The 1,153,433-nt window shown below is 46.7% G+C and overlaps 1 protein-coding gene across 1 annotated transcript; it reads left to right on the forward strand.

Annotated features, from left to right (window-relative positions):
* The first annotated feature begins 29,629 nt into the window (after nucleotides 1-29,629).
* Nucleotides 29,630-892,282, forward strand: RIOK1 (RIO kinase 1). Its single transcript, XM_069613474.1, has 17 exons — nucleotides 29,630-29,879; nucleotides 98,318-98,501; nucleotides 171,652-171,742; nucleotides 216,791-216,860; nucleotides 259,191-259,233; nucleotides 271,984-272,076; nucleotides 370,418-370,530; nucleotides 425,270-425,350; nucleotides 466,558-466,644; nucleotides 553,805-553,942; nucleotides 608,530-608,633; nucleotides 650,591-650,697; nucleotides 715,933-715,998; nucleotides 766,477-766,596; nucleotides 793,812-793,865; nucleotides 874,940-875,098; nucleotides 891,602-892,282. Exons 1-17 carry the CDS (start codon nucleotides 29,758-29,760, stop codon nucleotides 891,710-891,712), a joined length of 1,743 nt encoding a protein of 580 aa, XP_069469575.1. The 5' UTR covers nucleotides 29,630-29,757; the 3' UTR covers nucleotides 891,713-892,282.
* The last annotated feature ends 261,151 nt before the right edge of the window (nucleotides 892,283-1,153,433 follow it).

A 1,153,433-nucleotide genomic window follows, 5' to 3' on the forward strand; every position in this document is an offset into this window, starting at 1 on the left:
TCTCCCGTAAACCGCTCAGGCGGCGCCAAGGGAACGGCTCCTGGAATTACAACTTGCACTGGTGGTGCCGGTGGTACTTGTGCCGAGAGTTACTTCTGGGTAGTGGAGCTTGATCCACCTGCGTCTGAAGTAACTGTCTTGCTAATTCATCTGTGAGATCCCTGTTTACCACCAGCACCCTCCTCAGAGCATTGGTCTCTTGTCGTGCAGCATGTACCTCGGCTCGTAGTTCCCCCACCACCTGGGCTAATTGATCTACATCTGAGGTCTCCATGACGCCCAGGCAGAGGCTCTGATGTGGCTTTGCGTCCTGTTATGCTCACCTTGTCTCTGCAGGGGCATCCGGAGCCTCGATACAGGGGCGCTTGGATGTGCGCTACACTGGTCTCTTCTCCTCCCAGGTTCACTTCCCATGCAACAATCCCTACAGCAAGGGAACAGGAATTAGAGCTTAGCAGATCCTCTCCCAGTCTCTTCTCTCCAGCGGCTCTCCCGTTCCTCTTTCCCCCCTTGGTCCTGCTCCTCAGCCAGGGGCACAATGTCCATGCTTGTCCGTTTATTTGAACCCAGTAACTTCACTGGTTCAATGATGATGGCCAGACCCAGTCCTGCTGTGGTGCTGGTGGAATGCTGACTTGGTAATGGTTTCATTGCAGTTCTTGCCGCGGTTGTTGTCACGACTTCCCCACCACCTTGGCTGCGTGGTATTCTTTCTTGCCTTGGTTCACTTTCTGTTTCTTGTCTTGCAGGTTCGGCTGTGTTTATGATGCAATGCCGTCCTGATGCTTAATTGGGATCGTGCTGCTGCGGCGATGCAACGGTAAGTATCTAACTTGTGCCGTGATTAATGTTGTGCACGGAAGATTTTGCGCTGCTTTGAATGCTTAATTCTATGTCTCTTGCTTCTTCCCTCTGCAGGCTTTCGTTCGCACTGATGTGGTGTTGAAACAGCCCAGGTATGTATGCTTGCGCTGCTCTTAATGCGCGGTAGGGCTGCGTTAATGTTTACTTCTATTGCTTGATGTCTCTTTCTTCTTCCTTCTGCAGGTTCCTGTTGGCACTGATGCAGCGTTGAAACTGCCCAGGTATGTGTGCTCACGCTGCTCTTGATGCGCGTGTCCAATTCTGGGTACTCATAGTGGTTTTCCTTCTTGTAGCTGTTCAAGGATGCTGAAGACTTGGTTCAGGTAAGTCACATACTCAGGATTCCAGGTTTAGCAATCTTACCTTCTTCCACAGGTCACGGTGAGCGTCACACTGCAACTGCAGAATGACGCGAAGCAAGGCTCCAGGTGTAGGGTGTGACTTGTATAGGCAGCCACACCCAAACACCCCAAAACACTAGAGCGCGTGGCCAGAAACTCTGGAACTGATTAGCCAATCATGTTGGGGGAAACAGGAAGTGGGTCATTCACCAGTCCTATCATGAGCTTGGCGCCAAGACAGTGTCCATGCCCCCTTCCTTTGCTTCCGATTGGTTTCTCTTGGCCCCGTACTGCTTTCAGCCTTCCTATGTGATGGCTCTTTAGTAGGATGAGAGCAGCAGGCCAGTGAATGTTCCGGTTGTGGTGAAGCTAGCCTAGTAGCTGTAACACATACTGGGGTTGCCCGTCTGACAAGTCCCCCTTGGCTATATCCTCCCTGGGTACTCTGATTCTCATTCTGTGTATTCTGAAACCCACCTTGATTATTTTTGAATCCACCTCCTCTTCCTCTATAGCCCCTACCTCTGCCTCCTTTCACGAACCCATATCCACCTTGATCCATCGGGCACCGATTACTCACCTGCAATGTACCCATTGCTTCCTGCATTACCAATCCTTCTCCACTTCTCAATTACGCCCCTTCTATGGCAAATTTAGCCAATTGTTTCTGAACTAAATTGTCTTCCTCAATTTTCCTACTTATCATCTTTCTTCCTATTTTTCTCTTGTAATAACCGATAATGGTGTACTATCATCAGCTGTATCTCAGCCTTTGGTTTCGCTTCCATCCCTACTTGTTTTTTCATCTGTCTGTAACGCTCACCTGGCTCCCACGGAGGTGCTGGTCTAGTCTGGGTTGATGTGGCCTCTTCAAGCGTGATGCGCAGAACTCGGACCACCGATTGAACAGGGCCCCCAAATCTTGCTTGTCTGGCCCATAGGAATATCCTTCTGCAGATGAGAAAGGGGATTAACTGTTTGCAGAATAGTGTGCTTGCTCCCCCCTTTCCCCCTTCGTTCTTCTCTGACTTCCTCCAAAACCCCCGGTTTAAGCTCACCTTATGGTTTGGAAGGATGAACTCTCCATCCTGCTTCTGGTGCAGGGGCGCACGTTTGTCCAGTTACTTCACTGGTTTTCAGAATGGCGCTGGCAAAATCCACTTGACTTTTCTGAGCGATACGCCGTAAGTATGAAGATTCAAAAGTTCAAGTGTGAGCCTCTTTTTATGTTGTCTTCCTAACCTGTGATCTGTCCTTTATTTCAGGTGCAGAACGAAGGCGATGCGTTGAGGGGTTAAATTGCCGATGATAAAATCAGGTGAGTTAGTGATGAGGGCGACCCCTCTAAATGTCTTTATAATTCCCCAGTAATGTCTTTTGTCCTTTCCCCATAGGGGCCGGGGTGCGGTACCTGCCAACGAAGCGGCGCCACCCGAAATGTGGAATGGTTCACCAAGAAAAGCCAGTAAGTATTATGGCTGAAAATTCGGCTTTCCTCCTGTGTTCCCTCTGCTCACCTTTTGTCTCTTCTTCTCTCCCCTAGGTGCAGAGATGTGGTGACCGGTGCTGACAGCCGCGATGGAGCCGGGAGATGTCTCGAGGACAGGTGAGTGAAGCGCGGCGCTGCAGCGAGCAACGCGATGCTTTTAAATGGAAGTCTTTCTTCAAGAATGCTGGCGTGAAGATTCCGGATGCAGGTAAGAAGTTTGAATAAGTTCTTGGTTTTCACCTTTCTCTTCTCTTCTTTCCTTACAGGTGTTCCATGTTCGAGGCGGGCGTGGCTGGAGTCCAGGTGCAGGAGCAGACACAGTGAGCGTTCAGCTGCTAGGATGCAGAACAACGGGAAGCACGTGTGGCTGTCCGGGCGTGGCTTAAATAGCCTTGGAAGAATTCCTAGGTAAGTATTCTTCCACAGCCCCACCCAAGTAACAAAATAGTCCCTTCAGTAAAATAGTCCCTCCTAAGCCTCATTTGGCTTGGGTCTTCATGCAGCATGGTCTGCATCAGGTGAGTATGCAGCATGGTCTGCATCAGTTAAGTGCACCAAACACTTTCCTTTATGAGCCTGGCGCCTATGGCGCCAGGACTGATGTCCAACATGAGCCTGGCGCCAAAGGCGCCAGGAGAGAGTCCAAAGAGCCCCTATAAGGGGCTGCTGGGCTTTTACCCAGGGGCATGATGCCTGCTCCCGGGGGTGCTGGGCCTGGCCTGGTGCTCCGGGAGTAGGCATCATGACAGCACTCCTCCCCCCAAGGCCCCTCCCAATGTCGTTCCCTCTGGAGGTTTCGGTTTGTTTGGGAAATTCCGATGGAACCTTTTTACTAGCCGAGGTGCATGTACGTGGTCGCTGGGTTCCCAAGACCTTTCCTGAGGCCCGTACCCCTTCCAATCAATTAGATAGAAAATTTTTGATTTTGAGATCTTAGAATCCAAAATGTTCTTCACCTCGAATTCAGGCTCCCCATCTATCTGGATTGGTTCTGGTGGCTTTATTAATCTGGTTCCTGGTTGCACTGGTTTCAAAAGTGACACATGAAAAACAGGGTGAATCCGCATGTTAGCTGGTAGATCTAACTTGACTGCCACTGGGTTCATTATAGCTTTGATCAAGTAAGGGCCTAAATACCTTGGATTAAAAGTCCGAGGTCCCTTGAGCGATAAGTGTTTGGTAGCCAACCATACTTGATCCCCTATTTGGTATGGAGGCGCCTCTCTTCGATGCATATCCGCATTCTTTTTGTATTTCCCTTTCGCATGTTGTAAGTGTGCAGTTGCATCCTTGGAGGCTTGAGCAATCGTAGAATGCAAATGGTCCACTGCGGGCATTTCAAGGCTCAAAGGTGAGTCCAAGTTTGAAGTACGAGGGTGATGTCCATATAGGGTGTAAAAGGGGCTCTGACCAGTTCCAGAGTGTATCGAGTTATTGTATGCATATTCAGCCACCCATAAAATATCCTTCCAATTACCCTCCGATTGGTGCAACATACATCGTAGATATTGTTCAAGGGTCTGGTTTGTTCTCTCCGTCTGACCATCGGTCTGTGGGTGGTGGCTGGTTGAGAGTCTTACGTCGATTTGTGCCAGTTGACAACACTTTTTCCAAAAATGAGAAATAAACTGGCTTCCCCGATCGGAGACTAGTATGGACGGGAATCCATGCAAACGGATGATATTTTCGAGGAATTCCTTGGCAAGAACAAAAGCTGAAGGTAATCCTTTCAACGGAATAAAATGGGCCATCTTGGAAAATAAATCCACCACAACCAGAATAGTATTGTATCCATTACAAGAGGGCAGGTCCATGATAAAATCTAGTGACAAGGTGTGCCAAGGTTCTGGTGGAATGTCTAAGGGTTGAAGAAGACCGGCGGGTTTTGTTTTTTGACATTTGTTTTGGGCGCAAACTCCACAGGACATCACAAAAGATTTAATATCCTTTCGCCAGGAAGGCCACCAGAATTGTTGTTTAATTTTTTCCTCTGTTTTGGCAATGCCAGGATGTCCTTCCATCGGAGTATCATGATGACGGGAAATAACCAGTTCTTGCAATTCCTTTTCTGGCAAAAATAAGCGTCCTTGGAAGTAAGGTAAGCCATCGTTGACTGAAAGGTAAGACCCCCTTTTGATCCAATCCTGCAAGGCTGAAGAGTCCAGGAATTGTTTTACCCATGCTTGAATGTCTTCAAGGGTTTGTAAAGTGGTTATCCCCAAAATTCTTTGTTCAGGAATTATCGGCACAGGTTCTGAGTTTGTGTCCATTTCTCCCATTCCAATTCGAGATAGCGCGTCCGCTTTGCCATTCTTACAGCCGGGACGGTAAGTGATTACAAAATCGAACTCAGCAAAGAACAAAGCCCATTGGAGCTGTTGTGAAGACTGAGCCTTGGCAGTTTTTAAATATTGTAAATTTCGGTGATCAGTGATCACAGTGATGGTATGCCTGGCGCCAAGAAGATAATGCCGCCAAGCCTTAAGGGTGGACTTAATGGCTAATAATTCCTTATCGGTGATTGCATAATTTATCTCCGGCGGCGAGAACTTTCTGGACCAAAATGCTACGGGGTGCAGTTGGTTGGTTTTGGGGCCTCTCTGAGACAGGACAGCTCCCATGGCTAAGCTGGACGTGTCGGTTTCGACTATATATGGGAGATCGGGACGCGGGTGTTTCCAAATAGGTGCGGACGTAAATTTAGCTTTCAATTCCTGAAAGGCCTGTTCAGATTCCTCGGTCCATTCAAAACGTTTATTTTTCGCAAGAGTGCAGTGATGGGTTGCACCACACGTGAAAATTCCGGGATAAACCTGCGATAAAAATTGGCAAAACCAAGCATGCTTTGGACACCTTTCACCGAACTAGGTGATGGCCATTTGACGATGGCATCCACTTTCCGTGAGTCCATTCGGACCCCTTTAGGTGTCAGGATGAATCCAAGAAACTCAACCTCGGTGGTATGGAAAACGCATTTTTCCAGCTTTGCAAACAGTTTGTGCTGACGCAATTTCTCTAGGACGGCCCTGACATGTTTTCTGTGATCTGATTCCGAAGAGGAGTACACCAGAATGTCATTGATATACACGACAACACAGACATTGATGAATTCCAGAAGGACATCGTTCATGAAGAATTGGAAGGCAGCAGGCGCGTTGCACAACCCGAAAGGCATCACCTGGCATTCGAATAGTCCATATTTTGTACGGAAGACCGTTTTCCATTCGTCGCCTTCTTTTACTTGTACCAGATGAGAAGCCCCCCGGAGATCTAACTTGGTGTATACGCAAGCGTCCTTCACCTGGTCAAGGAGTTCAGGGATCAAAGGCAGAGGGTAACGATTTTTAGCAGTTATCTGGTTCAATGCGCGGTAATCGATACAAGTTCTAAGGTCGCCTTCTTTTTTTGGCACGAAGAACAAAGCCGAGGATGCCGGAGTCTTTGACGGGTGAATGAAACCATTGGCTAGGTATTGATCTAAATATTGTCTCAAATGCAGATTCTCCGGTTCAGTAAGGGCATAAATCCTGCTACAAGGGGGTTGTGCACCGGGCACCAGATCGATTTGGCAATCGTACGATCTGTGAGGAGGTAACGTGTTGGCCTGTTCCTTTTGGAAGACGTCCTGAAAGTCTTGGTATTCCGGAGGTAGTTGCATGGAGACAGAGGTTACTGATGCTAGACTGATCTTCAGATTTTCTGGGTAGCAGGTTTGTGCACAATCCGGGAAGGTTATTCTCTTCGCTCGCCAATCAATTCGAGGATTATATGTCTCTAACCAAGGGATTCCGAGAATAACCTGAAACTGTGGAGCCTTGATTACATCAAACAGAACTGCCTCCCGATGGCCGTCCGGACGTACAAGTGTCACCTCAGCTGTGGAATGTGTTACCCGTCCAGAGGCAATTTTGGTTCCATCAACTGTGGTGATGACATCTTTGCTGGTTTTAGGACGCAGAGGGAGGTTAATCCTGGAGACCAATTCACGATCCACATAGTTTCCTATAGCCCTACTATCGATGTATGCCTTTATTGCATGCAACCGCTTAGGCTGTTCCGGATTTACGAGGACCATTGACACAATGAAATGCAAGGTCTGAGAGTTAGTTTTCAAGCTCGGCAAGCGGACCCCTACGCTTGTCGGGCGTGGTTGTTTCCTGATACAGAGTTTTCTTGGATTTTATCAGCGGCTCCTACCACCTTCTTGGGCTGCTTTGCCAGGCAATCTCGTAGTAGGTGTCCAAAGAACCAACAATAAAGACATAATTGCATCTGCCGTCTTCTTTCACGTTCCTTTTGAGTTAGAGGTCCTTTAACCCCTCTGATTTGCATTGGCGCAGAGGCTTCAGCCCCCTTGAGGTTAGCGTGGGTCTTGACCAACACCCGGGTCTCAAACTTGGACCGATCTGCTTTTCTGTTTTGCAGTCTGTGATCCAATTGGACCACTAAGTCTATATATTCTGAGCATTCTTGGGGCGGATTTACAACTTGGGCCAGGACATCTTTAAGTTCTCCGCGTAGACCTCAATAAAATAACGTGATTCTTTTATCCTCTGGCCACCCAGTTTCCACAATTAGTCTATTAAAGGTTGCAATGTAGGATAGTAGGTATTGATTGCCCTGTCGCAGGGATAGAAGTTCGTCATCCAGAGCCTGCCCCTGGGAGTGACGAGCAAATAACCTTTCCATGCTTGCTTGAAATCCTTGAAAATCACGAAGAATCGGGTCATCTTGAGTTACCAGTGGAACTGACCAATCGGCAGCACTGCCGCTGAGATATGACAATACAAAGGCTACCTTGGTCTGGTCATTAGGGAAGGCCCCAGGTATGCATAGGAAATGCAAACGACACTTATTCATGAATACGGCGAATCGTTTGGGGTCCCTAGCAAAGCGTTCGGGGGGGCCAGCGGCATGTTTCCAGGTAGATTAATCTGCACCGGGTTACTGGAAAGCACAGGAGCGGGGTTCCCCCCGGAACCGGGTAAAGGAGTTTGTCCAGCTTGACCTTGCAAAAGCTGTCTAGCCAGGTCATCAGCTCTTTCCTTTGTTACAATCACTTCCCTCCTAAGAGCATTAGTCTCTTGACGAGCAGCGTGTACTTCGGCCCGTAATTCCCCCAGTAGTTGGGCCAACTGGTCAGTCTCAGAAGTTTCCATAACGCCTGGGTGGGAATTTGTAGGAAGGCTTTGCGTTCTGTAACGCTCACCTGGCTCCCACGGAGGCGCTGGTCTAGTCTGGGTTGCTGTGACCTCTTCAAGCGTGATGCGCATAACTCGGACCACCGATTGAACAGGACCCCCAAATCTTGCTTGTCTGGCCCATAGGAATATCCTTCTGCAGATGAGAAAGGGGATCAACTGTCTGCAGAATAGTGTGCTTGCTCCCCCCTTTCGCCCTTCGTTCTTCTCTGACTTCCTCCAAAACCCCCGGTTTAAGCTCACCTTATGGTTTGGAAGGATGAACTCTCCATCCTGCTTCTGGTGCAGGGGCGCGCGTTCGTCCAGTTACTTCACTGGTTTTCAGAATGGCGCTGGCAAATCCACTTGACTTTACTGAGCGATACGCCGTAAGTATGAAGATTCAAAAGTTCAAGTGTGAGCCTCTTTTTATGTTGTCTTCCTAACCTGTGATCTGTCCTTTATTTCAGGTGCAGAACGAAGGCGATGCGTTGAGGGGTTAAATTGCCGATGGTAAAATCAGGTGAGTTAGTGATGAGGGCGACCCCTCTAAATGTCTTTATAATTCCCCAGTAATGTCTTTTGTCCTTTCCCCATACGGGCCGGGGTGCGGTACCTGCCAACGAAGCGGTGCCTACCGAAATGTGGAATGGTACACCAAGAAAAGCCGGTAAGTATTATGGCTGAAAATTCGGCTTTCCTCCTGTGTTCCCTCTGCTCACCTTTTGTCTCTTCTTCTCTCCCCTAGGTGCAGAGGTGTGGCGACCGGTGCTGACAGCCGCGAAGGAGCCGGGAGATGTCTCGAGGACAGGTGAGTGAAGCGCGGCGCTGCAGCGAGCAACGCAATGCTTTTAAATGGAAGTCTTTCTTCAAGAATGCTGGCGTGAAGATTCCGGATGCAGGCAAGAAGTTTGAATAAGTTCTTGGTTTTCACCTTTCTCTTCTCTTCTTTCCTTACAGGTGTCCCAGGTTCGAGGCGGGCGTGGCTGGAGTCCAGGTGCAGGAGCAGACACAGTGAGCGTTCAGCTGCTGGGATGCAGAACAACGCGAAGCATGTGTGGCTGTCCGGGCGTGGCTTAAATAGCCTTGGAAGAAGTCCTAGGTAAGTATTCTTCCACAGCCCCACCCAAGTAACAAAATAGTCCCTTCAGTAAAATAGTCCCTCCTAAGCCTCATTTGGCTTGGGTCTTCATGCAGCATGGTCTGCATCAGGTGAGTATGCAGCATGGTCTGCATCAGGTAAGTGCACCAAACACTTTCCTTTATGAGCCTGGCACCTATGGCGCCAGGACTGATGTCCAACATGAGCCTGGCGCCAAAGGCGCCAGGACAGAGTCCAAAGAGCCCCTATAAGGGGCCGCTGGGCTTTTACCCGGGGGCATGATGCCTGCTCCCGGGGGTGCTGGGCCTGGCCTGGTGCTCCAGGGCTAGGCATCATGACACTGTCTCTGCACTGGCTCAGGCAACCGGTGGCATAAAATGTGGTAAAATAATGCCACTGTCTTTTCCCACGGCTCGCAAGTTTCAAGTTGCCATTTCTCCTGAATATCTTGAATGTAAGCAAAAGGGTCTTCACCTTCCTTCATTTTACGTGTCATAATTGCACCCAGATCTGATTTTTCAGGGTACTGTACCCTGAGAGCCATCCACACCTCTGCTCTACAATTAATAAACAGCGCTCTGTCATGCGCTGTGTTTTGTGCTGTCACACTTGTATATCCTGCTCTCCTCCATATGTCATCAGCCCTTGCCTCGGGAATAGCTGCCAGGAGACCTTGTATGTCCCCTATGGCCATCATGTTTCCTCCTGTTATTTTTTCCAATTCATATATCCATTTCCCAGCGCCCGAAGTCAAACACGGGAGCGTACACCTTAAATTATCCTTGTCCATATGCAGCCATCGGATATACTGTGGTCTTGCTCCACCTTTTTCTAATAAGGGAACTTGTATGAACCTCAACCCAGAGTTGGCTCCCATCATTAGTCTATCCATGGCAGGGATGACCGTCCCTGTCTGTCTCCTTTCCGGTAACGACCTTAACCTGCTCACATATGGCGGAGATTCTCGCTTCTCACTATACGATCATCCTTGGGGATGCTCTGGATATGCTATGGGATCTGGCGTCCTATCCTTAGGTTGTTCCAGATCTGACCTTCTTACTTCCTTATCCATTTGCAGGCTGCCTTCAAGCGCACACACGCTCCCTCCTACCGCAAGACTGGATTCAATTTCCTCATCTGACACGTCTTGTCCCCAACTAATGTGACTATTATCTTCCTCACCTTTGTCTAAGTTCAGTCTGCTTAAGGACAATGCTCTTCGTTCGTGACTGAACAGAATTTCTTCTTCGTTTCGTGATTAAAATACTAGGAATTGATCCCTCTTCCCTCAAATTCCATACTTGATACCTTCCTTTAATTCTTGATAGCCCTTATCGATCTTTTCTCTGATGCTCACTGCATCAAAGCTTTCTTCTTCCAATACTACTCTAGATGCCGTTGGCATTGCTTCCTTCATCAGAGGAATCTTTCTGTCCCATCGTATTTCTTAGCTTGGCCCTACTGGTTCCTTACGAATGAGACTGGTATCAAGACCCAGCTGTCTTCTTCTTCGTTCTATTTCTTCATCTAGTTCTCTTTGCCTTCTCGCATCCCTTCTAATTCTTTCTTCCTCTTGCCTTCGTTCTTCTCTTCTTACTCCTTCCCTTCTTTCCTCTTCTTCCCTTTGTCTCTGTAATCTTTTGTCCCTTGGTCTCTGCGCTTCCTCCTCTTCTCTCTTGGTTTCTCTTCTATCCCTATCTTCCATTGCTCTGTCTATTGTCATACTTTCTTTGTTCTTCTGTCTGTTCTTTTTTTCTCTTGCTCCTCCTGATATATCTGTTCTCGTCGCTCCCTGATCTCCCTTTTCTGTTCGTCTTCTTTCAATCTCTTCTCTCGTCCTTTGCCTTTTCTTTCTTGTTCGTCCTTATCTTCTCTTTGCCTAACTTCCTTGATACTTTTCCCATCTATTTTAAGTAATATCTGTCCTCCCATCCATTTGTTCTGCGCGAGCGCTATCTCGTCAGCTTTATTCTTCTCTCCTTGGCATCTCTTAATCTCCCTATTTCTGTAGACAGATTCAACCACTCACTCCTTTCTTCTTTGTCTTGTATGATTTTATAGATCTCTTCTTTTCTCTAACTCTCCTCTGGACTATCATCGCTACTATAAGCAGCGGGTTCATATATTAGATCACTATATACTGTCACCGCTTTCAACTCCTTTAAAGGATATAACCCTATTTCTTCCGTGAGGTAAGGGGAGAGGAGGGCTCAACACCTTCCTCCATATGCTGCGTAAGCATCCACTCCTCAGATGGCGGATCTTCCCTTTCTTCTTGGTACATTTTCCAGAGCCCTAGAATCGCTAATCCTTTCTCCAATTTCTTCCCCGTGTACGCAGAGTGCCAGTATGTAGTCATGTGTTGCAATACAGCTTTTGACAACAATCCCCTTGTGGCCATGGCATGAACATTTTATCTGCTGTGCCTTTCACCCATTCTGCACTATACTGTTTGAGCTGGGCATATGCTTTGGTAATGTTTTACATAAGTCATCAGAGGAGTATCTCCCATAATGACAAGTCTCAATTGACTGTCAATACTTACCAGACTAATGAAATAACCTTTATACTTTTGCTTAAATCAGCACTTTTTCAACAACTTTAAAACAACAAATAGGAAAATGAACCATCAATCGCCACTCAAGCCTCTAAGTTCTTAATTAGCTATCTCTACCTTTTGATTGGTACCAATCACTTTGCTATGCTTAATCACTATTGCTCCTCAACTTTTTCAATTACTTCACAACCTCTATCCCTCTTCGATATTTTTATTCAACAAACAACATACAGACTAGTCAACATTTACACCTTAATAAACACTGTGATCACCTTTTTCTCTCTCGCCTTTACTTTATACCCTATACAGGGTTTGAGACGTCACCTTATGTAGACCTGCTTAAGCGTTATATGTTTCTGTTCTACCCCATTGGGATTTGAAACGTCTCCTTCTGAAACTCCCTTGAGCCAGGACTTCTAGGCACTAACTTTTCTTCACACAATATTTCCCGCCCCTTAAAAATGATCACAATCCCATCCCCTTCATTTTCCATTAGCCTTAGTCTATTCACCATTCGTTCGTTAATCGACTCGAGGCCTTTGGTATGAACTCCTCCTCCAATCTGACCAATTCGCCTTTCGTCCGCAGAGCGCCTGTGGATACCGGGCAGGGATTTCGTCAAAGGGACACCTGCCCATCGTCTCGGTTTTCCTTGCAAGTTTATTTCTACCGGCCCTCTCCACAGGAAACCCCGCGATATCCGGCTAATGGCAGAGGAAGCCCGATCATCTGAAAATCTGGAGAAAAACTAGTTCAGATCTTTTCCAACCATCCGCACTGCTACCACGTGAGCATATGGCACTTTGGGTATCGTGCGGTCATGCCTTCCTGGAAGATTTGGAATCGGTGGAAGTCACCATTAGGATGTTCCACCACGTGCTAGACCGTTGTTGTATGCATGGTATAGTTGTTCTTTTCAACATGGCCGCCACTAGGCATATACTGCAATGCAGTCGGCTCGCTGGTGCGTTGCACCTTGGATCCTTCTGTGCTTGACGCTCTCTCTAGTCCTCCTGTTTGCTATAGTTAGCTGTTCTCGTATCTCTCTTTCTGTGCTTGTTGTCGCCCTGTGTTGCTTGTCTTAAGGGTTCCGTTCTGTTTTGGAATCCTTGGACTCTGGCTCATCCTGTGGTATACTTTCTCTCTAACTTTGCGGTCCACCCGCTCCTCTTTCTTTACTTACCTGTCCTGTCTGCTTGTGTGTTTTCCGGCACTTTCTCCTGCCGTTCTCCTCTCCGACTCTCTCGCTGGGCTTTTCTGACGTCCTCCCGTCAGTTGCCATTGCTTCTCCCAGTCTCCACTCAGCTACGAAGCCAGCCTCTTGTCAACGGGATCTTCGTATTGTTTATTTACTTCTTGACAAGCTGCCATTCTGTCTCGCGTATCGGAAATCCATCGGAGGCTATGCTTAACAGAATCCAACCTTCTGATTAACACAGAAGCTTTCATTCAGCTATCCTCACCATTCAACATCACCTGCGGATTGCAGGGTTGTTCAGCCCAGAGGCTTTTCCCTGAATTCGGGGCTTGCTCCGGGGGAGGCCACGCTGTTGGGGGTTTCCCGTACCGACAGTGTGGCATCCCGAGGAGACAGACCTTATTTGCTGCAAAAGAAAGAAAGGAAGAAAGACATCACATCAAGGAAGCCCAGAAGGAAGAGTGGGATACAGAAGTAGACACAAGCTTCAGTGAAGAACCAGGTGAGGAGGAAGGGAGGGAGGTTAATAAGGAGTTTGACACATGCATACAATGTATGGGGATGCAGAATAACTCTGACGCCAAATAATCAAACCAACTCAGGAAGATGGCAAAGGTGCTTTTATCTAAAACAGGGAGTTACAACGGACATCAACAGATGTTCGCTCGAGCTCTCAGTGCATTTTTCATAAAAACATTCCTATATGCAAATAATACGTCAGACGTATGTCATCAGAGTATGACGTGACGTCCTACTATGTGGCAAATAAGAAAAGCCTATGAGGGAATGTGATAGGTTCAAGGGGAACAAGTATACTTTCTATAAGGACTGGGATTGTGATTGTGTATAGGCGCGTTATAAATGCCATATCATATCATATCATTGGCTGTCTACTGTCAGGTGGACAACTTATGCCTACCTCTAAAAACATGTATTCTTTAATACTATTAAGTACACAGTTTATCAGTGGTCTTCAAACTATAAGGCCCTTCATTATACGGCCCTCTATAATTGGTTGGCACGCTCGTGCCATGTCTGGGACATTCGGTTCATTTAGCAGCACGTAAGCTCTGACCCAGGTGACATGAGGTGGACTTAACTTTACCTCCCCACCCAATTAGCCCAACGCCTCCCATCACCCATGCCCTCTGCCATGAAAATTGTCTTTGCACTTGGCCTTGCAAAGTATTCTTGTCTCGGAGAATATATGGGAATTTCGAGCACTCGCTATCGTTGTTCTAGGACTCCACGCTCAACTCTATTTCCATCCTTGGCTCACGTGACAGGAGAATACGATTTGGTCCATTTTGCAGCATTTAAATGTCTTAAATTAATAAAACTTGGCACGTTTGGTGTTCTTTCTTTGCACCTTAACAAGGGATGATTCAGCTTCACACGTTCACTGCCTTCAAGAATAGAACGTCCTTGGCTGCTTCAGCTTTGATATAAGGCCAGATAGCCTCGCCATTTGTTTCCACAATCTCAGCTTATTATTGCTGTGATACAGTTCTTGCCTTTTCTCTCCATGGGTCCTGGCTTACGAAATTCATGACACTGATGTCCAGTTTCTATACAATGGCGGCTTTGCCTGCAGTCCATTCACAACATCTAGCCAGCTTCTAAGATTACTTAATCTACTTGTGTTACAGCATCTGTACAGTTATTGAACATCTTGCATTTTCTGCAGTGCTTCGCACATGTGCAATCTTCTTTTCGCATATAAACGTTTACTCAATTCTTAACTTCATCATCAGTTTCTGTAAGATCCATGCATTCTCTTCAGCCAGTATCCTCAGGGCATCATGCTCGTCTTTTGTGATGTCACCAGCTCCTCTTTTTGCTCCTTTTCATATTCCTTCAGGGAGTTTCTCCCTCAGATTATCGTCTCTTCAGGGATACATTTGATAGAGCTGTCTCAGTGGGTACCTTTTTTTTAATACTCTTCGTGGTATGGTCACAACTGCTGGTGTTAAGCATTGCACAATCGCAGGCTTCCAACATATAGGAGGTAGGGGGCAGGATTTCCTGCAGAGGCATGTAACTGCTCCTCTACACATTCCTTGTCATTTACCAGGTGTTGAGTGATGGTACACCTATGGCATTTTAGGGGTTCTTTCTTCCACCCTCTCTCTTCCCTGGCATCACTCCTGGGTCTCTCTATGTTCCCTCGATTCTGACCGGTATGCACCTCTGCTTACAGCGCACTTTCCGCCATTTCTTTCCTTCTGAGCATGGTCTCCTCCACCGCTCTGGCTATCTGGATGGCCTTGTCCAACTTGAGGCGTCCACATATGTAGTGAAAAAGGGGTTCCCTTAGGAGCCAGGGAATCAGTGGCCTACCTGCAGTCTAAAGAAAAGCTGGGGGCAGTGTTGCACCTTGCATCGTCGCAGCGTATGGTTAACTCCCCGGTCCGTGTTGCCAATTATGTTGTGATCCAACAAAGGACTCCACAGTGGAATTAACTGAAATCTTGCTTTACTGGGTTAACAGCATTATGGTTTACACAGGACAGTAATTTCACTGTCTCAGTATCAACACTATTAAAATCGACAGTTGCTTCACGGTCATTAGAGTCTTTTATTTAGTCTAAGACCGCCAGTCCTCTAGGTAAGGAGGAGTGCCGGGGTGCTGCTGCTTCTGCACCACTCTACGCTCGGATCTCTGTGTCCTCTATACTCTCGCTCATGGTTCCTCCAAGTCTTGCGAGATGCCAGCCTGCGCCACTCTCCCAAGACTACATCCTCACAACTTGTGTCTACTTCAAGGCACTGCAAAAGTTGTATCCCTGGAGCAGGTATGTGTAGGCGCTTATAGACGCTATGTAAGGCTTCTTAGCACCACCTGCTAGGATGAGAGGTCTTGTCTGAATTCGCTGTCTCCAAAGGTTTATTATCCAGGAAGCAGTAAATCAGTGCCAGGCAGGAATGAAGCTGGAGCCAGGATTGTTCAAAAGGTGAGCCTTGCTGGCCTTACTCACTCTGCAGAGCACACTCTTGATGTTCTGATCTCTACAGACCTTCCCCTTTCTATCCCACTCACCACTCCTCTCTCCTGGAGTGATCACTTTCTCCTTTCCTCCCAGCTCACTCTCTCCACCCCTCAGGCCAAGTCAACTCCAGCACTACCACCTACCTTCTGTGTCATCCGACCAATGAAGCGTGTGTCAGTTGAGGCTTTCGCTGCCACTTTCTCACTCTCTTCCCCCTTTGGCTGACTCACACCCTGACACAGCCCCCTCCATGCTCCACTCTATATCTGATACTCTTGATGTTCTTGCCCCTGTCATGAGGATCTGCGCGAAGCCCAAAGCCAAGTGCAACTGCTGGTACAATGATCGTAAATGTGGGATCAATCCCTGTTGGTGCGCCAGTGACCACTCTCTATTGGTTCCAAGACCAGCCTATAAAATTAATTCTGATTATCCTGGCAGCAAAACAAATATTACCCCCTCAAACTTCCCACAAAGTTTGTATATAACATTGAAAATAAAGAATTAAGCTTCGGGGGAGTGTCTTGAGCTCTAGGTCAGTCCTTTCAATGCAAAAAATATTTCAAACAAACGTAGCATATGTCCAAATCATGTGAGATTTTGAATGATGTTTATTTTCCAAAAGAACAACAGCCGACACGTGTTTCGACCCCTGGTCGTTGTCAAGGCCTGAAGTTAGATCCAATGTCATTAACGACTAGTAGTTATAATTCTTTCATGAGACCACTTGGACATCAAATGTATTTCCAGAAGAAATGATTATTGGTACTTCTTATTATGGAATGGTGGATTTACAAGCAAACTGAGTTTTAATGGGCCATTTCTGGCATGAGTCTCTTTATGTGGCCTTCTATTTGTGGGGATAAATCCCTGGTTCCAGTCTGTGGAGCAGTCCCTTTCCGCTCCTTCAACAATGCTTTTTGGCCGAAATGTAAATGTAAATCTGCCATTCCATAATAAGAAGTACCAATAATCATTTCTTCTGGAAATACGTTTGATGTCCAAGTGGTCTCATGAGAGAATTATAACTACTAGTCGTTAATGACATTGGATCTAACTTCAGGCCTGGACAACGACCAGGGGTCGAAACACGTGTCGGCTGTTGTTCTTTTGGAAAATAAACATCATTCAAAATCTCACATGATTTGGACATATGCTACGTTTGTTTGAAATATTTTTTGCATTGAAAGGACTGACCTAGAGCGCAAGACACTCCCCCGAAGCTTAATTCTTTATTTTCAACTACTGGTACGACTCAGTCCTTGCCACCCTTAAACGCAAGTGCAGGGTGGCTGAGAGGAAATGGCGTGCTTCCGGTACATTCTCTGACAAACTGGCCTGCCCCAAAGTCAATACCGGCTCTCTGTCTGCACCAAGAAGAGAGCCCACATCCAAGTCTGCGTCTCTGCGGCATCTAACAACTCGGCCAAACTCTTTAAAATCTGCAAGGAGCTGGCCAATCCTGCTGCAGTCTCTGCCTCTCCTGTCCCCTCCCAGGCTCTCTGCCCTCTGCACGGCCCTGGCTTCTTATTTCATCTCTAAAACTCAGGACATCCTGTCCTCTCTCCCTTCCTCTCCTCCTGCCCCCTCTACTCTCTGCTCTTCCTCTGGCCCTTCTTCGGCCACCTCTCCTCCCTCCTTCTCTGCCTTTCCCCTGTTCTCCCCAGATGAGGTTTCTAGACAAGTCTGATCTATGAAGGTCTCATCAAAACAGGTTCCCCCCTGTTCCTCCAAATCCATCAAGGACAACATTGATACCTTGGCCCCTGCCGTGGCTGACTTCTCCAACTACTCCTTCGCCATTGGAGTCTTCCCTTCCCCCCTGAAGCACTCCCTTGTGAACCCTCTTCTTAAGAAACTGTCACGACCCTCGACCAAAACCCCCTCTGGCAAACCCATTGGCCAGGTGGAGTCAGGACTCGGGCCTCTAGAGCCTGGCATACTCTTCAAAAGCCCTCATGGGGCCAGTCCTGGTGCCTGTGGCGCCAGGCTCATACACCATGAAAAACAATGCGCTTGGGAACTACTTTATTGTATTGTCAGCCAACATGGAGGCATCCACATAGCTTGGTTCCTAAGAACCAAGCTATGCGGTCTAGTGTTTTGGGTGTGGCAGCCTAGGGACTACTTTACCTGGACTATTTTGTTGGGGCTGTTTAAACCACACCCGAGCAAGGCAACACGCTTCGTGTTACTTTGCAGCTTGCAACGTGACACTCACCGTGTCCAGCTATTCCCTCCAACGTCGGAGAAGCAGAACTTGCAAGGAGACAAAAGGAACATCATTAGCAGCACCATTTTACCTGCAGTCTTCATCTTTAAACACTTGCAGCTACTGAGAACAGCTTCCTCGAATCTGCACGCCTCCCGGACAGAACGACCTGAAAGAGGAAGATAGAGGCAACATTAAAGAAAGCAGTAGAGACATTTACAAATTACGAACTGCTCAAAAGGCTTACCTGGCTGGTCGCCTCTCGGCTGGCACCACTCCAGACATTCCACTTGCGCTGAAGAACACTGCAACCTACAAGGGAGGAAAACACAGGTTAGCAAAGGCAAGACTTTGCAGCGCTGCGTATAGCGCTTACTTACCGCATCATAGCGCTCTTAATGCGCCATCATTTACCAGCGGGGCTCAACCAAGCCAGTTTGCCGCGCTGAAGCTCTGCATACCTAAGGGAGAAAAAAAGAGACATTTTAAACAAAGAAAGGCATGCAGGATAGCAACAAAACTAAAGAAAAGCAATAAGACCTACCTGAACAATATCAAACGAGCCGGCATCAGTGAAGTAACTGGACCGCACTCGCCCATGAAAGACAACGCGCCCCTGCAAAGAAGGCAGGACGGAGAGCACGCCTAATTCTACCACAAGGTGAGGAGAGGGCGCCAGAGGGCTTGAACACAGTCCTCCTATATTTTCAGGCTGAACCTTCCCCGCAGACCACATCAGGGCAAAGCTGAGAAGCATACCAACGAGTAACCCGGCTGGATGGCGTCCCTGTGGATACCAGGTGAGCGTAACAGAAAACCTCTGTCGACCCATCCTGCCCGGCAAACTATCGCCCAATCTCCATCACTCCCTTCCTGGGCAAACTCTGGGAAAAGCTGGCCATCTCCCAGCTTAATCTTCATACTGATTCTGTGGGTTGTCTCCATGACCATCAGTCTGGCTTCAGAGCTGCCACAAGCACGGAAACTGCTCTCCTTAACATCTGTGAAGACCTGCTCTCCAACCTAGATTCTAACACTCCCTGTAACTGCATTTTACTTGATGTCTCTTCTGGCTTTGACACGGTTGTTAGGAAGGATTCCCATTTATGTGAAGTTTTCCCTCCAGTTGTGTAATCCCCCATCTTTTTGCTGCTGTTTAACACCATAATCGGACATGGCCAGAGGAGCACAGCCTTCAGCTGCACTCCCCTGGGCTTTCTGCTCACTTTGTTATGGGGAAACTGACATGCCCTTAAAGACTGTCAGTACTGGGAGACTTTGTTTCCCTTAGTTCTTTCCAATGTTGCAACTTTTCTGCAACATGTTCCAAGTGCACAATGTACCTTACAGTATAGTGCACGTTGGTCTTCTAGTCATTTCCAAAGGCCCTAGATACTCGCGAAGGATATTTTAGGAGAATTGCAGATGTGCCTTGGACAGGGCTGGTGGCAGCTTATCTTTTCATGTAATTTTAACCCTTTCCTGCCAGGTAAACCACATTTACTGTGTTGGCCACAAATAGGTGGCCTGGCTCCAAAATAGCAATGCCACAAGGTTCTTTGTCCTGTCCTTTGGCCATCTTGCCCCTTCCCCAGGTCAAGCCGACCCGGGCCCGTCCTTATTTGGGCATGCATTCTCCCGCGAAACGCCAAGCTTTCGCAGGCTTCTGCATGCCTTGTGTGTGTGCTTCCAGGATGTTGGCTGGACTGTCTGGTTCCAATACACATCCTGGATGCCAGAGAGTCTGGTGTGCTGTGAATGCCTGGGACCACTGTGGTCCATGATTGGTCCACGTATGGTGTGCCTGTATGTGAGCAGATCTCCCATTGGGTCCTCTTCGTTTTGGTACGAAGGAGATTCTGGATAAAAGAAGACTCCAAACACCCGTAACATGTCGATCTCTTGGGTTCTCACTGAATGAAGGATAGGATAGAAGCATCCTGAAACTAAGAAGCTGAGTCGAGGAACCGCTGTTGACCCGCTGGAAGAGTTGGCACCCTGAGCCTGCTGTCGTCCCGCTGGACCCCTCTGCATCTGATCGAACTAGAAGGCGCTTCGATCCATTGGAATAGTGGGATCAACTACTCTTGGCACCTTCATCAAATCCTGCAAGTAAGCTTTCTCGGAATTGCCCCTGGGCCAACCAGTGGGCTGACCAGCTTGCGCAGGACCTTTTCTCTGACATCGCCGCAGTTTCGAGGAGACCCTTGAAATTTGGTACATCGCAAGCTCTGTGTTCACAGCACTCTCATACCGTATTTCGTATACCTGGCATTCCCAGGTCAGAAGTAAAGAGAGAGAGCCTGACCCAGAGTGCATGCAGTTACTGTGTCGCCCAGCCCTGGTGACTTACTTTGCAGGTGCCTTGCTGTTGTGCCCCTCTGTGCCCTGAAGCCTGCTACAGTGGAACTGGCCTGATCCATCCACTATCAAATCGCCACTGATGTTTGGGAATCAACACTGTAACTTTGTCGCTGAAAGCCGCAAAGCTGAAGAAATTGCTGCATTTGAACCTGCAACTGAATTGGACTTGACTGCCGAAGTTTGGTCCGGAGTGCGCCAGGGGTCGGTGAGTACTTGCAACCCTTACCTTTGGCCCCCAGCGCATCCACCTGTTTGTACGCACGAGTGGCCCCTGAGGGCCCCTCTCATTTCCACAGATAGCCTGTGCTCTCAAATTATTCCCAACTTCTGGAACTTGTTCTGCCCTCTTGGGGAGACCCTCCACAAATAGTGGGAACTTATTCTGCATCACCTCACCCACTTTCCTGAACTGCTACAGACCCTACAAAAGATCCTGTTTCGCCTATCTGCACTACCGCGTGCGCCAGCATTACTGTCATGACTCACAGAATGCGCCCCTTCTGGATTTCCTGGTCCTTATCGCAGCGGGGCTTGCATTTATTTATTTATTTATTTATTACATTTATATAGCGCGCAGGCAGCCCAAGGGCATTGTGGCGCTGTTACTTGTAAGGGAACTTAGTTACAGGTACAGGTATAGGTTGTGCCTTGGGTTACAGTGAGGCAGGATCCTGTGTCAAGCGATAGGAGAATCATACAAACAGGGTACATCATACAGCATAGTATGTCATACATGTTAGTCATTGAGGTTTAGACATGAGAGGTTGGTTAGGTGAACAGGGTAGTTTTCATGGCTTTGCGGAAATTAGTCAGTGAGGGTTCCCCTCGCAAAGAGGTGGGGAGGGTGTTCCAATGTAGTGCGGCAAGGTAGGGGAAGCTAGCGCCACCAGCTCTAGCTCTTTTTACCCTGGGGACGGACAGCATATTGGCATAGGGTGTCCTGGTGGGTCTTGTGGACGCAACTGGGTGGATTCTCTGGGATAGGTACGCTGGGGCTGAGAGATGGACACATTTGTGGGTGATGCTTAGTGCCTTGAATATAATCCTTTCCTTAATGGGGAGCCAATGGGATGCTTTTCTAGCAGCGGTGATGTGCTCCCTCTTGGCAATGCCTTGTGCAGCGCGCAGGGCGCTATTCTGAATTACTTGCAGCTTCTCGAGGTTTTTGTTGGAGGTCCCTAGGAAGAGAACATTACAGTAGTCTAGCCGGGAACCAGTTATGGCTCTAGCTATGTTGGTGCAGGTGTCTTTTGATAGAAAAGGCCTGATTGCGTTGAGGAGTTTTGCATGGTAAACCGCAGAGGAGGCGATTGCTTTTACTTGTCTGGTCATAGATAGGTTGGAATCTAGATAGACACCTAGCGTTTTTACTGTGTCGAGTACACGGATTCTGATTGAGTCAATGGTAAAGTGGCTAAACTGGGCGTCAAGTTTCTTGAGGGTGTCAGGGGATCCTACGAGAAGGAACTCGGTTTTGTCAGAGTTAAGGCATAGGCCGTTGATAGCCATCCACATTTGGATAGTGTTGTATATGTTGTTAAGAGTTGCACAGTCAGTGTCATAGTTACCTGTTAGTGTGAGGAGGATCTGAGTGTCATCCGCGTAGTTGGTGTAGGAGATGCCCATGGCGTCAAGGATAAGGAAGAGGGGGCGGGTAAAGATGTTATATAAGGTTGGGGAGAGGCAGGAGCCTTGGGGTACACCACATAGCATGATGGTGGGTGACGCAGTGGCTAGGTCAGAGAAGACCTGCATGGTTCTGCCTTGGAGGAAGGAGGTGATCCAAGTGGTAGCTTCTTGGGAGAAGTTAGCTGTGGAGGTGAGGTTTTGGCAGAGGATGTCGTGATCTACAAGATCGAAAGCTGCAGAGAGATCGAGGAGAAGGAGCAAGACAGGTTTGCCTTGGTCTCCAGCGTCATCCATTTGGTTTTTGAGGTCGAGTAGGGCGGTCTCTGTCCCGTGCCTAGGACGAAAGCCGGATTGTCTCAGTCCTAGAAGGTTATGCTATTCGAGGAAATGTTGGACCTGCAGGTAGGCTGCCTTGTCTAGAATCTTTAGGAGGAATGGGACTGTGGTAATAGGGTGGTAGTTGTTAGGGGAGGTGGGGTCAAGTGTGTTTTTTTTTTTTTATGAGAGGTCGGACCCATGCTTCCTTGAGGCATGAGGGGACTCTCCCTGTGGTGAAGGAGGCATTGACGAAGGCTGTTAGGAAAGGAGCAATGGTGTCTGTGCAGTCTTTGATGATGGAAGCGGGACAGGGGTTCCCTTTGCAATTGGAAGGTTTGATGTTTTTCATGATGTTGATCATGTCTTTCTCCTGAATGGTTTTGAATGAGAAGGTAGGGGGTACCTCCGTGGGTGAGGAGAGGGGGGGGTTGGGGAGGGGGTAGGGAGTGCTAGTTTGGTGTTCAGGATTTTGGCTTGGAGTGAGCTGATCTTGTTGCGCATGGCTGTTTGGATGTCATCACACCATGCTTTATCTTTGGTGAAGTTTTGGGGGGTGGGTGTAGGGGTCTCCAGTTCCCTGAATATGGCGAACATTTCCTTGGTGTTTGATTTGGCCTCGAAGATTCTATCTTCAAATGATTTGGCTTTGGCTTTGATGATGGCTTCCTTATATTCATTTGCGAGGGATTTGAAATTAAGTTTGTCTTTGTCATCACGGGATGTTTGCCATTGAGCTAGTGCTGCTCATTTGTCTCTGCGCAGTTTGAGTAGGTCTTGGGTGAACCACGCATTGGTGTGGCTGGTAGGTTTGGTTTTGCGTGACTTAAGTGGGGCGATAGCATTGATAGCTGCCGTGATAGCTGCTGTGATAGCAGAGCCGTAGTTCTTGGCAACGGTTTCTGGGTCGTTGGAGAATGGGGGTCTAAAGGTAGGTCCTTGTAGGAAGGGTAAGAGTCTTTCTTTGGTCAGTTGGCGGGCACTTCTTGTGAGAGCTGGTGGTAAGGGTTTTGGGGGGGGAGATGGGGAGGAGGTCGGGATGTTGAAGGTGATGGTGTGGTGGTCGGACCATGGGGTAGGGGTATTGCCAGTGACTGTGAGGGGGCAGTTGTGATGGGCTATCCAATCTAATGATCTGCCTAGTGCGTGAGTAGGGTATGTGATGGTGTTGGCGAATCCTAGGGTGGCTAGAGCTGTGTCAAGTGATTTGACACCAGGGTCTTTGGTGTCATTCAGGCCTAGGTTGATGTCCCCAAGAAGAATGACTTTGGATGATTTTTTTTAGGTTATCGGCCAGGAGGTGGGTGAGTGAGGCCTGGAAGTCTCCCAGGGGGCCGGGTGGTCGATAGATGAGGTGTAGGGTAATGGTGCAGTGATGCGAGATAGTGAGTTTCAATTGAAGGTAGTCGCTGTTGTTGTTTATAGTTTTGTCAACCTTTCTGATGGTGATCGAATCTTTGGCTATGAGGGCGACACCGCCTCCTGTGGTCAGGAGATCTTGTCTTGTGATGACATAGCCTGGTGGGAGAGCAAGGGATAGAGCGGGGCCTGAGGCTTCGTGTAGCCAGGTCTCAGTGACCATTAGAAGATCTAGATCCAGGGTGGTGATGAGGTCGTGGATGTCTAGGGCGTGAGCATTGATGGATCGGGCATTGATAAGGGCACATTTGAGGTGGGGTTCGAGTGAGATATTTACATCAGTGGGTGGCATGTCTGTGGTAGAAGAATTGCACATTGCGGTAATCACATTAGCGGTAGTGGGGGGCATATTTTCTAGGGTCCTAGACATGGATAAAGTAGCATTTACATCAGTGGGTGGCATGGCTGTGGCAGAAGAATTGCACATTGCGGTAATCACATTAGCGGTAGTAGGGGGCACATTTTCTAGGGTCCTAGACATGGATAAAGTAGCATATACATCAGTGGGTGGCATGGCTGTGGTAGAAGAATTGCACATTGCGGTAATCACATTAGCGGTAGTGGGGGGCACATTTTCTAGGGTCCTAGACATGGATAAAGTAGCATTTACATCAATGGGTGGCATGGCTGTGGTAGAAGAATTGCACATTGCAGTAATCACATTAGCGGCAGTGGGGGGCACATTTTCTAGGGTCCTAGACATGGATAAAGTAGCATATACATCAGTGGGTGGCATGGCTGTGGTAGAAGAATTGCACATTGCGGTAATCACATTAGCGGCAGTGGGGGGCACATTTTCTAGGGTCCTAGACATGGATAAAGTAGCATTTACATGAGTGGGTGGCATGGCTGTGGTAGAAGAATTGCACATTGCGGTAATCACATTAGCGGTAGTGGGGGGCACATTTTCTAGGGTCCTAGACATGGATAAAGTAGCATTTACATCAGTGGGTGGCATGGCTGTGGTAGAAGAATTGCACATTGCAGTAATCACATTAGCGGTAGTGGGGGGCACATTTTCTAGGGTGCTAGACATGGATAAAGTAGCATTTACATCAGTGGGTGGCATGGCTGTGGTAGAAGAATTGCACATTGGGGTGATCAAATTCAAGCCTGTGAGAGGCACATTATAAGGAGTCATGGCCATTGTTACAGTTGCATTGTGGTCATGGTAGTGCTTACTGCGTGGGCTCTGATCCATAGCGTGGTACAGCCTAAGGGGATTGAAGCTTGTTAAGGCTGGAGTCTTTGGGCTAGTCTTTGGGCAAATGGAAACTTTCAGGGTTCTATTTTGCAGGCGCGCGTTCCGTACGTCTGTTGGTGTTGGTCTTGAGGGTAGCGCACATGTGAGGGTACGGGCACGAAGACGCTGGAGTCTAGAGGTGAGTGCGGTATGCTGATCAGGAGTGTTGGACTCCTTACCTTGTACTGCAGGCAGAGTTCCTCGTCGGACGGCAGACTTTGAGCAGCGAAGAGCTGCAAAGAGGAGTGCAGGCCTTGTCCTCTGGCCTTCTCCTTGCGGCTTCGCCTGGCGGTGGGCCCCGTCTCCCTTTATGGTGGGGGGGTGGGGCCGGCAGGGCGGGGAGCCAAATCAGGCTGCGGGCTGTGGGCGGGAACCGGCATCACAACGGCGGGAAATTCAAAAGATGCTTTTGTGAAATCATTGTAGACGGTAGCTGGGCCTTCCATGGGGGAGCCTTCTGCTGTGTGCGCGAGGCATGCTGGGGCTCCAAAGGAGATGCAGGATAGGATCAGCTGTTCAGGCTCAGCTGATGGAGGCACTCGCAGCGGAGCTGCAAAGAGGAGTGCAGGCCTTGTCCTCTGGCCTTCTCCTCGCGGCTTCGCCTGGCGGTGGGCCCCGTCTCCCTTTATGGTGGGGGGGGGGTGGAGCCGGTAGGGCGGGGAGCCAAATCAGGCTGCGGGCTGCGGGCGGGAACCGGCATGAGAACGGCGGGAAATTCAAAAGATGCTTTTGTGAAATCATTGTAGACGGTTGCCGGGCCTTCCATGGGGGAGCCTTCTGCTGTGTGCGCGAGGCACGCTGGGGCTCCAAAGGAGATGCAGGATAGGATCAGCTGTTCAGGCTCAGCTGATGGAGGCACTCGCAGCAGAGCTGCAAAGAGGAGTGCAGGCCTTGTCCTCTGGCCTTCTCCTCGCGGCTTTGTTGATACTTCCAACATGGCCGTCTAACGTGACTCACCTCACACCAGCTTTCACGGTGGACGTAGAACATTCTACAAATAGACCACGCCCCTGCGGCCCCGCGCGTCTCAACGCTATCACTGGTAGTGACTAGACGTGTGCTTCGTAGCTTGTTGAACTGTTCCTCTGTCCTAGGTTCCCGGATCCTTATCCCCATTCCTTCCTCCTTCTACTCTCCACCCTGTTCCTGGATTCCGCGTATCCCCTTTGTGTACGCTTCCCCTTTCCTGGACGTCCTGAACATCCGAGTATCCTGGAACGCTGAACGCATGCTGGAGTCAGAAGAGACTCGTGCGGGCTTGTACGAAACCCGATCCGTGCGCAAGAAGACTTCCCCCACGGAGTCCTGCAAGAAACGGTCCCAGGTGAGACGGGGTAATTCTATGACAATTGCAAGTACATTTGAGCAATAGGCTCCACTCTTCTTAGGGATTGGACTGCCTTTCAATTAGGTTTGTGATTAGCGCAGAATTGCCTAAAGACTCTTTGCACTACCTGCTTTCCTCCCTTTCTAGGTTGTGGACCCATTTTGTGCATTAACCCTTCAGGCCACTTGGTCTTGTGTATATGTATTTTAGTAGGATTGTGTTTGTTTAAATGTATTGCTGTTGATAACTACTGTGTGTTGAACTTCAAAGGCCTTGAATAAATGTATTTGTATTTTTGATATATACACCTGACTGGGAGTGATTTGTAAGTGTCCTTTACTCTGTGTGCTCATTGAGGTCTTTCAGTTATCCTCAACCCACCTGAGACCTAGTATTGACCGCCGCCAATGCTACCTTGACTGGTCTGGCTTGTCCAGAAGGTTTCCCTGTTCCAAGAAACTAGGCTGGCCTTCTGAACCTCTGCCCATCAGGTCAGAGTTCAGAAATCCATCTTAACAATGATCAACCATGCCATCCTGCTCAACCGTCTCCATGATAACCTGGGTATCACCGATGAGGCCCTGGCTTGGCTGACCTCTTTCCTCTCCGATCAACCCTCCCAGGTCCAACTTGGGTCCTTCCTCTCCTCTATCTCTACCTGTGGTGTTCCCCAGGGGTCTAACCTCTCTCCCTGGCTGTTCAACCAATAGCTGGCACTTCTTGCCCACCGCATTGCAGCTCTTTGCCCCAGCTTTCAGTGCTATGCGGACGACACTCAAATAATTTTCAGGCTCCCTTCTGCCACTTCTTCTCCTTCTCTCATCTCTGTCTATCTGTCTGCTATACAGGAGTGGTGTTTCGCCAATGATCTCTGCCTTAATGCCAGTAAGACTGAGATTCTCTTCACCGGCACACCTGCCCCCTCCTTTCCTGTCACTCTCTGGCCGGCCTCTCTTGGCCCTCTTCCTGCTCCCACCTGTGAGGCTAAAAACCGTGGGCTCATCTTCGACTCCACACTCTCCTTCTCTCCTCACATCTCTAAAAAGTCATACTAACAGCTGCACCTCAGAAGTATTCTTCCTTTCCTCTCCTTCCCCCAGAAGCTCAATGTCTCCAGAGCTCTGGTTCTCACTAGGCTGGACTACTGCAACAGCCTTTTTCTAAATCTGCCTGCTTCTACACTCCACCCTCTGCAACTCATCCAGAACAGGACTGAGAGACTTGTCCTTGGCCTCAAGCCCAGGGATCATATCTCTCCAGGACTGAACTCTCTCCACTGGCTTTCAGTGGCTGCGAGGATTAAGTTCAAAACCCTCTGAATTGTCCACAAGGCCTTCTGGGGCCTGGGGCCTCAATACATTCAACTCTCTTTTCCTAAATATCTTCCTTCTTGAGCTCTTCGCGCAGCCACCTCCAACTCCCTCAGGGTCAGTCGCTTCTCCAAGCAACGAGTTGGTGGTAGATCTCTTTCTTCGGCTGGGGCCTTCCTCTTGAACAGCCTCCCTGAAACTTGAGGAGAACCATCCCCGGTTCCGGAAGCACCTCAAAACCTTCTTTGTTGCTTCTGCTTTCTCTCCTCCTCTCCCCTGTTGAACTCCTGGCTGAAACTGTAACTGCATTCGTCACCTGGCTACCCTCTGAGCTCGGTCCCAGGTCCCCTCCCTCGCCAGTTGCGCACCTGCACTGCCTCCATGGCAACCGACGCACTTGGGGACGGTTTTCTGTATCCCTACAGTCCCCTACCAGCACTGACACCTGATGTCTGCACTTACCCTTGCACTTGCCACCAGCTGGCTGCACTTTTTTATTTCTTTATTGCTTTTATTTATTCTATTTACTTTACTGTTTATCCCATGTACTGCACTGGCACCTCCTCCTCTCCCCTTCCCCTGCACTTATGCAATCTCAATGTCACCTGGCCTAGTAAAATCGTTGTCTCTGTTTTCCCTCTGTTCCCCCTCCCTTGCCGTGTTGCGCCTTGAAACACTTGTTTATAGGCGCGTTATAAATGCCACATCATAACATAGAGGTAACAAACGGGTAGACCATGGTAAACACAACCACCATGTAATTAATCCCATCCTATCTTATCCCCAAGAGTCACGCCAACATTCTCCAGGGTCACACATTCCAACATGCATTTCACAAGCACCTAACACCTCCACAAACGCAAGACAAATGCAGTACAGGCACATGGGATGTCTTCTGATTTCACCCCAACAAATGAAAATCTCAGTGAGGTGGGTAGGTGGAGGCAAAAAAGAAAGCAGGTATAACATATTTTGCTTTCACTAAAAGAAATGAAACAAACATTTTACATTTTTAAACCATTGACATTGTATATGATCGAATGTAAAACTATTGATTTAATAGCATTCTTGTTTAAACAGCGAACTATCATAAAGATTTTGTAAAGACATGGCAAGTCTGCCGCAATTCGCGGATGTTTCCAGCAGAGCGTGACAAAATCCAGGAGACACAATCCTTTCACAAAATGAACAGCTGCTGGCCATGCTGTGATTGGCTGTCTGTCTTCTTGCTGAAATATTTTGTCTCTGAGTTGGGTTTCTAAGATTCTGTTTGACAGAATGACATGAGCAACACGCCTCGTGATTGGATAACACTATGATTGGATAACACTTCATCAGTGTTATCCAATCAAGTGGCCCTAACAATATTCATGACTGCTCTTGCGAAAAGTTAAGTCCCAGAGCGGATAACGTTTCCCCCAGTGTTCAAGTATCTGAAAGCCTGTGAATAAAGGTGTATTGCGTTTTTTCCCTTCTCTTTTTATGCAAGTTGTGAGAAAATTCCCAAAAATGAAACCTCAAAAATCATGTTTTTGCATGGGGGAAGGTGGCGGCGATAAGGGATTTGCAGTTGAAGGGAGGCAAAACCTCCAGCAAAGTTAAGTCTTGACCTAAATGTGTCCTGGCAAATGTTATTATATAATGATCTGTGTTCAATAAAACCCACCCCTTTTGTATCTTCGATAAGGCAGCGTTTCATTTCCGGACTAACTTGTGTAGCTGGATCACAGATTGAGCTGGACCAGCAACTCCAAAACCTGCTTCCATTTTATCTGTTGAACGAGGCGGCCATCTTAGACTGTATTCCAGCCTACCGCACATGTACAAATAAATCGCAACCAAATCAATTTTTTCTTCAGTTTTAAAAAGCAAAGCTTCAAACATTCCACACATAAATGTGTTAATCTAATCCTAATTAGTTTGAAATATAAATACTACAGATTACGTTTCACATTTCGACATACTTATTATCGTATACATCAAACCCATTTCTTTTAACATGTCTATTGGAATCTACCGTAGTTTATCGAAGAAGTGTATACATTTTCAATCAATATCAGTTCACACAGTACAGTCTTGGATGGCCGCCAGCTTTACCATGTGCGTCTCCAGTGCTCGTTGCAGTGTGTACAGATGGTTGGCTGGTTGTAAGAGCATGTTTTCGTTGCTGGTGTGCATGCATAGAGGAGACCATACTTTGACGCCGCATGTTGCGGAATGCAAGGAGCTGGTGTGCATCTTTTAGCAGATAGGAGCGTTCAAAACATGTCCTGGCGGCAGCAGATCATGTGTCGGGTGGTGCCCGGGCAATTTGATGACGCAGAGTCCCCAGAGCTCAGGTACACACGAACGAGTTATAGAAACTAGGCATTTACCAGAAGCAAAGGACAAGCGCTATGCTGGAGTTTAGAGCCCGAGGGTGATTGGCTTACTGAAGGTTGGAACGTGTGGGCGGGGTGGGAAACAGTCGGGCATTGAAAGAAGCGGGCAGCAATCAAATTGGGATGTGCATGCTTTACAGTGCTCTGCGAGTGGAATACAATAATGTAGTGGTGTTACGTTTAGTGTAGAATGACTACATGTGATGTCAACGGCACGCTACTTTTCCAGTTATTAGCTTTTCTTTCACAAGTTTTATGTATATGGCACTTACACCTTATTAACTAGAAGTTAACCGAACTACAACTTTCAGGATGCTTTAGTTTTTATGCTTGTATAGCGCACCTAACCCATGGGTGTCTGGGCGCTTTTGCATATATATACAATAATTGTTACATGGCACTATTAATATTACCAAAACACAAGGTAATCCAATACATATAATAAGAATACAGTAACATACAAGTTAGGCAGCTGACTTGTGTTACAGATCAAAGTTACGTGCCTTGCCTTACAGGAGAGTTATATACAGATGTTGTTATGTTCCAACAGGAGTAGCATGCAGTAATAAATCAATACAGCAGATTAAATGACGCAGATACAACAATACACGAGAGTCGGCCAAGTAGCTTCTTATCTCTTTAATCATCGGCGCGAAACTGGCGCCTGAGGCGGTGGCCCCACCTCTTCCTGCCTACCGTGGGGCGCGGCCCGCAACAAAAGAACAACAATAGAAATGGGATTTAGCTTCCATTCAAAATGGCCATTAACATGGATGAGGACACAACATCCCCCCCCCACTTAAGAGAGAACTTAGTTCATTTCTTCTATCCAGCTAGTTGGTCTGCGTACTGTCCGTTTTGAGGGGCTTCGCTTCAGTGTCACTGATCTGTCCATCTGGGTGTCGCTGTCATCCTGATGTTCCACTCTATATTCAGATTCTGGATCTGAGGATTCGTCTGTGACTGTGGTGGTTGAGGTTTCACGAGGTGAATTCCCTTGGTTCTGTTCGGGCTTGCTGCCGTTATCATGGACCCGCTGGTGTGGGTGACCGTCAGGGGTTCGGGTCTGAATGCAGGAGTGCTCTTGGTGTTTTGGTCCTGTCGTACCAGTACCACGTCTCCTACTTGATTCTGGCATGGTTTGGCTTGTCTCTTGTGGTCGAAGTAGGTTTTCATTTTGTCCTTGCTCACCTTGTCACTGGCTCGTGCATCTTCAACGATGGTGGTGGGTGGACGAGCATGGGGGTTGTGCGGAAGTCTCGTCCGTATGATTCGACCAAACATTAAGGTGGACGGGCATTCGCCGGTGGCGCTGTGTGGCGTGTTTCGACATTCTCTTAACAATGTGCAGATGGCTTTCATAAACGATCCGTTGGTGATGGAACAGACTTGTAAAGTCCTTTTGAGATTGCTCATGAATTTCCCGGCCATTCCATTGGCTTGGGGATGTAGAGGTGTTATCTTTCTGTGCACGAGTCCTAGATGTTCTGCGAACATTGCAAAGTCATGACTGCTAAAGGGCGGCCCTTTGTCTGATTTTACGTTCATGGGAATTCCATAGTCTGCAAATGTCTTGTCCAGGGCAGGGATGATGGCCTGGGCGCTGGTTGAGTGTACCAAGTGTACCTCTGGGAAACGCGACATTTCATCCACAATGACTAGCACATATTTTCCATTTACTAGGGGTCCAAACATGTCGACGGCCACCTCCTCCCATACCTGTAGGGGCATGTCAGACGGCCTTAATGGTGCAGGGAATGTTCTCGGAGCCACCGCTTGGCAGGCGAGGCACTTGCTGAGGAGACTCTCCACCCTCTCATCCATTTTCGGGAACCAAACTTTCGTCCTGGGCTGTCTTTTCGTGGATACTACTCAACGGTGCCCCGCATGTGCTATATCTAGAACCTGATTTTGCAAGCTGGATGGAATCACAAGTCTGTTTTCCTTGAGAATCAAACCCTCCGGGGATTGGGACAGAGTGTGGTGTATAAGTTTGAATGTGCGCAGTTGAGATTCCTCTTGGGAAGATAGGCCCGCCTTGTCTCGGTCTTTTATGTGCCATCGGCCTGATTGTATGCACTGCTTCACAATTTGTAGTAGTTTGTCTTCGCTGGTGGCTTCCAGTAGCTGGGTTGTAGAAATGTGTTTCGGAAGAGCGTTGTCAACGAGATAGTTGACATATTGATTTGCTTTGGCGGATTGAAGTTCTTCTTGAGCAGGCTGGGGGTATCTGGACAGGAAATTGCTGGATTATTGTCTTTGCCTGGTCTGTGAACAATTGTGAATGAGTATTCCTGTAATCGTAGTCCCCATCGGGCTATGCTAGGTGGCATTTTAGCCGTGGGTTTGCCATAAATCGTGGTGAGTGCCTGATGGTCCGTGACGACAGTGAAAGGGCGTCCGTATAGAAAGAGATGGTAATGTTCGCATGCCCACACGACTGCCAGGCTTTCCTTTTCAGGTTGCGAATATGCGCACTCGATGGGTGACAGGCTTCGGCTAGCATATGCCACTATACGTTTTGGTGACGGTGGTGAGGCTCCGGGTCTGGACTGGGCTAGGATGGCTCCTAGACCGACCGGGCTGGCATCCACGATCAGTTCAGTGTCATATGCGGGATCGTAGTAGGCCATGCACGAGGCTGATGCGATGCGATGCGTGATCTCTTGAGCTCGATCTTTTCCTGTGAGGAGCCTTAGTGGCGTGCTCACTGATGCAAAATCTTGAATGTATCGGGTGCAGTAACTGGCCATCCCTAGGAATGAGCATATGGCTGATGGAGATGGGGGAGTAGGGGCGTCTACCAGTGCTTGCACCTTTTTAGGATCAGGGCGCATGCCTTTGTTCGAAAATATATGTCCAAAGAATTTCAATGTTGTTTTGCTGATTTCACATTTTTCAGGGTTGAGAGTGAGGTGGGCGTTTTCAAGTGCCATGCAGACTCTTCTCAGAGTGTCATCGTGATTTTCTTGTGATGTGCCGAAAATGAAGAATGTCGTTGCTATAATTTAGGCAGTGGGGAATATGCTTGATTATTTGATGAATCTCGTTCTGGAAAATTTCAGCGGCAGAAGATACTCCAAAACTTAATCTTTTATACCTGAACAGCCATAGGTGTGTTTAGAAAGTTGTGATGTATCTTGATGAGGGGTGAAGTTCAAGTTGATGGTAACCTTTGTTTAGATCAAGCTTTGAGAACACGGTCGCCCCATGTAACAGATGCGTCATGTTAGTCATGCGCGGGGCTATGTGTCGTTCCCTTTCAATGGCCACGTTCGGGGCACGCATGTCCACACAGATGAGTATGCTTGATTTACTGTCTCTTTTGGGTACCGGTACTATCAGAGAGACCCACGGTGTTGGACCGGATGCTGGCTCTATAATGTCCTGCTGTAGTAATGACTGTATCTCATCTTCAACCTGTCGCTGTATGTTAAGCGGGATGCCTCTATAGTGTTGAGCAATTGGTGGTACCTGCGGGTTGATGTGTAGCTTGATCTGTCGGTCTTTTAAACGTCCCAAACCTTTGAAAAGAGAGGGAAACATCTTTTGAATCATGTCTTTTGCGCTAGACGTGTACGCGGACATGATTTGGTACACAATGCTGATTAGCCCCATTTGTATGGCTGTGCGGAAACTCAGTATGCTTCCATCTGGGACTTCCCCTTTGATCACGTAGATTTGTACCTTTTGGCTTTGATTTTTGTATTGGCATTTTGCGGTGAACATGCCTTTGCAATCTAGCGGTTTGTTGGAGCCATACGGATATATTAATGTGTCAGCTTTCCGTAGCTCTTTCTTCACCTCAAGTGTTTTGTATACTATGTTGCTTATGACATTCACAGTGGCCCCCGTATCGATTAAGAATTCTAAATTTTGTCCATTGAGTTGCAGCAGCAGTGTTGACTATATTCAGCAGCCGTGTTGTTTCCTATGGCATGGACATATGCACGTCTCCTCTCTCCACTGGAAGATGATGACCTGGCCGTTCTCCTTTCTTGTGGCGATTCATCCAGGTACCTGATCCTTTGTCTTGGCTGTCGGTGCTGAGAGTGAAGTCTACTTTTGCGATGGCTGGATGTGTCCCTTCTTTCTTCGCGCCACCGGGTGGATGGCACGTGCTCCCTTGACGAGCTGGGTGAGCGCCTCCTGCTGGTCGCAGACGGCTGGCTTGCGTGTTTGGGCGGGCTTTTTCTCGCCTTGGCCTTCTGCCGTCTTGTCTCCAGGACTCTCTATGAGGCTCAGCACTCTGATAGAATTTAATGTTTTTGCACACCGACTGAAAATGGTTCTCACCCCCACATTTGTCGCATTGGTGACCTATTGCAGGACATGGTCTGTGTGGGGAAATCGAAAACCGCATCTGTATCATTTCTTTTGTTCTGATGAGTCGGCTTGAGTGCGAATGGGACATATTTGGGCTGCATTGGCTGTTTGCGTGATGGTGATGTTTCCTAACGATTCAGTTTGTAGTGTTAATGCAGCGTCAGCCCTTGCTATTTGCAGGATTTCTTCCAGTGTCCTACTTTTCTGCAATAGTTTCTTGCGGAATTCGGGGGATCCGCACCTAGCAATGGCTTGCGATTTGAGGGCCTCCTCTGTAGATTATCTGTCAAAGTCGCAGTATTTGGCTCTTTTCCTCAATCTCATGACGAAATTATCCATGCTTTCACTTTTATCTTGTATGGTCGTATGAAATATGTGTCTCTCATAGTCGACATTTCTTAATGGTGCAAAATATGAATTCAATGAGTTGATGATACCTTGGAACGAGTCAGTGCTAGAGTCAGGCCTTTCAAATACTATGTCACGTACCATAGGGCACAATGAATGTAGCAGGATGGCTCTTAGACAACGTTCCTCCCTCACTCCAGAGGCGTCGATGTAGATCTGTAATTCTTTTAGCCATCTGGCCCATCTGGGAGCCAGGCTGTTTGTGTCAGACATGTCAAAGTGTGGCATGGCCTGCAATTGAAGTGATTCGGAGGTACCTTCCTCTTTGTTGCTGGTAGGCCTTGGGGTGGAGCTGGTCTTGAGGCTTTGAGTACCGCTGTCTGTGGTATCTACCGACATGGTTGTAACCACGTGTGGGTGGCTGTGTCGCGATGTTGACTGGTTAGGCCTCTCCCCTTGGAGAGCAGAGCAGCCTGTGTCGTCTATGGGGAGCGGTTTCTCTGGCAGCGTTTGCGTAGCAATGAGCGTTTTCTCCGTGGCTGAAGTCCTCGAAGTTCACCGTGCAGTGGTTGCGCATGCGGCCCTCGCACCTCGCTGTGGCACGGTCTAGTGGGTTCGGCTGAGCATGATAACTCTGTTGAAGATCCTTGTCGCCATTGTTATGTTCCAACAGGAGTAGCATGCAGTAATAAATCAATACAGCAGATTAAATGACGCAGATACAATAATACACAGGAGCCGGCCAAGTAGCTTCTTATCTCTTTAATGATCGGGCCAAACTGGCGCCTGAGGCGGTGGCCCCGCCTCTTCCTTCCTACCGTGGGGCGTGGCCCGCAACAAAAGAACAACAATAGAAATGGGACTTAGCTCCCATTCAAAAGGGTCATTAACATGGATGAGGACACAACAGATGTGAATATAGTTCTGGCACAAGACCAACAATGGCAGGCGCCTAGTGTTCCATATCTAGGCGTAAGCCCTTACGTGAGCACATAATGTAAGCAGAAGTAGATTAGTGATGTGAAATAGCTGAATGAAAGCCTTGGGGCTGGGGAATGGGGTTTTCTGGGCAACACATTTGTTTGCCCATAAGGATTAACCTGGGCACTTGACAGCTTACTAGACCAATTCCATATTTGCATGTCTCCATTTCTGTACCCCTGTACTCCCTCAGGTACCACATAAATGCTGGAGATGGTTGTTTCTTTGTGGCATAAAAAGGCTGCAGGTTTATTATAACAATCCACATCACTTATCTATTTCAAAACACTACATGATTATCATCACAGTAACACTCTCTTTGGTGAATTGTTCTCCTGTTGTGGCGACCAGCCAACTAACTCATCTCTTTCTTGCTCCCCCCAAATCTTTCCAACCAGCTCCACATTAGGGCAAAGCTTCCCCCAACCGCCATTGTCCGTGATCCACCCGCCCATGCAGTCGATCCTTGTCTGGAGGTGTGCAGTTTATGACAGAAGAAGCTGAGCTCTCTTACATTCCTCAAGCACCCTCGCCGCTGGGACTCAGAGAGGTGCTGATCCGCGGAGGAGCGAAATCGGCTTCTGATTTTCCAAACTCATTTGTAGTTCTTACAGTGCTACTGGTCGCATACACACCGCCATGCCACCGATGGGTCCACGCCCATCTGTGGCTCACCCTGTTGTGGCCTCGTCCTCATATTTTGTGCATACGTTACAGAAGAAAATATCCATCTCTGTTTTTGATAAGTGCACCCCATCCCCTTCATAGTACTCGGGGTGACTTCTGGTGGATCAGGCCATGTCTGATCTGGGTGAAACCCCTGCAAAACTTGCCCATTGATCCATTCAACTTTCTCCTGGACTTTTCTATAACTAAATGTGATTCTGCACTACTCCATGTTTGTCTTGGTGTGATCTCTGACCACATGATTTCTGTCTCCTAAGCGAGCTTCCAGTTTTTGCAGGGTGCCCATCCTCTCTCTCATCAATACTCCTCTGCTCATGCTTGTGAGATCGTTTCCCCCAGTTGTACCAGTAGAATGTCAGGTTTAGGGTATCTTGCTAGTAGCCCTTGCACATGATCTTCCAGCTGACCCCATCTCATCCCCGCCCTTCCCCACCATTCAATTTTGAAATGTCTTGCTGTCATCTGTTCCCTCCGGTGTCCATCTCGCTTTAGCACTTGTCACAAACGAGTGACCCACTACCCATACTGTTCTTCTGCTCCTTCTAGTTGCTGTTTAGTAGGGAGAGATGTGGAGTGGGGAATGATTATTGCTACATGTTATCTGTCCTTTATGTATCTTTTAAAACAGTCCGACTTCCAACCCCCTATCTTTTTAATAGCTTCAGGAGTCATACCTATCCCTGCCGCTGAGGTGGCTGCTCCAATCCTGATGGAGTGAGTTCTGAAAAAACCCCTCTGATTCCCCTATGTGTTTTAATGCCCTGTTCATAACGCTTTTAAACTGGAACCTGCTTAACGCTGACCTATCAGTGTGAGGGAAGAGCGGGGGTCCGCCCTTCCCGGTGGCCTTAAGGCTAGACATGTCAATAGGCCATTAGATGAGCAGCATGGCCTTCCCCCTGATGCTGTGTAGGGCAATGAATCTTCCTTTTCCACTCTGGTCGGTCTTAGACCTTCTTAGGTGCTGCAACCACCTCTCATGACACTGTGACATCTTCTAGCCTTAAAAATCCCTATGCCCTCCTTCTTTGTTGTTCGGTACCAGCTCACTGATCCTGAAGGCCCAGAAGAAGGCCAGGGAAAAGGCTGCCCGGAACGTGAAAGCTTCAAAAGTGTCTCTGCAAATTATTTATAGCCCTCTGAATATATTGTGTATAGGGGTTGTAGGGTCCTTTCTGTTGGCTTGGCCCAACCTTTCATTGCTATCCTGAGATAATGTTCCTTGGTTGGGTCCACCATCCCACCTAATTGTGATAGTTGGCTATTGCTGCCAGGTGGTATGCTGTCCATGTTCTGGTCTTTTGGGATTGCAGCCCACCCAATGAAAGTGCACACCTTAGCCCCTCTTCGGCACTTTCTGAGAAACCCTTCCTTGAACCTATGAAATGTTTCCCAGCAGGCTTTGTATCTCCTTTCTGTGGTTGGGGCGAGTGCTGTACTGATTAGTGTGTTTAGATCTTCCTAATTATTTCCCACAAATGGAGCTTTAAGGTGGTCATCGTCTTGCTTGCATCTGGCTTTTCCTCACAAAATTTCCCAACTGCAAACGAGAGAGCGAGAGAGAGTTAGCTGCAAAATTTCACACCCCAGGGATGGGTCTTTGCCCGTACTTCTGTGTTCAATCTTAGTAGGCTAGCTGACAATTCCCTGGGGAGGCGTAGTACCCTCCTAGTGTTTGTGGTTTCCTGGTTTATAATCTCTATTACTGCCAAATTGTCTGACCAAAGAATCACCCTTTTGTTTGCCAGTGAGGACTCCATAGGTGAAAAGCCAATATGATTGGGAAAAGCTCTAGGAGCGTGATGTTTAGTGTTATGCCTTCCTTATACCATTTGGAGAGGCCATGCCTGTGCACACCAATCCTTCCTGTGCATTGCTCCAAAACCGTGACTACCTGATGCATCCAAGAAGTGTCTTAACCTATTGCTGCTTGCCCATTGCTCCCTCCAGAGAAGTACCCTATTAAATGTATCCAGGAACATGTTCCACATTCGTTGGTCCTCTTTTACATCTGAGCCCAGGCGTACATGTTGTGCTGCATGTTGAAGTCTCGTCGTTTTAATGGAAATGCTTCTTGCGAATACCCTACCCGCTGGTATGACCCTCCCAGCAAAGTTCAGTTTTCCTGCCAGTTACTGCAGCTCTCTCAATGTCTCTTTGTTCCTCCCCATCAGAGCGTTAATTGTTTCTTTTAGGTCAGCCACCTTGTTCTTTGGTAGCCTCGTCTTACCCTGCTCAGTATCGATTTCTATCCCCAGGAATGTTAACCTGTTGAGCGGGCCAGCCTTTTTTCCTTCAGCCAAAGGTACCCCCAGCTCCTTTGCTAATTCCACAAATTGTTCCATTAATATGTGACATTCCTCTGTACCTTTGCTACCGATGAACACAAAGTTATCCAGGTAGTGCATCACTTTCCCCGTCCTGGCCCTTTGTTTTAGTACCCACTCCAGGAAGGTGCTGAATTTTTCGAAGAGTGCACAAGAGATTGAGCATCCCATGGGTAGACATTTATCATGGTAGTACAGCCCCTCACGTTTGAAACCCAACAAGTTGTAACTCCCTTTACTAATTGGCAAGAGCCTGAAAGCTGGCTCCATGTCAGCTTTCCACAGCAGTGCTCCTTTGCCGGCTGCCCTAACTAGCACCGGAAAGGACAGGTGAGGGATGAGGCAAAATTGTCCCTTCTCCTTTATTGGTACTAGGCCCAGAGGGAAAACCTTGAAATTATCCACGGGAGGTCTGAGAAATGGGCACACTACCCTTCCTAATATGAGTTCTTTGTCAGTTTTTTGTTTCACCACCTCTGGAAGTTTTAACGCAAACTTAAGGTTTTCCATCTCCCTGTGGCCGTTGCCCCGGTTTAGGGAATAACAACCCCCCACCCCCAAAAAACCCTTCCCAAATTATTTTCGTGTCAGAAGTGTTCTGGTAACAATTTAATAGTGGCAATATTCTGATCAGTCTTATTGGGAAGGCAGTGAGCTGTAAAGCAGTGGCGAGATCAGCTTAATTCTGCTTTGGTGTCTTGTTTTTGTTTTGTGCTAGAGTTCTAAACAATCTTGCTCTGTAGGCATGCAGCAACTAATGCTGCCTACTGCTGGCCGGCTCCCTTTTATTCCCAGACTTGGCAAAGATCTTGCTGCTGTTGGCCTTTGCCCCCTCTCCATTGTTGCACATCCCTCACGTGCAGCTTGTTTTCCCAGGCTTTGCTGCCCCCTCTGCCTTTTCGTGGGCTCAGAGCCCGATTTCGCGGGCTTCCGTCCTCGTCCCCCTACCAGGAGGGGAGAGGGAGGGACACGGCACAGTTATCATTGTGCCGCCTTGAGGGGGGATGGTCCCCTCGTCACTTGACATGGATGCCTATTGGCCATAGGTGATGGCTTCTAAGAAGTGTTAAAGAACAATTACCCCTGACACGAGCCACTACCATGCTTTATGTTGTGAAGCCATGGGTTGGATGCAGTATTGTCCATAGGTGACTTCTTCTAGTGATGGCTTCTAAAAGGTGTTACAGAACAAATCCCCCTGACACTCAGCCACTTCCTTGCGTTACATTGTGAAGCATTCGTTATGATTAAGGTTCCCAGTTTTCCGTTTTTACTGATTTTTACAGATAAATACTTTTTTCCCTTTTAGAAATGGGAATGGGAGAGAGTGATCAGAAGTGAGAAGAGTGCATAATGTTGCATGCTTTATGAAATAATTACTATGGCTTTAAAACCCAAGGGGGATTGGTTAGGCTCACATTAATCTGCGTGATGCTATTGTGAATTTGCATGCGGGATGGGAAGAATAAAACTGAAGCCAACTCTTATTGCTCAACATATTTCTATGACAACGTACGTATATAGTGTATACTTTTACTATGAAAGGCTACTTTATTATGTAATATAGTTTGCTTCCAAGGCATTGCTATAAATAAAGTATTATTTAAGCACATGAAATGCAAAGCAACACCTTAATTAATATCTATATAAAATAAACCTGGGAAGATGTGCTTAATTGCTTAAATTGTGCACATCCCGGTTTCACCATTTAACCAAAGTGTGTGATCCTGGGCAAATCATTTAATCACACTGTGTCTTATCTGCAGCTCTGTAAGTGATTCTGATTCACTTCATAGTTTATGTTAATATATCATGCTATTATAAAACAAAAGCCAAATGATTATAGAGTTGGTCCATATATAATAATAGTGCAATTTATGTATTTTGCACCACAAAGTTATTTGCCACTTGGCCTACTTATGGCAACATATTCTAAAGTCACTTCCATGGTGCCTCCAAGTATCAAAGATTGATAATGCTCCTTGCAATATCCTTTTCTGTGAAGTCACTTCTGTTGGTGCAATCCATATGCAAATTAGGAGGTTTGCATGTATTTTGCTCCAAAGCGCCTGGACAGAGCTCTAATAAATGAGTCTCCTGCAACCAGCCCTCCAGATAAGGTGCGTTTCTGGCCTTTTTACGCTATTAATTCTTGTAAATACAGTACCTTTTCTTCTTCCTATTCGTATCCATTACGAGGCTATTCTTGGCTGCACCATCATAAATCATGGAGTTCACTGCTGACATACAACTGGGTTGAGTCATGATCTGTTTGTTTAACACTTTCCCGTGTTGGTTCTTTCATCTATCGAATAACTTTAGAGTCTGTAAAGTCTAACACTTGGAAATCAATTGATGTGTGTTTTTCACTTTGTTCAAATGCTTTGATTTTCTGTGTTACAAAGTTATTTAAGAATTTTGTATCCCTAATGTGCATTGCAAATTGCTTTGACACTTTAAGAAGTTTCGTTAGAACTGGCATTCTTATTGAGCATGATTTTGAAGATTGGTGTAGTACAGTGGAAAAGTGTGTTCTAGCAAGGGGTGCATTTTTGGGTTTTAATGCAGCTGTTTTCATTGGTTTTAATAGAGGCCGCTCTGCTGAAGTATACTTTTTTCAAGTTTACTAGTGATTTGCATAGGCATTTCATACCATGTTTTCTCTTTATCTCACAAGCACACCAATGGCATTTAATGGCTTGAAGTTTTTAATGAGTTTTAGTTTTATGAGAGCCTCTGAGCAAGCAGCTGTTTGGCATTTCTCATTACAAAAGGCTTTTGATGTTAAATTAGTAGATATGTTATAGTTTTAAAATATTGCAAGTGCTTGCATGTGTGCGTCTGTGTGTGAGTGCATTCATGAAAGGGCACATTCACTTTTTGTCACAGCAGAGCGAGCAAGGAACGTCTTGACGTGTGGTCTGAATGTTACTTTTACTACCCCAACTTCCACCTGAGTTGGTATAATTCCTACAGATGGGGATGGTAAAAATCTACCAGCAATTATTTAATGGTCTTCCCTCCTCCCCCACCCACAGCCAGGACTAGCAGACTAGCTATTATTTTTTAATGAGACCAGGTCAACACTTCCCAACATTGCTTTATCTATTTTTTGTAGGGTTGACTGTCCTACTACCTCTCAACAGCTCTGCTATATATTTAAGCACAGTGCCCTAGCTGCTCAGCAAAGCTGCAATATGGAACAATTAACTATTCACAGTAGTGCTAAAGCACATTTAGTAGCATCATAACAAGATTTCTTAGCAGAACTGCTATGTTTTGGAACAGTGCCTGAATTTTTCAACAGTGACGCAGTACCAACACCTGTTTGCAGTTTCAGTATGTAGCTAAAGCACTGAAGAGAAACTGTCTCTAAGCTCTCTCTCCGTCATGCTCTTGAGGTGGTATGCACGCTGGTGGACAGTGTGAGAACAATTGCATTGCTTTGGTAGGCTTCAAGCCATCCTGCTGTCAGTATTGCGCTTTTCCTAACTTCTAATTCTTCCATGTCTGACTATTGTGTGACACTGCCAAATCTCTAGTACCTCTATAAATCTCCTGCTTTATATGTAGCATAGTTCATTGAAAGAGGCATGGAGCTTGGAACGAGCCAGTTAGGTCGGCCAAGCCATGTATAGGACTGCTGATGCCTCAACCCTACAAGCATTTCAGACAGGTTAGTTTCCTGACTAAGCCTAATTTCCTGACTAATTTGCTGATACTGTTAAAATTAAAGTTATGAAGCTTGTTGGGTGAAGAGGTATTGGGGGGATCAGGGGAGACGTGGGGGGGTGGAGTTGCGGGTTCTTGGGGTGTTATTATAAAATGCCAATAAAGAGTGTTTAAAAAAAAAAGAAGGGGCGGGTGGCAGAGGGGTAAAGCCTAGCTTCAAACAAAAGGGGATGCCAGAATGCTAATTGTAAGGGTCTGCTGATAACTTGATGAAGATCTATTTTGGCATAAAGAAACTGTGTGTACATATGTTTGCAATGCATTTTTGACCAATCATTTTCCAATAATCAAACATGTAGCATCAGTAATTTCAAAGAGGATGAACATGGAAAAGTAATCATCATAATTAAGTCTCCCTGTTTTATGGTATTTATTTATTTACCACAACGAAACAAACCACACATAGCCTTGCACAACAGCACATGGCGGCTACTATCCGAAAATCCCTCCTACGCTCAGCAAACAGTGTAAACCGAACTGAAGCTGCCAGCAGCACATCACAGCTCTCTTGATCTTTTCTCCCGCTCGGTCCTACTAACTCACACCCCCCTTACCCTCCGGCTTCACAGATCTGGCAGAGCACCACCGAACAACACAGGTGGTGACAGTGCACGGTGTAAGAACCTTTAACATAACACCATTTTCGTCTGTATTTATACATATTTATTTTTTGTTATGTAAAAAGTACCTTGTAACTTATTTTTCCACATTTATTTGCTTAAAGAAAGCACATTAGTACTTGGATTCCTGTAATGTGGTAAATCCTAGAACTGCGTTCTTGCACAAGTCAAGCGCTGCTTATGTGCAGTCAGGAGAGTATCCAGCATTGCAAGAGTGGGGGTGTGAGGGCAAGCCACGAAAATTGTCCTGCTACTTTTCCTCTCAAATGCAGTGCGCGCATTTCCATACGTTCTCCCTTGCGCCCCCAAACTGTCCACCCATGCCCCAATGTACTTTTTTAGTAACATTAGTGGCAGATGGCATTTTAACACATAACAAAAAAAGAAAACTTCAAATCATGACAGATGCAAGCAGTGCTCCAAATGGGATTTTGAGGTGGGAGTATTTTACTCCCTATTTTGAGATTTGAAGAGTAAATCCAAATTCAAGAGAGTAAAAATGAGTATTCACCTTCGCAAGAGAGTAAAAGGTGTTGGACATCCTTCCAATGTGTGCATAAAATTAAACGTTTAGAAAATACTAGAAACAATATAGCCATATTTCATGTTTCTGGCTTCAAATAATGTATTACACTTGTGGAAAAAGCTCTCTTGGGCAATACTTTTTAGGTGTGTGCTATTCAGCTGATGACATTAGGACACAGGACCGCTTGAAGAATTTACTTTAGCTACAGAACCATATTCCAACTAGTTGCGTATTCATAAATAAAGTCGATTTCTCTACCGGCATCACTACTATGCCTTTCCCCTCAGACTGTTGCTGCTTCTTTTAACTAGGTTTCATGGCCTCTTCCTCATGTTTTGGCTCTACCCTTCCTGTTGCTACATTGTTTGCCTGTCTCCCACTTTGTTGCTCTACCTCTCGCTATTGAGTGTGTCCACGCTTGTTGTGGTCTTGGGAAAAGTATTATTGCGGTTTCTCTCCTCTGTCTTGCGGTCATTGTTGCTGTAACTCCAGTGCCTCTGGTTCGTGTTGATTCCTCCATTTTCTCTCACATTGCATTACTCTGTCTCTCCTTCCTTTCCATTACGTTCTCTGTTCTGTGTTCCCCAGCTTCAGCCCTTTGTTGTCCTGTCTCTCCTAGGTTCGTAATTGCTCTTCCTCTCCTTTTCGTTGAAATTTGGCATAGCAATTAATAAGTGATACAAGCTGAAAATGCATTTTCCATCATAAATATAGTTCTGTTTTAAAACGAGGGGGTGGTTCCTTTTAAATGTATGCAAACTTCCTTTTGCAAGTTAAGCTGGAAATTGCAGATTTAGAGTTTCCCATCAGCAGATGCTGAATTTTTTTCCATGCAAATGCTTTACCTGCAATGAATGCCAAGTATGACAGCACTGATGAGATGTGAGAGTTCTGAACCATCATACATTGTGTGGTTTGTTTCGTTGTGGTGAATAAATAAATACCATAAAATAGGGAGACTTAATTATGATGATTACTTTTCCATGTTCATCCTCTTTGAAATTACTGATGCTACATGTTTGATTATTGGAAAATGATTGGTCAAAAATGCATTGCAAACATATGTACACACAGTTTCTTTATGCCAAAATAGATCTTCATCAAGTTATCAGCAGACCCTTACAATTAGCATTCTGGCATCCCCTTTTGTTTGAAGCTAGGCTTAACCCCTCTGCCACCCGACCCTTCTTTTTTTTTTAAACACTCTTTATTGGCATTTTATAATAACACCCCAAGAACCCGCAACTCCACCCCCCACGTCTCCCCTGATCCCCCCAATACCTCTTCACCCAACAAGCTTCATAACTTTAATTTTAACAGTATCAGCAAATTCCCAACTCCACCCACTCCCCATTCCCCCTCCCTTCCAGTGTCCGGATTAGCCCACCAGGCTTCCATTCCCTCCATCGGTCACAGCAAGCAATCCTACATCGTCTATGGTTTCCTTGAGGATTGGGGGGGGGTCCACTGCCAGTTCCCAAATTCATATCTTCCCCATTCATCCTTACCTCCCCACCCCCCCATCCCTAGCCGTACTTCTTCACGGCGGTCATAGATCGTTATCCATTGACAGGTCATTTAACAATTGGGTCCAATGGATCGTTGCATCCTCCCTTTCCGTCTCAGGGTCCACATTCTGCAAAACCATTAGTTCCGCCAAACCCCACCTTCGCACATCCTTCCGCCATAGGTTAATCGCTGGGCCTTGTGGGCATGTCCATGCTATCGCCATTCGGCGTTTAGCCAGTACAAGCAGAAACCGGCCCATTCTGTTTCGTATTTTGTGCCTTTTCCCCCTGGGAGCTTACCCCATAGACAAATATCCGGACACCGTTCCAATCTGGTCCCCAACAACCCATTCACTCCTTTAAGAACCTCGTCCCAATACTCCGCTATAATCCCGCACTCCCATGTCATATGCCAAAACCCTGCCTGCGCCGTACCACATCTAGGACATTCATCCGATAGCTCCCTGTTCATTGCCCAGAGTACCGCCGGAGTCCTATGTAAGATATTAAATTGGACCAGCTGGAAACGGGCATTCCTTGATGTCTTCCGGACCAAATCCCAGACCTGTACCCATTCTTTCCCTGGTATTTGACGTCCCATGTCCGCCTCCCACTTCTCCTTAACCTTCAGCTCCCCCTCTGACTTCCCCTCCCGCAGGGCCTTTTAGATCTGTGAAATAAGCGCCTTACCCCCTGTCTGGTGTAGCAATACTCGGAGCACCGGACACGACTCTGGCTCCTCTGGAATTCCTGCCCATATCTCAGCTAACCTACGAACCACTGCCCCATACGCTAAGAAAAGCCCCTGCGGTAGGCCAAACTTCCGGCACCATTCCTTGCAGGTAAGTAGTTTCCCACCTTCAAAGAGATCTCCCACCGTTTCACATCCCTTCTCCTGGAGACTCTGAATTCCTACCCTCCCAATCGCCTGACAGAGCTTCTGATCAGCACCCCATAGGAGACTACCCTCATACCGTCATCCAACCCCCCCTGCCACCGACATACTTCCTCCACGTTTCTCTCACCGCCTCAAACACTACAGTTCTACCCTTATCACCCAAAGCACATTCGGCTGCAGATTCCCCATCAATCCCTTAAGGACTCCGCCCCACCCCCTCCCCTGGTTGGTCCCATACCAGCACCGACTGCAGTTGTGCCGCCACAAAGTATTATTCATAATTCGGGAGGCTCAGCCCCCCCCCCCTTCCTCCCTAGTTCTCTGCAGTATTTCTAAGGACACCCTCCTCCTCTCGTATCCCACAGTAGCTCTCTAATCTTAACATCCAGCATTTTAAAGAAAACTCTTTTTGCAACATATGGTATATAATCAAAAAAATACAGCAACCGTGGCAAGATCACCATTTTGCATAACGCCACCCTGCCCATCAGAGAGAGGGGTAAAACCTTCCAGAATTGGACGGAGTCTCCTATTTTAGATAAGGCCCTCCCTGTGTTGTGTACAGACGTATCCTCCATCTCATGGAATACCCGTATCCCCAAATATTGAAACGACTCCGTCTCCCACTTTATCCCCAACTCCGGCAGCTCCTCCAGTGGACAATACCGTAACCCCCCTAACAGGAACAGCACCGTTTTCCCCGGAATAATGCGGAAACCTAACATGTAGCAACAATTTTGCAGTATCTATAACAGCTCTGGAAGATACACCTTGGGATCTACCACATACAGCAACAAGTCGTCCGCATAGAGGGACACTATGTGCTTTTGACCTCCTGCTTCAATTCCGGCCTCCTTCATTTCCTGACGCAGAAACGCTGCCAACGGTTCCAGGGCCAGGGCAAACAAAATTGGGGAAGCTGCACACTCCTGCCGTGTCCCCCTTCCCAATTCCCATGTCCCAGACACCCAGTTATTAGTCCTCACCATTGCCAGCGGTTTCTTACATAAAGGGGCCAGCCATCTACAGATATTCTCCCCAAACCCGAATTCCTGCAACACTCGGAACAACCATCTCCACTCCAAGGAATCGAACGCCTTAATGGCGTCGAACGATGCTACTGTCATGTCGCGCCTCTGTGATTTCACTAGGTCCATAATGTGGTGCAGACGAGACATATTACTGGGTGTATTCCTTCCCCCGATAAACCCCCATTGGTCCGGATGGACCAAGCTCGGTGCCACCCCCGCCAGCCTAGCAGCTAGGATCTTCCCTAAAATGTTCCCATCAACATTCAGCAGGGAGATTGGTTGATACGCCGCGCAATCCCTCGGGTCCTTCCCCTCTTTTAAGATCACCGTGATCACTGCTTCCCTCATCGATTCCGGGAGACAACCATTCTGAAAAGCCTCCTCATACACCTTCTGGAGTTTTGGCACCAGGAGGTCAGCAAACACTGAGTAAAACTTCACCGGGAGCCCGTCACTACCCGGCGCTGTGCCTCTCCCCATTGTGCGGATCGCCCAGTGAATGTCCCCCTCCTCAATCGGAGCCTCCAATTCCTCCTGCAGGTCCTCCCCAGTTTCGGTAGCCGCAACGATTCCATGAGGTCCTCTACATCAATCTCTACATACCCACCCTCGCTCGTATACAGCTCCTTGTAGAATGCCACAAAAGTTTCATTAATCTCTTTCTGGGTCCCAACTATCTCACTCGTGCTTGACCTAAACTGGGTTATGACCCGATTCGGGTTTTCCCTGCCAATCAACCAAGCCAACAGCTTGCCCGCCTTATCGCCTTCTCCGTGCAGTCTAACATCCAGCCTGCTGCTATGAAAGTGCGACAGCTCTGCCAGGGTTCCCTGATAGGACTCCAACTTCCGGGGCAAGGCCGGCCCCACCTCCGCTCCCCCGCCGCCTCCCTATCTAGTTCAGCCACCTGGGCCTCTGTTCGTTGTAGCGTGTCTAGGAGCCTCTTGTGCATCTCTGCTGTCATGGATAGGCATTTCCCTCTCATGGTCGCCTTTAAAGCAGTGGTCTCCAACCAGTAGCTTGTGAGCTACTGGTAGCTCGCCTGGGGCTTCCCAGTAGCTCTTTGATCAGAACCCAAAATGAGCACTGTGTGTTTATTTTGGTGTCTGAAGTCCCTGGGACTTTTCTCAAGCCCCATCTGACACCTCTTCCTGTAAAGTAAACAGTCAAAAGCTGTGTGCACAGTGAGAGGAGGGGCTGCATCTGGACTTGAAGGGCTTGGACAGCGTCCCAACATGGGGTTAACTATCAATAACAAAAGTAAATGGGACATGTGTGTTGTGGCCATTGTCACCAAGAGGTGCAAATGATGGCGGATTAGAAAGGGCCTGCATGCATACATCTGCATGCTGTGTAAAACAAAGCTGGGGCTGTGATTGTTTCAGTCACACTGTGTTTCTTTAGATTATTTCATCCAGCGTTACTTTGCATCCTGGTAATTGTGGCTTTCAATCAGAATGGGGGAATAAAGATAACAGCTGTAATCATTTTATCAGCGCGCTTGTGTGTGCATAGAAAAATAGCAATCCATGTGAGTCCCAGCTTGCAAGATGTACATCTCACTTTGCGTGTTTATGGTAAAACTGTGAATTATTTTTAATATTTTCCGATTATTGAGTTCATGGTTTTAAAGCTCTAGTACCCAAGCTGTATTAAAGTTGAGGATGGAATATGGTGTGATATGGAGGAGGCTCTATGGATGTCCCAAAATAGGAATTCAAGTGATAACTGCAATTTTACATTTAAGTAAACATGAAAAACTACTAGCTGCACTGCATTCTGGTGCTTGTTCACTTACATTTATAAAACTAAACAGTAATGTAAAGTGACATGTCCATCAATACCAAGACTTAAAAAAACAATGTGAGATGTTTTATGAAACGATAGTTGGAATTAGGTGGGAAATGTGAGCAGTGGTTTGCATATATATATTTTGATATGCATAGGATTAATATAGCTTAAACCTAGTTACTAAGTAACAGAGTACTGTACAAAATAGGGTGGCGAATACAGGAAGAGAACATGGAGGCGGGACATGGGATGGTAGAACAATTAACAGGGTTGATCCCCTTTGGCTATGTGCGCAAATCGGGAGACCTATGGGGAACCTGTACACGCATTCCTATTCTGGCAAGGGATTTCCAGCCTTTCAATACTGGGCTGAAATGGTGCAATTTATGAGCACGGATTTTGCTAAAAATTCTGCAAAACATAATTTACAAGTTATTGTCTAATACATGAACAATTCCAATTTTCTTGGAGAGTTGCACGTGCAAGGCAAGCATGGCCCATTGGTCATGCACCAGAATAACATGATTCCTGCAGGGAGAGGCAGCGATCCTGTGAGATGTTCACTTTGATACGGGCTCCTTCATAAAAGGGAGCAGGGAGACATGTCGCCATCCATTCTGAATAAGTCGCCCCTCGTTACAACCATACTCTTTGCTGAAAATGTTCATTTAAAAACTCATATGTTGTCTCATGTGGGCTCGCTACAAGTCATCACTATAAAACTGAATGTTATTTTAGCCCTGCCATTTACACTATTTTTTGCATATAACTGGATCACATGGTTTCCCAAATGTTCATTTTTTTCAATCTTGCCAATTATTGACATAAAAACGTTTAAGGGTAATCAACAAGTCAGCTTTGGCTTACTTTTCCTTGGCTGACTTCTGTGACCTAGTGAGCAATGTTTATGAATTCGGGATATGCTAAACTGGCAGTGGATTACATTTTTTGACAACGCAGAATGTGGTATGTGCTGGTTTTTTATTTTAAAGCTGTATACCACATTTATTGAAAAACTAATGAGATTGCAAACTGATAATCCAAAAAAGCAAAAGATTTGCCATTTCCATCCAGAGTGGGAAAACATAATTTTTGCTCCAGTGTAAAAATAAAATGTGCATCTTTAATATACGGTGCCCGAGTTAAAGCGGCAATAAAATAGTAACATTGATAGGAATTTTGCAGTAATACACACAAATTATGAAAATAACTTTCCAAAAGGAATTTGTCTGCAATTCTAAAAAGTAGGTAAACTAAGTGCTGCACTCCAAATGCTATTACAGAGGCGTCCTTCAAAGAGTGCTAATTATTTGATGAAAAACAGATGGTGCAGGTGTGAAGGGCACAGTGGCTGCCATGGATGAGTCTGTTGTAAGCAAGTTTAAAAACTGTCCTGAATGTATGTCTGCCATGTCGTGTGTATAATCTCTAACGCTAAAAAGGTAACTACACTATCAGCCAATGTGATTGCCTGTCTCTGTGAATCTGCCTTTTTCAGACAAACTTCCTGAAATCAAAACCTTGATGCCGTCTGATAGTATCGGAGTGCTGTTGCTGTTTCAAGCTTTACATCAGATTACTGAGCACTGTTGGATAGCATGCAGGTTATGTCCCTATTAGATTCCCACTCCTGATATGCTTAACAATTTTTACGAAACAGCGTCTAATAAAAAAAATAAAAAACATGTTTTGAAGTTATTGATATACTAATATCACAGTAAATACATACAGTATTGCTTTTTGAAATGACAAGCAAATAAACTGCCGGAAAACATATTGGTCGAAATTCTGATACTCATGGATAGCACCACCCTAGTAGCTCCTGCCTACTGGCCATTAACTACATGTAGCTCTTGCAAACAAAGAGGTTGGAGACCCCTGCCTTAAAGGCTTCCCACAGCACTCCCCTGGATTCCACCGAGCCCTCATTCAACTCGAAATATGCTCTGATCCCTTCTCTAAGTTCGCCCACAAAAGCCCCATCCTGAAGCGCCTCCCTTTGCAGATGCCACAGTCGCTGCAGGGGGCTCCCATTGGTCCCAAATAACGTGACCACTAAGGGGGAATGATCCGACAGAGTGCGCCCCAAATACATCCTCTCCCCAAAATGCTGGCAATGTTCCCTTCATGTTACAATGTAGTCCAGGCGCGAAAATGAGCCGTGCACACCCGAGTAATATGAATAGCCCCTCTCCGCCCCATTCCTCTCTCTCCACATCGCCGCCAGATCAAGTTTCTGCATTATTCTATGGAGAGACCTCTTAGGCACCCCTCTACTCCCCGACCCATCCAACCGCTCATCCAAATGACAAATAAAATCTCCTCCCCATATTATAATTTCCCCCCTATATGCCCCCATCATGATAAGCACCGAGGGGAAAGTATTCCTTGTCATCCACATTTGGCGCATACGAATAAACCAAGCAAATTGTCCTACTCTCCCATGAGCACTGCACAAGTACCGTTCTGCCAATCTCATCCTTCAACACCGCCTCCACCTTCAGTGGTGTCCCCCTCTCCACCGCCCTTCGCCTGGGTTAAATATGTCGTGCCGATTACTTGCCCTCCCCACATTTTGCCCAGTTTCCCTAGCACCTCTGTACCTGCATGCGTCCCCTGTATCAAAGGCACTTGTATCCCCTGCCTCTTCAGAAACTCCCACACTCTTCGCCTCTTCTGGTACTTCCCCAATCCCTGGACATTCCATGTCCTGATTTTCAGACTTCCTAGCCTACCCATCTAAGGTGTTGGAGCCCTCACTCAAGTTATCCCCTCATCTCTCCCAGCACCTCTGATACCTGTGCCTGATTCCAACCCCACCCTCCCCTCATACCTTATTACTGCTGTCCCAAACCTTCCCTCCCCCCTTTTACTCAACCCCCCCTTGCACCTGCCCCCAACTTAGCGCTCTAACCCCCAGCCCTTCCTCCACCACCCCCCCAAACCCACAACTGCTGTGAGTGGTCAAATCCCACCCAAGCTCCAACTCTCCTCACCTTCCCTCTCCTTAGCTGTAGACCCTTTGACTTACCTGACCCACCTTCCCCCTCTCCCTTGTGGGTAGTAGCCAATAGCGTTATGAAATCGTGGGGTCCTCCATCCTCCCGGTACCACCCCTCCAATGTCACAACCCCCTCCCTCCTTGCCCACCTAGACTCCCTAATTGACAGTTCCTGGAGGTCCATCACCCCCTCCCCACCATCCTCATCCCTCCGTGTCATGGTGCAGCACTTCCTTAGTCCCTTCCCGCCACCCCCGGCTGGGGGTCCGCCTTATGCGACCTCATGTCCAACCAGTCCCATACCTCCCCCGGGGACGTAAATAACCATGACTTCCGTCCCGACAACACCTTCAGCTTCACTGGGAAGAACATCATATACTTCAAGTTAAGTTCCCGGAGTCGACTTCTCACAGCATTATACGACCTCCTTTGGCGCTGCACCGCCAATGTGAAGTCTGGGAATATCCGCAGCTTTGCATGGCCGAATTCGTAGCTGCCCACTCTGCGCGCATCCTGTAAGATGGCATCCTGGTCTCGAAAGTTCATCATTTTGGCCACTATCACCCTTGGCGGGGCGCCTCGCGGTGGGAGCCTCCCAGCCCTCTCTCCACCGTGAAGAGCTTGGACAAACCCTTAATCCCCAGCACCTGTAGGATCAAATTCTCCACAAATAGTTCTGTACTGGGGCCCTCTTCTTTCTCCGGAACTCCGACCAGGCGGCCCTCCGCATCTTCTGCCCCCGCTTCCAGGATCCGGGTCGCCCCCACTAGGCCCGCCACCTGGTTCTTGAGCTTCTGGACGTCGTTCTCCACTGTGCAAACCCTCTGCTCCACCTCGGTGACCCTCTCGCATACTTTGCAGAGGTCAGCCCTCACCAAGGGGACATCCACCCCCACCTCCTTGATACTTTCCTGGAGAGTGGCCCTTGAGGCCTGTATTGCCGCCATTAGTGAGTCTAGAGTCACTGCGCCTTCCTCCCTGCCAATGGGCCCCTCCCCTGCCTGTCGCTCTGGTCCATCCTGTCTAGGCGCCCTGTCCTTCGCCTCTGTATACTTGTCCATCCGCTGCTGGCTTTTGCCCATGTTGGATGGGGGCCAAGAGATCCATGCCCCGGGTTTCAGACTCTCTGCCTCCTGAAGTCCCAAGTGTTCATATAACTAGTTTCCCCAAGTCCGATCTCGCGTGTTACCCCACCTGGCGTCCAGTCTTGAAGGGGTGCCTCGAGACGGGCTAGTTACTGCCTGTGTCCTCACCCGGTATTGTATGCCCCCTGAGCCCTTCAGTTCATGCCAGGCAGATCATGCTCACTGTGCTCCTCTGCTATGGGCCACCAAATCCTTTCTCCAGCGTCAGCCCTCTCCACCGCGAGACTTATCTCTCGCCAATACCGCGCTTCCCAGGCCGCCTCCATATTTCCACTCAGACCTTTGTAAATCCTCGCCCACAACCAGTCATGCGGTGGGGTACAGGGGAGATCTCCGCACCGCCCAGCGCTTCCCCCCTACTGTAGTGTCCCTCCACCTCACCAAAGTTCCACCACAATTCTGCCTACCGGGGGGAGTCCAGAGGTATGCTCTGTGTAGTGCTCCAACACCTCCTTTCTCCCTTTCCCAGTGTCCTCTCACCTCTGGGTCCTCCTGCTGTCCCGGACCTCAATCCGCTCCTCGGGTGCCCCTCCTGGAGCCATCCTCCACCTCACCCGTTGTTGCACTAGTAAGTGCGCATACCGCCGCCTGCTTCAGGATGGGGGTGCACAGGACTCTCCTCTGTCTGCCGCCATCAGTCCCATGCGCCACCTCACCAAGAACTCCTTCTCTACCTGGCCGTTCCGGGTGCAGGCCAGGGGAGGCACACAAAATCAGGCTTCCTCCTCCTCTGTGCCCGCGTTCAATTGTCCTCACTCACGTCCTGGGCATCCGCGGCGGCTCCTGCCCGGCTCCACCGTCCTTGCGACCAGGACGCCTCCCTGTGCTCCTCCCGCCGCAAATACCGCTCCACCTGCTGGGCTCGGGTCAGCCTTCCTTCCGACTCCGCCTGCGCTCCTCTCCGCGGCTCCCCTCCGGCGTTTCCTCCGCTGCCTCCCGGTGGGTGAGTCACGTCCGCTGCCTCAGTTGCGGCCGCAGTCTCCGACCAGACCGCCACCTCTCACGCACCAGTCGGGGGTGTCCACCGCTCGTCTTCGACTCACACTGCTGTACTAAGCCTCTACACCTCCTTAACGACACTCTGATGCTCCTCAAAATGCTCCGGCGGCCATCTTGAACGCATCGAGGACCGCCAAAACTTCCAGAGCGAAGTTAAACTGTTTCCCCCGCCGCAATCACTTCCCCAGGGGAATTGCTCGGATCTCCAACACTTCGTCTTCAAGTTGCTGTCACGATGCCCGCTCCCGGGGAGCCGGCTCAGGCCCTGCGTCCTCGAAAGCGGACATCAAGTCCCCGGGGAAAATCCCAGCAACCCCTTATAGGGGCCCTTTGGACAGCGTCCTGGCGCCAGGCTCATTATGAAAGTGTTTGGGTGCACTTACCTGATGCAGACCATGCTGCAGAACCCCGGCCTCCTTGAGGCCTGAAAGGAACTACTTTACCTGTGGGACTCATTTACCACCCGGGCGTGGTCGGGGAAGGATACATACCTGATTGGAGGAAGGACACATTCTAGGAACGTCTTCCAAGGCTATGTAAACCACACCCGATCAGCCACAAGTGCTTCGCGTTGTTCTGCATATAGCAGCTGGACGCTCACCGTGTCTGCTCCTGCATCTTGACTTCTGCCACACCTGCCAGCATCCTGAATCACCTGCAAAGGAAGGGAACAAGAGAACAGAAGAAGGAAAAGGCCTCACCTGCTAAATCTGCATCCCAGAGACATTTCGCCGACAATCCTGAAAAGGAAGACATTTATTTTTAAAAGCACATCACATTGATCGCTGCAGCGCCGCATTCTACTCACCTTTACAGGGCACCTCCATGTTCAGCAGCGACCATCCGGATTCGCAGCCGCGCCCCCGCGCCTAGGGAGTACAAGACAAGAACAAAGGTAAGAGAAAGAAGGGAAAAGGGAAGCTAAAACTCCATGTCAAGACTTACCTGTTGGGTCATTCCCTTTTCATTTCGGGTCCGCGCCGCATCCAGGCATTTTCGGACCCCGGCCCCTAAGGGGAAAAAGACATCAGCGTTAATTAGTGAATGAAAAGACATTACCAAAACACTCATTAAAGACTTACCTGATTTCCACAAGGATTTCACCGCTCACCTCGGCATTCCGTACCCCGGCCCCTATGGGGAAAAAGACACTAGCATTAGAACATTAATGCATGGACACAAGGGGAACCACTTATAGAAAAAACTTACCTGGAAGCCAAGCAACTTTGGTTCTCACCCATCCGAAAATCCAGTGACGTAACTGGATACCAACGCGCCCCTGCATCAGAAGCAGGATGGAGAGCTTGTCCTTCCAGACCCTAAGGTGAGACGCTACGGGGAAGCACAGAAGGGTTTTGAGGAGGGTGATAGAGGTAAGTGGGAGGCCGATTGCATTACCCCGCAGACAGTTAACCCCCTATTCTCACCTAAAGAAGGATACTTCTGCGAGTCAGACAAGCCAGATCTGGGGCTTCCGAACCCAGTCCGTCTTCCGAACCCTGTGCATCACCTTAGTCGAGGTCACAGCAGCGCGAACCAGGCCAGCGCCCCCGCGGGAGTCAGGTGAGCGTTACAGAACACAAAGCCTTCCTACAAATTCCCACCCAGGCGCTATGGAAACTTCTGAGACTGATCAGTTGGCCCAATTACTGGGGGAATTACGGGCCGAAGTACATGCCGCTCGTCAAGAGACTAATGCCCTCAGAGGGAATTAATAATATCAAAGGAAAGAACTGATGACCTGGCCAGACAGCTTTTGCAAGGTCAAGCTGGACAAACTCCTCTACTCTGTTCCGGAGGGAACCCCGCTCCTGTGGTTCCCAGTAACCCTGTGCAGATTAATCTACCTGGAAACATGCCGCTGGCCCCACCTGAACGCTTTGCTGGGGACCCCAAACGATTCACCGTATTCATGAATCAGTGTCGTTTGCACTTCCTATGCAGACCTGGGGCCTTCCCTAATGATCAGACCAAAGTAGCCTTTGTATTGTCATATCTCAGCGGCTGCGCTGCCGATTGGTCAGTTCCACTGGTTACTCAAGATGACCCGATTCTCCGTGATTTTCAAGGATTTCAAGCAAGCATGGAAAGGTTATTTGCTCGACACTCTCAGGGGCAGGCTCTGGATGACGAACTTCTATCCCTGCGACAGGGCAATCAGGACCTCCTATCCTATATTGCAACCTTTAATAGACTAATTGTGGAAACGGGATGGCCAGAGGATAAAAGAGTCACGTTATTTTATCGAGGTCTACGCGGAGAACTTAAAGATGTCTTGGCCCAAGTTTTAAATCCGCCCCAAGAATGCACAGAATATATAGACTTAGTGGTCCAATTGAATCACAGACTTCAAAACAGAAAAACAGATCGGTCCAGGTTTGAGACCCGGGTGTTGGTCAAGACCCACGCTAACCCCAAGGGAGTTGATGTCTCTGAGCCTATGCAAATTGGAGGGGTTAAAGAACCCTTAACTCAAAAGGAACGTGAAAGGAGGCGGCAGTTAAAATTATGTCTTTATTGTGGGAACTCTGGACACTTTCTACGAGATTGCCCGGCAAAACCGCCCCGAAAAGCGGTAGGAGCCGCTGATAAAAACCATGAAGACTCTGTTTCGGGAAACGACTCAGCCCGACAAGCGTAGGGGTCCGCTTGCCGAGCTTGAAAACAAACTCTCAGACCTCGCATTTCATTGTGCCAATGGTTCTCGTAGATCCAGAAAAGCCTAAGCGGTTGTATGCAATAAAGGCATACATCGATAGTGGGGCTATTGGAAACTATGTGGATCGTGAATTGGCCTCTAGGATTAACCTCCCTCTCCGTCCTAAAACCAGCAAAGATGTCATCACCACAGTCGATGGAACTGAAATTGCCTCTGGACGGGTAACACATTCCACAGCTGAGGTGACACTTGTACGTCCGGACGGCCATCGGGAGGCAGTTGTGTTTGATGTAATCAAGGCTCCACAGTTTCAGGTTATTCTTGGAATTCCTTGGTTAGAGACACATAATCCTCGAATTGATTGGCGAGCTAAGAGAATAACCTTCCCGGATTGTGCACAAACATGCTACCCAGAAAACCTGAAGATTAATCTAGCATCTGTAACCTCTGCCTCCATGCAATTACCTCCGGAATACCAGGACTTTCAGGACGTCTTCCAAAAGGAACAGGCCAACACGTTACCTCCTCACCGATCGTACGATTGCCAAATCGATCTGGTGCCCGGTGCACAACCCCCTTGTAGCAGGATTTATGCCCTTACCGAACCTGAGAACCTGCATTTGAGACAATATTTGGATCAATACCTCGCCAATGGTTTTATTCGCCTGTCAAAGTCCCCGACATCCTCGGCTTTGTTCTTCGTGCCTTAAAAAGAAGGCGACCTTAGAACTTGTATCGATTACCGCGCATTGAACCAGATAACGGTTAAAAACCGTTATCCTCTGCCTCTGATTCCTGAACTCCTTGACCAGGTGAAGGACGCTTGCATATACACCAAGTTAGATCTCCGGGGGGCATATCATCTGGTGCGAGTAAAAGAAGGCGACGAATGGAAAAAAGCCTTCCGTACAAAATATGGATTATTCGAATACCAGGTAATGCCTTTCGGGTTGTGCAATGCGCCTGCTGCCTTCCAATTCTTCATGAATGATGTCCTTCGGGAACTCATCGATGTTTGTGTTGTCGTCTATATCGATGACATTCTAGTGTACTCCTCTTCGGAATCTGATCACAGAAAACATGTTAGGGCAGTTCTGGAAAAACTGCACCAACACAAACTATTTGCTAAACTGGAGAAATGTGTTTTCCATACCACAGAAGTTGAGTTTCTCGGTTTCATCCTGACACCCAAAGGAGTCCGAATGGACTCGAGAAAAGTGGATCCCATCCTCAAATGGCCATCACCTAGATCTGTAAAAGGGGTTCAAAGTATGCTCGGCTTTGCCAATTTCTATCGCAGGTTTATCCCGGAATTTTCAAGCATAGTACAACCCATTACTGCACTCTTGAGGAAAAATAAACGTTTTGAATGGTCTGAAGAAGCCGAGCAGGCCTTCCAGGATTTAAAAGCTAAGTTTACCTCCGCACCTATATTGAAACACCCACGTCCAGATCTCCTGTATGTCGTCGAAACTGACGCATCCAGCCTAGCCATGGGAGCAGTTCTGTCTCAAAGAGATCCTGAAACCAACCAACTGCATCCCATAGCATTTTGGTCCAGAAAATTCTCGGCACCAGAGATTAATTACGCAATCACTGACAAAGAACTGTTAGCCATAAAGTCCGCTTTTAAAGCCTGGTGGCATTACCTGCTTGGCGCTCGACATACCATCACGGTGATCACTGATCACCGGAATTTACAGTATTTGAAAACCGCCAAGGCTCAGTCATCACGGCAGCTCCGATGGGCTTTGTTTTTCGCTGAATTTGATTTTGTGATTACCTATCGACCTGGCTGCAAGAACGGCAAAGCAGGCGCCTTATCCCAAATTGGAATGGGAGAATCTGATACAAACTCAGAACCAGTACCAATAATTCCCGAACAGAGAATTCTAGGCATGACTTCGTTACAGACGCTTGAAGACATTCAAGTCAGAGTGAAACAACTCCTGGACCCTACAGTCGTACAGGATTGGATACAAAAGGGATCAGACTTTACCATAGATAATGGTTTACCTTATTACCAAGGACGCTTATTCCTGCCGCACAAGGATTTACAAGAACTAGTTATTTCAGGTTATCATGATACATTAATAGAGGGACACCCCGGTATTGCCAAGACAATGGAAAAGGTGAAACGACAATTCTGGTGGCCCTCTTGGCGAAAAGATGTTAAATCTTTTGTGATGTCCTGTGGTGTTTGCGCCCAAAATAAAGGTCAAAAGAAAAGACCAGCCGGTCTCCTTCAACCTCTAGACATACCGCCAGCACCCTGGCACACCCTATCAATGGATTTTATTACGGACTTGCCTCCTTGTTCGGGATACAATACCATTCTGGTAATTGTGGATTTGTTTTCCAAAATGGCCCACTTCATTCCTTTGAAAGGTTTACCTTCAGCTTCTGTCCTAGCCAAATAATTTCTCGAAAATATTGTTCGGCTACATGGATTCCCATCTATACTAATCTCTGACCGGGGAAGCCAATTCATTTCCCACTTCTGGCGCAAATGTTGTCAAATGGCACAAATCGACGTAAGATTATCGACCAGTCACCACCCTCAGACCGATGGTCAGACCGAGAGGCCAAATCAGACCCTTGAGCAGTACTTATGGTGTATGTTACAGCAATCTGAAAGCAACTGGAAAGACATTCTTTGGATAGCCGAATACGCATATAATAATTCGGTACACTCTGGAACTGGCCATAGTCCTTTTTATACCTTGTTTGGACATCACCCTCGGACCTCAAACCTCGACTCACCTCAGAACCTCGGAGTGCCCGCAGTAGAACATCTGCATACCATTACCCGAGCCTTCAAAGAGGCAACCACGCATTTACAACAAGCCAAGAGAAAATACAAGGAGAATGCCGACCTACATCGGAGTGAAGCACCTCCGTATCAGATTGGGGATCAAGTGTGGTTAGCTACCAGACATTTACCGCTCAAAGGGCCTCGAACTTTTAACCCAAAATATCTTGGACCTTATTCTATTACGGCAATAATTAACCCAGTAGCGGTTAAACTTGATTTACCAGCTAATATGCGAATTCACCCTGTTTTTCAGGTGTCACTTCTGAAACCAGTGGTCCCCGGAACCCGACTACTCAAACCTCCAGAACCTATTCAAATAGATGGGGAACCCGAATTCGAAGTGAAGAACATTTTAGATTCAAAAATGTTTAGGTCAAAGCTTTTCTACCTAATTGATTGGAAGGGGTACGGACCTCAGGAGAGGTCATGGGAACCCAGTGACCATGTGCATGCACCTCGATTAGTCAGGAAATTCCAACGACTCTTCCCAAACAAACCAAAACCCCCGGAGGGAACAACCTTGGGAGGGGCCTTGGGGGGAGTGCTGTCACGATGCCCGCTCCCGGGGAGCCGGCTCAGGCCCTGCGTCCCCGAAAGCGGACATCAAGTCCCCGGGGAAGGTCCCAGCAACCCCTTATAGGGGCCCTTTGGACAGCGTCCTGGCGCCTATGGCTCCAGGCTCATAGAAAATGTCAGTCCTGGCACCATAGGCGCCAGGCTCATTATGAAAGTGTTTGGGTGCACCTACCTGATGCAGACCATGCTGCAGAACCCCGGCCTCCTTGAGGTCTGAAAGGAACTACTTTACATGTGGGACTCATTTACTAACCGGGCGTGGTCGGGGAAGGATACATACCTGATTGGAGGAAGGACACATTCTAGGAACTTCTTCCAAGGCTATTTAAACCACACCCGATCAGCCACACGTGCTTCCCGTTGTTCTGCATCTAGCAGCTGGACGCTCACCGTGTCTGCTCCTGCATCTTGACTTCTGCCACACCTGCCAGCATCCTGAATCACCTGCAAAGGAAGGGAACAAGAGAACAGAAGAAGGAAAAGGCCTCACCTGCTAAATCTGCATCCCAGAGACATTTTGCCGACAATCCTGAAAAGGAAGACATTTATTTTTAAAAGCACATCGCATCGATCGCTGCAGCGCCGCATTCTACTCACCTTTACAGGGCGCCTCCATGTTCAGCAGCGACCATCCGGATTCGCAGTCGCGCCCCCGCGCCTAGGGAGAAAAAGACAAGAACAAAGGTAAGAGAAAGAAGGGAAAAGGGAAGCTAAAACTCCATGTCAAGACTTACCTGTTGAGTCATTCCCTTTTCATTTCGGGTCCGCGCCGCATCCAGGCATTTTCGGACCCCGGCCCCTAAGGGGAAAAAGACATCAGCGTTAATGAATGAATGAAAAGACATTACCAAAACACTCATTAAAGACTTACCTGATTTCCACAAGGATTTCACCGCTCACCTCGGGTCGGTGCCTGTTCCCCGGCATTCCGTACCCCGGCCCCTATGGGGAAAAAGACACTAGCATTAGAACATTAATGCATGGACACAAGGGGAACCACTTATAGAAAAAACTTACCTGGAAGCCAAGCAAGTTTGGTTCTCACCCATCCGAAAATCCAGTGACGTAACTGGATACCAACGCGCCCCTGCATCAGAAGCAGGATGGAGCGCTCGTCCTTCCAGACCCTAAGGTGAGACGCTACGGGGAAGCACAGAAGGGTTTTGAGGAGGGTGAGAGGGGTAAGTGGGAGGCCGATTGCATTACCCCGCAGACAGTTAACCCCCTATTCTCACCTACAGAAGGATACTTCTGCGAGTCAGACAAGCCAGATCTGGGGCCCGGTCCAGTTCGTCTTCCGAACCCTGCGCATCACCTTAGACAAGGTCACAGCAGCGCGAACCAGGCCAGCGCCCCCGTGGGAGTCAGGTGAGCGTTACAGTCCTGCCGTTTCTGTGCTAAACCATGGGGATTTTCATGCCGGATTTCCTCAGGATATATACCGTGGTCCGGGAGCACCAAGGACCTACGTCTTCATTGCCCCGCTGTTGGCCACGCCCCCATCTCCCACCCCTTCTTGATGTGATGCTAGGGTATAAGCTGTGGGAAGGGTTGTCTAATTGCTGAAACACATGATAGTGGGGTTGCTTCTGTACACCACTGGATTGCGCCCTGCTATCTGTTAACCCCATGGTGAGGAGGTAAACACAATGCCCCCCCCCCTTTCCGGTTTTGGTGAATTTTTGTGCCGCTCAAAAATGCAGAAATCATTTGTAGAGGAGTAGGTACCTGTCTTCTCCCTAGTCCCCGCCCCCTTGCCACCATCATATTGATGAGGAGCCATGTTTGTTTGGTATAGCGCAGAACCAAACCCGAAGGGGTAGCTGGGCGCAAACAGTACAAGATTACTTAAGAACTTAGTTACAGGAGAAATACAATTTATGCAGTTCGCAGTTAAATCAAGAAAAGTGCAGTTTATACAGTTCACATTAGATCAAAGGTAAGTATAGAAGGAAAGCAGAAGGAAAAGAAGAAAAAATGCGGAACTACGGTTCAGTCTAGTTGATCGGATGTCATTCAGCTGGTTGCAGACGTCTAGTGTTTATGTGGGAGGGGAAGGTCAAGCTAAGTGTCATTGGCATGGATCCAAGTGAGGACTTTTCGCCTGAAACTAGAGTAAGGTTGGTCCATTCTGAGATCCAAAGGGAGTTTGTTCCGGCGGATGTACAATTCAGATATTGCCGCGGTTAGCGAGGCTCAGCCTCGTTATGGCGCCGTAATGCGCCCGGCATGCCCAGGTCAGGCACAATGGAAGGACAAGGTCAGGCGAGCCCTGCACCTTGTGCATTCGTAGCTCGTAGGCAGCGGTGGTGTCTGAGATGTGGCTTCTGCGGGGGGGAGGGCTCCTGCCCTCTGCCCTTGCCGTGGGGGTGGGGGAACCCATGCCTGAATCCTTGCAATATTCCTGAACCTCGTCGAGTATATGAGAGACAATATGGACTCAGACAACCCTTCAGAGTATAGCCGCAAGCTGACATAGTGGAGGAAGGTTACCAAGAAGGATGTACTTTGCCAAGCTGTCGAAATGCAGCCATGAACAGAATGGATGAGCGTTAAACCAAAGTCTGACGACGGCAAAGGAATATCATAAAGAAGATATAAGAACATTTGCTGAAATGTTATGAAAATACTTAAGAATGAAGATGTGACTGAAGCACTAAGAGAAACATATGCCCTGCGATACAGTAATTATGAACACAAAGAAGACTAAAGTTAACGATTGATCAATCACTGTAAATACGCCAAAGCACAAGGTAGATAGAATATATAGAATCTTGCTTATGAGGGGTATATATTCAACGTTTAGGATGACCATTAGAAGAAGATGGACGACGGCTAATGTCAGTCAACCCAGCTAGCTCAAAATACCAGCCCAGGATCTTAAAGTGAAAAGATGATGAAGAAGTTGTTTTCCCTTGCAAAGTAGAGGTGTACACTGGCTTGGAACCAAGAATGCTACTTCGAGAGATGGAGGAAAAGCACAAAGGGAGTCTAATGAGCAGACCATGTGCAAGGACATATTTCCCAAAGATTAGGAGGAACAAGAACATTTACGGATGCCAAGTATTGGATAATTAAAAGTGCACAAAGTTTTTATAGGATAGAGTGAGCAAGTCTATAAAGGCCAAGAGGAGGAACTGCACCCAGCATAATTGAATCAAATGGTGTTAAATGCACTGCCGATATGGACAAATTCACGGTCTAGTAAAATGCGAGAGAGAGCTCGCAAACAAGGGCTTTTCGTTAAGTGTGAATCTAAGATATGGTGTGCCTACACTCCTTTGAATGTCTCTACTGGCAAGGTCAGCCTTCAAACAGAAGACACTGGCATAAGTCCTACCGATGAGAGAGGGTAGACTAATTTGGGAAAACAAGGGGAAAGCTGACATATCTCCAAGCACATTGGTTTCATTTCTATGTACGTTCTGCTAGCGAGCCGAATGTCCAAGGTTGGATTTGAGAAGCCTGCCATGCACTTTTACATACAATAAACTATGTATTGGTTTATCCACTGCACATAGACCATCAATTTAGCTGCAGGAGCTAGTAATCAGCCTTCAAATTCCTTATTAGGTGGTTCATACAATATATAACATGAATCTTTTTCTTTTTCCAATGGTGCACACTGGTCTCTCTGTGCTCACCCTGGGACTGGTCTCCTCACCATGGGTTGTGCTGCATGTCCCCTGTAGCCGTTCTAAATTCAGGCGGTGACGGCACGTCAATGTTGCTGTGCGGCGGCCCGGTGCCGTTACTCTCAGCCTCACAGACGCCATCTTGGTTGAGGCCGGAGTTGTCCGTGACATAGCTTGAGGCTCCAACTCTGGGTGTTTGGGCTCGTCAAAGGCACAAGCTTGCCAACCGCATCCTAGGGATTTATGCCAGGTGGTGAGTCCTTTTCCCCTTTTTAAGTGTGCCTCGGGTCCGGGCATTTACTTACTGATGGTCGGGAGCCTCGCAGCGGCTGTCAGGGGAGCGTCCGCATCAGCAGCGCTCCAAGCCACGTTCCCCAATGCCTTTTTACATTCAGTAATTTTGATAAAGTGACTGGGGTGAGGGAGATTACTCCTGATGCCTTCTTTAGCTTCAGCACCCTTCCCCAACCTCCTACCCCCACATTTAAATTCCTTGCATGTAATTTCCCCAAATCCATTTGAAGTACCCTGTTAAAAAAACTCTGAGATTCACAGTACCCCTTGGGCAACCTCATGTGCTTGAATATCTGACCGCGATACTTAGATGCCTTGAGGTACTGGGAATTGGGATGTAAGGGGACTGAGAAAAATTATTTTTTATAATCGATCACCGTGGAGTGGGTTGACGCAGTAGGGATATTACAGAGTATGGTGGCAGGATTCAACACACCAGAAATTCTGCCTCAACAATATGAGGGGGTGCAATTCATGGACCATCGTCCAACTGGGCCCCTTTGCTTTCTTCACAGGTTAGATGGCTGTGTTATATGGAGACACAGAAGGTTGTATTCTGCCTTGCTTTAACAATGCCATAATGGTTTCGTAAATCCCTTTAGTCCGCCTCTCTAGACATGAGGTACTGCTTAACCTGTGGTAATATCACTCTGGATTTAAATTTTATTCGCATTGCTGCACCACTCTTTAGCAGCCCCACATCATGAGGACTGCTGGTCCATAAATGGTCTGGCATCTTTGTCAAATCGTCCTTCCATTTTGGCAATGTATTTCTAACGATGAGCATGGTCTATGGTACTTCCCTTTGCTCTATCGCTATCTGGCCAGACACCCCAATCTCAAAAACCATTTCTCCCGTGTCTTCGGTGTCTTTTGAACAATTGCTCATCGGACACGTCCCTTAGCGATCAGGTCGGATCAAGGCACAGAACTGTGCGCCACTCTGTGCCTTCCTCATCAGTGCCTGAGAGAACCATCTTGCTCTTCTTGATCACTACTGCTTCTAGGAGAATTGTAACAATGGTACCTGGTGTTGCCTCCTGCGGTACAACAGGCCGAAACAAAAACTCCTTCGGTACCCACCATATCTGATTTCGGATCCCAAGGTCCCTACTCAACAAAACCATTACCCCATAAAGAAACAAAGTTGAATGTACAGGCACCCTCTTTTCGTGCTGTCACTTCAGTAAGCATGCAAATGCGCTTCTTCTCTTAACGGATACAAACCTGGAGTAGAGCATACTATACCTTCCTCTGTGAAAGCGATCAACATTTGAAGTTTGCTCAAGAGTTCTCTGCCCAAAAGATTTGCCAGGATATCTGTGAAATACAACAAAGGAGTCTATACATTTTGTGTACCTACCTTGATACGGAGATCTTCAGTATAAGGAACCAACAGGACCGCCCCAGAGAATCCCTGTGTCTCCATCGTTTTGCCTGATGAGGGAAAATCACCTTCCTTGATGCAAGATTTTGTAGCCCCTGTATCGACCATGAATGAAAAAGTTCAGTCATCTACCTGCACATCTATCCGTTGTTGCTCTTCTGGCTCTGTGGTGACGGGACATGACTAGACACATCAGAGACGCCTCTGGGCTGTCCTACTCCTGGTACACATTGGCACCAGGGAGCAAAAAAGGACTCCCTCCAAAAACACTTGTTCCTGTTGTGAGAAACCTGTAGGTGTCTCACCCGCTAGTCACCAGAGATCTGTCATCCAGATGGCCAGGACACAGCCATCACAATTGGATCCAGTTCCTGGGGGTGGACCCATGGGGGAGGATCACCTGGATGGGGTTGGGGGGTCTTCGAGGAGTGGAAGTGGGACCCTGACGGGCGAGACACCGTACCTCCTTCCTTCTAGCCCCTTTTCCCCATCCTACCCCGTGGGATACTTAGAAGCTCTAGCCCCCCTTTTTTCCGAAACAAACACTTTCCTACACTGTGAAAGACCACGGACTAACACCAAAGCCGTTTATCTGACATGTCACAACACAAGAGTCAGGCAGAGTCAGGCAATTGACCATAATTACGCACACCTGACAGCCCTTTCACTTCCCCACAGGGATAAAAGGCAGAGCACGACGGCACACTTTGAGCAAGGCCGAACTCACAAGGAAACAGCTACACCGGGCCAGCAGTTCGAACGGAGGAGAAAGGCAGCGAGACCTGGGGGGAAGACGAAGTGGAACTGCCCTTGCCCTTTTCAATTCAGACCTGCAAAGCCTCCGAAAGGGAAATCATAAGACCGGGAAGTCCAGCTAGCATGCGGTGTGACCGGTGTTAACGGCACACAGGGCACCCCCACGCTGATAGCCAAAGTGGGAGGAAGCGATTGCCGCCATGGTGCCGTCCTTGACTCCGGAAACTGACAGTTCAGCACAGCCGGTGAGTCAAAGAAGAAAGATAGTAAAACTGAACTGTGCTGGGCCCAAGGTTGCAGGCGGCAACCTTGCTGAACAAAGAACTTGTGTAACTGAAGTTTAAATAAACCTGAGTAGAAGGTTCAGAAGTAGAGTGGTCAGGCGTTGCAGGGCGCTCATTCGAAGGACTCTGACTGACTGAAGCCTTTGAGGGTTGTATTGTTGAAACTACGAGAACCAAGAGGCCTTAGGAGAGGCCAGTGTAGAGTGTCAAAGTGGTCCTACGGGGGTCAAGCAAAACCCTTGTACACTTGAAAGTCTTTGACATATTGGAGAAAACCTTTTGAACTGTTAACTGGTAAATGTGAACCCAACAGAGGGATGCCTGTGAATTGAGGGTAAATGGGGATATACCCTTGAACATTGTGACAAATGTGAACCCGGCTGAGGGATGTCCACAATGGATAGTTCAAAAGGACATTGAGATTGTTTGAATGCTCTGAGTTTGAGTGGAAGGCCATAGTGAACCCGATTGAGGGAGGCTTAGTTTACAAGAAGGATAAGAGTCCGGCTGAGGGGGATCCAAAGGGTGAAGAGCAATCGCCCAACGTGAATGATTTTCAAAGGAACTTTTGTTTTGTTTATTGTTTATCTTTCAGTCGGCCTCCTAAGGCAAGAGATTTTGCAAGAGAGAGACTTGGCCCCAGAAGGTCCTGGCATCGTTGAAAGGGAACTATAACCTTATGCTGGTGAGGCCCAGGAGTGTGCTGTGCTCAAAGGTCCTGCCTGTCAGGATTTCAGAGCCAACAACTTGATAAGCAAGACACCTGGACGTCTGACCCGGCAAGTGACCTGGCAGGAGTTGCTGAAGAATTCTTCCCACTATTGTAACTCTCTGCTAAATATGTGACAGACAGAGAGATCAGTAGAAGCACAAGAAATGTAATCGGTATCAAAGGTTTGTAGGCAGAGAACAAAAACTGCCACTAGACAAATCACACCCACCTGCAGTAGGAAGTAACCCCAGGGAATTGTAGGCTTGAGGGATTTCAGGACGGAATACCTAATCAGAAGAGAGATAAGGTAGAAACCCTACTAAGATGACGGCTCAATCATTGAATGAACACTATATCAACAGCTAGAAAATAGTCTTACCGGCTGTGGACAGTGTTCTACTCCTGGAATGTGCTGGTATGTTGTCAGTATGACTCCGATGGTCTCAGAGAGGAAGGGTCCGTGTCGCAAATCCAAGGTCCCAAGATAACCCACCCCGACGGCATGCGTACGCTTATCCAGACAAACAGCAAGCGTCTCTAGTCTCTGCAGTAATCCAAGAGTAAGACACACAGATGTTCTTGGTTTGGGGTTTTTCCTGATGACAGCAGATGATGTGAAGGGCACAACCAGGGTATGCAGAATCCGTTGTTTGAGGACTTGGAATAGTCAAGATGTGAGGTAATGAAGTACCAAATGGTCAGGTAGGAGACAATCCATATAACTGAAGAGTGGTCTGGCAACTTGAGGTGGGGAAATTGGTTTGAACACATAAGGCGCACGATGTTCGGATGTTGGAAACCCGTGTGCGTTCCAGGCATGTAGCGGGGACTGCTACAAGATCCTCGTGCACCCACAACACAATGCGACGGGATGGAACGCCGCAAGCACTCAGCGTGCACAGCTGGGAGCCAAGCACCCCGGGGCGAGATGGAGGAGCCGCGGGTGCTCGGAGTGAGACGCTGTGAACCGGGCGCAACAGAGCAGGGGAGACGAGCACCGCAGGGCGAGATGGAGGAGCTGCGGGTGCTCGGCGAAAGACGCTGTGAATCAGGGGCAACCCAGCAGGGTTACAACAGCCACATGAACCTTTGCCAATAATGTCTTCAGAAGAGCCGAAGTCCAGACACGTAGTGCTGCACGAGGCAAGACAGGAGCTAGGACTAGGAATTCAAGGTAACGGAGGACAGAATCGGGAAACGAACTTCAATCAGAAGTAACTAGCCCTGGGTTGGGGGTGGGCTTTAACGTGCTGACGTTGCGCGCTCGGGTGTCACATGATCTACTGCAGGGGACCGCACGGTGAGGAGTTTGTTTACCTCGTTGCCCTAGCAATCTATATCGTGCTAGAAACGGGGCTGTTCGTTGTAAGGCATGAGAGCGTACATGCTTAGATGCTATATTACGCATACAGTGTCTTTTGTAAAAGCAATTCCATGTGTATTATGCAACTTCTGGCCGCGATTCCTGACACTGCCTTGTCCCGTGCTAAAAACGTGGGTAACGGAGACCCCAGCCCTACCATCCTGACATCATTTGGTGAACACTTCTTTCTTTTCTTGTGAACATTATCCCACACTACTTTGTAATTTAGGATTTTGGGATTGCCAATAGTTTATTTTAGTATAGGCCCTTTTTATTTGACAAGATGCCATGAGGACTGCCTTATTATTATTTGATGGTCGTAGTAGGTTTAGATTAGGCATTTTGCTCACCCAATATACAGTTTAATAAACACCCTTGAACTGTGATCACTTGTATCTGTCTTTACTGTTGCCACCATGAGTTCCTTACACTGTGTAATGAGTGATCATTCCCTGGTGTAAAGGATTTTTCTCTCGTGTCTGTACCAGGCATCTTCGGTGGGATCCCATATGTCTGTGCAGCCCCAGGGTTCTTTGCAACTCACACCTGCTGCGATTGCACAGAACCTGGGGCATATGGCAGGGTCAGGGATGCATTTGCTGTGCCCCCACATTAAAATACTGGTCTCGACACTCTTGTGACACGTGTCCCATCCTTCCACAAGGCCAACACTGAATCCCATACAACCCTCCATAGTTATTTACCATTGGTCCGTTAGATTGTGGTTCCATTACTCTGAACCCGCTAAATGACCCACTTCCTGTGAAAATCCTCACTTACCCCTAGGAAATCCTCTCATTTGCCTTGGACCGGGGGCATACCCATGCATCCAACCCTGTGTCATACCCGATTCACCATGTCCTTGTTGTCCCGATTATCCCTGCTTTCCCTCCACGGAGCTGGTGATCGCTGCAGCTTCCAAACAGATTTTCGTTAGCTTTTTCTGAATCGGCTTGGCCTCTGCCTTTTGTGCTGGCTCCATACTTTACTTTTCCTTTTCTTGCCTCCTTTTACAGAAATGCACAATATGGGCCTGAATTTCCGGCCAACTCTTGGCTTCCATCCCTACTACTTTATCTAAATCATGCTGGACTTACTTGGGAAGTCCCTTCTTTAGCATGTCGTAAATAATCCCCACATTCTTTTCCCATGCTTCTCCCGTCTCTGCCCTCCACATCTCCTGAATTAACTGGATGTGTGCAGCAGGATCATCATCCAACTTTGTTCTGGCTAAAATAGAGTTTATATACAGTGTTTCGGGATACATAATCTGCATAGCCCGCCATACCTGCGCCCTGCAATTATTAAAAGCTGCTCCATCGTGGGCATTTGTATCCAACTGAACTCCCGGATAACCCTCTCCTCTCCAAAGCTTGTCTGACTGCCCCCCCAATTGGAGCCATGAATAAGCTTGTCATGTCCCATATGGCAGACATGACACCGGCAGTGTGTTTCTCTAATGCATAAATCCACTTCCCCGCCCCTGCAGTGAGCAAAGGGAGTGTCTTCATCAAATTATTCTGGTCCATGTGTGACCACTGGATATAATATGCCTTTCCCAGATCCTTCTCGAGCAATGAAAACTGAGTAGCATCCACTTTTTTACTGGGGCTTCCCCCATCTCTCCCCTGCTACTTACTACAGCCATGCGAGTACCGCGGCGTGTCCTAAGACCTCATGGTGTACTCTGTCGCTGCTACTGGATCGAAAGGTAGTGCTGCTACATCCTGCTCTCCCTGCTCGACATCCAATTCATATTCTCCTCGGCTCCTACTCCTTTGAGCACATCCCCTGACACTTCTACAGGCATGGGAGCATACTCGGCACTACTGTAGGGTGCCAGGTGCCGTTCTCCCTGCTCAAATCCTGTACCCATGGTAATATTCCTGTTCCCCAGGTCCACATTGACCTCTTAGATAATCGATGTATCCACCCTAACAAGAACTTGTCTATGTCTCCACATTCCTTCCTTTACATCCTTTGCCTGTTTATTCACTTTGTCCCGCTCTTCATTTATTTGACGTCGTAACAGCATTACCTCTTCCTCAGCTAGCCTAAGCGCTTTTTCCATTTTGTTCCTGCTCCTGTGTCTCTGCTACCCTTTGCAGCCTATCCTCGATCCTATCGGAAAAAGCCATAGTCTCCCCTTCCTCTTTCTCAACCCTTCATCTACTCTTCTAGCTGACAGCATCGCTCTCTTGTTCCTCCACCCTTAATCTCTGTTAACCTAGCAGTCGAGGACGTTATTACCTTTCCGCTCTCAAACCTTCTACAGCCCTAACCGTTAAAGAAGTTATGCTTCCACTTTTCTCGCTATCCCAGTTCCTAGGATTGGTAGCCAATGGAGGCATTCCCTGCGTCTGTCTTGCAACCTCTCTTCCATCTATAAATATAGTTCAGTTTGAAAATTAGGGGGTGGTTCCTTTTAAATATATGCAAACTTGCTTTTGGAAGTTGGGAAACTCTACATCTGCAATTTCCAGCCTATCAGAAGATGCTGAACTTGTTTCCATTCAAATGCTTTACCTGCACTGAATGCCAAGTATGGCAGCACTGATGAGATGTGTGAGTTCTGAACCATCAAACGTTTACCGTCTGGAAAGCTAAGTCAGTTGTGCTACAGTTCAAACCTTTTATCTTCACCTTAAACACACACCACTGCATGCAGATGCATGAGCTCACCAAGCTATTGAGAGGTTTGGAACTCGCAGGTGAAATACTGATATGTGTGGTAGGTTTAATTTTCCTGACATGCTTAGTCAGGAAACTAACTTGTCTGAAAGGCTTGTAGGGTTGAGGCATCGGCAGTCCCATGCATGACTTACTTGACATAACTGGCTCGTCCCAAGCTCCATGCCTCTTTCAATGAACTATCCTACACATCAATGTTCCCTCCTAATCATTTTTCTCCAAGTGCGGAATTGGTTGGCTTTTGTGTGCACATGATTTTCCATGTGCGCAACTGAATAACGAGGTAAGCCACTTTGCAAGCATGTGAATTTAGTGAGCTACCATCTCCGAAGAGTTTGGAAGGGAATGTCCCCTTCTTAACCACTGCAATTCATTACAAATCAGTGTAAAAGGTGCATCATACAACTCTTTTCCCAAATATATGCTAAAAAAAACAAATATTTTATATGTGATTTATAAGCGGCGCTTATCAACCAGTCCAAGACTTTAGGATATACCATAATACCTACTAAAAGTACTCCTGAGTAGAGAAAAAAAACATGTATACACAAAGAAAGATTTGTATGCTAAGGAAAAACAATAGGTTTATTTGTGGCCAATTATTTGTTGACACTGCTCAGAGACCATGCAGAAAGTGTTTAATGCCATTGGAACAAAACACACCTGTTTATTACAAAAAACAAATATTGCTCATCACTGAAGCGTCTGTCAGAAAACTTGATATGCAACATGCCAATATGAGTTCATGTGCCACTTTAATGAAGTAATTCAACAGCCAGGAGAACATGCCTCTCAATTTGTGCAAGGACGATAATTGCATCAGAATAAATGCTCCACAGAATTTGATGATGAAAATGAGAATTCCTGGGCCTCTGCTTACTATTCACATTACATTGTCCAACAGTTACTAAAACAAGTCTTAAGTTTAGAGGCACATACGCTATCCGTGTTTACTCCCTCACTAATAATAGGAACATGTGCCCAACAAAAATGGGAAACCATGAACATAGAGGAGCCTACCCCCTGCTTCTATCTACAAAGTTCCACTGATATGTTTTTGAATCCGTGACCAGCAGAGCAGTGGCATGGGTAGGAAATCTAATAGTATTACTGCCTGAAGTGGGGAAAGAACAGGTTTCTTCTGGAGCCCAATTGAAGAGGATCACATATATTTGCTTTTTAAGTCAATGGCATCAATGCTCACAGATACAACAGTTTAAGTGTCATCTTCTTTAACTAGGCACCCCTCTTCTGAAATTCACTGTTATCAGTTCAACAAGATGCATGGGGATGCTAGAGCAATAAACGCAAACACATGATTATATTGAAGATCCCTAAGCAGCTGAGCATAGAAAAAGACAGAAGGAGCAGTTTCCTAAAATGTTACTAGAGTTTCCTATCCTTTAGCAAGCATAAAAACCTTTCCTTCACTGTACTGTACTGCCAAAACGTTTGATTTGGTTTTCGAAAGTTGCTGATTTGTTCTTCAACCCATAGGAGTCTTCTCCTGTGCCCTTTCATCTGTACCCCTCCTCGACTCCCGTGTTAGCCTCCAAAACTTGTTGACAGGGCTCTATAAAAACGGAGGTATTGTAGCAGTAAAACACTCACTGGGATCTTTGCATACCCACAATACTTTGCAAGCAAAACATATTTAAAGCCTCACCATATTATGTGCAGTTTAAGAAAATGTCATGAATCTGCATGTGCACAATTATTATGAAGTGCATAGAAGATTGTTTGCAACATACCCCACACCTTTTAAATTGCTGGGTAGGATTATGTCGGAGCTCAGTCAACCCGTTTTTGTATAGCATTATTACCATATAATTTGTTAAGGTCTATGCTCCATGGAACTCTGAAAACTTGGAACAGTTGCAAATTGTGTGTAAAGCATTCTGGTTACCTGAATATCCTAATACTATATACGAATAATGCCAGGCATAGCCCATACGCATTTTCACTTGCAGGCCAAGTAAATGATATTGCAATGCTGCTCTCCAGATGTAGGGTAATGTGAGCAATGCTAATGTAGGAGATGCTAAGCCTGACATTTGCCTACTCAAAAGCATTAGAGGGCAAATTAATATTTGAGCTTTATAATGCGATAACTTGCAAGGTGGTTGCTACAAAGTTCATGTGTGACATATCTACAAAGAATAGGATGCATGGGACGAGGTTCCACATCCAAGTAACCTTGCTTACAGTCAGTATCCTATATTTGAGCTGCCAGTTGGGCTACATAGTCTGGGTGACACTTTTGCTAAGGCACCATGAGTAACAGAAATTCTTGTGCTTGAACGTCATTCATATTATAACAAACATAAAATAAGTGGATGTAGGTACAAGTCTGGTAACCTTTCATAGAGCCAAACAAGACAAAGTCAATGTTGTCTGACAATATCTGAATGTGGCCAAAGGCGGAGGGTCGAGTCATAAGGAATACGTGTGGAAGAGTCCAGTATAGGAGTCAAGGGTGGGGAGGGTAGATAATTTGGTTAATGTGTGCAGGCATATCTTAGTTATATTTTCTGTTCATGGAGCCACTTTTTCATAGTAGTTTTTCACCTAGTGGGTGTATTCTATTTTTAGGGTTTTAAGGTCAAACTTGCATAGCTGGGCAATGTAAATAGGCTAGACCAAAATATCAAGACTAGGTAGGATAATTTAGATTTAGTTTCAGAGAAAGCAAATATTGGGAACCTGCTATGGCTTGTGCCTTCGTACATCTTTTGGAATTGGTGGGAAATGGCTGTGTGCGCTGCTAAAACTCTTCTGAGCTGCACCCAGAAGGAAGCTGGGCAAGCACACATGCGCACAGCTTAGAGGGAACATTGCTACACATGACGACCTCAGTGACCGTGTCCCAGCAGTTGGAACTTGAGCAGGAGCTTGTTCCGTGCCGTGCGCTGCAGCAGTAGTGCTGGCAACCTCCCCTAATTCTTGCCGGGATGCAAGGTAAGCCTGTGGGCTTTTGGACGTGAATAGCTGTTCAGCTGTGTTTGTCGTGCCTTCTCGGTCCAAAGCCTGCAGCTACTGCAGCATTTGTTATGTATTCGCCGCGTTGCATCGTGTAGATGCCTGATTGTCATGATCTCTGCTTCCAAAAGGTCAGGGTTTTCCCAACTCCCTTGGAAGCAGATCCATAACCCAGGTTCCGAGTGCCAACCAGTCCCAATTGGGACCTTTTGGACCCAGTCCTGGCGCCAGTGGCACCAGGCTCATAAATATGCCCAGTCCCAGCGCTGGAAGCGCCGGGCTCATAATGCTTGGGTGGACTTACCTGCAGCAGACCATGCTGCTTACTTGCCTGCCAGTTGAGCCTCTGATCCTCTTCTGTTTGGAACTACTTTTCCTGTTGGGTGGGGCTGGAGCCACTCCCTAGATTCAGAACACTGGAACTCTTCTGGAAGGCAGGAACTCTTTTCTTACCAGGAACTCTTTTCTTACTTAGGCGTGGCTGTGGAAGGAGACACCTAAGCACTACAGGAGGCTATTTAAACCACACCCGGTGGATGAATCTTGCTTTGCGTTATTCTGCATCCTCTGCAGCAGAACGCTCATCGTGTCTTCTGCATCGGATCCTGGGCCTAAGGAAAAAGGCTTACCATCCTGAATCCAGTCTTCAGCAACACCTATAAAGACAAGAAAGAACAGGTTAGCATTCCGGCATCTGAAAGACAAAGGCTTACCTACTCTTCTTGCGCTCCGGAGGTCTTCACACTGCATTCCGGCATCTGAAAGACAAAAGCTTACCGACTCTTCGCACTCTCCGGAGGCCTTCGGCGCTGCATCCTGCATCTGAAAGACAAAACAAGGTGCGTTTAAAGACATTGGGGAACTTTAATACTCACGTGCCATTACTCCTTTCCACATCAACCCCAGTGGGTATTCCGGCACCCTGCAGCCGCTCCGAACTCGTACCTGCAAAATAAAAGACAGAGCGCATCGTGAAGCAGGCAACAAGCGCTTACTTACGTGCTTCCAGGCGCTTCTATTCATCATACGGACTCCATCTTCAACTCACTTCAGCCCGTCATCCGCCATCGCCGGAACCTGCAAAATAAGAGACATCATTGCTAAAGACTTTAAAGACAATAGAATTACTTGAAACTTACCGTTCGTGCAGTAAACGACGGACAGCAGTCCTCTGAAGTCAAGAGGCCTGCGCTACCGATCCAGTGAAGAAACTGATTACAGCACCCTGCCCCGAGGCAGATGGAGAGCTCGGCATTCACTTACCTAAGGTGAGAGCGTTAACCTTTGGGGGTCTACAGGAGAGCAAAAAGGGAAGAGATAGGGACACCCCCAATAACCCCAGTTCATTAATCCCATATTTTCTGTCTGCAGACATCTTACTCTTGAAGTCAGGCATACAGTGCACAGAGGTCCAGCCCAAAGAGCCAACCGGGTGCTACACATCACCTTTGAAGATACGGTAGTCGCCCAGTCAAGACCGGCGCCTCTGCGAGAATCAGGTGAGCGTTACACTGATCCCTATTTGCGACAAAACTGAAATACTTCCTAAAAACGAACCGCAAGGGTTCCACAGTCTAAGATGGCTGCCAAGTGAATATTCACACCTTTGCCATTGATGCAACACCAACCGACAGTTGACTGGCCAGTGCATTCCATCTGAACCAATCTGCAAACGCCGGTAGGCGAAAGCCAGCCCCCAACAAAGGCTATCCAGCTAAGGCTCCTGTCCGAGCCTGTCCGAGCCATAAGGACTGAAGCCCTGATACTAGCACCGTACTTATTCAAACTTGATCTGTGCTACCGTGCCCTTGCATACCTGACCTTTTTCACCTGCATGCTCCCCTATGTAAGTACCCATCACGCTGACTATGAACACACGTTACCGTAGCCAAGTTCACCCGACTTCGTATCTTGAAGTACAGAGACACTAGTGGTGCCCGACCTACCTGTTGTTGACGCCATCGTAAACACGTGCTTGCTAAATATTATATCCACCAATAGGAATGTAAGCATCCATTTGCGCAGACTGATTATCATAAACCTACGCACCATCGATGATTCAAACTGTTATGCGCCTATTGCTATTTTCTATACCATACCCATTGTTTGCACATGACGGAAACAGTTTGTTGCTTTGACTACTGTACTTCCAATGTTTCAACTACTGTATTCACAAATGTTTACTTACCTGCACCTTAGAAACCCCCAGGTGTCTTCTTGGTAACCTATATCACGCTCCATAATGTATCTCGGATAACTGTGCCTTATCACAAATGCATATTCGCAAACTGCCAACGTTATTGCCGTGACTAGCGCTGCTGCACTCTCCCAAAAGCAAACTTGAGCTCTGTTTATTGCGATAACCCTTGCCATAGCCACAACTATGTACGCCCTGACCCTGATAGCCCACTAACCGGCCTCCACTGGCCACTGAGCTCTTAGTTTTGACCACCCGCGCACCTACCATAAATGAATGTGTCGACACCTTGCAGGGAAGAACCCATCCGCACAGTGTAGCGTAATATTACTGCTAATGCTATTGGTGTCCTACAAAATGCTTGCCCAATCTGCAATAACGCTGCGCCAAAGTGCCCTACTAACCACGTACCACCGAACTGCTAGGCTAGTTCACCTTTCCTCACCTATGTACTCTCCCTATACATCCCGGTGAGCAAAATTGAAACTATGTACGGCAGAACCCCTACACATGAGATCCCTCATGGACAATATCATACCAAAGTACCCACCTTGCACAAATGGATCGTACATCCTGATAGGGAAGGGCCTAGCCAGTCTGCGATGTGATAGACACCATTCCCTCCCATGCCCTACCCCCTTCATTAACAAAACCCCTTCATTAACAAAAGCCCTCCCTCCCCGCGCTGACACTCCTACCTAATAACATCTCACCTACTCAGGACAAGGAATCACCATGTGCCCGCACCATAGTTCGCCCTTCAGTCACTCGTCCTCCAGACAGACCCACGAGGAAATACCGACTATACTCAAGGTCCAACCAGAAACACATCCTCACCACCATGGCCTCCCTGCCGCCTGCCCACACCATTATGAAGAAACCCCTGACTCATGACATACCAGCCATTGTCCTACAACCCAGCACACAGCCTATCGATGGTCCCATTAGAAGACCTTCCTCTCGATCCAACCATTACCCTACCCAACGGTACATTAAGGCACACCCGCTTGTCAACCACAACACCCAAATACCTGAGACCTGCAACAATCCAGACCCAGAGCCAGCACCATATCAGAAAAACTATACATCACGCACCTCAAGTAGGACCACCCAGCCCACCACAACACACATAAAGCCACATATACCAGATGTTAGCTCCAATTGCCCAGAAACTACCAATCCTCTTACTAAGGACTCCACTAAGGTCCATGAGGCCCTACACCTGAAAGGTGCACTTATTAACGCTTGATCAATCACTGCCCATGCCTTGGACATTGCAGACTTTATCAAAACCAACAACATAGACTTCATAGCAGTCACAGAATCCTGGCTCCTCACTGCCTCGGGCCCCTACCTATCCCTAGCCATGTCTGAGGGTTACTCTATTTACAAGAAGGATAGAACCTCAGCCAAAGGAGGCGGAGTATCTTTGCTAGCCAAAAAATCCTTGGAGATAAGAACCTCAGCTGAACATCCTTTCACCTCAGGTGAAGATTATCACATTAAAAATCTCACTCACACACATACCTGCACCCTCACACTCCATATTATCTATAGGTCCCCAGGTCCCACCTCTACTTTTGAAGACGATATTACCTCGCTTCTGGCCTACAGTTTGAAACCCCACTCTAAAGTCATCATCTTAGGTGACTTTAATCTCGGCCTGACCCCATGGACACTCAGACAAGCCTCCTAGCCAATTCCATGAAAGCCCATGGGTGTACACATAGAATGTGCTCCCCCACCCATGAAAAAGGACGAACCTTAGACTGGATTGCTGACACTAACTATGTCACCAACATCCTCTCTGACACCCCTGCGCCCTGGTCAGATCACAACACCATAATTTTCTCCACCACTCTAACCACCCAAATCTTAAAACATCCCCCAGCTGTATCCTCCGCACCTTCCAGAAGTAGGAAAAACATGCTACCACTTCTAACACCTATACTAGACTCGCCACACCTTGACGACGACCCGTCAGTACTGGTCAGTCAACACAACAAAGTCATGTTTGCCGCCATTGAAAAAGTAACCCCTCTGAAAACTAAAAAAGCCAAACCTGCAGCACACATCAACTCATGGTTCACTTCCGACCTCCATACGTGCTTCCAAAAGGCTTGCTGAAAGTAACTGGTCTAAGTCACCCACACCCGAGAACAAAGCCCTCTTCCAGACAGTAGCCAATAACTATAAAAAAGGAACAACCAAAGAATCTAGAATGCCTAATCATACTCCAGAGAATTATTTGCCATTCTCTGTGAATTGGAATCTCCAGCACCCAAGACAGACCACACTATCAAAGATGTACATTTTTTCCCCAAAGCCATCAAATGGATTGAATCCATCCTCTCTAACTGGACCATGAGGTCTTCTCTGACACATCCACAGCCCCTCCTGTCTTGGTAACATGCACTGTACCACAAGGTTCCTGTGCGTCACCTACCCTGTACAATGCCTTTACTAAGCTCCTATTCGACAAACTTGATAAAATGGGCATCACATATACAAACTATGTGGATGATACTCAAATACTCATACCAGTCACTTGCTGCTACGATACAGACACAAAAAACCAATCTTGGATGGCTCAAAATGAATTATGTCTCAACGACAAGACCAAGCTAATTTTTATCGGAAATAAATCCAAGCTAAACAATCTCCCACAACAATACAAATCATTCAACATCGATGGTAACACTATCACGGTCGTCGTTGAAATTAAAACCCTTGGGGTCTACATCGACTCCTCCCTTACCTTAAATAGACAGGGCAATGCCATTATATCATTCACAACCTATACTTCTAAATTAATAAGAGCTAGCAGGCCTTTCCTTTCAACGGACAACTCCATCACTCTTGCCAGAGCCCTGATCCTCTCTAGGATAGATTATTGTAACTCGCTTTTTGCTGGATCAAGCATCCGAAATATCAAAAAATGTCAAATAGTACAGAACAATGCCATCAGAGCTGCATTGAATATTCCAAAGAACAAACACATCTCGTCAGTTAGACGAAACATCCATTGGCTTCCAGTCCAAGACAGGATTAAATTCAAAATTCTTACCCTTGCACAAAAATGTCTCACTAATAATGCACCATTCTACCTCAGCAACCAGATCAGCAAAACCCAATCCAATAGACCAACACAATCTTCATACGCCAACTGCATTGCTACCCCAAGATACAGAAGACAGAAAGCAGGCGGCTTGAGCTTCCCTGTCATAGCAGCTAATCTATGGAACACCCTCCCCACACAACTAAGAAATTACACATCTCTTTGGTCCTTCAGAAAAAATCTAAAAACCCTACTCTTTAGCCTAGACACCCTACAATAGACAACAGGCCCATCAGCACCATAGGCCATGCCTGCCAGCACCCTGCGAAAACACCCTAAGCACTAAAATACTAACGTTAGGTATACCCAGCTCTGTTAATATATCTGTTGTTTATCGCTACCACTAGTAAGTAATGAATAAGGAACTTATGTATATATAGAACTGGATATGAATATATGTAGTAAGTTACTGCCTCTGGCACTTCTGTAGTACCAATAAAATTGTATTCATGAAGTACCAGAAACTGTAACCAATCTCTTAAGCTACAACGCATAGATGCCTATGGGTCACGTGCGCTTTATAAATGTACAAATAAATAAATAAAATGAAGCAGGAGATTTATAGAGGTACTAGAGATTTGGCAGTGTCACACAATAGTCAGACATAGGAGAATCAGACGTTGGGAAAAGCTCAATACTGAGAGCAGGGTGGCGTGGAGCCTACCACAGTAATGCAATTTTTCTCAACTGTCCACCAGTGTGCATACTACCGCCTCAGGAGAATGGAGGGCCGAGCTTAGAGACTGTTTCCCCCCAGTGCTTTAGCTACATACTGAAACTGCAAACACATGTTGATACTGCGTCATTACAATGCCACTGTGGAAAGATGCAGGTACTGTTCCTGCTAGGAAATCTAGTTATGATACCACTAGATGTGCTTTAGCCCTGTTGTGAATAGTTAATTGTCCCATATGGCAGCTCCGCTCAGCAGTTAGGGTACTGTGCTTAAATATATAGCAGAGCTGTTGAGAAGTACTAGTACAGTCGACACTACTAAAAATATATACAGCAATGTTGGGAAGTGTTGACCTTGTCTCATTTAAAGAATAATCCTGAAGGGGGAAGGACTGCTAATGTCCTATTAAAATGATATAAACGTCCATCAAAGAATTGCTGGTAAATTTCCACCCTCCCTACATGTACGAATTATACCTGCTCACTGCAGGGGTGGTGGGGTAGTAAAGGTAACACTCAGACCACACGTTGAGCCGTTACTTGCTTGCTCTGCTGTGACTAGCAAGTGAATGTGCCCTTTCATGCATGCATGCACGCACACACAAATGCACACATGCAAATACTTGCAATATTTTAAAACTATACCAAACATATCTACTAATTTAACATTTGAAACCTTTCCTAATGAGAAATGCAAAACGGCTGCTTGCTCAGAGGCTCTCATAAAACTAAAACGCATCAAAAACCTCACACCATTAAATGCCATTTGACGTGCTTCTGAGATGAAGAGAAAACATAGTTTGAAATGCCTATGCAAATCACTAGTAAACGTGAAAAAACTATTTATCAGCAGAGCCGCCTCTATTAAAACCAATGAAAACCGGTGTGATAAACCACACAAAAATGCAGCCTTTGCTAGAACGCACTTTTACACTGTACTACATCAATCTTTAAAATCATGCTCAATAAGAATGCCAATTCTAATGAAACTTCCTAAGGTGTCAAAGCAATGTGCAATGCACGTTAGTGATGCCACATTCTCAAATGACATTGCAACACAGAAAAATCAAAGCATTTGAACAAACTAAAAAACACACACTAATTTATTTCCAAGTGTTACACTTTAAGTATTTGACAGATGAAATAACCAACACAGGAAAGCGTTAAATAAACAGATCATGACTCAACACAGTTGGATGTCAGCAGTGATTTATGGGGGTGCTGCCAAGAATAGCCCCGTAATGGATACAAATAGGAAAAAGAAAGGTGCCATATTCACAAGAATTAAGTGCGTTAAAAAAAAAAAGAAAAATGGCCAGATACGCACCTTTATCTGGAGGGCTGGTAGCAGGACAAACCTCACAATGGATGTGCTGGGTGGGATACCACCTTGCACCTCTAAAATAACAAACTAGATAAAAATATATACAGAGGACTTAAAACATAAAATAATGCACTCGCAACTTTGAAGCATTTGCCCTTTCAGTCCTCGTAACCTCAAATAACACCACACAATCACTCTGATTCTGACTTTGCCAAACCGCTTAAGTCAAAGAAACAACCCTCTTTTTCCCTCTATTTCGCTTCTTGCAATTCATTACAAGTCCCAGCTGTTCTGAGACCGCTTAATCTTAAATGTAATTTGCACGGATACTTGCAACGACATGAGGGAGAGCAGTATAAACAGGTTCCCTTTGAACTGTCGATAGGCATCTCATCCACCCAGGTTTTACTGGTTTCCTGGAACATTGTAATCTAAATGACTACCATTTCAGCATGCACGGCACATCCTGAAAAAACAATCCAAACCCATGAGTATCGGTCACTCTGGCCTCACCTCACCCCATATTTGTTGGTAAAAAAAAGGCCGACTCCCCACCCCCCTCTCTGAAAGCTCTCCTGCACTTGAAAGAGATTACATCTGCTTTCTGCAAAACTACCAGGCCATAAACCCTTGGTCATTTACTAGCTGCTCATCTGCTTGGTTAATCATTCCTCCTCCAGCCTCCAACTTTGTAGAGCTAGATTTTCCCAGTCACTTAAAATTCACAGTGTAAACTGCTGCCTTAATGAATTTGTAAAAGCCTACTACATATAGATTTATAAACTCCCTGTACGTTTGTCAGAGTGCATGCATGTTTAATAGATATTGTCTCTTCTTTACAGTGGGTTCTCTATGACCAGTGCCCTTCCACGCATGCACATTATGAAAACGTTTTGCCGCCCAGCCTCTAGGCACTTCATCGCACATTATTTCTGGATCGTGTTTTATATTTCATTTGGTGGTTGGGCATTTGACTTTCTATGCGTGTGCAAATCTAATATGTATCCACTTGAACACAAAGTAACGCTTAAAGGGACATATCCCATTCTTTTTTTAACTACACTGGATACATATAAAATTGCAACATCGCACCCATTTCTATTGCAACCCCAGTTACGAATATGGCGCACCCTCCATGACCCCATCTTTATCATTGGGACCTTTTTCTGACCACCCCAGCATTGAGAAGTTGACAAACTTTGTGAAAATAAGCATGCATACTTCTAAATATCATTAAGGGTTTGATTAGTGTGGCGTTTACAGATGAATGTAACATCTTGTACCTTAACATTCAAGAAAATTATAGTAGCAACATAACTCAGTGGGTTGAGGGCCTGCTTCAGAGGGATTGGTGTGTGTGTGTGATGACTATTAATATTAACTTCTGCCACTATACTCCTATAAATGTCTCATGTACCACAGATCCAAACTCCCATGTTTATGGGGAAACAAAGAAGGGCAGATCAGTCCACTGAGTCATAAACTACTGATGGGAGAATTTGTAAGACAGGAACTTTAGGGGTGTATTTATAAGATTCCCCAACTCGCAAAGTGGAGAAGTGGTGTATATTGACTTGTTTAATTGCATAGTTGTCTATGTGAAAGTTTAACTTGGCCGTAATTTTGACAAACAACTGAGTACTCTAGATATCTGACTTCACTACTCATTTTCACTAACATCTTAAAAATATGCAGAACCAGAGCTATCCTATTGTCCTATGTCAGATATCAGATTTTGAGCTGGTGCTGTTTTTGTACCTCATGAAATGTTGCTCACTTACACAATAGTGAAGGCTAATTTTCCCGATATAAATGCAGGACTACTTACAGATTTACAGGAAGAAGTGTGCCTGCAGGTCCTGAGTGGTACTGTATTTAACACTTGACATCGGACAGCTTGATCGATTTAGAGGGAGAGGATAATATTCCAGAAAACGTTTTCCGTCCAGTCCTGGCTTTTCAATCAACAGTGCATTATAGGTCTTGTAGTTCAGCATTTCCTGTCGCTGCGGACCAAAAAATCATCAGATGTAAAGTGTTATTGCTGGTACCTATGTCAAGGTGTTCAATGATTCCCACAACAACCACCAATCCGTTTTAGCTTTTATTATTAAAATAGGTGCACAAAGCTATTGGGGCTCACAGTCAACCTTGAAGGAGGCTCCCTCCTCCCTAGCTCAGGCTCATTAGTCCACAACAACTCTTCCCAAGGTTGTTCTGCTACATCCAGGGTAGCCCTACAGTCTTATTCTATTCCTTGCACTAGATATGGGTGTGTCTCTTTGTCTCTCTCACTCCCATCTTCAACACTTCTCTGCCTTTATGCTATTTCCCCCTCTCTCTCCTACTCTCAAACTGCCTCCTACTCTCCCTCTAAAATGACATCCAACTACTATCCCACTTACACTCAATGGGTACACCTTTAATACCTTGAACACCTTACCTCCTCTCTGTGTAACCACTGTAAAGTCTCTGCAAAGTCCTCTTCAGCGTCTACACCGTTCTATCCGATGCACCTCTTTCTCAACTCAGTCTGTTGGCTTTTTGTAGCCCTCCCCGTTCATGATTAGGAAAACCCCTCCACTTTCATTGGTTCCCTGCATCAGCTGTTCCCCTGGGCCAATCCCGATCTGATCTTTACACTTGCGGAACAGGAATTGTCCTGGAATTTTTCAGAAAGCCCTCATGCGCCACCCCCTTCTCACCACCCCATTTCCTGCAGCCAAACATGTGTAAGAAGAGCCATTTGGTCCTGTCCTGAGTTAGACACTCTTTAAACAGGGTTTGGTGAGTGTTCCTGGGTAGCCTATGTTGCCTTTGCAGTTTTCCTGCTGTTGCCCAACAGCGCTCCTGTAGTCCGTCTGAGGTTGGTGGGGTCGGTGTTTGGTGTTCAGGTCAGTTTAGGGAGGGGAATGGACAGTCTATTGTCATTTGAGAAATAAGCCCTTTCCATCCCTGGCCTTGACCATTCTGCCCAGGTGCCTTGTGGGCCATGTAGTTCCAGTTATTCTTTGTTTGTTGCTTCCCAGGATCCACGATCCATCCCAGGCTTCTGAGGTAGGTTGGTAGCTGTCATTTTGTGGGAACCATCTGAAAAATGGAAAGAGGACAGTTTGATGGGCATTGGGGCAGAACCAGAGGCACCATTATATATGTGCAGCTGCATTCATACTGCAAGCCATGGACAGGGATGTCCCTCAACTCCCCCCCTACACTGCCTTTGGGATAGGTCTGGCTTTGCCCTGGTAGGCCGCCTACCCCAGGTTGAGAGGGGTCACCCCCTGTGACAGGGTCTTACCCATGACCCAGTCACATACCACAAATCAAAGAAAAGCAAAATCTAGAACTCTCACGTGTGACATTGAACAACTTGAATTTTTTGTAGTATTTGCGCGTCAGAGTCCAGAGAAAATTCTAAACAGTGGTGTAGTGTCTCTCTTCCGTTATATGTGGAACTGAGCACAATACAATTCATACAAGTGAATGGGGCTGGGAGGATAACTCTGGGGCTGGAGGGGACGTGCTTGTTGGGTTGATTTTTCTTCTTGAGTTTAATTCTCCCCACCTTGTGAGCCCCCCCAGCCTTTTTTGCTGGACTATAGGATTTTTGGACTGATGCTTCTGAGTGCGTGGGATCCTTTTGCTGTTACTTGCATCCCCTCCCAGGCCTACATTGAGCTCCATTGGGGTGGACAACCCGTTGTCCTATTTACTAAAGAAATCTTCTGCTACTTACCTGTAAACATGAAGAAATCTTCATAGACTCAGCCTTGTTTGCTGCTTACCTACTTGCCTTATTTTTCCCTTGGTCAATGGACCCCACCACTGCCCCCTTTGACTATCTGAGACTCACTTAAAATAGGGCTGGACTTTCTAAGATTTGGTTAAGCAGGGGTTAACTAAAGTAAACAAGTTGGTCTAAAGTTTACATACCTGTTTGGAAAGTGTGTTACTTTAAAAGTGTTCTAAAGTATCTTTTCTCTTTTTTATTACTGCATATATATTCTGCGTTTAATGCTACTGTGTGCTATTACTCACCTTACTTAAAAGTTACAAACTTTAGTGTATATAAAATAAATGCCTATTATTATATAGCTGCAAGTGTGTGTGTTTCCTTGAACTAAGCCCATTCTCTGAGTCCTGTGTGCTTTACTACAGCCTTCATCCCTCCTAGACTAAGCCTGACTGCTCAGCCATTGCTACCAAACCTTTGGGTAATTCAGGCTAAACCTAAGGGGTGTCGCCAGTTCATCCAAGGTAGGCTTTCTTAAGTCTTGTCTCAGACAGGACTGTACTAAAACCTCCTAACAGTGCTTGTCTTGGAAGCAAGACAACGCAGCGCAACACAGGTTCGTATCCCGGTCCCACGCTTGGAGACTGGTCCACCGGTACTAATAGCATTTTAAAAGATTAATTAATTTGGCCTGGATGTCCTGTTCACATATGACACTGGAACAACTTGAGATGTCTGCATTCCTGTTTTGGGTTGGTTTTATTTTATTTATCTTGCTTTTTCATTTTTTGAACAGTCATGCAGCACGTTTACCCTTATGTGAATTAAATTAGTATATTTGCTAAAGTAAACATTTGTTTACATGTCAAACAAGCAGGCAAGTGTGTACATTTCTTTTTCTGCAAATCTTTATTTAAATGTTATTAAGAAGCATAATCAAAGAAAATAGAAGAAACAAAATCATAATCAAATTTAGTGCCCCTCCTACGCAGAACACATTTGTAAAAAAAATAAACTTCTTCAAGACCCCAAGTAAGTCATTTACTCGATAAAGCCCAGCCATAAGGATTATACAGGGTGGGGTGGGCTAGGTGAGACAGCAGGGATCGGAATTGGTAAGCAGGAGCTAAAAACAGCTCCTGGGTCTCCAGCATTAACCAGTGACCAGGGGCGAACACTGGGGAATGATAAACTAGTACATAGCCTTCCACAAATCAAATTTCAACATAAGATTCAAACTTATCATTTTGTGCATTATTTATGATCCCTTATGCTTTAAATGTAGTATTGATGTGTCCTAATGTTTATTTAGTTGTTGTCCCAAATGCACAGAGTTAAATATACATAGGTGTATTTGTTCGACAAGTAGCTCCTGGTAACTGTTGGTGTCAAGCTGACCAGGCTTTCCTTGGCCTCAAGCAGGAGCAAAATGGCTCCCAGCTCCCTCAATTCCGAACCCTGGATAGCACACAGGGCTTCCATGAGGCCAAGATATGCCCGTTGCAACACTAACCAAATGTTGTTGGTATTATGGCCAAATAGCAGTGGTTATTTTCAGTCACAGATGGGAAAGCGCTCTTAGGGCTCCCTTCCCCCCGCACCACTCCTCTCCACACGTGTTTGGTGGAAGCAAGGGGGGCATTTCAGTGGAAAATATGTTGAAAAGTCAAATTCTGGCCCTGGGTGCCTGGTTTTGTTTGTGATGATGAATCTGACAATTTATGACCTTTTAGAAAATATTTGTTAAGATTAGTGAACTCCACCTGCTATACCGCGATAACCATGATATACCGTCATTTGGCAAGAAGGTTATCGTACCGTCATAAAACTAATACCGTGACACCCCTAGTTTGCGGGCAGTTCCAGTGTGTGTCCCTAGGAAAAGGAATCAATTGGTCATTAGGTTGTTTACTCAAATCTTTGTTTGCAGGAATTGAAAGTTATCAAGGACTGACTTAGTACTTTTGGACCCAAAGTCATTATGGTGAAGTAGGGTGTAGGACCAATTTACTCTATCAAAGGCCTGATGGACATCTAAAGCCAGAAGCACACATTTCTGTCTAGTTAATTAACCCACTATACTAGGTCAATTGCACTCCGAAAGTTGTTGTGGGTGTCCCGATTAGCAGTGAATCATGTATGGTTTGAAGTGATTAAAGCAGGGAGTATATTGGACAAATGCGTGACCAACACTTCAGCAAATATATTGGCAGTGCAGTTTGAGAGAAATGGGCCGGCATGACCCGCATTCCAAAAGAAACCTTACCAGTTGGCACCAAATTAGTCGGTTATTCCGTCATTGTTGGGGACACTGTGCCTGATTCTAAATTCAAATTAAATAGCGTAATCAGCTGAGGGGCCATCACATTCTGGTGATTTTTATAAAAGAAATTGTTGAAACCGTCAGGGTCGGGAGCTTTGTTTCCAAGGAGGGACTGTATTGTTAATTGTGACAAATCTGAGGATGTTGTTCCTTTTCCTCTAGGGGGAGACCTTTCCCATCGGGCAAGGCGGTGCGTCCACAGTACAATAGTCCCACTGGGGGGAGGTGCACCGAGGGAGGACCACATGGGGGAGGTTCCCCTTATGCAATTAGGGATGACTATCTTCAGTGAATGCAGTATGCCCCCGCAGTAGTATGCCTTAATCCGGCTCCAGTGTACAGTCATTCCCTCCCTCCTTTTGACAAAGCCATATTTATTATAGTCAGGTTAGTCAATCTAATATATACTTGATAAGTTCAACTCCTGGAAAATGCAGAGTCCTTTAGATCTGACTCCCTGACATGTACTGAGAAGAAGATGGTCAGGTGTCCAAGGATTACTGTTGGGAAACAGAATGAGCATTCTAGCTTTGCAAGAACTGAGATGAAGATGATGATCAGGAGTCCAAAGATCATTGTCAAAAAGCAGAATGATCGTTCTAGTTTTCCAATGAACGTTATTGGCCCAAATCAACTCCCTTGCACAACGCAGGAGTTTAAATCTTAGACAGCTGAGATGCAAGAGAGAGATGATCCTCCAAGGAGGAAACCGGCAAGCCAAGCCGTGGGCAGCAGGATGAGAGCTAGATAGAGGGAAGCTGAGAGCAGAGGAAGAGAACGTGAGCAAGGTCCCAGAAGCCAGGACTGCTCTTGTCATTGCTGCCTGGATCCTCCAGGCCTCCGGAGCTCTGGTGAAGCGTCCAGCAGAGTGGATGCACCACCGGGAAGAAGCAGAAATCCGGGAAGCCGCTGCTGGCTGCAATAAATCCCCGATTGTGATCAGAGCCTTCAGACAAGCTGGCGCTGCTTGGGAAATGCTAGTACCTTCCATAGGGAAGCAAACGTGTATGTCGGTTACCTGAGTGGTGCAGGAGGTCCGGCGGAGCGAAGAGGCGAAGGCAGAGGCCACAGAAAAGGGGTCTGGGAACCAAGCACAAGTCTGGGACACGCATTCTTTGGAAATACAAAACCAAAAGTCAATGTGAACTTTGCGAGTCTGTGACTCGCACCCACGTGATAATCTGATACTACACCAAATTGAACATTGCCACCCGGGACCCGCTCCCAAGAGAGATAGCATATATTGTAAGTGTTGTTTGGCAGGAGAGTAAACCAAGTAACTGTGAACATTACGAATCTGGCACTCGCACCCATAGCAATACAGTCCATGAGAGGACAAAGTCTCGGCAGGATAATTGAATGTTGCGAGTCTCGGATTTGCACCCAAAACAAGAGAAGAAAGCGCAACCTAATAATCCTATACATGGAACATGCCAAGTTGATAGGATTAATAGGAAAAGCATAAGGAGAGGATAGTCGTGTGAACTGCCCATTGACATTTTTGAAAGCAAGTACAGGCCTGAGAGGCCTTATAAAGAGAGAAACACATAAGAAGGATCCTAGGGGAGAGGGACACGACCCTAAACATTGGAATCCCGCATTTTGTAAACATTTCTTTATTTTTGTCAGTTTTTGCCCAAGAGATTGGTAACTTTTCTGTTTGGAATCAGAAGGAACATTGTTACTTTAGGAAAAGATAAGAAGGATCCTCTGGGAAAAGGACACAACCTTAATCATTGGAATCCTACAGTTTTGAACATTCCTTTCTTTGTTGGTTTTGCCACTTGTGATTATCCAAGAGACTGGGAAAGTTTAATGTTGCTTGTATCTACACAGAAAACTACAAAAAAGTAATCTAGGGGAAAGGATACCAGTTCCTGACCATGAAGTCCTACATTTGGGAATATTTCTTTATTGGCACCCTTTTTGATTGCCCCAAAGAGGGGGAGCTTTTCTGTTGCTTGATAACCAGAAGGAACATTTTTACTTTAGGAAGAAATTATCCCTGCACAGTTAGTTTATGTTATTAGTAGTAGGGACAGAAGTAGGCTTTTGAGACACAACAGGGACAGACTTTACAATTGGGATATTCTCATTCGTTTTCTTAGAGGCAGGGAAACCCCTCTTAGTTTTAGGGACAGAGAGGCAATCTTCCAACCCTTTTTACATATAATTAAAGTTTCTGACCACAAACGTATACCTAATGTGTCCGAGCCTTACTTCTGACTACTCGCATAATGCAATTTCTCCAATCGTTATAGCAACCCGGGGACCCGCACCCAATGAGAGATAGCATATATAGGCCCGGAGGATCCAGTCTTCCAATTTCTCTGTCTGACTGCAGCACCTGGGGAAGTAAAAGAGAGGCTAGATAATTCTGCTGTGGGTAAACATCTAGTTGCTCCCTGAACAGAAAGGTTCTGTAGTATGCCTCAACCGATTCGAACAAAAGAAAGAGATAAAGGGATATATAGCACTAGCATACCCTAAAGTTCAAGGGGTTAACCCTTCATTATTGTATAACAACACAGCTAGTGCTACTCATAGCTACTCACTCTAGGTGGTCCCTATTTTATACTAATTCCTACTTTGCTCTATATTGACAAAGAATTAATTTGGTACGGATTTGATTATAAATGTAAACAAATTTTATTATTCCAATGTGCAAAAGGATACATTCATTATTAAAAACACCACAAATGTGCATTGACTGCCTAATTTCTAAACAGTAACAATTGATCTCTAAAAAGTCGATCACTATGTCGTAGGTAACACCTTCAATCCTTATTTATAAAACACTTCGTGGTTTTGGTTAAGAGAGGCTTGTGAAAAGCAAATTGTGTTGTGTAATGTTTCACACACGGTCATACCTAGTTTCACACAACTCACTTGTTCTCATACTCACTCACTCGAAAAAGTCTTATAAAAATTACATTCAAAACATACACATCTATTGCCCAACATGTTTCTTTCCATATAATGTGCAATTATCAATGATTGTTAAGGAAATTCATCAGGGGCTTGCTAAAAGGATGGGTGTAGCCTACGCAGTTCTATCTAATTTGGTAGTGATTGTTTGTAATAAAATCAATCTATAGAAACAGTTTTATATTATCGACTTTCAAATTTCAATTTCATATTTTCTTAGTCGAATTTTTAGGGCCCTTCGTCGTTAATTTCGGAAGGGAAGATCACGATCCACCACCCTTAGGACCTGGTCAGAAATTGTCCACTATTCAGTGTTCAATTACAGCTTCGCCTGTAGTCATCTGTTTAATCAGATTTGGTATCGAGTGCACGAAGCCTAAACCGGAACTAGATCTGTCTTTACGATATTATGATTTAGTTGATTTATTCAGTCTTATTCCTGCGATTCTCTCCTGTGCTCGCAGTTCAAGTTTTTTTCGTGTGGAGTGCGCACTCATCGGGCTATCCTCGCGTCTATGGCTCGTCTGGTTCTTTCCAAACTGGCGTGTCACGTGAGTGTGTCGCTGGGCCGATTACGTCGTACGTCCTTCCGTCTTTGCGGGGTTTGGAATCAGAAGGAACATTGTTACTTTAGGAAAAGATAAGAAGGATCCTCTGGGAAAAGGACACAACCTTAATCATTGGAATCCTACAGTTTTGAACATTCCTTTCTTTGTTGGTTTTGCCACTTGTGATTATCCAAGAGACTGGGAAAGTTTAATGTTGCTTGTATCTACACAGAAAACTACAAAAAAGTAATCTAGGGGAAAGGATACCAGTTCCTGACCATGAAGTCCTACATTTGGGAATATTTCTTTATTGGCACCCTTTTTGATTGCCCCAAAGAGGGGGAGCTTTTCTGTTGCTTGATAACCAGAAGGAACATTTTTACTTTAGGAAGAAATTATCCCTGCACAGTTAGTTTATGTTATTAGTAGTAGGGACAGAAGTAGGCTTTTGAGACACAACAGGGACAGACTTTACAATTGGGATATTCTCATTCGTTTTCTTAGAGGCAGGGAAACCCCTCTTAGTTTTAGGGACAGAGAGGCAATCTTCCAACCCTTTTTACATATAATTAAAGTTTCTGACCACAAACGTATACCTAATGTGTCCGAGCCTTACTTCTGACTACTCGCATAATGCAATTTCTCCAATCGTTATAGCAACCCGGGGACCCGCACCCAATGAGAGATAGCATATATAGGCCCGGAGGATCCAGTCTTCCAATTTCTCTGTCTGACTGCAGCACCTGGGGAAGTAAAAGAGAGGCTAGATAATTCTGCTGTGGGTAAACATCTAGTTGCTCCCTGAACAGAAAGGTTCTGTAGTATGCCTCAACCGATTCAACTTTTGCCTTTTTTTCTCATGTCTGTACAGAGAATCCCAGTCAAATAACTTTGGGATCCAATTGCGAGTCATTTGTTTTCTAAGTTTATCCTCCAAGAAATGGTTCACTTTGTTTCTTCCTGGGTAGTGGGATTGCGTAGTTAAAAGGATTGAGCGTGCAGTGTTACCTGCCAGTTCGTTCCTGGAAAGTCTCAGGCCACAAAGGGCCTCATTACAAGTTTAGCGCCAAATCTGCTGAAATACCCCCAAATGGATGTACCTTTGCCGCCACTCTGTTCTGCGGAAGTGGTTGTAGGTGAAGTAGTCTCAATGTTTTGGAGTCCGTAAGACTCCATGGGGATTTCGGCAGATTTCTGCTGATTTTTGCCAGGAAGGTGGCGGATTTCCCGCCAGCTTTTATGCTGGAGGAAAATCCTCCACCTCTCATCAAACCTGTAGTACAGTGGTAATGTAATTACTGCCACATTTCACACTTTATTACTGGCCCACTGTACTTGCAATGAGGATCAGTGTTTTCTGGGGCCCAGTTTATTCATGCTGTAATTCGCAATTCTTGGCAATGTGAAAAACCAGAGGGTGTTTCACTGCCTAGCCCCCGGGGATCCCATAATCGGGGAAAGGCCATCGATTTTGGATCCCGACCCTGGGGGTGGTCAAGTGAGGGAGAATCACCTGGGTAGGGGCTCCTCAGGGAGTGGTGGAGAAGCACCTGATGGTGAGACATGGTTTCTCCCTTTTTCCACAGCCCATCTAACCTCTGTCCTTACCTTTTTTATGGGAAGCTACAGGTCGCATAATTCCTCCCCACTTCACACTGACAACACTACTGAGCCGAGGAAGAGGAGGAATGAGGCCAGCAAGATTACCTCTAGGGACTTGCAATGGCTCTGACCCTTTAATGAGACCAGGCAGAGTCAGGCAGGTAATCCTAACTATAACACACATGCCATTTGTTAACAGTCCCTGTCAGGGTGAAAGGTGGCCCGCACAGGCACACAGTGAGCGAGGCTAGGTATGAGAAGGAGCAGCTCTTCCGGGGCTGATGCGAACCAGGCTATCGAAGTTGGAAGGCCAAGGGGCTGATCAGCAGTTGCGGAGAACGACATAGAGCCAGGTGAGAATTCCATACTTTCGGAAAGCCGCAAGCGTTCCAAGACTAAAACCGTGTGAGAAGAAAGGATATATCTTCAAAGTGCTTCAAGGCGACCTGCTCCTCTCCCGAGTGAACGACGGAGTCGGGAGGAGTAGAGGAGGTATTGGTAACCGATTTGACTGCTACATGGAAGGCGTTGAAGAACAAAACTCAATTAACACGACCAGTGAGTTATCGAAGGCAACAAAGACCCGGTTTGTGTTAAAAACAAATGAAACTGTAACAAGAGTTGAAGGTTGCGCTTGTACCGATAAAATGCATAACGGAAAAGTCAATTGCTGAATTGTGATGAAAGTATACAAAGTAACAGAGTGGTCTTGCGAGGCGGAATCGCACATTCAAAAGTTCCTGTGAAATGTTTGAAGTTTTGATAAAACGGGAAACTAAGGCAAGAAAGTAACCGCAATCCCGAATTAAAGTTGATTGAATGAAAACTGAAGTATATGAACTTGTAATACGCCAAGAGGGCAAAGTATGAACTTTAAATACGCCAAGAGGGCAAATCAAAGAAATAGTAATTCCAAGAAACTACAAGTACCAAGAAGCATTAGTGTGGCGAGATGATGAAGATTGTTAAATTGTTTAAAGAGAAGTCGAAGTGGTCCTACAGAGGTCTACGTAAAATCCTTGCAGTTTCAAAAGTTCAAAAGTTAAAAGGTGTATGAAACTCAACGTGGGGAAGCGATCCCCACAAAGAGAAAAGGGGTTGAGCCCGGCGGAGGGAGACCCATGTGAGAAGTGAAATTACGAAAGTTAAATGTGAAAAGAAAGACCGGCTCGTGCCCGGTGAAGTTGGAAGGCATGGTATCAACAGTAAGACAGACCCAAGTGACCACAGTTCAAAAGTGTTTATTGAACTTCAAAAAGTGTTTGAAAACCACCAATCTAATCCTAAATCTAAAGATGCGAGGAAGCTACGACCATCAAATAATAACGCAGTCCTAATGGTGTCTTTTCAAAATAAAAGGGCCTATACTAATAAACATATTGCCAATCCTTACCTCTAAATACAAATAGTGTGGGAAACAGTGTTACGAAAAAGAAAAGTGTTCCCAAAATGATATGTCAGGATGTTCAGGCCGTTGACCTCCCTTCCCCACGTTTTCAGCATGGGACAAGATGGTACACTCAAGCTTAGCACAGTCTCTGGTTTCTCTAGCACGAGGATACTGTTCAATCATTAGCATCAGGGCCTTCCGGGCCCAAGTCCCTTTGCCTTTCAAAGTCTCTTCTTTCAGATGGCCTGATGCAGCAAACAAACTGTTATTTTCCTCATAGGGTTTCACAAGTACTCAATTTCTCTGGTTAATTTCACTATTAACCTCGGGTCCCCATCAGCCGTGCTCAGATCCTCTTAACACAATGCTCATATGATGTTCATACATCAAATGCTCGTAGGATACGCATGCATCCAATTTATTGGGTGATTCACAGCTCACCCCGGATCCCCCTCACGCGGTCTCAGATCCTCTTTAACACAATGTTCAATTAGTCTCCCTCTGCTGGGCTCAGAGCAACTTCAATTTATCTTTTTAACACAGACTTGCTTTACGCTATTAACATCGAAGACTTTCGATTGTGCATGGGATTTTGCTTGACCCGTTGCAGGACCACTTTGATTCGCAATTCTTTGTCACTCTTTCGCTTTCAGTTGGATACCTTACAGAGACTTTCGAATGAGCATGCCCGCGGTGCCGGACTACTCTGTCTAAAGTATTGTGTCTTGTTTTCAAAGTTCAATCACTCATCTGTTGTTCAATTTTACTTGTGTTGATAATCACATACGCGTCATGCACTGTTTGCTTCAACGTTCACTATACTATGTTGCTACTTGCAATCTTGGCTTCAACACAGACCAGTCTAGTATCAGTCTCCCCAACTCACTGGCTGAGCCAAGGACAGTACCACGGTGGCAAGCGATCCTCACCTCCTTGACTATCGACGCAGGAGAGGCCAGGGTACATCTGACACACAATGCAGGATTTCTGGCCTTATGTTTTCTATTCTCAAAGGCTCATGCAAGTAACGGTTCCTCGTTGAAAAGGTCAAGGACTCTTCCCTCCTTGCGATCCCCTTCTGCTTTGCCGTCTTTCGCCTTGTATTAAACTGCCATCTTGAAACTGCTGCTTCCTCGTGTGTTTTGCCTCACTCACAGTGTGCTCTCGTGCTCTGCCATTTATCCGCGTGGTGGAAGTGTAATGGAAGTCAGGTGCGTGTAATGGTCCGTAATTGCCTGACCCTGCATGACCATTGTATTGGGACATGTCAGGTATACGGCTCGGGCATTAGTCCGCTTTCTCTCATAGCGAGCTGTCCGTGAGAAAGTGTTCATGTTGGGAAGGGGGGGGGGTAAGTTCCTAAGTATCCTACCTGGTAGGATGGGGTGAAGGTGTTGCAGGGGGAAGGATACAGCATCTCACCATCTGGTTTCCCACTCCCCGAAGACCCCTCACCCAGGTCATCCTCCCGCACTAGTCCACCCCTAGGAACTGGATCCAAAAGCGATGCCTGTGTACTGGCCACCTGGATGACAGATCCCTGGGGACTAGCGGGTGAAACACCTTGAGGTGTTCACAGAATGCTGTGCTGAACTGTGATAAAGTAAAATTCAAGTGTGAAAAGAAAGACCGGCTCGAGCTCGACAGAGGGAAGCTTGTGTTGAATTGTGGTAAAGTTAAGAGTTGAACTGTGCATTTGTGGCAAGGTGGATGAAGCTTAAAGAATTTGTTGAACTGTCAAAAGCTTGAAGCCCAAGCCTGAACTGTTGAATTGTACTAGTAAGCCAAAGTGTGCCAGATTGATAGAACTGAGACATCCACCTATCCTTTTAAGAAACTCTCTAGACCCCGTGCTTCTGAACGTGGCGAAGGGGGTTGTTACCGAAGCCATTCTGATACTAAGACATTATTTTTCCTTTTTATATCCCCTTTTACACATTTGTCATTTGAGAAGGAGGGCAAGGTTAGTTTTTTTTAGTATAGGCCTTTTTATTTTGACTAGACTGACTTCAACTTGTTTGTTATATGTTTAATGGTCGAGACTAATCCCATTCTAGAGTTGGGGTCAGTTAGGAATTCTCCCAATCTTATGAAATACAAAATAAAGGTTTTTGAAACTTGCATCTATTGTGTCTGTGTCTGCTGTTGATACCATGCCTTTCTCACAGCAAGTTCTTCTATCGATTTATGAGTTGACTTGCTCTTAAAAAAGTTGCAGATTTGCTTATTATTTCACTTTTCATGGCACCACCAACATTGGGAGCAGGTCTATGAAGAATTGGTCTTGCTTCTCAATGGGCAGATATTGTTATCAAGGAGAGCATGTGTTCGTTTAAGAGACCCTTGCCCATCAGGAGCTGACCTAATTGGTCTTCATGGACGGAATGGTTGGTAAATGTAGTTTCCCAATTAATTGGTGTTGCAACCCAGTGTTTTATTTTTTGGCCACTAAAGGTCAGGAATCCCGATGGTTAGTATTTGTGAAATAGGTGCTTCTCGTACTGCTACAGCAAAGGCATCCCCTGTAAAAACCCATGGCCTCCTTCACATCTACAAGTCTTTGGAGTATTGCCTTGATTTACATTTTGACAGGGAATTAACACTCTTGACATTCAGAGTAATCATGTGGAGGTCAGTCATTAGCGTAGGGCCTTTTTACGCATTCTGTGAGATTCTGTTGTGTAGGTATCATCATAGCCCCACGGAAATAACCAACCCACCAACAAGGGTAATGATAGAATTTGTGGGCTGCGAAGCAAAAACAGTAATTAAAACATAGATATTCTGAACACCATAGAAGGACGGGTTACCGCAACCCTAACAATAAAACATTCCAACAAAAGCAATGTCCTCCGTATAGTTAGGAGCATTAATCCCAGGAGCTCTGCCTTACAGAATACCTGCATCACCAACCTGCCCAAGTGATGTACATCTTTTAACAGGTGCCCTATTTAAATCACAGCCTTTCACATTTCACAGCTTACCAGCTTCAGGACTAGGAAAAACTTGATGTTAAGTGTTGAGGAAGGCCTCCTTAGTAAGTGATATTTGAAACTGTTGATGGGCTGCACCTGTGCTCATGGGGCCATCAGGTTCTGGGTTAATCAGTGAAGAATCTTCCATTCTTTAGTGATGATAATATTGACTCCCGTCAAATGATAACTTCGGCCTGCATGTTTGACCCCTCCTATAGAGGATATGATTAGCCAATTTGTAGCCATTTAATTGCCTCTTCGTATGGGCCCGATCTTGATAGAAGATGATCCTGGGGTCTCTGAACCATCAGACAATATTCTATCATTGAGCTGAAAGAAATTAACAAATGTAACCACATCTGGCACACGTTTCTTGGACTGTTGATACGTAGAATAAACCCTTAGTGTACAGTGTAGCACTATTTTTATATCCTCATCTGGGTGTTGTAAGGAAGCTGTTTCTGAAAAGTCCTTGGGCTCCTTAGCCTGAACGTGTTTGCATATGCCTCAGAATGTGATATTATTTTGATGAAACGTATTTTCAATGTCCTTTTCCTTGTTGTGGATTGCTTCTTTCTTGGGTTCCAGTGTGCCCAGCCATTGTGTGAGACCTTCCTTTATATATGCCCGCTCGCCAAGTTTATCTTCAGCCTCACCAAGCTGTGACTCCGTAGTCGAGAGATGTTTATTCATTTACGATGCATATTTGGAAAGATCAGCTGCACCTACTTTAATCTCTTTAATCCAGTTCAGGAGTAAGCAACAGAGGTCACTCTTAGCAGGCGCTTTATTTTCATCCTCTCCTGAAACGGTCACATGAACCTGTGCCATAATTAGCTGCGTTTTTTGTTTTGTCGATACTCCAACATAGGGGATCTCTTCTTGCCGCCTACATAACTCATTTTAAGAGGGGTCATGGAAAGTAAACTGTCCTGATGAGCTGTTTGTGGGGCTGTTCCCAGGTGTGGAGGAAGGAGACCAGTTGGGCTCTGGGGAGTCCCTTGTATAACGCCTCCAGAGGTTACATCATTTAATGTGTGGCATCTCCTAGTCCCCACACTTCCACCTCCTCTCCTGTCTTGGTCCATGAAACCCTCAGAAATTACTCCCATCACAGGTTGCACAAAGCAAGCCTGCAGTGGCAGGGGATCCTCCTTTTTGTGCTCTAGGCAGCTGTGTTGCTGCTGTCCTAGGTTGGTCATTGAGGAAGCACTGGCTTTTGGAGTCTATAAGAGGGAAGGCAACGAGCCATCATGCAATGGACCAAAAAGAGACATTTTCTGCATCAGAGTGTAGCTGAAAGGTACCTTTCGATACTCCTCCTTAAGCTCTGCCAGAGAGCTTGTCTTGCTCTAAAATGAACAGGCAGGAGTGGCATACAAGAGTTTTAGAGAGATGATTGTCCTTATTCTACACCCGCTATGGGTAAGCATCTATAACAGACTCCTCTAAGGGGAGGCTACCGTAAGAATTTCTAGGTTTTAATGCATTGTTTTACTTTCTTTCTTTAAGTGAGCACACACAAGAAGTTAAGACAGTTGTAAAGCCTCAGCTCAATTGTTCTGAAGCTGGGCAGAAGGAAGACGACAGTGATGAAGATGATGGTGATTATGAGGATGATGATGATTGGGATTGGCATGATGCAGGCGGAGATCTTACAAAGCGGTTTACAACCTCACGAAGAAGTAATCCACAGGTACCCAAGAAGGCATTTGATTTTGATAGTGCATATATAGAAATGGACAGAAAACGTGGAAGAGTTTGGATTTGAACAGCAGTCAAGAGAAGTTACTGAAAATGAACTGCTATCCAACATTATGCAGTAGACACATGCTTAATACTGAAAACCTTTACTCAAAAGGTTCATTGCATGCAAACATTTGCTTGCGTGTTTTCTTGGGCGCTGCAATCAGTGGGCAGTGTATATCAAAGTTTTCTTGGATTTGATGAATTTGCCATAAATGTCTTGGACGTAGGGAGGTTGGTCCCTTCAAACCGTATGTGTTAAGAATTGGTAATCCTATAGCCTCCTGACAGGCTGACTGCAGTCCACCATGGCTTATTATCTCCCACCCCCTTATCATTTGTAATTTCAATTGCTGCTTAATCTCTTCCTCAGTCCCACATGGAATGATCACCAGTGTTATCCATACTGTACATTCTTATTTACAACAAATGCAGGATAATACGTTACACTATGACTACCTTATCTCATGCAATCGGGTGTTAGCTAAATACTTGCTCTTAGCTAAGACCGACATGATTGCAGCGAATCAACAAATAAAGTCAAATATGTACACTCCTGTGCTGACGCCAGAAACTGAAAGTTATATCCTAGATTACCACAACCCATAGGTACATGGTATTTACATGAAGATAGCACATCTTTAAACTTCCACTACTTTTTAAAATCTCCCCCGTTAACTCAACCCAGGGACAATGATGTTTCCCACCCTCCAAACGTTTATTACTGGGTCCTAATAATTGCACACTCAATCCCTTGCCATGCTGTGGAAAGCTGCTATTTCATCATCCAATATAAACTAGATTTATTTAGCAATATCCAACAATTTGTTCAAAGAATCTGGGCCTGCTATTGTTAATCGTCCACCGGATGACTATAACATTTACTATGCCAAAAGAACTCCAGGCTGCAGTGGCGATTGTGTTGATGGGCCTTTAATCACCTTAACCCAAAGCAGGCCCACCACTTAAAATGCAAGTGCACATTTGTACATAAAGCAAGTTTATTGTGCAATCTGCCGGGAGGGGCTAGATGACGCTGTATAGTCAAACTAACCCGAGTCTCCCCGGACCTCATAAGTTGACACATTGGGGCTCATTACAACTTTGCCAGTCCGGAAACACTGTTGTTTCCGGACGGCAAAGTACAAGTCTGGTCGGCGGGTGGCGTCCCACCTGGCAGGTTTGCCTTTCCAGGCGGAACGGCACCCGACCCGCTGACTTTCACGGAAGCACCAGCACTGTTATTAACGGTGCCAGTGCTTTCTGGGTAAATCAAGTTTGTATGTACGATAAGGACTTTAATGTTCATACTAATATATGTTATATCTCTGTGAAATAATGGATGCACCGTTGTTTATACACCTAAATTGAACACATTCATTAGATATGATTTCTTGTGTGGAACCATAACTGCAGTCATTTAGTTAGACCCACTTCTGTCAATTTGCGTATTATTATTTAATATATCATCAGCCTTGTGGGGGATTGTGTAGGGATTGTGTTCATAAATATGCACGAGCATTCATGAATTTTCGTTCTGCACTACACTATCCAGAACCCCTGCGGCCATGATATGGTCTCGTAAATCAGGTAATACACGGATCAGATTATACTTTGTTGACTGTTTACTGTAATCATCAATAAACAGTAATTTTTATGTAGCATCTGCATTAGTTTGCATTAGTATTCATGAAATTCCGTTCCGCACTACATTATCCAGAACGCCTAGCGGCTATGCGTGAATTAGGCAATACGCGGATCTCATCAGACTTAGCTGTAAATGCATTATCAATCAATATTAATTGTTGTAATTTAGATGGTCTTTTTACCATCATAGTTTTCCCTACGGTTGAGCATCACTTATAAAGATACTTGTCTGGCACTACGATGCCCAGAATTCTGATGAATCAGCATGTGACCACTTCTAACGTGCAGTACGTCGACTAGAAAAGACTAGGTTGCTTAGTAACTAATGAATACACCTCGTGACGGTCGGAAGCTCTGTTTGGGTTGTAACCTGATCATTCTCTGAAGCTGTAACGCAAATTCATTGGACTTTGTAAGTTGAAAGCTTTTTACTACAGGAAATACTGAGAATAGTCATATTGGGCATCATAACTAATATAGACCTATACATAGATACGGACACGGCCATGAAAGATGGATCGCTACAGAAGTTAGAACTCACTAGGCGGGGTGTATAAGGAGATTATCGAACACCAGCTGATTTACCTGAAACGGCTTTCTTATCTACACTGCCACGCTGCTAGCGGGTGAGTTGGATGTCCAAAAGGCTATATTTATTGAGCCCATGATCTTGATTTTAACTAGAGGTTTGGAAATACAATCACATTGTCATTGTAGGGGACTACATCTTATTCCATTGATGAATCAATGAAATGTTGTCATTGCTGACAACACATTACAGTTGAGTCCTACACACAACTAAGAAATCTAAAAATCTTCAAGAGGTAAATGGATTTTTGATTTACAGATTACTTAATATTTAATGTTACACTGCAGATTTATAACATAGATCTGTCATATACCCTATAGGTAAACAGCAATTTTGAGCCAACTCGGCTACCACACTGTTAAGGACAAGTATCCATTATCCCACACTGGTATCAGTATCTTACAGTGAATTCTGAAAAATGGATGATGAATTACTATGAACAAATAAGAATTGTGTACCCTATTGGAACACATCTTTACTTTTCTTCACCTGAAGAAGAGAGATTTCTCTTGAAACGCGTAGAGCCTCATTATTGATATGATTTGATTTTCTTAATGTTCAATTTAATTGATTTACCTTGGTTCTTTCTGTGATGTGACATGAAATTATATTGTGTAAAGAATGTTGCAAAAAACCAAATGAAAGATATATGAGAATTGTACAACATACATGTATTGGACAAACTCTATGAGGTATATGATTTAAATCCAAGATACAACTTTAATTGACTATTGAATTAAAAATTGTTTTGATATAATTGGTCCATCTCTCAAAGTTTATATGAAGTATTTCTGTTAATTGATTGTAATCATTTATTGAAATGTGACAAAGTATTCTTTCAGCTTATTTAGGTGTGCAGCGGAAGCGAGTGTCCATTAATCATGGCCGTTCTAATTGGTTCACATATATATTACTAATTTCCCATACCAGAGTTAGTTTATTCTCCCCAGCACCCTTGACATTCTAAAATTTTGATAGACCTCATGTTGAGCTCTGAAGTAATTAATATTCTATCATAATTGACTTGCAATGGTGTGCTCGATCTCTCTGTTATAATTTTTTGATTTGTGGTCCCCATTCCCTAATGTGAATGGGGGTTTACAATTACCGGCGCCTGACTTACCAGACTGCTGGGGTTGTAATGCCCAGGTGTTTCCGGGAAGTCAGATGCCGGTAAATCATTACTGGTTCGGCGGCTACCTGCCGGTTTTACCTGCACAGTTACCGCCAGACCCGTAATGAGGGCAATTGTCTACATTTCTGCAACAGTTAAAACACTTCCATATATTTTATTACAATCCACCCACCCACACATGATTGGCCAAACCATCTTCAGCTCATGTGTACAACACACCCTTTTTTAGGATTTGTCCATGGCAGGTCATGACATCATCATACAGTTACACATTCAGATACAAACATAATTCATTACAAGTCCCAGCTGATCTCAGACCTCCTAACCCTAAATGTAATTGCACAGGGCTTTCACAAGTACTTCAAACAACATGAGGAGGGGCAGAATAAACGAGTTCCCTTTGAACTATCGATAACCATCTCACACACCCCGTCTTAATAGCATATCTGGAACATTCTAATCTAAACGACTTTCAATTCTGCCCGCATGGCACATCCTGAGAAAACATTTAGACTAATAAGTCTCGGTTACTCTGGCCTCAAGCGTCACTTCACCCCACATTCATTGTTGGTCAAACGCAAATGGCAAGATCCCTCTGCAAGCTCCCATGCACTTACATTGATTACATCAGCCTTTTGCGATACTGCCAAGCGATAACAACCATGGGTTGGCCTGTTTGCTTACCATCTGCTAAGGTCGTAGTTACTCATTACCTCTCCTTTGGCCTCTGGAACCTTGCAAAACCAGTTTTTCCCAGTAACTTAAAATTCACCTCGCAAACCCCTGACTGCAGAGTTTAACAATTTTATAAAAAAGAGCACAGTGCATATAGATTTGCAAATTCCCCATGTACATGTATCAGTCTGCATGCATGTTTAAAAAACTATAGTGTCTTCTCCACTAGTTTTTCCATGACAAGTCCCCTTCCTCGCATGCACATTATGAAACTCCTCGTTGCCCAATTTATAGGCCCTTCGTAGCAGACCACATCTAGATTGTGGTTGTATTTAATTGGTGATTTTTACATTTATCTTGCTGTTGATCTTTTTTTTTTTGTATTTGTAGAGCGCACATAACAAACTAAATTGTATATTGGCGCAGATGGTATCAGCAGGGGTAGATGAAATGACTAAATATAGGGTCCGCAGATGAGGGAGCCATCTACCTGAAGAGAAATGTTTTCAGTGCTCGACGAAATTGCAGAAGAGAACTCATGGTTCTAAGCTGTAGCGGTAAAAAGTTCCACAGCTTGGGACCAAAGACAGCAAATCTTCTATCACCTCGGGATGTATAGGTTGAGTGAGGGATGATCAAAAGATGACTGTTGCTGGTGCGTAGTTGTCTCATAGGATGATATGGCTGAATTAGCTCTCTTAAATATAGATGTGGATATTCCAGGTTTAGTCCCAGAGGTTATGCCCTGCGGACATTCGGCTCGTCGGGGAATAACGGCCATCTATCGCTGAACGCTGCCTTCATACGGTGGTCTAACCTGTCCTTCCCCGACTATAGTAATAGTCATCTAGGGTCACATTTCCCATTTGGAAACATATCCCGCATTTTTATCTCTCTGTTGGGGTCCCATGTTCTCTGCAGAGCTCCATCGAAGGAGGATGAAATGTCAGGGAAATTCCAAAGTGAGGGCTCTGGGTCATAAGGTGTTTCTATCTGTATCTTTTGTATATCACAGACCAGGCATGGACAGTGACACTGACTGGATCGAATTTGCATGGGTCACTATGTTGTGTGCTGAATAAGATGGAGCAGAGTTTGGTTGGGGATGCAGCATATCTTTCTATTGGAATGTGTGGTGCGGTGTCAAACGGGTCATACCAGTGCTTAGTAAATTGAGCTTGTGCCACCAGATAATATAGCTCAAAATCCAGTGCTGCGATACCCCAGCCCGTGTTATATGGTTCAACCAGTTTGTCCTATTTCATCCTGGCCGCTCCTCCGTTCCATATGAAAAAGGTTGGCATAGACTGGAGTCTCTAAACGAATGCCCTGCCTGGCCAAATCGGGATGTGTCCGAAGAGATACATGAATTTGGGAGGACCACCATCTTCAGGATTGCGATCCGGCCATATAAGCAGATGGGAAGCCTATCCCATATCTGTAGTTTAATAGCAAGTGATTGCAGGAGTTAGTTTTGATTTTCCATATATAATATCATTCTCTCCTTGGATACAAGTATGCCCAGGTACTGAACATGTACAGGCGACCACTTGAGTCCATAGGCGTTAGATGGACATACAGTGATAGGTGTAAGTGGGAATATTTCAGACTTAGTTATTAATTCTGTAGCCCGAGTATTCAGCAAATTCGTGTATGTCAGTCGTAATGGGGCCCAGGTTTTCTTCAAGGTTCCAAATATAAAGCAGCGTGTCATCCGCATATAATGATATTGACTGGGTTGGACCTGTCATTTTGATACCCCTGTGTCTGTGGTTCTGTCGCCAGGATGCTGCCATCGGTTCTATTGTTAAGGCAAACAGTATGGGGGAGAACGGAAAGCCCTGTCTGGTGCCCCTGCCTAATAAGAATAGTTTGTAGAGAGTGTGGTTAGTGAGGACCCTAGCGCCCGCTTCAGTATATAGCAGCCGAACACATTTAATAAAGTATGGGCCCATCCTGAAGCATTTAGGCACTGCGAAAAACTATTCCCAGGATACGGAATCAAAGGCCTTTTCAGCATCTAGGAAAACCATGGCTGCCTGCGCTTTGGGATCGATCTGTGCCATAACCCTGAATAATCTGCAGAGATTCAGTGCAGTGGATCTGGTTGGACTAAAGCCACACTGATCTGGGTGGACCAGACGAGGCATACTGTGAAGGAGCCTAGTGGTTAGTGTCAGGGACTCGGGTAAACTCTGTATACTATTGCTGTTAGATTTATCTGTAGCATTCGACTTAGTGAACCACGATAAACTATGCGCTACTCTAGCCAACGATTTCTGCTTCTCTAAAGATGCCACCCTCTGGGTTAAATCCTTTCTAGCTGAACACACGTCTAGAGTAAGCATTGGTAAAGAGGCTGCAGATCCCATACCAGTCCCCATTGGGGTACCCCAAGGGTCCTGTCTCTCGCCCACATTATACAACGCGTACACAACGCGTTCTCTTCTCGGCTTTGGATGCTATGGGTGTCATCTACACCAAGTTAGCAGATGACACCCAGATCCTCATCCCGCTCTCAGGACAGGACACGATGATCATCAACAAGATTTATGGAATAATCCAAAATTGGACGCCTCTGAATAGCCTCTGCCTTAACAACGAGAAAACTGAGATTCTCATCATGGGCTCCCAAACTAAAATCAGCGCCCTCCATTCAGACTATGCATCTATCAACATTGATGGTTCTCTGATACCAGTATCAAAACGGGTCAAAACTATAGGAGTTTATTTAGATGCTAATCTAACAATGACCAGACATGTAAGCGCTCTATCGTCCTCCATATCCTACACTTCCAAATTGATTGGTCTGAGTTGCCAGTACCTCACAGCCACAAACTGCATCACCCTAGCCAGAGCCTTAATACTATCTAAGTTGAACTACTGTAATGTACTCCTACTAGGGACCTCCAACTCCAACCTATGGAAATTACAATTAATGCAAAGCAAAGCGTTACGAGCAGCCTTAGGAATCAAGAAGTCTGATCATATCCCTAACATCAGGAGGGAGACTCATTGCTTACCCATCAAGGCTAGAATAATTTTCAATCACTTTGTGATAGCCACAAATGCCTTACCAATAAAGCTCCCATCTACTTAAATAACGCAATAAGCAAAAAAGACTCCAAAGACTCAAAAAGTCGCTCCTTGCGTTCCCCAGCTTCAAAAGCGCCAGAGCAGGATGCAGCAGCTTCCTAGTCATGGACCCGAACCTCTGGAACAAGCTTCCACTAAACATTAAAAATGAAGACTCCTTCCTTTGCTTCAAAAAAGTACTAAAAACCTGGCTAGTCAACCAATACTAGTTAAACCACACATATGCTAAAATAGCTACCCGCCGTAGGCCCAATCAGATGCCTACCTAGGGCTGACTGTTACCAGAGTCTGTAAATAATGAAAGTGACCATGCAATGTTTTAACCTATGTACATATTTTTTGTACCAGTGCCTCACTGGATGTAATTGGACTACTGTTGAATCTTATTGCAAGATGACTGCAACAACGTTGTGATACCTGAGGTTTTGGGCGTTTAACAAATGTAATAAATAGTACCTTAGCAAAGATTTTTGCGTCAGAATTGATTAATGAAAAGGGTCTATATGATGACATGTCATGGAATGGACGCCTAGGCTTCAGTAGTACTATAATTATGGCTTCCTGCAGGGATTCTGGCAGGATGCCCCAGTCCATCGCCCCTTCCCATACCTTTAACAGTACAGGGGCTAGTTCAGCATGGTATTCCTTATGCGGCTCCACGCCTAAACCGTCTGATCCCGGGGCTTTCCCGATGTTATGGATTTTATTGCTGCTATTATTTCTTCACAAATGATTGGTTGTTATACAGCTAGGTTGTCTTCTGGGGGGAGTTTAGGAAGGTTTAATGCATTTTTGTCATTAGTTTCCACCGTAGATCTTACATCTCGATTGGAATAAAGTTCTGTGTAGAAACTTGTGAATTTCGGATTAATTTGTGCCTCCTCTGTGATTATTATGCCTTCTATTGCGTTAATACTAGCAATGGGATTTTGATGTCGCTCTGCCTTCAGCAGGTTGGCTAGAGAGCATCCCGCCTTTTTCCCCTTCCCCGTATCTACGTGCTCTTATGGGGGCGATCATGTATTGCATTTCCCTGGTCGGCAGTTTGTAGAAATCCTGCAATAATCTATTGATGTCGGCGAGTTTTTCCCCATCATGCGTGTCGCTGTATTCCAGTTCCATTTCCCGTAAATGTGTCTCCACATCTTTAGTTCCAATCTAACAGATTTTAATAGCCCAGTGGTTTAAGGACCCTCTGTGCCCACACCTTGAAAGTCTCCCATAATGTTGCATGGCGATCAACAGATCCCTTGTTTATTGTAAAAAATGCCCCCATTTCCGTGTGGAGAGATTCAGCTACGTTGGGGTCATTCACAGCGGAAGCGTAATGTCCCCAACGTAGCGGAAGGCATCCTCCATTGCCTGGCTGGAGGCGGAGCATCATGCAGCACTACCTCTAGGGATATCAGGGAATGGTCCGATAGTGTACAGGGGTGTATATCGCAGTTTAACAATGCGTTTGAGAAAGCTGAGGAGAGGAGCCAGTAATCAATACATGATTCGTAATCATGTACTCAGGAATAGTACGAGTACTGCTTGTCGAGTGGATGAAGTGCCCTCCATGCATCAATCAGGGACATTTGTTGTAGTATCTGATGTAGGGTGATAGCTGCCCTGGTGGGTGTCCGGTGAGCGTCAGATGATCAGTCAAGGGTGATGTTGAGGATTGTATTGAAGTCGCCCCCCATAATATCCAAGCGTCGTCTGTTAGGCTGAGCATATCTAAAATGTTTATATAGAAATCCGGGTCGTCTACATTGGGTCCTTAAGTGTTAACCAAAACCACTGATTGTCCAGCCATTTTGCCCCAGACCAACACATATCGTCCCTGAGAGTCTATTTTGCTATCTGTGCCCGGGAATCCCATGGATGGATGTATTAGTGCGAGTACCCCCCTTAGCCTGGATGGAGTATTCTGTGTAATACCTGTACGGATCCCATTGTGCGAGGAGCTCAGTGTTCACTTTTTTGAGTGCATGAGTTTCCTGCAGCATCAGTATGTGTGGATGGTGCCTAGCGAGGTATGTACCCACCTTTCTGAATTTTATTGCGTCATTGAGCCCACATAAGTTCCAGGACAGAAGCTTAATTTTTAGCCCTTTGCCCATAGGATTCTTGTGTGCCATTTGTGTTTATTGTGATTATCTCTAACAGTGTACGCCACTACGTGGGAAGTGCCGCCTGTTGCGGCATGACCATACATTTTAATATACGTTAAACTCCCTCAACAGGGCCTAGGCACCACACCTTCGTCCACTCCTCCACCGGTGGAGAATGACCAACTCCCCCCCCACTCCCTCTCCCGCATCATCACCTCCAACTCGATAATGCATCGATAATGCTGCCACCAAGCAGGTTTAACTAGTAGTGAGTAGAGCCACCCACTATCGTAACCATACAACCATTGCAAAGGATATCAACTTGTTTTACATGTTTTACATTCAGTCTGTGGGATCTTGACTGTCCTCGCCGGGTTGGGGGGGTCTCATGTTCTCATTTTCCACGCGGTCTCTGGGGGGCAGGGGGATGGAGGCCTCAATGTATGCCATAGCTGCAGAAGGAGTTATGAAGAAATGTGCCCTTCCCCCGTGTTGGATCCTCATTTTGGCCGGGAAAATCAGGGCATAAGGGACTCGACATAGGCGGAGTTGTCGCTTGACCGGTTCGTATGATCTTCTTTGTGCTTGTATACTTGTGGCAAAGTTCGGATAGATGTGTATGTTGTTCTCTTCATAGTTTAGTGTGACTTTTTCCCTGGCCAGTCTAAGGATCGTGTCTCTGTCCCTGTAGTTGAGGAGACGGGCAATTGTGCAGGGCGGTATTCCAGGCTTGGGTAGAGGGGCTAGGGTGTGGTGGACTCTCTCGACCAGGAAGTGTTCCGTAAAATATTCAGTGCCAAATAGGGTTCCAGAAGCGTTTCCACATGTCCCTCCATCGGTCTTTTACAGAGGCACTCTGAGACTCCGACAATCCAGATGCTGTTTCTCCTGGATCTGGATCTTGGATAGGTCCCCTTTTAGTTGGGATGTCACGGCCATGCTGGGTAATATACCTTCATTCTGATTTCTGTTTCGGTGATACAGGCACTTTCCTTGTCCACCCTTGCCTTGAGTGAGCCAATGGAGGCCACTATATCGTCTAATTTGACATTCATAGCAAGGAATCCACTCTGCACGGTGGCCATCAGGCAGTCCTCTCTGGTTTCGTCAGATATTTCTGTCTGGGTATTGGTAGCGGTCGACGTTGTCGCCGTGGACCCCTGTGACTGGGAATTTGTGAAGGAGTCCATCCATTGCGTGTGAGTGCATTTGGAAGAGAACATTTTTTAAAACAGCGCACCCTAAGTCAGACAACCAGACATCTAATAGGGTATATCTGACTTTAATAACCTAGAGACTGTCTGGCTGACCCTGGTGTGCTTGGGTTAAAAAGACACAAAAACCACTAACAACAAGAAGACAACACAATCCCCTCTCTCCGTCTTCAAATGTATTAGTTAGGCAGAGTGTGGGAAAAGTAAAAGGTTTGCTCAGACTATATAGTAGGCCAAATTATGCCTCTCGAGTGTAGCAACCACCGGCGACCGGTTTCAGTGGCATGGGTGTGAATCAAGCCACTTTCATAAGAACAGTCTTCGTTTTTAAACAACTGGTATCATCATATGTATCAGAACCAGGTTGAAAAAGCAGAGTGGACAAGTGGTTTTATACTTTACTAACTTATCACGAGTGCCATTAACTGGATCAATTTGTGAGGGAACCTAAGGTTATAAAGAGATACACCATGGTCTCCTCAAAGCCATAACTTCCAATGAATTGGCTACAAATAGACAAACTGATTCTATGTAATTCGTTGAAAATACTCAATTGATGATAGCAACACAACACATTCCTTTAACATTGCATGGGGGTATTCGGTTGAATCAATCCAATACAATAATTAACAACAAGCTAATCTAATAGAGACAGTATAAGAGATAAACTATCAACTGGGTTAGCCACAAGCATTGCGATACCATTTATGCCAAACTCTGCTGTTGCTAGTGTACTTTATACAGGCCTAAACAAAGGCAAGGTATTTGTATTTGTTTTATTTATATAGCGCAGACCAGGCCCACGGGCAACCAGGCGCATATCTTAGTAGGACATTACAGGTATGACATATCATCGCAGTGGTCAAACAGATTGTAAACAAAAATATACAATTGAAGTTATAAATCAAGGGCAGAAAGCAGAACGGTGGTGCCAGAGCAAAGCAGAGCTGGGTCACAGGTGGCCCGTCCAGAAGAGAGGTTGTTAGTGAGATGTAGCTAACCAAAGCTTGGCTTTGTGTTTGAATAAGTTAAATGTTCTGATAGTGAGTCGTACTGTGTTCCAAAGCTTGGCAGCCAGGACTGGGAAGCTGGCGCCCCCAGCAGTTTGCAGCTTGAATCTAGGGATCGCCAGACCTAGGGATTTTGCAGATTTAAGTGCTCGCGACGGTATGTGTTGAGTGAATCGCGAGGCTAGATATGAGGGGGCCTGGTGGTTAACACATTTGTATGTGAGGGCCAGTGCTTTCAGAGAGATCCTTTGGGAGACTGAGAGCCAGTTGGGGTTCTTTCTAGTTTCTGAGATGTGGGCAGATCGGGGGATATTGAGGGCCACTCTGATGGCATTATTTTGGGAAGTCTGAAGTTTGTTGAGATTGCCCTGGTTAGTGCCTTGGTACAGAGCATTGCAGTAGTCCAATTTTGACATAACCAAGGTCCTGGCCAGGGTGATGCAGTTCTGGGCGGTAAGGAATGGGCGGCAGGCTGAAATCAATTTGCAGGTGTAAGCAGACGCAGCGGCTACTGCATTAGTTTGTCTAGTGAGAGTCAAGGAGGCGTCCAGGTAGATACCCAAGGTTTTGGTATCTTTGGATACTTTAATTAGATTACCATCAATATTAATGGAGCCGAACAGGGGACTCAGTTTGTTAAGTCTCTGTTGCGTGCCTAAAATGAGAAGCTCAGTTTTGTCATCGTTGAGGCACAACTCGTGCTGGGCCATCCAAGCTTGTATGACCAAGTAGATGTCATTAAGGGCTTTGGAGTCAACAATGTAGTCACCAGTGATGGGTATGAGTATCTGGGTGTCATCCGCATAGTTCGTGTAGGTGACGTCCAGATAGTCAAGCACATCAAATAGTGGTTTAGCGAAGACATTGTAGAGAGTTGGGGAGACACAGGACCCTTGCGGGACTCCACAAGGGACAGGTGTAGGATCGGCCGATGCGGCAGGTGAGAAAACTCTCATGTGCCTATTGTCGAGGAATGACCTAATCCAGTTGGATGCATTGTCAGAGAAGTGGGCAGCGGACTTCAGGTGCCGACATAGTATTTGGTGAAGTCGAAGGCAGCGGATAAGTCCAGTAGTAGTAAGAGGGCCAGTTTACCGTTGTCTTTAAGGTCCTCAATTTGAGTTTTGAGGTCAAGAAGAGCTGTTTCAGTCCCGTGCTTAGGTCTGAAGCCAGATTGTCTTGAGCCGAGGAGGTTATTGGTTTCTAAGTAGTTCTGAATCTGCAGGTATGCTGCTCTGCCAATTATTTGGAGCAGGAACGGTACGGTGATAATAGGTCTTTAGTTGGTTGGTGTTTCAGGGTCAATAGTAGGTTTTTTTAGGAGAGGGATAACCCAAGCGTCCTTTAAGCTCCAGTTACGAATGAAGAGTTAATGAAGGTGGTTATAAAAGAAGCAAGATCATGTGCCCTTCCTTAATGATAGGTGCTGGGCAGGAGTCACCTTGGCAGTTAGAAGGTTTTACATTGCGAATGATGTTTTCGACCTCGAGGATGGTGAGTGGGGTAAAGCTGAAAGGGGTGCGAGTAAAGGAGGCCGTCGGAGTAGTGGAGGGTTTAGTGGGTGGGTTGGTAAAAAGGGTAGTTTGTTTGGCGTTGATTTTTGATTGCAGGGCGGTGATTTTGTTGAGGAGAGCGTTTTGGATGTTGTTGCACCATTTACTGTCTTTAATGCAGGTATCGGGAGCAGGGGAGGGGGATTCCAATTCTTTAAGGATTTTAAATAATTCCTTAGTGTTGGATTCTGCTTGGGTGATACGTTGGTTGTAGGTCTCCTTTTTGGCTTGTAGAATTTCTTCCTTGTAATTGTAGGAAGTGATAAAGAGGCGATCTTTGTTAGAGTCACATGGGTGGCTCTTCCAGAGTGATTCAGCCTTACGTTTTTCTTTGCGTAGAGCTCTTAAATGCGGGGTGAACCAAGAGTTCAGATGGGCTCGTTGTTTGGCTTTCCGTAGTTTAAGCGGTGCTATATTGTTGATGGCTTTAAGCAATGTTTGATTGAAGATATCTACTAAGACTGTGGGGTCGTTATGTTGGGACACGCATTTATTCAGGATAGGAAGGATGAGTGGGAGTAGTTTATCCCTGGTGATGTCTTTTTTATTCCTAGTGGGAATGGCTGGAGCTATTGTGGGAGTGGTGTGAGGGTTGGTTGGTGGTAAGTGGAAGATGATGATGATGTGGTGGTCGGACCAGGCACAAGCGTAGTTGGAGCTTATGGTGGTGTTGCAATTAAGGTCAGTGATCCAGTCGAGCGTTCTGCCCTTAATATGGGTAGGTTCGTAAATGCCTTGTTGGAAGCCTAAATTAGCTAATGTGGTAGCGAGCTCCGAGGCCAAGTGATCCATAGTGTCGAGTAGGCCAAGGTTAAGGTCTCCTAAAAGCAATACCTGAGAGTTGGGTTTAGTATTGACAGTCAAAATGGCCGTGATCTCATCTATGAAGGAGCCAAGTGTTCCTGGAGGTCTGTAGATAAGGTGGAGAGTGGCAGTGTTGGTTGGTGATAGGGTGAGTTTCACAGAGAGGGATTCTGCCGAGCTAAGCTCAGTGTTGGGGATGATTCTGAGTGTGATGTTATTTCTGTGTATGAATGCGACTCCACCTCCTTTGGATGTTGATTGTCGGTCAGCTCTAATGATGGAGTAATCGTTAGGGATGGCGAGGGCAAGAAGTGGGCACAGTCAAAAGAGAGGATTAACCTGACATTGGCTCTGCCTTGTTTAATCTGGACAGATTCAGAAACCTTCTCCCCTCTCGAGCGGTGCCGAAAGCATCCAAAATGGCCACTATCTATATGCAAATAATATAAAGATTGCTGTGTTTAAGTATTATTGCATATACATTTGCACCTCTCACACGAATACTACAATTCTGCTATGAAGTAGTTAATTCATTTTGACTCTCTCTACAGCTTGTATACAGACAATGAAAGGAGCGTTGTTAGAGCTTGCGTTTTTGTGTAGAAGCAGGTTAGACACCACGATCTACAAAGATAGACTGTATAGTTATATGAGGGGACGCTTACTTGTTAGGTGCAAAAAGGCTCCACTCAAGGGTGTCACCGTGTCCGCATCCAGTCGGGCTTGTTTTTAGCGCAACAAATTATTTGAAGTCACAAGAGCGAAAACTCGATTTCCATCACGTGACCCGTGTCAACATTTGGGCTTGCTGGATCCAAATCCCAATGAAGATAGGGAAACAGACGTTACCGGATTGGCCCTCATGGCTATCGTACAGGCCATGGGGGGCATGTAGCCATTGAAAAACCAGGAGGATAGGTTAGATCCCTGGGGGACACCGCACGTAGAGAAAGTGATGGGGGAGAGAAAGGACCCCAATTCTACCTGGGATGAGCAGTCAGAGAGAAAGGAGGTTAGCCATGCCAGGGCCTGATCAGTGAGGCCCAGGGTATCACGGAGACGTGCGATCAGGGTGTTGTGGTTTACCGTATCGAAGGCTGAGGCGGAGACGCTGAAACGCTGAAACAACCACAGAAGAAGCAAAAAACACCACAAGGAGACTAATGCTCAGGATAAACAAGCCTCTTGGGCCTCTGGACACTGAGGATGAATCCTCACCTCTGTCTTCTGCCCTCAACAAAAAGCAACCTTGGAAGAGCCACGAAAACACCCGTTGAGCGGATTGCCCAGTAGTAACACCTCCCGTGGCCCCAAATGTGACTCCGGAGCCCCCAAGTTCCATCCTGTCTGCTGCACCCTGGACCAATCACAGTTTGGTAAATTGTCATTCTTTGTGGACTTCATGAGTAAGCTGCCCACTCCCTCAAAGCTTGCTGAGCAGCTCCCTATACCTCCCCCAGTGTTGGCAACACCCTCTTTCCCTGCCCCAGCCCTGCAACCCAGGGAGCCTTCACAAGGATCTCTTTATGGGGACATGCAGTCCACACAAGCTGACCAGGACATGTGGGTGGATATTCACGGTGGTACCCTAACCCGGCCAAAAGGGTTAGAGCACCTACTTTCACGACCAGGATGACCCAGACCTCATCTATGTTGATCCTGTTGACCCCTCCATAGTTTAGGGCGGTCGCTCATCTCCTAATGCAGACCAACCTCTCTACAATGAGCTGCTAAAAAAGGCTGCTCACCTTTTTGGCATTTACACAAAGGAATCCAGTCCTGCAGAGACCGACTTCGTTGAAGATATTCTTAACGAGAAAAAGCCTGTTAGCCAGGCTATTTCACTACTAGAGCCCATCAAGAAAAGGACCTCTCTACCCCCCAAACCCCTGACTACCCCCTCTCTCACCAGGGTGGTTAACCTACGGGTGGAAAAATCTTTCAGGCCCTCTCCTTCAGATTCCCTCTACATTGGGGGTCATGTCAAGCCAGATTCTCTGGTGGTGACCACTACCAGGAGTGCAAGAGACTTTATACACTAGGTAAGTGTATCGCTACCTCTGCTGCGTACCTCACTAGAATAGCAAACAACACCACCTTGCTTTCCAGTTACAGCAGCACTCAGTGGGATGAGGTCTCACGGCATCTGGACTCAATACCGGAAACAGCGCGCTCCCATCTTCTTAAAATCACCACCACGGGTAAACTTGTGTCCCAAAACATCCTGAAGAATGTATTCTCCTGAAAAGACATTCCTGGCTTGGAGAGGATTTAAGGCACAGATACAGGCAGCCTTGATTAACATGCCCATCGAGGAGGGTCTTCTCTTTGGCAAAGCTGTCGACGACCTGCTGGAGACAGTGGAAAAAAAAGAGCACAAAACAATCAAGACCCATGGTCAGGTTTCCAACAAGCCCTTCGCTCTGAGGGGAACGTTAAAGAAAAGCCAAAACGTTCATACGCAAGTCTCAGGAAAACGAGGCCAAGCCGGAGCAAGCATGTCTGGTGCCTCCTTTTACAGCCCGCATGTTCAGACATCCTGCCAGTACTAGCAGCGTGGGTTTCACCGCGGAAAAGGACAAGGCAGAGCTGCAGCCTCTAGGGGCGCAGCAGCCTCTGCCTCCAAATGACGGACTGATCCACTTTCCCTTCATGCGTCTCCAGTCGGGAGTCGCATAGCTCTCCTCACCCAGCAATGGGAGGGAATGACGTCAGACCGCTCAGTCCTTGATACAGTGGCCAAAGGATACTCCGTGGAGTTCCTCGAAACACCTCGCCACCATCCACCATGTGTAGGACGAATGTCCTCTGAACACCTCCACATCCTCAAGGAGGAGATCCAATTCCTACTACAGAAAAGAGCCATTGAGCTGGTACCCTTCATGGAACAAAATCAAGGTATTTATTCAATGTACTTCCTTGTTCCAAAGAAAGATCTAACAATGCGCCCAATGCTGGACCTGTGCCCTGCAAACGCGTATGTCAAACCCCAGAAATTCAGGATGATAACGCTGCAGCAACTCATCCCACTAATGAAGATGGAGGATTAAATGGCAACATTGCACATGAAAGATGCATCCTTTAATATTTCAATGTTGCCAGCGTACAAAAAAATAACTCTGATTCAAAGGCAAGCACTACCAAGTCAAGGTGCTACCATTCGGCATTGCATCAGCCCCTAGGTTATTCACGAAGGTCCTAGCAGTGGTGGCTGCCCACTTGCGAAGGCAGCCCATTCCAGTGTACTCTTATTTAGATGACTGGCTAATTACCGGGGACTCTCCCCAGAGGTGCCTTCAAAACACGTAGCAAACAATCAATCTGTTTCAATTGGGCTTCTCCTTAAACAAAAAGAAGTCAAGTCTGGTGCCCAGCCAAGTAAAGCAATTTCTAGTCTACCTCTTCGAAGAGAGGGTCCAAAACATGTTATTTCAAACACCTCAGTATGTAGCCGGTCGTCGGGTGATGGTACCAAAGGTTATGCACTTGTTGGGAATGATGGCTTCCTGCATCTACCTAGTTCCTCACCCCAGGCTGTGCATGCTTTGAATGCAAGAGGGGGTAGCAAAACAGTGGTTGCCAGCAAGCTGGCTGTTGGGCGATCTAGTGGTGGTTTCGCAACCTCTGGTTCAATCGCTACAGTAGTGGAACAGAGACAATCTGCTAAAGAGACATCCTTTCCACACACCAGCAGTCGAGGCCACTCTGACAGACGCATCTATGGCTGGGTGGGGCACTCACTTCTGCATCACACTGCTCACGGCCTGTGGACACAGACGCTAACCAGAAAGCATATCAACCTTCTGGAACTACTAGTGATTCTCAAAGCACTTCAAGCATTCAAAACTCAGCAAGCGCACAAAACAGTCCTAGTCTTTACAGACAGTACCATTGCCATATTTTATGTAAACAAACTGGGTACACATTCTCCAGGGCTGCCCAAGCTAGCCCAGAACATCTAGCGGTGGGCACTGCATCACATGTTCCTAGTGGAACAAAATGTTCCAGGGTAACTCAATTCTCTGGTAGATGTACTACGCAGGAGTACAATGCTTCCCTCCGAACACGAATGGCAACTAAACCCAGACGTGCTAAACAACGTCTTCTCAAACTGGGGGTTCCCACAGAAAGACCTTTTCGCAACCCTGGAAAACACGCAATGTCAAGATTACACGTCCAGTTTTCCCCAGAAAGGATCCAAGGGGAATGCAAACTGGTCAGGGAGATTTGCATACCACCCCACCCCCTCCCAACTCCTCTTCTCAACAAAACAGTCCACAAGCTACACCGGGAATAAGTAACATTGACCCTAATAGCTCCAATGTGGGCCAGCCAGACCTGGTTCTCACACCTACAGATGATGTCCCTGTGTCCTCCAATGAAACTACCTTTCACGGACAACCTGTTGACCCAGAATCGGGGAACAACTCTGCACCCATGCCCTCAGAAGCTGAACTTAGCTGCTTGGCTCCTGAGGTCATAGAGTTTGGTCACCTTAACCTAGACCAAAAGTGGATAGAAATACTCAAGGAGGTATGGAAGCCTTAAATAAGGCACTGCTATTTTAACAAATGGAAACACTTTGTGTTATGGACACAGTCTCTCAATCCAACCGAGTGTTCACCGACCAATGTAGTGAACTACCTGCTCTACCTACTTGACTCAGGATTAGTCTTTAACTCACTCAAACGTACACCTAGTGGCTCTCTCTGCTTACACCATGTCTCCGAATACATTTTTCGTGGTGGAAGGTGCCCGTAGTTAAGGCTTTCATGGAGGGTGTCAAAAAGCTGTACCCTGCCATCTCTAATCCTACTACCAACTGGGACCTCAATATCATACTCACAAGGCTCATGGAGGCCCCCTTCAAGCCTATGCACAAAGCTAGCTTTAAACATCTGACATACAAGACGGCCTTCCTCATAGCTGTCACCTCTATCAGAAGGGTAAGCAAACTATAAGCTCCGTCAGTACAAGACCCTTTCGTAGTTATACACAAAGGCAAGGCGGTGCTACGCACACATCCCCGCTTCTTTCCCACATTCATATCAAAATTCCATGTCAAACTATGGAGCTTCCTGAGTTTTTCCAGAGCCCAACAAACTCAGCAGAAAGAAGTCTACATACATTGTATGTATGTAGAGCTGTCATGTTCTACCTTCAAAAGCATAGTCGATCAGGAAGACGCATTGTTTCTTTGTATCTGTAGCTGCTGGAAGAGAAGGGCACCCTATCTCAACAATTATAATAATAATAATATAAGCAACAATTTCTAAATGGATTGTCAACTGCATCCAACTCTGTTACTCTCTTGCCAAGAGAACATTGCCCTTTAAGCCCAGAGCACACTCAACTCGAGGCACTGGCGCAACTTTAGCCTTCATAGCAAACGTGCCTCTAGATGTCATTTGCAAGGCTGCCACTTGAGTTCAGTAAATACCTTCACCCAACATTACTGTCTGGACACACATTCTAGGGGTTCTACACAGGTGGGACAAGCGGTGCTGAAACATCTCTTTGCAGCGCTACCTTCTAATAACCCACCTCCTTCTAGTACTGCTCACTAATCTATGCAGAGCATGTGATTCTAATCAGATCTATAAGTGTCAGAAGGGATACATTACCCGCCGTAATCGAATTTCTGATGCTTGTATCTGCTTAGATTCATATGCGCCCTTCCTTCCTCCCCTCTTGGAGCAGAAGGTGCTATGAAAAGAAGCATAGACATTTCACCGCTCATGGTCTCTACCTACTTCACGCTTACAACTTACACTCCTTCTCGTCAGAAACAAATAATCTGAGAGACCTCGACATGTGAGGGATCATGGGTACAAGGTACGCCACACTAGGGATAGTATTACAGTCACGCCCCGTCGACGTCTCTTTTCGAACTTCGAAAACTTCATGTGTAATACTCAACTTCCACTAGATTCATTTGAATCTAAGCAGATACAAGCATCAGAAAAACAATTACGGTGATTAATGTATCTCATATACATTCACCACAGGTTCTTAAAATTCATTCAGTGGCTTAAATTGGCATAGGTGGTAAGTAAAGTGATGCAGTGAAAGGGGAACCAAGTCACAAGTGATTTTCTCTAACTTCAGCAGTGCAGTCCCAAAGAAGAATGGGGCCTTGTGCCCAGAAGTCACCGGAGCCGCAGTGGTGATAGTTCAAAAGAAAAGATGCAACAAAGTTACTAGGTAAGTAAAATGTGTTATTTTCTTTCAGATGGTACTACCAAGGTTATACGACCAAAAGGCAGTGGAATGGAATATGAGAATAATCCTATGGCAGACAGGCGGAGATAAATGCTTTGCGTTTATTTACCCCGACTCCGATTTTCCCAGATGACTTGATGGGTTGACTGGGGGTAGCTGAAGGTTGGATTTCCTGCTGTTGATTCTGAATTTCGATGAGAGGTGCCCAGGAGCTCGGGTGCAGGGACTCTTCCGGTCAGGTGTAGGAGTAGAGTGCAACCACTGGCTATAGAGAAATGCAAGATTCACTGATGCAGGCCTCTTCAGGACAGTTCACAGGACGACGGAAGGTGAGTTCCAGTGACGGCCACCGCACACAAACGATGGCAGGTGTCCTTCCAGTCGTGTTACAGATGTTCTTGCAGGACAGGATCCCTTAAGGCTGGGATGCTGAAATTCGTCAGGAAGGCGACTTATACCACAAGCTTGCAACCACCAAAGTTCCAGGTGCAAACAAAGAGCAGCGACGATTCTGGCGAGGTAGCCCACTGGAGAGCTGGACAGTCCACTGGGTCGTCCAGGGGCACTTCTGAAGGCTCAGGACGGCTGGATCCAGGAGAACTCGTTGAGATTGTTTGGTCCCACCGAAGGGTTGAAGCACTGCACAGGGCCTTTGATGATCAGGTAGTCCAACAGAGCTACTTTGGGCCAGACGCAGGAAGGGATGCCAGGCCTCTTCAAGGGTTGTCTTTGGATCTTCAGTTGGCTGTTCGTATACTGCAGGGCTGCACACCTGATTTTGACAGAGGGCCGAAAGTACTTTACATGATGGTTAAAGTGGGCCAAAAAGTAAATGTGGGTGGGGTGGTAGGCGCCGAGGGGCTGTAGGCGTGGCGTGACAGGAAGCTTTTTCAACCACCAATTTTTATAAAACACATGGAAAAAGAATACGTTTTTGAGGTGTAATGATTTTTATTTGTATTTCAAACTTACATTTTTTACTACACATTTTCCATTGTTATCATTTATTTCTATTTAGTTATTGCATATCGTCTGTTTAATTAAATTATATATAATTTATTGACCCTTGATTGGACATTCCATTATTTTGCACTGCTATATTTGCGGTTTGGGTTGCCCAAGAGGAGTATGGCCTTCGTTGAGTCAGGTTTCCACAAAAAGCAAAGGATGTACATCTCCTAACTGTGCCTGTTTTAGCTTTATTATTGGGTTCACTCTTGTGACACTATGCCCCATGGTCCCGACCCCTCAACCAAACACTATGCCCCATGGCCCGACCCCTCAACCAAACACTATGCCCCATGGCTCCCACCCCTCAACCAAACACTATGCCCCATGGCCCCCACTCCCCAACCAAACACTATGCCCCATGGCCCCCCATCTCCAACCAAACACTATACACCCTGGGGTCCCCACCCCAGCCAAACACTATGCCCCATGGCTCCCACCCTAAAACAAACCCTATGCCCCATGGTTCCTACCCCTCAACCAAACCCTATGCCCCATGGTTCCTACCCCTCAACCAAACCCTATGCCCCACGGCTCCCACCCCCCAACCAAACACTATTCCCCATGGTCCCAACCCCCAGTCAAACACTATGCCCCATGCCACCACGCATGCACCAGGCATACATACCCATACAGACCCCAACCCTCCACCCCGCATACAGACTAACAAGCATACACCATGCACCCATACAGACCCGAACCCCCCCACCCCCAACTCAGCATAGAAACTCACAAACATACACCAATACACTATGCATCCATACAGATCCGATCCCCTCCACCCCCCAACCCAGCACACAAACTCACTAGCATACACCATGCACCCATACATACCCAAACCCCCCACCCCAGCACACAAACTCACAAGCATGCACCAATACACTATGCACCTATACAGACCCGAACCCCCACCCCAACTCAGCATAGAAACTCACAAACATACACAAATACACTATGCATCCATACAGATCCGATCCCCTCCACCCCCAACCCAGCACACAAACTCACTAGCATACACCATACACCCATGCATACCCGAACCCCCCGACCCCAGCAAACAAACTCACAAGCATGCACCAGTACACTATGCACCCATACAGAACCAAACCCCCCACCCCCAACTCAGCATACAAACTCAAGCATACACCATGCACCCATACACACCCCAGCCCCCCCAACTCAGCATATAAACTCACAAGCATACACCAATACACTATGCATCCATACAGATCCGAACTCCCCCAACCCAGCACACAAACTCACTAGCATACACCATGCACCCATACATACCCGAACCCCCCACCCCAGCACACACACTCATAAGCATGCACCAATACACTATGCACCCATAAAGAACCAAACCCCCTACCCCCAACTCAGCAAACAAACTCACAAGCATACACCGTACACCCATACAAACCCGAGCCCCCCAACTCAGCATACAAACTCACAAGCATACACCAATACACCATGCACCCATACAGACCCGAACCCCCACCCCGTATCTCAACATACACTGCACTTTCACACAAAAACAAACACTCATGCAGACCCGACACCCCCTCCACCCCCGACACCCCCCACATCTTAACATACACTGCACTTTCACACTAAAACAAACACTCAGGCAGGACAAAACGTGGGCCGTAAGTTGTGCACCTGTGGTCTATAGGCTATTCTTGGCTCCAATGATGATCTGAAGAAACGGCCCAGGAGCACTCTTCTTAAAGTTACAAACATTTACAAAATACAGTTACCCAGTACTGATAGTCTAAAGGACTGATCAGTTTCACCATAACAAATGAGCAAACGGCTGAAGGTTTTACTAACCCCTCAAAAGTCAGATCAGGTTAAAAAAGAAAGCAGAACGAATGGGGATACATAGAAACTATGGGGGGAAGTTGCCAAAGCAGAAATCTTTCCCAACACCCTCCTCCCTCATCCCACAGTTGGAAACTCCTTGCCACCCCTCTGACTTTACTCCTAGTTACTGGGGCGACTTTGCCCCAGGCGAACCAAGCAATGGGCGAACAGCCAAGTGTAATCTCACAGCCTTTACCCCTCTTTACCCCTTCGCCTGTGAGCCTTTATACCACATCCTCTCCTGCTCCACCTGGTAATACATAAGTCCACCTAGTACATTGACAACTACCCCTGACTACTACTGAACTAAAATGCATTCTCTCTTCATCCCGCTATTCTCACCTTATGCTCTCTCCAATCACGGTACATCTCCCACATTTCCTATCTCTATAATAAAACTCAGATCTCGCCACTCTCACTACATCATCTCCATACCACCCCCTTCTGACAAACAACATCAGCCAACAGACCGCTCTGCTCCTATCACCTACCCATCCTGCCTCTCCTACTCTGAAACTAAACTCTATTCTTCCCTGCTGCATCAACCTAGAATTGCACTCCGGAACTCTTAATCTGTTTGCAAAAAGACTTCCTTCATTACTGACCACTTTCCGTCTAGCTCTCCTCCCCTTACTTTCCTTGCCATCACTGAAACCTGGATCTCTCCCTCTGAACCTTCTACTCAGGTAGCCCTTCATGACTCCAAACTTTCCTTCTCTCACTCTCCTTGTTTAACGGCAAAGACGATGGTGTCGGTTACCTTTTTTCTTCCCGTCTTTACATCACACTCCCCCTAACCAATACCCCATCCCCTCCTACCTTCTTTGCCTTTGATGCCGTTGATCACTCTGATCTCCTCTATACTCTCACTCTGCTTCGGATTCGTGATCAAGCACTTGCCTGCATTGAGTTCTGCCTGCTACCTTGGGAATTCTCGGTTTCCTGGTACAACACCTCTCCAGACACTCTTACTGGTGGCGTTCTGCAAGGATCTGTCTTGGGGTCCCCCCTGTTCACACGGTACACTGCTGCTCTTGGGGCACAAATCTCCTTCTTTGGGTTCTTGTACCAACTCTCTACAGATGACACCCAAATCTTGTTCTCCTTTCCAGAACTCTCCACTGACCTATCTATCAAAAGCTCAGACTGTCTCTCTGCTATTAATTACTGGATGGCCTCAGACTCTTATTGAATTTGGCAGGAAAGAAAAGCACCTCTAGGATTTGAAGTAGAATTTATAAAGTGCTACAACACAAGGACATGTAAGTGCTAGACAGCAGGGCCACAGATAATCAGATATGCAATGTTAAAAAACATAGTTTTTTTTATTTTTTATTTTCCAGTGAAACTTCAAATAATCATTGATTGTACAAATACATTCTGGGACTAGTCCCACAGTTTACATGCCAGAAGCATCTGTCAATAGCTCTGCCCTGCTTAAACACAGGGGGCATAATCAAACATGTATTGGCTGAGTGCAAAGATCATCCGGGACAGTACCACTTGAATCTTTGATAGAAAGGGACTAGTCCATGTAAGTGTCATCCGCAACCGCTACCGCGGGTGGCGGCTCCTTCCACGTTGGAGGCGCTCCGGCAGGTAGAGCTATTTAGTCCCCTCTTTGTGTCTAGTACCAAGCCACGACCAATCACAGCACTTCCGGTAGTTTATCTGCCATTCAAGCCCGGCAGTCGCTGCGTTTCAACCGTTGCTGGTTCTCGCTCCAGCGGCTCTGGTTTTTGCGCTCTCCAGCGCTTGCCCTCTGCTAGCCTCGCCTTGCAGCGGGTCTGCCTTGCTTGCTCGTCCCTCCTCTTTGGGATAGGAGTTCTTTTCTTCTTACCTGTCTGCCGTAGGATTACAGCGGCGGCCTTTTCTTTCTGCAGCATTTTCCTTGCCGATCACTCGGCACTTCTTCGCTTTCTCTTTCTAGTCTCGCCGCTCCGGCGGCGGGCGTTTTTTGTCCTCCCGCTTTGCCGCTCTTTTCTCTCGCGGCTCTCCAGTTTTTCCCTTTTTCTTCTCTGTCCATTGTTTTCTCTTCTGTATTTCTCTTTTTCTCACCGCGCCTATCATATCCTTGGGCCTGGTTTCCTCCACCTCTCTTTGGAGTATTGGACTTCCCTCCTGAGTTTCTACCCGGTGGACCACTCATCAGCTTCCAGTTTCTACTGTATTCCAGTTCGATTGTCACCTACCTCATTGCCAGAACATCCTAAGGGTTTTTCCCACTTGTGGGTTTTTTCCCCTTTGTCCGGCCTGTTCCCGGTCAAGGGGTCCCAGGACGGCTGTCAAGTCAGCGGTCACTGTGGCTTCTCACCGAGACAGGCAAGTGCTACCTAAAAAAGAACGGGACTACCTGAGCTGGCGGAATCTACAGAACGCAGGCGACTCTGAGGACTCAGGTGAGGAGAGTGTGGAGGGAAGGGAAGAGAAAGGAGTCATACAGCTTTCACAGTCACAGATTGAAACGCCAATAAGGACCAAGATGTCAGCCGAAGAACAAGTCCAAGAATTATGGAAGGCTTTTCAGGCCATGTCACTGGAATTACAGGGGGTAAAATCGGAGAATGCCCTTCTAAAACAGATGGTAGCGGTCCGGGAACCCTCACATCCCCCGGAATTGCCTCCTATGACTCTTTCGTCAGGAAGATTTGATGGCTCACCAAAGAGGGTGAAGGAATTCCTGGAAGCCTGCAATGTATACTTCACTTTCAGACCACACACCTTCTCCACGGACCAAGCCAGAGTAGGGTTTATGATCTCGAATATGACAGGGAATGCTTTAGCCTGGGCTACTCCGCTAGTTATGAGCAGTAATGCCATTCTACAGGATTTCTCAGGGTTCCAGAACCTACTGAAACAGACTTTCGAGCGACCCGAACTATCTTTTACTGCAGGTGAGGACCTGCTGGATGCACGACAGGGTGCTCTGGACGTGCTGTCATACATCTCATCTTTTAAGACACTGGCGGCAGGAGCAGGATGGTCCGAACAAGCATAATACGCTGTATTCCGGAGAGGGTTGAGAGAGGAGATCAAAGATGAGCTAGCCAGATCTCCACGCTCTCCCACATTTCCAGACGTACTTGCTGCCGCTCTCCACATTGAGTACCGTCTCCAAGAGAGAAGGAAAGAACGCAGGAAGCAAAGAGGACCAGGAAATCCCATGAACCCTCCTTCACACTCTCCTTCTGGACGATTCACCTCTACTCAGAGCGAAGAACCGATGCAAATCGGAGCTACCAGAGCACCTCTGTCGTCAGCGGAGAGAAGGCGAAGAAGAGAAAAAGGGTTGTGCGCCTATTGTGGTTCCGATCAACATGTACTGAAGGATTGCTCTGAGGTACCGGAGAAGAAGGCGGGAAACGATTACCCTCGGCGCCAATAGGGACGGGCAGCCGGGGGTATTCAGATCTTTTTCAGCGTCCCTATGTCACACTTTCAGTATCGGCGTCAGAATCCCAAGAGGATTCCAGACTGATGGTACTATCTGTTACCTTGAATCTGAATGGAAGACTGGTGGAAACATTAGCCTTATTGGATTGTGGAGCGGCCGGGAACTTTGTGGACACTCGGTGGGCAGACAAGATGGGGCTCACACGGATAGTTCGGAAGGTGGGTCAGAAGGTGGAAGGAGTGGACGGTACACCTTTGTCGTCCGGATTAATCACTCCTACCACTGAACAACTCTCCATGGTCATCAACCAACACACAGAAACCCTGCAGTTCGACATCACTAGAGCCGCACATTTCCCCATAATCTTAGGCATTCCCTGGCTGCGCAGGCATAACCCGTATATCGACTGGACGGAAAATCGACTAAGCTTTTGCTCTACGTACTGTTCGGTCAACTGTCTTCCTCCCGATACCAGGGAAGATCAACAGTCAGAGTTCTCTCCAAGGATCATATAGGTGTTCACGCGCTTCCTAATTTCTGTGCTAGATACTTCGGGGTATTCCAAGAGAACCTTCACGCGCAGCTACCTCCTCATCGGCCAGAAGACTGTTCAATCGATCTCGAACCTAATGCACTGGTGCCATTTGGGCGCATGTTCTCTCTCTCTCAGGCCGAGAAGAAGGCATTAAGAGTCTATCTAGATACCAACTTGGAGAATGGTCTTATTCGACCTTCGAAGTCACCAGCTGGCGCCTCCCTGTTCTTCATCAAGAAAAAAGACACGACTGATCTTCGACCCTGTATCGATTACCGGGGCCTCAATAAGGTTACAATCCGTGATCGGTATCCCATGCCACTCATAACCGACATTATTGAGGCGGTACAAGGGGCTCGAATTTTTACCAAATTCAATCTCCGAAACGCATATCATTTGCTTCGCATCACTGAGGGGGACGAATGGAAGACGGCTTTTCGAACTCCATACGGTCTGTTTGAGTACAGAGTGATGCCGTTCGGCTTAGTGAATGCACCGGCTGCATTCCAGCGATTCATGGATAGGCTATTCTCTGATCTGCTGTCGGTCTCGGTCATAATATACCTCGATGACATTCTGGTTTTCTCCCCTAACATGGAGGAACATGTTCAGCATGTCACACAGGTACTGTCTCGCCTTCAGGAAAATCAGTTGCTGGTCAAGGGCGGGAAGTGTAAATTTGCAGTATCCTCAGTTCACTATCTCGGATTCATTCTTTCAGAGGAAGGGGTGGCCATGGACCAAACCAAGGTGGATGCGATTCTGGATTGGCCAGCTCCTACTTCAGTCCGAGAAGTCCAGAGATTCATAGGATTAGCTAACTACTACCGCCGATTTATCTCAAACTTTTCGGAGGTAGTATACCCGATTACGCGCCTACTCAAGAAGGAGGCTATTCCTTTTTTCTGGTCTGATGAAGCAGAGAAAAGTTTCAATTTTCTCAAAAGATTGTTCTGCACTGCTCCCATTCTCCAGCATCCTGATCAATCACAACCATTTGTTCTGGAAACTGACGCTTCTGCGGTAGCTGTAGGAGCGGTATTGCTCCAGCTTATCCAAGGAGCGGAACACCCCGTAGCCTACATGTCAAAGACTCTTTCTCCTAGCCAACTCAACTATTCGGTACTGGAGAAAGAACTTCTAGCCATGAAACTAGCCTGTGAAGAGTGGCGCCATCTCCTACTAGGAGCCAGACATCCTTTTCTGATTAGGACCGATCATAAGAACCTCAGGGTACTACAAGAATTGGAGTGTTCAAATTCCAGACAGGCCAGGTGGGCACATCACTTTGCACAGTTTGAATTCCAAGTCTCGTATATCCCGGGATCCCAGAATAGTCTGGCGGATGCCTTATCCCCCAAAGACTTCACCAAGGAACACCTGGAAATAAAGAGGGAGTCCATGTTCAAACGCAACCAAATCCTGGCCTTTGTTGGTTCTTTCCTCAAAGAGGTGAAAACTGCCCTCACTCAGGAAAAACTTCAACTACCCCTACGTAATACCTCTCCTTTTCAACAAAGAGGTGACTGGTTTTTCTACAAACAGAAATTGTACATTCCCAAAGGTCCTCTTCGTTCTAGAATTCTGAAGTGGAGTCACGACTCTCGCTCGGCCGGCCATAGAGGACCCGAGAATACCCTGGAGCTTCTCTCTAGAACATTTCTTTGGCCAAATGCTAGAAAGGAGACATACGAGTATGTCAACACTTGTCCAATTTGTGCCAGAGCCAAGTACCGCCTGGGAAAACCGTTGGGTCTGCTCACTCAGGTCGAACTTCCAACGCGCCCCTGGGGTCTCATATCTACCGATTTTATTGTTGATCTGCCGGTATCGGAATCCTGTACCTGCATTATGGTCACGGTAGACGCTTTTTCCAAGTTGGCACATTTTTCTCCCCTTCCGGGTCTGCCCACTGCTGCGAAGATGGCGGAGGTTTTCTCTCGAGCTATATTCAAGCTACATGGTCTTCCCGATAAGATAATCTCGGATCGGGGAAGTCAGTATATCTCGAAGTTTTGGACCGCCTTCTGCTACCGTTTGGGCATTGAAAGAGCTCTGTCTTCAGGGTTTCACCCAGAGACCAATGGTCAGACGGAACGCCTTAATGCAACACTGGAACAATACCTAAGGTGTTATATATCTCAGCATCAAGACAACTGGGTCTCGCTGCTTCCCACGGCGGAATTCTCATACAACAATACTAGACATTCCGTCACAGGACACTCTCCTTTCTACTGCACTTACGGGGTTCACCCTCGTGCCGTATTTCCGGAGGTTCCCAGTTATACCAACTCCCCGACGGTGGAAGAGGTATTAGGGAATATTAAGGAGGCTCAGACTTCTGCTATGCGGAGTTTAGAGATTAGCAGAAGACGGACGAAATCCAGTGCCGATCAACATCGGAAAGAATGTCCAGTTTGGAAGCCAGGGGATCGGGTGTGGTTGTCCACCAAGTTTCTACCTAGATGGACAAGGCCTTCTAAACTGTCTCCTCGTTTTCTGGGACCTTTCACTATTCTCTCTAAAGTAAATCCTGTAGCTTTTCGCCTTCGGCTTCCCTCCTCTCTTCACCGCATTCACCCGGTCTTTCATTCCTCTCTTCTCAAACCTTACCACCCCGACCTTCACCAGAGAACCATTCCCAGATCTATCCTAGCACGGTCCTCGGAGCCTGATGAATATGAGGTATCTAAGATCCGTGATTCCAGGTATTATCGCGGACGTCTTGAGTACCTTCTGTCCTGGAAGGGATACCCGGAGTCGGAGGACTCATGGGAACCGGCTTCTCAGGTTCATGCACCAAGGTTGTTGGCTGCCTTTCACCGCCGCTATCCGGGGAAGCCTGGGGCGGTTAGGTGGGGAGGGGGTCATACTGTCATCCGCAACCGCTACCGCGGGTGGCGGCTCCTTCCACGTTGGAGGCGCTCCGGCAGGTAGAGCTATTTAGTCCCCTCTTTGTGTCTAGTACCAAGCCACGACCAATCACAGCACTGCCGGTAGTTTATCTGCCATTCAAGCCCGGCAGTCGCTGCGTTTCAACCGTTGCTGGTTCTCGCTCCAGCGGCTCTGGTTTTTGCGCTCTCCAGCGCTTGCCCTCTGCTAGCCTCGCCTTGCAGCGGGTCTGCCTTGCTTGCTCGTCCCTCCTCTTTGGGATAGGAGTTCTTTTCTTCTTACCTGTCTGCCGTAGGATTACAGCGGCGGCCTTTTCTTTCTGCAGCATTTTCCTTGCCGATCACTCGGCACTTCTTCGCTTTCTCTTTCTAGTCTCGCCGCTCCGGCGGCGGGCGTTTTTTGTCCTCCCGCTTTGCCGCTCTTTTCTTTCGCGGCTCTCCAGTTTTTCCCTTTTTCTTCTCTGTCCATTGTTTTCTCTTCTGTATTTCTCTTTTTCTCACCGCGCCTATCATATCCTTGGGCCTGGTTTCCTCCACCTCTCTTTGGAGTATTGGACTTCCCTCCTGAGTTTCTACCCGGTGGACCACTCATCAGCTTCCAGTTTCTACTGTATTCCAGTTCGATTGTCACCTACCTCATTGCCAGAACATCCTAAGGGTTTTTCCCACTTGTGGGTTTTTTCCCCTTTGTCCGGCCTGTTCCCGGTCAAGGGGTCCCAGGACGGCTGTCAAGTCAGCGGTCACTGTGGCTTCTCACCGAGACAGGCAAGTGCTACCTAAAAAAGAACGGGACTACCTGAGCCGGCGGAATCTACAGAACGCAGGCGACTCTGAGGACTCAGGTGAGGAGAGTGTGGAGGGAAGGGAAGAGAAAGGAGTCATACAGCTTTCACAGTCACAGTAAGGTCTTAAAAGTCCAGGTCGGTGGTTGAAACGTGACACTAGCAGGGACAGGGAGCCAATGTAGTTTCCTTTCGGTGGAGTTATGTGGGAATGGCTAGTATTATTCTCGAAAATACGCCCAGCAGTATTCCGAATTACCTCATGTAAGGGTTCAGAAGGAGGAGACTGATACACAGGTGGCATACTTGTTGGCATAAACCTTTATTTCTTATAAAAATTAAGAGAAAACCTATCTTTCCATTTATCTATGAGGGGTTTCCCTGCCTCAACTAAAGTTCGAATGAGTTCAGAATGTCCAAGGAAGAAAATTAAGTGTCCACCGTCCTGTGTCAAAATCTCAAATTCTGTCCTCTATACTATTAACTAAACTTAAAAGTTGGTTCAATGTTCTTGGTCCAGAAGAATGACTCACTTCTTCTGGACTGAGAATAAAGGTTCACATCCAGGCTTGGACATCTTCTGAGGGAAAAAGGACCCCTTTCCTTGAACAAAACTGTTCTTCAATACTCCACCAAGAAGGATAGCCAATCCTTTGCCAGTCAGTACCAGAAGGTTCTTCCTCTCTTCACTCCAGGGGCACTGACTCCCTCTCCCTGGATCAAAGGTTCTGCACACTGCTTGGTTTCGACTGGGGATTCAGGGAGGGGCAGGGACTGACTCCCTTCCCCTGACATTTGGTTACCAGGAGAATGTCTCCCTTCTCCCGGTGTCTTGGCTTCAGTGTATAACACGGTCAGGGGGAGTTGCTCCCTTCCCTTGGCCTTTCTTTGATGTTCCGCAATACAACACAACCAGGGGGAATGATTCCCTTCCCCATGTCTCTTTTCTACTTGGTTTTCCAACTTCACAATATCAGGGGGGTAAGGACTCCCTTCTCCTGATCTTCCTCCTTCTTGGATTCATAGTTCGTAGCACCAGGGTGGCCCCTCCCTTCCCCTGGCCTTTATCTGGCTTTATCCAGGCAGAACTGGTCCACTCTCCTGCCAGGCACTGCTCCGAAGATGATGACCAAAAAGGGATCTTCTTTTGCTCTTGTTTCTTAGACCTTTTCTTTTGGGTTGGTGGGTATAGGTCTTCCACCGACACGAGGAAGATTACCTCGGATGTCCCAACTGTCCTAGTTGCTGTTGGGGTCCTTGACCCCATTTACAACATTCACGTCCCTAGGATTTAGCTAGGGACAAGCCGAGACCCTCTCTCAATCTCGTGATCCTGCCGGGACATTTGTGCCTCCTTTACCTTCTCGGCACTCATGCCACTTCTCCGGCCCTCACGGGGAACAGGGGCAGGCATCTCGTCTGCTTAGGCGTTCCCTTCTCTCTCCAGTCCCTCCTATACTTCAGCAGACTTCCGTGGTCTACAGCGCTGATACCCTTCAGGGACTCGCCAGTCCCCCTGTTCAAGGTAGTGTTGCCGTTCCTCTCGGCGGCTGCATCTGCTGGCGATTCTTCTCCTGCGGTACCGGACGGGATTACCTGCTGTGTCCCTCTGCTTTCTTCTGCTCACAGGAATATCGCTCCCGCTCATCTTCCAGCTTATCCACTCACCAGCTGGAGTCTCTCTCTCTGCTTTAGTCCCTCGTTATTTTTTATGAATGAGCCCCATTGACTAGAAGGCTCATTCCACTCGTGGTTGCCGCTCTCCTTTTCTCCATCACTCTTCCTCGTTCCAGTATCTGGACAGTCGTCTTCCGTTGGGTAATCCAACTCCTCCTCGTCCCAGTGGTGGTTAAGGGAATCCTACTTGGGTAGTCTGGCCTCTTCATCGTCTCAGTAGGGTTCAAACCTATGGCCCTGCATATGTGTATGGGTTGGTTACTGATGAGGTTGGGGCATGGAGGTGTGTAGGATGTTGGGTGTCATACCGATTCTCCCTAGATGTCTTCCCTTGCCCCCAGAGGAGGAGTCTGTCCCGATGAGATCCTCCTGCCATGTACCACCCCCACTGGGACTATCTGGTAGCAGCCTTACCTCCCTGGCCTCCTAGGAAGGGGCACCCCCTCTGGGAGAAGTGACAACGTCTATGAATTTGTCACACTAAAGATACTTACAAAAATGAGCAGACCTGAGAAACAGGGCCCTCCAGTAGTACAGCATGCATCCAATGATGGCCCTAGCCATAATGGTGTAGTCACTTTAAGATGAAAAAGGTCAAACTTGTGTAAGTAGCATGTAGATACAATGGCATTAGCATGAACCATCATGGTAAGCAAGGGATCAAAGTATAAACCCCACAATGTCACAAATCTTTGTAATCCGATCTTATTACTGACTGAAGTATTTTGATAAATCCTTGAAAACTGGCTGAAGACCATTGTGCAAGGAATCAGTAAAAGTTCTGTTTTCCTGATTAAGAGAAAGCCAGTTGTTTTGAATCCATGTTTTAATAGTCTCAAACAATTGATTTCCACAATTAAGATCATGTGGGACATCCCAGACAGTTCCAGAATAATCTGGATGTCCTCAGCATGATTTTAAGAAATGTGTGGCTGGCTAAAAGATTGCGCAAAAGTTGCATAAGTAAATTGAATAACAATAGGGACAGCCAAGATCCCTTGGCTATGCCACAATTGATGGGAGTTTCAGTGAAAAGATTACATTTTGACCCTGGATGATCTGTCTGCCAAAATTGAAGCAAGCAAACTAGAAGCCTGTGCAGGCAGATGCGGTATTCTCCACCCAAATACAATTTTTGTAGCCTCTGATAGCTTTCTTGTATTTGGTCCTAAGGAGCGTCATTAGTGTCTGAGTAAGGCTAGGGTCTTTACTTAGGATGCATAGCTCTAAGGTTAGTTTTTAATTTATGTAAGGCCTCAGAGTGCAGAGGTTGGTTAGCCTTATGAGAGGGGCTACCAAAATAGTCACTTTTTTAGGGTGGAATTATACAATTCAATCAATAGGTTAAAATCTACATTAAGAGGCGGAGTTGCAAACTTGCCCTTCAGAAAATGAGTCAGGGCTGTGTGGGAAAAATTTAAATTCTCCCTAAATGAAACCGCTCTTCTTAGTGCTGTTACGGGAACCGATTTTTCCCAGAAGGCAAAAAAGAATGGCCAGGCAGATGGACCAGTCCATACAAACACATTTAACCCATTCTATACTGATATTGTGAGAAAGTAGCCAATCAAGGCAACACCTTTTGGAGTTGGTTGCTACATCTATGTGATGAGAAAAAACCCATGCATTCTAATGAGGACCACAACTCATGTGCTTGTTTATCAGCAGGGTCCTTAAATCCTAGCTTCTAATCACCCATTAGAAGAATGGAATTTATAGAATCTTTTGTGTTTAAAGCACGAACAGCAAAGCTTGAGCGGAAGATGGCTTTTATAATGCAGTTTGCCTATAGAAGCAGTCTTCTGGGCCTTTGGTGCAGGCTCCTTTTCTTTGGGCTCCTGGCTCCAGGGGCCGAGTTGAGAAAAGGCTGCAGCACTCCCTTACTTATCCGAAAATCGGGCTGAGGGGTGACCAAGTCCAAAAGCAAGGGATATCATTCAAACAGGTAGCAGCTGTCCAATCATGGACAGTCTCAAACCCCACTTCTGCCCAGCAGAAGACACGCTCAGGAATGGATGTTGTTTCAGGCCAGGCAGTACAACAACCATTTCTGCAAGCTCAGATACACAAAGCACTTTGCCCAGGAAACCAAGCCAGATCCCAGGAAACCAAGCCAGATCCCACGAAAGAGCATACCTTTATATGACTTCTGCAGACTTGAGAGGGCAGGAAGAAGACCAAAGAACAAGATGGCCAAAAACGGGGCTTAAGCCACATGGCAGGAACATTTTGAGTATATGGTTAAAAATGCCATTGTGCGGTTAAAAAAGGATGGTGTACGGGAGTGCACCAGAAGAGTATGTAGAACATGGTTTACTGCCACCTGCCTGTCCCAGATACTTCAGAACAGCAGCAACAGCAAATTTCACGACGTAAAGAGCCCTCCAAGACGCAGCAGAAGCAGAACAGCAGTGAAGAAACCCTGGTCAGGGGTCAGATGTCAGGAAATGGGGTGGCGGTAAAGATTCAGCTCCCGGTAGGCCGCTCTTCATTTAGGAGAGCAGCAGCAGGAGGCGATCTTAGGCCACAAGTCGACAACCTGCAGAGACCCCAGCTCTATCCTGGAATGGTGACTGGTGCCCCAGGCAGGCCTTCACCAAGGATGATCAGCCCAAAGGATGGTCCTGGGACACTTCCAACGTCCTCTGATGGTGGGCTTCTGGTACAGGGCTCAGGAATGAGTGGTCCCATTAGTCCAAGGGTCCAAGCACTGGTAAGGGTCTTCTGGGCTTGCAGCAATAGTAGAAGGGCTTCGCCTGAAAATGGATTTGGCAATGCTGACTGTCAGGAGCAGCAGTCTTCTAGGTCTTCAGAACATTTGATTTATTTTTCTTTATTTGCATACATACATACCAGAAAACCAGCTCATTTGGTCACAAAGGAGCGTACAAAATGTAATATGGCAGATACACGAGGGGCAGTGAGCCTCTTCTAATGGGGAGAGTTCGATTGGCATGATGACCGGGTTTGAGAAGGGGTATATTGGAAAGATCAATACGGTGGACAAACCTAGGACAAGTAAGTGTCTGCGGGTAGGCAGTCTAGCTAGCTAAGCATGAACTGTGACCTCAAACTATTAAGTGCTAGTGTGGTGGAGAAAAGAGTTTGGTTAGCAGTGAGGGAAGGTGTAAGTAGTAAGGCTGAAGAGTTGAGTCAAGTGGATAGCTCAGAAGTGTTTTAACATTGCAAACCTGATTATCTGTGGTCCTGCTGGTTAGCAGTTGGAAATCCTTGGGTGGTAGCACTTTAGAAATTCTACTTCATATCGAATCATCTGAGTCCAACAAGTCCTGACATCTGTACAAGAAGCCTTCCATCAGAGGACACTGGAAGTGTCCCGGGACCATCCTGTATGCTGTCCATTCTCTGTGAAGGCCTCTTTGGTACACCGTTCACTGTGCTGAGCTGGAGCTTGAGACTGCAGGTCCTCAACTTGTGTGTTAACATCTTCTCTCCTACTGCTTTCTTGGATAAAGAGGAGCCTTCCTGAAGCTGAAATATTACTGCTGCCCCGATTCCTGCCTTATGACTCAGTACTGGGGTTTCTTAGCTGCTGCTCTACTTCTGCTATGTCCTGGAGGGCTCTTTGTGTTATGGGACCTGCTGTGGCTTCTACCCTGAGGTGTCTGGTTTGTCCACCTGCAAGTCTGTTGGAGGTGTCACAGAACCAAAGATTGAAATCCCTGCATAGTATGGTAAGTCGGAAACAGGAGGTGGACAAGATGACTTTCTGGATAATGTGGTTCTTTACTTTAACACCAAAACAACCGAAGTGTCCCTATGTTCTTTGGCCTTATCGCTAAGGAAAGAAAGGAGTTTAAAACAAGCTCAGCCCGCTTCCGGAAACACCTAATCTACCCTGATTCTTCTCCCTGTCACTATAAACAGAAAAAAAACTAACTTAAACAAAGATAAAACAAGGATATTTGCCCAAAAAAGGGAATGGTGGATGGCTGGTTTCTGACCCCACTTTTAGTTTTTCTGCATTCAAAAAGGGGCTTCCTGACCCGATTTGCAAAGCTCAAGGAAACAGCCACCGAAAATGTCTGTCACGTTCTCCTTCTTGGGCAGTGTATGAGTCTTTGAGTCAGTTCTCCCTCTCCCTCTCCACTGAGTCACATGCTACTTTCTCCACCCCTCCCCTTTGGTCTTGGGTCTCACACCTTACCTTCAGGTTTCGTTCTTTTCATCCTAGCTTGGGGTTAGCTGATTCTCACCCCGCGCTGGAATCTTTCTGCTCGCAACTCACCTTGGACGGTTTGTTCTATCCCCGCCTTGGGGTATCTCTGCTCTCACCCGCCTTGGGGTCTTGCTGCTTTGGCTCTGCCTTTGGGTCGGTTTGTTCTCACCCTGCCTTGGGGGGGGTCTCTGCTTTGGCCAATCCGCCCTCCTCCCAGCTTCCCTGAGTGTTAGGAAAGATTTTCTTTTTGGTCACTTGCCCTCCATAATTTCCCCTTTCTTTTGATCTGTTTTTTTCCTGTTCGGATTTTTTAAAGTGAAGTGAATCATTCAGCTGCAATTCTCTTGCCTTTTGCTCATTGTTATGAGGAAACTGATCAGTCCTTCAGACTATCTGTACTGGGAAGCTACGTTTCCCTTTTGAATTCTTGTACTTTTTTACATTGCACATACCACCTTACAGTGCAGTACAGTGGGGATACTTTTGTATCACTAGCTTTTTACACATGGGAGTTTTGGTTATTGTTTTTGTGTGCCTCAAGACAAGCTGGTGGCAGTAGGTATATTCTTGCCGTTTTTGCATTCTTTTTGGTGTGCACATTCGTGTTTACCATGTATGGCTACCAAAAGTGGCCAGTGCCCTAAAATGGGGGTATCACGATATTTTCACGTGTTCTTTGGCCTTTTTGTAGTTTGGGCTTGTTCCTGCCTTCTCAGGTCAGGAAAGTCCTTATGAGGTCATGCACTTACCCAGGAAACTGCGACTTTCGTGCGCTAGGTAGGTGTGTTTGTTTGTTTGTGTGTGTGTGTCCGTTCGTTTATTCCCAGTCTACATCCTTGGTGCCAGAGAGTCTAGGTGTGGTGCAAATGTGAAACCAGTAGTTGTCCCTGATTGGAAAACTACTGGCTGTTTGAATGGTGCAGATCCTTATCTTTGGTTCGCTTGGACTTGATTCCAACTCTTGTTTTGGATAAGAGGAAGAACTCTGTAGCCAGTTCTTCAGATCATCGTTGGAGTCAAGAATCCCTCGAAGAAGAGCAGCCTGCTGAAGATTCGAAGACTACGCCTTAAGTAACCCAGCATCCCTTCCAGGAGGTAGCACGGTGAAGCCCTGCTACTCTGACAGTTTTCCGCAGTCCCTGAGCGGTGCTTCAGCCCTTGCACTAGTGGGATCAACTAGTCGAGGTTCCTGCCCTTGTGAGCCTTCAGAATTGTCCCTGGACTTCCCAGTGGACTGCACAGCTATCTCGTGGGTAACCTGGCCGGAAGTGTCACAGTTCCGCATTAGTCCGGAACTTTGGTTGTGGGCAGCTTGTGCCACTAGTAGCCTCCTGTTATATCCTGTCTTCTTTCCTGTATGGATGGTTTGATTCCATGAGAGAATGTTTTGGATTGCATGGTATGCTTGCGAGTGAGTGTTACACTCCAGGCAGTTGGAGTTAAAAGCCTAGGTGGTGGGTGCCAGTAGCCTTCCCTGAAGATATGTTCTACTGCTCCTAATGACTTTGTCCTGATGTTACCTGATTCTCCTGTAACTTAATAAAGAAGCTTAGAATCTTACTTGCTGCCTCCAGGAAACCTGCATTGTTTCACTGGCGACGAGCTGGCTTTGATCTGGACCCTGCTGGCACCTGCAGAGGAGAGATAGTCATATTAGTTGCTGCAGGGAGTGCAATCAGAAGGAGCGAGGAAAAGGCGCAAAGAACAAGGGGTCCCACTGAACTGCATGAAGTTGTACCACCACCCGGGGCAAGGAACGTGTTGTAGAGGTGAACCCTACTGCATCCAGGACAGAGAAGAGGAGAAAGGAGTGATTCAGAGTGCTCCCAGAGCAGAAGCAAGAAGAGAAAAAGAGGCGAGCCGAAGTACACTATGGGCGGGTTGAAAGGCACCAGACACAGTCAGTGGACTGCAGGCTGTGATGACCAGAGTGCCTGGACAGACGACGTGGGAAAGCATCCAGGCCAGTAAAGAAGAATAGTGAAGTGCGCCTATAGTGTGACTTTTAGCGGCAGAAGGGGTTCATTTAAAAGCCCTGTTTGGAAGCTGACTGTGTGGCATAAGGAGGCTGAATCGATGTAAACTGCCATGTGGAAAATATTGTAAGGAGGAAAGCACCAGCACGCCTTGTTGTGTTGAAAGAGCGGAGAAAAACACCTGGGTCCTGTCCTAGTACTCACCAATGGGTACGGCCGTTGCAGCCGTTACGTTCAGGAGCTCCTGCAACCCAGACTGTCGTGTGGACAATGGTGACGTCAGCGAGGATGGTGGGGGTGTTGGAGAGGCCTGGAATCTGGAATGTTGTCAGCGGTCCCTGTGAGCCCAACTCTGATCCCTGGTGATGTTCTTGGAGGAGTTTACATTATGAAGGATGTTGCCAACAGGATCAGAATAAAGAACCCTCTGTCGTTTCTTCAACGTGATATCACATTTTTGGGTGCTACTGTTGAAGGCTGTCATCCGAGATGAAGTCCCTGATAAGTAAACTGAAGGGAGCGATCATGGTTTCTTGGTGAGTACTTATGGTGAGGAGTTCGGTGAATGCGGCGCTGACAGAGTGATGTTTCAGGACAGCCGCTGCCCCGGAATGCAACTTTGCTGCTCGCTCTCTGTTATGCAGAGCGAAAATTGTGATCTGTCTCCTTGCTGGGCTGCCATCCAGCGCGGGAACAACGCATTATGTGCTATGCTGGCTGGAGGGATTAATTTATTGCCAAGTACTTACTCACTTGCTCCACACTGTAGGTAGTTATGTTAATGTTAAAGGTGTTTGTACCACGCACCATCACCCCATGCGCTCTGGCGGTTCTGAAAAGGAGTGTGGAGAAAGGTGGTGTGGGGTTAGTAGGGTGAAGTAGGAATAGGAAAGTGAGAGTTGTGATGTCCTGTTGGCAGCTTCAGTTCGGTTTACACCGTTCGCTGAGCTGAAGTGCGGTTTTCGGGTCAGTGTGAATTCCCATGTGCCGTTGTGCCGGGATATGTGTTGTTAGTCTGTTGTTGCAATGTGGTGAAGTGCGTGCGCATTGCTGTGCCGAGAGGTGGTTGTGTGAGTTTCTGTATGAGAAATGTATGCGGAAAGTTGAGGTTTTAGAATTGAGTTAGTGGGATTTTATCCTTCTTACCTCTTTGTCTTGTGTTTCTATGCTCAACATCTATGATTATCCTGTGCGTTTGGTGTTGTAAATTGCCCGCTTAGTTGGCGGGCCTGTTGAGGAGTGACAGTTTCCTCTGTGTTACTGTAGTGGTATGTGTACCTGGCTTTTGCCGGCATGTTCCCCCCCCCACCTTGGGGTTGGGGTGTTTAGGTTATGGGATTCTGGTACTCCCTCCCCATCCCGTTTGGGCCCTTACCTACCTAAGTTTCCTTTGTGGATTAGGCTGTGGGCACATAGAATGACGGGCCTTCCTCCCACCCCCGTTCACCTTATGGTTAGGGAAGATTAAGTTGGGTCATGGTTTTCCATAGGTCTATGCTTCCTAATCGTTTACTCCTGTTTCTGGTGCAAAGAGCCAAGTTTTGTGTAGTTATCTGACTTCCAGGTGATCCCTTGTGTTGCGTATGTTTTTCTGGTAGGTGATTCCAGGTTATTGCTGACAGGTGAGAGAAGGATGTTCCTCCAAATGTAATTTTATTGTATTTTTTTTTCTAAGCGAATGTCATTGCTTGATCTGAGTGGTGTTGTTGATGGGAAACGTTTTTTTTCTCATTCAGGAACTCTGCTCATTGGCCGTGGATTGCTCTGTGTGTTATGCACATTGATTTGAACTTTATTCGCCATTTTATTGCTAGCCAGTGTAGCAGTTTCAGTGCTGGGGTAATGTGTTCTCTTCGTTGTAGTTTGAGCAGGAGTCTGGCCGCAGCTTTTTTGATGAGCTGAAGTTTTTTTAGTAGTCATTCTGACATTCCTAGGTATAGGCTGTTGGCATAGTCTACCCTGGATATGATGGTGGTACTGCGATGATGGGGAGTGTTTTGTGGGTGAAAGAGAGGAATGGTGGGATCCTTTTTACTGCATGTAGGAGGAAGAAGCATTTCTTGATTATTGCTTTTATTTGTGGCTCTAGTGTTAGTTTGTTGTCCATCAGGACTTCCAGGTTCTTTACTATCGTTGATGGAGTCGGTGCTGTTCCCATTTCCGTCGGCCATGGGATGTAGGGATTGTTTTCCCCGCTTTTGGATATGATCATAATTTCTTTTTCGTCTGGGTTGAGTCTGAGGCTGTAGTGTTCATGTAAGGTGTCCAGTCAATTGGTCGAAAGCAAACTGGTCGACTGCAATTTGGTCGACACCATTTGGTCGAATGCCAAATGGTCGAATTTTTTTTTTTTTATATATGTGTTTTGTGGGTTTTCGTGTGGGGGAAAAAAAAAAAAGGGGGGTTGGGGGTGGGACCCCCCCAAAAAAAACAAAAAAAGGGTAAAAAAAAAAAAAAAAAAAAAAATTCGACCATTTGGCATTCGACCAAATGGTGTCGACCAGTTGTCCTGTCGACCAAATGTTTTCGACCAATTGACTGGTAACCACTTCATCCAGCTGTAGAGTTCTTATAGGCAGACTTCCAGGTTTGTGTTTCCTTCTTGTGTATTTTGTAGACGATCTGTGTGTCATCAGCGTAGTTGTAGCATGTGAGGCTGTGTTTTTTCGTGAGCTTGATTAGTGGCATCAGGTATATGTTGAAGAGCAATGGGGAAAAGGAGGATCCTTGTGGTAATCCACAGGTGGATTCCGTTGTGGTCGATTTGAAAGGTTTTATCCATATGGTTTCTGTTCTATTTGCCAGGAAGGACTTAATCCATCAAAGGGCTAGGTTGGTGATTCCCATTTCTTCCAATCTCTCAATGAGAATTTCATGGTTTACTGTGTCAAATGCTGCAGAGATATCCAGAAGTATTAGAACGGTGCTTTTGTCTGTTTCTGCATTAGCCTTTAGATCGTCCCAGATCGAAAACAGCGCAGTTTCCGTTCCTCTCATTGGTCTGAAGCCCACTTGTGCTTGGTTCAGCAGTTGGTGCTCTTCTATGAATTCTTGTGTTATTCTATATATACGTATGTTTCACTTATTTTTGCTGGGTGGGGAAGGTTGGAGATGGATCTGTAGTTGGAGAGGTCCTCCACGTTTCCTGCTGTGTCCTTGAGCGGCTTGATGTATGCCGATTTGAATGATTGCGGTACTTTCCCTGTTGAAAGTGGTTGGTTGAAGAGGTTTCTGTAGTATTCCATTAGTGTTCCTTGTGTGAGGATTGACTTGTGTATGTCTGGGGGGCATGGATCCATGGAGCAGCCTACTTAGTTGCTATTACTTAACAGCTTGACAAATGTGTCTGCTGATATTTGTGGGAAGCTTCTGAGTTTGTTCTGGCGGTCCTCAGGTGGCTGGGCCGGTTGCATGTTGTAATTGCTTAATCTGCTTTGTAAGATCTGTGGATGGTGCTGATTTTGTATTTGAAGTGGTCTGCAAGGTCATTGCATAATTTCAGTGAATGTATCGCTGTGTTTTTGCAGCCAGGAAGGTTTCTAATTTCGTTTATGATTTTAAACAGTTGTTTTTGGGTGTTGGCGGCTTTGGTGATTCTGTTGTAGTATTATTTTGGCCTTATGGATTTCCTTTTTGTATGAGTGGATTTGTCCTTGTAGTTGTAATTTCTTCGCCTGATCGTTTTTCTTCCTCCATTCTAGTTCAAGCTTCCTTTTTTTTTTTCTTTTCATGGTGCTGTGTAGCAGGGTAAAGCATTTTGCTGTCGCTCTTTTGCACGATGGGGTGAAAGGTTTTTCTTTGGCTATCTCGTCGATTGTCCCGGTGATCCACTTATGAAGTAGTTTGGTTTTTCTGTCGAGGTCAGCTTTGTCCAGGGTCGTTGTAGGTGGTTTATTGATTTCTAGTTGTTTTGCTAAGTTGCTAGTTTTGATGGCTCTCCAGTTTCTTTTCATGGTAGTCAGTAGTTCGTCGGGTTGTTTGTCTGTCGTCTTTGGGAGCGTGATCACGAAGGGGATGATGAAGTGGCTGCTCCAGAGGATTTGTAGCGGTGGCGTCGTGGTTATGGTATGTTAATGTTAAAAGACATTTGTACCGTGCACTATCGCCACCGCAGCAGTCCCCTGGCGCTCTGGCGGCTCTGGAAAAGGAAGGGAGGGCAAGTTAGTGGGAGGAAGCTGGAAAAGTGCAAGAAAGCAGTGATGTGCTGTTGGTGGCCTCAGCCCGGTGGGTCCGTTGGCTGGGCCTGGGGTGTTTGCGGCAGGTAGTCGTTGTGTACTGTTGTGTGAGTCTGTGTGTTTTTGTTTTGTTGCTGCAGTGTGGTGAAGTTTGTGCGGTTTATTGTGCTGTAGGTTTGTGGTTTGTTGGTTTGGAGTTTGAGAGGTGTATGCAGAGTGGGAAATTGTTAGTGCAATTGGTTAGTTGGCATCTGTATCCTGAATTGAGGCGCTGTGCTTGCGTAATCTCCCCAGATGGGGTTTAGGAGCACCCTTGCGCCTCCGTCCTGATCTGGGTCCGTCCTGCATTCAGGGTCCCTTTCGCATCTGGCCTCCTCCTCCTCCAGCCTCCCTCACGGCCCCACCGGTCTTCCCTTCCCACTCATATGGTAAGTGCACCTGTCCATGTCCACAACTCAGCTAGTGTGGTGATTGCCAATCTCCTGACAATTCCACAACACTGTGGTGCCTGGTGGCAACTAAGGGGCGAGTACGGGTGTTGGGTGGGATTTGGGTGCGGTTATTGACTCTGTCTCCATGGGTGTCGCATGTGTTCCACTCTTCCCGGCGTCTCCCATGCAGGTGCCGTGGGAATTTCCCAGTTGGTTCAGGAAGCTGTCCGTGTCCACTCCAGTTTAGTCATCCCTTTTCCTTTCTGTTACAGTTTTCAGTTTGAGTCTGTGGTGTTGAAGAGCCAAGTTTTAAGTAATTTCCTACATTTGGGTGACCTTTGGTGTTTCGGATTTCTTTTGGGATGTTGTTCCAGGTTTTTGCGGTTAAGTGGTAGAAGGAGGTGCCTGCAAGTTTTTTCTTGAGGTATGGTTTTAGTTACAGGCGGATTTCGTTGCTTGACCTGAGGAGACTTGTTGGCTTGTAGATTATTTTCTTTTGTAGGAATTCTGCTCCTTGTCCACTGATTGCCCTGTGCGTTATGCCCATTGTTTTGAAGGTGATGCAATGTTTTACTGGTAGCCAGTGTAGTGGTTTTAGGGCAAGACTAATGTGTTCTCTTCTTGATTGTTTGAGGAGTAGTCTGGCTGCTGTGTTTTGGATCCGTTATAGTTTCTTCAGGAGGTATTCTGGTATTCCGAGGTAGAGGCTGTTTGCATAGTCGATTCTTGCCATGATGAGGGCGACGATGGGGAGTGTTTTGTGCGTTAAGGAGAGGAAAGGTAGGATTCTTCTTGCCATGTGGAGGAGGAAAAAGCATTTCTTGACTGTTGCGTTTATTTGTGGTTGTAAAGTTAGGATGTTGTCCATCAGGACTCCCAGATTTTTTACTACCTTAGATGGTGATGGTGCGGTTCCCATTTCTATTGGCCACAGGATGGCTTTTCGTTCTCTTGGTCTTTGGCTATGACCATGATTTCGGTCTTTCCTGGGTTCATTTTCAGGTTGTTGGCAGTCATCCAGTTGAAGACTTCTTTTAGACACTCGATTAGGGTTGAGTGATTGGCTTGGGTGTCTTTGATTTTGTAGCTGATTTGAGGATTATCTGCGTAGTTGTAGCATGTAATGTTGTATTTTTTGAAGATTCTGTTAACTGGAGTCTGGTAGATGTTGAAGTACAGTGGTGACAGTGAGGATCCTTGTGGCACTCTACAGTCGTTAACTCGTGGAGTGGATTTGAAGGGTTTAATCCATACGGTTTCGGTTCTGTCTGCTAGGAATGATTTAGTCCAGAATAGTGTTGTGTCTGTTATGCCTATGTCTTCTAGTCTTTTGGTTAGGGTGTCATGACTAACTGTGTCGAAGGCTGCAGAGAGGTCGAGCAGAGTAAGGGCTGAGGTTGAGTCTGAGTCTGTGTTCGTTTTAGGTCGTCCCAGATGGATGGATAGTGCTGTTCCGTTCCTCTTGAGGGTCTGAAACCGACTTGCGCTTGGTCTAGCAGGTGGTGTTTTTCTATGAGTTCTTGGGTTAGTTTATATACGCAGGTTTCCAGGAGTTTTGCCGGGTAGGGAATGTTTGAAATTGGCCTGTGGTTGGAGAGGTCTTCTACGTCGTGATGAGGTTTTTGTTGGTGAAGTTTGTGCCTAGCGTATGTCCCGCCGTGGGGTTTGCTCCTTTGACTAGCTGATGCAGTTTCATTGTCTTCAGTTGTTTGGCTAGTGATTATTGTGAGCGGTTTCTTCATCAAACCAGATGTTCAAGTCTCCCAGGATTATCACATGTTCCTGCTCGATGGCTAGGTTGGTGATGGCTTCAGTGAAAGCGATGGTGAAGGTTACATCATCCTATGTTGGTGGTCTGTATAGCAGAACAAATTTGAGGTTTGTTTTAGGATTTCCTGTTGGGTGAAGGATAAGGGATTTGCAGTTTTTGATGTTTAGTGGCTCATCCGTTTTGATTTTCAGTTGTTGCTTTTATGCTACCGCCAGTCCACCTCCTCTTTTGTTTTTTCTGTTTGCTTATAGCCACATGAAGTTTTCAGGGATGCAGTTTTGCAGTGTGATTCGTCTAGCCAAGTTTCGGTTTGAATAAGATGTCGATTACTCTGTCACATAGAAGGTCGAAAACCTTTGTGACACGTTTGGACATCGATTTGGCATTAGGTTCCAATGGATCTTTTTGACATAGTTGGGTTTGTTTTTTAAACCTTGTTTGGTCTTGTGGTTGTTCTGTTGGAGTTCTTCTGTGTTGTAGATGGAATTTGGTTGGTGGTCCGTATGGTCTACATCTTCGCTGTTGAATTGATGAGTTCTTCTGCTTCTTCATCTTCTATGTTTTGATGTGGTCGCTGCTGCTGCCCTTGTGTTTTGTGATATAAGGAGTGAGGGCGTTGGTTTTGTTCCTTTCTCTTCTCTGGTCTTCTCTTCTTTTTCGGCGGGGTTCTATTGAGTTCTTGGCTTGCCTGGACATGTCAGTGGTGTTGGGGTGGTTGCAAGGTACAGTGTTAGATATAGGGATTTTTCTCTTCTCGTGATGTTTGTTCTTTTGGCTGGAGTGTTTTTTGGGGTGTGTTCTGTATCTGTGGTGGTTTCTGCCAGAAGAGGGCTTGTATCCGTCGGAATGTTCTTTGTTCCGTTTCTCTTTGGCTGCGTCCATCTCTTTGTCGAGGCATCTCTGCGTCCTTGGTGGTGGGAAGGTTCAGATGTTTGGTTTCAGGAGCTGTAGCCCACCTGTAAGACCTTGTGTGGTATGGATGTGGTATGGATGGTGTTTATCCTCTTGCGTTGTGATAGTGGAGTGCACTCTGTGGGCTTGTGTCTTTGTACATTGGTTATGATTCGGAAGTCGTGGTGATGTTGAGGGCTGCTGTTGTAGGTTGGCTGGGGTGTCTGCGTAAGAGTGAGTTTCAGATGTTGGTAGGGGGCGTTCTGGATTTGGTTGTTCTAGGGTGTGGGTAGTTACCTTAGGGTTTCAGGTATTTGGCCAAGTAGTGTGTCTTCTTCCTTCCGCGGGTGGAGGGAGTAAGGAGGGCGGTTACGGGATACTGGTAGTTGAAGTGAGGGTAGAGCAATTGATATCAATGTGGGTTTCCTGAATTATGGCAGCTTCGTATTTAATTGGGGCAGTGACCTAGCTGTAGGTGATTGCTTCCAGCGTTTGGCTAGGTGTACCTGGATAATGGGAAGCCCTTGGTTTCAAACTGGCACACCCGAGGAAGCAACCTAGCTTAGGTATTCCTGTACAGTGGGGGAGAGTGCCTGGGTTTAACGAAATGGCACACACGAGGGACCACACCTCAATTTGAGATTCCTGTACAGTGGGAGAAAGGCCTAGGTTTCACAGAACACACCTATATTTGGGATTGCTGTGTAGTGGGAGAAGGGCCTAGGTTTCACAATACAATAGGCCAGTCTGGGAGAACAGACCTAGATTTGAGATTGCTGTATAGTGGGAGAAAGGCCTATGTTTCACAATACAATTGGAATTTAAACAGTTAGTATTCACAATGGATTTCTGAGAGAATTTGACAGATGTGTGCAGTTGGTGGTGGGTTTAATTATTGCAGGTGCTGGTGGTTTAGGGTGAGGTGAGTATTGATATAGTTATTAGTGCCAGTAATTGTGCCTACCTTGTTCGTTGACGCTGGTTGATGGCTGTCTGTTCCTCGTTTGGCACATCTAGACCCTGTCACAATCTGCCTGAGCTGGTCGCGGGTGGAATTATGCTTTCACAACCCTCTAGATGGGCAGGGGTGGGGTAAGGAACACGTTTGCTGCTGCTTGGGGAATAGGCAGCGTTTACCACTGCAACCGGGGTACTAGGTGGAGGTACACTGCTGTCCTGTTCCTTGGGCTTGGCGTTGGGTGGAAGCCAGACTGTGAGGGACAGTGGGTTGATTTGGGTTAATATGTAAGTAAAGACTGAGGGGGAGGGTGGCAGTTTAGGCTGGGATTATTTTTGGTGGGTGCCTGCCTCCCCTGCTGACACCAGCAGACACCTCCTGGGCTGCCTCTTTGGGGGCTGCCCTTTGCCTTGGGCCCCTCGCCCAGCGTGTGTGACCTAAGAGGGAAGTCTGGGCCAATCACAGGTCGGGCGGAGCGGGAGGTGGGAGTGGGTCGGGGAAGCAATCGAAGGGAAAGCTGGACGCACCGGTCGGCAAAAGATGGATTAGACACCCAAATTAAACAATATTTGGCACTATAAGTGCTTACCTCGAGGCCAGGGAGCTAAGTGGCTGAGGAGTGCTCAGCAACACCGGGTTGGACCTGCGTTGTTGCTTGTGATTTCAGGTGGGCCAATCACGGGTCGGGGGCGGGAGGCGCGAGCGGGTCGGGGAAGCAATCGATGGGAAAGCTGGTGCACAGGAAGCACCGGACGGCAAAAGGTGGATTAGACACCCAAATTAAAAAAATGTTGGCACTATAAGCACTAACCTCGAAGCCGGGGAGCTAAGGGGCTGAGGAACTCTCAGCAACACTGGGTTAGACCCAAGTTGTTGCTGGTGATTTCTGGTGGGCCAATTACAGATCGGGGCGGATCATTGCTGTTAAAATGTCAATGTGGTTAAGTTTGTTGGTGAAGTGTGTTGCTGTTGCTATGTTGAGTGCAGTGGGTTTACTTTCAGTTCTTTTTTTTAAAAAACTCTTTTTATTAGTGGTCCGGAAAACACAAACACAGTAACAGCAGCATCGTACAAATTGAAATCAACATGATACGGAAATAGAGGGATACAACAGTACATATAACCTGAATCCACCAGTGGTATCAAGTCTAACCATCACTGTCATCATCTGGGATCATATCACAAAGAAACATTCTGAGGGGTCCCCAAATGTCCTTAGGCCTGCACACCGAAGGGCGTGTGAGGACAAACTGTTCTTCAGCCTCGTTTACATAGACCAGCTCCCGGAGGAACTGCTTCACAGTGGGTGGCGCCGGATTCTTCCATTGTTGCAGGATACATTTTTTGGCCACTGCACATGTGACATTGAACAGCCTTCTGATCTTTTCGGAGCACTTTCCTATGTCCCCAAATAAGTATTTCTGTGGAGTCAACACCGGGGGAATTTGTGTGATTTCATCAAGTACATCTGCTACCTCCCTCCAGAACCCAGCCACCACCTGGCAGCTCCAATACATGTGGAACGAGCCAGCATAATCTGTTTTGCATTTGGGGCACTGACTCGGAGCATCAGAAGCGAACTTGGCTATCTTGGCCGGGGTGTAGTGCAACCTGTTAAGAATTTTAAATTGGATCACTCGTAGTCCAGCATTTAAGGAAACCTTCTTGGTGAGAGAGCAGTACCTGTCCCAAGTTTTATCATCTAGAGGGATCTGGAGATCTCTCTCCCATTTATCTCTGTTCAAATTGGCCGTTGGTGAGTGTGTCTGTACTATGGCATATAGGCTGGATACCTTCAAGCGGTCCCCGGCCGTGATCATCTGAACGCAGGGGTGTGTAGGGGGTTCATCAGGGAAGGACGCCCAGTGTTTTTGGAAAGCTGATCTCATACGCTAGTACTGCAGAACTCTAAGTGGGCCCCTGCCGAACGCACCAGTTATCGGCTGAAGGGTTGCGAACTTCCCCTCAATAAACATATCTCCCAGGCGCATCTCGTCTCCGGGATCCCAGGCGGACCGTAGACAGACATTGTGTGTCGGAGGGATGCCAGGGTAGTTCCAGAGGGAGACCTCCGGGTTATACAGGGTCGACAATCCCAGTTTCTTGAATATTGCTCTCCAGGCACCGACAGTACAACTAACTGGGTTGAAATCACATGTATCCCTATAGCGGGCATCAAAGATTACAGACTGTATGTTCGTGGGAGAGGTGGTGAGTTCCTCTACATCAACGTGTGGTGGGCCGCCATCCCTAGAATACCAATATTTAGAGAATTGGGCCTGGGACACATAATAATATAGTTCAAAGTCAGGGGCCGCCAGGCCGCCCGACGAGTATGGTTCAGTTATTTTTCCCCATTCAATTCTGGTAGTCTGCCCATGCCAAAGGAAGGTTGTAGCCATTGACCTAAGTTTCGTGAAGAAGAGTCTCCCCGGCCAAAACGGTATGTTCACAAACAGATAGAGCAATTTAGGCAAAACTACCATTTTAAGAACCGCTACCCTGCCATGTAATGATATCGGAAGGCGGTCCCACAATAGAAGCTTGGTCTTTAGGGCCTGTAGTGTGGTGTCGTGATTGTCGGCGTATAACCTATTTTTACCGTGCGACACAAGTATTCCCAAGTATCTGATGGACTCACTGGACCACTTCAGCCCGCCCAGTGAGCTAGGGCAGTCAGTTGCCGGCGTGAGAGGGAAAACCTCTGACTTATCCTTGTTTATGGAGTAGCCAGAGTATGAAGTGAATTCTTGAATCTCCGCCATTACAGGCGCTAGGTTGTTTTCCGGTTCACGGATATATAGGAGCGTGTCGTCCGCGTACAGAGATATTAGCTGGGTTGCCCCCTTTAGGTTAATGCCCCTGTTGGAATGTCGAAGCCTGACCGCTATTGCCATTGGTTAGGGCAAATAGTATAGGTGAAAACGGGCAGCCCTGTCTAGTGCCCCGTCCCAGCAGAAACATATCTGAGATTGCCTTATTGGTCAGGACCCGGGGCCCGGGTTTCGTGTAAAGTAATTTCACGTACCTGACGAAGTTCAGGCCTATCCCAAATGCCTCAGGTACTGCTAGTAAGTAGGCCCAGGACACAGAATCAAAGGCCTTTTCAGCATCCAATGAAACCGCCACAGCGTTCCTTCCCGGGTCAATTTGGGCCATTATGCCAAAGAGAGTACGCAGGTTAAGCACAATAGATCTAGCGGGGACAAACCCATTCTGATCCGGGTGAATGAGCGCCGGGACCGCCGGTAAAAGCTTGTTGGCCAGTACCTTGGCGAATATTTTGGCATCTGTATTAATAAGAGATAGCGGTCTATAGGACGACATATCCTGTGGAGGGCAGCGAGGTTTAGGGAGAACAGTTATCAACGCCTCTCTCATGGATGTAGGCAATATGTTACATTCAAGGGATTCTTCCCAGACCCGCAACAACAACAGAACAAGCTCTGCACTGTATTCCTTGTAGAACTCTGCACCCAGCCCGTCTAACCCCAGAGCTTTATTGGACGTTAAATCTTTAATCGCCTCAGCAATCTCATCTACAGTGAGAGGTTGGTCCAGTGCCAGGCGGGTCTCCTCCTGGAGTTTCGGCAGCGACAATGCCGCAACGTATGCCCCTGTCTCAGTAGCCGATTTAGTGTCTCTATTTTTATACAATCGTTCGTAGAACCCAGCGAACTCAGCATTAATCTCGTTCTCATTAACCAAAACCGCACCGTTGGGTGTTTGTATGCTGGTAATTTGATTAGTGTGTCTGTCCTGTTTGAGTAAATTAGATAGTGTCCTACCCGCCTTGTTGCCCTCGCCATATCTTCGGGCTTGGATCGGTGCAGCAATGAACTGCACTTCCCTGGAGGCTAGTTTGTTAAATTCCTGGAGATGTTGCTGTATGTCAGCTAATAAGGCTTTGTCATGGGTACGAGCATAAGTGTCCTCCAGAACTTTCAGTTTACCTTCAGTCAGGGCCAGTTCAGCCCGAACTCCTTTAAGAAGACCCACAGATTTAGAAAGTAGCGTGCCTCTCACCCAGACCTTGAAGGATTCCCACACTGTGGAGCATTTATCGACTGAGTCGATGTTAATTTCAAGGAACTCAGAAATCTCAGTGTGCAGCCCCTCCACCACCCCGTGGTCCCTCAGCAAACCCTCGGGCATCCTCCATCTCTTGGGGGATCTAGGGCAATTATGAAACGTGACCTCCAGTGTTATAGGGGCATGGTCAGACATCGTGCGAGCCAGTATTTCACATGCCTTTGTTCCATCAATAAATGAGGGGGAGACAAACCAGTAATCGATTCTGGACTCGGAGTCATGTACCGATGAATAGTACGTGTATCCCCTCGCAGTCGGGTGGAGGACACGCCAGGCATCCTCTAGGGAGAGCTGCGAAAGGATACTTTGCATAGTGAGAACAGCCCGGCTTGGTGCTCTAACAATCGTGCTGGATCTATCGGGTACCGGGTCCATAGCAATATTGAAATCCCCTCCCCAGACTATATTAGGAATATCGATCGCAGAGATCAATTGGTATACATCTGTATAAAAGGCAGGGTCATCAATGTTCGGCCCATAAGTGTTGACCAACAATATCTGCTGACCAGCGATCGAGCCCCAGACAAGAACATATCTACCCTGAGGGTCTATTTTATGGCCCTCGAGCCGGAGCCCAAGATTCGGGTGTATGAGCATAGCAACCCCCCTGGACTGGGATGAGTAGTTGGTACAGAACCTGGACTTGCCCCAACCAGGCAACAGTAAATCGTTATCGGAACCAACAGTATGAGTTTCCTGTAGCATAACAATTTGGGCACCGTGCCTGACAATGTAGTTTCCCACCTTCTTGGCCTTCAAACGATTATTTAGACCCCTTACATTCCATGAAACAAGTTTAACCCTCAAAGCGTGAGCAGAGCCTTGCAAAACAATTGTAAGGATAGTACCCCAAACCCCTCAGATGTCGCATCAGGTATCATGGACCATGTCAGTGCACTCCAGACCATTTGTTTCAACAGTAACTTATAACCATTTCCCGAAAGAACTTTCCCAGAACAGAGACCCATGCAGTTGGGTAGCCATCCAGCTACACACCATGGGGTTCGAAAAAAAACAGTCCCCAACTTTCCCCATCCTGACCCGCCCACCACCCTCACCGTCTGCCCCAACTCGTCAGTGTCCGATCCCAAACTTATGGAACTCTCCCGGGGTAGCCTTGTTGCCTCACATGACCGCCATCCCCGGCCTCCAACGCCACCACTCTCAGGAGATGGCTGACTGTAATCTCACATCAAAAGGGCCCTATGCAATAGGGCCAAAAAACCACTGAATGCCAAATCATGAAAATATGTAATTCCTAGTCCGCCAGTCGGGGTCTATTGTTCGGGGCAGGTCGCTCGCCTCTTAGAGGAAGGGGTATAGAAGACTCAATATAGGATAGGGCTTCGGATGGGTTCTCAAAAAAGTGCGACCTTTCAGCATGTTGGATTCTCATTTTGGCCGGAAACATCAAGGCGTATGTGATCTGCCGTTCTCTGAGGAGCCTCTTGACAGGTTCATATGATCGTCTGCTCGCATGGACAGAGGCGGAAAAGTCAGGATAGATATGTATGCGGTTTCCCTCATAATGCAATGTGCCAGTCTCTCTAGCCAAACAGAGGACTGTGTCCCTGTCCCTATAGTTCATCAGGTGAGCAATTCTAGTTCGTGGTGGTGCCCCCGGCTTGGGCGCCGGGGCAAGAGTGCGGTGCGCCCTCTCAACTAGGAAGTGTTCAGACAATGCCTTAGGCCCAAATAAGGATTTAAAAAGTTCTTCCATGTGTTTCTCCATCTGACCCTTGCCGAAGGATTCGGCCACCCCAACAACGCGGACATTGTTTCTTCTGGACCAGGATTCGAGGCCCTCACACTTGCTCTGCAGCTTGCTCATCGTGTCTTTAATATAGGATATATCACGACTGTGGTGCCCAATAGTATCCTCATTAGCACTTATCCTGCCTTCTGCCTCAGTGACACGAGCACTCTCCTTATCGATCCTGGCCTTCAAGGAGCCTATGGTAGCCACTATCTCATCCAGTTTGGTATTTACAGCCAGGAATCCGTTCTGAACTAGCGTGGCCAGTTTATCCTCTCTGTCCAACACATCCCGTTCAACCTGTTCTCCCTCATCTGGCTGCGTGCAAGTTGCCACAGGATGGCTAGCCGTATTGGTAGATGTGTCCATGGGGCCCTTCTTCTTGCCCCCAGGGGTCTTAGAGGCTCTGCTTGACTTGCTAGGCTCCCCCATGATTGTATCTTATCTGTGCGTGTATTGGATCTGACAAGGGATATCCGTAGGGTCGAGGCCCACCCCACAGGGAGCAAACTCAAGGGGTACAGAAAAAAGTGCAAAATCAGGGTGGAAGTATCCTCCCACGTATATGGAGACCAGCGCACCAGCGAGAAATCCAGTATATTGGCCCCCAGGGGTCCTCCCCAGACAGTAGTGTGAAACCAGAAAGACTGCGTATCTGTTGCGCCGAGGGGGCGATTAGTCGTCCCAGCCAGCAAGAATCAGCCACCAGCAATACGCAGGGTACACTGCAGTCCAGACTACAAGGAGATTATGGCTCTAGTGTGGCACGTAGAACGCGGGAGGTTCACCGCCCCAAATCAGGAGTTCTCGAGAGACACTCCGGCACCCAGCACCGGATGCCGCCTTTACCGCCAAGCGAGGCATTCCAGGAGCCACATCTGTACAACTCAGCTGGCAACGGTACTACGTAGGAATTTCAGCCCTCGGCAGCACGGCAACCAAGAGGCACTCAAGGTGTCCCAATTTAAGAGACAGGAGCGTGGGCCCAACGGTCCGTATATGCAGCGTAGCTGGCCCCCAGCCGTACAGACAAGCGGAGGGGCTCAGAGGGGGGAAAGCGGCGCCGCAGAGGGACCACGTCTGCCGGGGGACTGAGGGCCAGGAGGTCGCGGCCCCCGCAACGCCGGCAGGGCTCCGCGTTCCCTCCCCCCACACCCGGCAGCAGCTTACTTGGTTCGCCGGATTGGCGGCGTCAGGATCGAGCACCAGCAAAAGTCGAATAATACCAGGGCAATGCGAGGAGGTCCGGCAGGCAGCGACGGGTCAAAGCAAGGACCGGGGCACGGTAGGCCATCCAGCGCAGCAACGAGTCTCCCAGAGCGTCCTCACAAAAGGATGCAGGATCCGGCGCCAAGGAGAAAGCTCTGCCCAGCAGCGGCCCGCAGTGCCTAGCCGCCCCGATTGTCGGGTAAGTTCGCCTGGAGCCAGGAGTTGGCCCAGGAGCGCCGCTCGCGTCGGAGGAACTCCGCGAGGGCAGGGCTCGAGAATGCAGCACCGCCGAGGGCTCAGATTTTCACAGGCAGTGCCCGATCCCGGCCGCAACTGGCACACTAATCTACAACAACGCAGCCAGCCAAAGAACGGATTTATCAGCTCAGGATGTGAAGGCGGCGCGGGAGCTTCGGATCTAAGCGGCCATCTTCTCAGTGCGCAACAGGGCCCCCCCCCCCCGGGTTTACTTTCAGTTCAGAGTTTTAATGTGTAGTGTTGTGGTTTATCATGACCACAAAGTAGTTAACAGGTTGTATGGATGAATGTGTTGTCATTGAGGTTTTAGTTTATTCAGCACAGTGTGTGTGTGAGAATGACATGTTGTAGGCGTGGGGTTCTGGGGGATTGGGGGCGCTCCACACACATCAGAGTTATTGTCCTTGCTAGGTGGCTGGGGATGCCTACCCTCGGCAGCGGTATAGTGAAGTTCTGAAGTTGTGTAGAGGTGTGAAGATGTTTCAGTTGGTTGACAATGTTTTGATTGGCAGTGTCATCCGTTATCACAGTTTGACTGTTTTATCCACTGTCATGGGTATTGTTTTCTTATCCCATGGTTTGGTATGGTCGTGTGATGATGGTGCTAGGTGGTCTGTATTATGTCCCTGGAAGAGGTACAACCTAGCTTGTGGTCATGGCTGCCGTGATAGTAGTGTGGCCAGGTGTATTGTTGATGGAGGCTCATTTGTTTGTGTGTGTGTTGCATGGGTGGGCTTAGGCCTGATGTTATGAGTTTTAGCCCCGTCGCAAGTTGTTTTGAGTATGTTGATCAATCCCTCCACCATCCAGTGATGTTCCTTTCAGTTTGGATCAATCGGATTCCACCTATGGTTGGTCAATTTTGCAACTTTCTACATCCTTGTTGGCCGCAATGCAGATTCAGCAGTTTATGGTGTAAGTCTACTCCTTCTGAGTTGTTGGTGCCTAATCTGCATGGCCAGCATGTTTGGTGTTGCTAGTATCAGTAGGAGTCTGTTGCTTGCTGTGTTGCTGTTTGTGTCGGTCTGGTGTCAAGTGAGTATATTATACTGTGCATGAAGGAATGGTTTTGTAAATTTACATCCCTCTGCGTGGGGATTATTTCCAGGTTGAGATGGGATACTTGGACTTTAGCGAGTATGTGTCTGTTGCAGCAGGTCTACGTGCCAGCCCAGGTTGGGGCAGTCTGTGCTTGGGCGTGGCAGGCTTGAGGTTCACCAGTGGCAGTGGGGAATAGGAGGTATTCAGTAGTCGTGTGGTGGTTTGTGGTAGTAAGTTGTAAGCCCAAAAGGGGCATGTTTGCGCTTAAGCTTGACAGGCTTGAGACCCACCAGTGGCAGTGAGTGGTGGAAGATGGTATGTGCATTTGTTGGTGGTGGTGGTGGTGAATATAGATTTGTGACGCAGCCTTTCTGCTGAATGTTATGTACACATCCTTTGATCCTACAGAGGGGTGGGGTGGGTGGGGGCGGTAGGGTGGGGGGGTGGGGTGTGTGTGTGTGTGTGTGTGTGTGTGTGACAAATATATCTTAGGTTGTTTGTTGAAGGAAGGGAGGTGTGTTATATCCTGCCTTCCATCTTGCATGGATGGTGTGATGTCATGAGAGAATGTTCTGGAGTGCATGGAAAGTTTGTGGTTGAGTGAACGTTCCACTACAGGCATTTGGAGTTATGTAACCTGGGTGGTGGGAGCCAGTGGGCTTCCCTGAAGCTCTGTTATCCTGCTCCTAATGTCCTGATGTTACCTTTTTGTAGTGTAAAGCTTACAATCCTACCTGCTGCCCCCAGGAACCTGTGTTGTTTCTCTGTATCCCCAAATTTCAGCTTTCCACCTTCACAGGAACCCGTCCTGGAGCAGCTGCTGTGACCGCAACTAGAAGGATGCCTATCGTCGCCTGTGTGTGGAGACAGTTTCTGGAACTCACCTTCCTCCAACCTGCTAAGTGTCCTGAAGAGGACTGCATTGGTGGTGATTGCATTTCTTCATCAACAGAGGTTGCATCTTGCATCTGACTGGAATAATCCTTCATCCTGCAACTCCTGGGCACCTCTCACCGGAACCAGTGGTGGAAGATCGTTTCCCCAGACGATCCACATCCGCATCTAGGAAAATCTGATTCAGGGGGTAAATATCAGTGCCCCACTGTGCCCTACTCAGGATAACATTTGGAACAAGTCCCTTTACCTCCTTATTCCATTCAACTCAGCTTTTGGTCATCGAAATTGAGTAGAGTGTCCTGCCCCTTGGTTAGCGTTAGGTGTGGAAGAAAGGAAAATACATACTTACCCCTGGTAAAATTGTTGTAAAACCTTTAAACTATCGCCAACACAAGCCTAGTGAAACCTACCTACAGAGACTTCATTCTAGGGAGAAACATTGTGGCTCCTGTGACGTTTGGGTACAAGGATCCATTCATTTTAGGGTTTGGACTTCTTAAATTAGGTTATTGACTTGTGATCTGGTTCCATCGTTGACTGCATCTAAAATGCTTAGCTGCTTTGCTATATTATTTAATGTTTATTTGGACCTATGGCGACTGTATATATTTGCATCAAAGAGTGTTGTGCGATACTACCTGCTAGATTAATTTACAGTGTGTTTAGAAGGCCTATAATAACTGGATTGTTATACTTGTCTGCCTAAATTGAATTAGTATGTGCCATACTGTGTGGACTCATTGAGGGCCCCTAACCCCACTCACACTCTCCCAAGAATAAGCCTTGACTGCTCATCCATGTACATTGATTCTGTTTTGGCAATTCTCTGAGTTTCCTGTTCACTATACTAACTAAGGTGGCCTCCTAAAATCTGTCCAGGAGACCAGATTCTAGAACTCTGTCTTAGCATCCACCTGGATCAAGTCTCTCCTCATCTCTCTGCACATTGCAAAGACAAAAGGCACCAAGTAAGTACCCTGTGTGGTCCGAGGTCTCTGGAGCCCCTTCACTGCATACTACCTACCCACTGTATCGACCACCCAACCTGCTTTAAAAGAAGCCTAAAAACGTTCTTCTTTAATTGTCTTCTAGAACGAATCTGAATAAACTCTGCACCTCTTCAGCCCCTGATCTACACCCTGGCTTGCCTTCCCAAACGGTTCCTGCACAATTTCTTTTGTATCCTTCTGCGCGATTATCCTCGATTTATCCTGTTTCATCGAATCAGAATTGTATGCCAATGTGGCTAGTCTTCACTATTTAAAGGCCACAAATACATACTTGAGTCTTATTTAGTCCTTTTTATAGTCTATGCAAACTATCTTTTAGGACAAATTATTCAACCGGTATAACTATAGGAATGAATACATGTTGTCTGAACTGCTGTGATGTGTTGTCTGTGCATTGCAAGCTTGAAGTCCCAGAGTCTTTTCACAGTGTTTGTTCGCCTGGAGATGGAGACTACAAGCCCTTTAAAAATCACACACAGCGCAGAGTGTGCAGTGTGTTGGCAGTTCGGCACGGCGGGGGGGGGGGGCACAGCTCGGTTAACCACGCAAAATTGAGACTGGAGGATTGATTTAACGAAGACGCAGTGAGTGGCCCTCCTTTTATAATATCAACATTGTCGGTATCGTGACTACCTCCTTAATACTGGCCTGAGAGAGTGTGTGAGCAATCACACTCCCCCGCCATCCCCTTCCCTCCCTCTTTAGCTCTTAGTTCGCCTTACGTCCATGTTCGATCTTAGGAGTGGTTTTAAGATACCCCACACGTCCTGTCATTTGGTTATGACACAGGACCGGGCTGAATGCATCATAACGGACACAGAACTGATGCAGCTAATAATAGATCTGCCGATCCGTTTATCTCCGGGGAAGGGACTTCAAGTATAGGGGCTAGATTACTGCCTTGTGCCTTATTGTGTGAGGAGACTGAAACTTTGGAACTGGTGGCTGCTAATGTATTAGCAGCGCCGTGAGATGGCAAGATTACAGCCTATTTTCAATGTTGTGCGTGTGACGCCTAAAGAAATTCAAGCAAAGCAAGTATTGCATGTTAGACATGAAGTTCCAGGTATAATACACAGCGCTACCCCTAGTGAAAGTGGTGGGTCTGATACAAGGAGTTTTGTTTGGGATATGGAGGCCGCTGACTGTTGGCAAAATGAGGCATATGCTTCTCTGGATTTAACTGAAATGTATGTTTATGATTCACACTCCCTCGTTAAAAATGACTTGACTCCAACATTGTGTCCCCCTCGATGCAAATTGACTCAGTTATGTAATCTGGAGCCATGTATAAATGAAGAGGAGGACAAGACCTTTCAACCAGTGTTGGAGGAAATTAACCAGGGGCTTAGCATCCTGGTTGCATTATATGAAGCACATTATATGACGGTCTAAAGGTTGAGGTAAAAACGCAATCTACGTTATTGGAGTCTTTGTTATTTAAATTTAATAACGTGGGTAATTAAGACTGTTTGGATCAAAATAAAAATACCCACAGGTCACCGGAAGAAGTCAGAGATGCGGAGTGCATGGGAAATTTGATGGTCATCCCAGAGAGCCTCCTGGGGCCACAGCCTAGTGGGTGTCCAAATATTGATTCACGCCTGGGCCAGAGTGGCATACAAGAATTAGTACGCAATGATGCTCAATGTATAGGAGAGGTGGTTCAATTGAAACAGAGGGAGGCTGTTCTATATAAGGAGGCCACGATGTCCATAGATGCCTCCATAAATGTTGATAATTCAATTGTATTGTGTGGGGAAGATCATACTCAAAATTCTCATCCTAGGAAGGTAAAAAAGAAACTGACCCAAAGTAAGTTATTGGACAAGGCAAAGGAAGGTGAAATCACATGTGACCACATGGAAGCAAGGAAGCTTTTATGAACACTAACAAATCAGCCCTCAGTTATAGCAGTCCTTAGAAATCAGCGAACAAGACCATCTAATAGATCTGGAAAAGGCACCATTCGAGCTCCTGGTTCAACAAACGGGATACCTTACATTAAAGATAAGGTTGATAGGAGCACACAAGTAGTTGGTGCTTCTGAGTATGTTATGGCAGCAGAAACAGAGACTCGGATCAATAGAGGGACACAAAGTACGCCCCCTGTACATGGGTCTGCATTTACTGATGGGCGCAGTGGGGATCATTCGGAATGTACAAGCACAACTATGCTACCATTTATGCGGCATATGGCAGGGGGCTAGTAGTGGGCTGCAAGAAGGGGGAACCCCCTCCAGGCAGTTCACTACATATTGCAGCCCTCTGACTATTCTTAGACCTGCATCGGATCCCTTTGTAACGTGTGTAGCTCTTGCACAGGACGAAAATGAGACTTCTGGAAATGGTTCATACAAGGATGTTCTCTTGAGAGGTTTGGGACATCAACCAGCTGCCTTTTTAGCACCCCCAGTATTTAACATAGGTGCTTTAAAGGAACCCCCTAGATTAGTGCCAAATTGTGCTAACAGAGTTAATTCAGTGGGTCAAAAAGAAGCCCATTTCATTTTGAAGGGCGCAAGAGGCTCAGACCATCCCCTTCTTGAAACGAGGTCTGTACCCATTCTATCGGAGGAAGGGTCTAGGACTCTACCTAATTCACAAATATCCCAGTAAGCCTCGTTAGTGGGAGCCTATCAACTCTGCGTAGAATATTTTGTTAACTGAATATAGGTAGGTGATTCTAAATAGATCAAATATTCTGAAATTCCTTGTGTGGTGCCGTCCCTGAATGCAATTGCATCCACGGATATTACACAGGTTGATTTTATGGATCTTTACCGTACGGATCGTGCCGTGTTGTTTATTAGTGGTCTGTGATCTAATAGTATGAGAAACCCTTTCATTACGGCAGGTAGGCTTTGACATCTCACTGGCCCAATTGCAGATACGAAGGGAATGGAAAGCTGAGAGGTAATGCTGAGCTTTTCGACCAGATGAGATACTGGTCTCTATAATAAAGGAGATTGATTAATTAACACCTTTAGTCACTTGAGTAATGGTAGACAAACCAAGTGTGATTGGTCATGGGCGGGAGGTACCCTAAATGGCCCTAGAAGGGAATTACTTGACCAGCGTCCTCTTTACTAACAGTCCTTTTCTTTCCTTTCCTTGAACACCGTGGCCATAGTAAACTACTAGGCGATCCTGTCCTGGGGAATTACCTAAGACAACATACTGTTATCTGCCTGCAGGAGACTTGGTTAACTAAGGAGGTACACACATATGGTTTTGGATCGGTTTCACAATTAGCAAAGCCAACTTTTAACAGGTCGTCCTGTAAGCGGACTTAGTTCTATGTGATTTTAACAAACAAAGAAGGAATTAATTTTTACCGAAACATAAACAACAAAAAAATAAACTTTGTTTTTGTTTTATTTTGGTGGATGGTGGGGTTCCCCCAAACCCTTGTTTACCCATGTTTAAAACCCCACCTCAACCCCTCCCCACCAGATTTAACCCCAGCCCCACATATATATATTTTTAAAAAATCAGTATTTTTTCATTGTTTTTGTTTCGTTTAGAATTCATTTGTTATATTTTGTTCGTTAAAATCACTGGATACCAGATTACTTATACTTTTAAAAATCAATACGGGCATGAAGATAATGGCCTCAGATACAATGACTAAAGGTTTAAGTGTTCATTTTAAGTCGAAAGTGGGGTGTTTAGTTGCAAATTATTTTTGTTAAATGTTTATTGGCACATGGGGATTTGCACCTTGGTAATGATGTGGGATGCTATTTCCGCCTGTGTTCATGGCTGGCGGGACTTCAATCTGGGGGGCTATGGTTGTTCTTGAGATTTGAATTCACCCTGCTTAGAATACTGCTCCTTTAACTCTGTTAAAAGGTGTCCACCTACTAAAAAAGAACACAGTCTTCTGGATGGAGATGTTGTCTCAGTCTGGTGGGTCTTTGTTTGAGTATGTTAAATTGGGTCTCTTCTATAGACCCCGGTATTCCCTACCATACTTGGCATAATGGTACTTCGGTCTCCACATTGGATTTCATTTTTACGGAGGAGGGCTTGTTTGATCACTGCTCTCCTCTGTTAAGCACCCGAACACCACTGAGTGACCACTCAATATTGAGTACTGAAATTAACCTACGGTGGGGTGAAAAACATTTGGAGGTTGGTCTGCAAGATATTGCAAGTGAAGGGGTCCTGTAATTGGACTTTTTGAAATCCGACCAAAGTTACTTGGGTGAATCAAGCCCTAGAGGAATAGTGTTGCTTGACCACAGAGGAATGGGTGCTTAACAGTTTAACTGTAGAATTGTTTAACCCATTTGTTCAGAATATACTATCTAATGTTTTAGGGCTAGGGGTCCCACTGATACGACATCTCAAGGCTCACATCAACACAAGTTTGATCATGAAGTGGCAGCAGGTAAAAAGAGACTTGGGGCAGAAATTAAGTCAATAAAAGTTCGACATGGGAAAGACCCATTGGAGTCTGTCAAATTAATTAAGAAAGTTTGTCTGAGAAATAGAAATTGGGCAAGGCGGAGAAGAGCCCATTTAACCCAGTAGGACAGTGAATATATGTTAGAGGTTTTGGGTAGCAAGAATACATCAATTTTCTGGCGTGTTATGAACGGTGTTACAAAATCCCAAACCTGTAAACGGTTAAATGCAGTGGCTGAACCGGTCCGAGCAGCCCATTTTGAAAAGGTATAGGGTCTCATTTCGAGTCTGGCAGTAACCCTGCCGGTGCTACTGGCGGTTTGCCGGCCGACTCGTAATATTTTACCGGTGCCTGACTTCCTGGTGCCACTGGGTCATTACAACTCCGACGGCCTGCAAAGTCAGGCGCCAGTAAAATGTTAGCCATAGAGTCCCAAGGGGACTCAAACGCTTGCACCGTTGCTAGCGGTGCGGGTGCTTCTGTGAAGATTCTGCCTACCTTGTCCGCTGCGCCCGGCAGGGTCAGACTTGTCGGGCGCAGCGGCCACGGCAGGCAAACTCATAGTTTGCCAGTCTGGAAACAAGGGTGCCGGTGAGTTACCGGCACCCTTGTTTCTGGACCAGCAAACTTGTAATGAGACCCATATTCTTTGGATAATCTAAATATTAATTTTAAATTTGAATTGAATTTAGCGGATTGGCAGTTACAGGTTGATGAAGAATTATCTTTGGACATTTTGGGAAAATGGGTACATTTCAGTCCCCGGGACCGAACAAGTTATCTAATTTGGTCTCCCGTGGCAACCCCTCTTCATGGGAGGGAATTTTGGTTCAACATTTTAAAGATGTGATGGCCACAAATTGCTTTCCTGTCACCTGGTATACTGCCCATGAGGTCCCAATTTATCAAAAAAAGGCACAAAAGATGATCCAAGGAACTATCGACCAATCTCCATTCTTGACGCAGACAGGAACGGGTTTGCCGCCTTGCTGCTGTGTCATGTGGAGAATTGGGCACAGCAAACGGGCAGAATTCTAAAGTGGCAAACCGTTTTTTAGGAAGATGGTGGGGACATCACTAAATGTTTTTTTTAATGAAAATGTATTCAGTCAACGGCCTGGTGCAAAAAATATTCTTCTGTATTTATTGCACCAGTTGACTTAACTGCAGCTTTCGACAGAGTTAATAGGGACCTTCTCTGGAAGAAGCTTCCGGGTGGGGAATTCCTTCAGGACTTTGAAGACTTTTAATTGGTATGCATGAGACTTCTGTAATACAAGTGAGACTAAATCAAGATGGTGCTCTTTCAGCATGTAACGCTCACCTGGTTCCCCCGGAGGCGCGGGTCTTGATCTGGCGAGGATACTGTCTTCAGTGTTAGGCGCAGGGTTCGTTTTGCTCCCGGACTGGGCCCCCTTCCCACCGACAGTTTAAGCTGAAGAGAGAGATGTCTGCAAGGGTAAACCAAGGTATTAGTGTTAGGAAGGTTCGGAAAGTTCCTAGCCCCTCTCGCCCTTTCTTTCCCCGTGGAACTGGGTTGATATTGCGCTTACCTTATATAGGTAAATGCCGGGCTCTCCATCCTGCGTCTTATGCAGGGGCGCTGGATCCAGTTGCTTCACTGGATGCGAGCTCTGCCTCTTCATAGCAGAGGATTTGCTGAGAGCGAAGACGCCGTTAATGCACGAGCGTGCCTTGTAAGTATTAAAGTTCCTTTTGCCTTGTTTTCTTCTCTTTCAAAAGTCTTAAGTCTGTAAAGTCTATGTCTTTCCCTTTTCAGATGCTGTGACGATGAAGATTATCCTTCTAATGGCACGTAAGTAGAAAGACTGCACTAGCGCTGGAGAATGCTCCGTAATGTCTCTTTTGTCTTTGCAGGTGCTGAGGTGCTGCGCGAACAGATTGAAAGCGAGCATAACACAGGTAAGCAGTCTTGTAACTAAGCGTTACTAACCGATGTATCTTGCCTTGCAGGTGCCGGAATGCAGCGCGAGCTGAGTTGGAACGGGCGTAACACAGGTAAGCAGAACTTGTAGTTGAATATTACTAACCGATGTTCTCTCTCTTTGCAGATGTCGGATGCCGGAAGAGAAAGGCAGAAAAAGGCGCCTTGGATGCTGCCGTTGGATTAGGTAAGTAGATTCACTGCCTTTACTTTAACCTAACCTGTGCCTTTGTTTTGCAGGAGCTGCAGAAGACTGAAGAAGACTGCAGATTGGATTCCAGCAGGTTATTTCGTGTTCACAGGATCTGGAGCTGGAGGTTTCCTGGAGCTGACACGGTGAGCGTCCTTCTGCAGATGCAGAATAACGCGAAGCACGTGAAACCAATCGGGTGTGGTTTAAATAGCCTTCTGTAGTGCTTAGGCGTCTCCTTCCACGGCCCCACCCAGGTAAGAAAAGAGTTCCTGTGTTCTGCTTCCAGGGAGTGGCTCCTGCTCCACCCAGACAGGAAAAGTAGTTCCAGGCAGAGAAGGATCAGGAGACCAGTTAGCTGGTAAGTAAGCAGCATGGTCTGCTACAGGTAGGTCCACCAAGCACTCTTATCCAATATGAGCCCGGCGCTTCCTGTGCCGGGACCAGTCACCATCATGAGCCTGGCGCCACTGGCGCCAGGACAAGGTCCAGAGGGTCCCTATAGGGACTGGCTGGTTCCTGGGATCAGAGTCATGGGCCTGCTTCCAAGGTCGTGGGGCAAGTCCTGACCCCTTGGAAGCAGGGATCATGACGGCACCCCCCCTCAAGGCCCCTCCCAAGGTTGACTTCTCCGGAGGTCTTGGTTTGTTAGGAAATGTCCGATGAAATTTCTTGATTAGTCGGGGAGCGTGTACATGTTCTGCAGGTTCCCAAGATCTTTCTTGGGGGCCGTAGCCTTTCCAGTCAATCAGGTAGTGTAGTTTTGATTTGGAGATCTTGGAATCCAGGATATTTTTGATTTCAAACTCAAGTTCTCCGTCAACTAGGATAGGTTCAGGAGATTTAGTCAATCGGGTTTCTGGTTGAACAGGTTTTAGTAGTGAAACATGGAAGACTGGGTGCATTTTCATGCGAGGGGGTAAATCCAACTTGACCGCTACTGGATTTATTATGGCAGTAACAGAGTAGGGTCCCAGGTATCTTGGGTTAAAGGTGTGTGGTCCCTTTAGGGGTAAATATTTGGTGGATAACCAGACTTGATCTCCTATTTGGTATTGAGGGGCTTCCTTTCGATGTTGATCTGCTCCTTTCTTGTATTGTTCCTTGGCCCTTTGAAGGTGGATAGTAGCTTCCTTGAAGGCTTGGGTGATGGTTGAATGTAGGTGGTCAACTGCTGGTGTTCCAAGATCCTGAGGTGGATCCAGGTTAGAGGTTCGAGGATGATTACCATACAAAAGAAAAAATGGGGTCTTTCCGGTTCCAGAGTGGACTGAGTTATTGTAAGCGTACTCGGCTATCCAAAGGATGTCCTTCCAAGTTCCTCCTGTCTGTTGCAGCATGCAGCGTAGGTACTGTTCCAAAGTCTGATTGGTCCTTTCGGTCTGACCATCGGTTTGTGGGTGGTGACTGGTGGAAAGCCTCACATCAATTTGAGCTAACCGACAGCAACTCCGCCAGAAGTGGGAGATGAATTGACTTCCTCTGTCTGAGATTAAAACTGAAGGAAAGCCGTGCAACCGAACGATGTTTTCAAGAAATTCTCGAGCCAGGATTGCTGCTGACGGTAACCCCTTTAGTGGGATGAAATGTGCCATTTTTGAAAATAAGTCTACGATTACCAGGATTGTATTGTATCCGGAACAGGGAGGTAAGTCGGTGATAAAGTCCATGGAAAGGGTATGCCAGGGATGAGGTGGAATTTCAAGTGGTTGTAAGAGGCCTGCTGGTTTTTCCTTAGGACTCTTGTTCTGGGCGCACACTCCACAGGACATGACAAAGTTTCTGATGTCTTTTCTCCAAGATGGCCACCAAAAGTGACGCTTGACCTTTTCCGAGGTCTTGGCCATACCCGGGTGTCCTTCCATTAAGGAGTCGTGATAACAAGAGATGACTTGAGTTTGTAAGCTGGTACAGGGTAGATAAAGTCGTTCCTTGAAGTATAATAAGTCGTTCTTTACTGTGAAGTCTTCCCCCTGAAGTTGCCATTTTTGTATGTCCGTTGGAGTTACAAGTTGTTTAACCTGGGTTTCAATTTCTTCAATGGATTGCATGCTGATCAAACCCAGGATTCTTTGTTCAGGAATAATAGGTACGAGCTCGGGGTTAACCATGTGTTCCTCTACTCCGATTCGAGAGAGGGCATCCGCTTTACCATTCTTATTGCCTGGTCGGTAGGTGATTATAAAATCAAATTCAGCAAAAAATAATGCCCAGCGAAGTTGTCTGGAGGATTGAGCTTTGGCTGATTTAAGATACTGTAGATTACGATGGTCAGTAATGACTGTGACTGTGTGTCGGGCTCCTAAGAGATAATGCCGCCAGGCCTTAAAGGCGGACTTAATAGCCAACAGTTCCTTATCGGTAATGGTGTAATTGATTTCTGGGGCTGATAATTTGCGAGACCAAAACGCCACGGGGTGCAACTGGTTGGTTTCTGGATCTCTTTGTGAAAGCACTGCTCCCATAGCAAGGCTGGAGGCATCGGTCTCGACGATGTAAGGTAGTTTCGGGCGGGGATGTTTTAAAATCGGGGCGGAGGTAAATTTAGTCTTTAGCTCCTGAAAGGCTTGTTCTGCCTCGGTAGACCATTCAAAACGTTTGTTTTTTCTGAGGAGAGCTGTAATGGGTTGGACTACCCGAGAAAAGTCTGGAATAAACCTGCGATAGAAGTTGGCGAAGCCCAACATACTTTGAACCCCTTTTACAGATGATGGTGAGGGCCACTTGATTATTGCATCTACTTTCCTCGAGTCCATGTGAATTCCGTTAGGTGACAAAATAAATCCCAGAAATTCGACCTCAGTAACATGAAAGACGCACTTCTCTAATTTTGCAAAAAGTTTGTGTTTGCGGAGCCTCTCCAGTAATGCGGTTACATGTTTTCGGTGTTCTGCCTCAGAGGACGAATAAACCAGAATGTCGTCAATGTATACAACTACACACACATCACTGAGTTCACGGAGCACGTCATTCATAAAGAACTGGAATGCGGCCGGTGCGTTACACAACCCGAAGGGCATCACTTGATACTCGAACAGTCCATACTTGGTACGAAAGGCCGTCTTCCATTCATCGCCCTCCTTTATTCGTACCAAATGGTAGGCTCCTCTGAGGTCTAACTTAGTATATATGCAGGCGTTTTTGACTTGGTCAAGTAGTTCTGGGATCAATGGCAATGGATACCTGTTCTTAATTGTAATCTGGTTCAGGGCACGGTAGTCTATACACGTTCTTAAGTCTCCCTCCTTTTTTGGCACGAAGAACAGAGCTGAGGAGGCCGGGGACTTCGAAGGACGGATGAATCCGTTAGCCAGGTACTGGTCCAAATATTGCCTTAGGTGGAGATTTTCAGGTTCAGTAAGGGCATAAATCCGACTGCACGGAGGAGTGGATCCGGGAATCAGGTCTATCTGACAGTCGTATGATCTGTGGGGAGGCAAAGAATTAGCTTGGTCTTTCCGAAAGACATCTTGGAATTCCTGGTATTCAGGAGGCAGTTGCGGACTCTCAGAAACAGTTGCAGCTAGTTTGGTGGAGAGCTGAGGGTAGCAGGTAGAAGCGCATTCTGGAAACCGGATTGTCTTTGCTCGCCAATCAATTTGAGGATTGTGTTTCTCCAACCAAGGAACTCCCAAGATGACTTGAAACTGAGGGGCCTTGATCACATCAAACACGATCTTCTCTTGATGCCCATCTTGGCTTACTAACGTTACTTCCATGGTGGTGTGAGTTACGGGTCCGGAAGCTATTTCCGTCCCATCCACGGTGGTAATGACGTCTTTCACCGTCTTTGGACAAAGAGATAGTCATCCTGGCGGCCAGCTCACAGTCCAAGTAATTCCCGATTGCGCCACTATCAATGTATGCTTTAATGGCATGCATACGATTAGGTTGTTCAGGACTCACGAGGACCATGGGCATGATGAAATGCGAGGTCAAAGAACTGGTTTTAACGCTCGGCAAGCGGACCTCTACACTTGCCGGGCGAGGTCGTTTCCCGGCTCAGAATTCTCGGTACCTTTATCAGACGCCCCTACTATCTTCTTCTTGGGCTTCACTGGACAATCTCGAAGAAAGTGCCCTGAGTTTCCGCAATAGAGGCATAATTGCAGTTGTCTCCTCCTTTCCCTCTCCTTTTGGGTTAACAGACCTTTTACACCCCCTATTTGCATGGGTTCCACGGAATCAGTTCCTTTCGTAGAACTTTGCGGCCTTGAAAAAAGTCGGGTTTCAAATCTGGATCGATCGGCTTTCCGATTCTGTAGTCGATGATCCAATTGCACTACCAGATCGATATATTCGGAACAGTCTTGTGGAGGATTTACCACTTGAGCCAGAACGTCTTTTAATTCCCCACGCAGATCTCTGTAAAACAGTGTGATCCTCTTATCCTCCGGCCATCCGGTTTCCACCACTAGTCTGTTAAATGATGCAATATAAGTCAGAAGATCTTGATTGCCCTGTCGTAGTGAAAGAAGTTCATTGTCCAAGGCCTGTCCCTGATAGTGCCTTGCGAACAGTTTCTCCATACTGGCTTGGAAGTTCTGGAAGTTATGGAGAATGGGGTCATCTTGAGACACTAAAGGAACAGACCAATCTGCGGCACTGCCACTGAGATAAGAGAGCACGAAGGCCACTTTAGCCTGGTCCGTTGGAAAAGCGGCGGGTCTGCACAAAAAGTGCAAGCGACATTGATTGAAGAACACAGCAAACTTTTTTGAATCACCTGAAAAGCGTTCGGGCGGAGCCAAAGGTATATTTCCTGGTAGATTGATTTGTACCGGATTCGAGGAAGCTGGAGGAGCGTGGCCCCCACTTGGGGTTGGTAGAGGAGTTTGTCCAGCTTGGGCTTGCAGCAATAGTCTAGCCAAATCGTCTGTTCGCTCTTTGGAGACCACTAACTCCCTCCTTAGGGCATTTGTTTCCTGACGTGCAGCGTGTACTTCCGCCCTCAACTCCCCAAGTAATTGGGCCAACTGGTCTGTGTCTGAAGTTTCCATTGCGCCTGGGCGGGAATTTTGTGGTAAGGCTTCGCGTTCTGTAACGCTCACCTGGTTCCCCCGGAGGCGCGGGTCTTGATCTGGCGAGGATACTGTCTTCAGTGTTAGGCGCAGGGTTCGTTTTGCTCCCGGACTGGGCCCCCTTCCCACCGACAGTTTAAGCTGAAGAGAGAGATGTCTGCAAGGGTAAACCAAGGTATTAGTGTTAGGAAGGTTCGGAAAGTTCCTAGCCCCTCTCGCCCTTTCTTTCCCCGTGGAACTGGGTTGATATTGCGCTTACCTTATATAGGTAAATGCCGGGCTCTCCATCCTGCGTCTTATGCAGGGGCGCTGGATCCAGTTGCTTCACTGGATGCGAGCTCTGCCTCTTGATAGCAGAGGATTTGCTGAGAGCGAAGACGCCGTTAATGCACGAGTGTGCCTTGTAAGTATTAAAGTTCCTTTTGCCTTGTTTTCTTCTCTTTCAAAAGTCTTAGTCTGTAAAGTCTATGTCTTTCCCTTTTCAGATGCTGTGACGATGAAGGTTATCCTTCTAATGGCACGTAAGTAGAAAGACTGCACTAGCGCTGGAGAATGCTCCGTAATGTCTCTTTTGTCTTTGCAGGTGCTGAGGTGCTGAGCGAACAGATTGAAAGCGAGCATAACACAGGTAAGCAGTCTTGTAACTAAGCGTTACTAACCGATGTATCTTGCCTTGCAGGTGCCGGAATGCAGCGCGAGCTGAGTTGGAACGGGCGTAACACAGGTAAGCAGAACTTGTAGTTGAATATTACTAACCGATGTTCTCTCTCTTTACAGATGTCGGATGCCGGAAGAGAAAGGCAGAAAAAGGCGCCTTGGATGCTGCCGTTGGATTAGGTAAGTAGATTCACTGCCTTTACTTTAACCTAACCTGTGCCTTTGTTTTGCAGGAGCTGCAGAAGACTGAAGAAGACTGCAGATTGGATTCCAGCAGGTTATTTCGTGTTCACAGGATCTGGAGCTGGAGGTTTCCTGGAGCTGACACGGTGAGCGTCCTGCTGCAGATGCAGAATAACGCGAAGCACGTGAAACCAATCGGGTGTGGTTTAAATATCCTTCTGTAGTGCTTAGGCGTCTCCTTCCACGGCCCCACCCAGGTAAGAAAAGAGTTCCTGTGTTCTGCTTCCAGGGAGTGGCTCCTGCTCCACCCAGACAGGAAAAGTAGTTCCAGGCAGAGAAGGATCAGGAGACCAGTTAGCTGGTAAGTAAGCAGCATGGTCTGCTACAGGTAGGTCCACCAAGCACTCTTATCCAATATGAGCCCGGCGCTTCCTGTGCCGGGACCAGTCACCATCATGAGCCTGGCGCCACTGGCGCCAGGACAAGGTCCAGAGGGTCCCTATAGGGACTGGCTGGTTCCTGGGATCAGAGTCATGGGCCTGCTTCCAAGGTCGTGGGGCAAGTCCTGACCCCTTGGAAGCAGGGATCATGACAGCAAGATACCTGTTCAACAAGGTGTAAGACAAGTCTGTGTCCCTTGCTCCATGTCTTTAATTTATATACCTCAGACATAGGGGAACATTTGACGAATGTATCTTTTGCTTCACCAAATCTAGCCCATTTGAAAGTAAGGTAGCTTAACTATGCAGATGATTTTCTCCTATTTGACAGTACAGAACGGGGTCTACAATACTTGTTGGATACATTTAATAGCTATGCCAGCTCAAATTCTTTGGCCGTTTATCTAAAGAAAACGAAAATCATGCAGTGTTCGGCCAAGATGAAAGAATCTCAATATAATTGGCTTCTGGAGCTGAGGTCCTAGAAAAGGAGGACAATTTCATATATTTAGGTTTTCCAGTGTGTTCAAAACCAAATATTTTTTTAATCCAGGAATGGATTACAGCACACGCGGTTGCAATGGTAAATGAAATGAAGCGTGTTGACTAAATTTGGTACGTTTTCGGTGAGACCACTAGTTCTACAAAATTCTGTTCCCATTGCCGTTGTACGTTATGAACTTGGACCATGTTCACTTGAAGTTAAAGCACACTGGAGACTTTGATAATTTTACAGAAAATTACTTGTCCCCTTGAAATATTCCTTACTCTCGGATTTGCATATGGCAAATACAGATCAGAGCATCTTGGCTTGTCAGAAATAGAGCTTCTGAACAACCCAGAGAAGGTTAAAAAGATGCTGTATGCGGATGACTGGACCCAAACTATTGAGGAGTTTTACTCCTACCAATCCCTTCAACATATGAATAGGGATCGCAAAACAAATAGGTGTGATTGCTCCTTATCTGTTTAGGTATCCGAATAGATACTTCAGTTGATCTTTTTTTTAAATTTTGATTTCATTTGTATTTGACGAGAGAGATCTGTGGAAAATAGCATTGGCTCTCAAAAGATAAATTGCTCTGTCGATTTTGCACTCAAGTGGGTTTGAAAGAAACGTACCATCTGGTGGTAGTTTATCCATCCCTTGAGAGCAAAAGGTCCTTATACCTTAATACATTTGTTAAGAGTAGAAAGTTGTTTGATTGTAATGGTGGAGACTTTTCAAAAGACGGTCTGGCTGGCCGTATGACCTCTATGGTTGACTCGATTGTTGGTTTTTTTTGGGCAGCTTGCAGTTGGACAAACCTTCATAATACATTATTGCCACATCCTGGGCACTTTATTAAAATGTACTTTTTTTTTTTTTAATTTCTTTTATTGATTTTATGCAAACAAAACAATGAAAACCAAACAAGCAGCATAATCATAATGGTTCAATTACACATCAAGTTATTGTAGTCACTGCTCCCATTATCCCTCCCTCCCCCCGTGAGCCTATTTGTCCATCTCTTTCAGTGTTTGGCACATGCGGCCGAGTTTCGTCCTCTTCAGAGTCTTTTGGGTTTGATATTACTCCAAACAATTCTGTTATTAGCGTTTTCCAGGCCAAAAGGTGCCCACCTCCCCCTCATCAGCCCGGCTACTCGCATCTTGCCATGCCACAGTTTCAGCCTCTGCCCATTTCTGTAAGTCCTTCCACCATACATCCACCTTAGGTTTGTGGCATTTCTTCCACCCCATGGCGATCCTACGTTTCGCAAGCACATACGCCAGATTTCTTAGTTTCTCAATATGTTTGAGTTTCCGTGGCCTAGGGAACCCGCCCAGTAAGCAGGCCCAAGCCGTGTCTACGACAAGAGTAACCCCTTCATCGGCCAATTTCTGCGCCACATCACTCCAGTAGCACCTAATAATCGGGCATGACCAAAACATATGTGTCATGTCAGCGTTTTCCAGGTTACATTTAGGACACACTTGTACTCCAGCGTTTCGGAACTTAGATATCCTCAAGGGGGTCATGTATGCCCTATGCGTGACATACAGCTGAATTTGTTTTAATCTGGCATTTCTAGATACTTTTTTGTGGTAACCCAGGGCACGCTCCCACATCCCGTCCTCCATCGGGGCCCACACTTCCATCTCCCAGTCCAGTCTCAGATGCGTCAAATCTTTACCCACCTTAGCCATCAACATCTCCTACAGACTCGAGATCTCATGACCCCCTTCAGACATATCATACATTGCTTCCAAAACCGCATCTTGTTCTTCTATCAAAACTGTTTCTGGCCAGGTGCCCTTAATCATCCGCACCAATCTAATGTATGTGACATATTGCCCCACGTGTAGCCCCGCCTCTTCGTTGAGTTCTGTAAACTCCTGCCAAATATCGCCTAGCGTTGCCAGCCCCACCGATTCCCAGTAGGTCCTAACAATCGCCTTTAGCTGATCATCCCCTCCTGTCAAAGCAACCAACGGTATCTGCGGGAGGCACGGGTATGGGACCTCCATTAGGCGACAAGCCCTCTGCCAAATTTTTCACCCAAGCTTCAACATCGCAGGGCGCCCCCTCATTTCAGTTTAGGACAGCCAGATCATTTCTTTCAAATAAAACGGGGCACTGTCCTGGGCAAGCACCCTTTGCTCAGGGATCACTTCATCGGAAAGCCACTTAGCCACATATTGCAACTGTCCCGCCAAATAATAAACCTCAAAATGGGGCAGTCTAATACCTCCTTTTTCATAAAAGTTCTGCAGTTTCCAGAACGCCACCCTATTTCGGGTACCGTGCCCCGGGAAATCCCTACACATGCTGTTCAATTTACTAAAAAACTTATTGGGTATTATGTATGGGATATTACTAAAGTAATGCAAAAGCCTGGGCAGAACTACCATCTTGAGCATAGCCCCCCCCCCCATTATCGTCAAGGGCAATCTTGCCCAGAACTGCATACTGTTTTTGATTTTCTCGACGGCTACTTCCGTATTGTGTCTGTGTTCATCTTGCGCCGTGTGATATATATCTACGCCTAAATAGCGAAAAGAGCTTGTTGCCCACGGTACCTGTAGCACCGGTAGTCCTTCTGCAGGGATCCCCTTATAGCTACCTAATGGGAATATGACAGACTTTAAAATGTACTTTAACCTAATGCTGACTAACTTAACGCACTTTTATGTAAATGCACTTTACTGTAAGGTATTTTAATTAATTGCATTCTGTTTTAGTGTGAGGTTGATTGATTTTGATCAATGGATTTTAGAGCTTTTTTTCTTATAATTGTAAATGTTAAATGGATTGTGCATTGAATTTATTTTTCTTGTGGGAAAAGGTTATTTTATAAGCTAAATGAATGACCAATAAATGTTAAAAAGATATTGAATGTCCTCTAAGCTTCGTAATTTCTATTTCAGGCTAACAAGCAAGCTCTTTCTGGCAACTCATCTAAAGTGTACACACCGACAGACAAGGTGCTGAGAAAGTTTGAACACAAGATAAACCTTGGTGAGTGCTGTGTTTTCAATGGACCTTTTCCAAAGTATTCCCGAACAACTAACAAAATAATGTGACCCGTTTAGACATTGCAAATGTTTTTTAAAGAAAATTGTTGATTGAATGTAAAATCATATATTTCTCACCATAGGTTTGTTTTTGAGAAGTTGTTCCTCACATCGATTTTTGTTTTAACTCTTTTATTTAATAAACTGATCAACATTCGGATATGCACACACTGTGCGCTCCTATCAGCAAGTTTCTATTTGAAAAATTAACACTTCACTGTGTGTTTGCTAGTTCATTGGCTTACAAGAAGTAAATGGTATTTTTGTAGTACCTCATTCTATTATTTTTTTTAAAATTATTTTTCTTAAACAGTATACAGCACAATTAATCATCAAAGAATCAAATGGCGAGGGACAGTATTCCATACAATGAGCGACCGCCTCCCCGACCCATTCAATGCATTGTCGGATCCTTCCTCGCCAGGTTTCCACCAGTTGTACAGTCTGTGTCCCAGTCTCTGACAGTCCATTGATGGGTTACTTCCAGCTGGGGTGTGGGCTGTTTATCCCCAATGCAGGATATGTGGTATATCGGGGTCGGCCCGCTTCAAGATACACTGTTCGCCCCTCATTTGTCCCATTCCAACTCCTTGCGATGGCCTGCTCAGCCGAAGCCCTCGGCCTACATCTATGACCTCATGCCCCTCACCAAGTACAAAACCCGTTATTACCTTGAACCCACCTCCCTCCCAACTCCCTCTGTTAACGCACGCCATACCCGCTACCTCCAACTCCCTCCTGATCAGACCAAAGTGCTATTTCTTCCCTTTGTTCTCCCGTGGCGCCCGTCTTCCACCTTCCATTCGCATAGGTGCGTGCCCCTCTGTTACTGCTCCCAGCATCTACTCCATGAGTTTTTCTGCGTTTACTGCACTGCGTGCCCAAGGGTGGCCTCAGGTCGTGTGTGGATGCTAGCACAATTCATTTCCAGTGCATCTTCCCCTTCTGGGCCTCTAAATAGGTGCAAATATTCTACTTCTGCCAGCCCCTTCCAACGTATCTCATGCAGCCATAGCCGTATTGATGAACCTGTCCCCTTCTTCCACTCCATCGCTATCCTTCTCTTACCTAGTATGAAGAGGAATCTAGAAATTTTGTGTCAGTTTTTGTATTTTTTCGCCCCTGGTAGGAGTCCCCATAAGCACACCTCATGAGTGTTCGTACCTTCCCCCCAGCAGGTCATTCACTTTGCGGCCCATCTCCTCCCAGTATTTCGCCACCACTGGGCAGCTCTAGACCATGTGCCAGAAGCAGGCATGTTCCCCATTACAGCGCACGTAATTGTGTGGTGCTGTGTGGTTCATTGCGTGTATCCTTTCCGGTGTTAAGTATACCCTGTGTAAGTAGCAGAATTGCGTGAGCTGGAACCTTGCTTTCCTGCATACCTTCTTAACCTGCTCCCACATCTGAACACACTTCTCCTCCAGGATAGGCGCCCCCACATCTCTTTCCCACTTCTTCTTAACTGTTAGTTCCCCATCTCCCCTGGCTGCTTGCAGTGCTCTTTCTATTCTTGACACTCTGCCCCTACCCTCACTCAGTCTGAGTAATGTCTGTATCACCGGATGCTCCTCCGGGATGCAGACCCCAAATGCTGCCATTCGTCTGACCAACTTGGCGTATGTGAGAAAGTGGCCTTTCGATATTTGGTATTTTTTACTCAATTCCTCAAACATTTGCCGTTTCCCACCCTCAAATAGATCACCCATTGTGGTGCATTTTTTGACAATCGGTGTCCTGATGCCCACACTGAGCAGCGCCGTTCTAACCATAGTCTCAAACCCAATTGGGAGATTTGTACATTATAGCTGTGTAGTCTGTATCTTTTTCAAAGATTTCACCCACACCGCCCTCACCGTTTTAAAAACCACTATGTGTCCCTTCCCTCCTATAGGACACAGAGTAGTTCCACTCCCTGTCTGCCTGGCTGTAACTCCCCCACTAAACCTGCTCGTTCCCCTTCTGACCCGTTTGCCACCACGCTGTTGCTTGCAGTTGCGCTGCAGTGAAGTATAATTCGAAATCTGGCATACTGAGGCCCCCTTCCTCTCCATTGCGGCGTAGCGTCCGCATGGCCACTCTGGTTCGCCCCGTATTCCACAGAAGTTCCCCCAGCAATCTGGCCAACATCTTAAAGAATACCTTTTTCACTGTGTATGGTATATTCGCGAAATAATATAGGAGTCGTGGGAGGACCACCATTTTGCAGAGTGCGATCCTTCCTATCAGGGATAGTGGCAGTTTCTTCCAGAATTTCTCTACGTCTCCTATCCGTGTGAGAGCCCTCCCTGTGTTGTGGACAAATGTCTCCTCTATCTCTTGGTAAATCTGAATGCCCAGGTACTTCATTCCTAATGGAGGTCTCAACACGTTCCCCTCTCTCCCCTTCTGTCCCTCAAACCCGCCAGTGGAAAGACTAGAGACTTTTCTTTTTTTACCTGAAACCCAGAGAGCTTCCGGAAGTTACCTAGTATTTCTAGTATCACTGGGATATTGTCTAGCGGGTTATCTATGAAGAGCAGCAAGTCATCCGCGTAAAGCGAGATATTGTGCAACACTCCGCCTGCCTGTATGCCCATTACTGCTATGTAAGACCGAAAATATCTTGCCAGTGGTTCCAGCGCCAAGGCAAATATAATGGGAGAGACCGGGCATCCCTGGCGCATACCTCTTTCCAGACACCATCTTCCCGAGATCCAACCTCCTGTCTTGACCCTGGCAGTGGGGGTGTTGTATAGTAGCCGCAGCCAGCTTAGTATCCCCTTGACTAGACCACATGCCTCCAGCACCTTGAACAACCATGGACATTCCAGGGAGTCGAGGGCCTTGACCGCATCGATCAATATTAATGCCAGTTCCCTCTGTTAATGTTTAACCTGGTCCATAACATGGTGCACTCTTCATAAATTGATCCCGGTATCCCGGCTCCCCACAAATCCACATTGGTCCGGGTGTATTAATCCCTGCGTCACTCTCGCCAGCCTGTTTGCAATCACTTTTCCCAAGATTTTCGGATCTATGTTTAGTAAAGAAATAGGTCTATATGATGCGCACTGTTGAGGATCCCTCCCTTTTCTTTTTAACAGAACCGTGATTATCACTTCCCTCATTGACTTGCTGGTAGTGCCCCTGACTGGCTGTTGGGTGGAAGCTCCATATATGTTATTGTGGGGAAGTCCAGGCCAGACTGGCTGGAGCCTTCCCAGTGACTGTATGTTGTGGGTACACCCTTGGGGTGGGACCTGGGTGAATGGAGTGTGTGACCAATCTGCACTTCTTGTTGTGGATGTCTGGTTTGTGGTATGAAACACAATGACTGAGACAGCCCTGCCTGAAACTAGTATGATTGCAGTGTGTAGTGCTGAATGGCTGGGTACTTGTCCCAATACACATACCTTGTTGTGAGTGTCTGAGAGGGAGGCGAATGGCCTGAATGCACTGTATGCCTGGTTGGCTGCCTGAATGCCCTTCTGAGTGATTGGTTGCCTGCTTGTGACCCAGCAGAATGAATGAGAGACAGAATAGTATATCTGGCGGCCTCTCATTGCTAGAATTCGTTCAGAAGCAGAAGTTGATACTTGAAGCTTATCCTTGAAGCCCAGCTGGAAGAAGATCTGATTCTGCATTTGCTTCAAACTGATCTTCAAGCTGTCGAGTTCGAGGACTGATCCGTGAGAGGACCTGATTAGGCACCCTCTTCGCGAGCTCCGAGGGACCATTGACCACTGCTAACCTTCGCCGTAGCTCCCTGGAAGTCAGACCCTCGACAGGCTGCCGACCGGCGACGGGGACTGCCGAGGAGAGCGAAGAGAAGCACTGAACATTCCATCCACCATAGTCGACCAGGGTTCGCAGGTTTGCATAACCGCTGGAGGCCCGTCGAAGCAGTGTTGCCCTGAACCGGGGATGACTTGCCGCCATGCCGTTGACGACCGGAGCCGCAACGCTCCATTGATTAAGACATTCAAATCGAAGGAATCTCTCGCCAGCACCGGTGACTGTTTTGTCCCGCCGGAGAAAGTCAAGGCCGCTGACACGCTGAGAAGAATCCGCCGGTGGGTTTCCCACCACCCGAAGACCGCAGAGATGCCAGATGACTCGATGCCCTTGCTGGCCCAAAGTTCTTCATAGACTCTTTTGCGGTCCCAAACTATCGACACTGAGGTGCCCTGCACGCCTCATCCTTGCTGAACGTCTTCGATGAGCACCGCCATGACCGAAGCTGCTGCCTCGACACCATCAAACTTTTCATCGGGGATCATCAATGCCATGTTCACCTTCTTCAAGGCCCATCGACGATGCGTGGCTCCTGCCTTGAAGGGAGTCATTCAAGAAGGATCCATCGATGCCTCCTCAAGGAACTCTGCTATTCCAGGTACATTGGGGTGGTCGAAACATTTTAGAAGGAAATAAGACTAATTGAACAATATATGGACTGGGCTTGTAGTATATCTTTATTTACAGGTTGCCCAGGTGGGGGGGGGGGATCTCCACACAATGCTGCGTCTAGGTAATTGGGCAAGTATTCTGCCTATTGTTCTAACCAACTGCTTTTCCTATGTCAATTGTTGGTTACCTTTATTAATTGATTTGTGTGACATTTGACCAGAGTACAGTTGATGCTCTTTAATGAAATCTGATAATTGTGGTACCACTTAGAACTGTATATATTTGCCATTGTAGATTAACTGAGCACAAAGTGAGTTATTGTAATTGTGTATATAACCTTGAACCTTAATTATATAAAGACTGTGTTTTCACTAATACAGTGTGTGGACATTCCTTTGTGGGTGCTTGAGACTACACTGTACTTAAGAACCAGCCCGCTTCACCTCCTGAGAAGCAAGGCCTTGATTGCTCGACCATAGCTACCGAATAGAGAATCTTGGCTTGGGTCCTCTGTGCCTCTCCTCTGCCATATAGAGAGCAGGAGTACAGAACCCCCCTCCAGTCTTTACAACCAGTCCTCGCTTGGAGTCCCTTATTTGCGTGATCGCTCCCCAGGGTGTCTCCCGTTTTATTAGCCAGGCTAATAGCCGCCCTGCCTTATACCCTTCCCCATGGATCTTGGTAGTGTATGTACCCTTGTTGAACTGTTCCAACGAGTTCAGAGCACCTTTGTGTGATGGGAGTTTTTCTGCTAGTGCTTCCCCCACCTGACCGCCCCCTTCTTGGTCCACTTCCAGTTGTCTTATCTCGCCTCCAAGCGCTTAAAGGTACATTCTAGGGTTCCTCTACCGCCTACTCTCTGGTACATGCAAATCCCCCTCATTGTCACCTTCAATGCCTCTCATTGTTTTCCTACGTCTCCCACCAATCCTTCATTGATCTCGAAGAAAGATGTGATTGCCTCTCTTAGGGTCTGTTTATTGTTCCTTAAAAGCCCCTGTCTCATGCGCCACAACCTCGTATCTGGTTATTTGTAAGCACCCTCTATCTTGGCGATTAATGGCGAATTATCTGATATTGCCCTGTCTAGGTATTTCGAGTTATGGCAGCGGTGAAAGCTCTCTCTCCCCACGAATAGGTAGTCGATTCGAGAGAACGACCCATGGACTCCCGACTGAAAAGAATACTGTCTCTCTGTCCGTGGGCTTCCCTCCAGAGGTCCACCAAATCCATCTCCTCTATCACCTGCTTCAATGCTTCCCTAGTGTGTGTTTTCGTGATTCCCCCTTCCCCAGTGCGGTCTAATTCCGGGTAGATTGCGCAATTAAAATTCCCCCCCGCCGAGAGATATAGTCCCGCCCGTTGACCGCCTGTGAGTTCCATCACTGCGGGGAAGTAGGGCTTGTCATCCGTGTTTGGGCCACATGAATTCACTACACAGATCTCATGCCCTTCCCATTGGCCCACTAAGGCTATCGTCCTGCACTCTGTGTCTCCCATCGTGTGCTTTACCTGTATGGGGATCCCCTGGGCCACCCAGATCAGTACGCCCCGTGAGTAGGTGTAATATATGAGGAGCCAAATACCTTTCCCCCCCATTTGGTTTCTAGTTCCTTCAGCTCCCCCCACCCCTGTAGATGCGTCTCCTGTAGTAGCGCCAGTTGGACCCCAAATACTGGCCCACCCTGACCCTTTTTCCTCTACTCCCCAGCCCCCGCACATTCCACGTGCCTATTTTAAGGCAGGTCCCACCTTTGTCAATATTGATACCGTGCCCTGTCTGGCATGCCACGGACTTGCACCCAATTCCCCTTATAGCCATTATCTCGGTTCCAGGCAGCACTGAGGCCCATATATCCCTCAACTAACTATCTCCCAACTCCCCGGCCTCCCCTCGCCCCCTCCCCCCTATGTGCGTCCCCCTCAGCTCCCCACCCCCTCGCCCCCCTCCATTCCCTCCAAACTGTTTTAATCGGGCTAAGCCTCCAACACACATCTCTAGTCCGGTGTGTTGGGTGAATCCCGATTCCGGGGGTTGCCTGGAATCCTTCCCGCTCCAGCCACCATTGCAGATTCTGTCACCTTATTCTCGTGACAAGCATAGTTACCCTCCTTCACCTGTCAGGATGGCAAGTTCCATGTCCTTTGACCTCTCTCTCCCGCTTCCTTCAGCTGGAGTGTTGTGGTTCCTCTTGTTCCTTGCCCTGCTTGGTCGTCCAGCCCCAACACTGTTATTTTAGGGTCCCTTTCGTTCAGCCATTCCGAAGCTTCCCTCGGCGAGGTGAACATGAAGGACCGTCCTCCGTCCATTACCTTCAGTTTTGCCGGGAATATTGTCATGTAGCAGAGGTTCAACTCCTGCAGTCTATGCCGGCTGAGTCAAAGGACCTTCTCTGTTTCTGCACCTCCTGCGTGAAGTCTGGGAAGATCAAGATTCTGGCATCGTCTGCTTCGATGTGTTCGGCTTTGCGTTCCACCTGAAGTATTGTGTCTCTATCCCTAAAATTCAATAATTTGGCGATTATCGCCCCGGATTGCCCCCCCCCCCCCTGGGGCGGCGGTCTATCCGCCACTCGATGTGCCCTCCCTTGTAAAGAGTTTCGATAGGCCTTTTGGGCGTAGGGTGTCCAGGATCCATTTTTCCATGTATAGTTCCGTACAGGGTCCCTCCCGGCCCTACGGCACCCCCACCAGACTTATGTTACTGCGTCGGGATCGATCTTCTGAGTCCTCCGCCCTCATTTAAAGCCCCGCGTTGCTATGTTGAGGCTTCGCACTTCATTCTTAAGCGTGGTTAGGTCGTCTTCCACCATGCTTAGCCGTTGTTCCATCTCCTTCACTTTTTCACTGGTTTTGCGTCGGCTCACAATAAGGATACTTCGAGGGGATTGGGTCCTCCGACGTATTCCATATCTATGACGGGTAATCACCACAGCTGTGCTGCTTCGGAAACTTTTTTCTGCTTCCTGCGTCAATGACGTCGATGCGCCGTCGTCGAGGACCTCCTCCGACATCCGACGTCATCCGATGTGATAAGTAGGACGCCCGTAGCCTCAGTTTTTTTCCACGAACTTGTTGCTCCGTGAATCTCGGTTACGCCTCGACTCTTTGGAGTTCTGTTCTTCTCGGTTCTTCGAACCTGTTCGTTTCTGTGAAAATCCTTCGTAAGAAGATGTCTACTACTTCGTCTTCGAACCCGTGTCCGGGCTTCCAAGAAGTGCAGGGAGTGTGGGTCCAAGATGTCGGTGACAGGCTCGCACGACGCCTGCCTCTGGTGCCTCGGGGAGGCCCACGACACGGATGACTGTATCGACTGCCAGTTGCTCACATCCAAAGCCTTACGGGAACTTAAGAAGAAGTTGTCGGTAGGTCGGGTGTCCAAGCCCCGGAAGTCGAGGTCGGCGGGGCTTACGACGGATGATTCGAGAGGTGACTCTCCACGTCGTCGTCGGAAGTCTCGTGGGTCTCCTTCTAGGAGTCGGTCTCGCCACTCCTCGGCCTCTTCGAGGCATTCTCGGAAGCGCCAACACCGGTCGTCTTCCAGGTCCTCTTCTGAGGACTCTGCCCGGCACGTCGCTTACCCCAACGGGCGTGCGACGCCAGAGGGATGGGCTTCCTTCGGGAAGAAAATGCTGGCGATTCTCGAATCGCAGGGTACCAAGCCGTCCGCGCCCCCGAGTGCGGTCGGTCGTGAAAGGTCGAGAGACACCGCTCGCAAGAGTGGTCGGCACGAGTAACGGGAGAGGTCCCGTTTGGACAAGGGGGCTCGTTCTCGACATACCCGTTCCAGGTCCCGGTCCTCGACGCGCTCGAGACCGTGTGCACCTTTCATGTCTTCGAGGAAGACATCGACGCCTGAGGCGTCGAGGGCGTCGACAGGCTTTCTCGAGGCTCCGGCTCCAAGGAAGTCATTGAAGCCGTCGACGCTCAGGTCGTCGAAGGACATGCTCGGAGCTCCGGCTTCGAGGACTGGGGCGACGCCGTTGATGCTGGCGGCGCTGCATCTGACGTTGACGCTGATTTACTTGACGCCGATCCTCTCGGCGCCGATGCCTGTTCTCTTGATGCCGGCGCCGATTCACTCGACGCCCTGAACGCCTTTCGAGGCCGTGGTGTCGGAGGTACCCCGTGGCACGGGGGATCCCCCTAGAAAGGCTCTGGCTAAGAGCAAGCACTCTCGAGTGCCTTCTTTTCACCACCTGGAATATATTTCGGAGGTGGATGAGGACTCTGATGGCCTGGTTCCTAGTCAGGTTCCAGATGAGATGGTCTCAGGCCATAGCCAATTTGACGATTTGAGGCAGTCACTGCATGATGCCAGTGGACTGGACACTTCTCCGGAGGTGGAGTTTTGTAGGCCTGAGCCTGGCTCTCATGCCGATTCCTCGTACCAGCGCCTTATGGCTAGGGTCGCCGAGTACTTGGGATGGTCTGCTCCCCCAGGGGAGTTTGTGCAGGATGATCTCACGGACATCCTTGATGTTGGTCCCCCAACTGACCCGGTACTGCCGTTTCATATGGCTCTACAGGCGCCGATGCCTGTTCTCTTGATGCCGGCGCCGATTCACTCGACGCCCTGAACGCCTTTCGAGGCCGTGGTGTCGGAGGTACCCCGTGGCACGGGGGATCCCCCTAGAAAGGCTCTGGCTAAGAGCAAGCACTCTCGAGTGCCTTCTTTTCACCACCTGGAATATATTTCGGAGGTGGATGAGGACTCTGATGGCCTGGTTCCTAGTCAGGTTCCAGATGAGATGGTCTCAGGCCATAGCCAATTTGACGATTTGAGGCAGTCACTGCATGATGCCAGTGGACTGGACACTTCTCCGGAGGTGGAGTTTTGTAGGCCTGAGCCTGGCTCTCATGCCGATTCCTCGTACCAGCGCCTTATGGCTAGGGTCGCCGAGTACTTGGGATGGTCTGCTCCCCCAGGGGAGTTTGTGCAGGATGATCTCACGGACATCCTTGATGTTGGTCCCCCAACTGACCCGGTACTGCCGTTTCATATGGCTCTACAGAGAAGGGTGACGACGACTTGGACTGCTCCGGAGAGTCTCCCGGCGGTGGGCAAGTCCTTGTCGCGAAAATAACGTCCAGCCAGTAGCGACCCCTGCTACTTGACCAGGCACCCCACTCCGGAGAGTTTGGTGGTGCAGGCGGCCATGCCCCCGGCAAAGCAGGCGTCGTACCCTACCATCCCTCCTGATAGAGACGACAAACGTTTTGATAGCTGGGCGAAGAAAGTGTTTTCTTCGGGAAGGTATGGTGCTTCAGGCGGCCAACTCCATATGTGCCTTGTCTCGTTTCACACACACTCTGTGGAACTAGAACTAGTGGAACTGTGTTGCATTAGCAGCTGAACATATTCCCGAAGGGGACGAACGGGATGGTTTCCTTGCTATGGTCCAGGATGGTAAGGATGCCATGTGTGAGTCCGTTCAGTCGGGTTTGGCATGGCTGAATGCGTCAGCAGGTCCATGGCGGCGAGCACCGTGATACGCAGGTTTGCGTGGTTGCGGAAGTCGGGGTTTGCTCCTGATGTGCAATCCCGGCTCCTCAATATGCCCTTTGATGGTGAACACCTTTTTGGCAGCAAGGCTGACGAGAGCCTTGAGAGGTTGCAGACCTCAAAAGCTGCAGCCAAATCGTTAGGTGCTGCAGTCAGGCAACCTCAGCTTTTTCGTCTCAGGAGACAGCAATGGAGGGGTGGTTCCTTTTGTTATTACTCCTCCTTTGGTAAAGCGAGAGGAGCTGGCAGTCAAAGAGGCCAACGCAGGGGTACCAGAGGTGGACGACAGTGTACCCGTGGTGCCAGGGCCGCTAGGGCAGTTGCCTCTTTGCCCTCAGGTAACGCCGCAGCCGCTACCACTCAATCATGAGGCCATGTCCCATGGTTCGCCGGTTGGGGGAAGGCTGGCGCAGCATCTTGTAGAGTGGCGTTCCATTACTTCAGATGTGTGGGTTCTTGTAACGCTCACCTGATTCCCGCAGAGGCGCCGGTCTTGACTGGGTGAATGCCGTATCTTCAAAGGTGATGTGTAACACACGGTTGGCTCTTTGGGCTGGACCTCTGTGCACTGTATGTCTGACTCTAAGAGTAAGATGTCTGCAGATAGAAAATATGGGATTAATGAACTGGGGTTATTGGGTGCCTCTCTCCTCTTCCCTTTCTCTTCTCCTGTAGAACCCCAAAGGTTAACGCCCTCACCTTAGGTAAGTGAACGCCGAGCTCTCCATCTGCCTCGGGGCAGGGTGCCGTAACCAGTTCCTTCACTGGATAAGGGTGCAGGCCTCTTGACCTCAGAGGACTGCTGTCCGTCGTTAACTGCACGAACGGTAAGTTCTGGGCGCTTCAAATGTCTTAAAAGTCTTTTGTAATGATATCTCTTGTTTTGCAGAGTTCCGGCGATGGCGGATGACGGGCTGATGAGAGTTGAGGATCGAACCCGCGTGAGGAATAGAAGCGCCTGGAAGCACGTAGGTAAGCGCTTGTAGCCTGCTTCACGATGAGCACTAACTGTCCCTTTTATCTTGCAGGTACAAGTTTGGAGCTTTAGAGAAGCTGAAGGGTGCTGGAATACCCACTGGATTCGGCGTGGGAAGGAGTGATGGCACGTGAGTAATAAAGTTGCCCAATGTCTTTAAACGCACCTTCTTTTGTCTTTCAGATGCGGGATGCAGCGCCGAAGGCCTCCGGAGCGTGCGAAGAGCTGGTAAGCTTTTGTCTTTCAGATGCCGGAATGCAGTGTGAAGACTTCCGGAACATGCGATGAGTAGGTAAGCATTTGTCTTTCAGATGCCGGAATGCAGCGCGAGGCGTTGGTGACAGCCGATGGACCAGGTAAGAGATGCGCTGCCACTGAAGACCGTAGTGCTAACCTGTTCTTTCTTTGTCTTTACAGGTGCTGCTGAAGACTGGATTCCAGGATGGTAAGCCTTTGTTTCCTTAGGCCCAGGATCAGAAGCAGAAGACACAATGAGCGTTCTGCTGCAGAGAATGCAGAATAACGCAAAGCAAGATTCATCCATCGGGTGTGGTTTAAATAGCCTCCTGTAGTGCTTAGGTGTCTCCTTCCACAGCCACGCCTAGGTAAGAAAAGAGTTCCTGCTTTCCAGAAGAGTTCCAGTGTTCTGAACCTAGGGAGTGGCTCCTGCCCCACCCAACAGGAAAAGTAGTCCCAAACAGAAGAGGATCAGGGGCTCAACTGGCAGGTAAGTAAGCAGCATGGTCTGCTGCAGGTAAGTCCACCCAAGCATTATGAGCCCGGCGCTTCCAGCGCTGGGACTGGGCATCTTTATGAGCCTGGTGCCACTGGCGCCAGGACAGGGTCCAAAAGGTCCCAATTGGGACTGGCTGGCACTCGGAACCGGGGTTATGGGTCTGCTTCCAAGGGAGTCGGGCAAGTCCTGATCTTTTGGAAGCAGAGATCATGACAGCACCCCCCCCCCTCAAGGCCCCTCCCAAACCGGGCTTCTCCGGGGGTTTGGGCTTGTTAGGAAATGTTCGATGAAATCTTTTGATTAGACGAGGCGCGTGGACATATTCTGCAGGTTCCCAGCATCTTTCTTGGGGACCGTAGCCTTTCCAGTCAATCAGGTAAAATAGTTTAGATTTGGAGATCTTGGAATCCAGGATGCTTTTGACTTCAAACTCCAGTTCTCCATCAACTAGAATAGGTTTTGGAGATGTAGTTAGTCGGGTTTGAGGTTGCACGGGTTTTAATAGAGAGACGTGGAAGACCGGATGTATCTTGATGTGAGGGGGTAAGTCCAACTTGACCGCTACTGGATTTACTATGGTAGTGATGGAATAGGGACCAAGGTATCTTGGGTTGAATGTGCGTGGTCCTTTTAGAGGTAGATATTTGGTGGATAACCAGACTTGATCTCCTACTTGATATTGGGGGGCTTCCTTCCGATGTTGGTCTGCTCCTTTCTTGTATTGTTCTTTAGCCCTTTGAAGGTGAGAAACGGCTTCCTTAAAGGCTTGGGTGATTGTAGAATGCAGGTGGTCTACTGCTGGTGTTCCAAGATCTTGGAGTGGATCCAACTCCGAGGTTCGAGGGTGACTACCGTATAAAAGAAAAAACGGGGTCTTCCCAGTTCCCGAGTGGACAGAGTTATTGTAGGCATATTCGGCTATCCAAAGGATATCTTTCCAAGTTTTTTCAGTTTGTTGTAGCATGCAGCGCAAATACTGTTCCAGAGTTTGATTGGTCCTCTCGGTTTGTCCGTCGGTTTGAGGGTGGTGGCTGGTCGAAAGTCTCACATCAATTTGAGCCGACCGACAGCAACTTCGCCAAAAATGAGAAATAAATTGACTACCTCGATCTGAAATTAGAACTGAAGGAAAACCGTGCAGTCGGACGATGTTTTCGAGAAATTCTCGGGCCAGAGTTGCTGCTGTTGGTAAGCCTTTGAGTGGAATGAAATGCGCCATCTTGGAGAATAGGTCCACGATTACTAGGATCGTATTGTATCCGGAGCTTGGAGGTAGATCGGTGATGAAGTCCATAGAAAGCGTATGCCAAGGGCGAGGCGGGATGTCAATAGGGCGTAAGTGGCCCGCTGGTTTTTCCTTTTGACTCTTGTTGTGGGCGCATACTCCACAGGACATTATAAAGTGTCTATCTTTTTTCCAAGACGGCCACCAGAAGTAGCGATTGATCTTTTCCGAGGTCTTGGTCATACCGGGATGTCCTTCCATTAAAGAATCGTGATAACAAGAGATTACCTTTTTCTGTAAATCTGTGCTGGGCAGGTATAACCGTTCTTGGAAATATAATAGGTTGTCCTTCACCGTAAAGTCCTTTCCCTGCAGATGCCAATTCTGTATGTCTGCTGGAATTACCAGTAGCCTTGCTTTATCCTTAACTTCCTGTATGGATTGTGTGGCGATTACACCTAGAATTCTTTGTTCTGGAATGATAGGTACAGGTTTAGGATTGATCAAATATTCTTCCACTCCCATCCGAGAAAGGGCATCAGCTTTACCGTTTTTTGTACCAGGTCGATAGGTAATTATGAAGTCAAACTCGGCAAAGAATAGTGCCCAACGGAGTTGCCTAGAGGATTGAGCTTTTGCGGTTTTCAAATATTGCAGGTTTCGGTGATCTGTAATCACAGTAACGGTGTGTCGGGCCCCCAGAAGATAATGCTGCCAAGCCTTAAAGGCGGACTTGATAGCTAGAAGTTCCTTATCAGTAATAGTGTAATTGATTTCAGGAGGCGAGAATTTGCGGGACCAAAATGCCCCGGGATGCAACTGATTGGTTACTGGGTCCTTTTGTGATAGAACTGCCCCCATGGCAAGGCTCGAAGCATCAGTTTCAACGATGTAGGGGAGTTCTGGGCGAGGATGTTTTAAGATCGGTGCAGAGATAAATCTAGTCTTCAAATTCTGGAAAACTTGTTCCGCCTCGGTAGACCATTCAAAACGTTTGTTTTTCTTTAACAAGGCGGTGATGGGCTGGACTATTCGAGAGAATTCGGGGATAAACCTGCGGTAAAAGTTAGCGAAGCCTAACATGCTTTGAACACCTTTTACGGAGGAAGGCGATGGCCATTTGAGAATTGCATCGACCTTCTTTGAATCCATACGCACTCCGCTAGGTGATAATATGAATCCCAAGAATTCAACTTCAGTCACGTTGAAAACACATTTTTCCAATTTAGCGAAAAGTTTGTGTTGACGCAATCTCTCGAGGACCATTTTCACGTGTTTCCGATGTTCAGTTTCCGATGAAGAATAAACGAGGATGTCGTCAATGTAAACAACAACACACACATCTATGAGCTCTCTGAGGACATCGTTCATAAAATATTGAAAGGCGGCCGGGGCATTGCAAAGTCCGAAGGGCATGACCTGATATTCAAATAGCCCATACTTGGTGCGGAAGGCAGTCTTCCATTCATCGCCCTCTTTTACTCGTACCAAGTTGTAGGCTCCTCTAAGATCCAGCTTTGTATATATGCATGCTTTTCTGACTTGGTCCAGGAGTTCAGGGATCAAAGGTAACGGATATCTATTCTTAACGGTGATCTGGTTCAGGGCGCGATAATCTATACAAGTTCTAAGGTCCCCTTCGTTTTTTGGAACGAAGAACAAAGCTGAGGAAGCAGGGGACTTGGAAGGACGAATAAACCAATTCGCTAGGTATTGATCCAGGTATTGTCGGAGGTGAAGATTCTCAGGCTCGGTGAGGGCATAAATTCTACTACAAGGAGGAGTAGATCCAGGTATCAGGTCTATCTGGCAGTCATAAGACCTATGAGGAGGTAGAGAGTTAGCCTGATCCTTCCGGAAAACATCTTGGAATTCTAGGTATTCAGGAGGTAACTGGGGAGCCTCCGAGGAAATTGCTGCCAGTGCAACACCAGGTCGAGGGTGACAAATAGAGACACATTCTGGAAACTGAACCGTTCTTGCTCGCCAATCGATCTGAGGATTGTGCTTCTCTAACCAAGGAATTCCTAGAATAATCTGGAACTGAGAGGCCTTGATCACATCGAACACGATCTTCTCATGGTGTCCATCTTGACCTACTAGCGTCACTTCTTGGGTGGTATGCGTTACTGGTCCGGAGGCTATCTCCGTACCATCCACCGTAGTAATGACGTCCTTTACAGCCTTTGGACAAAGAGTCAGATTCATCCTCAAAACCATTTCATGATCCACATAATTGCCAATGGCACCGCTGTCGACGTAAGCTTCAATCGCATGTAATCGATCCGGATGTTCAGGGCTAATGAGGACCATAGGTATCACGAAATGCGAGGTCACGGAACTGGTTTTAACGCTCGGCAAGAGGACCTCTATTCTTGTCGGGCGAGGTCGTTTCCCTGCTCAGAGTTTGTGACCCTGGTAACTGCAGCTCCTACTGCCTTCTTGGCTGGTTTCACCGGACAGTCTCGAAGAAAGTGCCCCGAGTTTCCGCAATAGAGGCATAATTGCAGCTGTTTTCTCCTTTCCCGCTCCTTTTGTGTTAGTGGTCCTTTCAGGCCCCCTATTTGCATGGGTTCCCCGGAGTCTACTCCTTTGGCAGGAGTTGGTGGTTTGGAAAATATTCGAGCATCAAACTTGGAACGATCGGCCTTCCTGTTCTGCAGTCTGTGGTCAATTTGAACGACTAAGTCAATATAGTCCGAACAGTCTTGCGGGGGATTCACTACTTGGGCTAACACATCTTTGAGCTCTCCACGTAGACCTCTATAAAACAGCGTAATCCTTTTGTCCTCAGGCCATCGAGTTTCCACTATCAGTCTGTTGAAAGACGCAATATAAGCCAAAAGGTCTTGATTACCCTGTCGCAATGAAAGGAGCTCATTGTCCAAGGCCTGCCCCTGTGAATGTCTTGCAAACAGTTTTTCCATACTGAGCTGAAAAGCTTGAAAATCATGGAGAACCGCATCATCTTGATTAACTAGAGGGATCGACGAAAGCACAAAAGCTACCTTAGCTTGATCAGTTGGAAAGGCTGCTGGCCGGCATAAGAAGTGCAACCGGCACTGATTAATAATACTGCAAACCTCTTTGGGTCACCAGAAAATCGTTCGGGCGGAGCCAGAGGTACATTCCCAGGTAGGTTGATCTGCACTGGGTTCGTAGAGGATGTTGAAGGAAGATTTACCCCTGATGCGGGTAACGGAGTTTGTCCGGCTTGTGACTGTAGCAATTGTCTAGCGAGATCGTCTGTTCGCTCCTTGGAAATAATCAGTTCCCTTCTTAGAGCATTCGTTTCCTGACGGGCTGCATGCACTTCTGCTCTTAGTTCCCCAAGTAACTGGGCTAGTTGGTCGATATCCGAGGTTTCCATAGCGCCTGGGTGGGAGTTTTGCGGTAGTCTTTGCGTTCTGTAACGCTCACCTGATTCCTGCAGAGGCGCCTGTCTTGACTGGGTGAATGCCGTATCTTCAAAGGTGATGTGTAACACACGGTTGGCTCTTTGGGCTGGACCTCTGTGCACTGTATGTCTGACTCGAAGAGTAGGATGTCTGCAGATAGAAAATATGGGATTAATGAACTGGGGTTATTGGGTGCCTCTCTCCTCTTCCCTTTCTCTTCTCCTGTAGAACCCCAAAGGTTAACGCCCTCACCTTAGGTAAGTGAACGCCGAGCTCTCCATCTGCCTCGGGGCAGGGTGCCGTAACCAGTTCCTTCACTGGATAAGGGTGCAGGCCTCTTGACCTCAGAGGACTGCTGCCTGTCGTTAACTGCACGAACGGTAAGTTCTTAGCGCTTCAAATGTCTTAAAAGTCTTTTGTAATGATATCTCTTGTTTTGCAGAGTTCCGGCGATGGCGGATGGCGGGCTGATGAGAGTTGAGGATCGAACCCTCGTGAGGAATAGAAGCGCCTGGAAGCACGTAGGTAAGCGCTTGTAGCCTGCTTCACGATGCGCACTAACTGTCCCTTTTATCTTGCAGGTACAAGTTCGGAGCTTTAGAGAAGCTGAAGGGTGCTGGAATACCCACTGGATTCGGCGTGGGAAGGAGTGATGGCACGTGAGTAATAAAGTTGCCCAATGTCTTTAAACGCACCTTCTTTTGTCTTTCAGATGCGCGATGCAGCGCCGAAGGCCTGCGGAGCGTGCGAAGAGCTCGTAAGCTTTTGTCTTTCAGATGCCCAAATGCAGTGCGAAGACCTCCGAAACATGCGAAGAGTAGGTAAGCCTTTGTCTTTCAGATGCCGGAATGCAGCGCGAGGTCTTGGTGACAGCCGATGGACCAGGTAAGAGATGCGCTGCCACTGAAGACCGTAGTGCTAACCTGTTCTTTCTTTGTCTTTACAGGTGCTGCTGAAGACTGGATTCCAGGATGGTAAGCCTTTGTTCCCTTAGGCCCAGGATCAGAAGCAGAAGACACGATGAGCGTTCTGCTGCAGAGAATGCAGAATAACGCAAAGCAAGATTCATCCATCGGGTGTGGTTTAAATAGCCTCCTGTAGTGCTTAGGTGTCTCCTTCCACAGCCATGCCTAGGTAAGAAAAGAGTTCCTGCTTTCCAGAAGAGTTCCAGTGTTCTGAACCTAGGGAGTGGCTCCTGCCCCACCCAACAGGAAAAGTAGTCCCAAACAGAAGAGGATCAGGGGCTCAACTGGCAGGTAAGTAAGCAGCATGGTCTGCTGCAGATAAGTCCACCCAAGCATTATGAGCCCGGCGCTTCCAGCGCTGGGACTGGGCATCTTTATGAGCCTGGTGCCACTGGCGCCAGGACAGGGTCCAAAAGGTCCCAATTGGGACTGGCTGGCACTCGGAACCGGGGTTATGGGTCTGCTTCCAAGGGAGTCGGGCAAGTCATGATCTTTTGGAAGCAGAGATCATGACAGTCCTGGAGATCATAACCCACGGCTACTGTCTTCCCTTTCGGCAGAGGCCTCATGACAATCCACCAGGGAACCTCTCTTTGAAGAGTCTGGATCCGCTCCTTGCGCAGGAAATTCAAGCACTGCTGGAGAAAGGCGCCATAGAACTGGTGCCTGTAGCGGAGAGGAACAAGGGATGGTATTCCCCTTATTTTTTGATTTAGAAGAAAGACGGGGGATTGAGACCCATCATGGACTTGCGCGGTTTGAACAAACTCCTCGGAAGGACAAGTTCAAGATGGTTACTCTCTCTCAAGTCCTCCAGGCCCTTCAGCTTCAGGACTGGTTGGTGTCTCTCGACCTCAAGGATGCTTACTTCCATGTGCCGATCCATCCCAAGCACAAGAAGTACCTGAGGTTCGCGGTTGGCGACTCGAACCTTCAGTTTTGGGTCCTGCCGTTCGGATTGACCTCCGCTCCAAGGGTTTTCACCAAGCTCATGGTGGTGGTGGCAGCGCATCTCAGGGAAGGGGGGATTCACGTCTACCCCTACCTGGACGATTGGTTGATATGGGCGCGCTCTCCCGAGCAGGTCCTGGATCATCTGTCCGTCACCTGCCACTCCCTTCACAGGCTGGGCTTCTCCCTCAATTTAAAGAAGTCCCATTTGACACCAACACAGCAGCTCCCCCAGTACATCGGAGCAGTGCTCGACACATCCCTGGGGCAGTGTTTTCCTCCCCAGGTGAGGGCTCTTCACATTCAGCAGATGGTGCACAAGTTTCAGCATGCCCAGACGCTCCCAGCATTCGAGTTCTTGAGGTTGCTCGGCCTCATGGCATCCTGCATTCTTCTGGTGCCAGAGGCTCGCCTGCGGATGAGATCTTTGCAGTGGGCACTCAAGATGCAATGGTCGCAGTCCTCCGGCAGGATGTCGGAGCCAGTTCAGGTGCCGCCCTCGGTTGCCCAGGACCTTCTGTGGTGGGCCGTCGAAGGCAACTTGATGAAGGGGGCTCTGTTTTGGCTTTCCTGGCCGGAGGTGACGATCGTGACGAATGCATCCCTCACGGGATGGGGAGCTCATGCCCACGAGCTGACAGTCAGCGGTCGTTGGTCTCCGTCGGAGTCCAGACTCCATATCAATCTGTTGGAGCTGAGGGCCATCAGGCTAGCCCTGAAGGCTTTTCTGCCGACTGTGCGAGGAAAGAATGTCCTGATCCTGACGGACAACAGTGGCCATGCACTACCTCAACAAAAAGGGGGGGGGCAGGGTCACTTCCTCTGTGCAGGGAGGCGATGCAGCTCGAGTTCTGGGCCATCCAGCAGGAAGTTTCGATCTCGGCAGTTCATCTGGCCGGAGACAAAAACGTGACGGCGGACGCTCTGAGCAGGCAGAGCACGATCTCTCACGAGTGGGAGTTGGCTCAGGAGATTCTCCTGGAGGTCTTCACCCTTTGGGGGACCCCTCAAGTGGATCTCTTCGCCTCCAGTGTCAACCGGAAGTGCGAGAGGTTCTGCTCGTGGGAATTTCCTCCAAAAGGAGCCTTAGGAGACACGTTTGTGGTGGAGTGGTCATTCCCACTGCTGTATGCGTTTCCTCCAGTCCCCGTCATCCCGCAAGTGCTGCGGAGGTTACGGAAGTTCGGTTCCCGGATGATCCTCATTGCTCCGGGGTGGGCTTGGAGGACGTGGTACCCGGACCTTCTCGACTTGTCCATCTGCCCTCCACGTCGTCTTCCCTACCGAGACGATCTGCTCTCACGGGAGGGGGGTCAGGTTCTCCATCCAGAGGTCAGATCCCTCAACCTTCACGCTTGGCTTCTGAAAGGTTGAGGTATAAGGATTGCGACCTCCCTGAAGACGTGATGGAGCTGTTGCTCTCAGCCCGACGGCCAGCAACAAAGTCTCTGTACCGTTGGCGTAAGTTCTGTGACTGGTGCAGAGTTCAGAATGTGGATCCTTTTGCATGTGACATCCCCATGGTTCTGTCTTTTTTACTTTCTTTGGCCCACAGGGGCTTGCAAGTGGGTACCATTAAAGGTTACCTGGCGGCGCTGTCCATCTTTAAGCGCTCGTCTGAAGAGTGTTCCTACTTTAAAATCCCTTTAATTTCACAGTTTTTGAAAGGGCTCACTAATGTGTTCCCTCCGTCACCTTTCCTGGTGCCCGTTTGGGATTTGAACCTTGTTCTCAGGTTTCTAACGGGTGCTCCCTTTGAGCCTTTGCACTCTTGTCCTTTGAGACTGTTAACTCTTAAAGCTGTATTTTTGGTTGCGGTCACTTCCGTTCGCAGAGTGAGTGAGTTACAGGCACTTTCAGTTAAGCCTCCCTTCACTGTTTTCCATAAGGACAGGGTTGTCCTTAGAGTTTGTCCTTCCTTTCTTCCGAAGGTAATGACGGAATTTCATTTGGCCCATGAAGTTGTTCTTCCGGCATTCTATCCTCCTCCGCACCCTGGTAAGGAAGAGGAGAGGCTCCATAGGCTTGATCCTAGGAGAGCTTTAAGCTTTTATGTTTCACGCATGTCCCTGGTCAGAGTGGACGATCAACTCTTTATTGGTTACGCTGGAAAGTGTTTGGGGCAAGCTGTGACAAAACAGACTTTGTCTCGCTGGATTATTTTGCCCACCTTGGAGTGTTACCGCTTGGCGGGTAAGGACCCACCGGCTGGCTTGCGGGCCCATTCTACCAGGGGTCAGTACATACATTTGTACGTCACTATTCCCTTGATTCCATCCGAGGACAGGATCTGACCTTTGGCAAGGCGTCCTTTACTCTGCTATTTGATTGGCAATTCTAAATTTTAATTCTAAATTCTTTCCCTCCTCCTTGCTCTGGTACTGCTTTGGGAGTCTGTCATAGATCTGGAATACGTCGGAGGACCCAATCCCCTCGAAGAACAAGTTACTCTCTTACCTGGTAACGTTGTTTCGATGGGATGGTCCGACGACGTATTCCATATCGCTCCCTCCCTACCTTCCCCGTTGCAGAATTTCTTATGCGATTGCAGCTTACGTTCCGAAAGGCTTTGTGTCTGACTGGCAGAAGACTAATGTCACACATTCTGGGGGAAAAAACTACAACTGAGGCTACGTGCGTCCTACTTATCACATCGGATGACGTCGGAGTAGGTCCTCGACGACGGCGCATCGACGTCATCGACGCAGGACGCAGACGCCGAAAAAAGTTTCCGAAGCAGCACAGCTGCGGTGATTACCTGTCATAGATATGGAATACGTCGTCGGACCATCCCATCGAAAGAACGTTACCGGGTAAGAGAGTAACTTGTTCATCTGTTCCAACCTCCTGTATCTTCCCCTCCAGTGATGTGTGAGAGTTCTTAATTGCTGCCATCAGCCCTTCCAGCGTGACATTGTCTCTTCTCTCCATGCCTGATCCTGAGGTGTCATCCTCTGCGCCCTTGTTTGTGGTTGGTTTCTGTTTAGGGGTCACTTTAGCAAAGTGGTCAATCTTTTGCTGCCCTTTCACCATTGTGCTGGTGTCGGGGGGTACCATTCCAGCAGTGGAGGCAAGTTGGCTCAGGTGATTAGTGCACTTACACGAAGATATGACACATTGCTGCCAGTGTATCTTCCTCGCTGTTGAATGTGGGTGTTTTGCGGTGCCCTCTGCCTGTCCTCGTATTGTAGAGGGTGTCCCTGTGGCCCATATTGTGCCCTAGGTGCTGCAGCCTCATCCTTCCCTTCCGTTCAGTCTCTCTCTTCCCTAGACCTCACTTCTTTAATTTCTGGGAAGGCCTTTTGTGCTCAGGCTTGCGGCAGCAACTTTGCGCGCCCTGTGCAGTGCCAATTGTAATTAAGGCCGACCAACTTTGCCCGCTAATATCAGCGAGTCTTTACTGGAGGCAGCTGTCTTTCCAACTACCTCCCTGTGTGCCCTGACAGGGGTTGGGGGGCTGTGCCTTCTCACCGGGCCTTTTCCCAGTGCCCCATCACCTTCCGCTTCTTTTTAGTTTTGTGTTTGTTTTTGGCTCCGTGTCCCCTTTGTTGTGCTGGCGGATTCACTGTCCCTCGTTTAGTATGATTTCTGTCTCCCAATACATGTGTGTTTAATCAATGTCCTTTTCGTGGCTAATCACTGGGGTAGGGGGCTGTGGGATCTTCCTCCGCCCACCGTGTGCCGTTCTGGGCTTTGCCTCCCCTTGTCCCCTCTCCGGTAGGACCCGTGTATTTCTTTGCGCGATGCTCAGCCCCTTTCCTGTAGCCTAACGTGGCTGTCTATTGCGGCATCTTTCAGTTGGAACTCCCGGAGCCCCTTACCATGCTGCTCGGGTTTCTCCTCACCTTCCAGGCCGCCGCCTTCATTTGACAGCCGTGCAGTGGGTTCAGTGCTGGACGGCTCCTCTCCTCTGCTATGTTCCGCTCCTACCTCTGGTGCAGTCTAAAGGAGGGGGCTGTGCCCCCTGGATCGGCTCTTCCCTCTCCACGTCTTCGGTGTTCCTCGGCTCCTGCTGCTCATAGCCCGTACCTCCTTCAAATGGTGATGGGCCAGATTTCGTTTCCGGATTCGGGGTATTCCCTCACTGGCGGGCAGATCTCCCCCACTCTCTTAAAGCTCTGCTGCAGCGTCTCCGTATGACTGCCCAGGGCTTTCTCACTGTCACCTTCCTGGCTAGCTAGGTCCGTTGATTCTTGGGTGCAGCGTCCTTCGCCAGCTGCTGCTCTGGTCCCGCTGTAGGTCTCCCACCTCACAGATGCTTGGTGAGATAGGTGGCGTCCGGGGTGCATCACTGCTCCCCCGCCACTTTCCGATGCAACTTTGGATTTATGTTGGGTTAGTTGCACGGACCTGGTCGTCGCCTTTCCCACTCCGCTCACCAGTGTCGTCCTCCATTGCCGGCCGCCATCTTGCAGGCTAACTGCCGCTGCCCGTCTTCGTCGTGGTCTTTCCTTTTTTTGGTGGTCAATACACCTTCTCCCGGCTTGTAAAGCACCCTGCAAGTTCCCCCACTGCTCCGGTGCACGTTTCCTTGAAGTTCCCCTCTCAGGGTGCCCTTTTACAGTATATGTTGACGTATAGTTGCGCGGCTGGAGCGGGAGCTCGAGAGCTTCACCTCATCATCCGTCGCTCGCCGGCTATGCCCCTGTAGTACCTCATTCTTGATGTTGTTCCAGCATTTCAAATACTTCAAGGAAAAGTTATTAATAAAATGCGATTAATTGGAATAGTGTATATCAAAAAACACCCAAGTTGACTTGTTCACCATCAAAGGCTGCGTAGAGAGGACTCTTCAAACAGGGACTTGCTTGAATAATGATACTTGCATTATTGGCACATTTGAACTAAATTTAAAGCCTATAAATTGCCTTTGTGCGTCTCAAGATTGGGTACTTCTAAGTAAGGGGAATGAACACACAAGTATATTACACACTGTGCGATCATGGCTCTGTAGTTAAGTTGATGTTTCCAAAGAAAGAGGCAATTTTAAGATGCTTATAACTTTAGCACCATTTGACAGATGACAGACAAAATGTATATGCACCTCTGAATTTCTTTGGACAGTTTTGTGAAGATCTGTCCCGGGAGGGAGTCTCAAAGGTTGTATTTACTATTAATTTTTCCAGAAGAAATATTTGCACTCATCTGCAGAAATACGCTGGATGGATTTTGTGAAGGCATCACGAAGCAGACTGAGACACAAGATTAAAGTTTTGTATATAAACTTCTATTTAACTGAAAATCAGGATGCAAAAAGGCCTAACTTGCTCTATGTTAAGGTGGGATTTCCCTACCTAAAGAAAACTAAGGATAGTCGTTGTGGGGAGTGGGCATGGCTACAGAGCCACGCGATAGGGCGTGATTTTACAATGCTCCTGCCGATCCTGAGTGATCCTAACGAGAAGATATGATTGATGTTAGCTATTTCTCGTGAAGTTGAAGCTGCTAATGCATGAATGCATGGGGAACAGAAAGCTTAGACTTTTGCAGTGAAATGTTGAGCTGACCGTGAGTTACGAGCAAACGAAGATTGGAAGCGTCCTGTCGGCGAAGCAACAAGATGGCGACCGGCCCGGGATAAAGGATTCGGTCGTCGTGCCATTGCAAGAAGTGAACGTGGCCGTAGTACAACGGAAGCAACACAAGACCTCAGCCGGTAGAAAACACAGCATTTGAACAAAGTGACGCAGACGGACTGATTTATACCATGCAGAGGGACACAAGAGCCGCTACAGTGAAAGTTGACGAAATGGTGGTCTGCACCTAAGCGACAAAACGTATGTACACGGCCCGGGGGGCGTAGCCTGGCACCGAAGCTACTGTTACAAAGTGGCTGCCGGCGTACGATAAGCGTAATAAAGAGGAAGAGCCCAGTAACTGTCTCGAGCCATAGGGATTGAAGAAATAAGAGGTGGAGTGCATATTTGGCTGCCGGTATATTAATGCTGTTTGCAGAAGTGACAATGAAACGGGACAGAAAAGTCGGAAAGGATTCATCCTGAAAGACGAATAGTCAGAGTTCGTAGAGGGCTACGACACGGAGCCTTATAAGTAAAGGCTGCATGGATACAATAGACACACAGATCAGTGTAACAGTTGCAAGCATATGACTGCACAGCCGGACCTCCTGGAACACAAAATTGACTAATAATTAGAGCGCAGCGGAGCCCTGTGCGCATCGGAAGCAGAGTAAACACACAACACGAGCGAGGCTGCGGAACAAAAGTGGTGGCTGCACGAAGCAAAGACACAAAGCATGAACATTTCGACAATTAAATATGTGATTGTTCCGGCCCGCATGCACGCGATGAAAGCAGGTACCATAATGACAGGAGCTGCGGCGGGTCTCAGGTCTCAGGAGAGGTACGGCTGCCCGATCCCATTAGGTACGTGAAGAGAGTACGAGTAAGGCTATGCACAAACTCAAGTTAGGGGCCAGTGCACCGCAAAATAGTGGTTATGTAACCCTGAGACACGTTCCAGTAAAGCGTGCACTGACGGGTCAGAATAACAGGCTTGTACAAACGGAAAACAGCGGGTCCCGGGCCCGCTGGCGATGTAGAAGGTGCATAACACTATAACACTGCGGGGGATTGAAGCACTATACAAAAAGCAGGGCAAGTTCAACAGCAGCTTGGGGCAGTAATCCGTTTGTGAATGAAGAAGGCACCTTCCTGGGAAGACGGGTATCACCATGTACTGACCCGAATAAAGGATGGAAATGTGGTACACTGGGCTGCAACCCTAGGGAGACACTTGGCAGCCCCATCCAAGCGAAGACATAGAGCCTAATAGGTTCAAGCTCACAGAGAGCCACAACCCCCCCCCCCCCATCAGGCTGGAGCGCCACAGCTTGTATTGAAGGAGTCGAGTGCCTGCGCAGAGCGGAGGAGAGCCAATAGAGTAGAAAAGTAGGCAAGTGCAGAAGTGCAGGCTGGCATCATATGGAGACAAATACCTCAGCAACTGCGAGCAGTGGCAGGACAAGGTGTATCCACAAATAGAGGGATTGTGGACTTCTTGAGGTGCTTCAGGACACAAGACCCTAAGACGAGCAGCAAGCTCATGAAAGGAGGTGGAGGAGCTTGGGGTAACTGTGAATCATAAAACCCCCCCACCCCCTGTAGTTAGCCAACCCAAATCGCATAAACCGGGCGGAGCCACGGCAAGGAAGGCCTACTGCACACAGTGACAAACACGTAGGGGAGGTATCCGCTGGAACATTGTGAAACTTACTGTCAGCCCGGTATAGACAAGGGAACGCACCTCACGCACCGCAACAGAAAGGGAAGCTACAGTGCAAGGAGGCGCAACAATGGCATCCAAGTCACAAAAAAGCAAATGAAACAGTTAATTGAAGCTTTTGCCAAACCTGCACAAATGACAGATAGCGGGAAGACGACAGCGCAAGAAGCACGAGAAGGGGCAGTTCCTGAGCGGACTGACCAGCAGATACTACAAGCTATAGCGGAGCTGAAGGCAACGCTGGAATTCAAAATGAAAGCCATCAGTATCAATGTGAATCTTCTGAGGCAGGATGTTAGAGCATTAACAGATCGCACAGGGGTGCTAGAAAAGGACAAGCAGTTGCAACGACAACTCCCGGGAAGTCTCTATACTGAAGCAGAAGGTGCGGAATCTGGAAAACAGAGCGGAAGAGGCAGAAGGTTGTGCACGGAAGGAATAACATACCGATTGTTGGGCTCCCGGAAGGTGAAGAAGGTCTGAATCCGACAAACTACATTGAAAACATGTTCTTGCAAGAAGTAGGAGCCGGGGCACTTACCCAAGGGTTTACAGTGGAAAGGGCGCGTCGGGCCCTGACAAGGAAACCGCAGCCTTGAGCTCCACCCAGGCTGATAACCAAGATACTAAATTATAAAGACTGGGAGAGAATCCTGGAACATTTTTGAATAGGAGGAATGATCAGCTGAGCTTCATCGACCATCACTGCATGCCCGGATTATACTTTCCTAGTGCAAAAACAAAGGGAGAACTATGGAACAGTTAAGAGAAGATTGCATGCTGCTAACCTTAAATACATGTTGCTGTATCCGGCAAAGATGAAAGTCCTATACAAAAACCAAGCTGTTTTTTTTCGAGACCCCTGAAGATGTGAGCAAGTGGATGTACACATTGAATATGCCAATGGAGAAGCAAGACCAAACAGGAAGCGGAAGCGATAAGTGAAACTGCACTGTTCGAATAATGTACAATGGAGCCGAGTAGCGGCCAACATGTAATGATCCGACGATGACATTTAAGCTGAGAAGTAAATGCGTCTTACTCTGTTAGCTACATGCAGGAAGCACAAGTGCTGCTTAAGTTTGAGTGGCGTAGGAATCACACTATCACCACATTAGTTTAGTTTAGTCAGGATACTAGTAGTTCAGAATCCTCCTACGGCACTCTGATACCGGCTCTGCGCCGGGATAGGAGGGAGATGCAGGGATGCCTGAGATCCAGGTTTGGAGCTGGGCAAATGTTTGGAACGGTTGGGGTGGAGGGCGGGAAGGGAGTTGTGGTAGCTAGGGGGAAGTTGGCCTACGGATACGCACGAGAAGGAGGCCAAAATGCCAAAGGTGGGTGGAGGGTGGAAGCAATCGGAGAATATGAGTGTACTTAAAATAGCAACCTGGAATGTGAGGGGCCTGCACAGTTATATTAAAAGGAACCGGGTTAGGTCATATTTGAAGTGCCAGAAGATGGATATCGTTCTCCTCCAGGAAACGCCTCTGACTAAAGATAGACAAGACACATTAATACGGAAATGGAGGGGGGTGACCCTGGGTTCAACATATTCAGCGTATGCTAGGGGGGGTCCTGATATGGGTGGCACCTACAGTCCCATTCAAGGTTCTTCAAACAGTTCTAGATAAAGATGGAAGGATGGTAGTACCCTGGGGATTGGTTGAAAATAAGTAAATATGCATTATTAATACATATGCCCCGAACCAAGATACAGCGGCACATTTCAGATCTCTATATCCCAAGATTAATCCATATAGGGATTGTGCGTTGATATGGGGAGGAGATTTTAATTGTACGTTGGACCCAAAGAAAGATGGATCACATGTTAAATTTACTCATCCAACCCCTGCAGCCAAAGCTTTGAATATGTTGTTGCGTACATTTAGTTAGCTGATGTATGGAGAACGCTGCACCCGCAAGGCCAAGTATATTCTCACTACACTGCCCCGCGAGTTCACACAAACTGAGTACAATACAAAGATCGGGACCTATAGGACCATGCCCCTCTAGTTGTTACTTGGCAGGTTCTCCCCCCTCAGCTCCCCCTTCGCTCCCCCCGGGCCAGGATCCCAAAGTGGAGACTAAGGGTTGAAGCACTGAAGGACACAGGGTTCCGAGAACATTTGCGGGACGAGGTGAAAGAATATTTTAAGTAAAATACTGGCAGCATAAACTCAGCTGGCACACTGTGGGAGGCCTTTAAAGTGGTGGTGAGGGGTGCGGCTATAGCGAAGTCGAAAGGGATACAAGATGTGATTTTGCGGGATTTACAATAAACATAAAGTAGACTAAAAGCTATAATGCGGGCCGGGAAAGTGTCCCTAGTGGAAGCCCAGGAGGTGTCCTGCTTACAACAAGAATGTAGAGAACACTGGGAAAGGTTAGGTAAACTAAGTTACAGGAAATAGATCGAGAAACAACATGCAGTGGGAGACAAGCCGGGACGATTGTTAGCTTGGTTATATAAAAGTGAGACCACGCAGCAAGCAATTAAAGCAGTGAAGGGGATGGACGGAAAGTTACGAGAGACCCAAGAGGAGGTGAACAAGTGTTTTTATGACTATTATACACACTTGTATAAAGAAACCAAGGAAGGGGAGGAGTTGGATATACAGGATGCATTGGCGGAGATCTGTCTCCCTAAAGGAACTAGTAAAATCCCAGGAGCGGATGGGCTGCCCGTGGAATGTTATAAAGAATATCGGGCAGAAATCCTTCACCCCACTACTAGCAATGCTAAACTAGGCGCCAGACACAGGCAGTCTACCTGGGCCCCTGAGCGAATCGATAATTATGCTGCTCCTCAAACCAAATAAGCCAGATACCGAATGTGGCTCGTATAGGCCACTTTCGTTGCTGAACCAGGATGGTAAGATCCTCGCAGCAGTGATGGCAAGGAGGCCTAGAGCGGTCATAGATAAGCTCATACACCCAGATCAGACAGGGTATGTTCCTACAGAAATATTACCAACAACCTGAGGAGACTGCATCACATAATAGACTATACTCTGGGAGGAACACACAAAGTAGCACAGTGTCACTAGATGCAGTAAAAGTGTTTGATGGCCTTGGCTGTTAGCGGTCCTATAAGATTTTGGTATCGGGCCCACATACATTAAGTGGGCGCGGTTGCTGTACAATGAACCAATAGCGAGGGTTAAAATGAGCACTAGTATTTCAGAACAGTGGCAGTTGAGTAAAGGCACAAGGCAGGGATGTCCATGGTCCCCGATGCTCTTCATCTTAGCGTTGGAGCCAATGGCTGTGTATTTAAGGGAGGAATATGGAGAGGCGGGTAATAGCAACCCTGGGGGAAGACACCTGATATCGTTGTATGCCGATGACATGCTCCTGTACATGCAGCACCCAGAGGAAAATTTACAATATGTCCTGGACGTAATGGAACGTTATGCTACACTGTAAGGTATAACAGTTAACCCACAAAAATCGAGTCTGTACCCTTTGGACCGGTACGTAGGGCAGCCCATACACAAACTGCTGGTACTACCAATTAAGTGGGAAATAGATACGTTTCGGTACTTAGGAGTTGACAAATACTGCGACCCTAAGATAGAACATATACAAAACATGGAGCAGGCAGTAAGTAAAATTGTAAATTGCATATCATTCTGGACTCTATTGAAAATGGCGGTGCTACTGAGACCCCTTCATTACTTTGCAAATATCCTGTTTGCGATACTGAAAACGTTCTTTAAGAAACTACATATGTAGGAGCTTCATATGGCACAATTCAAGATGCAGAGTAGCATTGTGGAAGCTCCAGAACCCATACAGAACAGGTGGAATGAAGCAACCCAGTTTCGAGGTATATTTTATGGCTAGCCAGCTGCAATTTGTAGCCAAATGGCTCAGTCGAGCAAACACCTGAATCAAGGTTGCTATGTGCGGAAAGTACCCCGTACTTTTCAACAAAGTCATATGGCTAGTCGGTTCTACCCGCATGTGCCTACTCTTGCGCCTAGGGCGCATAATGTGGCGCAGGGCCGATCTTTGGATGAAGAACACAATACCGTATTCTCCGGGTAGACGAACAGATGAGGCTCTATGTGAGGAGGAGTTGGGAACCCATGGGGTTAGCTACAGTGGGAGATGTGCTAAAGGAGGGGTTGCCAAGGATTTCATGGAACTGGTGGGAGACACGGGGATACGCAGGGGCCAACACATCACGTATTCCCAACTCTTGAGGTGCTTGAGACGCAATTGGCCAGAGGTTGAGACGTCCTTACATACAGACAAGATCATAGAGACATTTTATGATGTGTCAGAAGGGGGACATGAAGTCTCACGGATATATGTGCTATTGATGTCCAAGGTGGGGCAGGATTTAGGGGACACGAGGGAGGAATGGGAAGCAGACTTACAGCAGTCAATGTCTCATGGGATGTCGGATGGGATTTGGAATATAGCTATGGGGTAGTAATAAAAAGATGTCAAGGAACGCAAGACTTCAACAGATCCAATTATACAGGACCCATAGAGCCTATCTCACCCCGTACAAAATAGTCAAATTCAGCCCAGCAGAAATACAGTCATGCCTGAAATGCGCAGAGACAGATGCTGGCCTGGATATGTTCTGGGCAGATTTTGAGGGGAGGTAGCCCAGACGTTAGCAAAAGCACAGATAACCCTTGATGTTGGATCCCCAATGGCCTGTCTGTTGGGGTGCTTTCCGAGGCCCAAACAGGTTAGACATGTGAGTAAGCTTAAGGACTTGGCATATATACTAGCGAAATGCAGAATAGCGATGGGATGGAAAGCACAAACAAGGCCAGCGGTGCAGACGTGGTGGAGGGACTTATTAAAATGGGCTAACACAGAGACAGTAGTATGGCAGGAAGCGGTAGGTGAGAACACAGAACGGGGAGTCGGTGGAGTGGAAGCTTGGAGACAATTGATAGCAGAGCTAGCCACCTTTAAGCAGGGGGCCTGAGATTCAGAGGAAACCCTAGAACAGGAGGATACCTCAGCCAGAAGGGTTGTTGAGGAATGAAAAGAAGAGAAGGAATAATGGGTGCGACGTAGGCCGGGGATGGGCGGGGGAGTTATGGAGGGCAGGGAAGCAGTCAGACAATTTGATGTGAAATGTTTGTATTGATTAATATGTCTGCAATTTGGTTGGTATTGTTAAAATCAATAAAAATTGTTTTAAAAAAAAAAGGATGGTCTGTGTCAGGAAGTCCAAAGCAAATGACTGTCTGTGTCCAAAACCAATACTGGCCCTGAAATCTAAATGTATACAATGTGTAGGGATGTCTGCATCAAAATAAGTATTGTTCAAATACAAGTTCAGAGCTTCTTCCAGCTCCTGGGTTGTAACCAGGTTTCCCTTCTCCCAATTTCAGGACAGTTCAAAAGACACAGTGGTTCCCTTCCCCAAAGAGTTAGTCTTTCAGTTTGCCAAAACAACACAATTTCGTCATACTCTAATATGGTTCATATATTCAGTTCATTTCCTTGACTTCCGATTGCATAAAGGTCCCTTGTTATTGAAACACAAGCTTTTGTGGGTGCTTTCAGTGGCTTTTTCATATAGTGGTGTACTCAGTGTAGGTGCCGTTGTCGGACCACAGGGTCTACCCATTACACGTCACGCAATGGGAGAGGGCTGTCATGGCCACTAGACAAGGGGCCAGTCCTTCCTCATCCCTCGGGTCCAATTGGACCGAGTCCTGGCGCCTCTGGTGCCAGGCTCATATAAGTGTGTCTTGCACACTCTGTGCCAAGGGCGTGTGCAGCTGGTCCAGGCGTGGCCATAGAACAGAACTGGAAGGCAGGTGCCAAAGTCCCAGGGAAGAGCAAGGTGGAGTCAGTAGGTGGGGCCAAAAGGAGGGGCTTGAGCTAGCCTATTTAAGGCCAGCACATCCCCACATGCCTTCGCTTCGCGTTATTCTGCTTCCAGCAGCTGAACACTCTCCACTGTGCTTACCTACGCATCATCGGACTTCTGCAGCTCCATCCTGAGAACATCTTTGAGAGCGCTCCTTACCTGCTGCTTGCCGCTACATCTCTGCACGAGCCAGTTACTCTTCGCCGTGAGCGCAACTCACCTGCTGCCAGCCGCTACATCGCTGTGCACGCATCTTACCGGTATTCCATTGCGGTCGGAGTCAGAGACTTCATTTTACCTGCATCACATCGCGATTGGAGTCTGAGACTTCATCTTACCTGCATCCCGTCACGGCCGGAGTCTGAGACTTCATTTTACCTGCATTCCATCATAGTCAGAGTTTTCATCTTACCTACTCTGGGCACCCAGTTACGCGGAACTCTGCCTCACTCCATTTTCTCTGCCGTAGCTTCACCCTGCAGCCGTGAATCTTCACCGAGCATCCGGAGGCCATTCTTCATTGTCAGTCTGCACCTACTAGGAAACAAAGAACACAACAGGTTAGAACTCATATGTATACCGAACACTTGGCCATACCATACAAAAGACTAGAGTCTCCTTATAAAGGCCAACTTACCTGTCACTGTCGAAACTCCATCAGCCTCCAGAGACCTCTGAACTCTTCTCGCCCCGATTCACTTCTCCTCACCTATGGGGATAGAAAGAGACATTGCAAGAGTTATTGACTAAATACAGACAGCCTGATTGGACAATTGTTATAATAAACACTTACCTTCTAAGTGGATTGGTCGCAGCTAATCTGGATCAACACTTCCACGGACCAGTTAAGTAACTCATTCCACTCTACGCGCCCATCTTGGATAAGCAGAACGGATAGCTCAACGTTTCAAAACAGGTGAGCTTGTATGGGAAAGCGTTTGCACACTGTATTTTGGCACGAAAGGGTTGGGGGAAGTCACAATATCCCACTCCATTTTCATTGCCTCTCATCTTTACTCAGGGGCAACACCCGTCTGTCGAACAACAGGCCCAGCAACCCTCCGGAGGGGAAAGCAATTCTGAGAAGCCGAGTCAAGGGAGGGTTCCAACCGTGCCCCAACATCCCAGCGGAGACCAGGTGAGCGTAACAAGGACGGGCAACCAGAAGCACTGGGTGATCATGGAACAGGCAGTGGCGGCAAAACATCTCTGGAAAATACCTTGGATGAGAAAGGAGGATGTTCTGAGGTGCTTATGGAGAATCTAATCACAAGGAACACCATGGGTATCTGGTACAGGCTGCCATCGCCACTGACCCCACTCTTCCGGAGTCCTGTATTCCCGTCGGGAATGGCTTACAGCAGGTTTAAACGATGGATAGCGGGAGGGATAAGGGAAATAGGGGACCTCTACGAGGGAACTAAACTCAACTCAAAACATTTGCCAATTGCTGCAAGGAATAGGAAATGGCAAATGCAGATCTCTTTGCTTACCTGCAGCTAAAACAGTGGGTGAGTGGTCCAGAGGTAATGGAAGGGGCCACGAGGGAATTGACAGAATGGGAAAAGTTGGTATCAGTTAATGAGAATAACAAAGGGCTCATTTCGGCCATCTACAACATCCTGTCAGAAAAGGAGGGCCAGGAGAACCGGGCAATGAGGAATAAGTGGGCGGCAGGGCTGGGAAGGACATTTACAGATAAGGAATGGGGATATGCCTTGAAGGGATGGTACAGCCCATACACCTCAGTGCAGCACCGGGAGCTGCAGTACACGTTGCTACACAGGTGGCACTATACTCCAGAGAAACTTCACAAGATGTATAACTTGCACACACCGCTGTGCTGGAGGGAATATGGGGGGAAAACGATGGAACATATTTGATGGGGGTGCCCAAACACTTCTGGCAGGAGGTGAAGTTGAAGGTGGGAGGGATACTGGGATTTGATATAGAGATGGATGGACCCATTGCACTTCTGAACATAACACCGAGCAGGGATCCTTGGACGGGAGAACGGGTGGGAATATTCTGGGCCGATCTATTAATGAGCGTTAGGCAAGAATTGATGTAGTAACCCTGTGGGAGACCGCACAACACTTGACCTCTTGGTATTAGGTAACCCACCTATTGGTATAGGCCTGTACTACACAAGCTGGTAGTGTGACTGAGAAGCCAGACTTATCTCAAGAGGGGTAAATGTGAGCTGCAGAGCTGTAGCAATGAAATCCACCAATACAAGTATCCAAATAACACTTACTCAAGGTTTCTAGTTAAAATAATTATTTATTTAACGGTCAGTTTTAAATAAGCATTCTTTAAAAAGGGCAATGTATCCAACAATCAAATATACTTTAAATATGTTCTCCGAATTAATACAATACTAGTAGATACTCTTTAGAGATGCTTCTTACACACTTCCTACACCCTGAGGTGACTTCGCTAACAAGGACAGTAATGGCATTTATAGATCACTAGTACACTTTGTAAATTTTGAGGTTGGTAGAAAGGAAAGGTTAAAGGAAGGCAAAGAAGGTTAAACATGTTCTCCGAGCATGTGAGCACTTTAAATCTTCCAATGAAGTCTAAATAAAAATCTTTCCCAGCAATATTAGTTGAACACCAATGTATCATCTATGAGGGACAGTGAGAATCGGTCAAATGGAATAAAAGAGTCTGCAGGGAGCCAGGACAGCCACAGTCAATTGGAGCAAAGTCTATGGAGCTGAGGCACTTCTTAGATAGTAAAAGTCTTGCACAAAGTTAATTTGTTGAAGAAAAATCACTTTAGGGTCACAAGCCATTACACCTTTGAAAGTTAGAGCTGGAATCATCTCTAGAAAAGCAGCTACTGCAAGTCTCAACTGAGAAGAGCAAGCTACAGACACTGAGGTAAGTACCACAAGTCAGAACAGTACCTTTGGTTAGAAGAGGGTCCAGCTGGCTTTTGTCTGGTTGCAGCAATGCAGATCCTGTGCTCCTGGGTCTCAGTCATTTGGACAAGAGGGACGATGTCTGGGGACTCCTTCGGCAGCAATTCGAAGGTCGGCGGCAGCTACAGGCTCTTTTCAGATCAGCGGCACTTCGCTGTATCAGCGCTCGATAAATAGCACCACCGCAGATCTTGGACACCGGTTGGGCTTCCTTCACTCCTTTGACTAGAGCTCTAGTTGTCCTGCTTCTGGAGTGTCCTCGGGAGACTCCTGGAGCTTTTCCCCGGCTTACAGACATTGCACTAGACCATGGATTTCTTGACACCTGGCACTCCATTCCCACAGCAGCAAAGAAGTACAGCCAGTCAGGGATGGTCTTCCAGTTGAGTTCGTCTCGGAGTTAGTTGGTCCCACTAACCCAAGGGAAGAAGTCGTCCCTTCCGGAGCTTCTCTTGTCAATCAGAAAACGGAGTTTAAGCACAGCAGCAGGGCTTCACCGGGCAGTTCAACGGTCCAGGAGGATGCAGCAAGCTTCGTTCACGGTTTCATCGGGTGGTTCTTCCCAGTGATCGACTCTGCCTCTCGTCCCAAAACCCTTGCCTTTTAAGCAGGTTTCTCCCATTCATGCACAGCCTAGCTGTCACTCAAACACCTCCCTCCTTTCCTGCCCTTCCAGACACACTGGAGCCAGAGGCGGGTTTCAGTACTGAAGCCTGCCAAAGGCAAAACGAACATAGGGCTCAAACCTAGCTTGCCGTGCAGAGTAACACCCAAGAAAGACCTCACAAACAGAAAATGGTGAAAAAAGAATACCGGGGCCATTTTGACAAAATGGTCTCCCATGGGTGCTTTACTGCAGCTGAGGATTCTGGCTACATTAGAAAAGCACAATGGTAGGAAAATTAAACCACTGCTACCAGCCATTTAATGTAGTGATGGTAACATAAAACATGTTACATGAATAGGTAGGAAAAGGGGCTACCAAGTAACCCCCCAGCACTCAACATAAGATGGTGTGTGCTGGACCTACAAAGAGAAAAGGTAAGTAAAGTCAGTTTCACTTTACTATTCTTGGGAACAGTAGTTCACACAAGAAAAGGTATTTAAACCTTATAAGACATCTAAAGGATTTCTCTGTGACACAGCACTGAAGGTGCTGTCTGTCACCATCCGAAAAGTAGATGCCTATGGAGTTTGTCAGACTCCAAAACCAAAGGAAACACATAATCTAAATCAGGTCAAAACACATGAGTGAGTGAGAAAAATGGCTTACTCGCTCCAGGGTTAAAATTTGAAAAGTCCTAAAGTCCAGCAAAAGAGCTGGGGGTCTCGAAGGTAGGATGAATTAAGCGCTAAAATATAAATTCTCTCTAACATTGAGTGTTAGACGCTACATAGTGAAACAGTGGAAGCAGAGGGACCCGCCGTCCATTATACAGTGATAGTACGCATTGTGGGAGGTTGTCGATGTGGAAAGCTGATGGCAGTAGGCAATGGGGAGGTTTAGCAAAGTTTGGTCGCCCTTTCTTACTTAAGGATTATACTCACTTATGTATCCCGAAGAGATTGAGGACACTTGGCATGTTACCGGAGGTAGATGAATGAGCCAGAGAGGGAAGGCTATAGAGAGTTTGACGTCTCTAGATTAGTAGGGGGACGGTTGGGGAGGGTGGGGGATTTGTAACAGTGGGTGGGTTCTTTTTGAAGCAGTAATTGTTGAGTAACCTGGTTGTTGATGAGATCATTTGGAGAAAATTGTGTATATGATGTGAGATTGCATTTGCGATTATTTGGATCCTAATAAAGTTTTGGTTTGAAAATAAAAGTCCGGACAGGAGTAAAAGCAAAGCAAAAAGAAAGGGTGTCCCATTGAAGTCTAAGGGAGGAAAGCAGCAAAGGCAAAGATTTTCGTAGCATATAACGATTACATTGGTTTTCTGTGATTTTATTCTTACAGACGTGTTGTCTTCTGGGAGTTTTAAAGGCTCCAAATAGATTATTTATAACATATTGAACTTTGAGAAGTTGGCTACCCCTGGCTTGGTGAACGATCTTTGTTATTAATTCAAAATCTGTGATTAATGCTTTTTAATCATCAGGCTAAACATCATTCGGAAGATCCTGAATACTTCAAAGCTACTGTTAGAGCATCTTTGCCCTATATTCACTGCACACGTACTGTTCAAATTAATTTGATATGCTATGTGTTCATTATTCCCAGATGAAGGAATGAATAACCAGATATGATTGCACTAACTGCCATTGGCAACTAATCAAATGGCACCTAATGAAGTGAGGTGTGCTGCCAATGTGAGCATCTGTTGGTGGAAACTAATATGAATTGGTTGCTTTTTCTGTAAGTGGTATAATAAGCCAAGAAAGAGATATATTTATTACTACTACAAGTACTCCGTTTTAGACAGTGTAGACCTGCTTATATTTGTTTGATGTTAGCCAATGATTTTAGAATATGTTACCGTTTGGAACTTTTGTTTTTTACTGATGATATGAACATTGGAATTCAATGGACAAACAGTTACATTGTATGTAAAAAAAAAATGTTAAGTGTTGTCTTGATATGGTATTTATTGTATGTTTCATGAATTTTATGCTCGAAATTAGACATTATGACTATGACCAATTTATTTTGTTGACCTTTTGGTCTTACCTCAGCGCTGAGGGTGTTCACAAAGGTGTTGGTTTTGATGGCATACGTTTGGTGGTCAGAAATGCACCTTTTTCCCTTATCTTGACGGCTGGCCCCTGAAAGTGATATTTTACATTAGTTTGCTTTATTAAAAAAAATACGAACATTTCCTTAAAAGCAATAACAGCATATTAAAGTTTAAGTCTCATATAAACTATACCACAGCAACTAGTGGAACCGATACTCGACAATAAAAACATTCAACTATCAGAAGAGATGATGTGACAGTCTATGCAAAACCTGCTTTCTCCTGCATTGGCCATGTTTTTTTCCTGAATCATCCAAAGAAATCCGAAACAACTTCGAGAAGGGTTTATTGTAGCATGGCTGTCCTAGCTGCCGGACTTGGAAAGGCATTCCTTCCAGTGGTGAAAGCGACATGCATTTGTCAAACAGTGTCTTGCTTCATCTCTCTTTCATGGATTCTACTGGATAATTGCGATAGCGTTGGGGCCTGGTGGCTCTGTGCATGTTTCTCGTGGAGGGTGTGTCGGTGTAGAAGGTTATTTCAATGTTTTCAGTTTTGGGCAAGCCTACATGACCTACAGTAGGTTTTCTCTCTGGTGCATTAGCCTCTGCTGTGGTGGACTGTGTATATTCCAATCTACTGAGTGTGGAACTCATTTGGCAGCTCAGGCTCCCTGAGTAGAAGACCTGTCTCTGATTCGCTAGGGGGCCCACCTGCGTGTCTTTTCGCTGTGCAACTTTTGGGAGAAGTGGTGTTAGTCCAGAAAATTCGTTTTGAGGTGCTTTGGTAGCCCCTTGACTTTTTTTTGGATCACTTTCTATGCGTCCGGACCTGTTTTTGTTAACAGGAAGGCTTCAGCCAAAGCCTTAGTGAAGACTGCAAATCTGTGCTTCCTTGGTTGCTCTTATGGCTAGCAGAGCTGAGGCCCTCAAAGCCCATTGTGCCCCTGAGTGAGAATTCTCACCCAGGCATTGTGCTTTCAGTTACAGGCTGGCAGCATTGCTTTACTTTCTTGGGGACTACATCTCGGTGTAGCCATTTTGCAGAATCTCTGAAAATTGACTGTAGGCTATGTTTGCCGAAGTGCGGTATCCTGCGTTCGGTTATTGAGCTGCAGGCAATTTTCATTCACCCCTGGTTTCCCCACTGACTCTTATCTTGTGTGCGGGACACCCGGTAACCTCCTTCCATCTGCCTCCCCTGCCCCCACCGTCTCCCCTCTATTGTGTGGAGGACAGCCCTGCAATCCTGATCGCCCGCTAGGCCCTCCCCACCATACCCCCCTTAAAATGTCCACCCCCCTGTCCCTATTCCCTCCCCATAAAAAAAACATACCTCCCTCCACCCCATCCTACTCCTTACCTGCTTCTTCGGCTTGCTTCCTGTCTTTCAGCTGGCAGGCGCGAAAGGGGCATAGGGCTTTAGGCCAACCGGCCCTTGTGTGAACAAAGTGGCCTGTTGAGAAATTGCCTATGGCGAAAGTGGGCAGTCCCATTTTACAGCAATGGTAGTCATTTGCTCCATGAAAAAGGAGCAAAATGGCTGTCTGCAGTTTTCAACTTCTGCAACTTGGCAATTGACTTTATTGCCCTTAAATGTTTTTCAAGATAGCAATGGCCAGGTTTGGCCGTTTCATTACTCAAAGTCTGTCTCGGAGATCAACGCTGAATGGGAACTGTTTTGGAGTGGCTGAGGGTCTGCCAGACACCTCAATCCACATCCCTTTGTGTGTGTGCCCTTGAAACAGGAGTGACTGACCTCCACGGATTGGGAGGCCCCGAATGTTTGAAAGATGCATTTGTTGCGATTGGTGGGCTAAGTTCACCACCATCCCATTGCTTGTGCACATGTGTATAGACACAACCATTAGTCAGTCACCTGGATCTGCTTCTATGTACTGAGAAAATGACGAACAGGATCCTGCTGGAAACTCTGCTGGACATCTGATCCTTGTGGCAAACTAGAAGGACTCGGACTGCTATGTGCCATGTTCAAGGGAGTTTATTAAAATAAAAGGAAAAATGTCTTTCTTGCCCTTCCGCTATGAGGGACGATCCCTGCCTAGATAACTAAAATTAATGGTGCTCAAAAGAAAAGTCCTTAGTCCAAATCCTAATGTCTAACTGGCCCTATCACTTAGAAAAACTTAACCGAAAGGAGGGTGTAGCAATAGCCCCTGTGGTTGGCTTCTGCCTGGCCAAACACTTGGATCTGTTCTCCAAGAAGCAGATTTTAAAAGTTCATTGAATTGTGGATTTCTTCTCCTACAAAAGATTTTTTTTTTTTTTAAAGATTGTCCAATCCTGGTTCTCTTTCCAAACAAAGGTTTTAAAGAAAGGTTTGTCAAAGTTCATCAATTACTGGCAATACAATCGTCAGCCTCTCTACAGGTTCTTTATGCCACGGTTCTCAGTCTTTTATTTCAAACTGTTTCTTTTCCCTCAATAAAGACATGTTTTTTGTTTACACAACTCCACTATTTTCCACTTGGTGTTTGAACATGTCCTTGTCTTGTTTTGAAACAATTGAACCCTCCAGGTTCTCGCTTCCCAATTTGGATATATTTATTTCTGGTCCTCTGGCAGGCTTGCTTTAGCAGGGCCTTAGTATGGCGTCTGTCTGTTCAGGTTTTCCAAGCTCCCTTAACCCTTTTGGCTTCTCCAGTCTTGGAAGTTAGTTTCTCAGGGCTCTCCAAAACTCTTTGGCTCTTTGATAGGCTTGTTTTACCTCTGTTCAGGTTTTTGGGCTCCGGTAACCCCAGTGGCTTCTGCCTCTCTCAACGGCGTTACTTCTTCGGGAGTGTTTGCTGCCCTTCTGTTAAAGTCTCTCAGTTTCTCAGGGCTCTCTGAAGCCCTATGGCCTTCTGATAGGCTTGCTTTCTCTCTCTCAGGTTTATCAGGCTCCCATCACCATGTTGGCTTTTCCAGCCTTGACAGTCTCTTAATTTATTGGGGCTCTCCGAAGCCCTATGGCCCTCTGATAGGCTTGCTCTGTCAGTACTTTGGTTTATCAGGCTCACGTAACCTCTTCAGCTTCTCCACTGTTGATTATCAATGTTCGTACCTTTTCAATTGCATTCTCTTCAGGAGCCTTTGCTTCCCTTATGTGCCTCGTTTCTACAGCATATGTACTTCTTATGCAATGTGACGCATCCCCAGATGTTTTCCATTCTCCCCTAGGGAGAGCCCCTTTCCATGAGGCCAGGGAGGTGAGGCTGCTACCCGGTAGTTAGTCACCCTGGGGTTGGTACTCAGTGGGTGGATCACATGGGGAAGGAAGGTATTAGTGAAAAACTGGAAAGAACATGGTATCCCAATAGCACACCCTACCCTAACCAGCCTTCCTCTCTAACCCTCTTCAACACAATCCCTAGTGTTCCTATCTGTTTCCTAAAAAACAGTAATGTAGGGAGTACTGGAACGAGGAAGAATCCAGCGGACTCACTATGAGTCCTCAAGATCAGTACTGAGATGAAGAAGAGTCCAACTGACTCACTAGTATTCCTATAGATCAGTACTAAGACGTGGAGGAGGTGCGGAAGCATAGCGAGCACCTCTGTGAATCCTGCTGAGCAGTCTAGTCTTTTTGGACTTCCTATTGGCCAAGACACGAGTGAAATGGAAGAGGGAAATTCAAACTCAGTGAGAGATCCTCCCTCGAGGAACCGGGAGCTGCAGAGACAGCGGTCTGGAGCTGAGCGAAGCACCCAAGGGCTGGACCACCATGGTTGGGCTGTGTCTGTAAGTAGGAGTGCAAAACACCAGCTGATCGAGATGGCTGTCGAGCGGGGTCCGCCTGGGATGTGACCCCTGAAAGTAGGAAGCTGCAGCAGAGCTGCTGCAGAACGCGAACGCAGGAGGAGGTCTCTGAGCGGGACTGAGAGACCCAGAAGCTATAGACAGATGAGCAACCATAGAAGAGTTGGGAAACCAGGAGGCTTGTTGGGAACCCAGAGAGATTACACTGCAGTGGGACACGGGTCGGGGACCTGCATCCAATAAGGAATGTCCTCAAGTGCCATCTTCTTCGTGGCAGTTCCTGGAAGCGTGGAAGATCAGGGCTGCGCTGATCAAGAGAGCAAGAAGCCAAAAGGGTCTGGAACCCAAAGGCAAAACCAAAGGAGCCTGGGACCCGAGAGCAGGAAACCAAAAGGGTCTGGGGCCCAAGAGAAAGAAGCCAAAGGGGTCTGGGACCCAAAAGAAAAGGAAGCCAATACCACCAGGGTCTGGGGCCCGATGACAAGAATACCGGGAAGGATAGTAACCGGGTACAAACTTAAGAATCAGGAAAAACCAAGAAGGAATTGGGATCCACTCCCAATAACGAACTACACACAAAACCTTTTTTATAGTCCCAGTGCCTGGCAGTATAGTGAACCAGGTAGGCCGTGAACACAGTGAGCCTTGTGGAAAAGACCTGGGGAAGGGAGACATATCCCCTTGTGTTTGTGGACATTGTAAAATGAATCAAGAGGAGAAGGGCCTTCTCTTGACATTGTGAAGATACAAGACTTTGTTCTATGTGCCTTATTGGAACCTCAATCCAAGGAACCTTTTTTGAAACTTTTGATTTGTATCCGTTAAGAACAACTTTTCGTTTTGAATCACCCAGATGTGAACTTTCACCTATCATCCTGAAGAAAGATGCCATTCTTCTGAATCAAGAAGACCTACCCTTTTCTTTAGTTGTGTATATAGTGTAAGGGTCGGACACAGGTTTTGGACATAGGACAGTGGACTCTGCGTTAGACTGATATCCTGACGCACTCCTTAGTATTATTTGAGGCAGGGAAATCCCTCTTAGAACCAGGGTCAGACAGTTTTCTCTTTTATTTTACTACCAATAAGTCTGTAGCCAGAAACATGCCTTCTCCACAGCGAGCTCAGGGTTTCAGACTCCCCTCTGCAGTCTGGTATCGGCAACGGTTGTTGGGCCCTGAAGCCTACTGCGGCTTCCTCGTGGTCACACCATCAGAAGAGACGGTAGCTTCGCCGTCTCCACCTCCCTTCCGACCTTGGCTTCTTGGTCGGTTAGTACACCAGCCTTCCGGCATCCTACGAGAACTTTGCTTGCATTCTACACTACCTCTGGCTCCACAGTCTAGCTTGGCACTGCCCCTGCAGTAAGTCTTTCCGTAACAGGATTGCCTCTGCATAGGATTCTCTCCTCCCACTGCGTAGGAGTGTCTCGGATTCTGTGATTCGAAGTTCCTCATGTTGTTATACACATCATCCCAAACAAAAGTGTGTCCTCCTTCTGTGACTTTGGCGTTCAGTCGAGATCCAGCATTACCTGAAGCCAGCGAGTTTGAAGAAACGTCACTATTCGCTGGATCCAAAATAGCATCACAAATAAAAGGGTTTTGTAGATGTTGTTTGACTGTGCGTTCAGATGAGATTCAAAATTACATGAAACCAAAGAGATTGAAGAAATGTTGTTGGTGGTTTCAAAAAAGAAGTAAGTCCTTCCAGTTCTCACATAGGCAGATATTGTACACCGGACTGGGAGTTCCTTATTGGAATGGGAGTCCTTGTCCCCAAGAAGGTTTTCACAACCAGTGAGGTCCCACTTGCCCAGACCCCTAGAGAGGATCTTGCTTTGCGGGCTCACGGCCATAACCTCAAAGGGGGATTGCTACTCTATGGGAAGAAGGAATGAATACTCCAAATTCATCTCACCCTCCTGAAGGAGAAACTTTGCTTTTCAACAAAGCTGTGTTGTTGCGGTTTCTTCATCCACAGACTTGCGGGTAACCTCTTGGGGTCCTCCAACTTCTTCATGCTGCTCCCATCATTCTGTTGTCAGGTGCTATGTCTGCAGACCCCCAATTGCATCCATTGTGTAAACTCGACATTGGAGCCTTTCACACATATCTGTTGGAAACTCTGCTCCACCTCTGCAGTCTTTCTTCAATGGCCTCCCAATCAAATCTTAGTCTTGATTTCCTCTGGTGGGGTCTCCCATTGACTTCAGCCCAAGGATGGCCTTCTCTGCAGCTGCCTTTCAAAGTTGGGAACTTATGGCACTTCTTTGCAATAACCTTGAGTTCCCTATTAGCTTATTCCCGTTGACTCCTATTGACATATTTTAAAACTAAATTAAAATATTAAAGCTTCTTACTTACTTGCTAAGAACTAACTACCACACCCATTTTGTTAATTCCCATTATGCTTAAGATCAGGATGATTGTGGTTCTGCATTGGGCAAGGAGTATGTGCTATCCAGGCTTTAGTGACTTCATATCTTCCTTTGGTTGGGACTTTCAAGCATTTACCGTCACAGGCTTGTTGTTGGATTCTGCCCCTGAACATGGAACAGCAACACATTGATGTCTGGGACTTGAAAGGCTATTATATTAAGAATGGGACCTCTGGGAAGGATATGCTGCACATGTTTTCTAAGCATTATGGACTCCCTACAGGGAGAGGATGTTAACTTTCGGTGTCCTGATCTCCAACAGTTTCTCCTGTAGAGTTTTGTTCCTTGCATTCTTTCCTTCTTTTCCTTCTAGCGTGTTACAGGTTTGGTCTCTCCAGAGAGGAGGAATCTGTTGGGGGAAGGGAGAAAAAAACAAAGTTAGTTATCTTGTATAATATTCTTACTGATGGTGTTCCTCCCACAGATTGTACATTGACCCCCCCTGCCATTTGTTCTATCAGATTGTTTCTATACTGATGTGGGAATCCTACCCTTTTTCCTCTGTATTGGGGAGAATTTGTTGAAACGGAGGTCATGGGCTCAGGAGGCTGAGTCTATGCATAGATGAAGCACCTTTTGGTGCCAGTGGTGCCAATGATTCTGTGGTGGAGTGGGTGGGGAATACGATGCATCACATTTCACTTCAGGTCTTTCGTCATTCACTTTGCTCGTGCTATCATCATCATCATCCGCCTGACTGGCGAGAATTTTCATGTATTCTATCTAGTTGTCCCTTTGCTGATGTGTAAGGTATTCCTCTGTTATTAGCAGTCATCATATTTGCTTTTATGGGGGCATGCAGGATGCAGCAAATTGCTCACAGGTCTATGTGCTGCCTTACCGGAAATGCGCACGTCATTTGTTGCAGAAGCAGCTCAAATATGAGCTGCTGAACATATAACAGTATGGTATGTGCGCTCCGAATTAGCCCATATTACAAAAACAGGATGCGATGGTGAGGGCATGACCACATGTAGTTGAACTAATTATACTGGTTGTTGTTTTTCACATACTAAAATGAGTTATTTACAATTTAGGCACTGGGAGATGGGTGATTTACCAAAAAGCGCACATTTTTGATGCTGAAACTGTGATTAACACTTAGGTCTCCAAGTTCCATAGCCAATGCATTACATTTTATACCCCAGTGACTGCCATGAACATAAATTGGGCTACTTATGCCGTACAAATCGGCTGCTCCCCTGCTGAAGCAAAACTAAATTGCAGCTGCTGCTAGGCTAGTTCACAAAACCAATATAGAGTGAGATGAATCATCCAAGGGCCAAAACTGATCCTTGAAAAGCACCCCTCCCGTAGGCGCCATTTAAGCTATAATAGGATAACCTAGCAAAAGGGGCTGCAGCAAAGGGGAACTTCCATAGAAGTCCACCTGACCACAAAAATAAGTAGAAGATCCTAGAAAATCAATGAGGGGGCGGTAGAGGGGGGAAGCGAAACGTGAAATGTTTACGTTCCCTTAAAATGAGACAGCAGAACCCCAAAAATGTAATGCTGCCTAAACAAAGGTTAGTGAGTCAAAAGGCCCTCACTCACCCAAAAACCTCAGTCAGAATCCAGACAGTAAGCAGATATGTATGATAACGTCGATGGGGATGGTTGCAAAAATAACAAATTTACAAATATACTAGCTAGCTACTACGCTAAACACTTGAATCTATAATCTTTGTCGTTTGCGTGCACCTAAGAGCACTTGGATTAGCAACTCATTTGCAAAGGTTATTAGTGGATGCCATCAATTAAAAGGGTGGCTGTTTCTCCGTGCTCATTTAGAGCTGGCACGGTGGGTGTGGGTCACTTTCCCATTGCCATTTAGAAGGAAAGTATATAGCTGTATTTTGTACAGTCCTGAAATTTGAAGAATAAAGTAAGTGTGCCATGGTGTTCCAATAATTGGTCTTAATAACATGTCCTTCATATTTTCAGATCAGCTAAACCTTGCGGATTCTGTGATGAACAAAGTGACTGAAAAATCCAGACAAAAAGAGTCTGAGCTGTAAGTGCCCCGTGTTAGCTGTATTATTAGATGTTTTGTGGAAACCTGTGAAGCCATTAACCTATTGAAGAAGTAAAAGCCTGTTATTGTGTTAAGAAATGTCCGTTTCTCTTTTGTTAGAAAATTCCTTCGCCCTTGTGGTCAAGGTATGAGAGGTGTTGGCCTCGGGCCATATCTAGGTAAGCGGGAAATCTCATGCACATTGACTGTCCTACTGCAAAATGAGGTAAACCAGCCAAGGCTAACCTCACGAGAGGAGGAACAGGATGGTTTGCTGTCCAAGATAAAGGGAAATTCAATTTCGCAGGTGTGTAACTTCAAATGAGTTCAAAGTGTTCACGGTATCAAGTTAGTGCCACTGAGAGAGTTGAGGAGCAACCAGAGCCTCCAGTTTCAAAGTTGGCTAAGTTAGGAGTCAAATAATTCCCCACGTGGGGTTTATTGTAAAGGAATTCATTTCCCCCATAGAAATAAATGCAGCTGTGTAAAGAAGTTTGCGTTTATAGGAACGCAACCAGAGCCATCAAAAAAAGTTAAGTCACAGGTCTCACGTTTGTCAAAAATAGTCTCTGGCTAAGCAGAGAAACGCCTGTGAAGAAATGGAAGTTACCAACACAGAAAGGGGTTGCTTTTACAGAGGTGTCACTGGGTTGGAGACAAAGATGATCTTTTTCTGGGGTACTTGCAGCTGTCTGGTATCCAGTGATGCGGGTCCAGTTGCCAAGCAGTGCTACCAGTGGTCCAGTGTGCATTTCAGAGAAGCCCGCGGGTGCTCCAAGTCACAGGGCTTGTAGATGGGGGTTTATTTTTTGAAGAACATCTTTTGTTAGTATAGGCCACAGACTTTACCAGTTAGTTTCCGTCAGTCGTCTGGTGCTTCTGCCTTTTCTGGTCAGTTTGCACATAGGCAAGCAGCAAGTCTTCTGTGAGCAAAGAGGTGAGAGGGGGTGCTCATGTTTTCTTTTGGTCGATAGGCAAGTCTGGAGCCCGGATATCCCACAGCAATTCGCCTTCAGTGTGAACAGGGCTTATGTAGGTCGTCCTCTGCTTCAAGTTGCTTCTCTGTTCTGTAGGTAAAAACTCGGGTGCAATTTCCTTAGCTCATATGGATACCTAAAGCTGAATTTGCAATGTAGACTCCAAACGCAAACTTGCATCTTTTTAAACATTTGACAGCAACCCAATCCTGGGAGGTTGCACATTCACGCTTTTCAGAGCTTGTTCCCAGGTAGACACACAGGATGTGGATTCAGCCTTGATTTACAGACATCGTTTATAAATAATGGCCTGATTCTAACTGCTTGCCCATCTGCCTCCTGGACAAAAGGTAGCCAACATCATGTCTGTTTCCTTTCTCACATGTTAAAGCAATTATAGCTGTGTAGCTCCTTCAGAGCAAGTGTCCCACCTAGGGGCTCTGTACCAGTGAGTCTGTTATCTCCTTAATTGTGTATGGTGAAACCATGTTCTGATGTTATGCACATAGATAATCTTAGGGAGATGGGGGCTATGTTGGGCAGGAAATCGGACAGAGTGGAAAGGGCATGCAGGGGGTTGGACGAATGACTACGAATGCGACGATTGATAATCGAATCTTAGGGAGCAAGGATGTATGAATGAATGGGGATTGATGAATGTGCATGGTATGGTGTTGGAGGGATTAATCTAGGTTTTTGAAGATGGATGAAGGAATTAAAGTTCAAGGGCTTACGATATGGTGAGGAAGTATGGATGACAGATACATGCTTACTTGTGGTGTGATATGCATGAATGGATTATTTAATAAGCATGTGGGGGATTAATACATGTGTGAGGATGGGTGAGTCAATGAGAATGAAAGGATAAGTGAATGAGCGAGTATGAGGGCAGCAGTGTGAAGCCCATAGCAAGGCTGCATCATGTGACCGCAAAGATTATTGTGCAACATTGAGGAAGTTTGAGCATGTGTGACACAGAATGCATTGATACGACGTTGACTCCAAATGCGCTGACCTATTGAAAGACTGGAACATGGTGTTTCAGCAGCAGCAAGCATGACCCTGTTGCCACAACCTGTTCCTGTTTCCACCATTCAAATTTTTGGGGATAGTGACTGGTGTGCTTCAGCTGCTCTTTTTACCAGCAACTCTGTTCTAGGATGTCTGTAGTTAACACTATTGGTTCTTACCACACACTGGCATAGGCAGCTTTTAGTACCATGTGGTGTGGAGAGGGGAGGCCCCTGAGGGCACATTGGCATTATGGTAGGTGGACATTTTTAGTGGCGGGGCATTCATATTTCCGTTAAGTTTATGTGAACGACCACCGAGAGTATTGAAGGAAGTAATGTAAGAGGTTTCAGGGCGGTCATCCACCAAAAATATTTTTATGCTAATAAATAGGTTGAAATAGTGCATTTTATAGAACAACCGTTTGGGAAATATGAGTTAAAAAGTCATAGTATTTGCAATTAGTTCAGTAGGGTAACTCATGAAATCAATCTGAGATGCCAGGTCTCCAACAATACTCAGGAGAATTTGGAAACATTCTTTTATGATGCCTGTGCCCACAATATATGACCGCATTCTGAACTCTCTCTCCACACACACTCATTCCGACTCTTGCACACTCATTCTGACTCTTGCACACTCATTCTGACTCTTGCACACAGAGACATATTGCACAAACATCGACGCATGCATACGTTTTACGAAAATAAAACACCCTTCCGTGCAGTGATCATTCCACCCTCCTGTTCAGGGCGCCAGGATTCGAGAAGCCCAACACAGGCAGCCTGATGGCAGAAGTACTAACACACGAGTCCTCGGCTGACATTTGCACTTAGTTGCCTATCAACCAGCGATATGTAGCGAGCAACTCTGAGCTCGCAAAGAAGACTCCAGCACCAATTTAATTGTATATGATTATTTATTTAAACCCGACTCAGAAGCGATGGTTGATGCGCATAGAGAACTTGAAAAAGGGTCTTGTGGGTGGTATCCACTTCCCTCATACGCCTTCCTGCCTCTTCCACTGTACTGCATGATTATTTGGTCAAGGACAGAGTTGGGGAAGTGGAATGAAGAAAACCGGAACTGCGAGGGTAGGGACAAGAAAATGTTGAAACACCCCGCAACTTTCTTCCCCACACACTGCTACCTTACCCCTATGTGTCCAAGCCAAACATGAAAGTGGATATTATATTGAAATGTTATCATGGCAGATGGCTGGAGGGATTGAACTATCGAAAACAGAAGTGCGTTCTTCACAGTCAGTCAAGTCTGTTGGGAGTTAACCGCACAAAATGGAATCATTAATTAACTCACACGGAGCCCACACCTCACATCATAATTCCAGTTAATTCACACTGTTTGGCTAATTGTAATATAGACTTTTGAATGACCAACAAAGAGGTATGTTGGGGACATTTTTGTTTTGCATATCGTGTCCTCTCTGTCCTGAGCCTCACAGCCCTACTGCTGGACTCGCTGGGATTCTTTTTCATTGACTTTGAAGGTGAGTGGGACTCACCTCCACTCCTGCATTAACATTTGTCCTGGAAACACTGTACATTTCATCTAAGATTCCAGTGTGGGTAGACCTGTCCCCTTTGTTTTGGCTTCCATGCTTTCCTATGTCAGCACCACCCACTTTATGTGGTGTGCTGCCAGGTGTTGAGATAGATTTCTAGAATCTGCCCTGGTGGACAGATTTTTGGAGGCCTCCCTATTTTTGGTCAACCGAGAACTCTTGATAGATTAGCTAAGGTAAACATGGAGAGGGTGTCCAGGCTATTCTCAGGAGAGTGTGAGTGGGGTCAGGGGCCCACATTGAGTTCACACAGTGAAGCACATAATAATTTAATTTAGACAGGTAGTACAAAAATACTATATTTTTTCTAGGCCAAAAATGAAAGGCAGGTGATAATATAACACAACACTCCTTTATAAAACATAAAAACAGTCAGTTTTAGGTTCTTAGAAGTGCAATGAATAACTTGTAAAACAAAAAGAAGGTAAGTAGTGAGGCAGTAGAAGGAAACCAATTCCCAAGAATTATACCCTAACTTTATATGTCCAATCCCTATGATGTATGGGGCCTTGTGCCGAAAAGTCACACAGGTTCTTCATAGGAGAAAGGAGCGGTGTAGGATGAGTTCTTGTGGTGATGAAATGCTCCAGAAGATATTCAACAATATTGCAGGTAGGTAAAATTATATACCATTCTTTCACATGCAGGCTTTTAAATAAGACGACCAAAAAGCGATGGAATGGTTTGATGTGAGTGCATTGCTGTACACCCCTGATTCTGATTTTACCTGATCATTAGGTAGGTCGACTTGGTTTGCTGGAGGATTCCTGCCATTGGTTCCAGTGAGAGGTGCCCAGGGGATGTCGGTGCAAGGATTCTTCCTGTCGGTTCCAGGAGCAGAGTGCAAACCTTTGCAAAGAAGAAATGCTGAAGGCACAGATGCGGACCTCTTTAGGACACTTCATCAGATGGAGGAAGGTGCGTTCCAGCAGCGGCTACCGTGCACAGGCGACAGCAGGCATATTTGCAGTCGCAGTAGTAGAAGACCTTCGAGAGCAGGATCCCTTGAAACTGGGACACTGAAATTTGGAAAGGAGGTGACTTTTACCACAAGCTAGTCACCACCGATTTTCCGGTGATGAACCGGAAAGGCGATGATTCTACCGAGGTAGCCCACTGGAGAGCTGGTCAGTCCACCAGGTGGTCCAGGGACACTTCCAAAGGCTCAGGATGACTGGATCCTCCAGAATGCATCAAGACTGGTTGGCCCCACCGGTCCAAGGGTTGAAGCACCGCTCAGATCCTTTGCATATCGTCTAGTCCAGCACAGATATACCAGCCCAAATGCAGGAAGGGGAATGCCGGGCCTCTTCGCGAGTCGCCCACGGATATTTAGTTGGCTGCTCTTCTACACCGGATACCCGGCTTCAATGTGAATCTGAAGAAATTGCTTGCAGGAGTCCTCCTTTTATCCTAAATACTGGCTGGATGCAAGTTCAAGCCCGCCAATGGTAAGGATCTGCACCATTCAAACAGCCAGAAGTGTTCCAATCAGGGACCACTGTGTTTTTCACTCATACCACACACCTAGACTTTCAGGCACCACAGTTATGGAATGGGATCAGACCGTCCCACCCCATCTGGATCCAAGCACACACAAAGGTATCACTAGCAAAGAAAGCAGCAGCTTTCCCAGGCAAGTCCATTACCGTATATTGGATTTCCTGACCTGAAAAGGCATGAAGAAGGGCAAACAACAATATGGCCAAAGAACAAGCAAAATCTTGTGGCATGGCCATTTTACGGCACTAGCCACGTTTAGTAGCCATATGCGGTAAATGCAAATGTGCACACTTAAAATAAAGCAAAAATTGTACAAATGTATCTGCTGCCACCAGCTTGTCTTTAGGCACATATAAAAGTGACCACAAATCCCATGTTGAAAAGAACCGGGTGATGCAAAAGTATCCCCACTGTACTGCATTGTTAGATTGTGTGCACTGTCAAAAAGTGACCAACAAATGTAAAAGGTAAAAAGACAAAAGGGAAACATAGTTTCCTAGTACTGATGGTCTGAAGGACTGATCAGTTTCTCCATAACAAAATGTGCAAAAGGCCAGGGGAGTGAAACTAAAAGATTGACTACCCCGGATAAGTCTGGACGGGTTCAAAAACAAAAGGAAAAGGCCTGGGCGTCCATAGAGTATGGAGGGAGTGTTGCCAAGAGAGAAATCTTACCGAACACCAGGGACCCCTAAGGTCCCTTTGGCATTGTCGTTTTGGATTCGCTCATTAGTCCTGGTACCTACCACAACAGGAGTAGTCATCTCCCTTTTATGACTTCTGTGTTTACATTTCTGTAGCACACGCCATCATTTGTGCAGTGTGGCAGGGACACCTTTATCCCCTTCTCTTTTATTCCAAGTAGAATTTTTGCTTCAGCTTGGTCTTGGGCTATCCTGAGTTGCCTTAATCTGGTGTTGCTGTTGTGGGACCTTTCTTTGTTGACTGGCCACCCCGTCTTGCCAATCAAGCTGGCCGGATCCACATGTCTGGTTTCTCCATCGCTCTTTCTGTCAGGTTTGTCGCCATTCTGGGAATGTGCACTGTTCTTCTTTTTATCTCTCTGGCTTGTCATTGGTACTGTGATGAATTGCGGGAATTCATCCCGTCTCCCTAAGGGGGAGCCCCCCTGTGAGGCTAGTGAGGTGAGTCCATGCCCCAATACCCTCTGTAGGGGTAGAGGCAAGTGGGACCTCCCCGGGAAAGACTCCCCAGTAGGGGACAAGGACTCGCATTCCTAGAGAAGCTGCAAAAGTAGCACTGTCAGACTTCCTGATGATAAAATCTGTGAAGGAAAGGCCAATATGTGTTATTGCAAACCTACAATGGAAAACCTCCTTGATGACTGGGACAAAGTGTTAGGTAAGATATTCATTTTAGTGCTGAATCTCCCTCACTTGTGAGACCCCCACAACGTTTTGCTGGACTTATGGATTATTTTCCTTATACTTCAGTGAGTGGAAACTTTTTTCCACACTCACCCTTTCTTTTACTCTTTTTATGGGTGTCATTTATAAGACTCTACATAGTATCTTTTTGATGGGAACTTTTTTGACAACGTTTTGGCTTATACATTTTATTATTGCTGGTTGCCCTTTGGGATCCCCTTTTAATTTTCTCCTGCTAACCTTGTGAGAACTGCTGTTACGAAGGGTAGAAAATATATTTATATCCTCGCTGCACTTAATTTGGTGAGACCAGCACACGCCACCTTATGTGGAGTGCTGCGAAGATACAGTGAATCGCCTTTCTCAGTACCACTGTAACATTTTTGTTACAAAAACAAACTTAACCTAAATGACTGGTGGCAATGAACTTTTTTATTAATTCAGTGCAACTTACTCGCAGGCTGTTTTACACCACTGCAGGAAGGCACCCATGGGTGCTCATTTTACCAAAATGGCACCCGTCTTCATTTTCGCCATTTTTGGGTTTCTTATCCTTTCTTGGTCCTTCCTCTACCCTCCAGGGCGGGAAAGTCTTTTTGTCTTTGGCGGGAAGCCTCAGGCAAGCCCGCCCAGGCCCCAGAGTGTCTGTGAAGGCAAGAAGCGAGGGAGGAGTCCAAAACTCTGCAGCCCTTTGTCTTAGAGCCTGCCTGCTGGGATCCAGTTCCAACTGGGAGGTTAACTGTCCTGAAAGGACTTCCGCCTGCCCCCTCCGGTTTGAATGTTTCACGCCGGTTGATTGGATGGGTTCCTTTATAAAGTTCCGATCCTCGAAGCTGAAGAAAGAGGTAGTCGACCACTGTAGCCAAATCCGAAGAGGAAGATGAAGAAAAGCTGGCTGAGACGATTTCCAGCAACCGGATAGCCTGCTTTGTAACCAGAGCCTGCTGTTACCCTTCGTTCCAAGCGACCTGGGGATCCTGAAAAGGATGCCCCTGACCCAGAGCCTGGTGAGATCCACTAGACTAAAGAGGACCTCCATCTTGAGCCATCCCACGACGTGCTGCGACCTTGCCGGGCTGCAATACACCAATACCCTGGAACTGCGAGCCATCACGCGATGCACTGTCGTCCGAATTCTGAATCGCGCTGAAACTTTGGTGGCATCCTACCGGACCTCTAGAGACTTGATTTGAACCCTTGACGTACCCTCACCAGAGTGCGTTTGAACATTTACCAAACACTCACGGCCAAAGACATGATCCTTTTCACCTACCTTAGAAATCATTTGTTTAGAATGTGAGGGTTAGAATAGTGCTTTGGATACAGGACGGTTTTGTTTTAGACATTCTGACACGACAGATCCTTAGTTTTGAGTTTAGGCAGGAAAATCCCGGTAGTGCAGGGACAGCAAGGCCTTTTTCCAACCTCTTTTACGTTCTAACAAAAGTTTTTAGCCAAAATCATGTCTAACTTTTGTCCTACTACCATTCCTGACTCCTCACAGAATCTTCAGTGACTGGCACCATAAGTACTTATGCCTGGGTCCTGATATATATTCTTCAGAATCATTTCTGGTGTTCACTAGGTGCAGGGCAGCAGGGGTTTTCTGGCCCACTCAATGGTGAATCATTATTGACTTCAAAGGCTCCAAACCTGATTGCTATCCATCATTCTCTGGCTGGCTAGGTCTAACCTGGAACTGGAGCTCTTGAAGAGGCCCCCTGTGTAGTTTGTTTCTTTGGCAACACCTTTTGGGTTGAACTGTTACTTACCTGGCTTTAACCAATAATTGCAGTTCCCCTTGGGTCACAGAACTTTTTTCACAGAAGACTACATTTTTAGTTCTTATCTGTTAATTATTAGTTAATTTGCTATGATAAATCCTTATACTGCACTCCTGTCCATAGACATGTGTGTTAGTATACTGAGTCTAATATTTTTTATTTGATTTCTAGCTATTTCTAGGAATACATCGACAATATTTAGGCCTGATATAAAACGTCTTTGTATATCCTGACTTTTGGTGGGCTTTTGGACATTGTTCAAATTGTTCAACCCCTCACTCACTCCAAGTGCTACGCTTCAGTAAATGGTCTACCCGTTTATCTGTTTTAGTATGCGCTAGAGGTTGTAGGGAATACAGTGACGGTTCCTATTAGAATTTCAGCTTCTGATCAGAACTAAGTAATCTATGCTGATTTTGCCTAGGGATACTTTCCCCCCACCCATTCTACTGTATTGCGTTTACCACCAGGTGCAGGGCATACATTGGGCTATAGGAGTGGGAAGGGCCTGCCTAGGTTATTTACTGTTTTTCATATATACTGTTCTACTGTATCCAACTGCAGTACTTATGTGAACTTTGTGTGACTTATGTATGACCATATAATAAAGAGTATATATTTTTCAGTACATCAGTGTAGTGTCCTCTTTTGAGTTATCTACTAAGATCAACACAACCAGCCTGCTCCTCTCCCCTTAGTGAAGCCTGACTACTCTGCCACTACCCAAAAAGAGTTTGGTTGATATTTTGGTTGGGACCCTATGCAGCCCTTATGGCAAACGGTTGAATGCCCCTCACTAGACTCTAAATGAATTGCCCTGACAAGTAAATGTCCCCATTGTACTGGACAGACTGTCAGCAATCTTCTGGAATATCGTGCTCAAACCAACCTGTTGGTTGGTATGAATTATCATAAACCCAAACACCTTGCTTGGCCATTCTGTTGGTATGCAGTGATTATATTGAATAAAAAACAACTAATGAAAGATAACGAATGAAAAAACAACTAATACCAAAATAACTAATTTAGAAAAAATAGGGTTGTGAGAGGGAATAGTGGTTTTGGGGGTGGGGGAAAAGTATTATTTAAAAAAAGGGAGGGTTTGGGGGACGGAACCCCCAAAAACAACAAAACATTATTTAGTTATTATGAAATTAGTTATTTTGTATTTGTTATTTTTTCATTAGTTATTATTTCTTAAGTTATAATTGCATGTAACCATTCTGATGAATCCGGTGGAGTCATCACTGATTTCCCGGCAGTGACCTCACATGTAGCCAGGGGACGGCAGTCGCTATCTAATCCTGACCCTGGTAGTGGATATTTGAGGTAGGATCACATCAGAGGAGACCGCTGTCGGGGGAAGGTGGTGACTCCATCAGACGAGACCCGGTATTCGCCCATTCATCCTGAAGAAGACCTTGTAATACCAGAGTTCTTGATGGCTTGTTGTCATCCCACAAATCCCACTTATTGTAAAAATCAGAAAACCCTTCCTTTGTATCACTCGAGACAAAATTCCATCTCTGAATCGAACATTCACTACACACATAAACATCTCCTGTTCCTTATGTTTCTCTATAAAAAGCTTTTTTTATTTTTGGAACCAATTTATTAAGAAGAATTTCATATAACAAGAATAAACAAAAAAGAATAATAAACCAATACAAATGCAAGAACCAAAACCCATGAATATAAACCACCAAATTCACATAAATCTCTCAATCAATAAGAATAACACATTAAATATACTAGTAAACAATGGAAGGAAGGGGAAAGAGAAAAGGAGAAGAAGGAAAAAAAAGAGGTGGCGGTGGGAGGATAACATAACCAGAGCTCAAGGCACTCCAAAGACAACAGTCACATTCAACATGAAATAATGAAACAATATCATATTTTCGGAATAATACAAGAAATCACTTATCTTATCTAAGTCAGGTCCATGTTCAGGAATGGTCCCCACATTTTTTGAAACTGTGAGTACTTCTTTTGCTTAGAGAATACCACCCTTTCAATATTGCAAACCGTATACATTTCCTCGAACCAGCTGTTCCATTTCAAAGAGTATGCTGCTTTCGAATGGATTGTGTACTCCAACGTATTCCACATCTTTGACATGTATTGTCCACAGCTGTGCTACTTCGGAAATTGTTTCGGCAGAGGCCGCTATGCGTCAATGGCGTTGGGTCAATGTCCCTCGAAGGCCTCTGTCGAGGGTGACATCACTTGATGTTATAAATAGGATGCACAGCACCCGTAGCCTCAGTTCTGTTTTTTCCGCAAACGTGTTTGCTTCGAGAACTCGGCGCGCCTCGTGTGGTCTTCTTCGAAGAAAGTGTCTTCATCGTCTACATCGTCTCTGCGGTCTGGGTTTAAGACATGCCGGGACTGTAAGTCCAAAATGTCAATTACGGACCCGCACCGCATCTGCTTGTGGTGTCTGGCCGAAAGTCATGATACTGACGACTGCTCGAAGTGCTAGTCGTTGACTGCCAAGACCTTGCAGGAGCGTAGGGGAAAGTTAAAGGTAGGTGGGGTTTCTAAACCCTGCAAATCCCCAAAAACTGTGGGTGTTTCCACCAACGATTCGAGGGGTGACTCTCCTCGTCGGTAGGAGTCCCGGGGATCTTGGTCCTGGGGTAGGTCCTGCCACTTGTCCTCGTCTCGGCACTCCCGGAAGCGGCGTCACTGGTTGCCTTCCCCGTCCTCGTAGGATGATGGTGCCACGAGGAAAGTGGCTTGTCCCACTAAATCCTCGACTCCTGAGGAATGGGCGGCATTCAGGGAGCAAATGCTGGCGATTTTTCAATGCCAGGGCACAGTTCCATCCGTGCCTTTGGAAGAAGCCGACATGGAACGGTCTCGGTCCAATGCTCGCGCATCTTCGTCCCCAGCGAAACCGCAGAAATCTGGAAAGCGCACGAGGTCAGCATTGACCCCATCGGCACGTGTGCGTCGAGTGCAGCTGTCGGAGTTGTGCCTTCGATCCAGCCCTCGGAGCCTTCGCCACCGTTGTCGATGCCATCTGCGCCCTCTACGCCTTCGGGCAATTTGGCCGGAATTTGCCAGTGGAGGCCCCTGGTACTGTGGATCCTCTGAGAAAGACTTTATCCAAGACTGTGAGGCCTGTTGTGGACTCCAGGCCGCTCCTGTCCCTAGGAAGGACTTTTTTAATTCTCTGCATGATATTTATGAGGACGAGGAGGGGTTAGATATGGAGTTTGAGCATGTTGAAACTCATGAGGCTCCTGACATGGTCTTTTCGGAAGACAGTCGGTTGGAGGAGTTGCATCAGTTGTTGCATGATGCCAGTGGCCTTGACACATCTCCTGAGGTGGAGTTTGGTAGGCCAGAGCCTGGGACTCATGCTGAATCCTCCTATAGGAGGTTAATGTCTATTTTTACAGAGCATGTAGGGTGGTCCGGTCCTCCGGTTGCATTTGATCAGGGTGACCTGACTGCTATTTTGGATCAGCGTCCGTCCACTGACCCATTGTTGCTGTTTCATTTGGCATTGCAAAAAAGGGTGGAGGCTACTTGGCAGACCCCGGAGGCTCTTCCGGTGGTCAACAAGTTGTTAACTAAGAAATACCGCCCTTCCAGTAGCGACCCCAGCTACCTATCCACTCACCCCACTCCCGAGAGTTTGGTGGTTCATGCGGCTACGGCCACCTTGAGACAGGCGACGTACTCTACCATCCCTCCTGATAGGGACGACAAGCGCTTCGATGGTTGGGCACGCTAGTTATTTTCTGCTGTGAGTATGGCACTGAAGTCTGTCAACTCCACTTGTGCCTTGGCAAGGTTTTCACACACTGTGGAATTGTCTCTCTCTAGCGGATGAGCATATCCCTGAGGTGGAAGAAAGGGATCGTTTCCCTGCTCTTGTGCAGGATGGCAAGGATGCCATGTGTGAATCCCTTCAGTCTGGGTTGTACACGGCTGACAGTGTTAGCTGGTCCTTGGCTGCGAGCACTGTGATACGCAGGTTTGCGTGGTTGCGGAAATCGGATTTTCCTCCGGATGTGCAAGCCCGTCTTCAGCCCTTTGATGGCTCTCATTTGTTGGGCAGCAAGGCTGACGAAAGCCTTGAGAGGTTGCAGACCTCCAAAGCTGCTGCTAAATCTTTGAGCGCAGCTGTGCGTCAACCTCTGCCTTTTCTTCCTAGGGGACAACTCCTCCTCTTTTGGTTGAACGAGAGGAGCCGCTAATCAAAGCGCCACAAAAAGGTACCCGTGGTGGACGGGGAAATAGAGGTGCCAAAGCCGCTCAGGCAGCTGCCTCTTTGCCTTCAGGCTCTGCCACAGCTGCTTCAAAACAGCTATGAGGCCATGTTCCATTGTTCGCCGGTTGGGGGCAGACTGTCTCAGCATCTCGAAGAATGGCGAGCTATTACTTTGCATGCGTGGGTTCTGGATAAAATAGCCCACGGCTACTGCCTTCCCTTCCTAAAGCGGGCTCACGACAATCCACTGTGGAATCTCTCTTTGAAGCGTCTAGATCTGCTCCTTGAGTAGGAAATCTTGACCCTGCTAGAGAAAGGCGCTATAGAACTAGTGCCTGTAGCGGAGAGGAGCAAGGGATGGTTTTCCCCCTATTTTTTTATTACAAAGAAAGACAGGTGACTGAGACCCATCTTGGATTTACGTTGGTTGAACAAGTTCCTCAGGAAGGACAAGTTCAAGATGGTCACTCTTTCTCAGGTCCTTCAGGCCCTTCAACTGATTGGTTGTCATCTCTGGACCTACAGGATGCTTATTTTCATGTGCCGATTCATCCAAAGCACAGAAAATACCTGAGGTTTGCGGCTGGCAACTCGCACTTTCAGTTTCGGGTCCTGCCATTCGGATTGACCTCCGCCCGAGGGTCTTCATCAAGCTAATGGTAGTGGTGGCAGCGTGTCTCGGGCGAGGGGGGGGGGTTTCACGTCTAGCCCCACCTGAACGACTGGTTGATCCGAGCGCGTTCTCCTGAACAAGCTTTGGATCGTCTCAGCTTCACCTTCCGCTCCCTTCACAAGCTGGGCTTCTCCCTCAATTTCAAGAAGTCGCATATGACACCTTCCCAACAGCTCCAGTACATCGGGGCTGTGTTGGACACATCCTTGGGGAAGTGCTCGCCTCCCAAGGTGAGGGCTCTTCACATTGTACAGATGGTCAACAAATTTCAATGTGCCCAGAGTCTACCGCCTTTCGAATTCTTAAGGCTGCTCGCCCTCATGGCATCCAGCCCTTTTCTGGTGCCAGAGGCCAGACTGTGGATGAGATCCCTTCAATGGGTTCTCAAGATGCAGTGGTAGCAATCTGCAGGCAAGATGTTGGATCCCGTTTATATTCCACTCTCGGTCTCGCAGGATCTTCTGTGGTGGACCAGCGAAGGGAATCTGGTAAAGGGGGGAGCAGTTTTGACAACCGTGACCGGAGGTGACGGTGGTGACGGACGTTTCCCACACAGGATGGGGAGCTCATGCCAGCGATCTGACCACCAGTGGTCGTTGGTCTCCGTCGGGGTCCAAACTCCACATCAACCTGCTAGAGCAGAGGGCCATTAGGCTGGCCCTGAAGGCTTTTCTGCCGTTGTGCCGGGGGAAGAGTGTCCTCATCATGACGGACAACACAGTGGCCATGCATTTCCTCAAAAAATAAGGGGCAGTAGGTTCACTCCCGCTCTGCAGAGAGGCGATGCAGGTCTGGTTCTGGGCAATATCACTCTCGGCAGTTCATATAGCTGGAGAGGAGAATCCCACAGAGAGGATCTTCTTGTGCGCGAGTGGTAAGGGGTAAGGGGCAAGGGGTAAGGGGTTCTCTATCCAGAGGTCAAGACTCTCAACCTTCACACTTGGTTTCTGAAAGGTTAAGATATAAGGATTGGCACCTCCCGGATGACGTGATGGAGGTGTTGCTGTCGGCCAGGCAGCCAGCAACCAAATCCCTGTACTGTCGCCGGTGGCGTAGGTTTTGCGAATTGTGCAGAGGAAACAATGTCGATCCTTTTCAATGGTTCTTTCTTTCTTGCTTTCTTTGGCCCACAGGGGTCTTCAAGTGGGTACCATTAAGGGTTACCTGGCGGCGCTGTCTATTTTCAAGCGCTCGTCTGAAGAATGTTCTTATTTTAAGATTCTTTTGATTTATAATTTCTGAAAGGGCTCACGGATGTGTTCCTGCCGTCCTCTTTTCAGGTGCTGGTTTGGGATCTGAATTTAGTCTTGAAATTCCTGATGGGTGCTCCTTTTGAACCACTGCACTCTTGTCCTTTGAAACTGTTGTCTTTCAAGACGGTTTTCTTGGTTGCAGTTACATTTGCAGAGTGAGTGAATTGCAGGCACTTTCATCTAAGCCACCCTTTAGTGTGTTCAACAAGGATAGGGTTATACTGAGGGTATGTCCGTCCTTCCTACCTAAGGTAGTGTTTCATCTGAGCCAGAAAGTGCTACTTGCTGCTTTCTATCCTCCCCCTTATCCTGGTAAGGAAGAGGAGAGACTTCATAGGTTGGATCCTAGGAGAGCTTTGAGCTTTTATTATCTCTAGGATGTCCAGAGTCCGAGTGGATGACCAGCTTTTTGTGGGATACACTGGACACTGATTGGGCCAGGCTGTTACTAAACAGACCTTGTCCAAGTGGATTATCCTCACCATTACTGAATGTTACAGATTGGTGGGCAAGGACCCTCCTGAGGGATTGAGAGCGTACTCCCCTAGCGGCGTGCCTACATCCACAGCCCTGCAGCGGGAAGTTTCTATTAAGAATATTTGTGATGCAGCAACGTGGTCTTCCATCCACACCTTTGTCAAGCATTACTCCCTGGATACGCTCCATGGGCAGGATATGGCCTTTCGTAAAGCGGTGCTTTATCCTGCCATCTGATTGGGTATTCTAAATTCTTCTCCCTCCTTCGTTCACTGATACTGCTTTGGGAGTCTGTGAAAGATGTGGAATATGTTGGAGGACACAATCCATTCGAAGAACAAGTTACTTACCAACTGGTAACATTCTTTCGACTGGATGTTCCTCCAACGTATTCCACATCGCCCTCCAAGCCTGCCCCTCTGAAGAATTTCCTATGCTATTGCAGCTTGCGTTCCGGCAAGGCTATGTGCAGTCAAGCAGACGTTGTGTACGAGCATGCTACACGTTATGGAGGAAAAAACATAAACTGAGGCTATGGTTGCTGTGCGTGCTATTTATAACATCCGGTGACGTCACCCTCGACGGAGGCCTTCGAGGGACATCGACCAGACGCCATCGACGCAGGATGCCCTCTGCCAAAAAAAAATCCAAAGCAGCACAGCTGTTGACATTTCATGTTAAAGATGTCGAATACATTGGAGGAACATCCAGTCGAAAGAAGGTTACCAGTTGGTAAGTAACTTGCTCTTCTAGTCACGGAGAATCAATTTCTTTGCCACTGCTGATCCTCTCAAGACCCAGGTAATCTGATGCGTATCCAAGTCTCCATATATGTAGGATGAGAGTCTCAAAGTCATATTCCAGGTCTTCACCTAAAACTTCATTTATCACCCTAGCAATTCCCCTGCAGAAGTCTTTCAACTTCCTGCATTCCCATAACATGTGTTCCAGCGAACCTTGATCCATACCACATCTCCAGCAAGTATATGACTCTGCTAGGGCATGCCTGAATAGGATCTTCACTTGGCGATCTCATTCGCCTATATTCAGGGACATCTTTTTGATGTTGCTACAGATACCCGACCACCTGTCTGTAGTCATTTCCTCCTTCAGACTCGCCGAACAGGTCAACATGTTTTTCGAATCCGGTTCTGAATGTCCACTTAACATCTTGGAGGCCAAATGAACACTACTGCTAATCATCTTAAGGCTAGTCATTAAATCTAATCTGTCTAATAATAGCAAGTTCACAGCTCTCCTCAATCTCCTATATTCGCTATATGAGCAGCCTGACAAGTTGAATTAATTTTTAAGTTCTCAGAAAGTCTTCCATCTCGATCCCATAAATAAATCTCCAATTTTCTTGACCCCATCAAGGAACCAAGTATTCCAAAGTAAAACTATATCTTTTTTAATCATTGGGTTGAACCAAATTGAAGAAGCAGCTGTCTTTCCAGGAGTCAATTTTGTAGCAACCTCATAAGCCTTCCAGTTAGATCATAGGAAGTCTGTTACTACTGAGCTGCTATGACGATTGACACTGGTAGTGGAGAGAATAGCCCAAGCATCCAAGAGACCTGTCCCTTTTACCTACCCTTCTGATTAGAATGGTAAGATATGTCAAAGAGTGAATGCCTGATGGTATCTTGCGAAATTTGGTATGTTCAAGCCTCCTTTGTCAAATTGGAGTTGTAATTTCCAAAGTTTCATTCTGGGAATCTTTTTATTCCATATGAAACTCTGGAGCATGATATTCAAGCTCTTCCAATCAGATTTCCTCACCGGGAGTGGAATCATGCCTAAAACATAAGTAAGTTTCAGTGTCCGCATCATCTTTTTGGCGTTAACCTTGCCACCTAATGACAGGTTAAGAAAGTTCCATCGGTCTATTTCATGTTTTATTTTCTGAACACACATGACCATATTTACCTTCGACATATCACTCAAATCCTTAGGGACCCAGATGCCTAAGTACTTTATTTTTGATGTGCACCTTCTGAATCCATAACTCTCGACTATTGCATTGTTTGTAGCATTTGAACACGGCAGCGCCTCCGATTATGACCAATTGATCTCATAGTTTGATCATTGACCAAAATCCTCTATAAGCCTCATTAGCACACAAATTGATGTTGAAAGATCCTGCACCACCACCACCAAGTCATCCGCATATAGCCAAAGTTTTTGACTGGTCCCATTATAATCCATCCCCACAATCCTGACCTCTGACCTAATTGCTTCTGCCAGGGGTTCCAGAGGGATCACACATAGTAATGGGAACAAAGGACACCCTTGACGTGTTCCCCCCTGCAACTCAAATTTCCCTGATATTTGAACATTTGTGTTGATCTCAGCAGTTGGACAATTATATAAGACTTTCACCCAACTCAAGAATTCCAATCCAAAATACATTTGCCCCATTGTATAGAATATGAATTCCCACCTCACCCTATAAAAAGCCTTTTCGGCATCAAGGGATGAGGCAACTGGCTCTATTTTGGATTTCTGACATTCCTCTAAGATCAAAAACTATTTACTCATGTTAGTTGCAGAAACAAGTAAAAGAGAAATGTTGCATGACATAGGGATGGCAGTAAAAGTCATCCTATCTACTATTCTTAAACATATCTCACATCATCATCAAATTTGATTGATGACTGAAACAAGGATCATATTCAAAACCCTTAGCATCGTCTACAAATGTACCACCAACAAAGCGCCCAGCTATTTGAACAACTCCATCAACAAAAAAAAATGGCATGCAGGTCGCTGAGATCTAATAATCTGGCCCTCTTAGAAGTTCCTCCATACAAATATAGCAGAGCAGGAGGAAGTAGTTTCAAAGTTCTAGCCCCTTCGCACTGGAACGCCCTACCTCGGAGCATCAAAAATGAGGAATCATTACGAAAATTCAAAAAAGCTCTGAAAACCTGGTTATTCAATAAATATTAACCGTCCAAGCCCTACCCTCCCATGGCCAACTACACTGCTCAGGGCAACCGCAGTGCTGCAAACAGGTCCGGAACATAAGGGTAAGGACTATCTCGCCAACTGGAATCTGATGTATGACCACATATTCTCTTGTAACGTTTGTATATAAAATGTATTATTGCTTTGTAACTGTAACATCGTTTAATAATTGACTACCTTCTGTATCTTTCGCCGTGATACCTCAGGGTCTGGGCGAGTAACAAATGTAATGGGTTTTTCCCAGTACAGAGTGATGTTGGACTCGTGAGGCACTTGCTCATGACACCCCACCCCCTCTCCAACCGAGCAACTTCTTGACGAAAGCAGAGATAAGCAACCATGATCTGGCTATAAACACAAATGCATTTAGTTTGCCGGGATTACTTCGCTCAATCTCAAATCTCAGCGCTGTGGACTGAGGTGAACAATTCTAAACAGAACAAACGTTTTACTGCATAATTACCAGCATTGCGAGCTGACAAGAGGCTCTTGCTGGATTCAGCTTGCTTCCTGGAGGAGGCGGAGCTGGCCTTGGGCACGTGATCTATCACGTGTTTTACCCTCATCTTCAAAGCGCTGAGGCAACCACCCTTGCAGCGTTAAGCCCGTCGGGGTAAAGGGCGCTGGCTGTTGTGCGGCTGTTCGGCGCTGGAGGAGCAGCACAGGAGTTCGGCGGCGAATGTCGCAGTCTTCCCCAGTCCACACTATGACGGACCCTACGAGCAAGAAAACTGGCCCACAGACACGCCATAAAACACTTCAGCAGCGTCGCATGCTGAATCCTTGGACCGCCTTACAAAAGGACGCAATACTTAACGGCAAGGTAAGCAAAAAAACTGTTACCCTGGCTACTCCAAGTGAGCCCCCAATGAAATCACCTGTGAGAACTAACTGCGGCTTACCCAACGTACTAGATACGCTCACAGTGCCTGTGCTGACTGCAGGGGGGGGATCCAATGTCTGCGGGGGCAGAGGTTGCCCTATTAAGTTCAATTATGCACCCGGGCACGGTATCCGTTGACCAAACCGTTTCAGCGGATGCAACCTCTGTGAACATAGAACCACTCAATAATGTTTTGTTATCTCCCGCACATGAAGGCAATGGATATGGTCTCCCCGCACTTGACCTGCAACAGGAGCCTGCCCAGGAAATCGCGCCTTTGCCACCACCACTGAGATTGTTATCTCTGTCCAATTTAACGCCATTATTACAGCCACAATCGATCTGTGCACCTCATGAAGTTACATGGAGCCCCATTTCTCCGGAAACGTTCTTTTCTCCATTTGAAATTACGGATGCTGACTTGATGGCAGCGTCTCATGCTGTATCTGCATCAAATGAGTATGCTGAAACTCCCTTGTCAAGTCTAGAAATCAACACCTTCCAAAAATGTTCAGATAGTTCTGAGCCGACTGGCCACGTCCACAGTGAGCCGGGCAGGTACCGGCTAAGGACAGCGATATCTGTCTTCCTGTGATCAAATCTAATGGATCCGTACGTGCCACCGCTCAGCATGATGACAAAAGACATGAAGCTGCTATACTCAAGGCGATGGTCTGTTTGTCAGGAAAGGCTCAAGCTTCTATTCATGAGCTGCCAGACGCCTCATCATCAACTAACCTTCATCAGATCCAAGTTCATGTAACTCATTCAGGAATGGCACCTTTTGATGACAAGATGTTACGCTTTCATGCATCAGCAAATCGAAAGCACACTGAGTTCAATGCAAATAAAATTGTTAATCATCTTCATTCCTGTCTTCTGACCTTCCAGAGCAAATTACTGGTCATAAATCTGTGGTCACTCCGTGTGAATCATCGTTGCTGATTCCAAGCCCACGATTGCAACATGCGAAGCACCCTATATTGAGTGCGGCTAACAACCGGCCTGATCTTGATTGCCGACATGGTCTGGCCATAATATCCACCTTGGACAAACAGCGCGATGACACCACACAACAGCTTGGTCAATCATCATTGGGACTAACAATGCCCTCTGGCTCTAAGACTAGTCACGGAAAGTCTATGAATACGAACACACAAAAACCTGAAACGCGGATTTCATCTTTAATATCTGAGCATACAAAGCTCATCACAAGCACTCCGACAATGCAAAACAAAAAGAATAAAACAAGCACTGGCCTTGAGAGAACTAGGAAAGGCCACTTGATGAATGAAACATATGCTCAATCGAATGACTTATCAAGTCTTTCGCCAAATGGGGGAGACAAAAGCGGGCAAACCCTGGCGAAAGCCAGTATTTCGGCGGCTGCCACAATGCAAATTCATAATAATGTCTTAGCCGCTTCCTCTTTGGCGATGATTCCCTTTGTCAAATTTTATGAAGCCCTATGTGAAAAGATACAAGACCAAGGTGCGCTGTTAGCGAATCTAACTCAGAAAATGGGTCAGGTGGAAACATCAAACATGTCTCTCAAAAACATGATCCAGGGAGAAGCGGAACGAACAATTGAATGGCAACAACGGCATCACGACCTTGCCCGTCGAAACAGCCAAAAACAAGAGAAACTTGTTAATGACGTACTTGACTTGATGAAACAATCACGACACTGTCAATGCCACATGTTATGTGAGAAGTTCACTCCTTGTCATAACAGCACTAATACATGTCCAGTTGGGGGCTCTACATTTCATAATCTTAATCTATCAATTGTGAGAAATTCCCCAAATTCTAATGATAAAGTGGGACAAAAAAATTCAAAGAAAAAAAGTACCAACAACGAAATCGTGATTGAAGGAGCGAAGTCTTTGCCTAGTGTTCCTACGGCAGTTTCTCCTATCATTGATGAGTCTTGTGCAGGACCTCTTGTAGTTCAATCGAAAGCAATAACTATAAAAGGCGTCAGCACTGAGAATTTCTTGGACAAACGCCAAACAAAACCTGTAGCCCCAGATGGCCAGTTTTCGTCTTTTGGCATTTTTACTTGCCCTGCCAAAGCTATGTCAACTGAGCCATCATTGGTTGCTACCATATCAATTGGGAAACAAGGCTGTGGATTATCAAATCTTTCAAAAAGCTCTAAACCAGCTGGCACTTCAAAGACAAAAGCGTTTATAAGGAATCTTTCAACGCCACCAAGACATGAAAGAAAACAACAAAAAGCTAAAGACAGATGCTGAATTGCAAAGCGTGGCTTGCCCTCCTCCAATGAAGGCCAAACTCAAACCTGCCTTGAAATGCAGAAGAATAATCTCTGAGTCGGAGTCTAGTAACATCACAATCACCTCTACATCAATAAATCTTTGTGACTTGTCTACCTATCCATTGCAAGATGAGCACGATGTAGCAGACCTCCTGTCCTGTTCTCGTGCTGCCCCTTCTCAGTCATCTGATGCGAGTCCAAATAAGGATGCTGCAAAATCAACGATGGCACACAGGCAAAGAGGTTCGAAAGGCTCAGAAAAATCTCCCCAGGCACAAGCTGTGGTGTCACAGCTGAATCCTAAATTCACCTCAAATCAAAGCAACCTACGTAATCACTTTAAAAGTCGAGTGCATGAGTTGACCCACCGCAGAGAGCAAAGCGGCTGCCGCAAGTTGCGGCTACAAAACATCCAAAGCGAAGAAGCTGAAGTAAATCTAAATGGAACTAACATTTTGAAATTGTTCAAATGCGTACCTTCGCTGCGAACCATCGTCTCTGACGATATACGAATCGTGGAGTATGCTACTGAAAAATGTTCAGACCAGGTCTTGCTACATATCAACTCAACTACTTTACGCAGCACCCTTTTAAATGCTAGTGATGAACTGTTGTTTTTCGGTTTCGAAATACTGGTTGAACCAGATTGTGAAGTTTCAAATCGATCTAAATGCTTCAAAGATGGATATAAGAAACCAATGAAACCAGTTGATGCGGCTGCTCTAAGACAATCGATGTGTGACTCATTGACCTCAAGATCACATCAAATCCCGCAAAGGAAAGCTACTGAAAAAAATACCAAGGATAAAGGGCTTAGAAACCAACATTAGCCACGATTGAACAACTCTGGCAACTCAACCCTTTTCATTTCCTGGAACACATGTGGATTTAAGCACTTATTTAATGATTTCGAAACACTGCTAGCAAATGTCTTCATTATATGTCTGCAAGAAACTTGGCTCTGCTCACCTCCCATCTGTGATGGATTTACTGTAATCTTAAATCCAGCAGTAAAAAAATGTGAAAGGCTGTCCAAGCTCTGGCCTTATAACCATGGTGAGGATATCAAGATCATGGGCTGTGCTGGAGTCTAAAAATCCCAATCCATATGTACAAGGTACAATCATACACACAACTGGCAAAAAAGCTAACGCGAGAAAATGCCTTCTGATTATAAACGTTTACTGGAACCCGACAAAGATCAGGTCAGACATCTTTATATCCGCAATTGCTGAATTAATCGACGTCGCAATGTTGACCTATAACAACATATTGTTATTGTTATTGTTATTTTGCATTTATATAGCGCCTTATATACCATTGGTATGGTCTGAAGGCGCTGGTAGGTTGAACGCCCTTGGGAACCGAAGTTCATATCAGTAGAGAGAGAGAAGAGCGAGTCAAAAAGGTGCGTGTGAGCACCAGGTATGTGTACAGCTCGTGCAGTATCAGTGTAATAGCTGCTTTCTAGCGGTAGGTGTGGTGGTTGAGAGGTCAGGAGTATGTGTTCGTTCTGGCAGGATTAATCCAGATCGGATGTGGCTGCGTTAGGCCTGAGGAGAACGCCTTGCTGGGGGGTGTGTAACCAGCAGTGATTATTTAGAATGATGTGGTGCGGGGACCTGAATTGCAATTGGTTCAGGTTTGAACATTCGTCGGGGAAATTTCAGTTGGTCCCTCCCGTCTTGATTGACGAAAGAGAGAGATGTTGGCAGACTGCTATGTTGATTCGTGATATACATATGCTAAATGGAACAACCAAAGGAGACATCCCTGCTAAGCCAACGTGGCATCGTGAATCCACTAACAGCATTCTCGATTACATATGGATATCAAGTAACCTTGCAACCATAATTATTGATTTAGAAATAAAACAAATGAAATACAGTGACCACTGCCTGTTAAAACTCTGCATGGTGATGGAAACGCCATTGCCAGATTGCTCAAGTAACATCATTTTAGAAGTAAATTCAGGTGGAAATCGTCTACGATTAAGTGGCGAACAAATCCAAGGGCTCAGCACGAAACTTATGAACATTCCAGCTAATCATGGCTCGGATTATACTGCCTTGCTGATTGCCTTTAAAATGCCTGGAGTTGGGTCTCATAATCAAGGTCGGTCTCACCAACATATTTCTTGTAAGGTGCTGCATGATGAGAAGAAGGCAATGCGGAAAGATTTAAGGCAACTAAAGAAAAGCTTACCAAAATCCGAGGCTCAACAAGCAACAAAAGCTAGACGCACACTCTATAGAAATTGGGCAAGGTCGCAGGCACAAATAATAGAGCAAGATCCTGCGGAACACATGTTACGTCTAATTATGACAAAGAACACCCGTGATATCTGGAAGATATTGAATATGGACTTCTCCAAAAGTATCCCATATGTAGTAAACACCATCTCAGGCGACATATGGGAATCGCATTTTTCTTTGGTATTCCAAAACTCAAATGGTAACGATGTGATAACACCTAGCTCTGTGAACACTCAATGGGACGTGCTAATGGAATACGACGACGACCTTATTATCGCTATCAAGGCGCTAAAGAACTCATGCGCTGCTGGGCCAGATTTGATTTCAAATATCGACTTAAAACGATATCCAAATGAGTGGGCAGCTTTCATTGGAAATCTTTTCACTAAAATCAGCTTGGCGAAAAAATTGCCTGATTCCTGGAAGACTGCGATTATCGTTCCAATTCATAAGCGGGGCAGTTGGGACGACCCAAACAACTATCGCCCAATTGCCCTGCTAGATACGATCGGCAAAATATTTTGCTCAAATCTGCGCATCAAACTTGCCAAATGGGCGGAAACCTTGCAAATAAATGATATATGGCAAACTGGGTTCACAAAAGGTGTTGGGGTTGATGTTAATTTACTCATCCTAACAATCTTAAAATTGGAAACCATGAAATCAAATGGCAAATTACATCTTGCCTTCATCGACTTGAAACAAGCTTTCAATGGTGTAAATCGCAACCTGTTGTGGGCAAAACTACGGAAATGGTGCTGTCCTGCATCTAGCTTGGAACCAATAATGGCGTTACATGCCCATACCTCAATCAAAGTGAGGCTGAATAACAACGGGCTGCTCACCAATTCCATCATGACCCAAAAAGGTGTCAAGCAAGGATGCCCCTTAGCCGCAGAGCTATTTAAGTTGTTCCTGGCAGACCTACCAACCATTCTCATGCAAATTCCATGCTTCTCACCCAAAATAAATCAAACCGCAATCAAATGTATTGTATATGCGGACGATTTGGTACTGATGGACCGAACGCAAATTGGGCTGCAGAGGCTACTAACAGGTTTGCAAAAATATATGGATCTAAATGAACTAACCATAAACACCACAAAAACAAAGATTATTTCAATTGGAAATGTCAAAGGAAAAAAGGATAAATCCTTTAGGTGGAAAATTACAGAAGCAATTATTTCATCTGTTGACTCAATAAGATACTTGGGTATACAATTTAACAACTCCATCAGAGAACAGCAATGGGTGATAGAACTAACTTCTAAAATGAAGAAAGTAAAACTACAAGCTGTAAAAATCATCAGGAACTACGGCAAATTTTCTCTGGAACCTGTTAATAAATTCTACCAGAAAAAGGTAGTGCCAGTAATGATCTTCGGGGCTATTGCATGTGGGAACATAAGTGAGCAAACCTGGCATGTTTTAGAAGGTCACTTTTGGCGGAAGGTTTTGAAGCTCCCACAGTCCACTCCTATTGCGATTGTGAGATATGAACTAGCCACCAACTCTCTACACATGAGAAAAGGTATGGAACTCAATAGCAACGCTGCGTAAAATGTGCTTGGAGACGCCGGCACCCGCATTCAAGTTGTTTGCCTTCAACCAGATGCCAAAAAGGTTTGCTCTTCTTAATATTTGGTTTTGCAAACTAGTGGCATATCTATCTGCAGCAAATATCAGCAATGAAGAACTCCCACTTAGTCCACAACACGCAAAAAAGAAATTTGATCATTGGGCATGGAGTATCAATAATGATGAAAGAAAAAAGCTGAAGTCAACAAAAGTGATGGATCATGACTGTCGGAAACTTAACGAACCAGCTGGCTACCTTTTGCATTGCCCATCCCGTTACCATAGAGCCAAATTCTTATGGTTGCGAGCTAACATCTTAAAAACCAAGGAAGTTCTATGGCAAAGAAGGGATCCATCCTTAAAAGATAATCTGTGTCGTTTTTGTGAATCTTCGATAGAAACCACCAAACATCTATTAGTTGAATGTCAGCAAACAACTACCCAACGATCATTGCATCTTGGTCAATTTGCACCTCTGGATGATGACATGGAGACGTGGTGGGCCAGGATCATCTCTGGTCACAGTACACAACTTGTTTGTGCAACTGTGAACTATTTTGATATGATTTTGGAAACAGATATTTGATGTCAAACTTTTGATTCTGATCTGATCTGTTGGTTCTGGCCTGAAAGTTGATTCGGCTGATGTGAAACAAAAGTTTGTAAATTCAAACTGTAGTTTTTTCAATAAAAATAAATAAATAAATAAATAAATAAAACATTATCAGACATTTCACAATAGAATTCTGAGGGAAAACCATCTGGCACTGGACATTTCCCCACATTTAGACTCCACACAGCTTTCTTGACTTTTTCAAATGATATTTGTCCAGATAAGATTTTTCTTCTTCTTTCAATTTCCTAATTTCCACTTTTTCAAAAAACCTGGTCATTGAGACTTTATCAATAGAATCCTTCTCACTGTACAAGCCCATGTAAAACTGTTGGAATACTTGGTTTATTTCATTTGGGTCCCAGGTCACCCCACAGTATTTCTTAATTGCACTTATTGCTCTTGTCGATTCTCTTTTCCTTAACCTGTGGGCTAACAGTCTTCCCCCTTTTCTCCCCGCCTTCATAGTATCTACATCTTGATCTAATTGAGGAACTCAGCTGTTTCATCTCCTCATCCCTTTTTTCAGTCTAATCCCTGACACCTTCATCGCCACCCCACGCATCACACTCTTAAATGCTTCCCACACAATTCCAATTCCAACCTCCCCATTCAAATTGTTACTAATGTACTCCTGCCTCATCAACAAGGATTTTCTTAAATTCCTCCTCATTCAAAATCGCAGTATTCATCCTCCACACTCTCACCGTACTAGATGAATAGGTCAAAGAGAGAACCAACCTAATTGGAGCATGATCGGATATAAGTATGCTCTTTATTTCATAACTTTTGACATTCTCTGTCACAAGGCCTGAAGTGAGCACATTATCTATACGAGAGTATAAATTATGGGCACTCGAATGAAATGTATACTCCCTCCCCAAGGGATTCTCCAATCTCTAGACATTCGATAGTGCAAATTCTTTCATCAATAATTGCAAAGCCTCTCTCTTTCTTCCTGCCATCTCCAACCATTTGACTGTTTCTATCCAGAAAGGGGTCAACCACTGAGTTAAAGTCACCACCCACCACCAAGTTCACGCCCGTGTCTAACAAGCATCGACCTAGCTCATTGATGAAGGCATCACTAATGATATTAGGCGCATAGATATTGCATACAGTTGCATTTTGACCACCAGCCATCTTCCCAACTAATCCGCTTTAAAATCAACCACACTTCCCTGGAAGTTCTTCCTAAACAAAATCGAGACCCCTCTCAAACTCAGTGTATGTTGCGTGAAAAACCTGACCCAACCACCCTGACTCAAGTTTAACAGCCTCACTCTCTGTAAAATGAGGCTCCTGTAAAAGTATTGTATCTGCTTTCATTTGTCTTAAATGTGACATTACCTTTTTCCTTTTTATATTATCTTTCAAACCATTCACGTTCCAAGAAATCAAATGCACCGAATCCTTGCTCACATTACTAGAAACTGCCATCTCTAGAATAAGAACCCTGGTACAACCAATGCCAGAGCCTAAGTTTGAAAAATTAACAAACAAAAATAAAAAAACAAAACCTATAAACCAGACTAATAGAAGAATAAAGTCATTTAAGCGTAAGCTAAAACCAAACATACTACACCACAGAGCTGCACTGAGAATAAAAACAAGGAAATAACTATGTTCACCCTCCCCCGAGCGAGCTCACCTCCCTCCTATCTAGAAAACCATGAATTCAAGTTCTTAAATTGAACCCCCTCATCTCATTTATCTGGACTTTAATCAGTATGCAACACCCCTCATGCTATGAATGTATCAATTGTAATCCCGTCCCAACTAATAAGTCATACCAATTGGAGATCTAACCCTTTGTATTGCGGGGAGCTGAAATGCATAACCCCAAGTGGATGCATAACAACATGTAACCCAATCCAACACCCTGAAAAGCCCCATAAATATGAATTCCATCACATTCTGACAATCCCTTCACAATCTATTGACCCGGGAGCAAAACTTAACATGCAACTTTGTCCTAATTCCCAACTGCAAGAGGCGTGCCTATGCTCAAATGACACTCCCTGTGGAATGCCATGGTACTCCATGTACCCAAATTGGAGCATTCATATTGAGTAAGTAAGTGCATGAGAGAAAGTGCTTGGTAAACTACCAGAAAATCCCTCTGAGCACTTTACTGGTGGACACAAATAAATACCACAGAGAGACTATTAATGATTGCAAATAAACAAATGACTAACTTTCTCACGCATACAGTACTCGAGACATAAGCCTACAAAGGCATTAACCAGTGTTTTTGACATGTGACAGAAAGACTGAGCTACAGTAGCAAAACTATTCTATTAGTCATGGAGCAGGACAACTCCTAATTATAACTATAAACTTCAACACCCTGCAGGGCCGGGGAATGGTATGATGGTTGAAAACCCTGATTATTACCCCAGTCTTATTGAATTTCCAGGTGTAACCCACAACCTTACAAATCAAGTCTTTATCTGGCCCATTTAGTTCGATGTGAACACAAAATGACGTCTGAGGGAATAGAACGTCCACCACCTCCCTTACAGGAGGACTGCAACAAATCAAATCCGAATCACGTTGATGCCTCAATAGGGAGCCCTTAAGTGGTGTTTATAACTGTCTAATTTGCCCCAATAAATAAACACCCTGTTAAACCGACACGTATCTTCCAGAGAATGGTTAGTCCCGATATAAACACAAACAAATGTCGCCTCCTACCAATGAAGTCCTGAGTAAGGAAATTAATCGGACACCCCTCAACCTTCCCCTTGCACAGGACCCGATTCACCTCAGCAAATAATGTCAGGTAATTCACCCCATGACCACATTTGATGTGTTGTTTGCACAGTAATTGGTGGACTAAAAGAGGCATTATGTACGAAGAAACCAGGCAGACAGACTGTTTCCACACAGGTAATAGTAACGTGCGATAAGACTCCAGTTTCCCTCGCGCACAAGCCCACAACTTAAACACCTATTACCAAGACGTGAATCGGAGGTCATAAGACGCATACAGTATTGGATAAATATTCACCAGCCTTCAGGACAAGCTCAGCAGGAACACGGACAACAGGACTATGCCAAACGTGCTTGCTGCATGTTTTCTCAACTAACGTAATACCAAAAGTCATACAGTAACTACTGCAAAGTGAAGACATTAAAATTGACTGTAGCAAAATATAGCGTAAACTTTCTTACCTCATGCCGTGTTTGCGATGCGTACAACAAATCCTTCTATTAGATTAAAAAGAAAGAAAAGAAAATCCCCCTTCCTCTTGCAACCGACTCCCTACCCAAGAACTGGAATTGTTGCGACCCCACAATCCCTCTACGTGCTAAACGCGACGCGAACAGAAGAATCCACGTACCTTCCTCGATTTCCCATCCATTTTAGAAAAAGGGACCTATGATGTTGCGAGACAATTCAAAAACAAACCTACTTTAAACGATTAAAACAATCACAGGGAAATCGTTAGCATCCACTATTTTGCTTACATAGGAACCCAGTAAATCTAATAAAATTAGAGCTGGAGAACCCAAATGGGGGCGGTGTTAATACCAAAACAGACAGTAAACATATCTCTACTGGTTATTAAAGTAACGTTTCAGCCAATCATACAAACATCCACCCAGCCCTAAATTTAACCCTTCTTAAGCTAATTTTAGCAAATTACAGCCCGAAAGCCCTCTTCTAGCCTCCTCTGGGGCCTCTGTAGCTTTGGGACCGGTTGGGAAATATAATTTTAAAATCGCAGGGGTGACCAGTACTGATTTTATATCATTCTCCTTTGCCAACCTCTTGACAATCCAATAAAAGCTTTCTCTTTTCCACCAGATCTTTAGGGTAATCCGGAAATATAGCTATTTTGGATTTGCTGGAAAACACCTGACCTTTCTCCCTAGCTGCTTTAAGAACTTTCTCCTTTGCAGAGACACTAGTAAATACCATCAGGATCTGCCTTGGCTTGGCTCCATCCAGTTTTCCCACCCTATAAGTGTAGTCCAAGTTCCCAGCTAAAAGAGTCTCTTGCCCATACATTTCGGACAGAATCCTGATTATGTTGCTCCCTAGCAGACCCTCAGCAGTTACATTTTCGGGAAGGCCCACAAGTCTGAGATTTTGATTTCTGGATTTCACTTCCAACCCCATGTTTTCGACCTTCAAGTCTTCCATCACTTTTCTTAAATCATTATATGCTCTTTAGATTCTAGAGATCTCTGATGAAAAACCTGCTGAATCCTTTTCCAATGGACCCACTCTGCTATCCAGGTTAGTCACCTTACCAGTAAGGTCAGCAAAAGAAGCCTTCTTCTCCCCAACATCCTGGGAGACCTTCAGTAGCAGCCTATACATGTCCTGGGCGCTAGGGGTTTCTTCCATATCAGCCTTGGTCTTCTTAGAAACCGGGGTTTCAAGGGAGTCAATCCTTCTTTTTTGAATTTGAATTCATTATATCAGTAATTATCCATATCAGGGAGGCAGGAGCTCCTGTTTCAGCCTGCTGCTTGCTCAGCCAGCATTCCGGAATTCTATAAAAAGCTTTTGAACTACATGATTTTAGAAAACCCATGACATCTATGGACTACAGCTCCCATAAAGCCTCAAGTACTTAGACGAAGAAGAGAAGGGAGGAGTTGATGCAGATTTAGCGAAGCCCGAAACCTAATGTGCAGACTTGTTGTTTGACTACACCTCAAATGCGCCAGACATTTAAAAGTGGTGTCCACACTCAATGCAGCAGAACGGGGGAGAACCATGTCGGAGAAAGCAGAAAGAGTTAACGGGCACATCCATGACATTGTTCGCAAACGTGTCTCACACATACTGGCGTGGCATGAAGCAAGCAGCGAGGCAGCAGGCACACCTGAAGGACCATGTAAACGCTGGGGCTCGCAGCAGAGCCCCTGGTTTTACAGTCGTGCCGAGAAGCAGCATTCTCTGGTCTAAGCCACAGAAGGAAGCCGGCGATTGAACGCACAGCTGCACGAAACGCCTGAGAGAGACGTCTGCATTGTAGAAAGCCACCGCAGGGAGGAAGCTTCACAGAAGACAATCCCAAATGCTAGTATGATCCAAGTTGTTAATTTCTTTCTTAACATATGCCCTAAACCTTTAACAACTTAACTCCCTCAAACTTTCACTATAGATCAGTAGGTGCACTGTGGTTTCCAAAACCTACACGCCACAGCGTGTGCAACAACGTTCATGCCACGCAATTCTCAGCTATGCACCAACTTTCTCATAGGTACTAACCATATTGAATCTAATCTTTAAATATGTTGACAAAACATCAATTAAAATATTTTGATAACTTCTAATTCATTGGTTGTAAGTACAAAGGCTAATTCTTACCTGAAGGTGACCAATGATGATCCACGCCGAAAGAGACAGCTGTATCCATTGCATGGCAGTCTACTATTCACATTCAAAGGGCTCTATGCTATCAGAAACCTCCATTTCACATATGTATGACTGAGACATATCACATCTTCTGTCTGCTGTTGTCTCAACAATAGACTGACAACTGTGTGAGTATACATCACAACAATGATTTTCCAGACCTAGTATAATTGAACCCATTTGTTAGGGTGCTGAGTGATAGGGTGTGTGGTAGGTCAGACACAGTAGACGGACAACTGCACATTTTTTAAAAGGATCTTAACTTTATTAAGCTAAAGGAAAATGCTTCACCTAGCCCTACTTCTAAGTTGGAGGTTCCCTAATCTAGAAAATAACGAAAAGGTGCTTGTCATCTTACATATATCAACCTTGCCTTCCATTCAAAACTGTGCTACCCTGCTGGCTTTCCCTACTACTAACAAAGGAAACAAAAAGTATTATAGAGAAGTGTACTTACTCCCCTTTCTTGGCTTGTTCTGGTTGGCGTGTGACCCTCTCCCAAAAATGTCTTTCTCGAATTCTGTTCTCTTGGGTTTTCAGGCCTTAGCCTGCTTGTACAGATCCAAAACTAAGTTCAAATGTCTCTCTGTTTCTTTCTGGGTTTTCAGGCCTGTGCCTGGTTGCCTTTGCAGCAGTGTCATCAAGGACGCGTGTTCCTTTTTAAACCGCATCAACAGTGTCTTGTGTAGTGGCAAATTTGCTGCTTATTTTGCTCCAGAGTCAGCCCTATTGTTTCCTTGTGAAATTACATTGTTGCCTTGTGAAATTACATCTGTACTGCTGGTATTGGCGGTGCATTTTATTGACGCCAGTTCTGCATGGACGGGCAGTACGTCTATTTGCCGGGACAATAACTCTGCATGTTGTACAGGGGAGCGATTTCTTCTACAGAACCACCTCCTTTCCCATTGGGTCAATCCTGAATGCACTGTGGTTGTAACATACGCTGAATCTCAAAAAATGTTGACGGCATGTCCCTCTGACATACCCACAGCAATTATCAGGGCTGTCAGCTCAGCTGCCTCTGCCGAATAATGTGGCAACCTCATCTGAGCCCACAACTGAAATTCTTCATGATGTAATGTTGGTTTATACTGAACACTGCTACCACCCAGGGGCAGTCTCCAGGCACTCGCGTGACTCTGCAAGAGAGGGGAATGGGGAGGTTAGTGGGAATAGGGTGAGAGGATTGGTTCAGAACCAGGAGGAACTGGCATCTGTGGGTGTTGTTTTGCATGTGGTCATTTGTGCGAGAGGCCTTGTGCGTTGTAACCGTATGGGTGAGAGTCATTGCCTCGGGTGTGTGGTGGTGTTTTGTGCTGGTGTTAGCGTGTTCTGTGGGTTAAGGTGGGTTTAGTCATGCGCACTGATTAGGTAGTGTCCATAGGGCATCCGGAGTCATGGGTGGCCGTAGCTGTAAGCTAATCTGGTATCTTGATGTGTAGTTGCATGTTGATGGTTTTATGGACTTTGTGGATGGTTCACTCTGTGTACTACAGCATCTAGTGATGCTGGGTGTGAACATGCTATTGATTCTATGTTTATGTGTAGTGTCGCTAGTCCAAGGTCTGGTGTAGTGCTGACAGTTATGTTGGAGGAGCAGAAGGGGAACATGGGTTAGTAGGTTGTTCAGTTTGTTGGAGCATCTGGCGCGGCTCTTTGGTTGCCGCTTCACTGTATCTAGCCAGGTTCTTGTTTATGGTTCTTTGGCCCATCTCGTCTCCTATCTAGTTGTTTGTCTGTGGTGTTGTTGTTGCTGGTGTCCCTTGTAGGTTGTCATTGTCTACTGAATAGCCAGGTTTTGAGCAGTTTCCTGAAGGTGATGTGATCTTCTGTGGTTCTAATTGCTTTGGGCATGTTGTTCCAGATGTTAGCAATTAGACGTGAGGACGCTGTTCTGTCGAATGTCCTTTTTTCAGAGTGTTTTGCCTCTATTTGTAGGTTGTTGATGGATGATACTGGCTAATCTTATCATGGGGGAATTCCACTCCTTGTCTGTGCAAGGCTTTGTGGGCAATACAGAGTGCTTTGAATTTGATATAGGTTTTTGACACGACGGTGGACTTATATTCATTTCACATCCTGACAGACCCATTAGTTTATTTATTTAATATGTGCACAGCCACACATGGCTTTACATATAAAAACATCAATGTACAAATTCCAATTCATCATAAAAGAGATAACACAAATAAAATTGACTACATATAGAACTAGTTGAAACAGGGTGCCAACAGACAACTCCGCTAAAATAGATAAAACAAGTTAATAAAATGTCATCATATGGAACATAAGATTCCGATCATTTCCATGCAATAATGTTTGCCATGTATCGTACATATTCACATCCTCATGGGTATTATCAAATATTTGCATCTTAGAAAGTTGAGGCTCTGACAGTGACATATAATATGCTCAGCTGACTCTGTGCTTGTCATGCCACATAGTCTGCGATGTCTCAGCTTCCTATCCATTCCTTATCAAGACCTCTACTGTGTCTTTCATATTAAATTTGAATAAGAGATAATGTCTTACAGTATTACAATTGGGGAAGGCTGCTTGATACTTAGACTTTATCGAATTAATCGACCAGAACTCCAAAAACAACCCACTATTTGTTTTGGTCGCAAGATTAATCATGTTCTGTTCTTTGGCATGATTTAATATATCAGTTTTCAGTAAACATTTGGTCTTGGCGTGGCTGTTTTGCAACCATGAGGCTGCATTATCTTTAGCCCATTTAAGATATACCCTGTGCATCACTGCTATAAAACCAGAATCCAGCGGAATCATTTTTGTAACAATACCACGCATTAGTTCCACAACAAAAGTATTGTTCATTAAAGTGCATAATTTCACATATAACATTGCTGTTTTGTTCTCTAAAATGTCAGTAGCGCCCATAAAATCACATTCTAATAATAGATATTCTCTGGATAAGGATTTAGGCATTCTGAATAAAATCTTTAACAGTTTTGTGCACCTTAGATGAATACAGTAACAATGGTATTGACTGAAAGACCACCTTGTTGGCCAATAAAGTTATTGACATAGCAATCTTCATACGTTTCGCTTTTATGTCCTTCCAATGTTGTTTCCAGCTAAAACACATTAGTTTATTATTTTGAGGTAGGGAAACCCATCTTAGCCTTAGGGAAAGATAGGTGTTTCCCCAACCTCATTGTCTTTAAATAAAAATCTTTGTCAATAAGCAAATGACCTTTGTCGATCTCCTTACTTCTGCACCCTTACAACTCTGAATGAATGGCGAGAAGCGACCAATAGTGAGAAGTCATCCTAGGGTCAGCCTCCTCGTCCCAGTGAAGAGCCAAATACTAAGAAGAGGGAGAATCCTTCAAGGGCTCAACCTACTCGTCCCAGTGGGTGAACAAATAGTACGAAGAATGAGACTAAGCACTAAGCAGAAGACGTCCCTCTGCCCACTAAAATGAGGTCAGTGATTCAACAATAAAGAGGGAAAAATCAAATGGGGGTTCTAAAATGGCCTAGGAAGGGGAGCAGGGACCTCAGCCCACTTTGGTATTGCAAAACAGGAAATGTGGTTAATAAGGGATTCAGGAGACAGAATAGCAAGAAGGGGAATGGGTTTTGGAGGAGGTGGGGGGCACAGAGGGCAGTAACAGGAAGACAGAAAAAACAACTAAAAAGATTGGGAAAAATGTCTAATGCAGGTAATGGGAATGCATACCAGAAGATTTGCAAGGTAACTCCTTGCCAACTTAGCACAGTTTCCTAATAATTATTTCTACTTGTAGCATGTCACCAGAACTGCAAGTCTGCCATCTTTGTTGTGGTGCTGAGTTGATTGTGTTTTGGGTGTGCAACCATCTTGGAATTAAGACACTGGACAGAGCATCCCAGGATGAAACTTTCTGCCTGGGGGCCACTTTCAGTGGTGACAAAAGGAAACGGGAAGGTAACCTCTGTGATTCTTGAAGGCCCCTTCACAACCAGATCCCTCTGGGATTCCCAGTGTGAAAGCGATAGAAATGCTTGATTAGTATTGGGGCGGGAGGGGGGTGTATGTAGGATAATCCATATGTCTGATGACAGCGCGCATGCCCCTTCCAATCAAGTACTGTTCAGAACCATGCTGATACCAGGAGTCGCATATGATGGGCACATTCTACTTAGGTACTCCATCATAGATAACTGGAAGTTGGGGCACCTTCAGGCAGTTTGGAAACCCGCAGGCAAAGCGCTTTGTGAAAAATAAAACATGGAAGATGGAAAAGATACAGGACCAGAACTGGGGCAGGAGTAATTTTAAAGTTACGGGATTGATTTGGTGGATACTAAGTGGGCTGCAGAAGGAGGAGAGTGACATGCGAGTGGCATGCTTGTTGGCATAAACATATATTTAGTACAAGTAAAGAGGAAACCTATCCCTCCCTAACTCTTGGAGGGGTTTCACTGCCTTAACTAAGGAACTAAGGATGCTGTCAGAATGTCCAAGTAAAGGACCAGTAAACCAGGAAAGATTCTGTTACACTTCTGACATTGCTAGCAGAGAAGGGGTACAAGGTAGACGAGGAGAAAATGCAGTACTGGCAAAAAGAAGTAGTATACCTAGGGCAGATAATATCAGTAGACAGCAGGAGAATAACTCCAGAGAGAGCAGAAGCGATACAGAGCACACCACAGCCACACACGGTCAAGCAGTTGCAACAGTTCTTGGGCCTGTGCAATTATTGCAGGGCCTGGGTCTTCGATTATTCCACATTTACGAAGCCCCTCCTTCAGGGACTAAAAGACGCACAGAAGGTAAAAGGCCCACAAAGACACAAGCCTCTGGCCTACTACAGTGGTCTTCGAGATCCAGGAATGCAATGTAACTTCTCATGCAAACAGGCACTCGCCACAATGGCATTTGCCATCGAGAAATTGGCAACAATACTGATGGGCTATGCAGTCATGCTTTACGTGGAGCATTCGCTGTTTGCAATACTAGAAATTAACAACTCGCAGAGTGTCAGGGTATGAGGTAATTTTGGCGAATCCAGCAATTGAGGTAGTGAGGTGCCGGGTTGTCAACCCAGGGACATTCATAGCACAGATGGCAGAGGAAGGGGAGTATGTGCAGGACTGTGCCTCGTGTATGGACAGGATGGGGGGGTGACCCAAAGTACATGAAGAGCCCATAGAAGGAGGAGAAATACTCTTTGTTGACGGGTCAACCATGATGGATTCAAGCACGGGTTGTTAGCATACGATTGTGGCGGTGGTTTGACAAGCATACACTGGTTACCAGTAAAAAAGTGCTCCCAGCCCTTGCACTAAGAACTCGATCTGAATGTTTCTTCATATTTTCTCAATTCACAAAACAAGTTCCAAATGGTGCACAAAATAAACTTCAAATTGGTTTTCACTTGCCTTCTGCCATCAGTTCCGGTATATACATATAATTCACCAGTCTTGATGTTAGGGGGGGTGACTCCCTCCCCCGACCTTTCCAGGTTCAAAGTGGCAAGGGGGACAATGCCCTTCCCCTGGTCTTTTCACAAATGTTCACAATCTGTCGGGGTTCCAGACTCTTTCCTCCATTAATATGTTTGGTGTATTCTCTTGCCAAACACTGTTCTTCCAAAAACACTGGTTTCTTCCTTTCCACTCCTTAACAGGCTTGGCTCAGTAACCTGCCAAACACCATTATATATTTTCCTCTCACAGTTCTCTACCTCTTGCCATCGCCTGCTCCTTGTTCTTTGGTTTGCCCCTTAGCTTCTCTGCATTCAGGGAACATGTACATGTACTTCTCTGCCACCCTGTCCCCAGGACTTCTCAGCAGGCTCTGGGCTGCTTCTGCATCCTCTTGCCAACACCCTGCTCCTCTCAATGTAGTTGCGATAGATAATCTCCATGCTTGCAAACTTCTCCTCCATCACAGTTCTGATCTTGCAGTTCCCTTTCAATGGAGTTCTTTGTCACTGGACTGGGAAAGGGATTTTCACGTGGGTAATTCCTTTTTTTCCTTGTCCTTGTCCCAGTACTTTCTAGGGGAATTACCCTATTAGGGAAGGGGTGGTTGTTAGAGTTGTAGGAAGGGGGTCTAGGGTCAGATGATTGGAGGGAATACCACATTATCTTCAGATAGTAGATAGTCGTCCCTAGTTCCATAGGGGGGATCCCGCCCCATGAGATCCTCCCACTCAGTAACACACCCAAGGGGACTATCGGTTAGCGACCTCACCTCCCTGGCCTCATGAGGGGCTCCCGCTAGGGGATAAGCAACGACATCCGAAGATTCGTCACAGAGTACTCCAATCGTTTTATTCGGTTTCCGTGGGTAACCAAATAATCTTATGCCAACCGTTATAAATGCTGCATTCCCCCAGGTCTCCCGCTTTCCCAGTTACCTGCAATGTAATGGGATCATGTCACCGGGTCGGCGCTCTCTTCTCATGTTCTGTATCTTGTCAGGACGGCTCTGTCGCTCACGTGTTCTTCTCCACCTGCGCTCTGGTGTTTCTTTTTCAGTGCAATATCGGCAAAGACGGTTTTCCTTTCTCTCCCCTTTCTAGCCACCGCTTTCCTCTTGTGTCCACTTTCTGGGACTCTCCACAAACGGACAGGCCCCCTTGAGCCTAGTGCTGGTGTCATGCAGCTTGGGCACTTCATTGTCTTCCTTTGGCCAGTCTTCCACAGACATCCTTCCTGGGACCCTCTTTTTCCTGTCAGACTCTCAATAGTCTGCTTCTTCTGCAGTCCAACTCGGACAGCTTTTCTTCATGACTGTTCGCTGGCGCTCTAAGCAGCGTTCCCCAGAGACTTTTGGTCTCCCTGTTGCTCCTGCTTTGAAACTCCTGTCTCTTTCACAGTCTTTTGCTCCTCCTTCTTTTATGATGCTGTTCTGGGGCATCCACAGCTTCTAGTGAAAGTCCCTTTTCTGTGTTTGAGCCATATTTTTTATGTCTCCTTTGGGTTTCCTAGCCCCAGTACGTGGTAGGTACTTATTCTGCATTACTGCATGTGTTTTACTCATCTCAGTATTGGAGAGATATTTGTCTTCTGCTGACACATTACAATAGCAAACGAGAGATGTTTCTCCAAGGTTTCTGTCAACCGGTTGGTTCTGAATATATCTGTGAGTGAGATGGAAAGGGAATTTCTCACTGGAACAAGAGTCCTTATACCCAGGAGGGGAGACTCTCGCTGTGAGGTCCTGCATACCGCCACTCGTAGGGTGAATATTGTGTAGCGGGCTCACCTCCCTAGCTTCACAAAGATAGGCTCCCCTCTGGGGAGAAGAGACTGAATCCCGTGATTTGTCACATAGTTCATTGTACCTTTCTGGTAGCCATTTGGGTACCAATGTGCTTTAGGGGCTTCCTTGTTCAGGGGAATAACAAGGCAGGCCCAACCAGGCCATTTTACTCACATGGGCTCTTTGGGAGCTCAGTGGGATATCATCTGTATTGGTTTTGACTGGTTTAGACCAGTCTCTGTTCCTGGGGTGGCCATATCGCTTTCTGAATGGGTGTTCTGGGTTGAGTGGTGGATTGCAAGGGCCTGCCAGATGGGTTGGCCTCCTAACTTCCCCCTCTAGCATGCCTTCCCTAGCCCCATCTATCGTAATTAATGGCTGGCTTAGGCTAGCCTCTTTAAGTGATGATATGTAAGGGGAAACCCTGCACCTAAGCTCACAGATTCTACTGGAATTTTCGGAAGAGCAGGTTTTCTGATGGAGGATTTCTCACTGGTTTCCTGCTGTTGCTGCATTTGAAGTACCAGATCTCACCATACTGGTTGGGTTGATGTGTCCAGGGCAGATTTCTGTTTGGGGGTGGGGCGGGTTTGGCTTTTCGTCCTTTCTGGGCCTACTCTGTCCTTCTCCTGACTCGACCTGTGGGATAGGTAAGGCCTTCCATGCTGGGTGGGTCAATCTCCAGGCTGTGTAAACAGCATTTACTGCTAAGGGTGGCTGCCTTGCTAGCGGTCACTGCCGACACCTGGATGGGTGTTGAGGCTCAAAACCCCACCTCATCTGCCCTTCAGGGATTTCCTTGGTCACCCCTACTGTCGTCTTCATGGTAAAGTCTTCTATTTGTGGGCATCATCCCCTTGTCCTTCAAACTGCTCAACCCTGTGCGTTGCTGGTCTCTCCTGCCTTTCTTGAGTCTTTTATAACTATACTCCATCTGGGACTTTTTTTACTCTATCCACTAGTTGGTGGTCTACTGGGGAAATGTGAATTATGACTTACAGACACCCTGTTGGATTCAGTCTTTCTCCGATCACGTCCACTCTTGAATCTTCCCCTCCTGCTCTACCTCAGTTCTACCCACCTCTCCTCTCTCCAATCTTCTGTCCATCTGATGTTTCACACTCCTTTAGGCCATGGCTCCACCCTTTGTTGCTTCTCTCTCCTTCCTCCACCTACCACGTCCACCTCCACTCTACTCCCTTCTCCACACTGCCACTACTCCTCCTCCACACTGCTACCACTCCTCCACACTACTACTAGTACTCCCTCCTCCATACTATGTACTCCACACTACTACTCCTTCCTCCACACCACTACTCCCTCCTCCTTCCTGATTATACATGGCTGCTTTCCTTTCATCCACTACCATATGCTTTCCATTCACACCCTGCTCTGACTTTCCTAACCACACCCGCCACACTATTTGCACACTCGCACTGCAGTACCACTTCCACTCACTCGCTAACGATGCACCTTCTCCAGGAATCTCCTCCACACTTCGCCACTCCTTCCTTGCTCCTACTGGTCTCTTGGTCATCTTCCTCCTCCTCTGACCTCACTCGAATAACCCACACTACCTGTTTCCTCCTTTTATCCCCCTTCCTCTCATGGCATTGGTCCTCTGTCCCTGGCCAATGTGTCCCTGTGTTCCCCATCCGGGGCGTTCTCAAAAAGCAAAAAGTCATCAAAAGTGGGCTAAGTCATTCCCATTTTCTCAGCACGGCTCCACTGTGGAAAAACAATGGCAACCGGGAAAACAAATGTTCGTATTCTAGGGCTCGGATTCCGAGGCCCCTGAGGCAAATTACTTGGGGAAGGGATTGGGGTTTTTCCATGTTAGTTCATGGTGATCTACAGAGCTTGCTGGCCGTCGGGTGGGCTTGCCATTGTTCCTCGCCAGCCTTGCAACGCTACTTCTGCCTGCCATGCATGGATGCTGTGGCTTCTTTCTGCTGGTCTCTTTCACTCTCCCTGCTGCGAATCATTGAGTAACACAGCATGGATGTCATAATCGCAATCCCTGTGAGATGCCGGACCTCCCTTTTGAAGGAGCTGGAGCAGTGTTAGAGGTAAGATTTGGGAGTAAAATGATTTTTTAGGTATTACAAATGTAAATCCAATTCCCAATGGGAGTATTCTATAAGCGAGTAAAAGGAAACATTTTTGTAATAATTATTCCTTTGCACCTAGTTATTCATAAACACATTTATTTATTTGCATTTTTAAAGCGCTCACACAGCCCATGGCATCGAGGCGCTATTACAGGAATATGTCTTAGTTGCGTATTTATAACGCGCTTAATACTGAGAGGATTCTAAGCGCGGACCCGGGGATCGAACCTGTGTTGCTTCGTGTCATCTTGTTTCCAAGGTGAGCACGTTGCTGCTGAGCTATCCTCCCGGGACATATAAAGATACGTATTTACTTCTTCCAATCAGTCAGTAATAATAGTATTTTCTTCCTGTGGTACTATGCGCACTACTGGTCCATCCATGGAGCTGTGTGGGTGAAAGCAGAAGCATGCAGTCCTATGTGTCTGTTTTCTATTTTTTGTTGGGAGTACTTTTACTCACTATTTGTATTTTTTGGGGGGAGTATTTGCCTATTTTATAGGAATTAAAGTGACCAATGCACCCTGCAGCGCTGAGCTGGAGGCTCCCTTGGACTTACGGGATGTGTGCTCGGGGGAGAGCTACATGTCCTATCGACCCTGGCGCCGTATGATTTCACCATGCTAGACGCGGTGCCGCATCGCAACCCGATGAAATATAACAGAGCAGTGTTTTGTCGGTCGTTGCTTTCCAATGTTCTCAGTGTAGACTAGCTGCTCTGCATGCTGGACTCCAGAGACTCCTTCCTCATTTCACTGTGCTCCATTTCCCACTTGTTCATGCTCTTGGTCCTTTGGTTCTCTGGGCAGCTATTCTGAATTGGTTTGCCTGAAAGTTGGATTTGGACACTGGACTGCTTTGGATTTGTGGATGTTGGTTGTGTTCACCATCATGTGGATTGACTTGGCATTGGACTTGGATTTGTCTGTTTTTAGATTGCCCTTGGATCTTGGATTCGGTTTTGTGAACTCTTGGTACAGATTTTGACTCAGACTATTCCACTGGCTTGTTTTTCTTGGAAACTTGAATTTGGGATTGTTTGCCTGCACCAAGTCTCACCCGGATTCCTGTGTTGGATTGATTTTGGATTACTTATGGATTTGTTTCATGGAGCATCCCCCTATGTTTGTGAAGCGCTCGGTTGCTTACCAAAGCTAAGTCTGCGCTCAATAAATACCTCAACAATAATAATAATAATAATAAATAATATAGTAATAACTTTCTTATACTGTAGACTCCCTGTCTTCATCATTAGGTGAAACCATGTTACTTCTACATTCTGCAGGTAACGTGTTTAAAGGGCTCTAGCTCTACAGGTAAGAGAACACTAGTCTGCATTTTGTTAACCTTTACTGCATCTATCTTGCATCTAGGGAGAGAACCTGGTGGTGTTCCTCGCAATCTTTTGCCTAAATTCATGGTGCATTGACTCTGTGAATTCTCTTTCACTGTGCGGTTGGGAGATGGATCTTACCCGGTTGGGAGATGGATCTTACCTGCCTAAGGAGCATAGTTCTGTTATCCTGCCCGTTGTGCACCTGGCCATAACAGCGGGTGTGCATGGGTGCCGCAGTTCCCCTCTCCCTCTGCTGGTTTCTCGATGCCTGCTGCTGATCACTGAATACTGTGGTGCAGGTTGTTGGTGGTCAGTTTCAGATTTCTTGTTTCTGATGAAGGGCGCTGGATAATGATTCTCATTTTGATGCTTCTTGCTGCTTTCTCGCTCAGATGATGTGTTTTTACAAAAAACATAACCACACTGAAAAGCATCTTGCATAGAAAGCATAGCTTCAGACATAGGTAAGTGCTGAGATGCATGCTGGCACAAGGGACAGGGTAGACAGGAATTGGGCCCTCTCAGCAGCTACTATCCTCAAGGTTAGGACTGTTCAGGACCCCTCCCTAAGCTGCTCAGCCCTGGCTGAGAGGGTCTATAATCCCTCTTTGACAAGGTTGAAGTATTGATCTTGTTACAGTATTCTGTTTTGTTTTAGAAGGTCTATTTACTCAAAGTCTGAGAGGTGGTGACATATCCAGAAGCATTAGGGTGTGTTTTGTCATTTTTTAGTTGTCTACTTTACGTTGTTTTGGTTAGTACACTGAAGTTTATGGTGTTACGAAGTCCATTTGAATTAATTAATGATTTTCTCATCCTCTAAAGGTACCGTGTAAAGGATAAGTCAGACCGTGCGACAGTGGAGCAGGTAGGCATTTAAGTTGTTTGGAAAAGACTTGCGTGTATGCTCAGAAAATATCACAATGTTTTCTGTTTTCACATTCTTTTGACTGTATTATGGTAGTGCACCAAAACTAGTGATGTGTGTTTATTCTAGGCATTAGGTACTACTGAGTCCCAGAGTTTAAAAGCATGCCTTCCCGCCAGCACTTAAATCTGACTATGGCATTGCCCTGTGAGAAACCTAGGGGTATTCTCCAATTTAAACCCAGAGAATCCTCTATTCAGGTGGCCAGTGAAGGGCCATCGCTCTTGGATCCCAACGCTGGGGGCAGACGAGCGAGAGAGGATCACCTGAGAAGGGGAGTCCGGGGTTGTTCTAGGGTGAATACCATGGGGAGTGACGCAGCATTTGGACTGGGCAGTAGAGAAGGAGGAGAAAGTCCCAGACGCTTTCATGGGATATTTTCATCCAGACCCCGTCTTACCCCATGACTTTCATCCAGACCCCGTCTTACCCCATGACTTTCCCTCAAAGGGAAGGAAGAGAAAGAAACCTTGATCTAAAGATAAACTGAACCGTTTTCCAAACCATGACGTTAACCTTTCCTCTCTTTCTTCAAAACCTAGAGGATATTTTGTAACCCAACCATCTCCTTTCCGGTTACCTTCCTCTAATAAGACTCTAGGACTAGGGAGACGGGGTCAAGCACCTATTAATTGTCGTTACCCCAATACTCCCAATCAGAATAAACATCAAACAGGACAGAAACAGGCCGTTGATATTAATATCCATCCATCTCCTACCCATCTAGAATACGGGGAATATTATCAGGACCCACACTTCTACAACAGAACAGTAGGGATAGGAAATCATATACCAAAAGGGGAAGCCATCCCATTATATAAAAACAAGGTTAGAAGACCCCCCCTATCTCCCATGTCGATTCGCTGATAAAATCTCAGGAAACACATCCAACTCACAACCACCTTGTAACTCCCCGCCTCTTTCTCATCACAACCCAAGTTCCCCTGCCTCCGTCTTTATAGGGTATCTCAACACCCCTTCTATCTCCCCCTCCCCATTTTCAGATAACACTGAGGCGAGGAGGAGGCCACTAAGAGCAATACAGACTACCCATAGAAATAACACAGGGAAAGTAAGGGCAACCTACTTTAGAAAAAACTACTCTCACGAATAGTCAGGCAGAGTTAGGCATTGGTAGGTAACCATTCACACCTGACTCCACTTGACTGTGCATTCAGCTATAAAACGTGTGGTCAGTCACAGAGACTCAAACGAGCAGAGCATGTAGTCCGGACCAGTGGAGTCCAGAAGTAGGAGCTCCAGGCAGGAGGGAAGATGGCGCGCAGAGACGCTGGCCTGGTGTGTGTGAGCTGCAGCGTGGCTAAGGAGACGTGCCTCCAGGGAGCCGGAGAAGCGCTGCCTGCATTCCACAGGCTAGGTCCAGCAAAGTGCTTGTACCCTTGTGGCCAGTGATGACCCCAAAGGGGCAGGTGCTTAGACCCTGACCTCAACCCCGCATTGCCTGGAGAAACCGCCTTTCAACGCGACGGTGCCGGTGAGTTTCATGGCGAGTGTAAGAGAAACTCTGGAGCATGCGTTTAAATGAGAGCGGAGCAGGACTAAGGCACAAACGGGAAAAGCGGCACAGAATCGGAAAGAAAGAAAAGTGTGAAAGTTAAAAGAGAAAGCAAAAGAAAAGCAGTGAGAAAAGCAGATCAGACCGAAAGGCAAGTAAAAGTCAGATTGAAGCTGAAAGCGAGAGAAAGTGAAAAAATGCAGCAAATGACCCGTAGTGAGAGAGGGGCACGAGAAAGGCAATGAAAAGTGCCTAGGGCACGCTAAATAAGGCGCAAGTGTGCACAGAAAAGAAAAGCAGATCAGCAAAGTGCCAGGGGCACGTTAAAGAGGGTGCAGGTGTGCACCGAAAGGAAAGCAGACGAAAAGGGATGCAGAAAGCATCTAAAGGAAACAAAAGGGTAACTGATCAATGTGAGAGCAAAGGGAGGGGCAAGACGGTCAGAGTGGTCACGTGTTATGGAGAATTCCTCTCTACCTTAGAGACCCCCAGCAAATTTGCTGGATTTTGAGGACTTGAATTTTTAACCTGGAGAGAGTGAGGCCCTTTTTTCCCACTCTCTCATGTATTCTTAATGTGATTTGACCTCTGTGTATCTTTTGGTTGTGGAGTCTGACAAACTCCATAGGCATCATCTGTTACATTTTGTCACAGTGCACCTTCAGTGCAGTGACACAGGAACGTCTTTCAGATTTCCCCAACGTTTAAATACCTTCTCTTGAATAAACTACTGTTTCCAAGAGCAGTTAAGTGAAATCGACTTTACTTACATTGTAACTTTCTAGAACCAGCACATGCTATTTTACAATAAGGGCGCTGGAGGGGTTACTTAGTTTCTCCAGCATTGGATCTTTCATGGATTCACATGCTTAGAATATTCCTCGTCGTCAGACTGGGATCTATCTGCATTGCAGACTTTGTTGTAGAAATTGGATGAGAAGTTGCCTCAGGTGACAGCTCTGACGAGACCAGGCGTCGACAAGCTAGGTCCTTCCCATCGACCAACTCTGACGGCGGTGCCGTCCCGTCAAGGCCTTGAGCTGCTGGATTCCAAATCAGAGAGTCCATATCGGATATATCTTTATCCCCCTCTAGAGACCCGACCTGGGAGTCGGAAGCCGAAATGGAAGCTCCAAGGAGCCCAGCCCAGCCGTCACCCCCGGATGACATCGGTTCTTTCCACGCTATGATGAGTAAGGCTTGTACCGAATTTGGACTAGCCCAGGAGGAGGAGAAAAAAGACTGTTTTCTGTTCGATCATATGGGGAAAAGGAGGAAGTCGGTGTTTTCAGTCCCCATATTAGATCATGTGTGGCAAGAAGGACTTCAGACGATGCGTCATCCGTTCTCGGAGCTGGCATTAAAAGGTAGACTGGAGAAGAAATGTAAGGCTCCCGAGTCCACCCCCAAATGTTTGTCCTCTCAACCAACCCCAGAGTCGGTGGTATCAGCGGCTGCAGCAAGAAAAGCAAGGTCTCCGCACAAATGCACGACTCCTCCGGAGAACGAAGCCAGGAGGCAAGATGCCTTTGGCAAGAAGGTGTTGTCGGTGGGTGCAACAACAGTGAAGGCGGCCAATTCTCTAGCTATTATGGCCAGGTATGATAGAGAGATGTGGCATCGTTTGGCACCCATACTAGAACATCTCCCAGACGAACACAGAAAGGCAGCGATGTTATTCGTCCAAGAAGGGGAAGAGGCCTCTAATCACTCTATTAATATTGCTGTGGACCTGGCCGAATCGGGTTTTAAGCAGGTTAACTGGTGTGGTTCTGAGGAGACAAGCATGGCTAAAGTGCACCAATTTTCGACCTGAAGTGCAATATAAAGTGTTGGATATGCCTTTTGAGGGCGACCTTCTTTTTGGTGAAAAGTTGGACGAGGCCTTGAAAGGCATGAAGGAGGACTCTGACACGGCGCGCTCTCTGGGAGCCCTCCAGAGTGGTAGAAATTTCTGTTCATTTCGCCCCTTTAGAGGAGCGCCAGGAAACTCATGGTTCTCGTCATCAAGGGACCGTGCCTTCAATAGACCGTTGTACTCTTCGCAGGGCTACAGGCGGGCTTCTCAGACCGCAGAAAGACGTCGAGACTATCGAGCATCTAGTAAGAGGGGAGGTTACTCTAAATCTAATGACCAGCAATGACGGGTTTCAGAACGCCCTGGGAGGCAGGGTGTCTCACTGTGTCGACGAATGGGAGAAGATAACCTCGGACCGGTGGGTTTTGGACACTGTAAAGTTTGGTCATTCCTTACAATTCAAAAGCAAGCTGTCGCACATTCCACCAGTGTTTTCGCTTCAACCCCACCTGAAAGTTTTAAGACAAGAGGTAGTACTTATGCTACAAAAAGGGGCTATAGAATTGGTACCTGCGTCTCAGAGGGGTCAAGGAGTGTATTCCCGATAGTTTGTGGTGAAGAAGCCCAACGGAAAATGGCGTCTCATTCTCGACCTCAACAAAACGTTAAAAAATCTAACATTCAGAATGCTCACACTTCAGGAAGTGATCTGGTTGATTCAACAAGAGGATTTTCTGGCAACGTTGGATCTCCAGGACTTTCACATTCCAATGCGTCGACGACACAAAGTTCCTAAGGTTTGTAGTCGGGCGGACCCACTACCAGTTCACAGTGCTCCCTTTTGGACTAAAATCGTCTCCCAGGACGTTCACGAAATGCCTAGCCCCGGTTGCAGCATGGTTGAGAAAACAGGGACATCATGTTTACCCGTACCTGGACGACTGGTTAGTGAGGGGATCGTCCCCTATGTCAACTCTGGCAAGTCTAGAAGCTACCATGCAGCTTCTGCGATGACTAGGATTTGCGGTAAACTTCGAAAAGTCCTCATTGACTCCGTCAAGAAGCTTGGTGTTCTTGGGTGCACAGTTCGAAACTCAGTCAGGACTGGTGAGACCATCCGTGGAGAGGATCCACAGACTCAATCAGCTGGCAAGGCAATGGAGAGTCAATACCAAAGTGTCAGTAAGAAAATGTATGCCGATACTAGGCGCCATGGCCTTGTGCATCCCTTTGGTGAACAACTGCCGCCTTTACATGAGGCCAATTCAAGAATTCCTGGCAGACCAATGGACCCAGAGCCAGGGACTTTGGTTGGACAAACTGACCGTCGACGACGAGCTCCTGCGGGCACTTCGATAGTGGCAAGTCTTCGAAAACCTGTCCAGAGGGGTTGCCCTGCAAGAGCCGGAGTTTCGCATGACCATAGTGACGGACGCGTCGCTGACCGGATGGTGGGCACATCTGGGTGCTCTCCAAACGCAAGGCCGGTGGTCGTCGGAGGAGTCGCTCCTTCATATCAATGTGCTATAGTTGAGGGCAGTGCGTTGGGCCCTGAAAGCTTTTCTACCGCACATAAAAGGGTCAGTGGTGAGAATATTGACAGACAATACGACAACAAGGTTTTACTTAAGAAAACAAGGAGGTACTCGCTCCAGAACTCTTTCCACCGAGGCTCAGGAGGTATGGCAGTGGGCTCTGCAACAAAATATAACCATTGTAGCCCACCATCTTCCGGGAGTAAAGAACGTGCAAGCGGATTCCCTCAGCTGGGAAATGGACCAGATACACGAATGGGAACTGGACGATCTTCAGTTGTCGAGGATTTTCAGAAAGTGGGGGCAGCCTTCTCTGGATCTCTTTGCAACAAGGGAGAACAAGAAATGCGAACAGTACGCCAGCAGATGGCTGCAGATCAATTCACTGGGGGAAGCATTCTTCCCGTGGACGGACAAGGTATGCCTTTCCCCTGTTTCCACTCATACGGCCGACCCTGCAGTGGATTCACAGATACCGATGTTGAGTGATCTTGGTGGCTCCTTATTGGCCGAGACAGGCATGGTTCTCCGACCTGCTACAGCTTTCAATAGCGCGGCCGGTAACGTTTTAGAAAGTCCCGAACCTCCTGTCCCGGGACAAGGGAATAGTGTGGCACCACGACCCGGACAGTCTCAACCTGACAGCGTGGCTCCTGACTTCTCGGAGTTTGGTACACTGAATATTTCATCGGATTGCCGTCGAATTCTGCAAGTCACGCGAGCTCCGTCCATGAACACTTCATATGCATGCAAGTGGAGGAGATTCTGCGTGTGGTGTCAAAATCAGCCGGGGCTGCAGCCCCTTAATATAACTCTGGAACAGCTTCTACCATATTTGCTGCATTTAGCGGAGAGTTGGTTATCTTTTTCATCGATAAAAGTACACCTAGCAGCCATTTCAAGGTTCACGCGGAGAAGACCGTCGTCGCCGTTGTTTAGTGATAGGCTGATAAAGCACTTCATGAAAGGTTTATTTCGTACATTTCCACCGATTAAACGCTTTCCTCCGACCTGGAGTCTTAACTTAGTGTTGGCGGAGCTAATGAAAGCTCCCTTTGAACCTATGGCTTCCTCGTCTATGAAGTTCTTATCGTGGAAGTTGGCTTTTCTGGTAGCTATCACTTCAACACGACGACTCTCGGAGATACAAGTATTGGTCATAGATCCTCCATACTTGATGTTCTTTAAGGACAAAGTGGTGCTGGCAACCAACCCTCATTTTATTCCGAAAGTTCCTACTCTTTTTCATAAGCATTCGTCAATTGTACTACCTACCTTTTTCGCGACTCAACAATTCAGGACTGCGCAACAACTGTTTGTGGCTTATGGTCCGTCGACGAGAGGAAAGGCAATCTCAAAACAAGGACTAGCTCGATGTCGACGATTGCTTTTTGTCACTCCAAGGCGGGGAAACCGCTAGAAGGATGACCAAGAGCTCATTCCACGAGATCAACTTCGTCTTCGGTGGCGTTGTGGGCCGGAATTCCCCTGGCAGACATTTGTCAAGAGGCATCCTGGTCGGTGCAACATACATTTACCCGCCATTATTGCCTCGAACGGCAGCATGCAGACGATGTACAGATGGGACGAGCAGTCCTACGGCATCTGTTTCAATGAGGTAAGCCCTATTCAGGGGAATGGCCTTAATATATATATATATATATATATATATAATTTATTATCTCTCTCTCTCTCTCTCTCTATATATATATATATATATATATATATATATATATATATATATATTTATTATCTATATATATCTTAATGTATATTGTGGTGGTTGTTGTTTTTTAAACCAACCTATAAGCGCTGCTTTTTTGAAGAAAAAAAAAATGTGTGCTTAGGATGGTATTGGTTTGCATTCACACCGCCAAATCAAGATTACTGCTATACAATCTATTCTAAGCATGTGAATCCATGAAAGATCCAATCCTGGAGAAGGGAATAGTTTCTTACCTGTAACTCCATTTCTCCAGCATTTGTATCTTTCATGGATTCACATGCGCCCGCCGGCCTCCCCTGAATGCAATATATATATATATATATATATGTGTGTTAAAATCTGAAGGGAGCCGCAGGGGCGGGGCATTTATACCGCTACGTCCTATTGGGGCATGCTTAAGCAGCCCAAAACGACGTAGATAGGACAAAAAAGTGTCGACGTTTTTCCTGTGGAAAACAGCTTTTTAAATGTACCGAGGGTTCCGAGTCTGACGGCGGGGAATATTCTAAGCATTGAATCCATGAAAGATACCAATGCTGGAGAAATGGAGTTACAGGTAAGAAACTATTCCCATCCTCTTTGTCTAGCTTCTCATGTAACATTTTTATGTTATCCTTTCCTCGATGAAAGGCTGGTGGCAGTGGTTTACTTTTAACTACTGTGGTGTGTGCATGTACCGCGGGCTGCGTTCGCAGCTGCAGTAAAGCACCCAAGGTTGCCATTTTTGGCAAAATGGACCCAGTCTTCTTTTTTTGCCATTTCTTTGTGGAAAGTTCCTTCTTGAGATTTACTCTGCGCGCCAAACCAGGTTTGGTCCCTTTTGTTCGTTTTGCCGTTTTGAAAGGCTTCATGAGTGAAGGCCGCGTCTGGCTCCAGGGTGTCTGGCAGGGGCAGGAAGCGAGGGTGGTGCCCAAAACTCCCTGTGCTTAGTCTCCTAGGAGACAGAAATACACTCTTAGGTGATTGGCGGGCTGGATGTCTGGCAAGGAAAGCCACCCTGCAGGGTGACTGACAGCTAGGCTGGAATGAATGGGAGAAACCTGCATAAAAGGCAAGGCTTTTTGGCTTGGGAGGCAGAGTTGACCACTGGAAGAAGGAATCCGAAGAAGAACTTGAAGAAGACGCCTGCTGCAACTCCTGGACTGTTAGTTTGCCCGGTGAAGCCCTGCTGCTGTGCTGAAACTCCAAATTAGTTTCAACTAGAGAAGCCATATAAGGACGACTACTCCCTTTTGAGTTGGTGGGACCAATCAACTCCAAAGTAAGCCACCTGGACATCCTCTCAGAGCTGGTTGAAATTCCACTGCAGTTGCTGCTGGTACCGAATAGACTGGGAGAGGAACACCAGATTGTGTGCGTTGCTTTTAAGTTGGCCAAGAGGTCCAGGCAGATCCTTCGGACTCCCAGGAAGCAGGACTGACAGAGCCAGAGCCACCTCAGCATAGTGCTGTATCCCAGATCCAAGGAAAGCCCATCTCAACAGCCAAGAGTCTGCAGTGGGTCTATTTGCTTAGATGCGAGGAGCTGAAACCGCGAAGTGCCACTGAATAGAAGTTGGTCCTTTTCTGTCGCCGACCGTCCGTTGCAGTGCATGAGTCCTCCAGACGTCCTCTCTCTTGTCCTCACGACTGAGGCCCAGGAACATGGGATCTGCAGAGCTGCACTGGAACAGAAGCCAGCCACAGCACTTTTCTTTTAACCAAAGGTACTGTACAGTCTAAGAGAACTCTTATCGCGTAACCTCACTTGTTCTCTGCTGAGATCTGTCTTGGTTGCTCTGTAGAGTTGCTAACAGTTTCTTTACTTCACAAGCCTGAACAGCTTGTGCCCATACTTTGATTTCTTTTCTTCTACAAGACTTCTAAAACATTGTGCAAGACTTTTACCTACCTCTGAGAAGTGCTTCAGCTCACCTAGACGTTGGCCCAATTGACTTTGGGCTAGCCTGGCTCCCTGAATGGCTCTTCTTCCTGCTGACATTGTGTTTGGTCTTCCTTCCAGGAAGGGGTTAACTAACTTTGCATTGGGGGTTTTTCAAAAGTACTTGCCTGCTTTCAGAATATTTGTGAGATCTCTTGTTTTGTCCTAATAACCTTTTTCTTTGACAAACTCTTAAGTCGGATTCTAAATGCTAACAGTGATATATTAATATCCACAGTGTCATAGTTACTAAAGTCACCTGAGGGTGTAGGAAGTGTCTGTGTGCCATCCCAAAAGGGTACTTACTGACTTATATATATTAAGAGTGTGTATTTTGGAGTTTATTTGTGTTTGGCAATTATATTGCCCCTTCTGAAGAAGGCTTATTCAATACAATCTTGCCGAACAGGAGGCCATTAGAAACATCAGTTGAGGCACTGATCCCTTTAGAGTTAGGGCCAGTCACGCATTACACCAACCCAGGAACCTTAGTAAATAAAGGTTTTCAAACAAACCCATTTGAGTCTGTCTCTCTCTTGATGATATGCTGTCTCTCAGCCCACATGTCTCTTCAGGGTCGTATGGGAGTTTTCCTAAAATCCTACTGGCAGTAAAACTTTAGTAAGCTATCCCAGTGGTTTGTAGATCCCCAACTCTTAGTATCAGTCTGTACTAGCTCAGGACCTTTGTAGTGTGGCAGAGCAGTCAAGGCTTATCTTAAGAGGAAGATGTGAGATGTAGGTAAGTACAATGAATGTTAGCTAGACAGGCACAGCAAAGAAGCACTCACACTTATAATTATATAAAAAGTATATCTTTATTATATTTACACCAGAATCATCTAAAATACTTCAGACGTTAAACTCGAACACTTAGGATTACTTGATGAAACACTTCAAAGGGCGCTAGCCTTTGTGTTTGTTCGCAGTTACTTTTGTAGCAACATTAGAAAGGGAAAAGACAATGTTATTGCGCACATGCGGTTTCCAACGGTTTATACAGTAATACATTTACTCTGCAGAAACATATAGAAAGGTCACTTAAAGGGGGGAAATGGTTAGTTAGTGCAACATGAGCTTAGTTCATGGTTCTAGAGACGGTTTCTTCGCCTAGTAAGTCTTTTAAGTCCAAAAACACAACCCTAGCTAAAGGCAGTTCAGAGAGGACTTGAAGTCATGACAAGTAGTAAATTATTAAGAGTTCCTGTGGATTTCTTCCAGTGTCTAGAGTTATTAAAGCAGCAAGTTAACAACTAACAGGGGCGACCTTAAAACAGACTCGAGAAGGGGGACACGAGCAGCGGCTTGGGTCTGAGGTAGGAGGGGTTTCCCTGGACACTTCAACATGCACTACAACGCTTTGGAGTGACTTTTTGGAATCGGGTAAGCAATACCTTTTTCCCCACAGGGAAACAGTTAGGTTAGAAGAAAATGTTCGTGTTGGATGCTCTGCGATGTTGCAGCTCTAGACCCGACATCCAGATTCCTTGGTCTGATGACTGAAGACAGGACAATGGGCGGGGTCTCGTAGTAGCAGTCTCGAGGGAGGACCTGGGCCTTGACTTTCAGCAACTTCTTTGTTCACCCTGCGGTTTTAGCGCCGTTTCTGCTGCACCAACAAAAGACACGTATGGCCTGGTCAATCTTCTTCGCTTCCTGCAGTACCACACTCGGGTGAGGAAGTCTGGGCGAGTTGGATCAGATCTCTGGAGTTTCCTTACGGGTTCAGAAAAGATTTAGACGTATTCGGCCTGTCCACGACGATGCACTCAAAATGGGCAGCAGGTCTCCTGTTATTGAGGTTCCGCAGCTCTGGAAGCTCCTGGGACCTTAGGAGATGGTTCGTCTCAAAGTTTGTCTTGGGACTGGTTGTTCCCACCAGCCAAAGGGAAGAAGTTGTCCTCTTTGGAGCTCCTCAGTTGCATAGAATACGACATCAGGACAGCAATGGTCGCTGCACAGTGTTGCAAAGGGTCTGCAGGCGTCTCTGATAGCCGCCTTCTTCGGTTACTTCTGTTTCCAGTGGTCGACTTGCTTTTCACTCCAGAAGCCTCACCTTTTATACAGTTCCAGCACACACTCCTCTGCAATTTCTCTCAGCATTTTACCGAAGAGGGTGTTTGGCTGTCCAATCAGGACAGCCAGACCCCCTGTGGGAGCTGGACCTATTCAGGCACTCTGACAGACAAAGGACAGGAAATCTGCTCCCCTACTTCCTGCCCCTTCACTCTTGAGCCTAGACAGGGATACCTACTGGCTTCTGCCAAAGGCAAAACATGCACACACTGCCCTCCCCCTTCCAGAATGGTAGAAGAAGGGCTAACAGAGAACAGTGCTATGTGGGTGATACTCAGCTAATTTTCAGGCTACCCTCGGCCTCCTCTCCTTCCCTCATCTCTGATTGTCTGTCTGCTATCTAGGAGTGGTGTGCCGCCAATGACCTCTGCCTTAATGCCAGTAAGTCTGAGATTTTACTCATTGGCATACCCACTCCCTCCTTCCCTGCAGCTCTCTGGCCGGCCTCTCTTGGCCCCCTTCCTGCTCCCACCTGCAAGGGTAAAAACCTTGTGGTCATCTTCGCCTCCACCCTCTCCTTCTCTCCTCACATCTCTGATGTCTCTAAGAAGTCACACTACCAGCTGCACCTCATCAGAGGTATTCTTCCTTTCCTCTCCTTACTCCAGAAGCTCACCGTCTCCAGAGCCCTGGTTCTCTCTAGGCTGGACTATTGCAATAGCCTCTATCTAAATCTGCCTGCCTCTACTCTCCGCCCTCTGCATCTTATCCAGAACAGGACTGCGAGACTTGTGCTTGGCCTCAAGCCCAGGCATCGTATCTCTCCAGGACTGAAATCTCTGCACTGGCTCCCAGTAGCTGCAAGGATTAAGTTCAAACCCCTCTGCATTGTCCACAAGGCCTTCTGGGGCTGGGGCCACAATACCTTCAACTCTTTCTTCCCAAATATCTTCCTTCTCGAGCTCTCCGTTCATCCGCCTCCAACTCCCTCAGGGTCCGTCGCTTCTCCAAGCAAAAAGTTGGTGGTAGATCTCTCTCCTTGGCAGGGGCCTCCCTCTCGAACAGCCTTCCTGCCTCCCTGAAACTTGAGGAGAACCATCTCCGGTTCCGGAAGCACCTAAAAACCTTCCTCTTTTCTTCTGCTTTCTCTCCCCCTCTCCCCTGCTGAATTCCTGGCTGAAACTGCACTGGCTACCTGGCCACCCTTTGCGACCTTGGGCCCAGGTTCCACCATTTGCACTCCTGCACTGCCTCCCTGGCAACCCCCTCACATGCAGTCCCCACCAGCACTTATGTCTGCTCTTACCTTGCACTTGCCACCATCTGGCCGTTTATTTATCTTATTTATTCTACTATCCCATGTACTGCACTTTCCCCTTTCCCATGTACTGCACTTTCCCCTCTACCTTCCCCCTCACACTTTTCCCTTTCCCCCTTCCCATGCACTTGCGCGATCTGAATGACACCGGGCCTAGTAAGATCGTTGTCTGTCTTCCCTCTGGTCCCCCTCCCTTGCCTCGTTGTGCCTCAAAACACTTGCGTATAGGCGCGTTATAAATGCCATATCATATATCAACCACGCTAGTAATGGCGAAAAAAGAAGGGAGGCCCCAAGTTGTTACTTGGGTGCCCCTATTGTGCACTACCGAAGCTATGGACATAGCCTGAGGTATCCAAAATACACATTAGTTGGAAGAACACGTCCACTGCCACCAGTCATAACTAGGTGATTGCCTATGTGACTAAAAAGTCACAGGAGCAGAGACAAGGGGCTTCTAGGTATCCCATTTTTCCCCCTTAAAAGAAGTCTGGGAAATGTACTTTGTCAGAAAGGCTTGTGGAAGTTCCTACCCTACAACCATCCAGAGGTGAATTACTTTTCAAAACGGCTGTATAAACCTATTAATTTCATATTGTGTGATTTTATCTTAACATCAGTAAATGAAAAAATGTACAGTAGTTGCTTTGCAATCCACTTCATTAACGTTTGATTTAATGTTACAAGCGAAGTAGTGCTCTCAATAGTGATCAGGTGTAGCAAAGTAGTGATCTCAATAGTGATCAGGAGTGAGAATGTGGCTTGGCGTTATGGTATAGTTCTTGGTATCTAATCTGATGGACAATTTTGACCTACGCACATCATTGCATATTTTTTATATTTATTTTACGTTTGCCTCTAGGTATTGGACCCTAGAACTCGAATGATCTTATTCAAGATGTTAACAAGAGGAGTAATAGCGCAGATAAATGGCTGCATCAGTACAGGAAAAGAGGTGAGTTTTATTTCTAACTCAACCTGTTGCATATCTCTTCCTTGTGGCCACACTGCATTTGACTGTGTATTTTCGAGAATGTCTTGTCCTCAAATATTGACCTTATAACATGTATTCCTTTCGTACAGAAAGTGTTTTTAAGAATATTTTTTGCCCCTTTTTTTCGTGACCGAACGTCTGCATACCTCAATTGAAGATGTGAAGGCAAAAAAGTTTCTATAGTCCTGATGCAGCTCGTTGCCCTCAACAAAGCTGCAGGCTACACAACTTTTGAAACTACTACTAGATTAGTATTGGACCAGCCCTTTTATTGATTGAATTCTCACTGATGCTGCATGTGTGCACTACGATTCCTCTAAATGAGGATGGAGATACAAATTTAAATGGCCAGCATTTTACCCATTTTATATGTAGGAAAGAAACCTTATCTACCATTATTTGCAAATTATTTCTTTATCAAAAGGCACATGAATCAGCGATTCATCTCCCTGCCACTTTTATAAAAGTGTATGGCCAGGCATCTAATTACTTATCCACAGTTCACCCTGACAGAGGTAGGCACTCTGCCTCACTTCTCACCATCCGATTGATTTTACTGCCGAATTCCGGAGTGCGCCTGATTGTACTACATAATTATTGCTCAACAAGGATAAAATCCTTCCAGGCTCCAACTTGAGCCCCAAAGCCTCTTTCCAGCCATTATCTCGGCCTCCATTGGAACCCACGAGGGGCTCCCAAACCAAAATGGCCGCCGGCACCTTCTCGACGTCCACCTGACACCAGCGAGCGATCCCTTTGGCCAGTCCCTGCCTATCTAGGCCAATCACGCACCGGCAGGCGAGCGCCGGCTCCTCCACCTAAGGATCCTCTACACAAGGATCCATACCTGTCTGGAGCCTGCCCTGCAGTAAGCACAGGACCCTGGAGGTGCAGGAGCACCCATCACTGCTGGAGCAGTGGGTCAGCAGTCCTGATGATTTCACCCCGACATAGGTAGGCACCCTGCCTCACTTCTCACCATCCGATTGATTTTACTGCCGAATTCCGGAGTGCGCTTGATTGTACTCCATAATTATTGCTCAGCAAGGATAAAATCCTTCCAGGCTCCAACTTGAGCCCCAAAGCCTCTTTCCAGCCATTATCTCGGCCTCCATTGGAAACCATGTGGGGCTCCCAATCCAAAATGGCCACCGGCACCTTCTCGGCGTCCACCTGACACCAGCGAGCGATCCCATTGGCCAGTCCCTGCCTATCTAGGCCAATCATGCACCGGCAGGCGAGCGCCGGCTCCTCCACCTAAGGTTCCTCTAAACAAGGATCCATACCTGTCTGGAGCCTGTCCGGAGCATTCCGTAGCCCGAGCCATAGACCCTGCGCCTTTGTTGGTAAGACGCTTCTGACATTGCGAATTGCCCGCATCTTGTAAGAACTTCATCCTCCTCAAGACTATTATTTGCATTATGGCTACTACGTTGTAAAACGATTTTACTAGTAAGGTCGCCTTGCCTTGAAATGCCCCTTCTGCGCTCACACATATGGCACGCTGACATTTGCCTATGAGGCCCCTACTGTTTGCAAGGCTCAAGACAGACTAGTCACGGCTCACCTAGCACATTTGTACTGCCATTGCTGCCATTATTGTCTGTGATTGACATGTATTTCTATCTCTCACTGGAGCTTGTCCTACCGACTTGGTGCCTAGTATAGACTTGCAATTAGCCCAAGCCATACATTCGCCAAGCCTCCATGGCTGTTTGTCATAGTGTATTCCCAGTTATATCAATTAGTGTCTCATGCCTGCCTCACTTTTTATTCTAATGCCGCCACTGTTTTGCTAGCTGTTATAACGTCCTAATGCCAATTTCCATACCTGTTTTGCTAATTGCTGATAATTTTGATATTGCTAATCTCCATATCGCCTGTAATTACCCTGACATCAGCCTGCTTCATGCTATGCCTAATTAATGCTGTTGACCGATCCATGCCAGTCATTCTCTAGTCGCACTTACCAATCTGTGTCAGTTAGCCGTAATTGAGGCACATATGTGCTATACCCTCTTTGATTTTGGAATTGGAAGAATGTTAAACCAAGTAATACTGCTCTGCATTATGGCTGTTTTCATGCATGCGAACCCTAGATGCCAGGAACACACTGCCCAGTCACTAGTACCTTTCCTAGACCTTAGCTTGCCAACTCCTACAAATACTGGGCCCACAAACCTATCCATACATGACACAGCCCTAGAGACAGTATCCTACGCCTCTCTACCATGTGCCACGTCCAATAGAAATGACAGACTTCGTGCCAGATTAACCAAAGTATACAAACCTTTGAGAAGATCATAACCAGCCACCAATCTTAAAACTAACTGTAAACCTAGCCTGAGACCTAGCCACCTAAAGCTGTCTCCTCCTACGGCTATTATGAATTTGAATACCCATCAGTTTAATAACTATAAACCTAAGTCCGGTAATAATAATTCTGACAAACCCATCCCAGTCAAAAAAGCATCTGAGACCCCCCCCCCCGACCCCACCTCAAAGGAGCACTTCTCAGTGCAAGATCGCTTGTTGCCCATGCTACTGACATTGCTGACCTGATCTCTGAAGGCAATTTGGACGTCCTCGCAATTACGGAAACATGGCTCCATGATGCAGGAGGAACCTCACTTATGATGGCTATACTATAGTTAGACAAGACTGAGACAACGCCCGAGGTGGCGGTATTGCCATTATTTCTAAAACTACTCTGGGACTTAGACTAGCACCAACCCATCTGTCTCAATCATGTGAAGTTCTTACTGCCAAATTTCAGATAAATAACTCACAATCATTTACGATTCACCTAATATATAGACCGCCTGGCCAACTTGGTTCCTTCGAAGATCATCTGCAAAACATAATCTCGAACAACCTTAAACCTACCTCGCAACTAATCCTATTAGGAGACTTTAATTTAGGCTTTAACGACCTAGCAGATAAAAATGCAACAGACATAGTTAACACTATTAATGCACTAGGCCTCTCCCAAAAAGTCAACAAACCTACCCACCTAAAAGGATGAATACTGGAATGGATAGTAGACTTTAACTGCTCTGCTACTATCTCCTCCATCCTGCTGTTATCGTGGACAGACCACTTTCTAGTATCATTCCACCTCTCCACTGTAAGACCCACTCCAATGGATCAGCCTTTAGTGCCACCATGCTCTACTAGAAGCAAAAAAAGTATCACTGCAGAGAAAGTTATCCCTGCCATCTTGCCCACCTTCAATGCACTGCCAGAAAATCTTGATCCAAGTATCCTAGTTCAGGAATTTAATAATATTATGCTCACCACATCGGACAAAATAGCTCACATCAAACTCAGACCTAGTAAATCATTAGCCCATTTAAACAAATGGTTCACACCTCAACTCAAAGACCTCCGATTCTTAAAGAATAAAAGTGAAACCAATTGGAGACTATGCCCCTCTAGCGAGAGCAAAGCTAAATTAACTTCACTTTCCTCACATTAGAAGAAGGAAATTTGCCAGGCAAAACGTAATTCCTACGATGAGCGTATTGCCAACTCTAATTCTAGCATGAAAGAACTCCTTCCATTCTCAAGGAACTAGATTCCCCAATTGCTGTACCTGATGTCTGCACCAAGGACAAATCCTGGTGTACAGACATCCAACATGCCTTAGCCAACAAAATTAACACACTCCAAAATATAATTCAACAAAAAAAAGAAGTACTGAACTTACAGCACTCACCTAATACCCATCTGCCTAATGTCTCACCTCCGGCGCACAATACGACTTTCCATTTTTCTAAAATGTCCACTTTGGAGGTAGAAAAAATGATCCTGTCATTGAAGCCCTCAAACTGCAAAGGCGATATCTGCCCAGCACAATTAATAAAAGATGCTGCCAGAGAACTATCACCATTGATTACAAAACTGATAAATGCCTCATTTGCTACAGGTACCATCCCTGCCAACCTTAAACAATCATGGGTGCTCCCCCTCCTCAAGAAACAGTAATTAGATCCTCTTATCCCTACTAATTACCGGCCCATCACCACCGTCCCATTTCTACTCAAAATGCTGGATAAAGCTGCTTATATCCAAATTCAAAAACACCTTGAACTGCATAAACTCCTAGGTAATAGACAATCTGGTTTCCGGAGACAGCCTTAATTGACCTAAAGTCCCAAATAGACGAGCAGAGAGACAAAGGAAGGACAGTGCTCTTGCTCCTACTTGATCTCTCTGCTGCATTTTTTTTTTTAATAAAACATTTTTTATTGTTTTACATTCAAAACAACACAACAACAGCTTGTGTGGATTAGCATGTCCTTCCAAAATTCAAACATTAACAGATCAAGTATCAATCACCCATGACATTACCCCAGGTTTTAGTGCAATCCGACCATATCCCCCTCACTGCACACAACAGGGTCCAGCCGGTTCTAGGGTCCATTCTCTTCCCACCTTCCCCATATCTTGTCCGCCTTGGTAGGGCATCCTCTGGCAGTATATACTCGGTGCTCTATAGTGGCACAAATGTTCATATCTGTTGCCCATTGCTCCATCGTTGGGGACTCCGGGGCTCCCCATTTTTGCGCTATGTTGCGCTTCATCAGTCCCGCTGCTGTGTTCAGGAGCAGCTTGCCCCATTTAGTAAGTCCAATCTCATCTGGAACACCCAAAATGAGAATCTTCGGGTCTAGTGGTATGCGGCACGCCAAGACATTGCCGAGTACAGTACAGCATTCACTCCAGAAGGTGCGGATTTGGGGGCATGCCCACAGGATGTGGAAGAAGGTCCCCTCCTCATCCCCACAGCGGAGACAATTCGGGTTCAAGGCTCTCTCCCATCTATATAGTATCGTCCTGGGGTAATAGACCCTGTGCAGGATCTTTAATTGAACCAGCCGAATCCTGGAAGAAACGGCCACCTCCCTTGGGTGCATTAGTACTTGGATCCAGTCTTCTGGATCTATCACCCCTACATCCACCTCCCATTTAGCTTTCAGGGTCGTGAGTTCTGGCGTAGCAAAGGATGTAATAGCATTATATAGGATGGAGGTGCATTTGGTGGGGATGAGAGCTGGTAATATGTTACGCTCTATTGGTGTGTAATCCGGGATATTGGTGCCTGCAGGTATGTGGTTTCTTAGGGCGTGGGCCAGCTGTACATAGTGGTATCGCTCAGTGCCCGGGAGTTGGAATTTTTGCTGGATAGTTTCAAACGAGGCTATGTCCCCCTCCTCAAGAATGTCCCCAACCCTCAGAATCCCAGCCCTTACCCATCGGGGCCATGGTTGAAGCTTCTTTATCTCGGGCAGGTTACAATTTCTCCACAGGGGTTGTGCCACAGTTACACTATTTTCCCACCCAACGAATCTATGCGCCTGTTTCCAAATCACAATAGCTCTCTGCTGCATTTGATCTGGTCAATCATAAGGTCCTATGTCGACACCTTGATTCTGCGGCCCATTTCTCCTCTGGAGCCATCAAATGGATTGAGTCCTTCCTGAGCGAGAGAACTATGAGAGCCTTCTCTCCGTCGGCAGCCGCTGACCCAACACCTATCCTATGTGGTGTCCCTCAAGGCTCCTACGTCTCGCCAACCCTTTACAATATCTTCACTAAGCCACTGTTTGACGATCTGGACCATCTGGGTATCATCTACACTAATTACGCAGATGATACTCAGATTCTCCTCCCGCTTTCTCGGGATTACACTACAGACACTGGATTAGTGAACAAAGTTTACCTTATCATCCAAGCATGGATGGCTACTCATGGCCTGTGCTTGAACAATGATAAGACTGAGCTAATAATCCTGGGTTCACAGGCCAACATAAAAAAACTAGGCCAAGAATTTTCCTCTTTTAATATTGATGGGAACACCATTAAAGTCTTGTCGAAGGATGTAAAGACCCTTGGATTCTACTTGGATTCCACATTATCCTTTGATAAACAGATTAAATCCCTTACCTCCTCTACTGCTTTCCTCTCCGACAATAGTTGCTTGATCCTGGACAGAGCCCTAATACTCTCTAGAATTGACTACTATAATGCCCTATACAGTAATAAATCCACCACCCAAAAGCTCCAAACACTACAGAACAATGCCCTAAGAGCAGCCCTAGGCATAAATAAAAAAAAAACCACATCTCCTCTGTGAGACGCCAGTATAAATGGTTATCTACAGCTAATAAAATAACTAAAAACCCTATCCTTGACCTACAAAGCCCTCAATAACGCAGCCCCCAGCTACCTTATTGATAAACTCCAGAGAAGAACCTCTCTCAGACCCACCAGAACTCGGAATGCTAATTGTCTGACCATACCTAAATACAAGTTTACTACCATCGGTAGTAACAGCTTTACTGTAAAGGGCGCGAAATTTTGGAACTCACTGCCTCAAGATCTGAGAGCTGACCAACCTTACCTACATTTCAGAAAAAATGTTATAAAATACATCATCGCCACTGACCCCTAGCTCCCTGCACCTGTTGTGAACTGGCCTTTCTCTGAAGAGACCTCTTACCTTGCATGAACAGTGTACTACGCCGCCACCTTCAAAGACAACGTGCTTTCTAGTCTTCCTGTGCGCTATCTAGTCTACTTGTGAGCCTAAGTGATACATGAAGGCCCTTACTTTTGTAATATATATTTCTGTACAGTGCTTAGTGTTTATTTCTGTAATTATATAGGCCATTTTTATTCGCTGCCATTATTTTTGTACGTTGTGTATATCTTGTAAGCATGTAAATATTGTATCCTGTGCTTATGTCGTAACTTTGTAAGCTTTGCATTTCCATACTGCTGCGCCCTTTTACTTACGAGTCTGGTGCGCTTAACAAATGAATAAACAAACAAACCTTCTCCATACTCATATGGAGCCCATATGAGAGTCCCAGGTATTCCTCTCCTCTCCCCCTCAGAAATAGTCAGACTTTTCACCGATTTCCTGTCCAGAGCCTCCTTGGTCCAAGAGTTGAAATCTCTTCCTATAATTAAAATATCCCCTGTAAGGGCAATCACAGCGTCGAGAGCCCACTGGATGAATTCCGCCTGACCCTGTTTAGGGGAATAGAGCATCGCCAACACAACTTGCACCCTGCCCAGGGAACCCTGTATTGTAAGCAAGCGCCTTTCAAACATTTTTGTAATCACCCCTCCCAGCAGTCGCTGTTGCTTATGCAATATTATTCCCACCCCACCACGCTTCGTGGGCCCAGTTGCTCAGTGAACTTGTCCTATCCCTGTGCCTCACAATTGTCTCTTCTCCCCCTCCACCAATCTGGTCTCCAGCAGGAACAGCACATCAACAACTGCATTGCAAAGCTTGCGTGCAACTAGGGACCTCTTTGTGGGGGCGTTCAGCCCTTTCACATTGAGGGGGGCACCCCTGAGCAGACTTGTGCTCCCTCTCTTAGATCCCCTCACCCCTTTCCCTGATACGCTTGCTCCACCATAAGCATGTTACCCACAAACTCCCATTGCCTTATAACCAATAGACCATTATAATGCCCATAACTAGTCATACAATTGACACATGCTGCCCGCAAAACTTCCCACTGCAATTGAAAAATAAACATTGTAAACTGTAACCTGCAATGTGCAGCAAAGGATATAGAGACACCCTCTGTCCTGCCGAAGGTGACCCAGGGTAGGAGATCAGTGCCTCTCTTTCGGATCTCTCATAAGAACCACATTGTCCCGAGATACGTTTCTCCATTCACAAGATGAGCATGCCCTAGTCCGCCACATTGATTTTGGAGTGGTCACGGGTCTTTTCGCAGGATGGTCCATTCAGCCACATGTACTTGCGCCCAGTACCTCCTCTGCTAAGCCAGGGAAGACCCACGATTGGGAGCGATTTATCCTTCCTCTTGCAGGACTTGCCCGCTGTTCCGGTCCTGCATCGCCATACAACATCAAATGGTAGGGCCTACTCTGCTTCTTCCACAGAAGTATTCCGGTAGTCTGTTGCCTCCACTTCGAATTGGAAAGCGAATGGCTTTGCCCACCAAACCTGATCCCTTTCTCAGTAGGGATAAGTAGCAGCTGGCAATCTCTGCTCTGGGAGAGCTCCCGGTTAGATAAATCATAATGCGCAAGCCTTGACACTCCAGGTCTTGCCGCAATTATGCTCTCGTCAGAACCTCTGCTTTATCCTGGTACCTCCGGAACCTGGCCACGATGGATCATGGGCCATTACCATACGGCTAGCCTCCCCTATGCACTTTCTCCAGTTGCACATCTTTCCCCCCTTCTGCAGAGAAAGAGGTTGAGAATGGCTTGTACCTCGCGTTCCATGTTCATTTGTGTTTCTCCATCGGCTTCATTCTGCCCCAGTATATGGATGTTATTCCCCCTCTCCCGATTTTTCAAGTCGTCCATTTTCAGGGTCACCTCCTCCTCGCGCAATTTTAGCTCAGTCATTCGAGCATCAAGGCACATTTCAACCATGTCAGCGTTTAACTGCTTATTCTCCAAGCTCTCCACTTTACTTTCCACCATTCCAACCCTCCCTGCAAGCCTGTCAGTGATGATTGCAAATCCCCTTTGAGCACCTTTATTTCTGCCAGGATACCCCCAAAGTTCTCTTTGGAGGCAAAGTGCGTCAAGTCCACACCCGTCAACATCCTTCCCTCGGGTGAGCTCCCAGGTGACCCACTATTCATTCCTATCTGCGTGTCTCTGGACACAGGCACTGAGCAGGGTCTCTGCATAGGTTCTGTCGCTTCAGCAGTCGATGACCTAAAGTGCCGAAAAATGCACCAGTTTCAGATGCCTTATGTGTCTCCCCTTCTTGGGACTCTGATCACTGTGAGTGAAGCCAATGACCTGATTGCGCATGTAGCATCCAGGAGCGCAGTGCGTGAGCCCCTTGGACAGGGGAAGTAGCGTCTGAGCAGGGAATATCCCTTGTAGCTGGGGGTGCCACATCCCTTCCCAGTATCAGGTAAGAGATGGTCTCTGTGCTGTTGCAGGGTCTGCACATGGGGTGCCCCGCACCTGTCAATGGCTGGTTCCTTCTCCCCTCTCACCATGAGGCGTGCATCAGCCCCTCTCCAGTGCTCCCCACTTCTTACAGCCTGGTAGCTTCAGGGGTCTTGCAAGGGTGATATCTTCTTGTTGCCTGACATTGGATTTTGTACAAGTGCATGCCTGGTGGGGTCCTTGGGTAGCCCGGCAGCACAGTGGCTGTCTTCCCGCCTCAGAGTTGCTTTTCCTTGACCAGACTAACAGCGGCTGTCACAGGTGATGTGCGCCTGACAAGGGAAGCAAGCGTCCGTGCTGGGCACACTAATGCAGAGCCGCTGCTGCGGTGTCCTCGCAAAACACGACTAACAGTACCTGGGCAGAGGGTGCTCGGGTGCCCGTCCATCCTCGCCTCGCCTGCAGCCATGCGCCGGGTGTGGGGGAATGGGCTTCCCCGCGGCCTCCTCCCCATGCTCTCCAGTCCTGTCAAGCTACCGGGCATGTAGCCTGCCAGCGCTCCGCAGAGCTGTTCCTTCGTCTGGGGGATCCGTAGCCCCTGCGCGTCACTTCAGCCTTGTTGCTGGTGCAGAGACAGTGTGGGTCAGCTCAGATTCCTGTTCATGAGGAAGACGCTGGAGGCTGTGATCAGGCGGCCATACTTCACTGCGCCCCTTGGTGGTCTCCTGCAGTTTTTTTAAAATCTTCAAATGAATTTAATTTTTTTCTCAATAGTTATATCTGAGACTTTTATTTATTTTTTCAATCTCACTTTTTAGTGTGCAGTTTTTTTGACTGCGATAATGGCATCATAAATTAGTGGTTTACTAGTTCCATTGACTATTGTCCTTCGACTGCTACATATCTTAATCGTAGGTGTAACTAGCGTCTACATGCCTCGGGATTTTGTGTGCTGATATAAATGCAAAAATAAATAGCTCAATCCATGGATTGTTTGGGCAGTGGTTTCAATTTCAGCTCCCCGTACCCTCCTGCCACACCACGTTAGCTTTGCTTTGATTGCATACGTCTCCAAGTTCAATGGTGCTATGTTACCATTGTTCCAGGCAACGTGGTTGCCATTCGAAGATATCTGATAATGGCCCTTCAATTGGGATCCTTTCATATTGTTATGGCGAGCTATTTGTAATACCAAAGTGCTGTGGTCATTAAGAGAGTTCAATTTAATCTCGAGATCTATGACAAGTGCTTTACCCATTTCGTCAATGAATAAGTAGTCGATTGAGCTGATCCTGTTTTGCATTTCTACAAGCAGGAGTTTGCCCAGGTGACTCGTCAATAAACCCCTCACGTTGGCAAATGCATACATTATCATGAAATCAGTCCACTATTGGTCTGACTCTCCTGAGTGAGTGGAAACCGTTTTCCTCAGTCACCCATTCTTTTTCTGTAACTCTGGGAACCCTTTTGGTTATCTTTGATGAAGTCTGCATTCCTCCATCTTGTTATGGCATCTGTATTTTACTATAGCAGCACACAGCACAGCACACAGCAGTGTTGCTGGAAGCTGCCGGAGCTTCCCTCTTTGGTTTTCTTTGACCTTCCTCTGCCAACTTAATGTTATCAGGATGGGGGGATAGTTTTGATCCTACCTATGCTTTTCTTTTGTGAGATCAGCACACCCCACCTAATAGTGCTTAGGGGACACATTGTATCCCTTTTCTAACCTCTCATGTAACTTTCTGGTTACAGTGACAAGTCTTATCTAAGTGGCTGGTGGCATTGGATGATTTTCTACTGATTTTGTGAAACATCACAGGCTCCATTTGCAGCTGCGGTAAGGGACACCATTGACCTGAAATGACGTGTGATGTGTCAGAAATGTGAGCAGGACAACTATGTGAAGGTTTTTCAACAAATGCCATTTTATTAAATAAAGATTGGATAAACGCCTCACTGTCCCTACCCTGACGAGAATTTTCCTGCCTAAAATAATCTAAAGGAAACACTCCAACAAAGGATATCTGTCCCCCATACTCGTACATACAATAAATCAATAAGGCAATATATGGCAGTTCAAAAGGTAGCCAGAAGATATATGTAGATATCACAGTTTGTTAGGAAGAATTCTCAGAAATATGCTAATTCCCTTCTACCGTAGACACCCCCAGCTCTTTTGCTGGACTTTAGGAATTTTTATCTCTCATGTAATTTTAATGTGATTTATTCTCTGGGTTTCTTTTAATTTTGGAGTCTGACAGACTCCATAGGCATCATCTTTACATTGTGACACACAGCACCTTTAGTGCAGTGACACAGGGAAGTCTCTTAGATTTCCCAAAGGTTTAAATACCTTCTCTTGGATAAACTACTGTTTCCAAGAGCAGTGAAGTGAAATTGACTTTACTTACATTTTGTAACTTTCTAGACTCGGCACACACTATCTTACCATAGGGTGCTGCAGGGGTTATTTAGTATCCCCCATGTCTAGTTTCTCATGTAACATTTTTATGTTACCCTTTCTACAATTAATGGCTGGTGGCAGTGGTTTACAGCCTTGGTAAAGCACCCTTGGGTGCCCATTTTGTCAAAATGGCCCGGTCTTCTTTTTTCACCATTTCTTGTTGGAAAAGTCCTTCTTGAGATGTACTCTGCGCGCCAAACCAGGTTTGGTCCTTTTATTCATTTTGTCTTTGGCGGGATTCACAAGTGAAGCCCGCCTCTGGCTCCAGTATATCTGGCATGGGCAGGAAGTGAGGGAGGTGCCCGAAACTCCCTGTGCTTAATCCCATTGGTTACAGGAATGCACCCAAAGGTGATTGGCCGGCTGGCTATCCGGCAAGGACAGCCACCCTGCTGTGTGATTGACAGCTAGGCTGGAATGAATGGGAGAAACCTGCATAAAAGGCAAGGCTTTTTGGCTTGGAAGGCAGAGTCGACCACTGGACGAAGGAATCCGAAGAAGAACTTGGAAGGGACGCCTGCTGCAACTCCTGGACTGTTGGTTTGCCCAGTGAAGCCCTGCTGCTGTGCTGAAGCTCCGAATTCGCCCCGACTAGAGAAGCCCTGCAAGGACGACTTCTCCCTTTGAGTTGGTGGGACCAATCAACTCCAAAGTAAGTCCGTCTGGACATCCTGTCGAAGCTGGTTGTATTTCCACTGCTGCTGCTGGAACTGAAGTGCCAGGGAACGGAACACCAGATTGTGTGCTTTGCTTTTAAGTCTGACCCGAGCGCTAGGAAGATCCTCCGGACTACCCTGATGCAGGGCTGACCAGGCCTGAGCCACCTCAACAGAGTACTGGAACCCAGAAGCCAGGAAAGTCTGAAGTGGTATCCGAGAACTGCAGTGTTGCTATTTGCTGTCAGGCGCAAGGAGCTGAAATACTGAAGGACCGCTGAATTGAACTTTGCCCAATGCTTCTGCTGACCGTCTCATTGCAGAGCAGGAGTCCCCAGAGATCCACCCTCTTGTCCCCACGACTGAGGCTCGGGAACAACAGGATCTGCAGAGCTGTTCGGGAACAGAAGCCAGCTGGAACCCTTTCTTCTAACCAGAGGTACTGTAAAGTCTAAGAGAACTTACCTATTGTTGTGAAGCCTTACTTGCTCTCAGTTGAGACCTGTCTTGGTTACCTTGCAGAGTTGCTGACACTTTGCCCTCACAAGCCTCCCAGCTTGTGGCCCTTCAAGTGTTCTATATTCTACAAACATTTCTAAAAACATTGTGCAAGACTTTTTACCTACCTGCAAAGAAGATCTTCAGCTCCCCTGCATCGTGCAATTAACATTGGTTGTCCTGGCTCCCTGAGAGACTCCTCTTTACCTTTTGACTCTGTGCTGTATCCTTTCCCCAGGAAAGGATTAAACTTATTTGCCATTGGAAGGTTTCCTTAAAAGTACTTACCTGTTTGTGAATTATTTGTTAACCTTTGTTTTATTCCTCTATTCCATCTTTTTCACCAAAATCAGTATTTCTCTAACTGTACTAGTGATAAATCAATGTCCACATCGTCCTAGCTATTTAAGTCACCTGAGGGTGTAGGAAGTGTCTGTGTGGCATCCCCAATGGGTATCAACTAATCTAGAGAAACTAAGAGTGTGTTTTGAAGTATATTTGAATTGTTACATGTATTGCTCCCTTCTGAAGAAGGCTTTACAACTGACTGTGAAATACATTAATAACTGTTTTATCAAGAAACCTTGAGTATAAATGTTCATTTGGATACCACACAACCAACCTGTGTAGTTCAGACTTGCACCAAAGGTTGGGTCCCTATTGCCAGGAGGTCAAGGTTGTTGTAGTGCACCAAAAGGGTACTGCATACAATCTTGCCTAACACAGTTGATTAATATAACAATAGTCTTTACTTTTAATCTGGGTGAGTTCGCCTTCCCCAGACTCAAGCAGGAAAGAAGTCCTGGTTTGCAACAAAGTTCCAATATGGATTTTGATAACAGAAAGTTCCAATACTTCAGTGAATAGTCTATACTTATCATCTGGGTGAATTACCCTTCCCCAGATTCAAGTATGGTTCTGCTCCACAGTTCCAAAAAGACATATTCTCCAGCTCTGCAGTTGTCTGACAAAAATTGTCCACAGTATCCGTAGCAATTTTACCCTTCCAACCCCCCAAGAGTTGACTTTTCCATGGAGGAGGCGGACAGCTCAGATTAAATTGAGTTGTTTCAGAATTCTGATCTATATAGACTTGAGATGTCTGATCATTCTTAACTATAGTCTGTTAATATTGTTAAGACGTATCTTCTTTTGCACTGCTAGTTTGTCCATTACCACAATCCAAAGCCAAAATATTGAAAGTTTTTACATAAATTAAATTCTTGAATTAACTTGTGTCCTTAATGGGCAGCCATTGTGCGGAACTACTTGGATCAAACTGACAGGTTTGTTGATCTCCTCCATCAGCCAATTCAGAGGAAGGTTTCACAAGAGCTTCCATGTCACCTGTCTCTGTTTTTGCTAATATAAGTTGACCAGGGACTAGTTCACCCATGGACATGCCATCAACAGATAACAGTGACGTCATATTATCAGGCCCTTGAGAACAGCATTCAATAGCATCCTTCTTAGGAAGACATGCCCTCTCTTTGGTGTCAGTGTTCACTTTAGTGAGAATACCTGGTGAAAGAGCCCACAAACAGCCAGAAGCATCCTCATCTACAGAGAGAGATGTAATTTCATATCCGGCAGGTTTCATATCCTGCAATCTTTGCATCCTTTAGGCACTCAACGCCATAACTTCTGTTAAATGCCCATTCTTGGGATAGGGGGTCATGCATGTGTTCACAGGTAAGGTCGGAACTATACAAGCTTTATTAGCTTTAACTCACATTTTAGACATGATCAGGACAAAGGAAAAAAAATCAATTAAAGCTCTGTATGGACCTAAAACCAGGGACAAACCACTCTGGCAAGGACTTAAAGTAAGTCTTCCCCAGCAGGCCCAACCCCCATTCTGACAGTACAAATCAAAATACAATAGCCCCCACAAACTTACCAAGGTAAATGGGTACTCCACAGGCAGAACCACAACAGCCAGGCTGCCAGAGCACCACAGCAAAAAAACACAGCTGAAGACGGACTAGACCGTAATTCTAAAATAAATGCTCTATTAGGCCTTTTCCAGGTAACTAGTGGTACTCAATCAAAGCTATATACATTCACTAAAGAGGTGACCTAAATGTTACCAACACTTACTTTTAAAACCGTTCTAGGATACTCGTTGAGGACAGATAAAAACATCATCTAGTAAAGCAAGTGAAGATTCAGGAAAATTATTCTTAAAAAGTCCTTCCCTGCTAAAGTAGGCAGGCCTAGTGCCCAAGAGTGTCCCAAGTCACCAAGTAGGTACCTTTTGGTAGGGGGCCAGGTGTTCTTTAAGTGAGGAGAACAAGTATTGGAAGGACAACAGGTAAGTGAACTGCTCCATTGAGGAAACAGCAACGCTGCATTCCAGAGATTGGCAGTCCCCTTCCAATCCAACCACTCTAGGGGAAGCCAATGGGGGGATCTTTCGCCAGAAGTCCACTGATCGCGGCTGGACAAAAGGGAGGTAGGGCATGGCCGAAGGGGTGGGAGTTGAAACAAGTAGGCAAGCTCGCCCCCCTGACTCCGAATTCTCTAGCAACCACCCCTAAATGTTCAGAGATTCACTTGGCCCACTTACTTATGGTCCAGTTGCAGGGAAACCAGGGGCCGCAGGTGCAGAGGGCCATTTTGGAGAATTGGGATTGGGTCCAGATAGATGACTTTTCTGAAATGTCGGCAAGACGCTCCGTGACTTGGAAGCTGGGTGACCCAGGCGACCCGAGGTGCAGATCACTGAGTCCCAGGATAAAAGGAGAACCCCCAGGACACAATGGAAATGGCCAGCATTGAAGATCACTGCAATGAAGGTGAATCGTGTGGCGGACACAAAGAAACTGCCCCAAGTAGGGTAGCAGCAGCAGGAAGGTGGAGACCTGCACAGTTTCAAGTCCGAACGGTGACTGGTGCACAGCCAATACAGTCTGAACAGGTTGATCCCACCTGCCGAAAGGGTCAAATCAACAATGAGGATCTTCTGAGGAGATATCACCATGGTCATGCGGCGAAATGCGATCTTCAATGGATTAACAAAGGAGCAGGCCCGGCACCGCTTCTGTTGATGCAAGAAGTCTGAAAATGCACAAGCAGGTGTCTTGTTACACAAGTTAATGTTCCTCCAATTTCCAAGGATGCACTTGTAATGGCGACGGCTGCAGCGAGGTAGCCCAGTGGAGATCCGATCTTTCCCCTGGTTAGTCCAGGTAGCTCATGGGACACTGCCGAAGGCTCGGTAGACGAGGATCCTTGAGCAGGGGTCGAGATTGTTTGTTTCCATTGGTTAGGGGTCCAAGCACCAACAAAGTATTCTTGAGATGAAAGAAGACATGAATACATAAAGGAATCACTGGACACAATAATGGTAAATGAACCCAAAACATGTGCACCACAACATAAATAACTGAGAGATGTGCATTATTGATAAATAAGCTGTGTTCCCTTCTGAAAGATGTATATTGTTTATAAATAATTGTTAGTATCTGTAAATTCTATATATTGATTAGCCAGTGATTCCTTTATGTATTAATTTATTCTTGGAGTCTGGTTGGGCACCGGATTTCCCTTCATCACCGATAGCTGCAGCAGGTCTTTAAGCTCTCCACTTATGAACGTGTTACGAGTGCATGGGATCCAGTTTCTAGTCACCACATTGTTTTTTGTATTCTTGAAATCAGGCAGAGGAGCGGAGCTTCACCGGGGCTTCACTGGAGTTGTTGATGGTCAGCTGCAGGGGTCCTCTTTGGGTCATCAACTAGCTGCTTTTCTTTGTAGAGGACTTGGCTCTAATGATGATTTCCAGTATGCCTGTAGGAGTCATTTCATCCAAGATTTGATCTGGGAGCTCGCCCTGTGAAAACAAGGAAATAATATTAGGCAGGGTAACCAAAAAGGAAACACACCAAACACAGGTTACAAAGGAACATACAAAGTACTTTATTTTATACTGAATCCAGTTACAAAAGAACAGAACAAAATTCAGATAGCTATCGACCCTCAGTACAACACAGCGAACTCCGGCGTGGTTCGGTGTGCTCAGTGAGTGCAAATATTCATTGAAACAGTCAGGTTTTTATATATTTCTCCAGCCTTTTGTCCAGCCTTTCTGCAGGTTAACCATTCCATAAATAAGTTACTGCTCTAGGGTCCCTTGCCAGGGCAAATCTAGTTCATCTTAGGTTTATACATTAACAAGAAGAAATGGTAATAATGTATGCTCTAGGCCTAACATTACAATGCAGGACTTAGTTTATACAATGTAGTTAAGCAGGTGTTCTCATTCAATTATAGATCAGTTTCGGTGATACAGGTAATCCATTGCACACAGGTCAGCAGAAGGACAAGGTCTCAGCTCATGACCCTAACAAGTGGCCTGCAGGCAAGTTATACATTAGCTGTACAGAGGTCATGACAATCAAGTTCTGTTCTGAATAACATAGGCTACCATTTTAGCTCACATGGTGACTTTATAGAGCAAGAAAACCTAAAATGGCGGCTTGACCCAAAATGACAGTTTACATGGTTTCTAAGGTCAGGACCTTGCAATGCGAGTTTATTCACATGTAGTTTATAAGCAGCTTGTTAGCAGCTTGGCATAGGCCAATATACATATATTCATAGCAATAGGAGGCACAATATAATTTCTAGTTTGACAAACCCTCTGTTTGGCCTATGCCAAGTGCTAAACTACTTCTGATCTCCCTGCAAATAACTCCATGTGTCATCGTCCATACACCCTGAATAGCTGTCAGAAATATCTATCGCCATTAGATCTTTTACTAAGATCTCTTTCAGTACATACTCCTTAGAGGTTTTATCCGGGGCATACACTTTATGTCCTATTGTACCTATCGCCTGAGCGCAACATCCCCCTAGCATTGAACATATACTTGGTAGACATTGGATACAACAACAAAGAAATAGCAGAATTCCCAAAATAATCAGCAAAACTGAAAGCACTTTCCAACCCCAAGACCGCAAGAAGTCCCAGAGCCAAGCGCTAAGATCCCAATTTCCCTCGGGAACATGCTCTTCTGAACTAAGAATGTGCAGATTCTGTATTGCCTTAAAAATAGTTGGGGAGGAATCCGGTACGAAAACACAGCAAGCGGACCCCACTAGTTTATATACTCCACCACGTTCAGCCAGAATGACATCTAATGCCATCCGGTTTTGAAATGCTACCAATCTGATCGCTTTCTGCTCTAAAGTCATATTATAGAGTATATCTGTGGTCCGGTTGATGGTTCTCTCCAGTACTCTCGCTAGTTTCCTGATATCCTCGGAATTCGCTATCTGCCCAAAGAATGGAAGGAATGATTTCGCTACATCTCCTAAAACCTGTGCTGGAGTGTCGCCATTCTCGTCCCGCCGTGGGCGAGCCTTCGAAACCTCTACAGTACTTGCTATAAACACCCCAGGTAACAGGATTCCTAGATAACAAGTTCCCTGCCAATCCCTGGGCAACCATGGAAATGCTGCATTACCGCAAACAAAATAGATAGGTTCGCCTACATACAAAGGTCTGTCTTCCCCAGTCAAATTTGCAACATTGGCACAACCTTTAAAATCTCCCATTGACCGGGTGCCATTCCTCTGTATGCAGAAAGAAACTGAATCGGGGCTATGGTTAACAGTATAAGAAGGAGGCACGGCATCCTTATTGCCTATCGGAGCCATTTTAAAGGAAATCAAAGATTGGAAAGGACGAGACTGTCTATCAGAAGGCCTAATAGAAGCAATATTGAGCTTACTCCTATTTGCGAAAAGCGAGCATCCCAGGGGAGTCAGAACACGTTTCTCAAAACTATTCAAATTAGTGCCATCAAAGTTCCCCGAGATGCTATCGTTCCATCGGCCAAAGAACAGTGCTCTAAGTGAAGCATAACAAGCAGTTGTCAAAGGTAAAGGGTGACTATACCAACCTAGCCCCTTATCCCCATTTTGCGGTAAATGCGAGCAGATCCAACAATTGGTTCTGTTAAAGATTGCATGGGTAGCATTCATAATTAGAAGTAGAGTGTTATTTTGATAATTCCGTCTATGCAAAAGATCTCTAGGTGACAAGGTATGTAGTTGCACAGAAGGAGTGGGAACAACAGTTATATTTTCAACAGGTAGGAAATCATTCAAAGGGTACATTCTCTCCAAATACAAAAACCCACAACCAACAGTTACTAAAAGTCCTGTGATTATCACCAGTAGACAACAAAACATTTTCCGGGCCCCCTTACATATCTGCTCATTGCCTCTCCTAGTCACATTTTTGTCCAAAAGTTCAGTACGAACGGTAGCGGATGCGGGCATTGTCGTCTTCAATCGAGAAACACCAATTGTTTGTTTGCTGGCGACTCTGGTCGTGCGTCTTCTTAATGTCTTTTCCCACAACCCTTAGCCAGCAGAACCCTTTATGCAATTGGGCCAAAAAAAGGCAAGCCCTCAAATTCTTTCAATTGTACAGCAAGAGCCGTATTGCAAACCTATCTCCTTGGGCGGAGATTATACTTTACAGTTTCCGGTGCAAAAGAATCAGCAGACAGGATGTCGTCACTTCCCACAGGAGGTGGCGAGTGAACGGAAGTTGGATCAGAAGATGGATGATCCACAAACGATGCAGTGGGAGAGCAAGGAGGCAAGATGGCCGTTTTGTCGGGCCTTACAACTTCCGGAACGGCCTCCGATACTCTCTCTCCACCGTCTGCCGTTTCGGGTACGTTGGTTTCAATGTCAGAAAGGGGTTCTGCGTCTTCTGTATCGTATGGCACTGGGTGTGGGATCCGTTTGGTGCGACTGCCGTGGATCCAGTGGCGACGTCCTCCTACCCGCACCGCAGTCTCAGTGACCAGGAGCACCTGGTAGGGGCCCCTCCAACGTGGTGCGAGGCAAGACGCTCTATCGAAGGATTTAACGAGGATCCAATCCCCTGGTCGTAAACTGTGACCGGGGCCCTCGTACCTCACCGGCAATGCCTCTCGCACCTAGTGATAAATTGAAAACAGGTTTTTAGTCAATTGGTTGCAATAGTCGGAGAGAAGTACATTTTCTACATCGCGCAATGCGCAGCTTTTAGGCAAACCCCAAATAGTAGCAGGTCTCCCCATTACCACTTCAAAGTGAGAGAGCCCAGTCTTAGTTTGAGCGGTTGTCCGCATTGAAAGTAACATGATCGGTAAGGCGTCCGGCCATTTTTGTTTGGTGCCGGCACACGTTTTAGCGAGCTTGTTTTTTATGATACCATTGTGTCTTTCCACTAATCCGGCGCTCTGAGCATGTCTGGCCGAATGGAATCGTTTGTCAATTTGCAATGCCGTACATATCTGTAGAATTACAGCAGCAATAAAATGCGGACCATTATCCGACCAGATAACTCTCGGCAAACTGAACCGTGGGAAGAATTCCTTTAACATGGTCTTTGCAGTGGTCATGGCTGTAGAGTCTTTAACAGGGAAAGCCTTGACCCACTTACTAAAGGCGCAAATGACCACAAGGACATATTTTAGATTGTTACATCGCTCCATTTCAATAAAGTCAAAGTGAATCACTTGAAACGGGACAGAAGGAGGCCCAAAGCTACCTCTTGGAGTTGCTGTCCCCTTTCCCACATTGTGTTGTAGGCAAATCATGCAATTTTGGACATAATGCTGGGCAATTTTTGAAATCTTATCATTTACCCAGGCTTTCTCTAACATTCTCGTGATCTGTTGAGCGCACACATGTGTGGGACCGTGTGCCATGGTAACCATCATTACTATATAGGCATTAGGAAGCAACCATTTCCCTTCAACCCTGTCCACCCAACACCCATCATCATCGAGTTTCACCAAGCCCTCAGCCCACCTCTTGGATTCTTCTAATGTGGCATCGGCTTGGATATCCCGTACAGACCCAACACCCTCATACATTGCATAGGCATCTACAGTCTCCCTTGAAACATACATCTCCGTGAAGAGATCAGAGGCAGTTTGTCTAGCTATTTGATCAGCGAAAGCATTCCCTTTCCCCACATCATCTATAATCTTGCGATGTGCTGCGCACTTAATGGTTGCTAACTGACTCGGTAGCGCAAGCGCTGAAAGCAATTGTACTATCAGGGAGCCATGTTGGATCTTGGTGCCATGTGAAGTTAAAAACCCTCTCTCTGACCAAAGTCTCCCAAAGTTGTGAGCCACCCCAAAGGCATACTGGCTATCAGTATATATGTTTACTGTTAGCCCTTCGGAAAGCTCACAAGCTCGAGTCAATGCTATAATCTGTGCGGCCTGCGCAGAGTTATGCGTAATTCTCTTGGTCTCCACAACCGTACTCAATGTAGTGACTGCATAAGCAGCTGTGGATGTACCATCCAGTAGTTTGAAGCAGGAGCCAACACAAAACAGCTCCCCTTGTGGGTTATCCAAAGGAGTGTCCCTCAAATCAACTCTGCCTTTTGTATCTTGTTCAGTAGTATACAGGCAGTCATGTGACTCTTCGTCACCGCAAACAGTATTTTGCGGGAAAGGTAGGAGTTCAGCCGGATTAAGAACGCAGCACCTCCTAATTTGAATGTGGGGAGCAAACAAGATTAATTCATATCTTGTCAGTCGTGCGGAAGTGAGGTGTTGCGTTTGGGTTTTGTTCAATAGAATATCTACAGAGTGAGGCACCATCCGGGTTAAATCATGGCCTAGGACCATTCCCTCACTCTGTTTTAGAGACGCAGCAGCAGCAGCGACAGCGCGCAAACATCTTGGCAAAGCGCATGCAACAGGATCAAGGGCGGAAGAGTAGTAACCGCATGGCCTATTCTTCCCTCCATGTTCCTGCGTTAATACAGCCAAAGCACATCCATCACATTCATGCACAAACAACACAAAGGCCTTCTCATAGTTTTGTGTGCCCAAAACTGGCGCCGAACATAATGCAGTCTTGAGCAACTCGAATGAATGTTGATGCTCCGTATTCCATGGCAATGACGAAGAAATACCCTTCTTCGTCAAGGCCAATATCGGTTTTATCACTAGTGAGAAGTTTGGCATCCATAACCTACAGTAAGAAGTCATACCTATCAAGGCTCTAACTTCCTTTTGTGTATTTGGGACAGACATGCCAGAAATGTATTTTATTCTTTCAGGTGTCAATCTTCTTCCCTCCTTTGACAGGAGATAGCCTAAATAGGCGACCTCCTGGCAACAATATTGAAACTTTTTAAGCGAAGCTTTGTGACCATGCTTAGGTAGATGGATGAGCAACAACACAGTGCCCTCTTTACAAGAGCTCTCAGAGTCAGCGGCTAAAAGCAAATCATCAACATATTGAAGCAACGTACAAGTAGGGGGCAATCCAAGGGTATCAAGCTGCTCTTTCAAAGCCCTACTATAAATACTAGGACTCTCAGTATAACCTTGAGGTGCACGAGTAAATGTGAATGAGCGTCCCCCTAAGGTGAACGCGAACAAGTATCTACTATCCTCATGTATAGGAATACTGAAGAAAGCATTCTTTAGGTCCACAACACTGAAGTGAGTAGCCGTGGTGTCCAGTCATTTGGTCGACTGAAAACTGGTCGAATGACATTTGGTCGACGCAATTTGGTCGAAAACCAAATGGTCGAATTTTTTTATTTATTTATATATTTATTTTTCGGGTTTTCGTTTTTTAAAAAAAGGGGTTTTTAGAGAAAAAAAAGGGGTTGGGGGGGACCCCCCCAAAAAAATTTAAAAAAGGGGTGAAAATAAAAAAAAAAAAAATTCGACCATTTGGTTTTCGACCAAATTGGTTCGACCATTTGTCTGGTCGACCAATTTTTTTCGACCAAATGTCTGGTAACCAGTAGCCGTAGCTGGAATCATGGTTAATATTGTCGTCACATGGAAATTGCGGAGCGACGACTTTATTAATGGCACGTAAATCAATTATAAAACGAAATGGAATTGCATTATCACCTTTTTTGTACACGGGTAAAATCGGACTATTGCACAAACTTCCTGCAATCTCCTCAATCACCCCACGATGCACAAAATCGGAAACAATGCTCTTCAAAGCTCGCTCGCCTTCAACTGAGATCTTATCCTGTGGAACACAGGGCAGCTTAATTCCATGTTTCAAAACTATTTTAACAGGCTCAATCTGCAAAACACCGACATCATTGTCATCAACTGCCCACAAACACTCTGGTACATTACTGAATTCTGGCGGCAAAGGTCTAGTCAAGAATTGCGAAACAGAACATTGCTGTGGTGAAATCGTCAAACGCACTCCATCAGAAGAACAATGAATTACTGCATTTAATTCCTTCAACAGATTCAACCCGAGCAAATTCTCTCCACAATTCGAAGTCAAGAGAAATGGACAGTGGTCCGTAAAGGGACCCAAAGAAATAGGTACCGGTGAAGAAACCGGACAAACAACTGGTGTGCCAGAAAACCCTACAGAAACATTGGTTTGCCCTGACAGTGGAATGTTTGGAACCCGAGAATGATCAATGGAGCACTGTGCTCCAGTGTCTATTAAAAATTGATGTTTCCTATTTCCCACTACCATTTCAACGTAGGGACCTTTCTGATTAACGGGAGTAGGTGTAGGGTCCAAACCCTGCTTCGGGCAATCCTAACGAAACAAAATATCATCAAAAGGAAGCTCTTCAGATAGATATGAAACAGAAGGATGATCAAATATGTTTCTAGTATCCACACTCGAAGTCTGATTATCCTGTGAAAAAGGTTGTTGGGGATCCTGCGAAAACTGGCCTCTAACAGGGCCCCCTACACCTGGGCGACCTCTGGATCGTCTACCCATATTTCCAAATGTGTTATTCGACCTCTGTCGAAGGACGGGGCATTGTGCACGCCAATGACCCTCCTGGCGACAATAGGCACACTGGTTAATATTCACAGGACCCAAGGGCACATTCCCTTGTGGAACATACTGACCTCTAATCTGCGAACTACCCCCTCTGGGGCCTCTAACAATTTGCAGTAACAATACTTTAGTCTTCAAATCACCTTTTCTCTTCTCGACTCTATATTTTTCATTATTGACACGGTTCTCGTAGTACTGAGCCATGTGCAGTACTTCTGATTGGGATTTCACCTGCCAAGCGCTCTCAGAAGACATAATTTGTGAATGGATGTCAGGCAGCAATCCACGTACAAATTTGTCCACAAATAATCTTTTCCCAGACTCTGTGCCTAAGTCTTGTCCACTGAAATCCGAGAATACCTGTTCGAACCGATTAAAGAACTCGGTAGCACCCTCAGATTTTCCATGGACACAGGCCGTAAGCTTGTCCCAAATAATTCTCTTTTCGGGGATTATAGTTTTCAGTTTTGCAATGATTCTGTCATGCAAAGTTAGTATCACCTGAGGTGGTCTCTCACCAGCTGGCCTTTCCCCATCAAGCCTAACTATGTTAGCCCATGTATCTCCCAACCCTGGTACATCGTCTATAGTTCTAACTTGTTTCCACAAATCTACAGGCAGGAGTACAGGGAATAGCAAATCAATGTCGCCTAGGGTAAACACTGAGGACTGCAAAACGGACTCTATCTCTTTATAGAACCCTGTCGGATTTTTCCTAATGTCAGGAATAGTTTGTCTAATAGTATTCACTTCCTGTCGTGAAAACGGGACGTGAACAAACTGCGATACATAATGTGCAGGAATGTCCACAGCAGGTGTGCCTGCTGCAGCATTAGCAGGAATCTCAACCTTTGGGACAAATGTCGAGGAACCTCTCTCATAGGCAACTGAGATGTAGGCAACTCCGAACGCTTACTAAGCAACAGAGCTAAGTCGAGCGCTAAAGCAGTTGAAGAAGTGTCAAGTGAAAAAGCTCTCTAATAAATGCTCAATAACTCTGTGGGACAACTAACCTTTCTCTTTAAACATTCATCCTGCAGGTACTCTACCATTACCTGTATCACTTTCCTCTGCATTTCTAGCGTATATTGACTGTATGTGTCATATACCTCAACTGGAGTTATCGATATGTCTGAAATCCATCTAATCGCATCTTTTGTACAAATTCGCGCCTCCTCAGATGTCGATTTACGACACGGAAGAAATCGTTTCTGTACATACATACTTTCTTCTTCGTCATTCTCATTCCGTAACCTTTCCAACTCCTTTCTATACTCAAATATCCTCTCAACATGCTCATGTACCTTCTCCACAGTGGCTCTTGAAAACGCTAAAGTATTCAGGTCCCTCAACCCTTGTGGGAGGTCTGCATTATTTAATTTACCCCACATTACACATAAATGAATCCCTAAACCTTCAATGGAAACATTTTTCTCAGGAAAATTATCCATATTAGAAAGTGTGGCAAGAACATTAGCTCGATCATCTCTCTCCATACAATGCTTAGCCCATGCAAACAAATCCTGTGTCTTTTCTGTAAGAACAGTATTACGAGTAACAATCCTCGACCCCACACTCTGATCAACTACAAGCGGTACAGAACTACTTGGGAGTGAGGGTGCAGGCAAATTCAATGGAGGTACTATTACTTGTGCAATGGGAAGAGGCAGAGGAGCAGGTGGAGGAACAACAACCGGAGGAATAGGAGCAACAGGTTGAGCAGGAAGAGCAGGAATAACAGCAGGAAGAGGTACAGCAGGAGGAAGAGGAACATACTGAGGTGGTGCAGAGGCACCAGGCCTTCGTTCATTTAACAATTTGTCGATAAACTCATCAGAAACATGAAGATCTTTAGAAGGATAGATTTTCTGAATACCGAGTGAGAAAGCCCTGTCCATATTCCTAACCGACTCAGACTGTTTGTCCTGATCATATGACAACGCCTTTTCAGCATTTGTTTTATGACGGCGCACATGTTTTTCCCTACTTTTAAGCTGATGCAACGCTTCTCTTTTCCAATTTTGCAAAACATCAAATGCTGCAGGTCTGGCCTTCTTTTTTAACAAGACTGACTCTAAATATTAAATACGAGGGATCTCAAAACTACCATTGACTGGCCACTGAAGTTCGGAGGCATGTCTGGTTTGTCTGTGCCAAATTTTATTAAATACTACACTTCCAATGCCATGCTTACAGTACATAGTACATTCCGGTGACCCCTCCTGTGGTGCCGGATGGCTAAATTCCAAAGATTGTCTATCGCTGCGGAATAATGCCCTAAAGCAGATAGTCAATTTCCCAGGCATTTCTCAAATACTCGGTGTTACCTGGTCAATAATTGTGTCTGCAGATACAATGCACCAAATTCAAATTGTCAGGGTTGAATTAAGAGTCGGGTAACGACTCACCTGACCAAACCTAAGGAGGACCGATCGGTTTACAAAGGACTTACCTAACGAATTTTACCTTGTGTATGGTGATTTCGGCAAATCTGCCCGCCTCAAAAAATTGACCCTTGTCAAGATGCCGTCGCAGACCACACGGCTATCGTCCAGGGAACGGATCGTGCAGCGCTGTTGAGGTGTTGTGTCTCGTTCAGTCGGGCCCGTTATGTCACACCGTCCGATCCCGGTCCGATAGCATGCGTCAACCTTCAATAATCCGGCATCAATCTTGAGGGTCCCTGTTCCGGGCGCCAACTGTGAAAACAAGGAAATAATATGAGGCAGGGTAATCAAAAAGGAAACACACCAAACACTGGTTACAAAGGAACATACAAGGTACTTTATTTTATACTGAATCCAGTTACAAAAGAACAGAACAAAATTCAGATAGCTATCGACCCTCAGTACAACACAGCGAACTCTGGCGTGGTTCGGTGTGCTCAGTGAGTGCAAATATTCATTGAAACAGTCAGGTTGTTATACATTTCTCCAGCCTGTTGTCCAGCCTTTCTGCAGGTTAACCATTCCATAAATAAGTTACTGCTCTAGGGTCCCTTGCCAGGTCAAATCTAGTTCATCTTAGGTTTATACATTAACAAGAAGAAATGGTAATAATGTATGCTCTAGGCCTAACATTACAATGCAGGACTTAGTTTATACAATGTAGTTAAGCAGGTGTTCTCATTCAATTATAGATCAGTTTCGGTGATACAGGTAATCCATTGCACACAGGTCAGCAGAAGGACAAGGTCTCAGCTCATGACCCTAACAAGTGGCCTGCAGGCAAGTTATACATTAGCTGTACAGAGGTCATGACAATCAAGTTCTGTTCTGAATAACATAGGCTACCATTTTAGCTCACATGGTGACTTTATAGAGCAAGAAAACCTAAAATGGCGGCTTGACCCAAAATGACAGTTTACATGGTTTCTAAGGTCAGGACCTTGCAATGCGAGTTTATTCACATGTAGTTTATAAGCAGCTTGTTAGCAGCTTGGCGTAGGCCAATATACATATATTCATAGCAATAGGAGGCACGATATAATTTCTAGTTTGACAGCCCAAGACCACCAATGGCAAGGATGTGCGCCATTCAAACTGGCAGTTGCTATCCAAACGTGGATAGCCATTGGCCACAGCATGCGCCCAGCAACAGACATTAAGGCACCTGAATGTGTACAGGTACTAGACAGTCCCAGCCACCGCAATCAGGCTTACACACAAACCGCCCCTTTGCAGCAGCTTTCCCTGGGAAAGGGCTTCCCATATTTGGCATTTCCTGACCCAAGAAGGCAGGAAGACGCCCAAACAACAATATGGCCAAAGGACAAATTAAAAGACTTGTGGAAAAGCAATCTTAGGCTGCTAGCCACCTTTAGTAGACCTTTGCGGTACATGCAAAAGTGCATAAGTAAACAGTTCTGAAAACAGTAGAAACATTTTTTGCTGGGAGCAGTTTGTCCTAGGCACATTGTAAAAGTAACCATTACAGAAAAAGATATAAGGAACCTTATTTCACTTTAAAAGAACGCAAAAAGCATGCGGACCGTGCAGGTGATTCCATGCAGGATACGGCATGGCTATTGAGCCGGAGACGATTTGAATTCAGAAAAATTGCAAAACCTTTTTTTGGGGCAACTGACCAGAAGCTATATAGCTATATAAATACCTTGGGAGGAATTGACTCATTCCTCAATATACAAGCGTGTGAAACGGAGAGCCCAGCCTTGTGTTGGTTGTTAAAATGAGAATGACAGAAAACAAACCTATGGAAGAAAAATACTTTGTGTTATCAATAGATTAAGCAATACCATCAGGCACTTGAATTGAAACTGATTGATACATTGCGGGCAAAACACAAAGTGCTGGCGGTACAGAGACACTTTAAAAAGATGTGTGCAATTGTAAAAATACAAGAAAATCGCAGAGACATAATCTCTCAGTACTGATAGGGCCTCATTACGAGTACGGCGGTCTGGAAACAAGGGTGCCGGTAAACTTACCGGCACCCTTGTTTCCAGATCGCCACACTACATTTCTGCCTGCCGTGGCCACCGCGCCCAGCAGTTCTGACCCTACCAGGCACAACCGCCCCAGTAGGCAGAGTTGTCATGGAAGCACTGGCACCATTAGCAACGTTGCCAGTGCTTCCGAGTCCCCATTCCCGTGGAGTCCTATGGGACTAATTGGGAAATCCACTGCCTGACTTCCCGCCCTGCCGGGACTTGCAATGTCCCGGTGGCACCGGAATGTCAGGCGGCAGAGTCAGTGTTTTGAAGCCGTCGGGCAACCCTCAGGTAGCTCCGGCGGGTTACGGCCGACCTCATACTGAGGCCCATAGTTTTTTTAACATGATCAGGTTCCACATAAGGATGAGCAAAGCAAATCATAAGGCTTTACTTATCTTCCAGGGAAGGGTTCAAACAAAGCAAAAAGAAAAGTTGTCCCATATAAGTCTATTGGAGGAAAGCAGCAAAAAGAAATTCTTTCCTAACAGTGAGTACTTAACTTGGGATCCTAGGAAGGGTGATTATTCACAATATTGACTTTGTGTTTTCCCCTGGTCCATGGTAGGAATTCCTGAGAGGCGAGTCCTAACCGTGATTCCCCATAGACTTGCATTAGGGGTCATCCTTTTCTGCAGCTTCTTCTGCTGGGATTCTCCTTCTGATCTCTGGAATCCTTTGTTTGGGATCTCCTGTGGCCTTCCCTTGGGTTGACCTGTGTGGTAGAACTGTACTTTTCTTCAGTGTGGATGGGCCTTTTAACATTATATCCAATTGAACTTTAAACTGGCATTGGAACTCTCCTTCAAGTGACTCTGGTGTACTTAAAGTGTCCCTGGCCATTTTTACTGGGTTCCCTATGGGTTCAGTGAGCTCTGGACTAAGACTCATGATTTCCATACTTATGTGTGACTTTCCATCCCTTTTCAAAGGCATCCCTTTCATTTCTACAATGGTAAATCGTATTTTAACCACTGTAATTGTAACTGTATTGTTCTAGGAAATTATCAGGACGGTAACTTTTGTTGAAATGTTCATTGAGCCTTAGAAGTGTGTGCTAAAGTTTACTGTAGTTCCACCCCTATCAGATACCTCAATGTATTGATCTGGGCAGCTTGGCATTAATAGTGTGAGAACGCCCTACGAGGTGTAAATGTACTGGTGAATTGTGGTTTAGGCCTTAGGGATTGTACATCTATTTGCCCTTGGGGTTAAATTGTGTTTCCCTTCTTAATTCCAAACCCTGTCATATGTGTTAGGTGATGGGCTCCAGGCCTAGGGCTTTTTACATCTACTAAGGTTGGGATACATCTTTAGGATGCGATTATAGGTCAAAGTTTCGACTCAAAAGGGTCGAATGACAAAAGGTTCGGGCCAATTCGACCGAAAAAAAAGGATCAAATTATTATTTTTTTACCTATACTAAAGCAAAAAAAAATATATACTTTTTATTTTTAAGAAACAATCCTTTTGTTTTCGGTCGAATTGACTTGACCCTTTTGTTATTCGACCCTTTTGAGTCTAAACTTTGACCGGACACCTTAGGATGCTGCAGTTAGTTGTGCATGCTACTAGGTACTTACATTCTGGTTAGGCTGTGTGGTATGCTGGTTATCCCTACCCCCTGTTATTTTATGTTGGGTGCTTGCCCTTGGCAAAGGAGCCATATATAGACTATGAAGTTAAGAGAGTCCTTGTATAGGCATTACTGTTTTTATAATATACTTGTATCTTTTTAATACGGTGTATTAATTTAGAAGTACTTCATTGAACTGATAGTATATGTGTGACTTTATTAAAGAGTATATTTTTTAGTATATCCATCTAGTGTATTTTCTGGATTCCTGTATATGGACTAACCATAGCTCTTTGTCCACCTGCTACCCCTACTTGAGTCAATCCTTGTCGCTCTGACCACACTACACAAGTTTGAGAGAGGTTTGGCTTGTTGCAGCATCCTCAGAGGGTGGTACAAAAAACCCCCTTAACAAAAGCATTCAACCTATTTACAGCGCCATCACGTTTCCTAGTCCCAGAACATAGTCTGCCACATTTAAGATAGTTGAAGTGTAGGTTTCCTACCCTTTCTTCACTATGGACAAAGGGCACCTTCCTGGGTGACCACAAAGAATCTAACCCCTTCCTGAGGCACCTCTCTGTAGGCAATCAAAATGAATGGCAGTCAAAGGTCTCGCTTCCTTCTCTGGTGCTCCTCCAGTGCTCCAACCATGCTTTTGAGGCTCCTGTTGAATCTTTCAACAAGCTCATTGGTTTATGGTTGTAGGCGGATGAAAGGGTATAAGACACCCAACACGCTTTCTGCATGGCCTGCATATAGTAGACCTAACGTTAGGGCCTCTATCAAACACAGCTCTTTTTGCAACTGACTTAAAAGTTACGGTGTTAAGTGGAATGGCCTCAGGATATCTGGTGGCATAATCAACAACCACCAGGATAAACCTTCTGCCGGAGGATGTAGGCTGATGAAGGGGACCAACAATGTCAGTTCCTACGCACTCAAGTGGTACACCCACTATGGGGATTTGTATCAATGGAGGCTGAATCTTTGTTCCACTCTTGCCAGACAACTGACAAGTAGAACAACTTCTGCAGTGGTTTTCCCCTTGGACCTCCATCTTAGCCCAGTAGAAATAGATGGATACCCTCTCCTTGGCGCTCTTGGTCCCAAGAAGACCTGCAAGTGCCAACTACAGGAGGAAGGGCCTCAGTGTGAGGGGCCACCAACCTCCTGTGGTCTCCTGCTGTAGACCATGGGCTCAGTGTGCAGCAACACATCTTCCCAATAGATTATGTGTTTCCCAGAGGTGAAAGGAAGGGGAGAGTGAAAGGAAAGACAAGGTGGGGAATTGAGGAGAGTGGATTGGAGCAAGAAGGAATTAGGAAGGGGTGTGAAACCATCAAACCGAATGATAAAAAAAACAGGATTGCTATCAAAAGGTAGATCAGACCTCTCTATAGGAGTAACTGTAGAACAGCAGTCAGGCTTAACTCAAGGGAGCGAGGAATGTTGGCAGTAGTACAGTTTTTCCCCAATAGTTGCTCCCAAAGAATACACTACACTGATATACTGAAAGATGGACACTTTATTATAAAATCATGCATAGAATCTCTATCAGACCAAATAATTACTTTGGGTTAAACATAACACAAGCAAAACAAGGTGTATGAATAAAAACAGTAGTGGTAATTATAGACCATACCCCCTCCTAATAATAAAAATAAGCCTGCTGTTTGGTGGTAGGCACTATACCTCTAAGCTAAGGAGTAGGAAGAAAAGGGAACTCTACACATAAAAAGCCTTCAATTCTACAATCGTGATCAGGACCAAAAATGACACCATATGTGTTAGGAAAGATTGTATGCAGTACCCTGTTGGAGACTTCACCAGCCTTGTCCTCTTGGCAATAGTTAACTCAACCTTTGGTATAAGCATGTACTACACAACTTGGTAGAGTGACTGAGCAGCCAGGCTTATCTTAAGAGGGGTCAATGTGAGCTGTAAGGTTGTAACACAGAGTTTCACAGTGACAGTTATTCAAGTGAACACTTATATTCAATGTTTCTTGAGTAAACGATTATTAATTTATTTAAGTCCGTTATATAAGCCTTCTTTAGATGGGAGCCAAACATGTAACACAATATAATTCAAAAGCACACTCTTAGTTTCTCTAATCAGATTATACCCATTGGGGATGGCACACACTTCCTACACCCTCAGGTGACATAAATAGCTAGGACACTGTAGACATTGATTTATTACTGATACATTTAGAGCAATACTGAGTTTGTTGCAAAAGGTTAGATATATATATATATATTTTAATTTGTTTTAGTTGCATAACAACTTTTCAAATATTTTATCACCATTGATACAACAATTACACAATTCATACAAACACAAATGTTTTCCTAAAACAACAAATATACAAATAACAAAAACCCGGTAAAAACGTATTCCCCCTAACAATTTAAATTATTCACGCTCCATTAGGCCAAAGGAATATTAGGTCCAACCAATCCTCTTAACATAAAATTCACTCAGACCTCCTAAAATGGAACCAACAACCTATTTCACAGCGGACTTTATGACTTGTGAGTCTAAGGAAGCATTATGTCAATTTGACCCCCTGTGGCTTCAACTTTCGGGAGAATCACTCTAAAGAATTGTACCACTGCAATTTGGACACGTTCTCTTGAAGATGAAAATATTGTTTGCCATCTACTCTCACTTGAGGTATGAATGTGAAAAGTGAGAATATTAAGGAAGCATCTATTCCGGACCTCCCTTAAAGCCGGGCAGTCAATTAATAGATGCTGACGAGTTTCCTTTTTTGAAGTATCTAAGCAATATCTACAGTAGTTCTGTGCTGCAGTTATGACTTTACGCCAGGCCAATACCTCACACGTTCCCCACAGATTAAGTCTGAACCTTAAATTCAGCCCTGGTCTCAGGTGATGGACATTTTAACAGGTACAACGCCATTCTCCCATAAGGTTTTATACCAAAAGACCAGATATCAAAGTCTTTATAAAGGTTGCAGGTAGCAAGCGTCTCAGCCCAGTCTACGTAATATATCTTTCTTTTAGCATGGTCTGGATTCAGCTGTAACAATTCAAGTGATACCTCCGCCTTGGCCAGACAATTTAACACACAATTGAGCCATTCTCTCTCGAATTTAATTCTTAATTTCAGCAGGGCAGAGGCTAACACTTCTAAGATGGTACTCGTGTTGACCCCCAATAAGCATTTTCGCAATAACGCACATTGTCTCCAACTTGCCTGGGCGTGGAGGGACAACAGGCCCAGCTCGTACCTAATCAGTGCAATCGGAACTGCCTTTGGTACTGATAAAGTCTCTTTCCAATATTTGGATTCAAGAGCGTTCCATGGGTGAGATTTATTTAGTACCATTCCTTCCACCCCATACAACAAAATCGGGGACACTTTCATCTTATAAAAGTCAAGTGCATGTTTTAACGTGAAGTTCCCATACTTTTTAATTATTATTCTGGTCTGTGAGATCAGCTGCGATAACTTCTGCAGAGACCTTGCACAATCGTCACCCTTACGTTGACTAGGGTTCCCAGATATTTATACTTTGAGACTTTTTCCAACGTTATGTCTTGGATTGACCATTTATGATTGGCTTGGAACATCTTACTAGTTATCGAAGGTTTACATGTTAATACCTGGGATTTACTCACATTAATACTCAGGCCGTTTTTGCAGGCATAGGTCCCCAACTTCCCCAACTGCGTTGTAGCCCCTGAGGTGTTTGTGACAGTAACACCAAATCATCCGCATACAACATATACAGGATTTGGTGAAGGCCCAGCCTCGGAGGATCCCCATTACAGTTAGCAAATTCCTTCCCCATATTGAGAATGGAAAAATTAAACAAAAAAAAGCTGCTAACGCGCAGCCTTGTTTAAGGCCACTTTGTGTTGCAATTTCGGGTGACAATTTTCCATCCAGGCTAATGCGTACACGCATGGATGTCTTAGTGTGGAACAGGATGATCAGAGGCAACAGTGACACAGGACAATCATAGGCCTTCAGTTTTCGAAATAGCAACTCCCGGTCAACAGAGTCGAAAGCAGCCTTAAAGTCGATAAATCCCATATATAGGGGCTGTGCTCTCTCCTCTTACTGTGCCTTAATGACCCTGAGTAGCATAATATTGGGGATTGTTCCCAACCCCTTCACAAAAAACCCGCCTGTAAGGGGTCTGCCAGTTTCATTTGGCTCGCCCATGCTTGAAGTTCCCGCCGGATTAGACGGCCGTACAACTTTCCTGGAACATCAAGCAGTGATATGGGTCTATAGCTGCTTGGTTCCAGTCTATCCCCTTTCTTATAGATCGGGATTGTTATCGCTTGAGTCCACGTAGAGGGGAGGCGCTGCGTTTCATTTACGGTCTTAAAGATTTTATATAAAACCGCCGCCCACACCTCAGGGAATTTTTTAAGTTCAGATTTAGACAGCCCATCTGGGCCACAGGCTTTAGAATTCGAGGCAGATATAATGAGCTTGACAATGTCCTCGAGTTCAAAATTCAGATGAAACTGACCCAAAGGACCAGGCTCAACCCAGCTGCTACCCGAAGCATCTCGAGCATACAACAGAGTGAAGTGGTCAATCCATTTTTGAGTTTGGACTCCTATAACTTGGTAACTTAACTGAGAACCCAAAGTAGCATAATTCATCAATGACCACATTTTTGCTATATTTTTCCCTGATAATGCTTTCAGCATAGTTGCCCCATCTTCCTGAAACATCTTTGCCTGGTGCTGTCTTACCCAATTTCTGTAAGCGGTTTTCAGTTTAGTGGCTTTGGTCGACCTATCCCCTAAAGGACCACAGTGGACCGCTCTAAGATCCCTGCGTAATCTCGCTTTCTTCTCTTTCACTTCTTTGTCAATTACGTGTAAATGCTTAGAAGGATTCTTACCATCTGGTCCTTGTTTCCGGCATACCTGAATTTGATCAGGCCGTTAAACTTTGTCCCCTCTTAACAACAAAGAATAATCAACATGACATCTGTTTAAATCATGATTAAGGGATTACCTCCTTCTCCGACCATCATAGCTTTTTACCACCAGCATATACAACACAAGAAGCTTTTACATACTGCCTATCCTTTGACCCACTTAATGGAGCGCACTTCCAATGGGTTTCTAAAATATTGTGATCACTAGAGTCTGATTTTGTGACATAAAATTGGACTACTGCTAGCCAGAGACCCTCATTCACATAGATAAAATCTATGATTGACTCACTGGCCCCTTTTTGCCATGTCGGAACCGGCGGAATATCTGCTTTAAAAGCTCCATTGAGCATAACCAACCCTCTGGCTTTAACAAGAGAGTCCCATCTTGTCCATCTCTTTTTATTTTTACATGTACCTTTGCTCATGCACTTTAGGTTTAAATCACCCGCTAAGACCAGGCCGGTTATCCTGGGGTTCAAGACCACTAGGTCAAGGATGTTATTTAAGTCATTGAAAAAGGTGTTGTCCGACATAGCAATTGGGTTCCACTATATATTTAACAAGGCGTACACTTCCGACCCAGCCATTAGCTTGCCCAATAACATATAACTGTTAGGCATTGCCCAGAGCTCAGTTGTCATACCACTCCCCTTTTTAACCGCTATGACCAACCCTGACATTGGGCATCCCAAGGCTGGTTTCACAGCTGGGTTTAGGAGGATTTCGTGGTCATCCCAAAGAGGCGCATCCGTGAGCCAGGTCTCTTGTAAAAAGACAATGTCATATTTATTCAAATCATTCTGGTCACTATTCAAAAGGTGCGAGAATCCCCTGGTGTTCCAACTAGCCAATGACATCTGCACCTCCCTCCCCCCATTCGCATATTACTTCATCATATTTGTACCAGGCCTTCCACCATGCGAATGGACCTCACGGTGCAGTTGCTCGTTGGGATTTCTCACAATCTCACTCCTCACATCATTGGGATACCGGGGCGATTGCTGGGGAGTTAATGCTCTATCACTTAAAGGCTTGAGAACGAACCCTAAGGCGAACAACTCCTCTCTTTCTTGCCAAATTACATTCTGGGCGACCCTTGATTTTACCCACAGGATTACTGGATTCAAATTAGATGTGTTTAAGAATTCTACTTTGGACAAGTCAGCAGAAACCACATCTCGTAAATTGGGGATCTCTGAGAAGATTGCTAAGATCGCTCGCCTGTTGAGATCATATTGTGTGCAGGGTGGTCTTCTCCATGAAAAAAGGAGGGGAAACTCTACTATCTTGTTTCTCACTGGGGGCTTGTGTTGCTTACCCTTAGGGTGATTGCTATTACTCTCAGGGGGCACCTCTTCCAAATGCATATTCGGGCTCTGCATCTTCTTCAAAGCCTGCTCTATTAAAGAGATGATTGGCCCTGTTATCTGTGTTAAATCTCCAGTGTTGTCAATCAGGACCCTGGACCCTATCGGGTGGCTCTCAGAATCTACTCTATGCGGACCCTCCACTTCACCACTCCATTGGGGGGCCCTCCGAGAATTCTTCGCCTGCATTGGATTTAACCGATAGTCACTGTTTGACCAAAAAGATATGGCTTGGACCTCACTATCCAAGCCGGCTGTGGCTTTTTCTTTGTGTCAAGACGGACTGGTTGAGACCAGACGGTTTAACAGGAGGCGGAAGAGGAGTAGGACGAGTCTTTGACATATACTCATCCACCGCTTTCCTGGTCTCTGCCGATACTGGTCAACCTTAGGGATGCTCCCCCCCCTCATTTACAGTGTCTTTCGGGTGGTTTATGACTGTTTTGGATTTCTGCTGGAGTGGCGCCTGCTCAGGACCATCACGTGTCTTTGACACTTCCTCTACAAGGTTATCCAAAGGGGGGTACTCTAAGGGTTGGCGGGGGTAGAAGCTAAGTGCCCCTTTTCTTTTATCCAGGGCTCGGGATATGCATTTTTAAGGTCGTACGCTTGGGAACCGAGATAACCTTGAAGAAGTGTTTGACCGAAGATTTCCCCACCGACTTGGGTAATTGTTGATTCTTTGGGAGCTTATTTGCAGCCAATTTGATGGGTTTTAATACGGGAGTCTCTGGGTTCTTTGTTTGCTTTTCCCCCAGAGGCACTACATCTACCATATTAGGGTTTGGTTTCTCCACCACCATTTCTTCCACTATAGCGGGTGGAGGCTTTACACAATCAACCCTCTCCACCCTGTGACCACCCCCACCTTTTGAATTTTCATAGATGACTTCCACAAAACACGGGATCACCGATTCCACCACCTTTGGTATTGGGATCACATTTGTGACACCCCCCACTCGTATACTCGGCTCAACATCATACTCTGTCTGCGCAGCTACATTATTCATAGGTGGCTTCAACACTTTGGTGACCCGCATTTCTCCCATATTTTAGCTAAGAATTTGTCGTTGGTGAATTGCCCCTTCATTATTGTCTCCATACAGCCCTCCTGCCAAATTAATTTCTGTTCACATGCTTTGAGGGCTCTAGACATTGTAGATAATGCGAGATTCATTGCATGTAAGGCAATTCCCCAATCATTCTCCCTTTTGGATTACCATAACAGGTGTATTCATGCTTTGATTATGGGTTAACACTTTCCCTTACGGAGGTGGAAGTAAAGGCTCACTTGCAGAACAAGAAGAGCCCCTTGACCCACCCTGGTCACTACTAATCGAGTGAGGGTCACTTCTCGAACTCTCTGAGAACATTACTGGTGACGCTGAAAGGTTCTCCGGTAAGAGATTGTCCGAGAAAACAGAATCATTAGGCTCCAAATCAATCACCGCAATGTCCCCCAATTTAGAATCACTTTCAATAAGTTCAACAGGACCTTGGGCCACAAGATTCTAACAAAGCTGTGTCGGATATGGAGCACTGCTTCCCAGAGCCCACCAGAGGCTGTGAGTTCAAAGCGACCTCTGTTGCAGGCTCAGCCTGAATATTAGGGCCTTTTTTAATAAGCTCAGGTCGGTTTCCCCGCCCGAGGTCCCCTCCTCAGGTAGAACCTGGGGTTGGGTTCCCGACCTGAGCCCGAAAGGCCGAGAGAGACCCATTGCAAAATTTGCAGATATCCACATTACCTGGGGCGAGGAGTTTGACACGACTCCTTCTGGGAGTGGAACAAATAATGGAGGCATCTCCATGGTAACTTGAGCCCCCGACACTCGCTCGCATAATGGTACTGCGGGCTGGCATGCCCGATGTTAAAGTGAGCCGCATTCTTACTTCCAGTCCAGAAGGTGATTAAGGAGAATAGGGTCCGGAGCCTCTATTGAACCACCCACACGGTTGCACAGCCTTGTGGGGCCAGTAGTCCTCCAGAAAGTGAAATTATTCACGAACACTTCAAATGCTGGATAAGTCATCTGCGGCAAAGCGGGACTCGCCTGGTCACCTTATGTTAAGTCTTTATGAAGGGAGGAGGAGTGGCTAGCCAAAACTACCAGTGGCACTCCACATTAGGCAGTCAACAACTCCTCCTAAGGTGGTACTCACGGGGCACTTGCTCAAGCATTCACTCCCAGCTTCCTTTAGCACAGGAGGAATCCCCCAAAGCACCGTGCACAGACAGCTGCGCTGCTGTGTAGCGTTACTGCCGGGTTTCCCAAGTTCCACACTCCGCCCAGTCCACTTTTCCTTCCGCTCCTCCGGCCCTCTGGTCCTCATCCCTCTGCAAACAGCGGAGACCACGGGGGTGGGAGCGCAGGGTTGCGCCTTCCTAGATCCGCGGTCCGATCTGCTTCCGATTAGAGAATGGAACCTTGCCTCAACGTCACGTCCGGCACGTAAGCTCTCCGTAAATCAAGAGAAGGGAGGAAGAAAGTAGCGTGCACATCGTTTCGTGTCTGTTACAGACTTAAAGTGAGTACAATTGCCTTCTTCGGGGTTCCTTCTTGTCTGGCGGCGGTTGCTGACACCTTGTGCCCCGTTTGCCTCCTACTCCCAAGGCGGTGGTTTGCTCGTGACCTTGCAAACAGGACCCGAATCCTGGCGATTGAATCCTACGGCACCTGGCAAGGAGGGTGTAAAGTCGAATTTTGCTTTGCGTGGAAAAATGCTTTGCCTGCTTACTGAGCAATACTGAGTTTGTTGCAAAAGGTTAGATATGGGAATAAAAAAAGGGAAACAATTCATTCATAAACTGGTAAGTACTTTTTTGAACCCTCCAATGCAAAGTAAATTAACCTCTTCCTGGAGGAAAGGCAAAAGCACAAAGTCAGAGGTAAGAAGAGTCTCTCAGGGAGCCATGACAGTCAATGTTAGTTGAACAAAGTCTAGGGCAGCTGAAGATCTTCCTGCAGGTGAGTAAAATTCTTGCACAATGTTTGTAGAACATTTTGTAGAAATAAGATCACTAGAAGGGCCACAAACTGGGAGGCTTGTGGGGGGCCAAGCTGCAAGCAACTCTGCAATGGAAACACAGACAAGTCTCAACTGAGAGCTTGCAAGACTACACAACAAGAAGTCTTAGGTTTACAGGACCTTTGGTTAGAAGAGAACTGGATCCAGCTGCATATCTGTTCCTGTGTAGGTCTGCAGATCCTTTGTTCCTGGGCCTCAGACGTGGGGACAAGAGGGAGGATGTCTGGGGACTTGTGCACTACGAATGGAAGGTCGGCGGCAGCAATGGCCAAACTACAGATCAGTGGCACTTCGCAGTTTCAGCTCCTTGCGTCTCTCGCAATTAGCACCACTGCGGTTCACGGATGCCCTCTTGGACTTTCCTTGCATCTGGGGTCCAGCCCTCTGTTGAGGTGGTTCTGGCCTGGTCAATCATGCTTCATGGAAGTCCAGAGTATATTCCTGGAGTTGTGGTCTGACTTAAAAGCGATGCACTCAATCTGGTGTTCCTCTCACTGGGTATTCGGTACCTGCAGCAGCAATGGAAGCACAGCCAGCTCCGAGAGGATGTCCAGACGAGTTCACTTTGGGGTTGATTGGTCCCACCAACCCAAGGGGAGAAGTCATCCTTGCAGGGCTTCTCTAGTCGAGGCAAATTCGGAGCTTCAGCACAGCAGCAGGGCTTCACCGGGCAAACCAACGGTCAGGAGTTGCTGCAGGCATCTCTTCCAAGTTCTTCTTCGGATTCCTTCGTCCAGTGGTCGACTCATTTTTTATGCAGCTTTCTCCCATTTATTCGCAGCCTAGCTGTCAATCACACAGCAGGGTGGCTGTCCTCCAAGGACAGCCAACCGGCCAATCACTTTTGGGTGCATTCCTGTAACCAAGGGGATTAAGCACAGGGAGTTTCGGGCACCTCCCTCACTTACTGCCCCTGCCAGACACACTGGAGCCAGTGGTGGGCTTCACCAGTGAATCCCGCCAAAGACATTACGAGCAAAGGGACCAAACCTGGTTTGGCGTGCAGCGTAAATCTCAAGAAAGACCTTTCCAACAAGAAATGGTGAAAAAAGACTGGGCCATTTTGACAAAATGGGCACCCATGGGTGCTCTACTGCAGCTGAAATTGCAGTCTGTGGTAAAAACATACAATGGTAGGAAAAAGTAAACCACTGCCACCAGCCATTAATTGTAGAAAGGGTAACATAAAAATGTTACATGAGAAACTAGACAAAGGGGATACCAAGTAACCCCTGCAGCACCCTACTGTAAGATAGTGAGTGCTGGGTCTAGAAAGTTACAAAATGTAAGTAAAGTCAGTTTCACTTCACTGCTCTTGGAAACAGTAGTTTCACCAAGAGAAGGTATTTCAACCTTTGGGAAATCTAAGAGATTTTCCTGTGTCACTGCACTGAAGGTACTGTGTGTCACAATGTAAAAGATGGTGCCTATGGAGTTTGTTAGACTCCAGAGTCAGAGGAAACAGAGTCCAAATCACAGTAAAATACACAAGAGAGTGGGAAAAAGGTCTCACTGTCTCCAGGTTCAAAATTAAAAGTCCTAAAGTCCAGCAAAAAGTGCTGGGGGTCTCTGAGCTAGAAGGGAATTAGCACATTTCTGAGAATTCTCCCTAACAATAGGAATTTATTACAGCCATGCCTATACCCATGTACATAGCATAAATGTTATGAATGTACTCCATAAATTATACAGCACCAAGAAGGTGAAAAAGGGATTCAAGCTTTGACAACCAAGCCCAGAGTGTCACCAAACCTTAAGATTAGGTTAGTCTTACAGCACCAGATCCCTACGTTCTGATTACACTAGACAATACATACTGTAATAAGTTGATGTTATACAAAGTAGCTTAAACCATTTTCATGACCAGGAGGCTAATTCAAAGACTAAAAAATACATAAAAAATCAGGGGTACCAGCTAAAGTTTCAGTTTTGTAGAAAACTCCAGGGACCCAGGAAAACATACCATTGTTCAGGTAAGTCATTTAAATAGAATTTTCCAAGCTGATAAAAGTTGCCCTTGGGAAACAAAGGGAGAAAGTCTGTAGACATAGCCGTAATTATGAGGAAAGGTCAGGTAAGTTTAAGTTCTACCACGCAGAGACAGACACCACGGGAGACCCTTTTGAAGACCGTCAGTTACAGATTTGAGACCCAGAAGCCCCATGAAAAAGAAAGACAAAGCTGGATTCGGTCCAATGCAAGTCTATGGCAAACTGCAGTGGAGTACCACCTGCAGAAACCCTCCACCACAGGACCCCTGAATATAGGTTTGAACAATAACACACTAGCCCACAGGTAATCTCTCTGAGCAGTTCCAGAAAACATGACTCTGTAATGGCAAAACCACACAGTGAGTACAAATCTTCTGTTGAAGATAGTTATAGGATCCGGTCACTCAGTGACTTGACCTCCAATCACCGATGACCCAAAAGAAGAATCAGCTTTCCCTCAAGGGGGAGCCATGAGCCAGGACTGAAAACAATGGCCAGGAAGACGCCAGGAAGATGGCAGAACCAGACCAAGCGCATCCTGATGGGTTGATGGGTAAAAAAGAGCAGCCAGCACAAAAAGGGCCCCCTGATGGAGACAATGGTGGAGGCAACCGAGGAGGCCCCATATGAATAGCAGGGATGGGGTAGTTGTGTCCCACCACTATTTTGGACCACAGTACTTTCCTATCTCGAGGCACATGACCAGGAGAATGATTCAGGGAAACAGCAGGAAAATGGCCCAGAAACTATCCTAGCATGAGCCTTGCAGGTCAAGGGAGACCTGGATGGGCTGGATGAAGAAAACCCAGGAAGGGATGTCCTTCAGCCAAAAGAGGAAACTAGAACTTAAGGAACACGGCATTGGGCCCAGCCAGTATTGCCAAACCTAATCCTAAACATGCAGCAGCGACTTTGTGGTAACAAGCAGCAGGTAGGTTAACCTGTAAAAATCCCAGCAGAGTTTAGAGAACTCCAGCAGACTTGAGCAAGGATCAAGGGTCCCCCCCTCAATAAACCCATTCACTCATGGGCTGGACTAAGTCAGCCCTCCAGTCACACAAAAGGGCATCCGAAGTTTTGGTGGCCAGCCAATTGGGCTGGACCTAAATACGGCCACTCTGTCCCTCTGTCCCTCTGGCCACGCCCGTCTATGGCATAGGGCAAGTCCAAACCATAATTGAGTGTGCAGGAAAGGCCCCAAAACAAAGAGGCTTTGAGTAGGACTTAGAGGTTCGCGCAATGTGGGAGTGCACATGCGAGTGCTGTTTAGCTGTGCCCAGATCCTTTCTTTGCCTGCTTCCTGTTGCTGTGATTCGTAGCCCGACTTTCAGTGTTTCGAAGGCTTGGAACAAAGAATTACACATCATTGGACTCATTTGGTAGGACTTGATTGAACAGCATACTTGGAAAGCAGACCATATTTACTGAAACCTTTTGCTAATATGATTTATATCTTATCTGTTAGTGTGTGAAGCTACGCCCTCTTCTCCCGCCTCCCCCATTTAAGTGGGAGCACACGCAACGTGGGAGTGCACGTGTGAGTGCTGTTTAGCTGTTCTGCGTAGCAGCCTGCCGTGTAGGTGCTTACAATAACACATATTTACCGTGGCCATGTATAATTTGACTTCAACTATGCCGGAGACCGCTGCAAGTGTGTTTAATATTAATAGAAAGATTAAATGCCAATCCAAGAGACTCTGAAAGATGTTTTAAAAAACTAAGAACATCTAAATTGCAGCGAGCAAAATCACTGTCTGGAGACGTTAGACAATTTTACCAGATAGGTAAAGGTTGTAGTCCATTAATCGCTCTGAAAACGAGCTCTAACAACATGATTTTTCTACCACGGCTGACTTCACTATTAAATGAGCAAGTATCTGACCCTCAATTATTGGCATTCTCTACACCATTGCATGAGGCATATCATATTGAGAATAATGGTTCTATTGTGCATGATATGAACCAACTCATAGCACCGAAGCTGTGTGCGGTTGAAATTCATACATGTGATGATACAAAGATTCCACACTTATATTCGCAAATTGTAAAGGATAAAGGACAAAACTGTCATAATGTTGTGCATTTACAATCAAAAGAAGTGAGATGTATAACCGATGTATAACCGAGAATAGTGAAATTGCAATCCTGGAGCAATCAATATTAACCCTTGATTCACTTGACAATTGGCGAAATGCAATCTGATAAATTGATTTTTAAAAAAGCCCCTATAAACTTACCAAAATTGTCGACCTTGATACATTTACATCAGGGCACGAGTATAACTTAGAGTAGCAAAACGGTCCTATCGCAACCAACAACGCTACCCTTTCATCAATCCCTCGTTATCATTGGCGAAATGCCAATTGATGATTTAATCACAAACCCCTCCCTAAATTTATCAAATTCACTGATATTTGTATCCGGAATCTGCAAATTCATCTTTTAACTCTTTGGCCTCATCTGCTAACATATGTCAAACCCACTCCTAGACCTTCTTTTAGGATGATTCACGCACCTAATTTTATGTATGAAACGACTTTGGCAGCCATTAACACTGGCATATTCAGTTTGACAAAAATATTTGAATCACTTGAAACTAAAACCCAACAGCATACCACGCTATTAAATGCTTTAGTTTTAAAAGTCGATTGGTTGGCGTTTGCAACAGTATGTATTGATAAAAAGGATCAAAAATACTGAAATCCCAGAAGAATTGCTACACCTTGCGATGCAAGGTGTGAACAATTACCAGTAGTTCTGTCTAGTAGGGTGGGTTTACGGGCAGAGTCGATAACAGAGATGCTCGCCCCGATGAATACAAGTTCCCTTCCAGAAAGGCTGCCGCTAATCCATGTAACTGATTTCAGTGACATTCTAGAGGACAAAGAACCAATTGTTGAAGTGGCCCAAGAACCAGTATTTGACCTATTCCGCATGTTAAAGAGTAAATTAAAACAACGTAGAAATATGAGCCTGAAACAAACTAAAAAAAACTAAAAAGCAGCCCTCTCAACCTCGTAGAAGTAATAATACATTAAAAAAAATGAATTGAGATGCTTAAAACTCCAGCGCGCATTTTTACGGTAACCAATCCCACTGCCGAGAGTTTAACCTCAAAATCAATAAAGACGATAGACTTGAGCGTGGACTCAGACTCAAAATGCTCATATGCAATTGAGTTCCCCGATAAACCTAGAAGAGGAGACTAATGAGGACTTGATGAACTTGTCCACTTATTCGGTTGCATCTCGAGTGCAATTGGAGGCAATATGAGTCGCTGCATTAGCCGCAGATGTTACCTAAAAATAATTATGATGCTAAAGGTGTACGAGAACATCAGGATGAGTACCCGCTATTTATGACTATGCAGCAAAAAAGAGATCGCCGACCGAGCCAATTGATGAACACTGGTCATAATAGGCTGATTAGAGCAGACCTGCATTTTAAGGTGCGGGAGCATCAAAATAGTAAGACAAGAGACAATTACGGAAAATTCACTGACGTTAAAATCAAGGATATAAATAATAACTCGAAGCCCCGTAGTGCTAGTCTTAAAAATGATGAACAGGCAGAAAGTTAACCCCTATCCTAATAGAACAGCGTTATTAACGGCCTTTAAAACCGTTTGTTTTGGATCTCTTTCAGATGGATGATATTAAATATATAGGCTTCGTCAGTTTTAAGATGGATACAGTGGAGCTAACTATTCCATCACAAATTGTGAAAAAGCTCCTATGTAACTCGAGAGAAGAACTGCAACAGCATGGTTTTGAGCTACATATACAAAGATGCACAAATTCTGAGAAAGGTCATCACTCATCAAATCGTAAGCACTCTATAGTTAAACTAGATCTGGGAAGATCCCCCAGTTCATCTAACATGAAGCGCTTCCATTATATCAACACCCCTCTCCTATCACCCCTTCCAGTACTAAATTTGAATCACTACTCATTAATTGTGAAGGGGAGAGAGGACAATTAACAAGAGAAGTGTATTTTAACAAAGAGCAGGTAACCACAGAGAAACGAAACTGCTCGTGGCTAAAACAATCTATTATAAACACCAATCAAGCTAGAAACTACTAATGCCAGGATCCAGTCGCTCTGAAAAGTTTGACCATGGCGGTATGGAACACCTGATGGTTTAAACACCTATTACAAGAAAGTATGGTCTCTCTTACAAAATTTGATATCATTGCCCTACAAGAGACAAGGATAACAACTGAACCCACGTGGCCTAATTACGAAATCTTATGGATCCTTGCTAGTAAGCAGGCCAAGGGTCGTACAATGGCAGGAATGTTGGTAGCGGTTAAATTGGAGCTAGGTATGAAACTTGAAGCATGGGCTTCCCCTCATTCTGGCATACAATTAATCAACCTATATTCAGCAAATACATTTTTGCCTTTTAGATACTCACATTGATATTCTAAATTTCTATTGGAACCCAGTGGCAATCTCAGATGGAAGATTTTTGGAGCTAATAAATCAAATGCTGGATCTGATCGCTCAAGATCCCCAAATTCGAACAAACCTTGTGGTTGGTGATCTGAACATCAGATGCATCGCAAACAATAATAAACTAGCTCAATCGAGAGTAAGTAGATGGATTAACCTGATGGCTGTAAGAATTTTCACTATGCTTAATTGTACCATGATGGGTGATATCCCGCCTGCTGCAACTTGAAAAAGAGAATCATCGTCAGCCATTCTAGATTATGCTTTTATATCCACTGGTGCTATTAATACAATTAAAAGTTTTACTGTGCTACCCTCTGCAACAAGTGATCACAAAATAATTCAAATTACATGGGTACCACATCAAAGTAGACCTAGAGAATACTATGATCAACCAATCGCATTGACCGAGGGTAGAAACAGAATAAAATGGACGGCACCTAAATTGAAATCTTGATCAAATTATCTAATGCATAATCTCGAGAGGACAGTGTCACACACAGGCAGGGCGTACACAAAAATGCTCAATCTCCTTACTTTAAGACCTAATGAGGGTTTCTGCCCGATGTTCCACCATAAACATTGTGACAATGCGTATATCAGAACACTAAAAACCCAACTCTGTACGAATTTGAGAAACCTCACAAAAAGCTCTGTGAAGGAATTAGAAGTTGTGAAATTATGCACAGAGCACAAAAATGCGGTAAAACACAAGTTAGATTAGCTACAAATTGATGGCGAATGAATATTGGTAGCAACTATTAATACATCCAGTGCTCTATTATGGGGCCTACTAACGGAAGGACATTCCAACGTTGCTCCATCTTTTCTAACAAATGCTGTGAATGAGAAAACTTGGGTTAATCATTTCACATAGCTGTTTTCTAAAGTAGCTGGACAGCCGATTAATTCTCAACTTCTTATAACTGATCTCTCAAATCTAACTTTGATCGCACAGATATCGTCCTGCTAATGAACAAACTCAGCTCTTCCAGAGCGCCGGATCCTGATTGCCTCTCAAATGTCACATTAAAGGCCCACCCTGATCTGTGGGTGGCTATTTTAGAAACCATATTTAGAAATATATTGAGAATGGCTTTGATTCCAAAATCTTGGAAAGAATCAATTATTCCGGTTTTCAAAAAAGGGGAGTCGAAACGATTCATTAAATTATCGGCCAATTGCCTTATTGGACATTCTTGGCAAAATATTTGCACGTCTAATACTTCGAGATATAACTAAATGGCTTGTAACAGCCAATTTACTAGACCACTATCAATCAGGCTTCATTAAAGGTATGGGTACTTTGATCTACTTCTGTTGTCGGCTTTCAAAAAACAATCGATATTTACAAATCAGCCAATCTATGTTACTTTTCTAGATTTTAAACAAGCATTTGATTCTGTTTCGAGAAATGTATTATGGTCGAAATTAGTTGAAGCAGGATGTCCCACCTACATCTTGAAATTATTACATCAATTCTATTCTGAAAATTCCATCAAGATCAAACTAACCCGTGACGGTGCATTATCGAAACCATTTATGACTTATTCTGGGCTCAAACAAGGGTGCATTTTAGCTTTGACTCTTTTTAATTTTTATATAAGAGATATTAACACGTTTTGAGACTTTGGTGGTAGCATGGCAATCGATATCTCTGTACCGGAAATGTCTTTGAAGCAAACCGGCTAATGCAAAAAGAATTCCTTTATTTATGTCAACACTAGAGAGCGAAAAAGAGAAATCCTTGTGCATGTGGAAAGTATATTATCTGTCGGTGATGGAAAGTGCTGATATCTCAAAATTACTTCTAGAGAATCCGGTCCGAGCTATTAAAAACAAACTGAGGCCACCAGGGGGCGCTGAGATGTGCTGAAGCATCTCTGGAATGCTCTCCCTCCGGGTTAGATTGAAGGGGACTGAGCCCCCCTGTCAACCCCCAGGAGCGGAGCCTTGAACCCCTGCCCCCCCCCAGATTTGGCTGAGGACCTAGAGCGCCTGAGGGTCCAACCCGACATCTGCTAGTGCTGTAGAACCGGAGATAAACTACGAGGGAAGAATGAAGGAGTAGCCCGAGCACCTTCACTGCAGTGCATCCACCAAGTTGGGCTGATCCGCCCGTAACACCTTTCTCCTGTGAGGCCCAACGCAGGGTATGTGCCTAGGTGGTTCCGGCCTCAACTGTAACAGCGATAAGCCATCCGCCGCCTGAATCTCCCCTGCTGCGGCCTTCTGAGCCTCTGAGCTGTGCATTGCTCAGCCGTGAGCTACTGCGTTGGATGTGGGAGACGTGCCGACCCCGAGCCTTGAACCCAGTGCGTCGCCTGGGAATAACGGACCTTCGTGGGAGCCGGAGGTGAGAGCTGGGTGGGGGCTCTGGGCGAGAGTAGGGGCAGCTGGATTGGGCCCCCCACCCAAACAACTTGACGTAGCATAAGGGGGCTCTCCCCGCTTGATCCTGTTGTCACTTGGCTTACTGGAACCTGTTGGCACGAGGCTCCCTCACATGCTTCCTTGCACAATCTCTCCCGCGGACCCTAGCCCCAGCTCCCTTCACTTGTGGCTGGGCCAACCATCTGCTGGCAGTGACCCGGAGTGCGGCCCCTAAACCCATTACCCCAAGAGGGGTGTCTGATTGATCCCAAGTCCTGCGTGGGAGCCGAGGAACCTGATGCTCAACATTTTTCTTTTTTTTATTTTTATTTTTTCTTGGGCTGCCCACCTCTACAGAGGCCTATTGACCGTCCCAGGGAAAAGCAATTGGTGGACTGGCCCTGGACCTTGCGGCTGGTAATAAGACCTTTGACTCCCCAAGTCCTTGATGGTGTGTCGCTTATGACATCTCGCACCCTGACATATTGGGCCAGCACCCCAGAACTCGGCACCGGGTGTTTCTTGCCCACCCACAAGATGCCACTCCCCCCGCCAAGAGCAGCGGTGGCAGCTCCTTTTTTCCCCCCTTTCAGCTTTCCAAGTGAACATTGAGCTTCTCCACACCTTGGAGACCCTACGAGGGCGAAGCTATCTTTGGTAACACCCTGAAGTTTAGGATTCCTTAGGGGTGCCACACACAGGCACCCTGACCTCCTTTCTGGACCTCATCAGATTTGTGTTCTCCTGCTAGTCTGTCTCAGCCCCTTCTCAGCACATGCAAGATTCCTGGACAGAGTCCTTGTGTCAGCGGGGGCTTCATGAGCTGGACAGAATCCCTCCAAATGTTTTGGCGCTCGCCCACTCTGTACCATTTACCCTCCACCATGACCACCTCTGCACAACCAGATTCGATGGATGCAACAGCTGTTTCCAAAGACATGGCATCCTTACTGGAGGAAATCCGTGGTTTTAGAGCGGACATTGGCAAAAGGCTGGATTCCCTAGATAAGAAAGTGGATACCATGGATGACCGAGTGCAGGCTTTGGTGGCGAACAGCACTTCTGTCGACCTCCTTGAGACTCAATTTGATATGCGTATCGCCGAATTGGAGAGGAGAGAGGAGAAATGCACCCTAAAGCTGGATGACTTAGAAAATGGGGAGCGAAGATGCAATTTAAGATTCCTTGGCTTTCCGGAGCAGGAAGGCGAAACCCAAACGGACATCATGAAAGCGGCCAATGCTGTATTTGGGAAACTCTTTGATGGTGCCAGCACCAATGAACCGACTATTGACAGGGCGCACAGGGCAGGTGCCTCTGGCAGGGGTCCCAGATCTGTCCTGGTGAAGTTTCACTATTTCACGGAGAAGAACAAAATCCTTGAAATCGCTCGGAGAAAGGGCCCGATCAGCTGGGAAAATGCAGAAATCTCAATCTATCAGGATTTGTCAGCCCGAATTCTGGCAAGGCACCGCCTGTGTGCCCCACTGATGAAAATTCTGCAATCCAAGGGCGTACGATATTGGTGGGGATACCCCTTTTCGCTTTCATTTAATTTGAGGGCTACAAATATGCTCTGGTCACGGAGGACGATATACAGAGAGTCTCCCAGGCGCTCCTGGGTAGCCCCAGTGCCGACACACTCCATGTTGACCATGAGAAACATCTAACCGGGCCCCAAGAGCATAACGAACACCCGGAGAGGTGCAGAGTTTGGGGCAACAGAAAGTTCCGGAGGATCGCCCCGGCCTCCCCTAGAGCTTCTAATGGTTGATGGGGTACCCGTCTCTTCTTGAATTATCTGACAGAGATGGATCATGGCATGACTGTTTTGTTTGAAGGAGGTGCCTCAGCGAATTTGTCAGCTTTCGCCTCATTTGATCCTTTCTTGTAGGGGCGACGAAGTTGACCTTATTTCTTAATCTTTCTGGCCCCTCCCAGAGAAGAGGGGAAGAGGGGGGGCACATGTTCAAGTCAGTTGGTCTACGCTGTGGGGGGAGGGTGTTCTTGTTAATTCTATGTTGGGGTATACGAGCCCGGAGGTGGGAGGCGCTGGTGGCCTGGTTTAGCGACAATTTTTCGAGTCGCTCACTGTCCACGCACTCAAGGCGGGGGATTGGGTTGTTTGGTTCTGGGTTGTTCTTCTTTGGGGTATTTTTTGGTTGCCAGGCTACAGAAGAGTACAGGTTCCTCGAGAACTAGCCACGTTTCATGGGTGCAAGCTGGGGAGATGGATGTTAAACACACCCCAAGCGGGGTTCTAAGAGGTTCTCATCCGCCCAATGGATGATACAAGTCTCATACTGAAGTTGGGGTCATTAAACACTCGAGGACTAAGCTTGCCTAGCAAGAGATCAATGATGGTTAGAGAGTTTAATAGGCTGCAGCTACATTTCCTTTTTCTGCAGGAGGCGCACTAGGTAAAGGGGAAAGAGTGTCGACCCTCAGAGCTAAGTCCATACAGCACACTTTTCAGGCCTCCTACCTAGCAACGAAACGTGGGATTGCCCTACTGGTGTCCTCCAGGGCTCCCTTTTCACTGAAAGCCCAGCGCATCGATCCCGAAGGGAGCTATATTATGGTTAAGGGCGAGGTGAGAGGTAGTATGGTTACGGCAGTCTCTCTCTATGCTCCAAACAAGGCCCACGACCGATTTTGGGAAGACATGAAAATGTCAATTATGTCTTCCACTGAAGGTACGCTACTGGTTGGGGGCGACTTCAATATGGTCCTTCAACCGGAAAGGGATAGAAAGTCGGCAACTCCGCACACAGACACTCGCACACAGAGGAGGATGGCCGCCACTTTCCAAAAGGTCAATGAGGTCCTAGGCCTGACTGATTCGCACACGACTAAACAGGGTTATGACCCTCTCTTTATGTTTTTCTCCAAGCCCAATGCAGCCTTTTCCAGGATAGACTACATCCTGGTGGATACCTCGCTCCGTGGCCACATATCCGACTTCTCGGTTGAGTCCATCCGGTGGTCCGACCACGATTTGGTTAGGATTCGCATTGGACTCCCCCCTCGCCCTCTTGGTGGTTACTGTTGGTCATGTAATGATCTCCTTCTACAGGACAAGGAGCTCTCCCAAATCCTCCTAGATGCCATAAAAGAATATTTTACATTTAATGATAGTGGGGGTCTGGGATGCGTTCAAGGCTACAATAAGGGGGGGTCCTTATTGGTATGGGTTCATAAAATTACGCCCATGGAGGCAAGTGGGGGTCTGAAACTGCTCTGCCGGTGTTGTGTTTACAACGCGGCTCCCCCACGGCAGATTGCTGGGCTCCAGCAATCTGCCATGGGGGAGCTGCGTTATTAATACAGCACCGGTCCCCCTGCGCCCCTCCCCCTCTGCGACCCCCACATTAGGGGGCATGGAGGAGAGGAGGCGAGCAGTGGAGTAACTTTGCTGAAAATGTTGGGGGGAACATGACATCTGATGAAAAGGTGCCCCAGCTAAATGAATGGGGTAAAAATGGTGTGCCATTAAAGTTGGGGGGGGGACAAACACCTCTGTCCCCCTAAAATTACGCCCATGGAGGCAAGCAGTGTTCTGAACTACTCTGTCTGTTGTGTTTACAACGCGGCTCCCCCATGGGCTCCAGCAATCTGCCATGAGGGAGCTACATTATTAATACAGCAGCGGTCCCCCTGCGCCCCTCTCCCTCTGCGACCCCCATATTTGGGACTTTGGGTTCACATGCATCACAGTCGATGGGGAAGTGAAGCCGCAGTGTGTGATTTGTGGTGCTACATTAGCAAATGACAGCCTGAAGCCAACAAAATTAAGGCGGCATTTGGAAACCAAACATGCCGATTTAGCAAAAAAGACCAGGGATTTCTTTGTACGGCAGCTGCAAGGCATGAAAAAGCAAAAGGAGACTGTTAAAAGTGTGGCCTCTGTACCTGCAAATGCTTTGAAAGCATCTTACCACATTGCGTGCGTACTTGGCAAAAACAAGAAGCCTTTTACAGATGCTGAGAAAGTGATTCTCCCAACCATTCTCGCTGTCAACCGGGTAATGCTTGGTGAAAGTGCAGCAGAGAAATGCAAAAGTATCCCTATGTCACACACAACAATTTGCCGCCGTATTGCGGACCTGTCCTCTGATATCAGTACAGAATTGATATCGCGCTTGAAAGACAGCCAGTTCGCCCTACAGTTGGATGAGGCCACTGACGTATCAAAAGAAGCTCACTTGATTGCCTATGTGAGGTACTGCCATGGAAAGGAGATGTTGGAGGACTTCTTGTTTTGTAAGCAAATTAAGGGCTGAGCAACTGCACCTGAACTCTTTGAAATTTTAAACAACTTCCTAAGTTCCAACTGCCTAAAGTGGGGGGCGTGTGTTGGTATTTGCAGGGATGGTGCTCCTTCAATGTGTGGTGCTCGAGCTGGGCTAAAAGCAAAAGTATTGGCAGTAGCTCCACATATTCTGTGGAGACACTGCATGATACACCAAGAAGCTTTGGCTGTGCGCAATATGGGGCATGAACTGACACAGGTTTTGATTCTGTTGTAAAGATAGTAAATTTTATTAAGATGCACCCCCAAAAGAGCCCGTCTGTTTGCCACCTAATGTGCAGAAATGGGAGCTGACCATGATGCTTTGCTGTTTCACACAGAGGTCAGGTGGCTATCCAGGGAAAAGGTTTTGAATCACATCTATGAACTCAGAAACGAAGTGAGACACTTTCTCCTGGAGTTAGACCAGACAAAAGCAGAGCCTGTGTGTGTTCCACGCTGGCTTATACTGTTGGCTTACCTTGGCGACATCTTTGAAAAGCTAAATTTTCTAAACCTCTCCCTGCAAGGCACAGAAACCACATCATTTGCCATGAATGCAAAAATATCGGCATTCAAGAAGAAGCTGGAGCTTTGGAGGAGGAGGGTTGATATTGGCATAGCAGATGCGTTCCCATTATTAGAAGATGCTCTTGAGGAGACGGAGTATGATCTTTCATGTGTTTCTAAAGTAATTGGAAACCATTTAAATGCTCTCAGAACCAGTCTCAAAGTACTTTCCTGACGACAATAGCAACATGAATGACTGGGTGGTTCAGCCTTTCCTAGCTGACGTAGGATCCCATCTCCCAATACAACTCCAGGAGGAACTAATGGGGCTCCAAAGTGACCGCCTACTAGAGAGCCAATTCAGAAAATTGTCTTTGGGTGCATTTTGGCAACATGTGTGCAGAGTTTCCAACTTTATCAAAATGTGCAGTCAATGTACTGTACATTTCAGCACCTCATACCTGTGCGTAATTGGGTTCTCTGCACTTGCAGCCCTAAAGACAAAATATCGGTCAAAGCTGGAGATGGAAGAAAGCCTCGGGTTGGCTATTGCAAACATTTAACCCAATATTGACAGGATGGCTGGTGAAAGGCAGGCCCACCCTTCACACTAGTTCTCCTGTATGCCATTGTCCAACTTGCAAGTGACAGCATTGACAGTACGTTGTTGTACTTGAGAAACAAATTGTTACAACACTTGCATAGCAAATGTTACTACAGGACAGCAATATTGGGTGTTTTTGTTTGTGTGAAATAAATATCCAACACTATTTTTAGTCAAGTCTCTGTATTATAGCAAAATAATCGGAATGCTTTGTTCACAAATATTTGTCCTCTAATCTGATTTGAATCATTGCAAGCAATGATTTTGAAACAACGTGGTGTTTGGCATTCACTCCTTCGTTAGGGGCACCATTCTACTCCAACACGCGACAACCGTTCGCAACTGAGTACAATTTCGGAGTCCATGTGTATGGGGGGGGGCCTGGGCCGGAGACATTTTTCTTAGGGTAGGCTTGGGGTCAAAAAGTTTGAAGACCACTGGTCTACAGCCATGGGGGACCATCCACTCACAGTATTTGAATATCTGCGTCTTAAAGGGTTCCTTACCAACCCCATTTGGTTTGAGGAATTGGCCTGCCCACTCGAGCCTTTTGAAAAAACTATGGTGGAGTCTTCTACAAGAAAGGGCTCCCTCTCCAAGATCTACAAAGTTCTAGTCACGACAGATCTAGAGGGTAGACAGTCCTTCAAAAGCATTTTGGAGCAGAGGATGGGGATGGTTCTTGAGGAGGGGACCTGGGGGTCAATTTTTAGAACTCTTTTCTCTGGGTCCTTGTGTACTTCAGCAACAGAGCACAATTTTAAGATGTTGCACTCCTGGCACCTCCCTCCGATCAGGCTCTCTAAGATGTACAGGAGCACATCCCCTTTTTGCCTGAGGGAATGCAGGCAGCGGGGGACTTGGTTCCACATGTGGTGGGAGTGTCCGACGGTCCAGATTTACTGGTCCGAGTTGTTGAGCTGGATCAAAGACATTGTGGACTTCGTCCTGTCCCTGCACCCTCTGGAAATCCTTTTAGGCACACCAACACCAGAGTCTGAGGGGGGTGTCTTTTCCTAGAGTGGTCGAGGCAATGTTGAGAGCCGGAAGACTGGCCCTCGCCCAAAAGTGGAAGGACCACGTTACTCCCTCCAAAGCTGAGTGGCTCACTAAGGTGTGGGCCATTTTTACGTATGAAAACCTGATGGCAATTTCCAACAAGAAAATGGCTACCTTCCTGTTAGACTGGTCCATTGTTCTCCTGAGTGAGGATTGTAGTTCCCTGAGACTTTAATCCCCGAATGTGGACTTCACTACGTCAGTCGATCTGCTTTATCTTGATCCATGATTGCTTTGTTTTCCTTATGCTTGCCTGTACCTATCATGCGACTTGATCTGGTAACTTTATATGTTGGGGGAGGGAAAGAGGGGTGTTAGTGTTGGGGAAATAAAGTCTAGCATTGTTATTCTGTGTGCAGCATGACGGGCACCAGGTTCCTTTTTTCCTGATGCCCTTAGTATTTGTTTTAATGCTTAATAAAAAAACAGTGGTGTAATGAGATTTCGGTTTAATAGATGTCCCACGAGAACACAAATTGCAACTCGCTCTAAGGCTCAAATTTGCTGCACAATCTGCAGATTTTGCAAGTTACCTGATCGAAGTGAAACTTTAAAACATCTATTTGTGGAGTGTTTAGTTTAGTTTTTTATTTATGGAGCGCACCAAGCCCTTCGGTAACTGGGCGCTGAACTTGCATGTTACAGAAAGTACAGACATGTTATAAGAAGCAGTAATTTGCAACATTTACAAATATACATTAAATGAGCGTACAGTGGTACCGATTTAGGTATATACAGAGATGTTATAGGGAGACAGTAAAATATAACATTTACAGTTCTCCAGCATGGGGTCTGGCATGGATTCACATGCTCATGAATATTCCCCGTCGTCAGGCCGGGAATCCTCGGTATAGAAAAAAATCAGTATCAGTTTCGTTTCTGATCTGTCTTTCTTAGTAGTAACCAATCACTGGTCTCTGGGTCATACTGCCCCTAGCCAATGACTGCCCTCTCCCTAAGCCCCGCCTCTGGCAGCCATCCTCAGATTTTTACCGCACGTTCAAGTGTTGGGAGTCCTCGTGCTGTAGCTCTCGAGCTTTTGCTGCGTTTTCGTGCTTTTTCAGGAGATTTTTCTCATTTTTCGGTTAAATAGAGCCTCAAGCTCCACCGTTTCTACATCCGATCAACGGAGATCCGTTTCAGAGTTTTCTACGCCCCTCAAGGGTGAAGATTTCGTCGAGTTATGCTTTTGGAGGATTCCAGAAGGTCCGAGGCCTACCCCGGACATGGCCCAGGAGAAAGGGAGCTCGACGCCCGGGAAGCTGTTCAGGACCTGCCCTGGATGCCAGCTTCAGAATGTTTTCAAGGAGGAAGAGCATTCGTTATGCCTCTACTGTCTCCCTGAGGACAAGACGCACACGGAGAAGGACTGTGCGTTTTGTGGGAACATGTCGGAGCGGACCATGAAGGATCGCCACCTCCGTCTCGCCAACTGGCTGAAAGGGAAGAGCCTGTCAGGCGAGAAGAAGAAAAAGAAGTCCGAGCGGTCTTCTAAGTCCTGTGAGGGCGCCCCGGCGACAGGGGCCCAACAAAAGGCTAAGCACCGCGAGTCCGCGGGCACCGGGAGCGCCGAACGGTCGGGCTCCTTGGCTGCCAGGCAGGGCGCATCCTCCCCGGCGCCATCAACCACGAGCCAACGCTCTGGATCGGGTAAGAGGAAGTCCGAGAACCCCGCGAAGCTTCTGGAGAGGCCCCGGTCGATCTCGAAGATTCTGGCAGAGGGGGAGCGAGGCTCGGACCCTCCCCCCAAGGTGAAGGCCCCAGGCGTACAGAAGGTGACAATGGCCTTAATTCACCCTGCTAAGACCTCGATTGAGGATGTCGCCGCGGCCCTGGCTCAGCCTGTGGAGGCTACACCAGTGGAGGCGACCTCAGGACCCAGAGTCTCCCTGCCACCGCGGAGGGAGTCGTCTTTCAGGCACATTGAGAAGACCCCCACGAAGTCCTCGTTGGAAAAGGTGGGGGAGGGGCTGGTGGCCATCGTGGATACAGACACGACCTCTGAAGAAGAGCTCATCGAAGTCGTGGAAGAGGCCCAGCCCATCGGGAGGGATCCCGACGAGGGCGACGACGAGAGCCACGGTGTCGCAGACAAGGCTTCTCAAGAGCCCTCGCGCCCGTCGTTTCTGGTGCCGCAGGACACTTCGGTGGCCATTTTGTCAGCGATTCAGTCCTTATGCTCGGAGATAAGGACAAGGTTGCCCCTCCCCCGACGGAGGTACCTGAGCCAGACCCGACGGGGGAACCGGAGCCATTACCTTTGGAAAGTCCACCGCATAAGAGGAGGACGACGCATCCTACGCCACCTCTCCCACCTCTGCGGCCTGCTCTGCCTTCCCACCGGTCTACTACCCACGGGGATGATACAGGCACGGACACGGCTACGACAGGTACAGATGACGACGGAGGCGACGACGGGACGTGTCCCCCGTCGCCCCCTGCTCGAGCGTCCCCGCCCGACGAGATTGGATCCTTTCATGCCATGATTTCCAGGGCATCCGAGCTCTTCCAGCTCTGCCCAGAAGAGGAGAAGGAGGAAGGGTTCCTTTACCAACGGCGCGAGGCTAAAAGGAAGACGGTCCTCGCCGTACCGCTTCTTGATGACATCTGGGATGAGGGGCTCGCCCTCCTCAAGAACCCTGCCACGGCGCCGGCAAAGAGGGACTGGTACGAGAAGTAGTACCGGGTCCCCGACGCTGCCCCCTTGTGCCTTCGGGCATAACCTATCCCGGATTCGGTCGTCTCAGCGGCGGCAAAGAAGAAAGCTGGGGGGGCATCGGCCTCGACATCAACTTCCCCGCCGGACGGCGAGGGCAGGAAGCTGGACACGATGGGACGACGGATCATCTGAACCGCAGCGACGACTATCAAGGCGGCCAACGCCCTGGCTATCGTAGCCCGCTACGACAGGGAGTTGTGGTTCAAAATCGCCCCTCTGTTGGACTTCCTTCCGGACGCCAAAAGGGCTGAGGCCCTTGAAATCCTACAGGAAGGTGAGATTGCTTCAGACCACGCCATCACGGTGGCAACGGACATCGCCGACACCGGTTTCCGTCAGTTGGGCAACGTTGTTTGCTTGAGACGACGAGGATGGCTCAAGGCCATGGATTTCCGGCAGGACGTACAAACCAAGGTTTTGCACATGCCCTTCGACGGGAACAACCTGTTTGGGAAGGCGGTTGATGAGTCTCTTCAGGCCATCAAGACAGACACAGAGACTGCCCGGGCACTGGGAATGCTCCAACTACGACGGCCGTCCTTGCGGAGCTCCAGAGGCAGACAAGGTGCCTCCAAGGGATCCGGCAGTGGCTCCTCCACGTACCGCCAAGCGGCAAGATCTTCGTCCCAGGAAGCCTACAGGGACGCGGCAAGTCAGGTGGTGCCCGTCGTCGACAGGGAGGTCAAGGAGGCAAGGCGGCCTCCAAACAAGATTGAACCGACCGTGGGGTCGGGCCCCTGCCGAAGCACCCCGGTGGGAAGCCAGCTGGCGAGGTTCGTCAGTGTGTGGGAGTCCATCTCCACCGACCGTTGGGTGCTGGATGCCCTGGCCCAAGGGCACGCCCTCGAGTTTCAGAAGAAGGGCCCTCGCGTTCCACCCGTGGCCAGGAAGGAAAATCACGTCCCTCAACTAATGTTGGAAGTAAGGGCGATGCTCAAGAAGGGTGCCATCGAGCTCGTCCCAAAGAGGCTTCGGGGCTCCGGAGTTTACTCAAGGTACTTCCTCGTAAAAAAGAAGACAGGAGGATGGCGCCCCATCCTGGACCTGCGACGACTGAACAAGTACATCAAGGCACAGAAGTTCCGTATGGTCACCCTCCAGCACGTGCTGGGACAGCTGGAGGAGGGCGATTTCCTGTCGTCGTTAGACTTGGAGGATGCGTACTTCCACATCCCCATTCTAAAAAGACACCAAAAGGTCCTCAGGTTCGTGGTCCAAGGGCGGCACTACCAGTTCAAGGCCCTCCCGTTCGGATTGGAGTCGGCACCCAGGGTGTTCACCAAGTGCCTCGCACCGGTGCGGCGCGGCTGCTCCTACAGGGGATCCACGTCTACCCCTACCTGGACGACTGGCTCATCCGGGCAAGGACAAGGGAGCTCGCCGTGGAGCACACTGCGAAGACCGTCCAGCTGCTCACAGACCTGGGATTCTCCATCAACTTTCAAAAATCCCACCTGGTTCTGTCGCAAGTCGCCCTGTTTCTGGGAGCCAAGCTCAACACAGTGGCGCGGCTGGCCTCGCTGTCGGAGGAAAGGACCAGGACCATTCTGGGCAAGGTGCAGCGTCTGCTGGCCACGGACATGGCCAGGGTAAGATCTATCGAGTCCCTCCTCAGGATGATGTCCTCCTGCATTTATCTGGTGCGCCTTTGCAGGCTTCGGATGCGCCCCTTACAAGAGTTCCTCGACGCCCGCTGGGTCCAGTTGACGGGCAGCTTCGAGGACATGATCCCTCTCAAGGAGACGTTCGTCAGGCGATCCGGTGGTAGGGTACCCGCTCCCATCTGTCGGCGGGCACGGACTTTCAGACCCCAGCTCACCAGGTGACGGTGACGACGGACGCCTCCCTGCAAGGTTGGGGAGCGCACTCCGGAGATCTTCACGCGAGAGGCCTTTGGCTCCCAGAGGAGAAGTCACTCCACATCAACATCTTGGAGCTCTGTGCAGTGTTTTGGGCCCTCGGGTCCTTTTTTCCGTCCCTCAAGGACAAGGTGGTGAGGATCTTCACCGACGACACCACCACAATGTTCTACATCCGGAAGCAGGGCGGAACCAGGTCCCCGTCCCTATCCAAGGAAGCCCAGGATCTGTGGCATTGGGCCATCGCCCAACGGATGTTTCTGGTGCCTCTTCATCTGGCAGGAATAAAAAACACGATCGCTGACTCACTCAACAGGGAGCTGCGCTCGTGCCACGAGTGGGAACTACGCCAGGATCAAGTGGATCGACTCTTCCGACGATGGGGCGAACCCCAAATCGATCTCTTCGCGACGGCGACTAATTCCAAGTGCCGGAGGTTCGCCAGCAGGTTCCCCCAGCTGAGGAGCATGGGCGATGCTTTCTCGTTCCCCTGGGACGGCCTATTTCTTTATGCGTTCCCTCCGCTACCGTTGCTGCTCCGGCTCATCAACCAGATCAAGAGGTCCCAGTGCAGGATGATCCTCGTCGCACCGGCGTGGCCAAGACAGATCTGGTTCCCGGACCTTCTGGACTTGTCAACGTCCACACCAGTCAAGCTGCCGATGGACGCAGACCTTCTCTCCAGAGAAGGAGGCGCCATTCTTCACCACAATCCGGAGTGCTGAACTTGCAGGCCTGGCTCCTCCAGCACTAAAGTTTGGAGGGTACGACATCACGGCCGACTGCAGAGAGGTTCTTGCAAAGGCCAGGGCGTCCTCAACTCTCAAGTGCTATGGACATAAATGGAAGAGGTTCTCTGTCTGGTGCCGTGCAGAGAAGATTAACCCTCTGCGGATTACGGCCCCTCAAGTACTGCCGTACCTACTGTAGCTGGCCAAAGCTGGACTGGCTCACGCCTCCATCAAAATACATCTGGCTGCAATCTCCCGATATACCAGGACTACGGGACGGGCGTCCTTGTGGTCTCATCGCCTGGTGAAAGAATTCATGAAGGGACTATTCCGATCATTCCCGCCAGTGAAGGCTCCTGCCCCGGCGTGGTAGCTTAATGTGGTGCTGACCAGGCTCATGGGGGGCCGCATTCGAGCCTATGCATTCGGCGCCTTTGAAGTTCCTGTCATGGAAGACAGCTTTCCTCGTGGCCATCACCTCCGCACGACGAGTGGGAGAGATCCAGGCCCTATCTTGCAAGCCTCCATACTTGACTTTTCATGACACGAGGGTGGTGCTGAGGACGCACTCCTCCTTTATGCCCAAGGTGCCGTCGGACTTCCACCTCAACGAGCCCTTGGTGTTGCCAGTTTTCTTCCCGTCGCCTTCGTCGCCGGCCAAGAGGACTTTGCACTCGCTGGATGTAGCTAGAGCGCTGAAGTTCTACGTGGACCGCACGAAGAGTTTTCGGAAGGCGTCACAGCTGTTTGTGAACTTTGGGACTGTGAATCAAGGGAAGGCTCTCTCGAAGACTTCAATTTCCAGATGGCTCTCCGGCTGCATCATGCACTGTCACCGGTTGGCAAACCGACCGCTGCCCGGCCGTCCAAGAGCCCATTCGACCAGAGCGATCGGTGCTACCACGGCGTTCCTGTCTGGTGTGCCCTTGCTGGACATCCACAGGGCTGCAACGTGGAGGTCGACGCACACCTTTACAAGATTCTACTGCGTCGATCGGGACTCCAGGGAGGAGTCCAGGGTCGGCCAAGCAGTGCTGCTCAGCCTGTTCGCCTAAGGTGAGCCTGGTGAGGAGGTAAGAGATGCTTAATGTTGAGTTGTTGTATTGCTTAATGTTGAGCCTGTTGCCACCACCTGTGGTTGTGCATGTGTGTACTGCTATGTATTCTCTTATTCATGAGCATGTGAATCCATGCCAGACCCCATGCTGGAGAAGGAACAAGTTACTTACCTGTAACTGTTGTTCTCCAGCATGGGTCTGGCATGGATTCACATGCGAACCCTCCCGCCTACCCCTCTGCGGCTCTTCACTTGGTCATACTGCCACTTTACGTGCTACCAAATCGGAGGATGGCTGCCAGAGGCGGGGCTTTGGGAGAGGGCAGTCATTGGCTGGGGGCAGTATGACCCAGAGACCAGTGATTGGTTACTACTAAGAAAGACAGATCAGAAACGAAACTGATACTCATTTTTTTCTATACCGAGGATTCCCGGCCCGACGACGGAGAATATTCATGAGCATGTGAATCCATGCCAGACCCATGCTGGAGAGCAACAGTTACAGGTAAGTAACTTGTTCCATATACATTATATGAGCATATGAATGGTGCAGATTAGGTATAGACATAAGATTTACAGAGTACAGGATGTTTTCAGAGAGGTGTATGTCAGGTCATGTTAAGCAGTCGGGTTGGAGTCTTGCTCGAGGAGCCATGCTCTGGCTTTTTTTCGGAATAGGTTATAAGAAGGTTCCTCTCTTAGGGAAAGAGGGAGGGCGTTCCATTTTCTGGCCGCGAGGACAGGGAAGCTAACCACGCCTGCTCATTGTTGCTTAAATCGAGGTATGATGATGCAATGCCTCGAAGCAGATCCGGTGGGCCGTGTTGTTGCATGGCGTAAGATAGTGTTGGACAGGTAGATGGGCGCCTGATTAGATGGGCACTTGTGAGTGAGAGACACTGTTTTCTATGTTATTGTTCGCTTGATGTTAAGCCATTTTAGTGTGGATCTGGTTTTCTGAGATATGGAGATTCCTTGGGATATTTAAAGCTGCTCGAATGGCGTTATTTTGCATAATTTGCAATTTAAGATTTTGTTGTGACGTGCCAAGATAAAGCGCATTACAGTAGTCGAGCTTAGAGAGGACTAAGGGTCTGGCTATTGTGATGCAATTGGCTGTAGTCAGGTAGGGTCGACAGGATGTGATAAGCTTGCAGGCGTAAGCAGCGGACGAGGCCAAGGCGTTAGTTTGTCCTGTTAGTGTCAGTGCTGAGTCGATATAGATTCATAGTGTTTTCACCGCATTAGCGACTTTAATTTTTTTTATTTTAAAGTATTTTATTGGTTTTGGGGCAAAAATTAAGCAATACAAACTTTACGCTTATTAGCGACTTTAATAATGTTGCCGTCAATATTAAATGATGTAAATAACACGTCCAATTGTTCAAAATGGCTGGCGAGCCCAGGAGGAGCAGCTTTGTCTTATCGTTAAGACAGAGCCCATGCTTCGCCATCCAAGCTTGTATGATGAGATAGATGTCGTTGAGTGTCCTACTGTCCACAATGTAATCACCAGTGATGGGGATGAGTATCTGAATGTCGCCCACGTAGTTGGTGTAGGTGACACCCAGATAGTCAAGCTCGTCAAAAAGTGGCTTGGTGAATACATTGTAGAGAATGGGAGACACACAAGAACCTTTCGGAATACCATAGGTAACTGGGATGAGAGGAGCAGAGGCAGAAGGTGAAAAGACCCTCATAGATCTGTTATTTTTGGAAAGACTCAATCCAGGGATTCGCTTGGTCTGAGAAATGCGCGGCAGAGGTTCACCAAATCAAATGCTGCTGATAGGTCAAGTAAGAGGAGCAAGGCCAGTTTGCCCATGTCTTTCAGAGTCTGGATTTTCGTCTTGAGGTCGATGAGAGCCATTTCAGTTCCATGTCTGGGTCTGAATCCTGATAGTCTCAGACCTAGTAAGTTGTTGGATTCAAGGTGTTGCTGTATCTGCAAATAGGCGGCTCGTCCAGTATTTTTAGCAGAAAAGGAACTGTTGTAATAGGTCTATAGTTGTCTGGGTTGTTAGGGTCTAGAGAGGGTTTTTTTTTAAAGTGGGAGTACCCAGGCGTCTTTACGGTTGTTTGGTACTATGCTGGATTTGAAAGAAGCGTTAATAACTGACGTGATGAAGGGGGCCCGTTCCTTCGCGGCTGCCTTAATAAGAGGGGCGGGACATGCGTCTCCCTGACAGTTCGACGGTTTGAGTTTCAGGATGATGGTTTCAATCTCTTTGATGGTTAGAGAAGCTAAATTGGGGCTGTGCGTTACTGTTTGGAAGATGTGGGTTCAGGTTTGGGTCAACATTACAGATAAGAGATTTCTTTGTTTCTATTTTGTTTTGGTGCATGGTGATTTTGTCTTGGAGTGCATGCTGAATATTGGTGCACCATTGGTTGTCTTTGATGCACGTATCAGGGGGTGGGGCAGAAGATTCTAACTCTTTCAAAATGTTGAAGAGTTCCTTGGTATTGGACTCTGCTTTGGAAATGCGGTTGTTTTAGTTGTCGTTTTTTGTTTGAGTTATGGCTATTTTGTAGTTGAAGGAGGCTGCAATAAAGTTAGCCTTATTTGCCACTGAGGGGGTGTCCTTCCATAATGTCTGAGGATCTTTTGATTTTCCTAAGATCCTTAAGGTGTGGAGTGTACCAGGTATTGAGATGGGCACGCGGTTTGGATTTGCGTAGTTTCATGGGTGCTAGTGTATTGATAGCCTTGAGAATGGTGTGATTGTACAAATCAACTAACGTTGTGGGGTCAGAGGTGGTCGAGGTGGGGTTAATGATTGTTTGAAGTAATGGGATGAGTTTCTCTAAGGTTAGATTACGTTTGTTTCTGGTCATCATGGCTGGTGTTTGAGTATGTGGGTTGGATGTTGCAGATTATTTGATATTGAACAAGATGAGGTGGTGGTCGATCCAAGTGCATGGAGTATTAGAAAGGATGTCAATATTGCAATTAAAGTCAGCTATCCAATCTAGGATTCTGCCTTTATTGTGAGTGGGTTCAAATATACGGTGAGTGAGCCCTAGTTCGGTTATCGTGTCCTTGAGAGCGCACACTTTCTGGTCTTTGGAGTCATGTAGGCCTACGTTCAAATTTCCCAGGATGATAACTTGTGCAATGTTCTTCGTGTTAGTAGATAGCAGGTGTGAAATATTGTTTTCAAAAGTGGTGGTAGGACCTGGTGGGCCATAAACAAGATGGATTGTGATGGTGAAGGTGGATGATGTGGGTAATTTTACAGATTAAAGCTCTGCTGAAGGCAGGGGTTGGTTATTTACCTTTCTCAAGCCTAATCATGTTTTGTGTATAAATGCAATGTCTCCTCCTTTGGAGATATTGGCATCTCTATCTGCTCTCATGATAGAGTAGTTGTCCGGAATGGCAAGGGCAAGAGAGGGACCTGATGCTGTGTGCAGCCATATCTCTGTAATAGCAATGAGGTTGAGGTTGTGTGATGTTATAAGGTCAGCGATATCTAAGCGTGTGCTGTTAAGGATCTGGCATTGATGAAGGCAGCTTTTATAGGTGGTGCAGTATTGTTTACCAATGGGTGAGCCCTGACTGGGTTCAGGTGCATGTGAGGCGGTTAGGTTTGCTGTGATAGTTGCTGTGGTAGTGTCCTGGTTGATGGGGGAGTGGTGTTGTTGTAAGAATCTGGAGCTAAGTCTGTAGTTTCTATGTAGTGTGGAACATGGCAGGGTCGATGATGCAGTTTGTGTGGATAATTGGTGTGTCGGTCATTGGTGGTGCATGGAGGGTCGATAGCGTGAGTAGGTGTTATGCTGTTGAGAGGGGAGCCCTTAGTCAAATACAGAGCTTCAATTTTGGTGTAAGGTCCTGGTAACAGAATCCTTTGAGGATGAGCAGGTGCGTAGTCAAGACAAGGTGGTCACAATCTTGATGGCGGTATGAGGGCTGAGGGTGGAAGGCTGGAAGTCATTGACAGACTAATAATGAACGCTCTGGCATTGGTATAGGCGTCCATGGGTACCAGGTAGGGATTGTCTAAGGAGAGTGCTAATGGAAGCACCTCAGAGAGGCAAGGCAATTAAGAGGAATGGATAGTGCTTGGAGTGGTGTCTGCATGGCTACATCAACTCTAGGTTTATAAAGTGCCTAGAGCCCCCAGTGTAGATAGATGCCCAAATAGCATGTGGGTATCTGTAAACTCAAGTATGAGGCGGGTAGTAAAACAAGGTGGTAAATAAATAATATGAGCAGTTTCTAGTGAATTGTGGTGTGGCGCTGGGAGCAGCACAGTAAATCAATGGAGTGGCAAGTTAGGGCAGTATGATGCAGTTTCGTGCTAGGAGCATCAATAGATAAAAGCAAAAGCAGATGTGGCTTGGGAGCAGTCCAGTAAGTCAGAGCAGTATGCGTATGGCGCTAGGAGTAGCACAGAATAACGGTACAGTGCAGGTGAGCATCAAAGTCAGTTAATTCAGCACTGGGAGCATTAATGAGTTAATGCATATCTGGGCATCATAGAAAATCAGGCATTGCATGTAAGGCGCTGGGCGGCACAATAGTTTGGTATACTGCAGTCTCGCACAAGGAGCAGCAATGAGTCAATACAAGAGTAGGTGAAGACTTTTGGGAGCAGCCCTAGACATCAATAACAGCACGGTATAACAAAGCGGTACAATGGAGGCACTCAGAGTGTCAGAGTTAGTGAATGCAGCGCTGGGAGCGGCAATGAATCGGTGCATATCGGGGCATCACAGAAAAGCAGGCATTACATGTAAGGCACTGGGGGCGGCACAATAGATCAGTATACTGCAGTCTTGCACAATGGAGCAGCAATGAGTCAAATACAGGAGCGGGGGAGAATTTTGGGAGCAGCCCAATACATGAATAACAACACAATATAGCAATGCATATAAATGAAGTGCTCAGAGCGTCAAAGACTGTTAATGCAGTGCTTGGAGCAGCAATGAGTTAATGCATATCGGGGAAACTCAGTAAATCAATGCAGTGCATGTAGAACATTATGAGCAGCATGAAAGTAATTTATACTGCAGTTTATCAGTAGGTATGATAGTAAGCGATGGTGCTAGCCGCTGCAGCGTTACTAGAAGCAAGTAGGTGGTGCATGCAGTAAAATACTCAATGGGTAAAGGTGTGTATCACGGTGGATACGGATTTGCGTGGTTGGGTGAGTAGTAGGTCGGAGGCACAGCGAGCAGTAGGTCAGTGGTCAAGGCCAACTGATGAGGGTAAGGTCAGGTGCCAAGCGTTGGCATAAGCAGTTGAGCAGCTGAGATGCTAAGTGATAGACAGGAAACGTTTTATTTTTTTTACCCAATAGTACACGGTTTTACCGCACACATGTATGCTTTGCAGTCCTGAAGAAGGGCGACAGCGTGGATCAGTGGGTTGAAGAATAGATTGGGTGCAGGTATGTGGAGAGAACCTGAGTATCGAGAAATTGAGTATCGCTCAGGCCCTCCAGGCTCCGGACAGGCTCGGGACAGGAGCCTTTGGTGAGTGCCTTCGGTGGGGGCCGGCTTACGCCTGCCGGTCCTCCCGATTGGCTTAATGGAAGTCTGCTGGCCAATGAGGTCGCGGGGCTGGATCAGTAGGCCTTGGTAGGCGTTAAGACGAAACTGGTGGCCATTTTGGAGGCACAAACACTGCGTGTTTATAAATAGCAGAAAATACGGGGATACGGTGTAATGAGGATCCCAATAACGCTGTTTGCAAATAAAGCCAGCTGGTAGAGCAGAGCAGAATATGGATCAGGGTAATGGTTTCTGACCAATAGGAAGTCGCACTATTCTTGAGGCAACACAAATGCCCTGAGGGGGCTTACCTCGATGTATGAGACAAAGGAGAAATAGAGTGCTGCTGCAGCAGCACTCCTCGAGGAAAGGAACCTTCCGTGGCTGACATAGTGCGGCTTCTGTGAAACACTATCCACATTAAGAAACATTTTTTTTCATAAATTCTTTAGTAAATCTCAAATTTTATCACATCAACAACTTTGATCAAAATGTTTTAATGCAAATCATGTTTCCGTAAACATCGCACCCATCAACTACTTTTAAAAAAAAAAAATTGTTTTAATGTAATTTTCGTCAGTCACCATCAACAACAGGAATAAGACTTGAGAAAGTCATAATCAAACCCTTTTCACCCCCTCCCCCAACAATCACTCCCTTGATATCTTAGTTTCAGTTTAGTTTCTAAACTGTCTTTCTCCTATAAACCAATCACTGAGCTCTGGGTCATTCTATCCCCAGCTAATGACTTCCTTCTACAGAAGCCCCTCCTGGTAGCCATCTTCAGATTTCAGATTTTTACCGCACGTGCAAGTGTTGGGAGTCCTCGCGTTTTTTCACTTTTGTGATAGGAAAATTCTATTTTTTGGTCACTCGAGGTAGTGTGCTCCATCGCTTATTCTTCCGAATAACGGGGACCCGTTTTTCGGCACCTTTCATCGCCCCTCAAGGGATCGTCGAATGTTCTTCTTGGAAGCTTCCTGAAGTTCTTCAGGCTTACACCTCACCGGATCATGTTTGAGGAGAAGGACGACGGAGCTTCCCTCTTCAAGCTGTGCACCAGCTGCGGTTTGCAGAATGTTTATTCGGATGACAAGCATTCTCAGTGTCTGTATTGTCTACACCCGGTGCATAAAGAAGAAGATTGTGAGATCTGCCATGGCTTCAGCAAGCGCACGATGAGGGATCGACACGCCTTTTTGGCGGCGTGGCTCCAAACCAGGGCCTCTGCCCCGGGTGATTCTCAGGGGCATAGCTCTTCCAGATCCAGCCCAGCCAGCCTGAGCAGGCTTTTAAGTCCTTTGAGGGTGCTCCATCTGTGGGGGCCCAAAACAAGGCCAAGCTCTGAGAGTCTGCTTCCGTCGGGGTCACCGCTGCAGCGGGTCCCTTGATGGTCTGGGTGCGTTAATAGTCTCCATCTGCTTTGATCTCCAGCCACCGCTCCTGCCCTTTATCCAAGAGGAAGTGAGCTACCCCAGGGAAGCTGCGGGAAAAGGCTAAGGGGTCTGAACCTCCTGTGAAGGGGAAGGCCAAGCAGGACAATGTGTCCAAGCTATCCGTGAAGGAGAAGACCAAGATGGCCGCCCTGCCTGTGAAGGCCCAGGTGGTCCAGACCAAATCATCCTCCTCGATGGAGATGGTGGTGGCTTCCCTTTCAAAGGCAAAAGGGGCTGATCTCGTCCAGCGTGTCCCGGCGACAGCCAGAATGTCTCTCCCGGCCAGGAGAGAGTCTTCGTTCAAGCTGATAGTAATGTCCCCAGCGAAAAGGATGCTGGACCTCAGTCCGAGACTGACCCCTCAGGACCCAAAGAAGGGGGGGGGGCAGAAGAACTCCAGCGCACAGACATTTCTTCATCCAACGAGGCGGAGAGGGGTTCCGTCCACACCATCAACGGTGTTGATGACGACAACGATGGGAACGTCGAGGAAATGACCGCCGGCGACGATGTTGATACCATTGACGGGAACAATGACGTGGGCACTGGGCCCAGTGACCCTGTTCCCCAGGTGCCCCCTAGAGATTTGTCGCAGGATATCTTCTCGACTCTCAACACGCTGGTGTCGGAGATTCAAAGGAGGTTGCCGACGACCCCGCCAGCACCAGCGGCACCGCCGGTGACCCTGTTGACACTGGGGCAGCCACCGGCGAAGAAGAGGAGACAACACCCTACGCCTCCATTTCAACTGTCGCTGCCTTCCCACCTGAGGGCGACGGGAACAGACACGGCGAAGACGGATCCAGACGTGGGTGCAGAACTGGGAGACCCTGCATCACCAGCGCCCAGAGCCTCTCCACAGATGGAGGTGGGATCTTTTCATTCCATGATTGCCCGAGCATCGGAGCTCTTCCAGCTCACCCTGGTGGAAAGTAAGGAGGGCTTCCTGTACCAACGCGGGGAGGCGAAGAGGAAGACTATCCTGTTGGTACCGCTCCTGGACGACATCTGGGATATGAGGGGCTGGCGCTGCTGAAAAATCCTGCTTCAGCTCCAGCTAAGAAAGATGGGCTTGAGAAAAAGTACCGGGTGCCGGAGTCTGCGCCCCAGTGTCTTTGGTCTCAACCGTCGCTGGACTCAGTGGTCTCTGCGGCTGCCAGTAAAAAGTTGTCAAGTTCATCGTCCTCTTCATCCATACCCCCAGACAATGAGGGGAAGAAATTGGATTCTATGGGCAGAAAGGTAATCTACTCGGTGGCGACGACGGTAAAAGCGGCCAACGCCCTGGCGATCGTGGCCAGATATGTCTGGGAGTTTTGGTTCAAGATGGCTCCACTCCTGGATTTCCTTCCCGATGACAAACTGGTCGAGGCTTTGGAGATCCTCCAGGAACGCAAGGGGGAGTCGGACCACACCATCACGGTGGCACTGGACATTGCGGACAGTAGTTCCCACCAGATGGGCATCCGGGTTTCCGTTTGCCATCGTGGCTGGCTCAAGGCCACCAACTTCAGGCAGGAGGTCCAAACAAGGGTCCTGGACATGCCGTTCGACAGAGACGACCTGTACGGGAAGACAGTCGATAAATCCCTCCAGTCCATCAAGGCTGACACAAGAGATGGCCCGTGCCTTGGGCACCTGTCATGGTCATGAAGTCAGGGGCACAGACATGCAGGGGTCGCATGCACAGGAGACCTGGGTGGACACTGTCCTGGCACCTTTGGCGGCAGGCTCATGAACAAAAGTAAACAACAACATCCATGTAACACCAAAAAGCTTTTATTATGGACATAGCACTTCAGATGCATTAACCTTGAGCATTCCATCCATTAAACAGGATGCATTGATGTTGAGCATTCCATCCATTAAGCAGCCCTAAGTGTATTCTTGGGTGTAGCTGCTAATAGATTGCCTACGCATATGCTCACTCTCTAGGAGTGGCAGGGTGTGGCTGGTAAATCAGCCTTAATGGGTGTGCCCACTATATAAGCTGCCCCGATCTTTGGGACAGACGCTTCACGTTATTATTCTGCACTTGCAAGCAGCGTAACGCTCCCCGTCGCCTGAGGTCAGACTTACCTTTTGAAGATTCTGCTTCCTGGATATACTGCTTCCTGCCAGCATACCTACCGACTGGGGGAAGCTGTTTTTACCTGGTCATCTCTTCGGCGAACCAAGTATTCATCTTTACACTTTCCGGAACGGCGAAACCTTTATCTTGGCACCGCAGCACGACACGTTCCATTGTCGACCGAGTGCCTGCAAGGAAAAACAGAAGACAAGGTTAGACATCGAAAAAAGAGTCAGTTTAAGGTTGCGCTTCGCCATACTTCGCGCTTTTCCTTAATCCATCACTTACCTGCTGTCGAACTTTGCGGTAGCATCCATCTTCCATCCGGCCGCGTCTCACGTCTCACAGCTGCATTGAGGCCGCATTTCCACCTAAGGGAAGAAAACAGAAGAGAGACATTATTGCGGGCATAAATAGGAGCAACATATAAAGACATTAAGCAGAACGAACAGCATCACAAGAGCTCAAGGAAGACTTACCAATCATAAGGAGAAGCATAGTCGCAGCTGTACTGGACTAATCCTCATCAGGGATCAGTGAAGGAACTAGATCCCATTTGACGCGCCCCTGCCAGAAGTAGCAGGACAGAGAGTTTATCTTCCATAATTCACAGGAGCAGTATCACCACATACCACCGCTCACAGCTTTTCTACTGAGGGAGAGGCTTGAAGGGGGTGATTCAAGTTCAGGGAGGGCTGCAACTGTGCCCCAACACCTCTGCAGAGACCAGGTGAGCATAACAGCACCCTGCAACAACACAGACGTCCTTTCGTTCCTGTGGAGGAAAATCTAGCAGGTCTTTGAAGGGTTTCGGCGGGCGCTCATCCTCGTACCGCCAACCCTCCCGCTCCTCGACCCAGGAAGCCAACAGGGGTCGCTCCAAGGCCTTCGGAGGTGGCAGCTGTCGTCCTCAGGGCGGCTATGCGATCGCCAAGCAGGACTGAACTGGCAAGATGTCAGGCCCCCACCGCTGCACCCTGGTGGAAGGCTGGCTGGCCGAACTTCGTCGGCATGTGGGAGACCATCTCCACCGACCGATGGGTGCTGGATGCTCTCGCCGACAGACGCACCTTAGAGTTTCATCTAAAGTGTTACTGAATACCACTGTTGACCCACAGGAATAACACATCCTTCAACTGCTGCTGGAGGTTCTGACCATGTTAACGAAAGGGGCGATAGAGCTGGTTTCAAAGGGCTCCGGAGTTTACTCAAGGTACTTTCTCGTAAGAAAGAAGACCGGGGGATGGAGGCCCATTCTCGACCTACGACGACTCAACAAATACATAAAGTCCCAGAAGTTCTGGATGGTAATGCTGCAGTACGTGCTCGGCCAGCTGGAGGAGGGAAACTTTCTGTCGTTGGATTTAGAGGACGTGTACTTCCACGTCCCCATACGCAAAGGACACCACACGTTTCTGCGCTTTGTCGTTCAAGGGAAGCATTAGCAGTTAAAGGCTCTTTCTTTCAGACTGAAGTCAGCACCCAGAGTCTTCACCAAGTGCCTGGCTCCGGTGGCGGCCCATCTATGACTGCAAGAGATACACGTGTACCGTTACATGGACGACTGGCTCCTCTGGGCCAGTTCAAGGGACATCGCCGTCGACCACACGGCGAAGACCGTGCGCCTGCTGACAGAACTGAGGTTCTGACTCCATCGCAGGACGTGCTGTTCCTGGCATCCAGGCTCGACACAGTGTCCTGACTGGCGTCACCATCAGAGGAGGGATATCGGCCATCCTAGGCAAAGTTCAACGGCTGTTAGCACTGAGGGTTGCCACGGTTGCCACGGTGAGAACCATCAAGTCTCTACTCGGCATGATTTTGTCATGCATATACCTGATTCGGCTCTTCAGGTTGCAGATGCGCCTTCAACAGGAGTTCCTCGACGCCCGTTAGATCCAGGTGTCCGGAGGCTTCCAGGACAGGATCGCGCTCGACGAGGAGTTCCATTGAGGTGGTGGGGCATGTGCTCCAATATTGCCTCAAGGCACTGATTTCCAGAGCCCTCTGTACCAGGAGACGGTCATGACAGACGCTTACCTAGAAGGATGGGGAGCCCACACCAGATGTCTTCATGCCAAAGGCCTGTGGCTGCCGGAGGAGATGACGCTACACATCAATGTTCTGGAACTACAGGCAGCGTTTTGGGCCCTCAAGTTGTTTCTGCCGTCCCTCAAGGTCAAAATGGTGAGGGTCTTCACAGACAATACCACCACAATTTTTTACATCCGTAAACAGGGGGCACCAGATCCCAAGCGCTCTTCAAAGAGGCGCAGGATTTATGGCACTGGGCCGTCGCCCAGGGGATGTTCCTCATTCTGTTTCAGCTGGCGGGAGTAAAGAACACTGTCGCGGACTCTCTCAGCAGGGAGCTGAGTTCCTGCCACGAGTGGGAGCTTCAGCAGGACCAAGTGGGCTACCTTTTCCTCAAATGGGGCAGTTCCCAGATCGATCTGTTTGCAACAGCGACAAACACCAATGCCGGGAGTTCGCCAGCAGATTCCCCCAGATGGGGATGCATTCTCACTCCCCTGGGAAGGCGTATTTCTGTATGCATTCCCTCCGTTGCCATTACTTCTTTGAGTCATCAATCAACTCCGACGGTACGGGTTCCAGGATGATCCTTGCCGCACCGGCGTGGCCGAGGCAGATCTAGTACCCGGACCTTCTCAGCATGTCAGCCCCCCCCCCCCAGTCAAGCTGAAAGTGGTTGCGGATCTTCTCGCCAGGGAAGGATGCGCAATTCTGCACCATGACGCGGGGTCTCTGAACCTGAAGGCCTGGCTCCTGCAGCATTAGAGTTCGGTGGCTACGATCTTCCGGCAGATTGCAAGGAGGTACACGCCCAGGCTAGGGCGTCATCTACCTTGAAGTGCTATGGACACAAATGTAAGCGTTTTGCGACTTGGTGCCGTTCGTAGAAGATCAACCCTCTGCGGGTGATGTCCCCTCAAGTACTTCTGTATTTACTGTCATTGGCTAAATTTAGGCTCGCTCATGCCTCCACCAGAGTACATCTGGCGGCTATCTCCCGCTACACCAGGTTTCCGGGACGGTCTTCACTGTGGTTGCACCGTCTAGTTAAGGAGTTCATCAAGGGACTGTTCCGCTCGTTGCCGCCGGGGAAGGCTGCGGCCCGGGCATGGGAACTCAATATGGTGCTGACTAGGCTCATGGGGGCTTCCTTCGAACCTACGCATTCAGCTACGCTCAAGTTTCTGTCATGGAAGACAGTGTTCCTCGTGGCCATCACCCCTGCAAGACGAGTAGGTGAAATCCAGGCCCTGTCATGCAAATGGCCTTACTTGACTTTTCATGAAACGAGAGTGGTGCTGCGGACGCAACTCCCCTTCATGGCCAAGGTTCCGTCGGAATTTCATCTGAACAAGCCGTTGGTATTACCTGTGTTTTTTATGACACCTTCGTCGCTGGCTGAAAGGACTTTGCACTTGCTGGATATGGCTAGAGCGCTGAGGTTTTATGTGGCCCACACAAAGAGGTTCCGGAAAACTTCTCAGCTTTTTGTGAACTTTTGTCCTGTGAACCATGGGAAGGCCCTGTCCAAGGCTTCCATTTCCAGGAGGCTCTCCGGCTGTATCACTCACTGTCACCTGTTGACAAACCGACCGCTGCCTGGCCGTCCGAGAGCCCATTCCACCAGAGTGATCGCTGCTACAACAGTGTTCCTGTCTGGTGTGCCCCTGCTCGACATCTGCAGGGCTGCTACGTGGAGATCGACGCACACATTCACAAAATTCTACTGCATTGACAAGGATTCAGGGAGGGGTCCAAAGTTAGCCAAGCAGTGCTGCTCACCCTGTTTGCTTTAAGGTGAGCCTGGTGAGGAGGTAAGAGATTGCTTCTGTTGAGCCTTGCCACCTCCCATGGTTGTGCATGTGTGTACTGCTATGTATTCTTTATTCATGAGCATGTGATTCCATGCCAGATCCCATGCTGGAGAAGGAACGAGTTACTTACCTGCAACTGTGGTTCTCAGCATGGGTCTGGCATGGATTCACATGCAAAACCCTCCCTCCTGCCCCTCTGCTGCTCTTCTCTTGGTCCTACTGCCACATTACGTGCTACCAAATCTGAAGATGGCTGCCAGAGGATGGGCTTAGGTAGAGGGAAGTCATTGGCTGGGGGCAGTATGACCCAGAGCTCAGTGATTGGTTTATAGGAGAAAGACCGTTTAGAAATGAAACCAAAACTGTTTTTTCTTTTACTGAGGCTTACCAGCCTGACGACGGGGAATAGTCTTTATTCATGAGCATGTGAATCCATGCTGAAGAAAAACAGTTACAGGTAAGTAACTTGTTCCTTATTCCCTAGCACTTCAGGTATCTTGCCATAAATTCATCCCATATCCCCTTGTGTGGCACTGTCTTCCCATGAAGTGCTGCAGTTAATTTTCCCATTATACATATATTCATAGCAACATTGATCCTTTCTTTTTTGCCGGATCTCATAACACCTTTCCATTTCATAACTAGGCAGGCCCATGCTGCGAGCAGCCTCCTCAGCTCTCCCTCTACTTCTTCCTTTCCAAAAAATATCCGGAGCAGTGTTTTGATACATTGCATCCCATCTAGTTCTTTGACCCACCCCAGCAGAACACCTGTTTATGTGGGCATCCCCACCACATATGCCAGTAGTCGGCCCTTTCCCCACACAATCGACAACACATGGGTCTCGCCGACTGAAACATATTGCCATCTATGGAGAAGTTTAATTGCATGTAGTTTGTACTGACTAGAGATCGAGGAGGTCCTCGAGGCCACTTCACACAGTCTCGCCCATAGCCCTGGGTCTATTTCCCTCTCCATATCGCTTTCTCATCTCTGTCTCAGTTTCTCTGTGGACCCCTTTCCTGCAGTCAGTAGTACACTACACATAGCAGAGATCAGGCCCTTAGTTCTGTTTCTTTTATCTAGGAGACTTTCAAAGGGAGTGAGATCTCTCTGTATCCCCTCTTTCAATTTTTCGCTCATGGGCACCCCCTTTAACTGGAGATATGAGAAAACCGAGAGAGCACCTATACCCAATTCCTCTTCCAGGTCCATAATCGGTATGAAGGAGCCTGCTTTCCAGAGCTGGCCTACCTTCTCCAGGCCCACCTCAAACCATGCTTGGAATCTCTCAAGGTTTGGGATCGCATCCCGGACACTGGGTGCCCAAATATGACTAAGGGGAGATGGGGGGGGGGGGCGTGGCTTGGAAGCCATGTGAAAGGACGTGCCTGTACGGGAGCTCCCGCTGATCCGTACATAATCCGACTGATACCGCGCAAGGACCGCTGTGATTTGGCAGAAAGTGGGAAGACTGTGAACATGAAGACCGGCTGCACGCGAGGACACATTTTTACACGGGTTCGTGGTGCGCACGTGTACTTAAGAGCCGAATGAAGCACTGGTGGCGAGATCACGACTGACGACAAAATGGGCGCCGCCGCTTGACGAGGGGACAAAGGAGCGGCAGATTGGGACCACAGCATACGTGCGCCCTCTCAGCGGAACGAAGGGGGCAGCGCGACCCGGCCCATCTGGGGGGAGCGCCGTACAACAGCGGTGCCTGAGGCTGTGGGGCGAGCTGGGACTCTCAACTGAGTCGTGGTGTATGGGCACGGTGCCTCCCTGGCCTGGACCGGAGCGCGGCCAGAAGGACGCTCCTGACTGGAGATATGTCGAACAAACCTCTGAGGGCGAAGAATAAGCAGCCTACGCTCGACGAATATGCCAAGACGTCGCCCGGCCTGGAAGGTGCCAGGAGCAAGGATAAAGCTCAGACCAAGGAGATGGCCGCCGGGGGTGCGAACCAGGAGGTCCTCGCTGCGATCGCGGACCTGAAGGCGACGTGGGAGACCAAGCTTCAACTTGCTGTGGTCGAATTGAAAACTGCGTTGGAACTACAGGTCGGGGCGGTGCAGGAGGACGTGAACCTCCTGAGGCAGGATGTACGAGCCCTTGCTGAGCGCACGGAAACTCTGGAAAAGGAGATGGGCCCTACTGTGGTGGACTGCACTGCATATAAGAGCGATATCCATGCCCTGGTGCAGCGGGTGGGTAACTTGGAAAGTAGGGCCGAAGATGCGGAAGGACGCGCTCGGAGAAATAACGTTCGCATCGTGGGCCTGCCGGAGGGGGCTGAAGGCCAGAACCCCACGGAGTTTATTGAGAACTTGCTGCTGCAGGAGATCACTGGGGGAGCCCTGTCGCAGGGGTTTGCGGTGGAGAGGGCGCATAGGGCCTTGAACAGAAGACCACCGCCGGGGAACCCACCTAGGCCTGTGATCGCCAAGATCCTTAACTATCGGGATCGGGAAAGGATCCTTGAGCACTTTCGTAAGGGGGGCACCATACAGCGAGGAGAGGCGACCATTACTGCTTACCCCGACTACACCCTGCAAGTGCAGCGTAGTCGCATGAACTTTGGGGCGGTCAAGAGGCGATTGCGGGCAGCGGGGTACAAGTATATGTTGCTTTACCCGGCCAGATTGAAGATATTCTTTAAGACTAAGACACTGTTTTTTGACACTCCGGAGGAGGCCATGGAATGGCACGGTGCACAAAATTGTCCTCAAGAGCCAGATGAGCGGATGGCGGATGGAACGGGAAGAGATAAGTGACGCTGCGGGCCCGGTTGGGCGATGAATATTGGGACTGGAATATAGTCGGTGGGACTTTGTTATGGTAGTGTATGCGTTAGGACTTCGAAACATGGTCCATGTGTGCGGATACGGAAGTGTGGGAGGGGAGCCTCCGGGGACTGTTCTTTGTACCCCAGTTTGAGTTTAGGTTAGTCACGGTGTGTGGGGTGACACCCTGTCGGGTTCTCTACTTTGGTTCCAGAGAGAACCGAACACAGGGATGCCTGAGATCCAGGGATGGAGCTGGGCAGTTGGTTGGGTTAGGGGGGTGGGGTGGGTCAGTTTTTATATGAGCCTGGGAGAGAAACTGGGGATGGGGGCCCTTGCGGTAGGGGGGGGGCGAGTGGACCTGGGAGAGGGATGGGAGCTACTGATGCATCATGGGGGACCTTAGGATACTAACGTGGAACGTTAGAGGGCTTAACAGCTACCTTAAGCGTAACAAGGTCATGTTGTACCTAAAAAGACAAAAGATAGATATCGCCTTGTTACAGGAGACACATCTGACACGGGATAAACTGGAACTGGTGGGGAGAAAGTGGAGAGGGACTGTAGTTGGATCTACATATTCTGCCTATGCTAGAGGTGTGCTGATTTGGGTTGCACCACATGTCCCGTTTAAGCTACTTGGGGAGGTTGTGGAGTCTGATGGGAGGCTGGTCATGGTAAGGGGGCTTGTGGAAAATAAAGTAGTGTGCGTTATAAATACCTATGCTCCCAACCGTGACACGGCGACATACTTTAGGACACTGACCACTAGACTGGGTGAAGGGATGGGGGGTCCTGTGATTTGGGGAGGGGACTATAATTGTGTACTAGACCCCAAGGAGGACATGTCAGATGACAGGGTGGACAGGCCCAGCCCGGCGGCTAGGGTACTGCAGGCGCTGCTGGTAGACCTTGGCCTGGCAGACGTGTGGAGGACGAGAAACCCTGGCGTGAGGCAATATTCGCATTACTCGGCCCCGCACCAGTTACACACAAGGCTAGATTACTTTTTCGCCACGCCGGACGTCGTCGCGGAGTGTGACCAGATAGACTACAGGGCAAGAGTCCTTTCGGACCACTCGCCCCTGGTCATGCGTTGGCAGCTTTGTCCCCCACGAGCGCGAATTCCAACATGGCGCCTTAGGGCGGAAGCGCTCAGGGACCCAGTCTTCAGAGAGGAAGTGAGGGAGGAGATAGTTGCTTACTTTGAAGCGAACACAGGCAGCGTCAAGTCGGCTGGTACTTTGTGGGAGGCCTTTAAGGTTGTAATGAGGGGGGTTGCCATTGCTAAATCCAAAGGATTAATGGGAGAAGTCCTGGCAGATCTGCGTAGAGCCGAGATTGAGTTGGAGAGAGAGCTGGGGGAGGGGGGGACGGACATGGAGGAGGTCATTAATCTGCAACAGAGGTGCGCAGAACATTGGGACAGGCTTTGTAATCTGAATTACAGGAAGTACATTGAGAGGTTGCATCCCGGGGGAGACAAGACGGGCAGGCTTCTTGCTTGGCTGTATAAGAGCGAGACCCCAAGATCCCCGATCCGATCAGTTATCACTGAAAAGGGAGTGGAGCAGGACACCCAGGAAGGGGTGAATGGAGCATTCGCAGAATATTATCAAGCATTATATGAGGATCGAGAGGGGGGAAGCCGGGAGGAGATAGAGGTAGTACTTGAAGACATAGGCCTGCCCAAGATAAGTGACGAAGAGCGAGAGGAGATGGATGCTCCGATCACTCTGGAGGAGCTGCAGGAGATTGTGCGGCAGCTACCCACTTGTAAGGCCCCAGGTGCAGATGGGTTCCCCAGTGAATTTTATAAAGCGTATGGGGAGGAGGTGCTCCCGCCCATGCTGGAGATGTTTAATGAAGCGTTCGAGGTGGGGCGGCTGCCGGAATCACTCAGGGAGGCGATTATAGTACCGCTCCCCAAACCCAATAAACCGGGGCATGATTGTGGCTCCTACCGGCCCCTGTCGATGCTGAACCAGGACAGCAAGATCCTGACAGCGGTCCTGGCGGCCAGAATGCGGAGGGTAATAGGCAAGCTGATCCATCCTGACCAGACGGGCTATGTCCCGAACAGGAATATTACTCACAATCACAGGCGCCTTCACAGGGTGGTGGAATGAGGGGGCAGTGAGGACAGCGAAATGGCGATAGTGGCGCTGGACGCGGTTAAAGCGTTCGACTCCGTCCGATGGCCATGGCTGCTGGCGGCTTTGGGGCAGTTCGGACTGGGACCATGCTACATGAGGTGGGCCGAGCTATTATATAGTGCGCCTCTGGCTAGCGTCCGTACGTGTGCAGTAGTGTCAGATAGATGGCAGTTAGGCAGAGGTACCAGGCAGGGGTGTCCTTGGTCCCCAATGTTGTACATACTGGCCCTCGAACCCTTAGCAGTTTACCTCCGGCAGCAGTATGATCCGGTGGGCATAGAGGTGGGAGGAGAGTGCCATCTTATATCCCTGTATGCAGACGATATGCTGTTATACCTGAAACATCCGGAAGAGAATTTGCAGTATATCTTGGAGGTATTGGAGAGGTACGCCTGGTTGTCCGGCATAGCGGTTAACCCTCAGAAATCCTTATTATTCCCGCTGGGCAGTTATGTGGGGATACCGGCGGAGAGGTTGCCGGTGTTGCGGATTCCGTGGGCAACGAGCTCCTTCCGGTACTTGGGCATTGACGTGTATCACACGACCGAGGAAGAGCACAAGTATAATACTGAACTAGCCGTGGGAAAGATTGAGAGGTGCATGAGGTTCTGGGAAAGATTGCCTTTAGCTATGATGGGTCGCGGAGCTATGCTTAAAATGGTGGTGCTGCCCAGGCTCCTGCATTACTTTAATAACATCCCGTATATGATACCTAGGAAGTTTTTCGCTAGGTTACATAGCGTGTGTAGGAATTTCCTGTGGCACGGCACGCGCAACAGGGTCGCATTATGGAAATTGCAGAACTCTTACGAGAAAGGTGGCGTGAAGCTGCCGAACTTTGAGGCCTATTATATTGCGGCGCAACTGCAATATGTGGCCAGGTGGCTTTCAGATGAAGAGACCCCCGAACATAGGCTGCTAGGGAAAGACTGTTCCCCCTTCTATCTGCGGGAGGTGATTTGGGTGACTGGCTCATGGATGAGAGAGCGTCCTAAGATGCTAGCCCTTGGCAGGAATATATGGCGGCGTGCCTGTCGGATGATGGGTGACCCCTTGCCGTGTATGCCGCAGTTGCCTCTGATCGCCCTGGCAAAGGAGGACGGGCAGCTGAGAACTATTATCCGGACGTATTGGGAGTCAGTGGGATTGATCACTATGGGCGACATCTGGCAGGATGGGACCCTGATGGAGTTCGATGAACTGGAGGCAGGGTCGGGACTACACAGTGGTCAATATGTAACATATCATAGGGTGGTCCGGGAGGTCCGGAGCACGTGGCCCGAAACTACTTTGGCCGATGAACCGGATGCCACGCTGGAGACGATGTATGACGCATCAGAGGGTGGACACGAGGTCTCTAGGTTGTACGAGATGTTGATGACAAAGGTTGGGAAGGATTTGGGGCACCTGAGACTGGAGTGGGAAGAGGAGATGGGGGCCCCGATGTCGGATGGGATGTGGGAGCGCGCCCTGGGGTACCACAAGAAGGTATCGAGGAACGCCAGGTTCAAGCAGATACAGCTCTATATTACGCACAGGGCATATATGACCCCCCTTAGAATTTCCAAATTCCTAGGTAGTGGGCGCCAGGCGCGCCCCAAGTGTAACGAAGAGAATGCGGACATGATACATATGTTCTGGGCGTGCCCAGTGATTGCAACTTACTGGGGTGAAGTGGCGCGGAGGCTGGCAGGGAGGGGTATCACACTTAAGGTGGATTCGGCTTGGGCTTGTCTGTTGGGAGGGTATCCCAGGGCGCGTAAGCTTCGACATGTTGAGAAACTTAAAGATCTGGCCTATGTGCTTGCCAAACGTAGGATAGCCATGGAGTGGAAGAAATGTCACAAGCCGCGAGTGGATGTCTGGTGGCGGGATCTCCAAAAATGGGCGGATGCCGAAACGACAGCGTGGCAAGATGTCAGTATGGCAGGGGATGGGGAAGAAATAGGCTCTCTCACGGCATGGAAGTTGTTGTTAGCTGAGCTGTTTGGTGCGGGATCGGCCTCGGCTGGACTTGAGAGCGATGAGGCCCCACCGCACGGAACGGACACTGATGGCGGACACTCTGCAGGCTCATAGGGGGGAGGGATGGGGATTGCAGTGCCTTACTTTTTGTTCGTTTGGTTTTGTTGTTTGAAGTGTTTTATTTATGTTTTGTTGTAATGTTGTTTGGTTGAGATAAAATAAAAATATATTTAAAAAAAAAAAAAAAAAAGGGGAGATGGCCATGTCATCACTCCCTGCATAACCGCCTTTTCCTTCCAAATTTCCCAGATGGTGCCCAATATCGGATGGTCCCTGATTCTACGTGGAAGCTTACCTATTGGGACCTATAGCCACTCTGCCACCGTGGCGGGAGCTAAATTATGGTTGTCCAACTTGACCCACTGAAATTCCTTCTGCATCCTTAGGTGGGGTATGAGGACCCTTAGCTGTGCCGCTTTAAAGTACAGCTTCAAATTAGGGAGTCCCACCCCCCCCTTTTCCTTCGGCAATATAAGACATCATATCCAACTTTTGAACTTTTGCTTTCTTCCCCCTGCCACAGAAACTTAAACATCTCTGCTTTGTCTCCTGGAAAAAGGGCTCAGGGACCCGGATTGGAAGCATCTGAAATGCGTATAAGAACCTAGGTAGGCAAACCATCTTCAGGGCGTTAAGGCGCCCGAGCCAAGATATGGTTAGTTTCCCCATCTTTCAAGGTTGGCTCGAAACCTGGCGATGAGGGGCGGGAAATTAGCTTCAAACAAGGCTCCCACCTCCCTCGTAAGGTTAATCCCCAGATATCTCAATGTGCCCCATTTTACTGTTAATCCCAATGGGGCGAACCTACCCGTCTTCAGGCCCGTCCCCCATCAAAGGAAATAGGACTGACTTATAGAAAACCTGTGGTAGTCTTGTCACGCCCTTTTTATTTCTTCTGCTGTAATTGTGGCCGCCAGTGCCTCAGTCTCCTCCCAGGAAAGCCTTGGCATCTGCGTCCTGGACATAAAGGTCTTAATGTCTCCCTGATTGTCCTCGGATTTGTATAGGTTTTCATAAAATGTCGCAAACACTTCATGAATCCTTTCCGACCCCCCCTCCCCACCCCTCTATGACCGTCACTCACATCTCAGACCGCGGCACCTTAACCTAGCAGCCAGTAAAGCATCCACCTCATCTCCCTTTTCGTAGAACCGCTGTTTCAGGAACTGTCATTTCCTGACTGTCTGACCTTCTACGAGGAGCCTAAGCTCTTCCCTTTTCCTCCTCGCCTCCAAGACTCTGTCCTCCCCATCTTCAGTAGCGTCCCTCGCCCTCCTATCAAGATGAACAATCTCATCCCTCAGCCTATTTTCAATTAACACCCGCTCCCCTTTTCCCTCGCACCTTCCCTTATCAGTATCCCCCTCCATGTCGCCTTCCCAGCCTCCCACACCGTTCTCATGGAGACCTCTCCTGTGTTATTTATTTTAAAATATTCCCCAATTTCAGTGGTAATTTCCGCACTGAACATCGGGTCCTTCCACAGTGACTGATTGCATCTCCACTTAGACCCCTTTTGTACTAGGCCGAGTCTGTTCAGTTCCACCGTTCCTATGTCGTGTTCCGACCATGCAATCGGAAAGATCTTCGCATCCAACGTCTCCTCCCACATACCCCTTGAAATATACGAATAGTCTATCCTCGTGAATGTACCGTTTGGGGCTGAGTAGAAAGTGTACCCCTTTTTATTCGGGTGACTGTTCCCGCCATACAACCCAGAGCCCATCATTTTCAAGATCTCCCTGCATCCCTTCCCGGGTGGATCCTGCGTCCCTGTGTTTCCCGCTTGTCTGTCCAACTTAACATCTGCCCATATGTTAAAGTCTCTGCCCACTATTATATGGCCTGAAGCCACCAACATCAACTTAGAGAGAGTTTTCAACAGAAACCGCACCTGACCCTGGTTCGGCAGTTAACAGTAGCAAGCATAAAAAACACGCTTTCTGTACAGTACCAACAATCAAGAGAGCTCTGCCTTCTTCATCCACCAAAACCTTGGTCACTTCCATTTTGAGCCCCTTCCCAATGAGAATTCCAAACCCCGCTTTCCTCAAAGGCCTGGAGACCCAGTATTCCTGCCCCAATCCACCACACGAGATCCTACATTCCTTCCCCCTGGCATATTTTCTCTCCTGAAGAAACATGACATCAAGGCCCGCTCTTCGGAATTCCCTGGCCACAAACAACCGTTTCGTGGCTGAGTTCAGCCCCTTGACATTCAACTTTTCCACATTAGGATGACCACCTCCCTGGGTTCCTAAATTCACTGCCATAGTAACATCCCACCATCCACCCCTCTACAGACGGCTAAATCAAGAACTCCCCTGACCAGCAACTGATTGAACTCAACTTCGAGAAGACCCTTTTCCTAACCCATTCCCCACCTCCCCCCGCACCATCCTCCACCCCTCAAAGGCGCCCAACACCTCCCGGTTATCATCACTGGGCTGAGATCGGACCACCAGCAAGGACCGGCTCCCTCTCGGTCCGGCGCAAACTCATCCTTCTAACCACTGAGTCCCACCCACCTCAATGCAAATCATTTCTTTGAAGTCTCTTTGCGGCCCCTGTGGGTCCCACAAGTCCCCTTTAACCTGTCATAGAACCTCCAGCCCACAGGAGTATCGCCCTGTCTCCCTCACCGTCCCCAGACCCATTTAAGTCCACCTCCTTCACCATTAACCTCATTTCAGTGTTCCAGGTGTGCTTCAAGTGTCCACCACTGGGATGCGTTCAACTTTCTGTACTTCCTGGATCCTGGAATGCGTCTCCTTCTCGGCCGTTTGATGTGCCTGTTTGATGCGCCAATGTCTCTCTTCGTCAAATCTTTCATCCTGGTTCTTCTATCCATCATATCCACCCAGAAACTCCCTCATGGCTCTGTGTCCATCCAGTTCAAATGTGAAGGAGAATGGGAACCCCATCTATACCGCACACTCTTCTCCTCAAGCCATTTCGTCAGGGGTACACACATCCTTCTCCTTGCAAGGGTCAGTGAGGATAGATCTTGAAAACATTTGATTCTGGATGTGTCGAAGTTGATTGGGCCCCTCTAACTTTCTCTAGGGTTTTCATTTTGTCCATGTAGATATGGAACCGGACCAGGACTGACCTGGGACACCCAGCAGTCCTGCCCGCCCGATCTATCCTCTCTTTCTTAGCCTCATCAATAGTATCATCTTCGAACACCAGTTTCGTGACCTCATGAAGTGTAAGTTTCAAATCTTGCTGAGACGACTCCTCTCTATCTGGGATTCCAAAGAGCCTAAGATTGTTCCGCCGTTCACGGTTTTCCAAATCATCCATTTTTATTTGCAATTCTTCCTTGCGGCGTTCCATTCCCGACATCCGCAGGTCTGTTTGTGTCTCTAGGGTATCCAGGGATGTTTGGTTGTGTTTAACTTCCTCCAACCGCTCCTCCATCTGATCTATCCTCTGGCTGATCTTGTCAACCCTACTTCCAATGTCTGCTTGCATATTCCGTATTTCCTCCATCAGGGCTGCCACGTCCTTGTTGGTTGCTGCTGATTCCTTGGATGTAGAAGCCATTTCACGCTGCCCCAAAGTTTCCAGCCCGGAACGGTTCTGGGTATATTTGTATGTAGCTAGCTTCATCTTTGCCGCTATGCACCGCAGCCCCTATCCCAGTGTGTGATTTCACCACCCTCTCTTCTCCTATTCACCCCTCAGGATGACTGATGTCGCCTCTTATGTATCTTGGTCTTCGAGGCCACCTGATCAATCTGGGCCGTTGTTTCCCTGACGCGACCCAGTGGCGGGCACAAACCCCAGACTTGGGGGCACACACCACCAAGGGCCTATGTAGATGGGAAGCTCCCTCCTCCACTCCCCACTCTTACGCCACAGCTCTGGAAGGGGGAGTATATGTCAATGGGCAGACCTCAGTGAATTGTTTAGTGCGATCGCAGACTTGGCTGCTCTTGCTTAGATTCCCGTCCGGGCCTTGGGGCCTACCCTCTTTCAGCACAGGGGTCCAGTGACCATCTCCTCCATGTGTGCAGGACCTTGTGCCAACCTCTTATATAACTTTTCAGACATACCTCTGCCTCTGGTTTGCCAATCGCTGTTTACCTACGCGCCGGACCCGCACTGCAAAGGATCTTCCCTGAGTCCTCCTTTATCAACCGATAAGGATCCCAGCGTGCGCCAGGGAGGCAGGCACACGCTCCAAGACTGGGGGCCCACATCCCCCTGCACCGTCTGCTGGGGCCCATCTCCCATATTCTCTTGAATGCTTACTGTTGGGGGTGGGGGGAATCCCAGTGTCGCTGTGCTCTCTGGGACCCTCCTCAAAACATCACTGTGGTCCGGGTCACACCGTGGTCTGTGGCCGCCGGGTTTCTCCTAGTCCACCATATCCTACGAATCAATCTTTCATGTCTCCATGGTGGTCATCTATGTGATTCAGCGCTATTTGTAGGGTTTCCTGGGGTGCCCTGCTAATCCTGCAGCCTTACTTCGATGACATGGCGACCCCACTCGGGCAACAAAACCTGGAGGCAACGCTGTACTGATGTTACGTCACTCTGTGCATATGCAGCAGTGATGTACTTGGGGCTACACCTTCAAGCTCTTATCTGTTAAGAGCACCTCTCCAGCCGGTTCTCCATAAATATTAGTTGGCGATTTATTCACCCGCCCTTCTCCTTCAGGAGATCCACACTGTACGGTGTGGGGTACGCCCTACCCACTCCTGGGCGTGCCCCTAGTTCACTTCTGGGGTCTCATGGTGTCCCCGCTGCCACTCACTTCTGCCACTCACTCCCCCCCCCCCCGCCCTGCAAACCAGACTCACGGTCGACTGCCAGTCTGGGAGGCTGAGGGGGCAGGGCCCGCTGTACTCCACTAGGATCCAGGGGGGTGGGGGAGCACTCACTCACCTCTCCAGCAACCCCCATGGGATCCTCCTCTGGGCCCGCTAAATCCAGTCTCTCTCGTGAGGGAGGCGGCCGCAGCGCTCAGCCTTCCAGAGCCCTTGCGATGGGGAATCCGGCGTCCACACACACACACACACACACCCAATCCGCGGGCAGGTTTGCCTCGATTCCGGGGGTGTTTTTACTTCACTTTTTTGTCTCGGTGTGCCTCAGTACTTCCCCCCCTTAACACCCCTCAAGTTCCATGAAGGGGGGGACAAAAAGCGGGGGCTCAAGCCGCTTAACGGTCCCGGGAAGGGAGAAGAACGCACTCAGGCTGCTACCATGAACGCACCCCCTAGTGGCCTCTGATCAACTACCTTTTAGCACTGAATTTTCACAATTAATTGAAAGAATTGTAAGATGAGTAAGTACCATTGAATTAGCCGCTTGATACGTAAATGTTTAATCCCTCTTCTGTTGAAACTTTATGTAATTTATGACTGTGATCTAAAACGTTTGCCTGTGCGAGTTGCTAAGTGCAAAGGTATTGACAAACTGTTCATACAGTATCCAAACAATGTCATTTTTAGGGATATTAGATATGTCCCCTAGAGGCATTGAGAGAAGTAGTTTTAAGCGTTGTATTATAGTTTTTATGTATACCCTCCTTTGCGTCTAGTAAATGCATATTTTAGGTTAACACTGTGTATAAAAAACGTGTTTGCTAGTTTGTGTTTGTTTCCTGATACACTTTGTCTCAATCAGTATTGTATTATCAACTTGTCAAATCATTGAAGAGCTAGAGTCAAGAGTTTTCAACTTGTTTTTAAATTTGTCTTAGAAGTTGTATGAATATTGTTTTAATGTTCTAATTGTAGATCCATTGTTCAGAAATAGGATCCGGATTGACATTGATTGACAAGTTGTGTTAAGGACGTTGAATGCTTTCTTTTTATTGTCTATGTATTGTTAAATGTTAAAGAGTTCCATTTGAATAGAATTTGTAATTAATTAAATTGTATGAAATATTTGAAATGTTGTGTTTAACAACTAAAACAAATAAATAATGATACATTTAAAAAAGTAGGACTTGGAAAAAATGCATTAGTACCTCAATCGCTACTTATGCAGTAAATCAGGTTGCACCCCTGCTGAAACCAAAAGTAAATTACAGCTGCCACCAGCATGCTCCACAAAAATAATGTACAGTGATATAACCACGCTCGTAGCCAAATGGGGTGCTTAAAAAAACACCTGCTCCAGATGTCATATGGGATACCATACAACCATAAACTGAAAAGGGTTGCAGTGGCAGGTGGGCTTCAATAGAAGTCACTCTGGCCATAAAAACAAGTCAGAGAGCCGAATACATGAAAGTGGAAAGCATAAGGTTTAGGGGTCCTATATTAATGAACAGCAGAATTACCAAAAAGGAATTCTGCCCTAACATGCATCCTCGAAGATGAACGACTGAGGGAGAGAGACAGCCATTCAATCAAGAGTAAGACCGATACGACAATTACTGGTGGAGCAGCAGACCATCCAGACTTCTACTAAATTGGGCTTGGTCACTACACTGAGCGATCCCAAGTGGGATCTATGAAGGCATCATGGAGCAAGACACAGACAACAGATTCAAAGTTCAAAGCAAAATGGTTTATTAAATCAAATAGCAGGATGGCAGTAGGCCTAACTTGCCCTGTGCTAAGGTGGGATTCCCTACCTGAAAGAAACAGTCTGAGTCAAAGATTACAACTTAAGTCTGTGTCCAAAACCTATCATTGCCCTCCCAACTAAAGCTAAACAACATGTAGGCATGTCAATAATCAGAGAAATGATGTTCAACACAAAGTTTGAGATTCTCCCAGCTCTTAGCCTCCTTTTCAGCTACCCTTCCCCAAGTTCAAGAAAGCTCCGCAAAAGTCTCAAGATTACCTTGGTCAGGTTCAGACGGATCCACACAATCCTCTGGGATCCTTTCCCCAAATTCAAGGCAACACAATCTCACTGCACCCTTAACAGTAACAGCACCACGGCTAAAACTCCATTCAGCAACACAAAGTCCGACCTGTTCCCATTCTAGACCCTACACTCAAAACTAGCAATATCACTCTGCCTGCTACGTGTAACGCCACCATCCACCCCCATTCCGAAACAATCCCGGAGAATCCGCAGGCAGCTACCAAGGTCCCTGACATTAAGGGCTCCCTTATTAACGCTAGATCCCTAGTGGCGCATCCAACAGAAATAGCAGATCTGATTATAGGAGAGGACTATGACTTCCTTGCTATAACGGAAACCTGGATTCAAGCTGCCGCTGGCCCTGCCCTCCTCCTAGCTATACTGGACAACTATGAAATCATAAGAGATGATAGAACTAACTCCAGAGGTGGAGGCATTGCTCTCATCGCCGAATCTAACCTGCCCTTGAGAATAGCCACTTCCCCCGCCACCAGCTCCTGTGAACTACTCACAGTTAAACCCCAGATTTCCAATAATGACACCCTAACAATTTATTTTATATATGTAGACCACCAGGTCCATCTGGATCATTTGAGGAAGACCTCTCTACCATCCTCTCTGAGAACACCAAACTGACCTCCCAAATTCTCCTGCTAGGAGACTTCAATCTAGGACTCGACGATACCAATGATCACCAAGCACTGACTATTGCCAACGCACCAATAGTACAAGGGTTCACACTAAGGCCGACCCAAGCCACCCCTGACGAAGGGATAACCCTTGATTGGATAGCCGACCACAATTGCGCAATCTCCATCATGATAGAAATAAAATATCAATCAATGTCAATATTACCTCTAGTCTGGACAGACCACTGTCTGATCTTATTTACTGTGCCAGGCTATACCTCTAAACCTAAGGTTACTTCCATCGCACCCCTCCCCCCCGCCCCACGAGGAACAAAAAGAACATAACTGCACATAAGATGAGATAATTCTGCTTACTATGCCGACTCTCAACCTACTGCCTAACTCAACTAGTCCAGATAACCTAATACATGCCTATAACGTTGCCATGACAAAAGCCCTTGATGCAGTTGCCCTACTTAAGATGCGGAAAGCTAACCTAAAGCACATCTGAACTCATGGTTTACCCCCCATTTAAAAACTTTGAGAAAGGAAAAAAGAAAGCTTGAATCTCTGTGGAAAGGCAGCCTCACTGGCGAAAATAAAACAAACCTGCTGAACCTAGCATTTCTCTATGAAAAAGGAAATTCTATGTGCCAAACAAGAATCCTATAATGAGAGGATCAATAAAGCTAGCACAAGCTCGAGGGAACTGTTCACCATCCTAAGGGAATTGGAAGCCCCTACCCCGCAGATAGACAATTGTCTCAAGGATAAACACTGGGTGCACAAGTATCCAGAATGCCTTACAGAATAAAATCTCCTTACTCCAAAGTAAGATTGCCAGTAAAAAGCCGCATTACCCACCCTAGACAAACATAGCATCAACACTGCAGCCACCAAAAAACCCCCTAACCAATTCGGATTCTAGCTAGTCTCAAATCTTGAGGATGAAAAAGTCATCCTATCACTCAAGCCGTCTAACTGCAAGGAGACAGCTGTCAAGCACAGATCATCAAAGATGCCGCCAGAGACCTTCCGCCCTTCATAACTAAATTGATCAATTCCTCTTTCACATCTGGCACTGTAAACCCTATAACCTAAAAGAGTCATAGGTCCTACCTCTCCTAAAAAAACAGACCTTGGATCCCTCAATCCCTACCAACTACAGGCCTATCACAACTGTGCCTTTTCTACTCAAGATCCTCGACAAAGTGGCCTATATTCATATCAAGAAGTGCCTAGAGTCAAATCACCTCCTCTGTGTCCGACAATCGGCTTCAGACCCTGCCATGGTACTGAGACAATAGACTAAAAAAACACTCATAGATGAACTGAAGACAAGGTAAAACTAGCCTTGTTGCTACTTCTCGACCTTTCGGCTGCCTTTGACCTGGTGGACCACCAAGTTCTATGCAAGCATTTGGCCTCAGCGACGCACTTCTCACAAGGTGCCATTACCTGGATTAAATCCTTCCTCAATAATAGGACCATGAGAGTCTTCTCGCCCCCTGTAGCGGCTGACCCGATCCCTATAACCTGTGGTGTGCCACAAGGTTCCTGTGCTTCCCCCACTTTGTACAATATATTTACAAAGCCATTGTTCGATGACCTAGACCATCTGGGTGTCACCTATGCTAACTATGCAGATGACACCCAGTCCCTCATACCCCTCTCTGGCGAATATGACAAGGACCTGGCTTTGGTAAATAAAATATACCTCATCATCCAGGCCCAGATGGCCGCACACGGCCTATGCGTGAATGATGACAAAACCGAGCTGCTAATACTGGGCTCCACTTCCAACCTCAACAAACTAGCCATAAACTACATTACCTTCAATATTGATGGTAACATCATCAAAGTGGCAAAAGAAGTAAAAGCCTTAGGTTTTTACCTTGACTCTGCCTTCACACTCATCAAACAAGTGAGTGCCATGGCTTCTGCCACAGTTTACACAGGTAAGTTGATTAGAGCATGCAGACAATTCTTTTCTAAAGAAAGCTGTACTATATTAGCAAGAGCACTTATCCTATTCAAGCTGGATTATTGTAATGCTCTGTATCTGAGGGCAAACAAATACCTTATCAAGAAAATCCAAATTCTCCAAAACAACGCCCTTAGAGCAGCGCACGGCATACCCAGGAGAGAACACATTTCTCATCTCTGGAGACAGATGAAATGGCTATCTACCAAGGACAAAATCATGCTTAAAACCTTATCCCTAATGCACAAATGTCTCAACCATGCAGCCCCCTCTTACCTTTCTGACAGAATCACTAAACAATCCTCGACACGCCACACTAGGACTATTAACTCAGCACGCCTAGTTGTGCCTAGATTCAAGTTAAAAAAGGCAGGAGGAACCATTTTCCCTGTCATGGCAGCTCAAGCATGGAACCCCTTACCTCCCACACTAAGGGCCGACCAACCCTTCTACATGTTTAGGTGCGACACGATAAAATGGCTGGTCAACAATGACACCAACGGGTAGCCTTACCCCTATACCTATCAGGTTAAAGATTACCGCTATGATATCCCTACCACTTTGAGTCCACCTTGCCCTCCACGCTCACAATGCAGTATGTATGTACCCTCCTGTATGTGTGTTTTTTTTCGCATATGTTGCATATATCTACTACATATATTGTTGTTTTTTGGCACTTTTAGTGTACTCCTCTGCCTATTATTGTTATTTCATCCATTGTAACTATTGTAACTAACTTGAATGTATGCTTGCAATTCACTGCCCAAAGGTGCCCAGATAGCCCCGGGTCGGGTGCGCCATACAAAAACAATCAATCAAACGAAAATGGTCTTGAGGCTCCATCCTCAAGAAAAACATTGTAGTTTTTCAGGTCTCAAGAGTTCCGCCCCCAAGACTTCAATGCAACAATACATAATTATTTCAGTCTTTCAAAGTTCAACACAAATCCAGGCCAACTTGAGCCTTTGCATCACCAGCTTACTTGCAGTGCGCCTTCTTGATATATTTTACAATGTCTTTGGCTTTCACACTTCAGGGCTCCCTGGTCCAGGCACAGTTTCAGACCACACGGTTCATCCATCACAGGAACCCTAGGCTGTTCTGCCCACACAGGTTCTTCTGTATTTACCCCCTGTGTCCAGATGCACCTTCACTTGGCTTCTCTTTGTTGGCCTCTTGGCTTTATATACAGGTTCACACTCTCCAAGCCTCGTTGTGTCAGCCTCTTGGCTTTGCCATTCTGTGTCACACACCTCTTTGCCAGTCTCTGGCCTTGAAGCACTGTATTCATTCACTTTGTGGTGGTCTTGTTCAAGGCCACCTTTTTGTTGCACTCTTTCACATTTTCTCTTTTTCCCATAACTTGCTTTTATGTGGGCACTCTTCATTTTGACTTTAGCTATTTGCTTTGCCCATAACATTGTATTTCAACTCAGTATTCAATATGTTTAATTTCAGGTTTTCAGTCAATTTGCTTAGCTATTTGCTTTGCCAGCAACATTGTATTTCATTTCGGTCTTCAATATGCATAGTTCAGCTTTGTTTTAAACTCTCATTCTGTTTGGTCTTCAATATACATTTCGAGGGGATTGTGTCCTCCAACGTATTCCACATCTATGACAGTAATCGCCACAGCTGTGCTGCCTCAGATTTTTTTTTTCTGCGTAGGAGTCCTTCGTCAATGATGTTGATACGCTGTCCTCGAGGGCCTCCGTCGAGGGTCGATGTTACAGGATGTTATATATAGGAAGCACGGCACCTGTAGCCTCAGTTCTGTTTTATCCGCAAATGTGTTCGCCTCAGAATCTCGGCGTGCTCGATTCTTCTAATTCGTTTGTGCAAGTTTGAGAATATGTCTTCGTCTTCTACCCCGAAGTTGGGCTTCAAAACGTTTTGGGACTGCAGTGCTAAAATGTTCATTATGGACCCGCACAACGTCTTTCTCTGGTGCCTGGGTGAGAGCCACGCCACCAACGACTGCGATGACTGCCAGTCCTTGACCTTGTAGGCTAGCGGGAGCGGAAGAAGAAATTGTCGGTAGGTAAAGTTTCTAAACCCTGTAAATCGAAATCTGCTGGGCTTTTCGACCGACGATTCGAGGGGTGACTCTCCACGTCGGCGTAAATCCAGCGGGGTCTCGGTCTCAGAGTGGGTCCCGCCATTCCTCTGCCTCTTCTAGGCACTCTAGGAAGCACTGTCACCGGTCGCCTTCCCCGTCCTCGTCAGAGGACTCCGCCAGACGGCGGGTGGCTTGTCCCAACAAGCATTCATCACCGCGGAATGGGACACGTTACGCAAGGAGATGATGGTGATTTTCGAATCGCAGGGCACTGTTCTGTCCGCGCCTTCAAGAGAAGCCGGAAGGGAACAAGCTAGGGCGGGCTCGGGCGGTCGGCACGATCATCGGGAGCCGTCGAGGTCCCGATCGGACGAGGTTGATTGCCATGGACGTGCCTGGTCAGGTCCCAGTCCTTGACGCCCTTGAGACCATCTGAGCCTGTGAGGCCTTCGAAGGCGCCATGTCCGTCGAGGGACTCTCTCGAGGCTCCGGCTCTGAGGAAGTCGTCGGCGCCGAGGCGGTCGAAGGACACGACCAGGGCTCCGGCATCGAAGCCGTTGTCGAAGTCATCGGTGCCTCGGTCGACGCCAATTCCATCGGCTCCCTTGACGAATTTTGAGGAGGATTTACTGTAGGTGCCCCGGAGGACCGTGGAAACTGTGAGGAAGGCCCTCAGTAAATCAGTGAGGCCTGTGTTTGAGCCTTTTTCTGTACCCTCATCCAGAGTGGATTTATTCCAGCCTTTGGATGACATCTCAGAGGTGGAAGAAGGGTCAGATGAGGAGGGGGTTGTACCGCCTGAGGTTCCTGATGACCTGTTGTCTGATCACAGCCAGATGGATGACCTACGTCAGTCCTTACATGACGCCAGTGATCTGGACACCTCTCTGGAGGTTGAGTTTGGCAGGCCTGAGCCTGGTACACATGCTGAGTCCTCGTACAGGCGTCTCATGTCGAGGGTGACTGAGTACTTTGGGTGGTCTGCTCCACCTGTGAATTTTCTGCAGGATGACCTGACAGATTTATTGGACCAAGGTCCACCCACTGACCCGGTGCTGCCATTTCATATGGCCTTACAAAGAAGGGTGGCGGCAGCTTGGACCGCTCCGGAGAGCCTCCCGGCAGTGAATAAGTCGCTACCAAAAAAATACTGTCCAGCCAGTGGCGACCCCTGGTACTTGTCTATGCACCCTACTCCGGAGAGTTTGGTGGTGCAGGCGGCTACGGCCCCAGCAAAGCAGGCTGCGTACCCTACCATTCCACCGGTTAGGGACTACAAGCGCTTTGATGGTTGGGCAAAGAAAGTCTTTTCATCTGGGGGTATGGCTTTAAAGGCAGCCAACTCCGTTTGTGCCTTAGCAAGATTCACTCACACTCTGTGGAATTGTGTATCTTTGGCGGCTGAACATATTCCCGAAGGGGAGGAACGGGATGGTTTTCTGGCCTTCGTGCAGGATGGCAAGGATGCCATGTGTGAAACCGTTCAATCTGGTCTGGACATGGCAGACTGCGTCAGCCAGTCCATAGCGGCGAGCACCGTGATGCACAGGTTTGCGTGGTTGCGGAAGTCGGGGTTTGCTCCTGATGTGCAGTCCCGGCTTCTCAACATGCCTTTTGATGGTGCCCATCTTTTTGGCAGCAAGGCTGACGAGAGCCTTGAGAGGGTGCAGACCTCCAAAGCTGCAGTGAGGTCGTTGAGCACTGCAGTACGTCAACCTCCACCTTTTTGTCCTAGGGCACAGGAATGGAGGGAGGTTCCTTTCGGTACTACTCTTCCTTTGGTAGATCGAGGGGAGCTGCCAGTCAAAGGGGCCAACGTAGGAGTAACAGAGGTGGAAAGCAAGGTGCACGAGGTGCCAAAGCCTCTCGGGCAGTTGCCTCTCTGCCCTCCCGCAGCCGCTTCCGCTCAGTCATGAGGCCATGTCCCATGGTTCGCCGGTTGGGGGAAGGCTGGCGCAGCATCTTGTAGAATGGCGTGCCATTACTTCAGATGTATGGGTTCTGGAGATCATAGCCCACGGCTACTGTCTTCCTTTCTGGCAGAGGCCGCACGACAATCCACGGCGGAAGCTCTCTTTGAAGAGTCTGGATCCGCTGCTTGTGCAGGAAATCAAATCCCTGCTGGAGAAAGGTGCCATAGAACTTGTGCCTGTAGCGCAGAGGAACAAGGGATGATATTCCCCTTATTTTTTGATCCCGAAAAAAGACAAGTGATTGAAACCCATGATGGACTTGTGGGTTTGAACAAGCTCCTCAGGAAGGACAAGTTCAAGATGGTTGCTCTCTCTCAAGTCCTCCAGGCCCTTCAGCTTCAGGACTGGTTGGTGTCTCTCGACCTCATGGATGCTTACTTTCATGTGCCGATTCATCCCAAGCACAGGAAGTACCTGAGGCTCGCGGTTGGCGACTCGCATTGTCAATTTCGGATTGACCTTCGCCCGGGGGTCTTCACCAAGATAATGGCGGTGGATTGTAGCGTATCTCAGGAAAGGGGGGATTCACTTCTACCCCTACCTTGACGATTGGTTGATCAGGGCACGCTCTCCTGAGCAAGCCCTGCATCATCTGTCCGTCACCTGCCACTCCCTTCACAAGCTGGCCTTCTACCCTCAACTTTCTCATTTGACACCTACCCAGCGGCTCCAGTACATCGGAGCAGTGCTCGACACATCCCTGGGGAAGTGTTCCCCTCCCCAGGTGAAGGCTCATCACATTCTGCAGATGGTGGACAAGTTTCAACATGCCCAGAGTCTCCGAATTTCGATTGCGGCAGTACATCTGGTCGGTGACGAAAACACGGCGGCGGACGCTCTGAGCAGGCAGAGCCCGGTCTCTCACGAGTGGGAGCTGGCTCAGGAAGTTCTCTTGGAGATCTTCACCCTTTGGGGGACCCCACAAGTGGATCTCTTCGCCACCAGTGTCAACCGGAAGTGCAAAAGATTCTGCTTGTGGGAATTTCCTCTAAGAGGAGCCTTAGGAGACACGTTTGTAGTGGAGTGCTCCTTCCCACTGCTGTACGCGTTTCCTCCAGTCCCCGTCATTCCGCAAGTGTTGCGGAGGTTAGGTTCCCAAATGGTCCTCATTGCTCCGGCATGGGCCAGGATAGCGTGGTACCCGGAACTTCTCGACATGTCCATCTGCCCTCCACAACGTCTTCCCTATCGAGACGATCTGCTCTCACGGGGGGGGGGGGTCGGGTTCTCCATCCAGAGGTCAAGTCTCTCAGCCTTCATGCTTGGTATCTGAATCTGAAAGGTTGAGGTAGAAGGATTGGGAACTCCCTGAAGACATGATGGAGGTGTTGCTTTCGGCCAGAAGGCCAGCAACTAAATCCCTGTACCGTTGCCGTTGGAGAAAGTTATGCGACTGGTGCAGGGTTCAGAATGTGGATCCTTTTCAATGTTCAATTCCTGTGGTTCTGTCTTTTTTTGCTTTCATTAGCTCACAAAGGCCTGCAAGTGGGTACCATTAAAGTTTACCTGGCGGCGCTGTCACTATTTAAGCGCTCGTCTGAGGAGTGTTCTTATTTTAAGATTCCTTTGATTTCTCAGTTTCTGAAAGGGCTAACTAATGTGTTTCCTCCGTCACCTTTCCAGGTGCCGGGATGGGATTTGAACTCAGTTATAAAATTCATAATGGGAGCTCTGTTTGAGCCCTTACACTCTTGTCCATTGACACTGTTGACATTTAAGACTGTATTTTTAGTTGCGGTTACTTCCGCTCGCAGAGTGAGTGAGTTGCAGGCACTTTCTGCCAAGCCACCTTTCACAGTGTTCCATAAGGACAGGGTTATCCTTAGGGCTCGTCCTTCTTTTCTTCCGAAGGTTGTGTGGGAATTTCATTTGAGCCAGAAGGTAATTTTCCGGCATTCTATCCTCCTCTGCATCCTGGTAAGGAAGAGGAGAGGCTCCATAAGTTGAATCCTAGGAGAGCTTTGAACTTCTATCTCTCACAGATGTCCCGGGTCAGAGTGGACGATCAGCTATTTGTGGGATACGCTGGAAGGTGTATAGGTCAAGCTGTTTCAAAGCAGACCTTGTCCAGATGGATCATTTTGACGATCACTGAATGCTACCGTTTGGCGGAAAAGGACCCTCCAGTAGGCTTACGGGCTCATTCCACTAGGGGTGTGGCTGCCTCCACTGCTCTGCAGAGGGGTGTTCCCATTTGTAATATTTGTGAAGCAGCCACATGGGCCCCTGTCCATACTTTTGTAAAACACTATTCCCTGGACTCCATCCATGGGCAAGATTTAGCCTTTGATAAGGCGGTCCTCTATTCAGCAATTTGATTGGGCATTCTAAAATTCTAAATTCTTTTTCCCACCTCCATACATTGGTACTGCTTTGGGAGTCTGTCATAGATGTGGAATATGTCAGAGGACACAATCCCCTCGAAGAACAAGTTACTTTCTTACCTGGTAACATTCTTTCGATGGGATGTTCCTCCGACGTATTCCACATCGCACCCTCCCAGCCTGCCCCTCTACAGAATTCCTTATGCGATTGCAGCTTACGTTTCCGCAAGGCTTTCTGCAGTCATACTGGCAGGAGATTGGTGCCACACGTTCTGGGGAAAAAACTACAACTGAGGCTATGGGTCCCGTGCGTCCTATATATAACATCCGGTGACGTCGACCCTCAACGGAGGCCTTTGAGGACAGCGTATCGACATCATTGACGCAGGGTGCCTATGCCGAATTTTTTTTCCGAGGCAGCACAGCTGTGGTGATTACTGTCATAGATGTGGAATACGTCGGAGGAACATCCCATCGAAAAACCGTTCCCAGGTAAGAAAGTAACCTGTTCCTTTCAGCTTTGTTTTAAACTTTAATTCAGTTCGGTATTCAGTATGCATAGTTCAACATGGGTTGAAGCTTTCATTCATACAGCGCTTCGTTATTCATGCGCAGCCTGCCACAGGAGCGCCCCTGCTTTGGAGTGGCTTACCCCGACATTCACCGGTCTTCGGCGTCTCGCTCCGGCAGCACCTGCGACTTCCTTTCTGCTTTCCTGGCTGATGCTCTGATCTCAGCTAGCCCGGCTTGCACACTGGATGGAATCTCGCACACGCCAGCGACTATGTTGCTTCTGCGAGGACGCAGACAGCATCCTCTTTCTCTCTTGCTTGTTAGCAGGCCCAGCTGCTCGATCTCTGCCACAGAGGCTCCCACACCTGTGTTAGCCGCACGGCCCAGCTCGCCTTGTGCTGCAGAGGCCCTCGGGGATGTCGGCCGGTGTCCTGGTGCCTCCCCAGTTCCCACCGTGGCTGCCTCCTTATGGAAAGGGTCCTGTGGTCTCTCCTACACACGCCTCTCTGTTACTCTCTTTTCTATTCCACCTGTCTCCATTTCTACACTTGCAACCACTTGACAGGTTGCAGGTGTTTATTCCAAAGTGGGTTTGCCTGACTAAGTGACATGCCTGACCTTGCAAGTACTCTGTGGGCATCTTCCTCGTCTCTGTACTAGAGTGGCGAAAAGAGATCTTAGTGTTCATTACTCTTAGTCACTTCTTCCTCGTCTCAGTACTATCAAAGGTACAATGTGGGCAAATGAGAGGAGAGGTTCTACAATAGCCCATAAAGGCCGGGGTAGGGGTAGGTTGGTCATCAATAGGCAAAGGGTATATTATATCTCACCTGTGGACACCCCACTGCCAATCTCCAAGGACCCTCGTCCCAGGTGATCCTCCTTCACTTCTCCAACCCCAGGATCGGCATTCAAGAGCGATGACCTTTCCCTGGCCACCTGAGAAGAGTCTCCTTGGGGAGTAGGAGTGGAAATACTCCCAGAGTGTCTTAAGTGCCGGCCTTGGTGGGGTCAGGTAAACTAGGGTGAGGAGCAGACTAGACATCCAGACACCAAAGCCTCAAGACACAAGAAAGAAGTTTGAGGAAACTTAAAACCCCAAGACTGTGACTCTTTTGCTACAATGCCAAGAGTGGTGGATACTCTCGGAAGGTAGGGATAATTTTAAGGAACTTTTTTCACTTTTGCAATGGCCTGGATTGTCAGTTGATTCTATTATGTTTCGTGACACCGAAAGCATGTGTAATCTGAAAACCAAGCCAATTGCGTTCACATAACTTCTTCGTTGAAATGGTTTTAGTAAATGATCGACACACATTTTAAATGATTCATTTTTGTAATATTGTCTTGCTCTTTCATTAATTGAATAGCAATAGGGTTTGATATCTTTGGTTGCTTTAAATATATTTTATTGGGAACTTCTGGCACTTTTAACTGATAGTTTCCATGCATTTAGTGTTTACATGGTATTAATGAACGTGAAGTTTGATCCATAAAATATGCATTATCGATGGTTCAAGGAATTGTTCTGTGTAAATTGTTTACCAAGTCGCAAGCAAGGACATTTCTTTTCCTCCAGTAAAGGACAAACCCTTTGACCATCGCTAGACTCCCTTGCAAAGAATAGTATCTCACTGTGCTAAATGGATCATTTCGATAAATTGTGCATGATTGCATTTTGGGATTCTTATTCTGTATGAACAAATTGAAATAACATTTGCACTAGCAATAACAGAAACCATGAATTGCTAACTTATGTTGGACAAGTATGATTAAAATACTTTTTTCTTTTTTAATTGAGGCTAATGTGTATCATGCCAGTACATCAACTGGAGAAAGTAGAGCCATAAAGATTTATAAAACCTCTATCTTGATGTTCAAAGATCGTGATAAGTATGTCAGTGGGGAATTTAGGTGAGTGCAAATTTATCTGGACTACACATTTAACTCATCTCCGACCACACATGATTATTTCACTCTTTGATCCAAGATGCCTAAGCCTATGCTTGTAACCGTAGGAATTAAGTGATCTGAAACTGTATGTTTGTCTTTTTCTCTCCCTTTTTTTACTTCCGTTTAAAACCTTATTTCTGAAATACTCTTTCTTTGTGTGTTTCACTTTGTACTTTAGCTGTATTAGCCAGCACTACTATATGCCACTGTTTTAGATTTGGTTTGAGGGATTTATAAACGCGCACAAGGACGAACCGAATCGTATAGCGGGGCAGATGGTCTTGAAAGAACACAGTAGAGCACAGCACCCATCAAAAGAGCTAATTTGTCAGATAGGGCTATATATAAAAAAGCAAAAGGCCTCTAGGATCCCTTTCATTTGAAGAGGAAGGTTTTAAGAGTTCTTTGAAACTGGTAAAAAGATTCTAGGGTCCTGATTTCCCGGGGAATATTATTCCACAGCTTAGGGCCATAAATAGCAAATCTTGGGTTTCCCCTCTAGTGACACAGCAAGATGGAGGAATGTTCAGCAACAATTGAACCCGTGAGCGTAGCAACCTGGTCGGTTGATATCGACTAAGTTTATCTGCTAAATATGATCAAGATCAGGCAGGCCACCTTGAACTTAATTCTGTCATCCACTGCCCGCCAGTGGAGGGTCCGGCGGGCAGCCGAGACATGGGTGGACCAGTCTAACGGCTGCATTCTTTGCCCTTTGCAATCTCTGCCTCTGCTTAGCCGCAATTCCAGCAAGAAGGCTTTTTCACTAGTCTAAATGTGAATTTACTAAGGAGCCCACTGCAACAGCATGATCACTGCTTGGAATAAACGGCAAAGCTTGTCGTAGCAGACGCAGAGAATAAAAAACTGCCTGGACCTTGGCACTGACTTTCACTGGCAAGATTGTCCTGCCATATGCAACCAATATGTTTTATTTTAAAGGGAAATTTAAGTTCAGCCCCCAGGAAGCGTGAGTCTTGGGGGCGCTTCCCTGCAGCGAGGAGATGTTTCGGCCCGAAAAGCGCAACCTCGGTTTTAGCTGGATTAAGTTTCAGCTGATTTACCAACATCCAGCTGATAACTTCAGCAAGACATTGATTGACCCTAAGAAATGTTTCATAGACATTCTCTATTCTAATGAACACCTTGTTGTCATCGGCATAGGAGGGAAAATGAATCTGGCTCCTCCTCAGAATGTTCATTAGTGGTCGCAAATAAAGATTGAAAAGCAGGGGTGACAGAGAGGATCCCTGTGCAACATAAATATTGATGGGCTCTGAAAGCAAACCCACATCTTAACTGTTGGCACCGACATGATAGAAATGTGCCAAAACATTTCATGCCATGTTTATTCATTTATTTTTGTACTTGTATGCTCTGAGGCATCAAGGCACTGTTACATGACCATTTACTCAAATGACAATATCAATATTTTTTTTACATACAAAGTTGATCAGATAAGTTTTTGGAGATGCACGTTGCACTTGGAAGACCGTTTGAAGTGAACATCAGTGTTTTTAGCGCTCTTCGGAAAATCCAATAGGCATGCTCGGTTCTCAAGGTAGGTGGGAGATAGTTCAAATGTTTGGCATGCGATTGCCGGGAAGCTAGAGCCTCCAGCCTTGGCCTGCATACATTTGGGCTGGATGATGCTGTCGGCATAGGCTGCTCTGGTAGATCTAGAGGAGGCAGCTGTAGTTTTTTTTTTTTTTTTTTTTTTTTAAACTTCAATTTTTATTCAGGTTTACAGAAAAAACAGTTTCCCCATGTCCCCCCACCCCGCACCTCCACCACCCCAACTTGTGCCCACCCCCCCTGTCCTGTGCCCAAGCCAAGTCTGTTGTGCCGGGAGACTCGCAGTGTGTTCTCCCTCCAAGTGTGATGTTGCTGATGTCCTTAACACCGTTAGGCCTGATGCCGTCTCGCCCCGGGTGCTGAGCGTCCCTGTCCGCTGAAGTACTGCTCTCTGCTTGGATCGCCCCATTGGGACCGAGTTCTCACACCGGAAGGATCAGTGGACCTCCCAACCCCATGATTGTTGTATTCCATACCAGTTTGTGAGGAAAGCGCTGATGTCATTGTTCACCATGGCAGTCAGTTTATCCATTATAAACATGTTTTTAACCTTTTTCATCCACTCTTCCTTGGAGGGTGGCTCCGGGCTTTTCCATTTTTGTGCGAGGGCTACTCTGCCCGCCTGCAGCATTGTCTCCCACATCCTCGGGTACCTGTGGATTTCAACTTCCTCTGGGGGGAGGCCCAACAGCATCGTCAGAGGATTGAGAGGTAAGAGTTCCTCTATCACTTCCGCCATCCAGCCCCTCACCAGCCCCCAGTACACCTGTGCCTTGGGGCAGTGCCACCACATATGACTCCTGGAGCCTGTTTGCCCACATCCCCTCGGACACAGTGGGGACACCCCCGAGAACATCTTAGACAATTTCACTGGGTCCCTAGGCCACCCTTGCAGCACCTTGAAATTGTGTTCCATATCGGCCGTGAAGAGGTTCCCATGGAAGGCGATTTTGAATATTCTCGACCAGGAATCCTCTGAAATCTCCTCTCCCGCCAGTTCCTCCCAGAACTTGCGGAAGGTTCTTCTTCCCTGGAGGTCGTACGTATTGAGAATTTTATACATGCTGGAAACCGCCCCCTTCCTTGAGGTCGCTGCATCTATGAGCTTTTCAAAGGGAGTTAGCTGTCTACTGAGACTGGAGCCCCATGATTGGTCACATAAAATACCCTTCAAACGGAGGTACTCAAAGATAGACAGGGATCCCTGGCCGAGTGCGTCTCTCAATTCTTCATAGGGCAGGAATTCACCCTCCCTGAACAGCTGTCCCGCCCATTCCAGACCTTTGTCCGACCAGACTTGGGTGGACCTGAACCCTTTGCTACCCAGGTTGAGGGGGTGCCCCCAGAGGGAAGACATCGGGGATGGCCATGTAGTGAGGTGCGCCGTCTGAGGACCCTCCTTCCATATGTCCCAGAGGACTCCCAAGGTCGGGTGGGCTTTCAAGTGACTCGGGATTGTTCTCCGTGGGGCCCACAGGAGGTCGCGTACCTTCAGGGGGTGGGTGTCCATATCCTCCAGATACAACCAGTACGTTCCCTCCTTCATGTGTTCCAGGAGGACTCGTAGCTGAGCAGCCCGAAAGTACAGGCTGAAGTCCGGGAGTCCAAACCCTCCCTCCTCCCTGGGCAGCGTCAGCGTAGTCCTCCTGGTCCTCGGGGTTTTCCCCTGCCATATGAAGTCCCGAGTGGAGTTCTGTAACACCCTGAAAGTCTGCTGTGGGACGCCGGTTGGAAGTGCCGTAAAAAGGTATAGGAGCCGCGGCAGTACATTCATTTTGACCGCCATCATCCTGCCATACCAAGAGAGGACCATACCTCCCCACCTCCTCAAGTCCGATGTGATCCCTTCTATTATGGGGTCATAGTTCGCAGTGGCCAGTTTAGTTAAATCCCGTGTGAGGAGAACCCCCAGGTATCGGATTTTAGCCTTCCCCATTGCAATCCCGTGGAGTCCATCCAGGGGGTCTAGCCCCGGGTCTCGGAGTCTCATGGGGAGCAGGACCGATTTCGAGGCATTAATCTTCAGGCCCGAGAAGCGGCCAAATTCCGTTATCAGGTCCAGCAGGGGGGGGAGCGAGGAGCTAGGGTCTACCAGGTAGACCAGAATGTCGTCTGCGAACAAGGAGAGTTTAAATTCCACCTCCCCCCTACTAATCCCCTTAATCCCTGGGTGGGCCCTGATGGCTATAGCCAGGGCTTCTATCGTAAGGACGTATATCAGAGGGGAGAGAGGGCACCCCTGTCTCGTCCCTCGGGAGAGAGGCAAAGCATCGGTCAACTCTCCATTCACTTGGACCCTTGCCGTGGGAGCTCTGTAAAGGGCCGCTACCCAGCTCATAATGTGAGCCCCAAAACCCATCTTCCTCAGGAGGAGATCCATGTATCGCCACTCGACTCTGTCGAACGCCTTCTCTGAGTCCAGAGAGAGGACACTTGCGTTAAGGTCCGACTGTTGCGCAAAGTGGAATAGATCTATGGTCTTGCGTATGTTGTCCGAACCCTGTCTCCCACTGATGAACCCCACCTGGTCCCCATGGACTAGTTTCGGAAGTACTCCCTCTATCCGCCTCCCCACCACCTTTGCCAATATCTTAACGTCAGTGTTAAGCAGTGATATAGGGCGGTAAGAGGCACATTCTGTGGGGTCCCTCCCCTCCTTAGGTAGTACCGCAATGATGGCCCCCATCATGGAGTCGGGGAGAGCTCCCCCCTCTAGCACCGAGTTGAAGACCCTCACCAAATATGGGATTAGGGAAGATCGGAATTTTTTATAAAAATAGACAGAGAATCCATCGTCCCCGGGGGAGGTGACCGCTTTCATCCCACCTATGGCCTTGTCCACCTCATCTTCGGTCACTGGCCCTTCCAGCCCCTCGGACATCTCCCTGGATAGAGCTGGGAGCCGAACGGAGCTCAAAAAAGTCTCTATCGGGGCGTTTCCCTCGTCGTATTCGGATGAGTACAGGGTCTTATAATATTGGCGAAAGGCCCCTCCGATATGGGAGGACTCGCAACCCAAAGTTCCCTGGGCGTCCCTCACTTCCCTCACCATTCTGCTCCTCTGGACCTCCCTCAACTTCCATGCCAAGATCCTGTCCGCTTTGTCCCCTTTCTCGTAATACTTTTGTTTTACCATCTGAAGACTTCTCTCCGTTTTGTGGATAAGTAAGTCTTTCAGCTGGAGTCTATAATCTTCCAGAGCGGCCATTCGATCGCGGTCCGGGACCCGGTCTGGGGAACCCCTCGGTTGGAGATGGGCAATTTTTTCCCGCAGGGTCCTCTCCTGGGCCTCCCTCTCCCTTTTTACCCTTGCACTTTTTTGGATGAGGATGCCACGAAGAGTCGCCTTGAAAGCATCCCAGAGCGTGTGCGTGCCTACGTCCCCATTGTCATTTAACTCAAAAAATTCTGTTATGGCGTCCGCGATCTCCTGGGCATGAGCCTCGTTCTTCAGTAGGGCATCATTGCATCTCCAGCAGCCCCTGCGCTCTTTACACCATCCCCCTGATATTGTCACCCTTACCATGTCATGGTCGGACCAGGGTACAGGATCGACCCTATAGCCTGTAACGTGCGGGCGAAGGGTTTCATCCACCAAGATATAGTCTATCCTCGAGAACGAGGCATGGATGGCCGAGTAATACGTAAAAGAGGGGACCCCTGCTCTGGGAGACGGGATTGAGTCCACGAGACCCAACTCCTCATTCACTCTCCGGAAGGTTCGCGCCGTGGGTTCCTCCGCGGGTCTGGGGTCCTGGGGGCCCACCCTCTTCCTGTCCTTGGATGGGACCAACACCATGTTAAAATCTCCCCCCACCACTAGCGTGCCCCTTACGAATAATATTAGCTTCTCCTTGACCTCTTCCCAGAACCGGGCCTGGCCCTCGTTCGGACCATACACTACAGCCAGTGTCAGGGGGGCTCCTTGTAGAGTGCCCCTCACCAGTAAAAAGCGACCCTCGGGGTCCTGCATGGTAGCCTCATTAGTGAAGCGGAGGCCCCTGGCGACCAGGATAGCCACCCCTCTTTTCTTCCCCTTATGGGATGCATATAGGACCTCCCCTATACCTCCCCCTCTCATTTTGGGTTCCTTCCCTCTCGCCCAATGTGTCTCTTGTAAGAACAGCAGGTCCAGCTTCGCCCTCCTGAATTCACGACAAACTAGGGACCTCTTGGTGGGTGTGTTCAAGCCCCGCACGTTCAGGGAGCCCACCCCCAGAGCCGGTTGGCAGTCAGCCATAATCTAAGCCATCAAAGCTGTTGGACACCTGCTTAACAACACAGTTTGTTATTTGCTCCCGAAGTCGCACTGGTCGGACTGGTCGGGCATTATTCGGACATTCCCTCAACTTTTCCCCTAACCCCCTCCCCAACCAACAACCCCCTGGCAACTTCGAACCCCCCTCCCCCCTACCCGGCGTCCAGCCATTTAGTTCCGCCATTCCTGGCATTAGGCCGGACCACCAGTCTGCCCTATCCGTCCGGGCACGCTGAGCTAAGCTCGTTGTTATGAGCCCCCCCCCCATTTTTCCCCCAACTTCGTCCCCACCTTACTTGCTGTCCTGGGGAAATGTGTGATCAACCGGACCATCGTTGCGCTGGATCCCCCGTGGACCAGTCGTCCCTGTTCTCAGTCATCTGTGTCGTTGCGCTCCCCCTCCCTCGCAGTCGGAGGGGTGTTAAGCTTCCTATATTTTCTTGAGCCTGTTTTCCTCCTCCTGGACCCGGGACGGTCTGGGGGCCCCTCCCCCAATCTCGCCGGGCCCACCGGGCCTCTTCTGGTGGTGGGCTCAGTCACATAGTCCTGAATGGCCCCTCTTATGTCCTCTTCCGTGGTTAGCGACGTCCGTTGGCCCATATATTCAAAGGTCAGGGAAAATGGATACCCCCACCTGTAGCGTACTCCTTTGTCTTTTAGTAGTTGTGTTAGGGGGCGACACATTCTCCGCTTCGCCAGGGTGTAGGCTGAGAGGTCTTGAAATATCGAGATCTCTGCACCGTTGTAGGAAATCGCCCCTGCTTTCCTTGCCTCCTCCAGGACCTTAGCCTTGTCCGTATAGTAATGGAATCGCGCAAGGATCGATCGGGGGTTTCCCGCTCTGCCGCCCGCTCTGTGCACGCGGTCAAATGTCAATTCCGTTGTCATTTCTTTGGCAAAGAGGAGGGTGATTATGTCTCGCACCACCCGGATTAAGTCTCTCTCCGTCTCCCCTTCCACTTCCGGAACCTCAAAAAATCTAAGGTTGTTCCTCCTTTCCCTATTTTCGTAGTCGTCCATCTGTCTGGCCCTTTCCTCGTCCCTCTTCTCCAGGGCAGCCAGCCGCATTTCCATTTGCACTTCATGGATGGCTGAGGTCGACTGGTCGGTCTCCACGCGCAGGAGCCTGTCCTCCATCTTGTCCACCCTGTTGTCCATTTTTTCCAGCTTTTGCGCGATGTCTGACCGCATATCCCGGATCTCCTGGAGTATGGATGCAAATCCCTTCTCCATGGCCGTGGCGGAATGCGTTGGAGTTTCCGGGTGGGACATGGCCCCGTGGATTGTGGGGTTCTCGCTATTTCTCCCGACCCCTTTGTAGCGAAAGGATTGCAAGGCCTCCCGCCAGTTCATACAGGCATTCCACGCACCTGTTTCGTTGTCTACCCCTAACTCGGGGCCAATGGGAATGTCCTCCGGGCCCGATCAATGGGGGCTGGAATCGGGCCCTCTGGTGGGCCTGGGCGGTTGAGGGGGACCTCCAGGCGGGCACACGCCCCACGAGGGCCAGGTGGGGGCCTCGCACCTGGGTCCGTTCCCTAGCTCTGTCGGCTCCTGGGGGACCGTTGGCGGGCACACGCCCTGCGAGTTAGTGCAGGGGCCTCCACCTACCGGGGGTGAGTCTCAGGTGGTTCCGTCGGCGTAGCTGCGCTGTACCTCTGGATTCGGGGGGGAGGGGCGGGCCGTTGTCAAGAGCCCTCCGGGTCCTCAAGCCCCGTCGCCGTCGTCCGTCTCTCTCCCGGTTCCAGGCCTCGGGGGGACCAGAAGGCACTTCGCTGGGGGAGGGGATTTCCCCGGGCCTCGCTGCGACTCCGGCCCTGCTGTGCTGTGTTGGCCCTGGGCGGGCGGCTTTTGGGTTTCCGCTTGGCAGCGGGGGCCACCCGTGTCACGGCGCCTCCCGCAATCCACACCGCGGGGGCCGGCGGAGCACTCGCCCGAGTCCGCTACTGCTGGGGGCCGTCCGCGGCTACCCCGTTCGCACCAGAGCCCGCCCGGGGGCGCAGACACCAGCGTCCTTATCCCGCTCGGGGCCCGTGTCCCCGGTCCTCGCGTCCACCCGCGGGGCGGGCCGAGGGCTTTCCGGGAAGGGCCTGCCGGAGTGATTCCGCAGCCGAGGGAGTCACCAGGCCCCTCTGGCTAATCCTCGTCTCAGGCCGTGTCCGTTCTCTGGCTCCTCGTGGTCCCCGAAGTCCGCTCTTTCGCGCGGGGAGTGCGGGGGGGGGACCGCCCGCCAATCCCGCTCTGTATTGCCGCCGGGGGAGGGTCCGGGGGGGGCTCAATCCCCGACAACTGGCCTCGTACGGCGGGAGAGCAACGCTCAGGCAGCCATTACCTGCGCGCCCCCTGGTGGCCTCGTAGTTTTTTTTAAGATAAGCAAGGAGGAGCATACTTGGACAAGCACCTACGCGTGATGGACAGTATTTTGAAGAGAATCCGCTCCGAGTCATTACCGATTTCTTTCAGACGACTAAGCAGTTTCGAGTGGTCAACTGTGTCAACGGCGGCAGAGAGATCCAACATTACCAATAATGAAAGGACTCTTATCAGCGGCCTCTAACAAGTCATCCTGTACTGCCAGTAACGCTGTGTCAGTCCCAGACTTGGGTCTAAGTCCCGACCGATAGGCATCCAACACAGACTTCTTTTCTACAAATCCCTGCAATTGGCTGGTGACCACTTTCTCCAGCAATTTACATGGCCTGAAAGACCTGCAATGGGTCGATAGTGCAGCATGGATGGTCAAAATTTGTTTTTTTCAATAGGGGCATGACAGGGGCTTTCTTAAGGTCTAGGGGCGACAAAGATTTATTTATAAGCTCTGTTACAGTAGGAGCGATTTCTAAAGCCAGACGCTTCACAGTGCAGGCTGGCGATGGAAATAAAAGATCGTTGGTGGGTTTGAGCTGATCAATTAATGAATGTACTTTATCCCCTGATACTGGACTGAAGTCAAAAGGCACCATACATTGGGGGCCACCAATTTCCCAGGGAAAATATGCCTGAACTGATTCAAGACTTTATCAGGAGAGGTTTGGAGACTCAACAAAATTTTACCTTAAATCGTTTCTATTTTTTCCTTTAAAAAACGTATTCAATTAACCTGCCTTAGTGACGGTTCCATAGAAGAAGAGGTACACTTTCGGTGATCGAGATTTGAAATAACTGAAAAAATGTCTAGGATGATTTTTTTACAGCATCAATTTTATCATGAAAAATAGCAGATTAGGCACTACAAATTGCCTTCTTATACTTCTTTAATTCATCTTTAGCCCCAATATTGCTGTCTACAGTATTAGCCTCTCTCCATTTCTATTTTGCAGCACTGTTTCCGCAGGGGCATTAGATTCTGATTGAACCATGGTTTAGATTTATTTTACTTTGTGCCAGAATGGTAGCTCCACAAGAAAAAAAGTAATTGCATTGCTATGCAGGCACAATTGTTGCTAAAGCTTGCTGAACCTCCACTCAAGAAATGTTTGCTAAGTCCTTTGTTCTATGTTTTAACATGTATTTGTATTTCATTATAATGATTTTGCTTCATATATGTTTTTAATTAAATTAAAGTTGTCTTAACTAGTAGATGATATTAGTGAGGGCCAAACCTTACCTGTTGCAAGGGTGTAGAAGTAGGAGACAAAAGAGAAAACCATACGTGTCACTATTACTAAGAGGGTTTTCCCTTCCTCAGCCAAATATTAAGAACTTCGTCAGAATGTCCATCCAAAAACAAATAGACCACTGTCGTGTGTCAAAAAAGATTTCCTTCCCTTACACTCTAATCAAACTAAGTAAAGTGATGATCTTGTCCAGAACAATAGATCCTTCCTTATGGATGATAAAGTTAACTTTTCGGTTATGAAAAAGGCAAAGCTCTTCAAAAAGGTCAAAACCAAAAGTCTCAAAAGCTTTCTTGATTTGATACTTCACCAATGTACAAAGAAAGTCTTGTATCTTCACAGTGTTAAGGGGCAATGACTCCCTCTCCCCTTAACCTTCCTCAGGTTTCTCAATAATATTCACAGTGCCAGGATGAACTTTCTTCTCTTGGCCTTTACTGTGCAGTTCACAAAGTCAGGGTGAATGATTCCCTTCCCCTGGTCTTTCTTGTCTTTCCTATAGGGCCAAGGAAATAACTCCCTTTTCTTGGCTTCTCACATAATGTTCACAGACACCAGGGTGAGGTGATTCCCCTTCCCTGATCTGTCTCAGGCTTTTCCCAATGTCAAGTGAATGACTGCTTTCTCATGGCTTCTTTCACAAAGTTCATCAACATCAGGGGGAATGACTCCCTTCCCCTGGCTTTTCTTCATGCTTTAATTTTGTGTCACATATGACCCACAGCCTTATGTAGGGTAAACCTGGTGTACTCCAATGCCTGGTACTGCCACAAGGAAGATGCACCTTGGAGGAATCCTTTTTCCCGGGCTTCCCCTATACCTGGTTCACTTTCCTGCCAGGTTTGGGCCTTCTCCCAATCCTTCTTTCTTCTCTTCGGGGTCCCAGACCCCCTTTATCTTTCTCCACAAAACTCTTAAATACTTTCTCTTATGGGTGCGGGTCCAGACTCGCCTTTCTTGTTTGGTTTCGCTGATAGACTTGGTTCACTGTCCTGCCAAGTACTATTGTGTGGCTTAAAAGTGTAATAGATTTCTTTTCTCTCTGGTAGCTCCCCAGACCCTGTGTTCTTGACTTCTCTCTCCCCACTGAGCTTTCCACGACTTTCTCTGGATCCAGCACCTTCCCGACAACCTGCGTACCTTTTATCGTGGTCTGCAGTGGTTACAGTTCGAATGGATTGTGTCCTCCAACGTATTCCACATCTTTGACGTATTCAACATCTTTGACATGTAATGTCCACAGCTGTGCACTTTGGAAACTTTTTCAGCAGAGGGCGTCCTAGTCGATGACATTGGGTCGATGTCCCTCGAAGGCCTCTGTCGAGGGCTCTGTCACCAGATGTTATAAATAGGACGCGTGGCGCCCATAGCCTCAGTTCCATTTTTTCCGCGAAAGAGTTGCTTCACAAAACTCGGCACGTCTCTTGTGTTCATCGTTCTGATGTCTTTTTCTTTGACCCCTCAGACCCCGCGGTCTGGCTTCAAGACTTGCCGGGACTGCAAGTCGAAAACGTCGATCACTGACCTGCATCGCATTTGGTTGTGGTGCTTGGGAGAGTCTCACGACACCGACGATTGTTCAAAATGCCAGTCGCTGACTGCCAAGGCCTTGCGGGAGTGGAAGGGGACGCTCCAGGTAAGTAGGGGCTCTAAGCCCACCAAGTCCCGTGAATCTAAATCGTCCAAGGGGGTTTCCACCGACGACTCGAGGGGCGACTCTCCGCATTGGGAGGAGGCCCGGGGATCTTGGTCCCAGAGTGGTTCCAGCCATTCGTCTTCCTCGTTCCAGCACTCTAGGAAGCGCCGTCACCGGTCGCCTTCCCCGTCCTCCTCGGAGGATGGTGCCTCGAGGAAAGTGGCATGCCTGACAAAGTCCTCGACTCCGGAGGAATGGGCTGCTTTTTTTTTTAAAACTTTTGTTTATTGGCAGAAAGTTAAGGCAGGTATAGCACATCTTGCACAGATACACAGAAATCACAATGTCACATTTGGCCATTACATCATGCATTTTTTGACAAAGCTCAAGAATAGGAGGGGGGGTATTGACAACCCAAGGGGGGCAATGTGTCCAGTACTTATGGCAATGTGGCAGGCGGACCCGGCGGGGGAATGGGGCTCCACTCAACCTCGTCCCTATTGTTCAGATAGCTGCAGAATTCTGTCCACACATTCTTTGGACGAGATGGCGTGGGCAGGGATCCAATATATTCCTCCTCACAGGTTTGTACCCAGGTGAGGGCCTTCAAACACATCTCAAAGGTGGGGGGGAGCAGCGTTTACATCCTTGTAAAATACATCTTTTAGCGACAATAGCACATACATTTAAAAATGTAGACATTTTTTTTGCATTTTCTCCAGACCATATTCCAAACAGTAGGGCTAGCGGGTCGAGGTCTACTGGGGACCCAATTATCTCTGTGAGCGCTTTTGTTACTTCCAGCCAGAACTCACTCACTCACTCAGCGCAGTACAGGACCAAAACATATGGATATGATCTGCCTCTCCCAAGTTACATTTCGGGCATTTGTGGGTCGAGGAGCGTGTAAAGTTTGCTACTCTGTGCGGTGTGTAACAAAGTCTGTTGAGTAGTTTATATTGTATGCAGCGGAATCTGGCACTAAGGGAGACTTTGCGCGTATGTGCACACATTTTGTTCCATATACCATCAGTGATTTCTATTGCCAGCTCTCTGGCCCAAGCTTCCCGTGGTTTGAGGGATGTATTCTCTCGCTTTGTCAGCTGCACTTTATACAAGGAGGACACTGTGCCCCTGCCACCTGTGGAGTTGGCTATGTATTGGAGTTTGGGTGAGTCTGGGGGCTCGTCTGGGTAGGACGGCCATAGAGCATGGACCGCCGCTCTTAGCCTAAAGTATTGTAGTAGCTCAAGCGCTGAGTTAGAGTGCTCGGGCTGCCATGTTTGGGGGGTGATGAATTTACCATCGGGGTATAGGTCAGTTAGCGCTCGATATCCCAGGGCCTCCCAGTGTTGGATGAAATTATGATCGTGCGTGGGGGAGAGTCCTGGGAATTGTTATATGGGTAGCCATTTATAGTATGGGTGATGCCCTTGTGTCGGGTTCAAGATCTTGTTCCATGCTCTGATCGTGGTGGCCACTTGGTCTGCTGGGGTGTCCGTCTAGAACGTGTGGTGTAATAACATGGTCATGATGTTGGTCCCGTCCCCTGTCAGTTTCTCTAATTTGACGTGTGGGGGTGGGTTCAGGTGTGTATACCAGTGCGTGGCGTGTTGGGCCTGTGGCGCAACCCAGTACAGGGTTAGATCTGGGGCTGTGAAACCCTCTTTCTCGTAGGGAGGGGCCATATGTAGCCACTTTTTGCGGACTGCCCCGGAGTGCCAGAGGAATTGGGCACACGCCGCGTGGAGTCTCTTAAAATATTGCTTCCCAGGCCCGGGCCACACTGGAACATTAGCAAAGATGTAGAGGAGCTTAGGGACCGCAATCATTTTTACCAGTGACAGTCTGCCTGCCAGGGACAGAGTGAGGTTGCCCCATTTGAGCATCTTCGATTCAATGTGCTGTGCCGTTGTCTCGTAATTATCCGCCAGTAAGGAGGTTTTGGTTAGTGAAACTTGTACCCCTAGGTACTTGATGCCCCCTGGGGACCAGCGTTGGGGAAATTCACATGTTGGTTGCTGGGTTGCCGCAGTGAGGGGGAATATTTCGGATTTAGAATAGTTGATGGTAAAGCCAGAGTACGTTCCTATTTCGGTTATGTCTCGGATGATCGGGTCCAGATGTGTGGAGGGGTCCCTGACATATAGGAGTACGTCATCGGCATACAATGAGATAGTTTCCGGCGTGCCCTGTAGGCGAATACCTTTGCGAGTATGTCGGTCCCTAACGTGGTCTGCCATGGGTTCGAGCGCAAAAAGGATGGGGGAGAACGGACATCCCTGGCTGGTGCCCCTGTGTAGCACAAAGGGGGAGGAGACGATGGAGTTGACAAGCACCCTGGCCCCTGGATCGGTGTATAGCAATTTTATGTGGGAAATCATGTTCGGACCTATTACCATTTTTTCCAGCACGGCCAAGGTATTTCCATGAAACCATGTCAAATGCCTGCTGGGCGTCTAGCGTGACCGCCACTGCGTCTGCCTTTGGGTTAATTCTGGACATTATATTGAATAATCGGCGGATGTTAAGTGCAGTAGAGCGGCTTGGAACAAATCCACTTTGGTCTGCATGGATCAGATGGGACATGAATGGGAGGAATCTATTCGCAATTATTTTGGCAAAAATGTTCATGTCCGTGTTGATAAGCTATAAGGGCCTATAAGAACCACATTCATCTGGGGGTTTCCCTGGTTTGGGGAGAACAGTGATTAGGGTTTCCCCTAAGGAGGGGGGAACGGAGGCTAATGGAAGAGATTCGGTCCAGATCCCGTGCAATATGGGAGCTAGCATGGCAACGCGTTCACGGTAGAACTCAGATGTGAGCCCATCGGGATCCAGAGCCTTATTCTTTGGAAGGTCAGAGATCACCTGAACAATCTCCTCCAGGGTGAATGGGGTATCAAGTTGTTCCTTGGTGCTCTGGGAGATGAGGGTCATGGGGATGCGTTCTAGCATGTCGTCTAGATCGTGAGCATTGTGTTCTGGTTGGGGGCCATAGAGACTGGCATAGAAGCCAGCGAAGATGTCAATTATGGCCTGGTCGGACCAGTGTCGCTGGCCCTGTTAGTCTAAAATACTATCAATTCGGGATCTGCCTCCCTCCGCACGTACTAATTTGGCTAGGGTTCTACCGGGTCTGTCACCCTCACTGTGCCGTCGGGCGGCCACGGGGTGAGCAAAGTATCGCACCTCGCTCAATGCGTGGGATTCAAACATTTCTAATTCTGTTCTGATTTTTGCTAGGGTTGCCGGAGCTGGGGCGGAAGCATGCTGTTCTTCTAGAATTCTGAGCTTTGCTTCGGAGCAGTGTAGGGCCTGCTTTATGGCTTTGAGAACCCCGGCCTCCCTCGAAATGCACATTCCTCTGATGTATACTTTAAATGCCTCCCAACAGGTCCCCTCGGGTGTGTCTTGCGTGTTGTTGTTCTCGAAAAAGGTGTTTATGTCCGATAGTATCTCAGCTTTAAAGACGATATCAGACAAAGCCTCCGACTTAAAGCGGCAGGCGGGCCGGGTGGCTAGAGTGTTACCTAGTTGGATCTGTAGCAGCACGGTGGAGTGATCAGAGAGCGTGCATGCGAGTATCTTAACGTCTGATACCCTACCCACTCGGCACCCCGATAGTAAGAACATATCTATTCTCAAAGAGCTGTCATGTACTGTGGAGTAGAAGTTGTAATCTCTGTCTTGGGGATGAAGCGTTCTCCACACATTGTGTAGATTCAGGGAGTTCATATGTGTAAGGAGCCGTTTGGCTGCTCGGAAATGACCCTACGGGTCGAGGTTGTCCTGTCAAGGTCATTGTCAAGTATAAGAGTCATATCCCCACCCCATATAATGGGAACTTCCACATATCTCATGATGATGGTGCTCACGGCATCTATAAATTCGGGGGAGTCGGTGTTAGGGCCATATGAATTCACAAGTAGGCATTCCTCGTTAGCCAGGGTGAAGTGAAGGATCACATACCTGCCCTCTGTGTCGATGTGGGATGCGTGGAGTGTGAATTTTACCGATTTGTGGATGAGAGTCAGGACTCCTCTGGATTGAGTGGAGAATTGGGTATAGAATCTGTTGCAGCAGGAGTACCTTAATCCCGTGTCTTTGTGCATATGCTGTGATCCTACGGGACTTTGTGAAATTTGTCAATCCCCGGATATTCCATGTCATCATTTTAATAGCCATGCTGACATTTTATGGGACATCCCAACTGAAAGACCTAAGGGATCTGTGTCTGTTTACCAAGACATGTGCTGCTGTGGCGTAATTGCGCCTCTCTTCAAACCCAGTCTTACTTTTCTTGCCGATTTTCTTATAACTTTCCCAAACTTCCCCGCCCGGAAATAATTAGCAGTGTGATAATACCCAACCCCGAAACAACCAACTGTGTGCCATTCCCAATTTGGCAACGCTAGACTAATAGCCCAACAGGGGCTTAAACATAAACACTTTGCCTTAGAAGGCATTGCAGCTGCAGTGGGGGCTACCGCTGCCGTCTGACCCACATTCGTTAACGCATGATATGATGGTACATCATTAATATTCTGAACGGCTAATGAAACTTAGGGTTACAAAAAAAGGCAATTATGTTCTTAGCTCACGAGAGCTGAGCAATTGTTGGCATGGTCTGCTGCCTAACAGATAGGCTGAGGTATCGAGGTTCGGGGTCAGTGTGTGCCATTATAGTCAGGCACCATAGGGATGTACCCCCCGCTGCATATTATGCTCTTGAATAAAGCCGTTGGGGCTATGTTATGCCCAAAATAGTACAGAGGAGGGGGGGACCAATTCGCCCCCGAGGGGTGGCAGTCTGTGGAAGAGGCATAGCTGGTGAGGTCTACAGTAGGTTCATGCAAGCTTGGATCTCATTTGTTATTCATTGGTTCCTCTATATGATCCGCTGGCGGGATTTGCGCCTCGAGGAATTTGACTGCCTCGTCCGGGACCATAAAGAACTATAGCTTGTTACGGTGGGTGAATTTTAGTCGAGCCGGGAAGAGCATCGCATACTCGATATTCCTCTCTCTCAGCATCTTTTTAACTCCTCCAAATTGACGACGCTCCATCTGCAACCCCACAGAGATGTCAGGGCAAATCCTAATTGTTTGTGAGTCCAGCCTTAGTTCCCCCTTCTCTCTGGCCAAGCAGAGTATATGGTCTCTGTCTTTGTAGATCAGCAGTTTTGCGATTATTGGTCTGGGGAAGTCTCCAGGTTTATGTCGGGGTGCCAGCGAGCGATGCGCTCTTTCTACCATGAAGAATGGTCATAGCTCAGGGTTGCCGAGTAGGTCTTTAAGAAGTTGTTTGACCGCGAGTTCCATGAGACCCTTTAGAGCAGATTCGGGAGCCCCCACTATGCAAATGTTGTTTCTTCGCGACCTCGATTCGAGGTCATCACACTTGGCTTGACCTGTTTCATGTCACGGACGAGCTCTGCGACTGTGCCCTGTAAGGTGTGAACATTGTCTTCGTTGGCTCCTATTCTCTGCTCTGCCTCTGTGATTTTTGCCCCATGTTGGTCTAGTTTGGCTCTCAGGGAGGCTACATTAGCGTTTATATCGTCCAGTTTTTCATGGAAGGCTGCAAAGTTTTTGGCCATAGACTCCATCATTACAGTTTAGTCAGGCTGAGGTGGGTCTGGCAGTGTATCGCTGTCTTCGTGTACTATGGAGGAGGATGCTTGGTCTGTCCTGGGCATCGCCTTGGTGAACTTATCCATGGCGCCTACCTTGTTCGCACCACGTGCTCTGTTCGACATTGCTATACTGGGGAGAAGCTCTCAGTCGGGCAGATTTGGTGGTGAACGAAGTACAGGAGTCCAGTAGTGAGGGCGGCAGCCGGCCAGTTGCTTTGGCGTGTAGGCTACCAGCACCTGCTATTGCAGGTATTGCCCCAATCCGCAGATATTGGCCAGCGCAGGGGTGGCCAGTGAATATGGGCGCGCTGTGAAGAAGGGTTGGCTGGGGGGGGGCTGTATGGCAGTGGGGTCAGCAGGTGCTCCGTGACTGCCGCAGGCCCAGTGGCAGAGATAGCTGGGGGTGGGGGGAGTCTGATGGGCTCCTGTGAAGCCAGTATTGCGTTAGGTGTTATTGAGGCTCCCTGGGCCAAATGCAATGGATGGGGTGAGTGTGGGGGCCCACCAGGGCGAAAAGTCGTTGTTGCTGTAGATTGCAGGCGCTGATAGAGCAGGGTGCTGTCCCCCCTCGTGGTTTGTCGTGTAGTCCCAGCTCCCCCGTGGCAGGTTCCCCCGCAAGTGGAGTGGAGAAGCCTCCCGGTGTGCTAAGCCGCCACGCGGAGTAGCCCGCGAGCGTCCGCCACACCTCCCCTCGACTGTCCTCTCAGTGCTCCCAGCCCACGAGTGAGGGAGGGCTGGGGAGACTCCTCTTGCCTCAATGGTCCCCGCCGTCTCCAATGGCGCCGGGGCCGGGGGCCAGCAGCCGCCCCTGCGAGCAGAACCGAAGAGCGGCGAGCGCCGCTGGGCCAGGGGCTGGGCCGCGGCCAGTGCCGCCCCGCTGATCCGGGGCCCAAGCGTGAGACGCCGCAGACCACCGCCGCGCCCAGGGGGGGGAACGGCAGGTATTGCTGGGGTGGAGGGGGGATGGGAGCGAGCCGCAGCCGCCTCGGAGATGAAGCTGGGCCCGCAGGAGTTCCAGCGAGGCAGCAGTGGGCCAGCTGCTCGCCAACCCACCCCCTGGGGGCACTCACCATCGCCGCCCGCAGTCGGCAGGGCCCGCGGCGGCAGATTGGAGGGAGTTCCAGCTGGCGTCCCAGGGCGGCAGCGCGGTCGCCGGTTCCACGGCGGCAGCACGTCGGGAGGCCCGTCCGCAGGTCTCACCCTCCAGCTCGGCAGCAGCGCACCTGCCCTCCGCGGTCTCAGGAGGCAGGCCCAGCGGGCGTACAGGGCCGGCCGGCGCAGTGGGTCGTATCTCGGCAGAAGCTGAGTCTTGGGCAGCGGGTTTTTCACCGTATGTGTCCCATGGGTAGGGCAATTGTCTGGTGTGGTTCTTAGGGGTAGAGGTGAGCGGATTCCGCTGTTGTTCGCTGATGGAAATCTGTCAGTCGCGGAGCTCCGTAGCTAGGCGGCCATCTTGTCGGCTGCACAACAGCGCCCCCCAGGAATAGGCTGCTTTTAAGGAGCAGATGTTGGCGATATTTGAATCGCAGGTCACGGTTCCGGTCACGCCTTCTAACGAAGCCAGCAAGGAACGGTCTCGTACCGCGGCTGGCACGCCTTCGGGCTTGGATCCGCGGCGCGACTCGCATAGGGAACCTTTGAGGTCCTGTTCGGACAAGGCTCAGGACAGTCGCAAGAGACATGCCTCTAGGTCTCGGTCCTCGTCTCCGGAGAGACCGCTGCAACCTACTAAGGGCTCAAAGCCGGCATCGACTCGGTCGGTGCTGTGTCCGTCCGACTCGGATGTCGATGCTTTGCCGTCTTATCAGCCCACGGTGCCATTAGCACCAGTGTCAATGTCGACGCCGAAGCATTCGGCGCTCACGACGTCGCGGTTGTTGATGCTTTCGACGCCGAAGCCTTCAGGCCCTCGACGCCTTCAGGTATTTTTGCCCGCAATTTGCAGTTGGAGTACCCGGATCCCATGGATCCTCCACTGAAGGCTACTGGGAAGTCTGTGAGGCCAGTATTGGATTCAATCCTTTATTCTCACCCCAGACCAGGGTTTCAACTCCCTCTGGATGACATGTATGAAGAGGAAGAAAGGTCTGAATTTGAGGACCCTGGTGATCTTGTTGTGGCTCCAGTTTTTTCTAGTGACAGTCAGTTGGAAGAGTTGAGGCAAACCCTCCATGATGCCAGTGGGTTGGGCACTTCTCCGTAAGTGGAATTTGGTAGGCCTGAGTCTGAGGCTCATGCTGAGTCTTCATACAGGAGGCTCATGACTAGGGTCTCGAGAGTGTCTGGGCTGGTCCAGTCCTCCTGAAGACTTTGTACAGGATGATCTAACTGACATCTTAGATCAACGTCCATCCTCTGACCCGGTGTTACCATTTCATCTCACCTTACAGAAAAGGGTGGAGCTGCTTGGCAGTCCCCAGAATCTCTTACGGCTGTTAATAAATCTTTGACTAAAAAGTACTACCCTTCCATTAGCGACCCCAGCTATTTATCCACTCGCCCCACTCCCGAGAGTTTGGTGGTTCAGGCGGCTACGGCCACCTCGAGGCAGGAGGCGTACCCTACCATCACTCCGGATAGGGACGAAAAAGCTCTTCGACGGTTGGGCTCGGAAGGTATTTTCTGCTGGGAGCATGGCATTGAAATCGGCCAACTCCACTTGTGCCTTGGCAAGGTTCTCACACACTCTGTGGAACTTTGTTTCTTTAGCAGCTGAGCATATTCCCGAGCGGGAAGAAACGGATGGGTTCCTTGCTCTTCTGCAAGACGGCAAGGACGCCATGTGCGAATCCCTTCCTAGAGTTTTGAGAGGTTGCAGACCTTGAAAGCTGTGGCTAAATCTTTAAGAGCAGCTGTGCGTCAGCCTCCGTCTTTTCGTCCTAGGGGACAGCAGTGGAGGGGAGGTTATTTTCGTTACTACTCCTACTTTGGTAGAACGAGAGGGGCTGCCAGTCAAAGGGACCAGCAAAAAAGTACCCATGGTGGTCGGGGAAATCGAGGTGCCAAAGCCACTCAGGCAGCTGCCTCTTTGCCTTCAGGCACTGCCGCAACCGCTGTCAAACAGTTGTGAGGTCATGTCCCATGGTTCGCCGGTTGGGGGCAGACTGTCTCAGCATCTCGAAGAATGGCGAGCCATTACTTCAGATGCGTGGGTTCTGGATACCATAGGCCACGGCTACTGCCTTCCTTTCCTTCAGCGGCCTCACAACAATCCACCGGGAATCTCTCTTTGAAGCTTCCAGATCCGCTCCTTGCGCAGGAATTCTTGACCCTGCTGGAGAAAGGCGCTATAGAACTAGTGCCTGTGGCGGAGAGGAACATGGGATGGTATTCCCATTATTTTTTGATACCAAAGGAAGATTGGGGGATTGAGACCCATCATGGACTTGCGTTGGTTGAACAAACTTCTCAGGAAGGACAACTTCAAGATGGTTACTCTTTCTCAAGTCCTCCAGGCCCTTCAACTTCAGGATTGGTTGGTGTCTCTGGACCTACAGGATGCTTACTTTCATGTGCCGATTCATCCCACGCGCAGAAAGTATCTGAGGTTTGCGGCTGGTGACTTGCACTTTCAGTTTTGTGTCCTGCCGTTCGGATTGACATCCGCCCGAGGGTCTTCACCAAGCTAATGGTGGTGGTGGCAGCGTACCTCGGGGGAGGGGGGCGCATTCTACCCCTACCTGGACAATTGGCTGATCCGTGCGTGCTCTCCCGAGCTCGCGTTGGATCACCTCGGTCTCACCTGCCGCACCCTCCACGGGCTGGGCTGCTCCCTGAATTTCAGGAAGTCGCATCTGACACCTTCCCAACAGCTCTGGTACATCAAGGCTGTGTTAGAGTCCCACAAACCCCCCCTCCCTCCTTTTTCAGAGCCGCCAGAGGGCCAGGGGACCACTTCGGTGGTGATAGTGCCCGGTACAAATGTCCTTTAACATTAACATTAGACACGTCCTTGGGGAAGTGTTTGCCTCCCAAGGTAAGGGCTCATGACATTGTGCAGATGGTGGACAAGTTTCAACATACCCAGTGTCTCCCGGCTTTCGAATTCTTAAGGTTGCTCGGCCTCATGGCATCCTGCATTTTTCTGGTGCCAGAGGCTAGGCTGCGGATGAGATCCCTGCAGTGGGTCCTCAAGATGCAGTGGTTACAGTTCTCAGGCAAGATGTCGGATCCCGTTCAGATTCCACTCTCGGTCTCCCAGGATCATCTGTGGTGGGCCAACAAATGGAACCGGATGAGGGGGGAACTGTTTTGGCAACTGTGGCCAAAGACGACTGTAGTGACAGATGCTTCTCTCCCAGGATGGGGCGCTCATACCAACGACTTGACCACCAGCTGTTGTTGGTCTCCGTCGGAGTCCAAACTCCAAATCAGTCCGTTAGAACTGAGGGCCATCAGGCTAGCCCTCAAGGCTTTCCTGCCGTCTGTGCGTGGGAAAAGTGTCCTGATTATGTCATTGTAAAGACCAGGAGGGGGGTGTCTGTACTTCTGCTCTCTATATGGCAGAGGAGAGGCACAGAGGACCCCAGCCAAGATGCTCTATTATTGGTACGTGGTCGAGCAATCGAGGCCTAGCTTCTCAGGAGGTGATGCAGGCTGGTTCTTAAGAACAGTGTAGTCCCCAAGCACCCACAAAGGAATGTCCGCACACTGTATCGGTTAAAACACAATCTTTATATAATTAATATTCAAGTTATATACAATATCACAATAACGCACTTTGTACTCGGTTATCTATCATGGCAAATATATACAATTCTATGTGGTACCACAATTACTATTAGATCCCTTTAAAGTGCATCAACTGTACGGTTAAATGGCACACAAATCAAGTCGTAAAGGAAACCAACAGTAGAGAAAAGAGGCAAGCAGTTGATTAGAACAATTGGCAGAAATACTGGTCACTACCGTTAACACAGCTCTGTGTGGAGATCCCCCCCACCTGGGCAACTAGTAGAATAAAGATATAAGCCCAGTCCATATATTGTTCACAATAGACTTCCCAATAGTTCTGCAACCCCAAAGTACCTGGCGTTGTAGCGTTCCTCGTCGGGGAATCAACGCCCCTTCTTGAGTGCCCTCCCTTTAAGGCAGGAGTCACGGGTCGTCGAACGTCCGACGGAGAACAGGGTGAGCTACCACGGTGAAGTGGCAGCTTCGTTCCTAGCGGTGCTCATTTGACGGGGAAGCGTAAACGTCCTGCAAGGAAGAGGCGTGTGGGACACCTCGGTGTCGATAGTTCTGGACCGCAAAGAGTTTGAAGAACTGTGGCCCAGCAAGGGGTCGAGTTGTCGGCGTCTGTGGTCTTTGGGTGGCAGGAAACCCACCGGCGGATGCTCCTCGGCACGTCAACGGTCAGGCCTTCTCCAGCAGGATACAGCGGCGACGATGCGGACGAGAACGTCCTTGGATTCGAAAGTTCTTAGGCAAACAGGAGCACAGCGGCTCCGGTCGGCGACGGCGGTCATCGACAGGGGTGGACAACAGTCCGGGCGCCTCTCCTTGTGATTCCACGGCGGTCCCCGTCTCGGATCGGCAGCCTTTTGAAGGCTTAAGGACTGCATTGGGAGGCACGTGCTGGAATCCTTGGGCAAGGCAAGGTGGAGCCACAAGACGTGGCTAAAGGGAGGGGCCAGAACCAGCCTATGTAAGTCCAGCCCAATCTCAGGCCCTCGCTTCGCGTTACTCTGCTTTGCGGCGTGACCCTTACCGCTGTATTCGGCATTTCAGTTCCGAAGACCGCCATGCTTACCTGATTCCAGCCGCTCCTTCGCTGAAGGCGCTTACCCGATTCCAGCCGCTCCTTCGCTGAAGGCGCTTACCCGATTCCAGCCGCTCCTTCGCTGAAGGCGCTTACCCAATTCCAGCCGTTCCATCGCTGAAAGCGCTTACCTGATTCCAGCCGCTCCATCGCTGCAGGCGCTTCCTGACTACAGCCCCTCCACCGCTGTGCGTGCATCCTACCTGCATTTCACTGGAGTAGGGGCCTCTTCTCTTCCGATTCGGACTGCCAGCGACTCGGGAGCATCTCGCTCCTCCGCTTCACTGCGGAACCTTCCTCCAGAGCCATCGAACCACCTCCAAGTCTCCGGACTCTGCTCCACGCCCTCCTGTAAAGGGAAAAGAACACAACAGGTTAGAAATCTCACAATCACGAACTTTGGGCTACATTTTACCTGAGTCTTGACTTCCATCATTCCGATCTGTGTACCTTTTGTCCTCGAGAGCTCATCTTTTTCAAGGGAATCCCAAGAGCCGTTCCACGCTCTCGACCTTCATCTTCACACCTATTTGGGAAGAGCAGCGACATAGCAGGAAATCATTACTGCTCATCATTTTCTCAATACTCATCACTAAAGACATTATTAGAAAACCAAAGACTTACCTTCAAGTGGATTGGTCACAACTGGTCTGGATCGCCATGTCGCGGTCCAGTGAAGCAACTATGCCCTCTCTCTGCACCCCTGCTGAAGAAAGCAGGACGGAGAGCCCAACATCTCACAAGAACAGATGAGCTTGCATGGGAAGACTCTTGCGCACATTGTTCTGGCACGAAAGAGGCAAGGGGATTCAGGACACCTCCACACTCTCCTCATTTCCTCTCCTCTTCTCCCAGGTGCAACACCAGTATCCAGAACCCTATCTTTCGAGGCAGCTGGGGGAGACAACCGACACCAGGGAGCCAAGTCGAGGGAGGGCTCCAACCGTGCCCCAACGCCCCCGCAGAGACCAGGTGAGCGTAACAGATTATGACGGACAACACCGTGGCCACACATTACCTCAACCAAAAATGGGGGGGTAAAAAAAAGGGGGGAAGGGTCACTCCCGTTGTGCAGAGAGCTAATGCAGCTCTGGTTCTGGGCCATCCAGCAGGGTGTTTTGATCTCGGCAGTTCATCTGGCCGGAGCCGAAAATGCAACGGCGGATGCTCTGAGCAGGCAGAGCACGATCTCTCACGAGTGGGAGTTGGTTCAGGAAGTCCTTCAGGAGATCTTCGCCCTTTGGGGAACCCCACAAGTGGATCGCTTCTCCACCAGTGTCAACCGGAAGTGCGAGAGATTCTGCTCAAGGGAATTTCCTCCGAGAGGAGCCTTGGGAGACGCGTTCGTAGTGGATTGGTCATTCCCACTGCTGTACGCGTTTCCTCCAGTCCCTGTCATTCCTCAAATATTGCGGAGGTTACAGAGGTTTAGTTCCCACATGATCTTCATTGCTCCGGATTGGGCCTGGAGAGCGTGGTACCCGGACCTTCTAGAAATGTCCATCTGCCCTCCACGCTGTCTTCCATACCAAGAGGATCTGCTCTCTTGTGCGGGGAGGGGGTTTTGGGGGTTGTGGGGAGGTTGTGGGGGGGTGGGGGTGTCAGGTTCTCCATCCAGAGGTCAAGACTCTCAACCTTCACGCTTGGTATCTGAAAGGTTGAGGTATAAGGATTGGGATCTCCCGGATGATGTGATGGAGGTGTTGCTTTCGGCCAGGCGGCCTGCAACAAAATCCCTGTACTGTTGCCGTTGGCGTAAGTTCTGCGACTGGTCGCAATGTTGATCCTTTTCAGTGCTCCATTCCTTTGGTTTTGTCTTTCTTACTTTATTTGGCCCACAGGGACCTTCAAGTGGTTACCATTAAGGGTTCCCTGGCGGCGCTGTCTATCTTTAAGCGCTTGTCTGCAGAATGTTCTTACATTAAGATTCCTTTGATTTCTCAATTCCTTAAACGACTGACTAATGTGTTGCCGCCGTCCCCTTTCCAGGTGCCGGTTTGGGATTTAAATTTGGTTTTGAAATTTCTCATGGGTGCTCCGTTTGAACCTTTGCACTCATGTCCTTTGAGGTTATTGTCCTTCAAGACTGTGTTCTTGGTTGCGGTTACTTCCGCGCGCAGAGTGAATTGCAGGCACTTTCATCTAAGCCACCCTTTACTTTGTTTCCCAAGGACAGGGTATTACTGCAGGTACGTCCTTCCTTTCTACCTAAGGTAGTATCTGAATTTCATTTGAGTCAGAAAGTGTTTCTTCCATCTTTTTACCCTCCTTCTCATCCTGGTAAGGAAGAGGAGCGACTCCATCAGCTGGATCCTAGGAGAGCTCTGAGCTTTTACATTTCTAGGATGTCCAGGGTCAGAGTGGACGATCAACTCTTTGTGGGATATGCTGAACACCGATTGGGCCAGGCTGTTACCAAACAGACCTTGTCCAGGTGGATTATCCTCACAATTACGGAGTGTTACCGATTGGCGGCTATGGACCCTCCTGAATGGTTGCAAGCTCATTCCACTAGGGGCATGGCAACTTCCAACCCCCTCCAGCGGGGGGTTCCTATTAGGAATATTTGCGAGGCTGCTAGATGGGCTTCGCTCCACACCTTTGTTAAACATTACTCCCTGGATACGATCCATGGTCTATGGCCTTTGGGAAGGCGGTTCTTTATTTCGCAATCTGATTGGGTATTCTAAATGATTTTCCCTCCTCCATTTACTGGTACTGCTTTGGGAGTCTGTCAAAGATGTGGAATATGTTGGACACAATCCATTCGAAGAACAAGTTACTTACCAACTGGTACCATTCTTTCGACTGGATGTTCCTCCAATGTATTCCACATCGCCCTCCCAGCCTGCCCCTCTGGAGAATTTCCTATGCGATTGCAGCTTACATTTCCGCAAGGCTATATGCAGTCAAGCAGGCATGAGACTGGTGCCACACGTTCTGAGGGAAAAAACCTAAACTGAGGCTACGGGTGCCGTGCGTCCTATTTATAACATCCGGTGACGTCGTCCTTGACGGAGGCCTTCGAGGGACATCAAACCGTCGTCATTGACGCAGGACGCCCTCTGCTGAAAAAGTTTCTGAAGTGCACAGCTGAGGACATTACATGTCCAAAGATGTGGAATACGTTGGAGGAACATCCAGTCGAAAGAACATTACCAGTTGGTAAGTAACTTGTTTGTCTTACTTGGCGCGTGCAGTCAGCTGTGAGGCTTCCCTGACCTTCGTGGTCCTTCTGTGCTCTGCAGCGGCTTCACAACCATTCTTCTTCGGACAGTGCAGCTCTTCCTTCCCGTGCTTTCCGCTGTTCAGGAATGTCAGGAGTTTCACTTTCTTGGCTTGTCGAGCAGTCCTTCCACTCTGAACCGACTCTGGACCTTCTAGCTCCTGCCCGGCATTCCGATCGGCATTCTTCCTCTCTCCTGAACCATGCTTGTTCTCGTGGTTCCTCCATGGAAGACTTGACACTGTTTTGAGTCCTTCAGTTTTTATACTTGCACAATGTCCATTTGGACCAGAATGCTTACTGTGGTTTCGCGGGCCAATCTTCATGGCTCTGCAGGCTCTGCACATCTTCTTCGTCCCAGTATAAGCATGATCACTCCTTTATTGGTCCAGCTCTTAAAATCGCGGCAAAAATGGCTGTGAATAGAACATTTCGCTGTAAAAATGCTGTGGTTTTGCCGCCACAATCATGTAAAGGATGCAGGGGACACCCCCGCAAACCCTGGACCCATTATACCATTTATGGGGAGCGGGGGATACTCCCATAACGTCCGCTCCCCTTAAATGGTGTAATGGGTTGCACCTTTACCGGATCAAACCACAGCATTTTTGCCATGAATTTTTTTACCAGCCACATTTTTGCCGCAATATTATCACCTGATGCCTCATTATGTTGTCTGGACTCTTCCTCGTCCCAGTTTTCCAATATACCTCAGACAAGTGGTCCCTGCTCTTCCTCGTCTGAGTGGTTTTGATGAGGGCTGGATTATCTACTTTACACTGATACATGGATGTGTGGGGGACTAATGTTCTGTGCTCCAGAGAAGGAGGATGAGGGAGGTTGGGATGTCTTGTGACCATACTGCGTTCCCCTAGAAGAGTAATCTCTAGTGCCATAAGGGTGGGTCCCTCTCTATGAGATCCTCCCGCTGAGTACCACCCCCATGGGGACTTTCGGGTAGCGACCTCACCTCCCTGGCCTCATGGGAAGAGTCTTTCCCCTAGGGTAGGAGGGACGACATCCGAGGATTCATCACACTGTCTAAAGATTGAAGAATAAAAAATCCCTAACCATGTGGCATCTTGGGCATGCATGTTAAGCTTGTCATTCAGAATGCTGACTTTAAGACATGTGTAATAGGAATACTAAGATATTAATTAATTACAATTTGCACTTCAGATGTCTCTCAGAACCTAAATCATTATTTCGGTCTTTGGACTCTGTTTATCCATTTTTCTCCATGCAAGTGCTGACTTTGGTCAAGCATGTTGGAGATTCCTGAGGGTCTCTATTCTGCAGTGAAATGAACCATGGATCTCTGTAATCAGCATATTAGAGGCCAGTGCAAACCATGTCCCTGGGTGATGTTTGGTAGTTGTTAAGAATGCACATAGAACAAGAGAACAGCTGAACATGAGCTTCAAGGTCTTACCAATGAGGTCTGTCTCATAGGGAAAACCATTGGTATGTTTGCCTCGCCAAACGGAAAAGGAAAGTGCTATTGTAGAACGCTTTCCCCAACATGTCAAGGACTGCAATTCAAACTCTGCCTATGACCCCCACTAAGTTATCCAGCATGCAGCCGAAGGTGGATTGTGTTCCATGACTTCTCTTTCAATCATTTTCTTCAGCTCTGCGGGTACTTCTTTCTCTAAACTCTTCACATGGAAGTTGAAAGGGCAATTGTTGTGAATTACATAAACATAAAGGCCTGGCTTTTTAATGTTTAAGGAAAGGTGACAACAGGGTGTTAGATTGCTTCAGTGAAGGAATGATTTCACCCAACCATAATGCCACTGTTGCAGTGGTTTCCCTATAGAAACCTGTTGGACAGTGGCCCAAACTGCAGATTTCCCAGTTCAGACCACCAGGCAATGCACATTTGGCAGTAGAGACCGGGTGAAACCTATCAATTGCAGGAGTTGCTTTGGGGTCAAATCTACATTTGACCCTGGAGTAACTCAACTTTGACAAGTGTTGGTTGATTATTGATCAAAATGCCTCCCTAGAGCACTCTGAGATTCAGAATTGTTTTTTTTTTCTGTACCCCTGTCTTGTCCTTGTTTATACATGTGCCTGGCAGGGCTAATTGAAATACCAGGTTAGTTAGCAGATAATGTTCACATATGCATTTTTTACTTCAAGGCTATTTATATACTGCATCAGAAGTGTACAAACCGGATTATGGTGGAATGTTGATGATGGTTCCAGAGTCTGAAAGCTACACAAAACTTTGTTTTAGGAAAGCTTTTCTTTTTGCAACTTTCTCTCCATAGTTTTCTATGGAACCCCATTCTTTTTGCTTTGTGTGTGTTTTTTTTTATTTATCCTGTCCTGAATTTTCTGTAGGGAAGTAAAGCATTCAGCTTCACTTCCTTTGCCTTTTGCTCATTTGTTATGGGGAATTAACTAGTTATTGCGACTCAGTACTGTGAGTCTTTGTTGCCCTTTTGAAAATGCTGTGTGCAGGGTTAAAAATACAAGAATTCAAAAGGAAAACAAAGTTTCCCAGTACTGATGGTCTGAAGGGACTGGTCAGTTTCCCCATACCATGTGAGCAAAAGGCAAGTGAAGCTGAAGGCTTTACTTCCCTTCAAAAATTGAGGACATGATCAGAAACAGAGCAACACGTACTATGTTGCAAAGGGGACTATGGAGGGACATTTGCAATAAGAAAGTCTTTCCTAACAGTAGGTGTTAAGGAAAGAGTCCCAGTTGGAGCACAATGGGGTGGGGAGATAGTTCTGTGGAAAAGAACAACGTTATGAGAAATGCAAAATACAAAGAGACTCTGCCACCTCTTTTGGGCTTGCTCTGCTAGCACTGCTGCCTATCAGGTGAAGTGCCCCGGAGTGGAATGCAGAGAGGTATGTAGATAAAAGTATGTTTGTGAACTTAAGGAGGTTTGCTAAGGGAACATGCCAAAAAAAGGTGCAGAGAGTAGAGGGAGAATACAGTTCCCAGGAGTCGTGGGGGCTGAAATGCAGGTCTGGCAGTATACCATATTTGGTATGCCTGACCTAAAGATGATACACTGCTTTGGAACCCTCATCTGTACTGCCCTAACTAGGCAAAGCATTAAATAGTGCAGGCTAATAGGAAGAGGGGAAATGCATGTGAGGGAGCTGGACCTGTGGAGTGGCAGTCAATACCACAACCTTGAATTCAGGGTGGAAGGCTCAACCGATCACTGCCATTGTTGAGAAAATGGTACCTTATACCATGGTATAAAAAAAGCAGAAATCAGCCAGTAGGGTGGGAGTTTAGACAGTATCTCAGATAGTTGCTGTGTTAGCTGCAAGAGCAGTAGAGAACAGGTTGCTAAGATAAATAACACAGACCCTGAAAGATGTTAGAGAGGTGCAAGGGGCCTGTTTGGGGCTATAACCCATAAACTGTCTGGAGCCAGGATATATTGAGAGAGAATATATTGATTAGCATACCGGAAACTATAACCTTGAAGACAAGCAAATTAATGTGTCGTTCATTATGTCGTCCCCTACCCTGTCTCGATGCTACAGAAACGGAAGGTGCACATCACTTATGGCATCTGACTCCTCCCCACCACAATACCACAGGTGTGAGAGACGGTACTCGCTGAGACAACCCTACCGACCCTACCCCGGAAGAATCACAGAGGAGCTGAATTTACAAGCTATGGAGGATATGAACATGCTGTGACCAAGATGACATAAGCAAAAGACGTCACTGCTGAACACTGACACGCGTAGGTGCGGTGGACACAAAACACATAGCCATCCACCATGAAGCTACATGAACAGTAGGTCAAATTGCATATAGACATGAAGAATATGCTTGCATCCAATGGGTTAGAGAACATGTACTCTATATACGCTTAAACGCAAGACGCACAAGAATACACATAACGCTTGCTTAATGCAGAAGTGTAACAAGAATGAGGGGCCATGCAAAACAAGACGGATGGAGCAGCCACTTTCAAGTGGATGGGAGACAACGAGAAGCCTCGAAGCTGCAGGGGGACCTGGTTCGCTGAGTTAGTAGAAAAGCCACATCTGAAGAGCTCAGAAAATAGGTGCACATGCCGTGCCAAGTTTAACTTGGAAGGAAAGTTTTGGATCGACACCTAAGAGAACAGATGGTACCAGTTTGCATACATGGGGCACATTCCTCTTAGATTGAGCAAGGAAACAAATAATGCTGGAAGGTCATATTCCGATAGCTTAGGCTTAATATTAGGGAGAAAGTAGCTCGCACAAGTCTCTAGAGGCCAAGACCGGTAAAGACACCTGCATTAATAAGGGCTAAAATCCTAATAAATGCAGAGCAGAAAAATGCAAAATGTAGTCTCCACACATGTGACCTACAGTTTGGAGGATAATGTCTATTAATTAGATTCAAGGACAGACGGGCTAAGACCTTCGTTCCCATCCAGTTCTGGGGACAAAAGCTACAAGGTAGTGCAATGTTGAAAGTGAAGTGTCCTGGCTTGTGGCCTAGAGAATCAGAAAGTTACCTTATTGGGAAAAGTAGCACCTTGGTGCCGTTCTCACCAAACCCTATTGTTGCTCATGTGCTGGTAACCTTCCAAAGTGCCAAGACTGAGAAATACAGCACTGACCAATCCCTACCCACCTTTGACGCTCATCAATAAATGTTGCAGAGGCCAATAGTAATGTACCATCTATTTCCATGCCACCTCAAACCTCAGCAAACAAGTCAATTCACCCGCCTCTGCCACTGCCTACACAGGCAAACTGATAAGAGCATACAGACCTTTGCTTTCCTCAGAAAGTTGCCTCATTTGCCAGAGCTCTCATATGTTCCAAATTGGACTATTGCAATGGTCTGTACTTGGGCGCCAACAAAATGATAATGAACAAACTTCAGACTCTGCAGAACAATGCCCTCAGAGCTGCCCTAAACATACCCAGAAATGAACATATTTCAGCAACTAGGAAACACAAATGGCCCTCCATAAACGAAAAGATTGAACTTAAGACACTGTCTCACTTTCAAAGCACTGAACCACACAGCCCCCCCTGTCTCTGAAAAATTCACAAGGAGTTCTTCTACTCGAACCACCAGATCCACTGACTCCTGTCTAACGGTCCCAAGGTACAACCTTAAAAGGTCTGGAGGCTCTAGTTTTCCGGTTCTAGCCTCCCCACTTTGGAACTCCCTCCCTTCTGATATCAGAGCCATACAAAGATTTGACATCTTCAGGAGAAGTGTTATATCCTGGATACTCAGCAAAAACGAACCCACTGCCACCCAGCTCCACATGACCTCATCCAAGCGCACTCCGCAAACGCTTACCTGCCTGTATTGCCCTGTCTTCCTTTACAATGATCGATGTACTATGAGCTATGTACGTTTCCATTACAACGATGTATGTGCCATAAGCTATGTACTATCTGTATGCCTTGCATATGTTCACATGTATGAAAAGCGCTCAGATACCCCAGGTCAGGCGTGCTATATAAATAAAATAAACAAACAAACATGTTTTCACTTGTATGGGTTTAGTAGGTGGTCCCAGGCGGCGCTACCAGATAGAATGCAGCCAATGAACGTGCTAACCCCTATGGAATGTATATCTATTTGATTCCCCTAACCAGTCCCTTCACACCTTAGGTTTCTGTAATCATAAAGACAATGACGCATCAGTTGTGATAGAATTCTCACTTTTAAACCATTGTCAAGCTTGGAGTCACCCGAGAGCGTGGAGATTCTGTCCCTGTTTTAAACGGGTTTTGTTAAATAAAACAGGTCTTTGTCAATTATTTTTACTCTTACATTTTTGGGCATGGGGATTTCCCCTGGCCTGTCCTTTTGCTTACCCAGGGATTTTTCACCCTACTTTCACAACCTCGATCCTGGCGGGAGTCTTCAGATCACCAGAGTTAAGAGTGTGTATGAAGCAGTGTCACCCGGCTGAGTGTAGAGGTTGGCGGGTACTGGTGACTGTTAGATGCTAAAGAGCTTTTAGTAGACTGAAGTGACCCTTGGCTGGTTTGCAAACAATAACTGCAGCTTGAAAGGTACCCAGGCAGGGGGGGTAAATCCTCTCCATACTGTTCGGATGACCCCTAAGTAAGAGTGTGCAATGAAGAGTTCTTGTCCCGTTAGGTAAGTGCTACAAGGACCCCAGGGCAAGCTAGTATCACCCTGAGGTCTTGCCCTGCTTGGAGTGTTTTCCCAAGTCACTACCTGAGGTAGGATTTAAAAAAGGCCTTCCTAAAGTTAGCAAGGTTATTCACAACCCCACTCTCTTAAGTAGCATTGACCAAGCAGCAAGGCTGAACTAAGGAGGAAGGGGGCACTGTTGAGTAGTACAGCTAACTCCTAGTAGAACTGATTACGAAAAGACCCACACATGTAAGTTATACAAATAACTAAGTTATTACTGTCCTACACTAAGGCACACTTTAAATATCTCAAAGTAGGTACTTTAGCATATAAATACCACTCACAGTTGGGTAAACTACATTGGTTAGCACACTATTTTCTAATCAGTTATTCACTCAATAAATGCATTCACTAAAGTAGGGAGAACAGATATTGAGCACATATTAACACATAGGCCTTATAATTATAAGCACCATATACTACAACCTCAGAAGTCCAGCCCTAGCCTGCACCAAATCTTGTATCTGTCTTGTGTCTTCTGTGTCCCAAAATGTTCCTGAGGGAGGAGGTGAGTATCCAGGAGGTACAGTACTGACGTTCAGTGACATCCGAATTAGGAACTTAAGGGTCTGAAGTCAAAAGGAGGAGCAGCTACCAGAAGTTCACAAAGATGACACACATAAGTACGGATCCAGATGTCACCATACTGGGACAGCCCTGTAGAGCGCTAAGCTAAGCATCACTGTATGCTTGTGGGTAGGGGTGTGCGGTTCAAGAGATATAAGTATCTGATGATTCTGAATACCTAGAAAGGTAGTAACAGTCCTAGGTGACAAATAATTGCTGGAAAAAGAAAGCCTCACCAGTGTGGTCGCCATGCAGGGTCCTCAGGTCACAGGTTGCCGGGCGTTCACCGCAAGTCATCTTTAGGTTCCTCTGGAAACCTCGGACTGTAGGATGGACAGTCAGATTCTGTTCCAGGAGTGACCCTCACGGAGACCTTCACGGATGCACTTCTTGCATTGACCAGGGATGGAGTCGGGAGGGACTCGACAACTCAGCAGTTGAACTATTGTCTGCTGTAGGCTTGTCTCCTAATGGAGTGCAGCACCATGAATTTCCAGAGTCCAAGCAGAGCGCCACGAGTTCCAGCTGTTTTTCCAGCCGGAAGTCCTTGCAATGATAAACAGCTGGTTCCACGCCTGCAGAGAAAATGCAAAGATGCACGCTCCGATGACCGAAAACTGTTGATATAGCTTGAGCAGGACAGGTTACTGGTTGGTCCCACCAGTTTTAGTGAGGAAGGCACCTCCCAGAGATCTTCCCTAGCGTCGTAAATGTTGAGGTTTGCAACTCAGTTGTATTGGCTGAGCCATTGCTGGTTTCTTCAGCAGTCCTAGAGCATCCCTTGCTCATCGTTGTCTTCAGATCTCTTCAGCTTCAGTAGTCGGCTTGACTCCTGGGCCCGCTTGTCTGTTTTTATCCAGAAAATGGGCTGGGGCGACTCCAGCCCTACAATAATGACACTTTGCACATTCAAACTTGGTGGTGGCTGTCAAATAGTGGACAGCTACCTTCTCATAATCTGCTCAGCAACATCCAAGCACCTGGAGGAATGTGACCTGCGGGCAGACAGCCTACTCCTCTCTCCCTGCCAGCACATAAACAAAGGAGAGCTGTTGCAGGCTTGTTGCAAGAAGCCCACCAAGATGCATGAAGAAAGAGAGCCCTCCCACTCCTGGAAAGGAAGAAGGGCAGCTAACAAAGGACAGGCCATCTTGAACAGGACTTAAAACAAGAATGGGGGTAATTTTTAGTATATAGTCCTCCTTGGTGCATTATCACGAATCTGAAAGCAGCCTGGGACAATCCATCTAAAGGTTTGTCAAAAAGTAACAACTCCCAGCGCCCTGTTGAGGGTGATAGGAAGAATGCTCATAAATATGCTCATTCCCTTCAGCTTAGAGTCCCCCAGCAACTTTGCTGGATTTTGAGGACTTGATTTGTTTTAGCTGGAGAGAGTGTGTGCCTTTTTCCCCACACTCTCATGTATTTTGATGTGTGTTTTACTCTTGTGTTCTTTGATTGTGGAGTTTTAGACAACTCCATAGGCATCATCTTTTCATGTGCGTTATACAGCACCCTCAGTGCAGTAACACAGAGAGGCCTTTTAGGCTGTCCCAAGGTTTAAATACCTTCTATGGGATAAACTACTTTTCCACCAGAGAATTTAAAGTTAAATTGACTTTACTAGTCTTTTTAAATTCCTAGACCCAGCACACACTATCTTACAATAGAGTGCTGGAGGGATTACCTAGTATTCCCTGTGTCTAGAAACTTATATAGCAGCCAAATGCTACCCTTTCCTCTCGAAATGGCTGGTGGCAGTGGTTTTCCAACAAACTACCATGATTTTTCCCGACTACGAACACTGGTAGCGTTAAATCAAGATGGTGGCTGTGCCCCCTTGTAAAAACAGGTCCCCGTCTTCTTTTTCGCCGATTCTGTTTGGAAAGGTCCTTCTAGAGTTTGTCTCTGCGTGCCAAACTAGGTTTGGGCCCTTTGTCATACGCCTTTGCGGGCTTCAGGACTGAAGACCGCCTCTGGCGCCTGAGTGTCTTGGGTGGGCAGGAATTGAGGGAGGTGCCTGATCCCTGTGCTTAGTCTCATAGGAGACCCAAATGCACTCTGGCATGATTGGCTTGCTTACTGTCCGGCAAGGACAGCCACCCTTCTAGGTGAGTGGCAGCTAGGCTGGAATGAATGGGAGAAAACTATTTAAAAGGCGAGTCTCTTGGCTTGGAAGGCAGAGTCAACCACTGGAACGAAAGAACCGAAAGACGAGCTGGAAGAGGACAGCTGCTGCAACTCCTGGACCGTTGGTTTGCCCGGTGAAGCCCTGCTCCAGGTCCAAATCGCCAAGTTCTTCTTGACAGTGTAGCCCTTCAAGGACGACTTCTTCCTTTGAGTTGGTGGGACCAATCAACTTGTAAGCCACCTGGATACCAGTCTCGGAGCTCATTGTATTTTCCTCAGACTGCTGCAGGAAACCGAATAGCCAGGGAGAAGGACACTAGTTTGTGTGCTTGAAGACAGCTACCGAATCTAAGAATTGCCAGTTTGCCAGCTTTGTGGCCAGTCCCCGTGCACTGCAGGAGTCCCCGATGACCTCCCTTTTGTGCCCACGACTGAGGATCAGGAACAGCAAGATCTGCAGGAACTGCCAGGAACAGAAGTCTTCAGCTGCATCCTTTTCTTCAATCTAGGGTACTGTGAAAACCTGACCGAGAGAATTTACCTCTCACTGCAAAAGCGCGTGAAACTTTGCCAACTTGCAGGCCTAGTCCGCTTGTGACCCGACATATAACTCTTTCTTCTGAGAACTACTTCAGAGAACGGTGGCAAAGGTCTTCCCACACTGGTACCTTCATAAGAACAAAAGTAAAGACAGCAGTTCATTGAAGGTGAGACTTTTTTATATCTCAAAATCAATTTTATTTTAATGTAGTTTAATGTGTTCTAGTTCCAAGGAATCTTTTACATATAAATACATCATACAATACATAATTCATTCAACACATTAAACGCTTAAGTCAACAGTGAATATTTAACAATAATTAATCTCTCATGAATGTATAATCATATGACAAATCCAAAACATTACAAACATTTATAACAAAACTGAATTTAGCTATTCAGATTAATATGGTGAATGAAGCGACATGGTTTGAACACTTTACTAACCTATTCACCAAGAACACGGATAGCCGCTACGTAGATCCAAAGCAATCGGAAGCATGGGAGATTACAATTGAGAAAGAAGATATTCTCGACAACATTAAACGGCTAAGTTCATCTAGGGCACCCGGCCCTGATGGCCTCACAAACTATTCTTTGAAACTACATCCTGATGCATGGGCTGAGTTCTGTTTTGTTTTATTTAAAAACATCATCGAAGAAAAAAGAATTCCTACATCGTGGAAAAGAGCCATTATTGTTCCCATTTTCAAGAAGGGATCGCGAACAGATCTGAAAAATTACAGACCGATAGCCCTCATGGACGTTGTTGGAAAGATCTTCGCAACCCAACTACTAGCAAAATTGACTCAGTGGATAAAGGCTGTAGGTCTAGCCGACCCTCGCCAAACTGGCTTCTCTAAAGGAGTTGGCTGCGGGTTGAATATTATGATCATCAACTTGATGAAAATGGAGGCGATCAGAACAAAATCAAAAGTTTATATGGCCTTTGTGGACCTAGCACATGCCTTTGACGGAATTGATCAAGAGTTATTATGGTCCAAACTTAGCAAATGGGGTTGCCCCTGGAGTTTGCTTGCGGCAATTAAACAACTATATACTGACACTACCATTACAGTTAGGCTCGACGCACAAGGATCACTAACTGATCAAATTAAAACATCGCGAGGAGTAAAGCAGGGTTGTCCTCTTGGTGCAACCTTGTTTAATGCCTTTATCTCAGATATCGGAAATGCGTTCGAAACAACCAGATCCTTTGCACCAAAATTGAACAGAATAAAAATTGATTACATTTTATATGCTGACGACATTGTGCTCATGGACCTTACTCCGATTGGGCTACAGAGGAAACTACGAGCTCTTAAAGAGTATACCGATGCAAATGGTCTTGAGATAAATCCATCTAAATCCGAGGTACTTATATTGCAAAATCTAGTTGGAGCAACTAACAAAAGAAAATTCAACTGGAAATTGGAGAATCAACCGATAACACTTGTAAAGGAAATCCAATATCTCGGTGTAACCATAAATTCCAGTATACAAGATGCAAACATGATTAAGAAAATTCTGCGGAAATGTAATTCATTAACAGCACAAGGAGTCGTACTTAACAAAAAGTACGGGAAATTCATCTTGAAACCGGTCATCGCATTTTATAACTTAAAGGTCATTCCGGCCTTGATCTTTGGTGTAGAAGCCATGTTTGGTTGTCCAGCTGAGACTTGGTCTTGGTGTGAGAACTTCTTCTGGGGAAAGGTACTATCATTGCCGAGGGGGACCCCAACAGCTTGTATTCGCTACGAACTCGGATTAACCTCAATCAATGCAAAGGTAATGTGGAACATGCTGTCAATCTACAGGAAGGTCTTGGGAGCAGATGATCTACCACAATATAGAATCCTCCGAAGTGATGATGGTTCATCTAAAGCATCTGTTCTCCAAATGTGGAAACAATTTGGCAAGAACATCCTTACCAAGCTACAAACTGACCAAGATACACTTCTACAGGACCCAGTTGCCGTTAAAAAAAAACTGTGGGAGCAAGATTGGTGTGAAAATCAAGACAAAAGAGAAACACACAGATGCATGAAGGAAAATGCAACGGAAGAAAGGGCTTATAACACCTTGCCAAAATACCTCCAATTATTTCCTTGCTACAAAAGAAGATCATATTATCTTAAATTTCGGATGAACTTGTACAAAACTAAATCAATTCTAAAGATACAAAGCGAAAATAAAGACGCTGTTGAGGATTGCAGATTTTGTAAAAAAAAGAAAGAAACGCTCAAACATTTAGTCCTCTTTTGTGAAGATCTAAGAGGTCTAAGAACGGCCTTCCTAGGATCTGAAATCCAAAAGAGGCCGACCTTAGATGGGGAAGATTGGTGGAATGAGTTTTCAGTAGGCGTAGACTTCAAACTTGTTATTCCTTTAACATTATTTCTAGAGAAATTGGAACTGCAAATGCTACAGTCACTTGTTATGTAGCACATACAGATATTAGAACAACTAGAAAGAAAACAATCTATCTACCTCTCTAGAATCACTCGAATAATTGAGTCACTAATTTAACCTTAGTACTGGATGTCCAGGACTTAATCAGGTGTCTATGGACTTAGCCCACATGCATGCTGGTTGTTTTGTACCTTCTTTTGTCTCTTTTTCCCTTCCTCTGCTTCTACGCATTTTCTTTTTCTTCTTTCTTTCACTACTTTTAAATCTAAGCTGAAGGTCTGAGTTTGAAATATATTTTAAAAAGTACTTGGTTTTTAAAAGTTCGTAACGAACTAAAATAAAAAATTTAAAAAAAAAAAAAAAAACTGAATTTAAAAATCTAATAGCAATACTAATAGCAGTTTCCATTAAATTTAAAATCTGTTGTCAAAATCCCTTTAATGATAAAGAATCCACATTCCATACAAATTTACCAAACGGTTCACTTTGAATTCCAGACAATGATGAACATTGAATCAATAAGTGTTTAGGGTTTCAATGACGTTATTACAATGGTGGCAGGTTCTCTCTCCTCTTTCAAAAGGCCAGCTCTCCAACCTAAAACATCCGTAGTTGGATAAAGATTCAATTTAAACCTTAAAATTGAATTCCTAAAATCACGTGATGGATGTTTAATCAAGTAAGGTGCAAAAGTATTGAAAGTTTTAATATCCCATCTAAAATGCTCACACATAATATTGTTCCAATGTATGCCTATTCAATATCCAGTCTGCCTCAAAGCATTTGTTTTTAATTGCTCCTTCTCTTCTGATTAATCAAATCCCTCTTAGCAATATGTCACAACTTGTTAGCCATTGGAGTAACTCCTTAGCAAACATAAAGATAAATCCTCCTGAAGCATGACAAACAAACTTCAAGAAGGAGGAGACAAGACTTTTCCATACACTTGCAACAGCCTCCAGCTAGAACGTGCCAGATGTAAAACCAGGCTCAATTCTTTCCTTATAGCCACTATAGGAACACGTTGAGGTAAGACAAGAATTTTCCTCCAATTCAACTCTTGAAATTCCGACCCACACATCAATTTAGGAGTTTGTTTTTGATGATAGAGCCGCAAAGCCAGAGTAAATGAAAACCGGTAAAATTGTTTATCAAACTGGTAATGCTGTACTGCAGCAGCCAAATAGCCGGCCCTAGCAGCACTATTAATCGCATGCTTCATCGGCGAAGAATAGATAGTAGTGCCCAAATAACGAAAACTATTTACTACCTCCAGCTTTTTGTCATCAATAAGCCAGTTAAAGTTGTTCCTCCAAGAGGATCTTCCAGATGGTCTAAGAACCAATATTTGTGATTTATCAGAGTTTAATCTCAATCCCGAATCAGACAAATGTTCAAGGCCATCAATGACCTTTGCAAATCTATTGGTGTTTGATTGCATAAAAAAATATCGTCGACATAGATCAGATAATGCATACAAATCCTTCCCAATTTTAGGCGAGTTAGCTTGCACCTTCTTTAAAACCTGCCCCACATCACAAATGTACATGCTAAATAAACAAGCATTGGCAATGCCAAGAGTTTGGTCTTTGACAAAACGGTTGCATTTGCCAATGCTTTTTTAACAGGACTTCAGTGAAGGGCACACAGAGTGCTTATAAATCCAGAGCCTGAAAGCAGACGCGTAAAAACATTATTACACCAGTAGTGAGTTTACAACTCCAGTTAAGTAATGAACTCTCAGAATGCTTTGAAAAATCACTGGCAGGCACTTGAGAGCAAAGTTTGATTAAAGTGAGCTCAAAGAGTTGGTGTTAGTTTGATTTTATTCAACGTGCGCCATTCAGATCCACTTAGTTGAACAAGCGTATGAGGGTTTGCTGTGACTGGGTAAGCACAGAGAAAGGTAATTTGCATAACAAATAAAGAAATCGGCCTTCTTAACACAGCAAGAAAATGACCCCACAATTAGAATACAGTTCCTGTTTTTCTTAAGTCGAAAGAATTTGCCTGCGGGCATGTATTACCCAACTCGGCTTAGAAATGACAGAGAATCACACAAAGGTCGTGGTCCAGAGCGTGGGCAGAGCTATAACAAGAGCCCAAACAAAGCGTGACTACAATATCATTGGCATATTGCTTCAGTTCAGCACAAAATTTGATGATTGCAAGCTCTAAAAGCAGCACCGATCTGTGTTTGAATAACATTTTCATATGCTTGTTCAAATAAAGTATATATCATATGTTTTAAGAATGTTAAAAGCACTCCATGCAGGCTCGTTGTTCACTAGAGAAAAAGGAACACACAAAGATAAACTCGGAGGATGAAAGAAGTGCTTCAGTGGTAAGACTGAGCTGACAAGTACAGTCTCCTTATATTTTGTCAGGTGTTTACTGCATTTGGTGACAGCAAACCCAGACGAACCGATTGATTGATCGAGTACAGATCGTGATGGATTATTTACTGCTTAAAAGGCACCTCAGACCTTAACGCGATCATCCCTCAGTTCACATGTTTTTTGTTCTGCTATCCCCACTATGAGTGTGTGGAAACAGATTGACAGGGGAGTAAAGTGCAAATCTAACAACCAACATAACAGGGACCACAAACTAGTTGCCCAAGATCACACCTAGTAGGGTAACATTGATACTAGACCGCAGTTCTGTTGATTTCAATGCAGTCCCATCCTCTGAGCACAATCCAAGGCGTTTGGGGTTCCTATAAACACTTCCAGCTAACAAAGGGCTGCCACCTCTTAGAGTAACCCCCACCTCAACAGGGTGTTCTGAGATGCTGCCTAAATACTACATTTTTGGCAGGAGAATGTCTCCATCAAGTAGGCGTGGCAGAATGTCAGCATATCTGTTCTAGATACCATCTAAAAGTGAGTGATGAGATTATCCCTAATACTACCCGTAACCGTGGGACTCGCGGATGCTTACGGCAGAACAGCAGTATATGGGGTTTCGGAAAGAGAAGAAAAGAAGAATCACAGCAATAGTACTAGTAAGCAAAGCATCAGATGCGCTGGATGGCTGTGCATGCCTGGCAGGGGGGACTCATGTAAGCTTCTCGAAAGAGCATACTGGGGGTGGGGGAGGTGGCAAGCTCTCGCATGCTACCCAGCAAAGTATTATTCCAATGTGATTCACAGTTTATTGTGCTTTTTCAAAGATGTCTTGGATCTTAAGTACTGCTGCGAAATGTAGCTTCATTATTCTAGACAAAAGAAACAGGTAAAACAAGGCAAAAGGCAAAACAAGGCTCCAATCTTGCCACTGCAGGTCTGCACCTCCTGCATTCTCTTTTTTCATAACAACCACTTTTCTGAATTGCCTTACCGTGTCTTTCCCACATGTTTCCCTTTTTTCTAAAATAAGTCTTAGGTACAGCATTTGGAAAACTGTGAAATGCGACACTGCATGCAGCGCTCGTCTCTTGGATCTCTGTTCTTACTGTGATGTCGGGCAGGTGTTGGTGGTGGCACCCGACATGAATGATGGGCCTGACTAGGTCAGATGGGGCAGCGCTTCGCTGCGCACAAAGGAACACACGACCACTTGTGAAGCTGCGTAAATCCCAGACTGGCCAGTTCCGGTGATGCCTTTATTTCCACTATCCCCGCCCCTGACACGTGACCCGGACTCACTCCGGCACATGACTCCACATTCCTCCCCAACTTGGAATGTTATTTTAACAATGACATATCACAACAGGTGTAGTCTATTCTAGTCTCTCAGATTCTATCTGGGCAGGCTCACCTGCTGGTAGATTCCATCTACAACGTACCCCTGGAGGCAGCACAATGGTTTTGGCCTCTCCCGCAGGTGGTTTCGGGGGTGGCTCCTCTCAGGATCGTCTGCCAGAGGGCTCTCGGGCCGAATATCATTGGCCTTGTGGTCGACATGGTGATCTGGTTTCTTCACTTGCGGCTCTTGGGCTTTCTTCCCATAGCTCGGGCGGTACTTTCCTGAAGTGTGAAATGTTCCTCGTCACTGTCTCGCTTCCCCTGGTGGCAGTGATCATGCTGTGATTCGCAGTACTGACTGTCCAGGGTTAGAATGTGAAATTCAGGGACATCTTCTTGGGCGTGGCTCGGTTCTTGACTATGACTGTGTCTCCGGGTGCTAGTTCCCTGTGGCTGGCCCGTCGAGTGATGCTCTCCTGTTCGTTTAGTTTGGTTCTCCTGGCGTCTATGGCTGGCAGGGTCTGGCTTAGGTGCTACCCACCTTGGATGTACGGGGAGCTCCGCTTGTATGGGTACCCCAAACATGAGTGCTGCAGGGCTGATTCTTGTCGAGGAGTGTGCAGTCTGCCTGTTGGTCCTCAGGAAGCGACATATTGCCTTTAGCCAGGAGTGTCCTTGTTCCTTTGCGATGCGGATGACTTTGTTGAGTGATCCCATGAATCGTTCTGCATCGCCGTTTGCTTGTGGCCTTCCTGGGGTGATCCGCTTGTGTCGTACGTTAAGATCCTCGAAAAATTGCCATAGCTCCTGGCAGGTGAAAGGTGGTCCGTTGTCGCTTTTGATTTTTGATGGGATTCCATGTATTGCAAATATTTTCTCCATTGCTAGAGTCATGGTCTCAGCGTTGGTTGACGCCACATGTTCAACTTCAGGATACCGGCTGAACTCGTCGACCAGGACGAGTAGGTAGCCTTCTCCTGCAATTGTGCAGTAATCGATGCTGACGGCTTCCCACCGTTTGCTGCTTCTCGGGGCACTGATGATGGGCTCTGGGTTCTCGGCTCTCCTGGTGGCTTGGCAGGCTGCACAGGACCCCACGAGATCCATCACTCGCTGCATGTTGGGCATCCACATCCTGGATTTTAGGTATGCCGTTGTTTTCACAATGCCTTGGTGCCCGCTGTGGGCTAGTTTGAGAGCCCTTTCTTCTAGTGATGCGGGCAACACGATTCGGTGGCCTTTGAGTATTACCCCTTCGGGGGCTACTGTAAATTTGTGGTGGATCCCGAACAGTGTTTGAAGTTTCACTTGGGGGGATGTGGTGCGCTGAACCATGGAGGTCAGGAAGTTCTTCCAGTTCCCTGACTGGATGGCGAGGGTGGTGTGGGTCAAAATGGCGTCAGCCTCCGTCTCGTGGGCTATCTCTTGCAGGGTCAGGGCACACATGTTTGTCTGTCTCCATCGCGTGGCGTTCGTCTTGATCTGTGGCAGGTCATGGGTGGCGAGACAGGTTATCGGCTGGGTTATCCGCCCCCGCTCGGTTCTCTACCTCTGTTGTATGGCTGGAGTTGTAGCATCCACTTTTCAATGCATGCTGGGGGATGTGGCGCTGATCCTCTGAATATTGGAATGAGTGGTTTGTGGTCAGAGAACACTTTTGCTTGTTTGCCCAGCAGGTAGACTTTGAAGTGTCTGCATCCCCACAGGATTGCGAGGGCCTTCTTTTCTATGTGCACGTAATTTTGTTCAGTTCTGGTTAGCGCACGACTGGCAAAAGCGATGGGGTGTATGTTCCTGACGTTGTCAGTTTGGGTAAGCACAGCCCGTAGGCCGACTGGGCTGGCATCGACTAGGAGTTCAGTGTGTCTCTCAATGTCAAAGAATGCCATCGTTGTGGAGGCAGTTAGTGTCTTTGATTCGCTGGAAAGATTGTTGGTGAGTGGGCGACCACTCACATTTGTGGTCCTTTTTTGTTAGTTCGCGGAGGGGACTTGCAATGGTGGCAAGGTCTGGGATGCACCTTGCGCAGAACGTTGCCATTCCCTTGAAGCTCCTTACTTCTGTGGCGGATTGCAGGGCCTTGGTGCTCTTGATGTCGTTGACTGTCGCAGGATCCAGCGACACCCCTTTTGCGTTAAAGATGTATCAGAAGAAGCATAGTAGTTATTTTCCAAATTCGCACTTTTCAGCGTTTAGGGTCAGTCCGGCTTCTTCTAGTCTGTGTAGGACCGCCGCGAGGTGCTTGAGGTGTTCCTTTTCGTTGGATGCATATACAATGATGTCATGTTTTTTGTCCCAGGCCAGTGAGAACTTTCCGGATCTCGTGCTAAAATACTATAGCTACTGATGATATTCTGAAATTTAACCGCTTGTAGCGTCTCAGTCCGAGGTGGGAGGAGAACGTGGTGATGTATCTCGACTCCTTGGCTAGTTTGAGTTGGTGGTAACCAGACCTAAGGTTGAGCTTGCTGAATATTGTTGCCCCTGTTAGGTCGACAATGAGTTCATCTATTGTTGGTGTAATGTGGTGTTCCCTCGCTATGGGTGCGTTGGGGAGCCTCATGTCTATACAGATTCGTACTGCGTTGGGTTGTTTGGGCTTTTTCACGACTACCATGGGGGATACCCACGGGGCTGGTCCTGAGGTCTTCTCTATTATGCCAGCCTTTTCTAGTTTGTCCAGTTCTTTCTCCACTGCCTCTCTCATGTGGAATGGTACTCGGCAATGGCGCACAGCTTTTGGTTCGATGGTAGGGTCAATGTGGAGTTTGATAGACCTGCCACTCAGGCACCCGATGCCTTGGAATACCTTGTGAAGTTGTTCTAACAGGTCATCGATTTCCGTGTGTTGGACGCTGAAGGCAAATTGAATTAATCCCTGCTTTTCTGCGGTTCTGCAGCTTAGTAGTGTTTCGCAGCCAGCGTCGATGATGTAGACTCGTGCTCGGCACATGGTGGTGTTGTGGGAGAAGTCCGATTTGAATGACCCTTGCACCGGCAGGGGTTTCTTGCAGCCGTATGCATATAGTCCAACTTTTCTTTCTTGGAGTTTGGGCCTTCGGTGGAGTTTGTCGAATGCTGATACTGGCATCACGTTAACGGTTGCGCCAGTGTCTATGACTACTCGCAGTGGCTTTCCGTCGGACACGACAGTGCATGATGGCCTCTTCCGTTGTCTGGACCGTTGCGGTTCGACGGCAGAGATGAGGTGTACGCGATGTATTCTTTTGCTGGGTTTCCTTAGTTTTTCCTTGTCCCGTCTGTCGGGGGATGCGCTGTCCTCACTGTCATCGCTTTCGCTTGTGTCCGGTGACCTCTGTGTGTGGTCTACAGCTCTCGCCCTACTTTTCTTGCTTGGTTGGCGAGATGTTCCTCGGGGCGCAAACTTCTTTCGGCGTTCTTGTGTCTGCCACAGTATTTGCTCTCGGTCGCTTCTGGTTGGTGGATTTAGGCAGACTGCTGCATAGTGGTTGAGGCGGTTGCACTTGCGGCACATTGATCCCCATGCGGGGCAAGGTTCTCCTCTATGCCATGGGCCACCGCACCATTTGCATGCGTTGTCTCTTCCTTGCGACGTTTGGGGCTTGGAGGTGTTTCCGCTTGCTTTGTTCTCGGGTGTTCTGGTGCCTCGATATGGCTGCGATGTCCTCTGTTGGCTTGGGGTTGTCGAGCGGGAGCCGTTGGATTGCCGCCTCGATTACCGCTCCCTGGTCCTCTGTTTGTTCGCAAAGACGCGTCATTTCAAGAATTCGGGATAGGTGTACGTTTATCTCCAATAGGATAGCCCTCCTCAGTTTTTTCAGATGAAATCCCGTTTATTATTTGGAGACGGATGACAAACTCTTCGTTGGGGAACACGCAGCCGACTGCCATTTCGCGTAGACAGGCATGGAATTTGTCCACTGTTTCATTTTCTCGCTGTCTGGCCATGCAGAAATGAAAACGTTCATAGTCAGAATTGAGGTCGGGCCTGAACATGTTAGTGAGTGCGTTCTTAGCAGCATCATAGTTGTCCCCGTCTCCGCGGTCTGGGATGGCGTTGAATAGGCATAACGCTGCTGCACCGATGTTGAGCAGGAGGAACGTGCGCTTCTTCTTTGCTATTGTGATTTCCCTTGCGTCAAGGTGCATTTCAAACTGCTGCAGCCAGATTTCCCAGCAAATGGCTGCTCCCGTGGTGAAAGGGTCAAAAGGCAGCATGAGTGTGGTGAGCACTGGGTCGGGGTGATCTGGTTTGGCACTCCTCCCTGCTGACGGGCTCGCACTAGCTCTCGAGGGGCTTGTTTCGGCGCTGGCCATGGTTTTCGTGAGAGATGGGCGTCCCCTAATACAGTGGGTGCAGCCACGGGTGATAGCGGGGGCTGCACCCTTCCTTGGGTGAGAGCGGCTCTATCTAGTCCCAGGGTTGTCCCTGGTCCCTGGATTGCACTCAACAGTGTCCTGAAGTTAATGCCTTTGGGTGCTCGACTTAATATTTATTGTCTACAGTGCTGTGGATGAGAATAGGCCTTCCGGCGTGTTCATGTTCCTTATGGAATGTTGGGGATGTGAGAGTGAGCTCCGCTTCCTCTTCTGTTCTGCGGGGCCGCTTTGGAATGTTGGGGGTGTGAAACTGAGTCTCTGCTTCCGCGCGTATTGATAGGCGGCCCAGTGGGAAACTGGTAGGCCTCATAGAGTGTTGGGCCTGAAGTCACAGCTTTTTTTTTTCTGTCCCCCTGCATGCAGATCTGCGGCTTGTGCTGCGAGCGTGCAGGGCTCTGACACTGATCCTCGTCGCCAGTGTGATGTCGGGCAGGTGTTGGTGGTGGAACCCGACATGAATGATGGGCCTGACTAGGCCAGATGGTGCAGCGCTTCGCTGCGCACAAAGGAACACACGACCATTCGTGAAGCTGCGTAAACCCCGGACTGGCGCTTTCACGCCAGTTCTGGTGATGCCTTTATTTCCAATATCCCCACCCCTGACAGGTGACCCGGACTCACTCCAGCATGTGACACCACACTTACGAGCTGGGAATCACAGGAAAACGTTATTTTTGGTTTGTTAATGTTCTGCTTTGAAATTAGGGTTTATGCGTGCCAGCCACATCGTAACATATCAACATGTTGGCTTCCTGAGGATCCTGAACTAGTTTGCATTGCACCGCAGAGATAGATTTGATTTTCGATCTAGACATTTCAAATGTGTCTATGCACACGCAGAAGGACTTTCCTGTGGTGTATGTCACACTGCAGTGGAATTAGCTGCTTATGAAGTTATTTTCGGCAACTTGCGTGAAAGAGGTTGTGTTGTCTCAGTGTTTATGATGCCGGTATTTCTTGAAATATGGCATGGCCGCCCCCTCTAAATCCCCACTTGGGCTGCGCAATGAATCCTTCCATCAGGCTTTCTTTCTCCTCATTTGATCTGAGAGAGTGCCCCTTAGAGAGCAGCCTGCACATACAGTAGGCACTGTATTTTAAGACTGCCCCCACACTACCACACTGAAACCCATTCTTGGGAAACAGAGGCTAGCTCTGGCCCCACACTGCTGGGTTAAATAGACAGAAACTTGGATGTGGTAGCTGCGATTGTACGACGCGGTTGCAAATTAAAAAGAGCAGTTTGTGCCCGGAGTTGGTGTTGTTTTTGTGTCATGAGAGCACACACAGCCACCTGTTATGGCGACAGTAGTCCTAGTACGTACAGTCCTCGTAGCAGTACTCCTGCCGGCACATCAGCCACTCTCACACAAAGACCACTCCGCGCGCCATCCCAGTCAGCACTATGAGGCTGGAGGACCTGCACATTCCTGACATGCCCTGAGACATGCAACCCAATCACAACTCAAAAACCAAGTCTTAAGGGCCTACGCAAAAATAAATAAATAAGCAAAACCACTCACGCACTTGCAATAAAGCACAAATTGAACCTAAAGAATTAAGTTAAACGAAAATATAACCCCAGAAATAATAAAAACATGGTGAACATGATTATTTATACAATACAAAGAAAATCACACAATTAATTGAAGGTAAAACAAGCATATAAAAGTGAATAATATCAATTATTATACTTTAGCGATTTTAAAAATTATTATATACATGAGATGCATGGTATCTTGCCCATTCAAAGATGGCCGCTAGTTTTGGCTTGTTTCCAGAGAGCTTCCTTAGAGACAGCCATCCAAGATGGCTGCCTCCATGTAAGAGCTCACAAAAACTCAGAATTCCGAGATGGGTGGGATTAGCCATAGGAATTACATTGGTTAGGGGCAGGGAATGGGCGAGATTACAACTATGTATCCCTCCTCAAAGGTCATCTCCATTGGAAAAGCATTACAAACCTTCATTCAAAGCCCATATTTGAAGCTCTTATTTTAATGACAATAGTTTTGGCTTTAAAGGTAGCGCTTTGAGTGCCACCTAATAGCTCAAACTAAAAGGGCTAGTACACAACCCTGGCACAAGCCCAGGTGAGTATCAATCCATCTCGAATAAGACCGCTTATTATCTATCCTCCCCTTAACTTTAGTATTATCGTGCAAAGCCTCCCAAATACTCACTAAAGCAGCAGGACTCCCCAGTGCTAACCATTTCTGCCACAACCTGGATCTAATTACACAGTCAAAGGACTGTGTTAAGTCTAGAAATGCCAAATAGATAGGCTGTTTAGTAAACTTATAGACCACAAATGAAGCAACAAGTTGTTTAGAGATGTCCCAACTTCTTTTTTTTAAATCCTGCTTGGAAAACATCTATACAGCGGCACTATTCACCCAATTCTTTTAATTTTGTTATTTTGTATTGTGTTTTAGCCATACATGAAAACATACCTAGACAACAAAACTACTAAGTACTAACAAATCATAAAATAACAGAACAATATATGGTATAGTATTGTTGCCTTAAGGAAAACATGATCATACAAAATACTAAAAAAGACTTTAGCATATTCTGCATTTCAGCATCAGGGAAAAAGTTAAGAAAAGAAAGGGAAGGGAAAAGATAAACAAAACATAAACAATCATATCGGTTCACGAAAAGGGGGAAGAAAAATAACAAAAGTAGAGAAAAAACCCAATTCTGCAGCTCCCTCAAAAGTAGGGTTGCAAAGATTTTCTTGCTGAATTTAATAATGAAATTGGGTGGTAGTTTGATGGCTGAACGCGACAACCCCACTTATAAATTAAAATAACTGCTCCTTTGAAAGAGGACATGATCGCCTGTTTCGTCAAGATATTATTTTTTTATTTTAAAATGTTTTTATTCGCATTTCAAAAATACATTTAATGTCATTGCGATAGCTCTTTTGGCCAGCACACAAAACATGTCCATGAATTTGACAATGTGCTTAATTTTGCCTATTCGCGGGTAGTCCCCAAGTAAGCGTTAATTCGGCGCCCATTCATATTGGGTCAATCCCGCTCTTTTGCAAGCTTGGTCAATTTTGACCCAGAAGTGTTGTATCTTTGGGCAGCTCCAGAACATATGTGCCATTCCCGCGTCGTTCAAGCTGCACCGGGGGAATAGCGGGGTCGAGGATCTGCTGAACTTGGCCATTCTGCTCGGGGTCATGTATGTTCTGTTCTGTGTAGAACATTTAGTTGGATTAGCCTGAATCTTGCGTTTCTTGACACTTCTCTGGGATACTGTAAGATTCTTTCCCATTCCTTTTCGGTTATGCTTGTTCCCAAGTCTATTTCCCATGAGTTCTTTAGGGTATCACTTTTGGGGTTGGGTCTGTCCGTGAGTTGGGCATATAACCTGGAGGTTGGTTTCCAACCGTTTCCAGGTTGTGCATTAGGGTTAGGGTTGGGTTTGCTTCGGGTTTCCCTGGCCATTCGCTCCATTTCAGTTTTGCCACCCCTCTGATTTTTCGGTAACGTAGGTATTGGCCTTTGGGTAGTCCTTTGTTCATTTTCATGGATTCGAACTCTCTGAAGGCATTTTCTTCGTATACGTCTCCCCAGGTGTAGATGCCATATCTTTCCCATAGTCTTATGAGTGTCAGTTCCTCTCTGTTGGAGCAAACGTCGGCGGTCAATGGTGTTTCTGCAGAGTATGGATTCTCAATCTTAAGCAACCTCATTGTCCTGTCCCACACTCTACAGCCCAACTGAATAAGCAGGGGAATCTTCTCTTGAGTGTTTCCATCGGACCCAGAGGATTTACTTCAGGCGTACCACGGCTATTAACTGGCTAAGGAGATCAGTCTCCTAGGTGGACTCCTCTGCGAGCCATTTGTTCACGAAAGTAAGCTGGGCAGCCGGGAAGTATCTCTCTTGGTCCGGGAGCTGGACACAACCTGCCCCATATGGTACCATCAATGTGTCTAGAGAGAGCTTGTTCGTCACGATATTAAATAATCCCAATATCCTAGATCATAACCGTGGATTAGATTTTAATTGTGTAGAGGAGCAGCCTCTGCCCCACTATTTTTTATGACGGACAAGTAAATATGGTAGTTGGGGCAACTAAGCTGCCCTTATTTAAGGCCAATACAATGGATATAGGGGACACCGGATATATTTATTTAAGGGTAACCTAGAACATGAAGGTATGCTTACATTGTGCACAACAATAATTATCACAGAATATACATTTCGGATGTAGAATATAGGTTAGGAAAAGATAGCCATTGTATTACAGATGGCTGTAGACCTCAGAATCCCATGAAGGTTTAAAAGTGATGTGTGCAGAAAAGGAAATATGTTGGGCAGAAAGCCAAGGTACAGTGAGATGACAGAAATAAATAGCAGGATATGCGGTTTTCTGTGGTGTAACTCCTAAAATGAAGCTGGCATAAGAGACTAGAAATTGACCAATGAAAAACTAGACAGTCTATTTCTGTCTTGAAGAATAGTGTGCTAAAAAGTCTGACGACGTCATTTCTGGGAACTTATTTATGTACAGCTTTAATGTTGCAACATGTGTCGATGATTCAGAAAATGTGGGAAACTGCCTAGTCTTGCTAATTTGCATAACAAGTCAAGTGTTTCAGAAGTAGTTTACGTCCAATTGAAATCAAGTGATGTTTGACCTTTTAGTAAAATGGCCAATTAAAGCTCACAAAAAAATAAGATTTATATTAGCATAAGATTATTGTGCAATGCTATATTTTCAATAAAAGTGTATTTAAAATTGACAGACTTTGAGTCCTTGCCTTGCTAACTGACCAACTATGGCCTGTGTAATGGCTCCCCCCGGCTGAGAATAAAAACGTTTTGCACAATCTTGTCTCTTAAGGGGCTTTTATTGAATTACGACTAGGTTAGCGCCTCCTTAACAATGTGTCGTTGGACAACCCTTTGGGTCCAGGAGCATCAGAGGATTTGCACTTCATACTAGCGCTGTATATTGACATTAAGTTCAGGAGTATGCCATTGGACACAGGACATTAAGATTATTAAAAATCAACGCTCTCCACATACATGCAAATTTAGTCATAAAATAGTCCTCCCGCAGAACTGCTGTAATTGGTTATGCCTGGAGGGAATCCTGTAGTAAAGGGGGTTTAATCAGTGCCCAAAAGGCATTAGCATCCCGAACTTCCAAACATTGCAGCATTTTTTTCGGCATCCTTCAAGGCCACCAGGTATCTGTGCGACTGTAGCCAATTATTTTATTCTTTTTTTTAAGGCACACATCTGAGCCTTTGAACTGCCTGACAAGCTTAGCTTCCTTACATTTATCCTCAGCTCTTTCTTTTTCCTATGAACCGAATGAGTGTGAGCCTTTTTCCCCAGCATTCAACTTTTTTTCTGTAGTTGGTACTCTAAGTATTGCCTGTAATGTTGTTGCAGACCCATAAGGATCAAGCAAAACCAAATGTTCCTTATAGCAACATTGTACTACAGATGAGTTAAAGTGAGCAGTCATTGTCGGGCACCAAATAACAGCGCAATATCTAGGTCTAATCTCAACAAATGAGAACCTACCCTCCCCACTAACACTAAAAGCAATCCCTGCTATAGACTGGGCTAATAAACTATGGTCACTATAAGAGCATCTGACAACATTTAAATTAAGACACCAATTGTTCAAGTACGTAGAAACAAATATATAATTATATTTGATTTTGTGCCAGATCCATACCATGTAAATTAAGGGGGACAGCCGCCGGCCACACTTCCTTTCAAAAGTGAAGGGTCCCAAGCCCCCATCACAGATCTTATTTTCAAGCAATGCTCCTTGGATTTAGGGGAGGCATGCCATCCCAATTCAGAACTATAGTACATTGGATCCATACATTCGCTGTTAAAATTTCCTAAAATAATAATCAAAGCACCCTTATCTGGAATCTGCAACACAAAAAGTTTAGATACATTGTTCAAAACATTCCAATTCAACAGATCTCAGATTAAAATATACATTCATGTGTAGTCATGTTTTAGAAATATCAATCTTCCAACCACTGGAACGTAACCATTATAATGTCCTTCAGTGCAGTATTCAACTTCTGCGTCGTAAAGCCCAAGCCAATTTTAACTGTACAGAGTATCCCACCATATGGTAGACCCCATTTTCCCCGGCAAGCCTTTTCAAATCAAATTTCGTAACCATCGATTATAGGCTGATGCCAGGTTTCTTGCAAGCATATAATGAAGAACTTTTTTTTATAGAGACCAGACTGGTTACATAAATTAATGCGTCTCTTTGTATTCCAGGAGGCATCAAGTACTGACTTTCTTCATATGGTTCCATATGTTTCTTTCTTTTCCCCATGTAGTGCATTCAAAATGAAAACCCATTCATACGCCGATTTTTTTTCTTTTTTTTAGAAGATGGTTGTATCAAGGGATTTTAACCCACCCGACCACTAGAAGCCCCCGAGTTGACTTAAATTACAAAGGGTTTAGAAAGATCAAATTCTTCGGCCTCTTGGTTTTGCCCAACATTCCCTTCATACTCCAAAGCCTCCACATGGCCCAAGGATCCAAATACATCATATTTCATGAACAAAAATGCAGCAGCTTCTGACAAAATCACATTCCTCACCATCCTCAAATGAAGATGTACTGTGACAATATCAATAGTTATCCAAAATAAACTACACTTGTGCAATATCCTGGGTAGAAATTAATCTCAGGCCGGGTACTGTAAAGAGAGCAATAGGACTTGGTGTTTGCTTAAGGGACTTCCTTCAGTGTTCCTAAAGAGTCATTCCAAAAATAAGATATTCGTGGTCAATGGTAAGTCCGATGATTTACATTGAACCCCCTGATGCAATAATTTGGCACCACTTTGCATATTGGGGGCTCTTTGACTGTATCTTACCTTTTCCATCCCATTTTTTACCTCCCCTTCATTAGACATCCGAAATTCCTTTAATAGCCTTTTCCTCTTCTCTTCAACGGTCAAAGAAATCGGAAAGGACTGAGGTATATGACTTTTAACCAAGGTCACCAAGTCCTTAACTGGCTCAGTGCAATCTACCGCCACATGTACAGCCCCACTTGATTGCGTCGTCCCCACCGACTGCAAAACCTTTATTAGTGAACTCACTAAATCCACATTCAGCCCTGTTGCCTCTTTCTCCCGGGAACTCTCCAAGGAGTAGGTTGTCAGTAAGCTTAAATCTGATAGGCTTTCCTTCTCATTTACAAGCTTAAAAAAATGGCTAATATTCTTACCAGTTGTTTGAGATAAGTATTTGGTTTTACATTTGGACTTCATTGGTGAGCATAAAATTGCACTTGCATCGTTAACTCCCTTCACTAGCAATAATGCCTCTGATTTACAAGGAATAGCACCCAATGTATTTTTCTTGGAAGCACACAACACAACACTTTACATAAAGGGCCCAAGTCTGGCTGGGCTTTTAAGTTGCAGAGACACTTCTGCGACCCTTTATTGCGGTATTTGGGCAGATTTTTAAATGTTTGATTTCTTTCCCATATTAGCACCAGTTGCAGAACTACATTTCTTCGAAGATACCAGAACATTAGTTTCAGGCACTACAGACTCTACATTAGGGACAACAACCTTAACCATAGATACCAAAGTAGAATTAGGCATCAGTAATTCATCCCCTTCCAAATTCAGCAAACCCTGCTCACAGTCCCTCATCACTTTGCTAACTACTTTAGTATTTTCTTCAATTAACCCAAGAGCATTAGGTAAATGACCCATGTGCACCAGTGTAGATCGAGGGGCACAAACCAAACCTGTGCCTTTACAACAACAGCTATTATTAACTTTGCTTGAAGCTGTTATATACCCTTCCACCAAGTTGCCCGCAACTCTCTAATCTCAAAGTTCATAGTGTCATAACCCTTGTCCATTGTGTGCATGACGTGTGAAAGGTCCAGAAAAGGAAATGCTTCCACAATCTGTTCAACTGACTTATTGTCCATATGACTATTGAAATTACCCATACCATCCCCATTAGAACTATTTACAGGCTCGGGAAAACCTAATCGGGAACAAGCCGATTCCACAGTCCCCCAGTGTAACCAGGCCCCAAACAATTCTTGCACCCTAGCCAGGTCTTCAAGTAGGACTGGTGAACATTCCCTGTCATATGGCACAAAAGTCCTTTGGAGGGCAACCCCGACACCCGTATCTAGAAAGGACTCCACATGGCGTGTCCCCCTTGCCAATAGACCTCCCGAGGGATCCAATGTGCCTGGAAGGTGTGTTCCCTTCCGCATTGTTCCCAATAACGGCTGAAGAGCATGCAGACATGTTATTGCACTCCAATATTGGTTAACTACGTAAAGCATTAACCATTTCATCTGTGGCTGTCAGTTAAGTGCAGTACAATACCGATTAAAGTTAAGGTTGCAAGTAAGTGCTATCGCTCCATGCGGCAGTGGAGAATTTAAGCAAACTCCTCTGTGCTCGGCAAGCTGTGGGACCACCTCCAACAATGGACATAGAAGAAATCCACTGCAGGCTACTGCTGTACCAGTGATCTGTGCAGGCACTGCAGCCCACTTTCCACCACTTCTCCTTCAAAATCAATGAACAAATCCCATTCAGGTGTAGTGCTGGGAGGCTCAGGACGGAGAGGGTAAGATTTGCAAAAAGGAAATCTCCCTAACAAGCAGTATCATACTGATAGAAATGCAGCATCTGCTTAAGCCAACTGCTACATATAGTAATGAACCATGCTTGGCCATTTTAAGCACTGTGAAAGAATTTGTTATTTGAAGGACACATTCAAGTAAGACGAACCTGGTAGTTGTGTTGGTTAGGGTACTAGACAGGACATCAACGCTTTTGAGACTAGGTCAACATAACCAACCTTCTTTGCTCCTCCATGCTAACCTTAGTTGATACAACCTCCCCTCTTGTATTGTTCTTTCTGCATAGCCTTGTAACTCTCCCCTGTGGAATAAACAAAGGTGTTGAACCAATAATTGTTTTGAGTGTTTGACGCTTGGTACAGTCTTACTTTTTTTTTTTCTCTTGTAGTTTGATATGGTTTTGGTGAGTTCAAAACCTTTACGTATAAAGATGCACATTTAAATTAGTGCTTTCTTTTTTTCAGATTTCGCCATGGATACTGCAAAGGAAACCCAAGGAAAATGGTGAAAACCTGGGCAGAAAAAGAAATGAGAAACTTAATTCGGTGAATAATGTTATTAAAGTTTTTCACACCAAAATGCCCTTTTACATGATCAAAAAGATGAATGTTGTTATATCGTGAAATCCAAGAACTTGTAGAGTGTAGACATCTTAATGCAGTCTCGATACAAGCCAGTGTTTGACAGTTAGGGGTGTTAATGTGAAGTACATCTTTTCACAGAGTCCCAGTTACACATTACTATGTAGTTATCAACAGTAGAGAGATTTTGTATAACAAAATGCCCATTGGAAAACCTGAAACTCTGTTGGTGACTAAGGAAAATCACTTGGAAACAGAAAAATGCAAAACAAAGCTTCAGAAAGGAGTCTGCCTTTGTGGCGCTGCCTTTACCAGCAGTCACAGCCCATGTTGAAGAGGTGGTGTTAGGGAATGCCTTGTTTTGTTGTTTTACAAATAGTCACTAAATTGTATTTATATCAGAAACATTGTGAGATAATTGTAGATCTGGTCAAAAGCCTGGCATTTTAGAATTTGTCCTAACTTGTGGGTTTACTGACCTTTTTCCCAGGCAATGGCTAATCCAAGACCTCATTAGGGATCAGACTGTGTTAGGCAAGATTGTATGTAGTAACCCTCTTGGCAATGGCGAACCCAACCTTTGGTATAGGCCTGTACTACACAAGTTGGCAGAGTGAATGAGCAGCCAGGCTGATCTCAAGAGGGATCAATGTGAGCTGTATAGGTGCAACATAGAGATTCACCGTGACAGGTATTCAAATAACACTTATACTCAAGGCTTCTTATGAAAATAATTATTAATTTAACAGTCAGTTTTAAAATAAGCATTCTTTAGAAAGGGTAATATGCAACAATAAAATACTCTTGAAAAATACACTCCTTCAGTCTCAGAGTTAATAAGTAGATAACCTTTTGGGATGTCACACACGCTTCTTACTGAGGCGACTTCAATAGCTAGGACACTGTGGACATTGATATATCACTTCAACACTTAATGCAATACTGGAGTTGTGGAAAAAGGAAAAGGTTAGGGAAGGAAACAAAGGTTAACAAGTTCTCTGAACAGGTAAGTACTTTACAACTCTCCAAATGAAGTATAGGTTAACCCTTTCCCAGCTATACAAGTAACTTATGTATGACTTTTTGGAGGGACAGATGAACATAAAGTGAAAGGGTCAGTAGAGTCTGCAGGGAGCCAGGACAGCCAATGTCAATTGAGCAAAGTCTGGGGCATCTGAGGCACTTCTGAAAGATAGCACAAAGGTATTGCACAATGTTATCTATAGTGTTTGTAGAAAAAAATCACTGTTGGCCCACAAACTGGGAGGCTTGTGAAAAGCAAAGGTGCACGCAGCTCTGCAAAGGGCAACCAATGCAAGTCTCCAGTGAGAGCAAGTAAGCTACATACAACAAGATGTAAGTACCCCTAGTTAGACAGTACCTTAGTTCTGAAGAAAAAGGATCCAGCGGGTTTCTGTTCCTGTTGCAGTCCTGCAGATCCTGTGTTCCTGGGCCTCAGTAGTGGAGACAAGAGGGAGGACGTCTGAGGACTCCTCCACTGCGGTTTGAAGGTCGGCGGCAGCAATGGGCTTACTACAGATCAGCAGCACTTTGCAGTTTCAGCTACCGGAAAATAGCATCACTACGGTTCTTGGACATCTTGTGGGCTCCCCTTGCTTCTGGGCTCCAGCAATCTGTTCGGGTGGCTCAGGCTTGGGTCGTCCTGCTTCGAGGGAGTCCTTTGGATCTTCCTGGGGCTCAGGTCCGGCTTAAAGACAATGCACTTGTTCCTGGTGTTCCTGTGCCCTGGCACTCGGTTCCAGCAGCAGCGAAGAATTACAGCCAGCGGGGAGAGGGGTTCCAGTCATCTTGGGGTTAATTGGTCCCACCAACCGAAAGTAAGAAGTCGTCCGTTCCAGGCTTCTCTAGTAGATACGAAAATCGGAGCTTCAGCACTGCAGCAGGGCTTCACCGTGCAAACCAACGGTGCATGAGCGTGCAGCAAGCTTCTCTCCCAATTTCTTCTTCGATTCCTTCGTCCAGTGGTCGACTCTGCCTTCCTTACAAAAGACCTCGCCTTTTATGCAGGTTTCTCCCATTAATTCGCAGCCTAGCTGTCACTCAGACAGCAGAGTGGCTGTCCTCTGTTAGGGATAATTCTCATAAATGTGCTAATTCCTCTCTACCTTAGAGACCCCCAGCTCTTTTGCTGAACTTTGGGACTCTGTACTTTTAATTCTGTTTGTTTTCTGTGTTTTACTCTTGTGTTCTTTGATGAGTTTTAAGATAACTCCATAGGTATATTTTCATGTGTGTTACACAGCATCCTCAGTGTAGTAACACAGGGATGTCTTTTTAGACTTCCCAAAGTTTTAAATACCTTCTCTGGGATAAACTACTGTTTCCCAGAGAATGTAAGGTTAAATTGACTTTACTAGTTTTTTTTAAATTCCTAGACCCAGGACACACTATCTTCCTATAGAGTGCTGGAGGGGTTACCTAGTATCCCCTGTGTCTAGAAACTCATGTAGCAGTCAAATGCTACCCTCTCCTATCGAAATGGCTGGTGACAGTGGTTTTACAACGAACTACCATGATTTTTCCCAACCGCGAACACCGGTAGCTAAAAATCGCAGGAGCCATGTTTTGCAAGATGGCGCCTTAAGCCCCTTTGTTTAAAGGTCTTTCTAGCGTTTGTCTCTGTGCGCCAAACACATTTTGGTTTTTTCCATGCCGTTGGTGGACTTTAGGACTGAAGACCGCCTCTGGTGCCGGAGTGCCTGGGGTGGGCAGGAAGTGAAGGAGGTGACCGAAACTCCCTGTGCTTAGTCTCCTAGGAGACTCAAATGCACTCTGGCGTGATTGACTGGCTGACTGTCCGGCAAGGACAGCCTCCCTGCTGGGTGAGTGGCAGCTAGGCTGGAATGAAAGGGAGAAAACTGTTTAAAAGGCGCATCTCTTGGACTGGAAAGCAGTCGACCACTGGAACGAAAGAACCGAAGTCGAGCTGGAAGAGGACGGCTGCTGCAACTCCTGGACCGTTGGTTTTCCCAGTGAAGCCCTGCTGCAGGTCCGAATCGCCAAGTTGATCTCAACAGAGAAGCCCCTTCAAGGACGACTTCTTCCTTTGAATTGGTGGGACCAATCAACTCGTAAGCCACCTGGATACCATTCTCGGAGCTGGTTAGGATTAACCATGGGGAAGGACACCAGCTTATGTGCTTGATGACAGCTACTCGAACCGAAGATCTTCTGTTTTACCAGCTTGTTTGACCCGTCCCTGTGCAGAGCAGGAGTCCCCCGACGTCCTCCCTCTTGTCCCCATGACTGAGGCTCAGGAACAGTGAGATCTCCAGGAACTGCCAGGAACCAACGTCTTCAGCTGCATCTTTTCTTCATATTAAGGTACTGTGCCAACCCGATTGAGAGAACTTACCTCTCGCAGTGAAAGTTTGTGAAACTTTCCCAACTTGCAGGCCTAATTAGCTGTTGACCCAACATATGATTCTTTTTCGAACAAACTACTTTTGAGAACATTGGCAAAGACTTTACCGTTTACAAGAACTGATCTTTCCTATCCAAGACACTAGCCCATTGACTTTGGCCTTGGCCTATTGAACTGAATCGAGTCCTCTAGTGAACTGAAACTATTTTCACTGCCTAAGAAAGTATTTGTGATCTATTATATTAACCTATGCCTTTTTAATCCCATTCAAAGTAACTGAAATGCCATTTTGCTCCTATTTCAGGGGAGCCTAATTTACTCTAGGGGTGTACCGAAATTCGGCTTCAAGTACATATTCGGCCGAATTCCGGCCAAAAATGGCTATTCGGCATTTGGCCGAATACTTACTTGATTGTTACTCGAAGCCAAAGTTACACCCATATTCTTTACCTCATCCTTCCTGTCTCTCTCTCCTTTTTGCCTTCCTTGTTTCCTGTTGCGTCCATTTGGCGCCTTCACACCCCCCCATGTTGACCCTCCTGTAGCTATCTGCTTCACCACACAGCTCATGTTTTGATTCCTCATTCCATCTTTTTTTCTCTTGTTGGGTTTGAGGAAGGGGTAAACGCGTAGGGGAAAAGCGAAAGGGGGAGGCTGAGACATCATTAGGGAACTGGAAAGATTCCTGAGGTTGGATAAGGTGGTGGGCCTCAGGGACAGGTGTTAAGGTTCGCAGTACTCAACATTATAAGGAAGATTATACTTGGAGCCTGCCTTTGAAATGAGCGACGGGAGGCTGCACAGATGTGCCAAGTGCACTTATTTAAAGGTATGTCAATTGTAGAGATCACGTTACTGTAAGTGAGATTGCTGGGTGTCACCTGGTACACCGCAGTGCCCCTAGTCAGGTGTCTGCATGTCGGATCACACCCACAGGCAGCTGGCACAGATCTCCTTTTCAAAAGTTGCCTGAAAAATGTCATTGAAATGAAAGCTCCTAAACCGAAATGTATACATCGGTGCCTTCACCCAGACACAGGCACCTGAGAACATAGTACAAGGGGGTCACACTGTGGAGCCGAGCAGCCGAGGTGCCCTTGTAGAATACACGCCATGTCCAGGACAGACAGACGCACACCTGGACGAGTACTTCACTATCGGACTGTGAAATCTGCCCCTCGGAGTGACAGCCCTTGTTCTTCAAATGTACATTTATAAAACTGCAGGGTTGAGGGTTTTAGGACTGTAGTATTTACAGCCACTCCCTTAAAATATGACTTCAGAACAGCTCTCTTCAAAGTTAGGTTCCTGCCAGTCCAAGCACTTCCTTTCACTCGGACCGCAATACTGCAGCTTTGAAAGTAGCTGCGCTTTAAAGTTTAATATGAACTCTGGGTATCAATGAAAGGTTCAGTTCCCACTTCCCAGTAACCCATTAATTGCCCTTAGCAGCTTTTAAAGATTTGTCCCCCTGCAGCAGTAATTGGAATGAGAATTGGTCCTTAAACGCTCACACCAAAGAGCGGGTTACTTATAATTGAATGTCAAAAGAAATGAAGGGAAAATGCAGGGCTCATCCTTGCGAGATCCAGTGCTTGCACAGCAAGGCACATTAGGCTTGAAATCCTTCTATAGCCGCGGCGCCACATGTAAATACAGGGCCCATAGCAGTGGCCCAATACTAGAAAAGATATTTAATGGTGTTGATCTGGCCACCTGGCTCTTTGTTTCAGTGGTGACAGGCGGGCTGCTGCTGCAATAGGCCCCTCACTCCTCTTGGAATGCCATGGCTTTGTTGTTGCCAGCTCCTGGGGGAGGTGTGGACAGAAGAAAAGCTCATCCAAGCAGCCTTTGTTGCTTGCTACGCATCCGGATGTGCCATTGGAGAATGTTTCTGAGAGAGTGGGGGCCGGGAGGCACCTTGACATTCCAGGTTTCATGGCCAGTACCACCTCCCATTCCCCACACGCAGTCTGAATTGCTTGTATGGATACATCTGGCTGTCAGCTGCTAAGAGTGGACCTTGGTGGGTTCACTGTGTGCAGAGCTGGCTGGAGGTACCAGGACACACGAGCAGCAGCCATACGCCAACCCACCCCACAAATTATTGATGGCCATCTCTGCACTGCTGCTTGGATCTGGAGGGGGCAGCCTCCCCGTGCTTTGGGTTAAACATGCACATTTCAGGAGCCTGCAGATTTCTTTTTTTAGTCCTGTGTGGCTGGCAGTATGACAGAGACTGCCTGGGATGTTCAAGTTGAATGCAAATGAGGAGGCAGAGCCAACTTGCTCTGTGAATTCCCACTGCCCCCCACCCCGCCCCACATCCTGCTGACTCTGGCAACATATGAAGCATTCATGCCTGCCACTCACACCTGCCGGGCTGTGTGCATAGCACCCGCTATCGTGTTACTCGATGCTGCAACCCCCCACCCCCCCGTCTGTCTCGTGGCGGCATGTAACAGGGCCCCCAAAGGGACCCTTCTGAACGGCAAGCATGCAAAGCTGAGGTTCAGGGGTTAATGAACTTTTTATTTTGCAGCATGCATGTGGGCTATGGGACTGGAGTAAGGGGGGCATGGCATCTGGCGTTGACTTGGGTGATGCATAGAGTAAAATGCCAATGTCGCTGCTTTCGAAGGGGGGGGCCTGCTCCTGGATACACACAAGTGGGCTGACATGCATGATTGGTGGGCGCAGGCGCGATGCACAGTGTAGGAATGGATGGGTGTGTTTTCCTTAATACATTCACACATTCCCTGTTGTACAGAAGCTGTGGTAGAGGGGGCGTTCATACTTTTTGACAGCCACTGGACTTTGCTTACACCTGACACCAGTTCTTCTCTTCACAAAACTGCTCCGTTGCCTACCTTTTTAAAATGGCAGCGAGGGTGCAGCGCCAACCCGTAAGGATTTCCGACACACTGCGCTTGTTATTCATATCTTGACACATTTACAGTAGTAATCTACTATTCGGTTACTATTTGGTACCGGCCGAATAGTTTTGTTAACTATTCGGTATTCGGCCGAAATAGTACATTTACTATTCGGTACACCCCTAATTTACTCAGACTTATTGGTTTGGTATTGAAGTATATTTGTGTATAATATTAAGTTGCCTCCTTCTAGTGAATGTTTTCTAAATGACTGTTTAATAAATTAATAAGTGTTTTACCAAGAAACCTTGATTGTAAGTGTCTACTTGAACCACTGTGATTGTAAGACCTCTGTGTAAGATCCTTGTTCTGCTCACATTCCCTCTTGAGATAAGCCTGGCTGCTCAGCTCGCTTCCACAAAACTGTGTAGTACAGACTTATACCAAAGGTTGGTTTTTCTTACACCTGTAGTCCTAATTGTATGTTGTGCTCCCGGAGGGTACTGCATGCAATTTTGCCTAACATCCTCCAAGGACAGCCCGCCAGCCAAACACCTTTCGGTGCATTCCTGTAACCAAGGAGACTAAGCACAGGGAGTTTCGGGAACCTCCCTCGCTTCCTGCCCTGCCAGACACACTGGAGACAGAGGCGAGCTTCATGCGTTAATCCTGCCAAATACAAAACGAACAAAGAGACCAAACCTGGTTTGGCGCGCAGAGTAAAACCCAAGAAAGACCTCAAGCAAGAAATGGAGAAAAAAGAAGACTGGGGCTATTTTGACAAAATGGGCACTCATGGGTCCAATACTGCAGCTGAGGATTCAGCCCGTGGTAAAAACGCAGAATCGTAGGAACATCAAACCACTGCCACCAGCCATTAATTGTAGTGAGGGTAACATAAACATGTTACATGAGAAAGTAGACACAGGGGATACTAAGTAATCCCCCAGCACTCCACCTAAGATGGTGTGTGCTGTGTCTACAAAAGAAAAAAAGGTAAGTAAAGTCAATTTCACTTTACTACTGTTGGAAACAGTAGTTTATCCAAGAGAAGGTATTTAAACCTTAAGAGAAATCCCTGTGTGAGGAACCTTGACCCGTGAAAGCCTGTGTACACAGGCCAAAGTGCTTACAAACATACAGCTGGCCTAATATATTTCCTAAGGCAACAGCTCCCTGTAGCAGTGACAACAGGCGAAACGGACAGTCTCTACTGTGCATTATTGCATCGGCCAAACATACATCTGGCCTTTTGTTATATTGTATGATTTGTAACTAATAGAATCCAGCCTTTTGAAGCTAGGAGATGCTCTAGAGAGTGTCCCTGTGTACAAATAAATTACTGTCTCTCACAGCTACCTTTGTTCCCTGTCTGTCAGCTTATTTGATCATGCTTTCACCTGACTTGGAATGATGAGGGCTGCAGAGGGAACTCTGCAGATCGGATTGTTTACCTGAATGGTGCATTAATTCCTCTGAGGAATCCACATTTGGAGTGAAAGCCACAAAGGAGCCTGGCAAGGTTCAGATGTGATACCTCCCCTACACACTCCCCCAATCCCTCCCGCCCCCGCCCCTCCCGCTGATTGGCTGTCAAACGTTTGAAAGGATGCACACTGGTCTTTGGACGCAGTGTGTAATCAGATTCCTACTTTCCTATATCACCAAGGAGACTTTATCCCTATCTTGTCAAAGTCGAACCACAGTGTTTGTGGGGATCTTCTGCCAGACAACTCTGGAAACAACAAGCTGAACTGAAGATCATCATCAGTAGACAATGCTACTACATCTTCTTGAGATCTGTCAGATACTAACGCTCTGCCAGGCAGTCTGATTTCAAGTCTGTAGAATCTCAAGTTTCCAGACAATGCCTTGTCGCTGATCCTTGTGTGGAACAGACATGAAGAGGTAGGAACACCAGAGACACTCGCCATCAGTAAGTGACAACCCCTTTGGCTCCTGATTACAAAAGGTTAGTAACGACCAAGAACCTTGAAAAATTCAGTGGGACTCTGAGGAGCCAGTCTTATCTGAAATTGCAACCAGTGGGCATTTACTGCATTCTCCTGGTACTGAAATTGTACATGATGCAAACCGCTTAGCTGCATCATGCTACAATTCCAGCAGTTGGTCTTCTCCAGAGTAGCACCTTCTCCAGCAAGTCTTCACTTGTCCTCAGCTGCACAGCTGCTTTTTCACACCGCTCCCACACTGAATTTGGGATAAGAAATACCCTGCAGCCATTTCTTTGGGCAGCCTCTAGAGCCAGGAATCTGCAGAAGAGGAACCTGCATTGAAGACCCAGAATGCTACTGCTGCCTACTTTCCCAGTAAGTCCATGCTGCTGTTGGTGCAACCACAGTACACCCTTGTTGGTGCTTCGACCCTTGGACTGATTGGTCTGATCAATCAGTCCTGCACCCTACCCCGCCAGCCGTCGGTGGACATCCATTTACCTGACCATCCTGTGGGCTGCTCATCTGCTGACAAAGCCTTGTCATATGAAACCCTTGGATTCCATTAACGGTGGAAGTAAGTGTCCCAAATGATTCTGGATACCCCCCAGGGGGTTGTCACTGGGATGATTGGAGTAAGGGGTGGAAGTATACTTGACTGTTTTCGCACCCCCCTGCCACTATACAGAATGTGTGAGTGCAAAGTCCACTCCCTAACATTCTTTGACCTGACTGTGATGTGTGGCCTTCTTGCGCCAATGACGCCTTGCACGTGTGGGGTAGCCTCTTGTGTGGTGGGATTGGGAGTGTACCCATAAAACCTTTAATTTACCCGTTTCATCCAAGGGTGTTTTTAAACATTATCTTTTAACAACCTGTTGACTTTGCCTAAGCTTGTACAGGTAAACGTTTGCAACTTCTAACCACCCTCTGAGGTACTGACCTATAATTTTACTTTGTTGAGGTGCTAGGCGTCCTCCGTACCTGATAGGGAAGCACTGCCAAAATGAGTGTCCGATTTTGTCTTATAAGGGAGCGCATATGTTTTATATTTTAATTAATTGTTCTTTTCATCTTAATGGCTACATTTTCATTCATTTGCATTATTGAGTTGCTTTTACTGTGTTTTGAAGTAACGTGTAGGTAAAAATACAAAGTTGTTATTCTGATATGTTTGTTGTGTGATATATGCATGTATTAGGTTTTAAGTGCTTAGCTTGTTAAAGACTAATTCATTAGTATAGTTCTGCACTTATGTGTGGACCCAAAGATTTTGCTATGGCTACGTGTGATTAACTGTACTTAACCACCACACCCATAGCTCCTGAAGTCTTCCTTACTGCTCACCTCAAGTTACCTTGTTTGAGAATGGCTAGACTAAGTGTCTAATAATTTGTTGACCGACTAGGTTGGCCACTCTGCACCATCCCACAGGGCCAGTTCTGAAAACCCCATCTTAACAGTTGCTGTTTTGAGGTGAGATAAGCTGTGTTGGCCTGAGTGATGCATCACCTAGTAGTCAACTCCTTGATTGCTCACAGAACTGTGTGTATGTAGTACAAAACCTACATGGCTTGGACTTAAACTCTTGAGTACCTGGCCCAGAAAAAAGTTTTCAAGGCGTTTTTAGAAATAGATTTACTTCTGTTACACAATGTTTGTTGATTCAGAAACTTGTGGCTCACCAAGGATCTAGGAATGTTAGCCCTCTGCTGATGGTGGGATGTTTCTGGTGCACGGATTGCTGATAGTGCCCCTGTATTTTTTCTTAACTCTTCCATCTCCACCTCTGAGGCTGGTACCTTCCTAGGGATGGAGAAAGAGAAGCTTTAATTAAGGAAATTTAACTGCAGCACAAATTTATGTGGCAATAGTGACTGCAGGCCAGGTCTCCGTTGGTGCAATGGAGGGGGCTCCAATAATGGCAATAGCTCTTCTCGTTCTAGGTTCCCAAAGGATCCTTTGAGTGTGTGTGATAAAAAGAATGGCATCATAGAATGGATGACCTCATTTGAGTTTACCCGTGAGGTGCACACAGTGAGTGATTATGGTCAGGTTACATGGTTAATTAGTAGACTCTCCGACAGTGGATACAGTGCTATTTTGGAATTGGTTGCTACTGATGGAAAAGATTATAGCAAACTGTAATATCTTGGGGCTGCCTGCTGACGTGAGAATGTATGTGTTGGTGGAATGTGAAGTGTGTGGGTGTCATCAGTGTGGTGGATTGATTCCAGCAGAAGCAATTGGTGGTCGCTCGTTCTTAGCCAAGATTGTATGCAGTACCCTGTGGGAGACTGCACCTGCCTTCTCTTCTTGGCAATAGTTAACCCAACCTTTGGTATAAGCATGTACTACATACGTTGGTAGAGTGACTGAGCAGCCAGGCTTATCTCAAGATGGGTCAATGTGAGCTGTAGGGTTATTACATTGAGATTCACAGTGACAAGTATCCAAATAAACACTTACACCCAAGGTTTCTTGATTAAACAATTATTAATTTAACAGTCAGTTCAATAAGTCTTCTTTAGAAGGGAGTGATAGGCAAGATTGTATGCAGTACCCTTTGGGTGCACTACAACAACCCAGCTGGCCAGTCACCTAAGAGTGCGTTCCTGTCTCCTAGGAGATTAAGCACAGGGAGTTTCGAGCACCTCCCTCGCTTCATGCCCCCGCCAGACACCCTGGAGCCAGAGGCGAGCTTCACTCGTGAATCCCGCCAAAGGCAAAACGAACAAAGGGACCAAACCTGGTTTGGCGCACAGAGTAAATCTCAAGGAGGACCTTTCCAACAAGAAATGGTGAAAAAAGACCGGGCCATTTTGACAAAATGAGCACCCATGGGTGCTTTACTGCAGCTGCAACTGCAGTCTGTGGTAAAAACACACAATGGTAGGAAAAAGTAAACCACTACCACCAGCCATTAATTGTAGAAAGGTTAACATAAAAATGTTACATGAGAAACTAAAGAAATGGCGAAAAAAGAAGACTGGGCCATTTTGACAAAATTGGCACCCTTGGGTTCTTTACTGCAGCTCCAAACGCAGCCCGCCGTAAAGGCACACCACGGTAGTTAAATGTAAACCACTGTCACCAGCCATTCGAGGAAAGTGTAGCATAAAAATGTTACATGTTACATGAGAAACTAGACAAAGGGGATACTAAGTAACCCCTCCATCACCCTATTGTAAGGTAGTGTGTGCTTGGTCTAGAAAGTTAAAAGTGTAAGTAAAGTCAATTTCACTTTACTGCTCTTGGAAACAGTAGTTTATCTAAGAGGAGGTATTTAAACCGTGGGAAATCTGACAAGACTTCCCTGTGTCACTGCCCTGAAGCTGCTATGTGATACAATGTAAAAGATGTCCACACCCAAAAGAAATACAGAGTTCAAATCACGTTAAAAATACACGAGAGAGTGGGAAAAAAGGGTCTCACTTGCTCCAGGTAAAAAAATCAAAGTCCCAGAGACCAGCAAAAGAGCTGTGGGTCTCTAAGGTACAGAGGAATGGGAACTCTGAGCGGTTAGCCAAACCCCAATCAAGGTAGCAATAGAGAGCAGTCAAGGCTTATTTTCAGGAGAGTGTGAGTGGGGTCAGGGGCCCTCAATTAGGCCACACAGTATGGCACACAATAATTCAGTTTGGGCGGTATGCATAAACAATACCGTTATTTATTATAGGCCTTTGGAAATTAATCTAACAGGTAGTAATATCTCACAATACTCAGATACGAATATATACCTTCACCAGAGGTTCACAAATGCATTAAAAGTCACTTATACAGCAGGCAGCTAAGTAGATTAAATGCAATAAAATATGGACCCGGTTCACAAGTTATTTCCCTAACATAAGCAGTCTAAACAATAAGAAGAATGGGGCCTTGTGCCCAAAAGTCACAGGAGCCACAATGTTTCTCCCCTGAAGGGCGTCTCTGTAGTACAGTTATAGTTCACTTGTGTTGGTGATAGTTCAGAAGGTTCTTCAACAATTTTACTAAAGGTAAGTAAACGTTTTCTTAAATTTCCGGTTACTGTACCCAAGTTTGATGACCAAAAGGTGAGTGGAATTGAATGCAGCAGACAAAGGGGCTTGTTCCCAATATAATCCTACTGGAGACAAAGGGGGATGGATACACTGTGTTTACTTACCCCCTTGACTCTCATTTTCCCAGCTGCTGTTGTGGACCGTTTGGCAGCTCAATCTCTGTCGTTGGTTCCGGTGAGTGATGCACAGGAGTTGCAGGTTCGAGGATTCTTTCAGTGAAGTACCACTGCCAGATGCAACCTCTGGTGATGAAGAAATGCAAGAAATACTAATGCAGACCTCCTCAGGACACTTCAAAGGTTGGAGGAAGGCGAATCCAGCAATGGTCTCCACAAACAGGTGACAGGCATCCTTCCAGTTGCAGTCACACCAGCTGCTCCTGGAAAGGATCCCTTGATGCTGGGAAGCTGAAATTCAGGTAGAAGACGCCTTGTGGCACGAACTGGCGACCACTGATGGTCCGGGCTTGATTTTGGAACAGTGTTGTTTCTGGCATGGTAGCCCACGAGCAAGTTGCTCAGGACACTTGCGAATGCTTAGAAGGGTCGGATCCTCGAGAAGGCGTAAAGACTAGTTGGCCCGACTAGTTCCTAGTCCAAGAGCTGAAGCAAGAATTCTATGGTCGACAAAGTATTCCTGTGCGCTTAGTTAGCCACCTTTGAAGTAGTTCATGTGATAGCCCGCAGCGTTCACCTTTCCACAAAGCCCACCCAAACAGGGCCTTGATTTAGTAATATAATCCAATAATGTTGAAAAAATTGTCACTCTCCCACTGCCAATAAGTATGTTGATGAAAGGATTGAGAAATTTTGTAGAATACAGATACTAAATTACAGGTCATTTTTAATATTTGTATTTATTCCCATTGTGATAATCCGACACGTGTTTCGACCACATAGGTCGTCATCAAGGCTGTATAGTACAAATGTAATGCACAAAGTATTAACATATGGAAAGGAGAAAAAGCCCAATTGGCATAGAAAACATAAAAAAACATTACCATCATAACACATAATCATGAAATGGTTTGAAAACATACGCGAAACATAAAATTATTATAAAGATCATGAGAAATAATATTGGAAAAATTATTACCCAATTATTACAGTAGAACAAAGGATTTGGGAATGAGAAAAAAGGTGTAGTAACATGCCACACACCAGTTCCTAGATTAAGGGTATTGCGGAAAACGGACAAAGAAATGAAAACGCAAAATGAGAATATCGTCAAAATCAGGCAAAAATTGAATTAATCATATCAATTCAATATTTGAACAAGTTACTTAACATATCTGGTAACGTTCTTTCGATGGGATGTTCCTCCAACGTATTCCACATCTATGACAGGTAATGTCCACATCTGTGCTGCTTCGGGACATTTTTGTAACGCTCACCTGATTCCCGTAGAGGCGCCGGTCTTGACTGGGCGTATACCGTATCTTCAAAGGTGATGTGTAACACACGGCTGGCTCTTTGGGCTGGACCTCTGTGCACTGTATGTCTGACTTGAAGGGTAAGATGTCTTAGGTAAGTGAACGCCGTGCTCTCCATCTGCCTCGGGGCAGGGTGCTGTAACCAGTTTCTTCACTGGATAAGGGGAGCAGGCCTCTTGACTTCAGAGGACTGCTGTCCGTCGTTTACTGCACGAACGGTAAGTTTCGAGTAATTCTAATGTCTTTAAAGTCTTTAGTAATGATGTTTCTTGCTTTGCAGGGTTCCGGCGATGGCGGATGACGGGCTGAAGTGAGTTGAAGATGGAGCCCGTGTGATGAATAGAAGCGCCTGGAAGCACGTAAGTAAGCGCTTGTTGCCTGCTTCACGATGCGCTCTAACTGTCTTTTTATTTTGCAGGTACAAGTTCGGAGCGGCTGCAGGGTGCCGGAATACCCACTGGGTTAGATGTGGAAAGGAGTAATGGCACGTGAGTATTAAAGTTCCCCAATGTCTTTAAACGCACCTTGTTTTGTCTTTCAGATGCGGGATGCGGCGCCGAAGGCCTCCGGAGCGTGCGAAGAGTTGGTAAGCTTTTGTCTTTCAGATGCCGGAATGCAGTGGAAAGACCTCCGGAGCGCACGAAGAGTAGGTAAGCCTTTGTCTTTCAGATGCTGGAATGCAGCGCGAGGCGTTGGTGACAGCCGATGGACCAGGTAAGTGAAGAGCTGTCACTGAAGACCGTAATGCTAACCTGTTCTTTCTTGTCTTTATAGGTGTTGCTGAAGACTGGATTCAGGATGGTAAGCCTTTTTCCTTAGGCCCAGGATCAGATGCAGAAGACACGATGAGCGTTCTGCTGCAGAGGATGCAGAATAACGCAAAGCAAGATTCATCCATCGGGTGTGGTTTAAATAGCCTCCTGTAGTGCTTAGGTGTCTCCTTCCACAGCCACGCCTAGGTAAGAAAAGAGTTCCTGCTTTCCAGAAGAGTTTCAATGTTCTGAATCTAGGGAGTGGCTCCTGCCCCACCCAAGAGGAAAAGTAGTTCCAAACAGAAGAGGATCAGAGGCTCAACTGGCAGGCAAGTAAGCAGCATGGTCTGCTGCAGGTAAGTCCACCCAAGCATTATGAGCCCGGCGCTTCCAGCGCTGGGACTGGGCATATTTATGAGCCTGGTGCCACTGGCGCCAGGACAGGGTCCAAAAGGTCCCAATTGGGACTGGTTGGCACTCGGAACCTGGGTTATGGATCTGCTTCCAAGGGAGTTGGGAAAACCCTGACCTTTTGGAAGCAGAGATCATGACAATTTTCGGCAAAAGGGCATCCTGCATCGATCCGTTGTCCCTCGAGGGCCTCCATCGAGGGTCGACGTCACTGGATGTTATATATAGGATGCACGGCGCCTGTAGCCTCAGTTGTAGTTTTTCCCCAGAACGTGTGGCACCAATCTCCTGCCAGTATGACTGCAGAAAGCCTTGCGGAAACGTAAGCTGCAATCGCATAGGAAATTCACTGGAGGGGCAGGCTGGGAGGGCGATGTGGAATACGTCGGAGCAACATCCCATCAAAAGAACATTACCAGATATGGTAAGTAACTTGTTCTTCGAGGGGATTGTGTCCTCCGACGTATTCCACATCTATGACAGACTCCCAAAGCAGTACCAACTTATGGAGGTGGGAAAAGAATTTAGAATTTTAGAATGCCCAATCAAATGGCTGAATAGAGGATTGCCTTTCCAAAGGCCAAATCCTGCCCATGGATGGAGTCCAAGGAGTAGTGCCTCACGAAAGTATGGACAGAGGCCCATGTGGCTGCTTCACAAATATTGCGAATCGGAATGCCCCTCTGTAGAGCAATGGAGGCAGCCACACCCCTAGTAGAGTGAGCCCATAAGCCGGTAGACTCTCCAGAGCAGTCCAAGCCGCCGCCACCCTCCTTTACAAAGCCATGTGAAGCTGCAACACCAGGTCAGTGGGCGGACCATGATCCAGGATGTCCGTCGAATCATCCTGAGCAAACTCAACAGGTGGAGCAGACCACCCCAAGTATTCTGTCACCCTTGACATGAGACGCTGATAGGTGGAATCCGCATGCGCGACAGGCTCAGGTCCGCCAAGCTCCACCTCCGGAGAGGTGTCAAGGCCACTAGCGTCATGCAATGACTGACGGAGTTCCTCCATCTGACTATGCCCAGACAAAAGGTCATCAGGGACATCAGGAGGCACAGGCAAGGCCATCTCCTCATCAGGCAGTTCCTCAACCTCTGAAATATCCTGTAAAGGGTGGAAAAAGTCCAATCTAGGGGGAGGAACAGAATAGGGCTCAAAAACAGGCCTCATAGACTTACTGGCAGCCTTCTTCGGAGGTTCCACAGCCCTCAGGTGCACCTCCGTCAAATCCTCCACAAACGGCGTCGAGGGTGCCGAAGGAATCTACGTCGATCGAGGCGCCGACTGCATTGAAGACTTCTTCGAGGACGCAGCCCCGAGAGTGTCCCTCGACGGACACAGCGCCAATTGTGTCGACGACTTATTTGAGGACGGACCCTCGAGAGAGCCCCTCGACGGACACGGCGCTGATGGCGTCAATGCCTTCTTGGAAGACTTCACAGGTTCTGACGGTCTCGATGGCGTCGAGGACCGGGACCTGGATCTGGCACGGCTATGGCGATCCTTGTCCGAGCGGGACCTCGACGGCTCCCGATGATCGCGCCGACCGCCCGAGCCCAAAGTTGTGCGAGTGTTGGACCTAGTTCGTTTCCCGCCGGCTCCTTTCTAAGGCGCGGCCAGAACTGTGCCTTGTGGCTCGAAAATCGCTAACATCTGCGGAATGCATCCCATTCGGCTGGCGACGAAGACTTGGTGGGACAAGTCAATCCTCTGGTGGAGTTCGCTGACGAGGACGGGAAGGCGACTGGTGATGGCGCTTCCTAGAATGCCTCGATGAGGCAGAGGAATGGCGGGAACCACTCCTAGACCGAGAGCCCCTGGATTTTCGCTGACGCGGAGAGTCGCCCCTCGAGTCATCGGTCGAAAGCCCAGCGGACTTCGATTTACGGGGCTTAGACACCCTACCTACCTTCAATTTCCCCTTACGGTCCCACAAGGCTTTAGACATCAGGGACTGGCAATTCTCGCAGTCGTCGGTGGCGTGGCTTTCGCAGAGGCACCAGAGGCAGATGTCGTGCGGGTCCGTGATGGACATCTTCGAACCGCAGTCCCGACATTTTTTAAAGCCTGACTTTGGGGTAGTAGAAGAAAAGGACGACATTGTACACAAAGTAAGAATCAAGCGCGCCGAGATTCCGAAGAAAACACGTTTGCGGAAAAAACAGAACTGAAGCTACGGGCGCTGTGCTTCCTATATATAACATCCAGTGACGTCGACCCTCGGCAGAGGCCCTTGAGGGACAACGTATCGACGCTATCGATGCAGGACGCCATCTGCCAAACATTTTACGAAGCAGCATAGCTGTGGACATTACCTGTCATAGATGTGGAATATGTCGGAGGACACAATCCCCTCGAAATATAATTGTCACCTCACTTGTCCCAGTGCCTCTGTGGTAATGAATTCTCCTAATCAAGAGAAGGCATGCATTACGGTGCCTAAGATGGCCAGTTGGTCCTATAGAGAGTGTTCATAAAACCGGACAAACAGTTATGTGATTGTATTAGGTCCAATTATTGTGAGATAAAGGACCAGCCAGTTCTTTTATTGTGGTATTAATAACGCTTATGCGTGAAACAAACTGGGTAGCATGCCCTAAGGATCAAAAGTACAAGCTTACCCTTTATTCTTGTAAATTCGGTATAATGACCTAATAAAAAATGAGTAGTGGTGATAATTACTACATTATCACGAAAGTAACAAGTAAGCTGTTGGTTAGGAATTGTAAAAACAACGTGATTCATACCAAGGGTGACTGCCGTCACATGAGTGCTAAGCACAAGGTAATGTTGTGGACAGAATTTTGTGGTTCTTGAAGCTTCTTGTGATTAACACATCTAGGAGATAGGAAAATAAATAATAAAGGTAAACCCACTAAACATCTGGGTATTGGCTCTATTTATAAGCCAGAATCGAGGGATATAATAGTAAAAAGAAGAAAAGGCTCCTCACCTTTTATCGTAAGGTTGTAAGAAGACTCCTGAATCAATAATTAGCAGAGGTTCTGTGGATAATAAATCCCGAACATATGTCGCAAAATGTCTGCCCCTGTTGAATATAAGAGATAAATGAAGGATGTAAACCGATTGTTAATGCCACCAAATAGGTGTAGAAGGAATACTATCTTGTAATGGCTCAATCAATTGGGAAAATTAATAGCTATAAACATTAACAAAGTGGACTTGTTAAGAATAAAACAAAATTAAATCAATTTTGATTGTTTAAGGGACTTAGATTTAGTCACCCTAAGTTTCCTAGGGTCATACAGACGTGGAACCCTTGCTCACTGTACTCAGAGAGGCACAGCTCCACCTCACTGATGAGGCTCAACAAGGCTGAAACACGTGTATGGGGTTGCTGTTGGTACTCTTGTTCAGAAGGGAATTGCCACAGCATTTCGTTGCTGGACTGCCCTTGTGGGCGGGACAACGATTGATATGCAAATGTATATTTCCCGTCCGTGAAAGGCACAGTGAGCTAAAGTGTGACTGCGGACTCTTGAGTGGGTACCTTCCCAAGGAACAGGTCAATGGGCCGTGTTTGTTCTCGCAGAGGGGCGCCTATGGACTATTTTTTTATTTTTTGGACTTGTTAAGAAGCTGCTAAAAATTGCACAATCTGCGAATTGTAATTGAGAATTCTTGTAAACACAAGGTTTTATTGGTAATTGAAAGGGTTTTAATGTTAATTGAGCTCCTCGCATGAGATAGAATATCAGTCTCTTTATTCAAAGATATAGGGATAACTGAGTCAATGTATTGTGCATGTTACAGTCTATTGTCCGAAAATCCATAAAATACAGTCCCAGAGGGGACATGTCTTACCTCAGATGGTGTGCTTCCAAATTCCCGGGATAGATCCTGCCTTGTAAGACTTGCTCATAACGAACAAGCCTTCTAATGTAAGTCCTGCACTGTAGCAGAACACGAGTAACAGGTCGCAAGGGAGTGACTTGTTGCTGTGATGACGTTATGCGCAAATGAGTGTGTGACGTCATTGGTAAACAAAAACAAAACATCACACAGGGCGAACGTTAAGGACAATGAGTTAGATTCATAAAGGGAAATGTTGTATACAAGTAAATACACATGACATGGACCATGTTGTACCATATAAGGTTAGAATAGATTAATATAGAGCACTAGCTAAACAAATATGTATTCCATAGGTTATGGCGACATTGAGAGTTAAGTTCCTATTGGGAAGTATTGTATAAAGAGTGAAAAGAGATGTCCTAGACCAAGTGGTACCATGTAAGGTTAGAATAGAATCATATGATGTGCTAGCTGAAGCGATGTGTATTAGGTATTTCCACATAAGGTTGTTAACCTTGATGAAGTAGGTCCATACATTAAGATAATAACCAATAAACATAACTGAGCCTGGCTGGTTATGCAAGGCAGTCAATGATCTACAAGTAACCATATTAAGGATAGCCAAAGGGTTGAAAATAATATGCATGGTAGTTTGTGCATTGCACGCATCAGTATTAAATTTGGCAGGCAAGAGGCCCATTCTAGTCAGAAGAGGCCAAATGGCTATAATTACAAAGTACAGTGGCTTGTGATTAGACATGAATGGATATAGCATATCACGAGTACTAAGTGGTGAAAAAGGACTGGAATGTAGTCCACAACTAAAGTATAAATATAAACTAGTAAATGTATGACCCTGTTGTGACATAATGTTGTATCAATAATATGCATTATCAAACATTTCGGAAAGGCCGGGAACAATTGAGGTGTATTATGAGAATATTATCACACTTGACAGCTAATGTAGTCGATACAAAAACTTGTTAATGATTTCCTCCGAAAAGCAATTCTCCAAATTGTTCTATTGGGCATACATTGACATACAATGCTTCACAGAAAAACATTCATTTTGTGGTCTGTGTTCAGACCATTGATGGTCCATCGTAAAAAGCAGAGTAATTTACATTCCATTTGTCTGAGTTTCAATTGTAAGTTGCTGCCTCTCTTTCCCTTTTTCGCTCGCATTAGTTCTACAAATCTCAAATCTGATTCATCTGCCAATTAGTAGTTGAGTTGTCAGTGCATAGTGAGAGGTAATCTAGGATCAGTACTGTTAAGGCTGGCCAAATGTTCTCTTAATCGTACCCGTAGTTATCTGATGATACTGCCTATTTACATTCTACCGCATGCACATATCAGAGCATAGACGACAAACGTCGTTTTACAGTTGATTAAGTCTTTGATTTTGACCGATATTCCTGTTCCGTCTTTAAATTCTTGAGTCTCTAAGTGCATATTTACATATACTACAGTTATCACACTTATGAAAACCTGTTGTGGGTTTAAGCCAATTGCAGTTCAAGGATAGATTTCTATCTACTAGTGTTGCGAAAAGAAGCACTCAGTTTGTTCTTCATAGTGTTAGCTCTGTGTATATAAATGTTTTTTTCAGAGAGCAAAGGAAGTAGGTCAGTATCCAGACAAAGTAGGTGCCAATGTTTAGAGACAAGTTTATACAGGGTAGGAGAATCTTGCGAAAATTGGGTGATGATGGCTAGATTTCTCGCCACATTAGGATCTTTAACCTTTTGCTATAGCAAATCTGATTGGTTAACGTCTGTTATTTATCAAATGCTCTCCTTATCGTATTCGATTTATACCCTCTTTCTTCAAAGCGTTGTGTGCGTACCACACATTCTTGCGCAAAATCAGTAAATTTGCTGCAATTACGCCTAGCCCTGTAAAGCACGCCTCCAGGTATATTGTCAATAGTTGCTTGTTGATGGCAACTTTTAGCATGTAGAACAGTGTTCACCTCTGTAGGTTTTCTAAAAGTTTTAGTTTCTAGTTTACCATTCTCATTGAAAGTATGAAGGTCCAGGAAATTAATGTGCGTCATACTTGCATGTCCTGTTAGATTAATAGATTAATACCAAAGTTGTTGGTGTTAGTGTATTTTACAACATTTTCAAATGATTCCTGTGATCCCTGCCAGATGATTAAAACATCATCTATATAGCCTTTCCAAGCAATTGGATTACAAGTGAAATCATCATGATTTTATTAAGCACATGTGTGTCTTCATAATGGGCCATAAAGAAATTGGTCAACGCTGGTGCAAACCTGGCTCCCATTGCCACCCCCTTTGATTGCATATAGTAGGTATCATTAAAAAGGCAAGCATTATTGGTCAGCGTGATTCATAAAAAAACACTTGAGCATCTCAATCTCAATATGACTTTAATAAGCGGAGGAATTACGAAAAGTGTAATCAACCGCCTTCATTGCTAAAACGTGGTCAATGCTCATGTACAGGGCAGTGACGTCAAGATTAGCTATAAGGTAATCGGTTTGCCATTCAATAGATGTAAGAAATTGTAACACCTGTGTGCTGTCTCTTAAATATGTTCTCATTTTGAGTACATGTGGTTTGATAATCTCATCCAAATATTGAGAGAAGCCTTTTGTCACCCATCCAATGCCACTCATTATGGGTCTTACCTCTGGAAGGATTTCATACTGTTTGTGTATTTTTGGCAAAAAATATAGAGTTGGCATTGTTGGTTCTTTAATGAACAGAAATCTTACTCAGGTACCCCAATGAGTACCATTCCTGAATAAGAGTCTGTAAGTCTTGCACGACCCTCTTAGTAGGATTAGTGTTAAGTTGTCTGTAGCAGCCTGCAGTGACTAAATCATTAATGCCCATGTTGATATAATCATGAGTATTGAGTATCACAATATTTCCTCCTTTGTCAGCCTCCTCAATAGTGATTGTGCAATCTGTGGCTAGATCATCCAGAGCTTGTTGTTCTTCTTTGTCTAGATTTGATCTATTTCTTCTTTTTCGATCCTGTGGTTGTCAGAGCCTTATGAAAGCTCTCAATTACATTTTCTGTCCTCAGTTGTGGTTTGAATTTGGACCTTGGTTTAAGTTCAGCCATATCTAGATGTCTGGCTTTCATGCCAATTTACCTGCACAAGTCACCTCTGTTTTTGTCGGTGTCTTGTTCCAATGATAATAGAATTTCTAAGTTGACAATGTCTGCCATTGTATATGGGCTCAAATGGTCGAGTGTGGTTTTAGCAACATACGTTTGTACTTGTGTCACAATTTCTTTTTTTTGTTTTAGTTTACTGACAAATTTGAACACATCAACTTGAAAATTCACAAAATCAGTATTTGAACTAGGTGCAAACGATAATCCTTTATTAAGAACTCTAATTTCAGCTTCATTCAAAATTCTATCGGACAGATTGACAGCTAGATTGGGCATGTTCATGTCACAAATTGCTTTTTGGCATTTCATCTGCTGAGAATTCCGGAGCGACCGGAATCCTCGTCCGAACTTCCACCCCGCCACCCTTCCTGCCCATGGTGTGGCATTTGGCATTGTTATATTTGATGTGAGAGGATTTCGAAATCTGACTTGTTTCATACGGATGTTTCTTTGGCTGCCCTTCTTGAAGCGACAAATGTGCTCTAAAAAAACCCTGTCCGCTGTTGGCAACTGAGTCAGTTTTATCGGAGCTAGTTTCAGATGTAACAGCTGTTTCTCTGAGTCTGGATCAGAGCTAACTGGGGTGCTGAAGCAATGCTCAGGGTTTTTGAAGATCAAGTAGTCACATAGGGAGGGATGCTGAGCTACAGCAGTAGTTGTCTACGGATCTTCAGCAGGCTGTGCTTCTTCGAGGGCTTCTTGGCTCCAATGATGATCCGAGGAAATAGCTACAGTGGTCCTTCTTCTTATACAAAATCTGAGCTGAGAGCAAGCCCACCAATGTTAAGGATCTGCACCATTCAAACAGCCACTAGTTCACTATAGACTTTCTGACACCACACACACACCTGTCCTGTAGGAAAATACAAGATGACTTTGTACTATTCTTTGGATGTGATAACCTTAGAATAGCATTGATAGTAACAAATTGCTAAGTAAAACAATCAAACATATGTGCAAACTTTTATAACTTTTAATAACTTTTTTCCAGCCTATCTTAGTGAGTCCAACCCTATCTTATATGAGTCACTCAGTGTTCAGCTGGGACACTAGTGGACAGGGGTGGAGCAGGACAGCAGGGTAAAAGCTTCAGCTTGGCAGAGTCCAGCAGTAGTCTGTGATGGATCCTTTATAGATCCCCTGCCTAATGTCTCCTCCTAGGAAGCCAGGGAAGGGCAGATGCTTCCTGATCCTGACCTTGGGGGTGATGTACTGCGGGAGGATCACCTGGGAGGAGACAAGGCCCAGGATGGTGAGGAGATCAGTGGGATGAAACACAGTATTTCTCCTTTAAAAGGGAGAACCTTTTAAGGAACCTTTCCTGGAAAAAGGAAAACAGAAGCTGTGAGTTAAATCTGGCGTTCTGATTCCTTGCGCAAGCACTGCCGGCAACAGTATGCATCTTTAAAAGCACTTGCGTAAGAGTAGAAGCGAGGTGAAGTTGTTAGTTAATTCTATAACAATGGGACACTTGAAATGTAATGGGACACTTGAAATGTAACACTTGCGTGTGTTCGAGCGATTCTATTTCACTCGCATTAAGAGCAAACGCTACGGAAAAGCAATTGTTAAAATTTTAAATCTTGTAAAAACTATGAAGAATTGGTTGCATGTGCCTAATTAGGTTTCTCAAAGGAAGAATGAACTCTGAACTATTATTCACGTAGACTACAATTGCTTCTAAAGAAATGTCAAGTGTTTAAACCATTGTATTGGAAGTTGGTGTGAGTAAGAATTGCCCAAGCCAATAGTATTCCCTATTGAGACTGAAAGCAGCTTTTCCCAAAGCCTGAAAGCAGTTCAAAGAAATAGTGTGAGCCTAAGAGAACTTTAACGTTTCCCAAGATACAAGTGTGAAAACATTACCTGAAGCCAAGAGACTAGCACCAAAGTTTCCAGGTAATTATCCTGGCTAACAGTTGACAAAGGAATAAAGGCAAGGTTGGGGAAGGGAAACTTGCTATTTAAAAATATTCTTTGAAGCCGATGCAGCCTAAATTGCCACAGACTGTAGATGGAAGAAAGAAGTGTGTTCCAAAAGCAATTATATTATGTTGTGGGTTGCAGGCAAGACAAGAGAGGCAAAGAGGCTGCCCCTTTGAAAAGGGATATTTAGAGCAAGGGTGCCTTGCCTATTTGAAGGTGTTGAAGTACCGGAACCTAAATCTTGCCAGAACCAAAACATGTTTGAAGTTACAAAGTACTGAAGCTTTAGTGGTATTACAAAGTACTGAAACTGTAGTAGTGTCCATGGTTGTCAGTAGATGCAAGACTTCAGTAGCACAATTGAAGTGGAAAACTGAGGCAAAGGAACATGCCTTCGTGGTGAACTCTTGTAGAAGTTGAAGTTGTTGAATTGGAAGTAGAAGTGCTGTGAAGTCGTCCTAACGGATACCTACTGAGATTTCTAATCTTATCAAGAGAGACATACTAAGTGTTAACCAAGAACTGTGTTTCACTAACATTTACAGAAGTTGTATTTTTTTTTTACTGTGGAAGCTCTTCTTGGATAACTGGAAGTGGTGGCAAAGCATTGTGGCTGGGAATAACATTGATGCTGTTTTGAGGAAGTGGAAATTCCTTATATCACGGAACAGAAAAGCTTTGTTGTTGATGGAACTTTGGATAACAAAACTTTCCCTTGACATTGAAATATCAAGAACTGAATTGAGATTGTACTACCTATATGGAATTCTTTGTTTCTTTTTTTTGAACATTGGAGATGAATTTACCTTGAATCCTGGGAAGTGTGTTCACCCGGATTACTGAGAGGTTATCAAGAATCTGTAAATATCATTGTTGATGTTATTTGAATTGCCATATATTTTCTTTGTTTGATGTTAAGCCCACCAGTCCAAGGGAGGAAGTAGTTGTCTTCGGAGAGTCCCTGTCGCTTCGAAGTTGAGGTCGGGACAGCCGCGGTTACACAGCAGGCGCTGTCGGTCACTGGAAGTTGCTGGTGTCATCCTTCTTCTTCTTTGGATCTTCTATTCCAGTGGTCGACTCTGGGTTTCAGCTCCAGGACCTCTGGATATATGCAGAAAACTAGGCTGAGTCCGCCAATCGTATCCCATTCACCATTCAAACTTGGGGGTGGCTGTCCAATGGGGACAGCTATCCTCCCAGTCTGAACTGGTTTCTCTCAGGCACACTGCAGGACAAAAGACAGGGAATTTACTGTGGACCTCCCCCACTTCCTGTCTTGCCAGTCACTGAAAGGTTCCTCGCGGGCTATCCAAGGTAAGCCTAGTGAAGATAAAGGGACAAGAGGATCCTCCCCCACCTAGCTGGATAGATGAAGCCATAAGAAAGGACAGACAATTTTGTTTAGGGATTAAAAAAGTACAGCCACTATTTTGGGCAAACAGCTGCAAAGACAGCCTGCAATGAAAATTCACAAAGGGTTGTGTAAAAGTTACACTGCCACAAGCCTAAACAGATAGACCTGTCACAGTAGCCAAAATGTTACTGGAGAGTCGAGAAAAGGGATACATTGGATCCCTCAGCACTTCAGATAAGATGGAGTGTGCTGTTCTCGCAAAATACAATGCAGGTAGGATTAAAAAGTATCCCCCTGCCTTTGTAACTTTAAGCGTTTGCCAAGTAAAGTAAAATAATCACAGGGAAGCTCTGAGCTTCCATCAACACTGCACAGAAAGTGCTGTGTGCTGCTATAGTAAATTGTAGATGCCTCATAAACTGGAGGAAAGCATGATTCCAAAATGAATTCCCAAAAAGAGGTAAAACAGGTTCCTATGATCGTATTAAAGAATGAGTGAGTGTGAAAAAAAGTTCCCATTAACTCAGGAGAATCAGTCAAAAAATCCAAGAGTTCTGTAAAAAGTGCTGGGGGAGAATTTTGCAGAAAGATGGAAATCTGCTCCAACATCTTAGAAGGGATTTCCTGACTTTAGAGTAGATTTTCCTTCTTAAGTGAAATTCCCTCCACCTGCGAGTCCTCCAGTACTTTTTGCTGGACTCTTGGATTTCCTATGTTGTTTTTATGAAGCACACCGCACCTTACAATAGAGTGCTGCAGGGGTACTTTGTATCCTTTTTTTCCCCTTTGTTTTCTGTAACATTCTTTTTACCTTTTTTAGGTGTCTAGGACAGGCGGATCGCAGTAAATTGCATTTTACTTATTTTTCTAGTGCATTACCATGATCCATCTATTTTTACTGCAAAATGCCATTTCAAGTACCAACATAGCCATGCTAAGTGATTTAAGTCCTGCCCTTTTTTTGTTTTAGTGCATAGGTAATTTCCCTTTACTTGCTGCAGTTTCAATGATTTGCCTTATTCAACAGCTTCTACTGTATTGTACTGTAAAGTGTAGGTAAACTCATTTTGAGATTGCTAACTTTGTATGTATATGTGTTGTAAGGGTGCAGAAGTTACAAGTCTGACACAGTAGTGGCATGCTTGTTGGCAAATTGGCAAATAGCTTTATCGTAAAAGTCAAGAAAAGGAAAAACCATCTTGCTCAATTTCTATGAGGGGTTGCCCTACCTCAATTAAAAACCTAAGGACTGTGTCAGGATGTCCTTAACGTAAAATATCCATAGTCCTGCGACCAAACCATATTTTCGTTCCTTTACACTAAAATAAGGAAAACTTGGGCATCTTCTTGTTTCAGAAGGAGGCTTCTCTCGCTCCCTGGATACAGTACTGTAAAGTTCAGTTTGTAATGTAAAAACACGAGTGACACAGTTCCAAACTATCTAAGTGGGGATGGGGGAAGTCTCTTCCCATTGTTCTTATCTTCAATTCCCACACATAGTGTTGAGTCTGGTTCACTCTCCTGCCAGACTTAACTGGCAACCTTTTTGTCAGACAACACATTTTCCTTGTATCAGGAGGGTGGGGAGCGGGAGTCTCTTACCCTTGTTTCTGCCTCCAACTCAAAACTGTAGCACCAAGTATGGTACACTATCCTGCCAGACTTCACTATCAGAAATCTAGTAAATGTCTTTTTCCTTTTGAAATGGGTCCTCGACCCTTTGGTTCCACCTCTTGTGCCTCTGGGTTGTGTTGGGTTCTCCCAGACTCTTTCTACCACTCCTTTCGTTTCTGTATGGGTTCCAGCCCCCTTTATATTTTTTCTGGTTCTTCCAGACTTGCTTTGGGCCTCAGCCCCTTGAAAGTGCCTCTTCCCTTAGTGTATGGGCGTGTGACTTGTGTGAAGGCATCATGAAGTAAGACATAGGCAACAGATTCACTTTTCTAAAATAAAGTTTTTATTTCTCATATGTCAGGGTGGAGTAAGGCCTACCTTGCCCTATGCTAAGGTGGGATTTCCCTACCTAAAAAAACTAAGGATAGTTTGTGTCGTAAAGTTCAACTTAAAAGTCTGTCTGTGCCCAAAACCTATGCTTGCCTTCTCAACTAGATCTATACAATGTATAGGGATGTCAGCAACCAAAGAAACAGTGTTCAAAGTAAAGTTCTGAGCTTCTTCCAGCTCTTGGTTTCCTTTCCGCTTGTTCTTCCTCGGGTTCAAAACAGTACCACAAAAAGGTCTCGGGGCTCCATTCCCCAAGTTCCCCCAAGTTCAACAAAGTTCCAAATAACCTCAAGGTTCCCTTCCCCAAGTTCAACACAGTTCACAGTTAATTTGGCTGCCGGGCAAGGGCACAGTGTTTGGTGCTGCTCTGGACCCATTACACTCTGGTTCCCGCACTCCAGCTTGGCCACCCCCCTGGGTATATCTCTGCAGGACAAACCCTGCAGGGGTGAAGCCTGCGGCAGGGTAAGGGCGCAGTGTTTGGTGCCACAGTGATGTTCGGCGCCGCAGGAGTAAGGTTTCATTGGGCTGGCTCCCAGAGAACTATGTGCAGAAGTCTCGGAGTCGACCTGGCCTTGGGAATGCGGTGGTCTACGGTGGACTGTGGTGGGGACGGGTGGCAAGGAGCTCAGCTGAAAAGTTCACGCCCAGATCTATGTCCAAGTGAGTGCAAGGTGAGAGCAAGTCGGGTCTGGGACTGAGTAATTGACCGATTGACCGTTCTGAAATCTGGTACATTGGATTACTCCTAATGGAGGAGCCAGAGTCCTTGACTACCTCTCCCTACCCCCCACTTTTCTTCTGCGCACAGCTAGACTTTGTCTGCCACCCAAACCCACACAGAATGTAAGAATCAGCGCAAGATACTAGCAGTGCAGAGATGACTGGAGGCTCGCCTAACGAGTCAGGGTAGAGATTGTACATTGGTATTGACTTTGCCGCGGGGGGGGGGGGCAAATGGGGGGAAATTAACAAACCTAACATCTCTAACAACTCTACGGGGAAGGCCTCTTCACTGATTCAAGAGATCCATAAATGTTTGGGGAATGGCCAAGAGCCCCTCGGAGGGGCTATAATCATGCCAGATGATCACCATGGGGAAGGGATAATCAGCAACTGGGTGGTGATCGCCGGCTGAGTCCCCAAAAATAGGTTATATTGTCAGAATACAAGAAGACCCTGCCATCAACAATAGCACCAAGGGGAATCCTTTATTTTATGCATGACCACTGACAATTTTTTAATTAAAGCTTTGGCTAGCGGAATTCTTTTGAATTTTTTTTTATTTTATAAGGTGCTGTAAGCCTGAAGGCATTGCGGCGCCGGGAAACACAAACACAGGGACAATGAAGAAAACAGCACAACCTAGCAAGCGAAAGAGGCAAAGGGGCTAAGGGAATATTCTTTCTGCTGTCCGAGTTCAACCTGAAAGGTGTTCCAAAGGTTGGTTGCGACTGCAGGAAATGATCTACCAAGCCACGGGTACTTGCATGGTCAATCGGACAGACCAAGGATAAGGTGGAGGTCCGCAGGGTTCTTGAAGGCTGATAAGGGCGTATCAGGTTTTTTAACTATATGGGGCTGGAGCCATACTGGCATCTATGTACCAATGTGGCTTTCTTGAACTGAACCCTGGCCAAAACCGGTAGCCATTGTAGTGATTGCCTGCTTTCGGTTATGTGTTTTCTCCTGGTTTTCCTTTTTATAATGCGGACGGCATCATTATGGACTACCTGAAGCTTTTGTAAACTTTTCTTGTTGCACTGCCCAGTGGGGCATTACAGTAATCGATCCTGGGGAGGAGCAATGCGCTTGCGACGGATGCACCGTTGGGTTTGGATAGAACACAGGCAGATGTTTTTAAGGAGCCTGAGATAGTATGAACAATTTGCTGTTACATGGTTAATGTGTAAGTCAGCATTAAGGGAGGCATCAAGATGGAATCCAAGGGTCTTGACTTTCTTGACCACTGGGATGTCAGTCACGGATTCTAAAAGATTCTTACCTTGGGCTGAGTTTAGTCCAGGCCTGATGGGAGCCACAAATGATCAGTTCTATCTTATTGTTTAAAAACATCCAGTTTTGGTTCATCCAAGTTTCTAGTAAGAGATGGAGATAGTTTAGTGTAGCTGTATCCTGTTTGTAACTTCTGCAAAGCTCCAGGACCAGCTGTGTATCGTCAGCATAATTGGTAAAGAAGGCCCCGGAGCTTTGTAGCAAATCACATAGTGGCTTGAGATATGGTTACGCTCACCTGATATCCACAGGGATGCCACCCAGCCGGGTTACTCGCTGGTATGCTTCTCAGCTTTGCCCTGATGTGGTCTGCGGGGAAGGTTCTGCCTGAAAATACAGGAGGACTGTGTTCAAGACTGACCGACTGGGGTAAGTATCCTCCCTCCACCCCCGTATGATTTCAGTCCCTCTGGCGCCCTCTCCTCACCTTGTGGTAGAATTAGGCGTGCTCTCCATCCTGCCTTCTTTGCAGGGGCGCATTGTCTTTCATGGGCGAGTGCGGTCCAGTTACTTCACTGACACCGGCCCGTTTTATATTGTTCAGGTAGGTCCTATTGCTGTTCTTTAGTTTTGTTGCTATCCTGCACGCCTTTCTTTGTTTAAAATGTCTTTTTTTCTCCCTTAGATATGCAGAGCTTCAGCACGGCGAACTGGCTTGGTTGAGCCCCGCTGGTAAATGATGGCACATTAAGAGCGCTATGATGCGGTAAGTAAGTGCTATACGCAGCGCTGCAAAGACTTGCCTTTGCCATCCTGTGTTTTCCTCCCTTGTAGGTCGCAGTGTTCTTCAGCGCGAGTGCAATGTCCGGAGTGGTGCGAGCCGAGACTCAACCAGCCAGGTAAGCCTTTTGAGCAGTTCATAATTTGTAAATGTCTCTAGTGCTTTCTTTAATGTTGCCTCTATCTTCCTCTTTCAGGTCGTTCTGTCCAGGAGGCGTGCAGATTCAACGAAGCTGTTCTCAGTAGTTGCAAGTGTTTAAAGATGAAGACTGCAGGTAAGATGCTGCTGCTAATGATGTTCCTTTTGTCTCCTTGCAGGTTCTGCTTCTCAGAGGTTCGAGGGAATAGCTGGACACGGTGAGTGTCACATTGCAAGCTGCAAAGTAACGCGAAGCATAATGTCTTGCTCGGGTGTGTTTTAAATAGCCCCAACAAAATAGTCCAGGTAAAGTAGTCCCTAGGCTGCCACACCCAAAACACTATACCGCATAGCTTGGTTCTCACGAACCAAGCTATGTGGATGCCTCCATGTTGGCTGACAATACAATAAAGTAGTTCCCAAGTACATTGTTTTTCACGGTGTATGAGCCTGGCGCCATAGGCGTCAGGACTGGCCCCATGAGGGCTTTTGAAGAGAATGCCAGGCTCTAGAGGCCCGGGTCCTGACTCCACCTGGCCAATGGGTTTGGCAGAGGGGGTTTTGGGCGAGGGTCGTGACAGATACAGGTTGAACAGGAGAGGTGAGATGCATGTCCCCTGCGGAACACCATATACAATCGGTAAAGATGGAGATGAGGCATTACCCCAACAGACTGGACGTGCGATTTGACAGAAATTATTGTACCCATGCGATGGAGTCAGGGACAAGTAACCATCTGATCCCAACTTTGCCTCCAACTTTAATAGAAATCTCCCAGCACTTTGACCCCTATGCTACATCTTCAGCCCCAATTGTGCCCATTCAGTATCCGCTACTTGATCTACCAAGTTCCGTGACAGAGGGTTTTCCAATATTTGTTACTCCAGCCCCCCCCCCCTGTTGGTGGTTCTCCCATAGTATGTGGGGGGAGCAGTAAGACCTCTAAGCCCCCTGTTTGTTTTATTGATTTATCGAGTGCACCTTACCCTAGGGTATCTGGGCGCATTAAGCAAGCTTAGAATAATTAAGTTACATACAGAAAAACATAGCAGATAAGGAACGGTACAATGTCCTTGTGTACAGCATGAAAGATATTTACATATATTTCAAATACATTACAAAGTCCTGGCATGAAAAACATGTTCTGCCAAGTGGAGAGGCGGCAAATATAGGGCAAAGATGCCGGTGAATGAAGCACAGCGAGGTTAGATGTCATTCATAACAAGCCACTTTTTTGTGTTTATCCTAAAACTTTGGAAGGTTTGGTCAGTTCGCAAATGAATAGGGAGGGCATTCCAGAATTGGGTAGCTTGCACCAGGAAACTAATGCCCCAGCCCTTTTCAGGTTGAATCTAGGAGCTGTGATGCAGAAGGACATAGAAGTTTGGCTTTTTTGGTACAGCTGGTCCTGTAGGCGACTCCTTTTTTCCTTATTTATTTAAGTAACTTCAAAATCCAGTATTCATTAATGTGGTAACATCAATTGTCGCAATTCCTCGGAGTCAGCGGTATGAAGCCTAAACCACTTAAAGTTTAATTAGAAAAAGAGGAGGCTCCTTGACTCTGCGCCAATTTTTCAAACTGGTTATATTTTATTGCATTGGAAGCCCTTGATAACGCGTGTTTAGGCTCAGCAGAGCCTTTTTCAAATCTGGGCTAAAGAAACATGCTCTCTTTGACAATTAGAACTTAAGTATCTCAACATATCCGCAGTTTCCAAACTACCACCCATAATGATGGTCCCCAAATACATACCAGTTAGTTCACAAAAATATATTATTCATGATTCATGAAAATATTGCATAGATAATATTGACAGAGATTCAGGATGGGTAATGGGGAGGATTGCATAGGTGGTTGGAAATCAATATTTGAATTCAAATGTTCATATAAAAATGAGAAAGGGAAGAAAGGTAAGGGGGAACAAAACAAACAAAAGAGAAAATAAAAAGAGAAAATGGAGAAAAATAAATCTCGTTAGCGATGCTTTCCAAGCACTAAACCTCTTATTTGTGTTTTGTTCCATTTAGTAATGGGTCACTTACCCAGATTGTTCTAGATATTTTTGCTCATTAGCATGGTAGTGAATTTTGTTTTAGGGTTAATCCTAGGATTTCCTCCTGCCAATCATATATTGAAAATACGTTTGTGCCTGTTGTTAAATACCCAAAGTGTTATGATTGCATCTGTATCCTGCTGCAGTCCCCTTGTTCATTAGCCTTGAGCTAATATTACTAGATAAGTTACCTCCGTAATTAGTGAGAACAACTAATTCTGATTCTGCCCGATCGTTTTCAAATTGTTAGGTTAATGCGTGTACTCTTTTCCTGTTCCACCCGTCATTCCCACCATGCATTTTACTTGTTCATTATTAATCAATATGTTATGCAGTTTCACCTAAATAGATTCAAAATGCGAGGACAGACTCTTTACCACTCACCTTCAACTCCTTAGTCTCTTGCGTTGGCTGTATTCTGGTTGCCTGGAACGCTGTTGCCATCTTGGAACCCTTTGTTATAAAGGTGTCCATGACGATGCAGCGTGCTGGTTTTCCGAGTTACTCTCTCAAAGTCTGTAACGCTTTTGTAATTATTATATGGATTGTCAATCTTTCCTTACAAAGTAAGACTAAATTATACATTAAACAGTGCCGTGCACTCGTCAACATGATGCCATAGCAACCTCCACCATTTTGTCTCTCGTTGTTACTGTGTAGCCATAGCAACCTAATAAGCTCTGATTACAGATGTTTGTCTGAATCCGCTTCTGTAAGTTAAACAAGTAGCTACTTTACCGCGTTATAACCTTGAAATCCACACTGAAGGTTCTCGCTGTGGAATAATTTGAAATATAAAAATATTTAATTAATCATTAACAAACTATAATTCATTATTAGTTAGCCTTTTTGTAAACAACTGCCATCAAGATTATTACTTGCTGTTGCTAGCATGAATTATTGAATCAACTATTCAAAGAGTCAGAGCTCTTCTGAATTATGCATTGCCGTGAGCTCTTCAGGTTGTGGTCATGGCAACCCCCACCATTTTGTCTCTTGTTGTTACTGCCTAATCATGGCAACGCATCATACTCTGCTTACGACTGTCTGAGTCTTGTTACTCAAGTTAGGCAATTTTAGTTAAATTTTGATGTTGTTAACTATGAATCCACAATGAATTTGCTCACTGCGGGATATTTCAACGTATTAACTACCTAATTTAAATGGTTGTTTACTCTTGTTAACTGAAATCATAAATTCAACCATTAATATCTTTTACTCCTTTTAAACGGCACTGTCAATTCACTTACGGTTTCTTCATTGAACAACATAACTGATCTGGATATATCAACTGACTGATCTCCAAGTAACATTTTCGGTTTGTATACTGTGATCATCCTCTTCACTCCTAATGACATCAGGGTTTTGCAGACAGGCTTTGCAACCAATTATTTTGCTCCATAGAAATTGCCATGTTACGTAATCCAATCTGTCAAAAGACCACAAATATTGTTCACACTCCAAAATTGAGCATAAGCAATATTTGCAACTCTGCATCTCATTCCAAATACATTGGGTAAAGTTATAATTCACATTTACAAAGACAATTAACAAATGTTGTGCATAACATTGTATATATCTAGTTCACCCTATTAGGTAAACTACTACATCACATGAAGACACTTGACGTCCTTTCTTAGTCTGTGTCCAATGCCGTAGCCATATGTACTGTTTAGACAGAATATTGGGTGGTCACAAATATAATCACACCATTCATGTATCACACCTAGAGGAACGATGCCATCTCACTGTCTGTATTTAAACCTGTTACAGTTGCATTAAAGTGGCAAATAAGTCTTGCTTCTGCTTGTCGCAATGCTTTTACTCTATCCCCGCCCCTTTTGGACAAGGTTACATGATGGAGGCCGGAGGTGACAATTGTGACGGACGCCTCCCTCACGGGATGGGGAGCTCATGCCAACAAGTTGACAGTCAGCGGTCGTTGGTCTCTGTCACAGTCCAGACTCCATATCAATCTGTTGGAGCTGAGGGCAGTCAGGCTTGCCCTGAAGGCTTTTCTGCTGACCGTGCGAGGAAAGAATGTCCTGATCCTGACGGACAACACAGTGGCCATGCACTACCTCAACAAAAAGGGGGGGCAGGGTCACTTCCTCTGTGCAGGGAGGTGATGCAGCTCTGGTTCTGTGCAATCCAGCAGGAAGTTTCGATCTCGGCAGTTCAATCTGGCCGGAGACGAAAACGAGACGGCGGACGCTCTGAGCAGGCAGAGCGCGATCTCTGACTAGTGGGAGTTGGCTCAGGAGATTCTCCTGGAGATCTTCACCCTTTGGGGGACCCCTCAAGTGGGTCTCTTCGCCTCCAGTGTCAACCGGAAGTGCGAAAGGTTCTGCTCGCGGGAATTTCCTCCAAGAGGAGCCTTAGGAGACGCGTTCGTGGTGGAGTGGTCATTTCCACTGCTGTACGCGTTTCCTCCAGTCCGCGTCATCCCACAAGTACTGCGGAGGTTACGGAGGTTCGGTTCCCGGATGATCCTCATTGCTCCGGCATGGGCCCGAAGGACGTGGTACCCGGACCTTCTCGACTTGTCCATCTGCCCTCCACGTCGTCTTCCCTACCGAGACGATCTGCTCTCACGGGAGGGGGGTCAGGTTCTCCATCCAGAGGTCAGATCCCTCAACCTTCATGCTTGGATTCTAAAAGGTTGAGTTATAAAGATTGGGACCTCCCTGAAGACGTGATGGAGGTGATGCTTTCGGCCAGAAGGCCAGCAACGAAGTCCCTGTACCGTTGCCATTGGCGAAAGTTCTGCGACTGGTGCAGGGTTAAGAATGTGGATCCTTTTGCATGTGGCATTCCTGTGGTTCTGTCTTTTTTGCTTTCTTTAGCCCACAGGGGCTTGCAAGTGGGTACCGTTAAAGGTTACCTGGCAGCGCTGTCCATATTTAAGCGCTCGTCCGAAGAGTGTTCTTATTTTAAAATTCCTTTAATTTCTCAGTTTCTAATAGGGCTCACAAATGTGTTCCCTCCGTCACCTTTCCAGGTGCCCGGTTGGGATTTGAACCTTGTTCTCAAGTTTCTGATGGGTGCTCCATTTGAGCCTTTGCTTTCATGCCCTTTGAGACTGTTAACTGTTAAAACTGTATTTTTGGTTGCGGTCACTTCCACTCGCAGAGTGAGTGAGTTACAGGCACTTTCAGTTAAGCTACCCTTCACTGTATTTCATAAGGACAGGGTTGTCCTTAGAGTTTTTATCCTTTCTTTCTTCCGAAGGTGGTGTCGGAATTTCATTTAGGCCAGAAGGTTGTTCTTCTGGTGTTTTATCCTCCTCCACATCCTGGTAAGGAAGAGGAGCGGCTCCATAGGCTCGATCCTAGGAGAGCTTTAAGCTTTTATATTTCACGCATGTCCCGGGTCAGAGTGGACGATCAACTCTTCATTGGTTACGCTGGAAAGCGTTTGGGACAAGCTGTGACTAAGCAGACTTTGTCTTGCTGGATTATTCTGGCTATTTGAGTGTTATCGCTTGGCAGGTACGGACCCACCGGTTGGCTTGCGGGCCCATTCTACCAGGGGTATGGCTCCCTCTACTGCCCTACAGAGGGGTGTTCCTATTCGTAACATCTGTGATGCAGCCACCTGGGCTTCGGTCGATACTTTTGTACGTCACTACTCCCTCGATTCCATCCGTGGGCAGGATCTGGCCCTGGGCAAGGCGGTCCTTTACTCTGCAATTTGATTGGGCATTCTAAATTTCTGTTTTCTAAATTCTTTTCCCACCTCCTTGCATTGGTACTGCTTAGGGAGTCTGCCATAGATATGAAATACGTCAGAGGACCCAATCCCCTCGAAAAACAAGTTACTCTCTTACCTGGTAACGTTCTTTCGATGGGATGGTCCGACGACGTATTCCATGTCGCTCCCTCCCTGCCCTCCCCTCTACAGAATTTCTTATGCGATTGCAGCTTCTGCTTACGCAAGGCTTTGTGTGGTCAGACTGGCAGAAGACTGGTGCCACACGTTCTGGGGGATAAAACTACAGCTGAGGCTACGGACGTCGTGCGTCCTACTTATAACATCAAGTGACGTCGGCCGTCGGAGGAGGACCTCGAGGGCGGCGGATCGACGTCATCGAAGCAGGACGCAGACGCCGAAACATTTTCCGAAGCAGCACAGCTGTGGTGATTACTGTCATAGATATGGAATATGTCGTTGGACCATCCCATCGAAAGAACTCTAATGACAATGCCATCAATGTTAAACAATGAGTATTGGGTGTCTAATTTGTTGAGGTTGGTGGGGGCTCCTAGAATCAGGATCTCTGTCTTTTCTTCATTTAGACAGAGGCCGTAAGTTGCCATCCAAGCCTGAATAAGATACATTTTATTGACTAGGGCAACGTCAGTGTCATAGTTGCCCGAGAGAGGTATGAGTATCTGGGTGTTATCTGCGTAGTTTGTGTAGATGACACCCAGGTGATCAAGGTCATTGAACAATGGTTTTGTAAATACATTGTATATGGTCGGCGAAATGCAAGAACCTTGCGGAACTCGCATGTGATGGGGGACGAGTCGGCGGCATCCGAAGGCGAAATGACTCGATTTGATCCAGTCTGAAGCTTCTTGGGAGAAGTTTTCCGCAGAAGATAGGTGTTCACACAGGATTTTGTGGTCCACCAAATCGATGGCAGCTGAAAGGTCTAGTTGAAGTAGTAGTGCACATTGCCTGTTCTCTTTCAGTTTGTCAATTTGCATTTTCAGATCTATCAAGGAAGTTTCATTACTATGAAGTGGCCTGAAGCCTGATTGTCTTAGATTATTAGTCTCTAGATGTCGCTGGATCTGGAGGTAAGCAGCTTTATGTATTATTTTCAGTAAGAATGGGACAGTTGTGATAGGCCTGTAGTTGGGGTGGTAGGGTCCAATGTTGGTTTCTTTAGTAGCAGCAAAACTCATGCATACTTGAGGTTTGTATGAACATTGCAGGATGAGGAATGTGGCATTTATTAGATTAGTAATGAATAGGGCAAGGTCTTTGGCGGCCTCTTTGATTATTTGGGCTGGGCATAAGTCGCCTTGGCATCTTGATGGTTTAAGGGATGTTATATTTTCGACCTCAGCAGTAGTAACTTGAGCGAATGTAAAGTTTTGTGGTGGATTGAGGGAGAGATTTTTTTGTGGTCTCTGGCAGGTCTCTAATTTAGAAACGTTAGGCCTTTTGGCTGCTATTTTGTTTTGGAGTGTGACAATATTATTTGAGAAGGGCATTTTGGATGTTTGTACACCATAATTTGTCTTTACGGCACGAATCATCAGGGGGTATCAGTGATTCCATTTCCCTCAAGATTACAAATAGTTCCCTTATGTTGGAACTGGCTTTGTGTATCCTTTTGTTGTAAGTTTCACGTTTGGTTCGGAGTATCTCACTTTTATATTTGGCAGCTATTTTGTTCACATTGTCTTTATTTTCTTTGGATGGGATGTTTTTCCATATGAGTATCATTTTCCTTTTTTCTGATTTTAGAGCTTTTAACTGGGGGGTAAACCATGTTTTGAGGTGGGCTTTAGGTTTACTTTTCTGCAATTTAAGTGGGGCAATGGAGTCTAATGCTTGGGTCATGGTATTGTTGTATAATTCATCTAGTTCATGGTAGGGAGTAGGAGCGGCATAAGCTTGTCAGGTGGCCCTATCAAATTAGGCTTGTTAACTATTTGTTTGGCAGAGATGGTGAAAGAAACTAGACAGTGGGCAGTCCAAGGCTGTGGTTCAATGGCCGTAATTGAAGTTTTGCAATTGAAATCAGCAACCCAATATAATAATCTGCCTTTCTCATGAGTTGGTTTGTCAGCTCTTTGCGTGAGACCTAGCTCAGTTATAATATCAGCAAGAGACTTGGCTGATTGATCATTGGGGTCCTGGTAGCCCAGATTCAAATCACGTAACAAATGTATTTGTGAGGTAGGTTTGGTGTTGATTGAGAGTAGGGATGTGAGGTCTTCCTCAAAGGACCCTAGGGGGCCAGAAGGTATATAGACTAGATGGATGGTTAGAGTACTTGACTTGGAGGTGGATCATTTAACTGTAAGTAGTTCACATGACTTAACAATAGGGCCTGTGGTTACTCGGAGCGCTAGGCTGGGTTTAGCGATAATGGCAATACCTCCTCCTTTAGACTATACTCAATCGGCTCTTACAATAGTGTATAAGTCAGGAATGGCCAATAAGAGCGATGGCCCTGCTGCGGCATGGAGCCATGTCTCTGATATAGCTAATAAGTCTAGTACTCCCAGATTGATGATGTCTGCTATATTAGTAGCGTGGGCAACCATGGATCTGGCATTTATTAAGGAGCCTTTGATGTAAGTGCTAGTAATGCTATCCTTCTTAGGGTTGCACTTGGGATTTTTACTCTTATTAGAATTCGCCAGCTTAATGTACCCATTATGTCTTTTGGTGTGACTGGTATTAGGGGTTGAGTAGATTGGCCGTGGATGCAAGATAGGTTTCTCCCGAACTCTAGTCTGTAGTGAAAGGAGTGTAGTAAGTGTGCAACCTAATCTATCGTTTGAGTTTGACAGGGCGCAGCTAGTTTGGTTGCATATAGGTTAATCCATTAGCTAGGAGTAAGAGGGTCTGATAAATTAGTCGGTATGGACAGGTTAGTATTACGATTATCAGAACATTGATTTAAGACTACAAGGAATGGTGTTGGTCTAATGTTTGAGTCAGTTAGGCTGTACTTCCAGGGCGGAAGGAATTTAGTGGGTTTTATATTTTGAAACGTAGATGAGGTCATATTTAACGTTAGGAGGGTGGACTCTGGCTGGGGTTGGTCAGTCACTATAGCATGGAGGACACTGACTGTTGACAATAGCCTGAGACTTACTGTGGGGGGGGGGTGGGGTTAGACACATACATACTAAGTCAGATACTACGATCACGGTTAACTTTCTCAGCAGCCCACAGTGTTCAAATAGGTTGGAAATGGATAGGTGATTTGCACTGGCAATACAGAAGGCCAACTCTGGGACAAATAAAGCATTGGGATCACAGTACACTTAGTATAGGGCAAGTATCACACAGTAACCTGATAGGGCTAGTCATGAGTATGTGCGAAGCACTGGCAATACTATAGGCTAGCTGTGGCACAAATAAAGCATTCGGATCGCAATACAGTTAGTGTGGAACAGGTATCAAACAGTATCCTAATAGGCTTGATGTGGATAGGTACGGAGCATTGGCAATAGAATAGTCTGACTGCACAATTTGGAACTTCAAAGTTACTTGCACAATAGCCTCACAGTTAGACAGGAAGTAAGGCGATGCTTATCGTGGTGGATACTGAAGGTAGCCAGTTATGCAAGGCTATCATAAGCACTCTCTAGTGATTAGGCTGTAGGTGCCTGTTGAAGCATGTATAAAGGTAGATGTGCATCCCTATAGGATACCGCTTTTACAATTCGGAACAAGAGCGTTGTAACGTCAGCTTTGAGTGGATGCGTATAAGCTCCAACTAAACATATAGAAATTGACAGGCCGACTTCGCGCAATCTGTGCTATACAGCACGATAGTCAGTAAAAACCTACAGTGTAGTTCTTGTCAGTGCAGCAGGTGAACCGAGTATATGGACGGGCAGAGAAATGTCACAGGGAGACAGGCGTAGGCTTAGCTTTAGCTTACACTGGAATCGATGACTGTCATAAGGTTGTTTAGCAGGATGCACAATAGTCATTGGGGAGAGGTCGAAGGCGGCGGGCCGCCAGGGGCTGGCCCAGACAGGCTCAGACAGGCCCTTCTGCATACAGCCCGGCTTCCGCCTACCGGTGGAGGCAGGGGGGCGGAAGTAGTGGTGGCCAGCCAATCCACGGCTGGGTGATGAGGTTTGGCAAGGTTACACTTGAAACATCATGTGTGGCCATTGACCATGTTGCAGATAATGGCGGCCAATGGGAATGGTTGATACCGCAACGGCTGTGGGCAGCAAACCCTTTAGATTTATGCGCTGCTGTACTTCATTATGCAGATTTATAATTAAAGGTGAAGAAGTGAGACAAAAATAATTAAATCTTATTCGACCTTATCAACTCACTGTCGCTGTAGATGGAGCTGCGGCTGACTCCTCACTGCTATAAAGGCCGCGAGGTAGGGAGAGTATGCTCCTGCCCTCTCCTCCCGACATGACGACTGATGTGAATATGTATCTGGGCCCTGTCCTGATGCTTGATCCCGTCCCCACTACTGACCATATACCGCCTATTATTGGATCATGCACTATGGACCTAATGGACATAATGGACACAGAGACTCATGAAGCAACTGAAGATAGCCTTTTCCCAGCTACATTTGCAGCACCTGGCGTGAGACACTGTTGTTCCATGTGTTCAGGAACTAGCTCCTTTCATTGTCTAACACCACTAAGGGCCACTAAGCCTTTATGTCAACTAAGCAACCCAAGGTACCCAACCCACTCCTGAACTACTTACCAAGGTGGCTCACACGTACTTTGATTGGGTTTTTGCTTAACTGACTCCCTGGTCACCATACCAAGGGGGGCCTCCTAATACCCCTCCCCCGGGTTGATTTGAGAAATCCATCTCAACAGTGAGCCCACATGGAAAGGTTGGGGTTAGGAGAGTCCTTTTATACACATTACTGTGTTCATACTATGCTTGGTATTTTTTTTAATACTGTATATTATACCAAAGTACTTAGTTGACTTGATGGTTACATGTGTAAGTATATATTTTTCAGGTATATCAGAGTGCTGTATTTCTTTTTAATAAGTGTGTGGACTAATTTCATCTTTTGTGTCGTCCTGCTACCCCCTACCTGAGAGTTCCTCCTTGTCGCTCTGAGCACGTTACCTACACTTAAAGTGGTTTGGCTTCCCTTTCTTGTCAGGTGTTTTGGCTTCCGTTAAGGTTAGTGGTTGTAGCACCCTTAATAGTGGGTGGTACAAAAACTGCCTTAACAGTGCAGAATAAACATAGAAAGCAAGCAGCATCTGTTAAAACTTAAATTTGGAATTCTCACCATTATCACTAAAGTGTAGACCCCTCTCATTAGACTCTTCTTTTTAATAAGTCAAATGAAACCAGGAGATGACTCTAATGTATTTGACTTCATGGCTAATTGTCATTTTGTTTCTTTTAATTGCAGGTTGAACACAGCAGCAATACCATGCCCGGAACCAATCATGCTGAAAAGTCATGTTCTTCTCATGGGCTTCATTGGCAAAAATGACATGTGAGTAACCTTGTAAAATACGTTTTGTGTTTTGAATTTTTTTTGTATTTATGTTGGATTTTTTTTGGGCAAAGAAAATTAAAGAAATTAAAAAAAAATGCACAAATGGTATTCATTACAAAAAGGCTTGTATTTAGAACAGATTACAAAACTCTGCATGAAACTGCACCATTTGGTTTTAACTAAATAATAAAATAAATAATTACAGTTCTTTTCTGAAAACCTTTTGGCTTTGTAACAGTTAAATGGTACCATATTTTATTCACCCTGGCTTGTGCGTATGTAATACTATGCTTAGTTGACAGTCCTAGGTGTCTCTCTGGCATCCCCTAAACAGTATTTTTTCATGAATTGTTTTACCATCTGTGATGAATTTAGGGGCTTCATCCCTTCTCCCTAAATGGGAGCTCCCCTCCCCATGAGGTTAGGGAGGTGAGCCGGCTCTGCAAAACCCTCCCTAGGGGTGGAGGCAATTGGGACCTCACAGGGAGAGACCCTTAGCTTGGGGACAAGCACTCCCATTCCCATGAGGAACTCCCCAATGCCTTCAAAGTGATGGCTTACATGGATTTGTATAACATAACGGAACATTATCAATTAGATTAATTTAACTTATGTTATCCACAACAGGAAACTATCCACAACAGGAAACTAAGACTATCCCTTTCAATCAGTCCTTCCAATGGACTGTGCCAAGGATGCTTAAAAGGAATGATATGACAAGAGAGAGTGAGAGCGGGGGAAAAGCCGAGAGAAGCCAGAAAGCAGAGAAAACCCACTGTGCGTAACAGAGTGGAAGGAGGCAGAGCTCTCGAAGAACACATGGCCCGCGTAAACCAGTCTAGCTTCAATGCAGGGCCAAATATGCTGGAAGACCGGTGTATGAGAACTGAAGAAAGCACAAAGCAGTTGAACAGAGTTAGTTCCGTGGTGGCGTGATCACAAAGCAACGGTGGTGTGCAGTCCGTCCGCAGAACAGCGCAGATACCACAGAAGAGAGAAAACCACTCCTGACTTGAGATACAGCCTAAGTTCGATTCGGAAGACGAGAACGAAACACACGTGAAACTGACAGTGCAACAAGTGAGCCACAGAGCCAAGAAGAAGCAGAAAGAGAGTCCAAGACTGTACCGGTGACGTTTACCCCCGGAATAGAAGGTAATATGGGGAAACGGCATTACCGGACAGTTTAGAGGGACTCATCATAACTCAAGCTAAATTTTTCCCAATCCCTATGAGAAAAGTATTGGAAGTAAGCCACAAAATGAGAAAGATGTTCATGAAAGGCAGAGCTACATGAAATACACAATGTCGGAGAGGAGTAAAGGTAAAAGTCAATCAGGTCTCCATACTGGTCCTTGCTCGTGTAGGCTAGAAAAGGTCCCTAGACTAGCCCTTTTCATATGGGGGTGGCTCTGGCTGCATGGCAGGCCCAGTGACCAGCCTGCATGGTTGGTCATCTGAGCCCCTGCCCCCAGTCGCTTTTTGTGATTGGTTAGCTAGCCAATGTGTGATTGGTTAGCTGGCGTATGGCCAAGCCCCTTTAACTGGGGTATTTTTATTTGGCCCTGCACAAAATGCTTTCCTGCTGCTGTGTTCATGGAACTTAGAGGTGGCAGGTCTGCTAACCTGCCACCTCTAAGGAGTTTTGCCGTTGATTCCTGCTGTTTCAGCAATTTTTAAATCCCTCACTTGGCAATGCTTGCTAAGTGCAGCGGCTTTGTAATGGTGTCAAAGAAGGAAGCTGACACAAAGGTGGCATGATGGTGGTTATGGACTTTTATTTGTACATAAAAAGGACCTCCCTATCCCTATCTTCTAAGAGGGGTTTCCCCTGCCTCAAAATGAATACTAAAGGGTCTGTCAGAATGTCAGTCAAAACAGACTCCACCGTCCTGTTTCACGGCCTACTTCTATCGCTCACACTACAGCTTAAGGTTAATCTAACAAATGTCCTTCTCCAGGAGAATGTCTCCCTTTTCCTGATGATCCATGTCTTGTGGGTTTAACGCAGCCTTTATACAATTCCACGTCTAGGAGAATGGCTCTCTTCTCCTGGTTTAGATCTGTACAGTTTCCAATAAAACCAGGGGGAATGACTACCTTCTGTAAGGAACTCATGGTGGCAATAATAAGACAGACACAATTGACCTCAGTTCAAGGGTGTTTATTGAATTTTTGCAAGGGTGAGATAAACGCCTATCTATTTCCACTTTGTGTTTATTAAGCATTTCAGATTCCAACACTCACAAAACAGTACCAACAAATCAAGCAATGTGTTCCCTACTCACCTCCCCTCTACCCCCAAAACCCCCTCCCCCAAACAGAGAGCTACATAAGGTTCAATGAGCAATACACAAAACTTGCACAAAGGGTAGAGCAAAGGAATTGAACAACGTGAGACTTTTCCACCGCCCATCCCCATCGGTAGGGACCCTGGCATACATCCATCTGAACAAATCACTTTGAAGCACAGACCACCCCCTCTCGCCTTTGAACCCAAGTCACAGCTCGAATAGATTAGAGCCTTAGGGCTTCACATTCCGCACTTAACAGCACAGTCATCCATTCCTGTAAAAAAGAGGACATATTGTCATTGCTATCGCCGCAAGTTTCTCATACGTAAAGATTGACAAAAGTTTATTTAGCCACTCTGTTTTCGTTGGAGCATGTGGACTTTTTCATTTCTGTGCTAGGGCCATTCTACCCGCCCTCAACATAGCACACGTCACTGTAGAGAAGGGCCCCACCTCACTCTCAGGCTTGGGGACACCCAGAAGGATCTCCATGGGATGTAGGGGGGGCATGTTCCCAGAATACTCTTAATCCAGCTGAGCAGCTCCGTCCAAAATACCTCAATAATTGGACATTCCCAGCACATGTGGAACCACGTACCTCGACTAGAGCAAGCCCTGGGACACATGGGAGAAACATTGGGAAACATCTTGGACAGGGTGGTGGGTGGTCGATGCCAGGAATGGAGAATCTTAAAGTAATGCTCCATGGCTGCAGTACACAGCCGCCCCTTGTAGATAGCCCGAAAAACCAGCTCCCAAGAATAATCATCAAGGGCCCCCCCAACCTCTTTTCCCATACATGTTTAAAGGCTTCTCTGCACTCCAAATCTGCAGTAATTAGAACATTATACATTTTGGAAAGCGATCCCTTCCTGGATCTGGCCTCCACAAAGATCCTCTCAAAGGGAGTTAGAGGACGGGAAAGGAGGACCACCCAATCCTTCTGGGTAAAAATGCCCTTAATTCGCAGATAATCGAAAATAGAGATTGCCTTTTCTGGGAGCACTTCTGACATCTGGGCGAAGTCAACAAAACACCCCTGATTAAACAATTGAGCAGCCCTCTCCCGCCCCCGGTCTGACCACGATTGAGTCCCTCGAAATCCTCTAGTCCCTAGATTTAGCGGGGGGGCCCCCACGGGGACGACATTGGGGACGGCTACGAAGAGAGGAACCTGTTGACTCTATTCGGCTTCCACAGTGCCCAGAGAACCGAAAGAATAGGATGGGATTTGACCACTATCGGTAAAGCGCCTGGAGGGGTCTAAAGCAAGTCCCTAACCTTATAAGGATGAACCTGCACATCCTCTACATATGTCCAATACATTCTAAGGTCATCCCTGAGGTGTTCCAACATCACCCGCAGCTGAGCTGCCTTGTAATATTGTTTACAGTACGGAAGGCCAAAACCCCCGTACGCCTTTGGAAGAGTCAAGGTGTTGCATCTTACTCTAGCTCTCTTGCCTCCCCAGACAAAACAGAGAAGGGGAAAACAAAGAGAGTCAAAGAAAGAATTCGGAATGATACAAGGGAGAGCCGAAAAAAGATAGAGAAGCCGGGGGAGGATATTCATTTTCACAGAGGTCATACGTCCAAACCAGGAAAGGGTGAGTGGAGCCCATCTATCCAAGTCCCTGAAGATCTGGACCTGCAAGGGGAGAAAATTCAGTTCGTAGATCTTTCCCAGATCTCTAGGTATGTTGGTTCCCAGGTATCTAGTACTAACTCTCACAACTTTCATCCCATGGACTTCTGTCATTCCACCAATCTCCCCGTCTATCATACCCATTGGCATAATGTGGGATTTGGACACATTGATCTTTAGCCCTGAAAACGCCCCGAAGCACCGAATCAAGTCTAGCAACCGCGGGAGAGAGTTGTGAATCCCAGTCAGATACACCAAGATATCATCCACAAAGAGAGACCACTTGAATTCACAATCTCCACACCTTACCCCTGAGACTACCACATCGCCTCTAATCGCAGTGGCAAAAGGCTCCATTGCCAGAGCATACAGAAGGGGGAAAGAGGACATCCCTGGCGAGTTCCTCTGGAAAGCGAAAAGCTCTGGGAAGTACTACCATTAACTAACACCCGTGCCATGGGACCGTTATACAGGGCCGAAACTCATCCACAAAAACGGTCACCAAACCCCATTTTACAGAGCACTTTTCCCATATATGGCCACTCCACGCGGTCAAAGGCCTTTTCGGAGTCCTGCGAGAGGAGATAAGCCTCAGACCCCCGCAGGGACACCTCATGCATAAGACCCAATGTTTTCCGAATATTGTCAGAGCCCTGTTGCCCGGGTATGGAACCGACTTAATCCCCATGGACCAGCGAGGGAAGGAATCTGGAAAGTCTGGTCTCTAAAAGCTTGCCTAATATTTTAACCTCAATGTTAAAGGATAGTTCCGGGACTTTTTTTTTATTGTTCCTATGGTTCGGCCATGTGTTTTTAAGCATAAATCGGTAGATCGTAGAAAACTTTCCTATGGACCTTACCCGACTTTTCGTCCATTAACGCACTCGAAATCAGCCGCCATTTTCTGATAATCCTATCATTTCCCCCCAACGCCCTGGCTCACCTGCTTTTGCGGCACTAAATCAAATCCCCCGCCCCTGAGCCTGACATCAGCAGACGCGTACCGCCCATTTCCCAACGCCAAAGCACGTTTCGTGTCAACAATCGCTGCGCCTCAGCTAATGAAGTGTCGCCATGGAAATGGCAGGACGCCTCTTTCCTCAATAAGTATAAACACACCGTTTCACAACACACAGCAGCAGATTTTCGATTCCATTCCTCTCTCTGTGTTACTTTGAGTATTCTGTGACTCGTTTCTGTGCTCTGGTCAGCTACCTTCGCCGCTTCTAGGCCTTGTGAACACCTGTACCATCTCTGTAAATTATTTTACTTTCTTTACCACACAATGGCTACAATAATGCCGTATATGTACGAGCCCGAGTACACCGAGGAGGAACTACTGGAAAGGCAAGCACGCGGAAACGATGGGGATTCGGACGGCAGTTGGGAGGACCAGTCAACGGATGAAGAGCCTGGACCATGTCGCATGGACGGCGTCTCCACCTGGTGCACATGCAATCGGTGCGAGCTAATGCCAACTGAGGAGGAGAACTGCTGCTGCCGTGAAAATTCCGGGTGCTTGGCCTACATTTCAGAAGGCGAGCCAAGTCCGCAATGCATCACCGAGCTGCCAGAGTTCAGGGAAGCCTGCCTCTCACGGACCGTGTTGAGGATGATGATGGTGCTTATGCACGATCTTCGCGGCACTGTTCGTCCGCGTAATCCGAGTAACGAGTAAGTATACTCTGGTTGTGATGTCAGTGATGCCACTACTATGTCATGGTCGTCTCCCACATATAAAATTACATCTACATATCATTCGAATGCATGTAAATTGGTTCCATATTGTGCATTTTCTAGATAGAATTTTTTTCAAAGCAGAATGACATTTTTTACCTGAATCGACAGCGATAAGAAAGTTTTGTCATTTTAATACAGTTTGCATCTTTCATTTTCACAGGTGGTACAGGCTGGTGGCCTATCGTTGCTTCACTTGGTGGCTTCACGGGAGGCCCGGACACCGCGTTCGGAGAGTAATACCTGCCTGTGCGGTACTTGCCATTAGACAACATTTCCCCAGCGACAGTGGACAATACCGCGGATTTTCCCTGGATGTGCTGCAACCGGAACTTTACAATGTGTAATGTTTATTATTTATGTTCAATTGAAATTAAGATCTAAAATAAAACCCAACATATATTTTAACAATGGTTTTTTTGATTTTTTAAATGAATCTAGTGTGTCTCCATTGAATAGTCTTCCTGTGCCTTGTCTTGTCACACCACATGTCTCCGGCCAGCATCCTCCCTCATGCTGGCCGCCCACCTTCAATCCACATAACCGTTGAACCCATATGCAGCAGACATGCATATGTTATTTTGCGTGTTGGCATCAAGCCTCCCGGCCTTGCCTCCTCCCCCAAAAATACTTACCACACCACTTTGTTCAAGCGTTGGCAATAAAAGGAAGGCCGTTGGATTTTATTGATACAAAACATGGTTATAGGTAAATAATCAATATGGTTGATCATAATAAATCATCCTTTTGGGCACCGGGTACAGAGATGACCCCCTCTGGCCCGTGCCGCCTTGCCACCACAGGCCAGCCTGCTGCTGACTAACTGCCTAGGCATACAGGGTCTCCAGGGTGAACTGCACCCATATATTCTCCTGGGAGGCTGAGGTATTTATAAACTCACCCCCCTGCCTTCCATGTACTAGATCCTGCAGCCAGCCTCTTACATGCAGTTAGATGGCCTCTCCTTGGTGAGGCCCTGCGGCAAACGAGTCTTGTCTGCACGACCAGCGCCCTAATCCACACCCCCCCGCCCTATCAAAGGCAGTTCGCACCGGGGTACTTGCGCTGCCAAGTGGAGCTGTCAGGGAGAGATAAAGGCCAAGAGGTGCCAAAGACCATGTACACTTCAAAGTGGTCTATAGAGCATGGGTTGTTGTTCCCATGTCTACCTCCAGACCCCGTGTCTCCTGCCAAGCATCCCCCCTCACGCTGGACGGCCCCCTGCAATCCACATAAGTGTGTCTCCATTCACGAGTCTTCCTGTGTCTTGTCTGCACGACCACCGCCCCAATCCACCCCCCGCCCTATCAAAGGCAGTTCGCACCGGGGTACTTGTGCTGGCAAGTGGAGCTGTCAGGGAGCGATAAAGGCCAAGAGGTGCCAAAGACCATGTACACTTCAAAGCGGTCTATAGAGCATGGGTTGTTGTTCCCATGTCTACCTCCAGACCCCGTGTCTCCTGCCAAGCATCCCCCCCTCGCGCTGGACGGCCCCCTGCAATCCACATAAGTGTGTCTCCATTCACGAGTCTTCCTGTGTCTTGTCTGCACGACCACCGCCCCAATCCACCCCCCGCCCTATCAAAGGCAGCTCGCACCGGGGTACTTGTGCTGGCCCCCCCTCACGCTGGACGGCCCCCTGCAAACCGCATAATGCCACGACATATACACGTCATTCATTCACAAACACACCCCTGTTTCGAATTCTTCATAACCCACTTCATATTTCTAATGAGCACTACTTTGCGCTTTGCTAGTCAACCCGTGAAGGTGCTGGTTATCTGCTCTTCGTCTCTGTGAACTTCCGTGAACACTTCGAGGAAACTCCTCAGTTTGCAACCTGTGAACTGCTCCCTGTTCTACGACAAGAAACTACTCTGATCCCTGCATCTAACTGTTTGTTCGTCAAGGTAAGGCCATGTACCATAATCATTTTGCGTCCAATTTCTTTTCGTTCCAGACAGTACATGCAAGGAACTAGTCACATGTACTGAGTTTACATTGGTATTCATAGAGAATTGTTGATCTTTACTTTTCAGAACTTTCCACAATGCCTGCCTGTTCCATTGGCGGTTGCCCTTCGAAGACCCATAATAAATCTGAAGGTACTATAATGCATGTTTTCCCTAAGACAATAGATCAGATAAGAGAATGGGTCCGATATTGCGGATATCCACCGTCTGAGCTTGAAAGTAGAGTCCTAGAAGTCTTTGCGGACAAGAGGGGTGATCGATACCGCATCTGCGGCAGGCACTTTACCTCTGACATGTACTCCACATCATTGCTAATAAAGAAGAACACACCGCGAGCGAGGCGAAAATTGCTCTCAACTGCTATTCCCACTCTATTCGTCCACATCCCTCCACTGGTGAGTCAAGTTTACGTATTTATCTCTCGGCCTTGCGGTAGTGTGTAGCATTAGCTAACAATAATTTCCCCATTTATGTATCCACTCAATATGAAGGCGGAAGATTCTCCATCCGTGTCGTTATTGCAGTCATCAGCCACTTCAAGCGCCTATCGGGTAATCTTACTTGGCTATTCTGCCACTGACTTGTTTTAGGCATGTAAATCAATAGTTTTAATTTATCGTGTAATTATTTTACCTAATGGTACACCCTTGTACTCATCCTCTAGTCTTTGTTTTCAGTTATAATTATTGTTATCCAAAATAATGCAAGTACTGTCTTTCAGGGAGATGCTGAGGAGTCCAACGTATTGACGACTACCGTTGATGTCACTCAGATGCTCGAGGTACGTTTACGGACAGTTCCATCGATGGAGATCATCAGATCTTGCATTCTTGTAGCGTGATTGTTACACACAATGTTTCTTTCGTTTTTAGCCATTGATATGTCCTTCTGTCGTCGCCCGCCTATGTGTCTTCTTTTTTCAATATTGTGTTCATTACTAATGAAAGTCCTATGTTTCAGGGAGTCGATGGAGCATTAGTCCAAGAAGAAGGGGGAGCATGCAGTTACGGGTCGGCGCAACAGCTTGCAGAAGTGTGCACCGCAGTTACATCGTCCCTTGATGTTCTTATGCATTTCGAGGTATGGATACTGACAGTTCGATCAAGCGAAATCATATGACGTGATTACATCCGCTATACTTCCTTCTTTATTAACGCAAGTACTATGTTTCAGGGAGATGACTGACCTTCTTCTACAAGAACATCACCCCTAGTAGTTGATGCAGATCTCTGGGTGGTGACACTTCCAACGTTCGAGCAAATCGAATCATATTTACATATCCATTATTTATTTTAGACAACTGATCATTTGTGCAGGTCTATTTAGATGAGCCGTTGACGCCTGCACAAAGTTTCTGTTCTTTTTATCAAAATAGAAAACCATACTAATGCAATTACTGTGTTTCAGGGAGTCACTGAAGCATCATCTTCAATAATATCATCAATGGAAGTCTATGCGGAGCCCGAGGTATGGATCTTGACAGTTCCATCTAACTAGATCAACAATGCGTGAATAATTGTCGTTTGAATGTTATACACAAAGCGTTCATTCGTGTTTTGCTATTGAGATGTACGTGGGTATTGGTCCCCAAGTACATTTTGTGTTTTCGATATTATTATACATACTAATGAAAGTTCTATGTTTCAGGGAGTCGATGGAGCGTCAGTGCGTGATGGATGTGCTTATCATGAAAATATAGTCGTTGCAGCGCAAGAGGAAGTGGAGACATGCACACACGAGTCGGAGCAACAGCGTCCTGATGTTGAAGTTCGAGGCAAGAAAGTTTCAAAGAAAAGAAAGCAAAAGAAGGTTAGTGTCCTGGTCACTATATTATGTTGTTTTTCACTGTTAATAGTTCAATACTGTAAGTTGTGTTTAAACTGAACATCCCTTTTCCAATCTGTCCTCTAGTTGCGAGTGGGTGTACGAACTAGATCTACACAGACAGTGAAGCGAACGAGAGATGTTGCTTGTCAAACCTTTTGGCAGGGACTTGAGACTGGAGATGCATCGTGCCAATGGGAAGAATATGAAGTGATTGACAACGGAGCTATACCACCACCAGCCATTGATAGTGAATGTCCTCCTGGTAGTTCGGCTGCAGTCGGAGATCAATTCACAGAATCCACACCCGCAAAAACTAAGACCGCGAGAAAGTTGAAGAAATTGTCTTATTCACCCATCGCCGGAGAAGGAACAGATGTTGCAATGGAAGAGAATGAAGTGGACTACAATGAAACGCCATCAATATCACTGAACATAGCGGAAGACGATATCAGAGATTCTACCTTTCATGTGAGTGACATGTCCTCAACGTTACAGGCCGAACCAGCTGGGATGCAGAGTGACAGTATAAGGAAAGAGGCCAAATTCATTGTATTCGATAGTTGTTTGATTGATATTATTATTCGGTTGGAATGTGGGCATTCGGTAGGTGGGGAAGTATGTGGGGAGCATTGATTAATGTGACTCGTGCAATTCGAGGCACTAACCTTAAAATACATGCCACCTGTACAAAATATCATCCTTTCTCATGGTCTGCACAACCCATGCTGGGACAACTGCCAGCAGGCAATCTACTTTGTGCAGCGGCTGCACTTTTTAGTGGTTCAAGTTTTAAAAAATTAGAGTGTTTCTTTCAGTTTGTGGGAATCCATTTCATTGCGAAAACTCAGCTCTACAAATACCAAACCGATTATCTATTTCCAGCCATTAGCAAAGCTTGGAGAATGGAAAAAATGTCTATTGATAGTACATTCGCGGGCAAACGGTTCAGGCTAGCCGGTGATGGACAGTGCGACAGCCCAGGACTTTCAGCCAAGTACTGCACCTACCACTTTCAGGACATGGAAAGTAAGAAAATTGTTTGTTCGGTGGTCGTGCAGGTGTCACAAAGTACATCCTCAGTGGCCATGGAGAAAGTTGGCTTTGTAGCATCATTGCAAGAACTACAATCGCGGGGAATGGTGATCGACCTGATAGCCATGGACAGACACGTTTCAATTGCCAAGACAATGAGAGAAGAGTACAAAAATATAAATCACCAATTTGACGTTTGGCATCTTGCAAAAACAATCAATAAAAAAATGTCTGCTGCAGGTAAAAAAAAAGAAATGCAAGGTATTTCACAGTGGTCCAAGTCAATCAGCAACCATCTTTGGTGGAGCTCAAAAACATGTGGAGGGTCGTTGGAAATTCTACTGGAAAAATGGTGGTCAGTAATGTTACACTGTACCAACGTTCACCGTTGGAACACAAACCAACATTTCCACAATTGTGAACATGGCCATTTGTCCACAGAGGAGGCACGGAAGAAGAAGTGGTTGATTCCTTCATCACCCACTCACAAAGCCATTGAAAAGATTGTATTTGATAAAACTATAACAAGAGATTTGAGGGGACTCACGGAATTCTGCCACACAGGAGATTTGGAGGTGTTCCACAATATGTGCCTAAAGTACAGGCCAAAATGATTGCATTTTGGCATGGAGGGCATGATAAATCGGACTCTTCTAGCGTTCTTGTCACATAACCATAATGTTGGCCGTCAACAAAGTAGGACGACCGGAACTTTAGGGACGCTTCGCTACAATAAGGCCTTCACTAAAAGAAGTAAACAATGGGTGATCAAACCAGTGTTTGAGGATATGCAATATGAGTTTATTGAGAGACTTATTGTTGACGTCCTAGATAGGCACATAAATGGAGTTGTGAACGAACCTGTGCAGGGGACAACTGCATTACCACCCAACATTGCCTCTGTTCCATGTCCACCTAAAGAAGAGCTCATTGAGAAATACGCATCACGGTTTAAATGATTGTAATTTGATTGTCTGTTCTCTCGAGTCTCCTCATGTCGCAGGCCCATTGAATATGTGTATCTATGTAATGTGTAAATAAAAGTGATTGCTCAGTGTACATGCAATGTGTCTATCCAACCAAACAGTAATATAAATCATTTTTCAAAAAATATAGAATGTCTCCGTATTTATGGTTCTCTGGGGCTGCAAAGATGGAAATGCAAAGATGGAGTGTAAATTTCAAGTCCTGTGAGATGGCCTTACACTGAATAGCAAAGGAACATCGTGTGCCTCAAAAACGAACTTTTTGGAACGTGAGCAAATAAAAATGCAAATCGTTGAATATTCTCAAAACATTTGATGTCAAATAAATGTACTTTACCAAATTTACAATCTTGCGGTTTAATTTAAAAGTACAGTTTCATATTCCCAATTGTGGCGCGCTGTGTTGTGTGAGCTCATCTGTGTTGATTTCCTGGTTCTGTGTGGAGTCGCGTAGAAGACGCCTGGGCACGTTTGCCTACGCAGCTCAGTCACGTCACGGATAGAGGCGGGGAATATGAATGTTTTGATCAAGTCTGTTTCAGGGGCGGGGGATTTGATTTAGTGCTGCAAAAGCAGGTGAGCCAGGGCGATGGGGGGAAATGATAGGATTATCAGAAAATGGCGGCTGATTTCGAGTGCGTTAATGGACGAAAAAGTCGGGTAAGGTCCATAGGAAAGTTTTCTACGATCTACCGATTTATGCTTAAAAACACACGGCCGAACCATAGGAACAATAAAAAAAAAGTCCCGGAACTATCCTTTAAGGAGGGAAATGGGCCTGTATGACTGGCAAAGAGATGGGTCCTTCCCTTCCTTCGGAATGACCACAATTAGAGCAGACATCATTGAAGGGGGGAGGCAACCTGTGTCCTGGGCGTCATTAAATACCTTAGCTCGAAAGGGAGCCAACGCGGACCGGAATACCTTAAAGAACCGGACAGTGAACCCATCCTCTCCCAGAGCAGTGCCACTCCTCAAAGAGGAAATAGCGTCAATCACCTCCTGAGAAGAGATGGGAAGCTCCAGGGAGGCCGAACTCTCTTGAGCAAGATGCGGTATTGGGAGAGAGTCAAAGAACCGGTCCACCTCGGCTCCATCCTAGGTGTATTCAGAGGTATAGACTTTTCCGTAGTATTGCCTGAACTGCTCCGCTATTTGCTCATCACCCAGAAACTTCTCACCCTCTAGATTGGCAATAAAGTTGACTCGCCTGCTATTACGAAGCTCCCTAAACCTCCAAGCCAAGATCTTGTCCGCCTTCTCTCCCCTCTCTATGTAGCGCTGCTTTAGGAACGCAAGTTTTCTCTCAGTCTGGCCTACAAGGAGGGCAGACAACCTCGCCCTAAGATTTTGGAGTTTCTCCCGCTTGCCTGGACTCATCTGCGACTTCAACTATAAACGCCTATCTAAACCTAATTCTACAGATGGAAACAAGGTACGACCCTCAAATAATAATAATAATACAGTCCTAGTGGAATCTTGTCAAATTAAAAGGGCCCATACTAAAAAAAAGATTGCCAATCCCTACCACTAAGTTACAAAATAATGTGGGTAATGTTCATGAAAAAGAAAGATGTTAACAAAATAATATGTCTGGGTGCTCGGGCCGTTGGCCTCCCTTTCCCATGTTTTCACCACGGGCAATGCGGGTCACTTGAGCAAAGCACACCACACTCTGGCTTCTGCGGCACAGGGTACAGTTCCATTTTCCCAGTTCAGGACCTTCTGTGTCCAAGCCCCTTGACGTAGAGGGCCTGCTTGATCAGAAACACAAAAATGTTCTCTTGAATATTCAACTTGTGTGTTGACCCTGGATCCCCCTCTGCTGAGCTCGGATCTTTTTCATAACCAAAAAAAAGTTCAACTTTGGATCCCCCTCAGGTTCAATTAGTCTCCCTCAGCCAGGCTGTGACCGATTTGGATTTACTTTAAACTATCAAAGACTTTCGAATGTGCACAGGGTGTAGCTTGACCCGTTGTATGACCACTTTGATCTCAATATTCCTTACACACTCTGCATCAGTTGGATACCTAACACAGACCTTCGAATGAGCATCCACGTAGTGCCGGACCACTCTGCGTATGGTACCTTTTCTTGGTTTCCCAAAGTATTTCTTTTAGCTTTCAATGGTATTTGCATCCCTTATCCCAAATGTTTCACACACTGTTCTCTTTATACAATGTTGCCGCTTGCAACCCTGGTTCAAAACACAAGCTGGTTTGGTATCAGTCTCTCCGACTCACCGGCTGTGCTTTCTTTTCGGACGCCACTTTATTGTTGGAGCCAAGGACAATACCACAGCAGCAAACGCTCCTCCCCGCCTTAGTTATCGAAGCCGGAGAGGGCGTCCTACACACTGTGCAGGTTTGATGAGCCTTAGTTACTGGTCTTCGGTTTCTTACAAGGTCCATGAAAGTAACAGTCTCTATAGGTCAAGTGTGCTTGGCTCCTTGCAACCCTCTCCGGTCTTGCCGTCTTTCTCCTTGTATTAAACTGCCATATTGGAACCGCTGTTTCCTAGTGTGTTTTGCCTCACTCAGATTGTGCTTTCGTGGGGAAGTGTGATGGAAGTCAGATGTGTGTAATGAACCGTAATTTGCTGACCTTGCCTGGTCCTGGTGTTGGGACATGTCAGTTATACAGCTCTGGTGTTAGTCTGTTGTCGCTCATGGTGAACTGTCTGTGTGAAAGTGTTTGAGGTAAAGGGGGGGGAGGATTTGAGTTCCTTGGTATCCTACCTGGTAGGCTGGAGAAAAGGTGTTACAAGGAAGGGGATACCGCGTCTCACGCTTCAGTGTCCCACTTCCACTCCCCGAAGACCCCTCATCCAGGTGATCCTCCCGCACTGGTCCACCCACAGGAACTGGATCCAAAAACGATGGCCACGTCCTGGCCACCTGGATGACAGATTCCCCGGGACTAGCGGGTGAGACACCTTCAGGTTTCTCACACTTCCCTTGGCGTCTGTAGCACAAACCCCAGTTCGGGACCAGGAGGATGACTCCCTTCCTCTGGTATCTAAAAAGTTCTCTCACAATCTTCAGTTTGATGGACACTTTGTTTTGGTGTAAGCAAAGCCCCTAATTTTTCTTTATTGGTCACTGGGCTAGTGCCACCACTGCAATGAAGACATTCTCCTTGCTTGCTCAGTTCCCTTTTGTTGGGGTCCCAGACACTTCTCTGGTGATCAGTGGGATTATTACTGCCACTGTGATGAAGAAACTCTCCTTGGATGCTTGATTTCCAATAGTTGGGGTCTCTGACCCTTCTGTGGTGGTAAGTGGGCTTATTGTTGCCACTGCAAAAAGGAAGCTCTCCTCAGATGCTTGGTTTGTACTGGATAGGGTCTCCGACCTGTCTCTGGTGGTCAGTGTGCTTATTATTGCCATTGCGAAGAGAAAGCTCTCCTCGGGTGTGGCACAGTACTAGCACAGTCAATGACCTTCATGTCTCCTGTGCTTTTCTTCGACCTAGTATTTTTCCCTGCCTCAACGAACGAAGGGATGTCAATGTCAGAATGTCCAAAAGTAAAGAGTTCTCTGTCCTTTGTCCAAAATCTTAACCTGACCGTTGCATGCTAAACTCATAATAAAGTAAAGTGGCCAATTCGTAGCTTGTCCGATAGTTTCAACAAAAAGTTCCAAAGGTGCACAAAAAAGGAATAATCAGTTACACAATTCTCAGGAAGGGGCTACGGAGTCCCCTGAGTTTCTTGGGTTCTTTACAGTTCACAATCCCAGTTCTCAGGAGGTGGGGGGCTTCCTTTCCCCTGTGTTTCCCAGACACTTTACAGTGCTTAAGGGGTGTGGTTCTTCCTGTGTTCTCTTATTTCCACAATATGCAGCTTTCCAGGCCAGGGGGTATGGTTCCCTTCCCCTGGATTTTACAGCATTGGGTGCGGGTCCCAGACTCACAATAAATTCACCTGGTATACTCTCAACATATAACAGTTTGACTCATTCATTCAGGTACTAGGTCTTTGACCCTCTTTCACCCCCTTCAATCTCTGCTTCCCAGCTCTCTTGCTCACTTTCGCCCCATCAGTATTACTGTCTCTTATCGTTGTGCGGTATACTCTGTGAAGCTCCCTGGCATTCTAATTCCCCTCTCTGGGCTCACCGGTCTCCCATGGCTCTTTCGCCCTTCTCTGTTGTCTGCGGTTCCTCCAGCGGGGTGCCTCCTCATTCTGCTGGCGAAGGTCAACTCTCTGGTAGCTGCTTGGCCTCGGCCTTCTCTCCACAGCTTCTCCTGCTCCTGGCCTCCGTGCAGCATACCTCAGACGACCTGAGCCTCTCGTGACAACGCTGATTAGAGCTCTTCTGCTCCCCGCTGCACCTGGCTGCTTCTTTGCTTCCCGACCCGCTTCTGGAGCAGTTGATCTCCATCTTCCTTACTGTACAGGGTTTTTAAATGTCCCGGCACATACTGGATCCATCCAACAACTAGAGTGCATCTCTGCTTCTGTGGTTTCAGCACTCGGCATTGCTCTTGTGCTCTTCCTTGTCCCAGTCCTTTTACTAAAGGTGTAGGAAAGAGTCTTATTGTCAGTGAAAATTGGCTAGTCTGGTTCTACTTAGCAATATGCCGTACAGGTTTGGGAATTAACAGGGTTGATGTCACACCCCGAGTGGAAAGGGGGATTCCATGTTCCTACTATGAGTCTCCTTCCCTCCCATGAGGCTTGTCTCCCCCCATATAGTCCTTCCTCATGCAGCCACCCCCAGGGTCAGGATCCGTTAAAGGCTGCCTTTCCCTGGCCATATGGGTAGGGAGTTTCCCCAGCGAGGGACTGAGGACATCACTAGATTCATCACATTCCCTTCCCCCTCATGCCACTGGTTTCTTTTATACCTATTGCAAAACGAAAAGGGTAATCTACATTGCCTTGATCTTTTCCTTTCCTGTGTTCAGTTCTGAAACAATAGGGTTGTAGTTCCAAAACCCAGCACGTGTTTGTGGCAGTAGTGTCTTCCAGAGACTGATCTACGTTAAAGGGGAATGATGCGTAATCAGCCGGAACGTCCTCCCTGTAATATAATACAGTAGGTAAGACACAGCTCATTTTATATATAGGTCTCACAAAGTTCTTCCTCAACTGAGGATTTGAAGCTCGACTACGAGGATTCTTTGGACAGAGAGTTTCTGGCTATCTTCTTACGTCCTGATCGCCGAACCTCAAAGAGGTAAGGTCTGCCCTGAAGGAAGCCACTCTGTCCGCTAGATATAACAGCAGGACTTTGTGCTCCTCCCTGTACAATCCTCAATATAGAGGGGAAAAATCAAGCCAGCATAAAGTCTTAAAGCTACGATACAATGTGAACAGTAGGGCGAGGCAGCAAGTACCTCAGAGAATTGATCCCGATGATCTTTGCAGAGCAAACCACCGAACAGGAAGCGTAAGTCCAAATGCACAAAGGGGAAGGTAGAGGGGCGAAGGCAATCAAGGAAGGACGAGCAAAGGTAGCAAGGGCAAGCACACAAAGAAGGAAAGGAACACAGAGTAGAAAGGAAGAAAACTAGTGTCTTACCCAAAGGCACGAACAGAGTTGCAACGCGTCTGCTTGTTGAACTGTTCTGCAATTATTTCGAACGGGAGGACTCCATCTTGGAAAGCAGCTCGACTGCTTACCAGCAAACGGAAGGAAACGTGATGGCACACTTTAATGGCGTCTCCAGGCATGCCATACCTTCCAACCCCGATGAGTCATGACAGTATACCCCCTTCTTATCTTCGCCGTTCTGGGTTTGCCAGGATGTTGCCAATGGAAACGTCTGAGTAAAACCAGGGCCTTCACGTGTGTACCTGGTTCCCAAGAATCCTGGGAAGTTGGAAATCCCTTACAATGCATGATGTATAGCAACGTTCCTTTGCAGTATCTGGAGTCCACTATTCTGGATACCTCGTATTCTTCAGGATCTTGAGGGTGTATGGACTGATCTGGTAATTTCTTACGATTCCAGTTATCAGGATGGTAAGTTCGCAACAGTGAGGAGTGAAAGACTGGGTGGATTCTGCAAAGGTGTTTAGGCAGAAGTAATTTGGAGGCAACAGGATTTATCTTCTTGATTGTCTTGTATGGCCCGATGTATCGTGGGGACAATTTGGGAGGTTCTTAGTGGATAACCAAACTAAACTGTCCTTGTTCCAAGTGGGTACCGGATGGCGATGTTTATCGGCATAGGTCTTGTTCCTTTGCTTATTTTCTTTCAGATGATCTTAGGCCAGTCTTTGTGTCTGTGAGATGTTATCCAGTAAAATAACAGATGCCATACGAGAAGATGGGAATGGTCCACATGGAAAGGATCTAGGGTGGTAACCGTACGGGCAATAGAACAGACTCATCTTTATGGCTGTATGTATGGTATTGTATGAGAATTCTGTAGTGGTTAGCATGTCTACCCAGTTGTCGTGTTTAGCTTTGTTGAAGCAGCATAGATATTGTTCCATGGTGTGGTTTAAGCTTTCTGTTTGACTGTTGCTTTGTGGGTGGTATCCGGATGATAGAGAATGCTGTATTCCTAAAAGATTACATACACTCTTCCAAAAAGATGAAGAGTATTGAGAACTGCGGTCTGATCTGATGGTTCTTGGAAATCTGTGAATGCAGAATATGTCTTGTAGAAAAACTTTAGCCATCTCCGGTGCAGTAGGTAATCCAGGTAACAAGAGAAAAATGCGCCATTTTACTGAAAGAGTCCATGGTTGCCATGATAGCAGTACACCCCCGAGACTTTGGCAGATCCACTACAAAGTCAGTTGACAAATGACTCCAGGGAAGTTCAGGCGTATCTTCTTGAGTTAATAAACCAATGGGTTTGGAAGTGCTGTATTTAGCTTGAGCACACACAGGACATGACCTTACGTAATCTTGAACATCCTTCGTGACCGAAGGCCACCAGAATGAGCGTAGGACCAGGTCTTGTGTGGCCGCGTAACCTTTATGATCTGCGGTTATAGCATCATGACACCAAGCCAAGACTTGTCTCAGAAGAGACCGTGTGGGTACCACAAGACGCTCTCCTTAAAACAACAAACCTTCTTGTTTGGTTAAGAGGGATTGTCTTCTGTTGGGGTTCGGTGCTTGATAAGCTGAAGACGCCTCTTTAACCTCTTGAAGGAATGATGGGAATGTCAACAGGAATTCCTTCCTGGAAGTAGGCGTTCATTGTGGGGTTGTACATCAGGAATAACAGCAGGGTTCCTAGATAAACTATCAGCCAAGACATTTAATTCCCTGGTATGAATGCAATGTGAAAGTCGAATTGAGCAGAAAAATATGCCCAGCGAGCCTGTCTGGCATACTACAATCCATTTGTTGCAACACCTTTAGGTTACGATGATCGATGCATATTTCAAAAGGTTGTGCCGCTCTGATCAGCAAGGGATGCCATTCCAGACAAGCGTATTTTATAGCTAACAATTCTTTCACTAATGCAGAGTAGTTAATTTCACTGTTGCTGAAGGTCCGGGACAGGTATGCTATGGGATGTTCCTTTCCTGAGGTAACTTGTTTAAGAACAGCTCCGAATGTCCCAGAAGAAGCGTCGGCTTCTACGATGAAAGCGGGAGTCTGGTCGGGTTGTTTGAGTATGGGTGCTGAACTGAATCTGGACTTTAGTAGATCAAAGGCATGAGCTGCTACAGGGTTCCATTCAAAAGAAACGTCCTTCTTGAGTAATGCTGTTAAGGGAAGGGCGGTCTCCGAAAGCTTTCTGATGAAAGTTGGCTAGTCCTAAAAAAAAAAGTTGGATGTGTTTAATGTTAGCCATTTCAATACTAACGATGTTTTTTGAGGATCCATTTCAATGCCTTTCTCTGACAATATGAATCCCAAATAGGGAACGAAGGTGACTTCGAACAAACTCTTCTCAGTTTTGACTAGTAGATGATGATCACAAAGTCGCTTCAAAACCTCCTTGAGCTGAAGTCGATGAATGTCTTTGGAAGTTGAAAACACTACAATCTCATCAAGATTATCACTGAATGAAAGAGGAGGTTGAAAAACAATTAGTCCATGAAGCGTTGAAAAATGGATGGGGTATTCACCAGACCAAAGGGCATCAGGTGTCCTGTAGGCAGTCTTCCATTTGTCTCCTCTCTTTACTCAAAGCAGATGATAAGCTCCTCCGAGATGAAATTTGGTAAAGATGGAGGCCCCTAGTACTGCTTCAAGAACCTCCTTTATGAGGGGCATGGAATAGCTATCTCGAATGGTAACCTCGTTGAGTCCTCAATACATGGCCTCAATTCCTTGGTGTCCTTCTTAGCAATAAAGAACAAAGAAACCCCTGCCGGAGATTTGGATTCTTTGATAAGCCCATTTTGTAGGTTGCTATCGAGGTACTCTCTCAGGGCTCTTCTTTCAGGCAGAGTGAGTGACTACATCCTGCCAAAGGGTACAACCGCTTCCGGAACCAAATCAGTAGCACAGTCTTCTGCCCTATGAGGGGTTAGTTCCTTTGGATTTTGATCTTCAAATACATCAGCGAATTCGCTGTAAAGTTCCGGAATCCAAAATCTCTCGCAGACAACTGGCTGTGTGACAATATAAGTGGCAGTGACTGTACTTCCTTCATGTTCCGGTTGACAGTGAACAGTGCAATAATCTGATGAGAATTGCAAAATGTTTTTAGCACAATCTATTTCAGGATTGTGTAGGCGTAACAAGTGTATGCCTGGTATTATGGGAAAATGGGCTGCCCTGATTATGTCAAAACTGATGGTTTCCTGGTGTTCAAAGATGGAAGCCGCTACTGGTATGGAAGAGTGAGTTATGGGTCCGGAACAAAGAGGTTTACCATCAACTCCTTCCACAGGTTGATTGACAGTTTTGAGATGAGGAAAGTTCTCCTTCTCTGCCCAGGTGGTACTCCTGCTGCACCGCTATCCAGCAAAGCAGAAGTGTGGATCTTTCTACCTTCTGCGAAATAAAGGCACATGGGAACGACCATTAAGCGGGAATCCCATCTTCCTGATACGAATTGAGTTCAGACTGTGGGACACTTCATAACACCCTGGTTGGTGGTCCCTCCTAGCACCTGGGTCTGATGTTTCCCTGGTGTCGAGGAGGCACTACTGGACAATCACGAAGTAGATGCGCATTGGAACTGCAATACAGGCATAAACCCGTATCCCGTCTCCTCTTTCTTTCTGTAGCCGTAAGTGGTCCACGGGCTGATCCAATTTGCATAGGTTCCTCTTGAAGATGAAGAGAAGATTCCATGGTATCCTGTGTATGTCCTGTCTGCACCGATGTAGAAGGACCCTTGGTTCTCTTCTCCAATCTTCTTTCTAACAGTCTATAATCCATCTGAAGAGCCATGCACATCAGATCTGATAAGGTGTCAGGACGTGGAGTACAGACTAATTTGTCCTTTATGTCTTCATTCAGGCCTCTCCTGAAAACGGTGTATTGTGCTCCTTCTGGCCATCAATCCGTTTGAGTGTGGAAATATACGTTAATAGATCCATATTCCCTTGTCGGACATCGAGAGAAGGGATTCACAAGCCGAGAAGACCACCTCAGGACGTTCAAAGGCTTTTCTTAAGGAATTGATAAAGACTGCGTAACCCTGCAAAATGGGATTGGCTGCAGTCACCAACGGGGTAGCCCAAGCCAAGGCATTTCCTGTCCTGTTTATCATAAATTCCACTCGAGACCTGTCTGTGGCATAAGTGGTGGGACGAAAAGTGAAATAAACAACACATGTGTACATGAATTCTCAAAGTCTCTTGGGAGACCCTTCAAAAATTTCGCATGCTAAACCCAAAGGAGGCAGATCGGTGGCATGACCTTTCCGAGAGGTTCTATACTGCTTAAGTACGGCATTCTCAGCCTTCACTGACACTACTTCCATGGTAAGTCCTTGTACTGCAGAAACGAGTTCCTGCAACTGCTCTGCTGTTGCCATCTTCTCTTGGCATTGCAATCTCTCACAAAGTTCTTCCTCACCTGAGGATTCCAAGCTCGACTCTGAGGATTCCTTGGATGGAGAGGTTCCGGCTTTCTTCTTACGTCTTGATCGCCGACCCTTGAAGCGGTAAGGTCTGCCCCTGTAGGAAGCCACTCTGTCTGGTAGGTATATCACCAGGAATTTGTGCTCCTCCAGGTAGAATCCTCAATATAGAGGGGTAAAAGCCAGCCAGCATGAAAAAAACCTCTGGTCTTAAAGCGAGGATACGATGTAAACAGCAGGGCGAGCCAGCAAGTACCTCAGAGGATTGATCTCAATGATCCTTGCAGAGCAACACACCGAACCGGAAGTGTAAGTCCAAATGCACAGAGAGGAAGGCAGAGGGGCGAAGGCAATCAAGGAAGGAGGAGCATGGGTGGCAAGAGGAAGCACACAATGAAGGAAAGGAACACAGAATAGTGTTAGGGAGAACTCTCATAAATGTGCCAATTCCCTCTACCTTAGAGACCACCAGCAACTTTGCTGGATTTTGGGGACTTGATTATTTTAACCTGGATAGAGTGAAACGCTTTTCCCCACTCTATCATGCGTTTGAATGTGATTATGTACTCTGTTTCTTTTGGTTGTGGAGTCTGACAAACTCCATAGGCATCATCTTTATACATTGTGTCACACAGCACCTTCAGGGCAGTGCCACAGGGAAGTCTTTCAGATTTCCCAAAGGTTTAAATACATTCTCTGGGATAAACTACTGTTTCCCAGAGCAGTAAAGTGAAATTGACTTTACTTACATTTGTAACTTTCTAGATCCAGCACACACTATCTTACCATAGGGTGCCGGAGGGGTTACTTAGTATCCCCTTTGTCTAGCTTCTCATGTAAAATGTTTGTCACTCTTTCCTCACTGAATGGCTGGTGGCAGTGGGGTACGTTTTACTACCATTATGGGATTTTACCATGGGCTGCGTTCGCAGCCACCGTAAAGCACCCATGGGTGCCATTTTTGTCAAAATGGCCGATCATCTTTTTTCTCCATTTCTTTGTGGAAAGGTCCTTCTTGAGATTTACTCTTCTCGCCAAACCAGGTTTGGTCCCTTTGTTCCTTTTGTCTTTGGCAGGCTTCATGAGTAAAACCCGCCTCTGGCTACACGGTGTCTGGCGGGGGCAGGAAGTGAGGGAGGTGCCCGAAAGTCTCTGTGCTTAATCTCCCAGGAGACCCAAATGCACTCTGTGGTGATTGGCATGCTGGCTGTCCGACAAGGACAGCCACCCTCCTTGGTGACTGACAGCTAGACTGGAATGAATGGGAGCAAGCTGCATAAAAGGCAAGGCTTTTTGGCTTGGAAGGCAGTCGGCCACTGGACGAATGAATCCGAAGAAGAACTTGAAGAGAACGCCTGCTGCAACTCCTGGACCATTGGTTTGCCCGGGGCGCCCTGCTGCTGTGCTGGAACTCCAAATTCGTATCGACAGAGAAGCTCCTGCAAGGACGACTTCTCCCTTTGAGTTGGTGGGACAAATCAACTCCAAAGTAAGCCACCTGGACATCCTCTCAACGCTGGTCGAGTATCCACTGCAGTCGCTGCTGGAACTGGATAGCCAGGGAGAGGAACACCAGTTCAAGTGCGTTGCTTTTAAGCTGGCCAAGAGCTCCAGGAACATCCTCCGGACTCCCAGGAAGCAGGACTGACTGAGCCTGAGCCCCCTCAACAGAGTGCAGGACCCCAGAAGCAATGTAAGCCCATCTGGACAGCCAGTGTTGCTATTTGAGGTAGACGCGAGGAGCTGAAACACCAATCAGCCACTTGTTTGAAGTTTGCCCGTTGCGAGCGGTGACCGTCCCATTGCAATGCAGGAACCCCCAGCAACCCCCAGACGTCCTCCCTCTTGTCCCCATGACTGAGGCCCAGGAACAGCGAGATCTGCTCAGCTGCACAGGAACAGAAGTCATCTGCTGCACTTTTTCGTCAACCTAAAGGTACTATAAAGTCTAAGAGAACTTTGCTCTTGTTGTGTAGCCATGTCTCCTCGTTGGAGACTTGCTTGGTTGCATGCGTAGAGTTGCTGCCTGCTTCTTTACTTCACACGCCTAATCAGCTTGTGACCCTACTTTGATTTTCTCTATTCTACCAAGACTTTTTAGACATTGGAAAAGACTTTCTACTTACCTGCAAGAAGTGCTTCAGTTCCCCTTGACTTGTGCTAACTTAACATTGGGTGGCCTAGGCTCCCTGAAGGACTCTTCTCTCTTCTGCTTATGTGTTGTGTCTTCCTTCCAGGAAAGGGGTCACTGACCTTGCATTGGGGGGTTGTATTGAAAGTACTTAACTGCTTAAGAATAACTGTGTGGATAGTTGCTTCATTCGGAACTCTCTTCTCTTTAACACTACTCCCAAGAATATTCTAAAGGCAACAGTAATATATTAATTCAACAGTACTCTAGCTATTGAAGTCACCTGAGGGTGTAGGTAGTGCCTGTGTGTCATCCCAAATGGGTATCTGCTGATTTAGATAACTAAGAGTGTGTATTTTTGAAGTATATTTGTGTGGTGTTTTTTATTGCTCCATTCTGAAGAAGGCTTATTCTAACTGACTGATAAATACATTAATAATGGTTTTATCAAGACACCTGTGTAAGAGTTTATTTGAATACTTGTCACTGTGAATCTCTGTAACTCCGCTACAGCTCACATTGAACCCTTTTGAGATAAGCCTGGCTGCTCCACACGCTACCAACCTATGTAGTGCAGACTTATACCAAATCTTGGGTTTCTATTGCCAGGAGGTCAGGGTTGTTGTAGTGCACCCAAAGGGTAGTGCATACAGTCTTGACTAACACTGTTGGCAGGCGGTGAGGATCTATTGTAGAGTTGTTACAATAAGAATTTGCTTTGCATTTGTTGAACTACAAAACCTTCTCAAGGCTAGGCTCCACTAGAAAAGCAATTGTATAAACTTGCCAAATATGGATAACTTCAGTCAGGAAGCCCTGGTCATTCTAACAGTAGCGAAACTGAAATAAATGTGTAAGGCCAGGAGTCTCCCTGTTAAAGGAAAGAAAAATGAATTCATTGCAAGATTATTGAATCATCAAAGTCTGGGTAGTAGGCCAGTCACACCTACTAACCCAGGAAATGTGGAAAATGATATTGGGGTTGATAATTCAGAGTCTAACTCAAATGTCTTAGAGGCGTCAGAGGAGGAAGAGGAATCTCAAGGGCCCTTTTGCCTCAACATTTAGCCACCGGGACCCCACAAGGTCCATCATGGAGCCAAGAATGTGTGTCTCTTGAGAAAATGAGACTTGGGTTAGAGTTCAAAAGATTACAAATCCAAGCTGAAACCAAACATCAGGGCATCAAACTAAGGGAAATGGAAATGCAACTGCAACATACTCTTGAAATGAAGACAATGTCTCTTGAAAACGTTTCTATCCCAGAGTCTTCTAGGTCTTCCAGTCCAAACAGACCTCATTTGCCTAAAGAAGCAGTCAGTATGTATGATGCAAAGCTTGGTATTTTGGATTGGTTGGGTGCTTTTGAATATAACAATGGGATTCAGGGTTACACAAGGAATCGGTTGATTCCTTGGCTTTTGTCTAGGCTCTCTCAGGTTGCAACTGATGATGCAATGGAGGTGGGGGAACTTCAAAGATTGGAGTATGAAAATGTGAAACTAGCTTTGATAGCTAGGTTTGGGAAAACTCCTTCCCAGTACCTTAAGAGATTTAGGAGGTGTCCAGTCAAAGGATCTAAAACAAAAGGATCGAATACAATAGGGTCGAGTCAAAAGGACCGAAAAAAAAGGTTGAATGCCTTTTTTTAAATGTATATATTTTTTGGGTTTAAACAGGGTTTTGGGGGGGACCCCCCCCACTCCACCCAAAAAAAAAAAGTCGACCTTTTTGTTTTCGGTCCTTTTGACTCGACCCTATTGCATTTCGATCCTTTGTATTCGATCCTTTGACCTATAACCGATTTAGGCCCCTCAAAAAGACTGATGGTACCCCTTGGGCTACCTGGGTGTGTGAATGTTTGAAAAACTTATATGGTTGGTTTAAGGGTTATAGAGTAACTACTTTTGAAAGAATGAGAAATCTATTTTTGTTGGAGTCTATTTTTGATGCCTGCTCTCCTGAGCTCAGACAGCACTTGGCTGACTCAAGAGATTGATCCCTGACTTGTGGGTTGGCAACAGGGCCACTCACAAAAAGGATGAGGGAAAGCAGCACAAGAAAGATGACCAAGAGAATTCTAAAACCTCCCATCCAAAGGAGGGCCACAAACATAAGAAGGGTAAATACAATGCGAAACCAGGTCAGTCTAGTGAAACCTCTGGTGCCAAACCAGATGGAGGTCAGCAGAAACCCCCATTCCAGAAAGCATTTGGTAAATGTTATGCCTGTGGGTAAACTGACCATGTGAAAGGGGATCCCAGATGCAAGGGTAAACCTTCAGGGGTCCACACTGCCTCCTTAGCGTTTCTCCCTGAGGGAGAAGTACATAAGGCAAGTGGAAACTCATCTATTGGCTGAAGACCCCCTTGGAGTCTCAGCTAGTGTTTCTTTAGTGTCCCCGGGTCTGTGGGACAACAGAATTTAGATGTGTATAATTCTATACCAGATAACTTAAAAGAATAGTACAAGGACAGTGTACTTCTAAATGGTCAGGAGCCCCTGCCATTAGAGACACTGGGGCCAGCAGCACAGTGGTGGATGAAACCTTTTTCAAACCTGAGGATGTTGCTAAGGCACTCTGTGGCCCCACTAAGCTTGCTGGAGGCCCTGTCCAGATGGTTCCAATACTACCAGCTCTCATCCAATGCAACAATATGACTGTAGAAAATCCAGGATATTGAGGTATTGCATCCCCACATGGTTACAGCATGACGTGGGATGGCTCAAAATGCAGGTGGTCTTGAGTTTGGTGGGTCTCATTGGGCTCTAGGGCAGGGTCGTTGTTTTCGGAGTCCCCAGGTCAATTGGGAGGAAGGGTAAGAGGAGGCTCTCCGGTCGCTGGAAATGGCTACAGCCGTCATTTCTTTATCTTCCTCTTCGGTTTCAGCTCCAGTGGTGACTACCTCTTCAGCTTCCAGGATCAGACTTTTATGCAGGAACCCAGCTAATCAAACAGACTTTAAACATTAAAACCTGGGGGGGTTGGCAGTAATTTCAGGACAGCCAGCCTCCCTGTTTGAACTGGATGCCCACAGTCAGCCTGGAAGACCAGGGTTGCAGAGTTTTGGACCCCTCCTTCGCTTCCTGCCTTCACGGACACCCTGGAGCCTGGGCTTGACCGAGGTCTCCCGCCGAAGATACAATTAACACAAAGGAATTTCCCACCCTGGAGAAATTGCGAAAAAAAAAGACTGGGGCCATTTTGGTAAAATGAACACCCATAGGGCCTTTACCGGGGCTGTGAAAACAACGCGCAGTAAAGGTGCACCAAATTAGTTCAAAGGTTCACTGCCACGAGCCAGTAAAGGTAGGCTTGTCCCTGTAACAGAAATGTTACAGTTAAAATGAGAAAAGGGATACATTGCATCTCCCCAGCACTCCACATAAGACAGGGTGTGCTGGTCTCACCTAAATAAAGTTTAGAGAGGATAAAATATCCTTTCTGTCCTTGGGAACTGTAGTTCTCACAAGGTTAGCCAGTGAAAATTAAAAAGGGGAGCCCCAAAGGCCCCCGAGCAACAATAGGCAGTATGTGCCAAACGTTGTCAAAGAGGATAACATTAAAAAGACTCTGTGGAGTGTCTTAAAAATGACACCCATAAAAAGAGTAAAAGACGCTGTGAGTGTGGAAAAAGGTTCCCACTCACTGAGGTATAGGGAAAAATAATGTACCAGTCCAACAAAAGGATCTGGGGTTGACCCTGGTCAGGAAGATTTGTCATTGGTATGAAAATGTTACCCAACAGTCCCTGAAGCAGATTTTGCATGGCAGGTGCGTTGGGAGGACTACTGATGAGTCTGTCCACATTTCTTGCAAATCTGTAAGGCTCCATTTACCTCGGCTAATGTTGAAGACTGATTTTCTAAACGTACAGACTGCTTTAAATTGGCAGAAAACCTCACCCCCAGATATGATAACTTCTTAGCAAACTGCTTTTACGCTTTTGCTGCCAATATTGGGAGACGTTTTGCCAGTATTCCCAACACACACAGCATGCGATTTAGTAACATTTAGCTTCAAATTCTATGCAGCCATGACTTCTGCATAGTTTGCTACCAACACCTGCAGAGACAGCAGAGTGTATGGGCCAATAAAAACAAGTTGTCTCCGTAAGCCAATGTAGAGATATTTCCTCCCCTATCACCTTCAATGATGGCGAGTTAACATATAAACCAAAAACAAAGGGAGCTTTCAGCAATGCACTGCCTCATTGATGGGAAATATGCTGAAAGTTCTGTTAGTTGGCCCTATTATACCCTGGCAGAGAGATCCCAATGCATTTAGGAATGCCCAATAGTCTGCTTGGCACACTGTAAGGAAAGATTTTGTTTTTGCAACTTTTTCTCCATAGTTTTCTATGGAACCCCATTCTTTTTGCTCACATGTAATGGGGAAACTGACAAGTCCTTCAGACTATCAGTAGTGGGAAGCTTTGTTGTCCTTTGAATTCTTGTATTTTTAACATTGCACACAGCTTACATCTGAAGAATGGCTGCAGGCTCTTTTCACTTCAGTACTAAGCAAACACAGATACTCTATCTTCTTCCCTCCCACTTCCACCCCCGAGCCCGTTTCCAGCCATATTTTTCTGTAATAAATGTACCTTCAGCAACACTTAAGCCATATGGCGAACATGCCTCACTTGATCTGAGAAACTGTTGCTTGTTAAACGTAGACTTTACACATAGGCTTCAACAATATTTTCTTCTAACAGCTTATCTTCCCCCCATTGACTCGTTTGGATTAAAGCCAAACCTTTCAAATATGCACATCTGGACTAAATCTATTTTGACCCTCTGTTTTGAACACTCCACAACAAAAAACGTTGGTGTATGACTGTGATCATCCTTTGCATTAATTTGTAATGGTAACAGCCCCATTTCAAAGGTACATTTGTATTTCTCAGCTATTAATGCTGTGATGTTTAAATTATTGTGTTATTTTTATGGTTGGTGTTGCAAACTAAATTATGGAATATAAAGCATAACAAGGAGATAAATGAACGAGGCAATCCAATAAAGGAAAACACTTTAATTTAAATGGCCTATTTAGTGTATGGCAGTGGAGGGCAGAGCATGGGTAAAGAGTTAGAGAAGACATGAGGAGGCGGGGTGGAGTGCCATGGGAATTTTTCGCACAGTAATAGGTGAGGAATTAATGGCGTGTGTATGCTGGAAGAGGCCAGCACAGTATAGAATGAAGAGGGAAAGAAGGTTCATAAAAGGAGTGATTATCTTCCTGCAGGAGATTTTGGGGCAAAAATGCTTTGAATTCTGAGTGCAAGTTCAATGCTCCCCATCTCGTGGCATAGATTGGGGAGGCACAAGTGGTGATGCAGGAAGTCATCTTCTGCTCCCTGGTCTCTGTGATGGGGATAAAGTATGACAGGGGGCCTCAGGTCTTGTTTTGTTTCCTTTGTTGGTATGGGAGCCAGCATTTTACTGCAGTGGTGGTGGTGGTGGTGTTGGTGTTATTGTTGGGAGGAATCGCTAGAGAGGTGCATGTTCTCCAGCAGGGGTTCTGCATGGATTCACATGCTCATGAATGTTCCCTGTTGTCAGGCCGGGACTCCACGGTAAAAGCAAAAACAGTTTAACTTTCACTTACAAACTGTCTTTCTTCTATAAACCGATCACTGAGCTCTGGGTCACACTGCCCCCAGCCAATGACTGCCCTCTCCCTGAGCCCCTCCTCTGGCAGCCATCTTCAGATTTTTACTGCAGGTTCAAGTGTTGGGAGTCCTCATGTTTTGCTCCGTAGCTTATGTATGATTTTTCACGGTTTTTCGGTCGAAAGTTTGATTTTTGTCAAATAAGAGCCTGTGTGCTCTTTCTTTCTTCGACCGGCAAGCAGTGATCCATTTGTCGGCATTTTCATCGCCCCTCAAGGGCAAGAATCGTCGAGTTTAATCAAAGATTCAAGAAGGCCATTGGGCCCACACAGCACGCCAGACTATGTCGGAGGAGAAGGACGGAGGTTCTCTCTTCACCTCTGCTCCAGCTGCGGCCTAAGGAACGTGTTTGTGGAGAACACACACTCCCAGTGCCTCTACTGCCTCCACCCGGACCACAAGGAGGTGGATTGCGAGATTTGCATCGGATTCACCAAGCGCACCATGAAGGATGGGCACAGCATATTGCCGTCATTGCTCAGCCCGCTGCCCAGGCCTCTACCCCAGGGGGCAAACAGGGGCATGCCTCACCCAGGACTGGCTGATCCGGTCCAGGTGACCCCGGTTATGCCCAGAGTGGCTCTTCCTCCCATGCGGGAGGCTTCGGCCAAGCCGGTTGAGAAAACAAAGGAGAAGATGATGCCAGCCCTGAGCCCGGCGACGACCCCTCAAGATGCAGAGAAGGGGGTGCAATGGAAGCCTCAACGGTACTTCAAGGCACTGATATTTCTTCGTCAGATGACGAGGACATGGCATCCGTTCACACTGTCATGGAAGATGTGGAGAATGACGACGGCAGAAATGCAGAGGAGGACAGTGACGGGGAACCAGTCGAGGGGGGGGCGATGGCAGAGCTGATGACGATGAAGGCGTAGGCGCTGGGCCCAGCAAGCCTACCCCCTCCCTCCTCCTCCTCCTACTCCGAGAGATGTGTCGCTGGACATCTTGACCACTCTCCACACGCTGGTATCGGAGATACAGAAAAGGATGCAACAGCACCCCGGCTCTGGTGAACCGGGGCCCTATGCCAGAAAACAAAAGGAAGAAGCACTCTGCGCCGCCTCACCAACCGCTGCATCAACCAGCTCACATACCCCACCTCCCCCGAGGGACACAGGGACGGATACGGAGACAGACACGGACGATGACGGCGGAATGTCCCCTCCGCTGAGAGCGTAGCTACCGGACGAAGTGGGTTAATTCCACTCCATGGTCGCCCGCCTGTCGGAGCTCTTCTAGCTGATGCCAGAAGAGACCAAAAAGGAAGGGTTCCTGTATCAGCGCCGACAGGCCAAAATGGTGCTGCCCCTCCTGGATGACATCTGGGATGAGGGCCTGGCGCTGCTGAAAAACCCTGCATCAGCCCCAGAGAAAAGAGACCGGCTGGAGAAGAAATACTGGGTGCCGGAGTCTGCACCCAAGTGCCTGCAGTCACAGCCATCATCAGATTCGGTGGTCTAGCTGGGTGCGCGGAAGAAGTAATCCAACTCGTCATCCTCAGCCTCCATTCCCCGGACAGCGAGGGGAAGAAGTTGGATGCTGTGGGTAGAAAGGTCATCTACTCGGCAGCTACGATGGTCAAGGCGGCCAAAGCTTTAGCGTTCCTGGTCACGACCAGGAGTTATGGTACAAGATGGCCCCGCTACTGGAATTTCTCCCCGAGGACAAACTGGTTGAGGTGGTGGAGATCCTTCAGGAGGGCGAATTGGCGTCGGACCAAGCCATCACTGTGGCCCTGGACACCATGGACATGGGGTTCTGCTGACTGGGTAACAGGGTTGGCCTCTGTCGTCGTGGCTGGCTGAAGGCCACCAACTTTAGGCAGGAAGTTCAGACGAGGGGCTTGGACATGCCGTTCGACTGGGACAATCCCTTTGGAAAACCCATCGAATCGCTACAGGCCTTCAAGACTGAAACAGAGACGGCCCGTGCAACACTGCAACAACACCGTCCATCCTTTCATTCCTCAGGAGGGAAGTCAGGCAGATCATCAAAAGATTTCGGTGGAGGATCGACCGCGTACCGCCAACCCCTCCCGTTCCTTGACCCAGGAGGCTTACAGGGCACGCTCCAAGGACTTCGGAGGTGGCCGGCGTCATCGTCAAGGCCCCCGAGGTGGCGTGCAGGCCTCCGAGCAAGATTGAAACGCCAGGACGTCAAGCCCCCACCCCTGCACCCCTGTGGGAGGCCGGCTGGCGAACTTAGTCAGCGCTTGGGCATCACCACCAATTGATTGGTGCTGGACGCTCTTGCCCACGGACGCACTTTGGAGTTTCAACGAAAGTGTCAGTGGATACCACCTGTGGCTCGGCAGGAACAACACATACTTCAGCTGCGGCTGGAGGTTCGGGCCATGTTAAAAAAGGGGGTGATAGAGCAAGTTCCAAAAGGGTCTCTGGGGCTCCGGAGTTCACTCCAGATACTTCTTAGTAAAAGAGAAGACCGCGGGCTGGAGGTCCATTCTCAATCTACGACGACTCAACAAGTACATCAAGTCCCAAATATTCAGGATGGTCACGTTGCAGCACGTGCTCGGCCAACTGGAGGAGGGCGACTTTCTGTCGTCGCTGGATCTACAGGACACGTACTTCCACGTCCCCATTCATAAAAACCAGTGCAAGTTCCTGCACTTCGTCATACAGGGGAAGCACTACCAGTTGCAGGCCCTTCCCTTCGGACTGAAGTCGGCTCCCAGAGTCTTTACGAAGTGCCTGACGCCCGTAGCGGCCCACCTGTGCCTGCAAGGAATCCCTGTGTACTCATACCTCGATGACTGGCTCATCCGTGCCAAGTCAGGATAGATCGCCTTTGATCACACCGCGAGGACTGTCCGACTACTGACGGATCTGGGGTTTTCCACAAACTATCCAAAGTCCTGCTTGATTCCATCGCAGGACGCTCTGTTCTGGGGTCCAGGATCAACACAGTCTCCTGCCTGGCCGCTCCCTCGGAAGACAGGATAGCGTCCATTTTGGGCAGGGAGCGACGGCTCTTAGCACTGAAGATCGCCACAGTGAGAACCATCAAGTCACTTCTCGGAATGATGTTGTCGTGTATTTACCTGATCAGACTCTGCAGGTTCCAGATGCAACCTCTTCAGGAGTTCTTGGAGGCTCCTTGGATCCAGGTGTCCGGAAGCTTTGCCAACAAGTTTGTCCTGGACAAGGAGTTACATTGAGCAATAAGACGGTGGGGCGTGCGCTGCAACAACGCCGGGGGTACATATTTCCAAAGCATGCTTTTCCAGGAGATAGTCACCACGGATGCTTCCCTGGAGGGCTGGGGAGCTCACACAGGAAGTCCCCACGCCAGAGGCCTGTTGTTTGCCTGAGGAAAGGGACCTCCACATCAATGTCCTGGAGATGTGGGCTGTAAGAAGATTCAATTCAACACTACAGCTAAGTCAATGCCTAGTCTGGGATACTGAATGGAAACCCTTATTGATATATCTTTATGTCCAGTTCATGAGTTCTGGATGACTACCCCTATATAACACCCCTCTCTTGGAATCCCCCTGACCTCACTGAGCCAAGAAGTAGTTCTGCTTTGCAAGTTTAAAAGGTTTATTTGAGAATTTAAACAATATATATATATCACACTTTATAATAAATTAATATCTGATAGTACACATAGACATATGATGTTGATCAACAATGGGTAATCTGGCACTAGCACACTTCTTTACAGTCAATGAGGAGTTAGTATAGGATGGATCAAGTAGCAAAAATACTTTTATGATTTCAAATGGATGCAATGTTGAATGAAAATGCAGTACAGAACTAACTAATATGGTTTCACAAGATATCATATGTTCACTTTTCCCCTGGTGGCAATTCACCCCCCTCCCCTATGCAATGTAAGACATGGAAGTAGATGGAAAGAGGAGCACACAGTTCTCAGGAATGCAATCAAATACAATACGAAATTCAGTTCCCCCCCAGCAAGCTTATAGAAAACCGGTATGAGTTTTAAAACACAGGCCCAAGTGCTTTGAATGTGGTGGCAATGAAGTGAGAAATATGCTGAAAATGCTTTTAATTCCCTTTAGGAGGTTCAGGGTGAGTGAGAGATACTAGGGATGAGTGCAGGCTCACTTTAACAATGATTCAGAGATGGTGATTAAGAGGCAAACAAATTTTTAGCAAGGAAAGAAATGACTGCTGATGGTTACACGTGGCTGGATTTTTAACCAAATCGCTGTAAAATTCGCAAGTGCGTGAATCGTGATTGCGGAAAAAGCATAAGGAGTAGGCTTGTTGGAAAGGTAAGATTCTAAGCTTTCAGAGGAAAGTTAAACCAAGTTCCTAGCCCAAACGGTTCCAGAGATACGGATGATTAAATAAAGGTAGTTTTTCGGATTTAAAGTAAACTCAATGACAGGTAACAGCTTGCAGCTCGCAGCTTCAGAATTGACAAGTGACCGTGGTGCAGCTTTACAAAATGACAAGTGACAACTTCTAGGAGGCAGTTCTGGTTAGATTAAAATAGTTTGGATTAGATTATTTTAACTAAGAGATTGGTTCTGCACAGTTCTGCTAGGTACTCACAATATATTTTTGAAATAGGCCTCGCCACGGATCTGGTCAGGTTTTGGACTGGACTCCGGTTCTGGTCTCGGCACTTCACAGTGATCTGGGTCAGCTCTCTGGTTCTGCTAACAGCGGTCTGGGTCACTCTGGATCTCTGGCCTCTGGTTCTGGATACTGCTCTGCTTTCTCTGGGTACAGCACTGCTTCTGGATCTTTCTGGCGCAGGGTTTCAGGCCAGAATCAACAGCTCAGCCGGGCTGTGAATAGCCTGCAAATGATTTTGGGCCTGCTGACAAATACTTTTGCTTGCAGTGGGCCTTCTTGGTTCAAAGTTCTGTAGTCTCTGTTTAGCTTGGAAGTCTAAGTGTAGGATCTCTGGATGTGAAGTTGTCGGTCAGCATGCTCCGCAGCAAATAGAATTGAATGTCTCTACCTGTCCCAGCAGTCTCGTTTTATGTGTTTTGAAAATGGGTGTGTGCCTGGGCCTAGCTAAGCCTGCCCCTCTCTACTTGTCATTGGCCCAATTCTCCCCTCTCCCATGATTGGGGGAAGGAAATGTGAGTCAGAGTGACGCTGTAGGTTTTATGGGTCAGAGGATCCTCCCCTGGTCAGTTTGCCCACAAATCTATATTTGATTCAAATACATATTGCACAGATACACAGTTGTTTACAATTACATGCACCCATCACATATCACATGAGGTATACTCTGTTCAGACTCTGCTCTTCCTGGGGGCTTGCATTCAGAAATGGCAACATTTTGCACTTTTTAACTGGTTTTGCAATATCGGACATTTACCCAAATTTACACACATGTGCGCAAGGAGTATGGACATTAATTGATGAAGTGGCAGATTTTTAACATGCAGACATTTGGAGTGAAACCCTAATTTCCGCTAGCAACCCCCCAGATCATACCACCGGGTCCTAAAACCTCTTAAAATGTGGGCAGAAAAATCACAAGAATTATGGTATCATTTAGATAATTTTGACAAGTCCGCACCATGAGTTGTACATCTTTCTTAAAATCATATTCTGGCCAACAGGGGTGTGTCTTCCCAGGTCACATGGTGGAGAAACCAGTCTATCCACTTTCTTTAAGCTCAGCCTGTCCTCGGAGGGGGCTGCCCCTCCCCGTTTCTGCCAAGAGGAAGCCACTTTTACGACGCCCCCAATATAACTTCTGCCTGAGTCAAGGAAGGGCTTAGTTCAAAAGGAAGCCATTTACGATCCCCCCAATAAACCATCTGCCTGGGCCCAGGACAGGCCTTTGTTCAACTCCCTGTAGCTGCTCCACCCCTAATCTAATCAGAGAGGTGACAACTCCTTTTGGCAAGGGGAAGAGTGGCTGAGCAGGTTTTAACTCCTGTGGGGGTAGATGTCAGGCAGAATTCAGTTTCATTAAGCCAGGTTTCAGCTAAATGTCACTTTTTGTCCCCCAGTTTAAGTCTATTATGATTTTTACATACACATTAAATAATTACTTCCTTCAAGTCATTTCAGAGTATAGTTTTACATTGTATCCACCTCTTAGCAAGTCTTTCCTTGGTCTGGTTTTGTTTCATTTGTTCAGTTTTACACAAAAGTCTGGTGGTTTTAAAACGCCGGCTTTCTGATAGTGGTGAGTACTGGTAATGCAACCATTTTTGGGATTTAAGAAAACGAATTCCCCACAGTTCTAGGTTGCTTTTGGCAATCAGCATTGCCATTCCCAATGGTTTCAGGCTACTGTGTGGGTAGCCCAATGGTGGTTTTAGGCAGTGCCCTCCTGTGCTCACAACCTAGGCAAAAATGGGTGGCAGCCTATTCTTCATGCATTTCCCTGTGCATTTTCTGGGAAGTTCTGGCCATCATGATGTTTTCCATGCCAGTACTGCACAGTTTTCCTATTCTGGCGTACATGTGGGCTTTTTGGCCATCTTGGATTTTCTAAGCCCACAGCACCAAATGTTGCAGCATGATAGCTCAAACGTGGGTCAGGACACCCAACAAAGCCCCCCCACGCGACTGCACTTTGAATTTGAGTCGATGGGGAGTCGGGTGCACAGAAGGTTATGACCCACGCACTGGTATGTCCGCATAATCTTCTCCCAATTCTGCAAATGGCACAGTTCAGCATCTTTTCCTCCATCCGGAACTGATCGATCGGTTCTCCTCGCCGGTCCTGATGGGAATATTGGGCGGTACCCCGGGCCCCTTGGGTCTCTGCTCCCGGTCTCCGGATCGTCCTCCCTGGCCAGTCTCCAGGTTTTCTTTCTCCTAGGACGACAAAGGAAAAGCGGCAATACCTATTCATGGACATTTCTCCCCCACCATTGATATAGTGGGGTGGCATATCTATTTTAGAACTCAACAGATATGAACATGCACATTTTTTTAAATTAAGCGACAGGAACACATAAACTTGAGAAACACAGAATTTGATAGGTTATATGTAGGATATTTTAGGGTTGGAATTGAATTACTCTGGAGCGGTACCCTCTGGGATTACAGAGGACTCCTCCAGTTGCTGCAAAGTGTGCCTGGGATGGCAACACTTCAACTGGTTTATGTGGACCCACTTGTCTTCCCCCTCTGCCAAACCGCCTTTGGGGATGCGGATCTTGTAGGCCACAGGGGAGATCTTGTCTATAATCTCAAAGGGTCCCTTCGATGTAGGCAAGAATTTTCGCTGTTTTGCCTGGTTTCTTTGGAAGTTGTATAAATAGACCCGATCCCCCACCTGTTATTCCTTCCTGGAAGTTTTCAGGTCATAGTGGGTTTTCATACTCTCGGATGATCTTTCTAGATTCCGCTGAGCATAGGCAAAAGCATGTTGAAGGTGTTTCCTTAAATTCTCCACATACTCATGAGTTGTGGAGGCATTTATCAACGTTTGCTCTTGGGTTCTGTAGAGCAAATGCTGGGGAAGCACCATCTTGCGTCCAGGCATCAACTCAAATGGTGACATTTTGGTTGCAGATGAAGGGGTAGATCTGATGGCCATTAGGACCAGAGGTAATCGGATATCCCAACTTGGCCCAGAATCTGCCACAAACTTCTTTAATATGCTCACAATGGTTCGGTTGTATCTCTCCACTGCTCCAGAAGAAGCTGGCCTGTAAGCAATGTGTAGCTTCCTTTTAACCCCAAGTATCTCCCACATCTTTGTCATTACTTCACTGGTGAAGTGGCTACCCCTGTCTGACTCAATCCTTTGAGGTAGACCAAAACGGGAAAAGATGTGGTTAATCATCAGGGCAGCTGCTGTTTCTGCCTTGCAGTTTGGGGCTGGGAGACATTCCACCCACTTGGTAAACAAGCATGTAACGGTCAACATGTACTTGTTTCCTCTAGACGAGCGAATCAGAGGGCCTACAAAGTCGATTTGCAAATCTGACCATGGCAGTGTCATCCTTCTCTTTTGGAGAGGCGCACGGTGTGCGAGGGATGATGGCTGAAATTGTGCACACACAAGACACCCCTTCAAGTATTGGTCGAGGTCCTGCCCCATGTGTGGCCAGTATGCAACCTCTCTTAAGATTTCCAGTGTTGTGTGAAACCCCCTATGACTGGCGGTGGCCGCATCATGGGCGTGACTTAACATCAGGCTTCGGAATGAGGTAGGAACCACCCACTGATCATGGCCAGCTTGGGATTTCCTTACCAACAAACCGTCTTGGATCCGGGAACATTTTTGGACATTTCATCAACACTCTTAGGTCCTCTTTCCCAATGTAATCGGTATCCGTCAGGGGAAAGTTCTCAGGGTCCTCAAGGTGTAAAACTTACCAATAATTGGATCCCCCTTCTGAGCTGTAATTAAATCAGCATCAGGGGTCTCCTTACTCCATTGTGCAGTTGAAAGATCATTGTGAGCATTTGTCTGGGACCTAGTGATAGCAGTGACCTGGATTTCCCCCAACAGGGACTCTATTTCGATTAGATCCCCTTGGATGGCCCCGGTTTTGGCCAGCTGATCAGCTAAGTCATTTCCAGTTTTGTCTGGTCCCTCTACTTTGGAATGACCCTTGATCTTTTTCCAGTAGATGGTCATCCCATTCGAGGTGACCAGATCATCAATGTTTTGGATTAACTTCCCATGTTTCAGGGGTTTGTTATTAGCGCATAACATGCCTCTGGTTTTCCAGTTGACCAGGTGCTCCACGAACCCGTTCCGTACATAATCCGAATCTGTGATTATGACCAGTTCGTGGAGTTCATGCTGGACAGCAGTGAGGATGGCCTGATGTACAGCCATCAATTCTGCCACCTGACTACTTCAGGGACCAATTTTGTATCCAGCGGAGGGTTCTGGGAACTCCTTCATCCATGCATTCCCTATGCCAGCCACCAGTTCTTTCTCCCCGTCGTTGTCAACATGGTAAGAGCATCCATCCACATAGACAGTGGGCATTCCCTCACACTTGTCTTCTTCAAAGACTTTGTGTGGGGAATTAAGGTATGCCTCCATGTTGTCCTTGATTTTTAGACTTTTGTCCTCGACAGCTTTCTCCGGCACAATCATGCAAGTCAGCCAGACCTTGCGCGAGGGGACTCTTCTTGTTTTGGCCATATCTGACCTCCACAGGAAAGCCTAGCATTGACAGAATCCAGGAAGTAATTCGGGAATTACTCACATTTCCGGCCCGCATTCTGTCACGTTGGAGATATTGCAGAGGCTGGTGGGGAGTCTCCACTATGATGTGTTCCCACTGGATAAACGGGCGGTAATTCTTCAATGCCCACACCGTTGCCAGGAGTGCCTCCTCACAATCGTTGAATTTTTCCTCCACAGAGGATAAAGTTTTGCTCGCATAGGAGATTACTTTATTGACCTTGTCATGCTTTTGGTATAATACTGCCGTCAAGCACGTATTAGAGAACCCCGTCTCCAGGAAGAACTCCTTATTTCTGACACGGTAAGCTAGGCAAGGCGCTTGTGAGAGGCTTCTTTTGAGTTGTCTTACCGCCTCGGCTTGTTCTGGACGCCATTCCCACTTGACCCCCCCTTCAGGAGATGAATCAGGGGTCTGGTGATCTCTGCGTAGCCCTCAATGAACTTTCTGCTGTAATTAGTCAGTCCAAGGAGGCTCCTTAGTTCCCGCAGAGTTGTGGGGTCTTTCAGTTTCTGAAGTGCTTCCACTTTCTTTTCCTGGGGACAGAGACGCTGAGGAGTAATCTCATGCCCCAAGAAATTAACACGGGTTCTACACCACTGTGCTTTCTGAAAGGAAAGTTTTGCTCCGGCGGCCCTCAACTGGGTCAGAACATAACGGATCTCCGCTATGTGTTCGTCCAAAGATGAACCTTTGATGAGGACATCATCTACATAAGCCAGGTTACCCCTTGCACCCAGGTCGGGCATGGCCTTGTGTAGGAAAATGTTGAATTCATTGCCGGAGTTGAGGTATCCGAAGGGAGTCCGGGTCCATGTGTGCTGCTGGCCCCCAAAGGTAAAAGCCAGCTTGTATTGGTCCTCCCTACTGACAGGGACCTGTGACCCCTGGATCTGGGCCAGCCCTTGGTCAATGTAGGGCAGAGGCCATCGGGAAGTATGGACCCATTTGTTGAGCTCCCTGAGGTCGGCGCAGAGTCTCCACTGGCCGTTTGGCTTCAATATTCCCAGCACCGGATTATTGAAGGTGCTGTGTATTGGACAAATTATTCCCCGGGACTCAAGGTTCTTAATTATTTTAGTAAGGGACTCCATGGATGCGAGAGGCAAACGATATTGCTTCACAAACACTGGAGTGATTCCAGGGTCTGTGGGAATTGTTGTGGTGTGGATGTCGGTGCGACCACAGTCATATGAGTCTACCGCAAAGAGATCTTGGAAATCCAAGAAAACTTGTTTCAACTTTTGCTTCTGTTCCAGAGTCACACAGGCATCAGCTAGGTTGACCCTCTCTTCTACCATCTGCCTGAAGCCTGGAAAGACTTCTGGTTTGGCTATCTCAGCGGCCTCCTCCAGCTGGGTGGAGAAGTCCCTGGTCAGAGTGCTGATTTGGACCGGAGGCCTCAGGTGGGAAAGGCAACCCTCATGGACCTGGAAAATCACCTCATCCCCTCTGAAGGCACAAGTCACATCTTCCTTATCATAAGGGCAAGAAGTGTACACCAGGAACTTCCCCCCATGCCGGGTGAAAATCCTGTCTGGTGTTGTATTGTCCTCACTGTCACTGTCAAAACAGTCCTTGGGGATTGGTCCTAACAGTTCATTTCCTAAATCAATGGAGAAATGTCGGTCATCAACCGCCATTCCAATAATGGTGCCTGTGGCTAGAGTAATACTCTTTAAGTCGCTGTTATCCACCTCTATTAGAATGGTGTCATGTTCTATATTGACTAATGGAGTTGGGTCTACCCCCAATCCTTGCTGTTGGAGAGAAGCGTTTAGATGTATGTAAGCATTAGGGTTTTTCAAATGTTGTCCTCTTTTAACTTTCACTTCCAGGGAGAATTGTTGGGTCCTTTCTGGGATGGTGACTTCCTCTTTAATCTGAATTTCAACTGCATAAGGTAGCAATTGAGCTGACCTAAATGCTTTTTCTGTATCATCAAAGCCCATGGGAATATCCGCTAATCGGGACCAAGCTTTGAAGTTTATTAGGTCCAAACTAATGGCAAAGCGATTGAGAATGTCACTGCCTAAGTAAAAGGCGGCAGTGACGTCTCGCACGACCCAACAATTATGGACTATGCTCTTGTTGCCAATGGAGATTTTGAGCATACACCTGCTTGGCAGGAGCTGTTTGGAATTAGGTGCTTCCAGGTCCATTTCCCATTTGTCTATCAGTTTGAATGTGGGAATGGCTGGATCTTTTGGGAGTTGGCGGAACATGGCTTCGCTGATGAAGCTCTTACCGTTGTTCACGCACACTCGAGCGAGAACAGAGTCCTTCCCAACATTTAACTGAACAGGGATGAACAACTGCTCTCCAATTTGCTGAATATCAGCCAGGCTCTGAGCTGATTTCACATCTTTCTGGACTATAGGAGTGGGAGTTTCTGATTGTGGGTTAGTAAAGAATTTCAAGGTGTTTCCTTCCAGTGTGGAATACCACCTTAAACTGGAACAAAGGTTGATTTTCAGAAATAGAGAGGACCCCCCATCACCAGTCTGTTGTCCTACTGCTATTACTGTCACGTCTGGAGTTTGGTTGTTCCGGAAGTGAAATGCTACTTGGTCAGATTTTTGTTCAACCATGTGGCAGGTGCCGTTTAAACTAACATGGTTGACACTCTGTTTTAATTTTATTGGTCGGCTAGTCTGGGTCCAGAGGACCTTGTTTACGCAATCTATTAGGGGTGACACCCTACCTTCTCAGGAGGTCATTCCCTAGTAAACAAGGGGTGCCCTCTGGAGTCACTACTATGACCGGGTGTTTCACCTTGTGTCGCCCAATTTTAATGTCCAAGTCTGCAGTCCCCTCAACGGGAATTTCCTTCCCTTCAAATTTCTGCAGTTGTCCAGGAAGAGAGGTGAGAGGAATTCGGTAATTCTCCCCCCTTCCTGCATTTAGTTCCTCAAAGGCCCTTTTGGACAGAAGGGTAGCTTGGGATCCAGTGTCCACCAGTGCCAAAATTGTACCCTGCCCCTGTGCGTGTACCGGGGCATAGTATCTTCCCTCCTTCTCCTCAAGGGGGCACAGATAATGCACATTTTTGGACAACTGGTGGGCTAACTTTCTGGTTTTGGACATTGCTAGAGAAGAGATTTGGGCACAATTCTGTGGAGAGTCTTGGGAATCTGAAAGAAAAAGTTGGCAACTGGAGATCAGAGCCATTGTGGGTTTCCTGGTTCCGGTTCTGGGCTGCCCCCCCTTTTTGGAGGCAGTCACCAGGATGGGTTTGAACCAGGGGATTTTAGTATTGTGGGTTCTGGGATGAGATGATGGGCGGCGGTAGCTCAGTCTCCATATCTCCCCAGTCTGGATTTGAATCCTTTGGGACCCATTTTTCTTTGGGAGGAGTTCCCCCATCTCTGAAGTTTGAACCAGGGGATTTTAGTATTGTGGGTTCTGGGATGAGATGATGGGCGGCGGTAGCTCAGTCTCCATATCTCCCCAGTCTGGATTTGAATCCCTTAGGACCCATTTTTCTTTGGGAGGAGTTCCCCCATCTCTGAAGGAGAAGATCCTTTTCCCGGGATCTTAGACCTGTACTTCCTCCACAAAATGGGTCTGTTTGGGTCCTTTGTTTCTCCTACCCCCCCTCTGCTCCTTGGGAGGCAGGCATTCAGGGGCACGAGATTTTGTTTCCGGTTCCTGGTTTTCCAGGGGCTGTTTACAAGTTGGGAAGGAAGCTTCCTCCAAGGCTTTACACCCCCCTTCCCCTTGTGCCTCCTCCCTGGGAACCGGTGGGTTATCGGGGTGCTGCCCCCGTCATTGTTCTGGAGCCCCAGGTCCAGCGTTTGGGGCATTCTGCGGTGGCATGCTCATCTGAGGGTTCCGTTGAGCCCTCAGTATGTGAGCCAGATCCCGTGCCATATTTTGGACCTGGCGCTCTAGTTGTGAAACCCGCTCAGGCTGATACGGGGCTCTATTTTCTCCCCTGGGCTGATCCCGGGAAGGGTAGCTATCCCTTCTCTGGTAGTACCCCTGGTTGGGAAGATTTTGGTACCCCTCCACCCTTGGCCTACCCTCTCCCGGATTAGGTTGTCTGGGCTCAGGGAATTAGGGAAAGAAGGATGGATGATTTTGGGGCTGGAAATTGGGTGGATACCTGGGGAAAAAGTTCTGCCCAGGATTTGGAGAATTTCTGCCCTCCTGGGGGAAGTTAGGAGGGAAGTTCCCCGGGTCAGGTGCTTGGCTGGATCCCCCCCCTTGGGCTGGAGGAGTCCACACATAACCCAGGATTGGTCGGTTTCCCTTGTAGCGGGGACTTACATAGTCAGGGGAGCGGGGGACCCCATTTGTGGGACTACCTCCTCGACTCCCTGTCTGTGACTGGCCCGAGGGCCTTCTGGGCTGTGAATTATTTGGTGCAGGCAGGTTTTTAGGCCCTCCCATCTCCAAATCTAAAACGGGGGCAACCTTTACCTCTGCCACCTTGGCAGCAGCAGGGGTGCTGTTGGTTTTGTGGTTTTTCGGCGCGTTATTTTTATTTTCGATAGGCTTCTGCCCCTCATAGATCCGGTTAGCCTGTTCAATGACCCAGTCTAAAGATCTTTTCTCATGAAAATTTCTCACGAGCTGGGTCATTATGTATTTGGGTAAGGCATGGAAAAACGTATTGATAAATTCTCTGCTATCCGTGCGCACCCTTCTGGTGGTCTGCGCAAAAGCACGTTTTAATTCTTGCACAAACTCTTGTGGGGCCTGATCCTCCCCACATTGCAAATTGTAGGCTGCCTTGCGAGCCTCTTGAGGATTTCTGTGAACAGAAAAATGTTTCAAGATGGCCGCCTTATAGGTGGACCATCTTAAATGATTTTGGTCCTCCAGCCCCGCAAAGAAACTGGAGAGAATGTCCATTTGACGTACTGGATGCAGCTACTGCTGTCCTTCAAATGGAAAGTCTCCATCATTTGCTCATAGAGCTCCAAGTGCTCCCAAACGGAATACTTGGCGTTCTTATGATAAGGAGTGATGACACTCCTGATTGCCTTTATTTGCTTCAATGGGTCCTTAAGCAAGGCCCTTTTTGCCTTATTGGCCTTTTTGGTTCGGGTAACCCTGGTCCGTTCATCCTCTGACTCAGACGCACTGCTCCCAGAGGTGCCTGTCTGATCTTCCAGGTTTTCCCGGATTCTGCGAGCCTGGGAATGGCTGGCAGAATGTGGGGACCTGGTCTCCTGTTTCCTGTACCGCTCAGAGGAGTCTTCAGATCCCTCCTTGCTGCCGAGATTTGCTGGGTATCCCCCCACTGACCTAACTGGGCAGAGGTTTTCAGGATGCCCTTAGTGGGCCTACTCTCCTGGGGTTCCCCACTAAATTGCACTGTACTTGGGTGCCCATACCCGGATGCCCGCCCCTCCATTCCTGGGTGGTACTGGCCTATGAGCCCCATACTTTTAGCTGGATAGTAATCTGCCATCCCTGTGGCCCCGTGCTCATGTGCGCGAGGGGACATGGGGGTGGCAGAGTCCAGGGACTGAGAGATATGAAGGCCTCTGGTACTAGGGCTCCTGAGGTTATGCTCAGGAGTCTTCCTCTCCCAGCGAACCTGGTCTCTATCCGCCCCTGCTCCCTGTTGCAACGCAAGGGCCTGCGCTTTCAGTTCCTCAGTTAAGGCCTTACTAGACTCTATCAGTCTCTCCTGCATCGCTACCTGTTGTTGGAGCCTATCATTGTGCTGACAGAGAGCCTCATTTTCTCTCTGTGCCTCCTGATTGGTCCTGGAGTACTGGGCCAGTCTTTGTTGCAGGAGGGTTACCTCCTGAGTCCCTTCCCTACTGGCCTGCTCCTTTCTTGCCAGAGCCTCCTCCACCCTCCTGGTGTGCTTCAACAAGTTCTGGTGTTCTTTTTGGAGGTCACCCAGTCCCTGGAGGGCCAGGTGATTTTCTTCCATTTTCCTTTTTAAATGGCAGACTTCCTGGCCTAAGGTGTCCCTTTCCTGACTAAGAGTCTGCATCTGTGACGCCAGGTCGTCCCTTTGCCTTTGGAAGGCACCGGCTCTCTGGCGCTCCTGATCAAACTCTGCCTGGGTATCCAGGTCTTTCAGAATCAATTTATTGCTTTCTGCCTTTTCCCCATCTAGGTGGCTTTGCAGGGTGACTACCTGCTCAGCACATACACTATTGAAATCTAATTGTTGCTCCAGCTTTTTCTGGCTCTGTAGTAGGGAGTCCAAACCTTCTTGGTACTCCTTTTGCAAGGCCAGAAATCTGGTATCCTGGTCAGCCTTTTCCTGTTGCAGGATGTCCATATCCTCTTTTATTTTAATGATATACTGCCTACTATCATTTTCTAACTCCTGGCTCCTCTGCAGCCTCTGCTAAGAAGAGACGAGGTCAGATTGGACCTTCTCTAACGCCATCTGTCGCCTATTTGCCAGATCTTGGCTTTCAGTACATTTATCCTGCATGTCTCCCATATATAGGTACAGGTATGCCGCTATCCTGGCAATCTTATTGTGTTCATCTTTGGCTTTAGGAGCCATATATAGTTCACTCAGGGCCACATGTAATGGACCTTGATCTCTCCATATGTCTGACCCTGTTTCAGTGACCTGTTGCGCGATGGCCTGCAACCAGACCGTTTGGTCCTGGTGAGTCCACTCACCTCTCACAAATAGCTTATGTAAGAGGTGCTCCCTCGCTATTTTCATGTCTACCAAGGTCGTCATTCTAGAGTTTGATCTCTGTCCTGACTTACAGAAATTAGTATTTTATTTTTGCAAAACAGACCTTTTCCTTAGAGTGTCCCTTTGAAGAGTGCTTTACAGCGTAAAACAGCGTGGTGATCCGACCGGATGTATGTATCCCGTCAGTTAGCACACTGTATTAAGCTGCACAAGTGATAGATCTAACCCAGACGTCCGGCTCGAGCCCCCAATTTATAAGAAGATTCAATTCAACACTACAGCTAAGTCAATGCCTAGTCTGGGATACTGAATGGAAACCCTTATTGATATATCTTTATGTCCAGTTCATGAGTTCTGGATGACTACCCCTATATAAAACCCCTCTCTTGGAATCCCCCTGACCCCACTGAGCAAAGAAATAGTTCTGTTTTGCAAGTTTAAAAGGTTTATTTGCGAATTTAAACAATATATATATATCACTCTTTATAATAAATTAATATCTGATAGTACACTTAGACATATGATGTTGATCAACAATGGGTAATCTGGCACTAGCACACTTCTTTACAATCAATGAGGAGTTAGTATAGGATGGATCAAGTAGCAAAAATACTTTTATGATTTCAAATGGATGCAATGTTGAATGAAAATGCAGTACGGAACTAACTAATATGGTGTCACAAGATATCATATGTTCACTTTTCCCCTGGTGGCAATTCACCCCCCTCCCCTATGCAATGTAAGACATGGAAGTAGATGGAAAGAGGAGCACACAGTTCTCAGGAATGCAATCAAATACAATACGAAATTCAGTTCCCACCCAGCAAGCTTAGAGAAAACCGGTATGAGTTTTAAAACACAGGCCCAAGTGCTTTGAATGTGGTGGCAATGAAGTGAGAAATATGCTGAAAATGCTTTTAATTCCCTTTAGGAGGTTCAGGGTGAGTGAGAGATACTGGGGATGAGTGCAGGCTCACTTTAGCAATGATTTAGAGATGGTGATTAAGAGGCAAACAAATTTTTAGCAAGGAAAGAAATGACTGCTGATGGTTACACATGGCTGGATTTTTAACCAAATCGCGGTAAAATTCGCAAGTGCGTGAATCGTGATTAGGAGTATAAGGATCGCATAAGGAGTAGGAAGTCTGTTCTAGGCTTGTTGGAAAGGTAAGATTCTAAGCTTTCAGAGGAAAGTTAAACCAAGTTCCTAGCCCAAACGGTTCCAGAGATACGGACGATTAAATAAAGGTAGTTTTTCGGATTTAAAGTAAACTCAAAATGACAGTCGACAGCTTGCAGCTTCAGAATTGACCAGTGACAACTTCTAGGAGGCAGTTCTGGTTAGATTAAAATAGTTTGGATTAGATTATTTTAACTAAGAGATTGGTTCTGCACAGTTCTGCTAGGTACTCACAATATATTTTTGAAATAGGCCTCGCCACGGATCTGGTCAGGTTTTGGACTGGACTCCGGTTCTGGTCTCGGCACTTCAGTGATCTGGGTCAGCTCTCTGGTTCTGCTAACAGCGGTCTGGGTCACTCTGGATCTCTGTCCTCTGGTTCTGGATACTGCTCTGCTTTCTCTGGGTACAGCACTGCTTCTGGATCTTTCTGGCGCAGGGTTTCAGGCCAGAATCAACAGCTCAGCCCGGCTGTGAATAGTCTGCAAATGATTTTGGGCCTGCTGACAAATACTTTTGCTTGCAGTGGGCCTTCTTGGTTCAAAGTTCTGTAGTCTCTGTTTAGCTTGGAAGTCTAAGTGTAGGATCTCTGGGTGTGAAGTCGTCGGTCAGCATGCTCCGCAGCAAATGGAATTGAATGTCTCTACCTGTCCCAGCAGTCTCTTTTTATGTGTTTTGAAAATGGGTGTGTGCCTGGGCCTAGCTAAGCCTGCCCCTCTCTACTTGTCATTGGCCCAATTCTCCCCTCTCCCATGATTGGGGGAAGGAAATGTGAGTCAGAGTGATGCTGTAGGTTTTATGGGTCAGAGGATCCTCCCCTGGTCAGTTTGCCCACAAATCTATATTTGATTCAAATACATATTGCACAGATACACAGTTGTTTAAAATTACATGCACCCATCACATATCACATGAGGTATACTCTGTTCAAACTCTGCTCTTCCTGGGGGCTTGCATTCAGAAATGGCAACATTTTGCACTTTTTAACTGGTTTTGCAATATCGGACATTTACCCAAATTTACACACATGTGCGCAAGGAGTATGGACATTAATTGATGAAGTGTCAGATTTTTAACATGCAGACATTTGGAGTGAAACCCTATTTTCCGCTAGCAACCCCCCAGATCATACCACCGGGTCCTAAAACCTCTTAAAATGTGGGCAGAAAAATCACAAGAATTATGGTATCATTTAGATAATTTTGACAAGTCTGCACCATGAGTTATACATCTTTCTTAAAATCATATTCTGGCCAACAGGGGTGTGTCTTCCCAGGTCACATGGTAGAGAAACCAGTCTATCCACTTTCTTTAAGCTCAGCCTGTCCTCAGAGGGGGCTGCCCCTCCCCGTTTCTGCCAAGAGGAAGCCACTTTTACGACACCCCCAATATAACTTCTGCCTGAGTCAAGGAAGGGCTTTGTTCAAAAGGAAGCCATTTACGATCCCCCCAATAAACCATCTGCCTGGGCCCAGGACAGGCCTTTGTTCAACTCCCTGTTGCTGCTCCACCCCTAATCTAATCAGAGAGGTGACAACTCCTTTTGGCAAGGGGAAGAGTGGCTGAGCAGGTTTTAACTCCTGTGGGGGTAGATGTCAGGCAGAATTCAGTTTCATTAAGCCAGGTTTCAGCTAAATGTCACTGATAGTGGTAAGTACTGGTAATGCAACCATTTTTGGGATTTAAGAAAACGAATTCCCCACAGTTCTAGGTTTCTTTTGGCAATCAGCATTGCCATTCCCAATGGTTTCAGGCTACTGTGTGGGTAGCCCAATGGTGGTTTTAGGCAGTGCCCTCCTGTGCTCACAACCTAGGCAAAAATGGGTGGCAGCCTATTCTTCATGCATTTCCCTGTGCATTTTCTGGGAAGTTCTGGCCATCATGATGTTTTCCATGCCAGTACTGCACAGTTTTCCTTTTCTGGCGTACATGTGGGCTTTTTGGCCATCTTGGATTTTCTAAGCCCACAGCACCAAATGTTGCAGCATGATAGCTCAAACGTGGGTCAGGACACCCAACAGGGCAGTGTTCTGGGCCCTCAAGTCGTTCCTCCCATCCCTCAAGGACAAGGTGGTGAGAGTCTTCACGGACAATACAACCATGATGTTCAACATCCGGAAGCAGAGGGGCACCAGGTTCCCAGCGCTCTCCAGGGAGGCGCAGGATTTGTGGCACTGGGCCATCGCCTCAGGGTATATTCCTCATTCCTTTTCATCTGGCGGGAGTCAAGAACACCATCGCTGACTCCTTCAGCAGGGAACTACGCTCTTGCCACTAGTGGGAACTTCGGCAGGATCACTTCCCGGATCGACCTGTTTGCGACGGTGACGAGCTCCAAATGCCAGAGGTTCTCCAGCAGGTTCCACCAGCCAAATAGCATATCAGACAAGTTTTCCTTTACGTGGGAAGGTATGTTGCTGTACGTGTTTCCTCCGTTTCCCCTCCTGCTTGAGTCATCAGTCGACTCACACGGGGCAAGATGATCCCCGTTGCACCGGCGTGGCCGAGGCAGATTTGGTATCCGGACCTTCTCAGCCTCTCGACGTTGCCACCAGTGAAGCTGCCAGTAGTCGCAGATCTGCTCAAGGAGGCGCAATCCTACATCATGACCCAGGGTCGCTGTACCTGAAAGCTTGATTCCTGCAGCGTTAGAGTTCGGTGGGTACGAGCTTCTGGCAGACTGCAGGGAGGTCCTTGCCAGGCCCAGATCGTCGTTGACTCTGAAGTGCTACGTGCACAAGGGAAAGTGTTCTGAGACATGATAATGGACACAGAAGATCAACCCCCTGAGGGTCACTGCCCCGCAGATCCTTCCATACTTGATGTCTTTGGCCAAGGCAGGTCTGGTTCACGCCTCCATTAATCTGCATTTAGCGGCTATCTCCCGCTACACCAGGTCTCCGGGACGGTCATTGCTTTGGTCACACCGTCTGGTCAAGGAGTTCCTTAAAGGACTGTTCCGATCGTTTCCGCCAGTAAAGACGCCCAACCCGGTGTGGGAACTCATCCTGGTTCTGACGAGGCTCATGGGGGCTCCCTGTGAGCCTATGATTCAAGCTCCTCTCAAGTACTTTTCCTGCAGGACAGCTTTCCTCGTGGCCATCACCTCTGCCAGAAGAGTGGGTGAGATCCAGGCCCTGTCTTGCAAGCGGCCTTATCTGACTTTCCACAATACGAGGGTGGTGCTGCGGACGCATCTCTCCTTCATGCCAAAGGTTCAGTCGGAATTTCACCTCAACAAGCCTTTGGTGTTGCCTGTGTTTTTTCCGACGCCTTAGTCGCTGACTGGAAGGACTTTGCACTTGCTGGATGTCGCACGTGTTCGGAAGTTCTATGTGGCCCACATGAAGTTTCCGGAAGACATCCCAGCTTTTTGTGAACTTTGGTAACCTGTGAACCATGGGAAGGCCTTGTCTAAGGCTTCCATTTCCAGGTGGCTCTCTGGCTGCATCACTCATTGTGACTGGTTGGCAAACCGACTGCTGCCTGGCCATCCGAGAGCCCATTCTACCAGAGCGATCGATGCGACGCCGGGCGTTCCTGTCTGGTGTGCCCCTGCTGGACATCTGCAGGGCTTCTACGTGGAGGTCCACGCACACCTTCACGAGATTCTACTGCATCGGCAGGGATTCCAGAGAGGAGTCCAGGGTTGGCCAAGCAGTGCTACACAACCTGTTCGCTTGTAGGTGAGCCTGGTGAGGAGGTGAGAGTAATTGCTTCTGTTGAGCCTTACCACCTCCCGTGGTTGTGTATATGTGTACTGCTATGTATTCTTTATTTATGAGCATGTGAATCCATGCCAGACCCCATGCTGCAGAAGGAACAAGTTTCTTACCTGTAACTGTTGTTCTCCAGCATGTGTCTGGCATGGATTCACATGTAAACCCTCGCTCCTGCCCCTCTCCGGCTCATCTTAGTCATACTGCCACTTTACGTGATTCCAGATCTGAAGATGGCTGTCAGAGGAGGGGCTTAGGGAGAGAACAGTCATTGCTTGGGGGCAGTATGACCCAGAGCTCAGTGATTGGTTTATAGAAGAAAGACAGTTTGTAAGTGAAAGTGAGAATGTTTGCTTTTGCAGAGGATTCGCAGCTTGACAACAGGGAATATTCATGAGCATGTGAATCCATTCCAGACCTATGCTGGAGAACAACAGTTACAGGTAACTAACTTGTTCCTTATGCTTAAATACACATTCAGAGGTACCCTGTAACACTGAAGTTGTTTGATGTTGAAAATGGACCTAATGAAACATTTTATTTCGCGGTTTGAGGCAACAATAGACACATAAAATGCAGTCTTGTTGCTGGACCACCTTAAGGCGATCCACAAAGTGGAGGGCACAATAGCAGTGATTAAACCCAGAGGTTCCCTTTGAAACAGTACACAGGTGGCTCAAGCAGAGGCAAAGGGTTTGGAGAACTGGATGTAGAACAGTCCCAAGACGAGGAACAAATGGAGATCAAACTAATATGGAGGGTTGGAGCAGTAAGCTTAAGCCACTCAGACTTGAGGCAACCGGGACACCCACCTCTGCTCTGGTTATTACTACAAGCCCAGCAAGCTTTGGAGGAGCCACCAGAAGGCTGCAGGCATTTATTCAGCAAGAATTGCTGGATGGGAGCCAAGGAAGAGCTTGAGGCAAGATTCCACAGTACAGACAGGCAGACTTTCATCGGCAGGGCGATCAAGAGTACAGCAGTCCAGTTAGTCAGCCTCAAGCGGTCACCAGGGATGGCCCATCCCTCCAGCAGCTTCCACATACATTTCTAGATACAAATCCGTGGAATGGCGTGGGATATGCCTTGATAGAATATAGAATGGCCAGGACTTGTGCTTACCTTTTTTATTTTATTTATTTATTTATTTTTTGGGCCAGTGCTTTTTCCCCCAAGTTTGGACTTAACTCTCTGTGGCCATTTTGTATCCAGCCAGTACTATTGGCTGGCACTGTGGCTTAGGGAAGGGACCGTCCTTTTTTTCACCAAAGAAAGCACCAATCTAAAAATGATTAAGTAGACAGAAAGGCGTGTTCCAGCGACACTTCCCACAAGGAAGACTCAAGACAAAGGTGAGTCTTGAGATTTGGTCATCCTGAGATTTAGGTAACACACTAGGCATATAAAAATCACTGGTACGTAATGCCACACAAAACCATGTATAACCATATATTTTATATATATATATATATATATATATACACACACATTTCTGAGGCTTGTGGAAGCTGCAGAGTATTACAGTTGTTGGTTGTTTTCGAAACTCGAAAAGGGATGTCGACAGGGCGTGCCAGTAATACTATCCCTAGTGTGATTGCCAATGTACCCATGGTCCTTCACGTGCTGAGGTCCCTCAGATTGGTTTTTTCCACCATCGTGACGGACCCATATCGCACAGTTCATTTCGGCTAATGCCATTTGCTTATGAAAAATTAAGACTAGTTACTCTTCCTGTCCTTTTCCAAATCGACTTCAACTGCTTCATCGACGCGGTGGAAAGGACAACTGTCGAATGAATTTCCAGACTCAACTGACCCTTTCGGCCTTGGAAGGCCGCTTCGGGCCTAGGCCCTAACTGTAGGGAGAGAGGGGGGTGGTCATTGTAGAATGCATTTTCCCCTCCATCCCCTTTCCTGCCTCGCTGCCATTCCACATAAACATGGAGAACACGCCATTTAAGTTTTGCCCCACGTGCAATTAAAAATGTCTGTGGATAGACGAGCACCGGGTGTGCAACTTGTGTCTAGCGCGTGACCACAGTGAGGGGCATTGTTGAGCCTACAAGCTCTTCAAGCCTAAGACTCTTCGAGACCGAAGAACTAAACACTGGGCCCATCACACAATGCAGGCCGAGGCCGCCATGGACGTGGAGGAAGCCTCCAGTGATGGCAGCGTTGTGGTCTTTACAGACAGTGAAGGCGACGGGGAAAAGTGCAGGCCCCTGACCCCAAGAGACTGGCCGGCGGCTCTGTTACTGGGACACCCGGCGGCAAAAGCACTACCACGACCCCTGACATTAAACACATCCCGTGGCAAGGAATCAACATCATCGACCAAACGCCAACACACAGCGTCATGGGTGAGGTCTACAGAATCGCTGTCCTCGGGGAACTCAAGGTCCCGATCGCCCATTGACAGGCCTCATGAGTCTAAAAACAGATCAGATGCCGTGCCTAAAAAACACCAACCAAACGACGGGACACAAGGCTGCGGTCCGCACCACCGCCGAAAGTAGACATCCCACGTCGAAAACGGCTCTAAGCTCTAAAACTACTAGTTTGTCCCACATAGTGAAAAAGCATGTCCCTGAGAGTCTGTTAAAGTCCACTCTACGAAACACTCCTCCAAAAGCCCCAATCATAAGGAAAAGGTTAATAGGGACAAGTCTACCTCTACTCACAAGGAGAAACACTCTGCCCCACAGGAGGAAAATTCCTTGGCAGAAGGCTTTGAAGAACAAAGACCAGCCTCCAAACCCCGGCCCAGTCCACACCCAAGGGCCATCCTGCACCCTTAGGACAGGAATTTACTCCTCTGTTTTCTGGTGTCATTCCCAGTTCGGCCACATGGACTCTCGCAGACAAAGACAGGGTCATGACTACAATGACCTTTATGGCCAATTTCTTCGAGAAAAACCCACAGGCATACCAGAACTTCCAGACCACACCTCCAACAGCTGCAGCTTCCACCTCCCAGCCCCCAGCTAAAAAGGCTTGACTTGACACTTTTCCCTTTTCAGTTCCAGTCCAACCAGTCCAGAGTGATCTGTATGATGTTCACACAGACACTGATGACAATGAAACATACCAGGAAACAGATCATTATTATGGCGATGAAGAGGTGTATAACCTAGCCTCTCCAATTCATCAGGACTCGCCAGTGGCCGATTCGCCTGTTGACAATCAGCCTCTCCCTAATGATATGTTAATTAAGGCAGCTGAACACTTTGGGATCCAAACCCAAGAGACACAGCTCGATAAGCACTTCGTAGAGTATATACTGGGGGACAAGAAGGCCACCACCCAATTCATCCCAATTCTACAATCGGTCTAAAGAAGGATTTAACATTCCCTGAAAACACTGAACCAGACACAGGCAGTCAACCCACGGGTTGAGAAACTTTTCCGCCCCGCACCATTTGTCACACTCTACATCAGAGGCCAGCTTAAACCTGATTCGCTTGTGGTGCCCACAACCTGTAAAAGGGCAGGGACACAGTTAGCCTCATCAGAGGCTACCCCAGATAAGGAAAGCAAAACACTACACCATAGGGAGAAAGGTAGCCACTTCGGCAGCTTTCCAAACCAAGAATCGCAAATAATTTGACACTGTTGGCAAGCTATAATTGCCACAAATGGGACGGGATAACTACTCTGATAGCTTCTGCTCCCGAGCCTCTGAAGTCTCAACTAGCCCTGGTAGCAGCGGATGGCAAGGCAACATCCAGCTGCATTCTGAAAAACAACCTAGATGCCACAGACAATGCGGGCAGAATTATTGCCGAAGGGACCATAATCAAGCGCCACGCATGGCTACGCCAGTCTGGCATCAAACTGGAGACCCAAGCTACACTCCTTAATATGCCGGTGGAGCCAAACGTCTTGTTCGGGAAAGCCGTAGAAGATGCGTTAAAGTCCGCCAAGTAGAATATGACACCCTAAAGTCTCTAGGCCAGCTGACGAACAAACCACCAGGCTAGAGAGGCAGAAGTAATTTTTGTCGGTTTTGTGCCTAAAACTCTGAGAGGCTCTGGTTACGGACAGGGTCCGGGCTCTTCCTGGGGTAACAACCAGGGCCAAGCCTTGCAGGGACATCTAAGGGGCCAGCGCTGATCTCGTGGCCGGGGGAAGTCCTCCACGTCTAGAGGTGGAGGTACACCTCCTAAACAATGACAGCCCGCTACAGGTCCCCTCCCATGCCTCTCCAGTAGAAGGGTGCATTTCACACTTCCCACGCATGGGAGGGAATCACCACAGACAAGTGGGTGTTATCAACCGTGGTGGGAGGTTACTGTGTGGAGCTCATCCAAAAACCATCAAACCATCCCCTGTGTCAAAGAAGATCAACAAAGGAAGAACACATCCTTCTCGAGGAAGTCTCTGCGCTGCTACAAAAGGACGCCATAGAGATAGTACCAGCGAATGAGGAAAACAAGGGTATTTATTCAACCTACTTCCTTGTGCCAAAGAAAGATCTATCTATACGCCCAATGTTAGACTTGCACCCTGCAAACACTTATGTAAAGCCACAAAAAGTCTGCATGACCATGCTACAAGAAGTAATGCCCCTGCTAAAGCGGGGAGACTACATGGCAACACTGGATATGAAAGAGGCCTATTTTCATATTTCAATGTTCCCAGCGCACATGAAACTCTTGTGTTTCAAAATAGCAAACCAGCACTACCAATTCTAGGTGTTACCCTCTCGGAATAACGTCTGCTCCAAGGGTATTCAGAAAGGTACTGTGGTGGCAGCACATATACGCAGGGAGGCAATCCCAGTGTACCCCTACCTCTACGACTGGCTGGTCACAGGGGAATCACCCCATCTTTGTAAAATAAACACACAAAGAACTATAAACCTTCTCTTCCAATTGGGCTTCTCAATAAACGAGAAAAGGTCAAGCCTTGTGTCAAACACAACACAACAAAACAGTTCCTAGGAGCTGTCTTAAACACAGAAGCAGGATTAATCTTTCCATCAATGGAAAGAGTCCAAAACATGCTACAGCAAATACCTCTGTACCAAGCTGGTCGCCAGAGAAGCGTACTCAAAGCAATGTGGTTACTAGGCATGATGGCGGTGTGCATATACCTGGTCCCACACGCACGGCCGGCTGCGCATGTGTCCCATGCAGGAGTGGTTGACGAAACAATGTTCTCACGCAAGCGGTCAGTGGGACTATCTAGTGGTCGTTTCGCCAACACAAGTACAAAACCTACGCTGGTGGACAAAGGAAAACCTGTTAAAGGGAAAACCCTTCCACGACCCGGCAGCGCAAGTGATCGAAACAGACGCTTCACTCTCCGGGTGGAGAGCACATTACGTTCACCACACAGCACTTGGTCTGTGGACTCACATCACAGCACAGAACCACATCAACCTGCTAGAAATCCTAGCAGTATTCAAAGTGCTTCAAGCTTTCGTAGCGGAGCTGACAAACCACTCAGTTCAAATCCTAACAGACAGCACCACTGCAATGTTCTATATCAACAACCAGGGGGGCACACACACTCCAAATCTGTCAAAGCTAGCACAGAAAATATGGAGATGGGCACTCAAACGGGGGATGTTCCTATCCTCCAAACATGTTCCAGGGGTACTCCACACTCTAGCGGACTCTCTGGGCAGATATCCCCTTCCAATGGAACACGAGTGGCAACTAGACACGAGCGTCGTAGACCACATCTTCTCACAGTGAGTTTATTCTACACTAGACTTGTTTGCTACAGGAGAAAACAAACAATGCCCAGACTTCGCGTCCAGGTTTCCACAAACAGACTCGAAGGGGCATGCCCTATGGATGAGCTGGTCATAGAAATTTGATTACGCTTTTCCCCCCCAACTCCTTTAATGAGCAGGGTAGTGAACAAGATTCACAGAGAACAGATGGCACTCATCCTAGTTGCTCGTATGTGGGCGAGACAGCCATGGTATCCACATCTGCACCACCAGGTGATGTGCGATCCCATCAAACGTCCGTGACAAACCAACTTATTGACCCAACACGGGGGAATAACAGTGCATCCTCAACCACACTCAATGAACTTGACAGCATGGCTCCTGAGATCATAGAGTTCTGACATCTTAAACACAACGGTGTATGGATATCCTCAAGGAGGCACGTAAACCAAACACCAGACACTGTTATTTCGACAAGTGGAGGAGATTTGTAATCTGGTGCCAGTCTAAGCAGATAAACCCCGTAGAATGTACTCCATCTCACATTCTAAATTATATGCTACACTTGTTAGACTCAGGGTTAGTATTCAACTCCATAAAGGTAAGGTATTGTGGTGGAAAGTTCCAGTCATTAAGGCATTCACGCAGGGAGTAAAGAGACTCCACCCTCCAATTTCAAACCCACCGCCAGGCCTGGATCTCAATGTAGTGCTCACAAAGCTCATGGGACCCCCATTTGGGCCTAAGCATAAGTCAAGTCTTAAACACCTGACATACAAGACTGCCTTCTTAGTGGCTATTACTTCTATAAGAAGAGTTAGTGAATTGCAAGCATTGTCAGTGTAGGACCCTTTCTTTGTCATACACAAAGACACATTGGTTTTACGTACAAATCCTAGATTCTCTCCTAAGTTAATTTCCAAATTCCACGTGAACCAATCCACTGAGCTGCCGGCCTTCTTCCAGAATCCAACTAGCTCAGCTGAGGTAAAACTCCACACACTTCATGTAAGGAGGGCAGTCCTTTACTATGTAAAGAAGACCAGACTGCTTAGGAAAACAGACCAACTGTCTCCGTAGCACCAGGCAGAGAAGGAGACTGCATTTCCAAGAATGCCATCTCCAGGTGGATAGTCAGATGCATACAACTGTGCTATTTATTATCAAACAAGACACTGCCTTTCATACCAAGAGCTCACTTTACCAGGAGCACAGGAGCTACTCTGGCATTTATCCCAAATGTCCCCTTAGGCAGCATTTGCAAAGCAGCTACATGGAGCTCAGTACACACTTTCACTCAGCACTACTGCATTGCCACTCATTCCAAAGCAGATACAAAGATGGGACAAGCTGTTCTAAAACATCTATTTGCTGCTGGACCTTCTTACAAACCACCACCTTCTATGCATAGCATGTGATCTAAGCCGATTCCACAAGCCTCAGAAGGGACACATTACTCACCGTAATCATATTTCTGATGCTTGTAACTGCTTAGATTCACATGCGCCCACCCTTCCTCCCCTGAGAGAAGGTGCATAGATGTTATATGAGCTTCTCTGATATATATTTGCTTGGATACACCTGTACTCGCGCTACACTTCATGCTACCTCATGTCAGAAACAAAACAATCTGAGGTACCGCGACGTGTGAAGGGCCATGGGTACACTAGGATAGTATTATTGGCACACCCTGTCGACGTCCCTTTTTGGGTTTCGAAAACCACAACTGTAATACTCTGCAGCTTCAACTAGATGGCGGCCTATGCATAGCCTGTGAATCGAAGCAGATACAAGCAACAGAAATACCATTACGGTGAGTAATGTATCCCATATACAAACACACATTCTGCATTTGGAGAATAGAATTGCATATGAATTAGTTACCAGTGCGATACAGGTGAGAAGTCGGATGTAAGGAAAAATAGGCAGAACCAACACAAGGACAGCTTCACTCAACTAAGTCCAACCCTAAAATGGTATGGGGCAAAAGTCACACGTTCCAATGTATAGCTTCTTCAGGTATGGTTATTCAGAAATGATGCAGTGGGCTGTGTTGGTGCTTTTAGAAAGTTTTCAAAGTAAGATAAGTATTTAGTAAAGTTCAGGTAAGTAATCAACTCGGTCCAATTCACTAGGTTAGGCCTAGGAAAGGATCCTTAACCCAGGTTTCACTACCAGATGTTAGGCCAGAGTGAGTTAGGTAAAGGACTTTTACACCCAGGGAACCCTGTGGGATACAGGGAGAAATCAACAGGCATGAAGACTTACCCCTTTCCCTCTTGTTCGGGATGCTCCGGATTCCACTTGTGTATGTTCCAGACTTTGTTCTAGGCTCTATGTTCTGTTCTTGTTCCCACCGGGATGATACGTCTAGAAAGGAGGATGCTTTTTTTCCGGGATTTAATTGCGATCGGTAACAGTACACTGGAATCGGTTCTGGACAGCGTCCAATTGAAGACCTAACTGAAGACATGTGGCAGGGACAGCCTCAGGACACCTCAGGGGACACAAATAAGATACTTAACGCAGGTCACCACGGTCAGCGGCGACTGCCGATCGTACAGCAGCAAACACAGGAGCAGCCCCCGCACAGCTTCCCTTGGAGAGAGACGGCTGAAAATGCAGGAGCAGTCGACTTGTGGCACAAGCTGGAAGTTCCAAGGCTCTCCTCAGAACGGTGATGGCTGCTGCGAGGTAGCCTAGGAGAAAGCTGGTCAGTCCACTGGTTGATTCAGGGACACTTCAGAAAGCTCAGCAGGCACGTGTACTCTATCAGGGGTCGAGACTGGTTGTTGGTCTAGGAGTTGAAGCACTAACAAAGACCTTCTGGAGATAAGGCAGAGGAACAGGGTTTCACCAGGCCAATCGTTGGAGTTGATGTTGGTCAGTTGCAGGAGTTGTCCTCGGGTTGTCAGCAGGCTGCTCCTCTTCGTAGAAGTCTTGGCTCCAATGGCGATCTGAAGTACAGTTGCAGGAGTCTTCCCTTTTATGCAAGTTTCAGGCTTGGGGAGCAAGCCAAAGCCCATTAATGGTAAGGACCTGCACTATTCAAAGAGCCTGGGGTTGTCCAATCCTGGACAACCACTGGTCATCACATCTCTCCAGCAAACAGTCTTTCATGAGCTAGAGTTTGTGGATTTGGCTCGCATATTTATTTATTTTATTTTTTTATTTGTTTATGGTTAATTAAACCTTTACAAAGAAACTTTAAAACACAAGATCAATACACAGTTACAGATTTAACATATTGGAAAGACTGAGAGAGTATTTAGTAACGCAGAAATCGAAGGATCATCCTAAAATCATCATACAGTTACAAGAGCAAACACAGTAGCACCAAATTGCCCTAAATCTTAAACCCATATCATGAGACAACATGGTGACAAACAGGCATATCTATTCCAAGTGGAGGTTGCGAATAAAACTAGATATAGCCAGACCCTCCCTACTTGTTCTAATGCACAGGCAGCGTTGCCATACTAGGTCAGTCGAGAGACCTCGAAATTGTAATTTCAAGGCATTCAAACAAGAGTCTCTCAGGACATTGAGATGAGTACAAAACAGAATGAGATGTTTAGCCGTTTCAGGAACTAAGTGACAGAATCTACAGAGACTATTAGCCGGTGTAATCTGTTTCCACCTCAGCTTAGTATCTCGAGTAGGTAGGATATTCCACCGCAGTCTAAGTAGTGTTTGTCTATGAACCCGATTTGGGAAGATCTTAAGAATTGAAGAGAGAGTTCCTCTTTTTTTATGCTCATGCGCCAAGTGTGACATAGAAGCATATGCATGAAAAGCATCCACAGTCCGGCACCAATCAAAATCCCAGAGCTTCATTTTAGTTTTAGTCGGGTTAGTGATTAGTTGCTCTAGATCTGAACTGATATTAGCCAGAATATCTTCACAGAGCAAAGCAAATTTATATAGGGATCTAGATCGATATATGTTATTGCCAACCAGTTCGTATAACGTATTGGCGGAAGGGGCCTTTAATTTAGCATAAAGCAAAAGCTTCCTCCACTCGACTCGTGCTGACAAAGAAATATAGCCTAGCTCGAAACGAATCGCAGCCAAGGGTACTGCATTGGGGATGAGTAAGACCCGTCTCCATATCTCCCCTTCAATACCCTCCAATTTGGCGATGGTTAACCGCGTGCCGAACTCTAGGCCATAAATCAATTTCGGTGCGATTTTCCCCTCAAAGAAGAGTAAGGCAGGTCTAATGGAGAATCGGCCATATTTATGGTCAATTTTAAGGACCTGACTCGCCAGTACCTTAGCTTTATTTAGGAGAAGAAGGTTCTGCCCTTTTGAACCTCTACTTGCTCCCAAGTAATAGCCCAGGTAAGTAAGGCAAGTAGAGCAGGATACAGTCACACCACCTAACTTCCAGAGGTTTGTTTTCTTCCTAACAACCCCTTTGGCAAAGACAAGGATTTTGGTTTTCGCCGGATTAATGTTCAGACCATTAAGTTGAGCATAATTGGCGAATACATCCAGCAAACGCTGTAACCCCACCTTAGTTAGGTCAAATAAAACAAAATCATCAGCGTAAGCCAGCCAAATAAGCTTCAGAGTGCCAATACTCGGCGCTACTAGCCCCTCTTTCAAAAGGTGCTCTGCTGCATCTGAAACGTATTGATTAAACACCCAAGGGGCTAGCACACAGCCCTGTCTAACCCCACGATGAGTACGGACAGCGTCTGACATGTCCCCCTTTTTATTTAACCGGATTCGAATAGTAGAGTTGTTATATACCCCCTCCATTAGGCTAATTAAGCCCCTTGGCAGGCCCCAGGCATAGAGTTTTTGCCATAACCTATTGCGGTCAACACAGTCAAAGGCTGCCGAGAGGTCAACTGAGGCCATAAAAATAGGTCCCCTAGTTGAGCTCCAGGCAGTCTCCTGAATACACTTAACTACCAGACCATTGATATTAGTGGAGTGGTTTTTACGAAAGCCCGTTTGAAAGGGGCTCAGAGGATGGCTAGTTTTTTCCCATTCCCTTAAGTGTGAGAGAAGAAAAGCAGAAAAAAGTTTGCAGTCCGCATCGATCAAAGCGATAGGCCGATAGTTTTTAGGATCGGACCTACTACCGCATTTGAAGATCGGAATAACATGTGCAGTGGACCAGGAAGTAGGACATATCCCAGTTTGTAGGATATCTCGGAACTCAATACATAAAAGATTGGCCCAAAGATTTGGATCTGCTTTAAAGGTATTATTTGTTAACCCATTTGGGCCAGGGGCTCTTGAGCTCTTACACTTGCATATTAACTCCAGGATTATATCAATATCCAACGGGGGATCCCATTTAGAATAAGGGACTAATGGATCATAGTCAATAAAGCTGGCCGTTGCCACTAGGGGGCTAGAAGAAAATCTATTAGAATAAAACTCCAGCCAACCTTGTTCCGCAATCGGATTAAGTTCGGCAATGGCCTGGAAACCATCCTGTCCATTAACAATCTGCCAGAAGGCTCCCACATTTGCCTTCATAATAACCTGTAGCGTCACTTCCGAATCCTGCTGTAACAATTGATGTTTAATTGTTTTGCAGTAGTTCTTATAGGCTAATTTAACCTTATTAATAAGAATTAAGCGAATAGACAGGTCGCTTGTTGTAGTTTGTATTTTCCTAATATTTTTATTCTTAAGGGTTTTTGCTGCTGCCACCTCAGAGTTATATTGATGTAAATGCCTAACAGCTGGAGTTCGATTTACAGAAGAAATGCCAATATCGTCTACTGCCACTTGTATCAAGGTAGTAACCATTGCTGAATTAAATGTTGTCAATTTCCAATCAAGAGTGGTCTTGTTAAGCATGTTCTACAGTTTACCGTTTAGAGTTTCGATATTTTTAGGGGACCAGCGAATAGCTGATCCAGATAAATTTGAAGAAACCACTATCGGCTGGCACAGTCGCCCCTTTGTCAGGCAGATGTTAAAAGTTGCCGTTAATATACCAGGGTCACTCCAAGAGTGCGAGAAGATTTCAAACTTCGAGCATCTTGCAAGCAAGTAATCATCTGCAAAGATGTAATCAAGAGTGGAAGTGGAAGACCCCCGCCTCCAGGTATAACTAATAGGATTTGAAGAGGGTAGTGATAATTCACGCAGGGGTTGTAAACCTAAATTGCCCAGTTCAGTATACCAAATTTGACTAGCCAAATTTTTCTTTTTGTCCCATTGGTCATAGGGATACAGCTCACATAGTGCCCATGGTGAGTAGTCAAATAAACAATCACAATTCAAATCCCCAGCAAGTATTACATGACCTGAGTCATTAGCCAGCACCCACTCCAAGACAATCTGTGAGATAAGAGACACAAACAGCTTAATTTCACCAACCCCTGTATGCCAATAGATGTTAATAATTAGTAATTTTAGATGGCTGAAACTTGAGATCAGGACTACCCCCAGTGCCCCAAACGGGAGACCCAAAAGAACCTTGCCGGAGAACCCACAGCAGTTATCCACTGCCACCAGCAAACCACCCGAAGGTCTACCCCTCAGGTTATGTCGGGCCGGCTGATCAAAAATTTGAAAACCATCCAAACAAGGAGTTGTGGTCAACCAAGACTCTTGAATGCAAATAACATTTGCATCTCTCAACTGATGCAGGCACTCCAAGTTCGAAAATAGATGTTGATTGCCTCTGGAGTTCCAAGATTTTATACAAAAATTTGACTGAGCGTCTGAAGTCAAAGTTGGAAGAATATGGCTAGGGCACAAGTTTTTGCCACAGGGTGGAGATGATGGTAGCCCAGTCTACATCTTTGTTTTGCTGGTGCAATGGAGTGGTTGAGATGGGCCGAGAATCCTGTCCACCTGTATGAACCCCAATTGGTTTAACTGCTGATTGTAAGGGAGAGGTCCCATTAGTCAGCAGTTCCCAAGGTGCAGCCGCTTCAACTCTGAAACCCAATTCGTACAAAGCGTCTTTTTGAGTAAGGATCAGATCTTTAACAAATGGTGACGCAAGAAGGATCATGCTCATATCCACAGAATTACAATCCAAAAAGGCCACTCTATCAATATCCTTGGAGGAGATAAGAGCGAGTGCAGGGATTTCAGAAAAAATGGATAATACATTGCAACGATTCAAGCAGACAGGCTCTTCCATTTTTAACAAGCTTTGAATCTTTATCAAATGTAAAGAGTTAGCTTTCTTATTATTCATACATTCTTGACGTGTTAAATTACCCGCTAATAAGTTTTGAGAACCCTTCATGATAGTATCAGGGTGTTTAGCAGCAGCAGGAGGCAGAGGTCTAATCTGTGGTTTGTATAGACGATCCACCAGGTTGCGAATCCCAACAGAGATTGTGGGATGGGTGGGGACAGACAGATTGTTAATGTCCTGAGAGACTCCCCTCACCAATCCCAGATCCAAAGGAAAAGCAGGGATCAGGGTCTGGTTAGGTAGTGATTTCGATGGAAATTGCAGTTGCATGGGACCCCAATTAGCCGAAGTTTGATAAGGCCTTAAGGCCGACACGCTCTGTGAGCAATTTAGTTTGGGAACAAGGGTCACAGCACGAGACAGGGGAATTGCTCCAAAAGTTGTAAATTTTCCAATCCCACACCCCTGATGTGAATTAATATGATTTGCACCTTGTGGAAACGCAGGAACCATAATATGCTTTTCACTCAGCTTGGAATTGCTAGTACCACAAGCTTGTGTCCCGGCAGGAGCCACCCAAGCTGCATCATAGATTTTAGGTTTACTAGTGGCAACATCAGGTTGTGGGTTGCTGGAATTTACAGCATGTATAACCATCGGAACCATAGAGATTTGCTCATTGGACCTAAATTTGCCTATACCGCATCCATGTTGAAATGGCACCAGAGGGCATAGTTTTGAAAAAGAGGAAGCAAGTAAAGTTTCACTTATAGACTGTTTAGGAGAGGTCAAACAGAATTTTGGAAGGTTATCTAACCGCTTGTCAGAGACATGTGTAGCTAAAGGGTTACAATTGTCAATATGAGCCATGGAATCAGCCAATTCAGTCATTGGAGGCTTAAAAACATTCGTTAAATTACCCTTAGAAATAGAAGCATTATTCGAGAAAGTACAAACCTTAGCAGTAGATTTAGTGAAGAGTATATTAGTTTGCTTAGTGGCCAGTTTCCTCTTGATAAGGCGAGTTTTACGTGGGGCCCTTGTTTTCTTGGGAGCTAAGGGCTTACTAGCACTAACGTGAGGACATTTATGACCCTGAATTAGAGTCGGACTTATGCCAGGACTGGGCTCTATCGGCCGAATAGAATTAATACTCTTCAGTAAATCCTCAGCTGTATTGCAAGGAATTGCCAGTGAAATAGGCTTAGGTTGTACAGGAAGAATTGCTTTATTGATAGCCTTTACTATAATAACTGGGAACCCAGTAGAGGTAGATTGACCCCGAATAGGAATCGAGTCAGGCAAGTTTTGGATAGGGTCGGCCACTATGCCTGTGGCTGTGGCAGAAATATCGGAACAGGTAAAGATTGTTGGTAGAACAAGCTCGTGGTCAACAGCAATATTGGAAGACTCCACTGGCAAGTTGTTATCAGATATCTCTATGATTTGAGAGTTGACCATAGCTGTCTGACAAGAGGGGGTTGGAGAACTATCGCCCTGTGGTACTTGCGTCGGCCATCTCTGGGATAGCTCTGTACCGATCCAATCCACTTTATTATTAAGATCCACTAACATATCTGTACCAATACAGTCAATTTTTAAATTAAGTTCTGTCATTGCAGTTTTTACAGATTTAAGCTCAGACCAAACATTGTCATAGAGCTCAACAAAGGAGCTCAGGACAACGTTAAGGGCTGAGACTGTCGGATGCGTCAGACGAATTCGTTCATCCACCTCTTTCAATGTATGATGTAAAAGTGGAGAGTTTACTTGGTTCAGATTGGTGGACACAGGGACTAAGTCGGAATCATCGTCCACTATATTGTTTTCAATGACTTCAATACTGTTAGTTAGGGCAGTAGGTGTATTATCAGGCACTAGATCTTGGGAAGAAGATCTAGAAATTTCTGGAAATCCAGTGGTACATGGCAGAGACATCACTTTATCCGCACACTCAATAATGCTAAGATCAGTGATATTATTATTTCCCCCGAAAAAAACTTGTGTAGACATTGCCGAGTGATCTAGCATAGCATTACCTCTACAAACTTTAGGAAGTTTTATTTCTGTGCTAGTAGAGGTTGCTTTTAAGATGTATTTGTCCATGTATGTCTGCCCAAGTACTTGGTGGTATAATTTGGATTTTCTAGGAGTTTTATGTACTACATTAGCACCTGCTGCAGAAACACTCGCAGTTGCATCAGTAGTCTCGGTGTTATGAATCATAACTTTATGAGTAGATAGTGGAATAGTATGTTCCAGGGTATTTGTAATAATAGGCTTTATCGCAGAGAGGCTGCATGACATGGCATTATTTAAAAAAGGGGTAGATTTCACCGAAAGTGGGGCACTACACAGAGACTTAGAAGTAATAGAGGACACAGTATTGGACAACCTACACTTAGCCAGGATGCTGGTAGAGTCAACCTGTAAGGCTGGGTCAACTAAATTAGCCTCTAATAGGAATTGAGGGGCTTTTTGGCTGCGCAAACCAGATCTCATCATGAAATGAAATAAGATCAGTGATTAGACAATAAAATAGCGTGATGATAGCCAATATAAACCACCAACTTCCCCCAGACCAATATGATGAGTATCTCCTTAATCTGGTTTACCTGATTAAGAAATATGGCCGGATGAATACAATTACAGGCAATAAAAGAGTTAATAGTCTATAGCACCACCGTCTCTAATAACAAGGAATTTTCATGTTAAAAATGGGAATGATAGTCATTGGCAGTAACTTGTTAGATATTATGATGTCAATGCCAAGCCAACGGCCAGGCACCTTAGTCGGTCTTGGTGCAGGAAGCTTACTAGTTATAAATCGCCGTCCACGCCGAACAGCCAAACAGCACCAGCCCTTCTGCCACCAGGGCTTACGCCGCGAGGGTGGCTTCACGGCAGATTTGTAGCTCTTCAAACTGTCACGTGAGCCAGTCACGTGATCCTCGGCGGCCCCACCTCCTTATGGACAGCAAGAGCCCTGCGCTCGCAGTGCTGTTCAGAGGGGGAGCGGCTGGAAATTCCGAAAAAACAAGTAAAGGAACATGGACCAGCGTTCTTCAACTCCAACACATAGGCAGTTAAATGCCTTCAGTCAACGCCGCTCGGGCGGCTTCACGGCAGATTTGTAGCTCTTCAAACTGTCACGTGAGCCAGTCACGTGATCCTCGGCGGCCCCACCTCCTTATGGACAGCAAGAGCCCTGCGCTCGCAGTGCTGTTCAGAGGGGGAGCGGCTGGAAATTCCGAAAAAACAAGTAAAGGAACGTGGACCAGCGTTCTTCAACTCCAACACATAGGCAGTTAAATGCCTTCAGTCAACGCCGCTCGGGCGGCTTCACGGCAGATTTGTAGCTCTTCAAACTGTCACGTGAGCCAGTCATGTGATCCTCGGCGGCCCCACCTCCTTATGGACAGCAAGAGCCCTGCGCTCGCAGTGCTGTTCAGAGGGGGAGCGGCTGGAAATTCCGAAAAAACAAGTAAAGGAACGTGGACCAGCGTTCTTCAACTCCAACACATAGGCAGTTAAATGCCTTCAGTCAACGCCGCTCGGGCGGCTTCACGGCAGATTTGTAGCTCTTCAAACTGTCACATGAGCCAGTCACGTGATCCTCGGCGGCCCCACCTCCTTATGGACAGCAAGAGCCCTGCGCTCGCAGTGCTGTTCAGAGGGGGAGCGGCTGGAAATTCCGAAAAAACAAGTAAAGGAACGTGGACCAGCGTTCTTCAACTCCAACACATAGGCAGTTAAATGCCTTCAGTCAACGCCGCTCGGGCGGCTTCACGGCAGATTTGTAGCTCTTCAAACTGTCACGTGAGCCAGTCACGTGATCCTCGGCGGCCCCACCTCCTTATGGACAGCAAGAGCCCTGCGCTCGCAGTGCTGTTCAGAGGGGGAGCGGCTGGAAATTCCGAAAAAACAAGTAAAGGAACGTGGACCAACGTTCTTCAACTCCAACACATAGGCAGTTAAATGCCTTCAGTCAACGCCGCTCGGGCGGCTTCACGGCAGATTTGTAGCTCTTCAAACTGTCACGTGAGCCAGTCACGTGATCCTCGGCGGCCCCACCTCCTTATGGACAGCAAGAGCCCTGCGCTCGCAGTGCTGTTCAGAGGGGGAGCGGCTGGAAATTCCGAAAAAACAAGTAAAGGAACGTGGACCAGCGTTCTTCAACTCCAACACATAGGCAGTTAAATGCCTTCAGTCAACGCCGCTCGGGCGGCTTCACGGCAGATTTGTAGCTCTTCAAACTGTCACGTGAGCCAGTCACGTGATCCTCGGCGGCCCCACCTCCTTATGGACAGCAAGAGCCCTGCGCTCGCAGTGCTGTTCAGAGGGGGAGCGGCTGGAAATTCCGAAAAAACAAGTAAAGGAACGTGGACCAGCGTTCTTCAACTCCAACACATAGGCAGTTAAATGCCTTCAGTCAACGCCGCTCGGGCGGCTTCACGGCAGATTTGTAGCTCTTCAAACTGTCACGTGAGCCAGTCACGTGATCCTCGGCGGCCCCACCTCCTTATGGACAGCAAGAGCCCTGCGCTCGCAGTGCTGTTCAGAGGGGGAGCGGCTGGAAATTCCGAAAAAACAAGTAAAGGAACGTGGGCCAGCGTTCTTCAACTCCAACACATAGGCAGTTAAATGCCTTCAGTCAACGCCGCTCGGGCGGCTTCACGGCAGATTTGTAGCTCTTCAAACTGTCACGTGAGCCAGTCACGTGATCCTCGGCGGCCCCACCTCCTTATGGACAGCAAGAGCCCTGCGCTCGCAGTGCTGTTCAGAGGGGGAGCGGCTGGAAATTCCGAAAAAACAAGTAAAGGAACGTGGACCAGCGTTCTTCAACTCCAACACATAGGCAGTTAAATGCCTTCAGTCAACGCCGCTCGGGCGCTTCACGGCAGATTTGTAGCTCTTCAAACTGTCACGTGAGCCAGTCACGTGATCCTCGGCGGCCCCACCTCCTTATGGACAGCAAGAGCCCTGCGCTCGCAGTGCTGTTCAGAGGGGGAGCGGCTGGAAATTCCGAAAAAACAAGTAAAGGAACGTGGACCAGCGTTCTTCAACTCCAACACATAGGCAGTTAAATGCCTTCAGTCAACGCCGCTCGGGCGGCTTCACGGCAGATTTGTAGCTCTTCAAACTGTCACGTGAGCCAGTCACGTGATCCTCGGCGGCCCCACCTCCTTATGGACAGCAAGAGCCCTGCGCTCGCAGTGCTGTTCAGAGGGGGAGCGGCTGGAAATTCCGAAAAAACAAGTAAAGGAACGTGGGCCAGCGTTCTTCAACTCCAACACATAGGCAGTTAAATGCCTTCAGTCAACGCCGCTCGGGCGGCTTCACGGCAGATTTGTAGCTCTTCAAACTGTCACGTGAGCCAGTCACGTGATCCTCGGCGGCCCCACCTCCTTATGGACAGCAAGAGCCCTGCGCTCGCAGTGCTGTTCAGAGGGGGAGCGGCTGGAAATTCCGAAAAAACAAGTAAAGGAACGTGGACCAGCGTTCTTCAACTCCAACACATAGGCAGTTAAATGCCTTCAGTCAACGCCGCTCGGGCGGCTTCACGGCAGATTTGTAGCTCTTCAAACTGTCACGTGAGCCAGTCACGTGATCCTCGGCGGCCCCACCTCCTTATGGACAGCAAGAGCCCTGCGCTCGCAGTGCTGTTCAGAGGGGGAGCGGCTGGAAATTCCGAAAAAACAAGTAAAGGAACGTGGACCAGCGTTCTTCAACTCCAACACATAGGCAGTTAAATGCCTTCAGTCAACGCCGCTCGGGCGGCTTCACGGCAGATTTGTAGCTCTTCAAACTGTCACGTGAGCCAGTCACGTGATCCTCGGCGGCCCCACCTCCTTATGGACAGCAAGAGCCCTGCGCTCGCAGTGCTGTTCAGAGGGGGAGCGGCTGGAAATTCCGAAAAAACAAGTAAAGGAACGTGGACCAGCGTTCTTCAACTCCAACACATAGGCAGTTAAATGCCTTCAGTCAACGCCGCTCGGGCGGCTTCACGGCAGATTTGTAGCTCTTCAAACTGTCACGTGAGCCAGTCACGTGATCCTCGGCGGCCCCACCTCCTTATGGACAGCAAGAGCCCTGCGCTCGCAGTGCTGTTCAGAGGGGGAGCGGCTGGAAATTCCGAAAAAACAAGTAAAGGAACGTGGACCAGCGTTCTTCAACTCCAACACATAGGCAGTTAAATGCCTTCAGTCAACGCCGCTCGGGCGGCTTCACGGCAGATTTGTAGCTCTTCAAACTGTCACGTGAGCCAGTCACGTGATCCTCGGCGGCCCCACCTCCTTATGGACAGCAAGAGCCCTGCGCTCGCAGTGCTGTTCAGAGGGGGAGCGGCTGGAAATTCCGAAAAAACAAGTAAAGGAACGTGGACCAGCGTTCTTCAACTCCAACACATAGGCAGTTAAATGCCTTCAGTCAACCTCGCATACAAAAAGCCCCTTATCCCGCTAAAGCCACAGCTTTCGCAGGGAAAAGGATTTTCATGTAAGCCGTTTTCTGACCTGAGAAGGGAGGAAGAAGGCCAAAGAAAAAGCCAGAAAATCTTGTGGAACAGCAATCTTAGGGTGCTAGCCACCTTAAGTATCCATTTGCAATAAATGCAAAAGTGCTGTAGTAAAATATCGCAAAGATGGTAGAAATCGCACAACTACTACCAGATTGTCTTAGGCCCATTGTCAGATTAACGAAAAAGCCATTATATACAATTTATAAGCATACAAAGTTTCCTAATACTGTAAATTGATGTGTGCAATTGTAAAAATACAAGAATTCATAAAGAGAGACTTGGGGACCTGTCCGTTTACACAGAGGAATTATGAAAACGGGCATGGGGAAGTAAAGCAGAAGGCTTTACTGACCTCCAAAAAGTCAGAACAGAGTTCAAAAACAAGAAAAAGAACTGGGTCTGTGACAAATCCAAGGAGTTTGTGCCTACTACTCAAGGGGGAGCCACCCCCCCTTGGGACTAGGGAGGTGGGCCCACTACACAAGACGCTCCTTAGGGCACAGGGATCTGACTGGTGTGACCCCCTTCTTAGAGAATAAGGAGGTCCTAAACAAGGATGTAATGGCACATTTCTTTGACACAGAAGCCCTGTTCTTTATGGATTATATGGTAGGCAAACCATATTATGATGCTAAGGGACCTTAAATTGAGAAGGGTTTGGCTGCTGACCACGTTTTGTGGACTTCTGTACAAGAAACATGGAACCAATCCGGTTCAGTTTCTCACTATATAGAGGAAGACAGAAGGAAGCAGGGAGTAACCTGTAGGAGGGAAACGTGAAGCCTGAAGGAATCCGCGTACAGGCATGGCCTTTGCCGCAATGCGGGCGGATCAATCTTGGAGGCAGGACCACATCCGATACATGGTGGGCAGAGGAATCCTGCAGCCCACGCAACGCTGCATAGCCCAGAAGTACTAGAAGCTGTACGATCCAAGGTCTCCTAGATGGGGAGCTGAGCCCAGATGCAGAAGCAACGAACTGCTGCAAGACAACCAACAAACGCAAAGGTGCGGCTCCACAAGTACTGCAGTCAATGCCATCTTTTCCGAATGCCACCGCCAACACAGTTACGTGGCCAGCAAGGAGAAAGGGGAGGCAGGCAGTCTGACTTGAGGAACCCGTGAAGCAGTTGGAGACTGCTACACATATACGGCTGACAATGCCAAGCTGCCCAGGAGAGGCTGAAGGAGTCGGAAGCCCTCAAGGGCTTAGAGATCCTACCCCACACATAAGTCCAGCGATGCCAACCAGTCCTTGGGAATCTGAGCAAACCAGAAGCCCTGAAGGGGATGGAGACATTGCATTCTAATACAGCCAACAAGGCCAAGTAATCCAGGAAAGGCTGGGAGAACGTGGACCCTTGAAGGGGGTTAAACCAACAAGCATACGGCCAGCAAGACACAGTAGCCAACAAGAGGTTAATCAAAACCAGACCTTTGAAGAGAATAAGAATAATGATTCCATAAAGGAAACGGTTTTTGAGTTAGAGAAAGAATGTTGTGGTCTAATGAGAATCCTGCTGAAGAAGTTTGGAGTTCAGCACAAAAAGAGGGTTAAGAGAATCCAGAAGTTGATTTTTCTTTGGAACTGTGTACAAGCTCGATTGAGGGGGACAGGACTGAAACTCAAAAAAGCTACAAAAACTGGAACTCTGAATAGGGTGGGGGTCTAGCATCAGCCGGCTCAAACCAAGAGGCAAGCAGAACACTTCTACAGGAGGATTTATCATTTCTTATGGGTTTTTTAAAAACAATTTTTATTGATTTTATTTCAACAAACAACAAAACCCAAACATTCAGTGCATATAATAACATTTTGAATATACAACGCTTCATCCGTGTCCACTGCTTCTCCCGTTCCCTCCCCCCCTTCCGAGCCTACTCTCCTTCATGTTCTATTTCTTCCCCTTGCAATAGGGATTCCTCTTCCTTGGTTTCTGTTGGATCCCGATCACTTGAACAGTCTTGCGTGGGCCCAAATAACTCAGTTATTAGCTGTTTCCAGGTTATCAAGGTTTCAGCCTCTTCCTCCCTCCCCCCAGCATTACTTGCTTCCTGCCATACTGTAGTTTCAGCCTCGGCCCATTTCTGTAGGTCTTTCCACCATACTTCTATACTTGGTCTATGGCATGCCTTCTACCCCATAGCGATTCTTCTCTTTGCAAGTACGTACACTAGGTCTTTTAGCTTACTGACATGCTTGAGTTTACATGGTCTAGGAAACCCTCCCATCAGGCAGGCCCACACTGTGTCCACCACTATCGTAATCCCTTTTTCTATCAGCCTATGTGCTACTTCTCCCCAAAACTTCTCAATTACTGGACATGACCAGAACGTGTGCACCATCCCGGCATTTTCCTTGTCACATTTGGGGCATGATTGTCGTCCTGTGTTTTTGAATGAATTTGGCTATCCTCTGGGGTGTCATATACGCCCTGTGGGTTATGTATAATTGTATCTGTTGTAGGCTCGCATTTCTTGATACTTTTTTGTGATACCCTTGGGCTCGTTCCCACATCCCATCACTCATTGGGGTGCCCACTTCCTCTTCCCAGTCCTGTCTCAGTTGTACCACTTCCTTCCCCACTTTGGACATCATCAGCTCATATATTCTAGATATTCTGTGTCCCCCTTCTGCTATATCATATATTGTATCTATGGTGGCATCCGGTTCATCTTCTAGTACTACTTCGGGCCATGTCTCCTTGATTCGCCGCACCACCCTGTGGTATGTAATATACTGTCGCGGATGTAACCCTGTTTCCTCCCCCAGCACCTCAAAATCCATTATACTCCCCTCCCGCCATATGTCGCCCATTGTTGCTATCCCCACCGGTTCCCAGTGCTTCCTGATCATTATTCTTAGTTGCTTATCTTTTCCCGCAAGTGCCACTAATGGAACCTGCAGGGAGCACGGGGATGGATTCTCCATTACCTGACAGGCCCTACGCCATATCTCTCACCCAAGTATCATCATCTTTGGACATCCTTCCATATCCGATCTGGGCAACCACATCATTTCTTTTAGGAAGAATGGGGCACAGTCCCGTCGGAACAGCCTGGACTCTGAGGTTGGTTCTTCAGGGAGCCATTTAGCTACATATTGCAGCTGGCTTGCTATGTAATAGATTCCAAAGGTCGGCAGTTTTATACCCCCTTTTTCGTGTGAGTTTTGTAGCTTCCAAAGGGCCACTCTGTTCCTCGTCCCATGCCAGAGGAATTCCCTGCATATGCTGTTTATCCTAGCAAAGAATCGCCTTGATATCAGGTATGGGATGTTCCCTAAATAGTGCAAAAGTCTTGGCAGGACCACCATTTTCAGCATTGCTCCTCGCCCCATCATCTACAAGGGGAGCTTCACCCAGAACTTCATACTATTTTCAATATTCTTGATCACTTTCTCAGTATTATGTTGGTGTTCTGCTTCCACCATATGATATGTCTATCCCAAGATATCGAAACGTGCTGACCGCCCATGGTATTTGTAGAACCGGTAACTGCTCTAATGGGATCCCTTTATATCTACCCAGTGGAAATATACAGGATTTTCTTGGGTTCACAGCTATACCAGACAACCTTGCAAATCTCTCCATCACTTCCAGAACAGCCTGGAGGTTTTTTCCAGGTAACGTAGATACAACAACATATCATCAGCGTACAAGGAAATTAAATGCGGTTCCCCTTGTATGGTGATGCCAATTATGTCATACTGTTGCCTCAGGTACATCGCCAGTGGCTCTAGGGCTAGGATATACAACATGGGGGACCACGGGCATCCCTGCCTAGTGCCTCTACTTAGTTGCCACCTCTCTATTACTGCTCCTGTTTTAACTCTGGCCAGCAGCGCGCTATATAACAATTTGGCCCATTTGAGATACCCAGGTTCTATTCCATAGTTGGTCAAGGCCGCAATTAGCCATGGCCATATGACAGAGTCAAAGGCCTTTATTGCGTCCAGTGATACTATTGCCATTTCGCCCGCATCCCCGTTTGTGTGTTCGATGACTCGGTGGAGTCGTCTGAGATTGTTGGATATGTTCCTATTAGGGACATAGCCAGTCTGGTCGTGGTGTATTAATTTATCAGTGATCCTCCTCATTCTGTTTGCCAAGACCGCTGTTAATATTTTGCTGTCCTGATTCAGCATTGATAGGGGTCTATATGATCCGCAATCATGGCTAGGCTTATTGGGTTTGGGAAGTGGTCTGATAACCTCCTCTCTTAGGGACTCTGGTAGCCTTCCCACTTCGTATGCCTCATTTAGCATCTCTAAAAGCGGGGGGAGCACCTAATTTTTGTACATTTTATAAAATTAACAAGGGAGTCCATCGGCCCCTGGGGTCTTGCTGGTGGGTAGCTGCGTCACTCTCTCTTCCAGTTCCTCTAGAGTAATCGGAGCGTCCAGCTCTTCTTGCTCTTCTGTGCTAATCTGCGACAATCCTATGTCCTCTACTGTTTCTCTTATTTCCTTGCAATCACTTTCCTCTTCATCTCCATACAGGAGTCGGTAATAATCTGCAAATTCGTGATTAACTCCTTCTTGGGTGTCTACTATGCACCCATCATCCTTCGTTATCGTTCTGATTGTGGGTTTAGGGGTCTCGTTCTTATATAGCCAAGCCAGGGCTCTCTCTGGTTTGTCCCCTCCTGCATGCTGTCTCTCTATGTACTTTTTATAGTTGAGATTGCACAATCTCTCCCAGTGCCCCACTCATTTCTTTTGCCGCCTGTTTATTGCTTCATTATATTCCTTGGTATTACCTCCACTTCTTAACGCTATTTCTAGCTCCATCTCTTGTAGTTCAACGAAGATCCCTCCTTGTAGTCCATTGGACATAGCTATAGCTACCCCCCTCATTACCACTTTAAAGGCCTCCCAGAGCATACCCGCTGTCTCCACGCTGCCAGTGTTGATCTCAAAATAGCTTATTATTTTCTCATGTCCTCCCTAAAAATAGTGTCTTTCAATGCCTCTGCTCTGAGGCGCCATGTTGGTATCTTTGCTCTCGGGGGTCGGTATTGCCATACCAGTATCAGCGGCGAGTGGTCTGAAAGGACCCTCGCTTTATATTCTGTCTGCGCTATTTCTGTGATTAGCTCTTGTGTGACGAACACGTAGTCCAGCCTGGTGTGTAAAATTTGTGGAGCTGAATAGTGCAAATAATGTCTCTCCTGTGGATGGCGCGACCTCCATGCATCCTCAAACCCAATAGTGACTGAAGTGTCCTAGCAGCTGGAGTTGGCCTGTCTATTTGATCTTTTCTTATGGTTAGCTGTAGGGCAGGCCATGGGATAGAGTAGGTTTCAGATAGAGAACGATTATTTTCAGACATCCTGCATGCACCTTTTATTATTTTCTGAGCATGGGGAACACCACCATTAGCAATAGGGTTAGGATAGGCATTTCTTTCTTTTAATAAAGTAAAGTTGAAACTCTAACATATCTTTGTGCTCGTCTCCTATGTCTGACTTCCCATAGTTCCCATAGAAATCTATGGAGGGAAAGGTGCAAAAAAGAAAATATTTCCTAACAAAACCCAAACATTTAATTCTACATACCAGGGACTAAGCTATCTGGCAAGTCTTAGGTTATAGACAAATTGAGCTGTGCATTCAACGTTCAGACAAGGAAACAGTGTAAATAACCTGGATCCAGTCTGTGCGCTGAGGAAAGAGCAATGTTATGTCAGCGATCCAGTTTTACTTTTCCTTTTCCTAACCCTGAGTCCCCTTGACGTTTTGCTGGCGTTTTGGTGTTGTAACGTATTTTTGTTAAGAGTGAAACATTTTTCAAAGTCTCATTGAAGACTGTCTCTGAATTCAGGATGTACTGGTATAAGGAGCCATTATAGCGAACAGGCTAGCAGTACCATAAAGGGCCCTTTTTTACCCTCTTTTAAACGGACTCACCGGAAGACTTGGTCAGGGTTGAAGGCGAGTGGCAGCTGTGTATTTGTATTTCGAGGGGATTGGGTCCTCTGACGTATTCCATATCTATGACAGTAATCACCACAGCTGTGCTGCTTCAGAATATCTTTCTGCGTCCTGCGTCGATGATGTTGATACGCTGTTCTCGAGGGCCGACATCACCGGATGTTATAAGTAGGACACACGATGCCCGTAGCCTCAGTTCCGTTTTTTCCGCGAACGTGTTCGCTTCGGAGATCTCGGCGCACCTCGGTTCTACTGAATCCTGTACTTTTGGTTCTTCGAACCTGTTTCTTCCTTGCGATATTGTATGATGTCTTTGGCTTCTTCCACCCCGCGGTCCGGTTTTAAGAAGTGTCTGGTGTGCGGGTCCAAGATGTCGCTGACAGACATGCACAATGCTTGCCTCTGGTCGCTCGGGGAGGACCACGATACGGATGACTGTCGACTGCCAATCGCTCACATCGAAGGCCTTGCGAGAGCGTAAGAAGAAGCTGTCGGTCGGTAAGGTGGCCAAGCCTCGGAAGTCGCATTCCACTGGTCTTTCGACAGATGATTCGAGGGGCGACTCTCCGCATCCTCGTCTGGAGTCCGGGGGTTCTCGGTCTGGGAGTCGGTCCCGCCATTCCTCTGCCTCTTCGAGGCACTCCAGGAAGCGCCGTCACAGGTCGCCTTCCCCGTCCTCGTCCGAGGACTCCGCCCGTCGGTGGGTTGTTTGTCCCAACAAGCATTCTACTCCTGAGGAATGGGATTCCTTCCGAAAGGGGATGTTGGTGATTTTCCAATCCCAGGGCTCTGGTCCGTGCACGCCGTCGAAAGACGCCGTCCGTGACTGTTCTAGAGACGCTGCTTGTACGCCTTCGGGCTCGAGCGGTCGTTGCGACCACCGGGCGCCTTCGAGGTCCCGGTCAGACAAGGATGGTCGCTCTAGATATGCCCGTTCAAGGTCCCGGTCCTCGACGCCCCAGAGACCGCGAGAACCTGTGAAGTCTTCGAAGAAGACATCGACGCCTGCGGCACCGAGGTCGTCGACGGACTCTCTCGAGGCTCCGCCTTCGAGGAAGTCGTTGACGCCATCTGCGCCCAGGCTATCGAGAGACATGCTCGGGGCTCCGCCCTTAAGGCCTGTGTCGACGCCGTCGAAGCTGTCGGCGCCGCGCTCAACGTCGATTCCGTCGACGCCTTTCGAGGCGGCTTTGTCAGAGGTACCCCGTGGCACGGTGGCACCCCCCAGAAAGGCTCTGGCCAAGCCTAAACATGTCTTTGTTCCTTTTTCTGTACCCTCCTTCCAGCCTCTGGATTATATTTCTCAGGTGGATGAGGGGTCTGAGGAAGGTGCGGTTCCTGCAGAGGTTCCTGATGACCTCTTTTCTGGTCATAGCCAACTTGAGGACCTGCGTCAGTCGTTGCAAGACGCCAGTGGTCTAGACACCTCTCCGGAGGTGGAGTTTGGTAGGCCTGAGCCTGGCACGCATGCACGTCCTCATACCGGCGCCTGATGTCGAGGGTCACGGATTACCTGGAGTGGTGTGCCCCCCCTGGGGATTTTCAGCAGGATGACCTGACTGATAACCTCGACCAAGGTCCACCAACTGACCCGGTGCTGCCATTCCATATGGCCTTGCAGAGAAGGGTGGCTGCGGCTTGGACTTCTCTGGAGAGTCTCCTGGCAGTGAGCAAGTCCTTGCCGAAGAAATATCGCCCAGCCAGTGGCGACCCCTGCTACTTGACCACGCACCCACTCCGGAGAGTTTGGTGGTGGAGGTGGTCCTCGACACCCCCGAGACCGCGAGAACCTGTGAAGACTTCGAAGAAGACCTCGACGCCTGCGGCGCCGAGGTCGTCGATGCAAAGCAGGCGTCGTACCCTACCATCCCTCCTGATAGGGACGACAAACGTTTTGACGGCTGGGCGAAGAACGTGTTTTCTTCTGGGGGGATTGCGCTTCTGGCTGCCAACTCCGTTTGTGCCTTGTCTCGTTTCACGCACACTCTGTGGAACGGTATTTCCTTAGCAGCTGATCATATTACCGAATGGTAGGAACGGGATGATTTACTTGCTATCGTGCAGGATGGCAAGGATGCCATGTGTGAATCCGTTCAGTCGAGTCTGGACATGGTTGATTGCGTCAGCCGGTCCATGGCGGCGAGCACCGTAATCCGCAGGCTTGCATGGTTGAGGAAGTCGGGGTTTGGTCCTGATGTGCAAGCCCGGCTCCTCAACATGCCCTTTGATGGTGAACATCTTTTTGGCAGCAAGGCTGACGAGAGCCTTGAGAGGTTGCAGACCTCCAAAGCTGCAGCAAAGTCATTGGGCGCTGCAGTTCGCCAACCTCCGCCTTTTTGTCCTAGAGGACAGCAGTGGAGAGGAGGTTCCTTTCGGTATTACTCATCCTTTAGTAAATCGAGAGGATCTGCAAGTCAAAGGGGCCACCGTAGGAGTGCCAGAGGTGGAAAACAGGTTACTCGAGGTGCCAAGGCCGCTCGAGCAGTTGCCTCTTTGCCCTCAGGCACTGTCGCAGCCGCTTCAGCTCAGTCATGAGGCCATGTCCCATGGTTCGCCGGTTGGGGGAAGGCTGGCGCAGCATCTTGTAGAGTCGCGTGCCATTACTTCAGATGTGTGGGTTCTGGAGATCATAGCCCACGGCTACTGTCTTCCTTTCCAGCAGAGGCCTCACGACAATCCACCCGGGAATCTCTCTTTGAAGAGTCCGGATCTGCTCCTTGCGCAGGAAATACAATCCCTGCTGGAGAAAGGTACCATAGAACTGGTGCCTGTAGCGGAGAGGAACAAGGGATGGTATTCCCCTTATTTTTTGATTTCGAAGGAAGACGGGGGATTGAGACCCATCATGGACTTGCGCGGTTTGAACAAGCTCCACAGAAAGGACAAGTTCAAGATCGTTACTCTTTCTCAAGTCCTCCAGGCCCTTCAACTTCAGGACTGGTTGGTGTCTCTAGACCTCATGGATGCTTATTTTCATGTGCCGATCCATCCCAAGCACAAGAAGTACCTGAGGTTCACGGTTGGCGACTCGCACTTTCGGTTTCGGGGCTTGCCGTTCGGATTGAATACCGCCCGAGGGTCTTCACCAAGCTCATGGTGGTGGTGGCAGCGTATCTCAGCAAAGGGGGAATTCACGTCTACCCCTACATGGCCGATTGGTTGATCAGGGCGTGCTCTCCCGAGCAAGTCCTGGATCATCTGTCGGTCACCTGCCACTCCTTTCAGAAGCTGGGCTTCTCCCTCAAATTAAAGAAGTCCCACTTGACGCCAACTCAGCGGCTCCAGTACATCGGAGCAGTGCTCGACACGTCCCTGGGGCAGTGTTTTCCTCCCCAGGTGAGGGCTCATCACATTCAGCAGATGGAGCACAAGTTTCAACAAACCCAGAATCTCCCGGCGTTCGAGTTCTTGAGGTTGCTCGGCCTCATGGCATCCTGCATTCTTCTGGTGCCAGAGGCCAGGTTGCGGATGAGATCTCTGCAATGGGCTCTCAAGATGCAGTGGTCATAGTCCTCCGGCAGGTTGTCGGACACCGTTCAAGTGCCGCCCTCGGTCGCCCAGGACCTTCTGTGGTGGGCCGACGAAGGCAATCTGATGAGGGGGGCTCCGTTTTGGCTACCCTGGCCGGAGGTAACGATGGTGACGGGATGGGGAGCTCATGCCAACGAGTTGACAGTCAGCGGTCGTTGGCCTCTGTCGGAGTCCAGACTCCATATCAATCTGTTGGAGCTGAGGGCCGTCAGGCTTGCTCTGAAGGCTTTTCTGCCGACTTTGCAAGGAAAGAATGTCCTGATTCTGACGGACAACACAGTGGCCATGCACTACCTCATCAAAAAGGGGGTGGGGGCAGGCTCACTTCCTCTGTGCATGGAGGCGATGCAGCTCTGGTTCTGGGACATCCAGCAGGAAATTTAGATCTCTGCAGTTCATCTGGCTGGAGACGAAAACGAGACGGCGGATGTTCTGAGCAGGCAGAGCGCGATCTCTCATGAGTGGGAGTTGACTCAGGAGATTCTCCTGGAGATCTTCACCCTTTGGGGGAACCCTCAAGTGGATCTGTTCGCCTCCAGTGTCAACCGGAAGTGCGAAAGGTTCTGCTCGCGGGAATTTCCTCCAAGAGGAGCCTTAGGAGATGCGTTTGTGGTGGAGTGGTCATTCCCACTGCTGTACGCGTTTCCTCCAGTCCCCGTCATCCCTCAAATGCTACAGAGGTTATGGTGGTTCGGTTCCCGGATGATCTTCATTGCTCCGGCATGGGCCCGGAGGACGTGGTACCCGGACCTTCTCGACTTGTCCATCTGCCCTCCACGTCGTCTTCCCTACCGAGACGATCTTCTCTCATGGGAGGGGGGGGGTCAGGTTCTCCATCCAGAGGTCGGACCCCTCAACCTTCACACTTGAATTCTGAAAGGTTGAGGTATAAGGATTGGGACCTGCCTGAAGACGTGATGGAGGTGTTGCTTTCGGCCAGACAGCCGGCAACAAAGTCCCTGTACCGTTGCCATTGAAGAAAGTTCTGCGACTGGCGCAGGGTTAAGAATGTGGATCCTTTTTCATGTGACATTCCTGTGGTTCTGTCTTTTTTGCTTTCTTTAGCCCACAAGGGCCTGCAAGTGGGTACCATTAAAGGTTACCTGGCGGCGCTGTCTATCTTTAAGCACTCATCTGAAGAGTGTTCTTACTTTAAAATTCCTTTAATTTCTCAGTTTCTGAAAGGGCTCACTAATGTGTTTCTATCCGTCACCTTTCCAGGTGCCTGGTTGGGATTTGAACCTTGTTCTCAAGTTTCTAATGGGTGTTCCCTTTGAATCTTTGCACTCTTGTCCTTTGAGACTGTTAACTCTTAAAACTGTATTTTTAGTTGCGGTCACTTCCGCTCGCAGAGTGAGTGAGTTGCAGGCACTTTCTGTTAAGCTACCCTTCACTATATTTCATAAGGATAGGGTTGTCCTTAGAGTCTGTCCTTCTTTTCTTCCGAAAGTTGTATCAGAATTTCATTTAAGCCAGAAGGTCGTTCTTCCGGCGTTCTAGCCTCCGCATCCCGATAAGGACGAGGAGAGCCTCCATAGGTTGGATCCCAGAGGAGCTTTAAGTTTCTACATTTCACGCATGTCCCGGATCAGAGTGGACGATCAACTCTTTATTGGTTACGCTGGAAGGCGTTTGGAACAAGCTGTTACTAAGCAGACTTTGTCGAGATGGATTATCTTGGCAATTTCTGAATGTTACCGCTTGGCGGGTAAGGACCCTCCGGTAGGCTTACGGGCCCATTCTACTAGGGGTATGGCTGCCTCTACTGCCCTGTTCCTATTCGAAACATCTGTGAAGCAGCCACTTGGGCTTCGGTCCATACTTTTGTATGACACTACTCCCTAGATTGTATCCATGGGCAGGATCTGGCCTTTGGCAAGGTGGTCCTTTACTCTGCAATTTGATTGGGCATTCTAAATTTCTATATTTAAAATTCTTTTTCCCTCCTCCATACGTTGGTACTGCTTTGGGAGTCTGTCATAGATATGGAATACGTCGGAGGACCCAATCCCCTCGAAGAACAAGTTACTCTTACCTGGTAACGTTCTTTCGATAGGATGGTCCGACGACCTATTCCATATCACTCCCTCCCTACCTGCCACGCTACAGAATTTCTTATGAGATTGCAGCTTACGTTTCTGCAAGGCTTTCTGTGGTCATACTGGCAGAAGATTAGTGCCACACGTTCTGGGGAAAAAACTACAACTGAGGCTACGGGGGTTGTGCGTCCTACTTATAACATCGGCTCGACGGATGCCCTCGAGAACAACGTATCGACTACATCGACGCAAGACTCAGACGCCGAAAGATTTTCCGAAGCAGCACAGCTGTGGTGATTACTGTCATAGATATGAAATACGTAGTCGGACTATCCCATCGAAAGAACGTTACCAGGTAAGAGAGTAACTTGTTCTTTTGGTTGCAACACATTAGAGCCTTTTTAGCACGTTGTTAGTCACTTGGTCCCTGAAAAGGGGCAATATGTTAAGCTTTAGGATGGGGATGTAAATAAATGTTTGTACTTGTAGATTACCATTTCAAGTGGGTCGAGTGGAGAGAGTTTATGAAAGCGGTGACTGTAGAAATGGTCACCTTTCTAGAGTCTGTTTTTTAAAGAAGGATTTCCCATGGAGAAAGTAACTGATAATGGGGTACAGTTTATCTCGGAGATGAGGGTTTTGGCAATTTTTTTATTAATTAATCATTTCATTAAAGGAGCTTGGCTATAAGATCAAAAGTGCTATGCCGGTTACCACTCTCAAAGCCCCCTCTGTTCCCATAGGGATTCTGTGGGTTTAAAGTCTTATCCCTACAGCTACCCTAACCTGACCGCGGGGAGTGGATTCTGGTCTGGAATTATTTTCTGTGAGAACCCCTATGTTATTAGGAATTGGTAGTTGCACCATCCCTTTTTAAGAAACTCTTTACCTGAAATGTGTTTCACAGATCAGAGCATCTAAAGATCTTGCCAATTGGCTTTGGCTAAATCATCATTTGGAGGATTTTTGACAGCCATAGTAGGGTTGGCTTTACTGCTTTGTCTACAGGCTTGGGTTTATGGTAAAAGCTTGTATTTTTGAAAGTTTCTTTGATTGAAAGAGTAACACTAGCATAAGATTTTGGAACTGAAATAGTAAAGGAATCAGCAAGTTAACTTCACTTAGCGTAGGAGTCCACTTATGGTAGAATCCTTTCTTTTCCACACAACTTTATTTGGAAAAATGACTATTTTTTAAAATTGAATGAAGGGGAGAACTTAACCGCCTACTTATTTCACTTTGAGGGGTACAAAACTCTATTTTGGATTTATACTTTCTCTATTTGAGCTATGCTTATTACAGGTAAAGAAGTTAATCAACCCTTGAAAATCTTTGAGTCACGTTATATGTCATGCTTCCAAACCAGATATAAATTTCCCTGTGAATATTCAGGGAATTAATTAATACTGGACTACAATCTGAGACTAATATGCCCTTCGCACATTTTGATTCTAGGGCGTATTTGTTTAAATGTGCTACTACAAAGGTTTTCCTTGCAGGCTCAGTCCCCCTCTAGTGACACAGCTTGTCAACAGAGTTCCTACAAAACACCTTCATTTGCTTTCTTGCATTTAATTAATTCTTGGGGCATGGACCTAAAAGCACTGGGGTTATTGTGCTAATGTGTGTGTGTGTTTCTACAGGACCTTGACAGGTAGGGTCATCATCAACTCCAGGCCACTCTGTCAGGTGAGCTCCTTCCATCAGTCCGTTACCTGCTCCCAAATCTCTCTCAGGCAATCTGGTCCTGTCTTTGGGAAAGGCTTCTCCATTTAGCTCCCTCTGGGAAAGGCATGCTTAAAGAGGATTGCCATACGCTATATCCAGGTGGGACCCTGATCAGCTCTTCTGTCGGACAGGGTATCTTAGTTTGCTGCTTTCCCCATAACTCTCCCAACTTCCTTTTTTGTTCAAATTTAACTACTCCACAAACTCCACCCATGAAGCATCATTTGATGGAGCAGTTTCTGACCGGACGGGGTCTGGGATAGGTTCCCGAAACACACACTCACCAGAATCCTCCTCTTAGCTTTGATTGACCCAATGTATTTTGGCATGTCATAAGGGGATGCATTTCTCTGTGTGTTAGCCCTTGCCCTCTGAAATGATTACAAATTGGACTGAAATATGTTTTTGACCAATCATTTCTTGTATGGACCTGCGTCATCATTGAGGCCTATGCAGAATTGTAAGACCATTCTGAATTCATAGGCCTCCTTCTGACTTTTGTGACTGCAAGTTATACTCTTATAAAATATGTGAATTGATTGACAATTCATACATACTAATAAATCCTTTTAATATGTAGTTGATGGGGGCCCGTTTTCTGAATCCAAATCTAGTATTTTCTTTTTATTTGAACAAAGAAATAAGTTGGAGTCAATAAAATATTTTCCTCATTTTGTCAGTTTAAATGCACTTTTTTCCAATGACTGTTCGTTACATGCTTACGTGAATTAACAGAGAATATGCTGGGAACAATTTATCAATTTAATAAGGTGTTTAGGTCAAAGTTCACAGTTTTATGTATACATCTGCTCTTCTGAAGTGGCTGTTCACAAGCTAACAAACAATCCTGTAAAAATGCAAAACACTTTGGGTTCTAAGAATATTTAAGCTAAGACTCCACTTCTTACAGGTGAGCCGAATAGTGATCTAAATCCAAAGGCAATATCATTCTTTTTTTCACTCTGACTATGCTTTGGGAGAAGACAAAGCCCTCATAAGTTAGTGACCACTACTTTAACAAGGCCAGGGACGAAACAAGAGCATGGCGATAAATAACTGGTGTGCTCCCTGTCCCTGATTTTCTTTGATCCTAGTGACACCCCTCGTATTCCCAACCAGGAAAGCAAACCATTATTTGTATTATTATTATTTTTTTTATGTCACTAACTCATTATGTAACTTTTTCTTTCTTGGAATAGCTTCATTCTCTTTAACATGTTAATGAATTGTTGTATTTTTGTATTTCTTGTATTGACCGGAAAGTGTGTTGGGGGAAAGCAATAAATAACACTTAAATCCCAACTCAACTCGAACACGGTTAATGACTTCAATATACTTCTTTTACTCCCAAAATGTAATTTTGTTACTCAGAAATTGAGAACATTATACTGAAATATACTGCCCATGCTCTAATTATTATTGATAAAAAATAAAATGGAAAACGGTATCATTTAGCCCATATAAGCTCTGGTATAACATAAAATCAGAATATGATTTGATTATTCATAACATGCTTAATACCAAGAGGTTTCTAAGCGAGGGCCCAGGGATCGAACCTGTGTTGCTCCTTGTTGTCTTGCTGCCAAAGCGAGCACGTTGCTCCTGAGCTACCTCCCGAGACCTCCGGAGACCTCCCAATAGACGGAACCCCTCTAAATTGGCCAATTTGTAAATCCTCATGTTTCTCTCAATCTACAGATTTTATGGGCTCAGATTCACAACTTTACTTGCCCCAACTAGGATTTCAATCGCTGGTCTTCTCTCTTTAAGTCTATGCTGGCATTTGTAAACCAAATGAGGTCTACCATGTATTAGTTCTACTTGCCTCAAGATTTTGCCTTTTTGATCTGAAAGTTGGTCATAGATGACTACAATGTTCAAGTTAGATGCACACATTATTTCTCTGATTGTCTGTCTGGGCTCCTATTGTTCTACTGTGAACACTTATCTGTATAAATATGATGATACTTCAAGCTTCTAGATCTACTTGTTGCATTGGCAGTGAAAACAATAATGTGTAATTAGAAAGGCTCTGTGATTTCCTGCCATCCTTTGTGGATGCGGTTATGTTACATTTGCAGAGGTGACAAACCAGTTTTTTAAAACTCGTTTTCAGTACACAAATCCCCTCCCTTCATGGATAACACTAAATGTCTATTCACATAGTATATCCATTTGAAATACCAGCACAATAGCCAGCCCCTCAATTTTACCCCACTCATCTTTTCAAATGTTCCCAAATGTTAATGTCTTTGCCAGTGTCTTCTTGCCATAGCCCTACCATCTTTAAGCCTCAATACTTTGAGTTGACCTTTTTTCTTTCATCTCCCCTCTTGCTGGCACTCTAATTCCAACGATCATCCTACACAATTGAAACACTATCTATTGGCCTATTGGTCTCAATGAACCACTGCACGTTCCTCTAAACGCTGCTGTTCTAGCTGAATTACCCTACTCTTCCATCTTAATGTTTCCCTCTTGTAATCCATGCCAAACATCACTCATGCACTCACAGCAACTGCAACCCCTTTTTCACACTGAGGCGACATATACACACACCCCTAGGATAAGACCACTGCATGGCGATCATACAGGGTGCTAACCAGTGATACCAAAAGAAAGGGCCACATCGGACGTACCTTGAAGGCAGCAAACTCTTTTTTTTTGTTGTTGTATAAAATGCCCATAAAAACTAATGCAATTCCACCTGTCACAATACTTATGAAAATACCACCGTATCTACTCAGAAATAGCAGCCCAAAACAAATAATCTCCACAAACAAAAGTAAATGTAAAATCATTAGATGTATTTCTAATTATAAAACTGAGCTCAACAACTGTGCACAATAATTACAATTATGCTCCTTTGACAAATACATAATCAGACTTCCTTTTTCCAAATTCATTATACTCTAAGAAGGGGGATGGGAGAGGGGGTGAGACAGGGGTTGTAAAATGGAAAGCCTATTGTCCCACAACATTTTATGAGCTGTCCTTATGGGAGACACCCCCAGGCTTATCCGAGATCCCCCAGAGAGATTCTAGCCACACTCAACTGTTACCTGTCAAAATTCCAAATCTAGTTTGTTTCTGCCATTTGTCCACACAGCATTCCATTTACTTGGGTCTCAGCCATTTGTTACGTTACTGTACCAGGACAGCACAGCTACCTGCTGTGAGTAATGCATCCCGGTACTGGCCAAGCAAAGGGCAGTAATAACGCAAATAAGCACAGAAGCAGAGGAATGCAACCCTGTGCTTGCAAGAAACATCTCCCCGAGGAAAACACATCGATTTAAAAGGACAAAACCGGCTTCTCCTAGCCCACTGGTTTCCAAACTGTTTTAAGTTGAGCCTCCTGCCCACCCTGGAGTGAAAATCCTGTTGTCCACCCTTCCACCCTCCAAATGCCATACTCTAAATGCCAGACCATCTTCTATTTGCTATGAAGGGCAGTTACATGATCATCTGGGCACCCCTAACGGGCCAGACCCACAGTTTGAAGACCACTGCTAGCACTATGTTAAGAGGATGTGGAGGGGAGGGCTAGATGACTCGCTCAATGCTCAGTTAAACCACAACTGTGGATCCGTGGATCCACACAAATCTAACCTCTTAACCCACAAGCAAAAGAAGTTCCATGCATAGTACTTCTCTTTTACCTTTAGTATCAATGCTTTCTATTTGTATAGCCTACTAAAAAAATGCAATCCAATTTCCTGCATGACGATATAAGAGGTATCCTTGATCAGCATATGGGGGATAATACCATACAGCATAGAGGAGCCCGCCTACATATAGAAATGGCATCTCTAAAATGGTCTGTATCCAGCGACCTTTACTATCATGCACTCTGCACTTTGATACACCTGACGCTGCTCTTTTTCGTTGTAATTAAAATACAGTTCCCCACAGAGGTCAGACATGTCCAAGGATGTGCATTAGAAAGAAGCCCAGGGCCACTATGAAGCAGGTGTCTTTAATTATAGGTTCAGTAGATCAAGTTCAGCTTTGCAGTTACATGTAGACTTGAAGAATGTCAGGCATCTGTCACGGGCTCAGTCAGGTAGTACCGGCATCCCCATCCCAGCTGCAACTGCCAGCCTGGAAAACGCACATTCAAAGGCAGGTACACAACATTCCAGACCAGGACCCTCAAACACAGCATTCCAGAAGCACGCAGGAAGAAAGGGAAAGGCAGATTCCAACAACGCAGGGCAGGATTTGGGAATCCTCGACATTCCTTTTGACTAGACGTGGGTTTTCACGCATGTTCATGTAAGATTTTTCATGGGTGTACTTTGTTTTTAATAAACCCTGCGTGTGCATGAAAGGCAACGCTGAAAGTGTGGAAAGTAAGAATTGAATTGACAAATGTGCTGCGTAAGAACTGGGGGTCCTTTTCTACAGTACAGAGATGGAGCCAGGCAATAAATAGTCCTGTTATTGTGTATACACCGCGCACGTTCTTTCCGTTCCACCCGCTTTTTCATTCTCCCACTCCCCTTTCTCTTTTCCCCAACCACTGCCACCTCATACATGACATTTACACTTGAGGAATGTTTCCATTTTACTGGTGCATGATTCGTGGTTTGAAGTTGTAATGTGAAGATTTACGAAATGAGGCTACAGAAATATGTGCCACTTCCGCGCATGTGTTAAAAAAAAACTATTTTTATCCTAGGCCAGCTCCACTACTGAAAAATGCTCAGTTGTCGGAATCCAAAGCTCGGGAGTGCTATCTGCAAATAATACAGTATATGAGAAGGATGTACCAAGATGCCAAGCTGGTGCACGCGGACCTCAGTGAATTTAACCTGCTGTAAGTTTCAAACACGCGTACCTTTGTGGAAAGAAGAAAAGTTATGCCGATCCCTTAACACAGATGTAATGCCAGGGTTTATGTTGCCAAATTGCGTCTAAGTATTGCAAACCGTTTGCAATTTTTGTTACATATTTCGAACCTATATCAAGATCATGTGTGAACTATGTGAACTGTAGCACAAGATTTTCGAATGTGTATGTTCGCGTTGCCCCTTAAAAAGTATTTTTGATCAATAGCATATATTGAACGAAAAAAAAACATGTTTGTGATGCAGCTGTTTGCTAAGATCATATATTTCAGAGAGTACTGTCCAGCCCACTGTGTAAAATGATATTATAAATACATCTGTATCTCAGATTGCACCTAGATCTGGATTTGTTTTTAGAATAAGTATCATTTTACCAGCAGACAGATGTTGATTGGGAATTAACGCATTATTAATTTATTGGAAAATCAGATTTGTATGGGTTTCAAATGTATCCCGTTAACACACTCTCGACAACAATGTAATTATAGCTACATCTGGACAATATAAAACAGTTACAGCGAAAACATCGACCTTTGTTTTGCGCCTGGGTGCATTTTCGAGTCGGATGAAAACAATAAAACAACCAATTTTCTAGCAGTATTTAATTTCTTGTATTATCTTAACATTATTTGAGTGCAGTTCACTTCAGTAGGTGCACATCTAAGCTTACAATTGGGGACCTCCAAAAGCATCTCTACTAGGACTTCACAGGGCAATGGATTAATCCTCAATGAGATACTAATAAAGTCCACACAGCTCGAAACCACATTCAAATCTTTAAATCTACCAGTGCTTATTATCAAGTGTTTTTGAAAGGTCTATAAAATGTCAACTTTAGACCTCTCTTCTTGTCTGCGTGCTATAGTTAAGCCCAACTGCAAAAACACGTTATGGAAAGCCAATGGTTGCAGAACTACTACACTCATATAATCTTAAAATAATACTACAGGAAATGAAGTACTGCTAGACAATTGGTACTTTTATGGTTGCCCGTTAGCCTTTGAACAAGCGCCCAGGCGTGAAACACGTGTCTCTAGTTTTTGCTGTGACTGTTTCACATTGTTCTGCTTTGTCTTTTTGTTTGTTTTTGTACCTTTCCTTCCTTTTTACAGGGAAGTGAAGCCTTCAGTCTCACTCCCCTTGCCTTTTGCTAATTTTGTTAAGGGCAACGCATTAGTCCTTTCAACTATCAGTACTGGGAAAAATTTCCCGTTTGACTTCTACACTTTCAAACTTTTTAGTAATGCACACAGAATCTTATTAATGCAGTACAACAGGTATGCATTTGTGTCACCCTGGCTTTTTACACTTGATATTTTTAGTTACTTTTATATGTGCCTAAAGACAAGCTGGTGAGAGCAATTATATGTTTACCATTTTTGTGTTCTTTCTAGTGTGCACATTCACGTTTACTGCAGATGGCATTCTTGTTCAGAGGAGAATTGCTTAACATTTCGGTGCTGGACTGCCTTTGTGGGTGGGACAAAGACTGATATGCAAATGGTTATTTCTCCTCTGTGAAGGGTGCAGTGAGCTAAAACGCGGCTGTAGCCACTGCTGAATGGAAGAAATTCCATAGAACAGGGTATTTGACCCATGTTCGTTCTCAAGAGAGGTGCTCCCACACACCTTTGTAAATTCACGTTTACTGTGCATGATTTATGACCGTGGCTAGTGCCCTAAAATGGCCATGCTACAAGATTTTCGGTTGTTCTTTGGCCATATTGTTGTTTGACCTTCTTCCTGCCTTGCCAGGTCAGGAAATCTCATATAAGGTAATGCACTTGCTGCTGCTTTAGCTGGTTAGTGATGCCTTTGTATGTGCATGGCTCAGGAAGTTGGACGGTCTGTCTGGTCCCATTACATATTCCTGGAGCCAGAGAGTATAGTTGTGAGGAATGAGTGCCTGATTGGACAACTGCTGGCTGTTTGAATGGTGCAGATCCTTAACATTGGTGGGCTTTGATATGCTTCCAGGCTGTATTTTGGATAAGAAGAGGACTGCAGCCATTTCTTCAGATCAGCTTTGGAGCCAAGAATCCCTTATAGAAGAACAGCCGACTGATGAGCCGAAGAAGACTCCTGAAGAGGGCCAGCATCCCTTCCTGTATCTGGCCCGGTGAAGCCCTGTTTGACTACCTGATCTGCGAATGCCATGTGCAGTGCTTCAACGCCTGGACTGGTGGGACCAACCAGTCTCAACGTGTTCTCGAGGATTCGGCCATCTTGAGCCTTCGTAAGCGTCCCTGGACCACCCAGTAGACTGACCAGCTCTCCAGTGGGCTATCTCGCTAGATCTGTTGCCTTTCTGCGTTTGCAACCGGAACGCCAGGTGTGGCCAGCTTGTGGTATATGTCACCTTCTTGACGAATTTCAGCCTCCCAGCTTCAAGGGATCCTGCTCTGGAATATCGTCTTCAACTGCGACTGGAAGGACACCTACCATCGTCTATGTGCGATGGCTGTCGTTGGAACTCACCTTTCCAGTCCTGTGAAGTGTCCTGAAGAGGACTGCATCTGTGGTTTCTGCATATCTCCATCGCCAAGGGTTTCACTCTACTCCTGGACACAACCGGATGAATCCTTGCACCCAAAGCTCCTGGGCACCTCTCACTGGAACCAAGGTGGGAAATCCAACCTCCAGGGAACCTTCGCCCCCCTCCTCCCAAACCTACCAGTCGACCGGTCCAGTCCAGTCCTCTTGTAAAATCAGAGCCGGGGGGGGGGAGGTAAGCAACCGCAAAGGATTTGTCTCCCCCTGTCCTCCATAGGATAGCATTGAGAACAAGTCCCTTTGCATCCTTCTATTCCACTGCTTTTTGCTCGTCACACCAGAGCAGTAAAACCTGAAAGATAACACATTTTTACTTACCATTAACTTTGTTGCATCTCTTCTCCTGAACAGTCACTAACAAATGTACTTTAACTGCATCAGATACATTCTGGGGGGAAGCATTGTGACTTTCGGGCACAAGGCCCCACTCTTCTTAGGGATTGGACTTCTGAAGCTAGGGCATATTTCTTGGGACTTGGTTCCATCTTACTGCATCGTTACCTTACTGTCTTTTATTGATTTAAGTCATTGAATGCATTTTAAGAACCTATGTTTATTATTGAGTGTTGTGTGATATTATCACCTGCTGGTTTGATTTTTTAGCATGCGTTTGAGACCGAGAATGAATATAGCATTTTTGTCCATTCCTGTCTAAATGTAATTGTTTTTTTCACTGTGTGGACTCATTGTGGACCCCCGCCTCCTCTCACACTTTCCTGAGAATAGCCTTGATTGCTCTCCATTGCAATCTTGATAGGGTTTTGCTAACCTCTCAGAGTTCCCCTGTTCACTATAACTAAGCTGGCCTCCCAAAATCTGTCCGCCAGGCCAACTTCTAGAAGTTCATCTTAACCCATAAGAGCACAATTATTTGCAAATGCAAAGCGATATGTTGCAGGCAGAAAGGGAGGAATATGAGGCCATGAAAGGGATTCTGTGAGGGAGGTACATGCAATTGCCATAATGAATCCTGTTACATTGTACATCATGCACCGGAACAGAACCATTTTTTTCACTTAACCTGTGGCTGCCTTGACATATGTGGGAGATCTCCTTGGGCCAACGAGTGAAAGAACTGGATCGCCAGTAATGTGACGCTCACCACAGCAGAAAGATGACTAAAAGCAGCAGACAAATTCAGGAGACAAGCAGAATGCAAAAGGCACGTGTGAAATTTAACAGCATGACCGATTTTATAAGGGACAACTTTTTGAAGCGCTAAGAATGTAATAACTGATTATGCGTAAGGGTGTCCCTAAATACACTCCCAACAGAATGAATACACCCCTCTATGGAAATAAGGCAAAAAGGCGATCTTGTAAGGATAACCAGTTTAGTTTTACAAAATGAGGATGTAGCAAAGGACTCTGCTGCCTGAACGGTCTTCTCCTGTCCATCTCCCTGTTCCTTCCAAAGTGGTTTCAGGCCGGGGTTTATATAGGCCTGGTTTGCTGTGGTGGTGTCACTGGAGCTGGATCTTGGCTTCATCCCAATCCGTCCGTTTTCCAGAATAGGGATGCTCCAAAGCCTTCTTTCTTCATTGTCAGCGGTTTTGTCTGAGCATGCTGTTCTACATTTTGCTAGCTATGCAAAAACATACTGCAGCTCTGCAGACTTTTACAAACCTTGAAGCCTAGCCCAAGAAAAAACGAAACATTTTTATGTATGAACAATTTTCATTCATTCTATCCATATTTCACTCCTCCTGCTAATGTTATAATTTATCCCATTCTGCATCTTGCTGTACAAAAACATGAGTCCTATTTTTAACGCGCATGGACTCTTGATGGACAGTGGACACCTGGTGAGTCAGTTCCTGCTGGCCATGGTGACGGACACTGCACACGAAGTCTGCAGTCTATTTTGAATCACACATGCTACATTCCTTCTGGGAAGGAGGGGGAGTTTGACGCATCTACAGCACAAGTTAAGCTTTTAAAATGCCTGGGATCGGACAGTACAAATCTATCCAACTAATACTTAATTGCGCCTTATATGTAGACAATAATTACCTTCTTCAGTGCTTGCCTCGGTTTGTGTATGTGATTATGTTTGCATGAGAGCCTCCCCCCTAGTCCATTATAGCACCTTAAAGTGGTCTTGCCTAACTCTAAAGCGCTTGGGGGTTCGGTGAGACCCTAGTTCCTTCCCAACATTCCCCTCTTTCGTTTCTTTTGCAGTAACAAACTCATCCCCACCTGACATATCTACAACCCCAAAAGTATCAGTTTGAGTTTCACTGTTTATTGTATGGTCAGGTGCATTAGAACCCCCAATTGATACCATCATCTTTGCACTACTAGGTACCACATTGACTCAGCATCGGAGACCCAATTGGCACGTGCAGAATAGAACCAAGAAGAACACGATAACAGGCACCAGTATTTTTACTGTTGCCCCCAGCCATGACGGGACCCAATCAAAGGCAAGGGATAGCCAATCCGTGTTCTGAACTCCACCTTCTTTCTTCATTTGAACACCTAGATTGTGTACCGCCTTGATGATGTGGGATAGTGACCCATTCTCTGCATCCTCCGGGGGTACAAAAGTGCAGCAGCTGCTTCCCAACATTTTACACACTCCTTCTCCTATGGCTGTTAACATATCCAGCATATAGCGGTTCTGCATCTTCATGAGCCTCAACGCACGGAGCTCTACTTTGATGGCGTTGAACCCGTTCTCTGTATCATTGTTGAGCTGGACTAGTTCCCATTGGATGATCTGCACCGACTTGGCGTTAGCAGCTGCTTGTACACCAGGAGCCAAAAAAGATGAAAATAAAGTCTCTGCTGAGCTAAAAAGTTGATACTAGTAAGGTATTCCTCTGAGCAGTGCTGAAGAGTCTTTTGAGATATAGTTTGATCTCTTCTTTCTTTTCAGCTGTTGAAATCATTCTTTTTCTGGAAGCATACAAAATTCTTGTGTGATTGTGAGGATGTGAGGGTGGCCGCCGGAAAGCGGGATGCCCGTGCAGAGGAGCCCGCTGTACCGCGGCCGTGTGCGGCGCTGAGGGGGGGTGCCGGGGAGGTGTCCCTGTCAGCGGGAAAGCCTTGTCGGCGTTCCGCGGCGGTGCCGGCGTTGCAGCCGCAGCGCCGCGTGCGCCCACAAGGACCCGGGCCACTAGCGTTGCGGCTGAGCAACCCGGGAACACGGCGTGCATCGGTGGCCTCCGGCGGCGAGCGGCGGCGGGGCTTGGGAAGTCGAGAGCCCGGCTCGTGCCGACCGCTCGGCATCGGAGGAGCGCCATGCACATGGTCAGGAACCAGACAGGGGGGACAACCCAGAACCCCCTCCTTACCTCGAGCAGGGCAGACCCCTAGCAGCAGCGTGGAGCCTCGAGCAGGACGGGCCTCCGGGGAGCATGCCTCAAGGGAGACACCATGTTGGGGGGCGGGGCCTATGGAGAGGGCTTGTGTCCGACACGACCCAGGTGGGATAGCAACCAGGGAGTGGCTGACAACAGGGAGGGGGAGCCGGGACCAGACAGCCAAGGGAAAGGAGGAGGAGGGGAGAGGGCAGCTCTACTCATAGAGGGTGGGTGCCTAGGGTCCCCACCAATCGGAAAGGGGGGGAGGGAAGTTGTCCCTGATTGGCCCTCTTTCCCTCCAAGCACCGGGGACTGGCCTAATGGCAGTTTTGTTGCTTTTTGCAGGGAGAAGGAGAGGAGGGTGAGAGCAACTGGTGGACCTATCCGGGTCTGTGAGAACAGGAGACACTTCAAGGGGAGAGGAACTCCTGGTGCCTTTTACTCACAGTGAAGTAACTGTGGGACAACCTGGAGTCCAACCACTGTGGTTAAGACATTACATTTAACCAGTGTGTACTAAAGGTCTACAAAAACTCCCCATCGGCTACTGTCCTGATTACCACAGTGATCTACAAGTCTTTCTGCTTCTTTAGGTGCTAGAGTGGCTGTTGGCACTTTGACAGGCAGTTCTTTTCCCTTCAGTTGTTCTTGCAGGATTACTAGTAGTACTGAGTGCAGGGTGGGCCAGTGAACACTTGGCCCTCCAGGATGATGGGAGGTGCAAGTAGGATTGTCGGGCACAAACCCAGTAGTAATCCATCACCGCTGCCGTACCTTTCATCATATCAGGGATCACAAGGGTGTGGTTGCACTGTGTGTTTGCGCCAACAGGAACTGCTCCTTTACATTACCAAAAGCCATTGTGCTCCATGCGGATGTGCACACACAGAAAAAGAAAGATCGCAAGTAGAACATGTGCAAGAACCAACCACTAATCTAATCACAGCTCTCCTGGCCTTTCAGGGACTGTCCCAAACACACTGGGCAGGTTTAAACAATTTATACGAGTGTATGTCAATGTCTCATAGTTCTGCCATTCGACAAGCTCATTGTGCAACAAGGTCAGACAACGTGTTAGAAACATCAAGTACGGCTAAAAGCCAATTCCACAATATCTGAGACAAATTGGTATTGCTGTCCTTGCAATTATGTCTAGGTGTGACGCTTGCTATCATTCAATATTCCATCTGAGAGTGGCATTTGCTAATCTTCAGTATCCTATCTAGATGTGAGGCAGGCTAGTGATCACAATTCCATCTAAGTGTGGCACTTGTTAACATTCACAGTTTCGTGTAAGTGTGGCACATGCTAACATTCATAATCTAATCTAGATGTGACGCAGGCTACATTTAAGAATTCCATCTAAGTGTGGCACTTGATAACATTCATAGTTTCTTGCAAGTGTGGCACCTGCTAACATTCATAATCTTATCTCGATGAGACGCAGGTTAAAGTTAAGAATTCCATCTAAGTGCGGCGCATTCTACATTGTTACACCTGTCTAACTGTGATGCAGGCTAATCTTCACAGTTCTCTCTAGGTGTGGCATTAGTTAACATTGGCAAGTATGTTAGTATTTAATGAAGGCAACATTTACAGTCAGCCATTAATAGATTTAGGCTGGTGGTCACAAATCTCTCCAAGTATGCATGGTGTAAGTCTATGGCAGTCTACGTTATGCAAAGGTAAGGTAGAGTGGTAGGGGCTTTCTGGAGTAGAGTAATTGCTCTACACCCCACCCATGCCACACTTACAGTTTCTGTTGGTGTTTATTGACTGCTGGCTTCCCCTGCGGACACCTGCAGACACGTATTGGAGCCACCAATGTAGGAGTCGCCCTTTGCTTCGGGGCTCTTAGCCACATGGGTTGCCGGGCAAAGGGCTGCCCTGTTTGGATCGTGAGGGAGCAGAAGCCAATCTGGTTGCTCAGGCGTGGTTATGAGGCGGTTAGGGGAGGAATCAGGAAGCGGGAGGGAGAGTGAAACAACGTGCTGGACGCTCACTTTGTGGGTGATTTAAACCATGAAATTAAAATTATTCTGCTGAGGCTGAGAGGGTCGGGCCTTAATTCCTCTTACCTCGCTTTCCTGGGGTTAAGCATGGAGAATGGTGGCGTCTACAGCTTACAAGATCATTGCAATGCTGGGCCTGGCTGGGAGCACCAATCCGGTCGCTCGAGCAGGGTTAGGGGGCAGGATGGGGAGGAATCGGGAAGCGTGAGGGAGAGTGAAACAACACGCTGGGCGCGCACTTTGTGGGTGATTTAAACCATAGAATTAAAATTATTCTGCTGAGGCTGAGAGGGTCGGGGCCTTAATTCCTCTTACCTCGCTTTCCTGGGGTTGCGCGTGGAGAATGGCGGTGTCTACAGTTTACAAGATCATTGCAATGCTGGGCCTGGCTGGGAGCACCAATCCGGGAAGTAAGGAATCCAAAGTAAGGGAAGTATTTACTTGACATTAGGTAAGTACCCCACTCCACCCTGTTCCAAGGTAAGTCCTACAAAAGGAGTTTTGGGGCAAGGGCTCTCCACCCAATGTTACCTTGTTGGAGACGGGGGCAGAAATGTTTGTTCACTTATCCCCCTGACTCTGTTCCTTCCAGGTGTCACTGAAGGTCCTCCAGAATTTGCTGGGGCTGCAATCTTCTGTTCTTGGTTCGGGTGAGAGGGGTCACTGGTGCAGAGGCCTCTTTTTGAGTCGGGAGCTGGTCGGTCCCAGGCAATGTCTTGAAGACCCCCAAACGAAGAAAAAGATGCAGACCCCGTAGGTATAGACCCTTCAGAACACCTGACAGGAATGCAGAAGGATGGTTCCAGCAGAGGCCACCGCGGTCAGTGGCGACACGTTCTTCCAGCGGTGAACACAGAAGCAGCCCAGCTCAGCTTCCCGTTTTGTGAGAAGGCTGAAAGTGCAAGGACAGGCGACTTGTCACCTAAACTAAAGATCATGTGAGTCCCAAGGCTCTGCTCAGCACGGTAGCTCAAAATGGAACTAGTCAGTCCGCCGGGTGATCCAGGTACACTTCTGAAGCTTTCCAAGGTGTAGATGTGTGAGGAGGGGTTGAGACTGGTTGTTCCCACTGGTCCAAGGGTCAAAACAGAAGCAAGGGGCTTCTGATATCAGGCAGAGGAACAGGCTTCACCGGGCCAATCGCTGGCGTTGATGCTGGCCAGCTGCAGGTGTTGTTTTCAGTTCATCCACGGGCTGCTCTTTTTCCCGTAAAAGTCTTGGTTCCAGCGATTATCTGTTGAACAGCTGCAGGATCCCTCCTAAGATTTGTGTTGGGAGCGAGCACAAGCCACCAATGGTAAGGATCTGGACAATTCAAATAGCTCAGGGTTGTCCAATCCTGGACAACCACTTGTCATTGCATACGTCCAGCAACAGACTTTTGGATGCCATAGGATGTGGACTGGGACCAGACACACTCAGCCCCCTCTTCTGGCTCAGACACACAAAGCACACTTATATGCGAATGAGGCAGCTTTCACCGGCAAAGGGTTTACTATACATGGCTTTTCCTGACTTGAGAAGGCAGGAAAACAAGATTGCCAAAGAACAAGCGAAGATCTTGCGGCACACCTCTTGGAAAAGATTTGTATTTTAAGCAACTTTCCCTCCATATTCTATGGACCCCCAAACCTTTTGCTTTTCTTTGACACCTTGCTCTGACTTTCTACATAGCTTCACTTCACTGGCCTTTTGCCAATTTGTTATGGGAAAACCGACTAGTCCTTCAGACTGTCAGTACTGGGAAACTGTTTCTGATGCTTGTGAATCTGCTTAGAATCACATGCTGTGTATATAGTCCGACATCTAGTGGTAATCGCAGAGTATTGAATCTTTTTTTTCGAAGATGGAAAAGGCACATTGACATGGGCGTGACTGTAACACTATCCCTAACGTGACGTGACGTGTAGTGTACCCAAAATCCTTCACGTGTCAGGTCCCTCCCTGATTGTTTTTTCTGCCTTTCTGGTCGGTCGCTTAATGTGGAGCTCATCTACCGAGTTTATATTGCTACTTGATTCGTTTGGCGATTCCTCACCCGAACTTCAATGGCTGTTCAACTATCAACAGCCTTCACAACAGCTGATCCAGTGTGCCGATTTTACACCTACAGCAACTAGACAGCTGTTCTTTCTTGGCCTTGGCTCCCAGGCTTGGCCTTACAGTAGGGAGAGTGGGCACAAGTTCTACTGATTATTATCTTGAGAATGCCTTTTCATTGCCCGTTTCCATCTTCCTCCTTTCATCTGGCTGCTTTTTCCTTCCACTGTGGAGCAAACTCCTTTTAAGTTTTGCCTCTAGTGTAACAGCAAATTCCCTTGAAAGACACTCCTTGAGTTTGCAATAGGTGCCTCCCTCGGGACCATGACTTACGCCGTTGCCAGGCCTGTAAGCTGTTTCGGTCTAACACCCTTAAGGACAGACGCACCAAGCAGTGGGTGGCATAGGACATGCAGGCATAGAGTCACCCTCCTGCAGGCACCATCGCCACGAGCAAGGAGTCTGTAAGCAGATCTGGATCGGAGCCCATAGTTGTAACTGTGGAGTCCATAGACTCACACCGGTCTGTCCCCGGCCCCGATAAGCATGCATTGCCTTCATTCGACAAATTTGTAGAAGAAGCCATTGACGCACATAAGCCCGCCAAAAAGTTAAGCAGGCCTGCTGGACCTCCTGGTTCAGTACCTGCTGAGCCCCCACCATCTAGGCTGGCACAAGGCCCTAAGACTTCAACTTTATCGGGCGTCACCCATAAATCTTCGGCGCACAACGCGGTAGCATCGAAAGATGCGCCAAAACGTGCATCTCACGAAAAAACAGGCTGCGGCCTTAAGAAGCTCCCCCCCTTACCTCAGGGATATTCTGAAGTATCTCCCCCTTTATCACAGGCCCTACAGCAGGACCCTAATCCAGCTACAGGGCACTTCCAGTGAATTTATGTGATCACTGCGCCGCCCGTAACTGCGCCGCAGAAAATGTCGACACCAATTATGGCGCAGCGCATTGATCAGATAGATCACTTTGCCTGCATCCCCTGACCCGCATTATCCTTCCCGACCCCCGCCACCACCCCACCCACCTTACCTTTATGGTGACACACTTCTGTGTGCCGCCTACACTCCTCTATCCCTGCGGCGTTGGTTCCTACCACTAACATGGGTCAGAGCTGACGTCGCTGGGTGCTTTTCTCTTTTTTTTCAATTTCTTGTCCCCTGCTTACTGCAGTGGTAAGCGGGGGACACCCATGCAAGCCCCGACTCCAGTTACGACGCCCAAGGAGAGTGGGGGGGGGACACCCCCGTAACGCCTCCTCTGCTTGGGCGTAATAATGAGATTCAGTATTTTGTGCCCCCCCGGTGAATGCTGGGGTGCCCAAATGAGGGCGACATTTTGGTATGTTACCCTTCCAGTAATTTTCAAACCCATCAACAATGAGGTTTTCGATGAGGCAATGTAGGGGAAAAAACTCGGCAGCCAGAAGCTCCCCGGGCCCTGCTAGCAAATGACTCTGTGGTGCAGGTCCCTTCCTATGTTTCCCTGGGTGGGGGATGATGAACATCTTTTACCCACACATGGGAGGGAATCGCCTTGGATCAGTGGGCCCTCAAAACTGTCAGCAGCAGTTATTGCATAGAATTCATGTAACCACCACGATACTAACCACTATAAAGCAGAAGGCTGTTGCCGGAACTTCTACTCATCTTGCTCGAAAAAGTCCACATCGTGCTGTAGAAGGGAGCGATCGAGGTTGTTCCAGATCTTCAGGTAAACAAGGGTATTTATTCTATATACTTCCTTGTACCCAAAAAGGATCTGACCATGTACCCTGTTTAAGTTCTGCATCCTGCAAACAAATATGTCAAACCTCAAAAGTTCAGAATGACAACTCTACAGGACAACTCTACAGGAGGTAATGAGATTACTACAATAGGGGACTTGCATGGCCATTTTGTATATGCAAGATGTATACTCTCATATTTCAATGTGTCCAGCGCACAGAAAGTACCTCCGGTTCAAGTTAGAGGACACCCACTATCAGTTCAAGGTACACCGCTTCGGCATTGCTTCAGCTCCAAAGTACAATTTACAAAGGTACTAGCAGTGGTGGTGGCTCACGTGGGCAGGCAGTCCGTTCCAATGTACCCTTGTCTCAACGACTGGCTCATAACTGGAAACTCGTACCAGACGTGTCTGGAAAACACCCAAAAGACAGTGGACCTTCTTTTCAATTTGGGGTTCTCAATCAACTGGTGCCCGGTCAAGTCAAACAGTTTCTAGGAGCACTCATTTGGGCAGAAGACTTGTCTTCCCCTCCAACGAAAGTATCCAGAACATGTTGTTCCAGATCCCTCAATATGTAGCCAGTCATGTAACCGTACGGAAAGCCATGCATCTATTGGTGATGATGGCATCCTGCACCTTCCTATTTCCACACGCCCGCCTGCGCATGCACCCTATGCAGGAGTGGCTCTCGAGCCAATGGTGCCAGGCAAACGGTCAGTGGAACGATCTAGTGGCTGTCTCGACAGCCCCCATTCAGTCTTTGCAGTGGTGGTCCAAGGAGAACCTTCTGATGGGGAAAATCCTTCACCACCCCTTTTCTCCATACACATGGATTTGCTTGTTGACTTACATGAGGAACATATAACTCACCTTCAACGTTTTTAAAGTGATGTTAGAAACTAGATTTTTAACTTACACCTGCGATTTTAATAACATTTCACTTCAACATATATAAATGCCTGATTGCACTATATTTCTAACAACAATGTATCTGTTTGCCTGAAGTGTAATTTCTTGGTGCTATCACACTAAATGTGTTCTGTATTTTGTTAGCTTCAAGCTTTGTTTTTGAAATAGTTGTCTCCTTCTTGCCCCTACATTGTGTGTGAGGTTTACATTTATGTTTTCTAAATACTGTGTTCTAGAGGTCTAGAACTACTGCAACGGTGGGTGTTGGCATTTGGGATCCTGTATTAAATATAAACTATGTATTTAATATGTCTTGTTCCCTTCTCTTCCCAGCCCTTTTCTCTTCATTTAATGTGCCTATCACTTTGGAGAACATGCAGTATATTATAGGAGTGTGTTCTGTCTTTTATGACAATTTACTGGGTTTATACAATGACTAGATATTTGTATTGTGCGTTATGTATGTTTTCTGGAGAGATATATGCTTGCAATGGTTTTTATGTTTTTTGTTTAGGGGATTAAGGTTTGGAAGATTAATACCAAATCGAAATGACTATAGAACCAGACCTTGATTTGGGGTCTGCATTTGCTGGGGAAAGAGAGGAAAATGAATGAGAAGTGAAAAGGGTGTGTGTGTGTGTGTCTGTTTTGGTAAAGCAGCTGTGGTTGCCACTCTATAGTTAAGGTAAATCCAATTTGCATTGCCTTTCTCCCAAATTCTATTGGTAATTCTATTGGTAATAACGTTTGAGTCGCTGGACAGATTTGGATGAAATTTGACAACATTGCCTGCCCTTCCAAACAGGACATTTTTGGGGAAATTTGGGAAACGATTCAAAGTTAGTAAGAAAACACAAAACTGTTTTGGCTTACTACCATGCATTTCCTCGTAGAGAAACGTATGCTTCCTTTCAACACATATGGCGCAAAAAAAATAAAATAAACCCTTTTAACTGATTTGCACAAAATAAGAAACTATTGGGCAGAAAGCATTTGTAGATGTGTCTTTTGTTGGTATGGGGTAAAACCGGGCCATAGCTTTGAAATAATTCGAAAGAGAAGTGGTGTCTCCTAGTCCCACAAAACCTTTACATATCTCCCATGGTGCATTGCATCAGTGAGGCTTTTCTGAAATAGCCACAGTCCTTTTTAGCCTATTTGGCTGCTCTTTTTGACTAATTGTTTGCAATGTGGACAGTCGTCATGACCAAGACCATGGCTGGTGGCATCTGATAAGTTTTTTTTATGAAACCATTTTTTATTATTTTCAGTGTGTACTCATTAGTCAATAACATTCTCAACAATAACCAAAAAAAAACTTCAGCGCATCCACCCCGGCCCGCCCTCCATCCTCCTCCCACATCTCTATGACCCCCCTCCTCTACCTTCCAATGAATCCCTGATCTGTCGGGCCCTGCCCCATCCCCATACCCCAGGGCATCCCCTTCATTTACTTCTTAGCACTCTTCCAACCATCTAGCCCAAACCCTATCAAATTTCTGAGGACATCCTCTATCTCTATACACCCTTCTCTCCAGTTCCACACCGTGATCCATCCCCTCCGCCCACTTATGTATGCAGGGTAGGGTCGCATTTCCCCAATCTATGGCCAGAATTCTCTTCCCCACCATCATAGTTGTCTTGATCAGACATTTTTCCCTTCTATTGAACCCTGTGTCAGATATGCAGAAGCATCAAATTAGGGCAAGCCAGTACTTGCTCACTAACCACCCTAGAAATGCAGACCCTTATCTGCTCCCAGAATAATTGCACCCTAGGGCAGTCCCACAACATATGGAATAGGGAGACCACCCCAACCCCACATTTCAAGCATTGAGGATCTACTGCCCTGCCTGTTCGGTGGAGGCGGACCCTGCAAAAGTAGACCCTGTGCAGCACTTTGTACTGTATCAGTGCATGGTTATTCTGGCTTCTCTTGGTGATATCACAGATTCTACCTTTTGGGTTAGATTTTAGTGGTAAATCTACCTCACTTGTGAAAACCCCAGAACTTTTTGCTGGACTGGTAGATTATGTTTCCCTATACCTCAGTGAGTGGGAAAAAATGTTCCACACTCGCCGATCCTTTTACGCTTTTTATGGGTGTCATTTTTAAGACTCTCCATAGTGTCCTTTTATTTGTATCCTCTTTGACAACTTTTGGTATATACCTTTTTATGGTCACAGGGTTCCCCTGCGGTGCTCCTGTTTTACTTTCTCTGGTTAACCTTGTGAGAACTACAGTTCCCAAGGATAGAAAGGATATTTCTATCAGTTCTACATTTTGTTAGGTGAAAAAGCACAACCCACCTTATGTAGTGCTTGGGAGATACACTAGCATTGAAACAATTATGTTACAGGGACAGGCTTACCTTAAATGGCTGGTGGCAGTGAACCTTTTTACAAATTCACAGCTGTAAAAGGCACCCATGGTTGCCCATTTTACCAAAATTGCCCCCGTCTTCTTTTTTTTTTGCCATTTTCGCACTTGTCCTTTCTTGGACTTTCCCCTGCCCTCCAGGCTGGGAAATTCCTTTGTGTGATCTATGTTTGGCAGGAGACCTTGGTCAAGCCTGCCCAGGCTCCAGAGTGTCTGTGAAGGCAGGAAGCAAGGGAGGAGTCCAAAACTCTGCAGCCCTTTGTCTTCCAGCCTGCTTGCGAGAATCCAGTTCAAACTGGGAGACTGGCTGTCCTGAAACCCCCATGTTTGAATGATGAACGTCTGTTTATTGGCTGGGTTCTTGCATAAAGTTCTGATCCTGGAAGCTGGTAGGTAGTCGACCACTGGACCTGAATCCGAAGAGGAAGATGAAGAAAACGCGGTTAAGATGATTTCCAGCAACCGCAGAGCTTGATGTGTAACCAAAGCCAGGTGTTCCCTTGCTTCCAAGCGACCTGGGAACTCCAAAAACAGCGACCCCGACTCAGAGCCTGTTGCGATCCACTAGAATCAAGAGGACCTGCATTTTGAGCCATCCCACATTGTGCTGCAACCTTGCAGGCTGCAATACCCTAATTCCTTCGGACTTCGAGCCAGTGTGCGGTGCACGGTCTTCCGAATTCCAAATTGAGCTCAATCTTTGGTGGCATCCTGTATGACCTCCACAGACGTGAATCGAATCTGAAAAGTCCCCTCAACCGAGTGCTGGACCTTGCAAGTGACGGGAATCCGACCAGCAATAGTCAGTCTTCTTCTAGCTCCTAGCCCCATAGAAACTCTTGCCTGGAGCCTTCTCCATTGATCCCTGCTGCACAATCCCTTCCAAAGTCCTGTCTGTTAGGCAGAATTGCATGCAGTACCCTGTGGGACCACTACACACAATTAGGACTACAGGTGTTAGCCAAACCAACCTTTGGTGCAAGTCTGTACCACAGATTTTTTGGTAGCGAGCTGAGCAGCCAGGCTTATCTCAAGAGTGAATCTGAGCAGTACAAGTAGTTACACAGAGGACTTTCAATCGCGGTGGTTCAGGTAGACACTTATACTCAAGGTGTCTTGGTAAAACGATTATTTCACTAATAGAAGACAACTTAATATTATATACCAATACACTTCAATACAAAACTCTAAGATTTTGAGACAGTTTGAGCTCCCCTGAATTAGGAGCAAAATGGCAGTTCAGTTGCTTAGAAGTGAGCAAAAGGGGCAAAAGTAAGTAGAATAGTTCACATATACTTCTTAAACAGTGCAAATAGTTTCAGTTCACCAGAGGAGTTCAATTCAAGTCAATAGGCCAGGCCAAAGTCAATGGGCTAGTGCTCTGGATGGGAAAGAGCAGTCTGGTATCAATCGGTAAAGTCTTTGCAAAAGTTCTCAGAAGTAGTTTAGACGAAAAAGGATCATTTGTCTGGTCACAAGCTGATTAGGCCTGCAAGTTGGGAAAGTTTCACAAACTTTCACCGCGAGAGTGGCGTTCTCTCAATCGGGTTGGCACAGTTTTGTATGAAGAAACAAATGTTGCTGAAGTCGTGGTACTGGCAGGTCCTGCAGATGTCGCTGTTCCTGAGTCTCAGTGTTGGGGACAAGAGGGAGGATGTCGGAGGACTCCTGCACTGCACGGGATCGTTGAAGAAAGCAAACAAGATGGAGTCATTTCAGTTCCAGTAGTTGTAGATTCAAGAACATAAACTGGTGTCCCTCTCCCTGGTTAATCTTAACCAGCTTTGAGAATGGTGTCCAGGTGTCTTATGAGTTGATAGGTCCCACCAACTCAAAGGAAGAAGCCGTCCTTGAAGGAGCTTCTCTGTCGAATGGAGTTTGGCCATTCAGACCTGCAGCATGGCTTCACTGGGCAAACCAACGGTCCAGGAGTTGTAGCAGCCGTCCTCTTCCAGCTCGTCTTCGGTTCTTTCGTTCCAGTGGTCGACTCTGCTTTCCAGTCCAAGAGACTCGCCTTTTAAACCGTTTTCTCCCTTTAATTCCAGCCTAGCTGTCACTCACCCAGCAGGGTGACTGTCCTTGCCGGACAGTCAGCCAGCCAATCACGCCAGAGTGCATTTCAGTCTCCTAGCAGACTAAGCACAGGGGGTTTTGGGAACCTCCCTCACTTCCTGCCCACCCCAGACACTCAGGCGCCAGAGGCAGTCTTCAGTCCTGAAGCCCGCCAAAGGCACATGCACAAAGGGACCAAACCTGGTTTAGCACGCAGAGACAAACACTAGAAGGACCTTTCCAAAAAGAAATGGCGAAAAAAGAAGACCAGGACCTGTTTAAACAAAGGGGATAAGGTGCCATCTTGAAAAACATTGCTCCCGTGATTTTTAGCTACCTGTGTTCGCGGTCAGGAAAAATCATGGTAGTTTGTTGTAAAACCACTGCCACCAGCCTTTTCAATAGGCAAGGGTAGCATTTGACTGCTACATGAGTGTTTAGACACAGGGAATACTAAGTAACCCCTCCAGCACTCCATTGTAAGATGGTGTGTGCTGGGTCTAGGAATTTGGAAAGACTAGTAAAGTCAATTTCACTTTACATTCTCTGGGCAACAGTAGTTTATCCCAGAGAAGGTATTTAAACCTTTGGGAAGTGTAAAAGACATCCCTGTGTCACTGGACTGAGAGTGCTGTGTAACACACATGAAAAGATGATGCCTATGAAGTTTTCTAAAACCCCATAATCAAAGAACACAAGTGAAAAACACATCAAAATACACAAATGAGAGTGGAAAAAAGGCGCACACTCTTTCCAGGTAAAAAAAAAATCAAGTCCTAAAAAATCCAGCAAAGTTGCTGGGGGTCTCTAAGGTGAAGGGAATTAGCACATTTAGGAGAATTCTCCCTAACACTGTCTTCCGTCTTCATGACAAAGAAATATATCGACCAGGTTTTTGGCTGCAGATCCTGTAGTCCTCCTGCTGCAACTCTTCTTCTGTGCTGTGTTGGCTGGGGTATTTACTTACCTTAAGCCTGTGTGATTTCTGTAAGGCCTTTGGAGTGTTTTCTGTGATTGGGGGTCCTCTCATCCAGCTCACCCAGGCCCACTGCTAGAATCCTCCTAGGGTGTCTCCTCAGAAGTCCCTAGACCCTAACTAACTCTAAAGTGAACCACAGTCTTCCACAAGCACTCCGACTTGTTCTGCAACTGAACCCTATCTCACCCTGCCTACAGCTGGCACCTAGACCACTAGGGACCCTCTACTGCCTCTGAGAGAACTTGTGCAATAGAATAGGGAACGACTGGATAAGAAACAGATTATTCCTTGAAAAATATAACCAGTGTTTAAAAGTCTACTTACTTGTGAAAGAGTTAGTTTGTAGCTGTAACTCTGTGAGTGAACAGTTAGAAATGTTATTGTGTTACCTTGAATGTGCGTTGTGCCATTTTGAAAAATATATGTAAGGTTGTTTTACTCACCTGTGAATTAATTATGTATCTATGTCTCTTCCCAAAAGTAATCTACTGTTGGCTTCACTTAACTATTTCTTTTAGAATATTGGTGTGTAAATTCACCAACTGGGTCTTGCTTCCCCTTACCTGCTGTATAGCCTGTCTAAACTAAGTCTGCCTTGGGTTTTACCTTCCTGGAATAACATTGAGTCATTCATAAAGTGTAACATTGGGTTTTGCTTTCCCTAGTCTGTTTTATACAGATCCTAAAACAGTCTTATGTTTATACCTACCGTAAGTTGCCGATAGCTCCTTTAAAAAGTATATGGATGTTACTTACCATGGTCTACCTTGGGCCATCCTAAAAGGAGTTATAAAGTTATTGCATACGGGGGGGTGCTCGGGAGCTGAAGCAAGATGGCCACGGGCTGCTGAAGGTCTGGTAAAGCTGAGAAACCGCCGATGACTCTCTCCTGCTAGGGCAGTAGGACAATCGTCCCGACAGATGCAGTGTGAAGCAGAAATACTGCTGCGACAGGCGCTGCGGAAATCTTAGCTAGAAACCGCCTAAACACTGAGTTATACCCCTCTGCGTAGTACGGGATGGTGGACACAGCCCAGCTATGGCAGCTGCGCCTAAAACCTATACCCGTGGCCAAAGGTGAAACAGGGCCTGTCCGCGATTGCTCATAAAAACCTGCCGACAGCACGGACGCAATAGTGCCTGCCCACCTACGCTACGAATGCACAACCGACAGCATGGACAAAATGAGGACTGGGGGTGCTATACCCTTGCATTGGAAGACTAAGGAGTGCTCCCACCTTGCTGCAAATGCTGAATAGTCCCAGTACAGGCTAGCTATCGCTGCTGTGAGAAGGGGAAGGAAGTGATACCTGGATATTAACACGGGGGGCCTGCCGGGGCCTCTGTATAGAACACTAGGGAGCAGTGGCCTGAGCGGGCACCCAATTGTCTGGACGCCATCGACAAGTCAGTGTTTATCGAATTACAGCGGCACCTCCCCTCCTGCCCCCCGCCCGGTCCCACACACATAATAATAACATAGCGCTTCACCGGGCCTACAGAGGGAGGAGAAGCAGGCCGAACAGGCACAAGAAAGTGGAGAGTGCCGAACAACCATCACTCCTGCCTCGCATCCTTGAGAAACACGTGGACCCCAGCCATACTGGGTGTGGAGGGCCGGGCGCTATTTTGTGGCGCTTTCGAGGGAGAGTGATCTCTGTCTGCCTCTTGACGGCCATGGAGCCTGGACCCTGATGAAGTGCCGGCAAGCTACTTAGCAACAGACACACCAATAGCCGTGCCTGAAACAGATTTCTGTACACGCTCACCAACTTTGCATCACCTGGCCCCTGCAACCCCATAAAGCGCCAAGCCGACGGCGAGACAGTCTCCCCCCGACACATGCTATGATCAAGCCTGGGTTATAACAGGAAAACAGGTGGTGGGTACTGGAAAGACTGTATACATAAGTGGTCTCAGGGATATGCTACCAGCGCATCCCGACACCCCCCCCTAAGCAACGGACCCATACCAGTGTGCTCCACTGGTGGCGCCACCCTACCACGCCGCAAAACAAATATGGATATCCTGGCACAACTCTAGGCCATACTGGCAGAGATGAAGATAATTGGCCATTGAACTCAGGAGACTAATACAACAGTCCAAGACATTAAACAGGACCTGCAGAGAGCCCAGACCTCAAGTCCTTCATGTACAACTTTCTACAGGACATGCTCCACATCGACAACCATTGAGACTATGTCATCGAGAGAATTCACCGGGCTTCGATCCCCAAACCAATTCCAGGCAAACGACCCAGAGTGATAACACTACGTCTACTGAATTTCCAGCACAAAATAGCCATCTTGAAGGCTTATAGAACAACCGATCAAATAAAATTCAGGGATGGCTCGATACTCTATTGAACGACTACTCGGCAGAGGTCTCCTGCCGTCGGAAAGGCTTCAATCCTATCTTCGAATCGCTTGATCTTGGCACTACCTTAAGTTTCCAGCGGTCCGGAGTATCCAACTGGACCGCCAATGGCACTCGTTCGAGGACCCAGAGGAAGCCTGGTGCCTTTTGCAACGACAGACCTTGGTTGCCACAGATTTCCCTCAGGAGGGTGCACAGGAACTTCATACATCATGAACGCCTAGACTGGATTAAGGGGTCCCTCGAACCCCAGGCAGACACTGGCGGGCTGGGAAAGGCCTTCGCAGACCAGACCGCTCGAGAAAAGAGCCCCAAGAATGATCAATCTGCCCTCTACTGTCCAGCGATCGAATAGACTACATCACAGAACTAACTGACAAGGGTGGGTCGCAGCTGATGGGACCGGAGCGGGCACTAAGACAGCCACCAAACACACGCAGCCTCCCGGCCCCAACTGAACTGGCAACAATCTGTGGAGAGAGACTCTGACAATCAGGTACGTCCGGACCTCCAGCATCCGCGGCCACACTGGCTCCCTCTAGAAGTAGACTTGGACATGGAAAATCAGTCCTAAAGTGCCACCAGAGCTCGTCCAGCCACCATCGTCACACAAGGCGTTTCCCTTTGGATACTCCCTACTCTGAAACTTCCAGGAAACCACAGGAGGCTGTGGGGAAGCAGGGGGAAGTAGGAGGAAGTAAGAGGAATCCAGCACTAGTGCACTTCTAAATGAAGAGAGCAGGATGGAACAAGAGCACAAGCATCACCCATGGCAGGGTTTGGAGGGAAACAAAGGCATTGAATCCATGGTGGGAGGAGGAACAAGTATGTGAAGGTGGCATTGGGGAGGGTCTGGACCAGAATAGGAGTAGAGAGAAGCTATTTAGTCTAGAGATGCTAAGGATCTAGTAAACTGTTCTGTGAAAACTGGGGTCAGCAGACCTGCTTAGCTCAGTCTACCAGAAAAAAGAAAGCTTCATCTCTTACTATAACTACTAGAAGAGTCACAGTGATGTCTATGGAATCTAGAGGAGGAATCTGAGAAAGGAACAGCCGGAGGTCTTTTGAGAGAAAGAACCACAAAGACATAGTGCCTGGGAGACGCACCTAGTTCCTAAGAAACTAAGGAGACCTTTGAAGTTGTGCAACGTTTAAGGGAGGCCCGCTCTGACATTTTTCTTTGCTCGAGTTTGACCTGAGGTGGAGTTTTTTTGTGTTTAATAAAAACTGTTTTCCTAAAAATAAAAATTTCTTTAAAAATGTTTACCTTAGTCTGACCTAAAAAATCAACTGTAATAGTATATTACAGCATTCTTAAAAAGTGTTCTGTAGGTGTAGCTGACCTTGGTCTGCCTGCTGCAATCCTAAATTAGTGTAAAGAGTTCTTCCTTACCTTACTCAGTGTGACACTGAGCTGAAAAGCAACTTTAACTGTATATTACACCAATATGTCTTACTCACCTAGTATAACCGTGTGTTATCCTGAATAATAGTTATATGTTTTTACTGTTCCTTGAATGAGTGTTGCACTATTCAGAAAATTATACTTGCAGATTTATTTATTAAGTGATTACTTGTTGTCACTGCACAACTGCTAGGGTCTACTACCCTTGTATTAATGAAAGTAATCAGAAAGTAACTTAATGGTTTTACTCCCCATGAATAGGTGTGTCCTATACTAAATGTGTTTGTTAACGTCTGACTTGACTAGAAATATTGTTTGTTTTCTGAGCAAGGTTAATGCTGTGGTCTGTGTACCTTTAAGCATTTTGTTGTGTTTCTATATTGTGTTTATAATTCTATGATCAAGCACTTACCCACACAAGACTGATCTTGGCCTAATTTGTATTTATAGTAAACCTTTATTTTTTATACGACTTCTGGTTGTATGTGTTTATGTTGAACCCTTGGTATACTAAAAGTTCTTTGTACCTTGCTACAGCCCTCTCTCCCTCCTAAGACAAGCCTGTCTGCTCTGGCTATGCTACCACATACTCTGGTGGTACAGCCTTATACTAAGAGTGAAGTCTTGTACTGTCTCACTTGAATGGTTTTGCTAAGCCCTTAGTTGGACTTCAGAAAAACTATCCTAACACTACCTAGTCGTCCTCCATTACCCCCAGGTCCCTTCCCTACTTCTCCCTTAGAGTCGATAGGGGATTAGATGTGACTTTATTAAGCACCTGGGACAGTTGCGCTATTTGCATGCCCCTTAATCTCCTCTTCCAGCAGATTGGTCTCCATCGGAGACCGCTCAGGTATATCCCCAAGTTTCCCACCCCTCCTGAGCCATAGCATGCTGCAACCTAACATAGGTATACCTATCCTGGTCTTGTAGCCAAAAACCCTTCCTGCAAACTTTGAAAGGATGCCAAACTATCAGGTGTCAGGATTTTCCTCACCCTCTGAATGCCATTATCCTGCCATCTCTTCTGCCTGCCCAATTTGTAAACCTCTGGCAGAGCCGTGTTTCTCCAAATAGGAGCCTCCTTGGTCACCACTACCCCCCCCATTGCCCTAAGGGAGGCTGTATATGCTGCCAGCGCGCCGATTCCTGGTGCGTCATTCCCTGCGCCCCCCCGTACAGCACCTGCACAGGTGACCTCCCCCCTCATGCTCTGAACTTCTCGATCCAAATGCGGTTTGCCCTCCCCCCAAACTGCCATTCGTTAATTGCAAGGAGCTGTGAGGCCCAGTAATAGGGCTGCGCATTTGGGAGCCCAATTCCGCTATCCTACACTGACCTACATAATGTTTTTTATGCCACCAGGGGGTTTTCTTCCCCCATACAATTTCTCTCTGCGGCTTTTCTATAGCCTTAAACAGCCCGGCCAGGACCTTCACTGGAGCATTCTGGAGTCTGGAGAACATACAGGAGCAGCAGCAGCGCTAGCATTTAAAATAAATGGGCACTATCCACCATTGAGATCGGTAGTGTCACCCAGTGTTTGGCATCTCCCTTGAGCCTTTCGAGGACCAGGTCACTGTTATCCCGAAGAAATTTTGAATAGGGATCTGATAAGTTTTTCTTCAAGGGGATATCTGCCATCGCTGAGGAAGGGATATATGGGCCCCAGAGGGAGTACTGGCCCACTGGCTATGGGTAGGGGATATGGGTTATGGCCAAATGTCACAAGCCGAAGTACATGGCTCTTGGGATCTGGTTACTTACTAGGCAGACGGATGTGGGCAACAGTCTTTATAATAATTGGTGCTAAAAGGGAGTACTGGCCCACGGACTATAGCCCATAGCCAAAGGGCCAGTACTTGTGGGCACGGGATATGGGTTGTGGACCTAGGCCACAAGTTGCAGTCGTGTTGTCTTATTGTTGTAACCTGGACAGTATACACGGCCAAAGGACATTTATAATAGCCATGGGCCAAGTCTTTGGCCTGTGATATCTGCCTACTTACTAGGCAGGGGGATGTGGTCAACAGACTTTATAATAATTGGTGGTAAAAGGACAGTACTCCTAGCCAAAGGCCATGGCCAGTGGGCCCAGGAGAAGTTATTTTATAACAAAGCCCTTGAAATTCATTGGAAAAACGTTAGTTAATACAGAGGTAAGATGAACTGATTTATTGCAACAAAACCCATGAAATTCAGTGGGTGTGGGTAGTGATGACCATTTTACCTGGGCGTTAGTCAAGCCATGAGCGCATATATGACATTGTAGCAGGACGCTTTGTTGTGTCGAGTGTGTGAACTAACAGCGCTATTACCCTCTAATTCATAAACCATAATCTGCAAGGATAAACTGTTTCTTTGGACACATACTTCCTTTCTCACATAGTTTGTCTGAGTTTCACCTTTAGGAAGAGCTCTCCCTCCATTCCCACCTTCTTCCCTAGTCCTTCCTCAGAGGCAGAATGGACTCTCAATTGCTTGGATTTGAGATGAGCACTCCGGTTTTACATTTTCAGGACTACGGTTTTCTACTATTCATAGCACCTTTTTGTGTTGTACGGAGGCACTTTTGGCGGCCCATTGTGTCTAAATTGACTATTGCTCACCAAATAACCTCCTGCACCGAGGAGAGCTTTAAACACTGTAGTTAAGATAAAAATCATTTTGAATTGACATTTCCCATAAAAGAAAAGGCCTCAAAAGGGAAAGCAGTGGTTTCAAATTAGGGTAGGGCAGGGGAGAGAGCAAGAGGAACAAATAGCTAGGTGGCCACATTAGGGAGGGCATTAGAACCTGTTTTAAGTCAGATAGTTTTGTCTTACTCCTGGAATATTGCAGGACCATCGAAAAACACAGATAAATGTGCTAAACAGGAAAGAGCATGGAACATTAATTGTGAGGGATCAAGAGGGATACACATACGAGAAGAGGCAGTGGGATATGGAGTACTTCTATTTTGTTTTTGCACATTACTCTGGTACTCGGAAAACAATGTGTTACCATGTGAATGATTATCACAGTAAAAGAAGGTGCTGTTATGGTGATCGTAGGTATGTTACTTGGAGAAATTGCAGGGGAAAACTATTGTGTAAATGAAATAAGGTGGGTAAAGAGAGGGGAATGGTCCACTGCCCATCACTGGAATGGTCGTAGGAACAATGGCCACGGTCAAAGACCATGGCCGGTGGGATATGAATATGTACTATTGAGGGGAATAGCCGGGTCTTTTAGCCTAATTGGTGCAATATGGTATGCCATTGCTGGTGGGATCTGGTTAATTTCACAGCCATGGATGGTGAGATCAGATTACTTGTGAGGTGATGGGGGTGTCCACAGTTGAAGGCCATGGCCAGTGGGCTGCAGTATTGAATCCTACTTGATGCAAAGTGAACAGTGGCCATAACCAATGGCCCCTGGATAAGATGCACCGTAACACAACCTTTAAAATTCATTGTAAAAACCTTAGTTAATATAATGTTAACAGATCCGAGTTCATTGCAACAAAACCTATGAAATACGGTGGGTGTGGGAGGTGACAACAATCTTAACTCTGTGTCCCCCACCCCCTCCGGTAGATGTCATCCCTGATGTCCTTTTTGATGTCAGTGTTGATCCTGATGGGATCTCATATAGGTGCTATTGGGCTAAGCAATGGGGTGACTGCAGTTACGATGGTCATTACTACCTACTTACCACTGATTGTCATGGGTTAAAATGGTTTATCTTAACTCTGTTATCTTAAGTTTTTTCCCTGACTTTCAATGGTTTGGTTGTGCTATGTCTTATCCGTGGTCCACTTACCATGCTCATTGACTCCTGTCCATATTCGCCTCCGTAAATAACTAGGTTCAATTAGCCATGGCCACTGTCCACGTTGCACCAATTAGGCTGAATAACCGAGGCCCACTGGACACAATCTTTTAGACTAATTAGGCCCAATTACACCACAGCTGTGACCCATAGCCCCCCTCACTAGTAAATAACCAGGTATCACTGGCCATGTTCTCCGGCCGTTGCCCATATCCCCATCAGTAGTAAAGAACCAGGCCCCAACGGCTATGGCCTTTGGTGCAATGGTGACACTGATGCAATGGCGCATATCTTCTGTTGTAAATATCCATTTAGCAATATTTTTCCCCAATAAGTTCCCACAGAAACACACCCGCAATCACTGTGATGCCCCCTTGTATTGCCATGAGAATTCTTCCCGTGTAAATGTAGCATTCCCAATTACCATGGTAAAGCGCAAAAATGAATGTCTCCCCCCAACCCCACTGCCACTCTACATGTGCAACTGTCCTTCTTTTTAGGCCCTACACCGACCCCATCCACTGTGAATATCCCTGTAAAAGGTGGTGATTACTGGAGTATTGTGGCCAGTGCTTGTCTCTGATTTGAAAAATGGAGAATCAAGTTAAAATGCCACTGGCTTGTGCAGCCGCAACGTGGCCTACTAGCTCATTTGTAACACATGCAGACTGACCCTGTAAACCCAGGACCAAGCTCCAAATCATAAGGTGTACTGACACGCTCTGAACACCTGAAAATCAGTGAGCAATCCAACTAGAGGGTGGTGAGTCAGAAGAGCTCACCTCCCTTTATATGGGGGATACAGCGTCACAAGGGTCTGGGGTAGCCAAGCTGCTTCATGCTGTTGGCCCCAGAGGGTGGAAAGAGCGTTTCTAATGGAGTCCTTCCTCCCATGGATTATCTGTCTCCCAGCGCAGCTGCTCTTTGAAAACAGTTCTGCTGCCAGAGAGTGCAGTGCGGCTCTGAGTCAGCTCTGTCTGATACAACTATGCTACCCGCACTGGAAATTACATCAGAGCCAATATAAATAGAGGCTCTGCGCCCCTGACCCTTATTCCTTTTTTCTGCCCATTCTGCTCCCTTTAGGAACACCGCTCTTTAAAAATGTTTGATTTTCTCGAGTTAATTGCTTCTTGTTCTTTGATATTTTACATGATACCGAATTCAACCAAGTCCTTGGGTTTCAAACCCTATGTAGATTGTGGGTGTCAAAAGTCTGTTTCAGATCCACAGCGCACTTGCCTTTACTGTCTCATGGAGGGCCCGGACATGAAGGATTGTGCATCATTTCAGTCGATGCACCCAAATGCGCTTTGAGAACGAGAGGCAAAACTCTTTACCTTGCCCCCTCAAGGAGAGAGCTGATAAAGTGACCCGTTCAAGGTCGCCCTTGCCGCTGAACACAGCACTGAGAGACAGTCCCCAGTCCGAAAGGACAATACAACGAAGGAACACTACAAAAGGTCCAGATCTCCTGGCGGTTTGCGAGGCACCACTCCAGGGATGACCCAGAGCCAGGGACACCTTTTCCCACTCTGTCCTCTACTCCCGAGTAATGGGGAAGTGTTCACAATGAAGATGCTGGACATCCTCGCCAAGGCCCAGAGCCAGCGGCTTTAGCGTGGATGGTCATGGCCTTGGCGCTAACTGCTTCAGCCAAGCCAGTGTATTCCCTTGAGTTCAGATGAGCCGACAGACAGGGTCACATGAAAAGGTCACACCGTTCTGTCTTTCCATGTCGCCCCTTTGACCTCGGCCCCTCCAAAAAACCGTGCCGACGACTCCGTAGTCATGAGGGAATTTGTCCTTCTCTCCAGAACATCATACGTGCCCCAGTTGGTGGACATTTATAGCGATGAAGGATATCCGTTCCGGAAACCCTCCATCCAAGGGATATGAGTCATTTTCCGGGGAGCAAGCTGATCTAGTGGATCTTGTAGCTGGTTTACAAGAGGCGAGTGGACTAGACTTCATACCGGAGGTAGACATGCTCCCGAGTGCTTCCCATGGCAAGCCTCATGACGTTTTTCAAGGTGGTCGACATCTTGTGGTTGTCAGCCCCTTCACGTCCCAAAATCTAGTATGAACTCATTCATACTGGACAAGGGCCCTAAGAAAGAGACTATTGCCCTTCAATCAGGCAGTAGCCTTCTACTAGTTGTTTCGATCTGGGAGATGCTGGCTTCAGTCGATCGTGACCTGGCTAAGAAGCACAGGCCTGCTCCGTCGGACCCCATGTTTTTTCACACATGCCTCTTTTTAGGAAAGATTTCTCTCGCAACATTCCCTCTATAGTTTCTATGGACCACCTTTCATTTTGCTCTGTTTTTTAACCTGTTCTGAATTTTTTAAGGGAAGTAAAGGCGTCAACTTCCCTTTGGTTCATTGTTATGGAGAAACTGATCAGTCCTTGAGATTACCAGTAGTGGTGAACTTTGTTTCCCCTTTGAATTGTTGTACTTTTTAACATTGCATACAGCACCTTACATTGCAGTGCAGTTGGGATACTTTTGTATCACCCTAGATTTTTACACTTGGCATTTTGGTTTCTTTTATATGTGCCAAAAGACAATCTGGTAGATGCAGATACATTTTACAGTGTTTTAATTATTTTTAGTTTGCACATAGGTCTTGCCACTTATGGCTACTTGTTTTAACACTGCTCGAATAGCATAATCAGAGGCGTTAAATTCCACAACAAATGCTTGATCCATAATGGGCTGACATAATAGGGGGACAGTAGTTACAAGGCTTTTCCACTGCGCAAAAGCATCATTGGCTTCTTTACACCAAGGAAAAATGGTGTTCTTTTTCGAAAGGAACGGAATAGGAAGAACTATCTGAAAAATCTGTAATAAACTTCTGGTAAAAGTTAGCCAGACCTTAGAATTTCAGGATCTCTTTAACAGAACGAGTTGCTTTCCACTCCAGAACTGCCTTAACCTTTTGTGGATCCATGGAGATGCCTTTGTTAGACAACACATAACCTAAATAGGTTACTTCAGAGACTCCAAAGACACACTTTTTTGGTTTCGCCTTCAGATGGTTCCTTTGCAAACGGCAGAGGACTTCGCAGACGTGAGCATGTTGGTCTTCCTTGTTCTGTGAATAAATCGAAATATCGTCAAGGTAGACAACAGAATGGAGTAACAGGTCAGAGAACACATGATCCACAGATCTCTTTAAGACCACAAGGGACTTAGGTCATCAAAAAGGCATTACTTGATATTGATAGTGACTGTATGAGGTATGAAAGGCGGTTTTTAACTCGTCCCCCTTCTTAGTATGGATGAGATTGTAGGCGCCTCTCAGGTCGAGTTTTGTGAAAATCCTTAAGGATATCCTGGATAAGAGTCATGGATACCTGTCCTTTTTGGTGATAGTTTAGTCCTCGGTAATCAATACATGGCCATAGCTCTGTGGTGTCTTTCTTGGCCACAAAGAAGCCTCAGCAGTGGATTTGGATTGTGTGATTAAACTGTTAGTCAGGTTTTCTTCCTGATATTCTCATAATTCATTTTTCTCAGCAGGAGATAGGATGAACATGCAATTAAACAGAACTTCTGAATCATGAGTAATTCAATTTCACAATCATCGGGCCTGTTTGGTGGTAAGGTTTTTACGCTGTCCTTCAGAAAAAAATCTTGATATTCCAGGTATTTTTCAGGGATCAAGCAATGAACAGCAGAACTAGTCAAAGGTTCATTAAATGGTCTTTTAAAATGAATGGCTGCCATGCTGGCCGATAAACACTTGGAAATGCAATATTCTGAGCCCAGAAAAAGGTGCTTTCCAATTTATATAAGAGTTATGTACTTCCAACCAGGGCATGCCAAGAATCACAGGGTAGTTTGTTGTCTGAATCAAATCAAAAGAAAGGGACTCTTCATGATGGTGTATCTGTAAGCATACTGGTATGGTATTGGCTTCTATTGGACCTCTTTCAAGCAGGCGACCATGCACCCCCTGAATGGATAAGGCTACAGCTTTTTTCTATACGGCCACCAAGTTTGTTCTGTCCCAAATGCTGTCCATAAATAGACCCGCTGCACCTGAATCAACCAATGCTATGGTTTCAATTTCTTCTACTGTAGGCAGTGTTGGGAAGGAACTGGGGTCTTCCCACACCCCCAATCACTTCAGAATTAGGCAAGATCTCTTCTAGGTGCTATAATGGGGGGAAGGGAACTGGGAAAGCTTTTTCATCCAGATATAATCACGTACACAGACATGGGCAGACATTGAAGAAGGGCATGGGCAGACACTGAAGAAGGCAGTTATTGTTTAAATATAAGGCACCATTAACTATTAGCTGAATACATTTGTAATGACAGGTCCATTCTAACATCTTAGTACGGTAGATGCAAAGAACTCCCCCCTCCTTCACGGAAAGAATGCAGCTTGTGCTAAAAATGGACTGCAGGTGTTTCTGCGATGTTGTGTCACTAAGGCTAGGACTGCCAGAACACACAAAGTGACTCACCAGCTGTTGCCTGTCCGCCAAGAGTCTATGCAGGCTACGAATAGGGGATTTTACATGCTCGGTGCACAAAATGAAATGGGACATATGTGTATTAAGAGTGGGGGGGAACCTAGAGGGCTTAGATAAACATGAGTAGAATGAGTGAAATATGGAGAGAATGACTGCAAAATGTTTTGATGTATAAAATGATCATAGGTAGCACCATAAAGCATGAGCTACAGTGTATTCTTGCATAAGCTAGCAAAATGTAAAGCAGCATGTTCTGACAAAATCGCTGACAATGAAGAAAGGAAGGCTTGGGAATATCCCATTGTATGGATGAAGGACGGATTGGGATGGAGCCGTGGCCTGTATCCAGTGACGCCACTACAGCAAGACAGCGCTATATAAAGCCCTGCCTGGGACCAGTGTGGCAGGAGAAAGCAACGGATGAGGGACAGGAGAAGACCGTTCAGGCAGCAGAGTCCTTTGTTACCATCCTCATTTTTGTAAAGATTAACTTGTTATACTTACAAGATAGGCTCTTGGCCTTATTTCCCTAGAGGGGTGTATTTATTCTGGTGTGAGCATAATTAGGGACAGGAGAACCTTAAGAATCAACAGGATGGAAGCTGTCATTGGCATATCTCCTGTAGTAAAGGGTCTGTCCATATTCTCCCGGACCATTGTCCCTCCTAAGGCCAGGAGCTGGCGTTTCCCGAACGCCTGGGCCGAGCCACGGGTCAAGTATGCAGCGGATGTTCTGCAGACCTACAAGACATGTGCAGACCTTTCGTCCTACAACAATTTATTTCTTCTGTGGACAGAGGTCCTCTTGCAGCTCCAATTTGCATAGGTTCGGTTGGCTCTTCTTCTTTAGCTGCCTGTCTGAGGTATACCTCTAAAGGCACTCCTGGTTCTTCTTTTCTATGATCTCCTTTCCTGAAGACAGAAGTCAATCTGCAGAACCAGTTTCACCAGCTCTTCAAAGTTCTGAGGACGAGGTATACAAGCTAACTCATCTTACAAATCTTCGTTCAGGCCTCTAAGAAACAGGATGAAACAGGCCTCTTCGGGCCAAGCAGTGGATTGAGCCAGCTGTCGGAATTTTGCCACATAAGTTAGGGCTTCCAAGGACACTTGAGTAAAATCCAACAAACTATCTGGGGCTGTATAAGAGAGTTCAGGACGATAAAAGATTCCTTTGAGTACAATCAAAAACCCTATGTAATTATCTAAAAGGGGGTCACCCCCAGACACTAAGGTGGTAGCCCAAGCCAGGGTGTTTCCGGCCAAATGTGAGATGACAACCACTACTTTGGAGCATCTGTGGGAAAAGCGCTTTGCCGGAAAAATAACACAACCATACATGCTTCCAAGAACTCATTCTGTTTTTTGGGATCTCCATTATATTTGTCAATAGATGGTTGATTAGTCGTCATAGCCACAGGATCACAGTTCGTGAGAGCCCGTCTTAAATAGGCGTTTTCAGCCTTAAACTGCTGTATTTCAGCAGTCAGTCCCTGTACAGTGGTCATCAATTCCTGAAGCTGGTCCATCTTGTTTTTATTTTCAAGGTGTTGCAATCTTGTCAAGATCCCTCTATACCTTGATATCGGAGGCTTATCTCTTTAAATGCTGGTGGCATCCACCCCTGCAGCAGCCACCGTGAACCAGACTTTAGGAACTGGCTCTTGGCCCTGCCCAGGGTAGCAGAGCCAAGATGCAGGAAAAAACCTTTTCAGGGAAAACAACCTGCTGATCTTCTAAGCACGGACCCTTACTACCAGCAAAGACACAGCGAAGCAAGTAGGCAGCTGAAGCAGGATCCAGAGGCACAAAACATGAAGCGCAGAACAAAGAGCAGAAGCAGCCAGAGTTTTAGCAGAAAGAAGAGGAGGGTAGAAATAAGGCAAAGACAAGCAACAATGCAGATAGCAAAGGAAAAAACAGGGCGAACAAGCAAAATGCAACCAAGCAGTTGCAATGTGCCGAGCAGCAGGCCTGCAAGCTCTAAGTAGGAGAGAATCTTGTGCACACAGCCGTCCGAGCGTGTGACGTCAATGCGCTCTGATACGTGTGAGTTGCACGAACTCCACCATGTTCGAGTGGGGACAGATACCGCAAGCGTCTCCATAGCGACTGGGACAACAAACCCGGACCGCAGCAGTGAATCCCGACAACAATACTGTTTGGATTCTATGTCTGGTCATGACCCTTGTTTTGGTAGAGCTGTCCTTCAGAGCTTTCTGGTTTAGGTGGCGTTCTCTCTATCCTCCCTCCTCCAGGTCTTTTTACTGCTTTGGGAGTCTATCAGATCAGGATTCCATAGGCGGAAGGAGCCCATTAGAAGAACAAATTACTTACCCATCGGTAATGTTCCTTCTGATAACGTTCCTCCTACAGATTCTTCATAACCCTCACTACCATCCCTTCTTGGCAGATAGCTAGCACACCTTAGATTTATGGTCTCTTGGCATTCGATTGCTAGGGGGGAAAGGGTGGAACTCAGGTGACAGGGTGCTGCACATAATTGTATACTGGTTCTGATGTCCTGTCCGGTGTGAGGCAAGTAGAGGCGTTGGACGGAGCCCCCGGGAGGCGGAAACATTTCTGGAGAGCAGGTGTGCCTCAAGATATCATAGGTGAGGAATCCGTTGGAGGAACGTCCATTAGAAAGAACATCACTGAGAGGTAAGTAATTTGTTCGACATCCTGAGCTTGGAATCCTATCGGAGGCTTATTTTAGCCCAAACCTCTAGGGTGTGATCCTGGCTAGTATGATGATGTGGCGAACAGAAGGGTCTCAGACTTTGGGCCTTTTCAAATAAAACTCTTTATTAAGTAAATGTAACAAAGAAATAGGGTTTAAAGAATAAAGCGAAGATTTGAAACATAAGTTACGTAGAAGTCCATCCCTGTGTGAATAACACAGACTTAAGGTGTACTTCCCCTATCAAGTGAAAAGTAAGCTCACATGTCACAACTAATTCTTCAACTTAACAGGGTTTTCCTGAGTCATAAGTTCCTAAGAAGTGAGTTCTTAGAATAGCCAAATGAAATAGTGCAGTGAGGAAAATGAACTTAAAGTCCCTTCACTGGGGTGAGAAGTGTTGGGGTTAAGATCTCTAACTTAAAGTCCTTCCCCTAAAATATCAAAGTCTAGCAATTCAAGGAGGTCTCCTCTTAGGGTCTCCTCGAGTAGCCAATCAACAGAGCTGCTTACGCTCAAACTGGAACCTGTAGTTGCCTTCCAGATAACAGGGCCTCTTAAGCAAAGGCTCAGCTGAGTCCTGCTCTTCTTATCTCATTCCTCTGGTTGATTCATCCCTCCCTCTCTCTCGCTCTCTTGGGTGTTTTCTATGTTGCCCCAACCTCCTGTCGAACTTCTGAGTTTTTCTTGTTCTTTCTTCCACAGCCTTTAGTTTCTGCTGTCCTTCTGCTTCTCGGGGATATTTTGTGCCCATACTCCTGTAATGTAAATGAATATGTGACTGTAAATGAATTTGTAAAGCGCAGCAAAGACCTAGTGACATCAAGGCGCTAGAAATCCTAAGAGGTAAGGGAGCAGCTGGCACTAAAATAGCAGTGTTTTGAGCTGTTTACAAAAGATGGCTAGAACATGGTAAGTGATGGGGAAGGGCATTCCACAAGGAAGGAGCAGGAACAGAAAAAGACAGACAACAAAAACTGATTAGCTGAGCGAAGAGATCCCTTAGGTTGATAGAGATAAAGTTTCGATTGAAGAAATTCAGCACCAGCCGAGGGAATAGCACAGTGAACAATACACAAAATCTTAAAATTCACCCGGCTTTTAACAGGCAACCAATGAAGGTGCTGAAGAAGATCACAAGAGTGAGACATTCTGGGAGCATTAAGGACAAGCCTAGCTGCTGCGTTCTGCAGAATCTGGAGGCGCTGGAGGAACGCCACCGGCTGACCAAGATAAACTCTGTTGCAATAGTCTATTGACCCCATGATGGAGGCAGTCACAATTTTGGCTCTGGCCTCGTTACGGAGGAAAGGGAAGAACCTTCATCAGAACTTTCAGTTTGGCAAAGCCAGTTTGACATACTGAAGAGATCTGTGTCTCTCTAGAGCTGGAAACCATGACTTTTATGCCTAGGCTCTTAACTACAGCAGAGGGTTTGGGACAGGGACCAAGACATGCCAGCTAGTACTCTGAGGTCCAGCAGGCGCCGACAGAAGGCTGGCCAACTACCAGTACCTCATTCTTCTTTCCGTTTAACTTAAGCCAGTTGTTAGCCATCCGCATCCCTACAGCTGAGAGACAATCTTTCAGCAGTTGGGGAGGGTTTTCCTTAGGGGCATTTAAATGAAAGAGAATCTAGGTATAGTCTGCATATTTGAAAACGTGAACACCAAAACTTGAAATATGTTTGGCCAATGCGACCATATATAAATTAAGGAGCTATGGAGAAAGAGCCGAACCTTGAGGCACTCCACAGTCAATCGCCACGGAAGAAGTAATGGAAGTAGGGACACCACCTGTGTGTGATCAGAAAGAAGAAAAAAAGCATTTCAAAGGGACACCCCGAACTCCAGCATTAGAAAGGCATTTGATGAGTCTATGATGGTCAACAGTGTCGAAGGCTGCAGAGAGATCCAGCAAAATAAGAATGCTGCTGTAGTGGTCTGCTCTCCTTCTTTCTCTATTTCATCTTACCCCTGTCTTCCTTTCCGGGGATTTTACCCTCCCCTGCCTTAATCCAGGGGTTCTTGTCAGTCTGACTTCTGTCTGCTACCCCGACTGTGAGGTATTCTCACTTCTTACTTGGTGGCCCTTTTCTCTGTGATGTTCTCTCTCCTTTTGCTTTCCCCTCTCTTCTTCAGGGCACTTGGCATTGCTCCTTGTTCTCTGAGGAAACTTCTTTCTCTCTCTCTCTCTTTGTCACTCACGTCTTCAGGGGACCTTGATTTTTGACCCTCTCCTCTTCATTAGTCCTCCTTATGTCCTGGACGCTCTACCAGGGTCTTAGTGAGGTGTTGCATTAGCCTCTTCCCAGGCTTCTCGGCGGGTCAGCTCTTCCACCTTTTATGATTGGGTGGGACTGCAGCGGGGTACTCTTCTTTTCCCTGGGTCACTCAGTTTCCCCAAGGCTCTTCAGGCAGCTTCCAGGCAGGCAGTGCTCCAGGTTAGCCCAGTCTCCTTCACCAAGGAAGCATCCTCCTTCAGGCTAGAGCTCCTCTTCCCTTCACCAGCGTCTGGAGAGAAGTACAGGGAACCTGTCCCTGACCGAGATAGGTTCAGAGTGAGCTGGCTCTCCTTTTATAGCCGGACTCCTCCTCGTCCCGTTGGCTGCTGATTGGTGGAAAGCCCTGCTTATAGGATTGGATGGCAGGGTGTTTCCACTCAGGTCAACCTATGTTAGGATCTCTTCCTATTGGGCAGTTGAACGTCTATTTGTTCCGTTGTGGTTTCACTGTCTTCATTTTCTTCTATGTATTCTTGTTTTATGCTGAGCTCCTTTTAAATATTATTTGTCTGATAATTGGGGCTCCGGATTCTATTTTAAGTACCCCTTACATTTCCCCAGGTTCCTCTATGGGATTTGAACCCAGGTCCTCCAATACTCTTTGGTGCTCCAAACATCTGGGACTTGTCCTGGCGTTGTCGAATGAAAAGACAAAGGCATTTCCTCTGAGGTCCTGCAGTCTCTCTCTGCTGTCATCTCTCATCCACTTTCATCCTGCAGAGCGGAGCACAGCCCGGCTTCCGGTACCCCAGCACAAGCATGCTATAGGGATGAGGCCACGCGTCCCCTCTGCGTGTTATCAGCTGCGCCAATGCTGCCGCCGTTCGGCTCCATTGGGCAGTGCTGCTGCCACTGCCAGACAGTCTTCCAAAGTCTCTTGTGGGGATCTCAACACAGGGATTCACCACAGTAGTCGTCTAAAAGGGACTACATACTGTACCATTCATGTAGAAGGAACATCATAAACCACAGGGTTGACTATCAAAAGGGGGGGGACCAGTCAGAGACTGGGAGTCATTCTCTTTGAGCCATTTATGTTAATGTCCTTTGTTAGTGATAGGGCTCGAGTAGGTTAGTTTGGACAGAGGACAGACATATTGAGTTTGACAACCATTCTGACGACTAGCACCCGAGTTCTTCTTTAGTTAGGTGGGAAAATGCTTCAGAGTTGGGGGAAGTTTGGCCTTTTGTATTATTATTTAAATAAAGATTGTTGTAAACATGACACCCCTTTGTGGTGTGCTGGAGTAAGGAGACGGACAAAGTCCAAACCCGAAAATGAATGGGGCCTTTTGGCCAAAAGTCACAGGGCCCAACACAATGGGCCTCATCATGAGTTTAGTGGTATCTCGGCAGTAAATTTGCCGCGATACCCCAAACGGATTTCATGTTACTGCCACTTGGTCCAGCGGATTTACCACCGGATTGCAAGTGGCATTATGGCGGTGTTAGTCCCCATTTATGGAGTTCATAGGACTCCATGGGGATTTTGCCAGAATTGCCAAGGCAGTAATTCCGCCGAAATCGCTGTTTTTTGGCTGAAAGGTGGCAGAATTACCTCCAGCATTTTGCTGGAGGTTTTTCCTCCACCTTACCCCCAAACCCATAGTTCAGATGTGCAGTAATGCTGCGGTAACTTCAGTTTCTCAGTTTCTGGCCACACCGCTGAACTCCTAATGAGGCCCAATGTTTCTTACAGGCATGAGTTCTCTTTATAAAGGATGCAGTGGTGTAGAGGAGGAGCAAAGTACCCCATCAAAAGCTCCGCCCCCATGAGGCCTATATGTTTGGAACCAGAAATGGCAACACTTGCAGTACCAGTAAGGATGCCTGTACCACGAAGAATTCTTGAGACAAGGTACCCATTGAAAAAACCCTACATGCACGCACAAAGAAACAGTGCTCTTTTGGATGGGATTCGGGAATAAGTATGAATATGAACGAGAGAGGAGACTGGTGACGTCATACAAAACAGAACTGACGCAACTTGAAAAGATGCACGTGATAAGAAGATCTAGGCATTGTATAGAAACAGAAGATGAAGGGCTGAGGTTGAAGCAACATTTCGGGATCAAAATGAAGATGCTCGTGCAAAGAGGCAACTGAAGAAAATGCAAAGTCAATTTACACCTGTACAGATGCAGAAACGCAAGTAGGGAAAGAATTCATAAGTCTGGCTATGTAGTGAATAGATTGCAGCGATGTGCCAATGTATATACATAGGAATGTATAGAACCTGGATATTCCACAGTGCACTTTGACAAGGCTTGAAACCCCATGATTGGAAAGGATTTCAGTGTGGCACAGTTGGAAATAGACTGATGGTGGAGGAGAAATTCGAGAAAGGCTTGGCTGGTCCAGCACCAGGAATTCGAGGCCACTATGAGTTGGGCGCCTGTCAAAAAGGCTACAATGAACGTTATAAAAGAACAAACTTATGTTTGAAGCAGAATGAAAAATCACTGAAGGCATCAAGAGTTCATCATTTAATAGAATTAAATGCAGCAAAAAGCTCGAAAGAGTGGTCTTCAGTCACATGGTCATAATCAGAATAGCTTGGGTCAAGCTACACCGAAACCAGAAGACAAGATAATGCCACATTCCCTTTAATTCTCAGGCACAGACAGCTTCTGCAAAGCCAAGTATAAAGCCTTAATTGACTGGCAGACTGTAGGAGTGATGATAGATGTTGTGCTAATTGGTGGGGAGGCAAGACCACTCCAACCGTCCGTGCACCTGGGATGCTAGCCTGCGTGCTGCTAGCGTGGGTAATATTCCAGAAGGGTACAAGCGTGCCAACCAATTGTAGAGGGCCATGTATTAAGGAGCCCTATAGTTTGTGTAACCAATTTATCGTCTTGTATTTTGGGACAATGAAGATGACTGTTCACTTGGGATGGGCTTAGTTGCCCAACTCACGTTAGAAGCCAATCACAACCCCTGGCTATATACAACGTATACTTAGATGTTCCTTGAAAAGCCAAACACTGTTACTCGTAGGTTTTTGTAGTTTGCAACGTAGTGTGATGACGAATTATTGCTATCAAAGTTATGTTTTTTATGAAATGTATTGAGATCGTGCTGTGCGACTTCGGATGATGTCTGTTGTACTCCCTGTTTTAGATAATTGATATTAAAACAGAACCAAGTTTTGCCAACTTCCTGAGTCATTCTGGTTATTGAAGTTTGAGTAACTTCTGCATCCCCATCCACATCTAAGTATTGCGAACTCGTCTTAAAGGACCCTTGGTCTATGGGTTCAGTGGGCTTAAGGTGGTGATTAGTTTCAAACGATTTTAAAGTTCAACAACAATTTACTCAAGGATAGGTAAGTTCTCTCCTTTCATTCAGGCCCAAGACTAACCCAAGGGCGGGATACCCGGTTTGACGACCAAGGTGAGTGGGGGCAGGAGAAAGGAGGCAAAGTGACTTGTTCCCAATGTTGTTCTATGTTGTTTTATGGAGGACAGGCGGGGAGATCAGGTACACTGATGTTTACTTACCCCTGTGACTCCGATTTTCAGAGATGTCATTGTGGATCGTCTGCGGGGCCCGATCTTCTGCCCATTGTTTCAGTGAGAGGTGCCCAGGAGTTGCAGGTTTGCGGATTCTTCCGGTCGGGTGCAACTGCAAGATGCAATCCCTGTCGGAAAACAAATGCAGAATCCAATGATGCAGGCCTCTTAAGGACACTTAAGCGAGTTGCAGGTAACAACAGGCGTCCTTCTAGTCGCTGTCACAAGACTGCTCCAGGACAGGCTCCCTTGAAGTTGGGAAGCTGGAATTCGGGGAGAAGGCGCCTTGTGGCACACGCTGGCGACCACCATATTTCCGGACTCAAATTCAAATGCTGACACTTCTGGTGAGGTAACCAGCGAGAGAGCTGGTCAGTCCACCGGGCAGTCAGTACACCTCCAAAGGCTCGAAAGGGCTGAATCCTTGAGAAGGCATTGAGTCTAGTTGGTCTCACTACACCAAGTGTGAAGCACGTCTCAGGGTCTTTGGAGATCAGGCAGAGGAGCAGGGCTTTACTGGGCCAGACACTGGAAGGGAGTTTGGGCCACTTCAGGATTCGTGTTCGGGTCATCAACAGTTTGCTTTTCTTCAAGAGATTCTTGGCTACAACATAGATCTGAAGAATAGCTGCAGAAGTCCTCCTCTTATCCAAAATTCGAGCTGGAATCAAGTCCAAGCCCACCAATGGTAATGATCTCCATTCAAACAGCCAGTAGTTGTCCAATCAGGCACAACTACTGGTTTCACATCCGACCCAGTAGTGGCGCCAGTGATGTAGACTTGGACTAGGCAGTCCCAGCCCTCCCCCCCAACCCCCTCTGTCCCCACCCAGCTTACCTGGGCAAGGGCACAACCTTACAATGACTTTCGTGACTGAGCAGGCATTATGAAGGCCAAACTACAATATGGCCATAGAACAAGCACAAATCTTGTGGCACAGACATTTTACGGCACTAGACCTGTTTAGTCTCCGTACGCAGTAAACGCGTATGTGCACACCAAAAATAATGCAAAAACTGTGAAAATTTAACTGTTGCCACCAGCTTGTCTTAAGACACGTATAAAGGTAACCTAAATCTGTGATGGTTGAGCAAATGCAACTTTAAATCTATGGGCAGCTATTTTGTGGGGTCTGTTTCAAAACCTCTTGAGGGAAAGCTTGCTGCCGACATCTTGGAAAAAATCCTTAATTGTTATCTTTAAAAATGGTGATGGGCAACTCCCTAAAAACTATTGCCCAGTATAGTTATTGAATGCCTCAAGTAATATTTTTGGGGCATTCATTTTAAGGAATCTGCAACAGTGGGCATCCGTGGTAGGGTGCACAGATACATTTCAGTCAGGCTTCAGACCAGCAATGGTTACAGCCCACAAATGCTTTATTATTCACCTTTTCAGACCCAGGCCAGACAGCAAAAATGAGTGCTTTATGGTGTTTTTTTTAGATATTTCTCAGGCCTTCGATCATGTAAACAGGGCTATACTCGTGCAAAATTACACAAGTTAGGTTGTCCTAGCTGTATTATTAGTATGTTGATCGCATTCCATTAAAACACTGAAATTAAGGTACGCTTAGACCAGTGTGGTAATTCAACTGGCTGGATTAAAAACTATTGTGGTTTATGCCAAGGTTGTGCGTTAGCACCGTTTTTATTTAATTTATACATAAACGACCTGACAATATTTTTGAAAACTTTTTAAACAATACACCCAAATTGGGCAACCTACAAATAAAACACTTGGCTTATGCAGACAATGTTGTTACGTTTGGAGGTGGTCCAAGGTTTTATATACTTGGGATTCATTATTACTGCAAATAGAACAACGCAACATGATTCCGATATCATGAAAAAGAAAACCAGGATAAAAGCCTAAGAGATAGTGGGTTTTAATAGGAAATGTGGACGTTTCTCTGCGATCCTGTTGGTCAAATCCTACCACCAAAAGACAGTGCCTCACCTGTTTTATGGTGCCGAAACAAGCCTGCTGACAAATGCTTGGGAAACGTTTGAAGAACGTTTATGGAAAAGGGTTTTAATCCTACTGCATGGGACCCCAAAAGCAGTGCTAACACATGTTAAGGATTTCAATCAGGCAATACATCCGGGTCTCAGCCTAGCATGCAATGCACAAATTAAATACTTATTCATTGTGTCTATAGGTTCAATATTCTGAGTGATATACCACTCATATCAAACCCCTTCTCAAAATACCCCCAGGTCACAATGGACCAGGAATCAGGCTGGTTGGTAAAGGTAATATTGATTTATTATTTAAAATTCAAATCAAACATATGTTTTAATATATATCCGCAATCACCAATGTGGTGATAATACAAATCCGAAAGTAAGTAAGGCAATTGAATTCACTTATAGCAACACAGAGTATAAAACACAGGGAAAAGACAGTTTTGGCTTGTTGAAAAGATAGCGCTTAGGTTAAGATTTTCCCCTGCAAATGTCTCAACTCGCTGATCAAAGAAGCAATTCTACACAGATGTAAGTAAGCAGGAGATATTCAGGAATAAATAACAGTGTATCGGGTTTGAATACAATCTTCCCTCCCCAAACAAGAGAGAAAAACGTTTTGGGAAATTTTCCACTTTTAAAATGACATTTGAAAATGGCAGTGTGAAACAATGAAAAGTGTGCAAAAATCCTTAAATTGATATACATTCCTATGGGAGCACCACTGAAAAGATCCTAAAAAACATAAGCTATAATATGAGCAACAATACACACTTTAAATCAGAATGGGAGTTTGTAAATACTTTGAATGGGAAAACACACCTGTAAAACTGTTGCAAAATTGCGAATTCCCGCCTAAATTTCACTATGTGGTTTTTAAGACAAATGGGTCAAATACACAGTTTCTGCGGTTATTGGTTAGGAATGTAGCTAAGGGTCTTAGGTTTAACTCAGAGTTGAAATGAAGTCTCTAGCTATAAAATTGAGGAAGTTATGCAAGTTTGAATGAGAGGCGTTTTTGGAAAATAAAGGCGCAAAAATGAAAACAGAAATCAATTTTTACGATGACAATTATGCTCTAAACTAGGGTATTCAGGCAGGTTACCAGTTTGAAACACAGTAAGCTCCAGAATGGTCCGCGGAACCAACTCCAGCACCACCGTGTCCACCTTGGAGGATTCAGTATGATTACCCGAGGAAGGATTAAGCGTTTGAGATTTCACAAGACAAAAGGATTTTCAAGAAGTTATCACTAGCACAAGGAATCAAAGCAAGGTTTCAAGACTGGGGTGACAATATTACAAGTTCTTAAGTTAAAGATAGGATGAGTTATAGACTGGGATAGGACAATGTAAGGCAACTATACTATGGGTTACTGTGATTCCTATTGATACTTACAGTCCACTTTAATTTAAGATTTGGACCGTCAGGGTTCTGGTCATCCGGATCGGGTCTACAGACAGCAGGACACTTCTGGCGGGATAGGTCAGCTGGGTGGTTCTGGTCAATTGGACTGGCACCTCAGACTGGACTGGATTGGATTGGCCCTTCTGGTTGCTGGACACTGTAGATCAGCGCGATGGCGAGTTTCAGCAGGCAAGCATGAATGGTAGCAAGCTAGACTGGATCAGAATTATTTCCCTTAAGTTTTGGGATGGTTTCAGAATTTGGGCCTAGCTGAAGAAGAGTTCAGCAATGCTGAGGCTTTGGCTTGGTAAAGAAATCTGGAATCAGGAACAAGATGAAGAATTCAGGAACAGAGGGTCACGCGGTAATCAGGATGGAGTGAGGAATCCGTGTGTGTCGGTGTGTTGTGAGGTTCCCTTATTTATCCTGCCCAGTAGGGGCAGATTTGCAACCCACACCCACAAGGCTATGATTTGGTCAAAGGCACAGTTCCCTCCTTGCTGATAGGATGACAGAAAGGGTTGTCATATTTTATGATGGGACTTGGGAAACTCCCACAGTTATTTGGACCAAAATTTTACTTTCCCACAAATACATATTTATATAATTTACCCTCTAAGAAAATCTGACACATACATTACATATTTTGTGGGTTACATTTACATCTAACTCCCAAGTCGGTGAGACCTGGTGTTCTTTCTATTGAATTTTGGCAATTTTAATCATAAAGGTTTGGCCTAAAAATTCCTAACTCGGTACATATTTGTGCAATCACCCCTAGCACAAGGGTACACATTATTAGATTTGCAGCATTAATAGTCTCTGCGCAATTCATTTTTTTGCATAACTTTTGTTCCTTATCCAGTAAGAAATCCTACCAAGTTTTCAACTGGCTAGCATGAGTTCAAATTTATATGTATGTACCTTTCACTCATTTACTTATTCTTGCCGCCAAGTTAAATGTCATGAAGTTCTGTGGCAAAATAAGCAATTTAAATTCAAAATCACAGGTCTGTTTTTTTTTCTTGCTTGCCAAGTGTGAGCAAATGGCCAGTCCTTTGAAGTTCAATAAGAAGACTCCTCCAAGAGAATGTAACATCCTGCCCCTCCCCTGGAGGGTTGAGTGTTCAAGCCTGCCATTGTCTTTGCCTGGGCCACAGACGAATGTCTGAGTCCTTTGTCATGAGTATGCAAGGCCTCCTCACAGCAATTAGGCCTTCCTGCCAGCAGTAAAGTGTCAATCTTTCCCAGGCTGCGGACTGTCAAAGCAGAATTGTAATAGTTAATTAACTCAAGACTGCGTTTTAACTTTAAGTTACCTACATATTTCATTAAAACATATAAAGTGAACACAGTTTATAAGTGGATGTTGACATTAGCAATCCTTTGACATTTCTTAAAGAATTAGGCCTTTCAACAAAAACATGCTTTCAAAACCGGCGATTTTGCACTTTCTTCATGGAAAAACACATTAAACTGAGTTCTTTTAAATCCGATTTTCCTATGCAGTAAATACATATTTGATTCAGCATTATTTCTTCCCTTGAGTGCTGCGATTGTTTGCCAACGGATACATGTATCCAGCCTTTGTTTAAAGTTTCTGTCTGCACAGCTGATTTTGTTACATGTTGCAATGTTAGCCACATTTTTCCTGTGGAACTGAAAACAAATGTTCCTGGGCTGCCTTTTCCTTGGATACATTTCATAACTGCTGTCAGTCAATGAGTGTAACGCTCACCTGATTCCCGCAGAGGCGCCGGTCTTGACTGGGTGAATGCTGTATCTTCAAAGGTGATGTGTAACACACGGTTGGCTCTTTGGGCTGGACCTCTGTGCACTGTATGTCTGACTCGAAGAGTAAGATGACTTAGGTAAGTGAACGCCGAGCTCTCCATCTGCCTCGGGGCAGGGTGCCATAACCAGTTTCTTCACTGGATAAGGGTGCAGGCCTCTTGACCTCAGAGGACTGCTGTCCGTCGTTAACTGCACGAACGGTAAGTTCTGGGCACTTCAAATGTCTTAAAAGTCTTTTGTAATGATATCTCTTGTTTTGCAGGGTTCCGGCGATGGCGGATGGTGGGCTGATGAGAGTTGAGGATCGAACCCGCGTGAGGAATAGAAGCGCCTGGAAGCACGTAAGTAAGCGCTTGTAGCCTGCTTCACGATGCGCACTAACTGTCCCTTTTATCTTGCAGGTACAAGTTCGGAGCTTTAGAGAAGCTGAAGGGTGCTGGAATACCCACTGGATTCGGCGTGGGAAGGAGTAATGGCACGTGAGTAATAAAGTTGCCCAATGTCTTTAAACGCACCTTCTTTTGTCTTTCAGATGCGGGATGCAGCGCCGAAGGCCTCCGGAGCGTGCGAAGAGCTGGTAAGCTTTTGTCTTTCAGATGCCGGAATGCAGTGCGAAGACCTCCGGAGCATGCGAAGAGTAGGTAAGCCTTTGACTTTCAGATGCCGGAATGCAGCGCGAGGCGTTGGTGACAGCCGATGGACCAGGTAAGAGATGCGCTGCCACTGAAGACCGCAGTGCTAACCTGTTCTTTCTTTGTCTTTACAGGTGCTGCTGAAGACTGGATTCCAGGATGGTAAGCCTTTGTTCCCTTAGGCCCAGGATCAGAAGCAGAAGACACGATGAGCGTTCTGCTGCAGAGAATGCAGAATAACACAAAGCAAGATTCATCCATCGGGTGTGGTTTAAATAGCCTCCTGTAGTGCTTAGATGTCTCCTTCCACAGCCACACCTAAGAAAAGAGTTCCTGCTTTCCAGAAGAGTTCCAGTGTTCTGAACCTAGGGAGTGGCTCCTGCCCCACCCAACAGGAAAAGTAGTCCCAAACAGAAGAGGATCAGGGGTTCAACTGGCAGGTAAGTAAGCAGCATGGTCTGCTGCAGGTAAGTCCACCCAAGCATTATGAGCCCGGCGCTTCCAGCGCTGGGACTGGGCATCTTTATGAGCCTGGTGCCACTGGCGCCAGGACAGGGTCCAAAAGGTCCCAATTGGGACTGGCTGGCACTCGGAACCGGGGTTATGGGTCTGCTTCCAAGGGAGTCGGGCAAGTCCTGATCTTTTGGAAGCAGAGATCATGACAATGAGGCCCGGTTCCTCTGAGCCCTACTAAATGATCCTGATATTTCAATACCCTTCTTAATCTTAATGATTCAATGGACTTAAATGGATCTAGTGCCAAAAACAGCATTTTGAAGGTTGCAAAGCTACATTTTAAAGGCATTTTCGGTTTTCAGCACAATTCTGCTGCTTTGCTCCATGTTGAATGTAACAGAACCCACTGGCATGCTCCTGCAGTGAGAACTCTGTTTTTCACCCCCCCTGACTGTGTGTGGCAGGGTGTGCAGCTTTTTGTGGTTGTGACCCAAACAAAGTTTTGCAGATTTTGGCGCGCACAGGAGTCAGCGCATCCATTTTGGGCTGTTTCTTTCCCCATTTGTAAAGTGATGCAGTGGGGCACATTGGAATGGGTCAAAATATCACACAGACACAAGGTAGGTTTAATCTCACTTAATGCTTGTGTAGACTGGAAAAGATAACAGTTGATGAGATCTCTTTTATTGCCTCCAGAGAATTCTACATTCTCTGCTTTAAGACTTGAATTGGCTCAAAAATCCTCTAAGGCTTTGACTGAGTGGTATCTTGTAACTATCAAATCATTAGGTGCTTATGGTTTTACAGTGGAGGATTTTCTTTCTTCTCCAAATAGTCAAAAAAGCAATCTGTGATTGGATTAAAAGTTGGGCCTTAGCTATGGATTACCATCTCTTTTTTATCATTTTTAAATATGAAATTAAACCCTCTAATGCTCTACGTTTTTACTTAAAAAAGCACCGATCTAGAAAATGTAGACAGGACATGCTGCGATTTAAACTAAACATATTCTCTACTAAGGAGGTGATGGAATCTAGGGAAAACATTTTGAGGAATGACCGTAATTGTACGTTGTGTGATAATGAAGTAGAGACACTTTTCCATTTTATGATCGTTTGTGAAGTTCTGTCTGAATTGCACTATAAAATAGTTGGCAGGTTTGTTTATGATGAATGTTTTTTAAAGACAGAGCAGTTCTGGTTGAGAATCTTAAATAGTAACAAAATTTGGTTGAATATTGCAATTTTAAACTTTTTGGATAATGTTTTAAAATAGATTTTTGATTCTACTGTTTCTAGTAAAATTAATCATTTTAAAATGTTATTGCAAAGGTTTGTGTAGGAATGAGGCACACTAGTCGAGGTGCAAGAAGAAAGAAAATAGCCTTTATTAAGTGTTAGGTCTCTCGGTCCCAGTGGGGTGTGGTTTCAAACGGTTTCAGTCCCATACATCAGGGTCGGACGACCCAGTCTTTCCCTTCGATACGGAGCATTTCTTTTCTCCTTCCGACTTTCTCTCTGGTCCTTAGTGCGCCCAGCAGCACTCCGACAGCTGGTCCTGCCAGAAGCGGGAAACAAAGAACAAAGAACCTCAGTTTGGTAGCCTTTTAAAGTCCCTGCCCGTCCCCCACCCAATCCCCAATCAGGTTGTAGCCCAATCCTCCCTTGTATGCCCGCCCCCTTTCTGCGGCTCTGCCGGTCCGAGCTGCCATGGCCTCCAGATCCCGTTCGCAAGGGTGGGCCGTGTCTCTGATTGCCCCTCCCTGCCAACTCAGTTTGCCCACTTTGGGGAATCTCCATGGCTCCCATAGGCTGCCTGCACGGGTCCCCGATGAGACACCTGTGTCTAGGAGTGGACTCTGTCTCCGGGTAAGTACATTACAGATTGCTCCCTCCCTCTTTCCTGGTTGTGTGTGGCTGGTTCTCTCGAGTGGGGCTGCTGTCAGGAGAGGGCCCAGAGGAGATGTTGAATGACGGTATGTGGTGCAGGCTCATTCCGGGGGTTCCCAAAGGGTCTCCCTTCTCCTCTCAGGTGAGTTTTATTCCAGGGGTCCCCTCCGGGAAGACCCGACTGTCTACAGTTTGTTATAAACTATATGCAATTAAATAAATAAATAATCCCATGTGTGAAAAGCTAGGCGGGATACAAAAGTATCCCCATTGCACTGAATTGAAAGATGCATGGTGCAATGGTAAAAAGTTTCTGTGGACTGATGGTCTGACGGACGGATCAGTTTCCCCATAACATGTGAGCAATAGGCAAAGGAAGTAAAGCTGAAGGCTTTACGTCCCTTCATAAAATCAGGAAAGGATCAAAAACAGAGCATAACGAATGATGCTACATAGGAAACTATCGAGGGAAAGTTGCAAAAAAAAAATCTTTCCTAAAAGTCACCACGGTCAGGCGGCAACAAGAGATCTTCAGGGAACGAACAAAGGAGCAGGTCTACACTGCTTCCGTTGATGCATGAAGGCTGAATATGTAGGAGCTGGTTCCTTACTGTACAAGTTGAATATTCCTCAAGTTCCAGCGATGTACTTGGTCCAGGGGTTGAAGCACTGATGAGGGGCTTCTTGAGATCAGGACAAGAGGAGAAGGGATTCTTCGGAACTTCACTAAAATTGGTGCTGGTGTGCTGCAGGTGTCACTGTGTCATCAACAGGCTGCTCTTCTTCGTTGGGGACATGGCTCCAGTAATGATCCATCGAATGGCTGCAGGAGACACCTTTTTATCCAAGATTTGGGCTGGGAGCTCACCCAAGTCCACCAATGGTAAAGATCTGCACCATTCATACTGGCAGTGGCTTTCCAGTCATGGATAGTCACTTGCCACAGCATCCGCCTAGCAACAGACATTCAGACACCAGACAGTCCCAGCTCCCCATCAAGGCTCACACGCAAACTGCCACTTTGCCTGAGAGTTGCACAAGGGATCCCATGTCAACTATCTCTGTTTTTCCCAATATAAGTTGACAGGGCACAGGTTTGCCTGTAGACATAGCATCAAGAGGCAACAGTGGCATCATATTGTCAGACCCTTGAGTACAATGTTCAGTGTGATCCTTCATAGGGGGACACCCCCTCTCTTCAATATCGGTATTCAACTTAATGGTAGTACCTGGTGAGTGGACCAACCAGAATCCTCCTCATCTGCAGGAAGATGTGGTCTCATATCCTGCAATCTTCACTTTTTTTCGGGCACTCAGTGCCATAACTTCCGTTAAACACCCATTCTTGACCATGGGGGACGTACATATATTCACAGATAGGGTGTGGACTTTACAGGCTTTGCTAGCTTTATCTCTAATTTTAGACATACTCAGGGCAGTAAAAATAAAAAGCTATAAAAGCTCCATATAGATCAAAAACCCAGAGACAAGCCACACTGGTAAGGTCTTAAGGTATATCTTCCTCAATAGCCACAGAGCCCAATCCTACAGTGCTAATTAGTATGTGATAATCCCCACAAACTCACTGAAATGAGTGGACGCAGCACAGGCAGAGCCCAGGTTGCCTGTACACCAAAGCGAGGACCCAGCAGAAGCGCGCCACAGCAGCCCAGACTGACCAGACAAACTGCAGTGCCAGGACGGCCCTTAGAAAACAAATGCGCCCGGCAAGACAATCTGTGTCACGCCAGAAAGTGCTAGCCAGTACTTAGTAGGTGCCAAAGGGACCTCAGGGGGCACTTCGAGAGGCACAAAAGACACCTCAGTCCCATGCCTCCAGGCCCACAGGGAAGGGAGCCAAGTCGCCACCAGCCGGCAAACACCCAGCTGACACGCTGACATGGCGCATCGAAGTGAGCACGCAAGCGAACGTGTGTGCGCGCAAATGCAGCGGTCTGCCTCTGCCAGCTCATTCTCTGCCCGTGAAAAGTCGTGATGGGGGCGATGATCCCGTAATGCACAAGAAAGCACAATTGACCTCTTGTGATTGGGCGGAGACTGTGAAATCATTTCCAACATGAGTTCTGGCCAGTAGCTCACAAACAGGCTTATTCGGGTGTGGCTGGTGGTACCAATGTCTGGGAACCTATTGGGATCCTTTTCCTTTGTTTTTGCCCATGATGATGGCCACAAACGTTTGATTGCGATTACTGTTAGGGAGATTTATCATTTTTATGCTTCTCCCCCTCTCCCAGTGAGGCCCCCAGCACTTTTTGTTGTACTTCTTGACCTTTTTCTTTAATAGTTATTCCCCTCATTCATTCTTTTGGAACTCTATTCTTTGTATTTTACCTGTACTATGGAGTCTATTTTCTCCATAACTCTTAAAGGCATCTGTATTTTACTATTGCAGCACACAGCTGTTAAAGTTGTTAAAGATAGAGAGATACTTAGTATCTCTCCTAAAACTTTATAGTCTGAGTGATTGGCACACACCACCTTATTTGGAGTGCCAAAGGGATACCTAGTATCCCCCTTCTCTCTGCTCCAGTGACCTTTTAGTCACATAGACAATCTCTGGCAGGTGGCAGTGGACGTGTTCTACCAACTGTTGTGTGATTTCTATACCGCAGGCTATGTCCATAGACTCGGTAGTGCGCAATAGGAACACCCAAGTACCAACTTGGGGCCTCACTTCTTTTTTAGCCATTACTAACGTGGTTGTTCCTTGTTAGCCCTTCTTCTACCATTCTGGGAGGGGGAGGCCGGTGTGTTTGCTTTGCCTTTGACAGGAACCCTTGGGTGTCCCCGCCTAGGCTCCATAGTGTCTGGGCAGGCAGGAAGTGGGGGAGGAGTTTTCCACCACACTTTCCTTTGTCTGCCAGAGTGCCTGAATAGAACCAGCTCCCACTGGAGGTCTGGCTGTCCTAATTGGACAGCCAAATGCCCCTTTCTGTAAATTGCTGAGAGAAATTTCAGAGGAGTGTGTGCTGGAACTGTATAAGAGGTGAGGCTCCTTGAGTGAAAAGCAAGTCAATCACTGGAAGCTGAAGTAACCGAAGAAGAAGATGACCAGAGATGCCTGCAGACCCTTTGCAACACTGTGAAGCAACCACTGCTGTCCTGACCTCATATTCTATGCAACAGAGGAGCTCCGAAGAGTACAACTCCTTCCCTTTGGCTGGTGGGAACAACCAATCCCAAGATTAACTTTGATTTGATCCATCTCCCGAGGTCCTGTAGTTTCCAGAGCTGCAGACCCCCAATACTAGGAGACCTGCTGCCCATTTCGAATGCATCGCTCTGGAAAGGCAGAATCCGTCCAAATCTTTGCTGAGCCCTGAAGGCACTCCAGAGATCAGATCCAACTGGCCCAGACCCTCTGATCAGAGTGCAGGACTGCAGGAAGCGAAGAGGATTGACCAGGCGAATCACGGCCTTTGTTGGTGCTGCAGAAAAGGCGCCAAAACTGCAGAGTGACCAGAGAAGTTGCTGAAAGTCATACCAGAGGTCCTCCCTCGAGACAGCTGCTGTGGGATCCCGTCCATTGTCCTGTCTTCATTCAACAGACCAAGAAATCCAGAGGTCAGGTCCAGAGCAGCAACATTGTAGAGCATCCACCACAAAAATGTTCTTCAAACCTAATGTACTGTGGGGAAAAAGGTATTGCTTACCTGATTCTAGAAAGTCTCGCCAGAGCATTGGAGTGCACGTACAGGTGTCCAGGGCAACCTCCTCTTACCTCCGACTGAAGCCGTTGCTTGTGTCCCCTCAGAGTCCTTTAACAGGGTCTCCAACGTTGGTTAAGCCTTCTCGTATCTTCCTTCCTAGAGACTTGAAAGTATCTACAGGAACTTTTGATTTCTACTGCTTTGCAAGACTTTAAGCCGCTACAAACTTCCTTTAGCTAGGGTTGCATTTTTCACTTTGAAAGACTTTCTGTGCCTCAGAACTGCCTCTAGAACCTGAGGCTCTGCTAGGATAACACTAACAAACTGTTTTCCTTCCCAAAGATCACTAGCTTGTATGTGTATGCAGACTAAATACAATTACAGTATTACTTTGTGGGTGCGCAGTATTACCGATGGAACTGTCAAACTCATGTAACACTTGTATGCGCTCAGCAACTACCAACTAAGAAGTGACCCTTTGAAAGTATACCATTGTGTGTTGGTTTATCGTGCTAAGTATTTAACCGTGACTCTTGTGTAAATATAATAAATCTATATTTTAATATAAATGTATGTGTAAGTGTTTCTTTGATTTGCAATTCTAGCTGGGTTCAGTGTACTTACTTACAGCTCACATCTTCCTCTTAAGATAAGCCTGACTGCTCTGCGATTCTACCAAGGTCTCTGAGTAGCACAGACTGATACTAAATGTTGGGGATCTACAAGCTAATGGGATAGCTTACTAAAGTCTTACCTCCAAGTGGGACTTTAGGAAAACTCCTCTAACAATTACCAGCACGGATTTGCCCGGCTGTCAAATCTTTAAGTGGTGTAGGAGTGGGTGATAGGAAGTTAGGTTAAGACTGCCACTCTGCAGCAATGGTATGTCAACTGCTGATATTTCATCCAAACCCCCTGTAAGGACCACTACCTGAGGAAGGTGATGGAAGCGCTATACCACCATCCCTTGGAATATAGAAAACCCAATTATGGAGCTCTGCCTCCCCTACGACCAGTAGGAACCAGCAGGTTGTTATTTTGAAGTTATTGTTGTGCCCGTCTAGCTTCCAGGACCTCAATGTGCTACTCGAATCATACGACTGCATCCTTGTCCTGGCATGGCTGTTGCTGCCTCTGGACCTTTTACTCCGCAAATGAACTGTGCAGGGGGACTCTTGTCCTACTGCCTTGGAGACCTCTGGTGGTGTGTTTCTGTTGAAACCTTTTAACTTCAAATTGTGACCTTTTTAATAGGGTCACCACAATTGTACTAGTGCAAATTCTGATCTGAAGCTGCTGTGACTGAAATTCTTCATTTTCATTATTCTCTGGGGTTCCTGGATTTTGCCTGAAGTCTTTGTTCTGAAAGTCTGGCTGCAGGTTCCCTCATTGCTGATCTTTCCCATCCAGGAAAGAACTGTAACCTCTCTAGCTGCTCCTTTAGGCCCCCTCCTCTTCAATCTGCAGCCTGTGGTACTTCGATGTGATTTCTTCGACCTGATTTATTAGAAGTTCCCTTACTCACCTATGGGTCTTTATACTGTCCTTTGTGGACTTCAGTTGCAGACTTTGCACATCCAGGCGAGAACAACCACCTCTTCAGCTGCTTACGTCAGCGCTCCTGTCGGCAATCTCCTGATTGGTGTGCTGGCGAGTCATCCTTGGAGCCAGGATCTCTTTTTGGGGAACTCCTGATCTTCCCCCTGGGTCTTCATTTGGCTTATCTCATTGCGCTCTGTGTGCAAACCTTGTTATTGCCTCCATTGACTTGTACTGGGTCTTTGAATAACATTGCGGTTGCGGGCTAATGTGGGTGTAGGGGCCTGTGAGCCTCACTCAGTCCTTTTTGACTTTGTGGACTTGTTGAATATTTGTATGTCCCTGGGCAGACACATTTTCGTTTGACCGCTTACCTGTTATAATGTATGCTTATTTGAAAGAGTTGTATATAAAACATATGTTTGCAGATTATTTTGTTGCCTGTACCCTTATTGTGTGTTTATAAAAGATGTTGATTATAGAGTTGCCTCAACAACTCAATTATGCTATCTCTTGGAGAGTTGTTTGATTTTTCGACTCAAGTAATTTAAATCAGTATTTGTATTTCTAATTTTCGACTTAAGTAATTTTAATAAAGTCAAACTATAGTTTAATTTAATTTTTGGTGTATTCAAGGAGATCTGCAACCTTTGGCTTTCCACCTATTTTGCACTATAACACCAAACATCTCTAGCCAGCATATTCAATGGTGAAGTATCATGGGAGTCATTATCCAGAACGTGTGAAGAGCCACAGGTTGCAGACATTCATGTAATCCACATTTCCTTTGTATTATGTATTTTCTGTTAATAAAAAATAAGTATTTTTATCTTTGTTAAGCTCAGCCAGCATGATAGTTGAGCTCCTTTGGGGGCCATGCCTCTTATCTGAACACATCTTTTTAGCAGTTCTGGTGATATTAAGGAGACGAAACCTACATATTTAGTTCTTCTTTTGATTAGGTTATGGCTATAAATAGCTTTACCTCTCTCTGCCAGATGTCTTGATGTTGCTTATTAGGTCTGGTTTAGAAAATGGTGAGGATAAGAAGTTTGTCCTATGTCTGGCTGTGTGGAGTGGGGGGCGAGATTACAAGACCTACTGCCTTTGTCAGTTCATGTTTTGGTGGGTTATTGGCCTGAATCTAAGTGATTAAAAAGCTAAAATGTGCTACTTCATTGGATCCCTGAGTGGGACCTGCAAATGTACTTTGCAAAACTCAGGACATGAATAGTAGATCTAGTCAAGACCTATTTTATGGGGAAAAGTTATGTCAGCAATGTTCTTTCCTTAACACAGTAATCTATTCTGTATTTGAAAAAACATCCACTTTATCCCATGTATAAGGGCACCGACAAAACTCCTCTTCCACACCGCAGTTTCATATCCAGGGCATGGCTTCCTGTGCTTGTCCCTCCCTCAATCGGACATTCTCTGGTGGAAAAAACAAACCCAAGCCCTCACAGAATTGCCCCTAACCTATTAGGATAAACGTAATCAAATCCCCAGTTAGCATTTCTAAAATGTGGGTGTGAGTCAGTGCATATGTGGGTCGGGGTTCATGCTTCGCGCATGACAATTCAGCACCTAGGTAAATTGCATGAGCACCTAACAAACACCCATTCCATTCCCATCACAGTGTACCCCCTGATGCATGTACTCTGAAGCCAGTTTCTGTCCAAATTTTCATGAATATGCTAAGTGCTGTAATGGGAAAAGTGCCTGCTAAGACTTTCATTGTACATTTATTCTGATAAGATAACTGGGACACGTAATGTTCTGTAAAGGCTTGTAAATCGGCTCCTTAAAGGGTAACTGCATCCATGTCTATATAGCACTGTGTCTGGCTCACCTTTTGACAGTACCTCTTCTGTTTGGCCATGCATTAGGCTTTGTAGATGGCCTTCAGGATCAAAAAGCAGGGGCAATGTCTCTTAACTGTTACTGGCTCCCTCCTTTTGCCTTCTCCCATTCGATCCGGGTAGATATTACTTTTTCCTTACGGGGGCTGCATTCATAATTTTAATTCCAGTGAGGCAGCCTCCACAAATACAGGATCAGCAGTTGCTCCTGATGTGACAAAGAAGTCACTTCTCACACTATGAATTTCCTTGACTCTGGGACCTAAACACAAATGGCATAGTGTGGCCAATTTACAAATGACTAATTTACAAAATGCAATGGAAATAATTAAACTACTACTTCTAAACCAGTCCACCTGAAGTCTTCGCTGCTTCTGCACTGGATGCCTGTGCATGGCAGGTAGTGCTGCCTGAACATCTCCCCAGATCTTAGGCTGATAAATGGCTATTGCGCTTGGCTACTGGTGCTTGTGAATTTCAGAAATTCTTTCTTACGTGTAACATTTTTTGAATCAAGTTGTCTGTGTGTGTTTTTTTTTTATAGCTGTGTTGTTGAATTCCTAGCCAATGTTTTAGCCATTTATTTGTTTGAAAGATGGGATATTTCTATGTTAGCAAAATGATTTTCTTTTAATGTGAAACATACTCAAAAACCTAATTTGATCAGCCATACCTCTGCAGGCTTTTTAGCAATATTCCAGTTCTGATGGTGAACATGTTTGCAATGTTTTTTTCACAACTCAAAATGACTATAGAAATAGCTATATAAGTTGCTTGTTTTTGCCCTCTGCAAAGGTATCACAATGGAGACGTGTACATCATTGATGTGTCACAATCAGTGGAGCATGATCACCCACATGCTTTGGAGTTCCTGAGGAAGGACTGTACCAACATCAATGGTGAGAATGTACAAATGAAATTTAATATCTTCAAGTATGGGTCACAAAAGAAAGAGGTGTTTGGTCTGATTCTTCTTTCCATCTGTCCCAACTAAGTACCTTTTTATAGATTTCTCTGTCAAAAGGTGGGGTGGAGACAGGATGTTGGCTTCAAGTATGGCTGAGACCCCCAACCTCCACTTCTGAAAGTCAATGTCTGTTTCCAAACTGAGTAACCAGCTTTGTATAGACTACTGTGCCAAAAGGTGGAGTGGAGACAGGTAACTAATTCAGCAGTCTATGGTGGCTGACAGAGCCAGGAACTAACAAAGAAGGAGACGGAAAGGTAGGCAGTGCTGAAGATTTTTATTTCATCCAGCGAAAGAAAATGCAACAAATAAAATGTGTACTTTTACCTTTTTTTCTTTTTTTTTAAGACATGCTTGATAGGTCTCTCAAACATAAAAAAGTCCTCTGCTGCATTTATTCCTTTTTTGAGAGAGCTCTTTTATGTAGCTGTTTTCCTTATTCGAGGAGGTGGGCGGGTTGGCATTTTGTGCCGACAGTCTTGCACGATCCAACCATGCATCCATCCACCCAACTCATCACTCACTTCTGGTACTTTCCCAGCAGAATGTAAGACCTTGTGTATGAAGACCCTGCTAACAAAATTTCCCTTGACCCGACCAACTGCAGACCCATCTCGAACAACCGCTATATAGATAAATTAGCTGACCTATGCCTCTTCTCAGAATCAAACAAGACCCTCGACTCTGCCCAATCTGGATTGCGACCATTATGAGGAACTGAACCCTGCTTAGTCTTCTTCTGGGCTGATCTTAAAAGATGCTTTGAGAAACCTGAAGGCGTCCTCAAATTTTCTCGCTCTCGATCCTTTGCTCAGGTGGCCAGGTAAGGGCCATCATCCTTGGATCCAGACCCTGGGGGTGGACAAGCGAGGAAGGATCACCGGTGGACAAGCGAGGAAGGATCACCTGAGTAGGGGGTCCTTGGAGAGGTAAAGGGGGATGCCTGATGGTAGGACACAATATTCCCCCTTCCCAATTATCCATCACCCTACTTTCCCTCAGCCTTTATGGAATACCACCATTCTTATCCTGTTCCCCCTCCCCATTTCCAACATATACTGGGATGAGGAAGAGGCAACCAAGAGTTCTAGAGATTACCCATAGGCACAGCACTGTGAAGAGGAAGATGAAAGGAAAGACCTACTACACTCCACCATTAGGCTGTCCCTTTAATGAGGTCTGGAAGAGTCTGGGATTTCACAACAATTAAACACACCTGCACTCTGTTAAATACCACTCCAGGACTGACTAGAAAAAAGGGGTCATAAGGGTCCGGCATGTCACACTAATTGGCCCAAGGAGAGTCAGGCAAGGGAGCCCAAAGAGTCACACATGATTCCCCTTAACAGGGCTCGGGTGTATACAGGGTGGGGCATTCAGCAGTGCATGCAGAAGAAGTTGGATGAGCAGAAGGGAGGCTGCATGGCTGAGTCCAGCAGGGGATCCCTTCTTGTTCCCAGACCTGTTTGGTCAGTAAAAGCAGAGCGAGCTGGTGTTGCTGGATGGTTGTGGAAGCCAGGGAGCATGAGGCTACAACAAGAGGAGCCTGTAGGATCCGGAGGCGAACAGGATGCCAGTACGCTGACCCGGTGTGTCAGAGGGATTGCAGCGTGGCAAGGGAGCTCTGTCTCCATGGAGCCTGATTGGGGGAAGTTGTGACCTGTGGCCGTAACCAGGCCAGTGCTCGTTCCCCTGGGATGTGTGCCCATCCCAGAGGTATCTGAGGGGCAGGTGGTGAGACCCTTAGCTCGACCAACACATCCCGAGAAAACTGCTCGCCAGCACCGCCCTACTCAGCGGGTTTCATGTGAGAGAGAGAAATACATTATTGTGCGGGTGGCTGGAGCAGTAGCAGTGGAAGGTGCAAGCGGCACGGGAATTGAAAAGCAAGAGAAAGCAAATGAAAAAGTGCATCAGCGGCATGAAAGCAGGAAAAAGCAGTAACTGTGAGCTTTAAAGAACAGGAAGCAAAGAGGGTGAAAGTGAGCCAAAAGAGAAAAGAAGTGTGCAAGAGGCACGGCAAGGTACAAGGAGTGTGCAACAGGCACGGACAGATAAAAGGTGGAAAAAAAGCAAAGGCAGAGTGAAAGAGGCACAAGAAGGAAAAGATGCCCAAAGAAAAGTACAGAGTGCAAGGAGAGGGGACAGAAGTCAGCGTGGTCGCGGATGGGAGGAGCAAAAGCCCTGCATTCTCGAAGTCTCTGATACTGACCTTTAAACAAAATATGTTTTGAGAGGTACATCCTGACAAGGTGAACCTTTAAGCAAACTTAGGTTTGAGACAAGAGGGGCCTAGGCTTGGGGAAGTGAACCATGATAGGCCAAAAAGGAACTGTCTCTTTTCTTTTTTAACCAGAAGGGGGCTGAGCTTGGGGAACGAAACCCTGAGAGGCCTATACAAAAACTGTAAACTATAAGAAGCTTGGGGACGGGAACCCCAAGAGAACATTTGGTGAACTGTTTTTGTTTTGTTACCCGAGCCCTGCCTGGAAGATCCAAGGACACCCTTTTGTATTGAACTGGCAAAGCTGAACCTGGAACCTTTTGAGTGGCCTATTTTTGAACTGGCAGAACTAAATCGGACGGTAAGGCTACCTGAATCCAGCCTTGGTTGGCATTTCTTTTTGAACCACCATTTTTCTTTACGAAGGCCCAACATCACATTTGTTTTAAGAGTGAGGGCAAGCATAGGTTTTGACACAAACAGACTTTGGTTTTGGATTTACGGACATTGACGGCCCTTAGAAACAACAGTTGATGGAACAATCCCCTTAGAGTTAGGGCCTGAGGCATTACACCAACCCTACAAGGTTCCAACCCTACTATAATAAAGGTTTTCAAAATGTTACAGACTCGGATGGCTGCACTGCCCTAATCTTACTTGTCCTCTTGCCTCTTGCAGTGGTCGACACCATTGACCACTGCATGCTCACCAAGAGACTACAGACACTAGGCATAATGGATACAGCTCCGAATTGGATATCCTCTTTCCTCTCCACAGATCTCCTCTGTTCTTCTCAGCTCCCCTGTATTGTCCACAGAGTGCCTCAAGGTGTGTGTGTGTGTCTCTCTCTCTCTCTCTCTCTCTCTCTCTCTCTCTCTCTCTCTCTCTCTCTCTTTCTCTCTCTCTCTCTCTCTCTCTCTCTCTTTCCCCCTTCCCTCTTTAACCTCTACCTGAACCCTCTCCCCACACTCATTCAATCTTGTTAGGACTGATATTCTATACTCTGGCCTTGTGGATCGATGTATAGAAGGGCAACCTAGTTTAGTGACCGCGACAACTCTGGGAGCTGTAACCAAACCAGTTCAAGGTAGATGGACGTGCAGTCTAGGCTTAGTCTCAAGAGTTGGTGAGCTTGTAAGGGGTCCCCGGTGAGTACACGCAGTGAAAAGTCAGAGAACACACTTGGACAATCAGTTACAAAAATACCTGTGTATGGCCGTATACCACTATGAAAAATGACTACTAGCAGTTAATATTATCACACAACACTTATAAAATGTACATCTCTAAAACCACTGGAGTAGGACAAAATGCATAACAAACCCCTGAAAAGGAAGGCAAGTTATTAGTATGCAGCGCTACAGGTCCACAGAGATACAACATTACCGTAGATTTCTTTGAATACCTTTTTTCTAATGTGATTTCACCCAAAATATTTCACCAAAAAAGGTAGGGGAAATGGTATATGTAGAATGCATAATAGGTGGGTTGTGGGGGAAGGGTATGCGTTAGGGTAGGGAGGGGTGAGGGAGGGCTGTGGGTGGTCTCCCCCTGCATTAAAAAAAAAAAATTGCTGGTTTTTCAGTTAAATGGATTCAGTGAAATCTCCAGTAGGAGAAATCTATTCGAAGAATTCATACATCTAAGATACAATACTAACTTTAGAAGTCCATGCTTGAGGTGTATGGGGTCTTGTGCCCAAAGGTTTACCAAAGTTCCCCTCAGTTTTGTGAGATGGGACAAAATAAGTGTAGGGTTTCTGGGGTCCAATGAGGATAATGATATGATAGTTTATTTATATAGCTCCTAAACACAATATGTTTCAAAGTGCTTCAAGGCAAGGGAGGGAACAAGGGAAAATACAATGACATTCTTACAGGCCATGAACAGTAAGGATGTGAAATTAACTATCGTACTCGGCAAGAGCGAAGACATAGACAGGGAAGGGTGGGGGGGAGCGGGAAGAACATTGAAACAGACAGGCGACTACCGTACTAGGCCTGACGACATTTCAGGTAGAGCCGGAGAAAAACAAAAGGTGAGGGAGAGAGGTGCAGAAAGGGAGGGGAGGAACAAAACAAGAGACTATCATACTAGGCCTGACGACATTTCATATAGTGCTGGGGGGGGGGGCGAGGGGGAACAAGTAAAGGGAGTGGGGAGGAGACAGAAGAGGTTGCTATCATACTAGGTCCTGGGACAATTCCGATAGAGTAAGCACATAGAAGATAGTAAGGGGAGGAGATAGGAAAAGGGAGAGGAGGAGAGAACAGAGAGTAAGCAGTGAACAAGAGTGGAGAAGCAAGAGGGGAGAGGGAATATAATTGCAAAAGTTAGTAGTAACACATAATGTTGCAAGCCAGGCTACAAGATGAAGATGGGAACAGCATGATTCAGGGCCACCATCGGTACAAGATGCAAAGGAAGACCAGCATGAGAGTTGAGAAAGAGTGACGCACCATGAATCAACGATGTCCATAAAAGCCAAATCCTGCATTGGCCACAAGACGGTGATGGTGAAACCAGAATGTATCAGGACAGACTCCTGCAGGAGTTACATACCACTTGGAAGAGTTATTCTAACTTAACAAAAGTCTCCCCAACTTTGAGTGCTTGCGTGAGCAAACAATGGCAAAGCCAACCTGTTATAAATGTTTCTTAAAGTTATCAAACATTTAAAAGTGAGTTAGGTGCGCAGGTAAGAACCGCTACACCACATCCCCCGTACTCAAATTATTCTTAGGACTCAGCAGGCCTTCCAAGGTTGCTTTTCCCACCTTGAGCTCCGGTCCCTGATGCCCAGGGGGTTGCAGGTTCAAGCACTTCTCCGGTCGGCAACAAATGCATGTGCACAGTCTTCGGGTTGGATAATGCAGAGGAACTCGATGCAGGGCCCCTCTCAACACAGGATTGGGTGCAGGAAAGCTGTTTCGTATCCCGGCAACGATGCACAGCGATGCAGGGGGACACACTTGCCACAGTCAGACTTCTCCTATCTCGGGTCTCCTTGATGCGGGAACCAAAACATTTGGCAGAAGTGAGTCCTGTAGCACAAGCTGGTGATCCCCTCTATTCCCTTGTTCCAGGCCTCAACATGGAACAGCGACATCTGCAGCACGGTAGCCCAAACTCTGAACTGGTCAGCCACTTTGTTGTCCAGGGGCACTTCCGAAGGCTCTTCTTCGAAGGACTCTGTGCTAACGTCAGAAATGGATGTTCCATTTGCTCCAAGGGTTGCCGTTCCTTTGCCGGACTGCTGAAGATCTTCAACAAGATAGGGCTCTTCCAGGACACCAGCAGAAGTTGGTCACCAGGCCTTCTTCCAATGGGCCCACAGTCTCCTTGCAAGTCGTGCAGTTGGACAGGATACTTGTCTCCTTCTGTTTGTTCCAGAATCTCTGAAAAATGGGAAATGGGGTTTTCTTATTATCCAAAAAGCTAGGTAAGAGCCAAAGCTCCCACTAGCAAATCAAAGATCTGGCCCACACAAACCCCTCAGCAGTGTCCAATCATGCTGGGGGCTGAACTCATGAATACCATTCAGACACTGAAACCAGTTTGTGGACTGGGACCAGTGAGTCTCAACCCACTTCCTGTCAGCAAACATACATGGCCCTATAGTAGCCCAAGAAAAGCCTCTGCTTTCCCGGGCACTGGAAGTCCATGTAAGGGTTTCCTGGCCTTACAGGCCAGGAGGAAGGGTTAGTGACCAGGTGGCCAAGGCACAAATGAAAAACCTTGTGGCACAGCCATGTTTGGGCACTAGCCACAATTGGTAGCCAAACTCGGTAAGTTTAAAATAAAATACACCAAAAAATAGCAGAAAGTAACTTCTGCCACTAGCTGGTGCCTTAGGCACACCTAAAGTAACCAGAAATCCTCTGAGTGTTAGTCTAGGGTAAGATGCATTGTACAATGATAAATAGTTACCAAAAGTGATATTAAGTAAGAAGACTAAGGGAAACAATGTTTTCCAGTACTTACAGCCTGAAGGACATGTCAGTTAACCCATGACAAATGAGCAAAAGCCTGTGTAGTGAAGCTGAAGGTTTCACTGCACTGAAATAAAAAGTAAATTTGATTAAAAAATAAAAGCAACATGTTTTGGAAGGAAAGGTGCTGTAAAGAGAAATATTTCCTAACCAATCTCAGTTTATCATGCTGCAATTACACAGACTCCCAAATCATCTTCAAAATCCTAAATAGCCCCTTCAAATGGATTGTGTCCTCCCACGTATTTTTCATCTTTTGATATCTCCAATATCCATCTTCAGCTGCTTCAGATTTTTTTTTCGGCAGAGCGTGTTGTGTGTCGATGCAGTCGACTCAATGACCCTTAGGGGCCTCCGTCTCGAGAATGATGCCATCGAAGGTGTATATATAGAATGTGCACCGCCCTTTGGCTACAGTTCAATTTTTCTGAGTAAGTTATCACTTCGTGAACTACGGAACACGACAGATATTTCTTTGAGAATGATAAAAAAAATGTCTTGGTCTTCGGCTCCGAAAACCCTGAAGACCGGGTTCAAATAATGCCAAGACTGCAACGCCAAGATGTCGCTGACGGACCCACATTGAGTATGTTAGGACAGTCTTTCTGAAGTGCTACCAACTTCTTCAAAACCATTCATCTGAGGCAGTACAAGACTCCACTCTTAGTATAAGGCTGTACCACCTGAGTACATGGAAGCGTATATAGAGCAGACAGGCTTATCTTAGGAGGGAGAGAGGGCTGTAGAATCAGTACAAATGAAATTGTAATACAAATGGTCCAAAGAAACACTGAAACATTATGTATGTAAAAATAAATGATTTATTTAAATACAAGTAGGCCCAGATAAATCTAGGTGTAAGTAAGTACTATCACACAGTATATGTAATCACAATTATCAAAACACTACACTATGCTTGAAGGTGCACAGACCAAAGCATAAACCTTATTTGGAACACCTAACAGTAGTTCTAGGGATGTCAAACCTTTTCATACACATTCAGTATAGGCCACGCCTATTCTTGGGGAGTAAAAACAAATGGTTACTTTCACAATTACTTTTAGTAATGCAAGGGCAGTAGACGCTACCAGTTGTACAATGACTCTCAGTACAAATCACTTAATCCGTAAACTGGACAATATACTTTTTGTGAATAGTGGAACACTTATTCCAGGTGCATTAAAAACCTACAACTACTTTTGTGATAATACACAGTTATACTAGGTGAGTAAAACCTAAGGATGTAATATTCAATTGCAGGTGCTTTTGAGGTTAGTGAAACACAGATAGAGATAAGCGGTAACTCTGGTAACTTATTTTTGGATGGCACACAGCTAACTCAAGGTAAATTACACCCACTTTTTCAATCTCACCAGCAGTCCAGGTTAGATCTCACAAGGAAAGGAAAACCCAATGTTACACTTTACTGAATGACTCAAAGTTATTCTAGGTAGGCAACAACCTAATACAGATTTATTCTGGACAGGCTAGCAGCAAGTCAGGGGAAGCAAGACCCATTTGGAGGACACTCATACAATTACCCTACAGGAATAATCTGGTGAAACCCACACTTAACTTTTGGGAAGAGGCACAACCTAATCACAGGAGAGTAAAATACCTTTACATCTACTTTCTATTAGAAGGGCAAAACAGTTTCTAAGGAAGGAAAGATGTTAACCATACTTAAGAATAGTGCATCACACATTCAAGATAAGTAAGAACTTTTGTAACTGTTCACTCTTCGATTTACAGTTACCAACCAACTCTCTGCAAGTAAGTAACTTTTAAACACTTCTTTTCTTTTCTAGACAAAAGGCCCAATCCTTTCAAAAGTCTTTCCCTGGTTCTTGGAGCATGAGTGTTCTCAGTGGCAGAAGGGGGTAACTAGTGACCAACAGACCGTGTCAGAATAGGTTCTTTAGTAGCGAAAGTCAGAGTTCCTTAGGAAAACTGGGCAAACAGGTGAGTGCTTTACTTCTAAAGTTAGAAGAGGGTCCAGGGGCTTCACAGAAGACACCCTAGCAGGGTTCTAGCAGTGGGACTGGGTGCACTGGATGAGGACCTCCCAATCACAGAGAACACCTCACAGCTACACAGAAATCCTAACAGGCTTCAGGTAAGTACATACCCAAGCCAACACAGTACCTCAGCATTGAAGAAGATTTTGCAGCAGGAGGACTTCAGGATCTGCAGCCAAAAAACTTAATCGGTGGATTCCTTGTCGTGGTGATGGAAAACAGGACCTTGGAAGGGACTTTGCAGCAGGGATCGATGTAGAAGGCTCTAGGCAAGGTTTCCCTCGCGACTGAATGCGGTTCTGCGGATTTGGCGCCTTTTCAAGAAGCACAGAAGAAGACAGAAAATCGTGGTTGAATTCTCATCATTACAATGGTCCAGCACTCTGTTGAAGGGACTTTTCGGACCCGATTCGTGTCTCTGGAGATCCACCAGGATGCCCACGAAGTTTCAGCGAGATTCGGAATTCAGAAGATTGTGCACCGCACAGTGGCTGGAGATCCCAGGATAGTGGGTTATTGCAGCAACACAGACAGACTGGAGCCTGGGCGGGGAATCCATGGGACTCCTGCCGAAGATAAAAATCACACAAAGGAATTTCCCACCCTGGATGTCAGGGGAAGGAACAAGAAAGGACAGGAAACACTAAAATGGCGAAAAAAGAAGACAGGGGCCCTTTTGGTAAAATGAGCACCCATAGGTGCCTTTACTGCAGCTGCGATCACAGCCTGCGGTCAAGGAGCACCAAATTAATACAAGGTATCACTGTCACCAGCCATTGAAGGTAAGCTTGTCACTGTAACAGAATTGATACAGTTTTAGTGTGAAAGGGGATACATTGCATCTCCCAAGCACTCCACATAAGGTGGAGTGTGCTGGTTTCCCTTAACAAATTGTAAAAGGGATCCAAAGATCCTTTCTACCCTTGGGAACTGTAGTTTATTTAAGGTTAGCAAAAGAAAGGTAAAAGGGGAGCCCCTAGCAACAACAGGCACTTATTGCCAATAAGTTGTTAAAGAGGATAACTTTAAAAAGACACTATGCAAAGTCTTACAAATGACACCCATAAAAAGTTAAAGATTATGTGAGTGTGGAAAAAGATTCCCACTCACTGTGGTATCAAGGAAAAATATCCCACTAGTAAAGCAAAAAGTTCTGGGGTTGACCCAAGTCAGGAAGATTTACCAGTTCTGTGAAAATCTTAACTAACGGAGTATGCTTGTGGTGTCTCGGTGTGGCGCACAAGACCTCGGCCTGTCAGAAGTGTCAGTCGATGAGCAGGAAAGCTCTGAAGGAGCGTAAAGGGAAATTGACGGTAGGTAGACTCCCCAAAACATTCCCTTCGACTAGACCATCGAAAAAACGTTCTTCTGACAAAGCGAGAGCTGACTCTCCTCGACAGAAGACTAAAAGGCACAGGTTACGGAGCTGCTCACGCCACTTGTCGAGGAAATCTAAGAAAAGATATCGCAAATGGCCTGCTTCTTCATCCTCATCCGACTCCTCCCAGAGAGGACTATATCTTGCCCCACTAACGCCTCTACTCCAGCTGAGTTGGAATCATTCAGGCAGGAAATGCTAAAAATGTTCAAGAGTAAGAAACCCTCGAAGCAAGTAGGCCATGCTCCTACCGTGCCTTCTGAAGCTGGTAATGAAAGGGCTCGAGCCAAATCATGCGCGCCCGGGACGAAGGCCAGATTCCCATTGAGAGCCGTCGAGGCCTCGACATAATGAAAAGTCATTGAGGAATCCTTCAAGCCATTGAAGTCCATCATGGACAAAGTCCAAGGACAAGTCAAAGTCATCAACACCAGCGGCGCCATCGACGCCACCGGGTGCCATCAGTGTCTTCGCCGAAGACATCAACGTCTCCATCAGCATATGGCTCGAAACCATCAACCTACACTCCTTTGCCTAGAAAGGATTTCTTTGTCACTCACTTCCATTCATGAGGACAATGTACCATCTGATGACAATGAGACACCCTTTGCAAATGTCCCCGATAGCTTCATATCAGAAGAATCTAGGTTACAAGACCCATGTGAAAATGTACAGATGGCCAGTGAAGTGGACACTTCACCAGAGTTGGATTTTGGTAAACCAGAACCAAATGAGCACGCAGATGCCTCTCACAGACAATTAATGACCCAGGTAGTTGATTATCTGGGATGGAGCAGGCCTGCCCTCTATTTCGAACAGGATGATTTCACGGATATCCTGGACAAAGGTCCTCAAAGGGATCCTAGCCTACACTTTAATGTCACTCCACAAAAGAAAGTAAGTGCAAATTGGGAAGCACTGGAATCAAGTCCGGCCGTCAATGAAAATTAGACAAAAATGTATAGGCCATCAAGTAGTGATCCCAGCTACTTGTCAAAACATCCTACCCCAGAAATTCCGGTGGTGTAAGCAGCAGCTACCTCCAAACAGGCTGCTTATCCAACCATCCCACCAGATCGGGATGATAAATGTATAGACGCCTTGTCAAGGAAAGTCTTTTCTGCTGGGAGCATGGCTCTTAAATCAGCCAACTTTACATGTGCCCTTGAGAAATTCACCTACTCTCTATGGTCCATGGCGGCTGAACATAGTCGCGAACGGGAACAAAGCGACGGTTTCTTGGCCATTTTAAAAGATGGCAAAGAGGCCATGTGTTAGTCTTTTCAGTCAGGTTTTGGTTCTGTTGACAGTATCAGCAGAGCCATGGCGGCAAGCACCATGATGCACATTTTTGCGTGTTTAAGAAAGTCTGGATTCGTGCCGGACGTGTTGTCTAGACTCCTTAATATGCCCTTTGACAGGTCTCATATTTTCGGCAGCAAGGCTGACAAAAGCCTTGAGAAGCTGCTGTCATGATCCCAGTCAGTGGACATAATCTTCATTCAGGCTTTCAGGCTTGGCAGAGAGCATTACATAAACCAGCAGGTCAGAGGTGGGTGTCAGCCTGGCGCACATGGCATTTACATCATTCTCAGCCTACACTTCCATAGACTTTTGTGATGTTTTACAGTAAATCCCATACACGTAACATGGCCGCTGCAAGATCCATTCATAAGTTGCAGCACATTCTATTCATATTGCAGAGGGAGCTATTTAAGCCCCGACTCTGCTGGAACGCGTGCTTTGCGTCTGATCCACTGACAGTGGGTACGCTACTGGCGTTTCTCCTCACAGATCCTATAAAAGGAGATAAGAGACATTAGCTTTACAGCAATTTACAGAGTTCAATAGTTAATAGAAAAGACTTACCTGACCATGGTTTTCTCCGAAGCAACTATCTTCCGTCAGAAGTTTTACTCTCAGCAGCAGCATCTTCTGTCAGCAGTCTCTGCTCGTAGTCGCAGCATCTCTGTCAGAAGTTTCTTCTGCAGCCACTGCATATTCAGAAGGTATTTTTCCTCAGCTTTCCGAAAAACCTGCAGACAAAAAAATGTACAATAAACTAACTTAATAGTTAAAAGAAGACAAAGTTTAATAAGCATTACGTACCTGAAGGTTCTTCAAGTTTTCACCTCAGTTGTTTCCGCACTCATCCCAGAAGGCTGCGGTTACTCCGTATAGGTGAACTCCCGTTTTAAGAATGTTTTCTCATTTTGGGTAACTCTGCAGCCCTTCTCAGCCATAAGCCCTTTTCCGAAATCCGAGAACCTGCAAAAGAAAGAGAAAAAGAGCAAGTTATGAGAAAGAGAGATCTCTCCAATGTAGGAATCTAGTTAAGCCCTAAATGATTACAGTATCTTCACAAGCTACTTACCCAAAGACTCATTATTAAAAGTAAAGACATTTTTTGACAAGAAGCTATAGATTACTACAGCTACCCAAGTTACCATTGTTTCTTTACCTCAACGCGCCCCTGTAGAAAAGCAGGATAGAGAGTTCCACAAAAAATGAGTACAGGTGAGAAGGGAGGGATTAAAGGAGCACACATGACATGCAATAGTATTTTAGTTAATAGATGTTATAGTGTTCTATTGTTGTTATTGTTGTTTAAACAGAAAGAGAATCCGAAAGGTGTCAAGTCCCAGGTCCACAGGTTGAGAAGGCATTACGCTCCCGAGGAGTCCAGGTAAGCGTTACAGCTGCAGACCTTGAAGGCGGCAGCCAAGTGTCTAGGTGCTGCTATTAGGCAGCTTCAGCCCATTCACCCCAGTGGACCGTCTTGGAGGGGTAGATCCTTTCGCTACTACTCCTCAGTTGGAAGAGCAGGAGGAATGGCTGGTCATAGAGCCCAAAGAAGATTCCCTCGTGGTGGATGAGGGAGAGGTGCAAAGCCTGCCCAAACAGCAGAATCTTTACCATCAGCCACTGCTTCAGCCGCCTTAAAACTTTTCTGAGGTCTTGAATCACGACACCCCGGTAGGAGGCAGGCTGTCTCACCATCTGAAAGAACGGCAGGGTATTATAGACCACAGCCCAAGGTTACTGCCTCCCCTTCATTCAGAGACCTCAGAATCATCCACTGGGGAGCCATTCGTTAAAGGTTCCAGATCCGTTCCTTGTGTAGGAAAGTTTGACCCTACAGAAAGGTGCTATAGAGCCAGTACCTGTAACAGAGAAGAACAAGGGATGGTTTTCTCCATATTGCCTAATCCCCGAAGGATGGATGACTGAGACCCATCTTGGACTTGAGATACTTGAACAAGTTTCTCAGGAAGGATAACTTCAAGATGCACACTTTCTCAGATCATTCAGGCCTTCAAGCTCCAGGGTTGGATGGTGTCATTGGACCTTCAGGATGCTTATTTCGAGGGGATCGGGTCCTCCGACGTATTCCATATCTATGACAGTAATCACCACAGCTGTGCTGCTTCGGGAAAAATCTTTCTGCGTCCTGCGTCGATGACGTTTATACACCGCCCTCGAGGACCTCCTCTGACAGCCGACGTCACTGGATGTTATAAGTAGGACGCACGACGTCCGTAGCCTCGGTTCCGTTTTTTGCGCGAACATGCTCGCTTCGGAGATCTCGGCGCGCCTCGACTATTTGGAGTTTCTGTTCTTTCGGTTCTTCGAACCTGTTTGTTTGTGAAATTATCAGGATGTCTTCCTCTTCTTCCACCCTGCGTCCGGGCTTCGTGTGGGGACTGTGGGGACTGCGGGTCCAAGATGTCGGTGACGGACTCGCACAATGCCTGCCTCTGGTGCCTCGGGGAGCCCCACGACACGGATGATTATGTCGACTGCCATTCGCTTACGTCCAAAGCCTTAAAAGCACGGTCTAGTAAAAAATGTTATTTAACAAAAGGAAGGCAACATAAAAAAAAAAATGCTAGCATTCTTTTTTTAAGGGCTGGAGGAGCCCGGAAAACTTAGAAATAAAACCGCAGCTTTAAAAACATTACATTTATGTTTGCGCTTGCTTTTGAAGCGACCGCAAACATGAATACAACTTTATTGTGTTGGAAAACGCTGCGGTTTTTCTTTCCAAGTTTCTCATGCTCCTTCGGCCCGGAGGAGCCTGAGAAACTCATAAAGAAAAACCGCAGCGTTTTCCAACACAACCGCGTTCGGGGGAGCACCGGAGACCCAAAGTGAAAGCCACAGCAGGCAGAAACACAACGCGGTTGTGTTTACATGCCGCATAGTGTTTCTGCCTACAGCTGATTTCCCATTTGGGGCTCTCGGAGAGCCCCAAATGGGAAATGCTAAATGCTGCGTTGTTTCTGCCTAAATCTGCTTTCCCGTTTGGGGCTCTCGGGCACCCCGTGGGGAGCCCGAGAGCCCCAAATGGGAAAAGCAGATTCAGGCAGAAACAACGCGGTTGTTTTCCGCAATGCTGCGTTGTTTCTGCCTGAATCTGCTTTCCCATTTGGGGCTCTCGGGCTCCCCGTGGGGAGCCCGAGAGCCCCAAATGGGAAAGCAGATTCAGGCAGAAACACAACGCGGTTGTGTTGGAAAACGCTGCGGTTTTTCTTTCCGAGTTTCTCAGGCTCCTCCGAGGAGCCTGAGAAACTTGGAAAGAAAAACCGCAGCGTTTTCCAACACAATAACGTTGTATTCATGTTTGCGGTCGCTTCAAAAGCGACCGCAAACATAAATACAACGTTTTTAAAGCTGCAGTTTTATTTCTAAGTTTTCCGGGCTGCTCCAGCCCGGAAAACTGAGAAAAAAAACCCAGCTAGTGCTTATTTTTTTATTTTAAATAAATAGCACTTACCGAGATTCAGCTGCAGCTTTCCTGCTCTGGTCTCCGGTCGTAGCTTTTGTTTACTACAGCTGGCTGGCTTTTCCTTCATTAGTGCCGCAAAAGCAAAAGCCAGCACAGGAGGGCAACCATTTCACAAAAAGGATGCGCCCATGTGCTTGCTTTTGCGAATTTTGAGCTTGAATAGCTCAACATTTTACATAGGAAGTTTTAAAAAAGAGAATGCTAGTATTTTTTTTTATGTTGCCTATCTATTTTTTAAATAACATTTTTTACTAGACCATGCCTTTAAGCGTAAGAAGAAGCTGTCGGTCGCTAAGGTGTCCAAGCCCCGGAAGTCGAGGTCCACTGGGCTTTTGACGGACGATTCGAGGGGTGACTCTCTGCATCATCGTCGGAAGTCTAGGGGGGTCTCGGTCCTGGAGTGGGTCCCGCCACTCCTTTGCCTCTTCAAGGCACTCCCAGAAGCGCCGTCATCGGTCACCTTCCCTGTCCTCGTCCTGGCGGGTCGCTTATCCCACCAAGCATGCAACTCCAGAGGAATGGGCTTCCTCTGGTAAGAAAATGGTGGCGCAGGGCACCGGTCCGTCCGCGCCTCCGAGTGGGGTCGGGTGTGACCGTACTAGAGACATCGCTCGTACGCCTTCGGGATTGGGTGATCGGCATGATTCGCGGGAAAGGGCCCGCTCGGACAAGGGGAATCGTTCTAGTCATACCCGTTCCAGGTCCCGGTCCTCGACGCGCTCAAGATTGCGTGCACCTGTGATGTCTTCGAAGAAGACGTCGACGCCTGTGGTCGCTGAGGTCATCGAGGGACTCTCTCGAGGCTCTGCCTCCGAGGAAGTTGTCGACCCCATCGGCGCCCAGGCTGTTGAAGGACACGCTCGGGGCTCCGCCCTCGAGGCCTGTGTCGACACCGTCGATGCTGTCGGCGCCGCGTTCCCCGTCGACGCCGATTCACTCGACGCCTTTCAAGGCTGTTTTGTTGGGAGTACCCCGGGGTACGGTGGAACCCCCTAGAAGGGCTCTGGCCAAGGTCAAACATGGCTTTGTTCCCCATTCTGTGCCCACTTTCCACCATCTTGATTACATTTCGGAGGTGGATGAGGGCTCTGTTGATGGTTCCTGATACGGTGCCAGATGAGATTATCTCGGGACATAGTCAGATTGAGGACTTGCCTCAGCCACTGCACGACGCCAATGGTCTCGACACCTCTCCGGAGGTGGAGTTTTGTAGGCCTGAGCTTGGCACCCATGCCGAATCCTCGTACCGGCGCCTTATGTCAAGGGTCGCCGAGTACTTGGGGGTTGTCTGCTCCACCAGGGGATTTTCTTCAGGATGACCTCACGGATATCCTCGACCAAGGTTCACCAACTGACCCCGTACTGCCGTTCCATATGGCTCTACAGAGGAGGGTGGCGGCAGCTTGGACTGCTCCGGAGAGTCTCCCGGCAGTGGGCAAGTCTTTGCCGCAAAATACCGCCCAGCCAGTAGCGACCCCTGCTACTTGACCGAGCACCCCACTCCGGGTGCAAAGCAGGCGTCGTATCCTACCATCCCTCCTGATAGGGACGACAAGCGTTTTGATGGTTGGGCGAAGAAAGTGTTTTCTTCAGGGGGTATGGCTCTTCAGGCAGCCAACTCCGTATGTGCCTCGTCACGTTTCACGCACACTCTGTGGAACTGTGTTTCCTTAGAGTCTGTAACAATGGGGGGGTTGTCCTACCCTCTATGGACCTCAAGGGTGCGCAGGGAGAATTAAGTGCACACTGGTTTTAGACCCTTACGGTTTCCCGTGCAGTTTGGGCAACCGTTGAAAGAAACAGCATATTCGAGGGGATTGGGTCCTCCGACGTATTCCATATCTATGACATGTAATCACCACAGCTGTGCTGCTTCGGAAACTTTTTTCGGCGTCTGTGTCCTGCGTCGATGACGTCGATGCGCCGTCGTCGAGGACCTCCTCCGACATCCGACGTCATCCGATGTGATAAGTAGGACGCACGACGCCCGTAGCCTCAGTTCCGTTTTTTCCGCGAACGTGTTGCTTCGTGAATCTCGGTTAACGCCTCGACTCTTTGGAGTTCTGTTCTTCTCGGTTCTTCGAACCTGTTCGTTTTGTGAAAATCCTTCATGTGAAGATGTCTTCTACTTCGTCTTCCACCCCGCGTCCAGGCTTCAAGAAGTGCGGGGAGTGTGGGTCCAAGATGTCGGTGACGGACTCGCACAACGCCTGCCTCTGGTGCCTCGGGGAGGCCCACGACACGGATGACTGTATCGACTGCCAGTCGCTCACGTCCAAAGCCTTACGCGAACGTAAGAAGTTGTTGTTGGTAGGTCAGGTGTCCAAGCCCCGGAAGTCGAGGTCTGCGGGGCTTTCGACGGATGATTCGAGGGGTGACTCTCCACGTCATCGTCGGAAGTCTCGTGGGTCTCCTTCTAGGAGTCGGTCTCGCCACTCCTCAGCCTCTTCGAGGCATTCTCGGAAGCGCCGACACCGGTCGTCTTCCAGGTCCTCTTCGGAGGACTCTGCCCGGCACGTCGCTTACCCCACCAGCCGTGCAACGCCAGAGGAATGGGCTTCCTTCAGGAAGAAAATGCTGGCGATTCTCGAGTCGCAGGGTACTAAGCCGTCCGCGCCCCCGAGTGCTGTCGGTCGTGAGAGGTCGAGAGACACCGCTCGCAAGAGTGGTCGGCACGAGTCACGAGAGAGGTCCCGTTCGGACAAGGAGACTCGTTCTCGACGTACCCGTTCCAGGTCCCGGTCCTCGACGCGTTCGAGACCGTGTGCACCTGTGAGGTCTTCGAGGAAGACATCGACGTCTGAGGCGTCGACAGGCTTTCTCGAGGCTCCGGCTCCCAGGAAGTCGTCGAAGCCGTCGACGCTCAGGTCGTCGAAGGACACGCTCGGGGCTCCGGCTTCGAGGGCTGTGTCGACGCCGCCGATTTCCTCGACGCCGATCCTCTCGGCGCCGATGCCTGTTCTCTCGACGCCGGCGCCGATTCGCTCGACGCCATTGACGCCTTTCGTGTCGGAGGTACCCCGTGGCACGGGGGAACCCCCTAGGAAGGCTCTGGTTAAGAGCAAGCACTCTCGGGTGTCTTCTTTTCGCCACCTGGAATATATTTCAGAGGCGGATGAGGATTCTGATGGCCTGGTTCCTACTCAGGTCCAGATGAAATTGTCTCGGGCCATAGTCAGTTTGACGATTTGAGGCAGTCACTGCATGATGCCAGTGGACTGGACACCTCTCCGGAGGTGGAGTTTTGTAGGCCTGAGCCTGGCTCTCATGCCGATTCCTCGTACCGGCGCCTTATGGCTAGGGTTTCTTAGTACTTGGGATGGTCTGCTCCCCTAGGGGAGTTTGTGCAGGATGATCTAATGGACATCCTTGATGTTGGTCCCCCAACTGACCCGTTACTGGCGTTCCATATGGCTTTACAGAGAAGGGTGGCGGCGGCTTGGACTGCTCCGGAGAGTCTCCCGGCGGTGGGCAGATCCTTGTCGCGAAAATACCGTCCAGCCAGTAGCGACCCCTGCTACTTGACCAGGCACCCCACTCCGGAGAGTTTGGTGGTGCAGGCCGCCACGGTCCCGACAAAGCAGGCGTCGTACCCTACCATCCCTCCTGATAGGGACGACAAACGTTTTGATGGCTGGGCGAAAAAAAGTGTTTTCTTCTGGTGGTATGGCGCTTCAGGCGGCCAACTCCATTTGTGCCTTGTCTCGTTTCACACACACTCCGTGGAACTGTGTTGCGTTAGCGGCTGAACATTTTCCCGAAGGGGACGAACGGGATGGTTTCCTTGCTATGGTCCAGGATGGTAAGGATGCCATGTGTGAGTCCGTTCAGTCGGGTTTGGACTTAGCTGAATGCGTCAGTAGGTCCATGGCGGCGGGCACCGTGATACCCAGGTTTGCGTGGTTGCGTAAGTCGGGGTTTGCTCCTGATGTGCAGTCCCGGCTCCTCAACATGCCCTTTGACGGTGAAAACCTTTTTGGCAGCAAGGCTGACGAGAGCCTTGAGAGGTTGCAGACCTCAAAAGCTGCAGCGAAGTCGTTGGGCGCTGCAGTTCGCCAACCTCCGCCTTTTCGTCCTAGGGGACAGCAGTGGAAGGGTGGTCCCTTTCGCTATTACTCGTCCTTCAGTAAAGCGAGAGGAGCTGGCAGTCAAAGAGGCCAACACAGGGGTACCAGAGGTGGACGACAGGGTACCCGTGGTGCCAAGGCCGCTCGGGCAGTTGCCTCTTTGCCCTCAGGTAACGCCGCAGCTGCTCCCTCTCAGTCATGAGGCCATGTCCCATGGTTCGCCGGTTGGGGGAAGGCTGGCGCAGCATCTTGTAGAGTGGCAAGCCATTACTTCAGATGTGTGGGTTCTGGAGATCATAACCCACGGCTACTGTCTTCCCTTTCGGCACAGGCCTCGCGACAATCCACCGGGGAACCTCTCTTTGCAGAGTCCGGATCCGCTCGTTGCGCAGGAAATTCAAGCCCTGCTGGAGAAAGGCGCCATAGAACTGGTGCCTGTAGCGGAGAGGAACAAGGGATGGTATTCCCCTTATTTTTTGATTTCGAAGAAAGACGGGGGATTGAGACCCATCATGGACTTGCGCGGTTTGAACAGACTCCTCAGGAAGGACAAGTTCAAGATGGTTACTCTCTCTCAAGTCCTCCAGGCCCTTCAGCTTCAGGACTGGTTGGTGTCACTCGACCTCAAGGAGGCTTACTTCCATGTGCCGATCCATCCCAAGCACAAGAAGTACCTGAGGTTCGCGGTTGGCGACTCGCACTTTCAGTTTCGGGTCCTGCCGTTCGGATTGACCTCCGCCCCGAGGGTTTTCACCAAGCTCATGGTGGTGGTGGTGGTGGCAGCGCATCTCAGGCAAGGGGGGATTCACGTATACCCCTACCTGGACGATTGGTTGATCAGGGGGTGCTCTCCCGAGCAAGTCCTGGATCATCTGTCCGTCACCTGCCACTCCCTTCACAGGCTGGGCTTCCCCCTCAATTTAAAGAAGTCCCATTTGATGCCAACACAGCGGCTCCAGTACATCGGAGCAGTGCTCGACACTTCCCTGGGGCAGTGTTTTCCTCCCCAGGTGGGGGCTCTTCACATTCAGCAGATGGTGCACAAGTTTCAGCATGCCCAGGCGCTCCCAGCGTTCGAGTTCTTGAGGTTGCTCGGCCTCATGGCATCCTGCATTCTTCTGGTGCCAGAGGCTCGCCTGCGGATGAGATCTTTGCAGTGGGCACTCAAAACGCAATGGTCGCAGTCCTCCGGCAGGATGTCGGACCCGGTTTAAGTGCCGCCCTCGGTCGCCCGGGACCTTCTGTGGTGGGCCGTCGAAGGCAACTTGATGAAGGGGGCTCCATTTTGGCTTCCCTGGCCGGAGGTGAGGATTGTGACGGATGCATCCCTCACGGGATGGGGAGCTCATGCCAACGGGCTGACAGTCAGCGGTTGTTGGTCTTCGTCGGAGTCCAGACTCCATATCAATCTGTTGGAGCTGAGAACCGTCAGGCTAGCCCTGAAGGCTTTTCTGCCGACTGTGGGAGGAAAGAGTGTCCTGATCCTGACGGACAACACAGTGGCCATGCACGACCTCAACAAAAAGGGGGGGGGCAGGGTCACTTCCTCTGTGCAGGGAGGCGATACAGCTCGAGTTCTGGGCCATCCAGCAGGAAGTTTCGATCTCGGCAGTTCATCTGGCCGGAGACGAAAACGAGACGGCGGACGCTCTGAGCAGGCAGAGCGCGATCTCTCACGAGTGGGAGTTGGCTCAGGAGATTCTACTGGAGACCTTCGCCCTTTGGGGGACCCCTCAAGTGGATCTCTTCGCCTCCAGTGTCAAACGGAAGTGGGAAAGGTTTTGCTCGCGGGAATTTCCTCCAAAAGGAGCTTTAGGAGACGCGTTCGTGGTGGAGTGGTCATTCCCGCTGCTGTACGCGTTTCCTCCAGTCGCCGTTATCCCGCAAGTGCTGCGGAGGTTACGGAAGTTCGGTTCCCGGATGATCCTCATTGCCCCGGGGTGGGCTCGGAGGACGTAGTACCCGGACCTTCTCGACTTGTCCATCTGCCCTCCACGTCGTCTTCGCTACCGAGACGATCTGCTCTCACGGGAGGGGGGTCAGGTTCTCCATCGAGAGGTCAGATCCCTCAACCTTTCACGCTTGGCTTCTGAAAGGTTGAGGTATAAGGATTGGGACCTCCCTGAAGACGTGATGGAGGTGTTGTTTTCGGTCCGAAGGCCAGCAACAAAGTCTCTGTACCGTTGCCGTTGGCGTAAGTTCTGCGACTGGTGCAGAGTTCGAAATGTGGATCCTTTTGCATGTGACATCCCCATGGTTCTGTCCTTTTTACTTTATTTGGCCCACAGGGGCTTGCAAGTGGGTACCATTAAAGGTTACCTGGCGGCGCTGTCCATCTTTAAGCGCTCGTCTGAAGAGTGTTCTTACTTTAAAATCCCTTTAATTTCACAGTTTCTGAAAGGGCTCACTAATGTGTTCCCTACGTCACCTTTCCTGGTGCCCGGTTGGGATTTAAACCTTGTTCTTAAGTTTCTTATGGGTGCTTCGTTTGAGCCTTTACATTCTTGCCCTTTGAGGCTGTTAACTCTGAAAACTGTGTTTTTAGTTGCGGTTACTTCCGCTCGCAGAGTGAGTGAGTTACAGGCACTTTCAGTTAAGCCACCCTTAACTGTATTTCACAAGGACAGGGTTGTCCTTAGAGTTTGTCCTTCTTTTCTTCCGAAGGTAGTGACGGAATTTCATTTGGCCCAGAAGGTTGTTCTTCCAGCATTCTATCCTCCTCCGCATCCTGGTAAGGAAGAGGAGAGGCTCCATAGGCTTGATCCTAGGAGAGCTTTAAGCTTTTATGTTTCACGCATGTCCCGGGTCAGAGTGGACGATAAACTCTTTATTGGTTACGCTGGAAAGCGTTTGGGGCAAGCTGTGACGAAACAGACTTTGTCTCGCTGGATTATTTTGGCCATCTCGGGAGTGTTACCGCTTGGCGGGTAAGGACCCACCAGCTGGCTTGCGGGCCCATTCTACCAGGGGTATGGCTGCATCTACTGCCCTGCAGAGGGGTGTTCCTATTCGCAACATCTGTGATGCAGCCACCTGGGCTTCAGTACATACATTTGTACGTCACTATTCCCTCGATTCCATCCGAGGACAGGATCTGGCCTTTGGCAAGGCGGTCCTTTGCTCTGCTATTTGATTGGCTATTCTAAATTTTGATTCTAAATTCTTTCCCTCCTCCTTGCTCTGGTACTGCTTTGGGAGTCTGTCATAGTGTGAAAACAAGGAAATAATATGAGGCAGGGTAACCAAAAAGGAAACACACCAAACACAGGTTACAAAGGAACATACAAAGTACTTTATTTTATACTGAATCCAGTTACAAAAGAACAGAACAAAATTCAGATAGCTATCGACCCTCAGTACAACACAGCGAACTCCGGCGTGGTTTGGTGTGCTCAGTGAGTGCAAATATTCATTGAAACAGTCAGGCTTTTATACATTTCTCCAGCCTGTTGTCCAGCCTTTCTTCAGGTTAACCATTCCATAAATAAGTTACTGCTCTAGGGTACCTTGCCAGGTCAAATCTAGTTCATCTTAGGTTTATACATTAACAAGAAGAAATGGTAATAATGTATGCTCTAGGCCTAACATTACAATGCGGGACTTAATTTATACAATATAGTTAAGCAGGTGTTCTCATTCAATTATAGATCAGTTTCGGTGATACAGGTAATCCATTGCACACAGGTCAGCAGAAGGACAAGGTCTCAGCTCATGATCCTAACAAGTGGCCTGCAGGCAAGTTATACATTAGCTGTACAGAGGTCATGACAATCGAGTTCTGTTCTGAATAACATAGGCTACCATTTTAGCTCACATGGTGACTTTATAGAGCAAGGAAACCTAAAATGGCGGCTTGACCCAAAATGACAGTTTACATGGTTTCTAAGGTCAGGACCTTGAAATGCGAGTTTATTCACATGTAGTTTATAAGCAGCTTGTTAGCAGCTTGGCATAGGCCAATATACATATATTCATAGCAATAGGAGGCACGATATAATTTCTAGTTTGACAAACCCTCCTTTTGGCCTATGCCAAGTGCTAAACTACTTCTGATCTCCCTGCAAATAACTCCATGTGTCATCGTCCATACACCCTGAATAGCTGTCAGAAATATCTATAGCCATTAGATCTTTTACTAAGATCTCTTTCAGTACATACTCCTTAGAGGTTTTATCCGGGGCATACACTTTATGTCCTATTGTACCTATCGCCTGAGCGCAACATCCCCCTAGCATTGAACATATACTTGGTAGACATTGGATACAACAACAAAGAAATAGCAGAATTCCCAAAATAATCAGCAAGACTGAAAGCACTTTCCAACCCCAAGACCGCAAGAAGTCCCAGAACCAAGCGCTAAGATCCCAATTTCCCTCAGGAACATGCACTTCTGAACTAAGAATGTGCAGATTCTGTATTGCCTTAAAAATAGTTGGGGAGGAATCCGGTACGAAAACACAGCAAGCGGACCCCACTAGTTTACATACTCCACCACGTTCAGCCAGAATGACATCTAATGCCATCCGGTTCTGAAGCGCTGCCAATTTGATCGCTTTCTGCTCTAAAGTCATATTATAGAGTATATCTGTGGTCCGGTTGATGGTTCTCTCCAGTACTCTCGCTAGTTTCCTGATATCCTCGGAATTCGCTATCTGCCCAAAGAATGGAAGGAATGATTTCGCTACATCTCCTAAAACCTGTGCTGGAGTGTCGCCATTCTCGTCCCGCCGTGGACGAGCCTTCGAAACCTCTACAGTACTTGCTATAAACACCCCAGGTAACAGAATTCCTAGATAACAAGTTCCCTGCCAATCCCTGGGCAACCATGGAAATGCTACATTACCGCAAACAAAATAGATAGGTTCGCCTACATACAAAGGTCTGTCTTCCCCAGTCAAATTTGCAACGTTGGCACAACCTTTAAAATCTCCCATTGACCGAGTGCCATTCCTCTGTATGCAGAAAGAAACTGAATCAGGGCTATGGTTAACAGTGTAAGAAGGAGGCACGGCATCCTTATTGCCTATCAGAGTCTTTTTTTAAAGGAAATCAAAGATTGGAAAGGACGAGACAGTCTATCAGAAGGCCTAATAGAAGCAATATTGAGCTTACTCCTATTTGCGAAAAGCGAGCATTCCAGGGGAGTCAGAACACGTTTCTCAAAACTATTAAAATTAGTGCCATCAAAGTTCCCCGAGATGCTATCGTTCCTTCGGCCAAAGAACAGTGCTCTAAGTGAAGCATAACAAGCAGTTGTCAAAGGTAAAGGGTGAATATACCAACCTAGCCCCTTATCCCCATGTTGCGGTAAATGTGAGCAGACCCAACAATTAGTCTTATAAAAAATGGCATGTGTTGCATTCATTATAAGCAACAAGGTATTATTGTGATACTTCTGGCTATGCTGTGAGTCCCTAGGTGACAGAGTATGCAAATGTACAAAAGCTGTAGGAACAGTGGGTACAATTTCAGTCGGCAGCAAAGACTCTAAAGGATGAGTTTCTTCGAAATACCAAAGGCCAAAGACAGTGACTATTATAAAACCAAATATTATCATAAAAACACAGCAATACGTTTTCGGGGCCCAGGCACATTGTTCATTGTCCGAGTTGGTCACCCCCTTATTTATAAGTCCAATACGAGCAGCAGCGTTGGCGGTAGCAGGCATTGTAGATTTTCAATTGACGACCCCAAAGTTTGTTGATGGCGACACTACGGTCGCGCGGCTTCTTAGTCCTTCCACAACCCCTAGCCAACAGAATCCCCTTCCTCAACTTTTTGGGCAAAAGCAAGCCCTTGATGATCCTTTCCTTCCTTGAATGCACAGCCGAACCGTGCCGTATGTCTATCTTCGTGGCCGGAAGTTGTATCTTGTTGTGCCTGGTATTGTTTGATCCGAGAACAAGATGTCGTCACTTCCCGTTGGAAGCAACATATCAGAGGCAAGAAAAGTTGGAACAGCAATTTCCGGGAGCAAAATTTTCGGAGAGTGCAGAGACAAAATGGCAGCTTCCCCAAGCCTCACGGGCTCAGAAAGATTCTCCGACGCACTCTCAGTGCTACTCACTGCTTTGGGATCATTGGTTGCAGCGTTAGCGAGGGGTTCTGTTTCTTCTGTAACGTGTGGCACTGGGTGAGGAAGTTTCTTGACATGCGTCGCATGGATCCAATGCTTCCGGCCTGCGGCACGCACCGCTGTTTGGATGACCAGCAGGACCTGGAACGGGCCCCGCCACCGAGGTGCAAGGCAGGAAGATCGGTCAAAGGATTTGACCAAAACCCAACTTCCAGGTTGTATACTGTGGCCTGGGCCCTCGTATCACGCGGGTAAAGCGTCTCGTACCTGGTGATAAATGAAATACAGGTTTTTAGTCAACTGGCTACAATAGTCTGAAAGCAATACATTTTCTACATTCCTCAATGCCCTAGGCTTCGGAAGACCCCCGATATTGGCAGGTCTCCCCATTACGACCTCAAATGGAGAGAGCCCAGTCTTAGTTTGAGAGGTTGTACGCATGGCTAGTAACACGATCGGTAAGGCGTCCGGCCATTTTAGTTTGGTGCTGGCACACGTCTTAGCGAGCTTGTTTTTTATGATACCATTGTGTCTTTCCACTAATCCGGCACTCTGAGCATGTCTGGCCGAATGGAATCGTTTGTCAATTTGCATTGCCGTACATATCTGTAGAATTACAGCAGCGATAAAATGCAGACCATTATCCGACCAGATAACTCTCGGCAAACCGAACCGTGGGAAGAATTCCTTTAACATGGTCTTTGCAGTGGTCATGGCTGGAGCGTCTTTAACAGGGAAAGCCTCGACCCACTTACTAAAGGCGCAAATGACCACAAAGACATATTTTAGATTGTTACATCGCTCCATTTCAATAAAGTCAAAGTGAATCACTTGAAACGGGACAGAAGGAGGCCCAAAGCTACCTCTTGGAGTTGCTGTCCCCTTTCCCACATTGTGTTGTAGGCAAATCATGCAATTTTGGACATAATGCTGGGCAATTTTTGAAATCTTATCATTTACCCAGACTTTCTTTAACATTCTCGTGATCTGTTGAGCGCACACATGTTTGGGACCGTGTGCCATGGTAACCATCATTACTATATAGGCATTAGGAAGCAACCATTTCCTTTCAACCATGTCCACCCAACACCCATCATCATTGAGTTTCCCCAAGCCCTCAGCCCACCTCTTGGATTCTTCTAATGTGGCATCGGCTTGGATATCCCGTACAGACCCAACACCCTCATCCATTGCATAGGCATCTACAGTCTCCCTTGAAACATAAATCTCCGTGAAGAGATCAGAGGCAGTTTGTCTAGATATTTGATCAGCGAAAGCATTCCCTTTCCCTACATCATCTATAATCTTGCGATGTGCTGCGCACTTAATGATTGCTAACTGACTAGGGAGCGCAAGCGCTGAAAGCAATTGTGCTATCAGGGAGCCATGTTGGATCTTGGTGCCATGCGAAGTTAAAAACCCTCTCTCTGACCAAAGTCTCCCAAAGTTGTGAGCCACCCCAAAGGCATACTGGCTAACAGTATATATGTTTACTGTTAGCCCTTCAGAAAGCTCACAAGCTCGAGTCAATGCTATAATCTCTGCGGCCTGCGCAGAGTTATGCGTAATTCTCTTGGTCTCCACAACCGTACTCAATGTAGTGACTGCATAAGCAGCTGTGGATGTACCATCCAGTAGTTTGAAGCAGGAGCCATCACAAAACAGCTCCTCTTGTGGGTTATCCAAAGGAGTGTCCCTCAAATCATCTCTGCCTTTTGTATCTTGTTCAGTAGTATACAGGCAGTCATGTGACTCTACGTCACCGCAAACAGTATTTTGCGGGAAAGGTAGGAGTTCAGCCGGATTAAGAACGCAGCACCTCCTAATTTGAATGTGGGGAGCAAACAAGATTAATTCATATCTTGTCAATCGTGCGGAAGTGAGATGTTGCGTTTGGGTTTTGTTCAATAGAATATCTACAGAGTGAGGCACCATCAGGGTTAAATCATGGCCTAGGACCATTCCCTCACTCTGTTTTAGAGACGCAGCAGCAGCAGCGACAGCGCGCAAACATCTTAGCAAAGCGCATGCAACAGGATCAAGGGCGGAAGAGTAGTAACCGCATGGCCTATTCTTCCCTCCATGTTCCTGCGTTAATACAGCCAAAGCACATCCATCACATTCATGCACAAACAACACAAAGGCCTTCTCATAGTTTTGTGTGCCCAAAACTGGCACCGAACATAATGCAGTCTTGAGCAACTCGAATGAATGTTGATGCTCCGTATTCCATGGCAATGGCGAAGAAATACCCTTCTTCGTCAAGGCCAACATCGGTTTTATCACTATTGAGAAGTTTGGGATCCATAACCTACAGTAAGAAGCCATACCTATCAAGGCTCTAACTTCCTTTTGTGTATTTGGGACAGACATGCCAGAAATGTGTTTTATTCTTTCAGGTGTCAATCTTCTTCCCTCCTTTGACAGGAGATAGCCTAAATAGGCGACCTCCTGGCAACAATATTGAAACTTTTTAAGTGAAGCTTTGTGACCATGCTTAGCTAGATGGATGAGCAACAACACAGTGCCCTCTTTACAAGAGCTCTCAGAGTCAGCGGCTAAAAGCAAATCGTCAACATATTGAAGCAACGTACAAGTAGGGGGCAATCCAAGGGTATCAAGCTGCTCTTTCAAAGCCCTACTATAAATACTAGGACTCTCAGTATAACCTTGAGGTGCACGAGTAAATGTGAATGAGCGTCCCCCTAAGGTGAGCGCGAACAAGTATCTACTATCCTCATGTATAGGAATACTGAAGAAAGCATTCTTTAGGTCCACAACACTGAAGTGAGTAGCCGTAGCTGGAATCATGGTTAATATTGTCGTCACATCGGGCACAATTGGAAATTGCGGAGCGACGACTTTATTAATGGCACGTAAATCAATTATAAAACTAAATGGAATTGCATTATCACCTTTTTTTTAACACGGGTAAAATCGGACAAACTTCCTGCAATCTCCTCAATCACCCCACGATGGACAAAATCGGAAACAATGCTCTTCAAAGCTCGCTCGCTTTCAACTGAGATCTTATACTGTGGAGTACGGGGCAGCTTAATTCCATGTTTCAAAACTATTTTAACAGGCTCAATCTGCAAAACACTGACATCATTGTCATCAACTGCCCACACACACTCTGGTACATTACTGAATTCTGGCGGCAAAGGTCTAGTCAAGAATTGCGAAACAGAACATTGCTGTGGTGAAATCGTCAAACGCACTCCATCAGAAGAACAATGAATTACCGCATTTGATTCCTTCAACAGATTCAACCCCAGCAAATTCTCTCCACAATTCGAAGTCAAGAGAAATGGACAGTGGTCCGTAAAGGGACCCAAAGAAATAGGTACCGGTGAAGAAACCGGACAAACAACTGGTGTGCCAGAAAACCCTACAGAAACATTGGTTTGCCCTGACAGTGGAATGTTTGGAACCCGAGAATGATCAATGGAGCACTTCTGTGCTCCAGTGTCTATCAAAAATTGATGTTTCCTATTTCCCACTACCATTTCAACGTAGGGACCTTTCTGATTAACGGGAATAGGTGTAGGTTCCAAACCCTGCTTCGGGCAATCCTAACGAAACAAAATATCATCAAAAGAAAGCTCTTCAGATAGATATGCAGCAGAAGGATGATCAAATATGTTTCTAGTATCTACACTCGAAGTCTGATTATCCTGTGAAAAAGGTTGTTTGGGATCCTGCGAAAACTGGCCTCTACCAGGGCCCCCTACACCCGGGCGACCTCTGGATCGTCTACCCATATTTCCAAATGTGTTATTCGACCTCTTCGAAGGACGGGGCATTGTGCATGCCAATGACCCTCCTGGCGACAATAGGCACACTGGTTAATATTCACAGGACCCAAGGGCACATTCCCTTGTGGAACATACTGACCTCTAATCTGCAAACTACCCCCTCTGGGGCCTCTAACAATTTGCTGTAACAATACTTTAGTCTTCAAATCACCTTTTCTCTTCTCGACTCTATCTTTTTCATTATTGACACGGTTCTCGTAGTACTGAGCCATGTGCAGTACTTCTGATTGGGATTTCGCCTGCCAAGCGCTCTCTGAAGACATCATTTGTGGCTGGATGTCAGGCAGCAATCCACGTACAAATTTGTCCACAAATAATCTTTTCCCAGACTCTGTGCCTAAGTCTTGTCCACTGAAATCCGAGAATACCTGTTCGAACCGATTAAAGAACTCGGTAGCACCCTCAGATTTTCCTTGGACACAGGCCGTAAGCTTGTCCCAAATAATTCTCTTTTCGGGGATTATAGTTTTCAGTTTTGCAATGATTCTGTCAGGCAAAGTTAGTATCACCTGAGGTGGTCTCTCACCAGCTGGCCTTTCCCCATCAAGCCTAACTATGTTAGCCCATGTATCTCCCAACCCTGGTACATCGTCTATAGTTCTAACTTGTTTCCACAAATCTACAGGCAGGAGTACAGGGAATAGCAAATCAATGTCGCCTAGGTTAAACACTGAGGACTGCAAAACGGACTCTATCTCTTTATAGAACCCTGTCGGATTTTTCCTAATGTCAGGAATAGTTTGTCTAATAGTATTCACTTCCTGTCGTGAAAACGGGACGTGAACAAACTGCGATACATAATGTGCAGGAATGTCCACAGCAGGTGTACCTGCTGCAGCATTAGCGGGAATCTCAACCTTTGGGACAAATGTCGGAGGAACCTCTCTCATGGGCAACTGAGATGTAGGCAACTCCGAACGCTTACTAAGCAACAGAGCTAAGTCGAGCGCTAAAGCAGTTGAAGTGTCAAGTGAAAAAGCTCTCTTATAAATGCTCAATAACTCTGTGGGACAACTAACCTTTCTCTTTAAACATTCATCCTGCAGGTACTCTACCATTACCTGTATCACTTTCCTCTGCATTTCTAGCGTATATTGACTTTATGTGTCATATACCTCAACTGGAGTTATCGATATGTCTGAAATCCATCTAATCGCATCTTTTGTACAAATTCGCGCCTCCTCAGATGTCGATTTACGACACGAAGAAATCTTTCTGTACATACATACTTTCTTCTTCGTCATCCTCATTCCGTAACCTTTCCAACTCCTTTCTATACTCAAATATCCTCTCAACATGCTCATGTACCTTCTCCACAGTGTCTCTTGAAAACGCTAAAGTATTCAGGTCCCTCAACCCTTGTGGGAGGTCTGCATTATTTAATTTACCCCACATTACACATAAATGAATCCCAAAACCTTCAATGAAAACATTTTTATCAGGAAAATTATCCATATTAGAAAGTGTGGCAAGAACATTAGCTCGATCATCTCTCTCCATACAATGCTTAGCCCATGCAAACAAATCCTGTTTCTTTTATATAGGAAATGTATTACGAGTAACAATCCTCGACCCCGCACCCTGATCAACTACAAGCGGTACAGAACTACTTGGGAGTGAGGGTGCAGGCAAATTCAATGGAAGTACTATTACTGGTGCAATGGGAAGAGGCAGAGGAGCAGGTGGAGGAACAACAACCGGAGGAATAGGAACAACAGGTTGAGCAGGAAGAGCAGGAATAACAGCAGGAAGAGGTACAGCAGGAGGAAGAGGAACATACGGAGGTGGTGCAGACCTTCGTTCATGTAACAATTTGTCGATAAACTCATCAGAAACATGAAGATCTTTAGAAGGATAGATTTTCTGAATACCGAGTGAGAAAGCCCTGTCCATATTCCTAACCGACTCAGACTGTTTGTCCTGATCATATAACAACGCCTTTTCAGCATTTGTTTTATGACGGCGTGCATGTTTTTCCCTACTTTTAAGCTGCTGCAACGCTTCTCTTTTCCAATTTTGCAAAACATCAAATGCTGCAGGTCTGGCCTTGTTTTTTAGCAAAACTGACTCTAAATATTCAATACGAGGGATCTCAAAACTACCATTAACTGGCCACTGAAGTTCGGAGGCATGTCTGGTTTGTCTGTGCCAAATTTTATTAAATACTACACTTCCAATGCCATGCTTACAGTACATAGTACATGCCGGTGACCCCTCCTGTGGTGCCGGACGGCTAAATTCCAAAGATTGTCTATCGCTGCGGAATAATGCCCTAAAGCAGCTAGACAATTTCCCAGGCATTTCACAAATACTCGGTGTTACCTGGTCAATAATTTTGTCTGCGGATACAATGCGCCAAATTCAAATTGTCAGGGTTGAATTAAGAGTCGGGTAACGACTCACCTGACCAAACCTAAGGAGGACCGATCGGTTTACAAAGGACTTAACTAACGAATTTTACCTTGTTTATGGTGATTTCGGCAAATCTGCCCGCCTCAAAAAATTGACCCTCGTCAAGATGCCGTCTCAGACCACACGGCTATCGTCCAGGGAACGGATCGTGCAGCGCTGTTGAGGTGTCACGTCTCGTTCAGTCGGGCCCGTTATGTCACACCGTCCGATCCCGGTCCGATAGCGTGCGTCAACCTTCAATAATCCGGCATCAATCTTGAGGGTCCCTATTCCGGGCACGTAACCAAAAAGGAAACACACCAAACACAGGTTACAAAGGAACATACAAAGTACTTTATTTTATACTGAATCCAGTTACAAAAGAACAGAACAAAATTCAGATAGCTATCGACCCTCAGTACAACACAGCGAACTCCGGCGTGGTTCGGTGTTCTCAGTGAGTGCAAATATTCATTGAAACAGTCAGGCTTTTATACATTTCTCCAGCCTGTTGTACAGCCTTTCTTCAGGTTAACCATTCCATAAATAAGTTACTGCTCTAGGGTCCCTTGCCAGGTCAAATCTAGTTCATCTTAGGTTTATACATTAACAAGAAGAAATGGTAATAATGTATGCTGTAGGCCTAACATCACAATGCAGGACTTAATTTATACAATATAGTTAAGCAGGTGTTCTCATTCAATTATAGATCAGTTTCGGTGATACAGGTAATCCATTGCACACAGGTCAGCAGAAGGACAAGGTCTCAGCTCATAACCCTAACAAGTGGCCTGCAGGCAAGTTATACATTAGCTGTACAGAGGTCATGACAATCAAGTTCTGTTCTGAATAACATAGGCTACCATTTTAGCTCACATGGTGACTTTATAGAGCAAGAAAACTTAAAATGGCGGCTTGACCCAAAATGACAGTTTACATGGTTTCTAAGGTCAGGACCTTGCAATGCGAGTTTATTCACATGTAGTTTATAAGCAGCTTGTTACAGCTTGGCGTAGGCCAATATACATATATTCATAGCAATAGGAGGCACGATATAATTTCTAGTTTGACAATAGATATGGAATACGTCGGAGGACCCAATCCCCTCGAAGAACAAGTTACTTTCTTACCTGGTAACGTTCTTTCGATGGGATGGTCCGACGACGTATTCCATATCGCTCCCTCCCTGCCTTCCCCGCTGCAGAATTTCTTTTGCGATTGCAGCTTACGTTCCGCAAGGCTTTGTGTCTGACTGGCAGTTGACTAATGTCACACGTTCTGGGGGAAAAAACTACAACTGAGGCTACGGGCGTCGTGCGTCCTACTTATCACATCGGATGACGTCGGACGTCGGAGGAGGTCCTCGATGACGGTGCATCGACGTCATCGACGCAGGACGCAGATGCCGAAAAAAGTTTCCGAAGCAGCACAGCTGTGGTGATTACATGTCATAGATATGGAATATGTCGTCGGACCATCCCATCAAAAGAGCGTTACCAGGTAAGAAAGTAACTTGTTCTTTGCTGCTGTCAAACAGGTATCTCCAATACAATATTCATGTACAAAAATTACAATTCTTTTATACACAATTACAGCTTTTTATTAATTAGCTGATGCTTATTTTCTTTATGTAAAGCATTTTAGTAGATTTTTATAAATGACAATCTATAATGTCCATTGCGGAACACAAAAACATAGTTATACATTCACTATGACATAAATGCAAGCGGCATGGCACATAAATCATTCATTTGTACATTATCACTGGTAGTTTGTTGGTAAGCAAAGGATGTTCCATGCCAATAAATTTAGAAAACACAGGATGAAAGTGCAGAGGGAGGAGATGTTGGTCATCGGTCTCCTATGCCCGGCTAAAGTCTGACCTCATATTTGGTCTACGTCTGGGTGTGATGTTAGAAAATGGGAATACAGCACAGGATGAGAACCCAGTACTACTTTGGGAAGGTGTGCTGCTGACGTTTCAGCAGAATGGATGGTAGCCTTCTTCAGGGGCCAAAGAAAGTCAGGAGACTCTGTGTTTGGAAAAACAGAAAAGGTAGAGAAAATATATAAGAGAGTACAGTTAAAACAGCTGCAGGTAGCTGATGTGGGTCAATGTGGAGCATCTAATACTAAAAACAAGTCCTAAAAGGAGTTCCAGAGACAAACTCCACTCACCACTGGTCATGCGTCCAGTTGGAGCGGATGAACCCGAGGGGTTTCATCATAGGGGCAGAAAGAAAAGCGGATGTAGCCTGTGTAGGCGTGGGTGGAGTGGATGGTCGGGATGTAGGCAGGCGGCCGGTGGATAGCTGTTGCCGGACCCACGGGGTGGATGGCAGGGTCGGGTACAGGTCCGAGGGAGTCGAGCCTGTAAAACATGAGAGAAAAGGGGAGGGAAAAGGGGATGGGGGAGGGAATATTGCGTAGGTCAATGGGTATTGAGGCTGAACATATTCACGAAGGGGACGAACGGGATGGTTTTCTTGCTATGATACAGGATGGCAAGGATGCCATGTGTGAGGCCGTTCAGTTGGGTCTGGACATGGCAGATTGTGTCAGCCGGTCCATGGCGGCGAGCACCGTAATACGCAGGTTTGCGTGGTTGCGGAAGTCGGGGTTTGCTCCTGATGTGGAAGCCCGGCTCCTCAACATGCCCTTTGATGGTGTACATCTTTTTGGCAGCAAGGCTGACAAGAGCCTTGAGAGGTTGCAGACCTCAAAAGCTGCAGCAAAGTCATTGAGCGCTGCAGTTCGCCAACCTCCGCCTTTTCGTCCTAGGGGACAGCAATGGAGGGGAGGTTCCTTTCGTTATTACTCATCCTTTGGTAAAGCGAGAGGAGTTGCTAGTCAAAGGGGCCACCGTAGGAGTGCTAGAGGTGGAAAACAAGGTACTTGAGGTGCCAAGGCCACTCGGGCAATTGCCTCTTTGCCCTCGGGCAACGCCGCAGCCGCTTCAGCTCAGTCATGAGGCCATGTCCCATGGTTCGCCGGTTGGGGGGAAGGCTGGCACAGCATCTTGTCGAATGGCGTGCCATTACTTCAGATATGTGGGTTCTGGAGATCATAACCCACTTCTACTGTCTTCCCTTTCGGCAGAGGCCTCATGTCAATCCACCGGGGAATCTCTCTTTGAAGAGTCCGGATCCGCTCCTTGCGCAGGAAATTCAAGCCCTGCTGGAGAAAGGTGCCATAGAACTGGTGCCTGTAGCGGAGAGGAACAAGGGATGGTATTTCCCCTTATGTTTTGATTTCCAAGAAAGACGGAGGATTGAGACCCTTCATAGACTTGCGCGGTTTGAACAAGATCCTTCGGAAGGACAAGTTCAAGATGGTTACTCTTTCTCACGTCCTCCAAGCCCTTCAACTTCAGGACTGGTTGGTGTCTCTAGACCTCAAGGACACTTATTTTCACGTGCCGATCCTTCCGAAGCACAAGAAGTACCTGAGGTTCGCGGTTGGTGACTCGCACTTTCAGTTTCGGGTCCTGCTGTTCGGATTGACCTTCGTCCCAAGGCTCTTCACCAAGCTCATGATAGTGGTGGCAGCGCATCTCAGGAAAGAGGGGATTCACGTCTACCCCTACCTGGACGATTGGTTGATCAGGGCGCGCTCTCCCGAGCAAGTCCTGGATCATCTGTCCGTCACCTGCTACTCCCTCCACAAGCTGGGCTTCTCCCTCAACTTACAGAAGCCCCACTTGACGCCAACTCAGAGGCTCCAGTACATTGGAGCAGTGCTCGACACGTCCCTGGGGCAGTGTTTTCCTCCCCAGGTGAGGGCTCATCACATTCAGCAGATGATGCACAAGTTCCAACATGCCCAGAGTCTCCCTGAGTTCGAGTTCTTGAGATTGCTCGGCCTCATGGCATCCTGCATTCTTCTGGTGCCAGAGGCCAGGTTGCGGATGAGATCTTTGCAATGGGCACTCAAACTCCAGTAGTCTCAGTCCTCTGGCAGGATGTCGGACCACTTTCAGGTTTCGCCCTCGGTCGCTCAGGACCTTCTGTGGTTGGCCATCGGCAGCAATCTGATGAAGGGGGCTTCGTTTTGGCTGCCCTGGCCGGAGGTGACGATCGTGACAGACGCGTCTCTCACGGGATGGGGAGCTCATGTCAACGATCTGACAGTCAGTGGTCGTTGGTCTCCGTCAGAGTCCAGACTCCATATCAATCTGTTGGAGCTGCGGGCCGTCAGGCTTGCCCTGAAGGCTTTTCTGCCGACTGTGCGAGGAAAGAATGTCCTGATTCTGACGGACAACACAGTGGCCATGCACTACCTCAACAAAAAGGGGGGGGGCAGGGTCACTTCCTCTGTGCAGGGAGGTGATGCAGCTCTGGTTATGGGCAATCCAGCAGGAAATTTCAATCTCGGCAGTTCATCTGGCCGGAGACGAAAACGAGACGGCGGACGCTCTGAGCAGGCAGAGTGCGATCTCTCACGAGTGGGAGTTGGCTCAGGAGATTCTCCTGGAGATCTTCACCCTTTGGGGTACCCCTCAAGTGGATCTCTTCGCCTCCAGTGTCAACCGGAAGTGCGAAAGATTCTGCTTGCAGGAATTTCCTCCAAGAGGAGCCTTAGGAGACGTGTTCGTAGTGGAGTGGTCATTCCCACTGCTGTACGCGTTTCCTCCAGTCCCCGTCATCCCGCAAGTGCTGTGGAGGATACGGAGGTTCGGTTCCTGGATGATATTCATTGCTCCAGCGTGGGCCAGGAGGACGTAGTACCCGGACCTTCTCAACTTGCCCATCTGCCCTCCACGTCCTCTTCCCTACCGAGACGATCTGCTCTCACGGGAGAGGGGCGGGGGTCAGGTTCTCCATCCAGAGGTCGGATCCCTCAACCTTCACGCTTGGCTTCTGAAAGGTTGAGGTATAAGGATTGGGACCTCCCTGAAGACGTGATGGAGGTGTTGCTTTTAGCCAGGCGGCCGGCGACTAAGTCCTTGTACCATTGCCGTTGGGGAAAATTCTGCAACTGGTGCAGGGTTAAGAATGTGGATCCTTTTTCATGTGACATTCCTGTGGTTCTGTCTTTTTTTGCTTTCTTTAGCCCACATGGGCTTGCAAGTGGGTACCGTTAAAGGTTACCTGGCGGCGCTGTCCATATTTAAGCACTCGTCTGAAGAATGTTCTTATTTTAAAATTCCTTTAATTTCGCAGTTTCTAAAAGGGCTCACTTATGTGTTCCCTCCGTCACCGTTCCAGGTGCCCGGTTGGGATTTGAACCTTGTTCTCAAGTTTCTAATGGATGCTCCGTTTGAGCCTTTACATTCGTGTCCTTTGAGACTGTTAACTCTTAAAACTGTATTTTTGGTTGCGGTCACTTCCGCTCGCAGAGTGAGTGAGTTACAGGCACTTTCAGTTAAGCCACCCTTCACTGTGTTTCATAAGGACAGGGTTGTCCTTAGAGTTCGTCCTGCCTTTCTTCCGAAGGTGGTGTCGTAATTTCATTTAAGCCAGAAGGTTATTCTTCCAGCGTTTTATCCTCCTCCGCATCCTGGTAAGGAAGAGGAGAGGCTCCTAGGAGAGCTTTGAGCTTTTATATTTCACGCATGTCCCGGGTCAGAGTGGACGATCAACTCTTTATTGGTTACGCTGGAAGGCGTTTGGGACAGGCTGTTACTAAGCAGACTTTGTCTCGCTGGATTATCTTGGCAATTTCTGAATGTTATCGCTTGGTGGGTATGTATCCTCCGGTAGGCTTGCGGGCCCATTCTACCAGGGGTATGGCTGCCTCTACTGCCCTGCAGAGGGGTGTTCCTATTCGTAACATCTGTGATGCAGCCACTGGGCTTTGGTCCATACTTTTGTACGACACTACTCCCTCGATTCTATCCGTGGGCAGGATCTGGCCTTTTGCAAGTTGGTCCTTTACTCTGCAATTTCATTGGGCATTCTAAAGTTCTATCTTCTAAATTCTTTTTCCCACCTCCTTATGTTGGTACTGCTTTGGGAGTCTGTCATAGATAATGGAATACGTCGGAGGACCCAATCCCCTCGAAGAACAAGTTACTCTCTTACCTGGTAACGTTCTTTCGATGGGATGGTCCGACGACTTATTCCATATCGCTCCCTCCCTGCCTTTCCCGCTACAGAATTTCTGATGCAATTGCATCTTATGTTTCGGCAAGGCTTTCTGTGGTCAGACTGGCAGAAAATTGGTTCCACACATTCTGGGAAAAAACTTTAACTGAGGCTACGGGCGTTGTGCGTCCTACTTATAACATCCAGTGACGTCGGCCATCGGAGGAGGTCCTCGAGGGCGACGTATCGACGTCATCGACTCAGGACGCAGACGCCGAAAGATTTTCCGAAGTAGCACAGCTGTGGTGATTACTGTCATAGATATGGAATACGTCGTCGGACCATCCCATCGAAAGAACGTTACCAGGTGAGAGAGTAACTTGTTCTTTCATGTGCCAATCCATCTCAAGCCCAGAAAGTACCAGAGGTTCACCGTTGGCGGTTCTCATTATCAGTTTTGAGTTCTGCATTTCCGGCTGACCTCCACCCGAGGGTTTTCACCAAACACATGGCGGTGGTGGCAGCAAGTCTCAGGAGAGGGGGAATTCACATCTACCTGTAATTGGACGATTGGCTGACATGGGCGCGTTCTCCCGAACAAGTCCTGGATCATCTCAGCGTGACCTGCCCCTCTCCCCACAGACTGGGCTTCTGCCCCAATTACAAGAAGTCCCACATGATACCATCTCAAAAGCTCCAGTTCATCTGGTCGGTACTGGATACATCCTTGGGAGAGGTGAGGGCTCAAGACATTCTGCAGATGGTCACCAGATTTCTAAGTGCCTTCAACTTCTTGACGCTGCTCGGCCTCGTGGCATCCTGCATTTTCCTGGTGCCAGAGGCTCGTTTGAGAATGAGATCCCTTCAATGTGCTCTCAGGACACAATGGTCTCAATTCTCGGGCAACATGTCAGATGTACTTCAGGTTCCAAACAGGGTCGCACAGGATCTCCTGTGGTGGACCTGCGAAGACAACATTCTGAAGGGAGAGCATTTTTGGTAACCATGGCCAGAGGAAACAGTAGTTACGGACGCCTCACTCATGGGGTGGGGAGCCCACGCCAACAATATGACAATCAGCAGTCGTTGGTCTCCATCGGAGTCCAAACTACACATCAATCTTTTGGAGCTGAGAGCAATCAGACTTGCACTGAAGGCTTTTCTGCCCTCTGTAACAGTGACAGAATGTCCTGATAATGATGGGCAACACAGTGACCATGCACTAGCTCAACAAGAGAGGAGGTGTAGGGTCTCTACCACTGTGCAGAGAGGCAACGCAGCTCTCGGTCTGGGCAATTCAAGAAGGAATCTCCCTATATGCAGTTCACCTAGCCGGAGAGGGGAACACAGCGGCGGACGGACGCTCTGAGCAGGCAGAGCACAGTCTCCCATGAGTGGGAACTAGCTCCGGAAGTCCTTCAAGATATATTTTCCCTTTGGAGAACCCCTCAGGTGGATCTGTTGTGACCATTGTCAACCGGAAGTGCGAACTGTACTGCTCCAGGGAATTTGCCCCAAGAGGAGCTCTAGGTGACGCATTCGTAGTGCACTGGGAATTTCCACTTCTGTATGCGTTTTCTCCAGTTCCCGTCATGATCAGGAGGTTGAGAAAGTTTGGGAAATCCATGATCAGAATTGCTCCGGATTCGGCCAGGAGGAGGTGGTACCCGGACCTTCTGGACATGCCCATATGCCCTCCAATATGTCTTCCACAAAGAGAGGACCTTCTCTTGCGAGAGGAGGGTCGGGTTCTCCATCCAGAGGTCAAGACACTCAGCCTTCACGCATGGTTTCTGAGAGGCTGAGCTATAAGGATTGGGACCTCTCAAATGACGTAATGGAGATTTTGCTTTCGGCCAGAAGGCCAGCAACAAAGTCTTTGTACTGCTGCCGTTGGAACTAATTCTGCAGCTGGTGCAGGGATAAGAATGTGGATCCTTTGCTATGCAAAACACTGGAGGTGTTATCTTTTCTGCTGTACTTGGCCAATCTGGGGCTCAAGGTTGGCACCATTGAAGGTTATTTTGCGGTGCTTTCCATCTTCAAGTGCTCGTCTGAGTAAACATCATATTTTAAAATACCTTTGGTGATACCATTTCTAAAGGGACACACTAATGTGTTCCCTCCATATCCTTTTCAGGTTCTGGTTTGGGACCTTAATCTTGTTTTACAGATTCTCTTATGTGCACCATTTATACTGCTCCATTCATGTTCCTTTAGACTACTAACATTCAAAACCATCCTGCTGGTAGCGCTAATATCAGCCAGTAGGGTGAGTGAGTTGCAGGCACTATCTTCTAAGCCACCTTTTACGGTCTTTCATAAGGACAATGTCGGCCTTAGGGTCCATTCTTACCTAAGGTCTTATCAGATTTTCACTTGGGACAAAAGATAGTATTGCCTATTTTCTACGTTCCACCTCATCCTGGCAAGGAACAGGATAGGATACACAGACTCGACCCACAAAGGGCTCTTAGTTTCTACATTTCAAGGATGCCAAAGTTTCGTCTGGATGACCAGCTGTTTATAGGATATGACAGACTGTAACCAAACAGACCTTGTCCAGGTAGATTATTTTAGCTATTACTGAATGCTATTGGCTGACTGGGAAAGATCCCCCAGAAGGCTTGAGAGCCCATTCCACTAGGGGCTTGGCTACTTCTTCTGCTCTGCAAGGAGGTCTTCCTATAATAAACATTTGTGACACCCACTTTTGTCTACAATTCACACTGTTACAAACTATTACTGCCTTGATTCCACCTTAAGTCAGGATGGAAGCTTTGGGAAAGTAGCCCTTCATTCGGTTCATGACAACCCTTGATTTCAAAATTCTTACTCCCTCTGCCAAAACTAACAATGCTTTGGGAGCCTACCAAAAGATGAGGAATACGTGGGAGGACACAATCCATTCAAAGAACACGTTTCTTACCCCTGGTAACATTATTTCGACTGCATGTTGCTACCACGTATTGCTCATCACCCCTCATAGCCTACTCCATAGTAGAATTTCCATGTTATTCCGGCTTGCGCTCCTTCAGAGTCTAGTATGGTCTAATGCGCTTTAATGTGGGTAGTTCTACTTTAGAATGACACGGAAAAACAGACCTGAAGCTAGCGGGTGATGCACGTGCTATATATACCTTCGATGACATCATCTTTCGAGACGGAGGCCCTCGAGGGACATCGAGTCAACCGCATCGGTGCACAGCGCCCTATGCTGAACGTTGTTTCCGAAGCAGCTGATGCTGGATATTGGATTGGAGATATCAAAATATGAGGAATACGTGGGAGGAACATCCAGTCCAAAGAACGTTACCAGGGGTAAGTAACTTGTTCTTCTCTACCTTCCCCATTCTCGCAACCTGCCTCTCCGAGACCGAACGCTGGATGACGGTCACGCACCTCCTCCTAATTCCAGGCAAAACGAGATCATGCTATACAGGAAGTCCGCTCTCTTCCATCAATCCCACCCCCTGGTCGCTCTCCTTCAGCCCACCACCTCCAACACAGTAAAAAATCTCAGGTGCATTATGGATGCATACTTGACCCTGTCACATCATATTAACTCTGTGGAAAAAGGCTGTTACCTCAACATATGCATCCTCCACCGTCTTTTTCCTTTCCTGACCTTTACCACCTTTTTCCTTTCCTGACCTTATGCATCCTTCACTGCCTTTTTCCTTTCCTTACCTTTCGCATCCTTAGGCACCTTTTTCCTTTCCTGACCTTCCCACACAGTCACAGTAATCATTGCAATCATCCTTTCACGACTAGACTATGCACTATACCGAGGGGCTCCCGCATCGCAGCTGAGAAAATTGAGTACAAAATACTGTCACGAGACTCCTCTCAGCCTTATGACCCAGAAAGCACATTTCCCCACCCTCTGTGTCCTACACTGGCTTCCGATCGGGTAGCAATCTTACTTAAAGGCGATGTGGATCCCCCATCAAGCCTTTTACAACAAAGTGCCTGAATACCTGCTGCAAGAATGTACCCGCTACAGACCTAACACAAACCTCAGCTCAGCGCACCACTTGTCATTTGTGATCAAATCAACTCGCATGGGGGGGTTCCTTCTTCTCAGTACAGGCACCCACGATCTGGAACTCCCTCCCAGTAACCATCCACTGCATAGAGGACCAACTCGCCTTCAGGAAGGCACTCAAAACATGGCTCCCCCCCACCACCCCTCCCTCTCTGCACCTTCGCACACATAGACTGGACCTTATTGCCAACATTACTTCTAATTTCCTTTTCTTCCTCCCCTCCCTTGCGGACACACAGGCGACTCTGGTAAGTGATACATCGAAGAGGATAGCGTGCAGCCTTTTTCGTGAGGTCCGAGCACTTCGTCTTACAGGTTGTCTGTGTTGTTGCCATGAGACTGGCAATAACACTGACAACAAGCTCGATCCTCCATAGGTCACTATGCATTATCATCTTCACAGGTGAAGCCAACATAGTAACAATTACTCGACACAAAGATGGTAAAGACGAATAAAAATGAAGACGGTAACCTTATTGGACCCTACATTTGTGCTTGTAATCGTATGTCATCTGCATTTATGCCATAGTGTCATGCTGTCCTACACACTACCTGCAGCAAAGTCCTCTACTGTAATCGGTTGCTTTTAAGGATTGACAAGCTTCTTACTTAGCCCGCACCCTTTACTCACGATGCAACTCATAGAATAGTGCTGAGTCTCACAAAAAACATGTATTCCAGTTATCACGTAGTCGCCGACATAGCACTCCTTCCCATGCCTCTGCGATACGCGCTGCATGACTAAAACATTTGCTTTAGACATACATCACCCTCAAACCTTGTGTGCTACAACCCAACAAATACAACTGAGTCCCACAAAAAAGTAGGTCCTGCTGTCTCGTCGCCTCTGACACATCACTCATCCCTAAGCCTTTGCAATGGATGTATACGAATTGTTCGAACTACAATTGTTCGAATCACAATTGACCTTTGCACAATTGACCGAATTGTGAAGGTCAATTGTTACATATCTGCGGGGGGAAACCCCCCGCAACTCCCCTTTTTATTTATATAAAACCAGGTAATTTTTTCTGATATTTATTGATCTGATTTTTCTGGCAGATTTCTTTATGAAGCATGGCGTTGGAGTGATGACGGTGCGAGAGTTATTTGGGTTTGTGACTGACCCTTCCATCACAGAAGACAACATGGATGCCTATTTGCAGAAGGTAATGCTTGTTCACTGTTGATTTGCAATGGATCAGGGAATGCATATTTTATATCTCATCAGCATTGTTTTATTCTGAAGATTATGGTCTAGATTTAGCCTGTCGGTGTAATGCATTTTGTTAGGTTGGAAGGAATTTTGTCTTCTGGGCCTGTAGATACTAAATACATTCAAATGAATGCAAGGATCATCTCAGTTGCGCCATGGCAGGTACTCTTTGCTCCAACTACCTCAGATTTGTGTTCAGCAATAGAACCATATTGTTGATAGAACCGCATAAAGTATGAACAAAAATACAGGTAGTGCAGCCAAAGGTACCCGTGTGTCCCTGTTATGTGCCCTGGCCTGCTTCACCTTTTTAGCTGCATATCCTTGCGTTAGGTGATTTTCTTCACAAGTCCAATGGTGAAGGCTTGGAAAGACCAACCTGTTTTATTAGGCAGGTTTTCCACCAAGATAGTCTTGCAATGGTGAATGTGACTGAGCATTCTGTTTTCACCTGTAGGAGGTGGAGGAGAGCGGGGTGGTATTACAGTACAGCTAGACGCACATCAGCGCAAAATGACGGAAGGCCTACATAGTATATTTACTGAACATTGTACTCTTTGTATTGTGCAGTGTCTCTCCCTGGCAGGTATTTCCTATGCTTCCTTTGCGGCTCCTCTATTTACTTTGGTAGGGCTCTTGTCCCTCACAGTTTTCTCTGCTTATAAAGGTCCAGGGGCATTGATACCGTTTTGTGCCCTGTCCCTTTCCCTCACTCGTTCTTTGAAGGCTGTCCCCACCATTCACCCCCCGTTGCCTCTTCCATCTCTCCCCCACTCACCACAAGTATCCACCTCTGCTTGCTATCTACCCCTCTCTTCTGGCTGTCATGCACTGGAAATACTGCCTCCCTCTTTGCCTTCACCCTGGCTCCCACTTTGGTCACCACACCCTTACGCAATGCATCCTACCAGCCCCTGTGTACTGCGGTGAAGACCTGGGCTGCATTTGTGGCACAGTAAAGACCACAACTGCAAATGCAAAGACATGTCATTCTTTGTATAAAATTAAGCATCAAGACATATCTACAGTTCTGTTAGGTATTCAACAGTTATTATAAAAGCAGTAAAGTGACCCTGAAAGACAGACAATACATGTTAAACTGGTAGCCAACACAATTTTTCAGTTGTGTAAAATATTTAGCACCTTTGAACACATGGTCTAACACTTTTAAACGATCAAACTGATACATCCCTCAAATTAGATGTTTGGTATTAACCAACAAAGTATAGTTTAGTTTAGTTTATTATTTGTATAGCGCCGCCTGGCCCAGGGGCATCCAGGCGCTTGGTACCGTTACAACAGTTACAACACCAATATGTTACATCATACAGTTTAGTTAGTTCTTGTAATACAGTTACAGGCAACATACATATCATACATATTTACACGGGTTAAGCAGGCAGTGCATGCGTTAGTCGGAAGAGTTCGTGTTTTGGAGCTCTTTGGACAGAATCCAGGTTTTGGCTGTGAGTCTGAATCGGTGATAGGATGGTTCGGATCTGAGATCGACTGGTAGTGAGTTCCAAAGTTTAGCGGCAAGCACAGGGAAGCTGGTGCCTCCTGCTTTTTGTATCTTAAATCTGTGGATGTTGAGGCAGTGTTTGTCCTGATCTGCTTGGGCGAGATGAGTTATGGTGCGTGAAGTTGTCTGAGAGGTATCTAGGTGCTTGGTTAGATAGGCATTTATGTGTGAGAGAGAGTGTTTTATATTCGATCCTCTGAGGTATGGATAGCCAGTGGCAGGAACGTCTGGCGTCAGAAATGTGTTCGTGTTTGGATATGTTCATAGCTGCTCTTAGAGCGTTGTTTTGAATAACTTGCAACTTGTTAATATTCCTTTGGCTAGTACCCAGGTATAGGGCGTTGCAGTAATCTGCTTTGGAGAGTACTGGTGCTCTAGCTAATGTGGTGCATTTGGGGGTCGAGAGGTAGGGTCTGCTAGCGTCGATGAGCTTACAAGTGTAAGCGGTGGCGGATGAGATGGCGTTGATTTGTCTTGTCAGTGTAAGGGAGGAGTCAAGGTAGATCCCAAGAGTTTTGACATTGTTGGAGACTGTGATGTTGTTTCCGTCAATGGTAAATGTCTGGTAGAGTTTGTCGAGTTTGTTGAGTCTGGATTGGGTGCCTAGGAGAAGTAGCTTGGTCTTGTCGTCATTGAGGCAGAGTCCATGTTTAGCCATCCATTCTTGGATGATGGAATAGATGTTGTTGAGTACTGTGGTGTCAGTGGCATAGTCGCCTGTCAGAGGGATGAGTATTTGGGTGTCATCTGCGTAGTTCGTGTAGATGACGCCCTTACGGTCCACGATGTCGAAAAGAGGTTTAGTGAACACATTGTATAATGTGGGGGAAATGCAGGAGCCCTGGGTGACGCCACATGTGACGGGGGCTGGTTCGGCTGAGGCTGTGGGAGCAAAGACCCTCATAGATCTGTTGTTCAGGAAGGACTGAATCCAGGCATTGGCCTTGTCAGAGACAATAGCTGCTGAGGATAGGTGTTTACAGAGAATGTCGTGACTTACCAGGTCGAAGGTGGCCGACAGGTCGAGGAGGAGCAAGAGGGCTAGTTTGCCGTTGTCTTTGAGATTGTCCATTTGTGTTTTGAGATCAATCAGGGCTGTCTCAGTGCCGTGCCTGGGGCGGAAGCCTGACTGTCTTAGTCCAAGTAAGTTGTTTTTCTCTAAGTGGTTCTGGATCTGAAGGTAGGCAGCTCTGTCGAGGATTTTTAGGAGGAAGGGCACAGTGCTGATAGGTCTGTATTTTGTGTGGACACTGGGGTCGAGCGTGGGTTTCTTGAGAAGAGGTAGAACCCAGGAGTCCTTTAGGTTGTTGGGTACTGTACTGGAGATGAAGGATGAGTTTATGAGAGATGTGATGAAGGGGGCGAGATGTTTGGCCGCTTCTTTGATGACTGGCGATGGACAGATGTTTCTCCAGCATGGGGTCTGGCATGGATTCACATGCTCATGAATATTCCCCGTCGTCAGGCTGGGAATCCTCGGTAAAGAAAAAACCAGTATCAGTTTCGTTTCTGATCTGTCTTTCGTAGTAATAACCAATCACTGGTCTCTGCATCATACTGACCACAGCCAATGACTGCCCTCTACCTAAGCACCGCCTCTGGCAGCCATCTTCAGATTTTTACCGCACGTTCATGTGTTGGGATCTTCGTGCTATTGCTCTCGAGCGTTAGTGCTATTTTTTCACATTTCTTCTCAAAAAACTTCGTTTTTTCGGTCAAAAGAGCCTCAAGCTCCACCGACTCTCCATCCGATCAACGGGGACCCGTGTCGGATTCGTCTGCGCCCCTCAAGGGTGAAGATCTCGTCGAGCTACGCTTTTGGAGGACTCCAGAAGTTTCTCAGGCCCGGACATGGCCCAGGAGAAGGGAAGCTCGACGCCCGGAAAGCTGTTCAGGATCTGCCCTGGATGCCAGCTGCAGAACGTCTTTAAGGAGGACGAACACTCCTTTTGTCTCTACTGCCTACATGAGGACAAGACGCACGTGGAGAAGGACTGTGCGTTTTGCGGCAATATGTCGGAGCGGACCATGAAGGACCGCCATCAACGTCTCGCCAACTGGCTGGAAGGGAAGAGCCCGTCAGGCGAGAAGAAGAGGAAGAAATCCGAGCAGTCTTCTAAGACCTTTGAGGACGCCCCGGCGACGGGGGTCCAACACAAGGCCAAGCACCGCGAGTCCGCTGGCACCGGGAGCGCTGAACGGTCGGGCTCTACGGGCGCCAGGCAGGGCGCACCCTCCCCGGCAACTTCAGCCACGAGCCAACGCTCTGGGTCGGGTAAGAGGAAGGGTGAGCACCCGGCGAAGCTCCTGGAGAGGCCCCGGTCGAGCTCGAAGGCCCCATCGGAGGGGGAGCGAGGCAGTGTCCCCCCCTCAAGGATAAGGCGGTGAGCGCACCTAAGGTGGTGAAGGCCTTAATCCATCCGGCCAAGCCCTCTATCGATACTGTCGCTGCGGCCCTGGCTCAGCCTGTGGAGGCTACACCAGTGGTGGCGACCTCGGGGCTCAGAGTCTCCCTGCCACCTCGGAGGGAGTCCTCTTTTGTGCCCATCGATAGGACCCCCGTGAAACCCCCGGTGGGGAAGAAAAAAGGGGGGCAGGGCGTCGTCGTAGACTCAGCCTCAGCTTCAGAGGAAGAGCTGATTGAGGTCTTAAGCCACGGCCTTGGCGTGGAAGAAGACCGGCCCGTCGGGATGGATCCCGACGCAGGTGATGACGACATCGTCGAGGGTGCTGACGGGGCTCCTGATCGCCCGTCGGATTCCCCTCTGCCAGTGCCGCAAGACAACTCGACGGCCATTTTGTTGGCTATACAGTCCTTATGTTCAGAGATAAGGACGAGACTACCGTTGCCGACGGAGGAACCTCTCCCGTCGGGGGATCCGGAACCGGGACCTTCTGGTGCTCCCCTGCCCAAGAAAAGAAGGATTTACCCTCCACCTCCTTTTCAGCCGTCGCGCCGCGTTCAGCCCTCCTCCCCGTCCTCCCGAGGGGATGATACGGGGACTGACACTGCAGCGACGGGTACGGACGACGAGGTATACGACGAGGATCTACCGTCGTCGCCTCCCACCAGGGTTTCTCAGCCCGACGAGATTGGATCGTTCCACTCCATGATCGCCAGGGCATCCGAGCTTTTCCAACTCTGCCCTGAGGAGAAGAAAAAGGAAGGATTCCTTTATCAACGGCGCGAGGCCAAGAGGAAGACGGTCCTCGCGGTGCCTCTACTGGACGACATTTGGGATGAGGGCCTCGCCCTCCTCAAGAACCCTTCCACAACGCCGGCTAGAAGAGACCGGTACGAGAAGAAGTACTGGGTCCCGGACGCGGCCCCCCTGTGCCTCCGGGCGCAGCCTACCCCGGACTCCGTCGTCTCCGCGGCGGCCAGGAAGAAAGCGGGGGGGGGTGCAGCCTCCACATCGACTTCCCCACCGGACGGCGAGGGAAAGAAATTGGACGCTATGGGACTCAGGGTCATCTCGTCTGCAGCGACGACGATTAAAGCGGCCAACGCCTTGGCTATCGTGGCCTGCTACGACAGGGAGCTATGGTACAAACTGGCTCCCCTGCTGGACTTCCTACCGGACGACAAGAGGGCGGATGCCCTGGAGATCCTACAGGAAGGCGAGGTGGCGTCGGACCACGCCATCACTATTGCGACGGACATCGCCGCCACTGGGTTTCGCCAGTTGGGCAACGGCGTGGGCCTTAGGCGGCGTGGATGGCTCAAGGCTACGGACTTCCGTCAAGACGTACAGACCAGAGTCCTGGACATGCCGTTCGATGGGAACAACCTGTTTGGGAAAACAGTGGACGATTCCCTTCAGGCCATTAAAACGGACACTGAGACGGCCCGGGCCCTTGGGGTTCTGCAGCAACGACGGACGGAGCAGCAGAGGCAAGGGCGCCTCCAAAGGTTCCGGCGGCGGTTTCTCCACCTACCGTCAAGCGGCCCGCTCGTCGTCTCAGGAGGCCTACAGAGGACGAGGCAAGTCGTCGCCAAGGAGGTCAAGGCGGCAAAGCCTCGTCGAAACAGGATTGAACCGACCGTGGGGTCGGGCACCCACCGAAGCACCCCGGTGGGAGGCCGGCTGGCGAGCTTCGTCAGCGTGTGGGAGTCCATCTCCACCTCCGTTGGGTGCTGGACGCCTTAGCCCGGGGCCACGCGCTCGAGTTTCAAAGAAGGTGCCCGCGCGTCCCCCCCGTGGCCAGGAAAGAGCTTCACATCCCTCAGCTTCTCCTGGAGGTAAAGGCGATGCTCAGGAAGGGCGTCATCGAACTCGTCCCAAAGAGGCTTCGGGGCTCCGGAGTTTACTCGAGATACTTCGTCGTGAAGAAGAAGACGGGAGGATGGCGCCCCATTCTAGACCTGCGACGTCTGAACAAGTTCATCAAGGCGCAGAAGTTTCGGATGGTCACCCTCCAGCACGTCCTGGGGCAGCTGGAGGAAGGAGACTTCCTGTCGTCGTTGGATTTGGAGGATGCCTACTTCCACATTCCCATCCTAAAGGGGCACCGAAAATTCCTCAGGTTTGTGGTCCAAGGGCGTCACTACCAGTTCAAAGCCCTCCCCTTCGGACTACGGTCGGCACCCAGGGTATTCACCAAGTGCCTTGCACCGGTGGCGGCGCAGCTGCGCCGCGAGGGGATCCACGTCTACCCCTACCTGGACGACTGGCTCATCCGAGCCAAGACGAGGGAGCTCGCCGTGGAGCACACGGCAAGGACCGTCCAACTTCTCACGGACCTGGGATTCTCCGTGAACTACGCCAAGTCCCACCTGGTACCCGCGCAAAACGCACTGTTTCTGGGAGCGAAGCTCGACACAGTGTCCCTTCTGGCCTCCCCGTCGGAAGAAAAGACCAGGTCCATCCTGGGCAAGGTACAGCGGATGTTGGTTTCCGACGCGGCCAAGGTGAGGTCCATCAAGTCCCTCCTCGGAATGATGTCTTCTTGCATCTACCTCATTCCCATGTGCAGGCTCCGGATGCGCCCGTTGCAGGAGTTCCTGGACGCGCGCTGGATCCAAACGACGGGCGGCTTCGAGGAGAGGATCACACTCGACGAGAGTTTCCGCCGAGCGGTCCGGTGGTGGGGCACCCGCGCGCATCTGACGGCGGGCATGGACTTCCAGACCCCAGACCACCAGGAGACAGTGACCGCGGATGCCTCCCTGGAAGGGTGGGGAGCGCACACCGAAAACCTGCACGCGAGAGGCCTCTGGCTCCCGACGGAGAAGTCCCTCCATATCAACGTCCTGGAGCTCCGTGCAGTGTTCTGGGCCCTCAGGTCCTTCCTTCCGTCCCTCAAGGGCAAGGTGGTGAGGATCTTCACCGACAACACCACCACCATGTTTTACATCAGGAAACAGGGCGGAACCAGGTCTGTCCAAGGAGGCGCAGGACCTGTGGCATTGGGCAATCGCCCAAAGGATGTTTCTGGTGCCGTTTCATCTGGCAGGGATAAAAAACACCATCGCCGACTCACTCAGCAGGGAGCTGCGCTCGTGCCACGAGTGGGAACTACGGCAGGATCTAGTGGATCGCCTCTTCCGACGGTGGGGCACACCCCAGATCGACCTGTTCGCGACGGCGACGAACTCCAAGTGCCGGAGGTTCGCCAGCAGGTTTCCCCAGGCGAGGAGCATGGGCGATGCTTTCTTGTTCCCCTGGGAGGGCCTGTTCCTCTACGCGTTCCCTCCTTTGCCACTGCTAATCCGGCTCGTCAACCAGCTCAAGAGGTCACGGTGCAGGATGGTCCTCGTCGCACCAGCGTGGCCGAGGCAGATATGGTTCCCGGACCTTCTGGACTTGTCAGCGTCCCCGCCAATCAAGCTGCCGGTGGACGCGGATCTACTCTCCAGGGAAGGAGGCGCCATCCTCCACTACGACCCGAAATCGCTGAACTTGCAGGCCTGGCTCCTGCAGCGCTAGAGTTTGGAGGATACGACTTACCGGCCGACTGCAGAGAGGTTCTTGCAAAGGCCAGGGCGTCCTCGACTCTTAAATGCTACGGACACAAATGGAAGAGGTTCTCTGTCTGGTGCCACGCACAGAAGATTAACCCTCTACGGATTACGGCTCCCCAGGTACTGCCGTACCTGCTGACGCTGGCCAAAGCTGGACTGGCACACGCGTCCATCAAGATTCATCTTGCTGCGATCTCCCGATACACCAGAACCACGGGCCGGACGTCCCTGTGGTCTCATCGTCTGGTGAAAGAGTTCATGAAGGGACTGTTCAGATCGTTCCCGCCGGTGAAGGCGCCGGCCCCGGCGTGGGAGCTCAACGTGGTGCTGACCAAGCTCATGGGACCTCCGTTCGAGCCTCTGCCCCGTTGAAGTTTCTGTCGTGGAAAACAGCGTTTCTTGTGGCCATCACCTCCGCACGACGGGTGGGAGAGATCCAGGCCCTTTCCTGCAAGGCCCCGTACTTGACTTTTCACGACACGAGGGTAGTGCTCAGGACGCACCCCTCCTTCATGCCCAAGGTACCGTCGGACTTCCATCTCAACAAACCCTTGGTGTTGCCTGTGTTCTTCCCGTCGCCTTCGTCGCCGGCTGAGAGGACTTTGCACTCGCTGGATGTGGCTAGAGTGCTGAAGTTCTACGTGGACCGCACGAAGTGTTTTCGGAAGACGTCACAAGTCTTTGTGAACTTTGGACCTGTCAATCAGGGGAAGGCTCTCTCGAAGGCTTCCATTTCCAGATGGCTCTCCGGCTGTATCATGTACTGTCATCAGTTGGCAAACCGACCGCTGCCTGGCCGTCCGAGAGCCCATTCCACCAGAGCGATCGCAGCTACCACGCCGTTCCTTTCTGGTGTGCCCCTGCTGGACATATGCAGGGCTGCTACGTGGAGGTCGACGCACACCTTCACGAAATTCTACTGCGTCGATCGGGATTCCAGGGAGGAGTCCAGGGTCGGCCAAGCAGTGCTGCGCAACCTGTTCGCCTGAGGTGAGCCTGGTGAGGAGGTAAGATGCTTAATGTTGAGTTTGATGTAATGCTTAATGTTGAGCCTTTGCCACCTCCCGTGGTTGTGCATGTGTGTACTGCTAGGTATTCTTTATTCATGAGCATGTGAATCCATGCCAGACCCCATGCTGGAGAAGGAACAAGTTACTTACCTGTAACTGTTGTTCTCCAGCATGGGTCTGGCATGGATTCACATGCGAACCCTCCCGCCTACCCCTCTGCGGCTCTTCACTTGGTCATACTGCCACTTCACGTGCTTCCAAATCTGAAGATGGCTGCCAGAGGCGGTGCTTAGGTAGAGGGCAGTCATTGGCTGTGGTCAGTATGACGCAGAGACCAGTGATTGGTTATTACTACGAAAGACAGATCAGAAACGAAACTGATACTGGTTTTTTCTTTACCGAGGATTCCCAGCCTGACGACGGGGAATATTCATGAGCATGTGAATCCATGCCAGACCCATGCTGGAGAACAACAGTTACAGGTAAGTAACTTGTTCCCACCTTGGCATTTGGAGGGTTTTAGAGAGTTAATTATGTCTTCAACTTCTTTGGTGGTGATGGTGGAGAATTGGAATCGGTTGGTGTCGTCCAATCGTGAGGAGGGGAGGGGGGGGGAATCGGGTTCTCTATGCCACAAAATCCTCCCTCATCCTCTAAACAATAATTCAGTAAAATTTCACAGGTAGGTAAAATATGCATGTACTTGTAGGCAGTTTAGATATTCTTAAAAGTTTGTTAATACACTTTAACAGTACAAAGTCAGTAGTCTGTTCGTTATGCTGAAGATACAGGTCCAGTAAGTATTACCAGCGCTCCAAGGGGTTTGCAGTGGAGGCATTTTTCAGGTTTACCAAGAAAGATGGACCCCCCCCCCCACCAGGCAGGTTCCAGACCCAGGTTGGGTAACCAAAGGCCCACAGAAGGATACCAGAGATGGAGCCGAGCCCCGTTGGGCGTGAGTGTTGCTCTCAGGTGTGGGGGGCTTGAAGGAGGACTGCAGGTATCGCCCCAAGAACTGTAATGCATTAGAAGTCTGAAGACCTCCACATTGTGGAAGAAGCCTAGCAGGCCCAGGAGTCATCGGTGCACCAGTCTGTTGGGGCATCGGTTTTATATTTGGTTGCAGTACCATTTCCTGTTGCAGGGTTGTTGGGACTGATTTTCTATACTCTGACCTGGGGGACATATGTATAGAAGGCCAACATATATTGTGACCGGGTCAACTCTGGGAGCTGTAGCCAAACCAGTTCAAGGTAGCAGTGACGAGTTGTCTACGCTAAGTCTCAAGAGGTGGGGGAGCTTGTAAAGGGTCCACAATGAGTACACACAATGGGAGTCACAAATTACACTTAGATAGTATGTACACAAATACAGTTATTTAATTATGGCCAAATAACACTAGGAAAAAAGACTATCACACAACACCAAAAATAGAATACATATATACAGTCACTGGAGTAGGGCATAATACAGATCAAACCACTGTAAAGGAAAGGTAAAAGAAAGTATAGATTAGTTTATGCCCTGCAGGTCCAAAGAGAATTAGCCCTAGCGTTAACAGTCCTTCCCTAAATTGTCTGGGGTCTTATGCCCAAAAGTTCAGGAAAAGTTCTGACACAGTTCATAATGCTGGAAAAAATTAAGGTAGGGTCTCTGGGGTCCAGTGAACCATTCCAAGTGTTAGGACACAAGTTATCCTAAATAACAAAAGTGTCCCTAACTTTTGGAAGGCTTGTGCGAGCAAGTAATGGCAAACCCAAAGTGTTGTAAAAGTTTTAGAGGCAGGTAAAAGCCGCTGTAACTCACCCCCCGTACTCCGATTCTTCGAGGGACTTGGCAGGCCGGTGGAAGAAGGTCCGAGGAATGTTTCTCTGCCATCAGCTTTAGCTCTTGATTTGCAGGGATTGCAGGTTCGAGCTGATCTTCGGTCGGTGTCTTTGACTGGTGCAAGGACTCTTCGTGACAGAATGCAGCAAAACATGATGCAGGACCCCTCTCAGGACTGGACTCGACTCAGGTGTGCTGTTTCGGATGGCAGTCACCGCAGCACAGTGATGCGAAGGGACTCGCTTGTCACGGTCAGACTTTCTCTCCTATCTCGGGTTCCCTCGATGTTAGGACTCCGAAATTACTCTGAGGTTAGTCTTGTTGGACAAGCAGATGATCCTCCAAGTTCCAGGCCTCAAATCAGAACGGCGATGTCGGCAGCACAGTAGCCCAATCTCAGAGTTGGTCATCAACAGGGTGGTCCCGGGACACTTCCGAAGGCTCTTCTTCGCAGGGTACCGAGCAGACGTCAAGAACGCATGTTCCCTCCACTCCACGGGTCGCAGCTCCCACGCAGGACTGGTGAAGATCGATAGCAAGACAGGGCTCTTCCAGGACAGCAGCAGAAGTAATTTTATTTATTTTTATTTATTTTAATTCTTGTAATGCGCCAACATGCCCGTAGGCCTCAGGGCGCACATAAAACTGAACAAAACAAACAAACACACATGGCAAAGAAAGAAGAAGGGTCAAAGCGTTATTCCAGATTGAAAAAGTGGGTTTTTACAGCACGTTTGAATACAGTGTAGTCCTGGATCTGCCGCATCTGGGCTGGGAGTTTGTTCCATAGAAGGGGACCTTGAGCGTCAAGAGTGGTACCTCTAAATTTGGCTGTCCTGTATTTTGGATGCTTGAGAATAGTGGCAGAAGATGAACGAAGGTTCCTCACGTTGGATTTAATGCTAATGCGGGCTGACAAATAAGTAGGGCTACAGAGGCTGAGGCATTTGTGGGTCGTGGTCAATATCTTGTGCGTTATCCGATCTTTAACGGGAAGCCAGTGAAGTTTTTTCCTAAAAGTGGAGATGTGTGTACGACGGGACTGATTGAAGATATTACGAACAGCATTATTCTGAGCCACTTGTAATGATTGGATGTTGGAGGCTGTGGTGCCCGCTAGGAGGCTGTTGCAATAATCCAATCTTGAATTGATCAATGCAGTGGACAGAAGGACACAGTTTTCTTCCGAAATGAATGGTCGAATATAGCCTATTCTTTTATTTATAAGACCGCAGCTAGATTTAATGCTGGAGAAATGGGACTTCATAGAGAGTTCTTCGTCAAGAACGACGCCCAAGGTCTTGACTTTCTTCTAGACGAGAATGGTATTGTCGGCAATATGGAAACTAGCATAGTTGGAGTCGAGTTTCGCCTGGGTGTTTTTTGATGCCACGATGAGGAGTTCCGTTTTTTTGTCGTTCAGGGCAAGAGAATTGCAGGCCATCCAGTCTTGTATGGCTTTGTATATTTTATTGATGGTTACTGTATTGCTGCTATAGGAGCCACTCAGCTGTATGACCACCTGGGTGTCATCAGCGTAGTTCGTGTATTGCACTCCTAATTTGTTTAAGAGGTCAAGAAGGGGACGATATAAAGATTGAAAAGCAGAGGCGATAGGAGCCCTGAGGAACTCCGCATGTCTGAGATATTGGAGAAGATTGATTATCGCCAACACAGACCCTCACCATTCTGGCACCCAGAAAGGAAGCAATCAGTTGGCCGCCAGGCCTCCTTCAGACGGGTCTCACAGCTGGACAGGAGTCTTGGTTCCTTCAGGTTGCTCCAGGATCTCTCTAGAGTGGGCGCAGGGGTCCTCTTTTTATCCCAAAAGCCAGGTAAGAACAGAAACTCCCACTAGCCAATAGTAAACCTAGCCCCCACACACACCCCAGCAGTGGTCCAATCAGGACCACTGGCGGAACACTCATGCATAACACTAGACACACTGAAACCAGTTTGTGGATTGGGACCAGACAGTTCCACCTCACATCCTGCCCGCAAACACCCATAGCCCTCCAAAAGCTTCGGCTTTCCTGGGCTCTGGAAGGGCATATAAGGATTTTCTTGGCCTCATGGGCCTGGGGGAAGGTTAAAAGACAAGTATCAGGGTCTGAATATTCTTCCCTCCGTTCCTCCTCACCTCCTTCTTCCGTGGAACTTTCCTCAGGATCTTTCTTCCTGCGCCTTCGGGTCTTCAGAGAGTCTTCTCCTTTCTTGTCCTTTTTCTTTTGATGTAGGTAGGGTCTCTATCCTCTGGATGCCACGCTGTTGGTTGGGAAGACACCTAACAGTGTGGTCTCCCTGGAAGTGAGCCCCAGTTGCAGGGAAAAAGCCTCCTGGAAAAAAACCCTGTCAGTATGAGGATGATGCGGACAAGGTCTCCTTGATGGGGTGATCCTCAGATGTAAGGAAGGCGTAATGTCCACTCAGGGCACTCCTCCTGGAGCAAGCAAGAATGGACCTGTTCCGCACTCGGGAGAAGGATGGAAGGCTCGGACACCGGGTGGCAATGAGGAACAGAAGGCTCTGATCCCAGGCAGAAATGTCGCAGCTGCGGCAAGCACTGCAAGTAGGAAGAAAACAGGCAGAAGTGTAAAGGAAAGGAAAGGAAGGAGGAGCTATGACTCCTCACAAGACCCCGGAAAAGGTAAGTAAGAAGCAGGGAGAAACCAATCTCCCGAGAGCCGGGAAGCAACAGATGAAGCGCGCGCGGGGCATGGGGGGGCCAAAGGCCAAGCGAAAAAACTTGTGACATGGCCATGTTTGGCCACTAGACACAGTTAGTAGTCGAACGGAGTAAATGCGGTAAGGCTAAAACAAAAAGCACTAAGAAATGATCAAATGTCACTGCTGACACCTAGAGTAACCAAAAATCCCCTGAGTGTTACTCTAGGGCAAAAACAAAAGTGTACCCCATTGTACTGCATTGTAAAATGCATTGTACAATGATGAAAGTAACCACAAGTGATAACAAGTTAATAAAATTAGTAACCAAGTAACAACTTTAAGGGAAACAATGTTTCCCAGTACTCACTGCCTGAAGGACATGTCAGTTCCCCCATAACAGATGAGCAAAAGACAGTGTAGTGAAGCTTAAGGCTTCACTGCACTGTAAAAGTACAGGTCCGGACCAAGAAATAAAAGCAAAATGTTTGGGGGTCCATTAAAATGGAAGGAAAGGTGCAGTAAAGAGAAATATTTCCTTACAACGGTCTATAAAACCAAGCCTCTAAAGATGTTGAGCAACGAAAATACACTTTTATTTTGGAAGAGCCCTTCAAGGAGACCTACGAAGAGTTGTATTTTGACAGAAGTAAGCACAGTAGTGACCCTTTAAAACAGGTCACAGGGTGCTCTGCTCAGGACAAAATGCTATAGGACAAGGCTGCAGGAGGGTCCCACAAAGCTGGTAGCTGCTGAGGCCCAAGATATCCCACAAAAAAGAAGGTACTTCTGAGCAGCAAAACCACTCGGGAGTAGAGGCTTAACACTTTGCTTTCAGTGAGAAGTGTGGCCCCAGGAAGATTCTGGGAAACACACAAGCCTTAAGCCTGGCGGATTTAGCTGCTCTGCCTGATTTTTAAGATGGATTTTTAGTATCATTCATGTGGACAGATTCTGAGAGGGCACCAGTCTATTCCGGTGAACTGGGGAAGACACAAATATCTATCCAAACTCTATCTAGGTATTGTGGCTGTGCAGTAAGCCTTAGTCTAAGGAGGGTGTGAGAGTGGTGAAGTGTTCAGTTAAGCATTAAGCACACACAGCACTCTTAATAATACAGGTTAGACAGAATGTAAAAAAAAGATTATTTATTTAGGCTTTGAACAAACTCTTCGCATTTAGAAACCACAGGTTTGTTTTATGCCAAAGATGCACTGCTATCAGAGTGTGGAACCTTGAGGGAATCGGTCTTGCAGCACTCCGCCAAAAATGAGAGGCAACTCAAGGAATTGGATTGGATCCACACCATTGAAAAAGTAAGAATGAACCGCTTGTGTGTAGATCTGTTAATCGGGGTAAGGACAGTGGGTGGATATCCAGAATACTTGAGCAACTCCCCAAGTAGCTCTTGGCGTGCCTAGGTGATGAAGACGAGGCTAAGGCTAAATTTGCTGCCTACCAATGAAATAATGGGTGCTAGGATTAAAACACCTAGAACATTAAGGATACGCAGGTTTTGCTCTATGCCTGATCAAGTGGAAACTCTACGTCACATCCTACTACACTGCCAGTCTTTGGAGGCTAGGCGTATGTTTTATTTTCGTCACTTAATGCAACACTATGTTCAGGTTTTTATTGAAGGAGTGTGGCAACTTATTATGATTTCTTTTTGTCGTAACCACTGGATGGTTGCCGCAAATACATTTTTTTAGAAGCAGTTTGATTAGTGATAGGAATTTGTTGGTTTTGGTAACTACGATGTTCTTATGTTATGTCTTTGAACGTCTTTCTAAAGGTTTAAATGGTTTTCTTCTCTCATTTCTCTTTTGTTCATTTTAATTTTAATTCTGCTCTGAAACTATGTACATTTTATTGACTTTTCTTTTTATGAATTTGTCAAAGGTTATATTGCTTAACCAAATAACAAAACAAAACAAAACAAAAAGAAATCCTACACATTTGGGCTGCTCTGGCTACAGAGCACTGTTAGGACAGATTGTCTTGTTGAACTTTCCCTCCAAAGTTTCCTATAGAACCCCATTGTTTTCTCCATTTTTGTCATGTCCTGGCTTTTTGAAGGGAAGTAAAGCGTTCAGCTTCACTTTGCTTGCCATTTGCTCACATGCTATGGGGAAACTGATCAGCCCTTCAGACTATGAGTAATAGGAAACTAGGTTTCCTTTTTTAAATGTTGTATTTTTTATCATTGCACACACACAATGTTAGGAAAGATTTCTCTTTTCACAACTATCCCTCCATAGGTCTATGAACCCCCAAACATTTGCTTTCGTTTTTTAACCTGCCCTGACCTTTTACAGGGAAGTGAAGCCTTCAGCTTCACTCCCCCTGGCCTTTTGGTAATTTTGTTATGGGGAACCCGATTCCCTTTTGAGTTTTTACACTCTAACATTTTTACATTGCACACAACATCTTACAATACAGTGTAATGGGGATACTTTTGTATCACCCTAGTCTTTTATACTTGGGATTTTGGATTACTTTTATATGTGCTGTGGTTGGTTGGAAAGGTGGAGTCGGAAACTCTGAAGACTCAGAGGTTTATTGAAATTCTAAGTAGAAAGCCTAATTGTCCCCATCACTAACGGGAATACCCTAACTATCTAAACACTAATGGTGCTTGTCCGTGTCCTTCCAAACTACCTGATCTGGCCCTGACACTAATGTTAAATAACTTCAATAAACCAAGGGATTGATTCCTTTGCCTGGTCTCCCAGCCAGGTCATTCAATTGTCTTGAATTATGCCACCTCCCGGTGGAACACATCGTTTCTGTAGTCAACTCTTGCATATCCTGCAGAGCAGTTTTGTTTTCTCCAGCTTTCTGCGGTCCTCTTTTCCGGATGTCTCTTAAAAAACCTTTCTTGCTACTCAGATAGTTCTTTGCAATCTTTTTCCAGGCCTTCTCCTCGGGAGCACTTGATAGGGGTGTTTCCTCTGCCCCTTTCTATGCTTCTATTAACATCTGTTGTCAGACTGTCTCTTTACAGGTTATCCCCCAGCTGTATTGATGCAGTCGTTCTCTTCTGAACTATTCCTCTTGTTTGGGTAGCTCTCCACTTATTTCTCATACAACAACTGTTTGGCCTCAGCCCCTCTCTTCTGTGTTTTTTGCTTCTTGATTGAGATTTGAGATTGTTCTGTACTTGCTAACTCATTTTGAGTACTGGGACGTGTTTCTTCTGCTAGATAACGTTTTCCAGCATGGGGTCTGGCATGGATTCACCTGCTCATGACTATTCCCAATGGTCAGGCTGGGAATCCTCGGTAAAAGAAAAATCAGTTTCAGTTTTGTTTCTGAACTGTCTTCCTCCTATAAACCAATCACTGAGCTCTGGGTCATACTGCCCCAGCCAATGACTGCCCTCTACCTAAGCCCCTCCTCTGGCAGCCATCTTCATATTTTTACTGCACGTTCAAGTGTTGGGCGTCCTCGCCTTTCGCTCTTTGAGCTTTTCTGCGTTTTTTCACTTTTTGATAGGAAAACTCTATTTTTCGGTCAATCGAGGATACGTGCTCCATCGATTAGCCTTCCGATTAACGGTGACCCATTTTTTTTAGCTCTTTCAGCGCCCCTCAATGGCTGATTTTGTCGAGTGTTCTTCTTGGAAGCTTCCAGAAGTTCTTCAGGCCTACACTGCGTGGATCATGTCGGATGAGAAGGCGAACAGCACTTCCCTCTTCAAGCTTTGCTCCGGCTTGCAGAATGTGTACATGGATAACAAACATTCCCAGTCTCTGTATTGTCTGCACCCAACGCACAAAGAAGAAGATTGTGTGATTTGCCGTGTCTTCACTAAGCGCATGATGAAGGATCGACACCAATGGTTGAAGTCGTGGCTGCAGGCTAAGGCCTCTGCCCCGGGTGGTTCCCAGGGTCATGCCTCTCCCGGATCTGGCAAACCTGAGTGGGCTTCTAAGTCCTTTAAGTGTGCCCCACCGGGCCCAACACAAGGCCAAGCACTGCAAGTCCGCTTCTGTCGGGGTCGCCGCTGGTGTGGTCCCGGAACGGACAGGGCGCGATAGTCATCTCCATCTGCATCGGTCTCCAGCCACCACTCTGGTTCTTCGCCCAAGAGGAAGTCGGCTACCCCGGGGAAGCTAAGAACGTAGGAGAAGGCCAAGCAGGAGAAGGCCAAGCAGGGTTCAGTGTCCCGTCTACCCGTGAAGGAGAAGGCCAAACAGGACAAGGTGTCCAGCCGTGATGGAGAAGGCCAAGCAAGTCAAGGGAACCAGCCTTTGCATGAAGGCCGAGGTACACCAGGCCAAATCATCATCATCCTCCATGGTGGTGGCGTCACTCTCGAAGGCCGTAGGGGCTGACCCAGTCGAGGGTACTCAGACGACGGCCAGGGTGTCTTTCCTCTCAGGAGGGAGACTTCGAGCAAGCCAGTTGAGAAGACTCTGGAGAAGAGGATGCTGGACCTCAGCCCGAGACCGACGCCTCAGAACCTGAAGAAAGTGGAGGGAGGCGATGAAGGTCTCTGTCACGCTGCCCAACCCGGGCTTGTTCCAGCTCACTTACCTGATGCGGCGTGCCACGCCTTGGAGGGTTTACCCCCGCTTTCGCCTGGGGGGGTACAGGGCGGTCCTGGGTACCGGTTGCTCCTGGATCTTCGGGACGCTTGGTCTCGCGTGTATGCGGTCGGCCGCTCCGGTTCCCGCGCTCTTCCGGGTTCCCGGGGCGTGCCGTTCCGCGCATGCGCGGCCGACCCCTTCCCGCTTTCCGCTCATGCGCGGTACACGATGCTCTCGGCTCCCGGCCGGTTTGCGGCCCAAGCCTCGCTTTGGGCCTCCCAGCACCTGGGAAACAGCACGGCTTGCGTTCCAAGCCTCCCGGGTGTGGGAGGCCCTACTTAAGGAGCCCGGCGGTTTGATCGAACCGCGTCTCAACGTGGTCTGACCGGATCGTTGTTTTGCTCCTGCCTTGACCTGAGTTCCGCTCTGTCCTGCCTGGTCTTTCCAGTCCCTTCTGTATAGACCTGCCCTTCCTTGCCCGGGTAGGGGGTCTCCTTGGTTCCCTTCTCCTTGCTCCCTTCCTGCTGGGGTGGTTCCCCCCTTCTCAGTTGTTCGCTGTTCTTCCTCTGGGTTCTTGGTCCTCCTTGGTTCCCTTGCCTTCCCGCCTTCCCTTGCATTCTGCTGCCTCCTGGATTCCTGCTCCTGGATTCGACTCGCAACTCTTCTTGCTCCAGTTGTCTGCAGAGAACTTCTAACCAAAGACTATCAGGCTCCCCCTGTCAGTGCTTGCACTGTCCTGATGCCACATTAATCAGGGGTGAGCTAACCTGTTGCATCGGGAGCTGGTTCACCTCCAGTCCAGTATCCATTTGGACGGGAGTTGGGCTGGTTCCTTGTGTCACTCTCACATCACCATAGAACTTCTGGCATTCTGGCATCGTCTACTAAGCCGACTTCCGGACGAACAGGTACGCTGCGCCCTAGTGACGCCATCCTTAACAGTCTCCAAGGAACTGACATTTCTTTGTCCGATGAGGATGGGATCCTTTCTGTCCACATCGGCCATGGGAACGATGACGATGAGGGGGACATCGGGGAATCGCCCTTCGGAGGCGACGATGTCGCTTCTATCCCTCTCTCTGCCCGCAGATCCGGCTACGGCCACCCCGTTCACACTGGGGGAACCGCCGGCCAAGAGGAGGAGGAGGCATCCCACACCTCCATGTCAGCCATCGCTGCTCTCTCCCCCTAGGGAGACTGAGTCGGACACAACGACAACAGGCACGGATGATGACGACGGCAGGATGGGAGACCCCCCGTCACCTCCGTTAATGATCACACGAGCATCTGAGTTTTTCAAAGTCACACCGGAGGACAAGAAGGAAGGGTTCTTGTATCAGCAATGGGATGCGAAGAGGAAGACCATCCTTTCGGTCCCACTCCTGGACGATATTTGGGATGAGGGACTGGCTTTGCTGAAGAACCTCTCAACAGCCCCAGCGAAGATAGACCAGCTAGAGAAAAAGTACAGGGTGCCGGACTCTGCACCCAGCTGCCTACAGTCTCAGCCGTCGTCAGACTTGGTGGTCTCGACACGGCAGAAGCCAGGCAGAAATTGTTGAGTTTAGCGTCTTCGTCTTCCGCCCCTCCGGACAATGAGGGGAAGAAATTGGATTCCATGTGTAGAGAGGTTATCTACTCGGCAGTGGTGACGGTCAAGGCTGCCAACGCCCTCGCGATCGTGGCAAAATACGACAGAGAACTTTGGTATAAGTTGGCTCCGCTACTGGACTTCCTCCCCTATGACAAGCAGATAGTGGCGTTGCAGATCCTCCAAGAAGGGGAGGTGGTGTTGGACCATGCCATCACAGTGGCCTTGGACATTGCAGACACAGGGTTCCGCCAGATGTGAAATGGAGTTTGCCTTTGCGTCGTGTCTGGGTCAAGGCCACCAACTTTAGACGAGGAGTCCAGACAAGGGACCTAGACATGCCGTTCGACCGAGACAACCTGTTCGGGAAGGCCGTCGATTAATTCCTCCAGGCCATCAAGATGGACACGGACACAGAGACGGCACGTGCCCTGGGCACTCTACAGCAACGACGACCATCCTTTCGTTCCTCAGGTGGGAAGTCTGGCAGGTCTTCGAAGTGTTTTGGCGGTGGTTCATCCTCTTACCGCCAACCATCCCGCTCCTCGACCCAGGAAGCCAATAGAGGTCGCTCCAAGGCCTTTGGAGGCAGACGCTGTCCTCGCCAGGGACGGCAAAGCGGTCCGTCGACCTCCAAACAAGATTGAACCGGCCAGGACGTCGGGCCCCCACCTTTGCACCCCTACATGTGGAAAACCATCTCCAACGATTGTTGGGTGCTGGACGTTCTCACCCATGGACACACCCTGGAATTTCATCTGAAGTGTCCTCGTATACCACTGGTGGCCTGGCAGGAACATGTCCCTCAACTGCTGTTGGAGGTCCGGGCCATGTTGCAAAAAGGGGTAATCGAGCTGGTCCAACGGTGATTCCGGGGCTCCAGAGTCTACGCCAGATACTTTCTTGTAAGAAAGACAACGGGGGGCTGGAGGCCCATTCTCGACCTACAACGGCTCAACAAGTAAATCAAGTCCCAGAAGTTTCGGATGGTCACTCTCCAGCACATGCTCAGCCAGCTGGCGCAAGGAGACTATCTGTCGTCATTGGATCTGGATGATGCATACTTCCACGTCCCCATACACGCAAAACATTGCAAGTTCCTGCGGTTCGTCGTCCAGGGACAGCATTACCAGTTCAAGGCGCTCCCCTTCAGACTGAATTCAGCGCCCAAAGTCTTCACCAAACGCCTGGCCCCGGTGGCAGCCCATCTACGCCTTCAAGGAATCCATGTGTACCCTTATCTGGATGACTGGCTCATCCAGGCCAAGTAGAAGGACCTGGGGTTCTCAGTGAATTATGCACAGTCCTGCTCGACTCCATTGCAGGACGCCCTGTTCCTGGCATCCATGCTCGACACAGTGGTTTGCTTAGCAGCTCCGCCGGAGGAAAGGATATTGGCCATCTTGGGCAGGGTACGATGGCTGTTGGCACTGAAGATGGCCACTGTGTGGACCATCAAGTCACTGCTCGGCATGATGTCTTTGTACATATGGTCTTTGTACATATGCCTGATTCAGCTCTGCAGGCTGCGGATGCGTCCACTCCAGGAGTTCCTCGACGCTTGTTGGGTCCAGGTGTCCAGAAGCTTTCAGGACAGGATCGCGATCGACGAGGAGTTCCATTGAGCGATAAGGTGTTGCAGTGTGCGCTCCAACATTGCCGGAGGCACAGACTTTCAGAGCCCCCCATACCAGGAGACGGTCACAATGGACGCTTCTCTGGAAGGCTGGGGAGCCCACACCTGGCGTCCTCACGCCAGACACCTGTGGCAGCTGGAAGAGAAGATGCTGCATATCAATGTTCTGGAGCTACGAGCAGTGTTTTGGGCCCTCCGGTCGTTTCTACCGTCCCTCAAGGGCAAGGTGGTGAGGGTCTTCACGGACAATACCACCACAATGTTTTACATCCGGAAGTAGCGGCGCACCAGATCCCCAGCGCTCTGGAAGGATGCACAGGACTTGTGGCACTGGGCCGTCACCCAGGGGATGTTCCTCATTCCGTTACATCTGGCAGGAGTAAAGAACACTCGCTGATTCTCTCAGCAGGGAGCTACGCTCTTGCCACGAGTGGGAACTTCGGCAGGATCAAGTGGACAGCCTGTTCCTCAGGTGGGGCAATCCCCAGATCGATCTCTTCGCAACGGTGACAAACACCAAGTGCCGGAGGTTCGCCAGCAGGTTTCCCCAGCTGGGGAGCATGGGGGACGCATTCTCCTTCCCTTGGGAAGGCCTGTTCTTGTACGCGTTCCCTCTGTTGCCTCTGCTACTACAAGTCATCAGTCAACACCAGTGCAGGATGATCCTCGTTGCACCAGCGTGGCCAAGTCGATCCGGTACTCGAACCTTCTCAGCATGTCAACATCACCGATAGTCAAGCTGCCAGTGGTAGCGGATCTTCTCGCCAGGGAAGGAGGTGCAATTCTGCACCATGATCCGGGATTGTTGAACCTGAAGGTCGGGCCCCTGCAGCATTAGAGTTTGGTGGTTACGAGCTCCCAGCAGACTGCAGGGAGGTGCTCGCCAAGGCCAGGGCATCGTCGAAGTGCTACGGACACAAGTGGAAACTTAAGTTTCTGTAGTGGAAGACAGCTTTCCTCGTGGTCATCACCTCTGCACGACGAGTCGTTGAGATCCATGCCCTGTCCTGCTAGTCACCTTATTTGACTTTCCACAAGACGAGGGTGGTGCTGCATACGCACCCCTCCTTCATGGCCAAGGTTCTGTCAGACTTTCATCTCAACAAACTCATGGTATTGCCTGTGTTTTTTCCAACGCCTTTGTTGCCGGCTGAGAGGACTTTGCACTCACTCTATGTGGCCCTCTCGAAGACTTTCCGGAAAACTTCTCAGCTTTTTGTGAACTTTGGTCCTATGAACCATGTGAAGGCACTGTCCAAGGCTTCCATTTCCAAGGCTTCCATTTCCAGCTGCATCACCCATTGTCACTGGTTGGCGAACCGACCGTTGCCTGGCCGTCTGAGAGCCCATTCTACCAGAATGATGGTTGCCACAATGGCGTTCCTGTCTGGTGTGCCCCTGCTGGACATCTGCAGGGCTGCTACGTGGAGGTCGACGCACACCTTCACCAAATTCTACTGCGTTGACGGGGATTCCAGAGAGGAGTCCATAGTCAGCCAAGCAATGCTGCGCAACCTGTTCGCTTGAAGGTGAGCCTGGTGAGGAGGTAAGAGTAATTGCTTCTTTTGAGCCTTACCACCTCCTGTGGTTGTGCATATGTGTACTGCTATGTATTATTTATTCATGAGCATGTGAATCCATGCCACACCCCATGCTAGAGAAGGAACAAGTTACTTACCTGTAACTGTTGTTCTCCAGCATGGGTCTGGCATGGATTCATATGCAAATCCTCCCGCCTTCCCCTCTGCGGCTCTTCTCTTGGTCCTACTGCCACTTTACGTTGGGGCTTAGATAGAGGGCAGTCATTGGCGGGGTGCAGTATGACACAGAGCTCAGTGATTGGTTTATAGGAGAAAGACAGTTCAGAAACAAAATTGAAACTGATTTTTCTTTTACTGAGGATTCCCAGCCTGACGACTGGGAATATTCATGAGCATTTGAATCCATGCCAGACCCATGCTGGAGAACAACAGTTACAAGTAAGTAACTTGTTCCATATCCCGCATGCCTCTCCCTTCTCCCAGTCCCCCAGGTACTTCTTACTTGGTAGGGGCCGGTGGTTGTGCTCTGCTCTCACTCGGGTCTGCTCTCTCTCTCTCTGCTGCTCGCCTTCTCATACTCGGGTCTGCGTCAGACTCCTACTTCGTACTATTGCTGCTCATGTGAAGCTACCCTCTCTTCCTGTATGGGCGGTATCGGTATTGTTCGTCCAGCTTGTGGTCACGCCACCACCGGGTTGCTTTCTTTTCCGTCGATAGGTGCAAGACTCTTTTTGTTTCTGCATTCTCCGGTTCTGTGGCGTTTCTCTCTCTCTCTCTCTCTCTCTCTCTCTCTCTCTCTCTCTCTCTCTCTCTCTCTCTCTCTCTCTCTCTCTTTCTCTCTCTCTCTCTCTCTCTCTCCTGCCCTCTCCCCACATTAGCGTTTACCGCTCATGGCTACTAAACGGGCTAGTGTACTGAAATAGCTGTGCCATTGTTAGGCAGAAACCTGTGCAGTTCCCTTAGGGAACACTGCAAAAGATTTAAGACTACAGGTATAGCAGTAAACCCACTTGGTAGCAGTCCGCACCACCCAGATTTACCTGGTAGCTGTGGCTGAGCAGTCAGACTTTCCTCAAGAAGAGTTAGGCAGTATCCAAAGTATACACAATAGGTACTCAAACACAATAGTACAAGCAAACACTGACCAGAGCTTGGTTTCAAAAGTATATAGTTTTTTTATTTTAAGAACACATAAGTTGAAAACACTCTAGCAATATGTAGTAAAACACTTCAAACACAGTTATATGGAAAGCAGTCCCAACCCTTATTCCTAACTAGACAACTCTTGGTTAACACCACATAATTCAAACAGAGGTGTGTGCTTAACGTTAGATGACACTCTAGTGGTTCAAAGAAGGGAGGGAAAAAGAGCAGAACTAGGATAAACACACCACTCTAAGGTCAAGAACACTTTCAGTAGGCTCAAAGAAGCACAAAGTCACAGGTGAGCAAAAGTCACTAGGCAGGGCCCACTCTTAGAGCAGACAGAGCGAAAATGTGCCCAAGATCACACAGTTATTAGGGATTCAGAGTCTTGCAAAAGAGTTCAGAAAGAGTTTAGAGAGGCTTAGAAAGTTTAGCCAGGGTGTCCCAGGCACTCCCAGGTTCGAAAGCCGGGGGCTAAAACTACCCCGTACAGTCGGTGGCAAGGGAAGCCAGGCGGAACACGGTACCTTAAACGGGGAGGATCCTCCAGCGGTGGCAGTTGTTCCAGGCAGTGGCAGCAAGGCTCGACGTCGGTCAGGGAAGAAGAAGTTCTCGCTGAAGAGCAGAAGAAGAAGGTCGTTGCACTGCCCGGGAAGAAACCAGCCGCGGAGTCCTCCGGTTAAAGGGTTGTACCGACTTTCGCGGTTGTGGTAAAAGTGTGGTATTCCGGTTGCCGGGGTGCTTGGCACGGGCAAGGCGGCCACGAGATACCTCGAAGAAGCGGAAAGAAGGTGAAAACTGGTTGTCCCCACCAGTCAAGGGAAGGAGCCACTCCGTTAAGAGTTCTCCTCGGTCGTTGGGAAGAGTGGTGAGACGGTTCAGCAGGGCTCCACCGGGTGGTGTCGTCGTAGCAGGTCGGCTCAGCTCTTCCCTCGTCGGATTCTTGGTCCTGTGGCGACTTCTGAAGTTCCAGTCCCCAAAGCCCTGCTTTTATGCAGCAAACCCCCATGCACCCAGCCTAGCTGTCACTCAAACATGCTAAGTGGTGAGCCGGCCTGCTCACCACTTGGGCCAATCAGGACGGAGTGCGACTTGAGTTACCAAGGTAACTCAGTCCAGGGTGCCTAAATCCCCCTCCACCCCTCCTAAGTACCCCAGACAGAGTGGCACCACTTTGGAGGGCTTCTGTGGAGAAGCCCGCCAAAAGTGGAACAAAGGGCTCCACTTTGGGTCAAAGTTACAGAGGCGAACGCCAACGCCATTTTAGAATCAAGTTTTGGCAAAAAATCCCAACCGGAGTTATAATAATAAATATATAAACCGGCGGTATGTTTGAGGCTACCGTAAATAAATAATTAAATGTGTTAGCCTAAAACAATGGGAAATCCCATAGGAAAATATTCGCGGTTGAATATAAAAAGTAGTTTCCACTGCCACCAGCCAAAACTCGATCAGGGGGGACGGAGACGTGCCCCTTCGACTAACAGACCCTGGGGCAATCGAATTGCCCCAGCCAGTACGTCCACAATATGATGGTTTGTACTGGTTCTGTTCAGGATTTAAGACTAGTAAAGTCTTTGGTGACTTTACATGCCCTGGGAGACAGTAGTCAGTCCCAGGGTATGGAGTCTATGTTGGGGAGTCCCTAGGACACCCCTGGGTTACTGCACAGAGGGTGCTGTGTAACCCACATCACAAAAATACATGAGGCCCTATGGAGTAAAAGACCCCATAGCCCATTCAACACAAGGTTTAACCAAGAAAACACACTTCAAACATGCCCAAGAGTGATGGTAAAAGAGTCTCACTCTTGGCAGGAGAAAAAAAAGAAACCCCAGAAATCCAGCAAAGCTGCTGGGGGACTCACTAGGTAGGGAAATTCAGCCTAAACAGAGAATTCTCCCTAACACTCGCCCCCCCCCCCAGACTAAGGGACAGGAGGATTTAATCCACTCCTGGATGAACCTCATACCTCTAGTCGATGATATACATCCTAGAGAGTCCATCAGCATTTTGATGTTGACACCCTGACCTGTGCTCAATGGTGAAATCAAACCCTTGCAGGCAGATTGACCATCTCAATAGTTTTGGATTTTCCCCTTTCATTTGCATTAACCATCTCAAGGGTTGGTGGTCAGTCTGAATAACAAAAGTAGAACCATCCAAGTATGGCCTAAACTTCTTCAGTGCCCACACAATAGCAAAGCATTCTCTTTCGATTGTTGCCCACCTTGTCTCAGGATCCTTCAGTTTTCTACTGATGAAGCAAATGGGGTGCTCCCTACCCTTCTCATCCAGTTGGCTTAGAACTGCACCTATACCTACATTGGAAGCATCAGTTTGTACAATGAAAGTTTGGTGGTAGTCAGGAGCTCTTAATACTGGAGCTTGGCAACGAGCTCTCTTCAGTTTTTCAAAGGCCTGATTGCACTCCTCATTCCATTTTACCTTTTTAGGGAATTTAGGAGAGGAGATTACATTCAGTGGAGAAGCTATGGTCCCATAGTTCTCAATGAAATTCCTGTAATACCCAGTGAGGCCTAGGAAGGCTCTCACTTGGGTTTGAGTAGTTGGTGTTGTCCAATTTTCCACAGCTTCAATCTTGCTGAGCAAGGGCCTTATTTCTCCACCTCCTACCTCATGTCCAAGGTAGACCACTTTACTTTGACCAATCTGGCACTTACTGGCTTTGATTGTCAAATGGGCCTGTTCAAGAGCCTGCAACACATGTCCTAGGTGGTTCACATGTTCCTCCCAGGAGTGGCTGAAAACTGCAATGTCATCCAAGTATGCCATGCAGAAATCTTCCATCCCAGCCAGAACTTGGTTCACCATCCTTTGGAATGTGGCAGGTGCATTTTTTAATCCAAAGGCATGACCTTAAACTAGTACAAGCCAACTGGGGTTGAAAATGCAGTTTTCTCCTTGGCATGGTCTGTCAGGGCTATTTGCCAATAGCCTGACGTAAGGTCAAATGTGCTGAGGTACTTGGCTGCACCAAGTTTATCCACCAACTCATCTGTCCTGGGCAAAGGGTGGGCATCAGTCTTGGTGACTGCATTTAGAGCTCTATAGTCCACACAGAATCTCAAGTCTTTGGATCCTGCCTTTGGTACTAACACAACTGGGCTAGACCATGGACTAGTAGAGGGCTCTATTACCCCGAGATCAAGCATCTTCTTGACCTCTCCTTTGATGTGGTTTCTGATGTGTTCTGACATTCTGTACCCTCTGCTTTTGACTGGCAGACAGTCACCAGTGAGTATATCATGCTGGCCCCAAGGGGTCAAGCCTGGTGACAGTGAGAACAGGGAGGCAAACTGATTTAACATAGATTTGCACTCCTCCTGTTTCTCATGTGTCAGGTCTGAAGAGAGATTGACTCCTTCAACTTTTTCATCTAAAGGCACACCTCTGAGGAGATCAGGGAGAGATTCACTCTCTTCTTCTTCTGCAGCTGAAGCTAGAAGCAAGGCTCCTACGTCAGGTCTGGAGATGTATGCTTTTAGTCTGTTGGTGTGGAAGACTCTAGGAGCTTCCCTGGGTCTGCCCAGATCCACCAGATAGTTGACCTCTCCAAGTTTTCCCACAATCTTGAAGGGTCCCATCCATTTGTCTTGCAAGGCCCTCTGCCTTGTTGGGAGCATAACTAGAACTAGCTGGTCTTGAGTAAACTCAACCATGTTAGCCTTCTGGTCATGCCAATGTTTGACCAGAGCTTGACCAGCTTTCAAGTTGTCACTTGCTTCTGCCATCATGTGTGACATTCTCCTCCGGAGACCTATCACATAGTCAGTCACTCTGACTGGCTTGAGGGGAGGAGCACCTTCCAATCCCTCCTTAATCAGGGCCAATGGACCTCTGACTGGATGGCCATAGAGAAGCTCAAAGGGAGAATAACCTACTCCCTCCTGAGGGACTTCTCTATAAGCAAAGAGAAGGCATGCCAGTAGAAGGTCCCACTTCTTTTTAAGGGGTTCCTCTAAAGCACCTATCATGCTCTTCATGGTTCTGTTAAACCTTTCAACCAACCCGTTTGTTTGAGGGTGGTATGCTGTTGAGAACTTGTAAGTAACTCCACAGGTTTTCCACATGGCTTTCATGTAGTGGGACATAAAGTTTGACCCCCTGTCAGAGATTACTTCCTTAGGAAACCCAACCCTGGTAAAAATACCAAGGAGGGCCTTAGCCACAGCCGGAGCCATAACAGTCCTCATAGGAATTGCCTCAGGGTACCTAGTAGCATGGTCTACTACAACAAGTATAAACCTGTTGCCTGAGGAGGTTGGGGGAATCAAGGGGACCAACAATGTCAATCCCTACCCTCTCAAATGGGACTCCCACAACTGGGAGAGGCACTAAAGGTGCCACATACTTGGAACCAACCTTACCAGAAGTCTGGCAGGTATGGCAGCTCTTACAATATCTATCTACTTCAGCCCCCATTTTTGGCCAATAAAAGTAGAGAGAGAGCCTTTCCTTGGTCTTCTTGAAACTCAAGTGACCAGCCAAAGGTATCTCATGGGCTAGTTGTAAGAACTGTTGTCTGTTCTCTTGGGGGACTACAAGGCGCTTGTAGTCTCCAGGTTCAGACTCAGTTGGTTCACTGTAGAAGAGGCCATCTTCCCAGTGTAACCTATACTTCCCAGGCTCTTGCCCATCAGCCTGAGAAGCTGCCTGGTGGCGGAGACCTTCCAGAGTTGGACATTCTCTTTGCCCCTTACGAAAAGCTGCCCTGCTAGGTCCACCTTCTGCCAGTAAAGACTGCAGCTCAGGATGGTCCTCAGGGTCCAAATCTCCAATAAGGTTTGGGCCTCCTTCTAGCTCTTCCTCAGAGTCTAGCTCAACCACACAGGGTTGTACCTCCCTCTCAGCCTCAGCTGGAGGTGGAGTTACAGGTGTAACTTTGGACAACCTAGGGGAAGTCCTTGTTGGAAGCACTGGAGTGCTTGCTGCTGGCTTTTTCCTAGGTGTCTTGGGTTGCCCCTTTGCTCCTGATCTGGTTGTTACTGCAGTAAGTTGCTCCAGTGGGAGAGGAGTGATTTCTGTCATCATCTCCTGAGATAACCCTCTCAGGGTTTTCTCTCTTGCAGGTTTTGTGAGCTCCTGTAACCTTTTGCTAGGTGGTCTGGGGGTATGGGACACAACTCCAAGAGCTTTGAGGTCATTACCCAACAGAACCCTACCTGGCACTTCACATTGTACACTGACAGGTATTTCCACAGCCATATCATTACATTGGATGAGAACTGGTAACTGGGGACACATCTGCACAGGCCCACCAGCTAACTTGGTGAGGCATTTGGGTGCCTTAGCAACATCCTCTGCCTTGAAAAATGATTCATCCACCACAGTTATGCTGGCTCCAGTGTCCCTAATGGCAGGAGTCTCCTGACCATTCACCTGGACACTGTCCTTATAATACTCTTTAGTATTATCTGGGATAGAGTTATAGACATCTAAGTTCTGTTGTTCCCACAACCCCAGAGAGACTAAAGAAACACTAGCTGAGACTCCAGTGGGTTCATCAGCCAGTAATAGAAGTTTCCACTTGCCATATGTACTTCCTCTTCTGGAGCGAAGGCTAAGGAGGCAAGCTGGACCCCTGAAGGTTTACCCTTACATCTGGGATCTCCTTTCACATGGTCAGTAGCCTTACAAACAAAGCATGAGCCAAAGGCTCGCTGGAATGGAGGCTTGTTCTGACCTCCTTCTGGTCTGGGACCAGAAGGTACACTAGCCTGATTTGGTTTTCCTTGTGGCTTACCCTTATAGTTTTGTTTGGGGCCCTCTTTGGAATTTGTAGTATTAGAATTCTCTTTGGAGTCCTTTTTAGGCTGTTTCTCCCCATCCTTTCTCTGAGTTACCCCAGAGTCCTTGTGAGTGGCCCGGTTGGCAACCCACAAGTCAGCAGCCCTAGCTAGTTTCCGGGAATCTAATTCCTTGGAATCAGCCAAGTGTAGTCTGAGCTCAGGAGAGCAGGCATCATAAATAGTCTCCAACATAAACAAATTCTTCATACCTTCATAAGTGTTCACCTTGTAACCCTTAATCCATCCCTCTAAGTTTTTCAACCCTTCACTCACCCAGGTAGCCCAAGGGGTACCATCATGCTTTTTGAGGCTCCTAAACCTCTTAAGATACTGGGAAGGGGTCTTCCCAAACCTAGCTATCAAAGCTAGTTTCACACATTCATAGTCCTTCTTATCCTCCTCCCCCATCTCCATTACCACATCAGTTGCAACAGGGGGAAGCCTAGAGAACAACCAGGTGAGTAAGTCATTTCCTGTGATGTTCTGGAGCCCATGATTATATTCAAACAGAGACAACCAATCCAACACATCCAACTTAGGCTCATACATACCAACCAATTCTTTAGGCATCCGGGGTCTTTTAGGACTGGAACTTCTAGAGGAGCCAGAGAGAGAAGCATTCTCAATAGACAATTTCTTCATTTCTAGCTCATGCTTGAGCTCCATCTCCCTTAGCCTTAGTTCCTTTTCAGTTTGAGCATTAAGTTTTTTATACTCCAATTCTAGTTTCATTTTCTCTAGTTCATAGTACTGAGGACTAAATGTGGGACCTGGTAAAGGCCCAGTAGGCACAGCAGGTAGAGCAGGCAGAGGCCTAGGGGGGACAGTCACAACAGCCTCACCCTCGTCTTCTGACTCTTCCTCAAAATCATCAACATGTTGTTCTATGTCAATTTCAATACTGTCATCTACACTTGCTGGGGTGGTAGGTTCCTCTGAACCATCACCCAGACTTTGGTTAGCTAACAATCTTTCAATCAGCTCCATTTTCTTGCCCTTAGTCATGAGATCCTTATGTTTACAGAGCACTCTTAAACAATCAGCAGTTTTGGCTGCAAGGGACTCTTGACTATAGCTTTCTATAACTGACATGTTAGAGGATTACTTTTACAGTGCTAAGCTTTGTGGTTAGTTGCACTAAGGTATCTAAAGCACACCAAAATGTATACTCAATACAAATCCCACCGCTGTACACCAGTGTTAGGCAGAAACCTGTGCAGTTCCCTTAGGGAACACTGCAAAAGATTTAAGACTACAGGTATAGCAGTAAACCCACTTGGTAGCAGTCCGCACCACCCAGATTTACCTGGTAGCTGTGGCTGAGCAGTCAGACTTCCCTCAAGAAGAGTTAGGCAGTATGCAAAGTATACACAATAGGTACTCAAACACAATAGTACAAGCAAACACTGACCAGAGCTTGGTTTCAAAAGTATATAGTTTTTTTATTTTAAGAACACATAAGTTGAAAACACTCTAGCAATATATAGTAAAACACTTCAAACACAGTTATATGGAAAGCAGTCCCAACCCTTATTCCTAACTAGACAACTCTTGGTTAACACCACATAATTCAAACAGAGGTGAGTGCTTAACGTTAGATGACACTCTAGTGGTTCAAAGAAGGGAGGGAAAAAGAGCAGAATTAGGATAAACACACCACTCTAAGGTCAAGAACACTTTCAGTAGGCTCAAAGAAGCACAAAGTCACAGGTGAGCAAAAGTCACTAGGCAGGGCCCACTCTTAGAGCAGACAGAGCGAAAATGTGCCCAAGATCACACAGTTATTAGGGATTCAGAGTCTTGCAAAAGAGTTCAGAAAGAGTTTAGAGAGGCTTAGAAAGTTTAGCCAGGGTGTCCCAGGCACTCCCAGGTTCGAAAGCCGGGGGCTAAAACTACCCCGTACAGTCGGTGGCAAGGGAAGCCAGGCGGAACACGGTACCTTAAACGGGGAGGATCCTCCAGCGGTGGCAGTTGTTCCAGGCAGTGGCAGCAAGGCTCGACGTCGGTCAGGGAAGAAGAAGTTCTCGCTGAAGAGCAGAAGAAGAAGGTCGTTGCACTGCCCGGGAAGAAACCAGCCGCGGAGTCCTCCGGTTAAAGGGTTGTACCGACTTTCGCGGTTGTGGTAAAAGTGTGGTATTCCGGTTGCCGGGGTGCTTGGCACGGGCAAGGCGGCCACGAGATACCTCGAAGAAGCGGAAAGAAGGTGAAAACTGGTTGTCCCCACCAGTCAAGGGAAGGAGCCACTCCGTTAAGAGTTCTCCTCGGTCGTTGGGAAGAGTGGTGAGACGGTTCAGCAGGGCTCCACCGGGTGGTGTCGTCGTAGCAGGTCGGCTCAGCTCTTCCCTCGTCGGATTCTTGGTCCTGTGGCGACTTCTGAAGTTCCAGTCCCCAAAGCCCTGCTTTTATGCAGCAAACCCCCATTCACCCAGCCTAGCTGTCACTCAAACATGCTAAGTGGTGAGCCGGCCGGCTCACCACTTGGGCCAATCAGGACGGAGTGCGACTTGAGTTACCAAGGTAACTCAGTCCAGGGTGCCTAAATCCCCCTCCACCCCTCCTAAGTACCCCAGACAGAGTGGCACCACTTTGGAGGGCTTCTGTGGAGAAGCCCGCCAAAAGTGGAACAAAGGGCTCCACTTTGGGTCAGAGTTACAGAGGCGAACGCCTACGCCATTTTAGAATCAAGTTTTGGCAAAAAATCCCAACCGGAGTTATAATAATAAATATATAAACCGGCGGTATGTTTGAGGCTACCGTAAATAAATAATTAAATGTGTTAGCCTAAAACAATGGGAAATCCCATAGGAAAATATTCGCGGTTGAATATAAAAAGTAGTTTCCACTGCCACCAGCCAAAACTCGATCAGGGGGGACGGAGACGTGCCCCTTCGACTAACAGACCCTGGGGCAATCGAATTGCCCCAGCCAGTACGTCCACAATATGATGGTTTGTACTGGTTCTGTTCAGGATTTAAGACTAGTAAAGTCTTTGGTGACTTTACATGCCCTGGGAGACAGTAGTCAGTCCCAGGGTATGGAGTCTATGTTGGGGAGTCCCTAGGACACCCCTGGGTTACTGCACAGAGGGTGCTGTGTAACCCACATCACAAAAATACATGAGGCCCTATGGAGTAAAAGACCCCATAGCCCATTCAACACAAGGTTTAACCAAGAAAACACACTTCAAACATGCCCAAGAGTGAGGGTAAAAGAGTCTCACTCTTGGCAGGAGAAAAAAAAGAAACCCCAGAAATCCAGCAAAGCTGCTGGGGGACTCACTAGGTAGGGAAATTCAGCCTAAACAGAGAATTCTCCCTAACAGCCATGACATTTTCGCTTGTTATTTGGCACATATTGTTCTTGGGTGTTCCTCTTGCTTTGACAGGTTAGGAAATCCCATATAAGGTCCTGCACCTGCCCAGGAAAGCTGCTGCTTTCGTGGGCCAGTGTTGTCTTTGTGTGTGTAGCTCAGGAAGGGGTGGGACTGCCTGGTGTTACGTCACATTGGTCATACCTGAAAGGTCTGGGTGTGGGACATGAGTAAAACCCACAGTGGTCCCTGATTGGATGTTGCAGATCCTTACCATCAGTGGGCTTGGGCTTGCTTCCTGGGTGGATTCTCGATAAGAAGAGCACTCCTGTAGCCATTCAGCAGATCAGTGTTGGAGCCAAGAATCTTGTGTAAAAGAACAGCAGACTGGAGATCCCAAGAAGACTCCTGAAGAGGCCCAGCATTCCTTCCAGCATCTGGCCTGCCTTATAAGTGAAGACCCTGAGCGGTGCTTCATATCCTGGACTGTTGGGACCAACCAGTCCCATCCGTGTTATGGAGGATCCATTCATCCTGAGCCTTCAGAAGTGTCCCTGGACCACCCAATTGACTGACCAGCTCTCCAGTAGGCTACCTCACTAGAATTGTTGCTGTTCTGCATTTACAGACAGAACTTCAGTGGTTGCCAGCTTGTGGTGTAAGTCTCCTTCCTGCTGAATTTGTCTCCCAGCTTCAAGGGATCCTTCAACTGTGACTGGAAGGACGCCTGCCGTCGCCTGTTTGTGGTGGCCGTCGCTGGAATTCCCTTTCCCCCGCCTTGTGAAGTGTCTTGAAAAGTTCTGCATTAGTGCTTTCTGCATTTCTTCCTTACCAAGGGTTGTACCGTGCTCCTGGACCCGACCAAAATAATCCTTGCACCCGCAGCTCCTGGGCATCTATCACTGCACCGCACCAGTGGGAAAACCAACCTCCAGCGACTCCCAGTTGACCCCTTCCCTCCTCTGGGAAAATCAGAGTCAGGGAGTAGATGAACGCAAAGCATTTGTCTCCCCCTTCCTCCATAGGATAACATTGAGAACAAGCCTTTGTGTTCCTCCATTCCACTGCTTTTCGGCCGTCGCACCTGAGGGGCTTTACCTGAAAGATAAGAATACATCTTTATTTACCAGTACCTTTGTTGCATCTCTTCTTTTGAACATTTCACCAACACAAGTACTTTACCTGCATTAGATATATTCTGGGGAGATGCATTGTGGCTTTTGGGCACAAGGCCCCACTCTTAATTTGGATTGTACTATCCGAAATATCACCCTAGCTTTTTACACCCGACATTGTTGGTTACTTTTATATATGCCTGAAGACTGGCTGATTGCAGCAGTTACATTTTTGCAATGGTTTCATTATTTTTGGGGTGCACATTTGCGTTTACCACTTAAGGCTACTAAATGTGGCTAGTGCCCTAAAACGGCTGTGCCACAATGGTTTTCACTTGTTCTTGTGCCATTTTGTAGTTTGGTCTTCTTCCTGCCTTGGTAGGTGAGCCTCTGTATGTATGGCCCAGAAAGGGAGCTGGAACGGGCTAGTTCCAGTCCATGTCCCTGGTGCCAGAATGTTTGGGTGTAGGGCAAATGTGAAGCCAGTAGTTGTCCCTGATTGGACACCTACTGGATGTTTGAATAGTGCAGATCCTTACCATTAGTGGGCTTGGACTAGCTTCCAGTCCAGATTTTGGATAAGGGGACTTCTGCAGCCATTCCATCAGTTCTTCCTTGGAGCCAAGAATCCCTTGATGAAGAGCAGCCTGCTGGAGGTCTGAAGACAACTTCTGGAGTGGCCCAGCATCTGTTACTGTATCTGGCCTTGTGAAGCCCTGCTCCTCTGCCTGATCTCTGAAGACCCTGAGCAGTGCTTCAACCCTTGGACTAGTGGGACGAACTAGTATTGGTGCCTTCTCAAGAATCCAGCACTTGAGAGCCTTCGGAAGTGTCCATGGACTACCCAGCTCTCTTGTGAGCTACCGCGCCAGAACCATTGCCATTCCGAATTGAAGTCAGAGACTTGGGTGGTCGCCACGGAACCTGTCCTGCAGCAGCTGCTCTGACTGGTGAAGGGTGTCTGTTGCCGCCTGTGTGCGGAGACAGTCGCTGGAACTCACCTTCCTCCAACCTGTGAAGTGTCCTGCATTGGTGGATTCCACATTTCTTCTCCTTAAAGGGTTCCATCTTGCATTTTCAGTCAACTGGAAGAATCCTCAAACCTGCAACTCCTGGCACCTCCCACTGGAACCAATGGTGGAAGATCGAGCCCCAGTTGATCCACAAAGTCATCTTGGGAAATCTGAGACAGTGGGGTTAGTAAGCATCAGTGTGCCTGTTCCCTCTATGTCCCATATCCTCCATAGGATAATATTTTGAACCAGTCCCTTTGTCTCCTTCATTCCATTACACAGACCTTTTGGTCGTCGAACCTGGGTAGAGTAACCTGAAATATAAGGAAACATTTACTTACCTTAGTGTTAGGAAAGATTTCTCTTTTTGCTTTCGTTTTTTAACCTGTCCTGACTTTATACAGGAAAGTGAATCCATCAGCTTCACTCCCCTTGCCTTTTTTCTCATTTTGTCATGGGGAAGATGATTAGTCCCTCCGACTATCAGTATTTGGAAAGTTTCCATGTTGCCTTTTTGGTAACTTTTGAACTGTGCACACAGCATTTTACAATGCTGTGCAGTGGGGATATTGCCGTATCTAGTCTTTTACACTTGGGATTTTTGGTTACTTTTATATGTGCCTGAAGACAAGCTGGTGGCAGCAATTACCTTTTTACAATTTTTGGATTTTTACTGTGCACATTTGCTTTTACTGCATATGGCTACCAAACGTGGCTACTGCACTAATATTGTTCTTTGGCCTTCTTCCTGCCTTCTCAGGTCAGGATATCCCATATAAGGTCATGCACTTGCCCAGGAAAGCTGGTGCTTTTACATGCCAGTGATGCTTTTATGTGTGGGTGGCTCAGGAAGTGGGTGGTACTGTCTGGTCCCACGCCACATCTGTGGTGCCAGAGAGTCTGGGTGTGTGGCATGAGTGAAACCCGCAGTGGTCCATCATTGGACCGCTGTTGGCTTTTTGAATGGTGCGTATCCTTACCGCTGGAAGGCTTGGACTTGCTTCCAGCGAGGATTTAGGATATGACGAGGACTCCCGCAGCCATTTCTTCAGATCAGCGTTGGAGCCAAGTATCCTCTGTAGTAGAGCAGCAAACTGAATATCCGTGGATGACTCCCAAAGAGGCCCAGCATCCCCTTACTGAATTTAACCTGGTGAAGCCCTGCTGGACTACCAGATCTGCGAGGGCCCTCTGTGGTGCTTCAACTTTTGGATTGGTGGGATAAACCAGTTGCGACGTACTCTCGAGAATCCAGCCACCCTAAGCCGTCGGAAGCGTCCATGGACCACCTTGTGGACTGACGAGTTCGCCAGTGGGCTACTTAGCCACTCGATCGTCGATAGTCACCAGCTTGTGAGATAAGTCCCTTCTTGCAAAATTACAGTGTCCTAGCATCAACGGATCCTGCTCTGAAAGGTCTACAACCGCGACTGGAAAGACACTTTCTGTCGCCTGTGTGCGGTAGCCATCGCTGGAATTCGCCATTCCTTCTTTGGTGAAGAGGTCTGCATCAGTGCTTTCTACATTTCTTCTTTGCAAAGGGTTGCACTCTGCTCCTAGAACTGACAAAGAATCTTTGCACCTGCAACTCCTGTGTACCTCTCACTGGAACCAATGGTGGGAAAACCTACATCCAGCGAGTCATCCTCCCCACCCCCCAACCCACAAAGTCGACCCACCTAGTAATCTAGGAAATTCGGAGTCATGGGGGTAAGTATTTACAATGCATTCTCCTCCCTCTGTTCTCCTTAGAATAAACCTTAGAATAAGCTTTGCTTATTCCATTACATCATTTTTTGAGTGTTGGATCTAAGAGATTGTATCCCAAAAGAAAGGAATATAATTTTACTGACCTATAACAAAATCTATTCTCGAACATCTTTACCACCACAAGAACTCTTTCTACATCAGTTCCCTCTCCTGAGAAGAAGCTGTGTGACTTTTGGGCACAAGGCCCCATATATCATAGGGATTGGACCTATACAGTTAGGCATAATTCTTGTGAACTGGTTTAATTCTACTGCATCACTACTTACCTTCCTTTAGTTGTCTAGGTTATTATATGCATTCCCTCAAACCTAAAGGTGACAGTATATATGTTTGATAATTGACTACTGTGTGATATTACTACTTGCTTATTTCATTTCGTAGTGTGTGTTTTTGGGCCTATAAGAGTATTTTTGTGCTTACCTGTCTACATTGAATTATTGTATGCTTCACTCTTTGGACTGATTGTGGACCTTTGACCCCACTCACTTTCTCCTGAGACTACGCATTGATCACTCCCCATGCTTACCTTGATTGTGTTTGGCTAACTTCCGAGTTCCCCTGTTCACTAAAACTAGGGTAGTCTCCTAAAATCTGTCCACCAGGTTAGATTCTACAAATCCATCTTAACATCTAGTAACATTGTTGAAGAGCTTTTTAAACTTTCACAAACGTAAGTGAACTATAACTTACCTGCAGAGACTTCATTCAGGGGTGAAACATTGTGGCTCCTGTGACTTTTGAGCACAAGGCCACATTCTTCTTAGGGTTTGGACTGCTTAAGTTGGGGAATTAACTTGTGACCTGGTTCCATCATTAAATGCATTTAATCTACTTACCTGCTTACTGAATCAGTAGTCTTTACTGCATTTATGAACCTATGCTGAATGTATATGTTTATATCATAGAGTATTGTTTGATAATACAACCTGTTGGATACATTTTTCAGTGTGTTCAGAAGGCCAATAATAAATAACTGTATGTTTTAAATATACTGTCCAAATTGAATTATTGTGTGCCGTACTGTGTGGACTCATTGAGGGCTTCTGGCCCCACTCACACACTCCTCAGAGTAAGCCTTGACTGTTCTCCATTGCTACCTTGATTGGGGTTTGGCTAACCTCCGAGTTCCCTGTTCACCATAACTTGGGTGGCCTCCTAAAACCTGTCCACAAGGCCAGATTATAGAAATCCATTTGAACAATTTGGCCCCTTTCAATGTATAAATGGTTTTAACTTTTTCCCTCCGAGAAAAACAACTAGTGGGACAATGGGCAAGTTTGTGTCTGTGATCACTTTTATTAACATCGAAACTTCCTTCCCAAATAATTGGGCTTTTCACGTCCACCACAGATGTGTTTGTCACCTCTCTGTCTACAACTATGCCAACAAAAAGTGTAGAGTGAGGCATCTACCCTATGAAGGTGTACCGGGTACATAAATAATCTGAAGTGAACTTTATAAAAGTTTTCTTTGTTACGCAGCGAGAGGAGGTTGCCGCCCTAGACCATATTCTACTCCATGTACCTTCATTTATGTGCTGCTGTAGGCCTCTCTCCCACTGCGTTAAATAAGAGAGATTCACAATCGGGTTCGTTCTAAGAGTTGTATAATCTGGTGATTTTCTTCTTATGGCATCCTTCCTTCATAAGTAGCATTAAAGAAGTGGGAAGATGAGTCCCTGCGCACTGGACCGCAGTGTTGGAGGTCCAATGTCTGATCTGACAGTATCTAAACCGCCCAGCCTCTGAGAGCAGAAAGGTGTCTTTGCATTCTTCAAAGGAAATCTGGTTGTTCCCATGGTACAGTTGTGACAGATTAAATAAACCTCCAGTTAACAAAGTCTCTCCCCTTCATACCTGCAGTAAAGCTCTGGTTCCCAAATACTGGAGAGATGGGACCCAAACCAGGGGGCATCTTCCGCACTCTGGCATTATCACAGTAGTAAAGGGTTGCCAAAGTGGATCGAAGAAGGACACCCTGATTATTCCAATGTGACCTGTCTCCACTCCTCCAATCCAACATTTGTGAGACATTAGCCGCAGTGATATACTTTTGTAATACAGGAAGAGTCAGTACTCCATTATATTTGTTAGAGTGGAGGGTCTGTTTATGAGCTTGCAGTTTCCTACTAGACCAGACAAATGTAATCAAAATTTGTTGTAGAGAATGGCCAAAGGATTACACTATGATTACTGGGAGGGCTAACGTATGGCAAAGCAATCTAGGAACAATGTTAATTTTTATAACAGTGATGCAGCAGATCCAGGAGATCTCTCGGCTCTCCCATTGTGCCAAATCATCACAAAGGGCTTTGAAAAGGGATGGTAAATTAACCCGGTACAACCTTGTGGGTGATGTGTTAATTTGCTACCAAGGTAGTCCAGTTCATTGGGGCTCCATTCAAAAGGGAAGCCCAAGCTAATTCTAACCATTACCTCTCGAGCTCTGAGATGTTAATTCCTAAAGATTTCTGTAATTGATCATGAAGTTAGAAATTTCTTCAGGTCCAATATTAAGGCTGCAAGAGTAGTTTGGGATTGAGACATGGCACCAAGATGTCATCTGCATATACATTCTTTTTATGCTCTTTAGCATTCATAAGCAATCAGCAGATCTCAGGATTGGCTGTAGCGTGGCTGGCTACATTGCACCATTATGAGCTCGAAAATGAGAGGGGATAAATGGCAACCTTGATGGGTTCCTCTGGTGATTGGGAGGTAAGGGGGAATTGCAACCATTAATGCGATTCTTAGTTTTAGGAGACTTAAAGCAAGCTAGGACTAGATTAATGAAATGATGGCCAAATCCAAATGTACAGAGCGTTTCGACAAGAAAGTGCCTTTCAACATGATCAAAGGCCTTATTAATGTAGAACGCCAGTAAGGAAAAGGAAATCTAGTGTCTGCCCCAAATCTTGATAAAGTTAATGGCCCTTCTGATATTATCATTCATACAGCGATTCACAATGAGGCCAGTCTGGTCCGGATCGATAATGGATGGAAGAACCTCGGCTAGCCTTGGCGTCAATATTTTTGAGCAGATTTTGGCATCCACATTGAACAGGAATATCTGGCGATAGGATTTGCAAATAGTAGGGTCCTTATCAGTTTTGAAGATGAGGGACATCGTAGCTTCCCCCGTGGTGTCGGAAATCGTCTTTGATTCTCTGAAGGAATTAAATAATTATGTGAGTGGATCAATTAATTGAGCCTTTAATGTTTTGTAAAAAGCCATCACAAAGCCATCCGGGACTTGGGCCTTCTGAAGTTGAAGGGACTTTTTAGCCACGTAGAATGTCGCCAGACAATTAAGACTTTTGAACTGCAAAAGCCGCGGCAACTAAAGCTTGCTCACAAGGGAACTGTCCCTGTATCACTGGGTCTAAAAGTCCACTATAGTATGCTAAAGGTTCATGGTCCATTGATGTTTACTGGGCCACGACCACAGTCATCACCTGCCCGTTGGAGTGAGAGAACAGATAAAATGGTTTCTTGTATTTCGGGTTCTCCAAGAACAGAGTATTGCTGATCGCAGCCTTGAGTTCCCGAAAGCAAGTCACCATCTCTTCAGACCATTCTTTCAGACCCATCACCATTTACGCTTCCTTAAGTCCCTGCAGTAAGGGCCTCACGTAACAAGAGTAGTCAAGGAACCAAGATCTACAATAGTTTGAGTCCCAAAAACTGCTGCATTTGTCTCACCGTGACAGGTTGAGGTGTATTTTGGACTGCAGTGGCTCTCTGGCGTTACCTTCCCTCGTGCGGGCGATATCGCTTGCCCCAAATATACTACTTCTGTCTGGCAGTACTGCAATTTTTCTTTGTCCACTTAGTACCCCTTCTCTGTAAGCAGGGTGAGGAGTGTTATTGAATCTCCTCGACATTGCTCTTCTGAAGTGGCACAAACTAGTAAGTCAACCATGTACTGAATTACTGTACTGGACGTATGTAAATTCCCCATTCGATTTGAACCACCCCGTTGAAAACACTCAGAGATTCGAAGTACCCCGGGACAACTTTGTGTGCTGGAATCACTGACCACGATACGTAAACGCTGTGAGTTACTGAGAGTCAGAGCGTAAGGGGACTGAGAAAAATGCATTCTTCCAGTCACTGTGAAGTGGGTCAACCCAGTAGGGATATTACAGAGAATGGTAGCAGGATTCGGTACCACTGGGAACTCGGCCTCAAAAAAATTATGGAGGGTGCAAATCCTGTACCATCCTCCCAACTGGACCCCTTTGCATTCTTTACAGGGAAGATGGCTGTGTTACATGGGGACACAGAAGGTTGTACTATGCCTTGCTTCAACAACACCATAATGGTCTCAAAAGTCCCTTTGTCCACCTTTCTAAACATGAGGTACTGCTTAACCCGTGGTATTATCGCACCAGTTTTCAATTTTACCGTATTGCTCCAACTCTCTTTAACAAACCCACATCATGAAGATTACTGGCCCCTAAATGATCCAGCACTTTCTCCAAATCCTCCTTCCAATATGGCGATATATTTGTAACGATGAACATGGTCTGTGTTACTTGCTTTTGCTCTTTCGCTATCTGGCATGGCACCCCAATCTCAAAAACCAGCTCTTCTGTGTCTTGGGTGTCTTAGAACAATTGCTTGTTTGACACGTCCCTTAGCGATAAGGTCGGATCGAAGCACAAAACTGTGCGCAGCTCTCTGCCTTCCTCGTAAGTTCCTGAGAGGACCACCCTGTTCTTCTTAATGACCACTGCTTCTCGAAGAACTGTAACCATGGTGCCTGGTGTTACCTCCTGTGGCACAGCAGACCGAAACACAAACTCAATTTGGTACCCACCATATCTGATCTGATCTGATCTGGTCTCGGGACCCTGCTCAACAGAACCGTTATCCCCCTAAGGAAACAAATGTACAGTTAACCCCCTTATCGCGCTGTCTCTACAGTATGCATGCAAACGCGCTGCTTCTCTTACTGGATACAAACCTGGAGCCAGAAATACTATTCCTTCCTTCGTGAAAGCAATCAACATGTGGAGTTGAATGAGAAGATATCTGCCCCAGAGATTCACCCGGGTATCTGTGCAATACAACAAAGGAGCAGATGCATTTTGCGTACCTACCTTAATACATAGATCTTCAGTAAAAGGAATCAACAGGGTAGCCCCAGAGAATCCCTGTGTGTCCATTGTTTTGTCTGACAAGGGGATCTCGCCTTCCTTGATGCAACATTTCAAAGCCCCTGCATCGACCATGAATGAAAACGTTTGGTCACCTACCTGCACACCCATCTAGGGTTTCTCTTCTGGATCAGTGTTAACCGACAGAACTGGACACATCAGAGATCCCTGTGGGCTGTCCTAATCTTGGTACATGGTTACATGTCTTTCTATCAAATGTTTTTCATTGAAGAGATGTTTCATCGAAAACCTGTATATAACGATTGTGTTATTTTTTTTTTAATTGGGGGGTTCCCCCAAGCACTTGTTTTCCGAATGTAACCCTTTAATCCTTTAGCCCACGCAGATACACATGCATACACTTTCGATAAAAAAATCTGAATTGAAAGATTTTTTCGATGAAAAATTCTTTCAATGAACATTTTTCGTTGAAACATCTTTCAATGAAAGATTTTTCGATGAAAAGACTGTAACCCTTGGTACATATTAGCACTGGGGAGCAGTAAAGTATTCCCTCCGATAACACTTGGTCCATTGTAGTGAGTGACTGGATATGCAGTAATAAAATCATGGCAAAAATGTCGCCTTTACAAAAAATCCCGGCAAAAATGCTTTTGTTTGGTTTAATCACATAGGTCTGTGCAGCCCCAGTCGCTGGGTTCTGGTCAACCTGTGCCTGTTGCGATTGCCCAGAGCCTGGGCCATGTGGCATGGTCGAGGGTTGCATTTGCTGAGCTTCTGCATTAAAATACTGCAAACTGTTTTGGCAATCTCAAGCCACGTGTCCCATCCTCCCGCACGACCAACACTGAACCCCATACAGCCCTCCATAGTTATTTTCCATCGGCCCATTAACTGGGGCCCCATTCCTCGGAAACCGCCAAATGACCAATTTCCTTGTGAAAGTCCTCCTTACCCCTCAGAAACCCTCTCATTTGCCTTGGACCGGGAGTATAGCTGTCCATCCAATCTTGTGTCATACCCGATTCACTATGTCCCAATTGTCCCTGCTGTCTCTGCCTGGAGCAGGTAATCACTGCTCCTACTACAGAGATTTTTGCTAGCTTTTTCTGACAAAGCTTGGCCTTTGCCTTTTGTGCCTGCTCTATGCTCGCCTTTTCTTTCTCTTGCCTCCTTTTACAAAAATGCACAATATGCGCTGAATTTCCGGCCAACTCTAGGCTTCCATCCCTACTACTTTATTTAGATCATGCTGGATTTCCCAACTTTAGCATGTGGTAAATAATCGATTGCCACATTTTTATCCCACGCTTCTCCCATCCCTGTTCTCCACATATCCTGCATTACCTGGATGTGTGGGCAGAATCATCGTCAAACTTCATTGTTTTGCCATGATTGAATTGATATCTGGCGTATCGGGATACAGAACCCGCAGGACCCCCATACCTGCAATCTGTAATTATTAAATGCTGCTCCAATGTGGGTATTTGTATTCAACTGAACTCCTGGATACCCTGCTAGCCTTCAAAGCTCATCTGACGGTTCTCTCATTAGGGGCGTGAATAAGGTTTTCATGTCCCCTATGGCCAACATGACATTGGCAGTACATTTCTCTAATGCATAATTCACTTCCCTGCAGCGAACGAAGGAAGCATTTTCATCAAATTATTCCGTTCCATTTGTAACCACAGGTCATAATATGCCCCTCCTGACCCCTCTGGAGCAACCGAAATTGAGTTGCACCCACTTTACTGGAGCTTCCCCCATCTCTCTCCTACTACTTACTACAATCGTGCGAGTACTTTGGCGCATCCTACGACCCCCATGGTGTACTCTTTTGCTGCTACTGGAGTGGGAGCAGGGGCAACTACACCTTGCTCTGCCGGCTCAATATCCAATTCCCGTTCACCTTTGTCTCCTATTCCTGTTATCACCTCCCCTGATACTTCTATAAGCACAGAAGCAAACTCAGCACTACCGTAGGGTGCCGGTTCATGTTCTCCCTGCTTGAATCCTGTACGCATAGCAATACTTCTGCCCTCCAGGTCCTCATTTTGATAAATGATATATCCAACCTAAAAAGAACTTCTCCATGCCTCTGCCTTCCTTCCTCTACATCCTTTGCCTGTCTATTCACTTCTTCCCACTCTTCTCTTCTCTGCTATCATAACAGCACTACCTGTTCTTCCGCTAGCCTCAGTGCTTCTTCCAATGCTTCCAGTTCCTGCATCTATACTGCTATTCGCTGCCTATCCTCTATCTTTGTGGTAAAAAAGCATAATCTCCCCTTTTTCACTCATTCTCAACCCTTCATCTACTCTTCTGGCGCCTTCCTCACTCTCTTTCGTTCCTCCACCCTTAATCTCTCTGCTAACATAGCACTTGGGAGAGTTATCCCTTTTCCGCTCTCTGTTCTCGACCTTCCTACAGCTCTAACCATTGAAGAGTTACCCTTGCACTTTGCTCAATAGCCCATCTGTTAGAAATCCTAGCTGATGGAGGCACTCCCTGTCTTCAACATCAGGGTCGGTATACCCTTCTGCAGGCGATAATAGCACCCATATTGTGGCGGTGCAAAGGGAATTACTTCACCTTCCTTTTTCTGCCCTTTCTCTGATTAACGTTATGAGCCTTCACGCCTTTCTCATACATCCTCCATAGCTTTAAGATGTTTAACCGCTTCTCAAACTTCAAACGCTTGTACATTGCAGCTAAAAAGGTATGCAGGTTATCCGATTTCCCCTTATCATAGGTCCCCGCTTTCAGCCAAGAATTAAGCATTTTACCCTTTGTTTCCTGACACACATGATTCAATGGAGTCTCCATAGTCCAGCCTTTAACGATATCACTTCAGAAAAAATGACGTAAAACACAGAAGCCGAACATGCGCCAAACATGCGGCACAAAATGCCAACTGTTACGCTCACCTGGCTCCCACAGGCGCGTCGGTCGGACCCGGACAGCTTCGGTCTCCACCCACGTGATGCGTAGTGCAGTGATGACTGACTGGATCTGCCCTCCTAATCTTGTCTGCTTAACCCGCAGAAATATTCTCCTGCAAGTGGAGAGATGGATTTAGCCACTTGTGGATTCAAGTGATGGCACCCCCACAGTCCTCCCCAACTAATCACCTCCGAAATGCCCTCACAGCAATCTCACCTTATATTCTTGAAAGATGAGCTCTCCATCGTGCGTGGATTTGCAGGGGCGTGTCGATTCCAGTTACTTCACTGGTTTGAAGGCTTAGTAGAGTTCCGGAGAGTATTGACTATGAGGTTCCTGGTGAGGACCAGTAAGTATTAAGTTCATAGAGTTCAATATGTCCGATGTTCACTCTTGTTCCCCCCTTCCTTTCTGGTCTTGCAGCTGGCTCGTGAAAAGATGCTCTTGTGGCAGCTGGTGGCGCTCAGGTAAGAGTCTGTATTACCCGGCGCTGTCCGGTAAATGCTGCACAAGGAAAACGTGTTGTTTTGTCTCTCTTTACAGATGCGGCAAGTGAAAATATGGAGAGTCACAAAAGGATGCCTCCGGTGGTAAATCAGGTAAGTCTATGGTGGTAAGAATTATATTTGTTGGTTCCCTTGGCTCACCTTGTGGTTTTCTTTTCTCTCCTAGGTGCCGAAGTTCGGCGAAGAAATGATGAGGCAGCGCCGACCCGAAGGATGCTGTGAAGACTGGTGGGTATGGCGCGGCGCTGCAGCTGGAGATGCGGCGCGTGCAGAAATGATGTTCTTTACAGGTCCGAAGACCAGATGGATCCAGAATCAGGTGTGGAATAGAAATAAGTTTGTTTTCTAACCTTGTCCCTTTCTTTCCTCTTTGTTTTAGGAGCTCCGGATTCGAGGCGGGCGTGGCAGAAGACTGGATGCAGGCTGCAGGCATGGTGAGTGTTACGCTGCTGGATGCAGAATAACGCGAAGCGTGTGTTGCTGGTCGGGTGTGGTTTAAATAGCCTCAAAAGTAGTCCTAGGTAAGAAGTCCCTAGAACCACACCAGAGTAAAAAATAGTCCCTGTAGAAAAATAGTCCCTTTCAGGCTTCATGTTGGATTGGAGTCATTTGCAGCATGGTCTGCCTGAGGTAAGTAATGACTATGAGCCTGGCGCCTTAGGCGCCAGGACTGAGTCCTACTATGAGCCTGGCGCCTAAGGCGCCAGGACTGAACCCAGATAGCCCCTAGCCGGGGCTGCTGAGGTTTTACTAAATGTCTATATGCCTGCTCCTGGGGCTGATGGGCTTGGTCCGGATGCCTGGGGGTAGGCATCATGACACCAACCCCCTTTTTTCCCTTCCCAGTTTCTTGGTCTAACCCCAAAATCACACATCTTGCTCGCTTTCACTTCAATTACCTTGCTTAGCTATTCACGTTAGTTACACTTCTCACGCTTACACAAAAGACAGCATCTTTATCCAAAAAACACACACCAGCCAATATCTCTGAGATTTCTCCTTCACTCGAGCATAGAAGGAGCGTAATGTTTTCCACTACAACACTTCTGCTCTCACTCGCTTCATTACTAGTACAGTATTTTCTCCAGCATTGGATCTTTCATGGATTCACATGCTTAGAATATTCCCCGTCGTCAGGCCGGGAACCCTCAGTCTTTTTTAAAAAGCGTTTTCCTTTGGAAAACTTCGACACTTTACTGTCCTATCGACGTCCTTTTGGGACGCTTACGCACCACCTAATAGGACGTAGGGCATAAATAGACCCACGGCTTCTCCTCCGATTTCAACCGTCAGTGTCGGAATCACCTTGTGCTATCTACACTTTTGTAGGTTGTAATCATTTCTTTCCCAGTGTCAGGGAAGGCTTTGTTCCGCCCGATGTGCTACGTGCGGAATGAAAAAGGTTTATGAAGGTGACGGGCACATGGACTGCCTCTATTGCCTCTACCCTCATCACTCCGCGGATACATGTGACATCTGCAAAGGTTTTTCGCGTCTGATATCGTGGCTGAGCGAAGGAGCCTACCCTCCATCTGAGGTAGGATCAGTGCGCAGTCTAGCATCGGAGAGGCCTTCCCCGAAGTCCCTCGTCGGTCGGTGTCGGCTGAGCCTCCAGCAAAGAAGCCACGGCCTACAGAAAAGAGTTGTCCCTCTTCGGGGAAACATCTGATGGAAGGGGCTCCTTCATCGTCAAAACATGGTCAATCTGACCACTCCTGAAAGCCTAAAAAATCTTCTTCTTCTACTTCTTCGAAAAAGGACAAAAAGGACTCTTGGAGATGGCCCTCGTCAGGAGACCATCATAGGTCTTCCTCGAGTAGAGAATCTTCGAAGCACCTGTCCAGAGACTCGGAAAAGGTGGGATCGCCTGACAAGTCTGCGCCACAACTGCCAGCGCCGTCAACGGGAGTCCCATCGTCGACAGCCTTACTGCCGGCTGCACTATCGGTCCCTACAGGGGTGTCGTCGGCCCCAGTGGCGGCAATCGATGAGGGCCCCAGGTTTTCATCGTCGACGGTCAATGTACCAGGGTCTTGGCAGCCTTCGGCGTATGACGCCATTCTACCGGATACTCTACTGTAACAGGAGTCCGCCCTCTCGGTGTCGTCGATGGAGGAGGAACGAGAGCCCGTGGTTCATCCAACAAATCCCGGCTTGCAGTGCGTGGGCCTTTCGACCACGGCAGGAGCGTAGAATGTTCCACCTGCGTCTCCTCTGTTGAATCCGCAGTCAGTGCTGTCTCTTCAGGTGTTATCTACACTGCAGTCCCTTTTAAAGTCAGCTGGATGCAAGACTGCCTGCTATGGGTACGCCTCCGGTAACACCTATCGTCGACATGGAAGGTGCCCCTCCGCGTTCAGCGTCCACGGCTGAATTGCCAGTTTCCTGGCCGATGAGCACAGAACCTCCTCGTTCCCGCCCGGATGAGGGGAGCTCTCCAAGTCGGACCAAGGTCCTAGGGACTCCATCTCGGACATTTCATCGTCAACATCAAGAGACCCAATGTGGGAGTCTGACGTAGAAATGGAGGCTCCTAGGAGTCCGGTGCAACCGTCTCCCCCGGAATACATTGGGGCTTTTCATGCCATGATGGCAAAAGCCTGTCTTGAGTTTGGTCTGACCCCAGAGGAAGAACGGAAAGAGTGTTTCTTATTTGACCACATGGGAAAGAGAAGAAAAACGCTGTTCTCTGTTCCGATCCTGGACCCCGCTTGGCAAGAAGGCTTACGTACCATGCCCAAGTGTTTGGTTGCACAACCTTCTCCGGAATCAGTGGTGTCAGCGGCGGCTAGCAGGAAAGCCAGAACACAGCACAAGTGCACAACACCTCCTGAATATGAAGCTAGAAGGCAAGATGCCTTCGGAAAGAAGGTCTTAACAGTGGGGGCAACGACAGTCAAGGCCGCTAACTCGTTAGCGATTATGGCACGCTACGACCGCAAAATGTGGCATCGCCTGGCCCCCATATTAGAACATCTGCCCGAAGAACACCGAAAGGCAGCCATACTACTGGTGCGTGAAGGTGAGGAGGCATCAAATCACAGTATTAACATCGCTGTAGATTTAGCAGAATCGGGGTTCAAGCAGATAAATAATGGTGTGGTACTAAGGAGACAGGCCTGGCTAAAGTGCACAGACTTTAGGCTGGAGGTCCATTACAAGGTGCTGGACATGCCCTGTGAGGGTGAACAATTGTTTGGGGAAAAATTAGATGAAGCCCTCAAAGGCATGAAAGAGGACTCTGATACGGCGAGGTCACTAGGAGCTTTACAAAGCGGCTGAGCGTTTCGGCCCTTTCGTCCCTTCCATGGAGCTTCGGGGAACACTCGATTTGCCGCATCCAGAGACCGAAACTACAGTCAGTCTGGATACTCCTCACAAGGATACAGGCGAGCAGTTCAGGCTACACGAAGAAGCCGTGATTTTCCAACATCCAGAAGGGGAGGAGGACAGCCTTCTTCCACCAAGAGTAAGCAAACGAAATTGCAGCAATGACAGTCTTCAAGATGTCCTGGGAGGCAGAGTGGCCCTACACGTCGACGAATGGGAGAAAATTACATCGGACCGTTGGGTATTGGACACAGTCAGGCTGGGCCACTCTCTAGAATTCAAGGACCCACCACTTCCCATTCCTCCTGTGTATTCTGCGCAACCTCATCTTCACATCTTACAGCAGGAGGGTTGTACTTATGCTGCAGAAAGGAGCTATAGAATTGGTTCCAGTGGCCGAGAGAGGTCAGGGGGTTTACTCACGTTACTTTGTGGTAAAAAAACCCAACGGCAAGTGGTGACCCATTCTGGACCTTCGGGCCCTGAACAAGACTCTGCAATGCTTGAAGTTCAAGCTGCTTACTTTTCAGGAAGTCATCCGGTCGGTGCAGCCAGGAGAATTTCTGGCGTCGTTGGATTTGCAAGACTTGTATTTCCACATACCTATGCGTCAACGACACAGAAAATTCCTACGGTTTGTGGTGGGTCAGAATCATTACCAATTCCGAGTGCTCCCGTTCGGTCTAAAATCGTTTACGAAATGTTTAGCGCCAGTGGCGGCGTGGCTCCGACGAGAAGGTCATCACGTCTATCCTTACCTGGACGACTGGCTGATACGGGGCTCGTCTCCGGCGGTGATGTAGGCAAGTCTCAACATTACCATGCAGCTGGTGCAAAGGTTGGGCTTTGCGGTCAACTTCGAAAAATAATTTCTGTCTCCCTCCAGGTTCTTGGTGTTTTTGGGCACGGAATTCCAGACTCAGTTAGGTCTGGTGAAGCCTTCTGTCGAGAGAATTCAAAAACTCAAGCAGAAAGCGGCAGAGTGGAGAGTCGGAACGAGAGTATCGGTCAGGAACTACATGTCGCTGCTGGGAGCCATGGCGTCATGTTTCCGTTGGTGAAGGACTGTCGTCTTTTCATGAGACCAGTGCAGGAATTTCTGGCAGACCGGTGGGCTCAAAGTCATGGCTTATGGTCCGACAAGGTGGTGATCAACAGCGACTTGCTGGAAGCACTTCGGTGGTGACAACTCTCAGACAATCTGACGCGAGGAATGCCGTTACTGGAGCCGGAATTTCAAGCTACAATTCTGACGGATGCCTCTCAAACAGGGTGGGGAGCTCATCTGGGGTACTTCCAAGTTCAAGGTCGGTGGTCTCCAGTCGAATCGAGTCTTCATATCAATGTGCTGGAACTGAGAGCGGTTCATTGGGCTCTAAAATCGTTTTTGCTGCGCATACGAGGCTCGGTCGTGAGGGTGTTGACGGACAATACAACCACAATGTTTTACCTCAGGAAGCAGGGGGGCACGCATTCCAGAACGCTCTCAGGAGAGGCTCAGGAACTATAGCATTGGGCCCTCAAGCAAGACATCAATATTGTGGCGTTTCATCTATAAGGGGTGATGAATGTACAGGCAGACTCTCTCAGCAGGGAAATGAACCAGCTCCACGAGTGGCAACTGAAGGATCAGCAGGTGTCGAGCATTTTCAAGAAATGGGGTCGTCCTTCACTGGATCTCTTCGCCACCCAGGAGAACAAAAAGTGCAAGCAGTTTGCCAGCAGATGGCCTCAGCCAAATTCTCTGTGGGATGCGTTCTCGTTCCCGTGGACGGGCAGGTTTGCGTATGCATTCCCTCCGTTTCCACTAATTCGGCGGACCCTCCAGTGGATTCAGAAATACCCATGCCATGTGATTCCGGTGGTCCCTTACTGGGCCAGGCAACCGTGGTTCTCAGACCTACTCCATCTATCCATAGCAGAACCAGTGCGGTTTCAAGTGACGCCAGACCTTCTGTTTCAAAACAAGGGGGCAGTTTGGCACCACGACCCGGGCTCTCTCAGCCTGATGGCTTGGCTCCTGACTTCTCCGAGTTTGGATTACTAAACATTCCTAGGGACTGTCGCCGCATTTTAGAGGCGGCTAGAGCTCCGTCCACGAATGTCTCCTATGCATGCAAATGGAAAAGGTTTGTGTGTGGTGTAAGGATCATCCTGGGATAGGCCCTTTAAGCATTTCATCAGGGCAAATTGTGCCCTACTTACTACACTTGGCAAAGAAAGGTTTGGCATTCTCCTCCTTAAAGGTTCACCTGGCTGCCATTTCTAGATTCACTCGGAAGAGGCACGCTACCCTGCTGTTCAGTGTTCATCTCGGTAAACATTTTCTAAGAGTATTGTTTGGGACTTTTCCTCCGGCTAAGAAGTTCCCTCCTGGCTGGAGTCTCAATCTGGTGCTGTCGGCTCTGATGAAAGCCCCGTTTGAACCTATGTCGTCGACACCCCTGAACATTTTGTCATGGAAAATGGCGTTTTTAGTGGCCATTACTTCAGCAAGAAGAATATCTGTGTTGGAAGTTCTAGTGGTTGATCCTCCGTACTTGCGTTTCTTCAAAGACAATGTGGTGTTAGCCACTGACCCGCACTTTATTCCAAAGGTGCCAACTACGTTTTCATAAACTCTATACTATTGTGCTACCATGATTCTTCGCTTCGGCTTCCTCATCGGCAGAAAAGGCGCTGCATACGCTGGATGTTAAAAGAGCATTGGAATTTTATCTAAGTCGTACTCAGGAATTCAGGCGTTCAAGACCACTGTTTGTGGTTTATGGACCTTCAGTAAAGGGAAGGGCAATCTCCAAACAAGGCCTATCGCGTTGGGGCTCATCAGCCATTTCCTTCTGTCACTCTAAGACGGGAAAGCCTTTGGAGAGGCGCCCGAAGGCGCACTCAACGAGATCCACCGCGTCATCAGCAGCATTATGGTCGGGGATTCCGCTGGTGGACATCTGTCAAGCGTCGTCGTGGTCGGTGCTGCATACATTTACTCGGCATTATTGCCTGGAGCAGCAACATGGTGCAGATGTACAGATGGGACGTGCAGTCCTGCAACGTCTTTTTCAGTAAGGTAAGCCCCCACAGCGTGGGCTACCTGTTGCAATTTTACCATGGCTAAGGTTTTCTTGCTGGTAGTATGTGTTGCGTTCCTAATGTATTAGTTTGCATTACACTCCACCATCTATGATGAATACTGCTATGTAATCTATTCTAAGCATGTGAATCCATGAAAGATCCAATGCTGGTGAAGGGAGTAGTTTCTTACCTGTAACTCCATTTCTCCAGCGTTGGTATCTTTCATGGATTCACATGCGCCCACCGGCCTCCTGACTGACTGAGGGTTCCCGGCGTGACAACGGGGGAATATTCTAAGCATGTGAATCCATGAAAGATACCAATGCTGGAGAAATGGAGTTACAGGTAAGAAACTACTCCCTTCTACTACTAAGTCTTTTCCTGACTACAGACGGATCTCTTCACTACTTCGACTAACCAAGAAAAGCGAGGCACGGGCTCTGTCCGCACAGTCAATAGAAAATGAAGGGGGCCAAGGGTATACTTCAGGAAGGAATCTACGGTTGGACTTACCATAAGATGCCACCTCACCCCTAGGTGAGGGATCCAGCCAACCAGACAAGCAAACTTAAGGGTATCAGGGCAAACCTCACAATTGACCTGCTGGTGGGGATATCACTCACTCCTTCAAAGCATTCACCCTTTCAATCCGTGTAACCTTGTCTAACTCCACGCACACTCCGATTCTACCCTTACCAAGCCCCTTAAATCAAAGAAACAACTTTCTTTCCCCCCTGTTTTCCGCTTGCTTTACCCACCAAAAGTGCACTCACGTGAACCCGAAGCACTCCAAAGTGGTGCTCCTTCAATTCGCCCTGCACAGCTGGACCATGTTACCACGCCTCCGGGGAACAGGCACCCTCTAAAAAAATAGGGGTGCCTGTGGACCTCTCCTTTTATCATGCATGAAAGACTGGTCCCTGCAGAGAAGTATCGCAGGCGAGTTGTGTGGACTAGAAATCTCCACAGTCTCAGAACCGCCTGGGCTCCTACCGTTGGCTCGCCAAATGTGTGGATGGGCCTGTAATCACCTTAACCCAAAGCAGGCCCACCACTTAAGAAGTTCACGTTTGTACGTAAAGCAAGTTTATTGTACAATCGGGCAGGAGGGGCTGGATGATGCTATAGAGTCAAACTAACTTGAGTCTCCCTGAACCACATAAGTTGACACATTATATACATTTTGCCAAAAGTTAAAGCTCTCCCACATGTTTTATTACAAACCACCCCCACATGATTGGTCGAAACCTATACAAAAGAAATCCAATCTTCTCTAATACCCACGTTCTCATTGGTCACATTTTATCTTAACTACCACCATCAGCTCATGTGCACAGCACACACCCTTTCGGGATTTGTCTGTGGTATTTTGTGACATCACATAGTTAAACGTTTAAACACATCCATAATTCATTACAAGTTCCAGTTAGCCTGGGACCTTCTAACCCCAGACATGATTGCACATGGTTTGCATGGACACTTCAAAAAATATGTGGAGGAGGAGAGTAAATATGTGTTACCTTTGAACTGGTGATAACTACCTCACCCACCCGGACTTGCTGGCGTCCCTGGAACACTCTAATCTAAACAACTACCATTTCAATACACAAGACCTCTGCACCCAATCCGGGAAAATAATTGAAGCCCATAAAGTATCAGTCAACTCTGGCTTCAGGCGGCTCTTCACCCCAGGTTTAGTACTCAGCAGTGAACATATGGCTGGACCCATCTGAAAAATGTATAAAAGGCTCTCATGTACTTCAAAAGATTACATCTCCTTCCTGCAAGAATACCAAGCCTAAATACCTCCCTGCTAGAGCCCTTTGGTCTTCTAGCTCAAACTCTCTGCAGATCAGACGCTTTTCCAAGCAGAGAGTGGAGGGCATATCTCTCTCTCTCTCTCAGAGGAGAGAGAGCCTGTGAAGTTCGAATCAGCTGGAAGGAGCAAGCTGAGAGGATCTTGGGCGTTTGGCGTCCGAACTAAGAGAGAAGCCAGACTGATGCCTTTGATGAATGGTGCTGGAGGAGAGAGGCAAACTAAAGTGGCTGCCGGGCATCCTGAATTCGAGAGGCGAATAAGTAGTGGCGTGACTGCGTCCCTGAATGGGCCCATACCATTTCTCCCAAGGTAGTGCGGAAAAGTGCAGACTGAAGGGGAGACGACAAAACCAGTAACCACCCTGATAAGGAAAGAAGAGAGTTGCAGCAGAGGCATGTGACGTTATCCCTGTGTTGGCCAGGTAACTGGGAGAACGGGAGACTGGCGATTCATAGGATCTCTTCACTTCTCCCCAGAGGGGAGCCGTTCCTTGTGAGGCTAGGGAGGTGAGTCTACTTTGCAACAATCCCCCTAGGGGTGGCAGAAAGCGGGACCTCACAAGGAGAGACTCCCCTCATGGGGACAAGGACTCCTGCTCCGTGATGGAACTCCCTAAACCCCTTGCCTTTGAGACCATGAAATCCTTGAGGTCCTCCAAGAACCAACCTGAAAGCACTACTGTTTGTTACTGCAATACTCCCTCTTTTCCTCACTTAAGACTTAATACTATCAAGATGAGCAGGAACATAGAGTGATAAGTAATCTTTCAAAAGTACTGAGAAGAGGAAGATTGAAGGAGTGGTGCAAACTACTCCTTTTCCAGGTCTAGACAGTACTGAAAAGAGGTGAACCCACGGAGGCATGAAGAATACTCCATTGATACAAGCGAAGGACTTTGGCACTCCGCTGGGGAGGAACCAGCTACATGACATAAAACCCAAGAAGGGACTCAATGAAGAGGGAACCCGGTGTGAAGCCTGTCAGCCCCGGGAGAGTCAAACCTGGGAACGAGGAAGTGAGTAGGAGAAGCTGGTCCTCGCTCGTGAGGACACCTTGGAACGGTCGGCAGAGCACTCCGTAGTGAAACAGAGACCCACCTACGCATAAGCAGGAGAGAGGCCGACGGTGGCGTGCCCTTGGAGAGGTGGGCCGTGCGGTCTTTCAACTATGCCGACATGGAAAGGCCAAGAGACCCGTGGAGTCAGCCGATGCAGCGCGAAGCGGAGAGAGAGAGAGAGAGAGAGATGTGAAAAGCGGTTGAGAAGAGCGAGCAAGACCAACACCCCGGGAAGAACCAGTGATGTGCCCCCACCAGAAAGAAGATAACGGGAGCCACAGAGACACAGTACAGGGGTTGGGCAAGAGTGAAGAGTGCGTAATCTCCCTCTGCACACTAAACGCAAGAGAGATATCAAGATTACTACAGGAATATTCTCCCACATCAGAGGATTTGTGGAAAAATCCAAAGACATTACAGGAGTGATCTCTCTTGTTGCGATAGCCAAGAGGTAGATAAGGAAAGTCCAGGAATGTATACAACGCTGAGAAAGAATAACTGTTGGACATTTAACTAAGCCCAAAGAAGGCCCTGGTAAGAATTATAAGGGCTTATCAGAACTTACAATAGACTATCGGAGAGCATCCCTTAAGGCTGAACAGGTTGGACCAGGAGAAGGGAGACATTCGCCTGGCTTCATTTCTGTTTGCTGAATACATTGGATTAGTGTTAGGGTCAGAATAGGATAGTTTTGGACAGAAGACTGATTCTTTACTTTGACAACCACCCTGACGATGAGCACCCGAAGTTAGGTAGGGCAACCCTTCTAGTTATATGGAAAGATAGGTCCTTTTCTTATTTGAATAAAGCCTTGAGTTTGAAATGTCACAACTTTGTCCGACTCTTTCTGACTTACCAGAAGACCCGGGAGGGTGACCGAAGATAACAGGGTTTCTCATACTTGTCCCAGTGAAGATAGTCGTACGAATTTACAAAGAGAGTGAGAAACATTACTGGAATATACATCCTCGTCCCAGTAAAGACGAAGCATCAACAATATACAAAGAGTGTCAGAATCATTACAAGAAAGCTCAAACTCGTCCCAGTAAAGACAAACTGTCAAAAGTATATAAAGAGAAATGTAATCATTCATAGAACCCTCATACTCATACCAGTAGTGGCAACGCATCAAGGGTATATAAAGAGAGCTGGAATCATTACTGGAACACTCCCACTCAGTACAAAGTGTCAAGCGTACATGGGGAGACTAAAAATAGTTGCCGGAGGGCTTATATTAGTCCCGGTCAAGATACCTCACTGAGAGTGAATGAAAGGCAAAATAATCAGTATTTGAGTCCTCAAACTTATGCTAATTAAGGAAAGAAACGGGCATTTTAATAGAGAGAGAGGATCTTTTGTTTTAATTACATGAAAGGAAAAGAGATATCTCTTGGAAGGAACGAAACAGTTGAAAGCTTGAGAACCCAATAGCTGAACTCTGATTTAATAGCTACAGTCGCCAAGAACAACCTAATATGCTATTGAACAAAACTGGCTGAGAAAACTGTTACACAGGAGAAGGGAGTCATTCTCCTGTGCCTTAGTTGTTAAATTAGTGGTAGGGTCAGCATAGCTTAGTTTTGGACAGTGGACTTTAATTTTGGTTTCGACTATCACCGATGACTGATGAGCACCTTAGTTAGCTTTGCTATGTAGGGAATACCCACCCTACCCTAGCTTAGGGAAGTTAGGAGTTTTCACCTTTTAATTTAATAAATAACTAACGTGAGAAGGAAAACCAGAGTCGTGTACTTCTTCTGACTTGCCACACCTGCTACAAGTAGGACCTCTGTCAGGAGGTTCTGCAGGATATTTTCTCCTGTTTGAGGACTCCTCATGTGGACCTTTTCCCTTCCTATGCAAACAGGAAGTGCACATGGTTCTGCTCCAGGCAATTTCCATGACATGCAGCTCTTAGGGGATGCACTGATGGTTGATTGAACCTGCACTATGTATTCCTGCCAATCCCTGCCATTCTGCTGGTTCTCAGGAGGCTGCATTTGTTCAGGTCCATGATGATCTTGATCATTCTGGACTGGGCCTGGAGAACTTGGTACCCAGAATTGCTGGACGTGTCCATCTGCCCGCTGTGGCGTCTTCTGTGGAGAAGTGGATCTGCTATCCCGTTTGGCAGAATGAGCCCTCCAACGAACCTCAACATCTTGAACATTCATGCCTTGGTGCTGAAAGGTTGAGGTATAAGAAATGTGATTTGTCGGGAGACATCTGAAACTTGCTCCTCTCTGCCCAAAGGTCTGTATCTAAAACCATTTATGCCTTCTGTAGGTTTTCAGCCTGGTGCCGGGAAAAGGCATCTTGATCATTTTACTTGCTCCACTTCCGCAGTTTCAGATTTTCTGTTTTCTTTGGCCCGGATGTGCCTGCAGATTAGCACTGTAGAGGGGTATCTTGCTGCCATTTTGGTTTTCAAGAGAACCCCGGAGCAGGGCTGCTAAGTATGTGCCTGAAGGTCTCGGAGCTCAGTCCACTAGAAGGCTGACTGCCACCTCTGCTCTGCAACATGGTGTCACTGTTCTGGACATTTGTCAGGCAGCTTTGTGGGTTTATCTGCAAATGTTTGCAAAGCATTACTGCGTGGGTTCTCAGTCTGGACACTGATGCTCGTTTTTGGTAGAGTGGTCCTTCATAGTTTTTTGGTTTAGGTTGTGTTCTTGCTCTCCTCACTGCTTTATATCGAGATGCTGCTATGGGAGTCTATCAAAGATGAGGAATCTGAGAGAGAAATGAATCCATTAGAAGAACAACTTTCATAACTCTATGTAATGTTCTTTCTGATGGATGTTCCTCCCAAGGATTCCTCATCACCCTTTCAACCTGCCCCACTTGACAGATAACTACTACACTTTGGTTCTGCGCTCCCTCAGCGTCTGAGTGCTAGGGAAAAAGGGTGGAACTAAGGTCATGGAGCATGGTGCCTCGATATATACTAGGCTCAACGTCATGGCCGGTGCGTAGAGGCCTTAGGCGCGGCCGACGCAGCATTGTGATGCGCCCTCTGGCGACGGAAATGTTTTCTGTAGAGCAGCTGTGCTGGGAGATAGTTAACGAAGAAGAAGAATCTGTGGGAGGAACAGCCTTCAGAAAGAATATTACTGGGACATAAGTAATTTGTTCTTAACTCATACCACGTAACCTGACACCCTAAGCTATCTCTAATAATACAAAATGGACCCTAGCCCTATGCCACGGCCCCCCACTGGTGTCTCCTGTGAGTGAAACAACCTCCCACCTTAAGGACTACCACCACATGCTTGGGAAGTGTTCTGAATGCTGTGATAACGCTCCCTCTGTAAAGTCCCTGTCTCACGGTAAGGCTTACTAGGGTTTGCCCAGTGAAACTTTGCTACCAAGCAAGGCATATGCACATTGTCAGCAGCTTCCTACAACCTCTCCTCAGGGTCATAACCCTTCCAATCGAGCAGTTATTGAAACTTCCTTCTAGTTACCCTGGTGTCAAAAATAGCCTATACCCCATATTCTGCCGAGTCCCTCTCTATGTGGCCTCTGAAGATGGAGCCACCACAGATCTAGTATGTGCTCCACATGGTTTCAGGAAACTCGCAGGAAAGCCTGTATGGATATTTCAGCCCAGAGGAAACCGCAACCTCTAGGAGTGCACGTGATGGCCAACCCTAGCAATTAAGCCCTCATCCTCTTACCACATATGTAACTGTTCCCTAGGTCTTTGGGAGCAAGGCACTTATTCATCAACACAGTGTAGAACTTCAGAAGACTGGTTGTCAGCGGCTGGGATTACTACCTATAGGACACTGATGACTCTGGTAGCAAGACCTGTTAAGCTCGCTTTCCTGGGTTGCAAAGTTCCCTCGATGCTCCTCGATTAGGTACAGCCAAAATAAGGGCGTTGTTTTATGCTACCGACCTAATCTTGATGTCTAAAACACCAGCTGGATTACAGAAATTACTTAACATCTTAGAAAATTATACGCAAAGAAACGACTTGGTGATGAACACACAGAAGACCAAAATAATGTCGATACAGCTGACAAAAATGTCAAGAAAAAAGAAAACTAACAAATGTTATTTAGACAACTACTCCTTGGAAGATGTGAAGGTGTATAAGTATTTAGCAGTTAACATGAGTACTTGCAGAAAAGGCCAAGCATATAAGGAGGGCATTAAAGCGAAAGTAAATCACGCCATTTCACAAACCAAAATCTTACTATATACATATGGAACATTTTCAATTGAACCTGCTATTCTTTTTTTATTTACAAAAAATGGTTCCAACAGTTCTATACGGGTCAGAGAGTAAACTTGTTCAGGAAGCACAATGGTTAAAAATCGAAAGTCGATATTGGAAGACTACATTAAACATTCAGTATTCTGTTCCTATAGCTCAATTACGATACGAACTTGGGCTCCCATCTCTGTATGGACTATACAAATGGAGAATTTGTTCGACGCATAGGAGTTTTTTGGAACCTGAACTATGTCCAACTGTTCTTACGACACTTGCTGAGCATATGGGGAAAGCTGACCAGATATTTGCTCACAATTGGAGGAGGATTATAAAGCAAACTTTAGAAGAAGCTGACATAAATGAAGAAATTCTTCTCACAAACCCCACACGTGCAAAAAATAAGCTACTTTTGTGGGATTAGATTGTAACCATGAACCAAGCAAAAAGTTACAAATGTGGTCATACAGTTACATTTGTTGACAAAAAAAAATAAACATTACTGAGGGCTATCTGCTTAAAGCCCCCATTGCAGATTATAGACGGGTCATCTTACGATTCCGTCTAAACATTTTGCCTACTGGAGAAATTAAAGTGCGACGGAAACAAATCAACATTAAAGACAGTATCTGCAGATACAAGTGTGGCTCTAAGGAAAAAGAATCGCTCCAACATCTAATAAGCGAGTGTCCAAAGTTGAGAAATATGATTTTTTTTTTCAAACAACTGTTTGAAAATTGTGTCATAATTACACCACAGGAGCTATGGAAGGAGATTCTCATGCATGACAAAAAACAGGAGGATTCCTACTGCCATCGTAAATTTTGTACGATTTCTTAAACTAATATAATTTTGTAAAACACTTGACTTTACAAATAGTATGGATTGCAAGAATTGTATACTGTCAAGATGTCTGAAAAATGATCACATTTTGTAAAGGTTTATTTTAAACCAAATACAAATAAAAAATAAGTTCCCTCCAAGATTTGGGATGGGGTCAGGCACCGGACTTCATCTCACCTACTACACTGCATATTTCCTTTGCATAAAGTGTACATACAGAGAATATTTTCATATACATACTGTGTGGACAATCCCTTATTGTATTTATTTTTTCATATTTTACACTGTACCTTTTTAACACCCTGCTTCCTTGTTTAGAATATTGCTATGACTGCTGTCACCCTTACACAGAGCCAGGTATGTATAGAGAAACACTACAACCTAGGTGTGAATTCATCTACCTGAAGCATAAACGTAGGTTTAAGGAAGATCCTTTTTAATACATCACCCTATCCAGCACACATGCCCCACATCAGCAAACACACCACAAGTACAAGCGCACATACACCCTAAACCCCCATGACTGCCTTTTCTCCCCCGCACACAAACTTTTGTCCTCTTCTAGCAGGCCAGTTATTTCTTCACGCTTCATTTTATATTTATCAGTGCATCTGCTGGATGTCTTTTTTAATGCATTCACCACCACTTGTGACAACAATCACTCCTTGCTCGTCAGATCTCTTAGCATGATACATCACTTTCCTCATTGACTTGTTTACTTGTGCGTTTCTTTTGTGTCTGGATGTATGGAGGCTGCAGGGTAGTGGGGTAAAGCAAACAACAAGCAAACAAGAGCCAGCGCAACAGCTCTGGACAAAGGACCGGAGGACCATTGATGGGGCATTGGGTTGGGGGATGGGACCAATTAACTTCATGCAGAACAATCGGTTTCCACTGTATGGCTTCAGAATTGTGTATTACTTAGTCTGATGACCTACTGTAAACTATTGAAAAGTTGGTGATAAGCGTTTGGCCATTTTGCATGATATTGCCTCATTCTGACCCGTGTTCCCTGGAGAGCAATTGGTGTCGACATGTAGATTTGGGGATGAATAAGTGGGGATGAAAAGCATACTTCATCTTACATTAGAAATGAGAAGAGTTAGATGGTATACTATTAACAGAAAAACCTTCTAACTCCTCATTTTGGTTATTCTTTTCTTGCAGAAGCATGCTGTCTGTATTATAAAACCAAAACATACACAATTGGAGTTTCTCGCTCGTTTAACCACATCTGTGCAGGAACAATTCCCAGCTTAATTGCAGTGCTCTTAATTCTAGTAGGTTTCGTGAGGAACATTTTCCAGCTGAATTGCAGTGCTCTTAATTCTAGTAGGTTTCATGAGGTCATGGCCATCCATGTCCTCAGCAACACTGAGAGCTAACCCAAGAAGTAGACAGCTACATCCTGGTTTGGCGGCATGGAATAAGGAGTCTGACCAAACTGTGACATAGTGGTTGATAAGACTTTTATTTTCAGTGAATAAACCTATCTATCCCTAAGTAGTGGTGGTTTCCCAACCTCAAACAAACTAAAAACTCGGGCAGTCAGGAAGTCAGTATAGTCCAAATCAAAAGTTCACAGTCCTAGTCCAAACTCCTATTCTATCCCTACCACTTAAACACAAAACCTAATCTAAGAAAAATGGTTATTTTTAAAACCCAGTAGAATGATTCCCTTCTACTGGGTGTGAGTCTCTCAGGGTGCAGCCTTCTCAAGCTCAGGAAATGATCCGAGATCCACAAACAAAGGACAAGTTCCCAAGTGCAAAAAGAAACCAGATTTCCAGGTGGGGCTAGGAAAAATACTCCCTTCTCCTAGCTTGCGCCCCAGTATCTTGTAAGCCTTTTACCAGCTATTTTATCTTCAACTTCTTTAACAATTCTTGTAGCTCCTTCCAAGGGTTTCTTCCGTTCTCTAGTCTTTCTTTCAAGGTTACCTTGCCCCGAGATTCCCTGAAACTTTGATTCTCCAGTACCACACGCTTGTGGAACTGGCCAGGGAAATTGCCTTAAAACGTGCTTCACTACTTTCTCTTCTTCTACAGCTACTAGACCCACAGTATCAAACTTTCCCGGCCCTCTCCCGGATGTATCCTTATTCCTGTTACCTTCTCACAGGGATTGTTTCGCCAGGGGTTGTGGGTTTGTTCTTCTAACTTCACCTTCTAACTCTGCTTCTCTTCGTAGGCTTGCTTATCTTCACGGCCGGGTACTGCTGGCGGTCTCTGTGCAAGTTCTGGAGCGGACAGACCACCTGTTACAGACCACGCCACCACTGCAATTTCTCGTGCTCCCCATACATTCGCCTACGTGGCTCCATGGTAGTCTAGCATAGGTGGTCTCGGTGCAGTTCTCAGACTGCACGTCCTATCCACAACAGGTCGCTCCACCACCGTTCAATGGTTACATGTTGTTAGGCAAGATTGTATGCAGTACCCTGACCTCCTGGCAATAGGAACCCAAACTTTGGTATAAGTCTGTACTGCACAGGTTGGTAGCGTGATTGAGCACCCAGGCTTATCTCAAGAGGGGTCAATGTGAGCTGTAGGGGAGTTGCACAGAGATTCACAGTGACAAGTATTCAAATAAACTCTTACACACAAGGTTTCTTGATTAAACAATTGTTAATGTATGTATCAGTCAGTTAGAGTAAGCCTTCTTCATAAGGGGCAATATCATAGTAACACACAAATACACTCCAAAATACACACTCTTAATACTTCTAAATCAGTAAGCACCCTTTTGGGATGACACTCGGACACTTCCTACACAGTCAGGTGACTTTAGTAACTAGGACACTGTGGATATTGATATACTACTGTTGGCATTTTGTTAGAGAAAGGTATTCAGGACAAAACAAGAGATCTCACAAATATTCTCAAACCCCCCAATGCAAAGTTAGTTAACCCCTTCCTTGAAGGAAGACTAAACACACTGACAGAGGGAAGAAGAGTCATTCAGGGAGCCAGGCTAGGCCAAAGTCACTTTGGGCAAAAGTCTAGGTGAGCTGAAGCACTACTCAGAGGTAGGTAAAAGTCTTGCAAAATATTTTAGAAGTCTGCATTCCTGTCTCCTAGGAGACTAAGCACAGGGAGTCTCGGCTACCACCCTCGCTTTGTGCCCCCGCCAGACACCCTGGAGCCAGAGGCGGGCTTCACTCGTGAATCCTGCCCAAGGCAAAATGAACAAAGGAACCAAACCCGGTTTGGCACGCAGAGTAAATCTCAAGAAGGACCTTTCCACAGAGGAATGGTGAAAAAAGACGCCCAGGGCCATTTTGACAGAAATTGCACTCTTGAGTGCTTTAATGCATCTGCGAACGCACACCACATTAGTTAAAAGTAAGCCACTGCCACCAGCCATTCATCGAGGAAAGTGTAACATAAAAATGTTACATGAGAAGCTAGACAAAGGGGATACTAAGTATCCCCTCCAGCACCCTATTGTAAGATAGTGGATGCTGGGTCTAGAAAGTTACAGTTGTAAGTAAAGTCAATTTCACTTTACTATTCTTGGAAACAGGAGTTTATCCAAGAGGAATGTATTTAAACCATGGGAAATCTGAAAGACTTCCCTGTGTCACTGCATTAAAGGCGCTGTGTGACACAATGTAAAATATGATGCCCATGGAGTTTGCCAGACTCCATAAGTTAAAAGAAACAGAGTTTAAATCACATTTAAAATACATGAGAGTGGGGGAAAAAAGGGTCTCACTCTCTTCAGGTAAAAAATGTAAGTCCTAAAATCCAGCAAAGTTGCTGGGGTTCTCTAAGGTAGAGAGGAATTAGCAAATTTCAGAGAATTCTCCCTAACACATGTGATTTGATCGAATGAAAAAACAAATAAAATTTAAACGAATATAAAACAACTAACACCAAAATAGCACATTTCTTTTTTGTTGTTTTTGGGGTTGTTTCCACTCCCAAAGTCCCCCCTTCTTCTTTGTAACACTTTTCCCCCACTCCCAAGCCAGGGTCGGACTGGCACAAGAAATGGGCCCAGACACCCAAGAAAAAGTGGCCCAGCCCTCGCCTCATGACCCTTGACCTCTGATGACATCACTGTAAGTGATGTCATTTGACTCCACCCGAAAGTGACATCCCGGGAAGCGATAAAACACGACCCTTCACCCTTGACAAAACAGGAAGTGGCATCAAATAGCATTGTTCCCAAGTACACTACGTAAAATATGGTTATGATTTCACTAATGTGATATACATTTCATTTCATTCAAGAATGGATCACCATATGTATCATTCATATCTGTGTGTATAGATCCATATTGTCAAATTGCTGTGAATGCAAGCAGACGTCCAAGGCCAAATGATAATGTTATTGTATAGCACTTACGCTCTTTTTTATAGAACAAATATGCACACAATATCACCCAACCTGTGTTGGTACTCGTGTATCGACCTCTGAAGGATGAAAGGCTGAGATGGCCTTGCTGGGATTCGAGCCTGCAGATCACACACACAACGCAGCAGCGAGCGCTCAACCTACTGAGCTATCATGTCAGCTATAATAAAATGAGCAATTACTCTGTAGTGGATACCATTAAACTGGTAACTAAGATTTAACAGCAGACCAGTTAAGTTAATCTGCAGGTCTGGTGCAAAGTTGGCCACATGCTGCAGCAGCATGTGAATGATGCATGCATCATAATTTATGATGCACACATCATGCATGCAAATCAGTCATCAAAGCAAGGTAACATGTGTTACCTTGCACTGATATGCCGTTGCAGGTGCTTTTTGTTTGTTTCAAAAAAAGTATGATTCTTTTTTTTTTCAAACTTAAAACAAAATAATAATAATAAAACCACCCCAGGCATGGTCAGAAACCGGCCCCCAGGGACTACACATGATTTCGGCCCAGCCACGGGCCGAGTGGCAGATAGGCTAATCAGACCCTGCTCCCAGCCCCATTTTTAGTTTTTTCCAAAATTAGTTATTTTGGTATTAGTCGTTTTTTCATTTGGTGAAATTTCTTTGTTTTCTATTCAATATAATCACTGCATACCCCTCTCAATGTCTCTATTTCATGTGCGCCAGCTCAAAGCCGACTTGCAAGATGCAGTCCCTGGATCCCGCTGCTCGTCTGTGCTACACTGTAGAGCTGCCTCGCTGCAGTCTCCTGAAGCCCAGTTTCAACCTTGTGGGCTTCTCGGCGATGTCCTCGCTCAACCGGGTTCTCCTTCTGTATTCAGAACAGAGCAAAGTCCTTCTTTGCTGTTTAGTTTAAATAACAGGGACTGTCCCAGCATAAGGTCAGTTTGATTGACGATAGCTGTCACGCACCCCTTCCACTTGATTGTAACACGCTCAAGTTCTTCTTCGTCCCTGTACTCATTACATCGAGATTGTCTGACAGTTTACAACAACACATGGTTTCAGACTTTAGCCTAGGTAGAGAAGGTTTAGGTGTTATGACCCTGTGGGGTTGGGAGTTAAAGGGGCCATGTCCGAGATTCACGTTCTTATCCACACGAGGGAGTTCCTCCCCACGAGACATCCCGCATGTTGCCACCCCTAGGGGGACTATTGGTTAGCGGTTACACCTCCCTAGCCTCATGGAATGGGGCTTCCCTCTGGGGAGAAGTGATGCCATCTGGAGGTTCATCACACTGGGCAGTAAAGTTGTTTAGCATCCCTGCATTAGAGTGACCAATGAAGTACTTAAGGTCAAAGTTAAACCTTATTTGCAATTTACCTTGCTCGAAATAATGTTAAATTCCAGTTGTGAACAATCTTCTTACTACACACATTATGTTATGGTCCTAAATCATTGTTTGTTTTTCTCACAACTAACAGGCGATGGAGGTGTCTTCACAAAGAACTGAAGAGGAACGATCTAGTCAAGACAACGTGGATGAAGAGGCAAGTTGAAATTCCTAGCTTCTGTTTTATTTGCAATGTGAATGCTTTTAGATTGTTAACTTTGCTTCTGAGGACCCCATTGCTTAGAATAGATGCTTTTTTACACACACTTCACTGATTTCATAAGGGAAAAAGCACACACATTACATATGCACACCAAAAGGGTGGTGTTTAATGTGTAAGACAGGTACTTGAATGATGGACAATACACTTGCTTCGGTCCAATTCTATTCCCAAACTATAGAAACTACTCCTTTATGGGGCAGAAATGCACACTGCTTATTTTGCTTTTGAAATGCTGCTCCAGGATTCTGTGTACCTTGCTTGATAAACCGTCATCCAGTGGACCCCTGCTCTTTGTGGTCTGGAACTGCTTCATTTGTCAGATGTTTTCAGTAAGTGCAAGACAAATAAAAAAGCACATATCCTATGGATAACATTTTCATCGTCGTTGTTCACCAGAGATCAGACACAAGTAGGAGAGACATTGGTCCTTGCAGTACAAGAAGATGGCTCTTTCCTATTAGCATTCTTCTCACCATCTGGTGGACTTACTTGTTCGTTCAGGAGACCCTCAGATGAAACCGCTGAATCTATGTGATCACTGCGCATCACCAAAATGTCGACCTGTTTTTTGTTTTACCCTATTTCACTGCATGTATATGCAGGGGGAGACCCCCGCAGCTCCCCACCTCCATACCCCCACACATTTATTTTCAACTTTACCCACCCCTCCACATATATATGCAGTGAAATGGGGCTGTGAAAATGCAGCATTTTGTGATGCACAGTGATAGGGTGATACCAAACTGCCTAGTCAAATAACTTTAAAAAGTTGTGGTCTGGACTACCTGCATACTCCAGATCTTGTCTCTATCGTACCAGGAAAGACTGAGTACTTCTAGGTCCTGCTTGAAGCACCTTGGTTGATCATGCCTGTGCTACATCCTCCAAGAAGGCTAATCAAGTAATCAGACTGGAGCCACTTTACTGCCACATCATCTTGTTTCAATATTCCCAGACTTATATCAAGCTGCAGCTACATCCTTCAAAAGGAACCTTTCAGCTTTTGCTCAGGGAAAATTCAAGCAGTACAAGAAGATTTAGTTTGTTTATTTAGCACAACTCATCACGTTGCAGCTGCTTCAGTCAGCTTTCTGGGGTAGGGTAGAGGTTCATGTTCATTAGGTTCAAGTTATGAGAGTCCTGTCTTTTGTGCACTAGCCAATGGACAGAGGCGAGTGGGTTTCCAACCATATCAGAATCACTTGATGTTATCTTCAAGTATGAGATCTAGGAGGATGGAGTTCTACTGGGGTGTATCTGTTAGGACATTTTTTCTAGAATCCACCCAAAGGACTTTATAAGACTACCCTTGGGCAATACAGAAACACAAATGACTTCCACGGAAAGAGTAAAAGAAAGGTTGAATGGGGATAAAAGGTTCCCATTCACTCAGGAACATAGAAAAAGAATTCACAAACCCAGCAAACATGTTGGGGGTCTCACAGGTGACAGTGATTTAGCATAAAGAAAATCTTATCTAACAGTATCTTTATACACTCTCTAGAATTCGATCCTGAACCTGTTTAGCTCAGTGGGTGGTCTGATTGTCCCTTGTTTGGAAACTTGAAGGGTGTGATGAAGGGGGCTGTGTTCCTCCCCAAACCAGAGGATGATGGTCACCAGACAGTATGTGGAGGATTTGCTTGTCATACTCCCTTGGTTCCCTTTGGGGATAGTCCCGTTTCACCAAATAAACCCCCTTCCAAAGTGTAGGAGCTTAAGGCTTAGCCTAGCGTGTCCCTTGGGGGTAAAAATAACTACTGACTTAGTGTGCAATTTTATTACTATCCAAAACCCCATTGTTACTGAACACAGGTCTGGAGAGGGGGTTTTATGAGTTTGCCAGACCGGAGAAGTCCTGTAAACCTCAAACCCCAGTGCAGGTGTACAATCTGCCACTAAGCCTTACCTGCACCCCACTCTTGAGGGCAGGTGTGGAATCTGCCAACAGTGCCCCCTGTGCAGACTGCAAACATTGTACCACTAAATTTCAATTGCCAAACAATGTTTTATTGGCCCCAGGCTTCACCACAAGGAATGCCACAGCGCATATCTGCGGTGGGTGAATGTCCCTTGTAGAATTCAGCATGGCCTTCTGTTGGGACTGACTTTCCATACTCTGGCCTGGTGGACAGATTATTGGAAGGCCAACCTATGTTGTGACTGGGACAACTCTGGGAGCTGTAGCCAAACCAGTTCAAGGTAGCAGTGACGAGAGGTCTAGGCTAAGTCTCAAGAGGTGGTGAATGTGTAAAGGGTCCACAATGAGTACACACAATGGGAATCACAGATTACACTTAGACAGTATGTATAAAAATACAGTTATTTGTAGGGCATAATACAAATCAAACCCCTGTAAAAAAAAGTACTGATTAGTTTATGCACTACAGGTTCACAGATAATTAACCCTAACTTCAAAGGTCCTTCCCTAAATTGTCTGGAGCCTTATGCCCAAAAGGTCAGGAAAAGTTCAGACACAGTTTGTGATGCAGAATAAAATTAATGTAGGTTCTCTGGGGTTCAGTGAACGGTTCCAAGGGTTAGAGGACAGTTTATTGTAACTAACAAAAGTGTCCCCAACTTTCAGAAGGCTTGCGCGAGCAAGCAGTGGCAAAGCCAAGGTATAGTAAAGGGTTTATAAAAGTTAGCAAAACATTTAAAGGGAGTTTAGGGGCATGTAAGAACCACTGTAACTCACCCCCCGCAATCCGATTCTTCAGGGGACTTGGCAGGTCAATTGAAGATGGTCCAAGGTTGTTTTTACCGCCGCCCGCCTCAGTCCTTGATTCACAGGGGTTGCAGGTTCGAGCAGATCACCGGTCGGTATCTTTAGCTGGTGCAAGGACTCTCGGACGAAGAATGCAGAAAAACACGATGCAGGACCCCTCTCAGGACCGGACTTGACTCCGGTAAGCTGTTTCGGGCGGTGGTCAACGCAGCACGAGGACGCAAAAAGACTCATCTGTCATGGTCAGACTTTCCCTCCCATCTCGAGTCCCCTTGATGCTAGGACAATTTTGCTGAGGTAGGTCTGGCTGGACAAGCTAAAGGTCCCCCAGGTTCCAGGCCTCAATATGGAACGTCGATGTCGACAGCCCAAACTCAGAGCTGGTCAGCCACAGGATGGTCCTGGGACGCTTCAGACAGCTCTCCTTTGCAGGGTACCGAGCAGACGCAAGGAATGGATGTTCCCTCTACTCCACGGGTCACAGCTCCCTCCCATGACTGCTGACAATGTTTCCCAGTACTGACAGCCTAAAGGACATGTCCGTTTCCCCATAACAGATGAGCAGAAGACAGTGTAGTGAAGTTCAAGGCTTCACTGCACTGTAAAAAGTAAAGGTCAGGATCAAAAATAAAAGTAAAAAGTTTGGTGGTCCATAAAAATGGAAGGAAAGATGCAGTAAAGAGAAATCTTTCCCAACACCAGCCTGTTGGGGGACAGCCCAGTACCAAGGACAAATGCTGGTAAACCAACTGAGCTGTGCCATTCATACAGATCCCAGGAGACCAACCAGACCCTGAGAGTGGAATCTGTTATGGCAGCAGGCCTAAAAAAAGGCAAAGTCGTGAGCAAAGTGTCACAGTTACACAGAAAGACGGCAGAGTCTGTGTTTCCTGGATTTGCTACCAACTACTGTTTATCCATGCAAATCTGAGTCCCTTGCAATCCTGCAATCCGTGCTTGTATCTATTACAAAGCCCTGGGAGCTTTGCGAGCTCGGCTTGTCACGGCTTGGTGGACTTCAAAGGATAAAATAAGTGCGCATGCGCGAAGCGCGTGCAAAGTCGTGAGCAAAGTCTCACAGTTACACAGTTGCAAAGCTGCACAGCTTTAAAGCCCCCATTCTACTACTGTGCACAGGAAAACTATGTGGCGAGAAAGGATATTGTTCACTGTACCTTACTACTTCTCAACACAAGATACTGAAAGCTTCCTTGAAAAGGCAACGTGAAATCGTCCGCAGAGTGCATCTACCTGTGGAAACAATCCGTCCAACTTGCACCTGCAGTGCGCATTTAAAGGAAACTGACAAACAGCCTCTTGATTGCTAAGTACTTTCTTACCTCCCGGAATCATGATGGAGCAGCCTGGATCGCGCACTAGGAAGCAGCGACACTAGCTCTTCCTCAAACTTCCATCTGGCACCTCCTCCAAGATAATGACTCAATTGCTGGTAAGTGAATCAATGATGTCCCCCTTAAACAAACATCTAACAAACATTATGCCAAAAGTAACGATCCTCCAAACACCAAATGAAATTCTAAGAGGAGCGCACAAGAGAGCGATGGTAGATGTCAATTTACCAATACGCTGAAACCCAGTTGCAAAAGAGATTACTTCAAATGCTATGGAAGAAACACAGCCCACTGATACTAACACAGTTGACGTGACAGAAGCAGAACTTCTAGAATTGACGGCTACACTACCTAGCTCGATACTAAAGGAGTCCATGCCGGGTGACTGTTCGTCCCCAGAGCTTGTGCAGGCTGTTAATGCGTCAGCATCTGGTAAACAACACAGCCCCGTAGAAATCAAAGAAACATGTACCCTTGGAACCTCAATGAGTCCAGACCCTCACAATGATTGAAGGGTAACTGGGGACGCTGGAAGTATAAACACCAGTAGTGGGCTGGAACCTTCACAAAATTGCATAGGCTACAGAGTCACAAAACCCTCTTCTGCTACAAGCCCAATAATGAGGATTAAAGTAGTCGCAGACTGTAGAAATAACAGTCAAGCGTGGAACAAACGGCAAGAAAAGCATCTAAATCTTCTGAATCACCAAAGTTCATATCAATGGAACTTATGGCTACTAGCCAAAAAGAAGAAAAAAATCGGCTTTGCCTGCCAGCTGACCTAGGGGTGCAAATTCACAATAATATAACGGCAGCCCTGACAATCTCTCTGCCCCCCTTCTTAAAATGTATGAAAACATACATGCGACTCTAAAGGACCATGAAATGCTGTTGGCTTTGATGCAAATCAAATTAAATCCAATCGAAACCTTAATTGACTCAATTCAGGAAAGCTTGAATAAGGAAGATGAAACATCAACGATGTGGCAAGCAAGACTCAGCGACTTAGCACAGAGTGAACATGTAGAGAGGAAAAATATGATGGACGCACTCCTTGAAAGTCTCAAATGGATGTGGAAAAATAGCAGTCAAACCACATCACCAACACAAGAAATTACCAGTAGCAACTCTAATATAAACCGGAACCAGAAGGTGCTGATTGAGACCGACACACAAAGGAAAGGAATTAAAGATCTTGGGGTGCATGTAACTGACAAAGAAAGAGAAAAACCTAGAAAGAACATTTCAGGGAACAGTACCTCGGATCAAGAAGTCCTGAGTAAAAACCCTGTTAAACATGGAGTTAAATGGCAGGGCACAGCAAGGAACTCTCTACCACAAATAAATGTTTCAAATACATCAGACGGCCATAATGCTGAGGAACAAGAAGCAGGTCCAGCAAAACCAAGTACACCTGGGACCGACGACACAATACTTATGATTGACAAGTCATGTACATGTGGAAATCGCGATGGAACAAAATCCAAGGCACTCAACACGAAACGGACAGTTCTATGATCTATTTAAAAAGAAAAAAACAGAAAAAAGCTCTGGAGAGGAGCCAGTGGAGACTGGGTGCTCTGTTCTAAATCTGAAAGAGAATGGTCCATCTAAAAGAACATATAGCCTGAACGCTCAGCAAACCAAAACAAATTGGTCCATAGCATTTCTACGCAACTTCTCAATGCCTACAGCTGTTTGCGAACCTTTTAAACATATGACGCCAAGGAAACAAATAACTTATGAGAAAGAATGTTGGTTAAAAACAAAAGCAACCAACCAGAAAGGAGATGGTCAAAGTGACAAGAACAGGAAAAGTTCTGCTGAGCAAATAACAAAAAAGTAATCTAGGGTTGTGCTGGACACTTATGATCCATTAGAAGATTTGTCAGAATACCTAGAGGAGAGTGACCTGGCTGCAGTTAGTTTCTGTGAGTCCTCTTCAGAAGACATAAGCCCCACTGGCCCAGAACACCACCTAGAGCTAACAGCGAATTGAATGAAAAAGAGATTAATAAACCTGGAGACACAGAGGCTAGTGACAAGTCACTGACCTTTATAACGTTGTCTGAGAAAAGGAAGCGATAACAGAATCACTTCAAGCCCTCAACAGACGATCCTCCATGGCTTTTTTTTTTTTAAACTTCTTTTTATTCATTTAGCGTGGCAGCAAAAAACAGGCGGACAACGCCAGGCAAGTACAATATGAATACAAATATACACAGTATAGGAAACAAGGGTTACATTGCAAAGGAATACATCCATTGGGGACTTTTATAACATGATCAGCATGTCAGAAAACTATGATGGGGGCGAGAGCTCGGGTCGGTGGGGGGAGGTAGTTGGAGGAGATGTGGCCGGTGTCGTATTCAGGTCTGACATATAAGAACGGAATCTGAGCCAGATGTTCCTGGGCCTAGAGTGGGTGGGTTGTAGATGAGACCAGGCCTCCTCGGAGTCTGAGGCCCACGTGACCGCTCTTAGCCATTGGGCGTGCGTGGGAGGCGAGGGGCGAAGCCAGCACAATAGGATGGATCGTACAGCGAGGAGCATGCAGCGACTAGCTAGTTTTTTGGAGTCCCGGGGGAGGCCCGGGAGGTCATGGAAGAGACATACCACCGGGGAGGGGCTGATGAGATGGTCGAGCATAGCAGAGACCTTCGAGAAGACTGCCTCCCAAAACTGTGAGAGATGGGAATAGGACCAAATCATGTGGATGTAATCAGCGGCATCTATGCCGCACCTAGGGCAACTAGAGGGGTGATCACTGAACATGCGTTGTAATCTGATCGGGGAGTAGTGGAATCTATGCAATCACTTTGAGCGGGAGATGAAGGTCACCCGGTGAGTGCGTTCACACAGATGCGCCCAGCGCTCATCGGACATTTCGACACCAAGGTCCACCTCCCACGCCCGCCTCAATTTAGTGAATTCCGGAATAGATCTGGACTGCAGCATAGTGTATAGTCTAGATATTTTACCTCTAGTGGGTGAGGGGGAGGTGAGTTCCTCGATGAGGGGATCGTCCGGCGGCATGGCCGGGAAGGCCGGATAGTTACGCTTGAGGGTCCTGCGAAGGGATGAGTATTGGAGCCATATACACTGGCCTCTCCTTAAGGGCAGTGGGAGGTCGGGCCATTCTACAAATACACCCTGATCAAACACATCGCGCAGCAACTCGTATCCCACCTCGGCCCAGCGTCGGACCATGGCCGGTGGCACCCGAGGGACCCCCGGCAGGAAGTTCCAGAGAGGGAGGTTACCATGAAAGGTGTGAGCAGTACCGGACAATTTCCATGTTTTTGACAATGCCAGGGATGTGGAGGCGACCGGGTTCTGTGAGTCCAGTGCCAGAGGGGCAGGTTGTATCACCAGTGAGCGAATGTCACGGTCGCTGACCGCAAGTTTCTCGAGTCTAACATGTGGGGGGGGGGGTCCGTCGTGTTGAACCAGTGGGATGTCAATATACATTGGATTTGGGATACCAGCCAGTATTTAAGAAAATCCGGGGCACCGAAGCCCCCATAAGCCATGGGGGTAGACAAGGTATCCAGTTTGAGGCGGACTGCACCCGAATGCCAGAGGAAGGAATTGGCCATGCGGGTCAGTTCCCGGAAGAAACCCACCCCTGGCCACAGGGGGGTGTTGGTAACTGGGGCAACACAACCATTTTCAGTAGACCTATCCTGCCTGCGAGGGATATCGGGAGTTTGCCCCAGACTAGAACCCTAGAGGACAAATGTGTGAGATACTTTTGGTAGTTCTCATTGAAAGTCAGCGCTCGATGGCGCGTAATCTCAATCCCCAGGTAGGTGAAAGTAGACTGGGCCCATGTGAACCCCTGAGTGTCCGGAGGGGTGGGTGCATTCTGTAAGAGGGAAGAGTATAGATTTCGAGCAGTTCACCTTAAGGCCCGAGATTCGGCCAAAATGTATGACGTCTTCCAGCATTGGGGGTAAGTTGATGGAGGGAGAGCATATAAACAGCAGAGCATCATCGGCGTATAGGGAGACTACGTCTGCCTGGCCTGCTGTACGGAGTCCTCTATGAGCATGAAATTGGCGGAGCATATCAGCGAAGGGCTCTATTGCTATGGCAAAGATCAAGGGAGAGAAGGGGCATCCCTGTCTCGTCCCCCTGGTGATTCTAAAGAGGGGGGAGGAACGGTCGCCGGTGCAGACCCTAGCCACAGGATCAGAGTAGAGCAATTTAACCCAGGAGAGAAAAGATGGACCAAATCTACAGCTCTCGAGGACCCGCCACAAATACCTCCACGAAACTGAATCAAACGCTTTTTGCATGTCAAGTGTGGCCGCCACCGCATGTGTCTCGGGGTTTATTCTATTAATTATATTAAAGAGGCGCCTGAGGTTCAGAGAGGTAGAGCGACCAGGGATAAAGCCCCCTTGATCCGGATGGATGATGGAAGGCAAGAAGGGAGCCAACCGGGGTGCTAGTGCCTTAGCATATATTTTGACATCGCAATTTATAAGTGAGAGCGGGCGGTACGAACCGCATTGTGAGGAGGGTTTGTCAGATTTAAGTAATACCGTAATTGTGGTTTCGCGAAGTGAAGGGGGAAATACACCGACTTCAATCGATTCCTCCCAGAGACCCATCAGGTGAGGGAGCAATAGTGATTTATAGCGTTTATAAAATTCAGCTGGGATACCATCCGAGCCAGGGGCCTTCCCCGAGGATAAGGAGTCGATCGCATCAGTGAGCTCCTCAAGCGTAAGTGGGGAATCAAGGAGACCCGCAGCTTCCGGAGTGAGAGTCGACAAAGGAAGGGTATCAAGAAAGGAGTCAATCTCCACCGCCGGCACCTCGTCAGAGTTGGAATATAGGGTTTCATAGAACGTGAAGAATTCTGTATTGATGTCCTGTGAGGTGACAGCCATAGAGCCGTCCGATCTCTCAATCCCAAGTATATGCGGGGACCCCATCTCGTGACGAATAAGTCTTGCCAGGAATCGGCCCGGGCGTTCACCCTCCCCGTATTTTCTCGCCATGCCAGGATTATCCAGAAATGTTTGTTCGCGCTCGGCAAGGGATCGGAACGTATCCAACTCAACCCCGATGTCCGCCAGGGCTCCCGGAGTGGAGTGAAGTGAACATTTAGCCTCAAGGATCGATAATTTAGATTCACTCTCGGCGAGGTCCCTGCGGATCGACCTAAGGACACCTTTCTCCTTCGATAGCGCTATCCCTCTGATGTAGACCTTGAAGGACTCCGACAGAGTGGCCTGAGATGTCACCGAGCCTGTGTTTATATCGAAGAACTCCTCGATAGATAGCTCGAGTTCAGAACAAAACTCCGGGTCTAGAAGGGAGAGAGGCTTCAGCCTCCAACGTCGGGTGCGGCCGGGTATCTGGTCCCCAGTCTATGGTGATGGTCACGGGAGAGTGATCAGACAGGGTCCTGGGGGGAATCATTAACTGTATGACATTCTTAACTAGTGCGTTGGAGATCACCCATCTGTCAATACGGGAATAAGAATCGTGGACCGAGGAGTAGAAAGAGTAAACGCGGGAATCTGGGTAAAAGAACCTCCATGCATCAACCATGGCAAGCTGGGGCAGGGGTGATCGTGCTGTGTAGGCTGCTCTAGAGAGTTGAAGAGGTTTGGACCCCGATCTGTCGAGGGCCACATCAAAGATTGTATTAAAATCCCCCCCCCCCCCCAGAGGATGGGAACAAGGGGAAAGCCATCGAGAAGGGACGAGACCTGTACATAAAAATCCGGATCATCTATATTGGGACCGAAAATGTTCAGCAGGACTATCTCCTTATTTTGAAGCGTGGCATGAAGCAGTACATATCTGCCTTGAGGGTCTATGTGTGAAGAGATGTGGGTGAACTTGAGACTCTTATGAATGATAGTCATGACCCCACGGCTTTGGGAAGAGAAATCGGTGAAGAATCTGTGCGGACCCCATGATTTAGCAAATCTTATGCATTGTTCTGTGCGGGCATGTGTCTCCTGTAAAAAAAGAACCTTGGATCCATGACGCTCAGCCTGTAGCTGTAGCTGCCTCATCTTTTTATAATTGCCCAGCCCCCGAACATTCCAGCTCATAAAAGTCAGGTCACTCCCAGACATCGATACGGGGGTGAACATATCAGAAAAAATACCAGGAAGCAATGGGCCAATAAGGAAGTCCTGCAGAAACAGTCATTGAGTACCACCTCGCGGTCCGTAGTTGCTGCCAACGCCAAGCTTTTTGTAACATAACCCCCAACATGTCCCACCTTCTCCCACATCCCTCCCCCAAACAGAGGGATGACAACCCCAAAACCCCTCAACCAAAACCAAACCAAATGCATCAGCGCCTGGGGGCCTGTGGGCCGGATTGGCCGCGTCTCTCCGGGCCGCGGCAGGTCCAAATGACGTAAAAGGGTGCCAGTAGTAAGAGCTTGCACGTAACTTGGGCGGAGATGTTGCACATGTTGACCTGGCACCTATTCATAACAGTGAACAATCTAAACAGGTTGCAGAGTAGAAACCCAGTGTGACTCCAGCGCAGGAAGGTGGCCGGGCATGGGCCCTCCCCGAACGGGCTGAAGGGTAGCTGCAGAGCCTTGAACAAGGGGGGGATCAACCTGGGAAATGATCGTCCAGGAACTTGGAGGCTTCTTCTGGAAGAGTGAAAAAGAACACCCGGTTGGCGTGTTCTATGCAGAGCTTGGCGGGGTAGAGCATGGGGTATTTAATTGAGTGATCACGCAGCCTACGCTTGACCGCCAGGAAGGTCTTGCGTTCACGCTGGACGGCCACTGAGAAGTCTGGATAAAGATGGATCCTCGCGCCATCCAGTAAGAGCTCACCCTTGAATCTCGCGGCTCTGAGGAGGGCATCACGGTCCCGAAAATTCAGCACCCGGGCTATGATGGGCCGAGGAGGAGCGCCAGGCTTGGGTTTAGCCGTTAGGGCCCGGTGTGCACGCTCTATAGAGAATTGCGGGGAGAGTTTGGGTGAGTCGAGGAGCATCAGTAGTGTGTGTTCGACGAAGTCCTCCATTGATTCATGAACCTCGTTCTCGGGGACGCCGATAATACGGAGGTTATTGTGCCTTGATCGGGATTCCAGATCCTCATTTTTCTTCTCCACGTCAAGGACTCGATTGGAAAGAGCAGCGACTTCAGAGCGCAGGGCACCCAATGCATCCTCAGCTGAGCCCACCCTCGTCTCAACCTCCGCCACCCGGCTATCCGTCCTCTCAATATGGGCTTTGATAGAGGATATAGTGCCGTTCATGTCATCTAGTTTGGAGTGAAGTGCGGTGAAGCCCTCCCGAATAAAGTCCATCATGTTTTGGGACTCCGGGGCTGTGGCAGATGATGACGCCATGGGAGCCTGCTCGGTGGTTTCCTCCGGCGATCTCACCGGCGTCTTCGCAAACATATTGATGGAGCTCTGTTTCCTTGCGGCCCCCTTGGTCATCCTGATGATGTTGAAGTTCCAATGGAGTAATGGGGGAATACCAGCGGTTCAAGAGAGAGAGGTGTGGGGACCTCGGGCCGTGAGACACACAGGGCAGGGTGCAGGGATGATGTGGAACAGGTAGTTCCCCGGGGGGGGTCAGTGGCTGTGGACCCGCATATGTGTGGCCCGTTGCCGCCGATGGAGTCCGCGGGGGTGTAGCCAGCCCACGGCAGCGCGGGAGGTGCAGTCCGGAGGGTTCAGATGTAGCTCAGAGGCTAAAAGTTGTGGTGTGCGGTGGCTGCCGTGTGAACCGTGATCACAGTGTGGTAGTCCAGGCGTGCCTGCAGGAGGGACAGGGGGAAGCCCCAACCGGCCCCGCGTCCCACCGATGGATTGGACAGGCTGAGGCTCAAGAGCAGCAATGTGAGGTGACAGACCCCCTGAGAATTCACAGGCCAGGAGGCCCCTCAAGGTAGGTGAGATGCAGGTGGCTGGCGTGGCCCAGAGCACCCCAAGACAATTCCGGAGCTGGGGGATACCAGGGTGATGCAGCTCCAGGGCAGAGCTGTCTGCTTCGGGTATGAGTGCCGGCGGCCAAAGTGAGCCTCTATGTTACGGAGGCGGGCATACGGGTCGCAAAGCCAGGCGGCACCCCCCCCCTCCATGTACCACGTACCTTATTGGGCTCGGGGCCCTGCAGCGTATGTCGGGGGAGCGCGGCACCAGTTGTGATGGGGTGCACCGCAGCTCGACCCCTCCACCAAGTATCCTTGAGGGGGGGGACCCCTAGCAGCAGGCAAACAGGATCGTGAACCCGGAAGGGCCAGGCCGTAGCAGCCGAGTCGTGTCGCAGCAGTATATGCCGCCCCTCCGCGGCTGGAGAAGAACGTCGGATCAGGGGCTCCGGAGGAGGCCCCCCCGAGCCGCGCGCCTCGGCAGGGGTGGGTGGGGGCACGGGGGAACGCAGCACCAGGTGTGATGGGGTGTGCCGCAGCTCGACCCCTCCGCCAAGTGTCCGTGAGGGGGGACCCCCAGCAGCCAGCAAGCAGGTTCCCAAATCCGGAAGGGCCGCGCTGCAGCCGCGGCCGTGTATGCTGCCCCTCCGCGGCTGGTGAAAGCCGGATCAGGGCTCCGGGAGAGGTCTTCCCGAGGAACGGGCCTCGGCAGGGGTGGGTGGGGGCCCACACCGGAGCGAGTAGTGGCGTCGGCGAGCAGGGGAGTCCGGCGCGTTCCACAACTGGAGCAGGGTAGTGGCGCGAAGCCGCCTTGCTGGTGGGGGAGGGGCAGAGAGATGTCGGGATCTTAGGGCTCTGGCCCCGTTTCTTGTCAGATTCGGGCCGAGTGTAGCCCGGAACAGCAGCTGTGGAGTCGTGCCCTCCGAAGTCGGGTATCGATGCAGAAAGGTGCCGAAAATCAGATTCTGTGACCTGCCAGCCGCGGAGAGTCACAATCAAGCGGCCATCTTGTTCGGCGCTCAACAGCGCCCCCCCTCCATGGCTTTTTAATGCGAACCGCTGGAACCCTATCAAACCAAAGCAGCCACTTTGGCAAGCTACAAAAAGCACAGATATTCACAGTTCTAAACATAATCAAGAACGGAACAGACCTACAAGAGAAAAGTTGATTCTGGAAAATATTCTAACCGAAATAAACTAAGTGAACCTACATCGCAGAAATGTGATGCAGCTGATTCACTGCGTTCCAGGTCTACGCTCTATATCATCATAGGATATTGCAATAATTGAATATATAGAGGAAACCAGACTAGACTGGGTCTGTCTTCACCTAAACTCCAAAATATTGAAACTAGCCTTGTTGCTCACATCTTCAACAGCTTGGTTTTGACATAAAAGAATATCCCTGCTCCAAAGGTGTACCTCAAAAATCAAATTTAAAAGATTTAAAATGTAGCGAGGAAAACAAACTCTCCAGCAAAAATAAAGAAGATCTACGAAATTTTAAGGTGACCTTTACGGATACTAATGATAAAGCAAACAAAAGGCCTGTAGAAGTACCAATAAGGACAAGTCTTAGCTATGGTGAAAACTGGAGCTGGCTTGCTCAGGCTTTGCTCCCGGAAAAGCAGCTGTAGCAAAAAGAGCCACGGAAGGAAATAAGGAAAACCCTTTTATCATGGAACACGAGAGGTTTTAGACATTTATGTAAGCACAACTTCGCAGAGTCAAATGACAGCATAGTAATCTGCTTACAAGAGACATGGCTTCGGAAAGAGAAGGGTATATAACAGTCCTAAACACCACTATCAAAGACCAAAACAGAAGACCCATCTGAGGCCTTGTAACATGCATCAAAATAAAAGCCGGATGGAAAATCTTGGAAACCATAAATCCAAATCTGTTTATACAAGCAACAGTGCTACACCAAGACCAAGTTGATACCAGATTTCCTGAAATAACAATGTTAATAAATGTCTACTGGAATCCAAAACTGATAACCACAATGAAATTGATAAGTGCAATAAAGAATATAAAAATCCACATATCTTGATATGCAGCCACATGAATGTACACTGCTTGGACTCCAAAGGCCAACCAATTGACTTTGAAACATTTTACTCTGCAAGCCTGGAAAAGCGTAGCCGACGCTGGAGCAACATCCTCACCGAACAAAATTGCTACATGTTAAACGGTCAAACAGCAGGAGATACTCCAGGGAAAGCGACATGGTCAAATGGAATAACAACGTCACCGATTGACTATGTCTGGAGTTCCTACAATTATATGCATTTGGTAGACCGACTGATATCAAAGTAACTCAGGAGAGTGACCATGAAATGTTACTCATGACTTGGAAAGGGAGGAACCCAATGGAAAAACGTCACTATATGGGTGAAATAACTGTTAAAGGAAAAAATCAGCTGAAATTAAACAAAGCAAAAATAACCAATTTAACCAACTCCCTTTCGAACCAGATAGCAGGCAAGAAATCAATTCGAGTGAATTATATTTGCTTTCTGGCGATCTATGAAGACAAGCAAGCTAGTTTAAAAAATGCCAATAGAAAATATAAACATCATTACAGCCTGACCATAGATAGAGAGAAAAAGCCATTTCTGAATGATCTAAAAGAAAATGAACAAATGAATGCGCCTACTAAAAAATTTGCTATGAAAAAAAGGAAACCACGATACAGAAATTGGCAGAAAAACTATTGTTTTCTACATGACCAAGAGCGTGGAGAAGCGATGCTTAAGATAATCGCTTCTAAAAACACTGGAGAAATATGGGCGATGTTAAACCAAACAACATTCAACTCAGAAGCTTGCCTCAGCAAAGGGGTCGCTGAAGAAAAATTGATATATCACTATACCGAAGTATTCCGTAAAATCAAGACAGACTCAAATAAACTGCCTGCCTCCTCCTCACTGTGGATAATGGAAAGCGATGGTGTAATTTGTGCTGCCAGCAAGAAATTTAAATCTTCGAATGCTCCGGGCCCAGATAGACTGACAACCAACCATTTGAAACTAAATCCAGAGTAGTGAAGCATCTTTATTGCAACCCCCTTTCAACAAATAATAAAGGCGAAAAAAATTCCTGACTCCTGGACAACTGCAATTCTAATCCCGATTTTCAAAGACAGTTCAGAAGAAGATCTGAGAATTTATCGGCATATAACGCTACTAGACGTTATTGGAAAGGTTTATGCGTCTGTTAGAAAAACAGATTCTAATATCTTTGATCATCGACAGATGGGATTCTCTAAGGGGGTTGGGACAGAGTTAAATCTGTTCATCTTAAACATTCTCAAGATACAAAGGCTAAAAACAACAGGTACACTTTACTTGGTGTTCATTGACCTCCAACAGGCCTTTGATACCATTGATAGGGAGACCTTGTGGAATAAATGAACAAACTGGAATTGCCCAGTAGAACTAATTGAACAAAAAAAAGCCTTTCATACCAACACCTCAGTCAAAGTGATACTCGATAAGCCAGGTACGCTATCTGCAACCATTTCTACAGAACGTGGTATCAAACAGGGGTGTCCGTTGGCAGCCACACTATTTAACCTCTACTTGGCTGACCTTCCACAAGCTGTGATTATGGTGAATGACTTTCCACCAAAAATAAACAACCTTCACGTGGCATGGATCATTTATGTTGATGACATAGTACTGATTGACGGGACACAAATTGGATTGCAACAAAAGCATGAAGCTTTAAAGAGATATATGGAAACAAATTTGCTAACGATTAACTAGAAAAATCCAAAATCGTGAATCTGACTTCAAGATCTGGCGGAAACCAAAAAAGATCAGGCTTTCGGTGGTCCATAGACCTGGAGTTTATAGAACAGGTAGAAGTAATACGATATCTCGGCATCCAATTCTCGTAAACCCTAGGAGAAGCAGATTGGATTAACAATTTAAAGATAGAAAGGAAAGTGCTAGCTACTCAAGAAGCCATAATTCACACCAATTGAATTGAATTGATTATTTATATAGCGCCTATACACAATGTGTTTCGAAGCACTTCAAGGAGGGAGGGAACATGGGAAAAATGCAGTCACATTCTTACAAGTCCTTGAAACAATAAAGAATGTGAAAAATAACTATCATAATCAGCCTGGCGACATTTCAGATAGTCCAAGTGCAAGGAACAATTAAGGCGAAGCAGGGAAGGGAAAAAAAGGAGACAAAACCAGCAGTAACATTACTATGCCTGATGACAATTGATGTAGTGCATGAGTAAACAAGAGGAGGGTGGGAGGGGGAAGGTGGGGTGTGGAGTGAGGGCGAAGGAGAGGAACAAAAACAAGCAACTGTCATAATAAGTCAAGATGGATTAGACCGGTACTGGGGAGGGAGGGGAAGGAGAAGTCAAGGAGGGAAAGGGGGAGACAGATCAGCTGTTATCAAAGGTCACGGGACAAATGATAAGAGTAAGTGCTAGTGGACATAAAATATGTGGGTGGGGTGAAGTGGGGAGATATGGGAAATGTACTCTAATGGATGTACTATTGTTCTACAAACAGAAAGCCGTTGCAGCAGTGACCTACGGAAGTGAAACAGCCGTAAGCATGAACTGTAACATCTGGCCCAGCGTAGAAGGCTGTTTTTGGAAAAAAGTGTTGAGGCTTCCAAAGAGCACGCCGATAGCAGCTATAAGAAGCAAACTTGGTTTACAATCTCTCGAATCGGTACTTGCCTTATTTAGGAAATCAATAATGCAAGATGCGGCAATACCTTATAAAATTCTGTGGCAAAAAGAAGGTGGGACCCAATCTTGGCCTCTTGGAGAATGGCAACAACAATGCTTAATCAAACTAAGCCAACTGGACGCGACAACGGACCTCCTAATTAATAATCCTGATGCGGTAAAAAAAGGTGAAAGAAAACAACTAGATAACAACCCAAAACACCAGAATGAAATACAAGTCTATGGCACTGATTCCTTGGGAGCCCAGAGGAGTTAAGAAGATCCAAACATATCTCAGAAATTTCCAAGCACTTATCATCAGAATCAATTCCTTGCTTAAAACTAAATGTATACCAAACAAAGGAAATTCTATATAGAAGACGCCAGCAAGGTTACCAAGACAATAATTGTAGACATTGTGGCCTTGCAAACACTGTACAATCCACAAAACATCTTATAACAAGCTGCAAAAATCTGAGCGTAAAAAGAACTATTTAGTTGGGCGAATATATAGAAGAAGCACTCTCTTTGACATCCGACTGTTAGGGAGAATTCTCAAAATGTGCCAATTCCTCCCAGCTTCGAGCCTCCAGCTCTTTTGCCAAACTTTGGGACTTTGAACTTTGTTTGTTTCTTTTTGAATTATGGAATCTGACAAACTCCATAGGCATCATCTTTTCATTTGTGTCACACAGCACCCTCAGTGCATTGACACAGGGAAACCTTTATCCCAAGGTTTAAATACCTTATCTGGGATAAACTACTGTTTCCCAGAAGTAAGTAAAGTGAAATTGACTTTACTAGTCTTTTAAATTCCTAGACCCAGCACACCTTATCTTACAATAGAGTGCTGTAGGGGTTACTTCGTATCCCCTGTGTCTAGATACTCATGTAGCAGTCAAATGCTACCCTCTCAGAATGGCAGGTGGCAGTGGTTTTACAACAAATTACCATGATTTTTCCTGACCGCGAGCGCCGGTAGCGTTAAATCACGGGAGCCATATTTTTCAAGATGGCGTCTGAGCCCCCTATGTAAAAACAGGTCCTGGTCTTCTTTTTTCGCCATTTCTTTGTGGCAAGGTCCTTCTAGAGGTTTGCTCTGCGCGCCAAACCAGGTTTGGTCTCTTTGTTCATTCGCCTTTGGCGGGTTTCAGGAGTGAAGACCGCCTCTGGCGCCCAAGTGTCTGGGGTGGACAGGAAGTGAGGGAGGTGCCAGAAACTCCCTGTGCTTAGTCTCCTAGGAGACCCAAATGCAATCTGGCGTGATTGGCTAGCTGACTCTCCGGCAAGGACAGCCACCCTGCTGGGTGACTGGCAGCTAGGCTGGAATGAAGGTGAGTCTCTTGGCTTGGAAGGCAGAGTCGACCAGTGGAATGAAAGAACCGAAGACGAGCTTGAAGAGGACGGCTGCTGCAACTCCTGGACCGTTGGTTGGCCCGGTGAAGGCCTGCTGCAGGTCCGAATCGCCAAGTTCATCTCGACAGAGAAGCCCTGCAAGGACGACTTCTCCCTTTGAGTTGGTGGGACCAATCAACTCGACCCGTAAGTCACCTGGATACCATTCGACCCGTAAGTCACCTGGATACCATTCTCGGAGCTGGCTGTATTTTCCTCAGAGTGCTGCAGGAAACCGAATAACCAGGGAGAGGGACACCAGTTTGTGTGCTTTACTACAGCTACCGGAATCGGAGATTTGCCAGTTGACAGCTTTGCGACCAGTCCCAGTGCAGTGCAGGAGTCCCCAGACGTCCTCCCTCTTATCCCCACGACTGAGGCTTAGGAACAGCGAGATCTGGAGGAACTGCCAGGAACATAAGTCTTCAGCTGCATCTTTTTCTTCATTGTAAGGTATTGTGAAAACCAGAATGAGAGAACTTACCTCTCACTGCGAAAGTGCTTGAAACTTTGGCAACTTGCAGGTTTAGTCAGCTTGTGTCCCAACATATGAACCTTTCTTTGGCAAAGACATTTTCGGTTAACTACCAGAACTGCTTTTTCCTATACAAGATTTTAGCCCATTGACTTTGGCCTAACCTATTGCATTGAATTGGCTCCTCGGGTGAACTCAAACTATTTGCACTTTCTAAGATTAACTGTAATATTCTTTTGTAATATTCTTTTTATTAACCTATGCATTTTTGTTCCTACTTTAAATGCCTCAGACCCCTACCGTGTAAAGTACTGAAGTATATTTTTTTGTGATATAGATTGCCTCCTTCTAGTGAATGTTTTATAACTGACTGTGAAATAAATTAATAAGCGTTTATTTTTATTTTTTCATAACATTCTATTAAGGTGCACAAAGTAATCAATACATCAACAACAGAAATTGATCAATAATCACAATAATCAGAAATATAAGTTCATATGGAGGATAAGAAAATAGTCTGTGGACGGCCTAGCTCGAATGTCCGATAATTCATTTGGGCTTAGCGGAGTTGTCAAGAGTTCTGGGAAGGGTGACTGTGATTGAGGGTTCTGGGTTTGCCAACAGAGGGGGCTGCTTTGTAACCATCTGGTGAGTGGTGGCCATCTGGACAGGGCCGGGAATCTCGTTGCATAGTCCATGAAAGGATCCCAGATGTTCATGTTTTTGGTGAATGAGTTGTTCCGGATCGCGGTCGCGGTCACCTTTTCTGCTACTGCAATGTCCCAACATTTGTGCCACCATAATGCTATTGAGGGTCACTCCTCATGCTTCCACAGACGGGCCATGGCAATTTTCGCTGCAAGGAGTAAGTGCGTACACAAACGAGGTATGTGACCTGAGATTGGTAATGCCCCTTCCCCGCGTCCCAAGGAATAGTGAGTCCTGTGATGTCCTTAATGTGTTTAATCACCTCCCTCCAGTATGCCTCCGCCTTTGGGCAGGTACATATCATGTGAAATAATGAACCGGGGGTGGCGCAGCCCCGCCAGCATTGGTCCGAGAGATATGGGTTAGCTCTGTTGATTTGGACCGGGGTCACATAATATCTATAGCAAAATTTGTAGCCCCCCTCCCTGTTTGTGATGCATTGTGAGCTTTTATGCAGTTTGGTCCATATTTTTGTCCATTCTTCCACCTCTATTTCCCATCCAAGGTCCCTCTCCCACTCAGTCATGTATCTTTCTTTTTTCTTGGGGTCTGCCCTGTCCAGGAGACGGTACAGTGTAGATATTTTGCTTCTTTTTGTAGGGGTTGTGAGGGTGCTCTCCAGAGCCGTTAGCTCTCTCAAGCATTTCTCGCGAACCGCCCTATTAGATAACCAATGTCTTATTTGGGTGTAATGAAACCTTTCCCTCTCTTCAACCCCAAATTTCTCTTTGCATCTTTCAAATGTGATGGGTATGTCCTCCTCCAGAAAGTCACCCATTTTAAGTAATCCGCCCTCCCTCCAAGACTGGAAATTATTGGGGCTACAGCCTGGCGAAAACTCTGGGTTGTTCCAAATCGGGGACAGAGGGCCCAGCGTGCCCCTATCACCCCACTTCCGAGCCGCCGCTTTCCAACATCGGCTGTGGTGATTGTAGCAGCCAGAGGGCCTGTGTTAGCCTGCATTTTCCTTTCTGGTAGGTGCGGGATGTCCGCTGGGCTGCCCAGGCACCAGGACTCCTCTATCTGCGTCCATTTTGGGGGATCCTCTTCATGCACCCATGAGACGGCATGTGATAGTTGAGTTGCTAAGGTTTATCTGGCTATGTCTGGGACCCCCAGACCCCCCTGGTTTTTTTCCCGCATCATTATTCGTTTACTGATGCGTGGCTTTTTCCCACCCCAGACAAATCCCTGCAGTTTCTTTTGCATGTCCACCAGTACCGGGCCCGGGATACGGGTCGGTATTGCGGTGCAAAAGTATATCCATCTGGGGATAATGTTCATTTTTATGGCTGAGATACGGCCGAACCAGTAAATTTCCTTGGAGGACCAGGACTTTAGGTCATTTTTTAGATTTGTAATCAGTCGCGGAAAATTTGCGGTGTATAGTTGGGCCAGGTCCTTAGTAATTCTCACCCGTAAGTAATCTATCGCCTCTTTTTCCCATGGAATAGGCATTAACGGGCGGAGTGCTGTTCTTTCCAGTTTAGTGACGTTGATCGCTAGGGCTGATGATTTATCTAGGTTAATTTTGAACCCTGACAATACTCCAAATTCGTGAATTTCCTTCCATAGGGAATCAAGGGATGTTGCCAGGTTCAATGCTGTTATTAAAACATCATCCACATATAGCGCAATTTTATATTCACGGCCCCCTATTTGGACCCCCCCTTATCCTGGTATTCTGTCTAATCTTGGCGGCAAAGGGCTTCATAGATAGAGAAAAAATTAGTGGGGACAGTGGACACCCCTGTCTGGTGCCCCTTGATATCTGTATTGCCTCGGATCTTCTGCCATTAACCCTTAATTGTGTCGAGGGAATTTGGTAATTGGCCATGACCCATTTGATGAAGTTTGGGCCGAATCCGAAGTGTTCCAGGGTCGCCCGCATGTACCCCCAATCCATCATGTCGAATGCTTTATGAACATCTAATGAAATCACTGACATTCCGTCCCCAGACCTGTGGGCATGTTCAATAATGTATATTGTTCTTCGAATATTGTCATGCGTCCCTCTCCCAGGTATAAACCCTATCTGATCGCTGTCAATTAGGCCCGGTAGAGCCCTGCCCAGCCTGCCCGTCAGCACTTTATCAAAAATCTTACCGTTGTTGTTCATAAGCGTAATCGGGCAGTCGGAGGCAGCTAGTTCAGGAGCCCTTCCGGGTTTGTGCAGTAGAACTGTCAATGATTCCGCCATAGATCTGGAGACGGAGCCAGATGTCATGAAAGAGTTGAATAGCTCCACCAGCTGAAGGACCAGGAGCCTACAGAACGTCTTATAAAATGATGCGGATAAGCCATCAGGTCCGGGAGCCGTGGGTTTCAATGATTTGATGGCGTCGATTATTTTCTCCGCCGAGATAGGCCTCTCTAGGTGCTCCAGCTGATTAGCGTTCTGTTTGGGTATGAACTGTAGATACTTTGGTAAGTTATCTAACACTGTTGGTGACCCTCTCATGATTTCTGAATGGTATCTCGATAATTCCGCCATTTTGTCCGCATCGGTGTAGAGGGCTTTGCCATCCGCCCCAATTATTGTGAGGATGTTGTTTCTGGTTCAGGTCTTTTTCAATTTTTGTACTAATACTCTATTTGCTTTGTTCCCCTTCATATAATAGAACTGTTTTGTGAAGGCTAAGGATTTAGCGGTCGGCGCAGTGCATTTCTAAGGCTGTTTTGGCCTTTCTTAGCTCTCTCTCAGCCTTACTGGAGTATCGTCTTTTCAGGTCGGTCTCCAAGTGATTCACCTTCTCCTCCAGTCTGGCTGCGGCTATATTAGAGACCCTTCGTTGTTCCGCACCTGCACTGATTAGAGAGCCTCTGACAACTGCCTTCATTGCATCCCAGATGATGTTAATGGATGAGGTCTCTGTGGTGTTTTCATTGAAGTAGTTGACTATTGTGTTCTCTATTTCCATCTTAATGCATTCATCCAATAGCAAAGCGTCATTCAGTTTCCAGTGTCTCTGTGCCGGTAGCTTTTGCCCCGATATAGCTATTTTCGCAGACACTGGGGCGTGATCCGAGATCATACATGTGTGTATTGCCGTTGCTTCCAAACATGGGTAAATGACCCCCGAGATCAAGATAAGGTCGATTCTTGAATAGCCTTTATGCACCTGAGAATAATGGGAGTAGTCTCTTAGGGACCCGTTGAACAGCCTCCAGGCGTCCACTGTTTCCGTTTCCCTTAGTAGCTTGGCTAGTGAGAGTGCTTGTGTATAGTCAGTTTTGGTGGGGGGAAGGGTCTTGTCCATCTGGGGATTTGGCATTGAGTTGAAGTCTCCGCCCATGATCAGATGCCCTCTTGGAATGCTATGATGGTTAGGACTAAATTTGTGATGAAGGCAGCTTGAGCAGAGTTGGGGCCATAAATTGAAGCTATAGTGATTGGGAGCTCCTCAAACATCCCTTTGAGTAGGAGGAACCTCCCATTTGGATCTCTTTTTATGGTGACATTTGTTAGGGGTATCCTTTCGCTTAAGAGTATTGCCACTCCCCTTTTTTTTTGACCCGAGGTGGCAAAATATGCCTTTTTGTACCTGTTAAATCTTACTCTGTGTTCGTCTTCCTGCAGTAAATGAGTTTGTTGAAGCAGCACAATGTCTCCCGCTAATTGACCCAACCTGTGTTCTACAGATTTCCGCTTCCGTGGTGAGGTGAGCCCTTGAACATTCCATGATAGAATTGTTATTGCACTCGTATCAGCCATATTCTCTTATTCCTTTTTTCCCTCTGAGTGTGAGCTTATGTCTGTCTGCTGAGAATGATCCTCCATAGCTGTAGTAGCTCCGATGTTTTGTAATGTTTTGATGTTGCTGTTGTTGATCTCTCGTGATGTGCTTGAGTCCCAGGCTGAACAGCAGGGGCCTCCAGACCCAGGGTCTCCATTTGTCTTTCGAAAGTCCCTTCTCCCCCCCCCCCAACCCCTCCCTATAGAACAAACATGTAGGATGAACATTGTCCTACTGCCACCGGGAACTGGTGGCGCCGATGCGCATATCTTGGCCAACTGGGTGGGCCAAGATATGAGTCAACTGTAAACTTAGAAAAGCTCTGCCGCGTGCCCCCCGTCTTGGGGTGTCAATTCCTGTGCCTTGTTGAGCGCGAGCTCCAACATGGGATTCTCATCTTTATTTGGACCCGAGGATCCGTCCATCTTACCTATTTTCAGTTAGTTCATACTGATGTAAAAGCTCTATCATCTGGGGATTTTATGGATGTACGTAGTTAAATATCAGTCAGGAGCAGAGCTTTTTCTAGGTGGCCCTCTGGGTCTATGTCGCCATGCAGGTTTTAACCACTCTCCATTGGAAGGTTTGTTGTGTTGAGATTGGGACGGTTCCTCAGAGTCTGATCCTCCACCTGTTTCTCCGATACCCATGAATTTGTCTGCCTCTTTCTGTGAACGGATTTGTCTCCGAGTCCCCTCCCAAGTGAACCTGACCGACGTTGGGAATCCCCAGTGATAGGTAATCTTTTTCTCCCTCAGCCACTCCGTGAATGTTCTCATGGCTCGGCGTTTCTGGAGCGTGGAGTTTGCCAAATCTTGATATAGTGTGATGTTGGATCCTTGGAACGTTATTTGGCCCATTTGTCTTGCTTCGTTCATGATTTCTTCTTTGATTTGGTAGAAATGGACCCTTACCTGTACATCTGGGGGAAAGTTGGAAGTCGACCTCCGAGCCGCCCTGCGCACACGGTCCGACTCCAGGGAAGACTCGTCCGGCAGGGTTATGATGAATCGAAGTAGTTGGGAGACGTAGTTTCTTAGCTCTGTGTCCGGTATGGATGCTGGTATCCCCCAGATGCTAATGTTGTTTCTCCGTGACCGATTTTCGGCGTCTTCTTGTTTCGCTTCTAAGAGTTCGCACCTTTCTTCCAGAGCTCTGAATCTATCCCTGCCGATCTCACCTTCAAACCGCTGATCGCAGACTTCTGACTCGAGCTCCGCTGTCTTCTCTCCACCTCAATCACTCTCTTGTCCAGGGAGTTTATTTTTTGGGTTACTTCTTCTGTGCTTTTATGAATTTCCTTCGTCAGTGCCGCGAGCAGTTCCTGCAGGTCATTCTTAGTTACCATTTGTGCTGCGTTATTCGCCGATGCCTCGTTGGCGGGGTTCTTTTCGCCGGGGAGAGTCTCGGGCGTTTCCCCTTTCTTGGAGCGTTCGCTCCGGTTATTGGCCATCAATGCTGCAATGTCTGTTTGCTTTGACATCTTCCCGCTTCTAGACATCCTTGCCCCTGATTAGACTCTGAGCCCCCCCTTTGGCAGCCTTTACGCTTGTTTATTCTGCTGCCGGGTGAGGGGCGACAGTGAGCCACGGTCTCCGCAGTACTGCCGTGTTCGCTTTATTCCTCCAATCTCCAAGGCTGCGGGGGTGGGAGGGCAGGCGTGCCCGATTTTTACCTGCGCACTAACGCGCAGTGCTATGGCTTCGCAATCACGCCGTTCGCCACAGCCTCCGATCCCTGGCTCGGGCATGCAGTGCCCCCTCTATGCCATTTTTTCCTCCCTTCCAGCAATCCGGACCAGGGATGTGGGTTAATGCTCGGGCAGGATCCTGCCCAGGGATTCTCGAGTCGCTCCCCCGCCCGTTAGAGATCCTCACTGCTCCGCTGTTGAGTGTCTTCCGGGAGCCTTCTGTCGGCGAGATATTGAGTGCCCCAAGCCTCCCGGGACTGGCTGGAGGGTTGCTAGCACACGGCACTCCTCGTTACGGCACTACCATACTGCATGGGTCCACAGTTCCTCGGCAGCCCTTGTCGTGTTCATACGGCTGCCCCTCCCCCATTCCACCGCCTCTCGTGGTTCAGTGAAGCGGACGCCATCTTGCCGCCGAGGGATCCCCAGGATCTAAATGCGTCCGATCGCGGCAGGCTGGGCGCCGATCCGGGTGCCACTCTCCGTACCGCAGCTCCAGAGCTTCCCCCACGCTGCGGTTCTTTTTTTGCGAAAAAAACGGGGTCTGGAGACGGCGATATTATGTTCCGCGCATCGGGCCAGCCAGGAGCTTCTACGAAGTCATGCCGATCGCAGCAGCTCCAAGCCACGCCCGCTAATAAGCGTTTTACCAAGAAACCTTGAGTGTAAGAGTCTATTTAATACTTGTGATTGTAGACCTCTGTGTAACATCATTACAGCTCAAATTCCCCTCTTGAGATAAGCCTGGCTGCTCAGCAACGCTACCAAAACTGTGTAGTACAGAATTATACCAAAGGTTGGTTTTGCTTACACCTATGGTCCTAGTTTTGTATAGTGGTCCCAAAGGGACCACACAGAGTTAATTATAATAATACTGCATACAAGCTTAGCCTAACATCGATAGATGGTGGAGCCTATTCTTAGCAGGTGAAAAGAGTGGCGGCACATGTGGAGGAAGTGACCTTTTGGATGATGTGCTAAAAGCAGAAGAGTCTAGGACAAATTAAGACAATCAAGCTTTAGGCCTGATCCAAAGGACAAAAGTCAATAGTCTTCTTAATTTGATACCAACTAGATGTGGATCAATGTTGCAGTTGTTGGAAATGTGTAAAAAAAGTTTCTTTTAAAACAACAACACGTTAAAAAAATAAAAAAAAAAAATAAAAAGCTTGATCTGCCCCTCCTCTTAGCCATTTGAACTCTGGCCAATTAAGAGAGAATAACCAATCATAGAGAACAACCCCTCATTCAAAGTCCTGCCCAGAGGAAGTTTATTGTAAAATATTTCTCAGGCCCTTGGTCAGTTGGTGTGAGAGTCTGAAGAAGGTGGTTGGAGCTGTGGGTTAGAGAGAGCTGTTGGAGGGCACAAAACCTGATGCAGAGAGTTGTCAGAGCAGGTTGGAGACCAGAGGGGGATAAGGAGGCAGAAAGAGTGAGAAGGACATTGCAGACTAGAAGAGGAGAAGTTGGTAGAAAAGCTGGAGGATGGTGCAGAAGACTATCATGAGGTATTGGTGGACAGAGAAGGTTAGTGGAAAAGAGCATTAGATGGGGAGGTTTGGCACGACAGAGGTGGTCGGTGAAGAGAAAATCTAATGATGGAGATTGACAGAGAGAGATGGGGTTGGGGAAAGAGATAGATTCTTAGATTGGTTGGGATCACTCCAGAGGTCAGAACAGGACAGGATGGAATGAAGAACACGGTTGGCACAAGGCGAGTGCTAGAGGCTGGACGAGGAACGAATGAGGGGCAGAAAGGCCAGAGGAGGGGTAGAGAGGCTGGGAGAAGGAAAAGGGAGGAGACACTGAATATAGGCCTTCGGGGTAGGGTAGGAAAGTGAGAATCCTGGCTGCACCGTACTGTATTGCCAGTTGGTGAAGAAGACTAAAAGACCTGTACAGGAGCCCGCTGAGCAGGGTCAGCTATCTAGCGGGATTCGGTAACCCCTCAGAAATCTACAACGAATGTCGAAGAAGAATATGGGCAACCAATAAACCCAGGACTAAGACTGAGTAAAACATAGGGTGCGGAAACCACTTGGAACCCGCAATGAATTGAGACTATGAAAACAGTTTATGTGGTTATTTTATTTTGTTGCTGTTCCAAAGTTGACTTTCTTGATGCAAATAAAATCTGATGTGAAGGCATTCCTATGTCCTTTCGGTTTGTGCCTCCCACTTGCAATATGCCAATAGCTAATAGATGAATTTATTTATTGTGTCGATTTAAATAGAAAACATGACCTCATACATGATTTTCAAAATCATAATTCTTACAACACTATTACTTTTCAAACAACAATAACAACCTGTTAATGGTGCTCGTCGCTGATTCATTAGCCAAATCAAAAAAGCTGTCAAAGGAAAGCATTACAGGGTCTCTCATGAAGCATTCAATGTTGTAACTTCTCAAGGACCATGACCCACGGAATTCCATAAAAAGATGGCTTAATGTCTCTATCCTGCCACACATCTTTAACAGTCTACAGATTCTTTCCTGTCTCTTCATTTTTTACCTCTCCCCTAAAACCTTTAAAGTTTCCATGCTGTTAAACCCAACTTTTATATACATGCAGCCTCTTTGCCTTTTTGGAAATTAGTATTTTGGGGTGACACTCTTTATATAAAGAGAAAGATTGAGCTACACCACACAGAGTTATTATAATAATTTACTGTATACTCACATGTACCCGATTTTTCCTTTATACACTTCATCATTAGAGTGGCGCTAATTTCGGTAACTCATTTATTATCAATACGGGTCAAGAACTCACAACTCGAGACAAATGCATTTAATGGCACAATAATGCCTAATTCAGGGTCATCCAAATTATATGTGAAATATTATGTTCCTCTGTTCCCTTGAATTTCAAATGTATAGGGATCTTTCTTATTAAAGCAAGAGTGGACCAAAGAATTAGTTATAATTTTCACTTAATTAAGGGCATTGGCAGCCCAGAATCTGTCTCCACATATGCCCTTCAAGTAGTGATAATCAAGAAGGGACCTTGCCCATTCTGGTCTCAGCACTATGCAATATTATGGGTATCAGCTTTTGACTTTATGCTGTAATCAAGGGGCTTAAGGAGTACCCTCCAACATTTGTAAGAAAATCATTTGAACACACCTAACATTGGCAATATATTCTATTCTATTTTGTCATCAAGAGCTGCTTCGAATTTGTCAACAGTTGACCACAATTCTAAATAAAAACAATTAGAAACTTTTTTTAGATCTATTTTCCCCATATGCCACCCAAAGGACAATCTATGTTAGCAACTCCTAGCCTTGCGTTTTATGATGCTCACTTCCAATGCCTTTCGTAGCAAATATTCCCAAGTAGCATTGAGACGTTTTTGGAGGCCTATATGAGTGACCTTGAATACAACCTCGTCCTCTGCATATGCTAACCAATTCAAATGAGTATTGCCAATTTTGGGAGGATGGTTATTGGCGATGGCAATCGCTCCTTCCAAATCAGCCATATACATATTAAAAAGTAAGTGGGAAAGGATGCATCCTTGCCTTAGTCCACTATTGGTGGACATTTACCTTTGAAAATAGGCTTAATGGCTGAGTTTGTATTCAAAACGGATAATTAACTTCTAAGGGATTGCGTCCTCCAACAGATGCCTCATTTTAGGTATATCCTCTCTAGTGCCAACTGCCTGCTGAAACCTTTTCAGCTACCAGGGAGCTCACTGTAGCTCTGCGTCGGCTCTGCCCAGCAACCTTGCACGCCAGACGGGACATCAGGGCTATTTATCGATCTCTCCCTCTCCCAGCTGCTCTGTTCCCCCCTACATCCACCTTCTCACACCCTATCTGCCCCCACGGTCCCTTAACTATTCTGTTCTAACTTTTCTCTCTCTCACTCATACACACACACAGACAGCTAAATTGGTACCACTCTCTCTCAAACCCAACACTACCTTCACTCTCTCCGATCAAGCCAAAAGTCGCCTCCAAGTCCTCCTTCACCTGCTACACCTTCCTTCTTTCATCTATTCGTCCTCCTACAGCTCCTCCACTCAAACATCTCTCACTGCAGAACGACTCTGCTGGATTTGTATAGCCTTCCCCAACCTTTCTGGTAGCTCTTCTCTGCTCCCATTAGTTACTCGAGTCAGCTGCTTGCCTGGGCCTTTAGCTTCGTAATCTATCCCAAACTCCTCATAGTCTTTCTTTTTGGGCTGGGACTTTCCCTCGAAGTGGTCATGATGGCATTTAGATCTGCCACCTTTTCAGCCACCATCTTTGCTAAGCTTGCAACTCCGAGTCCTGCAGTGTGTGCCCTCTGTGTCTCTCCTCTACTTGTCAAGCTGGGGTTTTTAACAGAGTCTCAATTGTGTTCCTTGGTCTCCCCTTTCCCTGTGCTGTTCCCTGCCAGTTCCTGCTCCACAGTTCCATTGTTCTCCTGTATCCAGGCCTGGGTTTCTGGGCTAGGTGTTAGCTCTCCCAGTCGGCTCTTGAATGAGGAAGGTTAATCCATTTCCATGAGAGTAAACACACTTCTTCTACTGCTACAGACAGCGTCTTGTCTCTTGGAATGCAGTGCATTCTGGTATTTGTAGTTTTTGATGTTTGCATACAGATTCTGTTGCTTCCTGGATCCTTGATCCATCCCAATGGTCTGAGGAGTCTGGCGTTTGTTCTGTAGTGGTAGTCCTGTTCGCCAAGATATCAGGTTGTTCTGCCCACCAAGTCATGGTTCCAGGCATATTGTGGAGGAGAGGAGAAAGTTTTCCTCTCAATTCCCTGTTAGGGAGAATTCTCAGAAGTGTGCTAATTCCCTTCTACCTTCGAGACCCCCAGCTCTTTTGCTGAACTTTGGGACTTTTTATCTCTCATGTAATTTTAATGTGAATTAATTTCTGTGTTCTTTTTAACGTTGGAGTCTGACAAACTCCATAGTCATCATCTTTACATTGTGTCAGACAGCACCTTTAGTACAGTGGCACAGAGAAGTCTCTCAGCTTTCCCAAAAGTTTAATACTTTCTCTTGGTGAAACTACTATTTCCAAGAGGAGTGAAGTGAAATTGACTTTGGTTACAATTTGTAACTTTACTATAGGGTGCTGAGGGGTTACTTTGTATCCCCTTTGCCTAGTTTCTCAGGTAACATTTGTATGTTACCCTTCCTAAAGGTAATGGCTGGTGGCAGTGGTTTACTTTTTACTCCCATTGTGTGTTTTTACTGCGGGCTGCGTTCGCAGCCACGGTAAGGCACCCATGGGTGCCCATTACGTCAAAATGGCCCCGGTTTCTTTTCGGGAAGGTCCTTCTTGAGATTTACTCTGCGCGCCAAACCAGGTTTGGTCTCTTTGTTTGTTTCGTCTTTGGCTGGGTTCCCGATTGAAGCCCGCCTCTGGCTCCAGTATGTCTGGCAGGGGCAGGAAGTGAGGGAGGTGCCCGAAACTCCCTGTGCGTAATCCCCTTAGTTACAGGAATGCACCCAAAGGTGATTGGCCGGCTGGTTGTCCGGCAAGGACAGCCACCCTGCTGTGTGAGTGACAGCTAGGCTGGAAAGAATGGGAGAAACCTGCATAAAAGGCAAGGCTTTTTGGCTTTTAAGGCAGAGTCGGCCACTCAACAAAGGAATCCAAAGACTAACTTGGAAGAGACGCCTGCTGCAACTCCTGGACCGTTGGTTTGCCCGGTGAAGCCCTGTTGCTTTGCTGAAGCTCCAAATTCGCCTTGACTAGAGAAGCCTTGCAAAGACAACTTCTCCCTTTGAGTTGGTGGGACGAATCCACTCCAAAATAAGCACGTCTGGACATCCTCTGGAAGCTGGTTGCATTTCCACTGCTGCTGCTGGAACCGAAGAAGCAGGAAGTGGAACACCAGATTGTGTGCATTGCTTTTAAGTCTGACCGAGCGCTAGGAAGATCCTCCGACTTCCCCGATGCAGGACTGACCAAGCATGAGCCACCTCAACAGAGTGCTTGACCCAAAATGCGAGGAAAGTCTGAATTAGTATCCGAGAACCGCAGTGTTGCTATTTGCTGCCAGACGTGAGGAGCTGAAACACTGAAGAACCGCTGAATTGAAGTTTGCCCACTGCTGCTGCTGAACGTCCCATTGCAGAGGAGGATTCCCCAGATGTCCTCCATCTTGTCCCCACAACTGAGGCTCAGGGACAACAGGATCTGCAGAGCTGTACAGGAACAGAAGCCAGCTGGAACCATTTCTTCTAACCAGAGGTACTGTAAAGTCTAAGAGAACTCGCCTCTTGTTATGTAGCCGTACTTGCTCTCAGTTGAGACCTGTCTTGGTTACCTTGCAGAGTTGCTAAAGCTTTGCCCCTCACAAGCCTCTCAGCTTGTGACCCTTCAAGTGTTCTATTTCCTACAAACATTTTTAAAAACATTGTGCAAGACGTTTTACCTACCTGCAAAGAAGATCTTCAGCTCCCCTTGACATTGTGCAATTAACATTGGCTGTCCTGGCTCCCTGAGAGACTCTTCTTTACCCCTGACTTGGTGCTTTGGAAGGTTTTTAAAAGTACTTCCCTGTGTATGAATTATTTAACCTTTGTTTTGTTCCCCTATTCTATCTTTTACACCTAATTCAGTATTGTTCTAAATGTACCAGTGATAAATCAATGTCCACAGTGTCATAGCTATTTAAGTCACCTGAGGGTGTAGGAAGTGTCTGTGTGCCATCCCCAGTGGGTCTCGTCTGATTTAGAGAAACTGAGTGTGTTTTGAAGTATATTTAAATGTTACATGTTTTGCTCCCTTTCTGAAGAAGGCTTATATAACTGACTGTGAAATAAATTAATAATTGTTTTTATCAAGAAAATGTGTCTATTTGGATAACTGTATTGTGAAACTATGTGTCACAACATTATTGCTCACATTGACCCCTCTTGAGATGAGCATGGCTGCTTGACCACACTACCAACCTTTGTAGTTCAGACTTATACCAAAGGTTGGGTCCCTATTGCCAGGAGGGAGGTCATGGTTATTGTAGTGCACCCGAAGGGTACTGCATACAGTCTTGCCTAACAGTCCCTCACACCAAATGTGGCAGAGAGAGGTCTTTGGTCCGTCTTCACAGGGTCAGAATCATGACCCTATCATGGGAAATACAGGAAGAAGCATAGAAAGCGGTCTCTCTCTCTCCTGTACTTACTTTTCCAGACTCTACTTCTCTTTGTCCTCCATGAAGCAGTCGACTCTACTGTTTAAGATACCCCCAAGGAATCATCTCCTATGCTGAGGTATCCTTTCCCCCCCATAATCTTTGATTCCAGAGGAGTGGCATGCTTTTTCGACAGCAGATGCTTGACATCTTTGCTAAGGCCCCAGTGGCTTGAGAACTGGCACCAGTGGGAATTACAGGGCCCACCGACTTTGATAAAGCTGGTAGAGGCTGTTAGGATGCATTACTAGAATGTGGTCTGGTGGACAGTTTCTAGGCCACCCCAGTTATGGTGAGCGTGAAGCTCTGAGAGTTAAGCTAAAAACCAAATAAGGTAGCAATGGAGAGCAATCGAGGCTTAGACTCAGCAGAGTGTGAATGGGTCAAGCCCCTCAATAAGTCCACAGAGAATAGCAGACAATAATTCAATTTGGACGGTCAGTTATAAAAATACAGTTATTTATTTTAGGCCTTATGACTATGAAGACACTGAAAACATGAAACGAGCAGGTAGTACTATCACAACACTATAATACAAATATATACAATCACCATTATGTTCACTTAATAGCCATCAGACAACTTAAGAAATGCAGGTAAGTAAGTTATGTGCATTAAATGATGGTAAACAAACACAAGAACAATATCTTAACTTGTGAAGAAACACTAAGATGAATGAGGTCTTGTGCCCAAAATTAACCACACAATGTTTCTCATCAGAATGAGTTATCTTTAGAAATTATGTAATTGGCTTGTGGTGGTGATTAGTTTAACTATTTAAAAGTTGTTCAACAATTTACTAGAAAAAAAGATAAGTGTTCAACTTTTCCAGACCCAAGGCTAGCGCAGGAACAGGATACCCGACCCATGTTCAACGACCAAAGGTGAGGTGGGACAGGAGACAAAGGGACTTGTTCCCAATGTTAATCTATGGAGCACACCAGGGGACATGCACACTGATGCTTAACTCCTGACTCCAAGTTTCTCAGATGTCTTTGTGGATTGTCTGGGAGTCGCTGGGGGGCTTACTCTTCCACCATTTGTTCCAGTGTGAGGTGGCCAGGAGTTTATTTATTTATTTATTTGGATTTGTATAGCGCAGAACAGCCCAGGGGCATCGTGGTGCTGAAAGCAATCTTACTTGTTACAGGCATACATGGTATATATATATATATATATAGATACAATGCAGAACATATTTGCATATTTACATACAGTTGTGCTTATTTACATACAGTTGTGAAAATACAGTAGGATAGGTAAGGTGGGATGGAGTTAGTTAAACAGCATGGTTTTGAGTAGTCTGCGGAAGACATGGTATGAGTTTTCGTTCCTAAGCGCGGTGGGGAGTGCGTTCCAGTTTTTGGGTGCTAGGTGTTGAAAGCTAGACCCCCCGGCTTTGCTTCTTTTGAATGTAGGTACGTAGGTTTGGTTGGTCATGTGTGACCTTGCGGGTCTAGTGGATGTGTTAAGGGTGATTCTTTCAGAAATATAGGGCGGAGCCTTGGCGGAAAGGCATCTGTGGGTGATGGCCATGGATTTGAATAGTATCCGTTCTTTTATAGGTAACCAGTGGGCTTCTTTTCTGGCTTGAGAGATGTGCTATCTTTTAGGGATGCTTAGGGCTGCTCTTAGAGCATTGTTTTGTGTGACATGCATTTTTTTTAGGTTTTGTGCAGACGTGCCCAAGAAGAGAGCATTGCAATAGTCCAATTTGGTACCTACTGTGGCTCTAGCTACGGCCAAGCAGTTATTAGTGGATAGGAAGGGTTTAACGGCATTGATTATCTTAGTGGTGAGTGCGGCAGAGGAGGCTATGGCATTGACTTGCCGTGTCATGGAGAGAGTGGAGTCAAGGTATACTCCTAGCGTTTTTACTGCAATGGAGACTGTGATGGTGGAGTTATCTATGTTAAAGGATTTGTACTGCAGTGGGAGTTTGTTTAGTGTTTCTTTGGTGCCAACTAGTAGGATCTCTGTTTTGTCCCCGTTTAGGCAGAGGTCGTTGGCTGCCATCCAGGTTTGGATGGCTGTATAGATCTTGGTTAATGCTGCTGCGTTTTGTTCATAGACCCCTGTGAGAGGGAGCAGGACTTGCGTGTCGTCAGCATAATTGGTGTATGCTATGTGACGACGGTCAAAGTCATTGAACAGTGGGAGGGTGAAGAGGTTGTATAGGGTGGGTGCAGTGCAGGACCCTTGTGGGACGCCACAGTGGATAGTGGTGGGGGTAGCGCTCGCAGAGTCTGAAAAGACTTTCATAAATCGACCCTCGAGGAATGATTTGACCCGGGAGATGGCTTCTGGCGAGAAGTGGGCTTCCTTTTTGAGTTGCGTGCCTAAAATATTGTGATTGACCAGGTCAAAGGCGGCAGATAGGTCTAGCAGGAGCAAGAGTGCAGGTTTGCCCTTGTCCATGATGTCATTTAGTTGGATTTTGAGATCTAGTAGGGCTGATTCGGTCCCATGTCCCGGGCGGAAACCCGATTGCCTTTTTCCTAAAATGCGGTTGTCTTCCAGGTATTGCAGTATTTGTGTGTAGGCAACTTTGTCGAGGATCTTGAGCAGGAAGGGAACGGTTGTGATGGTTCTATAGTTGTTGGCGTTTTCGGGATCTAGAGTGGGTTTTTTGAGAAGAGAGCACACCCAAACTTCTTTTGGGCTGGTTGGGACTGAGTTTGAGTTGAAGGATGCATTGATGAAAGTTTTAAGAAATGGTGCTAGTATTTCTACGCAGTCTGTAACTAGTTTAGCGGGGCAGGCGTTGCCTTTACAATTAGAAGGTTTGATTCTGTTAACGATATAGACTACCTCTTTTTCTGAGACTTCTCTAAATTTGAATGGAGTAAAGAGTCTTTATGTTCTCAGTCACAGTTTCCGAATGGAATTCTGATAGGATGTGCTGAGTGAGATTTTTGCTTGGAGGAGTTCAATTTTGTTTATGAGGGCGATGTAACGCTCACCTGATTCCCGTAGAGGCGCCGGTCTTGACTGGGCGTATACCGTATCTTCAAAGGTGATGTGTAACACATGGCTGGCTCTTTGGGCTGGACCTCTGTGCACTGTATGTCTGACTCGAAGGGTAAGATGTCTGCAGATAGAAAATATGGGATTAAGGAACTGGGTTATTGAATGTCTCTCTCTTCTTCCCTTTCTCTTCTCCTGTAGAACCCCAAAGGTTAACGCTCTCACCTTAGGTAAGTGAACGCCGTGCTCTCCATCTGCCTCGGGGCAGGGTGCTGTAACCAGTTTCTTCACTGGATACGGGGAGCAGGCCTCTTGACTTCAGAGGACTGCTGTCCGTCGTTTACTGCACGAACGGTAAGTTTCGAGTAATTCTAATGTCTTTAAAGTCTTTAGTGATGATGTTTCTTGTTTTGCAGGGTTCCGGCGATGGCGGATGACGGGCTGAAGTGAGTTGAAGATGGAGCCCGTGTGATGAATAGAAGCGCCTGGAAGCACGTAAGTAAGCGCTTGTTGCCTGCTTCACGATGCGCTCTAACTGTCTTTTTATTTTGCAGGTACAAGTTCGGAGCGGCTGCAGGGTGCCGGAATACCCACTGGGTTAGATGTGGAAAGGAGTAATGGCACGTGAGTATTAAAGTTCCCCAATGTCTTTAAACGCACCTTGTTTTGTCTTTCAGATGCGGGATGCAGCGCCGAAGGCCTCCGGAGCGTGCGAAGAGTTGGTAAGCTTTTGTCTTTCAGATGCCGGAATGCAGTGTGAAGACCTCCGGAGCGCACGAAGAGTTGGTAAGCTTTTGTCTTTCAGATGCCGGAATGCAGCGCGAGGCGTTGGTGACAGCCGATGGACCAGGTAAGTGAAGAGCTGTCACTGAAGACCGTAATGCTAACCTGTTCTTTCTTGTCTTTATAGGTGTTGCTGAAGACTGGATTCAGGATGGTAAGCCTTTTTCCTTAGGCCCAGGATCAGATGCAGAAGACACGATGAGCGTTCTGCTGCAGAGGATGCAGAATAACGCAAAGCAAGATTCATCCATCGGGTGTGGTTTAAATAGCCTCCTGTAGTGCTTAGGTGTCTCCGTCCACAGCCACGCCTAGGTAAGAAAAGAGTTCCTGCTTTCCAGAAGAGTTCCAGTGTTCTGAATCTAGGGAGTGGCTCCTGCCCCACCCAACAGGAAAAGTAGTTCCAAACAGAAGAGGATCAGAGGCTCAACTGGCAGGCAAGTAAGCAGCATGGTCTGCTGCAGGTAAGTCCACCCAAGCATTATGAGCCCGGCGCTTCCAGCGCTGGGACTGGGCATATTTATGAGCCTGGTGCCACTGGCGCCAGGACTGGGTCCAAAAGGTCCCAATTGGGACTGGTTGGCACTCGGAACCTGGGTTATGGATCTGCTTCCAAGGGAGTTGGGAAAACCCTGACCTTTTGGAAGCAGAGATCATGACAGGCGAACTGTATGGTGTTACACCAAGCTTGGTCCTTAACAACCTCTTGAGACTTAGTAGCCGGTGTGGATAGTTCCTTGAAGATGGCGAAAAGCTCTTTGGATTCTGAGGAGGCGTTGGAGATTCTTTCATTGTAGGACGCAGATTTGGCTGCTATGATACTTTTTTTTGTATTGGGTGGCCAGTGATTTGTAGGGGGATAGCGAGGATGCGTTGGGCACATTTTGCCATAAGTTTAGGGCGTTGCGTTTTTTGGTTCGTAATTCTTTTAGTTCTGCTGAGAACCAAGTATTGGAGTGTTTGGTATTTTTTGATTTTTTCTTTTTTAGAGGGGCGATGATATCTATGGCAGTGCTAATGGTGGATTTGTAGATATCCGCCAGTGCAGCTGGGTCTGATGTGGCAGGGAGGTTAGTGGTGAGAGTGTCTAGGTAAGGTAAGATATTTTCTTTGATTATGTTCTTGGCGCTTTTGGCTAGGGCTGGAGGTGCTGGCTTGAGGTTTTTTTGCCAAGTTGTTAGGTGTAGGGATGAGGAAATGAATGAGAACGTGGTCGGACCATGGGGTAGGTGTGATGGAGCTGATGTTGATGCCACAGTTGTGGTCAGCTATCCAGTCAAGAGTACTTCCTTTGTTGTGGGTAGGATGGAGTACTTTTTGTTCAAAGCCCATTTCTTGGAGAGCTTGTGCTAGTGTAGTGGAGGGTCTATCTTTCTGGTCATGGAGTCCCAGGTTAAGGTCTCCTAAAAGAATAGTTTTGGTCGTAGTTTTAAGGGTTTCACCTAGTAGATGTGAGAGGTTGTCCTGAAAGTCCAGTATTGGGCCTGGTGGGCGGTATACTAGATTGAGGGTGATGGTGGTATTGGGAGAAAGTGTGATCTTGGCAGATAGAGAGTCTACGTCTCCCCTAATTTGGAGGAAAGTTGTCTTATTTCTAGGTGATCTTTGACTATGAGGGCTACCCCCCCACCTGTGGACAGTGTTCTGTCCTGTCTAAGGATGAAGTATCCTGATGGGATGGCTAGGGAGATGGCAGGGCCGGCGGCATTGTGTAGCCAGGTTTCGGTGATGGCGAGAATGTCAAGGCGAGGTTGGTTAGAAGGTCATGAATTTCAGTAGCGTGGGCAGGGAGGGATCTGGCATTAATTAATGCACATTGTAAGTCTGGGCGTGGCAGTGGGGGTGGGGTGGTATTCTGCCCTTTGGCTGCCTTCTTGGTAGTGGCCAGTTTGTGGTGTTCTGAGGTTGGTTTGTTTTCAGTTTTGGATAGTTGGGTTTGCGGTGAGGATCTGGAGCGGAGGCCTAGTATTTGATTTCTAGAGTTAGTAGCTCTAGTTGCGGGTCTGAACATTCTTCAGGTTGAATGGGAATGCAATATGCAACCCCTGTTAGTGAAGAAATGCAGAATCCATCGATGCAGGCCTCCTTAGGACACTTCACAGGATAAAGGGAAATGAGTTCCAGCTAGGATCAACATTCATAGGCGACGACAGGTGTCCTTCCAGTCACAGCAGCTGCTCCAGGACAGGTTCCCTTGAAGGTTGGAAAATGAAATTTGCGGAGTAGGCGACTGGTGACACAAGCTGGGACTGCCTAAGTTCCAGGCTTCAATTTGGAACAGCAACGATTCTGGCAAGGGAGCACACGAGAGAGCTGGTCAGCCCACTGGGCATTCTAGGGACATTTCCGAAGGGCTGGATCCTCAAGAAGGCGTTGAGACTAGTTAGCCCCACTAGTACAAGGTCTGAAGCACAGTTCAGTGTCTTCAGAGATCAGTCAGAGGAGCAGTGCTTCACCGGACCGGACACAGGAAGGAATGCTGGGCCACTTCAAGAGTTGTCTTCGGGTCATCAGCAGGCTGCTCTTCTTCAAAAGATTCTTGGCTCCAACGTAGATTTCAAGAATAGCTGCAGAGGTCCTCCTTTTATCGCAGGATCGAGCTGGAAGCAAGTCCAAGCCCACCAATGTTAAGGATCTGCACCATTAAAACAGCCGGTAATTGTCGAATCGGGGACAGCTACTGGTTTCAAATCCACCCCAAAAGCAGATTTTCTGGCACCAAATATGTGGACTGGGACTAGACGGTCCCAGCCTCCTTCCTGTGCCACACACAAAGTCTCAGTATCCTGTGAAAGCAGCAGCTTTCCCGGGCAAGTCTATGACCTTATAAGTACTTTCCTGACCCTTAAAGGGCAGGAAGAAGGCCAAACTACAATATGTCCAAAGAACAAGCGAAAATCACGTGGCACAGCCATTTTAGCTCACTAGCCACTTTTAGTATCCATACTCATAAGCGCGAATGAGAACACCAAAAATAATGCAGAAACTGTAAAAATGTAACTGTTGCCATATACAAGTAACCATTAATCCTCTGTGTAAAAAGCTAAGGTGATACAAATATATCCCCATTGCACTACATTGTAATTTGCTGTGTGCAGTTTTAAATATACAGGAATTCAAAAGGGAAACAAAGTTTACCAGTTCTAGCAATCTGACTGAAGGACTGATCAGTTTCCCCATAACATGCGAGAAGAAGGCATGGTAAGTGAAACTGGAGGCTTTACTTACCTTCAAAAAGTCAGGACAGCATCAACAACAGAGCAACAAGAATGGGGTTCCATAGGGAACTATGGAGGGAAAGCGGCAAAAAAATAATCTTTCCTAACAGAGTTACCTCCTCTGACCACATGCCTGATAGTTTGGTTCTGGCTTTACCGGTGGATGCCACTCCTCCCTGGTGCCATAGGTTTCCATCTTCAGGCGCCAAAACCTTTGGATCTGTTCCCATCAGCTCAGCACCAGGACCTTACTAGAATACTCTGCTCTGTGATGTGGGAGGGTTGGGGGAGGCAGATAATTCCTCTGAGAGATGACAGAGATCATTGATGAGGAGGGGGAATGCCATCCCTTTGATCTGGAACCACTGTACTCTGTTGAGGCTGAGGACTTACTGTGATGAGTTCTGTGTTAGGGAGTATCGCTTAGACTTGGTTTCAGGCCTGAAGGATGCCAGTAGCTTGGACGTCTCCAGAGCTGGAGATTCTTCTAGCTCATGTCCCTGACAAACCCTACTGCTAATTTCTGAGGACCATTGCACAGGTTGTAGAGAGTCTAGATTTGTCCCCTCAGCCCTCAAGTATGACCTAGCAGTCAGGTTAGACGAGGGTCCTCCACAGGCGATCCTTTTGCTGTTCAGACCAGCAGTGGCTGTGCCTATTTTGGCTGTGTCGGAGAAACCGGTATTGGTCCCTGCTGTACATCACGACCTTGCCAGGACACTTTTCCCTGCTCCTTAGGATCCCGGATTTCTCTCCACACACACCTCACCAGAGGGCTTATTGGTGTAAGCCTCCACGACAGATCTAAAAATTACATCATTTCACTCCTTGCCGTCTGACACGGCAAAGCTAAATGCCATGGACTGCAAGTTCTTTGCATCAGTCTTTCTTTGAGGGCTGTCAACGCCACTTGCACCCTGACTAAATACACCTTTGGGCTATGGAGTGTGTTCTCCGAAATGGCTGAGAACTTGATGACTGAGGAGATGGAGGAGAGGTGGTTGGGGATCGTAAGGAGGCCACACGCCATATCTCACAGTTCGGTTTGATACAACTGATTGTGCCACATGGGGTGGGCGCTTGATCTGTCCTGCGACAGCACTCTTGGATGAAGACCATGTGTTTGCCCGGATGTCCAACAAAACTCCTGGACATGGCTTTCGATGGAAGCAGCACCCCCAAATGTTCCAAGCTTCCAATGCCACAGCTAAGTTCTTAGGGCTGGCCATTTAGCAGCCTTCTACCTCGGCTCCAAAGCATCCACTGGCAGCGGGACGGTGCTTTCCGGCTCATAGTCACAGCGTTACCCTCTTTCCCCGCTAGCAAGAGGCAGAGGTGCACAGAGAGGGACTGCCACCACCGATTGTCCCCACAATGTCCCCCTGTGCCAACCCACTGTAAATTGGATGTCTTTCATTTGTCTCCTGTCGAACGGAGGTTCTCCCTTTTCAAGGTGTATTGCTGCACTGTCTCAAAAGCTTGGTTCTTAAATGTCATTTCTCAGGACTGCTGCCTCCCTTTTCTTCATTCCCCACCCAACAATCCTCTTTATGGGCCTTTTGTTACCTGTTGGAGGAGGTCCGTCAGCTTCTGAAGAAGGGTGCCATAGAATTGGTGCATCATTCAGAGCAAGGGAAGGGCTGCTAGTTCCTTTCATTTCTGGTTCAGAAGAAAGACTGCAGCCTGCATCCTAATATGGATCTTAAGCCCTCTGCGCAATGTCACATACAAGATGGTCACCTTGGCCCAGATCCTCCAGGCCATCGATCTGCAGGACTATTTGTTGTTAAGATGGATTTTCACAACCAACCCTATGGGAGGTTTCTGAGAGGTGTGATGAATCTTAGGATGGGAGATTCTCGTATGTGGCCAGGGAAAGGCAGAGGCCACCTGACTCTGACCCTGGGGGTGGCTATGTGCGGGAGGACCATGTAGGGGAGGACAAACTCCAGGGAAGCAGAGGGATATTGCATAGAAACAACCCTTCAGATATATCTTTTAGTAGCAGCCAGATACCTTTGCAGCACTCAATTATGGCTTACTGTAATGTGGATGGTGAATTCCCAGGTTTTTCTAATCAACAACACTGTTTGCCTCACCCCCTTTTCAAGTACTGAGAAGAGGAAGAGGGATGGAGTGATCTGCATGACCAGACACGGTAAACTAATGACGTGTTCCAGTTATTGGAGAATGCAAAACAACACCAGGACATTTAAAATGGACACAGGTCAACAGCAAGAGAGAGGGAAGCAGGCAGAGAAGCAGCAAGACTGGCAGACGCTGCAGCTGCGACTAACTTGTTCTCATGCTGTTTGGAAGGCTGGGAAGGAGCGTCCTCTGGAACGATGTACAGAGGAGTGACACGGCTTGCAGAGAAACAAAACCAGGAGAAATTTGCGGGCTCTCGGTCAATGGTAGCTGGAGCTGTCACATGCCAACAGAGGGATGGTGGAAACAGAGCGGCTTGCAGAACTCGGTTAGCGAGTGGGCCGAAAGCAAAGCTGTGCAGGAACCGGGAGGAACACCGCAGCAGCCACAGAAGACCAGTACTGGGGCGCTTCAGAGTGAATGTCGCGTATGATACACATTGCGTGAGAGCCCAAGAGAAGGAAGTGAAACAGTTGATAGCAATACAAACATTGTTGCAAGTCTAAAGACGGTATAGTTGATACCAATACAAGAAAGGACAGTGAAACTGCTATGAACATTATTAAGAGCCACAATGCTAAGAGCCAAAGCAATGGAAGTAAAACTGATGCAGACATTGTTAAGAAAGGGTCAGTGACCCAGCGTAAGAAAATGATTGTTTTCTGGATACAACAGAGAGTGAATGAAGGGTGGAAAAGCCCCGGCAGGGTAGTGAACCAGGCAACGTGGAAAAGCCCAGGCAGGGTAGTGAACAGGCATTGTGTGAGTCTGGGACCCGCACCCAAGTAAGAAGGTTGTAACGCCAGGCAGGCAAGTAAACCAGGGGCAAGAAGAAGAGATAGTGAAACAAGGGATTGAAATCCCAATCTGATATTGTCAATCATTGGAAAAGGGAGAACCCATACCCCTTTCTGAAGCGAAGTTATACCCTGGCAGGAGTGTACACCAGGGAAAGCGGGTCCCACGATTGTCATGGCACGTTCATCGTCTCAGTCTGCCTCGATCTCCAGCCACCGCTCCAGCTCTTCGTCCAAGAGAAAGTCAGCTACCCCGGGGAGGCTGCGGGAGACACCAGAGAAGGCCAAGTAGGGCAAGATGTACAAACTTCCTGTGAAAGAGAAGGCCAAGGACCTGCCTGTGAAGGCCCAGGTGATCCAGGCCAAATCGTCATCCTCAATCGAGTTGGTGGTGGCCTCCCATGCGAAGGCAAAAGGGGCAGACACAGTCCAGGGTCCCTCGGCGGTGGCCAGAGTGGCTCTTCCTCCCAAACGGGAGATTTGTCTATGCCACTAGAAAAGACTCCGGAGAAGAGGAGGCCGGACCTTAGCCCACGACCGACCCCTCGGGACCCAAAGAAAGGGGAGGCGGAGAAGAACTCCAAGAAACAGACATTTTTCTCATCCGACGAGGAGATAGTTTCCGTCCACACCATCCAGGGTGGTGACGACAATGGACACGTTGGGGAGACGCCAGCCAGAGGCGACGATATATCGTAGGATATCCTCTCGACCTTCCACACGCAGGTGTCGGAGACTCAGAGGAGGTTGCCTACTGTGCCACCTACGCCACCACCGGTGACTCTCTTGACATCGGGGTAACCACCGGCAAAGAAGAGGAGGAGACATCCTACACCTCCATTCCAACCTCCTCCCTAGGGGCACGGGGACAGACATGGCGACAACAGATAAAGATGACGACGCAGGAATGGGAGATCCTGCATCACTAACGCTGACAGTTTCTCAACCGAACAAAATGGGATCCTTTTAGTCCATGATCACCCGGGCGTCAGAGCTTTTCCAGCTCACCCTGGAGGAGAAAAGGGAGGGCTTCCTGTACCAACGCTGGGAGGCGAAGAGGAGGACTATCCTGTTGGTACCGCTCCTGGATGACGTCTGGGATGAGAGGCTGGTGCTACTGAGGAACCCCTCCTCGGCTCCAGTGAAGAGAGACCGGCTTGAAAAGAAGTACCAGTTCCGGAGTCTGCGCCCAAGTGTCTGAGGTCCCAACCGTCGCCGGACTGTGGTCGCGGTAGCCACCAGGAAGAAGTCGTCAAATTCGTCGTCTTCTTCATCTGCACCCCCAGACAACGAGCGGAAGAAATTGGATTCCATGGGTAGCAAAGTAAACTTCTCTGCGGCGACGATGGTCAAGGCGGCCTACGCCTTGGCGATCATGGCCAGATACGACCGGGAGCTTTGGTATAAAATGTCTCTGCTCTTGGATTTCCTCCCCGATGACAAACAGGTCAAGGCTTTGGAGATCCTCCAGGAAGGCAAGGTGGCATCGGACCTTGCCATCATAGTGGCCCTGAACTTTGCGGACACAGGTTTCCACCAGATGGGTAACTGGGTTTGCCTTCGCCATCGTGGCTGGCTCAAGGCCACCAACTTTAGGCAGGAGGTCCAGACGAGGGAGACAACCTGTTCGGGAAGGTCGTCGATGAATCCTTCCAGGTAATCAAGACCGAAATGGAGATGGCCCGTGCCTTGGGCACTCTGCAACAACACCGGCTGACCTTTCATTCCTCAGGAGAGAAGTCTAGCAGGTCTTCGAAGGGTTTCGGCAGGGGCTCGTCCTCTTAGAGCCAACCCTCCTTTTCTTTGACCCTGGAAGCCGGCTGGGGTCGCTCCATGGCCTTTGGAGGTGGCCGCCGTCATCATCAAGGACCCCAAAGCACCACGCCGACCTCCAAACAGGATTGATCTGGCCATGACATCTGGCCCCCACCCGTGCACCCTGGTGGAAGGCCGGCTGGCGAACATTGTCAGTGTGTGGGAGACCATCTCCACCGATCGATGGGTTTTGGACACTCTTGTCCACGGACACACTTTGGAATTTCAACTGAAGTGCCTGCGTATATATCCGATGGCCCGACAGGAACAGCACATCCCTCAGCTGCTGCTGGAGGTTCGGGCCATGTTAAGAAAGGGGGTGATAGAGCTGGTTCCACAGCTACTCCGGAGCTTACTCAAGATGTTTTCTCGTAAGAAAGAAGACCGGGGGCTGGTGGCCCATTCGTGGCATACGACGACTCAACAAATACATAAAGTCCCAGAAGTTCAGGATGGTCACGCTGCAGCACATGCTCGGCCAGCTGGTGGAGGGAGACTTTCTGTCGCCGTTGGATCTAGAGGACGTGTACTTCCACGTCCCCATACACGAAAAGCTTTGCAAATTCCTGCGCTTCATCGTCCAAGGGAAGCATTGCCAGTTCATGGCTCTTCCCTTCGGACTTAAGTAAGCGCCCAGAGTCTTCACTAAGTGCCTGTCACCGGTGGCGGCTAATGATTCATGTGTATCCTTACCTGGACGGGCTCATCCAGGGCAAGTCAAAGGACATCGCAGTCGATCACATGGCGAAGACCGTTCAGCTGCTGACAGACCCGGGGTTCTCTGTGAATTATGCAAAGTCCTGCTTGACTCCATCGCAGGACACACTGTTCATGGGATCCAGGCTCAACACGGTGTCCTGTCTGGTGTCTGCGTCAGAGGAGAGGATAGCGACCATCTTGGGCAAGGTGCAACGGCTGTTAGCACAGATGTTCACCACAGTGAGGACCATCAAGTCGCTGCTCGGCATGATGTCATCATGCATATACTGGATTCGGCTCTGCAGATTGCGGTTGCGTCCACTCCAGGTGTTCCTCGACACCCTTTGGTTTCAGGTGTCCAGAGGCTCCAGGACGGGATTGCGCTCGACGATGCCTCTATATATACTGGACCCGACATGTCCGGCTTGTAAGGGTATCGGGCGGAACCGACGCAGAGCCGCACTGTGCCCCCCTGGCAGCAGACGATGTTCCTGCAGGGCGGCTGCGGCTGGGAGATGGATATCATAGATGAGGAATCAGTGGGAGTAACATCCATCAGAAAGAACATTACCGAAAGGCAAGTAATTTGTTCTTTACTGTTACCGAGCATTCCCAGCCTGACAACTGGGAATATCCAAACGCATGTGAATCTAAGAAAGATACCAATGCTGGAGAACATAAGTTATGGGTAACTTATTTCTTACAAAATCCAGTAATTCCAAAACAAGCTGGAGAGTCGGTATCAAAGTTACACCCAAAACCAAAGGACAATCCGTTAATCCAAAGCCATTGGTTAAGTAGCCCAAAGAGAATGTCAGTATTTTAAACCAGAATCTAAATTTGTTCCATGAATACAGAATCAAAGGTCTGTTACCAAGTCAAAACATGCAAGATCTAGATCGCGCCATTCGAATGTGTCAGCTCTGAAACGCTGGCGCTTAGCTGCTAGTCTCCTTAATTGCGTCATGTTCTTGGGTTCCTGAATGCTGCGTGCCTCTTGCCACTTCACGTGACTGAGTCCTTCAGTGCGGGCGTGTTCACGTGACTGTGGTCGGGGCACAAGCGTCCCTGGGAAATGTTGTCCCCCTTCTGTGTCTGGCATCCCCACGGGCGGTGCCAGGGAATGCACTACTATCTGCTGTGTTCTCTCACACTAAGCATATATAATCAGAGTTAAGAATGACTCACCTTTTTTTACTTTTAAAACAGTAGAAATAGTTCAGCAATCAACTATGAAAATGTGGGCATTAGAGTGAATGTGGAATTTGTTGTAAGCAATGCAAAATCAATTTAACGCAGTGGAATCAAGTTACCCTATATCATAAAATAAGGCCACAAACATTTAAGAAGTCCTTCCCTGCTACAGTTAATAGTCCTTCTGCCTCTAAGAGTCACAAGTCCCAGGTAAGTACCTGTTGCAGGGATCTGGAAGTCTGCAGACATGCATAACAAATATTGGCAAAGTAACAGGTAGGTAAAATGTTCCAGTAGCCAGATAACAACTGTAAGTTAAAACGATTAGAGGGTCCTCTCTCAATCCTATCACTCTAGGGGAATTCCAGGTGGTGTCGTTGGCCAGAACTCTACAGATCACGTCCAGGCAAGGGAGATGTAAGCTGAAGACTTTGCGCCCATACACCCTGTAGTGGGGACGGGAAGGTTGGAAACGTGTATTCAAGTACTCCCCACCTTATTCTGATACACCTAGAAACTACCCCTATGGTTCCTAGGGCCCTCTTCAGTCGTTGCCTCTGGGTCACAGGGCCCAGGGGCTGGCTGCTAGTGCAGTGGCTGTTTTTGGCATTTAAATTTAGGTCTGGATAGGCAGCAGTTCCGCACTCTGACAAGACTGTCTCGAGTACCTTGTAGCTGCACAACTCAGGCACCTGAAGACGACAACCACTGCAGGTCCCACCGTGACAAGAGGCCTCTAGGAGACAATTGAGATGGGCAGCAGCAGAGAACACCCCGATTCGGGGGTGGCAGGCAACATTCATGGCCGAGACAAAGACTCTGCTCCAGAAAAATCCCTTCTACATGCGAAAAGCAGCAGATACTGGAGGACAGGTCTTGGGTCACAAGCTGGTGGCCTTCCAAGTTCCAAACCAAAACTCGGAACAGGGAGTGATGCACCGGAGAGACCTTGGATGAAACTGGTCAACACACATGGTAGTTTTGAGATGCTTCCTAAGGCTTTATGGGGCAGAATCTTTGTGCATGGGTCCTGACTGGCTGGTCCTTTCAGCCCAAGGGTCAAAGCATCGACAAAGGTCTTCGGGAGATCGATCCAGAGAGACGAGGCTTCACCAGGACTTGACTGGAGGCAATGCTGTATATCTTCAGCGGTCGTCCATGGGTCTTTATCGGATGCAACTGTTTGTAGGAGTCTTGACTGCAAAGGACCATCTCAAAGGCTCTTCCTTTTGTTTCAATTTTCGAGCCATGGTCAACCTTCAGTCCCAGCCCCTACATCCGGCAGATGCTCACACCACCTCTTTGACCAGGAAATTGGAGGTTTTGTCCGAGAAAGGGATTACCATGTATGGCATTTCATGATTTGAAATGGCAGGATGAAGGCCAAGGAATGAAATTACCAAAGGACAGGTCAAAAGACATCTGGCACAGCCATTTTGAGTTTAAGGTTCTCAAAGTGGAATTATGCAGTAAAATCCAAAAGTGCATGCAGTAAAAATTAAAAGCAAAGGAGAAAAATATCCTCTGCCACTAACCCGTCATGAACACATCAAAAAAGTAACAGAACTTTTACCGAAAGGAAAGGGTATACAAAGTACTCCTGCAGCACTCACTGTAAGGTGATGTGTGCTTCATTGAAACAACAAAGAATCTCGCAAAGGAAGACCGAGACTGCATGCAGGGACGGACCATTGTCTGCAAAAGAAATAAGCTAAGCAAGGGAAGTAAAACAAAAAGGATATGAGTCAAATCATTGCAAAAAGTATGAGGTTCCATAAATGTCAGTGAAGGGAAAGCAACTGAAACTAAATCTTTCCTGACAGTGTCTTTGGACCTCCAGCTGGAAAGTGACTGGAATCGAGATTCATCCACTGCAACTGACCAAAAGTAAATCCCGATTCTGAAAGTGACTTTGGCACCCGCGACCACTGGACCTCCCTTGATGGGACCAAGCACATAAGACTGTGTTACCAACAGAATCTGGAACCTCAACAGAGGTCTCTGTTGAAATTGGAATCAGAGGGCTAAGTTAATATACCTGTTCCTCTCCCCACCCTGTTCTCCATAGAGCTACGTGGGTGTACAGTCCTGTCCTTATCACACTCTTTCCTGACTTTGGTAGGTTGAAGTCTAGTCAAGGATCCCTTCCTATGCCTTAGTGTCTGGGATTGAGTAAGTTACTTAGCTGAACTTTACTTACCTTTTTTGAACTTTTGTATCATAACCACTGGCATCATCCAATCACACAGTAAACCTACGTGAAAGTATAAGATTGGAACTGATGACAAGACCCTGAACCATCATAGGCTGGATTTACTAAGTAGTTTCTGACTTCTCACTGACCGACCCTCCAAGGTCCAACTGGAGTATTTCCTCTCCTCTATCTCTCTCTCCACTTCTGGTGTTCCCTAGGGGTCTAACCTCTCTCCCTGGCTTTTCAACCAATACCTGGCACCTCCTGGCCACTGCATCACTTCCTTCTGCTCCAACTTTCAGTGCTATGTGGATGACACCCTGCTTTCCTTCAGGCTCCCCTCAGCTGCCTCTTCTTCTTTTCTCATTCCAGATTGTCTCACCGCAATTCAGGAATGGTGTGTCGCCAATGATCTTTGCCTTAATGCCAGTAAGACTGAGATCCTCCTCATCTGAAACACCAGCTCCCTCCTCTCCTCTCTCTCTGGCTCCCCCGCTTTGTACCCTCTTCCTGCTCCTATCTGTGAGGCTAAGAACCTTGGGGTCATCTTGGACTCCACCCTCTCCTTCTCTCCTCACATCTCTGACGTCTCTAAGAAGTCAAACTATCAGCTGCACCTCCTCAGAGGTATTCTTCCTTTCCTCACTTTCGCTCAGGAGCTCACTGTCGCCAGAGCTCTGGTCCTCTCTAGGCTGGACTACTGCAACAGCCTCTTTCTAAATCTTCCTGCCTCTACTCTCCGACCTTTACAACTTATCCAGAATAGAACTGCGAGACGTGTCCTTGGCCTTAAACCCAGGGATCGTATCTCTGCAGCTCTGAAATCTCTTTGTCTCCCAGTGTTGGCAACAATCAAGTTCAAGACCCTGTGCATCGCCCAACAGGCTGTCTAGGGCCTGGGACCGCCCTACGCCCAACTCTCTTCCTAAACAGCTCCAAGCCAAGAGTTGGGGGCAGATCTCTATCTTTGGCTGGGGCCTCCCTCTGGACTAGCCTGCCTGCCTCTCTCAAACTTGAGCCGAACCACCTCCGGTTCCAGAAGCAACTCAAGACCTTCCTCGCTTCCGCTTTCTCTCTTCCTCTCCCCTGCTGATGTCCCGACTGCGCCACGCACTGGTCACCTGGCTACCCTCTGAACTTGGGACCAGGCTCCTGCATGTCCAGTTGCACTTAGCACTGCCTTTTGGCTCTGCTAGCACTTGTGGTCTGGAGCTGCAACCCTACAGTCCCTTCTCTCTGCACTTTAATCCAAATGCTGGCTGCACTTTTGAGTTACCTGCGCTGAGCCATAGGCTGGCTGCACTTTTTGAGTCACCTGGGCCTCTCCCTCCCACCCCCCTCAGCACTTCTCCCCTTCCACTTCCCTGCACTTGCGCAGTCTGAATGACACAGGGCCTAGTAATATCGTTGTTTTGTCCTCCCTATGTTTCCCCCTCGTTGTCTTGTAACGCCTAGAAACACTTGTGTACATGCACGGTATAAATGCCATATCATATGATATCATATACTAGGCAACAGTTTTATGGTTACTCTAAAGGGTCTCTACTGAAGTTCATGCATCTGAGAACTTAGATATTTTACCCTGATTATTGAATCAAATCCTGTCTTCCCCCTAAGGGTGAATGTTTTTATCTGTTTTATAATAAGTGTTTGCTTAGTGTATATTTTAAAGGCCTAATGCATAATTATATATTTTTGTACTGACCTGTCTAACTGGAATTATTGTTGGTGTTTGGTGTGGAATCATTGTAGCCCTAGACTTACCCACAACCCTCCTGAGTCTAAGACTCTTACCTTGATTGGATTTGGCTAGACTTCAGTGTCTTCCTGATGGCCTCCCAAAATCCACCCCAGGCCTGATTTTGGAAATGCATCTCAACAGGAGTTAGGGTGCAAGGACCCAGTTAGGCAGAACCACAAGTTAACTGAAGATGGTTTTTGGACTAAAACTACCTCTGCAGCCATGATGAAAGTATCTTCCTTTTTAGAGTTGACTTACAGGTGGTGTCAGTTCATAATGGTAAACTGTTCTCACTGGGTTCATAGTGGAGCTGAGGTGGTTAGCCTGTACTTTCAAAGCATTGCCATTGCATGCTTTGTATCATTCTAAAAGACAGGCGAGTGCATTGTCTCTGTCTGACCGATTCCATGTGGACGGATTCATAAAGCACATAATGCCAAAGGAAGCAACTTAGCTAAACACCTTGCAAATTCCTGTACATTTTCTATGCGAAAGACAAAACTATTTGCTTTGCCAATGCAGGTTGAGCTATATCTTACTCGATTAATTATGCATTCTTAACAATGACTGCTGAAGTTGATTGTCCTTTGCCTCTAAGTTTTTGCAGTATGTTTTAAATGTTATATGTTGGTCGTTATCACAGGGATGTGGAATGCACAGTAAGATATGGTGCGTTCATTTTTGTTCGCACAGAACATTATCTCTGGACCTGTTCATTATTTTTTCGAGATTTATTGTGAGTGTTTTAGGTTTGTAATACTTAAAACGCTAATTATTGTATTAATGATTCAACACACAGAATTGAAATATATCTTCAGAGTTTTCAGCATAGGAAAGGAATTGTTTAGGTGGCGGTGGGTCTAATTAATGTACATTTGATTATTTTCCCTAAGACATTTGCCTTCTATTGTCAATCAGTCTGCAAAGTATAAAAAACACAATTAACATGCTACGCCTTAGGCCTTATCATTTCATCCTGATTAGTGGAAACCGTTCTGGACGCATTGGGCATTTGTTCTAATCTCTGTTTACCTCATAGGTGTTTAAGAAGGCTTACATCCCCAGAACACTGACCGATGTCCCGAACTACGAGCGTGATGTAGATGTAATGGCGAGGCTGAAGGAGGAAGACCTGGCATTAAATGTGCAACAAGATAATGTGAGTGTATCACTTATTTTCTGCTTTTGTTCCCTGCACTCAAGGTGATTTTCTATAGAAAGTGATGCTCGTTTTACAGAGTTGTGGAATTGTTGTCATTTCTACTATTTTTGATGAAGTGGAATTGGGAAATCACTGGGGTACTTTAATTCTGAAGGCTCCATTTTAATGTGTCTTCTGCTGTTAAATTTAGATCAGTGGCGCAGGACTCCTTGCAGGTTTCCAAATATGTTCATTCCACAAATCTTCTGGCAATTCCATATTTCTCTGTAGCTTATTTATATATCCCCGGTTCTAGACAGCACCTGAAGTCAAGAAGGAAACAGGAGCTTTATTTTACTTTATCCAGTAATAAGGTCTTACAGCCCAGTGGGAGGGCTGTAGCATGTGTTATCAGCTCACACACTCAATTGTGGGCCTGAGGTGAACCCGAGGCTAAAGGCTGATGACACCTGTTACAGCCCTTGCGCTGGAGCCGTCCAGCGTTAAACATTTCAAGTTGCAAACTACTAGCCAGCCATGAAAAGTCACTCACCACCTCAATTCTATGCATACACACAGCACAATATTTCTTATTCGCCAAGAGTCAACTGTCACTAATCAATGGCTAGCGGCGAGTGCAAATTTGGTAGCCTGGTAATACCATTGTAATATGGCAAAATCACAAAAACAGGTTAGAAACGAAAGAAAACATACGAGTGTCCTATTTCTGGTGGAATGCTAGAGAATTCATGCATAATGTTGAGCGGAAAACATTAAGCTTTGTAAAAGTGGTTAAGGCCCTCCGCTGACCCATTGTTCACAATGGCTACTCCAACATTCCAGTCTTATAATGATGCACATGGCCATAGCGACCTGGCAAAACCTAGATGAGAGCTATTTTTGGTTTATTATAAAATAGTCGTTGTTTGGTACCTATGAAAAGTCTCCAGAATAAGGCAATTACTGTAACATGTAAAATATAAGTGGTTTGCTGAAATCTGAAATGTGGAGACAAGCTATGTAGACATGCACATTGCATGAGTATTGTGAACACATTGGAACAGGTTGCAACCTGCAAGCTGTCCCTTGCTTTGGATCTGAATTGAAGGGTGCACAGCCCAATTCAGGGTACCTCCTCAAAGTTACAGTAGTATAAGTGGCCTTCAGTCATAGGGGAAAAAACTTGCACTCTAAATGAAAGGACTGTTAAATAGAGTGCTGCTTGGACGTTATTAAAAATCCCAGTAATGTTTGGAATCGAGATCAGTGCCGTCTGGTATGCAGTATGTCACAGTAAAAATACCTGGCGTAATGGTTTTGGGACATCACGCTCATACATAGTTAGCCTCTTAGAGTAATTCTTGGAGCTTTAGGCTATTTAAAATATGCCAAATATGAATTGCGCTGCAGGCGAGTTCATACTCCTTGAACATACAATACTTTGGAGATCATATAATTTGGGTTTGACGCGCTTGGCCTTTGAAATCCAGTGTCAAGTGTGCTTTTAATGCAGGTTCGGTTCTTAGTTTTTCTCTGTAGAGCTAATTTTGCTTTATTTTGTAATTTGGTGGTGGCGAGCCATTGCATGTAGACATAGATGTAGGTGGCTCCCCACCACCAAATTGTGGTAATTTGCCTGGTGGAGTGCAAATGTGCAGGATAAAAGGCGGTGTAAACGCATGTATGCCACCTTTTGCCCTACCCATTTGCTCTACTACGTGCAAATGCGGAAACACTGCCTTCCATGCAAGCATTATATGAAGCGTTTCATTGTGAACGCAGCCTGCCTTGCGAGTATGGTAGGAAGCATTTCATTCTAAACACTGCCTGTCATGCGAGCATCGTAGGCAGCGTTTACAATGATCCCTATGTAGTGCGCCAGCTAGGGATCCTCACCATTTGCGCCGGCATGAAAATACATGCCGCTGCAAATGCTGGGGCATTTGTATGGCGGCGAGGAAGGAAGGCAGCGGAAATGCAAGTTGGGTTCTACTCCTCCTTTCTGCCATACAAATGAATGCAATGTGGTGGGGAATCCATGAAAAGCATAAGTCTTACGAAGCTTTTTCGCCTTTCGTTCACCTTACCCCACTTAGGCAAAATGAGCACCTATGTGTTTATTATGTAGACACAGAGAAACCAATGACATATCATTAAGGCAACCACTTCTGTCCAGTAAGTATGTTTCCCTTCCTAATGTAATATTCTCAAACTGTTTGAATCACTGGCCCTATAGTACTGTTTTTGTCTGTTCTATTACTTTTGGGGTTTTGTCCTAGCTTTGCCTGCTACAGGATATTTGGCTCACTCTTAAGTTCTTAAATGCGCAGAACATAAACATTCCCACAACCTCCTTGCCTATGACATGCTGATGACGTGGACGTTCATGCTGTGGTGACCTGGAATGTGGAGTCTGACCAAGTGAAGGCATGTTTGTTGCTCTACACTTTTAGTTTTCAAAATAAATGCAATCCTATCTTATCCCTAAATCTAGAAGTGGTTTCCCTACCTCAACAAACTAAAACTCTGGCCTGTCAGGAAGTCGGTGGCATCCACAGCAAAGGTACTGTACTAGTCAAACTACTCTATCCCTGTCACTTAAACACAAATCGCTAAGCTAACGGAAGGGTTCTTATATTCTAACCCAGGAGAATTACTCCCTTCTCCAGGGTAAAAGTCCCTTACAATTGGTGTTCCTCAAATATCATTGGACTTGGAGAATGGCTCCCTTCTCCTAGTTTATATCCAGCTTTTAAGCAGGCTTTCCTTGACTTGAACACTGTCTTTCAACTTGCCCCACCGATGAAGCGAGTGCTTTTGCTGCCACTTTCATTCCCCCTCCCACTCTTGCTGTGGTCTCGCACACTGACTCCGCCCTTGCTAATCTTCTCCTCTCTATCACCAACACCTTGAACATCCTTGCCCCTGTCATGAGGATCTGCATTAAGCCTGCCTCCAAGCGCAACCCCTGATATGACTCTGGCCTGGTGTTATATATGTCTATGTTCCCTTGCAATCCGTTCCACCCAGAACAGAGAATGTTTTGTTTCCTCGTTCCACCACGGAACGCAACGTACTATGTGTTAAAGAACCCAAGAAGACTCTCAAGGGAGAATCCCGCTTCAGATCCCCACAAAGGGTAGTGAGATGCTATGGCAAATCTGTACTGTTGGAGGATGGAAAGAAATGGTCCGGCGATGACCTAGTAAAAATAAAGAGAGACCACAAAAAACCCAGTACAAGTAAGGACATACCGACAGAGATGTTATCCAGCCAGAAGACACACATCAACAAGACTGTGATGAGAACAATGACGTAATCGCTGACCCCACAGTCAGTCTTTCCAAGAGGAACCAGAGAATCATCCGAAACTACAACGATGACTACGTCTATCATGTCACGCGTGGGTACTTCCGGTATGAAAGGGAGATGTTATGTTGTGGTTGAATCTGGTATGAAAGGGAGATGTTATATATAGTCTTGTACATTGTCACTGGCCTGGAGTGATTGCCAATAGAATGTGATGTATGATGCAGCTTAAACTTAAAACTATTACTATAAGAAACAGAGGTTAAAATGCTTAACATAAACTATTGCTAAATTGCGCACTATCTACATGTTATGTACATCCGCCGGCAATTTCAAACTTTTTTTTTTTGGCAGTACGACTATGAGCAAATGTCAGACAGTATGCTATCCGTCAATCAGACACACCCACAGGTACAGATTCTCACAGTCACTTCCTTCCAAGAGGCAAATGGTCCATGGGTTAACATGTATGTCAATGACGTACCCTTGAGAGTGGTGGTAGACACCGGATCCCCATATACCATGGTGGACGTTGAAACCTTTGTAAAGGTACTTTCTGGCAAAATCCATGACTTACGGAGCTCCTCAGTAAGAGCCACTGGGTATGGGAAAACACCCATTGACGACATGGGCTACACCTGGGTCAAGCTCAAATTTCGGGACAGACAAACATACTGCAAGTTGTTTGTAGCCAAGAACGGGTCCTCCGTAGTAGGATGGGAAGAACAGGCGGCCCTCCAAGTGAGAATCCATCCTGGAGAAGATATCCCCATACTGAGTGTGCTCAAAAACGATACCGACATCAAAGCTAACTTGGCTGAAGAATTTCCCAAGGTTTTCTGCGATAAGATCGTATTGCTCAAGGGCTTCCAGCACAGAATAATATTGAAAAGAGGTGCTGTTCCTGTGGTCCATCGAGTGCGTGGTGTGCCTTTTGGGACCAAGGCTGCACTCAAGGACGAACTCACACGTCTATGCAATGAGAACATTATACAACCCATAGAGAGTTCTGAATGGCTTGCCCCCATCGTCCTTGTAAAGAAACCTGACAATTCCATACGCATGTGCGTTGACCGAAGAGACCTAAACAAAAACATATGGATCGATAGACTTCCACTTCCCAATAAAACAGAACTTCTTTCAACCATGGAACCGGCAAGTTTTTTTTAGCACTTTAGATCTCTCATTGGCATACCACCAAATTGCCTTAGATGACAATTCGAAGGCCCTCACTTCTTTTGTCACACCCTTGGGAGCTTACATGTTCAACAGAATGCTGTTCGGGCTTGCTTCGGCCGCGGCAGTGTTCCAGAGACTCATGTCACATCTCTTTGGAGGTCTTGATGGAGTACGATGCTTCCAAGGCGATATTCTTATATCAGCCAGAACCGAGGAAGATCAGGATGCCAAACTTATGGGCGTGCTACGGATAATCCAAAGAAGTGGACTCACCCTCAAATTAGAGAAATGCAACATAAAGTGCAATCAAGTCTCCTATCTTGGCCACTCCATCGATGCCAGAGGCATCCGTCCCAAGAAAAAACTACTGGACACAATATTGAGTTTGGCTGAACCCACCAACAAAGACAAGTTGAAAAGTTTTTTAGGAATGACGGAGTACTACTCCAAATTTGTGAGTAACTATGCCAATAAAACAGAAAACACGAGGAAACTCATGAAGAAAAGTAGCAGATTTCAATGGTCCATAGATTGCAAAAACGAGTTTGAGAGCCTCAAGTCTGACATCAATCAAGCTCCAGCCTTAAGTATGTTTGATTACAAGGCTAGGATAATAGTGTCAGTGGATGCCAGTAAGATCGGCCTTGGTGCAGTACTAGAACAACAACAGAAGGGCAATCTCGTGACCATCGCATTTGCATCGAGAGTGCTCAGGGATGCTGAGTTGAATTATTCCACCATTGAGAGAGAAGCCTTGGCTGTCAAGTGGGCTCTACAAATCTAATTTGGGGTCTACCCATTCTCTTAAAGACTGATCACAAACCCCTTGTCAACATCCTACAGTCCAAAACGCCACACCTAATATCCCCTAGAATAAGATGCTGGTTCCTGGATGTGATGCAATATAATCTTCAGGTTCTCTACAATCCGGGCTCACTAAACCAAGTAGCAGATTGTCTCTCCAGACTAACCACCATTCAAGACAAACCAGACATTGAAAATGAAGTTCAAGACGAAGACATCATAGCCACCATTTATTCTACTATTCCCTCCGATGAGTGGACACGCATCACCAAAGCTGACACGGAGCAGCAAGAAATCAGAAGAGCCGTAATGAACGACTGGGAAGATGTCGGACAAGAGTTGGCAAATTTCACTCCATTCAAAGATGAAATATCCATTAACGACAATCATATCTTGAGAGGTAGCAGAATAATTCCAGCTGTGGCACTCAAAAAAAAAACTACTTGAACTAGCCCATGAAGGACACCTAGGAAGGAGTCTGACAAAGAACAGGATAAGGAGCAACTACTGGTGGCCCAACATGTGGAAAGAAGCGGAAGAAACAGTAAAAAACTGCAGTGCCTGCGCTTCCAGCGACAAATCGAAAATCTTAAGAAAAACACCACTTCAGCCGGTAGAAACCTCCAAACACGTATGGTCAAAGCTAGCCATAGACATCATGGGCCCTTTTGAAAATCTGGAAGCAGAAAAAATATTCATCATCGTAATCGTGGACTACACTTCCAAATGGACCAAATGGGGTGTGGTAGAAACCAGCGCAACCACGAAAAAAGTCATTGACTTCCTAACAGAAATATTCAACAGGGAAAGTGACCCCAGAGACATAGTGTCAGACAACGGGTCCAAGTTCACCTCGTTGGAATTTCGTGAGTTCCTTGCAAAGAAATCCATCAACCACATCACCACATCACTCTACCACCCAATGTCCAACGGATTGGTGGAAAGAATGAACAGACTAATAAAAAGTGTCATCCAACTAGCCACAGCCAATGGTATGCCATGGAGAGAAACCCTCAAGGAGGCCCTGCTCGCATATAGAACAACGCCGCATTCTACCACCAACTCAGAACCCTTCACCTTGATGCGTGGAAGAATAGCAACCAACCAATTGAGACCAGCATGGATTTTCTTAGATACTGGCGAAGCAAGAATAAACACAGAACGGAAGGTGGACATGGAACAAATCCATAGAAATATAAAAGAGAAACAAAAGAAGTACAAAAATTACTATGACCAGTAGAATGGAACAAGACAATTGACACTACAGGAAGGTGACTGGGTCTGTGTCAGAGAACCCAAGAAGATACTCAAGGGTGAATCGAAATTTAGATCCCCACAAAAAGTCACACGCTACCACGGAAAGTCCGTCACTTTAGAGGATGGAAAGAGATGTTCCCACGACGATCTTGTGAAAATAACGAATGACAACTACAGACCGAGCACTTCTAAAAACAACCACATTGGTACCCGGTCAAGAGAAGATGTGAAGAGAACGACCACCGACACCTACAGACCCAGCACTTCCACAGACTCACACATTGGTACAAACTGGCACAGCGAACACCGTCCCAACGATGAGGAATCCTCCGCCAGAAGTCTGTCGAGAAGGAATCGCACCATCATCCGGAATTTCAGGAATGATTTTGTTTATTATTGATCAGCAACTGGTCACCCCGCCCCCCCTGCTCCCCCCATTCCCTCTTCCCCGTTTTTTTTTTCCATAGATAAGGAGATGTTATATATGTCTATGTTCCCTTGCAATCCGTTCCACCCAGAACGGAGAATGTTTTGTTTCCTCGTTCCACCACGGAACGCAACGGCCATTCCCTCCTTGACTGCCCCAGCCTCCGGGGGCCGTAAAATAAAGCTCCCACATACCTAATACGGTGTCGCAGTTTATTACACCTGGCCTCGCCGAAACATAAGTGCAGAGTTGTTGAGAGGAAGTGGCGGGCTTCAGGATCATTCTGTGGGATGTTTCAACCCACTGGTCCAGGCCCTGCAACATTACTGTGCATTGCTGGCAGCAGAAACCTCAGAAATGACCACTGGAAAGCATGCTGCTTGCTAGAAATCACCCAAAATTGCGCAGTAAAAATCTGAAAAATAGGCCGCCATCCACTTTTGCCTATCTCAGTGAACACAGGAGACCACTGCCAAAACCAACTATTGGGCTACCCACAAGTAGCCTGAAACCACTTGAAAAAGCAATGCTGATTGCCAAAAGAATCACAGAGTTGTTTAGAAATCTGTTTTCTTGGTTGTCAAATTTACAAAAATCATGGCTCACAAACCACCCAAAAGATCCAACCTCCTTGTTGGGTGTTCCACATCATGCTACTTCAAGAACCCATACAATTACAATGTCAGCAAGAATCATATGTTATCAGAACAAAATCCACTTTTAAAGATACTTGATGGAAAGAACTCTGTAAAAAATGGGTGCAGTACCGTTACTCGCCTCCGACAGGCGCTGGCGATCTCTAAATCTGACAGGAGAAACTTGTGTTTTCAAAGCTAAACATGTCAAAGAAGGGATTTCCATCAAATGCATATAGAGTGCCACACATTGATTTTCATGTGGAAAAAGACTGGAATTAAAGATATGTTTGCTTATTTTAAATTTATAAATGTAATGTTTTCACAAGGAACTATATCACAATTGACCAAAAGGTAACCTGATTTAGCTAAAACTCCCAAGAGGCTTTCTTTCCCTGCGAATCTCCCACCTTGTTCATTCCCACCAAAGGAGAGGATTTCGCATTGGCATGTTAATCAGAAGGGGAGGAGATTTCCTCTGCTGCCCTGAGCAAGAAACAATGGGTTCCTTGAACTGAATAGAAAATGCTAATTCGGGTGTGACTGACAACTACTACTCTGGCAGGAAGACAAGCCATGTGACCCTCTGACTCAGCCTAGCTTTGGAGGTGGGCTAGACTGAAAATGTGGATTGAAGTGGAAGTAAATGTATGTTTTAGAAAAATGCTTATAGCAAATTGTACTGAACTGACAAAAATATGAAACTTATAGGTTGTTAAAATGAAAAATTTGCTCACAGTTTAAAACTAATTTGGAATCTGTGCGATGTTCTGAGACTGAAACCCGGAAATTGTTCATATTGTAGCCATTGTGTTTGTTAGGAACATGAACATTTACAGGAATATGCCCAGATGGGATGTGTTTGCATGTATAAAAATTGGTGCAGAACTAACATGGAGAAACCCACCAAAAGAGCGAAAAAGTTGTCATTTATGAACTAAAGCTCGCAAGAAGATGAGAGTTGGACAGCAATGTACCTTAAGCAATCTGTCATGTAATTATGTATTATTAACAAGTTGTGCATCTTGGAAATATGTTTTTATGGGGAAAATAGATTTCCTAAGTAAAAGCAAAGGGGAGGGATTTCCTTTGGACCATAAACACAGTGTCACTCTGACACATATGACACACTGCTCCTGTCTCAAATCAGGAGAGGGGAAATTCTCTGACCTATCAGATCCTTAGAGGGTTGGGCATAGATAATCAGCCTCCCCACCCACATTGGAAATGGATAAATAGGGACTGTTTAGGAACCAGAAGGACACACTTTGCACTCATCAACTGATTCCGGCGAAGCACCCTGCAGGAAGATCCAGGCTCCAGATCCAGACTCTAGAACCAAACTCTAGAACTCTGAAGCAGAGGCCTAATCCAAAAAGCTGAGCCCTTTTCAGCAGGTCTTTTAAAAATCTTGCGAACCTGATTTTAACCCCTAAACTTCCAAGGGGCACCACAAAATTCAACAGCCTGGCTGAGCTATTTTGTTTCTGGCCAAGAACCCGTGCTAGAACCCAAGATCCTGACCAGTCCAGCAGAGCTGTAACCCAGAACCCGTCGGGTCCAGTACAAGAGGCCGCGCAGACCAGAGTGCCTTGCTGAGAGCAGTGTCCAGGTGCCCTGATCCTGTCCGGTGGCGAGTGAAGTCCAAACCCTTGACCAGATCGTTGACAGGCCCATTCCATTCCTAAGCCATAGGAGTGAGTATTTAGTATAGAACTGTCCATAGTCATCTCTTAGTTTAAAGTAATCCTATTCAATCCATTTCAACCTATCCAGAACTGCATTATAGAATCTTGTGTCCATCCTGAATTCTTCTCATTATATAGTCTGTGATAATTGTAGCGATAATCATCTGTGTGCTAATATTTTCTGAAGAAAGTCAAGTGTCCTGGCGCACAACAATCAGAGTGGAAGGCGCCCTGTTCTGGTGGTTGTCCCGTTGGGTATCTTGTACTTTCATAGCTCCTTAGTATAAGTCCATCGTGGTTTCTAATCTTTAAAGCGCATCTTTCACTTTTGAAATCTTGACTCGTTTCTGAAAAATCTACCTTCACAAAAACCTCTGTAACTTTTGAACCGTACGTTCTAGAAACGACATTTCAATTCCTTATAGTTTTTCCGTAATCGCGTTTCCCGCACGCGGAAAAGTTGCTGCGATTTGCAATTTGTTTCAATTTCATTCTATGTAAAACAGCTATTTTTTTGCTTTCAACTTCTGAATTTCGTTTTCCCTCTTCTAATCATTCTACAATCATTGCTAGTGTTGACCTGACCCGATCCAAAGCAACTGTCACTAGTTCTGAATCTCATTTAGCGAATTAAAATCATTTTTAGCATTTTCCCATTCATTGCAAATCACATTCATTGCCCCCTTAAAGCATTCCTGTTCTCTTAAAGCTTGCTGGGGGGAAGTGGGATTGAAACTGCAATTGTTTGTATTCCTGAAACCTGTGTGCCCTCATTCCATCTCTTCATGTTGCATAGTGGTGGGAGTGAGTAACAGGGGGAAAGAGTGATCATATTGTCTTTTGATTGAAATCATATCAAGTTTTATTTCTGTTGCATTTCTTCCTATCCTTGCAATTTCTTGAACCCATACAAAGTATTCTCTGCTACATTATTCTTCCTATTCCTACTCCTAATTGATGAAAGCGATTGTTGATATTGTAATATTACCCATTGCTGATCATTGTTCATATTCATAAGTGTGATATTCAGATATTATTCATAGTCATAAAAGTATAATCTATATATTGTTCAATTCTTCAAATAAATCTTTTAATTTGCAAAACAAACCTATTTTTTGGTTAAGTGAGACCGGAGGATTCCAAGAGAGAGGCGTTATATAAGGGTACATCATCCAGAATTAAACAAACTTTTGACATAAAAATATATAAATAAGGGTTTCTATTGGGCATCCCATACTAGGCATTGACTTAGTTGGAGTGCTGGATTGAAATCACTTACAATCCTCTGACAGGCTGGCCTGACGCCTGCTCCAAAGGCAATATAGACTCCATCTGCTCAAAGAAGAGGGCCCATATCCAAGCCTGCATCTCTGGGGCCAATAACAACACGGGAAAACCGCTTAAAATATGCAAGGAACTCACCAATCCTACTGCAGTCTCCACTTCTCCCCAGCCATCCCTGACCCTCTGTACTTGACTGGTCTCCCATTTCTTAACCGAAACTCAGAACATCCTGTCCTCACTCTCCTCTGCATCCCTGTCTCCACCCTCCCCAGCACTCAGGCCTCCCTTGCTCCCCACCCCCTATGCCTTCCCTTCTACTCTTTTCTTTCTCTCCCATAGCACAGGATGAGGTATCTAGACATGTCCTCTATATATGGGTCTCCTCCAAACTTCTCCTCCAGAACTATCAACATTGCCTCCCTCGCTCCAGCCTTGGCAGATTTCTGTAATGACTCCTTTGCCACTGGCTCCTTCCCGCCACCCCTCAAGCACTTCCTTGTGCATCCTCTCCTCAAAATGCCCTCTGCAACCCCTCCTGCCCTGTTAACTACCACCTTGTCTCCATTATCCCCTTCCTGGGTAAACTCCTGGAGAAGCTCGTCATCTCCCAACTGATTCAACACACTGAATATGTTGGCCGTCTCCTCGACCACCAGTCTGGTTTTAGAGCAGCCAGAGACACAGAAACTGCTCACCTGAACACCTCTGATGACTTGCTCTCAAATCTCGATTCCAACTCTCCATCCGTTCTTATACTTGTGGATCTTTTCTCTTCCTTCAATGGCATTGTCCTTTTCCTCACCTTCCCCCAGAAACTCAATGTCTCCAGAGCTCTGGTCCTCTCTAGGCTGGACTACTGCAACATCCTCTTCCTCAATCTTCATTTATCCTTCCTTGGCCCCCTTCAACTAATTCAGAATAGTACTGGGAGACTTATCCTTGGCCTCATGCACAGTGACTGCATCTCTCCAGCCCTAAAATCTCTCCACTGGCTCCCGGTTGCTGCTAGGGTCAAGTTCAATACACTCTGCATCATTCACAAGGCTTTATGGGGCCTGGGACACAGCTACATCCAACTCTCTCTCCCTAAATACCCCTCTGCTGTAGCCCTTCGGTCTTCTATCTCCAACTCTCTGCAGATCAGACACTTCTCTAAGCAGAGAGTGGAGGGTAGATCTCCCTCCTCCACAGGAGTCTCCTTCTGGAATGGTCTCTCTCCCCTCTCAGGCTTGAGCTGGATCTCCTTAAGTTCCGGAAGCTCCTCAAGACCCTCCTTTTCTCTTTGTCCTCCCCTCTCCTGCAAACACCCCCATCTGTTGCAGTGACTGGCTGCCTGGTCTCCCTCTGAGTGCTACAGGGCACCAGCGCCCCCCCCGCCCAGTCCACCCCCTTCCTCGTACTTAGCATGTGGACCCTCATGCTATGCACCCCATAAAATCCCTGACACTTGCCCACCTGGCATCCCCTTAGCACTCACATAGCCCTGTGGTCCTCTTCCACCCATCCCTCCTCCACCCCACCTTTTACTTGCACTCTCTCCTCTTGTCCTGCACTCCCCTTCTCATCCTAGCACTTTGCAGTTTGTGAAAACTGCACCGTCCTCCTCTCGCACTTCTTGTTAGTGTACTTGCATGATCCAAATGTCACAAGGTGTAGTAGGACCGTTTTTGTTATCTTTTTCCCATGTTCCCCGCTCCCTTTTTTGTCTAGTGGTGCCTTGAAACACCATTTGTTGTATCCGCGCCTTAAAAAGAACCAAGAAATAAAAAAAAGAAAATAAACGGTTTCTTGGTTTACTCGAATTTTCGATTTTTCATCAGTTCTTTAAGTTCTTTCCACGGATTTAGTGTTATCTTAACTTGAACACTGTCCTTCAACTTTCCCCCACGGGTTTGAGGAAGAGGCTCCCAGAGTCCTTCTTGACTCTTCAATATAACAGTCTTATGGAACTGACCAGGGAATTGCCTCACAAAATGATCTACTGCTTTCTGATGTTTTGGTTCCGCCTTCTCAAGTTTTCCTGGCCACCTCCCGGACTTACTATAATTCCTGTTACCTTCTCTCTGGGGAACTCTTTACTGGATTCCCCAGAGTTGCAGGTTCATTCTTTCTCTTGTCTTCTGCTCTTCTTCGGCTCACTGAACTTCATGAACCGCTACCTCTGGCGGTCTGGGTGCATTTTTCGGAACAAACGGTCCACCCGTTACAGGTTGCACAGCCACTGCAGTTCCTCATACTTCCCATGCAGTTGCTTACGCAGCTATGTAGTATGCTAGTGTTGGTGGTCTCGGCATAGTTCTTGGACCGCACAGTCCATCCACCACAGATCATGCCACCACCATACCATACCATACCGACTCTCAGCTTTAAGATGCTTTGCTTGCGTCCCTTGGTGCGCTCTTGACACTCCGCTCTGCTTCCTGGACACAGTCTTCACACACCCTCTTGCAACTTGCTGGCTTTTTGGCAGTCTCTTACCTCGCCGACGTCTCCTTCTGGATGATGTTCTCTCACCGGAGATTGCTCTCCTTGTCCGCCTTTACTGTTCAGCTTAAGTAGCTGGGACTTGTGAGAAATCTGAAGGTGTCTCACTCGCTAGTCTCCAGAGATCTATCATCCAGGTGGCCAGGACACGGCCATCACGTTTGGATCCAGTTCTTGGGGTGGACCAGTAGGGGAGGATCACCTGGATCAGGGGTCTTCGGGGAGTGGAAGTGGGACACCAAAGGTTGAGACGCGGTACCCCCTTCCTTTTAACACTTTTTCCCCATACTACCTTGTAGGATATTTAGAAACTCTACCCCGCCCCTTTTCTGACACAAACACTTTCTTACATCGTGAAAAACAGACTTACACCAGGGGCGTTTACCTGACATGTCCCAACACCCAGCGTCAGGCAGAGTGTGGTAATTGACGATAACTACACACACCTGACGTCCCTTTCCCTTCTCCACAGGGATTAAAGGCAGAGCACGAGAGCCCACTGCAAGCAAGGCCTAATGCACGAGAAAGCGGCTATTCCGGACCGACCGTTCAAACAGAGGAGAAAGGCGGCGAAACCTGGAGGGACGACAGGGAGGGAGCCATTGCCCTTTTCAACTCAGACCCCCAAAGCCTCCGAAAGGGAAATCATAAGACCGAGAAGACTAGCTGGCGTGTGGTGTGACAGGTGTCAACGGCACACAGGGCCCTCTCGCGTTGATATCCAAAGCGGGGAGAAGTGCTTGCAGCCGTGGTGCTGTCCTTGACTCCCGAAACAAGAAACACCAACGAGTTCAACACAGCCTGTGAGTCGGAGAGAGCTGATAGTAAGCCGGACTGTGTTGAGCTGAAGGTTGCAATCGGAAACATTATATGAACTCAACAAACTTGCGAACAAAGAACTTGTGTGTGTTGAACTTTTGGGGAAGCCAAGTGAAGGACCAGCTGCAGAGGGGCCAGGCGCCGCAGGACTGCTCATTCGAAGGACTCTGGCTGGCCCCCTTTGTTGAAACTACATATACCAAGAGGCCCTAGGAGAGGCCGGTGGAGGCGTCAAGGTGGTCATACAAGGGTCAAGCAAAACCCCTTATACGGTTAAGTCTTTGACACATTAAGGAAATAAAGTGAACTGTGTTACAGGGGCTAGTGTGAAGCCTACGAATACGGGTGACCAGTAACACACCTGAGAACATTGAATTAGTGAAATTGTGTGAAGCCAGACTGGGGTTGGCTTGAGACCCAGACTTAGATAGAAAAAAAGCCTAAGGGATCTAGGGTAATTTTCTTGTGAACACGAAAGAAAGCTAGGGGAAGGGAAACCCGCTTTCTGATATGATGATTGAATTGTGAACAGTTAGAATGGCTATGTGAAACCAACGGAGCAATGCCAAGGGGAAAGCGAAGATAAGTGAATCCCGCATTGTGATCAAGTAAAGTGAACTGTGTATTTGGCAAACATGAACCCGGCTGAGGGATGCCTGCGAATTGGGGTGAAGCATAAAACACCCGTGAATATTGTGTCGACAAGAGTGAACCCGATTGAGGGATGTTCACAGTGAATGATTGTTTAAAAAGACATTAAGACTCTTGAATCTTGGAGATGTTGATATTGTGAAAAGAAGGCCGTAGTGAACACGACTGAGGGAGGCCCACGTTGCAAGAAGGAATGGAGCTCAGAGGAGGGGGACCCTAATGCGAAGAGTAACCGCCTTGTTAAGATTTATTGAAGGAACTTTTTGTTTGTTGTTTATAGCACATCAGGTCCTCTGAGTCAAGAGACTTTGTGTAAAAGAGACTTGACCACAAAAGGCCCTGGTATTTTGGAAACTAACTGTGAGCTTGTGCTGGAGAAGCCCAGCAGTGTGCTGTGCTCAAGAGTCCCACCTTGACCTGTGCCAAAGATGCAGGGAAGGGAGACCTCAGCTATACCATCCTGACTTAACATTTGGTGAACACTTCTTTCTTTTCTTGTTAACATCATGCCACACTATTTTTTAGCATAGCAGTAAGGACCGGCAATAGTTTATTTTTAGTTTAGGCCCTTATTATTGGGCTAGACTCCAATTGTATTGCATCATTATTTTTTGATGGTCGTAGCTTGCTCCCATCTTAGATTTAGGTTTAGATTAGGTGTGTATTTCACCCTTATAAAGTTTAATAAACATCCTTGAACTGTGATCACTTTTGTCTGTCTTTACTGTTGCCACCACAAGTTCCTTACAGACTGTCCCAGCATAACATCAGTTTGATTGACAACAGCTGGTCGAACACTCTTCATGCTTGATGGTAGTTTTCTTGGGTTCTTCTTTGTCCCAGTAACTATCATAGTGAGACCTTCTGACACATTACAGTAACGTATCGTTCCACAGTTTTCCATGGGTAAGGAAGGGTTGGGTGATGTTTTTACCATGTGAGGTAGGAGGTTAAAGGGGCCATGTCCCAGATGTAAGTCCTTGTCCTCAGGAGTGAAGTCCCTCCCCATGAGATCCTCCTGCATGTTACCACCCATAGGGGGACTATCGATTAGCGGCCTAACCTCCATAGCCTCATGGAACCGCTGGGGAGAACTGTTGTCAGCTGGAGGATTGTAACATCAACCTCTTTAATTGCAGAATTGCACTTAGACAGGAATTCCTGATGGACGTGGTTATAGGGGGTTGCATTTGTTACTCAAATCTCACCTATTGTTTTAGGAGTCCATGTCGAATGAAATAATGTGTGTTAGGAAAGATTTTCTTTTTGCAACTTTACCTCCATAGTTTCCTAAGGAAACCCATTCTTTTTGCTCTGTTTTCGATCCTGACCTGTGTTTTTGAAGGCAAAAGAAACATTCGGCTTCACGTCTCCTGCCTTTTGCTCACTTGTTATGGGGAAAGTGATCAATCCTTGACACTAATCAGTACTGGGAAATATTTTTTCCCTTTTTGCATTCTTGTATTTATATATGGCACCGAGGTATCTTACAACGCAGTGCACTGGCAATACTTTTGTATCACCCTATCTTTTTACATAGAAGATTTTTGTTTACTTTGAAATGTGCCTAAATACAAGCTGGTGGCAGCAGTCGTATTTTTTCTGTGTTTGCTTTATTTCTGATGTGCACATTCAGGGTTACCACATATGGCTACTAAACGTGGCTAGTGCCCTAAAATGGCTGTACCACAAGATGTATGCTTGTTCTTTGGTGTGTGTGTGTGTGTGTCTGTCTGTCTGTCTGTCTGTCTGTCTGTCCGTGTGCGTCCCCCCCAGAAGTGGATGGGACTTTCTGGTCCCACTCCACAAATGTGGTGCCAGAGAGTCTAGGTGTGGGGCATGAGTGAAACCAATAGCTTTCCCTGATTGGACAACTACTGGCTGTTTGTATGGTGCAGATCCTTACCATTGGTCGGCTTGGGTGTACTTCCAGGCTGGAATTTAGATAAGAAGAGGACTCCTGCTGCCATTTCTTCAGATCACTGTGGAGTCAAGAATCCCTCATAGATGAACAGCCAACTGAAGATCTGAAGAAGCCTGACATCCCTTCCTGCGTCTGGCCCAGTGAAGCCCTGTTGGACTACATGATCTATGAAGACCCTCGCTGGTGCTTTAGCACATGGATTAGTGAAACTAACTAGCCACAATGCCTTCTCAAAGATCCAGCCACCCTGAGCCTAAGGAGGTGTCCCTGGACCACCCAGTGGACTGACCAGCTCTCACGTTGGCTGCCTGGTCAGAAGCGTTGCCATTCCACGGTTGCACCAGGAACTTTGGTGATTGCCATCTTGTGGTACAAATCGCTGCTCCTGTGAATGTCTGCATCCCAGCCACACAGGAGCCTGTCAGAGAGAAGCTTCTTCATCCGCAACTGGAAGCACACCTGCTGTCGTCTATGAGCTGTGGCTGGGGTTGGAACCTCTCTGCACCATCCTGTGAAGTGTCCTCAAGAGGACTGCAATGGTGATCTTGCATTTCTTCCTAGCGAAGGGTTGCATCATGACCTGACCGGAAGAATCCTTGCACCCACATTTCCTGGGCACCTCTTACTGGAACCAACAGTGGGAAATCCAAACTCCAGTGACCCACCCCCAGTCGACCCATCAAGTAATTTGGTAAAATCAGTGCCAGGGTGGGTAAGTAAATGCAAAGCATTTGTCTCCCCTGTCCTCCATAGGATAACATTGGGAACCAGTCCCTTTGTATCTTAACATTCCATTCCACTGCCTTTCAGTCATCAAACTGTGGTAATATCATTTGCAAGATAAGAATACAATTTACAATGGCCTGCTGAAGTTAGGGAAACTCACTTGTGACTTTGTTCCATCTTTACTGCGTTAATATACTTCTCTTGTGTTTGTCATTTGAATGCAATTTAAGAACCATTGGAGAATGTATATGTTTATTATTGAGTATTGTACGATAATATCACCTGCTAGTTTAATTTGTTTGTGTTTAAGGACTAGAGTAACTATTTGTATTTTTTTTTTCATCTTTTTATTGATTTTTGACAACAAAATTCTCTCCCCTTCCCTCCTTACCTCCCCCCCGGGCTTCCCATCGCTGCTCAAACGATATGGGATCACATCGTAAGGTTTCTTTTAAGACAGTTCCAAAAGTCTCAATCGTTGGGGACAACATTGGGCTCTGTAGTCCTCTTTTAAGAATGCCATGATCTCCCCTCAGTCCTAAGCTAATTCGGGCGTGTTTTTGTTCATTGCATAAGTAGCCAATTCCAATGCCACAAAGTCCCACACCTTGCGTATCCAGTCCTGCAAAGTAGGAACTACGGATCCTTTCCACCTCTAGGCAATAAGTAACAACCCCCCCAATGTAAGGATCACTTGCGCTTTTGTTTGACCACCGAATCCCCCTTCCTCCAGCCCCCATAGGACCAACACCGGAGAGCACTTCGCCCCCTCCCCGAAGACCTTGGCCTGTGCCTCCTGTAACTCTTTCCAAAATGGTTCAATTTTTGGGCATCTCCACCAGATATGGGACCCGGTGCCCGTCCCCCCACAGCCTCTCCAACAATCCTGCGTGACCACCTCAGAATAAATCTTATGCAGTCGAGCCGGTGTAAAATGCCAACCATAAAATATCTTATACCAGGCTTCTTGTAGTTGAGCAGCTTTGGCCACCTTTGGAATCATCTTCTATAGTCTCTCCCATTCATCCCTGCTAATTTCCTTCCCAATGATCCTTTCCCACCGAGCCATATAGGGCCACGTAGCTTGAGGAATGGCATTATCCAAGATTTTATATAGGTTCGACACCAGACCCCTAGAACCATCGTGGGTGGGGAATAATTTTTCAAATGGGATAAATTGGCGGGTGGCCGCCGATTTAATCTTGGTGTTCTTGAGCCAATGCCGCAATTGAAAGTATCAAAGCCTTTCTTTTTCCTCCACCTCAAAATCTTGCTTGGATTCTATAAAGGATCTGATGTCTAAGCCCTGATACATGTCCCATATGATTTGGCACCCTCCTTACTGCCACTGTCCAAATGACCCCTCCACCTTTCCTGGGGTGAATTACAAATGATTAAAAATGGGGTTAAAACGCGACGGAAAGGTCGTAATCCCAAGTATCAGCCATCTGCCTCGTTATTTCACATGTGCTGAGGTCTGTATTGGTGGGGTAACCACAGGACTTCCCTCAGATTGTCTTGGTACCGCCCAGTCCATTGCCACCCATTGCTTCCCCTTGGGGGGGTGAGAGCCACTCTGGTATACTCTGGAGCTGAGCTGCCTCATAGTTCAACTGAAATTTGGGGAGTAGTTCAACTGAAATTTGGGGAGTGCCATCCAACCCTCTATGCTCAGTGACATCAATTGGAATCAACTGACTCTTCCTTTTCCCTACCCAGGCGAAGTTCCCGGTCATCTTCCCCAATTCCCAAAAGAAACTGGATGGAAGGCCAATGGGATCGCCCGAAATAAATACAGTATCCGAGGGAGGGTTACCATTTTGACTGCTACCATTCTGCCCACCTAGGAAAGCTTGTGGTTCCTCCTCTTCTCGAAGTCCTTCTGTATTGCCTTCAACATGGGTGGTTAATTGGCTGCATATCAACTCGAAAACGAAGGTGTGATTGACACCCCATGTACTTAATACCACCCAGATGCCATATAAAAGGTGAAGACGCCTTTAGTGCGGTCACTTCACTTCCCCCCTCCATTAGGTTGCGCAATTCTGACTTGGTGAGGTTGATCTGTAGACCCGGTGCCTCTCCAAATCTCCCGAGTATCTTCCTACAAGCCCTTAGTGAGTCCTCTGGCCTAGTGAGTGACAAAAGCATGTCATCTGCAAACGCAGTGACTTTGTGCTGTTCTCCCCCAAAGGATATACCACACAGCTCCCCGTCCTCCCTTATCGACTGCAGTAAAGGCTCCAGGTTGATTGCATAGAACAGGGGGGAGAGAGAGGACACCCCTGCTTAGTCCCTCTACACAGGCTAATAAGTCAGGACAGGGACCCATTAACCATTAACCATCAGCCGCACCACCGGAGAATTATAATTGACCTGGATCATTCCCAAAACGTTCTCACCCAGACCCATCTTTCCCATCACCTTAAACAAAAATGAATACTCCACTCGGTAAAACGCCTTCTCAGGATCCAGGGAGAGGAGGACCGAGGCCATTGCTGTCTTCTGTGCCTTCTCTACCAAATACGGCAAGCGACTAATATTGTCAAATGTCTGTCTCCCAAGTACGAACCCTGACAGGTTTGGGTGGATGACAGCCCCTCTAGTCTGTTGGCTAAAATTTTAGTGTACACCTTAGCATCAACGTTTATCATGGCTATTGGCTTATAGGATGTGCATTTAGTAGGATCCTTGTTGGGCTTGCGAATAACATTTATTTTTAGCTTCTCCCATGGATGGGGAGATCAAACCTGCCCCTCCCCCCTTCCCGAAATGGTTAAATATATATATGATATGATATTTTATTCATATCGTGCTCGTACACCGGTGTTGCGACCAGGCAAAGGGAGGGGAAACAGGGAAAACTAAAACAACGATCTTACTAGGCCCAGTGACATTGAGAATGTCCAAGTGCATGGGGAAGGGAAAAAGGGGGGAAAGTGCATGGAAAGGGGGGACATTAGAAGGTGCTGAGCATAGGAGAGAGCAAAATAAATAGTAATACGTCAAATAGGAATAAATAAAGGTGATACACAGTAGTAGTGCAGCCGGAAAGTGACAAAGTGCTGGGTAAGTCAGATAGGGTGTATCTGATAAGTGCACAAACATTGTGGGTGGGGGACTGTATGTGTACAGCTACAGGCCCCAGTGCAAGGGGAGGCTCGGAGGCAGTGCAGGGGGGGTGGTAGGGTGAGAGGGGACCCGGGCCCAAATGACAGAGGGTGGCCAGGTGCACAGTGCTGAGAGAGAAAGCAAGTCAGCAGGGAAGAAGAGGAGCAAAGGCAGAAGCGAAGAGGAAGGTCTTGAGGTGCTTCCAGAACTGTAGATGGTTTTCCTCAAGTTTCAAGGTGGCAGGGAGGCTGTTCCACAAGGATGCCCCAGCTGAAGATCGAGATCTATCCCCAGCTCGTTTCTTTGAAAAACGACTGACCCTGAGGGAGTTAGAAGTAGAGGAGCAAAGGGCTTGAGAGGGGTGGTATTTACGCAGGGATAGTTGAAGATATTTTGGGCCCAAATACATTTGTTAGGTGGGGAACTAATACCCCAGCACAGGTTTTATAAAAGGATGCTGTGAATCTGTCGGGGCCCAGTCTTTTATTTGGAGGGAGTTCTATTATGATCCTCCGAACCTCTTCCATTGTAATGTCCTTGTCTAATGTCTCCTGCTCAGCACCCCCGCCCCACCTCCCCGGGCAAGTGAATTCCCTCCAGGAAGTGTATTTGTTGTTAGGTCGGGGGGTCTTGGGATGAATATAGGTCCTTATAATAGTCGGCAAAGCAATCTTGGATTTTTTCTGTTGCGGTGTGGCAGACCCCCAGGTCGTCCGTTACTACCCCAATAGTACTACTGCTTGCGGCCCCCCTTAACAATCGTGCCATAAGTACACCCAGTTGTCCAACAACTAGTCTAAACGCCCTCATTGAATTCCTCGATAGTCTCCTCCATCTGCCTCCCAGCTTCCTCGACCTTCACTCCAGTTGGGCCTCCAGGGTCCTCAGCTGCCTCTCCCTTTGTGCCTCTGCAGCTATACATTTCCCCCTTACTGTTGCCTTAAATGCATCCCAACGGATGCTCTCTCCCGTGTCCGAGCTCCTTTTGAGCTCAAAGAAGGCATTCATCTTTCCCTCCAGTTCCTCCCTGACAATTGGATCTTGCAGCAGCTCCCCCCGGAACCTTCACCTCCAGAGCCCCGTCCTGTGCCCCGCTAGATGCATCTTCGTTGACATGACACTACCTCATGGTCCGCTATTCCCAGTGGCCCTACCTCAACCCCCTCCACTGCCCCCATCAGTCGGGCAGAGACCCAGATATAGTCGATATGGGATTGTGTCCCGTGAACACTAGACAGGAATGTATATCCCTCTTTGTCCCCCATTACCCCTCTCCAGACATCACATAGTCCCAAAGTCTCGAACCTCTCTTGTAGAGTGACAGACGCACTGCCTCCATACAATCTACCGCCGGAGGACCTATTTCAAGCCCTATCCCAAGCCAGTTTGAGGTCTCCCATTAGTATTATATGTCCCTTCGCAATTCCAGTATGATTAGGAGTTCCCTCAGGAACGCCTCCTGCCCCGAGTTAGGCATGTAAACCGAGGCCATTGTATATGTCATTTCCATAAGGTCCCCCATTATTGAAATATATCTACCTCCTTTGTTCATCTTAGTTTCTTTCACATTAAAATCCACTCTATTCCGGATGGCCAGGGCGACTCCCGCTGTCTTATTAGGTCCCGAGGAATGAAACATTTGGGAGAACCTCTGCAATCTAAGTCTCGTCTGGTCCTTTTTCAGGAGGTGAGTCTCCTGAATCGCCAAGACGTCCGACCTGGAGGATTGAACAAATTGCTCCAATTCTTTCCTCTTAATAGGGGTATTCAACCCCCTCACATTATGTGTCGACCACTTGAATGGGAACTATTCTCATGCATTGCCTTATCCCATTCCCCCCTCCCTCCTCTACCTTTTTGATTCTTGATGCCTCCATCCCTTTCCCCTTCCCTGCAACCTCTCCCCTGTGTCTCAAACCCCAAACCCTGTGAACTGACCGTCCCTCCACTTCCTCTATTACAACCCCGTCCCCCATCCGCTTCCCCAACTTCAGGATGCCGTCTGCCCTCCCCTCCCTCGCCCTATCGAGGTTTCTTCCCCCCCGGACCACCCTGCCCTTACTGATGCCAAGATGGACCGTCCTCCGGTACTCCCTCCGCCCAAGCTCAATCCTCATCTTCCACCACCCCCTTGCATTTGTATATGTTCCAACTCCGATGGTCAGACTCCTTATCCATGTATCGGCCCACCGCCCTTAGTCTCTCCTCCTGGTTTCGCTTGTGGACCTCGCAGTGTGGCCCTCCTCCTGCACCTCTCCCCATGCATCGACCACTCACATGGCCTGGGCCTTGGATGGTTCTCATTTAGGGAAGGGCCCTCTCCCTGCCGGTCCGCTTCCCATTCAAACAGCAGGCCAAAAGTGAAGGTCCATCGTATAGAATTCCACACCGGGCCAGGTCGCTGACCACCGGTCCCATCTGCTGTCTCTTGAGAAGGGTACTAGTGGCCAGATCCTAGCTGCTATACATCACTGGCTCTTTTGTCCTGGCAGCACATAGTATCTCTTCCTTTTGTCCATATCTTGTGAATGCTGCCAGGACGTTGCTCGCTCTTGCATTAGGGCTTTAAGCCGGTCTGCCTGTTCTATGGATCCAATCAAGTTCTATTCCTTCCGGCTCTGCCCCTTTTAACAGACCTGCAAATATGTTCTGGGCTACTCCATTCACATCTCTGCCCCCCCCCCCACAGTTTCTGGCATGTCTTTAATTCGTATATTGACCCTCCTTAATCTATTTTCCATGTCTTCCATTTGTATTTCTAATTTCTGGGTGGCCACACTGAGACGTTCTCTGGCCTCCGAGTTTGCAGTGGTGTCTCTATCCACCTCCTGAAGGCCCCTCTCTAGGAGATCCATCCTCTCCCCCAGCTGGCCCACCTCCTGCCTCATTTCCACCAGAGCTGTGTTTAAATCAGAGGGCATCATTTGAAACTGGTCTTGAAAGGCCTTCATAAGTGTGGTTTGGAGTGTCATGAAGTCATTACAGAGGTCCTGCCTCATTATAGATGGCCCAGTCTGTGGGCTCTGTTTGATCAATTGGGATCGAGGTACACGTGCCCTCAATATGGGCTTGGACATTCGCCTTGGTGTCCCTCGGGGGTGGCCCCCCAATGATCGGCCCCAGTGGTGGGTTATTTTCTGGTGGTTGTCTCGCCCCCCTACTTCTCCAATGTTTCCCACTGTGTCCCTCCAAAGTGGAACTGGGCCCCTTGTCCCCAATGCTGCACTATGGGTCTGGGAAGTTTCTTCCTACAAGCCCTTAGTGAGTCCTCTGGCCTAGTGAGTGACAAAAGCTGCACTATTGGTCTCCCGAGTATCTTCCTACAAGCCCTTAGTGAGTCCTCTGGCCTAGTGAGTGACAAAAGCATGTCACTGTCACCAATTGTGAGTCACTCCTGGTTTGGGCTCTCACCCGGTGTCTATTTGGCTGCCACTGGCCGCTTCCCTATACTAGGTTCAGATGCAGAGTGTAGCCTGCCAGAGTCTTGTGTCGCTGTCACTTGGTGTCCGGGGGCGTGTGTGCGCTCTCCCTGGACCCCCATCTCACCCTGGGTTGTATCCTCCTCACCTTTGTTATAGGACGGGGGGGCCCTCCTCCTCACCTTTGTTATAGGACGGGAGGGCCCTCCTCCTTCCACTACTTCTTTTTCCTCCTCTGCTCGGGTGACGGGATGTGTTTTGGGCCCCATGCAGCTGCCTCCAGGATGGGCCTACGATACCATGGGGCACCACTTGGACACAAGAAAAGTGTGTCCATCAGGCACAGACTGCAACTCCACTTGCCCAGTCCGTATTCCTCCTTGCAGGATCCGCTCCGCTCTGCTTGTTCACCTGCTCGTTCTTCCAAGCCTGCAGATCAGTATTGGTGAGCGCTTTCAGGCCCCTGGGTAGTGGCACCACACAGGGCGCCAGTCCCCGCACTATCGGGTTGGCCCATTTTCTCTTCATTGGGACCACTCCTCTCTGCAGTCTCCCCTCTGTATGCCTTCTGAAGTTGTTGTCCTGTGTTGACAGGGACCTCCAGGCCTCCCCAGAATAATACTGCCTCGCTGACGCCAGGCCCTGCACAATCAGGCCGGAACGCTTATTCTTCTTGGGGACCACCGCTCGCTGCGGCTTGCCCTCTGCTTAACTTCTGCGCTTGCGGGAGACCCTGAGCCTCTGATTTTATTGATTTCATTGAAGACTCCAGGGGACACCTCTTTCTCTTGCTCCTGCCAGCTCTGCTGAACAGCTCTCCAGGAGTGGTGTATCTGCTGTTCACTCTTGAGCAGGTTCTGGAGCGACTGCCAGCATGTCTATCTAGTGTCGGTGGCCATTTTGGAATCAAATATTTGTGTTTTTCATACATTCCTGTCTAAAATGAATTATTGTGTGCTTCTGAGTGGACTCATTGTGGACCCCTGATCCCACTCACACTCTCCTGAGAATAGCCTTGACTACTCTCATTTGCTATTTTGATTGGGTTTTGGCTAACCTCTGAGTTCGGCTGTTTGCTATAACTAGGCTGACCTCCTAAAATCTGTCCAGTAGGACAGATTCTAGAAATCTATCTTCACAATCACTAGGGTTAAAATGGGAGCTCTGCTTCTGGCTTACGAAGGGAGAAAGAGAAAGTTGAATCTCTCCCTGAGCTGTGAGTCCTTACTTTCAACCGTCCGTAATCGGCTAAAAAGACTAAGATCAAAAGACTGAATGGGAGATTTGGCCGAATTTCGGCTGTACGAAAATACTGAACGGCTGAAAAGCTCGACCAAACCACCCATTCAGTGGCAGGGGCTGCGGCGGTGTCCCCTGCACCCTTGCTCACTATATTGTGAGTGGGGGTCGTGGTGTGTCCCCCGCAGCCGGTCCAAAAAAAAAAAGGAAAGGACCCTGCGGCGCCGCTTCCCGATCACGGAAGTGAAAGGGAACAGGCATTGTAGAGACACAGCGAGTAGGCAGCAAGGTAAGTAGGGGAGTGGGGGTCGGGTGGGGGCTAAGTTGGAAATGTTCAGGGGAGAAAAGACTGAAGGTTATTTCTGAAAAATAATCTTCGGTCTTTTCCCCCTCGAACATTTCCATCTCTGGCTTTCAACCGATCCAACGTCCCACTCTTCCCAGCGCAGTTGTTCCAAATTTTAGTAAAGCACTGACAAAATATTTATTTTCTGTGGATTTTTTACACCATTTTCTTACATTTAGTAGTTTACATGTAGCAAATAGACATTTTCTACACATATGTGTACTGTAAGGGCATATGGCGTTAAATATCTTCAGGGCCAAAACAACTCTTTCATGAAGGAATGGGGAGCAGTGCTGGAGTACTTGAAATCAGACTATATGGAACAATGGTGCCCACACAACGTCAAAATATCGGACATTTACAGCACATAAAGGTTCCCCAAGAGAAAACCAACGAGGACCCGAACCCTTCCGAGGGGGGGTGGCTTCAGGGAGCGGGGGAAGTTGGGGAGAGTAAGGGTGTTGATGTTAATTACGTGTAAAACAATAAAAACATGTTTAAAAAAATATAGGTGGCGTAAGGTCAAGCAGACAGTTTCAGTGGTTATTTCTCTGCCTCCCCGCAAACTGCACTACCCTCCCTCTTGCTGTCCATACACTTGCAGACATTTCCTTCTGAACTTCACTCCCCCCACCGTCCCCCCCCAGCTTTCCCCCTCTTTTTGCCCTTCTTTACTTTCAAGCTCACCAATCCCACTTAATTTTACTCTTCGTTCTCTGCATTGCAGCGACTTTCTCTTGCTTTGGGGCTGGTACAAAACACTCTGTGGCATTAACATGCAGATATTTAAATCAATTTGGCATATCAGCGGGTGATAAATTGTGCGTGATCCTCTGGCTTAACTGAGATAAACTATGTCCATGTTTAAAAAAAGATTTAAAGCAGATTTAACAAGTGAGTTTCCTTCATCAAGGATTCTACTCATTACTGTATATGTATTTTTGAATCATTTTTGACAGTGTCTAGGTACACAGTCTGGGCTGTGGCAGAGTACATACACAGGGCCTGGTTACAGGGCCTGGTTGAGGAGACAAATATTGTTTCAGAGATCCAACTGTAACGCCCACCCTGTGACCATCTCAAGGGATTGACCAACAAGCAATGGAAAATCCATGGAGGTGCCTATACCGCAACATTCTTGGTCTTACACAAAATGGTATAGCATGCTGTTTTCATTGTAATGCTTAGAACTTCGAACTTGAATTTGAATTTCGCTTCAATTAACTACTTCCCGCTTTGAAATAGAAACTGTATCTTGTATAAAGTAAGCCTTGCTTCCCTCTAGTAAGAAAGTACGCGTATTAAATCACGTAGCACATTTGCTTGAATTCCGATTAGCAAGCGCATTGTGTTCATCATATTCCTTATTTAATTTCATTTGTTTGTTCTTCAGCACTATAATGTACTTTATGCTAGCACTATTGCACGTTTTAATATAGTATATTGTCATATTCACTCAGAGAATTTTAAATGTGCTTCATAATTGTATGGATGATCTGCTCTTCGAGAGCAAACTGAAAAACTTAAAATGGCGAAATGTTTGCAAAGACTGGTAATCGTATGAATTGTAATGAGAACGTTATTGTGCGCATTTTTAACCTTTTTATCCTGTGGTTCTTTTTTTTTAATCTTCATGATAATTGTTGCTTTTTTATAATGTAACCTAATCACATAACATCTAATGAAGGTTTAAGAAGAATCAACATAATCTTTTTGTGTGTTAGGTGCTGTTGAGCCTAGACAAGACATGTGCTGGCAATATCCTAAAATACCTGTTAGCTTGCCACTTGGTGGCTGTGCCAGGCATGTGTTGACATTATTGGGGCATTTGGGGATGTACTAGACATGTGGCAGCTAAAGCAGATTGGCTTTACCAATGCTTGTTTTAATTTGAAATGCTATGCTTCTGACAATTGTATCTTTCTCTGCAGATCCTGTACCAGACTGTGACTGGATTGAAGATGGATTTATCTGGTGTTCAGACGGTAATCATATCATATAATCAGACCTGACAAAAGAATTATCATTTGCGTGCAATAAACATCCTTGACAAAAGGGGACTGTTCCCTACACTATATCAAACTGCATTGCCTCAAAGGAGCCAGTGTTTCTCAGTGTCAGCATTTAGTGGTTTAATATGCTTGTGAATTAGTGCATTGATGGTTTGATATTGCTTTTTTAAATTTGAAGTCTGTATTGCACATTTTTCTACTGTTATTTACATGTATTGCATTTTTGCTTAGCGGTTTACATGTGTAATTTGTGATTGGAAAATCGCAAAATGGCAGTCCATGCTAGTCTACCTTTTTGTAATTTTCTTTTCAAAAGGGTAAGCTGCAAATGCAATCACTTCAAGGGTCTCACAATTTTGGCAGATGAGGGAAGATGTGATCAGATTACTTACTATGATTGTACACTTAAGGGATAAAATTGAGAGTTGAGCCCATATTTACATCCATAGATCAGACCTTATTTAGGGAATGGGGACGCATATTTTTCTCACTTGCCGTGTTTGAGGTTTGATATGGAGTATTTTGCTTGTGGCAAATTAAGTCGCTGTGGTCATTTCAGGGATTTATGCATGTCGATTTGTATTCATTTGTGCATGTAACTCTGTCATGTGCACACATTATTGCGATCATGTGCTCTCACACTTGCATACATTCATGGCCACACCTCTGAGAAACTATCTCTGCTAGCTAATACCTAAGTTAATGTGCCGTTATGATAATGCCCACCACATACATTGCTGTATATTTCTCCTATGTCAGGTAGGTGGTGAAGTTTTGTAGCTCTGGGACAAGGTAACAGTCCATTCTATATCCTTTTTCATTTATAAACATCCACCTTTTCCTGTGTTGTTGGGGAGATTTGTTGCCTGCACGTTTGGGCTTTCTATGCACCTTGTTGCTTTCACTGTAGGCTGGGCAGGCCAGCTTTACTCTGTTCACTCAATTTGTTTATGCTGTATTCACAAGGCAGCCCTTAGGACAGACTATATGCGAGGGGTTGGGAAGGGGAAACACCAAGATGCAACAGTGTTACGTGTTGTTAACACAGGGGTTGTGGATAGTGCTGGAAATTGATAAAATGTACTGGGGGAACCCTCTCATCCTTGAAGGGGTGGTGCTGTGGGGATGTGGGGGCAGGTACGAGGGGCCCGGTCACGCAATGCAGTATCTCTTCATAGAACCCAATGCTTCCAATTTGCCTAAAAGCAAACAGCATTAAGGGAACGCACGTATGTCCAGACTTTTTAATTTTAAGCATGTCTTATTGTGATTCAGTGAGAAACCCTTTTGAGTGAATAATGGAAGTTGGGCTCTGCAGTTTTAATTGGTCACACTAACTCTTAGAAAACAATTGCTCTTCATTTCAGGACATATATACCAGTCTGGACAGCTACAACAAGTATGTGAGGCTTTGGCTGTTTCTGTATTGTGGTGAATCCAATGGGGTCGTCAAGAATTCCCTGGTGGTGACCTCCTTCCATGTGGCTTGGGGACGGCAGCCGCCAGCTAATCCTGACCCTGGGGTGCGTCTATATATACAAGGGAGGATCACATGAGAGGAGACAGTTACCTGGGGATGTCATGGCTTCCTTGGATAAGACATGCTATCCCCCATTTTGCTATGAGCAAGACCCCCTTTTATCGAATACCCTTAAGGCCTATTGCCATCCCCCTTTTAGGGAAAGTAGAAAAGCCTTTTCCCAACATCCTACAACTCTCATTTTTCGTTTAAAAACGAACAGCCCCAAGAATACGTTGTCTAAATGCTCCAAGAATGCCTTTACCAAAAACTATTCAGAAAACCGTCTTCAGTGTTAGGTCTCCTTCAAATAGAACTGATCTTCCATGTGACACCTTTGGAAAAGATCCTCCATCTATTATGCATCCGAAACCATTAATGGACTTTAATTCCCACAACCATCTAAATACTGAAATGAGGAGGATGAAGGAATTGACAACAAGCAACAAGTGGAAGACATCTGTGTGTGGGGCATTTAAATATGTGAACTAAAAGGTAAGAAGCAGCTCAGGAGAAGACGTGACTGCCGCAGGGAAGGCGGACGGAGGCTGGATGCACAAGTGAACGTCCAGAAGATGGGGGCACGAGCCGGCGTGGCGGAGTGAGGGAGCTCACCGGCAGAGAAGGAAAGAGACATGGTGCGAGAGAGGCATGCGTGGAGATGCCAAGAACCGACAGAAAGGTTCCTGGGTGTCCGACAGACAAGAGAAGCAGCGTGGCTCTTACCAGAGAAGCCAGCGTGCCGGAGCGGGGCTTCGAGGAAGCGGGGAGAGACGTCTGAGCTGCCCAGAGCAGGAAGCAGGCGGCAAAGGTATGCCGCATAAGCACAAGCACACCCAAAAAGGCTACAGAGAACCGGTGAGTGTACCATAGCAGAGTGGGGATCCCCGGGCATTTTGGCGGCCACGTCAAAGAGAAATAGAACATTGTGAAGTTACAGAAAGTGAAATGACAAGAAGAATGTTTATGAATCAAAAAGGTGGAAGATTTTGAATATTGTGTAACTGCTAAAAGTGAAGAAATGAGGATATTGTTTGCCAAGTAGGTCTACCAAGCCAACCAGAAAGGTATATGCTACTTGGCGATAAAGAGAGACGTTAAGACAAGTCCTCTTAAGCATACACCAGGCAGTTGTGAATATAAGAGTGAATACAAGAGAAGTTTTGGCAGGCAAGTACACCAGGCAGCTGAAAGTGCATGAAGAGTCCTCTCAAGGGAGCATACCAGGCAGATTGCAAATCTACAAAGAGTATCAAGCAGACACAGTGTTTGTTAAACAAGCAAGGGACTTGTGCTGCAAAAAGGAACTTTTTGTTAAAGAGGAACTTACATGGCTCAACTGTGTTTGTCTAACAGGATTGCTGTGGGCCAAGAAAGATACAAATGAGCTGTTAGACCCAGAGACATTTGTGATACCAGTGAAGAATCCAAGTGAAGGAAATCCCCCTCTGGAATTAAGGTCCTTTCCAATTTGGAGAACATTTCCGTTGAAGTTGTTCTGTTTTAGTTTGCGAACACTTTTGCCAATAACAGGTTAAAGATATTTACCTTGTCACTTTATTATTTGTTTTTTGTGAGGATCAGGATAGATTGTTTTGGACACAAGGATGGTTTTTTGATTCATGACATCTTAACAAAGACAGATCCTTTGTTTTTGGTTTGGGGTAGGGAAATTCCTCTTTATAATAGGATCAGCGAGGCATTTACACCAACCCATTTCAGTTGAATAAATGTCTTTAACCAAAAACATGACAACTTTGTGTCTGGCTTTCATTTCTGACCCCTCCCAGTATTCAGTTGCCCATGTCGAGTCTACTGAAAGCGTCTGTTGAAACGTTGGTTGCTTGTGCATGTGATAAAACTGCTTCAGAAAATCTCGCTGGGAGCATCCTATTCTGAAGCTGAGTTGTCACAAGCACAAGCAACCTGCGCTTCATTGAGCAGACAGCTTTCAGAAGACTTATGAGTGCTGCAGAGTCTTCTAATAGCCACCTGATCATTGAAAGGCGGGTGTGAGTGTTGTGGGCAAGCCCGTGGGTCTGGGGACAAGGCGACAAGACATGTCTTGCTGAAGCCCCGCTCTGTCATGTTCCGGCCCACTTCCTGTGCTGGTTGTGGATCCGGTTGCTGTGAAAAAGTGCAGTAATTTAAATGGATGTAGCACATATATTAAGCCAACACCTCTACCAGGATTGCCCATGCACGAACAAGCAAGAAAGTTGCAGTATGTTATTCTGACTGCATTGCTTTTGAATTGTATTTTGCTTCTATTTTTCATCTGTGCTTTTTAATTTCCTTTCCCCAAACTTCCCTTGTTCTTTTAGGTTGTGCATACTTGTGTTCACTGTTTTGCTACTTTATTTATTTTCATTTGCTGCATCAGAGACTTAAGTCTCTTTACACTGCTTGTCCCCTTCCAGTCACATGACTACCTCTGGCGCCACTTATGTGCCAGCTGGGTAGACAGTGTAGTGGGTGCGCCTAATACATGCCAAAGGTGCTCCAAATGCAAGGTCGTCTGGGCCTCCTCCGAAGAGTCCACAAGTACCTATCTTTGGTCACGACCGACAGACCCATCTGCTCTCCTTCTGTGCGTGATATATTTGTGAGTTTTACAATAGAGTAAGAGGAAGGTGGGCCAACTAGACCAGAGATGACAGCTAGCTATTGCTTAAATCATAGTAGCATCATATTTATTGTACAAATACAATCACAGTTGTGCACAAAATTACAGTTGTGCAAAAAGTTAACAAAATTCGGCTCAGTGTACCAAACAACACATCCCTCTATGTACTATTCATTTATAACTTACACACGCATTCATCATACTCACATACATTGGGACAAACTAGTGATATGTTATTGATATCACAAATATAGTTATCTGTCATTGATATCACAAATATAAATAAGACGGGTCCTTTCGTCTCTACTCAAATTGTCTGCATGATAGTTTTTCTTCTTTAGAGTAATAAGAACTTGTTTTGTCACTCAGTTCTCAAACTTAATGATTTCCGGGGGGCAGGTATGTGGACGGGGAGTAAAATTTGATTTCATTTTTAGTCCTGTGATGTTAATTTCTCCTGGGTCGGAGACCTGGTCTCCCACGTTCTTTTGGTTTTGATTAGGTGTGTATATTTCAAAGAAGTGTTTCAGCCTAATATTTCTGAAGGACCGCTGTAGTTCCAATTCTACGTTAAGCGGATCTGCCTTGGTGACAGGGATGTAGGAAAGTCCTTTAGCAAGGAGATTTTTCTCTGTAGGGTTAAGACTATGAGACCTTTGTGTTATGAATAGGCAACGCAGAATTGGCCATTGCACTCCGTCCTGAAGAAGGTTGACCAAAAATTACCGGACAAAGGGACCTCCACCCTTGCTGAGAGAACTCAAGCGAAACATATGTCGACAACAGTTTTCTAACCCCTGAACACAGACAGAGGGTCACATTGTAATATAAGAGTGTTAAGCTGACATTTGTTTGATTCACATTTGTGATATTAATGACATATCACTAGTTTGTCCCAATGTATGTGAGTATGATGAATGCGTGTGTGAGTTATGAATGAATAGTACATGGAGGGATGATGTGTTTGGTACATTGAGACGAATTTTGTTCACTTTTTGCACAACTGTGATTGTATTTGTACAATAAATATGATGCTTCTATGATTTAAGCAATCGCTAGCTGTCATCTCTGGTCTAGTTGGCCCACCTTCCTCTTACTAATTGCCTAGAGGACCATAGACGTTAATCAGGCTTCCCTTATCTTTTCCTGCACATGAATTGACGACGCAAACAGCCTCTACCTAGGAATGCTGTAAAGACTTAACATGAAACTCCAAAGGGTGCAAAATACAGCAGCCAGTATCATATTAAGACTAAACAGAAGAGGCCACATCACTTCAGCACTGAAAACCCTACAATGGTTACCAGTAAAAAAGTGCATCAAATTCAAAGCACTCTGCATCACCCACAAAGCCTTGCACAGACAAGAGCATAATTCCTCCAATGCAAGATTAGCTGGTATTGCCCACGAAGGGAACTAAGATCCAGCAAAGACTTACAAATACAGGCAAAGCACTACGTAAAAAGAAAATTTGGCGGTACTGCGATCTCATGTCTAATTGCTAACATCTGGAACAACATCCCCAAAGAAATTAGAACCACAGATGACTGCTTAACCTTCAGGAAACTGCTCAAAATCTGGCTATTCAGCAGACAATGACAACCTCGAAGAGACACCGGCAACAACACCACCACAGACAAACAACTAGAGAGGAGATGAGGAGGGCCAAAAGAACCGCAAAAAAGAATCTGGTCATGAGGCATTGTTAGGGAGAATTCTCAGAAATGTGCTAATTCCTCTCTACCTTAGAGACCCCCAGCTCTTTTGCTGGACTCTAGAACTTTTTCATTTTTACCTGGAGAGGGTTAGACCCTTTTTCCCCACTCTCTCATGTATTTAATGTGATTTTAACTCTGTTTCTTTTGGTTTTTGGAGTCTGACAAATTCCATAGGTATCTTTTTACATTGTAGCACACAGCACCTTCAGTGCAGTGCTACAGGGAAGTCTTTCAGATTTCCCCAAAGGTTTAAACACCTTTCTCTTGGATAACTACTGTTTCCAAGGGCAGTAAAGTGAAATTGACTTTACTTTATAATTGTAACTTTCTAGACCCAGCACACACTATCTTACAATAGAGTGCTGGAGGGGTTACCTAGTATCCCCTTTTTCTAACTTCTCATGTAACATTTTTATGTTACCCTTTCTACGATGAATGGCTCGTGGCAGTGGTTTACTTTTTACTACTGTGGTGTGTCTTTACCACGGGCTGCGTTCGCAGCTGCAGTAAAGCACCCTTGGGTGCCATTTTTATCAAAATGTCTCCGGTCTTCTTTTTTCGCCATTTCTCTGTGGAAAGGTCCTTCTTGAGATTTACTCTGCGCGCCAAACCAGGTTTGCTCCCTTTGTTTGTTTTGTCTTTGGCAGGATTCACGAGTGATGGAATGCACTCTTAGATGATTGGCCGGCTGGCTGTCCAGCAAGGACAGCCACCCTGCTGGGTGATTGATGACAGTCAGAGTGGGATGAATGGGAAAAACCTGCATGAAAGGCAAGGCTTTTTGTCTTGGAAGGCAAAGTCGACCACTGGACGGCGGAATCCGAAGAAGAGTTTGAAGAAGACGCCTGCTGCAACTCCTGGACCGTTGGTTTGCCTGGTGAAGCCCTGCTGTTGTGCTGAAACTCCACTTTCGTTTCGACTAGAGAAGCCCTGCAAGGACGACTTCTCCCCTTGAGTTGGTGGGACCAATCAACTCCAAAGTAAGCCACCTGGACATTCTTCTCGGCGCTGGTTGAATTTCCATTGCTGTCGCTGCTGGAACCGAATAGCCAGGTAGAGGAACACCAGTTTGTGTGCGTTGCTTTTAAGTTAGCCAAGAGCTCCAGGAAGATCTTCCGAACTCCCTGGAAGCAGGACTGGCAGAGCCTGAGCCCCTTCAACAGAGTGCGGGACCCCAGAAGCAAGGAAGGTCCATCTCGACCACCAAGAACCACGGTGTTGCTGTGTGCGGTAGACGCAAGGAGCTGAAACACTGAAGTGGCACTTGTTTGAAGAGTGCCGGTTGCTGTCGGTAACCGTCCCATTGCAGTGCAGGAGTCCCTAGATGTCCCCACAACAGAGGCCCAGGAACACAGGATCTGCAGAGCTGCACAGGAACAGAAGTCATCTGCTGCATTTTTTTATTCTAACTAAAGGTACTGTGAAAGTCTAAGAGTCTGTATCTCTTGTTATAGATTTGCTTCTACTCTTCACAAGCCTAACATCTTGTGGCCCTACATTGATTATTCTTTTTCATCAAAGACTTCTAAAACATTGTCCAAAGACTTTTCTTACTTACCTGCAAGAAGTGCTTCAGCTACATAGACTTTTGCCCATTTACTTTGGCTTAGCCTGTTTCCACTGAAAGACTCTTCTCTCTTCTGACATTGGAGAGGGCTGAAAAGTATTTGGCTGCTTAGGAATATTTGTGATCTCTTGTTTGTTCTAATAACCTTTTCTTTGACACTCATCTCAGTGCTATTCTAAATCCTAACAGTAACATATCAAGGTCCACAGTGTCTGAACTATTGAAGTCACCTGAGGGTAGATGAAGTGCCTGTGTGTCATCCCCAATGGGTGTTTACTGATTTAGAAACCAAGAGTGTGTATTTTGAAGGTATTTGTGTGTTGCTATCCTATTGCTCCCTTCTAAAGAAGGCTTAATCAAATGACCGGTAAATAAATAAATCATTGTTTTATCGAGAAACCTTGAGTATAAGTGTTTGTTTGAATACCTGTCACTGTGAGTCTTTGTGTAGACACTCTACAACTCACATTGATCCCTCTTGAGGAAGGCCTGGCTGCTCTGCCACACTACCAACCTGTGTAGTTCAGACTTATACCAAAGGCTAAGATTGTTGCAGTGCACCCTAAGGGTACTACCCTAAATCTTTACGTAACAGGCATCCAAAGGCCCGCGCCAGAGGCTCCAACAAACTGACCGACTTTACTAACCCACTTTCCCTTCCTGCTCCTCCTACTAACTGACACCACTACACCAGACACGGACTAGTCACACTCCACATAAACAAACCGAGAACCATTACTATGTCCACACCTAGAGTGAACACCCACATAGTCCATAAAACCATCAACAATGCAACTACACAGCAAGATGCCAGATTATCCTAAAGCTACAACCACCTGTGACCCTGGATCTCTTATGGACACTACTTACCCAGTGGCCACGACCAACCCATCATAACCCACACAACACAATAACACCAACACAAAACACTAACACACCCCCGAGGCACTGAATCTTACCCATACCGTTACAATGCACAAGGCCTCTCACAAAACGATCACATGCAAAATAACACTCACAGACACTAGTTCTCCCGGTTCTGAATCTTTCCTCCCACCTTATCCCCACTAACCCTCCTCTCTTGCAGAGCCACACAAGGGACTGGAGACTATCCCTGGGTGATAGCGGTGCACGGTACAAATCAACATAACAAAACATAACATGCATTGGACTGTTAGGACTTTCTCCAGGAAAATGCCCCTGATTTCACGTGCATCACTGAAACTTGTTTTAGTGATTCTACCGGCCCCTCAGTGGTCCAGCTTTTTCTGCCCGATTACAAAATTCTTCACTGTGATCGTGTGGCTAATCACCCTGGGGGTGGCGTTCTCATCATTTTTAAATCTTGATATTCTGGCAATGTGCTATCTTTGGATCATTATTTTAAAATGGAAGCGCTACTCGTACGCTTCATTTTATCTGGATCATTGACTCTGCACTTTGTGATTGTCTACTGTTCTCGTTTCTTATCCTAGCTTTTCTTCCTGTTTCAGATCCTTGCTTTTCTGATTCCTTCTGTGAGCCTGCTGCTGATCTGCAGCTCCATTTGTTACACTTCTGTATTGTTGGTGATATTAATCTTAAGCTTGCCGATCCGACCGACCCCCAAGCTCTGACATTTGTTGCTGCCAAGGACGATCTCTCCTTGTCACAGTTGATCACTTATCCTACTCGCTGTCTCTGCAATACTCTTGATGTCATATTTGCCCCTAACTCAGGCAACTTGGTCTATCTGGCTCTGCCTATCACCTGGCCGGACCATTATGTTGTTCCCTTTACCTGGGAAAGTACAGTCTCGCCTATGAGGGATACATTTCTCCCATTCTGCAGTAGCAGTTGGTAGCCTGTTAGGTACAGATTTGGAGTAGTACCCTTAGGGTGCACTACAACAATCTCAGCCTCCTGGCAATAGGACTCAACCTTTGGTATAAGTCTGAACTACACAGGTTGGTAGTGTGGCTGAGCAGCCAGGCTTATCTCAAGAGGGGTCAATGTGAGCCGGAGAGTGCTTACACAAAGATTCACAGTGACAAGTATTCAAACAAACACTTAAACTCAAGGTTTCTTGAGACAACAATTATTTATTTATTTACCGGTCATTTGATTAAGCCTTCTTTAGAAGGGAGCAGTATAATAGCAACACACAAATACCTTAAAAATAACACTCTTTGTTCCTAAATCAGCAAGCACCTATTTGGGATGCCACACAGACACTTCCTACACCCTCAGATGACATCAATAGTTAAGACGTTGTGGACCTTGGCATTTAAAATAGCACTGAGATGTGTTAAAGAAAAGGTTATTAAGAACAAGCAAGAGATCACAAATATTCTTAAGCAGGCAAATATTTTTCAACCCTCCCCAGTGTCAGAAGAGAAAAGTCTTTCAGTGAAACAGGCTAGGCCAATGTCAATAAGCAAAAGTCAACATAGCTTAAGCACTTCTTGCAGGTAAGTAAGAAAAGTCTTTGCACAATGTTTTAGAAGTCTTTAGTGAAGAAGAAGAATCAATGTAGGGCCACAAGCTGTTAGGCTTGTGAAGAGTAGAAGCACATCTACAACAAGAGGTAAGTTCTCTTAGACTTTACAGTACCTTTAGTTAGAAGAATTTGCAGCAGATGACTTCTGTTCCTCTGCAGCTCTGCAGATCCTGGTGTTCCTGGGCCTCAGTTGTGGGTACAAGAGGGAGGACTTCTGGGGACTGCTGCACTGCAATGGGACGGTTACCGACAGCAACCGGCAAACTTCAAACTCGTGGCAATTCGGTGTTTCAACTCCTAGTGTCTACCGCAAACAGCACCATCGTGGTTCCTGACTGTCGAGATGGGCTTTCCTTACATCTGGGGGTCCAGCACCTGTTGAGGTGACTCAGGCTTGGTCAGTCCTGCTTCCTGGGAGTCCGGAGGATCTTCCTGGAGCTCTCGTCCAGCTTAAAAACAAGGCACACAAACTGGTGTTCCTCTCCCTGGCATTTCGGTTTCCAGCAGCAACTCTGTGGAAATTCAACCAGCTCCGAGAAGGATGTCCAGGTGGCTTACTTTGGAGTTGATTGGTCCCACCAACTCAAAGGGAGAAGTCGTCCTTGCAGGGGCTTCTCTGTCAATACGAAATTGAAGTTTCAGCACAGCAGCAGGGCTTCACCAGGCAAACCAATGGTCCAGGAATTGCAGCAGGCGTCCTCTTCAAGTTCTTCGGATTCCTTCGTCCAGTGGTAGACTCTGCCCTCCAAGCCAAAAAGCCTCACTTTTTATGCAGGTTTCTCCTATTCATTCCAGCCTGGCTGTCCATCACCCAGCAGGGTGGCTGTCCTTTCCGAAAAGCCAGCCGGCCAATCACCTAGGAGTGCATTCCTGTCTCCTAGGAGACTAAGCACAGGGAGTTTTGGGCACCTCCCTCACTTCCTGCCCCCATCAGACACCCTGGAGCCAGAGGCGGGCTTCACTCGTGAATCCTGCCAAAGACAAAATGAACAAAGGGACCAAACCTGGTTTGGCGTGCAGAGTAAATCTTAAGAAGGACCTTTGCACAAAGAAATGGCTAAAAAAGAAGACTGGGGCCATTTTATCAGAAATGGCACCCAAGGGTGCTTTACTGCAGCTGCAAACTCAGCCCGCTGTAAAAGACATGCCACAGTAGTAAAAAGTAAACCACTGCCACCAGCCATTCATCGAGCAAAGGGTAACATAAACATTTTACATGAGAAGCTAGACAAAGGGGATACTATGTAATCCCTCCAGCACCCTATTGTAAGATAGTGTGTGCTGGGTCTAGAAATTTAAAAGTGTAGGTAAAGTCATTTTCACTTTACTGCTCTTGGAAACAGTAGTTATCCAAGAGAAAGGTAGTTCAACCTTTGGGGAAATCTGGAAGACTTCCCTGTAGCATTACACTGAAGGTGCTGTGTGCTACAATGTAAAAAGATGCCTATGGAGTTTGTCAGACTCCAAAAACCAAAAGAAACACAGAGTAAAGATCACATAAAAATACATGAGAGAGTGGGAAAAAAGGGTCTCACCCTCTCCAGGTAAAAATGAAAAAGTCCTAGAGTCCCCAAAAAAGCTGGGGGTCTCTAAGGTATAGAGGAATTAGCAAATTTCTGAGAATTCTCCCTAACAAGGCCTGTCCCTCATGGTGAAATCACTGCTTGTTTCTTTTCATCTTTGCGCTAATGCCACTCCATTTGGTCTTGAGACTATCTCTCAAGTCTTTGTTACTTTGGCTGATCATCTTGTACCGCTTAAGCTCCGCACACCAAGGGCTTGAGGTTCGGAACCCTGATTTAGTGAATCTCTTTGATCACTTCGGTTGGCACAGAGGCAGGCAGAATGAAAATGGCTTTTGCACTAGTACCCTTTCAGCGTTCGTCTCTAATCTATCACGTAGCGATGTCTGAACCTAAACGTGTTTATTTCTCTCATTTAGTGGAAGTATCCTGGAACTTTTCAGAGTGCTTGACTTCCTGTCCTCTGTCTCCACACAATCTGTTATCCCTTCTCAGTCGTTGTGTGACTCCCTTTTTACTTTTTTCACTGAATAAATCGATATGATTCATGACCACATAGCTTCAGCAAGAGGGGAGTTGATGCCTTCTCCTTGTGTATCTTTCATCCCCTGCTCCTCCCACTCGTGGTCATCCTTTCCACTGGTCTTGCAGGCTGAAGTTGCCATGGCGCTCGCTAGACTTAAATCTGCTTCCCCTTCCGATCCGCTGCCTCTGGCTCTGAACAATACATCTATCCTTCCATTATTTCTGTGGTCACTCAAGCAGTCAATGTCTTTCACTACAGGTCTTATTTCATCCTTCCTTAAGCATGTGCTGGTGAAGCTCCTTCTGAAAAAGTCCTCCCTGGATCCCTATGTCCAAGCACATTTTCTGCCTATTTCTCTTCTCCCCTTCTTAATGAAACTCTTAGAATCCTTTTCTTAGGTCTTTTCTCAAACAATCATCCTTCTTTGACTGGGGCAAAGCACTGAGAGTGTGCTGGTTTCTCTGCTCGACGGCCTTATGTCAGTACACAAGCAGGGCAGTATGGGAGGTCTTGTTTTGTTGGACCTCTCTGCCGCCTTTGAAACAGTTGACCACACAGTCCTTTTAGACTGATTTTTATTGGGAGTTGCCTCTCCTGGTTTCAGTCTTTTCTTCTAGACTGCTCTCAATCTCATTCTCTTCCTGTCACTCTCTCATGTGGTTTCCCTCAGGGCTTGGCTAACTCCCTGTTGCTATTTAATGTTTATATCCAACCCCTCACCAAGCTTATTTCTTCTTTTGGGTTAGTCTGCTATTCTTATGCAGACGATACTCAAATTAGTTTCCATCTTGACCTTTCCTCCTCTGAAACTGCACTTCGGGTCAGTTCTTGCCTTCAGTCGGTTGGGGAATGGATAGGTCTTAATTGATGTAAACCCAATGGTGGTAAAACAGAGGTACTTGTGGTGGGTTTCTCTACGGAGACCTCCCTTTGGACTACTCCGTTTTGGCCTCCTTCACTCAGTCCTTTCCCCCCTGTGCTTTGTGTGGGGTCAGAAATGCGAGGCGGACAACTGCTTGGAGTTTTCTCAGTATTTGACATTTTATTAATGAAAGAAAATGCAAAGAAAACCTAACTAAGCCTACTCTACCAGGGGACTTACCTACCTAGTCTAGGTTCGAAAGGAACATCTCCTAGCATAAACAAACTGACCCTCACACTAAACAGAACATTCAAAGTAAATCATGAACAACATATAATAAATGGTTACCAAATGACCAGTGACTTGGATAACTTCCTCTTGTCTTGGGTAGATCACTTGCCGCGAAATATTTAAAGTCTATCTCTCCAAGTGTTCACAAAGAAGAGTAAAGGCTTGAACCAGTTCATGATAGTTCCAAAAGAAACAAAGGTTCACCCAAACACAAATACACTGGTAACAGTTCTTTCTCTGTTAGTTGAAAATGTCTCTTTCCAATTTCAGCAAATAATACAACACCAATGGCAGTCCTGGATTACCTCCTTCCAGGATAGACTTGACAAAGTTCAAAGACAAAAAGTACTACTACTTCTGCTTCAACAACTGTCCATATGTTTGTAACCTCTGTAGCGCCTTAAGTACAACTTGTCAGGATGCTTCTTCTTGGGGGGTTGCTTTCTTCTTGACCACTCCCTACTGCTAATGGCACTGTGAAAGCAGGCTCCTTTGTTTCACAGTGTACTACTGATTCAACCAACTTCAATATTATATTAAATATATTTTATAGACAATCACAGTTCTGTTAGTTCTGCTGCAACATGTTATTTTTAGAATTTATTGGGCAACTTAAAGACAGGATTCTTCGAACTCCACGTGTAGGCAAGGCACTCTTCCTTCCTATGCCATAAGAAAGGGGAAGCCTCTTTGCCTCTTCTGTCTGTCTTTCTGCTACCAATATAATCTGCCTTTACTTCCAGACTGCTTCTCTTTCAATTTCGCCAGTGTCAGCATTACAGATTTGTACATTTTACATTTGATCTTTACAAGCACCCAGCTCCTTTTCCCAGCTGTATGTACACCTTCCTGCTTCCAGCAGCTATCTCCCAAAGCTGTATTGGAACTCTTCCAGCTCTGAATAACCTTGTCACCCTTGTATCAGAGGACACTGGACCTTCAACAACTTGTACAACTTCAAAATATAGGTGGTTATATCTTAATAGGTCTGGTTTCACTTTAGAAAGGAGTTGCCTACTGGCTTGGGTAATGCTTGCTCTTCTCTGTACTTGAGCAACTTCTACAATTACAAAGTATTTGTTCTGGATGTTACAAGATTCAGGTTTCACAAGGGGATCCGATATAGGTACACACAACCATTTTTTGATGGAGAATTGTAATTTCAAAGAACTATAAGGACTTTTTCATTCATACAGAGTGATACTTTAGCTTGAATAGGGAATCACAATCATCATATGCAACCTTTCTTTGACGGAATCGTTCTTGTAACAATTCGTGAAAGTCAGTTTCTACCTTTCGAGTGATTGAAAACAGCGTTCTCTCTCTTGATTGGAGACACACGACCACTTCTGTAAAGTTATTTAGTGCAACAATGGAAAATAGTAAGCTTTTCTTATACACAAGCACTTTGACTTGCATTAAACATGCACATGATACATTTCCTTTTTGTCAAGACTTCCCACTGCAACAACCAAATTTGTACTTGCTCCTACTTCTACGCGACTTCTAATTAGGCTGGTTACAGTTACCAGCAAGGAGTTTTCAGTAAATTGGAGTACGAAGTTTCACTCACTGACACCAAAAACACTGCAGTTTCAGGCGGCATCCACTTCCTGACTTTTCTTCCTGCTACAACTACTTTAGGCACTCTTGGAACCCACACCCCTCTGCAGTGGTTCCATGTGAACATTTCACCTAGATAATGTCACCATTACAAAAAATCTCTGTGATTTGGCTGTGTTAATGTTGTTTAGTAATAAAATATTATCCTTTTAAATGATAGTTTTACATCAGTCAATGTGAAAATTTACTGTATATAAGCAGTGAAAGTGAAATTAAAATGCAGTGAGAGAGCAGCTTGTCCATTAGTAGAAAATATGCAAGCGACATGCATCTCGAGCTCAAGGAAACCTGTCGGAGCGCAAGCAGCCAACCGTGAAAGAAAACAGCTGCTGTGTTAGTTGATTATGATGACAGGAGTTGAGAGGAAGAAAGTTACGAACAGCAAGCTTGGCACAGAACAAGAGGCTACGACAGCAAGACTAAAAGAAATAGTGAGTCATTTTGGCCAAATAAAAGAAATGCAGTACTTGCAAGGACTTGCATTAAATATTTCAATATAAATGTAATTGGAAATTGTACATTTAATGAATGAACAAACTTACTGAAAACAAGGCTTCCACTCTTGATGTTCGTCTCTCAGCCGCCTTCAATGTGCCTCAGAGAACCAAACAAATTAATCAAAACACTTCTTTTGATAGAATATTCACCTAAAATAGTTTGGTTTTGAAACTATCCAATAAATGATCTAGAGAGTTGATAAGTTCAATCCATTCGGCAAAACCTGGACCGTTTCTGTTGTTTTCGTCCAAAGTCCCCATGGAAAATAAAGTGTGTTTGCCATTCAGTCAGCTCCCAGACTGTTGACAAATAAGGTTGTTTGCTGTTCAGTGAGCTTGCTAGACAGTTGCTATTTTTATTCTGTTTGTCAAGGCGAGGAAAGTTTCTGTTGTTTTGGAGTAAAGTGGCAATATAAATAAAGGGGTATTTGCCGTACAGTCAGTTTCCACAAGTTACTCGCCGAGTCGCCATTAAACATGGACGTTGTTTGTCTTTCAATAAGCCCAGAAATGAGCAGACTGTTAAAACGTTTATGGAAAAAAGACTAACGTGTGTGTAATATTATGAATAAGCTTGTTTCTGTGGCAAATACAAATGTGTGTGTGACACTTTTCTTTCTGCAACATTTAGGGGACATTATTACGTGATACCTCTGCTTGGGTATCTGGCCTCAACCACAGGGAGTCTCCGTCAAGCCTCTGTCCTTCATCTTGCTTCTGCACATGGGCCTCGGGTTGCTGAACGACCTCAGCACTGCAGTCACAGCTTTTAGTTGTCCTTGGGGGAAACCTTTAACTTCGCCAATTCTCACTCAGTGCAGCCACAGCTAGACTGGTTTTGTAAAGACAGGACCAACTCGGGCACTGCAGGTGAAATCTGCTCATCTGTGGTCCCGGCGTCCTGTAAGTGATCACACTTCCTCATGAACTGCTAGCCTCATTCTCTTCTTCTGCTGCTACTGTTAGCCTGCCAGCTCCTGCTACTTCCTCCTGCTTCCTGCTGCAGCCTTTTTTGGCTCTGAGGTGGGGTAATTAAGTTCAGGTGCAGGTCCTTAGTGTTAATTTCCTGACCTGGGCAAAGGCTATTAGGCCTACTTGCCTGTCCTTTACTTCTACATGCCTCCCCAGCCTTCTTCTTTGTCTCAGTCCCTGTGGAATTCTGGGACATTTTAAGGAAATTGTTTTTCTACTCCTTTTGGTTGGCAAAAGGCCATCAGAAGGGAGGGGTAAAGGGGAAAGTTAAAAACGGGTTCCTGCCACTCTTCCTGGTCTTATCCCCTCCCCCATATGATCCTCCCACAGTACACCACACCCAGGGTTGGGATCAGAGAGTGCCTGCCTTACCCTGGCCACATGAGGTGGGTCCCAGACCAGGTTTCTCGGGTGAATCCCATCAGATTTGCCAAAGCTTCAAGTGGTAAGGGATTTGGGAGTTAATATGTCATCATCCATTTCCATGGAACCACAAATCAAAGCTGTGTCAGAAGGGTCACCTACAGCTGAAAATCTTAAGTACTTCCTTTCGTACCATCTCAGTTTCACGTCCCTGTGGTTGCTTCTCTTGCACTGTCCTCTCGCGATTATTGCATTTCTCTGTTCCTTGGCCAACCCTTTTTCTTAAAAACATTTAAAACAATGTTTTTATCATTAACCAAAAAAAAACATAAAGACAGGTTCAACTATGTCATTAAAGTCCTGTAGGCATACATCAATTCAAGACTTTTTTTGGGTATTGTAGTTCTTCATAACCCCCGATCTCTCCTCTCTCCCGGCTTGCCTCCTCCTTTTTAACCTCACAGCTCTCATCTGTACCCCCACGGCCCTGAGTTCAGGGTCTACCTCATTAATTACTCCCCCTCTTGCTTTGTTCAGTCAACTAGACTCGCCTTCATCAGGTGCAAACATGCCTTGTATCAGTGCATTCCAAGCCTCAACCCTGGCACTTCTTTCATGTATTCCTCTTTTGAGTGCTCTATGCCATACTGCGGTTTCCGCTAGTGAACATCGCTTCAGGTCTGCCCACCAGGCTCCAAGTCTTGGCCCTATGCTGTTTTCCAGGCGATTGCTATCCTGCGTTTTGCAAGTATGCAGACAAATCTTTCATTTTAGAGGAATGGGCATCTTGTCTCCTGCCTCTTGGAAACAACCCCAGCAAGCAATACTCAGGGGGCCACTAATACATCTGGATGCCTCCCTACGCTACCCTCTCCCTCACTAACCCCCAAATGTCGAAATCTGCGGGCACGTTCAGAACATATGCATCATGTCCGCCTCTTCTCGTGCGCATCTTGGGCAAACCTGACCTTTTTCCTCCGTTATGTTTGATAACCTTTGTGGTGTCATATACGCCCTGTTCGTTACATATAGTTGAGTACGTTTGAATCTAGCGTATGAGACTTGCTTGGTGTACAACAATACCATGTTCCATTCTGCATCTGAGAACACTCTCCCCGTATATTTTTCCCATTTTCCTCGCACTTGCAACTCTTTCATGCCTAAATTGCCTAGGAACAAGTCATGCAATCTAGAGACCATGTGCCCTCCTTCTGACACGTCGTACATAGTGTCTAATGTTTCATTTGTTACTATATCCGCCTGCAGGTTTACCCATTTCCTCCCGATCCTTTGGGCCATTCCCAAATACAATAGAAACTGGCCTTCATGTATGCCGTGTTTGCTCACCGGGGTGTGGAAATTAATGATTTTGTCATCCCGTATTTAATCACCCACAGTGGCTATCCCTTTGCTTTCCCATTGCTTCCTATACTGTCCTACTGCACTAAGTTGTTCTCTAATAACTCCTGCCAAACGGACCTGCACGCAGCAAGGGTCTGATACTCCCAAAGGTTTCCATGTCCTGCGCCATGTCTCCCTGCCCAATTTCAATAGTCCAGAGTGTCTGGTTAAGTGAGTGTCTTCTACTCATAGAATTTCTTTCAAGAAATATCGCTTCAGCATTGGTTGGAGCAGCGCAGTGTCCTGTGAAACCTCATCTTCCGGCAGGCCACTATAGATTGCAGTTGCCCTGCAAGTTAATAGCTCTCAAATTGAGGCACTGTTATCCCGCCTCCCTTGTAGTCCCTCTGCAAGGTGCGCAGGGCGATTTTGTTCTCCCCCTTTCCACAGGAATGCTCTAGTCATCGTGTCTACCTGTTGGAGAAAAGCCCTAGGTATATTGCAGGGAATGTTGGTGAAATAATATTAGAGGCAGGTGAGTACCACCATCTTCAAGAGTGCAGCCCTGCACGGCACCCTAAAAGGGCAGTCTTTCCCAGAACCCCATAGAGTTCCTCACCCCTTCCAGAGCCTTCATTGTGGTGTTCTTATGTGTGTCCTCTGGGTTGTGCCACACATTAATGTCTAGAGAAAGGTGTCAATCGCCCACTGTAGGTCTAAGTGTGGTAATTGTTCCTCGCAGAGACCCCTAAATCCCGTTAGCGGGAGCAGACATGATTTCCCGCGATGTACCTTGATCCCTGAAAGCGTGGAAAATTGTTCATTGATGTCCAGCAGGTGTGGCAGGTTATCCTCGGGCCGGCTCACATACAGCAACATGTCATCTGCGTATAGAGAGATCAGATGTGGTGCCCCATCTCTTACTATTTCAGCTTCGTCCTACTCTTCCCTAAGGAGCACGGCCAATGGTTCGTTCCAACGCTAAAATGAACTGCATCGCGACAATGGGCAGCCTTGCATCCTTGCTTAGTGCCCTCATATACCTCCCAACTTTCCGAAACTTGTCTGCCAGTCCTCACTCTCGTCGTGGGTGCAGTATAAATCAATTTTAACCATCGCAGGACAGTCTTAGCGATCCCGAAACGTTCTAGGGTTTCTAGTAGCCAGTCCCAACGGACCGAGTCGAAGTCCTTTACTGCATCCCACAAGGCTATCTCACAATCTTCCTTCATCTGGTTTGTACTATCTATGACATGGTGTAGCCTCCACAGGGTCCATGAGGTATTACGCCCCGGAACGTACCTGGTCTGGTCATTATGGACCAAACCACCTATTACCTTCTTGGGCCTGTTACTTTGGTTTACATTTTGCAATCCTGATTTACCATTGAGAGTGGTTTGTATGATCCACAGCTCAATGGGCATTTCCCAGGTTTTAGGATTGGCATTATGATGAATTATTTCAAACCATCGGGCAGCACCCCCAGGTCAACCCTTGTATCTGATTAACAATCTCCAGTTTCTCCAGAATGCTGCAGCTAGACTTGTTTCTACGTCCCTCTCAGGTTATGTGCCGACTGCACTGACTCCCTGTGGTCAAACGTGTTCTTTTCAAGGCTCTGTGCCTTGTTCACTGTGTTTAGCACTGTAAAGGTGCCGAATACCTGCAAACTAAATTCTGCTGCTATGTTCGCTCTTGGCCCTTTTGCTCGGTGGAGGCATGGCTTGTGTCAGTTCCATCCTTTAGATACATGCGCAGAGGTGGGTGCTCTTTTTCTGTGGTCCCGAGTGAACTCTGGAACTCACTGCCTCGCACCCTTTGTGTTATGGATAATGATCTTCAGTTCAGACGTGTACTCAAAACCCATCTGTTCTGAGGTCCTCCCTTGGCTCTGTTCCTGTTTTTTGCAAACAAGTTGCCTTCAAGTGTTTGTGCGCTCTATTAATTCCCATAACATAACATAACATGCACATTCTTCACCCCCTCACACGCCCCAACACGAATCAATATTTAATTCATAGGTCTGCAAAACTGGCTTTGAACCAAATTACTCATGCTATTTCAACACATATATCAGTACAATCCATATAAAATGGAGAGACACACATCAGTCCTTAAAGAAAGCGCTTCCCTTTGCCAAATTTCTCAAATACAATACACCACAGACATGAATCAAGTGCTCTGAGACTACTACAGTATTGATTTAGCACAGTATAAAAGCCGAGTAACGTAACATAACATGCTAGTAAGATGTGGAAGTAGTCAATGTTTTTTTTGCATTTGTCAATCCACTGTTATTTCTAGACGCTGATTGGTAGCCAGTCATGACTGGAGTTTCTAAAGAACTGCGCCTAGTTGGGGAACTGGAAGTTCTGACCGTGACTCTATCCGGCATATCTTAAGGAAGGAGTATGGCTTGTAGTGAAGTGCAGTTAACCACACAGTTAGGCAAACACACCACACATAACATTGAAAATGATACACCTTTTAATAAAACATTTCACATAGAATCCCTAGAAGGCAAAAGTGCTAGTGCTGTAAGTGAAACATAACGCAAAGTTATAAACACAGTGCATGTAATGGTTAGTAACAGTAATTAAGGTCTAACCCGTTCATACCACTGAAATGAAATCCCACTATCTGGTGACCAACCCAATACAGCTAGGGTAAGGAGGAGAAAAGAAAGTGGATCCTAGACACAGTAGAATAGCATATTCATAGTCCTATTCAGAGCCCCAAGTCCCAACACAAAACCTGTATTCTGAACCTCTGGGTATACATAATACAAACACACACTTTACACTAAATGTGTAGGACATTGAGGGGAAAAAGGGGAGAACACTTAAGAATACACAGCCCGAGGCCACCAAAAGTTACAATACATTTTAAATTGATAGTACCAAAATATTACCCTCCTAGAGAAAATAGATACAGCAATACCTTGCAGATACACATTGTAACAATGCATTTCTAATGGATTTCATCCTCCCACAGATTCCTCCTCTTTGATATTCTATCTCCAGTGGCAGTTGTCCTCACAAACCTTTTCTCCACAAGGGGGTGCAGTGTTGCTTCTCATCGGCTCCACTTGGCGCCAATGCCGGACATGATGTTTCAGCCCGTATATATGGAACAGCCGCACCCCATGAACCGCAGTTCCTTTTTTTTTTGCACACTGTGAGGGGTCAGAAATGAAGGCCGGACACAAACTTGTCATGTTTTTGGTTAAAGACTTGTATTAACATAAACGGCTTGGGAAAATACCTCTCTGACCCTGCTCTTAGAGGAATTTCCCTACCTAAAATGAAACACTAAGGATTTATTTGTCTGTGTTAGGATGTCAGAAATCAAAACTGTCCTTATGTCCAAAGGTTCTATCCTGACCCTCGCACTACAAACGAAATAACGTGAGAAGGGAAATGCCTTTCACCTGGTGTTTGCAAAAACAGTTCATAAATTAAAATTGAACAGCTCCAACATAAACGTTCTCCAAGGTAACAGAACCTTGGTTCCAGTGGGTGGTTCCCTTCCCCTGGATTCTTCAATGTTAAGGCAATGGTTCTGGGTCTAACACTTCTTTGTCTTTTCTTGGCCCACTACAATCCTGTTGGATACACAGCTGCTTAGCCCTGTGATTTCTCCTTCAAAAAAGTTCCTTCTTAACACAAAATTCAACCAGTCTTGGTTCCAGAGGTCTACTCCCTTCCCCTGGATTCTTCTCCAACATCAATAACTCAAGGTCTGACAGTTCTTTGCTCACCAAACATGGTTCTATCTCGGTACATACTATAGATTTTGCCACTGGCCGGTATACTCTCTTGCAAGGATTTATTATATTCATAAGCAACAGTTCCTCTTTTACTTTCACAATCCTTTTTCAACAAAGTCCTTTCCTATGACCTTTTGTAGGTTTGCAATTGCCTGGTACACTCCCCTGCCAGAACTTTGTATGTACTTGGAGCTGCCTGGTTTACTCACCTGCCAGGACTTATTACTTCTATACATATATTACAGTTTATCTTTACATCCATAATTGCATATATCTGCCTTGGTTCGGTATACAGAGTTGTTTCAATGTTCACCTTAGGTTTTCCCCAAATTTGCATTCCATGCACTAGCATATTGTTGGGGGTCGTGTTTGTATTCTACCCTTTTGACTTGCAAACAATCTTCTTATTGTTTCTGTCTCTGCAGCTTTACAATGTTCAAACTGTGTTTGGCATGCCGAAATGTCTCAGGGTCCACACTTTGGTCTTGCCTTTATAGCTAAAACTAAACTTTCACTGAAAATCTCTCCACCCTTTAACGTAGGATCATGTGAATCCCTAACTGTGAAATTAACCTTATCTAATACACAGTCCATCTCCATTCACCTCATTTACCGACCCTCCGCCCTCTAGGATCATTTGAAGAAGACCTTACAAACATCCTATCAAATAATCTCAAGCATTCCTCCCTAAGTATCATATTAGGAGACTTTAACCTTGGACTTAGTGACCCTTCAGATGCCAATGCCATAATAATGAACAACACCTTAGAGGAACTGGGCTTCACCCAGAAGATCACAGATCCCACTCACACTAAAGGCAGAACTCTGGACTGGCTAGCCGCTCATAATTGTCCAGTCCTGGTTTCATCCATATTACCGCAGCCCTGGACAGACCATTACTTGATCTTGTTCACCCTAGAAGTGACACCAGTGCAAATCGTTAGTATAGCCCCAACTGTCCAGACCAGAAACAAAAAGAACATCACTCCTGAAAACCTTATCCCCTTGATCTTACCGACCCGGAATGCCATTCCAGATAACACAAATCCCTTCACTATGGTAGACCTTTATAATACAGCCATGCTTTCATCTCTTGATAACATAGCTCCCCTGAAGTTGAGAAAGAGCAAACCTCGAAAACATATCAACACTTGGTTCTCTCCTCATCTTAAAACCCTCAGACAGGAAAAGCGACGTTGTGAAAACATTTGGAGATCACAGCCCTCAGAAAACAATAAGAAAAATCCTACAGCACTCGAATCTCGCAAGTTAAATCTAACACCAGAGAGCTCTTTACAATACTGAAAGAGGTAGAATCCCCAATCCAAGCACCTGACTCCTGCCGCAAGGATAAAAACTGGTGCACGGGTATACAAAACGCCCTAGCTAACAAAATCTCCTCTCTCAAGACGAAGATGAGCATTAAAAAAGATTCCCTTCTCTCATCCACTAATCCTAGTATCTTCACCCCCAAAACGACACACCCCACTCGGACACCCCCTTGCGCCCAATCCCCACTTCAACTTCCACAAAGTATCCACTAAAGAGCTTGAAAACGTCATTCTCACCCTCAAACCCACGAATTGCCATGGGGACTTATGCCCTGCACAATTGATAAAAGATGCGGCTCATGATCTCGCACCATTTATTACCAAACTAATAAATGCGTTATTCACATCAGGCACCGTACCTAATAACTTGAAACAATCCTGGGTCCTCCCCCTTCTCAAAAAAATGAATCTAGACCCCTCTACTCCTACTAATTACCGCCCCATCACCACAGTTCCGTTCCTACTTAAAATCCTCGATAAAATAGCATACCAACAAATCCAACATTACCTCGAACACTTCCACCTCCTAGGAGTCTGACAATCTGGCTTCAGGCCTCAACATGGAACTGAGACTGCACTTATAGATCTCAAGGCACAGATAGATGAGCTGAGAGATGAGGGTAAGACTGCATTACTGCTACTTCTTGATCTCTCAGCTGCCTTCGACCTGGTCGACCATGAGATCCTATGCAATCACCTACAAATGGCAGCCCATTTCTCTCAAGAGGCAACCGATTGGATCCAATCCTTTCTTAACAACCGCACAATGAGAGTCTTCTCCCCACTAGCAGCGGCCGACCCAACGCCTATTACATGTGGCGTGCCTCAGGGATAATGCGTCTCCCCGAACCTGTACAACATTTTTACGAAGCCCCTTTTCGATGATCTAGATGGTCTGGGTATCGCCTACACTAACTATGCCGATGATACGCAGATCCTCATCCTGTTGAGGGGGGATTATGACAAGAATTTGGCCTTTGTCAACAAAGTGTACCTCATCATCCAGGCATGGATGGCCTCACACGGTCTATGCCTGAATGATGACAAAACAGAACTCCTCATTCTAGGCTCCTCATCCAACCTTAACAAACTAAACCAAAACTACTCTTCTCTCGTAATTGACAATAATAAGATCATTGTAGCCAAGGAGGTCAAAACCCTCGGCTTCTACCTAGATTCCACACTCGCCCTCAAAAAACAAGTAAATGCCATGGCATCTGCTACATCATACACATGCAAACTTATCAGAGCAGCCAAACCATTCCTCTCACTTTCTAACTGTATCACTCTAGCCAGAGCTTTGATCCTGTCCAAGTTGGACTACTGCAATGCGCTACATGTAGGTTGCAACAAATATATCGCGAACAAAATTAAAATTCTGCAAAATAACGCCTTATGAGCAGCCCTCAGTATCCCGAAGATAGCCCACATTTCTGAGACGAGAAGATCAGTCAATTGGTTATCTGCAAAAGACAAAATCTTCCTCAAATCCGTCTCCTTGACTCACAAATGTTCACACCAAGCAGCCCCTCAATACCTTGTAACTAGATTCATCAGACCAGCTTCATCTCACCCTTCTAGAATGGCTAACTCCAATCTCCTCCTTGTGCCCAGATTTAAACGCACAATGTCTGGAGGGAATAGCTTTCCTGTAAAAGCAGCACAATTCTGGAACTCCCTACCACCTCGCTGTAAGGATGACCTCCCTTACGGTCAATTCAGATCCAAGACCATCCATTGGCTTAAGGATCATGATATATAACACCCCCTGCTGCGCCACACTACAATGACTGTAAATATGTATACACATGTTCTCAACTGATGGTCACAGATACAACTCAGGATACAACTTGCATTTTTGTATATAGTATTGTATATATTGCATATTTCTTGTAACCATTTGCCTCATTGGCTCTCATTGTTTTGATGTTTCCAGTACTGTAACCTTAGCTGGACCTTATCCTTTACTGTATGTAACCAAGCTTCGCAATCCTCTTGATGCCTCTGTGCCTTGCTACCCTTGGGTTAGGTGTGCACTATAAATAAATAAATACAAATACCGACTCTGTGTGGCACCACCGGTCCCATTTGCCCTTATGCAGTGTAGCTTTTACGCCTGCTTTCCACTCTAGACTGCTTTGGCGTATCCTTCACTTCTCTCACGGCTCTGCTCCTGCATGCCTGCTTTCCTTCAGGTCCCGGTGAGGGTTGCGCTGCTTCCTCCAGCTGCCGAACGGCCAGAAATCTTCCCGTGATTCCCGGCATCTCTGTGGCATGTCCTTCTCGTACAGCGCTACTTTCTCCCCCTGCTGGTGAGCCCCTTGGCTCTGCCACACTGGCTTGTGCCTCCAGCTTCCACACGCCGCTGAGGGGGATGCAACATCTTCTCCAGAACAGCTGCTGCCAATAGTTTGGCTTCCATCTTTAAAGGTCCCGCAGACTTGTGCTTTCTGAAAACAACTAGCGCTGTCATTGAGCTTGAGGCTCCTTCTCTGCATCATTTCCCTCATCCTCCTTGTCCCAGTACTTAGGTGGTTGTGGGAATTGGAGTCCATTGATGTCAACTGATGCATAGTACTTGGAGAATCTCTCTCAATGGTTCAAAAAATAGTTGTATATGTAGGGGGAATTAGAACTAAAAAAATATATTCTTGGAGCTTTTACTTTTTAAACCAGGGATGAGAGTTTGGCCGAAAGGGTGTTGGGAAAATGTTTCTCTATTTTCCCTGAAAGGGGGAACAGATGCATGGCAATAGGCCATTGGATATCAGGGGGTCTCTACCATGGGCAGATGGGGATACCATGTCTCATCCCATGAAGCCATGACATCTCCCTGGTGGTCGTCTCCTCACATGTGATTCTCATGTAACCGCCTCCAGGGGCAGTAACCATAAAGTGAGAGTTGTTCTGCTCCAGAGAATTTCCTCAGCACAGAGCTCTGGGGGACACATTGGTTGTTGAACGAAACTCCAATCTCCTCTGTGTTCCGCTAATCCCCGTCATTCCACTGGTTTGCAGGAGACTGTGCCAGCTCTCAGGTTCATGTTGATTGTGATAGTTTCAGACTGGACCTGAAAAATGGGAAGACTGGAGCTTCTGGATATGTCCCTCTGCTCACCCTGGTGCCTTCTGTCAAGGGTGAACTCTCTCCCACTTGAGGGGCGGGTCCTTTATCCAAGCCTCAGGAACCTTAAATGTCATGCTTGGCTCCTGAGAGGCTAAGGTATAAGGAGTGGGACTTCTTGGAGACTGTCCTAGATTTACTCCTTTGTGCTCTGAGGCCAGCCACCAACTCTTTTGATGCATGCAGGTGGGGTGAATTCCCTTCTTTCCTTGGCCGGATGTGCCTGCAGATTGCCGCTGTAAAGGGGTACCTAGCCATAATTTTGGTCTTTATTAGATTCGCTGAGCAAGACCCTTATTTCGCAATCCCGAATTGTTGTGCAGTTCTTCCCTGCATGGCATTTGAATTTACCTTTGACTTTCCTTATCAGAGCTCTGTTTGAGCTCCTGCCTTCTTGTTTAAGACTGCTCACCCTTAAGGTGATTTTCTTGATCGACATCACATATGTGGGGTGGGTGAGTGAGCACCAGTCGTTGGGCCTCATCACGAGTTGGGCCTTAGCCCTTAAATGCGGCGGCAACGCTATTACCGCCAAATTTAAGGGCTGGCCCAATCATGATTGGGCGGAATGTTTGGAGTTTTTCTCCCCATTAACTGCGCCATGAAACCCCCATTGGGTTCAGTGGAAAATTACGCTGGACCGAGTAGCAGTAACGCTAATGCCATTGGTGCTATCTCAGGCGCCATTACCGCTAGGATACCACCAACCTCCTGATAGAGCCCGTTGTCTGTTAAAGTCCAAATGGTGTTTTCTAAGGAGAAGGTGACTAAGAGCGAGCCCGCCCTTGAGGCCCAATGCCATGTCTGACTTTCATCTCTCCCAGAAGATCAAACTTCCTGTGTTTTTCCTCTGCTTCACCCTTCTAAAACAGAGGAACGTTTCCAAAAGCTGGACCCGGTGCAGACCATCAGCTGCCACGTTTGTCAGACAAGGGATGTCACGAAAAATGACTCTTTGTGTGTTATGCCGGGGCCTGTAGTGGCAGGGCTGTGATTTAACAGACCCTGTCAAGGTGGATCATCCTCTGCATCTCAGAGTACTGCGTTCTGGCTGGGAAGGAGGTGCCTGAAAGTCTTATTGCTCATTCCACGAGAGGCCTGGCTTCCACCTCTACCCTGCAAATGGAAGGATCCCTGTCTTGGGCTTATATGTCAAGCAGTAACGTGATCTTTGTTGCGCACATTCGCCAAAAATTACTGCCTGGATTCACAGTCAGGACAGGGCTATTGCTTTGGCCAAGCAGTCCTCGAGAGTTTTCTGCTGTAGCTAGTATTTTCTCGCATTCCTCCCTCCTCCCGATGTATATACTGATATGGGAGTCTATCAAGAAGAGGAATCTGTAGGAGGAAGGAATCCATTATAAGAGCAAATTACTTACCTCCCAGTAATGTTCTTTTTGATGGATGTTTCTTCCACAGATTCCTTATCACTCTCCCAACCTGCTCCTCTTCGCGAATGTTAGGAAAGATTTCTCTTTTAGCAGCTTTCCCTCCATAATTCTATGGACCCCCAATCTTTTTGCTTTTGTTTTTGAACCTTTCCTGGCTTTTTACAGGGGAAGTGAAGCCTTCATCTTCACTCACCTGGCCTTTTGCTCATTTTGGTATGGGGAAACTGATCAGTCCTTCAGACTGTCACTACTAGGAAACTGTTTCGCTTTTGTCTTTTTATCTTTTACTTTTTTGGTAACTTTTTAACAGTGCACACATCATCTTACAGTGCAGTGGGGATAATTGTGCATCACCATAGTCTTTTACACTTGGGATTTAATGGTGACTTTTATATGTTCCTAAAGACAAGCTGGTGACAGCAAAGCTATTTTTACAATTTTGCTTTATTTCTAGTGTGTGCATCCGCGTTTACCACGTATGGCTACTAAACGTGGCTAGTACCCTAAAATGATCAGGCCACAAGATTTGTGCTTGTTATATGGCCATATTGTTGTTTGGACTTCTTCCTGCCTTCTGAGGCCAGGAAATCCCCTATGCGGTAATGTACTTGCCTGGGAAAGCTGCTGCCTTTGAGGCCTAGTGAAGCGTTTGTGAGCTTGGCCCAGGAAGGGGTGGGACTGCCTGGTCCTGCTCCACATCCATGGTGTCTGAAAGTCTAGGTTTGTGGCATGAGAAAAACCCACAGTGGTCCCTGATTGGACACCTGCTGGCTGGTTGAACAGTACAGATCCTTACCATTGGTTGGCTTGGACTTCCAGGCAGAATCTTGGATAAGAAGAGGACCATTTCTTCAGATCATCATAGGAGACAAGTATCCTGTGTAGAAGAGTAGCTGACTGAAAATCTGTGGATGACTACCAAAGAGGCCCAGCATCCCTTCCTACGTTTGGCCCGGTGAAGCCCTGCTGGACTACCTGATCAGCTAAGGCCCTGTGCAGGGTTTCAACACTTGGACTGGTGAGACCAACCAGATCTCCAGTGGGCTACCTCGCTTAAACCATTGCCGTCCCGTGTTTGTCGTCGTAACTTTGGTAGTCTTCAGCTTCTGGTGTAAGTCATCTTCCTGCCGTATTCTAGCCTCCCAGCTTCAAGGGCTCCTGCTCTGGAAGGTCTGCCACTGGAAAGACTAATTTTGTCGCCTCTGTGTGGTGGCCGTTGCTCGCACTCTCCTTCCCCCATCTGGTGAAGCGTCTTGAAGAGGTCTGCATTGGTGCCTTCTGCATTTCTTCCTTGCTAAGTAATGCACTCTGCTCCTGTAACTGACCAGAAGAATCCTTGCACCCAGAGCTCTTGTGCACCTCTCACTGGAACCAAAGGTGGGAAACAACACAAGAACACTCCCTACTTCAGACCCTTTTCCTAAGAAGGAGCTTTGTGTCAGGTTTTCCACATTGGACACAAAACAGAAATCCCCTGCAAGCCATCTACTGCATGGAATGCGTTGAGAGCCTTACCACATAGATATGGGTCACGATAAGAATGCCAAGACCGTTCCCAGTGCTAGTCACCACTTAGAAATAGCGGCCTCAGTTACATCAGTTCTCTTTCCAAGATGGTGGTTGACACAGAACTGGAAGCAGAAGAAATTCCCATTTAGACCTTGCGCATTTGTACAAGCGCGTCTTGCAAACGAATTCTTTCAGTTCAACTCGCAGCAGAGGACCATTGCGAGCATGAAGGATCTTTTCCATGACCCCGGATTGTTCGGCGCATCCTCGTTGTCACGGACCAGTGTTGGCTGTTACCTGACCCAGGACTAACACCATCATTTGTTAGGTATTTAGCTTTTCTCTTTTGTTTACCCCAAGTCTTGCTCTAATTTAGATACAATCCTCAAGACTTTACTGGGAGTGCAATCCTCTCCCTTCGCCCTTCCTTATTTCTATCCGGAAGTCGCTGTTTATGATACTGTTCGCTGTGGTATTGTGGAGTCTCCTAATTACAGCAGATTGACTATCCATTCAGGTACCAGTAAACATTCTCAGGATTTTACAAGGGTTGGGAAATGCAAATTGGGCAAGCCTTTAATATATCCTTTTGTTTCCCCATGATGCAGTTCTTCTGTTCTGAAGACCTGCTCGCCTGAAATCTTCCCAGCACTCAGCAAAGGCTACCTTTTATACATTGGTGGGAAATTAAAGGTGGTTCTGTTATTTGTACTGTTGGAACCTCCTTTCGTTCCTTGCCTTTGTTTACTCACTCCATGGTTCCTGAAAGCCAGCTCTGTATAAAGATGTGTCACTCAATGACTTTTGGACACAAGGCCCCACTCATCATAGGGATTGTACAAGTTAGGGCATATTTCTGTTTGACTTTCCTTTTTGTTGAATAAGTTATTGAATGCATTCCTAAGAACCTAAAGGTGACTGTATGTATGTTTATAATTGAGTGTTGTATAAAATTATTCTCTGCTTGTTTAATTTCTTAGTGTGTGTTTTGGGCCTAGAATAAATATATTGTAATTTTGTACTTACCTGTCTAAATTAAATTGTGGGCTTCACTGTGTGGACTCATTGTGGACCCCTGACGCCAATCACACTCTCCTAACAATAGTCTTGACTGCTTTTCACTCTTTCATTGGATGGGTTTTGGCTAACCTCTCAGTTACTCTGTTCAGTATAACTAGGGTGGCCTCCTAAAATCTGTCCACCAGGCCAGATTGCTGAAATCCATCTTAACAGTGGATAGCTCGTATACCTCATCTTTTCTTCGGTACTGCAGCTGCTGATTGCTAGGGGAAAAGTGCAGAACTGAAGTCATAGTCGCACAGCTCCTTACATACTGACCATGATGTCACGTGTGGCATTGTACTCACTTCGGCACTGGGCAGAGTCAACACAGAGCCGTGCTGCAGAAGTTTCAGAGGACAGCTGGTGCTGGAGATAGAAGGTCAAACATGAGGAATTCTTTGTCCTAAAACTCCAGGGAGCTTATGGGGGACCCAAGCCTAGATAAAATGTCTGAGGGCAACTAAGTACCTTCAAAGTCACTCTAGAAGAGTTCCAAAGTTTCCCTATAGTAATAAGTGGGACAGAGCCAATAGGCCCATTCATGGTTATATGAAAAAGAAAGGTAAATACCAGTTCTAGCCAATAGGTATGGAGAAGACGGCCACCAACCCCAGTGGATGCCAGAGGAGACCCCCATGAAGAGCTACGGTGCCAGATTCGGGACCCAGAAACCCCAGAAAGAGATGTAGCAAGGGAGGATCCGGGCCAGTAAATAAATGTAAAACACATTTCAACGGGACCTGCAGAAACGTTAAACCCTGAACCAAAGGGACCGCTAGCAGTAAGTATCTTGAATAGCCTACCAACCAGGGACCCAGAGGTAAGCATTAGCAGTCCTAGTTTCCCTGAAACAATGGTTCAGGAAGAACAAACCAACTTGGTGAGTACAGTTCTTTTACAGGTGCAGCTTACATGATCTGGTCACTGAGGGACTTTAACCCTTTACCCCTGAGACCCAGTCAGCCAAAAGATTATTAATCTGTCTTCCTAGGTTGGGGAGCCCAACAGCCAGAAGTGGAAGCAATTGCAGAGATGGCTCCTAGAAGATAGTGGAACTTTTCAATGCAGATTCCTAACATTCGGAGGACAAAGGAGGGCAGCCAGCCAGCACAGCATGGTCCCATGAAGATTATGGTGGAGGAGGCCTAGGATGGCCTTAATGAACAGGAGAGGATTGGAGGGAATTGTTGCCCAAATACCTATCTAGAGGACAGCAGCTTACTAAACCAAGGTGGTAAAACAGCCAAGTGACTGTCCCAGAATGGAAGGCCCAGTCTGTCCAAGATGAGGATAAGGAAGAAACAAGAGGGCAGCACAGGAAGGATGTCCATCAACCGAAAACCAGAGCTAAGGTACAGAGGCACAAGCCTAACCGGCATGGCCAAACTTGTTCTCAAGTTTCACCAGCTGCTTTTCGGCGACAGTCTCCAAGCAGGTATCTTAAGCAAGAAAAATGTATCGGAACTGGGGCAGGATCATGGTCCCTCCTAGATTTATTTCTTTTTTATTTTATTGCGCGTTTGTAAGGCGCTTATACATCAAAAAATTATGTTTCAAACGCGTCCACAGGACAAAGGGGTGGGAACATGGGAACAAAGGCAAATAGAAAAAAATGATGGACAGGAAAGGGGTGGTCCTACTAGGCCTTGTGAGCATTCAGAGCGTGCAAGTGCAGGGAGAGCGAGAAGGAACAGGGAAGGGGGCAAGTGCTAGGAGTTCCACAGAGGGAAGTGCCAAGGAGTCAGTTGTGTGCAACAGTAAGGGCCTTGCAGAGATCACTTGGAACAAGGTGATCACCTGCCATTAATAGGTGCAGGTTTGTGAGAACACAAGCCAGTGGGTGCCCGAAGGCAAGTGCTGGGATGGGGCAGAAGGCTGAAGGCGATTGGGCACAAGGCTGGGACCCAAAAGGACACAAAAGGTCTCAGGCCACCAATCTCAGTGACTGTGGGGTTATTAGCACAGGAGTGAGAGGGGGAAGGAGGAGGTGAAGAGGAAAGTCTTGAGGAGCTTCTGGAATTTCAGGAGACCCGGCTCAAGACTGAGAGGAAGAGGGATGCTGTTCCAGAGGAGGGAGCCAGCCAAGGGGAGGGATCTGCCACCAGCTTGTTGCTTAGAAAAGCGCCTGAGACGCAGAGAGTTGGAGCTGGAGGAGCGTAAAGATCTGGAAGGAAAGTATTTGGTGAGAGCAAGTTGTAGATAGATTGGTCCTCTGTCCCAGACATCCTTTATGGATGATTCAGAGGGATTTGACTTTGATCCTTGCAGCAACCGGGAGCCAGTGGAGGGATTTTAGGGCTAGAGAGATACAGTCCCTGGGCTTGAGGCCAAGGATACGTCTTGCAGCCCTATTCTGGACATGCTCCAGGGGCGGAGAGGAAGAGGGTAGACGGCTGTTGGAATAGTCCAGCCTAGAGATTACCCAAGCTATCAAGAGATATTGAGCTTCTGGGGAAAAGTGAGGAAAGGACGGATACCTCTGAGGAGATGGAGTTGAAAATGGGCCTTCTTGGCAAGGTCCAAGATGTGAGGGAGGAAAGAGATGGGAGTCGAAGATGACTCCAAGGTTTCTGGCTCCAGATGCAGGAGAAGGGGAGAGCCCATAGAGGGTGGTCAGAGTGAAGGGAGGAAAGAGGGAGTGGGAGTCCCCATAGGAAGGATCTCAGTCTTGCTGGCATTGAGGCGGAGATCATTTAAGGCACACTAGGACTGGATAGCAGATAGGCAGTTGGGAATGGTAGAGGAAGTAGAGAGAGCATCAGAGAGAAGTTTGAAGAAGAGTTGGGTGTCATCTGCATAACACTGGAAGGGAGGGGTGAAAGTGGAGATAAGGTGAGCAAGCAGAGCGAGATAGAAATTATAGCCAGGGAGAGAGTTAAGAGCCCTGGGGAACACCACAGGTGGAGATAGAGGTAGGAGAGGAGAAAGAGCCCAGGATGACCTGGGAGGGGGACGGTCAGTGAGGAAGGAGGTCAGTCAGTCCTGTGCCTGCTCTGAGATACCAAGGGTAACATGGCGCTGTTTCATGAGGATGGAGTGGTTCACCGTATCAAAAGCAGTGGAAATATCAAGTACGATGAGAAAAGCGGGAGTTGGTGTCAAGAGAGGGGAGCAGTTCTTTACGGGTGTTCAGAAGAGCAGTTTCCGTGCCTCTGGATGCTCGGAATCCAGATTGACGCCCGTGTAGGCAACCAACGAGCTCAGTGATGTCTGCACCTACCCTTGCACCTGCTACCAGTTGGCTGCACTCCTTATTTATTATTCTTATTTATTTACTGTTTATCCTATGTACTGAACGCCCTCCACTTGCCCCACCTCCCCTGCACTTGCGCGATCTCAAAGTCACCTGGCCTAGTAAGATCGTTCTGTCTTCCCTCTGTTCGGCTCCCTTGCCTCATCGCGCCTTGAAACACTTGTGTTTAGGCGCGTTATAAATGCCATATCTTATCATCATAGTATGCTGGGCCAGTTGGGGAAGACCAGCTTCTCGAGCAGTTTCCCAAGGAAGGGATTGATAGAGATGGGGCGGTAGTTAGCCGTAGATGAGGGGTCAGCAGATGGCTTTTTCAGGACGGGGCGCACAAGAGAGTGCTTGAGGGAAGAGGGGAAAGACCCAGTACAAAGAGAGTGATTACAGAAATCAGCAAGTGCAGGGGCAAGGGAGCCGATGTTTTTGTAGTGAAGTGGGTGGCCAGTGTAGTGCAGACGTCCTGAGAGGGAGGAGGTGAGGTGGAGACCGCAGAAGGATTGGCTAGTTCCCTGCAGATTTTAAAGAGTTCAGCCCTGTTGAATGCTCCAGAGACACAGGCCTGGATGTGGGCCCTCTTCTTAGAACGAATGGTGAGACGATATTGCCTTTGGAGAAGGCGACAGGCCAGTTTGTCAGAAGATGAACCTTTGGTCTGCCACTTGCATTCTGCAGCTCTGCATTTCCGCTTCAGGTCTGCTAGATCAGAGTTGTACCAAGTGTTACACTTGGTGGCGTGTTTCAGGCAGATCCTCATGACTAAGGAAAGAATGTCGAGAGTATTAGAAATGGTGAAATGGAGATTGCTGAGAGCAGATTTGGAGGTAGAGTCTGCAGTGGGAGGTGTTAGGGAGATTTAATATTTGTATGCTTCATCCCTTCTCCTAGTGAGACCCTCAGCACTTTTTACTGGACTTCTGTCCTTTGTCTTACAATCCTTAATGAGTGGAGCCTTTTTCCTCTCATGCATTCTTGTGGGCTCTGTCTTTTGGAACTCTGTTGTTAGTATTCTACCTGTACTTTGGAATCCATCTGCTCCATAGCTCTTAAATGCATCTGTGTTTTTACTAATGCAGCACACCGCTCCTTATGGGCAGTGTTGCTGGGGACCCTTAGGGGCCTCCTTTAAGATTCTTTTTCTGTATCATCAAGTAACTATTGTTCTTAAGGATAGAGAGATACCTAGTATCTCTCCCAAAACTCTATAATATGAGAGATTGGCACACACCATCTTCAATGGAGTTCCAAAGGGATACCTAGCATCCCCCTTCTTTTGGCTCCTGTGACGTTTTAGTCCCCCGTCACTCTCAGCTGGTGTGGCAGTGGGGGAAGGGGGTTCCACCCGCGACATACCTTACGCGGCCCACCGCTTTACACGGCGGTCCTTAAGGGTCTTAGGCCAAAGGAGTTTGCAAGCCGCACACCGCTTCTCGTCGTGCTCTAGGGGGAAGACAGGCGTTACACGTCCCGTGTTCGTCCTTCCAAGGATATCCAACCCTACACTGAGGGCAGAATCTAGAAGGAGTCCTTTCCGTAGCTAAAGGGAAGGATGACCAGACCAAAAGGGGAAAGGAGGAAAGACATACCGACAAAATGGTCACCCCGACCCCACTCTCCCTACTGTATAGGTCGGCCAGAGGGCCCGACCACGTGGAAAATCCGGCCGCTGGATTTTAGGCACCGAAATCCACAGCCATAGACGAATCACCCGTAGTCTTTGTCGAAGATGTTCTTGGTGACCGAAGTGTATTAATGGGGAATAACCGACAAGTTGGTAAAGATAAACAATGTCTCTTGTAAGAGCTCCGCTATAGGGCGACCAGTTACTGGGTGGAAAAAAACAATCGGAGGGACCTCGGGCGGGAGAGATTTTGGGTACACTACACATCACGATGGGGATAGTGTTACGGACACGCCCAAGGCGATGTCCCCTTTCGGTCCCCGAAGGACCAGATGCAATGCTCTGCGGTTACCACTGGATGTCGGACCATATGCACAGCATGTGAGTCTAGGCAGATACAATCATCAGAAATGCTATTACGGTGATTAATGCATGTTGTCCGTGTTTGGAAAGGAGATTTCCAACGCGTTGCTTTGTTCTTCACATATGCTACTTTAATAGGAAACGCAACGCATTTCGATCTGGTGTGCCCTTTGTCAGGGTTTCAAGTATGTGAAGTTTTTTACTGTAATTTAACAAATGTAGTATCAATTCGACATTTTTAGTCATAATGCATGAATTAGATATCCATGCAACCAAGATCAAAAAGCATTTTCAGCTTGATGAATCACCTTAAAGGTGCAAAAGCTCCAGAAATGTTCTGGTCTTGTGTGAACCAAACGGGCATTGTCCAAATTTGTTCATCAATAGTGCTCCGCGCTCTCCATTTCCATCCTGGAGTGAGCGGGTGCTGCAGCATCTCCAACACGGCTAAAACCCTCCTGGGCCCCCATCCTGACCCGTAGTGTGCCTCCGGTGGCCCCCTGGGCCCGGCTCGCTGCTAACTTTTCCCCTTTGTTTTCTCCCGCCCGCCTCCCCTCCTTGTCTGCCCGCCCACACCCTCCCTGATTGGCTGCCCTCTCTTCCTGGTGCCTGGTGTGCCGGAATCCTGCACACCGCGCTCTCCATTTCCATCCTGGAGTGAGCGGGTGCTGCAGCATCTCCAACACGGCTAAGACCCTCCTGGGCCCCCATCCTGACCCGTAGTGTGCCTCCGGTGGCCCCCTGGGCCCGGCTCGCTGCTCGCCGGTAACTTTTCCCCTTTGTTTTCTCCCGCCCGCCTCCCCTCCTTGTCTGCCCGCCCACACCCTCCCTGATTGGCTGCCCCCTCTTCCTGGTGCCTGGTGTGCCGGAATCCTGCGCACCGCGCTCTCCATTTCCATCCTGGAGTGAGCAGGTGCTGCAGCATCTCCAATACGGCTAAGACCCTCCTGGGCCCCCATCCTGACCCGTAGTGTGCCTCTGGTGGCCCCCTGGGCCCGGCTCGCTGCTCGCCGGTAACTTTTCCCCTTTGTTTTCTCCCGCCCGCCTCCCCTCCTTGTCTGCCCGCCCACACCCTCCCTGATTGGCTGCCCCCTCTTCCTGGTGCCTGGTGTGCCGGAATCCTGCGCACCGCGCTCTCCATTTCCATCCTGGAGTGAGCGGGTGCTGCAGCATCTCCAACACGGCTAAGACCCTCCTGGGCCCCCATCCTGACCCGTAGTGTGCCTCCGGTGGCCCCCTGGGCCCGGCTCGCTGCTCGCCGGTAACTTTTCCCCTTTGTTTTCTCCCGCCCGCCTCCCCTCCTTGTCTGCCCGCCCACACCCTCCCTGATTGGCTGCCCCCTCTTCCTGGTGCCTGGTGTGCCTGAACCCTGCGCACCCGGCACTCTAGTCCCCTTCCTCCTTCCCCCTCCTTCCCAAGCCCAATCCCACCTCCCAACCCTCCCATCGCCCCCTGATTGGTCAACGGGCCAATATCCTGAACCCTCCCAGGGCAGCCCTCTGCCCGGCAGCCCCTGCGGCTAAGGGCACCAAGGCCAAGGGCGGCTCCCACAATGGCGGCTCCAGAGAGTGTCTGCAGGTGTCAGCAGGGGAAGCCAATGAAGCCACCAGACACCGACAAAACTGTAAGTGCTGGCATAGGTGGGGAGTAGAGCAATTACTCTACTCCAAAAAGCTCCTGCCACTCTAACTTACCTTTCAATGGCCTGCAGTATAATGTTAACCAGTACCATACCCCGAGAGAACCACAAAGATTAGTCTGCGCCAAATCTAGACAGAAATGTGATTGATAGCATATGCCACACTTAGATGGAATTTCTCAAGTTGAGTCTGCGCCAAATCTAGACAGAATGTGATTGTTAGCATACATGATTCTTAGCATACACCGCACATAGAATTCCGAACCTAGCCTGTGTCGCAACTAGATAGAAATGTGACTGTTAGCTTGTGCCACACTAGCACTTAAATCTGAACTGTAGCTCGCGTTGCATCGAAATGGAACTGTGACTGTTAGCATGCCCCTCACTCGGGACTCTGAACCCTAGCTTGCGTCGCATCTAGACAGAAAGGTGACTGTTAACAGCCTCTCTGTGAAAAGCTGCATTTGAAGTGTACCTCTCTGTGAAAGTTGATTTGGAGTGCACTTAGAAGTGAATTCAGAAGTGTACCCAATAGCCTCTCTGTGGAAAGTTGAATTCAGAAGTACAATTAGAAAGTTGCATTTAGAAGTACACCCAATAGCTTCTCTGTGAAAGTTGAATCTAAATGTATGCCCAATAGCCTCTCTGTGGAAAGTTGAATTCAGAAGTGCAGTTAGATGGTGAATTTTTGAAGAGTATGAAAGTTGAATCTAGAGGTACATTTAGAAGTTGCACTCAGAAATGTGCCCAATAGCCTCCCTGTGAAAGTTGAATTCAGAAGTACAATTAGAAGATGCATTTAGAAGTATACCCAATAGCCTCCCGATGAAACAGAATGAAATGTATGCCCAATAGCCTCCCTGTGGAAAGTTGAATTTAGAAGTGTGGCCAATGGCCTTCCTGTGAACATTGAATTCTGATGTCCACCCAATAGCCTCCCTGTGAAACTGAATTAAATGTATGCCCAATAGCATCTCTGTGGAAAGTTGAATTCAGAAGTACAATTGGAAAGCTGCATTTAGAAGTGTGCCCAATAGCTTCTCTGTGGAAAGTTGCACTTAGAAGTGCGCCCAAAAACCTCTCTGTGAAAGCCGAGATTAAAAGTGTGCCCCATAGCCTCTCTGTGAAAAGCTGAACTCAGAAATGTGCCCATTAGCCTCTCGGTGAAAGTTGAATTCAGAAATGTACTCTCTGTGAATTTTGAAGCATGCCCAATAGCCTCTCTATGAATTAGAAGTCTCCGAAAGGGCATGTAACCCATCATATCTCACAAACACGCTTACTCTCTCCTTACATCACCACTCAACTAGAACACAGTGATACTATGACACCATTCGGTATAACTGTTCTCATATCAACATTCTCCGCTTACTCCACATCATTCTAAGTAATCACTGCTGGTTACACACCCCCCAGCGAGGCGTTCTCCTCAGGCCTAACGCAGCCACATCCGATCTGGATAAATCCGGCCAGAACGAACACATACTCCTGACCTCTCAACCACCACACCCACCGCTAGAAAACAGCTATCACACCGATGCCGCACGAGCTGTACACATACCCGGTGCTCACACGCACCTTTTGACTATCTCTACTCTCTCTACTGATATGAACTTCGGTTCCCAAGGGCGTTCAACCTACCAGCGCCTTCAGACCATACCAATGGTATATAAGGCGCTATATAAATGCAAAATAACAATAACCTAGACAATCACCTAGTTATGGCTGGTGGCAGTGGACATGTTCTACCAACTATTGTGTATTTTCTATGCCTGCAGGTTATGTCCATAGCCTCGGTAGTGCACAATAGGGGCACCCAAGTACCAACTTGGGGCCTTCCTTCTTTTTTTGCTATTACTAGTGTGTTTTTTCTTTGTAAGCCCTTCTACAATTCTGGGAGGGGGAGGTCTGTGTGTGTGTTTTGCCTTTGGCGGGAACCAGTAGGGATCCCTGACTAGGCTCCAGAGTGTCTGGGCAAGCAGGAAGTAGGGGAGGAGTTTTCCACCCCCCTGTCTTTTGCCTGCCAGAGGGCCTGCATAGGTATAGCTCCTACAGGGGGTCTAGCTGTCCTGATTGGACAGCCAAACGCCCCTTTCTGTAAAATGTTGAGAAAGATTGCTGAGGAGTGTGTGCTGGAACTGTATAAAAGGTGAGGCTTCTGGAGTGAAAAGCAAGTTGACCACTGGAAACAGAAGTAACCAAGGAAGAAGACGGCCAGAGACACCTGCTGACCCTTTGCAACACCGTGAAGCGACCACTACTGTCCTGTCCCTGTTTTCTATGCGACAGAGGAGCTCCGAAGCGGACGACTCCTTCCCTTTGGCTGGTGGGAACAACCACTGCCAAACCATCTCACAAGGTCCTAAGAGCTTCCAGAGCTGCAGAACCCCAATACCAGGAGACCTGCTGCCCATTTCAGGTGCATCGTTATGGAAAGACCCAATCCGTCCAAATCTTTGCTGAACTCGTAAGTACACTCCAGAGATCCGATCCAACTCGCCCAGACCCCCTCACCAGAGTGTGGGACTGCAGGAAGCAAAGAAGATTGACCGGGCAATCCGTGTCCTTTGTTGGTGCTGCAGACAAGGCTCCAAAACCTCAGAGTGAACCAAGAAGTTGCTGAAAGTCATGCCACAGGTCCTTCCTCAAGACTGCTGCTGAGATATCCCGTCCGTTGTCCTTCCTTCAGTCACCAGTCCAAGGAATCCAGATGTCGGGTCCAGAGCTGCAACATCGCGGAGCATCCAGCACAAACATTTTCATCTAACCTAAGGTACTGTGGGAGGGAAAAAGGTATTGCTTACCTGATTCCAAGAAGTCACTCCAGAGTGTTGGAGTGCATGTAGAGGTGTCCAAGGCAACCCCCTCTTACCTCTGACCCAAGCTGCTGCTTTTGTCCCCTTCTCAAGTCCGATGTAAGGTCTCCCTTGTTAGTTGGTAATTTGCTACTTCAATAATTCTAGACACTGGAACAAAGCCACAGGAACTCTTCGTAATTCGCTGCTTGTCAAGACTTAAAATATGATTGATGTGATTGGTTATTTATAACCCACTTAATACCCAGAGGTTTCTAAGCGCGGACCCGGGGATCGAACCTGTGTTGCTCCATGTCATCTTGCTTCCAAGGCGAGCATGTGCCCTTTGAAGTGTATTATCAAGTATTCCTAAGTGTTCTACTATAAGCGTATGAAGTATTTAAGCTGATTCTGGTGTAAATGTAATAAATATATACTTTTTATAGAACTAAATGTGTAAGTGCTTCTTTGTTGTGCCTTTCTAACTATGATTCAGTGTACATACCTACAGCTCACATCTTCCTCTTAAGATAAGCCTGACTGCTCTGCCACTCTACCAAGGTACTGAGCTAGTACAGACTGATGCTCAGAGTTGGGATCTATAAACCATTGTGATAGCTTACTAAAGTCTTACTACTAGTAGGATCTGTGTGGCTAAAGGCATAAAGAGTTTGTCCAGCCGAGTGGGTAGGAAAAGGGGGGAGAATGAAGAGGGAGAGCGAGGTGCAGAGGTCACGGAAGAGAGTGGAGGCCGTGCTTGAGGAGTCCAGGTGGATGTTGAAGTCGCCCAGTAGAAGGAGTTTAGAGGAAGATGTCAAGAGAGAGGAGGAGCAATCAGCTCATTCAGTGAGGAACAGGGTAAAGCAACAGATAAACCATCCAGTCGAACATCAGGGTACCTAAAACGGATTCTGGCAGCCAGCCAAGCCGGTTGTCCCAATAAAAAAACGCCAAACATAAATCTCACCCCCACTAGATATGTAATGTCCACTTTATGGCCATGGACTGGTATCAACCAGTCTAAACCACAGTGAAGGGAGCAGGGCAGGGCTCAGAGTAAGCCCGTATGTGCACTAAGGCCTGCCTTGTAGTTTCCCTAAACAAAGAAAGGCCCCAAAACAAAATGGCTGAGAGCAAAACTTAAGAAATACCTTAATAATTTGGCTACTAATGTGGTAAATCAGCCGGCACCAATGGTGAAGCCTTATGGCTACCAGTAAGGCACACAGGTCTAATGCAGTAATTTGGTTTGCACCCCTGGGGAAACCAAAACTAAATTAAGGCGACCACTAGCTTACTCCCTAAAAACCATTGTAGGGTGATATAATCACCCTAAGGCTAAATTGGGGGCTTAAAAGTTCTAGGAGCCATATGAGCTGCTGTAGGATCCTGTTCTAAAAGACTGCAGTGACAGGGACACTTCAGTAGAATTCCCTGTGTCTATAAAAAATCGAGGTCAGAGAGCCAAGAACAACCACGAGCGGAAAAAAGCAAAATGTTTAGGGTTCCCCAAATAGGGACAGCACTCCCTCCTCAAAAATGTAATTCTGTCCAAAGAACTAGCAATATATTATGTTATGTTCTGTTATTTGATATTTGTATATAGCGCCCCTATGGCTTTGAAGTGCTGGGGTGGAGGGCCCTTAAGAGACCATAGCCTGTGCAAACATGAAAATAAAAAGAGCATTAGATTGCATGTGAATAGTAATTATAATTAGGTGAATATTCAATTACTCGCAAAGTTGACTAGTTTAAAACATTTTACAAATCATGCAGAGCATTGTATTCATGCGCAAAGATGACTGCTATGTCAGTGACTATGTGACGGATGGACCACATTTTTCGTGGGACTTAGCTGTATTCTATGTGTTGCAGTGCGGTGCAAGGGGGGGAATGGGTATTATAAATAGTTATCAACCACTAGGACAATGGTCTACAGTATGAGGTCTGCGTGGGTAATGATTCCCTTACTACAGGGAGGGGGTGAATCATGCACATGCTTAACAGACCGGGAGCCTCCTTTATCCCAGAGATTTCTTGTTTTCCGCGAATGGCAGAATCCTGGGGCCCAATTGTTGAAAGTTCAGTGCAAGTTTAAAATGTGGATATCTGCAAATGTGCACAGGTCTGTCACCTTTTTAGATTCCATATCAATTCAGTATTGCAGAAGGGTGAGTATGAACACACATGTGGGCCCCTCTCAATGGCTGATAGGATGTGATGGTTACAGTAGTACTTTTAGTGAATAGTGGTTGAGACTGCTGCTCTTGCAACATGTGACGTATGCACTTTCGGACACTTGCACTGAATCCGCAGGTGTGTGCATGTAGCCCATACCTTGCCGCATTCCCATCTAGTGTGCCTCAGGTGCAGAGGTATTTCATTTGCACCTGACACACACTTGTTGGGGTACACACATGGTCTACAGGCTCTTATTGTACTACAGATAGGGTTTTGATGGCAGGAGCTAGATATTTAGAATTAGTGGCCGGCTCATTGAGAAAGAATTAATCAAATAAATCTGTTTGGGGGAGGAAACTATTCCACCATAGAGGTCCACATGTAGGAGTGACTGTTCCTTCTACAGACCACATTTTTGCGTTGACTCCAGCCAACAAAGCTACAATACTTCTTTCCCAATCAGAAGTCAGGAGACAAAGCGATTGTTCTGCTGGAAAAATTAAACACACTTTTCTTTGAAGTTAGGACATAATTCGCATTTCTCGTCCTTTGGACCTACTTTGTTAGCCTGCAATTACTTTTGCTGATTTTTCTGCCAAGAACCCACTTTGCCTAAGTGAGCCTTTCTGCAAACCTTCATCCATGATCAGGACTCCTATTTATTATATACCCCACTGGCAGCCCATAAGGCTACCAGGCTGAGGTTGTTAGTTTTTAACCCTTTAATAGTTTCTGGTTTATTATTTTCCTCACCCACTCTGTTTGGTGCAGGTTGGCGGCAGGTGTGTACTTTTACATGGTTGCACACCTGTATAACCAGATCTACCGCAAAGCATCCCTTTGCCCATTTTTTGGGTCAGAATTGCTGTTATGTATTTTCTAGCCCTGCATCCTCAAGCACTGATTTTGTTGGCCATTGTAGGTGATTTTCCTGGCTGGAATGAACATGTATGATCATCCACCTTCCGGTCTTCTGCCTCTGAATCAGTCACTGGTGATCACCTTCTGTACTTGGGGACTTTGCTTCAATCTAGACAGTCTTCCCAGGTAGCGCGACTGCGACTGGTTTGACTTCTTCTTTCATGACATTTACTACTGCTTTCCTCCAAAAATGCCTTTGGTTGTCAAACCTGGGCCAGGACTTCCTTTCCTTTGCTATAACAGTGCTGCTTCTGAAGCTCTCCCAAGGAGACAACCGTTCATGGCACTGCAGGGACCCTCCCCAGCCCAGGAGCCAATGCCTCTTTTGAGCAGTGTCTGCTCACTGCCCGCGACTGGGTACAGGGGACATTTCACCACTTTTTCCTGGAAGGTGGCCCTAGCTTGTCTTGAGACAAATTTTACAGAGGATGTTTGAGTCTGCATATCACCCTGAGTATTCTGCAGTTACTGGTGAGGACATTGAGGGTCATATCTGTTTCTATGCTGACCTAGATACTGAAGACCTAGCATTGAGGATCAAAATGCAAGTGGTCATGGCATGTCCACTGAGTGTGCCTGTCTGGAAGCGCAGGCTTGGCCCTCAGGTGATCTGTCACTCACCATGTGGTTGCAGGAAGGCTGCAGTTTTCATTGGCCTGTCTGCCCTGTGGTTGTCATTCCTCTGCACAAGAGTACTGATATTCTGGAATCTTGACTTCATAGAGGGGATTCGCCTTCCCTTTCCTGAAACTTTCTCAGAGACATTGCTTGCGCATCGGGAGTGCCCCTCCATCTGTAGGGAGTTTGCTCAGAAGAACTAGGCCTGTTTATGGTAACCATGAAGAACCATCTAAAATTCAGAAAAATCCTAAAAACCTGGTTCTTCAACTCAGAACTGGATGAAAACAGATTAGCAACATCTCCATACCCCACGGAAGGCACACATAAATGGCAAGATGGGGGACTACGCCAGACCACGACGAAGTGCAGGGAAGTAGAGAGGCCTCCGAATGGGAGGGAGACCCAGGTGCTCCCATTCCCATAGAAGGACCTACCAGAAACATAGGAGAGAAAAAGGACCGACCTAAGTTGAAACACAGACAGAGGGCATTATAAATAAAGGGGAAAGAGTGGCCACTGAACAGAGGCCCAGGGAGCTCAAGGGCACAGGGAAGAGATCCCCCCCGCCCTCAAGGGGCCCATGGAGGCGATGGTGGCTGCACACCAGGATGTAGCTATCTATTAGTCTGAAAACGGAGTGCCACATGTGGCCAAAACTGAGGGGGTAGGATATAGTATCAATCCTAATCAACCCCACTAAAAACTCATCAGTCTGCTTACACCTCTCAAACTCTAAACTAAAGACAACCGTATGGTGTAGTGATGTGTGTGCAGGTTGATGTGCTGTAGAGGTATGTCTACAGCACAACAAACCACACACACATCACGACACCACACTGCAACAACGAAACAAACCACACATAGCCTTTCACAACAGCACATGACAACTACCAACCGAAAAATTCACACCTACACTCAGCGAACGGTGTAAACCGAACTGAAGCTGCCAACAGCACATCACAGCTTTTGCACTTTTCACCCCGCTCAGAGCCACTAACTTATCCCCACACCCTACCCTCTTGCTTTTCAGATCCGCCAGAGCGCCAGGGGACCTCTCAGGTGGTGATAGTGCACTGTATAAATATCCTTTTAACATAACGTAACAAATTCACTATGGCGACTTCATCCCAGGCAGAATGGGGAACTCTAGGCTCTGGGTGAGTCACCCATTCCATGATGGAACACCTTGGGGGTGCAAAGGGGGGATCCTCAGCCAGTGGAGAATCCGTAGCCGAGTTAGACAAACGCATACAGACACACAAAAGATTTTCTTTTTGCAACTTTCCATCATAGTTTTCAATGGCACCCCATTCATTTTCCTTTGTTTTTGGTCTTGTATGGTTACTCAATGTGGCTAGTGCCCTAAAATGGCCATGCCACAAGATTTTTGCTTGTTCTTTGGCCATGTTGTAGTTGTCCTTCTTCCTGCCCTCCCAGGTTTGTTGTGTGTGCGTGTCTGTGTGTGTGTGTGTGTGTCTGTGTGTGTGTGTCTGTGTGTTTCTGTGTCTATGGTTTTGTGTGTGTGTGTGTGTGTGTGTGTGTGTGTGTGTGTGTGTGTGTGTGTGTGTGTGTGTGTGTGTGTGTGTGTGTGTGTGTGTGTGTGTGTGTGTGTGTGTGTGTGTGTGTGTGTCTGTGTGTGTGTCTTTGTGTGTGTGTGTGTGTGTGTGTGTCTGTGTCTGTGTCTGTGTCTGTGTCTGTGTCTTTGTGTGTGTGTGTGTGTGTCTATGGTTTTGTGTGTCTGTCTGTGTCTCTGTGTGTGTCTGTGGGTGTGTGTCTCTGTCTAGTCCCAGGCGACTTCACTGGTGCCAGAAGGTCTGCTACTGGGGTAGATGTGAAACAGGTAGTTGCCCCTGATTGGTTAACTACTGGCTGTCTGGTGCAGATCCTTACCATTGGTGGGCTTGGACTAGCTTCCAGATCTGGGTAGGACGACTCCTGCTGCAGCCAATTTTCAGATCTACGTTGGAGCCAAAAATCCTTCAAAGAAGAGAAGCCTGAGGAGGTCAAAAATTCCATAGTTTTACAAAAACTGTGAAAGTGTCTGGCTCTGATTTGATCCCAGTGGACTTCTATGAAGATTAAATCTTAATTCGGGCCCCAATTCTGCATAAGCTTTTAAATGTTGTCATTTTTGCGAGAGATATCCCTGCGACTTGGAGAGGGGCAATCGTAGTCCCCATATACAAGAAACGGGGGGGGGGGGGACTTCCAGAGAATTACCGCCTGATCTCGTTATTAGACTGTGTCTGCAAAATATTTGGAAGACTAATCCTGACCAGACTCCAAACTTGGGTGGATGAAGCATGGGTCATTACAGGAGTTCAAGAATGTTTTGCGCTGGTAGAGGCACTGTGGACCACTGCTTCCTTTTATTCTTATTGATCCAAAAATATGTAATTGTGTCCAAAACTAAGCTTTATGCTATATTTCTCGATCAAAAATCAGCCTTTGATACTGTCTCAAGAACTACCCTTTGGCAGGTAATTAAGGGAACGTAATGTACCCAAGCCACTGGTGAATTCTATTAAACTATTATACCCTAAATCTGAGGCATCAGTCCGCTGCGGAGTCAGGGGTTGGGGGAGGTCAGTCAAAGCCGTTTTTAGTGAATAGAGGGGTGCACCAGGGATGTGTCCTGGTGCCCCTTCTCTTCTTACTTTGTATACAAGGCCTAATAGATGCACTAGAAGAACAGGTTACTTACCCCTGGTAACGTTCGTTCGATTGGATGTTCCTCCCACGTATTCCTTATCTTATGATCCTATGAAAACACTAATATTCTAAAACACTAAGGAGCGCAAGCACCAAGGATGTCGCAGCACTTGTAGTGTTTTAGACACCTAGGGCCTCATTACGACCCTGGCGCTAAGTGAAAAACGATGGCGGTAAATGGTTACCGCCATCGTTTTCCGCCAGGTCCGATCATGACTCGTGACCGTAAACTACGATGCCAATAGCGGCATCGTAGTTAACGCTGCCGCTAACTGCGCTAAGGGTGCGCGCACGCGACCGCCCACACCGTACTTAGCGCCATGGCGGAAAGGTACGCAAATGCCGACCCAAGCGGACATGCACCTAACGCCATCACCGAGGCCGCTAAGTACCTTACCGCCATGGTGCAAATAACGCCATCGCGAACCAACCGTAAAGGGCCATGTCAAGTGAATGCAGCTGCCACAGGTGCACAGAAACAGCACAGGTGAAGGCAATACAGACTCAGGGGAGTACAAAAAGAGCACACCCCACCCCTACCCACACCCAGTCACACTCCACAATGATGCCAATACGACTAGCAATGTTGGGGCTGGAGGACCTGATAGCAATGCATGTGCTACTACAACAGCAACAACAACAACAGGCAGCACAGAGGAGACGCAGGAGGAGAAGGAGGGCAAGGCAGGCCCAGCAAGCCCCACCAGCACAGCCAGTGCCACCACGCAGGCAGCCCCCAATCCCACGCATCAGAGCCAATCCAAACAACCTCACTGCTGAGCAGATCCACACCCTGTACCGTTTGGACCGGGACACCATCACCGCCATCGTAGACATGACACACAACGACATCGTCAGCATGATAGAAAGTCCAACCGCCATCCCCCCCCTACTGAAGGTAGTGGCTGTACTCCACTTCCTGGCCACAGGCACCTACCAGCACACAGTGGGGCACCTGCATGGCATTTCACAACCATTATTCTCACGAACACTCATCCAAGTGCTCGATGCCCTCCTCAAGCACACAGACGACCACATCTCATTACCACGGACTGCCCAGGAGATTGCAAACACCAAAGTGGGTTTCCATGCACTAGCCAGCATACCCGGTTGCATTGGTGCCATCGACTGCACCCATGTGGAATTGGTGGTTCCACGTGCCATGGAGGTACCGTACCGCAACCGGAAACAGTTCCACTCTATCAACGTGCAAATGGTCTGTGACTCCAACAAGACCATCACACATTGTTGTGCCCGATTCCCCGGATGAACCCATGATTCACTGGTCCTGAGGAACTCCACAATACCACGCTACATGGAGCGACATGCAGGCCCAAGATCCTGGCTACTCGGTGAGTGCAATGTCATGGAAGTGGGCATGGGAATGACGTACCAGTGCATACTCCACCTGGCAGAAAGGGGGGGGGGATGATGCATACTCCACCTGGCAGAAAGGGGGGGGGGGGTGATGCATACTCCACCTGGCAGAAAGGGGGGGGGGGGATGATGCATACTCCACCTGGCTGTGAGTAACACAGAGAACGGAGACAGAGGAAGGGCACTCACAATGCACACAACCCCTCTGCATACATAGGGTGATGGCATGCAAAACAGGCCATGGCAGCAATGAGCATATACTGGTTGCATTGTGTGAATCAATTAGTGCATGTAGAAGTGAGCCAAGGTAACAGTTCCATGCCAGCCATGGTGGAACATCATGTTCCTGATCAGACAACATGACTGACACATACATTCTCGCCTACATACAGGTGATGCAGCCTATCCCCTGAAGAGGTGGCTCCTCACACCAGTCCGGAACCCGCAGAACCAGCACGAGGAGGACTTCAACCGTGCACATACACGTACTCGTGTGGTCATAGAGCAGACATTCGGCCTCCTGAAGGCACGGTTCCGAAGCCTCAGCAGGTCTGGTGGGGCACTCCTGTATGGCCATGAGAAGGTGGCAAAGATCGTCATGGCATGTGTCATGCTGCACAATATGTGCGTCAGACGGAATGTGCCCCTGCCCCCTGACGCAGAACTGCAACCACCTGACGATGAGGATGAGGAGGGTGCAGATGGGGCGCCATCACATGGAGGAGGCGATGCACAGGAGGGGCGTGCCATGCGCCAAAGTATCATCGACCACTGCTTCTAGCACACACGGCTGGTGTTTATCGCATGGAGACTGCACTTGGGGCACTGTGTGTCTCTGGGACATGCACACTGTGGACTGTACACCAATAAAGCACACATACGCAATGAAAATGTCCACACATTTCTTTTTTTGAAAGAAAAAAGTGTATTGGAACTATGAACTGTCGTGTCACACCCCCTCCCACCTCCCCCCTGCACACCCCAACACACCCCCTCCCACCTCCCACCTCCCCCCTGCACACCCCAACACACCCCCTCCCACCTCCCCCCTGCACACCCCAACACACCCCCTCCCACCTCCCCCCTGCACACCCCAACACACCCCCTCCCACCTCCCCCCTGCACACCCCAACACACCCCATGTAGGTGTCAACAGATGCCTGTGACAGTGTCCACAGGCCGTCACAAGCCCCCTCTCCCGGCCCCCGGGGCACCCCTGGCTGTGGAGCGCAGGTTGCGTCCGGAACGTCGCACGGGGCTGCTCTGCGCAGAACTGGCAGTGGAGGATGTCCCTGGCTGCCCCTGTGCATGCAGCTCCTGTACTGTGTGGGTGAGGTCAGTGACCGCACGACGCAAGCCCGCAAGTTCGGCACAGATGTCCCGGGACATGGCCTGCATGGCATCCCTCAGGGTGGCAGTGCTCTGCGCCACTTCGGCCCTTAGTGTCTCCGTGGCCTGTTCAATGCTAAACCTAGCCCCCACACATTCCGCGGCATGCTCATCCAGCATTGTGGACAGTTGATGCTGCCGTTGAGTGATGTCCTCGAGGGACTGCTGGCCGTGCTGGCCCATGGCCAGTGCAGGTGGAGTGATGGAGGGGCTGCTCCCCTCCTGTGGAGTGTGGACAGGGCATGGGGTGGAAGGCCACTCCTCTGCCTCAGTGTGCCCCTGTGTGTCACCCTCATGGGGGCTGGCGTCTGAGAAACAGGGGGAATGTAGTTGGTCAGTGGGGCTTCTGACCTCCTGCTCCATGTCCGAGTCAGAACATGCAGCTGTTGCAGCTGTCTCCCCGATGTTGCTGCTGGCCGCTGACCCCCTGCCTTCTGTGGCAGGCAATGTCGGTGGAGGTGGAGCAGCTGCTGCTGGCCTGCTGCCAACAGGGGTGCTTGCCGGTGGGACCTCCGGTATGCCTGCAGTGGGACCAGCTTGTCGTGGGGTCTGCCTCACTGCAGCTGAGGTTGAGGGTGCAGGGACGTTGTTGTTGGACTTCGCTCTCTTCGGCGCAGGGGTGTCCTGGTCCTCTGGGTGTGATTCTGTGCCTGTGGTGGAGCAAAGGTGGGAGGGCGTTATTGATGGGTCTACGGACTTTGGAATGACAATGGTTGACATTATTTTGGCCAGTGGATGAGGCAGATTTCAGGCAGTGCCATGCAGGTTGTCTCCTTTTAGTGTGGTATGTGGATGCAGGTATGCGGCTGCCAGCAGTGTATGCAGGGTGGTGCTCGCATGTGGCTATGGGCAGTATTGATTTGTGTTGCATTTACACTCTAGGGCAACCTTGTGCTACACATGATTGGACTGCTGTGACTATGGCATGTCTTGTATGAGGCACCTACCTTCATCGCCTGATGTCGGGGCTCCCCTTTCCATCCCTCCAACGCCTTCGATGGATTCCATGCCGATGGTGGTTGCACAGATCTCCTCCCACGGTTGGAGTTTCAGGGGGGATTCCGACCCTCCACCGGTTCCCTGGGCAAGGTTGCGGTTTGCTGAGATGACGGCTCTGACCCGTATGCGCAGGTCATCCCAGCGCTTCCGGCACTGCTGTGGGGTGCGGGGTACGGTCCCCACCGCGCTGACGCGCTCAGCCACCAGGGCCCAGATGGCCTTCTTCTTCCCGATTGCTGTCCTGGTCATTTCAGGGGAGAAAACAACACCTGCGTTGTCCTGCAGGGTCTCCGCTAGCATGCAGAGTTCCTCCCGGCTGAATCGCTCCTGGCGCTGGCGGTCACATGCTTTTTTCACGGATTTTGGCATTTTCGGGAACTTGGATGGGTGGGTGTTTGGTTGGGACAGGTGTCAGGGTTGGGTCTGGTGTTGTTTGGTAGGATGGCGATGGATTGTGTTTTTAAAGATGGCCGACGGGCTGCTTCCCGTTCCGGCGCGATGACGCTATTTCCGGTTTGGCCTTTTACGGCCGCCGCTAATTACGGTGGCCGTAAATTACGGTGGCCGCTACTTACGCTGGCGGAAGGGCACCTTGCTCGCTTAGCGATGCCGGTAGGGGCCTTTTCCGCCATGGCGTTAATTGCATTACCGCCATGGCGTAATGCTCGTGCGCGATGGGTCGTGATGTGGCGCTCTTTACGCCATCGTCCCACGGCGTAAACGCTCATTACGCCATGGCGGTAATGACGGGCGATTACCGCCAGGGTCGTAATGAGGCCCCTAGTAACTACCTGTGCTGGGGTTCAAGGGAAAAGGTGGAATTATTTTAAGAAATATGATGATTTGATCTCAGTAGATTACAAAAAGATTGTGTGGGAACGTTTTTTACTGCGCTAGTTCTAGCCGTGGCCAGTTTTTTGGCCTCACTTCAAATGGAAGAGTTGCCACTGTCTGCATAAGCTATTTGAGTATTAAGCAATAATGGTATTATTGATGACTATGGCTGCTTTTCTACTGTAAAATGCACTTCATTGTGTATGGAATCTTGCACTTTATAGGTTGCCCTGAAATGCATATTGCACTTTACTGTATATGAAATTCCGTTTTTAGATCGCACAACGCACCTTACTGTTTATCGGAGCCAAGTAATAGTTTATTCATACAGAAGGGGACCCCATGCCTTTTCTGACTGAAGCTTGCTTATTTGCACATTGGTCATGTGCCCCCATTTTTATGTTTGTGTTTGGTCAAGTGCTTCTTGTTTTTATTTATGTATTTGATATGTCATGTTTATATGTCTGCATTTTCTTTCTTTTGAATCATGAACTGGGTGGGCAAAATGTATTAACTTGATAGAATTGCTTTTGCTGTTTTAATGATGTATATGAATTTAAAGTAATTTAATACTGTAAAATGTATTAAAGGTTATTGTATTTTTTTAATTTTTAAAAAATATATATTTATTGATTACAGCAAGAGAAACATTATAAAAAAACAACAAAACATCATTGATAACTTCAAAATTCCAACTCCCCCTCTCACCCCCCTCCCCCTCGGTGGTAGCGTCCAATACCCCTCTAGCCTGAAATAGGTCCAAAATCCTAATCCTATGCGGGCACCATTGCATCATGTAGTCCGATTGAAGGAAGTGTGACCGCCCCCATCTGTTCGTGAAGGACTCGACTGACCCCTGTAGGTTGTGCGACAGCTTCTCCATTGTGATCAGGGACCAGATCCTCTGCAACCAGCTAAAGACCCCCGGAGTTTCATTTTGCTTCCAGTGTTGGGCTATAACTGACCATGCCGAGATAAGTAAACCTGAGAACGATCTCCATTGCGACTTGGAGAGCTTCTCAGCGGCGTGGTCCCTCAATCCACAAAGCTATACCTGCACCCCCATTTGGTCTACATAAGGGAACATCTCCTTCAAGTGGGATTTCACCTCAGTCCAGAAAACCTGAATCCATTTACAATCCCACCATATATGCCTCCATGAACCTTCCACCCCACATCCCCACCAACATAGTTTGGAAACCATCGGCAACATCCCATGCAGACGCTCCGGCGTGTAATGCCACTGCAGTGCAATCTTAACCCACATTTCCCTCAGTTGGATGGAGCAGGTCAGGGGAAAAAATGTCCCCCCATAAGACTTTCCACTGCTGATTAGCAATTGACTTCTGTTAGGCAGAAACCTGTGCAGTTCCCTCTGGGACCACTGCAAAAGATTTAAGACTACAGGTGTTTGGCAGTAAACCCACTTGGTAGCAGTCTGTACCACACAGATTCACTTGGTAGCTGTGGCTGAGCAGTCAGACTTCCCTCAAGAAGAGTTAGACAGTATACAGAGTATTCACAATAGGTCAAGAGAACACAGTAGAACAAGTAAACCCTGAACAGGGCTTGGTGTAAAAGAGATATAATTATTTATTTAAAACCACATCTAGAAAAACACACAGGCACTAATAGTAAGCAATTCAAAAACACGGTCACTAAAAGATATACACTCCCTTAGAGGAATATTAGACAACTCTTAAGTAAAGCCCACTTATTTTCAGACAGCGGTGAGCGCTTAACGCAGATGGCACTCTAATAATTCGTTTTATAAGGGAGTGAAAAGCAGAGAATGAATTGAAACAGATCCCAACACTTTTTCAAGAGCACCACAAGAGAGGAAGGCAAAGTAAAACCGTGAAGTTAGAGTTCCATAGGCCGGATCCACTTTAAGAGGATCAAACGAAATGTGTCCAAGGTCACACAGTTGCAGTGCACAAGAGTCTTGCAAAGGTTCAAAAAAGAGTTGGACCAAAAGAAAGGGACCAGTTAGAGGGTCAAGGCGGCCAGCCCAGTCCAGAAGGTTAAGGGGTTATTATTACCTTGTAGCAATCTTTAGAAAGGGAGGCCTGGCGGACACGGTACCTTAAAGTGGTGAGAATACTCCAGCGGGGGCAGTTGTTCCTGGCAGCGGATGCAAGTCGGTGCTTCGTCCGGGGGAAGAGAGGATCTCGTCAGGAGGAAGACAGGAGTCCGTTGCACTGCCAGGGAAGAAACCAGCCGCGGAGTTCTCAGGTAAAAGGAGCGGTCCTTTAGTTTGCGGTCCAGTGGTAAGTGGCTATCCGGTTGCCGGGGTGCTTGGCATGGGCAATTCGACCACAAGCCGGGCTGGGGTGGGAAGAGAAGAAGGTAAACTGGTTGTGCCCCCCAGTCAGGGGAAGAAGCCTCTCCAGCCGGGAGATCTTCTCTGTCGTCGGGAAGTGGTGAGTCGGTTCCGCAGGGCTCCACCGGTGGTGTCGTCGTGGTAGGTCGGCTCAGCTTCTCCCTCGTCGGATTCTCAGGTCCTGTGGCGACTTCTGAAGTTCCAGTCCCCAAAGCCCTGCTTTTATGCAGCATACCCCCATTCACTCAGCCTAGCTGTCAATCAAACATGCCGGCTCACCACTTGGGCCAATCACACAAGAGTGCGACTTGAGTTACCAAGGTAACTCAGTCCAGGGTGCCTAAACCCCCTCCCACACCCCCTGTGGTACCCAGACAGAGTGGCACTACTTTTGGAGGCTTCTGTGGAGAAGCCTGCCAAAAAGTGGATCAAAGGGCTCGACTTGGGTTGGAGTCACAGAAGAGAACACAAGCGCCATTTTAGAATCAAGTCCTGGCAAAAAATACCAACTGACGAATTAATATTAATTAAATAAACCGGCGGTATGTTCCAGGCTATGAGAATTAAATAATTAAAGTTGGTAGCCTCGAACAATGGGAAAATCCCATAGGGATATATTCGCGGTCGAATATAAAAAGTAGTATCCACTGCCACCAGCCAAAACTCTATCAGGGGGGACGGAGACGTGCCCCCTCGACTAACAGACCCCGGGGCAATCGAATTGCCCCGACCAGTACGTCCACAATATGATGGTTTGTACTGGTTTCTGTTAATAATTTGGGACTAGTAAAGCCAATGGTGACTTTACATGCCCTCGGAGACAGTAGTCAGTCCCAGGGTATGGAGTCTATGGTGGGGTGTCACTATGACACCCCTGTGTTACTGCACGGAGGGTACTGTGTAAGACACATAGTAAAAACACATGAGACCCTATGGAGTAAAGGTCCCCATAGCCCATAAAACACATTAACAGTCAAAGGAACACCATAAATCATGTCCATGAGTGGGAGAAAAAGAGTCTCGCTCTTGGCAGGAGAAAAAAACAAACTCCAGAAATCCAGCAAAGCTGCTGGGGGACCCGCTAGGTTAGGAAATTCAGCCTAAAGTGAGAATTCTCCCTAACAACTTCCCCAATGTTCGTTCCCATTTTATCATATAGCTCCACTTGACCTCCGCCGACTGCACATTTATGAATTTGTACAACATTGACACAAGTTTCTTCGACCCTGAGCTGGTTATGGTATATTGTTCAAAGGTGGTGAGGTCCCTCTCGGCCACCCGTTTGATATCCGGCGTTACCAACCAATGGCGAAGTTGCCCATATCTGAACCTGTCCGAGTCCTTCAACCCCAGAGGTCCAGCGCAGATCTCAAATGACTTAACCTCCCCATCCTGAAACATCTCACCTATCTTAGTCCACCCAGCTTGCTCCCATTTCCCATAAGCCCCCTGCTCCATCCCCGGCGGGAAAACTGGATTCCTAAACATGGGAGTAAACGGACCCGGTACTGTCGTCATAACCCCTCTTCTCGTTTGAGCATCCCACGCTTCCAATGTGGCTCCCACGACTTTGCTTATTCGCAAATTCGAGTGTCTGGTCTGTGTACTCTTCCACAAAAGTTCCCCCAACTGAGCTCTGGCTACAGCTCTATCTTGATCAGCCCATATTGTCTGCCCTTTCCCCCCCATCCATTCCCCATCCCCCCATCCATTCCCTTAGGACCCATAATTGCCCTGCCTGGTAGTATCTGAGGAAGTGTTGGAAAGCTAGGCCTCCATCCTGTTGGGATGCCGACAATACCCCTCTTGCCACCCTGGGCGGCTTTCCTCTTCAGACAAAGGAGTGTAGTATTTTTGTAAGGGCTCGAAAAGAAGTCCTGGGGATCGATATCGGTAATGCCTGAAACAGATAGAGCAATTTAGGTAGGACCGACATCTTGACTGATACCATACGCCCCCACCAGGAAATCATCATTGGATTCCAACGATCTAGCTCTCTTTTAGGTGTTGCCAAGAAGCCCTTGTAGTTTTGCTCGTATAGGGACTCCACCTTATCCGTAAGAGTTGCCCCAAGATATTTGATCCCCACAGTCTGCACCTTAAAGTGTAGGGATGACACCACCTGAGCTATTTCCGCACCCTCCCCCACCAGAACCAATGCTTCCGACTTACTTCTATTAACCTTCAGTCCCGAGATCTCACCAAACCTTTCCAATTCCCGACAAACCACCGGGAGAGAGTGGGTCGGATCCGTTAGCATAACCAACATATCGTCCGCATATGCCATTACCCTGTGTTGGGTGCCCGCCATGTCCCCCCCACGACCGTGGGAAGTTCTCTCAACCTAATAAGAAATGGCTCCAGGAAGAGAGCGTAGAGCAATGGCGATAATGGGCATCCTTGTCGTGTGCCTCTTGAAAGTTCTACCTTTTCCGTGATCTCCCCATTCACAGCTATTCTAATTGAGGGGGTGCTATAATTGGCTCTAACCATTTTCATGTACTGGCCTCCGAATCCCATGCCCTCCATCGTCCTAAACAACATTGACCACTCCATCCTATCAAACACTTTTTCAGCGTCTAACGCTAGTAGCACTGCCTGGGTTTGTGTAATCCCTATCTTTTCAATCAGGTTTATGACCCGCCTAATATTATCATGGGTTTTCCGGCCCTGAATGAAGCCTGACTGGTCCTTATTAATCAATTTGGGGAGCACCAGGGCCAGTCTAGCCGCTAGCGGTATGATGACGGTAATAATGGATCCTTGCCTGCCTTATGAAATACCAAAACTTTGGCTTCATTCATGGCTGGAGTTACTGAACCTGATTCCCCGAAGGTATTGAAAAGTGCCGCCAAAAGTGGGGACAGCAAAGCGGCGTATTTCTTATAAAACCCCACTGTGAAACCGTCAGAGCCCGGGGCTTTATTAGGCTGGAGTGCCCTTATGGCTGACCTCACCTCATCCTTCCTAATTTCTCCTTCCAATATCTCACTCTCCGCCTCCGAAAGCCTTGGCAGTCTTATCCCTTGTAAATAGGAGATTTGAGCCTCTGCATTAGGAGCGTCGGAGGAGTACAGCTGCTGATAATATTCTCTGATGACTTCCCCCATATCCTGCGTAGTAAGAACCGTCTCCCCCCGCCCATTCGTTAGCTTTTTGATAGTCAAGTCCTGCTGCTTCGCCTTCAACTGCCTAGCTAAATATCTGTCGGCTTTATTCGCCTTCGTGAAGTAATAATGCCGAAGAAAGAGGAGGTTTGTCTCCGCTTTTTTTGTGCGGAGCGCATCTAGTTGGGCTTCTGTCTGTCTTAGCTCTCTTTTCAGACGTAGAGTGGGCACACGAACTAAGTCTGCCCTAATATCTGCCATTTTTGCCTCCAATTCTCTCTCCCAAGCGAATCTCTGTCAGTCTTTGGCAACTTTTAGAGCTATCACATGCCCCCTTATCACAGCCTTGAAGGCTTCCCATACCATGCCCGTGTTCACTTCACCCGTATCATTAAGGGCCCAATATTCCTCGATCTTTTCCCTGACCGAAGCCTCCATCACCGGATCCTGAAGGACCCCATGTGGGAACCTCCAGGTCCATAGTCTGGACCTTTTCTCTGGTGTTTTCAGCTCTATCCAAACCGGCGCATGGTACGAAAGTGAGATGGGCCCTATTTCCACCTCCTCAATGCTTCCCAGAAGCCCCACCGAGGCCCAAAAATAGTCGATCTTAGACATTGACCCGTACACATGCGAGTAACAGGTATACCCCTTCTGCTGACCCTTCTTTTCCCTCCAGACATCACATAACGCAAGTTGACTCATTTTTTGGCGCAGCCGTTTAGTAGGACCACCCGGGCCAGAATGACTCCCTGAGCTCCGATCCATCGCTGGGTCCCAAGCCACATTCAGGTCTCCTCCCAGAATTGTCTCCCCCTCCGCAAAGGCCTCCAATCGCTCCAGTACCCCTCTCAGAAAGCCATCTTGCCCCGTATTCGGGGCATATACCGAGGCTAAAGTAAACGCCCCCCCTCCATAGTAACATTCACAAATACAAATCGCCCCTTTTTATCCGTTTGGGTATTGTGTAGATTAATGTGAGCCCCATCACCAAAGGCAATCAAGACCCCAGCCTTCTTGTCAGCAGAATTAGCCTGTACTATCCGCTTGTATCCCCCTATCCGCAGCCTTGCCCTGTCCCGCACTCTTATATGTTTTTTTTGTAGAAACAATATGTCTCCCCTCTCCCTTCTCAGGAATTCTTCCACTTTCTTCCTCTTGACCGGGGCATTGAGTCCCCGTACATTAAATGTCAGTAGTTTCAGTTGTCCCATCGTAGTCTGCCCATCTTCCTAAATATGCTCCCTTCGGATCCATCCTCGCCCCTTTGGCCACCACCTACCCATCCCCCCCAACCCCATGTAACTCCCCCCTGCCCACCATCCCCCAACATCCCCAATACCCCCAAACTGTCCAGAGGAGGGCCCGGGAACCTATGATTGCTAGGACGCTCGGTCTATCGCACCCGTCCCTCGAGTAACTCGGGAGAAAACACCTCGGGGAGTCCTAAACCCTGCATCACCTTACCACCTCACTCAACAGATTCCTCAATGCGTCCCCTAACGGGCCACGCTTTAAACTGACCATTAAGACGTATCAACTGCTTTGTCCCAGAATACCTCTGTTCCCCATCTACCAGTGCCTGCCACCCCCTGACACACTTACTACCAATGCATCAAGACAATCTCCCTGCTATCTATTTATAACTTGCGCTGGAACTCCTTCCACTCCCATTGTCTTTTAGTTAGCGTGGACTTACGCTGCTGGCGTCTGCTGTCTGCATCTTCCTCCTGAATGCCCATCAGTTGAAGTCCCTCTTCACAGGACGTCACCCTCCGTGACTTCCCTTCCCAGGAGAATAAATGGAAAGGTCCACTTATATCTGATCTTCTTATTCACTAGCTCCCTGACTACAGGAGCCATCGCCCTCCTCTTCTGTAAAGTCACTTGCGCCAAGTCCTCACAGAGGTATATTTCCACCCCGTTCATTTTTATATGATCCATTCCCCTGGCCTTCCTCAAAATCTCCTCTTTCTGGGGGTACGATGACATCGCCACCAATACATCTCTGGGGCGCTCCCCCAGCTCTCCCGTCTGCTTAGGTCCCACACGGTGAACCCGATCTACCCTAATCGTCTCTGCATCCTTCTCTGCCAGTATGTCCCGAAACACCTCCTGCACCGCCTTCTTCAAGTTTTTCTCCTCCACCAATTCCACCATATTTTTGATGCAAATATTGGCCCTACGGGACCGATTTTCAAGATCTTCACATTGAAGCTCCAGATTGTGGGCTAGGCAGGCCAGTTGTTCCTGAGTTTCATTGTATTGCAGGGTTTCTTCCCCCAAATTTTGTACAATCTTTTCCAGTGTATCAGTCCTTTCTTCAAGTTTTGCGACATCCTGCCGAATGTCCTGGACTGCCTGTTTCATGTCCCCTCTCAATCTGGCAAACTGTTCTTGCACCATGGACATGAAAGTGTCCTGCAGGTCCTTGAACCAGACCTGCATGTCTTCCTTCGAGACTTGATGGCCTTGCGGTGAGTGTGGTTTTGAAGGCTCCGGTGCGTCCCTGGGTGTTTTCCCACGTTGACCACCCTCCATATCCCCCGCCCAGATCTGGATTATACTCGTGCCTCGTTTGGTGGAGGTCAATGTCGCCCCCAGAGGGCCTCCTTTTCCTTTCTGTACTTTGTTCTTGGGCATCCGGCACGCCTTTAACGGTCTCTGCCCGCTCTACCACTTCACTCTTGCCAGGGAATTCGCTGGGAGGGAGGGACACCCTCTACAACCCCCGTTGGCTTCTTTCTTACACACTCTACCAGGAGTTAGCCTTCAACCTCTGCCACACTCTTCAGGGAGAGCTCTAAATAAGTTAAGTGTCTTATCTGTACGTTTGCGGCGCACCAGCCCTATTCCGGGAGCCAACACTTCACAAATACTGTCCACAGCTTTTTCTCTTAATTAGAGAGGCCCACTTGATTCATGCCAGTGCTGCCGAGGCGGAGCTACAGCGATCCGTTGCTTCCCCGGCTCGGAATTCCTTAAATGGACTCTCGCCCGGTGCCCCAGCCCGCCCAGAACGTCCGTCACCTTGATCCAGGTTCTTTACTGTGTCCCTGCATGGGGGGTGGGGGGGCTGCCCAGCACTAGCAGCACTAGCAGCCCCTTATCCCCAAACCCAGGAGCTGGGGGGGAGCGGGTGCCAGACAACCGTTGCTTCTCTGGAGGTCCGCAAATTCCCAGCCCGCAGCCCCCCCTGGGCGCCCGAAGCGGCTCTCACCTGCAGGCCCGGAATTTGCGCTGGGATGCTGGGAGTCGGGCTGACACACCCCCTACAGCGGTCCAGGGCAGTCGATCTTCCACCGCCACTCCAGCAGGCGCCAAGCTGCCCTCCCGCTGGGGGAGGGGTCCTCCTCAGCACCCCGGACATAGCATCCCCAATGCCGCGCAGACCTTTCAGTCCGGCCCGCCCCTCTCAAACCGGCACCGCAGGGGGGGGACAAGCAGCTGCAACTCCCTCCGGGAAGAAAGCCCCGGCACTGCGCTTCCTTTCTGCTTTTCGCTGCGCCCCCCCCGGCCACTGCCGAACTCCACGCCACGACTGCTCCGATCCTGCGCCTCCGGGGGCCGGATACTCTGCGTCGTCCTGCGCTCGCACTGTCACATGTACCGCCACAGTCACTAGACTCGTCGCTTTCAGAGCCTGCGCCCCGCGGACTCTGGGGGAGGCGGGGGTCCTCAGGCGGCAGGACATCGGCCACCTACACGGTCTCCACTTTTAAGGTGCTTTATTTCCCCGGCCCGGCAGGAACGACGTTCACTCGCGTCTCCTCGCCACGGCCGCCATTTTGGAATCCCAAAGGTTATTGTTTTAACCATAGAAAAACAAAGGAAAACCAAACTCTTTACCTCCAAAAGTCAGGAGAGGGTTTCGGCTATTGAAGAATGTTGTGGGGTCCATTGACGTCGATGGAGGAAAAGTTGCAAAATGAGAAATCTTTCTTAACACTTGGTCAATATAATCGTTTAAAAGCATTATCTTCTAAAGAGATCACAAAAGAGTTCTTTTTGATATCGGGTACTCACAGTCTGGCCTTCCCTTAGGACTTCTCTCCTTTCCCTTCAGACTCATGCCGGACTGATCCTCCTCTTTCGGGCCTCTCCTAGACCTTCTGTTAGGTTTTAGGCTATCTTCTCACGCTATTTACTACATTGTATGGTCCTTCCTGGTCCTTGGATGCAGCACATGCAGCAAATCTCCCTCCAAGGCTGATTCTTCACAAGCTATCACAGGTTTTCACCCAGACCTTGAGTTCTTGTTTCTAAGATCAGTCTCTTTACAGACCTTCAGTTTCATAGGTCTCTTCCTAGACCTCTGGAACTTCACAAGTCTCTCTCAGATCAAAGGTTTCCTAGACCTATGGTGTTTCACAGGTCTCTGAGCAGACCGCAGGTTTTATAGGTCTATTTTCAGACCTTCAATTTTCCATGGAGTGGATAGGCACTTCTCCCTCCCTGCACTACAATGGTATTTGTCAGACAGTTGATAGTTTCACTCCGTCCTGCCACGAGTTGGTCGTTCCTCCCTTGCTCTTTGGGTTGCTGGCAGAGCGTGAAGCTTGCAACCCTTCAATTCCCACAAGAGGGGGCATTGTTCTCCTCTCTTCTTGGGTCTTTCCACAAGGGTTTGTCAGCCAGCAGCTTCTGACTAATTGGCCTCCCTGGTATTGTCTACCTTCATAGCCAGGTTTTTCAGGCGCGCACTCTTCCCCGGTGTCCGCTTGTCTCCTCAAGTTAACATTTCCTTCTTATTAAGGAGGCATCCTTTATCTCCTCAATGTCCCTGGGGATTCTTTTCCCTAACTGGGCTCGGAGAGGGGACGTTCTCCCTCTGTCTATCCCCAAACTATGGGATTTTTTTTTTTGATAAAACATTTTTTTGATTTATCAATTAGTCATAACATAGACAAAACAACCAAAACCAAAAGAAAAACAAAAAAAAGAGGCAGCTACATCAAATGAGGCCGACACAGCCCGTTCAGCAGTAGTAGTATGTCTTACATCATCATTCTCATGGGATACGACTACAATTCACAGTATAAATGTTCAAAGTAGCGTCCCCCTAGTCCATATCCTTCAGGGCCCCCCTCCTCCCATGCCGCCCATATTTTAGAGGCTTTGTTGAGACAGCCTCTTGCGTTATAGATCCGTCTTTCGATCATAGCACATGTGTCCATGTCCAGCGCCCATTGCTCCAATGTCGGAGACTCCGGGGCTCCCCATTTCTGTGCAATATTTCACTTCATTAGGGCGACCGCAGTATGCAGTAACAGTTCTTCCCATTTATTCAGTTCGTACTCCCCTGGTACTCCCAGGAGTAGGACCTTCGGGTCAAGTTCTATTGTTTTGGAGAGTATCCGGGCCAGTTCCCGACAGCAGGCCTCCCAGAAAATTCGGATGCGGTGGCAGGACCACAGAATGTGAAAGAAGGTCCCCTCCTCGTTCCCACACCTGAGACAGTTCGGGTTTGTTGCTTTCTTCCACCCAAACAGTGCAGTTCTAGGGTAGTACACTCTGTGCAGTATTTTAAGTTGCACCAGTCTGAGTCTCGAGGAGATGGCAGTTTCCCGTGGATGCATTAGTACCCGTATCCAGTCCTCGGGGTCGATATCCCCTACATCTGTTTCCCACTTGGCTTTTAAACTGGTCAATTCAGGAGTCGCGAAGGATGTGATGGCATTATAAAGAATGGATGTGCATTTGGAGGGGATATATTCAGGGAAAATGTTACGTTCTATAGGTGAGTACTCCGGGATGTTGCCTTCTGTTGCTATGTGGACTCTTAGGGCGTGGGACATTTGCATATGATGGTATCTCTCGGTGTCCGGGAGCCGAAACCTGTGTTGTAGGTCTGCAAACGGGGCAAGATTACCATCTTTCAGGACATCCCCCACTTTCTGAATCCCAGCTCTTACCCAGCATGGCCAAGGTTCGAACCTCGCAATTTCTCTCAGGTTGGCGTTTCGCCATAGGGGCTGCACCGCTGATATCTTGTTCCCGCATCCCACAAACTTGTGTACTTTCCTCCAAGTAGTGGTAATCTGTGCCCTTGTTGTTAGTGGGGAGGGTCTAGGGGGGGCTTGGTACAATAACTGTATTGGATCGGTGTCATGCATGGCTGCCACATCGGCTTTGATATGGGGTAGTTCCCGGTCCCCGTGTAGTAGGTCATTGATCACCACCAGTTGTGAGGCCCAATAGTAGGTCTGAAGGCGGGGCACTCCGATCCCACCCTCCAGACCGACCTCTGAAGTGTGGCCAGGGCTATGCGCGCCTGTCCTCCGCCCCACAAGAGCTCCCTAAGGAGGGTTTCCACCCGGCCAGATTCAGCCCCAGGATCTGCAAAGGGGTGTTTTGAAGGACGTAGAGGAATCGCGGGAGAGCCAACATTTTAAAAAGAGCGGCTCTACCCATGAGGGTCAGGGGGAGAAGCTACCAATGTTGTACGTCGTTAGAGAATCGGTCCAGGATTGGTTTGAGATTGTGCCTACTATAACTAGTTAGGTCCGTTATTATCCAGATCCCAAGGTATCGGAAGCCAAGTTGTTCTATTTGGTATGGGCATTCCCGTGGGTCGGGCTGTCCCCCTCCCTTCACCGGGAAGAAAACAGATTTCTTCCAGTTGATCCTTAGACCGCTAAATTCCCCGTACTGGACAAGGATCTGGGTCACTATGGGGCAGGTTCGGGTAGGCTCTCCCAGGTATATCAGGAGGTCGTCCGCGTATAGGGATATCCGGTCTTCGTGACCCTCTGGCCATTTGAATCCCATCCAGGATGTGCTCTGGTGAAGCCATATGGCCAATGGCTCTATCGCCAGAGCGAAGAGAAGGGGGGAGAGGGGGCACCCCTGCCGTGTACCCCTGCCCAATCGGAAGGAGCGAGAGGTCCACCCATTCACCTTGACTTCCGCCCAGATGTTTGTGTACAGCAGCTTCACCCATCCCAGGAACCCCTCCCGAAAGCCCATACGTGCCATGATCTCCCAGAGGCCATCCCATCGGACCGAGTCGAAAGCCTTCTCGAAGTCGATTGCTAGAAGGGCAAGCGGATTGTCAACGGTAGGAGCCCTCTCTAACGCTAAGTGAAGTCGGCGCAAATTCATCCAGGTCGATTTGTGTGGCATAAAGCCACATTGGTCCGGGTGTATTAGGGTATCAGCCACCGGTTGTAACCTGTTGGCCAGGACCTTGGCGAGGACCTTAGCCTCGCCATTGATTAACGAGATTGGCCTATAGGAGGCACACACTGCTCCTGGGGCTTGTCAGGTTTAGGGATGACTACAATGGTAGCCTTACACAGGTCTTGCGGGAGAGCGCCTTGTTCCCGGGCCGTCAATAACCTTTTATGGAGGGAAGATGCTATGTTGTCCCCCCCCCCCAGCTTCTGCCATGTTTCAACTGGGAACCCATTCGGGCCTGGTGTTTTCCCGGTCTGTAGTTGGGCTAGTGCTTCAGCCACCTCGGTCTCTGAGAGATCAGTTCAGTGAGGTGGTCAACAAGCTTGGGGAAACCCAGATAGTAAGTGTTTAGTCTCCATGTCCTAGGGGGGAAGCGCCTTGTGCGCAAATCTTCACAAGTAGAGGCGAATGGTCCGATATGCCCCGGGGAAGGAAATCCGCCGCCAGTGCCCTATAAAGATCCGTGTGTGGGACAAAAAGATTGTCGATCCTGGAAAGGGAGCCGTGGGCACCAGAGTGGAAGGAGTACCCCCTAGCGTCCAGGTGTAACTCTCGCCATACATCACCCAAACCCAAGGCGGACGCAAAGTTAGACAGTTTCGTGGGGGTGTCCGGATTGCGTTGTCTGAGATGTGTACGGTCAGTGGAGTTGCACATGACAGCATTAAAGTCTCCCCCCAGAAACAACTTATCAGGTTGGTGTTTACCTATGAGGGCAGTCAATTCGTCCAGTAGCTCCTGCCCCAGTCCGGGCGGGGAGTACACCGAGACGAAGGCGACCTTCTCATTCCAAAGCGTACCAAGGATCAGCACGTAACAGCCCCGCGGGTCTTGTTCCGAGCATTGGAGGGTGAAAGGGGCACGTTTGTGTATGAGAATGAGAGTACCCCTGGATCCCATCGTGTACCCCGCATGGAAGGCAGCTCTGTAGTTTGTGCGTTGGAAATAAGAACAATTCAAGTCCGCTAGGTGTGTTTCGGATAGCAGGACCACGTCGGGGGAGTGTCTACTGAGTATTTGCTTAATCAAGCGCCTCTTGATCGCAGAGCCCATCCCGTTTACATTCCAGGTGAGCACCTTGAGAGACTTGGGACGTTCAGTCGGGGTCGACTGGGGTTGTGAGGGTGCCATCCAGAGATTGGGGTAAATGGTTGGGCAGGTGTTTTACGAGGAGGGTGTCTCCGTCAATGGTGATGTATTGCGGTGTGTGTCTGGAATGCTGAGTATTGTGCTGCCCGGACCATCTGTAGCCTCGTCTTACTATGAACCTCAACATACCTCGGAGCCCGCGGTGACGCGTTGCTCCTAGGGTAACAAAGAACTCATTAAAACTTTCCCTTCCCTCCCCCTCCCCATACTCCACCCCAACACGAAGTACCTGTAGCCCCAACATCGTTGACCCTCAACAACTGTAAGGTGTCAGCCTTACAAACCCTTGTTCACATTAAAACAAAGAGATTAGAAATTGGAGGGGGGGGGGCCTGTTGCCTTTACCAGGTGCGATGGAGATATGCCCCTGCAAGCCACATTATTAATGACATAGACGACTTACAATAGCTTTATGGCACACCCCCGCACCTTCTGTAGCATCAGTTTGGTCGTGCCCCCGCTCGTGGGACCAGACCCATCCGCAAGAAACAGCCATGTTCAATCTCCAGCCCCCGCCGGTTGGTTCAGGGAGGGTGGCTGGTCCGGCTCCAGAGGGCGGTCTGGTGGTGGTCTAGGATTTCTGTCCCTGTTGGTTCGAGGTGCCGACCAGTCCCCCTCAATGTGTTGCTCTGCCCATCTCCAGGCCTCCTTTGCGTCGTTGAAGTGGACCGTTGTGCCCTTATGATATATTTTCAGCTGGGCCGGGAAGAGCAGGCCGTACTTGACTCCCATCGCTTGCAGCTGTCTTTTAAGCTTTTCAAAGGATTGCCTTGCCTTCTGGACCTCCCGCGTATAGTCCGGGAAGAAGGCTATCTTGGACCCATTAAAGGTGGTCGTGCCCTTGGTTCGTGCAAGGTGCAGCAGCGTGTCTCGGTCCCGATAGTTTAATAGCCTTGCTATCACCGTTCGCGGCGGAGCACCAGGCACTGGTCTGCCAGTGGGCATTCGGTGTGCCCTCTCTATAGAGAAGAATTTGGAAAAGGATCGCTGGTCAAAGAGGTCCATCAGCCACTGCTCCAAGAAAAGCTCCATACAGGGGCCTTCGGCCTTCTCAGGGACACCGAGAATTTGAATGTTATTGCGCCTGGACCTGCCCTCCCCTTCCTCGACTCTGGCTTCCAGAGTTTTAAGTTTGGCGGAGACTCCTTGAAGTTGTTGTTGCACTACGTGAAGCCCGTCCTCCGTATCGGAAATACGCTGTTCCGCCTCACCTGTTCGTGCCGACAATTTCTGCAGGTCGTGTCGGAGGAGGGACACATCCAGGCTAATTCCGTCCATCTTCTGCTCCATCGATGAGCGGGAATCCGCTATAGCTGCCATGACGTCTCTTAGGGAGAGCCCAGATGCAGAGTCCACTTCTACCGACGGCAACGGTTGAGAATCAGGAGATTGCGATGGAGGAATCGTGTACTGGTCGATTCTGTTTTGCATGGTGGGCCTTCTAGTTTTGTCCTTCCCCATGGCCGCTGCCGGGCCCCTCGGGCGCCTTCTTGTGTCTTGGGTACGGTCCTGTTACACACTGACCCAGCCTCACCAGGGTATCGTACAGGTCGGTAAACGTTGCCCACGCCCTGTGGGTTTAGGCACCCCCCCAGACGGTGGGGAAAAGGAGGGCACAGAGCCGGATGATCAACCCGTGTTAGTGGGTGTGTAGACCCAGCCACAGACGTTGGGGATTTTTTGCTGTAATGCGCCGGGGGTGCTCGCGCACCGTCGGAGACAGCGCGCCCGCGTGCCACCAAGTCCTCTTTTTGGAGCCCCAGTGCCCGCACCACCAAGGGCAGGGGAGACCCGGGTGGCCTCGCTCCCTTCAGTCGTTCCAGACAGCGGCGGGCCTCCCCAGCCGCTCTAGGTGCAGCGGCAGACTCAAGCCAGCCCTCTGCCTCCTCGACACAAGCGATAGTCAGGGTGGAGAAAAAAAAGGCGGGCGCCGGTGCTTCTCCAGGCGTTGTACAGTGACACGCACCAGGGCCGCTTCTCCCCTTAACGTTATCACCAGTATGGCGGAGTATCTGTAGTGGAGAGGGGGGGTGGGGAAGCCCCGGAGGTATAAGCTCCACCGCTAGTTGCACTTTCAGTGGTCCAGCAGCCCCCAAAGTGATCACTCGCGGGCGGGCCAAGGTGAGGCTGGGTCCCAGGGATCCCAGCTCCGGGTTTGGTGCTCAGCAGCAGGCACTCACCGCCTCCGCAGCACCCGGGTCTCCGCAGCGGCACTCTGTTGTTCACGCCTGTCCCTCCTCTTCCGGGCGGAGCGGGGCGGGCGGTTCCTCCTCTCAGATTCCCCCAGAGCCTTGCCTGCGCTCACGGCTCCCACCAGTACACCGGAGCTCCGTCCCCGTTGCGGTCACCGCTGGATGTGTGGATGCTCCGCTCCCCGCTCAGAGCGCGCCCAGTGCTCCGGCGGCCATCTTGGTTCGCCCTCGAACCGCACCGGCGTCTCTTTCCCTCGCTCCTGCTCCTGCAGCCCCTGCGCGTTTCGGGCTGGAATTCGCCCCAGATGTGCCCTCGGGTATCAGGCACCAGGGATTTTGCTTTGGGGGTCACCAGATATTTTCAAGTGGTCATCTGTAGCAGGATGTTAGGCCGTGGCAGCGGGAGCTCCAAAGGCACACGTCTACTGCATCGCGCAGTTGGCCACTCAAACTATGTGATTTGATTAGTGCCCCCCCCCATTATTCAAACCATCTACATTGAAGGGCTTCAGATTAGCTCTGTTTCATGATTGGTTACCTGTGAGTCCCTCCTGATCGTCCACTACCAGTTCTGGTGAAGAGTTAAATGCCAACTTTGAATTTGTTTGGGGCCCAAAGTGTGTGGTAGTGCGGTTCCTTATTCTGACTGACCCTTCGAGCTTGCCTCCTGGAGCCCTGCCACTCCTTGCTCTCATTCCGGTTAAATTTCCATGCTTGTTTATAGAAGATCCATGGATGTCTTGAGTCTACAGTTAGCCTCTAGTCTCTCCCCTTCCTGTATCGTGACTTCTCTATGGGTCAATTCCTCAGGGCAACTTCCTTCAGAGGAATATTATACCATTTAAAAAAAAATCTGTTAACATTTTAAAACAGGACAAAAATAACATAGCCCTCACCACCATCACATTTCCCCGCCCTGATCCCTCCCGGTCCTTGCAGAAATAGTCAAAATATTATACACATGACTGCTTGTACCATTCTCGTTCTCATTTAACCTTTCCTGGCTGGTGGTAGATGTACTCTGCGATCTGTAGTCTGCCCAGTCCGCCTTTGCCCCAATGCTGTCATGTTGGGTTACACTGCATCTTCTAAAGAGTAATGGGTTTATGGGACCCACTCTCGTCTACCCTTGGGGAGGCACATCGGTTAGTGGCCGAACCAGCGCCATCCCTAGCAGCCTGCTACCTTCACTTGTTCACATAAGGAGTTCTGGGACCTCACTACAAGGGACTAGACCCACTCATTGCAAAGCATTCACAAATGCCACAGTGCACCCCCATGCCACTTGGCTTTCACAATCAGTGTGGAAAAATCTATTCTTGCCCAACACAGAACCAGATATTCCTGGCAGACATCTTGATCTCCCAGTGGGCATTGGCATTTTCTTCACAGGAGATGTTAGCAGCCTTTGTGGCAGTAGCCCCCTTTACCAGAAAACACAGTACCTGACAGTGAGACATGTGTTTAGTTTGGCAGCATTGATTCAGATTGGGCCAGATGTAAGATTACTGATGTGGCCCATGCAAGAATGACTATGTGGACAATAGTCAAAAGCGAACTTGGACTGGAAAGATATAGTGGTTGGAAGATCAGCCATCATTCACTTGCTAAAACGGTGTAACAAAGAGACCCTCTTCAGAGGAGACCCTTTCACAGTCTACATTGCTTACGTGACCATAATGACAAGACACATTGCTCTCAGGATGGGAGAGCACATCTCCTCACTGGCAGTCCAGAGCAATTGGTCACAGCAGCAACAGACACAGCAAGTCAGTTCCTTATAGCAAATGGCACGTGCCGTGTATTAGGGAGACATTTGCACTATCCTCGGTGAGGACTGTATAATCATCTACATTAATGGTAAAATAGGGTGTCACAGAAAGGGGAGCCTTTTGCGGGATTCCTACAAGAAGCTTGCCAATGTGCATGAAGAAAGGGAGCCATGCCCAACCTGCAAAGGAAGGCGAACGGCTAACGACAGGCCATCTTGAACAGGACTTAAAGCAAAAAGGGAGCCATTTTGAGCATATGGTCACCTCTAGTGCATTATCGTCGCAGCTGTGTAAGCAGTCCAGGGCAATGCATCCAAAAAAGTAAGGATTGCCACCAGCCCGTTCAGAGGATGCCTGAAAAGTAGCAATATTCGTATTTGGGACAAACACAAGGGGACACAGTGTTCCCACAGCACTCCATTGAAGATTACTTTTGCTGCAAACAGAACAGCACAAAGGTAATAAAAGGGAGATGACTACCCCTACACTGGTGGGTCTAGCACTCGCCAGTGGACCTAAAATGACATTGCAAAAAGGAACCTAGGGGTCCTGGGCAGCATGCCAAATTAGATGGGGGGGGTGCTGGCATTGAAAAGCCTTGAGCCAAAACTAAGGGGAGGGATCTCACCCACACCGGAATCTTATAAGAAGGGTCCAGTGATCCCAGAAGAAAAGTAAATGCAGGTGGTGAGTGAGATCAAAAAGTCTCTCTTGCCTTCAGAGTCAATTAAAAAGTCTGAGTGAGTCCAGCAGTAGTGCTGGGAGGCTCAGAAAAGAAAGGGTAATATTTACAACAAGAAAATCTTGCTTAAAGCAAAGGGACAGTTAAAGCCTTACTCACTCTTTATTCTCAAATGCAAGCCACATACCTAGTGGCAGGCAGAATACATATTGACTTCCTGAGGTATGTTTAAAAAAGACTTGTAGGCAATATTATACATAGTAATGATTATCAGTCAGGATCCAAGGGTATCATACAGAACGAAGTGCAGGTTTCCTACTGCATTCTAAAAAAAAGTATTCTACATACTAATAAGACTACCTGGAGCTGATCCTCCTGAAGGTCTCTCTGACTGGGGAGCACCTGTTCCAGATGATTCCTCCCCTTGATTTGGCGTAAACAGTTGGAGAATCCCCCTCAACACTTTTTTGTGCTCTGCTTGTGCTCATGGACTGAGTGATCCCCTGGCACAGAGATGTGAGACCCTGCCATGATACTGGAGACTGGGTGGCATTGCCGCTGCTGATCTTAGCTGTGGTTCCATCCTGGACACATCAGGCAAGACTTGCAGAGCATCCTTCCACCAAGGGATCTTCCTTTGTCTTCCTGTAGTGTAACAGTCTAATTTTTTGCTTATTTTTCTGATGCTCCTAACCATTTCTCCAAGCGACTCCCGGAGCATGCTGGGAACTTGGCTCTTTTCTGTATGTGGCCTTGTCATGACCTCAGTGGGCCCAAAAGAGTGGGTGCACAAGTTGTAGCCATATTGGTTCTAAGGAAGCCTTTTTCTTCCCTGTACCTTGTGTCTTTCTGCGATTGGCTGGAGACAAAGAATGATATTGTAGGGTAATTGCTCATGCAAGTGGTGCTCAGGACCTCACAAAGGGACTTAAGTGGGTGGTGTGCTTGCGGGTGGGGGTTGCCAGAGATTCTCTTGTGTTTGCCCGGGATGAGGTCCGCAAACAATTGTGTGGTTGCGAACACTGATTGGCTGGACACCAAAACTTTGAATCGTGTATGAGTGTGTGACTGAAGGTTAGGGTCAGGACTTACCCACAATATCAGCATTTAGGATGGTACTCCGAACCAGTAGTTTGTCATTTTATCCCTGAAAATCCAACCCAGAAGGCTGACTTGCTCAAGCATGAAGGAAGCTTGCATCAGCATCTCTTGGACTATAAAAAACAAGATGGAGAAGCTCTGCCTCTCGCATGACCAGATGGAGAAGTGTACAGTGCTCCTTACACTTGACCCAGAGAGACCATCAGGATCCAATGTTCTGAAGGTGGTTCTGTACTCCTCCAACTTCCAGTACTTGCTGGGTCTATTGTCCCTGGAATCGAAACACTATATCATTTTGGTGTCCCAGGATGGCTGTCGCTGCTGTTGGGCTTTTCAGTCGCTAATTGTGCTATGTAGCAGGTCCCTGATTCCGTCCTCCCAGCATGGAGACTTCCATTGTTGTGTCCTGCTGCACTTCCTTGTAACTTGGTAGGGTCCCCATGTTGTCCTCTCCCAACTGTAAGGTCCTTGGCCCTAACTGAATTTATTTTTCTGCTCATCTGGCTCCAAAGTCCTTCAATGCTGGCCTTGCCCATACAGGAAAAAACAGAAACATCTCATGCTGATTTAACAAGCACCCCTCTCTGCAATGTTGAAGTCTGTGCTACCCAAAGGTCATTTTATCTCCAAGAGCTCTTATTAGGGTTCCCTTACTCACCTAGGAGTTTTATTTCAGTCCTTTGGGGCCCATTGTCTTCGGTTGCAGACCTACCTCATCTATGCAGAAACCACGACCTTACCAACTGCTGCTGTCAGGGCTTCTCTTCAACCTCAAGATTGGAGTGCTGCGTCTTCCGGGTCAGTGAGGTAAAATCATCATTTTTAAGGTCATCTCTAGGCTGCCCCATTTTATGGGGCCCCATGTGCAGACCTTTTTCTTACCTCTATTGCCTTAGTGTGTCTTCTCTTTCTATCGGCATTTGAATAACATTGTGTTTATGGGGAAAACTAATTCAATGGGGCTGAGAGCCCCAGCAAATGTCGAGTTGGTTTTTGTGGAATTATGTACATTCATATAACTGTGTGGTCACATTTTCTGTTGTATATCATTCTGAAAGGTTACTCCTAATTGCCTGTAATATTTTGTAGGTATTACTTTGCTCAACTTTACTATAACAAATACATTTTACAGAGATACTGGAGAGACATTTTCTTTCTATGTATTTATTACAAGTGTTTATGGTACCTGTAAACCATCTCCCACCTTTTAAATAGTTGCCTTGTTGCTCCGCCTTTCTTATCTTTTCTATCTTATAAACAGTAATCCTAACTAAGCAGAAAAGCCCAGTAAACCAGGATAGGTTGATATATTGGGGGTTCTTGAAGTAAGACCTAAGAAATAACTTCTTAATGTTCTTACCTTAGTCTAAATTGACCTGTTGCAAAGGGTCCGCGTTGTGGCCCATCGCTGTTGATCCTGTAATCAACCGATTTGAGGGTAGTATCTTGGGGATCCTCTGACCTCATTTCCAACGCTGATTCCCATCCTTCCGATGTCATAGAAGCTGCACACAGTCTACCTTTACCATGATCATCAGAAGTGTGACACTGGTTCCAACGCAAGCACCCCAGTCTCCTTGGACTCTCCCAGCACACTCTAGCAGTCTGATTAACTTATTGGTTGTCTTCTGCCTCCGAATCTGTTGCTGGTGGTCTTCTTATTGACTTGGGGGGGTTTCTCGTGCTGACTTTTCTCCCAGTTACCGCCACTGTAATTCTGCCAGTTCTGCCATCAAAATCTTGTATGTTGAAGGATGCATCAAAAAAGGCTACTTTTTATAGGCTGTTTTGGAGTGGCCTTCAACGAGCAGGAAAGACTGATTTTGGAGGTTTTACCCCCCAAACCTCTGCAGAGGAACCACTCCTCCACCTGCCCCTCATCTCCCATCCCCACTTTTCTCCTGCGTTGGTGTGGGTGGGGGGTTCCAACCCCTCTTTCCCTCCCCCTCCAAACTTTGACCCCCACCCCTCGAAACACACACTAACTCATAAACATACATACACACACACACACCTCCACAATCATAGTGCCCTATCCCTCCTCCCCTCAAATATACCCAAAATAGACTTTTTTACATCCATACACACATCCTGCCACAAACACTGCCCCGCCCCCAACAGTTACACACTTACCTGCTCTCCACGTCTTCCTTCTTCCAGGCACCTGATGAAGTGCTTGTCAGTCCCTGTATGCATTCCTATGCAGCGTGGGGCAGAGCTCGATCTCAGTTGCCCGGAAAAATGGGACCGATGGTATGTGGTATTCTTTGCCCACGATCAATAGATAGCAGGCAAAAGACTGCCCTTTGACTCTGTCTGCAACCAACTGCTACTGTCTCCTCTGGGGTCTTCCTTCTAAAGTCTTGTGGTCCTGAAATCTTGGTCTGAATCTCATCACTGGGGGAAACAGTGGTTTCTCAATAGTCGCCAGCCTGAAGATTGTCTTCCTCACAACTGTCCTGTGAACCTGTTCACCTTTAACCTACTCTTGCCTATACCTGTGAGCAGCAGATGGACATTGTCCCATGTATCTACGGACAAAACTTCCTAACTCTATACAACTGTGACAATGTTGTCATATAGGTGATAGCATTGAATGACCAGACCCGACAAGTAATTTGAGGCTCATTAAAAATGTATTAGTGGACCTGTACAATGTGGGACAAAATAATAAATGCAGATGGATGAATGTGCAACTAAATTGTCAGGATCACCCAAAGGTTTCTGAGCAATAGTTCAGGCAAACTATAAGATCAAGGAAAACGGAAAATCAAGTCTCTACCAGTCTCTCTGGTTACTGTGATGTCTGGACCTCCCCTCTATTCACAAAGCCAGGCTTAAGTTGTTCCTGTACCCTTTTTCTGTGTTGTCTTCTGAGTCTCACTTGCTCTTTTTTGTTCTCTCTCTATCTCTTGTCCTCTGTCTTGCTCCCTCTCTGTTGCTCTTTGGATTGTTTTATAATGCCCTAGTCTCCGGGTCTCTGATAATTACCTCCTTGCAGACTCTTCAGGCTCTCTGCAGTGGGTGTGAGCCAAAAGAGGATGGTAGGAATGAGAGTATGGCCAACTACACTCCTCCTGCTAATCTGATAGTTTATCCAGACCCCTACAAACAGCCCTCTATGCCTTCTGCCCTCCTGGCCCATCTTTTGCTTCTTGGTCTTTTCCCTTACTCGTCCCACTTCCCTTATCAATGTCTCACAAAGATCCTTTTCCTGTTAATCTATTATCGCCTCCTTCTCCCCCACTCATTTGAGATTACACTCTCTACTCCTCCTTCTCTTTGGGTTGCTGTCCCTACCCAACACACTAGCAAACAAAATGTCTGTGCTTCAACCTCCACCTGGTATTCTTCTCTTCCTGCCTTCTTCCCGACGTTCTACCTTTTTCCTTGTTTTTCTATCTCCCTTCAAACTCCTGTGCCCCCTCTGGATTCCTTACTTCCTCTTTCTGATTTACTTTCAATGTGGTTGGTCACCTCCTCTCTCCAGGCCTCCAGCTAACATCTTCGCTTTCCATCTCCTACAATGTTACAGCTCTTCATGCCAACTCCTGAGCTCTAACATCTCCCAATAGAGAGAGAGAGAGAGAGAGAGAGAGAAAGAGAGGGAGAGCGAGATTGTGCGTGTGTGTGTGTGTGTGTTGTGTGTGTGTTGTGTGTGTGTGTGTGCGCCTTCTGAACCTTATTACCACCCTTCTCTCCTCCTAAGAGTGATGTCAGACTGTACAGTCACTTCTACCCTTGTGAGAATCATGGAATAACTCAAGGAAAGCTCTGCAATACAGCACATTTGATCTTCCTAAACTCTCACCAGAGGACTTTTGGAAAATCCCCTGCTAACATGCTGACTCTGTCAAACTTTGACAAGCTCACTTATTGTTGACTTAATCCTATTGGATGGCATTGGGTTTTGCCTCCGTTAAAAAAAAAGTGTTTCTATAACATTGGAGATTGTGCTCATTCTGAATCCTGAAGATTTACAAACCTCTGCACAAGTCACTACCCTAAAAATTCTATTCCTAATAAGATACTGTGAGTAAGCTGACCGTATTCTCCCACCTACCTCCTCTGGATCTTCCATTCAGGTGGCCAGAGAAGGGCCATTGCTTTTGGATCTCGTCCCTCGGGGCGGACAAGCGAGTGAGGATCACCTGAGTGGAGGGTCACGAGGGATTGGGAGGAGGATACCCAAGGGCAAGACATGGAATTCCCCCAGTCCCAGTAATACCTCAACCCACTCTCCCTCAACCTTCATGGGGTACTTTCAATCTCAACCCATCTCCCCCTCCCCATTTCCAACAAATACTGAGACGAGGAGGAGGCAATTAAGAGCAGTTAAGATTAACCTTAGAAACAACATGGGGAAAGTAAGGGAAACCGACTATAGAAAGAATTTAAACTGTCCCACTGATAGTCAGGTAGAGTAAGGAATTTACTAATTATCACTCACACCTGACTCCACTTGACTGTTTTCACAACTGTAAAAGGTGTGGTCTGTTTCAAGAGTGAGCGAGCTGGGGATGCTATCTGGACCAGAGAAGCCAAGGAGCAGCGACTGACAGGTTCTGAGGGCTTGAGGAGGATGGCCTGCCGATACGCTGGCCCGGTGTCTGTGAGGGGCTGCAGCGTGGCAAAGGGTGGGTGGTGAGACCCTGACCTCATCCCTGTGTATTCTGAAGGGACCTGCACGCAACGCTGTCCTGTGTGTTTTGTGAAAGCCGTGAGAAAAAAACTCTGGAGTGTGTGTGTGTGTGTGACTGTAGCGGAGCAGGAGAAAGGCACAGAATAGAAAGCGGTATGGAGCGAAAAACAAGTGTAAGAAACCTGAGGGTATTCTCTTAGCTAAACCCCGAGAATCCCTTCTTCAGGTGGCTAGGGAAGGGCTGGCACTCTCAGATCACAACCCTGGGGGTGGATGAGCGAAGGAGGATCACCTCGGTAGGGGAACCCAGGGTTATGTCCCAGGTGAGATGCGGTATTACACCATTGAAGAGGACGAGGAGGACGAAGTCCTTGAGGCCTTTATAGGCTATTCCAAATTAACCTCCCTTCCCCACAGTCATTCTCCCTTAGCAAAATCCAACAACCCCTCCCTGTCTGTGAAACCAATTGGGAACCCAAACGGCGTTACCTTGGGTAGCTACATCTCCCAGAGTCCATTTTTTCTGGTTACCTACCCGAGTACTCCCAGTCATTTTTCTCCCCGTCCCTCTGATTATCATTTTCCAAACTCCCAGTCGACTGTGACAAACACTATAGTTCCACAATCCCTCCTACTCATGCCACAAACCTACATAACTCTACCCCCTGCCCCCCTTTTCTGACACAAACATTTTCTCACACCGTGAATGACAACAAACTAATACCATAGCCGTTTACCTGACATGTCCCAACTCAAAGGTCAGGCAGTCAAGCAATTGCCAATGATTATACACACCTGGCTGCCCTTTCCTTTGCCCACAAGGATAAAAGGTGCAGCACAAGAGCACACTGTAAGCAAGGACCATCGCATGAGGAAGCAGCTATTCCAGGACGGCAGTACAAATGGAGAAGAAAGGCGGCGAGACCTGAAAGGATGACAAGGAGGGAAGTGCCCATGGCCTTTCCAAACCAGACCCGCAAAGCCTTCATCTCCATTGTCTCAGGAGGATAGCTCAGGGGCAAAGCGATTGCCTTGGAAGCAAGACAATCCGGACAGGTGCGATCCCCGGGTCCGCGCTTAGAAACCTCCGGGTATTAAGCACGTTATAAATAACCAATCAATCCATGAAAGGAATTATAAGACCGGGAACGACAGCTGGCGTGTGGTATAAGAGATGTCAATGGTGCACAAGGCCCTCCCGCACTGATAGCCAAGGTAGGGGGACATGCCTGCTGCCGTGGTATCGTCCTTGACTCCAAAGACAAGAAACGGCAATGAGTTCAACACAGCCATTGAGCCGGGGAGAGCTGATAGTAAGCCGGACTGTGTTAAGCCGAAGGTTGCAATCGGCAACATTATATGAACTCGAGGAACTTGTGAACAAAGAACTTGTGTGTATTTGAGTTTGAAAGAAATACAAGTGAAGGACCAGCGCAGAGTGGGCAGGCGCCGCAAGAGCGCCCATTCGAAGGATTCTGGCTGTCCCCCTTTGTTAAAACTACAGATACCAAGAGGCCCTAGGAGAGGCCGGTGGAGGTGTCAAAGTGGTCATACAAAAGTCAAGCAAAACCCCTTGTACAGTCAAAAGTCTTTGACACATTAAGGAAATAAAGTGAACTTTGTTACTGGGGCAAATGAGAAGCCTACAGATAAGGGTGACCAGTAACACACCTGAGAACATTGTATTAATGAAATTGTGTGAAGCATGACAGGGGGCTGACACCCGCACTTAGGTAGAAAAAAAGCCTAAGGGGTCTAGAGTAACTTTCTTGTGAACTAAGGCAAGCGTGAATCCGATGGATGGATGCCGAAAGAAAACTAGGGGCAGGGAAACCGTGCTTTCTGATGAATTGTGTTAGAATGTCTATATGAACCCGACAGGGATGCCAAGAGGATAACTAAGGGAAGTGAGTCCTGCATTATGATAAAGCAAAGTGAACTGTGTGTCTGGCAAACGTGAACCCGACTGAGGGATGCCTGCAAAACGGCGTGAAACATAATGCAACCTGAGAACAGTGTGTTGACAAGAGTGAACCCGACAGGGATGTCCACAGTGAATGATTGTTTAAAAAGACATTAAGACTCTTGAATGTTACAAGCTACTGATATTGTGAATGAAAGGTCATAGTGAACCCAACTGAGGGAGACCAACGTTGCAAGATGGATCGCAGCCCGGCTGAGGGGATCCAAGGGGCGAAGAGCAGTCGCCCAATGTGAAAGATTACCAAAGGAACTTTTGTTGGTGTATTGTTTATGGTCCCAGCAGGCCTTCTAAGGCAAGAGACTTTGCAGAAAAGAGACTTGGCCCCAGAAGGTCCTGGTATCGTTGAAAGTAAGTGTAAACCTTGTGCTGGAGAGGCCCAGACGTGTGCTGGGCTCAGGAGTCCCGCCTTGTCCCTTGCTAAAAATGTGGGGAAGAAAGACCCCAGTAATACCATTCATGAACACTTCTTTCTTTTCTTGTGAACATTATCCCACACTATTTTTGTAGCATATCAGTAAGGATTGGCAATAGGTTTCTTAGTACAGGCCCTTTTTTATTTGACTAGACTCCACTTGGACAGTGTTATTATTATTTGATGGTCGTTGCTTGCTCCCATCTTAGATTTAGGTTTAGATTAGGCGTTTTTCTCACCCATTTATACAGTTTAATAAACACCCTTGAACTGTGATCACCTATGTCTATCTTTACTGTTGCCACCATGAGTACTTTACACAAGCGACAGAAGGTAAAAAGCTTTTGAAGCTGAAAGCGATTGGAAAAGAGTGCGAACACGAAACTGAAAAGTCGAAAGTGGATAGTGTATAAAGAAGTGCTGAGAGAGCGGAATTAAAAGGAAAGGTGCAAATGAGCACCAGGAGGACAGAAAGTTGTGGAAACAGGGTGCAAGTAACCCACAATGAAAAGGAGGGTGTAAGTGAGCACCGAAAGGACAAGAGAAGCATGCCAAGAGGCACGGGAAGGAAAAGGGAAAGTGCCAGGGGCACAGAAAAGGTGAAAGCAAGCGAGAGGCAGTACAAGTGTGTACAAGAAAGAAAGAAAAAGACACAAAGGAGAACAAGAATGGGTGCAGGAATCACCTGAAGGTGAAAGGCTTAAGAAGGAAGAGCAAGGAATAAAGAGTGGGGCTACAGATTGGAGTGGTCATGCCTAGGAGGAGTAAAGAACCAGGCAGTTTCAATAGTATCTGTGTGCCACAAATGAAGTGTGCATGAAAGAACTGTGTTTAAAAAGGAAAGGTACATCCTCACAAGTTGAACTTGTATTTGAAACCAAAAAGGTGCCTAAGCTTGGTGAAGGGAACCCAGAGAGAAGTAATGAAAAAAGCAAAGTGCATCGTGACAAAATTGAATTTGTTTTGGAAACTGAAAGGGGCCTGAGCTTGGGGAAGGGAACCCTGAGAGTCCAAACCAAGTTGGAGATTTTTTTTGTAGCGTTGTAAGGATTGGAGCTTGGGGAAGGAAACCATGAGGAGCTTCAAAGAGAACGGTTATATTTCTTTTGTGATGTTTGGAACTTGAACAAGTTGAAACTTGGAGAAGGGAACCTCAAGGAACCCAAAGACATTGAAGGTATTTGATAGTATTGCAAGGGCTTTGTGGAAAAAGGTTTTATGAACAGTCCTGTTTTGATTGAACACATTTGTGTGAAACTGACTAACCTACATCTGGTGATAAGACCACCTGAAACCAACCTTGGTTTCCTATTTTCTGTTGAACCACTATCTTTTTCTTTAAAGAGACTTCCTAACCCATTTTGTCAAAGAGTGAGGACAAGCAGAGGTTTGGACACAGATTTTTACTTTGGACAAGACTTTAGATGGCCCTTAGAAACATCAGTTAAGGGAACCATGGCCAGTGTTATGGCCAGTTAGGCATTACACCAACCCAGGAGATTTAGTAAAAGGTTTTCAAACTAACATCTTTGTTTCTGTCTCTCTCTTGATACTATTCCTGTCTGACAATACCTATCTGTAATATGCTGCAAATATCTCTTGCATACAATCTATATATAATAATATTGTATATTTTGACATCTATTCTGTGTAGACATTCCATCATGTTTGCATACTACTTATCACAGGTTGGACTCAGCAGAACACATACAGGTTGGCATGTTTTAACGCTTTTAGTGGCACTTTGTGGAAAAGGTTTAGGCAAATGCCTATTGGATGGTGAACCACCTCAAAAGGGGAAATTCCAAGACCACGGTGGCAGGGGAAAAGGAAGTGAATCAAAGCCAGTGAAGAGCTTTTGCTCATACATCTAATGGCATGCGTCCAATGTCTGGTCCCTGTTCTCATTCACAAAGTCTTGGGTATCGGCACCTAGCGGAGCGTCCTTCAAATCACTCACTCAGGGAAGTTCTAAGTGCACCAGCACCCTCCTTTCACTTAGGCTTAGCAGAAATTCCAACGTCGAGTAGACTTCTGAGTCTCTGCAGCCTTGATGAACTCATACCGGGGCAAGACCTGTAGTGGTTTCCTTTGGCCCTGTTTTCTTTTAAAGAGGTCTTTACCGAGGGGAGCCCTGTAGCATTTCCCCTCTTGCCCTAGCAGTTGCTTTACTGAGGTAAGTCGTCAAGCTTGTCAGAGGGTTTCTATTGGGTTGGATTTTCATTCCTCCCCATCCAGGTATTTGTCACGGTGCAGTAAATATGCAGTCCCCCGACCCCAATAGCCAAGGTTCTTATCCAAACTTCTTTAGTTGACTCTGGTGGCTTTGCAGCTACAATCATTATCTGCTCTAGACCCCCCAAGCATGCTACTGTCGGGTTTCTTCTGAAGGCCAGCAGGCTTTCCACTCTAGTCTTTCCTATAAGCCTTAGGGTTTCTACAGTTGGGGTTAGTTGGCTTAGCCACCACAGGTTCTGTAACTCTTGTGAAGTATGTCTTGGTCAACTCCTTTTTTATCCTTCTCTTTCCTCTTCCTCCTCTCTGCTGTTGCACCCAGACTCGGGAACGGTGTCCTAACACCCTCACAGTCAAGAGGCCTCTGCCTCTTTTCACACTTAGCTTTTGAGACTAAATGTTCTTATTGGCGAGTCTGTTTCCCATTTGTTTCAAAGGTCAAAATTAGTGTGTGCCTACAATGGCCTTTGCACCCTTGATGGGCAGTTGTTAAAAATCCCCATTGGTGGGTCGCCGGTGTTGGGGACTGACGATGTTTGTCCCCATGTTTTGCGCTCATATTAAACCATTCCTGGGGAAGATTTTCTATGGGTCCGTCCTGCTCTCGTTCTCCACTCCCTCATATGAATACTGTTACAATCCCTCTTCCTCACTCCTCATGCAGATACTTCCTGTTGGGTGGCACAAGGGATCTTTCTTTTCATGGGTACCTGCTGGATACATAACAGGCCATCCGAGGGAAGACTAAACGTTCTTTGGAATCCCATTTACCATTTCCAGTGCTTGCATCACATAGCTGGTTACTTCCCATAGTCCTCATCATTGCTCAGCAATGGGTATTCGCAAGGTGACTTTTTCACATATCCTGTGCCTTTGTTTATGCCCCCCTCTTAAGTGTAACTGCCTTGCCGCAATTACTTCTGAAGGAGTTGGGCATATACAGAGAAGCCCTGTAATCTAGGTGTGGATTGATCTTCCTAAACCCTACTCTTACAGTCTAGAAAAATCCTTCTAATGTTCATTGTGTTGCTGACCTCTTGTGAAACCTCTAGGGAAGTGAGGTCATAAAACCTCAGGGTGCCATCTTAGATTTCATTGCCATTTCTCTCTGGAGCGGTTTAACCAGATGTCATTGTTTTTTGTTCTTTGGGTTTGATGGTTAAAATAAGCTCAGATTAGTCTCATTATGCTAGAGAGGCACACATTCAGGGGGGAAGAGGTGCACCAGGAAAGCCTGGCCTTAAAGGTTCTCAGGAGGATGTTACAGTATTCTAAAGGATGCTTCCTAGTTTTAGACAATTCGCTTCACCAGATCTGGCAAGTAATGTTCCAGCAGAAATGTGGATTTTCTCTAATTACCAAAAGGATTTCATGTTTGTTTCGTAAAGATGGCCTGCCACATTAAACATAGCATTTTCTTAACGATTTAAAAGTACCCCTAAAGTTGTGCATTTTAAAATGTTGTTTTCATCAATAGATACCTTCAATTCTCGAAAGCAAAGGCATACTGGAGGAGGAGTCTGATTCGGATTCAGAAGAAGCAGCCAGCTGTGATGAATCAGGTTCTGGCTCCGATAAGGAGGGGGAACGTGTGCATCCCAAAGATCGTGCCGATGATCCTGAAGGGGACAAAAAGGTAAGTGCTAAAATAAATTGTAGTAAGAAATGTATACACCCATATCCGTGCGCATGTTTAAGTTGTAAGCAACTTGTAATGAGCAGATCTGGCCAACAAAATATTTGTTTGGAATGAACTTAGTTTCTCAGTTATGCTTCACAACATTGATTTTGTTGATTCATTATCAAACGATTTTTATTGGTCATCAGTCTCATTGCCCAAAAAGTCTGTTCATCAATATCATTGCCTAAAAAGCCAGCATATGTTTCAACCCCATCGTGGTCTTTTTCAAGGCTAATATGGCAATTAGAACAGGTCTAAGTGCTATTCCAAATATCGTTTATCACTACAATTGTAAATGTTTATATAGATACTTGAAGTAATCTTTGTGTAGTCTCTGGGTTGTCAAATTGGGTTTGGTAACTTCCTATTATACATAAATTAGAATCTGCATTATCAGTGTTGCTTGTTCATCTATAATGTCATTCTGTTCTGTTCATGTAGCCCATATACTGGGTGCCTTGTTCCGCCTCTGCCTGTTTCCACTTTCTAAATATTTGCAATAAAAAAAGCTTTTGTCAAACAAGCCAAAAGCTAGAATGTAAGCAGTGAGGAAACAAAACTGGAAAAGGTAGCACATAAGTGAAGGCAAAGCAAGCTAGAGATGAAGTAGGCTCACCAGCAAAGAAAGGTCCCTTCTAGTGATGGAGCTAAAGAAGGAAGTATCAGTACCTAGGCGGCCATTTACTATGCCCAATATTTTAAGTTTGAAACCTGGAACTGTCCATATAAAAATAATGTGGATGGGTCACTGAGATTGTACAATGGGTATAGGCTCGGCAGCATAAAGAGGGAGAAAAAAAGGAAGTGATGCATAAAAGTGTGACATGAACTAATAGCTGAAAGGCCCATACTGCAAACCAAATAGCATGCCCTGTACAGAAATCTCCATTACGAATTGTAACCTGGCATAACTAACAAACTGATGAAGAATTTTGCGGAATCACAAGATATAGGGCCTAATTCACAAAGCGTTTTCCAATGGGTTTGCCATTATAAAATGCTTCTGTGAATTAGGCCCATTGTGTCTCTACAGGAAAGTTGGAAGAGATTTCTTTTTAGAATTGCTTGCAATGCTACAAAAAGCAAGAAAGGATGGCCAAGCAGTGGGCTATCCATTAACTCCGGTTCAGGCTACACCTACGACATTAAAGAAATCCATCCACAGGGAGCGTATGGTCAGGGAGTGGAACTTCAAAAACCTGTTGTTAAAAGTGGCAAAATATATGTAGGAAATGCAGCTATTCCACTTGTAAAGGTCGCTGTAAAAGGTGCAAGAGCAGATCATAAAACAAATTTATCAGCTGTTGAGATACAGAAATAATGCCACTATACCTCTGTTAGATGTCTTTAATGCCAAAATGGCAACTAACGAGCAAGGTCTACCATCACCTTGGGAATTACTATTGCTAATTCCACTGCCACATTGAGTAGATGATAGAGGGAGTTTCTCATCAAAGCTCTGAAAGAGAGAATTATGGTAAATCTTAATGGTGGGATATCTCCTTCAAGCGCAAGCAACACATTTTAAGGGTGGGCATTGGTAGAAGGCTAGATCCCATTTGAAAACTTGAACTGATTATGAAAGGTGGGGATCCCTCCATGTCCTGGGAGTCACCACCTCCCTCTGGAATCTATGCAGAGGCTGTTTCAGAGTAGGACAAACACTGATTGGACTGTTGAGATTTGTAATGCTTATAAACCTCCAGCGGGCAGAGGCTGTGACCTTGAAGGAAAGTAGAGTGATCATGATTAGCTTTAAAGGTAAATCAAGCAAATTAAAGATGCAAAGAATCCGCCAGAAGTGCTGATAGTCTACATATGGGTATATGTAGACATATGGGTATAGTGTCCCAAGTGGCAGAGAGAAAAAGTTCCAACTAGATCAACATTAGAGTGATGAGATATAGAGTGTAGAATATCCAAGGCAAGGATAAAGAAGCTGGCAAAATCATGCAGACATAGGAAATGTTCTGAGGACGTGGCAAGAAAATGAGCCTAAGAGAAAAACTAGTTCAAATGCCTTTTGAGAATAAGAGAAAAGGTGCATGAAATCAAATTGTGGGACAGTCTCCTGGATATTATGACAAGTGGTGATAGGACCTTCTGGTGCCATAGCAAAGGGGAAATCTCTGTAAGAATGACTACATTGGCATCCCTAATTACAGAGGCCACTTGGGAAATGCCACTTTTCTCAAGTTTCAAACTTTCCACAAAAATCAAGACACAGGCAAGCCAAAAGGGAAATGCCGAAAGCCCCTTCATAGAGATCAGAAACCGATGGTGAAGGATGTTCAGTTACTGATAGAGACGCTTCAGGGGAATAAAGCGACAGGCACAAATGGTCGGCATGTAATCCCTTTAAATATGCATAGGAAAGGTGGGCTCCAATAGAAGGGTAAGTAATACTTTTGAAGGTTCCCCCATTTTAGCATCATAGAATGAGGGGGTCATTGTGCCAGTGTACAAGAAAAGAAACAAAAGTGAACCCTCTTCCTGCAGGCGCATTACCCTCCTAGATGTAGATAGCACAATGTGTGGTAGTTGGATTATAGTCCTACTGGAAAAGTGGATGGAGGAAAACAATGCTTTACCCCCGCTGCTAGCAGGTTTCCAGAGAACTAGAGCCACAGTAAACCAGGCCTCCTCGTTATCTTTTATACTAAGTACACAAAGAGAAAAGTGGAGCACATTTATGCATGATGCTTTGATCTGAAGCAAGCTTTTGATTCAGTGAACAGAGGGTGTTTATGGCTCAGAAAACTAGGACCACCCAATGATCTGGATAAAATAATCCAGAAATTATTTGAGACCACAGTAAGGTTTGCTCCAAGACATGAAATGGCTGAAGCATTCCCGTTAGAGAGTGGGTTAAAGCAGGGATGCATCCTTGCAATTTCTGCTCCTTTTATCCGATGTAGATTTGATAACTTGGGTGGGGGACATATTTCCACAGGTGGCAGATGGCTTGGAAATTAAAGCTTTGCTTCACGCCAACAACACTGTGATTTTAGACCAGACTAAGCAACTAAAGATTACCAAATGGTTTAGAACTTCTTCTTGGGAAGACCAAGGTAGTGATCTTTGGGGGAAAGATGTGGATGTGCATGGCCTTCGAAGGAGTTCCAAATATCTCAGTCAATATCCCAGACAGAAAAGAACTCCACAGGAGACTGGCAAACAATTGTGATGGACAAAGCCAAGAAGAGATGCAATGTGCCAGTGAGATGCACTAGCTCTCTGACAAGCAGCCGATTGGCACCCAAGTCATTCTCAAAGTGTACCATGGGACATCTAAAGCTCTATATAGAAGTATCTTACAATACTGTAATTCTGGAACTTGTTCTCCTTGTACCAACACTTTAAATGTGTATAATGTATTTTAAATAAGTAAAAACATAACTGTATGTTGTTATGTTTCGTATAGCATACTGTGTTCACACTACTTTTGCTGTTTTCCGTAACCCCAAGCAAAATTAATATTCAGGCTTGGACCTTTATGACCACTTTGAAATATGTACTCCAAAAGGTTGAAATAATGACACTTTAGTAGCAGTACAGCATAGGCATCCACACAGCTCAGCTACGGCCAATTAACTGATGGTGGGGAAAATGACATTCCACAAACAAAATAACATTCTCTTATGTACTATACTATTCTCTTACGTACTAAACTATAAAGAGCAGGGAAATTAAAGCAACACAGACTCATCATCTATCATATCCTATTCTATCTTCTGAAACTTTTCTGCCACCAGGGTGCACAGCATGGCTCTGTGTTGCCTCTATCCGAAGCCCCTACAAGCCCCGCACTGGACATAACAGCAGGACAGTATATATTGAAGCGCTGCACCCGTGACCTCAGTTCCTTTTTCTCAAGCACTCTGATTCGGGAACAAGTTGTTTGGTTTTTCAAAATCTTTCTTCGGTGTCATTCCCAATACAAAGAAGGCTTCGGGTTTCAAACCTTGCTGTATTTTGGCCGCCAGTTGTCGGTATCTGATCCACACAGGGATTTGTCTCTACTGCGTGGGCAAGGACCATGACACTCAGGACTGTGGGTCATGCCATTCCATGCACCCGAAGGCCCTCCCGGAAAGGGCGGCCCTTTGGGAAAGGATTGCAAATATATTCACTTACTTCCACAAGAATAAGGTTGAAATGATGCAGTGCCACGACGCGGAGCGCCGATCCGAGAGATCGCCCCCACGCAAGGAAAATGAGAAAGATGAGAGAAAAAACATTGCAAAAGGTCTCGCTCCCAGAGCGGATCCTCACACCAGCATTCCTCTTCATCTAAGAAGAACATCTCATCCAGGTAATCCCCAGAGAAGGTGGCTCGTGTACCTTTACTAATCCAATACTCCACCCCCAAGGGATGGCTCACGCATGCCTACGGGCTGAGGCCTGGACCCAGAAAGGGACAAAGTCCTCCAGCGCCATCAGGCTCCGCCTTCGGGTGCTTGGCGCCAGCTCAGACTTTGTCATTGGCGTCGTGAACGCCAGAACTCCTCTGGAATATGTTCCTCTCCCCTTGAAACCCTTCATGTCAAATATTTATGCAATCTATGACGAAGAGGAAGAACAGTTGCCCTTTGGTTTGGAACCTTTAGTCTCCAGAGAAGAGAGAGAGAGACACTTTCTGGAAGAGTTTTATGGGGAAGACGTCCAGGAGCTGGCCTCAGATCTACAAGAGGCCAGTGGTCTCAACATGTCCCCTGACCTGAGATCCTTCTAGCTCATACCCCTGGTAATACGTAGGCATCTTTCCAGAGACTAATGGCTAAGGTGGCTGATACACTGGGGCTAACTGCTCCATCCAGGCCTAGGTTTCAATTTGATTTGGATGGAATTCCTAGATGAAGGCCACAAAAGGGAAACCCTGCTACCTTTCAAGGTAGCAGTAGAGGCCCCATTCTGAACGTGTGGCAAAGGCCTACATCTACCTGCAGTTGATAGGGAGTTGGCTATGTAGCTCTGCCCTGCCCCGTCAAATCTGGCCTTCTTGTCCACTCAAGCCTCCCCAAGAGCAGCAACTGTGGTCCTGAAATCATCCACCTTTCCATCTCTTCCCCCTGACTGGGAGAGTAAGAGAACACCTCGGGGAAGTAGATGTTTGCACCGGGTAGCCTTGCCCTTCATGCAGTCAACGCCTCTTGTACCCTGGCGAAATTCTCTTTCGGGCTGTGGTCCACAGTGGCCAATGCAGCAGACCATATCCCTGATGGGGAAATGATAGAGGACTTCCTGTCTATGGTCCAGAACGGCAGAGGGGCCTCTTATCAGATTCTGCAGTCAGGACTGGACACAGCTACTTGTGTCAGCCGATACATGGCCACGAGTACTGTGGTTAGGTGTCGCCCCTGGATGAGTATGTTTGGCTTCGCACATGATGTTCAACTGAAGCTTTAAGACAAGAAATGCCATTTGATGGACAGAAACTGTTTGGGGCAAAGGCAGATAACGCCCTTCAGAAATTCCAGTCCTCAGAACTTATGTTGAAGTCTTTGGTTCTGGCCATCTAACATCCCTCAGCTCCTTTGCGATGGATCGGGTTTTCGACCCTCAACCTCCTACATCCCATGCAGTTGAGGTCAGGTAGCCCCAGGAAGACTGCAGGGGAGAACATTCCCGAGGGGTAGGGGTAGAGGTACCCCCAGACGTGGTGTGGCTGCAGCCACCGTCCTCTCAGCACCACAATGTGCAAATCCTCGGTGGGAGGGAGACTTTCCCTGTTCAGCTCTGAATGGTTCAGAACCATGTGATGCTTGGGCCTTGCAGGTCATCCAACAGGTCTACTCTCTCTTTTGTGCTGTGTCCCCGGACTATGGCCCTCACACCAGCACCTTGTATCGGGATCCCATCCTCTTCAAGGAGGTCTGTCAGCTTCTCTCAAAGATTGCGACGGAATTGGTACCCCGCTCGGAACAAGGCAAGGGGTGGTATTCCACCTATTTTCTGGTTCCTGAAGAAGGTTCGGGTTTGCATCCGATACTGGATCTGTGGCTGCTGAATTTGTTCCTACGCAAGGACAATTTCAAAATAGTTACTCTACATCTAATACTGCAAGTCCTCGAACTGTAGGGCTTGTTGGTATCACTGGACCTGCAGGATGCCTACTTCCATGTGCCCATTCATCGAATCACAGGAGGTAACTGAGGTTTGTGTTTGTACTGGGCCAGCATCACTACCAGTTCAAAGTCCTGCCATTCAGTCTTTCTTTGGCTCACAAAGCTAGCAGTGGTGGTGGCTGACCTTAGGAGCGAGAGCATTCACTTTGTTCCCTAAGTGGGCAACTGGCTCATCCTAGCTTGCTTCCCTGAACTAGTGTCTGAGCATCTGCTCCGTACATGCAGTCTGTTGCACAGCTTGGACTTTTCCCTAAACTTCAAAAAGTCTCAGGTTTCATCATCCCAGTCCCTCCGATTCATCTGGGTGGTCTTGGACACTCACCTGGGCAAGGCTTTCCCACCTGAGGATCGAGTGGCAAATATTTATTGGATGGTCAAGGTCCTCCATTCACAGGGATAAATCCCTGAATCAACCTTTCTGCACCTACTTGGCCGCATGACCTCCTGTATCCTAGTGATTCCAGAGGCTCAGCTACACAAGAGATTGCTTCAGTGGTCACAATTTCAGGGTCACATGTCCGATCTCCTGCAGGTTTCGACCCAACTGGCTCTAGACCTTGTGTGGGGGGCCGTTACTTGTTGATTGGCACGTTGTTTTGTCAATCCTGGCCCCTAGTGATGCCTGACACTGATTCATCAGAACTGACAGTGAGCGGACTGTGGTCTCCCTAAGCATCTCAAGAACATATACATTTGCTGGAGTGGAGAACGATGAGGCTGTCCCTGGTTGCCTTCCTCCCCTCTGTGAAGAGGAAGACTGTACTGATCCTGACCGACAACACAGTAGCCATGCACAATCTCAACCAACGGTTTGGAGTGGGGTCCTTGCTGCTATGCAGAGAAGTAATGCGACTGTAGTTCTGGGTCTAGAGAACGTCTGACGGCTGCTCATCTTGCAGGAAAAGAGAATGTCACGGCAGATGCCTTGAGCCGACCAACTTTGGCCTCCCACGAGTGGGAGCTCTGCTAGGAAGTTCTAGAGTAGACTCCTCAAATAGATCTCTTCACTTCCAGTTTAAACAGGAAATGCAGGTTGTTCTGCTCCAAGGAATTTCCTTATCAGGAGGATGCCCTGATGGTCAAATGGACATTTAACCTCCTTTATGGGTTCCCGCTAAGCCCCATAATTCTGCTAGTTCTCAGGAATCTATGCTTTCACTGCTAAATAATTACTGCAAATGCCCAAAATGTTAAATTCTTGTTATTTTCTTTGTACTTTATTTTCACAGTTAAATGCGGGAGGGGGACCCTTGCACCGCCTCCATGTCTAATTAATGCCCCTAGCCCACTTACCATCTATTTCTGCAGTGAAAAAAATGAAAACCCCCCACATTTTCGTCCTCCCAGTAATGGGATTTGACATTTTCGTCCTATACCGTTCTCATGAGATTGCGCCTGTTTGTGACCACAGTGATTCTGATCGCTCCGGACTGGGCCTGGAGGAAATGGTACCTGGAGTTGCTGGACATGGCCCTCTGCCCTCCCTGATGCCTCCCAAGGAGAATTGTCTTACTCTCCCAACTGGACATGCAGGTTTTCCATCCGAACCTCAGCAGCCTGAACCTTCATTCTTAGCTAATAAGAGGCTCGGATACAAGGAGTGGGACTTTGTGGCGTGTTGCAGACCCAGGAGAGGGATTTGGACCCTTTATCCTGTTCATTATCCCCTGCTATATATTGTTTGCTGTCCTTGGCCCAGTCAGGCCTGCAGACTGGCACTATAAAGGAATACCTTGCAGCTATTTCGGTTTTTAAGAGGTTCCTGAAACAGGGTTCATTCTTCACAATCCTCACTGTTCTCAAGTTCTGGCAGGGTTTGTGTAACCCGTTTCCTCTGCGCCAGTTTGTGGTTTTGGCGTGGGATTTTAATTTGGTTTTGGTATTCCTTATGAGAGCTGTGTTTGAGCCCCTCCATTCGTGTTCCATTAAGTTGCTCACCCTTGAGGTCATTTTCCTGATTCCCATCACTTCTGCCCCTATTTGGTTTTCTCCAAAGAGAAAGTTACATTGAGTGAGGACCTCCTTTCTTCCAAAAGTGGTCTTGGATGTTCATCTCCTTCAAAAGATACAATCTTCCTGAGTTTTTTCCTCCGCCTCACCTTTCCAAGGCAGAGGAATGATTCCATCAGCTGGACCAGGTGTGATCCCTCAGCTACTATATCTCTCAGACGAGAGAGACCAGGAAAGATCACCAGCTTTCCATTAGTTACACTGGTTCCCGTGCTGCGACCAAACACACCCTGTCAAGGTGGATCATTCTCTGCATTTCTGAATGCTATGATCTGGCTGGTAAGGATGTGCCTGAAGGTCCTAGAGCTCATTCTACCAGAGGGTGTAGCTGCCGCCTGTCCTCTACAGTGTCGTGGACATTGGCAAGCTGACAGTGTAGGCGTCTCTGCGCACATTTGCTAAGTATTACTTTGTGGATTCGCTTTCAGGTCAGGATGCCGTTTTGTCAGAGTGGTCAACCAAAATGTTCTGATCTAGGTGGTGTCCTTGCTTTCCTCCCTCCTCTAGATCGACCTACTGCTATGGGAGCCTATCATAGATGAGGAATCAGTGGGAGGAAGTAATCCATTGGAAGAACAAATTACTTACTTCTCCTTAATGTTCTTTCTGATGGATGTTCCTCCCACGGATTCCTCATCACCCTTCTACCTGCCCCTTTTGCTGGATAGCCAGTACACCATAGGTTCCACAGCGTCAGAGTGCTAGGGAAAAAGGGTGGAACAGAGGTCACGGGCCCCAACATCACGTCTGGCTCAGCTGTCAGGCTGAGCCAACGAGGAGCCACACTCACCCTTTAGTGGCATAAACATTTCTGAAGGACAGCTGCGCTGTAGAGAGGATATCCTAGGTGAGGAATCCGTGGGAGGGACATCCATCAGAAAGAACATTATCTAGAGGTAAGTCATTTGTTCACCTGGTTGACTTTTATAGGATCCACAGGGATTAAGATAATCTGCAATTGGTACAATTAAGCACTGGCCTCTCACATCAGCACACATGCAGAGTCCCTGCATCCTACCTGCTCCATAGTCCAGGTACAACCACAAACATTTCCAATCTTCTCTTCTTGTATAAGGCAAAACTGCTCCCACACCAAACCAGAACATATAATGTTAAAACCCTGGGTTGATTTCTAAACCCTTTCCATGCCTATTTACGTTCATCTTTTATTCTCCCCTTCTATTTATGTCGTCCTTGTGATAACAAAACTATTCCCGCAAAACAAACCCATCACTGAATCCAAAGTTTACATTTTCTTCATTGTGAACGCCCAGCACTTCAATGGCTCTGTAAGTTTCCAAACTGTGAAAAACAACTTGAACCCATCTATCCATCCATCTGGGTTGGTTGAGCACCACAAACCCACAGCCCCCAACCAAATGCTTCAGGGTATAATCATTAAAGGATCACCTACTTTCCTCCTTAACCTTAAGGTAAGCTCTTTCATGAACCTACGCCCCCTAGCTTTCCTAACATACAGCAAAACATGCAAGCACCTCTATTCCTGTGTCAGACTATTTTGGTTTTCTTCTAATACTTTTGTTTCCTGATTCAAAATACTGAACTGTAATAATATAAAAACATTCCATGCTCCAGAACACAACACAGATTCTGTAATCCACTCCAGGATTTCCTTTGCCAACCCCAATGCATTCTGGGGTATGAAGTCTCCTTCCTTCTTTACCTGACCAACAGGGATTCAAAAACCATACACCAAACACAGTTTCTCCTTCCCTTATCTCATTTAACTGAGCGGAAACAGACTGAAATATTTAGAACAAGACGCTGGGTTGCATAGTACTGAAAAGAAAGGAAAATAAAGCATGCTCAGGATGAAAACAAAACTGGGAAGTACTACGGATATCCTGACGGGGTCCTCTAGAACCTATTTGCATATCATTTGAAAATCTGCAAATAAAGGTGTTAAAAGCGCTTTGAACAGATACCCAAAGCAAGCCGCCTGTTAGGTTTGAGTTGGGAATAATCCGTTATTTATTGGCTCTATTGAACAAGCACTGCCCTGCGAGATGTGTTAAATATTGTAACTAGCCAAGATCTCTATACAGGGAAGGTACCAAAATAGATGACATCATTGATTTTTATTTAACGTGATTTTTATTTCCTTCCTGTTCCCTATTACCTAGCTTTGGGAACAAGTGGAGCGTTTTACAATCATAGGGGGAAGAACACAGCGAAGGAAGCAGAGAAAAAAGGGCAAGGAGCTAACGGTGGGAGGTTGGGCAATTGGCAGCATGATATGATATATGATATGATATGATAGGTTATTAGTGGGGAGCAGATCAGAGTCTCAGGTAGGGTGGGGAGTTCAGGGTGTCTGGACTTAGATTCCTTGAAGAGGAAGGTCTTGAGCCATTTCCTGAACTGTAGAAGTGATGGGGAAAGTCTGATATTGACAGGGAGGAGGTTGCAGAGGTGTGCAGTCAAAATATAGAAAAAAAAGGTTGAAAGACAAAAATGTCGAAAAATAAATGTCAAACAAAAAAAAGTCGAACTCCTCTTTTTTAAATTATATATTTATTTTGGGGTCCGGGAATTTTAAAAAAAATGGGTAAAACAAAAAAAATGTTTAAAAAGGGGGGCTGTCATAAAAAAAATTCGACCTTTTTTTTCGACATTTTGCCTTTCGACCTTTTTGTTTTCGATTATATCACTATAAACCGGTTGCAGAGTCTTGGGGCATAGACAGAGAAGGCCTGTCTTTTGGTTCTTTCCTTCCTGCACTGTTGTAATGCAAGTCTGCCTATTTCCTTATTTCTGGTGGATCGCAGGCCTCTGGAAATGCTGAGTTTCTCAGTGAGGTAGATTGGGAACTTCAGGATGACAGCCTTGTAGATGATGCAGCAGGATTTGAAGATGATAAAGGTTTGCAGTGGGAGCCAGTGCAGTTCGAAGAGGGTCGGGTGATGTGGTCGAATTTGCAGAGTTCTTTAATGAGTCTTGCTGCAGCAGGAAACATTTCAGGGGTGCCAGGGTAGTCACCGGAAGGCCTTCCAAAAGGGCACTGCCACCATCTAGGTGGGAGAGAGCCAAGGCTTAGACAGCTCTAAGGCTGATCTTAGCCAGGCCGATTGTGTCTTTCGTGCTATGTGTTGTTTGAGGTTTCTGTCGATGTTGAATCCAAGAGACTTGGCACAGGGGCCAACTGGGGTGTGAATCCCTCGAGGTTCATAGCAGAGAGCCAGGACTGGATGTCGGGCTGTTAGGTGTTGTTGGTCAGCAGTAGGAATTCAGTCTTGGCGGGGATGAGTTTCAGGTAAGCACTGGACATCCTGGACTGGATCATTGTGAGGCAGGCCTTGAGCCTGTGGATGTCTTTGATGGAAGATATCTTGAGGAAGATCTGGGTGTCATCTGCATATTGGTGAATGTGGATGTTGTGTGGAAAAGGAGGGTTCTGGGCAGTTCTATGTAAAGACTGAAGATCACAGGGAACAGGGCGGATCCTTGCGGGACCCCACACGTGATGGGTAGAGTTGGTGATCTGCAATAATCCATTTGTATGAACTGTTGGAGGTCTGCAAGGTAGGATTTAAACCAGCTGAGAAAGATCTCGCTGATCCCCTTGCAGGGATGGATATTTATGATACGTGTCTGTTGATTTACTGTGTCAAATGCTGCTCAGAGGTCAAGGAAAACTAGGAGGCAAGGATTGCCATCATCAAGGATTTTAAGGGCATTGTCGATCACCTTGATGGTAGGTGTTTGTGTGCTGCATCTGGGTCTGTGGCCAGATTGGTAGGACAGAAGGAGGTTATTGGCTTTGATTTGTTGGAGGAGTTGTGTGGCTACTGCTTTCTCAAAGATCATATCATGCCTGGAAAGGGTAGATGGATATTGGGGCGGTAGTTGTGAGATTGTCAGCGTCCAGTGTTGGTTTCTTAAGAAGCGGTAGGATTTTCCCGGTCTTGAGGGTCGAGGGGAAGGTTTCTTGAGTTAGGGAGCTGTTGATGATGGTCAGGGAAGGGAGGAGTGCTTCAGTCGGAATGGTCTTGAGTAAGGAAGCAGGGAGGATGTCATCAGCACACAATGTGCTCTTGAGGGATGCTAAGGTGGCAGTGAGGTCTTCTATAGTGTCTTGAAAGTTGATCAGGTAGTTGTGGTTTTGTGAGATGGGATGTGTAGTGTGCTGTCAGTTGTGGCGTTGGCGTCTGTGTGTTGGCGTATCATGTTGACCTTGTTGATGAAGAAAGAGTTGATGGCAGTAGATTGTTCGATTGACTGAGCTATGGGTGGGTCGGGCAGAGGCTTGATGCAGTGCTTGATGGCTTTCAAGAGGACCCTGCTTTCATTGTTGGCCTTGACTATGGTGTTTTGGTCGTATTTGGCCTTGGCAGTGTTGATCAGTCGCTGCGTGTAGAATGGAGTTCCTTGAGCAGGGTGCTCCAGGATTTTCGTCAATCCTTTTCTTGTTTTCTGATGGTTTGTTTGTTGAGCTTGTGTTATTGAGTGTGCCAGGGTGCTAAAGGTTTAGGCTTAAAGGTGCACTGTTTCACTGGGGTATGGTGGTTGATATTGTTTGTGAGGGTGGTGCTGAGTTCTTGGAGAAGCGTGTTGCAATCGTGGTACGTCAGAGTTAAATCAGCTCATGTATGGTGGAGTTTGGTGAGGTTTTCTATGATAGCCTCCACTGGGAAGTTCTTGAAGGATCGAAAGGCTTTATTGCTTGGTTTCCAATGGCTTTGCTTGAGAGGTGTGTGGTGTAACGAATATCAAATGGGAACGAGATTGGGCCCTAGAGTTGGAACCGTCCTGCGCTAAGCTCTGGATATTTGGTGCTGTTCTAGATGGTGATGTGAGGTCACCCGTTGAGGTGAAGCCCACACCGCCTCGTAGGATTGGATAGAGGGGATTTCCTGGCTACCTGGCAGTTTGGAATATTGAGAAAGTAGATTCCTCACACTCTTTGCGTTTTGGCAAGTGCAGGTTTATTTTTCAATTAGAAAGTGGACTACTAGTCCCAATTGTGGTCGTCCGACACGTGTTTCGACATGGTGGGTCTTTATCAAGGCTAGTATATTGGTTGGGTTTACCCCTGGTGGGGTTCTGTGTAACCTCTAAGAAGGTCCTGTGTGTTCACAGTTGGGGTCCTCAGTGGCCCTTCATTGATTTGTTTGCTGGATTGCCAGGGATGTTGAAGTTGCAGAGGAAGAGGATGATGTCATGCGTGAGAGACATGGTGGTGACCAAGTCTGTGAAGTCTTCGATGAAGGATGTGTTGGGTTTGGCTGGTCTGTAGATGAGATGAAAAGTAACTGTGTCTGTTGGGGAGAGCGGGAAGTGGCAGGATAGGTTTTGAAAGAGCCAATGGTGGCAACGTACAGTTGGGCGCATGGCCGTGATGCCTTGTGAATGATGGCGAGGCCTCCGCGGATCTTATTTAGAAGGTCTCATTGTAGAATTCTGAAGCTGTTGGTGGTGAATGCATCTAGGATCTGGTTGGAGGTGGATATCCTCCAGGTCTCAGTAATGAAGATGTCATCCAAGTCATGTGTGGTGATGAGGTTGGCGCTATCAGTTTCATTGTTGATTGCTGAGCGGACATTGGCAAGCATCAATTTTCATATAATGGTGAATGATGGAGTGGTGATAGGGTGTATGGTGACATGGGTGAGCTTGCTGCAATGCGGTGTCCTTGAGGTTGCTGGTGAGTGATGTGGATGGTGATGGGTGGTGATGGTGGGAATGGGCTGGTGGGAGAGAGGAGTGAAACGCCTATTGAAGGGAGGTTGTCTAACATTTTAAACATTTGACTTATCAGTCCACTGTGAGCAGTATGCCAGTAACCCATGAAAGGCAAAAGCTTCCCACTCTACCCCCTCCTTCACCTGTGTGTAATGTGGCTGGTATGTCCCTGGGGAAAAGAAACAGCAGGCTTTGCCCCTCAGGCCACATCCTGTTTACGCCAGTGCTTCAGGGTAGCTTTTGATCCAGGTAAAGAGAATGTGGCCTAGCAGAGTAGCTTGTGCTGCCCTATTCCTTGCGGAGTGGGTTCTGGCTGATTTGCATATGTTTTCTTTGTTAGGGAGAATACTCATTTTATGGCTAATTTCCCTTACCTATAGAGTCCCCCAGCAGCTTTGCTGGATTTTAAGGGTTTGTTTCTTTTTACCTGCTAAGAGTGAGACTCTTTTTCCCACTCTTAGGCATTTTTGCTATGTGTGTTCTAGGCTATTTTTGTGTTTAATGCCTATGGGATTTCTCTCAACCCCATAGGAACCATCTTTATCCACATGTGTTACACAGCACCCTCAGTGCAGTGACACAGGGGTGTCGTAGCAACCCCCAAACCTAGACTCCATACCGTGGGACTGACTACTGTCTCCCAGGGCATGTAAAGTCCCCATTGACTTTACTAGTCAATCTCTCTTAACAAAACCAGTACTACCCATCTTATTATGGAGGTACTGGAAGGGGTTAATAGTTTTTCCCCTATGTTCATTTTCCAATGGGATTTTGCATTGTTCAAGGCTACCACTTTTTCTGACAGCCTCTAACATACTGCCGGTTTATTTTTATATTAACTTTACTCCGGTAGGTTTTATTTGCCAGAACTTTAATATAACTTCTTTCTCATGTCTTTCTCTAAACTCCTAACCCAGGTCGGGGATCCTTTGTTCGTCCGTTTCGCGGGCTTCCACCAGGAAGCCCTCCTTTTGGCACCACTGAGTCTGGGGTGGGTCCATTGTGTGGGAGGGGGAGTAGGACCCCTGGACAGGGTTGCCTCAGCAACCCATGTCACACTCTATCCTGATAAGCTGGAGGGTCTCCCGCCAAGATGACCACTCCACTGTGTGAGGGACAGCTAGGCTGTATGAATGGGGATCTTTTTGCATAAAAGCAGGGTCCCAAGGACTGGAAGAGCAAGACGTTACCACTGGAACTAAGAAGCCGAAGAGGAGAGAAGCCAAAGACATCTGCAACGACTGAACCACCAGTGAAGCCCTGCTGCAGCGTCTCACCACTTTTCTCCACACGACGAGAGAAGATCTTCACCTGCAAGAGCCGCCTTCCCTTGAGCTGGTGGGGCCAACCAGTTTGCCAATCGCATTCCCGGACCTGCCTTGGTCGAATTTCCTGTACCTTGTACCCAGATGCCGGATAACCAGGCACCAGTCCACCCGAACCGCGATTTAAAGGAGCGTACCTTTTATTCGTCAGGCAGCACCGTGGCTGGTTTCTTCCCTGGGTAGAGCAGTAACTCAAACCTTCCTCCACGATGAGAGCCTCTCTTCCTCTGCTGGATCACCCAAACTGCAGGAACTACCAGGAACAACCGCCACCGCAGGAGCCACTTCTTCATTTAAAGGTACATTGTTTCGCCGGGCCGCCCTTTCTTCGCGGTAGCACTAAAGGTGTTTTAAATCCTTTATGTACCCGTGGGTCGGCCGCCCCCTCTCTCTTAGCATTGTCTTTTCAACTTCTGCAACCACCTTTTCAAATTCGTTAACCAAAGACTTGCCCTGTACCACTGACTCTGACACAGGCCTACTGACTCTGGTCACATTTGTTAGATCTGCTTTATTTAGATTGATTCTCACTGAGAACTGTGTTGGTGCACCTACTTCTTCTAAATACCCTTTTCTTGCCCTTTCTAAACCTTCTGAAATGCCATTCTGCTCAGTTTTCACTTAAGTATTGCTTATACTGATGCACTGCCTTGCTTAAACTGGTTCACAAACTGATGGGAAGTGTTGCTAGGGTGTGTAAGAAGTTGTTCCTATATAACTTGTGCTTTCCCTCCCTTGTGAGGAATTGTTAGAGGATCTCTTGTGTGTAGTTGTCACTGTGCCGTTTTGCTCCGTTTTCACTCTAGTTCACTTGGTCTACAATTCAAATTGGGAGTGTGTATATTTTTCCTTTGACTTAACTTAACTTGCTTGATGACTGTGGTGCATGTGTTTTATTAGAAGTGTATAAAATAAATATATAACTTCTTTTTAAATACAAAGCTTTGGCCAGTGTTTCCTTGTTCCATAGCCTAGTGGGCCTATTGTGTAAACCCTGAATACTGCTCATCTCCCTCTTGAGATAAGTCTGACTGCTCAGCCACAGCTACCAACTAAATCTTTGTGGTATGGACTGGTACCAAAGGGGATTTATTGCTCTCACCTGTAGTCCGAATCTGGTGTAGTGCTCCCTAAGGGAACTGGACTGGATTCTGCCTAACATTCTTCATTATGGTTCCCCACGTGTTTTCCTTTCTAATTTTAATTTTTCAGTTTGTTGATATTTCTTGTTAATTCCCTCATTATGTGCCGTCTTGTTTGCAGTCACGATTAATAATTTTACTATTTTACAGGAAAGAAAAAAGCTTACCAAAGAAGCCCAGAGAGAGAAGCGGAAAAGCAAAATACCAAAGCATGTGAAAAAACGAAAAGAAAAAACAGCCAAAATGAAGAAGGGCAAATAGAGGACATCTTTGACTTCACTGTGTTCACTTACCTGATGTGTGGCCAGTGTTGTATATATTTATATTTATACGCTCACCATAGAAGTGGCTTGGTCATGAGAGTGTGCCTGCTTGTGTTTGGACAGGCGGGAGGCAATGATTCATATTGTGTCAGCCCACCTCCATTGTAGTGGAGACCAGATTTGTTTGGCAAATCTGGGTCCCACTGGTGCCCCCAGGCTCCAGATGGTGCTACCTTAGATGACTGTCTAAAACTGCACTTTGTTAGACCCCACTCTGCCCTTCATATGGGGTGATGTGTTCTGTACAACCCATCATACATACATCATTATTGCAATTAAGATATTGCAGGCCGGGACACATAATACATATCACCATAACACCTAAGTTGACAAAATGTTGGGGATGCATTACCCATTACAATTGATTGTAACAAGTAAATAACTCTTGATGTACATCATACAACAACTGGTGTTCCATCGTCCATTCAGCACTGTCAATTCAATGTTATTCTTTTTTACCATGAAATGATGACTTTTATTTCAAATTAAATGTACTATTGGAAACGTATTCCAGAAGCCTATTTACAGGAGAATTCTGGCCTTGGCCTTATTTAAATTCAAATTGCCATTGTTATTACACTGTATAGTTATTGGGCTGGTGTAAGCATTTGTCCATTTTGTTGCCTCTCCTTCCAAAGGAGCCAGATTACATGTGTTTATGTCCTGTATCGCTCCCTGTTGTATCACCACTGACAGTAGTACCTTAAGCGACTACTTATAATTCTTATTGTAGAGCCAGCACTGTATAGTCAATATGGTGATAAGCACTGAATTCAGGACAGACAGGGCTGGTAATGGCCCGCCAATCCGAGTATGTAGGTTTGAGCAAAGGGAAGGCTCATTGCCGTTACCAGGCATGTCCACCCCCAAACAGTATGATTATTGCTATTCACATCCTGTGGCTTTTGTCCAGGTTGTTCATATTTTTCTTTTAAGCCAAATTCCAGATGGGACATGGGCTCATTCCTAATTTCCTTAAAAATCTATAAACAAAGATGGGAGCCACTGAAAATAGTAAAGGGAGCAATTCAATTTGTGGGACGCAGGAAAGTGCTGAGAGGTCACCAGGACTTGGGGCATTTTGAAGGAAGTTAAGGGGCGAAATTGGGCAATGAAAGAACCCAAGACCAGATCCGGGCGATAGACTGAGCGTGGGCAGTTACTGATGGATTCTGCCCACGTTCCAGGCTACTAGCTCTCCAACAGGTGCTAATTTATAAATAAAAAAACTATTTGAGTGGGGCATGCATGCTCATACGTCCATCCTGCTAAAATGAGTGTTTACATAGTTTGCAACAAGAGATGCAAGGCAAAAAGCAGTGCCCTATAATGGACTTAAAATTAATCTAGCAGAAATAACAAATAGAAAGTATTTCCCTTAACTGGAATGTAAATCCACTATACAAAACTATTTTTTTTTTATCTGTTTTTTATTTTATTTTTTAACAACTTTATTTAGACGTCAGTGCGCACCAAACATGTCCAGCAATATCGATACTCTGTACAGAACATCCTGTATTTTTTTACAATGTGTCCTTACAATTAAACAAACCACATGGGTATCATCTTGGTCGGGCATAGAATATTAATTGACATTATTGTTTACAGTTCACTCGTCAGACATTGGCCACGCCTGAGGTTTGTGTCATACATAAAATCTAGGTAGTCCCCCCAACTCCCATGTCCTTCAACGATATGTGCGAGGAACCGTAGCTATGTACGATTCCTCTTTTTCATTCAAGTAGTCTAGTTCCTTCAGCCATGTAGTGTGTGGGGGAGCAAAACGCAATAGAATACATTTGTGGGCGATTAGGCATGTAAGGTTAAAAAGCCTAGGATTCTCCACTGTTATTTTCGCTATGTCCCCTGCAAATATTTTGCAGGAGCCAGTGTGGGGGTTATACCTGTCATCTTTGCAAGGAAGTTGTCAATCTTGGAACAGAAATCATGCACACGTGGGCATGTCCAGAACATGTGTATGAAATCTGCAGGCACCACGTGGCATTTCAGGCATGCGTTATCGGCACTGTGAAAGAGTCTGGCAAATTTCTCTGATGTGTAGTGTACCCTATTGAGAATCTTGAACTAGGTCAGACGGTTCCTAGCGTTGCAGGAGACGTCTTTAGTAAGATTTCCATAACGTGTCTTTTTGTCTGTTAGCTCGCGACCTATATCAGCCTCCCAATGCTGACGGGCGTGAGTTGTGGTCACCTGGGCTTGCTGTGCCTTCCTATACAATGTTGATATTAGCCTATGGCAGGTTAATGTTAAAGGATATTTGTACCGCACACTATCACCACCGGAGTGGTCCCCTGGCGCTTTGGCGGCTCTGAAAGAGGGAGAGGGGGGTGAGTTAGTGGGAATAAGCTGGAAAAGTGCAAGAGAGCAGTGATTTGCTGTCGGCAGCCTCAGCCCAGTGGATCCGTTGGCTGGGCTTGGGGTGTTTTACGGTCGGTAGTCGTCGTGTGCTGTTGTGCAAGTCTATGTGCGGTTTGTTTTGTTGTTATAGTGAAGTTTGTGTGGATTGCTGCGTTTTAGGATTGTGGTTGTGTTTGGTTAGAGTTTGAGAGGTGTATGCAGAGGGATGAAATTGTTAGTGGATTGGTTAGTTGGCCTTTCTGTCCTTGCAATTATGTCTAGGTGCGATGCTTGCTATCATTCACTATTCCATCTGAGTGTGTGGCGCTTGCTAATTTCAAAATTCTTTCTAGATGTGAGTAAGTCTAGTGATCATGATTCCATTCGGGTGTTGCACTTGTTATCATTCACAGTTTCATCTAAGTGTGGCGCATGCTAACATTCACATTTCTATCTAGATGTGACGCAGGCTAAAGTCAAGAGTTCCATCTAAGAGTGGTACATGCTAGCATTGATAATCCTATCTAGATGTAACGCAAGTTAGAGTTACGGATTCCATCTAAGTGTGGTACATGCTAAAATTCATAATCCTGTCTAGATGTGACGCAGACTAAAGTCAAGAATTCCATCTAAGTGTGGTACATGCTAACATTCATAATCCTGTCTAGATGTGACGCAGGCTAATCTTGACCGTTCTCTATAGGTGTAGCACTAGTTAGCATTGGCTAGTATGTTAGTGCGTAGTGCAATGCAACAATTACAGTCCAGCTAAGAATGGATTTATGCTGTTGGTCACAAATCTCTCTAAGTATGCATGATGTAAATCTATGGCAGTCTACATTATGGAGAGGTAAGGTAGAGTGGTGAGGGCTTTCTGGAGTAGAGTAATTGCTCTACACCCCACCCATGCCACATTTGCAGTTTTGTTGGTGTCTGTTGGCTTCATTTGCTTCTCCTGCGGACACATGCAGACACGTCTTGGAGCTGCCAATGTGGGAGCCACCCTAGCCGCAGGGGCTGCATGGGCAGAGGGCTGCCCTGGAAAGGTCAGTTATGGCCTTCGGGTAGGCCAATCTTAGCAGGGGGGTCTGGGAGGCAGGACAAACAAGGAGGGAAGCTGTGGTGCAACCACGGAGCCCACAAGGGTCCCCACGCTGAAACCATTGTTAAGATGGAGTCTAGAGGGGCAGGGGGACCGCAGACACACGCTCACCTGTGCCCCAAGTTGGAAAATGGGCCAGGGAGCATGTCAGCAGCGCTAGGCCCACCGAGGCCATACAAACGGAATTGGCCAATGAGGGGCCACGGGAGGCGGGACAAACAAGGAGGAAGCTGCTGTGCAGCCACAGAGCCCACAAGGGTCCCCACGCTGCAGCCAGCGTTAAGATGGAGTCTAGGGGGTCAGAGGGACCGCAGACACAGGCTCACCTGTGTCCCAAGTTGGAAATTAGTTTGCAACTGTTTCGATCAGTGCATGTGTTTCAGGCTCAACTGGGAATGACTGCTATTTTCACCAGAACGCTGCAGACATACAAATGTACTGCAGCCGGAGTATCGTTTATCCCCCAATTTAGTCGTAAAGTCGGATATGGAGAAACATCCCCTATCGGAACATATTGTCCATCTTGAGCAAAAAGTGAGGATCCCATCTAACTTGTATACTCCTGTCCTGGGTAGGTCGGATATCAGGAATCCCCACAAGATAAGGAGTATCTGTTCCCAGCGTCCTGAACCGCCTGGCCCAGGCACTAACAGCAGTGCGAACCAGATCAAATGAGCAATTGTCAACATATTTGTCGCTAACAATTACCGAACGTAGGTTCAGCAGTCTCACAACATAATGCTCTATCACAACACGCCAGTGAATGGGGCGGATGCGTACCAGTGCGCCTCAAATTGAGCCAGGGCCACTAGAAGTCTGGAGCTGCGAGGCCGCCATGGTTGTAGGGTTGTACCATGACCGACCATGCCAACCTTGGTGCCAGATCCCCAAATGAACTTTGAGGCCATGGATTGGCTTGTGTTGTAAAACTCTGCCGGGCCACACTGGAACATTCATAAAATAGTAAAGTGATTTAGGCAACACCACCATTTTCAGGAGTGACTGATGGCCATATATGGAAATATGCAGCTCTGATTTAGACCAGTTTATTTGGCACCCTGAGTTCTGAGCTCCTCTAGGATAGGGGAAAGATTTAAGTCTGACTTACCAATATTAAGCAATTAGTCGTCTGCATATAGAGAAACTATGTCTGGGGGCCTGTAAAGGCAGAGGCCAAGATGTCAGTGTTTATTTCTGATTAGCTCCACCAGAGGTTCAATGCCCAATTAGAAGAGGAGGAGGGGGGACAAGATGCCTCGTACCTTTCATGAACGCTACATGGTCAGACAATACACTGTTTGCCTGCACCCATGCCAATGTTGAAGTGTAAAGTAGTCGAACACAGTTAATAAAGAAATGTCCCAATCGATAGGATTCAAGTACTGAGAATAGGAAGTCCCAAGAAACCGAGTCAATAGCCTTCTCAGCATCAAGGGTGACAGTGACCGCGCATGCTCTGGGGTCAGTTTGTTAGAGTACACTAAAGCGACGTCTCAGATTTAAGGCCGTCGATCTGGAGGGAATGAAGCACGTCTGATCCGGGTGAATTAAGCGCAGCATCAGTGGCATCAACCTACTAGACAATAATTTAGCGAAAATGTTTACATCTGTGTTGATGAGAGATAGCGGGCGATAAGAACCCATATGCTCAGGTGACTTACCATGTTTTAGTAAGACAGTTCTCCAGCATGGGGTCTGGCATGGATTCACATGCTCATGAATATTCCCCGTCGTCAGGCTGGGAATCCTCGGTAAAGAAAAAACCAGTATCAGTTTCGTTTCTGATCTGTCTTTCGTAGTAATAACCAATCACTGGTCTCTGCGTCATACTGACGACAGCCAATGACTGCCCTCTACCTAAGCCCCGCCTCTGGCAGCCATCTTCAGATTTTTACCGCACGTTCATGTGTTGGGATCCTCGTGCTATTGCTCTCGAGCGTTAGTGCTATTTTTTCACGTTTTTTCTCAAAAACTTTGTTTTTTTCGGTCAAAAGAGCCTCAAGCTCCACCGACTCTCCATCCGATCAACGGGTACCCGTGTCGGATTCGTCTGCGCCCCTCAAGGATGAAGATTTCGTTGAGCTACGCTTTTGGAGGACTCCAGAAGTTTTCTCAGGCCCGTCCCGGACATGGCCCAGGAGAAGGGAAGCTCGACGCCCGGAAAGCTGTTCAGGGTCTGCCCTGGATGCCAGCTGCAGAACGTCTTTAAGGAGGACGAACACTCCTTTTGTCTTTACTGCTTACATGAGGACAAGACGCACGTGGAGAAGGACTGTGCGTTTTGCGGCAACATGTCGGAGCGGACCATGAAGGACCGCCATCAACGTCTCGCCAACTGGCTGGAAGGGAAGAGCCCGTCCGGCGAGAAGAAGAGGAAGAAATCCGAGCGGTCTTCTAAGACCTTTGAGGACGCCCCGGCGACGGGGGTCCAACACAAGGCCAAGCACCGCGAGTCCGCTGGCACCGGGAGCGCCGAACGGTCGGGCTCTACGGGCGCCAGGCAGGGCGCACCCTCCCCGGTACCATCAACCACGAGCCAACGCTCTGGGTCGGGTAAGAGGAAGGCCGAGCACCCGGCGAAGCTCCTGGAGAGGCCCCGGTCGAGCTCGAAGGCCCCATCGGAGGGGGAGCGAGGCAGTGTCCCCCCCCTCAAGGATAAGGCGGTGAGCGCACCTAAGGTGGTGAAGGCCTTAATCCATCCGGCCAAGGCCTGTATCGAGACTGTCGCGGCGGCCCTGGCTCAGACTGTGGAGGCTACGCCAGTGGTGGCGACCTCAGGGCTCAGAGTCTCCCTGCCACCTCGGAGGGAGTCCTCTTTTATGCCCATTGATAGGACCCCCGTGAAATCTCCGGCGGAGAAGAAAAAGGGGGGCAGGGTGTCGTCGTAGACTCGGCTTCAACCTCGGAGGAAGAGCTGATCGAGGTCTTAAGCCACGGCCTCGGCGTGGAAGAAGACCGGCCCGTCGGGATGGATCCCGTCGCGGGTGACAACGACATCGCCGAGGGTGCCGACGGGGCCCCTGATCGCCCGTCGGATTCCCCTCTGCCAGCGCCGCAAGACAACTCAGCGGCCAATTTGTTGGCTATACAGTCCTTATGCACGGAGATAAGGACGAGACTACCGTTGCCAGCGGAGGAACCACTCCCGTCGGGGGACCCAGAACTGGGACCTTCTGGCGTTCCTCCTCCCAAGAAAAGAAGGATTCACCCTCCACCTCCTTTTCAGCCGTCGCGCCCCGTCCAGCCCTCCTCCCCGTCCACGACTCGAGGGGATGATACGGGGACTGACACGGCCGCGACGGGTACGGACGACGAGGTCTACGACGAGGATCTTCCGTCCTCACCTCCCACCAGGGCTTCTCCGCCCGACGAGATTGGATCGTTCCACTCCATGATCGCCAGGGCGTCCGATCTTTTCCAACTCTGCCCTGAGGAGAAGAAAAAGGAAGGATTCCTTTATCAACGGCGCGAGGCCAAGAGGAAGACGGTCCTCGCGGTGCCTCTACTGGACGACATTTGGGATGAGGGCCTCGCCCTCCTCAAGAACCCTTCCACGACGCCAGCGAGAAGAGACCGGTATGAAAAGAAGTACCGGGTCCCGGACGCGGCCCCCCTGTGCCTCCGGGCGCAGCCTACCCCGGACTCCGTCGTCTCCGCGGCGGCCAGGAAGAAAGCGGGGGGGGGGGTGCGGCCTCCACATCGACTTCCCCGCCGGACGGCGAGGGAAAGAAGTTGGACTCTATGGGACGCAGGGTCATCTCGTCTGCAGCGACGACGATTAAGGCGGCCAACGCCCTGGCTATCGTGGCCCGCTACGACAGGGAGCTATGGTACAAACTGGCTCCTCTGCTGGACTTCCTACCGGACGACAAGAGGGCGGATGCCCTGGAGATCCTACAGGAAGGTGAGGTGGCGTCGGACCACGCCATCACTATTGCGACGGACATCGCCGATACAGGATTTCGCCAGTTGGGCAACGGCGTGTGCCTTAGGCGGCGTGGATGGCTCAAGGCTACGGACTTCCGTCAAGACGTACAGACCAGAGTCCTGGACATGCCGTTCGATGGGAACAGCCTGTTTGGGAAAACAGTGGACGACTCCCTTCAGGCCATTAAAGCGGACACTGCAACAACGACGGCCGCCCTTTCGGAGCAGCGAAGGCAAGGGCGCCTCCAAAGGTTCCGGCGGCGGTTTCTCCACCTATCGTCAAGCGGCCCGCTCGTCGTCTCAGGAGGCCTATAGGGGACGAGGCAAGTTGGGCGGACACCGCCGTCGTCGCCAAGGAGGTCAAGGCGGCAAAGCCTCATCGAAACAGGAAAGAGCTTCACGTCCCGCAGCTTCTCCTGGAGGTAAAGGCGATGCTCAGGAAGGGCGCCATCGGACTCGTCCCAAAGAGGCTTCGGGGCTCCGGAGTTTACTCGAGATACTTCCTCGTGAAGAAGAAGACGGGAGGATGGCGCCCCATCCTAGACCTGCGACGTCTGAACAAGTTCATCAAGGCTCAGAAGTTCCGGATGGTCACCCTCCAGCACGTCCTGGGTCAGCTGGAGGAAGGAGACTTCCTGTCGTCGTTGGATTTGGAGGATGCCTACTTCCATATTCCCATCCTAAGGGGGCACCGAAAATTTCTCAGGTTTGTGGTCCAAGGGCGTCACTACCAGTTCAAAGCCCTCCCCTTCGGACTACGGTCGGCACCCAGGGTTTTCACCAAGTGCCTTGCACCGGTGGCGGATCCACGTCTACCCCTACCTGGACGACTGGCTCATCCGAGCCAAGACGAGGGAGCTCGCCGTGGACCACACGGCAAGGACCGTCCAGCTTCTCACGGACCTGGGATTCTCCGTGAACTACGCCAAATCCCACCTGGTACCCGCGCAAGACGCACTGTTTCTGGGAGCGAGGCTCGACACAGTGTCCCTTCTGGCCTCCCCGTCGGAGGAGAGGACCAGGGCCATCCTGGGCAAGGTACAACGAATGTTGGTGGCCGACGCGGCCAAGGTGAGGTCCATCAAGTCCCTCCTCGGAATGATGTCTTCCTGCATCTACCTCATTCCCCTGTGCCGGCTCCGGATGCGCCCGTTGCAGGAGTTCCTGGACGCGCGCTGGATCGAAACGACGGGCAGCTTCGAGGAAAGGATCACACTCGACGAGAGTTTCCGACGAGCGATCCGGTGGTGGGGCACCCGCGCGCATCTGACGGCGGGCATGGACTTCCAGACCCCAGCCCACCAGGAGACAGTGACCACGGATGCCTCCCTGGAAGGGTGGGAAGCGCACACCGAAAATCTGCACGCAAGAGGCCTTTGGCTCCCGACGGAGAAATCACTACATATCAACGTCCTGGAGCTCCGTGCAGTGTTTTGGGCCCTCAGGTCCTTCCTTCCGTCCCTCAAGGGCAAGGTGGTGAGGATCTTCACTGACAACACCACCACCATGTTTTACATCAGGAAACAGGGCGGAACCAGGTCCCCAGCACTGTCCAAGGAGGCGCAGGACCTGTGGCATTGGGCCATCGCCCAAAGGATATTTCTGGTGCCGTTTCATCTGGCAGGGATAAAAAAAAAACACCATCGCCGACTCACTCAGCAGGGAGCTGCGCTCGTGCCACGAGTGGGAACTACGGCAGAATCTAGTGGATCGCCTCTTCCGACGGTGGGGCACACCCCAGATCGACCTGTTCGCGACGGCGACGAACTCCAAGTGCCGGAGGTTCGCCAGCAGGTTTCCCCAGGCGAGGAGCATGGGCGATGCTTTCTCGTTCCCCTGGGAGGGCCTGTTCCTTTACGCGTTCCCTCCATTGCCACTGCTGATCCGGCTCATCAACCAGCTCAAGAGGTCACGGTGCAGGATGATCCTCGTCGCACCTGCGTGGCCGAGGCAGATATGGTTCCCGGACCTTCTGGACTTGTCAGCGTCCCCATCAATCAAGCTGCCGGTGGACGCGGATCTACTCTCCAGGGAAGGAGGCGCCATCCTCCACCACGACCCGAAATCGCTGAACATGCAGGCCTGGCTCCTGCAGCGCTAGAGTTTGGAGGATACGACATACCGGCCGACTGCAGAGAGGTTCTTGCAAAGGCCAGGGCGTCCTCGACTCTGAAATGCTACGGATACAAATGGAAGAGGTTCTCTGTCTGGTGCCACGCACAGAAGATTAACCCTCTACGGATTACGGCTCCCCAAGTACTGCCATACCTGCTGACGCTGGCCAAAGCTGGACTGGCACACGCGTCCATCAAGATTCATCTTGCTGCGATCTCCCGATACACCAGAACCACGGGGTGGACGTCCTTGTGGTCTCATCGTCTGGTGAAAGAGTTCATGAAGGGACTGTTCAGATCGTTCCCGCCGGTGAAGGCTCCGGCCCCGGCGTGGGAGCTCAACGTGGTGCTGACCAAGCTCATTGGACCTCCGTTCGAGCCTCTGCACTCGGCCCCGTTGAAGTTTCTGTCGTGGAAAACAGCGTTTCTTGTGGCCATCACCTCCGCACGACGAGTGGGAGAGATCCAGGCCCTTTCCTGCAAGGCCCCGTACTTGACTTTTCACGACACGAGGGTAGTGCTCAGGACGCACCCCTCCTTCATGCCCAAGGTGCCGTCGGACTTCCACTTCAACGAACCCTTGGTGTTGCCTGTGTTCTTCCCGTCGCCTTCGTCGCCGGCTGAGAGGACTTTGCACTCGCTGGATGTGGCTAGAGCGCTAAAGTTCTACGTGGACCGCACGAAGTGTTTTCGGAAGACGTCACAACTCTTTGTGAATTTTGGACCTGTCAATCAGGGGAAGGCACTCTCGAAGGCTTCCATTTCCAGATGGCTCTCCGGCTGTATCATGTACTGTCATCGGTTGGCAAACCGACCGCTGCCTGGCCGTCCGAGAGCCCATTCCACCAGAGCGATCGCAGCTACCACGGCGTTCCTTTCTGGTGTGCCCCTGCTGGACATATGCAGGGCTGCTACGTGGAGGTCGACGCACACCTTCACGAAATTCTACTGCGTCGATCGGGATTCCAGGGAGGAGTCCAGGGTCGGCCAAGCAGTGCTGCGCAACCTGTTCCCCTGAGGTGAGCCTGGTGAGGAGGTAAGATGCTTAATGTTGAGTTTGATGTAATGCTTAATGTTGAGCCTTTGCCACCTCCCGTGGTTGTGCATGTGTGTAATGCTATGTATTCTTTATTCATGAGCATGTGAATCCATGCCAGACCCCATGCTGGAGAAGGAACAAGTTACTTACCTGTAACTGTTGTTCTCCAGCATGGGTCTGGCATGGATTCACATGCGAACCCTCCCGCCTACCCCTCTGCGGCTCTTCACTTGGTCATACTGCCACTTCACGTGCTTCCAAATCTGAAGATGGCTGCCAGAGGCGGGGCTTAGGTAGAGGGCAGTCATTGGCTGTGGTCAGTATGACGCAGAGACCAGTGATTGGTTATTACTACGAAAGACAGATCAGAAACGAAACTGATACTGTTTTTTTCTTTACCGAGGATTCCCAGCCTGACGACGGGGAATATTCATGAGCATGTGAATCCATGCCAGACCCATGCTGGAGAACAACAGTTACAGGTAAGTAACTTGTTCCTTATGATCGCCCTACGCAGCGTGGGGGCAGTACATCACAGTCCATGGACTCATTCCAAATCTTCAAGAGCAGGGGTGCAAGGGACTGTTTATGTACCTTGCAAAACTCAGCAACCAGGCCATCGGTACCCAGACCTTTCCCAGACGGGCGATCTTTCGGTGTAATGGGCGCATTCAGTGTCTCTGACACCTCTACTGATCTAGTTAGTAGGGCCAGGACTACCAAATATGTTCTCATATCTTGGGGGGATTTTGTGTTGTGGTTCGTGTATAGGGTCTCATAAAATTTTACAAATGCTTCACATATAGAGCCGTTATCTGTGTGGAGCCCTCTTTCTGGTACCTTTATCCCTGCTATACTCATAGCGCCGTTGCTAGATTTGACAGCCCATGCTAAGGCTCTACCTGGTCTAGCAGCCTCTCCATATCGGCGGCCCAACAAAGGTTTAATGATGTGTTGCGTTTCCCTGTCTGACAGCCCCCAGAACTCGAGTAGCTTAACTTTGATGTTACCCAGTAAATTCCCCTCAGTAGTAATTCCATACCAGTTTTGTAGATCTCGGATCTAGAAAACTGGTATTCCCCATCTCTGGGCAAAGCCTGCATGTGTATTCGACAGGGTATGGGTTTCTTGCAACATCGCAATCTGCAGGGGAAGTGTAGTTCGATATAAGCCACCAGTTTCCCGGCATTAGCCGGATTGTTGATGCCCCGGATATTCCAACTACACCATGTAACGGGGGTCGTCAGCTGTGAGGGCAGTATGATCTAGTTATGAAGGTGTATCGATGACCAATCTTGATATTTATACCACAACGTGTACTGTGTAAGCGAGTGTGCAACCGCATTGATTAACATTTCCCTGCAACCATCCCCCCCCCCACACTGCCCACCCCAACTCAACAGTTAGACCCATTACAAACCTATACATTACAAACCAGGTTTGAAAAGTCAAAAGGGGTGCCCCGAGCAATGCAATGGTGCATCCACGAGAGACAAGACTCAACCCATCTAGCTATAAGTATTCAGGACCCAGGGAAAGCACCCATTGGACCGTCCACCCGCTTCCAACTATGGAACAAGGTTAAAGTAATTCTGGACGTGGCTGAATCCCTGCTTGCCTCCCTTTCCTCCCTCCCACTAGAAGGAGTCCAGCTCTCCATCTGCCTTTTTGACCAGTGACTTGCCAATGCTATCAGTTCTCTCAACCCTTTTAGATCTTCGTCCAACAGACAAGGCCTCTCTCCCAGATGGTTCACGCCATCCCTCAAATCCCTTAAAACACAAATCCAGATCCTGGAACGCAGAGGGCGGGCCGACCCCTAACCTTTGAATAGAACGGAATACGCCCATCGGATCAAACCTTAAAGAGCATAAATTGAATAAGCGAAAAAAAGTCTACGGAAATAGAATCTCCAACGCCCCTAAGACCAGCAGGGAACTCCACAGGAGCATCCCTAACCCACCTTCAAGCACTCTGTGACACTGTCTTTGACCACTTATATATGATAGCCGTGGAAAGAAACTGCACCATCATCTCTAAACTAGCAGCACTCCCACCCCGCTCCCTTGAACCCACGTCAGTCTTCCCACCACCTCCCACTCGTCTCTACCTTCCCCCACATCTCACATCCTGAATTCCTTAAGATACTGACCAACAGCCACCCCCCGGGATCCCCTCCTTAAAGATATCCTTTCCTCAACCTGTGCCAGCAGCATCACAAGATCTATCATTAACTCGTAACTCACTTCAGGCACATTGCCAACTGTTTTCAAGACATCCGACATCAAACCCCTGCTCAAAAATCCCGCCGTTGACCCCCTTCGACCAGCAAACTCCAGACCTATCTCTAACAACTGCTTCATGGCCAAAGTAATTGACTGAACAACCGACTCCCAGCTAGGCCTCTTGACTGAATCCAACTCCCTCCACGAAACTGGCCCAATCCGGCTTCAGACACTTATGTGGAATGGAATCCATCCCAGTCGCCGTCTGGAATTATCTCAAAATAACCTCACACTCAGAAGGTTGTGCCGCATTTATCCTCCTCGACCTATTGGCGGCCTTCGACACCCATTGACCACTGCACCCTCACTGACAGACTCCACTCCCACAGCATCAGGGATATAGCTCTGAAGTGGATATCCTCCTTCCTCACCAACAGGTCCCAAAACGTTCACATACCTCCATTCTACTTGACCCAGCGCCCTGTCACCAACACAAAACCAGAGGGCACCTCTTTATCACCCCTGCTCTTTAACGTTTACCAGAGCCTCCTCCCTCCTCTTATCCGTGCACATGGCCTGGCTTGCTACAACTATGCAGAAGACACCCAGATCATTTTCAAGATCCAAAAGGACTCCTCCTAGCCCCCGACCTCGCCGCATGCATCACAGATTTCAACCGCTGGATGACGGCCAACTACCTCCTCCTCAACCTCAGAAAAACCAAAGTTATGGTCTGTGGGAAGACGGCCCTCTTCCTCCAACCTACCCCTTGGCCTCCCTCCCTAGAAATACCTACACCTACGTCCAACTCAGTAAAGAACGTTGGATGCACCATGGATGCAGATCTGACACTTTCACAGCACATCAACTCTTTGCCAATGTCATGCTTTCTACACCTATGCATTCTCCGACACATCTTCCCGTACCTCTCTTATCCTCACAGAGTTACCGCAATCACGACCATCGTCCTCTCTTGCCTAGACTACACTAACTCCCCATACCTGGCCGGCACCCTCCATCGCAACTCAGGAAACAAGGGGTCCAAAACACTGCCGCCAGGCTCCAATTTACCCTTTGCCCTAGGGAGCACATCACACACGCCGTCCGTGTCCTTCACTGTTTCCGTATTGGGCATCGATCCACCTTCAGGGCTATGTGCATCACCCACTGGGCTCTGCACAAGACAGGCACAGAATATCTTCAACACAAGCTCTCCTCCTTCAGACCCAGCAAAAACCTGAGATCAGGCACCGCTCTCCTCCTTGTGATCCCTTCTGCCAAATTTACCAGAATAGGGGGATCCTCCTTTTCTGTCCAAGCTCCTGCGATATGGTACTTAGCGTCCACCGCATAGAGGATCACATTGCATTCAGGAAGGCATTCAAGACCTAGCTCTTCCCCCTGCGTCTTGACGCACCTAACCCGACCTCTGGGATTTTCACCCACAAACAGGTAGGCTGGGGCATCGAAGAGCCACTCCAAGAAGGCATCGACCACGCACACAAAGGACTCCCATAACCCGCAGAACAGGGCCTGCACCCAGTGCCAGAAACCAGTAACCAGCCATAACTGATGGGTACGTATCACACTCAATCTCGATGCAAGATGGCCAAATTCCTCCGAAGGCACGGCCACACACCTGCACACATCTACAGTTATCCGCTACATGAAGACACTTTGCACACCACCTCTGCCACCAGAATACAGCTAAGTCCATGTTCTGCTTTTCAGACGTGTGTAATGAACTTAGAATTACTCACCCTGTTACACGGACTAAAAGTTCTTGGACACAGGAAGGCAATGATGCACACTCAGACCATGAGTTAGAAAGTATTTGGCTCTTTACAAGCCCTTTATTCACACTAAAATAAGAATACATATAACTGTAGAATAAATGCAAATAGTTACATATGGATACATGAACAAGGACAGGTATGATAGATATACTTCACCATTAGTGCAGTTGTAAGAGAAAAGGTCATCTCGGCCACGACAACGCTACCCAGTCCCAAGGCAGGTAGGCAGAGAGACCACACCTCAACTAACCAGGCCTGGAGCGGAGCGTCCTCCCTCTCAGCGAGACTTCATCAGCCGGGGTTCCAATTGTGTCTCCTCCCGGGATACCGCTCCCTCTCTTCTTAGGAGGGACAAATCCCTGCCCCTCATAAGTTGCTGACTGCCCCCAGCCGAAGGACAGACAGCAAGCATGGGAGGCAAAAGCAGAAAAATCCAGACCATAGTGGAAAAACCCAGCTTGTCGCTTGCTCGCTCGTTCCAAGCACCCCTTATCAATGCACCTACACATCTCTGACTCCCCTCTCGTCTCGTCCTTGAGTGAACAATGCAAAAACTGTCCTCCGTAATAAGCTCATCTGCTGCAAACTAAAATATTGCAACCGTTGCAGAACTCATGTCTGCATTTTAACTTGGCTCACAGAAACCTAGACTTCACTGCAGTTTGGAAGTGAATGTCCAAAATGGCCACGCACCAGCGCCATATTTTAACTCCTTTTCGCACACGCACTACAATCCACCCTTTGGACAATCAACTGCCATATCCCAATGAAACAAAAGATGGTTTCCGAAACTGACAAAACATCCCTACCAAATTGGGAATACAAGAAATACAACAACAAACAACCAAAAACAAACACAAGTGCTAAAATACAAATGAAAGCATATTGCAACACCTCAGGAATCCAAGAAAACAATTGATCCCACCAGCTCCCGCCCTGATTCTGATTGACTTGGGAAATCAGGTCATTTAAATTACCAATATGATTCTCAATAGAACGGGAACGGTCGTCCAGATCAAAACAACACATCCCATCAACAGCATTGCAACCCAAATTGTGATTTTAAAAACAAATCATTTATTGCAGCTCTGTTTTGCAAAATAGCCTTTCTAAATTGCCTGTTGACCAAAAACAGCTCCGTCAAAGCCTGAGAGGTCTCATTAAGCCCATTAACCACAACACAGGCTAATCTGATCAAGGACTTCTAACCACCACCAGCCAACCCTATACACCCACTAAGGTGAAAGCAAACGCTAAAACCTACAGGTTCACACAACAAATGTACATTAGAATCACAGTCTGGTGACAGGCCAAAATGATGAACAGAATGCGTAGCTCGATGAATCGCAGGCTGCAAAGGAAACATCATCAAACTGAGTTGTGTTAAGGCACAAGGACCACCAGAATTATTCGCAGGAATGTGAGTGTAGGTAAAGTTACCACAGGAAAATAACCAACCCGTTGGAAGTTTCACATGTCGAAGATGGCTGGCAGTTATAATGGTACATAACATCGCATTAGAAACATCAGTACAAGCATTAGTAAAACATGCACATAAACGCTTCTCAAAATCAGTACCACTCCTCTTTTCCATCAAGTGCAGTTGTTGGCATTTGCCAGTGCGTCGAGGATCACAAGTCATTACTTAACAGACGTCAGCCGAAGCAACGTCATAGCCATGCTGCACAAAAGACATGGAAGTCGCGGAAGAGGGCAAAACATCACGCCCATGACCACAATGTTTTCTCAAAAAGCTGCTGTACACTGCAGTCGACTCGGCATCAGGCAACGTGTAACATCCAAGGCGCTAGTCGTCATCCAGATCAGAGGATTCAGTTGCAGGATGGAGAGAATTGCCACATCTTCTTGCATGTCCTCGGACCCACTTGAATGGACTCCACACAAATCCACAAGTGGAAACATCACCGACAGGGTCTGGAAAAAAGAAATTACAAAAAAACAAGATATCAGTGAAGTACATCATTCACATAAATAACATTTGTCAGCAGGAATGTGGCTCCATTTCCTATTTCCTGGTCCCATCACTAGAACAACTTGATCCTCCCCTGCTGCAATTACATCTGTCGGAACCGACGGCCACTAGGTTTCTCAACCCAACCTTTTGCTCCTGTAACCATTTTGTATGATGAGCCAAAACCTTTATCCCCCCGTGTAGTTACCACAGTGGGTGGCTCCCCCTTCTTTACCATAGACAATTTCTTAGGGACAATAATCAACTGTGCCACCCTATCACATTTATGGATAGGTAGCATTTTCGCTGCACTGTTGATTAGGATCACTTTTTTATTTCTCCTTGATAATCCGCATCAATAAACCCTCCCAGTACCTGGATTCCTCTCAATGCTAACCGAGATCTAGGGGCAATTAATCCCTTATGTTCTGATGGAATTTGTACTCCAATTCCCATGCCAATTACACGGATTCCTCTTGGTTCAAGTCTAATCTCCTCCATAACATGCAAATCCACCCCTGCAGACTCTGGTGTTGCTCGGTAAGGAGCTAGAGTCGCAGGTGACATTTCTCAATACATCAACATTTCAGATGCCCCGTTTGGGTTCATTTGCAAAGCTGGCGTTAACATACATGTCAATGGAGTCTTACCATTTGCAATCGGTCTGTTATTTAACACTTGCACTGCATCCAGATTGTGCTCACGCCCCCCTTTCAAGTCACCATCACCAGTCTTTCGCAACTGTGCTTTTAACAAACTATTCTTTCACTCAATCCCGAAGCCTCAGGGTGATAAGTGACGTGGAAAATCCATTTGCCGCCCTTCTCCTGACAATAGTCCTGAATCAATTTTCCTTTAAATTGTGACCCATTGTTACTTTGAATTTGTAAAGGTATACATAGTACATTAGGACTTCATCTAATAATTTAATGGTATTCAATTGCGTAGTAATGGTAATACCATTAAGTATCCTGAATACGTGTCCACAATCGTACATGCATACTGACATTCTCTGCTGATTGGCATCAGACCGATTTAATCGATCTGCCAAATTTGTTCAGGTAATTTACCTCGTTTCAATGTTCCTTGACTCACATGTGGAATAGATCTCTGTTTCACACTGACATTGCAAAATCACTGTTTTCACTATTTCTAGAGGAATGCTAATTCCTGGATCTTGTGCCCACCTGATAGTAGCCTTCTCTCCAATATGTCCACATTTCTGGTGTGCCCACTTACCAATCCCTTACAGATCATCTTCCTCAGACCTCGTCTCCATAGCTGAAATTTTGGCATGTTCATCTGAAACAGAATTGAACCAACGTTCCAATGAATCTGTTGCACAATGTGCCTCTACATGATACACGGTCACTGTACTATGCATCAACATTTCGGCAATATCTTGCCACTGTTCTTTTCCCCATAATTCTTTTGCATGAATCTTCCATCCATTCTTCTGCCATGCAGGCAGCCAAACAGCTACTCCATTCGCCACAGACCATGAGTCAGTATATACATAACCAATGACCAGGCGCTTATTGCTTCAATGCCTGATACTGCATACAATTCTACATACTGACTGCTGTTCCCTTTCCCTGATGTTGTCAAAATTGTCTTTTTGTTTTCGGATCATACAACACTGCCTTCCAGTGTCGCTCAGTCCCGACATATTTGGCTGTATCATCCGTGAACCAAGCATGTACAGTTTGTTCACTAGTCAAAATCCCCATAAGGGACTCGCCATTTTACTGTAGACTCACAAGATTTTGGTCCCATTTGGTGGTTCCAAGTCAACCAACGGAACGCCAGCCACTTGCTTGTGTAATTTCGCAATTCCACCTTTCCCTGTTTTGGCACGATCTTGAATGTACCATTTCCATTTAATGATGTTAGCCACTTAAGCATTTCCTATTCGATGTATTTTAGGAGAGCTCAGTACCCATTGCATGATGGAATTTCGGGTCGTATCAATACATCATTACCCACCGTCATTTGCTCTGTAGCTACAAGAGCCCAATAGCATGCCAACAACTGCTTTTCAAAGGGAGTTTATCCGTCACCAGCTTCGGTTAACTTACGACTCCAAAATCTGCTTCCGGTCCTGTTTTTGCCACAAACTCCAATTGGCATAATTGGCATGCACAGGCACATTTAATTCAACCTCACCTGCCCCCAATGGCCATAAATCAAACCCTTTTTTAATCGTATCTTTCGCTAGTTGAAATGCTTTTTCTTGCTCTCACCCCATTCAAAGTCAAATTTCTTTTGGGTCACTTTGTAAAGAGGCGCTAGAATCTGCCCCACATGTGGTTTATGCTGTCTCCAAAATCCAAACTACCCTACGAACTGTTGAGCCTGTCTCTTATTCACAGGTGTAGTGAACTCTAGAATCTTTTGTTTGGCCTTTAGCACCATTTCATGATGTCCATTATGCAACTGAATTCCCAGAAAAACCACGGTCTCTGCTGGCCCTTGAATTTTAGTTTTATTAATTTCCCACCCTTCTTTTCTCAATCCTTCAATAATCACCTCTAGGTGCGTCCGCACACCCCTCTCATCCTTTCCTTGAATCAAAATGTCATCAATATAATGCAAAATCTGTACATCAGATTTAAACGGCATCTTATCCAAATGCTCTGCCACTAGCCGGTGACAGATAGTCGGTCTGTGCAAGTATCCCATGGGCAAACATTGAAATGTATACTGCCTCCCATTCCAAGAAAATGCAAAGTGCTTTTGACACTCTTCTGCAATTGGTACCGTGAAAAATGCATTTGCCAAATCTATCACTGCATACCAAGTTCCCTCGAATTTGTGCACATTTGCAATCAAAGTAACAGTGTCTGGAACTGCGGATATACACGGAGAAGTGTACTTATTTAACTCACGATAATTTACAGTCATCCAATAGCTCCCGTCTGGCTTCTTAAACGGCCAGACCGGGTTGTTCCAAGCCATGGTTACAGGATGCAACATGCCTGCTTCAACATATCCCTTGATAGTATCTGATATTTCCTTATGCCCACCGGGAATATATTGCTTCATCGACACATGTTTTGTTGCCAAAGGAACCTGCACTGGGCGCATCTTCAATTTTACCACAATAACAGGGATACACGTCAAAGCACTCACCCCGAACTGATACGTCCAATCCCTAACATCAATCCCTCCAGAATATCAAAGCCAATAATATATTCAGGGATGGGAACAATCGACACTTGATATTTATTCCTTTTCAAATTTCCAATTATCATATCAACTTTCATCTGGACTGCGGGGGTCTCTTTTCCTCCCAGCCCAGTTATGGTAAAATGTCTACCATTAAATCTCCTGGGATTACCATGGATCAATGAGGCCTCCTCTCCGGTATCAATCTCGTACCCTGAAACACGTGTGTATGGGTGCATTATAAATATCATATCATATATCAATCAAAGCTCGAACCTCTTGTGTATTCCTGGATTGCCGGAATAGTTTCACATTCACATGAGGCCGTCTGTCTACCTTAATCCGGGCAGGAGCTCCTAGAGTTTGACCACAGTCCTATTTGTATTTCAAATGCGTGTATTTGGACTCTGTCTCCAACATCGCACTCGCCACTTTTTCGTGAATTAGCATAAGTCTGCTGATTTGGTGAAGGCGTCCTCATGGACTTTCCATCTCTTCTTCAGGCAGCGCAGAAGGGGACTTGTCCCCAGCTCGCTTGTTCATATCTTTCCTTTTCACTTGTTTGTACCGCTCTTTCCCTTCAAGTCCTCGCTTTTTATACTGATGGCACATTTTACAGGTTTCAATTCCATCAATGTCTTCTTGCGGCCCTCCATCTTTTAGTAGCGCCAAGAACATGTTTTTCTTGATACACGAGAGTGTCTACTGTCTGACCTCTTTCTAGGGGTCAGTTTGTCACTTCGTCCCTCTCTCCCTCTTTCACTGGGTCTCTTGCCCGCTTAATCCCATTCCCCTAGGTCTGCTAACTGTCTGATAGCATCCACCACCTCATCTGTTAATTTAGCGGTTATTCCCACCAGCAAGTTCATAATTACATTCTTATAGGCCGGTGGGGCGGTTTGAATGATTGTATTTCGTCTTGAGACTGACAATGCTACTACTCCCATATGTTCTGGATCATCAATATGGATGGCTTCTTTCATAGCATTTCCCTCAGCCTTTGGTTGCCTCTCGCAGTGTGTACCACCTCTTCTCCTCGCTAGGCCAGTCCAATGTAATCGGATATTTGCTATTACATCCTTCAGCGGATAACTGTAACAAAGAAACTTGCGACTCTCTCCCTTGACCATCCGGAGGCGGCCTTGCACGCAATGCTTCCTGAATATGGGTCTCATGGGACAAGACAATGGCAGAAATCTTGGAGAATCTATCAGATCTACAGGAAGGCCTTCCACACCTCCATCAAATAACCTAACCATCCATGTCAACAGAGACTCACCAGCCCTCTGTTTCAATAGATTAATTATTTCCCCAACCTCTTGTTGAGAATAATCATCCAATGTTGTCAAATACACTAGACCACCCCCAGGATTCTTTGGATACGGCCCAGCTCACCTACGTGATTTAACAGTCACCTTTTTCCTGTCGGGCTCGGGTTTAGACTGTTTTCCTGTCTGAACAACCCTCTGAACTAGTGCTGTCAAATACATCTCTGTCTAATTGGTCGTGATCCCAATCAACCCCCGCGGAGGCAATCATTACCGTTGCCACCTTACAGGTGTTCACTCTCCCTCTTCTCTTTCGATATTTATATCAAGCACTCTTTCGGCCACTGCCTGATATATATCTGCCTTGTCATGATACAATTCCATCTGCAGTTGCTGCATTAACGCAATCTGTTTCTCAGCAGTCAGCTCTTTTTCCAACCTCAAGACACTCGCCTGCAATTCTACATTCTGCTGATGCACCTTTCTGAACGCATGCAACAAAACCCAACATCATCTGCCCAAAGCTGAGCACTATTTTCTCTTCTCTACAAGTACTAGTTGCAAGGAAGCAGCCACCTCTGCCGAACTTGCTTCTCCTATACTCGTATCCCAAGTCTCACTCAAACCTGCACCACATGCCCAGGTCTGTGCAAGTTTGTCATACAGGCTCTTTGTCCACCCTGGAATCATCACTTCCGGACAATCTCCACCTATGTAACTTCCCTTTTTCGTAAAAAGGAAACTCATTGTTTCAACGAATGTTTCACCTACTTATCAAAATACCTCACACATAATCACGCAATTCACAAAACACAAAAACAAAAGAAAATTGCCCTTCTGTGTCCAAGCTTCAGATTCGATTCGTATTTGGAACCAATTTGATCACAAATACCCTGCTCCCAGCGCCATTTTGTTCTGCTTTCAGACGCGTGTAATGAACTTAGAATTACTCACCCTGTTCCATGGACTAAAAGTTCTTGGACACATGAAGGCAATAATGCACACTCAGACCATGAGTTAGAATGTACTTGGCACTTTACAGGCTCTTTAGTCACACTTAAATAAGCATACATATAACTGTAGAATAAATGCAACTAGTTATACATGGATACACGAACAAGGACAGGTATGATAGATATAAATCAGTGTTGGTGCAGTTGTAGCAGAAAACGTAATTTCGGCCACAACAACACTAACCAGTCCAAAGGCAGGTAGGCCCAGAGACCACGCCTCAACGAACGTGGCCTGGAGCGGAGCGTCCTCCCTCTCAGCGAGACTTCATCACCCGGGGTTTTAATTCTGTGTCTCCTCTCGGGATACCTCTCTTCTTAAGGTGGACAAATCCCTGCCCCTCATAATTTGCTGAATGCCCCCGGCCGAAGGACAGACAGCAAGCATGGGAGGCAAGAGTGGAAAAATCCAGATAGTAGTAGAAAAAACCCAGCTCGTCTCTCGCACGCTCGTTCCCAGCACCCCTTATCCAAGCACCTGCACATCTGACTCCCCTCTCTGCTCTTCATTGAGTGCACAATGCCAAAACTGTCCTGCATAATACGCTCATCTGCTTCACACTAAAATATCACAACCGTTGCAGAACTCCTGTCTGCATTTTAACTGAGCTCCCAGAAACATAGACTTTCACTGCGGTTTGGAAGTGAATGTCCAAAATGGCTGTGCACTGGCGCCATGTTTTAACTCATTTTCGCACATGTACAGTCACACAACAAAAATTCAGTCTAGCTCGAACAGGATCAGTCACCTTGACTCACATACTCTTCTGACAGCCTTCACAGCACCCACCCATCCCTGCTTGCGACCCATGTAGAAACATGTAGAAACATGGGTCGCAAGCAGGGACTTTTGCTACCCATGCCTACCTCGCACTGGCTGAAATGCACACGCATTCTAAATTCCCCTGTCCAATGTCTAATAACTCAGACTTCGGTCCTCCAAGGGCGTTCACCTACATCGCTTTGAGGCCATACTTTTGGGAAATGGCGCTATACAAATGCCATATTACATTACATATATTTGCCATCAGTTCGGGGATGATGAAGAGCGTCCACCACATACCAAAGTGACAGAGACACAGGGTGCCGCTCCGATGACACAGCATCTAATACATTCAGGGTAGGTGTATTCAGATTGCCACTGTCTGGTCAGCACCAGTGGCCAAGGCCGCCGTTCTGCCTCAGCCATTCCCTGTCTTGTCATGCCATACTGGCAATCTCAGAGGTATACTAGATTCGACTAAGGATTTAGAATTAGCAGGGGAGGTGAAGAAATGCGCCCGCTGCCCAACTGGACCCAGAGTTTGGACAGAAATAGCATAGTGTATAGTACCTGTCACTGGAGGATAGCTCAGGGGCAACGTGCTCACCTTGGAAGCAAGACGACATGGAGCAACACAGGTTCGAGCCCCGGGTCCGCGCTTGGAAACCTCTGGGTATTCAGCGCGTTATAAATAACCTATCATATCACCTGCCATTTTATTAGAAGTTGTTTGACTACGTCGAATGGCCTGCGGCCAGATTGGCCCATTGCTGAAAAGTCTGGATAAATGAATACTCTGCTCGATTCCAAACTTAATTCGCCACACTCTAGCCAATTTGAGAATGAGGTCCCTGTCTCTGTAACGAAGAGCCTAGCTAGTATGGTCTGCAGCGGGGTACCGGATCTTGGTGGAGTGTGAAGGGCTCTGTGGGCTCTTTTGACAAGGAACTGGGCAGACAATGTGGGTTTGCTAATGATCGTGCTTAAGAGTGTTCCACAAATTGTTCAATGGAGCCCTTAATGGGGGCTTCCGGGACCTCCACTATGTGTATGTTATTCCTCCTAGACCAACTCTCAAAGGGGAAGTTTTCTCAGGAATTCTATTGGCCCAATGAATCTAGCACGTATTTTTGAGAATATATCGATCGATCCAAAAAAGAATTCCAATGCATTTTACCTTCGATTTTCTCACATTTACACATGCGAAACTCACGGGTCGTAAACCTCCATCTTGTGCTTATCTTATCTGATGATGTATCACCCTGCATTCAAGTGGCAGTATATCAGATCACCCTCCGCTCAAGTGAACAGCGATATGCTTCACCTCTTCACATGACGTTCCTGGACAGGGAAACCAAATGTACCCTGTCATAACGCTACCTCACACAAAGCCCGGAAGATCTACACATACTCACATACCCAGCAGAAACGTGTACTTTCTTTTTGCAAAAATAAGCAAACAACTTAGACTTTTAAGAAAATACTAATAGTCTGGAATTTCCCAAGTCGTTATATGTTTTAATTCAAGTTAAAAATGGAAGATTGCATCCAAGGAATCATTGAAAACTTTTGAGAATATAATTGTAAGAAAACGTTGTTTTATTGGGAGGATAGGCCAGGGACAATGTGCTCATCTTGGAAGCAAGACGACACAGAGCAACACCGGATCGATGCCCAGGCCCGTGCTTAGAAACCTCTGGATATTAAGCGAGTTACAAATAACCAATGATATAATTATAATTGCAATGTTAGGTTGACTGTCACATTTCATCAAATCTTTCAGATTACCTTCATCGATGTGTACTTGAATTATGAAGCCAAGGTTCTCTGTGGTAAAATCTAATGCACTTGTGTTCCATCTTCGATTTAGTATCGAAGCACATGGTGTTCTGTTTGTGAGAACAAAGGTCTCCTTTCATGTCAAAATGCAACACTTTGCCATCGGCACATCTTTTTACCATAAATGCTGGCATGTTGCTCCGTATCATTGGCAGTGCAAATGGGCAAACTGGTGCCTTACGATCGTCCCTGAATAGGATTATTTCTGTTCGGTTAGTGATGGTTATCTTCCAGTTCTGGTTTAAGAATCCATTCACGGGAAGATTGTATTCATGCCACACACATATCCGAATTACGGAACTATATACATTTGGGAAGGCAAAAATGTAAATCGGTGCCCAATTTGAAAAATAAGTAACACAATAAATCATGTTAATTAAAAAAAAAAATGTGTTCAAATTGACATTTATGATGTCCACTCTTTGTATCAACTTGAATATCAATGCGGCACATCGTTGATCTTGAAGCATACAATTGCATCAATATTATGTAAACGTTTTCTTACATTATTTGCTGATTTTTCCATTCTAGCAATGTAAAGTTGAATGACATCTCACTCCAAAGCTCTTATGAATAGAAACTTAGCTTTCGTATGTTATGTTTCATTGTAGTGAATCTCATCATTTCTTTGTGATTATTTGTCACATTGTGTTCTTGAAAATTTTAGTACGGGGGATTCATGGACAAATAACAGATAACCCTGTATTGTGTGGTCACATTGCCAAGGGAAGGTTTCATTTTTGGGAACAAATACCAGAGAAATGAACAATATTATATTTCCGTTTCAATTGAAAGCTGTGCAGTGAAAATAAGAACATTATTTTACTCTTCAAAAGAAGCAAATATTTTCTTTGTTCTTTCCTTTAAATAAACCATCCTTAACTTTGTTTAATTAGTTTAATAATTGTAACGTGCAAGACTACATGAGGACATGGGAGTGTTAATCTGGCCAGCTAATTGTACAATGCAAATAGATTATAACTTGTCTTCAATCAATAACGAATAACTTCTTTCATCCCAATTCAAACAGTGTGGTACAGAAACGACAATTTTATGCACGGTCGAGCGGGCCTGCCGGTGACCCTCTGCAAAGACCATTATGTTTCCGTCCGAGCGGGAGCACACCAGCATTGCTGCCATTTTAATGGTCTCCATGTGCCCTGTCCCGCTCGGCTCTTGCGCACTGTGGCTTGGAGCAGTGCGGGACACGGACACCACACAGTGCTGTGTGCTCAGGGCCACCCCGAGGCATGGGCAGTCTGTGCAGCTGACCAGTGCCATGTGTCACGCAGCTGTGGGCGGTCGGGGGGGGCTGGACTGTCTGCCCCTAAGGTTCCGGTCTGACTTTGTGGTGATGGGCACCATGTTTGTTTTTAAACCGAGCATGGTGTGCGTGGTTGCTTGGCTTGAGTGCATTTTGTGGCAGCTAGTTCAGCACTTTCTTGCTATGCCCTGGTGGGTTTTCTTTTGGGCATCCTGTCCAGGACAGCAGTGTTGCAATGTGTTCCTGCTCAGCCTGGCTGCCTGTAGAACGGTGGCCTGGAGCAGGACAGGGACAGCCGTGTGGCTGTATGCTCCTGCTCATCAAAACATAAGATCTACCACTGGGACACATAGCATAAATATAGAATAGGAGTATAATCTGTAGTCAACATACATGGGTAACTGAAAATTAGTTATCCCATCATTGTTGTTATTGTTATTATTATTGTTATTATTATTGGTCTGCTTGAATGTACTCACAACACCCATATACAGGTTCAGTGTAATAAGTAAAAAAAACAATCAGTGAGAGCAAATAATAGGAAATATGGAGATTTTTCCCATATATTTGGTCTAAGAGTTTTTTTTGTTTTTGGTTGTCCAATGCTCAACAGGTAAACTCTTGTTCATCTACATAAAAATGTTTTTATTGGAAGACAAACAAACATGGATTCAAACAGTACAAGCACCTGTCTGAAGTAAAGCAGGGTGTATTGAAATTATAAATAAAGTGAATTTCCTATTGGGATGTATACAGGTAAATACATATGCAAATGAATAAAGGTGAATTTGGAGACAATGTTTAGTCCAGGTATCCTGACATACTTCAATCTGTAGAAAGAACAAAAATAAAAAATGGACAAAAGCAGAAACAAAATTGCCTCCAAGGGGTTCCTGACACAGTGTTGAAAAGTCTGAGGTGAAAAATGAGGCTAAAGCAAAGGAAAGCCTGGAGAAAAATAAGGAATAAAGAAATGTGACCAATAACAAGTGGTTGGAAACATAAAACTGCCCGTTCTGGGCACTCTGGTATATATTTTAACACTGGCTTGATTATTTTTTGTCTAGAGATGTCGGTTCATGGGGTCTGTTGTATGCTCCTGCTCTGCACCCCCACATGCACAAAGGGTGGCACAGCAGGAGCACGATTGTGTCACACTCCAGGACGTCGACTGCACTGCAGGCTCAATAAGGGGCAGAACCAGATGCAGAGCATGAGCCCACAGGTCCATGTCTCACCCTTGTCTGAATGTTGCAGGGAGAGGGTTCTGTGTCAAATCACATATAGGGGCAGGAATGATTAATTGTGTGTAAGTTTATCATTAATTGTCCAAGGTGCATTTGGTGGGAAAAGTATCACAACTTTTTTCATGGAATATCCCCCTCCCCAATCTTGCAACAATGTATAGCCCCCTGATAGTAATGGTTCATAATATACCACCAACACATACACCCAGGTGACAGGTGTGTTTGTGTTTTACTGTACTTGCATCTTCTTTATGGAGACAGCTAGGAGCGAACACAGGGGAAACACACTTATGTTCTTACACCTGAGCACCAATAAGTGTCCAGTACTGTGTTTATTCTCTAGCTGCTGGGTGGCGGGCAGCAGGGTCCCATCCATAGGTTTTGCAGTCTTGAAGGATGCGGGATCTAGGATTTGTGCTCTGTGTTTTGGGGGCGCTGGGTGTAGGCCGGGGTGTTTGTGCTCTGCGTCTTGGCCGTGTCGATTTAGGTATTTATTTAATTTTTGGGTTTTACACTACTCACAATAAATCATATAATGGTATTACTGTCGCAAGAGCTTTTTACAACCATGTGCCAGGCTTTCTTCAATGTAAATTCAAGCACTCCCGGGCACAGCCAATCCATCTTCACACTTCTCAATAAACACTACTCGATTACACACAGCGAAGACAAGCATTGCTACCGCAAACCCAATACAGTGCAAAATTCACCCTTGTGACTCTCCCACCTCTGTCAAAATTATTCACTGCACCTATTCCCTCACCTGATAACTATACTGTTGTTTCTTCTAGCTACCTAGCCACTCCCTACCCGCTTTATGTGCTGGAAAAAAACACACCAACTCATTTTGTAACTCCTATCTTCACGTCTCCCATGACTGACTATGGTCTTCAAAAGGCTGTTTAACTACACAGCGCTTCTTGGACACACCAATGGCATACATATTAGAGCATGCAATACATCATAAACGGTTGAAAAACAAAATACAGACATATAGACAGAGGCTGTGGGCTACTTTTTTTGGTTGCAGAATGGTCTATCGTGCTACAGAGTTAGACAAAAATGTTGATACATCAGACAAATGTGTACAGATATAGACTGATGCATAGAGAGTGATGGATAAAGATGCAGACAGAGAGACGCACTTTGTGTACATATATATAAACAACTAGGTAGAAGCATTGTCCATCCTTTATATGGACATATAGAATATATAGAAAAGAATATACAGATGTGACAGATGTCAGCCTAAACAGAGAAGCAAAAAGCAAGATGAATATAAATATGCGTATGGCCTTTGGGACAAATGTACATTGACAGATTGATATAGACCTAAGTATGCATACGATGGAGAGGCACAGATGTATATAGGTAGTTGGAGAGATTCATATGCATCTGTAAACATCACTAGAGATGTACACAGATAAAATGCTGGAGCACGATTTAACTGCTCATATAGAGACAAGCAAACACTGATCGACAAGGACAGACAGACAGACATGGATACAGCAAGATATACAGATGCATGGATAATGATGGAGAAAACGAGGTGGGTGGATATAAAAAGACGAACACAAATGGATTGAGATCACTACATATAAAAACACAGCTATTTTATTGCCATAGGCGAATTGGAGATTTGTGGAACAGTCAGTCTGTACCACTTGATTGCCTCCATGCCTTTGCAATGCGACTGAGAAGGAATCTGCATCATACTTTACAATAAAGTGCTTGATTGTTGCATTATAAAATCCATATATTGTGAGACTCTGCTCTGCATTGGGCAAGGCCAGACCATGATGCACAGTTACTATCAACCACCAAACTAATTCTTCTTTTCCCGTCAGTCCATTTACTGTCTGCAAGATAAATCCTAAGGTGATTATGACGTATCGTTTCATATTGAGATTTTACGTCTATGCCACTGCAGAACCACCATTTTCAACACTATTGTAATAGCCCCCACTTAAAACCATTATACGGTAACCCTTGGGTATGTGGTGCAAAATGTATATATTTATGGTTATTTATTTATTAATTTTGCTTGGTTTATTTAAAACCTTTCCAAATTTAGCACTGCATTTTATTTGATCATATAGAACATAGGTCTAAAAAAACAATGTTGCATTGAATATCAATGTGTCCGGTAAGCATATTCATCTTCACTGAAAATATAGTTTAAAATGTCACTATTGTGATCCCAGACTTTTTGCAAATGGCTTTAATAGAACTTATTCCAAAAATGTCATTGTCGCCAATATTATCGATGTGTTTCTCCCCATCAGAAGCATGTCCCACCATTCTTGACCAGACGATTTACGTATTTAGATATAGGGTCACTGAGTTTTTTACAAGCCACCATTATGTGGTATAGGGATTCCGTTGACTCTTTTTTCCTTGAAGAATCTGCATGAGGCGACAGCTTTCACCCACTGTCGTCTTCTTTGTAATACTCCTCCAGTCGGAAGAATATTTAGTCGAACCTCAACAATAGGTCTCGGTAATGGCTAGATGGAAATTTAGACAGATATGGGGGTAGGCAGTTTATAGCTAGTCTTTCATGTATAAGCTGTATTGACAGCATACATTTGGATCTTGTATCTTGCGTATTTATCCAATCGTATTTTTTTTAGATTTTTTTTTTTACTTCGTTTGGGTTGCATATTACTATATGAACTGAGGATTCAATGCTGACAAGCCAGATCATACAGTTATTTTGCCATCTTTGAAGCAACAGTTCAGGGTTGTCAATCGCTACATTTCTGATAATGTCCAGTGGGGGAAGATGATCCATCATCATGAATTTCCCATAGAGAGATAATGTCTTCCAAAGTAGGGCAGACTCCATGGATTGAAGCCCCAATTCGTACTAATGGAGGCGATGGGGAGCCCTTTTGGAAGTCTCAGTACATGTCTGCAAAACAGGCCCTCCAGAATAGGCCACGTTTGCCAGGGTAGATTAAAGAGAGCGTCTGCTCTGCATGTAAATATCGCAAGTACTTTCTGTTTATAGAAAGTGATAACTGGCATGATTGTGCAAGACCCACATCGTTTGAGAAGCACTTGTCCCTGAGAAGCTAGCCTTATTGTTTTTGATCTTAAAATTGCAAACCACTCTTTCATTTATATTTAAGTTGAATTGGATCCCCAACTTTGGTTATATATTTAAATGTAGGTAAAAGAATCGTATTCCGTTGTTATAACTGTAAGGGAGGCATGGTATCACAAGTATGACACTGAGACAAGAGCTACACGTTTCAAAACCTTCATTAAATTCTTGGGGTTTGGAAAAACTCCTAATTTGCCCTATAGCTAGGATGGAGTAGTCTCTACCATCAAATAATAAAGCAAACACAGTCCTAGTCAGTCTATGTCAAATCAGAATGGCCTATGCTAGAAATAAACAAATGCCTGCCCTATCTCTTATACCAAAAGTCTTTAAAGGGGAATGTGTATACAAAGGAAAGTCACTGTTATAACATACAGGATGACACACGCTGGCTCATGTTATCAAAATAAAAGGCAGTACAAAACGTGAATCGAGGCACGCTGGCCTTCCACGTTTAAGTTCTTAAGTTAATCAAATAGTTATTTCACAGTTCAACAAAAATTCACTTCGGTCTCCCTCTGTCGGGCTCGGACCTCTCGAGACATGAACAGTTCACGTAGGTCTCCCTCAGTCGGGCTTAGACCTTTCACTGATGTCGAAGACTTTCGAATGTGCAAGGCTTTTCCACAAACGTCTGCAGTACCACTTCGACTTTCACTTCAGCTCTCCCTTATGGTATTTGCCCCAGTGTCTCCATAACACAATTAGAAAAGTTGAAAGAAATCTTTCTCTTAAAGCAATCGCCTTTTAACTTCCCCTTTCGTCTGGCTTAATCGTCTCTTGGTCTTGGTAGTTCCATAACACAATTAGAAAAGTTGATAGAAATTTTTCTCTTAAAGCAATCACCTTCTAACTTCCCCTTTTGTCTGGGTTAATCTTGACCATCGTGCATTTCAGAGTTTCTTCACTTTATTGCTTAATAACAAAACATCAAACATTTCGCAGGGACTTTAGAGTGGGCTGTTTCCTTTTGCCGGACCACTCCGCTACTCTGTATCACTGGCTTCACAGTTACAGCTGACTTTAAAGTTCACTACATGTTTGCTTTCCTTCATGTCTCATCGGCACGTGCACAACCTTCAATTCGGAGATGCACTGTTGCGGCTTCAATCTTTCACAAACCAGCCTTTCATGTCTTCCGCTAACTCGCTGGTTGTGTGCATTCCTTTCTGTTCTCTGTGGCTTTGATTCACGAGTCAAGATTGATACCACATGCTTGGCCTCGCCTCCCCAACTCTGCCGTTCACCAGAGACGGTCGCTGGCAACCTTGAAACACAATGCAGACTTCTTCTCTGGGATTTGGCTTTCTCAGCATATCCTTCACTGTTTCCCAGAGGCAACAACCTCCTGCAGGGATCTTCATGGTTTCTCTGCCCCTCGCTCTGATCCCTCTATCAGTCATCCTGCTCCAGTGGATTCACCTTCGCCCCCAGAAGGAACTGCTCCTTCTCGTCTTCCACCTTGCTCAGAGTGTGTCTCCAAGTTCTTCCTTTTATCCGTGCGGGAGGAGCTAATGGGTATCTGATGTATGTGATTAAGGTCAAGTGCCTGACTTTGCCTGACCTTATTAACAGGAAATGTCCAATGGGATATGAAAAGGTTAGCCCCTTTACTCTCAGTTCGCCTCTTCTTTGGCCTAGTGTTTGTGTAGAAAGGCGGGGGAGTTGGAACATCGTATATTGCCTATAGATAATCCTATAGACTAGGATGGGCTATGGGCATGGGAAAGGGGGGATACCACGCCTCACCATCGGTTGTCTCACTCCACTCCCCGAAGATCCCTCACCCAGGTGATCCTCCTGCACTGCTCCATCCCCAGGGTCAGGATCCAAAGGCGATGGCCGTGCCCTGACCACCCGAGAGAGAGATCCCTGGGGACTAGCAAGTGGGACACCCTTTTGTTTCTCACATAACCTGCATTTACAAATTTCTCCCCAAAAATGTAGTCACATCTGTCACCTGTCTGACTAAAATGATTTAATTTTGACTCTGCGGTCTTTTCCATCTATGTGCCTTTTCTCATTTTGAACAATTTAAAATGACCGATTACAAATTAGTAAAAAACTAAATACCCATATGTATATAGAATTTTTAAATAAAAATACTTTTTAATGATTTTGCAAAAAGGTAGATACATAAAATATTGACATTCTCATTTATCGTTATAATCTCAATTGATATTATTGATTCAAATGCATAATGAACAGGTCATAAACATTCAGTAATAAATATCGACTAACATTTAATAAAAAACATTCAAAACATTAAAAAATATAGTTCTAGTTTTTTACAAATACAGTTCAGTTTCTAAACATTAAATTAATAATTGAAAATTGCTTTGGATGAAATTATTAGGACCACAACACTTCATTTGAATCTTGAAGTCAGCTTTTCAAAAAGTTCAAGTTTTGGAGGACAAACCACATTAACAATGTTCTGTGGCATAGACTGGCCCCTGGAAACATATTCTGGTGCTGGTCTGTGGAGTTGCATGGCCAGCACAGTCCACAGCAGATCTTTCACAAAGTCAAATTCCATCTGCTGTAATATTGGCCTTGCCACCTATTGTTTTGTTTTTTGTAAATGCCATGTTGTAACGAAGCATACCGAAAGCGCCTGCAGTTTTATGTTCTTGTTCCCTACCAATGTTCCCATTGAGTGCAAGTACAGCCAGCCTTGTTCTGGTCTGCATACCATCCATGCTGATATGCAACCTTTTAGGCCTGTACTTTAGGCACATATTATGGAAAACCTCCAAATCACCATTGTGACAAAATTCTGTCAGGTCCTTCATATCTCTGGTAAGCGTTTTGTCACACACAATCTTAACAAGGGCTATGTGAGGAGGGGAGCCTTCCACCAACCACTTTTGCTAATGTACGTGCTCCTCACTCAAAGGTCCATATACACACTTGTGAAAATGCTTGTTTTCCTCCCGTTAGTGCAGGTTTGAACAATGGTCGAGCCTTGAATGCCACTTTTCAACAATAATACAGAACCCTTTGAACTCCACCAAGAGGGTTGTTGACAGACTGTGACCATTTTAAAATTTCTTCTGAACCCTTTTTTTTCCAGCAGCTGTTATTTTTGTGGATATTAAGTTTGCGACGTGTGATACATCAAATGGATGTTTTATGTGCAGGAACTGCTCTTGCATTGTCTTTGCTATTACGACGTGCCTGTCAGTGTCTATCAGTTCTATTTGCATTCCCCATGATTGCAGACGTTCAATTGATTTAATGAAACCATTTTTCTCCATAGCAACAGAAAATGTACATTCAGACACTTGCACCCTGACAAAACTCACTATTTTTTGCGTGTCCATATCCTGGAAGTGGTAAGTGCAGTACTTGGCTGAACAGTCAGGACTGTCAAACTCTCCATCCCCAGCAAGTCTGACCCTTTTGTCTCCAAGACCATTGTCTATGGATATCTGTTATCTGTTTGAGATTCCAGGCCTAAAACTGCGGAGCAAGAACTTTCTCTGATATTTGTAGTAATCTGGTTTTGTCAAGGAACTGAAGCCCTACAAATTTACAGAAACTCGAAATCTTGTGAACGTTGATCCACTGAACTACTGAGCAGAAGAACAAAGTACATTTCCAGCAGGCACTTTTCCAAGAATCGGTTCCGCGGACCGTGAACATTTGTTATGTTGGTGGACACAGCTACCCTTGATCTTCTGGTTGAATCCTTTGACTTCTCGAGTAAACTTCACCAATGGCTCACCACTGTCAAGGGTTTTGACCCATGTTGAATCAATAGACTGGGTAGATGTGGGGATGAGCTGTCGCCGCCCATTATTCTATCCCAGAACAAACTAAATCAATAGACTGGGTGGATGTGGGGATGAGCTATCGCCGCCCACATTCACGCCAGAATAGGAGAACCGCGCAGTTTGTGCGCACACCAAAATGGTCACCTAACCTTCCACCCACCAGTGCGAGCGTGATGGGCCAGGGGTGCCATGAGTGGAATGTGTGCCAAAGGAAAAAACAGCAGTGCCTGTTAGCTTAAAAAGCTCTTTGAAATCACCTTGGTTTCTCTGAATGCAAGCTCAAAATGCCTATTTTCAAACATTGCAGGATATTCAAAAATCTCACTGAACACCAGCAGACATTTGGCAGAATGAAGTTTTGTGTGCATACAAAATCTGGAAGGAATAGGAGCCCAAAACCATGTTCATAACAAAACTGGCTGAGCTGTGGAGGTCAGCAGCTTAAGTTAAACTGAACTAAAAACCACTAAAATCGAAATGTTTAAATTAAATGAGGGACCTACTTTTGAGTGTCACATATTTTGTAACTGTTGAAATGTCATAGTTTTGAACTTAGAATCAGCACTCTAGCTGCATGTGTAAAAATTGTCAGTTTGATTTGAATGTAGAAAACTGGGAGCAAAAAGTGACATTTAGCTGAAACCTGGCTTAATGAAACTGGATTCTGCCTGACAACTACCCCTGACAGGAGTTGAAACTGGATCAACAGCTGTTTTCCCAGGCCTGGCTGCATTCTGCTGCCCCACAAAAAGGAGGTCACATGGCCCTGTTGATTAAAAGGGGAGTGGCAGCTGGGGACTGCAGGAAATTGAACAATGGGCCTTCTTTGGCTCAGGCAAATGTTATATTGGGGGTGGCGTAAAGTGGCTTCCTCTTGGGGGAAACTGGGAGGGGCAGTGCCTCTGCTAGCAGCTGAGCTTGGGGGAAGTGGATAATCCAGTTATTCCACCCTGTGATGTGGGAAGCCACACCCCTTTTTGACCAGAGCATAATTTTAAAAAGATAGATAACGCATAGTGCGGACTGGTCAAAATTATATAATTAATATCATTGTTCTTGTGATTTTTCTGTGCACGTTTTAAGAGGCGTTAGGACCCTGTGGTGTATTTTGGGGGGTGGAAAATAGGTTCTCACTCCAAATGTATTTAAAAATCTGACACTTTATCATCTGAAACCCATATCCCTGGTGCACATTTGTGTAAAATCTGGAAAGGTTTAGAGGTCGTTATCTGGATGAAAAGGGGAGAATTCTGTCATCAGTGGATACAACATCGTACAAAGACAGGGATCGGGTGGTTTGGTGCTACAGAAAATATGTTAACTGGACCTATAATATGAGGAAAATGGTACATAGATAAATGTATTTGGATCAGAAATAGATTTGTGTGCAATTTGAAAAGGGGAGGTTTCTCTGACCATAAAACCTACAGCATCACGCTGACACTCCATTTCTTTCCCCCAATCATGGGAGAGGGGAGAATTGGGCCAATGACAAGTAGAGAGGGGCAGGCTCAGTTATGCCACACACACACACCCACTTCCAAAACACATAAAAAGAGACTGCTGGGAGAGGTAGAGACATTCAATTCCATTTTCTCCGGGACGCTCTGCCGGGAGACTCCAGACTTCACATCCATCAATCTTCAAAGACCAGAACTTTACTTCAGAACTTAAAGCAAGGGCCTAAACCCACAAACTGAGAACTCTTCCCAGCAGGCCTCAGCATCCTTAAAATCATTTGCAAACTATTCCACAGCCGGGCGAGCTGTTTGAATTCTTTGCCAACAACAACTGTCAGAGACCAGACCAGAGATCCAGACTGCTGTGAGCAGAACCGGTGCCTGATTGACCCGCCGAGCAGAGAGACCCGAAGTCCAGTCCAGTTGACCCGATCCGTGACGAGGCCCATTCATTTCAAAATTAGGAGTGAGTATCTGCCAGAACTGTGCAGAACCCAATCTCTTAGTTAAAATAATCTAATCCAAACTATTTTAACCTAATTAGAACAGCCACCTAGAAATCGTGTCATCTGTCATTTTTAAAGCTGCACAACTGTCACCTGTCAATTCTGCAGCTGCAAGCTGTCAGCTGTCATTTTGAGTTTTACTTTAAATCCGAAAATCTACCTTTATTAAATCATCCGTATCTCCGGAACCGTTTATGGGATTTAATGTTCATCTGAAAGCTTAGAATCTAGGCTTTCCAATGAACCTAGAACCGACTTCCTACTCCCTATACTTTTTCCGTAATCGCGAGACACGCACTTGCGAAATTTACCGCGATTTGTGATTTGGCCTGATTTCATCTGTAGAAATCAGCAGCTTTTTGCTTCTCTTTGTTAAAATTCGTTTGCAATCTGCTAATCATTCATAGAGTATTGTTAAAGTGAGCCTGAATGAATATAAAGTAGCCATCACCTACCCTGAACCTCTAGAGGGAATTAAAAGCAATTTTAGCACCTTTTCACCTCCTTGCAAACCACATTAAAGTAATTCGCCTGTGTTTAAAACTCATCCTTGTTTTCCCTAAGCTTGCTGGGAGAACTGGAACTGTGTATTGCATTATAAAGTGTGATTTGTTGGGATTCTTGAAGTAGGAGTTGTTACAATGGTGGACACTTATTATTTTGGACATTCTGCCAGGTTCCTTAGTTTATTATTTAAGGCAGGGAAAGCCCTCTTAGCATTAGGGATAAGGTAGGATTTTCCCTTTTCTTTTGGATACAATACAAATTTGTAGCAAGCACCATGCCACCTTTGTGTCAATTTCTTACTTCTGCACCTTTACAGATGGTGTCAGGAGTGGGATCTGACCTAGTCTGACCTTGAGTTTACCAAGTTGAGCAAAAGAGGTAACACGAGTGGCTTCTTTAGAGTCTATAGGGTTCAGCCTCTCCAGTAACCATGCTATTCTGAAAGAACCTGGGCAAAGATAGCTAGTACCTACTGATCTAAAATGAATTGCCCCCAAAGGTATACACATCAGACTTGCCTCAAAGTCTGGACTAGCATGGAAATATGGGATAGATGTCATGGCTGGCATGATCGCCTCAGACTACTGAGGGGATCTCAAGATCCTACCACAGAACAATGGACAGTTCCCATATTCAGTAAAAGCAGGGGTAAAAATTGCCCAGGTAATTCTTGAAACTGCTTTATTTCCCAGGTTCCAAGAAATGGTGGATACAGAAACTACTGAGACAGGAAACAAAGGTTTTGGAGAAGCCAACCTAAAGCCCAAAGCCATAGCTGAGGTTCCCATGCCAGATACGGGAGGGGGGACGTCAGAACTGATCCTGAATTTAGCGTTCGCTCAACGTAAAGATCAGATTCTCGATGAAGCTTTCTTTAAGGTTATACCTGGACAGCATAGAGGGAAGGAACAACTATATGTCTTCACTAAACAGGGACTATTGTACAGAGGGGATACCAGTAGTGAAGGCAAACCCAGCCCCCAAATAGTGGTCCCAAGGAGCCATAGCCATAGATGGGTAATATTGCAAATTGCTCATGCACATCTCACCTCTGGAGACCTAGGTACGACCAAAACACATGGACAAGTAATCCGATTTTATTGGCCCGGGGTATACATTGATGTAAAGAACTTTATATCAATGTGTGCCTTATTCCAAATGACTGCTCCACAAAACCCTCCACCAGCTCCCCTACAACCCATACCTGTTATAGATGTCCTATTCTCCCGTATTGGGATGGACATTGTAGGACCCCTGCATCATTGAAAATTGGTTAATAAATACGAAAAGGTTTGGGAGGTGCCTACACTTGTTAGTTGTGCCAAGATCATTTGTTTCCTTGTTGCATGGTATCCATTAAAGATAAATGAGGCTTCCAATTCAAAAGTGTACATAGAATCTTTATTTGCATATGGGCATTGCCTTTCTCACATCCGGGCCTTTTGAGCGTTGACATTCGAATCTAATAATCTCCGTCTTGTCGAAAAAATAAATTTCCTGGGCTCAATCCCTCCTGAAAAGTCTTGAAGTACGAGTAACAGACTTTTCAGGAGGGATTGAGCCCAGGAAATTTAGTTTCAAAATAAGGCCCGGATTTCAGAAAGGCAATGCCCATATGCCGAAACACGTGTCATCCAAGAAGGGCTGAAAATCCCAGTGATGTCTTAGAGATGTTACGCGAGACCTGGGAAGAGAGGGGGAGACCACCTTGCCAATGTCCTAAGCAGCACATCGGATTAAGGATAATATGAACCTAGTAAGATGGATAGTACACGATCATCTACCAATTGTGATTGTTTTAAATAGCTACTTTTATATATGCATTTGTTTTACTTTATTTGCACTGTATCATTTTAGTTCTCATAAAATGATCCCTCCTATTCGTGACTTGCTGCTATTTGGTGCTTTCACCAATATCAATTCATGAGATTTTTAAATTGTAATTATTCCTTTTGTAACCATTTTAGCCATTTAAGACTTGCTTTCAATATTTGTGCGCCCTATCACGTTTCACGTTTTCACGTATCACGTTTAGCAAACTAGAGTTATTTGAATCAGAGTATCTTTGATACTAGCTGCACGCTCTATACACTACATTTCCCTTTAACTTTGTAGTCCTTGTCCGCATTATATTCCGCCTCCAGACGCGACTGTGCCGGTGTGACTAAACCGGTTAGTGCCCGTTTGTGCAAGTTACATGCTTTATGCGCCGAATCCATTTACCGCTACGCTCTGTCTTGGCCATTTTTAAGGTGAGCGATAACCGTGTATACTTCTTCATGGCTTTTTGCCCTCCGTTCTTAATCATTGTACGCAACATTCGCACGGATTATCAGTCTGATCTGGACCTCTCTCAATATCCACCCTACATCTTTGATCTACACTTTAAAGCTCCACTTTTGGGGATAACTATTGTAATGCCATTTATGTGCTTGCAAATGAGGTTTATACGCCCGACTTTAATCACCTCTGCATTTCTTTACTAAATACGCGATCAGTAGTCAAGCATGCGTTTGAAATTGCAGATTATATTGGAACTCAGAAACCTGATATTTTAGCACTGTCTGACACATGGCTATCAGACTCCTCCCACATAGATGTGAATAATGCAATTCCCTCTGACTATCAAATTTTCAGGGCTGATAGGAAAGATCAACGGGGAGGGGGTGATGCACTTGTAGTAAAAAAAAAATCTTAACTGTCATGATCATAAATGATACCACTCAGATGGCTGTGAATATCTCATGACAAAAATAAAAATTCACCACAATACTTCACTCACACTAATTATACTCTACAAACCCCCTCAACTTATACCATCTTTTGAAGAACAACTACTTGATATTCTGAACACTATAACCAAAATGAACTCGCCTGTTATTGTTATGGGTGATTTCAATTTATGGGCTGAAGACCCATCAGACTCATCTGCTACTTCCCTTTTACTGGCACTAGAAACAATTGGTTACACTCAGTTAGTAAACAGACCTACACATCTTGGTGGCCACACACTGGATTGGGTATTGGTGCACAACGTTCCTATTCTTACCATTGATACCCTGGCATGTCCATGGTCGGACCACTTTCGTAAACATGACGATTATACTATCTAGTCTGCCTTCGAAATTGGATACCAATATCAGATCAAATATCACCTGTAGAAATATCAGAAATGTTACCCCGACTACATTTTCTACCTTAGTAGCAATGAAAATGGGTGATATTAATTCATTTGATGGAGACACGCTTGTACTCTTTAGTCACCTTTCATCCGCCATCAATGATAGCATAGATATGTTGGCTCCAGAAAAAACTAAGACTATTGAAACTGAAACCCCTAATGAAACTTGTTTTTCTGACAAAATTGTAGACGCAAGACAATTTAAATACTCTATAATCAAGTCTAAAAAGAATTTCTACAATGCTCGTATAGACACTGACAAATCCAGTTCAAAAGAACTTTTAAATTCTTGAAGACTTTGAGAATCATACATCCCCTTTCCCCCTCTTCCTAGGGATTCTGCCTGGTGCCAACAGATTCAGGACAAATTCACACTTAAAATAGCTGGATATTATCAAGCCATCTCCAAACAGCTGGCCAACTTTGGTGCAAAAGATTGTCTTAATACAAACCACCAAAATAATACTTACTCTGCCAATCTGCCCAAATTCGAATTCCGGACTTTCACTGAACAGGAAGTCAATGATATTATCAGTAACTTGAAGTCTACATCATGCCTTGGAGACGCATGTCCACAGACATCTAAAGAAAATTCCATTAATGTCCTTCTCCAATGGATTATGAAATGGATTAAATCCTCCTTCCAATCTGGTATAGTTCCTGATGCGCTTTGACCTCTCTACTCCCAAAAACTACAGACCTATTACCAACGTCCCCTACCTATTGAACATCTTAGATAGGGTTGCATATGTACAGCTTCGGAAATTCACGGAGGAACATACTATTCTCAATCTAAATCAGTCTGGTTTTTGTGCTCATCATGGCACCAAAACCACTCTTTTGGAGCTTAAATCGAACATCACTAGGATTATTGAGAATAAACATCTTGCGCTGCTACTTTTATTAGATCTCCCGGCAGCTTTTGATATTATTGCCCATGATTTGCTCCGCTGTAGACTAGTATCCATAGCAAATTGTTCCGAAATTGCAGAAAATGTGTGATGTCTTTTCTGTCCCAAGAACTTCTAGAGTGGCATTCGAGAGACATCAAGCTAATTCGATTCCAAGTACATGTGGTGTTCCGCAGGGTTCTCGTCTTTCTTCCCTTCTTTTCAATATATACATTGGATCCTTCTGGGACCTCCTTGATGATCTGAGTTTTCAATTAGCAAATCACGCCAATGACACACAGATCCTCTTTCAGCTCTCGGTCATCTACCAGAAGGATGTAGACACTGTACATTTTATTTATTCTAAAATTCAATGGATGTCAATTAACTCCCTGGCTCTCAATGACTCCAAAACGGAGTTGCGCATTCTGGCATCTAACCCCAGATTAAAGAACCTTCCCCAACAATACCAATCTTTTGAGATGGCAGGTAACTCCATTCCAGTGAGCAAATCGGTGAAAACCCAGGAAGTAATACTTGATGCCAACCTTTCAATGAAAAAACAGGTTTCTCAAATTCGTTCATCCTGTGGTTACGTAACTAAACTTTTGCATCAGATCAGGTCTTACCTTATCACTGCTAACCTTTCTCTACTGGCGTCCTCATTGATAAATTTGCGACCGGATTATTGTAACAGTTTGTTAATGGGGAAGTCCCAGGGGAATTTGAGGCAGTTACAAACTGTGCAAAATGGGGCCGTTAAAGCAGTTTTTGGCCTGGTCAGACGTGATCACGTCACTAACTCTAGGAGGAAACTGCATTGGCACTCAGTGAAACAAAGAATTAAACAAAAAGTTTTATCCATTGCCTATAAATGCCAAAATAGTTTGTCTCTGCCTTACCTTGCCAACAGATTAACAAGGAAATCCTCAGGCAAAACCTTACGTTCATTGGATACTCTGCTGCTTGATCAAACGAAATTTCGCTTGAAAAACTTTGGTGATTGTAGCTTCAAGTTTAATGCTACACGCAAATGGAAGGTGTTACCCATGAAAATTAAAACTTCTCAATCATTAACCGTTTTTAAGAAACGGGTTAAGACATTTCTTTTTAGGCTACCGGAATAAACTCTTTTTTGGTCTATAGATTCTCTTTCCTTTTCATGCAGTACTCTGAGATCTATGGGCATGTAGTGCCCTATAAAAACTGAAATTTAAAAAAAGTAAGGCCCAAGAATACCAGAAAACCCACCATGATAAGAAAGCGCTCACCCAGACTTTTTCCATCGGACAAAAAGTACTTGTGTTAATTCCCACCTCTGAACACAAGATGCTGTCTCAGTGGTATGGGCCATATGAGGTAATAAAACAGACGAGTCCTTGCAATTATTGAATATCACAACCCGATAGATTTAAAACCCAGATATACCATGTAAATTTAATTAGAGTGGAAGGAAGATCCAGTTGAGTCCTCTGTGGTGGTAATGTCCAGTCTTCTATCGGAAGTGATAAATGGGCTAAATCTCATACCATCTGATCTCCCAACACCACAAAAACAGGACATCCAATGCCTTTTAAATCAGTTTCCATATGTCTTTAATGATGAACCTGGGAGGGTAAAAGGCCTGTATCATCATTTCTGCACCCCACCAGGAAATATAATAAATTTAAACCCATACCAAATCCCCAAAGCACGTAATTCCATGATTTTGCAGGAGGTAGAGAAAATTCTTGAAAACGATCTTATAGAACCTCCCTACAGTCCATGGTCCTATTAGTGCTAGCCTACACTCCATGGTCCTAGTAGTGCCAGCATGTTATGTTATGTTGATTTATAGCGTGCACCACTTCCACCCAGGGGCAGTCTTCAGGCACTTGCGCGGCTCTGCGAAGTGTGTGGGAGGTTAGTGAGGATCGGATGAGAGGATAGGTTCAGGCATCTGTGAGTATTGTTTTGCATGTGGGAGTTGGTGCAGGAGGCACAGTGCATTGTAACCCTATAGGCAAGACCCAGTGGCTTGATTGTGTGCTAGTGTTTGTGTTGGTGTTAGTATGTTGTATGATGTTGGGTGGTTTGTGCGCACTGGTTAGTATCCAGAAGGGATCCAGAGTTGCGGGTGACCGTAGCTGTAAGACTATCTGGTGTCTTGGTGTGTACTTGTGTTGTTGACGGTTTTATGGACTATGTGGGTGGGTCACTCTAGATGTGCTTCCATCTTCTCAGAGATGGTGAGTGCGGACATAGAATTGATTCTTGGTGTGTTTATGTGTAGTGTGGCTGGCCCAAGGTCTGGTGTAGTGGCCTCGGTTATGTTGGAGGAGCAGGAAGGGGAGGTGGGTTAGTAAGTCATTCGGTTTGTTGGTGCCTCTGGTGTGACTCTTTGGTTGCTGCTTGAAGGTATCTACCCATGTTCTTGGTTGTGGTTTGTTGACCCATCTCTCCTCCTCTCTGGTTCTTTGTCTGTGATGTTATTGCTGCCGGTGTCCCTTAGTGGTTGTCATTGTCTGTTGAATAACAAGGTTTTGAGTTGCTTTCTGAAGGTGATGTGGTCTTCTGTGGTTCTAATTTCTTTGGGCATGGTGTCCCAGAGGTTAGCAATTAGAAGTGAGAACGCTATTCTGCCAAATTTACTTTTTTCATAATGTTTTGTCTCTATTTGTATGTCGTTGCTGGATCTTGGGGTCCGTTCTTGGGTGATTCCTGCTAATCTTGCCTTGGAGGAATTCAGCTCCTTGTCTGTGCAAGGCTTTGTGGGCGAGACAGAGTGCTTTGAATGTGATGTATTTTTTTTTTTACTGGTAACCAGTGAAGGCCTTTCAGTGCTGGAATGATGTGGCCTGTTCTGTTTAGTCTTAATAGGATCCATGCTGCTGTATTTTGCACCCTTTGGAGTTTCTTGGGGAGTCTTTCTGGCATTCCTGGGTAGAGGTTGTTTGAGTTGTCTATTCTTGTGAGTATCAGGGATATGATTGTGACGGTTCTGTGAGGGAAGGAGAGGTAGGGGAGTAATCCTCTGAGAAGTCTTAGGAGGAAGAAGCATTTGTTGATGATTGCCTTGACTTGCGGTTCCAGGGATAGTCCGTTGTCCATGAGCATTCCTAGGTTATTTACTTCTTCGATAGTCTCCGGGTGCATGGCCATGGCAAGTGGTCCAGTCCAGTTGCGGTTTCCTCCGTCGAGTCCTGCGGGTAAGAGCATTATTTCTGTTTTTGCCAGGTTCAGTTTAAGGTTGTTCGTTGTCATCCAATTGTAGATGTCTGTGAGGCAGTTGTTTTGTTACTGGGTTCTGTTTGGTTTCCCAATCAGTTGTGTGTCGTCTGCGTAGTTGTAGGTGATGAGTCCCTGGTTTCGATTGATTTTCATCAGTGGGCACATGTAGATGTTGAAAAGCAGAGAAGAGAGGCTGGATCCCCGTGGGACTCTGCAGGATATATTTTTGGGTGTTTGAGGTGAATGGTAGAAGGTAGGTTCTTTCAGTTTGGTTTGTTTGGAAAGAGGTAAGCCACTTCAGTGCAGATTCCTGTATTCCACATTCCATCACTCTTTCTATTACTGTTGAGTGGCTGATTGTGTCAAATGCCGCTGATATGTCAAGTAGTATGAGGTCCGATTGGGGCATCGTCTGTGTTTATTTTCAGGTCATCCCATATCGATAGGAGTGCTGATTCAGCTGCTCTTATTGGTCTGAAGCTAACTTGTGACCGGTCCAGTATTCTGTTTGTTTCGATGTATTTAAGTAGGATCTTGTACACATTGTTCTCCGGGATCTTTGCTCGGTAGGGCAGGTTGGATATCGGTCTGTAGTTTCTCAGGTCTTCTGCACTTTCTGATTCCTTTTTTTATCAGTGGCTTGATGTATGCTGATTTGAAGGCGGACGGTACTATTCTCCCTTTGAGTGATAGATTCATTAGGTTCTGGAAGTTTGTTGCCGGGTTTCTGTGGTTGAGGATTCCTTTGAAGGTGTCAGGGGAGCAGGGGTCCCTTGAAGTTCCTGCAATGTTGCTGTCCTTGAACAGTGTGGCAAAGGTTTCTTCTGTGATTGGTTCTAGGCAGGTGATTTTTGCTGTAGTCTGTGTTTCGCCCAGTGTCTGTGGTCCAGCAGTTGTGGTTGTATTTGCCCGGGCTGCGTTGATGTACTCCTGGATGGTATCTTATTTTTGATCTGAGGTGGTTGGTGATGATGTCACAAAGTGCTTGTGTCGGGATGATGGAATTCTTGCAGGATGTTTTTTGATCTCTGATGATTTTGAAGAGTTCTTTCTGTGGATTGTTTGCTGATTCTATTCTTGTGGCGTAATAGTATTTTTTTGCTTTGAGGACTGCTGATTTGTGTCGTTTGAGCTGCCTTTTGTATTTTATTTTGTTATGATGAAACATAGCTTTATTCAGCATGTCTGCCATAAAAGCAATACAACATTCCTGAATAAAACACAATTAAAAACTGCTCACATCATTATTCCATCAATAGGATCAAATTAAAACAGTGTTGGCACATCTAGACCTTCTTAACCATGCCCGCAATAAAAATGTAGATACAAAAAATACAACGTTCAGATAATTTATATTCTTACACAGTTTAAGGACAGAGTTAATGGACCTGACCTAAGGTTAAGTATAGGCAATAGATAACATGATCTCAGCTCTTTATAACCCTTGCAGAGGAGTACAAAATAACCCACTGTCTCCTCTGCCATACCACAGACTGTGCAACTCGGCACGTTAGTTATCTTCCACTTTGCCGTAAAGGTTACCACTTTTAAAGTGTTTGTGCGTAATTGGATATAAAGTGCTTGTGCATATCCAGTAGTTATTACATCAAGGTAACTTTCAAAACCATCAGTTTGTTTAGATGAGATTTACAGACGTCCAGTACTCAGAATTAAACAATCCTGGTACATTTTATGTTGGGTTAGTCCTTGGCATGCCTCCTTTACCTGTTGTCTATGATTAGAGCTCATATTTCCTGTGTTGTGCCACTGTGGGGCCATATTCCACCTCTGCAGTCATTTGTGAACAAACTTGAACCATAGAAGTGATCTTGATCCATTCAAACAAAGAAAACTGCTGATAGCTTTTCGATAGTAATTTAATCCTGGTTTAGTCCATATTCGCACCCAATATAATAATGGTGTGGTGCACAGGATCTGTTACAGGCTGTAGATTACACTCCCAACAGAGACTAGCCATCGGTGGTCCTCGTGGTTGCATGAGTAAATCTCTCAAGAAGAGGTTCTCTAATACACTAAAGGCAGGTAACTAAGTATGAGTCCACAATTCCACCTCATAAAGGGCTATTGTCAAAGCTTGTGACCTATACAAATATAATGTCAGTGAGATTGCTCCTCTGCCATGAGTGTTATAAAAATGATGTATCCCGCCACAATATTTACCTATTGTGGCTGTTGTTTTAAACTGCTGACTAGACCATGAGAGATTCTCTGTAAATCTAATCCCAAGGCAATCATACTTTTTCACTTGCTCCAAAATATTACCTTCTGCCCTGATTTGTATTGTGTTTCTCCTGTATAGGCAATGCCTAAATATCATCAACTTTTCTCTGTGTTTATTAACCGGTGTAAATGTGTATATTTCTTAACAAATATAACTAACTTATGTCTCATGCCCATATGGGATGTAGCCAGGATCACGGCATCACCCGTGAAGAATAATGCAGGGAATCTATTTGTACCCGGTTTTGGGGGGTCCAAGCTATTTTCTACAAGTTCCTCTATTAAATCATCAATATATAGATAGAAAAGAAGGGGGGCCAACACACAACCCTGCTGTACCCCCTCTTTCAACAGACAGGGTTGTGAGTAGCTCCCCTTCCAGACCCCACCTAACTGTGGCCTTTTTTGCATATACAGAGATTGTATACACAATAGTAGGTCCCCCGGAACAGCCTTCCTCTGCAAGGCCTCCCACAGAAGTCCATGTGGGACACCATCAAAAGCTGTGTATAGGTCAACAAAAATTTCATAGACCTTAACACGGCTGAGCAGAACATGTTTGGCCAAAATCAATTCTAATCAAAAACCATGGTCTAGAGTGCCAATACCCTGCCTACACTCAGCTTTTAGATGATAAATAGATTCAACCTCATCTACCCAGATCTGTAGAAGCAGCACTTTGGCATAAATCTTCCGGCGGCATTCAACAGGGATATGGGCCCGTAATTTCCTGCACTGTTCCTATCACCTTTTTTAAAGATGGGTATTATTTCTGCATTACGCCAGGAAGTTGGTACCTTGTCATGTGATACAGCTGCATTAAAGACACCGCTTGTATATCGATGCCCAAATATTTATCTCATATTTAATAATGTCTATTGATATCTTATCAGGCCCAGGTGCCTTCCCTGCACCTAGCGACTCAATTGCCTCCTTGACCTCTTTGATTGTAATGATTATTTTATTACTTCCCTCCCCCAGCAACTGTGTCCTTTGTGGTCAAAGCACCCCACAATCATATATTTCACTCCTATACAATTTACCAAAATGTTGGCACCAGTCTGCCGGGGAGATATGGCATTTGATAGGTTTGGGGGCATTCAATTCCCTCCCGGTTATCAAATTCCAGAATCTAATGGAATCTCCTGAGCTTGAAGCAAGCTGCAAATCCTCCCACTGATCTTTGGCAAAAGGTTTTCTTTGTCTGGACGATGGATTTGTAGGTTGCCCTAAGTTGCCTCAGATGTTGTTGATCTATTAGAGCAGCATTCTTTAAGTACTGTAGTAAATTGTTCTTGGCGTTTCTCCAATCCTCACCGTACAATTTATTAGTGGAAACTGCCACCTGTCGTACCTTACATATGGGTTTAGTGAAGAAGGAAAACATTATTGATACCATCTCGACATAACTTGTTATGGTATTATATGGTGCTGTGTTTTTACTACAAATTACTACAAGTTTGGGTTCTATTAACGCACATAAATGTGGTTTGACAGAAATAAAGTCAGCAGGCACCAATTTAATACTACGCCTAGCATGGCCCATAGGTGTTATTATTACAGCATCATACACACGCAATCCTGACCCTCCTGATGCCCAGCACTAGTGATAAAACAAAACACTGGGTAATGGTCACTCTCGCTACGCTTGATTACTTCCAAACCGGCAACCTTACCCCAATCACACGCACTTATGAGGATATAATCTATCCTTGATCTACCATTAGACCCTACATATGTTTACTCAGCCGGTTGGTCTAGATTGGATCTACCATTGCATGCTCTCAAATTTGTTTAATAAAACATACGAGATGCCTCAACTGCATATTGGTGGGATCGTGCTGGTTTGTCACACATCAACATTGGTATTCCCCATAAGTCTAGATCGTCCTACTAAATCCTCAAGGGTTTCCAGTTGCAGATTAATATTCCTCATTGTTAAAATCAGAGGCTCTACCATAGCATACCGCTCAAGCCCACGAAACATCTCAAGCATCCTCTTGATGCTCTCCAATGCAGTGCTACCATAAGGCCTATTTTATATATTAAAATAGACATTGTTGGTCAATAGAACCAGTGTACCTAGAACTGAAGTTTAGGCTAGTCTTGGGACTCACTACGGTCAAGAGGTCTCCCTTAGACCTCCCTGAGGACCTCTACTAGCAGGTATCTAATTTTTTGTTTTTTAAAAAATGTATTTATAGTTACAAAATAACTTTTACAAAACAACAAGAATATTCTTTTTTTCTCTTATTTTTTTTTTCCTTTGAACATACAAAGAAACATAGGAATATAGACAAGCGCAAACAATACTAACAAAGAAGTCTCAAGATTTCCATATAATTTCATATAACAATTACGTACACAATTTCATAAAATCCCTAAAAACTCAGATCTTAAAATTCTAAAAGGCCATATGGCTAATAATAAGAAGATTCGGTTTACAGTACGATCCAATGAAATACATATAAAAACACTCATCCAAACGCAGCAATTTTCTTACCAACAGTACATACGAGTAACGGTTATCATTTCCATAACACACCCCAGTATGTTACTTTTAGGAATTAATACGATTCAAATGCGTTGCCAGACATTATATGGGACTATTTCGTATTGCTTTGTTTTATAAACTCAGCACATTAATTAATATGGTGCCAGTGCGTTGCAAGTATATTATGTGGCATTATTTCATATGGTTTTTAAACGAATTTCATAGATTGCAACACATTTTTAGAAATCTTATTATTGCAATCTGTAACTTTACTCTTTTCCCATGCAACATATCTTGCCACAGAAGCTCCAAATCCACGCACTCAGTATTAGGTACTTAGCAACTGAAATAGCTAATACGTTCCTTTCTTAATCCGTCACATTGGGTCAACAAGTGCACCAGTGTCTCGCAGTAATCCTTCTGTTTACAAAACTTACAAAGCGAATAACCCCTGCCATCACAATTTCTGATATCATGTATTTCACCCGTTCCCAAAACATTAAATCGAAATCTCAAAGTATTGTCTCCATTCTCGATCCGGAAATTTAATTAGATATGATGCAGTTTCCCCCCATCTTTTTGCTGTCATTTACAATATGATTGTATAGGCAGGTTTTTCTAACCTCATGTAATGTAAGATTCCAGTCCGCATGTGACAGTAGTTTTTTTTACTTTCATTGGGTTCCAAATTGACATATCTCTAGGAGCACCCAATAGATCCAATACAGCATTAGCTTCCTCCATCATATCTCTCAGATATTTAGAAGTAGGAGCACCACTCCGGATGCCCTTCCCCATAATATCATACAATGTAGATTAATTGCTGGTGATCATTTTCCTATAAAGGGACAATCTTCGCCATTCTAAAACGCTCCTCAATGAGTGCAGGCCAAGTTCATACCGAATTGCCGCCAAGGGCACACTAGGCAGACACCTCACCATTGATTTTACAATTTTAGCTTCGTAAAGTGCCACCTCTGACCTGCACCATAATGGAGCTAATTGTAGGCTATAAATATATTGGGCTACAATTCGACTTTTATAAAGGCGAATACATGGCATTAATGAGAATTTTCCATATTTCGAATCCATTTTTCGCACTTGTGCAGTCATTGTGCCGACCTTCGCATTCAGGAGGTTACGAAAATTCTCCTTTTTTATTTCCCCGAATGCAGGATATCCAAGGTATCTGATTGCTGTACTGGTGGGAAGTTTCTCATGGTTTAGAAACCATGAGCCATTTTGTTTTTTCTTATGAGAAAGACGGACTATGACCGCTTTTGAGTGGTTTATTTTTAGCGCGTTTACAAAGATATAATCTTTAAAAGCTGATAAGAGACGCTGGAGTTCAATGGGAGTGTATAGTCGTACAGGGTCACGTCGTCTGCATATGTAGTCCATACAATCTTGGTACCCTCAATCTTTGGTGAGTTAACTAAAAGATGTTTAAAACTCTGCCCCATATCAGAGAAATACAGATTAAAAATGGTCGGTGCGTAAATACATCCTTGCCTTAGGCCATTTTTGACCCTAATCTCTTGAGCTAGGACTCCCTCCACGTTAAGTCTCACCTTAAGTCTAGAATCTTCATGCATATTCTACAATATAGATAACAGAGATGTTGGCATACCTAAATTTTCAAGTTTGGACCACAAAATTGTTCTATCCACTAGATCAAAAGCAGCAGTGAGATCAATTGAAGCTATATAGATAGGTGGATTTCCTGGGGTCCATGCTGCGTTTTGTAAGATGTTAATTAGAAGACCACCTGCGTCTGTACCTATATTTTTTCTAAACCCAAACTGATTGGGGGACAGAATCCCAAACTTGTCCATCCAACTCCGAATATGAACCAATATGAGACTTGCAAACATTTTGGAGTCAACATCTAACAGAGCAATGGGTCTGTAGATTGATGGAAGTGACCTATCCCCTTTTTTATAGATGGGTACAATATACGACATTCTCCAACTTGAAGGGATAGCCTTTGTGAACAGAACGTCTTTAAATAAGAGGAATAACATTTTTGCCCTTGTATTTACGTTTCCCTTCATGACACTATTACAGAGCAGATTTGGGCCAGGGGAGCTTTTAACGATGATACATTCGATATCTTTCACATCAAATGGAATATCCCAAATGACATTTACCATTTGCAGTGAGGGATTCCAAGCCACCCCTGGAGCGGAATATAAAGTACCAAAATGTCCTTCTCATTTTTCGGAATTTACACAAACAGATTGGGCTTTCATTTGCGTTGTCCCTCCCTTATTTACTAATGCGCAAATCTACTTGTGTTAGCATCACAAAGAGATACCAACATGTCTTCGGCATCTCCCTGATATAATTTTGCACGTAGGCACCTGGCTTTCCACTTCCATCTGTTTTTTAACTGGGAGAATTCACCCCTATTCAACACTTTTAGTGAGTTTTTATGACAAGTTAGGAGTCTACGTTTTTCACGATTACGTTCGTTCTTTAGTGTTTTCATTTCCTCAGAGAATACGTGCTTGTGGGGTTCTTTCCTACTTGTTTATATATATTTTTTGTTTAATCCCACTTTGCCAATAACAATGGACTCTATATAGCCCCCAAAGGAATTTTGGGCATATAACAATTTTTTTTGAGTGTACGTGCTATTGTTAAAATCTTCTTGAAAAAACATATTAACTCTGTTGATGTTTGTTTTGTGCCATACAATTGATTTCTGTTGGGCATTTAGAGACAGTGGAATATCATAGCTAAATACATCCACCCTGTCCACCTCAGTTACTAATACCATTCTCAACATTTTGTGGTCACTCTCAAATACAGAATCAAAAAATAGGGCTCCTGGTGTGGAACCTATTCTACCCAGGAGGGTTAACTAGGAAAACAAAAGATACAAATGAATAGGTCCAAGGGTGCTAGGCTCAGAACAACGCCTCCACATGTATTTTCAAACTCTGCATTGCTAAGGAAGGAATCACTCTTCAATAGTATGTTATAGAGATAAATCTCATTTTTTTATATTAGAGTTATGTGCAAAAAGGCATAAATCCAACATTTAGAGAAATTAAGACATCAAAATGGTTTGCTAAAACAGAACGATCAGACAAAAAAAAAATTGAAAGATATTTACAACACACAGTGCCGAAAAAACATTTTTTGGGACAATCTCCAAATTGTGTGTGTGCAACAAACCCGACTCCTATTAGGGTTTGCCAAGAAATTCACATATTACAGTGTACATATTCAAGTCAACATTTGTGGAAAACACATAGAACAATGGTGGGTACACAAAATTATTTTTCTTGCGTAAACAGCATTAATGTGCTGTAATTTTGGGGGGAGTAGTGCGTCTACACCAGGTGTTTCAGCCGTTTCTAGGTGGGCTAGGTGTGCCTCATCTTTAACACGGCCTTCATCAGGACGGAGTTCTGTGTAGATTGACGTCTGTGCTATGGGTTAATAGATTTCACAGGCGCTAAATTTGAGATCTGCTAGCCGCATGGGCTGGTCTCTGTATGATCCTGTGTGTTGTAAATATCTTTCAATTTTTTTTTTTTGTCTGATCGTTCTGTTTTAGCAAACCATTTTGATGTCTTAATTTCTCTAAATGTTGGATTTATGCCTTTTTGCACATAACTCTAATATAAAAAAATGAGATTTATCTCTATAACATACTATTGAAGAGTGATTCCTTCCTTAGCAATGCAGAGTTTGATAATACATGTGGAGGCGTTGTTCTGAGCCTAGCACCCTTGGACCTATTCATTTGTATCTTTTGTTTTCCTAGTTAACACTCTCAAATACACCCATTAATTTAAACTCATGTATGTTTTGAAATGTCTTCGTACACACAAAAATTTAGTCAATAGTAGAGCTCCATTTGCCATTTGACTAGATAGATTTGTCAGTTGAATTTTCCAGCATATTTGCACATTGAAGCACCCAGCCACCTATAAATTGTGCCCATTGCTGCCCCTGAAGGTGCTTACGTGAGTCCCCCCGCTCAATTCTAGTACGACCAACCCTTCCTACATATTGTTCTTCTTCCACACAAATTTCAGAGTTAAAATCCCCACACATAACAATGTACAAATCCTCATCTAAGTACTGGCATTCCTGAATTAATGAATCAATAGACTCGATAAACTGCTTTAAATCACACTCTGGTTGCCAATATATATTTATGATTAGCAAATAAATTCGTGCACTCTTCCAACCCACATTTATGAGTGAGGCTATACACCCTTTATTTATACTAAAATTCTTTGTTTCAAAGTTAGTATTATTCTTGATAGCAATAATCAGTCCCCCCGCCGGTCTCCCCTTAGTTTTTTTCGTAGCGGGCTCCTGAAAAATTGTAAAGCCATCTAGAAATATAGTGGTTGTTGCCCAGGTTTCTTGAATGCACACAAAGGAATATTTCACAAGCTCTGAACAGGTGTTTACGGAGTAAGTTAAAGGACGAGACCCCCCTAGAGTTCCATGATAGGAAATTTAGCTTTGCAATACTCTAGGTGGAGTCTTTCAAACCTTTAATCTTGGCTATAGATTCTCTCAGGGATTGTGCCAATGTTCTAAGCTCATTCATGTCTTTGAGCTGTTTCTCAATGTTTACATTAAAACCTCCATTTGTTTGGTTATTCCCTTCTGACTTACTGGAATAACCTATCCAGTTCCCACCCTGTTGTGTTCCCGAACCTTGACTAAAATTTACCATATTGTAACCAAATCTTTGCAAAGCCACTCCTTCTGCGAGTACAAGTTTGTAAGTTGCTCTCGAATAGAACACAATCCTGACACAATCATATCTCGTCGGATGGATATAGTCTATGAGCTTAATATCCCCAGAGGAGATCAATGAGAGGCGAGGAATTTCATTAAACAATGAGAGGATTCTGACTCGGTTTAGTGAGGGGGGACCTCCTATTGTTCATACAAAATTCAATATGACACTAGGGTCATCCACATATTTCGGCTCCTCCCATTGTCTCCGGTTCTCTTGCCCGGCATATTGGTACCTAGGATCTTGTTCCTCAAGCTTAGGTTGCTTATCTGATTCCCACTCCCTACCACCACGGGTCTCAAACTTTACACCCCGCCCTGGATTGATGTCCCTTACTTTTTCATGAGCCTTCTCTAAATTCCATAGTTCAAATTTTTCTCTGATACGTTCGTCAAATTCCTTGTCCACCTGTTGTATTCGATTAATCGGTGGTCCTTCCCCTCTACCTTCCGTGCTCGTCTCAGTGTAGCTGACCGAGGCCTTAGTGGAGAGATATTCATGTTTTAAATTTGGCATATCGGTATTAGACCCAACTTCATGCGATCGATCATTTGGTCCCTGTAGACTATTGTCTTCTTTTCTTTGTGTGACAATTTCAGGAGAGTTCCTCCTTAATGCTTCCCCCAAGGATTTATGCTCTAAATGGACTATTGGAGCAGGGAGGGTTAGAGCAAGCGTGGATGACTGTTGAAGAATTTTGTGAAGCGCTTCCTGTACCAGTATTTTTATATCTTCACTGGGAATAACAGTTGAATCATTATCACTGGCTTCCTTAATTTCAATCCCTCCCACGGTTCCGGTCCCCTCTTGCTCGGTTGGATTAGTGAGGGGGTCCGAACCCTTAGGGGCATCCTTATGTGTTGTCTCATCCATTCCTGTCTCCTGCACTTTTTCTATAACAGTCTTTTCTTTTGTTTTTGTGCTGAAAAACTGTTGGATACTCCGTACCACTTTACACCCTTCTGCTCCAGTGTCATACGACTTTTTGAGATCTTCTTTTTTTTTTCTAATTGTTTCTATTTTTTTATTTTTTTGTTTAGTGGTAGCAATTTTCCCCTTATGGTTCATGGCTTCAGATAGGGTGTTTTGGGCTTCTCCGTATTCAGCATCATGGACCTTACATACAGTTTCTACTGTCTGTGTGGGAGCGCCCACTCTTCCCAGATCCTGTCTACCTGAGTCTTCCTTTACATCCAATGCCAACTTACTTTCTTCGTTAAGTTGGGTAAAATCTACCACCCTCACCTGATAGGCTACAAATATCTTTAATGTTCATATTCGTATTTTTTATTTTTAAGGAGGGTTGGTTTTGTGATTTCTTTGATCCTGAGTTGGCAATCCTTTCACTCTTAGCTCTTCTTTTAATAGCTCTTGCCCTCATTTTCTTTTCTCTACGTGAAATGACACGTACAAAGGGTTGATCTTCTCCCTGGTTGGGATCTAAGCCTTGTGTTTGTTTCAATGTCTGCTTCTCCGTCACCTCCTCTTCTAAGACCCTTAATAGAATAGATGGACTGTCGGATTTACTTCCAATACTTCATTCTGAGGCATTAGTTTCTTTACTGTCTCTAATTTCATACTCCATTTCTCTCTGGTTTCCCACATTTTTTATCTTCTCCGAGTTGATCATAATCAACTTCTTCAATTCTTCAGTGGAGCTCTCTTGCACATTTTTGCTATGATGCTTATTCTGTATGACTTCGTCCCTCGTTTGGCATCCTATACTATGCCTCACCTTGGTTTCCTTATCTAGTTGTGGTAGGATATCTTTTTTGTATATATTCAGAGCATGTACAAACCCTTTCACCCTACTTACTTTTTCCAAGCATTCTACCATCATGATTCGTAGTTCCTGAATCTCTCTGTGTGTTCTTTCGTGCCCCTTATCCAGGAGATTGAGGATCCTGGTTAGGACCGGAAAGGATTCTAACGGATGGACAATGTCTTCTGTATTAGACTCTTCAGATGCATGGATATGGGCTGTTTCCTCAAGGTTATGATTTAGAGGAGCAATAGGAATTGTTGGACTGGAGCATTTATGAAGGTCGGGCCTAGAATCCCCCCGGTTTCCGCTTCCAAACATACCCCTCACTTCTCTTGTGTCCTCTGCGAGGGGTTGAGATATAGACGCTAAGGGGTGCTCCTCCATTCTGCCCAAACTGGATTTGTGGAGGTGCACATTATCGAGCCCCCCGCCCCATGCCCTTACGGGTATTGACGGCCCTATAGTGAATCTAACCCTTCGATCCAACTCCGCAGATACTACCGAGGCTAATAAGGACGTATCCAGCTGCGGAGCGGAGGGCAAGGTGTCATCCAAATTTAGGGTTGAGGGCCTTATTAGTATGTCTTGTACACTTAGAAAGCTTTTTTGCTTGTGCTCCTCGGGCAAGTCAGCCTGCTTTAGTGACTCACAGGGATCCTTTACTGAGTCTTCCAATGCAATTGTGAGTGGGGGAAAATCAATACCACTCAATTCCCATTTTTCTGAGGCCCCTACCCCCTTAAGATCCTTGGGGCCTTTTACATCCATCCTCAGGGAGTACTGGTTTCCCCCTAATACACTATTAATATTAGGGAAAACAAAAGTTCCACTCGCAATTAGAATGTTTTTGTTTTTCCAATTTTTTTTTAGCAGCCTCACATGGGGTATGTAACTTGCCACTTCGGGTTCCTATCATGCTCAAACAAAAGTGGCACGACTAATGTTATATGCTATATCTTTATGGTATTATTGTGTGAGTTACCTAGTTAGTTAATGGGTATTTACACCCAATTAACGCACATTAGGAGCGCAAATAATTATGCATGCGCCCTTTCCTCATCTGGTTAGTTATTCAGTTTCCCACTGCAAGTATTTCTTGCGATGTTACCTATATCACAGAAAAACAAAATTAGGTATAACTTGCAAGCGGCCCGTGTACCTATGTTAATAGCTTTACTTTGTAGTATAAATACGTTAAATTCACGCAGCGTCCAAGAAACAAAACCCAGTTTTTCATTTTTTTCTTTCTATATATGCTTGACACAAAGCGACAGCATATGTTTGTCTGCATTCACATGCTACACATGCACACACACAAAAAAATACCCAGAGTTTAACAGTGGAGAGCACCAACCGATTCAATGCGTTTACAAAAGCCTTCCTAAAACGTTCTTCTCATTAGGAAAGGCAACGTAAACTCATATATTTGTCTGCATTCACGTGCTACACATGCACACACAAAAAATACCCAGAGTTTAACAGTGAAAAGCACCAATCGATTCAATGCGTTTACAAAAGCCTTCCTAAAACGCTCTTCTCATTAGGAAAGGCAATGTGAACTCAACCTTGAACCAAATGATATTATGAGAGCCTTTTACTCACGCAAGCACATGATTTAGATATACATTTTGATAGCAGACATTCATTACATATCGTGCGCTGCGCACGTCGTCCGCTTCCTTGAAAGAAAAAGTAGTACGGACCTCCGGAATGGCTTGCTTTCTAAACACGCTATGGCCCGATATGAAAGAGGATGCGTTTGGTGTGAGCTGCTGTGCTGCGAGCAGCGGACAGCAGACAGCCCACTTCCAGACCACTTCCTCGGAGCATGCGCAGGACAATTTAAGTGTTTTTCAGAAAGGGGGCGTGGTCTAAGTAAAAAACACATAAAAAGAATATATTTAGAGCCTATAATGCGTACTTTGGCTTGTAAATTATATTGCAAGAGTTGTAAGGTCCATTCCTAGTCCATGCAAAGGTAAGGCAGTGTGAAGGTTCCAAGTATGGTGAATAGCGTTTCACAGCACAGCAGACAGCCCACTTCCAGACCACTTCCTCGGAGCGCGCGCAGGTATCATAAATGAGCTGAAATCTTGTAAGTCCACCATCTCTGTAACCCATGTTTCCTGTAAATATACCAAGTCAAAGTCGGATGAAGTTTAGCCAATCCTGATCTATCGTATGCCTCTGTAAACCTGCAACATACCATGATAACCTACAGACCAAGCCAGTCATATTAGTTACAGTTACAGATGGAACAATAGGTGGAGGGGATTTATCATTCAAACAGATCAATAGTGGTCAGTTCACATCATCAAGGCCCTTGTTCCACACTTCGCCTCCTTCAATTTGGATAAATGTTATCCTACCCACTTCAGTTTTGCCCACATGATCATGGGTGGCAGTTTGTTGCTCACATCCCAATATTTGGGAGAGCACGGAAATTCTATTTTGTCTTGTCAGTTGTATTGTTCTCTCCATTTATTTTCCATTTTGCATTGGTTTTGTTTTAGTTCTTTAAATTCTTCTGTGAAACATTTTGCCGCCAGTTTTTTTGGTTACGCTTTGAATGTTTTTGCTGGTACCAGCTGGTCTAGGGCATTGGTGACCCAACTGTTGAGTGTGTTTTCTGCTGCATCTATGATTGTTTTTTGTGGGTTCTGTTCTGCTTGGGAGTGTCGAGTCTAGAAGGTTTGTTAGGGCCTCTAGGTCTAGGTTCTTCCAGTTTCTTTTCTTGCTGGCATGAAGTATTTCTATTCTAGCCGGTAGGCGGGTTTGGAATGTGATGTAAAATGGTGTCAAGTGGTGGTCGCTCCATACCATAGCTTTAGGTGCCCCAGATGCGCATAGTCCTTCTCTGCAGAAAATTGCATCCAGGGTGTGTTCGGCATAGTGGGTGGATCCATTTACTATTTGCTTGAAATGCAAAGTTTCCTGGATTGCACAGAGTGAGTTTGCAGTGGATTTCTCTTTTTCGAACCAGATGTTGTAGTCTCCCAGTATGACTAGGTTGTTGTGGTAGGTTGATAAAATGGCGGCCGCATCCACTGGTCTTGTTGCGAAGTTGGGGTTGTAAGACGGTGGTCTATAGATCAGGAGGAATTCTATGTTGGTTAAGTCATTGAGTTCGGTCTTGATGAGGAGAGATTCACAGTCTTCTAGGTCGGTTTTGATGAGTTGAGATACTCGGATGTGTTCATTGCGTGTGATTGCGATTCCGAATCCTCTTCTGTTCTCTCTGTTGGCGTGTATTAATTTAAAGTTGTCCAGTATGGCTTCTTTCGCAATGGCTTTGTAGTTGTCCGATAACCAGGTTTCTGTAAGAAAGAGCATGTCTGTGGCTCCTTCGCTTAGATGGTCATGGCTTTATTTTGAGCATTTTGACATGGATCTAACGTTTAGGAGGCTGCAGTGTAGTTTGATTTTCCGTTTTGGGTTCTTGTTTGTATTGTTGGTTTGCTTCGGTGTTTTGTCGTTTGGGTTTCTCTTGTTGGTGGTTCTCTCCTGGTTGTACCTGTTGGGAGGTGGAGTTCTCTGGTGGTCGGTCTCTTCGTCGAGTAAACTGATTAGGTTGGTTAGTTTTGATTTGTTGCGGCTGTTGAATTGTGTTGGTACTCGTCCTTTGTTCCAGTCTTTGGTGATTTAGGGCGTGTAGAGGGTAATGGATTCAAGTTCGTTCCTGATTCTGGTTGGGGTACTGTACACAGTGTAGTCTGGATTGGGGTGGTTTATCAATTGCCATGTTGCGTTTGGTGTCCCAGTGTAGTCTGTATTAGTAACACTTATTGCCTGTCGGTTTTGTGTTGCTTGCCGGTCTTTGCTTACCAAGCCGTCGGATGTGAAGAGGTAGCGAGCGATGTAGTCTCTTTGCTCTGTTCTTTGTATGTGTCCTTGGGCCATCTGGCCTCTTCTTCACCCAGTTTTTCAGAGGTTGGGGATTTTGCTGGTCGGTACCTGCCTGCACGGTTGGGGTTTCCTTATTATTTCTGTTGTCCATTCTAGCTTCTTTGTGATTTGTGGCGAGGCATGGTGTTTGGGTTGTGGGTTGTATTCCTTTGAGTGGCCGTCCTCTTTGGATTGGAGTGTTTTCAGGTCCTTGAGGTTCAGTCTTCGCTGTTTGCGGTTAGTTGTTGCTGGTAGTTGATGAGGTTGTGGTTGTTGAACTAGGGGTTGTAAACCCTCGCGGTCCGGTCATTTACTACTATTTTCTTTCTGACACTAAGGATTTTTTAGGTGCTTATCTTGGGGGGGTCCTTTGATTGTGGGTCTTGAGCCAGGGGTTGTAGGCCCCGTGGTTTGGTCATTTACTGGTATTTCCTTTGTGGCTTCGATGTGGATTTTGGTGTTGATCTTGGGGGTCCTTCGGTTGATGTTGTAGAAGGAGAACTGGCTGTGCGGCTAGCTAACCGTTTGAGTGGTAAAGACCTGGTGGTTCGCATGCAGCGGAGGAGGGACGAACACTAGGGGTAGGACAGGCGAGTGGCTGTGCAGACCCTGAGAGTGGACATGGATAAGTGGGTGGGAAACAACCTAGATTTAGGGAGTTGGTCTAGGTGGGAGAGCTGGGTTATGCGGGACCTGCGGTGGATGGCAGTTCTGGGTTGAAGATGCAGAGATTTTTTAAAGGGCACCTGTACCTTAGCTACCAGGGATTGTGGGGGGCCGAAGCTGGGGCACTGCAGCAGTACCTAGCTTGGGCATGCCTGGTAAGTGGGTGAAGGCCTAGATAGAGAACACAACACTAAAGTGGCGACACCTAGATTTGGGAAACCTGGCAAGTGTGAGAAAGGCCTAGACAAAAAAACACACCAATAAAGTGGTAGCAGCTAGATTTGGGATACCTAGTAAGTGGGAGAGAAGCTCAGATTGAGGACACAACAGCAAAGTAGCCAAGCCGGATCAATCGTGGAAGTTCTGTATCGACTTTTGGAAACTCAATGCAGCCTCTCAATTTGACAATTACCCAATGCCCAAAATCGATGACCTCATTGACTGATTGGATTCGGCCATATACCGCTCCACGATTGATCTGACCACGTGCTACTGGCAGGTTCCCTTATATCCTGAAGAGAGAAAACAGCCTTTTCGACTCTGAAGGGACTATTCCATTTCAAAGTCCTTCCTTTCGGACTTCATGGCACCCCTGCTACCTTCCAAAGATTAATAGATAGAATATTAAGACCTTATTCTAGCTTTTTGCTGCGCCTATCTAGATGATATCATAAACAGTAAGACCTTGGAGGAACATGTCTCACATTTATATAAGGTCACAAAAGCCTTACAGCCAGCAGGCCTAATGGCTAATCCCAAGAAATGTCATCTGGTCTAGTCCACCGTAAAATATCTAGGCTTATTTGTTGGGAACGGGTTGGTTCAACACCATCAGACAAGGTTAAGAAGTCCAGGAAACCCCAGTTCCGAAGACCAAAAGTAATTTAAAAGCTTTCCTAGGACTACTGGGTTACTACCAGAGGCTTATTCCCAACTACTCCACTATCATGACCTGCTTAACCGAAAAACTAAAGAATGCTACCCCCCAGAAAATAAAATGGAAAAAAAATCAAGCCAGTTTAACACTCAAAAGTATCCTATGTAGTGAACCTCTTCTAAAGGCAACCAATTTCAACAAGGAGTTTCTAGTCCAGACCAATGTCTCTATGGTAGGATTGGGAGCAGTCCTATCCTAGAATTATGAGGGGATTAAACATCCCATGCTCTATATTAGCCGGAAGCTCTTTCCCCAAGCAAGAAACTATGCAACAATTGAGCTGGAGGCTTTGGCTATAAAATGGGCTGTAGGTCATCATAGATATTCCATTACAGGGAGAAAGTTCAGGCTTATAATGGACCGCTCACCTGTCTTAGCCTCCTAAAGGACACAAACCCCATAATAATGCACTGGTTCTTTGATTTTCTACCTTTCTCTATCGAGCACGGAAAGGGTAAAGAGCAGGGAATTGTGCATTTCTTATCCCGTTTTCTCGTGGAAGGAAGAGGGAACCAGCGACATTAGGGTAAGGGTGTATGAGGTGTATGATGAATCCTTAGATGCCCCATTTCCCATAGGGGGGTTGCCCTTTCCATTGTGCCAGGTCGGTGCAGCCACAGTCCAATAGTCACCCCGGCGGTGATACATCGTAGGAGGATCACATGGGGAGAGGAACCCCTTATGAGGCAGGGGGATGACATCTCAGGGAGAACATGGTATCAACCCACCCATTTACCATCACACTCACTCTCTGTGAAGGGTAACACAGTCCTACATACCTCAATATATGTGTGTCAGGAAGAACACTCCACCTTTCTGCCTTATGCTGAGACAAGGAAGAGTAGGGACTACCCATTTGAGACCCATTGAACAACCATAATGATACTGGGACGATGAAATGGTGCAGAGTGCTGTAGAGCACCCCGCTGAGCCAACATGAGCTGACTAGTCATTATGCACTTGATGCAAGTATAAAGACTAAGGAAGGACTCGCAAGTTTGTCAAGCCCTCCCTGGAGGAACCGCAAAGGCCAACTGAGTAGGAGGCGGAAGAAGGTAGACTGGGATGCTGAGACGGGAGTAAGCCGGTGGGATGCAGCTTCGGTGAGGACTGACCGCTCAGGAAACTGAGCCGAAGAAGCTGCAGGCGTCCCTGAGATCCAGCGAGCGTGGGAAGCGGAAGCCACGACAGCTCAAAGGCTTTGCAGTGCAGAGCTGCAGAAGACTCAAAGAAGATGCTGAGAGGCAGGAAAGCCCCCCGGCATGTCGCAGGCATCCCGAAAAACCCAGGACCACAGCAGCCCACATGAAAACGTACGTGGGTGGAAAGTGAGGCGCCGGAGCACCAAGCAAGTGGTTGAGAGGCAGGAAGAAAGGGAGCAGTCCAAAAGAAAGGGTCGGCGACCCTGATCTCACCAAGAGAACTTTTGCAGAGTGGAGAAGCATCCTTGTTTCTCCTCAGTCGCAGTAATTGGCAGGAGAGTACACCAGGTAGTTAAAGCATAGCGGGCAGAAAGTGCGAGTCTGGGACCCAAACCCATAAGAGCAACTTGGTGCATTCTTGTGCTCTCAATGGTTATAGTGCCTGGTAGGAAAGTAGTAGGAAAGTAACCCCAGGCAGACTGTGTCAAGAAGCTGGGAAGTATGAGAAGCACCATACCTCTTTTTCACCACTGTGTCTGGCAAGGAAGAGTGACCGGTAAAACAACCGGGATCTGGGCCCACAACTAAAGAAGTAGAAGAAACCATGGGGAGGGAGTCATCCCCCCCTGGTGTTGTGGAACATTTTGAAGAAACCAGGCGGGGGGGATTTGTGATGAATCTGATGATGTCATCACTCCTTTCCCTGAGGTAACCTCTCCCTATTTGGCCAGGGGACGACAGCCGCTAGCTGATCTTAACCCTGGGGTGGCTATATGTGGGAGGTCCAGCTGGGGGGAGGTGACAGTTGGGGGAACGACATTACATCAGTGGAGGAAATCACATGCCCTCCATTACCTTTTGCAGAGGTTCCCTACATTCCTCATGCATAGGCCGACGAGTACACGGGAAGAAAACGCTGCGAGAAACGGTGTTGAAGCTGTTCCAAACAGCAGGAGTTGAAACCGGAATGCAGTCGGCTCGTCACCTGAGAGCTCAAGGAAGCGGCAGGCTTCGAAATTGAGATTCAATGAGCAGGAGCTAAAACCAGCTCTTTGGTGTTGGGCATCAGCCAATAGGCAGAAGCTACCATAGAGGTGCCAGGAGCTACCAGAGATGCTCCTTTAAATGTGTGTCCATTTTGTATGAACCATTGTGTTTAAATGTGTATTATATGTGTTCTAATTCTTCTTTATTAACATTCTCAAATAATAACTTAATGTCACATTTACATGTTTGAAAGGCACCAGTTGGCCCTAGGAGCCAAAGGTAGCTCCTGGTAGCTATTGGTTTCAAGCTAATCAAGCTCTACTATGCTAGAAGCAGAAGCTAAATAGCTCCCAACTCCCCTCAATTTGAACCCTGCACAGGAACCACATTTACCAAAGAAGGACACAGCAAAGGCAAATCGGTTAACGGGGCGCATGCCGAGCCAGAAACACAGAGGAAACCGAAGCGGAGAAACGTAAGGGACACTACAAGCACCCAATAAGCCCAGGGAAGCCGGAAGGGTTACCGGGTTGCCTAAACGTGTGCGCTGATTCATAGAAGCAACACAGGAACAACTTGAAGAAGTTTACATATCTGTAAGCTGTGCCACGAACAGGTCCCTGAGCCCATATCCAGAAAGAGACAAAATTGAGAAGGCAAGTCAAATAAATGCAAATGGACTTTGTATGAAAAAGAGAGCTATTATTGAAACGAACGTTGTTAAGCAAGAAACGATAAAGCAACGTTGGGCTAATATCATTTCATGGATAAAAGGGAAAAGTAATTGTTTGAAAGTCTTGGCAGGAGAGTATACCAGGCAGAGTCAAGTATGTCTGAAGGCTAAAGTGTGAAGTGTGTACAGAAGGAAAGAGGATCTCAAAGAATACACATGCCTTTGAGATTGTGAAGTGCTATAAGAGTGAAGAAGAGCCTGGCAGGAGAGTATACCACGCACCTTGCGAGTTTGGGACAAGCACACAAATTGTGATACAGTAAAGGAGAGAATCCCTAGAAAGTCACATGCCCTTACAATTTTGCACTAGCTGAAACCTGAAGAGAAAACCTGGGGAAGGGAGTCATTCCCCAGAACTGAGAAGGAGCTCAATTATTCTTTGTCGGAACATTTGTTGTTGTGGAATATGGGGAAGGGAGCTATTCCCTGGAATTGTGAACATTTGTCCACTTGGAACATTTTGGTTGGATTTACATCTTTGTGTTGAATTGGAGCCTGTGTGCACCTTGAGATCCAGAAACAATATCCTTTGTACCTTAGAGTTCGTTTTAGAGTGTGGGGTCCAGGATAGGATTTCTGACACAGGATGTATTTTTGCTTTGGACATCTTGACGAAGGACAGACCTAATTATTTTGGTTGAGGTAATGAAATACCTCCTAGATTAGGCATAGTGATGTATGTTATAACCCCTTTATTATTTTAAATAATCGTCTCTAGCCAAAACCTTGAGTCCTCTGAGTCTTTGTCTCTTTCCTGGCTCCTCATAGAGTGATCCTCTCTGGTGTTGTGGTACACTTGGAAGAATCCAGCAGGGAGGGAGTCATCCTCTCTGACATTGTTGGACATTGAGAAACTGAGAAACCAGGGGAAGGAAAATACTCTGCCTGGCCCATTTCGAAGAAACTTTAAAACCCTCTGTGCAGAAGAGGATGATAATTCTTCTGGACCCAGCAGAGACATTACCTTTAGTTGTTTTCAAGTGTTAGGGAAAGGAGTAGGAGTTGACATGATGGTGGTCACTTATTATTTTGTACAATCTGACAGGTTCCTTAGTTTATTATTTGAGGCAGGGATGCCCCTCTTAGCATTAGGGATAGGTAGGGTTTTAACTTCGGCTACAACGTCATTTTCTTTTAGCAATCACCCTGCCACCTTTGTGTCAATTATTTCCTTCTGCACCCTTACAGTACCCTATGGTCGCATTTAATCATTTGTATAATCTGTACCAGGCATCTGAGAAATGCACGGTATTTTGGCTCCCTTCCTTTTCCAATCGTCCTGTAGTACAGCGGTTTGTGATTTTATGCTTGTGGATAAGTCCTCCAAACTAGGAATAGTGAAGTCGGGGTCATGAACAGAGTCGTTGATCAATTCTGAAGATGCTTCAGTGATTTTAATCTGTGATATTTCGGGATGTTCAGAATGTATTGGGGAAATAGGAAACATTATGTCTTTCTTTGATTGAAATTGTTTTTGCGTGTGTGGATTGTGTTAGAGGATTTGCAAGTAATGACAAAACCTCTTCTGTGTTGTCTGTCACTTATTGTGGACGTTGTGTGATGCAACAATGATCCATCGTTTCTTTCCATGGTTCGCTGGTGATATTCATTTCCAAATTTCTGTCACTGGACATCAGCATCCTAACTCTGAACCTTGAGACAAGCATGCTCAACCTCAAACATGAGTTGCTATCAATTGACATTGGTTTGGCAAGTGACATTTGTTAGTGGTGTGGTCTGAGTCTCCCTGCTCTTCTTCTCCATAGGCCTGTAATACTTTAAAAAACAAGCATTATTTATTTGACTCTTACCCACACATATGAATATCAATCTTACAATCTGATACCATTTAAAGCATTTCTCAACAACCACTTTTTAAAAATACTGAAAAGCATGGCTGGTATTTACCCTTGTTTTCCGTGTGTGCTTTGATACACCAATTTCATCACCCAACTGCAAAAGAGCATTCACAAAGAGTTGCAAACAACCGTAATACTATTCAATTTCTGGAAACATTAATACAATTTCAACAAGAACATAATTTCAGCATGAAAAACACTTAACACACACTCAAAGTTACACTAAAGTTACAAGAGATGATAAATGATGACTATCAGTATTGTTTTCATAACTGTGGTCCATTTGTCTCTTCCATCTCGACCACTTCAGTAGTAGACTCCTTCTAGATCACACATTCAATAACAATTGGATACTAGTTAGACAATGTAATGTTAACTTCTTTGATCAAAAAGATTCCTTCTTCATAAGTAAAGTTGACTGAGTTATCAATAGAACAACAAAACGATAAGTCACTTGAGGAGATTTTTAGTAAAACATTTAAAAAATGTATTCTTTAAAATGATAAAGTTGAACATTGTAAGTAAACATACATTTTAACAATAATTGATTTTGAAATGTACCTGTTGAACGTCACTGATGTCACAGGGAATTGCCGTTGAAGTTAGAACTATGCTGTCATCCTGCAAAAGAGAATGCATTATTGACACCAAAAATATGCTGTATTATAATGTTGATTTTCATTAATGGCACTTTAGATGTCCAGCAACAGTATATTAATACACACATGTACCATTCTGAGAGTAAGAGTCCATGTAATTCTTCTACAATCATAGTTTTTGGGATGGATTACAGTCAATGTTGCATGTAGGAAGGTGGTGAATGACGCAACAATACTGTTGAGTGCATGCATTCCAATTTTTCAAAATTATTAATTCTTATGAAATTCTCCTTTGTTATAATTTAGAAGCAAAATGTGAATAATCACCAATCATTAATATCATTCAATAAAGTAACAGATGCCATACCTCATCCGCCTGACCTGTTGCAATAAAAGAGTATGTTGCCAAAGTACCTGCATCCCACTGTATATAGATTTTTTATTTTACAATTATAATGTGGGAAGAAAAGTATAGCAAAATAAAGTGCATTACAAAGAGAATAGATAACGTGATAAGATCCTACATTCTAATTAATATCAATACAAAACATAATCTATAACAATATCAATGTTTAAAGTTTCAATGTGACCTTATACTTGTACAGTATAGTTGCATATAAATGTAGAATAGAAAAAAATTACTTGAAAGGGAAGTGAGCTTGATGTTGATTGCAGAATAGTTGTCGATTTTGAAGCTTGTTCCTTTATTCAATGTATATTTTCATATCAATTGTCAATAGAAAAGATATATTAGTAATTACAAATGAACAATGTAATACACTATGTATGAATCAGTTTATGTGCATTTCAGTAGGGCTGACCATTTGGATATTTGAGGTGTCTGTCGTTTCCTCAGAGGTAACGGTCTGGACTTCCATCAGTGTGGTCTACGTAATGACAGACATTATAATCATCACATTTTGAAAATAACCAATTTTCAGTTACTGCTATTAAAGTTTTTAGAAAGGCTCACATTGCAGTGGACCTTTTGTGTATCCCAAAAGTAGGGATTTATTCAAGGACAACGTGTAAAATCTAAATACATGTCTAAATTGTAACAAAATAGAACAATTGACAAGATATCTATACCAATATTACATACAAACTCCAATCCTTTCATCCTGTCACCTATTGGCACACAAGTACAATAAATTGTGTGATAATTTTTTCACATATATTCAATGAAAAAACGTTGTTAAAGCGACGTTATGGTTACAAGTAAAACCGAAAAACCTCAGAAATTCGTCTGTTATGGTAATCTAAGCAACCATAACTCGTGCCACCACCGTGCCTGCTAAGACTAGCTATAAAGATGACATCACTGATGACATCACATATCTGGGCCACTTGTTTTTGTTTCTTGACATGATTAGGCTAGTTTTTTGTTTTTACTGACAATGAGAATTTCCCAAATTTAAAAGGTGCTATATATCTACACATTAACCTTTTATATTCTTAAAGTACTTTCCTTAGAGTTTAATCTGAGCTCATAGTGCCCATACATGGGGCAATAAGCATGCCCTAAACACACAATTTGTGTTCATGATGATTAACTCTAATGTTATTGTAATTTTTTGGTTCTGTTGTTTCTTTCTTCCTTACTTTAGTTTTCCTATATGTGCCTCTAATTTGTATGCGTTGTGCGTTTTTATATGTATTTTTTCTACTAACAAGTGTGTGGTAAGTTTTCAGTTGTTACCTATTTATTCCATATTTCACATTACTCAAAACTCTCATAAGGTAGCATTTATTATTATCAGAAATTACCAGATTAAAAATATTTTAATTCCATAGTGCATGCTGCAAACATTGCCTATATGTATGTATGATTAGGTTCCTCTGCTAACAACACCACTAGAATATAATGATTTGTTTACATGAGTACATTCTTTAATACATTAAATAGTTCATGATTTCTCTTCCAATCACCGCTAACATCTTGTTTCGAACATTATAAACTCAACCCCTTGTAGGGACTGTTTATTAAAATGTATTTAATGTGATGTCATCAGTGATGTCATCAATGACATTTGTGATGCCATCTTTCATGTCCTGGGTGTTCGTTTTAGCAGTGCACGGTGGTGGGGTGAGTTATGGTTGCTTAGCTTACCTTAACTGATGAATTTCTGAGTTTTTTTGGTTTTACTTGTAACAAAGATTAACAATTAACATAGATTTTGTCCCTTTAACAAAGATTTTCAATGAATTTCATGGGTTTTTACCAGTGCACGCTAATTTCCTACAATTTACTAATATCATACTTACCCCAATATAGCAAAATATTTGTCCAATTTACAAAGAGTTGCCTTAACTCTGCCACCCCCACCTTCTAGCATAATTTTTAACACTTCTATACATTTTTTGCAATTTTTCCCACTGTTTTTGTGTTCATCGACGTCTGCGACCGTTGACGTCATTGCAGACTTTCCGGACAGTGTCACTTGACCACACACGTGCGTCATGATGACGTGTCTGTGAATGTGTCTGCACTTTGCGAATGGGTCCATGCTTCGCGGACAGTTGGAATGCATTTTCTGCTGATGTAGGAACTTTCAAGCCCAAAATGGACACTTGCACAACTCCTACACCTATTCTTACTCATTATCCATTAATAATCTTGCACAGAACCCATACTTGGAAGAATATTAGCAAAACTGCTATTTATCTGAGAAATGGCATCCGCTATTGCATCCCTCCTCCCCAAGAGCCGCCGCCGCCACCACCACCACCAGCTGGTTGACCTACACAACAAAATAAGCGCACTGCTTCCAAAGACAATGAAAAGAGGCAGAGGAAGTGCCTACCTCTAGCAACCAGAGAGAATCATGGATGTGGCAGTTCTTTACTACTGTTGGGAATGTACCAAAGGCTAAAGCTACCAAAGTGAAATGCACTTAGTGCAACGCTGTACTCAGTCGCGGACTACCTGAGCAGTACTCCCACAGGACCACCTCCATGCACCGCCACACCAAATCCAACCACTGCAATGCTCTCAGAAAGGTTTTTCCTTTCTTAGCAAGTAGTAGGCTGTCTTCCTCCACCTCATCTTCCTCAACCAATACTGTAACCACACAGCCTACTTCTGTGGGACACAAAATCCCACCAGCTACCTTGCAATCGGCAAAAGAGGATGTTGATCCATATCTTTTGAAGAGAACAGTACTCTGTATATACTGCAACACACCACTCTGCAGACATTTTGAAGTGCTTTTGAAACTGTAGTCAAGAAGCATGAGAATCACTGCCCCCTACCTAAGATGTAACACATGCATGACATCTTCCCCTGTCCAACTGCCCCTAAAATATTAGTGATTGGTGCCTCTTCCCTCATTTCCCTCCCCACCTTACATTCTGACCTCTTCTGCAAAAGAAAAGGTTCCTTTAGGAGCCACCTTTCACAGTCAAAAAAGAGAACTAAAAGAAATAATCGTATAGACTCCATCTACTTTACATATCTAAATACAGTAGATAGACTCAATAAGATTCTCCAACATTTCCATTAGCAGTTTGTGTTATGCTAATGGAAAAATGTGGGGCTTATGCCTCATTCCAGAGGTTGGAACACGGGATAATGGCCCAGCAGCCCAAGTTATCGGCCCAAGTAAAGCAAGAGCGGATCACGAGGGCTCAGGGCCGTTATCCCCCGTTCCAGCCCCTGCAATGGGAGATGAAGGCCATTAGCACCATTAGTTGCCAAAGCGGTACACCAGGGGGCTAAAAAAGGATTTTCCTTCCTACAGCGGGATGTGCATGGCGTCCCGCTGTAGGAAGGAAAATCCTTTTCCAAGATGGCCACCATGGAAAGGGAAGGCGGGGTCCCTATTCCCTTTCCATGGCGGCCTGGGAAAGGCGAAGAGAAGGAGCAAATGCCGAAATCAGGTATGTAGGAGGGGTGGGGGGTGGAGAAAAAAATGGGATGGAAAGTACAAGGGGGGAGATGGCGGCGGGGAGAGCCGGCCTTTCGGCGGCTTGGAACGTGGGCTAGTACAGGCGGTTCAAGCCCGCGTTCCTAGCCACCTGATTGGCTGGCTGCCCCGCCCAGGGTGCTAATCGACAATTGTATACTAGAGAAAATGTTCTGTTCCAAATAATTTTCTCTAGCATACAATAAGGACCATAATCGATGTACCTTTATAACTATTCACAGTCCTCTTTCCAGGCCATGGATCATTGAAAGACCCGGATGGCACATGCACACCATTACACAAGGCAGCCCTTCTACCCTTTTTACGTTGATATTTGTAACACTCCCTCAATGCCTGCTTTCAAACAGTCACACATTCATCCACCAATCACTTCCAAAAACTGTACATATAACCCTATGCCCATATTAAGCTTCCACACACCAACTGCCACTTAACAATCTTCTACAAAACTTTTGCATCTGCACTGGCTAACTACTGGAGGACAGGAGTCCGAAGGGTGGGATGCATCTTAACTGTAACATCCCTTTAACAAAGTTTTTTTCTGTCAATTTAATAGGTTTTTATAAGTGAAAATGTTTCATGGTGTTACATCGTTATTAATAATTCCTCTTTTCATAAATATGAAAGTACTATAAACCTCCTTTAAGAAACATTTTTTGCAACACATATTTATGTCTGTCGTTATCAGCAGCGCATGCTGGGTATGGAAATCATTGTTCAATTGCCTACGGCATAAGGCTCTACCATGACCCCAGCCAAACCAAACCACCCCTATTATTCACTGAATCTACCCTGCATCCTAGCTCAGCGTCCACTATACCCTAATAATGTAACCAATGGCCAGTGCTCATGGCTTGCAGTCATGGACAGTCTCCAAATCCATGGGGCATGGGCTTCGGCCATGCCGCATTCCCCAATAAGCAAATCAGAGTAAACATTTGCGTTTGCAGAGGGCCAGGCCCACTACCCAGACACCAAATGTATAGCACTAGTGTTTCTACTAGTTTTTCTACTTACATTCTTCTAGGTCCTTGCTAATGCTTGTCACGCAAGTTTGTTGTAATCTACTCCACCACTGCAGGCTGTAACCGCAAGCAGAATATTTTTTCCCATTCAAACCTACCGCTTTGCCCACGCCGCAGGCCCCAATAAGGAAATAACAGTACACATTTATCCTTGCTGACTGCCATGCTTATTTGCCCAGACGCCAATGTTATATGACTGTATTGTGTACTTATATTTTCACACTTTCAAAAAAATAAAATATACGACATATTTACAAAACCCTGCTTTGAAGTTCTTGCTGACCTACCTCATGCATATTTGCTGCAACCCCATCTAGCATTTCAACCTGTAACCACAAGCCAAATTTATTTTTCCCATTCAAACTTAGCCCAATTTCGGAAAACATTACAACATAGCCGGTAACTGGTGGCTATGCCCACTTTAATCCCATTGCTAGTCCTTGGTGGTCATGGCCAGTAGCCAGATTGTCCGAGTTAGCTTTACGCCATGGCCAGGACAATCTGGCCACTGCCCATGGCTATAACTCATTCACCAAAGGTATATACATTTTTTTATACCTACATTATGACGCTTTTCAAAAATAAAAGACTCATTTGCAAAACCATGCATTCAGGTCCTTGCCAATGAACCTTGCACGAGTTTGCTGCAAATCCACCTATGTTTTAGTTTTTGAAAAGTGTCAAAATGTACGTACATAAAATAACTTGGCCCCCACTTGACCAAATCCATTCAGACTTTGCCCAAACATTCAAGGTCAGGTCTATAATCTTTCTGAAAACCTTTCAGCAAATTCCTCAAATGGCAACAAAGTTATAGGCCATCTAAAAATGTTGAGCCGCCTCCTCTAATTTTTCCCCTTCTTGACAAAATCCCACCAAACTTTGCTAACACATTCATATCTAGGTCCAAAATCATTTTGCAAACTTTTGTCCAGATTCGTCAAATGGCACCACATTTATAAGCCTTTAAAATATTTTGGGATCCCCCCCTCTAATTTTGTTCCCTCTTGGCAAAACAGTAGCACACTTTGCATATAAGCCATCCAAAAACTTCTTTTCACCAACCCTGTATTTGTTGTGCTCACCTGGTCTTTGCGAAGGCGTTTGGGCACGGTTGCAGCGCTCCCGGGGGTGAGGTCGCTCAGGTCCGACTTTGCCCTCTGCGCTTATGTGGTGACTGGTGGTAATAGGTGATGCTACTCAGGACTGCTCTTGCGTGGAGAGTAGGGGACGGAGTATGCCAGCTTGTGCGCCTGATCCCCTTCCAGACCCCTTCTCCCAAACCATGGTACCCGTGGGATGCGCTGTCCCTGGAAAGCTCACCTGTTTAGTTTTGGCGAGCACTCCGTCCTCCTGCTTCTGGCAGGGGCGCTTGTATGATCTGGTCCGAGTTCCTTCACTGGTCCTGTGCACGTGGTAGTCCAGTCCTGCTGCGACTAAGCCACTATACTTCAAGTAAGTGTTCCTGTTTGCATTTGTCTTTCCTTGTCTGTTTTTGTTGTATTGTAAAGTTTGTTGTCTTGTATTGCGGTCCGTTCCACTTTTGATGTTTTCTCGTTTGCTTACTTCCCTTGCAGATGATGTTGCCGGCCCGGCAGAAGATGCGGAGCTCGAGGCGGCAGCTGGAGGGAATGAGGAACAAAGCTGCAGCGGTAGAGTAGCTGGTAAGTTGTTAAATAGAGGGTGCGTGGGGTTCAAATGCTGTGCAGCCCTAGGACGGATGTTCTAACCTTGTCTTTCTTCTTCACAGGGTCCGAGTTTGTGGATGCAGAGTGTGGTGCTGCGGCATCGGGATCAAGATCACTGGATGTCAGGAGATGAGTCTGCAGATGAAGCGATGAAGCACCAGTTTCCTGGAGGTGAGTATGCAGGAGAACGCCTGGTTTCAAAGGTAAGTAAACTGGTCCAAGCGGCGTGAGCGTCACGTTGCACACGGGTGCACAGTAATGCGAAGCACCGGCCTTAAGGATGGAGCAGCTTATATAGCTGAGCTTCTGAAGCCACACCCACCAGGTTCAGCCTGCCTGCCACACCCTGCCACACCCGATGAGTCAGCACATGAAGACCAGGCCTAGGGAGCCACAACCAATGAGTCAGCACATGACGATGTTCTCTGGAATAAAGGCTTTCAGCGATGACATTTTGGTGTTCGCTCCATCAGAGGCAGAACATCTTCGCCGGCTTGCCAAGACGTTTGAACGGCTCTGGGTCTCACGTTAGACTGGGACAAGTGTGAGTTCAAGGGACTGAAATTGAATTCTTTGGCTTTGTCTTTAAAGAAGGGGTGTGTCACCTGACCCCAGGAAGGTAAAGGACATTACTGAGGCCCAACCTCCTGAGAATGTCTCTGAGGTGTGCAGTTTTCTGGGGATGGTCACATATTGTGGCTGGTTCATCAGGAACCTTGCATCCCGATCCGAGCCACTGCAAGCCCTGACAAAGAAGGATGCCACATGGCAGTGGGGGCCGCTGGAGCAAGCAGCATTTGAGGACATTAAGTGGGACCTGACGGCGGAGGACACTATGGCTTTCTTTGACCCGTCACTCCAAATTGAGATTGTGGTGGATGCCAGCCCGTTCGGACTGGGTGCTGTGCTCACTCAGGTCGATACAAACTCAGAGATCTGCCCTGTCGCTTAGGCCAGCAAAGCCCTGTCTGAGACAGAGCAGAGGCCCTGGCAGTCCTGTGGGGCTGTCGCAATTTCCGTCTCTATGTGTTGGGTAGGCCAGTAATGGTGGTCACAGATCACAAGCCGCTGTTGCCCATACTCGCTGGGTCGTCCTCCAAGCTGCCGGCAAGTATTGAGCGGTGGATGCTGGCCCTGCTGGAGTACGGGATATCCCTAGTATACCGGTCCGGTAACAGCAATGTAGCCGACTACCTCTCAAGAGATCTGAGGGGGGTGCCAGAAGGGCCACTGGACATCAGTGTGGAGGAGGCAGATGAACAAGTCCGGCTGGTGGTGGAGGCGGCTACACCAAACCTGGTGCCAATTTCCGAAATGGAACAAGCGGCGGTGGAGGATGAGTGTTTCGGCATCCTCAGAGCAGCACTCCAACATGGCTTGTGGAGGTCCATGTTAGACACCCTGGCACTAAGGACCCCGGAAGCCAAGGCCACGTTGCAACAACTATGGAGGGTCAGGGACAAGCTGGCTTTCTCTGAGGCTGGTCTACTCCTCCAGGTGACCGCATTGTGGTCCCACAAGTGAAGATTGTGCAGGTGATTAAACTGCCACCAGGGGACTGCCAAAACGAAGGCCGACTGCTCCAAAAGGTGTGGTTCCCGGATCTCGAGAGGCGAGTGGAGGGGTTCGTAGCAGCCTGTGTGCGGTGCCAGGCGGCGTCATCAGCGCAGAGGGAACCCATCATAGAAACTATAGAGAAGAGAGTTGGGTTCTAGGTACTGAACACTCCTGTGCTTGGCTCCGTGAGTAGTTTGTTTGGATTTAGTTAGGTTGTGCAAGGTCACAGGTTGGAAGAGGTAAACCCAGTACCTCTTAGGAAAGGAGTTTATTGAGATGTCCTGGTTACCTTGCAAGTAGGATATTGGAATCCTTTCAAATAAGGAGGATCTTTACGGTGTTTGAGCTTTTTTTTTTTTTTTTACAGGTGTGTTTTTTATTTGCATTGAAACATAGTCTAGACAATTTGTCTGTAGAGAGAGGGTCAGCCGACACGTGTTTCAACCCCGAAGGGTCTTTCTCAAGGCTGATTAGTTATTGGTTTACAAACAGTTTCCAATACCATATTACAATAACATATTGCATTAGTGTAGGATGGTGGTGTTCAATTTCATCGAAGTATGTGAAATATGGTGAAGTGACATTGTGATTGTGATTTATTGTAAATGAAACGCAAAAGAAGAACACATTTTTTAAACGCATAATAAAAGTTGGACAATGACCAAAGTCATAAATTTAGACAGTAAATTGCAACGTATTCATGAGGATGAGGAGGAGGAAAAAACAACAGAGGGGAAACACGAGAGAGAAAGAAAAAAAAGTTTGGTTAGACTTTATGACTAACTTTATGACTTTGGTAATTGCTCAACTTTTATTATGTGTTTTAAAAAACGTTTTCTTCTTTTGCGTTTCATTTCCAATAAATCACAATCACACTTCTTCACCATATTTCACATACTTCGATGAAATTGAACATCACCACTCTGCACTAATGCAATATGTTACTATGAATATCTGAAGCACCAGAAAAAAAAGGCAGATACTCAAATCCAGGGCGTGTGACTTAAGGAGCAAGCCCTTCATCACTGGAGCACTGGAGTCCCTGCTAATCACAGTGCTCATTGCACTGAGCAATGAGCACTGTGATTGCCATTTCACAGCTAAGGCAATCTAGTCTAATTGCTTGGCTGCTTTCACTGTTCTGTTTGTCGTGCTCCAAAACAACACAGCAAAGAGCGCTATGAATGACAGAGACTCTTGTGGTCCAGTGGTAAAGCGTTATCTCTTCTACCACTGGATCCGATGTGTGTGCCAGACTGTCTTTTTTTTTTTTACGGTGCATCAAATATAGTTTATTTTTTAACACACAATTTGATGCACCATAAAAGACGGGTTGGGATTTGAACCTCGATTGAGGGGTTGAAAGTGGCCCACAAGAGTCAGTTCTTAAGAGCAAGGCAAACACGCCCTGCTTTAAAATAGATATTAAATATAATAAATGTGCTTACAAATATTGACCAAAAATAACTATATTTAACTATATTCATATATAAAATAGAACTTCAAAGCAAAATAGGTTGCGCACCATGAGATCCCATAGATCCTCTAAAATAAATCTCTTATTATTATGTAGTAAACATTGAAATGACAATACTTTGATGTGTTGCAATAATCAAACCTGTTTGAAAACAACCTAATTCAAAATGTCTTTAACTTATATTATAATTATAAACATGACTGATGGTGCCATCTACTGGTGAAGAGCAGTATTGTCACTGATGAAAGTCAGTTCGGAGAGCCTTGCAGAGCTGGCTCAAGGGCAATATTCGGAGACTGCCGGGGCTGAGCCCTGACTAGCCCTGGCCCACTTAAAGACATGGATACATGTTAAAATAGCACTTCTCATGAATTCTTCTGTTAAAGCTATGTGCTGTGGCCTCTCCGACCTGCCTTAGTCCGTGGTTCCTGGCACTGCCTCAATTTTATTGTCATCGCTCCACCAACTATTACATTGCTTTCAATGCATTTATAGACCAACCACTTCAACTGGCCCTGACAGAACCCTGTTTTATTAATTACTTCCATCCATGCTCAGCTTAGAATGGCCCGGGATACAATGTTCACCAGGTTGTTGCTACTCTCAACATCTCCTTGCCACATTTAGTCCTCCTTCAACTTGAACACCTTTTTGTCCAGGGCACATTTCATTTTCTTGTTGACTGTGGAGTTAAAAACCCATTTTCTGACTTTGCCACCTAGTTTTGCATGTCAGTGGTTTTGGGAGGTACAGAAAGAGCACCCTACCTCTCTGATGTCTTCGCCACATCCCCAATTTTCTGTATCATTACAAGTTAACCACAAAAACTATCAGATAACAAACAATATTTCGGCATGTATTTGTTTGATCACTAAAAGGTTAGTCCTTAATGGAAGTACAGTTTGCTGCATTATTGCAGTGACAAATCGTGGGATTCAGTGCCTTTTCCTCATGGAGAAGCCTTTCCCTGTCAGGATAGTGAGGTGAGCCTGTGTTACACTGGACACACAAAATGCAACTTCAATGAAACAAGAACAAGGCTTACCGAGACGACAAGTCTCCCTGGAGGAAGTTGCAGAGCCCGGCGGTGACGTCAACCTTTGAAGTAATGAAACCTTCTCAACGATCCCCTCCTCTAGCTGAGAATTATTCTAAAAATGAGTGTAGTGACTCACCGGGAAGGGTGAGGGTGTGGTTTTCCCTATTATGGGGAAAGCCCGTTGTTATGCTGCGTGTTTTGCTGGGTGGTTTGTTCAGCAGAATGATATCTTCTTCCCTAAAGAAGATGACTGAGTTGACTATCAAAACCAATATTGCCTCTAACCAAACCCTCCCCAGCCTTTCTAGAAATCACTGAATGTGGGTTTTCCTACCTTATGTTGGCAGAGTTGAATCCTAAGAATTGGAGAACTCCAGAACAAAACGAAAGAGGAAGGGAATCTTGGTTAGGGACTAACCCGGTTGGCACGAGGGACGCACTAGTGTCGGGTTGGTGCACTAAGGCAGGAAAGAGTCTGTGAGACCAGTGCACTGTTGAGATAGGATGTCCAAACAAAATCCAATTAATTCCCCAAATCCGAGTATCCAAATTAAAGAAGGTATCAGAGTGGGAAATATTGAAGCACATGGTACAGAGGAATGATGAGAATCTTTAGGCGTCTCTCAGCAATAGTGTTCGTACTGAAGGAGTTACCTGAGGATTCTGAGAGCAAATGATGTTGTATTTCAATTAATATGATTTATAGTGGCTTGCAGTTGAATTGGATGAAATGCCGAAAGGGCTTGCCCTTAACGCTCCACCGCTAATTGGAAGCAAATAAGTAAAATGGTACAGCCGCGGGGACAGGAGACAGGATGCAGTTGAGGAAGAAGAGGTTTGCCGCCTTTGAAGGCAAGCGGTCACCCAGGAAATCTCAAAAGGAGCCGCACGTAACTTGGCTGAGCAAATCGGTGAAACTGAAACACCGGGTTGCCACCGAAGTTCCGTCGAAGGTGACAGCTCTTCACAGAAGGAGGAACGCTGCCGTAGAAGAATGCGGAATGCCGCCAGCTCTGAGTCAGGGCAGAGGTGAGAGCTGCCACAGGAATCAGACACCTCACGGCGAGTACAGAAACAACTGCGTTGGAAAAAGCAAAGACGTAACTGATCAGTAATATTTTGAGTCCAATGCCGAATGAAACGGCTACAACATCAAAGGAACCGTTGTAGATCAGCTTTGAGGTGAAGACACTAATCAGAAGCACCTGGCTCATACATAAGGGTGCTTAAGTAGAGAGAGCCACGCCCCTAAGACATGTGACAGGAACACATGTACAAAGCGTTCTCAGAACAACTAGCACAGTCGCCATGGGAATCTACCAGAGATTCAATAACGAGCATAGAAGGGTCTTGCTGTCGATCTGATTGCAAACTGCTGTTTGCACTTGAAACCCTTTTTCCTGGCAGGAAACTGAACGGAAACAGATGGGTCCAATCTGGACGTGGCTCTGGACCTGGCAGGCATGACAGCCCACTAGGCAATACCCTCCCTAGGGTTAGAGGGAAGCAGGACCTCACCAGGAGAGACTCCCCCCCCCCCTTGGTGACAAGGACTCCCACTCCAGTGAGGAGCTCCCAACCGAATCCACCAGCAAACCAGTATTTATAAACTCTGCAGGAAGAAAACATGTAGGATCAGTGGATGTCTGTTATTGCCATGTTGAGCTTCTGAGAAAACCTGAAGTGAATTACTTTTGTGGTACTGAGATGAAGAAAACCACTGGAGTGATACCGAGTGCAAGTAATACACAAAAGAAGGACTTTAATGCTAAGCTGGGGAAGTCTGAGCTCAGCGTCATAAAATCAAGTGGAGGATACCTGAGAGAGAAGGAGAAGCCCTGGAGTTCCAAGTTAGCTGTTGGAATGAACCTGAAGGAAACTGGGAAGCACGGCTTCCAATGCTGGAGGGAAGCTTGCGTTTAAAGGTGCCTGAATTGCCCTCCAGGAGAGCGCGGCTAACAGAAACCAAAGGATTGGAACAATGTCAGGACGGACCTAGTCGGAGGTGGTGGCTTGACCAGAGACACAGAGAAGTGTCTCACCGATGTCGAAGCCACTTGCAGAGAGGCACCGCAGAGCGTGCCGAAAAAAGTGTGTCATGAGCAAAAAAGGCATCCTTACAGGATCAGAAGAAGCTGTGTTGGAGCTGTGGGCCTGATGACGCGATCCCTGAATCAAGAAGATAACGGGGAGAATGGGAGACGCGCGGAGGGCACAGAGTATCACAAATGGTGTACTCGTCCCAGTGAGATACCAGTTGATAACAAGTGAGCCACACATTCATAAGAAGAGTGACGGTCATCACTGGGTGTCAGGAATGACCCTTTTGGGGGGGCGAGGGGACCATCCAAGACCCACAGAGGTTAAGGGCACACACTCATCTGCAGTAAGGGTCTAGTGTAGATTAGCCTAAACACATATGTCAGCCTTAAGCATTCACATGTGGTCTAGAGGCAAAGGGGGTAGACAACAAATAAGTCGACTGTTGCCAGTAGGTGACCCAAATGCACTCATGTGGAGGAAACTCTCCCAATAAGCTTTGTTTTCTAATAAATTCACCCATAAACTACGTATTGAAGTAAATAAATAAGAATGGAAAGAAACTGTAGACCGTTCACATTGCAGACTCAAAATCCTTTGTAACACCAAACAGTGTTTATAATTGTATGCATTTCAAACAGGTTTCACCTATCTCTGAGGTGTAATTGATATCATTTTATAAAAGACACTTTTACAAAAACATAATGTTAGGCAGAAACCTGTGCAGTTCCCTCTGGGACCACTGCAAAAGATTTAAGACTACAGGTGTTTGGCAGTAAAAACCCACTTGGTAGCAGTCTGTACCACACAGATTCACTTGGTAGCTGTGGCTGAGCAGTCAGACTTCCCTCAAGAAGAGTTAGAAGTATACAGAGTATTCACAAAAGGTCAAAAGAACACAGTAGAACAAGTAAACACTGACCAGAGCTTGGTGTAAAAGAGATATAATTATTTATTTAAAACCACATCTAGTAAAACACGCAGGCACCAATGTTAAGCAGTTCAAAAACACGGTCACTAAAAGATATACACTCCCTTAAAAGAATTTTAGACAAGTCCTAAGTAAAGCCCCATTTATTTTCAGACAGCGGTGAGCGCTTAACGCAGATGGCACTCTAATAATTCGTTTTAAAAAGGGAGAAAAAAGCAGAGTATAATTTGAAACAGATCCCAACACTTTCACAAGAACACAACAAGAGAGGAAGGCAAAGTAAAACCGTGAAGTTAGAGTTCAGAAGGCCGGAGCCACTTTAAGGGGATCAGAACGAAATGTGTCCAAGGTCACACGGTTGAAGTGCACAAAAGTCTTGAAAAGGTTCAGCAAGAGTTGGACCAAAGAAAGGGACCAGTTAGATGGTCAAGGCGGCCAGCCCAGTCCAGAAGGTTAAGGGATTATTATTACCTTGTAGCAATCTTTAGAAAGGGAGGCCTGGTGGACACGGTACCTTAAAGTGGTGAGAATACTCTAGCGGGGGCAGTTGTTCCTGGCAGCGGATGCAAGTCAGTGCTTCGCCCGGGGGAAGAGAGGATCTTGTCGGGGAAGAAGACAGGAGTCCGTTGCACTGCCAGGGAAGAAACCAGCCGCGGAGTTCTCAGGTAAAAGGAGTGGTCCTATTATTCGCGGTCCAGTGGTAAGTGGCTATCCAGTTGCCGGGGTGCTTGGCACAGGCAATTCGACCACAAGACATCCTGGCATGCAAGGAAAAGAAGGTAAACTGGTTGTGCCCACCAGTTAGGGGAAGAAGCCTCTCCAGCCGGGAGATCTTCTCTGTCGTCGGGAAGTGGTGAGTCGGTTCCGCAGGGCTCCACCGGTGGTGTCATCGTGGTAGGTCGGCTCAGCTTCTCCCTCGTCAGATTCTCAGGTCCTGTGGCGACTTCTGAAGTTCCAGTCCCCAAAGCCCTGCTTTTATGCAGCACCCCCATTCACTCAGCCTAGCTGTCAATCAAACATGCTAAGTGGTGAGCCGGCCGGCTCACCACCTGGGCCAATCATACAAGAGTGCGACTTGAGTTACCAAGATAACTCAGTCCAGGGTGCCTAAACCCCCTCCCACACCCCTGTGGTACCCAGACAGAGTGGCACCACTTCTGGAGGCTTCTGTGGAGAAGCTTGCCAAAAAGTGGAACAAAGGGCTCGACTTGGGTTGGAGTCACAGAAGAGAACACAAACGCCATTTTAGAATTGAGTCCTTGCAAAAAATACCAACCGGTGAATTAATATTAAATAAATAAACCGGCGGTATGTTCGAGGATATGAGAATTAAATAATTAAAGTTGGTAGCCTCGAAAAATGGGAAAATCCCATAGGGATATATTCACGGTCGCATATAAAAAGTAGTATCCACTGCCACCAGCCAAAACTCGATCAGGGGGACAGAGACGTGCCCCCTCGACTAACAGACCCCGGGGCAATCGAATTGGCCCGACCATACGTCCACCATATGATGGTTTTTTACCGGTTTCTGTGAATAATTTGGGACTAGTAAAGCCAATGGTGACTTTACATGCCCTGGGAGACAGTAGTCAGTCCCAGGGTATGGAGTCTATGGTGGGGTGTCACTATGACACCCCTGTGTCACTGCACGGCGGGTGCTGTGTAACACACATTGTAAAAACACATGAGGCCCTATGGAGTAAAGGACCCCATAGCCCATAAAACACATAAACAGTCAAAGGAACACCATCAATCATGTCCAAGAGTGGGAGAAAAAAAGTCTCACTCTTGGCAGGGGAAAAAACAAACTCGCAGAAATCCAGCAAAGCTGCTGGGGGACTCACTAGGTTAGGAAATTCAGCCTAAAGAGAGAATTCTCCCTAACACATAATCTTTCATTTCTTGAACTCAATATCCTTACGTGTTACCACATTACACTTAATTCTTGATCATCACAATATCAAGAAACACTGAACATATTCCTTGTCAACTAATAACAGTCTGGAGATGTTCATTCAGACACCTCCACAGTATTGTCAACGCGTTTTGGATTAGGTATTCATCTTCAGGGCCTGTACAGTGTTCTTCTCAATTGGTATTTCTTTAATTAACCTAAAAAACATGTATGTATTTACAAACTGGTAACTATGGCTAACCTGCCAGATGAATATTTATAAAACTCAAATTAAATAAAGTACACTAACCTTCCTATTGTAGGCAAATCACGCCTGTTTGAGGAACCTACAAACCAAAGTAAAACAAATATATATAGCTATTCACCCCTGTATGAATTGGGTCATTTGAAAATGTTTTTTTTGCAGCAACATAAATCTACTCCTCTCTCACCTTTTGTAGACTCACTGGACCTCAACGAGCTAACTCAGTTTATTCATGTCTTCTCCAAGCACTCAGAGACTTCTTCCTATTCAAAAGGGACACATAAATCCATCATAAGTCACTCCACATGTAGGGAGCCTAAACATTTACAAACACTCCCTCTCACTCGTCTACTTACCAATACAGAATTCATCTGAACTCAAACAGGAACTCTGTAGAATGACCAAGCCCCATGAAGATTTCCCTCCCTAAATGCATTCCTTCACATCAGGCAGTCACATGTCCTGATGCGATTAGTCCCATGGGCCGTAAAGATGGTGGCCATCTTGTAAGTGCTACCTTGCGATGTTAATAGTTAAGAATGTTCCACTTGTGAACATTATTTCTATCCTGTACCTTTGGTTTTGGTTTTACTAAAAAAAATATTTTTAAAATAATGCAATGCTCTTCCTTAACTTAATCAGGTAGGTTGTCAAGAATGACAAGGCCGCCTAAATGTCACCGGTCCAGGGATGCTGGTCCAGTGTCATTAAGCCTTCCCCTTTACCCCCAGCATGTTTACATGTTAATTCTACTGAACTCGCCCACTTATGAGGTTAGATCAACGCAGCACAATAAGGAGGATGCCAAAAATGGCACAAATCCAGCAGAGCCGGTCGGGTGCCACAAGGCCCCTCCCCATTGCACTCAGATGTATGTATACAAAGCCCAAATCAATGGGCCAACCCACACTCTTAGTCTGATCTCATCGATATGTTGAGAAAGATATGCCCTGTATCTCCGGTCCTAGGATACAAAATCTACAGTTTCCAACTGTGAGGTACCTCCTGCTCCCAAACTGATTAAATATATCATACATAATGACCGGTTATTATTATTATGTTATTATTATTTATTATTATTATTATTGTTTTTTAAAATTATTTTTATTGTTAAAAGTACAGACCCGATTTATACCAGAGTACAGTTTTTCAAAATAAGTCCTACATCACTGGACAAGCCTGCTCACAATCTCACCGAATCTAACTTTCAAACCCATCAGAGCCTGGTCATTTTTTGACAGTCATCTTAATAAAACATGTAAGATCACACTCAATGTTCATCTCCCTTCGTACCACACAGTCCAAATGATCAATCCACTCAACTTCTTTCTGCAGTAGCAGTCTAGTCAAATCACCTCCTCTCTTTGGCTTATGTACCTGTTCTAAAATTGCTCATTTCATTTGTGCTACACTATGTTGGGCTTCTAGGAATTGTGACTCAACTGGAGAAGACACATTTCACTTTCTTATATTAGATTTGTGCTAGTTCCAATGGACCCTGGCCTTCCTTGTTGTAATGCCCACGTACATTTATCTGCACGGTCACTTCAGTGCATAGATGACGTTAATGGAATTACAGGTACATGAATGTCTCAATTTTATCTACGTGCCTGTGTGTGGATGAGTTATGTCATTGCCTTTAATAATATTGCTACAGTTCTGATAGTTACAGCTGGGTCGTGTGCCCTTCCAGATACTCGTGATTTTTGTTGGTATCGTGAGGTCAGCTCTAACGGGTGTATTTTTAAGGGTTTGGTTGTTCCTATAAGCAAATACTGGTGGATTAGGGAACAATTTCTCTAATGTACAATCCATCTGTAATATAGACCAGTGTTTTTTAACCACCTGTTTGATTATTTTACTCTGTAACGAGTAAGTGGTCCCATAAACCAGCGAGGGACTCATTTTTCGGTGGCTTAGGTGCAAGAAGATCTTCTCTCTTAGTTTGATATACCTTATCTTCTTCTTTTTGGACCACCCCTTCATATTGTCACAAATTTCTCTCTCAATATTAGTGCGTGTCTGTTTGGGTGAAAACTTGTGGCTAACAGACTATTACGGTCTGTAGACTTAGTGAAGACTCTTGTATTGAGTTTATTTCCTTCCACATATATTTCTATGTCCAAGAAGTTTGTTCATCTCACTCTGATAAGTTGTAAATTTAATACGAGGATGCATTTGATTCATCATTTCAAAAAAATGGTATTGCTCCTGCTTTGAACCACTCTACACTCCAAATATGTCTTAAATAGAGAGTTAGATGATCCATCCACTTCTCTGAATTTAATACATGTTCAAATTCTAGATCAAACATAAAGGTGTTTGGATAGATTGGGGCCATAGCTGTCCCATGCTGGTCCCTGAAAGTTGTAATAAGAACCTATCATCAAACCTACAAAAATTGTTAATAAATACTAATTTCAAGAGAGTTAATACAATATCAGCACTACACATAGTCTGTGCTAGTAATAGCCATTCCATGGCTTCCAGCCCCACCTCATTTGTGATGTTAGTGTACAGCGAGGTTACATCCATAGTAAATAAAATGTCTTGTCCAGGTACAAAGTCAATGTCACCCAATTTTGACAACAAATATGTTGTGTCTTTGATGTAAGTTGTGCTGGTTTGAATCAGGGGTTGTATTACCCGGTCTATATATTGCGCCAGGGGTTCTAATAGACTCCCCATTGCTGACATTATTGGACGTCCAGGGGGATTGGTGAGCCCCTTGTGTATCTTGGGTAACAAGTACAGTACCGGCATGATAGGATTTGTGACTTCCAAAAATCTTCTTGTTTTTCTGTTATCCCCCTCATTAATGCCTCATCTAAAGTTTCCTTAATGAGAAGTTTAACTTTCTCTGTGGGGTCAAATGAAAGTTATAAGTATGTCTCTCTGGAGGCAGAGGGAGCCCAGACTTGGCAGTTCTTGGACCCTTGTGGTCTGCTAATTCAGACAAAAAACTACAACTCCCAGTCCGTCCAGCTCAATTTGTAGTTCACTGAAATCGCGCTCTCACAAGATATCCCAAGCACAGAGCACCATATTGGAGTCTGCTCTATAAACAGGCACGCCCTAATCAACCTGTGCTCGGTGTTCGTGCCAGTTTCGGTAACGTCTTAACTGTATGGGAGCCGTTGAGACTCCACTGCCTCCATGGGACCCATGCTCCTTCCTGATCCCTAATCGCGAGCCTTGCTGGGAACACAAGCGGAGCTGCAGCATCGCAAACCGCCATCTGACCTGCACAGGGAGAAAGAAATATAAAGAAATATAAGTGCACATAATGGCGCTCATAGGAATATTGCATTCACCACTAAAGCATGGCGCGTATACCACAAAGCTAAACTTGGAGAACTGCCTAATACTTACCTGACCGAACGTTGAATCTATCAGATGCTATGCTGAATTACTCATATGGAAAAAGGTTAATCCAAGTGTGCAGTCATAAACAGCTGAAGGCAACTGGATGTTGCTGTGAATTCTCATAGTTAGATTAGTAGTAATTTTGGGCTGCAATAATGGCCGGATGCATTTAGACTGCAGAATGCAGCAAATTTATAGCATGAATAAAAGTCCAGGCACTCGATATTTTCACTCCAGAAATGAGTTTTTGGCTGTAAATTTTTTAATGGACCAAGTTCACAAATCAATATTTTACGTAATTAATTTGTATTGTCATTGCTATGATTTCAATTCCCTCTTATATTGCCATTATTATGGTTTCAAATCTCTCGACACGTGTTTCCCCACAGTTATTTTTGTGGTTCCTCAGGAGGGTTTATTCCTTATATCACTCTCAATGTGTGTATGAAGGTCTATTCAATTTCAAACATCAAAAGATGGTGAGAACGAAAATTAAGGGGATAAAAGAAAAAGAAAGTAAGAGGCAGTCTCTCAAAGAATATTTGATGACAGTATCTTGGACACTATTCTTGACGGCCTGAATTGGTCCGTCAGACATAATTATAGACATAAGTATGAAGAAAAACAGTTTTGTGTCATTCATCGACATACTTTTCTGCATGAAATTCACTCATGATAGTGCAGAGTGTGCTGTCACTGAGGCGGTTCTTGTAGTTCAACCTCTGTGAAGGGGTGACCTAGTCCAAAATTCATATCTACAAGTCAAATCAGTGGCATCTTTTAATTATGTGAGAATTCTCGCCTGTATTTAATTGCTGCAAATAGTATAGCAACATTCTGGGAATAATCTTTCCATTGGACGCGGTCAAGTCTCTCAACTGAAAGTAAATTGTCAAATCCTTTTGGTGGCATCGTTATCCATAACCGGAGTGCTGCGGTTAGTTAAAATGGCCGTGTATAAATAAAATGGCGCAACGTTACTCCGCATGGATCGGCATCTTGGATTGGTATGCGTTGGTGTGCCGATATCTAACTGGCGTAACTGTGTTCAATTACCTCTTTTATCTTCTATTTTGGATTCAATTTAATATAATTGAGCTAGATTTAATGATTTTTGACAAAGATTCTTGCTATTGTATGCAAGCCTAAATGTTTTCATGCAAAAAAGTATATAGTACGGTGAAATCGCATCATTTGTATTGTTATAAAGATACATTCTATATTATACAAGATAATTTGAGAACAAGGATTATATACAAATTATTTAAGTGTTTATCTCATTCGTCCATTAATGTAAACTTTATGATAGGGTCAATTTCAATTGTCTCTGTATTATAACAACAGATTGGCATATAAGTCACTTGTCCACCTTGTTGTTACCAGCTAGTTTGTGTGTCCAGTCGATGATGAAAATGGTCTATAATCTTCTTATTAGTTATAAAAAGTTACCCAATTCTGTGTCTGAATTCAATCCAGTGTGGCAGCAGTCCAATGAGCATATCCAGTAGGCTTCTCTCTGTCTCAATATTTTTTCAGTATTTCTTCCTCTTGGTGGTGTCTCTATTTTTTTATTCCATAAAATTTGATTTTGTCCAAACATGTTTCCGTATATTCGGTTAAGAAATGATGACCCAGGTGGTATCTGTAATCTTTGTTTTTGATCATTCTGATGTGTTCTGCCATGCTTATTTTCAAAGGCCGGATTGTGCTGCCTTCATATATTTTTAAACATTGACATTTCACCACATATACAATGTTTTTTGACTTGCAGTTGATGAAATCTTTTAGTTTGTAGTCTGTGCCGTTGGGCATTTTTATTGTTGTGAGACCATTTTCAGAATATTGGCACATAGTACAAGTGCTGCATCTGAAATTTCCTGTTAGTTTAGAGAGATTCCACAGTTGTGTTTTCCCTTTGGATAGATTGTGATGTATGAAATGAGATGGACTTAGTATTTGTTTTAAATTTTTGGCTTTGCGATAAGTGATCATGGGGTGATCTTCTAGAAAGGGTTTTAGATCAGGGTCCATATTTAGCAAATGCAAGTGTTTTTGCACTATAGATCTGAGATGTTTGGCTTCCAAACTGTAAGTGGTTACACATCTTAGTTTCTGATCTTTCATTGCATTTACCTTCTTGGTTTTGTTTTTGAGTAGGTCTGTTCTTGATCTTTCTTCAGTTTTCTCTTGGGCCTTTCTCAGGAGTTTATTTGAATAACCTCTCTGTTTGAATTTCATTGTTGCTGCTGTTTTGTGTTTCTCGAATTCTGATTGTTCTGTACAGTTGTGTTTTATTCTCAAAAATTCCCCATATGGGATATTGTTGATTATGTGTGAAGGGTGGTTGCTTTTAGCATATAATATGCTGTTTCCTGACGATGGTTTTGCATACAACGTCGAGTGAATGGCGTCATCTTTGATGTACACTTCCAGATACAAAAAATGCATTTTATTTTCGCTTTCTTCCATTGTCAACTTTAGGTTAAATGTGTTTTTATTGAGATGTTTATGCAATTCTTTCAAATATTTTTTGCACTCTTTCCAGATCACCAAAATATTGTTTATGTACCTGCCCCAGTAGATAATTTGATGACTTTCAGAAAATGCACTGTGTTCCGATGCATGTTGAAGTTCGAAGGCTCCCATATACAGGTTGGCATAGTCTGGGGCGAATTTGGCGCCCATGGCTTTTCCTTGTTTTTTTCTATATAACTGTTTATGGAATACAAAGATGTTATTGGTTAGAGTGAATTCGAGCATTTTGAGTATCATTTCATTTTGGTGCAGATGCGATAAAGATCTGGTTTGCAGAAATTTCTCTGCTGTTTGTATTCCTTTCTTGTGAAGAATACTTGTGTACAATGCAGTTACATCAAAGGTGACTAGTCTGAAGTCTGATTCCCAATTGATGAGTGTTAATTGTTGAATTACATCTTTTGTATCTTTAATGAAAGATGATACGTTTTGGACCAGTGGCTGTAGATAGGAGTCGATATCTTCTGATATAGGTTCAGCCAATTAATCTATACTGTTGATAATGGGTCTACTTTTGGGCAATGTATCAAATTGTTTGTGTATTTTGGGTAGAAAGTAGATACAGGATAGAATAGGGTGTTGTTGTTTCATGTCGTCAAATTCTTCATCAGAAAGAAGGCCTTCATTGTTCCAATTTTTACTCATTATATTCCATTCCTGTATTAGTCCTGGGATGGGATTGTCTTTTAGTTTTTCATAACATTCTTCCTTATTCAGGTGAATTTCTGACATTTTTATGTAATCATCCGTGTTAAGGAGGACACTCTTGCCTCCTTTGTCTGCTTGTTTAACTGTGATTTGATCATCTTTGCTTAGATCTCGTAATGCTTGTCTTTCAGAGAATGTTAAGTCGAATTTGCTTCTCTTTGTCTTTTTGTGTTTGAGGTAATTAGTATGTAAATCTTCTAGTACTGCCTTTTGGAAAATATCAATTAGGTTGTCAGTTGGGAATTGAGGATGAAAGGTGGATTTGCGTTTCAGAGATGACATTTCTGCTAAACCTTTGTCCAGGTCAAGATCTGCAGCAAAGGTTTCAATTGTGTGTTTATCTTCCAGTTCTTGAATATTGAGTAGTTCCACTGTGTTTATTGAATGTGAAATAGTTAGATCTGAAGGTGTCTCTTCTTCTGGTCTCTTTTTTTTGGTTTTTACTAGATTTGAAAAAAAACTTTTTTAATTTGAGTGATCTCCCAAGCTTAAATAAATTTACATTTTTCTGAAAGTAGTTGGTAAAAGAGGTTGGGCTGTAGGAGAGTCCTTTGTTGGGTGCTGTCATTAGTATGTACGTACATGGTTTTCTGGAAAGTTTTAATACTAGGTTTTCCTCTTTTCGTAATTCTTGGTTTTTGTTGAGCTTCTTTGTTCTTTTCCACCATTTCCTGACACTCCCTCTGCCCTTGTGGCCTTTTTTTGTTGGTTTCCATCTTTGTCGTGATTTTGAGAGTTGGAGCTGCTTGCTTTTGTCTGTGATCTGGTTGTGATTTTCGATTGGCATTGTCTGTGTTTCTTGTATTTCTCTAAAAAAAGAGTATGGTGTTGTGGGGTCCTCAGGTTTGTCATTGTTGGAAGTTGAAGCCTCTGTTTGTACTTCACTTAGTGAATCTGTTTCTGACGATTCTGACGATATGTCACTTGGTTGGATTTTTTTGGTGTTGATTTAGTATTTCATGCTATTTTTCTGTTGGTTGTTCTTCTTTGAAATGTGTATACTCTCTTAAATTTTTAGTCAAGTTCATCCCTCAAAATGTTATTTTTTAATTTAAATTTCTTTTTCGTATTTCTCCATAATTTGGTAGTTTTTAAATGTTGCTTCTGGAGCGTTTAAATCTTCTATAGCTTTTCTGATTGAGTCAATTTCAGTAACTAGCCCCTCATGTGTTTTTTTGGTGTTGAAAATAATTCTATGTATCATTTCCTTCGAGGTAGTTACTAATAGTTCTTCCCAGTCTCTCAAGTCTTCCACATCTTCTTCATTGAATGACTGCCACACTGGATTGAATTCAGACACAGAGTTGGGTCACTTTTTATAACTAATAAGAATATTATAGACCATCATTTTCATCATCGGCTGGACACACAACCTAGCTGGTAACAACCAGGTGGACAAGCGACTTGTATGCCAATCTGTTGTTATAATACAGAGACAATTGAAATTGACCCCGTCATAAAGTTTACATTAATGGACGAATGAGATGAACACTCAAATATTTTGTATATAATCCTTGTTCTCAAATGATCTTGTATAATATAAAATGCATCTTTATAACAATATAAATGATGCGATTTCACAGCACTATATACTTTTAGCATGAAAACATTTAGGCTTGCATACCATAGCAATAATCTTTGTCAGAAATCATTAAATCTGGGTCAATTATATTAAATTAAATCCAAAATAGAAGATAAAAGAGGTAATTGAACACAGTTACGCCGGTTAGATATCGGCACACCAAGGCATACCAATCCAAGATGACGATCCACGCACAGTAACGTCATACGCACGTAATTACGTGCAACGTCACGCAGTTTTATTTATACGCTGCCATTTTGACTAACCGCAGCTCTCCGATTATGGATAACTATGCCGCCGAAAGGATTTGACAATTTACTTTCAGGTGAGAGACTTGACCGCATCCAATAGAAAGATTATTCGCAGAATTTTGCTATACTATTTGCAGCAATTAAATACAGGCGAGAATTCCCACATAATTAAAAGATGCCAATGATTTGACTTGTAGATATGAACTTTGGACTGGGTAACCCCTTCAAAGAGGTTCAACTACAAGAACTGCCTCAGTGACAGCACACTGTGCACTATCATGAGTGAATTTCATGCAGAAAAGTATGTCGATGAATGACACAAAACAGTTTTTCTTCATACTTATGTCTATAATTATGTTTGACGGACCAATTCAGGCCGTTAAGAATAGTCTCCAAGATGGTTTATGGTCATAATACCGAATTTAGAAATCTCGAAAAAAAAAATCTCGAAAAAAAAGGCAGAAAAAAAAATGTCGAATTTTTTTTATGACGTTTTTTATTCGAAATGGGGGGGTTCCCCCCCAGCCCCCCCTTTTTTTTATTTTACCCCTTTTTTTTGCTTACCTGACCCCAAAAACACATATAAATAAATAAATAAATAAATAATTCGATATTTTTTTTTGTTGAGATTTTTGTTTTGAGGTTTTTGTAATTCGATATTATTTTTTCGGCCTTTTGACTGACCACCGTCCAAGATATTGTCATCAAATATTCATTGAGAGACTGCCTCTTACCTTCTTTTTCTTTTATCCCCCTAAATTTCCATTCTCACCATCTTTTGATGTTTGAAATTAAATAGACCTTCATACAGACATGGAGAGTGATATAAGGAATTAAACCCTCCTGAGGAACCACAAAAATAACTGTGGGGAAACGTGTGTCGAGGGATTTGAAACCATAATAATGGCAATATAAGAGGGAATTGAAATCATAGCAATGACAATACAAATGCATTACGTAAAATATTGATTTGCAAACTTGGTCCATTAAAAAATGTACAGCCAAAAACCCATTTTTGGAGCGCACATATGGAGTGACTGGACTTTTTTTCATGATATGGAAAGAAAGGTTATTACTAACTGCAAGTTTTTTCATAGAGACTATTCTTCTGAAAAAGAACATTGTTACTTACCGAAAGCTGCATCTACTAACATTATGCTACTTCCTGAAAGCTGCATCTACGAAGGGACCACTACTCAGTTGCATATCAGAAATGCATATCTGGTGTGAAGGAACACCGAGTACACCTTCAAGGAGGGCAACCTAGTCCTCAGAGCTGGTTGGTTCGTGCCCATACGCACTGCGAACCCCTTTGCCAAAAGCCACCAGGTACCTACTAGTTTTGCGGTAGGGAAGGGGGAAGATTTTACCAATACACTTATCCTGTGCTTACATTCTAGGCAGGTAGCTTCGACTGCACTTCTGCAATAGAAGACAATACAAGTGGTTCCGGCGCACTTCCACTCATCCCTTCAGAGACGCTGGGAGTGAGCACTGTGCCAATCAGTGTAAATGCTCAGATCTTCTTCAAAGTTTGGGTACAGTCTTTGTTAGAGCCGCTACATCCCCTGGGAGATCCAAGGCAGAGCCTGCCAAGGCTCAGGTAAGGCATTCCACTGGGTTGCTCGTATTTGTCCCAGTTAGGCACAAATTGACAAGAAGGTTTAGAATCATCACTGGGTTGCTCGTACTCGTAACAGTGAGCCACAAGTTGACAAGAAGAGTGAGAACCATCACAGGGTAACTCATACTCGTCCCAGTGGGGCACCGGTTCGTAAGAAGTATGAGACTCATCACTGGTTTACTTATACTCGTCCCAGTGAGACACAAACTCATAAGAGTGAGAATCATCACTGGGTCACTCCTACTCATCCCAGTGAGGCACAAGTTCATAAGAAGTGTGAGAACCATCATAGGATTACTCATCCTTGTCCCAGGGAGAGGCACAAATCGACGAGACCAGTGAGATTAATAACTGGAAGAATATTGATTGTGGTAATCAAGATAAAGAGTGGACACTGAAACAAGAGAGACTTTCAAGTCTGTCCAATAAGGAAAAAATAAGAGAGATATAGTTAAGAAGAGAAAACCAAATCAATAAGACCTCAAGAGGTCAATAGAAGAGAGAGAAGTAAAAGTGGAAGATCCCACTAATTGAACTTAACAACTTGATAAAAGTGATAACCAAGAACTATCTAAATCAAAAGCAGCTCACAGAAGAAGGGAGTCATTTTCCTGTGCCTTAGTTGTTTTGTTAGGAATGGGGTCAGATCAGATTAGCTTTTGGACAGTAGACAAACTTTTCTTTTGGTGTCACCGACAAGCACCCTAGTTAGATTTGTTAGGAAGGGAAACCCATCGCTTAGGCAAAGTCAGGCGTTTAACCATTTTCTTTAAATACAAATCTGTTCAGTATGGAGGTTCCGAGTCTGTCTCCTTCTTCTAACCCACCACACAGCATTCATGTTTTCTATTTTGGAAATAGTGACAATTGTTCTAATTCACCCTGTCAAGAGCACCAAATGACATGCACAAAAACCCTGACTCGGGGAGTAGGGTTCCTGGATTTATTTATATAAAAAGGAATGAGCACACAGGGATGAAATCATAGACTATGGGTAAATCCAAAATAAAGATCCCAAGCCCCTCGCACTGGGCATGATGACATCTCGCCCCTCAGCCCCAAGTTGAGTTGAGGGTTTCCCAAAACCTCAACAATCTCTGCAGTTTTTGGGTTTACCAGCGGTTCCCAGCCCCTTTCTTCAGTACCTATTCACCAAAGCAGTTGGTCAGTTTGAACATCTCCTCGACAGGCTGATGGTATAACTGTGGCATTTCCGTCTGGGTGAGGGGGATCAAGGGATGGCTGCATCCATCCCAGAGCACCTTGCACCTCCTCATACCCAGGGGCCTTACTTCCTCAAGATTTTGGACCTCCACAATGTTGATCTGACTACTCCTCTGTCCTCCTTGCCTGAGTTACCAACTCCTCTTCTGCACCACCTTTCCTCCTGTACCATGTTACTTCCTCACTGGCGCCATATCCCCCTCTTTTGTACCTCCTTCATGTTACCACTTCCTCCTCTCCTGTACCATCTTCCTTACTCGTGTCACCACAACCTACTCTTCTGTACCACTGTCCCGTCTTCTATACCACCTTCCCTCCTGGATATTACCACTCCTCTCCTGTACCTTCTCCCTTCTTCATTGTCATCACCACCTCCTCTTCTGTACCACCTTGCCTGCTTAATGTTGCAACCTCCTCGTCTTCTAGTTGCTTCCTCTCTTGTCTTAAGCCTTTCTTTAACACTTTGTATCACCCTCAAACACTCTCCAACCACCTGCTGTAACCTTCTCCAACAACCCACACAGACTGACTGTGGTCTCTGAATTTTATACTGCTCTCCCTGTTCTCCATGTGGGACTCTCAGTGAGTATCTACACATGTGGTCTGTAATTGCGACAGAGCTTGGATTGGTTGCTGTTCCTGAGTACACCTGGGTGTGCTTTGGGCTAATGGGGGCTGGTCAAGGCTATAACCACCTGTCTGCCATCTTGCCATCCTAACCCTCGCTCTTGTTGTCTGTTCTGAGCCTAGGTACCCTGTCCCTAGACTAGAGCGTATGTGTTTAAAGTTGGGAAAGTCCTTGGTAAGCTTTTTAAAGTCTTTATTTTCTAGGTAATAATGTGTGTTTACTGTGAAATTGCATAGTTTTATCCTCAGTGAGGAAACGCTAAACTGGAAGTCACTGCTCTTGCAAATTGATTTTCTGCGCAATACAGTCTGTGGTATGAAAGCTTCAAGTTAGGTAAGATTTTCATAGAAATGGTAAATCTTCCTGACCTGGGTCAACCCCAGAACTTTTTGCTTTACTAGTGGGATATTTTTCCTTAAAACCTCTGAGAGTGGGAACCTTTTTCCACACCCACAGAATCTTTTGCTCTTTTTATGGGTGTCAGTTTTTAGACTCTCCCGTCTTTTTAAAGTTATCCTCTTTAACAACTTTTTTGGCAATAAGTGCCTGTTGTTGCTGGGTTGCCCTAGGGGCTCCCCTTTTAAACTTTCTCTGCCTAACCTTGAGAGAACTACAGTTCCCAAGGGTAGAAAGGATCTTTGGATCTCTTTTACATTTTATTTGGTGAAACCAGCACACTCCACCTTATGTGGAGTGCTAGGCAGATGCAATGTATCCCCTTTGCACTAAAACTGTAGCAATTCTGTTACAGGGACGAGCTTTCCTTCAATGGCTGGTGGCAGTCATACTTTGTATTTATTTGTTGCACCTTTACCGTGCGCTGTGTTCAGAGCAGCAGTAAAGGCACCTAAGGGTGCTCATTTGACCAAAATGGCCCTGATCTTCTTTTTTTTTTGCCATTTTAGTGTTTATTGTCCTTTCTTGTTCCTTCCCCTGATATCCAGGGCAGGAAATTCCTTTGTGTGATTTTTATCTTCAGCTGGAGTCCCCTGGACTCCCTGCTCAGGTTCCAGTCTGTCTGTGAAGGCAGGAAGCGAGGGAGGAGTCCAAAGCTCCACAGCCCTTTGTCTTCCTCCTTGCTTGAATGGGGACAAATCCCAGTGGGGGGCTGGCTGTCCTGATTGGACAACCAGACCACCCCTTGTAAAATGCAGAGAGAGAATGCAGAAGTTGTACTGTAAATCTTGTTAAATACTGCGAACCTGGAAGCTGAAGACAAGTCAACCACTGGAACTGAAACTGAAGAGGATGATGATGAAAGAGCAGCAGAGACCATTTCCAGCGACCGTAGAGCCTACTGTGTAACCAGAGCCTGCTGTAGCCCTTCCTTCCAATCAACCTGGGGACTCTGAAAATGATGGCCTTGACCCAGAGCCTGATGAGACCCACTAGACTCAGGAAGGCCTGCATTTTGAGCCATCCCACGCATTGCTGAGACCTTGCAGGCTGCAATACCCCAATACCCTGGGACCTCGAGCCATTGTGCGTTGCATGGTCTTCTGAATTCCGAATCTCACTGAAACTTCGTGGGCATCCTGTTGTATCTCTACAAACACGAACCTAATCCAAAACGTCACCGCACCAGAGTGCTGGACCTTTGTGACAACGAGAATTCAACTGCAATTTTCTGTCTTCTTCTGTGCTCCTGTAAAAGGCGCCAAATCTGCAGAACTGCATTCAGCCACAAGGAAAACCTTGCCTAGAGCCTTCTCCATTGATCCCTGCTGCAAAGTCCCTTCCAAGGTCCTGTTTCCAGTCACCATGACAAGGAATCCACTGACCGGGTATTTGGCTGCAGATCCTGAAATTCGCCTTCTGCAAAAATCTGCTTCAATGCTGAGGTACTGTGCTGACTTGGGGATGTACTTACCTTATGTCTCTTGGGATTTCTGTGTAGTTGTGGGGTGTTTTCTGTGATTGGGAGGTCTCTCATCCAGTTCACCCAGTTCCACTACTGGGATTCTGCTAGGGTGTCTTCTGTGAAAGCCCCTGGACCCTTGACCATCTTTTAACTCTAGGTGTAAAGTACTCAAGTGTTTGCCCAGTCTTCCTAAGGAACTCTGACCTTTGCCACTTAAGAACCTATTATGACACTGTCTGTTGGACACTAGATCCTAGTGAACCCCCTTCTGCCACTGAGAACACTCATGCTCCAAGAATAAGGGAAAGATTTATAAAGGATTGGGCCTTTTGCCTATAAGAGAAAATAAGTGTTTAAAAGTAAGTTACTTGGAAAAAGTGTTGGTTGGCAACTGTAACTCTAAAAGTGAACCGTTACAAAAGTTCTTACTTACCTTGGATGTGTGATGCACTATTCTCAAAAGTATGGTTCACATCTGTTCTTTCCTTATAAACCGTTATGCCATTGTAATAGAAAGTAGATGTGAAGGTATATTACTTACCTGTGATTAGGTTGTGCCTCTTCCCAAAAGTAATGTGTTGGTTTCACCAGATTATTCCTGTTAGGATAATTGTATGAGTGTCCCCCAACTGGGCCTTGCTTCCCCTGATTTGCTGTTAGCCTGTCCAGAATAAGTCTGTATTCGGTTGTTGCCTACATAGAATAACTTTGAGTCATTCAGTAAAGTGTAACATTGGGTTTTACTTTCCATGGGCTCTTTAGACAGACATAGGAAGAGCCTGTGATCCTAACTGTCCCTCATAGGTCATAAATAAGGTACTTGTATAGCTGGGAAAGATCTAACCTGGACTGCATTGTGAGATTAAAAAGGTATATGGGTTTTACTTACCTTGAGTTAGCTGTGTGCCATCCAAAAATAAGTTACAAGAGTTACTGTTTAACTCAAACTGTGTTTCACTGATCTCAAAAGCACCTGTAATTGAATATTACATCCTTAGGTTTTACTCGCCTAGTATAACTGTGTGTTATCACAAAAGTAGTAATAGGTTTTTACTGTACCGAGAATAAGTGTTCCTGTCCAAGCTTTAACACTGTGTAAAAGCTTTGTTACAGTCACTCATGTGACTCTGCCTTCAGACGTCATTTCCCTGTACATAAGCCGCGTTCACAAAATCTGTCAGAAAGTGTTTAAGAGAAGGGGGCATGTTGTACTGCAAGATAAGCTGAGATTGAATCGTAGTCATGATTTGTCGGTTTCAATTTTGGAATCAAGACTTCGATATCTTCCGAATCGACAGGTGAGAAGGAGAAAGTAGACACTGGGGGAGTGACTGTTATTGAAAAATCCTGGAATTGGCTAAGAGTTGGTGCAGTTATGTAGGTAAGGTTAGGTAACCCGGAAGGAGACTGCGCCCAATATTCAAAGCTGAAATATATTTATTTTTATACAAAGTGCCCTTTTATGATGACACGTGTTTCGGTCTACCATAAGACCTTTTTCAAATCAGGGCTATTATCCTATCATAGCACCATATATTGATAATAACGAAAAATATACATGAAAAGAACAAAGTATACAATGGTTCACATATGTACATTTCAAGTACAATCCATTTCAAAGGTCAAATAACAATGATACCAAGAAAAATAAGTAATGGTAAGAATAAGAAATAAAAATAGAAATAAAAGGCCAGACACAAAGAGGGTGGGGGAAGGGGATGGATAAGTAAGGGATACAAAAGTAGATGCAAACAGTTAATTAGGTTTGTGCTAATTATTATGCATCCATTAAAACTGTGAATTAGTGTTCACCATTTTACCTTCGAAGTCCTCTAATGCCCCTGTATAGTTTTGGCAAGTTTGTTCCATATTGAGTTGGGTTAGATCCCTATGGATAGGAAAATTTTAAATGTCATTTCTTTGACCCATTTGTATTTCAAGAAGATATATACGTGTTTCCATCACATTTTCCTATCAGACTGTGGAGTGTAAAGTAATCTTTCAGATTTTCTTCTGTAAATAGATGAGCTACTAATGTTAGTGTCACTACCAATTCGATAGATCTCCAAAAGTACGACATATCGCAGTGCGGGCTCCGCCAAATGGTAACTGCACGCGCACCCGTGTTGGGTGCCTTTTTTTTCCCTAGTTCATATATGAGCCTTGAATTGTTAGACGGTCTCTTACCTTGACTAAGTCTCTGCGTCTGATCGCGTACCGCAAAAATCTCGAGGGGGCGCCATGTAGTCGTTCTCTCTGTATATATTGGTTAACTCAGTGTTACTATGGCAGCGGACCTCTGATAAAGTCCTTTGTCTCTGTTTTAGTGAGGGACAACATGGCGGCCATGTTGTACTGTACTCGGCTTGCCTTGAAACCCAGCACAGTATACATGGTGCACGTTATCGTACTTTGATTATTATCACTGAATGTTAGTTATTCGTAGTCCATTTAATGTCAAGATAAATTGTGCATCTTTTACTGTTTTTACAGTTCGAAGTTAATGATTACTACTTAATTTCTGTAATACGTGCTGCAAAGTAAATTAGCAAGCCTCAGTGCTTATTTCCTTGGGCGCATTACGCTAAGATTGTGAAAAAGCTAGATGTTATATATACATTAGTGAAGATCTTAGGATGCGCGCGTTGCGCTTTTTAGTGCTTAATACAGCATTTTATTTTCTATTTCTAATGAATGGTCGGCCACAGTCTGGAGGCTATTATGATGAATAGTACCAAGTGTTAGAGGGCAAATCTAGGCCCTTATTCAATCCCTTATTCAAACGAATGCATTTTAATAATGCCAGTGTAATAAATACCAAATTATATACTAACACTTTTTAATCAAATTTTATTTTGAGATAACTTGTGCGCCTTGTCTTTTTAGAATATATTTTTGTAGTTGCTATTTCCCTTTCTGTAATGTGTGCTTAGAAAAGTGAGGTAACATTCCTCTGTACCTGTGTACTCGGGCGTGTTAAAATGAGATTTATTAAATAACTCGGTGTTATATGAACATTAGTGTTAGTGGAAAGCCCCAGTCTATGGGCTATTAAGGTAATAGTGAGAAATATTGTACAGGGCAAATCTCTATCCCTTCTTCAAGTTTGGTACGTATTCACGATAACAATATAATAATTTCAAAGCTCAAATCCATGTCCAAAAGGATGCATTTTTGATTACCAAGTATATATTCCTGCATTAGGACATATAATTCTAATACATTATAATTACATAGTAGTTTCTCAAGTTTCTAAAGATTCACGATAACAATATAATAATTTCAAAGCTGAAATCCATGTCCAAAATGATGCATTTTTGATTACCAAGTATATATTCCTGCATTAGGGCATATAATTCTAATACATTATAATTACATAGTAGTTTCTCAGGTTTCTATAGGAAAGACACCATTTCATTGTCTGTGTTAAGACCAAGAATCGTAGCATTCAATTTACAAATTATTTTCGCCTCTGTTTGTCTCCGTTTCTTTTCCCTGTCACCTCCTCGTCTTCCTGGTGTCACTCTTTGTAGACCAATAAACTTGATGTCTGCCTTGTTGTCCATTTGATGTTTCTCTTGCCAATGGCATGCTAATGGTAGTTTTGGATCTTGACTCCCAATTTTCGCCAAGTGTTCTCTAATTCGAGTTCTAAGTTCTCTGATAGTGCTGCCAATATAGACCAAATTACACACACAAATGATTCCATAGACCACATATTTTGACCTACAATTGATGGATTGTCTTATCTTCAAGGTCTTGTTATTGGTGCTGCAGAATTGATCCGTTTTTGGGTGTGCATATTTGCACATTGTGCATGTCCCACATTTTCTGAATCCGTTAGTTGTTACTTTTATCCAATTGGATGTTTCCTCCATATCTGGCTCCGCGGTAAGTTTGATGGGCTTAATTTATTGTTCAAAGTGTGCGCTCTTTTAAAGGTAATCCTGGGTTTATCATCAACATAGTTGGCAATATTGTCATCTAATTTTAGAAGATACCAATGTTTGGCCAGAATTCTTTTTAAGGTCCTGTGGTCACTACTGTATTTAGTTATAAATGCAATGGTTGGTTGGTCTGACACTTTGTTCCTTGATAATAGCGTTTGCTCTTGTGTTATCGACAAGCTTTTGTTCAGGGCTTTACTGACACATTGTTCCGAATATCCTCTATCCAAGAATCTTGCTTTTAGTAACTTGCATTCTTGTTCAAAATGTTCATTTGTTTGGCAATTTCTTCTTGCTCTTAAGAATTCCCCTGTTGGTATATTCCGGATGGTTGCTCTGTGGTGGCAGCTTGCTGCGTGTAACGTAGAGTTCACTTCAGTGGGCTTCCTATATATACATGTTCTGATTTGGTTCTGTTCTATATAGATTGTAAGGTCTAGAAAGTTAATACTTTTTGCATCACAGACACCTGAGAATTCAATTCCCATGTCATTGTGATTGATCCTGTTCTGGAATTCTATGAACGTCAATTCTGTTCCTTTCCATAGTATTAGAACATCATCTATATATCTAAACCAATGCACAAGTTCTTTTTGGTATGCTTTATCCTGGTAAATAATTGTGTCTTCAAATAGGCCCATAAAAATGTTAGCTAGGGCAGGGACATATTTGGTGCCCATTGCAACTCCCTTTGTTTGTTTAAAGTATGTATTATTTAAATTAAAGATGTTACATTCAAAAGAAGATTCCAACATTTCCTTTATCATTTGGATCTGGTGATACATTGATGCCGAGTCCTCCTTGAAGGTATGGTCTATTGCTTTTAGTGCCCATGTATGCTGGATCGATGTATACAGTGCTTTTACGTCCAATGTCGCTAGTAGACAATCATTTTCCCAATTCCAAGATTTAAGCTTGATAAGTACGTCAGTTGTATCCTTAAGATACGCTTTCAATTTCATGGCTCTAGGTCTTAAGATGTTATCTAGATACTGCGAACTATTTTCCGTTGCCCAGCCAATTCCATTGAGAATCGGTCGGCCTTCCGTTATTGAATCATAATCCTTATGAACCTTTGGTAAAAAGTACATAATTGGTGTAGTAGGGTCTTTGACTAGAAGATAACTCCTTTCATTATCCGTAAGAAGACCTTTTCGGTGCCAGTCATAGATTTTCAGTTCCAATTTGTGTATTATTTCTTTGGTCGGGTTTCTGGATAATGTTTCATAGCAACCCGGGGTATTTAAGTGTCTCATAGCCATATCGATGTAGTTTTCTCTATCCATAATAACAATATTGCCCCCCTTGTCTGCCTCTTTGATTACTATGGAGTGGTCAGTCTCCAGTTTGCGTAGGGGTTCCTGTTCGTTCCTGGTGAGATTATGTTTGGCTTCCGGCTGTTGGTGCAGTTATGGTTTGTGAGTCAATGTTCATACGAATAGAATTAACCTTATCGTTAAAAAAAACATTGAACTCATTTGCCAGAAGGGTGTAGCTTAAGTGAAGCACATGACAGTGATTTAAGGTTCTTGATTTTGGCGAAAATTTCCTTATACTGATTCTTTGAGGAATCAATTTGCCTTTGAAAGAACTGGGATTTCGTCCAAAACACAGTTCCATGTTTATATAATGCCAGTGCCATTTTGGCACTGCATAAATCTTGTGTATCTTTAGTTTTCAACCAAGTCTTTTTTTTATTTCGATAGTTTCGCTTTAATTCTCATAGTGAATCTGAAAACCAAGGATTATTTATTTTGTCCCTTTTTTTTTTTTTACTTTCAAAGGGGCCCTTTCATCACAACACTTCTACAGGTACGGCATGTTGATCTGATAATGTTTCTCATAATCTTGTCCCACAGTAAAAGGTATGAGATCTGCAGTCAATTGGGGTCCTGTAATATGAGCATTCTTGCTACGGCACAGAACAAGGTTTGTGGGCGTAACTTTCAATAAATCGGCACGATTAATAAAAATTGAAAAAACTGCAACCAAATGGTCTGACTATGTGACTGCCATATTTTCCTGATTTATTATATTCAGCCCCCTAAATAACACTATGTCCAGGCAATGCCCTAAATTTTGCGAGGCTGACGTAGTTAAAGGAATTGTGCGGTCGGAAATATTATTGTCCCTATGGTTCGGCCATGTGTTTTTAACCATAAGTAGATCGATCGTACAAACATTTCCTATGCACCTTACCCGAGTTTTCGTCTCTTGAACACAATTGAAATCAGGCAGCAGGGCGTGGCCATCTTGTCATAATCTTATCACTTGCCGCATCGCCTTGGGTGACCTGCCTTTGCGGCACTAAATCATATCCCCCGCCCCTGAGCCTGACATCACTGGACGCGTACCACCCATTTCACAACGCCAAAGCATGTCTCGTGTCAACATTCTCTGCGCTTCAGCCAATGATGTGTCGCCATGGAAATGGCATGATGCCTCTTTCCTCAATAAGTATAAACAGACCGTTTTACAACACACAACAGCAGATTTTCTATTCCATTCCTCTCAATGTATTTCTTTGAGTATTCTGTGGTCAGCTACCTTCGTTTCTTGTAGCCCGTGAGAACAGATACCAGTACCATCGCTATAAATTATTTTTGTTTGTTTACCACACAATGGCAACAATAATTCCCTACCTGTACGAGCCCGAGTATTCCAAGGAGGAATTACTGGAAAGAGAAAGATGCGGTAACAATGGGGCTTCGGACGACATTTGGGAGGACGTTTCAACATATGAAGAGCCTGGGCCTAGTCGCATGGACGGTGTTTCACCTGGTGTACCTGCAATCAGTGTGCGCTAATGCCAACCGAGGGGAAGAACTGCTGCTGCCGAGAAAACTCTGGATGCTTGTCCTACATATCGGAAGGCGATCCACAGCCGCAATGCGTTACCGAGCTGCCAGACTTCAGGGCAGCCTGCCTCACATGGTCCGTGTTGAGGATTTTGATGGTGCTTATGCACGAACTTCGCGCAACAGTTTGCCCTCGTAATCCAAGTAACAAGTAAGTATACTCTAGTTGTGATGTCAGTTAGGCCACTACTATTTCATGGTTGTCTCCTATATTCTCGTAACTTCAATATATCATTGTCATATCATTTTAGTCTTGCAATTCTCTAGTAATAGTCACATAAAAGTCGTTCAATATTGTGCAGTGTCTAGTTAGCATTTGTCCTGGCAAAAATGCCATTGGATACAAGCATTGTCATTACAACTAAGTTTTAATACACTTATATTGGTCATTTAAAAACAGTTTCCATCTTTCTTTTTCACAGGTGGTACAGGCTGGTGGCCTATCGTTCGTTTGGCTTCATGGGAGGCTTGCACACTGCGTTCGACGAGTAATACCCGCCTGTGTCGTTGGTGCCATTAGATAAACTTTTCCCAGTGACAGCGGTCAGTAAAGGGGATTTTCCCTTGCTGTGCTGCAACCAGACCTTTACAATGTGCAGTAGTTTTGTGCCATCAAAATAAGAAACCAAATGAAACACAACATATTTTTTATCAATGGTTGTTTCAGTTTTCAAGTGAATCAAGGGTGTTTCCATTTAGCAGTGTTCCGGTGCCTTGTCTGCACGCCCCAGGCCCATCCATCCCGCCTCCACTATCAAAGGCAGTTCGCATCAGTGGATGTGCGCTGGCAAGGGGTGCTGTCAGGGGAGTGAACGGCCAAGGTGCCAAACACCATGTACACTTCAAAGCTATCTTTCGCGCAGGGGTCATTGTTCACAAGGCCTCCTCAGACCCCGTGTCTCCAGGCAGGCTCCCCTTGAAGCAGGCCGCTCCCCCTGCAATATACATAAGTGTGTCTCCATTCAGCAGTGTTCCGGTGCCTTGTCTGCACGCCCCAGGCCAATCCATCCCCCCTCCACTATCAAAGGCAGTTCGCACCAGTGGATGTGCGCTGGCAAGGGGTGCTGTCAGGGGCGTGAATGGCCAATGTGCCAAACACCATGTACACTTCAAAGCTATCTTTCTCACAGGGGTCATTGTTCAAAAGGCCTCCTCAGACCCCGTGTCTCCGGGCAGGCTCCCCTTGAAGCAGGCCACACCCCTGCAATCCACATAATACCACGACATATACACATCATTCATTCACAAACACACCCCTTTTTGTAATTCTTTATAAACCACTTGATATTTATCATGAGAATATCTTTGAGCACTGCAAGTCAACTCGTGAACGTGCTACCTGAGAACCACAGTGACCGATGCTAATCCGCTCTTCGTCGTGTTATCTGTGAACTTCTGTGACCGCTTGGCGTGAACTCGTCAGTGTGCTACCTGTGAACATCTGCCTGTTCTCCTGCCACTAACTACTCTGCTTGCTGAATCTGTTTGTTGGTCAAGGTAAGGGCATGTATCCTAATCATATCTCCTTCATTTGTAAATTTCTATCTATTTCGAACTAACATACTCAGTAGTGCTATGTTCATTTGTCTCATTGCTATTGACTTGAGTTTCATTTGTTATGTTATCGATATATCAATTTTTATCAGTGTCAATTGGCATCGAATTGCATCCATCGCGGACCGTGTCTATAGTATAAGCATGTTTCCTTTTCATGCACGATAGAACATTCAAGAGACGTGTAACATGTTCTGATTTTCAACACATCAATGAATTGTTTGTGAAAGTTATCCTATAATACAGCCGCCCACGCTGCACTGGTTTTGCTGTGGTGCCCAAAAGAAAGCGTGCAATGAACAATGTATGGTCCAATTCCTTCTTTCTCACATTTTTATATAAAATAATTTTCGAATAATGTTGACCTTTATTTTGCAGAATTTACAACAATGCCTGCATGTTCTATTTTTGGTTGCCCTTCGAAGACCCATGACAAATCTGAAGGCATTACAATGCATGTATTCCCTAAAACTGTTGATCGAATAAGAGAATGGGTCAGATATTGCGGATATCCACCGGAAGAGCTTGAAAGTAGAGTCAAACAAGTCTTGGAGGACAAGAGGGGTCATCGATACCGCATCTGCAGCCTGCACTTTACCCCGAATATGTACGACACATCCTTGTACACAAAGAAGAATCAACTGAGAACAACTCGAAAATTGCTCCCAAACGCTATTCCGACTTTATTCGTGGAAATGTCGCCACAGTTGAGTCACCTTTCCGGATTTAGCTTTACGCCTGTATTTTCGGTGTAAATGTCACTTATAATACTTTCGATATTTATATGATTGAATAGCTGTTTAAATAATGACTATTTTGCTAAACATCGGTCCTTGTTTTTGAGAACCCTCATAGAAAATTGATTTATGGGCACAGATAACTATGCTATATTATGCATTTACATAAGCTTAATTTTCTCGTATTCAGTCTCCTTACATGCCACAGTTTATGTTGGCATTTCTAAATTGAATAATACCTTCCCGTTACAACTCCATGACTATCCACTGAATATGAAGCAACAAGATTCAACATCCATGTCTTGCCTGGAGTCATCAACCACTTCGAGCGCGTATCAGGTAATCTTACCTAGCTATTCTGTTCCAGACTGGTTTTATGCACTGAATTTTAGATAATGTGATCATATTTTCGCAACGTATCATTGCTTTACACAATGTTTATCGTGGTTTGATATTGATATGTACCTTTGTCCGCGTCCCAATGTGTGTGTTCAATTTCCAATATTTTCGTCCTTACTAATGCAAGTACTGTGTTTCAGGGAGATGCTGAAGCGTCCACTACAATTACAACATCCCTCGTAGTAGATCCGGAGCAAGAGGTATGGGTCTTGACAGTTCAATTGAACGAGATAATCTGATCATATTTACATATTGTGTAATTGTTTTACACAATGTTTCATTCATACTTTACTATTGATATGTACCTTTGTCGTATTTCCAAATTGTGTTTCCAGTTTCCAATATTTTAATCCATACTAATGCAAGTACTGTGTTTCAGGGAGATGCTGGAGCGTCCTCTACAATTACAACATCCCTCATAGTTGATCCAGATGTATGGGTCTTGACAGTTCAATTGAACGAGATAATCTGATCATATTTACATATCGTGTAATTGTTTTACACAATGTTTCATTCGTACTTTGCTATTGATATGTACCTTTGTCGTCTTTCCAAATTGTGTGTCCAGTTTCCAATATTTTAATCCATACTAATGCAAGTACTGTGTTTCAGGGAGATGCTGGAGCTTCCTCCGGATCAGACCTTGTAGTTGATCCGGAGCCAGACCTTGTAGTTGATCCGGAGCCAGAGGTATGCGTACTGACAGTACCCTCTAATGAAAGAAAGTCGGTCTAATCATATGTGTAATGCAAATGACTTATTTTAAATGGATACTCTTTTTTGTCGGGATGTATACAAGATCCGTTTATTGAACGGGAGGTACGTGGATCTGAGTCGGTGCGCCAGCTTGCTGATGGTGATGTTAGAGTAAAGAAGGTTTCAAAGAAAAGAAAGAAAAATAAGGTTAGTTCTAAACAGTTTATATTTTTGGCAATTATTTTGTGCTGAGGCCTTCATTATATGCTTTTTTTAAATGTAAATTGTACAACACTGTATGTTGGATTTACACTGAACATCCCTTTTCCTATCTGTCCTGTAATTGCCCGATGGAGTACGGACTATGCAGACACAGACAGCGATACAAATGACAGATGCTGCTTGCCAAACTGTTTTCACCATGGAGGAACTATTAATTGAGGCGCGCCATGTTCACACTCGAGATGCCTATGTCCAATGGCCAGAAAATTAATTTAATGTGACCGGCGAATCCAGCAAAGTGTTTTTGGACCATTGCTACAATGCGCCTGCTCCGCCAGATGAAGATGAAACTGAATGTATAGAAGATAGTTTTACATTAGTCGCAGAGCACTTGACACAATCGACACCCGCCAAAAAAATGCCCCCCAAAAAACAGTCGACATTGATGTTTTCGCCTATCCATGGTCAAGTAACAGATGTTGAAATGACAGAGACTGAAACATCAACACTATTGACCGACGAACTAGACAAAGATATCAACTATAGTATGTCCAGTTGGGCTGATATGTCCATCTCGGTTCAGTCCAAAACAACAGTGTTGCCGGATGACAGTCTAATAAAAGAGGCCAAATACATAGTATTCGACAGCAGCTTGATGGAGATTATAAAGATGCTGAAATGTGTGCATTCAGTGGGAGGGGAAGTATGTGGGAAGCCATTGGTGGACGTGACTCGTCTAACACAATGCAGTAACCTCAAAATACATGCCACCTGGGAAAGGTTACATAAAACATTTTCATGGTCCGCTCAACCGATGCTGGGGAAACTGCCAGCCGGAAATCTACTGTGTGCAGCAGCTTTACTTTTCAGTGGCTCTAGTTTCACGAAGTTATCCAGTTTCTTTCAGTTTGCGGGACTCCATTTCATTTCTAAAACGCAATACTACAAATACCCACGTGATTATCTATTCCCTGCCTTTAGTGAAGCTTGGAAAATTGAACAATTGGCTATTTCTAAGTACATTCTCCGAAAAACGGTTCAGGCTAGCCGGCGATGGACATTGTGACAGCCCCGGATTGTCTGCTAAGTACTGCACATACCATTTTCAGGACATGGAAAGTAAGAAAATTGTGAGTTTGGTGGTTGTGCAGGTGTCCCAATGTAAATCCTCAGTGGCCATGAAAATCACTGGAAGATCTACAATCGAGGGGCATGCAAATCGACCTCATAGTCACGGACAGACACGTTTAAATAGCCAAGACAATGAGAGAGCAGTATCCAAATATTAAACATCAATTTGATGTATGGCATGTTGCCAAATCAATCAATAAAAGAATCTCGGCTGCAGGGAAAAAAAAAGGTTTGGAAAGTATTTCACAATGGTCCCAGTCCTTCAGCAACCATCTTTGGTGGAGCTCCAAAACATATGATGGGCCTGTGGAAATTCTACTGGAAAAATGGCGGTCACTAATGCACCACTGTTCCTATGTTCACCACTGGACAGAAAACCAACATTTCCACCAATGTGAACATGGCCCTTTGTTCCCATAGCAGGCACGGAAGAAGAAGTGGTTGATCCCATCTTCACCTCCATACAAAGCCCTTGAGAAGATTGTGTTTGATAAAACTCTATCAATAGATCTGAAGGGACTCACAGAATTCTGTCACACAGGAGATTTGGAGGTGTTCCATAATATGTGCCTAAAGTACAGGCCAAAGATATTGCATTTCGGCATCCAAGGGATGAAATCTAGGACTTTACTAGAGGTATTAGCGCATAACGAGAATGTAGGCCGTGAACAATCTAGGATTGCAGGAAACTTAGGGATGCTTCGCTACACTATGGCCTTTACGAAAAGAAGCAGAAAATCGGTTGTCAAACCAGTATATGAGGAAATGGAATTTGATTTTGTGAAAGATCTTATTATTAATGTCGTAGAGATGCATACTCATGGAATTGCGCACAAATCTGTTCAGAGCACACATACATTGCCACAAAACATTGCCAACGTGCCATGTCCACTCAAAGCAGAGCTCGTTGAACAGTTCAAATCCCGGTACAAATGATTACCATCTGTTTTTATTTTTGCCAAAAATGTTTTTATAAAGTGTCCAAATAAAGTATGCAATTTGTATTTTGAAATCTATCCTCTTAGTCCGTTTTGAAAAAAAATACAATTATTACGATTGCTTTCAGATTTCACAGTTTTGTCGAGCTACTGTGGGACCTTCATTTTTCGTTTTAATGACCAATGCATAACAGTTTGTAAGAATCTTTGGGTTTTGGCAGTTGCCTTGCCATAAAGTTCCCCAAACAGCTGAATATCTGCTCGTCACACAAAAGGGATTAGACCTAGGCTACATAACATACTAGGCACGCAAGAAGTACTGACTGTGAAAACATGCCATGGGGTAGGAGGCCATGAGATAAGCAGAGGTGGGCCTATTACTAGACACACTTTGACTCATTTTTTGTGTTACATCGACTATAATTTTGGAGTAGGGGGCATTCTGTCATTGGCAAGTTTCCCCTACCCCTCAGCAGTGCCACGAGCAACGAGCAGTGACAGCCCCCAATTTTTTCCTCCAGGGCCCGTGCTTCAAAATTCATGTTCTCATGGATGCGTTGACACGCGATGTTGCAAAGTAAGAATGTATGTTCATTGTGAGTGAAGGTCACCTGCTTTGAATTTTTGCTTGGGAGCTTGGAGGCCCACGTGTCCCGCGCACAGTATACGGTTCTATTGTTTTTTGACCTTGAGAGACAGGGACCATTCCGAAAGGGATTGAATTGAAGGGGGGGGGTGTAATAACTTAGATTTGATAAGGTTGTCCATTCCGAAACTGGACCTAGTTACATGTAAGTTCAGTTTATGAAAAATCGCTGACATGAACGGAGGAGCCTGCATTACAGTCTGCATTACGCCAAGAGAATGGAAATGCTGAATATAATGTAAGTTTCTCTTTAGATGATTTTATACCAGAACTAGTTGAAATACGAATAGCTGACCGTTGTTGCTGGATTACATTTTACTTGTTCGTTCTGTGTGGCATATTGCAATGAAGTGCTAGTACAACCTTTGTGTGCTGGGCTATCTACTGGGCACATGGGCAGGCCAGCATCGAGACACATGTAGACCACCACTGGTTTCCCCCTGGTTCTACGCTAATAAATCATTACATTGTGTGTGTACCTCGAATTGTTGCCTCAGTTTACGCATTACGTTTAGAGCTCAACATACTCCAATACACTATCCTCGGAAGCAAATAGCGGAATACTTTGATATTCCACGTTGGATTCTCTCGATTCACATTGTGTCACCTCTGCGCTAATAAAGAAAATGATTAATTGTAATAAAGATCGGCTACTGAGACACATTTCTATTTTTATGTTTTGCAAACAAGTACATCGTGCCATTTTGCGATTGTCATCTATTCCAGACCCCGGCTGATGGATTCTTCAATCGCCAGCTGCAGCTACATGTCAATCACTGGATTTACTTGACCATTTTTTGGGACGATAGACAATGGCCAATATGCCGCTACGCGGTACCAGCGATTAGGAGCAACATAACAACCTTTACGGTGGTCTAGTGCCAAGCTGATGCACCAGCCTTGCAATTCACCCTACGACCGAAGTGCTTCATTTAGCCAAAACGAACACCCTGTGTACCAAAAAGGAACAGCGCGTGACTCGCGATAAACATTTGCGGATTTGCGGATCGAGAGTAAAGAAAAAAAGTCCCATTTTGATTGAATATGTCAGACGCCGAATGTTATCGAAACATTTAATGTAAAATAAATGTACTTTGTCAATTGTACAGTCTTGCTGTTTCCTTTCAAAGTACAGTTTCATATTCCTAATAGTGACGCACTCTGCTGTGAGACGATGTGTGTTGTTTTCCGGGTTCTGCGTCAAGTCGAGTAGGTGACGACTGAACGCGTTTGGCTACGCTTCCCAGTAACGTCACGGAGAGAGGCAGAGAATATCAATGATTTGGTGATGTCAGGCTCAGGGGCGGGGGATATGATTTAGTGGTGCAAAGGCAGGTCACCCAGGGCGATGCGGCAAGTGATAAGATTATGACAAGATGGGCGCGCCCTGCTGCCTGATTTCGCTTGTGTTCAAGAGATGAAAACTTGGGTAAGGTGCATAGGAAATGTTTGTACGATCTATCAACTTATGGTTAAAAACACATGGCCGAACCATAGGGACAATAATATTTCTGACCGCACCATTACTTGAACAGTGATAAATTATGAACGACTAATATTTAATTCAGCCTTAGCCAGTTTGTATTATTAGAAGCGTCACACCAGACAATAAAGTCACCAAAGATCATCAGTTTTGAAAATTGCAGAGCTTCCAAACCAAGATACAATTCTCGCTTCTGGAAAAAGGTGCCAATGGAGCTTGGTGGGCGATGGCATAAAAGTACTCGCATAGATGCATTTGCTGAGGTAGATTTAGTACAAGCAAAGACCTGGGATTGCCTGTCCCATTGTAGGCCCTGAAAGTTAGATATTACAAGTGTTGATTTAAACATAATGGCAATCCCGCCCCCTTTCTTAAGCTCCCGATTTTAAAAAAGCCAGAGGGAACAAGAAAGTGAAACTGTGAGAAAGAGTTAGCCTGAAACCACGTTTCCGTTATAAAAAAGGCAATTTAAATTCAGTGAAGTTATCAGGCCATTCAAAGCCACTCCGTTTTTTACTGCAGACCTGGCATTAATTAAAGCCCCTTGCAAACGGAAATTGCGATTCTGTCCAATATGATATGATTGGTTATTTATAACGTGCTTAATACCCAGAGGTTTCTAAGCACAGACCCGGGGATCGAGCCTGTGTTGCATTGTGTCGTCTGCTGAGCTATCCCCCCCCCCACTAGCACTCTTGGTTGGGTGTAATAAATCCCTAGGTTTGTCAATCCCTAATTGTCTAGTGTAAATAAGCTAATAGATCCTGAGGAGTCCCTCAACCCCAATAGAAGTTCACAAGTGTCACAAGTGTACATAACGGCCCAAAATAATATACACGTTCTATGGTTTGTGTTTTCCAATACTATAGCCAATACCCATATTTATGAACTACGAGACAGATCCCCACTCACCGTTTTAGTACTTAGCCATAACACTTTGCCTTTCCGGACAGACGGTCTTGCCGACTGTCGATCAGGCCAAACAGGTTTCACTTTGCGCTGAGCAGGCCAGTTATGTATGACCTGTGCCGCTCTTGAGTCCTGTCTGAACGGGCGCGCAAGCGTTAGTAACTGTCGGATGTGCAGTCCAACAGTGTTGCTCGTGTTTAGACAATACCCCACCGTCGGTAATATGTTTAAAATAGGAATTGGGCTATTTTAAAATGCATAGGAGCTATTTTGAACCATGGTAACTAACATGCGGCAAACTACAGACACAATTTCAAACATCTCAGCAATATTAAAAAGGCTCCAACAGTCACGGAAAACCGTTTTAAAATAGTTAATAAATGAGTATTGTGCATTATGGTAGCACTCTGTGAAGCGCGGGCAACTTCAACAGCAGTCCTGACCAGAAAGAGCCGACTGCATGTTGCAGCTCTGATACAGGCCAGTTATGGCCTGTGTCGCTCTAGAGTCCCATCAAAACGGGCACGTGAGCGCTAGTAATTGTTGGAAGTGCAATCCAACAGTGCTGCTCATATTTAGACAATCCCCCACTGTCGGTAATATGTTTTAAATGATTTCAGTATTTGCTAAATAAACTAAAGAAATGTTGGGAAACCTTTCAAGAGAAACATAAATCGACCTTCCCAATGAAAGGCACGTTGTGAATATTTATTGAATATATATTGCACAAGAATTTAACTCAAATCTTACAGACAAATACATTGCGTGCTGAAGAAAGCCAAACAGTTAATTACTTAATTTTGTAAACCAAACTGTGAACTTTGTAAATAAATACTGTGCGGCAAGGTCAAAGACTGGTGGGAGGTGAGAGACTTTCTCTGGTTGATCCAGGAGGCTACCAAGGAGAGGCCAGAGAAAACTGAATATTGTCCACCAAAGCCAAGAGGCCAACAAAGAGAGGGATCCTGGTTGCATGACCTGTTTTGTGATGACTACACTCTTTCACCACACTGGTACTGGGACGAGGAATATGCCTGCTAAGAGCTGTGAGGATCAGGCATGTCCATTATGTTGTGGCCAGGCAGGGCAAATGAAGCATGCACACCTGCGGCCTGTCAACGGGCTGCAGGTGTATAAAATGAGATCAGCCCAGCAAGAGAGAAAGCGACAGGGTAACGGGGAGACCTGCGTGAGGAGCAGCAGAACAAGAAGACCAGCAGGAGCTCTGGCGAACTGTGGGGAGCAGAGCGTGCAGAGACAAAGTGTCTCTAGACTGGCTTTAAAACTCTTATCCCTGTGTGCAGAGTTTGCACAGCGGGAAGTAGTGCCAAGTTGGGCCGATCCTGTAATCCTGAAGACTGGTGCTCATTGACTCCGAGCGTGAGAGCCACGCCGGAGCATATTAGGGGGAGACTGAAGACCAGTAACCATTGTGGTAGCAGTGGAAGCAGAGGAATCATTCAGCGATGCTGCGTATGCATCCAAGAGCTCAAGAGCCAGAGAGTTTCAGAGATACAGGAATCACCAAGTAGCTCTGCACGCGAGTGCGATACCTTAAAGCAGCGGTATCAGCGACCTCATTGTCCAGGCCGTTATATTGCAAATGCAAGTAGATACTAACTGACAAGCCATTTTGAAAGCGAATTGAAGGTTTAAGAAGAGAAATAATATCTGCAAACATACTTTCCCATTGTGATTCAATTAAGGCTTCAGACGGAAAGGGTTATAAAACTGAAAAGGGAAATGAAACATTGCACAAGTCACAGAAATGGGTTGAGTGTTTGCTAAATGAACTAAAGAAATGTTTGGAAACCTTTCAATAGGAATATAAATCGATTGTCCCAATGAAAGGCACGTTAAGATTTATTGAATATTGCAGAACAATTTAACTCAAATCTTACAGTCAAATACATTGCAGGCTGAAGAAAGCCAAACAGTGAACTTTGTAAACCAAACAGTGAACTTTGTAGATAAAAATACAGTGCGCAAGGCCAAAGACTGACGGGAGGTGTGTGACTTTCTTTGGTAGATCCAGGAGGCTTCCAAGGAGAGGCCAGAGAAGGGTAACTATTGTCCACCAAAGCCAAGAGGCCAAGAAAGAGAGGGATCCTGGTTGCGTTAGCTGTGATGGGCGGACCGTGTGGTCTGACAACTGCACCTAGACCAGTGATCCCTGAACTGTGATAACCCATTGTTTAAAAGACTGAAAGAGGTATACTTGGCAGAGCTGTTGTCGAGAAGAAGCCTCAAAAGTATATTTTCTTTGAACTGTGCTATTTGGTACTTAAGAAGGGAACCCTGAGGATTGTGTGGAACCGTGTTGCCTTGATTGGGAGAGAGGCATTTGACAGACTTTCTTGAACTTGGGGAAGGGGAGCTGAAGAAGAAGCTGAGGGTTGGAAGCAGCTCAGAACTGAAGGATTGTTGACATCCCTACACATTGTTTAGTTGTAGAGGTGAGGGCAAGCATAGGTTTTGGACACAGACAGACTTTTAAGTTGAACTCTTTGACTCAGACATTCCTTAGTTTCGGCCAGTTAGGGAAAATCCACTTTAGCCTAGGGCAAGTTAGGCTTTCTACCATCCTGATATTTGAGTCAATAAATTACTTTATTCTGAATCTGTTGTCTGAGTCGTACTTCATGATGCCTTCAGATCTACTATATGCTGCAAGTGGCAAGGATTCATAGAGGTGCTCCATCCAAGAACAAATCCCATCTGATACTCATGGACTATGGCGCCAATAACTTTACCGAGCCTGCCAGCAAGCAATGCAGTCAATATTTTCATATTCTGATTTAAAATGGCTTGGGGCTGGTATGAATTGCACAGCTCTGCAGGCTTCCCAGGTTTAGGTATAGGCCCTTTTGATGCTTCCGGCATACTACGGGGGAGTAGTCTCCAATCATACGCCTCTCCATATACTTTTAGCAAGACAGGGGCAAGAGTGGAACCAAATGTTTGGTGCATTCCCAGTAGGCAGGACAAAATCACTCCTTTTAGCTCTTACTCAGTTAGAGGCAGCAGAGTAGCAGCCTGGTTGGCGGTCAGATGCGGCAGCCGGATCTGGGAAAAGGCCATGCATAATTCAACTGGGTCAATTAGTGTCTCATGCCCATATAATATACTATAGAACACACTAAAGGCGTCCTTTTCTCTGCTTGAGACTGCCAAGGAACAGTGCATTCAACATGAATTTGCGTAATTGCCAGTCGGGGTCGCTCCGCCTTACACAGCCACACTAACAGCCTCCCCGATGTGTACCCTTTTTCATGTATACGTGCCGTGTACACTGTATAATCAAATTGGCTGAGCCTCTTCCGTGCTTCCACACATTGGGTGTGCAATTATGAAGTTCAGTTTCAGTGGTGGGGTCGGCATTACCTTTCGACTCAATAATTTGCATTCCTCCAAGGCCCCCATGTTTTCCCGCAGCAATTTCCTAATCCCCCCAGCTCCAGCTATAACTTCTTCTCTGGTCCTCACCTTCCGAGCCTCCCATACTATTGCCCAACTGTCTACACTGCTAATATTAGTCTCAAGGAAGGTAATGAAAACGTCATCAAATTGGCCCTTAAAGGCACCGTCCAACAATAGTTCAGATGACATAAGCCATGTCGGGACCGGCGGCCTAGGCCCTTGAATATCCCAAGTTACCAACATTGGAGAGTGATCTGAAATGGTGCGCCTCATAAAGTCTTCTCTCTATAGTATGAGTATAACCACTAGAAAGCATTTTGCTCCCTCCAAATGTCCACCAGCGACAAGTCTGCCAGAATAGCGTTAAGGGCCCCAGAAACAGGCAATGACCCGATCCGGGTTTTACAGAGTGGTTCATCCCGAAAATCAGCATGATCTATGTATGCGGGTACATTAATAATGAACCTCCTAAAAGAACATCCGCTGACCTTGAAGTGCATGGCTTAACAGCATCATATGTAACAGGGCACAATTTGGGTCATTAGCACCCACGTGATCCTTATTCCAGTTCTCAGGCAAGTGACCTCGCCATAATGTTTAACGTGATGTGTCTCATTGGATATGCCTGGACGTAGGGCAGAGAAGAACGGCACAGTGTCAAAGCATATTGGGCCTGCTGATTTATGTCAGCCATTCACCCTACTACAGTGTTCTTGCCATGCCATTCGCCTACGTATGGCTGTGATGTGCATGGCCATTTTTCATACATAAATAATTGTTGATTTCAAAAGTTTCTCCCTTGTTTGATTCCTAATACAACCTTTTTTTGTGTGAATATTTTTATTACATTTTATAAACAACAAACAACGACCATGTAACAATATTCAGCATATATATCATCATATTTACTCATGTTATGTTATGTTACTTTGCATTTATAAAGCGCCTTATGTACCATTGGTATGGTCTGAAGGCGCTGGTAGGTTGAACGCCCTTGGGAACCGAAGTTCAAGTCAGTAGAGAGAGTCGAGAGAGTCAAAGGTGCGTGTGAGCACCGGATATGTGTGCAGCTGGTGTGGCATTCATGTAATAGCTGCTTCTTAGCGGTAGGTGTGGTGGTTGAGAGATAAAGGGTATGTGTTAGTTCTGGCAGGATTTATCCAGACCGATTGTGGCTGCGTTAAGCCTGAGGAGAACGCCTGGCTGGGGTGTGTGTAACCAGCAGTGTTTACTTAGAGTGATGGGGAGTATGAGGCAGATGTTGGTATGAGAACAGCTATACCGAATGGTGTCATAGTATCTCTGTGTTCTAGTTGAATGGTGGTGTAAAGAAGAGAGTAAGCGTGGTGATGTGATATGATGGGTTACATGCTCTTTCAAACGTTCCATGCACTCCAAACCATTCCGTTTAAGTCGCGCAATTCTATGCGTTCCAATCCGTTCCATGCATTTCGGTCCGTTCCATGCATTTCGATCCGCTCCATGCACTCCAGTCCGCTCCATGCACTCCAGTCCGCTCCCCGCACTCCAGTCCGCTCCATGCCCTCCAATCCGCTCCACGCCGTCCAAACTGTTCCATGCACTCGAATGCGTTCCATGTATTCGAATCTGTTCCATGTATTCCGATCCGTTCTGTGTATTCTAAGTTGTTTTATGCACTCCATTCACGTATTTCACCCGTACCATCCATATACTTCCCCGTACCTTTCACATATTACACCAGTACCTTCCACATATGTCATCCGTTCCGTCTGCTCTATGCACTCAATGGCTCTACGCACTCATCCGCTCTACGCGCTCATTCACTCTAGGCATTCATCCGCTGTAAGCACTCGTCCGCTCTATAGTCACCCATTCCATCCACATACTTCACCCGTTCTGCCCTCTCTGCACACTCATCCGCTCTGCGCACTCATCCGCTCTAGGCACTCATTCACTCTAGGCACTCATCCGCTCTACATGCTCTACGCATTCTTCTGCTCTACGCACTCAATGGCTCTACGCACTCATCCGCTCTACGCGCTCCTTCACTCTAGGCATTCATCCGCTGTAAGCACTCGTCCGCTCTATAGTCACCCATTCCATCCACATACTTCACCCGTTCTGCCCGCTCTGCGCACTCATCCGCTCTACGCACTCATCCGCTCTAGGCACTCATCCGCTCTACATTCTCTACGCATTCATCCGCTCTACGCACTCATCCGCTCTACGCACTCATCCGCTCTACGCACTCATCCGCTCTACGCATTCATCCGCTCTACGCACTTGACCGCTCTACGCACTCGACCGCTCTACATACTCATCCGCTCTACGCACTCATCCACTCTACGCATTTATCCGCCATACGCCCTCATCCACGTTAGGCACTCGTCTGCTCAAGGCACTCATCAGCTTTATGCTCTTGCACGCTCTATGCATTCACCCGCTCTACTCACTCAGCCGCTCTACTCACTCACCCACTCTACTCACTCACCCGCTCTATGCACTCACCCGCTCTATGCACTCACCCTCTCTATGCAGTCACCCGCTCTTACGCACCCCTCTGCTCTTACGCACCCCTCAGGTCTTACACACTCGTCTGCTCCATACACTTGTCCGCTCTACCCACTAGTCTGTTCTACACATTCATCCACTCTACACACTCCATTCTACACACTCTTCCACCCTGGGCACTCTTCCGCCCTGGGCACTCTTCCGTCCTGGGCACTCTTCCGCTCTGCGCACCCATCATGCTCCACGCACTCATCCGCTCCCCGCACTCATCCGCTCTATGCATTCATCCACTCTACGCATTCATCCGCTCTACGCACTCGACCGTTCTACGCACTCGACCGCTATACATACTCATCCGCTCTACGCACTCATCCGCTCTACGCATTTATCCGCCATACGCCCTCATCCATGTTAGGCACTCGTCTGCTCAAGGCACTCATCAGCTTTATGCTCTTGCACGCTCTATGCATTCACCCGCTCTACTCACTCACCCCCTCTACTCACTCACCCACTCTACTCACTCACCCGCTCTATGCACTCACCCGCTCTATGCACTCACCCTCTCTATGCAGTCACCCGCTCTTACGCACCCCTCTGCTCTTACGCACCCCTCAGGTCTTACACACTCGTCTGCTCCATACACTTGTCCGCTCTACCCACTAGTCTGTTCTACACATTCATCCACTCTACACACTCCATTCTACACACTCTTCCGCCCTGGGCACTCTTCCGTCCTGGGCACTCTTCCGTCCTGGGCACTCTTCCGCTCTGCGCACCCATCACGCTCCACGCACTCATCCGCTCCCCGCACTCATTCGCTCTATGCACTCATTCTTTGCACGCACCCATCTGCTATATGCATTCATTTGCTCTACAAAGTCGTTCGCTCATACGCACTTATCCGCTCTATACACTCACCCACTCTATACACTCACCCGCTCTATACACTCACCCGCTCTATACACTCCGCTCTATACACTCATCTGCTCTGTACATTCATCTGCTCTTGTGTCCACTCCTGCGTTCTACACACCCTCTGAACTTGCGCACTCATCCGCTCTACGCACTCGTCCGCTCTACACACTCATCCGCTCTACACTCATCTGCTCTGCACATTCATCTGCTCTGCACATTCATCTGCTCTACACACTCATCCGCTCTACACACTCGTCCGCTCTACACACTCGTCTGCTCTACACCCCATCCGCTCTACACACTCATCCGCTCAACATACTCATCCTTTCCATACACTCATCCGATCTACACACTCATCTGCTCGACGCATTCATCCGCTCAGCGCACTCATCCGTTCCACGCGCTTCATCCATTCTAACGATTTCATCCGCTCGATTCACTTCGTTCATTCATCATGCATTATCTATTCAGGCCATGTCACTTCTCATACGCACTGGATCCTTTGCATGCTCTCTATCTGTTTCATGCACTACACCCGTCTCATGCACTTGAATCGTCTATTCTGTACTTTTCATTTATGCCATGCACTCATACAGTTGGTGTCATCTGTCTGTGTACTCATCAGTCTCTTGTATTCATCTTTCCATCCTCTTCTCTTTATTCATTTTGCCCATTTTGTTCATTTTGTCCAGTGCACTCATTACATCCATTTCATTAATTTAAGCCTCATTACTGTTTTCGTACGATTTATTCTTTTTATCCACTTCACTGCTTTGATCTACATTGCTCGTTCTATTCTGTTTGTCCTTTTAGTTTACATTAGTGGTTATTAGTTGTCGATTTCTCGCATGGATCTTGATGTTGTATTCTCATTTGTCTTATTGTTATTCGAGATCTAGTAGTTTGTTGGGTTGGTGTCATTGAGATGCTGTTATTCAGTTTGGGTTAGTTTGCGTACGGGGTTGGTTTTAGGGGAAGAGCCAGGTTTTCAGTAGTTTGCGGAAAGACATTAGATCTTCAGTTAGGCGGATGTGGGGTGGGAGTGCGTTCCACAGCGTGGGGGCCAAGGCTGAGAATGATGATCTGCCTAAAATGACTGAGTTTGTTTTAGGTATGACTAGCAGGCCGGCTGAGCTTGATCTTAGAGTACATGGAGGGTGATAGGGTTTTAGCTTGTCTTGAAGATATTGAGGTCTGGTTTTATGCAATGCTCGATGAGAAATGCATAAGGTTTTGAAATTCACCCTTCGGGCCACTGGAAGCCAGTGCAGAGTTTTAAGGGCTGGGGAGATGTGGTCTCTCGGGCCGAGCGCTAGTAGCAGTTTGGCTGCTGCGTTTTGTGCTCTTTGAAGTTTATTCAGTTGGTAAGCGTGGACTCCGAGGTAGAGGGGGTTAGCGTAGTCCAATCTTGATATAACAATTGATTACATCGACTACATCTAGTTCTACCAATATCCCCAACTTAGCCTATATAACCCCTCTGGTTTTGTATATTCTAACATGTCGCTGCGCCCTCTCCCGATGCTTTCTAATACAACCTTATTCACCTTTTTACCTTGAAATCTCGCATTGTCACAATAATGAGTTTCTATTCCTTCTAAACTGGGTCTCATATGGATCTTTAGTTTTTCATCCTGCCTCTACAGTCTAGCCTAAGCATTTTCTATCAGCTTTTGTATTATGTGTTTATATTGCATTATGTCTCTATGTGCATTAGTCATCATTTTGTTGTGTTTTCATTTATTAACCTTTCGACTAAACGTCATTAGGTACACATATAAAACAAAACAATACATATTAAAATGTAATATACACATTCCTATGGTTCAATTTTATCAGTCATGAAATAAATGTCAACGATATACAAATCCGTCATAATGCATTGACATTACGTCAAATCACCTTAAAACACATCCATAGTAATGTAAAATGTTAAAAGAATATTTACAAATCCTGGTCATGTGACGAAATCAAACAAGGATCATGCTGCCAAACTCAGTGCAGTCTGACTCTTTATCCAGGCTCTATGGAGCTATTTAGTCACTGAGTAGACTATGAGCTCATCATCAGCTCTGTGGCAACACGTCATAGCTTGAACAGTGGTTCTGACTTCAGAATTCAGAGAGCTTGGTTTCAGATAGTTTCCTTAAATTCATATAGCTTCGACAGATGAGGAAGAAATGCAGTTCATTTTCCACCAATGCTTTGCAGGAATGGTATTTGTCAGATACATACACTATTGTCCCAGTTATGCAATCAAGCAGCTAGTGGTAATATAGCAATCCTCAACCTGATGTATAGCGCTTGAAGACATTTTAGTTTCAGCACATCCAAGTACCATTCATAGCCATAGGACAATTTCCTACTTCAGTACAGGCTAAGAGTGGTGGAATCACTGAGCTTATTACGTTCGAAAGCCGCATCTTCATTAAGGTTATATTTTCTTTTAATTATCAATTTGGTCATGCTATTCATCAGTTCTGGCTAGACCAAAATACTCGACATCCTATTGTAATAAGAGATTCCTTGATATATATACACCAGGGAACCTCCGGTCCTACTTCCTGGGATTACAAATCTTTGAGTATGTCCCTATATTTTTGAACGGATGATGAGCTCCAAACTCTTGCCCAGTACACCAAAGGATTTCATTTGATTATATGTTCTATGCCTGAAGGTTAATTTCCATATGAAGTGGCACAGCTGGTGCACTTACTGGCAGACTGTGTGTATTCTTCAGGAACCCATTCTATAGGAGGGAGAGCTTTGAAATTCATATGGCTCCATATTTCAGATTCCAGCCGGCTTGAAGCCTATAAGCCTCTAGAGCACCATTCCTGTATTTCTTGGCAAATCCCAAAATTGCACTACTGAATCTAGAGAGTACAACGCCTGCTTTCATTATCTGGTTGCTCCAATTGCACTTTTCTGTCGCTCTCGTTCCAATAGTCCTCTTGCCTGTGTCCTGCACAGGAGGCAGTAGCCTCCCCCAGCTACCCAAGCACCTATCCGCTCACCACTGGAACCATGTTCGATCACCGAGGATTGCACAGCACGCGCCCTTCCACCTGCAGGTAAGCGTGATGTGCTGATCCTGCCTGCCCCGTAGATGCTGAATGCTCACTGCGGCCGTATCCTTCGCAGCACCTACACCAGCATTCTTGTAGGCTTTGTTTTTTGGTTACATGTTGCCTAGCAACATGCAACGGGCCTTATTGGCCAACCGATCGCTACTTCCGTGAGCTCCACTCACCGGAAGGCGTCAGCCGGGCCTTCCTATAAAGGGTCGCTTCTAAGGGCCTTGCCTGCCTTTGTCAGGCCATGGCACACCCTAACTTGCCCAACCATCTGGCAACTACCCACTGCCTCCACATTATACCCTTCCTGCAAGTCAAGTAGCCGCCTTCGCATATAATGCACCACGCCGGAGCGCCACTAAGCCACGCAGTACACTAGATCTCCACGATAACAGACCCACTCACTCTCCCATGCCGCTACCACTTTCGCATACCAGCCCACTTTGTGACATTATTTGTGATTCGGACCGCTTGCCTACCTTATGATACTGCGGTTTATGGTCATAAAACCGAAAAAACAAATCCCGAAAAAAAAAATCTCGAAATGAAAAGGTCGAAAAAAAAAAAGTCGAATTTTTTTTTAATGACGTTTTTTGTTTGAAATGGGGGGGTTCCCCCCAACCCTCCTTTTTTCATTTTTTTTTTATTTTACCCCTTTTTTTTACTTACCTGACCCCAAAAAAGCATATAATTAAATAAATAAAAAATTCGACTTTTTTTTTGATATTTTTTTTTCGAGATTATTGTAATTCGAGATTTTTTTTTCGGTCTTTTGACTGACCACCTGATACTGCTTGTAAATGCGCCTGCCCTCCCATTTGGCATTTTTATCTGTGATTGTGCCTGCCAGCCCACTGTGTAATACTATGTGCATCTGCCCACTCACACTACCCGCTCACCTTTACACAGATATTGGCAACTAGTGCGCTCCCAGCCGGACGCATAGTCCCACTGTGATTACTCAGCTCCCCCTGCTGCCCCTCATGCCCCTCCCACGCTGAGGCCACGGTTAGTGCTGCCCTCCTTCCTGCACTCAGAACCTGCCCAGATACTGTCCATAGTGCCCACAGAGAACATACCCTCCGCTCCCTTCCTAACCCCCTATACTCGGCCCCCTCCACCACTAACACACATACAGCCACACCCCCTATGCCGCCTGCCAGCCCACCAAACAGTTTACCAACCAAAACCCACAGTTGCTGCTCCCATCCCCCCACACCCTACTCTCACCTGAGATGGGCTCCATGAGAAACCAACGTTTAGGAGTTCACTCATACCCCAGACCAGCCACGTCCAGTGCTAAATCTCTCACCCACGCACCAGCCACACTCAATATCAAGGCACCCCCATCAGCCAAGTCTACTAAGGCACCCACACCCACCACCCAGACCATATCCACAGGGCCTAGCATAAACAGCTGTACCCCCACACCAGCATCACCACACCCACTGCTGAAATGTGCCCTAATCAATGTCAGGTCACTCCCAGCCCACGCCACAGAGATTCATGACCTGCTCACTGACCTAGACCTAGACATCCTCACCCTCACTGAAACCTGGCTACATGAAGCATCTGGCCCCTCCATTAGCCGTGCACTACCACCAGGATACACCATGTTCCATAAAGACAACCACTAACAAAGGAGGTGGAGTGGCGATCATCGCCAAAGACTCCCTCACCATCAGACAGATCAGCTCATCACTAGATGAACACACCGATGTGCTATCGATCAAACTTGCCCGCTCCCCTAAGGAGACTATCACCATACATGCCATCTACTGCCTGCCCGGCCCACTACTAGACTTCCAAGCCAACCTTCTCCATCAGATCGGGAATAACTTGAAAAACAACACCAAAGCCATCCTCCTAGGCAACTTCAATCTCGGACTCAGAGACCCCAAGGACAAACAAAGTAAAGCCATAGAGAAAGCTCTCCTTGACCTAGGCTTCATCCAAAGAGTCACCGACCTTACCCACACCAAAGGTCACATACTCGACTGGATTACAGACCACAACTGTGCCGTAAACATCAGCTCCATCATACCCTGCCCATGGACTGACCACCTCCTCATTCACTTCTTTATCCCCACTAAAACCATACCCAAGCATAATGCACCAGCCCCCCCAGCCATAACCAGATCAGCTAGACTCCTCACTAAAGAAAGACTACGCCCCATCCTAGAGGAAGCATCAGCTCTGAGGCCACCCTTCACAACAGACCTGGTTGCTCTAGTTGACACATACAACTCAACCATCAAAGCAGCCATAGAAGTCATTGCGCCTGTAACCAACAAAAGAGCAAAAACTAGGAAACACGCCAACTCCTGGTTTACCAAAGAGCTACTAGACTTAAGATCCCTAAAGCAAGCAGCTCTTACCACATGGAAAGCCTGCCCATCCCAAACCACTCTAGAGGCATACAAATCCACGGCCTCCTGCTACAAAAAAGAAATCACCCAAGCCAAAGCCGCATCATACAACACTAGAATCTCCAATGCAAATTCTGAGGTTAAGGAACTATTTGCTATCTACAAAGAGCTTGTCTGCCCCCCCACCACCACCCAGGAAATAATAAAAGATGAAACATGGTGCAACAATATACAATCAGCTATGCTGCACAAAATAAACACCCATAAAGAGAAAATAAAAAAACACCTCAGCACCCTGCCCAAAGCCAACCCTCCACATGTCCAGGCCTACAACCCAGTCTTCAAAAACACACAAATCCTTCTCCTTCAGACCAGTCTCTCAAACAGAAGTTATAGACATTATAAAACACATCAAACCCTCCGCTTGCAAGGGCGACATTGGCCCCGCAGCACTCATCAAAGACTGTGCAGAACCTTTAGTCCCATTAATCACGGCCATCATCAATGCGCCACTCTCCTCGGGGGCATCGTCCCCAATTCCCTCAAAGAGGACTGGGCTGCCCGCTTCTTAAAAAAAAACTCACTCGATCCGGACATGCCCAACAACTACAGACCAATAACCACCATCCCATTTCTGCTTAAAATATTGGACAAGGCTGCATACCTCCAAATCCAAAAATTCCCAGAAGAAAACAAAATCCTGGGTAAGAGGCAATCGAGCTTCCAGCCACAGCACAGGACAGAGACCGCCCTACTTGACCTTAAAATGCAAATTGAGCAAACCACAGACAAAGGGAAACCAGCTCTACTACTGCTCCTTGATCTGTCTGCAGCCTTCAATCTTGTAGATCGTAAGACCCTATGCAGACACCTCAAGGAGGCAGCCCATTTCTCCCAGCAAGACACTTCCTGGATCACCTCCTTTCTGGAAGGCGGACTAATAAGAGTATTCTCTGATCAAGCATGCACTACCCCTACACCCATCCACTGCGCAGTCCCACAGGGGTCCTGTAACTCTCCAACCCTCTACAACATTTTTACTCTCCCACTCTCCAATGACCTTGACGATGATGGCGTAACGTATACCAACTACACCGATGATACGCAAGTGTTACTCCCACTCACCAGCTCCTATGAACAAGATGCTGCCACGCTCAGTAAGACCTATGCCATCATCCAGGCCTGGATGGCGGCTAATGGCCTTTGCCTCAATGGAGACAAGACCGAAATACTCCTGGTAGGTCCCAAACAAATCCTCAACAAACAGGACAGCAAATACTCGTCATTCATCATTGACAACACCACCATCGCAACATCAGAGACAGCCAAAAACTTTGAGAGTTTACATAGACGCTCCATATCCATGTCAAGGCAAGTTAGCACCATCGCCTCATCGGCTGCACTAACTATAAAGATCATAAACACGGTCAAACCCTACCTCTCCCCCAAAAACTGCCTGTCGATAGCCAGAGCCACAGTAGGTTCAAGGTTAGACTACTGTAATGTCCTGTTCCTAGGCATGTCATCAAAAAACCTGAAGAAACTCCAAACCACACAAAACAACGCCATGTAGCTGCCCTCAGCATACCTAAGAGGGTGCACATACCCCAAGCAGGGAGGGACGCCCATTGGGTCCAGTTAAAGAACGCAATCGCATCCTCTTTAAAGCTCTCTCAATCATACACTCATGCCTCGCCAGCACAGCACCGCCCTACCTCTCAGAAACCATTCACTGCACCACCTCAGAAAGGTGCAAGCGAGCCCAACACTGCAACCAGCTCACGGTACCAACCTTCAGAAGAGCCAAAGCAGAGGGCACAAGATTCACAGTCTTAGCTCCGAAAAACTGGAACGCACTACCACCAGAACTCAGAAAAGAAACCTCACGCACAATGTTCCGTAAGGCTCTGAAAACTCAACTCTTCCACTACACACTTTACCACAGTCACACCCTGCCCAATACGCAAAAACCTATTGTGGCTCTTGAGTGCAACGCATTTCATCGGTCTATGAGTAGAAACACCCCCTGTAAACTGCGATGTACTGTGTTTTTTTTTTTTTATTCAATTTTTATTGAGAAAAAGCTAACTTATGCATGTAGTATACATTGGGCACATGCCCATAATGACTTCAAAACTTGATAGAAACACAAGGCTTTAACGCTTTTCACCCCCACTCCCCTGCCCCCCGCCCCTCGGGAACTCAGAGTCCGCAATATGTGATTCTTCTCTCTGGGCAGCACCAGCCGGGCCCGGGGCCAACTATGTATAATCGACTCTTCAGATTCCCATGCCTAGGGATCCATGCACAAGGTAGTTATGGGCCGGGTGGAGGTGTCCTATTACCCTGGAGACTTGTCCTCCGAGTTGACAAACACCTCCATGAAACGCAGCCAGTCGGTTTCAATCTGTACACTAGAGCCATGTATTGCGGCCGTTAGTTTGTCCATGAAGTAAATGTCCTTGGCCACTGTCACCCATTCCCTCTTCGTTGGGAGTGTTTTTCTTTTCCAGGTCCTGGCCCGAGCCGCTCTAGCAGCCAGCAGTAGGGCGTGTGTCAAGGCCGGTACCTTTTCCCAGTGCTCATCTCTATATTGCAGGCCAAAAATCACCAGTATGGGGTCCAACGGGTAGTCCCCCTCCCCCACATCCCTGATCCAGCTAAGCACCTCGGACCAATAAGTCTGGATTTTGTGGCAGGTCCACCACATATGCCAGTAATTGGCTTTTTCCCCACACCCATGCCAGCACACTGGGGCTACGTCTGGGAACATCCTGGAAAGAGTAATCGGGTCGTACTGCCACCTGTGGAGGAGCTTGACAGTGTGGGACTTATATTGGCATGAAATCGACGTCTTGAAGGCCCTAGTGCAGAGCTTCCCCGAGAGACCATCCCCTATGGTGCAGCCTAGATCCCTTTCCCATTTTCTTCTGAGGCTCCCAGTGGTTCCCTCTTGGGGAGCCAGGAGGGCCGTGTACAGGAGTGAGATGAGGCCCTTCATTTCCGCATGGGAGTCCAGTATTTTTTCCACTGGGGTGAGCCCCCTCTGTAAGCGTTCCTTCAGTTTTGGGTTCATTAGAATGCCCTTGAGTCTAAGGTATAGGAGTGGCGAAAGTCTGCCGATACCCAGCACCTCCTCTAGTTGCTGGATCGGTATGAAAGAGTTAACCCTCACCAGTTGGCCAACCCTACAAATCCCCGCTTCGAACCAGGACTGGTAATGTTCGTGTCCCGGAATCTCTTCCAGTACTGGTGTAGACCATATGTGACTGAGTGGGGAGGGCCATGTGGTGACTCCATCCTTATGTCCCTTCCCTGCTAGTGCCATCCACATAGTTCCCATAATGGGGTGGTCTTTAATTCTTCTCGGAAGTTTCTTAAGTGGGACCCACAACCATTCACCCACCGTAACTGGGCTCAGGAAGGAGTTTTCAATGTAGACCCACTGTTTGTTGGGGTCTTCTCTAAGGTGGGGGGCCAAAACCCTGAGCTGGGTGGCCCTGTGGTACGTGTCGAGATCTGGGAGGGCCACACCTCCCCTTTCTTTGGGCAGGGTGAGGGTCTCGTACCCTATTCTGGGGTTCTGGCCTTGCCAAATAAACTTCAGTATGCGCATCTTGGCCTGTCCGAGGTATGCCACCGGGGCCTCCAATGGGAGCATCTGGAAGAGGTAGAGCACTCTGGGGAACAGGTTCATTTTTATCGCATTTATTCTACCCATCCATGAGATTTGTCCCTTCCCCCAACCCTCCATCTCCCTGAACAATTTCTCAAACAGAGGGGGGTAGTTTGCCAGGCTCAGGTCCTCATTGGGTCTTACGATGTTGATCCCCAGGTATTTTATCCCATTGACGCAGAACTGAAGGCCCAAAGGGGGCAATTCAGGTAAGCACCTATCGGCATCCGGGGCAAATGGGAAGATCACGGACTTGCCGACATTAACTTTAAAGCCTGAGAACTTGCCAAACTGGTCGATGATCTGAAGGGCCACCGGGACTGAACGCGTGGGTTCCCTCAGGTGGAGCAGGAAGTCGTCTGCGTACAGGCCGAGTTTAAAGGTACGGTCTCCCACCACTATGCCCCGCACCATGGAAGAACCTCTGAGGTATTCCGCGAGAATCTCCATGGTCATGGCAAAGAGGAGTGGGGAAAGGGGACAGCCCTGCCTCGTCCCCCTCTGGAAGCCAAAAATGCGAGACAGGCGACCATTGACAGTCACTCTGGCCGAAGGTGACATGTATAGGGCTTTGACGGCCCGTCTGATCCCCACCCCAAAGCCCAGCTTTTCTAGGACACCATGTAGGAACCCCGAGTCGACCCGATTAAATGCTTTCTCGGCATCTATGGACACAAGGACTGGGTTCTCACCCATCCGAGCCGCGACCCGCATGAGATGCAGAGTTTTGCGCAGGGTGTCGGCTCCCTGTCTTCCCTGTATAAACCCCACCTGGTCTGAGTGGATTAGGTTCGTCATATGGCCGTCCAGCCTCGTGGCAACAATTCTCGTGAACAGCTTTGCGTCCACGTTAAGGAGGGAGATAGGTCTATAGGAGCGGCAGTCCGTAGGGTCCTTCCCCTCCTTCGGGATCACTGTGATTAGTGCCTTGCCAAATGACGGTGGTGCCTTCCCTGTCTGCATTATGTTTGAAAATAGACCCGCTAGGAAACCCGCCAGTAAACCCGAGAAAGCCTTGTAGAAGCCTGCGGTGATTTCATCCTCCCCCGGGGCGCTACCCAGCTTCAGCCCTGATATTGCTTTCAGCACCTCCTCCTCTGTTATTGGGGCATCTAGCGCCACGGATTCCAACATTCCAAGGGTCGGGAGTGAGACCCCATTGAGGTATGCCTCCTGTGCTTCCCTCTCCACTACCCCCTCTCTTCCGTATAGGTTCTCGTAAAAACTAGCAAATTTCTCTGCTATGTCTTCCGGATCCATACATTTCCCCTCTACATCATCCCCGATTTGTTGGACCCACCTGTCTGCTCTCTGATCTCTGATCTCTGAGTTTGGCCGCCAGCATAGCATCGGCCTTGTCCCCCTTCTCGTAGTACCTCTGACGCAGGTGTTTGAGTCCCGTTACTATTTTGCCCAATTCTAGATCCCTGAGTTCCTGTCTCTTTTCCCTCTCCAGGCCTAGGTCCCTCTCTTTTTCTCCTTCCCCCTTCCCCTCAGATCTTTCTAGGGAGAGTATATCCGACCTCAATCTGTGAGCTAGAAGGGTCCTTTCTCTTTTCTTGGAGGCTCCTTCACTTATCAGCCTACCCCTCCAAGTTGCCTTCGCCGCCTCCCATACGATATCCCGATCCACTTCGCCCGTGTCATTTAGCTCGAAATATTCTCTGATAGCCGAGGACATTTCTTCTCTAAAGACTGCGTCCCTGAGCAGGAAGTCATTGCATTTCCACAAAGATTCCCAGAGATGCTTAGGTCCGACCAGACCATATCATGGTCTGACCAATCGACAGGGCGAATATCACACGCGTCTATTCTACTCATGAACTGGTGACCTGTGAACAGATAATCTATTCTTGTCCTTGTCCCATGGGCTGCTGAGTAAAAGGTGTACCCCTTTGCTCTTGGGTGACGTTCCCTCCAAATGTCCACAAGTCCCCTTTCCCACATCAGGTCTCTGAGCCCCCATTCTGGGCCTCCCACCACACCGCCTGGTTGGGTGGCCCCCCCGCTATGGTCCAAGTCCCGGTCCGCCCACATGTTGAGGTCCCCACCCAGAACCAGGAGAACTTCCGCCCTGTGCATCACCTCTCCCATGGCCTTGTGGATGAATTCCTTCTGGCCTACATTGGGGCAGTAAATGGATACCAAGGAGACTCTTGAGTTGTGGAGATTACCGGATACCATCAGGACCCTCCCATCCTCTCTCTCCCAATGGGAAACCTCTGTTAGTTTTTGGTACCTGTGGATCAGGATCCCAACCCCGCCTTTTTAGTGGCGCTGGATGCCCAAAATACCTGGCCCACATGCGATCCGAGCATCGCCCTCTCCTCACCCTTCACCAATCTGGTCTCCTGCACAAAGAGGATGTCTGTCCCCGCGTTCTTCATTTCTCGCCCCAGAAGATAGCGCTTAGTTGGGGAGTTAAGCCCTTTGACGTTGAGTGAGCCAATTCTGATCATCTCGGCCCGGCCCTTTCTCTCATGGTCTGCCATTATTCCCAAGCATGGTGTTCATCGGCTTCCCGATTCGGCGGGAGCTGCCCTGTCCCCCGTTATGGCTGGATCCGAGGAGATCCCGAGAGTTCCTTCCTCCCCTAGCCCGTTACCCCCCCCCCCCCTGTTTGTGACGCCTGCCAACGGGCAAGCCGCCAAAGCCAAAACATGATTGTGCACCGCAGTTCTCTTGGTCAAAAGAAAATCCTGTCCCCGGCCGGGGTTGTGCCACCATGGACCTGATGTATCCCAGGAGTTTATAGTTGTTTCACTAGTCTCCTCCAGCCTCCGACGGTGGGGTGTTGGGTTTTTTAAATTTCCTCCTGCCCTTTGTTTTCTTCTTTGTCGACCAGGGACCCAACGGTCCCTTCTCCATTTCCGGTCTGGGCTGGGTTCCCGCTCCTTCTCTCTCCTCCGGAGGGTCTCCCTTGAGCGCCTGTAAAACTTGCGTTGCCTCCTTACCACTGATCACCCTGTAGACAACCCCGCCCGTTCGAAGGATAGGGCGAATGGGAAGGACCATCTGTATCTCATGTCCTGGCTTGTCAGCCATTGTGTGAGTGGACGGCACTCCCTCCTGCGGGTGAGCGTGAGGGTTGAAAGGTCCTGATAAATCTTAATGGTGTCCCCTTCAAAGATGAAGCTCCCCAGCCTCTTTGCCTTCTCCAGTACTTCCATTTTCTCCCTGTAGCGGAGAAACCTCACCACAATGGATCTTGGGCCTCCCCCGCACCGCCTCCATCTCAGTGCGCCCTTTCCAGCTGGACCTCTTTTCCCGCCTCCAGTGCGAAGAGTTGATTGATTAGGCCCTGGACTTTTCTCCCCACATCCGCGGGCGTCTCCCCTCTCTCCAGAGACACCCCCATAATGCGCAGGTTGTTTTGACGTTCCCTGTTCTCTAGATCGTCCATCTTAAGGATCATGTCCTCTTCTCTCATTTCCAAGTCTGTTAACCTGGCCTCATATTTCATGTCGAGGAGGTCCGCCTGTAGATGGTTGTTTTCCATCCCCTCCATTTTGTCTTCCAGGGTGTCCACTCTCCCCTTGAGGTCTACAATGGAGGCTTGTATGTCTGTGCGGAGCGCTCTGATCTCCTGGAGGATATCCTTGAGGTCATCCCTGGTCAGTGCTGTCGGGGGGGGGGGATAGGACGGGCACCCGGAAGGTGGCGCCGCTATGCAGGGTCCCCCTGGTATGTTCTAGAAGCTCAGGTCAGGGATCACGGCCCCTTCTTGATGTAGGGTGCCGCGGCCACAATGCCAACACCAACCTGCTTTCCCCCCCTTCGGCTCCTCACCTTGTATCGGTGGCTGATTTCGGGCTGGGCCCCTCCGTGGGGCCCGGGAGCAGCGGGAGCGCGGTCCCTCACGTGTGCGACTTTCTCCGGGTCCTCTGTGGTCCAGGTGCCCAGGCTTTCACGCGGGGCACAGCCGGGGAGCGCCTGGATCGGCGCGGGGCAGTCCCGTCCTCTCTGGCCAGGGACGGGTCCGGAGCGGCCTCGTCTTTCTCCCCCCAGCGTTCTGGTATCTGGCCCCTGGTCTCTCTCTCCTGGCTGTGGACGAGGGGGCGCCTCCCCCAGCGCCCTGGCTTCCCTGATATTGTGGTGATTGTAGGGGGGGTAGTTCCCACGCTGCTGGCGGTTCCCGTGTGCCTCCAAGGGGCCCGCTCGGCGGAAGCTCGGAGGTGTCTCCCGCGCTGTAGGCGCCGCTTGTGTTCGGCGGGCTGTGTCTTTCCCGCTCCCAGCGACTCTCTCCGTGGTTGCGCCTAGGGAGGCTGGCGTCTCGGGCTGCTGGGCGAGTGGGGCTTCCCCCTTAATCCGGGGACAGAGGTCTCCTCTGGGGCTGCTTTAAAATCCCAGCCGGGGATCCTCGAAGCACACTAGGCCCCGCGGTGCTGATGGAGCGCGAGCTCACAGGTCCGTCATGTTCCGCGCCCCCTGGCGGTCTCCGATGTACTGTATTTTAAAATGCAACATGTAACATGTAAACTGCGATGCACTGTATTTTAAGATACAACATGTAACATGTAATATGTACTTTTTTAATTGTTGTTCATCTAAGCAAGTAACCTGTAACCGCCACGATGCCCAAGGGCCGAATAATATAAATAAGGTAGTCATAAGATCTAGCTTGTTTTTTTTTTCATTACATAGACTTAAGGAGCGCTTTGGCCGTCTCTTCCTTCCCCCAATGAATACCACGGCTTTGGTTTTTAACTGTTTATTTTTAGGTCATGCCTAGGCAAAACTTTTCAAATAACTTAAATTGCTTATCCAAGCCCATGGGGGTCAGGAAACGTAATGCAGTATTGTCTGCAAACATTCAAATTGGATATATACCACCCTTCATAAATGGTGCGTCAGTGGGAGTTGGCATAATCATAATCAAGATTTACACCATCATTTATTTATTTTACATTTGTAGAAGCCCACCCAGCTCCTGGGCATCTCGGTGCCAGTTACAGTCAGAAATAGGATAAGAACAAGGGGGGAAACAACAGAGGGAAAGCAGAGTTTCAGATAAATAGGTGATTTTCCTGAAGATGTCATACAAAGGTTCATCTCGCAGGTAAATGGGGAGTTTGTTCCAGAGAGCGTAGGCACGACTTGGGAAGCTGGACTAACCCGCCCTTTTGCAGTGGAAATTGGGGATGACAAGACAGTGTTTGTCAGCTGATCTCAGGGGCCTTGCCAGTAAGTGTCTTTTGAGTTTTATTGCAAGGTACAAAGGGGCATTGTTGGAGAGACAGCAGTGCGTACTCGAGAGGACCTTGAAATTGATTCTGTCCTTTACCGATAGCCGGTGGGAGGATTTTCTCACCTCGGTGATGTGATCGTGATTCCCAATGTCAAGTGCTGCATAAAGTGCATTGTTCTGGATTGTTGAGCAAATACGGGTGTGAGTAACTTTGAGACAATTCTTTTTGGAAAGGAATGGTTGGCTGGTGTTCCGTTTCCTGTCATTTGCCGATGTGGAGGCAATATAGTTGACCTGACGCGTCATGTTGAGCGAGGCGTCCAAGTAAATGCCAAAGGGTTTTAATGTGGTAATATTGTGCCCCTCAATAGTAAATGCTTTGTACGCCTGTTGAAGCCTGACTAGGCGTGACGGATGGCCAGTGAGGTGCAGCTTGTCTTTTCATCGTTCAGACAGAGACTGTGTGAGGCCATCCAGGTTTCAATGGTATCGTGGATTAAGTATATCCTGAGCATGTCCTGTGTGTGGTTGCCTAAAAGGGGAACAAGGATCTGCATGTTGTAGGCATAGTTGGTGTATGATATGCCTGACGAGTCCAGAAGGTCAAAAAGGGGGTTTGTCTATATTTTGTATAAGGTGGGGGGTGCAGGAGCCTTGTGGTAATCCACAGGAAGTTGGGGTGGGGTGCACAGAGGCTTAGCTGGCAAAGACTCAAGAGGTTCTGTTGGCTAGGAATGAGGCAACCCAGTTGGCTGCATCAGTGGATAAGTGGGCTGCAATGTGAAGTGGTGGCAGAGCTTTTGGTGGTCCACCAAATCAAACGCTGCAAAGAGGTCTAGAAGCAGGAGAAGAGAGAGGTTGCCAGGGTCGTTGGCCATTGATGAAGATGCAAAATAGTTGTATTGCCAGCATGCACCCTTGGCGCACACCTTTTTGTATCATAAATGGCTGCAGGACCTATTGGCATTCCACCTCACTCCTGCTTTCTTATTTGTGTATAGCAGAAGCCAGGCTGAGAGTAATGTGGGAGGTATGCTCAGGGTTTTTAGGGTGTCCAGAGAATAGCTTGCGGGGCACTGTCAAAAGTTGTCTACAAATCTATGAACATAATATACAAATTCATTTTCCTCAGTAGGACATATTTATGCACCAGGAGCTGTAGACCCGGGCGTTGATCAACAGTACTTTTGTTCCACTGGAAACCATCATGCAAATGGCTCATTAACCCACTCTCCTCTGAACATTTATCTAGGTGGATCAGTACAGCTCTCGCAAAGACCTTACACCTGTGTCTAGCAGAGAAATCGGGCGGTAGATACAAGGATCTTCCCTTCCACCCTTCTTGTGTATCAGAACAGTTTCTGCTTTTGTCCATGATTCAGGGGCTACTTTGCTGGCCGTAGCTGCATTAAGCAATCTTGCTAAATATGGTGCCAAGTTGCTGGGTTCAGACTTGAATCTTATTCTGCCGGGGTCTGGGACTTTAATATTGTTTTCAGCCTCTTTTGCCACAGCAATCTCTTTGATAGTAAAGATCAGAGGTAAGAAAGGAAAATCGCTGGGCATTGGTTCTGTGGGTATCTGTTCGCACTATTTCCTTTAGTCGCCTTAAAGAGTTTTAAAATAATCAAACCATTTATTTTTACTCCAGGCTGTTACCTTGAAGGCTAATTGCCCCCTAATTATGTTCTTTGCCTATTATCCTCCTGAACTGGGCCCTGACCATCTTCTTTTTTGCCAAATAGCAGCGCTTCCCAGAGAGTATCGGCAAAATCTCCCTGCTTTTTCTTCAGCAGTTCTTTATATTATTATCTAGCCACTCGTACTGCAGCGGTATCCCCATTAACTACGTTTTTGATACAAAGTAGTAGGTGTTGCTTTACCTCTCAACACTGTCAAACCATGTAGTCTTCGTAAGAGCCATTTTCTTGACAAGTTTTCCTGGTTTTGTGAGCAGTAGTCCTATTGTCTCATTGTACGAGCACAGGATTGTCTCAGTATCAGAGTCTGGATCACTAAAGAATACTCCCTTAGATGGAATGAATTCTGCATATACGCTAGGCAAAATTGACAACTCGATTCCCACTTTATCACACGCCGTGGCCTATAATGCCGAATAAGCTGCGCCCCGCTCTTCCTCTAGATTGCTCATTATGGTTTATTAGCCTTTTTTTTAAGTGTCGATGATCACTTTGTGTCTGACCAGAACCTCAAAGACAATATTAGATGTCCATAGCTCTATACTAATAAGGATATAATGATATGGCTTTGAGCATCCCCTGGCAACAAAGGTGGCCTTAGCTGGACAGTCCCCTCCCGACCTATCATTGTAACCCCCGAGGTTGAGAGAAGCGACTATACCCGCTACTTCTAGCGCATTCTTATTCAGTCTTTTGGGGCATTCAGCCATTAGTCCCGGGATATCCCAAACCCCATCTTCTTCAAATATTTTTCCCGTCAGGTGCAAGAGTTTATACTGGAGGTTAAAGTCTCCTGATAGTACTTTTGTAGGCTCTACCAGATGCCTGTTCCTCCATTTCTCAATTCGCATTTGCAAATAATAGACAGTGTTCATTCCATTTTCCACCAACGGCCTCTAGTAAACATTTATTTATTTTTATTAAAAGGAAATAAAGTGTTTTTAGTTTATAGAATAAACTTTTACAATAATAACAAAAACATAACATTTATGAACATAGAAAACAGCAACATAGTTCAAAACTCTACCAGCAGAATACCTTAGATCAACAATTGCCAACACCAGCATATATAAATCAATATACTACTTACAATACAAAATCAGGCAAAGCATAGGCAAGGCATGCAGATTGATGTAGTCTGGGGCTCCAGCATAGCCCCATCCCCACCATGGGGCCATGCAGATATAATATAGCCAACATCCTGTGACTCTCCCCAAAACTCTCTCGGATCAGAATCCCCCTGGAGCATCCTCTTGCCCAGCTCCTCGAAAATAATCTTCAATAGGGAAGTCACTGCAACAATCAAATCCTCGTTTGCAGTCATCCTAATTCTGACCCATAGTTTTCCGGTGAGGACATGCGCGGTCGAGTGCAAAAATCTTCCCAGAAAGATAAGTCGGATGGCCGAAAAGCCTGGACATTCAAGAAGCAGGTGGAAGAGTGATTTGTTTAGCACTGAGCCACACACTCAGCAGCCCCGCATTTCCCTTGGAACCTGTAATTTTGGACCCATAACTTTCATTGTTGGCAGAGCTCAGAGACGAAACCTTAAGTAAAGGTCTCAATGCTTTGTAGAGGGAAACCTTTGCATATAGGATCTTAGAGACTTATGTGGCATATGTAGGGAGTGATCCTTTTGCTATGGTAGAAGTCTGTTTAAGTCCTCATAATTGCTATTTTTATCCTCTGTCTTTATCTTATTTTTCCTTGTGTAAGCAGTATCGGAACCCTTCAATTCGATAAGATTTCAATAAGCAATACATTTCCTGGAAGATGTATACAAGAAAGAGCTGCAATTTTAGCCATTCCAAAATTGCTCATAAATGCGGGCATTCAGTGAGTTTACCTCGCCTTCCTCCAATTTGGTCAGCAGCGATAGGGATCTCTTGATGTGCTGCGCCCAACAAGAGGTCAGACCCAGTTCTAAACAGATTACACTAACTGGAGTACACTTCTGCAACCCCAATACTGTGTTCCAGATTTTAACCTCCAACTTATCGAGGAAGGTTCTGTTACCAAACAAAATTAACTCGCAGCCATATAAGACTGTGACCTTTAATTTGTATACTTCAATTAAAAGAAGTGGAGAATAGGCACAGAGCTTTTTCTTTAGAACTTTCATTAGTAGAATGGACGTACTTATTCTATCTTCCCTTTTCTCCTTTTGGATGATTAAGTGCTGCTTAGCAGAGATGGAAAAGCCTAGATACGTGATACTAGTAACCTCCTTGATCGGGGATTGATTTACCTTGCAGCTACAACTCTTGGTCTTAGTTTTGGTTGTGACGGTCAGTGTTTAGGACTTAACATGGTTAATTTTAAGATGGTTAATTGCTAGATACGATTGTACACCCTCAAGTAACTTTTGCAGACCTGCAGGCATTATAATCCGTTAGAACTAAATCACCCGCATATGTGATGATATTAACTCTCGGGTCCTGCCATCTAGACGCGTACCATTCACCCCCACTAATTACAGCCATGCCATAGGTCTGCTAAATATAGGTTGAAAATTGTGGGGGCCACCACACACCCTTGTCTTACCCCTTTGGTGATCTGGGGTTTGAAAGTTCCCCCTGATTATTTATATTAATTGTTATTGTATTTTCCTTATACAACTGGTTAATCTTATGGAGGAGACAATCATCAATACCCCATCTTCTAAGTTTCTCCCAGAGCCTCAGTGTTAACATTATCAAAGGCAGCACTAAGGTCCAGAACTGCCACATATAGCGAATTCCCAGTATTCCCCCCCAATATCTGAGGTATAGATGGACAGGGCAGCTGCGCTCGTTAGGGTGCCTACATTCTTCCTAAAGCCTGTTTGCAGTGGGCTTAGTATTTTTTCCCTATCTATCCATCTTGTTAAATCTTTTAGAAGCAGCTTGGCCAAGATCTTGGCTGGCGAGTCAATCAGTGATATTGGGTGATAGTTTGCTGAGTTGAGTCAGTCCCCGCTCTTGTAAATGGGAACAACAGTTGCAGATCGCCAGGGAATCGGACACTCTTTGCCACTAGCAATGCATCGGAATAATCTACATAAAATATCCGACCATAAGATAGGATCCACCTTGAAGAATTGATTGGAAGCTCCATCGCGGCCACTGGCTCTTGAGTTATTCAGGGATTTGATGGCAATCAAGATAGAAAACATTTATTAGCAAAAGTTCTTGTCCACAGCTAAAGTTTTTTTGGCGCTCCAACACATCTCTGTTCTTATTGTCTATCAAGTTAACCACTATGTTAAATGAGACATCAACCCACACTAACAAATCCCCACTACGCCTTCCCCCTGCGCCTTTGTGTGCATGTACTTCAAATGTGGCATGGCCCTTTAAGTTAACTGTGCATGTAGCCCTTGTTTCTTGCAGGCATCTGATGTGGTCGGATCTTAAAAACTCACACCAGTCTGTCTACCATATTTTTAGGATATGGGTTTTGTGACCTAAAAAACATGACCTACTGCCGATTTGACCTAATTTTTTTGACCTAATTCTTTTTGACCTACTGCAGAGGGAGACCCCCCGGAATCCGCCCTAATGCGGGGGGAGACACCCCACCGACTTCTCCCATCTCAACCTATTCCCTTAACCCACCCACAACTATTTTTTATTTTTATAACAGTGTACAATTTGACCTACCAAATTAGGTCAAAAAGATGTGGTCAAATGGGAAGTAGGTCAAGTTGGCATTAGGTCAAATTGGACAATGGCAATTTTTAGTTACCCGGCTATATTCCATGACCATACTCTCACCTCTAGTACGTGGCAGCCAACATCTCTGGGAATATTGGTCACTCTACCCCTGCACTCAAGGTGTGCAACCAGTCAATCGATTGCAACTAGGCCATCATGGTGTTCTGCCGTAGCATCTCTCATCGCACCAGGCAACATCTTTCTGGGGTTGTAAGGAAGCCGGTTGAGTATGTCCTCTATTCCCTTGCACCAGATTCATCACTTTGATCATGGTTCATTGTTGAATTAGAGGGATATGGTTTGATTACAATATTAACTCCTTGACGAAGGCATGATCTAAGTTCAATCGAAAGGGGCCCTTCTACTAACTAGACCTTATTTTTTTTTAGCTCTATTCGGATGAAGTTGTTACCACTATTGTCTGCACACAGAAGTGTTGGCAGTCTACTATAACCTCCCTGGTCAGCAAGCAGCAGCCTCTTTTCGACCTGATCCAATGAATTGTTTTATTTAATAAGGTAGCCAATCTTTCCTTACTGCCCCTATTTATTCTTGGGGCATTGGTCAGGTAAACAAAGTTCCTATTTTGCCGACTTGATGCCCTAGTTATGAGACAGAATTCCCCAGGCTTGGATGCAATATAATCGCTATTTCTGCTGGCCAAATAGTTCCTCTTAGACAGTTGGTTACTCATAGCATGTGTATCACCCACACCATTCCCAGTGACACCCTGTTGGCTATCCCTTCAACCCTGTTTATTTGTTGTTGCTATGAATGTGTTTCTTGCTCTATTCACATTAGAGGCGAGGAGACAGATAGTGGTGTTGGGCTGCTCTCTACCAGCCTCCCCCTCTATCACCATTTTCCTATCCATACCTCTCACCAACAGAATTGCATTCTCGATGAGATTCCCTTAAATGTGATTCAGGTCAGTGCATATGGCATCAAAAGCTTCCCTTAGGCTCATTACAGTTGCTCACAGCATGAATAGGTTTCTCTTGACCTCTATCTTTTGACATTGGTATCCCTATGCTTATTATTCGTTCTCAAGGGCAACAGCTGCTGTTAACTGATGCAAACCCCCACCTCCCACACCAGTAATCGGTTCCTCCTCCCTTTCTATGTTAGTTTTAGGAGTGATATGCACACGCAGGTCAGCGGTGTCTGCTATTTCATTTCCAGATTGAGCTTCATATCTGTTTCGAATGTACAACACACGGGGGATGGTTTAAGTGTTCAATCTAATGTTCACTCACTAAGGTTGGTTTCACATGCAGTTCCACTGGGACACTATAGTTCTAGAACTTTGTTTTTTAATGAGCAATCAATCAACATACATTTTTGTATTTCAGCCTAAAAAATGTAATGATGATTAACTTTGCCCAAAACTTGAATTTCCACACTATTTATGTGCATAGATAATATTTATCCGACAGCAGTATCAATATGTAAAGAAGGCAATTTTAGTGATAGAATTATGGCAATAACATTTTCAACATGTACAAAGATGACCTCAGTCAGTCGGTCCTAAAAGATGGGCTAGCACTGTTCGCAAGGGACACAGGATGGCCTATGTTGCCCTCAATCTGGATAGGATCTGAAATATGGTGTCTGGGCGGGGTGAAGCCAAACAAAACTCTGGTGGAGGTCCGAAGGCATCCTGCGATGGTGCTGATTGCAGTCTGACCTTGGGGGCATGAAGGGAACGTGGCCCTGGCAACGGGTTCTGCCCTCCCGCTGGGTTTTTTTGGGTAGAGGGAGGCTGCATGAGAGGCAGGACAGTGAGGAGGAGTGAGATTGGCAGCTTGGTGAGTATGCAGAGCAAAAATGTTGAAAGGAGTGGCTTTTGGGGGGAGAGGACCTGACTGAGTACGGGTGGGATGTAAATTGCCTAGTTAGGAATGCAGTGGGTGCATGTTTTGTGGCAGTTGCCTCTTTCATTCAGAAACGGGTTCAAACAGGTCAAGCCCCTTAGTTTTTATTTTTTTATTTTTTATTGTTGCATTTATGGTTTGCAGAAAACCTTGCACAACATAACAAAAAAAGAACAACGATCACACATAATAAAAAATAAAATCAATAAAACATCCACATATTGAAAGGGAAGGACAATAAGTAGAAAGAAAATAACTAAAACATATCAAATTGCCATGATGGTAAAAGAGACTCGCACATTACTTGTTCCATTCTTTGTATCCAATTCATTTGATAGAAAATGAGTTCTAATGCAAAATAAGCCATACTTTGATGCCCCACATCAGTCGACACCAAAACATGTTCCCAGAGCCACCACCTAGCTCTTTGAAGTATAACATCCACTTATTTTCAAAATATGGACAGTCACCAGATGTTTTAGTGTTTCGCATGTTTCATTCCCACCACAAAATCTGCAATCCAGATTATACCCTTGGTGTATAGCATGCTCTTTCCAGTGCTTTATTCACTCGACAGCATGGAACTGGTTGAGTCTGAAACGCATATGAGTTATGTGTATTGCCTCTGACGGAAAACGTTGTAGATAAAGAGGTAATCATTCTTTAGAGTGTGTAAACCTTGAATATTCCACATACGTAGCATACATAGGATGATAACCCTTCCAAAGTTTCAACCCAGTCAGCTCGAAAGAGACGAGTCTTAACCCCACCAGGCCGCTGTACCAAATCAATCATAGAAAGCCCCATAGAGTCTTATACACCAGTTATCCTAGATCTAAACTGTTTAAGTGAGATAGCAGTCTCAGCCTCCATCGCTACATGCAATGCCTCATATAAAGAATCAACAGGAGGGACAAGGATTTTCCTAAAGGTGGATAATTGTCTCCACCTTAGCCGAGCCTTCAAGGAAGTGAGGCATAGTTCATGTCTAATTACACAATTAGGCACTGCCATAGACAGACCCAATACCTCCTTTCATAGCCCACTAGTTTAGATGCCCTTACCAGAGTGTGCCCTGGGGGTAATTAGGACGGTAGCAATGAACAGTAAAAGTAATTGGGTAGGTTTATAGTGACCAAAAGTACAAATGCTTAGGAAGGCTGCCTCGGGCCAACACTAAAAAGGATAACGTAAGCTGGTAGTGACCAAACTCACTCATTCACTCACTGCTTAGTCAGAAGTGACCAGCAGTACTAATCATAGGTTATCCAAGGTGCTACCTGGGTTCCTTTCATTCCCTACTCTCATCCTACCCCGTGATCTGAACATATATTGCCACATTGTGTAACTCCCCTCCTGACCTCATATGTTACCCTGAATTACCTGTACAGCACTCTGTTGCTTTCTAGCTAGGTTTGTGCTGTACAAACAATACCAATCTGACTCTGTGTGGTCATAATCCAAGTCCGGAGGTGGTTAGGTGTATTACCAGGGGAGGTGATGAGTGATGGGAGACTGATGTATGATGCTGGGGTTATGTCAGGCAAAGAAGGGACAGGTGAAGAGGACCCTTGTCCCTAACGGGTCAAAAAATACTTTGCTTTGATGCCCTTATCTGGGATGCAGACTGTATGATATATAGGGGGGTGACTAATGACGTCTGTACTCAGGGGACCATTGTCCAATTTGAATGTTTCCTAGACCTAAAATGGTGGCCCATCGTAAAGGATCAAGCAGAGTGAGGGGAGGCTGCCGCAGGGCTCTGATGTGGAGCCTTGTTCTTGTAGACTGCAGCTGTGGTCGTATTAGAGTGATGCTGCAGGCCAAGTGGCTTGTGGAGTAGTACTTCACAGACCCCACGGTCACGTGAGCACCGCTGGCCAATCTGAATGCTTTGTGGGATTAAATGGTGGGCCATTGGTGAGGGATCAGGTAGACGGGGGCCGGTCGGGTAATGGGGAGGAGTCGGAGTCGGCTGCAGAGCTCTGATGAGGAGTATAGTCCTTGCAGAATTCATCAGATAGGCTGCACGTCTTTGATGCTGTTATTTTAGTCAGTTTTTGCATTGCATTGCAGGTCGCATCCAACATGATGGAGATAGATTACATTTTTTAACATATCCTTTTTTAATCTTGGTCTTTGATATATCCCACGTGACTTCATGTATATATATGATGCTCCAGTGGCATCCAGGGACCACCTCGGCATTCGCAACATTTTGCACTACCCTCTTATTGGTGATATCTTTGAGCTCAAACATTTTTGTACATTCATATTAGAGTTCAAACATTTTTAATGAGCCTCCTTACTTTGTGCTCTTGTTCGGGTTTCCCTGCCATCCTGTTGAACCCAGTCCCTTCGTTGCCCAGAGATTAGAGGGAGGAGGGGGAAGCTTAGAGGTGGGTATGGGCCCCACCACATACCATGATGCCGACAGCATGCTCTGGTGGAAACAAGCAGAGGCAGCAGAAGGACGTAGTGCAACTGCCGTGTTCTTTTTGGTCACCCACACTGCTTTAACAGATGCAAACTGAACGTCTCCTGTTGAGAGGAGGCTACTTTCGTATGGGCATATTGACAGTGAATTAAGTTGGTAAGTGTTACATCCGGCCCCTCGGGCCTCACATGCATATGCGCACGCACACAGACCAAGGAGGACACGGGACGCGATGTTGCTTGCTACGCGTCCCGGCGGCAACTGCTGCACGGATGCAGTTTATTCCACTGCGCATGCGCGGGTCCATAACGACGCCCGCGCATGCGCGCTACGCCCAACTGGGACGTCACATCCCTTTTCAACTTTAACCAAAAACAATGTAAACGTTCGGGGTGTGCATACCCCTGCACAACTGGTGCCCGTGTGGGCGGGCGCATGAATAACTGGGAGTCTCACCTTACGTTTCTCAGTTCAGTCACCTGAGTCCAGGACGTTGTCCTTGAGATGCCCTGGTAATCTCCGCTCGCGGCGGACCGGGTACCTTGGCGAGGTGGTGGGCGGAGTAGAACACTCCCGTTCAGAGCTAGCGGAGTCCCTGCTCTGCTCGCCCTCCTGAGTTCCAGGTGGGCCCTCCCGCCCCATGGATTCCTCTGAGGCCCCGTTCTCAGCGGGTGTTTCAATTCTTTTGAAGAACGACCGGTTGCGCGTGACTGTTCCTCGGTCGCAGGCTGCCGTCACCATTGTGCCCTTTACATGCGTTACCTTCCACGGGCGCGGCTCAAATGGTAGGGACAGTTTCCCCTCGGGGTGCCGGTTTCGGACCAGCACTGTGTCCCCTACTCGCACCTCCTTTTCCTGCAGACCCCTCCGTTCACCTTCTTTGTCGTTACGCCTAGCCCGTTCTTCCTGGACACCCTCGTTGTTTATTATCCCTGGCGGACGGCCTTCCTCTTCCGGTAGCATTCCCCTCGGGCATCGTCCAAACAGTGCTTCGGCGGGAGCCACTCTCGTGGACTGGTGGGGTGTCGTGCGGTATTCTCTTAGAAACTCCACTAGCTTCCTCTCCAGGTCTTCACCGCCACTGGCGGAAATTCTTAGGACCTTATTAAGAGTCCGCATCATTCTCTCGGCCTCCCCGTTGGCTCGCGGCCAGAGTGGGGACACCCTGCGATGCCGGATCCCCCTTTCCCGGAGGTAAGTTGCAAACTGGCTGCCTGTGAACGGCGGCCCGTTGTCTGAGCACAGTAGGTCCGGGAACCCATGCGTGGCGAACATTTTGTCACACAGGTATATTTTGTCTAATGCCTTTGTCGCGAACTCTGTCGCTGTCGACTCTACCACCTCCACCTCAGGGTACCTGGACCATTGGTCAACTGCTACCAGAAAGTACATGCCACGACCAGTCGAGCCGAAGTCCACGTGGACAGTTCCCCATGGTTTGCTGCTACGCTCCATCAACCTTATCGGCGGAGCTCTTTCTCCTGGGGCTGCTGCTTGGCACGCCACACATCTCCTCACAAAGCTCTCCACTCGCCCCTCCAAGTCCGGGAACCATACTTTGTGTCTCAGCCGAGCCTTAGTTTTAACAACCCCCTGATGACCAATGTGGGCTAGTTCAAGCACCCTTGTCCTCAGTGCCCGTGGGATGACGATTTGTCTCCCTTGAAGTATTAGCCCATCGTCTGAGACGGAGAGTTCATCCCTCACTTTCCAGAGTGCTTGGAGGTCGCTCCGGGCCTCTGCTTGACGGCGGGAGTTGTTGTGCAATACCTCCCTCCAATCACCGCTCCTCACGGCAGTCTTGATGATGGTAAACACCTCGTCCTTGGGGCATTCTGTCGCAATTTCAAGTCTTGAGATTGCCATTGGAAGGGACCCTTCCACCACCTGACACAGCAGCCCGTGGCACTCGTTCGCCCCAATGTCAGTGACGGAGTTTTCCTTGCTGGGGTGGCGCGACAGGTAGTCGGCCAGGTTGTTCGTTCCTGGTCGGTAAACTAGTTTCACCCCGTACTCCATCAGGGCCAGCATCCACCTTTCGATCCTGGGGGGCGACTTGTATGACACGCCCGCCAGTATGGGGCAGTAGCGGCTTGTGGTCAATCACCACCACGACAGGTTTGCCCAGAATGTACAAACGGAAATGGCGACAGCCCCACAGGATGGCTAACGCCTCCCGTTCGATCTGCGAGTATCTCATTTCCATGTCCGAAAAAGCCTTACTCGCATAGGCGATGGGACGCATGTCCCCGCGTTCATCGGGTTGCAGCAGCACAGCCCCTACTCCCACTGGACTCGCATCGACCACCACCTCCGATTCCACCTTGGGGTTGAAGTATGCCATGGTGTCCCCATCGGATAGGGCGTTTTTCAGGGTCTGGAATGCCTCTTGTTCACCGGCGCCCCATTTCCACGCGGCGTCGTTCCTTGTTAGCACTCTGAGTGGTTCTGCCAGCGACGCCAGCCCTTTGATGAAACGCCCGCAATAAGTTACCATCCCCAGGAAGCTCCTTACCTCCGTGGGGGATTGTGGGGGGGCGGCTTCCTTAATGTCCTTCACTTTGGCTGGGTTGGGCGACACACCGGCCGCATGGAACATGAATCCGAAGAAACCAATACGGTCCTTGAAGAACTCGCATTTTTGTCGATGAAGGGTGAGCCCTAAGTTCTTCAATCTCTGGAGCGTGTTCTCCAACCTCTTCATGTGTCCCTTTCCGAGTCCGCGAAAACTAAGATGTCGTCGCTCATGTTCAATACCCCTTTTAGGCCAGCCAACGCCCCTATGATGGTGTTCTGGAATACTTCGGCAGCTGACGAGATACCGAAGCTCAGGCGTTTAAATTGGTATAGGCCGTCATGCGTCGTGAAAGTAGTTATGAACCTGGAGTCCGGGTGCAGTTCAAGCTGATGGTAGCCCACTCATAGGTCCAGCTTTGAGAAGACTCTTGCCCCCTGAAGCTCGCCGATAATGTTTTCTAGAGTTGGAGTAATGTGCCTCTACCTCTTGATCGCAGCGTTTGGGAGGCGCATGTCCACGCAAATCCTCACCGCCCCAGGCTGTTTCGGCTTGGGGGCCACCACAATTGGGGACACCCAGGGTGTCGGCCCCTCCACTCTCTCAATAATGTCCATATGTACGAGTGATCGGAGTTCCTCCTCCACCTTCTCCCTTAGGTGGAACGGAATCCTACGGTGCTTGAGGGCTGTCGGTCTGATGGACTCGTCGATATGCAGGCGCACTGGGGGTGCTTTAAGCTTCCCTATGCCCTCGAAGATGCCCGAGAACTTGTCCAACAGCGTTTCAATGTCGATCTGGTATACTCCATATGCAAAATGAACCAAATTGAGGGCCTCCGACGCAGCACAGCTGAGAAGCGAGTGAGGGCTAACGTCCATGACAAAGAATTTTGCCTTGATGGCGCTTTCCCCCCTCGACACTGGTGACACGAATACACCCTTGAGTGGCAATGGGGATGAATCTTCCAAAAGTAAATTTGTTCGCCATGGACTTGACAAGTGCCGGCGGGCCTAGAAGTTTTAGATAATTTTCCTCCGCCAGCACGCATACGGATGAGGATCTGCGTCGGCACGCCCAGTATCTCTACCACACACCTGGGTTGCCTCCTCCATTTGCTTTCTGAGGCAATGTTTGAAATGAAGAATACCTCTTCTTCGTCCTCCTCCTCTTCTTCTTCTTCCTCTGCAAGTTGCAACCTCCTCACCTCCTGTTCGAGAGCTGCGATGCTGCGTTGCCTTCTGAAACCGCTGCCCCTTGTTCTCGCTGGGCCTCTCTGAGTAGGTACAGGAGGAGGGGCGCGGCACATGCAGGCATAGTGCCCCGGTCCATTGCACCGTCCGCAGGATCTCGTTTTTGCAGGACACTCCTCTACATGTGGCAGGTCATATCCGCAATCTTGGCAGATTGATCTGGGTGCAGTGGGATGTCTGTTCTCCGTTGTCTTCGGGACCCACTTATCCTTCAGCTTCGTCCTTTTGTTTACAGCAAAAGCTTCCTCCCTTGTGCTTGGCCTGACCGCCGCGTCCATGCTCGCTCCTCTGGATTCTGCCAGCTCATACGTGCGGCCACTATCTAGTATCTGCTGCAGTGTCCACCCCGGCTCTCTCAGCACTTGTCGCTGCAATTTACCAGAGCTGCAGTCCTGGAGGACTTGGTTCCTTATCATCAGCTCGTCGTTGTCCCAGCGACATGTGTTGGCTATCATTCTCAGTCTGGCGCAGAATTGATCGAGAGACTCTTCCTCCCTTTGTTTCTCTCTGCAGAACAGAAATCTTTCATAGTCGACATTCGACTGTGGGATGAAGTGGTTTTCTAGCGCAGTCTTGACAGTGTCATACGTGACTACTGGCAGGGTGAGTGATTCATAGATGCGCATAATGTCCAGCCCGGCTGAATACAGAAGGGTCGCCCTTTTTGCATCGTCGTTGGTGGTTCCGGTCGCTGTAAAGTACATCTCCAACTGCTTGACCCATAGTAGCCACCTGGGTCCCAGTTTGGACGGGGGCCCCAACGTGTCAAACTCCTGCATGGGCAGCAGCGACCCCTGTTGTGTCCTCATCGCTCTTGTTGCCACTTCTGTCTCATCTTCGCTACTTGCCATCTTCACAGGTCGCACAGGCACCTCTGGGTGTGTTAGAGGCCGCAAAGTCTCGACGTACCTTCTGCTGTTATCTGTCGCCTGAACCTTGTGCCCGGCTTCTTTTTTTTTTTTTGGATTGTCCCCAGGTTTTTGGGGACAATCAAGTGTTCCAAAAATTATCCCTTTCTTCTCCTTGTAGCAGCGCACAAGCACCTTTTCAGGCCGCTACTGCTCTGAGGAGAAAAACGTTCGAGCTCGGTCCGCATCATGTCCTCGCGTGCCGACGATGTGGATTGTGCGCCCACGTACGTTGGGCGAACGCTGTGGCGGCAATCCCACCTGGTCGGCAGTTGTTACATCTGGCCCCTCGGCCCTCACATGCATACACGCACGCACACAGACCAAGGAGGACACGGGACGCGATGTTGCTTGCTACGCGTCCCGGCGGCAACTGCCGCACGGACGCAGTTTATTCCACTGCGCATGCACGGGTCCATAACGAGGCCCGCGCATGCGCGCTATGCCCAACTGGGACGTCACAGTAAGGATGGCTCTAGAGAGTGGCCAGTTCTGGCTAGATGGATCATCAACACATGCTCCAGGGGTCGAGTCAACACCAAAAGAGCTCTCAGCATTCGAACTTTCTGTGCTGAGGAGTTGTGATTTTGGCAAGTCTTAATTGCTATTCTAGAAAGGCTGTTGCCTGTTTCGACAGTGACCTTGCTGCTTTCGGGAGCCGTGTGATAACTGTAGACCCTCTGTGAAATATATGTGGTAAGAACAGCACGTCGGCAACACAGAGGCAGTGGTTGGTGGCCTCCCCAGACTCTAACAAGTGCTCACTGGGGTGTGACAGTACAGACATCCTGAAACTGCAGGCAGACGAGACCAGCCCAAACAGCAGGTGACAAAGGAACAGTTTATAAGGGCAGTGATAGCTGTGTTTTCATATTAGAAGAATGATGCCAAATAGTGTGCTTTAAATGTACTATGAACTATATGGACAACTACCAGCCTCATTATGAGTTGGGTGGTGCAGTAAAAACCGGTGGAAATACTGTATACCGCTGCATTACTGCACCGCTCAAGTACGATTTAGGGGTAAGGTGGAGGTAAAACCTCCAGCAAGAAGCTGGAGGCAATTCCTCCGCCTTACTGGCCAAATTCAACCAAATCGGTGGCATTACCCAGCAGTAATAATGCCAAAATCCCCAAAGGAGTCCTATGGACTCCATCAATGTAGACTAACACCACCTACCACCACGTAATACAGCCGGACCAAGTGACGTAACTGTAATTCAGTTTGATGGTATCTCAGTGGATTTAATGTATTTTAGGGGACAATGACACTAAGTCTCCTCAGCCCCCACCTTTGAGTGTGAAAGAGTGTGTTTTGTCTTTGTATACTATTTTTTACCTTTTTGTTTTGGTAGGCGTCATTACCTGCTGGGTATACTCGAGCAGATCTACCATTGCATTCTTCTGAACAGGATACCTCGCAATCATTACAGCTTAGCAGAATTCGTAGATCTAAATACTAGCAATATATAGCATGGTATCACAAGCATGACACAAGCATGACACTGACACAATGGGTAGAATTTGTAAAACCTTTATTGAAATTGTTGGGGCTGGAGAAACTCCTGCCTTGCCCTACCTTGCCCTATAACTAAGATGCGAGTAGTCTCGATCATCAAACAATAAATAACGCATTTCTAGTGGAGTCCGTCAAATCAAAATGGCCTATGCTAACAAACCCTAATGCCTGTCCTATCTCTTGTGAAAAAAGTGTAAAAAGGAGAAATGTGTTCAAAAGGAGAAATCTGTATTCAAATAAATACATGTGTTTGGACCAGCTCTCCTCTCCATGTTAGACATTACAGTGTAAGGTAGTCCCTGTAGGCAGGATGACTCTGGCTTGGTTTCCAACACAATAAACAGTTTCAAAACGTTGATCGAGGCCTTACTGGCCTTCCATGTTAAAGTCTCTTTTCCAGACTTACAAAATAATGTTTCAACAAAAGGTTCACAAAGGTCCCCCTCTGTTGGGCTCAGACCTTTCCCCACACAGTTCACGTAGGTCTCCCTCTGTCAGGCTCAGACCTCTCACTAGAAAGTTCATCAAAACTTGCAAGGGTGCTCTCTTCCCCAAGCTTATTATACTTGGGGTCTACCTCCTGTCGGGTTCGGACCACTTTCGGATATCGAAGAGTTTCGAATGTGCATGGCTTGGTTTACAGACCACCCCAGGACCACTTTGACTCAGGGTTCACAGTTTAACTTTCACTCTCCCCTTTTCTAGGAGTCAATTTTCTTTTACTTCACTTTTTGCTGTTCATTCGCTTCAAACAATGTACCTTTTACTGAGACTTTCGAGTGGGCTACTTTCTTTCGTCAGACCACTTTGTTACTTAGTATTGCTGATTTTGCAGCAGTCCTTACTTCAAAGTTCATTCACAGGTCTGCCTTTCCTCACGTCCCATCCGCACGCACACAGCCTTCACTTGCAATATAATGTTGCTACTTCAAACTTTAACACACACCAGTCTCTCAGGTTGCTTGCCAACTCACCGGCTGTGTGCGTCTTTTGCTTGGTTTTGCGATTTTTAATTCACAAGTCAAGGTTAGTACAACAGGTTTGGCCTCACCTCCCCAACTCGGCCATTCACCCGGCAGGGTCTCTAGCATCCCTGAAATACAATGCAGTTTTCACTTGTGTGATCTGGCCTTCTCCACGTGTCTTTCGCGACCTGTCTGAGACAATGACCTCCACTAGGGAACTCTTGGGGTTTTGGATCTGCTGCTCTCATACCTTGGCTTGTCGCTCTGCTCCAGTAGGTTTTCCTTCGTCCCAGAAGTTCTGCTCGTACTCTTGTTCCACCTTGCTCAGAGTCCGTCCTTAAATTCTGCCTTTTATTCATGTGAGGAGAACTAATTGGTATCAGATGTCTGCACTTAGAGTCAAGTGCCTGACTTTGCCTGACCCGATTAGCGAGACATGTCCATTATGATGTTTGAAAGTTAATGCTGTTAATTTCAGTCCCCCTCTTCCTTGGCCCAGTAACTGGGGAGAATGGGCAACCTTGCCTGGTGCCCCTGCCCAATGGCAAGGGTTCAGAGAGCAGGGAGTTGACCAGGACCCTGGCTGAGGGAGCCAAATATAGCAGTTTGATGAAACATAGCATCTCAGTACCAATACCCATCTTTTCGAGCACCACCCATAGGTATTCCCAGGAAACCATGTCAAATGCTTTTTGCGCATCAACTGTCATGGCCACCGTCTCTGCACCCGGGTCTATTCTAGCAATCACGTTGAACAGGCGCCTGATGTTCAGTGAAGTGGAACTGCCAGGGACAAAGCCAGCTTGGTCCATGTGGACCATATGGGGCATCAATGGGAGAAATCTGTTTGCAAGGGCTTTGGCGTATATTTTTGTGTCCACATTCATCAGTGAGAGGGGTCTGTAAAATCCACATTCATCCACATTCATAGCTTGGCTTGCCCAGGTTGAGTAGAATATCAAGTATCTCCTTGTCCCACCATTGTGGATCCCCGTCTGCATTAATTATGCATTCGACCTGGGTACAGCTGCGTTTTGCCATTGCAAACACAGCCAGAGTTCTCCCAGGCATCTCCCCCTTTCTGTATTTCTTAGCTGCCTGAGGGTATGAGTAATGGCGTACTTCCCTCAGGGCGTGAGCCTCGAATTTATCTAGTTTGGTACGTATTTGGGCCAGTGTGTGCGGGTCAGGGCTATGGGAGTACTCCTCCTCCAGAGCTTTGAGTTTAGTTGTGCACTTTTGGAAGTTGCTTCTGATGGCTTTCAAGACCCTAGCCTCTCTGAGATCGCTATGCCCCGGATATAGGCCTTAAAGGCTTCCCACCTTACACTGGCACTGGTCTCACCTGCCAGGTTGCAGATAAAGAAGGTTTCTTGCCTTAATTTATGCTTTAAAGACAATGGGCCTCATTACATTACATATCACCCGGTATGGAAATAACGGTGGCGGTAAACCCGCTGCCATCGTTGTTTCCATACTGTGTGATCACGAGTCCTGCAGGCGGAGGTGTCACTCCCGCCAGGTCTGACTTGGTGGGTTTAACACCGCCCGCCTGCAGGTGGACGTGGAAACACCGGCACCATCACGAGATGGTATCAGTGTTTCCATGGTCGCCATTCACATTGAGTCCAATAGGACTCAATGTGAATGGTGATATACACCATTCTGCCTCCGGAATTCCCGGGTCACCGCGGTTGTAATGCCCCGGTAATTCCAGGAATCACGGAGGCGGAATGGTAAAACAAGTCTGGCGGTAACCGAGCCGGAAAAACCGGCAGGTTACCGCCAGACTCGTAATGAGGCCCAATATCTTTTAGCGCTTCCGATCTGAACCGCCAGTCACTTCTCGGCACTGTGGATTTCCCAGTATTCAGGTCCAGCACTACTGGAGAGTGATTGGATAGGGTGCGGGGGAGGATCGTAATTCCTACCCTGCCCAGCAGTGTTCGTGACAGTAAGTACATATCAATACTGGAGGACATGTTGTGAACCGTGGAATAAAACGTATACTCGCGTGGCAGAGGATGTAAAAAGTGCCATGTGTCACCCAATTCTACGCACTCCACTCGTCCTGTCCATAGCCTGATCGAGGATGAGGTTCGTATCCCCACCCCATAGGATTGGAATTCCCACATACCCAGCGAGGATTGTGGCCACCACATCATAAAATTCGGGAGAGTCCACGTTTGGCCCATAGTTATTAACCATGGGTGTTTCCAACCCCTCCAGGAAACAATGAAGGATGACATACCGCCCCCGGGGTCTATATATTTCTTTTTTAACATCAATTTCACTGACTTGTCTATAAATGTCAGGGCCTCTCTGGATTGGGTTGAATAGGAGGTAAAGTATCATGTGGGTGCTAAACCCCAACATATTCCTTCCCCGGCATGGGTTTCCTGTAATAGTAGGACTTTCGCCTTGTGTCTGCAATCACCTTCCGGGATTTAGTGTAATTCCCTAACCCCCTGATATTCCAACTAATTATCATTAACCCCATTGGCCAGGGTGATCAAAGTTAAAGGACGCTCTGGGGTCTTCCTGAAAAACCGCTTGCAAGGGTGAACATAGAACCCACTCCACCGATGCACTCTGCCGCCAACTTATTTTGTGAGAGTGACCAGTGTAACAGGCGCTAAACACATTAGCAGGAGCTATCAAAACCTTAGCTCCCTCTTCCCCCTCCCTCACTGCCCAGCCCAAGCTGCAGTGTAGATCCCCCTCAGCCATTTCCCCACCACCATACCCCCACCCATACAACCGCCGGGCTACAGGGCAGGTAACTTAACCTTGACGAGCAGCTGCTATGGGGTTTACTGCTGCCGCCTCGGCTTGTCACAGCAAAAGCATTGGAATCTACTCATGTATCAAGTTAATGTTGGTGGCATAATATCATACAGGCATGTCTTTATACAGGTGAGGTAAGTGAAGTGACCATACTTTTATGGACACTCCTATCCCCTGCACACCTATAAGTACTGGCAATAGGTCCAGTCAAAGTTAATAGCAACATTAATGAGTTAAGTTAGTTATGAATGAGTTAATTGCTTATTCTTAATGAGTTCATTAAGTACAGAGTTTTTACACTATAATTTTACAAAATAATAATCACACATTTAAGAAATAAAGTTATTCAATATTGTCATGATTTAATTACATGTGTATGTATTGTTTGCATACATCTCATGTCCGATGAATTCATGCATACATTATTGCGGTTCCAACAAGATTAAGGTTAAAAAGAATTCACAAAATTCAAATTCCAAAAATCATAAAAGCTCAACGCGTTTTGAGAGTTAATCTCTCTTCCTCAGGAGCAACATATCCTTATGTACAATTCACAAAAGTAATTTCACAAAAGTAATTTCATTCCAAGTCTTCTTTGCATGATAGTAGTCTCATATGACATCACTTGATGACATCAGAACCTATCCCAATGTGAAGTAATGGTTATTCTTTCTCTGGTAGAATGCTGCAATCTCCCCTGTAATCAATACAGATAGCACCCAGTAATAGATAATTTGTGGTTGGCCAAGATTAATTAACACTGATGGATGAATGGAATTAATGTGTTACCTGAATCATAGGTACCTAGACCTATTAGCAGTAAGAGGAGACGCGGCTTGATTCCTTAAATCCATGCCACTCTTGGTGGTCAGATCACCATGTACAATTATTTGGACTAGGGAGAAAGGGATCACAAGAGGGGAGAGGATGGGAAAATATCCCAGTATGGATCAGAAAGTCGGAGGATCTGGAAAAGATCCCAGGAGAGGAAGTAGAATCAAGGCTGGAAAAGCTAGATCTCGAACTCCAATGTGAGGAGTTTTTCAATAAAGGGGCAGATATTTTGGAGGAGATTTATGATAAATATGCACCTCTAAAATTAAAAGTCACAAAAAAATCCAAATCAAGGTTTGGACCAGCACTGGCGCTTATGCGTAAACAGGTACGCCAGGCTAATAAAGGGTGGAGGACTTCCAAACAGGATAGAGATGCAGTGAAGGTGAAAGTCCTGTTAAAGGAATACAAATTAGCTCTCTTCACAGCAAAAAAAGAGTTCCTCCAAAGACAAATCAAACAGGCAGGAAACTAAGCTAGAGCACTATTTGATGTAGTGGCAAAGTTTAGGAACCCAATGTGCATGGCAGCTCCCACTACTGCTACCCAGGAATAGGCTAACAAATTTCATAACTTTTTTTAAGAAAAGATTCTGGATATCCAGCAAAGCATTGCCAAAGTGAAAATGGGAGAACAATGAGAGGAGCCCCTAGAAAAGACAGAAGCTCCAAAGGGTGAAGATGAGAGCTTCCATTTTAAAACCATTGAAAATGAGACTGTGCTGGCCCAGATACTCCAACTGAAGTCTACAAAGGACCTGGCATTTCAAATACCAGCGTGCACAGCCATTCGGTTGGCAGCAAATCTTGCGCCATTCCTAACAAAGTTTATAAATAAATCCTTATTGGAGGGTCATGTCCCAAGTGCCTTGAAGGGAGCACTGGTAAAACCTCTACTGAAAAAGCCAAACATAGACCCAATAGTTCTTAAAAACTATAGTTAAGTAGCTAATCTATGCTGACCCACTTAAATCTTAGAGAAACTAGTCTGTGGCCAATTTCAGGACTTTGTGGACAATAAGAGCCTCCTGGATGAATGTCAGTCAGGGTTTCGCCCTAATCATGGAACAGAGACAACCCTATTTGCAGTTCAGGATGATCTACTAGAAGCCGCAGATGGGGGAAGAACCACAATATTGTTGATGCTGGAACTGTCTGCGGCCTTCAATACGATCGACCATAAGATCATTCTTCAACGCATTGGGATGGTTGGAAGAGCCTCAAAAGTAGTGGTAGAATGGTTCAGTTCCTTCCTGAAGGACAGGAAGCAGCGGGTAACACTGGGAGGTTTTCTATCAGAACTACTATGGCTAAAATGTGGAGTTCCACAGGGATCAGCATTGTCACCATTGATCTTTAATCTATACAATTCCGGCCACTATTTGATATATTAAGGAAGTATGGATTGAGATTTAACTCTTACGCTGACGACACCCAGATTCATGTGGAAACAGAGAATATAGGGAAGGCCTTTGAAAAAATTGACCAGTGCTTGCAGGAGATAAAAAAAATGGATGGCATACAATCAGCTACAGCTTAATGCGGCCAAAACAGAGGTAATTCTATTTGGAGCAGGGAGTAAGTTGAGGGCTGAAAAACAAAAGAGAACTCCACAGATTTTAGGAGAAGAAATCCAGTTTTTAAAGAAAGTAAAGAACCTTGGATGCATATGGCAGGAAAACCTAGGGAGTGAAGCCCAGGTAGGCGCCAAGGTGAAGGCTGTGTACTACTCCCTGCATATGCTTAAGAATGTGCTCCCTTTTGTGGCAGTGTAAGATCACCCAGTGGTCGTAGGGGCGTTAACTAACTCCGATCTCGACTACTGCAACAGCCTACTGGCAGGGATCCCAACCAAACAGATGATAAGACTTCAAAGGGCCCAGAACGGAGCAGTTAGGCTGATTGCCCATCTGGGAAAAAGAGATCATGTGTCAGCCTTGCGTAGATCTCCCCATTGGCTGATGGTGGAAGATCGGGTAAAGTTCAAGATGGCTTGCCTTATGTATAAATGCCAACTAGAGACCTCAGATCGGGAGATAAAATGTTAATGACCGTACCCCGGACTAAACAGATCTCAAAGGGGGAAAGGAGGTTTTCGGCTTTTGGTCCAAAGTTATGGAACCAGCTACCACTTATATCCGCTTATGTTCATCGCTGGAAATCTTTAGAAAGGCACTAAAAACCTTCCTATTTAAGTAAACCTAAGAGATATATACTACAGCTGTTACACCTTGAACACCTTGATCAATGTACGAACCATAGTAAACATCTGCGCTCGAATGCAGTTTATTTGGCCTGGTGCGCGTTAAAAATACTCAATCAAAATCATAGGCATCTGTGGTATGGGGTTGAGCCACTGTCATATAGAGGGAGTCTTATCTAGCTGTTGTAGACTGATAAAGACTGGTAGATTGGTCCTGTAATATAGGTATGGGTATGTGTTCATCAATCCCTGTTTTTCACAACACTGTCAAATACATTAATTTCAACACTGTTTTCTACAATCACCAATATACATTTTATTAGGTCTCTTTCTGCTAGACCTCTTCTGTGTTATTAGCGAGTACAAGTTTATGCCGGTAAACCCTTGTTCCAGAGCTTACCTCTAATCTGTTTTCAGGTTGACGCCAGATAGTGCACCCCTTCGCTTCACTCACAGTGTATTCCTGTGCTGTTTGTAATGGATCGTGGTAGTGATCTTATTTCTTACTCATTCTACAATATAAGAAGTGTCAATTATAACTCGGTTCTGCCAGATATTGTCCTCAAATTGAGGATCCATTAAAGCTACTTACCCGAGATTAAAGAGTTTGCGTGCCACCCTCGTAAGCTGATGTGCCTTGCCGACGCTGTGGCAGGTGAACCGTTGTTGCTAGGCAACACAAGCATTATATACACCGTATGTTAGATCAGCGAACGTGCGCACGTTCATTGCGTGGACTCATGGGAAATGTAGTCGAATAAACTCTCTCAGTGATTGCACTCTCCAAGGATCGTGTTATGCTAGTAATTATGTCTCACGTTGCGTGGACTTATGGGAAATGTAGTTGATTCAATTCTCTCAGTAATAACATTCTCAAAGGAACGTGTTGTGTTAGTGACTATGGGGTCATTACGAGTTAGGAGGTTGCGATGCCGCTATTAACGGCATAGCTACCCCCTTACTGGGACCGGGTCTGGGTTCCTCAAATGAGGAATTACCGGGCCATTCCAACTTTGGAGGACCCGGTAATTCCTCATTCAAGGAACCCGGACCCGGTACCTCCCCATTCTCATTCGAGCCCCCATAGGGCTCAATGGGAATGGGGAGCATGCTAACAACGGGGCCGTTAATAACGGGCCCGTTGTTAGCATGCTGTTGTCCTCGCAGGACCTGCTAAGGCCACCTGGTAAAACCAGGCGTCCCTACCGGGTCCCGCGACGAGACCTCGTAATGGGACGGTAGGGGGTTAACGACTCCGGCACCTTTACTGGCGCCGTTAACCCCTTACCGCCCACCTCGTAATGAGGCCCTATGTCTCACGGTATATGAGGAATGAGAATGTCACTAATCAATCAGTAGGCGATATTAGTCACACAGGTATATTCATGTTACGCAATATCTAATAACGAAATACGATCATTATTTCACATCAGCATCACAATATAAATGTTGTGTTGTTCGAATAACGTTCACATCATTACATTAGATTACAGCAATAGCCATAATAGCAATGTGTTTATAAACTAAATATACTGTGGATACTATTTTGAGGCATTCATTTGTGACTCCTTTCTGACAATGAGAGGACATACTTGTTACAATCATAATGTTCACATCAATCTGAAAGTATTTAGATGCTGTGTGGTTGTGTGATTTTCAATTCTTGCCTATCATGCCTTCACAGAAATATATTCAGAGAAATACATTCAAAGCAAATTCTTCATTCATTCCACGTGGTTCAAGGGACTCTTGTGAATGTATGCCATAAGCGGTTGGTTGGCGAATAGTGCACTCAATTGTTGGTCCAATCTTATGATTTTCCAATTTTTCGTAAGAAATTTTCTGATTTGAGAACTCTGTTGTGAGTATTGGGATAGATAAATTAGTGGCTACTCATCTTCGTCTGCCTTATGTCTCGGTTGCAGTAAATCAGCTCTGTTCTTGGATCTACATTTTTGGGTTGCTTCTGATAGAATGTTTTCCGGAAATCCCCTATCTTGGAAGCGTTCGATTTGGTCTTGTTCCGCTATTTTATAGGTTTCCTCATCTGAGACTACACGTCTGATTCTTAGGAGTTGGCTGAGAGGAAGATTCTTTTTCAGATGTTGCAGATAATAACTAGTGTAATATAAGCTATAGGCGGAGTTCCGGGCAGAGTTCCAGTCTGCTCCATCCCACACCACGAGAGGACGTGCGTGCTGCTTCCTCTGCTTTTTCTGCTTCGGCTGGGGCTGGGCTTTTGGAGAAAACGAGCCCAACCTCCATAAAAACCCTTCTTCCGCGCGGAGCGCGCGCGGAGTTCCGGGCAGAGTTCCAGTCTGCTCCAGTCCGCTCCGGGAGCTGGGGCTGTCGGGCGGATTCACCGATACAAGTGAGCTGCATGAGAACTGCCAGGACATAGAGGTAGGCGTTCAGTGCCCATACCGCCCAGCGGATACTCTCTCTTTGTCCTGCACTGCCACTTATCTCCCTATCGGGTCTCCCTTTTGCTCTGAACTTAATCTGATCCGAAATGAGCTGAGCTCAACAGAAACAGAAAACCGAAACGAGTGTGGGGTCTAAAAGTGAGCTCTGAGCCCCCCTTGGTCCTGCTTAGCTGACCGATCTTTGCTATCTGCTGTCACTGACACCTTATCCTCCTGCTCCCCATCCCTTCCCACCCCATCCCCCCCACCCGTTCCTTCCCTTCCCTTCCTTCCCTCCCCGGTCCTGTGCCTGCCCTTCTTCCCTTCCTCCGTTCCTTTTCCCCCTTCTCCTTCCCCCCTTCCCTCTTCCTTCCCCTTCCAGCATCCTTTATCTGAGATGGAGGAAGATCCAGATCAACGCTTTTTAAGGAGCCACACGAAAAGGACCCCACTTACCTCGAGTCAGCCTCCAGCCTTCAACCACAAGGCCTCCTCAGTCTTAACTTATGGTCCTCTCCAAGACCAACGACAAGGCTCGCTAGCATCACCCGACGATGGCCGCCCCCCCACCGCTTCGGCGAGCGACCCAGGCTGTGCGGGAGCCGGAGGGCCCCTGCCAGGGGGTCTGAGGGTGGCCACATCGCTGACGGCTGCCGCGTACGACGTCCACTGCTCGACATCTTTGGTTACCACCCTAAAGCCGGCGGCCACCTTTGAAGCGCCTAGCACCCAAGATGATACGGGCAGACGGGCACCAGCCCCGCTCGCTGCAGAAGTCGCGAACTCTACACTGCGGATCATCAATTCTCCTGATCTGGAGAATCCCTGCAACCGGCGGAAGAGCCCGTTCCTTCGGACCACTACGGCCCAGATTCACCTGGCTCAGGAAGCCCAACCGGGCAGACCTGACACGGGTGACGCTACTCACTCACGGAACCTAACCATACCAAGGGACGCCGAAGAGACTACCCTACACCTGTCACCCAGTATGTCTACGCCGCCTCTGATGCCAGTGACCACATCGCCCCTTTTAGACCCAACCGGATCTCCGGAAAACAGGGCCTATGATGCCACGCACTCTCACACCCATATTGACCCTTTACTTGCGATTGCCCTCCACGAGGAGAGTCCGGATTCAGATTCCGACATCTCCCCTGACACACTGGATAACTCCAGCTCCAAACTTTCCATCAAGCATCCTGCAAAAAGACCAACACATAGGAATAAAAGCAAATTGACACTTAAGCCCACGGCGGTTGCAGCCACAAACTCCAAAGCTCTTTCGACAAAGAAACAGCAAAATCCAGCGCCCGGCTCTTATAAAGCTAGCAACCAGAATAAAAAGGTCGTTTCACAGCAAACACAAAGGAAAAAGGGCTATGCAAAACTTGCCCTCTCCACCCCGCGTTTGTCCAACGCTCTGATGAATTTTTTCAAGACACAAGGTAAAAGAAAATTATCCAATGACTCTGAACTATCAGATGCGGAAATCCTGGAAGTTTTTGATGAGATCCCTCCAGTGCCCAAATCCAGGAAAATTACAGCTTCAACCGAGCCTCATCTATCCTCAGTCGGGCAAACTCCGCCTCTGAGCACTCACCTCCTTGGATCCTCACCGGACGCACCAATTGATTCCCATCCGGGCTCTGACTGCCCGCCTATTGACATTTCGGTCACACCTTCAGACCTGCTGGCGAGGTCCCAACCATCACCTACCCCGGGGGCGGGTGGCATCCGCACACGCAGATCCAATAAACACCACTAGATTGCCACATCAGGGCCTTACGGACATTCTAGACCTACTACAACCATTAGCAGGGCCACACAGAGAAACGCCCCCCCCACCTGCAGGTAAAGCCCGTCTTAACCCCTGCCTCGCCCAAGTCCAGTCACCCAGTCCCCGCATCCCAGTTCTCCTGTCGGGACGACCCCAACTTCGAAACGAGACCTGCAGCTTCAAGACCATCGTCTACGCGGGATATTGGATCCACCAATCCCACTAGTAGACACTCTTTGGCGAACCCCGCCTCCTTAGGAACTAGAGACACGCCACTGAGGACGGGAAGAAGATGGGACCTTCCTTCATCGCCCCACAAAGAGTCCCCTAACAACAGAAAGGATCTGACCACAATCATGTCAGCCATAACCATTGCTATGGCCCCATTCTGCAAGCTGTATGAAACGTTAAGCGACGTCTCAAAGGACAACACGGCCATTTTGGCGAACATACAGTCAAAGCTTACCTTCTTAGAAGGATATATAACAGCCATCGACCTGAAGTATGACCTAACGCATACAACAAGTCAGGAGGCAGGCCCTGTGTCGCCCATGGCCGCAGCTCCCTCCTGTTTGAAAAAAGGTTCTGCATCAGACATACCACTGCACAAATCCACCCAGACCTCCCACCCTAAAAACCTTAATGAATCTGCCTCAATATTCACGAACAAGCTACAACCATCGTCAAGCACAAACACGGCCACAGCCAAGAAAGTTCTAAAATTAGCTATGACCGATCAATCACCTGCCCCAACCCACCAACGGACCCAACGAAAGGACGAGTTTGGAGTGTTGACGCTCAACCATCACACCGATACGGGACCTTCCGCTCGTGGCCCCATTCGAGCGAGCTGCATAACGGACCCACCCAAGGCCTCGGTCTTAACAGAAGACCCTTTAAACTCAAGTCTCATACTGATGGAATCATCTGACGACGCTCATGCAGTGCCTGAGGTAGGTCCCTCCAAAGGCATTTTCTCACAATCATCGCCGTCTACCTCCAACCTCAAGCCTTCAGAGGTCCCCCAACTTCAATCACTGACGATTCAGAGTCCCCACAAGTCCACTCAGGGCGTTGGCAATACAGACCCTCCAAGACATGCGACGGCCACACAAAAAAGACCAAGACCAAGAACCAGATCAACGAGGTCGCCTATGTCAGGCGCCTGCCCTTCCCGACAGCAAGCACTACAACATGCTGACAATATGAGGGCCAACTCCACCCGCCTCTTCAAGCTAGAACAAATCTCTAGCAAAGACAAATACATCATCTTGAACAGAAGTACTGTCTTAAGGATAACATCGTCTCTACCTTCCCTAAAGAACCTAAACTCGGCTGACTTTAAGTGGATTGAGCCTTATCACAGAGACAATAAGGCTAAAGCCTACCTCCACATTTACTCCTCCGCAATACAAGACATCTGCCGCCAAGCTGGTGAAGACTTAAAAGCTCAAGGTTTGAGGCTTTCGGAACTACCAACTCTGGATCCCAAGATCCCCATCAGAGAAACGCACCATAATAAAGGAAGGTCAAGCGCCCTCACTCCATCTAATCGACACGATAACCGAAGAATTGAATTGAAATCTCACTTCATACTCTCACCCGGGACTTCGAAAACGCGCCTAGACTCCCCTGCCCGCTCGACACGCCCAGTCTGTGAACATTCCGAGCTAAACCGGTCACCACAGAAAAGCCACTATATTAGAAAACAAGATCCTGCTAAGACTCGCCCGTCCCATTCTCAAGCCCATAGACCACGTCGGGAGAACAGAAAGCTCAGCTGGAGAGACCAGTCCCCGCGAAGAGTCCGGCTTAATTACAGCCCCCGGGCGCAACGTAAACCATCTCCGCCGACGGCCAGCACAAACTCGACAATTCCATCTGGCCCATGGGAATGGATAAAGGATGCTCTATCTTTAAAGCGCACTAGATAGCAATTATCAAAAGAAGCCGATACCCAATCTTATCAAAAGGCCTTATCGTTGGCCTCTTGGAACACCAGAGGACACTCCCACCTAACTGATCACAATACCGTAGACCTGGGTCAATTTGACATATTTTGTCTCCAGGAAACATGGCTCCAGGAAAAACCATCCATGGACGGTTATGACATCGTGATCTCGCCAGCTGTTAAAGGTCGACTAGGCCGCCCTTCAGCAGGCCTTCTGATTGGGATTCGGTCAGATCAAAACCTAAAACTTATCAAAACAACGGCAAGATCCTACGAGGTGCTGGCGGTCTTAATTGAATGGAACCCGGCACACGAATTCCCGATACCACACGCAAAGCAGTCCTCAGCCCTACCGCTCGCTCTGCTCACTACTTACTGGAACCCACAAAGGTCTTCGACACCACTCTTCTGTCAAACTATTGCTGAGGCAATCGACGAGATTCTTAACGAATGGAACACCCCTTATCTACTTATCTGCGGGGACCTCAACGCGAAATGCATTCAACTACAAAACACCCTCCGAAACTCGACCATCACCACAGCAGCGGAGCTCAGGGGCCAAGCCTGGATGACCCTGATGTCATCCAGGAACCTGCACAATGCCGCCTGGATCTTGGAAGGCCAGCCACACCTTCTGACTTGGGAGAGAGACTGGTCTTCAGCCACTCTAGATTACATCTTCGCCTCCCCAGCACTGTGTGCAATTATTCAAGATTTTCGCGTAGTCAAAACTCTACCAAGCGACCATAATATGCTAACAGTATCCTGGCCTTCTACCGGCCGCACTGCACCGTGCTACCTGACATCGGTCGAAACGAATCCCCAACTAACGCGTCTTCGCTTGACATCGGCCAATATCAGAATGATCACTCAACAGTACGTCTCAGACATTAAGTCAGAAATGGCTCTCGTTCCATCACCAAGGCCGAACTACCTACCTATGCTTCTCAAGCATACGCATCATGTGAAACAGGGGCTGGCGACCCCAAAAGCCCATATTCATCAGTACGATAAACAAATAGCATTGAGAAAAAAAGCACTGAGGCTACTCAGAAGACGCGCCAAGGCTGACAACACCATTGTTGCATGGGACCGATGGAAAGACGAAAATAAAATCTATAAATCATGGATCAGAGCGCGCCGAGCCGCACTTTACCAGCACGACGCTGAATTAATGACGAGAGTCTTAATGACAAAGAAAACCGCGGACGTCTGGTCCCTGGTAAACGCCTCTCATGGTATCACAACCTCAACTATGATCAACGCAGTCCCGGAACAAGTCTGGGTCACATTTTTCACCAATCTTTTTGCCAGTCCGTTCTCTGCCACTAACACGTCTTTTGATACTACGGCCGCCCCCTGGATCGACCTGTCAGCTCCAGCAGACATAAGTGCAGCTATTCAAAAACTAAAATCTTCACGAGCTCCGGGACCAGACGGCTTGACGAACATAGACCTAAAGAAACACCACATGGAATGGTCCAGCTTCATCAGTATTCTGTTTGACCATTGTCGATCCACCAGAAAGATTCCAGCATCATGGTCCAAAGCAATCATCATCCCAATCTTCAAACAAGGAAGCAGGGAAGCGCCTGAAAACTATCGCCCAATCGCCCTATTGGACATAATGGGCAAACATTTTGCGTCTCTCCTCCTGAACCATTTCAACCGATGGGCGAAATTGGCCCCCTGCAGTGACCCATTTCAACTAGGCTTCAAGAAAAACGGCGGTACCGCATTAAACATCCTCATACTCACCATTCTGAAAGCCAAAATAAAACAAGGGTCCCCCACAGTCTACGTGGCGTTCATCGACCTCTCTCAGGCATTCGACAAAGTTGAGAGATGTAAACTGTGGAGAAAGCTGGAAAACTGGAACTGCCCGAAAGACGTGCTACTACCAATAATAGCCCTCCATACCAACAACACACTCAGTGTCCGGTTGAACAGACAGGGAGTTCTGTCTAAAGAAATCCCCGCTCACAGAGGAGTTAAACAAGGCTGCCCTCTAGCCCCTGCTCTGTTCGTGGCTTTCCTGGGGGACTACAAAGACTCGGAAGCCCAGGTCCGAAGCTTCCCGCCGAAGTTTGGCAACAGTTCCCTTTCACGCCTTCTCTACGCGGATGACCTGATTCTGTTTGACCAAACCCCGATCGGCCTTCAGCGGCAGCTGGACAATCTGGAAGCCTACATGACCATCAACAATCTTCAGATCAATCAGATGAAAACGAAAATCATGATCCTCTCCAGATCGGGCCGCTCCAAGAAAAAAACCCGACCCTGGTCAGTGTGTAAAACCAACATTGAAGTGGTTTCGCACTTCAAATATCTAGGAGTGATTTTCGATGGCTCCTCGCAGGAACTCACAATGCAACAACGTCTGTGGTCTAAAACCAAACAACTTACTTCTCAACTAAGAGCGATCGACAGAAAGTATGGCAAATTCTCGCTAGTGCCGGCCATTAATTTCTACAAAGGCAAAATGGTACCGACCCTGACCTATGGTATGGATGCCATGTTTACTGTTCCGTCCACACTCTGGCGGTCTCTGGAAGCCTACATTTGGAAATCGCTCCTAGGCCTACCCAACGCCATTCCAATCGAAGCCATCAGACGAGACCTGGGCCTCTTATCACTAAGTGCCTCCGTTAATGGGTCCTCATTGGCCCTCTTCAGGAAGATTCTTATTAAGGACGGCCTACCAATTTCCAACATCATCGGTCAAGAACTTGAGTCATCGAACTGTAAGGCTGTCCAAAAATGGACTCACCTTCAAAAAACCAAACTGGAGGACTTGCACTGTACATTAAACGACCTGATCTCAAACCCGCAAAGAGTCAGTGAAAAATTGAAACTACAAGACTGGATTCATACTTCTGACAAAGCGGCGGCAACCAAGTTCCTTAATCATCTTCCACCGACTTACAACAAATTGAAACTTCCCATGGCGTACTGTCTGAGATTCCCGGACAAAAAGCTTCGCTCTATATTTCTAAGAGCGCGCTTAAATCTGCTCCATACGCGGGAAATCTTAGCGATGAGAAGGTTGGCGACCGACACCACATGCAGACTGTGTAAACTTCCGGACTCTACTAAGACCGTCCGCCACCTTCTCCTAAACTGCCCCGCTTTAACTCAAGTTCGTACAGCTTTTCTATCTCCCCTATGGCTCGACTCGGTACTGATCGATGAGCAAACATGGTGGTACCGTTTGATATCTGGTGAAAAATCCCGCTGGGCTGCTGCGACGGCCAAAATAATGGAAGCTGCCTTCAACAAAATCAACGCTGCAACCTAGGCGCTCCCCTGGCCATTCCCTTCCAGTGGCAAGGCTCCCAGCATCTGATGTCCGTGTCACAGAAAACCTTTGAGACCACTACGGCACTTGACACGCTGAGATTTAGACCCCAAATCTCAAGATGCCCACCCCTTATTTCTTAGGTCGCATCCTTGTAAAAATCTTTCTCTTTGATTATATACAAGTATAAAAAAAAAAAAAAAAAAAAATATAAGCTGTTGTTGACATCAGTTGGTTTCCTGAAGATGGTAGTATGTAAATGGTTATTTTTTGTAATAATGTTGACATCAAGGAAGTTTACTTCTGGTGTCCCCACTTCTAGAGTGAATTTATACTTTGGGTGCAGCTATTTAGATAGTTTACGAAGGTCTCAATTTCAATTGGTGAACCTTTCCAAATCCCAAAGCTATCGTCGATGTATCTTCTCTACATGGCCACTTTGGGTGACCATGTGGGATTCTCCAAGATGTGAGTAGATTCAAAATAAAACATGAACATTTTGGCATAGGCTGGAGCCATCGCTGAGCCCATGGATGTACCCAAAATTTGTAAATAATATTGCCCTTGACATCTGAAGAAATTGTTGTACAGGATCATCTTTGCCAGTTCTATCGCAAACACTTTATTAGATGGAAAATATTCCTCTTTCAGTAAGAGCCACTCTAACGCTTCCAGTCCTTCTTCATGGGTTATGGATGTGTCCAAAAAATAATTGTAGGAGACAATTGTCGGTCGTTCTAGGTCAGGTTTGGCACCCTTTCAAAAGAAGTTGAAAACGTGGCTGTTTGTGTAACTCCGTCGTTTTGGTTCTCTCCGTTCCTTATTCTCCCTTCTGAGTCCCTGAATTCTTTCTTTGTTTGTCAGCACCCTAATGCCTCTGGGTCCATGGTTTGCGCTATAAAAATATTTTAAAGTAAAGTAAAGGTCCTCAATCTGGGTGTTGTTCGATAGCATTGTTCTCTTCCTGGGCCAGAACCAGTATTTGTGCCTCAATGAATTTGACAACCTCGGCCAGGACGGTGAAGAAATAGTTTGCCACGGAATTGAAATTTCCGGCTAGCCGGGAACTGCATTGCGTATTGGATGGCTCGGTCCTGTAGCATTTTCTTCACTCCCAAATGTTGGCGTAGTTCCTGTTGCACTGAGTGAAATGTCTGGAAAGATGCAGATAATTTGCGAGCCAATCCACAGTTCCTTCTTGTCTCTGGCCAGGCGGAGGAGATGGTCTGTGTCGCGATAGCTGAGGATTTTGGCAATGATGGGCCTCGGGAAGTCCCCTCCACCACCTGTTCCATGCCACCTGACAGTGCGTCCTCCGGGACCCAGACTATTCGAACGTTGTTCCTCCATGACCTGGATTCAGGATTGTCGCATTTATCCTTGACCATTTTCATATCCTTTACCAGAGTGGCCACCGTACCCTAGAGGTCCTGTATTGTGTCTTCCGTTGATCCAATTCTCATTTCTGTCTCCGTTATGCAGGCCCCCTCCTTCGCCAGTTGTCAACGCATAGATGCATCATTAGCTGTGATGTCATCCAGCTTTTCATTAACTGAGGCAAAGCCTTTGGTCATGGCCCCCATAATGTTGGTGAGGTCCATCGCTGCTGCAAACCGCAGGCCGGGCTTGCTCGGATGCTGATGGGCCCGGCTCCCCCCATTGGGTTTGCCTTGGTGAATTTGTCCATTGCTCCTAATTTTTTCCCTCCTCCTGTGCCTCTGGTCATGACAGGCGCCCAGTGATCACGAACAAGCAGCAGGTCACTCCTCATCTGCCGACCAGTGCGAACAATAGTCCTCCAGTATGGCTCAAAGGGAGCGCCTAGTATATATGGCGGGTGCACCACAGCAGCCTGCAAGGGTCCAGGAAGGATATTTGCCCACAGGGTTTGTATATGTGGGTGAGGACTCAGCCCTGCCATAATGTCCCTTCAAAGTCCCCAGGGGCCAGGAGCGAAGTATTTAGAAGTGTCCAGTTGGGGCCCGGCACGTGCACAAGACCCCAGTTGTGCGTTTTGTCAGGACGCACATTGAGGCAGAGGCCTCAGCGTGTGCCATAGCCACCCTCCTTATCCTTAATTGACTGTTCAGCCCCACCAGTGGCAGCACCGTGATCCCCCACGGGCCTTGCACGTTGTATGATTTAATTATTGATGGAATGGGTGCAGACGATTCAGGCACCACCGGGGGTCCGGAGGGACAGGGTTCCAGCAAGGGGAATGTGCACAGATGCTGCACTGGAGGGTTCACGGAGGGCCAGCGGGCCGCGAGAGCCACCCCCACCACAGCAAACCAGGACGTGCAGAGGACGTTACCTCACAGCAGGGCGCCGCTGCAGACGGCAGCCTGATACCCAGGCAGGAACCGCCACACTCACCGCCCCCTGAGAGTCGTAGGTGGGTTCACTGCTTTGTTTCCCCCAAGGTGGCCCTTCTCCCCACGCAGGCTGCGCTTCGCCTCAGCCAGCAAGGAGGCGGCGTAGTACGGAGGCGTGTCCCCAGAGTACTGCAGGTCCTCAGCCGTCAGGATCCAACCTCCAATGCAGGCAATCCACCCCACCAATCAGTCCACAGTTCTGTCAGTAGATAACGCAGGTTGGGTGAGATATTCTCCTCAAGTTTTAGGTCTTTCTTCCTCCTATATGTGCCACCATAAGCTTACGCGACAGGCAGATGTGTGGAGCTCTTCCTCTTAGCAGCCATTTTAACGGCTGCTCAACAACACCCCTCAAAAATCATCCTTTGAGCATGATTCTGAATATGTATACATTGTAGCACAACCATGCAGGAGTCCCACAACCATGCGCAAGTCCCACACCCATGCAGAAATGCTGTGTGTCAGTGTAGGATCTCTGTACTGGAGCAGCCACGCTCCTCACTGCAGAGCATATGCATATGCAGTGAAATTACATGTTCCTCTTTTACAGGCATTTCGACTGCATCAGCACTGACTTTAAGGAGCATGATGGTGTTGCCTCCTGACTGCTGTCGGAAATGGTCTGAGGAATCCCAAACCCTGTTAGGTTTGAGCAACTGCCTGAGATGAGAGTTTACTACTTCTGGAGCTTACTACTCTTGAACGTACACATACTACCCACTTACACTACAATAACTATTGGTAGCACTACTGCTTTTGAGCATTACCAATAATACTACTTGTTTGGTAGGATAACGAGATACGCAAACCTGCAGGTGTAAAGAAAAAAACCTTCACAGAGCTGTGTCGGCATTTACAGATGTTAATGCTACTGCGGTGAGCCCAACTACATTAGCTTCAGGCCCCGCTTGTTTGACAATCCTGGCTACGCCTCTGCTTCTGGATCAGGCTACCCCGTGCTTCGGCAAACATTCTTCCTCCTGGACCAGACTTTTAATGCCACTGTGAGTGAACTAGGTGCTCTTTCTAGCCATCAAATAATACATCCCTTCTGAAGGTTAGGTCATACCCTTTGCTTCTTTATGGGGATTTGTGCATTCAAATCTTGTTCTCCAGCTGTGTCTCTAATTATAAGAAGTCTCTTAAGGGATGGCCTTGAGCTTCTTTCTGACTCCTCATTATACCTGCAACCTCTGTGCTCACAGGAGACTTGCTGAAGCCTGCAACCTTGGTGCTCTTCCAGTGCTATCCCCTACACAGAAGGAATGAGGTTCTTCTTGTTGTCCAATGGTGTGTGCTGGCAACCTTTCACTCTTTCAGTGCAAAGGTACATTCGATATGGTTGTCTGAGTGCATATTATCTCCCATACACTCAATGTGGTATTTGGATGATAGCTGGTGTCCCACATGGGGCTCTTGCTGTTCCAGTATGACAGAGGTGAGGGGGCAGGAGCTGGGAATGACATGTCCACCTGCTTTTCTACAACCTCAAGAGAACTCTAGAGACTCAGACTTTGGCTACACAGGCCTGACTGCCTGACTACATACATCTGGCGAGAGAGACATTTCCTCAGCCATACCATTTGTTATTATTTCTTGTGGTGAGATGCCAGTTTTACAGTTAAGTTGTTTCCCACGTCTACAAAGTCTCCTGATAAACATACTGAATCGACACTACATGGTCTTAGCACTCTTCTTTATCCTAGGTGCCCTACTTTTCAAGATATGAGCACTGTTCACGTCTTGGCACTCCTACAAGCTACGATGTCTCTCACCACCCAGACCTAGGGTATCACCTGTGACACGCTTCCACCAGAAATGATGTATTGTAAGCCGGTGATATTCTCACCCAGCAGACATGAACCCCCCTCCTGGGCCATAGCTTTTGGTTCTTAATATGATTTGGGTGTTCCCAATAGGGACACTATTGTTGCATGAGGACTTGCATTATATGAAATTGATCTATACTAAGTCACTCTTTAGTTTACTAACATCACCCCTGCCCATATAAGAGATTAGGTTGCCAGGGCAGTATAAGACAGAGTAATACAAGGAATATTAGCACTCTTACTTTTGTACATGTTTTTCTTCTGTGTCCTAACATATGATCTAGTGATCAATGTTTTTTATGTTTGATGTTGTTATTAATCAATCCTAATTCGTATTTTGATACTGACCATCACCGTTCTTTACATAGGTTTAAAAAGATGGTATTTTCACTTTTTGTGTTAACCATTATCCCCAACCGAATGTGCAACAAAACAGTGTAGCTTTTTTGGAACCTGTCTTTCCTCTCTGTAAATTGACAGCTATATCTCCTTCTGACTCCCTCTGTGCTTTTCCTGGTTCAAGGACGAAATCCCAGACTGTGTCCCCACCTCCATTTTGCAGATTCGTTTTAAAATCCTGGTCTACCATTGTGAAGTCAGGCAGACATTCCTGAAAGTCAGTGTGGCCACATCCTTACTGCATAGCATTCAGATCTCCATGCTGCTCCGCAATGTGCCAGGTTACCAAACTTATGTGGTGACATTTCTTCTGTAAGTGTAGGTAAGTAGAGGCCTGAGACTCTTCTGAGTCGAGCAAAGTTTCTGCACGAGTACTCCTTACCTGCGTTCCCCCGTCTTAGGTTTGCAGAGTCCCAGGATCAGTCAGACAAGCATATCTTGCATCCCAATTATGCGGATGACATACAGGTGCTTATCCCACTCACTGGCAACTATGAGGCAGATATAAACACTCTCACCACCATTTACTCCACAATCCAATCCTGGATGGCGGACAATTGGTTATGCCTCAATAGTGAGAAAACTGAACTTCTACTTAACGGTTCGCCCATTACCCTGGGCAACCTTGATCAGCAGTACATGTCCTTCACCGTTGATAATATTCCCATCAAGATATCCAATAACGTCAAGACACAATTTTCACAAAAGTGGTGCACGCGGCTGGCGCACAGTGTCCCCGTGTGATACACTGCGCCAGCCGCGTGCGATAAAATCCTTTTCATCGCACAGCGTATTCATGGATTTTAGCCTCAAAAACCAGCCGTGGCGCAGAGTGGCGCAGCGACCCTGCAGCAGCGCCAGTTACGCCCCCAAGAACGCCCTTGCGCAAGGAAAAGCCTTCAAAATTCCCAAATCATCGCAAAGGGCTGCGCTAACCCTGGACCAGTTCACAAGGCTGCCAAACAGCAAACGCCAAGCGGGGAACGTGTATTTCAGTGGTTCTCGGGAAGTTTCACACGCGATTGTCCTGGGTACGTGTACATCAGGGGTACGCGGGAAGTAACACACGCGATTCCATCAGGGCACGTGTATTCCAGGGGTGCGCGGGAAGTATCACATGCAAAAACGGCAGGGTACGTGCATTTCAGGGGTGCGCGGGAAGTATCACACGCGATTCCATCAGGGTACGTGTATTCCAGGGGTGCGCGGGAAGTATCACATGCAAAAGCAGCAGGGTACGTGTATTTCAGGGGTGCGCGGGAAGTATCACACGCTTCCATCAGGGTACGTGTATTCCAGGGGTGCGCGGGAAGTATCACACGCAAAAGCAGCAGGGTACATGTATTTCAGGGGTGCGCAGGAAGTATCACACGCGATTCCATCAGGGTACGTGTATTTCAGGGGTGCGCGGGAAGTATCACACGCGATTCCATCAGGGTACGTGTATTTCAGGGGTGCGCGGGGAGCACTACACGTGAATTGCCCGTGTGGGTCCTCCTTCACAGGTATTCCCGCTACACCCTCCACGGCCCCTGCAGGTGGCCCACACCACAGGGGACTACCCTGCACATGTCCCGCAGGCAGCCCATCCACCATGCCCATGCCCCCCAGCCAACCCACATGTCACCTTGCACTACTGCCCACCAGCGCATGTCCCCCTGCACCCCCACCCCCCAGCACTGTGGTGCACCCTCCACCAGGCTCCCACTCATGTCCAACTCATGTCTCCCAGCACCCCCATCCCCCAGCAGTGCAGGGCACCTGCCAGCAGGCTCCCACTCATGTCCCACTCATGTCCCCCTGCACCCCCACCCCCCAGCAGTCAGGGGCACCTGCCAGCAGGGCCCCACTCATGTCTCCCAGCACCCCCCCCCCACCAGTCAGGGGCACCCTCCACCAGGCCCCCACTCATGTCCCCCTGCACCCCCACCTCCCAGCACTGTGGTGCACCCTCCACCAGGCCCCCACTCATGTCCAACTCATGTCTCCCAGCACCCCCACCCCCCTGCATCCAGGGGCACCCTCCACCAGGCCCCCACTCATGTCTAACTCATGTCTCCCAGCACCCCCACCCCCCTGCATCCAGGGGCACCCTCCACCAGGCCCCCACTCATGTCCCCCTGCACCCCCACCCCCTGCAGTCAGGGGCACCCTCCACCAGGCCCCCACTCATGTCCCCTTGCACCCACGCCCCCCAGCAGTCAGGGGCACCCTCCACCAGGCCCCCACTCATGTCCCCCTGCACCCCCACCCCCAGCACTGTGGTGCACCCTCCACCAGGCCCCATTCATGTCCAACTCATGTCTCCCAGCACCCCCACCCCCCAGCAGTCAGGGGCACCCTCCACCAGGCCCCCACTCATGTCCCCCTGCATCCCTCACCCCCCAGCAGTGCAGGGCACCCTCCACCAGGCCCCCACTCATGTCCCCCTGCACCCCCACCCCCCAGCACTGTGGGGCACCCTCCACCAGGCCCCCACTCATGTCCCCCAGCACCCCCACCCCCCACCAGTCAGGGGCACCCTCCACCAGGCCCCCACTCATGTCCAACTCATGTCTCCCAGCACCCCCAACCCCCAGAAGTCAGGGGCACCCTCCACCAGGCCCCCACTCATGTCCCCCTGCACCCCCACACCCCACCAGTCAGGGGCACCCTCCACCAGGCCCCCACTCATGTCCAACTCATGTCTCCCAGCACCCCCACCCCCCACCAGTCAGGGGCACCCTCCACCAGGCCTCCACTCATGTCTCCCAGCACCCCCACCCCCCCGCACTGTGGGGCACCCTCCACCAGGCCCCCACTCATGTCCCCCTGCACCCCCACCCCCCAGCACTGTGGGGCACCCTCCACCAGGCCCCCACTCATGTCTCTCAGCACCCCCACCAGTCAGGGGCACCCTCCACCAGGCCCCCACTCATGTCCCCCTGCACCCCCACCCCCCAGCAGTCAGGGGCACCCTCCACCAGGCCCCCACTCATGTCCCCCTGCACCCACACCCCCCAGCAGTGCGGGGCACCTGCCAGCAGGCCCCCACACATGTCCCCCAGCCAACACGTCATCACAATCCAGATCCCAGGCTCCTATGCCCACCCAAATCACACGCCACCTCAATCCAAACACCCAACCAAGCTTTACATCCATTCAAAATTGAAATACCCATTACAAGATAGATAACAAATAAGCAGTATGCGCATGAGTACAAGTCCGTCGGACCCACACAATGGCAACACATGACTGTGAAAACCCACATTGTGGCAGGCATGAAACCAATGAGAGAAGTCCACACATTGAAGTAAGAAACAAAAATGTATTACAGTGTAAATGAAGTGAATGAAATCAAAACAAACAATAATGGCAACAAAAATCAAAATGCAGCATGTCCACAAAAATAACAAATAATGAAAATGGGAATCCAAAATAACCGTAATGAAATTGTGTCCAAAGTCACCGTCCAACAAAGCAAAACCAAAGGGAAAGTAAAGTGAAAATCCATTGCTCCATGGTGAAAAAATAATAAAAGATGAAGGCCACAAATCCACTGTCAAACTATGTACAAAGAGCAAATCCAGGGTCCATGATCCCAACGATGTAAATGAAACCTACAATAAAACCCACCTAACTAATAACTATATACAAAAAAGTGGGGCATAGTCCAAGCGCCCCAAATTAAAAAAATAAAATAAAACCTAACACTAATTAACTATATACAATGGCAGCGGGCTAGTCCAACGGCTCATTTCTGGATGTTGCGGGCCAGGGCATCATCGAACTCCTGCTCAATGTCCCGGAGGCGGTCCTGTTCCATGGCCCGAGGGTCCGCAGGGACGACGACATGTTCTCCTCCAACTCCCTGCGGATTGCCTCGAGGCACTCGGCCCGCCTCAGGGTCCTCCGCATGGAGTTCTCTGCCCTGACCATCATGAGCCGTGCCTCTTCTGCCCGCTGCCGTTCTGCATCTATGGCGTGGCCCAACCGCTGCCACACGGAAGACACTTCCCGTCCTGGGTCCTCCTGCCCTCAGGCCGATGCCTGCCCATCTGATGTCGAAGGCCCATAGCCATCGTGGCTCCCACCTACAGCCTCCTGCTGCTGCTGCTCCTGTCCATGTGCCCTGTCCGATGGTGCCTGCACATCCTCCTCCAGCTGGGGTGCAGTTGTTGATGTGGCCACCCCTGCTGGACGTCCGACTCCCGACTGTGGCAGGGATCTGTTGTCCACCAGCCTGGCCACACGGTCAGAGGCAGCTCCACAGGGCACCCAGGTGATACATGTGTGCGAAGATGGCATGGAGGACGACTGGGGCATAGGGGGTTCCGTTGAGGAGGGAGCCGGAACAAGATCCAGGAAACAGAGGAATCCGACCATGGTGAGCTGTCCCAGTGGGTCAACGCGGTCAACGAGCTATGCGAGAAGACGTGCAGTCTCATCATGGAAAGACTGCAGGTCAGCTTGCATGGCCCGTTGATGCAACGCCACCCCACCCTGGACAGGCTCAACCTGTTGCAGGATAGCCACATCCGCAGGGAGAGGAAGGCCAGTTGGTGTAAGCCAATCCCCTCCCTGAGAACGGGTCTGGAGGTAGGCATCCCTGCTGGTGCAAGATAATGCAGTGACAGGAGCAGGGACAGGATTGCACACAGGCACCTGTCCCTGGTCCTGCACTGCACCACTAGCACCAGTGGAATCCCCACCTCCAGACCCCGCCTCTGTTGCTTGCACGGCCTCCTCCTCCACCAATCCCCCCACCAACCTGGATGACTCCGTGCCATCTTCCTCCGTTGGGCCCTGTGGGGTCCCAGCTGCCCCTTCTGCTGCCGAGGAGTCCAACTCCAACCTCTGCCTCCTGGACCACCCCTCGGCAGCTGCGGCCTCGGATGCGGCACCGGACTCCTCACTCCCCGACGAGATCACTACCTGGGAGGGGAGCCGGGCCTTGCGTCTCCGGCTGGTGGTGCGACCCCTGCCGCTGTGCTCCACAGCACCTTCTCCGCCCTCTTCATCAGTTGACGCTGCAGACAGGGAGAAATAAAACACAGGCATCAGAGCACTGTATAATGGACTCATAAACACATGACAGTTGTACATGAGTGGCATTGGCAAACCTCAGACATGGCATCACAATCCCCAACACACATGTCATTTCAACTTGCACACATGAGCTATACCACAGCCATATTGCAACAGCCAGCACCATCCATACACATACAACAGCATGAGCAGGCAAAGGTGAGCCAGACATCACATGCGACACAGGGAGTGCACTACACATGCACACATACCACCACACTTGCATGCATGTATACACCTCCGTCAACTGTCGCAGTGTTCAGATCGGCATCCATGTCACATCTGCCAATCATTCTTCCACATCCTTTGCCATGCAAGCCTACACACACAAGCACCATCCATGTGTCACACATGAGAGCCCTTGCATGTGTCAGCCTCACGGCCCTGAACCCCCCCCATACTTGGCCACATAAAACCACATGTGCAACCTGCACACTCCTGCCACACCACCACACGCACAGCTTACAATCAGTATGCATGTACACTTACTGCTCGACTCCAGACGGGTCTGCCTCTCAAGGACCTGGACGTGGAGCGCTGGGGATATGTGTTCCAGGACCCTCATCTGATCTTCCGACAAGTGGCCCCGGCGCCCCTTAGCATCCGCTGCTTTCAGGAGGCGCCGGGCCTTCTTGAGGGTCCTGGACCTGAAGTCCTCCCAGCGCTTCTTCACATGATGGAATAGTCGGACTGCCACCCCCTGCGCGTTGATGGTAGTCACAATGTCCGTCCAGATCTGAGTCCGTCCTTCCTTGTCGGCGTGCAACCTTCCGAAGAGGGCATCATACTGCCCCAGGACATGCTCCACCAGGACACCAACTTCGGTGGCAGTGAAGCTGGTGCCCCTCTGCCTCTCTGGCCGGAGGTTGCCACTGGTGCCAGATGTTGCAGTGCCCGACATGGCAACCCCAGAGGCAGGAGTGGGTGGGCAACTGGGTCCAGGGGCAGGGCTGTGGAGCGATGGTATCCCAGTCAGGAGTCTTCGGTTCCAGCAGGGGTGGTCACAGCAACTACACCCCTGGCTGACGTGCAGGCAGCAAATGCCAGGGCACGTGGGCAGCAGGCAGTCAGGCAGCAGCAGATGGCAGGTGGGAGCATGCTCGGGGCTCTGGGGGGCAGTAATTCGGCCTTCTGGACAGGAGCGTGGTCTACCGTGTGCTTACGTGTGGCCAGCTTGATACGGAGTGATTTGGCACGTGAAAATCCAGCACGTCTGTGTGTAATTCGAGGAAAGGCCCTTAGCGCGTAAGCACGTCAGCACACGTACGTTAATTCATTGGCCCAAAGGCCCCCAGGCGCGTCTATGACATCACGCGCATGGCCGTTGAGAATGGCACGTGTAAAAAAAATACACGTCCGAGTGTCAAAGCGTGTAATTGGCGGAAATGGCCTCAGCGCGTAATATGGTGATTATTGCAGGATCCAAGACCACACCTGCACAACGTCTGGCACACTGGCAGACCATCAGGACATCATAAGTGCCCTTGGAATCGTGAGGCGCACAGCTACTGAATGCTACAAGCGCTTATAATGACCTGAAGCGCAGGGCAAAGAATAAGCTGGCATCAAGTCATGCCGCTACTCTAGTGACTGGAGGTGGGTCTCCAGCAGAGGACATAGAACTCACTCCACATGAGCATGTTGCTGGGACCTACGTCACGGAGGAACAGATCCAAGGCGTGGGAGAACTGGCAGATTACGAGGCATTGTCCGGTGAGTGCACATGCATGTGTGTGTCATCCATGTGCATGGTGTGTGTGTGAGGGCTTCTGTTTGGGTACCAGGTGAGGGTGTGTGTGCCTGAGTGGTTTGGGTCACCCATGTGCTTCATCCAATACATTCTGCGCACCAGCATTTGGGTATAGTAGTATCCCTTCTGCTAACAGTAGATATCTAGCCCAACACCACGCCAGTTGCCCTTGAAGTGTCATCTTGCCACAACTTTGTTGCTTATTTTTCTCTGTTTATTCAGGCAGATTGTTTGCATTCCACCACTTTTACTAGGCATTTCTCAGTCCTATTGTCACATGTCTGACATGGCTGTGGTAAAGTGGACTGACTTTGTTTCCTGGATATCATTTGTTTAGACATGTCCCTATGCTATAGGACCATTTTGGACTGGCAGCTCCAGGTTAAACATTTGAACTATTTCAATTAAAAAAGCAATTTCATGAGCAAACTAGACTGAATGAACAAGTGGTGCCCTCCTCTCCCTCTTCACTTCATGGCTATGGTACATGCCATCTGTGTGATGGCATGTGTATTTGACCTGCCAATCACAGGCCAATGTGTGATGCCACTGCTAGGCAGCATGCAGCAAATGTGCTGATCTTCCATCTTGGTGTCATCAATGTGTGCCATTTGCCTCCCCTTCATACGCAGTGGCGGTGCATGCATGGGAGGGTTTTAGTCATGTGGGACATGTGTCAATCAAGTACTGGTTCTGTAGCTTCTCAGCCCTAATTGTGTGCCATAGTGCTAATGCCTGTTTCCATTTCTTTTCTTTCATGTCTTTGCAGGGGATGACGCACTTGATACTGCTGGGGTTGTGGAGATGGTGCAGACCCAGGAGGGGTCTCAGGGCCGACCGACCACCAGTGAGGGACGTGGTGTGGTGGTGGGTGAGAACCCACAACTGCTGCAGGTCATGCTCTCAAGGGGTGTCTCTGGTGCACCTCCCCCAAGCTGTATTCAGGTGTCGATTCGGATGATGAGACCTATGTGCCGTCGCAGGTGAGTGTTCCTGGGAGGGATTCTGTTCTGTCTGACCCACCTGCACCAGGGGTAGAACCCTCAATGGGGATGTCAGTGTTGGCAGGTCCGCCTTTGGTGGTTACGGATGTAGGGTCACACTCCGCAACATCTGATCCTATTCCTGGGCCAGCAGATCAGAGGGGGAATGCAGTCCTGCAGCCTCAGGCAGTGCCGGCACAGCAAGGCGCAGTTCGCCTTGGCCCAGACAAGTGTGGTGCCCGCCAACGTGGTGGCCGTATGCCACCTGGCAATACCGCATGGGAGCAATCCATATACGGTATGGCAACTCAACAGGCAGCATCATCAGAGATCATGGCTCAGGCCATGGATAGGGTGGCCACTTCCATTGTCCCCCCAGAAAGGCTGATGGAGCGACTACAGCAGGCAACAGACTTCATCTGCCAGTCACACAGGGAGGACATGTTGTCGTCCGACAGGGACAGGCGGGCGGCACTGGCGACTCTGCGGGAAGCCATTTCCATAGAGTCCCAGGGCCACAGGGAAGCCCTGAGGGTGGAACTCCGTCACCTCAGGACGACTCTTGTTGAGCTTGAGGCTTCAACAAACACAAGGACAGAACAGCAGCTGGAGCGTCTCACACGTATGCTCTCAGCTGAGAAGCAGGCAACTCGTGAGGAGGTCCGATCATCCCGTGAGTTATTGCATGGGGACCTCCGCACGATTATCCTCCAGAACCAGACCTTCCAGACCCGCATGCTTGCTGCCATGGAGGACCAGACTAGGGCTTTGCGCGGGCTGCCTCCCATAGTGCCACCACCTCTTGAGGCAGCTGCAGAGTCTGGGGAGAGCGACAGCAGTGATTCTTTCACAATAGGGTAGCCGTGCAGGCCATGAGCCCATGGAGGTGTTTTTTTTTCGCAAGATCCACACAGGTGGGTTTTGGTGTGCACCCTGTTCTCACACCTCCTGGGTGGCCTCTCCCCCCCCCCTCCGGGCCCATTAATGGCTTTTTTGATTTTTTTTTTGATTTTTTTTGTTTTGATTTTTGAATTTTTGATTTTTTGGACAGTGTGTTGCCTTGTGTGGCTCCCGTGGGCATACGCTGTATTGTGGCTGGGCACATGCAGGCTTGTCCTGAATTTGGGTCAGATGCTTGGGTTTGTGTGACACACACCCCTCCTGCTTCCTGTGTCCATGGGCTTGCATAAGGTGTGCCCAAGTGACATTGACGTACACAGTGACGTTGACTCCCATTTGATGTGTGGGCAGTCTGTACTCCATACTGTGTATACATTCCTAGTACATATTGTTGTTGTATTGTACACTGCATGGTGTATTGATATGTGCCTCTACATCCATCTCATCCTCCTAATTTGCAGGTCCATTTCTCATGTCTTCACAAGGCGGTCTACTTTGGGACTGGAGTCCATGTTGTAAGCAGTGCACCTACACTCTTGCGTGGCGCTAACACTGTATACTTGGAAGTGTTCGAAGTGCTGGCATTATCAGGTTGTGAGGCTACCAATTTTTTAAGTCTGCACTGTCATGTTTATGGTAGGTTGGAGGTTGTGTAGGTGATTGGTATTCTTGGTAAGTATTTGGTAATGTGTGTTGTTGGTCCTGCATTACTGTGAGCATTTCATGTGTGGCCAGTTTCCATTAGGGACACTGTAGTTGGTGACACTTGGGGCATGTTGTGGGGATTAATTTGTTTGCTCTCACATTGCATGACATGCCATGGTGTGTTGTGTGGCTGTGCCGGGGAGGGGTTGGGTGACATGGCACTGTTCTCCTGTTGTATTTTGCAAGTGGGTATTCATTTTTGCTGCATGGAAGTGTGTCTTTTGATGACACTGCATTGGTGGTGTTTGTGTAGGTAGGGATGCACACATTGTGACACTTCCACATGAACAATCTCAGGCTGCTATGGTTCTGACAGTTGACTGTCCCTTTGTTCATCATAATTGTCAGGTCGAGTCATCATTGCTTATCAGATGGTATGTGCCAGGGCTGTGTGCACTCCACAGGGGTGTGATTTCTATGTGAAGTAAGCTGCGTACGGGCTGCCTCACCCCGTGCCCTTTCCCCTCCCATGCGCAGCAGGCGTGCATGTGGTTGGGAATGTGGGGGCACCACCATGTCCACAGCCAGGCCCCGGCGTGTTGCAACATTGTGCAGGACACATGCTGCCACTATGATCCTGCACACTACTGGGGGCGCATATAACAGCTGCCCGCCAGAACGATCAAGGGAGCGAATGCGTGACTTGAGCACTCCGAATGTGCGCTCCACTATGCCCCAGGTTGCAATATGGGCTGTGTTGTATCTTACCTCGGGATGCGTGATGGGGTTCCGAATTGGCGTCATCATGTGGGTGCTCAGAGGGTAGGCACTGTCCCCTGGTGAGGAGGTGATGGGTATCATTAGTGGGGTAGTGACATAACTCTGCATCTGACATGCATGCATGTGCAGTGGCATTCATACTCACCAAGCAGCCATGTATGGCCATGCCGCCCAGCTTCTAGGTCCCGGCTTAGGGTAGACATTCGGTAAATGAAGTGGACCCTGGATAGTTGGCATATACTGAGGTGATGATTCCCTGCACGTTGATGGATTGCCAGTGCATGCGGTTCCTATAGAAGTGCTCAGATGCCCTTGGGGGACGTAGTGCCACATGGGTGCAGTCAATGGCACCTAGCACTTTGGGGAATTGTGCCACACCGTAGAAATCCAGGGTGGCAGCCTTCCTTTCTGCAGGTGTTCTGGGCAGGTATATGTGCCTGCGGACTGATGGGCGTGCAGTGATGATGTTCAAGACCTGGTGTAGGCAGCGTGACTGCGTGGCCTGTGACACCCCACCCACTATGGCACTTGTCCGCTGAAATGTGAAATGAAAAGTGGCCAAGAAGTGCAGTACATTAAGGACCTTCTCCAGGGGGCTGAGTGCTTGGGAGCACAGGGTGGGTGATGTGAGGTCATCTTCCCACTCACTCACCAGGTCCAGTATTATGTGAGGTGGAAACCTGTACCTCACATACACCTGGTCATCAGGCATCCCAAAAAGGCTGGTTCTGGGTGTGAAAATTCGGGCCCTCACTATCCTCCTCCTCCTCCTTTGGTAACCCACGGCCACTGCTGCTAGGAACGGTATATTCAACCTGGCGTCTGAGCTTGTTTGTTGTTTGCGCGCACTTTTATGCTGCGTGGGTCGACGTATGCCTGCTTCCTGCTGGCGTAGTGTTTCCGGATTAGCACGTTTTTTTGTGCGCATGCCTTAGCCTCGTTCAATTCCATGGATACGTGTTGTTGGCGAGCGTGTAAAACTTCCCGCGCACCCCTTTTAATACACGTACCCAAGCAAATCACGTGTGAGAATTCCCGCGCACCCCTGCAATACACGTACCCAGGCCAATTGCGTGTACGCGCACTTTCCTCCAATGACACGCAATGATACTCTGATGTGCAGTGTTTCCACGTGTGCTCTGTCATCACGTGCTATGAGGGAAACACCCACGTGCGTCACATCACAGATGCGCTTACGCGCTGAGGGCCTTTGGTCCAATGGAATCGCGTATGCGTGCTTACGCGCTAAGGCCCTCTCCTCGAATTTCACGTTGACGTGCAGGATTTTCACGTGCCAATTCACTCCGTATCAAGCTGGCCACGCGTAAGCACACGGAAGACCACGCTTCTGCCCAGAAGTCCGAATTACTGCCCCCCAGAGCCCCGAGCAGCCTCCCACGAGCCATCTGCTGCTGCCTGCCTGCTGCCACCGTGCCCTGCCATTTTGTGCCTGCACATCTGTCATCTGCAGGGGTCCAGTTGCTGTGTCCACCCCTGCTGGAACAGAAGACTCCCGACTGGTATACCATCGCTCCACAGCCCAGCCCCAGGACCCAGTTGCCCACCCACTCCTGCCTCTGGGGTTGCCTTGTCGGGCACTGCAACATCTGGCACCAGTGGCAACCCCCGGCCAGAGAGGCAGAGGGGCACCAGCTTCACTGCCACCGAAGTTGGTGTCCTGTTGGAGCAAGTCCTGGGGCAGTATGATGCCCTCTTCGGATCGTCACGCGCCAACAAGGAAGGAAGGACGGGACAGGATCTGGGACGACTTGGTGGTTGCCATCAACACGGAGGAGGTGGCAACGCGCAACATCCAGAAAGTCAAGAAGCGCTGGGAGGACTTGAGGTCCAGGACCCTCTTGAAGGCCCGGCGCCTCGTGGAGGGGGGCCGGGGCCAAATGAGTACCATCCAGCTGAGGGTCCTGGAACGTGTAGACTCAGCGCTCCACGCCCAGATCCTTGTGAGGCAGACCCGTCTGGAGTTGAGCAGTAAGTGGGCAAGCATTGCTGTGTGAGACAGGGCATGTTGCAGTGTGCTGGTTGTGTGCTGGTTGTCTGATGCTTGCCTGTATGTGTGACATAGGCCATGCACGCATGTATGTGTGCAGGGACATCATGGTCATGCATGTGAGACCAGTAATGTGTGAACCACACGTTTGGTGCATGTGTTTAAATGGAACATGGGGAGCCCTATGTGGATTGGACACATGAGAGCATGCCAGTCTCTGTTCCTGGACATGGGTGGGGGTGAGGGATGGGTGCTGATGCCATGTACATGTATGGTATCCATGTCTGTGTGTCTGACCTGCACGTCTGTGACTTGTGAATGCCATGGATGCATGACACATGTCTGTGACAATGTACAGATTCACAGATGCAGCCTATTTATCCTTGTATCCACTGTGTCTGAGGTGTACAACGCCAGATGGATGAAACTACGGTGATGTGTGTGCATGTGATAGCCATGACCCATGATGCATGTGAGTTCCATAACAACATTGTATGTTTGGAGAGTCCCTTGGACATGTATGACAATGTCCATAGCATGTGCCATGCCTGTTACTGCGTGTGTTTTGCCTGCACTGACCCATGTGTTGTGGAGGGACATGATGGAAGTGATCTTTGACAGTGCCACTCATCTGCTATTGCTTCCTGTCTAGGGGATTATTGTACAGTACCCTGATGCTTGTGTTCTATGTCTCCCTCTACACAGCGGCAAGTGAAGAAGAGGGCGGAGACGGCGCTGTGGTGCAAAGCGGCGGGGATGCCCTCACGGCTGCAGCGGAAGGGGTGGGTGAGCCCCCACAGGGGCTTTCAACGGCGGAAGACATCCAGGATGGTGGTTACCACAGAGGAGGAGGAGGCCGCTACTGAGGCGCACATGGGGCCTGGTGGGGTTATCCCTGCTGGTGCAAGTGGTGCAGTCCAGGGGCAGGGGCAGGAGGCAGCACAGGTCGCCGTGGAGGGGCCTGTGCATGTCACTTTCCCTGACACTGTGACTGCACCACCATGCACCAGCAGCGATGCCCCATCCCAGGCCCGTCCGCAGGTAGGGGGGATGTCCATGTCATCTGACTCCCCTCCACCTGCGGACGAGGGGACCCGTGGCCGTATGGAGAAGGTCCTGATTGGTGTCGCATTGTGCACGGGTGTCATTCGTGATGATGTGCATGCTTCCCGGGAGGAGCTTGCACGTCATCACGAAGAGCACTGTGCCGACGTGGCCCAGTTGGGATCGGCCATGGTCGGGGGTTTCATACATGTGTCGGCCAATCTGGCGGCCCTCTCCTCCTCTGTGGAGACTATACGCCAGTCGTTCTCCATGCCGTCTTCCGGCCCAGATGCCACCAGGGCCCCCTGTGGACCTGCCCTGACCAATGCAGCCAGCTTGGTGGGGATCCCATCCCTGCCACAGTCGGGAGTGGGAGGTCCAGCAGGGGTGGACACCACAGCAACTGGATCCCATTAGATGGAGGATGTGCCGGCATCATTGGGCAGGGCACATGCACGATGGCGTCGGTGGATTCCATCAGCCTGGATGCCGTTGTGCTGGCAGAGGCAGTTGCGTCGGAGGCAGCAGCGGAGTCAACGTGGGAGGCATCATGGCTCGGGGCAATCTACATCGGAGGGGCAGGCATCGGCCGGAGGGCAGGAGGACCCAGGACGGGAAGTGTCTTCCATGTGGCAGCGGTTGGGCCAGCAGATAGGTACGGAGCGGCGGCGGGCAGAAGAGGCACGGCTCACGATGGTCAGGGCGGAGAACTCCATGCGGAGGGCCCTGAGGCGGGCCGAGAGCCTCAAGGCAATCCGCAGGGAGTTGGAGGAGGACATGTCGGCGTCCCTGCGGACCCTCAGGGCCATGGAACAGGACCGCCTACGGGACATCGAACAGGAGTTCGATGATGCCCTGGCCCGGGACACCACGGAGTGAGCCGCTGGACTAGCCCACCGCCTTTGTATATAGTTAATAAGTGTTAGGTTTTATTTCTTTTTTTTAATTTGGGGCGCTTGGACTATGCCCCACTTTTTTGTATATAGTTATTAGTTAGGTAGGTTTCATTTACATCGTTGGGATCATGGACCATGGATTTGCTCTTTGTACATAGTTTGACAGTGGATTTGTGGCCTTCATCTTTTATTATTTTTTTCACCATGGAGCAATGGATTTTGACTTTACTTTCCCTTTGGATTTGCTTTGTTGGACGGTGACTTTGGACACAATTTCTTTACGGTTATTTTGGATTCCCATTTTCATTATTTATTATTTTTGTGGACATGCTGCATTTTGATATTTGTTGCCATTATTGTTTGTTTAGATTTCATTCACTTCATTTACACTGTAATACATTTTTGTTTCCTACTTCAATGTGTGGACTTCTCTCATTGGTTTCATGCCTGTCACAATGTGGGTTTTCACAGTCATGTGCCATTGTTTGGGTCTGACGGACTTGTACTCATGCGCATACTGCTTATTTGTTATCTATCATGTAATGGGTATTTCCATTTTGAATGGATGTAAAGCTTGGTTGGGTGTTTGGACTGGGGTGGCGTGGGGTGGGATGGGATTTGGGTGGGCATAGGAGCCTGGGATCTGGATTGTGATGACGTGTTGGCTGGGGGACATGTGTGGGGGCCTGCTGGCAGGTGCCCCGCACTACTGGGGGGTGTGGGTGCAGGGGGACATGGTTGGGGGCCTGGTGGAGGGTGCCCCTGGCTGCTGGGGGGTGGGGGTTCAGGGGGACATGAGTGGGGGCCTGGTGGAGGGTGCCCCTGACTGCTGGGGCGTGGGGGTGCAGGGGGACATGAGTGGGGGCCTGGTGGAGGGTGCCCCTGACTGCTGGGGGGTGGGGGTGCAGGGGGACATGAGTGGGGGCCTGGTGGAGGGTGCCCCTGACTGCTGGGGCATGGGGGTGCAGGGGGACATGAGTGGGGGCCTGGTGGAGGGTGCCCCTGACTGCTGGGGGGTGGGGGTGCAGGGGGACATGAGTGGGGGCCTGGTGGAGGGTGCCCCTGGCTGCTGGGGGTTGGGGTGCAGGGGGACATGAGTGGGGGCCTGGTGGAGAGTGCCCCTGACTGCTGGGGGGTGGGGGTACAGGGGGACGTGAGTGGGGGCCTGGTGGAGGGTGCCCCTGACTGCTGGGGGGTGGGGGTTCACGGGGACATGAGTGGGGGCCTGGTGGAGGGTGCCCCTGACTGATGGGGGGTGGGGGTGCAGGAGGACATGAGTGGGGGCCTGGTGGAGGGTGCCCCTGACTGCTGGGCGGTGGGGGTGCAGGGGGACATGAGTTGGACATGAGTGGGGGCCTGGTGGAGGCTGCCCCTGACTGCTGGTGGGTGAGGGTGGTGGGAGACATGTGTGGGGGCCTGCTGGCAGGTGCCCCGCACTACTGGGGGGTGTGGGTGCAGGGGGACATGGTTGGGGGCCTGGTGGAGGGTGCCCCTGGCTGCTGGGGGGTGGGGGTTCAGGGGGACATGAGTGGGGGCCTGGTGGAGGGTGCCCCTGACTGCTGGGGTGTGGGGGTGCAGGGGGACATGAGTGGGGGCCTGGTGGAGGGTGCCCCTGACTGCTGGGGGGTGGGGGTGCAGGGGGACATGAGTGGGGGCCTGGTGGAGGGTGCCCCTGACTGCTGGGGCATGGGGGTGCAGGGGGACATGAGTGGGGGCCTGGTGGAGGGTGCCCCTGACTGCTGGGGGGTGGGGGTGCAGGGGGACATGAGTGGGGGCCTGGTGGAGGGTGCCCCTGGCTGCTGGGGGTTGGGGTGCAGGGGGACATGAGTGGGGGCCTGGTGGAGAGTGCCCCTGACTGCTGGGGGGTGGGGGTACAGGGGGACGTGAGTGGGGGCCTGGTGGAGGGTGCCCCTGACTGCTGGGGGGTGGGGGTTCACGGGGACATGAGTGGGGGCCTGGTGGAGGGTGCCCCTGACTGATGGGGGGTGGGGGTGCAGGAGGACATGAGTGGGGGCCTGGTGGAGGGTGCCCCTGACTGCTGGGGGGTGGGGGTGCAGGGGGACATGAGTTGGACATGAGTGGGGGCCTGGTGGAGGCTGCCCCTGACTGCTGGTGGGTGAGGGTGGTGGGAGACATGTGTGGGGGCCTGCTGGCAGGTGCCCCTGACTGCTGGGGGGTGGGGGTGGTGGGAGACGTTTGGGGGCCTGGTGGAGGGTGCCCCTGACTGCTGGGGGGTGGGGGTGGTGGGAGACATGTGTGGGGGCCTGGTGGAGGGTGCCCCTGGATGCTGGTGGGTGGGGGTGCTGGGAGACATGCGTTGGTGATCAGTAGTGCAAGGTGACATGTGGGTTGGCTGGGGGGCATGGCCATGGTGGATGGGCTGCCTGCTGGACATGAGCAGGGGTGCAGGGTAGTCCCCTGTGGTGTGGGCTGCCTGCAGGGTCCGTGGAGGGTGCAGAGGGAACACCTGGGAGGACCCACACAGCCAATTCACGTGTAGTACTACCCGGCAACCCCGAAATACACGTACCCTGCTGAAATCGCGTGTGGAACTTCCCGCGCACCCCGGAATCCACGTACCCTGCTGAAATCGTGTGTGGAACTTCCCGCGCACCCCGGAATACACGTACCCTGCAGAATTAGCGTGTGGAACTTCACGCGCACCCCGGAATCCACATACCCTGCTGAAATCACGTGTGGAACTTCCCACGCACCCCGGAATACACGTACCCTGCAGAATTAGCGTGTGGAACATCGCGCGCACCCCGGAATCCACGTACCCTGCTGAAATCGCGTGTGGGACTTCCCGCGCACCCCGGAATACACGGACCCAGGCAATTTGCATGTGGAACTTCCCGCGCACCCCGGAATAAACGTACCCTGATGAAATTGCGTGTGGAACTTCCCGCGCACCCCGGAATACACATACCCTGCAGAATTAGCATATGGAACTTCACGCGCACCCCGGAATCCACATACCCTGCTGAAATCGCATGTGGAACTTCCCGCGCACCCCGAATACACGTACCCAGGCCAATCGCGTGTGGGACTTCCCGAGCACCCCGGAATACACAGACCCAGGCAATTTGCGTGTGGAACTTCCCACGCACCCCGGAATACACGTACCCAGGCCAATCGCGTGTGGGACTTCCCGCGCACCCCGGAATACACGGACCCAGGCAATTCGCGTGTGGAACTTCCCACGCACCCCAGAATACACGTACCCAGCCAATCGCATGTGGGACTTCCCGCGCACCCCGGAATACACGTACCCAGGCCAATCGCATGTGGGCCTTCCCGCACACCCCAGAATACACGTACCCAGGCCAATCGCGTGTGGGACTTTCCGTGCACCCCAGAATCCACGTACCCAGGCAAATCGCGTGTGGGACTTTCCGCGCAGCACAGAATACACGCAAACGCTTTTTTTCACACAGCGGGTGTCCGTGTTTGTCGCGTACCCCTTTGCACGTCATTTGTCTTAGAGGGCCACAGTATGTGACATTCATCATAGCTGTATATAGGTGCTTTTTGTTGGCGCACATTTTTGCGCACATTTATTTCAGGGGCAGGGACACTACCGCCTGCTTTCTTGTGGCGGACGTGTTTGGGCCTGTGCGCTGGTTTGACCGTGCGCTGGTTTGCCCTATTGGATTCCATGAATACGTGTTGTAGGCGAGCGTGTGGGTGTTCCGCGCACTTGCCTCCTGTACTTCCCCCGTGACGCCCACTTTTTGACAAGTTGTTCCCCATTCCGAGTGTTGCGCTCCGTGTTCCGCCTACTTTTGTTGTGTGCGCCACGCTATGTGCGATTTCGCTGTGGCCGTGGCGCACGCCGTTAGATATCCTGTGCGCCGGCGTGCGCCGCGCACTTTTTCAGCGCACATCCGATATTTTTCTCGCGCACGGCCTTCCATGAATCGATGTGCGCTGGTTTCCCTGCGATTTTCGCACTTGCACTGCGATTTTCGCACTTTTACTGCGAATCGCACGTTTTGGCACCTCTGCGCGGGAATTTTCGGCGCACATTAATTCCATGAATCGTACTGTTGGAATTTACCTAGACTCGGATCTGACCATGGACAGACAGGTTAATGCCATTGCTTCTTCGTCGGCCTATTACTCCAAAGTTCTCAACGCAGCCAGACCCTTCTTATCCCGCCAGAATTGCCTCACCATTGCCAGGGCAATAATTAGATCAAGTCTTGACTATTGTAATGCCCTACTCGTAGGGACCTCTTCCAAAAACCTGGCTAAACTCCAACTGGTTCAGAACAACGCTCTTAGGGCAGCCACAGGAACTTCAAGGAAAGATCACATTTCCGAAGTGAGAAGGCAGGCTCACTGGCTCCCTGTCAAACTGAGAATCGTTTTTAAAATCCTCTCCATCACATATAAATGCCTCCATGATCTTGCACCCCTGTACCTTGTACAAAGAATTGCTAAACACACTGCCACAAGACCTCTGAGGAAGGGTTACTTCAACATGATTCTCACTCCTAAGACACGAAGAGTCCGCGCTGGGGGATCGAGCTTTCCCACAATGGCCGCATCACACTGGAATGCCCTTCCCTCTCACCTAAGATTGATCGAGTCCCACCAAGAATTCTGCAAAGCAATCAAAACTAAGCTTTTTGTCTGAATGTTTTCTGTCAATGATCATTGATGTAATAATGACCGCACTGTAAAACGTATTGGTATGCAACCCTGACCTCACCTGTTTTATATGTAATCACTTCACGACTAATGCACTGACCTCACCTGTTTTATATGCAATCATTGTACGACTAATGCACTTGTAACCAAGAGACTTCCCTGGTCGCCTGTAAACCACTTAATCAAAACCTCTTACAAAAATTAATGTAACAGCGCCTCGATGCCTCTGGGCTGTAAATGCGTTATACAAATACAAATAAATAAATATAGCTTGCCTTATTAATTACAAGTGGTTCTTGGGTGGATCTCCTGGGAAATGGTAAAAGATGGTTTGTAGATTAGGGAAGGGCGGCTGTACATGGGACTGGGCTTGTATGGGACACAAGGGGCCGTGTTCCTGCCTCCTTGCTTGCCTATGGTGGTGGATGAAAGGGGGAGCATGGTATGGGCACTAGTTCTCATCAGGAATGAGGATTTATTAAATGTGGTAGGGCTCTCCTGTATATCACTTCCAGTTAGCACATCACCTGGTGTCTGGGCTCCCATGGCCTTCAGAGTCCTTTTCATGGCCATACGCTTCTCATCACAAACCAACCTGCTGGAGGAGATGCCCATGACTCTCTGCCACACCCTAAGTGATGTTAAGTTCAGTGAAACACGTTACAGCAACTTGTAATCTTCTTGATTTTCCAAAACATTGAATATACGCAAATTCTTTCTGCTACACATTTGCTGCAACTTTTCGGTTGCGTTCCTAGTTTAAATATGAATTGGCTCTATTATTTTGTGTTTTGTTTTGTTTGAATTCTGACTTCCCATTCGCCCTTTACTTGTTTTGGAATCGTTTGATGCCAGGGAGGGGGGACACCCTGAGGCTCCAATAGTAGATGTGTATTTGACAAAACATAGGAAAGGTTGGAGAAAGGGCACCTGAGCATGGATGCATCTCCATAAACCCATTGAGTGTAGTAAATGGAAAAGTGCAGAGCTTGGGACCAGTCTCTGGTAGAGTGGTCACCTTGCATTAAAGTTCAAATGAACGTTTGTAGGGGAAACGGCTTCTCCACACAAAGTCAGTTACAGTCCCAGTGTACCAGTGTACCAACGGATCGCATCCCAGAGAAGGATCATATCAAGTGACCTTTTATTTCTTCAACGGCCAGTGGTAGAATGTTAGTCCATCGTCATTATAGCCACCTGCAAATGGCATTCTCTTGTCACCTTTTTATTTTGCCTCTATCATGTGAGACAATCACAGGCTAGGTTCTGGGTCTTTTCTAACATGTGGGTCCTTTCGAATTGCTGATGGACTTGCCACTTCCACCAACTCTGGTGTAAAGATGCCTGACACCCTCTCTCACGAGTGCTTGGTCCTGGGAGGTTAGGCTTGAGCCCTGTGCATGGTTGACGAAAGGTCAGTTATGTTATCAGCTCACTTAGCCATAGTATTTTGTGCTTGCGCCACCTCTGGCACCACTTGTTTCAAATTCCACCTCCTGACGCGCCATTGAGTGATGGGACATTTTAGCTTGAACAAAGCCGGAGGTTCCTTGACTTTGCTTTCTGCCCATTTTTACCACATTTTTCTTCCCTTTACCTTTGATTGCATTGGCCCTTCTCAACAGTATCTCTCCTTTTTCCTGTTCCCCTTCCTCCTTCCATTGGGATTTCTCTGTCCCCTTCTCTTTCTCCAACCCCCTCTGATGTTACATTTCGTCCTTGTTCTTTCTCATCTGCCTCCCCAGACCCCCTCCCCCCACCCCCCCCCCCCCCCCGACAGAGCCAATCTCTGCCTGCAACCTATATTGCCTTTCTTTTTTTACTCCATCCAATCCACCTGTCTCGTGCCACCTCCTCTGTATCTACAACAGCAGCCTCTCTCTGAGTATTTTGCATTCCTCCTCAATGATCTTGAAATCTCTTACGGTCTCTTTTCTCTCCTTATTACCACAGCGACCATATGCTCCAAATCATTCCTTCCCCCTCCTTGGTCTTTCCCTCCAGGTGTGCCTTGCTTTCCCTGCTCTCTCCTTCCTGTTCCAATCTCCTCCTCTTCATTGATCTGTTTGGCAATCCCCAACAGTTTCCACACGCCCATCACCCTGACTGAGGAAACGAAGCTCTTTTTAGACCTTCCAGGCCCAGTTCCTGCTCTCTGGTTGGCTGGGGCAATCACATGGCCTCCTACCGTAATCTCATTGGGCCTCAAGATTTGTAGAGCAGTACTCAGGGTGGAAGTCTTTGAATGCCAGGTGGCCATATTTGATTTATGCCGTGTGGTTAGGAAATATATTTGCTAACAGAGACATCTGCATTCCTTTGCAGTTTGTTGTCCTTTTCCCGGTTAAGATTTTAAACTTTGGGAATCTTGCATTGATGGGCATGGGAGGTTGCTGGTTTCCGTGAATTTCGAATTAGTCCCCCAACTGCTTGCTGAGTAATATGCCAGTGGCAGGTCCTGCTGCTGGATGGAGAGGGGGAGCTTTCTCCCCACACTGTGCTTGCTTTTCCCGTGGGGAAGACCTGCACATCTCACCTTGTTTGCTGCTTTAAAAAGAGGTAGAGTGGTGGGGATCCCCTTCTTGGAATTCCATTTGAAGGAAAGTGGTTTTGCATAATGTTTTGGAGTCCCGTATGCTTTTCCCCTCTCATGATCCAGTTTGGAAAATTCAGGCTCGACTCTGGTGGGTTTCCAGTCTGAGTAAACAAGGCATGAAGGGTGAAATAGTCCAAAGCATCCCTGTTTTGATGTGGTCTTGTAGAACTATAGGATTGAAGGCCCTCGTCTACTCTCTGTGCAGGCTCTGATTCGGGGCCTCTTACGGGTTTATCACTGGCGCCCTGTCCCCCAAAACCTGAAATGTGTTTTCTACTGCACACCATGATGTGGATTTGTATGGAGCTTAGAGTGCTTTGGATCCTACTCTTCTCCACTCCGTTTGGGCAGAAGGGTGTGTTGGAGAACCCCCAGGGAATCCTCCCTTCACATTCTACAGGGGTGTCTTTGCTTAGTGGGCAGATTTGCCCCGGCTCGCAGAGTCCTCTCAGCTTGACTTCCTCACAGCACACAGTAAACTAGTTAGGAGTACCTTTTTGGTGGCTTTCTTAATTATTTGATTGCAGATTGGCATTATGCCTTTCCAATAATCCCTGTAACTCCTCATCTGGAGAGTCGGGGACCGGGTAGCCAAACCTGCGTCGTGGAGGTTCAAGTGAGACTGACACGGTTCGAATAACGTCTGAACCTAAGTCTGTCTTTCTTGGAGTTGCCTTCCCAATAGAGATTCTCTGTGCCAAGCACAAGGTCAGATCCCACATACGCCTCGGCCTTTGAGTGGCTATTGAAAGGTAAAGACACCATGGTTGGCATCTCTCTGGGCAGGGCTTTAAATGGAAAGAAAGAAGTGCAGGTACACACCAAGCTGCGAAGCCGGAGATTCTGCTGCAGCGCTTTCGGTGCCGACCATTTCACTGCGGCACCTGGGGTACAGGTCCCTTTTAGGCACACCCTGTTGTTTGCAGGCAATGCCCAGCGAGATTAAATTATGTGCCGAGGAGCACACACCTTGGTAAAGCAGTGTAGCTGAGATCATTTCACAGAAACTTCCAGTTTGTTGTTATGCATTGTGTTAAAGTTTGAATATCTATATTAAATCTTTTTTGCATATCAAACTAGCAGATAGCATAGCTGTAAACTAAGCTTTGGAAGGGGAGTTTTATTATTGCTCGCTTTCCTTGCATAATAAGAATTTCAGTAGGGAACTGGGTCTTTGTGCGAGCTTTCAGTCGAAAACGTTCCATCACAACTCCAATTATTTAAAACATTTACATATTAGACTAGGCCCTGCTAATCCAAAGGAACCGTTTTATAAAAGTAATTTCCCAGGCTCTCCAAATCAATCCCCGCTCCATCAAAGAACACCAATGGCAACAGGTGAAGCCCACTTAGCGAAACAGTGTTCCGCGCCTGATGCCCAGTAGCTGCATGTTTGTCTCTCCTTTTGTTCTGCTGGGTGGGCTCTGATGGAGACATTATGGGCACTGCAGTGGTGAGAGGGGATTAGGGAGAGGTCGCAGCTCTGCCCAGCAAAGTCTAATCCTTTAAATTGCGATAAAGTGAAATGAAAAGCTTCATGTTCTCCCTGCAAGATAGTTGAGTACCAGTACTCTCTTTCAGGCGTTGAGAAGTGCAGGTACTCAAATGCTCAAAAATAAGAAGTGCAGGTACTTAGGGCCGAGTCGGACCATGCCATTTAAAGCACTGTCTCTGGGGATATTCTGGTGGTAAAGTGGCATAGGTCGTGATTGAAAGCCATATGTTGCAGCACTCTTAAATACATTACTGTGTTCTCCACTCGCACCAAGGTTTTCCAGTCGGTGCCATGGACTATTGGTATACCCTGTGGCTGCTGCACCGATGTGCCTGTGACTGCACACAAATGGTTTCATATTGGCACAGCGGACAGCGTTTTGGCTGGTATATCCGCGTTCAAAAAGACACCCCAATTGTGTTTGTATGCTTTAGCTGTAGTGAAAGGTTTGAGGTAGGGCCGTAGTTTCATGTCCCCTGGGTATGCCTAAGAAATGTGCCTGTTTGTACGCAAACACATATACAAACTCACTCACTTTCGGCCATGCCCCGCAAAGAAAGACCCTGTACAAGTGTGTACATAAAAACACACAAATGGTTTCCTTTGTGGGTCAGCCAATAGTTTAAAAAATGGTCTAGCAAAGGGCAGTGGAGGACTAGAGCTATAATATTTTATGTTTGTGATTTTTGTTTCCTCTTCTCTAGTTTATACTGATACGTAATTTGAGTGAATTGGGGACTTTTATTTTACAAGTGTCGACCTCATTCTGCTGCGATGTTGAGAAACGTTCTGTATATGTTACAGATTAGGGCATTGCCTTGCGTAGAATTGTGTGTTTCTCATTTCATACACTAGGTGGTGCCAAATACAATCCTATAACATGTTAGACGGTAGTCTCTGATTTTATTGGAGAGGTGTGCAGTTTAAGGTAAGAGCCCAGTAGACACCTGGAGCAATACATGATAATGATGAACGCGCTGGTAAATTAAACTTGTATTAGATGAACACAAGAGAGACATATAGGAAGTCCAAGTGAAGCCAATGTCCCTCTCCTTGTGTTTTCACACGTACGCAAATCGACATGCACGTATGACACGCCGAGAAGGTCTGTTTAGACTGTCTGTTAGCCTAGCCTGGCTGGCGGCCCCAGTTAACACCTTCCACAACGCGGTCATATTAACAGCATCACGCCACTGCAAATAATGAGGCCCACACATAACAGTGCTTGCACTCTGAAACTTTATTGAAACTAAACTCCTCCCCCCCAACATCACTTCCTCCATAACGCCCCCACACTCTATCCCCACCTCTACATGACGAGGCTAACCCCTAGTGTGCCCCCCCAACATCACTTCCTCCATAACGCCCCCACACTCTATCCCCACCTCTACATGACGAGGCTAACCCCTAGTGTGCCAACATGACACCTCCCCTTTCTTAAACCACCAGTCAACACAATTTAACCCATCTCTTCAATTAGTCTTACGGGTTTCATTTCAGCCCTGCCGCCCCCCCAGCCTGCAAGGGGGTGCTCTTCCTCTGTGATGAGGCTCCTGTGTCTCTCACTATTCACCCGACGCTTCACTGTCACCTTGGTAAGACTCCTTCGAATCCCACGACCTCACGGGATCCCCATGGCATCCCACGTGTCAGGGCTCCTCCTATACATGTTTTGGAGTGAGACGCATTTCTTGTGAGTCTTACCCCTCTGTCCTCCGCCGTGACCATGGCACCATTCACCTGGGTAACAGTAAGGACATCCGGAGCAAATGGGGAATCTTCCTTCCTGCGTTGTGTCTGACGCACCACCACTCTGTCGCCCTCAGCACCATCCTCTTGTTATCAGTTGCCATTTTCATCTTCAGTTTTTCCTTTTCATCCTTTTCCCAGATTTTCATATCTGAGACTTCCGATATGTCCAGACATGCCCCTTGTGGAAGGCGGGTTCTGATCAGTCGGCCGAACATGAGGTCAACTGGGCACACACCAGTGGTAGTATGGGGTGTGTGGCAATAGTACCTCAGGAGCTGGTATAATGTTTCTTCAAAAGGTTTGCCTCTCACATGGGTAACTTGTAATGCCCGTTTGACATTTCCCATAAACTGCTCGACCATGCCCGTGGCCTGGGGCCAGAGTGGCGTGATCTTCCTGTGCTTGAACCCCATATACAAAGCATGTTCAGCAGTTCCGCAGGTACTGCTCAACCAGGCAATCCAGTCCCGGGAACCATACTTTCTGTCGCAAGAGCATCTTGTTGGAGACTATCCACCGGTGACCTTCGTGAGCCAGTTCGATGATCTGCTGACGCAGCGATTTGGGTAGCACCACCTTGTTGCCTTTCATTAGGATGTGGACCTCCGTGGCCAGAAGTTTGTCCTGTACCAGAACGATGCTTGTTGACATCCTCCTGAATGGAGTAGTCAAGGTGTCTTGCCAGGTCCCTCGCATGCTTCATCTTCCCAGTTGCAAGGCAGCGCATGATGATGGCCAATACTGCGTCCGCCGCTGACTCCTACAGGAGAGTTTGCCATGCCACCAGGAACGACTTCATTTGGTGGATGGCATAGTGCAGATAGGCTTCTGCTATCTAGTGGTCTAGCCGGGTAGTACCAGTGGGGTGGCGTGACGGGTAGTCTGTCAGGTTCTTAGCACCTCGGCAGTGTGGGCTCCTGCTCTGGCATCCCAGCAGTCTATAAGGATGCTGCTGTTGCAGTGTTGACAAAACTAGTGGGCTGTGGCGCTGATAACGCGCCTTTTCTGGCGGTGGATGTGCTGAAGAAGATGAGCATGAAACCAGAGCGGGAGATCGCTGCCACTGCCTGTGTCGCCGCAGCAGGCAACGTGGGTCTAGTCGCCAGTGTCAGCCTGGCTGGCGGCCCCGGTTAAAACATTCCACAACGCAGTCACATTAGCAGTGTCGCGCCACTGCAGATAAGGAGGCCCACAGGTAACGGTGCTTCCACTCTGTAAATTTATTGAAACTAAAATCCCTGTCTCACCCGGCATGTCACTTCCTTCATAAGGCCCCCCCCCCACCCTAGCCCTGCATCTGCATGACAAGGCTAACCTCTAGTTTGCCAACATGACACTGTCTACTACATTTCCAGCATGCTTCACTCATTTCCTTTGTTTACTGGTGCTGCACTTGCACTTCAATATGATAATTCCATAACCTTTCTGATTTATTTTTTTCCCTTCATAACCAACATCAGGCCCTCGTGGATTAGTTTATCTTCCTGTTGGTTTTTCGTGTTACCTAAACTCAAAGATTATATGTTATGTGCATTTATACTGCGCACCGCTACTACCCAAGGGCAGTCTTCAGGCGCTCACGTGGCTCTGCAAGAGAAGAGGGTGGGGTGTGTTACTAAGGATAGGATAATAGGATAGGTTCAGAACCAGTAGAAACTGGGGTCTGTGTGCATTGTCTTGCGTGTGGGTTCAGAGGCCCCGCTTGTTGTAACTGTAAGAGTAGGACTCAATGCCTCGGATGTGTGCTAGTGTTTTATGTTGGGTGTGTGTGTCTTATAGTCGTGCGCTCTGGTTAGTTGTATCCATAACGGGGTCCAGTGTCGCTGATGTCTGTTAGGTGTTTGATTGAATTGTTTTGGTGTGCTTTTGTGTAGTGTTGATGGATTTATGGATTATGTGCATTGGTATTTTTAGTCTAATGTTGTTTCCAGAGTCTTAGAGAGTAAGTTGAGTGTGAGAATTAGATTAATGCTAGGTGTGCCTAAGTGTAGTGAGGCTAGCCCCTTGTTGTGTATAATGGCATTGGTTATGTTGGAGGAGGGGGAAAGGAGGGAATTGGTTAGTACATTGGTTCATTTTGACAGTTCCTCTGAAGTGTCTTCGGGTGCTGTTCACTGGTACCTTCCAACGTTCTTTATTGAGGTCTGTCGGTCTGCTCCGGCTAGCTTCCCCCATTGTTTTTCCTAGGGCTGAAGGTTGGTTGTACCTAGTGTGTTCCTGATTACTCTGCAGGGATAAGTCGGAGCAGCTGCGCTTTGGCCTGTTGTGCGGCTGGCTGCTAAATGGGCGTGTATCTGGTATTGCAATACATTTTAGGAATTGGTGCACAACTGGGCTACCCTAGTTATGTAGGTGAGATATGTTTAGTCTGGTACTTCTATTGAATGCGTTACCTGGCTGGGCTTTCCTGAGTGCATAATTATGTGCTTGGAGGGTCTTTCCATTAGTCTGTCTGCTGTTGGACGGGCTTCTCTTCGACAATCTCTCTAGCTGTGATGTCTGACTGGGGGAGAGGGGAAGGTGGGCATCAGGGTATTCTGGTCCTTTGTGTTATCGCTGCAGTTATCTGTGACCACATCCTTTAGTGTGTTTCTTTCAGTCCTCAATGTTTTGCTGCTGCTGTCCCCTTACACTTGTCATTGTCCGTTGAATAACCAGGTTTTTAGTCGTTTCCTGAAGGTGAGGTGGTTTTCTGTGGTTCTAATTTCATTGGGCATGGTGTTCCATCGGTTATCAATTAGGCGTAAGAATGCCGTTACTCCGAATTTCCTCTTTTCATATTGTTTTATCTCTATTTGTAGGCTGGCGCTTGATCTTAGGTCCCTTCTTGGCTGGTAGCAGCTGACTTTGGCCTGGAGGATTTCGAATCTTTGTCTGTGTAGGGATTTATGGGCAATGCAGAGGGCTTTGATGCATTCTTTTACTGGTAACTAACAAAGGCTTTTCAGAGCTGGAGTGATGTGGTCTCTTCTGTTTAATCTCAGGATAATCCTGGCAGTGGTGTTTTGAACCTGTTGTAGTTTTCTGGTGAGTGTTTCTGGCATTCCTATGTAGAGCCTGTTTGAGTAGTCAATTCTGGTTAGTATGAGGGATATGATTGTAAGGGTTCTGTGTGGAAAAGTGCGGTATGGGAGCAAACCCTGAGGAGTCTCAGGGGACAGAAGCACTTTTTAGTGATTGCGTTGACTTGTGGCTCCAGGGATAATCTGTTGTCCATGAGCATTCTAGGTCATTTACCTTGTTGGAAGTCTGGTTGTGATCCCATGCCTGACGGCTAGTACAGTTGTGGGTTGGTTCCGTTGCTTTCTGGGGGTGAGACCATTATTTCCGTTTTGACCGGGTTCAATTTGAGGTTGTTCGTTGTCATCAAATTGTAGATGTCTGTGAGACAGTTGTTGAGGCTGTTGTTTTGTTCCTGGGTCATGACCATCTTCACAATCAGTTGTGTCTAGTCTGCATAGTTTTAGGTGGTCAGTCCATGGGTTCGAATGATTTTCATCAGGGTGAACTTGTAGATGTTCAAGAGTAGGGGGGAGAGGCTGGATCACTGTGGAACTCCGCAGGAGATGTTTTTGGTGTTTGAGGTGAAAGGTGGTAAGTAGGTTCTTTTGGTTCGATTTGTGAGGAAGGAGGTGAGCCACCTTAAGGCGAATTCTTCTATGCCACATTCCAACAGTCTTTTTATTAGTGTTGCGTGGCTAATTGTGTCAAATGCTTCAGATATGTCCAGTGGTATGAGGGCAGATTGGGTGCCATTGTCTGCGTTTATTTTCAGGTCATTCCATATTGATTGGAGTGCTGATTCTGTTCCTCTCATTGGTCTGATGCCAACTTGCGAGTGGTCGAGTATTCTGTTTGTTTCAACGTATTTAAATAGGATTTTGTGTCATGGTTCTCCAGGTTCTTCGCTGGGGAGGGCAAGTTGGATGTAGGTCTGTAGTTACTTGGATTTCTGCACTTTCTGATTCCTTTTTTATCAGTGGTTTTATGTATGCTGATTTGAAGGAGGTTGGTACAATTCCTGTTTTTAGTGACAGGTTCAGTAGGTGCCGGAAGTGTGTCACTGGGATTTTGTGGTTGAGGATTTCTTTGGAGATGTCTGGGGCAAGGGTCACTTGGAGATCCTGCGAGGTTGGTGTGGAGAAGATTTCTTTGGTAATTGGCTTGAAGCAGGCGAGTCTTGCTGTAGTCGGTGTTTCGCCCATTGACGGTGCTTCAGCGTCCCCCACATCACCGATAATTCCCCCACATCACTTCCTCCATAACGCCCCCACACTCTATCCCCACCTCTACATGACGAGGCTAACCCCTAGTGTGCCAACATGACAACTCCCCCTTTCTTAAACCACCAGTCAACACAACTTAACCCATCTCTTCAATTAGTCTTACGGGTTTCATTTTAGCCCTGCCGTCCCCCAGCCTGCAAGGGGGTGTTCTTCCTCTGTGATGAGGCTCCTGTGTCTCTCACTATTCACCCGACGCTTCACTGTCACCTTGGTAAGACTCCTTCGAATCCCACGACCTCAGGGGATCCCCATGGCATCCCACGTGTCAGGGCTCCTCCTATACATGTTTTGGATTGAGACGCATTTCTTGTGATTCTTACCCCTCTGTCCTCCGCCGTGACCATGGCACCATTCACCTAGGTAACACTAAGGACATCCGGAGCAAATGGTGAGTCTTCCTTCCTGCGTTGTGTCTGACGCACCACCACTCTGTCGCCCTCAGCACCATCCTCTTGTTATCAGTTGCCATTTTCATCTTCAGTTTTTCCTTTTCATCCTTTTCCCAGATTTTCATATCTGAGACTTCCGATATGTCCAGACATGCCCCTTGTGGAAGGCGGGTTCTGATCAGTCGGCCGAACATGAGGTCAACTGGGCACACACCAGTGGTAGTATGGGGTGTGTGGCAATAGTACCTCAGGAGCTGGTATAATGTTTCTTCAAAAGGTTTGCCTCTCACATGGGTAACTTGTAATGCCCGTTTGACATTTCCCATAAACTGCTCGACCATGCCCGTGGCCTGGGGCCAGAGTGGCGTGATCTTCCTGTGCTTGAACCCCATATACAAAGCATGTTCAGCAGTTCCGCAGGTACTGCTCAACCAGGCAATCCAGTCCCGGGAACCATACTTTCTGTCGCAAGAGCATCTTGTTGGAGACTATCCACCGGTGACCTTCGTGAGCCAGTTCGATGATCTGCTGACGCAGCGATTTGGGTAGCACCACCTTGTTGCCTTTCATTAGGATGTGGACCTCCGTGGCCAGAAGTTTGTCCTGTACCAGAACGATGCTTGTTGACATCCTCCTGAATGGAGTAGTCAAGGTGTCTTGCCAGGTCCCTCGCATGCTTCATCTTCCCAGTTGCAAGGCAGCGCATGATGATGGCCAATACTGCGTCCGCCGCTGACTCCTACAGGAGAGTTTGCCATGCCACCAGGAAGAACTTCATTTGGTGGATGGCATAGTGCAGATAGGCCTCTGCTATCTAGTGGTCTAGCCGGGTAGTACCAGTGGGGTGGCGTGACGGGTAGTCTGTCAGGTTCTTAGCACCTCGGCAGTGTGGGCTCCTGCTCTGGCATCCCAGCAGTCTATAAAGATTCTGCTGTTGCAGTGTTGACAAAACTAGTGGGCTGTGGCGCTGGTAACGCGCCTTTTCTGGCAGTGGATGTGCTGAAGAAGATGAGCATGAAACCAGAGCGGGAGATCGCTGCCACTGCCTGTGTCGCCGCAGCAGGCAACGTGGGTCTAGTCGCCAGTGTCAGCCTGGCTGGCGGCCCCGGTTAAAACATTCCACAACGCAGTCACATTAGCAGTGTCGCGCCACTGCAGATAAGGAGGCCCACAGGTAATGGTGCTTCCACTCTGTAAATTTATTGAAACTAAAATCCCTGTCTCACCCGGCATGTCACTTCCTTCATAAGGCCCCCCCCACCCTAGCCCTGCATCTGCATGACAAGGCTAACCTCTAGTTTGCCAACATGACACTGTCTACTACATTTCCAGCATGCTTCACTCATTTCCTTTGTTTACTGGTGCTGCACTTGCACTTCAATATGATAATTCCATAACCTTTCTGATTTATTTTTTTTCCCTTCTTAACCAACATCAGGCCCTCGTGGATTAGTTTATCTTCCTGTTGGTTTTTCGTGTTACCTAAACTCAAAGATTATATGTTATGTGTATTTATACTGCGCACCGCTACTACCCAAGGGCAGTCTTCAGGCGCTCACGTGGCTCTGCAAGAGAAGAGGGTGGGGTGTGTTACTAAGGATAGGATGATAGGATAGGTTCAGAACCAGTAGAAACTGGGGTCTGTGTGCATTGTCTTGCATGTGGGTTCAGAGGCCCCGCTTGTTGTAACTGTAAGAGTAGGACTCAATGCCTCGGATGTGTGCTAGTGTTTTATGTTGGGTGTGTGTGTCTTATAGTCGTGCGCTCTGGTTAGTTGTATCCATAACGGGGTCCAGTGTCGCTGATGTCTGTTAGGTGTTTGATTGAATTGTTTTGGTGTGCTTTTGTGTAGTGTTGATGGATTTATGGATTATGTGCATTGGTATTTTTAGTCTAATGTTGTTTCCAGAGTCTTAGAGAGTAAGTTGAGTGTGAGAATTAGATTAATGCTAGGTGTGTCTATGTGTAGTGAGGCTAGCCCCTTGTTGTGTATAATGGCATTGGTTATGTTGGAGGAGGGGGAAAGGAGGGAATTGGTTAGTACATTGGTTCATTTTGACAGTTCCTCTGAAGTGTCTTCGGTTGCTGTTCACTGGTACCTTCCAACGTTCTTTATTGAGGTCTGTCGGTCTGCTCCGGCTAGCGTCCCCCATGGTTTTTCCTAGGGCTGAGGGTTGGTTGTACCTAGTGTGTTCCTGATTACTCTGCAGGGATAAGTCGGAGCAGCTGCGCTTTGGCCTGTTGTGCGGCTGGCTGCTAAATAGGCGTGTATCTGGTATTGCAATACATTTTAGGAATTGGTGCACAACTGGGCTACCCTAGTTATGTAGGTGAGATATGTTTAATCTGGTACTTCTATTGAATGCGTTACCTGGCTGGGCTTTCCTGAGTGCATAATTCTGTGCTTGGAGGGTCTTTCCATTAGTCTGTCTGCTGTTGGACAGGCTTCTCTTCGACAATCTCTCTAGCTGTGATGTCTGACTAGGGGAGAGGGGAAGGTGGGCATCAGGGTATTCTGGTCCTTTGTGTTATCGCTGCAGTTATCTGTGACCACATCCCTTAGTGTGTTTCTTTCAGTCCTCAATGTTTTGCTGCTGCTGTCCCCTTACACTTGTCATTGTCCGTTGAATAACCAGGTTTTTAGTCATTTCCTGAAGGTGAGGTGGTCTTCTGTGGTTCTAATTTCATTGGGCATGGTGTTCCATCGGTTATCAATTAGGCGTAAGAATGCCGTTACTCCGAATTTCCTCTTTTCATATTGTTTTATCTCTATTTGTAGGCTGTCGCTTGATCTTAGGTCCCTTCATGGCTGGTTGCGGCTGACTTTGGCCTGGAGGATTTCAAATCTTTGTCTGTGTAGGGATTTATGGGCAATGCAGAGGGCTTTGATGCATTCTTTTACTGGTAACTAACAAAGGCTTTTCAGAGCTGGAGTGATGTGGTCTCTTCTGTTTAATCTCAGGATAATTCTGGCAGTGGTGTTTTGAACCTGTTGTAGTTTTCTGGTGAGTGTTTCTGGCATTCCTATGTAGAGCCTGTTTGAGTAGTCAATTCTGGTTAGTATGAGGGATATGATTGTAAGGGTTCTGTGTGGAAAAGTGCGGTATGGGAGCAAACCCTGAGGAGTCTCAGGGGACAGAAGCACTTTTTAGTGATTGCGTTGACTTGTGGCTCCAGGGATAATCTGTTGTCCATGAGCATTCTAGGTTATTTACCTTGTTGGAAGTCTGGTTGTGATCCCATGCCTGACGGCTAGTACAGTTGTGGGTTGGTTCCGTTGCTTTCTGGAGGTGAGACCATTATTTCCGTTTTGACCGGGTTCAATTTGAGGTTTTTCGTTGTCATCAAATTGTAGATGTCTGTGAGACAGTTGTTGAGGCTGTTGTTTTGTTCGTGGGTCATGACCATCTTCACAATCAGTTGTGTCTAGTCTGCATAGTTGTAGGTGGTCAGTCCATGGGTTCGAATGATTTTCATCAGGGTGAACTTGTAGATGTTCAAGAGTAGGGGGGAGAGGCTGGATCACTGTGGAACTCCGCAGGAGATGTTTTTGGTGTTTGAGGTGAAAGGTGGTAAGTAGGTTCTTTTGGTTCGATTTGTGAGGAAGGAGGTGAGCCACCTTAAGGCGAATTCTTCTATGCCACATTCCAACAGTCTTTTTATTAGTGTTGCGTGGCTAATTGTGTCGAATGCTTCAGATATGTCCAGTGGTATGAGGGCAGATTGGGTGCCATTGTCTGCGTTTATTTTCAGGTCATTCCATATTGATTGGAGTGCTGATTCTGTTCCTCTCATTGGTCTGATGCCAACTTGCGAGTGGTCGAGTATTCTGTTTGTTTCAACGTATTTAAATAGGATTTTGTGTCATGGTTCTCCAGGTTCTTCGCTGGGGAGGGCAAGTTGGATGTAGGTCTGTAGTTACTTGGATTTCTGCACTTTCTGATTCCTTTTTTATCAGTGGTTTTATGTATGCTGATTTGAAGGAGGTTGGTACAATTCCTGTTTTTAGTGACAGGTTCAGTAGGTGCCGGAAGTGTGTCACTGGGATTTTGTGGTTGAGGATTTCTTTGGAGATGTCTGGGGCAAGGGTCACTTGGAGATCCTGCGAGGTTGGTGTGGAGAAGATTTCTTTGGTAATTGGCTTGAAGCAGGCGAGTCTTGCTGTAGTCGGTGTTTCGCCCATTCACGGTGCTTCAGCGGTTATTGCTGCATTTCCGTGGTTTGTGTTGATGGTCTGTTGGATTGTTTTCATTTTTTATCTTAAGTGGTTGGTGATGCTGTCAGATAGCGCTTGTGTCAGGATGACGACTTTGTTGCAGGATGAATTTTTTAAAATCTTTTTGATGATTCTGAAGAGTTTGTTGTGGGTTGGTTGCCGATCTAATTTTTATAGTGTAGTATTTTTATTTTTTTTGCTTTGAGTACTGTTGATTTGTATAGTCTGAGTTCTCTTTGGTATTTTATTTCTGTCCTGTCGGTTGTAGTGTTCCCTCCATATTTTTCCATTTAGCAGTTGTTTTAAACAAAAAAAAAATCGGCTCTTCTGTGAACCATTTAGTGGTGAGTTTTTTTGGTGTGATTTTGAAAGGTTTTGTTGTGCTAGGCGGTATAGGGCCTTGGTAATCTGGATGCTGAGTATGTTTTCCTCTAAGTGTGGTTTTGTTTTGATTGGCTCTGTGGTGTTAGATTAGGTTGATTCTAGCAGATCTTTTACGGTCACTAGGTCTAAGCTCTTCCAGTTTCTTTTCTTGGTGGCGTGGAGTATTTCCTTTCTGGCACGAATGCGGGTTTGGAATTTGATGTAGGATGGTATCAGGTAGTGGTCGCTCCATACCATCAGTGTAGGTGGCATGGATGTGCAGAGTCCTTCTCTGCAGGAGATTGCATCCAAGGTGTGTCTGGCATTGTGGGTGGATCCATTTACTTGAAGTGGAGTGTTTCCAGGAAGGCGCAGAGGGAGTTCGCTGCGGTTTCATTTTGTTTTTCAAATCAGATGTTGAAGTCTCTTAGTATGACTAGGTTGTCATGGTAGGTTGATAGTATGGCGATGGAGTTTGCTAGTTTCGTTGCGAAGTTCGGGTTGTAGGACGGGGTCTGTAGATCAGGAGGAACTCTATGATGGCTTGGTCGTTGAGTTCGATCTTGATGAGGACATTCAAGTATCCATTTTAGTTTTATTGTTATATAGTGCCAACATGCCACTTTTCTGTTGCTTCAGAATACTCTTAAGTACTTAAAGCAAGTGTTCTATATTTTTGGAAAAAGTCCACTGCCGGGAGCCCTTTGGCAGCAGAGCATTCGTCCTGACCATGCCCCGGATATTCAAAACCCTTCCCATGGCAATAAAACCCTTAAGGAAGTTGTTAATGGAGCTCTGCCCCTTATCCCCAGAAGGGTGCAAACTCTCCCACTGCCTCTGTCAGAAAACTTGACTTTGAAATCTAAAGACCCACTGAATGTCTGCTAACCTTCTCAAGAATTCTGTGAACTTGTGCACTGCAAGTGAAGACACAGGGAGACCATGGAGTCGAGCACTCTAACATGCCCCATACTGCATTTGCGAGCCATGCTGAGGGGCCTCCAGCCAGACTCCTCAAAAAAGGGTCGGCCTGGACTACCATGCATGCACAATGCCCATGGTGATCATGCTGCTGCAGGGGCAAAGGCACACTGCACTAGGTGAAAGATGTTAATATGCTTTTTAATTAATGCTTACATTTTTCATCTAGTGTAGAAATAAGGGGGCAGCTGGTGAATTATTTTAATGGAGGGGCCTAAATATCTGGCACAAACATGCAAAAGGGACCAAACGCAACGAGGGAGCCTGAACCAACAAATGAAGGTTCGGGAGAGGTGGGGATGGGTGGTATTCCCCCCTGGTTCGGGGGAAGAGGGAGACCCATTTTTTAATAATGCATTAAAACAGTGCACTATACAGAACACTTCCTGTGAAAAACTGGGCAAAAACCCTGACAGATTGCAATCGCTTTTGTAGGGTAACTCATGAAAAAATCCAATGATGCCTCCTTTTGCCACAATATATGCCAGTATAAAAACATTTTCACACTGACTATGAAAATACATTTGCATGCTGGCTCTACCAATATATGACAGTATTCCCATTTCAAAACATACCCACGTTTGCTTTGCGCATAATGCCATTAGTGATACTATAAGAAAACTTGTCCAAGCTGCCTCTGCCAATATATGCCAGCACCCCCACATAAGAACATACTCCTGTTGGCTTTGTCATTAAAATATGCCCCAATAAGAAAATATGCCCAAACTGGCTGCAAAAATGTAGGCCAGTTTAGCCACCTAATAACACTCATCATTCTTGCTTTTTATAGATGCCCAGTATAAAATGTCATGTCACAGTAAGAAATAGAAATATGGACTGCACCAAAATGGCAGCCTAGCCATACGTCTATCATGCTTGCTTTATCATAGGTGCCCAATAAAAAAGGTCATGCCACAGTAAGAAATGGCTAGACTGGCTGCACCAAAATGCCATTCTGGTCACATACTAATGCTTATTATTCTTGATTTATCATACATGTGCAGTAAAATAATTACCAGATTGACTGCACCAAAATGGCAGTCTAGCCACGTAATAACACTCATCAAGTTGCCTTTGCCCAAAACTGCAAGTAAAACATGCCATGTCACTTAAGGGAAATTTCAACAATGCTGCAGTGCCCCGTGACTCCCCAGCACCTTGCACGCACACATAAACACTTTCACACCCATTCACCCACTAGTCACTCACTCATGCACCTTCTTTCAAAATCACTCACATGCGCAGCCAGAATATTCACATTTTATGCTCTACATGTGCACCAACCAAGAAAACATTTAGACACAGGGCATTCTCATTCAGACAACACGTGCACTCACACCCATACATAGACACACACACCATTCACATGCTTGCATGCATATATATATATATATATATATATATATATGACATACACATTTGTTAATTTGTTAAAGAGGTTATTTCTTAGACATAACCCCTTGCAGTCAGTCATCTTTGGAAACACTCACACCATGCAACAAGGAGAAACAAATATGTCTGGCCAGAAGCATATGTTTATTTAACTTTTTTACAATCTTAAAAAATAAACCCTCACAGTTTTTCTGCATACACCATGCCTTTATAGGATGGCAAGCATTACACATCAGTTTTGTTTTAAAAATGAACCTTATAATACAATTGGTCACATTTCTACAAACTGAGTAAATTGACTTTTTTATTGGATGCAAAATTCTTTCTGAAATACATAATTTGTTCTTGCAATGAATGACATCATCCTATGCTAGTCAGCACAACACATGTTGTTTCCAAATTCACTGAATCACAAGGCATATTTGGAAACTTAAAGCTAGACAGAAGCAGTTTTGGAATGATGCACATTGAAGCAAGATTCTGCCAAAGACATTTAAGGCTGCTGTAGTTTTTCTTTGGCCCCTGTGGTTTCCTTATCTACTACTTATTTTACTGTAAATATCATTTATTAAAAACCCTGAGCCCCACTGTTGAAAACTGTATATTCCACTAATTAATGCTGCCCAATTATGTACCTGTTGCCTGCATAGGCTCTTCCTTATTCTCAATAACCTTGTCTTGAGTTGCTATTTGTCTTAGTCCTACACAGACCTATATTTCTATGTTTTCAGCATTTTTGATTACCATGAAGCTTAAGGCCTACATTCATTTGTAATGCATACCACAGTGTCAATTTTTGGAAAGATGGCTACCTTTTGCTATAGTATTTCTTATGTCAGGGAGCTATATTCTATGTTATTCATGTTGTAACGCGATGTATGCATCACTTTGTTTTCCTAAATGAATTTGTGCAATGTAATATTGTACTCCTTTCCCCTATTCTCGCCACCTCTAACCTACATGGCATCCATTCCCTAATGCACCTGCCTAGAATAAGAGCAGTATGGCTGCCTCAATGAACACTGCTTCTAACTGATTTTTATAATGTTAGACAGGAGGGCAGGGCATGTGCGCTGCATGCCATGTTCACATGTCCATCACCAAAAGAGGGGGGGTAGTCATTTCTTATCTACTCCTCTTCACATCTGATGCACATGTGGACATAGTGCACACACATATACACAAATTAAATAAAGCATTTCTTACCTGTTTCCTGCCCCACTTTGGACCACCAGACTCGATTGTCCATCTTCACTGCAGCTGCGCTGACTCCTACGCTCCACGCAGACAGAAATCAGGAAGAAGGGAGAGCTTCCTGGTTCCTGTCTCACATGCGCAGAGGATCCAGAGGCAGAGCGCCACCTTCCCATGCCACGAGCCAGCTGCAGTTGGCCCAGGCCTAACACTGACTTTAGTCAGAGTGAGGGCTGGGGTAGGCCCCCCCAGACCGCTGGGGCTATGAGGGTGGCTGCTACGCAAGTGCTTTGTCTCTTCAGACACATCATTGAAATCCAAAATGGCCATTGGCCTCTATATAGATTTATTCCACTGTCTTTTCCACCCCATGTGATATCAGGGAGTCCAACCAATCACAGGGCCACCCTCGCTTAAGAACACAAGTGCAGACCTCATTCAAAGTTCAACCCAGAGGGAGGGGATTCATACTACATATGGACTCTGACTCCCAATCAGTCAGTGCGAGGGTTCGGGAAGGAACTTGTTAAAGCAAGAATTTGGAGAGAGTTTGAAAAGAGAAGATAGATGGAACTTGGACCAAGGAGATTGTGGGAGTTTGGAGGAAAGACTGGAGATTGTTGCTGAGCAGGTTTATTAGAAAGCACAGGGAGTTTATGGGGAGGTTGGAAATGAAATTGGAGACCAGTGGGAGAGACTTTGTGAAGCTAGTGGGGGGACAGAGGTGAGTGTTTAAGACCGGAGGGGATGACAGAGGCAGTAAGAGGAGTGGTGAGACCTCTGGGAGAGAAGGAGGCTGTGAGAATGGGGTAGGTGGTGGATGCAGAAAAGGTTTATGACCAGAGGGGAGAAGAAGACAGGAGGTGGGCTGGAGAGACCTTTAAGGAAGGCATGGTATCAAAGTAAGACAGACACAAGTGATCACAGTTCAAGGGTGTTTATTAAACTGTAGAAATGGGTGGGATAAATGCCTAATCTAAACCAAAATATAAGATGGGACCAAGCTACGACCATCAAATAATAATAATACCGTCCAAGTGGAGTCTAGTCAAATAAAAATGACCTATACTAAAAAAAAAACGATTGCCAATCCTTACCACTATGCTACAAAATAGTGTGGATAATGTTCACAAGAAAAGAAGGAAGTGTTCACAAAATGATAAGTCAGGATGTTATGGCTGGGGTCACCCTTCCCCACGTTTTTAGCATGGGACAAGGCGGGAATCTTGAGCACAGCACACTCCTGGTATTCTCCGGCAAAAGATTACAGTTCCTTTTCTCAATATCAGGACCTTCTGTGTCCAAGTCTCTTTCATGCAAAGTCTCTTGCTTCAGAGGGCCGGACATGACATTAACAACAAAACAAAAGTTCCTTCTCCTAATCTTCATGTCGGGGGATTACTCTTCACCCTTGGATCCCCCTCAGCCGGGCTCCGATCCTTCTCTCAATGTTAGCTTCCCTCAGTCGGGCTGAGACTTGTTGTCACGATGTTCACAGGTGTATTACTGCTCACCCTTATTCACCGGCATCCCTCAGTCGGGTTCACATTCGCCTCCATAACGTGCTAAAGACTTTCGACTGTACAAGGGTTTTGGTTTGAACCTTGTATGACCATGTTGACACCTTACGTCAGCCTACTCTAAGGCCTCTTGGTACTTGTAGTTTCTACAAACAAAACAACTAAAGACTTTCGACTATGCACAGGATTTAACATAACCCACTGCAGGACCACTTTGATTTCTTAGTCCAACATATTCTCATTGTTCAGGAGTGGGGCACCAGTCAGAGTCCTTCGAATGAGCGCCCACGTGGCGCCGGACCAATCTAACTGTGATACCAAGTTGGCTTTCCAAAAGACCTTTGTACATTAGTCTTCTTTCTTCCTACAATGTTGCTCTTCACAACCTTGAGCCCAACACAGTCCGATCTATCATCAGCTATTTTTGACTCACCGGCTGTGCTGAACTCTGTTGGCGTCTCCTGCCTCTGGAGTCAAGGACGGTACCACAATGGCAACCGCTTCTCCTTGCCCTGGCTATCACGGCAGGAGGGTCCCATGTACTGCTGACATTCTTTGCACCATTCGCAAGCTGCAATTCCTGGTCTTACTTTTCCCTTTTCAGAGGCTCCGCAGATCTGGGTTAAAAAGGTCAAGGGCAATTGCCTCCTCGTCATCCTTTCAGGTCTCGCCGCCTTTCTCTTCTGTTTGAACTGCCATCCTGGAATAGCTGCTTCCTCTTGCGTTTTACCTTGCTCAGAGTGTGCTTTCATGCTCTGCCTTTCATCCCTATGGGGAAAGGGAAGTCAGGTGTGTGCAATTATCGGCAATTGTTTGACTCTGCCTGACTCTTGTGTTGCGACATGTCGGGTATACAGCTCTGGTGTTATTCTGGTGTCTTTCATGGTAATCTGTCTGTGCGAAAGTGTTTGTGTCAAGAAAGGGGGGGGTTGAGTTTCTAGAAATCCTACGGGGTAGGATGGGGAAAAGGTGTCATAAGAAAGGGAGTACCGCCTCTCACCCTTCAGTGTCCCACTTCCACTCACCGAAGACCCCTCACCTAGATGATCCTCCCACACTGGTCCATTCACAGGAACTGGGTCCAATTGCGATGGCTGTGTCCTGGCCATCTGGATGACAGATCCCCGGGGACTAGCGAGTGAGACACCTTCAGGTTTCTCACAGACTAGAGGGTATGATGGAAGTGGATAGAGAGAACTTGAGACTAGAGGAGGGAGAAATTAACATTGAAGACAGACTCTGAAAACAGAAGGAGGGTGTACTAAGAGAAGGTTGGGAGTGGCAGAAGAGGAGTATTTTGAAACAAGGAGTTTGAGAGATGCTCTGAGGCAGAATGTGCAAAGAACAAGGAGGTTGGGTGCAGAGTGGAGACTGGCGATGGAGAATATCAAAAGAGGAGGTTGGGAGAGGCAAAATGATTGGTGGCAGCGAACATCAGGAGGAAGAGGTTGGGACTAGCAAGGAGTGAGGTGGTGAATATCAAGTGGAAGAGGATCACAGGGAGACAGCTGGTCATGAGGAACAACCGGAAGAGCAGGTAGACTGTAGTAAAGAGGTTAGTGGAGGGAGAAGATGAAGTCTCAGGAGAGGATTTGGACTGGGAGATCACAGTTAATGGGAGAGATATCAGAGGAAAAGGAACTGGGTGAGGGAGAAGACGGAGAAAGACAGCCATCTGAGGGAAGTCGTTGGGTGGAGAAGGAGCGTGGACAGGAAGAGGCATTGTTGAAGGAAGCCGGAATGGAAAGAGGAGTTTGGAGAGGAAGAACATCAGAGGGAGGACGTTTTCCAGATTGAGCGAGAAGGTTAGAGCAGTCTTTGTTGGAAGAGGAATGAAAAGAGACATGGTGCTCAGAACAGTCTCCGAGAGGAGGATGAGATGCAGTGAAAAGGAAAGATCTCAGCCTTGGTCCTGACAGGCAGTCGGACCCTCTCCCAGGGCTCGACCAACCACTAGAAGTCCATCTGCATGCCAAGCCTACAATGCTGAAACTGGAGTTGATTGCTGCCTTCTTGGAGAATTGTGTCAGCTATATTTCTCTCTCCTAGAAGAGAGGCAGAAGAATCTGCCTTCTAGGGACAGACCTGATTGCAGACTGCAACATGGTCCATGCAACCCTAAAACCTGGAACTAACCTGTATTTGGTTTTCTCTTAGGCTTTCTTTTGGTGCTTCATTTTCGACAGAATATGGGGACCCTGCAATATCTGCCACGTGTGAGACTGAAATAAGATACTGACCTACTAAAGTCTAGCAAAGCCACCCCAAAAGAGGACAACCCGGGAGGCCAAAATACTGTAACCTACATTTATTGAGATCCTCTTCCCCACATTCATTATGTTAGCCAAACCTGTGTGAAGATCCTCAAATAAAAGTTTTAAGTTGACATCCTGGTCCTGGCTGTACCACCATGTGAGAATATATACATTTAGGAGTTTTCCTTATGATTTCTTCAGGGCACCTAATTTTAATGCTTGTTGCTTTAAATTGTGTTTCTTGTGCCGTTGAATAAAGGCATGTGAACGAACAATTTCTTCAGGGCACATCCTTGGCTGTCTAGATGGGCCCGATTGTCATAGTCATTCAGTTCTTTTTGTACTACAGTTCAATAAAATGTTCAGCTGGCTCCCTTTTTCCGTGTGTTGGGGTGCTCAGGAAGGGTCCCCATCATGACAAAGGGTTCCTGTTGCACGCACCATATTGACGACAGGGGGTGGAGGCGAGCTGGGTGGCATATTGCAATTTCATAGGTAAAAAGTGCTAGAAATTGATACATATTAGCTTACACACACACAGAAAGATAAAGTATTAAATCCACCAAATGTAAAAATATACTTACACACTAATATAAATACATGGGGACTTCATGAATCTCAATATAGTGGCTTTTCACAATAAATCAAAACGCCGTAGTTGGGGCTCTTTTGCAAAATGCACTTTTGACTTTTTAAACTGACTTGTCAGGGCTGCAGACGGCAGAGAACAGGTGAATGAGTAACTTTGTGGTCAACAGCTGCAGAAATACACCTGAGTTTTTATGGTCTGAGAAGTCTCGTAGATAGCAGATGTAATATCATGCTGCCTAAGAGCGTGACAGAAGCAGTTTTGTTATTTATTTTGGTCAGTGGTAAACCGCAGGGTAAGCTGGTGCATAAAGCTGTTAAGGATTTTCAATTGTGCGATGAAGTGGGAGTCTTTGTAGATTGAAATTTCCAATGGAACAGTGACCTAGGAAATTAGATGGCATCACGAACAAAGAGAAATCATTCACCCAGCCGCCTCATATCATGGGAAATGTCCATGCGAGCCATTTGCAAATCAAGAGTTAGAGTTTAAACGGCTTAGGTCAGTTATTGCTAGTTACAAATTATGTTTTCAATGCCAATATTTAACCATGTGTTGACATCATGACCTACTATGGACAAATCACAAGAAGAGGCGTGTTATGCATGTAATCTGAAGATAATTATTTTAGATAAAGCTGGCCAATAAAAATGTAGGAATTGGAAAAAGATGGCATTTCTTTGAAGAGGATTTTGTCCAATCATGTTTGTGGGGTGGACTGCAATAAAGTATTTTGGGAGTGTTTTAACTGTTGCAAAACTGTATCCCTGGTAAATTGTACAATAATCTTGCTTTATGTACAACCGTGTGCTCACCTCTTAAGTGGTGAGCCAGTTTGGGTTAAGGTGATTAAAGCCCCATACGCACATGTGCAACAGCAATATTTTGCTGCATTAAGGTTGGGGCTATCGTAAATGGGGAAGTGAAGGGAGTTCAGCCCCCACTGGGGTGAACTGAGATGTTCTGTAGTTTTATCAGTAGGCATTATATATGACTTCATTACATTATATAACATTACATTATCTCCGGCAGCAGCAATACTGTTGGAAGCGTTTTTAGTTCATTTATGGAGAGGTCTTAAAGATTGGCACACAATGTGCTTTTCCATGTGTGTTTCTTTTGAAGGTCAATTATCTGATGAAGTTCGTGTTACAGGAGCATAGGTTCCGGGTGGGGCTATATTTTGTTGGGTGATGGAGTCTCAGCTGGGAGATGATAGGGAAGGACTGGGAAGCTGTGGGTGACAAGGGAAACTACCATCTATGTAATGCGTCCCCTGGAGTTGGTGTATTGAGGAACCATAAAACTCCCATGGTTTATCCTTAGTTGTAGTACCACACATCTTGTAGTCATGCTATCAGACAGACTGTTCAATTTTAAACCACAATGAAATAGTCTCAGTGAATAATTGGAAAAGGTGCCCCATAGTCCTACATTCAGCGGGAAGTAGTGTTAGGGTTCACAAGCCCTGAGAATAGCAGCAGGGAAGGTAGGGAAAGAATACAGTGTACACAACAGTGTACACTGTAAGTCAGCTGCTTCCTTCGGGCTAAACACGTGAGTCAGCTGATAGAGCAGGATTCTTTCCTGAGTGTACCTTGGGTGTACAAGCCCAGTAGTAAAATGTGTACCGGTGCCAGAGGAGAATCAGACATTCAAGGACAGGAGAAAACAAACAATGCATATGTGCACTGTGCAAATCAAGCCTTAGCGAGTGTGTACAGTTGTTGAAGGCACCCACAAGCAGATTGTCAGATTGCCCAGATGAGATGATGCTCTAGCCTGCGGCTGATTTGGTAGACAAAATATATGAGTGGAGCCCTCATCCCATGGAGTCAGGATCAATAGCAAACTTGAATCATTGAAAACACACAACACCTTGTTTGAAAAAAAAAGAGAGGGCACACATGGGGATGGGGTGGAACCGCAAAGCCTAAACAAATATGAAGAGCCAAGGTCAATGGAGAAACAGACCCAACGATAAGAACTTTTTTTGGAACTGTAACAAAATCCCATGCCTGGTTCCATTGACCAAGGGCTGAGTAACTCATGGGGTTAATCAGCGCTTTAAGTGGGCCGGGCCGGCCGGGCCAGCCGGGCTGGGCCTCGACAGTCTTCATAAAGTGGGGCTGAGTCGGGGCCCCCGGTTCCACCATGCCACTGCAGGACACATTATCCCGCCACCACCGGAGCCGTGACAGGGGGATGCACCTGCCAGGATTAAGTCAAGCAGCTTACTGACAGAAGTGTCAGCCAGCCACAGCGTCAATCTGGCTGGCACTTTGTCAGTCACTGTAACTTCATCTTGCAACCCTTGCAAGGCTTACAAACCTCGCTGAGAGTCACAAGTGGAAGTTGCAGTGTCAGGCCAGCCCTGATTAAAGGGTCCTGGGTGAGCCATGATGTTCAGACGTGGGTGTGAGGCTCACACACATACCATGTGTTGCTGCTTCTTGATGAATCTGGGGTACCCATAAATGCAGCTTTACGAAGGATACAGGAAAAAGGCGATTTGATGTGTGGTCCATTTCAGGGGTGCTGAGTATGCGGGTGCTCCGGGCACCCGCCCGCAGAATGAAGTCGGGGCTGAGCTCCCCATCCCTCTGCCCCCCGACGCAGTGAACAGCTTTCGTCTCTCTCTGCAAGAGCTTAACTTCCAGATGAATCCTATGTAGTGCTGTGCTGCTTTCCCTGCTCAGCTTTCAGTGACAGTCCCTTATCAGTGGCTTACTATCTTTAATTGAAGGGAGAGTAGGATTAAAAACATCGTTGGAGTTACCGACCTAGCAACCATTTATTCTGCGCTTTTGTTGCTGTGTTCATACATCGACATAAACATTGAACAATGCACAGCAAATGTATATCAGGAGTTTTCTGAAAGAAGGACAATAACATTGGTTTCTTACTGCTTTCAGGTGTTTAACCTGTCCAGTGCCCCACGTGAAAAACTCATCCAATCCTGATTTTTAGATTTGGCAATTAGGTAGCGCTGAAGGGCTGCCTATAAGGTGAAACTGCTGCTTTTAGTGGTGTTTGACTTTCAGAGTGCGTCCCTGTGGCCATTCCCACCGCCTGCAAAAAACGTACCCCTTGCATCTCTTTAAGCTAGATCTGTGCTTTCAAGGAGATGCCCATGGCATTTCTAAACAGAACGGAATTGTGCTGCCTCCTAGGAACAGATAGCATGCATACATTTTGGTGAATAGAGATTCATTTTAGGATGTAAAAGAGCTAATGAGGGCACATGTAATGACACAAATGATGAGAAAAATGTTAAAATCTTATGATTCAAATGAGGGGAATGTGGGAGTGCAAAAGGAAGTGAGTATTGGGCCGCACATGTGGGTACAGTAAATAACAAATGGCAGAAATGTGTGTCACAAATGCGGCACATGTTTGACTGAAAATATTGTGCATCAAGGTTAAATCCTGGGCATATGGTATGCAAGTGGGGGATATGGTGTGAAATAGATGGGTATTGGGATGTACACGATAGAGGAGGGGGCAGTAATGGTGAAAACTAGTTTCAGTTAGGGTTTTGGGAATGGTCATCTTACTAGATGTGATAAATGTTTGAACAAGGTGTATTCTGTTTTTATCAATCGTGGAATATGATTCCCGTTTATTGATACACTTTTATGATCCCGAATACATAGAGTGCAAATGTAGCTGGGTTTATGCATAAGAAGTAAGCATGTGTGGGTTGACTGCAGGCGAAGCAAACCTTGACAAATCCAACAGTTTTTTTCTTTTGTTTAGGCACTGGAGAGGCATTTGCCAGGCTCTCTGGTACTTGCTCTATTTGCCAGCTGTCTCCAAATTATGACTAAGTAGCAGAGTTCCATCATTGGCTGCGTTGTCATGAAATGCTCAGGTACTCTAATATTGCAGGCATTTCTATTATATTCCAGTACATCTCACTGATAGTCCAGCAACCATTATTATCACACTATGATGCCATGAAGCTGTCCCATGCAGCCCACTCCTTGTGTTGCAGAGTGGATCCACCCTACACTGCTCCAGGACCTCCATCATGAAGTGGGTGGTGGGACCCGACCCCTTGAGGTACCCTCACACATGCACCAGGGTCCTGACAGGGGACTTCAGTACAGGCCATACCAGTTTTTGGAGACACCTTAAGAAATGGGTGTTTCACAAGTGAACAACCCTCTTAATAGCTTTATGAGAGTCTACAGATGCCCACACTGATGTACTATTACTTGGAGCGGCAACATATCTCAGAAAAGTAAACAATTTGTCCCAACAGCCTTAGTTTACCACGAGCCAAGGTAATGTGACAACTAGATAAGTCTTTGAAGCTTTAATTAAAAGGCACTACTACTATAGGTGCTCAATTAACCAAAAATGGAAAGAATGAAAATAAGAACTGGCAAAGTGAGATAACTGTACAGATACTGATTAAACAAAAACGTGTTTACCCTCCTTATGGACTGTAAAGGATTTGGAAGACTGTTCCAAAGTTTATGCAACTATAAGGCTTGCATCTCCTGCTTACTTGACTTTACTATATGCAGTACATGCTAGCCAATGTTTCCACTGTTCTGCACGAGCCCCCCCACCCCCATTGCACCAAGTTGGTGACTACGTGCAAATGCGGTCATAACTGCCGGTGATGTCACTTCCTATATTTGGGCACCCCCGGGAAATTCATAAGTCGGCTCCCCTGGTCCATGTGCTGTTTGGGGCGCGTGTGTTCTAGCGGCGGTGTTAACGCCCACACAGGGTGTCTGGGTTGTACTTTGGGTTGCGTGAAGTACACAGTGCTGTTTGAAGCACATGGCATGTTGCTGGATGCCTGGGTGATGTCTGAAACGCAGTGTGCTTGTGATGCAAAAGGTCTGTTGCTGGATGCCCATTGGATCTGTCTGCTATACCTGGGTCCTTCTGGATGCACATGGCCTGTTGTGTGATGCACCGGGGTGTTGCCTGGAGCACGACTGCTGTTTGAATCAGAGTGTTGCTGGATGCATGCCGATGGTGTCTGAAATGTGAGTGTTTTAACACTGTGTGACCAGGGTACTGCTTAGCGTAAACAGGGCTGTTGGAAGCCAGCCTGTTCTGGACGATGTCGGGGCTTGTCTGAAGGTCACGGTGTCCTTGGAAGTAGAGTGCGCTGCTGGATGCTCAGTGTTGCTAACTGAACTACCCGGGTGCTCTTTTGAGCAAAGTGCCAAGGGCTGCTAAAATTAGTACTGCGCAAAGTCTATCCCGAGAGTTTGTGCGATGCCCAGGGATGCCGTCTGTAGTACACAGATTCCGTGTGAAGCCGCGTGTTTTTGGATACCCAGTGGGGAAGTCTGAAGTGCATGTGTGCTCTCTGAAACTAGTGATTTTCTGGGTGCTCAAGACATGTCTGAAGTATGAAGAGCTTTATAAATCACAAAATGGTATCATCATCGTTCTCATGATCATCATCATTATTGATGTGGTTGGGAGTGCATTTTATGGAGAATTGTCTAAGCTGCCTAGGTTGAAATGGGGGCTAGTTCTGCTGCCATGACGCGTTCCAGAGATTCACAGAGTGGTGACCTATAGGTGCAGCTGTTATTATTCTTCCGTAAGACATACCTGACACATGTTTTGGGCTTGCTGCACTCCCTTAAAGCTTTAAAACTGTAAGGTGGAAAGGCCCCATTCTGCTTAGTGGCTTTAGCAGGAATCCGCTCTTGCTTAAAGGTATGTAGCATGTAGCATAGGAACATGATGAGTGACTGTCTTTTATGGCACCGTGCCAATCTATTGTAGGTAGTCTGCAGTCCTCATGAGGGGTGAAATGTACATTCAGGGTGTCACCCTTCATGTGGCACAGAGCAAATTGTTTTTCTAAATGCCTGTGTTGGTGTCCCAACTTGCTGTGTGACAAGGGGTGAGGTCTAAACTACGTGGGTGCACATGTGTGTTGTGGGTTGATGTACGTCTAGGAGAGCTTTTTCAAGTGGATAGGTGCTGTTTCAGGGATAATGTGTTCCTGAATGCCAAGTGGCAAATGTAGCACAGAGCTTTTTAAACCCCAGTGTGTGTTGCTGGGTGCTCATGTTTGCTGTCCGTACTCCATAGGTGGTGTTGGTGGCAATGCATGCTGGTAGATGCCCTGGGGTGTTGTATGTGTTGTAGGGTGATTTTAATTACCACTGTGTATTGCTGGGTGTGCCTTCATACTCTCTAGAGTACATAGGTCCTGCATGAATTTGCTGGACGCTACCTTTTTGTTAAGGGTCCAAAAAATAATGATGTTGAGCTTTGATTTGTTATACTTTAAGGAATGTAGCAAGCAGACTGCGCTGCGATATGCACTTAGTTATGTAGGCCAGACCAGTTTTTTTTAGCATGTTAGTCTTTAGGCCATGCCCATCAAGTCTTAGACCATGGCCATCACGCAGGCCTTGCCCACAAATGAGGGCCCCCCTCAATGTCTTACCCCACTTAAAGCACCAGGGGCAGTTAGCTCCACCAGCCAGTGGGAGATGGACACAGGGACAAGGAGGATACCATGGTCAACCTACTAAAATCGCTGCCTCTTGGCAGGGGTCTATTGCACAGTCCAGGACCACTCCAAATTACGAGCCTTTATGGCAAACCCCCTCCGATACTCCCATAAACCCTGAGGACATGATGGGCAGGACCCCCGTCACCCTAGGAAGTTGCAAACCTATTTTGTATGGGTTCCACAGGATTTGCAGATCTGGCTGGGTATGTGGATCCCTCTGCGGGTTGGACCCCTGTGTAAAGTCAACTAATCCGCAAACACGCCAAAACACCTTAAAGAAGGGGCTAAATCTAAGCATTGCTCTGAAAGCCCACTTAGGGCCTGATTACAGGAGGAGGCAGTGAGTTGAACAGAGTGGAGACAGGTGGTAATGACTGCAGTGGAATTGGTGGTAATAGACCAGGCAAAGGCATGTGAGGAAGAGGCAAGATATTAGCGGAAGGAGGTAGTAGTGTAGGAGTGGCAGTGCTGGTTATAGCATTCAAAAAGGGGACAAGGGCTTCCAGCGAAACATACCCTCTGGTTATAACTGGAAATGCTAAACCATTATCTAACCTCATAAGTCATAGGAAAACACTTGCCCAACTGATGGAGCATTTAGAGAGCAGAGCCTCTCTGGCGCCCACTCTGGAAAAGAGCCCTCCTTCGGTCAAAATACTGAATATGAACTAACATTGAGGCCCACTTAACCACCGCCATTCAAAAAGGAAGTAAGTGATAATATAGAGTTTTCACTTCCCGTACAATTTATCATAAAGAAGTTTCTCAGAATAGATTGGTAATTATGTGCCGCTATGAAGAGATAATAGCTATAAATCTGTAGAGAAGAAATGCCAGATTAAATACAGGATGTTCTAATATAAATATGAGTAGGTACATCCAATAAATAGATACTCTCCTTTTGTGTTGTAGGAAAAGATAACACGCTCTTACCTTTGAAAATCTTAACTTTCCCTGGATAATTCAAGTTCTATGGGCAAAATTACTCACACCGGTTTGTGGAAGTAAGTAAAGGGTTGGCTGTGCTTATCTAAATTGAGAAGTGTTACAGAAATATGTAAATGTTTGTCTGAAAGTAGAAGGGCACAGTTTTCTCTTACAAAGCACCTCATACCGAGGTGTGCAACGCTGAGATTCAGACTAAAGATGAAGTATATCATGTCAACTGAGAATTAGAGAAACACATAGGAATCCTCATACCTGTATGTAATTGTGACTGTGTTTATCATGTTTTTAGAACCTACGAAATAACTCTGGGGTACAAGACAGTATTAGTACCGCATCGAAGAAATCAGTTTGTCCTGAAGAAGGCCCAAAATAGTAATGTGTGAAGTGACACTAGAGATAATCTAATGCAATTCGTAATGGCCGAAACATGTTGACAATCTGAAAAGATCTCTATTTGTTAAGAGTTTTTGTGATTTAAGATACACTGACCCCTGTATGAACTATATATACATATTTTTATCTGAAACATTGATTTTTTGATATGTTCGTTGTCTGTTGTGATTCGTGTATTTGTTGTGTGTGGGTTTAATGAATTATTAATAAATTGAAATCCTTTTATAGTCAACCTAATGGTATGTTTGGTTCCTGATGATTTTTCTCTTAATGTAAAAGCACCACCAACCCCACCCAGACCGGTAGTCAGAGGGGTCATCTTTTCTCGCCTCTGTAGTATATCTGGATTTAGAGAGCAGTCAAATATTCTGTCAGCATGAATCTTTAGAGCTGATGAGTGCGTAAATACAGAGAAGTGAATAGAACGCAGGAGTGCGTAGAACTGATGATTATACAGAATGGATGAACGTGTAGAGCAGATGAGCGTGTAGATCGGATGAGCGTGTAGAGCGGATGAGTGTGTAGAGCGGATGAGTGTGTAGAGCGGATGAGTGTGTGGAGCAGATGAGTGTGGGGAGTGGATGAGTATGTAGAGCGGATGAGTGTGTAGAGTGGATGAGTACGGAAGTGCGGAGAGTGTGTAGATCGGATGAGCGTATAGAACGGATGAGCGCATAGAGCGGATGAGGTTATAGAGCGGATGAGTGTACAGAGCAGATGAGTGTACAGAGCGGAGGAGTGTACAGAGCAGAGGAGTGTACAGAGTGGATGAGTGCGTAGAGAGCGGAGGAGTGTAGAGAACAGATGAGTGTACAGAGCGGATGAGTGTGTAGAGAACGGAGGAGTGTAGAGAACAGATGAGTGTAGAGAACAGAGGAGTGTAGAGAGCAGATGAATACATAGAACAGGGTTACTGCGTATTAGTGAATTACTTTATAGGGCTGATGAGTGCATATTGCGAATGAGTGTGGGGAGCGGATGAGTGTGCAGATTGGATGAGCGCTTTGAACGGATGAGCGCATAGAGCGGATGAGGTTTTAGAGCGGATGAGTGTACAGAGCGGATGAGTGTACAGAGCGGAGGAGTGTACAGAGCGGATGAGTGCATAGAGAGCGGAGCAGTGTAGAGAACAGATGAGTGTACAGAGCAGATGAGTGCGTAGAAAACAGAGGAGTGTAGAGAACAGATGAGTGTAGAGAATAGAGGAGTGTAGAGAGCAGATTAATACATAGAACAGGATTACTGTGTATTAGTGAATTACTTTATAGGGCTGATGAGTGCATATTGCGGATGTGTGTGGGGAGCGGATGAGTGCGGGGAGCAGACGTGTCGAAATACGTGGAAAGCACGAGTGCATGGAGCGGTTGAGTGCTTAGAGCAGATGATTACGGACAGCGGATGAGCGCGGGGAGCGGATGAGCGCGGGGAGTGGATGAGCGAGGCGAGCGTATGAGTGCGTAGAGCGGATGAGTTGAATGCGTGGAAAGCACGAGTGCATAGAGCGGATGAGTACATTGCGCGGAAGAGTGAGGAGAGCAGATGAGTGCAGGGAACAGATGAGTGTTGGGAAGACAGGAGCGCATGCGTGGGGAATACAGGAGTGCATGCGTGGGGCACACTGGAGCGGCGAGGGGTGGACTAGAGCACGCAGGGCGGACTGGAGTGCGTGAGTGTGTCGAGCAGACCGGAGTGTGTAGGGCAAACTGGGACGCATGGAATGAATAAAAGTGCATAGAACTGACTCGATCGCATAGAATTGTGTGACGTACATAGTATGGTTTGGAATGCAGGGAACATGCTAAAGAGCATATATCCCATCATACCACACCCCACGCTTACTCTCTTCTTTACACCACCACTCAACTAGAACACAGAGATACTATGAAACCATTCGGTATAACTGTTCTCATATCAACATCTCCCGCTCACTCCCCACCACTCTAAGTAAACACTGCTGGTTACACCCCCCCCAGCCTGGCGTTCTCCTCAGGCCTAACGCAGCCACACTCGGTATGGATAAATCCTGCCAGAACAAACACATACTCCTGATCTCTCAACCACCACACCTACCGCTAAGAAGCAGCTACTACACGAATACTGCACCAGCTGCACACATACCCGGTGCGCACACGCACCTTTGACTCTCTCTACTCGCTCTACTGACCCAAACGTCGGTTCCCAAGGGCGTTCAACCTACCAGCGCCTTCAGACCATACCAATGGTATATAAGGCGCATTATAAATGCAAAATAACATAACATAACATAACATATGTGGATTTAGAGAGCAGTCAAATAGTCTGTCAGCATAAATCTTTAACATATAGAATGTATTCTTATTGACAATATAGTTAAACATTGATGTTATATCAATGTATCACAAACAAGTTGTATTCCTTGACATTCAACTTTTCACATTTGAGTGCTATACTGACTAGTATTATAACAGTACTTTAGACTGCGTGAATATAAAGATGTACACAAATAGAATCTTTAGTGGTATGTGTAAACAGTGGCAATAACCTATTTTGGAAGGAAAGAGCCCATACCTTTGGTATGAGCAATTTTATGATTATTTACTGTATGTTTTTTGCACTGTGTGTTTTATTATATTTTGTGATACATTGATATAATATACATTTTTAACTATATTGTCAATATGAATACTTTCTAAATTTTAAAGTGGTGTGTTCATAGACTAATTGACTGATCTCTAAATGCTCCAACAGTTGGGGTGGTGTTTTCCTCTGGTTTATGAGGTTGTATTATAGAGATAGTAATAGACCAGGAGAAGGAGTGTGAGAAAGTAGCAGGACCAGAATGGATTGAGCTACCTAGACCTATAAAGGTGTTGACGGAGGTGATAAAATTAGAGTAAAGGAGCTGGTGAGATCAGAGGAAAAGCTGTGATGATGACTAAAGGTGCAGCACTAGTAACTGCTGCAGATGCTACTGCTAATATAGAGGCAGTGGCATTGGTGCCCAAAGGTGGAGGTGGTGCCAGTGAAGACATAGGAGTGGGTAATAGTGCCTGGGATACAGAGGTTGCTAAACCCGGAAGTGGTGATAGCAGCAGGCAGAGGTTGGTTAGACCAAGAGTGCTGTTGGTAAGAAGTCAGAAGAGACCACAAAAAGGCTCCTACTAGGGGGAACAGGGTTAGATTTCATGAGATGCCCAGAAGAGGCAGGAGGTGGAGGAAGGAAGAGAAAGAGATTTAGAGGAGAAATCAGTAACTTCTTGAGGTGCTATTGCAGGAGGTAAAGCAATTAAAGGATGGCAGGCAGAAGGAAGTAGTTGTATCGGAAGTTGTGGGAAGAGGAGGTGATAACATCAGGCTCATGTGGGATGGAAAGATGTTTGAAAATCCAGATAAAGGAATACAGAGCTATATCCATGCTCATCCAGTAGCCCAATGTTAAGGGAAGAGAAGAAGGTAGAGAAAGGGGACTCAATAAGACGTAGAGAAAGATTATTTATGACTGTGGGAAGTATGATAGGAGTTGGCAGGATGATCCAGTTGAAGCTAGGAGATAGAAGGAAAAGCAAATGAGGAGTTAGAGCTGCCAGGAGACACCCCAAGGAAAAGCTAGACAATTAGCATAGGTAATTTCTGACAGGCCATGCCAGGCCCCTCGGAAGGACTAAGTGGTGGGAGGAGGAGCGTGAGGAAGTCGAGTAGGGCAGAACAAGTTTAAAGAAGAGATAATAAAATAGGGAGGGGAGGCCAGAACAAGACAGCCTGGCAGACCATCCCTTCCGCTCTCCCTGGCTGTCACCAAGAAGACTTCCCTCGCTGTACGCAGATACGGCTATCAGCTCAGTGCCAAATTGTTTAACCTTTTGACTGGTTCCATCGTGTTTCTATTTAATTTCCTTTTAGCTCATAGCATGAGTGGGCGGGTGACTGGACGCCACAAATTAATTTTTTATTACTTAAATTATATTTTGTGTTTAGTTCATTTCATTTAATTTATCGTTTGCTTCCTTGTAGACTGACATTCCAGTCTGGAAGTTGCCTGGCTTCCTGACTCTGACCTAACCCCCCTGGACAAGACACGCTTTGCAGTCTGTCTTTGTTCTCTAGGAGCAGTGGGAGGTGCTACGCACTTCAGGAGTCTTTGTGTTGTATGCCTGCATTCTCTGCTGCATGCAGGTACGGACATCAGCTCAGTGCCTAATTGTTTAATCTTCTGACTAGTTCCATCGTGTTTCCATTTAATGTCCTTTTAGCTCATAGCAGGAGTGGGCGGGTGACTGGATGCCACAAATGTATTTTTAATTACTTTAATTATATTTTGTGTTTAGTTTATTTATTTAATTTCATTTTATCGTTTGGTTCCTTGTAGACCGGCATTCCGGTCTGGAAGTTGCCTGGCTTCCTGACTCTGACCTACCCACCCCGGACAAGACATGCTTCAAAGTCTGTCTTTGCTCTCTGGGAGCAGTTGGAGGAGCTAGGCTAGGTTGATACAATGTGCCTATTTAACGCACCACAGACCCAGCCGTGCACCGGATGAGCACAGTGTGCAAGGGCTCTGCACGCTGAAGTCGTGCCAAAGTCAAGCCTGTCTGTGCTCGTCTGGACTGCGGGAGGGCTGTGGGGGCGGCTGGCTGGAGGGATTCATTGCATTATGGAAACAACCACTCAGCAACAACTAATACAGGCGGCTCCAGCAGCCACGGTGCGGCCTGCAAGCTTCTTACATACTCCCCCGGTCGATAGGCAGGGTAAGTATCTATGCTATTTGTCATGCCTTCTGTTGAACCTGTGGTCACAAGTGGCGCACGCACTGCAATGATCTATTGGAGGACTATGGCCCAGATATCGCCTGTCGTACAGAGACATGGCTGCGCAACCACTTGGGTATGTTATCGTGCAGGCACCCAATTACAGTATTCTGCGAACTGATTGCCCATCTCTGATGCCTGGGGGTGGGGTTGCACTTCTCTACAAGTCTGGGGTGAAAATCTCTGCCTCTCTCTCCTTGGAGGCCCAGGTGGCCTCTTTCTGTCAGTCGGGTAATTTTACGTTGAGAGTCTTGCGTAGGGTGTTGGGATTTCTCCCTTTACAGTTTCATGAGCCAGTGGTGGATGCACTGGTGCTGAGCGCCTTGGATTACTGTAACTCACTATATTTAGCTCAACCTTTATATCTGATCCACCGCTTGCAAGTATTGTAGAATGCGGCAGCCAGACTGGCGGTAGGTACTCCCTATCGTATGTCCATCCCTCCCGCTCTACAGCAGCTTCATTGGCTCCCCGTGGCTCAGAGAGTTCAATTCAAATCGATGTGCATTATGCACCGAGCATTTTATGGCCAAGGTGCAGAATACCTGCAGAGTAAGTTTCGCCCTTACGTCCCCAATAGGCCGCTCCGTTCCCTTGAGTCATGCACCATCTCTGTTCCATGTGTACGTCTCTCGTGAGTTAGGGGGGGGTGCATTTTCTGTCGCTGCAGCTAGGTGTTGGAATTCTAACTGTCACTGTTGTTTGTCTAAAGGCCATATAAGGGTATGAGTTGTTAAGTGGACTCTGCATAGCGCCAAGATGCCTTTGGGTGGACGTGCACTTTAGACATTTATGTAACATAACAGAATATAACCATCTCACACTGACAATCATTGGGTTCAGGTCCTCGGTAATCCTGAACCTAGCGACTCAGAAGACTCAGTGTGAGACTAGCTAATGAGGATATGTGGAACACTTCTGGGACCAAGAGGGACTGGACAGACTTTTCTTTTGGAAGTTCAACTCAAGGCTGGTACCGGGAAGACACAGTGGGGAAAACGAGGCTTGGATTAGCCCCACTGACAATTAGGGGAGACCATCCTGATACTTATTCCTTTAAAATGAAGACCCTTTTAGTTTGGCCCACTGTAAAAATGATCCCCTAACAAACCTCTGGAACTGGCCTTCAAAGTCTTGGTGTCTTTTATGATCTCACAGATTCTATGGGACAGAATAATCAATGCTGAAGCCACAATGTAAAAGAGACATAAACCACTAGGGCCAATGGGAGATTTCAATGATGTTGCAGCCGAGTAGCGTCACTGCTCTCTCATACACTGGTGGATGAGTTCCAGATAGTCAAAGTTGCAAAGTTGCTCTTGGCACCTGATCAATCCACCAATCTTGCATTGCTTTGGTTTATCATATTCATATAGCAGGAATGTTACATGAAGGGTTTCAATGAGATGTACTAGTGGGTAAACATATATGTTACAAAGACAATGGGGATCTGGAGAAATCCTGTTGATTCTGCAGATGAGCAATGAGACGCCTGGGCTAACTGGTCCAGTTAAAACTTAAATACTTTGGAGGCCACCAGAGGGTGCAGACAAGATGGCTGCCTGAACGTTACGCTCGGTCCCCAGCCCCAGGTGTTATGTGGAGTTGTTGAGAGAAACGGGTCCTTGCTAGCTAGTAAGGTGATCACAACGGTGTCTAAAGTAACGGGCCACAAAGTGACTGAAGGCCGGGACACCAGAGAGCTTCCTAAGCCTGATATGGCACTTTGGAGCCTGAGACCACTCCTCCCCCAGCCAGCATGCAATGAGCACGGAAGCGCAGCCACACATAGAAGACTGGAGGGACACTGAACCGTGGCTGCGGCGCCACCGTGACTGAGGAGTGTAGAGTGGAGGAGCACAGCGTCACAACTGCAGTGCCTGCCTGGATGAGGGAGACCCCTCACTGTGCTGCTGCCGGTGTATCCCCACGCTCCTAATGGCAAGGAAACATCCCTAACTCTGGTGCGGTGTCCGGCATCCGGGCTGACGGGGGAGCGTGCCCTCGCAGACACCCACTGGGTTGGGGAATGGGGGACAGGGCATCCCCAAACAAAAGAGCCAGCAGAGGTGAGGAGGCAGGGGGAGGCACACCCCCCAAGCGCAGGCTGTGATTGCAGGCTCAGGGCTCCCGTGACACACACGGGGGGCCTTGGCTCCAGTGAATCTGCGGCCAGCGCCGGGGGAAGGAGGCAGACATTCTGGCATGGAGGAGGGCCTGGCTGGGGTTGAAAAAGTGCACAGTATACCCATAGAGCGGCACCAGGCCTTGGAGTCTCATACTCCCTGCAATTTAACCTGAAACAGTCCCTACCCAAAGGAAACACATCCCCTTGAGAAAAACACAGTCAGATCCCATGGTGATACACGTGGTAGCTGGAATAATAGGGTGACTCTGAGGAGACTAGCGGCCTGAGGCCCATTGGATCAACCTAGTGCCCGCACATCACAAAATAGACAGCAATGGACAATGTGCAGAGCACACTGGAGGATAGCCCAGGCCCGGTAGCGACAGGAGACTGGCCCACATACGGTGACTGGCCTCAACCATGAGTGAACGTGACAGATTAAGTGACACTCACTGTGGGAAGGCAGAGGCAAGATCTGTGTGACATCTACAAGGCAGAGGAGACGCCTATCCCCACCCCGACCTGCAGGGGAGGCATACCCTCCCAAAATGAGGGAAGGACATTGTGAGGGCAACACCCCGAGCGAGCTGGAACCACAGGCGATAGTCCCCCCAGGCGGAGAGACAACTCCGTCCGCAGTGGGCCCCCCATCCTCCTGAATAAGGGGCTCAACCACTCATGAACCTACTCATTGATATTGAGTGGAGCACCCTGAGACCACTGGAACAGCGCAGCGAGCTACCTAGCGAACGAAGGTGGGGCAGGGAGCGGGCACCCCATGAGCTGAAAGAAAGCCTTGGAGAAGTTTCAATATCTTGCTGAAGAGACAGTGATGGAGCCCAAAAGTGCTCACGCAGCCCCGGCCGAATTGGGCTCTATAAAATCAGACATCCAGACTATCCTTGAGAAGATCAGAGGGTTGAGAACGGACATGGGGGCTAGACCGGCTGACCTCTCGGCTAAGGTGTCCACGCTGGAGGATAGGATGGACGGGGTCGAGGCCAACCAAACGTCCCCTGGGCTCCTGGAGACACAGATGAAGGCTCGATTCATGGAAATGCAGCACCGTGAGGAGGAACTCCGCCTCAAAGTAGATGACATGGAGAATCGTGAGAGGAGAAACAACCTATGCCTCTTTGGACTGGTGGAGACAGAGGGTGAAACCCATTCAGCCTTGAGGGCAAAGTCCAGGGCATTACAAAGATAGCCCCCAGAGCTGAGGCTGGAGAAGGGGTCGTGATAGACAGAGTCCATCATGCAGGGGGGGAGCAAGAGGCCCCCACTCGGTACTAGCGCATCTACATTTCTACAGAGACAAGGCCAGAATTCTGGAGAAAGCAAAGGGCATGGGGGAGGTACAATATGGAGACTCCAAGATGGCCATCTTCCAGGACCTCTCAGCCCACACGCTACTGAGGAGGAAAAAGTTTGGGGCCCTCACTAAATGGTTGCAGGAAAAGGGGGTCAGATACTGCTGGGGCCACCCATTCGCGATGGTTTTTGAATGGGAAGGAGAGAGACATCATCTGGTGGCCGAGGAGGACATCCAGAGGATCACGGAAGACCTGGTCGGCAGTCGCGGGGGCCCGTCAGGAGAACAGGGCTATGGGGGACTGGATCCTATCCGGGGGCCCAGAGGCCCAAAGCGGACCCGGGGAAGGCACAGGATGAAAGGGGTCCAGATATTCCAGAGAGTTAAACACCCCCCCACTTCTAGGGGCCACCTGAAATGAAATGGGAGTGCATTTCTAGTGAGCTGTACACCCAGGCTCTCGGGATGCCTGAGGGTCCAGTGGGGATAAGTTGATCATGACAAATGCCACTGTTGGCTTGTTCTTGTCTCTTTGGCTGACGTTGCTGGGACCAGTGATGCACTGTTTGTAAGGTTTCACTTGTTACAGTCTACATAAGGCTCTGAAGGTTGTTATACTGTGATAAATAAGGTTGAAGTAAGAATATTTGGGGAGAGGCTGGGGGTCTTAGCTCGAGGCTAATGGGACTCATCAGATACAGTGGTCCGATTGGTGAGAGTTGAAGCGACAGACCTGTTAGATACGTTACTTGGGGCTTGGGCCGAGACCCTGGTGGATGGTTGACCATGCCCAGTCCTTCTGGGAAATGGAGATGGACACCTCAAAATATGGGGGAGGGAGGTGTGAAGGGTGAGGGAGGAGGAAGAGGAAGGAGGGAGGAAAACAGGAAATGCCATGGAATCTTAAGTTGGGGAAGGCAACGAACCAAGTGGGACGCAAGGGATACCTAGAGAGCAGGGTACAGAGAGATGATGGTTGAGGGGCGGGTTGGTACTTTGAATGTTAAGGGCTTGAATTCTCTGAATAAGCGGTCTCTCACCAGCAACATGTTCCGCAAACAGAATTTGGTTGTCCTTTTTCTGCAGGAAACACACTACCGACAGGGGGCGGAATCCCAGATAAAAGGGAAAGAGATTGGCAGAAACTTCTGGGCTTCTCATGAATCCTCTAAAAAAGAAGGGGTGGGTATACTCCTGGGCAAGTTGCTCCATCTCACTGATGTCGAGACCAAAAGGGGTTTCGGGGTAAGGTTCCTGGAATAAAGGCCACATGTGAGGAAATGCGGATCACATTCGCCATAAACTACGCGCCTAATGTAGGCCAGATAGTTTATTTTGTGCCAGATATTCAAGGTGATGGGTGGAGGGAACCATGATCCTAGGTGTAGACTTTAATTTAATATTGGATCCCCAACTGGACTGGTGGTCAATGAAAGGATCAGGGGTGAGGAGGGCTACAAAGGATAACCTGGCCATGAGGGAGCTCCTGCAGGAATATTACTGGGTGGGCGTATGGTGTAGGTCATGGGTGGGCCGAGGGGGGTTATATATTTTTTTCCCCACATCAAAAAAACACGAGAATCAACCTCTTGTTGATATCGAATGAAGGTGACGGAGGGGTCGGGGTGACAAGAGTGGAGGCCATCACGTCATCAGACCATGAGCTTGTAGTGGTGGACTGGCGACTACCGAGGGCCTTGAGGGACTATAGGTGGCAGTGTAATGACACCCTGATGAGGAACCGGGTATTTAGAGAGTTTCTGAGAAAGGAAATAAGGGCCTACTTTGAGACTAACGACAATGGGGAGACTGGCATGACAATGGTTTGGGAGGCAGAAAGGCCACCTTTCGGGCCCTGCTCATCGCAGGGGGCTCTCGTAGGAAGTGTGAAAGGGCACTGATTGTCACACTCACCTGTGTCTCTACAGGAGCGATGGACGAGCCTCCCTTGACCCCGAGAGTCTTCACTTCCCTTGTTTCACCCGGAGGAATACCTGTCAAATACAAGGTGTACACTCAGACCTGAATCCACTCGATTCCCCTGGGCCCTTCCCTTCTCTTTACTGTTTGCTGTGATGTCCCTGTATAGGCTTACCTTGATCTTTAGTAGGGTGTGCACTCCATCCTGCATTTGCTGGGGCGCGATTCACTCATGTGATTGGTGCCAATGTTTGTAGGCTGAGTTCAGATGCCTTCACAGCGAGGCCGAGAGTTCAAGGCACCAGTTTCTTCACTGGCTAGAAAGTCCTTCCCACAAGTGAACGTTGCACGTAGAATGTTGAGTGTCCAAAATTGTCCATATTGTCTTTGTTTGCCGGTATTTCTGTGGGTGAGTAGCACTGCGTGTAGAAGCTAGCTGCTGGTAGGTTTTCGCAGCGCCTTCAATTCGAGCGCACCTGGTAATGTCTATCCCTTTCCCTTACGGGAGAAATTATGTGGTATTAGCACCTAGAGTCTGGGTTGAGGGCTACTCGAGACTTGGTGGTTAGGTAAGTTTACACAGAGGCTTTTGGTAAGTATGCACCGCGTCGAGAGAGAGAGCACAGTGAAATAAGTGTCCGCATTATTGGAGCAAGCGCAATTAATAATGTCTCTTCTTTCTTACAGGGGTTTGTGCACTTGTGCAACTAACCTGGATTCCAGCGTCGCCGGAAGATTCGGTGAGTGTGTGCAGCGTTACTGTGCGCGTGCGCGTGTTAACGCTGTTCTTCTTTGTTCTTACAGGTGCTGGTGTAGAAGTCCCCTCTTGACTGGAGATAGCTGCGGCATGGAGTAAGAACCAGGTAAGCTGAAGCTGAATGATTCGTAGCGGGTAAGCAGAAGTAGGATGATCCGGAACAGGTAAGCAGAAGCAGGATGATACGGAGCAGGCAAGCAGAAACAGGATGATCTGGAGCAGGTAAGCAGAAGCAGGATGATCCTCAGCAGGTAAGCAGAAGCAGGATGATCCGGAGCAGGTTAGCAGAAACAGGATGATCCAGAGCACGGCAAGTGTGTTGCTGATACAGCTCACAGTAAGCAACACAAAGCACTGGAAGAATCTTGGGTGTGGTTTATGTAGCCAGCCACACCCAAACACTAGAGAGCTCATGAGTTATCATGCACTTCCTGTTTGGAAACAGGAAGTGGTAACCAGGAAGTTACTACAAACACTAGGAATGAAAGGAGGGATTTGTTATTGGTTCTTTGTGTGCCTATACCAGGCCTGCCAAGCCTCCACCCAGCTTGCCCCAACTACCTGCCTGATACCCATGACACTGATTGAGGGTAAGCTTTGCAGGGAATTGAGAGAAATGCGGGTCCAACTTAACCAGAAGGATGTAGATAGGGAGGCTCTCCTGGGGGAAAATGAGAGACAAGAGAAAAGCACTACATACGGTCCTGATCGGAGAGGTGGTCAAAAAGCTGAGATATACCCGGCAGCGGTACTATGAGAGGGGGATACAGTGGGGACTTTACTGGGGCATAGGACAAGAGGCTGTAGGATGGAGAGGAGGGTAGAAGGTGTCCGAGATATAGCCTGGAGGATGTGTAAAGGAGGGGCTGTTGCACTAAGCAGAAAGAGGAGTCGGTGAATTATATGCGATCCTACCTAACTGGTCAAAACCTCTCCAAGCTCACAGATTGAGGGGCTTTAGAAGGGGAGATAACTGGGGAGGAGGTGGTGGACTCTATTAAAAGATTAAAAAATGGGAAGGCACCGGGAGGAGATGGCTTTACGGCCGACTTCTATAAACAGTACCAATCCTCACTTTAAAAAACTATTGGCCAAGCTATTTAATCAGATAAGAGGGCAGGGCACAATAACACCAACATTTCTTCAAGCCCTTTTAGCGGTGATACTGAAACCAGGGAAAAATCCTCTGAAATGTGGCTCATATAGGCCCATTTCCCTTTTGAATCTAGATGCGAAGATCTTCGCCAGGATCCTGGCAACACGCTTAGAGACCTATCTCCCTCGATTGATTCACCCGGACCAGGTAGGATTTATGCTAAATAGGCAAGGATCAGACAGCATGTGCAAAACTCTCCATGTGCTGAGCTGAAGGTCAATACAGGAGGAGGGGGCACTCCTATTATCTTTAGACGCCGAAAAGGCTTTTGACAGGGTGAGCTGGGCCTTTATGATAGAACTTTTCACGTCCCTGGGAATGGGCCCGAGGTAGATGGGCTGATTATCAGCACTGTATTCAGAACCCACGGCTAGAGTTGTGGTGAATGGGAACGAGTTGGAGTCATTCCCACTAGAGAGGGGCACGCAACAGGGATGCCCCCTATCCCCACTTACATATGCGTTAGTTATGGAACCATGGGCAGTGTCTGTCTGCGCCAACGAGGAGATCAAAGGCTTCAAAATAGGTCGAATGCCCTGCAAGATAAGCCTGTTTGCAGATGACACGCTACTTTATGTCACCAAACCATCCCAATCGATACCACATGTATTAGGAGTCTGGAGCAGCATGGGAATCTGTCGGGCTTCAAGGTCAACCTAGTGAAATCAGTGGCGTTCATAGCTGGGAAGTTATCGGATAGCGAAGGGAGGTTTGTGGCGGGGCTCCCTTTCAAGGTTCGGAGGGACGTGTTTCGGTATCTGGGAATCCACAAGAGACCTCTTCACCAGCAACTTTCTTCCCCTTTGTTTGGCTGTGAAACAGCACATTGAGAGATGGGCAGTATTGGGATTCTCATAGATGGCACGTCTCAACTTAGTAAAGATGGTGATCTTACCCAAGTTCTTGTTCCAAATGTTACCAACACTAGTGCCCCGGTTGTTTCTGTTAGAAGTAAAGCGCACTCTACTGCGGTACCTATGGGTGCAGAAAAAAGCACAGGATCTCTTATGAGACACTGATAAGACCAAAGGAGGAGGGGGGAGTGGGACTTCCTGATCTAGAGCTGTATTATAAAGCGTCCCAACTGAGGGTCGTGGCGGACCATTTCACACCCGGGACTGGGAAGTAATGGGTGGCAATGGACAATGAGGTGCTAGCCCTGGTCGCTTGATGAATGGTTGTGGGTCCCCAAAACCTGCATACCAAGGAGAGTCCTCCAACACCCAGTGCTGGAGGTTCTGTGGTTCGTCTGGAAGGAAGGGGGGTGACAATAGTTGGCTTACATCCTGGCCATCGCCCTTAAGTTGTATCTAGGCCCCCCCACTCAGGGATAGGATTGAGGAGCCACTTTTGTTCCAACACTGGTACGAGGCCGGGTTCAGCAGGGCGGGGCAGCTATGGGTGGGGGGATCTGTTATATCCCTACAGGAACTGGAGGAAGCCTTGGGTCTGACTAAACTATCACCCTTTCGCTATCTGCAACTGAAATCGGCCCTTACAGAGGAAATATGGGTGGAAACCCTCAGGAGGGGGCTGACTGACTTCGAGAAGTTCCTGATCTCGAGGACAGGGTCCAAGGGGTTGATATCTAAACTCTATAAAATGCTTCTCCTGGCGGCCCCGAGGGACCCCTCCCCCACAAGATTGAAGTGGGAACAAGACCCGGTTGGGAGTATTGATGGCGCAAAGTGGGCCAGCATGTGTAGACCGGCCAATCGCTCGACTACCTCGCTTCCAAGCCCTGAAACTACTACACAGATGACACTACCCCCCCAATGAGGATAGCCCGGATGAGGGAGGCATAGGACCCGTACTGCTGGAGTTGTCACACTGAAAAGGGAGACTACATACATATGTGGTGGAAATGTCTGAAGGTGCAGACATACTGGAGAGAGGTCCTCTCAGAGAGCTCTCTCAATGGCTTGTCCTTTTTGGTGTGAATGTGGAGGGGGAACCTGAGGCAGCAGAGGGACACATGCTTCAGGTTATGCTAGTGACGGCCAGGTGCTGCCTGGCTCAGAGGTGGAGCAGTGCTAAGGGAAAAGGAGTGGACCACCAAAGTCAGCGTAATATACGACATGGAATACTTAACCCACCTCATGGATGAGTCCAGATCCAATATTGAGGGGATGTGGCTCCCGTTCTTTGAGAAGTATGGTCGGCTTGCCTGAGGGTTTTGGGAAAGGGACTACAGGAGGGGCTGTGCAGTGAGGACTTCCTGAGGGGTAGATGGCCCCAGTGAGCATGTTGCTTGTTGTGGAAGCTTGGGGGGGGGTATTCGTATGCCCGGTGTTCTAGCGTACATATGAGAAACACCCTGTTTTGGGAGAAGAGACATTAAACTACGTTGGACACTTGAAGAAGTTTAATTTGAAAGATCCTTGGCTCGGTGGGGGGGCGGTGGATGGAGGGGACGGGGGAGACCTTTATAGTGGGAGCGAATAAGCCTTGTATGATAGTTATAATATGTTGTTATGATCTAAATGCCAATAAAATTTGATTTAAAAAAAGAAAACTTAAATACTTTTATTCACCAGAAATACTTTGATCCATTGCAGGGCTGTTCTTGTTTACCCTGCCTGTCACTGAAACATTTGCTGAGCATCTCGAGACACACCACATTTTAAGGGACTGAAACGTGGAGGCATTTCAAGACTCATGGTTTGTTTTTATCCAGGGAAGTCAGTAGGCCGTCTTGGATGAATGTCAGTACTGCATCCAGCAATCTCACAGGGCTGAAACCAAATCAGCGAATATGGAAGATGTTTTCCCTCTAACTAATGATAGCATTGTGTAGTGACCTCCCACACCACAATCTTGCCTTCAGTGGATCGGTTTGACATTGGAATATAGATGGCTGTTTTGTTGTGACTGCAGTTGTGTTATTTAAACCAAGAGTTAGAATCAAAGTTCTTATTTTAAAGGGGTTTGGACCTTATCCTTGTATGGGGCCATTTATCATCACCAGCTTCTGCGACAAGATCCCTGATTAACTACTTGAACCCTTATGCAGTGCTTGGTTGCAACATTTGATTGGAGGCCATGCTTGTCTTATTTTAGCTCAATCTAGTATGCATTAATCTGTTAGAAGGTAGTAAAATAGACCAATGTCAAGAAAAGAAATGTCAGTAGTTAAAGTAAAGGTAAATCTCCTGATGTTTGCTCATTGTTTTCTGCTCTGGCCATGAACAAGGTTTGGAGATCTTGGAGTCATGCAGTACAGGCGGTGTCAGCACTGTCAGCAAGCAGACAGCACCCTATATGAGTTATTGTGATTTAAGAGCGTTTTACCCAGCTATATTTTAGATGTAGTCTACTTTTACCTAAATTTCAATTTCTTCATCCCTTATGAGAAGATGCGCATTTAAAGCAGTGACCCCACACCCATCTCATATACCCACCCACTGACAAACATGGAAAGTGTCCAGTCAGGAAAGCCTAATCTGTAGTTCTGTCCCATGGGATGCCAGTTGATCTAGCACCCTAAATATATGTGTGTGTGGGGGAAGGGGGGATTGGAGACTGATAGAAGAACCACTGCCCTGGCAGGAAAGATTGTACAGTGTGGTGGTTATATATTTCTCAGTTCCATAACCTGTTTTATTTCAACCTGTTTCTCACCATTCCATAGGGAAATAACCCTGTTTAACTCTGATTGGAGAAGCATGATTTGCTTCCTGTGTATGGATTGGACTGTCTCGGCTGTAACACATATTGTCTATTGTATTTACTTTCCACAGAGTAATTGGGTGACTTGTCATCCACTTGAACAATGCATTCTCTCTATGGGTAAGGGGTTGAAGTGCGGGAGCGGGCAGGGTTTTGAAATGATTTCCTCTTTCATTCAGGACACATATATACACCCTTAGCACTTAAGGGGTTGAAGAGGTGTACCTGTTCAGAAGAGGTTGTTGGCACTACCAGTTGTTCCAGGGCGGATGGACCTGACCTTGATTCACCTCTCCCTTTCGGATGAAGAAGAACGATGAAAGTATTCAGAGCAGAGGAGTCTCGGACTTTCTTTGAGCCTTTCCATAAAAGGGACTATCCACAATAAGACTTAGCAAATAGCAGACCCCTTTGACCCAACTGAGACAAAGCGAGTTAGTGCCTTACATCAGGAGCTGATTGAGCTGTGCCCGGATATTGCATCAGAAGATGCTGCTCAATCACCTTACGAATGAGGAAGTGCTCCTGCAGTACCTGCACTACCACCCAGACAGAGAGGGACAGGCAGCTATCCAAAACAGGCATCATCCTCCAACCATCGCAGTTCTAAGTGTGGAGGAAAAGGACACATGACTACCACATGCATCCTATGCAAAGTTATGAAGCACTTCGAAGCCATAACAACAAACACAAAGTTGGTGCCAGGAAACACCAGCAAGGTCATGCCCAGGCAATAGACAGAACCTCGCCAACTAATCTCCTGTTATATGGAACTAGCTTAGGGTGGTTACCACTGCATTACCTCACATTACCACACCACCAAACTACCAGTTTGATTGATTGATTGTTTATTTGTATAGCGCCTATGCACAATGTGCTTCAAAGCGCTTCAAGGAGGGCGGGAGCATGGGAAAATATAGTAGCATTCTTACAGGTCCTTGAAACAAATCAGAATGTGAACAATAACTATCAAATCATAGCAGATAGTGCAAGTGCATGGAACAATAAGGGAGAGGAGAGGGAAGGGGAAAGAAAAGGAGAAACAATACAAGCAGTAACATTACTATGCCTGCCGGCAATTGTTGCAGTGCAAGAGTGACAATAGGAAGGGGAGGAGGGGAGGTAGGAGGAGGGGAAAAGGGAAAAGGAGAGGAACAAAACATTTGACTATCTTAAAAGGGTCAGCGACTTACCAAGATACTGCTGGGGAGGGAGTGGGAGGATAAAACAGGAGGGAGGGGGGGAGGACTGACAAGCTTTTATCAGAAGTCAAGGGACTGTGATAAGAGTAAGTGCTAAGATAAAAGAAAGATGAAAGAGTCGAAAGAGGGGAAGGGCGAGAGGGCTGAAAGAGGCAGGCAGCTACAATCAATACTCCAGAGAGCAATTGGGGTAGTGCGTAGCAACACAGGATAGGGGAGAGAGAGGAGGGGAAGAGGCTAAAAAAAGACAGGTGATTACAAATTACTATGCCTGATGGCAATTGGGGTAGTGCCGGAGATTTACAGGAGGGGGGGCAAGGAGGGGAAGGGTGGGGAGGAGAGACGAGGGGGGGAGGAGGAGCGGGGAGAGGGGTAAAGGATGCAAGGCAAGAAAAGGGCTGAGGGGGGAAGGGAAACCTCATGGAGAGCAAGCGGTGGGTGAGAGGTGGACTTTAAGAGAAAAGGGGGGAGGGGAGGGGGGACTGAAAGAAGGGAGGGGTGGAGAAGAGGATACCTTGAGAGAAATAGGGGCCAGAGGGGGACACAGACACACTCGGGGGACAGAGGGGACACACAGACACACTCAGGGTGCAGAGGGGGCACACAGACACACTCGGGGCAGGGGGGGCACACAGACACACTCAGGGGGCAGAGGGGACACACAGACACACTTGGGGGCAGAGGGGGCAGAAAGACACACTCGGGGGAGAGGGGGCACAAAGACACACTTAGGGGCTGAGGGGCACAAAGACACACTTGGGGGGCAGAGGGAGCACAAAGACACACTTGGGGACAGAGGGGGCACAAAGACACTCGGGGGCAGAGGGAGCACACAGACACAATCGGGGGCCAGAGGGGGCACAAAGACACACTCAGGGGTCAGAGGGGGTACAAAGAAACACTCAGGGGCCAGAAGGGGCACAAAGACACACTCGGGGGCAGAGGGGGCCCACAGACACACTCGGGGGCAGAGGGGGCCCACAGACACACTCGGGGGCAGAGGGGGCACAAAGACACACTCAGGGGTTAGAGGGGGCACAAAGAAACACTCGGGGGCAGAGGGGGCACAAAGACACACCTACGGGGGCGGCACAGCGGCGTACCGTGGTGGACAGGGGTACACCCAGCCTTTGAAGTGGGCCTTCGATGGTGCAGCTGGCTCCCGGCTCCCCGTTGCAGCCATTGGCTAAAGGGGCCAATGGCAACCAATGGGAGAGGGAGGCGGGAGCTGGCATCATAAGATGCAACAACAGCAAAATTCAAAACTTAACCCAGCACACAGCCATCTTAGAAGGTCTAAGGCATCAGGCCTCAATATGGCAAAATCACAACAAATACACCAGTGGAAATGCGCGGAGCGCAGCATGGTGAATCAATTAGGATAAAGTGTGCACGCACGGTGAAATTAGCAATTTAGTCAATTTTGAAGCTGCTCCCCGCAACTTGCCGAAATGTCCAACATTGTCTGCTCCTTACCCCACAGCAATACGCAGCAGCAGAAGAAGTCCAGGTGTCGATGGAGGGTGCTGCGGGACAGAGGGAAGGGGCTCCGTAGAGGACAGCAGTAAGAAAGGAATGAGTGAGGATGGAGGCAGGCCTTGAAGTGGGCCTTCGATGGTGCGGCCGGCTCCCACCTCCCGGTTGCAGTAAGGAAGTAAGGAGGAGGAAAAATGTCCAGCTAAATGCTGTTCTTAATTCATTCACTTTACAGGCAGAAAAAAGGCTGAATTGGTAGAATTACCTTCCAGTGGAAATACAACTGGTAAATCATCCGAAATCCCCATGATGTCCGATGGACTCCAATAAATGGGGACTAACACCACCTGCCACCACTCGTAATCTGGTGGACACTTTCGGCCAGACTAATTGGTGGAAACCAGACATCGATTTGGTGGTATCTTGGTGGATTTACCACTGAGATGCCACCAAACTTGTAACGTGGCCCAAAGTTTGATTCAGAAGATATTTGATTCCCTTAATATGCAAACAAGACAGGTTGATAGGGAAAAACAACTAACTAGTGACTATAACCTTAAGAAAATGTACATTACCATAACAGAACATTATGAACAAATCCATACAATTTTTTATGTTTTACTCCTGAAATATATATTGAGATTAGGGAAGAACAAATAAAGACTAAAATGTAATCTTTCAAGTTTAATCTATCTAAAAATGGATACTAGATTTCATTATAATTAATCTCATTGTAATGTAGTCTACATGTGATCCTTTCATATGTTCCATCATTTGCCATGTCTGTAAACCAAATAAAATATGTATGGCTGGATGTTTTCTTCCAATTGCTACTTTTGCAGTCATGAGCCCCCTCACCCCCACTACTGTTCTGTTCATGTAATTTGCCTCCTGCAGAGAAATTAAACAGTAAAGCCGGTTGGATCTAGCTTGAGTAAATCCTTTGCTGCAGTGTTAATGGTCAGAGTCCCAATGCTGGCCCAAAATGTATTTATTGTCCACCAATCCCAAATATCATGTACAATATCACACTATGTAGCAGGACATAGTCAACAAGAATCCTCACATGATTAACCAGCATCGTTTAGTTTTAATGGGGTTCTATCCCTAAAATGTACAATCTTAAATTGCTTACACTTTGTTCAGATGACACTATTGCCTTTGTTAGGACTGGAAATTATTCAAAGCCACTGAATTTCTCTAGCATTGGTGTTTAATGTGTTTTCCCAATTCAGTTTGATATTAAGGGAGACTGCCTTTGAGTTGAAGTCCTAAATTATTGAAGATTATATCATAGAAATGAGGCTTTGCATTTTTATTTTATTTCTCATGGACACCTGCAGAAGATTTAATTTTTCCATTCAATGTGAGGGAAACTTTTACCACAAAGGCTTTCAACTGAAAGTATCTCCACATTTCTGAAAGTGGTAGGGAGTGAGTAGACAAAGTCAAATTGAACAAAACAATAGTTCTGTCTTCTCTGAGGATATCTCCTAATTTATTAACAGTGTAGGATATTTTAACTGGGTGATATCTAATTCAGAGGAACTTTCCTCCCGCCGCAAACCAGTAACGCACAATTCTCCTATGGGGTGCCTAGAAACACTTGTGTACAGGTGCGTTATAAATACCATATCACATCATATCTCCTTTATTAAATAAAGTAATTTTTTTAGGAATCTCAGAGCCCCAATTTAATAGGATTGATTCCTTACAGCTTCAGTTCCCTTTCGAAACAAGAAATACACAAAACAGAAATAATGGAATCAGATTAAAAATATACAAACTGTTTTCAAGGCCAATGATTAGAAATAATCAACACACTAGTCACTTCAGTTTTCAATGCTACAGTTATGGAAATAAAGACTTAGCAACAGAAACAGCACCATAGGTAAATATATGCATTTAATTCACCCTGAGCACTTGGGCACCTTGGATTGGATACATGAGAGTCCAGGCGGAATCTTTCATTTGTGCAAACAACAAATTAGTTAAAATATCCCTGCCTATCCACGTATCTCTACTTCCTTTTTTTTCAGAATACCACCCCACTTCCTCGATAGACAGTTGAGAATATCAATTCAATTGTAACCAACTATTGGACCTTTATGTATGTGAATGACTTGTAGAAAAGGAAATGTATGTTCACCAGTATGTTGGCAATCACTGTGTAAAATGTATGTTTCTTCCCTTTTGCTGTTCAAAGTGCCGTTCGGTGGGCACTTTGAACAGCAGAGAAAAATGGACAGTGAATAATCCCCCTCCCATTTTATATAGAGCAAATTAACTTTAACAACAGTTTTCTACTCAATGGTAGACCCAGGAAGTGACTTTAATTACTTTATTTATCTGGGTCTGCACACAGTGAGATGTCCTGTGCTCTTCTGTGCTTGCGCAATTCACAGAGTAGTCAGAGGATCTCACTAGCTACACACCATGGACCTAGTCTAGCAATTATATATGTTTTTCCAGAAGCACATACGCTTTCTGAAGTGTTCCCTATCCTCATGTGATGCATCTTAATGTATCTATTTCCATTCCTCAGTACTAACAAATATTAGGGATCAGTATTTACTCTAATTCCCTTTATAGGATCAGTCCCCACAAGATGAATTCCCTTTTAGATAATACTCACATCAGGATTTCTTTTTTCTGACTCACAGACAGATGAGCAACCCCTCTTAAGGACTGATTCAATTCTCCCCCTCCAGATGGGCATCAGCCAATAAGATAGGATCAACATTTCTCCACAGCCTGTCTGCTTTCTCTTCCACTGAAGAAGGCTTGGGACTTTAACTCCTCACTTTCACGGCTCTGATGATAATACAAAATAGGTTCAAACATAGAACAATCTATTTAATCTCTTTCTGGTTATTATTAATACCTCTTTCTCTGCTTCTTCCCCATCAATCAGTGAGTGAGCAAGTGAGTTTCCATGAGTGTCTGTGTCCCCCCAGTCTGTGTGTATTTGACCTTTCATGGAACAAGAACGCCACCCTTTTGAGGTGTGTATGATTTCCCCAATCTAATTGGTCAATGTATATGATTGGATAATTCTCGAAAAATGACATCACAGTAGACCTTCCCCTCGGTAGTCATTGGGCATATGAATGAAGGGGGCAGTCAATGGGAGTAACTTCTGTACCCAGGTTCCCTCCCATCTAATATGATGTCATCTAAGAGGTTTCTTGCATTAAAATGTATTACATGCTGAAATATTAAATTCCCCCTATGTGACTACTTTAATAATTTGCTCACCAGATTCCTCTCTCTGGAACACATCAATTGATACACTTTTAATCATTATAACATGAATAATTTCAAAGTTATAGATTTTCCCCTTTAACTCCTTCATTTATATTCAAATTATTCATCCGTCTCAACATAGCGGGCTTGTCCCTGCGAATGCTACAATATATGACACACCAGCATGTTCCTTTTCTTTGTGACACAATGCACATTTGCCTAATTTTCACATTAAAACTACATCTTTTTTAGTTCATCTAATAGAGAATTTTAAGCTGAACTTTCAACACTTAAATGAGTTCTATAAGAGGTTTGTTCCAGAGATACAGGCAACATAAACAATTCAATTTTAAAGGGAATTTCCTTCATTCACAAAATATTGCATTACAGTTCTGCCTAGATACAAAGACTATAAACATGGTAATGCTATATTGAGTCAGAGCTGGAAATCTGCTCTTGTTGACTCAGGCCTGGCCCATATAGTCTTTATGGCTCAGGGCCTGGCTGATGAAAGAGCCTTTGTATGTTGTTACTTCTGGCTGCTCTTGACAACTTTCCAGACATGCAGACCTGTCAAGTGTTACATTCTTATGTTCGAAAGACCTGCAAAATGGTGCTAATAGATTTCTCTGAGCAGGACCATGGATTCTTCTGAATTTAAATTATTTATAAACATACCCAGCCCTGGCACACCCACAGGGCAACAAACAAAGTTCAAGGATTAAACTTTATAGCACTGTCTGGTTTGCTTCGCCTGTTGACAGTATGATCCTTATCTGAAGTAAGCAGGCTTTAAATAGTTCATTAGCTTGGGAAGGGAACTTATCTGTCATCCCATTGTTTATTCTGGGGTTGGGGGATGTCCTTGTGAGTTGAAAGGATTCTCATATGTCACAATTCAGTGCTGGTTCCATTTAAAGTTGGTTTCAGTCACAATTGCAGCACATTCCCTCATTTCAACTATAGTGTCAGGTTATGGTATGCTACTTGAAACATATATTAATCTCAGGCCTTATCTCTATATTCTGGTTGTAAGGGACTTGAAAATATTACACCTTTTGCTTGCATGTGTGTTTTTACAAACTGCTGTGCACAGGCCGCAGCCCACATGTTGTCTTTTCATTTCCCACTTTAATTGACTGGAGATATCCTTACAATAGCATATCACTTTCAGAAATTCCATTTAAAGGGCTTCTAAATTGATATTTTCTCTATTCTTGCAATAATCTAAAGTTTCTGAAATGGGTAATCTTTGTTGAGACAGGTTTTCATAGACTATATCTTGAATTTTTCTGTTACCCATTTGGGACTTCTCTAAGTGTTCCCACCCAAGAGGGAGGCTATCCCGAATTTGAAAAACAGATAAATTGAGAAACCTAACAGACAAAGCCGTACATTTCCAAGTTTGGTAGACCGAGTCTTCCAAAGATCATATTTTTAATGTAGATTTGATTGGCTTAATATAGGTCTTTTTTTTACCCCAAAGACATGTAGACCTTGTCCTTCTAATAGTGGACCAATATTTTTGTTGTGGCTTAAGCAAGACCATGATAAAACCATATATGTGTTTACAAGATGCCACCTTTTAGACACGTTCTTTTCCCCCCATAATTGGAGATTACAGGAATTTAGCTTTATAAGGCCGACTTTGTTGTGCTCTCATAAAGGCTGTACATACCCTTTTAGCATGTTTTAAGCCCTTTATGTCTCCTATTAGCCAGGTGCTTTGCTTTTGAGGCAACAACTGGAATTGCAAGTGCATTCCTTTTGGATAACAAGAGTGTTAAGGGGAACATTAGACACTTGTGCTAGTTAATTTTGTGACAGAACAAATTGTAAAATAATTGATTGTGTAAATGCTGTGTGTAATGGAAAATGTTATATTGGACAAAATAAGCTATCGTCTGCATGTAATTAGGCGTTGATTCCCCATGTTGTGCAACATATTCCCTTTATGTTCTTTTCAGATTGGTGAGGTATAGATCAGGGTTCTAAGGCGCATAAGAATAAAAGCAAGGAGAGGGGGACAACCCTGCTTCTTTGTAAAGATACTGGTGGGGGGTGCCTGCACTTCCGCTCTCTATATGGTAGAGGAGAGGCACAGAGGACCCCAGCCAAGATTTTCTATTTGGTAGCAATGGACGAGCAATCAAGACCTAGCTTCTCGGGAGGTGATGCAGGCTGGTTCTTATGTACAGTGTAGTCCCTGAACCCCCACAAAGGAATGTCCACACACTGTATTGCTGAAAACACAGTCTTTATATAATTAATATTCAAAGGTATGTACACGATCACAATAACGCACTTTGTACTTGGAAATCAACAATGATAAATATATACAATTCTAAAGTGGTACCACCAATATTATCAGATCTCATTAAAGTGCATCAACTATACAGTTAGAATGTCACACACATCAATAACAAGGGCACCAGCAATAGAGATAAGAAAGAACGCAAGATGGTTGAAACAATAGGCAGATTTATGGCCCCTAGCACTAGACAGAGTTCTGTGTGGAGATCCCCCCACCTGGGTAACCTGTAAAATTAAGATATATAGCACAAGCCCAGTCCATATATTGCTCAATAGTCTTGTTCTCTCCTATAATGTTTTACCCCCCCCCAATGTACCTGGAGGAGTAGAGTTCTTCAAAGAAGCATTGAAGGATCCTTCCTGAGTGATCCCTTTAAAGCAGGAGCCACGGATTGTCGAGAGGCGTCAAAGATGGTGAACTTGTCGTTGACGGCAGTAATGAGAAGTTCGAGGGTGGCAAGACCACGGCGTCGATCCAGGCGGTGCTCGTCAGCGACGTCCTGCGAGGATGAGGTGTGCGGGGCACCTCGGCGATTGATTGTTCAGGGCCCCAAAGAGTTTCAGAAGAACTGTGGCCCAGCAAGGGCGTTGAGTCATCGAAGTCTTTGTGGCCTTCAGGTGGCGGGATTCTCCTCGGCGCGTTGGTCGTCCTCGACTTTCTCCGGCGGGACAAAGCGGTCGACGTTGCGGACAAGGGAGTCTTTTGATTCAAATGTTCTTAGGCAAAGGAGCGGGCGGCTCCGGTCGTCAGCGGCACAGTGTCAAGTGGTCCCCACGGCTGGGCAACACAACTTCGACGGGCCTCCAGCCGTTACACACACCTGCGAACCCTGGTCGACGGCAATGGACTTCGACAGCGGCAAAGTCCGGGTGCTTTGCTTCGTTCTCCTCAGCAGTCCCGTCTCGGGTCAGCAGCCTTTCGAGGGTCTGACTTCCAGGGAGCTTCGGCGAAGGTTAGCGGAGCTCGATGGTCCCTCAGAGCACGAGAAGAGGGCGCCTTACCAGGTCCTCTTTCGGATCAGTCTTCGTCGAATTCGGCAGCTTTCAAATCAGGTCAAAGCAAATGCAACAGCAAGTCTTCTTCTTCCAGCTGTGCGTCGAGGATCAGCAGTTCCAGTTACTGTTCAAGTGTAGACACAGCTTCTGAACAATTTCCAGTTGTGAGAGGTCCCCAGATATACTATCCTGTCTCTCATCCACCCTGCTGGGTCACACGCAGCAGCCAATCATACAGAAGGACATTCATGCAGTCAGTCAGCCAATCAGGCACACAGTGCATTCAGGCCATCCTCCCCCATCTCAGACACTCACAAGGAATGTGGATTGGTACAAGTACCCAGCCATTCAACACTACACACTGCATTCAGGCCAGTTTCGGGCAGGGCTGTCTCAGTCTTTGGGCCTGATCACGACTTTGGCGGTAACGCTGCCGGTATTAGCCCTACCGCCAAACTCCCCGGCACTAATAGCGCCGGATCACGAGTTCGGCTGTAATGTAATTCCCCATTGAGCCCATTCGGGAATGCCCCATTCCCCATTGGGCTCAATGGGGAAAATTCGCGCTCTTACCGCCGGCGGATTTCCTGCCGGCGGTAATAGCGCAAATTTTCGGCGGATTTCCCCCCAATCCGCTGGAGTCCTGAATTGGCGGACCCTTAAATCTGGCGGTAATAGCGCGACCGCCGGATTTAAGGGTTACCGTCAAAGTCGTGATGAGGCCCTTTGCCTCTCATACCAGAAACCAGACAGCCACAACAAGAAGTGCATATTGGTCACACACTCCATTCACCCAGGTCCCACCCACAGGGCGTACCCACAACATACAGTCACTGGGAAGGCTCCAGCCAGTCTGGACTGGACTTCACAACAACACCATATATGGAACTTCCACCCAACAGCCAGTCATGGGGAAGGGACAGAGTCAGGGCTTCCCAGGACTTTCGGAAAACAAGGTAACAGGCCATAGAAAGCAAGAGGCCACAGGGGCCATCTTGTTTTCCATCAGGAATCAACTGATTCCAATGGCAGGGCCTGGTTATCCCAAAATGGAGGTGCCGAAAAACATACACTAGGGGCACAGGGTTGTACCCCCCACCCATGGGTGCCGTAAGGGTATCCCATGGGTCTTTTCACCAAACCAAAAGAGGGAGAGCTGTACCGCCAGGAGTCCCACATGAAATCCTGCGCGGAAAACAGGACAGAACACACAATAAAAAGGCAGTAAAGGACAAGGATACGGTGGCCCTGTCCCTCTGATGCATTTCCAGCATCACAGTCGCCCCCCCAAGACTGAGGTGGAGGGTGCCTAATCTCCCACGGGATAGACATCCTCATCCAGACGGTCAACATACCTTCTGGAAAGGCCATCTGCATTATCGTGACTCTTCCCTGGTCTGTGCTCTATGGTGAAGTCTAGACCTTGCAGGCTAATGGACCACCTGAGCAGTTTTGGGTTTTCACCCTTCATCTGCATAAGCCACTTTAGGGGCTTATGATTTGTTTGGACCTTGAAGGTAGACCCCGTAAGGTAGGGCCTAAAACGCATAGGGCTCCAAACTATACTGAAACATTCCTTCTCAACAGTAGCCCACCTAAGTTCTCTACCCTTGAGTTGTCTACTGATGAAGAAGATAGGATGTTCCCTCCCTTTGTCATCTAACTGGGACAAGACAGCTCCAATTCCGGTGTCGCAGGCATCCGTCTGGACAAGAAAGGGTCGGCTGTAGTCAGGCGCACACAACACAGGTGCCCTACACAGACTTTCTTTCAAGCCATCAAAGGCCCTCTGATAGTCTTCAGTCCAATTAACCTTCCTAGGTTGTTTGGGTGAAGTCAGAGCTGTCAGTGGTGCAGCTATGGTTCCATAGTCCGCCATGAAATTGCGATAATACCTTGTGAGGCCCAAAAAGGCTTTCACCTGGGTTTGAGTAGTGGGAGTCTCCCAGTCCTGTACATCCTGTATCTTACTGGGGAGAGGTTGGATTTGACCCCCTCCTACCTCATTACCAAGATATGTGACTTTACCCTGAGCTATCTGGCACTTGGTGGCCTTGATAGTGAGGTTAGCCTTTTTCAAGGCCTGCAACACCTTACCCAGATGTGTGAAATGCTCTTCCCAAGTGGAACTGTAGACAGCGATGTCGTCTAAGTAAGCCACACAAAAGGCTTCCAGCCCACTGAGCGCATGGTTGACCAATCTCTGGAAGGTGGCAGGGGCATTCTTCAGCCAAAAAGGCATGACCCTAAACTGGTAGAGTCCCTCTGGTGTTGAGAACGCCGTCTTTTCCTTGGCATGGTCGGTCAGAGCTATTTGCCACTAGCCTGAGGTAAGGTCAAAGGTGCTCACAAATTTGGCAGCACCTATGGTGTCCACAAGCTCATCAGTCCGGGGAAATGGGTGCGTGTAGTTTTGGTGACGGCATTGACTCCTCAGTAGTCCACATAGAACCTCCACTCCTTACCTGCCTGAGAACTTGCCTTGGGGACAAGGACCACGGGACTGGACCAGGGACTGGTTGAGGGTTCAGTAAAACACCCAGATCCAACATCTTGGCGATCTCAGCCTGGATGTGGTTCTTAACAGTATCTAACATACGGTAGCTCCTGCTTTTGACAGTCACGTTGTCACCAGTGTCAATCTCGTGCTTACACCACGGTGTAAGGCCTGGTGTCAGTGAAAACAGAGAGGCATACTGCTGGAGCAAAGCCCTGCAGGCCCTCTGCTGCTCTGTTGTCAAATCTGGAGAGAGATGCACTCCCTCCACTGAGCCATCCTGAGGGTTGCTATACAGCAAATCAGGAAGGGGCTCACTCTCATCCTCTTCTTGCTCCGAAGCTAGCAAGAGACATGAAACCTCTGCTCACCTGTGGAAAGGCTTGAGTCTATTAACAAGGAATACCTGAGGGGCTACCCTGGGATTACCATGTCAACCAGATAATTGACCTCGTCTGTCTTGGAGATTATCCTGAAGGATCCAGTCCATTTATCTGCCAATGCCCGAGGCTTGGTAGGCTCCATCACGAGGACCTCCTGTCCCGGAGCCGAAGCCACTTGCAAGGCTTTAAGGTCATGCCAGTACTTGTTCAATTCCTGGCTGGCCTTTGAGATTCGCTGTTGCCTGACCCATCATCTGTTTCGTCCTCCTTCTGAGGCCTAACACATACTCCCCCACTTGCTTGGCGGGACCGGGAGGGGTGGCTTCCAAACCTTCTCGGATCAAGGCAAGGGGCCCCCTCACATGATGTCCAAAGAGTAACTCAAAGGGGCTGAAACCAACACCCTCTTGAGGTACCTCTCTGTAAGCAAACAGCAGGTATGGCAGATCCCATTTCCTCCCTAGGGGCTCTTCCATGGCACCTATCATGCCCTTGAGAGTTTTATTAAATCTCTCAACCTGAGCATTGGTCTGAGGATGGTAGGAGGTGGAGAACTTATAGGTTACCCCGCACTCTTTCCACATGGTTTTCATGTAACTAGACATGAAGTTGGATCCTCTGTCAGAGACAACCTCCTTAGGGAATCCAACATGGGTGAAAATGCCCAGGAGAGCCCTGGCAACCACTGTGGCAGTTACAGTCGTAAGGGGTATAGCCTCAGGGTACCTGGTGGCATGATCTATCAAGACCTGGATGAACCGATGTCCACCTGAAGTGGGAGGGTCAAGGGGACTAACAATGTCGATGCCCAACCTCCCAAATGGTGTGCCAACCACTGGCAATGGCTGCAGTGGGGCAATGACACTGCCTCCAGTCTTGCCAGACACCTGACAAGTTGGGCAGGTCCTGCAGTGGGACTCCACTTCTACTCCCATCCGAGGCCAGTAGAAATGGGCAGAGAGCCTCTGCTTAGTCATCTTGGTACCAAGATGACCAGTTAAGGGCACCTCATGCGCCAACTGCAGTAGGAAGGGCCTGTAAACCTGGGGTACCACCAACCTCTTGAGGGCACCAGGTTCAGGCTTAGTGGGCTCACTAACAAGTAGCTCACCCTCCCAATAAATCCAGAATGTCCTAGGCACTTCTCCTTGTGCCTGGGACAGGGCCTGTTTCCTCAGACCCTCAAGAGAGTGGCACTCTCTCTGTCCCTTACAGAAGTCTGCCCGGGAGGGTCCCCCTTCAGCTAACAAGCATTGAAGATTGGGATGATCCTCTGGTTTGAGAATCTCTCCCATAGGAGAGTCTTCTGGCTCTTCTCCCACAGGAGTTGAGATGGGGTTTACCACTGGACCCAGCCCGTCCAGAGCATGGATCGCAATGGGTGCTGTAGGAACAGCAGGAAGAGAAGGAGCTCCCTCCACAGAGGGCTCCCTCCACAGAGGTGGCCTTCTTGTTCTTCCTTCGTCTTGCCTTAGGCCTCGCCTTTGGCTCGGGTACCTGACTCACAGCCAGACCCTGTGTCACCTGTGACCTAGTGACCGCAGCGGGCAGTCATGGGAAAACCATCCGAGATCAACCCCAACTCTACTAGATCATTACCTAACAGAATGTTAGCAGGGAAATTGTCCTGAACCAGGACATGAAGCTTTGCTGTCTTGTCTCCAATTATGATTGTGACTAAGGCTATTGGCGATAATTTGGGAGGCCCACCAGCTAACCTGGTGGTTCTCAGAGGAGCACCTACATAGTCCTCTGGCTTGAGCGGGGTCCTGTCCACCACTGTCATGCTTGCCCCAGTGTCTCTCAAAGCAGTAGAAGGCTGGCCATTCAGGAGGACACTTCTCAAAAATCTACGGGTGTTCTGTGGGTTAGTCGCCACTGGGCCCAGGCCCCAAGGGACACTAAGGAAATCTCTACAGGAGCACCAAATGTAATCCCTGTAGATGAGGGGACGACAGTGGCCTCCACCTCAGACATGGGGTAAGGGTAGGTCAGGCTGACAGCCTGTACTCCAAGTGCCTTACCTTTACACTTGGAGTCACCCCTCTTGTGATCCAGAGCCCCACAATCACAACAAGTGCAGGAAGTGCGGGGTACGGTACTGGAACCACTGGGACCTGCTTTGCAGCAGGTGGACCACTACTCTCATTCCCACCCACAGATGACTTATCCCCACTAGATGTTTTGGTCTTAGGAGAGGAGGGTTTAGGTTTACCTGACTGTGACTGCTTTTGGGACTCCTCAGCTTTCTGAGAGGCCCCCTTTTCTTTCTCCTTGTCCTTCCCACTGGAGTCCTTAGGGGACACCCGGTGGGAGACCCACTTGTCAGCCAGCCCAGCCAGCTTAAAGGGATCCAAAATGTTCTGGTCAGCAACATACTGACGCAGCTCCGGTGAACAGGCTTCCGAAAAATCCTCAAAAAACAACAGGTGGGACAATTCAACAAAAGTTTTCACCTTGTAACCATCAATCCACCCCATCATGTTCATGTGCGCGGCACTCACCCAGTCAACCCAAGACACATTCTCTCTTTTCTTAAAATCCCTGAACCTTTTAAGGTATTGGGTAGGTGTCTTGCCAAACTTGGCAATCAAAGCAGACTTCATACACTCATACTGACCCCTTTCTTCCACACTCAGCTTCAGAATACAGTCATACCCAGTTTGAGGCACTCTGCTTAACAAACACTTAGCCCAATCTCTTTTGTCAACATCATGAACTGCACAAGCCATTTCAAACGCTTCAATCCATTGGAGGATATCAGAACCCTCCACAAACACACCAACCACATCTTTCATACATTTAGTTGCTGGGGACCTGACACTCTCACTGGGTTTCGCTGAAGTCTCCACTCTAGATTTCTCTAGCTGGATTCTCTGACATTCAGTGTCCTGGTTCTTGAGTTCAAGGTCCTTATTTTTTAGTTCAAGATCCCTATTCTTGAGCTCCACTTGTTGAGCCAACTCCTCCTTCTTAAACTCAGCATCTATTTCCAACTTGCGATATTCAAAGGCCAATTTCATCCTTAATAACTCAAGCTCCAAGGAATTGCTGGGGTTCGGAACAGAGGCAGCAGGAATGGTGGCATTCCCAGAAACAGATTCAGTAGAACCCCCAGGGGCAGAGTCCTCAGTGGTTGCATCCCCCTCCCTCATCAAGAGTTTCATCATCAGTCTGGTAGTCCACCAGGGCAGCTATCAGCTCAGCCCTAGACTTATCCACAAAGTCTAACTCCCTGGCTTCACAAGCACTCTGGAGAGCCTCTAAGCTCATCCTAGTCAATTTACCATTTGCAATAGACTTCATTGCTTGTAATGCAGTTATTTTGTACACAACCAAACCTTAATTTAATAAAGTGCAGATATTTTGTAAGTGGCACGGTTATACACTGATTCTTAAAACCATAAGCATCCCACCGCTGCCACCAGTGTAATGATACTGGTGGGGGGTGCCTGTACTTCTGCTCTCTATATGGTAGAGGAGAGGCACAGAGGACCCCAGCCAAGATTCTCTATTCGGTAGCAATGGCCGAGCAATCAAGGCCTAGCTTCTCGGGAGGTGATGCAGGCTGGTTCTTAAGTACAGTGTAGTCCCCGAACCCCCACAAAGGAATGGCCACACACTATATTACTGAAAACACAGTCTTTATATAATTAATATTCAAAGGTATGTACACAATCACAATAGCGCACTTTGTACTCGGAAATCAACAATGAGAAATATATACAATTCTAAAGTGGTACCACCAATATTATCAGATCTCATTAAAGTGCATCAACTATACTGTTAGAATGTCACACAGATCAATAACAAGGACACCAGCAATAGAGATAGGAAAGAATGCAAGATGGTTGAAACAATAGGCAGATTTATGGCCCCTACTACTAGACACAGTTCTGTGTGGAGATCCCCCCACCTGGGCAACCTGTAAAATTAAGATAAATAGCACAAGCCCAGTCCATATATTGCTCAATAGTCTTGTTCTCTCCTATAATGTTTTACCCCCCCCCAATGTACCTGGTGGAGTAGATTTCTTTGAAGACGCGTCGAAGGATCCTTCTTGAGTGACTCCCTTTAAAGCAGGAGCCACGGATCGTCGAGAGGCGTCGAAGATGGTGAACTTGTCGTCGACGGCAGTGATGAGAAGTTCGAGGGTGCCGAGACCACGGCGTCGTTCCAGGCGGTGCTCGTCAGCGACGTCCTGCGAGGATGAGGTGTGCGGGGCACCTCGGCGATTGATTGTTCAGGGCCGCAAAGAGTTTCAGAAGAACTGTGGCCCAGCAAGGGCGTTGAGTCGTCAAAGTCTTTGTGGCCTTCAGGTGGCGGGAAACCCACCGGCGGATTCTCTTCGGCGCGTTGGTCATCCTCGACTTTCTCCAGTGGGACAAAGCGGTCGACGTTGCGGACAAGGGAGTCCTTTGATTCAAATGTTCTTAGGCAAAGGAATGGGCGACTCTGGTCTTCGATGGCACGGCGTCAAGTGGTCCACACGGCTGGGCAACACAACTTCGACGGGCCTCCAGCAGTTACACACACTTGCAACCCTGGTTGACGGCAATAGACTTCGACAGCGGCGAAGTCTGGGTGCTTTGCTTCGTTCTCCTCGGCATTCCCGTCTCGGGTCGGCAGCCTTTCGAGGGTCTGACTTCCATGGAGCTTCGGTGAAGGTTAGCGGGGCTCGATGGTCCCTCGGAACACGGGAAGAGGGCGCCTTACCAGGTCCTCTCTCAGATCAGTCTTCGACGAATTCGGCAGCTTTCAGATCAGGTCGAAGCAAATGCAACAGCAAGTCTTCTTCTTCCAGCTGGGCGTCGAGGATCAGGAGTTCCAGTTACTGTTCAAGTGTAGACACAGCTTCTGAACACTTTCCAGTGGTGAGAGGTCCCCAGATATACTATCCTGTCTCTCATCCACACTGCTGGGTCACACGCAGGCGCCAATCATACAGAAGGGCATTCATGCAGTCAGTCAGCCAATCAGGCACACAGTGCATTCAGAACATCCTCCTACCTCTCAGACACTCACAACAAGGAATGTGGATTGGGACAAGTACCCAGCCATTCAACACTACACACTGCATTCAGGCCAGTTTCGGGCAGGGCTGTCTCAGTCTTTGTCTCTCATACCAGAAACCAGACAACCACAACAAGAAGTGCATATTGGTCACACACTCCATTCACCCAGGTCCCACCCATGGGGCGTACCCACAACATACATTCACTGGGAAGACTCCAGCCAGTCTGGACTGGACTTCACAACAACACCATATATGGAACTTCCACCCAACAGCCAGTCAGGGGGAAGGGACAGAGTCAGGGCTTCCCAGGACTTTGGGAAAACAAGGTAACAGGCAATAGAAAGCAAGAGGCCACATGGGCCATCTTGTTTTCCATCAGGAATCAACTGATTCCAATGCCTCCCAAAATGGAGGATACTCGGAGCACCTGTGAAATTCAGCATGGAGCTGCCACCAGCCCATACCCTGCTCTGCGGGCCACCCACAGGTGCCAAAAAACATACACTAGGGGCACAGGGTTGTACCCCCCCACCTATGGGTGCCGTAAGGGTATCCCATGGGTCTGTTCACCAAACCAAAAGAGAGAGAGCTGCACCGCCAGGAGTCCCACATGAACTCCTGTGCGGAAAACACGACAGAACAGAGAGAGCTGCACCGCCAGGAGTCCCACATGAACTCCTGTGCGGAAAACACGACAGAACACACGATAAAAAGGCAGTAAAGGACAAGGATACGGAGGCCCTGTCCCTCCGATGCATTTCCAGCATCACACTCTTCCACTTTCAAAGGTGTGTGAGATGTAGGTAAGGAAAAAGATGGAATCCATAATTTGCGCCAATTCAGTGGTTTATTGTAAGACCTGCATGAAAAAGTTCTGTTTATACATTTCCCTAATAAATGAATCATTCCTCTTCCTCTAATAAATGAATAAGTCATCTTCCTCAACACGTGTTTCCCCAACTGTTTTTGGTGGTTCATCAGGAGGATTTTAACAACTGTAAATAAAAAACAAAATAATGTTCAATTAACCTCAGAAAGGGTTTTGTACACTCAATTTGAAAATGTCTTGACTTAATTTTACACAATTCCTAATTTATTTCAAATGATTTAACACAATTCTCAAATGAATATGTTACTCACCTGAAGTATTGTTTTCCCTTTGAAATTGATTAAGTTAATCAAGTAAGGACACAAAAAATGTTGCCGTTGAGAGAATGCAGTCGTTTTTCTTCTGACCTTGCTGACATGTAGCCTCCAAAACTCACTTAGGCTTTGAGTTGGTTAAACAGAAGCAGCTTTATTCTGTTTATAAATTGGATCCAACTTTGACAGGACCTAAAAGAGTCAAAGCAAATGAGGTACACACATAGGGTGGCCTGCAGGGGGAAAATGTCAGTAATTCCGTTACCACCATTTTCCTGCCATGCCCACTTCTGAGCTTGGAGGTTTTTCCCTGACTTTACATAAATAAATGAAAGGCTTACCACTGGTGCCATTACCACCCATGATAAATTCTCCCAAACCACCCTGGTGAGATTGCAGAGTTGCCTAATCTATTGGTGCTGTATGTCAACACTTTACTGCACTGCTTGTTAGTAAGGAAAGCCAGTGTAAATGGCCTTGACATGAAATTCGCTGTCTAGGTGGTGAAAGGTGATGCTGTGAGTTTAACTGAATGCCATGAATGCAAATCGACTTTTTAACAGCATGGGTGCTCTTTAAGAGCCAGCTCTTCCCTTTTATAACATACCCTAATACGTGTGAGAAACCAGTGTTGAACTGTGGCTGCAGGCAATTGCCGCTCCAGAGCTTGCTCCTCAGCGCAGTAAGTATGCTAGATAATTACCTTGGCAGCAGAAACTGCACTGAGCTTCATTGCTTTCAATGTTTCCGTCTGTTTTGCTTTTGTGATGGGTCGCCCTTATTCCCGGCCTTATTTAATTATGCACCTGTTTCTTGCACCAACTGTATGCGTGAATAGCTTGCTTCAGCTTTCCTAGACAAGTAGGTTTACGTACAGCACCCTTTTCAACCACGAATAAGGCTTGTTTTTGGGGGACATCACACATTCCCCTCAGAAACCCCCATTCCCCCTCACCGCACTCTATAGGTGAAGTCACATTTCCAAATCCCAACACGGTGGACTTAACCCTTTATCCTGTGAGGTCAACACTTTGAGTCCCGTTAACTTCTGTAATAACAAAGGGGTTATAAGTGAGAGAAATAGGGGATTACATATTATTATGAATGCTTCATAATGTGGTGTTACTATTCGCAGCTGCTACCGTTGCAAAACATTGCTTCTCTGGCCTTCTAGCGTCCAAACTCTTCTTGCTCCTTCTGAGGCACCTAGAAGGTCACAAAAGGCCACCCCCAGAAGAGGAGAGGCTTACACACTGCAAAGGTGGGCAGGGTATCAATGCTCGCTTTCTAGTTTAGACATTAGCAGTATATAGAAAAGGATGGCATGAAAAATAAAATGGGGCCTTTGCTAGAAGGAATCTCCCAGCCCTATATTTAGAGTCTAGGGTTCCCTTCATCACCCTATGCAGGCAAGCTATCTCTAACCTTTCCTTCCTATTGTTATCTGTGGTCATGTGACCAAGGCTAGATCTTAAAATGGGGCCTGAATACAGGATAACACAGTATTAGTTTAATAAATGACTACCCATGTAGCGGTATAAGAAAATATACTTGATATGTATAGGGTAAAGCTGAGAAAGGTTTTGATGCTTGTTATCTGTAGGTAATATGGGTTCAGAAAATCTGGTTGAGAAGTGCGCTCTCAGGTCTCTCGCTCTCACTCTAAATTAGGGTCAATGGCAAGGTCTGAGGTTAACCAACCATTTCATGGTTTTCGGATTTTCCAGCAACAGCTATCATGGATTCTGCCACTATGGTAAGATCCATGTGAAGCCGCTTGGGGGAGGGATGCAGGTTACCCAAGAAAAAAGAACTTGCTGAAGCTGGCATGCGTTGTGGGTGTCCCATTCAGTGTAGGCATGGCTTCAGTGGCCGAAGGTGGGGATGGTGTTCAGCGGAGGTAGTACAGGCCTTGGTGGAGCTGAAGTTCAATTAGCCATAGGTTTCAGGTTACTGATGTGCTAGGTTTCCAGGGCTCTCCTAGTGTATGGTCCATGTAGGCACAATCTGCAAGGCCTCCTGGGCAGAGGTTCCCCGGGGCTTGCTACTAGCCTGGTCCTGCTGGAGCAAGCAGCGAGAATACCACTTCTTAGTCTCTTTCTGCCTAAATGGAAGCCAGTATAGCTGTATAACTGAATGTGTGTTCCTGAAAAGCACTCAAATACGGGCTCATCATAGAAAACGTTGGGTGAACCAGTCAGGGAATGTTAAAAAAGCACAGGGTGGTCTTTGTGACAGGATGGGACATGTCGTTCCACAGCCTTGGACTACTTAACCTAGAACGGAATTAACCAGCCAAGAAGTGGGCAATGTGATTGTCTGAATACTTTGGGCCCAATCGAGGACATTTTGAGTCCATTGCTACAACGAATAAGCATAATTGCCTGCAGTAGCACTCATGGAAACCTCTCCTAGACCAATGGAGGAGAAGAAGCACACAGAGTGCATGATGGCAACAAGCCGCGAAGATGCGACTTTTAATATAGGCATCAAGGTGATTGTGCAGTTTTGACCCAGCTACTAACAAACCTATATGAATGCATCAGGAACACAAGCGCCCCTTCACCAAACTCTATACGAGCCATTTTGCCTCCACATGAACACTTTCATTCAAAGGCCTACTTCACGCATACAACTTCAACAGGAAAAACACACTGCGCTAGAGCGAAAAATGAAGCACGTTTCCATCTGGACTGCAGCAGTGGGCCTCACACGGCGATATTTGTAGGGGGGTACACCCCTGGGTCCATGTTTCAAAGTGGAAATGGATATACAATCTATGCATATGCAAAACCAAAGAAAATACACACAAAATAAATCATCCATCCACACAACCAGGTGCCGATGCCACAATGGGCGATGTTCACAGGAGGGCCATGATTACGCATATAAAGCTCAATCACACATGTGGGTCCCCCAAAGACAAAGCCCATGCACGACCGTGATAATGAACTGAAAATATGATACATTAGCAACCCAAGCACGTGCTGGCAATTCGTCAGGAGCAGGAACTGCAAACAAGGGCATTAGACCACAGCAAGCACAGCAGGCCTTGTGCTCACAGCAGCAGTAGTGCCCTAATAAATTGGGGAAGGTTTTCAGGCCGCACTCTTTCACACCGGAAATCAAAAGCCCCTCACACTGGAAATCGAAGCGCCGTGCACATATGGAAAATCATCACATTTATTATCAATGTTCAAACAGACATCAGTGTGCAGTTACCAGGCCCTGAGACAGCAAAGCTGGGAATGGCCAACCCTCTTTGCAACTACTAAAATGCTAGATGCCACCAGGACCTATGCCAGTGAAAGCTACACAAATCATGCCACCTACCTTGGACACACACATCACTGTATCGATTACACCTTTAGCGGTCACACTGGATCCACTGTGACCAGACAACCGTGGCATCCTACCACAACCCACAGAGGGCAAACACACATCAGTCTGCGGACACCAGGCACTGTGACAATAGAGCCAGTGATGGACAAGCCTGCGTACAACTTTCACAATATCACAAAGTCTGCCACACGCTGCTACACAAGGCATGATATATGATATGACAGGTTATTTATAACACGCTTAATACCTAGAGGTCGTCTTGCTTCCAAGGCGAGCACGTTGCCCCTGAGCTACCCTCCCGAGACAAATACCTGGCTTAAAGACAAACATCACTGTATCCCTCCACTGGCAGTGATCATGATGGAGCCACCCCTGCAGCCAAAGGGATGCACCTGCCACAACCCATGGAAGGCACTCAGCCATTGGTATGCAACCATTTAGCTGTGCTCTCCTGGCAAAGACACCATTGACGCCACAGATTATCCGACGGTCAGGACTAGTACTTACCATTGTGCAATGTGTTCCGTACATGACCGTACATGACCAACCCCCCTCCCAGGCTTCACTGCTGTTGCTGATGAGGTCTCCTTGGAAGCCCCAGTTGAACCCAATGGACCTTCGGCATAGCACCAGGATCATCCCCCTGAACGTGATGTAAAGGCAGCAGTCAGGAAAACCAGCAAACCTTCTGAATCACCCTGAATGTGGTGCACATGCCCCAGACCATGCAATCAGAGACTGCTCAAGGCAGACCCTGCCCATCTAGACCTGCATTGTATCTGGCAGCGATGCTACCAGCAGCTCTGAGGAAGCTCAGGCCTGGAGACCCTGTGTGGACATGTCGCCCACACCTCTTCAGGACTGCGCGCCCAGCCAACTGGAGGCTCAGCCATTCTGAGATCCCACAGCAACCACAGGACACAATACATCCACGACCACACTGATCCCACCCCCGCCCCCTACTCCCTGACAAACACACTTCACAGCACAACTTTCATGGCACACTGACCCAGAGAGGGGATGGAAAATGCCAGACTTCAGCAAAGCTGACATTCTGATACTTGCACAAGAATTAAAGTCTACCTTCAAGTTTCCGTACCATGGGGTGAGTATGAACCATGAGCAACTGAAGACCTGAGAGGAGACTTGTAGTCATTTATGTGGGCCGACCTGGGTTCCTATGAGTGTTGCGCAACTCAATATTAATTAAAGATTAAATACAGCCAGATGCTCATACCCATCATCCTTCGGATGGTGACGAGTGACACTAGTGATGCAGGCACACAGACTCCGAGACAATTCGCAGAAGGGGCAGAGATTGTCGCAAGTTGCCTTCCCTTGAGAACAGTTGTTCGGAGTTGCACAAGCAGGCACTGTGTCCAGAGGGTTGCATGCCACCTAAATGAAAGCATTGAGACCTGTAGGTAATTGAAACAGTACTAAGCAATGTGGGGGGGCTTTCTTTTGAGCAAAGGGGCTTTGGACTGGTGATGTTAGGTACACCGTCCGTCCTTCATGCATTGCTGGGCCTAATTCATCAGCGCTTCTATGACTATGGCCGTTGTCCCAACGGGTTACAAATAAATAAAATAAATAAATAAATCCATCTATGCCTATGCCTCCATGTGCCTTTGCATGGGGAGCTATGATCGACAAAGTAAATGTAGCCACATAGTATACTGACACATTGACATGCCACAGTACTGTAGGATATGTCCTGGGCAGCGCCCATGCCTCCTTTGCTACAGACTCACTCTGCCATTATTACTATAAGGAGGTGTGACGAAGTCCCATTTTGGAGGATGGGTGGTGGGACTAGGGCGATCCTAGGGATGCAGCGTCACCACCTGCTCCTTGAATCAAGCTCAGGAGAAGATGCATGGAAGATCCCATCTTTGGCATGTCCATCACAAGCCTCAATGATACCCACTGACATGAGCCTACACAAAAGCGCAAAACTGTCGGCTTTGACAATGCTTGTTTTTGGTGATGTGTTTGCCTTCTGACAGCTATCCAACGGGCATGGTCTTCTCTTCTGATCTGTGCCAACAAGCAGCTTCCAGATGCCCCGGGCATGAAATAATTACTCACCAGGAAGACATTCTAAACATATGCATAGGGTCAGCAATAGTTTATTGTTATTCCAAACACAAACACTGATGACTGCCACGTCATGAGCACTTCGCCAGCTCCCAGTTACAGCAGCGGATGGATATGTGGTTATGAACTACTAGGTGGATTTGGAGAGTTCTCCTGAAATGGTAAATGGGGGCCACTGGCGAGTTTAACTCTGCTGTTTGCAAGTGTGTCAAGGGGTGACAATCAACTTCTCCATATATTATCCATAACCCCAAGGGTTCCAGAACACTTTATTGTTTTGGTGGCCATTATAAACATGAACACATAAGTTGTGATTTGGTAACTGCTTTTTCTTATGACACAAATGCACACTTGTCAATTCACCTGCCTGCTGTGGGTAGCATAACAGCCTTCTAGCGCCTGAGCCAAGCTAGGCCCTAGTGAAGCGGAGACCTCGGTGAAGGCGTAAGGCTGTTGCAGCCCAAACCTACCCCAAAAAGCACTATTAGCACCCATCACATTTCACCAGGTACTAAAAGTGTTGTTTTTTGGCTTAAAGAAGATGACACTTTTGATGGATGGGAGCATGTGATGGTACGTCCAGCCAGCAAAGGAAAGAACAGGCCGCCTCAAAGTGCCCACCATAGTGATGGGATGGGGCTCAGTGGCGAGTCCCTTCTTGCTTACATGGCTGCCTCTTGAGGATGTGTTTGTCCTGCAGAGAGGTAAGTAGGAACACGGAGGTGTGCTAGTGGGTGGGCAGTGCGGGGAAAGGTTGCAGAGGTGGGGTGGAAGCAGGTAGACTGGAACATGGGGTGCAGCGTTTAGAAGTCCTGGAACGTGGGCTTATAGTAGGGGATTCATCCCAGAGCTCCAGGATGCTGATTGGATGGCACCCCCTTCCCAGGTACTAATTCAAGAAATTACAATAAAAGCCTATGGTGGGAAGAAACTCTGAGCCCGCACCCGTTGGAAAGTGAGAACCTAGAGAACGATTATAAAAGGAGCCGAGGGACCGCTTCGGTAATAAAATTAAGGCTTACATCACCATCAACTAACCGAGAGATCAACAACCGGATCAGGGAAATGGGTCGCTCAGTAGTATACAGAAAAAAGAGGAAAAGAGAAGATTGACACCAGATCAACACAGAGAATAAAATGTAAGAGACGACAGAAAAAAACTACAGTTAAAGAAAAAGCTATCCACATCCCGTTCAGCAAAAGGTTAGTGAGTGAAAAGACTTTTAAGTTGGAACGGGTAGGGGAGATTCGAGATAATTTGATCTTGAATTGGAAAAACATTATGGCATTAATCAACTGTATCCCAAAACTGAGATGGATTAACACGGACGACATCAAGATTGTGGAGTTTAGCTCCACGGGCAAAAGAGACCGTGTCTACTTGCACATTCCATCACCCATAATCAGACTAATTCTGATTTGGGAACAAGAAAGTTTTCATATGCTAGGTTACGACCAGTGGGATTGCCGATTAAGTGGGGTTAATTCAGAACAACAACAGCGAGTACCGACTCAAAATGAGTACCTGTGGCCAATACAAAGGGAGCGGCCCAATTGTCAGGAGGACACGGTATTACCACCATTTAAAAGGTTGACTCAGAGAAATGAAGTTAGCATGAATGAGAAGCAGCACAGATCCCTAGAAAGGGTTGTCCAAAGTGAGAAATCAAATAAAACTACAGAAGATGGAAACATTTATCAGGAGGAAGCGAATAATGATAGATACCCAAAAGGCCCCTTGCGGAGGATAAAAATCACATTTGCTCAAGAGGTTATTGAAAAGGATAAGGACCGAACAGCCGCAAATATAGAACTCGGGGACGGAGAAGAAGCTGCTCAAGCAAGAGGGGCGGGGACTACGAAAGCTCTAAATGAAAGAAGCTAGCCATGCAAGGCACATAAGGACAGCATGAGGGATGCTGGGGTTGAGGGGTTGAAGGCCTCGGAAAGAGACGATATTACTGTGGCAAGTTGGAATACTCGTGGGTTTAGCCATCTTCTGGAAAAAAGCGATGTTAACTTGGGAGAGTTTGACGTTTACCAGACATTTGGTCGAAATTTTTTTTAATTTTTTTTATTTTCACCCCTTTTTTTATTTTTTTGGGGGGTCCCCCAACCCTCTTTTTTTTTCTAAAAACCCCTTTTTTTAAAAAACGAAAACCCAAAAAATAAATATATAAATTAAAAAAAAATTCGACCAAATTGCGTCGACCAAATGTCATTCGACCAGTTTTCATTCGACCAAATGACTGGACACCGAGTTTGACATCATTTGCCTCCAGGAGACATGGCTAATGAAGAAGCCATTTCTGGAGGGCTATGAAACCTACCTGGTTCCAGCTGTCCGTTCAGGAAAAGGCCGACCTTCTTCAGGTTTGTTGACCGCTATCAGATCAGGATCTGGAATACGTTATGTAGAATCAGTGATTACAAACAGCCATTTCCAAGTGTCATGTCTGAAATGGTCAAGGCTGGTGTCACAAAAGAGTCAAGAGAAAGAAAAGGAGGAAGTAATAATTGTGTTGAACACATATTGGAATCCTGCAGTGATCAAAAATGAGGATCATCTGAACATGGCAGTGAACATCTTGGAAAGAATACACACGGAATGGACACCAAAATATATTATCCTGTGTGGTGATCTTAATGCGGTCTGCCCTATACTGAAACAGTCGCATGAGACTGGTAAAAAAGTGCCACTGAATATGGTGCGTGGTCATCTTTGGATCAAGACAATGTCCTCTTGGGACCTCCAGAGCTTAGAAACAACCCGAGAACACCGACATGGGAAAGAAATAACTTGACAGCAAATCTAGATCATATGTTTGTTTCCAACGAGTTACTCAAAATTATAACTGAGTACGAGGTGGTGAGAACAGTTAACAGTGACCACAACCTCCTAAAGGTAAGATGGACTACTACAAGAAAAGCCAGATTGAAAATGGCAGCAGAGATTGAGACGTGTAAAGGTGGTACAAAGTTAAGGATGTCGGCCAAAGCAGTCGTAGAACTTACGGACTCATACATAAACATCTGTAGAACAAACCAGCAAGTAGGTCTGGAAAACAACATCGATTACCAACCTCTGCTAGAAGTCTACAAAGTTAAAAGAAAGATATGGCCATATAACATGTAAAAAACCCATTTACATGAATTCAACAAAAGTGTTGTTGAGGAGAGGAAAAAATTAAGGAAATTAAAACGCCAAGTAAATAAAACACCTACCCCTGAATTGGTAAACAAACTAAAAGTAGTAACAAGGAATTACAAAAGTTGGCTAAGACAGCATAAAGAGAATTTGAATCAAGCTGATGCTGCTGGCATATTGAAAACAGTGTGCAGTAGGAAAACCAGAGATTTCTGGACTCTAATTAGAACCACCACAGATTCACAAACCACCTTAACAAATAACTTTGTGGGAGAAGAAGCCTGGTTGGCTCATTTCACAAAGTTATTTCGGAAAGTGGGATACCCATACGTGCCCAAACAAGAACGGGCAAATTCACTTCAAACTCAAGATCCATTTAAACCATCATGGGAGAACACCTGGGACCAGGAGGATATAAAAAGAAAACTTGCTCAATTGAATAATTCAAGGGCCCCGGGGCCCGATGGGATTACCAATGCAGACTTGAAGGAACACCTCCCAGAATGGACAATCTTCATCCATGAGGTAATTAAGAACTGTATCAAAACAAGATTGATACATGCTTCATGGACCACAGCAACTATTGTCCCGATTTACAAAGTGGGACCCAGAGATCAACCTAAAAACTACCGACCAATTG

This window comes from Ambystoma mexicanum, chromosome 5p, assembly GCF_040938575.1.
Source record: "Ambystoma mexicanum isolate Mex_15411 chromosome 5p, UKY_AmexF1_1, whole genome shotgun sequence".
Classification (NCBI taxonomy): Eukaryota; Metazoa; Chordata; class Amphibia; order Caudata; family Ambystomatidae; genus Ambystoma; species Ambystoma mexicanum.

Bases quoted from the DNA above. Each gene is read 5' to 3' on its own strand.
- RIOK1 (XM_069613474.1), top strand. From the start codon at position 29,758: ATGCAAGGAGCTGGTGTGCATCTTTTAGCAGATAGGAGCGTTCAAAAC. The intron at 466,645-553,804 runs GTGAGTAACCTT...TTTTTATCCTAG, and splicing joins TTCATTGGCAAAAATGACAT to GCCAGCTCCACTACTGAAAA. The intron at 553,943-608,529 runs GTAAGTTTCAAA...CCCTCTGCAAAG, and splicing joins CTCAGTGAATTTAACCTGCT to GTATCACAATGGAGACGTGT.